This window comes from Amblyomma americanum, chromosome 3 (assembly GCF_052857255.1).
Source record: "Amblyomma americanum isolate KBUSLIRL-KWMA chromosome 3, ASM5285725v1, whole genome shotgun sequence".
Taxonomy (NCBI): Eukaryota; Metazoa; Arthropoda; class Arachnida; order Ixodida; family Ixodidae; genus Amblyomma; species Amblyomma americanum.
In genome coordinates, this window is record NC_135499.1 from 19885750 (window position 1) to 21039182 (window position 1153433).

At 51.2% G+C, this 1153433-nt stretch overlaps 3 protein-coding genes, 2 long non-coding RNA genes and 1 other non-coding gene across 17 annotated transcripts; 3 read left to right on the forward strand and 3 right to left on the reverse strand.

The window, feature by feature from the left end:
* Positions 1 to 30293: 30293 nt before the first annotated feature.
* TRNAG-ACC (transfer RNA glycine (anticodon ACC)) lies at positions 30294 to 30365 on the reverse strand. Its single transcript has one exon. It is a non-coding gene; the product is annotated as a tRNA-Gly (tRNA).
* Positions 30366 to 39725: 9360 nt separating this feature from the next.
* On the forward strand, positions 39726 to 51310 carry LOC144122883 (uncharacterized). Of its 2 annotated transcripts, XR_013312927.1 has the most exons (4): positions 39726 to 39787; positions 40181 to 40332; positions 42184 to 42284; positions 51139 to 51310. It is a non-coding gene; the product is annotated as an uncharacterized LOC144122883 (long non-coding RNA). The 2 variants fall into 2 exon arrangements; XR_013312928.1 differs by lacking the exon at positions 42184 to 42284.
* Positions 51311 to 100338: 49028 nt separating this feature from the next.
* LOC144124470 (sorting nexin-4-like) lies at positions 100339 to 230002 on the reverse strand. Of its 3 annotated transcripts, none has more exons than XM_077657157.1 (12): positions 229757 to 230002; positions 229564 to 229664; positions 223457 to 223580; positions 199810 to 199887; positions 178641 to 178819; positions 162941 to 163013; positions 147993 to 148216; positions 131438 to 131528; positions 128774 to 128913; positions 112509 to 112623; positions 104809 to 104861; positions 100339 to 100597 (listed from the first exon to the last, which is right to left on the reverse strand). In XM_077657157.1, the coding sequence occupies exons 1-12, from the start codon at positions 229790 to 229792 to the stop codon at positions 100477 to 100479; spliced, it is 1335 nt and encodes a 444-aa protein (XP_077513283.1). In that variant the 5' UTR covers positions 229793 to 230002; the 3' UTR covers positions 100339 to 100476. The 3 variants fall into 3 exon arrangements, 2 of the variants coding, with proteins under 2 accessions (XP_077513283.1, XP_077513284.1); XR_013313191.1 differs by having other exon boundaries at positions 100462 to 100597; positions 104746 to 104861; XM_077657158.1 differs by lacking the exon at positions 104809 to 104861.
* A 147-nt stretch (positions 230003 to 230149) lies between these two features.
* On the forward strand, positions 230150 to 625722 carry LOC144124469 (telomere-associated protein RIF1-like). Of its 9 annotated transcripts, none has more exons than XM_077657148.1 (35): positions 230150 to 230346; positions 233573 to 233656; positions 243008 to 243045; positions 269036 to 269142; positions 274327 to 274421; positions 282040 to 282214; positions 286205 to 286297; positions 291116 to 291251; positions 318959 to 319113; positions 336531 to 336597; positions 344953 to 345060; positions 348276 to 348383; positions 354163 to 354314; positions 358625 to 358708; positions 363259 to 363332; positions 366997 to 367270; positions 384482 to 384628; positions 401279 to 401351; positions 419858 to 420006; positions 430855 to 431001; positions 442748 to 442965; positions 444726 to 444807; positions 457465 to 457629; positions 469070 to 469149; positions 470821 to 470932; positions 480854 to 481039; positions 486863 to 487861; positions 500346 to 500594; positions 502649 to 502753; positions 521295 to 521416; positions 536233 to 536401; positions 559738 to 559878; positions 566551 to 566748; positions 584112 to 584199; positions 623585 to 625722. In XM_077657148.1, exons 2-35 carry the CDS (start codon positions 233583 to 233585, stop codon positions 623743 to 623745), a joined length of 5331 nt encoding a protein of 1776 aa, XP_077513274.1. In that variant the 5' UTR covers positions 230150 to 230346; positions 233573 to 233582; the 3' UTR covers positions 623746 to 625722. The 9 variants fall into 9 exon arrangements, with proteins under 9 accessions (XP_077513274.1, XP_077513276.1, XP_077513281.1 ...); XM_077657150.1 differs by having other exon boundaries at positions 584115 to 584199; XM_077657149.1 differs by having other exon boundaries at positions 230219 to 230346; positions 233551 to 233656.
* LOC144124468 (uncharacterized) lies at positions 369023 to 373209 on the forward strand. Its single transcript, XM_077657147.1, has 2 exons — positions 369023 to 370188; positions 370591 to 373209. The coding sequence occupies exons 1-2, from the start codon at positions 369376 to 369378 to the stop codon at positions 372454 to 372456; spliced, it is 2679 nt and encodes an 892-aa protein (XP_077513273.1). The 5' UTR covers positions 369023 to 369375; the 3' UTR covers positions 372457 to 373209.
* Positions 591609 to 595391, reverse strand: LOC144124472 (uncharacterized). The gene is made up of 3 exons (XR_013313192.1): positions 595333 to 595391; positions 592947 to 593000; positions 591609 to 591737 (listed from the first exon to the last, which is right to left on the reverse strand). It is a non-coding gene; the product is annotated as an uncharacterized LOC144124472 (long non-coding RNA).
* Positions 625723 to 1153433: the final 527711 nt, after the last annotated feature.

Genomic DNA, 1153433 nt, shown 5'->3' on the forward strand with positions numbered 1-1153433 from the left:
ATGCATAGATTGTAACGGGAAGTTGATGCTAGACTTCTGTGAGCGACACAACCTAGTTATTGTAAATAGAGAAACTAAGTGTGAGGGAAAAACCACGTGGGAATCCCGTAACAGGCAAACGACCATTGACTACTGCTTAATCTCGCAGGGGATGTTTAGCAAGCTCGCAATGATGGAAAGAGACGAAGAGGGGAAGTACAGCCTCGGTAGTGATCATAAGCGCATTAGTCTACAGTTAGCAGCCCTGCTCACAAGAGAAATGAAGGAGAGTCTAAAAGAGTGCGCAAAATTAAATGACGAACAAATTGCGCAAATAGCGGCCGGCATAGAGGAAGCAATAGAGACACATCTCATGGAAAAGTGGGATTATAATAAGTTAGAACTACTCATTAGTACTACAATGAAAGAAGTAAAAGGAGTAAACTGCTGGAGAGGAAAGAGGAAGCCACGAAGTTGGTGGAATAAGGAAATTCGGGAGACCATCGAGCAACGACGCTTGGCATCACGGGAACACAGAGAAGAGAAGACGGCGCAGTTATCTGAAGAGGAAATAGACCGAAAATGGGTATCTTATCGACAAAAGAAACAGCAAGTGCAGGTCCTCGTCCAGACTAAAATTACGCAGTCTTTTGATCGCTGGCTGGCTGAAGTTCGCGATGCAACTAAAGGGGGGCCAAAAAATTCTGGAACCATATAAGCTGGCTGGGCAGAGCGAATCACAGAAAGCAGTAACAGATTCACGATGCCGAGGGAAAATGTTTAGAGTCAGATGACGCTGTGAACTACATTTCATCAGTTATAGCTGAGTCATTTGAGAAAAACGATAGGGTGATCACCTCAAATGAGGGAGCAACACAGGACAGCACAATAGAAAACAGCGTAGAACTGAACAACCTTAACTGAAAAAAGGCGGGAGCAAATATTCCAAGATGTACGTCCGCAGGGATAGACGAAATTCCAATCAAGCTAATTAATGAACTTGGCCCAAGAGGCAAGGAAACGCTGATAAAAGCGTTGGAAGCAGTCATAACATTAAGCAAATTCCGCGCAGCTGGAAACAGAGTAAAATGAATTTGATTTGTAAAAGGAAAGGCGATAAGATCAGTTATATACAGGCTGGCGGTGCAGGCTGTGAAATTAAAAATGCAGTCATGGGTAGAAAGTAACACAATACTCGGAGAACTTAAGAACGGGTTCAGAAGTGGTAGGCGCTTAGATGATAGGCTGCTCGTGCTTACGCAGTGCATTGAAATAGCTAAGGCGGAAAACAGACTTCGGTATTTATCCTTCCTGGACATAAGAGGTGCATACGACAACGTGAACAGGGAACTCCTGTGGAACATATTAAAAGATGAAGGTGTCGGTCATGAGGTAATGGATTTTCTACAGGAAATATATCGAGAAAATGAAGTTGAAATAACATGGGAACGAATTAAGAAAACAACAACTGTCCAGGTACACAAAGGATTAACGCAAGGTTGTCCTCTATCACCGCTGCTGTTCATGCTTTATATGATAAGTATGGAAAGAAGGCTACAAGGAGTCAATCTAGGTTATGATCTGTCGTACACATTAGGCGGAAAGGTTGTTGAGCAAGGACTACCGGGTTTAATGCATACGGACGATGTTGTGCTGTTAGCAGATAGCCAGGAAGATTTGCAAACTTAGGTTAATTCCTGTGGAGGCGAAGGAGACAGTCTAGGTTTCAGTTTTAGCGCAACTAAGTAAGGTGTGATGGTTTTCAATGGTACGACTGATCAGGAGCTTACATTACAAGGCCATGAAATACCCCGAGTGGCCGAATACAAATATCTCGGGGTATGGGTGAACTAAAGGCATATGTACACGGAAAATCACGAACAGTCACTCATAGCAAAGGGGCGAAGAGATGCCGGAATAATGACACATAGGGCATTGTGGAGGTACAACAGGTATGAAATACTGAGAGGTATTTGGAAAGGAATAATGGTGCCGGGGCTTACATTCGGGAATGCGGTTCTATGCTTAAGGGCTGAAGGTCAGTAGTATGTAAAGTTGGGCTAGTTGGGTTACGTTCATTTTAAAGAAAAAATACAGCGCGAACCGAGACGACGGACGAAGAAGAGGTGCACAACACAAGAGCTGTGCTGTGCACCTCTTCGTCCGTCGTCTCTGTTCACGCTTTATTTTTTCTTTAAAATGAAGTTCAGTCGCGATTATAAGTAAATCAGAGAACTTTTGGAAGATTAGCACTAGGTGCTCGCGGGGAAACCACAAACGAGGCAGTACAGGGGGATATGGGCTGGGCAACGTTCGAAGCACGGGCAGCCTAGAGTAGAATACTACACGAAGAACGCCTGAGGAAATTGGACGATAACAGGTGGGCAGTTAAGGTATTTAAAGGGGCTGCGAAACACCGCTTGAATGGATGCCGGTTACACCTCAGGTGGATTCTTTATGTCGCGCAGATGCTGACTCAAAAAGAATTACGAGAATCGATGCATAGGAACGGGGGTTATTCAATGAAGAAATTTCAATACAAGCAAACAAAATGCTGCCCTCCACTATATTTTCGCGCAGCTTCCCATTCCCATTTCACTCTCCCAATGACGACACACAGTGCGACCAATCAAAACAGGCTGGCTATCTTAGCAATTGGCGGAAGTTTACACTCCATGGTCGCCTGTTCTGTTCTCGTAAACTCGTTCATGCCAAGGCTGGCGGCGCCGTTTGCATGGTTACAACCATGTGAACGCCCAGCTGATCCAGCGATGCTTCATCGTCACCACGACGGCGCAGAAGGGAACACTGATCAGTGACGTTCCCTTATGGATCCCATCTCGAGCGCGAAATACTGCGACGGTGTGACAGCCCGCGCAAGATATCAGACACATTTAGCATAGCGCGTACCGCCAACCATCGCCCCTAGCGCGCTGGTTGGACACGGCGAGCAAGGACCGCGCGCTGTTGACGGGAACGTGGCGCCATCTAGCGCCGCCACCCGGTGATCCTCCACAAGCTGACGATGCGTACTGTCTGCTAAATGTGAACTGAACGCATCATTCCTTGGGACCGAAACGAACGCTTATAGAGTGCAATGGCTCGATCGGATAAACTCTGCAAAGCCGCTCTCAGATACATGAGTGTACCCATAAGTGTTAGTGCAGGTCGTACGATGTTTACAGAAAGGCGCAAAGTCTCTCGATGCAAAAAGTAGCCAGAGCCTCTAGTGGTGTATTTTAGTTTTACTTACTTTACAGTGCTTTTATCTAGGGCAAACAAGTTGGTTTTGTTAATGTGATATAGAAAACAAAAACTTCACAAAACGTATCTCTAGTTATTAACACAATCTGCAGTATATTTGCTCTTTGTCCAATCATAAAGCTCGCCCTCCGTGTTGTCATATCCGGTGCTGAAAACCGCCACTATATGGTGACACCGTCAGCGCCATGAATTTGTTTTTGCGAGCTAATTAAATTATTAAAAACTAGAGTATATGCGGTACAACCGATGCTAATAGCATCACTATAACTCCTTCTATGCAACCACCGGACAAAACAATGCACTGAAAATGTGTTTCTGGGCCCCTTTAGATACCTATACTGAAAGAGAGTTGACTCACAGTGGCGGAAACGAACTAGAAAGCTGACCAGTAAGTTTGCCAGACACGAGGAAGGAGAAAGAAAGAGCATTAAACGACACGTTAAAAACGTCGAAGGTGAAAATTGGATAGATTCATTGGAAAAGAAGCATAGTGTAGAAGTATATCGATACTGGAAAAGGCAGATCAGGAAGGAAGCGTTTTATGATAACTCAAGAGGTAGTGTCCTCCTTTTTGAAGCTAGGTCAGGGTGTCTTAGAACGCGCAGCTACAAGAAGAAATTGAACGAAGATGACACATATGTGATGTGTGTGGTAAATCTCTAGAAACAGTAGAACACCTCTTTCTAAAATGTGATGGTATCGATCCCGATGTAGATGCAGGCACAGTCACTCTTCCTGAGGCCCTAGGGTTTGGAGATAACAATAGTCATGTAAATAAATCTGCGGTGGAAATCAGCAAAAAGCGATTGGAGGCTCAAAAGCAGAGAGGCGACATAGGTTTAAAAGTGTAGGAAGACGTATTTTGAAGAAAATGGCGAATTTTATTAACTTACAGCAGAGTTAAACAAAAATAAAGGAAAAAAAACAGCATGCTGGCAACTACCACCGCCTCGTTTCAAAGGGGACGCTCCTACCTTCCATCCATCCATCGGTAGTGAAACCCCACGAAATCTCGAAACGTGATGAGCAGTTGTATACCCGCCGCGGTGGCTCAGTGGTTAGGGCACTCGACTACTGATCCGGAGTTCCCGGGTTCGAACCCGACCGCGGCGGCTGCGTTTTTATGGAGGAAAAACGCTAAGGCGCCCGTGTGCTGTGCGATGTCAGTGCACGTTAAAGAACCCCAGGTGGTCGAAATTATTCCGGAGCCCTCCACTACGGCACCTATTTCTCTCTTTCTTCTTTCACTCCCTCCTTTATCCCTTCCCTTACGGCGCGGTTCAGGTGTCCAACGATATATGAGACAGATACTGCGCCATTTCCTTTCCACCAAAAACCAATTATTATTATTATTATGAGCAGTTGCTGCCACAGATGGCGCTGTGATCTAAGGGCGGTTAGTGTTCCTGTATATGTTCCCGCGGGGAGCAGAGTTGCGCGAAGGTCCACCATTTTGTTCCAGGCTGTGCGGGAAAGCAGCTCCTCGAGCGCACAGGCGCTGGGATCATGACGGGGCTGGCGATATGGAGCAGTTCGCTTTTTTTTTTTGAAAAGCTTACAAACGGCGCTGGATTGCGGGCATCCTTTTTTCCTTTTACTGTCTCAGTGCTCAGGGATCGATGCTAAGCCCATCATACTTCGTTGAAAAAAACGCCGAAAAATAATCTGATTTGCCGAAAATATACAGCATGACCGAAAGATCGCGGAATGACAGCGATAGCTCGCAGTACGGACATTAATGGCGCAGAAATGCTTGAAAATGAAAAACCTGCGTGAGTTGTGAGATGAAGAGAAGTGCGGCATTGCATCTCCCTGCAGAACCACATTGAAATACATTATTCTTTAGGGTTGCGACCGCCGATGTTGCACGAAGCTTGTGAAACCACGCTGCATACGATGTGAATGTGGGCAGTCTAAAGCAATGCATTTTGCACGCAAGTAAATCTAACCAACCAAAGGCACAGATATCGCAAACTCGCGCGCTTATCTTTCAGAAAATATACTTATCATTTGTCGCTCTGACTTCTAGCCCTCCATTGCATTTTTCCTATGATATGGTCATCTTTTCAAGCCAAACACATCAGGTGCCGTACTTCTTTAATAGATTCCAAGGATCTCGAAAAGTGATGTGTATCTCTTTCTGGTGCTGTTATTCGCTCGTTTTTCCCTAAACACTGTTGCGTTTTCTCTTGACCTACTTGAAATATATGTACCTTCACTGCATTCTGAAATATCTTTGTTTTGGACTGCTCCATGCTTTCACTCAAGCAAAACTAATTATCAGAATATCCAATTTTGCTTTCAAGTATTTCATGCTATTTTTCTTAGCCTCTCCTCCAGTGTTTACATCCTTGTCAGTGGAACCTTAAGAGTATTCTTAAAAAATAAAATAGTTAAATAGCCTGGGCAAAGCTTGTTCTCATGCAGAGAGACTGGCCTCCCACTTCTGTGCAGTTAACTGGGACTAGAACAAAATTTCACATACAGTTTGCTTGTCAAACATTCTTTATTTCACGAAACAAACCATTTCCGCAAAATGCTGGAGGTGGCAGCAGAATAAGCAGACATGCTGGCAGCGGCTGCACATGAGAAATGCTCTGACACGTACAGTTTGGTTAGAAACAAAACCTTTGTTCACATTTTCATTTGAAACTTGTAGCGTTGCAGGAAAAAGGAAGATAATTTGTTGATGGCAAACATGAGGCGCCGCATGGAGTTTGAGCGTGCCTGCTGAACAATTTATAATTTATATTGAACTGTAATTTTTATCAGACTAGGCTGCCGTCACTGCACACTATCAAAATATATACAACTGGAACGCACGGAAAAGGCGGGAACACACCGCAGCCGACTGCACCGGACGCGTCCGATCACGATGGCAGGCGAGAAGGTACTGGGGCTGGCGAGGACCCGGCGTTGCGCCTGGAAAGTCGGCTCCTCCACTTCAAAATGGAACAAACGTCGTCAGCGGAATCACGTGACGGCCGCTCGGCGAATGGCGTCAAGAGCGGCGCGAGGAAAACAGTCGCGCAACTCTGCTCCTTGCGGGAGCATATACAGGAACACTAAGGGCGGTAATATGTAATGAATAAAGCTAGTAGGAATGCAGCTGTCGTGAAAAATAGGGCACTGTGGAATTACAATAGGTATGAAGTGTTAAGAGGGATTGGAAATGGGTGATGGTTCCTAGCCTAGCTGACTTTCGGTAATGCGGTCCTGTGCATGAGACCAGATGTTCAAGCAAGGTTAGAAACTAAACAACGTGGCGTAGGGAGGCTAGCGTTGGGAGCACATGGCAATACACCAAATCAGGGGGTAGAGGGTGATATGGGATTGGCGTCGTTCGAGAGCAGAGAAGCTAGCAGTAAGATAGCATTTGGGGAGTGATTGAGAAAAATGGGGGAAAATCAGTGGCCTAGGAAAGTTTGCAGATACCTGTATATAAGGAATGTTGATACGAAATGGAGAAAGCTTACTAGAAAATTGACAAGCAAATATCTGGACAGTAGTAGGGAGGGGGGGGGGGGCAAATCAGCAATTATCGGTTAAGAAAAAGGTTAAAGAAACAGAAAGAGCGCTGTGGAAAACAGGGATGCTGACGAAATGAGCACTGGGAACACAGGATTTTTAAGCAGGAAATTGCCAAAGAAGATATCTATGATAATTGTAGGGGAAGCTCTTTGTTGTTTGAGGCCAGGACGGGAGTTTGCGGACTAAGACATATAGAGTCACGTACCACGAGATAGACAAGTTGTGCGTTGCGTGCGGAGAGGAGGAGGAAACGGCTGAACACTTGATACTTTTCTGTAAAGGGCTTCACCCTACAGTGGAAAGCAGCGGGGCTGTTTTATCGATGGCATTGGGGCTTAAGTACAGTGAAGGGAAAGTAGATTTTGAGCGGGTAGAAATAACCAAGCGAAGGTTATCTGATTGGTAGCTAAAATCAAGACAGGAGTAAAATTTCATAAGTCATGGCTAGGTGGCTTGAGCCACCGCCCGATTTAAATGGTTCAGCCGTATCCATCCATCCATCCATCCATCCATCCATCCATCCATCCATCCATCCATCCATCCATCCATCCATCCATCCATCCATCCATCCATCCATCTATCGTCTTTCATTATCATCATCATCGTCTGCTTCCTACAAATGATTTTTCTTTTCTCATGCCCTTCCTGTGCATTTGTGCCGTCTTATTATTTTGGAACATGGAAATGAACAATGCAAATATGACATTTCTTCAAATCCTAGCGATGAGTATTTTGTTTGCGCACATGCCAGGCGTGAGACTTTCTGGCATCTTTGCTAATGTATGAATGAAGAATGCTCACAACGTAGACAAATGACAAAATTATTGCATCCTTGAAGTTAAAGTAACTGACGTCATCTTGCTCAACAGGTTGTAGCGCCAAGCCGCCCGTAGCTGCCGTCCCCTAGCGGCAAAAGGCATGAACTAGAAGGTGCGCGCTGGAGCAGTGGCAAATGTGCAGGTCTCTAGTTCAGTAGGTCTTGATGCAAACCTTGCCTGTCCCTCCGACCAAATTCTCTGGCTGCGTTCGGCAGTGACTGCTGCAACCAGGGTACAGTGAACTAGAATACTATCTAGTTCACTATAAATAATAATAATAATAATTGGTTTTTGGGGAAATGAAAAGGGCGCAGTATCTGTCTCATATATCTTTGGACACCTGAACCGCGCCGTAAGGGAAGGGATAAAGGAGGGAGTGAAAGAAAGGAAGAATAGGTGCCGTAGTGGAGGGCTCCGGAATAATTTCGACCACCTGGGGATCTTCAACGTGCACTGACATCGCACAGCACACGGGCGCCTTAGCGTTTTTCCTCCATAAAAACGCAGCAGCCGCGGTCGGGTTCGAACCCGGGAACTCCGGATCAGTAGTCGAGCGCCCTAACCACTGAGCCACCGCGGCGGGGCCACTATAAACCAGTTGGGGCCTATTCTCGACAAATCGCCATTTTGTTCAAAATGTGACGTAGCGTGACGTAACCATCAAGGCGGTGCCAGGTTACGTACCCACATAATCTGATTACGTAAAGAGAAAAAAAAAGTAAAAACTGATCTAGAAATAAATACCGTCGTCTGCTACTATTGGCGCCAAGTGCGGAACAGAACGCCGCTCCGGGAGCTTGCGCTGAGCCTCTGCGTTGCAATCTTCGGTGCATACGCGTCGAGGTGCAGTGCGAAGGAGTGAAATATGTTGCGGCCTCTTGAGTATCATGTCGGATGTCCGGCAGCAGCTAAGGGCAGACCCTCAGGCTACTCAGGGCGAAAGGCTCGCACGTCGGTTGTCAAAAGAATCATTGATTTCGATGCGGCGGTTCAAGCGAGGGCGCAGCCTAGACGACTTTTCAGTCGAGGTGAACTGATGGCGTACCCGCGAGTCACGAACGGCGCCACACGCGTGCGTACTGTTGCCCAGAGAAGGTGGCGAACATCAGGAAGGGGGTCAGGGTATTCGTAATGGCGTACGTCCCGAATGGGAGCGGAAAGTGAAAGCTTTGGCCGGCATGATGCCTTTGTGGCATTGCTCCTCATAACGATGGAGGACAGCTTCGCACATTTGCTTACCAGCCACAGTTGAATGCAGCAACTGAGACTAAGACAGTTTTCTTAGGGAAAAGTCATCTCGTCTGGGCCAGGAAAGGAAGCAACGAGAGCTATATTTTTAGAGTGGTGCCGCCAATGCTGAAAAGGCGCCCGAAGCGGCGCCTAAATACGCGCAGGCCAGCAGTCCCTGCCCGAGGACAACGCTCGCATACTTAGCGTTGTAAACTCTGCGGAAACCCACTGTTTCCTAGGCGCCGCGTCAGCTACCGTCAGGTCAGCAAGGGTGCTAAAGCTTTTAATCGCTACGTATCGGCTTTAACAGAGAGCGGGGTGCAGCGGAGTTGTATCTGTGTGCGCTTGGAAAACCTCCAAAATGTGTTTAGTGCTTAAATGCATGCTTGGCAAGGCAAGCCGATGTGCACATTTTAGGCAACGCGTTGCACCAGACTCTGTTGTTAGTCATGTTTGCATGCACTCGCGGAATATCGGAGTAAATCCCGTCAAGGAGAGCACACCGAGTGCGCATCCCTTATCAACTTAAATGTGCAAAGCCGGGGAAAAAAAGATTCTTTTCTAGCATTATTAACAAATAACATAAAACAAAGCGAAAACTCCCCCCCCCCCCCCCAACACACACACACAACATAATTTGAATAGAGCGTACCCTCACAAAATTCAGTGATGTACTCATATTTTGCTTCGCAAGCCTGCACGCATGCACTTTTGTGATGTAAGTGGCACATATATTCATAAAAATTACAAATGCTGTCAGCAATTTTGCTTGTTTTTCCCTTCCTAGAAAGGCATAAACTTTTTCTACTTGTTCAAGTGAATGCATAACACTCACGACCACCACACAGAAGCAGCTACACTATATGTGCGATGCAAGTAAGCACAACATTCTGTGAGGTGGGGCAAAATTATTTTCTTGAGCACTTACAGGCCGCCTCATCTCCCTTGCTGTCCACATAAGCAACACGAGTCAGGCAGCGTCTTGAAGTTTCTTCGTTGCAGAATAACAGTTATGCACCTACCATAAAATCAAGCAGCTCCTTTAGATGCCTGATCAAGTACAGTACAGCAAGCTTCCAAGTAAGAGAGAAAGATATGTGCCGGAAAAGGTGGAGAGGTCGGATAAGGAAAAGTTCCTTCACCTGTTATTCCACAAAGGGGCAGGGGAGGAACATAGAGGTAGAGAGTAAATATCGGTGACGACACCGTATTACAGTAAGACACATGCAATGTGCAAGATACTTGCTTTATTTGCTTTGTTTTATGGAGTTTATGATCCCAAAGCGACTCAAGCTATGAGAGATGCTATAGTAGAGAGCTCTCGATAATTTCGACCCCTTCGGGTTCTTTGCCGTGAACTGTCATCGCACAGTACACGGGCCTCTACCGCTGCGGCCAGGATTGAACCTGCGTCTTTCGGGTCAGCAGCCAACCACCATAACCGCTGAGCCACCGCGGCAGCTTTATTTGTATGATGCAAGAAACTTAATTTAATGTTCATGTATGCACACTCATTGCCTAGTACACGTCACACAAAGCCCGAACATGTGTTTTGGGGCCAAGCATTCCGGTCGGTCTTGCACGCAGTATTTAAAGAGACAACTAAGTGGCACCATGAGCCGAAGAGCTGAAGAACAAAAACATGACAGTAAACTTAAGAGCACTACAGACAAGGAGAAAATTAACTTATTTACATACCCTGAAGGCTCGGAAGTATACAAAGAAGAGTGGGGGAACACATAAAATTGGTAACTGCTTTTTTGAATTTAATACAGCCAAATATTGCAGCAATAGAGGCAGGAACATGGCAGGAAAAACAAAAGCGTAAGATTAGACAGAAAATAGGCAAGACATTAAATGTTGATGTCGCCCTGAGGACAACATATGGGAGGCACCAATACAGACAGCGGTAGTGTTCTGGTTAGGGTACTATTAAGATAAAAGTCTCCAGGATGCACTAGCCAGCGACGGTAGCCATTGGCTTTCGGTAGGTTTTTTAATGTGTGCACCACATAGGATGTATTCATGATAATTAATAAACCACAGGAGATTGTTCAACACGAAATAAATTATCCTCACAGCACCATACAATACACAGCTAAAAGGAGAAGTCAGCAGTAGGAATTGCAACGATACGGTGCATGTAGACCCCTACGTGAAGACTTCACGCCACAGGGTTCACTTTTTATCTGTGTAGTGGAGTATTCAAGGCACCCATCATGCCATAAACTTCTGCAAGATGAGGAAAACTCTTGTTTTAGCCTTTCAAGGCCCTTTAAGCTTCAAGAATACTGAGTGTTGCACTTCAGGGATCAAAAGCGGACCATGTGGCCTGAAGACTTGACTACAACCCTGCAATTCATTACAATTGAAGACAGCTGGCGCACCATTAAAAACCAAAACAGAAATGCCAAATACGAAGCAGAACAGGCATTCCAATTTTTGATCTAGGCATTGTTTAAAAACATGCATACTGGAGCAGTTGCTATGCTGTTGTATTCTGCCAGAAAAATATGTGCTGCAACCATAAAAAGCACCCTATTTAGAGGACGATGGATGCTAAATGGGATTGAAATGAATAAATCAGTGACAACTAAAGCAAACTACAAGAAAAATTATTTCGCAATGTACGCAGTTGTGTACAAAGTGCCCTAAAGGTTGAATGCAATTTTCTCATGCATTTAATCATTTGTATCTTTTTTTTGCCGAACGACATCACAGCCAAGCATGCACAGATAATTTTACACAGAGGTGGGATTAGACATTGGTGGCACTGACACAGTTAATCGCAAGGAAAGGCCTGAGTACTGGGTAAAGTAGACAGTAAACTGGTGATCAGGATAGATGTAAGTGAAACTGGTGCATTTTATTGACTAAACAAATCAGCTGTAATACAAAGGCAGAGAAAACTGCAATATGTTAGTGGAAATTGAGTGCACTGGAAGATATATTGCACAAAATTTGAGCCCCCTGAAATATTAGCTTGTTTTAAAAAAATAATTGCTTTGCTTCCAATTTTCTTTTGAAACTCAAGCAAAATTTCGGAGCAAGTCAGCTGTAGAACAAACTTCCCGTCTGCATAGTATCACAACAAACATATTTGTTTTTGATACAAAAGAAAATTTCATGACTGCTGCAGGAAATGTGATGGCAATGACAGTAATGAGCCGATTGCTGCTGCCACACAGCAAAAGTGGTAAAATCCCGCACACATCAGGGTCACAGAGGCAGATTTCTCCGGTAACAAGACAAGTTGAATTGTGTGAAAGAAGTGTGATGCGGTATATGTGCGCATTGATAATGCCCATTTCACGACGTGCCAAATCCAGTAGATTCCTGTGTTGAATCAAAAAATAGCAATGCGTCCATTGATGCCCAAGTTTTACCAAAGAAACATAGGTTGAACAGATTGTCTGGAATTTGTGTCAAATTCGCCTAACAGCATTAGCAGCAGCCAAGAAGCAAAGTGCCAGCAACAAGGTTGGTAAAAGCAGGGCCTTACACAGCGAAACTGGTCGAACTAGCAGACAGCTGCCTTGTCTTTCATTCATACAAGCTTGGCAGATGGCAAACATGAAAGAGTTGCCTCACTTTTTGCTCAGAGGATAACTAGCGGATTGCTGTATCACTACACATAGCATTTAAAAGCAACAGTAGAAAACAGGCACAGAGGCAAAGAAATGGCAGGAGACAAAGCTTGCTTTGCTCTGTGAGCACACACAGATGACACATTAGGGACCTCCTATCGGACGAACAGTTGCCTACAAAATCAGACTGCGCCCTGAGCAAGATGTGATAAATGACTGCATACACATCCCTATGTTTCGTGCATGTCAAGAAATTTTAGTGAAGCAGTAACCACGTCATGGAGCACGAAATTTTCACAGAAATCAAAGAGAAGTACTGGTTCAAAGCTCTGCTGGCACGAGAAAATCATTTTGGTGACTTCCTCTGTTTCACTGCACTAAAGCACCAACATGCACATTCTGCATAAAGAGAGCACACAGCAATGCAGTACATTAAGAATTAGCAACTGTTCAGTAGCGTTAAAGCATGTGTTTAAGCACACATCCGGCCAATTTGCAGATGGTAGGATTAAAGTTTCTTCTACGCTTCCTGTCACGTGAATAACTGCAGCATTAGAGAAAAGCCTAGTCTACACATCAAACACACCTGTCATTACACACTCTAGTGACAAACTGAAATCAAAATTTGGCCCTGTTTAAAGAGCAGCACAAAAATCACAGACTTGAACAGCTTTCTTGCTGTGTGCAATGAAACTTGAAGCACAAAAAATGTTTACATAGACTGATCATAGCATGACTACAGGTGAAAACTATGGCAGTGAGTCCTGCAGCTAAGTGCGGATGCATGCAATGTGTTGCACAGTGCAAGTTGTGATCGCCTTTGAAAAGAATCCTGTTCCATATGTACAGCACTTGACACCTGTGAAGACGTCCAATGCAACCCATCCAAAGAATGATTCTTTGCTTGAGAAGCACTCTAGCTGAGAGGTGAACGATGTTGAACCTTGCAGCAGCATTCCTCAGCACATAACTTCCTAGGATAGCAGTGATGCATCGAAGAGGCACATTATACACATGTCACCTGGAAGGCAATCAACACTGTCTTTAGTGCGTGAGCTTGAGTGCAATGCAAGTTTCATACACACAAGAGAAAAGACTTTCAAATACGAGACGTCACAGGGCTGTAATTATTAAACTAAAGTTTCATGTATGACCGTAACTACTACTCAAATAAACTGCTTTTGTAACAGTTATATTTTATTGGTCATCTCTATCAAAATTATGGAGGAAGTAAAACAAAACTGTGAAAACAGCTTGACTACAGCCAGACTGATGGGTATACATAATTATTACATATTTATTTTTATTGTGTTGCAGTGAAGGCAACTGCTACAAGGCACATTGTAGGGGAAGTCCAAGGTTAACTTTACCTCAGAATATTTAACTGCACTAAAATCTCACTACACGAATGCTTTTGCAACTGCATTTATCAAAATGCAGATGCCAAGCCATTGCGTTTGTGTGCAACGAAAGAAAACCATAGACATGCAGACGCCCTACGAGTCACGCACATCCGCATATTGTAGTAATCTGAAAACTCGTTGTGCGTTTTACTTTACAGACAAGACTATTTTGAAATGCTGTTTTTATTTGCACAAGGCTTCCTCGCTTAATAGGCTACAAATAAATGTGCCATGAGATTCATAGCTGTTTGCATATGACCAAAAAAGGGTAGGAACATAAGGGACTTGTTATTGCACACCCGAAGAAAGCCACCAGCCATCAATATGAACTTTGCATGCAGCCATCTGAAGAAAGTCCACAGCAATTTTTCGTTGCTGTTTCCCTTACCTCATCGATGCTCGAGACGATGTACCCGGCACATGTACGCTGCCTTGCTGACACCGCTGTCTTCAGAAACTGCCCTTATGCACACAGACACTGATGCACACAAATTAAGCACACAGATGATGCACTGATGAGCACAGTCCCGCCGACAAGCCGAACACATTCTGGAAGCATGTTGCTCAGCCGGCAGACAACCCTTTGTGCCACCCTCTCATCACTCACGCAGTTGAATATCAGGTCAGCGACAGCGTGTAAATAGAGGCAAACACTGAACTAATTGGTGTCCAGACGTTCACAGCTACCGACCGCGCCTTGAAACACAGGATCAGAGTAACGGCCGGAGCACCTACAATACCATGTTTAAGGCAGACCAGTGTGCTCACGCGCTGCCTCTTGCCGCAAATCTTCTTGCACAGCCACCAAACCATATATCGCTGGCCAGGCAGTCACACTCACGAACCGGGCAGTCCTTCGAAAACACTGAGGCGCCCTCACGAATGCTTCGCTTCTCGCAGCCCGTGACAACAAACGGCAGCTACGGACGCCGCCATATCCGCGCTGTAGCAACCACGACCACGCGGACCGACAATTTCTTAGCATGAGAGAAGCGTTTGAAACGGGAGCGCCTACCAAACTACGGTGAGCTAATCAGTGTGGTCATAATTCGACTATAGTGCCTAGAATATACTGGCTAGTGGGCCGACCGTGGCCTTCCTCGTGGCACCGCGAGCGATGAATGCCGACGGCCGCCGCATGGAGCGCTGCAAGTCGGGAGGGTCCTCCGAGCCGCAACGCTCTCGCAACATCGGCAAGAGGACTAGTGCATTTTTGCTTTCGTTCAGCTGTAATCGACCAAAGCTGTCGTGGAGGCAGCTGACTATAGGCTTCAGGGTTTGTTTTGAGTCTCTGTCGAGGAGCTGCACATTTAGCACTTGTCGCTTGCGCGAAAGCTGCTGTGAAATTCAGCACAACTTCGTGTTTCGAAACACGAAACTTGTGCGGTACATAGATATCTTATATATATATACATATATATATATATATATATAAATATATATATATATATATATATATATATATATATATATATATATATATATATATATATATATATATATATATATATATATATATATATATATATATATATATATGAAGTACTTTTTCGGTAACATTTTCTCTAATAAAGTAGGCGAAACGCTTCGGTTAATTTTATTGCATTATATTTAGGTGTTCTCGCTGTGTACGTACTACATTTGCGAACGAGTAAACACATGCAATGTGAATAACGCAGGAAACACAGTCGTGCAACACTCGTTTTTATTCGCGTGCAATATCAATCGCGGACATGTTACAGAAGTACAGCAAGCAGGGCCCATATGTGCACATGAGAAGCATTTATTGGCAGCGACGCAGTTTTAGAAACTTATGCCGCTGCCTTTGCGCTTCCCTCTCTTTGTTGAGGCCCTTGACAAAAAAACGAAACCTTAAGAGAACATAAAACTTTACAACGGTAGATAAAACTGCCTTTTCATGCCCTGAGCAGCCAAGTTGAGGAAAAGACAGTGTCTGTAGCTGACTCGAAAATTCAACTAAACTCATTTTATGGAGCTTGTTTTTACTAAAAAACACAGTAAAGGCATCTTCCATGGCCTTTACAGAAGTTGACAAGCTCTGGCTGGGGTACACTAGGCCCCCATTGTCAAAATGGCTAGTAAAGTACGAAGCGGCGTCGGCACTTGCTTCAGCTTTGCTTACACATAGGCAGCCTGCACACTGTGGGCAACAGTTCTTAGCAATGATCTTTCTTGCCACGTAGCCTGTAGTGTAGTAGATCAGAGCACTGTGGCTCTTCTCTATGCACGATGCATGGTCACTGCTAGACACGACAGCTTGAACTACATCTTCAGCTTCACTGACGTTTCCGTGGTCAAGAAGGTCATCTATTTTGTTTGAAAGGAACTTACTCGTAGTTTCACGCACCTCCTTTGGGCTCAGCAGTGCTTTGATTACGTCTGGGGTGCAGTTCACTACTCTAGGTGGCTTTGCCAGGTTGTAGAATGCGAGTAAATTCTCAGTCATCAGAAACTGTGACACTGTCGGATGGTCGTTACAGCCAGACGACTGTCTTATACCAAAAAGGTTTTCAAGCTTATCCTGGCTTAATCTGGATGTTAAAAGATACTTGAAACCCACAGTCGACGTCAGGTAGGACAACAAGCCAAGTGTACTCTTGATGGTAACCCTTAGCCCAGCAGACGTGCTTTCTGTAAGAAAACCACCACCAGCTGGTTTTGCAGTTTGCTCCCATTCCAGCAGATACTCTAGGAAGCCTTTCAGAAATTGCACGTTTGGACTGTCAGGCTTGAGTGCCTTCTCGCTTGTTCGCGATGTCATAACACGAATCAGGCGATTCATTTCTTTTACGAAATCTACTGTCGGCTGCACGGTCCTATGTGAGGCTTCAATGTGTTCTCTATAAATGAAAAGTCCTTTGATGACCTGGTCGCTGAAGAGCTGAAATGCGATGTCCACTTTCATTTTTTCAAAGCAGTTTGGCTTAAGGTGTGCATTTGTCAGGCTTGGCATAACTTTCAGCGTAACATTTTCTCGATCCGCTTCGAAGGCTGCTAGTACAATACCAATGTGAACATGCCCAGCTGGTGTCAGGTATCCTTTTCCAACGAATCCATTTCTCACATTCTTCAAAAGGTGTGGAAAATCTGACAAAAAATAGAGCTGCCTTTTAGCACCATGCACACTCTAAACCAGCTTGCATTTTGCGTGAAATTACAGCCTTACCCTGTATTCCAAACAGCCGCCACATGCTCCTATTCCAGCTGGCGCCGTCGCATGTTATGCAATCAACGAACAGACCAGCCTTTTCCGCAAGGACTGTGGTTTCCAAAATGATTTTCGCCAGTGTTGGGGCCTTCACAATGGCCTTTGAGGCAAAAACACCGAGGATTTGCGTCCATTTTCCTGCGGAAAAGTAATCTCTCACAAATGTACGTGCGTTTTACGTATAAAGTTGCGAACTGTAACCAAGAGGAAAAAAAATTTACCAGTAAATGGCTGAAACAGCACAATCATCCCATGGTCTGCCAGCACATTGTTCTGGTCAGCAGTTGTATGACCTCCAAGGTCAACAAAGCCTTCAATATCACCTTAAATTGTAAAAAAAAAAGCACAGGAAAAACACCTTGTTTTATGCGCAGACATCTCTCAACACAGATCAGAATATGGCAAAGGTGCTAAACCAACCAACGCTATAAACGGCGCGTAGCTGGGTTTGGCTGGCTGGCTAGTGCGGTTGGGCGTACGTTTCAGAAAAGCAAAATCGAAACTATCAGTGTGTCCGCTCTTGTAGATGAGGCCGTCCGTCCGCCATCACGCCTGCCGTTCAGCTCAAGTCAGAGGTGCGCGAGTGATTCTGCAGCACAGAATTCAGCTTTGAGGGGGGCTATTTGGACGACCGCTTGCCGAACCGATACCTGTATGTACACAACCTCCTTTGGGAGCCCGTTCGAATTAGCCAGTGCGAGACCCGTAGCTTCCGAAACAGCGAGCGTGCAACGCCATAAACTTGCATAGCGTTGGCCGGGACCGCGCCGGCAGTTCGACTTATGCGGATTTTCGCATTGCGAGGTTTGAATCAAAGAGCTTTTACGGTATACACAGAACGGTCCAAGAATTCATTGCAGCTATACTCACCAGCTGATTTCACATTTAGGTGCTCCGAAAGCTTTATTTCGTCAATGACGAGGCCACCGTGACGACTGTAAGCATCCATGGTCTTTGTTTTTTTCATTTAGGGCATCGAAGACCTTTGTACTGAGGCCAAAGCCACCCTTGAAGCGCTGTAGGTACTTTTTCAGGCCAATTCGCCCTGGCAGAACCATAATAGAGTGTCTGCGGAGATGTTCATACAACTTCGGGCTTCGCATCCTCATCAGCATACATTCTAAAATCCACTCATCATCGTATCGCATTCCCTTTTGCGATTTTCGCCTTGCAGCAAGGAAACAACTTTTTACAACCAGCTGCTGCTTTGAGGGAAGAGATTTAATTTTGCTGTTAAATGTCTCTTCACTAAGAGCCTCATTTCGCTCTTTCATGTGAGCCACCTGTATCCTTGCATTTGCCAATCTTTTCTTGGTTCTTGACAGGCTTCGAGAAATGTTCCTGCACTGTTTCTTTTCATCAGATTTTCTGGCAATTTCACTTGTGCTTTGCTTTTTTCTGCACGCTTGGTTTTGAGCCAGAATCCTTTGGTACTTGCAGAAAGCGCAGGATTCACCTTCAGACCTCACAGATAATGAACACTTCTCAGAAGAAATCATGCCTTTCTAGGAGGTGTGCTTTCCTGAGGCCGGCCTTATGCCGCATCCATCACAAAGATTTGTCAAGGCAACTTCCTTGATCAAAGCTTCGGCCTCTTCGCAAGTTGTGACGATGTGTTTTGACTTTTCCCTTCCCCTGAGGTAAACCGTGGCTACCACTGATTGTCCATCAAGCAATGGCTTTGCAAATGCTACCATCTTTTCAATGAAGAGGTTAGCGAAGTTATTTTTTTCAGCCTCACAATAGGCGTACGCTAATGAATCGACTGTCACGGATGGCACTTTCATCCATGTCACTGGAATAGCGACATTGGAGAATGGATGGAGACGATCGTTGGTTGTTCGTGGTCGTTCGTCACCAGCATTTTGCGCTTCACCAGCGCTTCCTTCTGCTGAAACACAGCGTGGGGTGGTGCACTTTTCAGTTACTGCAGCTCCGCTGTTGGTGTCAGATGCTTCCATGCTCACCGATTTGGCTGTTTCGCTAATCTTCCCTATCCACGTTTTTTTTTTTTGCCGCTTCGGAGCTGCTGAGTAATGCCGTATTCATCGCCCGTGAATCTTCCGCGCTTGCGGCGTGCGATGCACTAGCGGCAGAGCTCCACCGCTAAAAAGAGTGATTGTTGCGCCGTTCTCATCTAAAATAACAAGCAACTACTGCCAAGTCTTTCACCAAATAAATTTACCGCGATGCAAGCGGTTCTTGTCAGTTTTTTTTTTTTCGGGGTCATTCGATAGTTCGAACTTAATTTCAGACTATGCGAACATTTTTTCCAGTCCATTGAAGCACGAATCAGCGAGCTTTTACAGTATGAGAAAAATACGATGTTCTGCTAAGCACTACAATATTGCTCGAGCTGTGCAGTGCTCTGGTAATATTCGATCGTCAAGTCTTTTAGCACGTGTTTCTTTTTATGCTGTCGCTTTGGCTTTGACATCTTTTTTGTGCAGTCACATGTAGCTCCTTTAGTGGTGGACACGGGAAAAAAACAATCGAGATCTCAGTGCATGATTTGTCTACACGGTGAAAGCACGCAGAACGGATACACGCACGCATAGAACGCGCGCACAAAACCGACGAAATCACCACAGAACTTCTCGGAGGAGCGGATGCGTCGACTTTCATGTGCAAGGAGCCACACAGGACAACATACACTGCACCTCAGTCAACAAAATTTCGTGCACAAGCAGGTTAATCGCGCACGCACAAGACCACGTCCCTGCCTTCCGAAGCGAGAAAACCGCGTCGTCTGCTGCGGCAGCAGATAGATAGATACTTGAGGCCTTGCCCTTTGTAACGGGTGGGCACCACTAGGTTGGGCACCCGGACCAAAAAAACAAGAAAAAACAAGAAGATGGAAGCGCACAAGGAGAGAAAGAAAGATAAACCGCACAAAAAAGGAAAAAAAAAGAAAAAAACACGCAAAGGCTAAAGTCAGGAGGTGGGGGATTCGCTCATCGACCTCGTTCACTTCCGACTCTACGGTTTCGCGCTTTTAGACACAGTGCTCCACCAAAGTGTTAGTCGACGCTTGGTTCGCAGCACCCCCTCGCTCTTGACCTTGGAGCTGTCTCCTTCGTCGTCCACTGCAGGACCGTGAAACCCGAGCGCCTGTGGGAATGTAGTGCCCTCTGTCGGCATCGGATGGAGTCTCTGGCACGACATCACCAGGTGCTCGATGGTCTCCTCCGCGTCGCCACACGCTCGGCATATTGCTGCCAGTGCTTCTGGTGTTGCATCGAAAGGACGGCGGTACACCAGTGTTTCCAGCGCTCCGGCGCGGGCCTCAAACAGCAATGCGCTGCCCAGGCCGTTGTCAAAAATCTTTTCGGGTCCGATGCTGTTTTTGCACTCGCGGTACACAGCCAGTGTCGGTTTTTCCGCGAGCGCCTGCAGCCATTGGCGATTCTCTTCTTCCTGGACCCGTCTCCTTGCCTCCTGTTTCCATGCCGTTGCCGATTCGGCACTCATGGGTGTCTGGAAAAGTCCATACTTGCCTTCTATCTTGTGGAGGCGCTTCACCCATGTAGTGCGTAGGCATGTCGCAGCGAGGTATTCAAAGACCCGCCCTGCCCATCGGTTGCGGCTCATGAACTGCAGTCGACCGCGGTACTCCAGCTTGCTGCATGCCTCCCTTGACTCAAAACTAGACCATCCCAGGTCGCCTTGAATGGCTGCATTGGCCACCCGTCCATGACATCCGACTGCAGTGCGGCCGACCTCTGTTTGTCTGCGCTCTAACCAATTTCTGGTGGCTGATGGGAGGCAGACCACCGCGTTGGCGAATGTGAGTCCTGGCACGTGCGCGAGCTTCCAGAGGTCGCGGACCATGGTGTACTGGTGGCACCGCCACAGGCACCGACGTCGGAGGACGCATTGCCCTCGAAGTGCAGACTGACGGACCTTGGCCTCGTGCAGTCTGAACATGTCAGTCTCAGCACACAAATTTATGCCCAGGTATTTATACGACCTGTCGACTGTCAGGGTCTCTTCATTCAAAATCAGCGATAGCTGATCAGTCGCCTCGCCTGCCAGCTGAACAACCCTGCATTTTCGCTGGTTGAACTTGAGGCCAAGGCTTCGCAGCTCCGCGGCACAAATGTCTAGCATTTCTTGCACATCCTCTGTGTTTTCTCCCGTAATTACCAAATAATCAGCAAAGGCAAGACTCGGAAGTCGGCTGGAGTTGTCAATTCCTGTGGTGCTGTACTTAAGGCAGAATCCCAGGCTTGCCTGCAGGAGTGCCTTTTCCAGTCCGGACACATACAGGAGGTAGAGGAGGGGAGACAATGGGCATCCCTGCCGAAGCCCCCTGTGTACGTAGACCCGTTCCGAATGCACATTGCCAAAAACGGCTGTGACTACGTTTTCTCTGTACAACCTCTTTATCGTCTCGCGAAGTGTTGGTGCCATTCCCAGAGTACCAAGGCGATGGAAGAGAGTTTCGTGCGGGACGTTATCATAAGCCTTTTCGATGTCCAGAAAGCAGCAGATGAGTCTCCTGCCTTCCTTCCTGGCAATGTCTGTACAGCTGGTGAGTACGAAGAGGTTGTCTTCTAGCCGTCTGCCCGGACGAAACCCATTCTGCAGCTCCGTTAGGACGTGCGCTGATTCTGCCCATCCACTGATCCAGGCTTTCAAAACTTGCATGAAAACTCGGTACACCACGCTGGTGACCGTGAGTGCCCGGTAGTCGCCAATGTGGGCTGCATTGCCGCCGGGCTTCAGCAGGAGCACCACCCTGCCATTGCGCCAGTCCTCGGGTATGCCTCCGTCGTTAATAATGGTGGTAAACAACTCGGCCAGCTGTTCTCTCGAGTTTGGACCGAGTAGTTTTAGTAGGCGAGCTGGTATGCCTCCGCCGTTAATAATGGTGGTAAACAACTCGGCCAGCTGTTCTCTCGAGTTTGGACCGAGTAGTTTTAGTAGGCGATCTGGTATTCCATCGGGTCCCGTGGCTGTGCAAGCGCTGATGCGGCCCAGTGCCCGGTTCATGCCTGGCAGTGTGACCTCCCATGCGATGTCTGGTTGGTCCTGGGATGGAGCTGAGGGCGATGACCCTTCAAGCTTGTCCTCAGGCATGTAGGCTGGTGGCCCATAGAGGCCGGAAAAGTAGTCCGTGACGTGCTGTTGCAGGTCGGTGATGGGCTGTCCAGTGGCACTATCGACCATTTCTGTTGGCCCCACCCTTTCCCTGTCCAGGGAGCTGACATACCGCCATGCAGAATTTCTGAGCCGCCGACTTGCCCTCTGCCCGCAGGGTTTGCATTTGCTTGAGATTTGCGGCAGCCAACTTCGCCTACACCAGTGATTGCATTTCATGTTTGCGTTGCAGGTACATGTCCCACGCCACTGCTGCTGCGCCCTGGTCCTTATCTTTCACCGCCCTGCGATGGGCACGGTTCGCGTCCCGGCGCGCTTGGCATGCCTCTGCCACCTGCCTGTCCCACCATGGCTTCTTGTATGCTTGCCTATGTCCCTTGTGGACCATGTGTGAGCGCATTATCGCACGCAACGCTTCCATGTACTCGCCGTATGTAGCGGCTCCTAGCCGCCTCTGGCTCTCTTCGAATTCCCTGGCGACGGCCTCCATCTGCGTTACCGGAAGGTAGAGAGCTTTCGACCGTTGGGGTCTGTTTTTCCGACGATGTGTGTGGGTGAAGTCCAGACGCAGGCGATTATGGTCGCTGCCCCTGCTAACCAACCCCTCTTCATCAATGTGGAGGTGCTGCATAAGGCTCAGAAGACGAGGAGATACCAGCGCGTAGTCAATACATGTTGCACTGCTTCTGGCGCACCACGTATATTGACCGTTGCATCTCGAGTCTAGATTGGCGATGTTGAGCTGGAGCTGTTCCGCCAGCCAGAGGAGAAGGTCACCGTTAGCGTCAGTGTATCCGTCAAGCTCGGAGAGGTGGCCGTTGAAGTCCCCAAGAATGATCACCTTCCTGTCCTTTGCAACCAGGTGAGCGTCTCTGCACACGCACTCCACTAAACTACGGTTAGTGTCGGGACGACTGCTGCGTACGGAAAGATATACCACGCATAGCGCTCTGGGGACCCCAAGAAGATCGCCTACCACCCATAAGTGGTCGCTGCATGCCTCGTCATGACCCACATGATCACTGCACTCTTGCGCCTGCCACTCCAAATCACACTGAAATGTTGGCGCGGAAAAACGAGGACAAGCGAGACAAACAAAGACGAGCGCTACTCACAACTGAAGGTTTATTCCAGACAATGCTCGAATAAATAGTGAAACCAACAAGAACAAAAACAAACAAACGTCATGAACACCACAAGTTACCCCGTGAATCCCAATGATTTGGTTAGGAACAGATACTCCCTATCAGAGAAGCGGACGGAAGTCTGACTAATGCACTTATCGCCACTGATGCGCATATGAAAGGCTTCCATGAGCTCCCGCGTGAGTTGCTCCCTGTGCCTGAATAGGATGGTCGTTTTTTCAAAAAGCGGTTTACACTGGATTTTCTTTTCCTTGTCGTTTGTAATGCACGTGCGGCAATGTTTAGGGACGCATCGTCCAGTTTGGCCGATGTATAGAGCGCCACACGACAACGGCAATCTGTACACAACCCCCCTGGCACAGGTAACGAACGGGGCTTTGTGTTTGATGTTGCATTCATTTCTTGTTTTTCTTGTTTTTCGTACCGTTCTTTCGCCTCCTTCTTCCATCCGTTTGTGCACCTGTGAACAGATTGCTCCCAACTTCCGAGGGGCGGAAAACACAATCGGAATTTGATAACGCCCGGCAACATTTTTCAGTCCATGCGCCAATCTGTGCACATGTGGTATGACTGCAAAATTTTTTTGACGCTCTTTTTCCCGGAGTTTAGGTCGCGACCCATCCTTGACCCACCTTACCAATCTTCCACAAGCTTCCACAATTATATGCTGAGGGTACCCGCTTTCTTTCAGCCTCTTCACCTGGGACTCGACGCTTTCCTTGATAGCATGTGAGCAAGACTTGGTGATGGCCGCTTTTAGACAGGAAGTGACTATCCCGTTCTTTATGACTTTGGAGTGACCAGATGAATAATCAAGCAACGCTTTTTTGGCCCTAGGGTGGTATGCCCAACAAACATCTTTGGGGCGAAAATGCAAAGACAGATCTAGGAACTGGAGCCTTCCATCTCTTGGTACTTCTACTGTGAAATTGAGACCAGGGCCGCACTCCTTAAAAAGTTTTAGCACATTGACGACGTTGAGTTGCAGGTTGGGTTCAGAAGACAACACTAAGTAGTCATCAACATACCTACAAGCCTTCCAAATTATCCCTCCTGATTTCTTTTCTATGGCTCTGTCCACCTTAGCCAGAAAAATGTTGCTAAGGATGGGGGCTATGCGAGACCCGATACAAACACCAGTTCGCTGTACGAAAAATTTCCCGTTCCACCCTATGACCGTTGATTTGAGATAAAACGTGAGTATCTCCAAAAAAGACCCAACAGATACACCACATCGGGACACGAATGCGGCCTCGTCGTTGTGCTCCCTAATGCATTCTTGGACACTTTTTATCATCTCGTTACTTGGCATTGAATAGTACAAGTCCTCAATGTCCACGCTGAAAGAGGTACACTGTCCTGGGTTGCTGTTGCTGAGTAGACTCACCACTGCCTCAGAATTTGCCACCATGAAAGGGTCCTCCACGCTTAGGCTTCCCTGATGTTTCTGAAGGTACATGGCCATCAGTAATTGCCACATGTTCCGCTCGGACACGATTGCCCGGAACGGAATTCCTTCCTTGTGGGTTTTTGCCGTAAAAAATGCGGCTAGATGAGGGTCTTGAGCTTTCTTGATGCCATTTGCTAGTTTCTCCAGGTTGTTAGTTTCTCAGGTTTGCTAGTTTCTCCAGCTTCTTCAGTATGCATTTCAACCAACTCGCCCAACTTTCTGCTCTCCTAAGTGTTATTTCTAGTACATCGGGCTCTTTTTTCTGTAACTTGTTTAACTTCAATGACCCTGCAGTGATTGTTGCAGCCGTTTCTGTGTGCGCGTGCAAGGCGAGGGTCTTTTCCTGGCATCTTCGTTATGGTCTGTGCCCTACGGATGTGCTTGTGTTCACAGGGTTCTTGGAACCCTCGGCGGGACACCGAAAACGACTGTGCCGGATGTTGAGGTCGGAGTGGTGCAGGCAAGCTAGATTTTTTAAGGACCAGCTGCGTAACGTCCGTGGCAGAACGACAAATGACTCGACATTTCGTCACTGGTGTGCCACTTCGTCGTACCTGACTGAGCTGCTTTGGAATTGTATTCTCCCAACATTGCCAAGACCGCAAAAGACTCGAACACCGATTCAGGACGTTGTGCCACTGGGAAACGCTGAAGTTCCTGCCCAGCACATGGAAGTCCTCAAGCTTGGTCCGAAGTTCGGCTTGCCTTTGGTGCTAAAACCTGTTGAAAAGATAGCAGTTGCCCGGACAATTTCCCGGCTATCGCGCAGTGAAGTTCAGGCAAGATGTTCCGAGGAATGCGTCGACGTGGTGGCAAGGACCCATGAGAATAAGAAAGAAAAAGAAAACCGTTGGAGCACTGCTGGGGTTGTCGACTTCTTGACATCTGCCGGGCTGCGAGTACTATGTGCGGATAAGCTAGGGGGGTTCGTGTTGATTCCTGAAGGAATGTTCGCGGAGAAAGCCGAGGCAGCCATCGCGAAGAACTTCAGAGAGATCGACTTCAAGGAGAAGAAGATAAAGGAAGAAGCTTTGGCTTTGGCGCTCCGCCACAACCTGGAGAAACTAGCAAATGGCATCAAGAAAGCTCAAGACCCTCATCTAGCCGCATTTTTTACGGCAAAAACCCACAAGGAAGGAATTCCGTTCCGGGCAATCGTGTCCGAGCGGAACACGTGGCAATTACTGATGGCCATGTACCTTCAGAAACATCAGGGAAGCCTAAGCGTGGAGGACCCTTTCATGGTGGCAAATTCTGAGGCAGTGGTGAGTCTACTCAGCAACAGCAACCCAGGACAGTGTACCTCTTTCAGCGTGGACATTGAGGACGTGTACTATTCAATGCCAAGTAACGAGATGATAAAAAGTGTCCAGGAATGCATTATGGAGCACAACGACGAGGCCGCATTCGTGTCCCGATGTGGTGTATCTGTTGGGTCTTTTTTGGAGATACTCACGTTTTATCTCAAATCAACGGTCATCGGGTGGAACGGGAAGTTTTTCGTACAGCGAACTGGTGTTTGTATCGGGTCTCGCATAGCCCCCATCCTTAGCAACATTTTTCTGGCTAAGGTGGACAGAGCCATAGAAAAGAAATCAGGAGGGATAATTTGGAAGGCTTGTAGGTATGTTGATGACTACTTAGTGCTGTCTTCTGAACCCAACCTGCAACGCAACGTCGTCAATGTGCTAAAACTTTTTAAGGAGTGCGGCCCTGGTCTCAATTTCACAGTAGAAGTACCAAGAGATGGAAGGCTCCAGTTCCTAGATCTGTCTTTGCATTTTCGCCCCAAACATGTTTGTTGGGCATACCACCCTAAGGCCAAAAAAGCGTTGCTTGATTATTCATCTGGTCACTCCAAAGTCATAAAGAACGGGATAGTCACTTCCTGTCTAAAAGCGGCCATCACCAAGTCTTGCTCACATGCTATCAAGGAAAGCGTCGAGTCCCAGGTGAAGAGGCTGAAAGAAAGCGGGTACCCTCAGCATATAATTGTGGAAGCTTGTGGAAGATTGGTAAGGTGGGTCAAGGATGGGTCGTGACCTAAACTCCGGGAAAAAGAGCGTCAAAAAACTTTTGCAGTCATACCACATGTGCACAGATTGGCGCATGGACTGAAAAATGTTGCCGGGCGTTATCAAATTCCGATTGTGTTTTCCGCCCCTCGGAAGTTGGGAGCAATCTGTTCACAGGTGCACAAATGGATGAAAGAAGGAGGCGAAAGAACGGTACGAAAAACAAGAAAAACAAGAAATGAATGCAACATCAAACACAAAGCCCCGTTCGTTACCTGTGCCAGGGGGGTTGTGTACAGATTGCCGTTGTCGTGTGGCGCTCTATACATCGGCCAAACTGGACGATGCGTCAACGAGAGATTAGGAGAGCACCGAAGATTGCTTGGGGGAGATTCTCTTGATAACCTCCCTAAACATTGCCGCACGTGCATTACAAACGACCAGGAAAAGAAAATCCAGTGTAAACCGCTTTTTGAAAAAACGACCATCCTATTCAGGCACAAGGAGCAACTCACGCGGGAGCTCATGGAAGCCTTTCATATGCGCATCAGTGGCGATAAGTGCATTAGTCAGACTTCCGTCCGCTTCTCTGATTGGGAGTATCTGTTCCTAACCAAATCATTGGGATTCACGGGGTAACTTGTGGTGTTCATGACTTTTGTTTGTTTTTGTTCTTGTTGGTTTCACTATTTATTCGAGCATTGTCTGGAATAAACCTTCAGTTGTGAGTAGCGCTCGTCTTTGTCTCGCTTGTCCTCGTTTTTCCGCGCCAACTTCTTCAGTATGCATTTCAACCAACTCGCCCAACTTTCTGCTCTCCAAATCACGGCGCCACATCACTCCCACACCTCCACCTTTCCGACTTTCACCCAATCTGTTCTTTCCCGCCCAACACCAGCTCGGGTCGATGGGAGGCTCCTCGAGATCGCGGAGGTGGGTTTCGGCAACCGCGTATACGGATACTTCCTCTGTTCGAAGCGCGCTGTACAGTTCCGCCCACTTTTGTTCTCGTCGAGCGCCGTGCAGATTGAGAAAGCCAACTCTGAAGCTTCTTTGCTCCTTGCGCCGAGGTGCTGGGCGGCGACGCTGCTGCGCCCCTTACTGCGCTTGCCGCGGCCACTGCTGCCGTATGTGGTGTCGGACGAAGTCGCCTACCATGGGGCAGCGCCCTCTGCCGCCATCGGTGGGCTTTCATTGCAAACGGTGCCACCTGCTCCCATTGCGCAGCGCTGGCGCACTAGCCAGTATATTCTAGGCACTATAATTCGACTATGTCCACCATAATTCGACCATCTTGCGGCCGTCTCAAATTACGGCGGCCAAATGGGGCATTTTTCAGCAATGGCAGCATTTCCTTTGCGTCACTAAACGTCATTTTGACCTCACTGAATTATGCTTGCGTATCACGTGACATTCATCCAGCCAATCACATTCTAGGAAGCAACCCTCACGGTACGAACTTTTTTTCTCAAAATTGCTAAAACGAGCCAAGCGTTTTCTTCCATGCCAGCTGTAGCTTGGTTTCCCGTCCACAGACATTTAAATTTACCAACCCGGCACAAAATATAGCTGTGCTAAAAATCAGTCTTCAAGAACACGTCATTTTGACGTCACGGCAGAAAGCTATTTCGAAGCCTGATGGTTTCGCGCCACAAATTTAAAACTCGTCACTTGCACGTGATTGCCTAATGAGCCAATCAGAGAGACAATATGGCGGCGAATGGCGGCCATGCGTGTCGAGCATGGAGGAAGTGGTATATTGCCTAGAATATACATGCTAGTGTGCCGAGGGTGCGCGCTCGCGTGGTCGCTGCGGTAATGCCTTCCTGCAGCCACCGCGTGGTGGCGCTGCCAGTCGCTAAGGTGCCACCACGCCGCGTTCGCTGCCGAGGCAGCGTAGGTGCGGCAAGTCTGGCGTTGGTGCGCTGCGTTTTTCATTACGAAAGCCTGTCTCTGAACGCTTTGAGAGCACTTTTGGCATAAAAACACTAATGGCTGCAGGTAATCTTACCGGCCTGGCATTACCAGGAGAAAGTCCTGGACTGAAACAGCGCTCGCCGAAGCGTTTGACACGTACCACCAGGTCCAGTTTGCTAAATTTTTATTCGTTTATTCTTTGTTGTGAGACGCGGAAGGACTTAAAGGGACACTGAGGAGAAATTGAAGTTGGCTTGTATCAATAGAATACCAGCTCTTGATCACAAAAACGCCACTCTTCCTGAAAACAAAGCTCTTGTAATGTAGAAAATAGCAAGAACCAAAATACAGGTATCGCCGCCACAGGCCAACCTCGCAAGTACAAGCGTGATGACTTCCTAGGACAAGAGGCGCCACCATGGAGGAATTTTCCTTACTTCATGGAAGTCACGAATCTCTGAGGCTTGCAAAGGAAGGTTGCGCACCGCACCGCTACCCACCAGAAATCACGGAGTCTCCGTTTACGTCGCGTTTCACGTCACTCCGTTCTGTGTCGTCATAAGAGTTCTCGAGTTTGAATCGGAGTGGCGGGAAAAAAATTTTTCAGCTTCGAATCCAAATTTCTTTGAAATAAATGCATCTTTCGCTCCCGGACAAGCGTCAACAAAGCCATGAAATGCCGAACTATCAGATATTGCTAACAAAAACATTTTGATAGGTTTCTCCTCAGTGTCCCTTTAAGCAGAAGTCATATTGACTGCCTAATGTTCAGCGAGGTACCCAACTTAAAATAAGCAACGAAAGGCGTTGCTTTGGCCGCATTACGTTGTTGTGATTGAACGATCGAGTATGGTCCGGACTCATTATTGCTACATGGAAACCTCCGATCAATATTTTATTCGACTAGGGGCCAGTCAGAATCAGAATCATGTTTATTTATACAAGAAGGAAATACAGCCTGGATAAATGTATGCAGAAGGAGGTCCCGTAGTCAGCAACAGTACTGGGACCTCCTATATTGTTTATCAAAATGCTAAAATAAATGCAAACATAGCAGTAGTAATAAGAAGCTGATGAAACAATCTGGCCGTTACATATTTCCGCGGCGACACACATATTACATACAGCGGTGAGTAGGCATATAGAACAAGCAAGCAGAATAATGAAAATAGAAGTTATACAGTGTTTATAGTTATACAGTTATTCAGTACTACTTATAAATTACAATATTGCTAAAAAAGCGAAAAACTGAACAGCAAATTGGCGATAGGAAAAATAGTGCACATATTAAAAGCATGTGGTGTACATCTGATGTAACACCTTATAATTCTAAAATGTGGTATCTTGTCTAACAGCTATTGTGAACTATTAACGCTTTTAGTTAATAATAATAATAATTGTTTTTTGGGGGAAGGAAATGGCGCAATATGTCTCATATATTCGTTGGACACCTGAACCGCGCCATAAGGGAAGGAATAAAGGAGGGAGTGAAAGATGAAAGGAAGAAGGGGTGCCGTAGTGGAGGGCTCCGGAATAATTTCGACCTCCTGGGGATCTTTAACGTGCAGTGACATCGCACAGCACACGAGCGCCTTAGCGTTTTTCCTCCATAAAAACGCAGCCGCCGCGGTCGGGTTCGAACCCGAGAACTCCGGATCGGTAGTCGAGCGCTCTAACCACTGAGCCACCGCGGCGGGGCTTTTAGTTCATTTTTAAATTTACGTACAGGTTTAGTGTTTTTTAATTCCACTGGTAGGTATTCCATAAAGGGAATGATGAAAAATAAACTTTTTGCTTCCCATAATTGGTGCGTACTTGAGGCAGAATTAGGTTCCTGTTAATCGCAAATCTCGTGGTGCTGGTGTTGGTGAGCTCTGGCCTTGGGATGGATTGAAATGAAATATGTTCATTAATTACTTTGTATATGAAGATACCAAGGTTAAGTTGGACAGGCTGAGGTACGGATAGAATTCGCAGTGAATTGAGTGAAGATTGAGCATTAAAATCGAAGGGGCTGTGTGTTAGTATTCGGACTGCTTGATTTTGAACTACTTGTAACGATGTCAAACGAGTATTGTAGGTGTCACCCCAGCATGTTATACAATAATAGAGATGGGAATGTATGAATGAGTTATACAAGGTTAAAAGTACAGACTGATTAAAGTAAGGGCGAGTTCTGATGAGAATTCTTAAGCCGTATGCTATCTTCCATTTTATGCCAGAAATATGGGAACGAAATTTTAAATGGCGATCTAATTCTTCTGCTAAAAACAATGATGATTCGCTGACTGGAATGACGTGCGGGCCTAGGCAAATGGGGGGAAAACAAGTAGTTGCGATCCACGCATCGCGATCGCGGGCGAAGGATATCGTATACACCTTCATGCGGAGTGAGCGCTCGGCTAGCTCTGTCCAGGTGGAAAGACCGAGTCGTGGCCCCCATTAATTCTCAATGGCGAGCAGAACATCAAACCCGGAATGGCGTCGCATATAGGTAAAAGAAAAGCAGGGCACTCTCGCTCTTTCCCACCACGGGGTCCGTCTTCAAAAATCGCATGCGACGATCAACACAAGCAGCTGGAATAGGTCTCACTACTGATGTGTTTTATTTGCAAATCACAGCTTGCTTCATACAACTTATGCAGGTGTGTATGAGCTTGAGCTTCCCTTTGTAATGGAACAAAAGAAAATGGTAATTGTACCATTGATTCTTACTTACAAATCTGGAATACAGTAAAACAAATAAAAAACAGCTTGTTGTAAGCACGCGCTTGCTTTGTTCTTTTCCGAGAAAATACACTGTAGCGACCACAAGGCTACGTTCTGGCATCAAGCTTCCAAATGTTACCATTCTTTCCATATACAAAGCGGCAAAGTTGTTGTTTTTTTCCGCTCCACAACGTGCGTAGGCTACAGAGCCAGCAGGTGCTTCAGATGTTTTGGTCCAGGTTGCAGGAATACAAATTGAGTCCAACGGATGCTGATCTTCAATAGCAATACAACCCATCTGCTGCTGCGGGCATCACTGGGCTGCTATGTTGCTGCCGGCCCGTCGGAAACATCGTCGAGCGTGCTTTGCGGTCCTCCACCGGCACTGCGCATTTGCCGTTTAGTGACAGGTTGGTCACACAGGTTCCTCACTTTTCTTTTCGATGTCTTCTTAGGCAGAAGGCATTTCGGATAGCTGTCGAATACTGCTGGCATGACATCGGGCGTGAGACGTAGTCTATCTGGCGAGCCCGTTGACGACACCGTTCACCGTCTCTAGATGTAGCAGTCTCCAAAATGTTTCTCGCAGAAAACACACGCTGGAGTCAAGTTGAGGTCCTGTCTTTTGATCAGCCGCTCCCACTCCGCAAGCCGTGTTGGGTCCGAGGACACACAGAACATGGAAGCCTTGCTCGGATTCGACCGGTAGCCACTCCGACGGAGCGGCACGAAACATGTTTTTTCCCGGCCTTGATGCTTCGATTTTACCATCATTAGTCGCTTTGGTTTTCCCTCACATGGAACAGCACGGACAAAACAACAGAAAAAGCGCAGATGCGACCAAAATGTTATAATCCACACCGCGCATGACCAACGCAACTGCAGCAACTGCGGCATGTCCGGTAGCGACGGCACCTTTACGACGAGCAGTGCCCCTCGCGGCCAAAGTTGGCAGGCATCGCGCGCGCTGCCACCCTCTCGCATTGGGAGAGCGCTCCGCTCGACACACTAGTAGGATATTCTAGGCACCTGGAAACGCCGATTGGTCGGTGGGATGCGTGTCTGCGTGACTTTTTTTCGCTTCGCCCTCGTTCTCAACCGGATGTGGGGTCGCCGCGCCTCTCTCGGCCTGTCCCTAGAGTGCCTAGGGAATCGCTAGGGCCTCCCGGCCGGCCGCCGGGCGTGCGTGGTCTGCGGGCATTCTCTTCGTGACCGTAGGCGGCGACGCGCACGTTTCGGGAGTTGTCCAGGTATGGCTTTTTTTTGCGTGGTGCGCTCGTCGGCGACAGCCAGCTGAAATTTCTGTACAGTTCTTGCTTCCACGTCATTGCGACGAACCCCAAAAGGCGCTGACCCGCGAGAAATCGCCAGCGACATAAAGGTACGCATTTTATCTCAAATTTCGCTTCATGAAGTGCTGTACCGCTTACCTACATGCCTTGCGCATTCCAGGACCTCGTTTTCCTGCTGCAGGAGCACGTGGCTAGTGTCGTGCTGGTGTTCAAAATTTTGCAACTCCATTACGACGACCCACATAAGGTGCGGTTTGAGGACCGCCGGCGTCGCCATCTGAACCGCCGTCTGACAGCCACGATGAAGCGCTTGTCGGGCGTGCACGTTCTCAATCACGAGGTAAGGGTTCAACAACGTTTTCGCAAGTTTTCTCGTGCAGAACTCGCCAAATTGCGGCGCTTGTAACGTAACTTTTTTTGCAGCATCGTTTCCTGGATGCTTCTGGCGAGCCGATGCTGTCCTTATTTGCCGCGGAACGATACCGCGTGGCGAGACGCCGGGGCATCGACCCCAGTGCGCCTTTGTTCCTTTGCAGTGGCAAGTCCAGGGTAAAAGTGGCCACGATAATTCTGCCACTACAATCTGCCCTTTAGGATCGCTATCAGCTGCAACGGTAAGTCCAGAAGTTCCGACTCGCGCATTGTGGAAATCGACGGCAGCCGTGAAAATTTACATATTAGACCTCGCTACGGCGCATCCCAGCGCAGCGCGCCTTTGTTTCTTCGCGTCGGCAAGCGTTAGAAGCGCGCGCCGTCTCGCGCTTTGTCCAAGTCGGCTCTAAAACTCGCGCTAGGCCTCGTTGCCTGGTTGACAAAGTGCACGGCTTTGTTCCTTTCAGTGGCAAGCCTCTGTCACTACAGTCGGCGGCCTTAATTTTTATGATCGCTGTCAGCTTCAACAGCAAGTCCAAGAAAATTTATGATGATCGCGCGGTGTGGAAATCGGTGGTAGAGACAAAAAACTCGTGCTTGTAGCTGCAGACTTACCCAGCTCCAGTGCGCCTTTGTTTATTTCCGTAGCGACTACCCGCGCTTTGTAGAAATCGACGCCAGCCGTGAAAATTTACATATTACACCTCGCTACAGCATTAGCGCAGAGCGCCTTCGTTTCTTTGCGTTCTAACTTGCTTGCTCGTTACTTTTGTTCTTTTCAGTCGTTTCCTGAATCTGTCCAAAGAGCCGGGCTAGGTGGATGATTGTTCGCCGTCAGTGGAACCACATGGCGATCGCACTGCATACAACACGACTTTGGTCCATGTGTTTTTTAAATAAAAACATCAGATGTCGAATGTCGTGCCCGAGGATTGCTTCGACAGCTGGGGCGAAACCATGGGGACCGCACACGCTGTGTCGTCGCTGCCAAGTGAAGAGGCACAAAACGGCTGTCAACCTTAATAAAGGCCCTTCTCGGGGCCGCCTCAGTGTTTCCTGGCAGATCACACGCTTTCCACCCTGTGCACGTGTTCTCCTCATTTCCAATTAAATAGGTCCTTCAAGCCCTGCAGAAGGCTTGAATTAGGAACTGCTAATATCAAGATGGTACTTGAGAAACAATAGCGGCTACAATAACAAAGATGAAGAGGGGCTGGAGTTACACGCAAATAAAAAAGGTTGGAGGTACCCAGATAAGCTGAAATGGTTTTGGGCGGGAGTCCTAGTTACTCTATATAAGACTCAAATAATGCATATTCAGCGTTCATCAAGGTTTTTGTAGAAATATATAAAGAACATTAAGCAGTCTAAACGAATAAGAGAACCATGGATCACGCCAGAGCTCAGAAGAATGATAAAGAGCAAAACAAGTGCAATGCCTTTTTTAAATAATCGCTCTCTAGAATCTCTTATTCAAAAAAGCAAGAAATAATCTAAATGCTGAGCTTAAGCGTGCTAAGATTGTGTATCATCAAAAACTGTTCTCTGATGTTAGAATGAAAAATTCAGACACTGTGTGGAAAGTTGTAGATAACTTGTTACGTCGCAATACGAAAAATGCGCCAGCTCAACGAATAATCTATATGGGCTCTGAATTATCCGGTCAGGCTCTTGCTGGCCATTTAAACAGCAATTTTTTAACTACCCATTTACCTATGATGCATCTACCTGAAGTTCCATCATCTTGTAGCCCTTTCGAAAGCCTTTTCCTTGAGCCCACCAATGAGACCTTTATGAATTTGAATAATAGCAAAGCCTTAGATGTTGACAATATTCAGATAAAACCAGTCAAATATGTACTATCATATATTGCACCTGTGCTTGCATACATCTTCAATTTGTTAATTGAAACGGGAGTTTACCCGCAGGAAATGACCTCGTACTAGTTGCGGAACACGTAGTCTGCATGTGCTTGCAAACTTTGCAGCGACCGTTACCACAGGGCTGGCATCCATATTTTGGGGTTTTGTGTTCCTTGGAGTGGACTAGATGGTTCTGAATGTTTTTGGCACGCCTGTAAATCGCGCGGGGTGCGCATGTAAATATTTTCGATAGTCGTTGACTTTGCTGGAGAATATTAAAGTGCTTATTAAGAATTCTGTTCATGTTCGGTGCGTTACTGTTAAATGTGAGAATAAGGTTTGTAGTGTAATCATTTCGGTTATCTCTCCGGTGCCCCTGGAGTATTTGACTACGGTTCAGATTTGAAGCTCTGCTTATGGCGTCATCAATAAAATAACGTGGATAGCGCTGCGTTAATAGCACGTAAACATTTTTTAATGCTTTTTTATACGTATATGTAAACATTTTTTTTTTGCTGAAGTGCGTTTGTCGTGTACTGCCAATTCAGAGGCGCTTGGGTCCAGTCAAGCTGCTTTTTAGCAGCTTTTAGCCCTTGCATCTCTGTAGTATGTAACTTGCATTTTGTAAAAATGAAATGAAATATCATTTGGAAGAGAAAGAGAAGGTTTCATTTTGCAGTGCAAGCTTGCGTCTCTAGAATGAACAGAGAACGTTGCCTCACACTGCTTGGGCCTGTCGTTTGACCCCTCGTTGACCGCACGGAAAAAAAGGACCTCTCTAGGAAATTATTTGCGGGATCTCTCCTCTGCTTCAGGAGGGGAGGGTGAGGGGAAGAGGGTTGATGGCCTCCCCTTTGTCTGGTTCGCCGCGACACGCGACGCACGACGGACAAGACGACGAAAGGAAGCGGGCAAAGCTGCCTTTCCGAAATTAACCGCGACTTGCAGGTGCCTATAGCGCTGTTTGGATTCCAGGGAAGTAGCAGCCGACCTCTGAATCCTCCTCGCCCATTCCCACGAGGCTCCGCGTGCCATGTCGCCATGTGCGGGGAAAAGAGCAGTGTGCAGAGTTTAAATTAAACAAGTATGAAGCTATACAATGAAGCCAATTACAGACAGCTAGAGGAATTTCAAGAGCATGCTGTGTGATGCTAGTTATCTCAGTGAAAACTAATGCAGCCAACTATTATTTCGTATTTTTTTTTACCCAACAGACATGAAAGGTCTGAAGATGAATTAGTACCAAACACATCGGTGCATCAGTTGTGATGCCTGAAAAAAGTTGTACCAACATATAGATGCCCATGTCGTGATAATCAGGAATACTGAAGAATTAAGGAAAATTAAAGCATTTTTTTTGTTCAGGCTCACACACCTGCTACAAACATCTTTATACGTAGCAATTTAAATGACTCTGTAGGAAGCTTTTTGGGTAAAAAGTACAGTATGGCAGAAAGGAGTCTTTAGTAAATGCACTGTGTAGAAATAGCCATACCAATTCCATGTCATCGTTCGATAAATGTAACAAATACCGTGCAAAGAAGCTTGCTGCACAGTTTTTCCACAGTGCCGTAAGGTATGCCTTAATGAGGTTTTACTGTACCTGCGAGTACTAACGTTGCTGAATTTGATGCGTCTCAACGTGAAATCTGAACCGATTCATACACCTCCTGCAGTAAGGCCCATGATCCAACTATAAAATTGAAGCTCTGATCTATTGCTATGCGATGCATTCAGAACAGGTGCTGCCCTTGATGGTCTCACAGATAACTTTGACCAGAATGGCAACAAAGGCATCAAAGGTTGCCTCCAAACTATAGCTCTCCACCATTCGTGGCATGTTTTCCGCTGCTCTACTTTCTCCACAGTGGCCCACTCATAACTCACCTCAGTTCTGACTGAGGGGTCAATCCAGCAAACAAGTCTTACGCAGTACTGTTCGGATGGATCTTATGGCCATGCGACTGCTCTAATTACACCCTACCACTTTCGCTCGGCCCCATGGCGACATTCCTAACAGAGGTGGGGGAAGGAGGAAGTTGGAGCACCATGAAAGCCAAATGTACAACAAGGACGTAGTGCAGTGGCCTCGCTCAAAGCTCTTGCCCTGAGCTCAAACAGCACAGGTACTTCTGGTCGCGCTTACAACTTCGTGATGCCCAAGTTGACAGCTCACATCGAAACAAATTTTTAATTACACACGCCAACAATGCCACATCTATTAAGATACGGAAGATGATGTTAAGCCATCTATGCCCTAACCAACCCGAAATTCTTACCACTGTCAAGTAGATGACCTCGATTCTCTTCGGCAATACATCCAGCTCATTACTGTTCACAGCTATGGTAAATTGTCATTTTTACCTCTCAGATTTTCTCATCAAGAGGCACAAGGGCAATTGGTTAACTGTCTGGTTCTTGGGACCAAGCGACATTAAGCAATCACTACAAGCACTGGACAAACACTCCCTGAAGGGGCCACTGAAAATCTTGCACCAAAGTTGCAAATTATACTGTTTGAAAGGGCACTACTTTTTTATTTATTTGTACATTATTTGTACCTCAAAGGCCCACAAGGGAGTATTACATGAGGGGTGGGCTGACATGTATTAGAACCTCCTGTCACAGAATTTTTTCAGAAAAGGCAAACTGAAGAGTGAAAAACATAACAGCGCGGAAAACGCAGACTTCAAGGGTAGAAAACACTGGACAAGCGCTTGTCCTGTGTTTTGTACTTTTGATGTCCGCGTTTTCCGCGCTGTTAATTTTTTAAATATGTATCACCAACTCGCCCGCCTTGCTATCGTGTAGAAGAGCTAAACTATTCATCCACATCCTTGAGGTTTTTTTTCTCCCATAATTCCTACTGCACTAGAAGCCGTGTGTTGGTGCTTGAAACTGAATGCCACACACCCATATGCATGCAGCAGACATCCTTTACCAGCATAGCACCACGTAAGATCATGTCAGTGCCTCATTTGGGGACTAGGGTGCAAGCACACAGAACAGTAGGAACAAAACGCAAACCGTAATGTGTGAGCCACTCCTGTGCTCTGTCTTTTGGGCTGCATGTCTCAAGATGAACAACCCCTTCCCCATTTTCCTCAAAAAGTGAAACTACAACGAACATCTACTCCTAACTTGTGAAAACAAAATGACAAACATAGAAGTAAGAACATAAACATGCCTCGTCCTTGTGTTTCTTTGTATTCTTCAATTACGGGAACTACTTCATCGTTCAGCTGCCTGACCTACCTACATTCGTCTGCGACTTCTCGCCTCTCGCCACTGCTTGTCCCTAGGGGCACAAACGTTGCCAGTTCCACAGCAGGAGGCCCACCTTCAAAATTATAACTTGCTAGATACGTGACAGCCTAGCTGCTTTGTTCAGTATACAGGCAGGCTTTGTTCATTTGGGGTCTGCAGGTGAAAGCTGTTGTCTTAATAGTGAATGTTCCCATGTTTCCTTTTTTTCTTCTTTCTATGTAATGGCTAGGACAAAAAACTGTTGCCCACCCAATGCAACGGAAGTAGCCACATAATCATAAGGTCTCTTTCATTCAGCTGCACTTTCTGCACTAGTGCGGTACGAGTTCTAGGTTGGCCGAAATGAATGAAATGAAAGCCGAATTGCTGCACCGCAGCTGCAATTGGTGGGTGTGAACAAACAAACGCTAAAACATAGGACACATCATTCGGGTGGCATCCCGACTGAGTTTCACTCCTGTATATACATTTCTTTTTTCATGAGGCCAAATTAGCGTTCGTTCACTGCAAAGTCATAACAGTTGGCCCCTCCTAGAACCCACTTGGCGTGAAGCGTAGCTGCCAGGGTTTGCGTCACCAAGCTGTTTCTGGTCTTTGTTTTCATCAGGTTGATCTGAAAGAAAACTCTCTCCACTGTTGCACTGGAGTGCGGCAAACATAGAAGCTTGTAGACGAAGTCGTTCAAGAGAGGGAACATTGGACTCCCGTCTCCTTGCCTGGCATCTCTCACTCGTTTCCAGAAGCGTTCAACGCTCGCATCTGCCGGCAGGTCCATTTCTGTATTGCGGAGCAGTCTCCATTCTGCGTCAATTTTGTTCATTTCTCTTCCTGGCACCAGAGAAGGGAATGAGGTGGCAAGTGGGGCTATTGAAGAAATCCGCTTTTCGATGACAACTTGCGGGTTGATTGCCTCCAGTCTCTTCATCTGGACGTTGTCCAATGGGAATCTGGTTAATATCTGGCTTGCCGTACCTCGTACCTCCTCCCGGCCCGACCACGCCACCTCGATCCCAACGCTTTCCCCTCGTGCACATGGCGCATAGCCAGATTGTCAAAATCAAGGTGGTGAAGAAACAGTGAATAAGGAACCGATTCACATCGAAAAATAAAAAGGCCCATGCGGAAAGTAAAATTTCCCTAGATTACAACAAAAATCTCTTTTCCCCTAAACAACGTTTAAATTCCCTAGATCTAGGGGAAAATCCCTAGGGTTGGCAGCACTGACTGAAAGCAATGCTCGGCTCGGCTCAAACATGGCTCAAACAGCAAAAAAATTGGCGGACGTGACGTCTTCTCTTCAAACCGGATGCGACGTCATGGGTTGAAATAACGCTTGCGTTATTTCGACCTGGTTGTAGCAGTCACTGCCGTCTCCGCGACCGTCTGCGAGCCATGTTTGGCGCCGGAGTAGGGGGCACGGGCTCGACAGCCGGCAGCCGAACCCGAAGTCTTCGTCGAGCACGCGCCGCCACCGCCGCTGAGGGCGCTAAGGTCGCGTCGTGTGCATACCTTTTCCGGTTCAAGATCACGACGTCGTGCGCACAGACCGAGTCTGAGCCCGCTTGCCCGGCAGTGGACCCAAAGGCCCGGAGGGAAAGACTCGTCTGTTTTTTCGTAAGTTCTGCTCAAAAGCTCTGTGCAGTTCAACACAAAAGAGCTTGCGCTGAGCGTGTTTTATATCTTCTGTCAACCCAGCCCAACGTAACTCATGCTCATGTAAAACATGCATAATTACCAGCTTTTGGGTGCTCCCGAAAAAAGGCGGGAAACTTTTGACAACAGTCCAGTTGAACTAACCGTTTGTGCGATGAGTTTTGTACGCGGTCGGATTTTTTGTGGCCCCGCGGCTGGGAAAGTCTGTAGAGTGTTGAATTAATGCTGCACTTTACAGTTGTGTGCTGCTGTTAGAATTCGCTTTCTAAAACAGGCGCAAAAATTGCGGCGAGATAAGCGATTACGCTTTGGTGTCGGCAGCGCGAAACATGTTCTTTTAAATTCATATTTCAGAAAACAGGACTTTAAAAATTGACTGGCAGTTTTGTGGTATGCACGGATCTTCCCGATTCCTGCTTCGAGTCCGGCGTTGGCTTGCTGGCGCAGAGGCTGAACAAATGGGACGTTAAAATGCTGAGGCAGCAAAGGCTCTAAGGCGCCACAAGGTGAGCCCTCAACCTTCTGTGAGAATTTTAAAATGAGTGCTGTGCCACCTGCGCCGAGCATCGGTTTTACGTGGGAAAGGTGCTTGGACCCAGGTAGCCAACTAGAATGGAGCGCTTGAGGCAACTGGAGAAGCAAGCTTAATTTTAAGGCCTCTAAGCTTAAGACATTTTTACAGCTGATGGTGTAAAGAGCCCTTAAAGAGATTAACATTGTGGGCAATGTGCTTGATGTCCTTTAACTGTTTGGAAGCTTGTGAGGTGCATAAAGCTCACAAGGCATTGTTGCTGTGTGTGACAGGTCATTGTGGTGATATTAGAAGAAGACATAGTGCAGCACAATGGGACAGAGAAAAGGAGCACACAGGATAAGCGCTCGTCCTGTGTGCTTTTCTCTGTCTCATTGTGCTGCGCTGTCTTCTAATATGCTATACGAACAAGCCCAAACTGCAACTTTGTAAAGATTGGTCATGACAGGTTTCTCTGATTTGGCCGCACTCTCTGCACTAGTTCTGTGAAGTTCCGCGGTGGTGCCGGCAGCATGCAACAACAGCTCAGGCAGTTCAAATGCAGCTTGGCACTGGCCGCTTCCAAAACGAATGGTCGAGTGCAGGCCCGATTGTCCAATAGTCTTGCTGTCGTCACGAAATTGCAACCAACTGCATGCCGCCGACACCAACAACCACCAAAATCCTGAAACACTTCGAAGAATTTTCAAGCAGCAAATCGCAATGAAGTTTTACCATGAACCTGTTCTAGGAAATGGTCGTTTCACAGAAAGAAAAAAAATCGTTGCATGTATACACACAGGCGACTTACGAATTAGCTCTGAAATGCTGCCCATGCGACTCGACTTGACCGCCTAGGTTTTCATTATGACTCCTCAAATAGTCACTCACCTCCTCTATGTGTAGGTCGAAGAAGCAGAGAACGTATGACACAAGCTATTTAATGAAATGGTGAGTGTTATTTGCTGAAAGATTATGGCTTATGGGGGTTTAACGTCCCAAACCAACTCAGGCTATGAGGGATGCCGTAGTGAAGGGCTCCGAAAATTTTGACCACCTGGTGTTCTTTAAGAGAGCATAGACACCTAACTTTTGGGTGCGTGGTTTCTTCTTTTTAATGTAAAGACACCACTGCAGTGGCTCAGTGGTTATGGCGCTTGGCTGCTGACCCGAAAGACGTGGGTTCGATCCCGGCCGCAGGGGTTGAATTTTGATGGAGGCGAAATTCTAGAGGCCCATGTACTGTGTGATGTCAGTGCACGTTAAAGAACCCCAGGTGGTTGAAATTTCCAGAGCCCTTCACTAAGTGTCCCTCATAGCCTGAGTCGCTTTGGAACATTAAACCCCCATAAACCAAGCCAATCTTTTTTGTAATGAGGTGTAAGGCATCATTATACACGTGGTATGCTCCTATGGCTGCTAAATAATTTATAACTGAATTTCTTTCTTGTGCTGTTTCAGTTTCACTAGCTGAACGATGACTGTGGCATCAAAGAGAGGTTGTAGGTCATGTGAGGCGTGAAAAACTGCAATATAATCGCTGCTTCCACATTAGTTGTCATTCCGGCTCTTGAGGAAGGCTGGCTTCAGCACTGCAGTAAATCATAACGATGAAGCAGCGATTATATGGGCGTTTTTCCATGCCTCACGTGACACAAAAGCACTCTTTGACGTCACAGTAATTGTTCGGCTGTTCAAACTGAAACAGCGTGACAAAAAAATTCAATTATAAATTGTTTAGTGGCCATGGGCAAATATCACATGGTGATTCATGGGTAGTAGTATATTCTGCATCGTTGTAGACAAGAAAACATGCCACCAAAATTACGTGTCTATATTCCTTTAGCACGCAGAAAACCAAATGGAAAATGCTCTTGGCCATTCCCTCCAATGCAAATGCTGGAGTGCATTGACTGCATATCCACGCATCATCCCAGAAGTGCACAGGTGCGCGAGAAGCTGCCAATTCTGCTGTTCAATTGATTTGTTCTGGAGGCAAGTTCGTGGAAATGCATTGCATGTCACTGAGACGCTGTTGCCTATGTTGCCCTTGAGTTAGAAATAGGGCCTCAAATGATGCCACAAAAACCCGACAACTCACGGCCAACTTTCTTAGACGTTTTCAAAAATTATAAAGCGCACTTAGGACAACAGACAAGAGAGACCAAACCACACAAGCGCTTACTCGCAACTTCGCGTTTATTCGAGAAACACACAAAAGGAAGAACAATCACAAACAAAACAAAAGCCATCGCGCAGGCGTGACAGGAAAAGTGCTCATACAGGTGCGTCAAGATAACAAAACTCTCTTTCATGCAAAACCACCATAGGGTCGGCAACACACGTGTGCTGATTCTTACGGATGTGATAGGCCTCTGAAATCTCTCTGGTTAGCTGATTAGGGTGTCGGAACAAGATTTTAGTTTGGTCAAGCAAAGGCTTGCAGCCGCTGCATTTTGAACAGTGCTTAGCGAGATTAGATGAAGGCGACTTATTCAATGACAAAAAATGCTCTTGCAAGCGCACATTAAGGCAGCGGCCCGTTTGACCGATATAGGTCCGGCCACAAGAAAAGGGAATGTGATACACCACTCCTTTTGAACATCTGACATAGCGGTTCTTGTGATTCACAGTGCAGCACCGCTTTCGTTTATCACATACACCGCTGCTAGAGCACGCAGCAACCTTCGCACAAACACTACTAACTTTCTGAGGGGCAGAGAAGAGAACATTAACACCATATCTGTCACCCACGTTTTTTAGTTGATGAGCAAACCGATGAACATAAGGTATGACTGCAATATTTTTCTTTTTCTAGTCAGAACCCTTAAGAAGTGACCTATTGAACTCTTTTACTTTTTTGAGCACCTTGCTAGAAGCTAGAAACAGCACGTCCTCTGGAAATCCAGTCAATTTTAGTCTGTTCACTTGCTCGCAGAAACTTTCCTTCATTTCGTGAGGGCACGACTTGAGCAAAGACGATCCTAGGCAGGAGACAGCAATGCCGCACTTCACAATTTTTGAGTGATTTGATTGATAATTTAAGAGTGGTTTATCAGACCTCGGAGAATACCTCCAGCACACATGATCCTGCACGAAATGAAGTTTTGTGTCAAGGAACTGCAGGCAATCGTTTGTAGGAGTTTCAAAGGTGAACTGTAATCCACGCCCATATTCTTTAAAAATCTTAATAATGTCCACCGCCCTCCTTGTAAATTCATGTCGGTCAACAAACACCAGATAATCATCGACATACCTGAAAATCTTTTTTGCAAGGCCACTCTGATTCTTTTCAATATAAGAGTCAACTCGAGACAGGAAGATATCACTGAGGACGGGCGCTACTTTGGATCCGATACAAACACCTGTCTTTTGAATTAAACAAATGCCCATTCCAGTCCACAAAAGTAGAAGCCAGATAAAACGACAGCACTTCTAAAAACGAAGGAACAGAAATACCACAGGCATTGACAAAGCATTGTTTATCATTATCCTCGGTAATGCAATCACTAACAAATTTCATCAGTGTGTCATGTGGCAGCGAGTAGAAGAGGTCCTTAAGATCAATACTAAATGCAGACGCTCCTTTTGGATTATGATTCTTAAGGTAGTCGACAACAGCCAAAGAATTTGGCGTCTGATATGGGTCCGCTAAGGTAAGGCCTTTTAGGTGCTTTTGCAGGAAGCATGAAACTGCATGTTGCCAAGTCGACCGCTCAGTGACAATAGCACGGAAGGGTATGTCGTCCTTATGCGTTTTGGCTGAAAAGAAGACTTCGAGCCTTAGGCCTTCAGCCTTTTTAACGCTAGAGCGCAAATTCTCTAGGTTTAAACGCGACAAGAGTTTCAGAGCATTTTCCTTGACCTTTGTAGCTTCGACTTTAACAGGTCTAAAATGTGCTTCCATTGCCGAATAAGCCTTTTTCTTAAATAAGTGTTCGGGTAACACAACGAAGTACCCCTCTTTGTCGGACACAACTACCCGCTGCTCACTGGATGTCAAAAAATCTACCATAGGCTTCAGGCAACGGTTGCTCTTTTTTTGTGTTACCCGAACACTTATTTAAGAAAAAGGCTTATTCGGCAATGGAAGCACATTTTAGACCTGTTAAAGTCGAAGCTACAAAGGTCAAGGAAAATGCTCTGAAACTCTTGTCGCGTTTAAACCTAGAGAATTTGCGCTCTAGCGTTAAAAAGGCTGAAGGCCTAAGGCTCGAAGTCTTCTTTTCAGCCAAAACGCATAAGGACGACATACCCTTCCGTGCTATTGTCACTGAGCGGTCGACTTGGCAACATGCAGTTTCATGCTTCCTGCAAAAGCACCTAAAAGGCCTTACCTTAGCGGACCCATATCAGACGCCAAATTCTTTGGCTGTTGTCGACTACCTTAAGAATCATAATCCAAAAGGAGCGTCTGCATTTAGTATTGATGTTAAGGACCTCTTCTACTCGCTGCCACATGACACACTGATGAAATTTGTTAGTGATTGCATTACCGAGGATAATGATGAACAATGCTTTGTCAATGCCTGTGGTATTTCTGTTCCTTCGTTTTTAGAAGTGCTGTCGTTTTATCTGGCTTCTACTTTTGTGGACTGGAATGGGCATTTGTTTATTCAAAAGACAGGTGTTTGTATCGGATCCAAAGTAGCGCCCGTCCTCAGTGATATCTTCCTGTCTCGAGTTCTCTTATATTGAAAAGAATCAGAGTGGCCTTGCAAAAAAGATTTTCAGGTATGTCGATGATTATCTGGTGTTTGTTGACCGACATGAATTTACAAGGAGGGCGGTGGACATTATTAAGATTTTTAAAGAATATGGGCGTGGATTACAGTTCACCTTTGAAACTCCTACAAACGATTGCCTGCAGTTCCTTGACACAAAACTTCATTTCGTGCAGGATCATGTGTGCTGGAGGTATTCTCCGAGGTCTGATAAACCACTCTTAAATTATCAATCAAATCACTCAAAAATTGTGAAGTGCGGCATTGCTGTATCCTGCCTGGGATCGTCTTTGCTCAAGTCGTGCCCCCACGAAATGAAGGAAAGTTTCTGCGAGCAAGTGAACAGACTAAGATTGGCTGAATTTCCAGAGGACGTGCTGTTTCTAGCTTCTAGCAAGGTGCTGAAAAAAATAAAAGAGTTCAATAGGTCACTTTTGAAGGGTTCTGAGGAGAAAAAGAAAAATATTGCAGTCATACCTTATGTTCATCGGTTTTCTCATCAACTAAAAAACGTGGGTAACAGATATGGTGTTAATGTTCTCTTCTCTGCCCCTCAGAAAGTTAGTAGTGTTTGTGCGAAGGTTGCTGCACGCTCTAGCAGCGGTGTATGTGATAAACGAAAGCGGTGCTGCACTGTGAATCACAAGAACCGCTATGTCAGATGTTCAAAAGGAGTGGTGTATCACATTCCCTTTTCTTGTGGCCGGACCTATATCGGTCAAACGGGCCGCTGCCTTAATGTGCGCTTGCAAGAGCATTTTTTGTCATTGAATAAGTCGCCTTCATCTAATCTCGCTAAGCACTGTTCAAAATGCAGCGGCTGCAAGCCTTTGCTTGACCAAACTAAAATCTTGTTCCGACACCCTAATCAGCTAACCAGAGAGATTTCAGAGGCCTATCACATCCGTAAGAATCAGCACACGTGTGTTGCCGACCCTATGGTGGTTTTGCATGAAAGAGAGTTTTGTTATCTTGACGCACCTGTATGAGCACTTTTCCTGTCACGCCTGCGCGATGGCTTTTGTTTTGTTTGTGATTGTTCTTCCTTTTGTGTGTTTCTCGAATAAACGCGCAGTTGCGAGTAAGCGCTTGTGTGGTTTGGTCTCTCTTGTCTGTTGTCCTAAGTGCGCTTTATAATTTTTGAAATTGAAAAACCAACTAGCTCAGATGTCAATTCTGTTTCTTAGACGTGTCAGTTGAAACTTCTTGTCAGTGCGGCGACGTCAAAGCACTAAGTGCTCGCTGTGCGTTGTGTGTGAGATCGTGTGCAGTGCAGGAAGATGCGTAGCAGTCCTGTGACTGATATGCAGACTCTTCACCAAGGCAGTGCTGATGCCTATTCGCACGTCACCTCCCGTCCACGTGCGCCGCTTCCCTGGAGAGCTGGCCATTACTGGTTGTGCACTTTTAAGGGGAACGCCTTATATGACACATTGACATTGATACCCGGCGTCATTGTCGATGTCCAGGAAACGTGGTCCACAACCCCAATGACGTCATCAGCAGAGGAAAAATTTCTTCCGAAGGTGCAGAGAATTGAACCAATTGAGGGCCTTCGATTGCAAGGCGATCACGCAACCTATGGGCCACAAAACTGCGTTGCTTCTTGGTGAATAATGATTCATTTAATTTATGTGTTACCTTATGACTGTATGCTAATGAGTAGGTGTGTCATTAGAAAGGAAGGAAACAATATAAATTAAAAAATTAATGTTTTTTGCCTTCAAAGTACTGAAGTAGTCTCAAGTGCCCTCCGTAATTTATTCTTGGTTTGGGAGTCGCCGCGGTGGCTCATTGGTTATATGGTGCTCGGCTGCTGACCCGAAAGACTGGTTCTATCCCGTCTGCGGCAGTCTCATTTCGGTGGAGGCGAAATGCTATAGGCCCGTGTACTGTGCGATGTCAGTGCACGTTAAAGAACCCCAGGTGGTCGAAATTCCCGGAGCCCTTCACTATGGCGTCCCTCATAGCCATAGTCGATTGCTTTGGAATGTTAAACCCCATAAACTGCATCTTTGCTTTGTATATGCTCATCTCCACAAACGCGTGGCCAAAGCATGGCAGATACGAGGAGAAGCATGGACTCGGTATGCAGCAAAAGTAATATTGCTAGTAATTGATTACTTTTCCGTGAAATTACTGCTTGAAAGTAGTTCATTACATTAATAAATTACCAGGCCGCAAAAGTAATGAATTACATTAGAAATTACTGCGAAAGGTAATTTAATTACTGTAATTATATTACAGCAATTAATTTGCTGGCTAGTCTGCCACACACTGATTTCAAGGTGATTGCACACTGCTTTTCAATGAATGCGAAATCCTGACATCATAGCTTCTGCAAATGGTACGCAACAAGGCCTTTTGTATTTTTAAGGGAAAGGTTCGTGCCACCTTCCCTTTTATTTTTTTGCCCCCCGCCACCCTGTCCCCCTTTATATTTTTTTTATGTTATGAATGCAGTGTTTTAGCAACAAGCTTGAATTAGCCCCTATGAAAAAATTTTTTGCTGGTCTGCACGTGACTGTCTCCATGTTCACGTTTTGCGCCATTTCCTAGTCCCTGGCATTTATTGGCACCTTCACTTCATTAAAACTTTTGTGAATGTGCTGGTACAAATTTTGAAAAGTTCTTTTTCTAGCGCTTGCAAGTTGTTTCCATATTTTTGTTTTCCATGGCGGTGAAGTTTCATGGCATGTCCAGTCCGTCAACTATTTTTTATGGTTCTCAGATACTTTGACCCGTTACACTTGTGTATTGTGGAAGAGCCGCAGCTGCTCTTAAGATGCTTTGTGTCCTTGCCTTTGTGCAGGGCAGCAGTGGCGTCTTTTTCGCAGTACTCAAGTGCATGTGGGCAAAGCATCCAAAAATGACTAGCTTGGCTGGCATTTTCTCTTGGTCTCTGAATGCATCATATGGTCAGAATTTGGCAAAATTATGGACATGTATACCAGAGATTCGTTTCAAAAAGTTATCCAGGATTTGTATTGTGAATAAAAATAGCACAACACGCATAATTTTTGTTTTATGATACTGCAGATTACACGAACCAAGAACAGAACAGCAAGGTTCTACTGAATTTCTTTGAAGGGCTGTGGCGGTGTTCAAGGGTGTCTAGCAACCTAGAATTGTCAAGAGGAATTTCGTTTACCTGGGAAGATTGGAGAGTTGTGAGGGATACCATCAAGAAAGTGGTCAAGTCTCGGAAAAGGACGGACTGAAATTAACGCAGAGGTCTGCTGCGAGTTTTAACGATACTGTGAGTGTCCAGCACACGGTTCGTTCTTATTGGCATGAGATATTTTTGCTTCTAATGAGTATTAGGCATGGCAGCCTGTCTGTTTTAGCTGTCTTTTTCTTGTCTTCAATTAAGTGAGCATTGGATATACTGGTTGGTTCTGTATAGGTTGCCGCACTCCTCATTAAATTTGGTCTGGTGCATATGAATAGACACAGCTACGTTCAAAAGTATTTTCTGTGGAATAAACCGTAGTCATAGTAATGTGCAGAATTCATGCACTTTCAGTATACTGATGCGAGGTGCCACGCCACCCCAGTGTGGCATCAAAATCGATCTGTAAACCTTGCTCTCAGGCCTCGTCAATCTTGTAGGCTATTGCAGAAACAAACAGAGGCTAGTTTCTCTGCGGTTCGAGCTGTGATGACGAGGTCGTAAAAAGCTGTTACTTTTTGTGGAAATCGCTTGATGCTTGTCCTGTGCCATTGCTGCTATCGAAAGGGATGCCAGAGTGTGCCTTCATTGGAAAGGTAGTAAAAGGCAGTGCTTCTCAGTGATGAGCAACCTTTGTCAACCAAACTTTGTCAGCCCTCTTGTTCAAGGGTTCGTTCTTGAAAGCCTGAAGTAATTTTTAGCAGTACAATGAGCAGTGTATGGAGCCCCTGAAAGCATGCAGAGTGTTCCGTTTAGAAATTTTCCAGAATTTTCTCAAAGTAGAGTTGTTTGTTTCTTTTGTGAAAGCACATGTATGTCAGCACATATTGCCACCGCTCTTATGAACCATTAAAAGAAAGCAAAAACTTGGGAGCATAATTCTAACAAAGTTCCGAATCTAAGACTCCGGATCACCCAGGCACTTTTTATCTAGTGAGAAGGGAAACAGCTGCTGAAATTTCTGCACAGATTCCTAGTTGAAATGTGCCAGCATCTGTGGGTCCGTTACGGCCAGGGATTCCAGTGTGGTGAAACCCATACACAAGAGTTAAGCGGGTCATGTCCCGTCAAGAATGCTGCACCTGGGGCAGCATTTCACAGCTGGGGGTGTCACAAGGGAGTGTGGAAGAGGTCGTCTTGTTAATGCTCTCACTTTTTTTGTAGCTTAAGCTGCTGTTCATAGATTTTTTGTGTCATTAATGTTTCTCAACAATGCCACATCACGTCATGCGCCTTTTCAGTGTCTGAACTGTGACAAGAGCATCTCCACCGCAGCTGTGGCTTCGTGCTTAAGTGCTCGCCTCGGCTACTGGAGGTCGTGGGTACGATTCCCGCAGCCTCCGGTCCACCAGCCAATTAATCCAATAGGAACAGGCGGTCCCCAGGCCTAGTGCTCGGCTCTCCAGGGGTGCACTGCGTGGGAAGGATAGCCTGCGCCTCAAAATTCCCGTCAAATGCAGGCACAAAAACGTCTCCACGTGGTTAAAACCCGCAGTCCAAAACTCTCGCCTTGTGCCAGTTACGAAACTTACAACGTTCACTTCTCTAGCCTCAAGATAGATGTGCCATAAGCACTCTCCGCTCACAAGCACCCTTCGAGCAAAGTGCGGCGGTATTTGCTTGCTACCGTTGTGGCTGGCTCACACGCATCGGCAGGTGTGCATGACGGGTTAAAAAAAAAGATGGTCTTCTACTGCACGAGGTGGATTTAGGGTTGCTTGACGGCGAAACTTATCTCTGATCCGTCAAGGCAACGGTTTGGTCGAAGACCCTTCTCCCAAGCATCTCACCCTAGATGAGCCGAGCACCATGGCGGGGAAATCTTAAAACCGGTGGGTACCCGGCGGCACTGGGAATCTAACACAGCACCTCCCGAATGTGAGGCGGATGCTCTACCACAAGGCTGCGCTTCGGTGCTATGATCTTCGCCAAAAGGCTGAGAAATGAAAAGCCGAAAGATTTTCGTTCGGCAGCTTACAAAGTCAAGCTGTCATGTTTTTTCCTGAACACAGTTATGGCTCAGACTAATTGTACCATTCTACATGATTTTCCCTCATTCATTGAGATGCTCAATAAGCTTTAGGATGCGATAAATTACGAAGAGGAATGAAATGTTTCTTTACATCACTGCATTTTGTGGAAACATGTTTGTATTGTAATTTCAAATATCTGTTTTATAATTTGAACTACTCGAAAATAAAGCATATCGCAGTACTGGCCGGCATTTCGAAAGGCCCTGATATGCACAGCATGTGTACGAGAGCAGACGATGCAGCGGTCCCTGTGTCACTACTTTTGGAGCCCACATGACCAGGGGAGTGACGTCACAATGCACCCCGACACTCAGAAACCGAAATCGCTCAGTATAAATAATGCGGTAATATTTATTGTGCATATTTGAATTACGGAGCACGTATCACGCACCGGGTGGGAGTATACAATGTTTGAAACTAAGAACACTCCAAGCAAACATTTGATGTCTCCGTCCCTTTAAGGTCTTCGGTTTAGCATATGGAGCTTGTGACCTCCTGTGTGCCAGCATCAGAAGCCTTTCAGAAACCCTTTCGTTGTTTGTCTTGACTATTTTTATTCATTCTTGGTCTCTGCCTTGTACACACTTCTTTCTGTGTGTGGTTTCTCTGGCACATCTTGAACAATGTTCCTTTTATCCTTTCTTTTAAGGATCTTTCTAATGTCCATACGCAAAGCCACTACAGCAGTGCGTGGGCTGCTGCTGTAGCCTGTTGGGAGATGTCCTTAACTTTTTTCCCTCATATGCATTTCATTTTTTGCGTATTTCTTTGTGGGTTTCTCTTAGTGGTTTATTAGTTGCATTTTATTGTTGTGAGCTTGCATACTTTTTTCTCTTTTCATGGCATCCAACCCTGTGTATGACTGACACTAGTGGAGGGACTGCAGCAGCCGACCTTGCATGGCGCGGCATTCTCTGGTCCAAGGCACCTATTCCCCGTTCCAGGCTACTGGCTCAAGATTGTGCCCACAATTCTGCACCTTGGCCTACAGGCAGAGTCGCATTAGGCCCACGTCGGCCAGGACTTCCTTGCCAAATAAACTGTTCCTACCGACATGCCTTGTCAGTAATTGATGAAGCGTGTGAATAAATGAGTAACAACTTCGTTGGCCGTATAGAAAAACCGTGTTACAAAGCAGTTTTTTTAAGGCCATACCCAGACACCACATTGTTTCCTCTGAGCAACCTACTCATCTTTGAGGTAAGTGTTTGTCGTGTGTCGCATCACAGTCTGAAGTGTTGCTGCAGAACCGCATATTGCCTTCCTGTTTATGCCATTGCAGCAGAAAATGCTCCACAAAGCTAATGAAAAAAAAACAATTTCGTCAACATACTGCTTTTAGACAACTGCTAAACGGGTGTTGAAGCCCACTGAACATTGTAATTGAGGCACTTTGAATTGAATGTTCTTTGTAGGTATTTTACAAAGGCAAGATAACAGTCCTAGCAGTGCTACTGGGATTGCTACTCGCTGCAAACGAGGTTGATTCTGTAGCACTGGGCAGTTTTTGAAATTCGCATTACCCGAACCTGCACTGTAAAAGAGCATAAAGAAAACGATGTCTTCCTCGGTAATTCATGCCATGCAACATGACATGGAAACCATGACATGGCCTGTTTATCCATTGCCTTCAGGTTCAAGACATCTGCCAGTTTCTATACGGTAGCTTGAGACTGTTGCACTGGAAAATTACATTTCTCTTGAAGGCGCTTTTTGAGCAGGAATTGGGTTTACCCTGGTTATCGTGATTTATGTTTTGGGTGCACAAACTGGGTAATATCAGGCTTTAACTGCTAACAAGAGGCCCTAAATATTTGCTAAATTTGATTTATAGTCTTCTCTTACTGTTGTAACCTATCTTTCCTCAAGCAGAACTGTGGCTGAGTGAATTCGCATCACCTGTTAATGTCAGATTATTTTTTTCTTTTCTCAGCTGCTGAGGGCCATTATTGCCAGAGGGGTATGTAAGGTGTGTACTGTAAACAGGGAAATCGCTTAATTCAAACCGACGGTATTTACAAACTGGCACTTCGCTCCCGTCAAAATCGCGCATTTCAGTGCAACAAAGCTGCCGGTAATATAAGCATACGCAACGGCCGTACAGCTTACCTGTCCTGACCGATGAAGCATGGCAATGCAGCGCGCTGCATGTGGCCATCGTGGAGAACCACTCGTCTACTACCCCTGTCACACGGTGCTTTCGAAGTGCAGTTCCTCTTCCCAGCTGCGCTCCTGTTCCTGCCACGACGTGGGACCAGTTTGTTACCGTATGCGGGGCCTATCGAGTGGAATCTATGAGGCGCCGCTGACAGTGCTGATGAGCGGTCGCATAAGAATGAAAAGACCCGTACCAACCGCTGTGGTCGGGCTCTCTTTATTCCGAACCCTGCGTAAAGAACTATTTTTCGGTCCCCTTACCCTTTGTTTCTAATGAGCATAGTTTGAACAAATTTTCGGTCACTTAATAGTTTGAAGTATCGAGGCGTCGAATGCCTGACAAAATGGCATTTTTCTGGGCCAGTTGGTATGAATCCATGATTTGGGCCAGCATGAACTTTGGGACACAAACGAAGAGAGACACGTGGAACACGGAACACACTGCTGACTAACAACTTTAATGAAAAGGCGCGGAACGCGCGGAAATATATACAGGCGCGGAACGCGCGGAAATATATACAGTGGTAAAGGTGGAGAGAAAGATGGAGAGAAGGCAAAGCGCATGGCGAAAGAAGGCCGCACCAAAAGCAAATGTAACAACAATCCTTAGAACAGAGGACGAAACAGCCGTTACCGGGAAAGCGAAATCAATGAGCCCCCCACAATCTTAGGCCGCGTTGCAAAACTGTGCGCACGTGATGGCAACCAAAGCATGATCGAGAATCAGTTCTAAGAGTAGTCACAAGATGAGATCTAGGCCACAACAGAGACAGTGAAGGAGCAAAGCCGCGTCATAAAAACAAAGCACGAAACAACTGAAAGAATATATGAATGAAAAAACGGCAAGAAATCACGCCAAAACAAAGCTAGAAGTTTAACATGAAGATGGACATGAGGCTGCGAAATCATGAAAAGCTCCTTCGCCTTCAGATGAGAGGAGAGTTGAATAAAAACCAAAAAATGCCAACACAACGCGGCTAAAACAGGGCTAAAAACCTACAGTTGAATTAAAACCAAAATGCCACCAATAACACGACTAAAACAGGGCTAAAAAACCTAAAACATGTGGATGGCTACAGCTTCAATGATTTCCCGGGCCAGCCTATCTTTTTTTCTTCCAAGGATCGAGATGTCGAGGTTGGCGGTGCATGGGTGCTTAGGCTGGCGGCAATGAAGAGCCAGGAAACCTGATGTGGCAGTTGCTCCTAATGAATTTGCGTGTTCTCTAGCTCTTTCATTGACGCACCTGCCTGTCTGTCCAATATAACATTTACCGCATGCGACAGGGAAATGATAAATTACACCTTCGTCGCAATCTGCTTATCTTGTCTGGTGGCTTACTGCGCACCTCATCCTTCGCTCTTCATTGTTAACTTGGCGGCACATCTTGTATGCTTTGTTGGGTGCAGAGCAAACCACCTTGACAGCTTGTTTTGCGGCGATCTTTTTGAGGTTGTAAGTAAAACCGTGGACGTAGGGTGCAACAACGATGTTCTTGCTGGTCCACGTTTCTTCCCCCGTGGTTGCAGATTCCTTGCGAGGCAAGGGGTGAAGCAGCGCCTCGCTTATCGTGATCAGCATTTCTTGGGGGTAACCAGCTGCCCTTAATCTAGTGATCTGCTTCGAAAAGCTGGGGCCCATTTGGTGCGGGCATGAGCAGGAGCACCAGAGGCCGAAGGACGACTTTCGCTCCTGCATGCCGTCACTGCCGATTATGCAGTGCACAGCCGTTCGAGCTGACATACGCTTACCGTCTTGGTGTTGCTGTTGAACTTCGCTCCGGGAAGCGCGATTTTTGTGGACCAGTCGTAACGTACATGCTTTATTACAAATATTGTGAGCCACCGCTTGCACAGGCGTCTTTTATTCGGGAACAGCCGGGCACATAGCGCGCGCTCCCCGGAGCCCAGGCAAGCGACGATGATGATGATGGGGTATACAGATGAAAGAGGTGAAAGTTCGCGCAAAGCGCTCACACAAATAGTTCCACAGCAGGAAAGCGGCCATCTTGGCCGCGGATTAAATAGAAGAGGGGCGACGGGTGTAGAGTTTCATCCGCGATACATGAACCACTTCTTGAGAGCGGCGACGGCGGTCGATGACGGGGTGCGAGGGAACAACGGCGTAGTTGACCGGAGATGTTTGCTGGACGACAAGGTCCGATAAAACTGCGCACAGTCCAGGCGTGCGGACGGGTGTCTAGAGGAGGACCTCATCTCCGGGTCGGAAGGAGACCGTACGGTGGTGCAGGTCATAGCGGTGTTTGCGGTCTTGCTAAGTGGCTTCGGTGTTGACGCGGGCGAGGTGGCGACAATATGCCATCCGAGAAGCGAACTCGTCGCCCAGAGACGCAGACGGAGATGCGGGAGCAGAAAAGAGGGCGGTATCGAACAATGAGGATGGAACACGGCCATAAACCAAGAAGAAAGGGCTGTAGCCAGTGGTGCGTTGAACTGCGGAATTGTAGGCAAAGGTGACAAAGGGCAAAATGTCCCAGTTATTATGGTCAGGCCAAATGTACACAGATATCATGTCAGACAGGGTACGGTGAAAGCGCTCGATGAGACCGTTGGTTTGAGGATGGTAGCTATAACATGTCTTGAGGACAGTGTTGGTGGCGCGGAGGACCTCTTCAAGCACATGGGACAATAATGTCTTCCCACGGTCGCTGATCAGGACACGAGGAGCACCATGGCGCAACACTATCGCATGCAAGAAAAAGTCGGCGACTTCAGAAGCGGCACCGGAGTGAAGCGGGGCTGTTTCAGCATACCGCGTCAGGTGGTCAATGGCGGTGACAACCCAACGGTGGCCAGCTGGCGTAAGGGGAAAGGGACCAAACAAGTCGATGGCGACGGTGTCGAAAGGCACGGATGGGCAAGGAAGAGGATGTAGGAGGCCGGCAGGAACGGATGTTGACCGCTTGCGACGCTGGCAAGACACACAGGAGGATATGTATTTGGCGATGCTAGTAGAGAGCCCAGGCCAGAAGTATCGGCTCTTGATACGATCATACGTCTTCAGGTGACCCAAATGACCGGCAGAGGCGTTGTCGTGGTAAGCCTGCAAAACTTCAAGACGAAGGGAGCGAGGCACAACGGGAACCCACCGGTGACCCGTAGGTTGGTAGGTGTAGCGGTAGAGTATGCCGTGCTGAAATCTGAACTGGCGAAGCTGGCGGCGCGAGCGACTGTTGGGTGCCGCTGATTGGCCTCGGAGACGATCGATGATAGTGCGGCAGTATGGATCAGCCAGCTGATGGGAGGGCAAATCGGCGTGGACGTCGACTGGTGCAACAACAATGGGTACACAATCCAGAGGGAGGTCGGACGCCTAAGGTGAAGGGCACGTTGTTGAGGGGGCCGCAGCGTGAGTCCGGGAGTCAGGCAACGGGCATCGAGACAGGGCGTCAGCGTCGAGGTGTCTTCTCCCGGATTTGTAGGTGATAGTCAAGGTGTACTCCTGAAGACGTAGCCCCCAGCGACCCAAACGGCCGGACAAGTTCTTCAGTGTCGACAGCCAACAGAGCGCGTGATGATCGGTGACAATGCTGAAGTGACGGCCGTACAAGTAGGGGCGAAATTTCTGGATTGCCCGAAAACGGCGAGACACTCTTGCTCTGTTATGGTGTAGTTACGCTCAGCTGTAGTAAGAGAACGGCTGGTGTACGCTACAACCTGCTCTTGGTTGGCATCGTTGCGTTGTAAGAGAACAGCGCCAAGGCCTTGTCCACTGGCGTCGGTATGGGGAATGGTGGGGGCTGCCTCATCAAAATGGCGAAGCACAGGTGTTGAAGTGAGCGCCTGCTTGAGGGCTTGGAAGGCCTCTTCGCATTCAGTGGACCACAGATAAAGTGTCTCAGAAGTCAATAGTTTATGGAGGGGGGACGCTATGGATGCAAAATTACGTATGAAACGGCGGAAGTAGGACGCTAAGCCCAGGAAGCTGCGAAGTTCTTTCAGGCGCTGGGGGCGAGGAAAACTGAGGACAGCGGCAATTTTTTCAGGATCAGGTCGAATTCCGGCCTTACTAACGATGTGGCCGAGTACTTTGATGCTTTTGCTGGCAAAGTGGCACTTTTTGGTATTTAATTGAAGACCGGCTCTCGCAAGACACGTGAGAACTGCGTTGAGACGGTGCAAGTGCTGGGAGAAGTCGGACGAAAAGATGATAATATCGTCCAGATAGCAAAGGCAGGTCTTCCATTTCATTCCCCGTAGCACGGTGTAAATCATGCGCTCAAATGTGGCCGGGGCATTGCACAGTCCGAAAGGCATCACATTGAATTCGTAAAGACCGTCCGGGGTAACAAATGCGGTCTTCTCCTTGTCTGATTCGTGCATGAGGATTTGCCAATAGCCCGAGCGGAGGTCGAGGCTTGAAAAGTACTCAGCGCCTTGGAGGCAGTCCAACGGGTCATCGATGCGAGGGAGCGGGTAGACATCTTTATGGGTTATCCTGTTAAGGGCACGGTAATCCACGCAGAAACGAATTGAGCCATCTTTTTTTACGGACGAGAACGACAGGAGATGACCAGGAGCTTGTAGACGGTCGAATGATGTGGCGCGAAAGCATGTCTGCAACCTGGTCCTCAATGATCTTGAGCTCAGATGCGGAAACGCGGTACGGACGGCGCCGTACAATAGCTGAGCCGTCCGTCACTATGCGATGGGACGTTACAGAAGTCTGGCCTAAAACGGACGTGCACACATCAAAGGAGTTCTGGTGGGCCATAAGAACTTCTAGTAAGGCTGTCGACTGCTCAGACGTAAGGTCAGCGCTGATGGCGGCTGCGAGCGCAGAGGAAGAACACGGAGCGGGAGTATCAGCTGGTAGCACAGCACATGAAATCGGGTCGGTGTCGAGAGAGACAAAGAGTATGGTGGAGCTGCCATAAAAAAACGTAAACCAATAAGCTCCTGCCTGTACCACTAAAGTATCACAGGCTTAACCCAATCGTAATATAAATGAAAAGGCCCGAAGGCAATGTTGTGCTTTTGCCACCCGTAGGTGGGAAAATAAAAAAAATGGGGTAATGCTACTAAGCGACCCACAGCCGGGGGAGCGGGCCCGGGGAGACTTCCCTGATCTCCCCTGGGACGTAGCGGAAGAGGTGGGACATAGGTTGTGGGAATGGGACTGAGGGAAGGGTTATGGGTAATGTGATGGGAATGGGGACAGCGAGATGTTGACCCTCATTTTATCATCGCTCGACTCCTGTCTGGCCAGGACAGGGAGGGCGTCGATGCTCTCCAATGGTGCGGCTCCACTCACGGGATGCCCGACCACCCAACGACGCAATAGCTCCGACTCGGAGACAGGGAATCCTAACCCGGGGCAGCTGCCTCGGGCTCCTCCACGACTTTCAGGGGTCCGGTTCGTACTTGCATTACGCTCCCAGCTACTAACCGTCGAGTGTTTTTCGCGGCTTTTCAGACTCCGGAAGTATGTGTGGTGGATCCCAGGGACCCACCTGTGCTTCCAACCAACCAACCATGCACTTATTTCCTCCCCTGGCTTGCTCCACACCTACTGAGGAGGGAGTGTTCAGGGCCGGGCTGACCGGGCCACAAACCAAGAACCTGGCCGAGGGTGAGATAACCCGGGCCTACTCCACCGCTACTCCGCAACATCGACGGTTTTTGCATCGGTCCTACTAAGGTCCCCCTTACCTCGGCGTCCCGCGCTCTAGCCTCACGGCCCCGCGGTCAGCCATCCCTGGCTGCTTCCCCGAGGACATCGCTCCCAAGGAGCCCTTCTGCTGGAAACCCCCGCGCGGGCCTGGCCTCTCCGTGGCCAGAAACCGACGCGCCAGCCGGTAGCCACGCACGCCCCCGCGTGCAGAGGCTTTTTGATTTTCGAGCAGTTTTTGAGTCCAATTCCGTGAGTCCAACCTGATTGTGAAACCAGGCCTGCCTCCGCACAGGCATCGGACCTCACGTGCGCGACTGGCCCACTCAGTCGCTTGGGAGTCGCTGCCACTCCCATGGGGTTTTGCATCCCCAGAGGACGGGCCCCGGCCAGCCCATCCCCACCGCTGTGCGTTGCACCGGAACAAAGCCTAGTAGCCGAAACTACACCGGCCCGTATCTGGTGGCAAGGGGGGCCACGGGCAGGCCGCACAGTCGGATTTCCCCCCCTGTCGAGAGAGACAGGTTTACCCTCAAACAGGAAACCAATAGTAGCGCCTTTGGGTAGTAACATGGACTGGCCGGTAGTGTTCAGCGCCGTGATGACCGCGCAACCACGGACGAAAGATGTGAGGCAAGAGGCAAGAGCGATGCCTTGGGAGGTCCAGCGTGGCGAAGGTATGACTAAGGCATCGCCGGCAAAAGCGAAGTCTAAAGTTGCAAGGATGAGCTGTTCACGGCCAGGGGGCAGGGCGAAGTCGACAGCAGCGACCACACGTGGTGGCGAACAGTCAGACCAGGGTGCCAAGTCTGGATCTGCTATGTGGATGTGGCGGTCGTTGCAAGAAATGAGGGCAGAAGACGACGACAAAAAGTCCCACCCCAGGATTATCGGACGAACGCAGGATGGGAGGATAACGAATTCAATATGATAGCGCTGGTTAGCGATGAACACACGCACAGTGCATTGGCCAGTGGGGTGGATGAGCGTGCCGTTGGCTCCACGGAGAGGCGAACCGGTGTATGGAGTTGTGACTATGCGCAGGCGGGAACACAGGGCAAGGTGAATGACGGAGAAAGCGGCACCCGTGTCTATGAGAGCTTGAGTCCACACCCCTTCAACACACACTGTCAACATATTCGACAGGCGGTCAGGAGGAATTTTAGAGTTCGCACGGCAAGCAGCTTTCCCTCCAAAAACTGCTTCGTTTAGTTTTCCGGGCTAGGAGCGAAGGGCTGCGAGGCGGGACGAAGAGGTGATGAGCGGCGAAAAGGTTGAAGGGGAGCGGCGGCGAGTAGAACGGGAGGACCGAGTGATATCCTGTGAGTTTGGAGGCGAGGGGGAGCGACGGTAAATTTGGGAGAACGGCGAGGTGGAAGTATCAGGCTGGCGCACAGGTGCACATTCGAAAGCAGCATAACCGCGTCGTTCATCTTGCTGTCGCCGGCGACAGACGCGTGAGACATGACCGCGGATCCCGCAGTAGTAGCAAGGAGGACGGGGAGTACGCCAGGCTGGAGCATAAGGCGTTGCTGGAGGACACGGAGCCACGGCAGCCACGTGACCGCAGACAGGCGTTGGAGTAGACGTAGAGACCGGGGCGGGTGGCCTCGATGCAATGTCGGCATAGGTGGGCGGGCGAGAAGGTGTCTGAGAGGTGGCAGGGGCTACGGCGCAGGTGAAAGCGGCCAGCTCATCTTTGATGACGCTCCGCAAGTCAGGTGTAGCAGGCGGGATATTAAAGGTGGGAGGGCCGAGAGTTGTGGGGTGCCCGTAGAGTTCCTCGCGTATCAGGGCACGGATGACGGAACGGAGGTTCCCATCGACGAGGACGCTGCCATCACTGGGGTCTGGCTGAAGGCGGCATGACTGCAGCTCATCCAGGCGCTGGCATGTGGAGGTAATGGCAGATACGCTGGAGGGGTTCTGGGCTATCAACGCGTTGAAAGCAACGGTCCCAATGCCCTTAAGAATGTGGCGAACGCGCTCCGACTCAGGCATATCAGCACTAACGCGGCGGCAAAGAGCAAGAACGTCCTCGATGTAAGAAGTGTAGGACTCCCCAGGCTGCTGAAGCCGCGCGGCAAGCTTCTTCTTGGCTAGCTCAGAGCGGCCTGTCGGCGTGCCGAAAATTTGCCGCAGCTGCTGTGTGAATGTAGGCCAGTCGGCGATGTCATCTTCATGATTAAGAAACCACGTCTTTGCGGCGTCAGTCAAGTAAAAGACGACATTCAGCAGCTTGTGGGAGTCATCCCACCGGTTGAACGTACTGACCCTGGTGTAGTTGTCGAGCCAGTCGTCGACGTCGTCGCCACGAAGTCCGGCGAAAACCTGAGGATCGCGTTGACGGCTGGTGATGGTCCAGGCTGGGACAGCCGCAGCAGCCGGGGAAGGCGACGGGGGTGAGCGCGTTCCGTTGCCTTCCTCCATACCTGAGGGCTGCAGACGCAAAAGACGGCCTGATCGGAGCTCCAGGGAGAGCGAAAGACGGGTCCGAAGCGAGAGGTAGGGGATACGTATAGCCCCTCCGCCACTTGTGAGCCACCGCTTGCACAGGCGTCTTTTATTCGGGAACAGCCGGGCACACAGCGCGCGCTCCCCGGAGCCCAGGCAAGCGACGATGATGATGATGGGGATATACAGATGAAAGAGGTGAAAGTTCGCGCAAAGCGCTCACAATATGATCGGAATAAAGCATTTGCGTTACGGCTGCTCTGCTGGCTAGCTGGTTGTCCCATCCTCGCGGCCCATGCGCAAGATATATAGCGCTCACAATGAATCTCATATACAATTATCATCGAGCACTTTCATGTCTGCATATCAAGCGCGGAGCGCGCCACAATTCTGTGTTAGGCTGACGCAATTGTGAACTTCGCATAGCGTAAGGTAACCATATTTCTCACACCCCAAAGCGGGACATGGGGAAAGCTACCTCTGAATGACACGGTTATAGTTTAGACATGCATTTTTATTATTCTATCTATTCACAGCATTTCTTTTCCTGCAACTTTCGCCTAGTTGGCGCATACACTCAATACTTCTGGCTTGAACAGATCTTTGACGAGTGTATTTTTGCAGATGTGTCGTACGTGGTACTGTTCGCAAGTCATGTGCACATTCACTTTCAGCATCTGCATCGCTTTAAGTGTTGTCACTTGAAGCCGCGTCTTCTCTGCAGACCATTCATTGCTTATTGATAAAAACAAAACACCCTCCCCACTGCTACGTACATTTGTTCCTGGAAAGCACATGTATTGCAGTACTCAATAATTGATAATGTTGTCACAAGGCACATCATCCATCTCAAAGTGCTGAAGAACGCTCACCTACCTTTACGCGACCGCTTCTGGCTCTTCCATTCCTCTAGTTTTTCAGTCGTGACATGACGTTAAATCTTACACGCTTCACCAAATAGTTTTCTTGCCAAGACGGATATGTGACTGAACTTTGAAGTTATGATAGCCAGTGTAATCGGCTGGCACAGGTACGTTCCAAGCTTAAAAGTCGTATCAAGAGAATATATCGACGCGCGTTCGCGTATCTGATCGTTCGACGCCAAGCATGCCGAGCCACGCGCGCTGCCGGCGACCGTAGCTTGCGCATAGTCGCATTGGAGCTGAAAGCAGAGTGGGCAGGGTCTCTTGCAGGCTCATTTGCCTGCCAGCTTTCGAACAGTTTTTCCAAACATACAGTGCCATCACCACGAGAGACCAGCTGTGCGTTGACCTGGTATTGGTGAGGTTTCTTCTTTTTATTGCACCAAGGAATTTACATGCATGCATCAGTGGCATCTCACTGCTGTACAGTGGGAAGTACAAATTTTTTGAACAAGTGATGCGGTGTCCTCCCTTGAGATCATTTTTTTTTATTTAGCAAGCTGCAATGTGATTTTTTTATTTTTCAGGTGCCCTAGGTTTCGAGAGACTGCACCAGTGGGCTGGCGCACCTCACAGTCTTGCAATCTACCTCTACATGCAGTCAAAGTTTTGGTGATGTTCCATTAAGAGTTATTACTCTCATTGTCTATTAGATTCTGTATACATGAAACTGCTGCCTAAGTCTCCAATCCTGGAACTTCTGAGCTCTGGAGGGAAGGAAGATTTCTGTACGTACCCTCCAGAAATCTGAACCAGTAGACACAATGAAGCTCATAAACCATTAAAACTACAAAACCCATAGGAAACCAATAGCCTACAGATTAGTGACAGCTATACGTGTGTCAGCATACTGGTCTTATAGGCCTGTTGGTATATACCAATGCACTATTTGTCCAATAAGACCAATATTCCAGCAAGCCTATAAGACCAGTACGCTGACACACCCATAGCTGCCAATAATCTGATAGGCTATTAATTTCCTTTTTCTAGGGGAGCGCCGGCTTATTGCCTACTTGTTTCTTCCATTAGCTGTTTTGGTGGAGATAGGCAGAGCCGGTGTAGCGAAGGCGGGACAAAACACCGTCCCACAAGCATGCTGGCAGGACAACGGGGCCACGCCCGCAAAATATGGACATGTCTTGCCTAAATCGGGACGGTCACATTACACAGCGTAAACGCGTTGCCAAGGGCGCGCTATTACATTTATATCGGGGAATCCTTCGAAACAATTGCCGACCAGCTAGTGACGGCTGCTGGATGCATGGTGTTGCTGCCATGATAGTTAACATTTGTGTGCATATTTATTTTTGTTGTCTTTCTGTGTTTAAATCAGCAGAAGATATTTTACGTTCGCGAAGCGTCGGTTGTAAACAAATGCGTACAATGTGCATGTCAACGTTTTAGAGCAATGTAGATCTGTACGCATGTGCTCAATGCTATAACGACCGGGGCAGCCGCAGGAGCTTTAAACTTCCTCTTTTAGACAATAACAACAAAAACATTCAGCAAAACCTTCAGCAGAAGCGAAGACAAATATTCAGGCGATCCATTTAGTTGGTTCGAAGAGGCACGAGAGCTGATGCGGCTCTCCGCGACATGAAGCCTGTTTACAATGATGAAATTAGGGTTCTCACATGTCCTTTGAAGATTTAGCCAAACCATAGTATTGTCTTCCCACTCGTGTACAACCGTATAAGCCGACACGCTGGCTGTCGGAATCGAAACACCAGACGCAGCAGCCATTGCCGCAAGGCAGGAATGAATGAATAAAACGTTATTTACGAGGAAAAAAATCGTAGATGGAGTCCTTAGTCCAAGACTCCATTGGAGATGGCTGCCTGTTTCGCCCGTTGCACTAGTGTTTTTTGGTCCTCCAGGCGTGACCTGGTCAGCCTCCCTCCCACGGCTCAATTGTGGGGTTTCTGATGATCGCTATTTATCTCCTGGTTGTTTTTGGCATGCCCGCACCATATGAAATGTATTCGAGTATACTTCACAAAATGGACGTTCATGTGAATATAGCGTGGGATATGTATCCCATGCAGAAGGCTGAGGTGTGGGTATACGTATTATAGTTTGCATAACAGACTTCTTCCTCCTTAGTGAGTTCATTGCGAGCCTGTGGGTATGCTTTTCTTTCTAGTCGGTAGTTCTGTAATAGCTTCCGGTACGTGGTTAGTCTTACCTTTTCTTCACCGACCTCTGATAACGCCCGGTGAACAAGTGCTCGGGCTGGGACGTGAGCGCCATTGTTACCTCGAAAGATCTCGCATGAGCAGGCGTTCATACTTCTATGACCATTTCTATCCTTTGGAACTTTGCTTCAGGATTGTTGCCGCCTTCTTGGCAACGAGGTTCCTGCAGGCGGCTTGCGAGTCTGTGATCGCAATATGATTATTCAGTTGCATCTGCAATGGCTAGTGCAATCGCTACCTCCTCGGATTCCTCCGGTTTAACTCCTTTAATGGTTACTGCGGTTTTGATTTTAAGGTTATCTACCAATACTGCAGCCATAGCATCTTCGTCTTTGTATCCTACCGCATCCATGAATGCAACTCCCGCCTCTTTTCCATACCTATCCTGAATGTATCTTGCTCTTCTTGATTTGAGGTATTCGGGATGCATGTTCCTTGGTATCCGCAAGGTTTTTATTCTTTTCCCGAGTTCCACGGGTAGATCCTCTTTCTGATTATGCTCTGATGGCTCGATTCCTAGCGCTTGAGGCAGGCGCCGAGCAGTCAGGAGGCGTGTAATGGCGGCCTGATCACGTGACCAAAGATGGCAGCCTCCACAATGCGGCGCTGGAAGCCGACTATATAGCGGAACGCCAGCGTGAAGGGTAAAGTGGCCGCCGTGCCGGCCCTACAACTGCGCGCGCGCGGTCAAGCGATGGGGGACCACATTTTTCACGATGCCGCACCAATTTGATCACATTATCGGCCGCCATTCGGGCGCTCAGCTACTGATCTGGAGTACCGGGGTTCGAATCAAGCAACTCCTGCCCCTTTTCCATACCTATCCTGAATGTATCTTGCTATTCTTGATTTATTTTATTCGGGATGCATGTTTCTTGCAAGGTTTTTATTCTTTTCCCGAGTTCCGCGGGTAAATCATCTTTCTTATTCTGCTCTGATGGCTCCATTCCTAGCGCTGGAGGCAGGCACTAGGGTCCCTAGAAATACTTGCTAGTCTGCTGTCCGCCGGCTGCGGCGGGGGCTGCTGATGAATGACCGCCGCGGTGGCGCTGCGAGCAACCGGTGTGCCATGCCAGCCACGGCGTCTGCGGTAGAAGCGCGCGTTTCGCCCCGCGAAACGAATTCCCTGCGCGTTTTCAGGTGACCTACGCATGCGACTGAACTGATTTTTTTTATTTAAGCTTAGCCGCGATTTTTCAATGCGCAGTTCAGTCATCGGCGTAGCTACGCAAACGATTAATTTTTTTCTTGGGAACAAATTTTGTGCGTGTACTCCAGAGTAGAAGGCGAAACGAGCCCACTTATTTTTACACCCTATTCTCCTTTCTCAATAGTGCTGCCATGCCGTATCATATACCGCCTTCTGAGGAATTTAAATAAATATATCCTTGCATCAAGAAAATTACCGAAGATTATAAACCACATGACCGTGTGTGCGCGCAACAGAGCGCTATTGACAGCGGCATTTTCATTCATGCTATTGATCCGATCTCAACTTCTACGGACTCTGAAGCTAGAAAGACTGAACACTGGAAACTTCTAGATGCACACACAATTAAAAGATGTAAAATGAGAACCTGAGTCCTGTAAATCATGTGCTTTAGGCAAACTGCAGGAACGCATTCCTTATAGTGCTTAGGCAACTGAGTTACAGAACTAATGAACACAAGCATGCATTGTAAGTAGTTCTTCGAATCCCGTGCTTGGTAAAATGGCATTATTAGCCCATGCTATGTAGGTCACACGTAATGTCAGAGAAAAGATACCCAAGGATCAGTATAATGTAGAGCACAAAATAAAACCATTGTTAAACACATTTATTAACATCACTTTGCACTCAGGCTGCCCACATTTTTGTTTGCACCACATACTGGCATCTACTCATCTTTAACAGCTTCGACTGCTCTTTCTTTGCAGCCCTCTCAACATTGATTTACTTCAGGTAGAAGCGTAGGCGAAGCATAATATAGAAATTGATTATGCCATCTACAATTTCACGTCCATGTTTTACACAGGCCAGAGGGGGAAAATGTACATGAGTTAAAATATCAGCGAAGTCAACAATGCTCTTCTAGCGCAACTTATTCAGAATAAAATAAGTGGTGAAGTTGTCTTCCAGACGGTGATAACAATGTTCTTCAAGGGGTCAGACGGATACAGTAAGCCAGCATTATCAAATTTTGCATTGTGGCCTTTGCATGAATTTCCCACTTTGTGAAGTGTTCAAGGAACACGTTTAAAAAACGTTTGGTGACTGCGGGTATAACGCTGCTTTTGGCACACGCGCAGTCATTATACTAATAAGCTTATTCATTCTTTTTACAAAAGATTCAGTGCCTTCCACGAAGTCATAAGAGCGTCCTAACTGGGTGCGATAAATAAAAAGATCTGTAATCATATCATCACCAAATAGCTGGAATGCTGGAGCAACCACCATTTTCTCAAAAGAATTGTGATTCGGGTGCATGCTGGTGATCTTCGGCATGGCTTTAAGCGAAACACTCTGGCTGTCCATTTTCCTAGCTTTTCGTATCGGTTTAAGTGTACACTCGACCCTCACGTGCGTTAAACCATTTGCCTACAAATGCTCAATGCATGGAACATTGAGTTGGCAAGATGTGGCGCTTGCCACGTTGTCTAGACATGACGCGATGACACGTCCTTATGAACACACACACCAACACACACGCCAGTCAGCGTTCATGGATGTGGCAAAAAAAAAAACACTAGTATTATGGACTCGCGACCAAGAAGCAGCGCACATCGCTTCCGCAGCCACGGCACGACCGCCCCTGCAGGCACGACGTGGATGGATGGATGGATGGATGGATGGATGGATGGATGGATGGATGGATGGATGGATGGATGAATGAATGAATGAATGAATGAATGAATGAATGAATGAATGAATGAATGAATGGATGGATGGATGGATGGATGGATGAATGAATGAATGGATGAATGAATGAATGAATGAATGGATGGATGAATGAATGAATGAATGAATGAATGAATGAATGGATGGATGAATGGATGAATGAATGAATGAATGAATGAATGAATGAATGAATGAATGAATGGATGAATGAATGAATGAATGAATGAATGAATGAATGAATGAATGAATGAATGAATGAATGAATGAATGGATGGATGGATGGATGGATGGATGGATGGATGGATGGATGGATGGATGGATGGATGGATGGATGGATGAATGAATGAATGAATGAATGAATGAATGAATGAATGGATGGATGGATGAATGGATGGATGGATGGATGGATGAATGGATGGATGGATGGATGGATGGATGGATGGATGGATGGATGGATGGATGGATGGATGGATGGATGGATGGATGGATGGATGGATGGATGGATGGATGGATGGATGGATGAATGGATGGATGGATGGATGGATGGATGGATGGATGGATGGATGGATGGATGGATGGATGGATGGATGGATGGATGGATGGATGGATGGATGGATGGATGGATACGGCTGAACCCTTTACATCGGGCGGTGGCTCAAGCCACCTAGCCATGTCTTGTGAAATTTTACTCCTGTCTTGCTTTTAGCCACCAATCAGATAACCTTCGCTTGGTTACTTCTAACCTCTTAAAATCCACTTTCCCTTCACTATCCCTAAACCCCAATGCTTTGGGTAAGTCAGCCCCGCTGCCTTCCACTGTAGGGTGAAGCCCTTTACAGAAAAGTATCAAGTGTTCAGCCGTTTCCTCCTCCTCTCCGCACGCAATGCACAAAGTGTCTATCTCCTGGTACCTGACTCTATACGTCTTAGTCCGCAAAACTCCAGTCCTGGCCTCAAACAACAAAGAACTTCCCCTACAATTATCATAGATATTTTCTTTGACAATTTCCTGTTTAAAGGTCCGGTATGTTTCCAGTGCCGATTTCGTCAGCATCCCTGTTTTCCACAAAGCTCTCTCTGTTCCTTTAACCTTTTTCTTAACCGATAAATGCTGATTTGCCCCCTTACTGCTGTCCAGATATTTGCTTGTCAATTTTCTAGTTCGCTTTCTCCATTTCGTGTCAACATTCTTTATATACAGGTATCTGAAAACTTTCCTAGCCCACTGCTTTTCCTCCATCTTTCTCAATCGTTCCTCAAATGCTATCTTACTGCTAGCCTCTCTGCTCTCGAAAGACGCCCATCCCATATCCCCCTGTACCCCCTGATTTGGTGTATTGCCATGTGCTCCCAAAGCTAACCTCCCTACTCCCCGTTGCCTAATTTCCAGCCTTGCTTGAACATCTGGCCTCATATACAGGACCGCATTCCCGAAGGTCAGGCTAGGGACCATCACCCCTTTCCAGATCCCTCTTACCACCTCATTTATTTATTTATTTATTTATTTACAATACCCCTAAGGGCCCTCGTGCGAGGGTATTACATAGGGGGGGCGATACAAGCATAAAAATATGGCACAGGCATTAGAAACAAAATACACGTAATAATTAATTAAAAACTAGTAATGTACACGAATAACAACAACAAACAACGCAGAAGAAAATACTCAGTAAATGCACATAATACAACAAAAATACCAAATCTGTTAGTCCATGGTTTGTTTTAACGAATGCTGAAACGATTGTGGGTTAACCTCAGTAGCTATGTGTGATGGCAAGTTATTCCAATCTATTATAGTGCGAGGAATGAATGATTTCGAGTAGAGCAATGAACGGCATGTGACGCGTTTTATTTTGTTAACGTGGTCGCGGCGAGGAAAGACTGCAGGGTGTGGCAAAAAGAAGTCGTCGTGGAGGGTGGGATGGTGATACAGTTTGTGAAGCAAGGTTAGGCGAGCGAAATGGCGTCGACATGATAGCGGTTCCAACTCGGCACGTTGTTTTAATGCTGTGACACTGGTGAAGCGTGAATAATCTGAAAAGATGAAGCGAACAGCACGGTTTTGCAGGGATTCAAGGTTGTTTATGATGTAAGCTTGATGAGGGTCCCATATGGCAGACGCATACTCAACTTTCGGGCGGATTAGCGTGATGTAAGCAAGTTTTTTTAAGTGTGAAGGCGCGTGTTTGAGATTACGCCTAAGAAGGCCGAGTGCGCGATTTGCTGATGCTAAGATTGTGTTAATATGGTAATGCCAAGTTAGGTCAGACTGAAAGTGAACTCCTAGGTACTTGTAAGTTGTTGTAAGTTCAACTTTATCGTTATTGAGGAAGTATGTTGTAGCAATTCGAGTGGAACGGTTAGTAAACGACATTAACTTTGTTTTAGATGCATTTAGAGACATTAGCCAGGAAGAACACCAAGCCGTTACAGCGTCAAGATCAGTTTGAAGTGATTGGCGGTCGGTTTCATTAGTAATATTACGATATATTACACAATCATCCGCGAATAACCTAATTTGAGACGATACACACTTGGGTAGATCGTTAATAAAAATTAAAAAGAGCAGAGGGCCAAGTACACTTCCCTGGGGGACTCCAGATGTTACGGGGACAGAAGACGAGTTAAAGCCGTTGACAGAGGTGAATTGTTTTCTGTTATCGAGGAATTGTTTTATCCATGAAATAACGCTGGGATGGAGATTTAAGTTTGTCAATTTGGTTAGGAGCCTGTGATGGGGAACGCGATCAAAAGCTTTAGAATAGTCTAAAAATACTGCGTCAACCTGTAAGCCAGCGTCTACTGCGGAAAATATGTCGTTAGTAAATCCAGTGAGTTGAGTGTCGCATGAATAACCCCTGCGAAAACCGTGCTGGTATTTGAAAATGATATCGTGCTTCTCTAGATAATTATTACTTGAGTATGAATTATGTGTTCCAGGAGTTTACAGATGTTGCTGGTTAATGAGATAGGGCGATAGTTAAGTGGAATGGTGCGGTCTCCGGATTTGAAAATGGGTATTACTTTCGCTGTACGCCAGTCGTCAGGAATTGTACCAGATGATAATGATTGTGAAAAAAGTGATGTCAATACTTGATAGAGGTTTAGAGAGGCATTCTTTAGTATTTTGTTATTAAATCCAAGGTGATCAGAGCTAGTAGTAGCTTTGAGGTTATTCAAAAGGGCTAGAATTCCTGATTCGTTAATGATAATTTCTGGCATGGAAGTGACGGAAGATGACTGTAACATGGGCGAGGAAGTGGTATCTTCATGGGTGAACACTGAGACGAATGCGTCGTTAAGAAGCTGTGCACACTCAGTTTCAGTTACAGGATCACCGTCAGGATTAGTTAGTACGATTTCGGGGTGGGAACTCGGATTGATGACGCGCCAAAATCTATGACAGTTATTAGTTAACATGGTGGACAGGTCGTGACTGAAGAAATGATGACGAGTTGTATTAAGCAGTGACTGATATTCATGATCGCAATGCCTGTACTTTGTCCATGATGATGGAAGACCTGTTTTGACTGCTTGGCGGTACAAGCGTTTTTTCTTATTATTAAGACGACGAAGGCGATTTGTGAACCATGGTGCATTTTTATGATATCTGATGGTGATGACCGGCACAAACTTGTCAACAAGATTAGTTAATGTGTCTTTAAGTGATTTCCAATTTGTTTCGACAGAGCGAGATGAACAGTGAGCTAGGAAGTCCTCCGAAAATGATTGCAGTGCAGAGTTAATCCCATCAAAATTAGCGCGGTTGTAGCAATGAATTCGCTTAGTGGATGTTTCCTTTCTACCAAATGGACGAGTGATGTACCCGGTGATGATTTCATGATCGGATAGGCCTTGTAAATGCAAGATATCGAAACAAACCTCAGGGTTATTTGTTAGGACGAGATCAAGAATATTTGCCGTTGTGGCGGAGTGGCGGGTAGGATCAGTGATAAGTTGAACAAGCGAAAAATCTAAGCAAGTATGAAGGAACATGTGGGCTTCCTGGTCACTGGGGTTAACCGTAAGATTAGGCCAATCAATGTTTGGGAAGTTAAAATCACCAAATACAAGGAAAATGGAGTTAGGAAAACGCACGTATAAGTCACTCAATATTCTATGAAATTCACCTGAAAATGTGGCAGTCATATCTGGCGGTCGGTAGAAGGCAGCAATAACAACATCAGCAATACCAATTTTGCATCGTATCCAAACACATTCAAGAAAAGTAGTGACAGTGATCGGGATAGCAGATATTTGTTTCTTTGTAGCAATAAGGACGCCACCCCCTTTTCTATTTTTTCTATCACAACGAAAAAAGCAAAATTCGGATTCACTGAGAAGAATGTTAGCATCCGGAATAGTATCGTCCAACCAAGTTTCAGTTAATATCAGAAGTGAAGCGCACGTTGAATCGACGAGGGAAGAAAGGGCAACAGATTTTGAAAGTACACTTCGGATATTAGTGAAAAGGAAACTACTGCTATTCTCTGAATTAAGACGAGTGTTCAACGAGCATGAAGACGCTGGAAAAGATGAGGTGGCCGTTGGAACCGGTCAGTCGGTCGTGGAAAGACTAACTGGCACCGCTCGGCCACTGGCGACATCCCACAGATACGTGTCCTTATTGATATGCAATTTATCGAAAGCCAAACGCACGCGGTCACCATCTTTTTTAATCGTTTTCGAGAACTGCAGCAGCTGTCGACGTTTGTTACGGACAGCAAGCGAATAATCACGTCCGATGCTAAAATTTGTTTCCTTTAGCTTGCGGCCGTTACTTAGAATGGCTTCAATTTCTTTATCGTTGATAAACTTCGCTATAATTGGCCGTGCCTTCTCGGTCGAGAAACGGCCCACACGATGCGCCCTAGCAACGGAAGTAACAGTGACTCCAAGCTTATCGAGGCAGAAGTCGTTGACAAGTTGCTCTGACGTCTCCCAACTTTCAGACGAGTCACTATCGGCGATACCATAAAACAGAACATTTGAACGGCGCGACCGGTTTTCTAAGTCATCAATTTTATTGACGATGTTAGATAACCCACTTTGGTGATTTGCAGAAGTACTAACAGATGAAGCCAATTCAAGTTTTGTTTCAAGTTCTTGAACACGTTTGGTTAGATTTTCAAGGTCTGTTTTCAGTGTCGCATGAATGTTTAGCACTTTTGTTACCGCTTCAATAAGAGTGGCGTTGCTCGCTTCAAGTCGTAATACGGTTTCTGCCACGGTGTCTAATTTCTCTTCCTGCGCCTTTGTCATGGGCCCTGGGTTTACTTCTACGTCCCCACTGAGAAGCAACAAGCGCAGAACACAAACAATAGCAGAGCAAGCACGCTTGAAAGGGCTGGGCGGCCACGACACTGCCAAAAGGCAAACATCATTGCATCGGTAACACCGAGTTAGGAGATAACTAACCTGTAGAAATACAGATGATGAGCGACGAGACATTGTGGCAGCGTCGTGGCCCAGAGCGTCGTCCAAGCGTGCGCGCTTTTCAAGGGGCGGAGTAGGTAGCATCGTCCCACGTTGCCCGACGAGCAAAGTGAACGTGTCCAGAAACGGCGGCGGTCGGAGCAGCAGACTCGAAGATAAGTCGCAGCAGATTGGCGGTTCATCCAGGCCACGGAATTTGCGCACGCACGGTTCTTCGTCACGGGTATCAGCTAGCTGTACTGCGGGCAGCGACAACAGCTGTCCCAGGAGTGGCAGCAGCAAAACCTGTAGAAATACAGATGATGAGCGACGAGACATTGTGGCAGCGTCGTGGCCCAGAGCGTCGTCCAAGCGTGCGCGCTTTTCAAGGGGCGGAGTAGGTAGCATCGTCCCACGTTGCCCGACGAGCAAAGTGAACGTGTCCAGAAACGGCGGCGGTCGGAGCAGCAGACTCGAAGATAAGTCGCAGCAGATTGACGGTTCATCCAGGCCACGGAATTTGCGCACGCACGGTTCTTCGTCACGGGTATCAGCTAGCTGTACTGCGGGCAGCGACAACAGCTGTCCCAGGAGTGGCAGCAGCAAAACCTGTAGAAATACAGATGATGAGCGACGAGACATTGTGGCAGCGTCGTGGCCCAGAGCGTCGTCCAAGCGTGCGCGCTTTTCAAGGGGCGGAGTAGGTAGCATCGTCCCACGTTGCCCGACGAGCAAAGTGAACGTGTCCAGAAACGGCGGCGGTCGGAGCAGCAGACTCGAAGATAAGTCGCAGCAGATTGGCGGTTCATCCAGGCCACGGAATTTGCGCACGCACGGTTCTTCGTCATGGGTATCAGCTAGCTGTACTGCGGGCAGCGACAACAGCTGTCCCAGGAGTGGCAGCAGCAAAACCTGTAGAAATACAGATGATGAGCGACGAGACATTGTGGCAGCGTCGTGGCCCCTATTGTAATTCCACAGTGCCCTATTTTTCATGACAGCTGCATTCCTACTAGCTTTATTCATTACATATTTTTCATGCTCTGTCAGATACTCAACACTGTTAATTATCCACACCCCAAGATACTTGTACTCATTCACTACTTTTAGCACGAACTCCTGTATTCTATGCTTGCCGCCCTGTTCATTAAATATCATGACTGCAGATTTTTCCTTACTATACTTGAAGCCTAATCTATCTCCCTCTGTACTGCATATGTCTAACAACTTCTGCAGGTCTTGCTTGTTGTCAGCCATTATCACTATATCGTCCGCATATATTAGTCCCGGTAATGTCTGTTTAATCCATTCCCCTTGCTTGAAAAAAGATAGGTTGAAGCCTAGTCCGCTCCCCTCTAGCTTGGTCTCCAAACCTTGCAGGTACAACATGAACAACGGGACAGAGGACATCCTTGCCTAAGCCCCCGCTGTATCTCTACAGTCCCTGATACATTTTTTTCCCAATTTATGAGCACTCTGTTACCCCTATATATATATATATCTTTTAAAAGATTAATTACTCCATTTTCCACATCCAATGTGGCCAGTATGTCCCACAAATGCTCCTGAATAACGTCATAGGCTCCCCTAATATCCAGAAATGCTAGCCATAAGGGCCTGTGTTCCTTTTCCACAATTTCTATACACTGTTTCAATGAAAATAGATTGTCCTCCAATCTCCTTTGTTTCCGGAACCCATTCTGTAGTTCCCCTAACACACCCTCGTTCTCCACCCAAGCCTGCAGTCTATCCTTTATAATCTGCATCACCACCCTGTAAACCACAAATGTCACTGTTATGGAACGGTAGTTACTTACGTGAGCTTTGTCCCCCTTTCCCTTGTATATCATGTTCATTCTACTTAATCGCCATTCATGGGGGCTGTCATTTTATTCACTACCTGTGTTAATGTTTGCTTGGATTTTGGTCCTAGCTTCTTTATTAACGTAATCGGAATACCATCTGGTCCTGTTGATGTGCCACTAGGAACCTTCTCTGCCCTTTCCCATTCGCTTTGTTCAAGTGAAGCTATTGCAGTAACCGGTCTATCTTCCTTCGATAAATTATGTGCAACATTTCTTTCTTTAAATTTTTCTGTCATCCTTGTTCAGTGTGTTTTATCACTTCATCCCATTCTAGTCGAATACCCTGATCTGTAACAATAAACCTTTGTTCTAGCCTGGTCTTATTAATTATTACGCAATGCATTTAGATGCTTCCAGAATCGATAAATTATGTACCACGTGCTTTGCTGAAAATTTTTCCGTCATCCTTGTTCCTATGTGTCTTATTGCTTCATCCCCTTCTAGTCGAATACCCTCATCTGTAACAATAAACCTTTGTTCTAGCCTAGTTTTATTACTCATTGCATTTAGATGTTTCCAGAATTTTGGGGCTGCTTTTCTATCCTTTTTATTTACATTTGACATCCATTGTTCACCCTTTCTTCTAATTTTCTCATTAATCAAATAGGATGCGTCCCTTCTACACTTTATGAAGGTATCCCATTTTCGGTCTACTTCGGGTTTTGGTTCCCCCCTCTTCTTGGAATATCTGTGTTCTCTGGATGCTTCCTTGCGCTTTTCTATTGCCCTCTTGACCTCCTCATCCCACCAACTCTTGGGTTTGCATCTTTTCCCTTTTAGCTTTACTCGCACCTTAGCTAGCTCTAGCTCCAGTAATCGAGTTAATTTGGTATAAGTCCATTCTGTTTCACTATCCTCAAAAATTACTTTCTCGATTCTTTTGGCTGCTACTTCCAATTGCTTTTCTGAGTAAAAATTTCCCCCTGATTGTTCATCTTGCTTCAGCCCTACATTGCTTTTTCTTCTGAAGCTCAACTTGATACGCTTGTGGTCACTACCTAGACTTCTGGAACCATCTTCATCTATGCTCATTACTCCTAATCTGTTATACATCCTCTGTGACATTAGTGCATAATCTATCGTCGAGTGCAGACTCCCCGCCTCCCATGTTATCAGCCCTTCACACTTCTCGGTGCTGTTGCATACAACTAAATCAGGCCTGTCACACATGTCCTGCAGCATGCTTCCTGTCGAATCCGTGTACCCATCCAGGTCTTCTATGTGTGCATTCATGTCACCTAATATAATTATCTCGCCCTGTCCTCCTAGCTCATCAATGTCGCTTGCAATACATTCTAACATTTTCCTGTTTTCCTCTTTGGCATTGATCCCTGTCCACAGGTACACAAAGCCAAGGAGTGTTAGCTTGCCTGCCACTGTTCCTTTTAGCCATAAATGTTCCCTGCATCCCAGTCTAACCCTTTGAAAATTCATACTTTTATGAATGAATGCCCCAATTCCACCTCCCTTTCTGCTGCCCTCTGTTCTATTGCAATATTCCCATGCGTAGTCTGGGTTACAGGGTGGTTGTTCCATGTCTCTAAGATGTGTTTCCGCTAAACCATATACCATTAATTCCTCCTGTCTTAACTGTTCTTCTATTTCCTCCCATTTCAGTCTATTCCTGCCACCTTGCATGTTAATGAAACCTATATCTGAATTAACTTGGCCCTGGCGCTTGCGTCTCTTTCTTCCCCTATGGTTCCATTGTCCGTTTGATCTTAATTCTTCCTTCTCTACACTGGTTCCTTCAGAGCTCTGGGTCCCCCCAAAAAAGCTGTTGCCTGGCGACCTATCCTACTACCCACCTTCTTGCCAGTGGCACCACCGTAGTGGATGCCATCCTGTGCAAAAGGGTGGGGCCTAACCTCGTACACTTCCCTGTTCACCTCCATCACCTCGTATCTTAGTCGTCGACTCAATAGCCTAATTACCCGATTAGTCTCCACGACCCTCCTTTCCGTTTCGCGAGCCTGTCTCTGGACCTCTGGGATTGTGCATATGGTCACATGCACACTCCCAGAGGCCTCTCTAAGCCTACGCATCCCCACCTCCAACTGCGTCTCAAGATTCTGGCTCCTCCCCTGCAGTACATCATTGAGACCAGCATGGATGACCACAAGGTGTTCGCCATCCATGCTGCCCACCACCACCTCCCGGGCTCTGGCCATTGCATCCACCATGCACTTTCCCGACTGAGCCTCCACCTGCACCCGCCTGTCTGCCTTCACTGCCGTCAGAACGCCTCCCTCAACCCTCGCTACATTCGAGTCCCCGACCACCAGAACTCTCCTGCGCCCCAAACGTTCGCTTCCTAATTCCATCTGTTGGCCTCCGGATCGCTCTAGCTGCCTCTCCTGCCGCTGTACGCTATTGTCGCGAGATTCCATGCCCGCATTAACCTTTTTCATTTCGTTCTCATTTTTCTCATTGCTCGCTGCACTACAGCACTGTACGATCGACGAGCCTCGTCCCCCACCTGACACTTCTCCGAACTGGGGTGCCCAGCCGGCCGCGACCTGAGCGCTTCAACCTGTTTTTCTAGCTGGATCCGCTTTTTCCGCTCTTCTTTAATCTCGCCCACCATTCGCTTCAACAGGGCGGCATTATTCTCCTCCTTTTTAATCAAATCGGCGACCTGAGCTTCCAGTTTAATCCGCGCATCTCGTTCGACCTGCCGGTCCGCATTAAGTGCATTAAACCCAGCTTCCCATTCCCCTTTTAACGCTTGAACGGCGTCCCCAAACCGCTTGCACATCTTACACACGAAGCTAGCCTCATCCGCCTCGGCTAAGCTCCCGAACCCAGTCTCATCTAAGTAACACCAACGGTCGCACTCCTGGCACTGTACTAACTCCCCGTCCTCGTCCTCCTTAAATTTCCTAGCTTGCCGACCCATCGTCCGGACGACTACGCCTTGTGAAAGCCCGCCAAAATTCCTATGCCGATAGCCCTCGACCCTGCGCAACGTAAAAACCCGCTAAAAATTATTCTCACACACCTCCGCTGGCCTCCCTACCCTTAACTCGGTCTAAAACTACCGCCCGACAGCATGTATACAAGTGTAAATACCAAAAACACTTAGCTTCGGACGTAGTCGCTGCAGCTCCCAGCCACGTTGCGCCACCGCGCTACCACTTGTCTACTGCTCACGCCGCCTCACCGAATGTGTGCAGCGCCCCCTGCGCATTCATCCGAGGCGCGGCCAACCGGTTCTGTAGAGAGCTCCGCACGAACGACAGACTAGCAAGTATATTTGCGGCCAACCGGTTCTGTAGAGAGCTCCGCACGAACGACAGACTAGCAAGTATATTTAGGGACTATAGTGAACTAGAACTATCCCAGTGGCGCGAACGGAAGGGCGCGGGCGTGCCGTTTGGCGTAGAAACCACCAGGTGGCGCCACTGCAACTTTTCTAGCGGCGTCGTCGCTGGAGCTTGTGTGTGTTTCTCCGAGTCGTTGTTACAGTGTGGTTCACTAATACGCCTGTAGTCAATAAACATGCATGTCATTTGCTTCAACTAACTTCAACGTAACTTCATAGGCACCTTTTTTCCCCCGCCGTGACCCTTTGAGCATTTCGGCGATGATGAAAAACCGCGTCGTCGTATACCGTCAGCTAGCGAGAACGGGCGTCGGGCAATGAGAGAGGCTCACGGATTTGACGGTGGATGTTAGTTGTCTAGATGCATCTTTTATCAGGCTGATATTGTTTCGTTCATGATTGAACTGCGCGAAAGAAACGGGGACCAAGAAGAAACACGTACACACACACAGCGCAGACTTCCAACTTTTAATTCGAAAAACGCCTCGAGCATTCCTTTATGCACACCTATTCACCACATGACACAGCCAGGAACCAACACAGCAGATAAGTTTAACAATTCGAAAAACGCCTCGAGCATTCCTTTTATGCACACCTAATCACCAAATGACACAGCCAGGAACCAACACAGCAGATAAGTTTAACAATTCGAAAAACGCCTCGAGCATTCCTTTTATGCACACCTAATCACCAAATGACACAGCCAGGAACCAACACAGCAGATAAGTTTAACAATTCGAAACACGCCTCGAGCATTCCTTTTATGCACACCTAATCACCAAATGACACAGCCAGGAACCAACACAGCAGATAAGTTTAACAATTCGAAAAACGCCTCGAGCATTCCTTTTATGCACACCTAATCACCAAATGACACAGCCAGGAACCAACACAGCAGATAAGTTTAACAATTCGAAAAACGCCTCGAGCATTCCTTTTATGCACACCTAATCACCAAATGACACAGCCAGGAACCAACACAGCAGATAAGTTTAACAATTCGAAACACGCCTCGAGCATTCCTTTTATGCACACCCAATCACCAAATGACACAGCCAGGAACCAACACAGCAGATAAGTTTAACAATTCGAAAAACGCCTCGAGCATTCCTTTTATGCACACCTAATCACCAAATGACACAGCCAGGAACCAACACAGCAGATAAGTTTAACAATTCGAAAAACGCCTCGAGCATTCCTTTTATGCACACCTAATCACCAAATGACACAGCCAGGAACCAACACAGCAGATAAGTTTAACAATTCGAAAAACGCCTCGAGCATTCCTTTTATGCACACCTAATCACCAAATGACACAGCCAGGAACCAACACAGAAGATAAGTTTAACAATTCGAAAAACGCCTCGAGCATTCCTTTTATGCACACCTAATCACCAAATGACACAGCCAGGAACCAACACAGCAGATAAGTTTAACAATTCGAAAAACGCCTCGAGCATTCCTTTTATGCACACCTAATCACCAAATGACACAGCCAGGAACCAACACAGCAGATAAGTTTAACAATTCGAAAAACGCCTCGAGCATTCCTTTTATGCACACCTAATCACCAAATGACACAGCCAGGAACCAACACAGCAGATAAGTTTAACAATTCGAAAAACGCCTCGAGCATTCCTTTTATGCACACCTAATCACCAAATGACACAGCCAGGAACCAACACAGCAGATAAGTTTACCAATTCGAAACACGCCTCGAGCATTCCTTTTATGCACACCCAATCACCAAATGACACAGCCAGGAACCAACACAGCAGATAAGTTTAACAATTCGAAAAACGCCTCGAGCATTCCTTTTATGCACACCTAATCACCAAATGACACAGCCAGGAACCAACACAGCAGATAAGTTTAACAATTCGAAAAACGCCTCGAGCATTCCTTTTATGCACACCTAATCACCAAATGACACAGCCAGGAACCAACACAGCAGATAAGTTTAACAATTCGAAACACGCCTCGAGCATTCCTTTTATGCACACCTAATCACCAAATGACACAGCCAGGAACCAACACAGCAGATAAGTTTAACAATTCGAAACACGCCTCGAGCATTCCTTTTATGCACACCTAATCACCAAATGACACAGCCAGGAACCAACACAGCAGATAAGTTTAACAATTCGAAAAACGCCTCGAGCATTCCTTTTATGCACACCTAATCACCAAATGACACAGCCAGGAACCAACACAGCAGATAAGTTTAACAATTCGAAACACGCCTCGAGCATTCCTTTTATGCACACCTAATCACCAAATGACACAGCCAGGAACCAACACAGCAGATAAGTTTAACAATTCGAAAAACGCCTCGAGCATTCCTTTTATGCACACCTAATCACCAAATGACACAGCCAGGAACCAACACAGCAGATAAGTTTAACAATTCGAAAAACGCCTCGAGCATTCCTTTTATGCACACCTAATCACCAAATGACACAGCCAGGAACCAACACAGCAGATAAGTTTAACAATTCGAAAAACGCCTCGAGCATTCCTTTTATGCACACCTAATCACCAAATGACACAGCCAGGAACCAACACAGCAGATAAGTTTAACAATTCGAAAAACGCCTCGAGCATTCCTTTTATGCACACCTAATCACCAAATGACACAGCCAGGAACCAACACAGCAGATAAGTTTAACAATTCGAAAAACGCCTCGAGCATTCCTTTTATGCACACCTAATCACCAAATGACACAGCCAGGAACCAACACAGCAGATAAGTTTAACAATTCGAAAAACGCCTCGAGCATTCCTTTTATGCACACCTAATCACCAAATGACACAGCCAGGAACCAACACAGCAGATAAGTTTAACAATTCGAAACACGCCTCGAGCATTCCTTTTATGCACACCCAATCACCAAATGACACAGCCAGGAACCAACACAGCAGATAAGTTTAACAATTCGAAAAACGCCTCGAGCATTCCTTTTATGCACACCTAATCACCAAATGACACAGCCAGGAACCAACACAGCAGATAAGTTTAACAATTCGAAAAACGCCTCGAGCATTCCTTTTATGCACACCTAATCACCAAATGACACAGCCAGGAACCAACACAGCAGATAAGTTTAACAATTCGAAACACGCCTCGAGCATTCCTTTTATGCACACCTAATCACCAAATGACACAGCCAGGAACCAACACAGCAGATAAGTTTAACAATTCGAAACACGCCTCGAGCATTCCTTTTATGCACACCTAATCACCAAATGACACAGCCAGGAACCAACACAGCAGATAAGTTTAACAATTCGAAAAACGCCTCGAGCATTCCTTTTATGCACACCTAATCACCAAATGACACAGCCAGGAACCAACACAGCAGATAAGTTTAACAATTCGAAAAACGCCTCGAGCATTCCTTTTATGCACACCTAATCACCAAATGACACAGCCAGGAACCAACACAGCTGATAAGTTTAACAATTCGAAAAACGCCTCGAGCATTCCTTTTATGCACACCTAATCACCAAATGACACCGCCAGGAACCAACACAGCAGATAAGTTTAACAATTCGAAACACGCCTCGAGCATTCCTTTTATGCACACCTAATCACCAAATGACACAGCCAGGAACCAACACAGCAGATAAGTTTAACAATTGGGCAGATCCGAACTAGGGAACCAATCTAAAAAAAAACAATTTGTAAGCGTGTGCATGCAGGCCTAAACACACTTGTTACCTAGGTAAAAGGAGAGAGGAGGAGGCAAGTGAACACCTGACATTGAAACTAAATGACACGCGGCCGAGCCATATAATACGAGCAAAAGAAAAAAAACTTAGTAAGCAAAAAGCGATGTGACATGGGACCAACAGTAACAACAGTAAACGATGAAGGTGCAAAGACTAAAAAATAATCGAAAGGGCATAAAAGCGAAACCATATGAATGATACAAAACCAGAATACCAACGAGGTTAAAACCGAGAGTGAAAATGGAAACAACAAAAAACAAAGGTAAAAGCGACGCGATGATGAATAAAAAGCTAAAACCGGGCTAAAACGTAAAAAGGAAGGAAACAAGTAACAAGAGTAAAGGTGCAGCGTTACAAAGGACAGTCTAAAGTTTTACCTTCAAAAAACGAGATTTCGTCATTTGAAAGCAGAATGGATGGAGTGCTCACGCAATTGTTCGTATTCTTTGCGATTAAGAAGGCCTCAATTATTTACCTTTCTGCCTTTGTTCTAGCTGTAGCGAGGAACTTAGTACTTTCTAGAAACGGGTGGCAATCACTTTTTTTGCACTTCTTGCAATGTAAGGCTAAATTTCCTCCTGAATTGGTAGACAGGTTGCGAACGTGTTCAGCCGCCCTCTCGTTAAAACATCGCCCAGTTTGGCCGATGTACGTCTTCCCACAGGATAAAGGGACCTGATAGATAACTGCTGTGGTACAGTCTGTGTACTTAAGGCTGTGATTTAAGGTGCATTTTTGCTTTCAATTGTCCCTGTTCATGATAGCACAGACTTTAGCGAGCTTACACGGCGCAGCAAACACAAGCTGGACACCGTATCTTCCTGCCACTTTTTTTAAATTGTGTGACACTCGTTGCACGTAAGGTATGACACACACAGGTTTTTGTTGTTCGGTCATTTGGCGGTTCGTACTCTTTATCCTCTGTAGCAAGCTTTCACAAACACAGGTTATCATTTGCCGGGGATACCCAGCATCATACATTCTGTCAATCTGGAGCTTAAGACTTGAATTCATTTTATGCTTACATGACTTTTCTAGGGCGGAACGGCAGGCAAGGTGAACGATCGCTCTTTTTACCAACTTTGAATGGGCACTGTCATAGGGTAGAAACTGCTTGTTCATTCTGGGGTTGTAGGACCAACAAATGTGTGAAGGCGTAAATTCTAAATTGATATCCAGAAACTGGATTTGGTTACCCTTAGGCAATTCATGAGTGAAATTAAGCCCTTTTCCTTCACACTTGAAAACATTGAGGACGCTACTCACCAAATCAGGCAGACTAGAACTAGCAGAGAGGTTTACCATCACAAGATAATCATCAACGTACCTAAATATGCGTACAATATATTGGTTGAGGAGAAAACATTGCAAGCGCTGGTCAAAGGAAGAAAGGAAAATACTACACAAAACGGGTGCCACAGAAGAACCAATGCATATGCCACTTTTTTTAATGTAAAACTGTCCTTTGTAGCAGACTACGGTCGAGGCAAGGTAGAATTTCAACAATTCAAGGAATTGTTCCAACGACATGCTAACTGCGTTTCGGAAACTAACTTCACCATATTCTTCTATTTGCTGCTTGACAGCTGCAAACAAGGCTTCATGCGGAATAGAATAGAATAAGTCTTCTATATCTATCGAGAATGCCGTGGTGGCCGAAGTGATGTCATCCAGAATAGAAAGCGAAAATGCACCTTAAATCACAGCCTTAAGTACACAGACTGTACCACAGCAGTTATCTATCAGGTCCCTTTATCCTGTGGGAAGACGTGCATCGGCCAAACTGGGCGATGTTTTAACGAGAGGGCGGCTGAACACGTTCGCAACCTGTCTACCAATTCAGGAGGAAATTTAGCCTTACATTGCAAGAAGTGCAAAAAAAGTGATTGCCACCCGTTTCTAGAAAGTACTAAGTTCCTCGCTACAGCTAGAACAAAGACAGAAAGGGAAATAATTGAGGCCTTCTTAATCGCAAAGAATACGAACAATTGCGTGAGCACTCCATCCATTCTGCTTTCAAATGAAGAAACGTCATTTTTTGAAGGTAAAACTTTAGACTGTCCTTTGTAACGCTGCACCTTTACTCTTGTTACTTGTTTCCTTCCTTTTTACGTTTCAGCCCGGTTTTAGCTTTTTATTCATCATCGCGTCGCTTTTACCTTTGTTTTTTGTTGTTTCCATTTTCACTCTCGGTTTTAACCTCGTTGGTATTCTGGTTTTGTATCATTCATATGGTTTCGCTTTTATGCCCTTTCGATTATTTTCTAGTGTTTGCACATTCATCGTTTACTGTTGTTACTGTTGGTGTCATGTCACATAGCTTTTTGCTTACTAAGTTTTTTTTCTTTTGCTCGTATTATATGGTTCGGCCGTGTGTCATTTAGTTTCAATGTCAGGTGTTCACTTGCCTCCTCCTCTCTCCTTTTATCTAGGTAACAAGTGTGTTTAGGCATGCATGCACACGCTTACAAATTGTTTTTTTTAGATTGGTTCCCTAGTTCGGATCTACCCTATTGTTAAACTTATCTGCTGTGTCCTGGCTGTGTCATGTGGTGATTAGGTGTGCATAAAAGGAATGCTCGAGGCGTGTTTCGAATTGTTAAACTTATCTGCTCTGTTGGTTCCTGGCTGTGTCATGTGGTGAATAGGTGTGCATAAAAGGAATGCTCGAGGCGTTTTTCGAATTAAAAGTTGGAAGTCTGCGCTGTGTGTGTGTACGTGTTTCTTCTTGGTCCCCGTTTCTTTCGCGCAGTTCAATCATCAACGAAATCCACCAACTAGCCCGCATCAAAACCCTTCTTGATATTGTTTACCTGCGATTATATTTTGGTACTACAGGGTTTAACGTCCTAAAGCAACTCAGACTATTAGGGACGCCGTAGCGGAGGACTCAGGAATTTTCGATCACCCGGGTTCTATAACGTGCATTGACATCGCACAGTACACGGGCCTCTAGCATATCGCCTCCATCAAAATGCGATCGGCGCGGCCGGGATCGAACCGGTGTCTTTTGGGTCAGCATCCGAGCACCATAACCACCGGGCCACCGCGGCGACTTAATTATAGAGAACTGCACCCCTCATTCATCTGTCCGCGCGCCTACGTGTTATCTAGTCTTACGGAAATCAGTTTTTTTTTCCTGAGACGGCTAAGCGGCCTCAGAAACGCATTTTCAGAAAATTTTACCCATGACTGAAAATATTTCAACCCCAATTTTCGGAAAATTTTACTTGCAGTGTATTCATGACATAAGCCAGGTTGATAATACACGAGAGGCGAACATTATACTTTTATTGGCAAGTGCGGACATGTAAAAGAAAAACTGAAGAAAATATTGGTTTAATGGCAGGCACATTATTGGCGTAACCAGCCTAAATTAGGTTACATAGAAATTTCATCCGTGGAAACAAGGCTGGCCTTGCAGCTACCCTAACAGGGTGCTTCGCAAATCTAAGTGCATCGACTCATTTTCAGATACTTAGAAGCTTAACGGTTCCGGTTGTTGCTGCTATTGATGCTTTTCATAAAAAAGTGAAGGCGGGTTGTTATGTAAAAAGCAGTGAGCTCGGTTGCAACATTCTCACAGTGGTCTGGACAGCCAAGTCGAAGCTCTGTTTTTGCCTTAACCACATCTACAATATCAATTATACTGTCTGCATGTAGTTCTAGGAGGCTAAAACATGTTGTGAACGCATTTTCTAGGTGAGCTACAAATTTGTACAGGGCGGCAGCGGGATACAGAAGACCACCATTGTCTTTCATGCGAGTGAACGGGGCTAGGTTTAAGTTCCCAGCCGCCTCTTTGGTCAACAAAAGCAAACTGAGGCAGCTTTCACACTTTGTCTTCAGGACGCATTTCCTGGCCACATAACCGGCTATATAAAATATTAGCCGGCTGTCACTTGATGGCACAGTGCAAGTGGAATGGTCTGGGGGTAATTTCGGGAGCACTGCATTTGCTGCATCTATGTTGCTTGCATCTAGCAGTTTATCAACAAGTTCCTGCCTGCTACTATGGGAGCTTTGCTGGCCAGCATCTGCATCCAATAGGGAACTGAGGATGCCAGGCTCGCAGTTTCCCGTGGAAACAGAGTGCGCAAGGTTGTTGAATGTAAGGCAGTTCACAGTAACTATGAATTGCTGTGGTGTTGGGTGGGTATTGCACCCAGAAGACTGGCGCAAAATTCCAAAAAGATGTTCAACTGGATCCTGGCTTAGCCTACTGGTCATCAGGTAGTTGAAGCCTGCACGTTCTGTTAAGTACTCCAACAGTGACAGCACACTAGACAGTGCAACACGTAGTCCTGTAGCTGTGGACTGGCTTAAAAAGCCCTCCTTTCCATTAGTGTGTTTTTCCCATGCACTCAGGAGCAACAAAAATGAGCAAAGCTTTTCAACAGATGGAGAACTGGGATGCAGAGCCTAGGTAGTGAAGCGAGATGTCATCACATGGATCAGATCACGGATGGTCCTGAAACAGAAATAAGTTGCTTAGCACAAATCAGGAAACAATACACAACAACGAGACTGTCTTATGGTCGTTACGATGGAAAAGTTTTTAGCAGCAAAGAAATAAGTTTTGCTACTCACTCAAAAAAATGGAGAGTAGCCGAAATGTTCCCGCAGGTCTCTTCAATATCAGCCCTGTGCAGCTGCAGCCCCTTAACGACTTTGTCACTGAAGACTTGAAAGGCTAGAGACACCCTCTGAACCTCAAAACTGTTGGGATTTGTGTGGCTAGATGTGATCCCGTACAGGGCTTGTAATGCAACATTTTTGCCATCAAGAGCAATGGCTCTGCGGACACTTTTCAGTGACACCTGAAATGTAAAAAAAATATGTTACATAGTTGTTCTCTTCCTAGTAAAAAATAATGTGGTTCAACCTGTGTACAGCACTTACACGACCCTCTGGCAGCAAGTAGTCGGAAGCCAGCAAGCCATTGCGCAGGCACTTTATCAAGTGAGGGAAGTCCGACAGAAAATAGAGCCGACGTTCTGGATCCATGGGATGTGGTGCACCACACTTCGTGCTTGTTGGAGATGTGCGGACGCCCATCATATTCCACATCTTCCTATTCCAGGTGGCTCCGTCAGACGTGATAAAGTCGACTTTCAAACCTGCCTTTTCTGACAAAATCACAGCTTCCAGCATTATTTTTGTGAGTAGAGCTCCTTTTATGTTTCCTTTCGTGGCAAATGCTGCGGAGCACTTGAGTCCACTTGCCAACAAATGGGATAAACATAACAACCATCCCATGGTCACAGACAGTGTGTTTATCTTCTTCTAATGTAAAAGGGCCAAGATCTACAAAACCTTCGATGTGACCCGTCGTAGTGACCGACAAGTGTTCAGACAACTTCATTTCGTCTACAATGAGACCTCCATGTCTCCTGAACTCATCCATTGAGCTAGTCTTTTCGCTCAGCACGTCAAGTACTTTCATGTTGAAACCAAAGCCTGTCTTGTATGACTTTAGGTACTTCCTCAGAGTTGTTTTGCTGGGGATGGCAAGTATTTTTTTCTTTTCTAAGGTGCTCATACAGTGCGGGGCTCTTCATTTTCATCATCAGACACTCAAGCACCCACTCATTTGAATACCTCATGCCATGGGTAGTTTTACGTTGCGAAGCTTTAAAAACATGATGCACTGCCTCACGCTGTTTGGCTGGAAGGCTTGCTATTCTCTCATTAAAGCCGTCTTCGGAAATCCTTGCATTTTTTGCCTCCATTGCTGCCAGCTGATCCTGCATGGCTGATGCACAGTTTCGAAGTCGTGCTGCCTTTTGTTTTTCCAGTTTTAGTCGCTTAGCAGTAACTTTTTTTTTAGATACATGAAGCCTCGGTTTTGAGGTACGCGACTTTCTACTAAGAAGGCACTTTCGTGTGGACTTGCACTCTTCACAAACTGCACCTAAAAAAAAAAACTCTGTGTACATGTATATGTATGACTTAGATGTGAAATATTGGAACAGAGATGCCAAAAGCAATAAAGGTTGCAATGTACAAATTACCTTGTGAGGAAACCTTTCCCATGCACCTTGTGCTGAAGACAAAACCTCCAAATGTGGCTGATGCAGACCGTAGCTTCGGTGTTAGAATGTGCGACATGCCCCTAAACTCCACACTTGTCGTGGCCCCTCTGCAGGTAGTGCTGGCATCAGCTTCTCGCAGAACACGATTCGCGGCAGTGAGTGAATCAATAGTGAAGTCTCCACACAAGGCAACCCAAAGAAACATTTGCGCAGACAATTTGTCCTCATATGCGCAGAATAGCACGGATTTCTCGTGAAGAATTTCAAGTTTGGTGTCTCTTCGTATCGATGTTGTTGCGAAGAGCACGCTGGCGTCACTGTCGCAATTTAGCCGGCACCAGATTTTTGAGGGAAGCATCACTCCTCGAAGCATGTTAACTCTGAAGGGCTCGCACTCGGTGGGGCCTGCAGCTTCATTTAGAGCGTTCAGCTCGGAAATCGAAACATCTGTTAAAGGCTGACGTAGCGCTTCCTGCGCGACATCTGCACTTTCATTCTGTGCGTCCTGTCGTGGCTTCTTGCTGGGCACCGAAACGCTTGCTGTTGCTGGCCTTCTTTCTGGCCTCTGTTTCGCTCTTCGGACAGAAAGGTAAGACGGACAGTCAGGCAGGAGGGTAGGCACCGCACCATGTGCCAGTGACGGCTTCCCACGGGGAAGTCGCACTTCGGAGCCATTTATGATGTGTATGTAGTCCCGTAATATGCACTCGGGCTCAAAGTGGCGCTCACAGACCGCTGAAGACTCAGTGAAAGGTTTGTCATCTCTTCGCAGATTGCGCTCCCACTTCTTCCTAAGTTCGTCGTCCGTGGGAGCGGCGAACAAAGACGCCTTAGGAGCTCCTGGATAACCGCTCCGACAGCCCGGAGCAAAGCAATGGGAGTCCGTCTTCCTTTTCGGCATCGTGCCTCTCTGTAGTGCCTTTATAGCCCGAACTTCACAAAAGCAAGACGATTTTTCTCCGGATCACTCACAGTTTACAGCTCGAGGAGCCACGCAGAAACGTAGAACGCAGATAAAACACTTCGGTTCAGCCAGTTCAGCGCCCGGAGAGCCGTTCCGCATGTGAGAAGCACCACGGCAGTGGCAACGCGGGGCTAGAAAAAGGCGCAGTAGCGCCCCTTGCGGCGAGGAGAGGCGTTTTGCCTCAGCCGCTGCGCTGCCGCGCGCCTCCGTTCGCGCCACTAGATAGGTATTCTAGTTCGCTATACTAGGGACCCCACAGGCACCGAGCCATAGATGCCCGCGCAGTGGTAGTGCGGAGACCATCCGTCGCCCTCTCCTTTAATTCTCGATTTACGCCTCGGCTCTCCGCGAGAGGCGCTCGCACCCCATACTTGCTCTCGCTCTCGCAGACACAGTTAGGCGTCGAGGCCCATCGAAGCACCCAAACCGATCCGTAAAGCAAGAGTTGCGCGATTTCCGTCGTGTTGTTTGCAGGTAAGTGTGTGCGTTTTGCGACAGCAGCATGTTTATATTTTTTTTCTTGAAATATCAGGGATACATGACCGAATTTGTGAGCAGTGTACACAAATGAAACGACCGTTTGTTTACTAGATTTTCCGCGACCTCGTGTTAGTTGTTGGCGTCGTTGCAATGTATATTGCTTTACTACTATAAAATCAGCGATTTACGATGCATAGTTCTTATCGTTTCTTTGTGTTACTTTCTTTTTTATACCCAATCAGTTTTCTATCTGCAGTGTGGAATCGGTTGTGGTGTCCTGCGCCCGACAAGATGCCGTACTGCTGTGTGCCACGCTGCAAGTCATCCAGCAAACAACGGACGCCGGGCGTATCGTTCCACGAAATACCAAGTGATCCGGTACTGTGCGCAAAATGGCTAAAAGTCATTTCTCGTGAAAACTGGGCACCGAATACGACGTCGTGCTATTCGACTGTATGCAGCCGACACTTCAGTTCCTCTGACTTTAAGGAAGGTTGCAAAATTCGGAAACTTAAGAAAGACGCTATCCCCAGCATTTTCGAAGAATATCCGGCGTACTTGCAGCCTCCTAAAAAAAGAGACAGAAGCGATGCGTCAGTGAAAAAGCGCGAGGCTGCTGCGCTAGCCAACCCACCACCGCCGAAGCGACGAGCAGTCGACAACCAAATGGAGTCGAGTCCGCATCCGCTCGACGAATTGCCGGTTGTTGACGTCGGCTTTGAAGATTTGTCACCTGTCGACTGCACCGCTACCGAACCGTTGCCAGCCGTGAACAACGGCGCTAGCGAGCGCTGCATCACCGCGACTGTGCGAATGGACAGAGCAGTGCAGGTGTCTTCACAATTCTCGGTTTCGACAGTGGAAAAACGAAAGTGGAAGCGCAAAGAACGAGACTTAAACGCGCGTATTGAGCGGCTCAAGAATACGGTCGACAACTGCAAACAGGAGATACAAAAGCTCAAGGAAGAGTCCTTTGTTCATGCATTCCTCCAAGTTGTCGAGAAATTGAAGGAGGATGACTTGGCTGCGTCAGTATTAGTAGAACAAGTTAAGAATTTCGGGAAAACGAAACCTATGTGGTCTGATCTTACAGTGCGCCATGCTGTGGTTTTACGTAACCTCTCGACTCGCGCATACGAGCATATAAGGACTACTGGCTTTCTCCAGCTGCCCAGTCGAAGCACTCTGGAGCGTTTTATGGGCTCATCGCGTGGAGAAATCGGCGTGACGGAACTCGTGAAGCAAAGGCTGTCAACCGAGCTCGCTTCTCATCCCTCATCGCAAGCCAGAGCGTGCTCGTTGATTGTAGACGAAATGCGCGTGAAACAGAGGCTACTTTACCATAAACAAAGGGACGCCTTCATCGGCGAAGTAGACTACGGTGGGAGCTTTCCTAAGGAAACAACAAATGAGCCTGTGCTAGCCAACTCACTTCTGTGCTTCGTCCTCAACGGCCTTTCAGTTTCGTTCAAAATACCCGTGGCCTACTTTTTCACGAGAAATTGCACTGGCCGCGAGCTACACACGCTCATGCGACACGTCCTGAAGGAAGTTGAAGACATAGGATTTTTCCTCGTGCGCATCGTCACTAACAATCACAAAATCAATGTCTTAGCGTTCCAACTTCTATGCAACGGAAGCCTCACGCATTGCATTGAGCACCCAGGAACACCGAATCGAAAGCTTTTCTTAGCATTCGATCAGTGCCACTTAGTCAAAAACGTGCGATCGCAGTTTTTGTCGCGTGACATTGGAAAAGGCGGCTAAATAACGGCGAGCCATTTGAAGAGCCTCTACAAAATGCAGCAAGGCAGCCTTGTAAAGCCAGTTCGATTTCTAACGAGGAAACACGTGTTCCCCACAAATATTGAAAAAATGAACGTGAAAAGAGCAATTCAAGTTTTGTCTCCTGCCGTGACAGCTGCACTGAAGCTCCTGCAAGAGCAAGCGGGCCACACATGCGACGCAAGTTTCGCTGGTGTCGGACCGACGGTTGAATTTATGGACACCATGCACCGCTGGTTCATGCTCATGGACGTGAGCAATTGTACCCAGCACATACACCAGAACAATGCCGACTGCAAGCAGTTCGAATCTACAAGCGATGAACGGCTGATCTGGCTTGAAACAAGCTTTCTCGACTACCTGGCCGACCTTAAAAGCCAGTGCCTGGCGAAGAACTTCCTAACCAAGGAGACTTACGAAGGTCTGGCGATGACAACTCGTTCAAATGTTGAGTGCATTCGGTATCTTCTTGAAGAGATGTGCTTTCACTTTGTTTTAACCAGGAAAATGTCGTCTGATCCAATCGAGACGTTTTTTGGCTGGCTGAGGAAGTCAGCAGGCTGAAATGATCAAACGGATGCCCGAGCTGTTCTCTCAGGTATCGAGAAGACTCTGAAGACTGGAATCGCGTCGGCGTCAAGTACGAGCAACGTAATGGCTGCAGAAGGCAGCGATTGCTTGTCAACGCTGCCGCAACAGAAAAACACAAGGGAAGGAACCAGCGAGGAATTCCCTGCAGATGCATGTAGAGGGCTCACAGAGCGACTCAAGCGAGGACAGCCTCTGCTTCCTACTCCAGATGTCGCAGCATTGGCTATGGTCGGCGGCTACTTGGCAAGAGCTGTACAAGAAAAGATCGATTGTGAGGAGTGCGTTAGCCTGTTAGCAAAGCCAAACGCCTCGGCGCCCTCGGACTCGCTGATAAAGCACCAGGACCGCGGTGGACTCATCTACCCATCTGGACAACTTTTAGCGGTTCTCTACGCATTAGAGAAATTTATCTGCGTTCTTCTCGCAAGAAGAAGGCACATGAATCACCCTTTGAAGGAGGCTGTGAGTAATGCCGCTGCAATACTCCGCGAGCGCAAAACCTTGATGTGCTCGACGCCAGGACACCAAGAGAGCCTGCTACAACTGTTGCTGACGAAGTTTTCTTGCCCAATTTTAACAAATTTTGCAATGAAGGCGACAGACAAACACGACATGGCTAAAGTGTTTGAAATAAAACCGCTGTCACGAAAGACCCTCAAACTGTGAGCTATGATCTCACAGTTAGGCACTTTTTAGGGAAGGGCTGGCTCTCCACAACATGTTTTGTGTTGCTTACTTCCGGTGCACATTGTGTACAAACATCAATTCAACGTGCGATTTTATTTAATAGTTCCATGTCGAATACGAACGCCAAACGTGTCTCCACGAGCGCGCGCGCAAGCAGCGTTGTCGCGTCGTCTACTCTGGGACTGGGTATGGGTTGGCAGCGCGATCGGCGCATGAACTAGGCGGTACGGACGGCGCGCTTTGTTCCTCCCCTCAGTGGGCGGGCATGAAAACATATAGGAGGCTATGACCGAGCAGTCAGGAGGCGTGTAATGACGGCCTGATCACGTGACCAAAGATGGCAGCCCCCACAATGCGGCGCTGCAAGCCGTCTAATAGCGCAACGCCAGCGCGATGGGTAGACTGGCCGCCGTGCCGGCCCTACGACTGCGCGCGCGCGGTCAAGTGATGGGGGACCACATTTTTCACGATGCTGCAGCAATTTGATCACATGATCGGCCGCCATTAGGGCGCTCAGTTACTGATCTGGAGTACCCGGGTTCGAATCATGCAACTCGATCCTGCCCCTTTTCCATACCCATCCTGAATGTATCTTGCTAATCTTGATTTATTTTATTCGGGATGCATGTTTCTTGGTATCTGCAAGGTTTTTATTCTTTTCCCGAGTTCCGCGGGTAAATCCTCTTTCTGATTCTGCTCTGATGGCTCCATTCCTAGCGCTTGAGGCAGGCACCGAGCAGTCAGGAGGCATGTAATGGCGGCCTGATCACGTGACCAAAGATGGCAGCCCCCACAATGCGGCGCTGCAAGCCGTCTAATAGCGCAACGCCAGCGCGATGGGTAGACTGGCCGCCGTGCCGGCCCTACGACTGCGCGCGCGCGGTCAAGTGATGGGGGACCACATTTTTCACGATGCTGCAGCAATTTGATCACATGATCGGCCGCCATTAGGGCGCTCAGTTACTGATCTGGAGTACCCGGGTTCGAATCATGCAACTCGATCCTGCCCCTTTTCCATACCCATCCTGAATGTATCTTGCTAATCTTGATTTATTTTATTCGGGATGCATGTTTCTTGGTATCTGCAAGGTTTTTATTCTTTTCCCGAGTTCCGCGGGTAAATCCTCTTTCTGATTCTGCTCTGATGGCTCCATTCCTAGCGCTTGAGGCAGGCACCGAGCAGTCAGGAGGCATGTAATGGCGGCCTGATCACGTGACCAAAGATGGCAGCCCCCACAATGTGGCGCAGCAAGCCGTCTATATAGCGCAACGCCAGCGCGATGGGTAAACTGGCCGCCGTGCCGGCCCTACGACTGCGCGCGCGCGGCCAAGTGATGGGGGACATTTTTCACGATGCTGCAGCAATTTGATCACATGATCGGCTGCCATTAGGGCGCTCAGTTACTGATCTTGAGTGCCCGGGTCCGAATCATGCAACTCCTGCCCCTTTTCCATACCTATCCTGAATGTATATTAATAATAATAATTGGTTTTTGGGGGAAAGGAAACGCAGTATCTGTCTCATATACCGTTGGACACCTGAACCGTGCCGTAAGGGAAGTGATAAAGGAGGAAGTGAAAGAAGAAAGAGGTGCCGTAGTGGAGGGCCCCTTGCTATTCTTGATTTGTGGTATTCGGGATGCATGGTTCTTGGTATCTGCAAGCCCAGATGAAAATTTGTTGATGGGAACCTACTGGCTTCTACTGGTTCGGCTGGAACCAACAGGAAACCTGCTGGTTGTACTGTCCCGCCGTGGTGGCTCAGTGGTTAGGGCGCGCGGCTACTGATCCGGAGCTCCCGGGTTCGAACCCGACCGCGGCGGCTGTGTTTTTATGGAGGAAAAACGCTAAGGCGCCCGTGTGCTGTGCGATGTCAGTGCACGTTAGAGATCCCCAGGTGGTCGAAATTATTCCGGAGCCCTCCACTACGGCACCTCTTCCTTTCTCTCTCTCCTTCATCCCTTCCCTGACGGTGCGGTTCAGGTGTCCAACGATATATGAGACAGAGACTGCGCCATTTCCTTTCCCCCAAAACCACGTATGGTTGTGCTGGTTCCAGCAGGGTGCTTACTAGTTTTCTGCTGGTTGCACTGGTTCCTGCAGGGTGTTTGTAGTGGTTTTCTGCTGGTTGTACTGGTTCCAGCAAGGTGCTTACTGGTTTTCTATTGGTTTCACTAATTCCAGCATCAGGCCTTTTTGCTGTTCTTTTTGGAGGCCTTTTCCTTTGTTTGCATGGTAACAATATCCTTCAGCTAACAGAATTTTGCAGCTAAATCTATTCGACTGTGAGCACTAAAAATTGAATAGTGTCAAAATTTAATGGGAGCGCTTTGTTTATTAACCATTCCCCATTAACGCCTGTTGGAGACCCATCTTGAGTGATATATAAGCATGAGGCAGGCCATATGGTGTTAGAATGTGAGTACCAGTTACACTTGGAAGTTGTATGTATATTATAGGGCTTTTGCTATAGCTGCTTTTCAAGTGGGGTTTAAAGCTGTACTTGTGTTCCTACTATGGGTAGATTTGCATGGTCCTGCAGGGTGAGTTTACCAGTTACCCTTGGTTTCGAGCATTTTTTGCTATTTCTGTTTGTGCATGCTTAACGTTTAGGAAGTTACTATTTGTTTCAAAGTTTCAGTAAATTTCGAAAATTAAAGGATATATTGCATGAATGATTTATCTACACAGAATTAAATGTAATGTTTCGGTGCTGTATGGAAGCTAATGGCCCCAGTACCTACTGGTTCCATCAGCTGCTGGGAATGTGCTAATAAACCAGTACTACTGGGACCAGTAGGATCCCAACAGAAAACCAGCAGCAAATTTTCACCTGGGAAGGTTTTTATTGTTTTCCCGAGTTCGGCTGGTAGATCCTCTTTCTGATTCTGCTCTAATGGCTCCATTCCTAGCACTTGAGGCAGGCACCGAGCAGTCAGGAGGCGTGTAATGGCGGCGTGATCACGTGACCAAAAATGGAAGCCCCCACAATGCGGCGCTGCAAGCCGTTTATATAGCAAGGTGGCAGGAATAGACTGAAATGGGAGGAAATAGAACAGTTAAGGCAGGAAGAATTAATGGTATATGGTTTAGTGGAAACGCATCCTAGAGACATGGAGCAACCTCCCTGTAACCCTGATTACGCATGGGAATATTGCAATAGAACAGAGGGCAGCAGAAAGGGAGGTGGAACTGGGGCATTCATTCATAAAAGTAAGAATTTCCAAAGGGTTAAACTGGGATGCAAGGTAGGTACATTTATGGCTAAAAAGAAAAGTGGCACGGGGGCACACTCCTCGGCTTTGTATACCTGTGGACAGGAGCTAATGGCAAAGAGGAAAACAGGAAAATGTTAGAATGTATTGCAAGCGACATTGATGAGCTAGGAGGACTGGGCGAGATAATTATATTAGGCGACATGAACGCACATATAGAAGGCCTGAATGGGTACACAGATTCGACAGGAAGCATGCTGCAGGACATGTGTGACAGGCATGATTTAGTTTTATGCAACAGTACCGAGAAGTGTGAAGGGCTCATAACATGGGAGGTAGGGAGTCTGCACTCGACAATAGATTATGCACTAATGTCACAGAGGATCCATAATAGATTAGGGGTAATGAGCATTGATGGACATGGGTCTAGAAGTCTAGGTAGTGACCACAAGCGCATAATAATAATTGGTTTTGGGGGGAAAGGAAATGGCGCAGTATCTGTCTCATATATCGTTGGACACCTGAACCGCGCCGTCAAGGAAGGGATAAATAAGGGAGTTAAAGAAAGGAAGAAGAGGTGCCGTAGTGGAGGGCTCCGGAATAATTTCGACCACCTGGGGATCTTTAACGTGCACTGATATCGCACAGCACACGGGCGCCTTAGCGTTTTTCCTCCATAAAAACGCAGCCGCCGCGGTCGGGTTCGAACCCGGGAACTCCGGATCAGTAGTCTAGCGCCCTAACCACTGAGCATCATGTTGAGTTTCAGAAGAGAAACCAAAGTAGAGTGAAGCTAGATGAACATTCAGAGGGGAATTTTTACTCAGAAAAGCAATTGGAAGCAGCAGCCAAACAAATTGAGAAAGTAATTTTTGAGGATAGTGAAACAGAATGGACTTATACCAAATTAATTCGATTACTGGAGCTAGAGCTAGCTAAGGTGCGAGTAAAGCTAAAAGGGAAAAGATGCAAACCCAAGAGTTGGTGGGATGAGGTCTAGAGGGCGATAGAGAAACGTCAGGAAGCATCCAGGGAACACAGATATTCTAAGAGGGGGGAAGCAGAAGTTGAAGTAGACAGAAAATGGGATACCTTCATAAAGTGTAGAAGAGAAGCATCCTATTTGATTAATGAGAAAATGAGAAGAATGGGAGCCCAATGGATGTCAAAAGTAAATAAAAAGGATAGAAAGGCAGCTCAAAAATTCTGGAAGCATCTAAATGCATTGCGTAATAATTAATAAGACCAGGCTAGAACAAAGGTTTATTGTTACAGATCAGGGTATTCGACTAGAATGGGATGAAGTGATAAAACACACTGAACAAGGATGACAGAAAAATTTAAAGAAAGAAATGTTGCACATAATTTATCGAAGGAAGATAGACCGGTTACTGCAATAGCTTCACTTGAACAAAGCGAATGGGAAAGGGCAGAGAAGGTTCCTAGTGGCACATCAACAGGACCAGATGGTATTCCGATTACGTTAATAAAGAAGCTAGGACCAAAATCCAAGCAAACATTAACACAGGTAGTGAATAAAATGACAGTCCCCGATGAATGGCGATTAAGTAGAATGAACATGATATACAAGGGAAAGGGGGACAAAGCTGACGTAACTACCGTTCCATAACAGTGACATTTGTGGTTTACAGGGTGGTGATGCAGATTATAAAGGATAGACTGCAGGCTTGGGTGGAGAACGAGGGTGTGTTAGGGGAACTACAGAATGGGTTCCGGAAACAAAGGAGATTGGAGGACAATCTATTTTCATTGACACAGTGTATAGAAATTGTGGAAAAGGAACACAGACCCTTATGGCTAGCATTTCTGGATATTAGGGGAGCCTATGACGTTATTCAGGAGCATTTGTGGGACATACTGGCCACATTGGATGTGGAAAATGGAGTAATTAATCTTTTAAAAGATATATATATAGGGGTAACAGAGTGCTCATAAAATGGGAAAAAAATGTATCAGGGACTGTAGAGATACAGCGGGGGCTTAGGCAAGGATGTCCTCTGTCCCGTTGTTCATGTTGTACCTGCAAGGTTTGGAGACCAAGCTAGAGGGGAGCGGACTAGGCTTCAACCTATCTTTTTTCAAGCAAGGGGAATGGATTAAACAGACATTACCGGGACTAATATATGCGGACGATATAGTGATAATGGCTGACAACAAGCAAGACCTGCAGAAGTTGTTAGACATATGCAGTACAGAGGGAGATAGATTAGGCTTCAAGTATAGTAAGGAAAAATCTGCAGTCATGATATTTAATGAACAGGGCGGCAAGCATAGAATACAGGAGTTCGTGCTAAAAGTAGTGAATGAGTACAAGTATCTTGGGGTGTGGATAATTAACAGTGTTGAGTATCTGACAGAGCATGAAAAATATGTAATGAATAAAGCTAGTAGGAATGCAGCTGTCATGAAAAATAGGGCACTGTGGAATTACAATAGGTATGAGGTGGTAAGAGGGATCTGGAAAGGGGTGATGGTCCCTAGCCTGACCTTCGGGAATGCGGTCCTGTATATGAGGCCAGATGTTCAAGCAAGGCTGGAAATTAGGCAACGGGGAGTAGGGAGGTTAGCTTTGGGAGCACATGGCAATACACCAAATCAGGGGGTACAGGGGGATATGGGATGGGCGTCTTTCGAGAGCAGAGAGGCTAGCAGTAAGATAGCATTTGAGGAACGATTGAGAAAGATGGAGGAAAAGCAGTGGGCTAGGAAAGTTTTCAGATACCTGTATATAAAGAATGTTGACACGAAATGGAGAAAGCGAACTAGAAAATTGACAAGCAAATATCTGGACAGCAGTAAGGGGGCAAATCAGCAATTATCGGTTAAGAAAAAGGTTAAAGAAACAGAGAGAGCTCTGTGGAAAACAGGGATGCTGACGAAATCGGCACCGGGAACATACCGGACCTTTAAACAGGAAATTGTCAAAAAAAATATCTATGATAATTGTAGGGGAAGCTCTTTGTTGTTTGAGGCCAGCACTGGAGTTTTGCGGACTAAGACGTATAGAGTCCGGTACCATGAGATAGACACTTTGTGCATTGCGTGCGGAGAGGAGGAAACGGCCGAACACCTGATACTGTTCTGTAAAGGGCTTCACCCTACAGTGGAAAGCAGCGGGGCTGACTTACCCAAGGCATTGGGGTTTAGGGATAGTGAAGGGAAAGTGGATTTTAAGAGGTTAGAAGTAACCAAGCGAAGGTTATACGATTGGTGGCTAAAGGCAAGACAGGAGTAAAATTTCACAAGACATGGCTAGGTGGCTTGAGCCACCGCCCGATTTAAAGGGTTCAGCCGTATCCATTCATAGCGGAACGCCAGCGCAATGGGTAAACTGGCTGCCGTGCCGGCCCTACGACTGCGCGTGCGGTCAAGTGATGGTGGACCAAATTTTTCACGATGCTGCAGCAATTTGATCACATGATCGGCCGCCATTAGGGTGCTCAGCTACTGATCTGGAGTACCCGGGTTCGAATTATGCAACTCCTGCCCCTTTTCCATACCCATCATGGATGTATCTTGCTATTCTTGATTTGTGGTATTCTGGATGCATGTTTCTTGGTATCTGCAAGGTTTTTATTCTTTTCCCGAGTTCCGCGGGTAGATCCTCTTTCTGATTCTGCTCTAATGGCTCCATTCCTAGCGCTTGAGGCAGGCACCGAGCAGTCAGGAGGCGTGTAATGGCGGCCTGATCACGTGACCAAAGATGGAAGCTGCCACAATGCGGTGCTGCAAGTCGTCTATACAGCGGAACGCCCACGCGATGGGTAAAATGGCTGCCGTGCCGGCCCTACGACTGCGCGCGCGCGGTCAAGTGATGGGGGACCACATTTTTCACGATGCTGCAGCAATTTGATCACATGATCGGCCACCATTAGGGTGCTCAGCTACTGATCTGGAGTACCCGGGTTCAAATTCGACCGCGTTTGGATGGAGGCGAAACACGACGCCCGCGTGCTGTGCGACGTCAGTGCACATTAAAATCCTCAGTGGTCTCCGGAGCCGTCCATTACGGCACCTTTCCTTTCTGAATCCCTCTTTTATCCCTTCCTTTACAGTGCGGTTCATGCGTCCGCCGACATGTGAGACAGATACTGCGCCATTTTGTTTCCCCCAAAAAAACAATTTTTAAATTCTTTCTGCAATCTTGATCCCGCGGTTAGAGTGCTTGGCTACTAATTAAATTAAATTGCTTGTTGGGGAAAGGAAATGGTGCAGTACCTGTCTTACATCTCAGCGGACACAGGAGCCACGCCATAAGGGAAGGGATAAAGAAGAAACTGAGAGAAGAAAGGAAGAGGTGCTGTAGTGGAGGGCTCCGGAATAAGTTCAATAACATGGGGATCTAATGTGCACCGATGTAGACATCGGACAGCACACGGGAGCCTTTTGCGTTTCGCCTCCACTGAAACGCGACCGGAATACCCAGGTTCGAACCCGACCGCCGCGGCCGCGTTTTGATACCTTCATAGAGATACCACGGCTTATACAGCCATTAATTAAGGGTCCACAGTATAAAGAGGGTAGGTAGATAGGTTTCTTGCAACAAAGTGAACAAAGGAGGGGGAAGCCCCAGGCAGCTTGCCAACATATCAGGAGGACTCGTCTTCGTATGGATAAAGCTTGGCAAGCTCCCAGAGGTTCCCCCCCCCCCCCCCCGCTTGTTCAGTTTGTGTTTGCATTACTTGAATGTGTCACATCAATGATAGCGGTGTATGGGTAATAAGAAAAGCTTTCTCACACAATAATGGGGTTGTGCATGCAATCTATGGCAGGCACAATCAGAGAATTAGTTGCAAGTACTGCTAGGTAAAAAACATCTTTACTGTCAAAATGGTGAGAAAGTTTTGACTCCTGTGCATGAAATATATTTGTAATGTTTTATAGTTATGATTGATTCATTATGATAACATTTAGAAGACTTGCAGAGCCACTGCATAGGCATGCGGAAGGAAGAAGAGTCGGACTGGCACTGGAGAATGAACCCTGCTCCCAGCCTCACAGATGTGGCCTCCCTGGCGCCCGACTCACAACGGGGAAATAAATGTGGTCACTGGAACTACATACTTGGTGACACTGGATCTGAGCTACTGCAGCCCGCCACTGAGCCAGCGCATCGCTGCTTTGGCCCCCAGCCATTCAGCCATCATGCCTACATGCCGATCTCAAGCAGCTCGTGATCGGCATGCCCCAGTGTGCTTGTCTCAACACCATGTGTGCTTCATCAGGTGGTGCTCCTATGCAGCTTGGCATGAATCGATATGTGCTGGCAGGGATCTCATAACTTTTGCTCACAATAGGACGTCAAAGGCATCCCTCAGGTTTGGTGCGACTTGCTAGTCTGGTGGGCGCTACCCTGTGCGCTCTTTGACTAGCTTCCGCTCCCGCCACGTGATGAGCACCTCTTAGACACTCCAACGGTGGCGTTTTCAGAGCACTTTGGCGTGCTATCATTTCAACGCGGCACAGTACTTCAGCGGCTCACACCGTCTCCGCAGATGATGCTGCCACTTCTGCCTTGTTGCCTGAAAAATCAGGACAGTTTATTCACCGACTTCTGTTCTACAGCCGCTTGTTCCTCCCCCTGGCAAGTTGTGCCGGCCCTTCCTGGCCCAGTGATCTCAGCGTCGCCCGCCCATGCTGCAGCGATGAGCATTCACTCCCTATAGCATCGACGTCGTTCACCTCTCAGCAAGAGGCCATGCCTATGAGGCGCATAGGCGACTGTACACAACATGTTTATTTCATCAGACACGAATGGTGCCAAAGGAATGACTGCACAGGACATACAGGTCAAAAAAGAAAAGAGAAGATAAAAACAGTCAAATGGCACCGCGTTCTCAGTGCATAACACTGTCTGCTATGTCCACTGAAGGTACACACTCCACACTGGTCGAATGCTCCTCAGGTGGCATGGCCCCGTCTTCAAGTCGGCACATTTCCTCAAAGCACTGGCACACTCTTTTCCATATGGCAATGGACTGAAACAAAGGTGATGAGGTGCATGGTCAAGGCAAGCAGCTCAAGAGCAATGAACATGAGACATTCGAGAGAGCCTAATGACACCGACAAGCAGTATGCCTAGATCCAACTACATCACCTGGCTGGGGTATAATCACAATCGATTTTTCTTGACTTGGCAGGACCTGATAAACAATCTGATTAACTGATGAGTCTGAATAATCCGTGACCTTAAGAGAAATCCCATTCATGCGAAAAACCAACCTGAAAAATTGCAAACATTGCCATTTCACCACATTTCGTTTGCAAGTGATAATATTAAATTGTATTTAAGTCAGAGTCAGGCATTCAAAAGTGCAACAGATCATGTTAACAATACCAGGCTAAGAGAGACGCCGCAGATTTTACCGCGAACGTGCCGTGAGAAGTGAAAACAATTTGCCTCTTAAAGAAACAAATGGTCGCAAAGATTAAAAGAGGGAACTGCTAGGAAGGTGGGAGCAGCAGCGAGCACCTCCAGCTGCATCCTCAACCCCACGCTGACTGCGCACCACAGCCGTCACAATCGTCTAAGCCACGGAGGACACTTCTGTCCCGTTTTACATGAGTTGTGCGCTCCTCTTTGTAGGCCACCTCGATGGCAACGAAGAGTGTGGCATTTAACTTGAGTGGCGACAATGGAAACAAATAGCTGAGCCTGCCCAAGCCAGTCTGTCCAATTTCATCATCATTATCAGCCTGACTATGCCCACTGCAGAGCAAAGGCCCCTTCAATTAATGCTGTCCACTCTGTCCCCACAAGCTTTCTAATCTCAACCGCCCACCTAACTTTCTCCCGCCCCCTGCTACACTTCCTTTCTCTTGGAATCCACCCCGTTACATCTAACGACCATCAGTTATGTTGCCTTCGCATTACATGCCCTGTTGGAAAAAATCTCCATAGTACCACTGGCATCCACATTAGTCCAAAAATCAAAGTCTGGACTCCCTGGAGTCCAAAAAATTGGTTGGGCACTGTATTCATTTTATGTGCTTGGGCATGCAGCCTCCAATGAGCATGGAAGGAATGTAAAAGTCAACAGGGAAAAGAACACAGGCACAACTGAAAGTTTAATAAAGGGACCCTGAAATGATTCCGATGGTCATATTCTAAAGCAACAAATCCATAGAGGTGGTCTTTGTCAGTATTTGAATCAAACAAAAACTGTGGGTGGACCCCGTTTTGGTTTGATTTATAGGGGTTTAACGTCTCAAAGAGACTCAGGCTATGAGGGACATCATAGTGGAAGGCTCCGGAAATTTCTACCACCTGAGGTTCTTTAACGTGTATTGACATTCCACAGTAGGACCCTAGTTTGGACAAAAAATTTCTTATAATTGCTGCTTGCAACAGATTAAGACGACACCTTACTGCGCGTCTTCACCCTGCTGGCATAGAGGGGGGAACCAGAGCGAGCCTTCTAATTGGGCGCGACGGGGTGCAGTCCCCACTGTTCTTTTTCTTCTGCTGCACTGGCTTGTATGGGCCAAGGAGGGAGAGGAGGAGCATCATTTCTGATCGCCGATTGTGCCGTGCCGAGCCATGGAATACAGATCACTCATGCGGTTTTCCTGACCTCAGTAAATATCATTTCATGGTCCCTCTAGGGAGAAAGGCATTGAAGAAATAAGATCGCTTACTGGCACTAACCAAAGTGTGGCACAAAAAACAAGAAAAGCCCTCTTCACGATTAACTCCCATTCAGGAGTCATACTCAGGCATGAACACATATGCGCACACGCATTCATTGCCAGTGCTGAGTCACTCCGTGGGGAATTCAGTTGTTTTCATTCAGGGTGTAGCCCTGCACCAAAGCTATAGACTAGTGGAGTTCTCCATAACATGACCATTTTGATAAGGAAAAAAAAAATTACTCAGGGCAAGCATTATGGCTGATGCCTTTTAGAATACAAAAAAGTGAAGGGTTTTCAAGGAACCACAGAAACTGCAGGCCTCTCAAGGTCTTTGAAAGGGTTTTCAAAGACACTGGCAACCTATGTGCTAGCAAGATGAGGGGTTTATCTGCACAGCCACCTGCTTTTGTATTCCACCATAACGAGAGCTGCCTCTCACAAAGCACTTTCTCTTGCACTGTGCGTGCGCTAAACTCGCCGACTGTCCCAAAATCTGCTTCTCGCTATGGCTGCATAAGCATGGCCACTACTGCTGTATATGTGCATGAAGCATTGGCGTGCTTTTCACTGAAAGTTTGATTGGCTGGCCTTTGCACAGTAACACTTTAAATGGTGCATGTCTCACATGCATACCAATGGTGAAATTGCATTAAGAATGACTAATAATTCCTTCATCATTTTCAAGCTGTTTCGACTAATGATTTTGTAGAAAAAAGGGTGCACAGTTGAACCAATGACTTGGTTAAGAAGAGCCTAAATGTGCTATGTGTCCTCCTCTCAATCTATTGGACCTGTTAGATTACTTGTATTATTTGAATTTAAAACTGCTTCAAGAACTAGTATGGGCGAGTTGACTGATGGGAAGGTCTCAAAAGCTCAATTATTTCCCAATTTTTTTTTTTTCACGTCAAGATGGATCTTGTGAAACTGTGAACCCATGCTTTTAAAAACAGAAACAACACAAAGGAGGCCTATTAGTGAATATAAAAACACACTGAGCGGCTTGTATGATAGTACTCTGCATGCCAAAACATGGTGCATAGCTTTTTGTTTCCTAGCTCTTGAAGCAGGTGGGACAAATGTGTCCTGCTGCTGCACAAGGAGACCGTTTGCATGCCGTACGCATTAACCACTGCCAAGAGTGACAACTGGCATGTCGATTGCGATTTGCGTGCTACTCACGCCACTGCCTAACTGAGGTGAAAATTGGCACAGAGGCCAAAACATGCCAACCAGGGTGGAAACTTGCCGGGTGACTCCTGCAAATCGTGTAAAAGCACGCCAACAAAAATGCATAGGAAGGTCGGATTTGTAGTGTCTAGCCCACTTACTGCAAACATAGGAATATAATGAACGAATGGCACGTGACAATCATGATATAAGTGGGCTCAGCTACAAAAAAAAAAAAAAAACCACATGTAGTCCACCAATGTGGCATCCCACCACCACTGTTATGCCTTATTTCGTATTCATTTCTCCCTCTTTTCCTTTCCTTTTTTGTGCAACTTTTCAAACTGTTTACCAACAACATTAGATTCTTTTCCTGTATTTCATGCAATTCCATTCACATATATTTAAAGCTTAGCTACCTTTTCTACATCTTTCCGCTAACTCCTTTGGTCCATGTGTTGTCTAAATCTGTAGCAGTGATGGCAGTCTTCTCTACCTGCCCATATTTTTCAGTTTTATTTGTGCCCCATTCTTGCTTTTTATTTTTGTAGTATTTGTTTACACTCCCTGCACTTGTTTTCACCTCACATTTATTGTTTTTTTTCCTCTTCGTTTTTGCATCCCATTTTGCCCTTTTTGTTAGTGCTTTAGTTCAATTCCCACAGCGCTGTAATGTGATGGACATGCTCACTTTTTCGGCACTATACTTTCATTCTGGCAATTCTTCTTAAATAAGAACATATTGTCTTTAAACTCAATGGTATGCTGCTGCCTTTTATTTCTTTCTCTTTTTTTCGCTTCTGCCACTTTACCGCTGTCTATTTTTCTCCCCCCTCTCCCAGCTCACCTACTTGTAGCGGGTCCTTTCTTTCCTCTGGTGTCTACATACGCCTTTTAATGCCATAGCATTAGATAACTTCAGCAGAAAGCCGGTGTTGCCAAAAATGCAGTTCTAAAGAGTGGCCCGAAAAATTGGCGTCACAGAACACACAGTCAAAACAGTGCGAAGTCATCAATGTGGAAAAAATGAAAAATCTTAACCAGTAATAGTCAGTACTAGTACTTACATCTGCACCAACTACAAATGAATATAAGAGAATCGGAATGAAATTGTAATAGAATTAAAATGCTTTTGAATTACTCATGCGTAAGTTCCTTAGTGCCTCCAACAACTTTTGTTAAATGGTTTGTTTTATGCCATTCATCTTTCCTCTTTTCATCTGTGTCATTCTCTCACTTTTTTATATGTTCGGCTGCACTGTTTAATGCACACACATCCTTTTATCATATGTTTCTTTTCTTCTGCTTCTCTTATATTACCAACCTGGTCTGCTTTTCTCTTTCACAGTCTTCAGCTGCTACCTGCTGGATGTCTGCTTTTACTTACCCACCTTCCTCACTGCTGTCGTTTGGTTCCTTGCTTTCTTCTTCTCTTCTTTTCTGCATCATACAATAACTTGGACTTTAGGCTAGTCTTTAGCTTTGTTTTTCTGTTGGCTTTCTTCACATTCCTCTGAAATGTGTTTTCTTGCGCCTCTTGTATTGGCTTAGTTTAAGCCCTGGTAAAGCTCTGCTGGTCTGGGCTCCCCCTTTCATTTCTTTTTATGCTTCTTCCAAGAGGACTAAAATGGCTCATATGGTGTGCATGCACCATGCCTCTATCGGCACAAAAATCTTTACACTCAGCTGCACCCACACAGGAGACTCTTACTTGAGTTATGTTCAGTAGACACAGAGGAATATTAACCGCTCCTGGTACTGTTCCCCCTTCTTACATCCACAGTCCATGGCCAGTGACCTGGCAGCCATCTAAACAAGGGCTTAAAAGGCAAGCTGCAACTCGCCCACAGTCACACCTGATGCAGGAACGGAGTAGTTTCTGAAACGTCGTGTTATTTCTTTTTTTTTTTTGGATGGCACTCTTGTCTCAGTTAAATTTCATTGATAAGGAGACATAACTCCTGCTTTCCACTTATGAACTTTGATGCAGTTTAAATGGCAGCCCTCACATTCGCTCACGTTGACCAGAAGAGCAATGTGTTAGGTCCTACCAAAGGATTTGTTCAGTGTGTCAAATCATGCATGCATGCTTGGCAAGATGCCATTTCATTTCAAAAACAGCCTCTCTGGAGACTTGTAGTATGCAGTGCAAAACTCAGCACAAAACATCAATATGATGCCTGCCAAGAATTGTGCTGTCTTATCCTGCAGCATAAAGGACTCTGACTTTCTGAAACCCTTGCACCAAAGAATTCATACAGATCACAAGAGTTGGCTCATGGACAAATCAACACCCAAGAACAAAATAACCAAGACTCACCAGTGCCTTTGAAGGAGAACAAAAATCACCAAAGCTCAGACAGGAAATTCCCCAAGTAACCATGGCCAACAGCTAGTAATGTGTTGTGTTGTGTTGGGTTTAATGGCGCATAAGCAGCTAAGGCTATCATGCGCCAAGCTCGAGATATAGGAAATGTTTTCGCTAGAATTTACAGTAAAGAAAAAAAGCGGTGTAGAAAGTTTCAAAAGTTATTTCCTTGTACCTAGTATAGAGAGCAAAGACAAGATTGATAGATGGCTAGTATTAAAACCTTCAAAGGAGGTCGGGTAACCTCAGCAGCCGTCCTTAAGGGGCCAAGGATCTGGAGGCTACCAACCAATAAAATAGACACCTCGGCCTTCTTTTCAGGAGAGAGAAAGTGGTCGAGGTGTGTCAACGACAAGTGGGAAATTCACAGTCTATCAAGAAAACCCGATTCTGTTAAAAAGTTAAAAACAGAAGACATATCAACAATTGCATAATCACTTAAGAGCAGCGCAGGGTGAAATGGGATGCACTGGTTGTAAAACTGAGTAAAATACTTCTTTCTTAGTTTTTCGAGTTTTGGGCATGATAATAAAATATGGTGTATTGTGAGCTCGTCTCCACATCTTTCACAAAGAGGCTTGTCCTGATTGGTTAGTAAGAAATGCGTCAGGTGTGTGTGTCTGATGCGGAGACGACATAAAATTACTTCTGTAAAACGTGCCTGGTGTGTACACGTCTTCCATTCGCCGAGGACAGGCTTTACGAAATGCAGCTTGTTGGTTATTTCATTATCTCAAGCTGTCTGCCATTTAGCCTTCAGATTTCTGTGTATTAATTTCATGCAGTCTTTGTGGGGCACGCTGACTTTTCTAATTTCACGCCCGCGAGCTTGTGCAGCACTTTTGTCGGCTCATTCATTGCCGTCTATTCCAACATGGCTCGGCACCCAGCAGAATTTTATGATACGTCCTTGTGTTGTAACTTTTTCTATGTTATGTACTATGTTTCCTACTAAGGGTTCGACTGCATTTCTGGAATGTAATGCTGTTAGCAGACTAAGCGAATCTGTGTAGATTATGCTCTTTTCCAAACTGTTATTTATTATTCTTCTTACAGCTACAGAGACAGCATAACACTCCGCAGTAAAAATGGATGCACAGTTTGGTAGCCTTAATATCTTTTGCCAGTTTCCTTGCACTACTGCACTTCCGACGTAATCTGCTGTTTTTGAGCCGTCAGTGTAAAACTCTGTGTAGTTCGCATATTTTTCTTGTAGTGCCCGGTATTCATGTAATATGTGCTCGTGTGGCGTTTGTTTCTTTCGGTATTGTGTTAACGTGAAGTCACACACAGTGGGAAGGCTGTACCATAGGGGCAGTGGGTCATACCCTGAGGCGACATCAGGAAGGGTATCCAGTATTCCTAAAGTTTGGCAACAATCCTCGAAGCGGAGCAGCAGAGGTTTAACTGACTGGGGTTTGTTGTTGAATAGTGTACTGGAGGTGTAGTTTGTAACTATGGAATAGCAGAGGTGTTTCGGCAAGGAACGGATTTTCAGGACATATGTGCATGTGAGCATAGTTCTTCTCTCTGTAAGGGAGGGTTCATTGATTTCGACATAGTGACTGTTTATGGGGGATGTTCTGTGTGCACCAGTTGAAAGTCTTAAACCAAGGTTATGCACTGGGTCCAGTCGTTTTAGATATGATGGCCTCGCGGACCCATACACAACGCATCCACAGTCTAGAGTAGAGCGTACTACAGACCTATAGATTTGTAAAAGACATGTTCTATCATATCCCCAGCGTTTTCGTGACAGTACTTTTAATATATTCAGGGATTGGGAGGCTTTCTTTTTGCTGGTGTTTATATGTGGCAGGAATGTTAGTTTTTTGTCGAATGTTATGCCTAAAAATTTATGTTCTTGTTTTATTGGTAGCATAGTTTCATTTAGATGAAGGGGGGGGGGGGGGGGGGGGACGTTGTGCAAGCCTCTTTTGAGCGAGAAAAGAACTGCAACTGTTTTTTGTGGGGAGAACTTAAACCCGTTTTTGTCTGCCCAAACCGCTAGTCTGTTTAATGTGAGTTGTACCTGTCTCTCACAGGTTGATAAGTTGCATGATGTGCATGCAATCTGAAGGTCATTAACATATACAGAATACATGATAGACTTCGGAATTATTTTCGATATGAAATTCATTTTTACAACAAAGAGCGTGGTACTCAGAATGCACCCCTGTGGTACTCCGTTTTCTTGAACGAATTCTTCGGAAAGTGTTGAACCCAGGCGTACATGAAACGAACGTTCCGACAGGAAATCTTTCAGGCAGTTCAGCATCCTTCCGCGTATACCTAGGTCTGCTAGGTCGCGGAGAATGCCAAACCTCCAGGTAGTGTCGTAAGCCTTTTCCATGTCAAAAAATACTGCTAGACAGTGTTGCCTGTGTATGAACGCTTCTCGTACAGTGTTTTCAAGGCGCACGAGATGGTCAGTTGTCGAGCATCCTTTTTTAAACCCGCATTGGTGGATGTCGAGAAGTTCACGGTTTTCGAGGGCAAACATTAACCTGATATTCAACACACTTCCGAAAGATTTGGCGAGGCAACTTGTGAGTGCTATGGGTCTGTAGCTAGCAGCGGAAGTGGGTGGCTTTCCAGGCTTCAGTAATGGCACAATAACTGCTTTTTTCCAGGACTCTGGTATTTTTCCTAGTTTCCATATTTTGTTAAAAAATTTTATAAGTGCTTCTACTGATGTTTCGGAAAGGTGTGCCAGCATCTCAATGCATTTCATCAGGGCCGGGTGCTGTCTGTTTGCCAGCCGACAGTACTTTATGTATTCCCTCGAGAGTAATTAGGCTGTTATACGGCTCGTTCGAACCACCACTTGTTGGAAGTCTTTGTTTTTCAGCTATGTTTTTGTGCCTTAAAAATGACTCTGTATAATGTGCGGAACCAGAAATTGTAGAAAAATGTTTCGCTAGAACGTCTGCCTGTTGTTTAATACTTGTTTGTGTGCCTGCGCCTGTGAGAAAAGGGATTGTGAAGGGAGAGTAGCTGCCATTTATTTTGTGAACTTGCTCTCACAATTTCTTCGATGTTATTGACCTGTTTATAGATGTTATATATTTCTGCCATGATGTTTTTTCGGCACTTCGACGAATATACCTCGCTTTGGCTCTTGCTTTTTTGAAATTTACAAGGTTTTGATGAGTAGGGTACCTACGAAAAATTCCCCATGCTTTATTTTGTTTCCGTTTTGCTTCTTTACATTCTTGTGAGTACCACGGCTTCTGACATTGTCTCACTACGCCCGACGACTGAGGAATAGATATGCGTGCAGCAGTAATTATACAGGTTGTGAAAATCTTATTTAGTTCGTCAATACTTAGATCATCCGAAAATAGTTTCTCCGGACTAGCATTTTTACGAAACAGTACCCAGTCAGCCAAGTGTAATTTCCAACGACGAGGTTTGCTCGGAATGATTGACGGAGAGGATGACAGGCTAATAGTTAATGGTAAATGATCGCTTCCCCGTGGATCATCAAGAATATCCCATTTAAAATCAGTAAAAACAGATGGTGAACTAAACGATAAGTCTAAACAGCTCATTTTTCCAGTGCTTGGGGTACAATATGTGTGTTTTCCCGAATTTAGCAGACAGACATTATTGCATAGAATAAAATCTTCCAAAACGCGGCCTCTAGTGTCAGTTTCTTCACTTCCCCAGAAAGAAGAGTGCGCATTAAAATCCCCGTTAAAAGATATGGCTATGGTAGCTGTTCTAGAAGTGCTTCCATGTCTTGAAGTGTAACTGTTTGGTGTGGCTCGAGATATATGGAACATATTGTAATAGTTTTAAAATGGATAACAGTGACTGCAACTGCTTCAAATTTGGTTTTTAACTTGATTTCACGGGTTGCAAAACCAGACTGGATGATAATCGTAACACCTCCAGAGAGCCTACTCGCTTGCTCTCGGTCACACCGAAAGACTTGGTAATTTTTTAAAATGTTTGTATGTTTAGAACCTAAGTTCGTTTCCTGTAGGCATAACGCCACAGGGGAAAAAGAGTTTAAAAGATCACTTACATCACTGTAATTTCTTAAAAGTCCTCGGCAGTTCCAACTAATTAGGAATGTCATGTTGGATAAGTTTTGAGCGAGTTAAAAAAAGAACTTGTTCAAGTTTTTAAGGGTCCTGTAATGGGGGCCCTGTCTTTTCTTTTACGCTCAAGAGAGCTGTTCCGCCGTTGTAACGGGGGCGAGTTTTGAGTTGTGTCCATTGCCTCACTAGAGGCCCTGGACGGCCGCGGAGAACCCGCGGGTGTGCGGTTTAGAGGCCTCTCCCGACTGGGGGAAGCCTTGAGGGCGGCCGGCTGAAATGCCGGCGTGCCTTTTTTTCCGGATGGCAGGGCAGCCTTCGCCGCGTCTGCCGGGGGCGGGAATTGCCCTGCCGGAGGCTTTGCCTTGGCAGTGGCCAGAGCCGGGTGTGGTGCTCCGCCATTGCGCACCACATCCGCGAAGTTTGTCTTTGCAGTGAATAGAAACGGGTTTGTAAGTGCTAACCTTTTTCTAGCTTCTTTGAATGATATGTTTTCCTTTGTTTTCAGAGTTATGATCTCTTTTTCAGTTTTCCATCTTGGACAAGACCTGGAGTAAGCAGGGTGATCGCCTTCGCAGTTGGCACAGAGGGAGGCCACTGCATCGCAGTTCTCAGTTGCATGTTCTTTCGAGGCACATTTCGCGCAGGTTTTATGACCGCGGCAGCTGGTTGACCCATGGCCGTATCTTTGACAGTTAAAGCATCTGCGAGGGTTAGGTATGTATGGTCGGACTTGTATTTTCAAGTATCCCACTTCTATTGTCTCGGGTAGTGTGCTTGCATAGAATGTTAGGATCAAGTGCTTTGTATGAATTTCTTTATCATCTTTACGTATGGCGATTCTCTGGACATTGACGACGTTTTGTTCAGAAAGACCATCTAGCATTTCCTTCTCGGTGATGTGGAAGAAGTCCGGGTCGGAGATTACGCCACGGACGGTATTTAGGGTTCGATGTGCAGTGACGGTCATGGGAACATCCCCAATAGATTGAATGGTTGGGAGCTTTGCATGTTGTGCTTCGTTGTCGAGTTGGAGTAGAAGGTCTCCACTGGCTGTTTTGCTGACTTTGTATTTTATGCCTAAGGATTCTGTTAAGCATTTTGACACGAGGAATGGGGACAATATTCAAGCTGGTTTTTCTTGGATTTGTGAATGAATCACATGATATTTAGCACGATTCTTTTTGGTTCTCTGCAGGAACTCTGCTGTGGCTTCGGTCCGCCTCCTTTTATCGGGGCGATCAGATGCTGAGAGAAGGTTTGCCATAGATTAAGTATGTTGTTCGGCCGCGGTGCCAGCCACCCACCATGGAGTCCAACAAGGGGACGGGACAGGAACTTGCAAAAAGTCCTGCCCACGCCAGCTGTACACCTCAACTATAACCCAATATGATGCAACTCAGGGTGGTTGGCCACACAAGGTTAACCCTCGCCGCCAGGGAGAAAAGGAAGAAACTAGAAGTGAGTAGGATAGAGGAGAGTTGTGAGAAAGGCGTAGGAAAGGTAAAGATTTAGGGGAGGATAGGAAAAGGCGACCGCCGATTTCCTCCGGTCGGGTCAGGCCGGAGGTGCCGTCTGCAGGAAGCTGGGGCCAAAGTGGTGTGTTGCCTCCGCCGAGGGGCCTTAAGGGTCCAAACGCCCGGCATCGGCTCAACCACCAGGATCCCCTTTTTCCCGGACACGGCGATGCCACGCACGGTGAGGCGTGGGTGCTCGGGTCAGTGGTGATGCACAGTTCACCATCATCCCCTTGCGGGGATGTCCCTGCGGATGATGCTCAGGAACCCGCGGTGTCGCCACTCACCGACGCCTGCAGGCTGTAGACGCCCCCCTGCGGGGAAACAGCTAGTAATAGGTTGGCCACAAGTTGGTGGTGAAAACGTTGACGCGTTTAGGACCGAGGGTTTGACATGGTCAGGGTCCCTAGTCCGGGAGTCTGTTGACTGCTGCTGGCACCCTCGGATGGATGATAAATTTTTTTTTTAACCGGGCCAACCTGATCGTCCACTTTAGACCCACTGTCAGTATTTAAGTCTGCAGGTCTGAGTGGGCTCTATTCAAATGAGAAAATGAGCTTGCATAGATGACGTTTCCTGTAAATGTGACGCTATTTATACCTGCACCTGAGGTGCCATACCTTTCGAAGCATGCGATGCACTCTCAACTGATGCGCATCTACCCTCTTTGTTGCCAGCATGTCAGACTGCAGTAACCACTGTTGCTGTCATAGCCAAGCTGTGTCCACAGATGGACAGAGGCCAATGATCTTCAAGCAGCCATGGCTTGAGGCAGCCGCAGTCCAGCTATACCAGTCCGTTACTTGGGGCCGTAACACGACGTGCTTCCCTTTATGCTAAAATACTGCCGGTCATCAATTCTGTGCACTTCATGATGCCCCCCCAGAAAGAAAGCAGCACACACGACTTGAGGTTACTACAAGTGAAGTAATGAAGAAAACAGCGAACAAAGCTCTTTCATTAAGCATCCCACCCATTGCCAAGCCATATGCAGCCTGGCTTTGTGCCAGGGCATGCTATTTGGTTGGTTAATTATCCTGGCTTTCTTCCACGGTGGGTGTTAAGCATTCCACAACGACTGCCATTGTGAGACACACAAGCTACAGACGCTGTTCTGCTTCTGAACGCGAAAAAGGGTGGTGCAAAGTGGGGCCACCTCTCTGCAGAGACGGATGTTGGTGCTGACGAGGATGGTCAATGCCTGGGTCAGGTCTTGCTCTTTCTGCTCCCGGAACTTGGCGATCTCTGCCAGGGCTTTCTCGGCAAACTCCCTGCAAATGGATGTGTGCACTGTAAGCACCAACTAAAGCATGTAGTTATTAAGAAACATGAACCAAAGCACGAACTGATGAACATGATGCAGTGCAACGGCACCTGGCCTAAGAAGAGAGTAGAAGGAAGAGTAGAAATGGACACAACAGAGCACTGAACAAACAACTGGCATTCATTTGGTCCACTGTGCATATAAATGCAAGAGAAAAGAACTCCATTTCTTGAACTGTGTGACTTGGCCGTTGTTGTCTTACAGGGTTCTTGGTGCACGAGTCTGCTCTTTGCAGTGGTTTTCATCCATTTTTTTGGTTGCTTCACTTATATTTATATGCACAGCGCATCAAATAAATGCAAGTTGCTAGTCCAGTGCTGTGTTGTGTCCATTTCTACTCTTCCCCCTGGTCTCTTTTTAGGCCGTGTGCCATTGCACTGCTTCATGTCCATCATGAACCAAAGGTTCCATAACACGGGCCATAAAGGTCCGTGGATATATCATCGTTGGATATAGCATCCAAGCATGCGTCTGTCAAGTTCAACCTCAGCTCGACTGCTGCTGATGATGCCTCGATGGCAAGCTGCTGCGTACCACCTGCACATCTGCCTCCCAGTCTGGCTTCGCCCACACTGTTGATCTGTCAGCACTATCTCCGAGGGACGGATATTTATTCGCCAGTTTCAAGCCGGTCAGCTGGGGCGTGACATCGCATTGGCCATGTGCTTACCACGGCCTAGGTTAGTTACCTGTTTCCTGCTGCGTGCTATTGCAGTTCCAATCGATGTATTATTGCGGTGTCGTGCCCCGACGACTTGCTTTGTGTTTTGAAAAAGTGTGTTGATAAGTTGAAGTATGGCCATGGTCTGTTATGTCAAATTTTACAGTTAATATGTGTTGATGTTGAGAGCAACCCCGGTCCCGGTTTCGATATACACAAGATGAATTCGGATAATGAAGCCATTGCTGGCATTTATGCTGTAATAAAACGACTCGACCTTCGCAGTTCCTTCAGGAACTACATATGCTTAAACAGCCAGGATGCTACAAGTACGTCCTTACAATGTTTGAGGGGCAGGATCGCTACACTGGAGAACGACATGCATTCCTCACGGCTGGCCGCAAAGGCTGGTGATTCAAACGCATCATCATGTGTTGACACCTTGACCAGGGACGTTGCTTATCTTAAGGCGTGTTTTGAAGATGTTTCCAATAGGTCCCGCAGGAATAATTTGCTCATTCTAGGTCTAAATGACTCCGAAACAGAGAGTTGGTCTGAATCTGAAAAAAAGTGCGCGAATTCTTTTCGTCTCATCGTAACCAAAATGTTCCACCTGAAAGGATCGAAAAGGCTCACCGAATAGGTCATTTTGTTGAAGGCAAGCACCGACCGATTGTCGTTAAATTTTGTAGTCATAAAGTCAAAGACAATATCTTATCGTGCAGCCCTAAGATAAAGGACACTTTATCTTCACGGCCGCAGTCAGAAAGGCACGCTTCAGGTTCTCACAATACGCAAGTGACCCGGCCTTTCCTTCCAAGTTGCGATTTGATAAGCTCCTTGCCAACAAAAAATGTTTTGTCTATGATTTTGAACATGACCGAGTCGTCGAGCTTCGAGGCAAAAAGGGAGGCAACTGCCCGCTCCGCTGCTCGTGCCCACCTTTCGTTCTATGCCCTTGGACTCATCAAATTTTGAATTTATAACTCTCATCGTGAATTGCAGGAGTATCAAAAATAAAACTGACGAATTTGCTACTCTTGTTTCCTCTGTAAAACCTCATGTTATAATTGGCACTGAAACGTGACTGGATAATTCCGTTCTCAGCTCTGAAGTATTTCCCACCGGTTATGACGCGTACCGTAGCGATCAACACTTGCATGATGGGGGGTCTTTTTACTTCTTGACCAGTGTTTTAGCTCTTCATTAATAACAGCGCCCATAGTTGGTTGCGAGTAGTATGGTGCAGCCTTCGCCTAAACAATGGAAAGAATTTGGCTATTTGCTCAGTCTACCGCCCTCCTTCTGCTGCCAACCCTGACGCTTTCAGATCGCTGTCTGAATTTCTACACAGCTTAAAAAATTACTTTCTTTTTGGTAGGGACTTCAACATGCCTGATTTCAAATGGGTAGACTACAAACCTCTTCGTATGAACCATTCTTCATTGTCTTCATCCTTTTATGAATTAACTACTACTAATGACCTATACCAGTAAGTCACTGAGCCTACAAGGGAAACTGAGCACTCATTTTCAGTGTTAGATTTACTGTTCTGCAACCGGCCTTCAGTAGTGCATGACACAGTGATCATACCAGGAATAAGCGACCACAGTTGTATTGTCGTTAACGTTCTGCATTTTCCTTATTTAATTCTAAGAGGTCAACCTCGAAAGGTTTTCTTTTTTAATAAGGGCGACTATACATCAATGAAGAATGAACTTTCATCTTTCCTTCCTGAATTTATTAATCTTAGCCAGAATTTAGATTGTAGTTCCCTTTGGGAAGTATTCAAGAATAAGCTGGAATGCCTAATTGATCAGTATATCCCATCTAAAAGTCTTTCTGGAAAGCACCACCACAACAAACCATGGATCATGCGGCAGACCAGATGGCTTATCAGGAAAAAACATCGCCTTCTAGAATCATACAAAACAAATCGGTGCCCTGCAGTACTGCAATCGATTCGTGCTCTTGGCAGTATACTAAAAACAAAATTAAAGCTCTTAAGGATAGCTATTTAAATGACTTGGGATCAAAACTGCGTAATAATACCAAGGAATTGTGGACGTTTTTGAAACACAATGAACGTGAATCTGTCAAAATCCCGAATTTAGACCTTGATGGTTCAGTTATTTCTAATGATGGTGATAAGGCATGCTGCTTTAATGCTTTTTTTCAGACTGCTTTTGAGCCAAGGTACATCGGAGAACTCCCGTTAACTCTTGAATCTGTCACTGAAACCATGTTTGAATTGGTTTCTACTCATCAAAGCGTGCTAAAATTGCTTAGTGATATCAATTCATTTTCTGCCGGTGGTCCTGATGGTGTTCCTAACTTTGTTTGAAAGTCATGCGCGAATGAAATCTCTCATTACTTAGTCATCTTGTTCCGAGCATCTCTTAACTCGGCGCCTCTGCCAAATGACTGGAAAAATTCTAATGTGGTACCAGTGCATAAAAGTGGTTCAAAAAGCTCTGTACTTAATTATCGACCGATTTCTTTAACCTGTGTGTGCTGTAAAACGTTGGAGCGCATAATATATAGCGCAGTCATAAAACACCTTGATTCTCATGAGTATTTTACAGACATTCAGCATGGCTTTAGGTGAGGTTTTTCCTGTACTACTAAGTTACTTGAGTTTAGTAATGATCTGTTTTCTTCCTTTGACCGTGGCTCTCAAATAGATTGCGTACTTTAGATTTTAAGAAAGCCTTTGACTCTGTACATCATTTACTATTATTACATAAGTTAAGTTGTCTTAGTCTGCACCCCACTGTCATCAATTGGTTTCATTCGTATCTTCAGGGCCGCATGCAGAGTGTTTTGATTAATGGTTCGCACTCAGATTATTTAAATATTTCCTCAGGTGTACCGCAGAGGCCCATTCTTAATGTTATTGTTTTGGAACTTGCCTGCAAAGTTCAGCTATATGCTGACGACTGTGTCGTTTACCATGTTGTGGAAAGTTCCTCTGATGCGGCAAAACTTCAGCGAAACTTGGATTCCATCCAGTGCTGGTGCTCAAAATGGCAAATGTCTTTGAACGCTACAAAATGCCAATTTATCTCTCTCACTCGAAAGCGTTCTCCATTAAAAACAAGTTACTCATTACATAATGTTCCCTTGCAAAATGTACTTGAATATAATAAGTATCTCGGCGTTTATTTTACATCTAACCTAACGTGGACGAGGCAAGTTGAGTATATTATATCCAAAGCCTGCAGAATGCTTAATTTCTTAAAACGAAATTTCAATAAAGCACAGCCTAACGTCAAAAAACGAACAATTCTAGAATATGCCTGCCCTGTATAGGAGGACCAGTTTGCTTACTTATGTGACATGCTCGAGCGTGTGCAATAATTACAGCTTCTCAACTAGTGTCACGTCTCTTAAAAACCACCTTGGTTGGGGATCTTTAGCTAACTGTAGGAAACATTTGAGGTTGCAAATCATGCATTGCATCTATTTTGGAAAGCTGAGCATTGACAAAGACCGGTACCTGCTTCAACCTCACTTTTTTTCTAGACGACTTGATCATCAGTGGAAGATCCGAAAGATTAAATGTACGACATATTTACAAAACCTCGTTCTTTCCATGGACGATCAATCAATGGAACAGGCTGCCAGCTGGCATCACTGAGTGCTGCACGGAAGGTCAATTCCGTGCATTCTTATCTGATGTGTGACGTGGCGCACAGTTCTCTTGCGCGTTTTTTCATTTCATTAGTGTCATTGTATTTATGGAGCGCGGTTGTCCTCCTTCAGTGCATGCTTTCCCTAATCTATTATTAGTTGTGCAATTGTATTTTTGTTATCCTGCGCACTTTTGGCCAAACGAGCAGAAGTTCTTGTGTTTCCCCTCTGCAATAATGCCTTCGGGCGCTGCAGGTCTCTGTAAAAAATAAGTAATAAATAAACTAGGGGTGTGTGAATATTGAGTTTCGAATACGAATCGAATACGAATATGAAGAAAAAATGGCTTCAAATATCAAATCGAATATCTGTTCAGTACAAAAAAAAAATTCAGAAAATGATGAGCAAGCAAACATTGTTGTCCTTATTTTTTTCAGAATAGTGTACGGTCTTTGCAGCTAAAATAAACAAAACTAGACTGCCTCAGTACCATATAAAAAAACAATGTGCACAGAAATGTATACTACTTGAGCAGATAGCATAACAGTATCCAAACTATAATGAGGTCATGCAAAACAAAATCCATAAAATGACAAGACTGGCAAAAAAAATAACATGATGACTATTAAACCTCATTCATTTGGAGTTCAAGGGAACGGAAGAAATGCCCGGTTCATCCGAAGGCCTCTGTTAATAAAATTGCCCGCTCCCCTTCGAAAAAAAAAAAAAATGCTGCCGAAAATGCTGAAGATGCAGTAAGGCCTTATGAGGCGGCTCCATCGCGCTAACACCTGTAAGCCCGTGACGAGCCACCTGTTTTGGACTGCTGGAAGAACAACACAAATGCAAGCAAGGGGCCAGGGAACACACACTGGCGTCGAAGCGGCGAGGCGGTTTCTAAAAAGGAAAAAGAAGTAAGCCGCGCGGAGCTGGGATTGGACTATCGGCGAATGCGGGGGCCGACATTTGAAGTTGCCGTGGGGCAGCAGTGAAGCTCAGAAACCGAAACTACGCAGCCAGGCTATTTTTTTGCCCTAGCGACAGAGGCCTTCCGATTGTTGCCACGCCTGCCATTATGCCCGCTAAAGAGGTGTGCAGGTCACAATGCACCATGCAATAGGCGAGATTTTAACAGGATCGCTTGCCCTATTGTGACTACTCGACGTGCCCCTTCAGGAGGCTCCCGCGGCATTCTGCAAGTAGGCTTTCCCGCACAGCGTAGTTTACAAAACGGGATGCCGGAAGACCCGCTCGGAGAGTGATGAAGGCGACAGGGCGCATTTTTCGGATGTGGGCATTAAATATGTAACGTATTACCGAAGGATTAAAAAAAAGCGCGATTTCGCGTTGCGATTGCTCGAAGCGGGCCGTCGGTCATCTTGTTCGCAGCACGGGTGATATGTGGAAAAGCCCTCTTGGGGAAATTCTCACGAGGTGAAGCCTTGCGGCGTCGGGATGTGGTCGGTCCGCGTGATAAACGGCGGAGAAGGAAGCGGATAGGACCTCTGTATTGTTTTCCTGGAATTTTTAACTCGATTATCGGCTAATTTGCTCGGATGGTGTGGTTTTGCCACCGTCGAATTTATGAAAGTATGCGCAGTATACGATCGCTGGTGAGAATTTGGGAATTTTCGATTATTTGGAAATTCACGAATAGTATCAATTTTCGAATACGAATACGAATTGAATATCAAACATATTCGATTCGTATCCAAAATTTCGAATATTCGCACATCCCTAAAATAAACATGTGGTACTTTTGCGCTCACAGGTACATTCAAACCTCCATGGAAATGCGACCGCGGTACCCGGGATTGAATCTGAAAGACAGCTGAGCCACCGCGGTGGCTCCAATGTGTCACATGCCATTTGTACAAACATTTGTACAAACAAATTTTTTGCGACAGGATATAACAAACCTCAAATGAATCCCATTGACCCTTTTGTGCATGTAAGTCGCGGGAGTTGCGAAAATCCGCGCTATAAGCGGTACTGCATTATAACCAAAACATCGTGTTTTTAGGCTCTTACTCACGCGAAACGGGCAACCTACCTTCCAAACACAATTTATTGCACATATTGCACACGCACACACATACAAAATAATCGCAACTGAACAAGAAACATTGTTTGCATCACAATTGCACACGTACGCACATACAAAATAACCGCAAATTGAACGCGAACAATGTTTGCATTAAAAGTGCATCATCGGAAGAATGTGGCGATTTTTTTCTGGCGGTGTTTTTTCACTGCACTTTGAATGATTCGTACTCAACAAAGCTTAAACATTGAAGTGCTTTGTCGCTCAAACTGTTTTTCGCGCAGTACATTTTCATTCTGCTCAGGTATTCGAGCGCATCTTTGCACGGCACATCTGGCATCGTGTCTACATCGTCCTCGCTGTCCGACTCATCTTCGGTCGCAAGCTCCACACCACTGCGCACAGCTGCGACAATCGCATCGTCCGTGCTTGCTTCGTCGCAGACAGCCAACTCATTTTCATCAGCATCGACATCTTCTTCAAAAGTGTCACGCTGCAGAAACAAAGTTACTCTCAACAAGACCAAACCACACGTCGTCGGCGTTGACTGCCCCATCGACGGCAACATTGCCCTGCTCATCGGCTTCAAGAGCCTCATCACGTACAAATCCAGCCTTTCGAAAGCACTTACTTTTTGTTTCGGCTTTCAACTGCCACCAGGAAGCAACAACCATGTCTATGGCACCCTTTAAATGCACCTTAAGGGGCTGCTGCTGCTGCATGTTAAGCAAAACTCTTTCGCAGATACGTTTCTTGTAGAGCGCCTTTACAGGGGCGATGACGCCCTGGTCAAGGGGCTGACTTTTAGCGGTAGTGTTTGCTGGCAAAAATTTGAAGTTGACAGCAGCCAACTTTGGCTGGACGTTATGAGCAGTGCAATTGCCAAGGATAAGCACAACCCGCCGCTTCTCTACCACCATATCCTCGTCAAACTTGCAAAGCCAGCTTGTAAACATCTCTTGCGTCATCCATGCCTTTTTGTTTGCTTTGTACGCCACTGGCAGGTACTCTCATTTTTTGAAAAAACGTGGCCTCGCCGATTTTCCAATGACAAACAGGCGACGCTTGTCGCAGCCATCCATATTTGCGCAAAACAGCACAGTATGCGCTCCTTTGAAGACTTCCGGCCAGAGCAGGGTTCGCCTCTCAGCGGAGAGTGCGGTTCGGCAGTAGGCTATAAAATATGCCAGCTTCGTCGGCATTGTATATGTCCCTGTCAGCATATGTCGACAGTATGGTTTCTAAATTTAAGTGGAGCCAGACTGCGACGGACTCGTCGTTAACTTCTCCACTTTCGCCGCACACAACTTTGCAGCTGATGCCATGACGGTCTTTGAACCATTGAATCCATCCATTAAGTGGATTAAAGTCATCGTGGCCTAACAGAACACCAAAGCACCTAGCTTTTTGTTGGTGCATGGGGCCACTTACTGGTATGCTCTGAGCCCGCACTTCTCGAAACCACCTGAAAAGTGCCACGTCCACGCCCTCGTACTTAGACGCACGAATTCTCTTGCACGAATTCTCTTTCGTGATTTCGAAGAAGAATCTTGCTGCAGTTGCTGCCGCACCTTCTCCCAATTCTTGAGGATAGTCGACACGGTTGTGTCCGATATCACGTATTTCGCCGCCACCGATGTCTTCTTCATTCCGCTCTTGACGTCCTTGATCACATGTTCCTTCGTTTCAAGCGATAAAGCATGCCGCTTTTTGACGTCGCCGCCATCACGAAAGAAGCCTGAATGCACGGCGTGCGTGCACAGAAGACAACAAAGAGACTGCAGTGAAAAAAAAAAACAACGACGGCTGCGCTCGGCTCCGTTGCTGGTTCTACCCTGCCCTCTGTGCAGCGCACGCCTGGATTGGGCGCTGCTACCATGACGTGTGCGCTTGCCTTCCCTCGGGCATCACATCGGGGCCGCCTGCTCCCTCTCTCGTTTGGTGGCGCGTCCGCCACGCTCTCTTTTCGCCGCTGCCTGTGCCTCCGCGCATATATACTCTGCTGCGCTCCGTGCCCAAATTTCATGGTTGCGCTGCGACCTTCAAAAAACCGCGCTATAGCCGGTTCGTACATCTGCGTATTAAGCGGTTGGCCTATACGTTGAGTTCTATGGCTGGAACACCGGTGGTCAGGGAAAGCCGCGTTATATCCGGTTCCGCGCTAAAAGCGGTTATATTATAAGTGGTCTCCACTTTATGTCAATTTGTAATGAAACTCAATGCTTCCGTACCCATTTTATGAGGCAAACTAAGATTACTGCACAGAACATGTAGAAGACTTTCCGGCCTGAGGATGAGAATGTATGTAGCGTTTTTCTGGACAGTTTGTCAGCTTCGGTGCATGGTTTGATGCTAGATCTGCAGTCTTCGCTGACAATCAGATGACAATCAGCCCTATGAATGATGCGCAGCTCAACAAAGTTGCCCAGGTCACTGGAGCTCCCCTGTTCTGCAACCTCCTCACTGCCCATGACGGCATGCAGTGGGAAACAAGTAGAAGGGAAAGTTGACCTAGCTGGTGCATGATTTTCAGCACCGGTCGCTTGCCTCTGTACAGACTGTGCCGTCATGAAGAAACGAAGGAGCAAAAAATTTCCCTTGACCAACATCAAAGAGTTGCGCGGGGCACAGAGAAGGCTAGCCTTTGGTCTGGCGTATGCATTCTCCACACAACAGTGCTGTCATGCGGTGAAACATTGTGGCTACAGTGCTCCTCCAGGAAAGGCAACAAAAATCGGTACGACATTGCTACCACATGCCCACTTTTACAGCTGTCTGTATTGGTTTCAGCACCTAGAAAAGGGAGCTAAATACTCTCAATTGGTTTTCCTTGTCCTCTTCGAGATTATTCCTTCAGGACCCATTTCCTAGGTGCTGAAGCCCATGGGGGCTGTCGATATACTAACTGGGGTGCGGTGGCAAGCCTGACATATTCAGTTAGTGTACGCAAATTCCACCTCGTAGTGGGCTCTAAGTGTGCTGAAGGTTCCCGCAACGCACATTGGCAGCAGACTAAACACCTTCTAAGTTTGCTGTTTTGTCTTTGGCATACATGACGGCAGGCAAGCCTGTTGGCATGTGACAGTTGTGACCAAGGTCACATACAGCTGTAGCAAAGAAATAGCAGGGCCCTTTCTACTTAGTTATAATGAGGTCCAACAGCATTTTTATGGAGTTTGCTTGACATGCTTGAAATGACAAGAATCCAAAATTTGGGCACATCTGATAGTCTGAAAAAGAATGAACTGTGCATGGATCAATCTTTAAAGTCATTCTAGATGAGAGACCTATATATATATATATATATATATATATATATATATATATATATATAATATATATATATATATATATATATATATACTGTAGGGGTTCCTCCCTAATCTCCCCACAGGAGGCCTTCTAGCGACTATGGATGTTTGCTCCCTGTATACAAACATCCTGCATGCCGACGGCATAGCGGCAACACTGGCAGCCTTCGAAAGCTCAAAATCTTCGGTAGATTTGGACAATGGAACTCTTTCCGTCCTTCTTGAACTGGTCCTGAATTCGAACAATTTTGAGTTTCATGGTGAGCACTACCTCCAGATGAGCGGTACTGCGATGGGCACAAAAATGGCCCCTAACTACGCTGGAATATTCATGGCGTCACTAGAAATTCCGTTCCTTGAGAAACAGCCAAAAAAACCACTTTTCTACAAGCGTTTCCTGGACGACATATTTCTTGTATGGGAACATGATGAGGCAAGCCTGTTGGAATTCATAGCTCAGTTTAATGCCCTGCACCCCTCAATCAGGTTCACCCACAGTATCTCCGACTCTAGAATTAATTTTCTCGACGTGCAGATATCGGTAGACGGCAACTGCCTTTCGACTACACTATACAAAAAGCCCACAGATAGGCAGCAATATCTTCATTTCCAGAGTAGCCACCCGAAACACTGCAAAACAAGCATTCCATACTCTCAGGCGCACAGATACCGAAGAATATGTTCTACAACAGAGGAATTTGACCAACATACAAGGACTCTCAAAGACGCTCTGTCACGACAGAAATACCCCGGGGAAATAGTCGATGACGCGATTGAACGCGCTCGCAACCTAGAGCGCACATCCATCCTGGCAGAAAACAAGGTCAAAGACGACAGCAAAACAAACTTAATCCTTACATTCTCCTCAACGGCTCCCAGAGTAAGTAACATACTAAGCCGTCATTTTAATATAATCAGACAGAGTAATAAGTTGTCACTAATATTCAAGGAACCGCCCAGAGTGGTGTACCGCCGGGACAAGAACCTGAGAGACTTGCTTGTCAATGCGAAAACAAAGAAGAACTCTACCCAGGGTGGGTGCCACCCATGCGGAAAACCTCGGTGCAAAGTCTGTCCGCACATTTTAGACACCAAACTGGCAAAATCCAAGTTCGACAGCTTTGTGTTTCACATAAGCGAAGACCTCGACTGCGACTCAAGCAATGTGATTTACAAACTTCATTGTGAGGTGTGTGGACAAGAGTATATTGGTCAGACCAAGACATCATTTCGCTTCCGCTTTAATAACCACAAAGCTCACGTGTCATCATTACCCAGCTTACCCCTTTCCAAGCACCTGCGTTTGCCACTCCACAGTTTCGAAAACATCCGCGTCATCCTTCTCCAGTCCGGGTTCCCTAGCACCTATTACAGGGAACAAAGGGAGTCATACCTCATTCACAAGTTTCGCACGTTCTCCCATGGCATGAACGCTACTCCTGGGAGGCTCTCCTGCTTGAGGGAGGCAACGTAGAAAATTTCACCCGTCATAGGATTTGGACAACATTATAAATCAAAATACGCCGGATGTTGTTTTTGACAACTTCAACCACGCTCTAAATGGCTGGGAATGTAGCTGTTTATTTTATTGTATATTGTTTATTTTGTCAGTAATCTCCTTTGTTCAACTTACAGCCAGCTTCCATGTTCTATCTGGAATAAACACCTATATTCTAACTCTATCACCTAGCCGACTGGGACCACGCGGCAGCCCCGCGGGCCGCAAACCTTTCACGGTTTCCGCACACATGTATTATTATTATTTTCTTCTTCTTTTTTTAACTTCCTTGCGATACATTTCTTGAATTCTGTGCTATGTCTTCCGCGCCCTATTCATTCTCATTAACCATTTGGTATTTGGTTGGCGCCCCATTCTATTCATATATACATTTTTTATTATTTTTTATTTTTTGTGTGTTAATATTTTCTTCTTTCAAAGTTCTCTTGTGCTAATAATTTTTCTCCTCTTTTTCCTTTTCGTTTTCTCTCCCAAATTCCTCTCTGCCTTCTCATTACGCACTCGGGCTTCGCTCAATATTTGTTGTCTTTTCCCCCCACGGCTGCCACTTTTTCACGGGAAGCGCACTGCCGGACACGGGTTGAAACGGCCTAGCTTATTTATGGGAAGAAGGGCGCCAGGATGTCTGGTAGCAAAAGCCCGACGGAAGGGCCTACCGAAGAAAGGAAGCAAAGATACGCATACGACACCACTGCAGGTTGCCGCTGCGGCGCGCAACAAGTGTCTCTCGTGCGCGTCCCCAGCAAGCGTCTCAGGATACCTGATACGGGTTGGCGGCGCGGACTCGGCGGCGTCTTGCGGGAGTGTCATAGAGAAGGGGAAGAAGGGGGGGGGAGTGCGGCCTCCCGGTGCACCGAGAGCCGTGTTTAACGCTCCTTCCCCTTTTCTATCGCTGTTCAAATTCGTTGTCTTTTCTACTCCTTTACTATTTCCACCTCCCCGTTTTGCTCTGCGTTTTTTCTGTGTTTAATTTAGCCACTGCCCCTGTGAGAGCTGCTGCGCGGTCCATTATACGGCCCCTTGCCCTCACTCTCAAGTTTGCTTTGAGGGCGGAGTTTATACATCCTCGCCCGCTTTGTGTCCTTATATTGACAAGACTGTTTCATTGTAAGCCTGCCCTGACGAAGGGAATACCATTCCCGAAACTGTTGGCACAATAAACCTTTAAAACGAACAGTCGCGTTTGTCGTAATACTGTACTTATATATATATATATATATATATGAAGTGTTTTTTGCATCCATGAACAGCAACAGATAAGCTGACCAAGTAGAAGACAACATGCAATGAGTGGCGGCCAAAGCCACGACCTTCGCAAGTCAAGTGCAGTGCTTTACCAACTCAGCTACAACAGCGGCCATCTCCCTTTCTACTTTCCACCCCGAACTGTGTTTTACTTGGGACTTGTGGTCTAAAAAGGATGCTTGACACTCATTGCTGCAGCTGGACATGGTCCTGGTGAGCATGCCGGAGGCTAATAAATGCTGAATTTTAACGGCGCAAGGACAGCTTTGGTCAAAGAGCGCCATGGCACAAGGCATTTTTTTCTTTACACAAGGTCGGGTCAAAGACCCATTTTTCAAGCATTTAATCCCAGAGAAGCTGAGCACCCGGTCAGTGGAATGCTGAAAAATTTGGAATAAAGTTCAGAATTTCACCTCTGATTTACATCCTCATAGAAGCGGGTGGTGCTACATTGTTTTCATGAGGTGCCTTTTCTTCAGTGAATAACAAAAAATGAACAAAAACAAAACCATTCGGCCCACTGATGAGACGGCCCTTTTATAGTATTTATCACTGGATGGCAGCACTACACTGTTCATTACCCTTTGTGCCACTGGTAGCATCACTACACTAAGGTTTTCGAGGCATATTTCTGATGCTTTTGCACAGTTACTTAAGAAATCGACAGCAGCAAGTACAAGTGAAAAGTTACACTTCTAATTTTACACGTCTCCGGAGTGGTGTTCCTCAAGGCAGCATTCTCGGCCCATTATTATTTAACATTTACGTAAATGACCTAGTAAACATTAGTGATCATACTAGATTTATCGTATATGCAGATGACACGAGTCTTTTCTTTCCTGGACCTAGCTTGACCAAACTCAAACATAACGCAAACAATGTACTTGAGCTTTTAACAAACTGGAGCGAGGTAAACTCTCTACTTATGTTTCGAAAATGAAAGCAGTTTTATTCTGCCCGAAAAACAAACCGGCGAACGTAACCTGAAATATTAGCCTTGCTGGATCCAACTTTGAAATGGTGTCTGTTGTCAAAAGTCTCGGAGTTCTTTTCCACGAAAACCTGTCGCAGGACGCTCACGCTCAAATGACTTCCTCCAAAATATCTCGTAGAGTCGGAATAATATCGCGCTTGTGTTTTGTTTTGCCGCAAAACATAAAATTATTGCTTTATCATTGCCTCCTTTTCTCCACACAAAGATATTGCTACTTAGCAGTAGTAGTACTACTGCTACGAACGTCACCAAAATACATACGTTGCAAAAGAGAGTTGTGCATATCATTTCTAATGCTGCTTATGACGTACACACTGGGCCAATTTTTGAGAAACTAGGTCTAGTTCCACTTCCTAATCTTTACAATACACTGCTTGCCTCATGCTATCAAATCCCGATGAAGAATAATGACCCTTATCTCAAGGAACCTGCAGCTCTGAAATTACGTCACACTGTCTATGACAGAAGGAACTTGAAACAGTGGCAGCTACCGTTCACGCGAACAAATTACGGTCGCCAGATTCTACGGTACACCTTGCCAACTGTGTTAAATTCTGATTTCCTTGCACATTCCCAACGTGCCTTGTGCAACGTTCTGTCTTTTTCATGTATAATATTGCTTTTTCTTGAGCCTATAGCCTCCTAGTTTGCATAAGCGAACTTACTTGTTAGCTACATTTTTTCGCATTTGTTGTTTTTGCTTGTGTTTTTTTTCCTCCTTGCACTGTTATTGCCTTGACATTTTTCTTTGTTTGTTATTACACCGTGCAAAAAACGAGTACGAATTTGTCCTAAGTTTTTGTAGTGTAAACCCTTGTCTCCATATATCGTTTCTTTTCCATGCATGAAGTCTAATTCTACTCGCTGTGAGTTTAATTTTTTCTGACATGTGTATTCTGTTTCATTTCCTTTTTTTTGTTTTAATTTGCATACACCTTTTTTATGTCAGCACTGCGTCGCTGTCATTTGCATGGGGTGTGGGCCTTGTCAAGCCTTTTTTAGGGCTTTTTGCTTGCCCCCCTCAACATCACTCCTGTCCAGTGGACGTTGGATGCTGAAAATAAAGTTGACTTTGACTTTGAGAGAAGCGCCACAGACTTTTGCTCGGGCTGCGCTTCTGGAGTGGCTATGCAGGACGGCAGCGAGCAGGGCAACATGCAGCATTCTTGCACCTCCATATCTTCACTGCACCATTGTCCCAACTCAGCGGTGCCTCCACTGAAACAGTGCTGCATGTGAACGCGATAAAACCAATCACGGCCAGCAAGGAATTCACTTGATGGGGTGCAGCTACCAAAATTCACGATGGACATTGCTGCAGCCTTTTATTTGTACATAATTTTCTGGCCCATCCAAATTCCAATCTTGGCTGAAATGACTGTCATGAAGTTGTTACTGTCCCACGTATGAGTGCCCTATAAGCAGGGCCCTTCATTTTTGATTAAAACTTCATCTGACTATTCTTGTACCCCGATTATATTTGTCAAAAATGGGGTTAAAGCCGATTTGTGCCCGAAAATGTACCTTCTAGACAATGCATGTTTTCCAGTGCACAAAGCTGAAAACACTGAACAAAAAGGAGCTGATATATTGTGCAGATTCCAGAGGGACAATGCCTTTGTTCCTGATTGATGAAGTAGTTTTGCTTCGCAGGCAGGCAGGCTGCCAGTGGCCTGGCACAGCGCAAGTTCGTCAGCTCGTCCTAGGCCTTTGCAGCTCATGTACAATCACACTGACAGGAGACGCTAGGGTCTCTCCTTTCCTTCCCCCATGCGTGAGCCCAAGCAACATCCACTTTCCTTTTTGTGGACGTTCATCTGTGACGGTTTGCGCAGCCATGGCACAGGAGTAAGCCGGACTTTGCAGCAGCAGAATCTGCTGTTTGGCGCCGTTTAGAGCAAATGTTGCAGCAGTTTCACCCGCGGTTCTTTTTAGTAAAACAGTAGTGTTTCTGGATGCTCTGTTTTCCCATATAATATGCTTTTTACCGCAATTTTCAAAAGACAAATCAATCAAGTTCTATGCATTTGCTGACTGCTCCTTTGTGGAATGCAACCTGCAGCTTTCTCACTCTAAAGAGTGCAAAAACACCCACCAGCCAGATGGCAGCACTGCTGCTGCCATGCTGTGCTGCAGAATAATTTCTGCCCCTTTGCATACTACAGCCACAAACACTGATACGGTACAATTAATGTGGAAAAGACTGAGCACTTATGGGGAGTTTGCGGTAGCAGCGGTCTCAATGAAACATTGGCTGTCGTAATGTGGTATTGTATCATAGCAACTAGTGCGTTCCATGTGAAATCTCACTGTCAGCCAGCCCACCTGAGTGTCCAAACACATTGCAAGCAAACGAAAACATTCGACAAAAGTCTGTCTGGTTGGATACAGAGATCAAAGCACGATGGCCAAACACTGCGAGGCATCTGACCACAAGGCTGACTTGGAAGGAACCACAGTGCTAGACACTGAGCCATGCCCGCGCAGGAGGCTCTTACTTGAGTCATGGCATATTCCGCAGATGCAGGGGAATGTTAACACTCTCTCTAAACCCTTCCCCTCTCTTAGCCCCAAAGTTTACGGTCAGCCACACCGGATGAAGGAACCGAGTAGGTTCCAAAACATCGTGTTATGCCTTTTTTGGTTGCCGTTATTTTCGAACTTAAGCACTGCGAGCAGAGGCCACTCACTGCTTGCTCTGTGCTGCTGCTCGGATCTCGATGTCCAGATTGACCAGCTGCTGCTCCAGCGCCTGCACTTTCTGCTCAGGCGTGGACGATGGGTGCAGCAGGCGGGACACCAGGCCCTGTTGGCTGCCTACTACCAGGCTCTGCACACATGGGGAGAAGACACCAAGCCTGTGGGCGACTCCAAGCATAAAGGCAAGTGGTCAAAAGACTACAGGGCTTAAAGGTGCTGCGAAACACTGCTTGAAGGGCTATATTTCAGATAAATTCTTTATGTTACACAGATGTTGACTAAAAAAGATTTAGAGGAATTGGCACATGGGTATAGGAGTTACTCAATGAAGAAATTTCAAAATACAAGCAAACAAAATGCTGCCCTCAACTCGATTTTCGCGCAGCTTCCCATATCGCTCTCCCAATGACGACACTTGTGGGGACCAATCAAAACAGCCTATCTCAGCATGTCGTGGAAGTTTGCACACCATGTCAGCCTGTAACTTGTTCTTGCCAAGGCTGGCAGCGTCGTTTCCATGGGTACAACAACCATGTGGATGCCCAGCGATGCAGAGGGGAGCATTGATCAATGGCCTTCCCTGACTTATTCAAATTGGAGCGCGAGATATTGTGACGGAGTGATGACCTGTGCAAGATACTTTTTAGCATAGCACGTACTGCAACCGCCACCGCTTACCGTGTCCTGCCACTGCGCGCTGCTGATGGAATGTGGCACCATCTGTCGCCGCTGCCCAGTGATCCTTCACAAGCTGATGATGTGCACTGGTAAATGTGAAACGAATGGCTTTTTTCTTTGTGTCCTTCCTTGGGACCGAAATGAACGCTTGTAGAATGCAACGGCTCGATCAGATTGATTCCGCCAAGCCGTTCTCAGATGCAGAGAGAGTACTGTTAAGTGCTGTGTGCTGGGCCATATGTGTGCACAAAGATGTGCAAAGTCCTTCGATGCAAAACAATAGCCAGAGCTTTTGGTGGTAGTTTCTTGTTTTGTTTTGCAGTGCTCCTACGTAAGGCAAATGTGCTGGGTTTGTTGTCCAATTATCAAGCTCCTACCCGATGATGTCATATCCACTACTAAAAACCACCACTGTGAGGTGACACCATCAGTGGCATGAATTTATTTTCGCAAGCTAATTAAAATATTGTCACGTTGGCGTTGGCGTAGAGTCAGCAACGGCGTTAAGTGACCGAGAGTCAGTAGCGGGTAGCCGCTACTGACTCTCGGTCACTTAACGCCGTTGGTTTGTCAGGCCATTGCCGAAAGGTTTGTCAGCCCATTGCCGTGTGTGTCATTGTATACCACTCCTAAAAAAATGTGTGGTCTTGAAAATGCACAAAAACCGCTTAACACGAGAGATAATTGAAGCGGAATGGATTTCCTTGTTGGAAGATGATTGTGTGAGTAGCCCTTCAGTAGCTCTGTTGCCAAAGGAGCTCTTATATCTGTCTGATATGCGTTGCTAGCTGTGGTTTGATAGTAATTGTATGATAAGTCAGTATATAAAAACCACCCTTCTTTTACGAAATAAATCTTTGTTGGAAGTTAGCGCTTGTGGTGTCGTCTTTCTGTGTCCCTGTCTTTTTTGCGCTATGAATTCTACCCTTGATTACAAGGTTTAACGTCCCAAAGCAACTCGGGCTATGAGGGACGCCGTAGTGGAAAGCTCTGGATAATTTTGACCACCTGGGATTCTGTAACGAGCACTGACATTGCACAGTACATGGGCGTTTAGCACTTTGCCTCCATTGGAATGTGATCGTTGTGGCCCAGATCAAACCCGTATCTTTCAGGCCAGCAGTCGAGCCCCATAACTACTCAGCCACCGTGGCAGCCCATTTGGGCAAAATCTGATGCTGCCTGCGCTGCAAAGGGTTTGCCCGACTGCTTTACCTAGTAGCGTGCCCAACTATACGGCCTAAAGTGATTGTTTTGTACCTGGAAAACTGTACAAGCTAGAACTTTAAGTATTGCTATTGAATAGGCAGATATTTTTTATGTTACATATTTTTTTTTCAATATTTCCTTTTTGGATACGAGCATATCTTTGCAAGCATTGTGTAAATTTTTAGATTATAAGCTTAATTTTGGAAATAAAATTTGATAAGTAAAGATAAAACACTTTAACGAAGCTCACATTAATAAAAATTGCTTATTGGCCTCATTTCGCATTAAAATTTAAACATCTCTTCTTGGATTTAAAAAAAATTTATAACAAAAACCCACAAAATAGCAAGAAAATCTGAATTAAGGTCTTACTGTAAAAGACAAGGACAAGCGCAGTGCATCCACAGGAATCTTCAGGATGACACCCAGACACTTGATCATGCATTAGACCTTTCTTATATTGCACAACCAACAAAGGCAGCAGTGCAATCAGTGATAGCCATACAAAGCCACTCAGCTAAGTCGGGAGGGTGCCACAATACCAGCAAATGAAAAACCTCAAGGCTTTTTCCCACCCTCTCGAGAGATGAACATGTTACCGGATGCATGTAGCATAATGCCACTAGTTCCTCCACGGAAGATTGCACCCACACCCCTCAGACATGCTACCAGCAATCCATGCCACTCTCAAACAGCAGTATGCTGCTAAGAGCCCTGGCAGTTATTCCACCGACAACCACTGGCCAGCTCCTTGTGGCCTCACCCACCATCTCGGATCGCTGCGACTCCCTGGCTGCATAGAGGCTCTTCTTGCGCTCCAGCTCGTACTGCAGCAGCTCCTGGTGCCTGCATACGGCCCTGGGATGAGGGAGGGAGAGCCAGCCACACAAGCATAAAGGTGTGTGCGAAAATGAATTTTTTTCTTTTCTAAGTACAAACAACACACCAATCAAGGAATGAGCAGCACTGCGCTGTTTGCCTCAGAAAGTGTGCTTTTTGCAGCTTGCATTCCTTTTGGCTGCACCACTGTTGAATGCACTTCTCTCCACGTCAAATTTCCTGCCCGCCGCATGCTTCCCATGTTAGAGAGCAAACTCTGAGACTTTCAATTTAAAGCCCGTCATGCAGCTATTAAGATGCTTGCCCACTGCACTATCAGCCACGACAGCAAAAGCCTAAAAAAACTGGAGCTGGGGATACTGGCGCCGATATGGACAGTGGGAGTTTGTGGAGGAGGAAAAAAGCTGATGATCATGATTTTCAGCCTTGCACGCCATCCATGCGCGGTGCCTGGAAGCTGCTCTGCATGTGCATTCCAAAGGCTATTCCAGCATGGGTTGTGGAAAGGTTCGGTGCAGCCCTTACAAATATCTTACTTTGTTTGTTTTTTAAATATTTCCTTCAGGAAAACAGGTTGCGACCCGTACACGAGTGCAATGCTTGCACACATTTAAACGGTATCTTGTTCCTGACTAGCTGGGTTCAAGAACGCTTTTCCCAGCAGGAGAAAGCTGCCAGTCCAACACGCCTGTCCTGTTTTCCACAGGGTCTGGCAAATGCTGTGCACATTTGAGGGCACCAAGACACAGCTTGTCTTTTCTGATCACATGCCACGTTCTCTATGAAAATACTAAATACTAGAAAAACTCAACACAATTCGCCTAGTTAGCACTTTGGCAGAAAGAAATGATTTATTGTTAAATGCTGAAAAAACTAGGGCTACTATGCTCCATCCTACCACCGACTGTACCTTATGATTGTGCAGAGTTGTAGTGAGATAGAGGTGCGAAATTCGAAGTCACTCGGTGTTACCCGCTGAATTTTGCCCTCGCATGTTCACATAAATGACCTCACCATGTCGTGCAGCATCACTGTTCCACATTTCCAAGGACCGTAAATGATATGTTTTATAATTCTCTATTTTCATCAATGATGGCCTGCACTGCATTTGTTTCGGGAACCACAATAAAAGACAATATCGGAAAGCTTCAGAAAACGTCCCATCCGCATGGTTTGCAAAGCGCCCTATGTGTATGAGCATGGGCTTTCTAGGTATTAGAGTTTAGACAAAATGCTGGCCTAAATCTGGAAAAACACGCTTCCATCCAAAGTCAATGCTCAGAAAAATGGGTAGTGGACGAATGATGCACTGGTAGTGGAAAACAAGGCTTGGGATTTAGACTTGAAACACTTTCATATGATTTCACGAAGGATGACAATGCAGATGCCGAGTCTTATTTCACTGAAGGGGCTTGTATGACAAGATTTGCATACAAATGAAATGCCGATGTGGTTTTCTTGTTCTTTTGGACTGTTTTCTGGATTACTTTGTTGTTGTTTCCACTCACTATGTTTCAATTATGTTTAAATGTAGTTCTGCGATGTTGTCGAAGGTCTGCTCCTGGCGCTTGCACCTCCCCAGTACCTCGAGGAGCTGTCGTCTGCCAGCAAGCATCCCATTCTGTGACTTTGGCACTTCCCCAGTACCTCGAGGAACTGCCCTCAGCCACCGACCATATTCCATTTTGGCGCGTTGACGAAGGTCCTCTCTCGTCACCTGCATCGTCCGACCACGCTTCACACGTTGGGGTGCCTGCGCTATCTCGCAGCAAAGAAGGCCTGCCCGATGTGTGCACTCTACAACCCAAAGGTGCGACGCGGGACGGGACCTATTTGACACCTTCTCCGCTCTTCCGTGCGAAGGAAGACGTCAGCTGCCTCGACGAGTATCCACGGCTCCCCTCGGGCGGGCCAACCTGGCCAGCATTTGCAAATGTAAGGTTAAACTTACTGAATGCACTTCCACATGTTACAGTGCCTGATTACTACGTTTTATTTATGAATGCACACATTGGACTTCCTCGTGCATGTTTTGCTGTCGTTTGCCACCTTCTTTCAGTACATTTTCTTTACCACTGCAGCATGCGCTGCACATTGATTTCAGTAAACCTTTCACACAACGTCTGGGGCATGATGCAAGTCGGGCCTTTTCTAGCCTTTTTGCCCATGCTCCAACACCATTTTGATGTTGAATAAAACTACTTTATATAGTGCTGAGAGAACAGAAGCACATGCTTCTGAAGCCATAGTTTCACCACATGGGCATTCATGCTAGCTGACATATTTTTCGATACAAGGCGCTACATTGATACATACACAAAGAGACAGGACAACAAGCACAGGTGCCTGCTTCCAACTGTTTATTACACCATAGGAGCACATGTACTTATAACATCCAGCCATGCCCACATTCATGACTTTGAACTCGGCAGTTACTGAAACTTATCCACTGCCTTATCGTACTTAAGAAGATCGAACTCAGCCTTATACAAGTTCGTCGATGCATCACTTACGCACTCGCTTGCCTTTTAACGCAACAGCATTAAAGGCCCCATTATCCAGAAAATCCGGCATCAGCACTGTCAGGTTGCAAGTGAAAAATCACGAGCATGACTCTGGCAGGTGCTGTAACCTAGAAGGCAAGTGGGCCACATAGGTCACATGAGCTTGCGATGTCATCACAGCCTGCCCGCCTGACAATGAGCAAACTGCCCCCGTGGCAGTTAAATTAACAACTGGTCACTCGGGAAGAGCAACCGGGGCTACATAAGGCCCACTGCTGGGAGCGCCTCCCATCGCAAGGTATACTAGCGCATTGCTTAACCGCTGCACCACTGCGCCAGGAGCCATAGGAGGATTCTCAGGGATCTATGAATGTAAAGTAGAGAATGACCTTGTGCATATACGGGAATTAACCCATTACACTATTGTGTCATACCCTTACCGCAAAACTTAAGTGTTCTCTCCAATTTTTTCTTTATATAGTATGCCTCTAACACAATCCGCTCCTTTTGAACCTTGCTTCAGCCTAGGATCCTCACACAGTCAAATTGTGTCTGACACTTACATGTGTTAACTTGCATGACCAAATTGGCATGTTTATGATCATTATTTTCTACCTTTTGCCATTCTACCTAAGATGGTCGTTAATATGCATCACCCGGTTTGCCCATTAACTTTCCACAGGTCTGACGGAATAGAACTGGTGGAGCTAAGTTAATAAATAAAGTTAATAAATAAACGCAAGGTAGCCGACATAAAAAAGTTAAAAATGGATAGAATCGAGCATGCCCTAAAGAACGGAGGTAGCCAAAAGGCAGTGAAGAGGAACCCAGGAATAGGTAAAAACCAGACGTGTGCGCTAAGATTTGTGTTTGCGTTGGGTTTCATGGCACATAGGCAGCTAAGGCCATCATGCGCCAAATGCAAGGTATAGAAAATGGTCTTGTGCCGGATTGTATATGACAGAAATGAAGCGGTGGTGTAAAGGACCTAAAATGTTATTTCTCACCATCTAGTGAAGGTAAAAGGCAGAATTTTTCGAAATGGCCAATGGTAAAAGCTTTAAAATAGGTCAGGTAACCTCAGCGGCCATCCTTTGCATAGGAACGATGTCGAGGCCCCCAACCAATGAAATACACACCTCAGCATTCTTCTCAGGAATGAAAAAGTGGCTGAGGTGTATCACATAAAAGTGAGGCATTTACAGTTCATTAAGACAACCAACCTCACGTAAAAAGTTAAAAACATAAGAAATGTCAACAATTGCATTATTGTTCAAGAGTAGTGCTGGGTGAAATGGAATGCATTGATCATAAAATTGACTAAAATACTTTTTCCTTAGTTTTTCTAGGTTTGAACACGCGAATAAGATATGGTTTAGTGTGAGCTCGCCTCCGCATCTTTCACAAACAGGTTTGTCTTCTTTTGTAAGTAAGTAGTTGTGTGTCAGGTGTGTGTGTCCTATGCGAAGATGACATAAGATTACTTCAGTGAAACGTTCCTGGTGTCTGCATGACTTCCATTCCCCCAAGGTGGGCTTTATGAAGTGTAGTTTGTTGTTGAGTTCATTATCCCACTCTTTCTGCCATTTGTTCTTTAACGTGTTATGTATCAACTTCATGCAGTTCATGACATGCATCTTCAAAGCGTAGTAATAAAGGTCTGATTGATTGTGGTTTATTGTTGAACAGTCTTCTAGATGTGCACTTGGTAACTATGGGGTAACAAAAGTGTTTTGGTTAGGATCTTATTTTTAGTACATACGAGCAGGTAAGCATTGCTCTTCTGTTTGCAAGAGATTGTTCATTTGTTTCTACATATTGCCACGCTGCTGACTTTCTGCCGGCGCCACCTGGAGGTCGAACTATGTTCCCGAGCGCGTGGCCGAACGTCTTCTTTGTCCAGAACGAGCGCGGCGGTGTTGGCAAACCTCGCCCGAGTGAACAGTTTGGTTCTCTGTATTTTTCGCCGGTGACATTTTCAGAATCGGTCCTTTGTTGTTGGGCAAGGGTGGACGTGGTGAGAGCACCAAGAAAAGCGGAATCGTCGTCGGACTCGTCAGTGGGGCACAGGATTGGGGCGCGGGATAGACAGTCAGCATTGCTGTGTTTCTGGCCAGACTTGTGCCCGATGGTGACATCAAATTCTTGTAACCGAAGACTCCATCGAGCAAGCCGCCCCGAGGGATCCTTCAGGTTCGCCAACCAACAGAGTGAATGGTGGTCGCTCACGACCCGAAACGGGCGGCCATACAAGTACGGACGAAATTTCGTAACGGCCCACAGCACAGCTAGACATTCCTTTTCCGTTGTGGAATAATTGACTTCTGAACGGGACAAAGTGCGACTGGCGTAAGCAATCACGCGTTCTAGACCATCCTGCCGCTGAACAAGGACCGCGCCGAGGCCAACGTTACTAGCATCAGTGTGCAGTTCAGTGTCGGCCTCTTCGTCGAAGTGGCCAAGCACAGGCGTACACTGCAGACGGGACTTGAGTTCTGTGAAGGCGCTGTCCTGGTCTTGGCCCCAGATGAAGGATTCAGAATCCTTCGTCAGGCGGGTCAAAGGCTCTGCTAGCCGGGAGAAATTGGGAACAAACCGGCGATAGTACGCGCAGAGGCCCAAGAAACGACGCAGGCTCCGTTTGTCTGTTGGCTTAGGGAAGGCAGCTACGGCGGCCGTCTTTTCGGGATCTGGACTAACACCTCGTGCGCTGACAATGTGACCAAGAAACTTCAGCTCTTGAAATGCGAAGTGACATTTCTCTGGCTTGAGAGAGAGACCAGCGGAACGTATGGCCTCGAAAACAGCACGCAAGCGTTTCAGGTGCTCATCAAACGTGTCAGAGAAGATCACGACATCGTCAAGATATACGAGGCATGTCTGCCACTTCAGACCGGACAGCACGGTGTCCATCATTCGTTGGAACGTGGCAGGGGCCGAGCACAAGCCAAAAGGGAGTACCTTAAACTCGTATAAACCGTCTGGCGTAATAAAGGCGGTCTTCTCTCGGTCGCGTTCGTCGACCTCTATTTGCCAATACCCACTGCGGAGGTCGAGGGATGAAAAGAAGGTGGCATGGCGCAGGCGGTCTAGGGAATCATCAATGCGGGGCAGAGGGTACACATCTTTTTTCGTGACGGTATTCAGGCTCCTGTAATCGACGCAGAACCTGAGGGTGCCATCTTTCTTCGTGACGAGAACAACAGGCGATGCCCAGGGGCTCGTGGAAGGTTGGATGACGTCGTCCTGGAGCATCTGTGTAACTTGGCGGCGGATGGCATCGCGTTCTTTGGAAGACACGCGATAAGGACGCTGGCAAATTGGTCTTTGGTCGTCAGCAACGACAATTCGATGCTTGGTAAGCGGCGTCTGTCGGACCTTGGAAGTTTCCGCAAAACAGTCGCGGAAGGAATAGATTAGGCTTTGCACGCAGTTTTTCTGACTGGCCGAGAGGTGCGGGTTCACGTCAGTCGGAATGGCTGTAGCCGTCGCGTCGCCGAGGTCTGACGTGGTGGATAAAGAGCACTGCCTCGTACACTCTCCAAGCTCGTCAAAATGAGCGACGACTTCTGACTTCGTCAAATGTTGCGGTTCACGAGTAAAGTTCGTGACTAAGATTTCGGTACGACCATTGGCAAGGTCTACTAGGCCTCGGGCGACACAAACTTGCCGAGCGAGTAGCAGGGACATGTTCGCTTCAGCAATGCCAAGAGCGCCATGAGTTCCTGAAGGTTTATGATCGCACCATACTCGTGAAGGAAATCCATGCCCAGTATGAGGTCCTTTGAACAGTCAGCTAACACGGCAAAGGAGCCGGTGAAAGTAAGACCACGGATTTGGATGCGGCAAGTGCAAACGCCGATTGGTGTCACGACATGGCCACCGGCAGTGCGGATCACGGGTCCACACCAAGGCGTCAGAACCTTACGGAGTGTCATGGCTAGCTCCCTGCTAGCCATAACTGTTCATAACTGTCGACGGTTACTAAAATTTCAGCGGAAACTAATCGTTCGCAGCACGTCGGTGGGGTCGTCGGATCGGGTCGTTGACGCTCGGGCCGTCGTGTCCAATCGTCGGGTGGAGGCTGTTGACTTCGTGCAGCGGCGGCGGCCCTACCCCCGGAGGACGCCGTCTTCAGTTTTCCCGCCGAGGGGACGTGCCTCCGAACTGACCGGAGGTTGAGGGCCGACTGGGCGTAGCAAAGCGCCTCGGGGATGGCGATCGCGACTGTCGCCGCTGTGAGGTCGGGGGCCGCACTTGAGAGTTCAGGTACTCCTCTATGTCCCGCGGTCTTTCACCATAGCGCGGTCGAGGCGCGTCCGGTGGGAATCCTCTCAGACCCATCCGCCGGTACGGGCAATTCCGCAGAACATGGCCGGGCTCCCCGCAGTGGTAGCAGAGCGGACGATCGTTGGACGTTCGCCACACGTACGCTTTGCGGAATGGAGGGCACGGGTCCTGCTGCTGCTCGATGGGACGCACGTATCGATGGGGTGGTGGTGGTTCGGCAACGGGGCGAAACGCTTGCGGCGCCGGGGCAGGTCGGCGCAGGGCATCGCTGTAGGACATTACGTGCGGCTCCGAAAGGGGTGCTGGGGGTGGCTGCACCGCTCGCCGGATTTCGTCACGGAGAACATCGCCTGTCGAAGGTACGCTTTCTGACGGAGCACTCAAGTGGAGGTGTCGCAGTTCTTCGCGGACAATGCTCCGCACAAGCGCTCGCAGCGCCTCATCCCCGGGGCCTGGCAAGGACGTGCAGTACTGAGCGGCCGCTACATTTGCCTGACGGCCGTATTGGGCACTCCGTTCCTGCAAGGAACGTTCTATGGTCGTCGCTTCCTTGGCAAAGGCGGCGACAGTTCTGGGAGGGTCGCGCATGAGGCCAGCGAACAGCTGCTCCTTTACCCCACGCATAAGGTGCCTCACCTTTGTAGCTTCGGGCATGGCTGGGTCGGCCCGATTGAAGAGGCGGGTCATGTCCTCAATAAACATGGCCACGCTCTCGTTGGACTGCTGTGACCTGGAGCGAAGGGCAAGTTCGGCATTCTCCTTTCGCTCGCTCGAACTGAACGTGGCGAGCACCTCGCGGCGAAAAGCTGCCCAGTTAGAGAAGGACGCCTCGTGGTTCTCGAACCACGTTTTCGCCGAGTCTTGCAGTGCGAAGTACACGTTCAGCAGCTTTCGCTCGTCGTCCCATTGGTTGAACGCGGCCACACGGTCAAAACCGGCCAACCAATCTTCTACATCCTCGAACCGGTCGCCGTGGAAGGATGGTGGCGACCGAGGTGCAAGAAAGACGAACGGCGGGGCACTGCCGAAGGACTGACCTGTCTGGCTGCCAGTGGCGGAAGTCATGGCCCGAGCAGGAATCGTGAGTGGCTCAAATTCGGGTTGCAGGCCTCGCAGGCGACGGCTAGCTTTGTGGACAGGTGTGGCGTCTGCTCGTCGGGGAGAAGCGTCAGGGCTATCGTCCCGGTCAGCGTACATGGGATAATACCCAGCACCTCCACCAAAAATGTCACCGGCGAAAAATACAGAGAACCAAACTGTTCACTCGGGCGAGGTTTGCCAACACCGCCGCGCTCGTTCTGGACAAAGAAGACGTTCGGCCACGCGCTCGGGAACACAGTTCGACCTCCAGGTGGCGCCGGCAGAAAGTCAGCAGCGTGGCAATATAGACTGTTTATTGGGGATGTTCTGTATGCACCAGTTGATAAACGGAGACCCAGGTTTTGTATAGGATCCAGTTTTTTGAGGTATGATGGTCTTGCAGACCCATACACAATGCATCCATAGTCCAAAGTGGACCGTACTACGGAGCGGTAGATCTGTAAAAGGCATAACCTATCGGACCCCCAATGTTTCCGTGAGAGTATCTTCAGTATATTTAGCGATCGGGAAGTTTTCTTTTTGAGGGTGTTTATGTGAGGTAGGAATGTGAGCTTTCTGTCAAAAGTTATGCCTAGGAATTTATGCTCTTTTTCTACTTGTAGAACAGCTTCATTCAAGTGCAGGGTGGGATCAATCTGCACGCCTCTTTTCAGTGAGAAAAGGACGGCAACTGTTTTTTGTGCCCAAGTCGCTAGTTTGTTCAGTGTAAGCTGTGTCTGTCTTTCGTATGTTGATAAACTGGATGATGTGCATGAAACTTGAAGGTCGTCAACATATACGGAATACATGATGGACTTTGGAATTATTCGCGATATTGAGTTCATTTTTACAATAAAGAGCGTGGTACATAGAATACAGCCCTGCGGTACGCCATTCTCATGGATGAATTTTTTCGAAAGCGTGCAACCTAGACGTACACGAAAGGAACGGTCAGAGAGGAAGTCTTTTAGACAGTTTAGCATCCTGCCACGGGTACCTAGATCCGCGAGGTCACGAAGAATCCCAAACCTCCAGGTGGTATCGTAAGCTTTTTCCAAGTAAAAAAATATTGCCAGACAATGCTGTTTGTGTATGAATGCTTCACGGACTGTGTTTTCAAGATGGACGAGATGATCGTTTGTACAGCGTGCTTGTTTAAATCCACATCATGAATATCAAGAAGTTTTCGCGATTCTAGGATGAGCCTTAACCTAATGTTTAGCACACTTTCAAAGCTTTTAGCAAGACAACTCGTAAGTGCTATTGGCCTGTAACTACCAGCCGAAGTTGACAGTTTTCCAGATTTCAGGAATGGCACAACCACGGCGTTTTTCCACGCCTCTGGCATTTTTCCAGACTGCCATATTTTATTGAAGAATTTCAGAAGAGCTTCTACAGCATCTTCGGAGAGGTGTGCAAGCATTTCATAATGGATTTCATCTGGGCCTGGTGCCGTCTATTTGTCAGTAATTAATTTATTGTAATGTTCATTTGCACTGCCACTGGTCGGCAGTCATTGTTTTTCAGTTGTGTTCTTGTATTTTAAAAATGAGTGTGTGTAGTGTGAGGAGCTCGAAACTGTGGCAAAGTGTTCTCCTAGTTTGTCGGCCTGTTCGCTAATGCTTGTTTGTCTATCCGGAGATGTTAGGAAAGGAATTGTGAAGGGAGAAAAGCCGCCATTAAGTTTGCGGACTTGGTCCCACATTTGTTTTGATGCAACTGAACTATTTATTGACGATACGCAGTTTTTCCACAAAGTTTTTTCAGCATTGCGACGGATATGTCGTGCTTTTGCTCTCGCCTTTTTAAAATCTATGAACCTGTCGTGTGTGGGGTATCTTCGGAAAGTTCCCCAGGCTTTGTTTTGATTCTTTTTTGCTTCTCTGCAATCTTGGTTATACCAAACCTTGTTGTTTCGACGTACTAGTCCTGACGACTGCGGAATAAGCTAGACGTGCAGCCTCAATTATACATGTTGTAAAAATTTCATTTTTTTCCTCAAGGCTAAGATCACCTGAAAATATTTTTTCGAGACAGGCCTTTTCTTGAAATAGTGGCCAGTCCGCTAAGTGCAGTTTCCAACGGCGTGGTTTAGTTGGAATGATTGGTGGTGGTGATGAAAAGTTAATTATCACTGGAAAGTGATCACTTCTGCATGGGTTGTCAAGAACATTCCCCTTAAAATCTGTAAAAACGGATGGAGAGCTAAAAGATAAGTCTATGCAACTCATCTTTCCTGAGTATGGAGTGCAGTATGTGGGTTTGCCTGTATTGAGCAAGGAGACGTTGTTGCATAGAGTAAAATCTTCTAAAACCCAGCCGCTAGTGTTCGTCTGTTCACTCCCCCAAAATGGGGAGTGCGCATTAAAATCTCCAACTACCAGATATGGCTCTGGTAACTGATTAAAAAGTGCTTCTAGGTCATGGAGTGTTACTGTGAGGTGTGGTTGAAGATACACTGTGCATATGGTAATTGTTTTAAAGCTAATGACAGTGACTGCAACGGCTTCATAATTCGTCTGGAGCTTGATTTCATGCGTTGCAACACCGCTCTGAACTACAACAGCAATGCCTCCAGAGAGCCTATTCGCCTGCTCACGGTCATGGCGAAAGACTTTATACTTTTTACAAATATTTTTGTGTAAAGGTCCCAAATTGGTCTCCTCAAGGCACAGTGCCACAGGAGACAGAGAATGTAAGAGATCTGTTGCATCACCATAGCTATTTAAAATTCCATGGCAGTTCCAGTGGATAAGAAACGCCACTATAAATTCTTAAAAGGATGTATTCTGAACCTCAGGTCCCTCCTTTTTGAGGGCCTGTTATCATGATTTTTTCCTTTTTTTCGGTAAAGGGAGCCCTGCCGCCGTTGTGGCCGAGGCGAGCTCTCAGTTGTATCCATCGCCTCAGTGGAGGCGCTGGAGTTCCGCGGGGAATCCACCGTTAGGGGGGTAGTGGACTTCTCCCAAACGGGGGAAGCCTTGCGGGCTGCCGACTTGGTGGCCGGCGGGCCCGTTTGCGGGGGTGGCATAGCAGCTCTCGCTGCATCTGCCAGGGGCGCGGATGGCCCTGCCTCAACCTCACTTAGTGTGAGCTGGGCAGGTGCCAAAAGCAGCTGTGATGCGCCGCGCCCCTGCACCACATCGGCGAAGTTTGTGTGAGGAGTGATGGAGAAAGTGCCATGTGACATCGCATAACGCCTTCTTGCCTCTTTAAATGTGATATTATCTTTTGTCTTTCTTGTAATTATTCACTTTTCTTTCTTCCAGGCAGGACAAGACCTTGAATAAGCAGCGTGGTCGCCTTTGCAGTTTGCACAGCATGGCGGAGCATCGCAGTCGTCTGATTGGTGGTCATTTGAGGCACATTTAGTACGGGTGTTACGGCTGCGGCAGCTTTGTGAGCCGTGACCGAACTTCTGGCATTTGAAACAGCGTCTAGGGTTGGGTATATAAGGGCGAACGGAGATTTTTGCATAGCCTACCTCGATTAGCTCGGGTAGGGTGCAAGAGGCAAATGTCAGGACCAGGTGTTTTGTTGGAATTTCTTTGTCGTCTTTGCGGATTGTAATTCTATGGATGTTGGTTACATTTTGCGGTGAACGTCCTTCAAGCATCTCTTCCTCTGTTAGGTGCAGAAAGTCATTGTCTGAGATGACACCACGTACTGTGTTCAATGATCTGTGTGGTGTGACAGAGACAGGAATATTGCCAAAAGTTTCAATGTTTGCAAGCTTTGATATTTGAGTAATGTCGAGAAGTTCGAACAGGAGGTCACCACTAGCCAACTTTGTGACTTTGTACTGAGGGCCCAAGGAATCTGTAAGAAGTCTTGAAACAAGGAACGGGGATATTTGTCTGGCTGGCTTTTCTGTTTCTTTACTGTGGACGATGTGGTACTTAGGAAAAGTTGTCTTCTTTTTGTTTAAAAACTGGGATGTGACATCGGTCCGCCCCTTTTCAGAGGGCGATCATTAGTAAGCAGGGAGGAAGCCATAAAAAACTTTGTTCTTCGGCCATGGTGCCTGCCAGCCACCCACCATGGAGCCAACAAGGGGACGGGACAGGAACTTTAAAACAAGCCCTGCCCACGCCAGCTATACACCACTGCTATAACCAAATATGACGCAACTCAGGGTGGTTGGCCACACAAGGTTAACCCTCGCCGCCTATGAAAAGTGAAAAAACCGAGAAGGGAGGAGGAGACAGGAAAGTTCTAAGAAAGATGATAGGAAACTGAAAGACAGAGAGAGGGGAGGACAGGAAAAGGCGACTGCCGATTTCTCCCGGTCGGGTCAGGCCGGAGGTGCCGTCTACAGGAAGCTGGGGCCAAAGTGGTGTGTTGCCTCCGCCGAGGGGCCTTAAAGGTCCTAACGCTCGGCATCGGCTCAACCACCAGGATCCCCTTTTCCGCGGACACGGCGATGCCACGCACGGCGAAGCGCGGGTGCTCGGGTCCGTGGTGATGCACGGTTCACCATCATCCCCTTGCGGGGATGTCCCTGCGGATGCTCGGGAACCCGTGGTGTCGCCACTCACCAACGCCTGCAAGCTGCAGACGGCCCCCTGCGGGGACGTATGCGCTAAGAAACAAAGAGGTTAATGTCATTAGCAATATGGATAAGACAGCTAAAGTAGCTGAAGAGGTCTACACATATCTATACAGCAGCCAAAGTAATCAAACCGTTCATGAGATCGAGGCAGTAATCCACAGCAATGGGACATCCCGCCAGTAACGAAAGAAGTAAAGAAAGCCTCAAGAGCAATGCAAAGGAGAAAAGCAGCTGGTGAGAATCAGATAACAGCAAGCAGATCTGTTGAAGGACAGAGGGGAGATTGTGCTAGAAAAACTAGCCACCCTGTATACGCCTTATGACTTCCAGCATGCCGGATGCTTAGAAGAACGCTAACATTATCTTAATTCATAAATAAAGGAGACGTCAAGGACTGGGAAAATAACAGACCGATCAGCTTACTGTCTGCTGCCTACAAGGTACTAAGGTAATCAAAAATAGAAGCAGGATGACTTAGACTTCAATCAACCAAATGATCAGGCAGGATACTCGATAATAGACCCTATTCACACTATCAATCAAGTGACAGAGAAATGCACAGAATATAACCAGTCCCTATACATAGCCTTCATTGAATACGAGAAAGCATTCATGTAGGCATTGCAGAATCAGGGTGTGGAAGAGCCTTATGTCAAAATACTGGAAGATATATATAGCAACTGCACAGCTACCATAGTCCTCCATAAACTCAGTAATAAAATTCGAGTAAGGAAGGGCGACACGATCTCGCCAATGCTATTCACCGTCTGCTTACAATAGGTGTTCTGAGACCTAGATCGGGAACAGTTGGGAGTAAGAGTTAATGGAGAATACCTTAGTATTAGGCCTTGCTTAAGTCACTCAGGGGATGAACTGCAAAGCATGATCGAGTTAGACAGGCAGAGCAAAACGGAGGGCCAAAAAATTTAACATGCAGAAAACCAAAGTAATGTTCAACAGTTGCAAGAGAACAGCACTTCACAATTGGTAGCGAGATGCTGGAAGTGTTAAAGAAATATGTGTACTTAGGGCAGGTAGTGACAGCTGACCCGTATCATGAGAGGGATATAACTAGACGGATAAGAATGGGGTGGGGCGCATATGGCAGGTTCTCTCAGATTATGAATGACAGTTTACTAATATCCCTCAAGAGAAAAGTATACAACAGCTGAATCTTCCCAGTACTCACCTATGGTTCAGAAACGTGGAGGCTAACAAAAAGGGTAAAACTTCAGTTAATGACAACGCAGCGAGTTATGGAAAGAAAAATGATAGGTGTAACGTTAAGAGACCGGAATCAGGCAGAGTGGGTGAGAGAAAAAATGCGTGTAAATGACATCCTAGTCGAAATAAAGAGGAAGAAATGGGCTTGGCCAAGATAACCGCCAGTCGTTAAGGGTGACGGAGTGGCTTGCATGAGAAGGCAAGCGTAGCAGATGGCGTCAGAAAGTGAGGTGGGCAGAGGAGATTAAGTTTGCAGCGATAGGGTTGCCACAGCTGGCAAAGGACAGGGTTAATTGGAGAGACATGGGAGAGGCCTTTGCCCTGCAGAGGGTGTAGTCAGGCTGATGATGATGATGATAACACAACTCAGCGGATGTACACTGTCTCGTGCATTGTCTTGCAGCCGGGCGCTTCTGTGCTACTTATATGGGGTAATGTTTAGACAGCTTGTTGGCGCTGAAAAAACCAACAGTACCTTGTGTCTGCTTGTTACTTTCTTGAAGTTGTGTGACACCTTGTGCAGATATGGTCATAGGTCGGCGGACTCACTCGGGCACACTTCAGGTAAAAATCTGAGTCATGAGTGAGTCCGTACTCACATTCAGATCATGATCAGAGCAGTAATGAGCCCAGACTTATGTACAGATTGTGATCTGAGTAGTGAGTGAGTCTGACTCATGTTTCATTAATTTCATCCTTAAAGGCCCAAAGGCATTACATAAGGAGGGACTTACAAATGGGTTTGTGTAAATGCACTCATGATGAAAACATAGGCACAATGAACTTAACACTGGAACTGTAAACACTGTAATCATGATCTGAGTAGTGAGTGAGTCTGGACTGACGTTCAGATTATGATCTGAATTGTGAATGAGCCTGTTAAAACGGATGCTTGGGCGAGTTGGTATGACATTTTCCTGAAGCACAGCGCGAACTTGGACAAGGACAGAAAGAAGGACAGCACCCGTCTGTGCCTTCCTTCTGTCCTTGTCCAAGTTCACGCTGTTCTTCAGGAGAATGAGCCTGGACTCACGTGATCTGAATTGTGAGTTTGAACTATAGTGAACTAGAATACTTTCTAGTGGCGCGACCGGTGGCGCGATCTAGTGGCGCGATCGTTGGATATTAGCTGTGGCTTGTTGTATCGCAGTTGCTCTAGTTCTTCCTTTGGTGTTTTTTAGTTGGCTGTTTGCAAACGCAGTGGCCTCAGATCTTTATGTCCCGTGAGCGGCAGCTACAGGGTAGCTGCAGTTAAGGGCTCATCGCGCCATCATGTTTTGAACCAATTTTTTTGACATTTTAGGTACATAACTAGGGCCACTGGCAGTAAAAGCAATTCAGCTGTAAGATGTGTAAGCTCATAGGAGTCCCGAATCAAGGTAAGCCTGGGTGAATATAAGCTTAAATGTGCGAATGAGCCAGAATGAGTGAGCGCAGATGAGTCGTGAGTCGATATGAGTGGGTGAGTCCAAATGAGTCCCGAGTCGAAAAGAGTGAACCCAGATGAATCCTGAGTCAAAATGATCAAGTTAGTCCAGGTGAGTCCAAGCCGGGTCGAAGTGAGTGAGTCCAGATGAGTCCCGAGTCAAAATGAGCGCGTCCAGATGAGTCTTAAGTTGAAACGAGTGAGCCCAGATGAGTCGAGTCAAAATGAGAGTCCAAATGAGCCGCGAGTTTGAGTGAGCCCAGGCCTCTTTGAGTGTGAGTTTGAATGAGCCCATAGGTTGACCAAACTTCTATGGTGAGCCTGAGTGGGAACTTGCGATTTTGCCAAGGTATGGATAGTGCACAAACTTCTGGTTTGACCATGGTGCCCCCTTCTTCAGACCTTTTGGTGTGATAAGTTTTGGCAACTGCTAAGCACAAAGTCGTGAATGTGGGCATGGCTAGATGTTATAAATACATGTGCTCCTATGGCGTAATAAACAGTTGGAAGTTGGCACCTGTGCTTGTCGTCCTGTCTCTTTGTGTGTGTGTCTATGTAAAGCCTTGTATCACAAGGTAACATGCAAAGTGAACTTGACCAGCAACATACCTTACTGTAGCTCACATAGCTGTCAGCCAAACTTTGCAGACACAAGAATTAATTATTAGCAATAGCATTGGTTTTCCCGATAGATAATGTAAACATTCGCTGAAGACAAAAGGCACCTGTGTGAGCCAATCGGACTTGTAAGTGGTGTCTTGAGACATTAAGTAGTTCTTTCTTATTTCACTTGTTTAGTCTATTTCACTCTCAATGCGCCAATTCTTAGGCCAGAAAACTGTTCACAAGTACACCATTGCTTCTTCATATTTCCTTAGTTCTGTGCGTAAAGATTAATTGCAAAGCAGCACGTCTTGAGTATGTGTTGTGCTCTTATGCTTCACAGCTTCTTGGCAATGAAGGCAAGGCTACAGGGGCAGAGCATCCATAACAGTGTCATTCTGCCAATTAGTGCGGCTGCCTCCCTGCGGCACCCACACTCTGCCGCTGGAGCAGCTAGCGCCGTTTATGGAGGCTTCTCGTCTAGCAAACTCACTGTAACAGAGAAAACTGTTTTCTTCGACTTTCGACGTTCAAATTTGGCACCTGTGTTAGAAATATGCTTTAAGTAACAAATATTGACAGCATATTATGTTTAAAGAGAAATCTAATAACTACAAGTGTGGACTACATTCTGTGTGTTTCGGCTTTGTAGTTACCACTCAACTGCCAGAAGAAGTTGTCGCAGAGTATAGCTGTTATAAAGTGTGCAGCGTAATTTCATTCTGCAGGCATGTATCATGGTGCCCAGCCACTCTGCAGTGCTAGGAGTCAAGGCTTTGAATAATACCCCAAGGAAGACGTACAGCAGCGCGTTGGCGTATCCCAGGTATTCCTTGAGGCGGTCGGCAGCCTCCTCCTGCTCCTCAAGAAAGGGTAGGGGCGCCTGGGCCAGCCGGTCCATGAACTGGCCGGCCGCCTGCAGGTGGTCCCCGCGGCCGCCCGGCCCCTCCCGGTGGCTCAGCTCGCTTAGCACCTGGCCGTACTGCTGGTGCACCACGTGGAAGTCCAGTGTTGCATCCATCAGACGCTGCGCACACCGTCGGGTCTCTCTGTACTGAAACACCTCTACAAATGCCTAGAGACTAGCCCAGCTTGCAACTCCACTTGAGGACTACTCTAACAAAATTTCACTGTCATATCTCCAGAAAAGTGTTTTCTAATGTGTATTTTTCTTCCGATTCCTGTAAAAAGTCTGCAGAGTTAATAAAATGTGGCAGAAGGCTGGTTCAACATTAGAGAGCTTTAGCATACCAGAGATGTACACCACTTTTACGTAAGCCATGCGAAGTGGTCCTATCTGGCCACGCCCATGCCACTATGCATGCGCAGGTCCTGTACGTAAAACTGGCATACATCTCTGCTAATGCGTCTCCAGTATGCTAAATCTCTTTATTCACTGCATTGCTGCTAGCGCGCTACAGGTAAAAACATTCTTAGAATTTTCTTTCATAAAGCACCAATTTTAGTTTGGAATTTTTGTGATGCAGTGTCCATTGACATATCTAGACAGGGAAGAAAACTGTATACAGAAGGTTTAAAATTCCCAAATTTGAAAAACGAAGAATGTCTTGACTGCAGTACAGCTCTAGAAATGCAACAAAACGAACGGGGTCAAAACAGTTATGAATAAATCTGCTTCACACGATGAGCATCCAGTCATGGATAAAAGCGCCCACTGTATAAGCTTCCATGGTTCAGGCAACAATTTCTTTAGAATACCGTGTTTACTCATGTAATCTGTGCCCGCGAATAATTTGCGCACCCTAAACTTTTTAAACAGATTTTTTTAAACAAAACTTTAACAGGCCTCGAAAGATCAGCATGGCCGCACCACCATATGCAAGTGGCGTGGGCACGAATTGTGCACAGTCTACCTGGCTCGCTCGTGCTGACGGTCGCTTTCCCGGATGAACAGTTGCACGCGTGCCCAAATCCAAAGCTATCGAACCGTTTGCTGTTCGGTTTGCAGCTGGTCAGCGGGCCGCACGCGAGGGTGCCGTTTGATCGCCCGTTATCTCCTTTGCATTCCACTGCTGGCTTTGTGATTATATCGTTGCTTGCTCATTGCTTTGAGCTGCGCATGCACAGTCATGCCAACATGCGAGGAAGTACATAACGTGAGGTGAAACGGGACAGGATATGTGTCTTAGATATGGCATAAATATTTTTTGTTGCCAGCGAGGGGTGCGAGATGGGGGGGGGGGGGTCTACGTATAGGCAGCAATATACAGTTGTGAGGTGCACAACAAATCTTCGGAGAGTTTGTGAACGCGGTGAGTCGACAGTGGTGCGTCGGACAGCGGAGCGCTGCGCGTGCATGCCCAGCATTGCACGTGCGAATGGTGTGTGCAAGGTGACGGCGACAGAGAGCGTGGTGAGCACGAGGAATGGAGAGCTGATGTGTTAGAGAACTGAGGTGTGAAGGGAGACAGCGCAGCAGAGATCGTGTCATTCAAGCATGGATGTGGCAGCCGTCAGACGTCGGGTCCGTGCTGTCATGACCTCCCTTTGATCACCGACGTAAGCCTCCTGCGTCCCTTTCAAGCTTGGAGGTGGCAGCCGATGGATTGAGGGTCCGAACTGCTTAAAGGCACCCTTGGATAGCCTGTTTTAAGCCTCTGGCGTTTCGGACTGCCGTCGATGGGATCTGGTTATGATTCTTCTGCTGCTGCCAAGTTCTTCGGGCCCTTGACGGGAGACCGCTGGCGTCTCCCCGTGTTCTCCGCTCGTACCACCACCTGGCTCCCTTGCGCCGCTTTCTTCGACCCAACATCAGCGACGCATCGCACTACATCCACCCGCGTTCCATCCTGTCTGCAAGGCATCCCCACTTCACCTGGGACGCTCAGTACCTGGTGAACTTTTTTCCTTTATTTCTGTAGTGTAGTACGCGTGTTGAGTGTGTGTTTTTCGTGTTTTTATTTCGTATTGGCTCTTTTCCTTTAGATTGTAAATACGGCTCCGTTTTGTTTGATCTCTTTGTTCTCGTGTACTCTTGTTCGAATCTGCACGCGATAGCATTCCCCATCGGAAAGTCGGGGACGCGCTACCAATTTGCAACAATTGGCGTCCACGAGAGGACAAAGACGTGGTTTTTATTTTTCCTTTTTCGTGGGCCCGTAAAAAGAAAAGATGGCGACACTAAAAGATTTGGTCGAGTTGGGTGAACGCATGGGGTTGAAAGACACCGAGCTGCGCACTTGGGTGGCTGCCGAGCAAGAGAGGGAAAGCGCAGCACGTGCAGCCGAATGCAAGCACACCAAGGCGCAAGCAGAGGCCGAGGAGCGGAAAGCATAAGCCGAACGCGAGCGTGCAAAGTTGTCAGCAGAAGCCGAACGCGTGCATGCAAAGTTGCTAGCAGAAGCTGAAGAGCGTAGATTGCAGCTCCAATTAAGGCTCGCAGAAGCTGGAGGAGGTAGGTGAACCCGCATCGGGGCCCTCAGAAGCGCTTAGCCCACACAAATTGATCCCGCCTTTCGACGATCGCAGGGATGATTTGGATGCATACCTCAACCATTTTGAGCATATCGCAGAAGAGCACAGCTGGCCCAAGAAAAAATGGGCTACAGCACTGAGTGGGTCTTTGACTGGGGAGGGTCTCCAAGTGTTTGGTCGATTGTCTCCCACAGATTCAATAGATTATGATAAGGCAAAACTAGCACTGCTCCAACATTTTCAGTTTACAGCAGAAGGTTATCGCGAAAGGTTTCGTGAAAGTAAGCCACTTGATAAAGAAACAGGCAAGCAATAAACACCACGCTTGCTTAGTCTTTGTGATCGATGGGTCGAGATGTCGGGAATGGCCACAACGTACAATGATTTACGTGACTTGGTGGTGGCCGAACAGTTCATGAGGAACTGTCATAGTCGTCTGGCGATTTTTCTTCGAGAAAGAGAGTGCAAGACGCTGGACAAAATGGCTGAGGCGGCAGACAACTTTCTGGAGGCTGAGCGGCAAAGAAACTTGTCTTCGTTCAAAGAATCGTTCGAGGTGGGCATTCCATGAGAGAAGGATGTGCCATCGAGTAGACAGTCAGGAAGGTGCCTCATTTGTAATCGACCTGGACATAAGGCTGCCGACTGTCGCTCTAAGCTAAAACAGCTTTATAGTGTTTACTGTCGAAAAACAGGGCATGATGAAAGTTCCTGCTCAAGGAAGCACGAAAACCAAAAGCAATCGTCCTGTTGTGTTCAGCCAGAGAGTGTTGCGCCTGAAACTGCGTCCACAACAGCAGGTAGGCTTGAACCAGCTGAGGATAAGGTGGTGGTTGGACTGGTCCGGAAAAAGCCTGCATACGCCCAACACATGCCTGTACTAGAGGGCGAGCTCTGAGGCCTACCCGTACGTGTTTTACGGTACACGGGGAGCAATACAGTGGTGGTGCGGAGAGCCCTAGTTCGTGACTCAGCTCTCACCGGCTCGAGACCTATGGTGTTCCTTGTTGATGGCAGTAGTCTGGAAGTTCCCGAGGCAGAAGTCTATATCGCTTTCCCTTATTTCACTGGCATAGCCCTGGTAAAGTGCATGGAGACACCATTGTTCGATGTCATAATTGCAAATATACCAGAGGCCAGTGAGCCGTCAAATCCAGATATTATTGGAAGAAATCAGAGGGCGTTGCTAAATTATGTCCTGACATAGTCAATGACGCGGTCACCAGTGAAAATGATGAGGGCGAGGGCCCAAAAGTGGTGTTGGCAGGAAAGGAAGTTTCCGGACGAAGGAGGGAAAAAGCTGCTTTAAGCGTCTGTCCCATGAGGTTCACCAAGGAAGTGTTAGAAGCAGAGCAAAGAGACGATGAGTCATTGAAGGCGTGCTGGGTGAAAGTAGGGAAGGTGTTCCATGGCAAATACGGCACTTTGCACTCGTAACCTGCTGAAAAGGTAGCTGCAGCGTAAAAAATTACGAGCACAAAAAAGGGGAGAAACACATACGACACGCATACGACCCCTTTTTTGTGCTCGTAATTTTTTACGCTGCAGTTATGTGGAAGCAAAGTAACCAACTTGCCCAAAAGCTCGTTTTACTGCTGAAAAGGGTTTGCTGTACCGCCTCTATCATCTCGCCTCTGGCAGAGAGGTTCGACAGGTAGCACTTCCCAAGTCTTGCCGATCACAGGTGTTAAGGCCTGCCCACGACAGCCCGTTGGCGAGCATCAGGGCATTAAAGGGACTATGCAACGAATAAAAGGTCGCTTGTAAATGCTTTCAATGCTTAGAAATGATGCTAAGAAGCATTCACACCAAGTATGAGTCTTCGGAACTGAGCCGGCAATTTATTATGAATTTTTAAAAACCGTGTTTTTTAAAATTCGCGGGCCGATTGGTGTGCTCGTAGTGACCGATTTTTAAACTAAAATCGTGAAAAAAGACGTCACTCTACCTATGACGTCACCAGGCCACCACATGCTGTCATTCGCTAGAGCCACGGTAGCCACGACGTCACGGGCACACTTCCGGTAGTCGTGAAAATCGTCTGCTCGTGCCGCCGCGCGACCCTCTCAAGTAAGCGTGAGCCAGGGCATTGCCTTCGCGCATATGGTTTCAATTTTCCTCTGCCGCCTCCTTCCGTCGGGAGTTCCGGAGCCACTCGCAGTGCTCGCCGAGTCGCTACTGTCGTTCAGCCGGTACGGCGTGAACGCATAGGGCTCGATGCCCATCGCGGCCGTAAGAGCGAGCAGTCGTGCCTCGAGGTCCGGGTCCATTACTGCTAACTACAACAGACGACAAGCAAAGAAACCCGACGCGCGCCACAATCACGCCGCTGACTGCTGCTCAGGAGCTAGGAGCGACAACCGGAAGTTGCAAAAGGAACGTCAGCGGATGACATATTTATGGGCGGGGCCCAGTCCCAGAGCTATTTTCTTTATTTTTGTCTGGTGCCCCACGTGTGCGAGTTCAGGAGGGAGAGGAGGAGTGTAATTTTTAATCGTCTATATCTTCGCTGTTATTGATGCTAGCTTAAAAATTCTTGCGTTGGGGTGACGAGTGATGAAATGCCTATCTCTCGTCTACTTTACGTAATCTCAATTAATTTATTGCATAGTCCCTTTAAGAAGACTACAGATCAAGTTCTGGAAGAATTCTACTGGCCGGGAGTGCAGGAGGAGATTAAGCGGTATGTCAGGTCGTGCGACACCTGTCAAAGGACGTGCCCGAAAGGCAAAGTAGGGAAAGCTCTGTTGGGACGCATGCCTCTTATCGAAACTCCATTTGATCAGGTCGCTGTCTATATTGTCGGTCCGCTATCGCCCACATCGGTGAAAGGGAATAGATATACTCTTGCTCTTGTCGATTTTGCCACGTGGTATCCCGAAGCCGTGGCTCTGCCAAAGACAGACTCGGAAACCGTGGCAGAAGGTTTGGTGGAGATGTTTTCACGAATTGGTGTTCCGAGAGAGATCCTTTGTGACCAGGTCTTCTGTTTCACATCCGAAATGATGAGAGAGCTCAATGATATCTTGGTGGTGAAACATTTCAGCACAACCCCTTACCATCCAATGTGCAATGAGATGGTGGAGAAATTTAACAGCACACTCAAGCAGATGCTGCGGAAGCTCAGTCAGGAGCAGCCCAAAACATGGGATCATTATATCGCTCCGCTTCTGTTCGCATACAGAGAGGTGCCGCAGGCGAGTCTGGGGTTTTCTCCGCTTGAGTTGATATTTGAACGACATGTGCGAGGACTGCTCGCCATCCTCAGATAGCTCTGGACAAGGGAAGAGCTCAGAGAAGACACGAAGACGACATATGGTTACGTTCTCGATCTAAGAGAATGTCTTGAGCAAACTGTGAGCGCGGCACATCAAAATTTGGTGCGTGCTCAACAGTCTCACAAGAAATGTTATGACAGGAAGAGCAAGAAGCAGCATTTAAGTGCTGGAGATCATGCCCTCATTCTTTAGCCCAGCAGCCACAATAAACTGCTAATGCAATGGAAAGGTCCATTCGTGGTTTCTGGCAAAAAGAGTGACGTGGATTATTGGATTGACTTGGGCCATACGAAGAAGCTCTTCCACATCAATATGCTTAAGCGATACAAAGAGCGTGTGTCCGAAGAGACTGTGCAAGCGTCATCTTTCATTGTAATCGAAAAAGTTGACAGGATCAGAAAACGTAGGTGCTGATTGCATGAGTGGTTTATATATTGCCGGAGGCTGATACCCAATGTACAGTGCTACTATCCGGTGTTTGCAATTGTTATCTGTGCAAATGTAGCCTGGTAGTGTATGTAGGTTGTTGTTCTCCTTTCGTTTTGCGGTTATGTGTTGTTCAGTGTGTACATATTCATGTTCATGGTACAGACATGTTAAAAGCTTGTCTGGTATTTTGTACTGTTTTTATTTTGCATTTTGTCACATGTATAAGGTTTGACATATTCTCTCTGTGTGCGTCACTATGTGCCTCCATGTATCACTGTGTAAAGTGCCTTTGGTGACTTCAATGGCGTCTAACTTGTCTGTTTACCACATGAACATAAGTGTTTGTGCCCCAATGACACTTTTTTCTATCTGAAAAACTTTTCGAAGGGGGGGCATAAGTGAGGTGCACAACAAATCTTCGGAGGGTTTGTGAACGCGGTGCGTCGGACAGCGGAGCGCTGTGCGTGCCTGCCCAGCGTTGCACTTGTTCGCGTGCGAATGGTGTGTGTAAAGGCGATGGCGACAGAGAGCATGGCGAGCACGAGGAGTGGAAAGCTGACGTGTCAGAGAACCGAGGTGTGAAGGGAGACAGCGCAGCGGAGATCATGTCATTCAAGCGTGGAGGTGGCAGCCGTCAGACGTTGGGTCTGTGCTGCCGTGACCTCCCTTAGATCACCAACGTAAGCCTCCTGTGTCCCTTCCAAGATTGGAGGCGGCAGCCAATGGATTGAGGGTCCATACTGCTTAAAGGTACCCTTGGATAGCCTGCTTTAAGCCTCTGGCGTTTCGGACGGGATCTGGTTACGGTTCTCCTGCTGCTGCCAAGCTCTTCGGGCTCTTGACGGAGACCACCGGCGTCTCACCATGTTCTTCTCCGCTCATACCACCACCTGGCTCCCTTGCTCCACTTTCTTCCATGCAGCGCCAGCGACGCATTGCACTACATCCACCCGCGTTCCTTCCTGTCTGCAAGGTTCCTTCCTGTCTGCAAGGCATTCCCGCTTCACCTGGGATGCTCAGTACATGGTGAACTTTCCTTTATTTCTGTAGTGTTGTGTGTTGAGTGTTTTTCATTTTTGTTTCCTATTCACCTGGGACACTCGGTACCTGGTGAATTTCCTTTATTTCTGTAGTGTTGTTTGCGTGCTGAGTGTGTGTTTTTCGTTTTTGTTTTGTATCCTCTCTTTGTTTCGTTTGATCTTTGTTCGAATCTGCATGGGATAGCGTTCCCCTTCGGAAAGTTGGGGACGCGCTACCAATTCGCGACAACAGTATATATTGTGCATTATGACCATTGTAGCGTTTATGTGCTAAATTTTTCAGTAATTTGCGCACCTCCTTTTTGAAGCCTTAATGAAAAGGGAAAAGAGCGCAAATTATGCGAGTAAATATGGCTCGCGGCTTAGCATATTGTGCGAAAGCATATTTTTTTGCAGGTGGATGCCACCTACCAGGTACCTCAAAGCGCTGTTGAGGTGTCCATTGACCCAGGGAGCCTGTTATATGTGTCTCAAACTTTTTCACCATCAAAGCCAATTTACCCATTGTAAGCCGTTGGCCTATGCTCCAGTACTGCATTTCTGCAGCAACGTTGTCAACGCAACTGCGTATTGCTCCAGCGCGTTTCTGCCGCAACATAGTCCACGGCAATCCATGCAGCGCACATCTCTGTCACTACCACCAGACAGCTCAAAGCGTTAATATTAGTTTGATAGTAGTATTAGTTATGAAGAAGGTGACGGCAATGCACAGCACGAGTGTGCGTTGTAGTTTAACACGAGGCGTGTTTGGCTGCATTGATAGCCTAGAGCTCTCACGCAGTGGCCAATGATGCTCACCTGTTCGCACCGTAGCGGGTTCCAATCCCAGTCAGATATTTGTTTGATTTATTTTTATTTCTTTATTCCACTTGACACAAACCCACAAACGTTGCAGGCATACAAACATGGCAAGATCTTGCTCGGGGTTTACCCATCGGAATAGTGCTTAAAAAACGAAGCATGAAAGTGGATGCAACACATAAAAATAATTTTTTTTTGCAATTTTCCGGGATCTCAAAGACGCCCCCCCCACTGAGAAGATGGACGAGGACAAAGGAACAACCAATCCAACACAATGAAGCCGAACTTGCAGCGGCCAATTTGTGTAAAGGCTCCAACGATGCCAATGGCAGAGATTGAAATAGTGGTGCCTCCATTTTGCTAGTCTCTGGAAATTGTACCCTGCTTCAGCCGCTGCGTGCTGTGGCACGGGAAAATGTGCAGCAAAAGGTAGTTTCATATCTAGACTGCCTCTGCAGCACCATTTCTGTTTGTGAAATTCACGATAACACATGGAGACAATGCAGCTTGCACATTAATATGGAATGAAGGACCTCCAAGCATTTATACCCACAACTTCAGCTGCACTGCACCAAACGTGCAGTCTGAGACTGAACACTGCTGCAGGAAGGGATGCATGCAACACAATGACAGGTTGCCAGCCAGTAAGGCAGAGAAAAACTGACAGCCGATTGCGATAGGTGGCAATGCGAAATTTGAGTGCAGCTCTTCATGGCTGCAAGGTGGCAGGTGACGCTGCCAGCCAGCCTCTGGCCCCTTCCAGGTGGCGTTTCACTCTGCTACTTGGGCAATCTGTTACGCCGACTACGCCAATGATTACGCTGACAACTCCGACGCCTAAGACATGGAAAGCCAGGAACAGGCACCCAAAAGCTGCATTCTATAACACCACAGGTAACATTGTTGGCTCTCCTCTGAGAGGCAGTATTAACATGAGCAGAAGAAGACAACGCGGTTGTTCACTGCTAACATGCCCTGAAACACAGGTGGCATTCCTATGGAGAGCAGTGCAGCTGCATTCTGGAGCTGTCACTTGCATACGGTACACTGCCAGATGAGTACACCACCAGGCTGCAGCCGGGATTTCTGCTGAGAGTGACTCATTGCGTTTTACAATTACTCTTAGTGCCGAAGGAGATTGACAAACTTGAGCAACAAGGCATCATTTGTTGAGTTCACAACCCGATGTCATGGTGTGCAGGAATAGTCATCACTTCCAAGGCTACCGTCTCTGTGTTGACCTTACTAAGCTCAACCAGTTCGTCCTCCGAGAGTGTCATGTACTTCGAAAGGTGGATCAGGTATTAGGACTCCTCGGAGATGCAAGGATGTTTTCAAAACTGGACACATCAGGATTACACAAAGTGAAGTTTGCTGGGTCCTGTCAGGAGCTGACTAAGTTCATAACTTTTTTTCGGCCTATACTGCTTCTGTCGCTTCCCTATGGTCTCACGTCAGCACCAGAATATTTCCAGAAACAGATGGCTCACATTCTGGAAGGGCAAGAAGGATGTGCCAGCATGACAGATGACATCCATGTCTTTGGAAGCACTTGCAAGAAAACGATGTGCGATTGAAAGAAGTCCTGTCCCAATTGTCAAATGCTGTCATCACCTTGAACAAAGAAAAATGTGTGTTTGGGGTACCAGAGGAAAACTTTCTTGGTGTCAGGGTGTCTGCTGACAGAATGAAGACAGGCTCAGGCAACATAAGTGAGGCCCAAGCAATGGAATCACTAAGGACGTGGCGGGAGAGCATAGATTACTGGGAATGGTCCATCATGTTGTCTGTCTTGTACCGCATATGTATGAAGTCACCAAACCCCTTCAAGCAGTTCTGGCCAAGAATAACGTCTGGATCGCGAGACCCGAACAGGTAGCAGCCTTCGAGCGGCTGAAGAACCTACTTACTTCAGGGTGCTGTTTAGTGAAGTAGTCTCCGCTGTGCCCTACTCCAGTCTATGCAGTGCGAGCTCTTTCAGTCTGGGTGCCCTTCGCCTTCAAGGTCAGCCTTCAGGAGAGAGACGTGCTGTCGCTTTTGCATCCAGGGCCATGACGCCAACAGAGATGCATCATCATCATCAGCCTGACTATGCCCATTGCAGGGCAAAGGCCTCTCCCATGTCTCTCCAACTAACCCGGTAATTTGCCAGCTGTGCCCACTGTATCCCCGCAAACTTCTTGATCTCATCCGCCAACTTAACCTTCTGCCCCCCCCCCCCCCCCCCCCCCCCCCCCCCCCCCCCTCCTACGCTTGCCTTCTCTTGGAATCCACTCCGTCACCCTTGAGGACCAGTGGTTATCCTGTCTTTGCATTACGTGCCCTGCTCAAGCCTATTTCTATTTCTTCCTCTTGATTTCGACTAGGCCATTAAACCGCGTTCATTCTCTCACTTACTCTGCCCGCTTCTGGTCTCTTAACATTACGCCTATCATTTTTCTTTCCATAGCTCGCTGTGTTGTCTCTGACTTAAGCTGAACCGTTTTCGTTAGCCTCCATGTTTCTGCCCCATAGGTAAGTATCGGCAAGATATAGCCTTACATTAATTTTTAAAAATTAGTGGCAGGCTTCCCTTAAACATCTGGTACGAATAACTCAAATGACCAAACAATATTTTAGAGTTAGTTTTGGGTAGTGAAGTTGTAGCCACATTATTGACCATTAGCAACAGCAGAGCCCGTAAAGCGGGATATATTTAATAAAACATGTAGAATATGTCACTTATACGTTAGCACCTTACCTTACCTGCATTTTCAACATGTGCTTGTTGATGGGAATTCTCCCCCAGAGTGTGCAGATGGTTAAGAGTAACTGCTGTATTCAAAAAAGGTAATAGAAAAGACATGTCCAACCACCATCCTATATCAGTTTTACCCGTGCTTTCCAAAGGCCTGGAGAGAATACTTCTAAAACGCCTGTCCTTATACCAAGCGTTTTAACCTGATAAGTTAAGCCCAGTATGGTTTTCGCAGAACAAGTCGACAGAGCTCCCACTCCTGGCTTGAAAGAAATTCGTTAAAGAAAATTTTAAAAGTGGAAATGCGGTACTAAGGTTCTTTTTCTGTATGTTTTGAAAGCACCTAACCTCATTAGTCATAAAATTCTCTTTCAAAAACTTCATTATTACGGCATTAGAGATAAAGCACACAAATTAATTACATCCTATTTGCAATACCATTCTCAGTTTGCAGCGACTGAAGGAAAGCATTCAACAGTAAAACTGGTGAAAACAGGTGTCCAACATGGAAGTATTTTGGAACCTTTTCAATTTATACTTTGTCTATGAGATTTGCCGCACTGATAGACCGGCCTGTTACATAATCTATGCCTTGAGAGGATGGAAGCATGTAAGAGAAATACAGTGCCCAACCACAGGAGCAACAGTGACATTAAGTCAAGAGTTCGACGGAAATCCGTCTTAAGAAAGTGAGTCTGCAGCATTTAAGAGAATAGAAATATCCTTTTAAGCCTTAAGATAAAAAAAAAATGGTTTGTTGACATTGTGCTCGTTCGGTGTGTAAAAGATGGATGTGCACTAAATGTCTGCTGGAGTCTCCGCTACGCCACTAAGAGAAGGCGTTGTCCTTCAGTGCGTTTTATTTGGTTGATGGCAATAATGATGACCAGTGTCCTTTGATGGCAGAAAAGTTGTTTCCATATGAAGGCGTGGCAGCCAAGACTGCTGATGCATTGAATTCAAGCATAGCAACAGCGGTGACGCTCTGTTTTCAAACTGAGAAATCAAATTTTTTTTGTCTTGTTTGCAGTGCTGGGCTGTAGTTACCATTTCTGCGAGAGAGAGCGAGAGAGAGAAAGACGAACGGAAAGGCAGGGAGGTTAACTAAGCAGTGCCCGGTATGCTGCCCTACACGCCTGGTATGCTACCCTACACGTGGGATAGGGAACAGAGGGAGAGATAGAAAGGGGAGAGAACAAAGGGAGATGATCAATTTTCCATATGTCCGTTGGCCGTTACTTGCAGGGTACATAGGCACACACTGATAGTTCACAACCTTGCACTCAGTCCTGTGTCTTTTAAGAACTTGAAAAGTGCCTTCAAAGCTGTCCTCTGCGATGAAGGCTTACTTCAAGGACCCAGAATCTTGGCTTCAGTAAGGGGCCGAGGATCTAAACGGTGGAGTGTTGCAGCCAGGAGTGCACGCTCACGCTGAAACCGAGGGCAGTTACAAAGAAGGTGTTCTAAAGTCTCGTCGCACCCACAGATCTCACACGCAGGAGGGTCCGCCATTGCGATTAAGAGGGAGTAGGCATTTGTAAACGCTACCCCCAGCCACAGGCGACATAACAGTGTAGCATCGCAGTGGGAGAGGCCGGACGAAGGACCGAGTTGAAGTAAGGGGTCTAGGCGGTGCAGACTGCATGTGGAGTTTCCAGGAAAAGACCATGATGCTAAAATCTCTTTTCGGCCAAGCATTCGCAGATGTCTTGCTGTGTCGGCTCTTGTCAAAGGTATGTGGACAATGTTGGCACTGCCGTGAGCTGATCGAGCTGCAGAGTCAGCTGCGTCTTTTCCGACAATGCCACAGTGTCCCGGTATACACTGGAAGACGACGTCATGATCCTTATCCTGCGCCTGGTGTTGAAGATGTCTGAATTCAGCTACGAGTTGATCATAATCGCCATGGCGTAAAGCAGAATTAAGACATTGTAGGGCTGCTTTCGAGTCGCAGAACACAGCCCATTTCTGGGGTGTTTGTGCACCGATGTACTGCACAGCCGCACGAAGAGCGGCCAATTCTGACCCGGTGGACGTTGTCCGATGCGAAGTTTGCTGGATAATACTGGTCCGTCTTGCAGGAATGACCATGGCGTAGGTTGAACTTGTACTTGAGACTGAAGCATCTGTATACACATGAGTGTGGTCACTATATGCGGCATGGAGTAGGTAGAGTGTCATCTGTTTAATGGCCGGTGCCGATAAGTTCGATTTTTTCGCTATGCCCGGAATTGTAAGGCGTACGCATGGCTCCCGCCGACACCACAGCGCAGAGGAAGGCCGTGCTGCCGGGGTGAACTGTGATGGGATGGACGACTGCTGGGTTGCTATAACCTTTGAAAACGCTGCATGTGGTCTTTGATCTGCCACTGACACAAGGTGGTGCTGGGGAATCTTTGTTAGATGCCGTATGTGGATCTGCAGGGTGTCAAGGGTTAAATACGTCAAGAGTGGGTAGTCCTGGGCGATTGCAATGGTAGCAACTGTTGATGTGCTGCGAGGGAGACCCAGGTGTGTGATAGAGATTAGCTTTTTTTTTACAAAGCTGCAATGCGGGCTCCATGATAAATTCCGGTCTATAACAATTCCTAAAAAACGATGAGAAGCACCATAGGCAATAGCATGGCCATCAATAGTTAGCGGATAACGAGTCATACTTTTGCGCGTAAATGCCACTATAGCACACTTCTCGGCTGACATGCTCAGACCTTGCTCTCGGAGATAGGAGGAAGTTATGGTTGCTGCCCTCTGAAGTCTTGCTTGCACCTGGAGACGCGTCACAGAGGAGGCCCAGATGCAGATGTCGTCGGCATACATAGAGATATAGACGGTATTAGGTAGGTACTCCGGGAGTCTTATGTTAGATTAAAGTAGGACTGAGCACTCCGCCCTGGGGCACGCCCCAGTAGGTGTAATGCACGGGTGTGGAGCCATCTTCACACATAATAAAGAATGTCCTTTTGGTCCGATAGCTTTGAATCCACCTATACATCCGTCCACCGATTCCAACAGCCTCTAGTGCATCAAGGATGGCCTCATGTGTCACGTTATCGTATGCATCTTTGACATCAAGAAAAAGTGCCGCGCACATGCGCTTCTGGCATTTCTGTTGCTGTACTGTGGACACAAGATTTATGACGTTGTCTTTAGAGGAGCGACACCGTCTGAAACCCGCCATGGCTTTAGGATACGTTATTGCGCTCAAGATACCACTCCAGACGCACCAGAAGTATTTTTTCCATGACTTTTCCCACAGAACTGGCCAAAGCTATTGTCCTGTATGATGACAGGTTGAGCGGGGATTTCCCTGGTTTAGTAATGGTTTCAAGCGACTGGATTTCCACTGGGGAGGGATAACTCCGTCTAGCCACGAGTGGTTGCAAAGGCTGAGTAGCTCTCTACGCGCGTTGTGGCCAAGGTGGCACAGCGCAGCATATGTAATTCCGTCTGGACCTGGTGCAGACGAATGCTTACTTTCTGTAAGGGCAGCATCAAGTTCCTCACGAGTAAAGACAACATCCATTGCTGAATCCCGTGATGCAGGTGGAACACGCTTGGGACCCGAGGTAGTCACTGCACCCGCGATTGCCCTACAGAAGTCAGCTGCAACTTCAATCTGGTGACGGTTTTGGTGTAGAGCCAACGCATAGAAAGGCAGTCTTTGCTGTTGAAGCATCGCAAGAGCGCTGGAAGTCCTTCTGTCAATCTCTTAATCCTCGAAAGCCCATGTCCCTCATTTGGCAGACAGTGCGGGGGCTTCCATTTCAGCAAAATTTTCTCATCTATATTCTGCCTCGAAATCCTTAGCCTGCTGCACAGTATCGCAGATGGGTGGCATCCTTGCTTCCTCATAATAGGGTGGCTGGTGAACCACCATTTACACACTTAACAATGGTAGCAATTAGCCGAATATTCCACTGTCGTTTCATTTGCTGAACATAGACTGTCTGAGTAAAGAGTCCATGGCACACAAGAACAAACAGAAGGTTATGAGAGAAATAACAAGACCACATGGTCAGTGCGTTACTCACAGCTCGTGACCGCAGAAAGTTGGTCAGGTTTGTCTTAAGCTCTGTGCTGTACCTCTTCACCTCCTCGAAATCCCTGCAAAACAAATGTGACACCAATTGCAGAGCATAACAATGTCATGTGTATTGCAGGGTTATCTATAAAATGCCGTGTCTTGTGGACAGTCCTATGTGAGACAAACAGGCTGCAGCACCATGCAGTGGTTCAGGGAGCGAGCATGCATCCACCATATCAAACAATTACTGTGCGCATTTTGCTGCCACACTGTCAATGCGACATCATTTAGGTTGTCGTCTCAAAGGTCAAGGAAGGTCGGGGGACCTTGTGACGTCATCACAACCTGCCCATAGGATCGCGAACAAACTGCCATTGACAAATTCAATGCAACTGCCTACTGTGGCGCTGTGTATGAGCCTTGCGGAAGCTCGGGAAGAGCATCCTCGGCCTCGCAAGCCCCACCGCTGGCAGTGCTTGCAACAGACACCTGCCAGGTCAGTGGTGAAGCATTGATTAGCCGCTCCACACCACTGTGCCACTAGTGGAATGAGGAATTCCCGCGATTTATGAATGCGACTGAGAGGGTCGTGACATCGTCAACACCATGTCACCACCAGCAGACCAATCATAGGGTAGCACCAGATTCGAAAATCTGAGGGCCGCGAAAAATTCTGGAAGTACGCCCACGCTAGAAAATGGGTTAAGGTGGAGTAGTGGGTAGATTAAGATGTATTAATATTTTGGATGAGTATAATCCCATACGATAATCCAATGGAAGGTACTGGAACATCCTAGAAGATGACTCATGCATACCACATAATGGCAATGGAACCGGTTCCAACCACAATTTTTGCAGGAAAATCGCAAGAACATCAGGCACTCGATGTAGACATCAGAGCAGGCAACCTTAATGCTATCACATTTTCTTCTCTAAGAATGTGGTAAAGAAGGCCCCCAAGTTTTTCAGAATACACTTGTGAGCCACAAGTTTCAGAGTCAAACACTCAACGCAGAAGCACGAATAACATTGCATTAAAAGTTACGGATGCATTTTTCATTTATAAATCTGTAAAGTCCATGCGAAAGTGAGGCTTCTGTGTTACTGTACAAGGCAAATGCAGAAGGGACCACTTTTGTTACTGCAATTCACAAAAATGAACTGAACGGAAAAAGTTCTTAGTTTCCAGCGTTGAGAACTGAACAAAAGCTTTTGTTACTTTATGAGGGATAGATTACGGCACATACTGACGGGCACGTACCGTGCTATCGCGGATTAGCGGAAAGACGAAAACTAGGTGTGGAATTCCTCGTTAATCGGGACATAACTGGCAATGTAGCAGAGTTCTGTAGTATTAACGAGAGGGTAGCAGCTATCGTATAGGCTCAATAGGATATACAAGCTGAAGGTGGTGCAGGCCTACGCACCTACAGCCGGCCATGATGACCATACCGTTGAAAGTTTCTATGAAGACATGGAATCGGCAATGAACAAAGTAAAATCACAGTAGACTGTACTGATGGGCGACTTCAATGCGAAGGTGGGCAAGAAGCAGGCTGGCACCCAGGCAGGATGCGATTATGGGAATAGCAGGGGAGAGTTATTAGTAGAGTTCGCAGATAGGAAATAATATACGAATCATGAATACCTTCTTCCGAAAATGAGAGAACAGGAAGTGGACCTGGTAGAGCCCCAATGGTGAGACTAAAAATGAAATAGACCTCATTCTGTGCACTCACCCTGGCATTCTGCAGGATGTGGAGGTCGTCGTAAAGGCGTGGTGTAGCGACCACAGAATGGTAAGGTCTCGATTTAGCCTAGATTTGATGAGGGAACGAAAGAAACTAGTGAAGCGGAAGCCCATTAACGAGTTAGCGGTAAGAGGGAAGGTAGAGGTATTCAAAATTACACTGCACATCAGGAATTCGGCTTAAAATGAGGAAGACGATCTTATTGTTCGAACAATGAATGATAATCTCACTGCTATCATTACGGAGTGCATCGTAGAAGGTGGTAGGATTGTTTGACAGGCTATCTCAGGAGACGCTATCGGCACAAGTTACATACAGTTATATACAGGTTATATACAGTTATATACACAAGTTATATACAGGTTGCCACTTTCATGTGGCAAGTTGTATATCGGGCAGACAGGCCGGTGCCTGAACAAGCGACTCAGCGAGCACCACAGAAGTGTTAGAGATCAGGGACCAGGTAATCTGGCCCGTCACTGCCGTAGTCACAAGTGCACGCCTAACTTCAAGGAGTGTCGGTATTAGGAAAAAATAGCAATCAAAAAACGAGGGAAATAATTGAAGCGGCAGAGATGGAAAAATGAGGGACTGGGAAATTGTATCAGTGATCCTTCGGTGTTTTTATCAATGAAAGACTTAGCTTTCTTAGGTGCAAGGCAGAGGGCGAAAGTGTGAAACTTGTGCACTGTTTGGTAGGTTCTTTGTTTTTTTTTATTTTTTTATATTTTTAAATGTTTTTATTGTTTTGGTTTTCGTCTTTCCTTGACACATCATGACCTTGACAAGATAATCATTGTTAGTTGTTTGTACCTGCGCAATACTTGACCTTTATAAGGCTGTCAGCACCAAATAAAGACCATTCAGTGGAAGTAAGCGCTTGTGTTGTGTCCTGTGTATTCTGTGCGCTATGAATCCTCATGTTAAGAGAACGGAAGCGGGCAGAGTGGGTGACGAGATTAAGAAGTTTACAGGCATAGGGTGAGCACAGCTAGCAAAGGACAGGGTTAATTGGAGACACATGGGAGAGGCCTTTGCCCTGCAGTGGGTGTAGTCAGGCTGATGATGATGTTGAGGAGTGGACATCAGAGTGCGACTCATCATTTCGCCGACTCAAGGGATTGAACGCTGGAGACAGGATTGAGCGGACGCAGCTTGTCTGCGCTCCGTGGATTTCTCGTCCTGTGCGCGCAAGATCCATTCGCAGTTCCACATTTTTGTCCGGATCAGACGTATAACGTCGAGAACTACTCGAGGATACGCTTTGATCCCAAGAAGTGACTTTCTTGGCATTATGCGGGACTTCAAAGCCCAAACCAAAACGTGGGATCGCTAAGCTTCGCAAGCACTTCGGCACCGGGCCCGGCGTCCGTTGCCGCGTTTGGACTGACCAGCGAGCAGCTCTCCGCTACCCCTTCGACGATGGATGTGGACCACACCCATGGCTACGACCCCGAGTCTGGAGGATTCGGAAGTGTTCCGAGCAGCAGCAAACAAGGCGAGGCGAACTTTGATAATTCACAGCCAGAACCTGGATGGAAGACGATATACCTCAGGGCAGGACAGCGTGCACAAGGGCACTCGGCTCCGAAGGCATACGAAGATGACCCGAAGTAACCAGCAGCAGATCCCACAAGCCGCAAAAGGCCCCCGAGACTGCCTGACCTCGACAAGTATGAATTTAAAGTGATTATCAAGTCGAAAGACCGTTTGGACCTAAAAATGTGGGGTGGGAGTGTACACCCACTTAACGTCGCGTTCGAAAACGCGTTACGTGGCAAGACGCCAAACCTTACATCAGAGTTATTGAAGAGCAAAACATCATCATCGCGGCAACTTCCCATGTCGAAGATGCCACAGTACTTGCGAAGATCGATCACATCAACCTAGACGAGAAAAAGTACCACCTCAAAGCCTGCGTGAAAAAACCGCAAGACTCATGCAAAGGGATGGTGCACGGGATTGACCCCAACGCATCAGACAGAGACCTAGAGAAAGAATTTTCCTCGGAAACCCACAAAATATTAGGCGTCCGAAAGCTTGGCAGATCCAACTCGGCGGTGATACTGTTCAGTGGATACAAAGTCCCTTTCTTTGTTACGTACGGGTGGATCGAGCGCAAATGTTTTCTTTATAGAAAAACTAGACCGTTTTGCGTACTGTGCGGCAGGGAAGGACATAGACAGGACGTCTGCCCCAGCCCAGCTGAATCAAAATGTGACTCGTGCGGCAAGCTGAATCCCGGGGAAGCTCACGATTGCACCCCAACTTGTGCGGCATGCCAGGGGAATCACCACACCTACTCAAGGGAATGCAAAGCAAAATTTCTGGATAACATCAATAAGCCTAGGAAACATCAACATTGCGGTGATCAGGAAGAGAAACCGACAACCAGTGGCACCAGCAAGAGCTACGCGGCAGCTGTACGCACGAGCCGAAATGAGCAGTTCGAGAAGAAGGAATCCAGAAAAAGCGGCCTCCAATTCTACGTCCAGGTTCAGGTCAAGATCCAAGTCTAGTCAACGTCGCAACTCGTCAGGCCGATCCGGAACGGAAGAGTCAAGACATCATAAAGAGCAGGGGACCACAAGGTCGACCTCCTTTGCACCTAAGGCGGATCCACCGGCATAGGAGACGCCACGCACCCGAGAACGCGGACTGTCATCTGAGAAGCAAGAAGACTCAAGACACATCGTAAAGGCGGGCTATGCTGGGTTGCCTCCATCCCTCCCCAGAAACACGATATCTAAGGAGTTTAATAACCTGAAAGCAGAAATTATTCAGCTAAAAAAACAGAACGAGGCGTTGCGAGCTGAACTTAAATTGGTCAGGCTGCAGTCACAAATAACTCCCAAAAAAACACCCGAAGCCCGGCCAAACTCACAGTTTATGAGCGCGTCATTGCAGAGCTGAGGGCTGACAGAAAGGAGCAGGGTAAAAAGTTCCTACAAGTTATTCAGATGGTCAAAAACGAGTTCACAAACGAGTCCGCCAACACTAGGAAATACATAAACTCCGCCATTGCCACAGTCCGAGACGAATTCAAATCTAAACTCAACGAGTGCAACTTCCGAAATAGGAAATCCAAATATGCCGACAGGCACCCACTTCCAGAAGAGGATGAATAAGGACCATGGCACATAGGGGACAGGAAACAATAATTTGGCAATGGAATTGTCGGGGATTTAAAAAGAAAAAAAGCAAGCCTTCAATTTTTCATTGACACGTCGGAGACGCCACCTGCTGTAATAGTACTTCAAGAAGCAAATACGGTCATCAGCATGAGGGGGTACAAACCTTTCCAAGACGAGCATAGCCTAGGAATACTTGTTCAAGGAGTTTACCGCAACGCTGCAAGAACCGCTAGCCGAAAATATCGAACATGCTTACATTGACATTCTTCCCAAACACAGGGGAAAACGCAGTTTGCACATACTGAATGTGTACATGAGTCGGCCCAGGGACTCATGTCGTCAGATAGCCACGCTATTTAATAATTTTATCAAGAGGGCAGGTAAGGACCCCCTTGTCATAGCCGGTGATTTCAATGCGCCCCATCAAGCATGGGGATATCACTTCAACAGCCCGAAAGGTAGGAGGATACTTGAGATCGAAAATATCGAACATGCTTACATTGACATTCTTCCCAAACACAGGGGAAAACGCAGTTTGCACATACTGAACGTGTACAGTCGCCCCAGGGACTCATGTCGTCAGATAGCCACATTATTTAATAATTTAATCAAGAGGGCAGGTAAGTACCCCCTCGACATAGCCGGTGATTTCAATGCACCCCATCAAGCATGGGGATATCACTTTAACAGCCCGAAAGGTAGGAGGATACTTGAGATCACTAACAGAGAAGGGCTCGCAATCTAAACGGATCCCCTGCAACCCACCAGAGTGGGTAATAGCGTCAGCAGGGACACCTGTCCAGATCTCACGCTTGTGAAAAACTGCCTGCAGGCCACCCGGTCTAACACTGGCGAGTCCCTGGGCAGTGATCACTTCATCGTCTCCTGCACTGTTCAGGGAGTTAAATGTCGGAAAACAATTGGCAAGGCTAAGATTGTGAACTGGGACAAGTGGAGAGAGGAAATCGCACGTCTCCCAAACGGATATCACAGATATTGAGGCATGGACAGCACTGCAGATGAAAACCGTCGCCAGGCACTTTACGACAGCGAACACCACGGAGGAAACTCCGGCAGTTGACCCGCACCTGTTACATCTGTGGGAAGCCAGGAGATCTCTGACAAGGAGGTGGAAAAGGCAAAAGTTAAATCGCAAGCTGAAGACCAAGATTGCAGAACTCACCAAAGAAGCAGATGACTACGCACATAACCTCGCTAACCAAAACTGGCTCAAGCTGTGTGATGAGCTCAACGGTAGAATGGGCACGGCTAAGGCATGGGGACTCCTCAGATCCCTTATCGAGCCGAACTCAAACCGGAAAGAGCAAACAGACACGCTCTGTAACGCCTTGCACAGCTATAAAGGGGACAACGAAACAGAACTTGCATGGAAATTCCTCGATCTGGGATCCTCGAACCCTCTCCCTGCGTACACCGGTGCACCCAATGAAGAGATGGACCAAGACGTAACGGTTGAGGAACTGAGGGCGGAGCTTGACGTCATGCGTAAGAACACCGCTCCTGGACTGGACCAGATAAACACCAAGATGCTCTTTAATATGGATGACATCTCCTTAAGAAAATTAGTGAAATACTTCCACACGCAGTGCTCGAACAAGGGCCAGATCCCAGACTCCTGGAAATTGGCTTTAGTGCGATTTATTCCCAAGCCCCAAAAGCCATGCGATATTGATCATTTACGACCGATCTCCCTGACGTCGTGTCTGGTAAACTGTTCGAGAGGGTCGTGAACGCCCGACTGAAACGACTCCTGAGGAAGACTGATATCCTCCCTGACACGCTGTACGGGTTGAGAAAAGCTGTTTACACACGATATTCCCCTCCGTATCAGAGAGGATATTCTGGACAAACCCGGCAGATGTCAGGTCACGGCCATCCTTGCGCTCGATTTAAAAGGGGCATTTGACAATGACAACCACCAGGGAATACTGGATGGGCTTAACAGCATCAACTGTGGTGACCGCACATATAATTACGTGAGGGACTTTCTCTCCAATAGAAAAACGTTAATAAGTATCGGTGATCGCACCTCCTCTCCGTTCAATCTAGGTTCCAAGGGCACCCCGCAGGGAGCGGTCTTGTCTCCGCTTCTCTTCAACCTGGCCATGCGTGGGCTACCAGAGAAGCTAGACCGCATCCAAGGCATTAAGCACGCTATATACGCCCACGACATTACGATCTGGTGTTGCAGCGTTAATGAAGGAGAAATTCAAGACCGGCTTCAGGAAGCAGCGAATGTCGTGTGCCAGCATGCGGCGAGGCATGGGTTAACGTGCTCTCCCGAGAAATCAGAGTTACTCCTGATCGACCGTGGCAAGAAGCAGAATACGGGGCTTTTGCTGTCCACTCCCTCTGTGGCCATTACGGTCCAGGGTATGAGCATTCCGATCAAGAAAGAGATCAAGATCCTGGGAGCCATCATACCCAGCGGCAACACTAACACCACTACAATCAGACAGCTCCAAGCCTATTCCGAACAAGTCTCTAGAATGCTACGCCGGGTAATCAAGAAAAGAAATGGGCTAAGAGAGAAGGAGGCCCTAAGATTAGTTCAGGCTTTCATTCTCTCTAAACTAACATACGCCACCCCGCACTTACGGCTTAGCAAAAAGGAGAAAGACCAACTAGATGTTATTATTCGAAAGGCAGTTAAGACGGCGCTGGGACTCCCTTTATGCACATCCACTAAGCGCTTATTACAGCTGGGGATCCATAACACCATCGACGAACTAATAGAGGCCCACCGTGTAAATCAAATTGTCAGGCTCTCAACATCTACACCTGGCAGAAAAATATTACAGAAGCTGAGAATCAGTCCACCCCGGGAAGTCGCTGACAAGATCGACATGCCCATGCAGATGAGATCACACATTACGACTCACCCCATACCAAAACGCATGGATGAGGAATACAACAGAGGACGGAGACTAGCCAGAGCTAGACACCTCTCTAAGCGCTGGGATGAAAACAAGGACATGATCTACGTTGATGCGGCTGGACCCGTTAATGGAGTCGCGGCAATTGCAGCAGTTTCACCCTGGGGGGATATCATTGCAAGCAGCCTTATCCAAGCGGTGGATACCACATCGGCTGAAGAAGCAGCTATCGCACTAGCGATATCAAAGAACAGCGAGGCAACGGTTATGCCCGACTCACAAGCAGTGGTACGCAATTACCTCAGAGGCCGCGTTGGCGCTCCGTGTTGGGAAATTTTGGAAAGGTCTAATCCTTCCAACATCCAGATCTTCTGGACGCCAGGGCACCTCTCGACGGGCAATGAGGCGGCCAACACAGCTGCTCGAGCTCTCCTCCTCCAAGCATCTGGCACGCAGCCTCTCTCTGACACAGTTGACAACCCCTCACCCTTACTAAGCTACGCAGAAATTACGGAGTACTATAAGATCACAAGAAGGAAATATCCTCTTCCTCACAAAACCCCAAGTAAATATGAAGAGCACATAATCAGGCGACTACAAACTAATACTCTGCCCAATCCTTACCTAATGAGTAAATGGTACCCAGACACCTACGATTCGTCCTGCCCCTTCTGTGGAGCAGTTGGCACACTCTTTCACGCGGTTTGGGAATGTAAAAAAAATCCAGACTTGGACAGCAATCCCGATCCGACTTATGAGCGCTGGGAGGCAACCCTTCATAGTCACAGCTTCCTCGACCAGAAATCGCTGGTTGAGAGGGGCCGGATTATGATGGCGACCAATGGGTTCTTGTATTGAACCCACCCAGTTTTTATGCTCCGAATAAATGTTTTTCCTCCTCCTCCTCCTCGCCGACTCAAATACCTGCTAACGCTGCATCCTATTCTCCGGAACTTCAACCCGTCTGCTCCGACAGAGGTTTACATTGATGGAAGTGGTGTTGGCGTCGTGAGAACAAGTCGCTGCTTACGCCAGTCGATCTCTAAGCAAGGCTGAACAAAACTACATCATTACCGAGCAAGAATACCTTGCGGTTATTTTTACCATGCAGCGGTTTCGCGGTTACCTGAATGGATGGCCATTCAATGCCGTAACCGACATTCATGCCCTATGCTGGCTGCTCAATCTCAGTGATCCATCAGGTCGTCTTGCACGCTGGGCCCTCTGCCTGCAAGAATACAACTTCATCATCTCGTATAAGCCTGGTCGACGACATGTCGATGCCAACTGCCTCTCTTGGTTACCACTTGCTATGACACAATGTGATGCTGATGATTTCGACCATTACATCGCTTCTGTATCACCGGAGAATCTCGACACCGTTCTCTCTTTCTTCACTGATGGCGATCCGTGCTTAGTAGAGACTCCCTGCCTGGCTGAAGAGGCTTGCCCGCCTGAAAACTCTTGCATCCCAAGACAGCTCAAAAGCTCGATACAACAGCCACCATCGCCATATCACCTACCTTCCTGGCGAATTCACCTGGGTTTGGCAACCAGTAAGAAAATGCGGGTTACACCAGAAAATGCTGGCACACTACACTGGTTCTTATGTCATCGTGGACCAACTCAGTGACCTGAACTACTCCACGGCGCACCTTACCCCTAGTGGTCGCTGTTCCGCAACAACTGAAGTCACACACGTTGCCCGGTTGAAGCCATGCCATTCTCGTGACAGTACCTGACTTCCCCAGAGGGCTTCGCCTGAGGAGGTGGAAAGTGTTACAGGTGTGGTGACAACGACTCTGGAAGCTGGGACGAAGACGAGGAGATATATGCGCATGTTGGTTGTGGTGGCCTACTGTCTTCCAGCTAGCGGCTGCCTGTCTCTCTAATTATAACGTTTCGGATGTTATACAATATTCCCGACGCGGATATGAGCATGAATAGGTGTTTCGCAGAACATTTAAAAAACTGAGCAGGGAAGAAGGAATGGTTAATGAGACATAAATCTACAAATCTGCTATACCTTGGCTTTTTCACCACATGCCTACGATGCAGCATCTTCTTCCTTATACTGCACAACTCAAAGAAAATGCGTGAACAATGATGCCGATAGCAACAGGGATCCTGGAGGAACTATTCTATTAAAAATTATTAGCATTTTTGTCCGTTACTGAGGTGCGGGCGGATGATTTTTGCTGTGGTGTCAAATGACATGCCCACGGCCGGAAAGGTTAAGCTTGGCCAGCATATCTCGCCGCCTTACCACTGCGAGAGTAACTTCCGAAGAAAGATGCAGTTTCTGATTGAAAACAACATCTGGGTGAGGGGGCTGCCCATCAACTCAATGTGACAGGCATGATTTAGTTTTATGCAACAGTACAGAGAAGTTTGAAGGGCTCATAACATGGAAGACAGGGAGTCTGCACTCGACGATTGATTATGCACTTCAAAGGGTGAGGGTTCGAGCTAGTGGGTAGTCAACATGAGGATCCATAGCACACACAATTGAGGGGACACAACACGACCACACAGTTGAGGGGACACAACACGAGCGCTTGTGTTGTGTCCTCTCAATTGTGTGTGCTATGGATCCCCATGAAGATTATGCACTAATGCCACAGAGGATGTATAATAGATTAGGGGTAATGAGCATAGATGAACATGGTTCCAGAAGTCTAGGTAGTGACCACAAGCGTATCAAGTTGAGTTTCAGAAGAGAAACCAAAGTAGGACTGAAGTGAGATGAACAATCAGAGGGGAATTTTTACTCAGAAAAGCAATTGGAAGCAGCAGCCAAACAAATTGACAAAGCAATTTTTGAGGATAGTGAAACAGAATGGACTTATACCAAATTAACTTGATTACTGGAGCTAGAGCTAGCTAAGGTGCGAGTAAAGCTAAAAGGGAAAAGACGCAAACCCAAGAGTTGGTGGGATGAGGAGATCAAAAGGGCGATAGAGAAACATCAGGAAGCGTCCAGGAAACACAGATATTCCAAGAAGAGTGGGGAACCAGAATTTGAAGCAGACAGAAAATGGGATACCTTCATAAAGTGTAGAAGGGAAGCACCCTATTTGATTAATGAGAAAATTAGAAGAAAGGGTGCCCAATGGTTGTCAAAAGTAAATAAAAAGGATGGAAAAGCAGCTGAAAAATTCTGGAAGCATCTAAATGCAATGAGTAATAAGACTAGGCTAGAACAAAGGTTCATTGTTATAGGTCAAGGTATTCGACTAGAAGGGGATGAAGCGATAAAACACATAGGAACAAGGATGACAGAAAAATTTAAAGAAAAATGTTGCACATAATTTATCGAAGGAGGATAGACCGGTTACTGCAATAGCTTCACTTTTATTTTATTTATTTATACAAAATGCCCCTAAAGACCCACAATTTGAAGGTATCACATAGGGGGGGGGGGGGAGGCAGTACAGGCAAGAGTCAAAAGAAATAAATAAGGCAAAAAATTCAAGAAACTACAAACAAAAACAGATAAAAGCATATGGATCGTTGGAATAAAAATACAAAACCGACATAATTAACCATTGAAGCATAAATGGCAAGAAACAGAAACATTAATAGAGTAAAGTTATTACAATGTCTATCCACAACGGCATGAAAATAAAACAATGAGAATCATCAATAACAGAAATAAAAGACAAAAATCTAACGCACTGGTAAGTTAACATTGTATGAAAAGATGTTACGCAGAAGTAGTGGCAGATATTAATTTATAAAATTTCTCACGGATCAGTGATGGTAGCAACATCTGAAGGGAGAGCGTTCCAGTTGGTTATAGTGCGCGGAGTGAATGAATGTGCATAGTTAGATGTACGGCATGCCAAGCGCTTAACTTTAAACGGATGGCCACGGCGGTCAAAAATGGAGGAAGGCAAAGAAAAAAGTCATTATGAAGCGTTGGGTGATGATACAGTTTATGAAAAAGTGATAAGCATGCCACCGTACGACGGAGATATAGATCTTGCAGATCAGCGCGTTTCTTCAAGGCTGTGATGCTGGAATGACGTGAATAATCAGAGTAGATGAAACGAGCTGCACGATTCTGCAATGATTCTATGTTATTTATTAAATATGCTTGATGAGGGTCCCAAATAGCCAAAGCATATTCAATTTTAAGTCGAATAAGAGTGCTGTAAGCACGTAATCGGAGGTGAGAGGGAGCATGCTTTATGTTACGTTTTAAAGGGAAGCTGAAACGGTTTTCAGATCGCATGAAACGCTGTGGTTGGGAAGAAAGGACCTTGAAAATCATGTGTGTTAATTTTTTCCTGATTCTATCCGCAAACAGAGCTGCAATCGCTTCTTAAAAACCCGCCGCCGGCACGCCCTCATCGCTTCCGGAAGCGCTGCGTGGGGGGACGGCAGAGAGGCAGAACTGGCGGAAGTGACGCCATTCACGGAGAGTCGGCCGGCCGTCCGGATGTGCTTGCTTCACTGCGGCCAGCACTTTGGCAAACCACAGATCAACGTAATCTTCCGCCATAGCCGTTTACTTCCTCTCGTTCAGGCGTTCCCTGTAATGCTTGAAGCCTGTATATAAAGCAGTTTTGGCATGGTACTTCGTTCGAACAGTGCTCAGCCCACAGCTTGGTGGAATCCGTCGGTTGTTCTCCCTCAGCTTCTTCCACGTTAACCAGACAATCTGGTGGTACGCAGCATGCTGAAACTGCCTGCACAAAGTATGTGCAGCAATATATCTCTTTTCGTTATATTACTTTCTTACCTGTTTGCAAACTCTTTGCCTTTTCCAGCTGGTTCACATCGATGCTGAGCTAAAGCCACTTCCAGCAATGCTTTACTGAGGCGCACAGTGTTGAACTTTTTTGAGCTCGTTACGCACTATGTGCCTTTTTGCTTTTTCCCGATTGCTTGCACCCCGTGGCAGCACAAGCAATTCTCTTCATCTTTCATCAGCGCGCAGCACATGCAGCCACACCTAACTGAACAAAAAACCGATTATATAGGCCTAGTATACTTGAGCAAAGCAAACATTTGCATTCATGAGCGCTTGGTCATGGCTGACGATAGACAATGGGGCCAGAATTGATACAAATTTGTCTTTCAGTCAGAACGGTAAAGTGGTCGAGCAGCGGTACGCATATATCTGCCACAAGTAATTCTGCTCGTTATCTCGATACGCAACAGCAGCAACTATATCTTGCAGCACACAAGTTTTGATGAGCAGCACTGCGAGCTCCGAAACGCCGCCAATTATTTTCAAAAACGTGTTCAGCATGAAAAAAAAAAAAAAAAACAACGCACGGGGGTAAGTGCAAAAGTTTGATGGTTGAACAAAAGCCCGAATACGCGACAGAAGGAAAGCGCACATGGGAGCTTCCTCCCGGTCGCCTCGTCTTTTCGCATTGTAGTACAGCAGTGCACCCACTCCAACTCATGCAGTTTTGCATTCTTTTGTAGCTCTAAAAGGCCTTTGGGGGCAATTAGGAAAGTAACTATAAATAAATGAACAAACAAATGCTTTACCTCTCACGACTCGTGTAAGCGTGCTGGTGATTTTATTTAGATGATGTTTACAGGCGTTACAAGAAGTTGGCGGCCAGGCTTTTATGCAGCAGCGGTACACAGAAACGTTTCGGCGCAATTTACTTTTTGCACCTACGCAAAACATACGTATCAGTCGAGATTTGGTTTTCGTGTTACCCTGGTAGGACGTGAAAGGCCCATACTGGGTTAACGAAATTTCCGGCTTGCAGGCGCCGCCATGCGGTCGCCTCTCTATTAGCTTCTTACCAGGCGGTGGCCCCAGCTTTCTGCCTGTAGTTCTCAACGATTTCGGAATAGTTTTGTGCGCGCTCGTCCAGATTCCGACAGTCCAGCGGTTCCACGGTTACCCGGAAGCAAAGAATATGGGAATGCGCTGACTACCCCGGAGTCGACGAAGATATTGATAGCAGAGAAAGCTGGGAAGCCCTGCTGCGCAGCGAAGAACCCGCTCGGCAGAAACAAGCCAATCCGCCTGGCGGCTGATGCCGCAAAGAGATATAAAGTCTCTTTGTTAGCCTTTAGTCACGGAGGCTCCGGCCCCCGCCCTCCAGGCCTGCGTGCCTGGGGCGGTGAGTAGTGAGGGGTCTCCATTTCCGGTGGAAATAAAAGCTGTCATCCACCCATCCATCCAGTCGAGATTTCCAACACGTCAAAATGTCGCGACTTGACATTCGCTGCCAACGCACTCCGCGGCGTCGTTGGTTCTGCCGTTTTCTGAAGCTGCTGATGGCTCGAACATGCATGGTGAAAGTCCAAACTGTTCAACACTGCTTGAATTATCCATAATTTCCAGAACGTAGTCCTTAAAAGCCCGCTGAAGCAACACGCTACGCAGCAATGCTGTCGGTGCCGGACGGCGATCCCCGTGGATGACGTCACGACGGTTCCGACCAATCGCGGGCAAGAGCGGCGTTCGCTCGGCGCCCTGAGGCGATGGGCTAACTTATGACGTCATAGGACAAGAGATGCCACCTTGGACGAATTTTTTTCCTTCCATGGATGCCACGAATCTCTGAGGCTTACAAAGGAAGGTTGCGTGGTTCAATATTGAAGTAAGTTTTGATTTGAAACTGATAGTGCACTTTTACCACACAAGGAGGACAGACAAAAGACAACCTGAATGTTCGGAGCAAAGAAAACCGATGCTTGGTGGCGCCACAGGCAGCCAGGAGAGTTTCGGTTTGTTACGGCGATTCGCGTCTATGAGCTTTGCGTGCCCCGTGGTTTTGTTTTTGACGCGCCTCGATTTACAAGTGCTGAACAGCACAGGAACTCCAAGTGCGGCTTCAAGTGCTAGTTAACCTTCGAAGGAGCCTGTTAAGGCTAGTCAGATGACTGCCACAGTTGATGAAAAACTATGATGGCACGATGGTCGGTGATCGTACAAGGCAGTTAGCAGTATAAGGAGCCCTTGTGTCTGCGTATGCTCGCCCGGCGAAACGTTCCCGGTTGTGGCAGTCAACTTCGAACTACTTAACGGAAATCGTTTATTAGGGGCGGGAGACAAGTGACAAGGCAGTTAAGAAAAAGAGATTTGGAACCTGCAGAGACCGTGACTCTGCTCTCCTCCCACTCGTTTCTTTGCGGCTCTATTCAATAACTTCGGCTGTTGGGCGGAGCTGTTCTATTCGAGCTCTCAGCTAATTTAATCCATTCACAGTACACACCTGAAGGTACATGCAAGTGGGTGAGAGAGCCCGATCCAGTGGACCCCATACCTCCGGAAACATGTGAAACCCGTTGAAGCGCCATGCGTCGGTTTTACTTTCAAGCCACCAAATTTAAATGTCAGCGCCCTTGAGCACCCGTCTGTTTTTTGTGGACTGCTGCACCGTGCAACAGCGCTGTTCAAGGAATCACAATCCATTGGCCCCAAAGCCTCGGCCAGCCTCCAATGGGCGCGACGCACCGACCTTGTCCTTACCCCTTGCGACTCCCCGCACTGGGCTTAAGACATTTAATTAGCAACGCTGCTCACTGAGGAAAGGGGAAACGACCCGCCGGTGCCTAACTTAAGCATGCTCCCTCAAAAGCATCGCACACCCTGTAGGGCTGAGGTCGCTGAAATGCAGGCCGGAGTTTTTGCGAGAACTTCGTTGTTGAGCTCGGGAACTGGATCCATCATAACGCCGGCAAGACGCCAGTGCAAACGTAAATGAAGCGACGGTAGCGACCCCCGACAGACGCCTTCAACGTGCGGCGGCTGCTAGACCGCACCACTAGCCGCCAGAAATCACGGAGTCTGTGTTTATGTCACGTTTCATGTCACTCCGTCCAGTGTTATAAACCCTGATGAGGTTGCATTGTTTCCTAGTTGGGCTGAGAAAGGCTGCTGGGAGGCGTCAGTAGCACAAGTGGCGCCATCTCTGTGTGGAGGAGCCAAGCCAGTGCCTCACCCGTCGGGGCTGCGCAAGCGCAAGGAGGCTGACAGGGAGCGCAGCAGGCTGTCTGCCCGGTGCAGCAGGCCGCCCCCCTGGCTGTGGTCATCCCGCCAGCTGGCCTCGTGGCGCAGGAACAGGCCCAGCAGGGTGTCCGCCGACAGCTCCCGGTGGGCAGCCACTCGCCGCAAGAAAGTCTGCACACCGCATGTAGGGTGGCTCTAGACACAAAGCAGTGAATGCCCCTTGTCCTGTCAAAGAGCACTTCCATCCCTGTCCAGCTCCCCCTTCCCTTCCCCCTACAAGAGACAGCCATGTGTGCATGCATCATTTCACAACTCCCACCTCAAAATGTGCAAGGAAATGTAGTTGGCACCAGTGCATAAGGCTTTAAACACCACATATTAGGTGAATGCACCCTTGGCTCAGCTGCCCGACTTACACAAGCGGACACATGGGCCTCAGCCTCAGCACCGTTTATGATAAACTTCACCAATGAAACAAGACTCCAATTTTTTTAACAAAAACTGTTATAGGATTGCTTTAGCCACATAACCCAGCATTGTACCGTGGCATCTACACTGTCAGCCGTAAAACCTAAATGAAGCGAAATTACTTAAATAAATCTCTTCTATAACCCAGAAAAACATACCACATAGCTACACTTATAAATTAGGTTTGTTCCCTCTTGAACAAGTATCTAGCTACAACTACTTAGGTGCAACTATAACAAGCGATCTGTCATAGAACTTGCCTATAAGTAATACTTGTTCCTCTGGGTTTTGAAAATTGTGGTGCTTAAGACATAAACTAGAAAAATGTCCACTAATATTCATATACCACATGCGTTTCAGCTTTGAAGATGAATTCCTATCGTGAAAGCCTCACAGCCCATCGCCGCATCGCCAGCCTCTGTTTGCTACACAAGTTTTTCCATAGATCTAGCTCTTTAAATCAACCCCACCCTACATTACTCATCCGAACCGCATATTTCACCGCACTGCCCATCCGTTTCAGATTGCCCTCCCTGTGTCCCGTACTGTAATTTTTTCAGGCTCTTTTTTTCCCCCCAAACTGTTGTGGACTGGAATGCCCTCCCCACCGATATCGCTGCCATCACACACCTGTCTGTATTTTCAGATGCCGTAAACACTAATATTTCAAGCAATGACTTGTACTTGATGATGAATATATTAACCTACTTCTTATGTAATGCCCCCTTAAGGAGGTCTTTAAGGTGAATAAAGTGAGGTGAAGAAGTGAACTCTTTCCTTACCATACCATAGGCGACAAGTCATACATGTTTTAAACCTGCCATCAAAAATCCAAGTCAGCACCTCCTAGACAGGATGCGCAATCTAGTTTGCTTCTGAAACACCAATTCTTTGGTTTCAGTTTTGTTTTTTCATTTTCTAAAGCGAGGAGGTGACATGAAAAATGAGACTGACTGAACGTAGTCCGCTGGTTGGCGACCAAGGCGCCTGTTGCGCCACATGCTCCTGAAAGGCGAAGAGCTACACTGAGCACTTTCTTTTATACCAGAAGCGGTGAGTTAGATAACCATGTAGAATGGTCAGATTTCAGTCCTGACAGCGGGACTTCATCTCAGAGGCACGTGACATCAGTGCATGCTTGCGCATTTCGTTTTGCTGTTCACGTTGTATTTTATGCAGCGCACTTGATTTGTAAATGATGAGAGTGGTTTTATTTAGTGCTTTAGGGTCTTTGCAATATACCCACTGCCAAGACATTTTGCCAAATCCGCCAGCAGATTTTTGATTATGACGATGTCAAGGAAAGCCGCATCGTGTTTTCACCTATAGGACTGATTTAATACCAACTGAAAAAAAAAAAAATAGTGAAAAGGAGGAACTGCAAGCCCTTCAATAAAAGCAAGAACAGAACTCAAAACAAGTGTAATGTGTAGCACATTCAAGACTTATCTCCACTTCACGTCCTCTCGTGACCGCTTTCTCTAGTCGAGTGGCACAGCAGTCATATTCCCTAACTTGAAAGGCCATGGAAAGAGCGGTGTATTATGTATGCAGCAGAAAATGACAAGAAAGGTAGCTAAGAACATGTGCAAGGTTTTGCATATTTCAATTTTTTTGTAATTACTTCTGGCTCAGTGTAGTGGCTTATTTTTGTTTCGCCTGTTTTTTCTTTGCGTCACCAGCACATTTAACCAATAATTTTTTAAAAAGTTTTGCACACATAACTCTTGGTGTTTTTTTCGTTCAGAAGTAACGAATAAGCTACAGTTCTGTAGCGGCGCTTTAGCGGCACGTGCTATGAGGTGAAGGGAAGGATGAGATGCACAGCGGCTGGAATAAACCAGTGTGGCCTCGGCTTTTGTGGAAGCATCTTCTATACTGTTTACCTGGAACACTGACAGCAACGCTGCGCCCCATGACATTTCCCAGGCTCCGACGTCCCACATCCCCTCCATTGACACCTACACTGTCCGTCTTCCGCCATTCTGGGTGCAACATCCTGACATATGGTTTTTACAGGTCGAACTTTGTTTTCGCCTGGCGAGCATTACCTCCCAGCAATTGTGGTTCAGCCACCTTCAAGCCTCCCTACCCGCCGAGGTCGCGCTCGAGGTCCGCTACAACCTGACAAGGGCCCCAGCAGCGGATCCCTATGACCAATTGAAGGCAGCCATTCTACACCACAAGCACCACAGCAGCTGCTGCTCAGACTGCAGAAGCTCATTTCCGTGTCAGAGCTTGGTGAACGGCATCCATCGCAACTTCTTTCTTTGGCACATGGGCTTGCTTGGCGACCACGCAGTCATTTTTGACACCCAGCTCCTTCTGGAGCTCTTCCTGCAACACCTTCTACCTTCGGTGCAGATGTTACTGGCGACGGCCACCGACACGCCACTTGCGACTTTAGCCAACTACACAGACAAGATCATGGACGTCGCCACGCTGCATCTGGGGCCACCCTCTGCGGCATGTGTTTGGTGGTCAGCTCTGGATGATTAACAGCCGCCAATTTCAACACCATCAGCGGCGTTTCCTCAAGAACTTGCCGAGCTGCGCAACGACATGCAACATCTTCAAGACCTCGTTGCTGGCGTCTCGCGGTCTTCCAGGCAGGGTGTTCCTAGGCTCCGCTCCTGTCCTCAGCGGCGTTATCCGAGCCGTTCCCCCAACAGCTGCTCCCGTTCCTTTTCACTGCCCACCTTTTGTCACGCTGAGGTGCTTCACAGCATGCCGCATCGTTGGTATCACCGGCCTTTTCGTGCTACTGCAGAGCGTTGCACACAACCCCGTAGATGGCAGGGAAACGTGCAGAGGAATTACTAATGGTGACGAGCGGTTCCCCGGACAATCAAGGTCACCTCTTCTTAACTGACTCAACCAGAGCTCGATGACTTACAATGCACAGTGTATTTGGAACCTCTGGAAGAAATAACTCATTATTTAAAACACAAAATCGGTCATTTTTTTACGGTAAGCAAAGAGTTAAGCTACCTTCCTATTTGGCTATAATATGACCTAAACTGAATATGTGTGCATAAAGTGAAACCCCTACACTAAATCTGACATAAAGAATACAGAGAATCCAATAATACAAAGGAGGGCTGTTAGGTTTATCTTCAATAAATATGCAAGGACCAAGTCCTCCACCACTTTAATGGCAATTCAAAGGTTGAATGACTTGAGCTTCAAAGAAAAAGTTCAGGATAGATTTTGTTTCTCTCTTATTATATAATAAACTCAGTCTGAACCCCTCGTTATACATGTACTGCCCTCCGACGCCGTTACATGCTGATGCTCAGTTTTGCGCTCCCGGCTGGTGTGTTCGTGCCAGCTATGGGATTCGGCAGAAGATGAAAATAAAGCGGAGCAGCGTGTGCGCCCCGGGCACGCGGCGCAGGTGTGGTTTGTCCAGGTGGAAGCCATCTTCCATCTCCACCCTTCACCCCGGACACCTCTCGGTTCACAACCTACTTTCCAGCCTGTCTCCTGATGTGGCTAAAGAGGTTGCGGATGTCATCTCTGGACTATTGGGTGTTGCCCCAAACCAGCGCTCAAGCAGAGCAGTCTCCAGCGCACCACAGCGTATGAGAGCGCACCCTCAGCACCTGCTCACTGGCAGAGAGCTTGCAGATAGCCATCCCTCCCAGCTGCTCGCTAGCATGCGGAAGCTCCTATGAGAAAGCAATGTTGACTCTAACAGTGCGTTGCTGAGGAAGCTTTTCCTGCAGCGCTTGCTGCAGTCCACCCGCCTCATCTTGGCTGCCGCAGGAGACTTGCCCCTCGATCATCTCGCCCAGTTAGCTGGTTGAGTCTACGACGTGCATTCTCCTTCCGTCGCCACCCTCATTTCAATACTGGAGTCCTCCGCCATGTCCCGATAAGTGGCCCAGATCAACCAGCTTGTCGCTTCTCTCGGTACCCTGTGGACGTCCTCACATCGCCAGCGTGGTTCCTCCCCACGTCCCAGCTGCTGTTCTTCGCCGAGCGGCCCATGCTCGCGGAGGTCTCTCATCTCACCTATGTGCTGCTATCATCACACTTTTCAGCACCGTGCCCGCCGGTGCAATTCCCCATGCAACTGGTCGGAAAACGCGATGTGAGATCACTGACGGCAGCATGTGACTTCACCTGTCAACTCATCCATCTTAGTCCTGGGCTGCATTTCCAGCCCGTGCTTCCTTGTCCACATGTATGCTGAGGTCAGCATACTGCCGGCCTCCAAGCCTGTCCTCACTTCTACCTACTCTCCGTGTGGCGAACTCTTCCTCCTTCACCACATGTGGTCTGCGGTCCCTTGCTCTCGACCTTGGCCTGCGGCGCACTTTCCAGTGGGTTTTCATTGTAGCCGGCATCTATCAGCCCATCCTCAGCTCCGACTTTCTGACTCTTTTCGACCTGGACGCCAGCATGCGCCGCCATCACCTCATTGACAGCAAGATGCGCCTTTCCATCGCTGGTGTTATGTTGGCTGTCACTCCCGCTGGCATCTGCATGCCGATTCCGATATGCCCATACGCTAAATTTCTGAAAGATTTTCCTGAGGTCATGAAGCCCTGCAATCTAAACCAGTCACTCAGGCAGAGCGTAACCCACCACATTGTTATGCATGGTCCACCTGCTGCAGCATGACCATGCCGTCTCATTGGTGAGTGCCTGGCAATTGCTAAAGGGTAATTCGAGCACATGCTCCAGCTGGGTATAATGTGGCCTTTGTCTACCACTTGGGCCTCGCCACTCCGTCTGGTGCCCAAGAAAGAACCAGGAGACTGGCGGCCATGCAGAGACTATCACGCTCAACGGTCACATGGTCCATGACAGCTACCCCCTTCCCCACATCCAAGATTTCACCACCAACTTCGACGGATGCAAAATCTTTAGCAAAGTGGACCTTGTAAAGACGTATCACCAAATCCTCATTGAGCCTGTTGATATACCGAAGACGGCCATTAGAACACGATTGTGGTTCAACATGCTTAACTTTTTACAAAACGAGACTAAACAACACCAACACAGAGCGTGAACTTACAACTGGTTTTAATGGTGAAAACAGGTGATCTTTTTATACACAAGATGTGAGCGTCAGTGATGGCAAACAAAGAAACGAAATAACATATCGGTATGAGCAATCGCAATCACATCCACACAACACACTCATCGTGATAGCCTAAGCATGTCAACTTCTTTCTTGGATAATGCCAAAGACACATTGCTGATACACCTTTCAGCCCCAGAGGATCTGATTTTGAAAGTTTCTGCGATCTCTGTTTCTGTTTTGTTATTGGAATAACAATGAGCCACCAGCTTTCCCGAATGCGTGATGGAGTTGCAGTTGTTGGCATGCTCGCTTAGCCTTTTGTTTATGCAACGGCCTCTTTGGCCAACATATTTTAATCTTCATGAGAGCGAAATGACATAAACAACATCTGTGTCGCATTCGACGTGTTGATTCTCATGGTTGATGCTGCAACATGGTTTTGGGGGGTCTTAGTGTTCATTTACTTTTGCACATAAACCCGATAGTTGTTTGGGGGCCGTGAAAACTGCAGGGACCTCGTGCCTGCCCGCAATCTTTTTGAGATCGTGCGAAACACTGTGTACGTAGCGGATAATAACCAGACGTGTGTCCTTCTTGGAACACTCTGTGTCTTTTTTGTTTTTCCTTTCAATGTTTTTAGAACTTTTTCCAAAATCGATGCCAGGAGGATATCGGGGTGCCCGCTATCCTTCAACCTCATAATCTGTTGGTTATGTCCCTGCTCTACCTTGCGCCCGTATGACTTCCTGATGCTCTGAATCATACACGCTGCAAAAAATGCAAGCCTCTGCTCGAAAGAACCTCGATTATTTCGCATTCCAATAACAAAACAGAAAGAGATCGCAGAAGCTTTCGAAATTAGATACTCTGGGGCTGAAAGGTGGATCAGCAATGTGTCTTTGTCGTTATCTGAGAAAGAAGTTGACATGCTTAGGCTATCGTGATGATTGTGTGCATCTGATTGCGATTGCTCACACTGTTATGTTATTTCATTTCTTGGTTTGCCGTCGATGACGCTCACGTTTTGTGTATAAAAAGATCACCTGGTTTCACCATTAAAACCAGTCGTCAGTTCACGCACTGTGTTGGTGTTGTTTTGTCAAAAGTTAAGTGCGTTGAACCCTCATAAACAACCTACTAGGCTCAATTCTCGCCATTTAAACATCAGAACACCTTTCAGCCTGTTTGAGTACGTGCACATGCCTTTTGGGCTCCGCAACGCAGCTCAGACGTTTCAACAATTCACTGCCTAGGTCACGCGTGAGCTACTCGTTGTATATGCCTATACTGATGACATCCTTGTCGCGAATCGCACACCGCAAGACCACGAGCGCATCTTTGGGAACTCCTTCATCGCCTTCAACAATTTGGCATGATAGTCAATGCCTCGAAATGTGTCTTCGGGTCTCCCGAGCTCGAGTTTCTAAGCCACCACACCTCGGCATTGGGAATTCGTTTGTTGCCTTCCCACGCCAAGGCCGTGAAAAACTGTCCAGTACCAGTACTGTCCAGTGGGCGCTCTTTCTGTCTCTGTGTCTTCTTGTGGTCTTTCCCTTGCGCCATTCAACTTTATGACGAACCAACTAGCCCAACAGCAAGTACTTCTACCCTGAGCAAACTGCAGGAGTTCCTAGACCTCGCTTTTCACGGTGCTTTGTTCTGCAGTGCGCTGAGCTTCTGCACCACCTGATCGACCTTCGCACAACCAAGAGCTCCTCATCCACAAATTCCTGGTCACCCAAGGCTCAATCTGCTTTCACGGCTGCCAAGCAAGCCGTTGTTGATTTGATTCTCCTCATTCACCTGACAATTGACGTGCTTACTCGCATCATGGTGGATGCTTCCAGAGTGGCCATCAGCGCTGTTCTCCAGCAGCAAATCGACTCTTAGTGGCACCCACTAAGTTTCTTCTCTCGAAAGCTCCAACCTGCTAAGACCCGCTACAGCGTTTTTGGCTGTGAGCTGCTGGCCATCTACTCCATCATATAGTACTTGTGATATTTCTTGGAGGGCCAGCAATTCTACGTTCTGAAGGATCATAAGCCTTTGGTGTACGTGTTTCGTACGAACTCTTCCAAGTACGTCGCGCAAGAACTCTGTCACCTGGCCTATATATCGGAGTCTACAACGAATATCTACCACAAAAAAACACTAGTAATGAGGCAGCTGATGCTCTTTCAAGCACCACTTCCGTTGGCACTTCTCCATCTGCTGTGGACTGGGAGCAACTGGCCCAGGCGCAGATAGAGGACCCCGAGTTGCAAGCCCTGAATGACCACCCCCGCCCCACCCCCGGCTGCAGCGGGTGCTTCATCCGTTTGTGCCCAAAGCACTTTGGTGTGACACGTCAACGGCCCTACAACGCCCTTTCATTCTGGCTGCCTTTCATCGAGCAGTTTTCTACTCACTTCATAGCAGATCCACTCAGCGCCTCGTTACCCAGCGGTACGCCTGGACGAGTATCAACAATGATGTTTGCCAGTGGGCCTGCTCGTGTGTGTCTTGCTTACAGGACCACCCACCACACGAAGACTCCCACGCAGTCTTTCCTGCGACCTGGCTGCCACTTTAACTTGGCTGGACCGCTTCTTCCCTCTCATGAGTGCCGGTACATTCTGACAATGATCAACCGCTTGACCTGCTGGCCCAAAGTTGTGTCCATTCCAGGACTTCACTACGCCTTTGTTTCAATATGGGTTTCCCGCTTTGGCTGCCCTGGTATTGTTATAATGGATCACGGCCCCTCCTTACTTCTTTTAACCATCTGCTTGGAACTAAGCACTGCCACACCACAGCACGTCACCCCTGTGCCAATGGCATAGTTGAGTGGCTCCATTGCCAGCTCAAGGCTGCCCTCACTGCACGCTGGGACCAAAAGCACTGGGCCGACCACCTTTTTCGCCTGCATGCCATCCTTTGTCATGACCTTGGGCAACTCTTCTTCAGTGCACCCCTGCGGCTTCCCGGAGACTTGCTCGTTCCTTCGGCTCCCTCGCCACCGCCTCTGCAGTACTTTCAACGCTTGCGCGACTGCATTCGACACCTGCGCCCAGCCCCGCCTCGATCTTCCGACCATCTCATCTTCATGCATCCAGACCTTCCGTCTTCGATGCACATTTTTCTCCGGCGAGACGCTATAAAGGTGCCCCTCACATCCTCCTATGACGAGCCGTACCGTGCCCTCCACAAGACTCGCAAGTCCGCGACCATCCTCCTGAACGGTCGCAAGGTGGCAACGAGACCGTCTCAAACTGGCCTACATCAAGAAACCTGCCACGGAGCTCCCCTCGGAAGCCCTTGGCCTATCCGCTGATCTTCCTATCGCCAAGACAGCCCCATCTCTCCCTCATCGATGCGTCCATTTCGTCGTTCCGTCTAGGCGGGGGGCCCTGCAGCACCCACTGATGCTGTAACGCAGTGACGCTCAGTTTGTTACCTTCCAGATGGTGCCTTGACGCCAGCTACGAGATTCGGCAGAAGGTGAAAATAAAATGGAGTGGCGCATGCCCGAGGTGCAAGCTGGGCACGGGCAGTTTGGTCCTAGAAGCTTGCTATGTTGCACCTCTAGTTTTGGCGCTCCACCGCAACCCCGCGGTTTCCCGGCATACTTAGTGCTGTTACTTGTTAGACAATCTCGAAGTTACCACCCTAGTCCCCTAACCCTTATATTCGCTAAAACAGACATTTACAAATTTTCAATTTTTCCATGTACAATAACTAATTGAAATCAGATAACTGAATTATTGCCCTGAGAGGTCTAACCAACTAGTCCTATTTGTGCCCCCTTTTTTTGCAGTGTTGCTTCTTTGTAATTTTGCTAACCTTTACACCCACCCTGCTTAAACGTATTGCCCGCATTATTATGTAAATAAATAAATAAAATAAAACACATAAATTCATTACTTGAATTAAAGAAATTTAAATTCAACTTTTTTGGCAGGGGCAGTGTGCAAATAGGAAAATTCTTCAGCCAATGTTTATGAAATCAGTAGACAATCACTTTTATGATGATGCAATTTACAATGTTAAGATCACTGCAGGTTTGTGAACCTGTAACTCAGTGCCTGGACAATGCTGCCTCTTATACACGACATGCTCACAAGCTCCCCTGTGTTCACCTCCATCTTTGTTCAGTTGTCTACATTTTGCTCCATTAGCTTCACGCATCCACACCTCTCAGCCTTGATGCTACGATCACAATCCATGCAATGCACCAGGTTTGGCCGACCCAGAAGCTCGTGTCGCACCGGCATGAATGAGTTTTAGAATGCAACCTAGAGGAGGGAGAGTGCTGCCATGGAATTGGATAATACAGTCTGCACCTGAAGCATGAGCTGCGACTATGTTCCACTCATGTGGTGTGTGATATCTGATCATGTAGAGACAACTGGAGCTGCTCATTTTCTCTGCGAATGGAGGCTACACTGTCTCTCGTGTGTGTGACATAACTGCAGGTGCTGAACAGACGAGAGCTGCATATTCCTTCCTATTAAATACTGATGCTGTAAACAAAAGAAAACATAACGCAGAATAATCTCTTTACGATGATTTTGGCATCAATAGGTATTAACATACCAATCTGCCATGTTTTTTTGATCTTCCTATTCCTGCCACTGACTTCACTCTCTTTACAGCAGATTCAGTTGCAACATATATTCAGAGAGAATGGACTATAATTAAGTTTGGTATGGTTTTATGATGTTTAATGTCCCAAAGCGACTCAGGCTATGAGGGACACCGTAGTGAAGGGCTCCGGAAATTTCGGCCACCTGGGGTTTTTTCATGTGCTCTGAAATCGCACAGTACACGGGCCCCTAGAATTTCGCCTCCATCGAAATGTGACTGCTGGGGCCGGGGACTATAATAAGGAGGCAACACAGTAACAGCATCAGTATTTAAGGCAGCTACCATTTTATTATTACTGTGTAGTGCAGAGCATGAGTCAGCTCTGAGAATATGTTGACCAATCCCCAACTTGCAAGCCCTCGCTCACAGAAAAAAGAAAAAAAATATTGCCAGTTTTAAGCTGATGCTCCATTTCCCATCGTAGCCCTATAGTACTAAGAATTAAATGGATTTTGCCTCTCAAAGGACCCCATGCAGCCAATCGCATCACTACACTAGCATGTGGTTGCGGAAAAACAAAAACCATGTTATTCTGTCCTCATGGACTTTTACCTAAATGACTGTCTCCGCTGGTTGAGTTCGCCCGTCGGCGAAGTCCACAAATTTGCGCTCACAGTCCTATGTCAGTGCCATTCATGGGTGTAATTTGTTAAGAAGCCTTGCTCGCACATTGTGTATAGGGATTTGTGTGCAGGTGTCAGTGACTGCTCTGGTGTTTTGTCTACTGCATTACTGCTTGGCATAAATGGAAGACCGATGCTATTTACTGTAATATGCGCACCATTCATCGTTGATTCAAAACAACCTGTGCCATGTCATCGTCCTTTGAGAATTTTGTGTGTGTGCATGTGTGAACTTCAAAGTGTGAGTGCACGTGTTTAACCCTTTGTGTGACAATGGGACACATACACCCCACTTCATTCTCTACACTAAAGGGCTTCTAAGAGGCAGTGGGACGCAGGTGTCTCCTCTGCAGCGCTGTGCTGCCACCTGTCCTAAGATTTAAATACTTTGTTTAAAAATGGTTTCAGGTGCATCCGCCAGATAAAGTTCTTGGAACTTTTGATCTTTTTTTCGGACGTGTGGAAGTTTTTTTCTATATGCAATCTGGCAAAAAACAAAATTGGAAGGGACACATAAGCTTTGCCTTAAGAATATGACGTGATAGCCTTAATAGGTTAATACCCACATGTGCGGAATTGGTCATTCTCGACTTTACATTCATAGATCCCTGGGAGACCTCGTACCACTCCTCGCACAATGGTGCAGCAGTTACGTGGCAGGCGCTGCCAACGGTGGGGCTTGTGCAGTCCAGGCTGTCCTTATCGAGCAACCTCTCTTGCGACCAGCCATTAATTCACTGCTTCCTGCCACGGTGGTCAGTTTGTTCACAATCCTGTGGACAGGTTATGATGATGCCGGATTTTCTGCAGAACAGGAGCCTTACGCTTGTAGCGGCACTGATTAAGACGAAGCTCGGAGCGCGACCTGGCTCGCGCAGTCCAGAGCACTTTCAGCAACCGACCAGGCCAGCAACGTCAACAGCTTACTCCACCGTCTCAGCCGCGGCGGCTACCGGGACGTCAAATAAATGTGGACTTCCTACCACATTTTGGTGACGCCGGACGACAGCTTCGACGCACGCAACGCCGCTCCCACCGGCTCACCACTCCTGCCCGTCCTGTCCCTCTACTTGCCCTTGCCGCTGCACGGCCGCAGTTCGCGCCCGGCTTTCGGCAGCCTCTTGCCGCCATGTACGCACCTCCCATCACATCCGGTGCGCTCCTTCAGCCATATCAGCGCCCCTACCTTCCTCGGCTGCCTGGCCTGCCCGCTTTTTACGCCAGGAACCCAGTTTTGTGGCTGGCGCTGCTGGACTCGCACTTTCATGTCCACAATGTGTCCAGCCAGCTGCTGCGCTATCAGCACGCCAGCCGCGAACTACTACCCGGTCTCCTGGCACAGCTGCGGTTGCCGCCTCCCGGCGCCGACATATACGCCGACTTCAAAAAGGGCCTGACTGCACATTTTAGCTTGGAGCTCCCGCCGACTCTGCGCTCCTGTTCCGGACTCGGAAATTGCGGCGCCACTCGAACCACCGCTCCTGGCCGCATTCTCGACCCGAGCTGCTTCGGTTTTCCCTCCGCCAGTTTATGCACCGGAGCCGCTCCCCACACCGGTGTGTCGACTATTGCCTCCACCGAATGAGCTCCCACCCATGGTTCGGCAAGTGCCACGCGAGCACGCGTTGGTCTCTTGCCACCCTTCCCAACCAGCTGCCTCATCCTACACCGTGGTCTCTCCCAAACTTGCTCCACCCGCTCCTTCAAGCACCTCTACCACTGGCTCCAGGGATGCCCCACGCCCCGTGCGCCCCAGCGTCGACTCGGACTCTTCCGTTTCATTCCACGCCTCCGAACGGGCGCCGATCATGCCACTGGCGGGCACTGGCGCCCGGCCGATGCCAAGAGCACTGTGTCGACCTCTGTTGTCCCACCGACCTGTGCTGTGTATTCCGGTGCACATGCTACTACACAGTCCCCTTGTGAGCTCGACACACAGCGCCCTTCTGCCCTCGGTACCACGTCCGCTTTCCCTGCGCTTGGACACCTGAGCGGCCACAGCGGCGTAGTTCAGCACTCTGGCCTTCTGCAAGCCCAGACGCTTAGACTTCATCCGAGCTCTGCTTTCCATCACCCGTGCTCTGTGCCTCAGTCCGGCTCAGCGCAGCCCCTTTCACCTGAAACTTTCACGCACAACAGTGCCTTGGACGTGCCTTGACACGTGCCAATTGACGATAGCGCACGTGCCTTGGAAATTTGTTTAATGTGTTTTTTTTGGGGGGGGGAGGGAAGGGGGTTTATCGCATGTGGGTGATTACAGCGCATCTGTGTTTGACTGGACAACCTTACACTGAAGAAGGATGGAAAGTTGGGCTAGTTGGTAACAGTTCATGGTGGGTGGAACAGCGCGAACAGACGAAGATGAGAAGACACAGACAAGCGCTGACTCGCAATTAATGTTTTTATTAAGAAGAACATACATTTTGTATTAAAAAAACACGTGATATATCAGGCACATAGCAATTGCATTGGCTCTTTTCAATGGTTACCTCGCTGAATTCAATGGTTACATCATGAATTATCTAAAAAAGAAACCTCCTTATCAACAAGAATCAAGGAAGGCTGGCTCACACACTTCGCTTGTCTTTTTCGAATGAAATATGCCTCCATTATTTCCCTGGTTGTTTTTTCTTTATGGCAAAACAAAATCTTCGTTTTGGTGACCAGGGGGCGGCATTTTCTCTTTTTCTCCTGTTTTCCGCACTCTCGGCAGTGATCTTTAAAGTTTGAAAGTTTATTGAAAAAGATGCATAGGTAAGATGTACATAAATTGATTATTACAGAAGGAGGTCCCAAAGTGGAAACTGTCAGGGGGACCTCCTGTAATTAATTGCATATTTGAAGTAGGATAAATATATGGCAGATAGCAATTACATAGCAGAACACAGGTGCAATGAAAAGTAAGATCTGAAATAACAGTTTAGTCATGCTAAATTTTAAAAACACATTTTGCAAACACAAAAAGAGAACATAGAACAAGCACTCAGGCAATAGAAGTCGTACACAATACTAACAGGTTTCACTGGCGTGGCAATTGAAGGCAATTATGCAGTACATAGTTTTTCAAGTTTTTATGGAATTGTGCTTCGGTGCGGAATGATTTGATGGTTGCGGGTAGCGAGTTCCAGACAGTGATTGCTGAAAATAAAGCGGACTGTTTGCCATAATTAGTTTTGACGCTCGGAAGCAAAAGTTTATGTTGTTCAGCGAATCTAGTATTATTAACGTTACACAAACAGGAACCTGTAAATATAGGGAGAGTAGTGCTATTTGACGGGCGCGATAAATTAATAAACCTAGTTTCAGTTGGAGTGAACAAAGGAGAGGTAAGATATTGAGCCGGCGGTAAAGGGGAGCACTGGATGCGGTGTATGAGCTGAATGTCATTATTCTAACAGATTGGTTTTGAAGATGACACAAAGAAGAAAGATGGGTATAGCACGTGTTACCCCACGATGATAAACAGTAATTGAGGTGGCTATGAATGAATGCATAATAAAGTGAGCGAAGAATATGCTGTTGGAAATAATAACGCGTTCTAATTAGTATACGTATACCGAGTGCAACTTTTTTGCTAATAGATTTAGTGTGAAGGTAAAATTTTAAATGTGAATCAAGCGTCACACCGAGAAATGTTACAGAACCTGATGGGAGAATAATGTGATTATTTAGGTATACATCTGGAATGCTGACAAGTCGTTTGTGTTCTGAGTGAAATATCATTAGCTTTGTTTTAACTGGGTTTATTTGTAAAAGATTGCTGTGGCACCATTCCATTACATTTATAAGGTCGGCATTAATTTTTGATGTTAGGTCACTTAAGTTATCGCTAGAAGAAAATATGGTAGTGTCATCTGCATACAGAATGCAGTCAGTGTTATTGAGGCATTTTTGCAGATCATTAATGTAAATTAAGAATAGAAGAGGGCCTAAAACAGATCCTTGCGGAACTCCTTGATTAATTGTAATTGGTTGGGATAAAGTATTCGATATTTGTACAAACTGAGTTCTGTTAGCGAGGTAATTACGTAGTAAACTAAGAGTGGGCCCACAAATTCCCAGCGCTTCTAGTATTAAAAGGAGTATGGGATGATTGATTGTATCAAATGCCTTCGTAAAATCAATGAATACAGCTGCCGCCCAATGTCCGTTATCAATGAAGTGTTTAATTTTGTCAGTAAACTGTATCAGTGCGAGCTCAGTGGAATAGTTAGGGCGAAAACCAAATTGATGAGGTATCAGGCTGAATTTTAGAAGGTAGTTCATTAGACGGTTAACAACGAGCTTTTCGATTACTTTACTGAAAAATGGAAGAATAGTTATCGGACGATAATTAGGATAGGAATAAATTGAATCCGAGAGCGAATTAAAGTGTTCCCGCAACCGAATATTAATGCAACGGCCGGTTTGGCCTATGTAAACTTTCTTGCAAGAGAGTGGAAGCTCATAAACGACTGAATATGTGCAATCGACCAACCGTGACCTGTGCGCCGCTTGGCAATGGAACGGGCTAGCTCTTTTTATATGTTGGTGGCGATTGCTAATGGCTCGGTATAGCCGACTCAACTTATACGGCGCCGAAAAAACAACGTCTACTTCGAAACGACTAGCCACATTTTTCAAATTGTGCGCTATCTTGTGTGCATATGGAATAACAGCTAGATTCTTATGTGACCTTTCATTTTTTGGTTTCACAAATTCTGCCCTTACCAATTGCAAAAGTTTTTCACAAGTTGATGAAATAACAATGTCTAGAAAACCTGCGCTTTTTAGCCTACGTACTTGTGACAGCACACTATCTGTAACGCAATGGTGACATGAATGCTGAAGGCTAGAGCGAATGCAAGACATAACAATTCCATTTTTTACAATCTTCGAGTGCTCGGATGAATAGTTTAAAACAGGTTTTTGGGACCTTGGTGAATACTCCCAACACACGTGGTCATTTTTGAAGAACAATTTGAGGCTTAAAAACTGGAGAGCATCGTTTGATGGAACCTCAAAAGTGAATGACAACCCCTTAGCATTCTCGCGAAAGAGCTTCAAAATGTCCACTAGCCTCCTGCTGAAGTTTTCTTTCTTAACCAGTACCAGAAAATCGTCTACAAATCTGAAAATGCGTATCGCCAGTCCATCGATGTGTTTGTTAATAGCTCTATCAACTTGACCTAGGAAAATATTGCTTAATGTGGGCGCCACCTTCGATCCAATACATATGCCCCTTTTTTGGACATATACTTCATCTCACCACCCAACGTATGTGGACTTTAAATAAAACGACAATATTTCAAGAAAGGTCTTGACAGATAACCCGCATTGACCCATAAAACGCACTTCATCATTTTCTTCAGCGATGTACTTTTTCACTGCTTTCAACATTCCTTTTTGAGGCAGAGAATAATATAGGTCTTCAATGTCGACACTGAAGCCTGAACACAATCCCGGATTGCTAAGCTTTAGGAACTGGGTCAACCTATCTGTCTTATCAACCACAAATGGATCGTTCACAGTCAACTTTGAAAGATGCTTTTGCAAGTAACTTGATACAGAGTATTGCCAAGTGCCCGATTCAGAAACGATGGCTCTGAAAGGAATGTTGCTTTTATGAGTTTTTGCAGAGAAAAACAAATCTAACTTATCACCTTTCATTTTCAGTGTAGTCGTCGCCAAAGACCCGAGATTACATTCGTTTAGCATTGAAACGGCCTGCTCTTTTACACCCCTGCAATCCACATTAACTCGTTTGAAGCACTTCTCAACGGCTTCCAAAGCCTTTTCTGCATAGATGCCTTCTGAGGCTACAACAAAATGACCTTCTTTATTGGACAAAATAAGCCGCAATTTGCTGCATTCGAAAAACTCAACCAGGGCACGCAAGTCCTTACTTCTTCGTGACGCTCCCGGTGAAGCTACCAGGGCGTTGACGCTCTCTTCTAGGAATCTCGGGCGTGCTCCCTCGACAACCTTCTTGGAGATGCTCCTGGAGAGGGCCAACATTTCCACCGGCAAAAATACAGGTTCTTGAGAGAACTTTGGTCCCTGCTCAAGGGTCTTCCGATAATGCTGTGATAGATGCGCATCGGCCAGCAGCTGCACTTTTCCAACTGGTGCTTCTGTCTTCCTCTTCCTAGGAAGATGCGGAATGGCGGATGCCCACAAAAATTCCGTTGTCTGTTGTGAGGTGATGAGCCACTCCTTGTACATCCTGTGTCGTTGACGTTCACTGCCAAAGTTTCCACAAGCCACCCACAAGCATTCTTTGAAGTAGCGAGCCTGTCGCCATAACTCAGAGCGCAGAATGCGGCACATCCTTCTGGAATGCCCTGCTGACAGCTGTAACGGACCGCAATACACTTGCAAATCCGTAGAGCAAAGCCCATTCTTGAAGTGCCAAGCAACCACTCGTGCTCTGTATACGCACACCGCATAACACGTCGCGATGCACTCGGGGTTAATACGGTTGAAGTTAAAACACGAAAAAGGGCCCTGTGCAGAAGTAATACACTGAAGAAGGATGGAAAGTTGGTTGGTAAGAGTTCATGGTGGGTGGAACAGCGCGAACAGACGAAGACGAGAAGAGAAGACACAGACAAGCGCTGACTCGCAACTAATGTTTTTATTAAGAAGAACATACATTTTGTATTCAAAAAACACATGATATATCAGGCACATAGCAATTGCATTGGCACTTTTCAATGGTTACCTCGCTGAATTAAATGGTTGCATCATGAATTATCTAAAAAAGAAACCTCCTTATCAACAAGAATCAAGGAAGGCTGGCTCACACACTCCGCTTGTCTTTTCCGAATGAAATATGCCTCCATTATTTCCCTGGTTGTTTTTTCTTTATAGTGAAACAAAATCTTTGTTTTGGTGACCAGGGGGCGGCATTTTTTCTTTTTCTCCTGTTTTCCACACTCTCGGCAGTGATCTTTCAGATGGGATAAAGAAAGGCCAGATTTGTGTTCTACCGGAAAAATTTTTATTAAAAATCGAAATTTCAACACATTTCAAATATTCTAGTTCAGTAAAAAGAGCACAAAATTTGGCAAACAATGATATATGTATTATTAGGCTACTGTTATTAGTTAGTGAGAAACATGTACCTCAACATGGCCTAAAATGCATGGGAAGTATAGGGCTTACCCTGTGCCCTTAAGGTTCAATGTAAGTGCAGACAAAAGGCATTTCAAGAGGGAATTCATTACATGGGTTTTACAGGATTTCCCAGAAGACAGGACCATAATCACACTTAAAGAATCTGAGTAAACAACAGAGCTTGGGACTTTCTTTTCCAGGATGAATCTAACAGCCAACAGAATACCATGGCATTCTGCAGTAAATATGCTTGTGTGTCTACTCATTGTTTTTGTTTCAGAAAATAGACAACTGTGAAATGCACATGAAACTGAGGATGTCTTTGAGGCATCAGTGTGAAACTCTGTGCACTGATATTTTGCTTGTAGGGACTGGAAATGCTGTTTTATGACAACTGGTGGGCCATTGTTGGCCAACCTCACGAAAAATGCGTCGCAGTCAACTGGACACTTCCCAAGGAGCAATCACGTCCTTAGAAGAAGTCACCAGAATGTTGGAGACTGGTATGTTCATGTCTTGGACAAGTGTGGCTACTCTAATGGGTAAAGGTGGGGTTTCAGACGGTCGGTTTGAAAAGAGCAGAGTACTAGTTGGGTTACTCAACAGCGCGTTGCATGGATCGTCAGCATGAGATAATAACTTCGCAGCGTACGTTACACTTGTGTATTTCCGTCGTTGTTCAAGTGACCCTCGATCCGCCTCAACGTACAAACTTACAATAGGGCTTGTACAGAAAGCACCAGCAGCCAACCGCAGACCCACACAGCAACGAGCCTTTTTAAGGTACTTTTTCGTGCTGACTCGTACACTACTGAGCCGTACTTTATACGTTATAGAAATACGCTATTTAGAAGACTCAGCAGGCAGTCTCTATCTGTGCCCCAAGACTGGTGGGACAGGATCTTTACAAGGTTCATTGATTTCATGCATTTAAGTCTTAGCTCCTTAATGTGTTTGATGAATGTCAGCTTTTCGTAGACTATGACGCCAAGAAATTGTGCTCTTTTTGGACAGAAATACTCTGCTCCTTAAGTGTGATGTCGGGTTTAGGTCTAATACCATGTTTTTTTGTGAAGAGTACGCTTACAGTCTTTGATGACTGTGCGCCCACTTCGATGCTGAATTGCGTGCCCACTGAGACGAGACGCCGCACGGTGCCTTTGAGTGCTGCGTCAGCATGGGATCTTCCGGAGAAAAGCGAGAGCTTCTTCCAGGCTTCCAGGAGTGTGATGTTTTTGGTGACTTTCAGCTGAATGATTTTTTTCTCATTTTGGAATGTCTGACATGTCCGCGAGTACGCGGCGTGTGGCCCGTTGCAGTTTGGACACACTACTTGAGCGGCACTGCAGTTACTGGTTAGGTGCTCATGGGCACCGCACTTTGCACATGTGAGTTTTCCCTGGCATGTTTTTGACCCGTGTTCGTACTTTTGACAATTGAAACCTCTTCTCGGGCTGGGGATATATGGACGAACTTTGCAGTGGATGAACCCTGCATTTACAGCTTATGGAAGACGGGACCGTTCAAATGTTAGGACAATATGGGGTGCCACCACCTCTTCACCGATCCGCCTTATGGTGATGCGGAGAAGGGCAATGACACCTTGATCTCGGAAGCCTTCCAGGAGGTCAGTTTCTGTTTCTTGGACCAGATCGCGTTCTGATATGACACCTTGCTCTGTGTTTAGATTTCGGTGGGGAGTGATGGTCAGCAGGAGGTGAGCAAACTGCTTTTGCCTCAGAAGGATGTCAGAGTGGTCTTTCTGGGACACTTCAATAAGAAGGTCACCAGATGAAAGTTTCTTTGCATTGTAGTTTTTGCCTATCATTTTATCTAGAGTCCTAGCAATGAGAAAGACAGACATGGCAGCAACTGGTTCATTCGGTTCATTGTCTACAAGCGAATGGACAATCAGGAAACGAAGAAAATGTTGAGAGTCGGGTCGAGTTCTGGCAATGCTTTCATTGGTGTGGTTCCTTCTCAGGGACCGATCAGGTTTTTCCGAAGTATTCATGCGATATAGATATACTGACGGTTCCTAAAATGTCACCTGTGGTTCACCGTCTTATTCACACAAAGGCCCCGGAGCCCCCTGAATGGTAAACAGATGGGGAGCCCATCGGCCGGGGCTTGACCGTGGCCCCGACCGCCACCGTTCATGGTTTCTACCCTTCACCTTACAACCTATCGCCACGGTGCAGATGACAGCTGCGGTATGAGGGCTAAGGGTCCGTGGTGGCGGCAAGCACCATCACCTTGAGACTCAAGGTGCCCTTGCGGGATACAGCCAAATTTGAAAATCCACCGCCACCAAAGGAGCTGGGAGGCTGCGACAGTATGAGCATCGCTACCGGAGAGATGGCCTACCTATTGCAAAGGTGCGTAGCCGTAATCACCATCAGCGTAAAAGGGGGCGTCAGAGTGTCAGGTGGGCAGATGACGTAACAAATAAATAAAACGCTTAGGGCCGCACAGGATTAAAACCTGTGGCAGCAAGGATAGACCAGCTTCACTGGCCACTGCATTAGACCACTAGATCATTGCAGCAGCCAAACACCCCGTGTGTTTAACTTCCAGTCTATCGCACTGTGTTTTGGATGTCATCGTCTTCATCAACTTCCATCCGTGTGCAACGGATCCAGAACAGACCGCTGTCACACTGCCACCTTACGGTGGAATTTTTTTGTCTTGCGCGTGAAATGTGTGTGCTCCCGTTTCCGTACTAGCTTTCCGGTAGCAGTGAAAACTAGTTGCTATGCTACTACTTGCGCTTGTTCTTCCAATGCTCCAGTAATAGTAAATGTTGATGGTTTAAAATAACTGCCAGTTCCTGGTTTTCAGTGAGTGTGTCAGTGTGTTTTCGATAATATAGCGATGAAAAGCACCCGACGACAATGGCGGGGAAACGCACAACATGGGCGGAGAGCGATAAAGAAAGTAGCCGTGCTAGCTTTGTTCTTAGTATGTAACCTTGCTTTATAATTGCATGCCTGTTTGAAGTGTACAGTGAGCTATTTTCCCCTGGATGTGCCGGGCTCAAGTGCATTTTTGGTTACGCTCTATTTTCATGATTTGTTTCTCCCTGTACCTTTAGCATGGTTTTCTGGCTGCAGTCATAGTCACGAAGTGCCAAGGTTTTGAAAAACTTTGGTGGTCCATGACAGTGAAGATGCCTCAGCTGTCCAATTAGTTTCTAGACCAAAGACAAGTGACCAGCAGCACACTGCTTAACCCATTGAGAGAATGAGGTTTAGTGAGGAAAAAGAAAGGCCGCTAAGCAGCAGAGTGCATCAGTGGAATGTCCACAGTACCTCCAGGCTAGCTCTTCTCCTCTCCACAAACTCTGGGTCCAGCGTGTCCGTGGGCAACTTCTGCCAGCGAAACTGTACCTGCAGGAAAGCGACCGCCCCAGTGCTATGCAAACAAAACAATCTCAGACAGCATGCACCTTGCACATACATGAAGAACGCCCCTTCACGCAAACACTGATGCCACATTGTGAAGGAAACAGAGGAGCCCACAATGGAGAACATTAACAGCCATCGAACCAAATGAGGCCCAGAGGGCATTCCAAGCAGACATCAAGAATGCCATTATTAAAGCATACCTGCTATGCGGTCCAAGCGAAGCCTACCAGACCTGGAAACATACATTCTATCAGGGGCTTGCTTGTCCTGCTACCGGTCTTCTGACTTCCACGGTCAACAATTGTGTCAAAGCACAAGATAAGCTAGGTAGAGTTGTGATGGGAAAGTGCGGGCTCACATTAAGCCCACAACGAGGCTAAAACGGAAATTACAGCGCATGTTCCACACAAATCACTGCAGGGCAGTAACATACATGATCCATATCCATTTTAGTCTCTTTTTTACTATGGTTTAACACAGTACCTACGCCTCCATGCCACCGTCTCTATATTAGATGCCATTCCTCCATCTTTGAAACAAAAAGGCATGAGTTGATCGCCACCACTTGTGTTTGTCTGGCACAGAAAAAGCTCATTAATTTGACCCCTATTATTTCAGAAAATTAATAATTTGCACCAGAGGAAGAGCTCTGGGCAGCACCCATGTAGAACCATAGCTGAACACTTGCTTGGACACAGCTAAGCTTTTGAAATGGTTCATTAGGAGAGCTCCTGAAGGAGGGCCGTGTCAAAGTATAACTGGCATGGCAAGCAGTCATCCAAGTAACCCCCCTTGAGACTCGTTCACATGGTGCACTGTTGCCCATGTGCCTCTGATATGTGCACAATGCCAGTTGTGACAACTGAAGGGCTTCTGCCACTAAATAGCACTTAGGCAGTTGTCTCACAAAACATTTCTGGTTTCTCTGTCACAAAATTCCCTGACAGGTCGAGGGGGCCATGATGCATCACCACCACGTAATCACTAATGCAGCAATCATAGGGCACCGCTAAATTTGAAAATCTGAGGACCCCCAAAACTTTTAAAGTAGGCCTGCCCTCAAAAAATGGATTAAGGCGGGCTAGTGGGTCGGATTATTATAGGGTTATTGTTTGTGAGGGTTTAATGTCCTAAAGCAACTCAGGCTATGAGGGATGCTGTAGTGAAGGGCTCCGGAAATTTCGACCACCTGGGGTTCTTTAATTTGCACTGACATTGCACAGTACATGGGCCTCTAGAATTTCGCTGCCATCGAAATTTGACCATTGCGGCCAGGATCGAACCCGCTTCTTTTGGGTCAGCAGCCGAGCACCATAACTTCTGACCCAACGTGGCGGCTCAGATAATTATCTCATGTTTTTTTTTTCTTACGACGCTCGCTTAAGTTAACAACCCCTGGTACACGCCTCCTTGCCTACAACACTATTATTAGACCAATCTTAGAATATGCAGTAATTATTTGGGACACCTTTACAAAGGTAAACATAAATAAACTTGAAAGAATCCAAAAGAAAGCAGTAAGGTTTATATCTAACACTTATGGGCGGGCATCAGTCAGTGACCTCCTCAAAAAAAGTGCTTACCCTCTATTCCTAACAGAAATTGCATATGTCGCTTAAGTTTTTCTTTCAATTTATTAATAATAATTTCAAAGTTGACATCTCCAATATCCTTAATTATTCCTCGGGTACCAAACTAGAGATCACCATTCTTTTTCCATGACACCATTAAATTCGCGAGTTAACTGTTTTAAATATTCCATTTTTCCAAGGACCATCACTGATTGGAATAACCTCACGGACGATGTTGTCAGGCAGACATCATTGCATTTGTTTGAAGAGCACTTGAAATGATTGTTGTTTATGACCTTGCCGCGGTATTTTCTTGCTGCCTTCCTATGTGCAGTTTTGTTTTCTTTGTATGTGTCTGTATTTTTGTAAGTGAACACAATGTTTTCCACCTGCTATGATCTTGTGTACAAGATCGCAGTATCCATAAATAAAATTAATAAAAATAAATAAATAATCTGATGGAAGGTAGTGAACATTCTAGAAGGTGAAGAATCTTGCACAACATAAAGAGCAATCTGCCCTTTGCGTGAGTGACCTGTGCATGCGCAAAATCGCAGCGGCGTGTAGTGAAACGATTTGGACAGCACTGCTCTGTGCTGCTCCCACAGGAAACACATGGGGAGCAACCAAAAGTGCGTAGCTGCTGCCAAGTCTTCGCATGAACTTAGGACTCAACAATATGTGAGTGATGCTGAAAGATTCACGAAGAACTGAGCAGCAGAAAAAACATAGGTCAGCAAAGCAATACCAAGCAAGCGGTGGTGGCCGTGTAGCAGATGGCATGAAATCAGAGTATAGGACGTAGCTGCGCTGACACAGCTGCTCTGGCCTTCGTGCTCACTGCAGTTGCTGCTGTTGGTATCTGCTTCTAGCTTTTTATTAAGACCTGTTTCGCAAACAGATCGTGAACCAGCTGAAGGAATGCTTCACAGCCTTAGAATTAATATTGCTTTAATACCATCACCGTCTCAGGTAGAATTAATATTTACTCAGTGCATTCTCCTAAAGAAAGTAGCAATGAGGGGTTCCGCACGGTAACGCAAACGTTTGTTTACATATACAGTTGGTTAAGAAAAGCCACTGCATGATCTGCACTCCATGTTGATACAAGACACAAGTAGCACTCCGCTCAGGTAAATGATGTCTTGACATTTGCAGCAACAGGCAGCAAACGGGAGATTTCCATTTGTTAAGCAATAACATTACAAGCGGTGATATGATGGCATTGCTGGAAACTGCTTTAGAGCCTGCGCAGGATAGACCAATTTGGCTGTTCTCTTTCAATATTTTTTACCCTGTGATGCAGCCAATATTTGATTTTCAATCTGTTTAACAAAACCTACATTTGACGACTTGCATTTCGTAAAATATCCTATTTGCGTTCCACAAATGACGTCGATAAGTGCTCTTGGCCATGCCTTCAGCCCTGCTTATCTAGCATAACAACAGTGCTTCCAGTTTCCAGCATGCGCATGCTGTGATGCAACATATGGATAACGACATGAGTGCACCATTTCCAGAGTGGGAAATTGATGAATAAGCCCTTCACTACCGCGCATGAAAGAATTCTGCAGATTAAGCCTCATATAGGTCAACAGCACTTAGACACATGGACAGAACACAAAACACGATGACATATGCGCTTAACTTCAACTTTATTCCTAAAAGACGCTGAACCGCTCCTTATATGCCCTCATGACAAATGCCCACCTCGGATAAGAAATTTAACACGTGGCAGCAAGGGGTGACACGACAAAGGTGAAAACAAAAACTGGAAGATGCTTCCGGGATCCTACATTGGATCGGACTGCAAGTGAAGCTCACTTATCATTACGAAACCGACAGAAAGAGGGAACCAGAACAGGGTGGTAAAAAACACAGCAAACGCTTGTTTACAGCAGCCAAAAAACACGGGAGGATGATTTGACCAAAATTTCTTTCATAAAAACAGGATCAACATCTTGAAACCAAACAAGAACACAGAGCTAAAAAAAATGCGAACACATAAAGCATGAATACAAGCAATGGCACGAAGGCGCAAAAAGTGGTTTGGATGATCGGGTATATATAAAGGAAAAAATATACATGCATAGCACTGGAGAGGCCAACAAATAACATGGCTAAGCGGCAGAAGGTCAGCTGCATTAAACACTTGGAATGAAGAACATGATACAGCACCGATGCCAACGACGACGAAGCACTTGCGCCCTCGTTTACTGAGATATAGAAGAAGTCCGTCGGTTGCTCGTGCTGGAACGGTGCCGCTTGTTTCCCAGTCTCTCGCCTCGCTGGCTCTTCGATCACGTGTACTAAGTCTTCTTCGCTTCCAACGTGCCAATAAATCGCTCTACACACTAAATACATTGAGTACATAAATGAAGAAAAATGGACGTGGGTAATAAAGATGAAGCCATCGGCCAGTTTGGCCAATGTATGCCTTGCTGCAAGATAACGGGATAGAACCTACAGTGCCTTCCATGCATGCCGCTAAGGGTTTTCTATGCCACGTGGTGCAACCAGTGCTTCTATGTTTTTTCTTTTACCTTCTGACAGAGTTTAAATGAGGCATCGAAGTTGAAGTTAGGTGTTGAATTTGAAGTTAAGCGCATATATCGTCGTGTTTTGTGTTTCAGCCGTGTGTCTAAGCACTGTTGACCAATATGAGGCAACACCAACTATCCTGACAGCTTGCCTTATTCAAGGTTAAGCTTATGTTCACCACGGAACAATTTTCTGATTCATTCATTCGAATACCCACAGTGCCACAAATGGCATTACATGGGGGGGGGGGGGGGGGGAATAACACATAATACATATAAAAACAGGCAACAAACTGATGTAGAGAGAATGGAACTGGGCTGCCTTCAATTAAAATATAAGGGTTGGGAAATGTTTACTGCAGGTGGGTGAGTATCAAAGCGACAGCTTGAAATGTCAACGCTTGCTGCAGAACACCATCACTGGCCTGAACTTCTGTCACAATTTTATGACACTCAGAGAGCAATTGTGCTGGCACAGTCGTTGGGAAGTCCGCTGACATCCCACCAGCTGATGATGCCAGTGTTGCACTGCTGCATAGCGTAGCTGTGTTTAAAAAAAAGCACAGCGATTCAGTCCATTTTCCAGCCACATCACTGAGAATGGTACTCATATAGACATGTGCCCTAAACTCGCTATTCGTGCGCTAACTGTTAATAACACCACTCATTCCAGCCCCGGGATTCGTACTTATCTCTGAATGTTTCGTCTTTATTTTTCGGGCTATTTTCATCATGAATTTGCAAAAAATGTGGCTTCATTGGTCAGTTAGCCTGTGGTCATCTTTCTCTGATCTTTGTGCCATTCTTTACCTTCTTTCCACCTGTACACACAGTGTAATGAGCTCTGAACGCTGTCTGCTAGGCCAGCGTGCAGTTTCGTTTCCCTAGTGGCTCCCGCATGGTGCAAAAGGCGGACTGAACCAGTTTCAATTATAATTTCTGTTGGGAAATCGCAAGAACATTACGAACTTATTGTAGAGCCCATAGCAGGCAATCTAAAGGCTATTGGATTTTCTTTTTTTAAAGAGACAATAAAGGGGGATACTAAAACAGGCTAGACTGATAGGGTAGGTTTACTTGATAGAAAACAAGTCATTTTTACCGAAAACATTGCAGTTATAAGCAAGAAAATTTGCGTAAAAGCAGAGTACACGTGGCGCCACAACTAAAAGATTCGCGTAGCTGCGGCGAGTGACATATTCATGAACGAACAGTATTTTGCTGTCTCGATGGGCAGTTACCGCTGAAATATGAGGAAACAGCAAGGAGAGCTTTGCCGGCAGTGTGAAGGGTCTCGTAATTAAAACAAAGCAAAACAGACACCTGAGAGAAAGGTACATTGGTTACAAACACGAGCGCTGAAGCTTTCGCCTCGGATACTGTGCGTTCAGGCTGCGCAAACTGTTTTCGTAGCAAGTTCAGAACTGCATGCTCTCAATGGCATGCATGCTCTGTGTGCTTGCTATGCGGCCGGCAAAGTAGCTTCATTCTCTCTTCATCCGTTGAACTGGCTACTTCATACAGGCTGCAGGCATTATGAAATTGCAAAGTGTTTGTATTTTATTTTTTGTACACACTCAGGCAGATATGCGCATGCATCCACATCGTCAATGTGTCAAGTACTATGTGAGTGCATGGTCTTCTATGTTTCCTGAGCAGTTCTTCTAGATGTGCTTTTCAGCACATTGTGAGAAGTACCCATGTATGGGGGGAGGCAGCGATAGCGTAGAGGTAGAGCATCCGCCTAATGTGCAGAAAGGACCAGGGTTCGAATCCTGGGGCCTCGCAATTCTCCATCAGGTTTGAACAAAAAAAAAAAAAATACGCGTGTCAATGGAACTGCATATCCAGGCCTGGGGTGCGGCCTATCTCGGCAGTGTTGGCGATAATGCGTTACAAGTAACGGCGTTACCGCTAACGCGTTGCTTTTCTGGTAACTTAGTAACGTACTCGTTACCATTTGGGAACTGTAACGGGTAACATACTTACATTAACATTATTCGGTAACGCGAGGTGTCCCAATACTAGTTACCTTTTGTTCCAGTTGTCCCCCACTTCGCCCCTCTTTTTAGAAAAAAAAAAACAAAAAAACGCAGAACACTTAAAGTGATGTTGCAAATAAACAAACAGGTGCTGTGGACAACCTTGGTTGCGGCTCGCATGCATGCCATAAAACAACTGCCCTTGATGACATACCCACCTAAAAAAAAAAAAACAGAATAGCCATAAAGCACGAAACACATGCACGAACATGCATTTCCACAGATGCCTTCGCATAGCTCCCCTTCCCGAACCAGTCACACACGCAACTCTCTGCAGAGTGGAAGCATGCCGAGCATTTTGGAACATCACATTTTTCAGAATTACAGTAAATTTGTTGAGACTTTAGCGATGTTTTCTTTGAGAAGTTAGAATTGATGATGAAGTGTCATTTTGTGTTTAATGTCACATTCAGAAAACAGCCCTGTGCCACAGAGTAAGAATCCATCACATGTAACTCTACAGGCAACTTTAGGCCACGATGACATTGCTAAGCTCCTGCACATTTGTGCTAAGTATTCTCGTTAAATCAGGATATCGCATAAAATGGTTGTTTGGGCTAGAAGTATTACGTGAAATATCAGGTTTATAAAATATAATAATATTCATGGCCATGAAATAACGGCAAAGTAACGTGCGGAACTTTTTTCAGTTAACGGTAACGTGCTACTTTTTTTTATATGTAACGTAGGGCAGTAACGTGCTCCTTTTTCTTACCGTAACGAGTAACGTATTTAGTTACTTTTTTCCGTGACGCCTACAACACTGGATCTCGGTGACCAGAATCGACAACGCACTCCCCCACCAGAACAGGATTTGGACACCCTGGTGTAGTACTTGGCCGCAACCTTCTATGAACAAGCCAATTAACCCTCGGCCCTCAGTCCCCGGCGGCTGTGAAGCAACTGACCAAGGCGGTGGTCAGACCTGTGACGCAGCGGAGGGTGCTAAGAATCACTTGCTCCGGACAGGCCGCTATTAGAATCTGAACCTGGCAACATTTAACGCTGGAACCTTATCCAGTGCGGCTAGCCTAGCAGGGCTGCTCGAGGAACTGGCAGAAATTAAATGGGAGGTCAAGGGCTTTGTGAAGTTAGGAGGACAGGTGAGACGTATACAGTACTAAAGGTTGGGCACATACTGTGCTGTCGCGGATTAGCGGAGAGGCAAGAACTAGCCCCCGTATTCACAAACTGGCCTTACCTTTACCTTACTTTAACGCGAAGGGCGACTTTCAGAAAGGTTACTGAAAGTGAAAGGTAAGGGAAAGGCCAAGCAGTGTTTCAGAAATCCACCTTTCGGCAGCCTTATGGAAAGCGCCCTTACCCAGAGAAGTAAGAGGTATGGTAACAAGGTTAAAGAAATATTAATGCTTGCCGCATCAGTTTTGTATACTACAGAAAGCAGTTAAACATATACTGGAGCTGTCATAATCATTAAGTAGACGAAACTAACTAGCCAGACTCAAATTTTTACGCATCTTTCCTCTCGGTCTAGCCACAATGATAGGCAGCCATCGCTACAAGAAGCTTTGTTGAGTCGACGTCGGTGTTTGTTTATTTTGGTGTGCTTCGATCGTGGTGTGTTGCGCTTGTGCGCGTTTGTTGTTTTGCGCTGAACGTCAAAAATGTACCTTTTCTGAGGATTGTTGGTCAATACGGAGATGCTGGTAGAAGTGACAACTGCGATACAAGGAAATTTCACCTCATAGCCGCTTTGCTGCAGCTGCCTTGTGCGGCTCGGCCTTGGCTTAGTTCTGCAAGATCCACTGCAGAAGGCGTCGCGGAAATCAGGTATATCTTTATTTTATTATGGGATGGGTTCGCAGTGAAGGGGTGAGGAAAGTAGTATTTTTATTATAGCGCTGGCCAGTTCCGAAGCGCCTTCGGCTGCAGCATCAATGCGAAACCAGCTAGGCTTGCAGCCGGGTGCAGTTCGTTGCGCGGCGCGCTCTCGGGCAGTGCTGTATCTGAAAGCTCGCTACTTGCTCAGGCAAGCTTTGTCACTGCTCGAGGAGAGCAGGCGGTCTTTCTGATAACATCGCTCTTTTGTGTTTTCTGCAGCGAACTTCAAAGCGTGACACCGGCCGTGGGTGGAGCTTGAGTCGAGCTGTGCATCGATGCTTGCCGCTCGGTGTCCCTGCTTGCAGTGAGGCGGCAGTTCGTAAGCGGCGACCAGTGCGGCGCGCCGATGATGTTTTCGCACATGTATCTCCTGCTTTAGTTTGTGCATATCTTCGGCTTAAGGAAACGACCTGTGCCAGAAACAATGTTGCTGCAATGACGGCGGATAGAGACGATACCACTGACAAGGATACATCGACAGGGTAGCCGGTGACAACTTGGAAGGTTCGCGCACTATAAAAGCGAAGGGCGGCGGCCATCGTCCGTTACGGCAGCGGTGCAGCAGCAGCACAGACAAGAGTTCCAACACGGCAGGCTTCGAAAAGCGGTACCTCGTGAGAAGCTCGTCGTTGAACAGCCCCATCGGGTACTGGCGATTCCCCAGCACTCGCCGTGCCGGCTTCGCACGATGGGGCACCTGATCGATTTCTTCCATTAACTCCGTGAACTTGATAAATCGGAAAAGCGGTCGTAGATCATACTTGGCTGCCATGCTGAATTGACGAAAGGAGCTGCCAAAGGTAGGCCAGGAGCTATCTTTGCGAACGAGCCCTTTCCGAGGCAAAAAGGGCGGCTAAAGGTGCAGTTTAAGGGCAAGGTTGGTTTCTGAAACCTGCAAAGGAGCCGCAAAGGTGAGGACCTCAAAAGGGAAGGTAAAGGTCGGTTTGTGAATACGGGGGTAGGTGTGTATTCCTCATTAATCAGGATATAGCTGGCAATGTAGAGGAGTTCTATAGTATTACCAAAATGGTATCAGCTATCGTAATTAGGCTAAATAGGAGGTACAAGCTGAAGGTGGTGGTGTAGGCCCATGCACCTACGTCCAGCCATGATGACCAGACCGTTGGAAGCTTCTATGAAGACGTCGAATCAGCAATGAACAAAGTAAAATCACAGCACACTGTACTGATGGGCGACTTCAATGCGAACATGGGCAAGAAGCAGGCTGTCGATTAGGCGTTAGGTGACTATGGGATAGGTTCTAGGAATAGCAGGGGAGTTATTAGTAGAATTCACATATAGAAATAATTTACGGATCATGAATACCTTCTTCCGCAAACGAGAGAACAGGAAGTGGACCTGGAAGAGCTCTAATGGTGAGACTAAAAATGAAATGGACTTCATTCTGTGCACTTACCCTGACATTGTGCAGGATGTGGAGGTCGTCGGAAAGGTGTGGTGTAGCGACCACAGAATGGTTAGGTCTCGAATTAGCCTAGACTTGAAGAGGGAACGAAAGAATCTAGTGAAACGGAAACCCATTAACGAGTTAGCGGTAAGAGGGAAGGTAGAGGTATTCAAAATTACACTGCACATCAGGAATTCGGCTTAAAATGAAGAAGACGATCTTATTGTTCGAACAACGAATGATAATCTCACGGCTGTCATTATGGAGTGCGCCGTAGAAGGTGGTAGGCATGTTTGACAAGATAGTGGCAAGCTGCCTTGGGAGACGAAACATCTGATTAAGAAACGCCAAAGCATGAGAATGTCTAACCCTACAGACAGAACAGAACTAGCAGAGCTATCGAAGTTAATAAATAGCGCAAGGTAGCCAACATAAGGAAGTTTAATATGGAGAGAATCTAGCATGCTTTAAAGAATGGAGGAAGCCTAAAAGCGGCGAAGAGGAAACTAGGCATAGGTAAAGACCAGATGTATACGTTAAGAGACAAGGAGGGCAATGTCGTTAGCAATATGCATAAGATAGTTAAAGTAGCCTAAGAGTTACACACAAATCTATAGAGTAGCCAGTGTAATCCCAACGTTAATGAGAGAGAGAGTAGCGAACAGCAATGCGTCATCCCGTCAGTAACAAAAGAGGAAGTAAAGAGAGCCTTAGGAGCAATACAAAGCGGAAAAGCAGCTGGTGAAGATCAGGTAACAGCAGATCTATTGAAGGACGGAAGAGAAATTCTGCTAGAAAAACTAGCCACCCTGTAAAGGCAATGCCTTATGACCTCGACCGTACCAGAAGCTTGGAAGAATGCTAACATTATCTTCACTCATAAGAAAGGAGACGCCAAGGACTTTAAAAATTACAGACCGATCAGCTTACTGTCCGTTGCCTAAAAGGTATTTACTAGAGTAATCACTAATAGAGTCAGGCAACCTTAGACTTCAATCAACCAGATGATCAGGCAGGCTTTCATAAAGGATATTCCACAATAGATCATATCCACACTACCAATCAGGTGATAGAGAAATGCGCAGAATATAACGAACCCCTATATATAGCCTTCATTTATTACGAGAAAGCATTCGACTCAGTGTAAACCTCAGCAGTCATAGAGGCATTGCAGAATCAGGGTGCAGAAGAGCCTTATGTCAAAATATTGGAAGATATATATTGCAACTTCACAGTTACCATAGTCCTGCATAAAGTCAGCAATAAAATCCAATAAGGAAGGGCGTCAGGCAAGGAGATAAGATTTCGCCAATGCTATTGACCGCCTGTTTACAGGACGTATTCCGAGGCCTGAATTGGGAACAGTTGGGGATAAGAGTTAACATAGAATAGTAATACCTATAACCTGCGATTCGCTGATGACATCGCCTTGCTGAGTCACTCAGGGGATGAACTGAAAAGCACGATCAATGAGTTCGACAGGCAGAGCAGAACTGTGGGTCTAAAAATTAACACGCATAAAACCAAAGTAATGTTCAACAGTCTACCAAGGGAACAGCAGTTGACAATTGGCAGCGAGGTGCAAGAAGTGGTAAAGGAATATGTCTACTTAGGGTGACAGCCAATCTGGATCATGAGAGGGAAACAACTAGAATAAGAATGGGGGGGCGCACATATGGCAGGTTCCCTGAGATCATGAATGGAAGTTTACAAATATCTCTCAAGAGAAAAGTATAGGATAGCTGTATTGTACCGGTACTCATCTATAGGGCAGAAACGTGGAGGCTAACGAAAAGGGTTCAGCTCAAGTTATGGACAACGCAGTGAGGTATGAAAAGAAAAATGATAGGTGTAACGTTAAGAGACCGGAAGCGGGCAGAGTGGGTAAGAGAACAAACATGGGTTAATGACATCCTAGTCGAAATCAAGAGGAAGAAATGGGCTTGGGCAGGGCATATAATGTGAAGGCATTACAATAGTCTTTAAGGGTAATGGAGTGGATTCCCAGAGAAGGCAAGCGTAGCAGGGGACGGCAGGAAGTTATGTGGGCGGATGAGATTCAGAAGTTTGCGGGGATACGGTGGATGGAGCTGGCAAAGGACTGGGTTAATTGGTGAGACATGGGAGCAGGGTTCATACACAATATTTGGCTGAAAATTCAAGGTCATTTCGAGGATTTCAAGGATGCAAAAAGGCAGAATTCAACGAGTGTTGCGTAATATAATTACCTGACATGACCTAGGAAAGGAGCCCTATTTTCGCATTAATTTCTCTTTCAAGAGCTGTTATCTCCGCTTCTTTTTCTTTGGCTGTTCGAATGCTTACAAAGCAGGAATTCATGCGACGAGCTGGCCAGTTGACACCTTTCTGTCGAGCTTATTCTCACTCTTCCATGATGCACTGGCCTGCCGTGAAGATTTTGTTGAAGAAACAGGGAGCAAGCTGTTTCCACTTCCTTTCATACCCCACCGTTGGGTCGAGAACGTGCGAGTACTGGAGAGAGCCCTGGCTATGTGGGAGCATTTGAGGCACTACACCGAAGCAGTGAGCGACCATAGGCTACCCTTGACGAAATGTAGAGCGTATGAGAACGTCAGTGCTTTTCTAAAGGACCAGCTTGCACTTGCGAAACTGAACTTTTCCCTAAACGTTGCAATGGTTGTGCAGCCTTTCTTGACTGTTTTTCAGAGTGATTCTCCAAAGACTTCTTTTAGCGAAAGAGCTTGAAACTGTCTTGAGGAGCCTCTTTGCAAGGTTCGTGAAGCGCTCGGTATTCACAGAAGCCACGAGCATCACGAAACTGCTGGTTGTCACCTCACAGTTGTTCCACAATCTGACGTGAACATCAAGTTGTTTTCTTTGCAGGTATTCATTCAAGGTTTCGACAAAAAGCACAAAAAAATTGTCAGACTTCTCCCTTTTTTGCACTTGCGAAGTGAAAAATGGGTGCAGACCGTGGCAAGCGACGTACGCACATTTTTTCTCAGAGCAAGTGAAGCTTCTCGCGACCTCGCTATACGAAAACATCTTTTGGAATAGCTGGGAAATGGATCTACTGTCATGCTTTCTGCAGTCTTCGTCAAGTGTCGTAGCCCGAGAGGAAGTTGCCATGCTTTCACGATGACAAGCAGCCTCGGACGTCAGATTTTCCGCTTGCATGAAACTAGTGACGGATGAGCAGCCCTCACCTGCTGCAGCTTTGGATCGGTGCATCGCGCCTTTCTGGTGGCTCTTCAAGGCAGATTCCCACATCGTTGCAATGCCGACCGTCTTCTGACATATTGTGCACTTTGCTTGATAAGGATCGCTTGGTTCCGGTCTCACCCAGTGACGATAGTCCATATGTTGCAGCCACGCAGGCTGAAACTTGCACTTCCCGCCTGGCATCTTGTCAAAGTAGACACACGACGCAAATGCAAACTTCACTGAAATGGCGCGCACGAGGCCGACAGATGACCCAACTATAGTGCCTAAAAGAGCACTTTCTAGTGTGCTGAGCGCGGGTGTTGTGGTAGCACCGAGAGTGATGCCTGCCGCCATCAGCCGCTTGGTGCGCTGCACTACGAGACTGTGCCGGACCATGCTGAGACATGCGCGGACTTCAGGCGAGACACGACGCGAGTCTCCCCATTTGCCCGGCGATCTGCCTCTTTTATGTTCTTGTCCCAATCCGCGATATGTTCGGGGTCTGCGGACGCGCTGGGTAATGAGACGAGCCGTTTCTTTCCGCGTCTGTCTGGGAAATCGCGGTTTCGCGACCTGTTTGAAGTTTCTTTAGACAGACGAGCACATAGATAAGACACATTCACAAGAAGAAAATACTGCAAGGAAAGCGGCAGCAAGGCGCGAAATGAACTGCGCATAGCAATCGACTTGTAGCAATCAACGCATCGCAAACGAATGCGAGTCGAACGCCGCATGGTTTAGCATGGTGCCGACAGGCATCGCCGTCTGGTGGCCCGTGGCAGCAGGCATCACTGCCTATGCCACCGTCCCACGGTGGAGACGCTCGGTGGACGGCACACTAGAGTATATTCTAGGCACTATACGCCAACCAACCGAGCGATATGCCTCGCATTAGATTGGATTTGATTTCCAATGCATATTAGTTGCTAGACGACGTAGGGGCTGCGGGATATAAAACCGAAACTTCCTGATGTTGCCCTTTAGTCAACAAAGCTTATTTTCATGGACATGCGTAAGCGAAAGGGACTTTAAAATAAGCGTGACTTGCGGAGGTACGTTGTTAATTTTCTATAGCGGAACAAATCACACGGGATTTTCAAGGATTACAAGGAGTGCACGGTTATTCAAGTAGTTTCAAGGGCCCTTGAATTTATATTGTCAATATCAAGGATATTCAAGGATTTCAAGGGGCTGTGCGAACCCTGCATTGGAGAAGCCTTTGCCCTGCAGTGGGTATAGTCAGGCTGATGATGATGATGACCATATGTATGCACCATCACCTCTCATTGGGCTTAAAGAAAAAGGTTTCCCAGCAAGGTCATCAAGCATGCAGCATGTGAGGCATCGGCAAGCAAGACAGGGTTTTTCGCGAGAAAAACGTTCAACCATCTCATGCGTGTTTGTCAAGATTGTGTGTGAATACTCTGCCAACAACTATAGCTGACAGGTGGCAGACTGCAGCTGGGCACAACATACCCTGATTTGTTTCTGCTTACAACCCATATGAAGCAATTCACAAACCTAGAAATTGCAACAGCCACATAAGAGTCAATCACAATGGTTGTCTGCGATCATACTTACTGCGTAGTCAGTCAACAAACACGTGATAATCGAAAGCACAATGCAGCGTTTGGAGAAAAATGCACGTGCAGTTTTTCACTCACATGTGGTGTCAAATGAATATGTTAGAGCATGACTGCTGCTTGCATGCTTTTGAGGATCCTTTGAGGCATATATGACACTTCACGGCTGCACACAACGCATTGAAAGCCACACGCTTGCATTATCGTCACTGATTGTGAGGTGCACAAAAGATCCTCGGAGGATTTGTGAACGCGGTGCGCTGACAGTGGTGCAGCAGACAGTGGAGCGCTGCACGTGCCAGCCCAGCCTTGCGCGTGTGCGTGCGAATGGTGTGTGCGAGGCGACGGCGACGAAGAGCGAGGTGAGCACGAGGAGCAGAGAGCTGACATGTCAGAAAACCGAGACGGCGCAGCGGAGATCAGATTATTCAAGCGTGGAGGTGGCAGCCGTCGGACGTTGGGTCTGTGCTGCCATGGACCTCCCTTGGATCACTGACGCAAGCCTCCTGTGTTCCTTGCCAGCATGGAGGTGGCAGCCGATGGCCTGAGGGTCCGTACTGCCGAAAGGCACCCTTGGATAGCCTGCTTTAAGCCTCCGGCGTTTCGGGATGCCGTCGATGGGACCTGGCTAGGCTTTTCCTGTTGCTGCTAAGTTCCGGGGGCTGCTGACGGGAGACCACTGCGGTCTTCCTGCAGTACTCTCCGCTCCTACTACCACCTGGCTCCCTTCCGCCACTTCCTTTGAAGCAACACCAGCGACATGTCCCACTGCATCCACTTGCGTCCAACCTGTCTGCAAGGCATCCCCACTTCACCTAGGACGCTCAGTACCTGGTGAACACTTTCCTTTATTCTGTAGTGTTGCATGCGTTTTGAGTGTGTGTTTGTCTTGTCTTCGTTTCCGTTTCTTATTGACCCCTTTCCTTTAAATTATAACTACAGCTTCGTTTTGTTTTCTCTGATCTCTTTGTTGTTTTGTTCGAACGTGCACGCCATAGCATTACACTTCGCGATAGTGTTACACTTCGGGAAGTCGGAGATGCATTACCAATTCGCGACAGGACGAAGCCGTGTTTTTTTCCCCCCTTTCATAAGTTCCTAAAAAGAAACGATGGCAACACTAAGGGATTAGGCTGAGTTGGGTGAACGCATGGGGTTGAAAGGCGCCGAGCTGCGCCTGTGGGTGGCTGCTGAACAAGAGAAGGAACGTGCAGCACGTGCAGCCGAACGTGAGGCTCAACGCGAGCATGAAAAGGCGCAAGCGGAAGCCGAACGCGAGCATGCAAAATTGCTAGCAGAAGCTGAAGAGCGTAGATTAAAGCTCCAATTAAGACTCGCAGAAGCAGGGGGGTAATTGAGAACGAGCACCGGGGTCCTCAGCAGCGGTTAGCCCAAACACATTGATCACACCTTTCGACGATCGCAGGGATGATTTGGATGCATACCTCAAACATTTTGAGCGCATCGCAGAAGGGCACAGCTGGCCCAAGGAAAAATGGGCTACAGCACTGAGTGGGTCTTTGACTGGGGAAGCTTTCCGTGTGTTCGGTCGATTGTCTCCCACAAATTCAATGGATTATGATAAGGCAAAACTAGCACTGCTCCAACATTTTCGGTTTACAGCAGAGGGTTTTGGCGAAAGGTTTCGTGAAGGTAAGCCACTTGATAAAGAAACAGGCAAGCAATACACAGCACACTTGCTCAGTCTTTTCGATTGATGGGTCGAGATGTCGGGAACGGCCACAAAGTGCAATGGTGGTACGTGACTTGGTGGTGGCCGAACAGTTCATGAGGAACTGTCATGGTTGTCTGGCGATTTTCCTTCAAAAAAGAGAGTGCAAGAGACTGGACAAAATGGCTGAGGCAGCAGACAACTTTCTAGAGGCCCAGTGGCAAAGAAACTTGTCTTCGTTCAAAGAATCGTTCCAGGTGGGCATTCCGAGAGAGAAGGATTTACTATCAAGTAGACAGTCAGGAAGGTGCCTTAGTTGTAACCGACCGGGACATAAGGCTGCCGACTGTCGCTCTAAGCCAAAACAGCTTTATTGCGTTTATTGCCGAAAAACAGGGTATGATGCAAGTTCCTGCTCAAGGAAGCACAAAAACGAGAAGCAATGAACCTGTTGTGTCCAACCAGATAGTGTTGTGTCTGAAACGGTGTCCACAACAGCAGGTAGGCTTGAACCAGCTGAGGACAAAGTGGTGGTCGGACTTGTCCGGAAAAAGCCTGCAGACGCCCAACATATGCCTGTACTAAAGGGAGAGCTCCGAGGCCTGCCCGTACGTGTTTTACGGGACACGGGGAGCAATACAGTGGTGGTGCGGAGAGCCCTAGTTCCTGACAGCTCTCACCGGCTTGAGATCAACGGTGTTTCTTGTTGATGGTAGTAGTAGTAGTCTGGAAGTTCCCGAGGCAGAAGTCTATGTCGCTTCCCCTTGTTTCACTGGCACTTAAGGCACTTAAGGGAGTATCCCCTGCCCTATCGTGGGCGAACATTCGCTCGTAACCTTGCTTGTGAGTTGGACGACCTCGATTCATTAGCGTATTTTGTTGCTAGCTGGCGTTATTGTTGTTGTAGCAATAAATGCCTGTCTGTGTCAGCCAGAGTGTCGTTCCTTTGTTCCCTCAGAGCAAGGCCCGCCGTGGTCAGCGTGTGCTCGGTAGCGTACGCGACCATGGGTTGGGGTTCTGGCGGTTTCGAACTCAGCGAGCCGCGATTAAGTGGGAAGAACGTATTTATCTCCCCTATTAAAAACCCCACAACCTTGACCTTTGGGATGAGGTCGCGAGGGCCACCGACTCGAAGGTCTGCGAGGCTTCCTTTTGGTTTGGCAGAGTAGTGTTAGCTACTCCACCTGGGGGCGCAGATGGCCCCGCCAGAGGCTCACTGCGAGTGGCCTGGGCAGGTGCCGAAGCCTGGTGGGGTGCGCTACGCCCACGCACCGGATTGGCGAAGTTTGTTTTCGCGGAGAAGGAGAATGTGTTTGGTTGAGCGCATCGCCTTCTTGGTTCTTTGAAAGAAATGTTTCAGTAGTTTTCAGTGTCATTATTTCTTTTTCGTCCTTCCAGGACGGACACGCTCTGGAGTATGGAGCATGGTCTCCTTCACAGTTTGCTCAGCCTGGGGCGCCGTCACATTCATCAGAAGAGTGACTGTTAGAAGCACACATCACGCAAGTTTTGCGACTGCGGTAACTCTGTGAACCGTGGCTGAACCTCTGGCAGTTAAAGCATCGTTGAGGGTTAGGAATGTAGGGTCTCACATTTACTTTGAGATAACTCACCTCAAATGAGTCTGGGAGGGTACTGTGGGCAAATGTCCGGACTATGTGTTTTGTCGGGATTTCTTTGCCCTCTTTTTTTATTTTGATCCTGTGAACATCAATGTTTTGTTCAGCAGGCCCTTCTTTGATTTCTTGTTCAGTGGGGTAGAGGAAATCATACCTTGAAATTACACCACTGACCGTGTTGAGGGATCGATGGGCAGTGATGGAGACAGGTATGTCACCCATGGACACAATGTTGGAAAGTTTTGTGTGTTGGACGTTATCTCGAAGTTCGAGCAAGAGGTCTCCACTGGCCATATTTGCAACCTTGTAGCCTAAGCCCAAGACACCCATCAGGCATTTTTCTACAATGAATGGGAAGATTATTCTAGCAGATTTCTCTGTTTGTTCACTATGTATTACATGAAATTTAGGGAAACTTTGCTCTTTTTTCTGCATGAACTTCTGAGTTGCATCAGTCCGCCCTCTCTTGAGAGGGCGGAGAGAGTTAGCCATAGACTATGTGAATATGTGTGTTTTTTGGCTACAGTGCCAGCCACCTACCATGGAGCTCAATGAGGGGACAGGGCAGGTACTTTCAAGCAAGTCCTGCCCTCACAAGCTGTATACCCCGACTATAACCAAATATGATGCAACTCAGAGTGGTTGGCCACATAAGGTTAACCCTTGCCGCCGGAAAAAAAGGAAAAAACAAGAAGTGAGTAAGAGATAGGAGAGTTGTGAAAAAGAGATAGGAAGGTGAAAGATGGAGGGGAGAACAGGAAAAGGCAACTGTCGATTTCCCCCGGTCGGGTCAGGCAGGAGGTGCCGTCTACAGGAAGTTGGGGCCAAAGTGGTGTGTTGCCTCCACCGAGCAGCCTTAAAGGTCCAAACTCTCGGCATCGGCTCAACCACCAGGATCGCCTTTTCCTTGGAGACGGCGATGCCACGCACGGCAAAGTGCGGGTGCTCGGGTCTGTGGTGACGCACTGCTCACCATCATCCTCCTGCAGGGATGTCCCCGCGGATGCTTAGGAACCTGTGGTGTTGTCACTCACCAACATCTGCATGAAGCAGATGCCCCCCTGCGGGCACCAACCCGTCTGTCTGCGGGTGATACACCATAGCACGTCGATGGCTGGTGTGCATCGGAGTCATCACGGACTGGGTTAAGCGGGCCATGAAAGCAGTCCCCCTGTCAGTAAGCCTGTTATACGTAGTGGCACAGGCAGGAGCTTGTTGGTTTGCGTTTTTTTTATGGCAGCTCCACCATACTTTTTGTCAGTAACAACGGCGGAGGCTCCATGTCGCAACAAAGAACCGTGCAACTTCAGCAGGAGTGCCTTTGACAAGGGATGTGGTCTCAGCCTTAAAGGTCCAAACTCTCGGCATCGGCTCAACCACCAGGATCGCCTTTTCCTTGGAGACGGCGATGCCACGCACGGCAAAGTGCGGGTGCTCGGGTCTGTGGTGACGCACTGCTCACCATCATCCTCCTGCAGGGATGTCCCCGCGGATGCTTAGGAACCTGTGGTGTTGTCACTCACCAACATCTGCATGAAGCAGATGCCCCCCTGCGGGCACCAACCCGTCTGTCTGCGGGTGATACACCATAGCACGTCGATGGCTGGTGTGCATCGGAGTCATCACGGACTGGGTTAAGCGGGCCATGAAAGCAGTCCCCCTGTCAGTAAGCCTGTTATACGTAGTGGCACAGGCAGGAGCTTGTTGGTTTGCGTTTTTTTTATGGCAGCTCCACCATACTTTTTGTCAGTAACAACGGCGGAGGCTCCATGTCGCAACAAAGAACCGTGCAACTTCAGCAGGAGTGCCTTTGACAAGGGATGTGGTCTCAGCGTACGTAGTCAGGTGGTCGGTCGCAACGACTATCCAACGCTTTCCAGACGAAGACTTCGAAAAAGGGCCAAGGAGGTACATGCCCACTTGGTGAAAATGGGTCTTCAGTGGATTGACGGGGCGAAGAAATCCGACTGGTTTCAATGGAGGAAACTTCCAACGTTGCCTGTCACGGCATGTTTTTATTTAGGGCCGCACCAATGGGAGTAACCTGGGCCAATAATAGTTTTGTCTAATCCACACAAGTGTACAGCTCACTCCAAGATGGCTGCATGATGGTGCATCATGATAGGAATTCAAGATCTCAGGCTGCAAATGTGATGGTACGGCAAGTAGGAACGCTTTTTTGTTGTTGGCAAAGTTGCGCTTGTAGAGAACACCAGATCATAAAGTGAAGGTGTGGAGCCCACAAAGTAAAACATGAAGAATGCGAGCGTCAATGCCTTCAAGGTAATTGATGAGTGGGGTGAACTCCGAGTCCGCCCTCTGAAGCTGCGCCATTTGGGTGGTACTACAACACACACGAAAAGAAAATCATCGCTGGTTTCTTCAGTATCTATTGTGCGATGGGCACGCACAACAAACAGTCTGCATCCGGATGCTTATGGCCCAACTTGAAGATGACTGTTAAGTTCTATTCTTGCAAGCGTAAGCTCCATCTAGCCAAGCGTTCTGAGGGGTCTTCGAGGCTCGCCAGCCAGAATAAGGAGTGGTGGTCGCTGACCACACGAAGGGTCACTTGTAGAGGTACGGTCGGAACTTGCTGATGGCCCATATAACTGTAAGACATTCCTTCTCCATCGCAAAATAATTGGTCTCGGAGCTCCTAAGTGTTCGAGTGGCATAACTGATGACCCGTTCTGCACCGCCTTGCCACTGGATCAGTACCGCACCAAGGCCAACATTGCTGGCATCAGTGTGGATGTCCGTGGCAGCGTGTTCATCGAAATGGAATCGGAGTTCTTTGTAGACGGCTGCGAAGCTCTACAAATGCGGCCTCTTAGTCACTTCCCAAAGGAAGGGCGTGTTGTCGCGAGTCAGTGAGCTCAACGGTTCAGCGATCCTAGAGAAATCTTGAACAAAGTGCCTATAATAGGAGCGCAGACCCAAAATCGGCAAATGGTAGTGGTAGAAAAAGACTAGGAAACTAACCAATAAGTATGCAGGAAACAAGGAGGGAGACATTAACTGTCTTTAACTACAAATAACAGGTAAAAAAACGCAGAAGGTAAAACCTGCATTAATTCAATGAAAAAGAAGCATAGTGTAGAACTATATGGATACTGTAAAAAGCAGATTAGAAAGGAATCGTTCTATGATAACTCAAGAGGCAGTGCCCTACTCTTTGAAACTACATCATGGCGTCTTAGAATGTGCAGCTTAAAAAAGAAATTTAACGAAGAAGATGACACGTGCTGTGAGTGGTAAATCTGTAAAAACAATTCACCACTTTATTGTGGAATGTGGTGGTATCATCCGGATGTCAATGCAGGCACAGTCACTCTCCTCGAGGCCCTGGGTTTAGAGATAACTGTCATGTAAAGAAATCTGGGGTGGAAGTTAGCAAAAAGTGACTGGAAGATTGGTGGCTCACAAGCAGAGAGGTGACTCAAGGCTAGAAGTGTAGGACTGAAAACATATTTAAAGAAAACGACGAATGTATAACAGTTAAATAAAAGTAAAGAAGCCGAGCATGATGGCAACTGCCACCACTCCACTTCAAAGGGGACACTTATCTTCCATCCATCCATCCATCATATTCCTAGCTAGTGCCATGGAGTCATCGCTTAAAAGCAACAGCTGCAGAACAATGCAGTCGCAATTAGAGCTGTTAGAGTTCCCACATATAGGCCTCACACTTCACAGATATATTAGGAACTGCATGTTGGTCGGCACCGCAATTTTCCGATGGCCATTACTGCAGAAAGTCAACACAGCTTTAATAACAGTGGCAAAGCTTCAATGCATTCTATCTTCTTTTCATGTAACGGCCTTGTGTGTTCCAAGTCTCAAAAGAAGACGCCAACTGCCCAGTTTTAGAGTGAAAGCACTACCTAATGGGATCAAGAATCTTGGGGCTTGCAGGATCTTGAAGGTGCAGAAATGAAATAAATATTGCCACGACTGGGTTTTGAACCCACACTGGCCCGAACAAATAAGCTCCGGTGGCCACTGCACAAGAGCACTATGCTAGCGTCGCAGCCGATCATGCCTTGCGTTAAACTGCAACACACTTTCATGTTGTGCATTGCATATTGTAGACTTCATCAACTTCCATCTGCGGCGTGAACAGACCAGATCAGCTTAACCTCGATCAGAGCTTAACTGATGTCTAATATTGTCGCCAGACATGGAGATGACCCAGCAAAGCAAAACCAAGAGCCAACCAGGCCAAACACATGCTTTCGCACGTCAACTCAGTTTAAGTATGTTAAAACCTGTGGGGATCTGCCCTGCAGTACCCTGTGTAGGCATTCCCGCGATGCACTGTGCAGAAGCAGCCTCGCCTCGAGGAGGGGCACATTCCCTTGTTAGTTACCTTAACTACTGAGAGAGGGCTCCAGCGTCGCAGCGCAAGAGAAGGCGGTTAGGCTAGGATTGTCGACGCGAGCGGACGTGTCGCTCGTGGCTCCACTCTTCGCCAGAGGGGCGAGGAAGCGGAGGGAAGACTGGCCCCCGTATCTCGTCCCGTCCGGCCATGAAGTATACATCCCTTGCCCTAGCGCGGGCGAACATTATCATGATGGCGTGTGCTCGGTAGCGTACGCGATCATGGGGTGGTGTCCGGGCGGCCTTGAACTAGGTCAGCCGCGGTTAAGCGGAGAGAACGTATTTATCTCCCCGAATTAAACCCCACAAAGCACAGCACCTTTTTTATTAAGACAGAGTGCATGCAGTAAAGCATATGATGAAACTGTGACATATCATCACTGCAATGCAGTTCTCATCTCGAAAGATGACACTGAATGCACAGTTTTTTATCAAAGCAAAGAGCATGCAGTAAAGCATCTGATGGAACTGGGACATATCGTCACTGCTGTGCAGTTCTCATCTCAAAAGATGACACAGACTGCCAAGTTTTCTATCAAAGCCGAGTGCATGCAGTAAAACATGTGATGGAACTGTGACATATTGTCACTGCTGTGCAGTTCTCATCTCGAGAGATGAGACTGACTGCAAAGTTTTTTATCAAAGCCGAGTGCATGCAGTAAAGCATCTGATGGAACTGGGACACATCGCCACTGCTGTGCGGTTCTCATCTCAAAAGATGACACTGACTGCACAGTTTTTTTATAAAAGGCAAGTGCATGTAGTAAAGCATCTGATGGAACTTAGACAATAATCATGCTGAGCAGCTGTCATCTTAAAAGCAGACATCGGCTGCCCAGTTTTAGAGCACAGCTCTTAGGTGCCTTTCGTGTGTTGAGCGGTGTGCCTCGGCCACAGCGTCATCGTGTGTACGAGCGCATTGAAAGATTATAAGAGAACGAACGCAGAGCGCAGCGCAAGAGCAAAGCCAGCGGCGGAGGAGGGTACAGTAGAAGCATGAAGAAGAAAGCAGAGTCGAAGGCTGCATTCGGTGTGAGCTCCATAGCTCCCAACTAAGCCATAGTAGTGCCTTCTGCTGCACCGTTCTTGTACTTAACACTTTTACTCTTTATATAATAGATAGCACTGATGCAAAAAGAAACATCTAAAGAGGTGTGCTCAAATTTAGCGTTAAAGCAGTTTTGTAATTGTGTTAATTGGTGTGGTCATAGAAGGTTGTGGCCAAATCCTCTGGTGAGGGAGTGCGTCGTTGGTTCTGGTCACCGAGATAAGGCCGCACCCCAGGCCTGGTTACACAATTCTGTTAACCAGCGTTTTTTTTTTTTCCAAACCTGATGGAGAATTGCGCGGCACCGGGATTTGAACCTTGGTCCTCTTGCACGCGAGGTGGATGCTCTACCTCTATGGATCACTGCATTCCAAAGGACAGGGTTAATTGGAGAGACATGGGAAAGGCCTTTGCCCTGCAGTGGGTGTAGTCAGGCTGATGATGATGATGATGTAATCCTCTTATGAAGTATATCTGAAAAAATGATGTAAATGGTCTCTGACAGCTTTTTTTGGGGGTCATTTGATAATTTGGCCTTTGGATGTTTCTTCCAGTCCCCAGAAGTCTGAGTAACAAGTTTTTACAGTTGTACTATGAGGCTCTTGTTGTAGGGTAAAAGCATACAGCTCAGCAATGAATGAATTCACAGACAAGTACCTTCTTTTCAGGCAAGGGAGGAATAATGACGAAGCGGTACGTGTCTTGCAGGTGACTATGCAGATACTCGAAGTCCCGGTACCGCCGCCATACAATATAAGGGGTCTTCCTGGGCTCCCGGATGCTGTGGTGAGGAAAGGGGGGACAAGCACACTCAGAGGATCAGTGGCCACAGAACGATCTGGCAGACTCGCAACAAAAGATTGTGGTTGGGGCACAAACAGAGGGTAAAATGATGCATTTCCCTGTAAATCTCTAGCAATTTATTCATTTATACTCCCTCATGGTTTGTAAGGAGTACCGAAAGGAGGGGCATATAAAATTGGCATTGACGTTCGTGAAACTGAGTATCAGTATTGGTGGTGATGAAGGCGGCTACAGTCATTAGCAGTGCAACGAATGAAGGAATTAAGACAAAGGGTGGGTCACAGTGTTGGATCCCCAGTTTTACAAATGCAGAGTGATATACAAGGCAGGGAAAGAAATAACCGATGCCAGTGCTAGCACACTAAAAACAGTTAATAACGCAATAGCGTTAAGGAGCTCGCGTAACAGAAAATCTGGCGTCATCAGCATCGGCGACCATGAGCGAAAAAACCACGAAAAAGCCCCAGAGAACCAACCCAGGAGGCAGGTGGGCCACCCAAGTCCCTTAACCTTGTGGCATCAACCCAACCTGCTCACTAGATTGTCAGCAAATGGTGCACCATGGCAAGTGGCAGTTAAAATAATGATTGGTCACAACAGGTTGCTCGGCAAAAGCAACTTGAGCCCCACCGGTGGCAGTGCCTACCATTGCAGGGCAGTGGCGCATTGCTTAACCGCTGTGCCACTGAGCCAGAAGATGTATGAGGACTACCAGTTATCTATGAATGTTAAGTAGAAAATGACCGGTCCTACGTAGATGGGTATTAACTCCTTAAGCTATCGCATCAAACTCTTCAGGTGGATTTTAAGTGCCTTCTCCACATTTTTTAGTACACTAGTACAAGCGCTTCCACCCTGCCGAAAAGCTGTTCGTCTGTCCCTCCGCAACCTGGAAGAGCTGGGTGCCAACCACCTGGAGCAAGTTCCCACCGTAGCAGGTGGCAATTAAATTACTGGTTAATGATGAGAGGTTACTCGGGAAGAGCAACCTGGGTCTAACAAGCCCCATCAATGGCAGCACCTGCCATCACAGGCAGTGGTGTGTCGTCTAAACCACTGCACCAGGAGTGGTATGAGGGCTCCCTGCCATCTATGAAAAAAGAGAATGGCCAATTATACTGCAGTAAAAATTATGCAATATCATGCAAACTTACATCATAGACTCGCCCCGCCCACAGACGCGCCCAGACACTCAATCGCAGACATGCCCACCCGTGTTGCCGCATGCAAGGCGATGCTCACTAATATCTTCATTACAGATACAAATGTAGACGATACTTTATCAGGTGCATTGCGCTCGGATATAAGTGATCATTTTCCTATTTTTTTCCTTTTGAAAAGTGTCTTAAAACCAATGCGTCAGAGTGAAGAAAGGTCACATCAGAGTATCACGCCTAGAAACTTGGAAGCCTTTCTTAGTAGCCTCAGGGAAGAACAGTGGAACATGGTCAGACGCTGCCTACAAAGCATTTATTCGTATATTCAAGAGCATTTACCATGCACATTTCCCTGAAGAAGACACATCAAAAGGAATAGCACCAAAAGTCACAAACCATGGATCAGCCATGAATCCTTGAAACAGATGAAGCGTAAAATCCAATTATACGAAAAATTCCTGAGCACCAAGTCAATCCATGACTTGAAAAAATTAAAGCAGTACTGCAACAAGCTCAACTCACTTCTGAGGAATGAGAAGAAAACGTATTTACATAACCAGTTTCTTAGTGACTGCTGCAAGGGAAGTGGTGATGTTTGGAGGAAGATGAATGGGTTGCTGTGTCGTCTGTAGGCGCCTTTGGTTGTAAATGACCTTATTCTGGAAGGCTGTCATATACAAGGTATAGATCTTGCTAATAAATTCAATAAATTCTTTAAGGATGTCGCCAGTCAAGTGCAGTGCGCTTTGCCTACAACATGTGGAATAATGAGAAATCCACACAGCATATATCTAGAGCCTGCAGATGAATTAAAAGTTGGAGCGATAGATATATACATATACACACATCTTTAAAGAACAACAAGACATGGGACATTGATGACATTCAAACTGAACCGGTAAAATATGCGCTTGATGCTACTGCCCCACTACTTGCTCACATTTACAATCTTGTGTTATCGACGGGTTGCTTCCCTAAGCCGAGTTTTATTTAAAAGTGGAGATAGAAATGATTTATATAACCACAGGCCAATTTCTATGTTGCCTATATTTTCGAAACGTTTGCAAAAAATGATTCATAAATCAAGCATGTGTAAGAAATTTCATCTCGTGAGCCTGTCACAGCATGGCTTTCTTTATGACAAATCTATGGAAACAGCATTGCTGACTCAAAGTTATCCTCAAAGCCTTTGAACTTAAATAGTTGTGCATCGGAATTTACACTGACATTTCAAAGTCGTTTGACCGCCTCAATCACCAAACTCTCTTTAAAAAGCTGGCCCTGAGGGAACATGACATAGTATAACACAGATGACAAGAAATGGAAATACGTTCATGGGTTATAGCACTACATATGGCTCACTGCACTGAGAATTACCGATTTCAGCAATTGTGCAACTCCATGGAAAGCTTGAGAAAAAGAAAAAAATATGAGAAAAGAGAACAAAAACAAAAACCAACCAGACAAACTACAAATCAGCAACACAGAGTTCATGTGGCACTGAGAACTGAAGGTCAGCATTCAGGTCAGCATGTCTTCCTTAAGAATTTATCTTGCGATACACAACTTGCATTATTCATCAACGACATCAGCTCCCACCTAGACTTCAACATACCTGTAGATTCACTGTTTTTAGACTTCGAGAAAGCTTTTGACAAGGTTCCTCATAATCGACTTTTCTTGAAACTTTCATGCCTAAATCTTCATCCCCTAGTCTATAACTGGCTACGCAGTTTTTTAATCGGCCGTCATCAGTTCGTTTTTGCAAATAACCATTCCTCTCCGCTGTCTCCTGTGATTTCTGGTGTGCATCAGGGTTTCGTTCTCGGCCCACTGCTCTTCTTAATCTACGTCAATGACCTCCCTAACAATATATCTTCTAACATCCGTCTGTTTGCTGATGATTGTGTTATATACCGACCGATTAACGATTGTTCAGATGCCCTCATTCTTCAACGCGACTTACAAACTGTAGAAAAATTGTCTAAAACTTGGTTAATGTCTTAAAAACGTCATTAATTACTTTTCACCGCCGCCGTTCTGACGTAGTGCCCACATATTTTTTTAGTAGCACAGCAATATCCTCTGTGACATCTTATAAATATCTAGGTCTTATTTTAGCCCAGAATCTTTCATGGTCCTCTCGCATAGCGAAAATATCTAACGAGGCTAACCGCACTCTCGGCTTTCTAAGGTGAAATCTTAAATTCTGCTCCCCTTCCAAAAAAACCCTTGCTTACAAAACCCCTATAAGGCCCAAGCTAGAATATGCATGCTCAGTTTGGGACCCTCATCTGAAGGAGGCATTCCTTTTCAATGTGTACGGCTGGATCCTCGAAACCAGGGTGGACCACAGTTCGCTTCAAGACTGCGGAGAAATGCTTTAAAGTCATGGGAATCTCCAAAATTCTCGATGGAGCAGAGGGTGACCTGATCTGGGACAGGGATGCGTTCGAGGCCCCGATGAGCTCGGAGGAGGAGGACAAGTGTTAACGTTCTTGCAAGCTCGTGAAAGTAACAAACATTGTTTTTTTTTCCACCGCGGTGGCTCAGTGGTAATGGTGCTCGGCTGCAGACCTGAAAGACGCGGGTTCGATCCCGGCCACGGCGGATGAATTTCGATGGAGGCGAAATTCTAGAGGCCCGTGTACTGTGCGATGTCAGCGCACGTTAAAGAACCCAGGTTGTCCAAATTTCCGGAGCCCTTGACTGCGGCGTCCCTCATAGCCTGAGTCGCTTTGAGATGTTAAACACCCATAAAAAAAAAAGAAAGAAAGGGCAAGTACCACGGCAAATATTTTTGTTGTCCTTTTCTTCGTGTAATGGCCGCACCCCAATTTTGACTCCAAATCTTGGAAAAAAAACCTGCGGCCATTACAGGCACGTATATGGTATAACCAAATATGGTGTAACTCAGAGTGGTTCGCCACACAAGGTTAACCCTAGCTCCCAATGAAAAGTGAAAAACTAAGGATGAGAAGAGGAGACAGGAGAGTTGCAAGAAAGATGATAGGAAAGTGAAAAACAGAAGGAAGGATAGGAAAAGGCGACTGCCGATTTCCCCCGGTCGGGTCAGACCAGAAACGCCATCTACAGGAAGCGGGGGCCAAAGTGGTGTGTTGCCTCTGCCGAGGGGCCTTAAAGGTCCAAACGCTTGGCATCGGCTCAACCACCAGGATCCCCTTCTTCCCGGACACGACGATGCCACGAACGGCTAAGCGTGGGTGCTCGGGTCCGTGGTGACGCACTGCTCATCATCATCCCCCTGCGGGGATGTGCCTGCGGATGCTCAGGAACCCATGGTGTCGCAACTCACCAACATCTGCATGCTGCAGATGCCCCTGCGGGACGTCTTGAGGTGGTGTTAGACAGGAAAATTAACTGCATCATCGTTTTGTGTAGGTGATAATTAAATATAAGGTAAAAAAGACAATTAGATGACCTTGGTGAGATTCTCGGTGTCCACGACCCTCAGCATCCCCAAAGTTGGAATAAAAGTTTGATTTGACTTCTGCAGGTCACATGCAAAAATCTGCCAACTGAGCTAAAGTGGTTGCCGTGTCACCTGCTTTTTTTTAAAGCAGAATTTCTTTTCGCGGCTATATGTAGGCCAAGCAGGTGTACTTGGTGCATTAATTTTCTGCTTCCGATAAGCAGGAAATTCTGTTGGTTCTACGAGCACTTATTACTACTGACTGGCTGCAAAACACTGTGATATTTTGCTCTTAATGCCAGGTATTTTGGTATATTAAACTTCCTGTGCCTTTTTGCAGTGACAGAAATTCTTATCAAAATAAAATTTACAAATGCTTGATTACTGGCCAAATGGAGATGTACCTCAGCAACAGTTTGAGACAGCCTCAGTCTTCATGTGGGAGGTTGCTAAATGATGCGTAGCCTTACAGCACGTTCTTTTGTATGTGTATGGGACTAGGAATGAAGGGGGATCTAGACACTTGGTTGCACACTGGATGGTACCAAACTAAGATGTAAAAAAGGTGCGGAAAGTAGAACCAAGTGTATTTCGCTTCAAGCGCATTCATAGCAAAAATGAGAAAATGGCGATAAGAAACAATGCGCACAAAGCGCGGGTGCACTAAACAGGCACTATTTCGGAGTAGCCGCACGGCGGCCCATAAGGGAAGGAACTTAGGGTGACACTGCACTTGGGCACCAACCTTACCAGCCAAGGTTGCATCGGCCAAGCCATGTGCATTTTCACACTCCTGATTTCTCCGTAGCCGAGGAAGTCCACAAAAAGAGCTAACAATTTATTTTCACACAGTACTACTAAGGTATGTGCAGGGCCAGGATGGTAAAGAAATAGGAGCTCCATCTGCGGAGGTCAGGTCACTAATACTAAACTGTACTGTCTCGGAGAATCAGACGCTGTGAAAAAGCAGAAATATTGTTCTCACGTCACCCTAGGAGAGTGTCGCGAGAATATCAGCCTGGCGATATTCCTGGCTGCTCTAATTAAAGTCCAGTGCTGTTAATGATACGCTTAAAATGACGTGAAGCTACACGTAGCTACACGTTTGTTTGCGTTGTTATCTTGTTTGTTTGCGCTCTTTATATTCCTTGCTTCCTGTGAATAAACCTTCAGTTGTGTAAGCGCTGGTCCTGTTGTTTCCTTTCCTTGCCTCGTCTTTTGCGCTATTTTCGCTTAAATATGCAGCCTATTGCTTCAGCTCAAATCTGATTTTGGCATTATGTAGGCAGCCGATCTATGCCACTCCGGAAACAGGAGAGGCGCACGTAGCGATCAAGAGACAAGGCCCGACCGACATCGATGACACTTACACCGATTCCACCTGATAGGCTATGTGAACATCCTGCAGCGGCATGACAGTGCCCGAGCAGCGACGCTCCACCTCCGTAATGTTGATCTCGCAGATTGCATCCTGCGGCAGAAAAATAGGCGTCATTCCAGATGCACTACTCCGAGAGGTTTGCGAAACGCAAAAGCAATATTCACGGGCACAGCCACACTTACCTCTTTCGCGCTCTCATCCTGCCCGGTTTCTGACATGACAACGCTCCCTCGCGGTGCTTCTATAAGTATGGCTGAGCAAGATTATGCGCTAAACGCCCAATAAAACGACGGCCGAGGGCCGTGCATATGGCAAACACTACACCTTCGCCCGCACTGATAACTCATCACCTTGCTGACCGCGTCGGATCACCAATCATACGCCCCGCAAATCGCAAACCAAGGTAGTGTAGCCAAGCATGGAGGATGTAGCCAAGGCTCCAAGCAACTAGTGTTGGCTATCGGCTACGTTCAATAACTGCTATCGTGCAGCTTTGGCAAAGATTTTGAACGTTAATTATCTTCTTTTAAATAAGTTGGTCTCGTTACATTCTTGACATTATAATTTTTGTTTGCTCTACTACGATTAAATCATCAGGGGATGAGCAGTTTTCTTTGAGGTGCATGTGATGTTGCACGTGATTTTCGACGTAACAGGGTCTTTCGCGCCAAAGTTGCAGGCCACGCTTCGCTGTTGAGCGATTCGCGCACAGCCGTTCTGTCGGATGGTATGGAGTTCCGCTGCTAGAGGCTCTCACCGCTGAGACTCGCAGGTAGGCTGCTTCTTAAGGCGAGAACGCTACGAGGTGCTCAGTTTAACAGTAGTATGTGTTTCACTGGTTGTAAACTGTGCCTTCCTTGCATGCTTTGCTCGAGGTATTCGTGTGGCTCTTGGGAACGTTCAGATCCAAGTCGTGAGCAACGGTGCAGATTCCTGGTAGTAGTAGAAAGGTTGCTGTGCGCAAGTTTGGAAATGTCTTTTGCAACTGCTCGGCTTGTCTGCTGTAGTCGGATTACGTGTGACGTACTACTGGGAGACTGTCATACGAAGGTCCATGATCACTTTGTCACGGCTGTCTGTGTGCTACAGAAACGGGTTGACAGGATAAGTTTCCGCCGTAGCGGGGCTTAAATTGCTTTTCGCTTACTGAACAACGTCATGGGCCCAGTTGTAGAACGGAAGCATAACGCGGCAAAAGCTGCTGAACAGAGAAGCCTCTCGTGCTTACGATATGTTAGAGCTTGCTTCTCCCAATACGGGGCCAGCTGATCTGTTTCCTCATTTGCGGGTTGATAACCCGCACATCATTCCCACGCGAATACGCTCGTTTGGCTCTGGTTCGTGCAGACAGGGCGAAGTAGACAACACAGGTACTGACTCGCAAGTATAAACAATAAATAGGTCTTGCCATTGTGTTATCAAGACAAGTAGGGACAAAACACGTACGTACGCTTGAAATAAATTTTGGCGAGTATTGTCACTTAATTTTCTTGCTTGCGGGTTTTTGTACTCAGGTGAGGAAAAGCTTGTTGGCGAGTCTCTCTCACACAAAAGTCAGTTGACATTTGGCCTTTTATTTCTGTTGCGTATACCTTCACGTTTTGCGCAGATTTTGCAGCTACTGCTTAAAATTTTAGCCAAAGGCTATTAAAAAATCTGTGAAGTGTCCAAAAACAGTTAGCCAAGGCTAAACGGGGAATCATGGCAATCTTTTCTCCATGCAAAATGGTATGGTGTCAATAAATGTCGACCTTCAAATGAAGCTATAAGAATTTGCAGGGAATGAGCAGATGCCAGTATGAGGTTGCTCAAAAATATATGCATGCGAACAGAATGGTCATGAAAAGTAATAGAACTGGGCTACAAAGGTAACGGCACCAGAATCATGTTGTTGAACACATATGCACAATTTTTAAGCATACTGCCAAACTCTTGAATCATTGTTATGGAACTGACACATGATAAGTAAAAATGGTGAGTACAAAAAATACGAGGGAAGACTCAAACATGAGGAAAAAAAACACTATCTTAGCACTAAAAGAACAGTTAATGCAGCACGCGCGAAATAAACTGAAGAAGTCAGTAGATGTCGATAACTAAATCGGCTATTATAAATTCAGAATGCCAGGCACGGCAAATAATAAGCAGAGCATATAAACTAGCAACTACTTTTCAGAATAAGAAGCGTGACAAAAAGCTATAAAAGCCGCCGTGGTGGCTGAGTGGTTATGGCGCTCGGCTGCTGGCCCGAAAGATGCGGGTTCGATCCCCGCCGTGGCAGTTGAATTTCGATGGAGGCGAAATTCTAGAGGCCCGTGTAGTGTGCGATGTCTGTGCACGTAAAAGAAGCCCAGGTGGTCGAAATTTCCGGAGCCCTTCACTACGGCGTCTCTCATAGCCATAGTTGCTTTGGGATGTTAAACCCCCTATAAACCAAAAAGCTATAAATACAAAGTACAACATATTTACGGCTTCATTCAGCACCTGGTAGGTGAAACGTGGTTTGTAGTGAGCCTCAGGCACTTTGTAAAGTTGATGCTATTGTAGTCGTATAAGTTGAGTCTATAAACTGCTCAGTACAACATGAAGGAGACAAGGGAATGGAAAGAGGTGCATGTTACGGCATACATGACAGAAGCCAACAGTCACCAGAACTATGGAACAAGGGGGATTTTTTTTCTTTGTGGTGTTGATGAATTGGAGGTTAATAGTGTAAGTTTAAGGTGATTGATAAGAAAGCAGAAGAAAAAACAACCACGTGCCGCTGGTGGGATCCGAACCCACGACCTCCGAATTTCAGGTCCGTTACTCTGCCAACTGAGCTGCGGTGACAGCTGGCCAGCCTCCTTTCTGCTTTTGGGGGTATTTGCGTGTAGTGTAACCGAACGTTGACATTGTTCACCAGCGCCACCCTCGTCCATAGCGGCGGCTGTAGTAGGTCTTGTATTACTATGAGTGCCACTTCGGAATGTGATCCAATGGTGAGGGCGGAAGCTGTGCGAGAACCTTCTTATGCTTCCTATGGCATCAAGACTGGCAGATTCGAGGGTCTCGTTAAACTGTTCAGTGATTTAGCACATTGCCATCCAAGCATAGTTAAAAACAAGGTTATTTTGAGGTTCAAGTAATTCATTTTTCAGGGGGGTTATAAAGCTATTCAGTGCTGGAATGTTTGTAATTGAAGGGTCGAGGTTATTCCACTATCTAATTATTAACAGAAATTAAAAATATTTAGCATTCCCTGCAGGGGCAAATTTATGGTGACTCTTGGGAGGGGACCTTGGGGGGTTTCATTTGAAGGGCTTTCAGCATGAGGTTCTGCATGGTTTTCCTATGTCAGATTTCTTGCTTGTAGGGAGGGGGAATTGGTCCCTCACCCCCCCCCCCCCCCTTTCTTCGTTCATAAGTCCGTCCCTGATTCCACGTCAAGTGAGAACTTGTGCAGTGTGTACTGCTGTTTTCTTGCAAGCTCTGTAAAGCAGATATGTCTTCCTAGAAAGGACAGTCCTCTTCACTACAGTTTTGTTCACTACAATTTGTCCAGTTTGGTCAGAATCAGTCAGAAGCACACACTGTTTGCAGCAACACTGAATCCTCCACACCCCCGAAGGAAGGAAAGGTAGTGCCATCCTATGCCCTTGGCTGCAATAGCACTCTTTCATAGGGTCTGTGGAAAATCAATGGTGAAATAAGGATGGTGGCACTTGACCGAGAAGGCTTTGGGTCAGTGGCTGCGGGTGGTCACATTTCGAAGGAGGTAAAACATTAATGACTCCCTTTGCTGTGCAATGTCATTGCGCATTGAAGATCCCAAGATGGTTAAAATAATCCAGAGCCCTCCACTTTGGTGGCTTGCTCACTTCCATCATGGTGTGGTGTCCGCTGAGGGTGAGACGGTTACTGCAGCTTGTCTTTCCTCAAAACCAATTCACTTGTGCGTGTCTGTGAATGTTTGGCAGGTTGAATCTCTGGTTAGTGTTTTGTTGTCTGTGGTGCAGGGTAGGGGCCATGTCGGCAGAGCTGCCTCCCGTGCACCCGCGCCTCGGTTGCCGGGTCAGTGAGGTCAACAGCAAGGAGCCCAGGTGACTCTCTTTCTCTCCTGCACCTTGGGAAGGAGGGATTTCTGCATAATTCCTTCGCTCCCCTAACAGCATCTTGAGCACAATTTTAAATGCAGTGGAGTACATCTACCAGACATTTGATCGGGTTATGTATATTAAACTAGTTAATAATCTGTTAATAAATAATAAGTTAATAAATTGGATTAGCAATTACTTTTCAGGCAACACAATTTATAGAAATTAATCATCAGACCTCCCACACAGTAAATGTTGTGTCTGGTGTACCCCAGGGTTACGTCTTGGCATCTGTTCTCTTCCTAATTTTCATAAATGATCAAGTGAATAATCCTAATGTTAAAATCTGTTTGCAGATCACTGCATAATTTATCGGGAAATTAATACAATAGAGGATCATGAAGCCCTTAGCAACGCACTAGAAACTACAACTTAATGATGCACCGACTGCCAGATGACACTTAACGCTTCTAAATCTGCAACTGTGACAGTTTCTAGGAAGAAGCAGAAGGTCCGACTTTCAGTACACTATAAATGAGACACCACTTACCGCAGTAACTGAACGTAAGTAACTTGGCGTACAGTAACCCATGACCTCAGGTGGAATACTCATGTGGATCGAATCACCTTAACAGCTCTAGAACGGCTTTTTTTTTTTTTATTAGACAGCATCTCAGATTATTCGCTTTTCAAACAAAGCTATTAGCCTACAATGTATTGGTTAGATCTGTTCTCGGATATACTTACGTCGTTTGGTTTCCTTTTACTAATCAAGATATAACCAAACTTGAAGCAGTTCGGAGAAAAGCGATCAGATATATTTAACAAATACAAATAACTGATTCACCTACTGAAATAATGAGAGCAGAAAGAATCAAATCATTACACACTCGTGCTAAACTCACGTGGCTGAAGCTTATGTTTTGACTAATTAATCGACATCTAAAACTGGACACTACTAAATGTATTTTTATTTCTGAAGAAAAATCAATGCGTCATAAACATTCACATGCGTTAAGTATTATTTCTATACAGACTGTTCTAAATACTCCTTTTCCCCACAAGCAATTAGAGAATGGAACTGCCTTCGTCCATCTTTTACTAATAGCTCATCATTGACAAGATATAATGTGGCAGTTCACAGTATGTGGCGTTATTAGCTAGCCATTTCCCGATTGCTTCTGATATTATAGTACCCATGGTTACATGGTTTTTTTTTCATGTTTAAACTTTTTGTTCCAACTATTCAGAATAGCATTCCAAGAACTAATTACCGATAATATGTTAATGCCTTCAAAGTGTATGCTCATAATATTTATTGTTGACTTATTTTCCGTACTTTCTAATGAGTAGCATTGTTTTTCATATTTTGTTATTCTTTGTACAGTCAAACCCACTTAAACAATTCTGTTTGTTACAGTATATCGGATATAACAATGGTCAGTCACATCACTGTCAGCTTTACCTTGTGTTCTATAGTAAAATAAACTGCTTATAGAAATGCTGTCATAGCATATTATTAGTTATAACAATTAAGTCTGGCCAGTGAGAGTCAGCCTTAAACAAAAACATGGGAACGCTACCACACCAGTCAAACCATGCTTACAACACAAAAAGCGTGTGCGTGTGGAGACAACCGCCTGGCCGAGCAAGTGCAGCGATGCAGCGAAAGTGAAAGAACCCATGAACACGCACTCGGAGATACCAGGCCCGTTGAGGATGCTTGTGGGTTGCGGTGACTCCGGCAGGAAAAACCACGGATGTAAACGCCTGTGCAAAAGGCAGAGGAGAAGAAAGTAGGGAGCCTTGGTTGAGCATTCCATTATTAACATTCATGAGGGGTGTGCCACTTGCATGAAACGCACCGGTGCTTTTTTTTTTTTGAGAGCGTTAGCTCTTGTACTCGCACTCTGAACGTTTGTCCGTTCGAGATTGCGAGATGTTGGCTAGTTATGTGATCAAATTGCTGCAGCATCGTGCAAATCGTGACCCCCCGCCCATCACGTGACGCACGTGCGCAGTTTGCGGCCGGTTTACCCCCCATGGTGGTGTTCCGCTATAGACCAGATTCTTTTACCCTCGCACACAGGCTGCGGGCACTCTATTACTCTTGACACCAGCCGCCATCTGTCTGCGCACGTGGCCCGATGGACAGCGGGTCGAGCCGGCGCAGCACGTAGAAGACGAGTTTACGTGTTCGCGTCCGTCGTTGATGCGCTCTACCACCTAACGTATTTGGGTGTGTGCTGTACATCACTACTCACATTCTCCCTCTCCCAGACTGTACTGCGGTTATCTGACGTGCATTATTACTTGTCAAGGTGGTATCCAAGGTTAGTCGATCAGGTAGGGTGCGACTGAAAACAGAAACTTATATCCTTGGTTGCAGGCGCGAATAAAGACACAACACAAGGCAGAAAGACGGGACGGAACGCCACTCACAACTGATTTATTCAAAGGCAACACGCGCAAATATATACAGTCGAGCCCGCTTATAACGAACATGAGCGTCACGCGGCGTCCGTTCGTTATATCCCGAAGTTCGTATTAAGTGGACCACAGCTTTAAAGACAGGTGCTTGTCAAAACACAAAATTTTTTCTTTGCGAAAAAGTCCGTGATGGACGTCTGTTTTTGCAGCGCAGATCCGATGAGGGAGGTTTCCAGTTTATTTAAAGCTGAAGCGTGCTCTTCACCGAGGCCCTTGGCATAGACAAGTTGTCTGAGGCTTTCTATGTAGCCCATTCCTACAGGCACGCTTATGGGTGCTGGCTCCGAAGTTTCATCCTCATCTGATTCCTCCGTGTCACTCTCGCCCCGCACTTCAGAAACGATGCCCTCGTCCGTGCACGGTTCCGCGGTATAGGCGTCGCCATCGACAGAAATAAAATCATTCCAACCAGTGTCATGACCCCACATGTCAGAGTCGACGACGCGCTGCCACAAATCTTCGCCGGACTGGTCATCTTCCGACACATCAGGCTTGGCATTAGACACTGTGTCGACGAAGCCGGCCTTGCGGAAGCAGTTCCGCACGCAAGTGGCCGCCACCTCCGCCCAGGCCGCTTTCATCATCTTTACCGCTGAATAAAATGGAAATGGGCACAGTGTTCCCTTCCGCCATTCCGAATTACAACCACGGCCCGAGATTTGAACGAAACAATCGAAACGTCCGCAGCGCAACAAGAGCGACAAAAGCACGTGACGGTGCAGACGTGCAACGTGCACAAGCGGCAATCAAGCTAAAAATACAGACGCACAGCGCCAACAGAGAGACCAATGAGGGGCGTCCGTGAGCGTCAATGCAGCCAGCTCTTGGCTCCCACGGAAGACTTCACGGATCGTGGCCTCCGAGATCAGCGCAGGTGGCGCGGTTAATCGCAGAGGCCAAGCACAGATTCACAAGAGAGTGAGGAGAGGGGAGCGTAGTTGCGAGAAGGGGCGGGAGGGCGCATCGGCAGGGAAAGGGTAGCTCGCTTGAGAGCGGCATGGAACGGGGCGGGCAGTTCGCCTGCGATAAGGCTCGGGAAGACATACCGCGTGCCGGGGGCACAAAGGGGTCTGAGGCAGGTTATCTCGCATCGCGGCGCTGGGTTTACGCTGTCTGTTCGCTGTAACAGATCGGCAGGGCTTAATGACGTTTGTTATACGTGCAATCTTGTGCCATTGAAACAATGTATATTTTGACGGTTGCGCAGGTCTCGTTCGTTATAAGCGAAAGTTCGTCTTAAGTGGGGCCGTTATATGTGGGCTTGACTGTATCGTCTTACACGCAAGGAATAATATCATCTTCAATGTTGGTATGATAGCGAACAGCTGAAAAATTGTTCTCATTGTTCTTATACAAAGATATGGGTGTCGCTGATGCACATGCTTCCTTTCTTTGCAATAAAAAAAGCTTCGATTAATTCCCTAGCTTTTGTATCTTTGCTTTTTGAGAGAATTCGCGCACTTGCCCAGCAAGAAGTTTTTTTAAGGTACTTATAAGCAGATTTTTGTGCTGGCGTGCCAACTGTTGCCGTCTTTTACGTGCGCTACCATCTATGATAGTTTCATGCATCAGGCCCGCAGTCCCCAAAGAAATGTCCGCATCGTGGCGTGCCAGTTGACGGAAAATGTCCGCCCCAGAGAACGGCTCTGGATTCTGGTCTATATACCTTAAAAACCCGCGTATAATACGAACCAGAATATAATACGAGATGAAGTTTTAGAGACGCGAATTGGAAAAAAAATAAATTTACCTGCGTATAATACGAGTGACGAAACCTCGGAGAAGACATTTATTCAAATCGCATCCCGCACTTCACTTCAATCACTTTCATCTTCAGCAGCGCTTTCTTCGGACATTTCTTTGTCCGACAAATCATCCCAAATGTACTCATCATCCGTGCCATCGAGGGCGTTCAAGATGCCGCACTTCTTAAAAGAACAACACACAAGATCTTCTCGGATGGCTGCCCACGCGTCCTTGATTCATTTGCACAGCGTGGCTGGCGAAGCCCACTTCAGCCGCCCGGTTGGCGTCACTGCGGGCTCACCTGAGCGCATCCACTCTGCGTAGTGCTGCTTGACTGCGTCCTGGAAGGGTTTGTTTGCACAAATATCCAGGGGCTGTAGTTGTGACGTCTTTGCACCCGGGATCACAACGAGTTCAGTGCGGCAGTCGCATAGCAGCCTCTTCACCGAGTCGGCCAAATGGCAACGAAACGCATCCAGCACAAGGATGGACAGCAGAGACAGCAATGCACCATGTCGCCTACACTACACGCACTTTACCCACTCCAAGACTAGATCCTCATTCATCCATCCTTTCTCATGACATCTCACGATGACATTTTTCGGCAGCTCCTCACCTTTCAGCATTGTTTTCCTCTTGAAGATTACGTAAGAGGGAAGCTTGCGGCCATCTGCCGTGCGCGATAACATGACTAATAACACACGTCTTCTCGTTGCCAGTGGACCGGATGCTAACTTGTTTAGACACCTTCTCGTGCACAGTGAGGGCCGATGGCATGTCCAGGTAGACCGGCGTCTGATCGGCATTGCCTATTTGGCGGAACAGAAAGTTCTTTAACTTGCGAAAAAAATAACATGGCGCTGAATACTCACAAGCAGCTCTTCGAATGCTTCAGGCAGCTTCTGTGAAATCGAGGTCCGCCGGCGCAGTGAAAAGCCAGCACAGCACATGTAGCGATGGATTCAGTGCTTGCTCGCTTTGAAGACAGAGCGCGGTATTCCTTTTTCTTTTGCAAGCTGTGTAGCTTTTGCCTGCATAAGCTCCACGCTCACAGCTAAGATGCGCGTGCTGCTTGCTGTTGCCGTACGAACTCCGTCAGGCCAAGTTAAATTTCTGGGAATGCGCCATTCTTTGGGCCGCAAAAGCTTCGTTGCGTTCCGCTGCACGCGAAGAGGGCTTCTTTCTGTCGTCGCCATCCACGAATGCCACCCTCGACGACACCAAACTGCCTTCCGGCCGCACTGTTGCCGATGTTCTCCGCAGCTAAAATCACTTTTCGCTTGAAGGCAGCCGAGTACTGTTTTCGAGATCCTGACATCTTGCTCGCAAAAAATCATCCGCTTCAAGAAGCGTGGCTTTCATGTGAGCATGTGCATTGTCAGCAGGCACACGGTACACCGCGCTCCCTCCGGCACACCCAACAGATCAATAAGGAAACGACATCGTGATGTCGCTTGTCGAGAGTAACAAAGCCAAGCCGTAGCGGTGCGCAGTAGCAAAGCCAAGCCGTAGCCACGCCGCAATACTGAAACCAAACTTCGAGCAACATCGAAAATTTTTGTTCGGATCCGCAAATAGTGTGAGGCGGAAATTTAGGACACTAATTATGGGAAAAAAAACCTCGTATTATACGCCGATTTTTACGGTGTGTACTGTAAGAGCGTGTGTTCAGACTGGTGCCACTTGGGGTCGCCATTGGTAAAAAAATTGTGGCCCACCTATTCATAAAAAATGAATCCCACCAATGCTATTCACAGTGAAACATATTGACTAGCGCAAACACAGACAGGGACCAAAGTAAGAGAAAGAGACAGGACACACGCTAGACTGTGTTGCGAGCGCGGCTGCAGTGATTGAAGTTCTGGACAAAGGCATCCCTGGAGCCAACAATGCGTTTTTCATTGACATGGAGGACTTGTTTTACAGCATCCCCCATGGTGATCTATTTGTTGCGGTGCGTGAGCTGATTGAACAGCAGGGTCAAGTCGCCTTTCAAAATGCTTGTGGCGTTTCTGTGGATACGTTCCTTGAGCTGTTAACGATTTATCTTTCTTCCACAGTTGTTGATTTTAAGGATGGCATGTACGTCCAGAAAAAAGGAATCTGTATTGGGGCAAGCGTAGCACCAGTACTGTGCCATATATTTTTAGCAAAGTTTGACAACACGCTGCAGGGCGTTCTTTTTGACAATTATGTGTGCAGAATTTTTAGATATGTTGATGATTTCCTGATTCTTTTGAATCTTTCACCCAGTGACTCATTGCAGGTGGTTGTAAACCAGATTTTGACAGCTTTTAAAGCTTGCTCGAGTGCCCTCAGTTTTACATATGAACTACCCGCTAACCGCTCGATGAGATTTTTAGAACTTCAAATAACATTTCGTGACGATGGCCATGTTTGCAGGTGCTTCATGCCTAGAACTAAGAAGTCCTTATTACCGTACTCGTCAGCTCATTCCAAGATTGTCAAGAGGGGGATTGCTACTAACTGCTTCCGTAATGCACTGCAAAAGAGTTGCCACCACAGCATGAAGACTAGCTTCGATAACCAGTATGAACGTTTGGAGGCGGCCGGTTTTCCAAAAGAACTTCTGAGGGCAGTGGCCGAAACGCTCTTGCAAAAGATAAAGGTTCGAGACGTCAAAAGGCTTGACCCAAAGACAGTGGAAAAGAGAAATTTTGAAGTCATGCCTTATGTGCATAAAGTCGCCCACACCATCAAAAAGGTCGCTGGAAAGCAGGGCGTCAATGTTGTGTTTTCAGCTCCCTGCAAGCTTTCACTCCTGTGCTCGCGTGTTGCATGTGGCAGGACTTATCGGCCGGTTTGTTCGACGCAACATGAAAACCGCTACGTCAACTGTGCCACAGGTTTGGTTTACAAAATTCCGTTGACCTGCGAAAAACTGTACATTGGGCAAACAGGCCGATGTATTAATGACAGGCTAAGAGAACACCACAACTCTCTGTCCCCTACTGACGGCGCTAACTTGCCTCGACATTGCCGGGAATGCGGTTGCTACCCACTATTTTCCAATGTTAGTATTGTCGGCAGAGGCAAGGGAAAAGTTGAGCGCGAAATCCTCGAAGCGTTCCTCATTAGTATTCAAGGAGATGATTGTATCAGCAGTCCTTCTATCTACCTCATGGAGAAGGAACTAAGCTTTCTTTCGCAACGGCGTTAGATTACAACTTATCTTTAGATGTAGATTGTTGTTAACTGAGCTGCGCAAACTTTGCCACTTTTCCTGGGAGTCTGTTTTCTTCTAACAAGCACAGTTGCTAGTCCAGTCGTCGTGTGTGTGCCTCGTCTCTTCGCTGTGTCCCGTCTTTTGACTGGTTTTACTCCTGAAAATGTACCAACTGACCCAGATTTCAACACTACTGAAACAGCTACACGCAGATATAAGCCACCTGTCAGAGAAATAAAGATCCAGCAGTCTGAGAACAGCATGACGAAGCTGCCTGCTAGCGATTGGTACCTATTTTTTTATAACCAGAGCAATTTCAGCACAATCAGCAGCAAAACACAAAATAATTTCGTCACAGTTACGTTTCAGTGCAGTAAGATCTTTCTCGGTGTAATTATTCCATGCCAGCCAGCACATGCATTTCTGGATTGCCTCTTAATGTAATCACTATTTATTTTGATTTTTTTCAGTATCTCTACTACTGGTTTAAGCCCGCCTCTCCTTGCTTATTTTTGTCGCGTGCAACAAAGTATCTTCGGATTCTGAAAAAAGAAAATGCACCAATTTATACTTCCTTTAGTTTGTAATATGTTAAAAATAATAAAAGTAGTAAGAGTTACAGCTCTATATTCCTTGGTGTTCAACAACTAGACATTCATTTGAAGTATCATGACCGTATTGTTCACTTAATTAACATGCAGAAAACCAAAGTAATGGTCAACAGCCTAGCAAGGGAGCGGCATTTCACAATTGTAAGCGAGGTGCTGGAAGTGGTAAAGGAACTACTTAGGGAAGGTAGTGACAGCTGATCCGGATCACGAGAAGGAAATAACTAGAAGGATAAGAATGGTGTGGAGCGCATATGGCAGATTCTCTCAGATCATGAATGGCAGTTTACCAATATCCCTCAAGAAAAAAGTGTACAACAGCTGTATATTACCGGTACTAACCTACGGGGCAGAAACGTGGAGTCTAACGAAAAGGGTTCAGCTTAAGCTGAGGACAATGCAGGGAGGCATGGAAAGAAAATTGATAGGTGTAAGGTTAAGATACCGGAAGCGGGCAGAGTGGGTGAGGGAACAAACGTGGGATAATGACATCCTAGTCGAAGTCAAGAGGAAGAAATGGGCTTGGGCAGGGCATGTAATGCGAAGGCAAGATAACCACTGGTCCTTAAGGGTAATGCAGTGGATTTCAAGAGAAGGCAAGCTTAGTAGGGGACGGCAGAAGGTTAGGTGGGCGGATGAGATTAAGAAGTTTGCAGGCATAGGGTCGGCAGAGCTGGCAAAGGATAGGGTTAATTGGAGAGACATGGGAGAGGCCTTTGCCCTGCAGTGGCTGAAGTCAGGCTGATGATGATGACGAGATAAGGTGCAAAGTAAGTATGTATTACAGCAAGCGGGTGTCTCAGGGGTAGATGATCAAGCTGAAGTGGGTTTGAGTCATGAGTGCAGCATCCCAAGGAAGACGCTCAAACTTTGTTGTGTGGGAAGGGATCAATTGAGTAAAAATGGGAAGAGATAAGTGCAGGTTCTGGAGTGTCCTTGACAGTGGTATAGAGTGGCCGAATAGGCACATCAGCACCCCATTTCTCGCCACTGAGAAGTCGTGCCGCATTCTCCCACATCTTGTCCCCTCGGGCTTTGGAGTTTCCCCTTGCCCTAGTGTAGGCGAACATTCGCTCGTAGCCTTGCTGGTGAGTCTGATGACCTCGATTCTTCAGCGTATTTTGTTGCTAGCTAGCGTTGTTGTTGTTATAGCAATAAACGCGTGTTTGTGTCAGCCAGTGTCATTCCTTTGTTCCCCTCAGAGCAAGGTCCGCCGTGGTTGGCGTACGCTTGGTAGCGTATGTGATCACGGGCCGGGGTCCGGTTTCCATGATGGAGGGTAGAGGGGCGGTGCAGTGAGTGATGGTGACTTTGTGCTATGTGCAGGAATGCCCTGGTCGCCAGTGATGAGGCCCTGCTGTCTGGTGAGTGGTGTGGCACTTTTCTGCTGTTGGTGCCCTTGCTCAGCATGTGATTGCTCCACTGGTGTTGGTCTTGGAGTGATCTGCTTGGTATCAAGCACAGTAAAAGCTTGGTAATTCGAACTGGAACGGGACTGGAAAATTGCTCAAATTAAGCGAAGTTCGAATTATCGAATGGGCAGAACTCGCAGCAGTCACATCTAGACTCGTTATCGCAAGCTTGGCGCTACTACAAGTTTGTGGAGGGGGGTTTTGAGAATTAAATTAATCCGGTCCTAATGGCAAATGAAATAGATTGATTGGCCAGTTATGTGCCAGGAACAAGTACTGGAATGCATTCGCGTGAGCAGCGAGCTTTAGGGCTGGAATATATGACGCTATTTATGCTCCAAAACATGTTTATTTACTAGGAAGGTTTGTCAAAATTAAAAGTAGTCAACAAAGTGCATTTGCTTGCGTTTCTTCTGCCGAGACTCCATCAGCATCATCTGCAGCTTTTCACATCATGCACCCTTACTGCCGCACACTTAACAATCCCAAAATCATCAGGAGTGGTCCATCAGAGGTACACACACGTGAATGCGAGGCAAAAAAAAAAAGACAAAGTAAAGCGTGGGGAGTCTTTCGCAGATACCCAACACATGAGAACCTTATCTTTTTCAAAAAGGCGAGAGCACAAGCACGGTATATTCGGCGCAATGCCGAAAAAACATCCTGGAAAGCTTATGTGTCTTCTATAAATAGTTCAACCCCATCGTAGAAACTGTGGGAGCAAGTTCGAAAATTAAATGGTAGCTACTCACCCTTCACAGTTCCTTTTTTGACAACACTCGGCACACAAACAAATATAGGAGAGCAGGCAGACATATTGGGGGAACACTTTGCCGCAGTTTCAATTTCATCACACTATAGCCAGTCATTCCTGAAATACAAAAGCACGGCTGAAAAACACAGGCTCTCAACAAGTGGAGGTGTAAATGAAAAATACAATTGTTTAATTACCCTCCAAGAATTAAATAAAGTACCCTATGTCGGCAAAAAAACTGCTCCAGGACACGACCAGATACACTACGAAATGCTTGCCAATTTTTCCCAGCCTGCCATAGAGGCACTCATGAATTTTTTTAACAAAATACTTGCAGAAGGAAAAATACCTAAGGAATGGAAGAAAGGCATCATAGTGCCACTCCTGAAACCTGGGAAACACCAACTTCACCAAGTAGCTATAGGCCGATAGCCCTCACAAGCTGCATTGAGAAATCTTTTGAAAGTGCCCGTAATGTAAGATTAACATTTCTCCTTGAATCCCGCGAACTTCTTGATGTCCATCAATGCGGTTATAAAAAGGGATGCTCAACGACATACCATTTAGTTCGCCTCAAAAACATAATAAGGGAACCTTTTATACACAAATAGCATTGTCTTGCCATTTTCTTTGATATGGAGAAAGCGTATGATACAACCTGGATGTTTGGGATCCTCCGCGACCTAGGAGACTTGGGTATCTGCGGCAGGATGTTGAACTGCCTGAATGACTTCCTTTCCGACCGCTCATTTCAAGTGCGCCTGGGATCAACCCTTTTTAGGAACTTCGTTCAAGAGAACGGGGTTCCTCAGAGCTGTATTTTAAGCACAGCACTGTTTATTGTAAAGATGAATTCCATAAGCAAAATAATCCCAAAGTCTATGATGTACTTGATGTACTCAGTCTATGTCAACAACCTTCAAATAGCTTGTACATCATCCAATGTAGCAACATGCGATAGACTAACACAGTTAATAATAAACAAACTAGAGACATGGGCAGACAAAAATGGATTCCAGTTCTCCGCATAGAAAACAGTGGGCGTGCTGTTCTCACTAAAAAGAGGTCTACAATACAACCCCAGCTTACATCTAAACAAAATCGAACTGCCTATAAAAAATGAAGTAAAATTTCTGGGCATTACTTTTGACAAAAAGCTGACATTCCTACCCCTTATTAGTGCTCTAAAAAAGAAAGCCTCCCAGTCCTTGAACATACTTAAAGTACTTTCCCCAAAACACTGGGATTCTGATAGGATATGCCTTTTAAAAATTTATCGGTCTGTTGTTTGTTCTACCTTAGATTATGGATGTATAGTTTATGGGTCAGCGAGACCATCATATCGTAAATGACTGGATCCAGTACATAATTTAGGTTTGTGTCTTTCCACTGGTGCATATAGGACGTCACCCATAAACAGTCTGTATGTAGAAACTAACGAAGCATCACTTACAGACAGAAGAACGATGCTAACGTGTTCACACATTCTAAAAATCCGTTCACTGCGTAAACATATCGTTCACCAAATAGCAACAAAGTGCCCATCTAGAACACTCTTTAACAACCACAGACTACTAGGACACTGCTCTTGCGTTTTGAAGAGATGTGCCAAAACCTCGGCCTACTGGACACATTACCTGACATTGCTCGAAGACGCAATCCGCTGCCTGCATGGTATCATTTTCCTACAATCTGCGATTTTACTCTTACACAGTTCTGTAAAAAACAGACCGCACAAAAACATATTCTGCAAAAACATATTCTGCATATTCTGCAAAAACATTTCTTGCACTCGAGGAAAACTACAGTACCTTCAGAGCCTTTTACACAGATGCCTCAAAAACAGATGGTTACGTTGTAAGTGCAGTGGTACAAGGGAATTGCAATCAGATAATAAGGCTTCCACAGTGTGCATCAATCTTCACTGCTGAATGTTACGCCGTCTATGTAGCCATTAAACAAATAGTAAAGGAGAACCTCAAAAACAGTATTATTTACACCGACTCGCTAAGTTTGCTTACAGCTCTCAACTCTAGAAATGTAGTCACTCCTATACTTGGTGATATCATACACAACATAGTAATAGCCACAGCTAAAGGACAAAACCTAAAACTCTGCTGGGTACCAAGCCGTATCGGAATTAAAGGTAACGAGAGAGCAGACTTATGCGCTGCTCAAGCACGTGACAAGCAAATGAAGAAAGAAAATATTCCGTTGAAAGATTGCATTAACTTAATAATTCGTAACAAAAGACAAAAATGGCAGTCCGAGTGGAACAATGAAGTAAAAAACAAACTACACAATGTCAAACCAGTTGTAAGTGAATGGAAGACCTGCACCCACTAGGAACGTTTTAAGAAAGTGATTATCTGCCATCTTCGTATAGGGCACACGCACCTCTCACACAATTTCCTACTGACAGAACAAGATCAACCTGTATGCGAACAATGCGGAGACGAAGTTATGATTGACCACATTTTATTGTCTTGTGCGAAAGTAGAAAAATTAAGGAAAAAGTACTTTACTCAATTTTATACCGAATGCATTCCTTTTCATCCTGCACTGCTTTTAGGACATGATGCAATTATTGATATATTATGTGTTTTTAGCTTTCTTAAAGAAACCGGATTTCTCAAGAGGCTCTAAAATTTTTTACTCACTGGTCTATTTGTATTTTAATACACCTTGAACACTTTCTCATTCCAGAGAAAAGGGCTGAGGTTGCTTTATTTTGATTGGTTGGGGGCCTCCAGTCCTTGCCCAGCCAAGGACAGCTGATGAGGTTGCCCGACCTCCTTTACAACTTTTAATGTTAGCCTTTTATCAATCTTGTTTTTGCTCTGAATACTAGGTAGAAGGAAATATCTTTTCATGCTTTCTACATCGGTGTAATTTTTTATCGTTGTAAAAATCTGCAGAAAACAATTCCTTATACCTTGAGCCTGGCGCATCATAGCCTTAGATGCTTATGTGCCATTAAGCCCAACACAACACACAACACACTTACCCATAGCTCCTGCGCAATGTCAGAGTTCTCATTCACGGAGAAGTGGCGTGCTGCAACATTGAATGCTGACGCTACTTCACGTGCACTCGGTGGTGGCATAGTCTCCGCCGTCGGACTCATCACTGTTGGCTGTTCTCACTGCACGTGAGCCCTGTGACGTCTGCTGGGAGCGTGCAGCCTCAATTATATCGACGTCGTTCAAGGTGTCCAATGTGTCGACGCTGCTGTCTATGTACGTCGCGGCACCAACAAAAAGCATGACTACGGCGGCCGAACTGCATTGTTTACACCACGCGATCATGAGCCAGCTACACAACGAAAACCTGGAGCGGCTTGCGCCAAAGCACCAGCGGCGTAGGTGAGTGCTCCAGCAACGAAAACCTGCTATGGCATACATCGGAACGCGGGCTGTGCGTGCCTCGTGCACTCGGGGTTTTTTTTTTTTTCCATTGTTTTACATCTGTCTTGAATTTGAAGCGTGTTTTACTTGCTATGGGTCAACTTCTATCTACGAGGAGTGGTGTCAGCCAGTGGCTCCTAGTTCAAATTAATCATAGCGGATGCCGACTTGTTCGAATTATCGGGAGCTTTCCCCATTGAAATACACGGGGCTGTGCCAGGACCCTGGCATCAGTTCGAATTAACCGTAAGTTCGAATTAACTGAGTTAAATTAACGAGCTTTGACTGTAGTAGGCTAGTGACAAGCACTGAATGGAACCGTGCATAACTTCTGGTCAGTAGCTTATTGGCCCAGAAAGTATGACATGCTGAAGGGGGACAGGTACAGCTGAACCTGGTTATACAGTTAAACCTCAGTTTGATGAAGACAGTAAAAACCACAGCTAACTTCATAATATTTAAATTTCTCTACATCAAAATTTATCTCCTAGCATGCTAAGAATCTGCCAGAAATATTCTGCGGATAACTCATGGGAAGAACCTTTATATGGGATTAAAGCGGTCCTCACTTCTTTCCTTTCTTCACCATTAACCATGCCCCCAAGCCCTGAGCTCATTGCCACCAAGCGCACCGCCCTGGACACACTGTCCACACTGTGACGCGTTTCGGCTGCTACCACTGTGACCTTGTAGCTGTCAGTGGCGGCCTCAGGGCGGGCCACGCCCTCTGCACCCCCCCTCCCCATACTCCTTTTTTCTTGATGTCGGCGAGAGTGAGAAGAATGTCCTCCAATCGCCAAGCAATGAAATGAAGTCAGGCCCACCCCGCTCCTCTTGTTTTCCACCATAAGTGCCAGTGTGTGTCTTTTTCCACACAGTCAAACCCACTTATAACAGTTTTGAAGTGCCACGGAAATACCATTATTATAACCGATAATTGTTTTAACAGGGTTGTGCCAATAAAGGGAAAACATGACAATCTTTAATGCCAGGAAAGATCTGCAGAGGCTTGATCATTCTAATGCCTGTAAAACCTCTTCAATTCAAACTTCCTGCGTCTGGAAAAAATGTTCAAATTATCGAATGATCCTGAACAGATAACAAGAACCGCTTGCATCATGATATATTTATCTGGTGAAAGACTGGACAACGGCTGTTTGCTTTTGACATGAGAATGGCGGGACAATGATTATTTTTCATTTTCTTAACATGCTTTATTGCATGCATACTGTTGGGGAGTGTCGAAGCAGAACTGCTCAAAAATGGCAAAGGCCTCCACGGAAACTGTCACGGTGTGATGCGATAGCGCTCAAGTTCCACCTCTACTGCATCACACCCCTGACAAGCAACGGCGTCGCTCGTGAGGAGGCTTCACTGCGCAAACAGCGAACGGCATGTGACGAGTGTGCAGTTTCGACGCACTGGAAGATCCGAAGAGAAAGAACCAAGTGGATGAGAGCGCTCACATCAATCAGTGCCTGAAACAGTGTGCAGCTGGACTCAGTTAGCTGGCATCAGTGATATGGGCTTGCACGAAGCACTTAAAAGCAAAACTGAAACTACAGTTCTGAATGGCTTCGAGACGTGGTCGTACGTTGGTCATCGTGCCTGCCGTCGCACGCACGTTGAGGCACACGACTGACTCTGCAGCGTATAATTTAGGTTTGTGCCAGGCTATTTGGACGACTGCTTGCCGCACCAGTCATACCTGGACACAGCCTCCCTCCCTTTGGGTGGCCGTTCGAAATAACCAGTGTGAGACCCCTAGCGTCCATATTAGCGAGTGTATGACGCCATAGACATACATGGGCATTGGCCAGGTCAGTGCTGGCAGACTGAATTGTCCAGATTTCCAAATTAATGTCGGTCGAATTAGCGAGCTTTTACTCTACACCACAATTTGCATAAGTTTCTGATCGTTGTTGTTTTTAAGCTGGTGACAGCTACCGTGATCGCCTTGTTGATGAGGTCTTCATTTGTCATAAATGCATCGTAAGCGTGAAAGAATTCTTCGACTCGACACGCTGCAATCATCACCGTTAACCAATGACCAAAGCATCGTCATCACTGCACCGGCGGGAGCTTTGCACGCCTCTGCGTCACTGGCATCACGCCTGCTTTCCGGAAGCACTTCTTGACGGGAAATCTAAGGACCTTGCAGAATCGAGGGAACGGTGACAGCAGATAAGAAAAACCACGCTTGCAACGCGCGTGCACCGCACCGACTAATTGAGAGTACCCATGGCACGTGTGGCCAGTGTACCAACCCAGCAGCTCGCTCGCCTGACACAATAATGCCTGTGCTCAGGGCAATTGCAGTCCGCGAGCGCGGAAACTGAAGAACGCTGGAAGATGGGACAATGCATGCGTTCTTGCCTCTCTTGCGCCAGCAGTCATGCGGAATGCAAAACAAAAAATAAAATCGAGCGGCTCACCCTTCAGAAACGTTAATAATGAACTGCTCCACAAAGGCTCCTTACTTTCTTCTCTGCCTGGTCCTTATGCAAGGGGAACGCATGCGTCGTTTCTCCTCCCTGCGTTGCCGCGATATGCAAGGATCCTTCGTGTGCCCTGTGACTTCAAGTGCATGTCATGGGCTCTTTTGCTTTCTCTGCGTTGCTGCGCCAGCTCGGTCTGTCGGTCGGCTTCATGCGCGAGTGCTTTTGTGCTTCAGCACCTGCCCAGGCCACTCGTAGTGAGCTTGCGGCGGGGCCATCCGCGCTCCAGGGTGGAGTAGCTAACACTGTTCTGCGAACTCCAAAGCAGGCTGCGCAGACCCCCGGGTCGGCAGGCCTCAAGACCTCTCCCCACAGGTTGAGGTCAGACTCGAACATCGATGTGCCCTCTGCATGGTCGTCTAGCGCCTCTGCAGAGGCGATGGACACTACCCAGGGCAGCCCCGTGGCGTCCACGTTGGACGGACGGCAGAGCTCTCCGAATCGATCAAAAAAAGTCATGGGACCGATAACAGCGTGATCTAGTTTTTCACTCTATACAAACACAAAATTAAAATGGCTTTCCTAATACAATGGAATTGTAGAGGACTTCTAAACTCTAGTGACACTTAAAGGAAGAAACAGCGCTATGAAACACGTGTCCCTATAGCGACATAAAAGTCCCTATAGTCCCTATAGTGACATAAAAGGCATCCTAGGAACACATGGTCCTGTTGCTTTACGTCTACAAGAGACAAATTTAGGTCCTCAAAAGATATTTTTCTTAAGAATTATACTCTTTTCCGCAGCACCCGAGCGATCATCCTTATCAACATGTATTTTACCCTTAAAGGCCTGTATTGAGTCATTACATTAGAGGGGGGGGAACAAAGCAAATGCAATTGAGAATGAAATGTTAATACAATAAAACATAATGTAACAATAAAATGAAAAACGATACATCACAATACGACGTTGGTCAATGCTGAATGGCAAAAGGCTGAATTAGGCGGTAACAGCAAGAAGAAGAATAAGTGTAACTGGATGAACAAGTTGGAGACAAATGGGCAATATCTTTTATTCAGTACAATGATTAATTAATGCCTATCGAAATTTAATAGGGTCGTGGTCGTTTACAATGCAGTCGGGTAGCAGGTTACAGTTTTCTGTTGCAGTTGGCATAAAAGATTTAAATGCTAATGTTGATTCGTGTATATGTGAATGCTCAGGAGGTTAAACAGGTGGTGCGATGTTCTGATTGGAGCTAGTAATAATGTGTCGCAAAGATCAGGAAAATTGTAATATAATTTATGAAAGAGGCAGAGTCATGCGATTTTCCTTCGGTGCTCTAGTGGCTGGATGTTAACTGTAGATTTAATCCTGGTGGTACTGTTGTGTCTATTGTAATTTGAGGATATGAAACGGGCTGCTTGGTTTTGAATGGCTTCTAAAGAGTGATTTAAGTATGCTTGGCGAGTATTCAATATAGCAGCTGCATAATCAAGTCTGGTACGGGTGAATGTTTCATGTGCTAATTTTCGAACAGAAGGAGGGGCTAGGTACAAGGATCTTTGGGTAAGGCCGAGTGATTTTGATGCCCTAGATGCTAGATGTCAGATGTGTTCCGACCAGGTTAATTTGCTGGAGATAGTGATTCCAAGGTACCAATATGATTGGACTTGGGTTACCATGCCTGACAGGAGTGAATATGCGGGTCTGAAGTAACGTTTTCGAGATACTTGCATGAATTGGCACTTTGGGACGTTCAGCTGCATGAGCCAGTCGGAACACCACCGTTCTATTTTGTGTTAGTCATTCTGAAGTGATAGTTGATTCCTACTAGTAACAATGTTACGATAAAGGATGCAAGCATCCGCAAAGATACAAATGGTGAATGAAACACCAAAAGGAAGATCATTAATGTAGATTATAAAAAGAAGCGGGCCAAGAACGGAGCCTTGGGGAATGCCAGAGATTACGCTAGTAATACCTGAAGGACGATTGTCGTTTACTGTGTATTGGGAGCAACCTGTTAAAAAGTAGTGTACCCATAATAAAACGAGAGGATTGATGGACAGTCCAGGGAGTTTAGACATGAGACGAAGATGGGGTACACGATTGAAGGCTTTAGAAAAATCTATAAAGATAATGTAAGTTTGGAATGAAGAGTCCATATTTAAGTGGAGGTCAGTGGTAAATTAAAAAATCTGAGTTTCACATGAGAAACCGGAACGAAAACCATGCTGCTTAGTAAAAAAGAAATTGTTCTGATCGAGGTGTGGTGTGACATGTGAATATACGACGTGCTCTTTTTTACTTTTTTTTAGAAAAAGAAGCTTTAAACACCGGCACAACTTTCCTTACTTTCTAGTCTTTTGGAAGCAAACCCGTTGACAAGGACTGTTCGAAAATCACTTGAAGGAATAGGCTAGAACTTCCCTTAGTGCTCTTAAGAACTTTTGCAGGTATTCCGTCACGGCCAGGTGCGCTGGACGTTGTAAACCTGCAATTATTTTCACAATGCCTTCCGCTGTAATGTGAATGGGGGGGCATTAGGGAAAATTTGAATTGGGAAATGATGGCATATTTTGAGGGGGTTCATGGGTGAACACTGATGAAAAATATGAATTCGTGGTATTTGAATGGAGTTCAGTGAGGACCAATGCAACATGTTTATCAAACAAGGTAATGTCTCGTACAGTGCGTGGTGCCAGTATGGAAAATTTCTTAGGGTTCCTACAAATAATGTTCGGCAAGTCTTGATGAAAGAATTTCTTTTTACTGTGTCGTAATAACCCTGTATATTTGTGAAGACATGCCAGATATTTTTGCCATTTAGAAGCAAAAGTGGAATTTTTCGCATCACAGTAGAGGTGTTTCTTTTTTTTTCGATAGTCTTAGTGCGTTGGAATACCACGGCTCCCTAGCATCACCACGAATACGTATGAGAGGAACGTAAACATCAATAAGTGATAGAATTTTATTTTACAGAGCAGCCAGTTTTGATCTATTGTTCAAGCAGGAGAAGAATTTAGAAAGCACAAAAAATATTTATTAAGCTCGGGATTGATCTTAGCGAAATCGGCTCTTTTGTAACTACGTATGTATTTTATTGACAATTGCTTTATAGGGATTCGAATAGAAAGATCACACAACAATTTATGATCACTGAGGAAATTAACACATGACAGTGACTGGATAAAGTCTGGATTTGAGACAAGGATAAGGTCAAGAATATTAGAACCCCGGGTTGCTATTTTAACTGTTTGCGTGAGGTTAAATGTGAGTACCATGTCAAGAAATTCGTTATAAAGATGAGAAGATGCGTACAGATTGTTTCAGTCAATGTTTGGGAAGTTGAAATCTCCACAAACCACATGTTCAGCATTTGGAAAGCGAAAATGCGAGTTCGAAAGGACACTTCAAAGGTCGTCAACAAAGGTGCGATCGGAATCAGGCGTACGGTAGCAAGCAGTGACGATGACAGTGCTAGAAGGTGTCGGCGTCTTCATGCTTATGTTCGGACTTATAGACAATGGTGAGGTCAAACTCCTGCAGGCGAGGGCTCCATCGCACCAGTCGTCCAGACGGGTCACGTAGGTTGGCCAACCACCACAAGGAGTGGTGATCAGTGACCACTTTGAAAGGGCGACCATAAAGATAGGGGTGAAATTTCGTAGCGGCCCAAATAATAGCGAGGCATTCTTTTTCAGTCATCGAGTAGTTAATCTGTGCACGCGACAGAGCGCGGCTTGCATAAGCGATAACTCGGCGCTGCACGAGAACCGCGCCGAGGCCGATGTTGCTGGCGTCGGTGTGTATTTCAGTGTCACCCCGCTCGTCAAAATGGCCAAGAACGGGCGGTGGCATTTGAAGACGCAGGCAGAGTTTGGCGAAAGCCACGTCTTGCTCTTGGGACCAAACAAAAGGTGTGGCGTCGCGTGTGAGGCGAGTGAGCGGTTCTGCGAGGTCAGCGAAATTTTTGATAAAACGCCGGTAGTAACTGCAGAGCCCTAGAAAGCGCCGAACAGCTTTCTTGTCACGTGGAGGTGGAAATTCCGCAACCGCTGCAAGCTTGTCGGGGTCGGGCTTCATGCCGGCGGCGCTGACGACATGGCCGAGAAATTTCAGCTCCTGGTAACCGAAATGGCATTTCTGGGGCTTCAATGTGAGGTTAGCTGAACGAAGGGCTTCGAGGAGCGTCCGCAGGCGTTCAAGATGTTGACTAAACGATTCGGCGAAAACCACCACGTCGTCGAGATAGACTAGGCAACACTGCCATTTAAGACCGGCAAGGACAGTGTCCATCATCCGTTGAAAGGTGGCAGGCGCAGAACAAAGACCGAAAGATAGAACCTTAAATTCATAAAGGCCGTCTGGAGTGACAAAGGCCGTCTTCACACGATCCCGTTCATCGACCTTGATTTGCCAGTAGCCACTTTTAGGTCGATGGACGAAAAATACCGAGCGCGCCAAAGGCGGTCGAGAGAGTCGTCAATACGTGGCAATGGGTAAACATCCTTCTTCGTGACTGTGTTCAGCTTCCGGTAGTCGACGCAGAAACGCAGAGTGCAGTCTTTCTTTTTAACGAGGACGACTGGCGAGGACCATGGGCTGTTCGAGCATCTCCTTAACTTGGGGCTTAATGGCTTCACGCTCTGTAGACGATACGCGATAGGGGTGTTGACGGATTGGATGTACGTCATCGTACGTCACGATGTGGTGCTTGGCTATGGTAATTTGATGCACTTTCGATGAGCAAGCAAAACACTCTCTGAATTCGAGCAATAGTGCACACAGCTGTTCCCGTTGGCTGGTTGACAGCACGGAGTTGACATCGAGGCTCTCGACGGAGAAAGGAGGCTGCACTGGTTCTGAGAAGAAGCACTCGGAAACATCGGAGATGTGTTCGACAAAGGCTATGGTAGTGCCGCGAAAAAGATGCTGATGCTCGTGCGTAAAATTAATAGCAAGTACCTGTGACTGGCCACAATTAAGATCGATCAGACTGCGGGCCACGCACACGCCTTGCGTCAGCAGTAATGAAAGGTTGGTTTCGGCGATGGCGTCACCGTCCTGAAATGATTCGCAATCAACCGTAATGAAGGCGCTGGTTCGAGGCGGCAGGGTGACAGTGTCCGTAGAAACTTGAAGCGTCTGGCTTGGTCGCGGTGCATTGCTGAGGGCGACAGCATTCTCAGTTGAAAACGTGACCTTGTTATCGCGTAGGTCAATAATCGCCCCATATTCACGCAGAAAATCGACACCTAAGATGAGGTCGCGCGAACAGTTATTCAGAACATGACAGCAGACGGCAAATGTGGACCCCCGGATTTGAACTCGGGCGGTGCACAGGCCGAGAGGTGCAATCAGATGACCGCCCGCAGTGCGAATGTGTGTGCCAGCCCATGGCGTGAGAACCTTTTTGAGAATGATGGCGAGCTGGCTGCTTAGGATCGAATAATCAGCACCAGTATCTAAAACGCTCGAACGTGGTGACCATCCAGTATCACAGGCATGTCTAAGGAAAGCCGCTCGCGTGTTGGAGGCTCCGGAGGGGATGATCGGGCACAGGTGTCGTTGTCCGCAGGCTTTAGCACCGGGAATTCGTCAGCGTGGTGTGTGCTTTCTAATGGCGTCAGTGCGTCGGAGGGACCGGAGAGCACAGGCGTCGTAATCGTCGAGGCGCCGTCATGTGTCAGCGTCGATGTGTTGAAGCGAGCGGGTACTGCGGACCTCGAAACCGTCGAAGCTTCGTTGTGTCAAGGAAGCGTCGCTGTGTCGGAGTGAATGGTGACCGCGGACTTCAAAACCGTCAAGGCGTTGGCATGTCATGTCCGCGTCGATGGGGGGTCGCACGCACAACGATGTCCAGCGAGCCCACCCCCTAAGGTCGCTGGCTGCAGTTTTCCCGCCGTGGGCTGGGCGGCCGGCCTTGCGCCGCCGGGGAAAACTCGCGGTAGATGGTGAAGGACGACCCCTGGGGATCGGGCCTGCTGGTGACGAGACTGAAGCCAACGTTGGTCTTCAAGGAAATCCGTGATGGCCCGGGGTTGTTCGCCATAGCGGGGTCGAGGAGAATCGGCAGGAAAGCCTTAGAGGCCCAGACGGCGGTAGGGGCAGTGCCGATACAGGTGACCTGGTTCGCCGCAGTGAAAGCATAGGGGGTGTCGGTCGGATGTGCGCCACACGTCGGCTTTGCGCGCGGATGGTTGGGGAGCTTCCACGTACTGCAGCACGGGTTTAGGCGGCCCCGGCACTTCAGCAGGAGCCGAAACGAAGGACGCTGAAGCCGGAGCAGGGCACCGCAGGGCTTCTGCGTAAATGAGACGACGGTCATGCGAGACAGGAGGAGGGGATGGATGAGCTTCATCAGCAGGAAAGGACGGCCGGAGCGCTTGCTGCACCTCCTAACGGACAGAGGTCTCTATGGAGCTTGGAGCTGCGGGAGGGGCCCCATAGAGCTTCCTGAGTTCGTCGCGCACAATAGAACGTATGAGATCGCGTAGCAGGGCGGCGTCGGTGCCGTGTAATGGTAACTCGCCGGAAACGGAGGCGGCGGACACAGGTCGATCGTACGCGGACGCTCTTTGCTGAAGAACCCTTCCAATCGTGAAACTTGGCGACTGTCTTCGGAGGGCTGCGGACAAGGCCAGCAAAAAGTTGCTCCTTGACGCCACGCATGAGATGGCGTACCTTTTCGTCCTCAGACATTGCAGGGTCCGGGCACCTGAACAGACGTGTCATGTCCTCTACATACGCTGCAACGTTTTCATTTGGAAGCTGAATGCGAGATTGCAGAATGCGTTCTGCCCGTTCGCGACTATCCGAGCTGCCGTATGTTTCTAGGAGACGACGCCGGAACTCACTCCAAGAAGATAACTGATCTTCACGGTTTTCAAACCAGGTCCGAGCGCCGTCGTCTAGTCTGAAGTAGACGTTTCTGAGGTGGGTGGCGTCATCCCATTGGTTGAATGCGGCAACTCGCTCGTAGTGCTGCAACCAGTCTTCCACGACCTCAAAAATGTTGCTGTGGAAGGACTTCGGGATGCGGGGGTTCTGGAGCGTTAAGTAGGGTGTCGGTGCCCCAGGCATTGGGGTGGTCGTGGCTGGCATTGGGGTGGTCGCGCTAGGCATTGAGGCGGCGCCAAATTGCTCCGAGGACATACCCGATGGGTCAGGCTCAGGTGGTAAGCCCCGAATCCGGTGGCGAGCACGGTGCACGGGCGTCTTGACGGGTATAGGATTGGAGCGCCGGCTAACCATTGGGGTACGGGACATGAGATCGATCCCACCTCCACGAGATTTGCCACGGTGTTGGTGACAAGACAGCGACCCGGCAAGAGAGGGCTCGGCAGCACGTCCTTCGGTGGGAGAAAACGGCGAACTTCAACGTCCTTCAATCTGCATGCCAGCAGCGTCAACGTCTTTTTTGCTTCAGCGCCACCTGGCAATATTCGGACACACGTTATTTCGTGGCTACAAGTAATCTTGACTGAACATGAAGGTATACTAGATTTTACAAAAACCAGCACTTCGCCTCCCCTGCGCCCCACCCTATCAAGCCTATGAATAGTGAATACGCTCTCATTGTTAGGTAACTCGCTGTTATCAGTGTCAGAACTTAGCTGCGATTCCGTGAAAATGGCAGTGTCAATGTTGTTGTTGTGAAGGAGGGTTTCAATGGCCTCTTTTTTTTATGTTTTTGAGATGCTTGTGTATATTACTGACGTGATCTTATGTGCAGGTATTCTATTCCGGCCGGACTGTTGGCGAGGAGGAGGGGAAAGTGGGAGTGTAGCCATCGGCAGTGAGCGATATGACTTGACCTCTAAGACAGAATCGGGTTCGGCATCACAGATAAATTGTTTTTCATCAATGATAAGTTTGTCGAACCGCACCTTGAACTTGCTGTTACGTTCCTTGCCAAAAGCGTACAATTTCTGGCGGGCTAATCGGAATCGTAAGTAGTCTTCACGTATTGCATAGGTTGAAGTTTTGAGCTGCGGTATAGCAGACAAAATTCGGACCTTATCTTTAAAATAAGCAAACTTAGCAATAATTAGACAGTTCTTGCCAGGTTTGAGTCGGCCCATTTTGTTAGCACATTCAATCGCAGGGTCACTGATATTGATGTCTAGTTCCAGTGAACAGAGAGATATTATATGCAATTCTGATTGTGTCCATGTTTCGTCACTGGCATCGGGAATCCCAGAGTATTAGATTATATCGGCGAAGTCGATTTTCCACGTCATCACATTTGTTGTTTAGCTGTTTGATGTGCGTGGTCAATTTCACTATTGAATCTGAGTTTGCCCTGCTTGACTTGGGATCTTCAACACCTTTTTTCTGTGCGTCTACGTGCTAAGAAAAGTCGTTTACAAGCTGGTCAAATTTTTTCTGAGCTGTGTGGATAAGTGTAAGCTCTGTGAGAACGAAGTTCTGGGTGGCTCCTAATCGGGCTATTGCATTGGCAATAGTTTCAAGTGTGACATCTGCATTACTGCCAACGGGTCCGGGATTTAGTTTGACAGTGCCAGACATAACAAGCTGTAAGTAAACAATACAAGCGTTGAGTGAATGCATGCATGCGCAGCATAACATCCTACGTTGTGTATGCCAGGGGGGCATGACACCGCTATAACGAATGGATCACTAGTGCAAACTCAAGTAGCATGCGGTAACTGAACTGCATCAGAAAGGGCATTTTTGTGAGCATGTTCGCTGCCGCGTTGTGCCCCAACTGGTTTCAAGGCGTTGATGGCTTTTGTAGTGTCTGGTTAGTACCTCCCAGGTAGATAGCTGAATGATGTTCCCAGACGAGTGATGTGGAAAGTGCTGGAAGCAGCGGCTGGTCAGTGGCTTCTTTTTCTAGAGGATTCTTGGCCGGTAAATTCCAGGCAGTTCCGCTGTGGTGATTCAGCAGGAAATAGCTGACATTGTCTTGGCAGACAAAAGTGATGCTCCAAAGGATAGCCTGCATCAAAAAGGGCATTTTTGTGACCATCTTCGCTGTGGCGTCATGCTCCCTAGTGAAAAGCAGTGTCCTGGCTTGTGAGCTAAAACTAAAAACAAGACTTGATGCTGTAGCAGCCTCTCTGCTTGCATACAAAACCATTACAATGTGCTCTGTATATATTGAGCTACAGCTGATGGTAGTTGGGGACTTTAATGCACACTCTTTTGGCAAGCGAAAAAGTTGACGCTTAAGGGGAGCTTGTAGTGGCTTTTATTCTGTACAGTAGCGTCTGTTTGCTCAACTCGGGAAAATGAGTGTTTTTAAATTTGTCTTTCAGTGCATCGTCTGTTTTTAGCTATTTTAAATGGAATGTTTCAGAAAATCCATATGGAAGCTATCATCTCGCTGTCATAATAAGTTTTCATCCTTGCCAACAGTCATCCGACAAAACCATGGTGTTGGAAGCTACATTTAGCTGACTGGCCATTGTTTGCAAAAAAAGCCAGATAAGAGGAAATAATTTTACAAAATCGTAGCATAGATGAGATAAATTAAATGTTTATAACATGCTTTCTTTCTGCTGCACATGCATCAATTCCAAAATCCACAGAAGTGGTGCGCCAGAACCACAAAGTGAGGCACACGAGAATGTAAGAAGGAAAAAAAAGCAAAAGCCTGGGGAGTCTTTCGCAGATACTGAACACGAGTCTTTCGCAGATACTGAACACACGAGAACCTTATTATTTTCAAAAAGGCGAGAGCACAAACGCGGTATATTCGGCGCAAGGCTGAGAAAACATCATGGCAAGCTTATGTCTCTTTTATAAACAACTCAACCACATCGAAAAACATGTGGGAGCAAGTTCACGAACTAAATAGCAGCCACTCATCCTTCAAAGTTCCTTTTTTGACATCTAGTACACAAACAAGTACAGTGTAATCCACTTATAACAATACCAGCTATAACGATATATCGTTTATAACGATAAAATGCTTTAGATTTATCAATTCTCACTGCCCCTATGGAAAAATAAACTTTATGTAATGATATAATTATCGGCAAAAAAACGGATACAATGCTGGGATTCTGGCTGCCTGGAAGGTGTTTACCACGAAAATTTTCATGAAAATTTGATCAAAATAAGATACTTTGATGCGAATGAGGTGACAACGCCCCGAACAACTGAGCGGCATGGCGAAATCCTCGAGAGAGCGTCGCCTATGGCCTTGGGAGCCAAGCGCTATCATCGTCACAATCGCTGGTTGGAGGAGCTTGCTTGGCCGCTGCCGTGCAAGCAGCGCTGTCTCAAACAACCATAGTTTCCGCCTGAAATGGTTGGGAATTTTTTTTTTAAGCATTTGCTTTTCTTGTGTGTTTCCCCCCCCCCCCCTTGCGAGGGGGTGGGGGTGGTGGTGGGTAATACCTACATGCACGGGGATACGCAGGTGTGTTCTTTTTGCTTTTTTTTGCTGGTCCAGATATAACCATAACCGGCTATAACGATCGGGTTTTCCAGTTTTCTCAGTATCGTTATAAGTAGATTGCACTGTATAGGGGAACAGGCAGACACATTGGAGAAGCACTTTGCTGCCTTTGTCAGTTCTTCACACTATAGCCAGTCATTTTTAAAATGCTAAAACATAGCCGACAACAAGAGCTTCCAACCAGTGGAGGTGTAAATTAAAAATACAATAGTTTAATTACCATTCAAGTAATCAATAGAGTACTGTCTGCTGGCCAAAAAACTGCTTCAGGACATGGCCAGATACACTATGAAATGCTTGCCAATCTTTCCCAGCCTGCGATAGAAACACTCTTGAAATTGTTTAATAAAATATTTATAGAAGGAAAAATACCCAACAAATGGAAAAGAGCATTTATAGTACCATTTCTGAAACCTGGAAAGCTGCCAGCCTCCCCTAGCAGCTACAGGCCAAAAGCTCTTACAAGCTTTCTCGCCAGATCTGTTGAAGGTGTTCTGAATATGAGATTAACTTTTGTCCTTGATGCTCCCGAACTTCTTGACATCCATCAGTGTGGTTTTAAAAAGACGTGCGCAACACATGACCATCTAGTTTGCCTTCAAAATACAGTCGGAGAAGCTTTTATACAACGCTGCCTGGCTGTTTTTTCCTTGCAGAATATGGCATCCACGGCAGGATGCTAAACTGCTTAAATGATTTGCTGTTGAACCGCTCATTTCAAGTACGCTTCGATCAACCTTTTCCAGGAACTTCGTTCAAGAGAACGAGGTTCTCAAGGGTGTATTTTAAGTGCAATACCCTTTCTTGTAAAGATGAATTTCATTAACAAAATAATCCCAAAATCCATTATGTATTCTGTCTATGTCGACGATCTTGAAATAGCTTGCACGCCCTTCAGTGTAGCAACATACGAGAGGCAAATATAGTTGACAATAAACAAACTATAGCCATGGGCAGACAACAAATACAGTTGACAATAAACAAACTGTAGCCATGGGCAGACAAAAATGGATTACAGTTCTCCACACAGAAAACAGGGGGCGTTCTGTTCTCACTAAAAACGAGGTCTGCAATCCGACCCCAGCTTACATCTGAACAGAATTGAACTATATATAAAAAATGAAGTAAAATTTCTAGGCATTACTTTTTGCAAAAAATTGACATTCCTATCTCACTTCAATGCTTTCGAAAAGTAAGCTTCCCGATCCTTAAACATACTTAAAGTACTTTCCCGAAAATGCTTGGGTTCTGGTTGGACATGTATTTTAAATAATTATCGCTCCGCTGTAAGCTGTACCATGGATTATGGATGTATAGTGTATGGGTCAGCGAGACCATCATACCTTAAACGACTGGATCCAGTACTTTTGAGTCTTTCCACTGTTGCATGCAAGACGTCACCCATAAACAGTCTTTATGTAGAAACCAACGAACTATCACTTGCAGACAAAAGAGCCATGCTCACTTGCTCGTACATTCTAAAATTCCATTCACTGCAGAAACATCCATGTTACCCTATAGCTACAAAGTGCCCATCTACACTCTATAACAACAAACCGCATGCTACCAGGTCACTGCTTTTGCGGTTTGAAGAGATGTGCGAGGATATTGGCGTACTAAGCACATTACCTGGTTTTGTGCAGAGACGAGACCCACTGCCCCCATGGTACAATTTCCCTGCAATATGCGATTTCACTCTTTACACATTTCCGGAAGGAACAAACTCCACAACAACATATCATACAAGAATTCCTTGCACTCAAAGTGCAGTAGTTTTTACAGAATTTTGTAGTGATGGTTTTAAAAACAGATGGTTACTTAGGAAGTGCAGTGGTGCGAGGGAATCCGGAGGACACAGTATGACTTTCACGGTGCATATCCATCTTCACTGCCGAATGCTACACAGTACTTGTGGCCACAGAAAAAATACTGTGCGACAAGTTCAAAGACAGTATTATTTACACAGACTCCTTAAGTGTTCTGAGAGCTCTCCAGTCACCCCTCTACTTGGTGACATCTTACATAACATAGTGACTGCCACAGCTCAAGGACAAAACATAAAACTGTGCTAGGTCCCGAGTCATGTCAGAATAAAGCAACGAGAGCAGATTGGTGCGCTGGTCAAGCTCGTGGCAAGGAAATAAAAAAAAGTAAATGCACCCTTTAAAGATTGCAAGAACTTAGTAGAACGGAAATCAAGGAAAAAATAGCAGTCAGCTTGGAAAAATGAAGTGAACAACAAACTGCTCTTAGTAAAACCAGTTCTAGGTGAATGGGAATCATTTTTGCACCAGGAGCGTTTCATTGAAATGATTAGTCTCCGTATTGGCCACACGCACATGACACACAACTTTCTGTGACTAACCCATTTGTGAAAAATGTGGAGGTGAGGTAACAGTAAATCACATTTTATGCTCGTGCACAAAACTTGAAAAACTAAGGAAAAAATATTTTGCTCAGTTGTATAATGAACACATTCCTTTACACTCAGTGTTACTGTTGGGTGAAGATGCAACTGTTGACACGTTTTACGTCTTTAGCTTTTTAAGAGAAGCAGGCTTTCTTGGCAGACTCTAAATTTTTACCAACTGATTTGCTTTATTCTTTGATACACCTCAGCCACCTTTTCACTCCTGAGAAGGCTGAGGTTTTTTTTTTTTTATTTGATTGGGAGCCTCGAGATTCTTGCCCAGCCAAGTATGGCTGCCAAAGTTACCTGACCATCTTGAAAGCTTTTCTTAGTAGCCGTTTCTTAAATAATGTTCATTTCTCATCACTAGGCAGTACTAACGTTTTAGGCACTGCACCACTGATGATTTTTCACATTTCTATAGAACTCTGCAAAAAACTTTTCTGATACCTTGAGCTTGGCGCATGATGGTCTGAGTTGCCTATGTGCCATAAAACCTAGCACAACACACAACAAAAACCTGTTCCCAGTCATCATGAGAATGTTGTACTTCGTTGACAACGCGACCATTGAGAACTTGGCTTGGGACGGCACCCACAATCTCCTCTCCAAAAAATCTGGCTTGTGTATCAGGAGCTTGTGCACAAAAAAATGGTTGCCACACGTTGTGCATGCTTGTGTTTGACGTAAGTGTCGACGAGAGGGAAGCGCACATTGGCCCCAGAGCAGAAAGATGCCGCCAAAAAACAAACAAAAAAGATAAGCAAAAAGAGAATCGTCATACCAAATGGAGTGCGGCTTAACTGGCTCGCTGATATGTGCACCAGGTAGCCGCCGTCGCCGCGGGCTGGCGATGAAGCTCTGAAAACAAAACATTGCGACTGGACTCTCTGGGCCTCTTGACGGAAACCTGCCTACCGTCAACACGCCTGCCTTTGAGTGCAGATTAGAGGGGCACAGGAGAAAATGTAATGTGCAGTGCAATTTGGGACTGTGAAAATTATCTGTCGAGCCCCTGATATCTCCACATGACGCCCCACGGGGGCCTGTCCGTATTGACCAGTGTGAGCCCTGCGACTTCCAAATAAACAAGCTTCCAACGTCGCAGACTTGCACGGACGTTTGGCGGGACCCCGGTGGCAATCCGAATTTCTCAATTAACGGGGCCGAATAAACGAGGTTTTACTGTACGTTTCCGGTTTTGGAATGGAGGTTGGTTTTCCGGCCTGGCACTGGTTTTTGGATAATGACAGTAGCGATGCGTGCCTCGAAAACTGACCTCAGTGCCGTTCCTGGCTAGTCTTCAGTCTCTATTAACCGATGCGTGCGAGATTTCGCTCCGAATTAACAAGTGTGTAGTGTCATTGACTTTTGACATTGACGGGAGGGAGCAGGGACGCCAAATTGTCTGAATTTCCGAATAAACAGAAGCCAAACTAACAATGTTTGACTGTATTTGGAACTCAGTAACATATATAGGGAAGGGCACCAACATGAAGGCCTCGTCAGTAGGAACAGAAACCTCTGGAATGGCGAATAAAGTTGTATTCAAGCTTGTGGAGCTCTTCCTAGACAAAGGCTACTGCTTCACAACTGACAACTTTCACACATCCACAGAACTGGCTGGCTGCTGCCGCGGTGGCCCAATGGTTATGGCGCTTAGCTGCTGACCTGAAAGGCACAGACAGGTTCAATCCTAGCCGCGGCGGTCAAATTTTGATGGAGGCGAAATTCTAGAGGCTCGTGTACTGTGCGACCTCAGTGAACGTTAAAGGGCCACTGAAAGGGGTGTTTGAGCTTGGCTTTAAAATGCTTGCACTATGTAGAGTACAGGCCACCGAGCGTTCATGCCACTTACGAGACCTCATAAGCGAGCGGGAAATTTACAATACCTTTTAAAAAGTCCCGCTTTCACACCTCGCGGCGACGCCTGGGGCCGGGCAATCGCGCGAACACCTGGCACACGACGACACGACATTATGCAAGTGACGTCAGCAGCCGGGGGTTATCATTGGTTCACAGTGCCATATTCTTTTCAGACGTCACGCACTACCACGGCCGCGGCTGGCGGAGATAGGGGCGGGGACGAGAAGGTTGGGCCGGCGGAGGAGCACCGCCATTTTGGCGTGTGAGAGGAGTGCTAAAGGCACGAAGACGACACGGAAGTTCAAATTTTGTCTGCATATAACTCAGCTTCCACGAAACGCATTAAAGTAATTCTTTCTGGAGGGTAATTATGAAGCGTCGTCTTTTAACATCCCAGACATATCGCAACTTTATTGCGAGCTCCTTTCTGGGTCCGCTTGAAGAACTCCAGGTGGTCCAAATTTCCGGAGCCCTTCACTGCAGTGTCCCCCATAGACTGAGTTGCTTTGGGACGTTAAACCCCCGTAAACCAAACCAGAACTTGCTGACTTCTTTCACATTTACTTTACTGATGTCTATGGCACAACACGAGTGGCTCGCAAAGACCTTCCTTGTTTCACCAGGGCAAAGCACAAAAATGGCGAGATGCATGCCTTTTTGAGGGTCAAATGTTTGGTTCTACAGTGGATAGACAGAAAGCTGGTGATGGTTTTATCCACTGTACGCAGTGCTGAAATGGTGCCATTTACTGACAAAAGGGGCTACTAGACCATGGACCCAGAAAATATCATGGAGAACAACCATACAATGGGAGGAGTCAACAGGGCAGATCAGAGGCTGTCCAGCTGCTCAATGCCACGGAAGCGAAAGAAGATATCATACAAGTTTTTCCTACACTTGGATGACGCGATGTACAATTCATTTGTCCTCTATCAGAAACGTATAGGCAGAGCATCTCATCTGGAGTACTGGCTGCAACTTGTTGAGATCATAAGCAAGTGCTCAGATAATGGCGCTACCAAGAAGAAAGGTGGTCAGGCCGTCTTGTGAACACGAAGCGGTTTGCTGAGCACCACGTTCCATCACATTCCATCACAGAAGCCTCAAAAAAGAGAGCAATCCGGACATTCGGAAAATATTTCACAGCAGTGAGTAACACCGGGTAGTGGGGAAGGGGCCCAGCTTTCACATGAAACCAAGATGGCGGCCATGGGGGACTGGGTCATGGATTGCAACGGGCGCAAAGTCCTGCTACACATCACTCCAATATCACCTTTTCCTGGCGTTGTAGGCATGCAGATATAGATATTTTGTTAATTGGATGTCGAAGTTAGACCTTGCAACTTTTAGGCAGGAAATTTAGAGTGTATTGATTCCAAATATGCCATTTTTGCAAAATCGAAATTTTAGCATTTTTTGATCATTTCAAGACCTGCGTCTCCCTTTAATGAACCCTTAAGGGATTAGATTGAGTGTGACCAAGAGCAGCATTGGTTCTGTTCTTTTGGCGACTGCTGAGTTTTGTTTTTCATGGGCACAAGTCAGCCCAATAAAGAGTTCGTTTCAGTGATATCTCACTGTGCTAGTCAGTTGTCACTGCCACTAATCTAACATGCAGAGTTAGTGACCCTTCAGGCACTATGTGCACAGTTGTGCTGCAGCTGAACTTGTAGACTTTCTTGAGTGTAGTACAGCTGGCAGGGATTTCTTTGTTTTGAGATGAGTTTACCAGTCTTCACATTGGGACTCGAATGTTGTATAGTACGTTGGCTTGCAGGCACAGAAGGTGATGTTTCTCAAAGGAATAAGCATGGGAGCACATCTTTTAATGTTGTTATGTAGCTGGAGTGTGTTGCCCAAAATCATGTCACTTTATTCTGGGTTTCCAGTGTTGTGCTTGCTTTTGATAAAAATTCTGCAGTGGCTCTGTGGTTATGGTGCTCGGCTGCTGTCCTGAAATACGCGGGTCCAGCCCCACCGCAGCGGTTTCATTTCGATGGGGGCGAAATGCTAGAGGCCCTTGTACTGTGTGATGTCAGTGTACGGTAAAGTATCCCAGGTGGTCGAAATTATCCAGAGCCCTCCACTACGGCATCCCTCTTAGCCTGAGTTGCTTTGGGATGTTAAAGGGGCCCCTAAACACATAATCAGTGCATTGATTTGCCTGTTGGTTACATAGAATGAGTTATAGATGCTATTAGCATCGGTGGTGCCACATATACACTGGTTTTTAATATTTTAATTAGCTCGCAAAAACAAATTCATGGCACTGATGGTGTCACCACACAGTGGCAGTTTTTAGCATTGGGTATGTCATCACTGGGCGGGAACTTGATGATTGGACAAACAGTAAATATACTACAGTAAATATACCGCAGATTGTGTTATTAAATAGAGATACGTTTTCTCAAGTTTTTGTGTTTTATATTACGTCAATAAAACCAACTTGTTTGCCTTAGATAAAAGTGCTGTAAAGCAAATAAAGCAAGAAAACACCACCAGAGGCTCTGGCTACTTTTTGCATCGAAGGACTTTGCGCCTCTCTGTACACATCCTACGACCTAGCACACAACACTTATGGCTACTCTCTATGTATCTGAGAACAGCTTTGCAGAATCGATCCGATCAAGCCATTGCACTCTACAAGTATTTGTTTCGGTCCCAAGGAAGGATGCAAAGAAAAAAGCCATTCGTTTCACATTCAGCAGTGCTCGTCGTCAGCTTGTGGAGGATCACCTGGTGGTGGCGCCAGATGCCGCTACGTTCCCGTCAACAGCACGTGCCTTGCTCTCCTTGACCAATCAGCGCGTTCCTAGCGGTGGGCCATGGTAGGCGGTAAGCAGTAGCGCTATGCTAAATGTATTTAGTAACTTGTGCAGGCCGTCAATCCATCACAGTATCTCGCGCTCGAGCTCTGATTTAGTTCAGATCCTTAAGTTGGGGAACGTCACTGATCAGTGTTCTCTTTTGCGCTGTCAACATGGCGACGAAGCATCGCTGGGCCAGCTGGGCATTCATGTGGTTGCTGTAACTATGAAAACGGCGCTACCAGCCTTGGCAAGAACGAGTTACAGCAATTAGGCAACCATGGTGTGCGAACTTCCGCAACGTGCTCAGATAGGCTGCTTTGATTGGTCCGGCCCCGTGTCGTCATTTGGAGAGTGGATTGGGAATGGAAAGCCACGCAAAAATTGAGTTGAGGGCAGCAGTTTGTTTGCTTGTATTTTGAAATTTTATTGAATAACTCCTGTTCCTATGCATCGATTCCTCTAATTCTTTTTGAGTCAGCATCTGTGGGATGCAAAGAATCCATCTGAAGTATAGCCGCCATCCGTTCAAGCAGTGTTTTGCAGCCCCTTTAAACTCATAAGCCAAACCAAACCAAACCTTCTAATAAAAATTATGTGGTCAAACTATTCTTCTAGTGCCTATCTGGGAAATCCTGCTGCATGCTACATTATGCTTGCATGCTAGGTCGCTTTTGTTATCACACTACGGTTACAGTCATTATCATAAGGGTTGAAATGCGGGCCAGTTTTTTCATAGTAACTTGAAAAGAACCAGTCACAAAAGACAAGGGACAAGAGAAGGAGTGTTCACGCCACAACGACTGGACTGTCAACTGAGATTTATTAGACAAAACATAGTCCCAGCAAGGCCAGCAGAGCATGCGCAACAGCCGCATCACAACTCACAGCGCATAGGGCACACAAGATACACATCTACCGTGACCGGCCTAAAAAAGCGAATTCCTTCTCGAGTAAGCGCACCGAGGTTGTGCTACTGCAATCTTGGCCTGTCAAGCAGGGTGTGAGTGTGGTGTTTTCTGCCCCTTGCAAGCTTTCGGGTCTGTGCTTGCGCATTTCTCGAGGCAGGGAAAGGAACCACGTTTGCACAACACAGCACGAGAACTGCTTCACGGCGTGTGTCGCTCAGGTCGTGTACAAGTTCCCTGTCACATGCGAAAGAGTATGCATAGGCCAAACAGGTCGATGTATTAATGACCGGCTGCATGAGCACCACTCCTCCCTGGGGTATGATGACGGTGCCAAATTGCCCCGCCATTGCAATGAATGTGGGTGTTATTCCCTGTTCAGCAACGTAATGACTCTTGGCAGAGGCAAGGGAAAGCAAGAGCGAGAAATCTTGGAAGCATACCATACCAGTTTGTCAGGCCAAGATTGCATTAGCACAACCTTGGTGCGCTTACTCGAGAAGGAATTCGCTTGTTTAGGCCGGTCACGTTAGAGGTATATCTTGTGTGCCCTGTGCGCTGTGAGTTGTGATGCGGCTGTTGCGCATGCTCTGCTGGCCTTGCTGGGACTATGTTTTGTCTAATAAATCTCAGTTGACAGTCCAGTCGTTGTTGTGTGAACACTCCTTCCCTTGTCTTTTGTGACTGGTTTTTTTCAAGTCATTATCATGCTGGTTGTGGGGTCACATGCATCTCCTGTCGGCATGTCACCGGTGGGAACCAAAAGTTGTCTTCGTTTGTCACGCGCATCGCACACTACATAAACTATTGTGCCCTTGCTGAACTTGCTCACAGAAAAATAATTAATGCCAGTGACCCACAGGTGGGATGGTAGTTTAGCTGACAAATAATGCGGGCTTCACTACTTGCAGGCCTTGAGAAGCTACTGGACTCATCCAGGGACAGCGGCGTCCTCACCAGGGCCACCGCCATCCTGGAGGCAGCCGTCCAGAGCAAGAGCTTCGTCTCCAATGTCACGGTGAGCACACTCCTGCAAAGTGTCAAATCGGAACTGAACCTGAACTTCAGGCAGTACTAAATTGTCGTTAGAAGCGAACCGGGTTATGTTTAAATTGGCGAGGCTAGATGATAAGAACTTGTAACGCCACCGCTTCTGCTCGCGCGATGAAGAAGTTGCTTGGCGAGCGCAAGCTGAACAGAACAGGTTGGGCACCTGGCTCGCACTGCAGCCATCACCTTCAGCTCCTCGAGGCTTACGCAAACTGCCTTTGTCCATGCAACGGCATCAGCAGCAATAACTGTGGCCTCCCACTATGGGCCACATGGTTGATGACCTGGATGTGATCGCGCGAGCAGTAGTAGTGGCACTACAAACTGAACCAGGCGGTAATTGGTTGTTCATGCGTTTGAAGAAGTGAATACCCAAATGGAAATTGAATGAGCTCTGAAACTGTTAGATTATTCCTATGAAGTAGACTTCTAGCATTAACAATACAGAGACCGGACGTAACAATTCTTATGGCTGTGTTCTGAATTACCTGTGTTGAGTCAAAATGTAAGCAATATGTATTTTCCCAGCATGTTAAGCTCCATTTGATGTGACTGTGGACAAATGAGTGATACATTGCGATCAGGGAGTTTAAGCTAGAGTAGGGGTGTGTTTTAGTAAGAATATGTATGCCGGGTGCCATTTTATTCATCATCATCATCATCATCAGCCTGACTACACCCACTGCTGGGCAAAAGCTTCTCCCATGTCTATCCAATTAATCTGGTCTTTTGCCAGCTGTGACCACTCTATGCCTGCAAACTTCTTAATCTCATCCGCCCACCTAACTTTCTGCCACTTCCTGCTACGCTTGCCTTCTCTTGGAATCCACTCCATCACCCTTAAGGACCAGCGGTTGTCTTGCCTTCGCATCATATGCCTATTTCTTCCTCTTGATTTCGACTAGGATATCATAACCCACGTTTGTTCCCTCACCCACTCTGCCCGCTTCCGGTATCTTAACCTTACACCTATCATTTTTCTTTCCATGGCTAGCTGTGTTGTCCTTATCTTAAGCTTAACCCTTTTCCTTAGCCTCCAGGCTTCTGCACTGTAGGTGAGTACCGGCAAGATACAGCTGTTGTACACTTTTTTCTTGAGGGATAGTGGTAAACTGCTATTCATGATCTGAAAAAACTTGCTATATGCGCTCCACCCCGTTCTTATCCTTCTAGTTATTTCTCTCTCATGATCCAGATCAGCTGTCACTACCTGCCCTAAGTAGTTCCTTTACCACTTAAAGCACCTCGCTTCCAATTGTGAAATGCTGCTCCCTTGCTAGGCTGTTGACCATTACCTTGGTTTTCTGCATGTTAATTAAGTGAACAATACGGTCATGATACTTCAAATGAATGTCTAGTTGTTGAACACCAAGGAATATAGATCTGTAACGGTTACTACTATTATTATTTTTACTATATTAGAAACTAAAGGAAGTATAAATTGGTGCATTTTCTTTTTTCAGAATCCGAAGATACTTTGTTGCACGCGACAAAAATAAGCAAGGAAAGGCGGGCTTAAACCAGTACTAAAGATACTGAAAAAAATAAAAATAAACAGTGATTACACTTAAGAGGCCATCCAGAAATGCATGTGCTCGCTGGCATGGAATAATTACACCGAGAAAGAAAGATCTTACTGCACTGAAACATAACTGTGACGAAATTATTTTGTGTTTTGCTGCTGATTGTGCTGAAATTGCTCTGGTTATAAAAAAATAGGTACCAATCGCTAGCAGGTGGCTTCGTCGTGCAGTTCTCAGACTGCTGGATCTTTATTTCTCTGTCAGGTGGCTTATATCTGCCTGTAGCTGTTTCACTTCGGCTTGTTGGTGTCTGAAAAGAGAGGCTTACGCTACTTAACATTCTTACGAAGAACGCTTTGGTGATAGCCTATGTAAGATCAAATGCTGTGAATGCTTTTACATATAGCATTCGCAGCATCCGCCTTGGCTACATTGGCTGTAGGGTGCCGTACTTGAACGGGCCAAATACAGCCTCACTCTGCCATCGCTCCCTTAGTCTACGTGCACAACGAAGTTCTAGAAGGCGCACATGTCAAAAAATGGGCAACCAGTCAGGAGGTTGAAGTTGCGCAGCATATACCTCCTGCACTTAGATGCACCTGTTCTTTGAGCATTGACCTCGTCGAACGCGGTGGTTCTGCATGGCCATCCGTCATTAGGCTCCGTCATTAGCCAGAACATAATGCTGCTCCATAGCCAAACCCGGAACTGAACCCAAACCGAACCTTAAAATATTCCGGATCGAGACCCTGCACTTCTGTGCATCTGCTTAGTTGCTTGTCTCACATGTTCCTGGCAGCATTGTGTTTGCAGTTGCGGGTTTGAAGGTTGAGTAAACCCCAACACGCTGCTCAGGTAACTTAACTGCATGCATTCTGCTAGATCCTGGTTATTGCGTAATGATGCACAGAAATTTCCACAGTTAAGCTTCTACTTGAAAAAGAGGGCTCTCATGCTCTCAATTGCACTTGGTGGTCTTTAGGGGTGTGTGAATGTTCTAAATTTCGAGTATGAATAGAGTATGTTTGTTATTTGGTTCATATTCATCTTTGAGAAATCGGTATTTGTGAATTTCCGAATATTTGGTAGCGACCAGATACCATGCTGACTTTCATAAATCCGACCTTGGCAAAATCACAGTATCTGGGCCAATAATCCGAAGTTCGAGTTTAAAGGACAAGAATATGTTTGCGATATATCTAGGTCAACACCTTCGTTACATTGGGTACACAAATGCACACTCTTCAATGCTGGCAGCGTGTCATATAATAGGGAGTCTAAAATAAAATTATGAAGGAAAGAGGTGTGAAGAAGACGAAGAGGTTGGCGATAAGGATGACGTGGATTAACCGAAGACTAAAGAAGATGAAGAAGCATTCGGTATGGTGGAGAGAGATGATTGGTGGAGAAGAGAAAAAGGAGAAGACGATGACAAGGCTTACTTGGACTAACGCCAAGGCTACAAAAGGGCGACGGAGAGCGAGACACGGCGGAGAACAGATAAGCGGAGGCTCCGGTGGATCAGGGGCGCTTCGGCTGGAAGAGAGCCACGCCGGTTGGAAGAGAGCGACGCCGGCTGCTGCTCCGCTGATCTCGCGTTCTATGGCTTCGCACCGTGGGCTTCCTGCCGTTCCTGAGCCCGTTCCGGGGAGTTGACTGAGGACACTACCACCTGCTACGGCCAGGGGTGTCTCCGGCGCTGTTGCCACCCATCCGGGTGGTGCCCCCAACGCTAACAACAATGGCATCACCTCCACGGGCACTTGGACCGGGAGCTTGTACGATGCCGCCAGTGACGCCAGCCGCAGCACGTCGAACGCCACCTCGATGCTGTCTACTGGACACATACAACGCCGCAGCCGCACCGAACCAACCGAGAGCACGAACGCCAACCGCTAACAGTAGAACGCTAGTAGTAGACGCTGGTAGCAGTGTTTCTGGGTCGTGTGGATTTATAGTCTTAGTGTTTTGTGTTAGTTTGTTAGTTAGTTTTGTGTGCTAGTGTGTGTGTCACGTAGGGTGTATTAAATGTGCGTCTGTGTGGGTACACCTGTCGCCTAGTCCATTCTTTTGGTCCGAGTGTTCTCCGGGGAGATCTGTGACACGGTGCTGGGCAATTGAGAAACTTCGTCCTCATCATCATCAGCCTGAGTACGCCCACTGCAGGGCAAAGGCCTCTTGCACATCTCTCCAGTTAGCCCTGTCCTGTGCCAGCTGTGGCCACCTTATCCCTGCACTCTTCCTAATCTCATCTGCCCACCGAACTTTCTGCTACCCCCTGCTATAATTGCTTCCTCTTGGTATCTGGTGTGTTACACTGAACAACCATTGGTTATCTAGCCTTCACATTACATGCCCTTCTCAAGCCTATGTTTTCTTCTCGATTTCAACTAGGATGTCATTAACTCACGTTCTAGAACCCTCCACTGCCTCACAGTTTCATTACTTCTAGGTTTAAGGGGGCCCTGCCCTTTGAAAAGCATTTTTAATAAAGAAGTCGCAATTATGTAATCGTCAGGGAACATAAATTTTTGTGTGCTTATTCTAAATTTGACATTTAATTACATGTAGAACAAGTTCTACATGTAATGCTCTTACATAACATAATTCTAATTGGTTTGATCATAGAGGGTGGATGCAGCTGGCAAAGGATAGGGTTAATTGGAGAGATATGGGAGAGGCCTTTGCCCTGCAGTGGGTGTAGTAAGGCTGATGATGATGATGAACATAATGCTCTTATGCATTATGTTATAGAAGTTTTTTGGAGACAGCTTTTATAAAATTTTGCTGTAAGGAACTTGCTTAAATGCGTAGAATTACTTTTTTGTGACATCAACGGATTAAGTAAGGGTAAAATTGTCATCCTGGCGGTCATAAAGCTTGAGTTATAGGGTTTTGAAGTTACAGGGATGCAAACTTGTCACTTCAAAACTCGATAACTCAACTTCTATGATAGGCAGGGTGATAATTTTACCCTTAGTGCATTCCTTGATGTCACGACAAACCAAAGGCATGCATTTCAGCACTTACTTTGCAGCAAAGTTTCTTAAATGCTGTCTGCAAGAGGCTTGCATAACATATTACAATAATGCACAAGGACTTGGTTTACATGAAATAAATGCCATGTTTAGAATCAGCGAGCAGAAATGCATGTTCTCTGAAGATCGCAGAATCATGAGGGCATTAATAAAAATTTCTTTTCAGAACAGGGATGCCCCTGAACTGTACTCAAGTAATGTGAACATTAATAGCATGTTCAGACCACCTTTAATGACGCACTTTTCTGTAGTATGTTGCTTCTGTGCAAGATGGCGTGAAGAGGTGATAGAATGTGGCTAGAGGTGGTGTGGACATATCGGCGAATGTGATCAAGCGTGCTTCCAGGCAGGAGGTGACATGGAGAGGTGACAAGAAGAGCAGGCATCATATGAAAATGTGGTAGACTCCCTTTGACATGAACGTGAAGGGACCGTAGAAACTTGTTCACCTTGCATGTTGATCTCATCTGAAGAATCGGTTCCTTGAAGGATGCGGCAGCATAGGATGCGAGTTGGAGTTGAAAGAGGTGAATGAAATCGTCTTGCATTGAAAGCTTCAGCTGCCTGATGTTGGATGTTTCTTGCTCCCAGTGTTGCCAGCGGTGGCTGTCTGCTGCAAAGACACTGGTTGCGAAGGAGGAAGCCAGTGCAGATGTGCTTCGTTCCATCGTCCAGTGCCTTCACAAGTGAGCCCCCCTCATTAGACATATTTCCTGGCTGCATGAAAAGTCCAGGACAGAGCAAAGGATGGGCGCAAAATAAACACTTAAGACAGCGCTTGCATTTTACACTGTATGTCCTGGACTCTCGAAAACAAGGCTGGGCTTCTGGGCTGGTGAGCAGTAGTTTAAAGTTTATGTCCATAAGAAATGGGGGTGGGGGGCAAGACAAAAAGTGAATGCTGAATATCTAGAGATGCCTCATTTTATGTATTTCAGTGGCCGACTGATTTTTCGGACTCCAATAATTCGGATTTGCATGATATTTTGGACCTTGCCGAGAAACCGTCACGCAGGAACGTGTACATTTTCATGTACGGTATTTTGGACACTGTGTTTTTCAGCAAAAAATTCATTTTTTCGGCTTAAAGGGGGCATGACATAGTTGTTCTTCATATTGCAGTTTTGTGCTTCAGTAGCTAACACAAGAGCTTATGATTCAATTTCCGAAATTTGGCTGCCCTAGATGCTGTATATTCCAAAAAATGTGATCGAAATTGAGACCGGGAGACTCCTCCCACCGGCAGCGATCGCCATATTGAACGCTCTCGTGACGTCACTAGGGCATGCACGGAGCAACGTCGTCTGTTCTCGTTGCTGCAATATGTGCAGCGAGGTCTCATTTCCCCCTGTACTTTCGCGGGTGATCGCAGTAGCAGTTGTCCCCCATATATGAGTGACTGGTGCGGCAAAAGCAATATTAACAATAACGCAGTTTTTCTTTGGTATAGGTAGGGTCCGGTCACACTATAGGCCGATGCAACGGCGATCGACGGTCGGTGGGCTGGGCGGTATGCAAATGCCGTCGCTGACGCACTGGTCTGTCACGCTAGATCTGACGACGACGCCAGCACGATCAACGACCGCGTATCCTAGTAATGTTAAGAGTCAGCTTAGTGGGAACCAGAAGCGTGTGGTAGAGGACTAGTTGGTATGACATTCTATAAATTAAAACACTTATTGGACCTCATGCTAGGCACGGCGATATACGCTTTCAATCGGTGCCCGCGCATAAAACCGATAGGCGAGGCAAGTGACAAGGGCAGGAAATGCCGCACGACGGTACCACTTGTCGCTCGCCGCCGTCGCCTGGGCTTGTGCAGCCGAGCGAAAGCTTTACGCCCGGTGAGGCGACGGCCGGAAAAACTGTGCTTGTGTACCTGATCAGTATCGAAAAAAGCGAAATGAGGAGCTACATATCATATCTGCACACTTTCTTACTAATCAGTGAGGAACTTTTGTCATAGTCTTGAATTTCTGTCGACGGTGGACCGCCGGCCCTTTTCGTGACGAGGCCTAGCGAGTATGCAGGATTCGTGTGCGCGATTTTGGCGATTCCAGAGAGCGACTTCGCAAGTTTTAGTGCCTGCAAATAGCTGTCGAGCGTAGTTTTGACTACAGTGCCCTCAAAGCGATGGCTGCCTACATTGCAGGATGCGAGTACAATAAGGAGGAAGTGCCGACATATGACCCGGCCTGCATAGCACGTGCGGAAGGCAGCCGGCAGGAGCCATCGGCGTCCACTGTGGACAACAAATCTGGTTGTTTTCATTAATTCAAGTAATGTCCGAACGTATTTTTAGCTAAAGCTATTTAAAATTAAATTTTGGTAACATAAGAGAAAGCAGCTACTATTAGCGGGAAACGCCGGTATCCTACGCGAAGCGTTTCCCAAACAGGTTTCCCAAATCGGCGCTTATTGCAATGTTATCATGTGTGTAAATGAGTAGAAGTGCAATTTGTGAGCAAGAGCACGTAATATATTTAAGATAAGGAGAACCCACCTTGCGTTTTATGCCACGCAAACGAGCAGTACTGCTTGCGCACAGCCATGTAAACAACCTCAGCACGCGGCTGCAGTTGTCGTAATCGTCGCGCTCCTGGCGCACAATGTGCACACACAGCAAAATCCTAGATGATGTACTATTAATTTGAAGCACTCATTTAGACGGCGGCGACTATTCATCGGTGCGGGCAGTGAAAGCATTCGAGTCGCATAGGGTTTTGCAAGCGGCTTGGTTCTTGCAAAGTCGAAGGAAATGTATGTTCGACTTACAAATGTACATGCAGCGGGGAAGTCGTCGCACTCTGCACTTTTCTGTGCTCCTTTCGTGCCTCAAGGTTACTCAATGTCACCTTTTGATAATTTGAGTTTAATTGGATGATTATGGATTTTTATGGCGCAAGGGCAGCTATGGCCAAAGAGCGCCGTGTCACAAGGTATTTTTCTTTTTCTCAAGGTGGGGTCAAAGACCCATTTTCCAAGCATTTCACCCTAAATAAGCCGAGCACCAGACCAGGGGAAAGCTTGTACCCATTGTATCACCGGTGGGTACCCGGCGGCACTGGGGATCGAACCCCGCACCTCCCGCATACGAGGCGGATGCTCAACCACTTGGCCACCGCTGCGGTTTGAGTTTAATTATCGAGCCGATGAATAGCAGACAAGAACTTTGTAGCTAGCTACAAAGCGCCGCGGCTTTCACGGTGCGCATCGGCGAAGGCATGCACGGCATGTGCCGCTTTTCACATACGGGAGTACTTGACTGCTCAAAAGAGACCACAAGCATGCATATGAACAGCGTGCTTGGAAGCGTAAATAATAAAGCAGGGGTCCATCGATTTCTGCTTCCTCAACAATCGGGAAACGGGTGCCACGAGCAAGTCCGCTTTCCCAAGATCACTTAGCTCGTGTACTAAGTTGAAGGCTTCCCAATAGAGAACACGGAAAATGCATTTTATTTCGCTAAGCTAGAAGAAAAAAACTTTTTGAGCGACTACTGTCTACGGTGTGCATGAAAGCACTTCAACACTCGCAGCAGACGACACGGGGCGTGTATCACCTCGTGACGTCAGCGATCAGAGGTTGCCAGACCAGCAAGCAGTTCGCAGAAGAAACTAAAAAAATTCATTTTAAAAACATTTATCGCACAGAATGAACTGAAAATTCTGGGAATTGTAATTTAACCTGTTGGGAATGAAAGGTGATAAGCAGGGTATGCATGAAAATGGGCTGTCATGGCCCCTGTCATGGAGGTGGTGCGGACATGACAAAAGCATGGTTGTAGCTCAGTTAAAGTCTAATATCGTTTGCAAGCGGTATGTGGGGACTCGGGAAAGGCGTTGTTTGCGATTTTTATAGCCCGATTTCTGCAGAAAGATTTTTATTAAAAGCGCTAGCTCTTACTCATCATGTTTCGAGATTTTGTGGGGTCTGCTACCACCCTGAGATCACACCTCCATCTGTTGCAGCAACTAGAAAACAGCACTTCTCGCATTGAGACATAAAGCTCCATCTACAATAGCATCGTAGAAACAACCACCTGCCACATGCCAATGATTACGTCACGGTCCAATATGGTGAATAGAGGTGGAATTATGTGAGTATGACGTCAGGGGACGAAATGGCGGCATAGTTTCGGTTTCTCGAATCCGAGATGGTGCCCCCCCCCCCCCCCCCTGTCTGACGTCAGGGGACGAAATGGTGGCATGGTTTCGGTTTCTCGAATCCAAGATGGCGGCCGTTAAAACTCGTGCCCTCCCATTGCTTCTTCCCCTTACCCCCCCCCCCCCCCCCCCCAGTATGACGTCAGGGGACGAAATGGCTGCATAGTTTCGGTTTCTCGAATCCAAGATGGCAGCCATTAAAATTGGTTGTGCCCTCCCATCCCTTTCCTTCTTTTACCCCCCCCCCCAGCATGACGTGGCCAATAAAGGTAACGCTCGTTACTTCGTCTTCCAGAGGGTGGTGGCCTTTTTTTTTTTGAAGTTTATGGATTTTTCGGACTGTTAAATTATTTGCACGATTTTCCGGGTCCAGCTGAGTGAAAAATCGGTCGGCGACTGTATTTATTTATTTAGTTTTACCCACAGCGCCAATTTGGCTTTACGTTGGGTGGGGGTTGATTTATATATCATAACACATAAATGCAGGCAAATCACAAAAACATTACAAGATAAAAGAAAAGAATAACAAACATCAATGCATACACATTCTCTGCACACAGCCTCTGTGCACGGTAGGCAAAATGGCAGTAGGTGGCACGCACTTGGACCGCTCAAGTACCCCAGATCATATATATGCAGAACTAACGGTACACAAAGCTTCAGCTGTGTAGTTCACTGAAAAAAATGTGCATTTTAAACAAAAACAAAATGCATTCATGCAGACCTTGGTTTTTATGATGGGTTTTTATGTCTCGTGGTGTGCACCGTATGTCTCGTGGCGTGCCTCATGCGACTGGCCATCACGACATCGGCGATGTACGGACTGTATGTGCGCTACAGCTCACGCTCACAGTGGATACTGTGGCACTGCTCACTTGCGATGCTGGGGATGCCACTACTACTTAGTGCCTAGTGGTGCTTACCGCCCGACTGTTGGTCACGGCATTGGTGATATGCATGCAGTGCTTAGCATTCGAGAGTGCGGTCGCAGCTTGCTTGTTCATATCACTCATAGCAGTGCAGAAAATGTTCAAAACTCACGAAATTCTGTACATTATACTCTTCCCTCTGGGCAGCAAATTCCTCGAATTCGTATCGCTTAGATTCTACTGTGTCTGGGCTGTTGCCTGACGAACTACGAGTGGAGAACTACACCTTGGTGACTGTCTGCTTTAGAGGTCTTGTTGTGAAAGAAAACTGCTCCTAGTCGGTCTGCTGTGCTGTGACTCATGCCTCTCAAACGTTGGTGGTGGTCGTCAGCAGCATTTAAATGGAGGGCTGTCTTATGTGTGCAACTGCATAGCAAGCATAGCACATGAGTTCGATGTAGTTGAAAAATTCATCAGATACCAATACCGGAGAAAGCAGTGAGAGTGCCTTTTCTGGTGCTGTGAACGTTGAAGACAATGGCCGAACTTTAATAGAACAAAGTCCTCATCTCGTGTATTCTATTTTGTTTTCCTCAGAATGTAGCGTAGAGCTCATGCTCGGTTCACAAGCATGCTGAATCTCGTGACTGTTTTCTAATCACGCTGCCACTGCTCGCTCTGAGCCTTTGCTGGTTGGCATGTGTCACATACCAACTTTCGCTTCTAGAGCGCAGCTCTTAGGTGCCCATTGAGTTGCCCATTAGGTTCGTTGAGTGTTGCCATTGGCCTCGGTGTAACCGAGCGAACGAGCGCTTCGGAGGGTAAAAGAGAGCAAATGCAGAGGAGAAAAAATGGCAGTACTGAACAGAATGCTAGGAGGAAAGCGGAGGAGGAGGGAAAGCTGGCAGCGTCAGGAGTAGAGAAGAGTAGTGCACGCCGTCGTGTGCTCGCCGATGGCGTCACCGAATTAAGGTATGGATCACTCGCCAGAGATTGCACCATTATGAGACGATTGGCAGCCATGGACATTGTGCCGAGTGTCGCCGGCTCTCTTCGACTATGGAGATCGCAAAGAGAGCACGAGGAGGAAAGTAGAAAAGGAGGGAAGGGCAGCAGTGTGAAGCATAAAGAAGAGTAGCATGCTGGTCGTTCACCCAAGGCAGAATGCTGTGTGTCACAGCTGCAGGCAACACGTCCACAGAACAAGTGCGGAGTAACACACCTCCCTTTGTTTTCCCGTGCGGACTACTTGCGTACCTTTCACTACGTTGCACCTCATGTATGAAACGGAGTATAGTGCACCGTCTGCTCGGTACTGCGTGTTCCGTACGCGGTTCGAGTACTGCAGCAGCTACGCTCAGGAATCGTATAACTGAGAAGCATAATTGTCAGCAAATTTTTTTTAGCTTCTCATTATGTGAATAAATTCAGTGTAGCATGCTTTTTTTCTTTGCATAATATTTGCATAAGTGAAGGATAAATTTCCATTCCTGTTTTCGGCGAAAAGAAAAACTTGCGTAACATTTGAGTGAATACATTATATCTACTCGCTGAGTTGCTGGCAAGACAGGGGCTGCAACCAGCTGGTATCAAAGCGTGAGCAGCAACAAAGAAGTGCAGTGTGGGTGAGAAAGAAACCAAGATGCTGCTGGCATGGTGCTGCCAAAGCAAAGGCTGAAATGTTCAGGTTCAGCCTTCTTTACCACTTTCTTAAAGAAAAAAATGCATTTGGAAGTTGGCCCACCTCCGATATTCCAAAAGACCCTGCAGCACATACAAGGTCCTGCCCGTCGCGCGCTTGTGAATCATCTTTTCCGGTGCGCGAATTCTCTCAAAAAGCAAAGATAGAAAAGCTAGGGAGTTAATCAAAGCTTTTTCTATTGCAAAGAAACGAAGCATGTGCGTCAGCAACACGTCCATATCTTTGTATAAGGGTGAGAACAATTCACCTGTTCGCTATCATAGCAACTTTGAAGATGATAGTATTCCTTGCTTGTAACATGGTATATATTTGTGCGTGTTGCCTTTGAATAAATCGCTTGTGAGTGGCGCTCCGTCCCGTCTTTCGACCTTGTGTTGTCTTTTTTTGCGCCTGTAACCAAAGATGAAATTTTCGAAGTAGGCCCGCTACAGAAATGCATTAATACCTCAGTGTATGAATTGTCTGTGTAGCTGCCAGATTTACACGACTGTAAGTCGACTCAAATGTAAGTCGACACCACATCACATTTCTGAAAAAAAAAACTTGCGGTTGTTTAACCTTGGCTTTTAATAATTGAACGCAATAGCACAATCCTGTGGCCTCCGCTTATCACCAGCCGCGTTCTGCTGCCGCGCGGGGGTGCGCCCATGGGCACTTACCAAAACATACCAAAACTGGACTACTCGTCCACACTTGCGCCATCGTCCTCATTAGCGCTGCCATTGTGATCGCTGCTGCTCGCCGTTTCAACATCGTTGTGCAGCAAAATCTCGCACTTCGCAAACAGCCACATCGCGACTTCGCGTGGAACAGCTGGAAATTTTGCCTTGCTGCAGCTGCCATCTGTATCACCCGTTGCGAACCACGAACTTGCAGCCCGGCACACGGTTGTTTGTTTGTTTGGCATAAAGAGTGACAGCCATCTTGAATGCAGCTGTGAACGTGCGCCGGACGCTTACCACACCTGGAGCACAAATGACGAATGATGAAGCATTACACTAAAAACTTATGAAACGTGGCCAGCAATAGTCAAATGCATCAGAGCCAAAGAGAAACTGTGCGTGAGTTGTGTCGGCTCATCCGTCGGCTATCGAGACTCCCGGCGCCGTTGCAGTTCTGAGCGGCGGTGCCGCCGCGATTAGAACAGCGGCCTTGCCATCAACTATCGACGCTTCTTGAGTGCCAAGTGCATGGTGTAATGTAAACAAAAAAACATGGACGACACCTATTAACAGTAGAATGCGAATGCGTTATCGGCCGCCGCCGCTTATCAGCAGACGCAATCTGCGGCCACGTGTGGGTAGTGGGCTGGTGCTGGTGCTCAAGGCCAGCACCAAGAGTGATGCAATGAAGCCGCGCATAAAAATGCAACCACGCTGTTGCATGCCTGATATCTTGTTTGTCTCACCTCTATTTATGGTGTGATGCTTTGGTTTTGATTTTAAGTCGTTTCCCCGCCCCCCCACTTGGGATTTTTATGATTTGAAGAATGGGTCGACTTACAATCGTGTAAATACGGCAGTTGTGACTGAGCGTGGGAGGAGGAGCCAATCGGTTATGTGCGCAGGTTTGTGCCCATTCCTGCTGGAGCGGCTTCCGACTGGTGCCAAGTGGGCCTGCTGTGCCTGCTGCAGCCGGAGGTCCGCATGGAGGCCCATGCTGCCCTCTGCAGTCAGCGCAAGGCCACCCTGGCTCCCCTCCGCCGCGGCACAGATGCTCCCGTCTATGCAGCCATTAAGGATGTGAGTTGACCTCTTCCCGCTTTATCTTAGCATTGACGAGTATATTTGCTTTACCGAAAAATAATTTTTATTAATAAGCTCACATTTATGAAATCTTTAGGAAGTATATATTTCTGTGTGCCGATTCCAAATATATAATTTAATTTTATGTAAAGCAAGTCCTTATGCAGTTATGTAATATTTTATGTAAGGGTGTGCCGAGAGCCCTCGAGAAGCTGTGACTTCAAAGTCAGGAACACAATTTTTTTTCCATTTCTGAAGCGGCAACTTCAAAAACTTGTAAATCAGCTTATGTAATAGGCAGGACGATAATTTCACCCTTATTGAATACCTAGATGTGAAGACAAACCAATGGCATGCATTTTAGAAAGTGCCCTGCAGCAAAATTTCTTGCAAGCTCTCGGCAAAAAGTTGTATAACTAGAGGTGTGCGAATATTGAAATTTTTGAATGTGAAGGAAAAATGGCTTCGAATATCGAATTGAATATCGGATATCTTTTCAGTACAAAAAAAAATATTTCAGAAAATGATAATGAAGACAAATTTTGTTGCGCTTACTTTTGTTAAAAGTAATGCATGGTCTTCGTAACTAAAATAAACAAAAGTAGACCACCTCAACAACATATAAAAAACTTGATGTGCAGAGAAATGTACTGTATAATTGGGTATAAGGGCCGCATTTTTTTTTTTCTTCAGATTCGGGGGCCAATTTTTTAGGTGGGGCCAATATATGGGATGTGGGGAAAAAAAAAGCTTTTAAGTAAAAACGCACCAATCAGGAAATGAGTGGCATTTATTCTACGTTCAGTTGTCACTCGCAGGCTCTTCTGACTCCGATCTGGTGCTGTGCCCTGTGCATGCTCATCCCACGAGAAGCCTCGCAGCATGTCTGTTGTCAACGCGTAGCAATTGTTACGCAGTTCCATCACATAGCAGAGCAGCTCTTCCAGTTCGGGAAACTTGCAAGGTTTGCCTCAGGAAGCTCACTTTCTGCAGCTTGTGTTTCTTAATGCATCCTTTGGTTGCACCATCGTTGGACGAACTTCTCGGCCACATTGGATTTCCTGCCTGCTGCGAGCTTGCTGTGTTCAAGAGCAAACTCTCAGCTACGTAACTATTAAGGTGCTTGCCCATGAAGCTAAAAATTGTAACGGTGGCAGCACATGAAAGCCACAGCTACGGTGAACTACCGCTGCTACTGTGCTACCACAACTCCCGTGCCTTCATGCGTGCCTTATCACCGTGCATCAATCAGTATCACAAAAAGCTGGAGCTGGTGGTACTGATGTTGTTAAGGATAGCGCGAGTTAGCAGCGGAGGAAAAAGCTGACGCTGATGATCCTGACCCGTGGCCTCAGGTGCCATCCGTGGGCGGCATCGAGATGATCGCGGAGGTCACGGTCGTGCATTTTGAAGGCAATTTCCGCGTGGGTCGTAGAAATTTTGGGTGTGGTCCTTACAGGGATCTTTTATTTTAAATTTTTTTTTGGGGGAAAATGGGGTGTGGCCTGTACATGAATGTGGCCTTTACACGCATTTATACTGTATACTACAGTCGAAGACCTATTTTTCGGACTCTCTGGGGACTGCGAAAACAACCGAAAAATCGGGCAGTCCGGAAAATCAAATTTCACTGAAAAACATCATGAGCTTATTACCAATATGCCGGAGGAAGTGGTCAGTTGTATTGCACACATTCTAAAGCTCCTCATGACTATATTTCGCCGCGCAACGTGTGCACGGACGACGGGCGGCGACCGCTTTCACGAGCTCGGCCTGGCTGTGCTGCCCTTGACATGTTGCCAATGAATGCACGGGCTGGGACAGAGTCTAAATGGGAAAGTGAGCACGCCGCTATGGTAACTGCTCTGCACCCGCAGTAAGATGGGCCCGGAACAAGAACGCGAAGATGGCGAAACATTAAGAACCGAGAAACAGCTGAAGCAAGTGCTCCGTTGGCATTGACCTTCGCCGTTAGGCCTAGCTACTAGAGCCAATATCTGCATCGTATCTGGCGATATGCACTCTGCGGTGGCTTGCTTATAATGAGGCATCTTGCCTGTCATCAAAACGCCAGTTGTTTACGGTTTTACAATTGAAGAGTTGGGTTGCGCTGCATTTTGCCGCGGGTACGCTGACCTTGCTCTGAAATGCACCGCCGTTTCCTCCCGCACTCGCCGTCTCCATGAGGCCGTAGGCCTCCCACGCGCTTCGCTGCTACCTTTTTCCGTATTCAGGACGAAAGACTCTGCACAGATGAGTTCCGTGAACTCTGACTACGGCTCAAGTTCGTGCAGCGGAAGATATTCAAGATCAGTACGAATTCGAAACCACACGGGCGCAGTGTGCCGACTCGCGCAGAATTTCAGCATTGCAAGTTAAGAGGCTCCCTTTAAGCTTGAATTTCGTTTTATTTGATCAAGTTTTCGATCTCTCCTGCAGTTTGAATTAATGAGGTTCCACTGTACACATTATATGGCGGCATGGGTATTGGCGGCGAAGGTCCGAAAAATCGAGCGGTCAGTTGCGGTACGTCCGAAATTTCAGGCGCTCTTATACATTGGCTCTATGGGCCATGTCGCGGTGCCGCAAAAAATCTTAATATTCAAGCTTGTTAAGTCAGGTTTCCGAATTTTTGGTCGTCGACTGTACTTGATTAGACAGCATAACAGTATCCAAGCGGTAATGAGGTCATGCAAAATGAAATCTATAAAATGACAAGTCTAGCAACAAAAAATAACATGTTGACTAGTAAAACCTCATTAATTCGGAGTTCAAGGGACCGGAACAAATGCCCAGGTTTACCGAAGGTTGATTTATAAAATGCCCCGCGGCCACCAACGGTCCACGGGGCATTTTATAAGGACGCGTCGTTGGAGCCCTTCAGAGCATAGTGAGCTTAGCTTTAGAATGCATGGTAATCATAAGTCCGGCCACACCTTATGGTCCAAAGTAGTTTAAAAAAGTGCAAAGCTGTAAAAAGTGTGTGTGGCCTTTGTGAAGTGGTGAATAGAGCAGAAGCTCACTGTTAGTCTCCTGAGTGTTGTGTTTTTCCGACTGCTGTGTTTTCATGACCCAGTCCTGCTCTACAGTGAAACCTCGTCATATTGAGCTGATAAAAATAATAGAACAATTCGGTAGAGCTGAAATTCAGAATACAAAATTTCGCCAAAAGCCCACGCTATAGAAGCGAAATTTAGTCTGCGAAAGAAGAGCAATTGGGAGAAACCTTTCCTGTAGTTTTTGCACCATTTTGAAGCCGCTCGCAACGATTTCGAAAGCTGCAAAACACTGAGCGGCAAGCGCCACTTAGGTTGGCTTTCTCGTGCAGCACAGCAGCAGGTGGCGCTGCAGTGCATCCAATGCTGTTCAAGATGCGGTTGCTCGGGTTGGCTCCAAGGCATTTGTTTCTGTCATCCGCTTGTTTCTTGTTGCCTAAATGGTGCAATTTGCAGATTGCAGTAGATGAGCATTACCTAGGTTTGAAGCCATGAAAACAGTGCAGAAGTGCACTGCTGCAAATTTGCAAATCCACGTGCGCTCCGACCTAGCTGATGCCTCCCTTCCATTAGCAGCTGCTCCGCCAGAGCCATCCCATAGCCTTTAGAACATTCTGCATGTGCAGGATGTTTGGAGCAGCCCCAAAGCCTTGCGAGTTTCAGGGAATTGTATTGTGCTTACAAAAAGGATTACAGTTCTTCTCATGTACTGAATTCAGCTGCTACATTTCCAAACTGTTTTTTTTTTTGTCCTATGATTCCATGAAAACGTAACAGCGATGTTCTACTGTAGCACACTGCTATTTGAGGGCTCTGGATAACAAAGCGTACCATAGCTTCCTTTGAGATGGCCTCTTTTCTCAGAGATGCATGTAAGCTAAAATTTCATGGATGAGTTCTGTTAGAGAAGTCATGCTCATCTAGGCGCCTGGTATGCATTAAATGTTTGGGTATGCGCAGTATCACATGGTGTGAGTGTGGTTGTGTGCAGTGCATTGGCCCCCAGCTGAGTCGGTGGATGGAGGGCTCCCAGGGAAGCGCTGCCCTCCAGGTCTGGACTCTCATCATCCAGTGGATGGGCGAGGCAAGTTTGCACACAAGCTCTGTGTGTCTATTGTACTGGGAAACAGTGGTGCATTTGTCCCAGAGTTATCTGTGTACAGTCGAACCCGGATTTTTTTTAATACTAAGGGTATCGAAAAAAAGTTCAGTATAGCGAAGAGTCGTGATCTGCGATGTCCGGCATGCAACGTGAAAGCACCTAATTTGCCAGAAAAAGAAGCTCATTTTGGACTGCTTTTTGCTGTGAATAATAAATTGCAAATGCTAGTCTCGGTCTTCTCGAGACTATCCAGGTACAGAATACAACCTCGGCACCTCGGTACATTCCATTTTGCCACAACAACACTGAATGAGGCTGAATGCTGACGCCAGTTCAGCGGCTTTGCACGGGCGCATCTTTCTAGGAACACAGTTGGCCTCATTTTCGCTGGAATTGCCTTTTTGGGTGCCAGCTGTTCTGGCCACAATGTCCTCTTCAGTGAGGTCAGCTACAGCCTGAACTTTACTGTCAGCATTGGTGGAGTTCTCGATGGTAAGTTCCGACGGAGCGACGCCAGAAAAATGGGACAAGTCACAAAATGCGTCCTCCAAGCATTGATCGTTGTGATCTAAAAGGCCTGCCTTGCCAAAACATTGGGCTACCATGGCCTGTTTTACGTCATTCCAAGCGCCGGTAATCATCTGGGTGGTGCCGAGCAGGTCAGTCTTGAGTTTAGTTCCCATGTGGAGGTCTCTATGAGGAGTCGCTGAACAAGTCGCCTTCGGTAGCCTATCTTGAAAGCCTTTCTCCATTAACATAGGGCCATTGACAGGGTTGATTTTTGCTAGGACTTCGAGAAACCATGCATACAATGCCTTCTCAATAGGGGTGTGCGAATATTGGAAATTTTGAATACAAATCGAATATGTTTCATATTCGGTTCATATTCGTATTCGAGAAATGTTTTTCGTGAATTTCCGAATATTAGAAAATTCCCGAATACTCGGCAGCGATCGTATACCGAGTCGACTTTCGTAAATTTGATTGTTTCAAAAGCGCAATATCTGGGCAAATTATTTGAATATAGAGTTCCAGGAAAGCAATATAAAGGCTCTGCAAGTGGGCTTTCCCACATACGACACGTGCTGCGGACAACATGGGGGACGACCCGCTTCTAAGAATTGCAACGTGAAAGCATGTTGATTTTTTATCCTTCTGTAATACGTTATCTAATTAATACCCACACCCATTGCATTCGTTCTGTCACCTTAACTCTCTGAGCGTGACCACCGCCATCTTGTTTGGGTCAACTACGGTATGCGGGAAAGCCTACTTTCGGAATTTCGCGTGAGGCTCCCGAAGGGGCGAGTCGAGGTGTCACAACAGGGCAAGCGATCCTGTAAAAATCCCGCCTATTGTATGGTGCACTGTAACCCATGCACCTCTTAAGTGGGCCTAACGGCAGGCGTGACAATGTTCGGAGGGCCCCTGTCACCAGGTCAAAAAAATAACCTGGCCGCAAAGTTTTGGTTTCTGAGCTTGGACACTCGCCCGTTGCAATGGCAACTGTCGGCCCGCGCATTCGCCAGTAGTCCAATCTCAGCACCGTGCCGCTTTCAGACGCTGACTGACGCATCGCTCATCATTTCTTTTCCTTTTTTAGAAACAGTATCGCCATTCCAATGTCAATCAATGCGCGTTCCCATCTCGCTTACGTTCGCGATGTCTTCCAGCATGCCGAAACTCTGTGCTCGTCACGGGATTACAGGTGTTTGCACAATAGAGCCGCCTCATAAGACTACCGCATTTTCGGTATTTTTTTTTTTCGGGCCCGCGGGGCATTTTATAAGTCGACCTTCAAATGACCTGGGCATTTCTGTCGGCCGGTTCTTTGAACTCCGAGTTAATGAGGTTTTACTAGCCATCATGTTATTTTTGTTTCCAGTCTTGTCATGTTATGGATTGCATTTTGCCTGACCACATTACAGGTTGGATACTGTTATGCAGCTCAATTAAGTATGCATTTTTGTGCGCATCATGTTTTTTTTTATACTGTGCTCAGGCAGTCTAGTTTCGTTTATTTCAGTTGCAATGGCCATACACTATTTTGAAAAAAATACGGGTAACAATTTTTGCTTGTTTATCTTTTCTGAATTTATTTTTTGTGCTGACCAGATATTCGATATTTGATTCGATATTTGAAGCTATTTTTTATTCATATTCGTATTCGAGTCATATTAGAAAATTATGATATTCACACACCCCTACTTCTCAACTTTGTCGAAAGCAGCAGGGCGCACACGACATGCTCCCGAGCTACTTTGCTCACCTGCTTTCAGCGTGATGTCCTGCTTGTTTTTTAACAGCAACCTTAGAGTGCTCCGCGGAATGCTGAATGTGCCTGCCACAGAGGACTTCATTTCACCATACTCGACATGCCGGATCACCTCAGGCTTTGTTGTGAAGTCCAGATTCTTTCTCTTTTTTACGTTCGTAGATGCCATATCTCACTAGATGACAGCAGTCATGCACGCTACAATCGGCACGTTGAAACAAAGAAACGCTTAAGAAATATGCGACGAGCTCTGCTTCAGCTGATGGAGTGGAGTGTCATAGGTCTAGGATTCTGTGAAGGAATGACAAAGGCACAAGAAGAAATGAAGGAGAGAGAGGGAGAAAACTCAGCTGCAATGCACCGTTGGTGCCAGCTGTGCCATTCGTGGTGGCACCGCGGGCACAATCACTGCCACGATCTTTTGAGTTCTCTCGTCTCCCTCAACAGTGAGGAGGCGCTGCTCTCACTCACGACCGGTTTTCTCTCTTTCCCGAGAAGACATGGCTTGCAAACGTCGCCGCTCACCTCCCTGCCGTGCACTGTTCGACTGGAGATGCAAGTGTCCTTTTGGAAAGTGGACCTTTCAGGGGCCCGGCATGGTGTTTGAAATATTGAGTGGCTGGCGAAACTGGAGTTCGATATACTATGCAACTGTCAACTACTTTGACACAGTATATTGAAGGGGATAATCTTTGTGTTTTATATTGCCAGTAATTCTAAATATGCGGGTTCGATATATCCGGGTTCACCTGTGATCAGCAGCACCATCAAAGTAATCACAGGGATACAAGGGCGCTCCTTAGCTGCAGCCCTGCAGCATAGATAAGTGGCGAATGTCATCACAATAGACTGATTTCACAAAGCCCGCTGTGCATGTGCACGCTTCGTGGAATTAGCCAAGCGCCATCTTGGTTGTAGTCCCTCGTGACATCGTCTGCATGACAGCCAGGCCACTTTACTTGACACCTTGATTGACATTATACCTGGCTGCAGTAGCTTTCCACTGTTTCATTTATTGTTTTGGGCTAAAAGAAACAGAAGCACCACTATGGAGTTTCGAGGGGTGCAGTGCTAATCGCAACAGACTAGGCACTGAGAGGGTATTCAGTTGTTACATGGAATGGAGTGACTGCAGCGGCAACACTGCACTTCTTACTTGAACCTTGTCGTTAGATATGTTGCAGGTGACGATGAAAGCGCTCTTGACCATCCTTTTTGCTCATTTTGTGAGCAGAACATTTCAATGCACAGAAATCAACATATTTTAACCTCATTTTGCCGTGTCAATTTTCGCTCTATCCATCTAGGCATTCACTATAACTGTGTTGCAGTACATTTGCTGTCTTTATTTTTTTATCATCCGTGTGGCAGTTGTTTTTTAGTTATAAACATGTGAATATCTTCACAATGGGCTTAGCAGGTTACTAGCAGGAAATCTGAGCCATACCCAACAGTTCTGGACAAAAGCATTTTTAAACGGGAAAGAGTTTTTGAATGGAGTTTGTTCATATTGCTGCGTGGGGCCACTAGATCTATTTAAGATTTTGCTATAACAATCAGATTTTCCACAGATATCCCGTTAACACACTTGCATTTTACAACAACAGCTGTTAGGCGCCCGTCCCTCGATTTCTCGTCGCTGTCGGCGTGACTGGTGGGTGCGTTAATGACATCCACCCGGTGGATGTCATTAATGCACCCAGTGGTCATTAACACACTCACCTGATATTACACTGCATCAGTGGTCACGTGACTAAGCGCTTAAACAGCTATCGCTGAATCTCATGTTACATAGTCGTAACCGTCCTGCGAGTTCTTTCAGTGTACAGTGTGACCGCTCAATAACGAAAGCCCTCAATAAAGAAATTATCGCGACAACGAAAAATTCTGGCGCCCCCGGCGAACTTCCATAGAGTTCAATGCATTTGCCGCCCCCTCTCAACAGCGAACAGTTACTAAAAAGCAGTCCTGCATTAACGAAAGTTTCGGGTAATGATCCGCAACATTTTTTCGGCACATGAGCCAGTTGGGAACAGAAAAGCGTAAATTTGTTATCTCCCACTGTGATGCCTTGCAAAAGCGCTGTGGGTAAGAAATATTAAATAAATAAGTTCACTTTGCATAGCTGATAAGAGGGCACATTTGTCTGTTATCGCATGCAAAATTAACTGTGATGTGATTAAAGTGAAGGGCTCAAGAAAAACCTCCAGGAAAGTGTTTTTTTTTTCTGCATCAGAACTTAGAAGCAAACACGTCAGCCTTGCTAGAGATGAACAGCAACGTTTCTGATGTTGTGAGAGACACTTTATTGTGCAAATTCTTGGTGTTTATCTACAGAAGTGAACACTCGTGAATGAGCCGAAAGCTGGGTCGGAGCTTGTACGGCAGCAGCGGATTTATAGGGGGGTGTAACTTCGTTCCCTCTAGCGAGAAATTTTCTATGCGAAAACCATGGAAAGCCCAGTGCATTGTGAAAATAGAACCCCCCCCCCTTCCCAACCTCTCCCTCTGTTGTACGGTTGTAGTATCTGCCCCAGAATGCGGCCTCGGTGAACGTGCTGCTGCGGGTAGCCAGCAAGGGCTTCGCCGCCTCCTCCCAGCCGCAGCTGCAGTGCCAGGCCCTGGATTCATGGCAGGTGCTCATCTCCACCTTCAAGCCAGGTGAGTGGGGGGCTCACATTGTCCTCTGGCTTGTGTGCTGTAACACCCACTTGGCCAGAGCCACTTTTTTTTCAACCTGTGTGGCTTAAAATACAGTGTATCTAGTTTCTGTCGGAAGGAAATGGTTTAGGATGGAAGTGATCACTGCGAAATACACTCTGGAGGGCATGCTTTCTCTGAAGCTTTGCCTGTTCTATTAACCTCTGGAAGCACCATTTTCTTGTGTGCCATATCTCCTGTTGTAGTGACTAAGAACAATCGAAGCACCAGCTTTCTTAGTGTGCGTGTTTACAGCCAGTCACTGGCTTCGCTGTGGCGTAACATACCAAATAGCGGTGCACTTTGTTTTAATGTGACGGTATTAAAGGTCCCATACTCTAAAAAAGTCGCCGTTGGGTGTGAGCTAAAAATCCACAGAAAATTTCCAGAGAAGCAACCTAGATCACCTGATCTTGTGACATCACAACCTACTTACTGGATTGTGAGCAAAGTGCCCACCACGGCAGGTGGCAGTTAAATTAATGATACAGCATTTAACCGTATTTACGCGATTGTAAGTCGGCCTATTTTTCAAAATTGAAAATCCGAAGTGGAAGGGTCGACATAGAATCGAAACAAAAACATGGCACTATAAGTAAAGACGAGGCAAATGAAATATCAGGCATGCTGCAGCGTGGTTGCATTTTTGCTGCGCGGCTCCGTTGCATTGCTCTTGGTACTGGCCTTGAGCAGCTGCTATATCAATGCGCAGAACTGGCATCCCCTCCCCCACGGATGGCGGCCGATGGTGGCTATCGATAAGCAGCAAACTGGCACCCCACACTGCCCACACGTAGCTGCTAACTGCGCTTGCTGATAAGTGGCGGTGGCCCGATAATGCAGTCGCGTTCTATGGGAAGCTCAAGCATCGAACACGTTTTCTTTTTACTTTCCAATGCGCGCTCGGCGCTCAAGGGAGCGTTGATAGTTGATGGAAGGGCCGCTGTTCTAATCGAGGCGGCGCCCCCACTCGTAACGGTAGCGGTGCCGGGGAGTGTCGGTAGCCGACGGAAGAGCCGACGCCATTCACTCGTAGTTTCTCTTTGGCTATGACGCATATGACTACTGCCGGCTGCGTTCCACAAGTTTTAATGTAGTGCTTCGTCAGTCGTCATTTGTGCTCAGTGTCCGGTAAGCGACTGGCGCTCGTTCATGGCAACATTCAAGGTGGCTGGGATTCTTCATGCCGAAGAAACAAACAACTGTGCGCCGGGCCACAAGTTGACTTTTGCAATGGGTGATACTGGTGTGGCAGCTGCAGCTAGGAAAATTTTCAGCTCTTCCCCGCGATGTCGTGATGTGGCTGTTTGCGACGTGCAGGATTTCGCTGGATGACGACGTTAGAACGACGTGCTGTGGGACCGCAGCAGTGATCACGTCGGCAGCGCTAGTGAGGACGATGGCACAAGTGTGAATGAGTAGTCCAGTAACGAACACATTTTCGTTTTGGAATGTGCCCATGGGCACGGCTGCGCGCGGCAGCCGATAGCGGCTGGCGACAAACGGCGGCCGCTGGATAATGCTATCGCGTTCAACTTTTCAAGGCCAAGCTTAAACAACCTCGAAGTTTTTTTTTTTTTTTTCGGAAATGTGATTTGGGGAGGGGGGGGTGTCGACTTACATTCGAGTCGACTTACAATCGTGTAAATATGGTATTTGCTCGTGTAATTTGTGCATTTTTTGTTCTTTAAAATTAAGGCTTGAAAAAAGGGGTGCACAAATTGCGCAGAGATTTTGTGAACAGCTCGTAAGCACTTACAGAGGTTTTAGCACGCAATATGTTCCGTATATAGCCATGTGTACACTGCCCCCCAACTTGTACTCCTCGCTGACGAAAAAAAAAAGTTGACTCAGAACTTGACGCCTACCCCCCAGGGGTCCACCTTACCGCTCGTGTACTTCCCGCAGGATTGCATGATGGTATGTGTGCAGCTCAAAGCAATAAACACGCAATGATACAATTGCAATGCCAGCAGCTAGAGACGAATGGAGATAAGCGGCAATATAACGCTGCTCTCACGTGCAGCCCGTCTGACTAGCGGCAAACTGTATTGCAAATGATTCTATAGCTTCGGATATCGGCACGTGCTTAAGGTTACCGGATGCTGTCTGTCTAGTAAAGCGCCCGTCAGCGCGAGTCATCTGGGTGAATGGCATGTGGTCCGTTCCCACACCATGCGCACCTTTCTCAGCCACACAAACCTTCTGAAGGTCGGCCGCGCCGATCTTCCGAAACGTGTCTCATGCATCTGCTTGCAGGCTCGTGGTCTGCTGCAGCAGGGAGCATAAGATGCGCGAGTAAAAGTTAAGTTTATTTTTTAAATCCAGGTGACAAATTGCGCATTTTGAACAGTGCGAAGAAATGCGAAACACGCACACACACTAAGTGCTGACTGTCAAGTGAATTTTTATTAGGAAAGACGGTTATTAGGAAGATGGTTATTAGACAGTTATTATTTTATTAGGAAAGATGGCTATACAGTCGAACCCGGATGTATCGAATTCTAAGGGTATCGGAAAATAGTTCGGTATTGTCACAAATAGGTTGCAGAACCAAAATAGCTAGGCACAGGCTGCAAGCAGTGAAGCAGTGTCCCAGCTGCAAGAGTGTCACGGATCTCCCCGGAGAACACTCGGACCGAAAGAATGGACTAGGCGACAGGTGTACCCACACAGACGCACATTTAATACACCCTACGTGACGCACACACTAGCACACAGTACTAACAAAACTAACACAAAACACAAAGACAATAAATACACACGACCCGGGAACACTGCTACCAGTGTCTACTACTAGCGTCCTACTGCTAACGTTCGGCGTTCGTGCTCACGGTTGGTTCGGTGCGGCTGCGGCGTTGTATTGGTCCAGTAGCCCACGTCGAGATGGCGTTCGACGTGCTGTGGCTGACGTCGCTGGTGGCATCGCTGGCTGCGTTGTACAAGCTCCCGGTCCAAGCACCCGTCGAGGTGATGCTGGTGTTTTTGGCGTTGGGGGTACCATCCGGATCGGTGGCAACAGCGCTGGAGACACCCCTGGCCGTAGCTGGTGGTGGCATCCTCGGTTAACTCCCTAGAACGGGCTCAGGAACGGCAGGAAGTCCACGATGCGAAGCCGTAGAACGCGAGCTCACGAGAGCAGTAGCTGGTGTCGCTCTCTTCCCGCCGAAGCGTCTCTGACCCGTCGGAGCCTCCGCTTCTCGGTTCTTCCCCCCTCTTGCCTTGCTCTCCCTCGCCCTTTTATAGCCTTGGCGTTAGTCCACGTCTTCTCCTTCTTCTCTTCACGTCGTCTTCGTCACACCTCTTTCCTTCATAATTTTATTTTAGACTCCTTATTATATTTGTTATGACTGCTGCTGCTGCTGCTGCTGTGTGCCAGCGGATCAAGGTTCGGCGAGAGTTCTGTCGAGAGAACTGCGGGCGACGGTGTATGCGTCTCGCGTCGTCGCGGAGACACCGTGGCGCTGAGGGAGTTGCCTTCTCTGCGGAAGGTCTGCTTTGTCCTCACGGAGGAGGAGAGGCCGTTGCACTGGGGCGTGCGCGCGCCCAGGGACAGCGCATTGAGGATTATTGCTCACGTTCGAACCACGTTGGCCGAAGGGGTACCACCTTTAGCAGGCTGCGAGGTCGTCCGAAACTGAGGCTTAGCCCGCGAGGGGCGCAGCGGGGTTTACGGAGCTTCTCCCAAGCGGACACCCCTAAAGAAAGCCGGGCGCCAGGCCGGGGGCCGCTTGTACCCATTTTTACCGGTGGGTGTCCAGCGGTGGGTTTCGAACCAACCACCTCCCGCAGCCGAGACGGGCACCATGATGACCAGACCGTTGAAAGTTTCTATGAGGACGTAGAATCGGCAATGAATAAAGTAAAATCGTAGTACACTGTGCTGATGGGCGACTTCAATGCGAAGGTGGGCAAGAAGCAGGCTGACGACCACGCGGTAGGTGACTATGGGATAGGCTCTAGAAATAGCAGGGGAGAGTTATTAGTCGAATTCGCGGATAGAAATAATTTACGGATCATGAATACCTTCTTCCGCAAACGAGAAAACAGGAAGTAGACCTGGAAGAGCCCCAATGGTGAAACTAAAAATGAAATCGACTTCATACTATGCGCTAAACCTGGCATCATTCAGGATGTGGCCATCCTCGGAAAGGTGCGTTGTAGCGACCACAGAATGGTAAGGTCTAGAATTAGCTTAGACTTGAAGAGGAAACGGAAGAAGCTAGTGAAGAAGACCATTAACGGGTTAGCCGTAAGAGAGAAAGCACAGGAGTTTAGGATAGCGCTGCAAAACAGATATTCGGCTTTAACTGAGGAAGACGATCTTGATGTTCATTCAATGCACGATAATCTGACATCAATAATTACGGAGTACGCAGTAGAAGTAGGCGGTAGGACAGTTCGAAAGGATACCGGGAAGCTATCTCAGGTGACGAAAGATCTGATTAATAAGCGCCAAAGCATGAGGGCGTCTAAACCTACCGATAGAATAGAACTAATGGAGCTATCAAAGTTAATAAATAAGCGCAAGGTAGCCTACATAAGGAAGTTTAATATGGGGAGAATCGAGCAGGCTCTAAAGAACGGAGGTAGCCTAAAAGCAGTGAAGAGGAAACTAGGCATAGGTAAAAACCAGATGTATGCATTAAGAGACAAGCAGGCCAATTTCATTAGCAATATGGATAAGATAGTTAACGTAGCCGAAGAGTTCTACACAGAACTGTACAGTAGCCAGTGTAATCAGAGCGTTAATGAGAAAGACAGCAGTGCACAGCAATGCGTCATCCCGCCAGTAACGAAAGATGAAGTAAAGAAAGCCTTAAAAGCAATGAAAAGCGGAAAAGCAGCTGGGGAGGATCAGGTAACAGCAAATCTGTTGAAGGATGGAGGGGACATCATGCTAGAAAAACTAGCCACCCTGTATACGCAATGCCTTATGACCTCGACTGTACCAGAAGCTTGGAAGAATGCAAACATTATCTTAATTCATAAGAAGGGAGACGCCAAGGACTTGAAAAATTACAGGCCGATCAGCTTACTATCCGTTGCCTACAAAGTATTTACTAAGGTAATCGCTAATAGAGTCAGGGCAACGTTAGACTTTAATCAACCAAATGATCAGGCAGGCTTTCGTAAAGGATATTCCACAATAGATCATATTCACACTATCAATCAGGTGATAGAGAAATGCGCAGAATATAACCAACCTCTATATATAGCTTTCATTCATTACAAGAAAGCATTCGACTCAGTGGAAACCTCAGCAGTCATACAGGCATTGCATAATCAGTGGGTAGAAGAGCCTTATGTCAAAATACTGGAAGATATACAGTATTGTGCGTTTTTATCGCTGACTTTCAAAAATTTCCCCGCCTCAACCGCTGGCTCGTTTGTGGTGAAACTGCACAGAGCTTGCCTATTATGGTAACTTTTGTATCGTAGCAAGTTTGACAATGGTACTTACTTAGTTCAGGCGCACATGATGCGAAAACGTAAGCGTCTATGAGAGATCGGCGAGCCAAAACCCGCAGACGACGCTTTTTCGCTGAGAACCGGCAGTGGCACCATCTGTTTTTGGCAGCGGAAAGCGTCACGACTAGGCCGCCGAGGCGAGCGTTGCAATGAGCGCGGGCCCTTTGAATATGCCGTTCGGCATTTGCGTGTGCTTCAACTGAAGCGCTTACAACATTTTCGGCTAACTGAGCGGAAAAATATCAAAACAACTGATTTAAAGAGGCTTTATCTTAATAAGAATATTGTTTGATCTCTTCTTCTGCCGAGTGGCTTATTCAATTCAGCTCATTTCGTCTGCTTTCGGGACTCTCTGAAAGCATCGGAGGGTGACACCACGAAGTCCTGAGCTGCTGTTCTCGTTTAATTTCGTTGTGTGGTGCGAACCTTTTATTCTTCCCTGCTGTTTAGACGTCTTCGTTGCACTGTGTTGAGCTACGGTATGCCAACTTACAGTGCGAAAGAGAAAGCTGCGGCAGTGGTGTGGCTAATTGAGAGAAACTCAATGCAGTACGTCCGCAAACAATTTATGGTGCGGTTTCGTCGGCGGCCACCGTCTCACACAGCCGTTTCGGAATGGCGCCATAAGTTTGAAGACACTGGATCCGTGAATAGGCAAGCAAGAAAACATATAGGAAAGGGACACCTTGGAATCGGTGATGCGGTTGAGGGGGTCTTTGAAACCAACCCTCGTATGACATGCACCCGTGCTGGGCTTTTTTTCGGCGTAGCCCCATCGACGGTGAGCCGAGCACTTCAGATTAAAGGATGGCGTCCGTACAGGGTACGTGTACACCAGCACTTAAGCCCAGCAGACAAAGCCCAGCGGGTCTCATTCTGTCGCTCAGAGCAGCAGAGACTGGCAGCAGATCCTGGAAGCCTCGATTTTTTGATGTTCAGCGACGAGGCTTTTTTTCACCTGGACAGCCAAGTAAACCGGCAGTGCACACGTTTCTGGTCGAAAAACAACCCGCATTTTACTCACACCAGGGCCGTGAACTCGCCACGGACTGTTGTCTGGTGCGCAATTTGGCGAGAGGGAGTGGTCGGCCCGTTCTTCTTTGAGGACACTGTGACTGCTGACTCTTATCTGCGCCTGTTGAAGGAACGATTTCTGCCGGAGCTGGTGGAGTACCACATGCAGCAGCAGCTATGCATCTTCCAGCAAGATGGCGCCCCTGCTCACTACGCAAGCAAAGTTAGACAATGGCTCAATGAAGAATTTCCGGGCCGGTGGATGGGGCGTGGGTCGCCCAATATGTCTTGGCCACCGCGATCGCCAGACTTGACGCCGTGCGATTTTTTCGTGTGGGGATACATAAAATCGCGCGTCTACAGGGCTGGAAGCCTTCACAGTGTTGAGCGTCTTCAGGAGCATATAAAAGAAGAATTCGACACGATAAGCGACGACATGAGAGCTGCAGTGTTCAGCGAATACGCTCACAGGTTGCAGCGATGCATAGACGCTGCAGGAGGCCACTTTGAGGATTGATTGCTTTGCAGCCTGAACGTCTTTTACTTGCCAGTTTTCCAACCAATGCAGCTGCAAGGGTGAGTCGGTGGCAGATCATTCTTAAAACAGTTCAGAAAGATACGGACACATGGACGGAACGTACACACGAGCGTACGGCGTGTACTGCCAATAAATTAGTATTGTTTCTTTCAACAGCTCACACCATTCCCTTCCGACGACGGAGCGTCCTGCGAGAAAGAGCCGTTCTTCCGGCCTAATGTGTGTATATCGTTTTAATAGGGCAAATGATGAGATACGCCTGGAATCGGTTTGTTTTTCAGTGCTATAATTTGAAAATACTTAAGATGAAGCAAATGCCGAACGGCATATTCAAAGGGCCCGCGCTCCTTGCAACGCCGCCTCGGCGGCCTAGTCGTGACGCTTTCCGCTGCCGAAAACAGATGGCGCCACTGCCGGTTCTCAGCGAAAAAGCATCGTCTGCGGGTTTTGGCTCGCCGATCTCTCGTAGACGCTTACGTTTTCGCATCATGTGCGCCTGAACTAAGTAAGTACCATTGTCAAACTTGCTACGATACAAAAGTTACCATAATACGCAAGCTCTGTGTGCAGTTTCACCGCAAATGAGCCAGCGGTTGAGGCGGGAAAATTTTTGAATGTGTCAGTGATAAAAACGCACAATACTGTATATAGCAACTGCACAGCCACGATAGTCCTCCATAAAGTCAGCAATAAAATTCCAATAAGGAAGTGCGTCAGGCAAGGAGACACGATCTCTCCAATGCTGTTCGCCGCATGTTTACAGGAGGTATTTCGAGGCCTGAATTGGGAACAGTAAGGAATAAGAATAAATGGAGAATACCTAAATAATCTGCGATTTGCTGATGACATTGCCTTGCTGAGGCACTCAGGAGGTGAACTGCAAATCATGATCAATGAGTTAGACAGGCAGAGCAGATCGATGGGTCTAAAAATTAACATGCAGAAAACCAAGGTAATGTTCAACAGCCTAGCAAGGGAACAACAGTTCACTATTGGCAGCGAGAGCCTAGAAGTTGTGACGGAATACGTCTACTTAGGGCAAGTAGTGACAGCTGATCCAGATCATGAGAGGGAGATAACTAGAAGGATAAGAATGAGGTGGAGCGCATATGGCAGGTTCTCTCAGATCATGAATAGCAGTTTACCAATATCCCTCGAGAGAAAAGTGTACAACAGCTGTATCTTCCTGGTACTCACTTACGGGGCAGAAACGTGGAGGCTAACGAAAAGGGTTCAGCTTAAGTTAAGGACAATGCAGCGAGCCATGGAAAGAAAAATGATAGGTGTAACGTTAAGGGACCGGAAGCGGGCAGAGTGGGCGAGGGAACAAACACGGGTTAAGGACATCCTAGTCGAAATCAAGAGAAAGAAATGGGCTTGGGCAGGGCATGTAATGCGAAGGCAAGATAACCGCTGGTCCTTAAGGGTAACGAAGTGGATTCCAAGAGAAAGTAAGCGTAGCAGGGGGCGGCAGAAGGTTAGGGGGGCGGATGAGATTAAGAAGTTTGCAGGCAAAGGGTGGATGCAGCTGGCAAAGGATAGGGTTAATTGGAGAGACATGGGAGAGGCCTTTGCCCTGCAGTGGGTGTAGTAAGGCTGATGATGATGATGATTATATGTGACAAAGAGCACTTGAGTGTCTCACTTTTTTTCCTCAAGGCGCTGCCCTGGGACACCTGGCGCCATTGTTCCCCCTTCCCCCCCAAAAATTAAGCAAAAACATGGGTGCACCTGAAGCCAACAGCTTGAAGTAAAACAAGCGAACATATGATCATGGCCCGCCGAACGGCTGCAGGCAAAAATAAAACAAAAGAAAACGCGGAAGAGGCGCCCGTTACTGCGTAAAGTAAGGCTTCATATGCAGTACGTGCACGACCTGAGGCTGAGGTCAACGGTGTTAACTTGGCAGAGTGCCATCGGGGAGGACTCCATACGTCACGTCCGTGATGCGGCGCAGCACTGTGTATGGTCAAATGTAGCGGCTCAGGAGCTTCTCCGATAGGCCTGGGCGATGTACAGGAGTCCATACCCACACTTTGTCGTCGGGGTGGTACTCGACGTGTCGATGTCGTTGGTTGTAGCGTTGTGCATCCGTTGCCTGCTGCCGGTGGATGTGCATACGGCCAGTTGGCGGGCTTCCTCTACGTGCCGGGTGAATTTCTCGGCATCTGGCGTGAGCGCCTGGTCATCAGGGGTGCAGGAAACATGTCGTATAGCATTGTTTGTACATCACGCCCGTCGGCAAGGCGAAACGGCGTAAAGTGAGTCGTTTCCTGAATCGCCGTGTTATAGGCAAACGTCACATATGGGAGGATCTCGTCCCAAGTCTTGTGCTGTATGTCTATGTACCTTGCGAGCGTGTCCGCTAAGGTTTTGTTGAGGACCTCCGTGAGCCCGTTTGACTGCGGGTGGAATGCAGTAGTCTTGCGGTGGTTCGTGTGACTCAGCTGGAACACCTTGTGCATGAGCTGCGCTGTAAACGCGGTGCCCTTATCTGTGATGACGAAGGACAGGGCGCCATGTCGTAAAACAATGTGGTGTTTGAAGAAGTGCGCTATTTCAGAGGATGTACTGCACGGCACCGCCTTGGTTTCCGCATAGCGCATGAAATAATCACTCGCAACTATAATCCACTTATTGCCAAAAGACGTCACAGGGAATGTGCCCAGGAGATAATGCCAACTTGGTCAAAAGGTATGCGAGGTGGCGCAGTTGGTTGGAGCAAACCTGCGGGCTTCAGCGGTGGTGACTTACGACGCTGGCACTCACGGCTACCTCTGACATAGCGGTGGATGGTCTTTGCAAGTTTAGGCCAATAATAGGCCTGACGCACTCGAGCGAGTGTGCGTGCAAATCCCAAGTGGCCAGAGGTGGGTTCATCATGACACGCCGAAAGGATGTCGTCGCGGAGGTCTGATGGCACGACTAGGAGGTAGGTCCGGTCACCGTTGCTAGAGCTTTTCTTGTACAGTACGCCATTGCGAATGCAAAACGATGACAAGTGGCGGGAAAAGTGTCGACGTACATTGGAAGCATGGCCCTCCAAGTGATCCATGACAGACCGCTGGTCAGCGTCAGCACGCTGCCTTGCCACCAAGTCTGAACTGCTGATCATCCTCTGCGGTGTCATCAGCTTGCTCGACGGGTGTGTGTTAGAGCGTGTCGGCGTCTTCGTGTTTACATCTGGACTTGTAGGCAGTTGTGTAATCAAATTCTTGAAGGTGAATGCTCCAGGGTGCTAGGCGGCCTGATGGGTCCCGGAGATTGGTCAGCCAGCACAAGGAATGGTGGTCTGCGACCACTTTGAAATGGTGACCATAGATATAAGGGGAAATTTTATCGTGGCCCAGATGACAGCGAGGCACTCTTTTTCTGAGGTAGAGTAGTTGATTTCGGTGCGTGAGAGTGTGCTACTCGCATACGCGATCACACGTTCCACACCTTCTTGATGTTTAATGAGGACGGCACCAAGCCCGATGTTGCTAGCGTCGGTGTGTATCTCGGTAGCAGCCTCGTCGAAGTGAGCCAGCACAGGGGTAGTGTGCAGCCGTTGGCGCCGCTCTGTGATAGCAGCCTGCTGCTCGGCATTCCAGACGAACGGTGTATCGTCACGCGTTAAACGGGGGAGGGGTTCAGCGATCTTGGAGAACTTGGCGATAAAACGGCGGTAGTAGGCGCACGAACCCAAGAAGTGCTTGACCGTTTTCTTTGTGGTGGGACGGGGAACTCGGCAATGGCGGCAATTTTCTCGGGATCGGGTCTTACGCCGTCGGCGCTCACAACATGGCCGAGAAACTTGAGCTCTTTGTAGCGAAAGTGGCATTTCTTGGGTTTCAATGTCAAGTCGGCCAACCGCAGGGCATCCAACACGGTCCGCAGGCGTTCAAGGTGTTGGTTGAAGGTGTCTGAAAACACCACCACGTCATCTAGGTAAACTAAACAGGTTTGCCATTTGGGGCCAGCCAGGACAGTATCCATCATGCACTGAAACGTCGCTGGCGCAGAGCAAAGGCCGAAGGACAACCCCTTAAATTCATATAGGCTGTCGGGAGTGATGAAGGCAGTTTTTTCGTGGTCATGTTCATCAACCTCAATCTGTCAATATCCGCTCTTTAGGTCGATCGACGACAAATACTTGGCACGGCGAAGTCTGTCGAGTGAGTCGTCGATGCGGGGCAGCAGTTAGATGTCCTTTTTCGTTATGGCGTTCAACTTACGGTAATCAACGCAAAAGCGCAATGTCCCATCCTTCTTAACAAGCACGACGGACGATGACCACGGGCTCTTAGAGGGCTGAATAATGTCGTCTGTAAGCATCTCCTTCACCTGCGTATGGATGGCGTCGCGCTCCGTCTGGGAAATGCGGTACGGCTGCTGTCGTATGGGGCGAGCGTCATCGGAAGTGATGATCCGATGCTTTGTGATCGCCGTATGCCGCACTTTCGAGGAGGTTGCGAAGCAGGTTTTGTATTGGAGCAGTAGGGTACGGAGGCCACACTGTTGAGTTGCTGAGAGCCCGGAGCTAATATCGATGCGATCCAGGGACGTGTCCGAACGTTTCCCAAAATCTACGCCCAAAATCAGGTCACGAGAACAGTTGCGGAGCACCAGGCAGCTAACTATGAACGTCGAGTCGCTGATCTGGACCCTGGCCGTGCACTGTCCAAGCGGAGTAATGATATGGCTGCCCACCGTTCGGATCTGCACGCCAGAGCAAGGAGTTGTAACTTTCTTTAGAAGCGCTGCCGCTTTGCCACTGATAATTGAAAACCCCGCTCCTGTGTCCACCAACGCTCTATAATGCTGTGACCGTCGAAAAGCACAGGTATGTCGAGTGAGAAGCGGTCCTTTACTTCAGCTGCTGTCGCCAACGTCGTCACAGCTCTATCGGATGTCTGCGTCGTCAGGGGGTCTTTACAGCGCTGATATCCAGCGACCACGCCCCCGGAGGTCGCTGTCCTCAGTTTTCCCGGCAAGGGCTGGGCGAGCGGTCCGCCGTAGCTTGCGAGGAGTTCTGCGCATTCGGTGAAAACGATGATTGGCAAGGTGACGGTGATCGGGACTGACGGCACGCCTTGGACCTCAGAGGTTGCTGGGTCATGTACTCTTCAATCTCATGGGGCCGTTGGCCAAACTGCGGCCTTGGCGCATAGGAGGAAAAACCCTGCAGGCCAAGCTCTCGATATGGGCACCGGCGCAGCAGGTGGCCGGGCTCGCCACAGTGGAAGCACAAACGCCGGCGGTCAGGGCCACGCCAGATGTTCGCTCTGCTCAAGGACTGTCGATCACTTGGGACGCGGTGCTGCACTGGCATCACGGAGGGTAGCAGGACGTTGTGATGGGTTGGAAAAACTGCTGCTGGATTTGGGGCAGGGTACCGCAGAGCGTCAGCGTAGGTTGGGCGGCAGTAGTCTGTCTGGTTGGGCGGTGGAAATGCCGGTGGATTTTCGGCAGGGCGTCGCAGAGCTTCAGCGTATGTCGGGCAGCAGTAGTCTGCCTGGATTGGCCGTGGTTCGTCGCGTAGTAACGGAGGCCTGATAGCTTGCTGCTCTTCTTCACGGATAACGTTCATAAGGGAGCTGGCTGCTGGCTGCGATGTACAGTCGACTCCCGTTAATACGAAGTTCGCGGGGACCGCAAAAAAACTTCGAATTAAACGAACTTCCAATTAAGCAAAAAACAAAAAAACAGCACTTTATTAGCAGCGAAATCGAGTATTTTCTCAAAGAAAAATAGTCGGTCATCTTCTGCTTCTTCTTGCCGAATCGCGCTGCTGAAAGCAAGTTCTGCAGGCTGTAGATGTGGCGGAATGCTTCTTCCGCGTCGCCTTCAGCGGCAGAGAAGTGCTCCACGAGAGCAAGGCCCGCAGCTGCATCGGCAGCCTTAGGTTGCGGCTCATCTTCAACGTCATCGTCGCTTTCCTGGGTCGCTTCCTGGGGCCGAATAATCTCCACAATCTCGTTATCTGTCAGTGCACTGCACGTTTCGACCGCCTTGTCTACGGCGACATAATCATCAAAATTGACGTCCCCGAGAGCATCACCAAAATCAGTGCCGTTAAGCTCGCTTGTTGACGTTTACTCCGATGAAATTGCAGGGGCATCCTCTGCAAAAGCTGCCACAAAACCGCAAGCCCTGAAGCAGTTTGCGATCGTTTCTTGCTTCACACGATCCCATGCTCGCGCTAACATGTGGATGGCACTGAGCAGGCTCACCTCGTATTTTGTGGAGTTGTCCATACAAAAAATCATGCGCTCGAGGAGGTGCCGCCTGTACAGGACCTTAACATTTTTGATAATGCCTTGGTCCATTGGCTGCAAAACAGATGCTGTGTTTGCAGGCAAAAATGCGAGGCGTATTGCACTCAAGGCTGGCATATCCACGTGAGCACTGCAGTGATCCACAAGGAACAACACCTTGCGGTTCGAGGAAGCAAACTTGCGGTCCAGTTTGGTTATCTAGCTCTTGAAGATTTCGGTCGTCATCCACGCTTTCTTGTTCGACTCATAGTCCACAGGCAGCGTCTTTACACCTTTAAAGCATCCCGGCTTGGCGGCTTTCCCGATGACAAGTAAGCGACATCGTTCCGTGCCTGTCATGTTAGCCGCGATCAGCACCGACACCCTCTCCTTGCTGCGTTTGCCCCCAGCACTGTCGTCATCCTTGAATGTCAGGGTCTTCTCTGGTATAAGCCGATAGAAGAGTGCAGTCTCATCTGCATTGAAGATGTCTTCTGGCTTGTATTCACTGAGATATTCATTCAGCTTTTCATCCTTCCACGTGGCGCATGTTTCTTGGTTAACGAACGCTTTTTCACCACACACGCTCTTAAAAACGAGGTCATGGCGATGTTTGAAGCGCGTCAGCCATCCATCTGACGAAACGAAGTCATCGATCCCCAACATTGCTGCAAGCGTTCGGGCTTCTATCGCAACGATGTCTCCGCTGAGAGGAAGTTTGTTGCTCCGGGCCTCCCTAATCCAAACCAGCAGAGCCTTCTCCAACTCTAGGTAAGCGCCGGTGCGCATTCGCTTCCGCGACGTCTTGAACTTGTCGTTCTCAAATGCATCCATTATTGTGCGCTTGTTCTTGATGAAGTTTGAGAGCGTGTTCGGCTTGATTCCGTACTTCCGCGCAATGTCTTGTTTGGCGGCACCTCCCTTGTCAACTTCCTTCAAAACCTCGACTTTTGTTGCCAGGTCGAGCGTGCGATAAGAGCCACGGTTTGCCATGGCTATCAACGGTGTGACTACGTACAGTCAATTCGGAAGCGTAGGATCACTGACGGAACAACCTAGCCAACAAGCTGCCCGCTCAATGTAACAAAGGTGCTCGACCAACACACGCCTAGACATACGCTGCACACGCTGCAAGCCTAATCTCGCACAATCTCGCCACTGCCAGTACTCAGCGCTGCGTGCACCTATGACACCCGCGTGCCCTCCGCGATCAGCTCCGGCCACGCGCGGCAGCCGCTAAGCCTCCTGCCGGAGCTGATCACGGAGACCACGGCAGCCGTAGCATGAATAATCGCGCCGCTCCAAGAATGGCGGCGCTGCGGACGGCTGCGATGCCGATGACACCAACGCGGAGCACAAAGCTATTGTAGCACTTGAAGAATTGCACAATCTACCGAAGAATGACGGTCATCTCGAGGATTCCGGCGGAAAATTAACTTCCAATTAAACAATATTGCCACGGACCTGGCTCGAGCTACCTGCGCGTTAAGCCGTGACGAGGACGAAGTGGTCGCGTTCGCGTGAGGCGCGCTCGAGCTGTCTCTGTTCTGGGCGATTAAAAAAAACCTCGGCCGTTCTGCGGTCCCCCTCTATGTCTACGACTGTTCTCCGTCTGGCCTGTGACATCTGGTGGAGGTCGCTTGGGTATTCTCGGCTGATGCTCCATCCTTCCTCGGAGAGCCGAAGCACAAGCCCGGTGCCTCTTGTGCGAACCCCCGTCCATCGTGTCAGCCGCAGGCTCCGCGGCTTGTCTCCAGAATTCGGACTCCAGCCTCAAGAGAGCGCACCCATGGCTACGACCACGGCAGCAAGGTCAGACAGCGCCCCGTTCATACCTGCTTCTTTTGTGAGCCTGCAAAATCCCCGGATCCCGAAGCCCTTTCACGGCGGATACTCGGAGGACGCCCAAGACTGGCTTGATCAGTTCGAGCGCGTTGCGCGTTTCAACGGCTGGGATGACAGTGCTAAGATCCGGAACGTTTACTTCAGCTTAGAAGACGCCGCTCGGATCTGGTACGAAAACCGCGAGACGAGTCTAACGACGTGGCAGGACTTTCGCCGCCAGCTGTTGGAGACTTACACCAGCAGCGATCGCCGTGAACAGGCCGAGCGTGAATTGACCGCTCGCATTCAGCTACCAAACGAGAACGTAGCGATGTACGTGGAGGAAGTGACGCGCCTCTGCAACCGAGCGGACCCGACCATGACGGAAGAGAAAAAGCTCAGACAGCTGATGAGAGGCGTGAAAGAGCAATTGTTCTGCGGTCTTGTGCGAAGCCCGCCCAGAACAGTCGCCGAGTTCCTCTCCGAGGCTGTGCTCATGGAGAGGGCGCTCCAGCAACGGTACAATTTCTACGACCGGCAGCTAAACCCTATCTCGGCTCTACACCCCCTGGATGCTGCTTCGGGGGCCAATACAAGCTCCCTTCGGGACATCGTGCGTTCTGTGGTCCGTGAGGAGCTGCAGAAACTTCAGGGGATTTTTCCTGTGGACTCTCTGACTAGCGCCATTCGGGAGGAAGTTCAGCAGGCGCTCAGATCGCCCGTCGCTCCAGTAGAGCCGCCACCACAGCCAGCTGCTTGGCCGCCAGCGACGTATGCGGACGTGCTGCGCCGTCTTGCGCCGGTTCCCTGCGCGCCACCGTATGCCCCTTCGGTAGTCGCAGCACACGCCGAGCAGCCGGTTCCCTACTGGCAAGCTCGAGGACAGGCGCCGAGGAAGACCGATATTTGGCGTGCGCCAGACCGACGTCCCCTGTGTTACCATTGTGGCGAGGCCGGTCACATCTTCCGGCGGTGTCCATATCGGCCTCTGGGATTGCGAGGCTTGTCTGCAGGTAGTCCCCGTCCGCGGCATGCCGAACAGCCTCAGGAGTTTGATGAATACGTCACCCGCCGGCGTGGTTCACCACCTCCTCCGCGCCGAACGTCCCGATCGCCCTCACCTCGCCATCCGTTGCCTCATCAGTCCGGTTATGGACCTGGTGCACAGCGTGGGTCCTCGAGCCCGCACCGGGAAAACTAGAACAGGCGACCTTTGGAGGCGAGGCCGCCGAACGCCGTATTGCCGAAAAGCTTCCACCGACGCGCCGACTGACCCTTCTCGAATCGACGACCACGATACCGATGACGACGACGACGACGACGAAGACGGCGCCGACGACTGGGTCTGGTAAGACCAAGGTCTCCCTTGACATACCCGTGCTGATTGACTCTAAGGAGGTTAGCGCACTAGTGGATACGGGTGCGGACTACTCGATAATGAGCGGTAGGATGGCTAAGGTGCTGAAGAAAGTTATGATGCCGTGGGCAGGGTCACAGATACGTACGGCTGGTGGCCACGTGGTTACGCCGCTCGGAATGTGTACGGCAAGAATTACGGTGCGCGGATGCACGTTCGTGGCAACGTTCCTCATTTTGCCTGAATGCTCACGAGACGTCATTCTCGGTCTCGACTTTCTTCGAGAAAATGGTGCGACTATAGACCTTCGAAATCGATTGGTTACATTTTCAACTGAACTCGCTGCCACCAAACCCGCCCCCGAGAATTGCAGAGCCGCACTGCGTATATCCGACGATGCCGTAAATCCGACGATGCCGTAACGGTGCCTCCACGGGCGAGTATTCTGGCTAGGGTCACTTGCGACGCGCCACATTGCGGACAATGTGTTGTTGAGCCAAATATCTCTCTTTTGCTCACCATGGGTGTTTGCGTAGCAAGAGGGCTCGCCTTTCTATCTGACGGTCGCACTGAAGTCCTCGTGACCGATTTCAGTAATGAACACCGCCATTTATTTGGTGGCACAGCCATCGCCCACGTCGACCCCGTCCAAGAGGTGGCTGAGTGTTTCGCATGCCTAGAAGACACGCCTGGTGAAGTTGACGAAGAGGCAGTACGCGCCGTTCACATAAACGAGGGCCTCCCGCCCGCAGAAAGGCAGCAATTGCAAGAATTGTTGCTGCAGTTTAAGGACTGCTTTACCTCGTCGTCTAAGGTACGTCAAACGCCCATCACTAAGCATCGGATAGTCACGCACGATGGCGCGCGCCCAATACATCAACAGCCTTATCGCGTATCCCCCCAAGAGCGGGAGGCCATCCAAACGCAAGTGAAGGAGATGCTCAATGACGGCATAATCCAGCCATCGAATAGTCCCTGGTCGTCTCCTGTCGTTCTCGTAAAAAAGAAGGATGGCACGCTGCGCTTCTGTGTGGATTACAGAAAACTTAACAGCGTAACAAAAAAAGATGTCTATCCGCTACCTCGTATAGATGATTCCCTCGACAGACAGCGCCAAGCAAAATACTTTTCTTCGGTAGATCTGCGCAGCGGATATTGGCAAATAGAAGTTGATGAGAGGGACCAGGAGAAAACCGCCTTTGTCACCCTGGACGGCCTCTATGAATTTCGTGTGCTCCCCTTCGGACTCTGCTGTGCTCCAGCAACGTTCCAGCGAATGATGGATACCGTGCTCACCGGCCTTAAATGGCAAACATGTCTAGTATACCTGGATGATGTAATCATTTTTTAAACGTTTTCGGAACATTTGCAGCGGCTCAGAGTGGTGTTAGAAGCCGTCCGATCAGCTCATCTTACTCTAAAGCCGCAAAAATGCCATTTTGGATTTACTGAATTGAAGTTTCTCGGGCATGTCGTCAGCTCCGAGGGCATCCGGCCAGACCCTGACAAAATTTCTGCCGTCGCGGACTTCCCGGTTCCCACTGATAAAAAAGCCGTCCGACGATTTCTAGGCCTTTGTTCGTACTACCGACGTTTCATAAACAACTTTGCTAAGCTGGCCAGTCCTCTGACGCGCTTGACACGAGATGAGGAGCCATTTTTGTGGGGTGCCGAGCAGCAAACTGCTTTTGACGATCTACGACGTCGGCTACAATCACCACCAGTACTAGCCCATTTTGACGATGATGCCGCCACTGAAATTCACACGGACGCCAGCAACGTCGGTCTTGGAGCGGTTCTCGTCCAGCGTCCGAACGGTGTCGAAAAAGTAATCGCTTATGCTAGCCGTGCACTTTCCCGTGCAGAGTGTAACTACTCTACAACTGAGAAGGAATGTTTGGCCGTAGTATGGGCCATCACAAAGTTCCGCCTCTATCTGTATGGCAGGCAGTTCAAGGTTATTACTGACCACCACTCATTGTGCTGGTTGACAAACTTGAAGGACCCATGTGGCCGCCTAGCACGTTGGGCATTACGCTTACAGGAATTTGACTTCACGATCATCTACAAGTCTGGTCGCAAGCACACCGACTCAGACAGCTTGTCGCGTTCACCCGTGCAACCTTACGAAGGTAACGCAGAAGACGAAGCATTCCTTGGTGCAGTCACGTCGTCCGACATCATCGCACAACAACGTGCGGACGACGAGTTGAAGCTGCTCATGGAGCATCTAGAAGGTCACCATCCCTCGATACCCTCCCACCTGGCTCGTAGGCTGCCATCCCTATGTCTTCGAGGCGGAGTGTTGTATAAGAAAAACTCCGCCTCCAGTGGTAAGAGTTACCTTCTGGTTATACCAGCCGCCCTCCGCCACGAGATCCTCCTCGCCTGCCACGACGAGCCGACCTCTGGGCACCTTGGATTCACGCGCACACTTGCCAGAGTGCGGCAGAACTACTATTGGCCCAACCTTGCCTCATGTGTGAAGCGATATATTCGGACCTGCCGTGAGTGCCAGCGTAAGAAGACGCCGCCTCTGAAACCGCCTGGCATGTTGCAACCTATCATGCCTCCTAACATACCCTTTGAACAAGTCGGCATGGACCTCCTCGGACCATTTCCCTTGTCGTCGGGAGGAAACAGATGGATAGCTGTTGCAACCGATTACCTGACGCGTTACGCCGAAACGCAGGCTCTCCCTCAAGGCACAGCGTTCGAAGTTGCGCACTTCTTTATGCGTGCAATAGTGCTTCGACACGGCGCTCCGTCCGTCGTCATCACAGACCGAGGGAAGGCATTTACAGCTCAGCTTGTCCACGACATCTTTGAGCTGAGTCACACCAGCCATCGAACAACGACAGCATACCATCCCCAAGCAAATGGGCTCACAGAACGCCTGAATAAAACACTGGCCGACATGATTTCCATGTACGTGGATGTGGAGCACAGAACCTGGGACCAAATACTCCCCTACATCACATTCGCGTACAACACTGCGACTCAAGAAACAACCCGCTTTACACCATTCCGTCTAGTCTATGGCAGAGAAGTGCGGATGATGCTGGACGCCATGCTCCCGTGCGTGGATGATGCCTTGGCACCAGATGCGGGCTCCTTTGTCGAACAAGCCGAGCAAGCTCGCCAGCTTGCTCGTTTGCACATCACAGCTCAACAAGACACGGACTCCAGACGTTACAACCGGCGCCACAGGGAGGTTACCTACAACATCGGTGACCGTGTGTGGGTGTGGACCCCTGTCCGCCAAAAGGGATTGTCCGAAAAACTGCTGCACCGATATTTCGGACCTTATGAGGTGCTCCGTCGTGTTGGAAACGTGGATTATGAGGTTGTTCCACGTGGAACTGTGGCTACCGGTCGTCGGCAACCACGGACTGACATTGTGCATGTAATGCGACTTAAGCCATACTTCTCGCGTGAGAGCGATGACGCTCCACTTTAAACTGTGTTCGGGTTCTGCGTTTTAATTTGTTTCTTTTTGTTCGTTTCTTTTTTAAACATTGTCTTCCTGCTTTTCCTGTTCGTTTTCTGCTTTGTACATACCCTCGCATCGGGACGATGCTCTTCTTTTTCGGGGGACTAATGCCACGGACCTGGCTCGAGCTACCTGCGCGCTAAACCGTGACGAGGACGAAGTGGTCGCGTTCGCGTGAGGCGCGCTCGAGCTGTCTCTGTTCTGGGCGATTAAAAAAAACCTCGGCCGTTCTGCGGTCCCCCTCTACGTCTACGACTGTTCTCCGTCTGGCCTGTGACAATATTACTGGATGAGGACTTCGAATTATCGAGCGATTTCTTCCATAGGATTACATGCAAAACAGACGGGACCAGCTCTTCACTTCTAATTAACCGAAAATTCCAATTAAGCGGCTTCGAATTATCGGGAGGTGACTGTACCACAAATCTTCTCTGGCTTGTCATGGACTATAGCGCAGTTCATGTAGCGGAGAAAGTCTGTATTGCTGTTGAAAGCTGGGGTGGACTCCGTAATAGAAGCAGCGAGGACTGGCCGGTCGTACGCGGTGGAATGCTGCCGGAGGACCTGCTCCATCATGACAGCCTCCGCTAGAAACTCGGCAACAGTGCTTGGGGGGCTGCGCACGAGGCCGGAGAAAAGCTGTTCTTTAACACCGCGCATTAGGTGGCGCAGCTTTTTGGCTTCCGACATAGCTGGGCCAGCCCGTCGGAAGAGTCGCGTCATGTCTTCGTCGTACATGATAACCGTTTCGTTGTGCATTTGCATGCGGGACTGCAGGTCGCGTTCACCTCGCTCCTGACAATCAGCGCTGACGTACGCGGCGAGCAGTTGACGTCGGAACTCAGGCCATGATGAAAGAGTGTCCTCACGGTTTTTGTACCACGTACGAGCACCGTCGTCCAAGCTGAAGAAAACGTTCCTCAGCTTGGCGGCGTCATCCCATTGGTTAAATGCGGCGACACATTCAAACTGGAGGAGCCAATCTTCCACGTCCTCCAGCTGAGTTCCATGAAATGATTTTGGTAGCCGTGGTTTCTAGAGGGTGTAGTACTGCCTTGCATGACTGCTTGAGGGGTAGGTACCGAGGTAGAGTTGAATGACCTGAGCACAGGAGGCAGTCGGCCAGGCGTCGAGGTAGTCTCCAATTGCCCATGCTCAAGGGGCAGTCCAAGATTTCGGCTGCTGACCCGGTGTACTGGCATGTCGACAGGGAGAGGTCTGGGGTCCTTGGTGTTAGGAGGGGTGTGCGACATATTCCAAAGCGGCATATCCCGCACCTCCACCACAAAATGTCACAAATAGGTTGCGGAACCAAAAGGGCTAGGTACATGCCGCAAGCAGTGAAGCAGTGTCCTAGATGCAAGAGCACGCGAGTCTCTCACTTCTTTGTCATCAAGGCGTCGCCTGGGGACACACGGCAACACATACAGTGGAACCACGATTATACGACTTTCTCGGGACCGCGAAAAAGCGTCGTAAAATGCGGGCGTCGTAAAATCCGAACATAAATTATGCCTATAAAAATACTACTTTTTTTGCGTGACGAATTTACGAGAAACTTCAATGTAAACTACTAACATACTCTGCAGGGCTTGGAAACCGAAATTACCAAAAAAGTAAATGCGATAAGAAATAATGCTGCAGTACAGGTACCAATCATGCTTTATTCAAACGGACCTTTCCGGCACTCCACTGCCCACTGCCGCGATTCCTGCCAGCCGGCGCGAACTTTAAAAAAAGTCGGTCAGTTTTTTTTGGACCTTATTTGATCCATGAACTTGCAAAAGCTTTCGCTTGAGTTGGGCAACGTTCAAAAGAAGGTCCTCTGCGGCGTCACGTGAACAGATGAAGTTCCGGATGCCGTCTATGTGCCATAGCACCTCGGCGAACGTGGTAGGCACAGGCACGGCATCTGTGGCGTCGTCATTGTCCTCGTCCGATGTCGCAGTGGTGTCGGCACTAGGCAAAGCCTCCACGATTGCATCATCCAGCGACACCTCGCCGAGATTGCAACGTTGCCGTCGGCCTCCACGTACTCGGCGAAGGTCGTGGCAAGGTTTAAAACCTCGAAATCGTCGTCGGCGAAGCCTGCATTGGCCTCAAGCGGCATTGAGGTCGTTGCGTCCCCAGCAGAGGAGGCAGTCTCTCGCTTAAAGCCACAGTGCTTGAACGAGTTGGCGATTGTGCTTTGCGACACTGCGTTCCACGAACTGGCAATAAAATGCATGGCTTCGAGCACAGTGATCTTTCTTTCCGACTCGCTGCGCTCCATAGCCGCTAGCTGACGCTGCATTAACCGCTTCCAGTACCCTTGCTTCACACACTTAATGATGCCGGCATCCACCGGCTGCAGCTGGCTTGTGTAGTTGGGCGGAAAAAAAAAACAACCTTTACGTTCCTCAGGCTGGACGTATCGGGCGGGTGCCACGGTGCGTTGTCCACGAAAAGCAATATTTTCCTTGCCTTGGAACCCATTTTGCAATCCAGCTGCTGCAGAAAATTGCTGAAGAGCGAAGACGTCATCCACGCCTTTTTGTTAAAGTTGTAGTGTAGCTGCACGGCAGCGTCTTCAAGTTCTGAAAGCACCGTGGCTTTGCAAATTTTGCGACAGCGAGCACAGGCAGCCTCTCGGAACCGTCTTCATTAGCACAGAATAGTGCTGTCACCCGCTCTTTACTGCGCTTGCCACCATGACAGCTGTCACTTTTAAAGCAAGGGTTTGCTCGGGCTGCATATAATAAAAAATACCGCTCTCATCGGCGTTGAAAACGTCGCAGGGCTTGTATGCAGCAATCATCTCGGCAGCGACTCCATCCACTCGTTCACCGTCGAAACGTCCATGGAAGTGCTTTCTCCGCAGAAGCGGCTGTACACAATCCTGTTTCGTTTTTTAAAGCGATCCAGCCACCCGTTCGATGCCCGAAAGTCGTCGATGCCCAGACGCAATGCCACTAGGTCCGCCTTTTCTTTTTTGGAATGGCGCCGTCCACGTTGATCGCAGAGCTCCGTGCCTGATGCAGCCACCTGACGAGAACCTTTTCTAGCTTCTCATGATGTCCTTCTTTTGCCGCTTTCCGCTTGAGCCCGAACTTGTTGGCATTTTGCAATATCACCGCTTTGTTTGCCAGGATCGTCTTAGCGAAGATTTGGGTATCTTAAGGTCCCGGGCAATGCTGGCTTTCGTGGCTCCATGCCGCTTTTCCGCTTCCTCGATAATATGGAGCTTATCACCAAACGACAGAACTGTCCGCTTTCGGGACATCGTGCGTCGCGTTGCTCCACACAACTCAAAACCTTGTTGAACGCTGGTCGCTATGATTACGACGAAGATCACGTGCGATGAACTTAGGCCTATCCACGCTACCTTGTCGGCGATCTGCTGCTGGGAAACAGGAAAGATAGAAACGCTTCCCCAACGCGACAAGAGGCGACGCTTCCGAGAAGAGAGGGAGCGAAAGGGAGAAAGTGATTGTGGAGAAGAAAACGCGCTATTTCAGCACAGCAGGCGTCGCGGAGGGCAGCTGGTGGGGAAGAGAGAAACGTACGATGAGACGAGGCAGGAAAGAAAGCTGTGCCCGCCGGAGCAAACCGGTTGAGTGAGGTCAAGCGCTCCGCATGCGGAAAGACAGCGTTACGAAAGAGATCCGCGGCTCCTTTTTTCGTCCGTTGTTCCGTCCCGCGCTTTGGGAGAATCGTCGTATAACGCGGGTCCGGCGTAAAATTGTGTCGGATAACCAGGGTTTTTAATGCATTGCTTCTATGGGGACTTCGCTGGGACTGCGTTAATTCGTCGCAAAACCGGAGGACGTATAACTGGGGTTCCACTGTATAGTGAAAATTCAATATACAGGTAGAGGCTGAACCTGCACTCGAGATGATGAAAAATTGTGGCTTACCGATTGCAAGAGTCATGAACTGCAAAGTACAGGCACGCAACATGAAAGCACTTTATTTCACGGAAAAAAGAATTGCTAATTTTCGACTGCTTTTTGCTGCGGGTAATGAAGTTGAAAAGGCTAGTCTTCTCGAGGTTGTCCACGTACGACAGCCCGGTACCTTCCATTTCAGCTCAACAGCGCCGAACGAGGCTGAATGCTGACGCCAGTTCAGCGGCGATGCACAGGCACATTGCTTCTTGAACACAGTTATCCTTGTTGTCGCTGCAATCGCCTTCTTGGGTGCCAGCTATTGCGGCCACAATGTCTTCATCAGCGAGGTCAGCTACAGCCTGAACTTCGCTGTCAGCATTGATGAAGTCCTCAACGGTAAGTTCCGACAGGACGATGACAGGAAAATCGGACGAGTTGCGTAACGCGTCCTCCAAGCATTCATTGTCGTTATCCAAAGCTTCAGGACATTCATCTCCAGCCACTTCAAGGCCTGCCTTGCCGAAACAGTTGGCTTCCGTGGCCTTTTCACGTCGTTCCAAGTGCCGGTAATCATCTGGATGGCGCCGAGCAGGCCAGTTTTAAGATCAGTCCCCATGCGGATGTGTATGAGCAGCCGCTGAACAAGTCTCCTGCTATAGCCTACTTCAAAAGCCTTTATGATACCCTGGTCCATGGGATGCAGTCTATCTCTGTGGTGTTCGGCGGGAGGAACTTCAGTTCAATGTTCTGCAGCTTACAAGTTGTTTGATGGGCTGAGCAATTGTCTAATAGAAGGCATACTTCGTGGCCCGACTTGCCCAACTCAGCGTCCCAAGCCTCTAGCCATTCAACAAAAAGTCTGCGTGTCATACAGGCCTTTCTATTACAGCCGTAGCAGGCAGGAAGCTGCTTGCAGGTCTTGAAGCAGCGCGGTGACGTGCGCTTTCCGATAACAGACGAATGCAGCTAGCCATCCATGTTTGCTGCAAGCAGAGCCGTCACACATACTTTGCTCATTTTCCTGCCGTGACATTGAACTCAAACGGAAATAGTGCATCTTACTCGGAAGCATTTGCCAAAAGAGACCAGTCTTGTCTGCACTGAAGACTTCGGCAGGTGAAAACTTTGCAACAATCATCGGCCACTCCTCTGAAAGTCACTGAGCACCTCCTGGCTGCTGACAGCCCCACTTTCACCTCAGATGGCTTTTCCCACAATGCCATGGTGGTTTTTAAACCATTGCAGCCACCCAGTGCCACTGCAAAAGTCCTCTTCTCCAAGATCCGTGGCGAACCATTTGGCCTTCTCCGTTAACATGGGGCCATCAGCACGGGTGTTTTGCGCTCGGACTTCGAGAAACCACACACGCAGCACCTTCTCAATGTTGTCGAATCCAGCAGGGCGCACACGACATGCTCCCGAGTGAATTTGCTCACCTGCTTTGAGCGTGATGTCCTGCTTGTTTTTTAACAGCGTACTTAGAGTGCTCCGTGGAATGCCGAATGCATGTGCCACAGAGTACTTCTTTTCGCCATTCTCGACGCGCCGGATCACCTCAAGCTTTGTTGCGAAGTCCAGATTCTTTCTCTTTTTTTTTTAACGTCCATAGATGCCATAGCTCACTAGATGACAACAGTCATGCACGCTACAATCGGCGCGTTTAAACAAAGACGCATAAGAAAAATGTGACAGCCCGGCACTGGCCGATGGAGTCGACTGGCAGGGTTGCCGTGGGCGCATTTTAAAAGGAACCAAATCGTGGGGTGAAAGTAGCCAAAAGTAGCCATTCCATTTAATCTTAGCTTTAAATTTGTAGCCAAATAAATAGAAGCGGTATTATGAATTCAACTGCTTTCAAAGAACAATAAATGTTAGTTTGGACCAATGCAAGAAACAGAATAAAGAGCACAAAATTTCCGAACTTTTGTTTGGTCTTCAAGGTGCAGGCATGTTCAAAATAAATAAATGAATTATTTAATGCTCAGTGCATGTAGATAGTGTGAACTAGTGAATGTAATTTTGTCACGTTCAACCAAAAACCGTGTAGGACATTGAAGCTGTTTTAGCCTTGAAGCCGTAGATCAAACTTCATTCGTGGAAACACCATTTGGCAGTTGAGCTTCATTTTGTTGCGCGTGTTTTTTACTGTGTTTATATGAAAGAACCCGCTCTCAGCATCAAAGTTAAAAACTTCAAGTGACAAAATTTCGTGCCTTATTGTGCCAGGTAGGAAAGAGGGCATTTGCTACAAGTGTCTTTTTACGATCCGGCCGCTGTGTGCCATATACTCAAACATGATGTCTTATGAAGTTCACGCTGATTGTTTGCAGTTGCCGCATTTCTGGCTCCGGCTCGATGGAGGAATATCCCCCCCCAAAAAAATGCAGCGGCAGCTTCAGTGTGCCTTCATGTCTCTTCGTGTGCTCTTTGTCATTGATGACATGCAGCCTCCGAAGAGCAGATGAGGCACCTGGAAGCCGCTGCAGGAGTTCTATCGCCATTTGCCTCAAGAACTGGAAGCAGCGCTCTCACGGCTCCTTGGTCTAGTGAAATCTTCTCGCTGAAGATGTCACCTTCTTTAGAGCTGCGCCGCGTGCGCATTGTAACCTCCCCATCCTAGTCATGTGTAGAGGTGCTTTGATTTGCTTCGACCCTGCCGGCTGATTTCTGTGTCTGCGCCATTGCACGTGCTGTGTGTCGTAAAGCATTTGGTGGCGTTACACCCGATCGAGCTGGATTATCTTGCCGGAACTATTGCAACCCGATGATTTTAATGCACGCGTGTCCTTTGACTTTTTCTTGCTTTTTCTGTGTGTGTTTTTTTATGCCTCGTGTGCCTGCGCGAACTGGGTTTGAAGGCTTTGTAACCTTTATTCCGTCCTAATAAAAATTCAGTTGTGATGGTCAACGCTTCTTGTGTATGTGCGTGTTTCTTGCTTAGTCATGATTTCTTCGCGCTGTTCAAAATGCTAAACATTCTATGCTAAACTTAAATGCATTAAATGCTAAACTCCCCCAGTTTTCAGTATTACTGATAAATTATGGGTGTGCAAATAACATGAATAAATACGACAGGCTGCTAGTGGTTGCTCGGGCTGAGCAACTTGGGTCTCACTGATGCCACAGCTGAGGCAATGGTGCATTGCTTAACCCATGCACCATTGCACCAGGAGTATGAGGACAAGGGCTAGGTGCCCCTCCAGTTTTTGAAACCTGCGTTCGTGGTGGCTTTCTATGGTCAGCAACGCAGTGGTGACCACATAAGTGCTTTTGCCTCATCCATTCTGCGCGAAAAGAGCAAGTTATTGATGTAACAGTTTCGAGATGGCATACCTAATGAGTGCCCTTTAGAAACTCGAAGTTGTTTTGATGCACGTTGAGGTGAATAAGAAAGTTGGAAATTTTCAAATGGAAATTTTCAAATGTTTGAATATTTCAAATAGTAAACATGATGTAGATCAGATTCTGAAACTATTCAAAATTACACATTGTGATTCATGTTTACTCATGTCATATGCATCGGTCCATACTCATGTCCATCAAAAATTGCAAACATGCAAATATATTAGGCAGGGTGCACAGTGCAAATCTGAACAGGCACGTGTAGTTAAGATGTCACTGACCTGCAATTTTGCCACTGTTTCCTTTGGTCTCCCCACTTTTGCCCATGCCTCTACAGCCAATAATGCTAACGCAGATTTGTCGCAACACGTCGTATGATCGCCCAACTATTTTTTTTTTACTTCTATCTTGTTACTTGAGTGTGTTCAGCAGTCCTGCTCTGTGTTTGAACTACAGCATGGTTTCAGTGGTACAGGGTTGTCAGCCATTTTTGTGGGGGTTTTCTCTTGGCCTTTCGCAGAGACGCTGCGCATGCACAAGATGCTGGTGCTGGTGATGACTCCCCTGCGGCAGCGCCCTTCAGCCGACCCTCTTGTACGGCTGGCGTTGGTGCGCACCCTGTGGCACCTGGCCGTGAAGCTAGGGCCCCAGCACCTGGCCACCAGCTTCCAGCAGGTGGGCCCTGCATTTCAGGTCCAGATTCCAGCAATATCCGAGGTCAACACAACAAGTTCACTGCGTGTCCTACAGCGCGAAATGGCAGAGACAAGTGCTCTGTCATCTTCTACTTTTGTCTTCCATCTTTTCACGCTGTACCATCCACTACGAATGACTATTACCAACTCGGGAAGCTATCCATCCTTCTTCAGTATACATTAATTCTATTACATCTGAGGTTCATTATATACGAGAATAATGCACGAAAGGTCCTTATATCCGAGGTTACCACGCAAAAGGTAATTATATCCGAGGTGGCATGCTATGGTTCGTTATATCAGAGGTAATATCATGAGTCCATATACGTAGTATACCAAGTTTGTTCGTAACCCAGTGGGCAGACTGCTGCCTGCCACTGGCTACTGACCGACGGCGGTCGACATTTTCACTTGCACTGACCTCTCCACTGCTAATGCATCACAGTCAAACCCAATTACTATACAAACGCCTGTAAGGGTTGCAGCTGTGTACGGGCCGCACACTGTTTACCAGAAGGAAATATTAAATAACAAGCATCTGTGTAAGGGTTACACCTGTGTACGGGCCACAACTTGTTTTCCCTTAGGAAATATTAAAAAGAAAAAGCATTTGTGTAAGGGCCGCACCCGAACTTTCCATGATCCATGCAGGAACAGCCTTTGAAATGAGCGCATGCACTGGAGTTTCCAGGTGCCACCCACAGATGGCGCCCGAGGTCCTCAGTCTAATATTATCATCATTATGCGAAGGAATGCGCTAAAAGCGGCACAAGAAGACGAACACACACACACACACGACACAAGCGCAAACTAACAACTGTTTATTCCTTACGGATGATGCGTTTATATACGCAACCTCAGTTTTTGAAAAAACAGCCTTCCCATCATCAAACACGTGACCATCACCACAACACAGCGTCTGCACTTATCATGTCAATTTCGATTTTTGTAAGTGCAATAGAAGGAGTGCTTACACACTTTCCATTTTCCGCCTTTTCGATTGAAAATGCTTCGACTATCTCTCTCTCAATCCTTTCTTTCTGTTTACCTACAATTGTGGTCCTGTGGAAAATTGGTTCGCATTTCTTCTTACACCTGCTGCAATGTTGCGCCAGATTTCCCGGGGTGGTTAATTTTGTCGCAGTCATTATTATGCTCTAGAAGTCTCGTGTTGACACATCTACCCGACCGCCCAATGTATTGTTTTCCGCATGATATTGGTATCTTATAGATGATGTCTTTCTGGCATGGTACGAACCTTTCCCTATGGGCAATGTCACATTCCTTGTGCTTTTCACTCTTTCCTTTCGCATTCACCTTGTTGCAGAGGCTTATCAGCTTTTTTGGTGCGCTAAATACAACTTTCACTTGGTGTTTGTTCGCCACTTTCTTCAATCCGTGCGATGCCTTATGAATATACGGTATAACAACCAATCCTTCTCTATTCCCTTGCTCTTTCGACTTCATTCCTTTCCTCGTCAGAGATTTTAGTACTTTTTCGGCCACTGACGAAATCATGTTGTCAGGGAACCCACTATCGGTCAGTCGACTAATTTGCATGCTGATGCTCTCATTCATTTTGTGATCGCAGGACTTCGTAAGGCTCTGCATCATACACGATTGGGCAACAGTCCTTTTGACAAGCTTGGACTGGCTGGAATCATATCTCATGATGCCTTTTTCACTTTTTGTATGATACCACCAGCAAGTATGGACAGGGGTTTCCTGTATTTGTAGATCAAGGAACCTTATCATCGCTTTTTCAGGTAGTTCATAAGTGAAATCAAGGCCATCGAATATGTGTTTAAAAAACGTAACCATCGCCTCCGCGTCAACCGCGCCAGCTTTTTCCGCACTAAAATACAGCAAGAAATCGTTTACATAGCGGAAGCATGCCAACACGTTCCTGCCTTCAAGCCCTGGTTTAAGTGCGCGATCTCCCTTTGCCATGTACAGGTTCGAAAGTACAGGAGCCAGACACGAACCAATGCATATGCCGCCGCGCTGTGTGTGCACTTTTCCTTCATACTGCATGCACAGAGATCTTAGGTGTACCCAGAGCAGTTCAAGGAACCCACTGACGCTCGTCCCACATTCATTCTGAAACTTCGTAGCTCCGTAGCTGTCAATACTCTCCTGAACTGCAGAAATGGCACCGTCTTGAGGGATTGAATAAAACTTGTCTTTAACGTCCACAGACAAGCACGTCAACGGTGTCCCTTTCTTCAAGAAGCTGATGACCTTCTTTGATCCTTGCACCATGTATGGGTCATCACAAGTCAGCTTAGACAGTTGGACCCGCAAGTATCTAGCAACATGACTTTGGGATGTGTTCTTGTCCTCAAAGATCATCCTGAAGGGGTTGTCTTCTTTGTGACTTTTGACCGAAAAGAATGGCCGCAGTGTGAGCCCCTTGCTTCTTTTGACCGTGTTCGAGAGCTTTTCTAAACCTAGCCGGGCACAGGATTTGGCCGCTTCCAATCTCATTTTCTTCAGATCTTTTTCATCCGCACACAATTCGTCGAAATTCTTTCGAATGGCATCAGTGTTTTTTTTCTCGTGTTCTTCTCTTTTCATAACCACGAATTGACCGGTTTTGTCCGAAATTTGAAGCGTAAGTGCGTGGTCGATCAAAAAATCAACCGTCTTTTTGATTGAAAAGCGCTCCTTTTTTGGTTGTGGTAGCCTTTTGACGCAATTTACACCTTCAGCGACGCAGGCAGCTTTTTCCAGCCCAGGGGCCCTACTAGCAATGGTGTGTACCATTCCTAACTGTAGTGGCTTTGACCGGAACGGCAAACTTGGGACCTTTGTCTAAAGTGGACTGTACCTTGCTTGGTAGATGTCTCCCAGATAAGTTGATGTGACCTTTGCTCTCATTTGGTCGACGCTGCCTTCTTGGTGATGAAGCAAAAGTCATCTTCCACTTCTCTTCCCCAAGGGACTCCGCCATGTCAAGGAAGTATCGCACCATCACCCTTGTTCCTTCTTTGTCGAGCGTTTTGGCACAGGTCGATTCGATGTGGAGTTGGTATAACCTAGTCTGCCTCCAGCTTTCAGCGCGGACAATTTTGCATATTCTCAGAGCCGTCCTCTCTCAGGGCGCCATAGCTCCCAACACAGTCTTTAATGCAGCGCAAGTCAGGCCGTGGTTCAGGGCATACGTGAGAGTTCGGGTCCTGGTCTTTTCCTCCGCAATGCAGTTCACGAGGTAGTACACACGATGTAATGGTTGCAGGTGTGGAACACAGAAGCCCGTTGTACTTGAAATAGAAGATAGCAAAGCTATTACCAAGGCCAGTTGGTTGATCATTATGCGAAGGAATGCGCTGAAAGCGGCACAAGAAGACAACACACACACACGACACAAGCGCAAACTAACAACTGTTTTTTCCTTACGGATGATGCGTTTATATACGCAACGTCAGTTTTTGAAAATGCAACTTTCCCATCATCAAACATGTGACCATCACCACAACACAGCATCTGCACTTATCATGTCAATTTCGGTTTTTGTAAGTGCAATAGAAGGAGTTATTACACACGTTCCATTTTCCACCTTTTCGATTGAAAACGCTTTCTGTTTACCTAAAATTGTGGTCCTGTGGAAAATTGGTTCGCATTTCTTCTTACACCTGCTGCAATGTTGCGCCAGATTACCGGGGTGGTTAATTTTGTCGCAGCCATTATTATGCTCTAGAAGTCTTGTGTTGACACATCTACCCGATCGCCCAATGTATTGTTTTCCGCATGATACAGTTAAACCTGGATATAACGAAGTTGAAAAAAGCTCCCGATTTTTCGTTACATGCAGGTTTTCGTTACATGCAGGTTTCGCGTGAAGGCTCGTCAATTGTTTTTATGACGTGACACGACTGTTCTTACGTCGCCGCGCACGTGGAAGTGCGTGGCGCGAAACGACTGCACCATGTGTCTGCGCATAGGCGACTTGGTGTAGAGAGAGGAACTCGAGCGAGAGACAGCGGGAATCATCGTGCCTGCGTGCTCTGCCGAAGCGCGATTGGTGGCCCCGAGAGGGACCGTTGAAAAAAAAAGCTTCCAAAGGAGCTTTGAGAGAAGAGGAGAGGCGGCATTATTTTACACTGAAAAATTGCGTAATTGCTGCCTGCTTCTTCGGCACAAGTGCAGGCAGGACACGCCGCTCCAAAGAAGCTAAATCATGTAGAGCTCCTTCATCGTCGCGCGAGCCGACGAAACGGCGCATAACGTCCATTGCGTTCATCACCTCCTTTGCAGTAGGCACGTCACACGGATCTGCATCGCAAGCACCATCATCACGATCATCTTGCACGCTTTCAGCCAGTGCTGCATCAGTCATTTCCTCTGTAGCCACGGCGGCGTTGTCGGCAAACAAAAAGTCATCCAGTTCAACGTCGTCGGGTACACCACCGTTAGTGCGTAGCTCGTTCCACGCTTCGGCCACATCGGACGGAGTAGAAACGTCTTCCTCGTCATCGACACCAGCCTGTGCGTTTCTTGCTACTATTCCGGCCTTTAAAAAGCAATTCCTAATAACTTCTGCCCTGACCTCTTGCCAGGAGGCAACAAGCATCTCGACTGCTTGATAAATATCAATCTTCATCTCCCGTTCCAGCCGGATGTCGAGAAGAATCTTCTGGATTAGTCGGCGTCGGTAACAGCATTTAAAACTGTTAATGACCCCTTTGTCAAGGGGTTGTATTAGGGACGTGCAGTTGGCCGGGAAGTAGTGCAGTTCGATGTTCGAGAGCTGCAGGCCTTCGACGTGGTGCGCCGAGCAATTATCCAGCAGTAGGCAAACTTGACGGCCTTGCCGCTTGACGTCCTGGTTAAATTCCGTTAACCATTCTGAAAATATTGGCCGAGTCATCCACGCCTTGGAGTTCGCCACATACTTGACGGGCATACGCTTCGTTCCCTTAAAACACCTGGGACGGGCACTTTTGCCGACAACCAGCGGGACTCGCTTGTCTGTGCCGTCGAGGTTGGCGCACAGCAGAATCGTTATGCGGAGCTTGCTCTGCTTTCCGCCGCGGCAGTCATCGCCTTTTAGTGCTAGCGTGCGGCCCGGAAGCATTTGATAAAATAGAGCTGTCTCGTCGGCATTGTAGACATCGGCCGCCTCGAAGCGACTCAGTATTCCAGGCAGCTTGTCAGCCACCCATGAAGCAGCAGCATCGCTGTCTGCGGAGGCAGATTCGCCGCTGATTACTCTCCCGACGACACCGTGTCGGCTCTTGAATCCCTGCAGCCACCCGTTGCTTGCCTTGAAATCGTCATGGCCCAAGATACACGCAAAGTCCTTTGCCTTCTGTTGCAAAATCGCGCCACTAATGGGCACATTTCTGGCTCGCGTGTCCAAAAACCACGTGAACACTGCCTTGTCCACATCAGCATATGTCGACGTCTTCAGGCTTTTTTTCTTCGAGCTTGTTCCCGACTCCACTGCGTTTCTGATGTTGTGTTCCGCACTCAAAATCGTTGATAGGGTGCTCGCTGGAATGCTGAAACGGGCGGCAATGTCCTTCTTCTTCTCGCCCGCGGCGACTGCATTTAAAATTGCAAGTTTGTCTTCGAAAGACAAAACTTTTCGTTTTCTGGCAGTAGAACTAGCAGAACTCATCATGACCAACCGACGACGCAGTTACAAGCGGAGACGCACGACTACACGCCGACGGCAGGCCTAGCACCTCCAAAACAAGTCAAACGAACCAGCACGAGAGCACAGCTGACACGCACAGACGCAGGACAAACGCAAAATGGCGAATGCAACGCGTCGTCCCGTCGGTCTCGTCCTCCTTTCCCCCCTCTCCTTCCTTCGCCCTGGTAATGAAAGAACCGGCCATCAGCGTTGCTTTTAAAGTGAATTCTTGCACATAACTGTGTCTAAGCCATTGAAACATATGGAAATCACAAAATAAAAATGCTTTTTTTCAAATCCATACATAAAAAATGCAACAAAAGAAATCAACCGCCGCTACAAACGCCACCTGGTGCCACGCTACACAAGCAAAGCCTGAACAGGCTGCTACGTTGGGCACGGGGCGGCGCTAGCCGCGCGCTAACCGTCGCTATCATCATCATCGCTAAGTTCGCTTGGTCGCAGTGATCCCAGGCGTTCGTGTAGCTGTTGGCTCCGTACAATACTAATATTCACTAATATAGTGCATTTATTTGGTCGAATTTTCCTTAAAAGTGCAAAAAGTAATGACTGATCAGCTTTGCGAGTTCGTTACATCAAGGTTAACTGCCGCAACGTTTTCGTTACATCGAGGTCGAAAATACATGGGCTTCAATGGGGGCGGCGTTAGGGAATTCAAAAATTTCGTTAAATCCAGGAATTCGTTATATAGAGGTTCGTTACATCCAGGTTTAACTGTATTGGTATCTTATAGATGATGTCTTTCTGGCATGGTACGAACCTTTCCCTATGGGCAATGTCACATTCCTTGCGCTTTTCACTCTTTCCTTTCGCATTCACCTTGTTGCAGACAGGCAAAGTCAGAAAGTACTTAAGCGAAAATAGCGCAAAAGACGAGGACAAGGAAAAAAAAAAAAAATAGAGCAGCGCGTAACAAAACAGGACACAAGGGAGAGACACGTAACGATACGAGCGTAACGACAGTAGCGCTCGTGTCGTTACGTGTCTCTCCCTTGTGTCCTGTTTTGTTACGCGCTGCTCTATTTTTATGGATCACCAACTCGCCCAACAAGCAACACTAAACGAAAGAAAACAACAGGACCAGCGCTAACCCAAAACTGAAGGTTTATTCACAGGAACCAAGGGATATAAAGAGCGCAAACAAACACGATAACGAAGCAAACAAACCTGTAGCTGCGTGGATTCGAGGAAACGAACTTCACTGTCGTGCAGGCAAACTGACGAGCTGCTAAAGCACAATCTAGTTTTTTTCTTTATGTAGAAAGCCTCCATAATCTCCCTAGTTAACTGCGTTGGGTGACTGTACAATACATCTCTGTGATGAAAAGTAGGCATGCAAGATTTGCAGTCTCTAACATGATCGACTAGATTAGTAGGTTTATTAGCCTCCAATGTACTAGCATGCTCAGTTAGGCGCGTGTTAATACAACAACCAGTCTGGCCAATGTATACTTGTCCGCAGGAAAAAGGAATTTTATAAGCAACTCCTTCAGAGCATGGAACATACTTGGAAATTAGCCCAAAATATCATTTTGAGAAAAACCATTGTGAAGGTAAAGTTACACGTTTATTTACAAAAGAAGAGGTATTCTGCAATCAAACTTTGACACAAATAAGAAAAATTGTCCACAAAAGAGCCACTGCCACTAGAAACTTCCTGGTCCATAAGTCGCTCAAAGCTGGTGTGCCCCCTGTTGAACCATAGGATAGCTAAGGCAGTAGCCATCACCCATACATACCTCAAGGCAAACCTCGTTTTTGGACAAAGCAGCCATATCTTGCTTTATACATCCCCTGGACGCTACCCCTGTTGCTGCTAGTAATCGCAACCTGGTAATATGTCTGCAGTGAATTATTGGCTCCTTTAGTTTTTCCCCTCTTCGCAGAAGTTCTTTGAATTTCCGAAGAGTAGTTCCGAGCCACTTGGCCACATGATTAGTGCAATCTTTTTCAATTGTTGCACCATTGTAGACATCAGCCTCAACGACTGCTGCATAGGCTTTGGAGTCCCCATCACTAAGGAATTTCCTAAACTGCCACAGGGTATCGTACAACTGACTCCTTTGCCAAATGTGCACTGCAGCTTCGGTCTCATGGCATGCGACGAACAGTCCACATTCTTTTCGCATACTGGGTCATGAAAAACCTGCCGGATTTCTTCTTCCTCATCTGGCATGGCCCTGTGCCGGCTGCAAGCAAGGCAGTAGTTTGAGAGGACTTCAATATCCAGGCAATGACAGGTGGCCAGGGAAACAACAGTCTCTATGCCATTGTGACTCTTGTGCCCTCATTTCTGCCATGTATCATCGTACGTCACAGCAATTTCGTCCCCGCCGGCATTAATCTTCGTAACCTCCCGCGGTTTGTGGAGATTTTCGGCAACGACGCTCATTGCAGCGTCATGGACTTTGCGGTTGATTGCTGTGAAAGATTTGTGATGCATGGGCTTGTGCAATCCAATAACCATGGAGAACTGACCCAGCTGTTCGTAGCCAATACCTATCGAGCGGGCAGCCACAACAGCTTTCGTATTGATGGCAAAGCCTTCACGCGAGCTCCCATTGTCGTAGGCGCGGCTCGCACTCTTGCTGGCGTCCCCACTCGCCGTAACTTGCCGCGACATGTATGCAGCAGATAGAACGCTTTCTGAGCACGCATATTTGTCGCAGTGGAGCTGCAGATACGAAGCTAGTCCCTTGCGCTTCGCGACTACTTCTCGGATGCGGAGTTCCGACTGACAACACATTGGGCAAACAGAGCCACTCACGACTATGGTCAGAGCTGGCAGATTACTAATGATGCATGACGACCCTTCATCACGTGCAGTTTCTTCATCTTGGAAAAGCCCGATCTTCCTTTCCGAGGCAGTCACATACTGTAACGCTGCTTCAAATCCTCCGGAGGAATCGGCGTCGCTGTTGCTAGGCCTAGCAGCTGCTGGCGCTGGAGGTAGACTCGCCGCTGGACGAGTCTTCGTTCTTGTTTTCTGCCGACGTCCTCTATATTTGTTCACGGAACGGCTTTTCACGGCACAATGATTGCACTTGCTCGGTCCTGCTTTATCCATAACGAAGATAGGAATGCTGAACGATCGCTGCTCCGCTGCGCACCTCGATGAAGCATGGACCCAGCAAGTAGTCTTCGCCCCACACACACGGACGCTTCGGCCAATGGCGAGCCCCAATCCGTACCACGTGATTTAAAGCCAGCTGCAGCGCCTGAAAAACAAGGCAGACTCTTGCTTTTTTTTTAATTATTTCTTGTGCTTCCAGAGCGCAAGGATTTATGGTCATTGGGAGAATGTGGCTTGGCCGATGTCCTCACGCGCTCCGTAATGGCGTGCGCCCGCGCTACGTAGATCGCGAGATGGTCAAATACCCCTGTTACACAGGCAGAGTTAACCACGGTTACCGAACTTAACTGCGGTCACCTGAAATCACGGTTCGTCGTTACACACCACGCCAGCGTTCTCTGTTAGGATAAGTAGCGCCCCCTTGGGTGAAAAAGACGAACTGACTTGTCAATTGGCGGAATGAATCGCCATATGCAAATATGCACGTAATTTACAAGATATCTGTCATGAAACATAATTTTGTTCAAAAATATGTTTCGGGGAGCAGAAATATCGTCTGAAATATTTCGCAATACGAGCTATTTCTGGATTGCGCGAAGATGGACGGCATGCAAAAAATGTATTTCAACATTGCTCTTGTCGTACTGCCAGTGCTGCGTCGTAGCAGCAGCTGAAGCTGCGTCTGGCTGCGTTGTTTTCAATTGCTTCTGATATTCTGTGCTCCGAGGTTCTCGTGCGCCTTGAGTGCAGCAGTGACTGACGCAGGTAGTGCTCCATGAGTGGCGATGACCCTGAGCAAGCCTGCGCTTGAGGTTACAGTCGAAAGCAGCGATGAACGCAGCATTCTGGGCTTCTTTTATGGCTCAGCAGGTATTGCTGCAACAGCGGCGAATCCGAAAGCGCAACCTTTTCACTGAAGTTCAAGAGTTGGATGCCTTATGGTGATTGCTGCGCAACTGTGTTCGCGTTACAGGCGCCTGTGGTCGTACCTGCTGGATCCATCGTGGTGGGAGACAACCCAGACTCATCTTTCGGATGAAGACTTCAGAGGAAACTTTAGAATGACTCGAAGCACCTTCCGTTATGTCGTGAGTGTCTGCGAGTGTGTGAGGCGCGTTGACACCAACAAGCGCAAAGCCATCCCATTGGAAAAACCGGTAGCCACCATGATCTACCGCTTGGCATCATCTGCAGAAGATAGAACGGTGGCCAACCTTTTCGGCGTCAGCTGTTCCTCTATGAACTTAATCTTCTGCTAGTTCTGTCAAGTTCTTGTTCTTGTCCTTGAGCCGCGTTTTGTGCGCTTCCCAACACGACACTAATTAGCAGAACACAGGAGGTAGTTTACAGCTCTTACCGAGTTCCCCCAAGGTGTGGGAGCATTAGATGGCTGCCATATAGAAAGAAGTATGCCCACCCAAAGAGCAAGCGTGTGACTATTACAACTATAAAGGGTGGTTTAGCACAATACTATTGGCTTTGGTAGACCACTGCTATAAGTTCGTGCACGTAAATGTGGGCACACCTGGAAGAAACCATGATGCTGATGTTTTTCAGAAGTCTAAACTAATGAAGATTTTGTCAAGCGACTTGTTCAAGCTTGAGAAAAAAAACGTTCCAGGGAGTGACAGTTGGCCCTGTACTGCATGCTGATCAAGCGTTCCCGCTTCAAAAGGATGTGATGGAGCCTTTTCCACTTCCAGGAGCTGCAGGTTCTCCTCTGCAAGTGTTTAACTACCACTTGTCTAGTGCGAGACGAGTAGTGGAAAATGCATTTGGTCGCCTAAATGCACGATTCAGAATTTTGCTCAAAGGCCTGGAAAACGACATCGGTAGTAATGCGAGACGCATTATCCGTGCCTGCTGTGTGCTGCACAATATTTGTGGAGAACTCAGTGATCGATGTGACCTAGTCTGAATTGACACTGCACACACCATTGATGCAAGTAAGCCTCAACCACAGGGCACAACTAACCGCTCTGAACCAGGTGGCTCGGAAGTACGAAAGGTTTTAGCCGCATTCCTTAATGGCAACTAAAAAGAGCACAAGGATTTCCTCTGCGCACTTCGGTGTGCGTATCTCATCCAGGGTTCTTTATGCTGTGCTCTCAAACTCCACACCTGTGGCGCTCGGAATGGGTGGACCAATCGGAAGTGCAGTGTAGTTTGGGGTAAAGGAACTTTGGGACCGGCTATTGTCATCTTTTGTGCTACCGCAGTGACCCACGCTGTGTATGAAGAACAGCTCAGCAGCTGTGCATTGCTTGTGTGGCTACCATTTGCATCCTCTCTCCATGTAGCATGTTTGGACATTTCTAATATTAATGTAACTCTAACTGTTTACATGTCTTTCTGTATAAAAAGCCTGGAAGGCTAAGCACAGTTTTTAGTTGCAACTACAAATTCAGGTGTAGATGTGCTGCTCCAGTTGCACCAAACACTGCATGTTCGTGGCAACATCCCCCAGAGAGTATAAATGGTTTGTGCACCACTTGGTCTTGCAGAGAGGTACGCTCAAAGAGCATGGGCACTTGCACTGAAGTCAGAGTTTGTTAAGGTTGTGAAGTGTTCATACAAGCCTTATCAAGCATGGTCAGCCAAGGAAGCCAAACCAGTGGCAGGCAAAATTCCCAAGATGAGAGCTTGCAAGCTAAGCATGGCGAGCGAAAAAGATGCTCTTTAATGCCGCTGTAAATGAATGCTGAGCAAGTCTTTCGGTCGCTTTTCAAGAGCGCGCCAATTCAAGAGAAAGAGATCTTGCTCAGCAACCCCACGTAGTTGAAATTCCGGAGCCCTCCACTATGGCGTCTCTCATAACCTGAGTCGCTTTGGCATGTTGAGCCCCTTAAAGCCAAGCCAGAAATGAAGGTACGAGACTCTGGTCGGCATATTTGATAAGCACTTTTCATCATAAAAAGTAACGCTTTTAGTCTCACTACTGTGTTAGTGCACTCTTACATTCTTTCTTTTTTTCTTTTATGTGTTTTGTTACACGACCTGCTTCTACGTATTAAGCGTTTTAAGTGCCGTAAAAATCGGAATATAAATCGAACTTTTTTTCAAAAAACCCTGGCGAAAAGTCGACCCTTGTCTTATGTACCGGTCATTGGCGGAAAAACTACGGAAGTCTTGCAACAAATGGCGGCTGAAGTCAACAGCCTCCATCGCCATCAGCAGCGGCGTGGCGACGTTGTCACACTGCCATTTTGCGTTTCCGTTGTTGCAAAACTATTTTGTTAAAAGGCTGCTTTTTCACATTTTGTTTCAAAATAATTCACCGTCGCCTTCAAGAAAAACGTGATTGAGTACACGGAAGCTCACAGCAACCTGGCGGCACAGCATGAATTTGGAGTATCCGAAAAGAGCATTCAGTACTGGCGGAGGAAGAAGCTGCGTATTACAACTTGCAGAAACAAGAAGAAAACATCATTTCGTGGCCAGACCGCAGCATATTCAGAATTGGAAGGAAAGGTTGCGCTGCGTGCAAGATCGCTGCCTGTGACTGCCGAATTCATCTGCGTGAATGCGGTAGAGATCGCACGTGCCTTTAGACTCACAAGGGCGCAATTCAAGGGTTCGCCATCCTGGGTGCGGCGATTCATGAAGAGGAAGGGCTTTGCTCTACGGCGCCATACTTCTGTGTGCCAGAAACAAACACGCGGGTCGATGGGCACGCAATACTGTTACAAAATTGGCCGGGTGTACATACGAGCAGCATTTAAATGAAAATAAATACTGTCACCATTGTGCAACCTGTTGAGTTGCATTTGGTTCAAGATAAGGGTGTCTTTTGGTACTTTTTCCACTGAAAAAGATTTTTTTTCATTTTTAGAATTGGTTAGCTAGGGGGTCGGCCTATATTCCGGTCCGACCTATAGTGCGGTTTTTAGGGTAGTAACCCAACCTGCATCAGTGCTTGCTTCAAAATGGCAACTTCTCAGCTCGAAGCTCTTGCCTTTAAGGTGAAATGGTGCTTTCATCACTGACAGTTGCATACTTCTCTGCGGTTGCTAAAAAAGAAATAATGTAATTCGATTACTGCTCTTTATTTGGTTTTGCAGCAAAATGCTGCTGCATGAGTTGTAGCATAGTAGCTTTTATTTCATTCGAGTCTTTCTGTAATTCCACGCCTTTTTTCATGAGCGTTCTGGATTTTTTGGCTGCTTTTTCAGCAGTGCTAGCCTCTTGCTTGTGCAAATACAGCAGCTGCTGCATTATGGAAGTGCAGGGTCATTTTCTCCTTTGGTTAGGTGTGGCGCTGTCTTCAACTGCAACATTGCCTCTTGCCTCTGTTGCGCGGCTGGTGTTCGAGCTGCTGCGATTTAAAGGAAGAAGGCTGGTGCAGCTGCTTTTGCCTCCCACCACATTTCCACCATCTATGCTGGCCTCAGCAACGGTGTCATCCCATCTGGCCAGCAGCTGGGAACCTTTGGTGAAATCTGGGGCTGCTTCAGCCTGCACATTCAAAACCTTGGATTAGGGCATAACACAATCGTGACGCCTCATTTGCTTGTGCAGACACATGCAGGCACTTTCAGTAAGGTAAATATCAATGGCCTAGCAGTGTAATCGACCAACGGTGGCTGCCACTTGGTGCTCAATGTTAGTGTCCATTTCATCTCATACCGCCATGGTAGCTCAGTGGTTATGGCGCTCGGCTTCTGACCTGAAGACGCGGGTTTGATCCCAGCTTGGGCGGCTGAATTTCAATGTAGGTGAAATTCTAGAGGTCTGTGTACAGTGCGATGCCTGTGCACGTTAACGCTTAAGAACCCCAGGTGGTCGAAATTTCCAGAGTCCTTCAATTGTGCCATCCCTCATAGCCTGAGTCACTTTGGGACGTTAACACCCATAAACCAAACCATTCCATCATGTCAGCCTTTATGTTATCGATAGGGGTTTGCGAATATTGAAATTTTTGAATACGAATCAAATATAAATATGAAGGAAAAATGGCTTCCAATATCAAATTGAATATTGAATATCTTTTCAGTACAAAAAAAATTCCAGAAAATGATAAACAAGCAAATGTTGTTGCCCTTATTTTTTTCAAAATGGTGTATGGTCTTTGCAACTAAAATAAACAAAACTAGACTGCCTCACTACCATATGAAAAAACATGATGTGCACTGAAATGTATACTACTTGATTAGACAGCATAACAGTATCCAAACTGTAATGAGGCCATGCAAAACAAAATCCATGAAATGACAAGACTGGCAACAAAAAATAACGACTAGTAAAACCTCATTAATTGGAGTTCAAGGGACTGGAAGAAATGTCCGGTTCATACGAAGGCCTCAGTATATAAAATTAACCATGCCCCCCCACCCCCGGAAAAAAAAAAAAAATGCCGAAAACGCAAAGATGCAGTAAGGCCTTATGAGGCGGTTTCAGTGCGCAAACACCTGTAAGCCCGTGACGAGCCGCCCGTTTTAGAGGACTGGAAGAACACAAATGCGAGCAATGGGCCAGGGAACACACACTGGCGTCAGAACAGCAAGACGGTTCCTAAAAAGGAAAAGGAAATCATCTGCGACGTGCCAGTCCGAAAGTTGCGCAGAGGTGGGATTGGACTACCCTCGAATGCGTGGGCCCACAGTTGCAGCTGCCACAGGGCAACGGCAAAGGTCAGAAACCGAAACTCGTATTTACACGATTGTAAGTCGGCCTATTTTTCAAAATTTTAAAAACCGAAGTGGGGGGTCGACTTACAGTTGAAACGAAAACATGGCACTATAAGTAAAGGCGAGACAAACGAGATATCGGGCATGCTACAGCGTAGTTGCATTTTTGCTGCTCGGCTCTGTCGCATCGCTCATGGTGCTGGCCTTGAGCAACTGCTATGTCAACGCGCAGAACTGGCATACCCTCTCCGCGCACGCAGGCGGCGGCCGATGGCGGCTATCGATAAGCAGCAAACTGGCTACAACACATGGCTGCTGACTGCGGCTGCTCATAAGCGGCGGCGGCGCAATACTGCAATCGCGTTCTACGCGAAGCTCGAGCGCCCGACAAGTTTTGTTTTTACTTTGAAATGCACGCTCGGTGCTTAAGGGAGCTTGTAGTAGTAGTAGTGAGTGGTTTTATTAAAATAATAATAAAAAGGAAGGAAAAGATTTTTGCTAGCCCGGCATCTGCCATTGATACTGAAGCGCCGAGCTGGGGCGGTGGAAGCAAAGGATAGCAGGCAGAACAGAGAAATGAATGAAAGAGGTGAGGGGACAGGGAGAGAGGATAGGGGGAGAGGTTATACACACACAAACTATTTACACACAATAAGAAATGTGTACAGGCCCACATTGTTGTGCAGTTTGCACGTTCGGTACGTCGTGCTGCCATTGTGTACGCTGTGTGTGTGTGTGTGCGTGCGATGGCAGCCGCTAAACGGCAGAACCTCCCTATTTCTATGGAACTGTAAATTATCAAGTGAGTTGACTGAGACGAGAAGAAATCTGAAGTTGCTCGCTGCCATTATGAATATGGATGGACGAAGCTTCGACCACTCATGATTGGAAAATGATAGTATCTGCGATGCTTGTAGTTTGTGCTTTCGGTTCAGATGACCTTGAGGTACAATCGAAGAAAGGGGATTATTCGCAAACTTTTTGCCAAGTGGCTGAAGTCTTGAAACGATGACCTAATAGGCCCACGCTGCAGTACTAGTTACACTGAATACAACGTCGGTGCTTCAAACCTTAGACCATGGGTTGGTGAAGGTGATGGTTGGTTATAGGAAACATCTAATTGAATAGTTCCTGCAGAACCCGAGGACTGGAAGAAACTGAAAAATCAACTTTGTGTACGCTGAGTGGTTCGTGGAATGATTTCAGAAATGAAACTATACGGATCTACTTAGACATTCTGGTCTCTGCTTTCCTGCAGAAGACTGAGCAAATTTCTTGTCTGGTGAGCTCGACGAAGCTCTCCGGGGTTGGTTTGTGGAACCAGTTGTCGGAATTTCCTGGTGCTATTGGTGATGGGGCAGCTGTAGTGGTCGCCGCCTTGTGCTTGTTTGAGTTGCCAAGTGATGGCGCTAGAAGCAAGGGAGCGGTGCCATTCTGCTTGCGGGCATGAATAAAGGCTTCTTGTTTAAGCCTTTCATGTTGGGGGCACGGTAATCATTCGTCTCTTCACTCGGTAGAGTAGAACATCAGCCATAGGCAACTTTTCCTTGAAGTTCGTCTCGTTGAGACCGGGAGAGAGCTTGTAGACGAAGACATCATGTGCTGCGACGATATTGCTCGGGAATACAGGGAAGCGGAGAGGAGTTCGTTGAAATGATGTTGTGTGTCGAAAATGCGATTTTCATTGATGGAGCTAAACGTAGCGTTCAGTAAAAAAAAACAAAACATTGCTGCCTTCTGCAACTAGGTTTACATTTCTCGCCAATACTTTACTTTTGGAGTAGAATTCATGGTAAGTAGCTTGGTTTTTCTTTTGTCGACGCATTTTCGCTCCACTGTTTGCATCCTTATATATAGTGAATTTGGTACTGAAGTTCATTATAAGCAGGTTTGGGCATATTGAATTATGGATATAACGAACAAATTGCGTTGAATCACACTTTTCATTATAACTGGGTTTGACTGTATGTGGGTTCGACTGTAATTACAAAAACGCTGCTGTAAGGACAGCACTGTAGGCGACAGAAGGTTAGCAGTGTGCACATGGCATATCAGAGCTTTTCCTTGCCTCTAATCGGTGCATAGTTTGGACTTTGTACCTTTGGTGGTGCCCTCATCGCTTGTGCTTTCCAAAGGGCTTGAGCATACCTTTCGTGAATGTTTTGGAACTAGTGTAAGGCACATCCATGCCCTGTGGCTGCAATGTATTTTTGCTTGTGGTGTCCACATGCCTTGCATTTTTTGTAATCATCATCATCATCATCAGCCTGACTACACCCAATTCAGGGCAAAGGCCTCTCCGAGTCTCTCTGCCACCCTATGCCTGCAAACTTCTTAATCTCATCTGCCCACCTAACTTTCTGCCGCCCCCTGCTACGCTTGCCTTCTCTTGGAATTCACTCCGTCACCCTTAAGGACCAGTGGCTATTTTGCCTTTGCATTACATGCCCTGCCCAAGCCCATTGCTTCTTCTTGATTTCGACTAGGATGTCATTAACCCGTGTCTGTTGCCTCACCCACTCTGCCCGCTTCTGGTCTCTTAACCTTACACCTATCATGTTTCTTTCCATAGCTCACTTCGTTGTCCTTAATTTAAGCTGAACCCTTTTCGTTTGCCACCACGTTTCTGCCCCGTAGGTGAGTACTGGTAAGATACAGCTGTTGTACACTTTTCTCTTGAGGAATATTGGTAAACTGCCATTCATGGTCTGAGAGAACCTGACATATGCACTCCACCCTATTCTTATCGTTCTAGTTATTTCCCTCTCATGAAATGGATCAGCTGTCACTACCTGCCCTAAGGAGGCCTTTACCACTTCCAGCACCTCGCTGCCAGTTGTGAACCGCTGTTCCCTTGCTAGAATGTTGAACATTACTTTGGTTTTCTGCATGTTAATTTTTTGACTCACTGTTCTGCTCTGCCTGTCTAACTCATTGATCATGATTTTAAGTTCACCTAGCTGTTCACTAGTTCACTAGCTGTTCCCAGCTAGTGAGCACTTGCTCATCCACTGTGCTGCTGTGCATGCGTGCAGGTGGGTGTAACCCTGCTCAAGACTCTGGCTGGCTTCCTCGCCGAAGTGAGCACCCCGACCCAGTCTGGTGAGCACCACAACTCATCTCTCCTCAACAGTGGTGTAGCTATGGGCTAACCTAGAAAGAAACAGCAGTGCCCTGAAAAATTTTTTGGCAAAGGAAAAGGTGTGGACGAGCAACCGTCGACTTCCAACTGAAGTTTACTGAAGGAAGCGCATATCATGCAATGCCGGTAGACTTGTGAGCCAGGAACATGGAGGCTATTGGAAAGGCTCCTAATTAAATTCAAAGCAGTGTAGCGAGCTGTCGAATGGAAAATTTTTGGGGTATTGTTACTAGACATCTTTTATTTGAAAAGCACTAGCTTGCAAATAGGTATAGGACTAGGTGTAGAGCACGCAAATACTTTGTACGAAGCGCGTCTGCGAAATGTTCATTTTTGGATCAGAACATGGGATTATATGTACAAATCGACGTCACATAATGCGCAGAAAAGGGTAAAATGGGAAAGAATGTGGCCCACGCCTTCATATGGAAAAAAACATTGTAGAAAATGAAATACTATGTGCATCTCTGCAGCATAACATCATGTTCCTTCAGAAATTCAAATTCCTTCTTCCCTAAGGTGAGCGAATGTGCACTGAGGCAGTGTTTCTCAGGGCTATCTTCATGGGAAATACCTTGGTGATTTCACATCCTTTTCGGTTTCTTGCTCTAGCCATTGCCTTTGTGCAAGCTGCAAACCCATTTGGGAGCAAGCACATTTGGAACGTAAAGTGAAATACCTACCAGCACCAACTCTTTTGATATTAAGCGATGGGAAGAGAGCAGTGTTTCAAGGAACAAATGTGAGTTAACATTCATCATCATCATCATCAGCTTGACAAACACGGCGCTGTGTTTGCCTCCTCCTCTTTCTGGTCCTGTTGTCTAGCGCTGTTTGAGCTTTGTGGTAGCCGACGGCTGGCCAACCGCGGTGAGATAGCGTGAACATGCTGAACACCGGCCATGAAGGTCACGCGGGCATTTTTTATGCGAGGTTTAAAAGCACACAGGACGGCAGGATAGTTATGAGTGTTTAATGCGAATGTTTAAGCCTTGGCTAAGAGCGCACAACATCTTGGCACTCTTCCAAGTTCACCGAGCGCACCGCCCCATGCACCCCCTCCCCCCAGCCCTCTGGCAGGAGGTCTCCTCAAAAGGTAAACAAGCAGCGATGCTATCGGCGGGCAGCATCTTGGCCCGCTGCCATGGCCTGCGCTGCGAGGCTAAAAAAAAAGTAAATTACATATGACAAAAGTGGGGGGCGGGTTCATTATGCTAGTGGGTTCATTACTTGAGTATATACGGTAAGCTATACATTGAACTCCTTTATAACAGACAGGTACAGTAAAACCTCGTTAATGTGGACTGCCGCCACAGTCCTGCCAAATGCCCGTTCAAGTCTATGGCATTGGAAGCTCGTTTACTCGGAAGTCATGGGGCCCTATTGTTTAATTCGGACAGGCCTCCGAAGGGGCGCAGTGTCGAGATATGATGTGCTCGACAGGCGATCATCCAGATGTTTATCCACAGGCCTGAATTGCATGTTGCATTGTCTCCCTCGGATGTGTGCGCGAAGGCAGGCATGTTGACGGTCGCTCCTCTCAGTGGGCCGAGAGTCCTTCCGCTTAGTTTCATTTTTGGCTAGCCCGCTATCTGGTGCACATATCAGTAAGCCAGCTAAGCCGCACACCATTTGGTTAAGTTGATTGCCTTGTTGCTGATCTTTTTTTTGTTTGTTTGTTTTTCTGAGGAGTCTTGCTGCTTCGGTGCCAATGCATGCTTCCCTTGCTTTCGTTCATGTCGTATTTCCGTTCTTCGAGAACGTTCCTCAAGTGCTATTAGTTTGTGCAGTGAAGCCTCCTCACATGCGCCGCCACATGCGAAAAGGCTCCAGTGCTTCTTACCGTTTTGGACACGGAAAGCAGTCGCAAAGACCCTTGCCATTGTGGAGCAGTTCTGCTTTCACCGCTCCTGGTAGCTTGCACAAATTAAAACGTTCACGTAACTGTGAGAAATTGCTTTTGTCACGCTGTTTTCATCTTAAAAGGACGGTAACAATTACCCAGGTCCGCACCAAATAAATCTATCTTACTGCCAGCAACTCTGCACACTAACAATTAATGCCCATCCCATGTCGCCTGTACCCTTGTCCACCTACGACCCACGGATTCCAAGTGTGAGGTGGCATTCGCCTGGCTTGCTTTTCCACGTGCTTTACTGTCGAAAACCTTATGTAAATGTGAATGTTTATTTTATAATGAGGGTTATTGTGTGGTAGTAAACTGGCTACAAGATTAAATCTTTTTAATGTTAACCGTGGCTAGATTCAAAGCACTTTCGCTGCGGCTTCTTTGCGAAGCATGCTAGGCCTAGTGACACCAGGTGAACCACGCGCTACTATGATACCAGAGCCTGGCGGGTGGTGCATCACCGCAAAAAAACATGCCTGGGTGCAGCCCATTCTATTTTTTGGGCAGCATAACGTTTCGTACTTTCTGTTGCAAATGCTGAGAGCACAGGACGAGTTAGCAGCCATGAGGCACCGCATGTTCGCGGTATGACTCTTGCGTGGTCATATACAGTGTCGCAGGCAGTGATCATCTATCAGCTCCCAGCGTAACATACTAAGTAGGTACACATGAAGCAATTCTTTGTACTGACTTTATTTTTTTGACTTTTTTTTTCCAATCTTGCAATATACTATATATTGCCGTGTATAAGTCGACCTTTACAAAACAACCCTTCAAAATTTTGGGGGTCAACTTATGCGCGGCGCTGACTATATGCATGGTTTTGCCTAGATGTGGGTAGTATGTGTCCCCTGCTGATTTCCATTTCCCACAGGATACATGGAGCTCCGTGTGTTAATAAAAAAAAAAAAGTCAGCATTTTATTTGTAAATTGATTTCAGTAGAAAAAATTGTGCGCCATTTACCGAACTTGCTCACATCCAGCTTGCTCACACGGACAGTCGCTTTCCTGGAAGAGCCTTTGGCGCGTGCTGGAATCCGGAAATACTGAACGAATCGCTGTTAGATTTATCACTAGTGAACCAGGCTGCACGCAAGGGTGCCTTTTTATTGTCTTCTATCTTGATTTGCCTCTGATTGCTGGGTTTGCGATTGTGATTTCTATGTTCATGGCGCGTTGAGGGAGTCGACCTGTAGGTGGTAATATATGGTATATATTGCACATTGTGACCTTTGTAGAGCTTATTTAGGATGTTTGCAGAATCTCTGCATAATTTGTGCATCCCCATTTTGAAGCCTTAATTTAAAGAAAAAAAGTGTGTAAATTACAGGAGTAGATACGGTGTTTGCCATGAACGCTTCAACCATGATTACTTGTGCAGTAAAAGCTTTTGATTTCAAACCTGGTTAATTTGAAAATTCGGATAATTCGAACTGCCGGCACAGTCCCACCTAATGCCCCATATAAGTGAGTCTACAGCATTGCATGCTTGCTAATTCGAACGCTACCTGTCTGTCACAGATTCATTCAATGGAAAATCGTGTCTAGGTATGTCCGGCACGGCAAGTGATACCCCTGTTACACTAGCAAATTTAATGCCATTCTAGTGGAATGAAATTAGAACCTAATGTCATTAATTGGCTGCAACATGGGAATAGTTAATGTCATTGGGTTCGAATGATATTCGCCATCGAATGAGTTTGGGGAACTCATTTGCATTTGATCTGGACCGAATGTCTATTCCGGACACCAGATATGCAGCGGAAACAAGCAATGGGAAAAAATAATGTGCGCACTGCCAAAGTTAGAAATTGTTGTTGTTGTTGTTTACGTGGGTTTTACATGCCAAAGCGACTCAGGCTATTAGGCACGCCGTAGTGAAGGGTTCCAGAAATTTCAACCACCTGGGTAACGTGCACCGACATCGCACAGTACATGGGCCTCTAGAATTTCGCCCTTCATCGAAATTCGACCGCTATTTATTTATTTCTGCTAAAAAATATTGCTAAACTTGGTGTGAATCTGTTAACACTAGAGGCTGTTGTGTATAGCTATTTATTTCTCTCGGTCCTCAGCAGCAGCGGAGGGTTATAAGTCATGGAGCGGTAAACAGAAGACATGGCTGGTGGAAGGAAGGTGAAGACGCTTGGCAAGATGTTCATCATGTACATCGGGCATCTCTGACACGCACTTAGCTCTCCGCGCTTCATTCTTACGTAGACAGGCAGCCTCATGCCAGGCAATGACTTCGGGGTCAGTAGAAGCAGCTTCCCGTAGGTTATGAAGATGCCACTTGCTACTATACATGCGGCCACCGGCCGCGTCTTCTTTTTCCATTGCGCCTTCTCCCAAGGTGAGCGGAAGGTAAATTGAAAATTGGTTTTTGGGGAAAGGAAATGGTGCAGTACCTGCCTGGCATCTCTGCGTATACCTGAACCATGCCTCAAGGGGAGGGGTGAAGGAGGGACTGAGAGAAGAAAGGAAGAAAGAGGGAATAATTTCGACCAGAGATCCTTAACGTGCACTGAAAATGTACAGCGTTTCGCCTCCATCGAAATGTGGCCGCCCCAGTCGGGTTCGAACCCGGCTACTCCGGATCAGTAGCCGAGCGCTCTAACCACTGAGCCACCGCAGCGGGTGTGAACAGATGCTGCACGGCTTATGGATGTAAGCCGTGCCGCCGTGGAGGATTCCACCACGGCACAGCTGCTAAGAGCATAGCGCATGCATTCTTCCTTTCTTCAAAATCATCAGCGTCTAGAACGTTGTCAACGCCAACGTCAATGAACGCCGAAAGCTTTCGCCTTGTGTATTCTGGTTTATCTGAGCTATTTCATATTAATTTTTTGTTTATATTTATCAGATTTGTGGTTTATGCTTTGTTTGGCTTGGCTTTTGATGGCTAAAGTGCTGAAGAATGGCCGCAAATAATATGTTAAGCTCATAGTATTGCACAGAAATGTTTTCACCCACTTTTGAAACACTACACAACAAATTTCAACTCCTTTGATGCACGCTGATGTCATTCAATTGTACAATCTTTTTTTTTAACTGATCGTCACTGCTATCATTTTCGAATGACATTATTTTTTGCATGTCACACTGAAAGAGACCAAATGACATTCGCTGCATCGAATGCCAATCGGTTCGAATGACATTAAATATGCTATGTGACGGGTATGATTTGGCTAGACCTGTGCAAATATTCGATAATATTGAATATTCGGTCGAATAGTAAAGTATTCGATATTTGATTCGAACCGAATGCTTGGTATTCTAAATCTCGAAGTATTCGTCCCGAGCGAATAACGTTTCTGTAACTCTTGCTTTTTACCCCGGGATTGCAACGCGGCATGTGCCTAACCAAAGCCCCGACTCCGCGTCACGTGCCTGCGCTCCCGCGTGTATGCCGGAAACCGGTCTGCGCATTCTCGCAGCAACAGACGCGAGCAGGCGGAAGCATGGTGCCCTGATCTGTACTTGCCAGGTGTCCGCGGCTGCGCTACTCGCGGTGTGCATGCGCCGTAACCACGCCTCAGTGGTGTGCATTAGTGGAGAGATTTAGCATAGCACGATCCGCTTCCACGCTGATTGGCCCTGACAGGGCAGGGGTGCGAACAGCTGGCCCCCCAGTCATCTAATAGAGGAGCCAAGTTTCCTCCATGCATTTACTCTTTTGTGCCTGTCCCATCGCTTAAAGTGCAGGGTTATAGCTCAATAATATTTTGTATGTGTCGCAATACCATCACATTTAAATAAACGTTTTACAATCATATGTCCATCTTTGCACTGTGTTTTGACCGTAGGGGCCTGGGTGGGAGGGGTTGGGAAGGTGGGGGGGAGAGCTGTGATGAAACTTGGCTACCTCTAATAGAGAACCCTGCGCACTCACTAGCAGGTGTTCATGGAGTCATCGCTTAAAAGCAATAGCTGCACAACGACGCAGTCGCCCCCAATTAAGACCAGCACTCAGGGGTCTCATAATAGGTTTCACACCCCCCCACCAAAATATGTCGTTCTACGCATGGAGGCCAATTCCCCAATTTTCAGTGGCCCCTTTTGCAGGACATCGACACGCTTCAATGAGTGCGATGAAGTTCAATGCATTTTTTTTTTTTCAGGTAATGGCCTTGTGTGCTTGAAAAATACATGGTTTTTAAAATGCCTGTTGTGCCATTCAACTTATTTCGTGTGCTGGAAGTATTCGCGATATTCACATCGAAATTATTCGAACAAAATTACTATTCGATCCGAATTCGCTTCGAACCAAAAAACCACTATTCGTACATGCCTAGATTTGGCCAATAGCCTACTCAAACTTGAACTCCATGATGCAGAGTTGCTTGGGCACCTCTGACATGAGTGCAACGACAGGCTTGACGACAGGGCGGGCCCCGTCTTCGAGGACATTGACTAAAACATCTAGAGCTAGTTCGTTCATCACGAAGCAAAACCGCATGAACTTCAAAAAGGACACAAAAAGAGAAGACAAGACAAAGGGGAAGAAAAAAGGGGATAAGATCGCAGTCAATTTCTTATGCACATGGGATTTCACAGAACTTGAGAAATTAGGAGGAAGAGCAGGAATTTTGCCTTTCGGTTCTGGATTGCTCGTCAAGTCTGTGGAATGACTAAATCAAATGGGTCGAAGACACGTTGCTTGCGCCATAAACCATCGCTAGCGGGTTCATTTATTGTGCTGAAGGCGTCCGTGTGTTCATTCAATTCTCTTGTCTTGTGTACATGCATACGTAGGGCAAACTGGCAGATGCCTTAATAAAAATTATCAGAGCACAACTATAACGTGAGACAGCAGATTTCAGGCCATCTCTGCTGAGATTGTAAATGCACACCTGAAATGAGTTAACACGAGCATGCTGCACAGGTGCGGTCACAGAACCACGTGAGAAGTCATTGAGGCTGAAAAAAATTGCGAGCCTAAAAGAGTGCTGTGTCAACACTCTTTCCATAGCCCTTCTGGATGAGGATTTGCGTTTCCTGTCAGGAGCTGGGTGACCACGGTTCTCTTGCGTGATACCTGGTTCTGATATCTGTATATCAGGCCTTGTTCTTCTTGTTCTTGATGCTTGGTGTTTATTTACCACGGTGTCAGAACAGTACAGCTGCAGTTGCTAGCACCAGGGCCTCGTCTTCCCTTTCTGTGAAGTTTGTACTGTTTTGAAGGACATTCATACTGCATAGTTCCGGATTCAGTTCTCTGAACCAGCCAACCGAGCCCAACTGTGGTGGGAGCTGATTGGTGTGGCAGGGTGGTCCTCTCTATCCCCATGTTTTTCACGTCACTTTGGTGCTGCGTGGTTCTCCCTTTCAATGCTTTGAAACATGTGCTTGTTATGGGCTGTTCGCAGTTTGTACGGTGAAGCCCCCTCACACGCGATACTGTAGCTTGTAAGGTGTGCGACGCAGTAGTGGTGGAGCTCCACCACTTCAAGTATTCCTTGTGCCGTTCTCATCTAAATAGCAAGCGACCCTTGGACAGTCGTTCACCAAGGAAACTTACGTGGATGCAAGCTGTTCTTTTTAGTTTTTCAGGTTCACTTGATAATTTGAACTTTTGCATAATTTGAACATTTTTTCCGGTCCCTTGAAGTTCGAATTTGCGTGCTTTTACTGCATATTGTGTCACTAAAGCAGCTTTTTGGCATCAAGGGTCTCAGTGGGGATGACTTTGCTGCAAAGCTTGTAAAATGCTGTGGTAGAGTCTGCTTTGAAAAACGGATGTGCATTGATGTATTTCCTTAATAAATAAACGCCACTTTTGTGCTTGTGCTTTTGTCCGTAATATGGGAAGTCAACCTACTACAAATTCCAACACAACAAATTGAACCCATGCTACCTTCATCCTGTTTGTTAAAAGTGGGTTGAAGTGTGTCCTCGCTCTTTGTGGAATCTTCCTGCCGACGGCTGTTTTTTATTTTTTTCTAGACATCTGCGCCCACCAATAGCTGGTTATTGTTTCACTTGCTGCTCTTCTTCCTTGTTTTTGGTGTGAAGTCGTCGGCTCGTGTGAGATGTACTTTTCCTTCTCTGAATTTCAAAAGAAGACCACGCTTGTTCCTGCCGCACCTCTCCTTTGTTCACTTTTGTCTTTTTTCACACAACTGTCATCTGATGACACTGTACGCATTTGACCTGCTTTTGTCATTAACAAAGGAGTTAGCACAGCTTGGAAACGGAATCGGAAAGGAGTGTATGTGAAGGAGCATTTGGCAGCTAAGTGTGGCTGTAACTGGCTGGACATCATTTGTACCTCTTGTGACGCAAGGGGCTTCTGGTTAATTCTTCCAACGCCTGTGCTACATCAGAGGTAGCTGCAGAGGGGCGTTTAATGTGCTAGTAGTGTTCTCTGATGGCATGATGTCATTCTCTGTGGACGTGTGACAGGATGCGACAGTGACAACCTACGGCGTGAGTGCCTGTGTGTGCTGCTGAGGCTGCTCCAGCTGCCCGTGGACCCCGGCTGGCAGAGCGCCATGGAGGGCGTGTCCTTGGGTGAGTCTCCCTCCTTTGCTCCCTCTAGTAGTGCGACGCATTATCCAACCCAGCCCATTTGGCCGCAGCAGGTCTTAACCACATTGTCTGACGTCTGACTCTGTTACTAACCGTAATTACCCGATTCTAGCGCATTCCCGATTTTCATGGTTGCGATTATAGAAAACGCACGGGCACACTGACGTTCATATCTGCGTCCACGTTGCTCCTTCTCGCTCTCTTGATGGTCCCTCACTGTCAATGCGGCAAGCGCAGAGGATGCTGAACTGGGCGAGTTGGTGTGGCTTCATAATTTGGTGAAACTGCAGGTGTTTTCATGAAACTGCGGTGCTTGGTAAGGGAAAAAGAAAATATGCAGCGCAAAAAATGCATGGACGACAGAAGAAAGACAAACACAGCGCTGACACTACCAACTGAAAACGGTTTTATTTGCGCGTGCAATAAATACTGTCGAAGGGAGAAAAGATAGAACACCAAGTCATTTAGCAGGATGCAAAACAAAAAGGAAATTAAAAAAGGTCGGACACTAATCTCGGAAAGGGAACTCAAGATTTCAGGTATGACAATTCCTTCTGGAGGAGGGTGATCGATGGTGTGCTGACGCACGTCTCCACAAATGCCTCGAAGATTTCTCTTGCTTCTTTTTCTTTGTACCTGTGTAGAACGCGCATTTTGTGCAGTTTTGGTTTACAGCTTTTGCATTTCTTGCAGTGCAATGTCAAATTGCTGCCTGTTCCAGTTCTTATGGAATTTGCGTGTTCACGCAGCCGGTCATTGAGGCCACGGCCTGTCTGACCGACGTACGTGCGGCCACAGGTTAGCGGAATCTCATAAACGACTCCAATCTTGCAGTCAACAAAGCGGGTTTCATGTTTTTTGACCCATGATATCTTTTCATTTTCTTTCTCGCTCACTTTTCGGCATAGGCCGCTGAGCTTGTTTGGTGCTGAAAACATGACTCTGATGCCTTCTTTAGCCGATGCGAAACAGAATGCACGTATGAAATTGTGACAGTCTTCTTTTTGTCATCCTCTGAATGGTCGCGCTTCAATTTTTCTTTCCGGAATTCTGCCAGGAGCACCTCTGCCAGATACATGAGGAAGGTCATGGGAAAACCTGCCAATTCCAGCTTCATGGTTTGGGATGCAAAGCTGGCACCAACTTGATGAGGGCATGATCTTTTGAGTGCATCTCTCATTGCTGCTATGGCGATACTGCATTTAACTACCTTTGAGTGCACACACTTTAAAGGTACAGGACATTTTTTAGAAGGGGGTTGCTTACTTCCAGCATAGGTGGTGTGGGTCAAAAGTCAAAACTAGATCCAGGAATCTCAACTGGTTGTCTGTGGGAAGTTTCCCTTGTCAAGGTCAAGCCTGAGATGGTTGCTTCAAAGCTATCACAGATGAGGTTCACAGGGTCAGTGGTATGATCCCCTGGCTGACAGTCGAACAGGATGAGGTAATCGTCAACGTACCAGAAACTGGGTGGTCCTTAAAGTGCTAAGCCGTCTTACGAGGTTCCTGTCGTGGTATGCTAAAACGAGGTCACTTAGCACAGGGGCTAGGCAGGAACCAGTGCACACTCCTTTTTTCTGGGTGTAAATGTCACTTTCAAAGGCAACCAAGGACGACTGCAGGTAACATTTTAAAAGGTCCAGGAATGTTTCTGCGTTAGTGCCACACGCATTCTGGAACTGAACGGTGCCGTAAAGGATTGGGCAAGTTGGTCAGACATGCTTAACGGAATAATGGCGCAGATCAAGTGACAGGACAGCAAAAAAGTACAAACACACACAAGCGCCATTGGCGCTTGTGTGTGTTTGTGCTCTCCTGCTGTCCTGTCACTTGATCTGCGCCATTATTCCGTTAAACATGAACGGTGCCGAACTCATCGATGCCTTCGTTAACTACTTTTAGAATGTCACCATGTGGCAGGGAATAATATAAATCCTTGACATGTACTGAGAAACCACTCACTGATGACGGACATAGCTCCCGGAGGTTATCCGAAACATCGGAGGTCTTTCGCACAAGGTAAGGGTCGTCGACCTTCAGTAAGGTCAAGAATCTTTGCAGAAAATGCCTCAAGGACAATTGCCAAATTCCACGTTCTGAAATGATGACACGGAAGGGAATTCCGTCCTTGTGAGTCTTTGCTGTGAAGAACATTTCCAGGCAAGATCCACTTGCTTTTGTTATGGATGTGGCTAGCCCAAGAAGGGAGGAATTTTCACACAGCCTGAGGGCTTCTTTCTTGACCTTGGCTGGTTTAAGAGCTGACTTCTGGAAGCTCTCGCTGATGGCAACATGATGCCTGGTAAAATAACATGATGCCTGGTAAAATCTTATTAATTCGGACTTCAAGGGACTGGAAGAAATGCCAGAATTATATGAAGGTTGATTTATAAATTGCCCCGAGCCTCCCGAAAAAAAGAAGTGCCGAAAGTGCGGTGAAGCCTTATGAGGAAGCTCCATCGCACAAACACAAAACGCACAGATTCGGTGTGCTTGAAGAACTATGCAGATGTAAGTTAAGGGAACACACAATGGCGTCAGAATAGTGAGGGTAGCTGGGTTCTGATGATGAGCGAATGCGTGGGCCGACAGCTGCCATCGCCGCAGGCAGCAGCAAAGCTCGGAAACCGAAACTGCGCGGCCAAGCTATTTTTGGCTTGCCAACAGGGGTGTGGGCATTAAGTATGTAGCGTGTTACGGAAGGATTAAAAAATGCGCTTTTGCGTTGAGACTGCTTGAAGCGGGTTTCCGACCATCTTGTTTGCAGCACGTGATATGTTGGAAAGTCCACTTCCAGAATTTTGCACAAGGCCAAGCCCAGCGGCGTCGGAATGCGAACGGTCCATTTGCTAAACGACAGAGAAGGAAGGGAACAGGACCTTTGTATTGTTTTCCGGGAACCTCAAGCTTGATCGTCAGATAATTTGCCCAGATGTTATGGTTTTGCCCTGGTGGAGTTTATGAAAGTCCATGCAGTATACAATCGCTGGCAAGTATTTGGGAATTTTTGAATATTCAGAAATTCTTGAATATCAATATCGTGATTACGAACCAAATATCAAAAACATTTTCAATTCATATACAAAATCTTGAATATTCACACACCCCTAATGATTAGATCACATCCTGATCTAAAGACTGTCACACGCCTCATTAGTTCTTTTGTGATGAGACTGATTATAACAACTGCCTTCCCAGCATCCCTGGCCAGCCCGCTGGAGACTGGCGTGCTGGGTCGCCACCTAGAAGGCTTTGACCAGACATGCCGGACAGCCATTACCTTCATCCAGCAGTCCTCTAACTACGGTGAGGCAAAAGTTCGACCTCATGGCAGACCTACATGCCTCTGGCACTAAGCATCTCTTGCGTCATAAAAATCTATCACCACTGCCAAGTCTTGGTTCGGTGTGATTGTGATGCCTGGCACTCATCCTGTAACATGTTGGGTGTTTGACATCACTGCATCATGTTGCTGCACTGCCTCTGACTAATGCATTATACTTGAGCCGCATTCATCCTGATGTTTTGCAAAGGAACTACTGTACTCTTTGAGAGAAGTGTGACACTGTCAGCAGCTTACATCAAAGCCTGCAGATGCTATTCATAACCATTTCAAGCCCATAAGCACACTTGCTGAAAAAATATCTGTGCAATTTTTGTTTGACATACTATCTAGCGTCAAATTAAATCAAAGTTTATTGTCAAAAGTGATTACAAAAGATGTTAACACATATAATATTTGCTAATACGCAGCGGAGCAGGCATACTGCTTGTTAACAAGTGCGGTACATTACCTTTGGTCACTGGTTGCAAGCATGATGCACACTGGTAAAGCTGGCTTAAAAGTCAGCAGCAGGGAGCGTCACTTGCAAGGCACCTACCGTAAAAACCGGAATATAGGTCGAACTTTTTTTCAATAAACCATGGTGAAAAGTCGACCCCCGTCTTATATAATGGTCATTGGCGGAAAAAATACGGAAGTCTTGCAACAATGGGTGGCTGAAGTCAGCAGCCTCCATCACCATCGCCATCAGCAGCAGTGCCGCCATATTGCGTTTCAGTAGATGCAAAGCGGAAGGTAACGGCAATTTACCGTCGCCTTCAAGAAAAACACGATTGAGTACGAGTAAGCTCACGGGAACCTGGCGGCACAGCGCGAATTTGGAGTATCCGAAAAGAGCATTCAGTACTGGCGGAGGCAGAAGCTGCGTATTACAACTTGCAGCAACCAGAAGAAAACATTTCGTGGGCAGACCGTAGTGTATCGAGAATAGGAAGGAAACGTTGCGCTGCGAGCAAGATCGCTGCCTGTGACTGCCGAATGCATCCGCGTGAAAGCAGCAGAGATCGCGCGTGCCTCTAGACTCACGAGGGCGCAGTTCAAAGGCTCGCCATTCTGGTTGCGGCGATTCATGAAGAGGAGGGCTTTGCTCTACGGCGCCGTACTTGCCTGTGCCAGAAACAAACACGCGGGCCGATTGGTGCGCGATATTGTTAAAAAATTTGCCGGGTGTACATACAAGCAGCATTTAAATGAAATTAAATACTGTCACCATTGTGCAACCTCTCGAGTCGCATTTGTTTCAAAGTAAGGATGTCTTTCGGTACTTTTCCCATTGAAAAAGATCTTTTTCATTTTTAGAATAGGCTAGTTAGGGGGTCGACCTATATTCCGGTCCGACCTATAGTCCGGTTTTTACGGTATCTCCCTCATACTGCAACACCGCAAAAGACAGACAAAAAACGAGGCAAGACAAAACATAGCACAACGTTTGTCTTGTCTCATTCTTTGTCTCAGTCTTTCGTGCTGTTGCAGTATGAATTTTCACCAACTTGCTCAGCTTTTTGTCCTCCACTCTCCCTCACGCTTCATCAATCCTCCTCTTCCCCTCTCCACTCTGCTTTCCTCCTCATCCTGTTCAGTGTTGGCCATAATGGCAGTCAGGTTTGTGCACTTCACGTGTTGCAGTGTACACCTTTTGTTTTTGGGGTTGCTCATTTTAAAGACTGAGAGGCCTGTTGTCAGGGAGCAAAAGCTGTCATGTACGAAATTGCATAGTCATCCTATAATTGATTTGGTTTCTGCCTTAGTTCGGCATGGTCACACGGTGGTTGTGTCTGTATTGGTAAGTACAACATATTCTAAGAATCCATTGAAAGTTGGTGGCACTCGTGGCTGTTGCAGTGTGATCAGGATTGACATATTTGGCGAGGTAGCGGTGCTTGTAGCAGCGTCTCTTCGCTGTCTGGTGCGGTCCGGCAGGGTCCCGAACTCAGGCTGCTCTCCCTGGAGGTGTCGACTGGCTCAGTTAAGTTGTGGGGGGGGGGGGGGGGGGGGGGGGGGTTAGTGGAGAGGGGGGAGAGAGTGAATCCACGTCCAGGGACGAAGATGAAGAAAGAACGCCCAGCGAAACGGAGCGGCGAAAGACTGACTTTGCAATTCGACCGAGCGAGTTCCACTCGGCCAGATGTAGCTCTCGCGCCGCTCCAGGTTTAACCAGAGCTAAATCACAGCCAATTTTTTTTTTTTTAAGAATGCTCAATTACAAAATGCTCAATTTAAAGCTGATAGCGAACTTCCGAGATAAAGCGTGTAAAGTTTCTAGAACATTCTGTAACATGGTAGAATCTACTCCGACGAAGTGATAAAGCTGTGTGGCAGCAGCTTTGAAGAATGAACAAACACTGGAAAGATTCGCACAATATTTTTACCACTTGGGGCAGACAATATTCTAGTGAAGTGTGTGAAATTTAATCAACCTATGTTCATTATTTCATTTTTAATTGCTTTTCCAGTCTTAAGACCATGAGGGAGTATTACAAAAATCTTCAGATTGAAAAGGCAATTATAAATGAACTAATGAAAATAAGTTGATTAAACTTCGCACATTTCACAATATGATGTGTGCCCCAAGTGGCAAAATATTGACGCTGTGCATCCCGATACACAGCAGATATTCATGCCAAAAGAGCCAATTTTTGCAGTATTTTAAAGGCTGCCGATCAAACACAATTCAGTGAACAAACATTCTGAGACCATATGATACTAGATAAACATATATTCTATTTGTGGGCAAAACAAAACTGTCCTGAGAGAAGTAACTTCTTCAGAATTATTCTTTGAAGGAGGTCATATCAATGAAAATACCAACTTCGTCATCTGCAGTACTACCTCATCATCATCATCATCATTTATTTACCCTTAAAGGCCCTTGGTTTAGGGCATTACATAAGGGGGGGAGTAGTCGTTACATATACAATGGTACAACAAAAATCAATACAAAGTGCAGGGTTCTTGTAAACATTAACATCATTACAAGCATCAACACTAATAATGACACAGCGGCTCAAGAACTTGGAAAAAACAAAAAAACAAAAAACAGACGCATACACATTCAAAAACACGGCAGAATATCTCAGCCCTTAAAATGTGCTGTTAATAAGTGCCTGAATTTATTAGGTTCTACTTCAGTAACTATGGAATCGGGTAAGTCATTTCACAATGTAATGGAGCTAGGTAAAAAGGATTTATTAAATGAGTTTGTGGAGCCATGTATGCGCTGCAAACTTAAAGAATTGAAAAGTCGGCGTAAGGTGCGAAGCGGCAGGTGTAATACAGAGTTTCTTAGCTGTGGGAAGATATTGTTACGTGCTTTGCACGCACGGGGGTTTATTCAAAGAGGGGACCGGTCGAAGCAGGATGGAAGCAGGAAGCCTAGCAGCGTCCTTCAGCTCTCTCTTTTTCTTCCTCTTTCTCCGCGGGTCAGTCCTTCATCTTCTGCTGCTTCCGTCGAGGTTCTGTGGAAGCACGTTACAATATGGTACAATTTGTGAAATAGGCAAAGCTGTGAAATTTTACGCCGAAGTGCCAGGGGTTGAAGATCAAGGGATGCCTTGATAAGAGTTATACTGTGTCGTCTGTCATACTGCGATGTGATAAAACGGGCTGCGCGATTTTGGATGGCTTCAAGCTGATCGATTAGATATTTCTGATGGGGATTCCAGATCGCCGAGGCATATTCGAGTTTCGAACGGATGAATGTTACGTAGGCGAGTTGACGGATAGAACGGGGTGAAAAAGTGAGGGATCGTCTGATAAACCCAAGCAACTTGGAAGCATCTGTACAAAGTTTTGCAATGTGCTCAGACCATATTAGTTTGTTGTTCACGATGATTCCAAGATACCTGTATGATTCTGTTTCAGAGAGTGGTGTAGAATTTAATGAATACGGATAGCTGAGGTTATTTCGCTTTCTTGATACATGCATGAACTTACATTTGGAAATGTTCAGTTGCATAAGCCATGACGTACACCAGGTTTCTATGAGATTTAGGTCGCGTTGAAGCAGAGTGTGATCATCGGGAGTAGATATGCGGCGGTAAAGGACGCAATCGTCTGCGAAGAGGCGAATACAAGATGATATGGCATTAGGAAGATCATTTATAAATATCAGAAAAAGGAGTGGTCCCAGCACCGATCCCTGGGGGACACCAGAGATGACTAGTATTTTGCGATCTGTGGTTCTCTATTACTGTATATTGTGAGCGTTCGCGGAGAAAGCAGTCAATCCATGACAAGATTAAAGGGTTGATGTGGAGGCAGGACAGTTTTGCCATTAAACGCTGATGTGGAACGCGATCGAAGGCTTTGGAGAAGTCTAGGTAAATGACGTCAGTTTGGAAGGAAGAATCTAAGTTTAAGTGAAGGTCTGTGGTGAATTAAAAAAGCTGGGACTTGCAAGAATGGCCTGATCTAAAACCATGCTGTTTTTCATAAAAGAAAGCGTTATTGTCGAGGTGTGATGCGATCTGCGAATATAAAATGTGCTCCAGTAGCTTGCATGGATAGGTGTTAATGAAATTGGGCGGTAATTAGAAGGATCGGATCGATTGCCTGCCTTAAATACTGGGGTTACCTTACTAGTTTTCCAATCATTTGGTATTTCGCCGTTTGAAACAGACTGCTGAAAAATAATGTGCAAAATACGGCTAGAAATGCTCACGGTGCCCTTCAATATTTTGGCAGTTATGTTGTCTGGCCCAGGAGCGCTTGACAACTTAAGGTTGTCGATGAGTTTAGCGATACCCTCATGGGTTATAAAAACGTGGCATTTGGGAAAAATTAGTGGCAGGTATTGGGGGAATACCAAGTGCAGGTTCGTGGGTGAACACGGAGGAGAAATATGAATTCATGACATCTGCGCGCTCAATATCAGGAACATGTAAGCCATCATGGTTAACCAAAGAAATGTTTTGAGTACGGCTTTTGCACGGGGTGACCAGATTCCAGAACTTTTGGGGGTTAACGCGCATAATGTTTTCAAGATCTTCGTGAAAAAATTTATTTTTAGAACGTCGTAGTATGCTAATGTATTCATGTAGGCATTTGCTGTACGTTTCCGATTTTTCTACAGAATTTGTGTGCTTGGCCGCGCGATAGAGGCGCTTCTTTCTGTTTGCTAACTGTCGCAAGGCGTTGTTATACCAGGGCTGCAGTTGCTAATGCAGGTGCACTGTAGTGGTGTGCATTGATTCATGGAGTGTACATTAAGCTTTCAATTGCGTTGTGCTAATTGACCCAGAAAAATGCTCAGAATGCTGTTGCGATCGTAGCTGAAAATGGAGCATTCACTTGGCCGGAGTGGGACCCCTGCCTTAATTAACTCCATGTTGTACAGTGTTCAGAGTAAACATAACTAAATTTAAGTCTCATCAGTGGTGTTCGCAGATTACAGGCACCACCAAATGGGTGAGAAAAAAGTGTGCTAGTACAATGCTATCACTCAGCAAAACAGACAATAGTCAATTTGTTATGTGTAAAATCTCTGTAAAACACTGCTACTCTAAGGCCTCACAGGTGCTGTAGGTAACGAATAAATGAATTAATAAATAGAGGTCTGATAAGGAGTACAGAAATTTCTGTTTGAACAATGTAACGCTCCTTCTTGATGTATGCACCATTTGGGTTTGCTTGAGGCATATCACTGGTGATCATGTTTTGTTGTTGAATGTTGTTTATATGACATGGGCACCAGTCCATCCTGCCACTGAGAAGAGTGGGATCAGCAATGTGCATCAAATGCAGCACCTGAGCTTGGCTGCCTGCTCATGCACCTGCTGCTGAAGCGTGCGGCGGAGGCTCATTCAGCTGACAGTGTGCCTGTGGCAGCGGCCCTGCTGAAGCTCGTGTTGGACGGCCTCACCGACTGGCTGCCGGCAGCACCACTTGCCTGCAAGGTGGGGCCTCATTCCCTTTGGGGTCTCAAAGAGACATGGAGCAATGTATTGCAGCAGGGTACAGGCAGGCTGCAGTGGATAAATGACAGTAACACCACGGCATAGGTCTTGATGCGGTCCACAGGCAGACGGTAGAAAAAGCAAAAAGTGGGTACAGTGAAATTCACTTTTGATACTAGATATAATGATCTCTTGTAACGATCAAATTCTTTGCATTTATCAATTCTTTTATTGCCCCTATGTTAAAATAAACCATATACAATGATAAAGTTATCGTCGAAAGAACGGATATGATAGGATACTGGCCACTGGGAAGGTGTTTACCTCCAAAATTCGTCTGAAAGTTTGATGTTTTCTCACTCATCACAGCACATCACTTTATTTTCCTTGAAGACGCCCCAGTGGGGTGTTACTATATAAAGGGTGGGAATTGCATGGTGCAGGCGTTGACAGCAGTCATAAACGTTGATAGGCATGTTATGGCAGCAGTATGGTGGGGAACTTGAAGCGGGTGACCGATGCGATGGGATCTGCATGGTGGGAGTGCGCAGAGGTGGGGTTCTTCTGACCGCTGAATAAAAAACTTGTGAAAGAAGACAAGAGTAGCAGAGCGACGGTGAGCAGAAAGATTACACAAACCTGATAGCAATTTTAGTGATGATATGCTAATGTCATATGGGTACGAAGAGTGAATGAATCTGGTGGCTGTGTTTTGTGCAGCTTCGAGGGCATTTGTTAAATATGCTTGATGAGGGTTCCAGATGGCCGATGCATATTCCAGATGAGTTCTGATGAGCGAAATGTATGCTTGTAGTCTCGGATGTTGAGGGGTATCCGGCAGGTGACGTTTTAAGAAGCCTAGTGTTTCGTTCACCTATGATATCAGGTTAGTCACATGCAAACGCCAGGATAAATCATTAGAAATGGTGATACCTAAGTATTTGTATAACTGGACGAGGTCAACTGGGAGTTAGAAATTTTTTCCTGGAAGATAAAAGGATTTCGATGGTGGTGAAAAGACATATACTTACATTTGTTAGGGTCAAGCGTCATCAGCAACTTCAAACACGTTTTGCACATCATTTTGGTCTGCCTGTAGGGATTCTTGGTCCAATGGATTAGTGACTGAGTGATAAATAATGCAGTCATCAGCAAACAAGCGGATATGACAAGATATATATGACAAGATATATATGACAAGATATATATGACAAGATATATGACAAGATATAGCTAGCCTCTGAATTTTTTCAATTTTTTCTATATCTACCGTTGTGTGAGGATCCCACACAATACTAGCGTACTTCAACGAATGTCTTAGTAGCGCTTTGTACGCCTTGCTTCTCAGTTCACTTGACGATCTTCCTAATTTGTGTTTTAAGAAGCCTAATTTTTTACGAGCTTAAGAGCGTATGTTATCAATGTGCGCCGTCCATTTAAGCCTGTTTGTAATTGTGACGCCTAAATACTTATATTCCTCTACTTGTTTAATCATAATACCGCCCATGCTAACTTCAACTGAAAACAAAAGTTATGTGTGAACATGGTGTCATTTTCCTCAGCCTTAGTGTCATTTAAGGGGCAATAATTAAACATGGGACATAGTCGAGGTGCGGTGGTACCACTCACGCAGTGCTGCCGCGCCTCAGTTTCTTTCCACCACTTCCCTGTGCTTCGCACTGCCGTGCTGCAAATGTCCTCCCTGTTTCTCTTCCCTGCACTTTTACTGCCTTTCCTTTCTCAGCGACCCGCGCCTCCTTCTTTGTGCATTTATAGCCAACTCAACTTTTTTTCCTGTGTGCGCCGCACCTCATGACACCAGCTACTTTAAGAAGTTGGCTTCTCCTTATGCCTTCTGAGCTTAATGGTGAAGCTATCTCAAAGAGCACCGTTTTATCGTCTTTGGTCAGCATTTACCTCCGCATGTCGCCCTCGCGCGTGCCGCATTGTCATCATTTCGCAGGAGGTACTCAGATATGTCGCCACAGCCAGATGCTGTTTACTATAGCTTTTTTTTTTTTCATCTTTACTGTAACCAAAAAAAAAATGCAGAGTCGTCTATGGAAAGTGAAATGGGACCGCATATTCACTTTACTATATCCGAGTTTACTTAGCAGGGTTCTATTGTAATCGATTATAACAGTTGGATTCTCCAGCTCTCTCATCATCGTTATAAGTGGATTGCACTTACCGTATTTACACGATTGTAAGTCAACCTATTTTTTTTTAATTTTAAAATCCAAACTGGGGGGGGTCAACTTACAATCGAAACGAAAACATCGCACTATAAGTAAAGGCGAGACAAACTATATATCAGGCATGCTACAGCGTGGTTGGATTTTTGCTGCATGGCTCCGTGGCATCGCTCTCGGTGCTGGCCTTGAGCAGCTGCTACGTCAACGCACAGAACTGGCAACCCCTTCCCGCACACGCGGGCAGCGGCCGATGGCGACTATCGATAAACAGCAAACTGGCACCCCACACGTGGCTGCTGACTGCGGTTGCTGATAACCGGCGGTGGCCGATAACGCAATCGTATTTCTAAGGGAAGCTGAAGCGTCCAACAAGTTTTCTTTTTACTTTCAAGTCCGCGCTCAGCGCTCAAGGGAGCGTTGATAGTTGATGGAAAGGCCGCTGTTCTGCACTATAAGTAAAGGCGAGACAAACGAGATATCGGACATGCTACAGCGTGGTTGCATTTTTGCTGTGCGGCTCCATCGCACCGCTCTTGGTGCTGGCCTTGAGCAGCTATGTCAATGCACAAAACTGGCATACCTTCCCCGCGCATGGGCGGCGGCCGAGGGCGGCTGTTGATAAGCAGAAACTGGCACCCCACACGTGGCTGCTGACTGCGGTTGCTGATAAGCGGCGGCAGCCCATTAACGCAATCACGTTCTGCGAGAAGCTCAAGCGTCCAACAAGTTTTCTTTTTACTTTCAAATGCGCTCTCGGAGCTCAAGAGAGCATTGATAGTTGATGGAAGGGCCATTGTTAAAATCGAGGTGGCACCCATCGGGACGGCAGCGGTGCCGGGGAGTGTCGGTAGCTGACGGAAGAACCGACTCCATTCACGCGTAGTTTCTCTTTGGCTCTGACGCATTTGACTACTACCGGCCGCGTTTCACAAATTTTTAATGTAGTTCTTCGTCAGCCATCATTAGTGCTCCAGGTCCGTAAAACGACCGGCGCTCGTTCACGGCTACATTCGAAATGGCTGCCATTTTTTTCTCTGAAGAAACGAACAGCTGCGTGCCGGGCCGCAAGTTTGACATTCACAACGGGTGATACAGGTGTGGCAGCTGCAGTGAGGAAAATTTTCAGCTGTTCCACGCTATGTCGTGATGTGGCTATTTGCAAAGTGCAGGATTTCACTGGACGACGATGTTAGAACGTCATGTTGTGGGACCGCAGCAGCGATCACGATGGCGCAAGTGTGGACAAGTAGTCCAGTGACTAATACATTTTCGTTTTGGAATGTGCCCACGGGCACGGCTGTGCACGGCAGCCGATAGCGGCTGGCGATAAACGGCGGCTGCTGGATAATGCTATCGCGTTCAACTATTGAAAGCCAAGCATAAAAAACCTCGGAAATTTTTTTTTATTTTTCGGAAATGTGATTTGGTGGGTCGACTTATATTCGAGTCGACTTACAATCGTGTAAATACGGTACCTCAGGAGTACAACTAATGATAGATGCTGGCTGCCTTGACAAACAGTTCATGCAATGATGATGCCACACACAGCACAACGATTGTGCTTATATTATGTGGGGGTCACTTACAGTGAGTCCTTTATGGTCTGAGAAATGTTGGGGGAAACTTGCGGATTTGTGATTCATCACGTTTGCTTGTTGCATCCTGAGCGCATTGCTCCTATGTTCTACTGAGCACAAACGTTCTCTTCATTACTGTTGGTATAAAACTAGGAGTGGGTGTGGAACGCACCACGGTGACTCAGAAGCCGGAGCATTGTTCCATTGCTGGACATTAGGGTTGCATTGCCCACACTTTGGCAGTTAGAACACAGTAAAGAAATGCCTCTCTGGCTGGTCATTCAGGAGGCAGAGTGTTTGACCTGCCAGGAAATGCCAGGCTCACTTGAGTATTGTGCAGTTGCTAGTGGGATTGTGCTTTGATGTAGTAGTTCCGGACTAGAAGGGGCACACACTGCTCAGAAACTGGCAGCATGTCTGCAGTTGGTGGCTTCCCTTTGTACGAGGGGTATTGGTGGCAGAGCTAGCTGCCGTGAGACTTTGTTGGCCGGACAAAACCCAGAGTCGGTCCACTCATGACTCCTGCTGTTGCTTGCAGACGGTGCTGTGGGAAGCCAGCCATCTACCAGAGAAGATGCTGACATCACACTGCTACTACTCGGGGAAGCAGGGCCAGTTGCATGTGAGTGGAAGAGCACTCCACTTGTGGTTTTGGCGGTGGGATACTTTTGAAGGAGCTTCTCTTCGTACAGGTGTCGTCTCATCAAGAGAGCCGAGGTGCTGCTATGAGGGCTCCTTATCTTGTCCATTTGTCCACTGTGGTTCTTTGGGATGCTGAATGACCATTTGGTTGATGCTGCTGTGATATTCCTGCGTAATCTTGTTACAGTGAATATTTGGATATGAATTACCAATTTATTTGCTTATTTATTTGTCGTACCCTCAAACGCAATGGCTTTACAGAGGGGAGTGGGTGAAAACTAACAAAAAACAGGAAACAAAAATTACAAAAGCACATAAAGTGCAATGCATGAAGATAAAAGTGTTTGGAAAATAACAAAACACTTTTAGCTATATAGGATGCAAGAAGAATGCTAAAGCAATGCATGAAATAACGGAGCAAAAGCTGGCGAAAACGAGCGTAGTCAGAGATGCAAACGATGTCTGCAGGAAGGCGGTTTCAGCCAGTAGATGTATGAGGGATAAAAGAATACAAGGAGGTGCTTGTGGGACAATGCGTACAACCAATCTTGTGGGCATGAGCGATAGTGACTGCGTGTAGATTGATGATGGTAGGTTTTATGGAAGACACAGACGGGTAAGTTTTCTTCACTGTGATAGGCTGGGTAAGAATCATCTCTGTTTCACTGATGTGATACTTGCAGTGCAGTTGTAATTTGACTGAATAAAACAGACAGAGTTGTTCTCGACTTGTTCTAATACAAAACTGTCAGATGAGGGGCATTGGTTCCAGATGGAGGATCGGAAGTTAGTACGAACAAGGGTCTTATGAAGCAGTAGTTTTGATGAGGATGGGGCCTTGTTGAAATTACGACACAAATAACCTGATGTGCGATTAGCATTGCTAATTATTGCGTCACTATGCACTCTCCAAGTTAGCGCCGAGGTAATGAGCTGGCCTAAGTATCTATCAATATAAAACGGAAGCACGTGGAACATTGTTAAGTAAGCCTGTCTCGAAATATAGTTGGTTTGCAGTTATTACGATTAAGTTCTATTTGTGAAACCAGTGAACAATATTACTGCACACATATAAGGGCGGCACCGTTTTTCCAAAGGAAATATTAAAAGAAAAATATCCATGTAAGGGCCACACTCACACTTTCCATGACATGGGGATAGCCTTTGAAATACGTGCGTACATGCAGGAGCTTACAGGTGCCGCTCACGGATGGCGCCCAAGGCCGCGGGTCATCATCATCATTGTTACATCGTTTTCCCCTGCCGCGAGCTTCCACTATCGATATCTGCATCAATATCATCAGCTCCAGGTTTTTGGGCATGTTCTAGTGGCTTTCAAAGGCACAGGAGTTGTAGAAGCACGGTAGTTCACTGTAGTTATGGCTTTTGCGCGCTGCCACTGAGCATTGCAATTTTAGCATGATGGGCAAGCACCTAATATCTACATGGCTGGGAGTTTGCTGTCGAGCACGGCAAGCATGCAGCATGGATGAGAAAAGCGTCCTGCAATGGTGCGACCAAAAGTATGCATTGAGAAGTGCGCTTTCCGAGGCAAGTCGTGCAAGTTTCCTGAACTGGAAGAACTGCTCAGCTGTGTCATGGAAGTGCAGAACAACGGCTACACGTTGACAGTGGACATGTTGCACGACTTCTGTGGGTTGAGCATGCACGAGAACACAGCACCAGCTCGGAGTCGGAAGACGGTATTTAATTCAGAATGCAAAGTCACTGTGTCACTGTGGGGGTAAGCATCCTACGTATAGGAATCTGCTTTTTGGCACATTAACTCTAAACACTTATTGTGTAATAGCTTGTGCCTTCTAGCTTTGGCTCAAGAGGGTCTAAACTCCCTATGCAAGGTTGTGTTGTGTGCATTCAGAAAGATCTGCCAATTATCTCTGGATGCCATTTTTTAAGTTCAACAAATAATTTTTGCACATTGTCACAAGGAAACCACTGCATGTGATGAGAAATATGATCTTAAAGTCTGTCAAATATTTGAAGCTTTACAACACGTAAAAGGTAGCGAAGTTGCCTAGTATCCTACATTGTAGGATGGCTTAAAAGTTGGTGTTGAGAGAAGTTGAGGACAACGCAGCGAGCCATGGAAAGAAAAATGATAGGTGTAACGTTAAGAGACCGGAAGCGGGCAGATTGGGTGAGGGAACAAACACGAGTTAATGACATCCTAGTCGAAATCAAGAGAAAGAAATGGGCTTGGGCAGGGCATGTAATGCGAAGGCAAGATAACCGCTGGTCCTTAAGGGTAACGGAGTGGATTCCATGAGAAAGTAAGCATAACAGGGGGTGGCAGAAGGTTAGGTGGGCGGTGTGGGGACCTGCCCTGCAGCCCCCTAAGTTTGCTTTCCCGCGAGGCACCGTGCAGCGGCAGTCTCACCTCGAGGCTGAGCGCATTAAGTAGGGTAGCGATGAGTCCCGTGGTTGATGACGGAATCGGTAGGGGTGGTTGCCAGATGGAGGCGGCGATTATCATCGAGAATGGTGTCTCGAGCGTGGAATAGGGGGCATTTGGTCCAAAGTTCCGGGCAGGTGCGGTGTAATCTTTGGAGGGCGGGAGATCAAGGCGGCACCGTGTACAAGCAGGTGGCCAGTACGACAGCACCTGAAACATAGGAGTGCGGTGAGCATTGGGCGGCGACCGGTGTCGTGCCCCGTGAGGACCGAGGGGTTCTGCTGGTTAAGTAGGGTAGTGTTGAATCCTGTGGTTGATGACGTAATCGTTAGGGGTGGTTGCCAGATGGGGATGGCGATTATCGTCGAGAATGCTGTCTCGAGCGTAGAATGGGCGGCATTTGGTCTAAAGTTCCGGGCAGGTGCAGTGTAATCTTCGGAGGGCGGGAGGCCAAGGTGGCACCGTGTACAAGCAGGTGGCCAGTACGACAGCACCTGAAACATAGGAGTGCGGTGAGCATTGTGCGGCGACCGGTGTCGTGCCCATTTTCTATCCCATTTTCTGTCTACTTCACCTTCTGGTTCCACCCTCTTCTTGAAATATCTGTGTTCCCTGGACGCTTCCTGACGTTTCTATATCGCCTTCTTGACCTCCTCATCCCATCAACTCTTGGGTTTGCGTCTTTTCCCTTTTGGCTTGACTCACACCTTAGCTAGCTCTAGCTCATGTAATCGAGTTAATTTGGTATAAGTCCATTCTGTTTCATTATCTCAAAAATTACTTTCTCATTTTGTTTGGCTGCTACTTCCACTTGCGTTTCTGAGTAAAAATTCCCCTCTGAGTGTTCATCTCGCTTCAGTCCTACATTGGTTTCTCTTCTGAAACTGTACTTGATACTTTTGTGGTCACTACCTAGACTTCTGGAACCATGTTCATCTATGCTCATTACCCCTCTGTGACATTAGTGCATAATCTATCGTCGAGTGCAGACTCCCTGCGTCCCATGTTATGAGCCCTTCACACTTCTCGGTACTGTTGCATACAACTAAATCATGCCTGTCACACATGTCCTGCAGCATGTTTCCTGTCGAATCTGTGTACCCATCCAGGTCTTCTATATGTGCGTTCATGTCGCCTAATATAATTATCTCGCCCTGTCCTCCTAGCTCATCAATGTCGCTTGCAATACATTTTACTATTTTCCTGTTTTTCTCTTTGGCATTAGCTCATGTCGCCTAATATAATTATCTCGCCCTGTCCTCCTAGCTCATCAATGTCACTTGCAATACATTTTACTATTTTCCTGTTTTTCTCTTTGGCATTAGCTCCTGTCATTAGATTCCTGTTAAGCAGTGCCACCTGTCAACAAGTCGGAGAAATTTAGTGAGAACCAATCAGAACAGAATTAAAGCATCTGCTCCATGGCATGTGTGGTGCAGTAGATTAGTGCTGCATTTTTGATTGCTTAAGTTAGCAGTTCATAATTCCTCACTTGAAATTAATTTCTTTCTGCTTTTCCTTGCGTGGAACTTCAGACTTCAAGTGCAGTTCAGGAAATGTTTTTTTTTTTTGTTGCTACGTTGTGCTATTCCTTTGCTGCCTGCGAAGTACTGTCCCTCAAGCCCAATTAGGTGTTGGCGATAATAAAGTAATGTGTTGTATTCTTTTTCTTTGTGAGAGCAAGAATTGGGGCACACGTATTATTTACCGTTTTTTCTGGTTGTGTGTTACATTTTAATGTTGCATTCTCAGATGCTTTTGCTCCCATATTGTTGTACTGATTACAGAATGAAAATTCATGGCCATGTGTCCTTGTGCAGTGATTCCACCCTGGGAAAAGGCGACAGAAAGAGTGTGGGAATCATTTTTGAAGTTAACATTGTGCATGCAAAGCAGTAGTCCTCACTCGGCACTCTTGTGACTCCGTGTGTGTCTGCTCTAAGCATCCATCTGGCAGCTGCACGCTGCTCGTTGCTTTCCTCTGCCATTAGTAGCCTCCTGCTTGTGACTGCAGAAAGGTATGCGCACACGTTGTTTAAGCTCTCGTTGCAAGCAGGTCTTTGTGTGTGCTCCCAATCTGCTGGTTCTCGCAGCAGCTGCCTCTTTTCATGCTGCAGGGCACGCCTGTCCTGTCGCTCCTGAAGCTCGTGCTTCAGCCACCCCTGCTGGCCGTCTTCAACAGCACCGAAGAGTGAGTGCCCTTTGGCTGATCTGTTTTGTTAAGTGCACCACTTGGACATCGGCCGCAAAGGGATTGCTCAGGACAGGGGAGATGGCAGCCTTTTCAGTCGCATGGCGACCCTCGGTGAATTTGGACAGCTGCATTAGGAATTCACATTGGGCTTCATTGCTGTGCATAAAGCACTCTGAAGTTCAAAACTGGGCCAACACACCATAATGATCAGCACATTCATCTTGTCTGAAAGATTTTTGTTAATGGCCAACTCCGGGGGTTCCTTGAAGATTTTGAGTTGATAATTGGACCACATTCTTTAGAGTCACCTCGCTCTGTTGCGAAAAATCGTTTCATTAATACAGTCGACGCCCGATTTTTCGGACTCTCTAGGGATCGCTAAAACGACCGAAAAATCAGGCAGTCCGTAAAATCAGATTTCACCTAAAAAATCACAAACTTATTACCAGTATGCTGGAGGAAGCGGTCAGTATTGCACACATTCTAAAGCTCCTCATGATTAAATCTCGCCGCGCGACGTGTGCATGGACGACGGATGGCGACCGCTTTCACGAGCTCAGCCTGGCTGTGCTGCCCTCTGCATGTCGCTGACTAATGCACAAGTTGGGACAGAGCCTAAACGGGAAAGCGAACACCCCGCTGTGGGAACTGTTTGCGCTGCACTCGTAGTACTATGGGCCCGGAACGAGAATGTGAAGACGGCGAAACAATAAGAACTGAGAAACAGCCTAAGCAAACGCTCCGTCGGCATTGGCCTTAGTCATTGGGCCTTGCGACTAGAGCCAAAATCGCCATCATATCCGGTGATATGCACTCTGCAGTGGCTTGCATATTATGAGGGGCGTCTTGCCTGTCATCGAAACGCCAGTTGTTTACGGTTTTACAATAAAAGAGTCAGGGTTGCGGTGCATTTTGCCGCAGGTACGCTGACCTCCCTCGCGCTTCGTTGCTACCTCTTTCTGTATTTGGGACAAAAGACTCTGCACATATGAGTTCCGCAAACTCAGACTACGGTTCAAGTTCGTGTGGCGAAAGACATTCAAGAACAGTACGAATTCAAAACCACGTGGGTGCAATGTGCCGAATTTCATCATCGCAAGTTAAGAGGCTCCTTTAAGCTTGAATTTCATTTTGTTTGATCAAGTTTTCGATCTCTACTGCTGTTTGCATTAATGAGGTTCCACTGTACACATTATATGGCGGTTTGGGTATTGGCGACGAATGCGAACGAGGTCTGAAAAATCGAGCGATCAGTTGTGGTGCGTCCGAAATTTCAGGCGCTCTTATACATTGGCTCTCTGGGCCATGTCGCGGTGCCGCGAAAAAGTCCGAATAATCAAGCATGTCCGAAAAATCAGGCGTCAAAATTTTCGGTCATCGACTGTACCAGTTAGAAGTAATTAAAAAGAACAAAAAGTAGGAAACTGAAACCGAAACTGGTTTTTTACCAAACTATGTTGCCATGACAGACTGCACTATGACATCACGGGTGCTGTCACAAAACCTATCGTGTGCTCGTTGATTGAACAAACTGGCGACAATAAGTGAGAGCATGGGTCATTTTCTGTGTTAAGTGACTAAAGGCCAGCTTGAAATTTCGTCCTTCAGCAAACACGGAGTGCATCCAGTGACGTCACATACGCAAGGTTGCCCTTAGTAATCTCAAATGTTTTTATTGGTTTATTTTTTGTTTACAACACATATGTAAACCAAGGACGAGCAGGCAAAAAGTGTTATGCAACACCTGACTAAGGTCTGCCCTCCTATACAAAAACAAACAAATTAAAACAAACATTCAAAGCATTTGACAGCAACTGACTTCGAACAGAAAACGCAAGTTAAATTGGCAGTATTATACAGAATTGCTTACCAAAAAAGAAACAAAGGTGTTTACTTATACAGTGCTGTCACGAAAGTAGCATATCATGCACAGCTCTTTTATAACTTTGGTCACTTCGTTTTTGAGGTCATGAAATGGGAAATTTTAAAATTTCTTTGCACAGCAACAAAATACCACCCCGCTGCAAAATTTTGCACAAAGGACCTGAAAGGTTAACATACTGTGAAAGTTTTTGCAAAATCAGAGGAGGTAGAAAAAACACTGGTGTTGCCCTTAAGTCCTTATAATATTTGCAGAGATTAAGTTGTGAGGTGTGTGTCCTTCCTTCAATATAAAATTGACTGGGCCAGGGGAATTTGGTCTTCTTATCAGAAGTCAGTCTTATAGTAGATAGTAATTAAAGTAGATGAACATTCATCATTTAGGGGTGAATAGAAAATCAGTTTTGTTGTAAATTGTATCATTTTTTAATTCAATAGAGATTATTGTGAAAAGATTTGCATGCCCTCCTTTGTGTTTTTTCAGGAGTCATCCAAACGATTTTAAGATGAGGCCAATAGGAAGATAAGCACGGAGTCCCAGTGCACCATGGTTGTATCGTGCACATTTGAAGCCTTGTGGTACAAAACTCAACTTCTCTCAGTGGTACAAGCGTGCAGCGGGTTGTGCTTCTTGAGCAGCACTGACTGTTCTCGGCAGCATTTAAACGAGTTGTCGTCGTGCGCAGAGGTTTTGAGAAATTGTGAATTTAAGCATCATGCAACTTTGTGATGCCACTAAAAAGTGCCTCAAAATCACACTAGGTGCACAATTGTGCATCTCTTGTGATTTTCAGGTCCGGCAAGCAATGCACTGCGCTGATTGCCGGCATATAATATGTGAGTAAATGCGGTATAGCCTTCACGAGTGGCTGTGCATAAGATTGAGTTACGATGCAAGGGGTGACTTTTCATTTGTATTATGAATGCAAAAACCTGTGTTACGTGTTTGTAGATATGATGCTTGAAATATTAAGTAATTGCACACCCCTGCTTATAATATTGACCTTCCCACTCAGTGGGTTGCATTTGTGCATCCTCCTAGAGATCCTGTAAATTTGCTGCATCACTACTCGCATGCTTTAATTTGTTTAAAACTGCACCTGAACCCATGCCGGAACCAAACGGTGACAATGAGCTCCTCTGCAGCTGGCTGGATAATGCATTTGTCTGCAAGATTGGGCAATGCATTAAGGTGCTTGGAACATCAGTGGGTGAAGAAGGTGCATGGGGAAGGTGTTTTGCGATTATGCAGTTCAGCAGGGAGCAAGCTTGTTTTGTGAAAGGGCAGGGATCTCTCGGTCTGAGCTGGGCTCCAGCATTTGGCAAAATTTTTTCCCGTTGGCGGAGGCAGTGGAATGAGCTTAAAAGATGGATTCATCCACTTGTTAATGCAGCACAAGTTAACCAAATGAAGACCAATTCATGCAGTGTGTCGACCGTGACTAGTGTGCTCCGAGTGCAGCAGCGAACGTTGACCAGAATCAGTTTTACAGTTTTAGCTGTCACTAGCCCATGCCCTGCTTTTACAGTGCCTTTCTTTGCATCTCCCCGGAATCGTAAGGGACTTATAATGCAAAGCTGGACACGAGGAGGTGAAGGAGACACCCTCCATAACCTCCGAAATATATTGCGTTTCTTAAATTCCTTCCATCCGCTGCACTAGATAACGCTGAACTTTGGCGTTGTGCACTTGTAACCATCCTATGAGCTTTATTATTTTACTAAAACGAGAGTACAGTGGAAGTGAGTGAGGCTGTGACTCATGCCTGTGCAAACCCAGGGTGACCCAGCTGTTCCAGAGGCTACTGACCCTGGGCCTGCAGAACCCGTCGCGACTGCACCTGCTGCAATCGGTGCTGGGCTGCCTGGAGCGCTGTCCGCCGGCCGCTGTGCTCGCATGCACCCTCTGGCTGGCACTAGCCTCCGCCGTGCTCACCTGCGTGCAGGCTGGCAATGAGGTGAACCAGGGCAGTGACCTAGAGCCAGACTTCTCTGCCCTGGTGGCCACACTTGCATTTCCGGTGCACCATGGCCTGCCCTCGGCTGATGCCAAGGTGGGACTCTGCATTTGTGCACTATCAGCCCTGTTGGCCCTAAAGGAGTACAGTTACACGCGGTTAAACGGGGACACTCCTCATAGAACTACTATATTATTTATGGACAGATTTACACTAAATTTTCACTCTGTGCATTTTCATGTGCTGATTCCAAAACTGCAAACATTTTCCTCCTACAGATTATAGATTTGGACATGTCAAGGAAAGGATGTTTTTTGTTTGGAGGAAGGGTGCCAGCAGCAGTCAACAGACTCCCGGACTAGGGACCCTGACCATGTCAAACCCTCGGTCCTAAACGTGTCAACGTTTTCACCACCAACTTGTGGCCAACCTATTACTAGCTGTTTCCCCGCAGGGGGGCGTCTGCAGCCTGCAGGCGTCGGTGAGTGGCGACACCGCGGGTTCCTGAGCATCCGCAGGGACATCCCCGCAAGGGGATGATGGTGAACTGTGCATCACCACGGACCCGAGCACCCGCGCCTCACCGTGCGTGGCATCGCCGTGTCCGGGAAAAAGGGGATTCTGGTGGTTGAGCCGATGCCGGGCGTTTGGACCCTTAAGGCCCCTCAACGGAGGCAACACACCACTTTGGCCCCAGCTTCCTGCAGACGGCACCTCCGGCCTGACCCGACAGGGGGAATCGGCAGTCGCTTCTTCCTATCCTCCTCTCCATCTTTCACTTTCCTATCTCTGTCTCACAACTCTCCTCTATCCTACTCACTCCTTGGTTTTTCCTGTTTTCCTGGCGGCGAGGGTTAACCTTGTGTGACCAACTACCCTGAGTTGAGTCATATTTGGTTATAGTTGAGGTGTACAGCTGGCGTGGGCAGGACTTGCTTTCAAGTTCCTGTCCCGTCCCCTTGTTGGACTCCGTGGTGGGTGGCTGGCACCATGACCGAATAACTAAATTTTCTTTATGGCTCTCCCCCCTTTCAAAACCTGATCGCTCTCTGAAAAGAGGGCGGAACGAAGCAACAGACTTTTTCCGAAAAAGAAAACAACCTTCCCAAAGTTCCATGTCATACATAGTACAGTAGAAGGAAAGCAGGCAAGAATACTATCCCCCTTTCTTGTGTCAAAGTGCCTAACAGATGCACTGGGCCCTGGATATAAGCTATCGAAAATGGCCAGTGGCGACTTATTACTAGAAATCCGTGACCATACCCAAAACTCCAAGATCTCAGACATTCTCTCTATTGGAGACATCCCAGTCTCCATAACAGCCCACAGATCCCTCAATACCGTCCGTGGTGTCATCTCAGAAAACGACTTCATTCATCTAACAGAAAAAGAAATGCTAGAAGGTCTCAGCGACCAAAATGTCACAGATGTCTATCGAATTAAAATCTGCAAAGACAACAAAGAAATAGATACTAAACACCTGGTACTCACATTCAGCACAAGCACATTACCTGAAACCATCGAAGTCGGATACCTTAAAGTTAATGTCAGGCACTACATTCCTAACCCACGCAGATGCTTCAACTGTCAGAGATTCGGGCACGGCTCTCAGAGTTGCCGCGGCCGCAAAACCTGTGCGAAATGCGCTTCTAAGGACCACAATTCACAGGAATGTGACGCAGCACTGCGCTGCGCAAATTGCGAAGGAGACCACGCTGCGTACTCCAGGGCGTGTCCGTCCTGGAAAAAGGAGAAAGAAATTATCACCATTAAGGGGGGACGCGGGGATCAGATCGCGAATATCGCGGAAAAAAATCGATTTTTGGAAAACGGCAGATTCGGATTCTGCACTACCTTTTCTATCACAGCTAAAAAAATTTCCGCCGAAAACAGTCTCTAAGCGTACCTAAAAAATATTTTTCTGACCGCGGGTCGCAAAAAACTGGCCAAAATCCGCGCAAAAACGGCCGATTTCGGAGCGCGATACCGCCGCACCTTCACCGCCGCCTACGGCAAGTTTGGTGTCACTGGAAAGCTTGCTTCACCGCGGTTCTTCTCCCAGTGGAACCACGTGTCTACGATAAAAAATAAATGCACAGACGTGAAAAATACGAGGGCACCCGCGAAGTCGCAGCTAGGTGCCGATTGGCCGCGCCAGTCACGTGGTGCTCAGCGCGCCCTGCGATTGGCTGCCGAAAGGCATGCCGCTTCTCCGGTTGTCTGCTGCGCGCGCGCTTCGCGAAAACGATTGTTTGCGATTCAACTCGTGCTGTCCGTTCTGCATTTTCGTCAACTCATCTGCTGCGTGTGGTTTCGTATGCGAGCCCGCGATGGAGCGTCGCACGGGCCAGAAGTACAGGACGAAGTATGCTTACGGGAAGCGTAAGCGCAAGCCTCCTATTCCAAAACAGAAGCGGCCAGCAGCAACTGAACCGCACGAACGGAGGTCCGCTCCGATATCCAGTCACGCCGATGTGTCGTCGGAAGCAAGCCTGCCCTTGGAATCAGCGACCAGCAGTGAATCTGGGGGCCTGGCGCCGTCCGCTAGCCATGACATCACAGTGCAGTACCGACCCGGACACAGTTCCGTTTTTGCGGCGGCGAGTGGCGGTGCGGTGCCGGTTCAACGGGATGACGGCGAAGTTTTGCCTAAGCAGAAGCACACCGTTCAGGTGCACCTGCCCTCGGAATCAATAACCGGCAGTGAATCTGTGGGCCCGGCGCCGTCCACAAGCCGTGACATCGCAGTGCAGTACCGACCCGGACACAGTTCCGTTTTTGCGGCGGCGAGTGGCGGTGCGGTGCCGGTTCAACGGGATGACGGCGAAGTTTTGCCTAAGCAGAAGCACACCGTTCAGGTGCACCTGCCCTCGGAATCAATAACCGGCAGTGAATCTGTGGGCCCGGCGCCGTCCACAAGCCGTGACATCGCAGTGAAGTACCGACCCGGACACAGTTCCGTTTTTGCGGCGGCGAGTGGCGGTGCGGTGCCGGTTCAACGGGATGACGGCGAAGTTTTGCCTTAGCAGAAGCACACCGTTCAGGTGCACCTGCCCTCGGAATCAATAACCGGCAGTGAATCTGTGGGCCCGGCGCCGTCCACAAGCCGTGACATCGCAGTGCAGTACCGACCCGGACACAGTTCCGTTTTTGCGGCGGCGAGTGGCGGTGCGGTGCCGGTTCAACGGGATGACGGCAAAGTTTTGCCTAAGCAGAAGCACACCGTTCAGGTGCACCTGCCCTCGGAATCAATAACCGGCAGTGGATCTGTGGGCCCGGCGCCGTCCACAAGCCGTGACATCGCAGTGCAGTACCGACCCGGACACAGTTCCGTTTTTGCGGCGGCCAGTGCCGGTGCGGTGCCGGTTCAACGGGATGACGGTGAAGTTTTCCCTAAGCAGAAGCGCACCGTTCAGGTGCACCTGCCCTCGGAATCAATGACCGGCAGTGAATCTGGGGACCCGGCGCCGTCCACAAGCCGTGACATCGCAGTGCAGCAGCGGCCCGGGCAAAGTTCCGTTTTTGCGGCGGCGAGTGACGATGCGATGCCAGCTCAACGGGATGACAGCGAGCTTTTTCCAAAACAGAAGCGCACCGTTCAGGTGCACCTGGAACCACGTTTTGTGACCTTGGAAGCAGCTGAGGAGCAAGCGTGCAGCGTCCGTGCTACACTTCGCGCGGTGTCGTCAACGGAGCGCAAGTTCGGGTTCGCGCGGCAGACAGAGGAAGAATCGGCCCCAGATGAAGATGAATTCACATTAATTCAAGCTAGTGTAATGAATTCGATAATAGGGTCTTTACTGTGCCCAAAATGCTCTAAGAAGAGGTTGTCATTGAAGCACGAGACTAAACTGGGCCTAGCAGTAAAATTGGTGCTTTCCTGTGGTGCTTGCGGCCCTATTGCTTCACATTGGTCATCAAAAAGGAAGTCTGAAGGAAGGACTTTTGAGGTCAATATAAGAGCTATGCAAGCCATCAAGACCATTGGAAAAGGGCCCACTGCCCTGAACGACTTCTGGGCCACAATGAATGTCTCACATCATGGGCTGCATCAAAAAACCTATCAGGGCCACCTAAAAAAATTGTTTAAACCTGGAGCAGAGGAAGCTGCACAAAACATTTTTGCAGATGCTGTACTGGCTGTAAAAGACGTCTACAGCAAGATGCAACCATCCAGCCCAAGTAACATAACAGTTGTGTATGATGGCACTTGGCTTACACGAGGCCACAGCTCTCACATTGGTGTAGGATGTATTATCGAATTTTATACCGGGCTTGTGCTGGATTGCACCGTACTGTCAAATTTCTGCCTAGGGTGCTGTCAGCAACCAGCGGAGAGTGACCCTAGCTATGGCACTTGGATTGAGCAGCATCAGTGCCAGAAAAACACAGATGTTGCCTCAGGTCAGATGGAGGTGGAAGCTGCACTAATACTTTTCAGGCGTTCTTTCAGCAGCTATGGCCTTCGCTACACGAATGTCATATGTGATGGTGACAGCCGAACATATCTTGCACTCTGCAAAGATGAGGTATACGGCTTCATACCCCTGACTAAGGAGGACTGCATAAACCATGTGCAGAAGAGGATGGGCACTGCACTCCGCACACTGGTTGCAAGAGCAAAGAAAGGGGAGCCATTGGGTGGGAAAGGTGGACTCACGCAGGACCTAATTAAAAAACTGACCAATTACTATGGTTTAACCTTGCGCAGAAACACCGAAGTCAGTGACATGCAAAGGGCCGTGATGGCCACATTGTACCATGTGACATCTACAGATGACGAGCCTCATCATGAGCTGTGCCCACCTGGCCCTGACAGTTGGTGCAGACATAGGTCAGCACAGGCCAAAATGGAGCCACCACCGCCTCATAAGTACAAGCTACCAAGACGTGTAGCAGAGGCATTGCTACCTGTCTACCAACGCCTGTCTGACCCGCAACTGCTGGAGCGTTGCAAGGGCAACAAGACGCAGAATGCTGCAGAAAGCTTACATTCTGTCATCTGGTCAATGATTTCAAAAGATCAGCGGGCTTCATTGTTTGCAGTGGAGACTGCAGTCCATGAAGCAGTTGCACGCTACAACTTTGGTAACTTGCGTGCCTACACTGAAGTATGCAAGTCTGTGGGCATCAAACCCGGTAGCCTTGCCCTTGAGAGAGCTCAGGAGAAGGACAAACAAAGAAAAAGAAAAGCATGCAGTGCAGAAAAAACGAAAGAGCAAAGGCATAAGAAGACCCCTGCAAGCAAAGACACCAAGTATTACAGCCCTGGGGCATTCTGAAGAACATGTGGCGGCTGTGCAACTTTAGAGCCAGTTTTCTCAGAAGTGAGTTTTGAGCCGACTGTCCTGCTTGCAGAAAGCATAGAACAACTATGCCTTGTCGGATTTGCATGAGGTTTATTGCGTTGTATTTCTTAGTAAATTCTCTGTGCAGTGACATTCCTATATTTTTTAATAACTATCTCATTTTTTTACTGCTTAGCTAAATTAGTGCGTTGATAACGACCTCATTTTTCAGACATGGATATGTTGTCCTATGTAAAAAAAAATAAGAGTGATAAAATTATTTGGAAAATGTCACTGCATGAACTATTCATTTTGCTAAAATATAAAAGCAACTGTGGGCTTCTACCATGTTTTTTTGTCATGCCAGGCATTCTGCAAGCTGAGTGCAAATAAAAATTTGTAATATCAAAACTACTCAAGATATATCAATGAAACTTTGTATTTAGTCATTCTGCACACTTTCCAATAACCATGCCAAATTTCATTGCTCTACTACAAAAAATAAGGAAATTGACTCCGATCCCCACCTCCCCCCTTAAGACCAAAGAAAACATTTCATTTAAAGAAGCCAGGAGGCGTTTTGCACTAACCAACACATTCTCGTTCACAGCGAAACCAAACTTCGCTGATGTGGTGCGCAGGGGCGTAGCACCACACAGCACTCCGGCACCTGCCGAGGCCACTTCCACCGAGCCTATGGCAGGGCCATCCACGCCCCAGGCAGGGTCAGCGAAAGCTGCCCTGCCATTGTCACAGCAGGGAGCGCCGGTCCATGGGTCGGCATCCCGCAGGACTTTCCCCCGTCAGGGGAGGCCTGAAACTAACACAACCGCGGCTGCGCGGTCCTCCAGCACCTCTGGCGAGGCGATGGATACAGCTCCCAGTCCGCCCGCTTTGCAGCGGCGGAACAGCTCTCTTGAGCGAAAAAAAGACAGACCCCTCATAACGGGCCCTGAGCATAAGTAAACGCCTTAGCGTTCTCACCCCAAAAATAAACATGGCTTTCTTAATTCAGTGGAATTGTAGAGGAATTATGCGGAACTACAGCGACGTAACACATATTTTAGGGTCAGTGTTATCCACAGTTTTATATCTTCAGGAGACCAATCTTGGTCCACAACATGTGCATATCCTTAAACATTATAACATTTTTAGACGCGATCCTGAGCAGGCAAATCGACTCTCGGGAGGCGTCGCGATTGTCCTTCAAAGTGGCGTCCCTGCTCAAGAAATCAAACTTTACACAAAACTTGAGGCAGTTGCAGTTAGCGTCGTTACCTACAAAACAATAACAATTTGCTCTTTATATCTCCCCCCACACATCACATTAACAATACAAGATTTAGAAGACCTGATCAATGAATTGCCGGAGCCATATCTGGTAGTTGGCGATTTTAACGCTCACTCCCCGTTTTGGGGAAGCGAACGCTGTGACTCTAGGGGCAAAATAATCTAAGATTTTCTCCTCTCGAATAATGTCTGTCTTTTAAACACAAAAAAGGCCACATATTGTTGCCCAAGCTCAGCAAAAATGAGCTTCCTTGATTTAGCTTTCACATCACCATCTCTTTTTAACGATTTTAAATGGGATGTTTTAAATGATCCTCTGGAAAGTGATCACCTGCCCACTGTCATCAGGCTCTCGTATTCCACTCCAGTCATCCCCACAAGACCACGGCGCTGGAAATTTCACCTCACCGACTGGTCACTTTTTACAGAAAGTGCCACTCTAGATAAAGAATTTTCTGAAGACCTCAGCATAGATGAAATTAATGAAAGATTTACTGCATGCATAATATCTGCTGCAACACTCGCTATACCACAAACAACAGGACTCGTACAGAAGAAACACAAAGTATGGTGGACAGAAGAATGTACATTTGCAAAAAAACAGCAAAATAAAGCATGGGGCACCCTGCGTCGGTACCCCACTGCAGAGAACTTACTCACTTTTAAGAGGGCCAAGGCGAGAGCGCAGTACGTGCGCAGGAATGCTGAGAAAACCTCCTGGCAGAAATATGCGTCCTCTATAAATACAATACCATCAAAGAAAATGTGGGACAAAGTTCGTAAATTCACTGGTGACCATACTTCCTTCACACTTCCACTTTTGACAACACCCGGTACACAAACATCGTTGGAAGAACAGGCCAATTTATTGGGCGAGCACTTTGCTGAAGTCTCAAGGTCATCCCACTACACAACATTCCAGAAACACAAAGCTATAGCTGAAAAACAAAAACTTCCATTTGGAGCAGGCATGCAGGAAGACTACAACCAGCCCATTACGCTCCAGGAATTAAATAGGGTATTATCTTCCAGTAAAAAGACAGCACCAGGCCCAGACAATGTGCATTACAATATGCTTGCCCATCTCTCTGATACTGCCGTACAGGCACTGTTAAAATTCTTCAATAAAATATGGATGACTGGCAGAATACCTGAGGAGTGGAAGAAAGCAGTAATAGTACCTTTTCTGAAACCCAGAAAACCCCCAACAAGTCCTGACAATTACAGACCAATAGCCCTCACCAGCTGCATTGCTAAATCTTTTGAAGGTGTAAAAAATATTAGACTCACCTTTGTACTCGAATCTCAGCAACTATTAGATGTACATCAATGTGGATTCAGAAAAGCATGCTCAACCACAGATCACCTTGTCCGCCTAGAGAACACCATACGGGAAGCGTTCATCCACAAGCAGCAGTGTATCGGGGTCTTCTTCGACATGGAGAAGGCATACGATACCACGTGGAAGTTCGGCATCCTCCGCGACCTAGCAGAGCTAGGTATCAGAGGCAGGATGCTGAACTGCTTGAACGACTTCCTGGCTAACCGCACATTTAGGGTCCGCCTAGGAACAACTCTCTCCATGTCTTTCACCCAAGAGAATGGCGTACCCCAAGGTTGCATTCTAAGCACGACACTCTTCGTAGTAAAAATGAATTCGTTAGCCAAAGTAATACCCAAGTCCATAATGTATTCAGTTTATGTAGATGACCTACAGATAGCATGCACTTTCTCCAGCATATCGTCCTGCGAGAGACTGCTGACTCCTTAGCGTTGTCAGCCCAAGAATTAGAATTAGAAACACGGCCACTTATCCGAGAGTTTCAAATTCGTACCGTTCTTGGACGTCATCTGCCCCGTGAACTTTAACAGTAGTCACAGTTCACAGAACTCATCTATAGTCAAACCTCGATGCAGTTGAATCTCGATGATATGATCCCATTTGATATGAATTTCGGGATGGCACGAATTCCTAAAATTCCCTGGTCAGGCTGCACTTTGTGCAATGGGTAAAAAATTCTGATGTAATGAACAACTCCCTGCTTTACTGCAGATCATACGAACGCATGGGCCGCGACCGCACCCTCGACGTCGTGATAACCAGTCGCGCAGTGCACACCACGAGCAATGCACCGTGGTGCGGTGCGCGACCCGTGCATCACCGATGTTGCGATCGCCAGTTGTGCAGTGCGCAGCGCGAGCAGTGAATGGAGGCACACCGCCCTACATCACAGTGGCCACAAGCTGGCGGTGGTACAAAGCCGTAGGTGAATCCCATGAGTCAAAAATAGATTTGCGTAAACTCCGCAAAGAAATGTTTGTTTGTTTTGGATGATACCAATATTTTTCGTGACCCCGTGAGATTCTTATAATCAAGATTGTACTCTATATTGAACGCAGATGTTACAAATTATTGGCTATATCGAACTCCTCGTAAATATTTTTGGCAAACACGTGCAATTTCTGCTTTATATATTGAACGCGGCTGGCCGTGAAATGGATATATCAAAGGACATATCAAGTGATAACAACTCTGCGCTCATGTCTGCTGTTGCGGAGGTGGTGAAAACGGCAACAGGTTTTGCTGTGGCGTACAGCTTTCCACGCAACACTGCTGTGATGCAGGGAAGCCACTTCAGCTGGCGCTTAATCTGTATTTTGCGGTGCTGTGTGGTAAAGGCAACCAACGCGCTCGGCTTTTTTGCGGTCTCCGGAAAAGTCATGAGCGCTTTCAAAACACCGCTGAAACCTGGGAAATGACTCTTCATTTCACCAGTAAGAATCGCATGAATTGCCATTCCTTCACTGACTGAATTTTGTCACTATTGCGTGAATTGCTGGCAAAATTTTATATTGCGAATTTCGACTATATCGAACTGTTGTATGATTTCTTGCCTGTTCGCTATAAAGAGGTTTCACTGTACGGTAAAAGCTCTTTAATTCAAACTGAGTTAATTCGAACTTACGGTTAATTCGAACTGACGCCCGAGTCCCGACGCAGCCCTGTGTACCGTATAAATGCGTGTAAGTGCCGCACCCGTGTAAGGGCTGCACCCCGTATTCCCAAAGGAAATATTTGAAAAAAAAAAAAAAATCCGTGTAAAGGTCGCACCCAAACTTTCCAGGAAACACGCAAGAATAGCCTTCGAAATACATGCGCACAGGAGCTTCGAGGTGCCGTTCATGGATGGCGCCCGAGGCCGCGGGTCATCATCATCATCTTTTCTTCTGCCGCGAGCTTCTGCTACTGTACTTCCGCTATCCGTATCGGCATCGGTATCGCCAGGTCTAACTTTGTTCTGTTCTGGCTGTCAAAGCATGCGTTTTTTGGTGGTTGTGTTAGCGTGGTCGCTCGGCATAGTTGTTGCTCTCGTGCGCTGTCGTTCTTCACTTTTTCATGAACTGCCTCCGAGCATTGTCACTGTTGCACGATGGGCGAGCACCTCAACAGCTACACGGCGGGCTTTAAACTGAAAGTAGTGGAGTTCGCTCTTGAACACGGCAAGCGTGCCGCGGGCAGAAAATTTGACGTGGACGAGAAGTGTGGCCGACTGTGGTGCGGACAAAGGGATGAGTTGAATACCAGCTCCAAAAAGCGCGCTTTCCGAGGCAAGCCATGCAAATTTCCTGAGCTAGAAGAAGAGCTGCTATGCTATTCAATGGAAGTGCGGAACAACGGCTACGCGTTGACAACGGACATGCTGCGCGTGAGGGCACAAGCCTTGGCGCGTGCTAAAAGCATACCGCACGAGGACTTCAAGGCCAGTGCCGGCTGGGTACGAAGATTTCTGAAGAGGAAGGGCCTATCATTTCGGCGAAGGACCACGATGTGCCAGCGGCTGCCCCTCGACTACGCGGACAAGCTGCTCAGCTTTCAGAAGTATGTCATCGGTCTTCGTCGTGAGCACAACTATATATTTTCGCAGATAGCGAACGCCGACCACACCCCCGTGTGGTTCGACTGTCCCGAGAGCTGCACAGTTGAACTGAAAGGAAAGAAGAGTGTTTTCGTGCGGACAACCGGCGCGGAGCGCCAACAGTGTACCGTTATGCTGTGCGTCACCGCGGACGGACGGAAGCTGCCCCCCTATGTCATCCTGAAAAGAAAAATGATTCCTAAAGGCGTTTTCCCCAAGGGAACTGTAGTTCGGGCCCAAGAAAAGTGCTGGATGGACGATGAGCTTGTGCTCGACTGGGTAAAAAGCGTTTGGGAGAAGTGCCCAGGCGCCATGCTGGCCCGACGATAGCTCCTCGTCTTGGACAGCTTCCACGGTCACTTGACGGGTAGGTTTAAGGAACGCCCGCGCGGTATCCGCACAGACATGGCCGTGATACCGGGCGGCCTCACCGGCATGCTGCAACCTCTGGATGTAAGCGTCAATCGGCCTTTTAAGGTTCAATTTCGAAGGCAGTATTCGGAATGGATGGCCAATGGCAGTCACGACGAGACGCCGACAGGGCGGCTTAAGAGGGCACCGCTCGCAACTGTGCTTGGATGGATTTTGTCCGCGTGGAATTCCGTGTCGACCGACATTGTAACCCGGAGTTTCAAAGTGACCGGAATTTCAAACAGTTTAGATGGGACTGAAGAGGACTTTCTGTGGGCTGAACATTTACCTGAATACAGCACCAGCTCGGAGTCTGAAAACTCCGTGAGTGATGCCTGAACGGTAAATAAATGCCGCGCATTCCAGATTGGTTTGCTTTCACTTGAAAAAAATTTTTTTTTTTTGAAAATTGCGTGTATGGGTCGCACCCCGAAATTTGTCCCCCGAATCTGGGAAAAAAACTTTGGCCCTTACACGCGTTTATACGGTATTTCATTGGTGAAAAACTTCTGATAATTCGAACAAGTCGGCATCCACTACGGTTTATTCGAACTCGGAGCCACTGGCTGACACTTCTCCTCGTAGTTAAAAGTTGACCCATAGCGAGTAAAACCTGCTCCAAATTTACCAGAGATGTAAAAAGGAAAAAGAAGCCGAGTCCACGAGGCTCACGGAGCCCGCGTTCCTGTGCATGCCGTAGCAGGTTTTCGTTGCCAGAGCACTCGCCCGTGCCACTGATGCTTTGCGCGAGCCGTTCCAGGTTTTCGTCGCTGGGTCGCGATAACGTGGTGTAAACAACTTAGCATGGTGGTCCGGGCGATGACGGCTTTTCTTGGTGCCTCGAGAGAGCGCGAGCCACGTGGACAACAGCATGAAGACGTTGAGTGACGACGATATAATTGAGGCTGCATGCTCCCAGCAGACATCGCAGGTTTCACGTGCAGTGAGAACAGCTGACAGGGATGAGTCCGACGGCGGCGACGAGACTATGCCACCGCCAAGTGCACGTGAAGTAGCATCGGTGCTCGATGTTGCAGCACGCCACTTCTCTGTCAGTGAGAACTCTGACGTTGCGCAGGAGCTTTGAGCAAGCTGCAGATGATGCTGATGGAGTCTCGGCAGAAGAAACGCAAGCAAATGCAGTTCGCTTATTAATTTTAATTTTTACAATTCCCCGCAAATAAACATGTTTTGTAGCAGAAATAGCATCATATATTCCTACACTAAAGCTCGCTGCTCACGCGAATGCATTGCAGTACTTTTTTCTGGCGCATAACTGGCTGATCAATTTAATTTGCCACTAGAACCGGATGAATTTAATTCTCTGAATATACCTGCCACAAATGTGTAGTAGTGTGCCTAGTTCGCGATAACAAGTCTAGATATGACCGCTTCAGGTTCTGCCCACATGGCGGGGCGCTATTACTGCTCCTTCTAGCGCCCATTCGGTAATTCGAACTTTGCTTAATTCGAACAATTTTCCGGTCCCCTTCGAGTTAGAATTAACGAGCTTTTACTGTGTAAGTTTTTCATCCCAAATACAGGAAGAGGTAGCAGCGAAGTGTGTGGCAAGCTTATGGCTTCATGGAGACAGCAAGTACGGAATAAAATAGTGGTGCATTCCAAGACACATCACAACCCACACTTTTATTTATTTTATATATTTATTTATTTATTGAATACTGTGGACATGCTGTATGTCCAAGCAGGAGAGGGAAATACATACAGGGGAAAAGCAAAGCAAGTACCGAACAATATAGTTGCCACAAAATAGACAATGCAAAAACACACATAAAAATGCAGTTACAGTACAGCTACGAATGCAGCAGTGAAGATATCGAGAATGATTAGAAAGCAACGGAGAGTTCTGTGGTAGAGCATTCCATTCAGAAACTGTTCTTGGAAAAAAAGAAAACTTGTACGTATTTGTGCGTGCAAAAATAGGTTCCAGGCTAAGGGTATGCTTGTGACGCGAGACTCGTCTAGAATCACTAGCGATGGGATTTTCAGGTCGAATACCAAGTCGAGAAAAGTATAATGAATGAAGGAAATTGAGACGGGCTTTCTTTCTTCTATCTGCAAGTGGTTCTAAGTCTGCAAGTTTCAGCATGGCGGAAGGAGAGTCTAGGCGCCAGTAACGGTTGAAAATAAAGCGAGCCGCAAGACGTATTTTTTCTAGTTTTTGGGTGTAGGGATCCCACACAATGCAGGCATATTCAAGAGTTGGCCTTACAATCGATTTATATGCCTTCAGTCTTAGGGCACTAGGGCAACCGCCCATCCGAAATTTAAGAAGTCCTAACTTTTTGCGGGTGGAGGAACACATATTATCGATGTCTTTCGTCCATTTGAGCCGTGACGTTATTGTGACACCTAGATACTTATATTCTTTTACATCTCTGATGGCATTGTTATTTATGTTGTATGTGAAATTAAGTGGCGTAGTCTCTTTACTGATGCAGAGAGAAACTGTTTTGTCAAAGTTAATAATCATTTCCCATTCGTTACACCATTTAGCTAATAATTGTAAATTTGCGTTCAAAGTAAGCTGGTTAGACACAGATTTGATAGTATTAAATATAATACAATCATCCGCAAACAACTTTACGGACACAGAGGGTTCGAGAGCTTCTGTAAGGTCGTTTATATAGATATTGAAGAGTACTAGACCCAAAACCGATCCCTGAGGTACACCTGAATAAACCTCTAAGAATCGAGAGGTGGCTCCATCGATTTCGACAAACTGCTTTCGTTTGGATAAATATGACGTGACCCAATTGATTATTTTATCCGGATTGCCTATTATTTTCATTTTTGTTACTAGTTTATGATGAGGGACTCTATCAAAGGCTTTGGAATAATCTAAAAAAATCATGTCAATCTGGCCACCACAATCGAGCACTTTGGCAAGTTCATCATAGCCATAGTTGCTTTTGCGCCATTAAAATCAATATAACTAACTAACTAACTACAGTGACCACTAGCTGTGTTGTTGTGGAGAACCCTCGACAGAAGCCATGTTGCGCTTTGGTCATTATTCCCTGTCTGGTCTAAAAAATTGTTGAGGTATTTGGTGAGTACATGTTCTAGCACTTTGCAGGAGGTGGAAATCAGTGAAATAGGGCGGTAATTACCAACTTGCAGTCGGTTGCCACTTTTAAAAACCGGAACCACGCGGGAAATTTTCCACTCATCAGGTACTATGCCCGATTCAAGAGACCTATTAAATATTATTATCAAAAACTTAGCTAGTATTTCAGCGTACATTTTAAGAAAGGTAGTGGGAATATTATCGGGGCCGGAGGATTTCTTGGGGTCTAGCCGGAGGAGTTGTTCTACTATTCCTTCTCTGCTAATAGTAACACTTCTTTCGAGACTATTCGGACAGCAACCATTAAACGTTGTATTAGATTTGGTAAACACGCTTTGGAAATAAGTATTAAAAGCATCGGCGATCTCCTTTTTATCTGTAATGCCAGAGTCATTGACAGTTATCTTGTTAAGTTTTCTAGTTTCTTTGTTTGAGAGAAACTGCCAAAAGTTACTGGGATTTTCCATCAAAAAACGAGCAAGCGTCTCACCAAAGTAGCGCTGTCTTGATTCGTGTAACTGTGACGCAAGTGTAGCTTTTAGGCTGTTAATGATAGAAATGAGAAATGGCAGCGCTTTTTTGTCTCCGATATCGTTTCAGCTTGTGTTTAACGTGAATCACCTATCTCTCTAGTTATCCAAGGACTTCTCTTATCTACCTTCTTTTTTCCATCTGGAACAAATTTGTGTAGGCAGAAGTGGCAGAGAGTCCTAAACCTTACCCAAAGTGTATTAACATCACCACTATCGAATGATTGAAGTGAATCTTCTAGATAGGAAACAATGCTAGGATGATCCGCTAAAGCAAAGTTTTTTACGGTTACGATCCTGGAAGAAATCTTCAGGGATCGACGTGGAAGTGAGCAAGAAAAAAATGCCAACTTATGGTCCAAGATTCCATCATGCACTTCAGTAGTACAGTTTGTTATGGTATTTGGACAAAGGATTAGGTCTAACACTGAAGCTGTTGATTCAGTTACGCGAGTGGGGAGTAGATCCAACTGCATAAGATTATAATCTAACAGCATGTCCAGAAGAGTGTCTCCACTTAGTACTTCATGTGTGCCAGCAGTCTGAGATTCCCAGTCAACATTTGGAAGATTAAAATCACCTGCTATTATCATGTTGTGTCTTCGGTATTTACCTAGCTGATCATACAGCTTCGACATAAAGTCGTGGTGAACTCCAGGCGCTCGGTAGACACCAACGGTAACAATAGGATTACCACAAAAGTCAATTTGACACAATACACTTTCATGCTCACTGTCGATAGGAGGCAGAGCGTAAGATGATAATCCATATTTAACCAGAATCGCAACTCCGCCTCCCCTCGATAAGCGATCCTTACAGTAGCTAGTGTAAGAAGGTGGGAAAGTGCAACTGTCAAGCACATGAGGCTGCAGCCAAGTTTCAGAGATAACCACCACATGAGGATCGTAAGAAAGTAAAACATGCTCAAGACGTTCCTGCTTATTGCACACACTGCGCGCATTCAAACAAATAAGGTGAAAATCTTTCAACTCAGTCAACCCGTTATTGTAAAGGCGTCAGGGCTCTTCTGGCTGCTTCGTGCTACGCAACAGTATCCTGCAGTTCTTATCATCATCCCATGCATAAAGGTCGTCATTTATCAACAGTTTGTCATGGACCAGCTTTGCTTTATCATTAGGTCGACGATCGTCTTCAAAGGACTGCCACAATTTTTTTCTTTTCTGCTGTGTGACGTATGAGTAATCGTGCGAAACACACACCCCAGAATCCTTGAGTTTGGAACAGTTTTGAAAGATTGCAAGCTTTTCGTTGTAGTTAAACACGCGGAAAATTACTGGCGAGGTCGATCCTTGTGGTGTTTGCCAATTCGGTGGATCCGTTCAACTGTGCTCTCTTAGACGCCTAGTTTGTCTTCACATACTTTCTGGAGGACCTTTTCTTCTAAAGCAGCTCTCGTTTCTTTTGGGCATTCTTTTATACCAAAACACCACAACGTTGTTCCGGCGAGCGCAGTCCTCGTAATCCACCATTTTCTTGCCTTGTGTTGCCAAGGCTTTTTGCAAATGCTTCACCGATTCCTCAAGTTGCCGTATCCTTTCTTCATTAGCTTTGCATAATTCCAGAACCTCGTCTAGTTTTGATAGTTTTGAGTTTTTCTTAGAAAGTGTTGCATCGCGGCTCGCGTTACCTGCCTTTATTTCCTGCAATTCTTCCAGGATTATACTTAATGGTTCCTTTTTTCCGGGACCCGGATTAGGCTCAACATCGTAAAACTGTTAACAAGTGGCGTTTTAATGACATACAATACTCTTCTCATTATATGCAAGCCACGGCAGAGTGGATATCGCCGGTTACAATGCCGATTCTGGCTGTAGTCGCTAGGCCTAATTACAAAGGCCAACTCCAGCGGAGTGCTTGCTTTGGCTGTTTGTCGGTTCTTATGATTTTGCCATCTTCGCACTCTCGTTGCAGGCCCTTCATACTTCGCAGTTCTCGCAGCGGTGCACACACACTTGCGTCTACACTTTGTCCCAACCCATGTTAGAGCCTTTGTACGTGGAGCTTGTGAAAGTGGTCACTGCTCGTCGTCCATGTACATGACACGCAGCGAGATTTAGTCATGAGGAGTTTCAGACTTTGCGCAGAAATACTGATCTCTTTTTCCAGCATATTGGAAACAAGTTTGTGACTTTTTTTCACTGAAATTTGATTTTCCAGGCTGCCCGATTTCTGGGATTTTCTTGCGGTCCTAGAGTCTGAAAAATTGATTGCCGACTGTATATTCAAAGTTAGTGCTTCTCAAGGAAACGTTGTGTAGCATGTTTCACGAATGTGTGTCATCTTAACTAAAGCGTAAAACAATTGTGTAGCACAGGTTCATCACGCTGAAACTTTTCCAGCATTGCTTGCCAATATAGGACGTTTGGAGACTACGCTGAGCTCCCCGTTTTCTCATTGTGATGCTAGGAGCTCAGGAAAATAAAAGCTGTGTGCTCCAGAGTGCTTCTGAATGATTTGTTGCTCCAAAGTGCTACATATAGTAAATTTTGATGCTCTAGAGTGCTCCTTAATCGGCGTTCCAGTGCTCCAAAAAATATCCAAATAGGAATTTTCCATTAGCATCACTGGTAGTTTGTTGATGGTTGTTATGACTAATAAAGGCCGTCCTCATCAAGTCATGTTGGTGTCATGCATTCAAGAGTTGTGGCTAACCGCAGAGCGCCTTTCTCTTATGGGCCAGCTGTCAGAGCAGGCGCTTGTGGCATGTGCACAAGGTGTGTGGGCCAGATAGCATAACTGATATGGTGTATGCCTTGCAGCTGCGCAAGGCAGTGACTCGCAGGTGGTTGCAGCTGTATCGGGCATTTTCGTGCGCAGCAGTGCTGGTGCCCAACGAGTCTCCAAACAGCATCTGCCATGAGACCTGGCGTCGCCTCTGCCCTGCACTCACCGAGCAGCTGAAGGAGGTGGGTCATGAGGCCGTAGTCAAGCTGGAGGCCTTGGAAATATAAACTTGCATCAGCATCCTTGAAAGGGGAGCCTGGTCTGGAAAAAAAATTTTTGTTAATGTAGTCAGAGCTCAGAAATTTTCTGGGAACATGTATTGTTGTGTGCCGATTCTAAATACAGTCTCCAACTGATATTTCGGACTCGAAGGGACCCGAAAAATGGTCCGAATAATCTAACAGTCCGAAAAATCCGTGAAGTACCAAAAAATCACTTTATTGAGATAAAATGGGCCTAAAAATGTCACTGATTTTACCTTGCGGAAAATTTTCCTTGCTGGCGACGATTTGCGCCTGTATTTGCGCCAAGGTTGTGCTTTCACTGTACACGGTAGGCAGCAAGGTCACCGCATTCAGTTGGAATACTTCCCACGCTTCTTTGACGGACCCGGCGGGGTTATGTTGTCTACAACCCGAGTGTGCACCACGCCGCTCGTCAAACACACGCAAAGATAAGGCACTTTTCTTTCAAAGCGGCGGAACCGCCGGACACAATCACAAAACGGCGAATGGATGTAACTTCGCGAAGACTGAGCGCCACTCGGTCGACACAGTCAGAGAAACCCTAGTGACGAAACGGTGAATGGCAAACGTATGAGACCCGCCGCGGTGGCTCAGTGGTTAGGGCGCTCGGCTACTGATCCGGAGTACCCGGGTCGGAACCTGACCGCGGTGGCCGCATTTAGATGGAGAAGAAATGCAAAGGCGCCCATGTGCTGTGCGATGTCCGTGCACGTTACAAAGATCCCCAGGTGGTCGAAATTATTCCAGAGCCCTCCATTATGGCTCCTCTTTCTTCTCTCAGTCCCTCTTTTATCCCTTCCCGCCGACATGCGAGATAGCTCCTGCACAATTTCCTTCCCCCTACAACCAATTGTCAATGTATGGGACGAGCGATAAGTGCCCGCAACAACGTCTGCGACAAAAGCAATTTGACGGCGATGACAATTCGGCTGCCACCTCGAAGTGTCAGAGATCGCAGGGACCTCTACTGGCAACAATGAGGTACCGAAAGTATGTAAAGCCAATCCAACTGCAGTGTAAATTCACCTCAATCCAAGATGGCGCCTTTTGCGCCGGCGAAAAGACGATAAGGTGGCCGATTTGGCCCACAGGCAACTGAAATTAGTCTGAAATATCGAACTTTCGGGCTTTTGAAGTCCGAAATATCTGTCACGAATATGTATGCGCTTCTATGGGGTGACTGACGGTGCCTCATCGAAGTCTGAAATATCCTACAATTCCGAATTATTGGAGTCCGAATTACCGTCGGCTACTGTACAGTCAAACCCACTTATAAAAATACTGGTTATAACTGTATATCGGATATAGCAACCGTCAGACACGGCGCCATCAGCTTTACCTTGTGTTCTATGTAGGGGTGTGCGAATATTGAAATTTACGAATATGAGGAAAAAATGGCTTCGAATATCGAATCGAATATCTGTTGAGTACAAAAAAAGAATTTCAGAAAAGGGCAACAAGCAAATGTTGTTGCCCCTGTTTTTTTCAAAATAGTGTATGGTCTTTGCTACTAAAATAAACAAAACTAGACTGCCTCAGTACCGTATAAAAAACGTCCACAGAAATGTATACTACTTGATTAGACAGCATAACAGTATCCAAACTACAGTAGAATCTCGTTACAACGAACTTCACGGGACCGCCGAATTTAAATCGTTATTTTGAAATATCGTAGTACTGAAAAACCATTATTTTCATGTGAGTAATGCGTCAGTAATGCATCACAAGAACTAAAATTACGTACCTTTGCAGCAGATTTACGTGTTGGTAAGTAAATAATAAACGATAACGCTGGGCATAGTTTAACTACAATTTATTGCTTGAAGAAGTCTTACTTCTTCTGGCGAGTAGACGACAAGCGCTGTAGGACGAACGCCTCCACATCCTCGACCTTCCTGTGCACGTCATCAGGGACATCTTTGCAGCGCCCGAGGAATGATCGGGTCTTCTCTAGAAAGACTAGGACATCCGAGCCGGAAACAATCTCTTCCTCTTCGTGCGCTGATTCAGTGTCAGCATCGTCTTCGTCGCTACTACATTCTTCTTGCTCACGCACTTGATTCACGATGTCTTCGGTGGTAGCTCCGTGGATGTAGCCGCCGCGCTGTCACTATCCACATAATTCGAAAGTCGCTGTCCACGGTAGTTGCCCAGCCGCAGACGTTTTCTTGAGGGAGCCAGCTGCGACTCTCGATGCAGTTTTATGATCTTGTCCCGATCTTTGAGCATCGTTGCCATTGTTGACGGTGTAATGTCAAGCTCCCTGCACAAGTCCGCTTGCTTTTTTCCAGCAGCTGCGACAGAATGTCCGCTTTTTCTTTAAGCGAAAACTGGCGTCGCTTCTTTTTAACGCGGGGGCCAGGAGAACTCATTGTCAGCAAAGCTATTGCACAACACAATCACAGCGCCGATAACTTTGCAGATCCTAACATTCGCGGTCGACGTGGTGACACTGGCTTAATAGGCTTAAGACTACTGCGCAGTATGTGACCACACGCTGGATGGATGATAATGGCCTTACCCTTTGTATCGGGCAGCAGCTTGCGCCGCCTAGCCTATATTCATTCAACGCGACATGGCGATACCGCTGGGGCTGTATCCGTTGCAACGAGTTCCCCAGCACATAGCCGATGCTTCGGACGATGATGACAGGCGTCAGCTTCAGGGATTTGGCACGGAACTTCGATGGAACTTCGTAATAACGAAGCGTCTTGCGACGAATGCGAGATTAAATTCCTCAAGTGGCTTTCCCGCATAGCGTAGTTTACAAAACGAGAAGGCGGAGGTCCCGCGCAGAGAGTTATGAAGGCGACAGGATGCATTCTTCGGATGTGGGCATTAAATATGCAAGGTATTACGGTAGGATTAAAGAAAGCGCGATTTCGCGTTGCGATTATTTGATGCGGGCTGTCGGCCATCTTGTTCGGAGCACGTGTGACATGTGCAAAAGTCGACTTGCGGAAATTCTCACCAGGTCAAGCCTAGTGGCTTCGGAATGCGATCAGTCTGCGTGATAAACGACGGAGAAGGAAGGGAATAGGACGTCTGTATTGCTTTCCTAGAGTATTTAACTCGATCATCAGCTAATGATCATCAGCTAATTTGCCCACATATTGTGGTTTTTCCACGGTAGAATTTATGAAAGCACGGTATACAAACGCTGGCGAGTATTCGCAAATTTTAGAATATTCGGAAATTCTCGAATATCAATTTCTCGTATACGAATCGAATATCAAACATATTCGATTCGTATTTGAAATTTCGAATATTCGCATGCCCCTGATTCTATGGTAAAATATCATATTTATGCACATAATTTGCTCACTTTTTATCCAGATATTAGGGCTCCAAGAAGGGGGTGTGCAAATTATGCTGGGATTTTGCGAGCGTGACTTAAAAAAAACAATATAGGTATGGTGTATGTTGCCGCGTATACATCAGCACCCGAACCCGCACCCCACGTTGGCCGCCCGCCGAAAAATAGTGCACCCCAAGTGCAAGTCCGCGCACCCGTCCTCCATTTGCGGGGTGGCATGAAGGTGCATGCACGAAGCTAAAAAAAAAAAAACGCTAAAACGGCGCCCTGACTTGCGACCCAGCCAATGGTTCGGTAGTTCCGGATTCCATAAGTTTGCATTCGTAACTTCATCTAACAAAGCAACCGCAAATCAATAAATCAATTATCACACCACGCACAAAATGTACCTCTTTATTGCACAAACAACCTACTCTAACTAGTCGGAGTCGCTGCTGGAAAAACTGCACTCCAAGCCATCGCTGACAACATCGAGGCCGCTCTCACTGTCATCACTGGCGTCCCAAATTGCGTCATCGTCAGCTCCATCGAGCGCATTTGACATGCCAGTTTTCATAAAACTGTAGTGCACAATGTTGGGAGGAAGCATATTTCACGCTGCTAAGATCCACTCACAGACTGTCTCGAAAGGAGGCCTCCTTATCCTTCCAGTAGGAGTGAAGGCATGTTCTCCGCTGGCTATCCACTTCACATACAGCTTACGCACATTGTCTTTAAAGGGCTTGTTAACCCTTTACTGCACGATTTTTTGTTTCATCATAAAATTATTTCAGGCGACGCAGACAGCCAAAAGAATCACTATGTGCACATAGAGGATTAGTTCAATGGTTTTGTACAGTTTTTATTGACCCAAAATAGGTATGTTGCATATTTGCAACAACATGCAAAGAAAGAACACATTACAAAATGAACACCGCACTTGTCAACAATGAAATACAAATAATGAGTACTGAATCAAACACAACAAAAACATCATTTTGCCATGTGGTACTAGAGAAAACAATTGCTCTGGTTTGACGAGCAGAGGTGAGTACTACACTTCGAGCAGTAGCCCATACAGATTCCTGTGCATTTGGGAAACTTGCAATGCTGCCTCTTCTGGTTCCGAAGGACCCATTGACCAACCTCGATAATAGAAATGCAATTAGTATTAGAATTGAAACAAGTCATGACGTTTCAGAAATTATAACTCATCGAGCTTGACATCCTGTGTTGGAGTGGGTGCTGTTGGGCTCTGACAGTAGCACCCGTACAAAAAAATTCAGGCATTCTACAAAAAAACATACTGTAGGAAATAAACTTACTCTCAGGATCATCATCACTCCCGGAAGGGTCACTGTTTTCGCTTTCCGAAGGAATCGCCCAGCCATAGATGGTTTTAGGATCCATTGCCTGTTCTGACCAGAAAAGACTCCATGTGCACGTTGTTGCATATGCGCAACATAGCAACTTTCAGTCGCCAGAAACTAACCGCTCCAAAATAAGAAAGTTTCATGGCTTCTACCCATTGAGATTGATAAGTATCAAAGCGCAAAAAGTTTTATGCTCTTTATCCAGTTCAGAAACTCAATAAAATTGAAAAAACCTACCAGTGTTACTGCACGTGAGCTCGTGAAACTTCCACCATGTTTGTTTGGCAATAATTCCACTGAAGAAGCAGAGATGCCAGCACAGATGGCGCATGTTTGAAATGCATGTTGCAGAAATGCAACAGCAAGCAGAGGAAGCTCCAAATCGAAATTCCTTTTGTTTTTGGAGCCATTTATGGCCATTCTGCATATATGCAACAACATGCAATAAAGGTTTAAGGGAAACGTCCAAGGGCTGCAGGACTGATGAGGCCGCCTGGGATGACAGCCAGGTTTGTTTTCATCTCCCGTAACTTCTGCTTCACACTGTCGACGAGATGACCCTTGAAGCTATCGAGAACCAACATTGATGGCAGCCGCAGCAGAGCGCCTGGGCGTTTTCCCCACACAGTGTGCGCACTAAGGGGGGACGCGACCTTTGAAAATTAAAACCGAAAAATCGCGAAAAAGTAAATTTTTGGGAAAGTGTATATTCCAATAGTATATGTTAGAAACTAATTTTTCTCTAATTATCAATGTCTAATTTGTGGTGAAAATATTGGAAATTGAATATGTAACACGCCGCGAGCAAGCGCCGAAAATGCCCCCCACTATGTGCGCGCTCCATTCCTCTCCCGCTGAACCGAGTGCCGCCATTTTGGTGTGGTTTTGTCCGTGAACTCTTGCGTTGTTTTTTGTCACCTGCGGTGACGGCGGCATGCTCGAGGCGTGGCTAGCTTTTGATTGGGGGCCTCGCGGCGGTCTTCGAGTTTCCCGCGTATCAAGTCCCAGGCTACGATTGGACAGAGTACGCACTCGTCGAGAACGCGGGAAAACGGGCAGCTGCTATTAGCTGCTGCGCGTGCTGACGCGATGGTCTCCGCCGGCTACCCCCTGCGCGTCGTCTGCTCCGGCTTCTTGCTCTTCTATGTGCGGTGTGTTTGCCTTTCGCCATTTTTGCGATCGCCGTCAGGTCTCCTCGATTTGGCTACACTTTCTACACTAGTGTAGGCAGTGCTACACTCGCGTACTCGATTTGTTAGTGTAGCCAGCGCCACCTGCACTTCGGCACTCGATTTGGCCAAGCGCTACACGAGTTCTTCTACACTTCTACACTACGAGTTCGGCGAGTGCAATTCGTGTAAAGCCATGGCCGTAGCAGACGTTTCCGCAGCCATGCTCGTCTTGATCGACGGCGTCGAGACACGGGCATACGCCTTGCTTGACGAGCACGGCACGCACATGGAAAACGATGATGGATTCCTTTATGAGACGGAAGGTGAGTACTGTTATTGGTTAAGCACGTGGGCTATGTTGCCGTTTGTGACGTGCTGCAAGTTATTTTACTTTCCTAGGCGGCCTTCACATCAGTGTACTACGTGTGGAAGAACCTATTCGCAACACACCTCCACCGACGGTACCGGCTGTCGTTGAGGATGGCGGTCGGCTCGCGCCGTCGCCTCTTCGGCAGACCACGCCGCCGGTAGTCTGGCAGCCCACGCCATCGCCAGGGCCGTCGTGTTATTCGCCGCCACCGTCCGGCCACGGCGAACGCGATGCGTGGAACGACAGGAAATCAAGGTCCCTGATTACAAAATATAAGGAAGCCAAGGATAGCATTGGCAGAAAGGGTGGCTTTAGGTAAGTCGCAGCGTGTGAAATGCCGTAATGACACGTGCTTATGCGCCAGATAGCGCATATTTCTGATTTCTGCAACGCATCATTGGCGCACTTTGTGTCGTTAACCTTTCAGATTTTGTTGCTTAAGTTTAGAGCGCACAGTGTTTTCTCAGCCGTAAGCTATGGCTCGGCGTACTGGCAATGGATATGTTTACTATCTACTTCTAGAAGCACAACATTCATTGTTTTTAATTGTTCATTGTTATTAAAAGTTACACAAAAGCACACAGGTCCATAGCATAAGCTTGGAACGTGCTGTAACTGATGCTACATCTTTTAAGCTTGGAACATGCTGTATCTGATGCTATCCTTATGCAAAATCTTAACAGTAAGGTACTAACGCTTGGAAAAATCTTTTCTCAGGACAAAAAAAGGCTTTGTGAGAGAAGCTTAGAGACCAAATCAACCGTGAATTTGGCTGCCACCTGACACCACTGCAGGTGGAAAATAATTGGAAAACGATGGAGAGGGCGTACAAGAAATCGAAAGTTAAAAATGGCTCGTCCGGACATTCGCGAGCAGCCTGCTTGTACGAACGGTATGGACAGAAAACATTTCAGTTGTTTGTTCAAGTAGGTATCCTCAGAAGATGATCTTTGACGTATTTTTTTTACAGGGAACTCTCCGAGGTGCTAGAAAGAGAGCACCACATTACCCCTGTGGCATTGCTTGCACCAGGAAGAATACACCAGGAAGTTTACAATTAAACACTTCATTTTTTCTCAGATGAAATATTTTAATATTGTGCCATCTTATTATGTTCACATAATGTTAACGGGCATGTTTTAGTTGTGGCTCTAATTTGCTTTCGCATGCTTGCATGCATATGTGTCTGTCGTGGAGGCCTGTACAGAGAAATCACCTTGACTAATTATTGAATGCTTAATATTCTACAATTCACATAAATAAGACCTTCTTGGATCTGCAATTAAGTTTTCACTTCTTTTTGTAGTGACCTCTCTGGCTCTTAAATACGCTATGTGTGATGCTCTGCTTGCAGGAATGGCGAGAAACCAAGCTACCCAACAGCAAATTTCTCTGCCACTCCTTTTGCATAGTTATAGCATGGAACGAACAATTTTGTTATGTTGAAATTAATGAAACATTATTAATTAAAGTAATAGGGAAGAAGAGAACATGTTGCCCAACAATTGGCCTGATGATGAGGACGAGCCCCCTACGCCCTCCCGCAGCACCGAAGCAACACCAGCTAGGCGACATAGCCAGCAGGATAAAACCGCAATTGGCGGCCTCATAAAGGTGCTGCAAAAAGCGATGGTCGAGAAGAAGAAGCAGCGTGAGGAGAAAATGCATCTTCTAGAGTGCGTAATGAAAGCCGCTGAGGCGAAAAATAAATGAACATCGAGTTCAAGTTCGCATTGCTCCTATGTGCATTCTTTTTCGGTCAGCACTGGTGCTGGGCTATTAGCTTCCTTCGGCTTTCACAATGTCCTGCATTTGCGTCACTCTCGCTGGGCTCTTCATTATTACCAACATCATCATGAGTAGGCAGGTCTCCAAGGTCTGCAATGAAGTCCCTCTCAGAATTACACATGTTATGAAGTACACACGCTCCCATGACTATACAACACTGCATGATTGTCTTTGCGTCGACAAGGTATAATCGTCTCAAACGTTGCTTCAGGAGCCCGAAGGTGTTCTCAATGGCAACTCTCTGTTGGCTGTGAAACTTCTTGAATCTTTTCTTCCATGTTGGAAAGCTTGAGCCATTGTCCTTGTATGGCGTTAAAAGCCAAGGCAGAAGGGGATATGCGGAATCTCCGAGAATATAAGAGTCGCCGCATTTGGCCGCAGCTTCCTCAAAAAATGTGCTTTCCCGCAAAACTTGAGCATCGTGTGCTGAACCGGGGAATCCAATGAATACATCCAGAAACTTGTTTTGGTCATTGCATACACATTGAAGTACTATCGAAAGAAATTTCTTCCCATTGATGTAAGATGCAGTTGATTCCTCAGGCTTCAGAATTTCGACATGACAGCCATCGATACATCCGACGGTATTGCGGGGACCTTTCTCCCTGCTTTTCGACAGTAAGGCCGTTTTACTGCGGGCTATGTCAGCAGCGCTTGGCCAGCATATTACCTCTTCGCTGATTGAGTGCAGAAAATTTAGCACCCCTTGTGTGCACAGCACAACCGACGACTCGGATACGTCGAATCTTTCAGCAACTGAATACATACTTGTTTGAGCTCCAATGTAGCACAATGTAATCAAGCAACTTTTCTTTGCTGTGATCTGAGGACGACCCGAAACACATTTTGGATAATACGGTGATAGTTGAAACCACTTTCACAAGTCCTCAAAGGTTTCACGTGAAAGACTAAACAGCTTCTTAAATTCAAAGTCGAAGTACTTTGTTGTCACCAGTTCGAAGTAGCCGTTCACTCGATGACGCTCAACCCGCGCCACTTTGCACAAGGCAACATAAAGGGTGGTGTTAAATTCGTCATCACTGTCCGAGTCAACGAGCTCCATTGCCGCTGCCACCAGATGCTCCATTTTCCACACCGCACAGGTTTACCACCACAAACAAAACGCTGCGCACATGTCAAATGCGTGGAGGAATGGCTGCAGCCACCGCAGCAGACGAAGGCTTGCACACTCCTGCACTTTCACACTCGATTTGGCCGCTACACTGAGAGCGCTAGTGTCTAGCTACACTTACACTTTCAGAACTAGCGCTACACTTGCACAGAACTTTTGTGAACCAGTGTAAAAAGTGTAGCCAAATCGAGGAGACCTGTCGTTACGGTCTCTCGCCGTGCCCTTTGAACAGTTTCATGCAGCTTGTCAATTGTTGTGTGGTTTCTCACGAGGCCTAAAAAAATAAAATGAAATTCTAGATGCGACACGTGTTCGGTGCATGGGAGCGTTCTAGTCTGTTCGCATGGCGAAGTGCGCCGCCGCCGACTGCATCGACGCTTCCAGTGTCCTAGGACCTGGACACCTAGCCATCCAGCGAGCTGCTAAGAAAAACGCCATGCGCATGGAAAAAGCTGAGAAAAGAAATGAGGTGAAAACTGAGAGGCGGCAAAGAGCACTGAGACAGCTCAACTATTCAGCAGGATCATTATAGACCTAGAAATGTCGCAACTTTCGAGGGCCATTTTCTCGTAATTATTATTTTTTTGCCTTGTGTGGCTGTAACGCTTTGTAGGAGGGCTAGTTGGTCGTGCGTACTGAGACTGGGGAGCGCTAGATTCGAGACAATGGGACAACACCACTTGTCCTCGTGTCTTGTGGTGTTGCTATGTGGTGTTGTCCTTATGTCTTGATTCTAGTGCTCCCCAGTCTCAGTTTGTGTGGCTGCTCATCCCAGCATCATCTCGGGAACCGCTGATCAGATTTTTCCTGTGGTTTTCCTTTTATCCTGTTCGTAAATAAATTTCTGAGAGCAAAGAAAGCCCACTTATTCATGATACTGTGCTTGGAATTTGTTAGTAACCAAATTCAGTGCTATGCTAAAATTTTTTAACAAGGAAATTTAGAAGAAGGGTCTTGTTGTTGCCTGAGGTACCTATCAAGGAATTACCGTAATGAATTTCACAGTGCCAGGAAATTCTCCAAATTGTCCAGGCCTTTCCCAAGGAACCCATGCAAACAACCTCGATATACTCCTGTAACTTGAGAACCAATGGGCACAACTCTATGAAACTCGATAGTTCTTCAAATGTTCATGCTGTGAGCCTGACCTGAAGATTTCATCAAGATATTTCGAGAAACAAAAAGGTTGGTGTCCTCTCAACCTTCGAAGGCCGTTTTCTCAGAAACAATTTTTGCCTGGTGTGGCTGCTCAGTCAAGCTGTTTCTCGGGAACTGCTTATCAGAATTTCATGGTGTTCCTTTATTCCGTAACTGATTGAATTTCTCAGGGCAGGACAAGCTCGCTTTTTCAAGGTATTGTTTCTGGCATTTGTTATAAAATGTTAAAATTTGATTAATACAGATCTAATTAATGACACTAAATTTAGGGCTGTGTAAAAATTTTCCAGCAAGGAAATTCAGAAAAAGGGCTTTGTCTTGCCCTGGGGTACCTATCCAGGAATGACAGTACTGATTTTAGAAAAAGGGACAGTACTTAAGTCCCTTGAATTAATTAGGATTTACTAGCCACCATGCTATTTTTTGCTGGAAGTCTTGTCATTAAAGGGATTTCATTTTCCATGACCACATTACACTTGAGATACCGTTATGCTGTCTAATCATGTAGTATTGTGAATTTCTATGCACATCACTTTTCTTGTTACAGTGCTGAGGCAGTCCAGTTTTGTTTTTCATTTGCAAAGACCATATGCTATATTGAAAAATAAGGGCAACAACACTTGGTTCTTTATCATTTTCAGAAATTTTTTTTTGTACTGAATAGATATTCCATATTCGATTCGACATTCATAGCTGTTTTTTCTTCATATTCTTGTTCGATTTGTATTCCAAAATTTCAATATTTACACACCCCTAGTTATAGGGTATTTAAGCTGTCACTTCAGAACTTTGCTTCGCATTTCTGAAGTGACAACTTCAAAATCCTGTATCTCAAGCTGTGTGTTAGGCAGGATGATAATTTTACCCTTGTTACATTCCTGTATGTCAAGAGAACGCATGACGTACATTTGAGCAAGTTGCCAAGAGAACGCATGACGTACATTTGAGCAAGTTTCCTGCAGAAAATTTTTTTGAAAGCTCTTAACAAATAATGTGCAATTAAGCGCTCAAATAATTGTATTACATGAAATTAAATGACATTAGCAGAATTGGCAGGCAAAAATACATGTTCCCTGAAGAGTTCATAATTTTGTTTTCAAGACCAGGCTCCCTCCCTAAAAGGGCCCTGCGACGTGGATAAAGCATGAGGTCTTTATGCTTTGTGGGCTGAGTAAGGAACATCATGACGCCTGAACGCCGTAAGAAATCGCCGAAATCTTAACATTTAATCTTCTCCATAGATGCTCATTTCGAGCCGATGGTTTTGCAGCGTAGCGGCCATTTTCGGCAGCAGAAATGAAGCGGCATCCACCTTTCTGATTGGTTGGGCATCCAGTTTGACTTTGGTTCCTTCATACTCACGAAATGGATCCTTAATATCATGTCTCTGGGTGCTGCAAACCTTTAGCATGCCACAAAAACTGAAAAGAAGCAGTGAAAGGAAACGAAAAATAATAATAATGCTAGAAGCCACACTTTCCATTCTGCTTCAGAGTTTCATGGGGGGAGCACTGTTGTTCAAATCACAACAAGAAGGCAACGAAAAAAAAAAAAACGGTCGGCATGCCTTGCTCAGAAATTTGAAGAGATAGGCCCTGCAGGAGACCAAAGGGGCCAGGCTTTTACAGCCTTCCAATACTACCAACAAAGAAACATCACGGACCTTCAAAATGCAGGGCTTTCAACAATTGCATGCAAGCTTCCCCAGCCTGCATTGCCTAATCTCAGTACTGGTTGAATGAAAAGGGCGAGTGAAACGAGTTTTCGTCTGACCTTTTTTATTTTTAATTTTCAAGGTGGAATAACTTTCGTTTGCATGCTCAGATTTCAATAATTTTTTTTGCACCGTTCTCTGGAACACATGATGAATCCATTTAAGGAGATTAATTGTCACTGAGGAGAACATCGCGATGCGGGTCTTGAAACGAGTATTTTTTATTATTAAAGATGTTATCATGAAATTATATGTGTATACAGTACAACCCTGTTCATACGTTTTTCACCGGACCGGGGAAAAAAAACGTAACAGCCGGGAAAACGCAACAGTGAGGAAACCTCTGAAAATGAATTAAAAAAGTGCAGTTTCAACTATTGACAATTTATTTCCACAGAGTGCGCTTAGGAGTTTAAAAAAGTCCAGAATGGTGGCTTGCCGTTTCTGCCTCGAGCCTGCTTTGCTTTCGTGCCGAAGAGCGCGGCATTCCCCTCTATCTCTGCACGCTTCGAGACGATGCTGTTAAGCGTTAAGGGTGGGAGACCAAGGTCCTTGGCAATGTCGACTCTGTGCCACGCCTGTTGAGTGCGTTTAATGCGTCCAGCTTTTCCTCAACGGAAAGTGCCTTCCGCTTGCGCGACGCCATTTAAGCACAAGTTCGACGTTCATGAGGCTTAATGCACAATGACGATAGCATGATAAAAGAGGAGTCGACCCGTCCAACAACCATGCGGTGACCGTAAAAGTGAGAGCATTTTTCACGAATGGCCACCTAGTGGCGGCCTCTCGAACTGGCGTGCGGCTTCTTGCAGCCAGTTCCATAGTCAAGCCCGGCTAAGCCCGGCCAAAACTCGCCAGAAGTCAAAATGGCAGTTGGAGCGCATTGCCTACTTCAGCCCAGGCGTGTTCGGGGTGCTAATTTGCGACAAATCATGCGGGAACGTTTTCACAGCTACTACGTAACAGCGGGGTTCCTTATACATTGGATCCTATGGAAGCTATGCCGGGACCGGATGAAAACGACGTAGCAGCCAGGAAAATGCAGCAGTGAGGAACGTAACAGCGGGGTTCTACTGTATCTGTTTCTTGTTCGTGTTTTCAAAATATATAGATGTATAAAGTTAAATTCTTACGGGTCGTTAAGACACTTTATACATTTTTTGGTTTTAGATTGAAACGCGGCTCTTGTGAAAGACCTGCTATCTGGAACTATGCTCATTATATTGTCGCTGGAGTACATCACCATATAAAAATGTTAAATTTTGTCCAAGCACCATAGTTATGAAGTATAGATAAGTGACATTATGGTTCACAAAATTTGAGCTGTTCTACACAGCCAAACCAAAACAGCACAGCTCCACAGTTTAGGTCTTTCTGAATTCAACGGTAATAATTGAAATTTCACCATGAGAACTTAATAAACACTTCTATAAGGCTAGTCTTGTTGGCAAAAAACACTAAGCTGAGAAAATAACATTTGAAGTGCGTGCACCGGCCATTCGGAGTTTGTTGCAGAGGCCTCAAAAAACAGTGGAATGCGGGCGTTGTATTTTACAGTAGTGAGTAATACCAGGTAGTGAGGAAGGGATCCAGCTTTCATACAAATCAAGGTGGCGACCATCTGAGACGCGGTCGTGGGAAGCGACGGGCACGCAGTCCTGCCGCGCTTCACTTCTTCCATGCTTCGTAGACACGAAATATAGTAGTTTAAGGTAGAATTTAGACCTTTAAACTTTTTTTTCGCTGGTTATGAGGTGAAATTTATTTTGCATGTTTATAACGCTCCCAAAACTGTGGGCGCAAAATTTCAATATCTCCACACTTGTACAATTATTTTCTCTTTTCCGCTTTGTGGAGAGCCTGCAGAGTTGACAGAATATACAGTCAAACCTCCATATATCGAACACGGATATATCGAATTATTGCGTATATCGAACACTTTCTATATCACGTGGAAAATCTCATGCATTTTTAATTTTTTATTTCGAACGGGGCCAGATGTAAAATTGGATATATCGAACTCCGCCGCCCCAGACCAAGTGCGCTGTGTTGACAGGAGGCGAGCTTTCCCGCAACACCTTCGAAGATAGCGGCGGCGCGATGGGTGCTCCCGACTGCTGCACACGATAGCTGCTCACATCGATCGCGCCGAGGGTGCCATTTGAACGTAGCAGCGTACGCACGTGGCTTGGCCAGCTTGGTGTGGCTTGGCTAGTTTGACAACGTCAACGACACATGCGTCTCGGTGCCGCCGCTTGTGCTACGCCAGTCGTTGTTATCGTGTGTGGCTTAGGTCTGTCGTGGCGGGGTTGGTGTGTTGGCTGCAAATGCGAAGAAGCGGACGTCCCTGACATTTGCTGTGAAATTGGAAGCAATACAGCGCGTTGAAAATGGCGAAAAAAAGTCAAGCGTCGCCGAAGCTTTCAACATACCGAGGAACACTTTGAGCACTCTGCTTAAACACAAGAGCGACATAAAGGCCAAGGCAGAAAAAAACCAGCACTCAGGCGCGTGGCGGGTGCGCAAAGCTGCCTTTAAAGATGTCGAGAAGGCGCTTTACAAATGGTTTATCGACGTAAGGGCCCGGAATATTCCTTTATCGGGGCCAATGCTACAACAGAAGGCCAAGAACTTTGCGTTCATTCTCGGCGCCGAGAGCTTCAATGTCAGCAGCGGTTGGCTGCAACGTTTTAAGGCCCGCTTTAACATTGTTGGTAAAACAGTCTCGGGGGAAGTGAGGACACCAATGAAGGCGAGATCAAGAAGTGGCTTGAAAAAAACAAGAGTAGCCTCAGGTTCTCGCCAAGTATGAGCCCAATCAGATATTTAATGCTGACGAAACGGGCCTGTTCTGGCAAATGCTTCCACGACAAACGCTCGACACCCACGGAGACAAGTGCCACGGCAGCAAGCAAGGCAAGGCTCACATCACAGTTCTTTTGGCTGCCAATATGGACGGAAGCACGAAGCTGCGGCCACTTGTCATAGGCAAGTTCCAAACCCCGAGGTGCATGCGCAACTGCCCCAGCGTTCCGGTTACATACGCCTGGAACAAGAAATCGTGGATGACTCTGGATATATTCCAAAAATGGTTGAAGGCATGGGACTCTGAGTTGGCGAGTCAAGGCCGGACGTTTTGCCTCATTGTTGACAATTGCACAGCACACCACACCGATGTCCAGCTGAGCAATATTGAAAAATTTTTTTTTCCGCCGAACACGACGTCGAAGCCATTGGACCAGGGCATTATTCGCGCTTTCAAGTCCATTTATAAGCGTCGGCTCATCGACATTTTGCTTATAAAGCTGCGGATGGGCCAAGAGCTGAGGCTGTAGCTGCCTTGGCCCTTGTACGCCGCTACTGCGGCGCAATAGAAGGCACGGGACTATCTCTTGTGGGCCGTTTGGACCATGTTGAGGACGCCGTGGTCAAGCACGCAATTGCCAATATGAAGCAGGCTACGCTGCTACAGTACTTTCAGCCCACGAAATCAATACTTTGTTTGAAGCTTCAAGTGAGTATCTATTGCGCCACAATTCGTTCATTGATTGATTTATGCTAGTTTTTGACACGTTTTCTACGTGATTTTATATATCGAATTCTGGCTATATCGAACTATTTTGCGATCACCGCACTGTTCGATATATCGAGGTTCGACTGTAATAGAAGACCGGTTCAACATTCTCTGGATTTCTGAATGCCTTCTAGGTGCCATGACAGTCTTAGAATGTATTTTTTTCACGAACATAAATTTTTGTTATTTTTTTGTCAGGTAGTTGCATAGACATATGTCGATTGCGAACCAAATATTATATCAAGAATCCACAATGAATGAACCTCAACAGATAAGATTGTTATTGCATTTAGTGTCGCTCTGGGAGTGCACCAAAACACACGGGGTCAAAATGGACAGAACAGCCGGGAAGAAATTTGTTCCACATGTTGAGCAGCAGCCCAGAAAAAAGCTTTCAAAGTTGAGCACTGTGTCTGTGCCTCTAGAATGCAGCTTTGCTTGGTGGCCTGGCCTTTCGCCTGGGTTGCTTTTGGTGACTGCTTTCTCTGCGTGGGGTCTTTTCCAGCTGCTGTGGTAGGTTGTTGTATGCTCACAACAGCACCAAAAGCCACGCTTCCATGATGCCCATTGTGCGGTTTTCATCAGCGGTCGAGCCAATTTCCACAGATGCGCTACCAGGGGAGCCTAGAAGGCTCGAATATGCCTCTATGATGCCCTCCATGAAAAATTCACTAGCAGCAGCCCAAGGAGAGGTATTCTTACCATTCTTGGCCATTGGTGGTCCTTGCTTGCGGCTTCCGTTACAATGTACAGTTTTGCACTTCTTTTCGAAGGTGGGTCTGTCTATTAATCTCCAAAAGTGGAGATTATTTTCATTGTTTCATGTGTTGTGCCAGGATTGTTGAAACAACTGTTTTGTAGCACGCATCTTACATGCTCAGGAGGGGGTTCAGGTATGCCTTCCACAGCACTGCGCTGACCTCCGGGCAGCCACTGTGGAATGACATTGACCCGGCACTGTGCTGTCGCCCACCAAGGCAGCTGAGGAAGGGTCTCTCTTCTCCCATGCAGGACGTGGGCTATGTGGACGCAGTTTGTGACCTGCTGGCAGCTGCAGGCCCGTCCCAAAATTTATCGGCCAGCAGTGAGTGTGTCCCTTTTTTTTTTGCTTCGTGCCGTACAGTGCAATTCGTTTATCATGATATTAAGAAAATCGGAAGATCCAATCGTTATAACTGATTATCGTTATATTTTGGTCACCACGAAGGGAAAAAAAAAGAAAATACCCATGCATTCCGCTATGCATTTAGGTATTCCCTCTTCATGTAGGCACCGCCACCGGCGCTCCTGTCAAGGGCGCACCGCATCTTGGTGCACTGCCAAGGTCTGCTTTTCGGGCAGCGCGAAATGGAAGAATGCACTAAGAAAAGCTAATGCTTTAAAAAAACAGTAAACTCTCAATGACACAAGTGGCGAGGGGTCAGATATCACCTTGCGCTTAGTCGCCGCCATTTTTACCCAGTTCACGAATGCACAAACGGACGGAAGCTGCAGACTATCTGGAGTGTACTGAAAGAATATCTTTTTTCACAGAAGTAGCAAACCAAGCTTATATTGCGACACATGAAATTATAGTTTATTAGTTACACTTCTGAATGAAACAAACAGCAGAGTCGTGTGTGCAAAAGTACTTGAACGTTTATTAGCCAAATGTGGCAAAAACACGGAAAAAGTATCCAGAAAAAACAAATTACCGGCTGCACTAAGCGCGAACTTGATTAGAGGAAAACTGGAATATACAAGCTGGTTCACATGTTTATAACTGTCATTCCTCCAAGTTTCAGCTCTGAGGAAAAATTATTGCACTTTCCACAGCCAGTCAAGTCAGCGGTCATGACTGTGGTGCCACTGTGAAAAGCAATCACAAGAAGATGTGAATCAGAGGTTGACTTGACAGGTGCTGCACACAACATTTGATCTTTCTTCATGTTTTGTTCTCTGATAGCAGAGCTTGCAGTTCCTTCTTTTTTCTATTTTTTTTCGGTTCGTGGGGAATGAATTCTGTGGGACGATTGGGGGCATGGACATCTTCTACTTCATACATACTCTAAGATTTGTTGATTGAGCTGCTTCCTGAAAACCAGCTGATCAAGTTCTGGAACATCAGGAGCGATGAACTTTCATTGGTGTAGTTCAAAAGCCTGGACTTTTTTCAAGTCTTGCGAATAGATGCAGCAGCCACTGAATCCTTATTCCTCTTTCTCCCTTTCTTCTCTCAGTCCCTCCTTTTTTCCTTCCCTTAATGCAGGGTTCCCTTAATGCACGAGATGTGAAACAGATACTGCATGTGAGACAGATACTGCGCCATTTCCTTTCCCCAAAAATCAATTTTCAATTTTTAATGCCACGACAACGTTGGCGACAAAAGCATGTTGACGGCGATTACAATCCGACTGCCACCTCAAAGTGTCGGAGATCGCAGGGACCTCTACTGGCAAAAATGAGGTACCGAAAGTATGTCAAGCCAATCCAACTGCATAGTAAATCCACCTCAATCCAAGATGGCGCTTTTATAGATGGCGCTTAAATCAGCCAGCCATCTTATGGAAAAGTCGATAAGATGGCTGGCTGATTTTAGTCCGCAGGCAACTGAAATTAGTCCGAAAAATTGAACTTTCAAACTTTTGAAATCCGATATATGTATCGCGAATATGTATGCGCTTCTATGGGGTGACTGACGGTGCCTCATCGAGGTCCATAATATCCTATAAGTCAGAATTATTGGAGTCCGAATTACCCGTCGGCTACTGGAATGTTTTTATACAGAGGCTTCATCACCTCCGCTGTGAAGAACATCAAGAAGAGGTCGTGTGAATCTCTGAACGCTGCTCTGCAGCAATGCGCCAACATGGACACCTGGCCGTCATCTCTGTTGAAAAAACGCGACGCGACCTCGAGCATTTGAGGAACTGTCTTGGCTATATGTTGTGAAGGCCCTGAAGCACAAAATAAACCACTGTCATCAGTTACAAACCGCATGCACGGCAGAAAACACAGAGCGAACGAAAGCAAAACTCGCGTGCGAATACACGCTGAGGTTCCAGGTCCCCGAGACGAAGTCTTGCTGTCAGAACCGAAATCCGACGTTTGTACATCGTTGTCTGACTTATCACCACTGATTTCGACGAAAAAACCGGAACTGAAACCAGCCGAAGCGCTCTGTGTAGGATTTTGATTTCGAGGAGTACGTGGCGACGCGGACGCCCTTGTTCGCTGGCTGGCGCTGCTGCGGTCGTACAAAGTTTCATATTTCTCTGCGGCCTCTCACATTCTAAACTGAAAACAAAAGCCGCAATTCTGAACTTGGTTCCATAGAAAAAATTAGATGGCGCAGCGCGAAATGAATTTTCGGCGGCTTTTTCAAAACTTTAGTCATATGCGCCTGGTTGCCTATGGCGCGGTAGCGAAGGAGTTAAACTGGTTCAGACATCAAATTTTGAGGCTATAAAAAACTTGTGGGCTTTCTCTGTATGTAAGGTCACACATGGAGAGTATTGAACGCAAAAAACGCTTCATGTACAGTCGACAACCGATTTTTCGGACCCTCTAGGGACCGCGAAAATGACTGAAAAATCAGGCAGTTGGGAAAATAAGATTTCACCAAAAAATCATGAACTTATTGCTATTATGTTAAAGGAAGAGGTCAGTTGTGTCGCACACATTCTACAGCTCCTAATGACTAAATTTCGTCGCGTGACACGTGCACAGATGGGCGGCGAACGCTTTCACGAGCTCGGCCTGGCTGTGCTGCCCTCGGCATGTTGCCGATGAACGCGCAGGTTGGGACAAAGTCTTAACAGGAAAGCGAACATGCCACTGTGGGAGATGCATTGCGCCCACAGTACAATCGACCCAGATCGAGAACGTGAAGATGGCGAAACAATAAGAACCGAGAAACGGTCGAAGCAAGCGCTCCATCGGCGTTGGCCTCCATCATTAGGTCTAGCGACTAGAGCCAAAATCGGCATAGTATTTGGCGATATGCACTGTGCGGTGGCCTGCATATAATTAGGGGCGTCTTGCCTGTCATGGAAATGGCAGTTATTTACGGTTTTACTATAGAAAAGTCAGGGTTGTGGTGCGTTTTGCTGCAGGTACACTGACCTCGCTTTAAAATGCACCACCACGCATTTCCTCCTGCGCTCGCCGTCTTCGTGAAGCCGCATGGCTGCTACGCGTTTCGCTGCTACCTCATTCCGTATTCAAAGCGAGACTCGGCATAGATGAGTTCTGCAAACTCTGACTTCTTTTAAAAATGTTCATGCGGCAGAAGACGTTCAAGAACCGTACGAATTTGAAACCACGTTGGCGGAATGTGCCGACTCGTGCAGAATTTCAGTATCGCAAGAGGCCCCCTTTAAGGTTTAATTTCGTTTTGTTTGATCAAGTTTTCGATCGCTCCAGCAGTTTGAAGTAATGAGGTTCCACTGTACACATTATATGGCGGCTTAGGTATTGGCGGCCAGTGCGAACGAGGTCCGAAAAATCGAGCAGGCAGTTGCGGTGTGTCCAAAATTTCAGGCGCTCTTATACATTGGCTCTATGGGCCATGTCACGATGCCGCGAAAAAGTCCGAGTAATCAAGCATGGCCGAAAAATAAGGCGTCCGAATTTTCGGTCGTCGACTGTATACCGTATTTACACGATTGTAAGTCAACCCTTTTTTTGAAATTTAAAATTCCGAAGCCGGGGGGGGGGGTCGACTTACAATCGAAACGAAACCCTGCACTGTTAATAAAAACAAGAAAAACGATCTATCAGGGACGCTACTGCGAGGTTACAAGTTTTGTATGCGGGAGCTACACTAGGCTACCAGTCGAGCATTTCTTCGCGGTACACGCGAGAGGCCAGTTGTGCTAATGCGCCGTTACCATGGCAACCGGGGAGGAGGAGTCGGTGCGCGACGCCGCTCTTTCTTCTGGAGTGCCTCCTTTGTCCCTTCCGTTATGGAACTGTTCAGGTGTCCCCCTGATATGGGAGACAGATACTGCGGCATTTCCTTTCCCCAAAAACCAATTTCGTTTCATTTCACTCGCGGGAGGGCCGCTGTTCCAAACGCGCAGTCTGCGCCAGTGCCCGGGAGTGTCGATAGTTGATGGAAGAGCCGCTATTTCAGTTGGTTGCGTAATACGGCGGCTAGATGATTATATGCGTAACGGCGGCGCTTCTGGGGAATGCCGATGTTTGCTGGAAGAGCCAACGCCTCGACACCAATCACTTTTTGTATGGTGGTGCTGGAGTTGGTGCATTTGTCTCGACTGCCGGCCGCATGCTTCTCCATGAGCTCTCCAGGTTCGAAAATCATTCGCCGCTCATTCACAGCAGCGTTCAAGAAGGAGGCCATCATTTACGGCGAAGAAACAAACGACTGCGCGGCGAGCTACAAGTTCGACGTTTCTGAACGGTTGGTTCAGGAGCGGCGGAAGCAGCGAGACGGAATTTTCGACTGCGTCTCCAAGTGAAGAGGTTTCCGCGGTCCGAAGTCGGGACGCTTTGCGGAGCTGGAGGTCAAGCTTGCAGCGTATGCCACCGAAATATGTGGTCGGTCTCCTCCAGTGACATGCGAAATGATCATGCAACAAGCCCGGATCTTCGCTGCTGAAGCTGGGATACCCCAAACAGACTTCAAGGCAAACAGGGCTTGGCCTTCAAAATTTATGAAGAGGGCTGGCTTCTCTCTTCGTCGGCGTACTAGTGTATGCCAGAAGCTGCCTGCTGCTTACGAGGAAAAAGTTCTCGCCTTCCATAGGCACTACCTCAAGCTCCGCGACTCGCGGCGGTACCTGCTCGTCCAAATCGCCAATTCGGACCAGACTCCCGTCTACTTTGACATGACAAGCAACACAACAGTGAGGGGAGCTCGCGAGGTTAAGCTTCTCACGGCAGTAAATGAGAAACTTCGGTTCACTGTTATGCTACCATGCTTGGCAGATGGCACAAAGCTCCGACCGTACGTAGTCATCAAAAGAAAAACTGTGCCACTGGAAATGTTCCCGAAAGGTCTGATTGCGGGAGTGAATGAAAAAGGCTTTATGACGGACGACTTAGTTATTGATTGGTACTGTGGGGTGTGGATTTTGAGGCCAGGAGCATCGCTCAAAGATTGCAATCCGAACCTTTTCATTCTGGACTCATTTCGCGGCCACTTTACCGCAAAAGTGAACGCAGAGCTACGAAAAGAACATACAGGTATGCTGGTGATTCCCGGTGGTCTGACGGGGCAGCTGCAGCCGCTACACATTGGCATTAACAAGCCATTCAAGGACTTGCTCCGGCGTGAGTATAACGAGTGGCTGGCGGTCGCGTCATCGAGCGGTTCGGCAGCGGAAGTCGCGTCGTCTTCGGTTGCTTCCTTGTAATCATCGTATTTACATGATTTTAAGTTGACCCCCCCCCCCCCAAATCTCATTTCCGAAGAAAAAAAAAAACCTGGATGTTGTTTAAGCTTAGCCTTGAATAGTTGAATGCCATAGCATTATCCAGTGGCCACCTTTTATCGCCAGTCGCTATCAGCTGCCTCGCGCGGGTGTGCCCATGGGCACATTCTGAAACGAAAATGTATTACCGTATCTACACGATTGTAAGTCGACTCGAATGTAAGTCGAGCCTCCCACATCACATTTCTGGAAAAAAAAAAAAAACTTGGAGGTTGTTCATGCTTGGTCTTTAATAATAGAACGCGATAGCACTATCCTGCGGCCTCCGCTTATCGCCAGCTGCTATCGGCTGCCGCACAAGGGTGCGCCCGTAGGCACATTCCAAACCGAAAATGTATTAGTCACTGGACTACTCATCCACACTTGTGCCATCGTCCTCATTAGTGCTGCCGTCATGCTGCTGTGGTCCGATAGCTCGTTGTTCTAGCATCGTCGTGCAGCGAAACCCTGCCCTTCGCGAACAGCCACATCAATACAGCCACATTAAAAACTTGTGAAACGCAGCTGGCAGTTGTCGAATGCGTCAGAGCCAAAGAGTAACTTTGCGTAAGCAGCATCGGCTCTTCCGTCGGCCACCGACACTCCCCGGCACCGCTGCAGTTCCGAATGGCAGTGCTGCCGCGATTGGAACAGCGACCCTTCCCCCAACTATCCATGCTCCCTTGAGCGCCTAGTTTGTGGTTGAAAGTAAACAAAAAAAATTGGCTGTTGTTTAGCTCTGGTTAAACCTGGTAGGTAGCGAGAGCTACAGGCCATGACTACGCTTAGGCTTCTCTGTGGTTAAGCGATGTAATGCTACTGATGATTTACTTGGCTAATCTCTGTCTATGCTTGTTTCGTTCCAACGCTGAAGTCTGGCTTCCTTCAAAGACACCAAACTCATCGCGTCATCTTCTACCGTCGCGGATTCACTTTGAAGGCTAAGTGAGCTCGTCTAGCCGCGTCGTCATTACGACGCTTATCAAGACGTTTGACACATCCATAACTACAGCGCAAACGACAGGACAGAGATGAAGAAGGGACACCACACAGCGCCTTCTTCATCTCTGTCCTGTCGTTTGCGCTGTAGTTATGGATCATCGTAAACACCAACTCGCCCAACAAATGCTTTTGTCGAACGTTTGACACGCTCTTCTTCGGTCTCTTCGGCACTGGTTCTGCTCGTTGACATAGCAGCTGCTCAAGGCCAGCACCAAGAGCAAGGCGACAGAGCCACGAAGCAAAAATTCAACCACGCTGTAGCATGCCTGATATTTCATATGTCTCGCCTTTATCTATGGTGCAATGCTTTGGTTTCGATTTTAAGTCGAGCCCCCCACTTCGGATTTTCAAAATTTGAAAAATAGGTCGACTTACAGTCTTGTAAATATGGTAGTCAGTGGAGTACACATTCACACTTGCGCCATCGTCCTCACTAGCGCTGCCGTCGTGATCGCTGCTGGGGTCCCACAGCACGTCGTTCTAACGTCGTCGTCCAGTGAAATCCTGCACTTCGCAAACAGCCACATCATGACGTCGCGTGGAACAGCTGAAAATTTTCCTCGCTGCAGCTGCCACACCTGATTCACCCTTTGCAAACGTCGAACTTGTGGCCCGGTTGTTCGTTGTTGTTGGTTTCTTTGCCGTAAAGAATGGCAGCCATCTTGAATGTAGCCTTGGACGAGCGCAGGTCGCTTACCGGACAAACCACGACTGACAAAGCACTGTGTTAAAAACTTGTGAAATGCGTCCGACGCTAGTCAAATGCGTTAGAGCCAAAGAGAAACTACGCGTGAATGGTGTCGGCTCTTCCGTCGACTACTGACACTCCCCGGCATCGTTGCCGTTCCGAGTGGGGATGCCGCCTCGATTGGAACAGCGGCCTTTCTAACAACTATCAATGCTCCCTTGAGTGCCGAGCGCGCATTTGAAGGTAAAAAGAAAACTTATTGGAGGCTTGAGCTTCTTGTAGAATGCGGTTGCGTTATCAGGCCGCCGGCACTTATCAGCAACCGCAATTAGCAGCCATGTGTGGGGAGTGTGGGGTGCCAGTTTGCTGCTTATCAATAGCTGCCACCGGCTGCCGCCTGTGCGCGCGGGGAGGGAATGCCAGTTCTGCGCGTTGACATAGCAGCTGCTCAAGGCCAGCACCAAGAGCGATGTGATGGAGCCGCACAGAAAAAATGCAACCGCGCTGTAGCATTCCCGATATCTCGTTTGTCTCGCCTTTACTTATAGTGCAATGTTTTCATTTCGATTGTAACTCTACCCCTCCACTTTGGATTTTCAAATTTCGAATAATAGGTCGACTTACAATCGTGTAAACACCTTACTTCGACCTCTGGAGGTGGCAGCATTGGGGTGTCTCGCCAAACATGACCGTTGTCTGAGGTTTCCGCATCTGTGGCTGTTGGGGTTAGGCCTAACCCGGTCCCCACATCTCAATGCGATTCAGGCAGTGGTATATCCGCGATGCTTGCAGTTTCCACGGAGCTCTTCTTCTTAAAGTGGTCAGTGAGTGACTTTTTCGTCTTCTTTCCGAAATTCTTTCTGAACTCTTCTTCCCGAAGGCACACCAACGACGGTACTCAGACAAGATGGCTCCCGCTTGCGGCTGGCCACAAATGCTTCAAGCAGACGACAGGAAGTGAGTCAGCTAATCGGATGACACGTTTGTCACGTACACTGACTAGCGAATAGCAGCGCATGTTGCACCTTTATTTTTTGGTGCCTTTTTTTTTCCTCCAAGCAATAAGCATAAAAGCGCATCAGTAGCGCGAAATTAAACACGAAAGGTGCTCTTTCGAATGAGACCAAGATGGCTGCCATCACTGCCTGAGAATGACAGCTGCGTGTCTCGGAAAGAGCGTGGTTTTCGCATCAAAATCTGCCTAGAATGTGCGCTGATCTACATTTTCTTAATCATATTGCAGTTGAAATATTGACTCTGGAGTTCTGGAAATTCACAGACTAGTAGAAAAACAGCTCCAGATTTCAAACATTCTATTCCTGAAAAATCGATTTTTCTGCACCCCCAGATGCCATCTCCTCCCTTTAAGGGTGCCTCATAGACTGCGAGGCTGGAATGGAATTCTGCCGAGTCAGCACATTGAGCCCTCGTGGTTTCAAATTCTCTTGGATGTCGTCCGCCGGACAAACTTGAGCAGCAGTCAGAGTTCGCGGGACACATCTGTGCCGAGTCTTTTGTCCCGAATACGGGAAGAGGTTGCAGCGAAGCGCGTGGGAGGCATACGGCTTCACAGAGACTGCGAGCATGGAAGAAAATTATTGATGATGCATTTCAAAGTGAGGTCAGCATAACTGTGGCAAAATGCACCGCAACCCTGACTTTTTTATTGAAAAACTGTAAACTGGCGTTTCGATGGCAGGCAAGTCACCGCAGAGTGCATATTGTCGGATACAATGTAGGTTTTGGGTCTACGCGCTAAGTCTAATCGCGAAGGCCAATGCCGACGAAGCGCTTGCTTCAGCTGTTTTCGCTTATCATTTCGCCATCTTTGCATTCTCGTTCCGTGCCCTTCGTACTGTGGGCGCAATGCAGTTCCCACAGCGGCTTGTTCACGTTTGCGTCTAGACTTTGTCCCAACCCGTGTGTTGATCAGAGACATACCGGGAGTAGCACAGCCAGGGCAAGTTCATGAAAGTGATCGCCGCCTGTATTCTGTGTACATGACGCACGGCGAAATTCAGTCATGAGGAGCTTCAGAATGCGCATAAAGCTTCTTCTTTACCCCTTTCTCCACCATATTGGCAATAAGTTCGTGATTTTTTTGGTGAAATTTGATTTTCCGGACTGCCTGATTTTTCGGTCGTTTTACAGTCGAACCCGGATGTATCGAACCCGCATATTTTGTATTATTGGCTATATCGAACACGAAGATTATCCCCTTGAAAATATCATGTAAAAATATAGGACAGTTGCGTAGTATATCGAATTCCAGTTTCACTGTCCGTTCAATATTTCGAAATCCGCGCTGGGCCCCTGGGAGGTACGCTTTTCCCAAAGACACTCAGAACTCTGGTCGCACAACACGCGGCACGGAGGCGAGCCGCGATGTTTGTAAGCCATGCCTCCTAGGGAAAGAGAAAAAACCGGTCGTAAGTGAGGGCAGCGCCTCCTTACTGGTGAAGGAGACGAGAGAACTGGAAAGAGCTAGGCGTGGCCTCAGCAATAAAGTTCGTGTGTGCTGCCGGAGCCAATCATGGAGGCCACGAGCCAGGTGGTGGTTGCACCCGCAGCGCCCCACGACTGGCACAACCAGCACCAACGGCGCATTTCCGCCGAGTTTTCTTCCTCTGTCTCTTTCATTTCCCTTTGTGCCTCCTCAACCGATGCCAATTGACTCCATCGGCCAGTGCGAGGCCAATTGTAGCGTGCATGACTGTTGTCATCTAGTGAGCTATGGCATCTGTAGACGTAAAAAAAAAAAGAGAAAGAATCTGGACTTCGCAACAAAGCTTGAGGTGACCCGGTGCGTCCTCCGTGGCACATGCATTCGGCATTCCATGGAGCACTTTTTTAAGTACACTGTTAAAAAACAAGCAGGACATCGCGCTCAAAGCAGGTGAGCAAAGTCGCTTGGGAGCATGTCGTGTGCACCCTGCTGCTTTCGAGAAAGGCGCTGTATGTGTGGTTTCTCGAAGTCGGAGTGAAAAACATCCCTGTGGATAGGTGGCCCCATGTTAATCGAGAAGGCCAAATGGCTTGCCACAGCTCTTGGCGAAGAGAACTTTTGCGGTGACACTGGATGGCTGTAACGGTTTAAAGACCGCCACGGCATTGTGGGAAAAGCTATTTCAGGCGAAAGTGGGGCTGCCAGCAGCCAGGAGATGCAGCAGTGGCTTTCAGAGGAGTTGCCGAAGATGGCTGCAAAGTTTTTGCCGGCTGAAGTCTTCAATGCAGATGAGACTGGTCTCTTTTGGCAAATGCTGCCGAATTAGACACTCGATCTCAGTGGGAGCTTGCAAGCTGCAGAACATTGAACTTAAGTTTCTGCCACCGAACACCACAGCAAGACTGCAGCCCATGGGTCAGGGTATCATAAAGGCTTTCAAGTAGGGGTGTGCGAATATTAGAAATTTCGAATACGAATCGAATATTTTCCTTATTCGGTTCGTGTTCAATTCGAGAAATCAATATTCGGAGTTTTCCGAATATTCGAAAATTACCAAATACATCAAGATTGTGCGAATACAGTCAACGACCGATTTTTCGGACCCTCCAGGGAACATAAAAACGTCCGAAAATTCAGGCAGTCCGAAAAAATGAATGCATGCAAAAAAAACGCACCTTTTTTCTTTTTTCCTCGGATCTAGAGGGTAAAGGGTGAAGTACCGGGTTTCAGAAACCCTGCCAAAGCATCAGTGAAGTGGCTATAAAAAGAGACGTTCAAAAATGCAGCCGACTGCCGGTTTATTATGTACATGTGTACCGTCAGGGCGGCCGGTGTTATTGCTGCAGTGGCTTGAAGAACTTGTTTATTGTCGTTTGGGTCGCGTTCCGCTTGCATGCGATCATATTTTCCTCAATCTGAGCAAGGGTCGTGTCAGCACTGTACACCGATGACAGCGTCAACAGTGCTCGTGTCAACTCGGCGCTCCTAGGCGGTGCAGGCATTGGCTCCTCCTCATTTTCAACATCGGAGTCATCCGAGTTCCCCACAACCTGACGGACTATTTCCTCGTCAGTCAGTTCTGCGCAGAAGTCGAGCCCGTTGTCAGCGTCAACAAACTGCTCAAAAGTTATTTCTGTGGGTATGGAAACCCCAGCAGAGCGGAGGTCGTTGATCACGTCGTCCAAGGGCGGACTCACGTCGTCCATGGGCGGGCTTACGTCGTCCATGGGCAAGCACACGTCAATCGCTTTGTTGATTTCAGGAATGTCTGCTGCCTCTGTGGCAAGTACGAAGCCCGCGTGGCGAAAACAATTGCGAATAGCGTCTTGCCTCACTGCCTGCCATGCGTCAGCAAGCATTCCAACAGCAGACCAAAGGTCAACGTTGTAATCTTTGCCGTTTTCCGCACACAGCACCCTGTGGTGTAGTACCCGTGAACGGTACAAAAGCTTTAAATTGCGGATGACGCCTTGGTCCATCGGTTGTAGGACTGCAGTCGTGTTGGGTGGCATGAATTCCAGCTGGACAGCCTTCAAGTTTTTAATGTGTCCATGAGCGGCGCAGTTGTCAATGAAGAGCACGACACGTCTGTTCTGAAGTTCAAACTTCCTGTCCAACCTGCGGACGTAACTTTCGAACAACTGCTGAGTCACCCATGCCTTTCTGTTGGCTTCGTACAACACTGGCAGCTTTTCCCCTTTAAAACACCTCGGGTTCTTTGACTAGCCGTTCTTTACTATGCTTGCCACCGTGGCATGGGTCACCAGCAAAAGCCAGTGTTCTTTCTGGCAACAACTTAAAAAACAAACCAGTTTCGTCGCAGTTGAAAACGTTGTCAGCAGAGAACTGCTGCAACAAAGACGGAAGTTTTCCGTTGCGGTACTGCTCAATAACTGCACTGTCGACGGCGCCGCTCTCACCGCACATCTTCTTGAACTTGAGGTCATTCCGATGTTTAAGTTCCTCAACCATCCATCACTAAATTTAAAATCCTCAATGTCCATTTGAACCGTGAGAGTTTCCGCCTTTGGGATCTCGGGAAATATGCTGTACACCATTCAAAGTTATCTGTCTGAACGAACATTCAAGGTCCGTGTAGGGAATTCGATATTCAATCAGTTTATACAAGAGAATGGTGTCCCTCAAGGCGGCGTTCTCAGCTGCACTCTTTTTATAGTGAAAATGAATTCATTAAAGAGCGTCCTGCCTAGATCTATATCCTACTCCGTTTATGTCGACGATATACAAATAAGTTACAAGTCATGTAATTTGTCCATCTGTGAGCGGCAAATACAACTAGGAGTAAACAAAGTAGCAAAGTGGGCAGACCAAAATGGATTTAAACTCAATTCATCAAAGACTGTAAGCGTGCTCTTCACAAAAAAACGTGGTATTAGGCCTGAACCCGACATCACACTTAATGGGCAGAGTATTGCTGTCCAAAGAGAGCACAAATTTCTTGGTGTCATAGTCGACGAAAAGCTTACATTCATCAAACACATTAAACACCTTGGACTTAAATGCATTAAATCAATGAACCTTTTAAAAATTTTGTCCCACCAGTCCTGGGGTACAGATCGAGACTGTCTGCTGAATCTTCTGAATAGTGTAATTCTGTCACGTATAGACTACGGCTCCGTAGTGTACGAGTCAGCACGAAAAAGCACCTTAAAAATGCTCGACGCTGTGTACCACCTGGGTCTGCGGTTGGCTACCGGTGCTTTCCGTACAAGCCCAATTGCCAGCTTGTACGTTGAGGCGGACCGATGGTCACTTGAACGACGACGGAAATACACAACTATAACGTATGCTACTAAGACATTATCTCATGCTGACCATCCATGCAACGCGCTGTTGCGAAACCCAACCAGTACACTGCTGTTTGCAAACCGACCGTCTGAAACCCCACCTTTACCCATTAGAGTCGCCACACTTGTCCAAGACATGAACATACCAGTGTCCAACATTCTAGTAACTTCTACTAAAGACACAATTGCTCCCGGGCAGGTGTATCCAGTTGACTGCGACACATCTTTTCGTGAGGTCGGTAAGAATGGGCCACCAATTGCCATAAAACAGCATTTCTTATCCCTACAAGCAAAATATCAGTGCACAGAGTTTTACACTGATGCCTCAAAGACATCCTCAGTTTCATGTGCAGTTTACAATAGTCAGTTTTCTGAAACAAAAACCATGAATAGACACACAAGCATATTTACTGCGGAATGTCATGGTATTCTGTTGGCTGTTAGATTCATCCTGGAAAATAAAATTCCAAGCTCTGTTATATACTCAGATTCTTTAAGTGTGATTATAGCCCTGTCTTCTGGAAAACCCTGTAAAAACCCTGTAATGAATTCCCTCTTGAAATGCTTTAAGTCTGCATGCACATTTAACCTCAAAATTACAGTATGCTGGGTACCAGGTCACTGTGGAATAAACGGAAATGAAGAAGCTGATAGGCATGCAGCATCAGGTGCCGAACTGAGTAGTATAGATATAAAAGAACTCCCGTACCAGGACCTCAGGCCATATATTAGGACTGCACTTCGCAAAGAGTGGCAGCAGGATTGGGATGAGGAAACAGACAACAAACTGCACAGAATAAAACCACGGATTGGGAGGTATGCCACAGAAAAACAGAATAGATTCAAAGAAGTTGCTCTCTGCAGACTGAGGATAGGACATACATTCACCACACACTCGCATCTTCTACAGGATACTCCGGCACCGCAATCTACGAGATGTGGAGCCCACATCTCTGTTTTCCACACATTAATCACATGCCCCAGACTGGATACACAAAGACGACATCACTTCCCTGAACTGTACACATTTAAAGTACCAATGCACCCTTCATTATTTTTAGGTGATCACCGCATGTTCTCACTGGATAGGGTTTTTAAATTTTTAACTGATGTAGGTTTTTTACGAGGGATTTCATACTCAAAGTAATCTCAGCACCTCCTCATTGCTGAGGAGAGTGCTGTGCTTACCCATAACTGCCAGAAGACGCCTCGCCCTCCTTGCTCATTCAAGGACTATGGTTGAGGCTATCTGGCTTCGTCTTTCATATATAACTCCTTTTAAAACAAGTTTTAAGCGCTACATCACTTTAAGCCATTCCACCAGATATTTAAACACCCTCTTCCAACTATAACCATGCACATACGCAGTACTCTTAGGCCCTATACACCTGGTTTTAACTTTACCATCTGCAGACATTTTACCCCGAGTCGACCATAAACCTTGTGTTTGGCACTCTTTGGCCCCAGTTGCCCTTGCGCCATTAAAAACCTAGCATCATCATCATCAGTTTCCGCTTTTTCTTTCAAGATGCAGCCCGAGACCGGCAACCTCTTTGATATCATTGAATTAAGCCACACGACGAGAGCTTCCTCGAGCTTTGGATGGACACCCTGGCTTGAATTCTTTTTTTGGGCGCCAGATGGTTTTTCAGCCGCTTCCAAGATCTTGCCCTTGTTCTTGAGGAAATCCGATACTGTTTGCTTTGAAATACCGAACTCCTTGCCCACGTCAGCCTGCGATCGGCCGCTCACTACTTGTTTAATAATGGCGGCTTTCTTCTCCATCGTTAATCGACGGTACTGTTTTCCGCGCTTTGATGCCATCGGCGAGGACGACGAAGACGGAGTGGGGGCCATCGCAGGCGAGCGAAATCCTCAAGTTGCAAACAGTGCAGTTCGCTGACGAGCGTCGAAGCAGCTAGGCCTAGCGTCGCAGAGCGCACTTGACACAACCAAGGAGGGACGCAACAGCGCAACCATGCACCACACACCACGCTAGCCAAAATGTGGCCTGCGCAAACGAACGAAATGGCGCCGCGGCGCCTCCGGAAACTCCGCCGGAGGCGGAAGTGCGGCGTTGAACATAGCCAGCGTGACCAGACCAAATCGCTGTGTGACGGCTAGATTCGGCTAGTTGAGGTTCAGAGCGGTGATATGCTTCGGCTGCAAGTCGATTTCCTTCGCAAGGGTGCTGCGCAAGAAGCCAAATGACCTTCCGTCGCGTCAAAAAGTCCGGAAAATTGGACGGTGGAGGGTTCGAGCGTCCGAAACTTCAGATGTCCTTATACATTGATTCTATGGGGCTCGTGGCGGTGCCGCGAAGGCGTCCGAAATATCAGGCATGTCCGAAAATTTGGGCGTCCGAAAATTCAGCCGTTGACTGTATTCGAACATTACCGAATATTCAAAAGTCTTCCGTCTGTCGGCCGCAATCGAATGCAGCCGACTCCCTCAACGCAATACTGAAGAGATCGCGATACCCGGACGAATTATTTGGAGATCGAGTAGAAATGCCAAGAAAACGTATCAAAAGAAGACAGCAAGCAGAATCAGGCCAACAGCCGGATCGCCATGTACAATAGCAGTTCCGAAACTATAGCGACTGCGTTGGCTATCGAATCCAAATCCACAGCGCAAGTGACTCATATAGTCTTTGTTCAGGCGTTCAGGCGCCCCTGATTGAGCAGTTCATGCGACCAGTTCGCATAGTGGTATCGTTCTATCGCAGTTTGCGCACTGCTGCCCATCTGAATTGCGCGTGCACACATGTACAGAGTAGTGGGAAAATTTGGAGTAGATATGGTTTTCACAGCCACCCGAAAGTTTTCAAGTCTTTGCGCTCTTTCTAGCAAGAATATTGCCAAGAAACCAGCTTGCAACATCAAGCATGCAACTAAATTTGTTGAGTGCACTGTTTGTTTGCGTTGTGTATGAAATCCCTCTAAGCTGCGGCAGCGTCTACATAGGCCAAACTGGCCGATGCTTGAATGATCGCTTACGCTAGCACTCCAATTCACTCGAGGGTGTAAGTGGTAGGCACTTGCCCATCCATTGTAGGGACTGCGGATGCCGTCCTCTTCTGTACAAAACTAAGGTTGTTGGCCGCGCCAAAGACCAGCTTGCCAGAGAAATTCTTGAGGCATCGAACATCCAAAGGACTGGAAGAGACAAGTGTGTTAGCGAACCCTCCCTTGCTCTCTTGCATAAAGAATTCTGTTTCCTCAATTCAAAATAATATTAATAAAAATAAAAAATAATAATTAAAAAATTCTTTGTGCTGAAAGTTAAAAATCAAAGGGGGCGTTTGCTGTTACCTTTTGTCTGGGCCTCTGAATTTTTGGACACATGATGTTTTGATGATAACTGTATCGGCATCCTAATCTTTCCGTTTGTTGCTGCGTGGCTGGACATGTGCACTGGTTTCCTCGAGTTTGGATTTCAAATAAACCTGCAGTTGTCAGTTAGCGCTCGTCCTGTGTTGTCTCTGCACTGTCCTGTCTTCATGCACTATGTCTTATTCAAAAGTGATGCACCAACAAGCCCAAAGTTCCACCCTATTTAACAAATGTACAGCGAGGATTTCGGATACCAGCGATAAGCCACCAAGCGAACCGGGGAAGAAAGGCGGAAAGTTTCTCCTGTGGGACTATTACTAGAGGCTGTCGCTGTCATCAGTGCGATGTAAGTCATGCGAACGTGTTCTTCAAACACCGACCGGAACGACTACGACGCTATAAAACCATCGTAAGCAGCATTCATCATTAATGCAAGACTACAAGATAAATGCCGTGAAAGCGATTTCGAAGAGTCAACCAACGCTGCGTGATTTAGTTCACACGCAGCATCCCCTAACTGAAAGGAAAACAAGCGCGCTTCATCGAAAAGTCACAGAGGTGATTGCTTTGGATCTTCAGCCATACAGTATTGTCGAAGACCGCAGCTTCAGAGCGCTTATGAAAGAAGCGGTGCCGGGCTAGACTCTGCCATCTCGTGCAAAACTAGAGCGCGTGCTTGTTCCGCGTCTGTATGACGATCCCAGAGCAAAGGTGAAATCTGAGCTTCATAAAGCTCTTGCAGATGGCACACGTGCCTTCGCCTTCACCAGTGACCTTTGGAGTTCCCGTGCTAATGAGAGCTTTTTAAGTTTAACCTGCCACTTCCTCAGTCCGCGGTTCGAGGTGACACAGTTCACCTTGAACTTGCACCACATGTCTGAAGCTCACTCATATGTTAACATTGCTACTTTATTGGCGCAGCTATGCTGCGAGTGGGAGATACCCACCGATTGTGTCAAGTACATTGTAGCAGACAATGGCCGTAACGTTCGAGCTGCTGCCATAGTGTTTCCATGGTTGGAGCGGGCATGCTTTGCTCACACGCTTCAGCTAGCTATCAGTGATGCCCAGTCGCGTACACCAGCCATGAGTAGGCTGTTCAAGAAAGCAAGGACAATCGTCGGACACTATAAGCATAGTCCTGCAGCTCAGAAAAGGCTTGAGGACCAGCAGAAGCAGTGAACATGGAAGGGCTTCATGTTGTTCAGGACGTGGAAACAAGGTGGAATAGTCAGTACCTCATGCTTTCACGGTTGCTTGAAATCAAAGAAGCCATCACACTCGAGCTTGCTTCGTCCGACACTGCTGTTGATAGTTTGGACTCTTCAGGATGGAGAAATGCTACTGAATTTGCGGAGGCCCTAAAACCATTATATGAGGAAACTGTGATTGCAAGTACTGAAAAGTACCCTTCACTTTCCTGCCAGATTCCAGTTATCTTTGGCATACTGCATTGCCTTGAAGCTACTGGTGGCAACCACAGCTTTGCCAAAAACCTTGCGATGTCTGTCAAGGTTCGCTTTGCCGAGTATCACTTTAATGAAGCTGTCAGTATGGCTACGTTCTTGGATCCATGATTCAAGGCAACAGTTCATGATGCATCTGGCCATTTGATGTGGCTCAAGGATCTTGTGGCAAGGGAAGTTCACGCAGTTGAAGTGACACCAAATGAAGACTCAGTCAAGGTGCCATCAAAGTTGTGCCCTTCGGTGGCATCCTGTGTGTGGAGTGCTTTCGACTCTGTGGTCATGAACAAGGAACAAATGCAGGCAGAAGCTGCCCCTAACAAAGAAGTAGCAGCTTATACAGAGGAGGTTCTACTGGAAAGGGGCCAAGACCCTTGTGAATGGTGGCAGACAGGTGCTCACACTCCGTACTGAGGCTGCACAATTTCTTCGTCGGGATCAGTCTGAGAATGCAATATTGCCGTCAGAGTCGCTGTTACCTGATGCATAAAAAAAATGTGCCGTAGATGCAGCAGAATCGCATGAAGTGATATTTTTCGAGCACGTGCCGTTTCTATTGCTTACACCCTTCTGTGAGCTCTCTACGCCAGAATCTCAATTTCAAGGGCGTTTCAAAAATTGGCGTCTTGCGGGAAAAATAACTACACAAGAAACTAATGTAGAGTATCTGAACAACCATCTGGATGGCGCAAAAGCTCTTCAGTGACCCCGGTAGCGCTGTAATTGCGCTTCGAATCCATCAGTCGCCGGTGATTGATAGATAGTGCTGTGGTAACGAATTAGTTGTTAAAGGGAGTCTGCTGTAGTTGATGTGGGTGGCCCTCATGTCATGTACCCACTGATGAAAACAAAGCAGACTTTGTCAGTGTAGGGCCCTTTGTTGCAGTCACCACACATCATGGCTGTGTGCCATCTTGGTGCTCTCGCAGGTGGCTCATCCCCAGGTCCCCCCATGCTTTCTGGGTCCCCTTGCTGGGGGCAGCGGCCACACCGTGGCAGCGCCTTGGCCGAGCTGCAGCCCTATTGCCAAGCACTGGCCTGGGCCCTGGATGCCATTGCTCGGATGTGCCCAGGAGAGGTATGTACGCTTTTACAGTCAAGGGGGGACATGACTCTTTCGGGGCAAAAATTTGGGAAAAAGATGGGTTTTTCAATTTTGTCATATTCGGATTCACGAGGTCATTTTGCACTTGACATCGAATTTTCGGAAAGAATAACCAGTATTTGCTTCCTAATAGCCATTTAAATTTCCGAAAGCGCACCAGTTGCCTTTTAAATTGAGGGAAAATCATGCCTCGCCGTCGCTCGTTACCTACGCTCTTCCCCGACACTGTTTTGGTCTCGTTCGCAAGCTCGCGCCTCCAGCTTTTTCTTATTAAGCCTGTAAGCAACACGGCGATTCTTCCGTTCGCGGACAAAATGACCACAAAGAGAACGTGCGCGCCGTGCTTTCATTGGTTAGAAAAGCCATGTGACCAAAATGGCACTCTGTGATTGGTTAGGCCTCAGGTTAGGCTTGTTTTTCCAGAAGCACGATGCCATTTTGAGAGAGTCTTTGCCGCGCGGTATCACTCGTAGCATCTGTTTGGTGCCCGGGAACAGAGAAAACACAAAAGGCACAAGCAGCCTGGACTAGCGCAGCCTCTGCAGAGCGAAGGTCAAAGTGTGTTTGGCGCGCTGCCAACCGCATCAAGAACGACCCGCGCCGTGAATAACTACGCATTGCCGTCGCCGGCTCCGCTCCCAAGCAGAAATGAAGAAAATGCTGTTTGAGTCATCACTGGAATTTACACAGCCTCCGTAGAGCGAAGGTCAAGGTGTGGTTGGCGCATTGCCAGCCGCGTCGACGCACTTCGTGGACGGCAATGCACCTTCAGTGCCGTCGCCGGCTCTGCTCCCAGGCAAAAACAATGAATGCGCAGTTGTAGTTGATGCCAACCACGTAAGCGTCGATGCTGGAATTGACGCAACTTCGGCAGGGCGAAGTCAAAGTGCGGTTGGCACTTTGCCAACCGCACCCGCCGCCATATTGAATTTTTCCTGGTAGAGTTTAATTTTCTGTAACTCCTGTTCAAATGGGCCTAAAAGAACCATTTTTGTTTTATTGCACTCTGTGGACATTCTAGATCATGCTTGCATACTAAACTTAACCGTGGCCTTTGGCGTTACGAAATTAGTTTACCTGCATGTTTCAAACAAAGATTGCACAATATTTTGAAAACAACTTGTTTCACAGGAAAAATAGAAAGATATTTGAAATCAGCACATTGAAATACACAAACTGATTATGTTTAATGAGTATATATCAAGAAACAAGAAAAATTGTTCTAAGAGGGGTGTCCCTCCTCGATTTAACAAAGTCCTAAAAATCGACACTTTACATCGTTATAATGAAATTTCGTTGGGTCGAAATTCCGTACCTAGCATGCAGCAACATTACCAAATCACTTGCCTGTTGTTCATTCTTTATTTTCTCTGAAAGTAGTCCGTACTTTCTTTTTGTGTCTGCTTTACACTGCGTTCATAGGCCCACAAGGCTTGTATTGCATCTTGCTGCCCAGTCGAACTCGCATAGCGCCACAGAACATCAACTGCCTCAAGCTCTACGCAGTTGCTCGGGGCTTTGCTGTTTTGAGCATCTGCCTGGCTCCTCCTGCGTGCTTCCCAGCACGTCCTGTACTTCCTTGGTGGCAACAACGCAAGATTCGGCTTAGCGGAAGCCTTTCAAAGCGATGCTGTCAGGAACGGTCCCGTAAATTTCCAGGCACCTCCATGCTTCTTTAAGGCCAGCTTGATCACCCATCGATGAGAGCCCCTTCATTGGCCTTCGTGCTGTCAATTTCTTCGGAGGCACTCACTGTTACAGTCACGCCTGTCTCAAACCCGGCTTTCCGGAAGCAGCTCTGGATCACTTGCTTCGATGTCGCCTTCCACGATGCAGAAAACATCTCTAATGCTTGAAAAATATCCACCTTACTGGTGGATATTCAAATCTACAAATATCGAATACTTTGACTTAATATTGTCGCCGCCTTTGCCAAGGAAGCGACGACCATAGAACGTTCCTTGCAGGAACGGAGTGCCCAATACGGCCGTCAGGCAAATGTAGCGGCCGCTCAGTACTGCACGTCCTTGCCAGGCCCCGGGGATGAGGCGCTGCGAGCGCTTGTGCGGAGCATTGTCCGCCAAGTTACACAGATGCTCCAGGACGACGTCATCCACCCTTCCACGAGCCCCTGGGCATCGCCTGTTGTTCTCGTCACGAAGAAAGATGGCACCCTCAGGTTCTGCGTCGATTACAGGCGCCTGAATACCGTCACGAAAAAAGATGTGTACCCTCTGCCCCGCATTGATGATTCCCTAGACCGCCTGCGCGATGCCACCTTCTTTTCATCCCTTGACCTCCGCAGTGGGTATCGGCAAATAGAGGTCGACGAACGCGACCGAGAGAAGACCGCCTTTATTACGCCTGACGGTTTATACGAGTTTAAGGTACTCCCTTTTGGCTTGTGCTCGGCCCCTGCCACGTTCCAACGAATGATGGACACCGTGCTGTCCGGTCTGAAGTGGCAGACATGCCTCGTATATCGACGATGTCGTGATCTTCTCTGACACGTTTGATGAGCACCTGAAACGCTTGCGTGCTGTTTTCGAGGCCATACGTTCCGCTGGTCTCTCTCTCAAGCCAGAGAAATGTCACTTTGCATTTCAAGAGCTGAAGTTTCTTTGTCACATTGTCAGCGCACGAGGTGTTAGTCCAGATCCCGAAAAGACGGCCGCCGTAGCTGCCTTCCCTAAGCCAACAGACAAACGGAGCCTGCGTCGTTTCTTGGGCCTCTGCGCGTACTATCGCCGGTTTGTTCCCAATTTCTCCCGGCTAGCAGAGCCTTTGACCCGCCTGACGAAGGATTCTGAACCCTTCATCGGGGGCCAAGACCAGGACAGCGCCTTCACAGAACTCAAGTCCCATCTGCAGTGTACGCCTGTGCTTGGCCACTTCGACGAAGAGGCCAACACTGAACTGCACACTGATGCTAGTAACGTTGGCCTCGGCGCGGTCCTTGTTCAGCGGCAGGATGGTCTAGAACGCGTGATTGCTTACGCCAGTCGCACTTTGTCCCGTTCAGAAGTCAATTATTCCACAACGGAAAAGGAATGTCTAGCTGTGCTGTGGGCCGTTACGAAATTTCGTCCGTACTTGTATGGCCGCCCGTTTCGGGTCGTGAGCGACCACCATTCACTCTGTTGGTTGGCGAACCTGAAGGATCCCTCGGGGCAGCTTGCTCGATGGAGTCTTCGGTTACAAGAATTTGATGTCACCATCGTGCACAAGTCTGGCCAGAAACACAGCGATGCTGACTGTCTATCCCGCGCCCCAATCCTGTGCCCCACTGACGAGTCCGACGACGATTCCGCTTTTCTTGGTGCTCTCACCACGTCCACCCTTGCCCAACAACAAAGGGCCGATTCTGACCTGCTGCCCCTCATAGAATACCTTGAAGGAATCGCCCCGTCTCCACCTCGGCTCTTCAAGCGCGGACTGTCATCGTTTTGCTTGCGCGATGGGGTACTCTACAAAAAGAACTACGGCCCAACGGACACTGTCTATCTGCTTGCAGTGCCAGCTGCGCTTCGTGACGAAGTTCTGCGCGCGTGCCACGACGACCTTTCTTCGGGCCATCTCTGGTTTTCCCGCACGTTGGCGCGCATACGCACCAAGTACTACTGGCCCAAGCTTGCTGCGGTTGTCCGCCGTTACGTCCGAACCTGCCGAGAATGTCAGTGCCGGAAGACGCCACCGACTAAACCAGCCGGGCTCCTGCAGCCTATCGATCCCCCGCGCCTCCCATTTCAACAGGTCGGCATGGACTTACTCGGTCCGTTTCCGGCGTCTTCCATGGGTAACCGGTACATTGCTGTTGCCACTGACTATCTCAGCCGCTACTGTGAGACCATCTTCCCCGTGGTACCGCCGCCCAAGTCGCAAGTTCTTTCATTCATCACATTGTGCTTCGTCACGGAGCTCCAACGGTCGTATTAACTGACAGGGGAACCCCGTTTACGTCGGCACTTACGAACGAGGTACTTCGACTCAGTGGCACCAGCCATCGAAAGACAACAGCTTACCATCCGCAAACCAACGGACTGACTGAGCGGCTTAACAAGACAATTGCCGATATGCTTTCTATGTATGTCGACGATGACCACGCGAACTGGGACCGGATACATCCTTACATAACGTTCGCGTACAACACTGCGCTTCACGAAACGACGCGCTTCACTCCTTTCCATTTGGTGCACGGTCGCGAAGCCTTCACCATGCTGGACGCCATGCTTCTTCCGGATCCTACTCCCTCTTCTGTCGTGGATGCCGACCAATTTGTCCGTGACGCCGAAGTTGCTCGCCAAGTTGCTCGACAGCGAATCCGGTGCCAACAACAACGCGACGCCGAGCGTTACAACCTCCGCCGCAGGGAGGTGATTTACACACCCGGTGACCAAGTCTGGGTGTGGAGCCCAATCCGTTTGCGAGGGCGCTCCGAGAAGCTTCTTCGCCGTTACTTTGGTCCGTACCAGGTGTTACGCCGCCTCAGCGCGGTGACCTACGAGGTGCTCCCTCAAGGAACTGTCCGGTCCTCTCGACACCCGACGTCCGAGGTCGTCCACGTGGCGCGAATGAAGCCGTTTTATTCCCGTTAGCCCCGGACCCAACCCCGCCATTACCTTTCGCCTTATTTTTTTTCTTCCCCTCGCGTGCGGCATCGAGTCGATGCCTCTTAGATGGGAGGGGCAATGCCACGCTGCTGACTTTCTGCCGGCGCCACCTGGAGGTCGAACTGTGTTCCCGAGCGCGTGGCCGAACGTCTTCTTTGTCCAGAACGAGCGCGGCGGTGTTGGCAAACCTCGCCCGAGTGAACAGCTTTGTTCTCTGTATTTTCGCCGGTTCTCGGAGGGTCGCGCATGAGGCCAGCGAACAGCTGCTCCTTTACCCCACGCATAAGGTGCCTCACCTTTGTAGCTTCGGGCATGGCTGGGTCGGCCCGATTGAAGAGGCGGGTCATGTCCTCAATAAACGTGGCCACGCTCTCGTTGGACTGCTGTGACCTGGAGCGAAGGGCAAGTTCGGCATTCTCCTTTCGCTCGCTCGAACTGAACGTGGCGAGCACCTCGCGGCGAAAAGCTGCCCAGTTAGAGAAGGACGCCTCGTGGTTCTCGAACCACGTTTTCGCCGAGTCTTGCAGTGCGAAGTACACGTTCAGCAGCTTTCGCTCGTCGTCCCATTGGTTGAACGCGGCCACACGGTCAAAACCGGCCAACCAATCTTCTACATCCTCGAACCGGTCGCCGTGGAAGGATGGTGGCGACCGAGGTGCAAGAAAGACGGAACGGCGGGGCACTGCCGAAGGACTGACCTGTCTGGCTGCCAGTGGCGGAAGTCATGGCCCGAGCAGGAATCGTGAGTGGCTCAAATTCGGGTTGCAGGCCTCGCAGGCGACGGCTCACTTTGTGGACAGGTGTGGCGTCTGCTCGTCGGGGAGAAGCGTCAGGGCTATCGTCCCGGTCAGCGTACATGGGATGATACCCAGCACCTCCACCAAAAATGTCACCGGCGAAAATACAGAGAACAAAGCTGTTCACTCGGGCGAGGTTTGCCAACACCGCCGCGCTCGTTCTGGACAAAGAAGACGTTCGGCCACGCGCTCGGGAACACAGTTCGACCTCCAGGTGGCGCCGGCAGAAAGTCAGCAGCGTGGCAATATTCGCACAGGCCTAGTGACTGGCATACTGCAGTGCGCGCGCTTGCACTCCTGGTCTGTGCACGCTTGCAGCAACAGACGTGAGTGGAACCAGGTTGAGGTGTACCTGTGAGGTGTCTACGGCCGAACTACCCGCGGTACGCACACGCCTTAACCTGCACGGGGGTGTGCATCAATAGAGAAATTTAGCATAGTGCAATCTTCTTCCACGCACTGCCAATGTGCACGCACTGATTGTCCCGACAGGGCAGGTATGCAAACAGCTGGCCAGCACCTGGCACCTTGTGGCATCCTCAAGGCAATCTGCACTTATGCAGTGGCTGTCCGCGGAATGCACTGTGCTAAATGTCTAATCGGAGGATGCATGGCTACTTTGACTGCCGTTTCGCAGAAGCGAGACAAGTCTGAGCTGCTCGTTCTTTTTTTGTTTCGTTTCGTTCTTTTTCAACTTGAGAGGATTTGTATGCATGCATTCCGGCGTCAGTGAGGTGCGCACGCACTTCGAAATCAATTTTTTTTTCACAAGTTTTTAGACACTGATGCTTTTGACACTGATGACACCGAGCAGGCGGCCCATAACCTACAAGCATGTGCTGACCACCAGCCACGCTGGTCGACAGCAGATTGCTTATGTGCCACTGCCTAGGTGTCTCTAGGCTCTCCACACACTGAACCTGCAGTGAAAGTGCTTTGGAACTAGCCCCCGCTTAGTATCATAAAAGGTCTGTTTGTTACCTGCTACCGCCGCCACACCAGCTTCACATTAAAATGAAAATACAACTGATTCCTGACCCACATTGGGCAGTCGGGCCGATGTGTTAATGAGCGGCTAAGGGAACACAGTTTGTCTTTGAAGAACGGTACCGGTTCGCACCTGCCGGCGCACATCAGTGAGTGTGGAAAAGATAACGACATAAAACAGAAAGCAAAAAAACTGTGTGGTGCAACGCTCCAAGGCACCAGCATCTTGTGCAGGAGTACTGACACGTTTGCGCTAGAATTGGCTGAAGCCTACCATATAAGAAAAAGCGGTAGTTCATGTGTCATTGCACCATCTGTGACAATATATGATAAAGATTTTGCTTTTTTAGATAAATTACACATGAGGTGAGTCACCGGTGCCTTCTGTGTGCTTTTCCCGGGTTCTGGCCGGCACGTGGCTCTGATAACTATCCATTCTTTTTGGTATAAATGTCATGTACTTTTTCTGGAATAAAACAGTTGAAAGTTGCGCTCCGTCCTGTCTACCTTGTCTTTTTGTGTCGTCTTTCTGTGCGCATAAAAGAAGTCTGAGCATGAACCAACTAGTCCCACAACGTATATTACTGACCCGCCTTTGTCAGCTAAACAAGCGAACAAGTGAGCCAGCCGAAAGTCACCTTGCGCCAATGGCTGCAGGTCTCACATGTGGAGTCTGAGCTGTCCAAGCCGGCAGAGCCATCGCAGGCAGTTGTGTGCCTGATTACATCTTTATGCGTACATGTCTGCGCATTATTTCAGATTCCGTGGGGGATGTCAGTGAAGCCACTAAAAGTGCAAAGTGACTTCGGTAGCTGTTTCCGGTGAAACCACACGAGATACGCTGTGAGCGTTTGTGGATGCATTACAAAAAAAAAAAAAAAAAATCAGCTGCTTAATCGCAAAAACTTCGTTGAAGTGCAACCGCGTTCTAAAGATTACTCTTGGGGGGGGGGAGGGGGGGGGGAAGGGGGGGAATAATTGCATTGCTGAGTATGGTTTGCTACGAGGAATCAAAAAATGCTTCGTTGAGGTGGAAATTTCGTTGTAGTGGGGTTTGACTTACTAGAAAGTTGAAATCACAAGTTTGAAATGGTTGCAAAATAAATGGGTTCGAAATAAATAAAACAGACACGAAGAAACCATTTCTGCAAGATGAGTACGTAGGCAGTAATCCTGAACGGAGAAATATGCCCATTTTTTTAGCGTTTCTCCCGCATTGCTCAGCATACGGGGCTCACGGAACTTTTTTTTTTTTTTAGAGTACTTCCCAGGTAATTTCAGCAATGAAACTTCAGGATAGCATTAAAAACAGGGCATACAAGTGGATACAAAAATGAAAAACATCAATTTTTTGCCTTTTTGTTAGATTTCACAGCCTGTTATAGCCTGTTGCATGTTGAAGGGGCTCAAAACACCTACTGAGGAGAATACATAAACTTGCTCGCTCACTATATTCTCTTATCACGAACACCTGAGCCAAATAATACACTTCTACACACAACAGAGAACCCACAATCGCATGTAAAAGTGCCCTCCTCCTCCGTCACACGTTGCTGCTTAATTCTGTTCAGGGATGGCCATTGGTTAGATTGCAGCTACCCTGGCAGTCAGCAACTTTGCTCCAGCGAGTTCGCAAGATCCGCCCTCTGGGGAATTCCCACGTTGGGGACGATGGCAACCTTTGAGCATGCCAAACGGGACAAGAGGAGAGGGAAAGATGCGACGACGCTGAAATTGAAATTTTTGCTCAAAAAAAATTTATTGCTGGAGGATATTTGTGAAGCGGCATCCTTTAAAGGGCCACTGAGCACTCTTTGGTCGAAAATATTTTCTACCTCTCTGGCAGCGAGGCATTGTCCCCAGAAGGCGCAGCCACAAATATTTTTTGAAAAGACTCATTAATAACGTAGTTACAGCCATCACAGTCAAGCTATTTCGCCATACTCTTCTCCTTCTGTTCCCTCCCTGAGATTTTTCACTCGCGCCTCATCGAGTAGGCTCCGCAAGGGGAATTCTTCCTTCCTCCTCTGATTTTAACAGGAGGTGTGGTGTCTGGTGAGGTACGTCACATGTCTATGTCATGGCCCCGCCTTGAAAAGAATTATTTTCTTGCTTTTTCTACCCGGGATATTTTCTACCCGGGATATAGCGGCGGGGTCTCCCAATACCCTAGTTTGCTCCTTGAGTCTGCCTTGCGGTGCTCGGTTGCGCATTTTTTTTCCTTTTTCCTTCCTCGCCCCAGCCTCCGTGGCTGAAGGAGTCTGTTTATTGCCTGAAGTAGCCTTGAATTGTGGACGCAGTCATCCAGAGTGAAACGTTTTCCGCAAGCCACCATATTCTTGACCGTTGTGCCTGGAAAGCCGTTGACCGTTGTGTCTGGATTCGGCACAGATTGCCAGAAGATTATGCCTTCAGTCGTGTCTGGCTCCAAAGCATCGGCTTTCCAGACACGACTGAAGGCATAATCTTCTGGCAATCTGTGCCGAATCGTGGTTCAACTCCAGTCGCTGCATGCACATCCAACGACGAAACCTCGTCTTGCATTTTCCCTGCACACGTACACTGAACGATCGAGAGATGCGATCGGCTCAACCTGCTGAACGTGTTGAGCGCATCTTTTCATATATCTGTTTGTTTTTGTCAGTGACATCCCCAGCTAGGGAGCCTCCTTTTCATGCATGTATTTTAAATTTTTTTTTAGGCCCCCTCACCGTTTTACGACCAGAAAGGCAGGAGTCGCTTTTGTTCGAAACACACGGCGAAGCGCAGACCCAGGAACCGTCCAGGATTCCTTTCTTGGAAATGCACGTTTGCATTTGCAGTTCTCCATGTGTGTTTATGTATTCTGTGTGTTTGTGTCTTTTCTCTGCTCCTAAGTTCCTGTCTTTTAATTGAGCCAAGAAAAACCAGGACAGTAGCATTGTAGATAAAATGGACGAGTGAGAAGCAGTGTATGTGCAGAGCGGTAGAGTGTGCGAGCGAGGGAAAGGCTCTACGACACACGACACGGCACACGCACAGAACACGCTGAAGCAAACATGAACTGGCACGAGTAACTAAAAACTTGTTTTTTGGGGGCCTTGTATATGTGCGCGAAAACGAAAGGTGCTGAAGCAGCTATGCCCACCCTTCACCCGTCAGTCCGAAGGACGAACCAATGAAATGTCTTTCGCAGAGGTTTTGAGGCTTGGGAAGCCAGCGTAGAGGATGAGGAGGTTGGCTTCTCGAAGGGAAGAGTGAACGGGCTGTGATTTTAATTTTTGCTGCTTTTCGGGGTGCGCATGGCTCTAGTATTTTGCAGAGGTTATCTTTGATGCCATATCTATCCACTGGGCTTGTTTGTCTGAAATGTCCAGACCCCCGGTCAGTGGCCCTTTAACATCCCAGGAGTACTGCACCTTTACTGAGAGTCCCTTTTAGAGCCTCTCACAGTGAACTTCTGTATAGCAGATTCCTCGATATTACGAAGTGTCTCAATTCCCTAAGGCCACCCCCATTGAAGCGTGTGTATTTGAGTCCTCCATGTAACGAAGGTGTTGTGGCGGTTGACCTTGCTATAACGAACTGGCTATGCCATCCGTCTGTTAGCTAGTGCTGAGTTGCTCGAAATTTGGCAGAACCACGCGAAAGTGTCGTGACAATAGAGCATTAACTGACACGAGAGGAATGTCAATTGCAGCAAGTGACCGCAGTTAATACAGCATGCCGTGCTCTAGCGCCATCGTCACATCTGCGGTGCTTTCTCTTTTAGAACGTCATATCACATAGCATTACAACAGTTCATGCTGAAAAGCAGCGGAAATTAATAGGGCAAAAAATAAACAACGCAAGCAGTGCACGACCATTGCCGCCGCATGGTTGCTCGCTTGATTTCGGTGTCGATAACTATCGCGCATCAGGAACGGGGACGGTGGAGAGTGCCAATGAACCAAGGTGTGGAGTCTGTTTTCTGGGGCAACAGTGAGGGGAAGACCGAGAGAGGGAACATGCCTCCGCGGTCGGTCTGCGGAGGGGACACGGCAGCATGCATTCGCGTTTATGGCTTCAAGTAACGTTGTTTCAAGTTGATTCAAGTTCAAGTAAGCTACGTTTAGTTCTTATTTTGGTTTCCGTTTTGCAGTGTTGTTCCGACTTTTCTCACGAAAACTGCATGTAATAAAAACCTGGATGTAACAAAAAATCTCGGACTTTCTTCAGTTTTGTTATAACCAGGTTTAACTGCATGTTTTAACAGAAAACCAATAACTGAAGCGGGGGCTTTTAGGCTGCAAATCCTCAATGCCATTGCCAGCAAAAGTAGTGGTGGAGTACACAAAGGAAACGGTGTGCAAGTGTGACGCAAAGGAAGTGAAGAGCTGCTGCTGTTTGACCCCATTCTTGTGGGTCTCGGTGTTCCCGCATTTTCTTGAAACCCAGCAATCACGCAGGCACGCCGCTCGGCATCTGGGGGCAAGCTGGTGCGTCCAGTGCAGGACCTGGTTGGCTGCCTGCGTGGTGTTCCACCCCTGGTCGAGGCAGTGGGCCTGCTGGCACCACCAATGTCTGCACTGCTGGCCTCTGGGCAAGCCCCCAAGGTGAGTATTTGTGATATCTTTTGGATATGGTGGAGCTGAAAGGGTATGCATTTGGTGTGCTGCTGAAGTGCCAGAAGCAGACGTGTGGTTCTCAAGGCAAGTAGTTTTGGCAGTTTAAGGATACCGTATTTACTCGAATCTAAGCCGGCCGCGATTGCAAGCCGACCCCTCAAAAATTGCGAACCCGAACAAAAAAAACAAACTTCGAATGCAAGTTGACAGAAAGAAGAGAAATACTGTCCTGAACAAGAAAGAGATTTATTCAAATGAAAGCTGGATGTGCTCTCATGGGATTGACTGGTCACTCGTCTTCTTCCTCGCTGGAGATTTCTTTGTCACTGTCTTCATCCCACAGCACACTGTCCTCGTTACCATCCAGCGCGTTTTAGTTGCTGATAAAAATTCAGACCTAGAAGGTTTGTCATGAAAGCTAGCTGCACCACAGGGGTCCACTCTTCAGAGCTTAGCATCCTTTCGGAAGATATGACATAGCGTTTCTCTTTCCCCGCTGCACTACTGTTGCAACCTTTAGCGGAATAATACTTTGGCACCCCCACCCTTTGCTCGTCTGGCAGCCGCGTCGATCAAATTTGATCTCAAAGGGCTGCGGACACAAGCGGTGGCACTCGCAGCGCGTAGCGCCCACGCAGCTGCAGCAGGCGCATGCCATGACGCCGAAGCGGCCGGGTTGGCCAAGCCACGGAGGCAGGGAGACGCGTGACATCACAGCTTCCAAGCAGCAGTAGTTTGGGGCGCCGCCACCGGGTGCACCAGTTCAAGAAAAAATGAGGGGAAAAAGGGCTTTGTGCTGACTTCGTGCAAAAAACGATGCGGTTTCAGTCATCTTAGCAACTCCAGCTTCCATCCCAGCAGAAAATTAGACCGCCTAAAATTTAATGCAGTATCCCTTTAAGTAAACCTGCCTTCCTCCAGCAATTTCGAATGGTGTTAGGAGTGCCTTCCACACCAACCCGGTAAGCATTTCCACGGCCTGCTTGGCGTTTATAGCTCTCGGCTGGTTGATTCGAAGGTTAATCAGCAGCCGCTGAACAAGCAAAAGCACCGAAGTTTGGGCCAGTTGGTATTGATCCATCTTGAGAAAATGAAGCAGCAAGAAAAAACGGAGACGAAAGAGACAAACATATGCAGCATTCGTCCTGTCGTATGTGTGTCTTTTTCGTCCCCGTTTTTTCGTGCTGCTTCGTTTTCTCAAGATGCTGAACAAGACGCCTTCGAAATTCCGTCTTTACACTCTTGATCATCCCCTTATCCTGCTTGAGTAGTGAAGTGCAATTCGGGGGCAGGAACTCGAGGCACACTTTTGTCATGCGAATGTTCACAAGATGCACCGAGCAGCGTTCCACAATCGTCAGGATTTTCCTGCCCTCCTTCTTCATTTCGCTGTTGACCTTGAGGAGCCACTCGGAGAAGAGATTGCGCATCTTCCAAGCACGGCTGTTGGCTCAGTAGCCACACGGCACCGATGCTACATTTTTCATGCAGCTGGGTTTTAAATATTTCCCGATAATGAGAGGCTTGAGCTCCTTCCTGCCAGTTGCATTACAGGTGAACAGCACGGAAATGCAAAGCATCCATTTCTTCCTGCCATTGCATTTCAATGCATCGGTTTCTCCGGGAGGAGCTGATAGAAGCACCCATGACAGCAGCTTGGGCATGTTGGTTGCTCACTTGTGATGTAACAGCGCAAAACACCGGGACAAGAGACAAGCGCTGCCGGCTGCAGAACGACATGGTCCGTGCTCGGCGCACAGTGTTGATGATGAGGGAAGTGAGAGTTTTAAGTTAAGAGTGAAACAGGGCTTGTCTCTTATCCCTGTGTTTTGCGCAGTTCCATCACAAATGATAGAAGGATGCGGTCTCACCAACATTTGCCAGGTTTCTCTGACAAAAAGAGTAGAGCCACCTGCCACTTGCTTCAAAACCAGTGACTTCAAGCGCTGCAGCGAATTCCCGCGCTTTTTCTTGCAGCGCTGGCCCAGACACTGGCACACTTTGCAATCGGGCATCTTTGAACTAGTACATCATCACTGCTTGATCCATGTCTTGAAAATTCCCGATCCACAGCTGTTTCCTGCTTGGAGCAAGCTGGGACCTTCGGATGAAGCTCAACTATTTTCGCTCTATCCTTTAAGATGGTCGCGATGATCGACAGCGCTACTCCAAGCTCCTTGCTGACGTTGATCTGCCTTTCCCCGGCATCAGTGTCCCGAAGAATGGTGACTTTATCCTGCAGCGAAAACGGCCCTCTCTTCTTATTGGACGGCACCGCAGAATTGACCATCCAAAGGGCAAAGTGATCTCGCGGCCAAAACTCAACACGACCTCACTGAGACAACGGCGCGGACGCTACGCAGGCTCGGCCGATTAGTGCGCACGAAAAACTAGGCCTAGTTACGCATTCCACCTGTGCGCCGATGTTAAAAAGATGATATTTGTCAACTTCAGAAACTGCCTGGCGGCGAAACCCGTACCGCGTTTCCCCGGCCGTGGCCTCCGCGATCAGCTTCTGTAGCACTGCTCAAGCTGATCACGGAGTCCATGCCCTGTATTGCCCGCATCCCGCGATTGCTCCAAACTTGCTGCTTTCTTTTTCGCGTTGGATATAAATTTGTAGTAATAAGGTATTTATCTGGAGTGACAGCGATAAAATTGCAGTTCTTATTCTGAATTATTTGGTATTTTGAAATTCGTAGTACTGAAAAATTTTTACATTGAAAGCATAGGCCTTCAGGAAGGGATTTTCCAAATGTTCGTAATTGTGAAAAATCTGACGTTCGTTGTAATGAGACTTGACTAATGGTGCAATTACTCGCGAAGATTGATCGGAAAGATTATTTGCAGATTAGTCTTCTGGACGCAATTCATTTTCTAGCCATAACTTGTCTTGGGACAGTGTGACAACGCAAACAATCGCAAACCACTTTCGCAAGTGTGGATTCACGACGGCACCGGTTGCTATGCAGATTGCCGAAGAGTCCGACGAAGCTTTTGCTGCTGAAGGTTGGGAGACGCTCGACGTTCAAGCTTCTGCTTATGACTGTCACTGCAGGTGACAGCGTTGCAACCCAGGAGTTGCGAACCATTGAAGATTTAATTGAAAAAGTGAACTGTCGTCATCAGACAGCAATGAAGAAGAGGGTTATCCACTACAATCGATGGCAGAAACCCTCAACTCCTTTGGCGTTCTGTGCCGCACCATCAGCGCCGGCAGCGTGAGCAACGAAACTGTGGCACTGTTTTATTCATTTCAGGCTGGGCTGATTGGCGAAATCGAGCCCAAGAAAGTGGGAACCAATATTACTGACTTTTTCGGCCAAAAGTAATTCAGTCAAATAAACTGTGTGTTTCATTTTCATGTTACACTTGGCTTGTTTTGGATCATACAAATTCGGTACGACATTAATATTTTTCGGGGTCCCGCGGAATTCATATCATCGAGATTCTATTGAACAGGAAGAGGTAGCAGCGAAACTGGTGGGGGGCGCATGGCTTGACAGAGACGCCGAGCACGGAAGAAAATGGGGGTGCGTTTCAAAGGGAGGTGAGCGGACCCACAGCAGAACACACCACAGCATTTACTTTTGTGTCGTTAAACTGTCAGCAACTGGCGTTTCGAAAACAGGGAAGACACCTACCATTACAGCAAGCCACAGTGAGTCCATATTGTTGTTCACGATGGTTATTCCGGCTCTAGTCACTAGGCCTAATTACAGAGGCTAACGCCGACTGGGAGCTTGTTTTGTTTGGTCATTTGCTTGCTGAGTCATTCAGGAGCTAAATTGCAAAGCATGATCAATGAATTAGACAAGCAGAGCAGAACGGTGGGTTTAAAAATTAACATGCAGAAAACCAAAGTAATGTTCAACAGTCTAGCAAGGGAACGGCAGTCCACAATTAGTAGAGAGGCGCTGGAAGTGGTAAGGGAATACAGTCGAACCTATTTATAACGATACCGGTTTTAACAAAATATCGTTTACAACAATGAAAAGTTGCTGCACCGTCCACTTTTGTATGTTTTCTATGGTTATATAACCCGCTTACTACAATGCCCCCATGCCGCATTATCGGTTATAGCAATGAAGTCTGGCTCCTGAGTGCTCGGGCCAAAAGGTAGTGGAATGCGAAATCCTTGAAAATGAAAAAAAGAAAGAAATTTCATCCGCTGCACCCTCTCCGCCGTGCGCTCATACAATAGAACCTGTTTTCTGGCCTTCTCCGCATCGCCAGCCTCACGCGCCTCACTCCCGCTGCCCTTCCACCCCTTTGAACACAAATGGGCTGCGCCCATCGCTCTACACTGCGCCACCCTCCGAAACACGAATGGACCTCGCCAACGCGCCGGCAGCGGTTATCTGCTTGCTCGTCCCTCATTCTGCGCAGTTCTGCCAACGGATTTGGTTGTTTGTATTAGTTGATTTCATCAAAGTCGTTCCTGGCCACGTGGTTTCTCCGTCTCGTTTGAATCGCCGCCGAAATGGAAGATGGCTGATCCGCCCGCTGATTATCGGACGACGTTGCCGGTGAAAAGAAAGCGCATGGCTATCGATTTGGGGACGAAGTGCAGTATCGTGAAGGACTACAAAGACGGTAAGAAAGTGTGTGACTTGGTTAAGAATTACGCACTATCGCAACCGACGGTGTCGACGATCATCCGTTCCGCTGAGAAGTTGAACAAAGAAAACTGCTCGCTTGACAGTGGGCGCAAACGCGTTCGACAAGGTGCCTATAAGGAGGTGGAGGAGGCCCTCTACGGGTGGTTTCTTGGTACCCGTGCCCAGAACTTGCCTATCACCGGACCGATTCTGGCCACAGAAGCGAAGCAGTTTGCCCTGCTGATTAACAATGTGGACTTCCAGCTAGGCGGCAGCTGGATAGAGCATTTCAAAGAGAGGCCATGAAGAAGGACGTCGGCAAGCTTCACGTGAGGCAAGCAAGGCTGACGGACATGGGGTTTTCTTGTGTAAGTTAGTGAGAAGTACGTTGCGAGATGCTTGTCGTGATTTCACCCCAGTGTTTCTTCGGGATTTCTCAAGCTGAGAGGTGGCCGCGGCAACCTTCTCATATTTTTTACAAGGCTCCTTTCGGGGCCACCAAAACGATGCCTCGGCGGAGCTCGCATGTCACTTGCCGCCCGTGACCCCTCTTTACAGTTATGCTTTTTTTCGTGCAATCCGTTAGAACAATTATGTTCAATTATCATGTTCGATGTTCAAATTATTGAATAGCCTGACAGGAACCATTTGCATTACGGTATATGTACCGTATTTACTTGCGTAACAATCCCACTCACATAATGAACCCACCCACCCCCGATTTTTTCCCAAGAATTGAAAAAAAGCATCAGTCGTGTGGGGACCTGCCCTGCAGCCCCCTGAGTTTGCTTTCCCGCGAGGCACCGTGCAGCGGCGGTCTCACCTCGAGGCTGAGCGCGTTCCCTTGTGAGTTACATTAACTGGCAAGAGAGGGCGCCAGCATCGCTGCATGGAGACTGCCAAAGCCCGCGCGCGGGAGAGGGGGCTTCGGCTGGGATAATCACCGCGAGCGGACGCGTCGCTCGCGGCTCCGCTCTTCGCCGGCGGGGCAAAGAAGCGACGGGGAGACAGGCTCCCGTACTCGTCCCGTCCGGCCTGCGGAGTTTATATCCCTTGCCCTAGCGCGGGCGAACATTAGCTCGGAACCTTGCTGGTGAGTCGGACGACCTCAATTCATTGGCGTACCTTGTTGCTAGCTGGCGTTATTGTTTCTGTAGCAATAAATGCCTGTTTGTGTCAGCCAATGTGTCGTTCCTTTGTTCCCTCAGAGCAAGGCCTGCCGTGGTCGGCGAGCGCTCGGTAGCGTACGCGATCACGGGGTGGGGTCCGGGCGGCTTTGAACCGTGTCAGCCGCGATTGAGTGGGGAGAACGTACTTATCTTCCCCATTCAACCCCCACAGTCATTAACGCTTTTCTCCCCTTCGCACCGTTACAGTCCACAACGCATTTTTTGCCAGTGCACCAAGATGCTGCGCAGTGATAACATCACTGTGTGTTTACCTTTTGACGTTAGCTCTAGCAAGGGGGAAAAGCGAACTTTGCAGAGTGCCAGTGCTTGTCCGGTTGTTCAAGCCTCGTTTTCAGTATGTTCGCCTTAAGGGCGACCCTCATGGAGCGAACTTGCGCTGCGGATTTTGAGCGGTGCGGTGGAATGGCGATGCACTGCCGCCGTGCAGCACCACAACTGGCAGAAAACGGGCGGCTGTCGCCAGATCGCTGCCACCAGGATTTAGAAACGGCGTAATTCCATATGCTTAGTAAAATGCTGAAAAGAACAGCTGTGCATTTACAATTAAGCTACAGTTGAATCCCGGCACAACGAATGCCGCTTCAGTGAAGTTTTCGCCACAACGAAGTATTTTTCATTCCCCGTGAAATCCCCATAGGAGTTAATGTATTAAAATTCCCTCGGATTTACTTTTTGAGCACGCATTCGCTTCTACGAATTTTCCGCGAGCCTTCACCGGTCAGTGGCCCGCCTTTCTTCAAAAATTAGGTGCTGTACGAGATTATTCCCTGCTAAAGCAATGGCTTGGAGCAGCTACATAATGCACGGAATGTATGTTTATTACATTTTCATGTATTCTTTATTAAAAAATTTGGTTGGGAGTCGTTTATTCGTCATAGGGAAGCAGCGAGGAGACTTGTTCGCACTGTGCGAAGGCTGCCGGTCGTACGAGGGCCAAAGACTAATCCAAATCCAGTCGCTAGCCTCTGCTCCCCATCTTTTCCGCAGCCCTTGCCGCCATTTTCTCGTGCGTCGGTGTGTGTTGATCGTCGATAGGCTCCCTAGAATCGTCGATCTCTCTCTGCGGTCTGATCTCATCGATCGCCTCTGCCGTGTCGCCGCCAAAGAAGAAGCGAAAGTTTATTTCGCTAGAAAAAAAGGATAGAATTATAGCCGAAGCAGAAAGCGGGAAGAAGGCAATTATTGCCGCAGATTTTGGCATCGCGCCGAGTTCGCTATTGAGGATTTTGAAGAATAAGGACAGCATTAGGAAGGCACTTTCATTCGGGCACTTCAGCGCAGCACAAGAAAGTGACGCAACCAATGTATGAAGAGCTCGACAAGGCTATCTATGCTTGGTTCGTCGATACGTGAACAACACACATGCCACTGAGCGGTAAAATTGTACAGTGGAAGGCCCTAAATTATGCTTGTTTGCTAGGGCTGAACAACTTTAAGGCAAGCATAGGTTGGCTGAATCGCTTTAAAGAAAGGCATAACATCGTCGGCAAGGTTTTGTGCAGTGAATCGGCATATGCGGACGTTGACGGCGCATCAGCATGGGTGGCGGACAATATGACTGACATAATGAGCAGTTACGCTCCGTCTGATATTTATGACGCAGACGAGACGGGCCTCTTCTATGAGATGCTGCCAGCGAAGACGCTTGATTTTAAAGGGCAGCATTGCCACGGAGGCAAACATAGCAAGAGACGAGTGACTGTGCTGCTGTGCACAAATGTGGATGGGTCTGACAAACGCACCCCGGTTAGTTATTGGCAAAAGTGCAAAACCGCGCTGCTTCAAGGGGAACGAGCCTACCTGTCAAGTACGTGGCAAACAGCCGGCCGTGGATGACCTGTGTCATTTTTGCTGACTGGGTGGTGGCACTTGACCGCGACATGAGCATACAAAATCGAAAGGTTTGTTTGCTCTTCGACAATTGTTCAGTGCACCGCACTGACGGCGTCAAGCTGTCAAGTGTGGAGCTGAAATTCTTCCCGCCGAACTGTACCTCAGTCATTCAACCCCTGGACCAAGGCATCATCCGGAGCATGAAGTCTTCCTACCGGGAGAGGTTGATCCAGTGGCTTCTCCTGAACACTGACACTGGTAGGGAGACGAAAGTCTATCTTTTCATGAATGATGGCTGCGGCATGGAGAGCAACACGGTGCAGTGGTATCCGCAACTGCTTCAAGCACGCCGGGTTTGTCGACAGCAAGGCGACCAGCACGACTGCAACCACGGAAAGTGTACCGTTGTCATCGACTCCAGGGATTAACGTTACTTGGAAATCGCTCCAGGAAGCTGGAAACGTCCCTGCTGACATAGCGCTGGACGATTTCCTCGACGCTGACGCCGACGTGATTGTCCAGGAGGAACGAAGCGATGAAGACGTCATCAAAAGTGTTTGCAAGCCAGAAGAGTCGACCAATCATGAAGATGACTCCGCTCAAGACTTACCTGCCCCTGCAGACTCATCGCAGGTACTGGATGCCTTTGACGTTAATAGAAAATTCCTTGGCGCACACGATGACGACGTTGCGATGTCGCTGTTAACAGAGTGCGAGTCGTGTGACGCCGCTGCTGGCAGTGAAACGCAAGCAGGCTAAGCTCACAGATTCCTGGCAATAAAACTATGTTTTGCTGGAGTTACTGCCTTGCATTTTTTATTAATTTTTCGACAACGAAATTTCTCGCGCGCCCCGTCAATTTCGTTGTAGCGGGATTCAACTGTATTATTTATTCAGTGACAACAAAGAGGATGAATTATTCTTTGCAACCTCTTTCTGAACCAAAATAACTAACCTATTTGAATCTCCCGCGCTTCCTGACGTCATCGACTCGGAATAGCAGCTTTGAAAATCCAGAAGCATTCTGAAAATCTGGCTCGTTTCATCACTAAAATTTTGTGCTGCGGGTAACTTCAGACAAACGAAAGCTTCGTGCGGCTTTTGTTTGCCGTGAAAATGAGGCACAGTGTAGCGGCAACGACGAGTTCGTGGTGATTCGTGGTGAAGCGAGAGGCCGCTTCGGCAGGCGTGATCATGTTGTAGAAGCAGGCGGAAGTTTTGAGGAAAGGAAATGGGGTAGTAACTGTCTTGGGTATATAGTGGACACCCAAACTGCGCTGTAAGAGGTTGGACCTCTGGCTCATTTGAAGGTCAAAATCAGCGCCTCCTGCTTGTCTAGTTCGGTGGTGAGCGGTGAACAATGTAGTGCACATCCAAAGTGCATTCGCCACGAAGCTTGCGGCTTGCTGCCCGTTCGTTTGGCGCGGAAGCTATGCTGACGTTCGTGGCATCGGCTTTGTCGAGAACGATGTGCCGACGAACTACGACTGCAACTTGAGTCCCGCGCATTTCGGCAAGGTGCCTGGCAGCGCTTCTACGTGGTTTGCCGCTCCACGCGTCCGTTTTGTCTAACGGGCAAGGCATCGCGCCGAATGGGCGAGAATGGGCGATGCCGTCCTGTGGACTCCCTGGCAGTGCTGCAACACGCTGTCGCGTTCCACTCTTAAAGGTGAAGCTTAAGCGTCCTCCAATTTTTTTCATCCCCCCCTTGTGTGGTGCTGCCAATTTGTATTTTTCTCCTTGTCGGGTTTCATACAAAATGTAATGATTCTTGCTAAAAACTGCAGCGAAATTTTCAGAGCGATAGAGAAAACGGTTGCTTCCTTCAGATTCAAGCGTTTTACAATCTAGCACAGGTGGTCTCTGATCCCTTTTTGAATATTGGCAAGGGTCCTAAGACCCTCCTAGACCTCCCTGACTTTAAGCACTGGTCATGGCGCGCTGTGTTTGTTGTCAGCGGCTCAGCTAAGTGGCGGTTCTTTGCGGCCATTTGCGGGTCTTCATTGTTCGATCGGCCACACTTCTTTGGAAGTGCTTCTCCATCAGCTATTTTCATGAAAAACGCTTCAGCACTGGAGTCGTCCAACGTTCTCTTTGTAGAAGCATAGTTTTCAACACCCGTAAGGAGTAAGCCCATTTCGTACTATACGTGCACAAAAAAACGGCGCGTTGTAGGGAGAAAAAACGCCAGTTTGATATTTCCGGCATTAAGGCGCGATGTCCACATTTGTGGACTCGCCACTCTGAACGTCCACCGCAGGTTTTTTCTTCTTCTATGACGATGAAATTTGGTGTGCCGTTTCTACTATAACCTATCGATGCATTCCGAGCCTTAAATTGTATCAGTCACGATCATTTGTAAAGATAGAATGCAAAAAGAAAAGCTGTTTACTCGTCCCTTCAAAAACGATGTGATGCACATGTTTCCTTTTTTTTTTTTTACAAACGCATTTCACTGTAGCTGCAAGAGATGGCGCCACAAACTTGACAGGACGGGTCAAAATGGTAAAAGCGCGGTTTTCAAAGGTAGAAATTTGCATTGCGTACGAAAATATGAGGAGGTTCAGGTCGCGTCCACATATGTGGACCAGCGCCTGAAGGGGTTATGCGATGATACATTATCACAGCCAGAATAATGCGTCAGAAAAAAATACAGAATCATCGTACAATGACCGATTATCAGGTTCTACTTGTGTCCATCTAAAAAACCCAGTTCCTGGTTGTTGAGTCTTGCCAACGACTTGCTAATGCATATGGGCCCAGCTTTCTATATATGATAAGCCTCTATTATTTCCCTTTCGGCTCGCTCTTTGCTTTTGCCGATAAACTTTGCCTCTTCAAGCACTGGTCCGCACTCTTCACAATTTTCGCAATGATTTGGTAGGTTCCCCTTTGCATTGCTTCTCACTGAACGTCGGTGTTTGCTTGCTCTCTCATTGAAAGAACGGCCAGTCTGGCCAATGCAGAGTGTGGTCATTCTGTATTTTTTGCAATTGCTTGTTCTGGCTGTGATAATGTACCAGCATATGACAAGGACGGGATTTCCTGCAATAACTCAGTTGGTAGTAGGCGCTCTCTCTGTCTTCATTGTATTTCCTATGATTATGTCCTTCGTGCCGTTCAAATTGATAGCATTAACCAACTATCCCTACAGCAAGTACTACCAATTTTCTGAATGTTCTTGCAGTCCATAGAAAGTCTGAAAAATTAGTCATTGCCTATACCGCATGTACTTTAAGGGGAGACCCGGGACTTTAGGGCCAAAAAATCGCGGAAAAATCAATTTTTTCAATTCTGTCATATTCATATTTGCAGGGCTCTTTTCCACTGACATGTGAATTTTAGTGACTGAGACTCATAGTTTCCAAAAAATTTGCAAGACAAATGTGCCATCACTGCGTAGGACCTCGGAGAAAATGCAGCAAAATGCATCCGTTTCTTTTGTCTTTGAATTTCAAAACCTGCTGCCATAATGAGGTCTCTTTTGTCTTGTTTGAAAAAACAGTTCTTTGGCTGTGTTTTGCGCCAAAGCAGAACCATATGTGCTGCTGAGCTGGCCAGAACAAGAACGGAATGAGGCCTCGTGATTGGCTGCCTGCTGTCATGTGCCAAATGCAGCGTTCTGCTCCTCTCCTCTGCTTTAAGTGCTCCGATTGGGAATTTTAGTGCTCCAAAAATTGCTCCAAACTGCATTTTACTGGTAGGATCACTGAGAGGGTGGTTACCGAAGCGGAATCCACAGAAGAAATGTAGCACGGTTCGTCTGCGTAGTCTGCTGTGCAGCCACTTCACCATGCGCCTGAAATGGCAGACTGGAGAGGAGTGCTATTCGAAGAATGAGTGTTTGAAAAACTGAAAGAGTGCTCTGTAGCTATACATATATGCATGTCGCTTTCTATTTATCTGAGCATGTCTTGAAATGAAAATACCTCAACAGCTGTCGCTGAATCTTACATTATACAGGATAACCCTCCTGCATCCTGTTAGTTTTTCTGTCTTCGTCAGCGAACAACATTTGTGGTTTTCTTTTCTGATTTTTGCTTTTCCTGTGGCTGGAGACACACACTGGTGTTGTCATTCATTTATCTGTTCTTCCTCTCCTTGCTGCAGGTGGTGGAGCCCATGTGGGTGTCCCTGTGTGGGGCGCTGGTGTCCCAGCGTCAAGCTGCATGGCTTTCCGATGAGCAGTCTCTCCTGGTTGCATTGACACCATTGCTCGAGGCTGCCCTGAGGCGGTGCACACGAGGACCAGTGCATGACCGCACTGTCCACCTGTGGCACACGGTGTTTGCTCAACGTCCCAATCTGCAGGTGCCACCCCGTCTCAGGTACTTTCCTTGTACTTTCAGGTACTTTCCTCTCAACCGATTTGGAACAGACATTGAAAGCACAGAAAGCTGTGGCAGCAGGTGCACATGTCCCATAGGCAGCATGCCTTCCTCATTATCATAAGCAGTGCATATCACATGTTCTTCCTGCACACTCGCTTTGTGTATCTGCTCACTGTAATCCTGCTGATTCAGCTGAACAAGTCTGATCCCATGAATCGCAGTCCTGCTTGTGTATAGCGAGTTTCTACAAATGAGTGATGTGTGTATCTTTGTTCATTTCTGCTTGCACTGCGAAGCAGTCTGTTACCCTAAACCAGGGTTTCTCAATCTTTTTAGCTTTGGAGAACCTCAGCGACATTAAAATGGTGCCGAGAAACCCCGCATTCTCTTGGGCTCCTGTCTGCCATTCCTTACAGCCTTACATGCATGCAGAAAGGAGCTGCTGGCTCTGTGGGTTATTGGACACCTCATTCGCTAATGCATGCAGCCCACATCTCTCTCTCACCACCACCAAGTGCCTCAAAGTGTGATTGAGGCGTCCACTGACCCAGGGAGCCAGTTATGTGCCCTTCCTTTTCTCAAAATCATTGCTGTCTAAACCCCAAAGCCAGTGAACACAATGAACGCAGCCGACAGCTTTCCCTGTCTCTATCCTGGATTAGCACATTTGTTCTTTTTGTGCGTGTCTTTGTTTCAAGGCGCTGATGGTAGTGTGCATACTGCTGTCATCTAATGGGCTATGGCACTTACGGACCTAAAAAAGAGAAAGAACCTGGACTTCGCAACAAAAGCTTGAGGTGACCCAGCACATCGCGAATGGCGAAAAGAAGTCCTCCTCCGTGGCACACGCATTTGGCATTCTGCGGAGCACTCTATGTACGCTGTTAAAAAACAAGCAGGATGTCACGCTCAAAACAGGTGAACAGTGTCGCTTGGGAGCATGTCGTGTGCACCTGCTGCTTTTGACAAAGTTGAGAAGGTGCTGTATGCGTAGTTTCTCGAAGTCTGAGCAAAAAACATCCCAGTGGATGGCCCATGTTATTGGAGAATGCCAAATGGTTTGCCACGGCTCTTAAGGAAGAGAACTTTTGCAGTGGCACTGGCTGGCTACGAAAACCCTGCCATCAGGCCGGATTTCAGTGCAATCTGTGTAATGGAGCGATGCTAACTCGCAGCAGTGACATGATGACGATGATCTGATGGTCATTCCCTTTGAGATGGGTGGGCATTCCGCAATGCCCAGACCGAAGAAAAAGAAAAGAGACGAGAGAAAAAAACAAAAATCATAAATATAAAGTGCCGGATTGTATAGAATCATTTTGATGGACAGCACAGCACAAAAAAATCAGACACATGAGGTAGTATAGGCACACATGACGATGCTCTCCATCAAAATGAACCAATACCAACATACCCAACTTATCCCTCTGCTTCAGAAATGTTCTGAAAATTTTCACTCCTAAAAATATTACTGCTTGTGTTAAAAACCTAGACAAGTATATTTTATTCCTTAAAGATTATACTTGCCTAACTTGGTCTTGATTGCACTACATTAAGTACATAATATGTGCACAAAAGCTGTGTTTGGTCCAAAATAGGAGCAGAGAAAAACACTATTGAAACTTATTGAAGTTGTTTACTTCTGTTGTAGCAGGTCTCTGGTGTAATGCCCCTCTGGAAGCTGGGCAGTTTATCTAGGGGACTTCATTGAAGGGTGCTCTGCAAATGTGATAAGAAGGCTGGGCTTTGCGTCGCAGGGATGTGCTGTGCAAGGCAAAGCTGCTGCCTGACCTGGAGTCGGAAGAGCTGGCCCTCTGTGTGCCAGTGTCCGTGTCCCAGGTTTGTGCCCTCCCATTTTCGGCGAAGAGGTTGAAATGCTACCTCTCCTTTTATGTATGTGGTCAGGGTGGTCGCTAGGGCGAATTGGTGTCGTGTGATGACTGCTGATGCACTAGGAACAAGGACGAAGGCAAGAGACCTACAACATGCACACCAACTTCCAGCTGACTTTTTTTTCTTGGCACGTGCGCATCTTTTCAATAACGCGTCAGTACAAAAAAGACAAATGCAAGGAAAATGGCCATCTATGGAGCGAATTATAATCTTGTGCATTCTTGTCAACTGACCAAAACTTGTCATGAGATTACGATGGAAATAAAAAGTCTTGCCTCATATTGTATCGAAGAAATGAGGATTTATAATTTTAATTAGGGGCGTGCAAGTATTTGAAATTTCGAATATGAATCGAATACAGTCACCGACCGATTTTTCGGACTCGAAGGGACCCGAAAAATGGTACGAATAATCGGAACATTCCGAAAAATCCGTGAAGTACCAAAAAATCACTTTATTGAGATGAAATCGGCTTAAAAATGTCACTGATTTTACCTTGCGGCAAATTTCTCTTGCTGGCGACGATTTGCGTCAAGGTTGTGCTTTCACTGTACACGCTAGACAGCAAGGTCACCGCATTTAGTTGGAATACTTCCCACGCTTCTTTGACGGACCCGGCGGTGCCATGTTGTCCACAACCCGAGTGTGCACCACACCGCTCGTTAAACACACGCAAAGATAAGGCACTTTTCTTTCAAAGCGGCGGAACAACCGGACGCAATCACAAAACGGCGAACAGATGTAACTTCGTGATGACTGAGCGCCACTCGGTCAACGCGGTCAGAGAAACCCTAGTGATGAAACGGCGAATGGCGAACGTATGAGACCCGTCGCGGTGGCTCAGTAGTTAGGGCGCTCGGCTACTGATCCGCAGTGCTGATCCGCAGTACCAGGGTTGGAACCCGACTGCGGTGGCCGCGTTTCGATGGAGGGGAAACGCAAAGGCGCCCGTGTGCTGTGCGACAGTGCACGTTAGAGATCCCCAGGTGGTCGAAATTATTCCGGAGCCCTCCATTACGGCACCTCTTTCTTCCTTTCTTCTCAGTCCCTCCTCTATCCCTTCCCACCGAGATGTGAGATAGCTCCTGCACAATTTCCTTCCCCCAACAACCAATTTTCAACTATGGAACAAGTGATACATCGGCGACAAAAGCAAGTTGGTGGCGATGACAATCCGGCTGCCACCTCGAAGTGTCAGAGATCGCAGGGACCTCTACTGGCAACAATGAGCTACTGAAATTGTGTCAAGCCAAGCCAACTGCAGCCTAAATCCACCTCAATCCAAGATGGCGTCTTTTGCGCCGGCGAAAAGCTGATAAAATGGCCGATTTTGGCCCGCAGGTGACTGAAATTAGTCCGAAAAAATCTAACTTTTGGACTTTCTACGTTTGAAATATCCGTTGCGAATATGTATGTGCTTCTATGGGGTGACTAATGGTGCCTCATCGAGGTCCGAAATATCCTACGAGTCCGAATTACCCGTCTGCTACTGTATGTTTGATATTTGGTTGCTCTTCGTATTAGAGAATTTTATATTCAAGAATTTCCGAACGTTCGCAAATTCCCGAATACTCGCCAGCGGTCGTATACCGCGCTGAATTTCATAAATTCAACCATGGCAAAACCACAATATCTGGAGATCGATTTCAGAGTTCCAGGAAAACAATACATCGGTCCTTTTCTGTTTCCTCTCCGTCGTTTGATCTCGTGGACCAATCACATTCCGGCGCCGCTAGGCTTGACCTTGTACAAAAGTCCGCAGATGGGCTTTCCCACACATCGCATGTGCTGGGAACAAGATAGCCAACGACTCATTTCAAACAATCGCAACACGAAAGCATGCTTTTTTTTATCCTTCCATAATATGTGGCATACTCAATGCGTACTTGATATCCATGACATTCTTCCTGTCTCCTTCGTAACTGTCTTAGCATGAGGTCCGCCATCTCGTTTTGGTCAATTATGATATGCGGGAAAGCCCGCTTGCAGAACAATGCATGTAGCTCTCGAAAGGGTGATTCGAGGTGTTACAGCAGGCCACCAATCGTGAAAAAACCTCGCCTAACATTGTGACCTGTGCACATCTTAAGCGGGTGTACCGGCCGGCGTGACAACGATTGGTGGGCCCCTTTCGCTAGGCAAAAAAAATAGCCTGGCCATGTAGTTTCGGTTTGTGAGCTTTGCCGCTTGCCCATGGCGATGGCAGCTGTCGGCCCGTGCATTTGCCAGTAGTCTAATCCCTGCTCCACACCACTTTTGGATGTCGACTGGCACGTCGCTGGCGATTTCTTTCGCAGTCTTGCAGTTCCAACGCCAGTGTGCGTTCCCCCCCTCGCTTATGTTTGCATTGTTCTTCCAGCACACCGAAATTTGGCACTCGTCACGGATTTTTAGGTGTTTGTGCAATGGAGCCTCATACAGCTCTACCACATTTTTGGCAGTTTTTGTTTTGTTCTGGGGCCATGGGCTTTTTATAAATTTAGATAACCAGGGAATTTCTCCGGTACCTTCAACACAGTATTAATGTCGTTTTACTAGCCATCATGCTTTTTTGTTGGCAGTCTTGTCATTTAATGCATTTCATTTTGCTTGGCCATAGTGCAGGTTGGCTACTGTTAAGCATATAATCTAGTAGTATACATTTCTGTGCTCATAATTTTTTTTATATGGTTCTGAGTCAGTCTAGTTTTGTCTATTTCAGTTGCAAAGACCACACACTATTTTGAGAAAAAATAAGGGCAGCAACATTTGCTTGTTTGTCATTTTCTGAAAGATATTTTTTCTAGGGGTGTGCGAATATTGAAATTTTCGAATACGAATCGAATACGAATTTGTAGAAAAAATGGCTTCTAATATCGAATCGAATATCAAATATCTGTTCAGTGCCCAAAAAATTCACAAAACGGTGAGCAAGCAGACGTTGTTGCCCTTATTTTTTTCAATATAGTGTATGGTCTTTGCAACTGAGATAAACAAAACTAGACTGCCTCAGTACCATATAAAAAAACATAATGTGCACAGAAATGTATACTACTTGATTTGACAGCATAACAGTATCCAAACTATATGAGGTCATGCAAAGCAAAATCCATAAAATGACAAGACTGGCAACAAAATATAACATGATGACTATTAAACCTCATTCATTCGGAGTTCAAGGGACCGGAAGAAATGCCCGGTTCATCTGAAGGTCTCTGTTAATAAAATTGCCCACGCCCCTCGACAAAAAAAATGCTGCCAAAAATGCTGAAGATGCAGTAAGGCCTTATGAGGCGGCTCAATCGTGCTAACACCTGTAGGCCCGTGACGAGCCACCCATTTTGGAGTGCTGGATGAACAACTCAAATGGAAGCAAGGGGCCGGGGAACACACACTGGCATAGGAGCGGCGAGGTGGTTTCTAAAAAGGAAAAAGAAATAAGCCGCGCGGAGCTGGGATTGGACTATCGGCGAATGCGCGGGCCGACATTTGAAGTTGTCATAGGGCAGCGGTGAAGCTCAGAAACCGAAACTACGCAGCCAGGCTATTTTCTTGCCCTAGCGACAGAGGCCTTCCGATTGTTGCCACGCCTGCCGTTACGCCCGCTAAAGAGGTGTGCAGGTTACAACGCACCATGCAACAGGCGGGATTTTAACAGGATCGCTTGCCTTATTGTGACTACTCGGCGCACCCCTTCAGGAGGCTCCCGCGGCATTCCGTAAGTAGGCTTTCTCGCATAGCGCAGTTTACAAAACGGGATAGGTAGTCACGCACGGAGAGTGATGAAGGCGACAGGACGCACTCTTCTGATGTGGGCATTAAATATGTAACGCATTACCGAAGGATTAAAAAAAAAAGCGGTATTTTGAGTTGCGATTGTTCGAAGCTGCCGTCGGCCACCTTGTTCGCAGCACGGGTGATATGTGGGAAAGCCCACTTGGGGAAATTCTCACGAGCTGAAGCCTTGCGGCGTCGGGGTGCGGTCGGTCCGCGTGATAAACGGCGGAGAAGGAGCGGATAGGACCTCAGTATTGTTTTCCTGGGATTTTGAACTCGATTATTGGCTAATTAGCGCCCAGATATTGTGGTTTTGCCACGGTCGAATCTATGAAAGTATGCGCAGTATACGATTGCTGGCGGGTATTCGGGAATTTTCGAATATTCGGAAATTCGCGAATATCAATTTTCGAATACGAATACAAATCGACTATCAAACATATTCGATTCGTATTCGAAATTTCGAATATTCGTACACTCCTAATTTATTCTTGTTTTTCTTCATATTAGTATTCGATTCGTTTTAGAAAATTTTGGACGCCCCTAATTTTAGTCTGTTTTATTTTAATTTGCATGTACTGCAATCCCCAGTGGGGATTTTAGCAGGGTGGGACACAGATAAGCAAACAACATAATAAAACAGGCAATGAACACAGGAACAAATTCGAATAAAGCTGCTTGAACGTTTCGGAAAATAAGTATAGACGGTGCACTTTTAAACATTACTGGAAACGAACATCGAAACAGATGATTTTAAAACTTGGTCATTTGTTAGAAAATTTCATTCACTTACTTTTCGTGGAAAGAAAGAATACTTTAAAACTGTTATTACGCTTGATAAAGGGGGTTATTGTGTGGCTATGTCTTTGCCTAGGGGCATAACTAGATTAAAAAGAAATTATTCCTGTGAGATCTTGTGTTAGTGTGGCTGTTACTAAGTTGAAACAGAAGTTCTTGTCATGATACACAGTTTCTTTGCGTTAATGGTGGCAATCCGCTTTAGTTAAGAGTAGGGCTGTGCGAATATTGAAATTTTCGAATACGAATCAAATACGAATATGAAGAAAAAATGGCTTCGAATATCGAATATCTGTTTAGTACAAAAAAAATGCAGAAAATGATGAGCAAGCAAACATTCTTGCCCTTATTTTTTTCAAAATAGTGTTCGGTATTTGCAACTAAAATAAACAAAACTAGACTGCTTTAGTACCATATAAAGAAACATGATTTGCACAGAAATGTATACTACTTGATCAGACAGCATAACAGTATCCAAACCATAATGAGGTCATGCAAAACAAAATCCATAAAATGACAAGACTGGAAACAAAAAATAACATGATGACTATTAAACCTCATTCATTTGGAGTTCAAGGGACCGGAAGAAATGCCCGGTTCATCCGAAGGCCCCTGTTAATAAAATTGCCTGCAACCCCCCTGAAAAAAAAAAAAAAATGTTGCCGAAAATGCTGAAGATGCAGTAAGACCTTATGAGGCGGCTCAATCGTGCTAACACCTGTAAGCCCGTGACGAGCCGCCCATTTTGGAGTGCTGGAAGAACAACACAAATGCAATCAAGGGGCCGGGGAACACACACTGGTGTCAGAGTGGTGAGGCTGTTTCTAAAAATGAAAAAGAAATAAGCCGCACGGAGCTGGGATTGGACTATCGGCGAATGCGCGGGCCGACATTTGAAGTTGTCATAGGGCAGCGGTGAAGCTCAGAAACCGAAACTACGCAGCCAGGCTATTTTTTTGCCCTAGCAACAGAGGCCTTCCGATTGTTGCCACGCCTGCCATTACGCCCGCTAAAGAGGTGTGCAGGTCACAATGCACCATGCAATAGGCGGGATTTTAACAGGATCGCTTGCCCTATTGTGACTACTCGGCGCGCCCCTTCAGGAGGCTCCCGCGGCATTCCGCAAGTAGGCTTTCCCGCATAGCGTAGTTTAGAAAACGGGATGGCGGAAGTCACGCACGGAGAGTGATGAAGGCGACAGGACGCATTCTTCAAATGTGGGCATTAAATATGTAACGTATTACTGAAGGATTAAAAAAAAAGCGCGATTTCGAGATGCGATTGCTAGAAGCGGGCCGTCGGCCATCTTGTTCGCAGCACGGGTGATATGTGGGAAAGCCCACTTGGGGAAATTGTCACGAGGTGAATCCTTGCGGCATCGGGATGCGGTCGGTCCGAATGATAAACGGCGGAGAAGGAAGCGGATAGGACCTCTGTATTGTTTGCCTGGAATTTTCAACTCGATTAGCGGCTAATTTGCCCAGATGGTGTGCTTTTGCCACGGTCAAATTTATGAATATGCGCAGTATACGATCGCTGGCGAGTATTCCGGAATTTGGAATATTCGGAAATTCACCAATATGAATTTTCGAATATGAATACGAATCCAATATCAAACATATTCAATTCGTATTCGAAATTTCGAATATTCACACACACCTATAACCGAAGAGTTCTGTCACTGACGTACATCCAGCTCTGTTATAAATTAAGCGAGCGACTTTTCTTTGCACTATTTCTCTCTTGTTAGTGCACGTTTTAGGGAAGGGGTCTCGAAGAACACACGCATAGTCCAGTATTTGCAGAATTATAGTTTTGTGTGTGAGTTGGCGGACAGAAGGAGTGGAAAGTTTAAGCGCTCCCCTCAGAAAGAACAACTTGCAATTAGCGTTAGCTATTACATAGTGCTTAGTCCATGCGAGGTTATTAGTGAGCACGAGTACGAGATACTTATAATGTGTTACTTTGGAGAGCAGTATATTAATAGTAGCAAATGGAAACCTCAGTTTATGCTTTTTGCTTGAAATAGACACAGAAACAGCTTTCTGAAAGTAATCGACATTTGCCAAGCTTTGCATCAGGCCACGACTTGCCTCAAAGCATCATTCAGCAGCTCCTGATCTGTGATGTTCTCTAAGTTGCAACATCTTTCGGCGAAACCTTACCATTGCCAATGTGTCCCACCCTGGGACCACATCTAAGCAAAATGCTTCTTCATCATCATCATCATCATCAGCCTGACTATGCCCACTGCAGGGAAAAGTCCTCACCCATGTCTCTCCAATTAACCCTGTCCTTTATCACCTGTGCCCACCGTATGCTTGCAAACTCCTTAATCTCATCCGCCCACCTACCGTAAAAACAGGACTATAGGTCGGACCGGAATATAGGTCGACCGCCTAACTAACCAATTCTAAAAATGAAAAAGATCTTTTTCAATGGGAAAAATACCGAAAGACATCCTTACTTTGAAACAAATGCGACTCGAGAGGTTGCACAATGGTGACAGTATTTAATTTCATTTAAATGCTGCTTGTATGTACACCCGGAAAATTTAACAATATCGCGCACCAATCGGCCCGCGTGTTTGTTTCTGGCACAGGCAAGTACGGCGCCGTAGAGCAAAGCCCTCCTCTTCATGAATCGCCGCAACCAGAATGGCGAGCCTTTGAATTGCGCCCTCGTGAGTCTAGAGGCACGCGCGATCTCTGCCGCTTTCACGCGGATGCATTCAGCAGTCACAGGCAGCGATCTTGCTCGCAGAGCAACGTTTCCTTCCTATTCTCGATACACTACGGTCTGCCCACGAAATGATGTTTTCTTCTGGTTGCTGCAAGTTGTAATACGCAGCTTCTGCCTCCGCCAGTACTGAATGCTCTTTTCGGATACTCCAAATTCGCGCTGTGCCGCCAGGTTCCCGTGAGCTTCCTTGTACTCAATCGTGTTTTTCTTGAAGGCGACGGTAAATTGCCGTTAGCTTCCGCTTTGCATCTACTGAAACGCAAAATGGCGGCACTGCTGCTGATGGCGATGGTGATGGAGGCTGCTGACTTCAGCCACCCATTGTTGTAAGACTTCCATATTTTTTTCCGCCAATGACCGGTATATAAGACGGGGGTCGACTTTTCACCATGGTTTTTTGAAAAAATGTTCGACCTATATTCCGGTTTTTACGGTAACCTTCTGCCGCCCCCTGCTACGCTTACCTTCACTTGGAATCCACTCCGTTACCCTTAAGGACCAGCGGTTATCTTGCCTCCGCATTACATGCCCTGCCCAAGCCCATTTCTTGCTCTTGATTCCGACTAGGATGTCATTAACACGTGTTTGTTCCTTCACCCACTCTGCCCGCTTCCGATCCCTTAACGTTACACCTATCATTTTTCTTTCCATGGATCGCTGCGTTGTCCTTAACTTAAGCTGAACTCTTTTTGTTAGCCTCCACGTTTCTGCCCCGTAGGTGAGTACCGGTAAGATAAAGCTGTTGTACACTTTTCTTTTGAGAGAAATTAGTAAACTGCCACTCATGATATGCGAGAGTTTGCCATATGCGCTCCACCCCATTCTTATCCTTCTAGTTATCTCCCTCTCATGATCCGGATCAGCAGTCACTACGTGCCCTAAGTAGACATATTCCTTTACCACTTCGAGCACCTCGCTACCAATTATGAACGGCTGTTCTCTTGCTAGACTGTTGAACTTTGGTTTTCTGCATGTTAATTTTTAGACCCACCGTTCCGCTCTGCATATCTAACTCATTGATCTTGCTTTGCAGTTCATCTTTTAAGTGACTTAGCAAGGCAAAGCCTTCAGTGAATCGTAGATTATTTAGGTTATTCTCCATTTACTCTTATTCCCAGTTGTTCCCAATTCAGGCCTCTGAATATTTGCTGTAAACAGGCAGTGAATAGCATTGGCGAGATCGTGTCTCCTTGCCTGATGCCCTTTCTTATTGGAATTTTATTGCTGACTTTATGGAGGACTAGGGTAGCGGTGCAGTACTATAGGCAGCTTCCAGTATTTTCATATAAGGATCTTCTACACGCTCATTCCGCAATGCCTGTAGGACTGCCGAGGTTTCCACTCAGTTGGATGCTTTCTCGTAATCAATGAAGGCTATATATAGGGGTTGGTTATATTCTGCGCATTTATCTCTCGCCTGACTGATAGTGCGAATATGATCCATTGTGGAATATCTTTTACGATATTTGGTTGATTAAAGTCTGATTATTAGCGATTACCTTAGTAAATGCCGTGTAGGCAATTGACAGTAAGCTGATCTTTCCGCAATTTTTCAAGTCCTTGGCGTCTCCTTTCTTATGAATTAAGATTATGTTCGTGTTCTTCCAAGCTTCTTGTACGGTTGAGGTCATAAGGCATTGCGTATACAGGGTGGCTAGTTTGTCTAGCACGATCTCCCCTCCGTCCTTCAGCAGATCCGCTGTTACCTGATCCTCTTCTGTGTTGTCAAGTGCATTGTGGATTTTAATGCGATATCATATAAGTTGTTGTCTCGCAAAAAAATTTACGGCTTCTCGGTCGCAAAATCCCGGGATTGATTGAGAGATGTCGCATTACTTCGTGCTATCATCACAACATGCTCATCATGGCAGGTGGCAACCTGCCCATCGTACTGTGAGCAAACTGCCCACTGTTGCCGTATTCAGAGCAATTTTCACTTGCCAGACGTGGCGCTGCGCATGACTCTTACGGGACCTCGAGAGGAGCAACCTGTGTCTCACAAGGCCCCACTGGTGGCTGTGTTTGAAACGGCCGCCTGTTGAGACAGTGGCACATAGCTTAACTGGTGCACCACTGCATGTGCCAGTAGTGGTATGAGGACTCCCTGCGATCTATGAATGCCACTGAGAGGGTCATGACATCAACACTGCATGAAACCGCCACATGTGAATATCTGAGGACCGCAAACATTTTGGAAGCAGCCCCAGCTCAGAGAATGGATTAAGGTGAATTAGTGGGCAGATGAAGGTGGATTAGTGGGTAGCATTTGAACAAGTTAATATTTAATGGAAGGTACCCGGAGATGCCACATAAGGGCAATGGAACCAGTTTTAACTGGAGTTTAGGAGAGAAAGTCGCAAGAAGAACATTAAACACTCATTGTAGACACTGAGGAAGAAACCTGAGTGCAATCAATCGCAATTTATTCTTTAAAGACTCTTGAAACATCTCCTAAGGAAAGCGCCGTATTTTATCACGTAATGAACCCACTTTTTTTTTTTTCCAGAAAAGCAGACATCAGTTTGGGGGGAGGGTTCATTACTCGGGAAAAGTTTCAACAGATTTTTGTTGGGAGAGTCGAAATTTCATATCATGCATTCTTCCGCCTGCCCTCCCACCCGTAACCAACAAAGGCACACAGTCATATGTGTTCGTGTCACCGGTGGCTAGCATCGTTCACTTCAAAAGGTGTTCGCTGTATCACAGCACGATCCGATGATTTTGTGATAGCCGGTGGCGCCGGAAATTCACAGCGAGGTAAAGCAGACTTGCTGATTACCGCCCCTCAAGGTCAGATGGACGTTTGCACGAGGTAGAAAAAATTGGCAGTGGCTTAGCTCAGCTGTGCCAGGAATACATAGTGAGAGGTTCATTCCCCTGGCTGAGCTTGTTGTAGTCGCTGTATGTTTAGCAATGAGAGGCATATAGGCTCCATCTCCATTTGGCAAGCCATTCCTCTCTCTGTTCGGGCGTCTCCGCTGCTCTCTTCACCTTCTTACGCTCATTCTCCCTTCGTTGAGTAGCCAAGTGCCAGGCGACAACCTCAGAATCGGAAGAGTTAATCTTCTCTTGTCTATACCGCCGTTTAGCAGCGGCTGGACTCTCCCTCTGGGCATCCATATCAAATGTTGTTATACAGCCGCCCAATAAATCTCCGCCTTTTATATGCAATACTGCGCATGCAACGTGTGGTTTGGGTGATAGAGCAGCGTGCGGCGAGGCAGCAACGAAATGCCCGGTGTGTTTCATTCCGACGGTAGAGCAGGCGCATGACCGCGGCGATGGCAAAGCACATGCCGCATCTGCTGCTCCTCTCCGGTTGCCATGGTAATGGCGCATGCGCACAATTGGTCTCTCGCATGTACCGCGAAATGCTCAACTGAGTCCAGTGTAGCTCTCTATGCAAAAAAACACGCAGGACAATGAAGATGGGGGTGCTCCAGCTGTGCCATTTGCGCCATTCTGATACATTTACGTTTTGCTGAGTCAGTCTACTCCAAAAGGGACCAGTTGATCAATATTGTGCGTTAGCTATGCCAAAAAGAAGACGCAGTCACGGGAAAACAACTGTTTCTAGAACCATCCAGGTTTTCAGTTGGCAGCCTACTAAAATGTTTCTGTAGTTGGCGACCTAGGGCGCTGGTGGGCTGGCTCATGGTAGAATTGAGCAGCCAGTTTATTCGTGCACATGGATGAAGGAAAGAGCTCACTTTTTTTCAAGCCAGCTCCCCTTGCTGCCTTCCTACTTGGCCGTCGTCTCATCCGGCTTATGCATGCGCAGCAGGCTTTTCAGCAGCAGACGATGACACTGCGCCTAGCATTACTATTAGCTGCGCCGTCCGCCAGACTCCCAGTAGTTCTTGCAAAAACGCATGACTTCCAGCGCACGTTTTGGCATGCAGCTCGGATAGCGAGGGCGTCTCTCGAGTTTTCCTTCCTCCAAATTCGCGCATTATGTCGGTTGCATCATGCCAGTCAAGCCCGAACAGGGCTGATGAAGTATCTTCTGGATTGAAGAACAAAAGCTTGGGGCAGGTCCAACAAGGTCAAACTTTGTTGGAACATTTGCAGTGGTTGACCTTGATGTAACATACTGGCTATGCCATCTCTCTGTTAGCTAGTGCTGATGAGCCACTCGAAATATGGCAGAACCACGCGAAAGTTTCGTGACAATACAGCACGAACTGACGTGAAAGGAACGCCGGTCGCCATGAGCGGCTGCAATTGACACAACGTGCCGTGCTCTAGCGCCATCGGTGCATCTCCTGTGCTTTCTCTTGTATACATCATACCACGTGGCATTACAACAGCTCCTGCTCAAAGCAACGAAAACAATAGGGCATAGCAAAAAAAGAAATGACTTGAACAGTGCGTGGCCATTGCCGCCACGCGGTTGTTTGGGTGATTTCAGCACCGATAGTTCTCATGTCGGGAGCGGGGGCGGTGGAGAGCGCCGTCAACTCAAGGTGAAGAGTCAGTTTCCTGGGGCAGCAGTGAAGGGAAGAGAGAGGGAACATGTGGGAAGAAGCATGTACCTCAGCGGTCGGTCTGCGGCAGCGGCCACGCGCATTCTAGGTTCCCTCGCCTCCCCCGTCCTCCCTACCCCACTCTTAGTGGCGTTGCGCGAGCAGCAGCAGAGGTGGCGATGACTGCTGCCGCAGTCACGCTATCAGCGCAATCACGAAACATTTCTCCGCTTTTATGACTTCGAGCAATGCTGCTTTCTGTAAACGTTTTCAAAGTGATTTTATTTATTTCATCTCTCGGTTTCTTTTCTGTAGTGTCCTTCAACTCTTCTCGTGAAAAGTGCATGTAACAAAAACGTGGATGTAACAAAAAGCCTTTTTTTAATTTCGTTATCACCAGGCTCAACTCTAGAGCTAACATGAAAAAAGAGGGGTTCTAGTGAACGTGTTCTTCGGACTTTTAGTCAAGCACAGTGTCAGCGTTAAAGGGACTATGCAATTAATTGATTGAGGTTAGCTAAAGGAGATGAGAGACAGCGATGTCAGTGCAATTTAAATATCCCCAGGTGATCCTTATTATCGGTAGCCCTCCACTGCAGCGTCCCTCACAAAACCAACTGAACCAGTGTCATGCTAGCGCTCCAGGATGCATTCTCCTCAGCGCCCAAAGCGCAGGGCAAGGGCAGCTTACATTTACTCAATGATAGTCACAAGGACTGATGGAGGTAACGTGCGGGAAGAAGCGGACCGCGTCACTGCACAGCAAAGCTGTCAGCACTGCTTTAGTAGTAGATTGTTATTCAGAATGGCTGTTTCTCAGCTGGGGAATTCTCTATTGCAGGACTCCTTGGTGCCAGATGCCGAGCTACCGAGGACACCACAGAAGAGAGAGCTGGCCGTATTCAGCCCTAGCCCGACAGCACGCCCCACTATCCTGCGCGTGCGGCGCGCAGCCTCACGGGCCTCCCCTCGCAAGGGGCGCTCCGTCTATGATGTTCGTGCCGAGGTGTGTAGCTTTACAGTGCGGACACAACTGATGCCAGGAGGTGGCGTCAGAGCCCTTGCTCAAATGTACCTACTTGCACGGCTCTGTCAGCCACTTTCGCCATTCACTGGTCGCTTGCCGATGCCTGGACAGTGTAATTAAATTAATTCAGCAGGAGTGCGGCTGGTAAAGTGACACATGAGGTGTTTATTAACGCATTAGCACTAGCATGAGGCAAGCTGAAATGGCAACCATTGTCTCTCAGTGGCAGATGACACCTGCCCACCGTGCTGCAAACGAACTTAGTCTGCTAACTCGTATATAATGAACCTTAGTATACCACATCAGGTTTAACAACCTTTTATGTGATAACCTGTCATATATTCTATTGTATTGGGTTTTATGGTGTATAAGCTACTCAGGCTGTTGTGCGCCAAACACGTGGTATATGACCTGTCATATAATGAACGTTAGTGTGCCACATCGAATATAATCATCTTGTCTGCTCTTCAGATGTAATGGACCTAGTGTGTTGGCCTCAGATACAGTAAAACCTCGTTGATACGTTCCAAGTTCATACGATTTCCTGCTTCAGAAGCTCAAAATTGCGGATTAGAAATGTCCCATAGAGTTACACTATATTTTTCTCTGTTAATACGTTCCCGGAAAACACGATTTGCCGGCTACTACGTTTAAAATTTCGATAAGCTGTGGTCGTGTAATATGTTTATTGACCAAATGCACATGTGTAGACATACAAGTGGGCTGAACGAGAGAGCCCGCAGCATATTTTTTGTGACAGTCACTCGCTGTGGTGGCTTCCTTGCAGTGCCTCGATGCAATCATCACCAAGAACAGAAAGATAAAAACGCCGCGCTAGCATTCGTGACAACCGTTTCTGCAGGGACGCGGTATTAATAGAAGCGCTGAGGTTTCATCGCGGTGCATAGGGGAAAGGAGGTGAAGCTTATACGAACTATAGCAATGTGCTTATGTATGAATCGGTCTTGTATGGGAAATGCAGCCTAAAAAGCAGAAACACTGCGGCAATCAGCCGCTGCGGTGGTTTTGCGACAAGGCTCGGAAGCAAAAGGTCAAAGCATTCGAAAATGACGAGGAAGAGATTTTGGTTACTTTGATCACTGCCGTCGACAGACCAGATGCGTTACGAATTTCATTCCGCGCTAAAGACATCGCAAACGCGGACTGAATTCAGCGAGAACTGGAATAGGATCTGTTCAGCTCTTCTGCCAAGAAATCCCAGTTGACATTTTTGTAAATTGAAATTGTCAATAAATGTCTTTTTACCTCATTCAGCAGTTACATTTCTCAAAATCAGGCGGTTTGAATCATACATTTTCCCAGATATGTTTTTCCCGCAATTAAAAAAAAACAGAGGTTCTAGCGTAAACAAACATTTAGCTAAAAACGCATTCAAATGATCCACCAAGGATCATCTAAAAGTTTTTTTATCGATGTCCTCGGCTGAGACACTTTGCCTCTGGGCTGGTGCTCAGGAAGTGCCCTCAAACGCGACATGCATAGCGTGCCCCTATGTACCCCAGGTGAACATACGGAGCCAGCATTGGCAGAGCACTCGCCGAATGCCATTGATTTTTGTGCCGTATTCACAGGGGCCTTCGAGGCTCTCAAAAATCTCGGAGGCCATCCTTACTGGCTGGTGATGCCAGTGACTACGTTTAGCATTTTGTACAACTACAATCGAACCGTTCTATAGTAAAGTAGCTTGGACCAGCAAAAACCTTTACTATATCTGGACCTTTAGTGTATCAGTATTTGGCGATGGCATGGTTGTGACTATGCGCTTTGGCTGCTTACTAAGCACAAATTGTCGCATAAAAAAAACAAACAAATGCCTTACATCGTGCTCTTACGTGATAATTATTTATTTTCGGTTATCACTTTACCACGTTTTCGGCTTTATTTTCGTTTTGTGGAAGTACTGCATTTGTGCAGCGTAGCTACAAAGATAAAGCTAGTTGTATTCCATGTGAAAACGATAGCTTTTCATGACCATAGCGCTGCTTTCTGTGATCTCATTCAAGAGACAGTAAAGAAATGCACGTGATGCAATCAAGCTCGGCAAAACCTTCAATGCAGTGCTCCCGCGCCTCCACTTCTCGCCACCGCTTCCCCAAGCTTCGTTCTGCTGTGCTATGAATGCACGCACTTTCTTCCCTTTGGTACTCCTGACTCCACTTTTACTCGCTTGCCTTTCTCAGCAACCCACGGCGCCTTCTTTCTGCGTTCATAGCCAGCTTCAATTTGTGCGTGCCACATTCTCAATGTATTCTAAAATTTAGCTTCTCCTGAAGGCTGTCTAGTGGGGTCGTGAAGGCACCTCAAAGAGCGTATTTTTTTTATATACAGTCAAACCCGCATATATCGACCTCGCAAAAAAACCGGAATTAGTAAATTCACAATGTACAAAACGCACCTCATCAAGAAGTGTTCTTTAATTCCTAAAGACATGTACGGCGTGCATATTAGCGCGAGAAATAGTAGTTGATCGTCTTCTGCTTTTTCGCTTTCAAAGAATTGTTTAGCATGCACTTTTCAATGTTTTCAAGTGACTGGGAACAGCCGAGTTCACAGCCTTCTATGGACGCGCAGTGGTGACGAACAACGCTCAGCACATGAAGTGCTTCAGAACACATGGGCGGGTTGGAACTCGTTGGGTCCTCGCAGTTACCGTCGCCGATGAGATCCCTAGCCAGATCGGCAACAATATCTTCGTCAGTGAGCTCTCCGGTAGTCGCAGCATCGTCGCCAACGGAGACAGTCTGTAGCTGCAGTCACGAACGGCACCTGGCAACTCTGACAGCTGTGTTATCAAATCGTCAAGTTCCTCGAGTGGTTCATCGATGTCAAGGGGTTCATCGCAACTTTTAATTGAGCTGGCGCCAGCCTCGCCGGAAGCAGAGAGTCCACAGTGACGGAAACAATTTCGAATTGTTTCTTTTTTGACGTCATTCCACGATGCATTCAACATCGTTATTGCGCCCAGGAGGTCAATTTTCAACTCCCGGCCAGTGCGGAGATTTAGCTATAATCGTTGCACAAGGCGCTTTCTGTAGCCTGCCTTCAGTGTACAAATGACACCTTGATGACACACATGACAAATGACACACATGCAGTTGGGCTAAACCACTTTGGGAGGGAGGTGTCGGCAGCTGGCCTGGCTGTTGCGTGGAAAAGCCAACTTCTGGGGAAATTTTGCGGTGTTGAAGTTCGATATATCGCGTGCGACTGCTATCTTTGTTCGATTTAACCGTATTTTTTCCTATTTGTTCTCATTGTAACATTATGGTGTTCAGAAATTGTTCGATATACGGGGTAATTCGATATTAACGAGTTCGATATAGTCTTGTTCGACTGTATATATACATATATATATTAGGGTTGTGCGAATATCGAAATTTCCGAATACGAATCGAGTACGAATTTGAAGAAGAAATGGCTTCGAATATCGAATATCTGGTCAGCACAAAAAATAAATTCAGAAAAGATAACCAAGCAAAAATTGTTGCTCATATTTTTTTCAAAATAGTGTATGGCCTTTGCAACTGAAATAAACAAAACTAGACTGCCTGAGCACCGTATAAAAAAAAACATGATGTTTGCAGAAATGTATACTACTTAATTGAGAGCATAACAGCATCCAACCTGTAATGTGGTCAGGCAAAATGCAATCCATAAAATGCCAAGACTGAAAACAAAAAATAACATGATGGCTAGTAAAACCTCATTAATTCGGAGTTCAAAGAACCGACAGAAAAGGAAGACATCGCGAACGTAAGTGAGATGGGAGCACGCATTGACGTCGGAATGGCGAGACTGCTTCTAAAAAAGGAAAAAAAATGACGAGCGACGTTTACTCAGCGCCTGAAAGTGGCACGGTGATCGAATGCGCTGGCTGACAGTTGCCATTGCAACGGGCGAGTGGCCAAGCTCAGAAACCAAAACTACACGGCCAGGTTATTTTTTTGACCTAGTGACAGGGGCCCTCCGAATGTTGTCACGCCTGCCGTTAGGCCCACTTAGGAGGTGCATGGGTTACAGTGCACCATGCAATAGGCGGGATTTTTACAGGATCGCTTGCCCTCGACTCGCCCCTTCAGCGTGCCTCACGCGAAATTCCGCAAGTTGGCTTTCCCGCATAGCATAGTTGACCAAAACAAGATGGCGGTGGTCACGCTCAGAGAGTTAAGGTGACAGAACGAATGCAATGGGTGTGGGTATTAATTAGATAACGTATTACAGAAGGATAAAAAGTAAACGCGCTCTCGCGTTGCAATTGTTAGAAGCGGGTCGTCCCCCATGCTGTTCGCAGCACGTGTGGTATGTGGGAAAGCCCACTTGCGGAATTGCGCACAAGGTCAAGCCTAGCGGCATCGGAATGCGATCGGTCCACGCGATAAACGATGGAGAAGAAAGAGAACAGAGCCTTTATATTGTTTTCCTGGAACTTTAAACTCTATATTCAGATAATTTGCCCAGTTATTGCACTTTTACAACAATCAGGTTTACGAAAGTCGGCACGGTATACGATCGCTGCCGAGTATTCGGAAATTTTCGAATATTCGTAAATTTACGAAAATCATTTCCAGAATATGAATATGAACCGAATATGAAACATATTCGATACGTTTTCGAATATTCGCACACCCCTAATATATATATATATATATATATATATATATATATATATATATATACATACATACAAACGCGTCCATAGCGGTGGACGTGCTACGCCCACCGCTATGGACAAGGGTGGCGCTGGTGAACACTCTCAAGGTTAGCTTACACACAAAATATAAATACCTACGAAAGCAGCAGATTGGACAGCCGTCGCCATAGCTCAGTTGGTAGAGCACCGGACACGATATTCGGAGGTCGTGGGTTCGGATCCCACCTGCGGCATGGTTGTTTTTCTGGTGCTTTATTAGTAATTTTCTTTAAACGAATTGATTTGCACTACAAATAACAAAAATTGAAACATTCCCCTGTGCACCTTGGTTTCGGTGACTGTTGGCTTCGTGTATGTATATATATATTTCCTAAGAGTCGAAGCCAGATAGATCGAACCCGCATATTTTGAATTATTGGCTATATCGAACACAAAGATTATCCCCATGAAAATACTGTGTAAAAGTTTAAGACGGTTGCATAGTATATCGAACTCCAGTTTCGCCGGCCGTTCGATATTTCGAACGCGGCGCTAGCCCCCTGGAAGGTGCGCTTTCCCCAGCCACTCGCATCTCCGGTCGCTCAACACACAGCACGGAGTGGATTTCGAATACCAAACATTCAGTTTGAATTAAAATATTGAATGCTTTACTGAAGCAGCATGCTTTACTATTCGACTGAATATTCGAAATTATGGAATATTCGCACAGGCCTACACATAATGGAACTAGACACCTAATGAACCAGAAAAGCAGCGTTTATTATGGCTGCTACCTCATGTTGTGGAAATATGGGGGGGGACCAGCCTTCTGCCCCCCCGCACTCCCACTCCACGGATGATGCGTTTCCGCTCGCTAACCGCGGAGAGTTTGTGCTCGAGGGAACAAAGGGAAGGGACGACAAAGCGTGAACACTCATGTGCTATTTATTACACTTGCAATTAATACACAGAGCAGGCCAGATAGCTACAAAACATAAACGAGGCAATCCTAGGAAATAGGAGGATACGTAAGGACTTCCGACCTACCGGCTGGGGCAGGGGCGCGACTTCGGAAGTATCGGCGGCGAACATTTGTATGCGCCGACAATGGCGGCTGGGTTTTCCTGTGCGCGCCGCATTCTTGGGGCACAACTATCCTCGAGCATTTGCTGGGAAAGGTGACGAGAGCGCACATTTGCTGCGCTCGCTTCGCTGCCTGGAACCAGAAGTCCAGCGGCAAGGCACGACGGATCTCCGTGTGCCTGCCGTGGAAGCTGACGAGAGTGTGCGGCTCCAACCGCTCGTGACGCTGGCCAGATCCTGAAGAGACCCTTTCCAGCCGGTGCTGTCCTGACGTGCGATGGTGAAGATGGGCCGTGTGGAAATGGAGGAGGGAAACTGGTTCTCCACAATGTTCGCTGTCAAAAATCACTGCTGTGTTTCGATGCCATGCCTTATGTTCTGACTACAAAGAATAAAATCGTGTGCTTTATATGCATCACAAGGCCCTCTTAAAACACAGTCAAGAAAGCAACTGATTAGGGCAAGTGAGGTTTTGTTCCTATCACTGTTCGTAATAATGTGACAAAAATTCAGTCCCCAGTGGCCGTGCATTTTCACCCTGCTCATTGCATGTGCAGCTTTTCCGTATTGATAAGGTGTAAATTAGTGGAGAAAATTTGGTCCCTAGGAAAACATACCATACTTCCCATTGTACATATTTGCCAGATTGCTCACAGAGTGCAGAGAGCGATGCGACCGAGCCGCAACCGCGCTGTAGCGTGCCCAATATCTTGTTTATCTTGCCTTTACTTATAGTGCCATATTTCCGTTTCGATTGTGAGTCGGCCACCCCACTTCGGATTTTCAAATTTGGAAAAGTAGGTCGACTTACAATCGTGTAAATACGGTTCTAGGCCCATTCCCGGTGTCCTCCATGGGTAACCGGCATATTGTTGCCGCTGACTACCTCAGCCACTACTGTGAGACCAAGGCTCTTCCCTGTGGCACTGTGGCTGGAATTGCACACTTCTTTGTGCACCACATTGTGCTTCGCTACGGCGTCCCCACAGTCTTGTTAACTGACCGCGGAACCGCGTTTATGTCTTCTTTTGTGCATGAGGTCCTGTCCTCAGGGGCACCGGTCATATGAAAACGACTGCTTACCATCCTCAAAAGAATGGGCCAACTGAGAGGCTGAACAAGACCACTGCAGGTGTGATGTTTATGTATGTCGATGATGACCATCGCAACTGGGACGAAATACTTCCTTACATCACGTTTGCGTATAACAGCGCCCTCCAAGAAACGGCGCACTCCACTCCGTTCCTTTTGGTGTATGGCCGTGACGCCCTGACCATGCTGGACGCCATGCTGCTTTGCGGTTGTGCCCTCTCGTCTGTCGTGGGCGCTGACCAATTCGTTCATGACGCAGAAGCCGCTCGCCATCTTGCTAGACACTGAATTCGACACCAGCAGGAAACCGACTCCCGGCTGTACAACCTCTGTTACAGAGAGGTAATTTACAAGCCCGGAGAGCACGTCTGGGTATGGAGCCCAATACATTCGCGCGGCCGCTCTGCAAAGCTTCTGCATCGCTACTTCGGCCCCTACGAGGTGCTACGTCAAATCAGTGAGGTGAAGTATGAAGTGTTCCCCCAAGGAACTGTCCGCTGTTCTGGACCGCCCAAGTCTGAAGTCATCCACGTGTCGCGCATGAAACCGTATTACGCCCATTAGCCCCTGCAGAGGCTCACATTTAGTGCCGACGCCACACACACCTTTGCACTTTCGGTGCCTCTATACTGTTTTCCCCTTGGTGGTGGTGTCGAGGCGATGCCTCTTGAAAGGAGGGTGGCAGTGTGGCAATATTAATATAGAGAGCCACAACTGCCAGACACATTTTTGAGCCGCAGTCTAAATTTCTCAGATACTTACTTAGCAACCACTGTGTGAGTTGGCTCCTCGGGGTGACGATGAAGCCTTTGGTTTCTGCGCAGCTGGACCTCACAGCAAGTCGCCGCACACCGAAGCGGGAGTGCCGTTAAGGGCATGCATGTCAGTGGCATCAGAGGAGAGTTCAATACTGCTTGCTGCTATGCAAGATGATGGTAATCCAGTTTTTTGTATCCCGGCAGGTTCACGTGAAAATAGAGCGAAGGAACAAGGGGCCATCGGTTTCGAGAAAACTGGTGCGTCACGCATGCACTGCCATGTTGGCATGGTGAAACAGCAGCTGCCAACATTTATATGCTGCGCAGACTATGGCCAGTCATTGCTTCTGCAGCTATTTCCAGCTTGAGTGAGACGTTTAGTGCACTATGTTGTTGGCCAGGTCGATGGCGTCCAGTCTCTTATTTTACAGTAAGCGCCACCTTGTAGCGGCCGTAGCGGCACATGCGAAGAGAACGAAGAACCTGAAGCGCAAGCTGATCAGAACGCTGGAGGCGCCTTGATGGCACGGCAGCAAATGTGGCCGCACCACATCTAGATCCTTTGTGCGCCACAAGCACATAGGGTCCATTCACAAGCAACATCGACCAATTGTGACCTTTGCGACGACCAGTGGTGAAGGGGTGGGAGCTCATGTTGAAAGCTGTTGGGGTTCTTTGTGGCAAAAAAGTTTGAGAACTCCTTTTCTGGTGTACAAATTTTCACTCACGTATCTCCAGTAGTTTTGAAATTACAGATTTTTGTGTGCTTCATTGCTATGCTGAAATTTCAGACAGCCCGACGCGACAACAAGACATGATAGGAGCCTAGAGTCGCTCTTAAGTTTTAGCCAAATGAATCATTCATGCAGTCACATTCTTCGAGTATTTTTGGCAACCTGAGTTTTTTCGCTGCAGAACATTATAGCCATACTTGCATAATGCACTCATTGTCGTCATATTAAATTAGTGACACAGTGAAAAAATGAGAGTAATTAAAAAATATACAGTAGAACCTTGATTATACGACTTTCTGGGGACCGCGTCAAACCACCATATAATCCGGGAATTGCATAATCGAAGATCACGTGCAACTGATGCCTTGGGGTAATACACGCGTCCACTACTTTGGCTTTCAAAAATTAATGTAAATTCTTTTTCCACGTGTTATAAAAGCCCCCATTTTCGTTCGGCACGAATTAGTTCTGAGAACGTGCACAGCCAGGCTTTTTGGTGTAGAAGAGAAGGCTTTAGACGAGGCGCACGTGAACTCCCGTTCCTTTACATGTTTTGTGTATCAAGCTTTCCGCAGCAATGGGTGGCCCACCCCGCCGCTCGCTCCTCCTCTCTTGGTGTTGCTAGGCCTAACATGCTATGCAATGAAGCCACAGCAGAAAGGGCTTTCAAACTAGCTGCCAGGGGTCATAGAAATGCCTAATCTTGTTACCACCTGTACAATAACTTCATCCTGGTGTGAACGTACAATTGATTTCCCTGCTGCCATCGTCAGTGAATTACGCAGGAAAGTGGACCAAGCGAGCCACCTCGCACCGACAACTATGGGTTGCACACACGGACTTTGAGTCTGAGCCGTCAACAGAACCGCCATTACAGGCCATCCTGCGCTCGATTGCATCGTTGCATGCACATCTCTGTCTTTATTCCGATGTGGAACCAACTTGGTTGATGTCACGTCTGCCAATAAAATGCTCCGCTCTCATTCTGGACCATTCCCGCTGGCTGTTGTACAAAGCAGGGCATGCCAATTTTTCTGTCGCATAATTGAGGCGAAAGTCAGACGCGCAGTGTGCCCTTAAGTGATGCAGAAGGTTCCGAAATCGATGTGCGAAGTCATCGTTAGTGGGTTAACAATGCTCATTGGGCACGGCAAGGAAAGAGTTAAATAAAACAAAAATTATTGATGCCACAAATTGTTGTTTATTGAGGGTCACAGTGCATATCCTGTAAGCTTGTGTCGTCAACTGCGGCAAAATGAATGCATAACAGCTGCTGTCAAATTATGCCACCTTCATCTCTTTTTTTCTCGTCTCTCTTATGGCCATTACGAAACAAAGTTCTGCTACATTATCTGCTCACAGCCTCTGCTCACAGGGATCGCATGGTGTTGCACACACTGATGCTGTACTTGTCCCAGTGAAACGAACAACATGGCACAAGTGGCAGCCAGCTGAATTTGCAGCACCGCACGAGCGTGCAGAAAAGGGAAAGTTTAAGAAGCGAGTGTTGATGAGGTACTTTGACGAATGCCTTAGCGAAGTTGAATGCCTGTGCAAAAGCCAAAAAAATCTCTCTTTACAGACAGATAAATCACATGTTCACAAAAACATTTAGGATGCAAACTTCAGGAAGGACTGCAACACTCAAATGCTGGCAACATTTTAAAGATGACTGTGCTTTCACTTGACAGCCATGCATGAAGTGGGCACCTCAAGAACATATCATAGCAGGCATGTATTACAGGTCAATACATGCTAGCCTTGTGAGTCTGGAAGAACGTCTGTGCACCTGCTTGCACGCTGTTTGAATTATTCTGTTGTGGCACTCTGAGGGATTTTTGTTCACCAACATGCACAAGTTGAGCTGTTCCTGTTAACCAGAAGCTTTTGCATTGTGTTGATGGGAAGTTAGACAAGACTCCTTTGACTCCTCTGCTTGGTGAAGGATTCTGTTGAATCAGAGTTCATCTTGGAGGGCACAATTACGTGTACATGCCACTAGCATTGGTAACTGCTTGGTGAGAAGCCTTGAAGGGGTGGGCCATATTCTGTTGTCTTAGCACTTGCTTTGCTCAAGCTTTACTGAGGCAGCCCATGGTCGGTTTCCTCACAAGTAGTTTGTAATGGTGAAAACAATGCAGTTGAGCTTTTGCTGAAACTGTTGTTTTCTTTGTTTGGTGCACTGTGCTGAACTCTTTTCTTTTATGTCAGCAGTCCTCAGACTGGGTTTCGCGGTTTGCTTTAGTGGCATTTCACCTTCGCAGCGTGCCAAGATGCTGCGCGCCAGTAATGGCACCGCGTGTTTGTTTTGACGGGGGCACTGGTGGCGATGGCTTGCCCGGCAAACTTGGCAGCGTGCCAAGTCTTTGCTGTGACGCATGTTTAGAATGCCGGCAAGGTGGTGGAAGGGGCATGGCACACAAGGCGATACATGTTACGTGCAATCATGCCCATGGCGACTGAAAGTGCTGGCCACACCGCGAAGCTGGTTGAGCCCAGCCCAGACAAAAAAAAAAGTGCGCATCTCATCAGTCGTTTTTCCAGGTGATTCGTTGCCTTTGGCGGCGCTGGGGTGAAATTTTGCCGCCAGCGAGCCCATTTGCGTTGGAAAACCAGCATCTGTAGAAATTTGAAAAAAAAAAATATAAAAATAAATAAAAATAAAAAATTTGACGCTGCACTGATGTTAGAGCTGGGAGCGGTATATAGGCAGTTAAAGCTGGGCGAGGTATTGTATGATTCTCTGCGCAGCACACCTTGCTGAGTACGCGAATGCAACATTACAACATTTGTCTTGTGGCGTAGCTTTCTTGAGGGGGGGGGGGGGGGGGGGGGGTGCTTAGAGGGTGAGCATGATTGAGAGATGGGTATTGCATAAAAAAAAATGATTTTCTGAAAGCAAGAAAACAAACAAATACCTATAAAGTGAACGAAACAAAACTAGAGCACACAGGGTCCATTCACAAAACACCCACCGACTGTGACGTTTGTTACAAGTGGAAGAGGGTGGGAGGGGAGTTCCTTGGGGTGCCTGGAGGCAAAAAAAGATTTAGAACTCCTGTTCTATGTCTTACTAACTGCTGCGGTGCCTGGCCTTTCAGGAGTTTGTGGTGGTGAGAGATTCAGTCGAGAAGAAGCGAGTGCTGACCGAGCATCAGAGGGAAGTCCTCAAGGAGCGGAGGTGAGACACTTTCTTCTTCGGGCTTTCACTAAACTAAGTTTACTGCCCGCTTTCATGTTGGTATTTGTGATGGCTTTGAGTTTATGTTAGGACCTTTCTCTTTGTATTTTGAATAAGTCCACAGTAATTTCAGTTTTTGCATCTATGTACTCTTCTGTATTCTTGTGTACTTGTCTGGTCGAAGATAGGGTTAACTTTGTAGGCATTATCGATGCGATGTGAGGCATGAGGTGGTGGTAATAATATACGACCAGGCAAATGATGTGTTGCTGTGATAGTATGTGAAAAAAAAAAAAAGATAATGGAGCGAATTTTTTGAGTGGCGGCAAGTTGAGCACTTGCCCTGCGGTTGTGCTGTCAATGCACTTTTACTGTATTTACCCGCTTAGCGACCCGCGCCACCTTCTTTCTGCGTTCATAGCCAGCTTTGCTTTTTTGTGTGCGTTTGTGTGTGCGCGCACACTGCACCCGTTGCCTCAGGGCCCCAAGGACATCCAGAAGTTGGCTTCTCCTCACAGCTTCCTAGCTCAGTGGTGAAGCTATGTCAAAGAACATTGTTTTGTGGTCTTTGGTATCCTACGAATGTTAGCTTCGCGCCAGCTGTGTTGTCATCATTCCGTGGGAGGTACATCGCTGCGGCCAGACGTTCTCTGTACTGTAGCCGTAGCTCTGAAAAATTTTTTTTTTGCTATAACCGAAAAAAAATGTAGTCTATGGAAGGAAAAATGGGACTGCAGTTTTAATTTACTGTATCCAAGTTTATTATAGCAGGGTTCTACTGTAGTAATAATAATTATGATGATGCTTTGCGTTGCCTGAATTGCATTGCCTTTTATGGTTCCCTAATGGGGAATTGGAAATACTGCAGCAGCGTTTGTTTAGCAGTGTTTGAATGTATGGCCTTGCTCTCGAGTCAGTCATACTTTTGTCATGTCAGGATTGCACTCATCTGCATCAAATTGAACAATACGACTGCTGTTAGCGCGGCGCACAGGTCATTCTGCGAATTCTGCGAGCAGACGAGGGAATCTGCACTACTGCACCCTAGTGTGCGCTCCTTGCCACTGTTCTGCTCAAACATGCTATGCACGATTTCTGTAGATGTGCCCCATGTCGGGGAGTGTCTGTAATTGTGTCTTTCTGCCAGAGAGCTTCAACGATGAACCTGGCTGCTGGCATGTTGCTCTCTCCACAGCTACTGTCTCTGGTGCACCTGCTTCATGTAACTAGATGTGCCTAGCAGATTTGTTGTACGCAAGAAGAAAAACTGTTTTTTCCTCGACTTTAAAAGTTGAAAGTTGGCAGTTGAGATAAAATATGCTTTAAGAGAAAACTGATAACTGCAAGTGGGGAATATATTCCTGTGCGTAGGAAGAAAGGGAATTTTTCGGGCTCTGTAGCTTGTGGCGCGTTGCTAGAAGAAGTATTCATGGATTATAGTTTAATTCTGTCTATTCTACTATTCACTGTCTAGATTTTCTTTGTTTTTTAAATGAAACTCATGTGGAGCAGAACTCTAACATATAAGAAACGACTGAATGATTTGACAGTGGTGTGCGGATAGGCTACGTAGTTGGTTTTTGGCATTGACGTGAGGCCTTGCGCTGTGCCTGGAGTGATGTGCTGCTGATCACCTCCTCTGCAGCGGAGCATTGGTGTTGCTGTGTGCAGGTCCCTGCCCGCCTTGTACAGCAACCTGTCCCAGAGTGGACTGGACAGCCAGGACTCGGAAGAGACTCCGCAGTCTGACGACATGGAGAGCGCACATCCCACCAGCGCAGAGGTCTGGGTGCCTTTTTATTATTTGTTCATTAGCTTTACGTACATTGCCAGTGCAGCATACTTCTAGCGGTGGTCAAGTTACAGGGGCCCACACGAAGGCAGCGAGCTCACCAGAAACAAACCTCAAGAAGCACCAACTATAGAGGTATTGAAAAGACTGCAAAGTGTCTACAGTGGTATACACAAGGAGTTCTCAAACTGGGTTCAGGGTTCCATGGGCTGCTTTTGTGGGTTCCGTGAGCACCCACACTGGCCTATTCCTGCTGCCCGGTACACTTCTGGTGGGTGGGCCTGAAGCAGACACAGTAACGGGTTTTTAGGACTCATTTCAGAGTGTTACATCTTCCGCAGCTTCGTGCCATGAGCATCTGTGCCATCCGCAGCACAGATCTTGGCAGTACGTCAAGATGCTGAGCGCCAGTAACAGCGCTGCGTGGGCATGTTTTGACGAGTGTGCCGGCAGCAGTGGCTCATACGGTGATATTGGCAGCGTGCCAAGACACTGCTACAGCAGGCTATGCCAGTGCACATAGGACGTGGTGCGGAAGGGGTCTAGAGCACAAAACGACTCGTGTTACATGCACTTTTGCGCACGGCAACTAAAAGCGTAGGCCACACTGCTGAATTAGGAACGCCCAGCAAACACAGACAAAAAAAAAACCATGAGCGTCTCATTAGGCATTTTTCCAAGCGATTCGACGGCATCGGCAGAGCAGTTCGGCCACCATCGAGCCCATTTGCGCCGCAAAAGCAAAAGTTGAGGGGCAGTAGGCTATATGCTTTGCTGTCACAACTGTTTTCTCTGGTCATGAGCACGAAAGAATGGCAGGGGGAGGAGAAGGGTGGCATGTGGAAGCAAGCACGCAAATTGGCATGACCTCAGGCGATGCAGTCGGGGTGCTGTGAATTCCAGTAGGGCTAGGACTCTGACCTCTGAAGTGTGGAGAGTACCAGGGTTCTCATTCATACCGGCCTGCACAGTATTAAACTTATAAAGTATGATTCTCGTTGCTCACGCTCACGGGTATTTTGGAAGCCGCTCTGTAGCAGCGCAACTTTTAGTTTGTGAAACTCGTGACCTTCCTGGGTAACGTGTTTGTGTGTGTGTGTGTGTGTGTGTGTGTGTGTGTGTGTGTGTGTGTGTGTGTGTGTGTGTGTGTGTGTGTGTGTGTGGGGGGGGGGGGGGGGGGGGGGGGGGGGAATGCTTCATTTAGACAGATTTATTTTAAGTCGACGTTTCGGACAGAGCCTGTCCTTTCTCAAGACTGAAGTTACAGCTATCTTCCTCCCCTTCTTAAGGAGTTGGTGGCACACATGTCCCTCACATGAACAGAGCAACAAGCAATCGGATTCTGGAAAGAAGATGGGCACAAAAAAAAAAATACTAGAAATGGGAGAAAGAGAAATAAAGAGAACAAGAAAAACGCGCTGTCGCCCCCTGTCCACCGAGCAGCCGCGGGGAGCGGGCAGGAATTGTCGAAGTTGCAATTCTTCGCAAGTTCGCGTAACAGCAATATAAACCTCTGACAGATCTAGGCTCACCAGGGTTCTGTAAACATATCTTGAACCACGGTGGCGTTCCATCGTAGCCGAGAACAGATGGTCGCAAGTGTTGAGCGTGGTTAGAAACGCATCTTCGCCTTTCGTAACTTCATTTAATTGAGGTCCCTGCTCCTTCGTTTTAAATTGCGACTGTGGCGGGAGGCATTCCGCAACGACGCTGAGCTTCGATGCCGCGCGAATGCAGAAGCATAGCTTTGCGCCGGGATGCAGCAAACTCAGGCGCCAGACGCCTATAAGTACGTAGAAAACAGTGTGTGTGTGTGTGTGTGTGTGTGCGCGCGCGCGCAGGCGGGCAATACCTTGGCCAGGCCCATTGTCAGCTTGCGTAACGAAAATAAATGAAACAGGCCTGCAGCACGCAGGGATATACTCTGGTCATCCTGTAGTGTGGAAGGAACACAAACATTCACAGACGGCGCTCTTGTTGACTTTCATGTCCTTCCTCAGTCGAAGTGGAGAAACTGCACGCTACCGTGAACTTCTCAGTAGGCATTGGTTCACCTTGTTGCCCGATCAAAAGAGGGGGTTAAGCCATGTGTGGCGTGCATACATTCATCATGGGAAAACCAACTTATAGGGATACTCACCCTGTTTTTTCCAGTAAAAATTGATTTTGTGGCTCTCTCTGGCTGGGAGGGAAAGACGCAGTTATCGCCAAAAAATTTGTGTTTAATATTCTTCCTGCCAGTCATTTCATACTTGTAACATCTTTATCAAAAAGGACGGGTTGCCACAGATTTTAATGGAATGGCGATGTTGCATAGCCTCTGTGATCCGTCACAAAAATTCGTGTTGACAAATTAGGTACGTGTTGTAAAAACACATCGAGGATCACTTTGTTGATGAGTGTGATGAAAATACATGCGTGCGGTAGCTGCTGCGTGCCTTATTTTTCTCCAAGGCCTGCCCTTTTGGAGCATTCTTGCTGGCTTGTTCTTGTCATGGATAGGTTTCTCACTCCGAACTGTCTTCCTGCTGCCCTGTTCCCATTCTGTGGAGCATATTGCCACACTGCTGACACTGTGCCAGCACCATCTGGTGGCCGAACCTTGTCTCCTAGCGCATGGCCGAGCGCCTTCTTTGTCTAAAATGAGCGTGACTGTTCGGCGAGCCTCGCCTGAGTAAACCTTTGTGCTTCCTGCTACGTTTGTTGGTGACATTTGGTGGAGGTGCTGGGCTACATCCCATGTACGCTGACCGCGGCGGTATCCTTGACGCCTCTCCCCGATGTGCGGACACCATACCCATCCACAAAGCCAGCCGTCACCTGCGAGGCCTGCAACCCGAGTTTGAGCCACTGACAAGGCCTGTGCGAGCTATGACGTCCACCACTGGCAGCCAAACAGTTCAGTATTCCGACAGTGCCCCGCCGTTCGTCCTTCTCGCAGCTTGGTCACCACCACCCTTCCACAGCGACCAATTCGAGGATGTAGAAGATTAGTTGGCCAGCTTTGACCATGTGGCCGTATTCAACAAATGGGATGATCAGCAGAAGCTGATGAATTTGTATTTCTCAGTGCAAGACTCGGAAAAAATGTGGTTTGAGAACCATGAGGTGTCCTTCTCCAACTGGGGAGCTTTCCACCGTGAGTTTCTCAGCACATTCAGCTCAAGCGAGCGGAATGAAAATGGTGAAGTTGTCCTTCGCTCTAGGTCACAGCAGTCCAAGGAGAACGTGGCCATGTTTATAGAGGACATGACGCACCTCTTCAATCGGGTTGACCGTGCCATACCCGAAGCTACAAAGGTACGGCACCTTATGCGTGGGGTGAGGGAGCAGCTGTTTGCTGGCCTCATTTACGACCCTCCGAGAAGCGTTGCTGCCTTCGCCAAGGGAGCAATGAGCATGGAACGTTCATTGCAGGAACGGAGTGCCCAATACGGCCGTCAGGCAGATGTAGCAGCCACTCATTACTGCATGTCTGTGCCAGCCTCCAGGGACAAGGCACTGCAAAAGCTTGTGCGGAGCATTGACCACGAAGAACTGCGATACCTCCACTTTGATGCTCTGTCAGCAAGCATAGCTTCTACAGGGGATGTCCACCGTGACGAAATCCGGCAAGCGGTGCAGCCACCACCAGCACCACTACCGGAGCTGCACGTCATGTCTTATAGCGATGCTGTGCATCGACCTGCCCCCGCGCCGAAAGCGTTTCGGCCCGTTGCCAGAATATGACCACCCGGCCAATACCTGCGCCCCGATCGAGCAGCAGCAGGACCTGTGCCCTCCTTTCAGCAAAGCGCGTATGCAAACGTCTAACAACTGCCCGCTCTGCTACCACAGTGGGGAGCCCGGCCATATTCTGCGGAATTGCCCATACCGGCGGATGGGTTTGAGAGGATTCCCACTGGACACGCCTCGACCCCGCTATGGTGAAAGACCGCAGGACATTGAAGAGTACCTGACCACTCATGTGCTGCCCCTCATCTCGCAGCAGTGCCAATCCCGATCGCCATCCCCGAGGCGATTTGCTTCACCAAGTCTGGCCTCGTCCTCCTGGTCAGTTCAGAGGCCCGTCCCCTCGCTGGGCAACTAAAGACGGCGTCCTCCGGCGCTAGGGCCGCCACCACTGCCAACACTACTGCCAGCAGAGTCAACAGCCTCCACCCGATAATTTGACGCAACGACCCGATCCGACGACCTCGCTGACATGCTGCGAACGACTGGCTGCCGGTGAAATTTTAGTAACCGCCGACATTTGTGAAGTGACCGCACTCGTCGATACTGGCGCTGATTTTTCTGTGATGAGCAGTCAGCTCACCACAACCCTCCGTAAAATTCTGACACCTTGGTGTGGACCCCTGATCCGCACTGCCAGTGGCCATGTAGCGATCGGCGTCATACCTGCCGCATCCAGATCTGCGGTCTTACTTTCACCGGTGCCTTTGCCATATTATATGACTGCTCAAAAGATCTGATTCTCAGCATGAATTTCCTTCAAGAGTATGGTGCGGTCATCGACCTTCAAGTGCTTATAGTATCTTTTTCCGCCCAGCGAGCCGTTGACACCAACACCGAGCTCCGCAGGGTAATGCTGTGCGTATGCGAAGACCACATAACGATCCTTCCACGAGCCAGCAAGTTCATCACAGTTGAGTGTAATGACAGCACTGGCACTCATTGTATCGCTGAAGCGTCATTCCGACAGACGTAAACCCGCACCTGTTGGGCAGTCAGAAACGCTGCATGGAAAGCGTCATCTATTCCTTCCACGACTGTTTTGCATCAAGTTCCAAGGTCCGGCAGATGCTGCTTATCAAGCACCGAATTATACAACCTCTGTCTGTAAAGTTTCAAGACTGATTTATTTTCTTCTCTAAGCATGATTCCCCAAAACAAATGTTGATGCGTATATGTAGTGCCATCTGTTCGGGCTAACCTGAGCTATTTATGTTAACTCCTGTGGCAGCCGCTAGATGGCACTACATGTAGAAAAAAAACCTTGTCAATAGTCGTCTGCGCATTCTACTGTGAGTGAAAGTGAAGAGACGGCGTCCGCCTTGAACAGCGTGTAAACATAACACTCTGTGTGAAGCTTGGCAAAACAGCAACACAGACGTATGAGCTCCTTCGTGATGCTTACGGCAATGAGACATTATCGCGGGCGTGAGTTTTCAAGTGGCACAAGAGGTTCATTTCGGAGAGAACATCGGTGGAAGACGACACAAGGCAGGAGCGCCCTTCAACCTCACGGAATGAAAACAACGTGGCTCGGATCAGGGAAATCGTACAGCAAAACCGCACCATTACAGTCCGCATGCTATCAGATGCTCTCGACACTAGTAAGACAACATGCCACCATATTTTGTGTGAGAACTTGGGGAAACGAAATCTGAATGCCAGACTTGTGCCGCACTTCCTCACACAGGACCAGAAGGACACGCGGGCATCAGTGTGTGCTGATTTGCTCTCGGAGGCAGAGAAGGATACTGCATTCGTCGACAGCACCATTGCTGAAGACGAAACATGGTGTTTTCAATAGGATCCTCAAACCAAGAGGCAGAGCGCCGAATGTCGGTCCACAAGCTGTTTGGCGTCGAGAAAGGTGTGGTGACAGAAGACCAAAACAAAGACGATGCTGATAGTTTTTTTCAATTCCAAAGGTGTCATGCACCACAAATTCGTCCCACAAGGGCAGACGGTGAATCAGGAGGTTTATATCTGCGTGCTCCAGCACATGCGTTTTTGCACTGCGACGCCGTCGCCCTGACTTGTGGGCATCTGGACAATGGAGCCTTCTTCACGATAACACAAGGCCACACACTGCTCTCGGCGTGACAAAATTTCTCGCCAAGCACAGCATTACTCTACTTCCGCATCCGCCATACTCGCCCGACCTCTCCCCATGCAATTTTTTCCTGTTTCCTCATGTGAAGAGAGCCCTGAAAGGTCGCTGGATGGGGAGCGTGAAGGCCATTCAAGACGCCACGACAAAGGAGCTGACAGCCCTGCCAAAAGAAACGTTTTCCAACTGTTTCCAAGACCTCAAGAAGCAAAAATACAGCGCGAACATAGACGACGGACGAAGAAGAGGTGCACAACACAAGCGCTGTCTCGCAACTAAAATTTTATTCAAGAGGAAAACACATATATAAAAGCGTCCGAAAAAACGGCAAAGTCAGCAATCACATGAGGCAAACAACACTTGGAACAAACTCAAAAAAACGGACCAGATAGCGCAGGGCGACCTTTTTTTTTTCTTCTATGATCCATGGCAAATCAGGTGTTGCACAAGAACCGTATCTCCGCATCAAATAGTGTGATAGAGGGTTGACTGATGCACGTGTTAATCTTCTTTAAAATGTACGTAACCCAACTAGCCCAACTTTCCATCCTATTACCTCTAGAAGCGTTGGAAGCTGTGTATAGACTGCAAAGGAGACTATTTCGAAAGGGTGCTGCACAAATGATTTCAATGTTAAACGCATTTTTTTAAATGGACTAAGTCTCGGAACTTTACGGACAATGGTTGTAGTTGCCGGCAATCAAAGACCACTCTGTCAGTGCGTTTTTCGGGTGTCTTCAAAAGAATGTGACGCCATCTGCCACCAAGTTGCCCAAATACTCCAGGACATCATACAACCAGCCGCGAGCCCCTGGGCATCATCTGTTGTCCTCGTCATGAAGAAAGATGGCACCCTAAGGCTCTGCATGGATCACAGACTCCTCAGTAATATCACGAAAAAGAATGTGTACCCTTTGCCTCACATTGATCACTCCCTAGACTGCCTGTGCCTTGCCACCTACTCTTCATTCCTTGACCTTCAGAGTGGGTGGGTATTGGCAAATAGAGGTCAACAAACGCGACCGATAGAAGACCGTCTTTATTACTCCTGATGGTTTATACAAGTTTAAGGTGCTCCCTTTTGGCCTGTGCTCAGCCCCTGTCACATTCCAACGAATGACGCTGACACTCTGCCGGCGCCACCTGGTGGCTGAACCTTGTTTCCTGCCTATGGCCAAGCGTCTTCTTTGTCTAAAATGAGCACGGTTGTTCGGCGAGCCTCGCCCCGGTAAACGGCAGTGCTTCCTGCTACGTTTGTCGGCGACAGTATTCAACAGTACGAAACTTAAGTTTTGCATCGTCTCTCCTTTGCCTCGCAGGCAGCATCTTGTTGAGCAACCACATGCATGACGCATGCGAAGCTATACGGATGCGATGCTGAAATTAAAGCTTTCATGAATATGATTGATTGTACTGGTTGTGGCGGTGTGCTCTTCGCTAACACGTTTTGGCGGGCTAGTTGGTTAAGCATCTTGAACAAACAGCGCGAACAAAGACGAGCACAAAAGACAAGAAAGCGAACGACACGGCGCTGTGTCGTTCGCTTTCTTGTCTTTTGTGCTCGTCTTTGTTCGCGCTGTTTGTTCAAGGTGCTCTTCGCATCATCTCCATTTACTGTCCGGTTGTTGCGAGATTACTAGGGGTGTGTGAATATTCGAAATTTCGAATGCGAATAGAATATGTTTGATATTCGATTCATATTTGTATTTTCGAAAACTAATATTCGTGAATTTCCAAATATTCGAAAATTCCCGAATACTTGCCAGTGATCGTATACTGCACATACTTTCATAAATTCAACTGTGGCAAAACCACAATATTTGGGCAAATTAGCCGATAATCGAGCTAAAAATTTCAGTAAAACAATACAGAGGTCCTATCCGCTTCCTTCTCCGCCGTTTATCACGCGGACCAACCGCATCCCGATGCCGCAAGGCTTCACCTAATGAGAATTTCCCCAAGTGGGCTTTCCCACATATCGCCCGTGCTGCGAACAAGATAGCCGACGGCCTGCTTCGAGCAATCCTAACGCGAAATCGCGCTTTTTTTTTATCCTTCGGTAATACGTTACATATTTATTGCCCACATGTGAAGAATGCGTCCTGTCGCCTTTCTAACTCTCCGAGCGTGACTTCCGCCATCCAGTTTTGTAAACCACGCTATGCGGGAAAGCCTACTTGCGGAATGCCGCGGGGGCCTCCTGAAGGGGCGCGTCGAGTAGTCACAATAGGGCAAGCGATTCTGTTAAAATCTCGCCTATTGCATGGTGCATTGTGACCTGCACACCTCTTTAGCGGGAGTAACGGCAGGCGAGGAAACAATCGGAAGGCCTCTGTCGCTAGGGCAAAAAAATAGCCTGGCTGCGTAGTTTCGGTTTCTGAGCTTTATACCGCTGCCCCGCGGTAAGTTCAAATGTCGGCCCACGCATTCGCCGACAGTCCAATCCCAGCTCCGCGCGGCTTATTTCTTTTACCTTTTTAGAAACCGCCTCGCCGTTCTGACGCCAGTGTGTGTACCCCGGCCCCTTGCTTGCATTTGTGTTGTTCTTCCAGCACTCCAAAACGAGTGGCTCGTCACGGGCCTACAGGTGTTAGCGCGAGGGAGCCGCCTCATAAGGCTTTACTGCACCTTCAGCATTTTCGGCAGCATTTTTTTTTTTTCCAGGGGAGGGAGGGGGGGGGGGGGGGGGCAATTTTATTAACAGAGGCCTTCAGATGAACCGGGCATTTCTTCCGGTCCCTTGAACTCCGAATGAATGAGGTTTAATAGTCGTCATGTTATTTTTTTGTTGCCTGTCTCGTCATTTTATGGATTTTGTTTTGCATGACCTCTATATAGTTTGGATACTGTTATGCTGTCTAATCAAGTAGTATACATTTCTGTGCACATCATGTGTTTTATATGGTACTGAGGCAATCTAGTTTTGTTTATTTTAGTTGCAAAGACCATACACTATTTTGAAAAAAATAAGGGCAACAACGTTTGCTTGCTCATCATTTTCTGCAATTTTTTTTGTAGTGAACAGATATTTGATATTTGAAGCCATTTTTTCTTCATATTCGTATTCGATTCGTATTTGAAAATTTCAATATTCGCACACCCCTAGAGATTATGCGGTTTTACACATACAAAACATTTTAAAAATATTTTCACAGTAGCATGAACTGCTTCCGCAGTTTCCTGTGCATGCGCTGATGTCCCAGCGGAGCTAGCACATAGCCGTCTCTGCGCAGATGCATCTGGGTCCCGACATAGGCCGATCACAGTAGGGGTTTGCGCTGCACTGAAGCTCTCTAATAACTCTAACATTTTTCTATTTTACGCATTGATTTTTTTTGCAAACATAGTTGCTGAGAACGGCAAAAGGTGATAAAACGTTGTGCGTAATTTTTTGCTGTATATAAGGCACACTATTGGAAGGCACAGGGAAAAAATACGACTTTTATGCCAGAAAATATAGTATATACCTGTTCCAAATGCTTACTCTTCTGCTCTGGAAAGCACTTCTGGCTGCTCCAAAAACTGCTCCAAGGTGACTTCGGCCAATCAGATCACTGTTTGAGGTGAGAATGGCGCACTAATGTGTCTAGTCGCGTATTAATTGATTAAAATTCTGCTGGGACTTGTTACCAGTGTTCAGGAGGTGTCACTCGTCAATCTGTCTTGCCGGAAAGTGCCTTTATTTTCTTTCTAGCTTGCCTCGAGAGTGCTATGCAGATGCTCGACAAGTACCATTCACAGAGTTGCTGTGGTTCGTGGTCATTGTCAAAGTTGATGTTAGCTGAAGGACATGAGAAGCAGTTTGACCTAGGAAGATTTTTTTTTTTTTTTACATTGAAACTTTGTGATGTAAATCAAGTGTTCTCGTGTTCATTTTATCCAAAATTTAATCTCAACCGTGCTCATCTTAATGGGAGTCTAGTATGGTTTCTAAATGCGCAGTGAGGAAACCTCCCAGCCCCAGGAAATGGCCAATCCATCTTTTTCAGCCCTGAGGCACAAGAGAGCAGAGCTGGGAGGACACAAAATTCGATTTGTTCTGGCATTTGACGTGGAGTTTGCTGTCTTTGCAGAACCCGACCATGCAGTCAGCACCTGTGATTGTGCTGGATTCTGAGAGTGATGAGTGCGACCTGCCATCCTCGGGGGCCCAGCCCAGTTGCACCCTAGAGGCACAGGAGGTGCTGCCACCAAACACGGCCAGCAAGGGCATGGTGCCCGAGACTCAGCAGGACTCCACACCTTTGGGCCCAGCCAAGGCACTGCCGTTTTTCACATAGGGTTGTAGGCGCTTCAGGGAATGGGAGGGAAGCAGGGGGACAGCTGAGATTTTTGTTTCTCCCATGCGCTTGCCTGCTTGTCGTGCCGTGGCCTTAGTGTCTTTGATGTGCTCAAAAGTAACACAGTAAAACCTCACTAAACCATAGTTGCCTGTAGCGCAAAAAAATATGCACTGAACGGTAGTACGGCATAAAGGACCATTGACACTTAATTTTAGTTGAATGTTTTCTTGCTTCAAGTGATGTGTTAGACATTAGAGTACATGGTTCACCATGTGATATTTGCCTATGACCACTGAATAATTATATTCCTTCTCCCATGCTGCTTCGGTTTCACTTCCATCAACCAAGCGATGGCTGAGACGTGTAGTTGGTGTTTAGGTCATGCGAGGCACCAAATTTAATTCACTACAGCATTTAAGGGGAATGAGGGTTTTAGAAAAAATATTATTAATGAAGTCACAATTACTAAAACATCAGGGAATACATATACTCATAAATGTGTATATGTTTGTGTGCTGATTCGAAATATTTAATTTAATTTTATGTGAAACAAGTTGTTATGCACTTATGTGATATGTAACATTTTCCCGAGAGCGTTCAAGAAGTTTTTCTGCAGGGAACCCTCCCACCCCTTCTTGTGTGCTTCGTTGCGTCGCCGCATTTTTTGTTCTGGTTTCCCGCAGGACAGCATCGTGACGAACGTCAGCTCAAAGCAGCAAACACGTAAAGCCTGTTTTTACATGCAAGCGAAAATGCTAGTGATTCCTGCTGCCGTGGCGCAAAAACCTGTTTCAAGTTACCGTGGTGGCTCGAGCGGCCAGAGCGACAAGGTTCCAATGAGTTGGAAATTTTTCGCTTCGGCACACTCAGTTCACTCGGTTGCTTGCATGTGAACCAGCCTTAACACGTAACGATGCTGTCACAAGGACAGTAGTCCGAAGTCAGAGGAGATCAAAAGCGAAAAAGCGGCGTTGCATCCTGCCTCCACACTCACATGTGGCCTGACTGATTAGCAGCAAACTGAACAGCATATGGTTGTGTCGTTCCGGATTCCAACGTGACGTACACCATAGAGATTATTGGAATCTGAACTTTGCCCTCGCGTTATACTTATCACTCGTCCAAGGAAGCGACCGCCAGCATGAACGAGCCAAGCAGCACACAATTCAAATTTTCTTCAGGGGAACCAACTTGTGTACAAACGAACATTTTTTTTAGTGTAAGATGCCCCAATGCATCCAGCTGGGAACGGGCACATGCATGGGGCGTGTACTACAGTAGAATCTCAGTGGTACGAATTTCAAGGGGCCGCAAAAACCTTTGTATATCCAAACGAACAAAATTTGTGCAGAAGCGTGAAAAATGCATTCACACAGATCTGTTTATGGCTGACGAGATTTATTCACTGCTCTGCGGCCATAGGTTGCTACTCGCTGTCACGGCTTTGATCGTGACTTCGGCAGAGTGTGGGCTGCGCATCGCCGCTCACGGCATGGTGCGTGCTGCGCGATTGGCGATCGCGACTTTGGCGATGTGCGGGCTGCGCACTGCCGCTCACTGCGCGCGGTGCATACCGTGCGATTAGCGATCGCGACTTTGGCGATGTGCAGGCTGCTCACTGAGCGCCACGCGATTAGCGATTGTGACTTTGGGCATGTGCAGGCCGCGCACTGCCGCTCACTGCACACGATGCATACCGTGCAGTTAGTGATCGAGATTTTGACGATGTGCGGGTCGTGCACATATGATGTGTGGGCAGTGTTTAGTGCTTGAGGGTGCAGTCGCAGCTCGCGTGTTCGTATCATCTGTAGAGGCAAGGGAGAGAGTTTGGAACATCCGAAATTCCGCACATCGTTTACACTGGTGGTGATGGTAGAAAACATTTATTGCCAAGCAATACAGAGGGGGGCAAGCCCCCTAACATGGCACGAGGCAGCCCTTAGGGGGCTGCCCTTACCGGGCAAAGGACAGCCCTTGGAGCTTCTGGGTGTCGGTAGTTATCCGACGTTGGTCAGCAGCAGCGGAGCTACCCAGGAGAGTCTCCCAGTATGACTCCACCGTGGTTGGGGATGGTGGATGTGGGAAGGTAGGACATGTGAGGAGGACATGGAAAAAGTGTCCTGGTTCTCCAAAGAGCTTACAGGAGGAGAGGAATTGATCGGGGTAGCGGGCATGAAGGAGAATAGGGTAGAGAGCGTACGTATCAGGAGTTGGCACTAGTGAGAGGCCTCTGTTAAGGTTAGGGAGGGAGCCGGCGGTGCATAATCTCGCCGGGTATCTCGGTAGTAGGTAAGAATATCTCTGAATGTAAGTAGACACTCCTGGGATGGTGGAGGAGGTCCAACTCCGGCCCGGAAAGTGATACCTCGGCCGCAGGAGTGGACCTCCTCTTTACCCGAGAGGCCTGCATGTGCGGGGTACCAGAAGCGTAGAAGCTGAGCCATGGTGCTGGTTATCAGGCCTTTGGTGAAATTGAGTTGGGCTGATTTTGAGTCGGAGAGAATTCTGGTGGCAAAGGTGGAGATGAGAGTGAGTGCCATGGCATCCTCCTCAGCAAATTCGAATGAGTCTGTGGTGATGGAGCCTGATGTGATTAATTGGGCCTGATTGTTAGCAGCGGCGAGAACCATGCAGGAGCCCGACGAGTTTGCTGCCACGTCCATGGAAGCTACCTCAGAACTGTCACCGTACAAAGTTTTTACTAGACCACCCGAAAACTGCTTATTTTCTCTCGGACAGGAAAGTGATAAACTTGTTTTTTAGTGCGCCAGCAATAAAGGGCAGCTCTGGCAGATTTTACTGAAACTTTCAGGGTAAGCTCTACCCAGTTTTCTGGTCATTTCTGCCTAATTTCTCAGCCAGGTGACTTCTTGTTGCAACGCAATTGAATTTTAAAATTTTCCATTTCGTGGCCTTGATCTGGGCGATTTCTGATTTCTACAGGCAATAGTGCGTAACGTCACACATTGGCACGCTTGTTGATACATATTCGCTCAGTGTTTGCTGAAGGACAAAATTTCACACTTGTTTTCCTTCACTTCGGACAATTGCCCAAGCTGTCACTTACAGTCACCAATTTAGCCACTCAACGAGCATACAATAAGTTTTGGGACAGCATTCATGACGTCATAGGTTGGTATGTCGTGAAGCCATAGTTAAGGCAAAACCCAGTTTCAGTTTCCGAGTTTCTGTTGTATTAAAATTCTTCTGCTCGGTACAGTAAAAGCATGTTAATTCAAACTCTATTAATTCAAAGTTACGCCTAATTCGAACTGACGCCCGAGTCCCGGTTCAGCCCTGTGTATTTCAGTGGGGGCAAATTCCCGATAATTCGAACAGGCCCGCATCCGTTACGGTTAATTCGAACTAGGAGCCCCTGGCTGACGCTGCTCCTCGTAGATAGAAGTTGACCCATAGCAAGTACAATGCGCTGCAAATTTACTAGAGATGTAAAACAATGGGAAAGAAAAAATGCTGAGCGCATGGCGCTGGCGGAGCCCGCACTCCGGTGCATACCGAAGCAGGTTTTCGCTGCCAGAGCACTCACCTGTGCCGCCGATGCTTCAGCTCAAGCCCTTCCAGGTTTTCGCTGTGCTGTGGTCCCTGGGCTGCGATCATGTGGTGTACACAATGTAGTACAGAGGTTCAGAAAGTTGAAAGTTGGTTTTTGGGAAAGGAAATTGCACAGTATCTGTCTCACATCTCGGCAGACATCTGAACCATGCCTTAAGGGAAGGGATAAAGGAGCGACTGAGAGAAGAAAGGAAGAAAGAGGTGCCGTAGTGGAGGGCTCTGGAATAATTTCCACCACCTACACTGACATCGCACAGCACAGAGGCAAAGTTTCGCCTCCATCAAAACGCAGCCACCACGCTCTGGTTTGAACCGGGTACTCTGGATCAGTAGCTGTGTTCCTTAACCTCTGAGCCAACCACTGTATCGGGAATGGCAGTTCGGACGATGACAGCTTTTTGTTGGTGCAGCGTGCTGTGTAGACAGCAGTGTGGAGACGTTGATCCCTTGAGTGACGCTGATACAATCGAGGCTGCATGCTGTCAGAAGGCGCCACAGGGCTCGCGTGCGGTGAGCACAGCCAACAGTAATGAGTCCGACTGCAGCGACGAGCCTATGCTACTGCCAAGTGCGTGTAGTGCGTGCGAAGTAGCGTCAGTGCTTGATGGTGCAGCATGCTACTTTTCTGCCAATGAGAACCCGGACCTTGCACTGGAGCTCTTGGGCTAGCTGCAAGTGATGCTGATAGAGTCTCAGCTGAAGAAATGGAAGTAAATGCACATCACTGATTACATTTAATTTTGACAACCCTTTTCCATAAATAGACATGTTGTGGAGCATAAAAGCGTCCTATATTCCAGCACTAAAGCTCACTGCTCACGTGAATGCATTCTAGGACTTTGTTCTGGTGCTTAAATGGCCAATCAATTTATTTTATTTTTCATTAGGACGGCATAAATTTAATTCTTAGAATCGCCCGCCACAAACGTGTTGTAGCGCCTAGCTTGTAATAACGAGTGTAGATGTGACTGCATCGGATTCGGCCATCGTGGTGGGGCTCAGTGACCACTAATTCTAGCACCCATTTGGTAATTCGAACTTCGCTTAATTCGAGCAATTTTCCGGTCTCCTCCAAGTTCGAATTAACGAGCTTTTGCTGTATTTTGAAAAATGGTTTTTTGTACCTTAGAGAGCGGGCTCTGGAGGATGTGTTGTGATTATCAACCCAAAATATTCAAAAACACCAGGAGTTGGCCTTTAAACCTATTTTTTTAGTGGCCATTCTCCACATTTAGTCATTGTGTTAGTCTGTTTGTCTCTCTTTGTTTTATCTGAAGCCTGCTTTGTGGCAGGCTACTCACCTTGCCACCAGGTGGTGGGCAGCCTGTCCAGGAGGTGAAAGCTGGATTAATTGTGGGAGGCTGCTCAGGAGCAGCCACCTGGTTTGCAATCCAACCCAAGCAACCGAAGTCCCACTGACGGCAGCACCTGCCATAGAAGGGCAGTTGCACATCTCTTGATCAGTGCACCAGGAGTAGTGTGAGGGCTTCCAGGGATCCATGAATGTAAAGAAAAGAATGGCCAGTTCCACATATATGATCATTAAATTCATTATTGCTATCGGAACAACTGCCATCTGTGAACAGATTCGCCGCGGTGGCTGAATGGTTAAGGCACTCGGCTGCTGACCTAAAACGTGCGGGTTCGATCCCGACTGCGGGGGTCGCATTTCGATGGAGGCACAACGCTTGAGGCCCATTTCCTGTGTGATGTCAGTGCATGTAAAAGAACCCCAGGTGGCCAAAATTATCCGGAATCCTCCACTACGGCGTCCCTCATAGCCAGAGTCGCTTTGGGACGTTAAACCCATAAAACCAAACCAGCCATCTGTGAACACTGGAACCGAAGTGCAAACCGAATTGCTAGCGCATTTGATTCGCATTTGGCCTAACTACGCAAATCGACCGTGATTTTTTCTTCTTAGTATTTTACCCCACGTAATTAACGCACCCCCAGAAATTTTGGGGGAAAACAGTACATTCGTAATGCGAGTAGTCTGTTGATACAGGCGAACTTCTGCTTGTCCTCAGTGTTTGTAGTGCCATGCAAGTTGTGCAGATGAGGAATATGTCCTTTCCTCGCTTTGCTCAACAAGACAGGTCAGTTCCGCCCACTCAGCTCCCTGTGCAAGAGAGTTGGCAGTGTTTTTTGAAAGTGTCAGCAGTCGCATTGGCGTTTCATGGAGGCTTGAGTGCAGCCCATACAACACGGTTTGCTTGTGTTCAGGTCCTGGAGCCCTCCAGCACTAACACCCCCGTGTCAGCAGGCAGCCCCCGCGTCCATCGCCTCAGGGCCAGGCTCTCTTTTGCCTGGCTGCCCACTCCCGGCAAGGGCGGCACGCCGGGCGGTGACACCGAGGTAGTGCCCAGCTCCCAGTCGACCATCGACTCTTCTGATGATGACATGGGGTCAGAGTGCCAGCCCCTTGGGGACCAAGAGAAGCCAGCAACACTCTGGGTGCAGGACAGATTGAGTGGTCGGCTGGTTGCCAGCCAGTGTGACGGAAGCCCCGAGACGCAGGAACAGAAGTGTGCATCACTGCTGGAGGGTGGACCTGGCCGATGGCATGGCCTTCTTTTGGAAGATGGCATCGCTCCGCTGGCTGACAATGAGCCAGAGGAGCCTTCATCAAACGTCCTCCTATCCAGCAAACACTCAGAGGAGCCTCTTGTGAATTCAGTGGAGGAACATTCTGTGGATACGCACACGGCATGCACGGTGGAGTTAGCTCTGAATGAGAGGGGCACACTGGAGCCGTTCGCAGGTGAGCGACCGGCTAACAGGGAGCATTTTCCAAGCCATGAGACGGTATCTGCTCTGGTTCCTGATGGCACAGCCAGCAAGGAGCGTATCCTGCACCTTAGCATGGAATCACCGTCATGTTTCAGTGAGAGCACAGAGTGCATCACGCAGACACAGCAGGAATCGAGTGAGGTTGTGGTGTGTTCTCAAGAGACAGAACGAGTTGACCTGGCTGCTGAGACCGAAGAGGAGCTGGTGGCCTTATGTGCCCAAGGTGCGGACTCTGGGAGAGAAGACGACTCAGGAGCCTGCATAGTGCAGGAGACTGAAGATGACGGCGTTGCCACCACAGTGAAGCTACAGAGGGCACCCTCACCTGAGGAGGCCTCACCGCTGCAGACAAAGGTTGTGAGGGGAGCGCGCAAGCGCAAGTTGCCTTCGCAGACGGCATCACCCATCGCCAGTCGCCTTCGTGCCAAAAAGGTAGGCTTTTCCACTCTTTCACGTCACAGTAGTGTCAACACCCTAAAAACCATGGCAGTTTGCTGCTGTTGAGGCCACACGGACATCGAAAAAGAAATGTTTAGGGCAGAGGCGTAATCAGAATACCGTATTTGCTGGGGTAATTTGCACACTTCTTTTTTCTTTAAATTAGGGCTTCAAAAAGAGGGCGCAGAAATTACACTAAAATTTTCTTAGAGGTCAGAACGCATAATATACACTGTACATTGCCACTTATACCTAGACCCCCAATCTCGCACCCTCGCTGGCCAACAAAAAAGTTTACTTCAAATATGAGATGCATACCCACTAACACCCCACCCCATGTTATGTAGTTTCCCATGGGATGGCATTACAGTGCATGTACAGCTCAAAGTAATAAGCGTTCAATGGTACAATTTCAAAACCAGCACTCAGAGGCACATGGAGATAAATAGCAATAAAACGACTTGCTTAAACTCAGTTGCTGGGCGAGTTGGTACTTCATGCTAACATTCACAGCGCAAGACGAACACGGACACGAGGGGAGACACCACAAAGCGCCGACTTCAACAAAAGTTTATTGCTGTGCGAGCGACTATATATGGTGTACAGCGGGCATGCGCAGCAACGAAAAGGTACAATCATGAGCATCTGGTAGCGGCGCCACATCGCAAGCGAACACATCATTTTCTGCACACGACAAAAAAAGGAAAAACAAAAGGCTAAAAAACCTAAAAAGCAGTAAGCGCACAAGAACGTCGAAGCCATAATACTCATTCCGAAATTCGCAAGATATAACGCTCCTTATCACTTAACAGCAATAATGGAGTGCTGACACAATGATCCCTTTTATTTTTGCAATCTCTCCAGCCTCAGCATTCTCCCTGGCTGTTTTGCTTATGTACTTGTGAAGGATGGTGGTTCCTCCCAAAGAAGGACCACGTTCCTTGCACTGTTGGCAATCACGGCAGTGTATGCCGAGATGACGAGATGCCCCGATGACGCTGTTGTTATGTTCCATGAGCCTCTCGTTGAGGCACCTGCCTGTTTGGCCAATGTAGGCTCGTCCACAGGTCAATGGAATCGAGTACACCACGTTTCTCGCGCACTTCGCAAATGGCTGCCTGTGCCTAACAGCGCAGGAATTGCTGACAGAGACGGCGGAATTCACCTTTTTGCATAGTTTAGAGAGTTTCTCAGGAGCGGAAAAGACCACATGAACTCCGGCTCTTTTTCCTATTTTTTTGAGCTGGTGGGCGATGGTGTGCATGTACGGCAATACCGTCATATTCTTTCTCCAATCTCTGTCAGTTCCGTCTTGGTTACGAACCACTTCCCTGCTCTCTTTGAGCAAGCTCTCTGCAACCGCTAACAAGAGTGGGCTGAGCCAAAACGACACCCTTGTATACAGCCTGGCTGACTAATGGAAAACCGAACAGCAGACAGTTTGGTAGTTTCGGATTCCGCCAAGTGCTGGAGGCTACCATAAGGCTGTTCTTGCAACTGTTCTGGGAAAGTGACCGCCAACGCAAGTGAGCCTGGTAAACGGCACGCACAGCTTATTCCGTCGCCACTCATCCTTCGCAGCCACACATGGCAACGCGGCCGGGCTAATCTTACCAAGCCTGCCTTGCGCGCACCCATGTGCACTCTGGTGATCTGGCAAAGCAGGGAATGTAAAATATGCGAGTAAAAGTTTTTTTTTATATACAGGGTGTTTCAGCGAGCACTTTCAAATGTTTTCAAAGATAGGCTTTTTTGGGTGAAAATATGGGTTTTGTGGCATAGTATAACCAGTGTTGGTGGACACCAGAAAACCGGTGAATCGTCTGAAGTAGTAAGGTGGTTAATAATTTTTTATAATTAAGTTTTTAACTAGTAGATGGTTGGTTTATGGTTTATGGGGCTTAACGTCCCAAAGCGACTCAAGCTATGAGGGACACCGTAGTGAAGGGCTCCAGAAATTTCGACCACCTGGGGTTCTTTAACGTGCACTGACATCGCACAGTACACGGGCCTCTAGAATTTCGCCTCCATCGAAATTTGATCACTGTGGCCAGGGCCAAACCCGCATCTTTCGGGTCAGCAGCCGAGCGCCGTAACCACTGAGCCACTGTGGCAGCCACTTTAACTAGTAGAGTTAGGCGCATAGTTGCAATAAGCTATTTGTAGCTGGTCATTAAAAATAGCCGTATGAGTTTTTAGAATTTTGAATACGCAATTACCCTTGGCGCTGTGCCTCGACAAAATTTGGCTTTTTCAACTAGTTACATGCACTGGAGTGGTTGCTTTGCTTGCATGGTTTCGAAATGCATGTATTTTCGCACGATGGAGCCAAATTTTGTTGAGCCACAGCGGCGAGGGTGATCGCGTTTTTGAAATTCTAAAAACTGATATGGCTATTACTAATGACTGTCTACAAATGTCTTATTACAACTATCAGCCTAACTCTACTAGTTGTAGTTGCCTATCTCTGATAGTTAAAAAGTTAGCTATCAGAAATTTGTTAACCAGCTTCCTACTTAAGACAATTCACCAGCTTTCCGGTGTCCGCCAACGCTGCTAATACTATGCCACAAAAGCCATATTTATATTCCAAAAAGCATATTTTCAAAAATTTTTGAAAAACTTCCCTGAAACACCTGGTATATATAAACCTAGGTAATAAATTAGGGGTGCTCAAATTATGCGAGGGCACTAATTAAATTAGCGAGTAGATATGGTATCCCACAAACTGAATAGCAGCTTTTCATTCCACGACGCTTGAAAATGTGGCAAGTGGAGTTAGCCAAGCCGATGGTAACTCGCAACTACAGTGTAGACAGCGCACCATGAATGCCCACCTTGTGATTGTCATCTATAATATGGCCAGTTCAGTTACTGTGGACATCTGGATACAGTAGCCAATCAATTTTTCGGTCTCCAATAATTTAGACTTGCATGATATTTCGGGTCTTTGTGAGGAACTGTCACGCACCTCATGGGAATGTGTACGTTTTCACAACTGATATTTTGGACTCTGTGGAGTCCAAAAGTTCAATTTTTTTACTATAATAGCTGCCAGCATTACTACGGAGATCGTTCTCCAAACAAAAATTTGTTTTTTCTGCTTAATATACAGTGAAACCTCATTATAGCAAACAAGTAAAAAATCATAATCTAGTTCGCTATAACTGAAATTCGTAATATAAAATTTCGTCACAAACGCACGCAACAGCAGTGCAGATAAGTCATTCAAGGAACAGTAATTCTGGCGATCCTTACTTCCCAGGTTTTGGTGGCAATTCGAAGGCAGCAAAACACCGAGCAGCAGTTAGGTTGGCTTCCCCGCACAGCATCAAAAATGCAAGGGTGTTTCCATGAAAGGTCAAACTGCCCAAATATTTCAAATTTTTAATATTCTTGATTATTTTGTACATTGTGCGCACATTATTGAGTAGGCCAACAATGAATTTTGTGTTATGAGAATGCTAATATTTCAGGAGGAAAAAATTGTAAACAATGGCGTGGCAGAGGCAGCATTTTCACGCGCAGCTCAATTTCATAAATTTGCAATGACATGAGGATCGAGATATGAAAGCCATGATGGATAGATTTTGAGTGTTAAAAGTACTGCTGAGAAAGAATACTTTAGGCTTATTGCCACCATTTCGAAAAAGTTTTCGCTTGCTGGGAAAATTTTGAAAATGACACTTCTCAAATGAGGCTGTTCAAGAATTTTTTTCTCCACAAATAAATAACACAACTCCTTAAAATTTGTGTAATAGATAAGCATCGAGGTGCTAAAAAAGTGTGCTTACTTTTATTTTTGATAATACATGGAAATACAAGAAGTGTTGCCTTGAATCTGGCATTTTTGAATGCAGTAGTGTTCAAAAATCTAAGGAAAAAAAAACCCATTCTGAATTCTTCTTGAAACTCCTGGAACAAGTCTCTAAAAGGAGGTGAAAAAGAATACAAAAAATATGTTACATTATTTTCTTTCCAACAATGTTATCCAAGCTCAAACTTGTAGCTTCTTGAGCATCGGCAGGAGTGCCTAACTGAAGGGGCGGAAGCAGCAAACACCCCCTCGGCTGCTCTAAATTTTCCCTGAATCCCAAGACTGAGACCTTTTCCATCAAGAGAGAGCATACCTGATTACTTTTTCTGAAGAAACACCGATCTGTGACAGCAGGATTCGGTGGCGCCGCTACAGCTGAGTGCGGGTAACAACTGGGAATGCGATCCATAGGAATGCACGTAAAGAAAAGTTTTGTGTGTCATTTTTTTTACTGCACAGTGCATCTATGAAGCCGTATGTGTCTCCAGGCACAGCGTGGGTAATTTTCTTTTCTAATTCGCGTTTTGTTTAAAAATACGTTCAGGTTTTTTTTGTGGCCGCTGTTCATTTATTTTGATTGGTTATGCTGGTTATAGGCTGGATTGGTTACAGCTGTGCTGGAGTAGGCATTCCCTGAACTTATGTACAATTTTCTTTAAGCTTTTGCCTATCACAGAGACTACAGAGTGAGTAAATGAGGTCCTCCTTCTTTAATAAAAGACGATAAGAACCTATAGTACAGAATATGGATTTGTAAAACGTTTCTGCCAAGCACATATTGTGATGTTTAAAAAATAATTGGCATTGAAATGATGATGTACACTTCCACGTTAGTTTGTAGGGTGTAGTCAGCTTTTTTAGTTAAAGACAGCCTCATAGGCACACTGTGCAGTAAGAAAATTGCGTTCAAAACTTTACGTGCATTCCTATGGGCCGCACTCCCAGTTTTTACCCGCACTCGGGTATAGCCTCTCGGGTATAGCGGTGTCACAGAATCTTGCTTATGTCACAGATCGGTGTTTGTCCACAAAAAGTAATTGGGTATGCTCTCTCTTGATGGAAAAGTCTCACTCTTGGGATCTGAGGAAAATTTAAAGTAGTGGAGGGCATGTTTGCTGCTTCCGCCCCCTCGTTTAGGTGTTCCTGCCGATGCTCAAGAAGCTACAAGTTTGAGCTTGGATAACATTTTTGAAAAGAAAATAATGCAACATGTTTTTTCGTATTCTTTTCCGCCTCCTTTTAGAGACTTGTTTCAGAAGTTTTAAGAAAAATTGGGAATGGGGTTTTTTTTTTTTTCCTTAAATTTTTGAAAAACACTACTATATTCGAAAATGCCAGATTTAGGGCAATACTTCGTGTACTTCTTTGTGTTATATAAGAATGAAAGTCGGCACACTTCTTTAGCACCTTGATGTTTATGTATTGCACAAATTTGAAGGTGCGCTTTTTATTTTGTCACGATAAAATTCTTGACAATAGCCCCATTTGAGATGTGTCATCTTTAAAATTTTTTCTAGCAAGCGACTTCTTCAAAATGGCGAAAATAAGCATGGAGTATTCTTTGTCACCAGTACTTTTGCACGCAAAATATATCCATCATGGCTTTCATATCTCGATTCTTACGTCATTGCAAATTTATGAAATTGAGCTGTGCGTAAAAATGATGCCTCTGCCACGACATGTGTCATCTTTAAAATTTTTTCTAGCAAGCGACTTCTTCAAAATGGCGAAAATAAGCATGGAGTATTCTTTGTCACCAGTACTTTTGCACGCAAAATATATCCATCATGGCTTTCATATCTCGATTCTTACGTCATTGCAAATTTATGAAATTGAGCTGTGCGTAAAAATGATGCCTCTGCCACGACATTGTTTACAATTTTTCCCTCCTGAAATTTAATGTGTACACAATATATAAAATAATTAAGAATATTAAAAATTTGAAATACTTGCACAGTTTGACTTCTCCTGGAATCACCCGCAGGTTAAGTGCTGGCTACAGTGGCTTTCTTGCAATACAGCTGTGTCACATGGAAAGCAGTTTGTCAGATGCGAAAGCTGTCGCCGTTTTCATTACCTCCGTGACAGCCGACATGAGTTCAGGATAGTTACTGCAAGCTTACAACCACCTACACTGCTGCTTCCAAGGTGCTCTCAACGGCTTGAATGCTTGCTGTCTGCGTGCTGCGAGTGCAAGACAAAAGTGCAGTGTGGCAAAGCCTGCCGCATCCCATCCGAACGGGCTCAGTTTGTTGCTGGGGAGTTCTATATATCCGTTTCATTGCCATCCACATTCTATATATAAAGTAGAAATTGCATGCTCTTTTTTTCTAAAATATTTATGAAGAGTTTGACATAGCCAATATTTCGTAATATCATTGTTCATTATAACGAGGTTTGACTATAGACGCAAGCGAGCATCGCTCTCGAAACCAATAGGTTCTCTACTACTTTGAAAGGCGCCATCTTGAATTTAAATGAATTCAGTCGGACGGGCTGGCTTGGATAGGCTTTGCTATTTTTTCTTCATGGCTGCCATGAGATTATCGTCATCGATATCAATTTTTAGAGATATATAAACGTTGATTGAGATGGCCTACAAAGTGCTCGCGGCAGCGTTGAACACGGGCTGCAGCTGGAGCAGCTGTGGGGGAGGTGAAGCGGCGTGCATTCGGAGGCCAATGCAATACCTCTCGAGGCCTTCACAAGCATCTTTGCTCATGGAAACAGGCTGTAGGTGCATTCTTCGTTCGCAGCATTACCTGCAGCCACGAACAAGACAAAAGCATGGCGGCAGTGGCTCAGAAGGTAAAGTCTAATATTAACACTTGCAAGTTGAACGGGGGGAGCGGCCAAGTTCGGCATTTTTTAATGCCAGTTTTGTCAGAGAAAGATTTTTTTTTCCAAGTTCACAGACTTTTTGGACTGCCTGATTATTTGAACGACTTTCCGGGTCCCGCTAAGTCCAAAAAATTGGTCGGCAACTGTATAACGTTAGAATGGCACATGATAATCATGTTCGTAAGCAGGCTCGAGTTTAGATGCATTCATTGTTCTCTTTCGGCACAAACAGGTCGTGTTCACTGCACATAGAAAGCATCGACCATAATAAATTTCGAACCTCAATTGTCAAGTTTGGTCAACAAACCTGTTAGCTAGGGCTGAACCAGTTTTACCAGCAACTTTTGATTCCTGTTGGTGGCTGAAAGTCACACTGACAAGGAGCATAATGACGTTGTGTGGGCAAGTGTTACAAGTTACAGTGAAAGTGTGGGAATGCCAAAGTTTTCGTTGTGAAGCAAATATGAGTAATGGTAACTACCGCAAAGGAACGTTTTTAATAGTTTTGTTCGTTTATATGAAATGTTTTGCACAGACCTCGGCCGTGAAAAAGCACATTTATTGCATAATAAATGCAGTTTTTATGCAGCAGATGTGGGTTAGTGGCTTAGGCCAGGCATATAATGCAAAGACAATATGCTTCTCGAAGCAAGAAAGGGCAACCCTTGGCAGGTGGTGCCGAGAGTCAGGTGGGCAGGTGAGACGGGAAGGTGGTGCAGGACAGGGTTAATTGGAGGGCATTGTGAGGGGCCTTTGTCCAACAGTGCAGGTATAACAGTGATGGTGAAATGCAGTTGCGATTGAAAAGTCTTGCAGCCACAAGTTTCCAGGCGCATTTAGTTATTTCAACCCCTTCGTGGCACTGCCGCATGCCACACAGATTCAATGTATTACAGCAACCAAAATTTTAACCAGAGCTCAAATTGATCAGGATAGCATTTGGGTGAGTTTTCAACAAAATAACTGATGGCTCGATTTTCTGTACTTTTTACTTCCGTAATGAACATGCTTGCTTAATAAACCCACCCACAGTTTTTGTCAAAGAGAATTTAGTTTTTTTTTTTTTAACATTGCATAAAAAACGTGACTTGACCATCAGGGCCAGTATTCAGCACGTTTTCTTTTTCCACGATTGGCGGCCACTATCACGCTTTGATAGAGCAACACCTTTTGAAATGTTTGTTGCAAAACAAACACTTGAAGGCAAAAGTGTTTGGAGCAGATGGTACCACAAGATCGCTGCTCTCTCACAACAAGAAATCGCAACGAGAAGGTCCACTTTTTTTTATATATATCCTTCCATAATGCATTACATATGGGCATGTGCTAATAGTGGTTTCTTGCTCTGATGCGAATAGTAACTGTCTTCGAATAATTTCGAAGCGAATATTTTGAATAATTCTGGCACACAAAAAAGATTCAACGGCTGAACTGGCATCTTAAAAATCGTGTAGTTTTAAATCACACAAGGCTATTAAATGAAAAAAAGAATGCATTGAAGCTTTGTTACACCTTTTATATCTGTGTTGAGCTTCTGCAGAAGTGGCCATCGGAAATTGGTGCAGCCAACCTGCATGTGGTGCCGACGTTTCTGTGGGGCGTGAGACCTCTGTGTCAGGCCTCCATTTATTGCTCTTAATTGCAATTGCTTAGATGAGAAGCTGTTGCTTTTAAGCAGTGGCTACGTGACACCTGCTATGCGTACGCATTGCACGCCCATCACTGCCCTACTTCATGTGTCTCATGTTAGTTCCCCTTCAGGCTCACGCTGTAACACTTTTTCAGCGAATTTCTCAAGAGAAAAGCAGCTGCAGCAACTACAGTCACCTAAGACTCATTCCGCAGAAGTCAAGAGAGCTGCGTGTCTTCCGACTGGAGAGATTTAGCACAAAGTGGTCCCTTTCCGCAGGGAGCTCCTGCGCATGCACATATCGCCCTAAGAATACCGCAAGGCACCAGGCACCGGCCAGCTGTTTGCACTCCTGTACCATCAGGACCAATCTGCTCACGCACACTGAGAGCGCACGGAATCAGATCATGCTATGCTAAATCTGAATTGATCCATGCCACCATGACAGTTATGATTCATGTGCACCTTCGGCAGTGCGACTGCAGACACCTGGCAGGTCTAAGACACTGCACTTCCACCTGCTCGCATATGTTGCCACAAGCATGTGTAGACCGGCTCCAGCATACACACAGGAGTGTGGGCAAGCAATGCGGAGTTAGGGCTTTGGTTGCACTCGCGCCACGATGCCATCCCAAAGGAGGTACTTTAGACCGAAACCACATATAGCAACAGTTCCACAAACATTTCTTGCTCGAGGCGAATACTTTGAAATTTCGAATACCAAACATTCATATTGAATCAAATAGCTTACTGTTAGACTGAATATTCGAAATTATCAAATATCCGCACATTCCTAATGCTGTCTTATCATGTAGTGTACACTTATGTGCACATCATATTTTTTGAAATGGTGTGGAGATAGTCTAGTTTTGTTTATTTCAGTTGCAAAGACCATACACTATTTCGAAAAGAATAAAAACAACAACATTTGTCCGTTTATCATTTTCCTAAACTTATTTCATTCTGAACTTTCGATTCGATATTGAGAGCCATTGTTTCTTCATATTCATATTCATTTTTGTACAGTAGAACCCAGCTATAGTAAACTCTGGTGTAGTAAGAACTCTGATATATAAAAGTTAAGCTGTGGGTCGCATTTCGCCTTCCTTATGTGTCTACATCTCTTTTCTCGTTTCGCGGAATGATGACATCGCGGATTACACAAAGTCTTGGATCGCAAGGCAGATACCAAATACGATAAAACGGTGCTCTTTGAGGTGGCTTCACAACTAAGCTCAAGAACTGCGAGGAGAAGCCAATTTTTCAAAGACCTTGAGGCCGTGAGGTAAAGGGCATGGCGTGCACGGAAAAAATAAAGCTGGCTATGAATGTAGAAAGAATGTGGCGCGCATTGCTCAGAAAGAAAAGAGAGTAAAAGTGCAGTGAAGAGTAGAAAAGGCGTGCGCTTGTAGCACAGCAGCACGAAGCACAAGGAAGCGGCGCCCAGCAGCAGAGGCATGGCGGCACTGCGTAGGGGGTTTTGCCGCGCTTGACTGTTTCGCACGCGTTTTTTAACTGCTGCCTCATAAATAACACTGAGGCCACGAAACATGACGCCGTGATTATGCAAAGCTTTGATTTTCACATGGAATTAAACTTGCTTTATTTTCATAGCTGCGTTGTATTCGTGTTAATGCAGTGCTTTCACAACATGTAAATGAATTCGAAATTGTGATGACTAATGGTTACTGAAAATAAATAATTATTGCATAAAGGTACGATAAGAGCAGTATGCAAGGTATTTTTGAGCGTTTCTTTTATAAGACAACGCTTAGCCAGGTAGCATAGCCAGAGTCATGCTATCACAAACAACTGACATCGTAAAGATTTTTGCTGGTCCGAGCTGCTTTACTTTAGAGGGGTTCTACGGTATTTGAAGATTTCAAAATTCACACATCTCTAATGTATACTGATGTGTCACGCATCATTACAAAGAAGAAAACGCGCAACCATAAATTAGGCGTCTGTATTCTAATTCTCCATTCATGAATTTATCGTCCTTGGCAGCCTGCACATTCTCCTTTTTCACCAATGCGACCTCTTAAGTGCGTGTTTGCGTGGCTCTCGTCATTCACACTTTGTATTGGAGTTATTTTTCAACCACGAAATCATGTTGTGCCAGCTAGAAATCCTCCCATGAAGCATTAAAAGCACTCCTGACGAGCACTGATTGAAGCAGCGTGGTTACGCCAGTGCCGATTGCAGAATGGGTCCTTGCTGTTCAGGTCTGCTGATGGAGCGCGCTGGAAAGCAGTTTTGACGGTGCTCGTGTGCTCTGTTTTACTTTTGGTGCACTTGCCTACTAAAAAAGCTGCTTTGGCTGCGATTGCCACAGCGCTTCTGTTTGTTGTGTGCCCCCCGGCTCTCCCCACTCATGTGTTAATGCACCTTCCGCTGATCGCTAAATGCATCATGCAATGTATTTTCTGGGAAATCACAGCATCTGTAACTTATTAACCTGGCAAAAATGCCAGCATTCAGGGCTCACAATTTTGCGCACATGTACCGGAGATGTACAGTGCAATTCATTCATAATGATATAAAAACCGGAAAATTGGGCCATTATAACGAATTATCGTTACGTCTGTGCCGGCAAAACAATGCAAAAGAACACACCCACGCATTCCTCATGCATGTAGCCACCGGTGCTCCTCCTGGGGGCGCAGCACCTTGGCACTCTGCCAAGTTCGGGAAGCGAGCCACCTATGCCAGAGTTCCCGTCAAAAAGATACTTACTATGATGTTATCGCACACAGCATCTTGGTGCTCTGCAAAGGACTGCGCTGTGAACAGCACTAAACGGAGGAACGAGCTAAGAAAAGAGGATGTTTAAAAAAAAATGTAATTCTCAATGACAAAGGTGTGGAAGAGGGGGAGGTCTGAGATATTGCCTTGTGCAAGTCTGTGTCATTTTTACCCACTTCATGAATGCACAAACGGGCGGAAGCTACTTTTGTGTTAGAAAGCGTTGCGCAGTTACAGCGCCAAGCAAACTTTTCCCTCCTCCCTCCAGTGATTTCGACAATGATCGCACTTCGTTCCCAATGCCTCACACAAAGCCCCCTTACGGATTTTGCCATCCATTTCGCAGAGCTTTCATGTCATTCGCTTCAAAATACTATTGTCTTTTTTTTTAATCAGATTTTTCTACATTTTGTTGGTAACCACATTCTGCTCAGCCAGAATCCTGTCGAAGTAGCCATTATTTTGCCGATAATTTTATCGTTATACATGGTTTATTTTTACATGGGGGCAATTGGATAATTGATAAATCTAAAGAATTTAATCGGTATGAGCTATATATTGTTATACCTGTATCGTTCTGAGTGGACTAAGCTGTACCATCTAAACGCATGTAAGGGATGCATTTTTTTTTTTGCAGATTCAAGGGCCAATTTTTGGGGTGCGGTTCATGTACGCGATGTGCGAAAAAAAAAAAATTCTTAAAGCAAAAACAGTGGCATTTATTCTGCATTCAATCATCACTCACGGAGACTTCCAACTCCGAGCTGGTGCTATGCTGTGGTGCATGCTCATGCCACAAGAAGTCACGCAGCATGATCGTTGTCAGTGGGTGGCAGTTATCCCACATTTCCGTTACATAGCAGAGCACCTCTTCTAGATTGGGAAACTTTCATGGCTTGCCTTGGAAAGTGCACTTTTTGCAGCTTGTGTTCCTCAGTGCACCCTTTTGTTTGCACCTTCGTCGAACATACTTCTCAGCCACATTGAATTTCCTGCCCGTTATATTCTTGCCGTGTTCGAGAGCAAACTCCCAGCTGTGTAAAATTGCAACGCTTAGTGGCGGCACACGAAAGCCACAACTACAGTCAACTAGCACACTACCGCTACTCCCGTTCCTTTGACAGCCACAAAAGGCTGGAGCTGGTGATACCAATGCCGATATGAACAGCGGGAGCTTGTGGCGGGAGAAAAAGTTGACTGTGATGATGATGATGACCCACAGCCTCGGGCACCATCTGTGGGCACACCTCCTGTGCGCATGCATTTCAAAGGCTATTACTGCCTGGGTCGTGGAACGTTTGGGTGCAGCCCTTGCACGGATATTTTTTAAAATGTTTTTCTTTTTTTTCAAGAAAACAGTGTGCGTCCCTTACATATGCTTATACGATATCAACAAAAGTCTATTGTAGTTGTTAACAGAGCCCTGCTGTTTGGCTCCTGCCCAGCTGCGGCAGGGTGCTTCTTCTCCGCCAGGTTCTGGTGGAGGCCGGCCACCACGGTGGGCAGGGTCCCCGGCCTCCATGTCACGTAGTCGCATCATGTTGGACGCAGCCATGCGCAACGTGAACTCCTCTCCACCCAGCCGCCGGTCAACCAGTGCACCACTGGCACGCCCTCTTGCAGATGGCCCCCCAACCAGTATACTCAAGCGTCGCCAGCTGCTGCCACCGCCCACTTCCCCGCAGGAGGCCAAGGTATCTTATCTCTTGGCTAAAAATTCACTGTATTCATCATGAAATGTGTGCGAAACTCTATTAGAGCAAAACACCACTGTTACGTTTTTAGGTGCTGCGTTTTCCGAGCTGCTGTATTGTAAACTCCCGTGGAAACCACTCCAATATAAACTCATATGTTGAATCACAATTGTGGCAGCATTCCTGCACAATTCATCTCAGATGTCACCTCCTGACCAGGATGAATTTTTCGTTAACCAGCAAGTTTCTGTGGAAGCTGTCTAGCTTTCCTTTCCAGCTGTATGGCTGCGCTTGGGTAGATCTCAGTGAGTAATTGCTCCCTTATTACGAACGTCGCCTCGCAAGGGGGGCTTATTCCGTGTCGGCATTTTGACAGTCTATGTTTAGGGCGCCCGCAATGGCGACAATGGGCTGGCCAAAGCGGGGCTTCACGCTCCATCATTGCGTGGCCGCCACTGTGCACAGCAGCTTCTGGCTCAAATCATCCATGCTGACGCCATGCACATTTACAAGCGGCATGAAGTTTCTTGTGGCTCTTGGTGCTGTTTCATCGATGCTGTGAAGTGAGCATGAACAACCTAAGCCACATAAACAAAACGGTGGTGCAGCAGACTGTGCACAGGCAGCACTGTGCAAGATGTGATTGCAAGGGTTGGCTCTGAGGCTTTTACAGCAAGAGCTGTGTATGGCAGGTTTTCAGCAGTTTCGCATGCTTCACGAGAGAAAGAGATGGAAGGTTGGTTAGGGTCACCAGATAAGTTTTCAGAGCACTGCAGTCCCCCTCACTCAACCAGCGGATCTGGAAAGCTAGATGGCTGACATGGCTGCAGAAAGCGCTCTGCTGGCTCATTCGCATCGCAGGCAAACATCGTGATTTTTTTTTTTCCTTTATGATCCTAATTCCTAGTACGACACTAGCAGTTCTAGAGTAGTCTGAACAGAAAGACATTTCGCTGACATGGTTGTACTGCACACCACAAAACGCCTTAGAAGGGTCATAGCAGCCACGTTTCTGGCATGTTGTCCAAATTATCATTTTTGAGGCACATGTGACATCACACTTAACATGCATAGATGGGAGTGCTCGCGCAATTTGTCTAAAGCTGCCTCTTCTATCCCAAAAAGCCAGGCTGTGCGCGGTCTCCGAAGTAATTCTCACAGAATGAAAACGGGCGCTTTTTATAGCACACGGGGAATCAAACTTTAGGTTTATGGATGGGGTTTAACGTCCCAAAGCATCTCAGGTTATGAGGGACGCGAACTTTAATTATTTTTGACAACCAGAGTAGCAGATGCGTTTATTACACGAGTGCATCACTTATGCACGATTTTCAGTTCTAAGACTCCCAGATTATATGACGGATCCGCACGGTCTTCTGAAAGTGGTATAACCAAGGTTCTACTGTGACCAGAAGTTTATGGGATGCGAATTGGTGGAAAAAAATTTATTTTGCTAGTCAGACCGTAGTCATCCTAGTTGATGAAGCATGCATGTCCTTTGATGGCATTTCGTTGATCTGTTTTGCCTTACTGCGCAGCAATATTTTTTCTGTGAACCCGCATCCTGCAGACTTTTGTCGGTGACTGTGCACAAGCATTCAAAAGGTTATGGAAGGCAACAGTGCTGGAAAAATTTTTTTCCACCATCATCTTTTCATGCATCCAGGAAAAGATATTTGCAGCCTGATTGTGCCTATTAAACCTCAAGCAATATACTCTGGCTGTTAAGAAATCAAATTTCTTTTAGCGGCGGAAGTGCTTATAAACAAAGCCACTTCGCTTGTCTGGTGGGTTTGCTGATTAGTGTCCTTGCTAGTGTTTGCTGCCTTTCAGGTATTCCTGCTGCTGTGAACGAGCAGAATGACACACTTGTCAAAAATGCACAGGCACAGAGCTTTGATTGCATGTGCATCATGTGCTCCTATTTGGTTTTTCTGTTACATCTAATGCCTTGCAACTTGCCTAGGCCTGGGGAGGTGTCCGCCCCTAAAAGAAGCAATCCCTGCTTTTGATGGCATCGATCACTTGTGCCTTGCTGCTTGTTCCTGTGGCAGGTGCCATCTGGCCGGCGCGTCTCCTTTGCTGACCCTCCTGTGCAGGGCGAGTTCCAGATCGCGCCCCCTGCTCGGAAAGCATCTTGCTCCAGGCCCCTGTATGAGGTCAGTGCATCCTCCAGCACCTCAGTGTGCTGAATGTATAGTGGCAATTGTTCAAAAAAAGAAAAAAAAGCAGCTTGCCAAGCTTGTTTATTCACAAGATTTGCAGGCCTGAAGGCATTAGAGGAAAAATGTGCGGGGTTGGGTGATGGAGTTCAAAGTGGGGAATGGCAGTGTTGAAATATGTCCTGTCAAAAATGTGATGGTATAAGGAAGGTAGTTGGGATCATGGAATGTTTTTATCAAATATATATTGCTTTAAAGATTAGTTACTGCGGCAGCATGCCACCAACACTTTCCAGACCATGTCCAGCCAGGTTGTCCTTAGAAGTGACACGAGCATGACAAGACCACTTCTGACACAAGTTGGCATCACTGCCACAGGCAAGCCAACTATTTGCAGCTGAGGAGTGCGTCATTCCAGATCGGTTGGCTTGGAATGGCACGGCAATGTGTCCGCTCGAGTCATCAGCATGCACTAGTGCTGTAGCTGTTTGGGGCCAGTAGTGACAGCAGCTCAAGGACCACAGTGGGAGCATCCTTCGCAACCAACATGATAGAAGGTAGAGTTGGGTTTTTTAGCCAATTTTATCTCGGTAAAGTGATACGATTTTTTGGACTGTTGCTTAATCGGGACTATTTCTCGCGTCCATCAAGTCTGAAAAATAGATTGGTGGCTACGCATGCGCTTGGTCAGTGATGTATGGAAATCATCAGCAAATCAAACATTATAAACAAGTTCAGGTGCACTTCCTTATTTCTTGCTTGCGATGAAATCTGCATGCTCCTAGAGATGCTAAAAAACATGACAGACATCTTTGATTTAGCATCTTTCTTTGAATTAAAACGTCATTAGGCTGCAGAGGTAATCACAGGCTCTTGACTCCTGGTAGTGTGAGACCTAGGCAGAAGAGAAATGCGAGTCCTCTCTCGTTTCTCTTCCTTCTTGTGTCATTTTGCTCTACAGTGCATTCTACATATAACGATATTGAGAAAAACAGGAAATTCGATTGTTATAACCAATTATCGTTATATCTGGACTGGCAAAAAAAAAAAAACAAATTAGAATGTACTTTCGTATTCTCTCAGTGATGTAGGTATTACCCCATGCATGTAGCCAACGCCATGGGCGCTCCTGTCAAGGGCGCACAGCATCTTGGCACTCTTCCAAGGTCGCAGAGTGAGCCACCCCTGCCCCAGCTCCTGTCAAACGATAAGCATACCCAGATGTTACCAGCGCACAGAATCTTGGCGTGCTGCCAAGGCCTGTGCTGCAGACGGCATGAAACAGGCAAATGTGCAAAGAAAAGCTAACGCTAAAAACAAAAAAAAAGTCAATTCTCACCGTCTCAAGGACAGAAGTATGTGTGTGGGGGGCTTGAGAAATATCGCCTTTAGCTTTGCCACCACCGCCATGCGAGATAACCTGCCTCCGACCCCTTTGTGTGCCCGGCGTGCGGTTTGCTTTCCCGAACTGCCTGCCCCGTTTCGTGCCGCTCTCAAGCGAGCTACCCTTTCCCCGCCGACGCACCTTCCCCGCCCCTCCTCGCAACTCTGCTCCCCTCTCCTCACTCTCTTGCAAATCCGCGCGTGGCCTCCGCAATGAACTGCGCCGTCGCTGGTGCCGATCGCGGAGGCCACGCTCCATGAAGAAGGCCTTCCGTGGGAGCCAACAGGTGGCTGCACTGACGCTCATGGATGGCCCTCATTGGTCTCTCCGCTGGCACTGTGCATCTGTATCTTTAGCTTAATTGGCTTGATTTCCACCTGCACATGTTTCGCGTCTGTCTACCCCATCGCGCGCTTTAGTCACTCTTGTTGCGGTGCGGACCTTGCGTTGGCTTCGTGCAAATCTCGTGCCCTGGCTGTAACTCGGCATTGCGGACGGGAACACCGTGCCCATTTTCATTGTATTCAGCGGTAGAGATGATAAAAGCGGCCAGGGCGGAAGTGACGGCCACTGGCCCCCGCATGGGAACTAATCTCAAGATTGACCTGTACGGCGCCATCGCGATGATTACCGGCGCTTGGAATGACGTAAAACGGGCCACGGTAGCCAACTGTTTCGGCAAGGCAGGCCTTGAAGTGTCTGGAGATGAATGTCCTGAAGCATTGTATGACCACGGTGAATGCTTGAATGACGCGTTTAGCGACTTGTCCCGTTTTCCCGGCGTCATCACCGTCGCAACTTACCGTTGAGGAAGGACTTCATCAATGCTGACAGCAAAGTTCAGGGTATAGCTGACCTCGCTGATGAGGACATTGTAGCCAGAATAGCTAGTGCCCAAGAAGGCGATTCCAGCGACGACGAGGACAACTCTGTTCCAGAGGAGATGCGCCCATGCACAGCCGCTGAACTGGCATCAGCATTCAGCCTCATTCGGCGTTGTTACGATGAAATGGAAGGTACCGGGCTGTCGCACGTGGACTGTCTCAAGAAGATCGAGACTAGTGTTTTCAACTTCACTAATCACAGCAATAAGAAAAAACCCCACAGGGGGGCGCCTGCAGCTTGCAGGCGTCGCGACGGTGAGTGGCGACACCGCGGGTTCGCGAGCATCCCAAGGACATCCCCGCAAGGGATGATGGTGAACTGTGCATCACCACGGACCCGAGCACCCACGCCTCGCCGTGCGTGGCATCGCCTTGTCCGGGGAAAAGGGGATCCTGGTGGTTGAGCCGATGCCGAGCGTTTGGACCTTTAAGGCCCCTCGGCGGAAGCAACACACCACTTTGGCCCCAGCTTCACATAGACGGCACCTCCGGCCTGACCCGACGGGGGGAAATCGGCAGTCGCCTTTTCCTATCCTCCACTCTGTCTTTCACTTTCCTATCTCTTTCTCACAACTCTCCTATCTCCTACTCACTTCTTAGTTTTTTTCACTTCTCATAGGCGGCCAGGGTTAACCATGTGTGGCCAACCACCCTGAGTTGTGTCGGATTTGGTTATAGTTGAGGTGTACAGCTGGCGTGGGCAGGACTTGCGTTCAAGTTCCTGTCCCGTCCCCTTGTTGGACTCCATGGTGGGTGGCTGGCACCATGACTGAAAAACTTCATTTTTTATGGCTCCCCCCCTTTCAAAACGCGATCGCTCTCTCAAGAGAGGGCGGAACGAAGCAGCAGACTTTTTTTCAAAAAAGAAACCGACATTGACATTCACCAAGTTCTATGTAATCCACAGCGAAAGTAATGAAAAACAAGCAAGAATAATTTCTCCGTTCCTTGTGTCTAAATGCCTAACAGATACCCTGGGCCCTCGCTACAAGGTGTCTAAAATGGCCAGCGGAGACTTATTGTTAGAACTCCTTGACAACACCCAGAACTCGAAAATCGCAAACATTGCATCCATCGGAGAAATCCCAGTTTCCATAACAGCGCACCGATCCCTAAACTCAGTCCGTGGTGTCATCTCTGAAAACGACTTCATACACCTAACCGAGAAAGAATTGCTGGAAGGCCTGTCTGACCAAAATGTCACAGATGTGTACAGAATCAAACTCCGGAAAGACAATAAAGAAATAGAGACAAAACACTTGGTTCTAACATTCAATACAAGTACATTACCAGAAACCATCGATGTAGGATACTTAAAAGTAAATGTCAAGCACTACATCCAAACCCACGAAGATGCTTCAACTGCCAAAGGTTTGGCCACGGCTCACAGAGCTGCCGCGGCCGCAAAACGTGCGCAAAATGTGCTTCCAAAGATCACGTTTCTGAGGAATGTGACGCAGCCCTGCGCGGCGCTAACTGCGAAGGAGAACATGCTGCATACTCCAGGGCCTGTCCGTCCTGGAAGAAGGAAAAAGAGATTATCACGATAAAAACCAAGGAAAACATTTCATGTAGAGAAGCAAGAAGGCGATTTGCCGTTACCAACCAGTTCTCCTTCACAGCAAAATCCAGCTTTGCTGATGTGGTGCGCAGGGGCGGTGCACCACACAGCACCCCGGTGCCTGCTGAGGCCACTTCCATCGAGCCAATGGCAGGACCGTTCACGCCCCAGGCAGGGTCAGCAAAAGCTGCCCTGCCAGTGTCAAAGCAGGGAGCGCCGGTCCATGCGTCGGCATCCCGCAGGACTTCCCCCTACCGGGGGAGGACTGAAACCCACAAACCCGCGGCTTCCCCGCGGTCCTCCAGCGCCTCGCGTGAGGCGATGGATATAACTGCCACTCCGCCTCCACTACAGAGGCGGAACAGCTCTCTTGAGCGGAAAAAAGACAGGCCCCTAATAACGGGCCCACTACTTAAGCAAATCCCCTTTCATTTCCTCTCAAAAACATAAACATGACTTTTTTAATCCATTGGAATTGTAGAGGACTTATGCGGAATTACAGCGATATAACACATATTTTAGGGTCAATGTTACCCACAGCTTTATGTCTTCAGGAGACCAATCTTGGTCCACAACATGTACATATCCTGAAACATTATAAAACTTTTAGACGCGATCGAGAGCAGGCAAATCGGCTATCAGGAGGCGTCGCGATAGTCGTTCAAAGCGGTGTCCCTGCTCAAGAAATTAAACTCAAAACAAAACTTGAGGCAGTTGCAGTCAGTATCGTAAGCTACAAAACACTAACAATCTGTTCCGTATACATTCCTCCACATTTTACGTTAACACTCCATGATCTACAGCAACTGATCAGAGAACTTCCGGAGCCATATCTGTTACTTGGGGATTTTAATGCTCACTCCTCCCTGTGGGGAAGCGAACGCTGTGACGCTAGAGGTCAAATAATCGAAGATTTTATCCTGACGAATAATGTATGTCTTTTAAATACGAAAAAGGCAACATACTTTTCCCCAACGTCTGGGAAAATGAGCAGTTTAGACCTGTCTTTTTGTTCACCTTCTGTTTTTAGCGATTTTAAGTGGGACGTTTTAGACAACCCGTTTGGGAGTGATCACCTACCAGTTTTTATAAGCCTATCATCCTCACCTGCAGTCACCCCAACCAAACCACGGCGATGGAAGCTACATCTAGCTGATTGGGCGTTGTTTAAAGAAAAGACCAGATTAGAGGACATTTACTCAGAAACACTTAGCATAGATGAAATCAATGAAATTCTCACAAAATGTATCATCGATGCTGCACGGCTAGCTATTCCCCGGTCCACAGGCCTGGTGCGCCAGAACCACAAGGTATGGTGGACGCGAGAATGTTGGGAAGCCAAAAAACAACAAAATAAGGCCTGGGGTGTATTTCGTAGGTATCCTACTCACGAAAATCTAATAGCTTTCAAAAAGGCAAAAGCTAAAGCCCGATATATACGGCGGAACGCAGAAAAAATGTCTTGGCAAAATTATGTGTCGTCCATAAACAGCTCGGTAACATCAAACAAACTGTGGGAGCAGGTCAGAAAAGTAAATGGCAGCTATACCCCATTCACCCTTCCTCTGCTGACGGATCCTGGAATTCAGACAAGTATTAAAGAACAGGCAGACATTTTGGGGCAACATTTTTTTATAGTTTCTAGTTCTTCCCACTATACAGAGTCATTCTTAAAATACAAAAACATAACCGAAAAACAAAGACTCCCTACGGCAGGCAGCACAAACGAGCCTTACAATAATTTGATTACACTTCAAGAAATACAGAGAGTACTGTCTATAGGTAAACAAACTGCACCAGGCCCCGACGAAATTCATTATGAAATGCTGTCCCATCTATCTGAGCAATCTGTAGAAGTTCTGTTAAAATTTTTTAACAAAATATGGGTAGTAGGGAAAATACCAGCTGCTTGGAAAAAAGCCATTATTGTTCCATTTCTAAAACCAGGAAAGCCACCAAGCTCCCCTAACAGTTACAGGCCTATAACCCTTACAAGCTGTCTTGCCAAATCTTTTGAGAGTGTTATAATTATTAGATTAATGTTTATTCTGGAATCCCGAGAGCTTCTTGATGTCCACCAATGTGGCTTTAAAAAAACATGTTCCACAGTCGACCATTTGGTCCGCCTGGAAAACACAATCCGAGAGGCCTTTATACACAGACAACACTGCCTTTCAGTTTTTTTCGATATGGAGAAGGCATATGACACGACCTGGAGGTTCGGGATTCTTCGCGACCTGGCAGAGCTTGGTATCCGCGGGAGGATGCTGAAATATTTGAGCGACTTTTTATCCAACCGTTCTTTCCAAGTTCGTCTCGGCGCAACCCTCTCAAATAATTTTACTCAGGAAAACGGCATTCCTCAGGGATGCATTTTAAGTACTACATTGTTCATAGTAAAAATGAATTCTTTAACCAGTATAATTCCACAGTCCATTATGTACTCGGTCTACGTTGATGACCTTCAAATTGCATGCACATCTTCTAGCCTGGCAACTTCTGAGAGACAACTACAACTCACAATAAACAAATTAGCACTTTGGGCAGACAGAAATGGATTTAGGTTTTCTCCACAGAAAACTGTTGCGGTTCTTTTCTCGCTGCAGAGAGGACTGCAGATTAATCCCACCCTCCACTTGAACGACACCACACTTCCAGTAAAACAAGAACACAAATGTTTAGGCTTAACTTTTGACAAAAAGCTAACGTTTCTACCACGTATAAACACCCTAAAAAAGAAAGCCACCCAATCCCTGAATATACTTAAAGTACTCTCACGGAAGCGTTGGGGATCCGATAGGAGGTGCCTATTGCACATCTATCGCTCTCTAGTACGCTCTTCGTTAGACTATGGATCCATAGTGTATGGGTCTGCGAGGCCATCATACCTTAAAAAGCTAGATCCAGTACAAAACCTCGGGTTGCGCCTTTCAACTGGTGCTTACAGAACATCACCCATAAATAGCCTTCACGTAGAAGCAAATGAACCGACCCTCACCAACAGGAGAACAATGCTTACCTGTGCATACGTACTGAAAATAAGGTCGCTACCGAAACATCTTTGTTACACCATAGTTACAAAATGCCCATCCAGAACACTGTTCACCAACAAACCTCAAGCTGTAAAACCATTGCTCCTCCGCTTTGAAGAAATATGCCAAGAAATAAACATACTAGATGCACTTCCTGATGTTGCCCAGAGACCCGATAGGTTGCCACCTTGGTACTTGTTTCCTGGTGTATGCGATTTCGCACTGACACACATTAAAAAAAGACATACCCCACTGGAATATATACAGCAAGAGTTTCTTGGAGTAAGTGAAAAATACAAGAATTGCACAGATTTCTACACAGATGGATCTAAGACAGCACTCTATGTAGGGAGCGCTATAGTGCAAGGGAAATGGGAAAAAGTAGTCAGGCTGCCTCTGTGCGCTTCAATATTTACAGCAGAATGCTACGCCATTGCTCTAGCTGTAGAACAAATATTGAAGAAAAACATTCAGAACAGTGTTATCTACAGTGACTCCCTCAGCGTAATTACAGCAATAAACCCCAGAAATGCAACTGAACCCTTAATAGGAAATATAATACATAATGTAATACGAGCTGATTCACAAGGACATACAATAAAGTTTTGCTGGGTTCCCAGTCACGTGGGCATCAGCGGAAATGAGAGGGCTGATGCAAGCGCCGCACTTGCCCTTAACGCAAAAATAAAACCAGTAAACATACCGCATAAGGACTGCATCAAGTCAGTCTAGAATAAATTGAGAGAAAAATGGCAGGCCTCTTGGGACAACGAGGTTAACAACAAGCTGCACTTTGTAAAACCTGTCCTGGGTGAATGGAAGACCTGTAGGCACCAGGAACGATTTATTGAAGTAATTTTATGTCGTCTCCGCATTGGACATACACACATTACACATAATTTCTTACTAACGAAACAAGACAAACCTCGTTGTGAAAGATGTGGAGACGAACTAACAATAAACCATATTTTATTCTCGTGTGCAAAACTCGAAAAAACTAAGAAATAAGCACTTTACGAAGTTTTTTAATGAATACATTCCTTTACACCCAGCGCTGCTTTTAGGCGAAAATGCCATTGTTAACATATCTTCCGTTTTTAGCTTTTTAAAAGAAGCAGATGTTCTTCAGAAACTGTAAACTTTGATCCACAGCTTTGCTTTAAAATGGGATGCATTTCAGCCATTTTCTCATTCCATGAGAAGAGGGCTGAGGTGGTTATTTGAATGGTTGGGAGCCTCAGGATCCTTGCCCAGCCAAGGATGGCTACTGAGGTTATCTGACCTTCTTGAAAGCGTTTATTTTTAGCCATTTATAAAATTTCTTCTTTCTCTTATTACTACCAGAACGAAATAGCAATTTAATTCCTCTACACAACCATGTTTCCTCCCACCTACAGAAAAGTGTTCATATACCTTGAGCCTGGCGCATGATAGCCTTAGCTGCTTATGTGCCATTAAACCCAACACAACACAACACTAATCACAGCAAAAAAAAAAAAAAAAGTCGAAAATTAGCATTTTTTTTCCGAGAAATAAAGTGCTTTCACGTTGCGTGCCCGTACTTTGCTGTTCGTGACTCTTGCAATCAATAAACCACAATTTGTCATGATCTCGAGTGCGGTTTAAGCCTCTATCTGTGTATCAAATTTTCACTATATCCAACTACGTATTTTCCGATCAACTTAGAATTCGATATATCTGGGTTCGACTTTATCTAAGTTATTTCCAGTATTATAGGAAAATAACTGAAGCCTAATTAGTTAAATTCTTACAGGTCGTAAAGACACTGTCTTTCTACATATTTTTGGTTTCGATTGAAATGAGGCTGTAGATAAAGTCCTGCCATCTGGAGCTATGCTAATTATATTGTTGTTGAAGTACATCATCATATAAAGATGTCAAGTTTTGTCCAAGCACCATAATTATGAAGAAGGATAGTTAGGTGACATTAGGGTTCTCAAAATTTTAAATGCTTGGCTCAGTCAAACAAAAACAGCAGAGCTTCACAGTTTAGTTCTGTCTGAATTCAACAATATAAGATTCATTGAAATTGCATCATAAAAACAAGAAAATCTTCCTTAAGACTAGTCATGTTGGCAAACAACTCGGAGCTGAGAAAATCACATTTGAAGTGCGTGTGCCAGCCATTTGGAGGTCGCTGTAGAGGCCTTGAAAAACAGCAGAACGTGGATGTACCAAAAATGTTTCACAGTACTGAGTAATACCAAGAAGCGGGGAAGGGCCCAGCTTTAAAACAAAACCAAGATGGCGGCCATCAGGGACACGGTCGTGGGAAGCGACAGATGTGAAGTCCTGCCGCATTTCACTCCGAAATCGCCTATTCAGGGCTTCGTAGGCACGAAATATAGATATTTTAGTAGTTGTAGGTTAAATTTATACCTTCTAACTTTTTAGGCAGGAACTTTAGAGTGTATTGATCTTGAATATGTCAATTCTGCAAAATCGAAATTTTCACATTTTTTTTATCATTTCTAGACCCGCGTCTCCCCTTAAACCGAACCACACCATCACGCCCGGTCATATGAAGTGCAGATTACTTGGGGCTATGTGGGGGAGATAGCTGTGCAGTCGATGGTAAATTTCGTCCAGTGCGCGTACTCACACGATCCATGACACAGTTCGCAAAGCAAGTCAAACCATTTGTGCTGTTTTTTTGGCACCTCCTGGTCGCACGTCCTGTTCTCATCAGCCCACGAGAGCACATGATGGGTCGCAGGGGTGCTTGACGCCATTACCCGACTTTCACAGCGCCTTGTGGTTTTGTATTCGGTGAAGGCACCCGCTTCATGGCCGTCGCCGCAGCAACGCGCAAAGTGCGTGATACTTTTTCATGGTGGCATTTACCTCCAGCTATCAGTAAAGATTATGAGATATTCGCAATTCATTGAGAAAGTACAGTTGCCGTGGAAAACGATTAGCACAATGAATTCTCCGGAGCGCCAAAAATCAAACCGTGCGGCTGGTGCAGTGCCGTGCTTCGCGAACACACCTTGCGCTTTTGTTATCGGCATGTTCGTAACCGTGGTGCCGAGCGTTGCTATCTGCTGCTCCGGTGAAACGTCACAGTGCTAATCTTTTTTCGTTGCGACTGTACTTCAAGGTAAAGGGTTATATCAATGCCGTGGGGAGCGGCTAAGCTCTGCAGAAAATTTAGACTAAACCGAAGTTTTGAGATGCGCAATTTTGAGATAAGGAAGCTTTACTGAACTATTCTCGCCACTTATATTGCTTGGTGTTTTTTGCTAAAATCGCTTCTAATATCTTCATGAATGCACGAGAGAAAAGTAAAGTGGAACGGGAGGGCTTTAGGAATGTGCACTATCATTTGCGCCACTGAAGACAAAAACATCGATGTAACGATGTTCTCGATATTGCAACGTTTTTCGTTAAATGTATTACAGTGTAATCCACTTATAATGATACCGGATGTAATGATATATCGCTTATAATGATCAAATTCTATAGGATAGGATTCTGGCCATTCAGAAAGTCTTTACCACCAAAATTTGTGTAAGTTACTCGCATAATTTTCGCTCTTTTTTGCTAAAACTAAGGCTTCAAAAAGAGGGTGTGCAAATTGCATAGAGACTTCGTGAACAAGTCCTAAAAAATTGCAACGGTCACAATGTGCATGTATACGATATTGTCACATAGTGACGGCAGTCGAAGGAGCGATGAAAACGGACAAAAGGTCTTCTAAAAGAAAACTGTTTATTAGGCTGACTTGCACCCACAATGGACTGAATCACTCGGCGGCGGCGGAGCGACAAGCGTGCTCGGCGGTCGTCGAACCGAATGCCCGCCGCTGTCGGCTGTGCTCAATTTAAAGCTGATGGCGAACTTTCAAGATAAAGCGGGCAAGTTACTAGAACATTCCAGAACAACCTAGAATTAGCTCTGCCTGGCTGCAATCAATCGAGATAAATCTAGTCGCGTCTTGCGTCGCAAACAAAGCGATAAAGTGGTGTGGCAGCAGATTTGAAGAACGAACAAACACTGCAAATATTCGCGGCATTACTCCCCTCTCAAAAAAGCATCGACCCGGTGCATAAAAACAAATAATGCGACTAGTAAGAGATAAAACGGATCTTGTGAAAATAGAGTATGGAAATGCAGCATCCTTTAGCGCGCATAATATGGCTTCAGACGGACTACATGGACAACTTCTGATCGTACGCGGCGTCGCTGGGATGCAGTCATTGAGTTAGGGATGACTTCATAATCCAGTTAGCCTAGCCGACGACGAACCTTGTACGGGCTGAAATAGCGGCGCAAAAGCTTTTCACTACATCCACGGCGGCAAATGGGCGTCCAAACCCAGACTTGGTCTCCTGGCTTGTATTTTGCGTTGTGTCTTCGTAGCTTGTAGCGTCTGGCGTCGGACAGCTGCTGATCTTTGATCCGTAATCGGGCAAGCCTTCGAGCTTCTTCTGCGCGTTGAAGGTAGGTGGCAACGTCGACGTGTTCTTGTTCTCAAACGTTGGGCAGCGTGGCGTCTAGCGTGGTCGTGGCGTCCCTGCCTTGGACGAGCCTAAAAGGCATCATCTGGGTGGTCTCCTGCACTGCGGTGTTGTAGGCAAAGACGATGTAAGGTAGGATGACATCCCAGGTTTTGTGTTCGGCATCGATGTACATGGCGAGCATATCGGCGATGGTTTTGTTCAGGCGCTCGGTCAGTTCATTGGTCTGCGGACGGTATGCAGTTGTCCTCCGGTGGCTGGTTTGGCTGTAACGCAGGATGGCTTGCGTTAGTTCCGCCGTGAATGCTGTTCCTCTGTCCGTGATGAGCACATCGGAAGTGCCGTATCGAAGAAAAATGCACTGCACGAAAATTTTGGCGACTTCTGCTGCTGTTCCGTTCGGTAGGGCTCTTGCCTCGGCATAGCGGGTCAGGTAGTCGGTCGCTATGATGATCCACTTATTTCCAGACGTTGACGTTGGAAAAGGGCCAAGCAAGTCCATGCCGATCTGCTGAAAGGGCATTGAGGGAGTTCAATGGGGTTCAGAAATCCTGCTGGTCGTGATGAAGGGGTCTTTCGTCGCTGGAAATCTCGGCAGGTTTTCACATAATGTGCGACATCGGCAGACAGTCGGGGCCAGTTATACTTGTCTTGAATGCGTCGGAGGGTACGAGTAAACCCGAGACGTCCAGCCGTCTGCTCGTCGTGTGAAGTGTGTAGAACTTCTTCGGTGAGACAAGCAGGTACAACAAGGAGGTAGGCTGTTTTGCCCGCTGCAAAGTTCTTCTTCACAAGGACCTCATTCTCCACACAGAAGGAAGACAGTCCTCGCTTCAATGAAGCGGGTGATGAAGAAACCTTGCCTTCCAGGTACTCGATGAGGCGTTTTAGGTTCATGTCCGAGCGTTGCTGCTGAGCAAAAGGGCTGGGGCTGATGGGTCCCAGGAAGGCGTCCTCATCGTCGTCCGGCGGCGGTGTATCTACTGGGGCTCGTGAGAGGCAATCGGTGTCAGAGTGCTTGTGTCCGGACTTGTAAACGACGGTGACGTCAAACTCCTGGAGACGCAGACTCTATCGAGCGAGTCGGCCAGCACAGCGCGTGTTGATCGCTGACCACCTTGAACGGTCGTCCGTACAGGTAGGGGTGGAATTTTGACGTAGCCCAGATGATGGCAGGGCACTCCTTCTCAGTTGTCGAATAGTTAGCCTCGGCCTTGGAAAGGGAACTGCTAGCATATGCGATGACTTTCTCCCACTCGTCGCTTTTTTGAACGAGAATGGCACCTAGGCCCACGCTGCTTGCGTCGGTATCAACTTCAGTATCGGCGTTTTCATCAAAATGCGCGAGGATCGGTGGGGACTGTAAACGATCCTGAAGTTCCTTGAAGGCTTCTGCTTCTGCTTCTCATTTAAACGGCACGTCTGCTTTCGTCAGTTGGGTCAGGGGCTCGGCGATGTGTGAAAATTTTTTCACAAATGGTTGGTAATATGCGGTTAGTCCGAGAAATCTGCGCACTGATTTCTTATCGGCCGGTGGTGGAAACTGTTCAATAGCAGCTGTTTTCTGCGGGTCCGGGCGTACTCTCTCCTTGCTAACGATGTGGCCTAGAAACAGCAGCTCGTTGTAGGCAAAGTGGCACTTCTCTGCTTTCAAGGTTAGGCCAGACGACTTGATGGCGTCTAGTACTGTTCGAAGTCTTTCGAGGTTCTCTTCAAAGTTCGAGGCGAAGACAACGACGTTGTCTAAATATACCAGACAAATTTGCCACTTCAGGCCTGCCAGCACTGTATCCATTACTCGCTGAAATGTCGCTGGTGCGGAACAGAGACCAAATGGCATCACCTTGAACTCAAAAAACAGCCCATCCGGAGTGATGAATGCCGTCTTCTCGTGATCTCTTTCGTCGACCTCAATTTGCCAGTAGCCACTCTTGAGGTCCATCGATGAGAAATATTTGGCGTTGTAGAGGCAGTCCAATGTGTCGCCGTTGCGGGGGAGGGGGTAGACGTCCTTCTTTGTTATTTTGTTCAAGCGGCAGTAATCAACGCAGAATCGAAGTGCGCTGTCTTTCTTTCTCACTAGAACAACCGGTGTCGCCCATGGGCTGATTGAAGGCTGGATGACGTCGTCGCGAAGCATTTCTTCGACTTGGTCCTGGACGGCTTGTCGTTCTCGCGGTGGCACACGGTAGGGGCTTTGACGGAGAGGTCGGACGTGTTGGTCCATTATAATGTGATGTTTGGCAATTGGCATTTGTCGAACCTTCGGCGATGTCGAAAAACACTCCCTGTAGCTTCGAAGCAGATTGTGGATCTGGTCTTGTCTGTTCCAGTGCAGTGCTAGGTTGATGTCGAAAGTTGGCGATTTCTCTTGGTCAGGCGAATCTTCTGCGGAGGGGTCGGAGAGGACGAAGGAGCCTTTTACGTTGGATATTTCGTCGAAGAAAGCAATCGTCATTCCTCTGTTAATGTGCTGGTATTCTTCGCTGAAGTTAGCCAGCAGTACTTCGGCCTGGCCATTGCGGAAATGTGCGATGCTTCTTGCAATGCTGAATCCTCGGTCTAGAAGCAACTGCATGTTCCCCTCGATTATCGCTTCAGCGTTAATGGCTTTCTTGGTGCCTACGGTCACGATAACGCTTGAACGGGGTGGGACGATCACTCCTTCCCCCAGGGCACTCAGGGCAACGTGATTTTCCTGAGTTTTCATCGAAGCGATGACTTCGTCCGTGGAAAGCGTGATCAGCTTGGATCGCAGGTCGATGATCGCCTGATGCTCATTAAGGAAATCCATACCCAAGATCACTTCGCGGGAGCATTGCGGTAGCAGAACAAAGGTCGCAGGATAGGTATGTCCTTTGACAGTCACTCGCGCTGTGCATTGTCCTGATGGCGTAATGACCCCTGCGGTGCGAATTTGTGGGCCGTCCCAAGCCGCTGTGACTTTTCTCAGCTGCGCAGCGAATGTTCCATTCATCACCGAGTAATCGGCTCCTGTGTCGACTAGAAGGGTAACTTTCCGGCCGTCGATAGTCACTTCTGAGTCGGAGGTCCTGGCTCTTGCATTGCATGTTGCTTCCTTCAAAAGGCCACAGCCGCAGGATGTGCCGGATAATATCTTCGGAGTGGTGGCGACAGCATCGCCTTTACAAGGACTGCCTTTGGGTAGCATGCGGCCAGGATGTGCTTCACGCCCGACGTTTCCGTGAGTGGTGTGAAGTGGCAAACAGGCACACGGATTTCCTTTGGTACTCGTCCCGCCCTTGGTTGCCTAGGAAGAAGAAGCCCACAAATCCTGAAGGGAAGCTACTGGTGTTGGGTGAGCAGCGAGTGCCAGAGAGGTTCCAGGGAGTGCTGAAGTTCGGGCCGAAGTTTTGCATCCAGCCGACGCTTGACAAAGAGGAAAAATTGGCTCTTGGAAGGTCCATCTCGCGTCATGTCCGTCAAGAGGAGCGGCCTAGGTGCGTCATTGAATGTGTTGATGCCTTGAAAAGAACTCAGGATGGGCAGGGAAAAAGTTGTAACTTCGCGCCCTTGGTTAATTTCCTGCTATCTGAAAAGTTGAGGCTGACCGTCTCTGATAAAGAGGGGCATTTTGTCATTCTCCCGGAGAAACTGTTTACTGAAAAAGCCCGAGTAGCCATCGCAAAGAACTTTAAACCATTGCCTGCCAATGTTAAACAGCAAAAGCGAGAAGACTTGAGGTTACTGGGCGAAATGAATCTACAATGGCTCCACTCGTCTGTTAAGAATGCTAAAGAAGACTGTCTGGACATATTTTTTTTTTAGCAAAAACGCATAAGCCTGATGTTCCTTTCCGCTGTATTGTTACAGAGCGTGCAACATGGCAATATGAGGTTTCAAGTTTCTTACAGAAAAACCTTGGTTCACTAACAATTGATGATCCGTTTCTTGTGTCTAATTCCCTGGCTGTTGTCGACTATTTGAAGTGTCATAATCCTGGTTCGTGCAGTATGTTCAGCATAGATATTCAGGACTTATTTTATTCACTTCCGCACAATAGTCTGCTACAATATGTTCGCAAGTGTATAGAAGATGAGAATGATGAAAGCGATTTCATTTCAAAATGCGGGATCTCTGTGGGGGCCTTTTTGGAGCTTTTATCGTTTTATCTTAAGTCCACCTTTGTTGAATGGGAGGGAAGGTTGTACACTCAAAAACAGGGGGTGTGCATTGGTTCAAAAGTGGCTCCTGTACTAAGTAACATCTTTCTCAGTTATGTAGATAAAGCTGTTAAGAGTAATTTGGGTGCCAATACAAAACGCATCTTCAGATATGTGGATGATTATCTTGTTTTTGTGGAACACGACGACTTCAATAGGCAGGTCGATAGGGTGTTAAAGATTTTTGACGAAAGCGGACACGGCCTAACTTTCACCTGTGAAAAACCTCAAGGGAATGAGTTACAATTTTTAGATATAAGATTGGCAACGAAGCCAGATCACGTGTGCTGGTCCTTCCTACAGAGATCAGAAAAGCCTTTGCTCAGTTTTCGTTCTGCGCTTTCGAAGGTGGTTAAATGTGGCATTGCAGTTTCTTGCCTAGGTGCTGCCATTGCCAAGTCATGCGTGCATGGTATCAGCACAAGTTTTAATCAGCAGGTTCAAAGGCTAAGAATTGCGGGCTTTCCAGATGATGTCTTAGTACTTGCTTGTAGTAAGATAATTAAAAAGGTCAAAAGGGGAGAATCTCAGGATCATTCACAAAAAGATAAAAAGAAAATTGCTGTTCTTCCGTACATTCATCAAACTTCACACCGTTTGAAACAAGTGGGCAGCAGGTATGGAGTTGATGTTTTATTTTCTGCACCTAATAAGCTCGGCAAATTGTGTGCCATTGTAGATAGAAAGGCCAGGGAAGAGGAAAAGAAACGAAGAAAAACAAAAAGAGGGTGCCAGATTAAGCATGGCCTGAGGTTTGTCCCTTGTGCTGAAGGGGTTGTGTATGAAGTGCCGTTCACGTGCGGGAATACCTACATAGGTCAAACAGGAAGGTGCTTAAATACCCGCCTACGAGACCACAACACTTCTCTGAAAGGGGCTCCGTCCTCAAATCTGGCTTTACATTATAGGAACTGTCCCCGGAATAACCAGCCTGATTCTTCTGAAAAATCATGTACACCCATCTTTAATAAAACTAGAATCCTGTACAAACACAAAGATAAACTAACAAGAGAAATCAGTGAGGCGTTTCATATTCATAAAAACATTGACTCATGCGTGAGCACCCCCTCTGTAACAGTTCATGACTGTGAACTAATGTATCTGGATTTAAGTGATTGATTTATCACTGTGGCTTTTGGTGTTGCGCACGCGCCCGTGGTTGTCAAATGAGTATATTTTGCGTGTTTTTTCTAATAAACTTTCAGTTGTTAGTCAGCGCCGGTCCTGTCGTCTTCCTGTTATTCCCAGCGGTAATTTATGTATCATGCACAAATGTCTTGAGTGGATATGCTGTGCAGTCACCACTTTTGCCTCATGAGCTCCTGTTTGCTATCACTGGAAAAGAATCAACTTTTGCAAGTAGGGTACCGTGTTCTGCCAGCAAGATAATGGTGAGGTTTGAATCGTATCAGAGGGCACAACCTGTGAATACGCATGGAGTTTTGAACAAAAGTTTGCCATTTCTGTACCATAGCTCATGGCGCTCGAGGTGACAATCTGAAGCATTTTATGCATTGTGCTTCTGGCCCCGTATTCCAGCTATGCTACAGGCTTATTGTCAAACAGGCATTGGGTGCTATGACGACTAGAACCTTTCACTTGAGGGTGGCATCAAATGGAAGGTGTGAAGGGCATATTCAACTTTTTGGGCATCCCCAAGAGCATCACCACAGTGCACAGTGTTTGAAAGGCAGTGGGGTTTCCTTCACCATGTCTGACACACATTGATAACATTGTGTGTGTGTGGATGAGTCTTTTTTAAAGACAAGGTGAGGGAGGAAAATATGTACAGTAAAAGCTCATTAATTCAACCCCCATTCATGCGGGAATGTGGATTATTTGAACTGCAGGTGTGGTCTCGGCCAACGCCCATTTAGGTTTATGACGTCGGACAGGTCTCGCACCAGTTAATTCCAGGCTCACGAAAGGTGGCTGTGTCTAGGAACGACCGGCATGGCTAGTGATCTTCAAAATAGCCGTACTCAAATGTGAATTGCATGCTGCAGAGTCACCTGCACTTCTCTGACATGCCTGCAATGGCACGCATGACAAAAAATGAGCAGCTCTGTTTCCAAGAATTGTCCGACTGCTTAGTTTCGGTTCCTTTTTTCTGAGCTCTACACCAGCCTGCGGCAACAGAGGCAATTGGCTGCACACCAGCCAGGCAACCAAGTCCAGCCATCCACTGTGTCAGATGCGCTGCGCGTTTTGCGTGGTTCAATCCGTGTGGTTCTTCCAGCCGAAACTGCATCCTCGTCGCGTGCCAATCATTGTTTGGGCAGTGAGGCAGGGCCGCATGTCTGATCCAAACATCCGTGGTTGAGGCCACTATTGCGTCTCTCCGGCAAGGGCACTGGCTGGGAAGGCCGTTACCATTTTGGAGCAGTTCTCCTTCGATGCTCCTGACAGTGTGCACGCAATAAAGTTTTAATGAAAATGTGAAAGGTAAGTCATTGTCACACTCTTCTGATCTCAGAAACAGGCGACCGTTTCCTAATCGTTCGCCAAATAAATCTGCAGTGATGCAAGCAGTTCTTGTCTGTTTTTTTTCTTCAGGTGATTCAATTATTCGAACTTGAAATCATTTTTTTTTGGTCCCTTTGAATTAACAAGCTTTTACTGTACTGCAAAAGACACACTACTAGAGCAATGTGCCATGTGTACTCCTTTTTCTCCTGCCATCTCCTAGCTGACCAACCTCAGAAAGCCACCGGAACAGCTCCTAGGTTGACGTAGATAACAATCCTAGAAGAGTGGACATCTTTTTTTGAAGCAAAGGCACAGGTAATCAAAAGGAATCATTGTTGCAGTGGCCTCTTTATTGGTGAACAAATTCAGGCGTAGGAAACAAAAGTTTATTTGCTGCCTCTATTAGAGTTTGTGCGTGATTTTGAAGAATTCACTGAGCTGACAAGTGCGACTGCAATTTGGCATGTTTAATGTTTTCTGGGAATGTTTTCTTCCAAAAGCAATGGTTATGGCCTGCCCTGTTGTTTGTGTCCGCCCACTCAGGAGGGGAGCCAGCTGGAGGAGGAGGAGACGCTGGTGGACAGCCAGCAACCACTCTGGGCCGCTCTGCAAGGGAGCACGGAGCCTGTGGACGCTGTGTTGCCTTTCCTCACGAGTTCCCTATGGTGAGTAGTGGCTCCATATGACTTTTAGGCAGCTTGTCTGACCTGCAGATGGCAGTAGCTGCTTATTTTGACACCTCCTCAACAAGCTGTGTCATGACACCCAATTCTGAGAGATGAACTTTTTATTGCATCATATTCCTCATATGGCAGACTGCAAAACCTCAAAATTTCAGCTCCATCAGTAGAGCAGATACTTTTAATATGAATTCTTTACTTTCATCATGAACAGGTTGCTGGATTGGCAGCTCTCATGATCATTGACGTCACAAACCAACTCCCTCGCACACTGGCCACGTTGTCTGCTGCATGCACTGTGCAGGGATTAACGCTGGCAAGCTGTGGATGGTGGGCACTTTAAAGCAGTTTAGACTGGAAGTTCTACCGCTCTTGTTCTTCAAGGTCATGTTGGTATGAAAAACGACCTTGGGAGGCAGCAGTGCAGAGAATAAAAATAATAAAATGTAGAAATGAAATCAGTACAGAACGAAATAAAACAAAAATAAAATAATTAAAAACATGAAAAGAAACGCCTTCAGTGCTGAGGTTGGAAAGAAGCGGGCTGGAGGCATCTAAGGGATAGGCTGTAGCACCAGATGCTTCGCTGCTTAACGCGCTACTCCCGCAAAGAATTGCAGAAAGAATTGCGGAAAAGCAGCTTTCGCTCTGCATTAAAGGGGGACGCGAGCCTTGAAAACCGAAAAATTGCGAAAAAGTCTATTTTTTTGGAAAAGTGCATTTCCGACAGTATGTGTCATAAACTATCTTTTCTGTAAATATCAACCTTTTCTGTAGTTCATCGTGAAAATACTTCAAATTAAATATCTAACAAGCCGCGGTAGCCGCTGAGTTGCGAGAAAGCGCCGAAAGTGCGCTAACTTCGCGCGGATGCTGTTCCTCAGCCAGCGAACCAAGCGCCGCCATCTTGGTCTTGTTTTGTTCGTGAATTCTAGCTCTCTTTTTTTTTTTTGCCGCCTTCGACAGCGACGGCAGCATAGTGGGAGCGTGGCTCGCTTGTGTTTGGGGCCCTCAAAGCGCCTTTCGAGTTTCCCGCGTTTCAAATGCAAGGCTGTGATTGGGCGAAGGGCGCGCTCCTCGAGAACACGGGGGATCGCGCGGCTGCAATTGGCTGCTGCGCGCGCTGCAGCGGCGGCCGGCGCGTCGTCTGCCCCAGCACGGCCGGGCTCGAGTAGCGTCGGCGGCACACGCTTTGTACGGCCTGCGCGCTGGGGGTGTTTCCTGTCTGCCTCCACTGCGTGATCGTGGTGCTGCGACCCTACCGCTCCTCAGCCGGCGGACTGGCTGCTCGCATGTGAAATATTGCGGTGCATGGGCGCTTTTACTTGTTGATCGCGCTTTTGAAGCGCTGCAAACTACAGTTAAAACTCGATTTAACGAAGTTGAGGGGAGCCGTGAATTATTTCGTTAAATCGAGAACTTCGTTAAATTGAATGAGGCATTTCTTGGGCACATAATTCAGTACATTCGATTACAGTAAAACCTCGTTAAAACGTACCCGCTTAAACAGTACTTTCGTTTTAAAAGTAGTAAATCAAGTCCCCGACTGAGCACCCATTGAACATAATGCATTTTGCGTCCGCATAAACCGTACCAGCTTATCGCGGTCGTATCGGTTAGCACGTACCATTTTCACTTTTCGTCGCACTCGCGCGTGACGAATTCACGCCGGTAGCACCGACCCAAAGGACGGTTCGGCTAGCGGCGCAACAATCTTCCCTAAATACCGCCGACGGGACGGCAAGCCACACAGCTAATGACAAATTGGCGCCAAAGTTGGTAATCATACAACTAGCGCAATCTTTGGGGGTCCGTATGGTCATCGTCATGACCCCCCGCGCTACTTTCGAGTGGGTAGCGCCAACACCATGACCGGCGCCGCTAGCGCGTATGAAAAGAAACAACAAAAATTCTTACTGGACAAGAAAGGCCCGAGGGGACTACAAATTTATTTTCCGCCAAAGAAGTCGGTGATCTTTGCCTGCGTGCGCTTTGTGAGCAACGGCCGCACCGATTTCTCGTAGGTCTGAAGTGCGTCCAGCGCGTCTTCCGTCCCCTCGAGTGCGCCAGCAAAATGTCGCAGCAGATCGAGAGCATCCATCACCTGACCTGGTGTCGGCACGGGAGCTTCGGCACCTGCAGGGTCGTCGGCAGCGTCTTCAGCCGTCACTCCCTCCACGCTTCCTACAAGCCGCAACATATCGGCATCAGTCAAAACTTCCGTTGTGACTGCGTTTGCGTCGGCGTTCACGTAGTCTGAGAAACTTATGCCTGTGGGCACTTCATCCACTGAGCGAAGGTGTTCCCAGGCATCTTCATCCTCGTGCACGGCGCTCGCGCAGTCCGGACCAGCTTCGGCAGTTTCAGGGCCTAGTGTACCGAAACCGGCAGTCCTGAAGCAGTTGACAATTATCGACGGCCTCAATGCTCTCCAAGCCGCCGCCACCATCTCAACCGCCATAAAAATATCTATTTTCGTCTCGCGCTTCAGCTCCAGGTTGAGGAGAACTCTGTCGATGACTCGACGCTTGTATGCGCACTTCACGCTATTAATTATCCCTTGATCCAAGGGCTGAACCACGGACGTTGCGTTTGGGGGGAAGTAGCGGAGCTCCACGCTGGTCAGCTCGACCTCTGCAACGTAGTGGGCCGTGCAGTTGTCCATTAACAGGCACACTTTCCTTTTCTGGCGACACATGTCGCTGTCAAATTCCTTCAGCCATGTAGCGAAAATGGCACGCGACATCCACGCCTTTGAATTGGCAACGTACTTCACAGGAAGCTTTTTGGTGCCTTTAAAACAGCGCGGCCTCGCACTCTTTCCGATGACAAGCAGGTCTCGTTTGTCGGTGCCGTCCATGTTGACGCACAGCAAAAGAGTCAGCCTTTGTTTGCTGTGTTTGCCGCCGTGGCACGCCTGCCCCTTCAGGGCGAGTGTTTTTTTAGGCAGCATTTGGTAGAATAGACCGCTCTCGTCGGCGTTGTAGACGTCGCTGGGGGCATATTTTCCCAGAATGTCGGGCACGTTTTCAGACTGCCAGTCGCCGACTACAGCCATGCTTACGCTGCTCGCTTCACCGCTAAGCACTTTCCCGACGATGCCGTGTCGTTCTTTGAAGCGCGACAGCCAGCCGGGACTTGCCTTGAACTCGTTGTCGCCCAGCAAGCACCCGAAAGAGCGAGCTTTTTGTTGGAGCAGGTCTCCACTCACGGGAATACTATTCTTCGCCCGCAAATCCATAAACCAGGCGAAGAGGGCCTCTTCCATTTTGCTTTGAGGAGTGGTCTTCAGCGTTTTTTTGCGCGAGAGATTCCCCGACGAAGTGGCGCGGAGGATGTCATCTTTCCCTTTCAATATTGTGGAGAGAGTACTCGCTGGAATGCCATGTGATGCAGCCACGTCACATTTCTTCTGTCCACTTGTCACAGCACGAATTATGTCCGCTTTCTCGTCCAGGGTAAGCCTTTTTCGTTTCTTGCAGGGCTCCATCTGCTAGTCAGGAGGGTTAGCGGCGCGCTTGCTCGCACACACCACGTCCGCGTTCACGATAGCAAGGCTAGACTGATGGAGGCCTAACAAGCTGAGCTTGACAAAGACGTGCGTTCAAAGGCACGGGGAAATCCGCACAAGGGCGAACACAGAGCACAACACACAAACACACACAAAAAAAACACTCGAACTGCAACAGCGCCATCTATGAAATGTGGCACGAAACTTTTTTACTGCTGGCCCCATCTCGTGAGCTCGACTCAAAATTAAAACTCGTTTTGCGCCGCGCAGTTTGAAAAAAGCGACGGGAAGAAGATGCTCCGCGCTGTTACCGCTGACTCGCAATCAATAAATTTTGGGGTGCTGTCTACAAAATAGACCAAAAATTAACACTTTTTCACCTTTATTTCTCGAAAAAAGGTTCGTTAAATCGGGACAGATCACGGAATCGGTTTCGTTATTTCGGGTTAGTCAAAGCATTGAACCCTATGGGCGTCTGAGGGGGAATTAGGATACCTTCGTTAAATTGAGATTTTCGTTAAATCGGGTTTCGTTAAATCGAGTTTTGACTGTATTTTCAATCTATTCAGGCTAGTACGTACTCAATCCGCAGGCCTGCACATGCCTTGCGCATTTATGTATACGAGTTGCATATTGTTTATGACCAAAGGTGATGTGAATTTGTACCGTATAGGAATATTCTGCCGCAAATCTCAACTATACTCCTTTTTATGGTCGCAACAGATCATGATTACTATTCACAAAGGGTGTACACTGCCCGTTCAACTACTAATTGAAGCTAGCTGGCAGAGTGAGATGCAACCATGAACACGACTCAAACAAGAAAATTAGCTCTGTAATCATACAGTTATATTGGCTAAGAGACTTCGAAATGAAACAAATACGCCTTCCCAAGTGTAATAACTTCGCCTGCATTTGAGCAACTTTAGTTTAAAACTAATCGTTTATTTCACTCTACTTAAACTTAACTCCTAGGAAAGCACTCCTACTTAATTCCAACTTAAATTACTAATTAAACTACTGCCATCTGGTTTTGGGAACAACAGCAAAAAAATCTTAATAAACTATTTGTGTTACAGAAAAAGACAATAACACACGTAGCTCGAATCAGTTTCACAGCCCACAGCAGTCCTTTCTTCCTTGAATATATAATTATGTTAGTTAACATTATGCAAGAATATCCATGTCCAACATTCTCGAACAAAAATTTTCAATATTGGAAAATGGTAAGGTACTAATTTATGGAAATGTTGAAGGTAAGGGAATATTGAAGGCGCTGTTTAACAAATTTCGAGAAAGTACAAAAATACAGCCTGCTGTTGTATAGTCTCATCGACATTTAGAAAAAAAATGTTAACAATCAGTATCGCATTTAGGTAATTGCCGATTTAACCGAATAGGTTTAAATGGACTGCAAACTGAATATACGAGGAGAAGAAAGAAAATTCAAATTTGGTTAAATCTTTGGTGGTTCATAGCATACACCTACATACATTTTACATGCCAGTCTCACCTATGCCACATATGCAACTTGAATTCATTGCTTTCTACCACATTCATTGTTAATAGCTTCCGGCACTGCATACATTTTCAGAAAGGTCGTACATTTGATTCAGCTGGAAAGGAACCTAGAATTTTGCCGTGATGAGTGTCCATCCACCAATTATCGCGTGCTTACATCCACTCCGCCATGAACCACCATCTGCAGTACCCTTTCATTGAGAATGCACGACAATTGATAACCGTGCGAAATTAATTTACCAGAGTGCTAATCGTGGCTTTAACCAATTTATCCCTGCAATATGTACACTCTACTCGTTTTCTTTTCTGAAACTTGAAAGTGATTGAATGTGACATCACTGACCTGACAACATCAGCCTATGGAAATCGCCCGCTTTAAGAAATCGTTTACGGGCCGATCTGCTGCACCATATACGTTATGTAGCGAAATTAGTGTTTTGCTTAGGCATCCATCGGCAATATTTGAAGGTATCGACGCTACATACTGTTTTGGAAAGGTGATATATACATATATGATTCACTAAGAGCCCAAGATTTCTACCGATTTGATTGAACAACACCTATATTCTTGCACGCATACTTCCAGAGCTTGTTTACTTTGGCTGGAACCATCACCTGTGGTTAGCCACTACTGAGTATGCGCGACAAGTGATTACTACGGGAACAAAATTGATCACAGTATAAATCGTGCATTGATCTCCGCAATACCCGCCCTATAGTCGTTTTGATTCCTGAAATGGGAGGGTGGCTTACCGGTATTCTTTAACAGCCTGCACTATTTGAACAATTATCCTCTATAGTTCAATCTCCATAACGTACGTGCCTGTGTCGTTCCTCTGCTTGTGTTTTTTTTTTCTTCGAGGTGCCGATTGTTGTTAATCAGCGCTCGGAAGTGCGAAACCAGGCGCGCGCCACCAGCCGGCGCAGACGCGAGTGGCCCGCGAACGGTACAGTCACCGCGCCCCTAGCAGCGGCGGAGAGCGTGACTTGCATAGACGAGCCCCCATTGTTCGCGCGCTGAGTGCGGAGGCCGTGGCCCCGGCCGCCCTGGCTCTTCCCTTTTCTCGTCGTTGGCGGCCTTTGTGGCTTGTGCGTTCTCTTCACGTTTCGCCATTTTTGTGATCGCCGTTGTCGCCGCCTATACGATCTCTCACCGTGCCATCCGAGCAGTTTCCTGCAGACTGTTGACGGTTGCGCGGTAAGTCACGAGGCGTCCAACAAAGCAAAAAACGCTACACGCGTTTGGTGCGCGGAAGCGTCCTATGAAGTTTGTTCGGCGAAGTGTCCCGCCAACAAGGACTGTGTCGATGCTTCCAGCCGCATAGCTTCTGCTACATCGCTTCTAGACAGAGATTGCGTCGCCGCTTCCGACAACGTACCAGCAGCTTCATCGGTGCTAGAATGCATTGCTTCGAGCATGCCTTGTGCACCGAACGCATCAACCTCAGCGATTGCGGCCTCCAGCTCCTGCCTCACATCTACCCTCGCATCGCTCATTCTGGCTGTATTTCGGGGACCACTTATCGTATTTCCATCGGTTTTTTTTTTTATTTCGTGCATGAATAAATTTCTGAGGGCAACACAAGTTCGTTTTTTTTTTAAGAATATTGTGACTGGAATTTGTCATAAGCAATTAATGTTGGCTAATGAGGTCTAATCAATGACACTAAATTCAGTGCTGTGCTAAAATTTTTCAGCAAGGAAATACAGCAAAAGGGCCTTGTCTTGCCCTTCGGTACCTATCAAGGAATAACCATAACGAATTTCACAGTGACAGCACTGTTTTCACATTCTCCAGGCCTGGAATAAGGGACCGATGTGAACCATTTTGATATGCTCCTGTAACTTTATAACCAGACTTCACAGCTTCATGAAACTTAGTATTTCTTCACGTTTGTGTTATGAGCCTACCCTGAAATTTTCATTCAGATATCTCAAGAAACAAGAAAGTTGGCGTTCTCGCAACCTTCGAGGGCCGTTTTCTCAGAATGTATTTTTTGCCTGGAGCAGCTGCTCATTCTGGCTGCATCTCGGGAACCGCTTATTGGATTTCCATGGGTCTTTTTTTTTTTATTCAGTACCTGAATAAATTTCTGAGGGCAAGACAAGCCCACTTTTTCAAGTTATTGTTTTTGAAGTTTCTCATCAGCAATTGAAATTTGTTTAATGAAGGTCTAATTAGTGACACTAAATTCTGTGCTTTGCTAAACTTTTCCGCAACGAAATTAAGAAAAAGGGCTCGGCCTTGCCCTGGTGCACCTATCCAGGAATGACCATAATGAATTTCACAGTGCCAACACTACTTTCAAATTCTCCGGGCTTGAATAAGCGACCTATGTGAACCAGTTCGATATACTCCTGTAAGCTGTAAACCAGTGCCCACAGCTCCATGAAAATTGGTAGTTCTTCAAACGGTTGTGTTGTGAGCCTACCCTGAAAATTCCATACAGATATCTCAGAAAACAAAAAAGTTGGTATTCAAGGGTAGCCTCCCCCTTAAGGTTCGGCAGAATTGCGGAAAACCTGCGTCAATTATTTGTTCAGTGAGCAGTGATTTCTCTTCAGCATAGTAAGCGAGCTCAGTGACCTTAGAGAAGTGGCAGTAATCGTGCGAATCGCCTTAGAGCAGTCATAGAAGAACAAATCATTGGTTGCATGATATGTTAGTAATTAGACAACTACGGTATTCATGTGTTATGGGAGATCTCACTTGACTCTGCAAGGTTCAAGTGATCGGGCTCCCATGTTGTGTGACACATCTCATGCTAGCCTCCACTTATACCGTATTTACTTGAATCTAAGCCGATAATTTTTATTGAAATTCCGATTATGGAACTCTGGTGTCGGCTTAGATTCAAGGATTTGGCTCCACCATCGACATTAGCGCTGTTGCACATGCAGTGCCTCTAGTGCCTCCTTCATGTATGCTTTGTCAGATCAGCAGTCAGTTCGTTAGTGTTTTCAACATGCTTGGTTTCACGAAGTGATGGCGCCAGCAACCTGGCCATGTGTCATTACACCACTGCTTTCAAGCAGAAAGTTGTGCTTGCAGCGGAAAGCTCATCAAATCTCAAGGCACAGCGAGTGTACGGCGCGGACAAAGCAAATATTTGCCTCTGGCGAAAATAACAGGACCAGCTGCTCAAATGCGTTACAACTGGAATGGTGTTTTTCGGACCCTGCAAAGGCCATGGCCATGCTGTGGAACAGGAATTTTCTCAGTTCATTAGGGCGCAGAAGGCCGGAGCACTTCCTGTTACCACAGAGATAATTCGAGCGAAGACCAGAGGGTCGATCGCAAAAGCACGAGATGTCCCCCGCACCGCGTTCAAGGTGAGCAGAGGCTGGCTTCAAAGATTTATGAAGCAGTTCGGCTTTAGCCTACGGCGACAAACATCAATGTGCCAAAAGCTTCCTGGCAATTTTGAAGAATGTTTATTGTTGCGTGATAAAGAAAAGGCATGAACTTGGGCAGATTGGAAGCGCCGACCAGACCCCAGTTAATTTTGATATTCCCGTGGCATACACAGTGACTGAGAAGGGCGCAAAAGAAGTGAAGCTGTATGCTGCGGGCTACGAAAAGCAACAGTCGACGGTGATGCTATGTTGGACTGCTGATGGACAAAAATTCCAGCGTACAAAGTCGGTCAAACTTGGTCTAGAGCGCTCGGGCGTTGTGCTGCGGAGCAAATGAAATGAAACCTTTTCGCAGCTGCTTTGCTTGCTGTAAAGCACTGGTGCGTGTGAAATTCACGTGTCTATTCAGCTGCTCTCCAGCGCAAGCATTATCAGTGAAAGCCAAAGCAAAATTCTAAAGCAGGTATTATTTCCTTGGGACAGCACCTCTCGAGCGCTCTAGACAAGCGTAATGGACTCTGTACGTCATTTTCAAAAGGAAGACGATTCCTGGTAACGAAGAGTTTCCGAAAAATGTCATCGTGCGTGCACATGAAAACGGATGGATGACCATTGCAATGGTCGAAGAATGGCTCAGGCAGGTATGGCAGCGTCAACCAGCTGCATTGCTTTGCTAGGATTCTCTACTGGTCTTGGATTCCTACAGCGGACACCAGATGTACAGCGTGAAGGCGGCACTTTCACAAGGTCGGACAGATGTAGCTGTCATACCACCACCGCTTATCAGCAGACATAATCTACGGTCACGTGTGGGGAGTGGGCTGGTGCCGGTTTGCTGCTTGAGGTGTATTCACACGGGCGATGTAATCCCTCCCTAAGTGATGGCGGCTGCGTGCACGTCATGCCTTCGAGAGTGCTCGCGGGACGCAGCTTCTGGTTTTGCTCCGGCGGCCGCCGCCGACCGGGGAGGGGACCGTTCGTTCCGCCGAGGTTCAGTCCCTGTTCCCCTGGCAGATGTGGCCTTCGGTGGCTTGCGTGGGGCCCAACCCGCTGCCGTCTTTCTTTTTTTGGCTGTTCCCCCTCGGGGTTCTTTTCTCTTATCTCCCTTCCTATTGCGCATCTGTTCTGTTTGCCCCTTCGTCTGTGTTGTTTTTTTTTGTTGTTTTTTTTTTTGCCAGAACCCCACAAGGGGGCATTTTTTTGGCCCCTTCCTTCTTTTTCGACCCCTGCCTCCTAAGCCCGGCTGCTTCGCCCGTTCCTCTCAGCTGCTCCCTGCTGCCCGTGTGAATCGTGAATCCAAGAGCAGGGGCGGACTTCGGCAGATCGGTGACGTCGCTCACCTCCTCTCCACATCCATCCGCCCCGATACCCCCGTGTGAATACCGCTTTATTGACACTGGTGGCCGGTTCTGCGCGTTAACATAGCAGCTGCTCAAGGCCAGCACCAAGAGCAATGCGTTCGCAGTTGACACCCAGGCCAAGCGTGCCAGTTCGTAAACTGTGGCTGCGCCAGATTGTGGTAGTGTGAAGTGCCAAGTGATAAGGAAAGACTACATTGACGGGGAACCAAGAACTGCCCTTTTATTCTGGTGACAGTCGCTTATATACAGACAGTATGAATGACAGTGCCGTCTATGCACAACACTCATGTTGTTAGCTTTTTGAAGAAGAAGATTTTTTTCAAAATCTGTGAATACTGACCCATTGTTTTGCTTGAATTTTTTTACACCTCAGCCACTTTCTCTTGCTGAGAAGGACGCTGTGGTCTCTATTTTATTGGTTTGGAGCCTTGAGATCCTTGCCCAGCCAAGGATGGCCGCTGAGGCTACCTGAGTTTCTTTAAACCTTTTACCATTAGTGATTTCTAAATTTCTTTTCTTCTGTTATTACTGGCTAGTACAAATGTTTTGTGCCCTTTACACCACCGATCACTTTTCTCTTTTTTATAACATTCCTTCTACCTTGAGCTTGGCACATGATGGCCTTAGCTGCCTATGTGCCAACACAACACAGTGTACAGTTCCGATAGGCCGTCCTACATTAAGAGATTGGACGCAGTACATAACTCAGATCTGTGGCTTTCAAGTGGAGCATATAGAAGATTACCCATAAATAGACTCTGCATAGAATGCAATCAACTGCCCCGCGCAGACAGAAGAACCGTGCTGACATGCACATATGTCCTAAAAACGCGTTCACTACCACATCTCTGCTGCCGCATAATTACAAGGTGCCTATCCAAACAACTGTTTAACGACAAACCCCAAGCAATCTGACCACTCCTCCTTCACTTTGAAGAGAAATGCTTAGGATTACCGAGGAGTTACCATGATTTTGATGATTTGTTTACCTTGTTTATGAAGAAAAAGCCTTTTTTCATTTTTTTTCTTTGCTTTGTCCTATTGCACTAAAGCTTTAATTTGGTGCTGAAAAATATACCAATTGTTTTAGTTTGAATTTTACTCATTGTCTTTTGCATATTATTGTTGCCTGCATTGTATTTTTTCTGTTGGACCTCTCACTAGCCTTTGGCTGTTGGTCCGGAAAGTTTTTTGTAGTTTAGAATGCTAAAGTGAGAATGAACTATGATGATGATGATTGGGTATTGCCCAATATGATTAGGTGCTGCGTGATATTGCCCAGAGACCCCATCCACTACCACCTTGGTACACCTTCCCTTCTGTATAAAATTTTACTTTGACACACATTCAGAAAAAGCTACCACCACGAGAATATATACTGCAGGGGTTTTTAGCAGTGAAGAGAAACTATAAGCATTACACAGATTTTCACACTGACGGCTCTAAAAGTGAACACTACGTTGGGAGCGCGGTAACATGAGTGAAAGAAAAAATAGTCAGGCTACCTGAGTGCACATCAGTTTTCATGGCAGATTGTATGGCACTGCTGAGGCAGTGAAAGAAATAATAAAGAAAAACAGAAAAATGTGTTATCTGCACCAACCCCTTCAGCATAATTGCAGTGCTGAACTCCAGAAATGCAGTCCAACCCAAAATAGGAGACATCATGCATACACAAGTACGAACCATAAAATTCTACTGGATTCCTAGTCACATGGGAATCAGCAGGAACAAGACCGCCGGTGTAAGTGCCGCACATACCCGTAATGTGGAAGTAAAACAAGTTAGTATACCTCATAAAGACTGCTTGAAGTTTGTAGAAATAAACTGAGAGGAAAACGGCAGGTTTCATGGGACAACGAAGTTAACAACAAGCTGCATTTTGCAAAGCCCGTCCTGGGTGAATGGAAGAGCTGTAGGCACCAGGAACGTTTTATAGAAGTTACCTATTTTATGTCGTGTCCACATTGGACACACACACACTACACACAACTTCTTACTTGCAAAACAAGAGAAACCAATTTGTGAAAAATATGAAGGTGAACTTACAATTAATCACATTTTACTCTCATGCATGATAGTATTTTACTGAATTTTACAATGAATGCATACCTTTTCATTCAACGCTGGTCCTGAGCAACAATGCAATTGTTGACATATCTGGTGTCTTTGGCATTTTTAAAGAAGCAAGTTTTATCGAGACGCTATAAGTTCTGATCCATTGCTTTGCTTTATTTTTTTTATTCACCTTAACCACCTTCTCATTCCTGAGAATACTGAGGTCTTTATTTGATTGGTTGGGAGCCTGGGGATCCTTCCCTAGCCAAGGATGGTCACTGAGGTTGCCTGACCTTCTTTAAAGGTTTTAATACTAGCCATTTCTAAAATTTCTTTCCCGTCATTACTAGGTCGTACGAACTAATTTTTTAGGTCCTTTACACCACTGGTGTTTTTCGCATTTTTGCAAAATTCTGCAGAAAACAATTTTTTTATAGGTTGAACTTAGTGCATGATAGCCTTAGATGCTTATTCGCCAATAATCCCAACACAGCTGCACACTTTGAGATGTTGAGCGTGTCATCTGCTACTCCCTGCATGAAGAGTGTCAGCAGACAAAGCGCATTTTTAAGGAACACAAATGTAGTTTTTGCCTCGTTCTCATTTGGATTACTGAAACAAAACAGTTTACTAGCATCTATAACCGCAGTCTCACCCAGGCACGTCAAACCATCACTAAAGAGGATTCTGAGCTCGTCTTTTTACCGCGGGAACTCGATCTACATGCTCCAAGCATTCTTAGAAACTTCAAATTGTTGTCCTGTGCGGGTGATTTTCCCATTAAATCGAATTAACCATCCCGGCTCTCACCTTCTTTTTTTGAACCCACCTCCGAAAGTAGGAGTCAACCAACCAACAAGTGGAGTGTGTTTCAGCCAGTCGAGTGGCTTCTTGGCCACCCTGCCATCGGTGGAGTGGCACGTAAAGCTAAGGGTGCACTAATATTTTTGTCTCCGTGGGCCCAATTTGCGGCTATGTTATCTGCAACTGAAACTATTTATTTATTATCATCATCAGCCTGACTACACCAACAGCAGAGCAACGGCCTCTCCCATGTCCCTCCAATTATCCCTGTCCTTTGCCAGCTGCACCTACCGTATGCCCGGAAACTTCTTAATCTCATCCACCCACCTAACTTTCTGCCACCCAAGGCAACAATTCAACTATTACTCACAGAACTAAAAAAAAATGCGAAGACGCCACATGACTGGCCACATGACTCCTCCTACTTTCGGAGGTTACCTCAAATTATAGGCGGGAGCCCGGCGCCAGTTTTCTGACCGACACTATTGAAAAACGTTACATGATGCTGGCTTGCCTCGCTCACCTCGCCTCGACGCATGCTTAAAGCCTAATCTCGCACAATCTTGCCACTTCCAGTATACAGCACTGCGGATGCCTTTGGCCACTGTAGCAAAGAATAATCTTGCCGCGTCTCAGAGGCGCTATGGATGGCTCGGTGGTGGTGACACCAGCACGAAGCTGAGGTGGCATTTGAAAAATTGCGCATCCTGTTCAAAAATGGCAGTGACCTCGAGCCTGCTTCCTGAAAAATGCTTTCTAATTTAACAGTACTGTGGCCTTCTAACTTGCAATTTTCAAGAAGTTTTTCGGTAGGATTACGTGTAAAACTGACAAGACCAACACTTCACCTCTAATTAATGAAAAATTCAAATTAAGCAGCTTCGACAGTCAACTGTATATTCAAGGTTTGCACTGCAGATGGCACAAAACTCAGGAACATGCTAGCAATGGCTAACGCTTTCAAAGAAAGTAAATTCTTAATGACAATGGGTTTATTATGCAAGTAAATATGGTATTTACTGCAATATGTTGGACGACCATGTCATAGTCTCTTCAAGTCATTTGCTCGCCTTGTTCCTGGACGACTGACAAGTGGTTACAGTCTCGGGGGCTCCTCTGCCTCCACAGCCGCCTGGTGGCTCAGTGGTTAGGATGCTTGGCTACTGATCCGGAGTTCCTGGGTTCGAACCCGACCGCGGCGCTTTTGGATGGAGGCGTGTGCTGTGTGATGTCAGTGCAGTTTAAAGATCCCCAGGTGGTCGGAACTATTCCGGAACCCTCCACTACAGCACCTCTTTCTTCCTTCTTTCACTCCCTCCTTTATCCCCTCCCTTACAGTGGTGCTGTTCAGTTGTCTGGGGATATGTGAGACAGATACTGCGCCATTTCCTTTCCCCAAAAACCAATTTTTATTTTTTCATTTCCTCTGTGCATTGTCTTGTGACACCTGTGTCCTCGTACTTGGCTACACAGGGGGGCTACCCGAAAACAGCACTCAATATTCATATCGGTCACCAGATGTGGTAATTTTTTTTGCTTGTATGATATTGTGGGGATTTCACCAGCGAGCATTGGACTGGCCATGGTAAGGGCCGAGTAGGAAATATTGATTCCTTTGGAAAATCTGCCTTGTCCCACTGCAAAGCAGCCCCAGTCTTGCACATACCAGAAGTGCACAGTCAGCCAGAAGGGATTTCATCTCTCCTGATCTACTTCTTTGTACCAGATGCACTGATGGTTGTACATACCACCGAGGACGCTACAGGAGCACCTGCATGCCACAGCACTTTAATGCGAGAGCTGTTATTGCGAGTCCCACCTAAGCCATCGTGTAACTGAGGCCTGTTGTAGTTGTAGAAATCCACAAACCAAGCCAAGAGAGAAGAAAGGAACAAAAGAGACAGTGAGAAATGAAAACATGACTGCTCTGCCAATGTTTTAACAGAGCTCAGCCAGCAGTTTTATCTCTTCTTTTTTCTTCTTTCTAAGGGATGGATGTTTGCTTAGTAATGTAGTGTATTCAAGAAAAGGCAAGCACAGCAATGGGCGGCAGATGAGGGGAGGCGGAGGACAGTGCTTATTGGAACGTGGGAGAGCCCTTTGTACTTGGTGTATGGAGATGAGCTGGTGATGATGTCGTGCCTTGGCCTCTGGGGGACTACCCTCGCCTGTGGTCCTTTGCCGTGCAGGCACCGCAGCCTAGGCCGGAAGCTCCGCCTGCAAGGCATTGCTACGGTTGGAGACCTGGCGTCGCTGACGGCTGCGCAGGCGCTCCAGCTGCCTGTCCAGCCTCCGCGAGTGGCATCCCTGCGATATGCCCTAGAGCAGCATGCATCACAGCATGCCTGCCCCCTCCCGGTAGGTACCCTTTCTTTGCCACCACTTCTGGCATCAGTGTCGGCACTATGCTTATCATTGAAACTGGTCATTTGTACAGCTGGAGGCCTATTTGTTAGAATGTTGCACAAAAGGGTGCTTTTACTACAGGTGTGCGAATGTCAAGCTTTGGTTGTGAAATGAAGAGAAATGCTGAAAATTGGTTGTGAATTGCGTTACATATTGATATTCAAATAGATGGAATATCATGACAGGTAGTTTACCATAAAAACCCACATATAATATGGACCCGCATATAATACGAGGTTTAATTTGAGGATAGCAAAACTGGGGAAAAAATTGGAGGGACTTTTAAGCTCCGTCTGAAGGGTATGATGCGACAGCTTTATTGGGTTAATGGGCATATACAGTAGACTTTCACTTATTCAAACTTCTAGGGAGCAGAAATTTTTGTATGAGTTATCACAAGTGCACCTTAATATGATCCAAGACTAAATGCATTTTGTTGTATCTATATCTATACATACAAATATTATTTTGCACCCATTTCTCTATGCAACTGTAGCAGAGTACTTTAGCACAACATAAAATGCGGGTGAAAGGCAATGATAAGTTTGTTTAGTGTGGTTTCACTGTAGAGTAAAAACCTCGAGGGATGAAAAAAAGGTCCGAATCATCTGAAAATCAAAAGGTCGAATAGCTACAAAAAAAAAATTTCCTGAAACTATTTCGCACCGTAGCAAGTTTAATTAATGGAAAAATAGGCAGTGGTCGTCTGCTTTTAAGTGAAAAACTGCACGGCAATGACGGTTTTTCACAATTCCGTCATTTTGTAGTGAATGCCCACTGTCGGGAATACCAAAGCAGAACTGCTCCAAAACAGTAAGGCCTTCCGCGGCCTCCTTCACAGGTGCGAACGCAGCAGCGATAGAGCCTCCTCACACATGGGGGTCCATGTAAGGAGGCTTCATCACACAACGAGCAGCTTGTAATGAATGTGCATTATCGACGCACAAGACCACGCAGACGGACAAAAGTGGGACGTACATTTGCGCCAGAACAGCGAGACGCCTTCTAAAAGGACAAAAAATAAATAAAAGCCAGCAACGCACCAATTAGCGTCCGAACCGGCACTCAGTTTGGCTTAGTTCGCAGATGCGCGTCCGGCAGCCTTAATGGTCGCAGGCTGGTAGCGAAGCTTAGAAAACAAAAGTATGCCACGACGGGACAACCCTGATCAACTAGGCCCCCTTCGGGCTGCGTCGGAGCAAACGAATTGGAGGGGCCAGATTTGCAGTTCACACAGTGCAGCAAATCTAACTCATCTGACCTCAGCCGCCACTCTTCCATGCACCGAGAGTGTCGGAGCAAGACAAAAAGTTTGAATTAGCTGAATTTAAAAGAAATGGTGGTACGAAATAAGCGGCTTTAAAATGCATTGAAAATATTACTCAACCAACCAAGGTTCTAAAATTTGCTTGAATTAATGAAAAGCATGAATTATCGTGAGTACGTAGAATTGGTCATTCTCTACTTAACGTTTATACATCCCCAGGGTCAACCAAGCCGTCACTAGGCATGTATGAATAGTGGCTTTTTGAAATGCTTCTAGCACACAAAGTAAATTGAATGGCACAGTAGGTATTTTAAAACCATGTATTTTTCAGACGCACAAGGACATTACCTTCATCGCACTCATTGAAGCATGTTGACGTCTTGCAAAAGGGACCATTGAAAATTGTTAGTTGGCCTACATGCTGAGCCGACACATTTTCGAGGGTGTGAGAGCTATTATGAGACCTCTGAGTGCTGGTCTCAATTACGATTGCATCATTGCACAGTTAGTGCTTTTAAGCGATGACTCCATGAACACCTTCTAGTGAGTGCACAGTGTTCTCCATTACTAGTAGCCAAGTTTCACCTCAGCGCTCCCACCTTCCTAACCCTCTCCCACCCAGGTCCCTTCGGTCAAAACGCAGTGCAAAGATGAGGTATCGTTATAAAACGGTGTTAAAAATATTATTGAGCAGTAGTTTTTAGTACTATCGTCAGAGAGAGGGAGTTTTAAGGCCTAACACGTATCACGCATAGAGCATGCAAATCCGCAACTCATCACTGCAAAACCTGCATGGCCATAACTCTGCACATTAAACAATGGGAGCCTCCATTAGATGACTGGGGGGGGGGGGGGGGGAGTGTCGTCCCCTCCTTCCGCCCCCATGTGCGCACGCCTATGCCTGCTAAGCCTACGTACTGCGTGCCCAGTGCCGCCCCGTGTAAGGCGTCGCAAAGGGGCACCCGTCACAATGTGCGTCGTGCTAGCTTCCTCTCGTGCTCACGGGGAGAAGAGCGGCTGTGGCACCTGTAGTCTAACTCACTCCATGGAGATCAAAGAGAACCGCACACCCTCCGATTAGAGCACGATCCGATTCCTCGGGGAGCATGTGCAGTTGCTCCCCGCGGATGTCGCGAGGTGCCAGGTGCCAGCCAGCTGTCCGCACCCCTGCCTTGTCGGTACCAATCAGCATGTGCGCACTAGAGGCGCGCGGAAGCAAATCACGCAATGCTAAATCTCTCTACTGATGCACTCCACCGAGGATGGTTACAATGCGTAGCACCGTAGCAGGAAGCGCCAGAAGGTTAGCTGGGCGGATGAGATTAACTTTTAAGAAGTTTGTGAGGATAGGGTGGCCGCAGCTGGCACAGGACAGGGTTAATTGGAAGGATATGGGGGAGGCCTTTGACCTGCAGTGAGCGTAGTCGGGCTGAGGATGATGATGATGATAATCCATGTGAGTCCCCATACCACTCCTGGCGCGGTTTAAGCAACGAGCCTCTGCCCTACGATGGCAGATGCTGCCATCGATGGGGCTTATGCGACGTAGGTTGCTCTTCGTGGGCAACCTCTTGTGCCCAATCATTAAATTAACTGCCACTTGCCATGTTGGCCAGTTTTCTCACAATCAATGGGCAAGTTGTGGACGGGACATAGGTGGCCCACCTGCCTCCTAGGTTGTTTTTCTGGGGATTTTCATGGATTTTTCGCTCACGGTCGGCAATGCCGATGACGCCGGATTTTCTGTGAAGAGAGCTGCTTAATGCTATCACGTTAAATTTTTATCTGTTTGTAATGTGGGTAAGGAAAGGCAGTCATCTCGAAGATGTTCTGGAAGTCAAAAAAGCTGAATGCCGTCAGACTATTTGTGTGCGCCAGCATGCTAGATACGACGCTTATATGCGAGCAGCAGGCTCAGAGGCGATGTACTCGTGTGTCCTGCACCACAAGCATGCACAGACCGGTTCCGGCATATGTTTGTTTGTTTATTTATTTATTTATTTATTATTTATTGATACTGCAATCCCGGAGTTGGGATTTGAGCAGGGTGGGGATACAAACTAAGTTTAACAAAACAGGCAAAAGTAAACAAAAATAACAGCGCAAGTTGAAGCTCTTGTGCACCATTGGGAATACAACAATTAAACATATACAACAGAACAGTGAAATAGCAAATGCAATAAAAACTAAGTGATATGTTGCGAGAACAATGTCAGCGACGGCTGCAGCACTTCATTGTTAGTGAGGTTATTCCAGTCGGAAATAGTTCGTGGAAGGAATGAGTATTTAAAGCAGTTATTTTGAACAAGAAAAGGAGTTAAAGTTAGCTGGTGCTGTTGTCGCATCACATATCCGGATGAAAATGAAAAAACAAGCAAATCTGTGAGTTCTGTTCTGTAGTGTCTTTTGATTAATTGATACAGAACTTTAAGTCGTGCACAACGATTTCGCTCACTTATTGTCGGAAGGCCAGCTTGGATAAAAGATGTGTTACTGATGTATGTCGGTAATTGTTGTATATGCATCGAGCCACCCTCTTTTGAACCTTCTCTAATTTATTCATGTTAGTTTGCGTGAACGGGTCCCATATGATAGCAGCATAATCTAAGGTAGGCAAAACAATACATTTCCAAGCAAATAGGCATACAGATGGGGCAGACAACCGCAATGCCCGTCTCAAGAAAAACAGTTTTTGAAAAGCGTTACACGTTATAAAGTCAATATGTTTATTCCAACTAAGAGTGTTAGTGACCCAGAGCCCTAGATATTTATATTCTGTTACTTCTGTCAGTGTCATGCAATTTATACAATAACAAAAGGTAAGACTTTCTTTTTGTGAGTGATTCTCATTAGTACAGTTTTTCAAAGTTAATGGACATTTGCCATGCTAACACACCATGCGAAAACTGTTTGGAACGCATTATTAAATAATAGCTGATCGGAGACATTTCTTACTTCTGTGTAAATAACACAATCATCAGCGTAAAGTCTAATTTTCACAGGAATGTTAGCAACAATATCATTAATATATATTAAAAACAACAGAGGCCCAAGAACAGAGCCCTGAGGGACGCCAGAGTGAACTGTAAGCCTGTCAGAAGAATGATCATTAAAAACAATGAATTGTTCTCTGTTTTAAAGGTAGGCTGAAATCTATTTTACTAATTGTTCATTATGATGTACTGTGTCCAATTAATAAATTAACTTTTCGTGAGTAACCTTAAAAGCTTTCGAAAAGTCCATAAATACGGCATCAATCTGCGTTCCATTGTTAATTGACGAGGCAAAATCATGTATTGTTTTGACTAGCTGTGCACAAGTTGAGTAACCCCTTCTGAGTCCATGCTGATGCTTAGTAAAAAAATTATTTGCTTCGAGAAAGTTTGATATGTGATTGTGACTTATGTGTGCAAGTAGTTTACAGCAGTCGATGTGAGTGAAATAGGGCGGTAGTTCTTGATCAATCGCTTGTCTCCACTTTTATGAAGCGGTTTCACTCTAGCAGTCCCCCAGTCTCTCGGAATTTGACCTTCGTTTAAGGGCCTTGTAAATAAAACAAGCAAATATTTTGATGTCCATTGAGCATATCTTTTCAAAAAGGCATTAGGTATGTTCTCTGGTCCAGGTGATTTCTTTATTATCAAGGTTGAGTAACATGTTTAAAATGCCATGCTCACTAATTACAAGGTCATCCAGAGGCGGCAGTGAAGCTTAAAATTTTGGAAAGATATTATTGTCATCAGTAAATACGGACTTAAAATGTTCATTGAATACATTAGATACTGTTTGTGCATCACTGACCAGAACATCTTTGATTTCAAACTCATTATTGATCCTTGAGGATTGGGGAGACCAAACGCCAGAATTTCTCGGGATACTCTGATATAAAGTTGGGCAAAGATTCATCAATGTAGCGTTGTTTGTCAGTGACAGTGTTCTGTTTTAGTTGAGAACTAAGGAAAAGCATTTTTTGTTCTAATTCTGGAGAATGACTGTTTGCGTTTTCTTTTTCATCCGTTTCAGTTTTCTTTTTAACTGCAGTGTCGCCTGAGAAATCTTTGGGTTTTTTTTTTATCTTTTTAATAATAACCGGCACGCGGCATTCAAAACATTCATGTATCATAGCTTTAAACCAGTCCCAAAGTTTGTGAACACTGTCAGTGTTATTACAAAATATATCGAAATTGAAGGAAAGAATATCGACAATGGAAACATCATCAGCTCGAGAGAAGTTTCTAAAATGCATTTCAGAGCAATTTTTATCAACAGTCAGGCCGGAAAGAGTTAGTAGAAAGGTCTTGTGATAAGAGATACCTGGTATCACTACACATTTAGCTGTATCTAAAATTGTGCCACAAACAAAGCAACGGTCTAGCATGGATTTTGAGTTCCCTTGTATTCGGGTCGGGTGCTCTACAGTTTGTGTCAAGTCATACGAGAACGCTATATCAAGCATAGCCTCACTTGATTCATCACTAAGGGTTTTGATTACGAAAGTTGGCCAGTCAAAATCTGGTAAATTGAAATCTCCTGCTGAAATAATCCGATCATTTGGCTTAATAAAAGTTATTTAAAACACTGATCGGTGATCCAGGCAGTCTATACAAAGCTCCTACAATATACCAGACATTGTTGTGGTATGCCTTACAGAAAATGCATTCACTATTAGGCACATCAGGCATGCTCAACATATTTAAATAATTTTTAAAGATTATGGCAACTCCTCCTCTTTTGCTACCACGGTCTTTCCTAAGTACCCTGTAGTCAGCTGGCGCAAATTTGCTGTCGTAAATGGTTTCATTTAACCACGTCTCCGTTAAAACTGCGATATCTGGAGCAAAGTAAAATTCCTTCTAACTCACTAATTTTATTTAATATGCTTCTGCAGTTTACATTTAATATTTTTAGTGATTTAGGAACGTGCTTGTGCTGTCAGTTATTTTTACTGTTTAACTTAATACGGGCACCTTTCACTTCATCCCAGCTGTACATTACACTACATTACCAAGTCTATAACACCTCTCAATGCCAGAGACAGTTAACCCTAATTTGTCTAAAGAGACCTCAGTAATAAGTTTTCTTTCAAGTTAAGCTGCTGTCTCTTCATCCTCCTCAGCTAATCCATATATAACTAGATTGTTTCTGCGGTCCCTATTTTCCAAGTCATCGACTTTGTAGATGAACGCTGATAACTGCTTATCAACCTTCGCAACAGTGTCCTCTATTACATTCACACGGTTGTTCAAAGCGTTCAAACCTACCAGCTGCTTTTCAAGACCTTCTGTGCGTTTGGTCAGAGCTGAAATGTTCCGCTCAATATCGATTTGAGAACAACGTAAAGCTTCCACAGCTGTGGTCAATCTTCCTGGCCATCCAGTAATTCTGAAAGCAATTCTTCTTCTGTAGGGCCCGGATTTGCCTCTACATCGCCACACACCAACAGGTCTCTTGGTATAGAAATGACATAATTGAATACAATTATCAAAGGTAGTGGGCAGGACAGCAGCACTAAGAAGTGGTTATCGCTTCGACAGCATTTAGCAGGTAGGTACCGACTAACCTGCAGCACAAAACAGAAAGGGTTCCTTAGCATGTTGCCACTGAGGCTGCTGCCATGCCCACTTACAAAGAGTGCTCATGCACTCTCTGGAAGTGTCCATAGTCAGAGCTTTAGTGATTGCCGTCTTCCCAGAGGCCCTTGTATCTTTCCATAGAAGCACATTATCCTGCATTTCTTGAAATAACGGCGAGCTCTTTGGGAATGCTATCCCAAGTGTCACTGCAAAGGCCTGTACCTGGCAGCAGTAACTGCAGGCTCTCCCACCTCATCCAGTCAATGTAACAGAGCTCGATGTGGTGCCGATGCTTTCGGCAGCTATGATTACTCTTCTTTTAAAAGCAGCCAAGAGTTGCTTTCGCAGTCCCCATACGATGCAAGGTGCGATCGTTCTGGGTGCCACGAGGTCAGGTCAGCATAGTGAAATGTCATCGAAATCGGAACTACCGACCTATGCCACTGCTAGGTAGCGCTTCCTCTTACTCGATGCATAATAATAATGAAACTGCAACTGTGGATTTTGGTCAAAGATTGTTCTGATCTGCATATAATACGAGGTGTAAATTTTACGTGTTAAAATCTTAAGGAAAAAAAGCTCGTATTATACGCGGGTTTTTGCAGTAAACTTACAAAATACATCAGGTGCTTTTCTATAAAGTGCAGCAGTGAAAAGAAACGGATATATTGCAAACAAATTTTATTGCGAACCCATCGTCAGCATAACTTGAAAAACTTGTGAGGCTTACTAGGCATTAAATAAGAGAGCAAGTCATGTAGAAATTATAGTATTAAGCTTTTTTTAGGCTGCTACCTTGACTGCAGTGTACTCGTCTGCTTATTTAATGCTTACTGTTACATGACAGAGGAGCTTATTTAATGCTTTCATGAATAAGACTGCTAACGTTCTGCGGGAAGCATAAGACACATGAAAGAACCATGCAGGTTTAATTTTTGAACATGTGCTTTGCATGCTGCAATGGTCCGTCTTCTGATATTGAAGGTGGTTGTTATGTTTTAACTCAGCTACATGTAATGTTTTCCTGTTGCCTTCACTCGATGAATGGTGTGTTTGATACTAGATCTCTTTAACAAATGAATTATCCCTCTGCATCAACAGAGTTGACTGTGACGAACAAATGTTTGAGATCAGTGGAAGAGAGCATTGGGGTCTTCAACTTGGTTGTCTTGCTTAGAAACTGTGCGGGGCCTCCGTCACTAGATTTCAGTTCTCGAGAAGTTTTCAGGCACATCTGACACTTGGAAGCTACGACTGGCGAGTCTCACCTAGTAAGTCAAGGCACGCTTGCAAACTTCTCTGACATGGTAAAGTTGCACGAAAAAATGCACACATGAGACAGGGTACAGGACGAGTGCTCGTCCTATGCCCTTTCTCATGTTTGTGTTTTTTTGCACAAGTTTAAGACCATGTCAGAAGAAATACACCAATTAGACTGACAACGTGTTCTACCTAAGCTTGCAAACTCCAACCTTTTTTTCTGGTAGAAACCTGACATGCAGTGAATCCTCCTTCGGTTACGGTTGGCATGAACAGTTTGGGATTTCGTTATAATAATTGAACCTCCATCAAATGTAACAGGCATTTCTTTGTAGCGCTGAAGTTGATGGAAGCAGCGATGAAGCAGGGATGTTCTACCGTCGGTCAGGCTGAGGAGGATTTCAGTCGGAGCAATGGCAGTGGTACTATTTCTTTTTAAGTTTTCCTGCGGTCTCGAAACTGTGCAAATAAGGTAAATTAGTTGTTTTGAAGTGCTTCTGCAGTTGCTACTGATGTCTGTAACAACATTTCTATCAAAAATTGAGAACTTGGCTGCCAAAACTTAATTCCATGAAAAATGCTCAGATCCATGATTTTTTGCGTAATCGCGGGAAAATAGGGGCCTTAGTCATGAAGCATTGTAAGTTGACCAGATACACAGATTGTTCCACAGTTAGACGTGCGTGTAGAATATTTCTCTCAGCTAAACTGGTGTGTTGTTCAAGATCAAATTTCACACAGAAATCGTATTTGGTCGGCAAAATTGTTTTATGCTAGGTACATTTGTTTGGGGTACTTGTTAGAATCGATCAAGAAAAGTCTGATATTGCGTCATCTGCGGCGATGAGGAAACAAAAAAATAAGCTATCTCAGCAATTGCACGCATGGCGCCATCTCGTTTGTCGGTCGTGGAGATTCAGCAAAGGAGGCGGTAGGGGGTGTTTTACGGGAGGTTTGAAGACGCTTTTTCATGAAAAGCTTGAAAGTTAATGCAGCTTTGGCCAAACTAGGTTTTTTGTGATCATTGCTAACTGTCTTCAAACCTCCCACAAAACACACCCCCCATCCCCCCTTTGCCGAATCTCCATGGCCGACAAACGAGATGGCGGGATCTGTGTAATCGCTGAAATACCAACTTTTTTTGTTTTCGTCATCGCTACAGACGATGCAAATATCCCGACTTTTTTCGATCAATTCAGGCAAGCACCTAAAACAAATGTAGCATAAAACAAGTCTGCCGACCAAATGCCATTTCTGTGGGAAACTTGACCTTGGACACCTCGGCAGTTTAGCTGAGAGTAGCATTCTGCGGCGTGTGTTTAATTGCGGAACATGCTGTATATTCCTTACTGGAGGAGTGATGTCAGCGTTCGATTATTTGAAGGGCAAAGTGCAACGCTGGCAAAATGATACAATACGGCTCGCGAAATGGACATAAAAGCGGCAGCTTGAACTACAGCACGAGCGTGTCGATTTCGCAGGACTGCGAGCCCTGTGATAGGAAAGCACTGCCGCAAACTGAAGACATGGAACCGGAACTAAGCCATTTAAGAATATCATGCTGAAAACAAAAGGCAGTGGGCAGTCTTTCGAATCATTTCACAGCCTTGGAAATTATGATGGCTAAATTCGATGAAGTCCAGAATGTTGTTTCAGTGAAAAACCAACGAGGATCTTTTAAAGGAACAATATCAGGCTATAGTAAACAAGGTCAGTGATATGGAAAATCTGTCTCGCAGGTGCAATTTGATTTTCTATGATTTTGAAGATAAAGATGAGCATGAAACATATGGAACGTCTGAAAAATTAGTTCATGACCTCTGCCGTACTACATTGGAAGTTGATCAGATAGGAATAGAAAGGGCTGACAGAATTGGGAAGTTTAGAACTAGGAAATGTCGTGCTAGTGTAAAATTTTCTTCGTTCAAAGGTAAACAAGAAGTTCTTACTAATGCCAAAAAACTAAAAGATTCAGAAATCAAATCGCTATCACAGAAGATTTCTCTGAAAATGTGAGAAAAAAAAGGAAGTCATCATGGGACTATGATAAATTGCACGACAAAGTTTCTCTCAAATACGATGTACTGTACCTTAATGAAGTGAATTATAGGAATGATGAGCAAAGCGATCAAATTGTTCAGGCTCGCTGACAGAAAAAGATTTTTCAAGAATCTTTTTTATCCTTTCTTGTAGTTAACTGCAGAAGCATAAATAACAAGGTAGATGAATTTTGCAGTCTAATCGATATGATGAAGCCATCGGTGGTTCTTGGAACGGAAGCATGGCTTCACAGCAGAATCAGTGGTAATGAGGTGTTTCCGGAAAACTGCACTTGTTACCGTAAAGACCGTGATGGTAACGGTAATGGCGTTTTTATTTTAGTCAGCCAGTTACCGTATTCTAGTGGATTAGATATTGAAGCGGGAAGACGACGACAAGACTGAGCGAGTGAACGGGTGAACGAAGACGACAACGAAATTCTGACTGTGTTCTGAGTGCCGCTTGTAGCTGTTCCTTCGCTGGTTTACATAGCTGTAAATATATTCTTTCCCGCAACATATTTGGTGGAGGTGCGCCTTTCCCCTATGTCTACCAACGACGGTGCTCCGCAGCGGCCGACAACTGCCTTCACTCATCATAACCCAGGATGCCTGCCAGCAAACATCACCATCGGCCATGCCATCGCTCGTTCTTTCTGCTCCTCGTGACCTTGGGACATTTTCTGGCACCGACAACGTTGACGTGGACGACTGGATCCAGATGTATGGATGCCTGAGTACATACAACCGCTGGGATCCAACCCCTTATGCTCGCCAATGTCATTTTCTACCTAAAACACACCGCCCGAGTCTGGTATGAGACTCACGAAGATGACTTGACCAGCTGGGACGTCTGCAAACAGAAACTGCGCGACCTGTTTGGACAGCCGCTCGGCCGAACACTCGCCGCTAAGAGGGACCTTGCATCCTGAGCTCAAACTTCTACGAAATCCTATGTTTCATACATTCAGGATGTGTTGGCCCTCTGCAACAAAGTTGAAAATAACATGTCCGGATCTGACAAAGTGGGTCACGTGCTGGAGGGGATCGCCGACGATGCCTTCAACCTGCTCGTCTACAAGAATTGCACTACAGTCGACGATATTATTAAGGAATGTCGCCGCTTCGAGGAAGCTAAAAGCAGGCGTATTAGCCAGCCGTACACACGCCTCCCCAACACGGGTGCCACTTCCTCATGTGAAGACCTGCTGCACCGGCAAACTCCTGCGCCGCCAGAAAATGTGACCCGCATCATTCAACGCGAACTCGAAGCCATGTCCCCTGCCTCCCTGCACCTACGTGATGGCGACAACCACCTGCCCACCATCTCTACGGTACAAGCTGTCGTCCGTCAAGAGCTTGCACATCTTGGCCTCCAACCCGTAAGTCCTTCATACCCACCCGACATCACTGCGATTGCTCCTGACCAACCTTCCTACTTCGCTCCACGTCGACGTAACCCTAACGACTGGCGGACACCCGACGACAGGCCCATTTGTTTCCTCTGCCACCGTATTGGCCACATCTCCCATCACTGTCGCAATTATTGGTCCCGTCGTTGCGCATACAATCCTCTCAGCTCTCACCGCAACGACGAACAGCCCAGCCACTGCACGCCCCCTCCAGCCCGGCAGACTGTTACAGTCAACGGCCACTTTTCCCGCCCCAGCTGCTCCCCGTCCCCCCTGCGTCGGCAGTCTCGTTCGCCCCTACGCCGTCCTCTCCTGGCCCCTACGTACGCTCGCAAGTGGAAAACTAGACACTGCAGTGTCTGGAGGTGATGCTGCAGTACAGCCCCAGTCCCAAAATCCGCGCTTAGCCCTCCGCGCCAACCAAAATTTGCTCGCTATTCATGTCGATGGAGTCCCTGAGAGAGCCCTGATCGATACGGGCGCGCACGTGTCCGTCATGAGTTCAGCCCTCCGACGCCGCCTCAGAAAAGCTCTGACCCCTGCACCCACAGCCGTTCTCCACATTGCCGACGACGGAACGCCTCCTGTGGTTGAACTATGCACAGCCCGTGTGACCATTTCCGGCCGCCATACATCCGTCCTATTCTCTGTTCTGGACCAGTGCCCTCATGACGTCATTCTTGGCCTCGACTTCCTGTCTGAGCATTCAGCCCTCATCAACTGCGCCACCAGTGTTGTCCAGCTTGACCTTCCCCTTTCTACTGAGTAACCGTCCCCAGTTGTACCTCGCCTTTGTGCTGCCGACTTTGTCCGTCTAACGCCTAAAGCCGCCACTTGCATTTCTTTCTCATCTGTTCCTCCTGTCCCTGATGGTCCCTACGTAGTCACTCCGGACCTTGACGTTGCTCTTTCGCGAAGTATTGCGCTTGCGCTCACTGTCTATACAATGTTGGCCAACCGAGCGTACCTTCCGGTTCTGAACTTTGGTTCGTCTAGCCAACCGCTCCCGCAAGGCATCTCACTCACCAACGCTCTGCCCGGCTGCCGAATGTGTCATATCAGTCGTGGACACCTGCTTACCTTCTACTCATCAAAGCCTGTTGCCTGCGGCCACATCAACCGAGGAACCAACGGACGACTACGCCGACATGATCTCTTCTGACCTACCGCCGATGCAAGCTCACGACCTTAGGTGCCTTTTATCATCTTTTCGCAACATCTTCGACTTTGGTGCCCGTGTTTTGGCTCGTACCTCTGTAGTGACGCGTTGCATAAACACTGGTGATGCCGCTCCTGTTCACAGACGTCCGTACCGTCTGTCCAGCGCTAAACGCACCGTTATTAATCAAGAGGTGGACAAGATGCTCGCAAAAGACATCATCGAGCCCTCGTCAAGCCCTTGGGCTTCACCAGTTGTCCTGGTAAAAAAGGACGAAAGCTGCCGCTTCTGCTTTAATTACCGGCACCTAAACCGCATCACAAAAAAGGACGTATATCCTCTCCCGAGGATCGATGATGCATTTGATTGCCTCCACGACGCCAAATATTTCTCTTCAATTGATCTTCGATCGGGGTAATGGCAAATTGCCGTTGATAAAGAGGATCGCGAAAAGACCGTCTTCGTGACGCCTGATGGCTTATACCAATTTAAAGTCATGCCATTCGGACTCTGTAACGTGCCGGCTACCTTTGAACAAATGATGGACTCCCTTCTTTGCGGCTCTAAGTGGTCGACCTGCTTCTGCTACTTTGACGATGTTGTGGTTTTCTCGCCTACTTTTGCCACGCACCTCGAACGCCTCTCCAGTATTCGGACAGTGTTCCGTAACGCCGGACTCCAGCTGAACTCATCGAAATGCAAATTCAGTCACCGCCAACTCACTATTCTCGGACACCTGTTTGATGCTTCTGGTGTCCGCCCAGATCCAGTCAAAATTCAAGCCGTCAAGGACTTTCCTCTTCCTAGGTCGTCAGATGTGCGCAGCTTTGTCGGCTTGTGCTTGTATTTTCGTCGTTTTATCAAAAATTTCGCCGGCATTGCTCGCCCCCTCACCGACCTTCTTAAAAACGACACACCCTTTAACTGGGGCCCTGCTCAAGAGCACTCATTTTCCTCCCTCGTTCAATTGCTAACCTCTCCGCCCGCCTTAGCCCATTTTGACCCGTCGTCTCCCACAGAGGTTCGCACTGATGCCTCCAGATATGGGATCAGTGCCGTGCTAGCCCAACGTCAACAGGGACAAGATCGCGTCATCGCTTATGCCAGCCGCCTACTTTCCGCCGCAGAGCAAAATTACTTCATTACTGAGCGCGAGTGTCTCGCCCTTGTCTGGGCTGTAGCTAAATTCCGCCTGTACCTGTTCAGCCACCCATTCACTGTTGTCGCTGATCACCACGCTCTCTGTTGGCTGTCTTCACTAAAAGATCCCACCGGTCGCCTTGGTCGCTGGGCTTTGCGCCTCCATGAATATTCATACTCTGTAGTGTACAAGTCCGGTCGTCGCCACCAGGACGCTGACTGTTTATCCCGGTACCCTGTGGAGCCACCTGACCTAGAAGACGCTGAGACTCTGCCCTGCCTCTTAGCTATCACTGCTCTCACCGATATCGCCAACAAACAGCGCCACGACTCATCTTTACGCCCTATCTTTGATGGTCTCCGCTCTGCAAACCTATCTCTGTCTCTGCAACTTTATGTGCTCCAGAATGGCATTTTATATCGCCGCAATCTACGCTGCGATGGTCCTCCATTGCTGCTCGTCATACCCCAACATCTACGCTCTTCTGTCTTTGAAGAATTGCACGATCTGCCGACAGCCGGCCACCTTGGCGGGCCCCGCACGTACGCTTGAGTGCGGCACCGCTTCTTTTGGCCTGGCCTGTATCGTTCTGTCAAGCGTTACGTTGCCGCTTGCGACCTGTGTCAACGTCGGAAAAGGCCCTCCACTTTGCCTGCCGGTCTCCTACAACCCATCGACGTACCTCCGGAACCTTTTCACCGTGTTGTCCTCGACCTTCTTGGCCCTTTTCCTACGTCCCTCTCCGGCAACAAGTGGATCGCTGTCGCAACTGATTATACGACTCGGTACGCCATCACGCGTGCTTTGCCTACCAGCTGCGCTACTGATGCCGCTGATTTTCTTCTCCAAAACGTCATTCTTCACCATGGCGCCCCTTGTCAACTGCTCACCGACCGTGGTTGTTATTTTCTGTCCCGAATGATTAATGACATTCTTCGTTTGTGTGCCACGCAGCACCAGCTTGCGACAGCTTACCATCCACAAACCAACGGGCTTATGGAGCAGTTCAAACGCACGCTCACCGGCATGTTAGCAATGTACATCTCGCCAGACCACCGAGATTGGGTCGCTGCCTTGCCTTATGTGACTTTTGCATATAACTCTTCACGGCATGACACAACCGGCTATTCCCCTTTCTACCTTTAGTTTGGTCGGCACCCCATCTTTCCTTTGGACACACTCCTGCCGTCTTCTTCAGTCGTCACCACTGCTTACGCTCAGGACGCCATCGCCCAGGCCTCGCTGGCGCGCCATATAGCCCGTAGTAGGCTCAGTGCCTCACAAGCTTCCCAGAAGTCCGCCTACGACCGCCATCACCGGTCGGGGCGGTCAAATATGAACCCGGATCACTCGTCCTCCTCTGGATGCCGTCACGCAGCGTCGGTCTCTCCGAGAAGCTCCTTTCTCACTACCGGGGCCCTTACCGTGTGGTGCGCCGTGTCACCGACATGAACTATGAAATTGCACCCCTTGCATGCTCGCCATCGTCCTCCGGCCCCTCCACCGACGTCGTCCATGTCTGCCGCCTAAAACCTTATCACGATGTTCATACGTCGCCACTCGAATGCCGAGACGGCGTCTCATCGGCCGGGGGTCCTAAAGCAGGAAGACGACGACGAGACTGAGCGAGTGAACGGGTGGACGAAGATGACAACGAAGTTCTGACTGTGTTCTGATTGCCGCTCGTAGCTGTTCCTTCGCTGGTGTACATAGCTGTAAATATATTCTTTCCCGCAACAATATTAATATTGGAACGTGTGAGGCTGTATCGGCACAAATAAAGCTCAGGAATTGAGAATCCCTGTCTGTGTCTTCATTTTATAGGCCACCGGGAAATAGAGTTAAAGTTCTGTCTGATTTGTCGGAAGCATTAGAAACTGTTAGTGCTGACAGTATAGTACCGTATTTACTCGATTCTAAGCACCCCCTTGTTTTCACGATCGCGATGCCCAAAGTGAGAGGGGGTGCTTAGATTATTCGAAAAATCTAGACCCCCCCCCCCCCCCCCCCCCCCCGGGCCCCTCTTTTCGCGGCGAAATCCATTTTATTTAGGAAACATTCAAAAGAAAAATAGCTGCAGACAGTGAACGCACCGCTATCTGCTACTCGTCACTCTCACTGCCACTCGAGTCCGTCGCACCGCTCGAGCAGCCGCTCTCAGTATCCCAGAGCAGGTCGTCTTCTGTTCCGTCGAAGTTATTTGTAATGGAACACTTCCTAAATGATTTCACCACAACATCAACTTGCACCCGCTTCCACGCCTCCGAAATCCACCTTGCGATGGTTGACGGGGGTGCTTTCTGCAGCTTTCCCGTCGGCGTTTTCTTCCGGTCGGGGTTCCGCACCCATTCTTCATACTCCTGCCGAAGATTAGCTTTAAAGGGCTTGTTTACCGATACGTCGAGAGGTTGCAGCACTGGCGTCATGCTGCCTGGAATAACAACCAGGTCGCAATTGCTGTTTTGGAGCTTTGTTTTTACCTGGGGGGTGAGATGACCACGAAACGCGTCCAACAGAAGCATTGACCGTGTGCCTGCAGATGCGCCGAGCAATGCTCCCGGGCGCTGCTGCCACACGACTCGAATCCAGTCGGACATCAGTTCTGCTGTCATCCACCCTTTCTCTTGGGTTCGTACGATGACATCTTTAGGAAAAAGCTCATTCTTCGGCAGGCTTTTTCTTTTCAAGATGATATACGGCGGCAGTTTGTGGCCGTCGGCTGTTACGCATAGCATCACAGTGACAGTCTGCCGGAGATTGCTTGGTTACCAGTCGTCGAACATCACGGAGTCGCAGTGCTGACAGACAAGGACACGGAGAGGACACACACACCCATTTGTGCTGATCGTGATTGCGTGCGTGTGTCCTCTCTGTGTCCTTGTCTGCCAGCGCTGCAATTCCGTGATGTTCGACAACTACCAACTAGCCGAGAGACATACCCTGCATTGGTCACCAGTATATTCCACATCCAGGACAAATTCTACGGCTAGCAATGAGATGCTAAGGATATATAGGTTGTTCGCATTAACCCAAGTAGTTTTTCGGCCAACGCTTGGCATGAGTGTGTTAGATCTACTCCTGACTAACATTCCAATGGCAGCACAGCCTCCGGTGGTTATACCCAGAATCAGTGATCACAATGCTGTTCTTATTGACATGAAGCTACAATATGCGAAAGTCTTAGATACCGGTTCTAGGTGTATTCATAACTACCAGAAGGCTTGAACAGCAGAAATTCAGCTTGTGCTGGATAATTACTATGACGTATTTGAAACGCTATTGGAGTCACTAAATATAAACGATTTATGGACCATGTTTATTGATAAAATAAAGAAAAAATTTTGTGCAGGAATGAGGGGTGATGCAGTATTTATCAGTATTTTGGCTTTCTTTTGCTCTCAGTGGACACCGTTTGAGTCTCCTCTTAACAGTTTTTTACTGTATTTCAGTGTTGTTGTATCTATGAAAAAAGTACAAGTATATTTTTCTTTACAGCACAGCTCTTGTGTGCTCATTTGTGGGTTGCGCCGCGTCGCCTTTGCAGTCGGTGTAACTGAGCGCAAAGGGAAGGGAGGAGGCGAGTGTGCTTCCCTCATTGTGCCGAGTGAACGGCCGCTGGCTCACTCATAAATGGCGCCAAAGTGGTGCGCACTGTCGTCCATCACAACGGCATGTGCGGAGGTAAATGGCTAGAGGAGGGTAGTTTGTCTGAGGCGGCACATGCGTGCGCACACGCACTGCCTCCTCACAGTTGCGTCTCGCTACGCTCTGTTGGCAGGCGGTGCTGTGAAATATGCTGCACGCGATAGATTGTCCTCAGCAGCCGCGCCACTCACAACGTTATCTTTCTGCTCATGAACCATGCATTGGTACGGCTGGTTTAACATATCTCCATCCATTTCTCCGACCACAAAACCACCTTCATGACAATCAAAGTCTGGGCGAGGAGTGTAAGTTGAAGAAAGAGAATCTGTGCAAAATGAAGAGTGCTTTATAACCGTACATACACGCATGAATCTCTCAAATTCTTTACTTCAATATACGTCACAAAATCAAAACACCAGAGCTGCACTCAAATTTCGCATTCAGGAGTATCGTAATCATGCTTAGAATTTTTTTTTACCTAAAATACAGTCGAACCCGGATATATCGAATTCGACGGGGATCGGAAAATAGTTCGATATAGCGAAAATTCGATATACAGATATAGGCCAAAAAAGCACTCGCGATCATAAAAAATTGTGGCTTACCAATTGGAACAGCCGCGAATCACATAGCATGTGCACACAATATGAAAGTGCTTTATTTCACGGAAAAAAAATCACTAATTTTGGGCTGCTTTTTTCCTCTGTGAAATGAAGTTTAAAACACTAGTTTCAATCTTCTCGGGACTGTCTAGGTGCGAGAGCCCAGTGTCTTCCATTTCGCCGCAACAGTGCCAAATCAGGCTGAACGCTGACGCCAGTTCAGTGGCTGTGCACGGACGCGTTTCTTCGAAAACACAGTTGCCCTCGTTGTCGCTGGAATCACTGTCTTGAACGCCAGCTATTCCGGCCACAATGTCCTCATCAGCGAGGTCGGCTACCGCTTGAACTTCGCTGTCAGCGTTAATGAAGTCATTAACAGTAACTTCGGGCGGGACGGTGCCGGAAAAATTGGACAAGTCGCGGAACGCGTCCTCCAAGCACTCATCGTCATCTAAAGCTTCCGGACATTCAACTCTAGCCACTTCAAGGCCTGCCTTGCCAAAACAGTTGGCTACTGTGGCCTGCTTCACGTCGCCCCAAGCGCCGGTAATCATCTGGATCGCGCCAAGCACGTCAATCTTGAGATCGGTTCCCATGCGGAGGTTTATGAGGAGCCGTAGAATAAGTCGCTTCCGATAGCCTACCTTGAATGCCTTTATGATACCCTGGTCGAGGGGCTGCAGTCTCACTGTGGTGTTCGGCGGGAGAAACTTCAATTCGATGTGCTGCAGCTTGCAAGTTGTTTGATGGGCCGAACAGTTGTCTACCAGAAGGCAAACTCGGCGGCCCGACTTGCCCAACACAGCGTCCCAAGCCTGCAGCCATTCAACAAAAAGTTGACGTGTCATCCAGGCCTTCCTATTACAGTCAAAACTCGATTTAACGAAACCCGATTTAACGAAAATCTCGATTTAACGAAGGTATCCTAATTCCCCCTCAGACACCCATAGGGTTCAATTCTGTGACTAACCCGAAATAACGAAACCGATTCCGTGATCTGTCCCGATTTAACGAACCTTTTTACGAGAAATAAAGGTGAAAAAGTGTTAATTTTTGGTCTATTTTGTAGACAGCACCCCAAAATTTATTGATTGCGAGTCAGCGGTAACAGCGCGGAGCATCTTCATCCCGTCGCTTTTTTCAAACTGCGCGGCGCAAAACGAGTTTTAATTTTGAGTCGAGCTCACGAGATGGCGCCAGCAGTAAAAAAGTTTCGTGCCACATTTCATAGATGGTGCTGTTGCAGTTCGCGTGTTTTTTTTTGTGTGTGTTTGTGTGTTGTGCTTTGTGTTCGCCCTTGTGCGGATTTCCCTGTGCCTTTGAACGCACGTCTTTGTCAAGCTCAGCTTGTTAGGCCTCCATCAGTCTAGCCTTGCTATCGTGAACGCGGACGTGGTGTGTGCGAGCAAGCGCGCCGCTAACCCTCCTGACTAGCAGATGGAGCCCTGCAAGAAACGAAAAAGGCTTACCCTGGACGAGAAAGCGGACATAATTCGTGCTGTGACAAGTGGACAGAAGAAATGTGACGTGGCTGCATCACATGGCATTCCAGCGAGTACTCTCTCCACAATATTGAAAGGGAAAGATGACATCCTCCGCGCCACTTCGTTGGGGAATCTCTCGCGCAAAAAAACGCTGAAGACCACTCCTCAAAGCAAAATGGAAGAGGCCCTCTTCGCCTGGTTTATGGATTTGCGGGCGAAGAATAGTATTCCCGTGAGTGGAGACCTGCTCCAACAAAAAGCTCGCTCTTTCGCGTGCTTGCTGGGCGACAACGAGTTCAAGGCAAGTCCCGGCTGGCTGTCGCGCTTCAAAGAACGACACGGCATCCTCGGGAAAGTGCTTAGCGGTGAAGCGAGCAGCGTAAGCATGGCTGTAGTCGGCGACTGGCAGTCTGAAAACGTGCCCGACATTCTGGGAAAATATGCCCCCAGCGACGTCTACAACGCCGACGAGAGCGGTCTATTCTACCAAATGCTGCCTAAAAAAACACTCGCCCTGAAGGGGCAGGCATGCCACGGCGGCAAACACAGCAAACAAAGGCTGACTCTTTTGCTGTGCGTCAACATGGACGGCACCGACAAACGAGACCTGCTTGTCATCGGAAAGAGTGCGAGGCCGCGCTGTTTTAAAGGCACCAAAAAGCTTCCTGTGAAGTACGTTGCCAATTCAAAGGCGTGGATGTCGCGTGCCATTTTCGCTACATGGCTGAAGGAATTTGACAGCGACATGTGTCGCCAGAAAAGGAAAGTGTGCCTGTTGCTGGATAACTGCACGGCCCACTACGTTGCAGAGGTCGAGCTGACCAGCGTGGAGCTCCGCTACTTCCCCCCAAACGCAACGTCCGTGGTGCAGCCCTTGGATCAAGGGATAATTAATAGCGTGAAGTGCGCATACAAGCGTCGAGTCATCGACAGAGTTCTCCTCAACCTGGAGCTGAAGCGCGAGACGAAAATAGATATTTTTATGGCGGTTGAGATGGTGGCGGCGGCTTGGAGAGCATTGAGGCCGTCGATAATTGTCAACTGCCTCAGGACTGCCGGTTTCGGTACACTAGGCCCTGAAACTGCCGAAGCTGGTCCGGACTGCGCGAGCGCCGTGCACGAGGATGAAGATGCGTGGGAACACCTTCGCTCAGTGGATGAAGTGCCCACAGGCATAAGTTTCTCAGACTACGTGAATGCCGACGCAAACGCAGTCACAACGGAAGTTTTGACTGATGCCGATATGTTGCGGCTTGTAGGAAGCGTGGAGGGAGTGACGGCTGAAGACGCTGCCGACGACCCTGCAGGTGCCGAAGCTCCCGTGCCGACACCAGGTCAGGTGATGGATGCTCTCGATCTGCTGCGACATTTTGCCGGCGCACACGAGGGGACGGAAGACGCGCTGGACGCACTTCAGACCTACGAGAAATCGGTGCGGCCGTTGCTCACAAAGCGCACGCAGGCAAAGATCACCGACTTCTTTGGCGGAAAATAAATTTGTAGTCCCCTCGGGCCTTTCTTGTCGAGTAAGAATTTTTGTTGTTTCTTTTCATACGCGCTAGCGGCGCCGGCCGTGGTGTTGGCGTTACCCACTCGAAAGTAGCGCGGGGGGTCATGACGATGACCATACGGACCCCCAAAGATTGCGCTAGTTGTATGATTACCAACTTTGGCGCCAATTTGTCATTAGCTGTGTGGCTTGCCGTCCCGTCGGCGGTATTTAGGGAAGATTGTTGCGCCGCTAGCCGAACCGTCCTTTGGGTCGGTGCTACCGGCGTGAATTCGTCACGCGCGAGTGCGACGAAAAGTGAAAATGGTACGTGCTAACCAATATGACCGCGATAAGCTGGTACGGTTTATGCGGATGCAAAATGCATTATGTTCAATGGGTGCTCAGTCGGGGACTTGACTTTACTGCTTTTAAAACGAAAGTACTGTTTAAGCGGGTATGTTTTAACGAGGTTTTACTGTAATCGAATGTACTGAATTATGTGCCCAAGAAATGCCTCATTCAATTTAACGAAGTTCTCGATTTAACGAAATAATTCACAGCTCCCCTCAACTTCGTTAAATCGAGTTTTAACTGTACAGCCGTAGCGGACGGGAAGCTGTTTACAGTTCTTGAAGCAGCACGGTGACTTGCTCTTCCCGATCACGAATGGCCGTAGCTTGCACGAGCGGTCCATGTTGGCTCCAAGCAGCACCGACACACGCACTTTGCTCATTTTACCACCGTGGCATGTGGTTCCACGAAGAGCGAGTGTCTTATTCGGCAACATTTGCCAAAAGAGACCAGTTTCGTCTGCATTAAAGATTTCTGCAGGCGAAAACTTCTCAGTGATCTTCGGCCACTCCTCAGAAAGCCACTGCTGCATCTCCTGGCTGCTGACAGCCCCACTTTCGCCTGAAATGGCCTTTCCTACAATGCCGTGGCGGTTTTTAAACCGTTGAAGCCATCCAGTGCCACCGCAACAGTTCTCTTCGCCAAGAGCCGTAGCAAACCATTTGGCCTTTTCGATTAAGGTCGGGCCATCCACGGGAATATTTTTCGCTCGGATTTCAAGAAACCACGTGTAGAGTGCCTTTTCCACTTTGTCAAAAGCAGCAGGGCGCACACGACACGCTCCCGAGCGACTTTCCTCACCTGCTTTAAGCTTGATGTCCTGCTTGTTCTTTAACAACGTACTTAAAGTACTCCGCGGAATGCCGAATGCGTCTGCCACGGAGGACTTCTTTTCTCCATTCTCGACACGCCGGATTACTTCAAGCTTTCTTGCAAAGTCCAGATTCTTCCTCTTTTTTATGTCCGCGGATGCCATAGCTCACCAGATGACTGCAATCACACACGCTATACACGGCACGTTGAAACAGAGGTACGCACAACAACACGCACGATGTGCAGATGGAGCAGTCCGAGCGAAGCCTGTTCGAGCGACAGTCAACGGGGCTGCGAAGGAACGACAAAGGGAAAAGAAAGAAGAGAGCGGGGAAAAAGATCGGCGGAATATGCCGTCGAAGGCGCTATGTTCGTTTTTTGAGCCCTCTCTGGCTCTCTCGTCTCCCCTGGCCCACGAGCGACCGTGCCGACCCTTCACTCTCTCTCTCTCTCTCCCTTTTCCCAGGAAGCGTGGCTTGGAAACGTCGCCGCGTCTCCATGCCGCGCACTCTCTTCGATGAGCTCCAATGCCCTGGCGACGGCGCGCATGCGCAGAGGAGGAGCCTGCTGACTGATTCTGCGGAAAAGTTTACCTCTGAGGAACGGACACGAATGTCTTTGATAAAAGCGCACCTTCCAGGGGCGCAGCGCAGCGCGCCGTTCGATACATCGAATGTCCAACGAAAATGGAATTCGATATACTACACAATTGTCCTATACTTTTACATAGTATTTTCAAGGGGGTAATCTGTGTGTTCGATATAGCCAATAATTCGAAATATGCGGGTTCGATATATCCGGGTTCGACTGTATCTCATTTTTGCTACATTTCACACATTATGATAAACAAAAAAAAAAGACAAGGTTGTAGGCTGATTTTCTTCCAGCCTTATCTACGCAAAGATGCAATACCACTAACTAGAACGGTACACATCTCCATATTGCTATGCAATGGGTATTCTAATACCCAGTACTGTTTTGACTCTTAGCAAAGGTTTGAAAGCATGTTCTCAGCTGCCACCTGCCATGCTGTTCCTCTTGTTGGCATAGGAGGCACTGGTGGAAGACTGCGGAGGAGCCCCTGTGGAGCTGACAGCTGCGTTGGAATCGGCCTCTCCCGGTCCAGACAGTCTGCAAGTGGAGGACGATGGGGTTCCTTGCAGCCAGCCTTCCTTGTTGGGAAACTGTCAGGTAACGGAACACACAAATGGTTCCCTTTGTTGCTGTAGACTGGGCTCTGTTAGTTGGGCATATATGGGAGTGGCCTTTGCCCTGGATAGTAGGGTGAGAGTAATAACCTTTCTTAAGGGGGGGACCATGCCCATTGAGCATCGTTAACCCACTGACAACGCTCAGAGTACTCAAGTTTCGCTTTTTATGTAGTTTTCTTTTTCTCACTAAGTGGCATTTTTGAAGACATGGTAGCATCAAAGTCATTTGGCAGCTTTCACATGTGTGACACACGCTCTAAAACATCCAAATCATGTGACTGCACTTCATCTGTAAATGATTTTATTGGCGATCCGAGCAGCAGTGAGTCTGACAATACTGCCTTTTCTTTGGGATTCAGTTCTGACTTCGGCGATGGTGGAAACCAGCCTAGAAGACAGGTGGCAGCGCTCCGGTTCCCCAACTATAGACCAGATTCTTTTACTCTCACATGCAGGCTGCGGGCACGCCCCTACTCTCAACACCAGTTGCCATGTGTCGGCACGCGCAGCCTGGAGGACTGCGGATCACGCCAGCGCCGCACATAGAACGCGTGTTGTTTATGTGTTCTTCGCTTCCATCGTTAATGCACTCCACAACCTAACATATGTATAAGTGTGCTGTGCATCACCGTTCTGCAGTTACTTGACGTGCATTGTTACTCGTTAAGGTGACATTCGATGGTAGACATCCAAGTAGGGTGCAGACTGGAAACCAGTACTTATAAGCAGATATCTGCACAGACATGTCATTTGTTGCAGTCTTTTACGTGCGCTGCTAGCTATGATCATGTTATGCATCAGAATGTAATTTATTGATTTAGCTCGATGGTGTAGTGATGTGCAAGCGGTGCTGGTTGCACCAGCAAACGGGGCCAGGAGGATACAGCTCATGATGCGCTCACCACCCGTTTACGTAATATGGTACAGCATAGACTGCTTATACAGTTGAACCTCTATGTAACGAATTCCTGAATTTTGCGAAATTTTTCAATTCCCCAACACATCCCCCATTGAAGCCCATGTATAGGCGACCTTCATGTAACGAACTCATTGCGGCAGTTGACCTTGATGTAATGAATTCGCGGCACTGATCATCAAGCTGTATCTTGTAATGTTTTGCCCAAAATATGACCGAACAGTGCGCATCTTTAATGAATATTGTTGAAGTAAGTTTTTATATTAAAAGGTAAAGTATACCGCGAGCAGAACGCTTGCAATTGCAGCAAACAAACAGACCTTGATGATGATGATGATGATGAGCACTGCTATCGCCGCTCCATGGCAAGCATAGCAACTTTTAAGCTTTCATTTTGTAGCTTGACACTAGGTGGCACTACTATGACAAATTCTTCGTGGTGTTGCAGCGCATTCACGGTAAGCCTTCTTCGTCAGCGTATTGACGTGCGTGTGCTGGTGTGTGTTAATGGTGTCGGTTCGTTACGCTGAGTTCATCTGTGAGGAAACGCAAAGTTCTGTTGCTTGAAGATAAGCTCTCGATTTTGAATGCAGTTACCGCCGGCGAAAAAAAGAAGGATGTCGCTGCCCGCTTCAATATACCAGCCAGCTCCCTGTCAACCATTCTTGCTGCAGAACAAAGCATCCGCAGTGCGATGGAGTCGGGCACAAGTGCCCAGAAGAAAAGAGTGAAGATGTCGACGTATGCTGATGTGGACAACGCCGTGTTTGCATGGTTTTTGGACAGATGAGCACAAAACGTGCCCATAAGTGGCACGATTTTGCAGCAGAAAGCCATAGATTTTGCTTGCATCCTGGGCCACGACGACTTCAAAGAGGGTAATGGCTGGATACAAGGATTCAAAAGCCGGCACAGTGTCGTCGGAAAAGTGGCGTCTGGCGAGTCTGCCTCCGCAGACAGCGATGCTGCTGCTTCGTGGGTGGCCGAGAAGCTTCCCGGAATTTTCAGCTGCTATGAAGCTGCCGACATTTATAATGCTGACGAGACGGCCCTGTTTTATAAAATGTTACCGAGCCGCATGTTGTCACTAAAAGGAGAAGACTGCCACGATGGAAAGCAAAGTAAACTCCGCGTGACGGTTTTGCTTTGCGCCAACACTGATGGCAGCGACAAGCGAATCCCATTGGTTATTGGCCGCAATGCCCGGCCCAGATGTTTTAAAGGAACAAGGCGGATACCAGTAAAATATGTCGTAAACTCCAAAGCTTGGAAGTCGCAGGCAATTTTTTCCGACTGGCAGAAGGAGCTCAACCAAGATGTCAAGCGACAAGGTCGCAGCATTTGTTTGCTGCTTGACAGCTGCTCCGCGCATCATGTGGAAGGCCTACAGCTTTCGAACGTCGAGCTGCAGTATTTGCCACCTAACTGCACTTCTCTGGTACAACCCTTAGAAAAAGGGGTTATGAACAGCTTTAAATGCTGTTACCACCGTCGATTGATACAAACGATGCTCCTGGACATCCACCTTGAATGGCCGACGAAAGTTGATATTTACCAAGCAATCGAAATGCTTGCTGTGTCGTGGCAAGAGGTCGGATCACAAGTGATCGCCAATTGCTTCGCCAAGGCTCAGGTAAATAAGGCCATTCAAGCTACGGTCACTGAAGACGAACCTTCAAGCCCACCCGAGGTCGCAGAAGCGTGGGATGAACTACGCATGAACGGTGGGGTGCCCGACGGTGTCGAGCTGTGCTACTTTTTGTTTGTGGACAACGGCGCCGTGGCTACGGAAGAGATGACTGATGCGGCACTTGTGGAAACCATTAAAGATAGCCTTGAAGGTGACGGTTCGTCAGAGCCTGATACATTTTGTGCTGTGCCCCCCGCGAGGGAACTGACGGACGCGGTGGACGTTCTGCGCTGTTTCATTCGCTCGCAGGACGATGAAGCAGCCCTGGATGCCTTAGTTTTCTTGGAGCGCCAAGTAGTGGCTTCGATCGGGCAAAACCAGCAAGCGAAAATTACGCAGTTTTTCTCTTAAATAAATTCTTTGAATGGCGAGTTCACTTGAACTGATATCTGTCGCATTTTTACTTCGTTTTGGCATGATCTTTGCCAGTCTTAACCTAAAACTGCATGTAACGAAAACCTGGATATAACGAAAAATTGCAAACTTTTTTCAATTTTGTTATATCCAGGTTTGACTGTAACACATACCACGGGAGCCGAGAAAATCCACATTATAAGCGGTACTGCACTGTAACCAAAACGTAGTTTTTCTATGCATTCGTGTTTTCAGAATGGCCAGCCTACCTTTTAAAGTGCACCTGACAACACATCAAACATAGAAGATGCATATCACAGGCAACAAAGACGTTTATTTGATCTTTTTGTCGAAGTGTCGTAATGAATGAAAGAACGTCATTTTTTTAGTCTGGCGCAGCGACTGTACTGCGTTGCTAGTGGCTTCATCTTCAAAAACAGTGAGGCACTTGAGCGCTTGCTCGCTGAGGTTTCCCTGAGCGCAGTAGAGGCACAGTTTGTTGCTACAGCTGAGCGTGTCTTTGCACGAAACTTATGCTGCACTTTCACTCACTTCGTCGGGCTCATCCTCGGAAAGAGGCTCATCGCGACCGCACACTGCTACCATGATGTCTTCGTCTGTGGTCGCTACCTCACACACGACGCCGTCGCAGTCGGCGAAGATGACGACAAGCTTATCTCGTGCCGGTCCTTGAAATGCTGAATACCAGCGTTCAGTGGGTTGAAACCATCATGCCCCAAAATCTTTGCAAGGCACCTGGCCTTGGCTTGCAATATCGAGCCACTCACAGGAACCCTCTGGGCTCGGATCTCACGAAACTGTTTAAACAAAGCGGCGACATCTTCCTTTGATGCACGAATCCGCTTCTTTGCAAGCAATGCAGAGTCTTTCTGCAGCTGTTGTCGCAACTTTTCGCTGTTCTTCCAAATGGCGAACACAGTAACGTCGGCGACACTGTACTTTTTGCCTCCGTAGCCTTTTTCAAACCGCTCTCGACGTCCCTCACAGTGCTCTGCTTGGTTTCGAGAGCTTGCATTTTCCTGGCTTTCGGAAGGGCAGACACCATCGGAACTGGACAGCTGAGACTTGCTCACGTTGTCAACTTTTCGCTACAAGCAACAACGCATACCTCGCTTACGGGCTCAGGCATAGTAATTTTCTCACAAAGTCGGGCAGCCGAAAAGCCGGACTAGCCCATGACCGTAGTGATACTCTGAATCGCTTCTGACGAAGGACCATAGTGTTTGAACCTGACGCTGGTTAGAGCGTACGAGTCTTGAGTCGAACTCTTCACTGGGGAGTGAAACACAAACCACCTTTGCAGGCTGAGTTGTTCGAAACTGGGTTTGCCCCCAAAGGGGCGCAGCGGGGTTTGCGGAGCCTCCTCCAAGCAGACACCCCTGAAGAAGCCGGGCGCCGGGTTGGGTGTGGCTTGTACCCATTTTTACCGGTGGGTGTCCGGCGGTGGGTTTCGAACCAACCACCTCCCGCAGTCGAGGCGGACGCCCAGACCACTAAGCCACGACTGTACTTTTTGCCTCCGTAGCCTTTTTCAAACCGCTCTCAACGTCCCTCACAGTGCTCTGCTTGGTTTCGAAAGCTTGCATTTTCCTGGCTTTCGGAAGGGCAGACACCATTGGAACTGGACAGCTGAGACTTGCTCACGTTGTCAACTTTTCGCTACACGCAACAACACATACCTCGCTTACGGGCTCGGGCGTGACAAGACGCTGCCGCACGCACACGCAGTGAAATCTAAAAAGATACAATGAACCTGCTTACCATTAATTATTGATAGAGCTATGTCATGAGCAAACTCAGTTAATTGGGTGTCGCAGGAAAGTTCCCTTCTGAAACCATGCTGTGTTGGGCAGAAAAAATTGTTTTCTTGGAGATGAGTCATCAAGTTGGAGTAAATAATGTGTTCTAGTGCTTTGCATGGAACACTGGTGAGGGATATTGGTCTATAGTTTCTGGATTTTGTTTTGTCCCCACATTTGAAAGCAGGAACCACATTTGCAGTTTTCCCATCATCTTGTTAGGCACCAATATGGAATGATTTCTGAAAGAGAGTGATTAGGAATGGGGCAATTGATGCGGCACGGTTTTTTAATATGTAATTTGAAATATCACCTGGACCGGGTACAGAGTTCTCGTTCACTTTTTGCAGTAGTGTTGTTATGCCCGGTTCTGAAAAAGGACATTTCGTTCATTTGTGGAAAATTTTGCAGAGTTTGTATGCCACTAGCCTGGGGATTGGACTGTAAGTACACAGATTCGAAATAGCTATTAAACTGTTCAGCTTTTCCTTTCAGGTCTTCGGCATAATTATTGTCATCTATAATATCCGGAATAGCATCCTTTGCTCTTTGCTTGCTTGTAACGTACTTCCAGACTTCTTTCAGACTGGTCTTTAATTTTTCACCTAGAATGCCCAGATACATACTTTCTGCCATGCGCATTTCTTTTGCTATCTCTGTATTGAGTTCTTTCATCTTGCTACACAGCTCAGGTTTCGGCGATTTTCAGGACAGGCGGTATAAGCGCTGTTACCTGTTTACCAATGCCCAACATTCCTCTTCATCCAAGGCTTATCGGTACGGCATTTGGTAGAGATAACATGGAACCGAACAAATGACTTTGTTAGCGATAAAAGTTTGGTTCTCAGTAGATGCCATGCAAAGTTTACATCTTATGTCACCTTCGCATAGGACACACGCACTTGACACACAACTACTTACTTACAAAAGAAGCCAAGTGAAAGATGCGGTGACAAGCTCACACTAAACCATATCTTATTTACATGTTCAAAGTATTTTAGAAAGAAGTATTTTAGTCAGTTTTATAATCAATGCATTCCATTTCACCCAGCACTACTCTTGAGTGATAATGCAATTGTCGACATTTCTTATGTTCTTAACTTTTACGAGAGGTTGGTTGTCTTAATGAACTGTGAATGCCTTACTTTTATGTGATACACCTGAGCCATTTTCTCATTTCTGAGAAGAATGCTGAGGTGTATGTTTCATTGGTTGGGGGCCTCGACATCCTTCCTGTGCAAAGGATCGCCGCTGAAGTTACCTGACCTTTTTTAAAGCTTTTACCATTCGCCGTTACGAAAAATTCTGCCTTTTACCTTCACTAGATGGTGTGAAATAACATTTTAGGTCCTTTACACCACCGCTTCATTTCTGTTATATAAAATCCAGCACAAGACAATTCTCTATACCTTGCGTTTGGCGCATGATGGCCTTCGCCGCCTATGTGCCATAAAACAACCACAACACACAATGATGATATTTTACACAGAAATAACACAGTAAGCGAAAACAAAAATTTTAAAGGATGTATTTGAAGGGAAATGAAAAACTCAGTTCCACATGTTTTAGTTCTGGAACATTGGCATGTAAAAGGTCAAGCTTCAGTCCTCTTACAGTTTGAACTGTAGTTGTATTCATTCTTCACTGAGCTTTAGCTAACAGAATACTATAAGCATTGAAAAGCATGGACAATCTACGTGTATTAAATTTTTTTTGTATAACCACATTTCACAGCAACAGCTGTATATGGCACATGCAGTGAAATTATGTTGTTGGCGGCAATTGCCATGTTTGCACCACCGCACCGTACTGCACCTGGCTACTAGTCCTCTCACATTCCTCTGGCGATTTCCTTCCAAACGGTTGTTGCAGGAAACCCCGGTGCTTATGCAAGACTGCGGCGCCTCTCTCGAATTGTCGGCTGCATTGGGAGAAGCATCCTTGGCAAACACCGATGTCACCTCCCTCAGTCGAGAGGTGGCTAACAATGCCAGCTGTGCTGCAGACGCCCTGGAAGCAGAAGCCTCTGGGACTCCTTGCGCACAGACCCCTTCTTCTGAAACTTGCCAGGTCAGTTGAGTATGCCAGAGTGTTTAGAGTGCCAGCTGGCACAGGAGGACACGCTTTTCAAATCTCGAAATAATCATAAAAACTAAAGCCTTCAGAAAGCAGCAGATTCGAAATCTACAAAGCCGTTTCATTCACACCCCAAAAAATTTCTGCCAGAATCAGACCCGAAGTGACCATAAAAACTATTTTTTTTTTGTGACCATTTAGCAAGAAAACTGGCCGATACCTCTGCACCTGCACTGCCGCTTGTGACAAGTCAGCATCCCTGGAAAGCTTGATCCACTAGAGTTCTTCTCCCGTTAAAACCACATGTCTGCGATAAAAAATAAGCGCATGGACATTAAAAATGCAGCATCCTCTACAAAGCTGCTGCCAGGAACTTCTCGAGCAACTTCAGTGCCAGTTTTTTCCAAAGTGTTTTTTAATCCAACTGCTCTCCTTGCAGAAAGCATAGCACGACAATGGCTTCATGGATTTATTTATGTGGTTCTTGTTGAATTGTATTTCTTGATAAACTTTTTATGCATTGACCTTCCTATACAGTAGAATCTCGATAAACGGAAATCGGTTAAACGGAACTACCGCTTAAACGGAACAAACGCCTCGCGATTGGTTGGTTTTGTATTAAGCCAATGTAAAAAAAATCTCGTTAATCGGAACTCAAATTTTGCGACCACCGCGTTAACGGAACCGAAAAACTCGAAACCGCAACTAGTTGGACAAGCGCAGCGCCATCGCGGTACGCATCAATGCTCCCCTCCTTCTCCTCCCCGCGTCACCACTCCGGTTTCCGTCTCCGGCGGTTTCCGGTTTGCTCGTACACTGCCCTCCGCATCGCTCGCTCGCGTTCACGGCGGTTGTGTTCAGTTAGGCCTAAGCCCTAGAGCTTTTCTTCGGTCCGATGGCAGCGCAAAAACGACCGCACAATGCACTTGCGTTGGAAAGGAAGATGGAGATCATCAACGACTTCGAGAGTGGTGGCTTCACGAAAACGGAGCTAGCGACGAAGTACGCCGTCCCCAAAAGCAGCCTAACAAGAATTCTTCAGGACAAGGACAAGCTGCGGCAGGCGTTCGAGACGTCACGCTTTGGTCCTCAAAGAAAACGACTGCGAGAGCTCAAACAAGCAAATATAAAATCCTTTTTCACTAGCCAATAAGTGGTAATTCCCACTCTTTTGACATTTTTTTTTTTAAATTTCAGTACTAGTACTACTGGAACAAAAATTCACTGCTTATTTTTCTCTAATAAAGTTTGTTCTCATAGTGTACCGTTCTCCTTATTACCTAGATTTCGCAAATTGAGATACGCTGAGACTGCCAACTGCGCGCGCGCGCGCCAGCCGCATAGGGTTCACGCGGAAGCGGATTGCGCAATGCTGAACCTATTCTCTCTTTAAACGAAACTCCTGATAAACGGAACATATTTTCTCGGTCCCTTGAGGTTCCGTTTAACGAGAGCCCACTGTATTTTTTAGTTATTTTCATATTCTTTTGCTGCCACTGAACAACTGACGATCTAGTCTTGACAATACAGTCAAACCTGGATGTAATGAAATTGAAAAAAGTTCGCAATTTTTCGTTATATTCAGGTTTTCGTTACATGCAGTTTTGGGTTAAGAGTGGTAAGGATCATGCCAAAACGAAATAAAAATACGACAGATATCAATTCAAGTGAACTCGCCATTCAAAGAATTTATTTATTAGAGAAAAACTGCATAATTTTCACTTACTGTTTTTACCCGATCGAAGCCACTACTCGGTGCTCCAAGGAAACTAAGGCATCCAGGGCTGCTTCATCGTCCTGCGAGCTGACGAAACGGCGCAGAACGTCCACCGCGTCCATCAGTTCCCTCGTGGTGGGCACAGCACAAAACGTATCAGGCTCTGACGAACCGTCACCTTCAAGGCTATCTTTAACAGTTTCCACAAGTGCCGCATCAGTCATCTCTTTCGTAGCCACGGCACCGTTGTCCACGAACAAAAAGTCGCACAGCTCGACACCGTCGAGCACCCCACCGTCCATGCGTAGTTCATCCCACGCTTTTGCGACCTCGGGTGGGCTTGAAGGTTCGTCCTCAGTGACTGTAGCTTGAATGGCCTTATTTACCTGAACCTTGGCGAAGCGATTGGCGATCACTTGTGATCCGTCCTCTTGCCACGGCGCAGCAAGCATTTCGATTGCTTGGTAGATATCCACTTTCGTCGGCCGTTCAAGGCGGATGTCCAGGAGCATCTTTTGTATCAATCGACGGCGGTAACAGCATTTAAAGCAGTTAATAACCCCTTTGTCTAAGGGTTGTACCAGAGAAGTGCAGTTAGGTGGCAAATACTGCAGCTCGACGTTCGAAAGCTGTAGGCCTTCCACATGGTGCGCGGAGCAGCTGTCGAGCAGCAAACAAATGCTGCGACCTTGTCGCTTGACATCTTGGTTGAGCTCCTTCAGCCAGTCGGAAAAAATTGCCTGCGACTTCCAAGCTTTGGAGTTTGCCACATATTTTACTGGTATCCGCCTTGTTCCTTTAAAACATCTGGGCCGGGCATTGCGGCCAATAACCAATGGGATTCGCTTGTCGCTGCCATCAGTGTTGGCGCAAAGCAAAACCGTCACGCGGAGTTTACTTTGCTTTCCATCGTGGCAGTCTTCTCCTTTTAGTGACAACATGCGGCTCGGTAACATTTTATAAAACAGGGCCGTCTCGTCAGCATTATAAATGTCGGCAGCTTCATAGCAGCTGAAAATTCCGGGAAGCTTCTCGGCCACCCACGAAGCAGCAGCATCGCTGTCTGCGGAGGCAGACTCGCCAGACGCCACATTTCCGACGACACTGTGCCGGCTTTTGAATCCTTGTATCCAGCCATTACTCTCTTTGAAGTCGTCGTGGCCCAGGATGCAAGCAAAATCTATGGCTTTCTGCTGCAAAATCGTGCCACTTATGGGCACGTTTTGTGCTCATCTGTCCAAAAACCATGCAAACACGGCGTTGTCCACATCAGCATACGTCGACATCTTCACTCTTTTCTTCTGGGCACTTGTGCCCGACTCCATCGCACTGCGGATGCTTTGTTCTGCAGCAAGAATGGTTGACAGGGAGCTGGCTGGTATATTGAAGCGGGCAGCGACATCCTTCTTTTTTTCGCCGGCGGTAACTGCATTCAAAATCGAGAGCTTATCTTCAAGCAACAGAACTTTGCGTTTCCTCGCAGCTGAACTCATCGTAACGAACCGACACCGTAAACACACATCAGCACAAGCACGTCAACACGCTGACGAAGAAGGCTTACCATAAATGTGCCGCAACACCACGAAGAATTTGTCATAGTAGTGCCACCTAGTGTCAAGCTACAAAATGAAAGCTTAAATGTTGCTACGTTTGCCACGGAGCGGCGATAGTGGTGCTCAACATCATCATCATCATCGAGGTCTGCTTGTTTGCTGCTACTGCAAGCGTTCTGCTCGCGGTCTACTGTACCTTTTAATATAAAAACTTACTTGAACAATATTCATTAAAGTTGCGTACTGCTCGGTCAAATTTCAGGCAAAACATTTCAAGATACTGCTCGATGATCAGCGCCGCGAATTCATTACATCAAGGTCAACTGCCGCAACGAGTTCGTTACATGGAGGTCGCCTATACATGGGCTTCAATGGGGGTTGTGTTGGGGAGTTGAAAAATTTTGTAAAATCCAGGAATTCGTTACATAGAGGTTCGTTACATAGAGGTTCAACTGTACTTCCCAAGAAGCCTTTATTCATAGGCGGCAGCTGCCTTTTCCAATCTTGAAAAGACACTGCTTGGAAGTTCAGGTTTAACATCCAGGGCAGGATGCTCAGCTGCTTGAGTGACCTCCTGTCCAACCGCTCATTTCTAGGGCTGTGCAAATATCGAAATTTTTGAATATGAATCGAATATGAATATGAAAAAAAAAATGGCTTCGAATATCGAATATCTAGTCAGCACAAAAATTAATTCAGAAAAGAAACAAGCAAACATTGATGCTTATATTTTTTTATCAAAATAGTGTATGGCCTTTGCAACTGAAATAAACAGAACTAGACTGCCTGATCACTGTATAAAAAAAAACAATGTGCGGAGAAATGTATACTACTTAATTGAACAGCATAACAGTATCCAACCTGTAATGTGGTCAGGCAAATTGAAATCCATAACATGACAAGACTGGAAACAAAAATAACATGATGGCTAGTACAACCTCATTAATTCGGAGTTCAAAGAACTGACAGAAATGCCCGGGCTATTTGAAGGTCCATTTATAAAATGCCCCGCGGTCCCGAAAAAAAAAACTACCGAAAATGCGGTAGTCATATGAGGCAGCTCTATCGTGAAAACACCTGTAATCCCGTGACGAGCACCGAGTTTCGGCGCGCTGGAAGAAATCGCGAACGTGAGGGAGATGGGAACGCACATTGACGTCGGAATGACGAGACTGCTTCTAAACAGGAAAAAAATGACCATCGACGCGTCAGTCAGCGTCTGAAAGCGGCACGGTGCTAAGATTGCACTAGTGGCGAATGCGCGGGCAGACAGTTGCCATTGCCACGGGCGAGTGGCAAAGCTCAGAAACCAAAACTACGCGGCCAGGTTATTTTTGGGGCCCTCCGAACGTTGTCACACGTGCCGTTATGCCCACTTAAAAGGTGCATGTGTTACAGTGCACCACGCAATAGGCGGGATTTTTACAGGATCGCTTGCCCTGTTGTGACACCTCGACTTGCCACTTCGGGAGCCTCACGCAAAATTCCGCAAGTAGGCTTTCCCGCATAGCATAGTTAACCAAAACAAGATGGCGGTGGTCACACTCGGAGAGTTAAGGTGACGGAACGAATGCCATGGGTATGGGCCTTATTTATATAACATATTACGGAAGGATAAACAAATAAACACGCTTTCGGGTTGCAGTTGTTAGAAGCGGGTCTTCCCCGTCTTGCTCGCAGCACGTGTGGTATGTGAGAAAGCCCACTTGTGGAATTGCTCACAAGGTGAAGCCTAGCGGCATCGGAATGCGATCGGTCCACGCGATAAACGATGGAGAAGAAAGAGAACATGGCCTTTATATTGTTTTTCTGGAACTTTAATCTCTATGTTCAGATAATTTGCTCACATATTGAGCTTTTGCCACAACCAAATTTATGAAAGTCGGCGCGGTATACGATCGCTAGTGAGTATTCAGGAATTTTCGAATATTCGGAAATTCACGCATATCATTTCTCGAATACGAATATGAACCGAATATGAAGCATATTCGATTCGTATTCGAAATTTCGAATATTCGCACACCCATTCTCATTTCACATCCAACTGTGTACAAGCCTTTCATAGAACTTATCCAGGAGAATGCGGTACCACAGGGGTGTATCTTAAATTAACTGAACACTGAATTATAAGGACCCATTTTTTTTCATCACTGCGGAAAACTTACTGTCTAAGGTGCTGGATTCCGCGACAGTTTTGTTGGAAATGCTACAGAAAATTTTTAACAGGAATTTTTATATTAGTACATCTTCTTATAGTATCATCTTCTTTATTATTCTCTATATTTCTATCTCTCTAGTTTATATAGAGAAAATTAATGTACACTCAGCCCCCATCCAGGTGGTACGTCAAATTTTGTTCTCAAAAACTGTGTGTTGGCTATTGTTCCCCTTTTAGTACTGCTATGAATTTTCTCGAAGGTGGCTTACCCCCAACTGGAAGAGTACAAACATTTTTCCAACCCACGAAAGCGGTGACAAAATGAAGAAATGTAACTGCAGGCCTATTTCATTAATAAGTATATCATTGTAAAACAGTAGAGCATGTAATTTACACTAACCTAATTAATGACCTACAGAGTAATAACTTCTTTTGCCCAGCGCATTGCTGCTCTAGAGATGAGTTTTTCTTGTCATACACAATTAATCGAGTTTACTCACAGCATTGTGGCCTCAATTAACTTAGGCAATCAGATCGACTGTATATTTTTATAGCTCTGAAAGGCATTTGATTCCGTTCCACATGCTCTTCTTTTGCACAAAATGTTCCTCTTTAATATACCAGCTGAACTAATGCAGTAGAACCCCTCTACAATGACCAGCAAATATCCCTACTATGCAGTATACCAGGGTCTTTGCTATGTCAGTTGTTGATGATGGCATGGCTCGGATTATGCCCTCTGGCTGCTTATCAAGCACGAAGTGTTGGTTTATAAAACAAACACTCAGAAATGGCGTACATTCTGCTCTTATCATCCCTTTATGTTTTATATTATTTATCTTCAGTTATCACATGTTGCAATTACAGTTACAGTTATCACATGAATACACCATGGCTACAAAAATAAAGCGGCTTGATTCCATGTGAAAACCAAATCTTTTCATGATCACGGCGTCGTCATCTTTGGCTTCAGCGTCATGTAAGAGGCAGTAGTTAAGAAATGAGCGCGACAGAGTCAAGTGCAGCAAAACCGCCTACACGGTGGTCCCACCCCACTCACTCCACGTAGCAGCTTCTGAGTGGTTGGCGCTGACCGTATCGGACAGTACCGAGCTGAAATGCCAGCGAGCTCGTAGCGGCACCCGTGGCCCCAGGCCACCCGGCTCCTGGAACCACGACTCCCAGAGTCAAAAAAGAGACAGTAAAGTAAGTATATACAGAAAACTCTGTCTACCCACGCGGCTTCCGTACTCACTCGCTTCGGGCCCGGCGACTCCGCGGGTACTAGGCCTCGCGCTCCCTCGATGCGGACCAAGTGGTACTCGTGCTGAAGATACTCTAGAGAAGCAAACGTGCTGAGCGTGTCGAAAAGTTCGAACATGCTGCAGCACAATACACCTCGCACTCAAGAAAGCATGCCGCAGGTCTTAGCGATGAAAATTTACGCTAGGCTTAGCACTTTCCAAGTTGGGGCAAAGAGCGTTTCTCGAACTGAACAAACAGTCGTCCAATGTTCCAAGAGCAGGCCCCACGTCGGGCTGCCAGATGTGGGGTTTTAATATGTGTGGTTTTAATAGGGGAGATAAATATGTTTTCCCCACGGCTGACACTGTTCAAACTGCCCATACCCCACCTCGTGATGCGCACGCCGACCACAGCGGACCTACCACAGTGGACACTCTCACTGACACAAACAGGCATTTATTGCTACAACAATAACGCCAGCTGGCAACAAAATGCGCTAATGAATCGAGGTCGTCCGACTCACCAGCGAGGTTACGAGCGAATGTTCAATGCGTGAAGAGCAAATGTTCGCCCACGCTAGGGCAGGGGGCGGGACGAGAAGCGGGAGAACGTCCTCTTCACGAGGCCTCGCCCGCTGGCGGAGAACGGAGCGATGTCCGCTCGCGACGAACGTCCCAGCCCAAGAAAGGGATGTGGTGTCCCGCGCGCGCGCAGCAAGCCGTCTGTGGCGCTAGACTGCCTGAGCACCATATAAAAAAAAAAACATGATGTGTGCAGAAATGTATACTACTTAATTGAACAGCATAACAGTATTCAACCTGTAATGTGGTCAGGCAAAATGAAATGCATAACATGACAAGACTGGAAACAAAAATAACATGATGGTTAGTAAAACCTCATTAATTTGGAGTTCAAAGAACCGACAGAAATGCCCGGGTTATTCGAAGGTCGATTTATAAAATGCCCCGTGGCCCTGAAAAAAAAACTACCGAAAATGCGGTATTCTTATGAGGTGGCTCCATAGTGCAAACACCTGTAATCCTGTGACGAGCACAGAGTTTTGGCTTGCTGGAAGACTTCGCGAACGTAAGCGAGATGGGAATGCACATTGACGTTGGAATGGCCAGACTGCTTCTAAAAAGGAAAAAAAAGAAATGACCACCGACGTGTCAGTCAGCGTCTGTAAGCCGCACGGTGCTGAGATTGGACTACTGGTGAATGCACGGGCCAGCAGTTACCATTGCCACGGGTGAGTGGCGAAGCTCAGAAACCGAAACTACGTGGCCAGGTTATTTTTTTTACCTAGTGACAGGGGCCCTCCGAACGTTGTCACGCCTGCCGTTAGGCCCACTTAGGAGGTGCATCGGTTACAGTGCACCATGCAATAGGCGGGATTTTTACAGGATCGCTTGCCCTGTTGCGACACCTCGACTCGCCCCTGCGGGAGCCTCACGCGAAATTCCGCAAGTAGGCTTTCCCGCATAGCGTAGTTGACCAAAACAAGATGGCGGTGGTCAGGCTCAGAGAGTTAAGGTGACAGAACGAATGCCATGGGTGTGGGCATTAATTAGATAACATATTACGGAAGGATAAAGAGTAAACGCGCTTTCGCGTTGCAATTGTTAGAAGCGGGTCGTCCCCCATCTCGTTCGCAGCACGGGTGGTATGTGGGAAAGCCCACTTGCGGAATTGCGCGCAAGGTCAAGCCAAGCGGCATCGGAATGCAATCGGTCCACGCGATAAACGATGGAGAAGAAAGAAAACAGGGCCTTTATATTGTTTTTCTGGAACTTTAAACTCTATATTCAGATAATTTGCCCAGATATTGCGCTTTTGCCACAAAAAAATTTACGAAAGTCTGCGCGGTATACGATCGCTAGCGAATATTCGGGAATTTTCGAATATTCGGAAATTCACGAATATCATTTCTCGAATACGAATATGAACCGAATATGAAGCATATTCGATTCGTATTCGAAATTTCGAATATTCGCACACCCTTACTCTTTATACCTTTTGCACCACTTTTTTTTTTTTTTTATAAGATCCTGCACAAAACAGTTTTCTATACCTTGTGTTTTGTGCATGATGGCCTTAGATGCTTTTGCGCCACTAAACCCATCACAACACAACTCCTTTTTTTTCCTTTCCGACCGTTCCCCTATGTCTCCGCAGCCCGGCCTCTTTGCTGATCTTTGCCGCTCCCCCCTGCCCATGTGAATCGTCAATCTGAGAGCAGGGGCAGACTTTAGCAAATTGATGACGTCGTTCACCTCCTTTCCACATTGATCTGGGCATAATCTGACAATTTTGTAATGACTGACGATGCTGGCAAATCACAGTAAGATAAAACGAACATGCTGAAAACCAGCCCTGAAGGTCAAAAGCACATTTTTTGCGCACGTTTAAACACACTAGCAGGACCGTTACGAGTGTGCAGTGCAAATGCGTAAGCATTAGCTTTTGTTTTGCCCTGATCTCAAGCTCGCCATATTGCTTGGGGGTCTGAAAGTCCTGCTTCCTCCATAGCATTTCAGTGTAGAGGATGTAGAGGACTGAAGCGTTCATGTCAGTGAGCGCTTCTAAGCGCTTTCTAAGCACACACTGGCGCAACCGGGTGTGCTGAGCAAGCCACCACCGCCAGCGCCCCCATCAAGGACCCACAGCGTCTTGGCACTCTGCAAAGTTTGTCAAGTGCACCGCCGTTGCAGCAACTCTTGTTAAAAGATGAACACGCCATGATGTTAGGTATCCATGCACTGCCTAATGGCACGCTGCCATGGCCTGAACTGTGGATGGCATGTAACTATGAACGCGATAAAATGCTTTAGAAAAAGCAGTTAATTCTTAATTACAAAAGTGAGAGCTGGTTCATCACGCGAGTAAATACAGTATTGCGGGAAAAACATTCTTTTGTCACCGCTTCTTTTAAACAAGATCATGTTACCATGTTGCTGCGGGCAGACTGGAGTTTCAAGGGCATTGCTTTTTGCAGTCAGGGGTTTGCAGTATGCAAGTAGCCTAAACTTTTGGATTAGTGAGTGTGACTTCATCCACAAGGTGAGGATTAGGACTCAGACACTAAGCATGGCACTTCAGAAATAGATTTAGCTCTAGCATGGAAATCTAAAAGCTTCCAAGGATATATTCGTTGATGTGATTATTTCGCTGTTCACATCGGCCACATTTTCTATAAACAAAATTGACTTAAAGAGAATTCGCTGCACCAATAGGATGTTCATCTTGTAAAAATGATCATTCATGTGGCTGTGTCGCCCCAATACAAGAGCAGTTGCAGCTCTAGCTCAGATGCGTCTATAGGCCTTGCATCGCACCTTTTTGATTGCCAAATATCCCCAAATCATACATACAGAAAGCATTACACAAATATTTAGTGTACAAAGCCCACAGGGAAGAGCAGCATGAGCTGTCAGGTGCGCAACAAATGCCATCTTCACTTCTCACACCTGACTGCTTAAAGATTCCTAACAAACAAAAGAAGTTCTACAAGTACACAGTTAGTTGAAACTGTGCATGACTTTGCTCAGTCGACTAATCAGAGAAAGCAAACAGACGCAATATTCATGGATTTCCGCAAAGCACTTGATAAGGTGTCACATAACAAACTAATTCATAAATTAAATTATACTAAAAGTGACCGATTGCTTACATGGATTACAGCTTACCTCTCAAACAGGTGTCAATTCGTCACTCTAAACAATATATCTTCTAGCAGTGTCTGGGCTATGTCTGGCATCCCCCAGGGATCCGTTTTGGGACCACTCTTATTTGTATTGTTTATTAATGACATTGTGGCAGATCTTTCAGTCCGCGTGAAGCTGTACGCGGATGACTGTATTTTGTATCAAGTGGTGTCTTCAGCGTCTAAATAATGACCTAGCGAAGGTGGTTGCGTGGTGCAACAAATGGCTGATGTGCATTAATTTTGAAAAAACCGTTTTTATGAAAATTACACACAAGAAAATACCTCTTCACTTTGTGGACGGTACTAATAACATATCATTATTAGAGGTGGCAGAGTATAAATATTTGGGCCTATGGATTACTAACAACCTTTCGTGATCAAATCACATAGACGCAGTAGTAGCAAATTCAACGCGGAAACTCTTGTTCTTGAGGTGCTCACTAAAGTCATCCCCACCTAGTGTTCGCCTATTGGCGTACTATTCCCTCATCCGTCCGTTACTAGAATATGCTATAATCACCTGGGACCCTTTCACGTTAGCAGACGTTCAGAAATTAGAGCGAATACGGCATAAAGTAGTTAGATTTATTTTTAACTCGGATGGCCGTGCATCTGTGAGTGAGCTCGTGAGGCGAAGTGGGTTACCCGCAGTCGTTGAGCGCAATCGTGTTTGTCGATGGAAGTTTTTTTTCCAGCTTATAAAAAGTCATTATAAAGTTAATACTTCTAATTATTTTTCTTACTCCTCAGGTTATAACACGAGACAAAGGCATGCACCAAGAATGACCATTTTGAACACGTGAAATAACTGCTGTAAATATTCTTTTTTTTTTGCAAGGACAATTACTGAATGGAACAAACTTAATAGCCAGACTGTTAATCATAATTCTTTACTGATGTTTGAAAAGCGCCTGCAAATGTGATGAATTTGAGTGTGTTTATATGCTTTCATTGTGTTTGTTTTTTTCCTACCCTGCTATGATCTGTATAGATTGCAGTATCTATAAATAAATAAATAGAATTTTAACTTGCTCGATATTTAAAATTGTCTAGACAGCCGAATAAAATAATTTCTCGCATGTGAACTTTTCAGCTTGAGTTACTGCAAATTCTCTCCGGCAACCATGTCGTGTTGTGCGCTCAAGGATGGGCTATGGAGGCAAATAAGTTAAGTTTGTCATCGCCAGTATGAATTCCATGGCAAAAATAATCCCAAAGTTCATTCTGCATTCAGTTCATGTTGATGACATTGCAGATAGCATGCATGCCATCCAACGTGTCGGCCTGTACAAGTACATTTGACAGTAAATAAACTAGGCAACATGGGGAGACAGGAATGGCTTCTAATTCTCCCCACAAAAAACAGTAGCTGTTCTGTTCTCACTCAAAGGAGGCTTACAAGCTGGCCCCACCCTATACTGAAATGAAACGGTACTCTCAGTAAAAGATGACACAAATTTCTTAAACAAACACGCATTCTGTCCTCATGTAAACACCCTCAAAAGGTAAACTTCCCGATCCCTGAATATAAGCACCCTAAGAAAACACTGGGGTGCTGACTTAATGTGCCTGTTACATACCTATATCACTGTGTGGTGGTACAATCTTCCTTGGATTACGGGTACATAGTGTATGGGTTCGTGAGACCGTGTTCCTCTCTGCTCCTCAACCTGCGACTGGTGGCTCCATCTCTGGGAAGCAGCGAGCACCAGTACCCACTCGGTGGATGCCGTGTTTACGAATGGCGGTGCCCCACTTCGCAGTATAGGCCTCCGCAGTGCTGTGTTAGCGCTGATTTAACCAGTGAATGAAACACTCGGTGTGCTTTCAGAACACCATCCTGAACTAATTATTTATAAAACATAGTAAAAGCTCGTTAACTTGACCCTCTTAATTCGGAAATCCATATACAGTTAAAACTCGATTTAACGAAGTTGAGGGGAGCCGTGAATTATTTCGTTAAATCGAGAACTTCGTTAAATTGAATGAGGCATTTCTTGGGCACATAATTCAGTACATTCGATTACAGTAAAACCTCGTTAAAACGTACCCGCTTAAACAGTACTTTCGTTTTAAAAGCAGTAAAGTCAAGTCCCCGACTGAGCACCCATTGAACATAATGCATTTTGCATCCGCATAAACCGTACCAGCTTATCGCGGTCATATTGGTTAGCACGTACCATTTTCACTTTTCGTCGCACTCGCGCGTGACGAATTCACGCCGGTAGCACCGACCCAAAGGACGGTTCGGCTAGCGGCGCAACAATCTTCCCTAAATACCGCCGACGGGACGGCAAGCCACACAGCTAATGGCAAATTGGCGCCAAAGTTGGTAATCATACAACTAGCGCAATCTTTGGGGGTCCGTATGGTCATCGTCATGACCCCCCGCGCTACTTTCGAGTGGGTAGCGCCAACACCACGACCGGCGCCGCTAGCGCGTATGAAAAGAAACAACAAAAATTCTTACTCGACAAGAAAGGCCCGAGGGGACTACAAATCTATTTTCCGCCAAAGAAGTCGGTGATCTTTGCCTGCGTGCGCTTTGTGAGCAACGGCCGCACCGATTTCTCGTAGGTCTGAAGTGCGTCCAACGCGTCTTCCGTCCCCTCGTGTGCGCCGGCAAAATGTCGCAGCAGATCGAGAGCATCCATCACCTGACCTGGTGTCGGCACGGGAGCTTCGGGAGCGTCTTCAGCCGTCACTCCCTCTACGCTTCCTACAAGCCGCAATATATCGGCATCAGTCAAAACTTCCGTTGTGACTGCGTTTGCGTCGGCGTTCACGTAGTCTGAGAAACTTATGCCTGTGGGCACTTCATCCACTGAGCGAAGGTGTTCCCAGGCATCTTCATCCTCGTGCACGGCGCTCGCGCGGTCCGGACCAGCTTCGGCAGTTTCAGGGCCTAGTGTACCGAAACCGGCAGTCCTGAAGCAGTTGACAATTATCGACGGCCTCAATGCTCTCCAAGCCGCCGCCACCATCTCAACCGCCATAAAAATATCTATTTTCGTCTCGCGCTTCAGCTCCAGGTTGAGGAGAACTCTGTCGACGACTCGACGCTCGTATGCGCACTTCACGCTATTAATTATCCCTTGATCCAAGGGCTGAACCATGGACGTTGCGTTTGGTGGGAAGTAGCGGAGCTCCACGCTGGTCAGCTCGACCTCTGCAACGTAGTGGGCCGTGCTGTTATCAAGCAACAGGCACACTTTCCTTTTCTGGCGACACATGTCGCTGTCAAATTCCTTCAGCCATGTAGTGAAAATGGCACGCGACATCCACGCCTTTGAATTGGCAACGTACTTCACAGGAAGCTTTTTGGTGCCTTTAAAACAGCGCGGCCTCGCACTCTCTCCGATGACAAACGGGTCTCGTTTGTCGGTGCCGTCCATGTTGACGCACAGCAAAAGAGTCAGCCTTTGTTTGCTGTGTTTGCCGCCGTGGCACGCCTGCCCCTTCAGGGCGAGTGTTTTTTTAGGCAGCATTTGGTAGAATAGACCGTTCTCGTCGGCCTTGTAGACGTCGCTGGGGGCATATTTTTCCAGAATGTCGGGCACGTTTTCAGACTGCCAGTCGCCGACTACAGCCATGCTTACGCTGCTCGCTTCACCACTAAGCACTTTCCCGACGATGCCGTGTCGTTCTTTGAAGCGCAACAGCCAGCTGGGACTTGCCTTGAACTCGTTGTCGCCCAGCAAGCACGCGAAAGAGCGAGCTTTTTGTTGGAGCAGGTCTCCACTCACGGGAATACTATTCTTCGCCCGCAAATCCATAAACCAGGCGAAGAGGGCCTCTTCCATTTTGCTTTGAGGAGTGGTCTTCAGCGTTTTTTTGCACGAGAGATTCCCCGACGAAGTGGCGCAAAGGATGTCATCTTTCCCTTTCAATATTGTGGAGAGAGTACTCGCTGGAATGCCATGTGATGCAGCCACGTCACATTTCTTCTGTCCACTTGTCACAGCACGAATTATGTCCGCTTTCTCGTCCAGGGTAAGCCTTTTTCGTTTCTTGCAGGGCTCCATGTGCTAGTCAGGAGGGTTAGCGGCGCGCTTGCTCGCACACACCACGTCCGCGTTCACGATAGCAAGGCTAGACTGATGGAGGCCTAACAAGCTGAGCTTGACAAAGACGTGCGTTCAAAGGCACGGGGAAATCCGCACAAGAGCGAACACAGAGCACAGCACACAAACACACACAAAAAAAACACGCGAACTGCAACAGCGCCATTATGAAATGTGGCGCGAAACTTTTTTACTGCTGGCGCCATCTCGTGAGCTCGACTCAAAATTAAAACTCGTTTTGCGCCGCGCAGTTTGAAAAAGCGACGGGATGAAGATGCTCCGCGCTGTTACCGCTGACTCGCAATCAATAAATTTTGGGGTGCTGTCTACAAAATAGACCAAAAATTAACACTTTTTCACCTTTATTTCTCGAAAAAAGGTTCGTTAAATCGGGACAGATCACGGAATCGGTTTCGTTATTTCGGGTTAGTCAAAGCATTGAACCCTATGGGCGTCTGAGGGGGAATTAGGATACCTTCGTTAAATCGAGATTTTCGTTAAATCGGGTTTCGTTAAATCGAGTTTTGACTGTAGTCTGAACATTCGGCAGACACTACATGACTCGCATCACTTAATTAGCACACCTTGAAGGGAGGCCCTCTCAACAGGTACGCCTGGCACAGCAAGTGATCATGAAAACAGCCCTGCTGAAACCTGAATTTTATGCTGCAGGTGTGCCTGCGCCCCTGTGAAATGCATAAAACGGCAAGCATCACGAGCATGACGGATAGTGGCTATTCGGAACAATTACTTGGCGGCATTGCAGTGTGCTTACTTAGGGAAGTTACTTGGTCCGATGAGACTAGGAAACCAAGCTATGAGGGACGCCCCATTGTGAGGCCGTGCATTCATAACATCTCCCACAGAATAAGGAAGACAGCTAACAAGTACGGAGTTGAGGTGGTTTTTTCAGCTCACAATAAGCTCATTGGAATGTGCAGAAAGGTCAACGAGAATGAAGATCACAAAAAGAAACCAGGGTGCAACGTCAAACACGGCATCACCTATGTAGATTGTGAAGAAAACGTCATTTACAGCATTCCACTTAGCTGTCAACGAACCTACGTAGGGCAAGCGGGTAGATGCCTGAACAAGAGGCTCAGAGAGCACGAAAGATTATGCGAACAAGTTGCAAAATTCGGGAATATGGCACCACATTGCGCACATTGCAAATGCACCCCGATGCTAAGAATCACCAAGGTGATAGGCTGGGACAGAAACATGCGGGAACGCGAAATTATCGAAGCTTTCGCTATGCATGTTGTTCCAGGTAAGCAATGCGTCAGCTCCCTTTCAGTGATGTTAGGGAGAAATGAATTAAACTACCTCAATAATATTAATCTTCGGCTGTTGAAAAGGCACGTGTTGATCGTTTTATTTTTTATATATATATATTTCCTTCATATCGCTCTTGTCAGCGCCGTGCGCTCTTCCCTGCTCAGTGTATGATTTGACCATAATATGTGTATATAGTCATGCTTCTTCAGAGAATAAACAGTTGTTAGAAAGCGCTTTGTCCTGTGTGTTTGTCCCTTTCCGTATTTTGGTAGCGCTCACCAATACCTTCAAGGATGCATTTCCAACTAGCCCCAGTTGTAGCTCTTTTGGTTTTTACTTTCATCTGCACACTCTGCGCTCAAGGGAGCGTCAATCGGTAGTTGATGGAAGGGCCGCTGTTCCAATCGAGACGGCACTGCCGCTGTGTCAAGCGGAGGTACCAGGGAGTGTCAGAAGCCGATGGAAGAGGCAGCGCCATTCACGCATAGTTTCTCTTTGGCTCTGATGCATTTGACTACTGCCGGTCGCGTTTCACAAGTTTTCAATGCAGTGCTTCGTCATTTGTGTTCCGGGTCCAGCAAGCGACCGGCGCTCATGTACAGCTACATTCAAAATGGCTGTCATTGTTTACGCTGAAGAAATGAACAAGTACGCGCCGGGCTGCAAGTCCGACGTTCCAACGGGGAATACGGGTGTGGCAGCTGCAGCAAGGCAAAATTTTCAGCTTTTCCACGCAATGTCCTGATGTGGCTATTTGCAAAGTGCTGGGTTTTGCTGCACTACGACGTTAGAATGATGTGCTTTTAGACCACAGCAGTGATCACAACGGCAGCGCTAATGAGGACGATGGCACAAGTGTGGAGGAATAGCCCAGGGACTAATACATTTTCGTTTTGGAACGTGCGCACGGGTACGCCTGTGCACGGCAGCAGAGTGGCTGACGATAAGCGGAGGCCGCTGGATAATGCTATCGCGTTCTACTATTAAAGGCCAAGGTTAAACAACCTCAAAGTTGTTTCTTTTTCTTTTTCCAGAAATGTGATGTGGGGGGTCGACTTACAATCGTATAAATACAGTACGTTGTTCTTCCAGTGCGCTAAAACCTTTGTGCGGTGAAGCCTTCTCAGACTAAACGCAGCCGCTTGCTAGGGGACTCCACCACTACTGTGTCGCACCGTGAAGGATGCTGTGGTGGCCCTTTTCGTTTTGTAGCTGTTCTGCTTCAATGCTGCCTACAGTGTGCACGAGATAAAGCATTGTTGGAAATGTGAAAAAGAGTCGCTGTTGCGAGCCTGTTTTCATCTCAAAAGCAGTTGACCATTGCACAGTCTTTCAGCAGTTGAATTCAACAGTTGAGTGGTTAATGTCAATTTTTCTGTGGTCATTCAATAATTAAAGCTTCAGATAATTTAAACATTTGTTTTGTTTCTTGAAGTTCGAATGAATGAGCGTTTACTATAATCACAACACTGCTCAAATATTTTAGAGACTATTTGTTGTCTTCCTTGGCCCTGATTGGACGAGAGAGCTTTGCCTTTTACAATGCTGCAAATGACTTGTGAGATGAAGTAGGGATGGGCAGCGACAAGCTGAAAGGGATGGAAGTCTTAAGGCTACTCCGTTCTGTTTTGTTCAGCAGGAGAGCCCGGTGGAGGCATCGCTGCCCGCAGCTACAGATCTCTTTGGGAACCACGCATTATTAGAGCATCGCACTTCATTCACAGGTGAGCCTACTGCCACATGCTCCAGCCTCAGCAGAGCTGTACAGAAACATGTTTGCTTTTCACTTGCTTTTCACAAGTATCAAAAAACGCTGACGAGATTGGTGCATCGCATTGCTGCAGCCTTTGAGACAAAGAAGTTACCTCCCATATACAGTAGGACAATTGGCTTGTTGGGGAGTCTATCAAACAGTAGGAGAAAAAATGGCACCTGCACTGAGGAAACGTATTTAGCCACTGTGAAGCAGGAAGGCAGTATCTCAGAGCATTGTGTTTATGAAGGCAAACACATTCAATAGTGGCCTCCTTTTTATTTTTGAAAAATGTTCCTGTCACTTCACTCGGGGTTGTACCGTAAGTTCCTTACCATAGCCTTAATTTTGTTCTCCTCCGGCCAACATATGTGAATGTTGCAGTTCACAGGCGAGACCAGGTTGCTAGTTGACGCATTCACCCATGTTTTGACATCCACCCCATGTGGTTTTAATATGCATTAAAGGCAATAGTTGTGCCCAAAATAAAGTGTGTACGAAGGTTTGCTAATTATTACATTTTTGGTTGAGAAAAGAACATGAATTATAAAAATTAGTTGTCAATCAAATAGTATTGAATATGAATAAGGGTGTGCTAAATTTGAGAAAAAGATTTTTTTTTACGAAGCAGAGCCATGAAAGAGATGTTTTGCACACATTTTAACGCGGTTGCGTTAAAAGCCCCGTTCACCAGAAAATCCGGTGAGCGAAAAATCATCCCCAGAGAGCAACCTATTGGAGGAAAATGGGCCACCTAGGTCACCTGACCTTGCAGCGTCAGCACAACCTGCCTACCATGGCAGTTAGGCTATTCACGTGGGAAGAGCAGCCTGGGCCACACAATTGGGCCACCGCTGGAGCACCTGCCATAACAGGGCTTTAATCTACTGCATCATACAGTTAAGGCGGAGCTTAAGTGTGCTCATCATTCTGACTTATTATACCCATGAGAGCTATCACATTAAATTGGTTGGGCAGAGTTGTGTGACTTCAGCATATTTCATAGAGTAAAGCAGAGTACAGAGCTATTAGGCTGAACTTGGTTAGGGTAAATGTTCAGTTAACGTAAAACTGAGCATGTCCCTCAGTTCAGGCACTTTCACAGCAACTGCGAATCATGTGATCTACACACAACAAGTACATAAGAAAGTGCACACCCGCAAGAAAGCTTCCCCTCACCTTTGCACAAAGGCCTGGGAAAGCTCTGCTGCAAGCTTTTTTTTTTTTGTTGTTGTTTTTTTGAGCAAAGGTGTTTTGCAAAGGAATTCAGGATATTACTTCAGAATAGATAGTCGGCTCTAACTCAGGTTGGCGAACTTAATGTCTCAGCAGTGAACGATAATCCCACAGTTATCATTACAGAATCTGCAGAAGAAGTAAGTGGTAGGTTGCTTCAACACAATACCGGCCAGCTTTCTCTGGAGACAAAAGGTCCGATTAAGAAGTGCCAAAGCATGAGGCCGTCTAACTCCATAGACAGAATAGAACTTCACTTCACTTTATTTCCTTAAAGACCCTCGTGTGAGGGTATTACATAAGGGGTGGGACACATATAGATTAACAACAGAAAAAGTACACAAAAATTGAACGAGTTATACAAAGAAAAATGATTATCGTGATGCAAGCAAACACATAATTTGGTTAAGAAACATAGTTTGGCATGTGATGGCAGCAAGTTCATGGGGAAGGCCGTTCCAGTCGCTAGCAGTCCGGGGAAAGAATGATGAAAAAGTTGTGCGTGCTCGTGGCCGAGATATCTGCTGCTGATGTCCGGTGCGAAGAGAAAAGCGTGGTGGGGGAGGGCAGATATAGGGTTCCTGTGATAGCTCGGAATAAAAGAATTTATGAAATAGGGATAAACTAGCAATGTGGCGACGAAGTGCAAGAGTAGGTAAATTGGACTGCGATTTCAGAGCTGATATGCTCATATCAAAAGAGTATGCGGAATGAATGAATCTAGTTGCCCTATTTTGAACTGATTCAAGTGAGTTAGTAAGGTATACTTGTTTCGGAGACCAGATGGGCGATGCGTATCCTAATTTTGATCGAACTAGTGATTTGTATGCGAGTAGCTTAACATGCTGGGGGGCAGAGTGGAGATGACGCTTTAAGAAGCCAAGCGTTTTGTTAGCAGATGAAATTATGTTCGCGATATGGCTATTCCACATGAGGTCATGACTAAGATGAACACCGAGATATTTATATGATTGGACAGGGTCGATAGGAACGTTAGAGATAGAGTAGGGGAACAGGAGAGGATTACTGCGACGGTGGAAGGATATATACTTGCATTTGTTTATATTAAGTGTCATTAGCCAGTCAATGCACCAGTTTTGTACCAGATTTAGGTTATCTTGTAGGGATTGCTGGTTTACGGAGTCAGTAACTGTTTTGTAAATAACGCAATCGTCGACAAACGTCCGAATATGGCAATCTACTTTCTGAGGTAGGTCGTTAATATAAATTAGAAACAAAAGAGGCCCTAGGACGGATCCTTGGGGTACCCCTGAGGAAACTGGTAATAAGTTAGACATTTGATTATTAATGACGACTGATTGGGAGCGGTGAGTCAAAAATTTTTTTATCCATGCTAGTATGTCAGGATGCAAGCTTAGGCAGGAAAGTTTCAGAAATAGGCGGCTGTGGGGTACCTTGTCAAAAGCCTTAGCAAAGTCGAGGAAGATTGCGTCGGTTTGGAGGTTAGCGTCAAGGTTGGCATGCAGGTCATGAACGAAGATAGCTAATTGAGTTTCACAGGAGTATCCTTTACGAAATCCGTGTTGTGATTAATGGAAGAAATTATTTGAGTCCAGAAACTGCATTGTTAAAGAGTAAATGACGTGTTCCATGAGCTTGCAGGGTATGCTGGTTAGTGATATGGGGCGGTAGTTAAGTGGCGAGTCTTTTTTACCCGACTTGTGGACTGGAACGACCTTCCCCACTTTCCAATCGTGGGGTATGATACCCGTTGAAATGGACTGCGTGAACAGTAAGCATAAGAACTTGGCAGATGCATGGCGAGTGTTCTTTAGGACTTTTGTGTTAATTCCATCAATGCCAGTGGATGAAGAAAGTTTTAATTTATCTATTAGAAGGGATATGCCAGTTTCTGCGAACGTAACGGTTGGCATTGCAGTTGTGGGGTCATTGGTTGTCATGAGGGGTGGTGGTTCTTGTTCTTTAGTGAATACAGATGCGAAGGCAGAATTAAATATGTGAGCGCACTCAACGTCCAAAATAACACGTCCAGAATTGTCAGTCAGGGTAACAACGCGCGAAGATTGGGGATTTAAAAGCTGCCGTAATTTAGTCGGGTTATTTGTAAGTATATCTGGCAAGTTGATATGATAAAAGGAACGTTTAGCGTTTTTTAGCGCAACCAAATACGCCTTTTCAGCACCGTAATATTTTTCCCATGCGCAGTCTGCTCTGCTCAGTTTGGCACTTCTGAAGAGGCGTTTCTTTTTATTTTCTAATCTTCCAAGAGTCTTGATGAACCATGGTTTGTGGTGGTTAGCGCGGAAGCTGCATTTGGGGATATACGCACAGTGAACAGACCACGCGGGAATTAATGGAAACCTTTTATATCAGTCAAGAGGCCAGTTGTGTCAGCAAAACGTCAGTCATTCTTTGTGACAAAGAGATAGCCTTTCTTGGTGGCATTTGAGCGTCGTATGCATCTCTGCCTCTTGTTTTATCGCTTTTAGTGTGACATGTCATGTACTTTGTCTATGTGATTTTTTCTTTATAAACACCTGGTGTTGCCTAATAAACTTTAGTTGAGAGTCAGCGCCCGTCCTGTGTCCTCCTTCATCTTGTCCTACGTTGTTCGCGCTGTTTTACTAAAGATGCATCTATACCAACTCGCCCAAATGAACGTTCTACTTAGCCATATTTCTTGTGCAACGGGCTCTGTTATTTGTGGGAACTTACCTTTCTACAACCCGGCAGTGATCGCGCCGCTCATCGTCGTTTGTGTCTGCCAAGCCAGGAAAGCATCTTGGTACGGGAAGCTAGGAGTGGCTCCCCCGGAAGCCCTTGCCACATGTGGGTTTTTGAAACCATCCGCCGGGCACAGCAGAAGGTTGTGCCGTATCTTGGCCTCAGAGTACTGGCGACAGGCTCGAGATTTCAAGGATTGCTTGCGGGTAGCCTGTGGGCTTACGGACGGACAAAGAGCAGGGAGATCGTTCCGTGGATGGTACGCAACGTCGGACCGGCTCACCGAGTTCCTTTGGAGTACAGTGCGTCCCCGACTGCCGCCCAAGGAGAAATGGAACTACCCCCAAGAAGGCAAGGTTTTCATCTTTTGCGATGAACAGGTCCCGCCGGACTTAACTGACGTTCTGAAGCTCGGCCCCAAGCATGCCTTCGAGCCTAGACTAGACAAGGCGGAAAAACTTTCATTGTCAAGATCAATTGCAAGACAGGTGGAGGATAATGAAAGACATCGATGTATCACAGAGTGTGTGCAAGTCCTTGACCACATGAAGGAGGAAAAGAAGAAGCCTATTCCGGTACATGCCATTGCCAAGTGGATGTGTTCGAATGACTTAACGGCGGTTCAGTCGGATAAAGAAGGCGGCTTTGCTGTTTTTTCTGAACAGCAATTCCAAGAAAAAGCGTTAGCAGCAGTGGTCAAGAACTTCGAGGTATCATCATTGAAGGAAGCGGAGACCAAGAAGCAAGCCATGACGCTTCTCAACAACCTTGGCCTTGAACGGCTGTGCACACAGGTTGGCAAGTGCAAAAAACTTCACCTCGAGTTATTTTTCAATGCAAAAACGCATAAGGTCGACGTTCCGTTTCGGGCAATCGTCTCGGAGAAGAACACGTGGCAACAACATGTGTCATTTTTTCTGCAACGACACCTTTCGTCCCTGTGCCTGAATGATCCATTAAGGATTCCAAATTCCGCTACGCTTGTTTCTTTCCTGAAGGATCACAACCCAGGAAGCCGTGTCGCCTTCAGTATTGATGTCATGGACTTATATTACAGCCTCCCGCATGACAAACTGTTGAAACGTGTAAAAATGTGCATTACAGAAGATAATGATGAGCTAGCCTTCGTCATGAAGTGTGGTCTGACAGTTGAAAGCTTCCTAGAGCTACTCCGTTTTTACCTGTGTTCGACCGTCGTAGGTTGGCAGGGCAAACTGTATTCACAGAAGGCAGGAGTATGTTTCGGGTCAAGCGTCGCCCCGGTCCTTAGCGAAATATTTTTGATGTACGTGGATAGGGACCTCGAGAGGGAACTATCGGGAATGCACCTAAAGACCGTTAGGTATGTGGACGACTACCTGGTGTTTACTGAACGCGATCGCTTAACAACGCGCATGGCTGACATTTTGAAGGTTTTCAGAAAATGGGGAGCAGGGCTGGAATTCACCTTCGAGGCACCTTCCGAGGAAGAGTTGCAGTTCTTAGATTTGCGCCTGCGATTCAGTCCCGATCATGTCTGCTGGAAGTATAACCCCAGATCTACAAAACCGCTCCTTAGTTCCCACTCAGGTCATTCCAAAATTGTAAAAAATGGTATTATTAGTTCCTGCCTCCGTAATTCCTTGACAAAATCCTGTCACCATTCTCTCAGCGACAGTTTTCAATCTCAGCTATCCAGAATTAGGCTTGCCGGGTACCCAAGTTTTACGGTAAGCGACGCCTGCACTCGTTTGCTCAAGTGGGTGAAACAGCAGGACACTCAGCATGCACGTAACAACCAACAAGAAAAAAAGAAAAAAGTTGCTATACTTCCTTATCTACATCGTATCACCCATGGGCTAAAAAATGTGGCAAATAGATATAAGGTTAATGTAGCAATATCAGCTCCCAACAAACTAAAACAGTTGTGTCCGGCGATCCAAAGGGAGAAGGAACGGTCGAGAAAAAGGAAAGGTTGTGGCACCGAGCACAGGAACAAGCTCATCGCTTGTCGCAAAGGAGTTGTGTACAAAATTCCACTCTCCTGCGGAGCCCAGTACATTGGGCAGACAGGACGATGCCTAGATAAAAGGTTACAGGAGCACAAAAATAATCTGGAAAATGACAAGGAACTTTCTTACTTGGTCAGGCACTGCAAAAAGTGTGAGGTAATGAAAAAGAATAAGAAAGAATGCACGGCCATCTGGTGTAGCACGAAGGTGCTTTATACGCACAGTGAACAGACCACGCGGGAATTAATGGAAGCCTTTTATATCAGTCAAGAGGCCAGTTGTGTCAGCAAAATGTCAGTCATTCTTTGTGACAAAGAGATAGCCTTTCTTGGTGGCATTTGAGCGTCGTATGCATCTCTGCCTCTTGTTTTATCGCTTTTAGTGTGACATGTCATGTACTTTGTCTATGTGATTTTTTCTCTATAAACACCTGGTGTTGCCTAATAAACTTTAGTTGAGAGTCAGCGCCCGTCCTGTGTCCTCCTTCATCTTGTCCTACGTTGTTCGCGCTGTTTTACTAAAGATGCATCTATACCAACTCGCCCAAATGAACGTTCTACTTAGCCATATTTGTTAGTCAATTCATTCATTTTGTGTTTAAACACTGACCAGTTTGTGTGGATGTCTTGTTCGTCAAATGATTCCTGATAAGAGGAAAAAAGGCCTCCAATTCCGCGTTCAAGGCCTCATAGTTTCCTTTGTTGTAAAGAGAAATTGTTTTTTGGGAAGTTTCTTTTGTCATTGGAGAGAAATTAAAGCATGCATGAATAACTTTATGATCGCTGATTTCACGGAGGTAAGTGATAGCGTTGAGGCTATCGGGGTACCTAGATAGTATGAGGTCAAGAATGTTAGCAGTATCTCCGGCGATGCGTGTAGGCTGTGTTACTAGTTGCGCTAGGTTAAAGTTTAGGCAGACATCCATAAATTCACGGGATTCATCCTGTCTAAAAACAGGTTGATGAGGAGTAGACCAATTTATGCCAGGATAGTTGAAATCTCCAATAAGGAGGTTGTGTGCCTTAGGGTGTCTAGTTTTAAGTTCGTTTAAAATTTTCTGCAGTTTACGGGGGAATTCGGGACTATTATGAGGGGGTCTGTAACAAACTCTAATTAATATAGATACTGGTGTGGCTCGGCAAAGGAGCCATAGTATTTAGAGGTCTGATGTGATGTTGATGTGGGAACACTGTAACTGATTGCTTGTAGCAATAAGGACGCCACCCCCTCGAGAGCTAGTGCGATCAGCATGGAAAAGATTAAAGTTTGGTAAGTTGCAAAGAACTTCAGAGTCGCTTATACTATCAGTCAGCCATGTCTCTGTCAAAACGAGCAGATTGCTGCCCGTTGAAGACACGAGACTGGACAGAAGATCGGTCTTTGAAAGCAGGCTGCGTACATTTTCATTTCATTTCATTTAATTACCATAAAGGCCCCAAAAGAGGGGTGTTACATAAGGGGTGGCAACAATTAAAAGCACAGATTCACAATAACAGGAAAGTTTTTACATTTTCAGCGAAAAGACTTGGGCAAGTGATGATGGCAACGTTGTTTGGAAGGCCGTTCCAGTCTGCGGCTGCACGAGGAAAGAAGGAATTAGAAAAAGTGACGGTGCGTGAGCGTGGACGGGCAACTTGTAGGTGATGGCTGGTGCGATGAGATATGCGTGCTGGGGGAAGAATATAAGGTGCGACATGCATAGGGCTGTGGAAGACTTTGTGAAATAAAGACAGGCTGGCAATGCGACGGCGGAGCGATAAGGGTGATAATCTGGATGCTGTTTTTAAGGAGGAAACGTTGATGTCATAAGAGTACGATGAATGAATGAAGCGAGCAGCGCGATTTTGAACAGATTCGAGGGCATTGATGAGGTAAGCTTGATGAGGATTCCAAATGGGCGATGCAAATTCTAGTTTGGACCTGACGAATGATTTGTAAGCTAACAACTTGACATGTTTTGGAGCATGGTGAAGATGGCGCTTGAGGAAACCTAGCGTCTTGTTTGCTGACGATATTATGTTAGTAACATGCAAGCTCCAAGAAAGATCGCTAGAAATTGTTATGCCTAGGTACTTGTATGACTGAACTAGTTGTACGGGAACTTCTAATATTTCGTAAGAAAAAATTAGAGGATTACGGCGGCGGCTGACGGACAAAAGATTACATTTACGTGGGTTAAGTTCCATTAGCCACTTATTACACCACTCCTGAACAGCATTGAGATCATTTTGAAGAGAAGTTTGGTCAGCAGTGGAGAGAATAGCACGATAAAGTACACAGTCGTCAGCGAACATGCGTATGTTAGATGTTACGTTTGAAGGCAGATCATTAATGTACACGAGAAACAGTAGTGGGCCAAGCACAGATCCCTGTGGAACGCCTGACGTTACTGGGAGTGAGTTAGAGTTCTTATTGTTAACGGAGACAAACTGCGTACGATTAGTTAAAAACTTTTCAATCCACTTCAAAATATGGGGGTGCAAATTTAGTTGGGAAAGTTTTATCAGGAGGCATTTATGGGGTACTTTATCAAAGGCTTTTGCAAAATCTAAAAATACGATGTCAGTCTGTAGATTACAATCAAGATTAGCATGCAGATCGTGAATGAACGTAGCAAGTTGGGTCTCGCAGGAATAACCCCGACGAAACCCGTGCTGAGCAGGTTGAAAAAAGTTGTTCGAATCAAGGAATGCCATGATATGGGTATAGATGACGTGTTCCATGATTTTGCAGGGAATACAAGTTAGAGAGATGGGACGGTAATTAAGTGGCGAGTTCTTGTTACCTGATTTGTAGACTGGAACGACCTTCCCAATTTTCCAGTCTATGGGCAGTTGACCTGTGAAGATTGACTGAGCGAATAACAAGCACAACAGAGATGAACATATATCTTTGGTATTAATCAGTATTTTAGCGTTGATATTGTCAGTTCCTGCAGAGGATGAAAGTTTATTGTTTTCAATTAGTGACGAAATTCCTGCTGAAGAAAATTTAAGAGAAGGCATAGTATCTTGAATAACTGGGGCGTTTGGAGGAAATGTCGGATCTGTTTCATTAGTAAACACGGAAGAAAAGGCTGCGTTGAACATATTGGCGCATTCTGTTTCGCATACAATTTCACCCGAACCATCGGTGAGGGAAATAGTTCGTGTGTGCGGGGGGTTAATGACTTGCCAGAGCCTACGGGGGTTAGTTGACAACATTTTAGGCAGATCGGAGTTGAAAAAGGTGCGCTTGGCTTCTCGAATACTTGATAAGTACGTTTTTTCGGCTGCGTAATATTTGTTCCAAGCGTCCTGACTAGGAAGCAACTTGGCCGATCGGAAAAGACGCTTCTTTTTATTTTCAAGGCGTCTGAGTGTATTTGTGAACCATGGGTTTTGAGGGTTAGTTCGTATATTTATGTTCGAAATAAACCTGTCGACCAAATCGTCGATTTTCCTCTTAAACAAGGACCAGTTATCATGAATGGATCTTTGATTAAAGTTAGATTGAAATGCTGGCAAAAATGCGCGAAGTTCATTATTTATTGCTGTATCGTTTCCTTTATCGTATAATCGGATAGTTCTTTTAGTTGTTGCGCGTAAGGATGGTTTAATCGTGAAACCAGGATGTATGACGTGATGATCGCTGACGCCTGGTAGATACGTGATAGAATGAACGCATTCAGGGTTATCCGTTAGTAATAGATCTAGAATATTTGCGCAGTCTTCGGTTACACGAGTTGGCTCGGATACAGTTTGAATGAGATTAAAATCAAGGCAAACGTCTAGAAATTCATTAGCATCCTTATTACCTGTAGCGGTTAGATTATTCCAGTCGATACTCGGAAAATTGAAGTCTCCGAATAGGAGAGTGCATGTGTTAGGGTGTTTAGCTTTAATTTCATTCAATGCGTTATTAAATTTTCGCGGGAAATCTGGGCTGTTAGGAGGCCTGTAGCAAACGCCGATCACAACTGATTTAGGTGAAGCGTGGCATAAAACCCATATTATTTCTATATCTGATGAAAGGTTAATGGCTGAGCATGATAGGTCTCGAGCGGTGGCAATCAGTACCCCTCCTCCCCTTCGGTCTGGGCGATCTTTGCAAAAAACACAGAAATTTGGCAAGTCAGCAAGCACTTCACTATCGGAAATATCGCTGTTAAGCCACGTTTCTGTCAAGACTACTATATTACTGGCAGATGAAGTGACGATATGGGAAACAATGTCGCGCTTTGAAATGAAACTTCGCACGTTAGTAAAGATTGCTGACAATGAAAGCGCTTCTTGGTGTACATGCCTAGAACGATCTGTCGACAGGGGCTGAGATGGTTGCTATTTTACCTCTTTGACTGTTAGTGATGATTCATCGAATATGTAGCGTTTAGGACCAATGTGTAATGTTTTGAAGCGCAAAGAGAACTTATCGGATACCGATTTGGCAAAGGCTACAAGATGTTTGCGGGCGTTACGGACGGGAAGGGAGAAGTCTTCGCCAATACTGTAGTTGGTGCCTTTCAGCTTATTGCCTAAGGAAAGGATGCTTTCTTTAGTTTTCGATGACGTGAATTTAACGATGATTGGCCTGGTGCGATCAGTAGAGCGGCGCCCGAGGCGGTGAGCACGCTCGATTAGATTGGGTTCGATGGCAAAACCTAGTTGAGTGGAGCAATGGCGAATGACTGTTTCTTCCGCGTCTGCATACGTTTCAGGGGGGTTAGTGTCAGGAATATTGTAAAAAATGAGATTGTTACGGCGAGACCGATTTTCTGCATCGTCCATACGTGCTTCCAGTTTGTCGACCTTGCAGGTAAGTTCAGTGTTTAATGTTTTCAGGGCGTCGATTTCAGAATGGAGAGTAGAAAGTGTGGCGTAGTGTGATTCTAGAGTGTCCATGCGCTTGTTTAAGTTGGCCAAGGTTGTTTCGGTAGTTTTCAGTTGGTGTTTAATGTCCTGCAGATCTGAAATTAATGTAGCTTGTCCGGTAGTTAGTTTCTGGAGCTCGGAAAGTATGCTGTCGTAACGGTCGGGGCCTGGGTTAGTTTCAACATCGCCTGACAATAGTAAAAGAAAACGAAGAACACGTGAACATTCGGCAGCAATACTACAGCAGCACTGAGGGCTCGGCAGCTGCATTAAAAAGTAGTTACTGGTTTTTTTAGCAAATAGGGAAAACTTATTACTAACCTGCATTGTGAAAAGTATCGGATTAGTAGCCTGCGCTGATGCACAGCTACCGAGCCCACAGAGTGGCGGCAATGACAGCAGGGGCTTTATATGGCTGATAGAATTATCAGATGATGTTCTTGGTGATGGGACTGGCCACTGATGGTCCAAGATGACGTCCTCTGGCGGCGATGAGGGTAGGCGATGGGGCAGCAACGGTGATGGGGCAGGTGGAAGGAAAAGGCCTTTTTCAAGGAACTTCGGGGCGGCGGTCAAAACTGATGAACAGGAAGCAGACGGTAGAGCGGCGAAAATCAGTTGCACAGCGAAGGCAAACACCTGCATTGTGAAAAGTATCGGATTAGTAGCCTGCGCTGATGCATAGCTACCGAGCCCACAGAGCGGCGGCGATGACAGCAGGGGCTTTATATGGCTGATAGAATTATCAGATGATGTTCTTGGTGATGGGATTGGCCACTGATGCTCCACGATGACGTCCTCTGGCGGCGATGAGGGTAGGCGATGGGGCAGCAACGGTGATGGGGCAGGTGGAAGGAAAAGGCCTTTTTCAAGGAACTTCGGGGCGGCGGTCAAAACTGATGAACAGGAAGCAGACGGTAGAGCGGCGAAAATCAGTTGCACAGCGAAGGCAAACACCTGCATTGTGAAAAGTATCGGATTAGTAGCCTGCGCTGATGCACAGCTACCGACAGACAAATATTCTCTCGAGGGGTGGTATAGCAAATATTAGATTTGTGACGGTGGCGAGATAAGCGCTATGGTATTTTTGTAACCGTTTCTGTGGCAGCATCAAAGGTGTAGCGTTTTTTTTTCGAGAAAAAGTGTCTTGTACCGCAGGGAGAACGGTCCAGTTTCTGCTTTTGCAAACGCGACAAGGTGTTTGCGTGCTTTTCGAACAGGAAGGGAAAAGTCTTCTCCGATGCTAAAATCGGTGCCCTTCAACTTGGGCCCCTCTGAGAGGATAGTTTCTTTTGTTTTAGAGGACAAAAATTTTACTATAATCGGCCGTCGACGGCCTACCTCATAGCGGCCCAAACGATGTGCACGCTCAATTTGACTTGTGTCCAAGGTTATCTGTAATTTGTCATGACAATGGTGGATTATTAATTCTTCTGATTCGACGAGCATTTCGCGCGAATTAGAATCCAAAAGGCCATAGATTATCAAATTGTTACGTCGTGACCTATTTTCGGTGTCATCTAACCGAGCTTCAAGGTTAGTAACAAAAGCAGCAGTCTTAGCAGAGACAGATTGGGCAGATTGTAGATCGGTTTTGAGAGTAGAGAAACCCTGGAAAACACTTTCTAGGTCAGCTACGTGCTTACTCAAATCAGAAGTTGTTATGTCAATAGAACGCATCTGACACTTAAGGTCCTGTACATCGGTGATTATTTGGTCTTGACCAGTTGACAATGTCTCCAGCATAGCAAGAATACGGTCCAATTTATCAGGACCAGGGTTCGTCTCAGTGTCGCCCGACAAGAGCAGGAGGGATTTTATAACACCAAAACATTCATCAGCGACAAAAATGCAACACTGCAGGCTCGGCAGCTGTAGCAGACAGTAGTTACTAGTTTTTTTAGCAAAAAGGCAATATGGTTTACTGACCTGCATAGCGAAAATCAGTGGATGAGGAGGCTGTGTCATGGCACAGCTACCGAGCCCACAAAGCGCGGGCGGGAAGCGGTGCTTCTTATACGCTGGCAGGAACGATGTTGTCGCTGCCTCTTGCGCTTTCCAACCGGTGTCGAGGATCCAGTGAGGGGGCGCAGCTTTTATCGACGCTTCCGAGGCGCCCAAAGCAAAGGCTCGGTCGTTCCCGTTGTAGAATGGCAAATCCAGCTCTGGTAGGACGACCCATGAAAAGTTGAAGAGTGCTGGCAAGACGTATGCGAAGGTAGGCACGAGCACCTGCATAGCGAAAATCAGTGGATGAGGAGGCTGTGTCATGGCACAGCTACCGAGCCCACAAAGTGGGCGGGAAGCGGTGCTTCTTATACGCTGGCAGGAACGATGTTGTCGCTGCCGCTTGCGCTTTCCATCCGGTGTTGAGGATCCAGTGAGGGGGCGCGGCTTTTATCGACGCTTCCGAGGCGCCCAAAGCAAAGGCTCGGTTGTTCCCGTTGTAGAATGGCAAATCCAGCTCTGGTAGGACGACCCACGAAAAGTTGAAGAGTGCTGGCAAGGCGTATGCGAAGGTAGGCACGAGCACCTGCATAGCGAAAATCAGTGGATGAGGAGGCTGTGTCATGGCACAGCTACCGAGCAGAGCTTTAAAGTTAATCAATAAGAAGTATAAGGTAGCCCACATATGGAAGTTTAATACGGACGGAATTGAGTATGCTCTAAAGAATGCAGGTAGCCTAAAAGTGGTGAAGAGGAAACTAGGCATATGCAAAAACCATAGGTCTGCGTTGAGAGACAAAGAGGGCAATGTCATTAGCAATATGGATAAGATAGTTAAAGCAGCCCGAAGAGGAAAATATGCAGTGCAAAAAACGCATGGACGACAGAAGAAGGACAAACACAAACGCTGACTTGTTTATCTTCTATTGTCCATGCGTTTTTTACGCTGCATATTTTCCTCTTCTGTGATGAACCAACAGACCCAAATTACCACCTTTTAAAGCAGCCGAAGAGTTCTACTCAAATCTATACACCAGCCGATGTAATCAGAACATTAATGAGAGAGACAGTAACGCACAGCACTGGGACATCCCTCCAGTAACAGAAAAGGAATTCAAGAAAGCTTTAGGAGCAGTGCAAAAGGGGGAAAGGATCAGGTAACAGCAGATCTATTGAATGATGGAGGGGAAATGGTGCAAGAACGACCATCCACCCTGTATTATACGCAGTGCCTTATGACCTCGAGCGTACCAGAAGTTTGGAAGAATGCTGACATTGTCCTAATTCACAAGAAAGGTGACATCAAGGAATCGAAAAATTACAGACCATTCAGTGCACTGTCCGTTCCCTACAAGGTATTTACTAAGGTAATCGCTAATAGAGTCAGGGCAACCTTAGTCTTCAGTCAACCAAATGGTCAGGCAGGCTTCCCTAAAGGGTACTCAAGAGTAGATCATATTCACACTGTCATTCAGCTGATAGAGTCATGTGCTGAATATTACCAACCCCTATATATAGTCTTCACTGATTACGAGAAAGCATTTCACTCAGTAAAAACCTCAGCAGTCATTGCAGAATCAGGATGTAGAAGAGACTTATGTGAAAATACTGGAAGATATCTATAACAGCTGCACGGCCACCATAGTCCATAAAATCGGCAATAAAATTCCCATAAGAAAGGGTGTCAGGTAGGGAGGCACAATATCGCCAATGCTGTTCACCTCCTATTTACAGGAGGTATTCGAGACCTGGATTAGGAACAGTTGGGGATAAGAGTTAAGGGAGAATACCTTAATAATGTGCAATTTGCTAATGACATTGCTTTGCTTAGCCACTCAGGAGATGAACTGCAAAATATGATCAGTGAGTTAGATAGGCTGAGTAGTACTGTGGGTCTGAAAATTATATTGTCAGAACTCGGTAGAACCCCGAGGAGAGCTGAAGGTAAAACGGTTTACTGGTTAACCAGAAAAAGTCCCTGCGCACTTCAGCTTCTTCTTCTTCTTGCCTCGTGCTCGTAGACCAAGTCTTCATCTTTGGCGTCTTCTTGCATGTGGCATTTGCCCCCCTCCTCAGGAAGCATCGTCTCGATGGTAACAAAAGGAAGTAGGAGGTCAAGATCGGTCCGAGTAGTACGGCTTCATACGTACAACATGGACGATGTCGACTTGTTGCTGGCGTCGCTTGGATGTCGATAAGCCGTCCGGCACCACCTCATACGTGACGTCGGTTAAACGTAGCAGCACAACATAGGGCCCAAAGTACCGCCGTAATAATTTTTCGGAGAGTCCACGACGGCGAATAGGCGTCCAGACCCACACTTTGGCGCCAGATTCATACATGACATGTCTGTGGCGAAGATTGTAGTGTCGTGCGTCAGCCTCCTGCTGAGTTCTGATGCGCACACGCGCTAGTTGGCGAGCTTCCTCTGCGCGCTGTGCGAATTCCTCGGCGTCCTGATCGACATCGTCGCCGTCGGCATTCGGGAGCAGCATGGCATCGAGCATAGTTGTCACTGGTCAGCCATGAAGAAGGCTGAAAGGCGTCATGCGAGTGGTGTCTTGTTGTGCCGTATTGTAGGCGAACGTGACGTAGGGAAGAATTTCGTCCCAATTCTTGTGGTCTACGTCCACGTACATACAGAGCATGTCTGCGATTGTCTTATTGAGGGGTTCCGTCAATCCATTGGTTTGGGAGTGATAGGCCGTTGCTTTACGATGACTGGTACCGCTGAGGCGGAGAACGGTTTCCAAAAGCTCGGCCATAAAGGCAGTTCCTCGGTCAGTTATAATGAGTGCCGGAGCGCCATGCCTGAGGACAATTGTGGAGTTCGCTGACCGTTCTTCGAACGAAGACTGAGAAAGGCCGCGCCAGTGTCGGCGCCGCGTGCCGCATCAAAGGGAGCCGTCTGGTCTCTACTTCCTCCGTCTTGCAGCGGACGTCCTTGTTTACCTGCGCCGCCTCGGGCATAATCCGCCTTGAAAAAGCCTAACCAGATACAGCTGTCGACATGTGTGCGTCGTCAAGGGGTGACGAGACTTCGGCGATGCGGGAGAGATACAGCTGGGTGGGGACCGAGTTCTGGGTGACCAGGAAACGGATTATTCCCTTAACGACTGTGTTCTCTTAGTTGCTGTCAACAACCTGAGTCATCGCCTCGACGGCACATGTTTCTAGCATCTGTGGTGCCGTGGGTGGCGTGGGGAACGGAAGTCGCATTTGTGTTGTTTGTGTGGTTTTTTGAAACCTCCTTCCCAAATGTTTTAATCAGAACTTTTTCCCCAATCTCTGATCAGTGGGCGGACCTTACTTTCCTTTCCCTAACCACTGATTGGCAAGATGGGTCGTTTGTTATCTTATTGGTTGCTGTCCCCGCTAAGGCGGAGACAGAGGGTTTAAAACCAAGCGCTCTGGGTTGAGCGGAGGCTGAATTCGTCTGATCCACGATTTAGTCATGTAAATAGTTTTCTCCTTGCTTTGTTTCTTGTTGTTTTTTTACCTGTGTTGTAAATAAATAGTTAACTTTCTCCTTTCCTTGAGTAATGTGAATGTTTGCGAGTAGAACCACCGGGTCATCAAGAAACCCCGATTTCATCATCAAGTAGTTTCCTCTCATCACCACCGGAAGGGGAAACACAACTGGCGCAGTCGATACAGGATCGCAACTTCTTTCTACTCAAGGCATTGGAGGGAAGGTGAGAAGAACAAGTCGGTGGACAAGCTGTTTGTCCTAAAGGAGAAAACGTGAAGCTGCGTCGAAAGACTGACGTTGAAATCTTCAGGATCACGGGTAGAGTTCGAGAGGACGTCGGAGGCTCAAGTCAGCGAGGAGCTGAAGGAGCCGGGCAACAACAAGCCATCGAGGGTTCGAGTCAGTGAGCTGCTGAAAAGAACCAGGCGTCCACCTCGAACGGGTTCGAGTCAGCGAGCTGCTGAAAAGTAACCAGGCGACCATGTCAAGCAAGTCAAACTAGGCAGAAGTCAGCGAGCTGCTGAGAGATTCAGGGCTCAAGTCGTCCGCATCGAGGAGCCTGTCGTCATCACTGAGGACGACGAGATCACCGGGGCAGAGAGCAACCAGTAAGGTAGGAGACCTTTCTGCTTTCTCCGAGTTCACCATGTCAGTGTAGTGTTTAGTGCTAGAAACGGTAGCATAGAAAACAGAGATGGCTGCCATACGGTATGATTGGGAGGGCATGATGCGAAGCGTTGAGCAGGAGGAGGCAGAAAAGCTGAGTGAAATTGAAAATTTGAAACTCCAAATTGAGCTGGAAATGAGAAAATTGGCACAAATGCAGATGAAATTAAGACAGGGGACGAAAGTCGATAGCGAGGCCTTATTCGCAGCAGTTCAATGTTTTAACTGCATGAAATTTGGGCATTCGATGATTGAATGTTCGAAAAAGCAAGAACAAGATAGTCCCGCGGTGAGGAGAGAGGTGTGCGAGCTAGTAGCTCAGGTGGAGGTACCGGCGCCTGATAAACCAAGTTCCCATTCGGAGATGGCTGTTGATAAGGTCAGTCAACCAGACAGAATTGACGATCTGGCATGCCGCAACTTGGAATCCGAAGGTCAAAATTCTGAAGCCTGTGTGGATTCAGGGACCGAAATTACAAAATGGCAGTGTGCGGTTCTCCAAAGAGCACAAGCTGATCTAATGTTGTGTGCCGTGCCAGAACAGATCGCTGAAGGCATAGAGGCGTTAGTCACACCTGTGAAGCACGCGCTGTCAGAGCGAGCAGATATAGAGCACACCCAGGAGGCGCAGGAGTGTACTTCTCGTGAACAAGAGTTGAACATTGTGCAAGAGCTGGTCGGAGCTAACTCTGAAGCAGCGGGAACGCGCGAGGAAGAGCTAAATCAAGATATGATAGCGGGCACACTCCTTGCAGGCGATGGTAAGCTAGCTGCCACAGATGAGTTGGTTAGCCAGCTGGAGGTTACACTGTGCGCAGCGACAGCAGATGTAGCTGTAGGTGTAGGGAAGTTGATAACACTTAAGACGTCCGCGCTGCTAGAGCAGGCAGAAAGGGTGCAGCTGCAGGAAGTAAATGAGAAAACTAATGTCGAAGAGCATTTCAAAATTTAGCACGAATCTGTTAGCGAAAAACCTGAGGCTTCAGTAGAGCTTCAGGCTGATCCGGAAGCTGCAGATGTTTATGCAGCAGATTGGGAGTTAACAGCGACAGCTGCAGAGAGTTTCACAGCAGGTAGGGAACTCCGAGATTCGGATACTGCATTCATACCTGCAAGTCTAAACATGAAGCATAATACCTCATTGCCAGAAGGGCGGAACCAAGCTGGTCAAGGTAATTGTGGGACAAGAATGCTCAAGAAAGTTGTCAATGCAGATCCGAAAGCGGCGGCAGCCGTTGCAACCGGCGATATGCCGGATAATTCGAAATGTAGAGCCAATCTGGTTCACAAAGCTAAAAAGAAACATGAACTTCTGTTTCGAGATGTAGGCGGCTAGAAATCATTTCTGCCAATTTGGTGCACCGATCTGACATGGTGGATTCTGGAATGTGCAGATTGGTGTCCTAACTTTGTGTGTGCGGATTGAATTAACCGCAATGTGCGCGCGCGTGTGTGTGTTTGTGGACTGATGGAACAACCGAGCATACATGGGTGCGCGTGTGTAACTTTGTTCCGGGAAACTGTGGCTGGACTTTTATGTCACACTGACAGCAAGTGTCCGCGTGACATTCTTGGTTGGGAGGCGTGGAGTTCGCTGACCGTTCTTCAAACGAAGACTGAGAAAGGCCGCGCCAGTGACGGCGCCGCGTGCCGCATCAAAGGGAGCCGTCTGGTCTCTACTTCCTCCATCTTGCAGCGGACGTCCTTGTTTACCTGCGCCGCCTCGGGCATAATCCGCCTTGAAAAAGCCTAACCAGATACAGCTGTCAACATGTGTGCGTCGTCAAGGGGTGACAAGACTTCGGCGATGCGGGAGAGATACAGCTGGGTGGGGACCGAGTGCTGGGTGACCAGGAAACGGATTATTCCCTTAACGACTGTGTTCTCTTTGTTGCTGTCAACAACCTGAGTCATCGCCTCGTCGGCACATGTTTCTAGCATCTGTGGTGCCGTGGGTGGCGTGGGGAACGGAAGTCGCATTTGTGTTGTTTGTGTGGTTATTTGAAACCTCCTTCCCAAATGTTTTAATCAGAACTTTTTCCCCAATCTCTGATCAGTGGGCGGACCTTACTTTCCTTTCCCTAACCACTGATTGGCGAGATGGGTCGTTTGTTATCTTATTGGTTGCTGTCCCCGCTAAGGGCGGAGATAGAGGGTTTAAAACCAAGCGCTCTGGGTTGAGTGGAGGCTGAATTCGTCTGATCCACGATTTAGTCATGTAAATAGTTTTCTCCTTGCTTTGTTTCTTCTCGTTTTTTTTACCTACGTTGTAAATAAATAGTTAACTTTCTCCTTTCCTTCAGTAATGTGAATGTTTGCGAGTAGAACCACCGGGTCATCAAGAAACCCCGATTTCATCAAGTAGTTTCCTCTCATCGCCACCGGAAGGGGAAACTCAACTACAATGTTCTCAACGAAGAACCGAGCTGCTTCGGCGGCGGTACCCCTGGGCAGAGCCTTTGTCTCCGCGTAGCGAGTTAGATAATCGGTGGCGACAATTATCCATTTATTCCCGGCAGTAGACGTCGGAAATGGTCCCAGGAGATCCATGCCAATTTGCTTGAAAGGTGTCTTTGGCACTTGAAGAGGGTGGAGTAGGCCGGCTGGTTTTTCAGGGGGTGATTTACGACGTTGGCAGTCTACGCACGTCCTTACATAGTGCTTCACTGTCGCCGGTAGTTTTGGCCAGTAGTATCCGCGCTGTACTCTAGCCAACGTGCGGGTGTAGCCTAGGTGGCCGACGGTTGGCTCGTCGTGACACACTTGCAAGACTTCCGTGTGAAGAGCTGTTGGGACGACGAGTAGATGACTGTTCCCCCCAGGACGGAAGTTCTTCTTGTAAATTACGTCGTTGCGAAGAAAGAATGACGAGTGGCTGCGGGCGAAAATCTTAGGCACATCCTTAGTTCGCTTCTCCTAGAAACCAATAAGAGGGAGCAATTCCTCTCTCTGCTGTTGGGCAAGAGTTGTGTTATCTATGACTCATAAAAAAGCAGTGTCTTCATCGGTCATTGTGGAGGGTCCGACTGGTGATCGCGAAAGGCAGTCAGCATCCACATGCTTCTTTCCGGATTTGTAAATAACCGTCATGTCGAACTCTTGTAACCGAAGGCTCCAACGCGCGAGTCTCCCTGAAAGGTCCTTTAAGTTCGTCAGCCAACAGAGAGAGTGATGGTCGCTAACGACTTGAAAAGGGCGAGCGTACAAGTAGGGGCGGAATTTCATAACCGCCCATACAACTGCAAGGCATTCTTTTTCTGTTGCCGAGTAGTTCACTTCAGGTTTAGACAGAGTCTTGCTGGCATAAGCAATCACTTTTTCCACACCATCCTGGCGCTGCACCAATACAGCTCCTAAACCCACATTGCTTGCATCGATATGAAGCAGGGTAGGGGCGTCGTCATCAAAGTGCGCAAGGACAGGTGGCGTCTGTAGGCGTCTGCGGAGTTCATTAAAAGCTTGGTGCTCTTCTTCACCCCTGCGAAAGACAGCGTTGTCGCGTGTCAGTGAAGTTAATGGCCAGGCAACTTGTGAGAAGCTATCAATAAATCAACGGTAATAGGCGCAAAGCCCCAGGAAGCGCCTAAGCGTCTTTTTGTCCGTAGGTATTGGGAACTTGGCGACTGCGGAGAGCTTTTCGGGGTCAGGCCGGACACCATCTTGGCTAACAACGTGTCCTAAGAATTGCAGCTCCTCGTAACCAAAGTGGCACTTCTCGGGTTTTAGTGTGAGGCCCGCAGATCGTATGGCCTGAAAAACAGCTACCAAACGGCGTAGATGCTCCTCGAAGGTTGCCGAAAACACGATCACGTCGTCAAGATACACCAGGCATGTTTGCCACTTGAGTCCTGAGAGCACAGTGTCCATCAGCTTCTGAAATGTTGCTGGTGCCGAGCATAAACCGAATGGAAGAACCTTAAACTCATACAATCTGTCAGGAGTGATGAATGCTGTCTTCTCCCGATCCCTCTCATCTACTTCAATTTGCCAATATCCACTTTTCAAATCCATTGAAGAGAAGTAACGTGCATTTCGTAGACGATCAAGGGAGTCATCGATGCGAGGGAGGGGGTACATGTCATTTTTGGTCACTTGATTGAGCTTGCGGTAGTCAATGCAAAATCGTAAGCTGCCGTCCTTTTTTTTAACAAGTACCACAGGGGAAGCCCAGGGACTCTGTGACGGCTGGATAATGTCGTCTCGAAGCATTTCGGCCACCTGACGCTGAATAGCTTCGCGCTCTTTCGGAGCCACACGGTAAGGATTTTGTCGAATCGGGCGAATCGCGTCATCCGTGATAATGCGATGTTTGGTCAAAGGTGTTTGGCCAACCCGCGATTCTGAAGCAAAACAGTCTCGAAAGTGATCTATGAGATCCAAAAGACGTTCCCATTCTGAAGACGACAGATTTGGGCTCACATCGATTATGGGTGCGGGCGCCTTGCTCACTGATCCTTCCAGTTGCAGCACGAAATAGTCTTGGTCACTTGGGACGCTATCGAAGAAAGCCACAGTTGTGCCTTTCGGAATTTGCCGACGCTCGTCGCTGAAGTTTGTCAGCAGCACTTCGGTGTGCCCATTGGCCAAACTGACTAGTCCTCGAGCTATAGAAACACCTCGGCTGAGTATCAGGGTGACGGCCCGTTCGGCGACGCCATCGCCGGTATGCGCCACGTCGCACTTCACTTCAACAAGAGAGCACGATCGTGGGAAAATGTCACCCCTTCATTGGCAACTCGTGAGGGCATCAGTAGTACTTGCGCATAACCAAGGTCTCCATGATTTTTGGTGAAGGCAACGACGTTGTCCCGAAAGCTGATCACAGCCCCATGACGGCGCAGAAAGTCCATGCCCAAGATGATGTCTTTGCAACAGTCTGAGAGGATAACGAAGCTGCCAACGAACACTGAGTTTCCAATTCCTATGCGGGCAGTGCACTTCCCAGTCGGTGCCAGTAGCTGACCCCCAGCGCTTCTTATTACTGGCCCAGTCCATTCGGTTTTTACTTTGCGCAGCTTGTCAGCCAGTTTTTGACTAATGATTGAAAAATCCGCCCCGGTATCCACCAGAGCGTGTACATCCAGCCCATCAATGCAAACGGCGAGGTCAGCGCTAACAACGTCGTCTGGGTCGCTCGTCTCTCTCGGCATTTGCGGCAGAAGTGCGGTAAGGTCGGTGCTGTCATTTTTGTCGTCGGGGCTGCTCATCTGGTTCGGCATGTTCGGCGCTAATGTAGGCGGCATTTTCGGTGGTAGTGCGGCAGCGTCAATGTGAACAGAGGCGTCTCAGTCATGGGTTGCGGTCGGCAGTTGCGGCGGTAGTGAGGGCTTTGAAACTTTTCGACTGGTTGCAACCTCCCCTCGCGAGGTTGCGGCGGTTAGTTTCCCCGGCGAGGGCTCGGGGTCCGCCTTCCGCTAACGTCAGCATCGCTACGACGTGTCGGTGAAGAATAACGCCATGGAGATGGGGAGCGGCGGCGGAAGCCCGGTGAGTCGGCTTCCCTGCTGAGCGGCGGGTCCTCGAGTTGGGCACGGCCAGCGTCGAAATGGCATCGAGCAGAACCAGGCGGAAAGGCCTGCCCCTCTTTGCGGTAGCGGCAGTACCGATACACATGGCCAGGTTGTCCGCAGAAGAAGCAGAGTGGTCGGCTGTCATAAGAGCGCCACAGGTCAGTTCGGCACGGCTGAGGGTGGCCGGGACGTGCCCACTGAGGCTCCTGGAAGAACCTGGAGGAATCCTGCGGTGGCCGAGCGTTGGGCGCTCGCCGCGGGGTTGCTGCAGGACGCAGCCGCCCGCCGCCGCGGCGACCACAGCCAGTACTTCCCGAGCCACAACGCGTCGTCGGCCTCTCAGGTGGCGCAAGCAGCGCAATGATGTCACAGGATAAACACGGGCGTGAGTATGGATTCGGAAGACGACAAGATGTACAATACGGATTCCGGGAATGAATCTAGCGGCGAGGAAGACGACGGACTGTCTATTGGTTTGGAACCAGAACCGACAACGGCCAAAGAGAAGATGGAAATTGAAGACCTTCCTTTTGAAGTTCTAACAGCGGAGGATATTGTGCAGCACATGATTAACTGTATCAGTGACGTTAACAATATTGTCGAGATCCCGCCCACCACAACCCGGATCCTCCTGAACCACTTCAAGTGGGACATGGAGAAGCTGTACGAAAGGTACTATGACGGTGATCAGGAGCGGCTTTTCAAAGAAGCACACGTGGTAAATCCATACAAAAAGCCTGCCAAATCACAGAAGAAACGACAAGTGTCAGCGGCTAATGGCATGGAGGACTGTGAAATTTGCCTGCGTGACCTACCCAGTGCGATGATGAAGGGCTAGCCTGTGACCATAGATTTTGCACCGAGTGCTGGAACTTCTACCTGACGACCAAGATTATGGAGGAGGGCATGGGCCAGACGATCTCGTGTGCCGCCCACGGCTGCGACATCCTTGTGGACGACCAGACAGTCATGAAACTGCTGACTGATCCCAAGGGGAAGCTCAAGTACCCCGCACCTCCACCAGTGTCAGGACTCGGTAGAACCCCGAGGAGAGCTGAAGGTAAAACGGTTTACTGGTTAACCAGAAAAGGTCCCTGCGCACTTCAGCTTCTTCTTCTTCTTGCCTCGCGCTCGTAGACCAAGTCTTCATCTTTGGCATCTTCTTGCATGCGGCAATATGCAGAAAATCAAAGTAACAAAGTAACGTTCAACAGTTTCAGAAGGAAACAGCAGTTCACAATTGTTAGTGAGGTGTTGAAAGTGGTAAGGGAATACATCTACTTAGTGCAAGTACTGTCCGCATATTCAGATCACTAGAGTGAAATAACTAGAAGAATAAGAATGGGGTGGAGCACATTTGGCAGGTTCTCTCAAATTGTGAATGGCAGCTACCACTATCCCTCAAGAGTAGAGTATGTAACAGTTGCCGCGGTGGCTAAGTAGTTATGGTGCTCGGCTACTGACCTGAAAAGTGCGGGTTCGATCCTGGTCGCAGCGGTTGAATTTCGATGGAGGCGGAATTCTAGAGGCCCATCTGCTGTGCGATGTCAGTGCATGTTAAAGAACCCCAGATTGTCGAAATTTCTGGAGCCCTTCACTACGGCGTCTCTCATAGCCTGAGTCACTTTGGGACGTTGAACCCCCATAAGCCCACAAGAACAGTATATACATGACAGCTGTATCTTACCAGTACTCACCTATGGAGCAGAAACATGGAGGCTAACGAAAAGGGTTAAACTTAAGGACAGCACAGCGGGCTATGGAAAGAAAAAATGACAGATGTTACGTTAAGAGACAGGAAGAAGCCAAAGTGGGTCAGGGAGAAAACATGGGTTAATGACATAGAAGTCGAAATCAAGAGGACGAAATGGGCTGGAGCAGGGCATATAATGTGAAGGCAAGATAACCGATGGTCCTTGAGGACCAGACTGGATTCCAACTGAATGGAAATATGACGGGGTGGCAGAAAGTTAGGTGGTCAGATGAGATTAAAGGGCAATCCACATGGAGCGAACTTGCGCGGCGGAAAACAGGCGGCTGCCGCCAGACCGCTGCCCCCAGGATTTCGGTATTGCTAGAAATGGCATGATTCTATATGCTTAGTAAAATGCTGAAAAAAACAGCTTTGCATTTGCAATTAAGCTATTATTTATTCAGTGACAACAAAGAGGTTGAATTATTCTTTGTGACCCCTTTCTGAACCAAAATCGTTAACGTGTTTGAACCTCCCGCACTTCCCGACGTCAACCGACGCGTAGTGGCTAAGTCTAGCAGCTTTGAAAATCCAGAAGCATTCTGAAAATATGGCGCGTTTCATCACTAAAATTTTGTGGTGTGGGCATCTTCAGACAAAGCGAAAGCTCCATGCAACTTTTGTTTGCAGTGAACGTGAGGCACAGTGCAGCGGCAACGACGAGTTTGTGGTGAAGTGAGAGGCCCTGCTCCCCGCTTCGACAGGCGCAGCCATGTTGTAGAAGCGGGCGGAAGTCAGGCGCGGTCGCACCCTGATTGGTCCTCGCTGACAGCCCACGTTGCCCGCTTCCGGCCTAAGGCTGGCCAGGGCGGACATATCTAGACCAGCTTGATTGGCGGCGGCCGTTCGTTAGTTTTGCGCAAGAGAAACGCTCCTTGTGGGGCGCCCTTAAGAAGTCTGCAGGAATAAGGTGGCTGTAGCTGGCACAGGACAGGGTTAATTGGAGAGATATGGGAGAGGCCTTTGTCCTGTGTTAGGCATAGTCAGGCTGATAATGATGAGGGACCGAAATGTAAAGGGTCTAAGGGCAGTCATTATGCATGACTTTTTTCACTAAATTATTTGACCGGTTTATTGCCATTCGTGCACTTTGTTTGTGTGCTTATAGAAAAGTAGACTGTTACTAGTTTAAAGCATAACCTTAGCCTTGAATTTGTCTCTAGGACCTATTCGTGTGCAAAAGAAAATTGAACAGAGCAGTGGTCTTCAAAAATGGCAAATCAAGTCTTCCAGTTACTAGAGCGATGCTCTGAAAGTGACATGACTGGAACAAAATGACCTCTGATACTGTTAGTGCAATGTTGTTGTGATCCACATGCGATAGCACTATATAGCCTTATTAAAGTACAGTCAAACCCACTTATAACAATACTGAAGCACCCCAGAATTATCATTGTTATAACCGATCATTGTTATAACTTGGTTATGCCGAAAAAAATTTAATGAGGGTAAAGTAGCTTGCACTTCTCACTTTTTTGCTGAAACAAACCCGTAATCAGCGAGCTTTGACTGCTTCGTGGCAATCTTGCTGACGTCTTTCTGTAGGGCATCCAAATGCTGAACATATATGAGTTGAAAGTTTTTTGCAAAAATGAAGTCCCGCAGCGACTTGATCATTCTTAGGGCCTCCTGATGAGACACAACTTGCACTGTTTCCAGTTTATCTTCATCATCGCTGCTGCCATCGTCTTCCGTACAGGTGACTGCTGCAGCGATCACCTCGTCAGTCAATTCTTCGTTTGTCGTAACTGCATTGTCAGTCTGCAAGAATTCTTCAAGCCCCTCCGTGTCACCGTCATCACCGTGCACCGTAGACCAAAGTTCTGTAATCGTTCCATTGGTAGGAGTTTCGTGACAGTCCGCGTCACTGATATCCTTGGCGAGGTCCCTTTTTCGGAAGCAATTCGTGACAGTGGAGGAGCTGACTTCTGCCCATGCCCTAAAAATGAATTGGACAGCCATCAGAAGCGAAATCTTAAAAGTCTGGCGCGGGTCGACATTCTCACACAGGAATGTCCGGATTAAGAGCAAGCCTGCTCAACACACATCGGCGATACAGTGCCTTGAAGCGCACAATCACGCCTTCATACATGGGTTGCAAGCCTGCAGTCGTGTTCGGTAGGTGGAAAAAAATTTCCACGTACGACAGCTTGTGGGCAATTTGGTGTGCAGTACACTTGTCGAGGACAAACGCCACATTCCTACCTTTGTGCTGCATCCTCTGATCAAACTCGACAGCCACTCTTGGAAAAGTTCATGTGTCATCCATGTTTTCTTGTTGTGAGGGTAGCAAACCGGAATCCTTGTGGCACCGCGGAAACAGCAAGGATTCCTAGATTTTACAATCAAGAAGGCGAGATACTTGTCGCTGCCGTCCAAATTCACACAGGAAAATGGTCACCTGCAATTTGCTCTGCTTGCCGCCCTTACAGGGATCGCATTTGAGTGCATGCATCTTCGACAGAAGCATTTGGAAAAATAGCTCGGTCTCGTCACCATAATACAAGTCCCAGTCTGTGCATGCTTCGCGAATGCATGGCAATGTTTCTTCCAACCACTTCCATCTAGCATCGACATCGAGCAACCCTGCCTTGCCCATGACTGCCTTGTAGACAATTCCGTGCCGCTCCTTGAACCGCTGAATCCAGCCACCACCAGGCTGGAAATCGGTGTTCTGAAGTAGATATGCGAAGTGCTTTGGTTTCTCTGCTAAAATCGGGCCACTAATTGGCAAGTTCATCGCACGTGCGCTAAGGAACCATTGATACAGTGTCTCTTCCATGTCTTTGTAAGCACCATGCCGAATTTTTCCTGCTGTCGTCCATTGCTTGGCCAGCACTAGCATGGTTTTTATTTTCAGTCATCTTGACCGCATTGCGGATAATGGTTGAAACCATTGGCTTTGACAGGCTGTACTTGCGTACCAAGTTGCACTTTTTCGCCGCCTCTGTACTCCCTTACAATGCTCCACTTCACTTCCAATGATATTGCCGTCGCACTTCCGGAAGAGGATCCTCCATCGCTGCACTCTGCAACGCAGCTGCAAGCGCTGCTCGTACCACGAGCGCGACATGCTTTATCGCGTGTAGCAAAAGGTTGACAACTTAGGCAAGTCAGCTGACAACGTGAGCAAGTCTACCAGCCTTGGCTGTCTTCAGTTCCGATGGCGTCTGCTCCTCCGAAAATCGGGAAACTGCAAGCTGTCAAAATCGGGCAGAGCATTATGAAAGACGTCGAGAGCAGTTTGAAAAAGGCTACGGAGGCAAAGTGTCGCCGACGTTACTGTGTCCGCCATTTGGAAGAACAGCGACAAGTTGCGACAACAGCTGCAGGAAGATGTCGCAGATTTGTTTGAACGGTTTTGCGAGATCCGAGCCCAGACGGTTCCTGTGAGTGGCTCGATATTGCAAGTCAAGGCCAGGTGCCTTGCAATGATTTTGGGGCATGATGATTTCAACCCATCGAACACTGTTATTCAGCATTTCAAGGACCGGCATGAGATAAGCTCATCGCCGTTGTCGCCGACCCCGACGGCATTGCATGTGAAGTAGTTGCCACAGATGAAGACATCGTGGCTGTGGGGCGCGGTCCCGATGAGCCTCTATCCGAGCATGAGCCCGACGATGTGAGTGAAAGTGTAGCAGAAGTTTCCTGCAAAGACGCGCTCGACTGTTACAACAAACTGCGCCTCTAGTACGCTCAGAGAAACCTCAGCGAGCAAGTGCTCAAGCGCTTCCCTGTTTTTGAATATGATGTCATTAGCAACGCACTTGAATCGCAACGTCGACTAAAATAACATTGCTCTTTCATTCATTACAGCGCTTCGACAGAAGATCAAAGAAACTTCTTTGTTTGCTATTGCAGTGTTGCGTGTCTGATGTGTTGTCAGGTGCATTTTGAAAGGTAGGCTGGCCATTCTGAAAACGCAAATGCATGGAAAAACTATGTTTTGGTTACAGTGCAGTACCGCTTATAATGTGGATTTTCCCCGACTCCCGCGGTACGCATTATAAGCGGTCTATGCTGTAAATAAATAAAAAAAACCACCCCCTTTTAAACAAATATTCCGGAGACCCTGGCTTCATGTAAGCTAGAGTGAATTCCGTCTGCTGACAGTGTCTCTATTCCAAATATTCCACTTGCAGCTTTCAGTGTAAAAGTGGCATTGCATTCAAGTCATGCTTACCAGCACAGCCCAACTTGACTTGAAGAAATTTTTTATTCACCTACACGTCCAACTGTGTGCCTTGAGATTGCTCCATAAAGGGCCATACGCAAAGCCAGCACACTTACTTTGGATTTACATGCAATACATCGGAAGCAGAGAGGGGAACATCCTCATAAGAGAAGCACACGGGATGGGCATGGTGACTAACTGCCATATTTGCTACATATAAGACAATTCCCTCAGCTGGCAGCCTTTGATGCTAACAAAAAAAAAACTAAACTCTAGATAGAAGTCGATGCCTTTCCCCTTACTCCAGGTTGAGCTAGTCAAAAAGGAAGGATGTGTAGTTCTTCATCAGTCCATCCTTAGTGGCTTTCTGTGTGTACGCATGTAGCTGAAAGGAACAAGTGCACCTTGAAGCAACCGAGAGTTCTGCAGTCAAAGGCAAATGGTAGGAATGTGCGAATATCCGAAACTGCGAATACTGTTTGATTAATTCGCACCGCACTTTTACTATTGAAACCTTCTAATGACGAATTTTTCTTTCATCCTAACTCGCGGCAAAATGCCGCTCACTAGTTTCAGCATTGACTGCAGTAACCCCGACCTAAAACCGATATGCCTACGGCCACTGGGAGGCGACGCGTTTGCACATTGCAAAACTGCTTAGCGCAGGTTGATACTACTTGTGCCTCAATGGATGCCACAAAACGCTCCGATGTAGAAAGTGAACGGGTGCCAGTGCTCCTATCTCTGGATCACTGTGTTCTTCCTGCACAGTTCGTCTGCTAGCACCTAGAAACTGTGTGGTGTGGCTCTCGGGGGGTCAAGGGAAAAGTGGACAACAGACGGAACATAGTTTCGTGCCTTTGGTTTGCAGTGGCATCTGGTCTCGTAGCAGGGCTTGCAGTGCAGTTAAGCCGATGCGCGAGGGCTAAGCAGGCTACATCTCGTCGAGAATGCCGTGCTTCGGGTGGCATTCACATTCAGTGCTTTTGTTTTTAGGCATTGTGCAAAAGTCGGTCCTGCTTGCGTTACAGCGCAGGCTGCTGCTCTTGAGCCATTTTGCGAGCCATCTTGTCGCAGCCTGCTAGCTGTGTACGTCACTAAACCAGAGCGGAGATACAGTCTCCGACTGATTTTTCTTACTCGGCGGGACCCGGAAAATGATCCGAAGAATCGGACAGTTGGAAAAATTCATGAACTTCAAATACATAACTTCTCTGTGAAAAACCAGCCTTTCAGAATCGCAAAAATCACCACTCCCCATGTCCTGCCTAAAATCGGTAATACTAGACTGTATCTGGACCATAGTCATTCTTTTGTCATAACCGCACCCTCTCCTGTCACCAAACATGGGCGATCGTTCATGAAGTGCACCGAAGGTGTGGTTGAAATCCCCCTCTCGTGCGGCCGCTCCTATATAGGGCAAACTGGACGCTGCGTTAATGAGCGAATCAGGGAACATGAAAGAAATGTGGAGCAAAATAAGGAAGGGCCAAATTTGCCTAGGCATATAAGGTCTTGCCCGTCACGCTCTTGTGAGCCATGTTTTTCTGGTGTGCGAATTTTATCAAGAAGTAAAGACACAAAAGCAGGGAATTAATCGAAGCATTCTTTATTGCTAAGAAAAGAAGCATGTGTGTCAGCGACACGTCCATATCGTTGTATAGGGCAGAGAACGATTTTTTCACGCGTTCGCTGTCATATCAGATTGGAACATGATAGTATTCCTTGCGTGTCAGCTGGTATATATATGTTTGTCGTGCCTTTGAATAAATCAGTTGTGAGTGGCGCTCCGTCCCGTGTATCTACCTTGTGGTCTGTCTGTTTTCGCGCCTGTAATCCAAAGATGTACCAACTTGCCCAGCAAGACGTTCTTTTAAGATACTAGGCAGTGTGGTGCAGCCCCACATCGTGCCACGGACGAATGCACTCGTCGCGCAGAGCAAGACCAGTCAATTTGCATGAGGCAACGATGCTCGTGAAGACAAAGAGGTAACCCACGGGAAGACGCGAGCGGAAGCGAGTGCCTCAGAATACCCCCCCCCCCCCCCCCCCCCCCCCCCCCCCCCCCCCCTCGGCCGTGTTTACAGCCCCGCACCACAGGTGGCGTCGTCCAAGCCGCAGCAGACGCTGCAGCTGTCCCATTGTCCCTTTGTGCCATTTTTAATGCGATCATGCGCTCTTTGTAGGCCGCCTCGATGGCAACGGAGAGCGTACCACTATCTCGAATGGCAACAATGGAGAACAAAAGAAATAGCCAAGCCTATCCATTCCGACAGGGCCCTGCAGATTCCATTTCAATCCAGATAGCATCTCTCACAGCAGTGGAGAAAGGGTTGGTTATGACAGCAATGCCCGCTCTTGTCTATATCAGGTCAAAATAACAAACTTTCAAATATAAAATGATCTCCACAGTGTTGGCATCTATATTAGTCCAAAAACGTTGATCGTTTAGACTCTACAAAGTCCAAATTATCAGTCGTGAAAATGTACATGTTCCCGAGTACTGTATCCGATCACTTTGCAATGCTTCCACGTGAAAGCACTGAGTGAAACTGTCAAATGAGGCTTTTTCACTTAACACAGTCTTTTATTCGAATAACTATACTGAAGCTATTGGTCTACACAATAGTTTAGTGCCTTACCTCTTACATGATTCTCCTTGCCCTTCAGTTAATGGCCCATAAGCCTTGTAGGTAATAAATGATCAGTAAAGCAAAATTTATGACCGTAGTTTTGCTGAAGCGTCTGTTCCTAATTTTAATCAACTGTATTAATCGACAATACTCAATTCGCAACCAATTTTTGTAGTTCTAGACCAATAACTTTGCATTCGTACACTCCTAGCAAATAGAGATCGAAAGCAATGAAATGGCGCACCTTCTGAGCCTTCCTCACTCACGTGGAGCCTGACTGGCCATCATCAGCGTATTTTTGGATTCTGGTATGATGCACGCTCTGCATCAGGTGCTCTCAAACTTTCAGTCATATTTAATTAATAATGACTGGCGATTTGGCGAAACAGGCTGGTATAAGCAAATGGCATAAGATTAGCCCAGATGAGGGCTGAGGCATGCATGAATTTTAATTTTAGGTAGGGGTGTGCGAATATTGCAATTTTCAAATATGAATCAAATATGGATATGAAGAAAAAATGGCTTTGAATATTAAACCAAATATTTGTTCAGCACAAAAAATTATATATATATTAGAGAAAGATAAACAAGCAAATATAGCGGGCCTTTTTTTTTTCTTTCAAAATAGTGTGTGGTCTTTGCAACTGAAATAGGCAAAACTAGACTGACTCAGCACCATGTCAAAAAACATGATTTGCACAGATATGTATACCACTTGATTAGACCGCATAACTGTATCCAACCTGTAATGTGATCGTGCAAAAATGAAATCCATAAATTAGCAAAACTGGCAACAAAAAATAACCTGATGGCCAGTAAAACCTTAGTAATGCGGAATACAAGGGACTGGAAGAAATGGCCGGGTTATCTTAAGGTCTATTTATTAAATGCCCCTTCCCCCCTCATGTGGCAATTCCATCACGTAAACGCATGGAGGAAGGAAAATTCAGGAGAGGCCCTCGCTACCTGTGCTGCACGCCAAAAAGCATGCCTGAAGTCAGGCACTTTCGCAAGGACTGCTGGGAGTCTGGCGACGGCGGCCAAGTAGGGGGAGGGCAGCTTCAAGAAATGTAGCGCAACCGCCTCTCCCGAGTTCTTTCCTTCCTCCATGGCACAAACGCCTGTAAGCCCGTGACGGTCTTCGGCGTGCTGGAAGAACTACGCAAATGCAAGCAACGGGGGAACACACATTGGCCCCTTCTAAAACAGAAAAAAAATGACTGGTGATGTGCCAGTTGGTGTCCGAGAGCGGTGCGGAGCTAAGATTGGACTACCGGCAAATGCGCGGACCGACAACTGCTGTTGCCGCGGGCGAGCAGCCAAGCTCGGAAACCGAAACTATGCAGCCAGGCTGCTTTCGGCCTTGCAACCGGGGTCTTTCGATCGTTGCCACGCCTGTAGTTATGCCCATTTAAGAGGTGTGCTGGTTACAGTAATAGGAGGCATTTTTGCAGGATCGCTTGCCCTGTTGTGACACCTCGACTTGCCCCTTCGGGAGGCTGACACAAAATTCCTCAAGTAGGTTTTCCAGCAAAGCGTAGTTGCCAATACAGGATGGCGGAGGGAGAGTTATGAAGGCGACAGGATGCATTCCACAGATGTGGTCATTCAGTACGTCGGAAAGTCGTCAAGTCTATTGTCTTCAATTTATATGCTTGATTTTTTTTTCCCTTTCTCTCATTTCTCTCTCCTTCTTTTTCCCCTGCCTATTCCTTAGTTTTCACTCTGCTTGATTTGCGTTGTGAAATGCAAATGCCATATGCTCTGACTTGACCCATGCTGCCGGGCACTGCGCCACAAGCCCTCTTTTGGCTTGGGCAGGCCCGCATATCTGTCTTGAATTTGTATCAATAAGGAATTTATTATTATTATTATGTAACACATCACGGAAGGATAAAAAGCATGCTTTCGCATTGCCATTGTTCAAAGCGGGTCATCGGCCATCTTGTTCGCGGCAGATGTTATGTGTGGGACAGCCCACTTGCGGAATATCTTGCACGGTCAAGCCTAGCGACATCGGAATGCAATCGGTCCATGCTATAAACCACAGAGAAGGAAGGGAATTATCCGATCGTCGGATAATTTGCCCACATGTTGTGGTTTTGCCAAGGTAGAATTCCAGAAAGTCAGCACTGTATACAATTCCTGACGGGTATTTGGGAATTTTCTAATATTCACACAGCCCTGATGTTAGGTGCTCAGAGAACCCAAACAAGGAATCCGAGGGTTCTGCAAACTCCCATTTGAGAACCTCTGCTTTGGAGGTTGCCAAAGGTTTGCTCTTATCCTGGAAAGCACCCCTGAATACTATGCAATGTTTGCAATAAAGCAGTTGCCTTCATGTCGGTTTTAGAGTGAGTGAGAAGAGCTGTTGTCTGCGAGTAAGAAAAGAAAACCACAGCAGAAGTTGAAGGAATGCTTTGATGGCCCTGTGGACCAATGAGAGGGCAATTACGGGAATGAGAGGTGAAATTTTTTAATGCGAAAGCATTTACATGAAATGGTGGCTGCATGTGTGTGTGTACCCACAAATGGTACAGAAAATCTCAGCGATTTCAAAAGCAGATAGGGCGACGTCCTCAAGCGGCTGTGTGATGCACACAGCAAGCCGAGCGCCTCCAGTTCAGACACTCCTGTACACGTTGTTCGTCTATATGCACTCACCAGTGGCCGATCTCCATGTGGTGCCAGTTTTCTCAACATTCACAGCAAAATCATGATGCAACCATTTGCCTTACAGCGTTCCGGGTAGGGTCATTGCATATAGCTTACATGCGCTGTTCAAGTTGGAGGCTAGCTTGTGACAGGGATTCAAACTGACATGCATCTTCAGTTGTATGCCTTCCCAGACTTTCGTATCAAAATTTTGATGCAACTGTTTGTCGTACAGCGTTCCAGGTGGTGTCATACACGCACATATGTGTGTGTCTGGGGAGGCAATAAGGTTTGTCTGGGCTAGTCGGTACATGGTACTAAATGAAGGCACAGCGCACGAAAGGCGGGACTGAGAAAGAGACAAACACAGCGCTGTGGTTTCCCACGAGGTGAACGGTCTGTTCCGCTTGTGCCTGTCGCTCTTTCTTTGGGAGCGCAGCCCAGACTTGTCGCCACAGCCATTCAGTGCTGAGTGAAACTGCGCACAGTTCCTAGCTGAGACGGCGGGAGGCACCACCTGGGGGGGCATTCTGCGAGCAGGCAACACGCAGGCAGTCTTTCAACAGTCGAACATTCCTCTATGCTTCAGTACGCGCAATGCGGCAAACACATAAGCCATGGCGTAAAGAAGGTGGGAACAGTCCAAGTAGGTGGGAGACAACAGGTGGGAAATAAGCGTTCTTCACCGCGAATGAAAACAGGCGGGCTTTGCAGGTTGCATGGGCTAAGAGGCTTGCACAAAGAGTAGGATGCTGAAAGACACACTGAGAAAGGATGCCCGATGTGTGTCTCTTTCTCAGTCCCGCCTTTCGTGCGCTGTGCCTTCATTTAGTCTGGGGAGGGCCCAGTCAGTGCACCCAGGCAAAGCAATGCTTTCGCATTCCCACATGTAAGCAGTCTTAAGGGCACAGGGTAAGGTAAAATTAGAAAAAAAATTGTTTTTTTTTTCTTTTGGAATTTTAGAAGTTCAATTCTTTCTACACATGTTCCATGATCGCACTTTCCTCAGAAAGCCATATTTACGGCTGAAAAACGCTTTTTCCGAAACCAAGTAGTGAGCGGCCACGCCCCCTTTCAGGATTAAAGTCAATTTTTTCAACCAAAAAGTCCACCACCTGATTTCAAAACTTGTCTAAAATCAGCTACATATAAAAAATTGTCTGGCAACTATTGTACAGCTCCTCTTTTTAGCCAAGACAATCCTGAGACGCTTTGCACGTTTTTTCCACGTTTCTGCAACCTTCATGCAGCTGCATCCGAGTGCTATCCCTTTCGATCAGTATTGTAAATTGTGCCGGTGTTGGTTGCTGCTGATAAGTTGAGATGCCCAGGGCAAAGAAGGCCTTCGTCAGGCGTGAATTTCACGGCAACCGCTACGCTCATCGTGAAAAAGCAAAAGGATGTCCACGACCGAATGAGATCCCGAACGCCGAACGCGCCAGCTCCTCGACATCGAAGCTTTCAAGATTTTCTCTGTGCTTCCAGGAAGAGGATGTGCTACAGAGCAGCAGCCAATATGCCTTAATGGACATGGACGGCATTTGTGCCGCAATTACACAGATTTGTGTGTGCAGAGAGTGCGGTGGAAGTGTTGAGCTCATCGAAATTGTGACAAAACGGGTAGGTGTTGCAAGCGTTTACAGTTTGAACTGTGAAGTGTGTAGTGCCGCACAACGATTTGAGACGTCGAAGAAAACTACTTCTGGCCTCTATGAAGCCAACCTCAGGTTAGTGTATGCCTTGAGGTCCATTGGTAAGGGAATGGCTGCAGGAAATATACTCTGTGCTATGCTAAACCTTCCTAAGCCGCCGACAAAGTTTGCGAAATACAATCAAGAGCTTCTAGGTCACATCGAAGCTGCTGCTCAGGAGTCGATGAAAAGGGCAGCTGAAGAAGCTGTGCAGCTGAATGAGGGGGATAAAGACATCGCAGTTGCTCTTGATGGAAGCTGGCAGAAGCGAGGCCATACTTCCAATAACGGCATAGTCTCTGCGACCAGTGTAGACTCTGGGAAAGTGCTGGATGTGGAGGTTTTGTCTAAACGTTGTCCAAAGTGCAGCATCAAGGGTACAAACAGTGACCCCCTTCATAGAGAGGTGTGCCAAAGAAACTACCAAGGCACCAGCGGTGGAATGGAAGTCGCAGGAGCACTGAAAATTTTCGGCAGGAGTGAGGAGCTTCACGGCGTTCGATACGTCAAATACCTTGGGGATGGTGACAGCAAGGCTTTTATGGCTGTGAAGGCACAAATGCCATATGGTGATTCCGTTGAAATATCCAAGGTTGAGTGCATAGGGCACGTGCAAAAAAGGATGGGCACAAGGTTACGAAGGCTAAAAAAAGGAAACAAAGCAGGAAAACTTTCTGATGCAAAGAGCCTCTCGGGCCGAGGCCGACTGACTGATGCAGTAATAGACAAGCTCCAGACGTACTATGGTTTGGCCATCAGAAGAAATGTAGGAAACCTGGATGAAATGCGAAAGGCCGTTTGGGCAACCTTCTTCCACTTATCGGCCACAGACGATGACCCATGCCATGGACTTTGCCCAAAGGGACCTGATACGTGGTGTGCCTTCAACAGAAGTCAGTCAGAGGGCAAGCCATTTTTCCACAAGGAGAGTTTGCCTGCATCTGTCTTGGAGGCTATCAAACCCATTTATAGGGAGCTATCGAAGGCTGAGCTCCTAGAGAAGTGTCTGCATGGGCGAACTCAAAATGCAAATGAGTCGTTCAACCATGTTATTTGGGAACGTGCGCCAAAGAATGTGTTTGTTAGGCTTCGGACCCTACGGATGGCAACACTGGATGCTGTTCTTTCATTTAATGATGGTAGCATCGCACGGGCCAACGTTTTGAAGGCGTGCGGATTGAACCCAGGGAGCAACACCATCAAGTGGACCGAGCAACACGACAGCTTACAAAAGAGGCCCGACAGTCAAAACGACAAGCCGAAAAGCGAAAAAATGATGGCGACCGTGACTACGAAGCAGGGGGCTATTAAACCAATTACTATGGAGGCGTTTCTGCGAATAAAAAATGATTTTTCACATCTTTTTTCTCTTTATGCTCTATTATCTCAAAACAGTGTTTTTTCTAACAAAGGTACCATTATTTCCAATGCCTTTCGAGACAGAGGGCTGATTTTTTTTTGCAATCATCTACATAAGTGTTGCCAACTACTGAACTAGAATTAAGCAATTTCACTGAGCAGTTATTCTGTTATGAATTTTGAAATGCGCAAAGAAAGGCCAGATTTGTGTACTACCGGAAAAAATTTTATTAAAAATCGAATTTTCAACACATTTCAAATATTCTAGTTCAGTAAAAAGAGCACAAAATTTGGCAAACAATGATATATGTATTATTAGGCTACTGTTATTAGTTAGTGAGAAACATGTACCTCAACATGGCCTAAAATGCATGGGAAGTATAGGGCTTACCCTGTGCCCTTAAGTGTCTCAGCAGAATTTTAATTTTTAGTGCGAAAGCACCACTTCACGAAGCCTCATCAGTTCACCGAATTTGTGTGACGCTTGACCTTGAAAGTGACTCTGTAAAAATGTCGCACAGCAACAGCCCATGCAGAAATACAATAAATACTGCCGCGACTGGGTTTCAAACCCTTGGCAACGTGAACAGATCAGCTTCGCTCGCCACTGCACGAAGGCACTATGCTATCGCCGCAGCCGATCACGCCTCGAGTTAAATTGCAACTAACTCTCGCGCTGTGCATTGCACATTGTCGTCTTCATACCTTCCACCTGCAGCGCAAACACATCAGATTAACATAACCTCTGATATCATCATCAGACATGCTGACAGCCCAGCCAATCAAAACCATGAGCCAGCCAGGCTAAACACACGCTTTCGCACATCTATTCGTTTAGCTATGTTAGCACCCTACCACGTTTTTTTTGCTACAGAGCAATAAAATTTGGCATGGGAAGTACACTGAATGTCTAAATACAAAATTTCACTGATATATGCATATCCTAAGTAGTTTTGACATTTTAAATTTTTAGTATGCTTCTTTGCTATACCAAACTTGCAGAAAGCTTAGCATGACTACAAAACATGGTAGGAGCCTGCAGGCACTGAAAGTTTTACGCAAAGGAATGTTTGATGCCACGACAGTCTCTAAATATTTTTAGCAGCTTGATTTTTTTTCTACTCAAAATGTTATTACCAAGCTTGCATAATGTGCTAATTATTGCCATGTCAAATTAGTGACAGAGTGAATAAATTTTAAATTCAGAAATATAGGCATGTCACTGCAGAAACAATTTATGAACGAGCATAATGCAACGAACAAATACATGAGGTCATTGTCATGCTATGCTTTTTTGCAAGTATGGCAGTCAGGTCAAAAGCACTTTTAGAAAACTGGCACTACACTGATATTTTTGCTGCCTAATCTCACAAAATATTTCTGAAAGTCACTTCTGGGCTTTTTTCAGGGAAAATAACTCGGGATATAAAGAAAAAGATAGATATAGATGCCAAATTTTGTGTTTTTGAAGATCCTTTTTTTTAGATTTTTTTTATTTGACCCCCATGTTTCCCTTTAAGGTCGAGTGAGACTGAAAATAAGTTTTAAAAGTTGTCTGTGTAGCAGTTGTAATAAAAGCTGTGACTATAAAATTTGCAAGGAATCTTAAAGATAGAGCTTGCATTAGAGCTCAAAACTAGTTTTAAATTTTGTTTAGTATTTTTTTTACTTGTATATCTGCTAATGTAGCCTTGTCTTAAAATATACTCTCCGTAGAGTGTTCCACTTTTGTACGGAAGTAGCAACAATGCTTTACACAAGTATAACTAAAATAATGCACTTCCAACAAAAACTAAACTTGTTTTTTATCCTTCTCAACATAATGACACATATGGGTGGTTCTTTTTGCTCAAAAAAATACAAATGCACCTACTTTATTGATTCTACTTCTAGTTATGTTAATACCATTAATTAACACCTGTGAAAATTTTTGTTTCCTTATGCTTTAGAGTTTCTGAGGAAAAGAACCACAAACCTCCAGAAATGTTGTTTTCAGAAAAATGTCAGTAAAGTCGCTGAAAACAGTTTTATTCGTCAGAACTTCCCACGACAAGAGCTTCAGGATGAGCCTTGGTGGCTGAAAAATGTGCTGTAAATGAGGCCAAATTGTAACCAAATACAAAGTGAGTTTCTGATCACAAATTTGAGAACATTGAATTTTTGCAAGTATCCAAAACGAAGTGACCATGTCAAGGTGCACCCACTTTTCTGGTTGATGTAACGAACAAAAGGGACAAAAAATGTATTTTTGAAATCGCAAATCCTGAAATGCTGTATATTTTCTGAAAGGTAAAGAAATTATCAGGTTATCACAAAATCTCAAAGTGGAATTTCTTGACAAAAGGAAGTCTCACCCCACCTTAATGCTCTTTTGGTACAGCGCCTTCATGAAGGTACTTGTTGATTGTTCCCCAGTGTTGAACTTTAGTGGGCTGCGGCTGAAGAACACAGTGGTAAATGAAGGAGGCCCCCCAGCCAGTGGCGTGGACTTAATGCCATGCCTTGCACCTGCGGTTCTACACGAGCAGGGGCAAGGGAACTGACTCATAACATCATGGCAATCGGTCGGTGGAGGGCCTCCTGTGAGAGGCATTCGTCATCTCGTTCTTCAGTTGCATCCAACTGCTGCTACTAGCTCAGCTGTTTTGCTGTAGAGGCAGGCATACTGTGGTGTGGGGTGACTGAGAGTTGCACCTTTTCTCCCGTGCAGAGCAAGCCGTGCAGACGGATCCTATGGTGCTGTCCAGAGGTGAGGCCCACCAGCTGTTCACCCCCGAGTCTTTTGCATCCCTCCAGCCGGCCGAATTGGCACACATCCTCGCAATGGTGGCCACTGCCCTTTCCCAGCATTCCGTGCACAGCACTCAGTGATGGGACAGGCCTGCAGGTTGCTTGTCACCACCACCACTGTGTAAACGCCTGTCTACTTCTTTCCTTCACCTGAGGACTTCGCCAACTCTGTAGCAGAATACGCCCTCAAATGGCAGTGGTAACTGGCAGCTCATTTTAGACATGCTGTGGCAAGTAAAAAAATATTAGCATAAATGACAGGAAGTTCCCACGTTAGTAGCAAGGGGAGGTAGGCCGGAAGCAACTTTGGACAGCCATGCATGACTGTTCACATGGCCCTTCTTGTTAGTGCTGTTATCGTGACCAAGCCTTTCATCAAAAAAGAAAAGAAACGATTCTTTGCAGGCCATGACTGCTTGTTGAACTCTCTGTAGACTGAAAAATGCAAATGGTCTGGCGTTCTCTTTTGTCAATGTGGTCTTGAACTGCAGCACTGCAGTTTACTATTCTGCTGCTCTAGTGATCGATCACTTGTGCTATACTACCAAGGAGAAGAAAAGCTCGGTTGCCTAGCCCCGTACAGATGCATGTAAGAATTAGAAAGTTTACTATGAACTTGTGTATGTGCCTTTTCCTCTCTACTTCTCAACTGCAAACTCGATTTCTCGCCTACAACAAACGGTGTTTTTTTGACCCATCTGTGGTGACCTGCTCAGCATTTTGAAAAAACAATTGCAATTCTTCAGGACCTGCTGCCTCATTGTGCCTTCATTGCAAACTGTACAATGACATCACTCGCCTGACATGGCAGATAGTTTAGTTCCCCCCTGATGCTGAGGGATTCCGTGGCTGACCCTGTACTGCCACATGTGTTTTAGGTGGGCACTCACTGTCAGTAGCTACAGCAGTCATTAGATTCAGTGCATTCTTTGCTGCTCTGTTTGTGCCTTGCATTTTGAGGCTCATATTTGCCACAGGGGGCAGTTGTACCCTCATTCATCCTGCAGGGGATGCCTGCAGCATGTTTTTAGGTGGGCAAGGTATTTTCTGGCCTTGACTTGCCTACATTTGCTCATGACAAAAAAATACATTTTTCATGCACTTTCATGGAGTATCACCTAAGATTGCCGTGATTTTACTGTGTATTTGAATTGTTGTTTGCAAGTTTCTCTTCATTCAGTTTGATGTTATTATTTGTGTTTGCTTGCTTTACTGGGTGTGATTTGCTTGGTCAGATTTACCTGCCATGTTGAGATTTCACCTGCGCTTTCATGTTCGACATGTACCCGCCAAAGCGCTGGAGGAAGTAGCGTCAGGCTTTTTAAGCAGCCTGGTCTGCCTGATCACCTGAACAAAGCGCAGGCAGATTATGTCCTTAACATTCTTCATGGAAAGTCTGTTTTGTTTTCGCTTTCCTTCTCAGTACCACAATGCTGTATAATGTACGTTTGCGCCAGCTGTGATTCGTGTCACGGTTTTCGCTGTCTTACGCAGCACTTAAGGGAGTGCATTTTATTTGTTGTTGTGATTTGTGTCCACCGTTAATCGTACACCTCAGAAAAGGGGTTTATTTTGTACATTAGCTAGTATGGCGATGTTTTGGAAGTTCGAGACTAGCAGTGGTAGTCTTTAGGGCCACAGTTTCTATTTGACGGTTGTAATTGCCGGCTTGGAGAATAAAAAAAACCAACAAATGAGGAGATTCTCTTACGAGGGTGTTGTTGTGGGCTAGTTGTATAAACTCTTCTGTGTAAACTCGTAAGCATTCTTACATAGCTTTAAATATTGACTTAAACTTCTTATCATGTGCTGAAGCAGCTGGTAAATGTTTGATCTAGTATACACTCGTTTTTATGGGCAGTGCAGTGTTTCTTTTTTGTTTGTTTTTTATCCTTAGAGCACAATCCAAAGTGCCAATTTTTTCTTGCTCGCACGGCTTTTACGTTCACCCTGTTGTTGCCTCATGCATCATTAGTCGAGTGCATTGTGATCAGCTCTGCTTTGTACAGTTTTTATGTTGGATGTGAAATCCTGAAATAAATAATTTCACAAGTTTTATATGCACGTTTGTGTGTCTGTGTAATGGACATGACTGAGACATGGCTGGACTGCAAGTGATGTTTTTACAACCTGCACTTGTACAGTCAAAGCCGGATATGTCGAATTCTAAGGGGAGCAGAAAATAGTTCAATAGTGAAAATTCAATATAAAGACAGCAGCTTAAGCCACACTCAAGATCATGACCAATTGTGGCTTACTGATCGCAAGAGTCATGAACAGCATAGCCCGGGCACGCAATGTGAAAGTACTTTAACTGCTTTTGTAGCGAGAGCTACACTACGCCAGCCGCGTCGCGAGGTCAGCATGGCCGCACTTGAGCCGTGTTCGCACCGTGGCTTCGAGCCGTTGCCTAGCAACAGCTGGCAGCTGTCGCTCGCTCCGCCAGCTGTGCGCATGTGCATGACGTCATAGCAGGTGCTGCCGGCGCGGCACGCTGACGAAACCGAGTTGCAACAGCCGTGCGCATGTGCCGTATGAGGGAGAGGGGTTGGCGCTGCTGTATATATAGAAGGCGGCTCAGTGGAGCTGTCGGTAGAGATGGCAGAGAGACTGAAAAAAGCCAGGCTTCGCCGTCGGAATGAAACCAAAAGGAGGCAGCGAGCCGAAAAAACCGAGGAAGAGCGCGCTAAAGCAGCGCAAGGAAGACGCGGCTAGACGGGCCCGCTTAGCTTCCGACAGTGCATCCACAAAGGCCGGGGACGACGAATCGAGTTCTACGTCTCCGAAAGAAGTTAGACTTATGAGGCGAAACGAAACAAAAAAGCTCTCACTGTAGAAGCTTGGGCAAGTTGGTGTGACATGGTTTTTTCATCAGCGCAGGGGACAAAGGACGTGACAAGTGCACAGACACGGCGCCGTGTCTGTGCACTTGTCACGTCCTTTGTCCCCTGCGCTGATGAAAAAAGCTCTCGCTAATCTACCAGGTTTAACCAGAGCTAAACCACAGCTATTTGCTGTGATGTTCGGCAGGAAGAACTTGAGTCCAATGTTCTGCAGCTTGCAAGCCATTTGATGGGCCAAGCAGTTGTCTACCAGAAAGCAGACTCGGTGGCCCGACCTGTCCAACTCAGTGTCCCAAGCCGGCAGCCATTCAACAAAAAGTTTGCGTGTCATCCAGGCCTTTCTATTACAAACGTACCGGACGGGAAACTGCTTGCAATTCTTGAAGTAGCGCGGTGACAGGCTCTTTCCGGTAGCAAACAACGCAACTTGCACGAGCCATCCATGTTCGCACTTTGCTCATTTTCCCGCGGTGACATGAACTCCCACGGAGATTGAGTGTCTTATTCGGCAGCATTTGCCAAAAGAGACCAGTCTCATCTGCAGTGAAGACTTCAGCAGGCGAAACCTTTACAGGTGATGTTCGGCCACTCCTCTGAAAGCCACTGCTGCATCTCCTGGCTGCTGACAGCCCCATTTTCGCCTGAAATGGCTTTTTTCACAATGCAGTGGCAGTTTTTGAACCGTTGCAGCCAGCCAGCACACCCCACCGCAAAAGTTCCTTTCGCCAAGAGCCGTGGCAAACCACTTGCCCTTCTCCATTAACATGGGGCCATCCACAGAGACATTTTATAACGACAGCCACCTTACGGTAGCATTTCGAGCCTTCAGCATGGCGGCGCTTCCACCCCGTGGCTGAAAACTAAACATTTTGACAGATTTGCCTGTCTGGTTGGGTTTGAAGACTTATAATAAACTGCACATCTCCAACCAAAAATTTAATTTTAACCCGTTTCCAAGCCTACTTGGCTCCATCAGGGGTGACTGACGGCAGTAGCTAGCGTCTTTAAGTATGGAGGGGGTGAAAGGAACGAAAGCTGTGATTGGAAAGCGTGGGGAAGGGGGGTTAAGGCTGTTAGTCACAGTCAATGGCGACTTTTTTTTTTTAGTTGAGGAGCGAAGTCCATGGGCATATACCGGGGGGTGGGGGGCGGGCAGGTTTCCTTTTGTGCAGTTGATGTTCCGGGTGGTTTGGATGGGCCAGGATTCCAGAAGGAGCCTTTTGTGGTAATTTGTTTCGGTTCCGAGGTTGCGGGTTTCTTCGAAGTTGATTCTATGGTCTGGGTCCTCGGAGTGTTTGCGCTCTCTTGCGAAGTTGCGCACGTCGTTTGTATGTTGCCGAATTCTTTCTTTGAGATTTTTGGTTTCGCCGATGTAGCTTGCGTCGTAGTCGGCGCAAGGAATTTTGTAGTCAATGCCTTGGGCTCTTTCTCTCAGCGGCTGGTCTTTGTTCCGGAACAGGTAGGAAAATCACAACAGTGTGTGCGGGCTTGTGCGCAACCTGGAGACCCTCTTTTTTCAGGATTCGGGCGATGATTTCGCTACCACCTCCGACATAAGGTAAAGTGACGTATCTTGGTGGTGGCGTTGGTCTTTGTGCGTTGATTTCTTGACGTATGTAGTCATGTTTTTGACGTCAAATGGTTTTTTGAATAAAGTCTTTTGGGTAGCCGTTCATGATGAGTTCTTTGAATATCGTGTGTTGTTCTTTTTTTTTCTGTCAAGTTCTGTGCTGCAGTGTGTCTCAACTCCTGAACATATTCACCACTGTTGCTTTATGGACTGCCGGGTGGTTCCAAGAGAAGTGGAGATACCGGCCTGAGTGAGTTGGTTTATGGTATATGGAGAATTGAAAGGTACTGTGGTTTCGGGACACGAGGACGTCCAAAAGTGGCGGAGTTTTCTTGTTCCACCTCTAGCGTGAACTGAATGTCAGGTTCTATGGAGTTTAAATGAGAAAGGAAATTTTGAATCTCAGATCTTCTGATGACGGCAAAGCAGTCGTCGACATACCTGAGGAAAATCTTTGGTTTCGGGTGGAATGAGTTGAGGGTTTGTTGTTCGACGTGTTCCATTGTTAAATTGGCCATGACGACAGAGATGGAGGCTCCCCTTGGCATTCCTTTCACTTGCCGGTAAAATTCCCCGTTTGACGAGAAGTATGTGTTTGATAGGCACAGCACAGTTTTGGTTGGAGATGAGCAGTTTATTATGAGTCACCCCGTTGCTGCGCCCCACACTTTCACGTGGTTGGTCACGTGGTGCGGAGCACCTGCTACTGCCGGCGGCGCGGCGTGATGGCAAAATCGAGCTGCCATAGCTGTGCGCATGCACTGTGTCAAGCGAGACGAAGATGAAGGAACGCCCAGTGAAACGGAGCGGCGGGAGACTGACCTTGCAAGTTGACTGAGCAAGTTCCACTCGGCCAGCTGTATCTATCGCGTCACTCCAGGTTTAACCAGAGCTGAACTACCGCCAATGTTTTGCTCGGACTTCGAGAAACTACGCATACAGCACTTTCTCAACTTTGTCAAAAGCGGCAGGGTGTACACGACATGCTCCCGAGCGACATTGCTCACCTGCTTTGAGCGTGAAGTCCTGCTTGATTTTTAACAGCGTACATAGAGTGCACCGCGGAATACCGAATGCGTGTGCCACGGAGGACTTCTTTTCCCCATTCGCGACGCGCCGGGTCACCACAAGCTTTTGTTGCAAAGTCCACATTCTTTCTTTTTTACGTCCGTAGGTGCCATAGGCTATGGCACCTACGTCCCGATTTAGGCTAGACATGACCATATTTTGCGGGCGTGGTCCCGCTGTCCAGCCAGCATGCTTGTGGGACGGTGTTTTGTCCCGCCTTCGCTACACTGGCTACACCCGCTCTGCCTAGCTCTACCAAACCAGCTAATGGAAGAAACAAGCTATAAGCGGGCGCTCCACTAGCAAAAAAAAACCCATAGGGAACCAATAGCCTATCAGATTATTGACAGCTATGGGTGTGTCAGTGTACTGGTCTTATAGGCTTCATATTATGGCCTTATTGGCCAAATAGTGCATTGGTACATACCAACAGGCCTATAAGACCAGTACGCTGACACGCCCATAGCTGTCAATAATCTGTAGGCTATTGGTTGCCTAATTGTTTTGTAGTTTTAATGGTTTATGGGTCTCATTGTGTCTACTGGTTCAGATTTCTGGAGGATACGGAGAGCGATCTTCCTTCCCTCCTTCCATCAACTCAAGCTATGAACCAACTTGCCCAAGAACGTGTTCTACTACAATTCCCTCCAGAGCTCAGAAGTTCCACGATTGGAGAGCTAGGCAGCAGTTTCATGTATAGAGAATTTAATACACATTAAGAGCAGCAACATTTAAAGGAACATCACCAAAACTTTGACTGCAAGTAGAGGTGGAGTCACGAATTTTTCCCTCTCCACGATGTTGTTGCATCCAGATGTTAACGTGGAGTGGTTTCCACAAAAGGCTTTCCACAAAAAGTTATTTATTACAATATTTACAGAACTGATTTACATATGCCGAAAGGTTTCGGCCTCTCCGCTTTAACTAAAAAAGAAAAAAACTCCAAACTCTCGCGACTCCGGACCACCGTCGGCCACCATACGGCCAAACCGCCCGGCCGCCGCTCAAGGAACTCGCGTCTCCACCACCGGCCGCACACGACCGATCTGTCCGGCTGACACCAACCAACCTCCCGCGCTCTCCTTAGCGCGCACCCATCTCCTTGTGCTCCTGCCAAAACTACACCCTCAGCCAATAGGTGACATTTCCGCCACCTTTCGGAAGCAACCTATCACAACACAAAAGAAAAGCACGCAATATAAAAGACACGCCTTGCAACGCAAAGGAAAAGCACAAAATATCGAACACACGCCTCGCTGAGAGCTGCCGTGGCAAACTAGAAAAATGCCACAACGAGGAGAGAGGAACCATTTACGACACATGCGTCTCTGTTAGCCGCTCTGGCCTAGGGTGCCCGGATGCCCGCTCGCCTCCGGCGCTGACCCATAGAGCAAGCTGCCGTGGCTAAGTAGAAAAATGCCACAACGAGGGGAAAGAAACCATTTACAACACATGCGTCACTGTTAGCCGCTCTGGCCTGGGGTGCCCGGATGACCGAACGCCTCAGGCGGTGGCCCATCGAGCAAGCTGCCGTGGCTAATTAGAAAAATGCCACAACAAGGGGAATGAAACCATTTACAACACATGACGTGTCACTCTTAGCCGTTCTGGCCTAGGGTGCCCGGATGCCCGATCGCCTCCGGCGCTGGCCGGTCGAGCAAGCGGCCGTGGCTAACTAGAAAAATGCAACTACGAGTGGAAAGAAACCATTTACACCACATGCGTCACTATTAGCCGCTCTGGCCTGGGGTGCCCGGATGCCCGAACGCCTCAGGCGGTGGCCCATCGAGCAAGCTGCCGTGGCTAATTAGAAAAATGCCACAACAAGGGGAATGAAACCATTTACAACACATGACGTGTCACTCTTAGCCGTTCTGGCCTAGGGTGCCCGGATGCCCGATCGCCTCCGGCGCTGGCCCATCGAGCAAGCTGCCGTGGCGAACTAGGAAAATGCCACAACGAGGGGAAAGAAACCATTTAAAACACATTTGTCACTGTTACCCGCTATTGCCTAGGGTGCCCGGGTGCCCGAACGCCTTCGGCGCTGGCTCATCGAGCAAGCTGCCATCTACCTAGAAAAATGCCACAACGAGGGGAAAGAAATCATTTAAAACACATGCGTCACTGTTAGCCGATCTGGCCTAGGGTGCCCGGATGCCCGCTCGACTCCTGCGCTGGCACATCGAGCAAGCTGCCGTGGCTAACTAGGAAAATGCCACAACGAGGGGAAAGAAACCATTTACAACACATTCGTCACTGTTACCCGCTATTGCCTAGGGTGCCCGGGTGCCCGAACGCCTCCGGCGCTGGCTCATCGAGCAAGCTGCCATCTAACTAGAAAAATGCCACAACGAGGGGAAAGAAACCATTCACAACACATGCGTCACTGTTAGCCGATCTGGCCTAGGGTGCCCGGATGCCCGCTCGCCTCCTGCGCTGGCACATCGAGCAAGCTGCCGTGGCTAACTAGGAAAATGCCACAACGAGGGGAAAGAAACCATTTACAACACATGCGTCACTGTTAGCCGATCTGGCCTAGGGTGCCCGGATGCCCGCTCGCCTCCTGCGCTGGCACATCGAGCAAGCTGCCGTGGCTAACTAGAAAAATGAAACAACGAGAAGAAAGAAATCATTTAAAACACATGCGTCACTGTTAGCCGCTCTGGCCAAGGGTGCCCAGATGCCCGATCGCCTCCGGCGCTGGCTCATCGAGCAAGCTGCCGTGGCTAACTAGAAAAATGCCAAAACGTTGCGAAAGAAACCATTTACAACACATGCGTCACTGTTAGCACTCTGGCCTAGGGTGCCCGGATGCCCGCTCGCCTCCGGCGCTGGCCCATCGAGCAAGCTGCCGTGGCTAAGTAGAAAAATGCCACATCGAGTGTAAACAAATCATTTAAAACACATGCGTCACAGTTAGCCGCTCAGGCCTATGGTGCACGGATGCCCGCTCGCCTCCGGCGCTTGCCCATCGAGCAAGCTGTCGTGGCTAACTAGAAAAATGACGCAACGAGGGATAAGAAACCATTTACAACACATGCCTCACTGTTAGCCGCTCTGGCCAAGGGTGCCCGGATGCCCGATCGCCTCCGGCGTCGGCCCATCGAGCAAGCTGCCGTGGCTAACTAGAAAAATGCCACAACGAGAAGAAAGAAACCATTTACAACACATGCGTCACTGTTAGCCGTTCTGGCCTAGGGAGCCCGGATGCCCGATCGCCTCCGGCGCCGGCCCATCGAGCAAGCTGCCGTGGCTAACTAGAAAAATGCCACAACGAGAAGAAAGAAACCATTTACAACACATGCGTCACTCTTAGCCGTTCTGTCCTAGGGTGCCCGGATGCCCGCTCGCCTCCGGAGCTGGACCATCGAGCAAGCCGCCATCTAACTAGAACAATGCCGCAACGAGGGGAAAGAAACCATTTACAACATATGCGTCACTGTTAGCCGCTCTGGCCTAGGGTGCCCGGATACCCGCTCGCCTCCGGCGCTGGCCCATCGAGCAAGCTGCGTGACTAACTAGAAAAATGCCACAACGAGGGGAAGAAACCATTTACAACACATGCGTCACTGTTAGCCGCTCTGGCCTAAGGTGCCCGGATACCCATCGCCTCCGGCGCTGGCCCATCGAGCAAGCGGCCACGGCTAACTACAAAAATGCCACTACGAGCGGAAACGAACCATTTACAACACATAAGTCACTGTTAGCCGCTCTGGCCTGGGGTGCCCGGATGCCCGAACGCCTCAGGCGGTGGCCCATCGAGCAAGCTGCCGTGGCTAACTAGAAAAATGCCACAACGAGGGGAAAGAAACCATTTACAACGCTTGACGTGTCACTCTTAGGCGTTCTGGCGAAGGGTGCCCGGATGCCCGATCGCCTCCGGCGCTGGCCCATCGAGCAAGCTGCCGTGGCGAACTAGAAAAAATGCCACAACGAGAGGGAAGAAACCATTTACAACACATGCGTCACTGTTAGCCGATCTGGCCTAGGGTGCACGGATGCCCGCTCGCCTCCGGCGCTGGCACATCGAGCAATCTGCCATCTAACTAGAAAAATGCCACAACGAGGGGAAGAAACCATTTACAACACATGCGTCACTGTTAGCCGCTCTGGCCTAGGGTGCCCGGATGCCCGCTCGCCTCCGGCGCTGGCCCATCGAGCAAGCGGCCGTGGCTAAATAGAAAAATGCCACTACGTGTGGAAAGAAGCCATTTACACCACATGCGTCACTGTTAGCCGGTCTGGGCTAGAGTGCCCGGATGCCCGCTCGCCTCCGGCGCTGGCTCATCCAGACGGCGCTGGCTCATCGAGAAAGCTGCCGTGGCTAACTAGAAAAATGCCAAAACGATGCGAAAGAAACCATTTACAACACACGCGTCACTGTTAGCCGCTTTGGCCTAGGGTGCCTTGATGTCCGCTCGCCTTCGGCGCTGGCCCATTGAGCAAGCTGCCGTGGCTAACAAGAAAAATGCCACAACGAGAGGAAAGAATCCATTTACAACACATGCGTTACTGTTAGCCGCTCTGGCCTAGGGTGCCCGGATGCCCGCCGCTCGCCTCAAGCGCTGGCCCATCGAGCAAGCTGCCGTGCCGAACTAGAAAAATGCCACAGCGAGGGGAAAGAAACCATTTACAACACATGCGTCACTGTTAGCCGATCTGGCCTAGGGTGCCCGGATGCCTGCTAGCCACCGGCGCTGGCACACCGAGCAAGCTGCCGTGGCTAACTAGAAAAATGCCACAACGAGGCGAAAGAAACCATTTACAACACATGCGTCACTGTTAGCCGCTCTGGCCTAGGGTGCCCGGATGCCCGATCGCCTCCGGCGCTGGCCCATCGAGCAAGCTGAAGTGGCTTACTAGAAAAATGCCACAACGAGAAGAAAGAAATCATTTAAAACACATGCGTCACTGTTACCCGCTCTGGCCAAGGGTGCCCAGATGCCCGATCGCCTCCGGCGCTGGCTCATCGAGCAAGCTGCCGTGGCTAACGAGAAAAATGCCAAAACGATGCGAAAGAAACCATTTACAACACATGCGTCACTGTTAGCACTCTGGCCTAGGGTGCCCGGATGCCCGCTCGCCTCCGGCGCTGTCGCATCGAAAAAGCTGCCGTGGCTAACTAGAAAAATGCCACAACGAGAGGAAAGAATCCATTTACAACACATGCGTCACTGCTAGCCGCTCTGGCCTAGGGTGCCCGGATGCCCGCCGCTCGCCTCAAGCGCTGGCCCATCGAGCAAGCTGCCGTGCCGAACTAGAAAAATGTCACAGCGAGGGGAAAGAAACCATTTACAACACATGCGTCACTGTTAGCCGATCTGGCCTATGGTGCACGGATGCCCGCTCACCTCCGGCGCTAACCCATCGAGCAAGCTGTCGTGGCTAACTAGAAAAATGACGCAACGAGGGATAAGAAACCATTTACAACACATGCCTCACTGTTTGCCGCTCTGGCCTAGGGTGCCCGGATGCCCGATCGCCTCCGGCGCCGGCCCATCGAGCAAGCTGCCGTGGCTAACTAGAAAAAAGCCACAACGAGAAGAAAGAAACCATTTACAATACATGCGTCACTCTTAGCCGTTCTGTCCTAGGGTGCCCGGATGCCCGCTCGCCTCCGGAGCTGGACCATCGATCAAGCCGCCATCTAACTAGAACAATGCCGCAACGAGGGGAAAGAAACCATTTACAACATATGCGTCACTGTTAGCCGCTCTGGCCTAGGGTGCCCGGATACCCGCTCGCCTCCGGCGCTGGCCCATCGAGCAAGCTGCGTGGCTAACTAGAAAAATGCCACAACGAGGGGAAGAAACCATTTACAACACATGCGTCACTGTTAGCCGCTCTGGCCTAAGGTGCCCGGATAACCAATCGCCTCCGGCGCTGGCCCATCGAGCAAGCGGCCACGGCTAACTACAAAAATGCCACTACGAGCGGAAACGAACCATTTACAACACATAAGTCACTGTTAGCCGCTCTGGCCTGGGGTGCCCGGATGCCCGAACGCCTCAGGCGGTGGCCCATCGAGCAAGCTGCCGTGGCTAACTAGAAAAATGCCACAACGAAGGGAAAGAAACCATTTACAACGCTTGACGTGTCCCTCTTAGGCGTTCTGGCCTAGTGTGCCCGGATGGCCGATCGCGTCCGGCGCTGGCCCGTCAAGCAAGCGGCCGTGGCTAACTAGAAAAATGCCACTACGAGTGGAAAGAAACCATTTACACCGCATGCGTCACTATTAGCCGCTCTGGCGAAGGGTGCCCGGATGCCCGATCGTCTCCGGCGCTGGCCCATCGAGCAAGCTGCCGTGGCGAACTAGAAAAAATGCCACAACGAGAGGGAAGAAACCATTTACAACACATGCGTCACTGTTAGCCGATCTGGCCTAGGGTGCACGGATGCCCGCTCGCCTCCGGCGCTGGCACATCGACCAATCTGCCATCTAACTAGAAAAATGCCACAACGAGGGGAAGAAACCATTTACAACACATGCGTCACTGTTAGCCGCTCTGGCCTAGGGTGCCCGGATGCCCGCTCGCCTCCGGCGCTGGCCCACCGAGCAAGCGGCCGTGGCTAAATAGAAAAAAGCCACTACGTGTGGAAAGAAACCATTTACACCACATGCGTCACTGATAGCCGGTCTGGGCTAGAGTGCCCGGATGCCCGCTCGCCTCCGGCGCTGGCTCATCCAGACGGCGCTGGCTCATCGAGAAAGCTGCCGTGGCTAACTAGAAAAATGCCAAAACGATGCGAAAGAAACCATTTACAACACACGCGTCACTGTTAGCCGCTTTGGCCTAGGGTGTCTTGATGTCCGCTCGCCTTCGGCGCTGACCCATTGAGCAAGCTGCCGTGGCTAACAAGAAAAATGCCACAACGAGAGGAAAGAATCCATTTACAACACATGCGTCACTGTTAGCCGCTCTGGCCTAGGGTGCCCGGATGCCCGCCGCTCGCCTCAAGCGCTGGCCCATCGAGCAAGCTGCCGTGCCGAACTAGAAAAATGCCACAGCGAGGGGAAAGAAACCATTTACAACACATGCGTCACTGTTAGCCGATCTGGCCTAGGGTGCCCGGATGCCCGCTCACCTCCGGCGCTTGCCCATCGAGCAAGCTGTCGTGGCTAACTAGAAAAATGACGCAACGAGGGATAAGAAACCATTTACAACACATGCCTCACTGTTTGCCGCTCTGGCCTAGGGTGCCCGGATGCCCGATCGCCTCCGGCGCCGGCCCATCGAGCAAGCTGCCGTGGCTAACTAGAAAAATGCCAAAACGATGCAAAATAAACCATTTACAACACACGCGTATCTGTTAGCCGCTCTGGCCTAGGGTGCCCGGATGCCCGCTCGCCTCCGGAGCTGGGCCATCGAGCAAGCCGCCATCTAACTAGAACAATGCCGCAACGAGGGGAAAGAAACCATTTACAACATATGTGTCAACGTTAGCCACTCTGGCCTAGGGTTCCCGGATGCCCGCTCGCCTCCAGCGCTGGCCCATCGAGCAAGCTGTCTGGGCTAACTAGAAAAATGAGACAACGAGGTGAAGAAATCATTTACAACACATGCGTCACTCTTAGGCGCTCTGGCTGAGGGTGCCCAGATGCCCGCCGCTCGCTTCAAGCGCTGGCCCATCGAGCAAGCTGCCGTGCCGAACTAGAAAAATGCCACAGCGAGGGGAAAGAAACCATTTACAACACATGCGTCACTGTTAGGTGATCTGGCCTATGGTGCCCGGATGGCTGCTCGCCACCGGCGCTGGCACACCGAGCAAGCTGCCGTGGCTAACTAGAAAAATGCCACAACGAGGCGAAAGAAACCATTTACAACACATGCGTCACTGTTAGCCGCTCTGGCCTAGGGTGCCCGGATGCCCGATCGCCTCCGGCGCTGGCCCGTCGAGCAAGCTGCCGTGGCTAACTAGAAAAATGCCACAACGAGGGGAAAGAAACCATTTAAAACACATGCGTCACTCTTAGCCGTTCTGGCCTAGGGTGCCCGGATGCCCGATCGCCTCCGGCGCTGGCCCATCGAGCAAGCTGCCGTGGCTAAGTAGAAAAATGCCACAACGAGGGGAAAGAAACCATTTACAACACATGCATCACTGTTAGCCGCTCAGGCCCAGGGTGCCCCGATGCCCGCTCGCCTCCGGCGCTGGCCCATCGAGCAAGCTGCCGTGGCTAACTAGAAAAATACCACAAAGAGGGGAAAGAAACCATTTACAACACATGCGTCACTGTTACCGCTCTGGCCTAGGGTGCCCGGATGCCCGCTCGCCTCCGGCGCTGGCCCATCGAGCAAGCTGCCGTGGCTAACTAGAAAAATGCCACAACGAGGGGAAAGAAACCATTTACAACACATGCGTCACTGTTAGCCGCTCTGGCCTGGGGTGCCCGGATGCCCGAACGCCTCAGGCGTTGGCCCATCGAGCAAGCTGCCGTGGCTAATTAGAAAAATGCCACAACAAGGGGAATGAAACCATTTACAACACATGACGTGTCACTCTTAGCCGTTCTGGCCTAGGGTGCCCGGATGCCCGATCGCCTCCGGCGCTGGCCCGTCGAGCAAGCGGCCGTGGCTAACTAGAAAAATGCCACTACGAGTGGAAAGAAACCATTTACACCACACGCGTCACTATTAGCCGCTCTGGCCTGGGGTGCCCGGGTGCCCGAACGCCTCACGCGCTGGCCCATCGAGCAAGCTGCCGTGGCGAACTAGGAAAATGCCACAACGAGGGGAAAGAAACCATTTACAACACATTCGTCACTGTTACCCGCTATTGCCTAGGGTGCCCGGGTGCCCGAACGCCTTCGGCGCTGGCTCATCGATCAAGCTGCCATCTACCTAGAAAAATGCCACAACGAGGGGAAAGAAATCATTTAAAACACATGCGTCACTGTTAGCCGATCTGGCCTAGGGTGCCCGGATGCCCGAACGCCTCCGGCGCTGGCCCATCGAGCAAGCTGCCGTGGCTAACTAGAAAAATGCCACATCGAGTGTAAACAAATCATTTAAAACACATGCGTCACAGTTAGCCGCTCAGGCCTATGGTGCACGGATGCCCGCTCGCCTCCGGCGCTTGCCCATCGAGCAAGCTGTCGTGGCTAACTAGAAAAATGACGCAACGAGGGATAAGAAACCATTTACAACACCTGCCTCACTGTTAGCCGCTCTGGCCAAGGGTGCCCGGATGCCCGATCGCCTCCGGCGCCGGCGCATCGAGCAAGCTGCCGTGGCTAACTAGAAAAATGCCACAACGAGAAGAAAGAAACCATTTACAACACATGCGTCACTGTTAGCCGTTCTGGCCTAGGGAGCCCGGATGCCCGCTCGCCTCCGGAGCTGGACCATCGAGCAAGCCGCCATCTAACTAGAACCATGCCGCAACAAGGGGAAAGAAACCATTTACTACATATGCGTCAACGTTAGCCACTCTGGCCTAGGGTGCCCGTATGCCCGCTCGCCTCCGGCGCTGGCCCATCTAGCAAGCTGTCTTGGCTAACTAGAAAAATGACACAACGAGGGGAAAGAAACCATTTACAACACATGCGTCACTGTTAGCCGCTCTGGCCTAGGGTGCCCGGATGCCCGATCGCCTCCGGCGCCGGCCCATCGAGCAAGCTGCCGTGGCTAACTAGAAAAATGCCACAACGAGAAGAAAGAAACCATTTACAACACATGCGTCACTCTTAGCCGTTCTGTCCTAGGGTGCCCGGATGCCCGCTCGCCTCCGGAGCTGGACCATCGAGCAAGCCGCCATCTAACTAGAACAATGCCGCAACGAGGGGAAAGAAACCATTTACAACATATGCGTCACTGTTAGCCGCTCTGGCCTAGGGTGCCCGGATACCCGCTCGCCTCCGGCGCTGGCCCATCGAGCAAGCTGCGTGGCTAACTAGAAAAATGCCACAACGAGGGGAAGAAACCATTTACAACACATGCGTCACTGTTAGCCGCTCTGGCCCAAGGTGCCCGGATACCCAATCGCCTCCGGCGCTGGCCCATCGAGCAAGCGGCCACGGCTAACTACAAAAATGCCACTACGAGCGGAAACGTACCATTTAAAACACATAAGTCACTGTTAGCCGCTCTGGCCTGGGGTGCCCGGATGCCCGAACCCCTCAGCCGGTGGCCCATCGAGCAAGCTGCCGTGGCTAACTAGAAAAATGCCACAACGAGGGGAAAGAAACCATTTACAACGCTTGACGTGTCACTCTTAGGCGTTCTGGCTTAGTGTGCCCGGATGGCCGATCGCGTCTGGCGCTGGCCCGTCAAGCAAGCGGCCGTGGCTAACTAGAAAAATGCCACTACGAGTGGAAAGAAACCATTTACACCGCATGCGTCACTATTAGCCGCTCTGGAGAAGGGTGCCCGGATGACCGATCGCCTCCGGCGCTGGCCCATCGAGCAAGCTGCCGTGGCGAACTAGAAAAAATGCCACAACGAGAGGGAAGAAACCATTTACAACACATGCGTCACTGTTAGCCGATCTGGCCTATGGTGCACGGATGCCCGCTCACCTCCGGCGCTTGCCCATCGAGCAAGCTGTCGTGGCTAACTAGAAAAATGACGCAACGAGGGATAAGAAACCATTTACAACACATGCCTCACTGTTTGCCGCTCTGGCCTAGGGTGCCCGGATGCCCGCTCGCCTCCGGCGCTGGCCCATCGAGCAAGCGGCCGTGCCTAAATAGAAAAATGCCACTACGTGTGGAAAGAAACCATTTACACCACATGCGTCACTGTTAGCCGGTCTGGGCTAGAGTGCCCGGATGCCCGCTCGCCTCCGGCGCTGGCTCATCCAGACGGCGCTGGCTCATCGAGAAAGCTGCCGTGGCTAACTAGAAAAATGCCAAAACGATGCGAAAGAAACCATTTACAACACACGCGTCACTGTTAGCCGCTTTGGCCTAGGGTGCCTTGATGTCCGCTCGCCTTCGGCGCTGGCCCATTGAGCAAGCTGCCGTGGCTAACAAGAAAAATGCCACAACGAGAGGAAAGAATCCATTTACAACACATGCGTCACTGTTAGCCGCTCTGGCCTAGGGTGCCCGGATGCCCGCCGCTCCCCTCAAGCGCCGGCCCATCGAGCAAGCTGCCGTGCCGAACTAGAAAAATGCCACAGCGAGGGGAAAGAAACCATTTACAACACATGCGTCACTGTTAGCCGATCTGGCCTAGGGTGCCCGGATGCCTGCTAGCCACCGGCGCTGGCACACCGAGCAAGCTGCCGTGGCTAACTAGAAAAATGCCACAACGAGGCGAAAGAAACCATTTACAACACATGCGTCACTGTTAGCCGCTCTGGCCTAGGGTGCCCGGATGCCCGATCGCCTCCGGCGCTGGCCCATCGAGCAAGCTGCCGTGGCTTACTAGAAAAATGCCACAACGAGAAGAAAGAAATCATTTAAAACACATGCGTCACTGTTACCCGCTCTGGCCAAGGGTGCCCAGATGCCCGATCGCCTCCGGCGCTGGCTCATCGAGCAAGCTGCCGTGGCTAACTAGAAAAATGCCAAAACGATGCGAAAGAAACCATTTACAACACATGCGTCACTGTTAGCACTCTGGCCTAGGGTGCCCGGATGCCCGCTCGCCTCCGGCGCTGTCGCATCGAAAAAGCTGCCGTGGCTAACTAGAAAAATGCCACAACGAGAGGAAAGAATCCATTTACAACACATGCGTCACTGCTAGCCGCTCTGGCCTAGGGTGCTCGGATGCCCGCCGCTCGCCTCAAGCGCTGGCCCATCGAGCAAGCTGCCGTGCCGAACTAGAAAAATGCCACAGCGAGGGGAAAGAAACCATTTACAACACATGCGTCACTGTTAGCCGCTCTGGCCTAGGGTGCCCGGATGGCCGCTCGCCTCCGGCGCTGGCCCATCGAGCAAGCGGCCGTGGCTAAAAAGAAAAATGCCACTACGTGTGGAAAGAAACCATTTACACCACATGCGTCACTGTTAGCCGGTCTGGGCTAGAGTGCCCGGATGCCCGCTCGCCTCCGGCGCTGGCTCATCCAGACGGCGCTGGCTCATCGAGAAAGCTGCCGTGGCTAACTAGAAAAATGCCAAAACGATGCGAAAGAAACCATTTACAACACACGCGTCACTGTTAGCCGCTTTGGCCTAGGGTGCCTTGATGTCCGCTCGCCTTCGGCGCTGGCCCATTGAGCAAGCTGCCGTGGCTAACAAGAAAAATGCCACAACGAGAGGAAAGAATCCATTTACAACACATGCGTCACTGTTAGCCGCTCTGGCCTAGGGTGCCCGGATGCCCGCCGCTCGCCTCAAGCGCTGGCCCATCGAGCAAGCTGCCGTGCCGAACTAGAAAAATGCCACAGCGAGGGGAAAGAAACCATTTACAACACATGCGTCACTGTTAGCCCTTCTGGCCTATGGTGCACGGATGCCCGCTCACCTCCGGCGCTTGCCCATCGAGCAAGCTGTCGTGGCTAACTAGAAAAATGACGCAACGAGGGATAAGAAACCATTTACAACACATGCCTCACTGTTTGCCGCTCTGGCCAAGGGTGCCCGGATGCCCGATCGCCTCCGGCGCCGGCCCATCCAGCAAGCTGCCGTGGCTAACTAGAAAAATGCCACAACGAGAAGAAAGAAACCATTTACAACACATGCGTCACTCTTAGCCTTTCTGTCCTAGGGTGCCCGGATGCCCGCTCGCCTCCGGAGCTGGACCATCGAGCAAGCCGCCATCTAACTAGAACAATGCCGCAACGAGGGGAAAGAAACCATTTACAACATATGCGTCACTGTTAGCCGCTCTGGCCTAGGGTGCCCGGATACCCGCTCGCCTCCGGCGCTGGCCCATCGAGCAAGCTGCGTGGCTAACTAGAAAAATGCCACAACGAGGGGAAGAAACCATTTACAACACATGCGTCACTGTTAGCCGCTCTGGCCTAAGGTGCCCGGATACCCAATCGCCTCCGGTTCTGGCCCATCGAGCAAGCGGCCACGGCTAACTACAAAAATGCCACTACGAGCGGAAACGAACCATTTACAACACATAAGTCACTGTTAGCCGCTCTGGCCTGGGGTGCCCGGATGCCCGAACGCCTCAGGCGGTGGCCCATCGAGCAAGCTGCCGTGGCTAACTAGAAAAATGCCACAACGAGGGGAAAGAAACCATTTACAACGCTTGACGTGTCACTCTTAGGCGTTCTGGCCTAGTGTGACCGGATGGCCGATCGCGTCCGGCGCTGGCCCGTCAAGCAAGCGGCCGTGGCTAACTAGAAAAATGCCACTACGAGTGGAAAGAAACCATTTACACCGCATGCGTCACTATTAGCCGCTCTGGCGAAGGGTGCCCGGATGCCCGATCGCCTCCGGCGCTGCCCCATCGAGCAAGCTGCCGTGGCGAACTAGAAAAAATGCCACAACGAGAGGGAAGAAACCATTTACAACACATGCGTCACTGTTAGCCGATCTGGCCTAGGGTGCACGGATGCCCGCTCGCCTCCGGCGCTGGCACATCGAGCAATCTGCCATCTAACTAGAAAAATGCCACAACGAGGGGAAGAAACCATTTACAACACATGCGTCACTGTTAGCCGCTCTGGCCTAGGGTGCCCGGATGCCCGATCGCCTCCGGCGCCGGCCCATCGAGCAAGCTGCCGTGGCTAACTAGAAAAATGCCACAACGAGAAGAAAGAAACCATTTACAACACATGCGTAACTCTTAGCCGTTCTGTCCTAGGGTGCCCGGATGCCCGCTCGCCTCCGGAGCTGGACCATCGAGCAAGCCGCCATCTAACTAGAACAATGCCGCAACGAGGGGAAAGAAACCATTTACAACATATGCGTCACTGTTAGCCGCTCTGGCCTAGGGTGCCCGGATACCCGCTCGCCTCCGGCGCTGGCCCATCGAGCAAGCTGCGTGGCTAACTAGAAAAATGCCACAACGAGGGGAATAAACCATTTACAACACATGCGTCACTGTTAGCCGCTCTGGCCTAAGGTGCCCGGATACCCAATCGCCTCCGGCGCTGGCCCATCGAGCAAGCGGCCACGGCTAACTACAAAAATGCCACTACGAGCGGAAACGTACCATTTAAAACACATAAGTCACTGTTAGCCGCTCTGGCCTGGGGTGCCCGGATGCCCGAACCCCTCAGGCGGTGGCCCATAGAGCAAGCTGCCGTGGCTAACTAGAAAAATGCCACAACGAGGGGAAAGAAACCATTTACAACGCTTGACGTGTCACTCTTAGGCGTTCTGGCCTAGTGTGCCCGGATGGCCGATCGCGTCTGGCGCTGGCCCGTCAAGCAAGCGGCCGTGGCTAACTAGAAAAATGCCACTACGAGTGGAAAGAAACCATTTACACCGCATGCGTCACTATTAGCCGCTCTGGAGAAGGGTGCCCGGATGACCGATCGCCTCCGGCGCTGGCCCATCGAGCAAGCTGCCGTGGCGAACTAGAAAAAATGCCACAACGAGAGGGAAGAAACCATTTACAACACATGCGTCACTGTTAGCCGATCTGGCCTATGGTGCACGGATGCCCGCTCACCTCCGGCGCTTGCCCATCGAGCAAGCTGTCGTGGCTAACTAGAAAAATGACGCAACGAGGGATAAGAAACCATTTACAACACATGCCTCACTGTTTGCCGCTCTGGCCTAGGGTGCCCGGATGCCCGCTCGCCTCCGGCGCTGGCCCATCGAGCAAGCGGCCGTGCCTAAATAGAAAAATGCCACTACGTGTGGAAAGATACCATTTACACCACATGCGTCACTGTTAGCCGGTCTGGGCTAGAGTGCCCGGATGCCCGCTCGCCTCCGGCGCTGGCTCATCCAGACGGCGCTGGCTCATCGAGAAAGCTGCCGTGGCTAACTAGAAAAATGCCAAAACGATGCGAAAGAAACCATTTACAACACACGCGTCACTGTTAGCCGCTTTGGCCTAGGGTGCCTTGATGTCCGCTCGCCTTCGGCGCTGGCCCATTGAGCAAGCTGCCGTGGCTAACAAGAAAAATGCCACAACGAGAGGAAAGAATCCATTTACAACACATGCGTCACTGTTAGCCGCTCTGGCCTAGGGTGCCCGGATGCCCGCCGCTCCCCTCAAGCGCTGGCCCATCGAGCAAGCTGCCGTGCCGAACTAGAAAAATGCCACAGCGAGGGGAAAGAAACCATTTACAACACATGCGTCACTGTTAGCCGATCTGGCCTAGGGTGCCCGGATGCCTGCTAGCCACCGGCGCTGGCACACCGAGCAAGCTGCCGTGGCTAACTAGAAAAATGCCACAACGAGGCGAAAGAAACCATTTACAACACATGCGTCACTGTTAGCCGCTCTGGCCTAGGGTGCCCGGATGCCCGATCGCCTCCGGCGCTGGCCCATCGAGCAAGCTGCCGTGGCTTACTAGAAAAATGCCACAACGAGAAGAAAGAAATCATTTAAAACACATGCGTCACTGTTACCCGCTCTGGCCAAGGGTGCCCAGATGCCCGATCGCCTCCGGCGCTGGCTCATCGAGCTAGCTGCCGTGGCTAACTAGAAAAATGCCAAAACGATGCGAAAGAAACCATTTACAACACATGCGTCACTGTTAGCACTCTGGCCTAGGGTGCCCGGATGCCCGCTCGCCTCCGGCGCTGTCGCATCGAAAAAGCTGCCGTGGCTAACTAGAAAAATGCCACAACGAGAGGAAAGAATCCATTTACAACACATGCGTCACTGCTAGCCGCTCTGGCCTAGGGTGCTCGGATGCCCGCCGCTCGCCTCAAGCGCTGGCCCATCGAGCAAGCTGCCGTGCCGAACTAGAAAAATGCCACAGCGAGGGGAAAGAAACCATTTACAACACATGCGTCACTGTTAGCCGCTCTGGCCTAGGGTGCCCGGATGCCCGCTCGCCTCCGGCGCTGGCCCATCGAGCAAGCGGCCGTGGCTAAATAGAAAAATGCCACTACGTGTGGAAAGAAACCATTTACACCACATGCGTCACTGTTAGCCGGTCTGGGCTAGAGTGCCCGGATGCCCGCTCGCCTCCGGCGCTGGCTCATCCAGACGGCGCTGGCTCATCGAGAAAGCTGCCGTGGCTAACTAGAAAAATGCCAAAACGATGCGAAAGAAACCATTTACAACACACGCGTCACTGTTAGCCGCTTTGGCCTAGGGTGCCTTGATGTCCGCTCGCCTTCGGCGCTGGCCCATTGAGCAAGCTGCCGTGGCTAACAAAAAAATGCCACAACGAGAGGAAAGAATCCATTTACAACACATGCGTCACTGTTAGCCGCTCTGGCCTAGGGTGCCCGGATGTCCGCCGCTCGCCTCAAGCGCTGGCCCATCGAGCAAGCTGCCGTGCCGAACTAGAAAAATGCCACAGCGAGGGGAAAGAAACCATTTACAACACATGCGTCACTGTTAGCCGATCTGGCCTATGGTGCACGGATGCCCGCTCACCTCCGGCGCTTGCCCATCGAGCAAGCTGTCGTGGCTAACTAGAAAAATGACGCAACGAGGGATAAGAAACCATTTACAACACATGCCTCACTGTTTGCCGCTCTGGCCTAGGGTGCCCGGATGCCCGATCGCCTCCGGCGCCGGCCCATCGAGTAAGCTGCCGTGGCTAACTAGAAAAATGCCACAACGAGAAGAAAGAAACCATTTACAACACATGCGTCACTCTTAGCCTTTCTGTCCTAGGGTGCCCGGATGCCCGCTCGCCTCCGGAGCTGGACCATCGAGCAAGCCGCCATCTAACTAGAACAATGCCGCAACGAGGGGAAAGAAACCATTTACAACATATGCGTCACTGTTAGCCGCTCTGGCCTAGGGTGCCCGGATACCCGCTCGCCTCCGGCGCTGGCCCATCGAGCAAGATGCGTGGCTAACTAGAAAAATGCCACAACGAGGGGAAGAAACCATTTACAACACATGCGTCACTGTTAGCCGCTCTGGCCTCAGGTGCCCGGATACCCAATCGCCTCCGGTTCTGGCCCATCGAGCAAGCGGCCACGGCTAACTACAAAAATGCCACTACGAGCGGAAACGAACCATTTACAACACATAAGTCACTGTTAGCCGCTCTGGCCTGGGGTGCCCGGATGCCCGAACGCCTCAGGCGGTGGCCCATCGAGCAAGCTGCCGTGGCTAACTAGAAAAATGCCACAACGAGGGGAAAGAAACCATTTGCAACGCTTGACGTGTCACTCTTAGGCGTTCTGGCCTAGTGTGACCGGATGGCCGATCGCGTCCGGCGCTGGCCCGTCAAGCAAGCGGCCGTGGCTAACTAGAAAAATGCCACTACGAGTGGAAAGAAACCATTTACACCGCATGCGTCACTATTAGCCGCTCTGGCGAAGGGTGCCCGGATGCCCGATCGCCTCCGGCGCTGGCCCATTGAGCAAGCTGCCGTGGCGAACTAGAAAAAATGCCACAACGAGAGGGAAGAAACCATTTACAACACATGCGTCACTGTTAGCCGATCTGGCCTAGGGTGCACGGATGCCCGCTCGCCTCCGGCGCTGGCACATCGAGCAATCTGCCATCTAACTAGAAAAATGCCACAACGAGGGGAAGAAACCATTTACAACACATGCGTCACTGTTAGCCGCTCTGGCCTAGGGTGCCCGGATCCCCGCTCGCCTCCGGCGCTGGCCCATCGAGCAAGCTGCCGTGCCGAACTAGAAAAATGCCACAGCGAGGGGAAAGAAACCATTTACAACACATGCGTCACTGTTAGCCGCTCTGGCCTAGGGTGCCCGGATGCCCGCTCGCCTCCGGCGCTGGCCCATCGAGCAAGCTGCCGTGGCTTACTAGAAAAATGCCACAACGAGAAGAAAGAAATCATTTAAAACACATGCGTCACTGTTACCCGCTCTGGCCAAGGGTGCCCAGATGCCCGATCGCCTCCGGCGCTGGCTCATCGAGCAAGCTGCCGTGGCTAACTAGAAAAATGCCAAAACGATGCGAAAGAAACCATTTACAACACATGCGTCACTGTTAGCACTCTGGCCTAGGGTGCCCGGATGCCCGCTCGCCTCCGGCGCTGTCGCATCGAAAAAGCTGCCGTGGCTAACTAGAAAAATGCCACAACGAGAGGAAAGAATCCATTTACAACACATGCGTCACTGCTAGCCGCTCTGGCCTAGGGTGCCCGGATGCCCGCCGCTCGCCTCAAGCGCTGGCCCATCGAGCAAGCTGCCGTGCCGAACTAGAAAAATGCCACAGCGAGGGGAAAGAAACCATTTACAACACATGCGTCACTGTTAGCCGCTCTGGCCTAGGGTGCCCGGATGCCCGCTCGCCTCCGGCGCTGGCCCATCGAGCAAGCGGCCGTGGCTAAATAGAAAAATGCCACTACGTGTGGAAAGAAACCATTTACACCACATGCGTCACTGTAAGCCGGTCTGGGCTAGAGTGCCCGGATGCCCGCTCGCCTCCGGCGCTGGCTCATCCCGACGGCGCTGGCTCATCGAGAAAGCTGCCGTGGCTAACTAGAAAAATGCCAAAACGATGCGAAAGAAACCATTTTCAACACACGCGTCACTGTTAGCCGCTTTGGCCTAGGGTGCCTTGATGTCCGCTCGCCTTCGGCGCTGGCCCATTGAGCAAGCTGCCGTGGCTAACAAGAAAAATGCCACAACGAGAGGAAAGAATCCATTTACAACACATGCGTCACTGTTAGCCGCTCTGCCCTAGGGTGCCCGGATGCCCGCCGCTCGCTTCAAGCGCTGGCCCATCGAGCAAGCTGCCGTGCCGAACTAGAAAAATGCCACAGCGAGGGGAAAGAAACCATTTACAACACATGCGTCACTGTTAGCCGATCTGGCCTAGGGTGCCCGGATGCCTGCTAGCCACCGGCGCTGGCACACCGAGCAAGCTGCCGTGGCTAACTAGAAAAATGCCACAACGAGGCGAAAGAAACCATTTACAACACATGCGTCACTGTTAGCCGCTCTGGCCTAGGGTGCCCTTATGCCCGATCGCCTCCGGCGCTGGCCCATCGAGCAAGCTGCCGTGGCTTACTAGAAAAATGCCACAACGAGAAGAAAGAAATAATTTAAAACACATGAGTCACTGTTACCCGCTCTGGCCAAGGGTGCCCAGATGCCCGATCGCCTCCGGCGTTGGCTCATCGAGCAAGCTGCCGTGGCTAACTAGAAAAATGCCAAAACGATGCGAAAGAAACCATTTACAACACATGCGTCACTGTTAGCACTCTGGCCTAGGGTGCCCGGATGCCCGCTCGCCTCCGGCGCTGTCGCATCGAAAAAGCTGCCGTGGCTAACTAGAAAAATTTCACAACGAGAGGAAAGAATCCATTTACAACACATGCGTCACTGCTAGCCGCTATGGCCTAGGGTGCCCGGATGCCCGCCGCTCGCCTCAAGCGCTGGCCCATCGAGCAAGCTGCCGTGCCGAACTAGAAAAATGCCACAGCGAGGGGAAAGAAACCATTTACAACACATGCGTCACTGTTAGCCGATCTGGCCTATGGTGCACGGATGCCCGCTCACCTCCGGCGCTTGCCCATCGAGCAAGCTGTCGTGGCTAACTAGAAAAATGACGCAGCGAGGGATAAGAAACCATTTACAACACATGCCTCACTGTTTGCCGCTCTGGCCTAGGGTGCCCGGATGCCCGATCGCCTCCGGCGCCGGCCCATCGAGCAAGCTGCCGTGGCTAACTAGAAAAATGCCACAACGAGAAGAAAGAATCCATTTACAACACATGCGTCACTCTTAGCCGTTCTGTCCTAGGGTGCCCGGATGCCCGCTCGCCTCCGGAGCTGGACCATCGAGCAAGCCGCCATCTAACTAGAACAATGCCGCAACGAGGGGAAAGAAACCATTTACAACATAGGCGTCACTGTTAGCCGCTCTGGCCTAGGGTGCCCGGATACCCGCTCGCCTCCGGCGCTGGCCCATCGAGCAAGCTGCGTGGCTAACTAGAAAAATGCCACAACGAGGGGAAGAAACCATTTACAACACATGCGTCACTGTTAGCCGCTCTGGCCTAAGGTGCCCGGATACCCAATCGCCTCCGGTTCTGGCCCATCGAGCAAGCGGCCACGGCTAACTACAAAAATGCCACTACGAGCGGAAACGAACCATTTACAACACATGACGTGTCACTCTTAGCCGTTCTGGCCTAGGGTGCCCGGATGCCCGATCGCCTCCGGCGCTGGCCCGTCGAGCAAGCGGCCGTGGCTAACTAGAAAAATGCCACTACGAGTGGAAAGAAACCATTTACACCACATGCGTCACTATTAGCCGCTCTGGCCTGGGGTGCCCGGATGCCCGAGCGCCTCAGGCGGTGGCCCATCGAGCAAGCTGCCGTGGCTAATTAGAAAAATGCCAGAACAAGGGGAATGAAACCATTTACAACACAAGATGTGTCACTCTTAGCCGTTCTGGCCTAGGGTGCCCGGATGGCCGATCGCCTCCGGCGCTGGCCCATCGAGCAAGCTGCCGTGGCGAACTAGGAAAATGCCACAACGAGGGGAAAGAAACCATTTACAACACATTCGTCACTGTTACCCGCTATTGCCTAGGGTGCCCGGATGCCCGATCGCCTCCGGCGCCGGCCCATCGAGCAAGCTGCCGTGCCGAACTAGAAAAATGCCACAGCGAGGGGAAAGAAACCATTTACAACACATGCGTCACTGTTAGCCGATCTGGCCTAGGGTGCCCGGATGCCTGCTAGCCACCGGCGCTGGCACACCGAGCAAGCTGCCGTGGCTAACTAGAAAAATGCCACAACGAGGCGAAAGAAACCATTTACAACACATGCGTCACTGTTAGCCGCTCTGGCCTAGGGTGCCCGGATGCCCGATCGCCTCCGGCGCTGGCCCATCGAGCAAGCTGCCGTGGCTTACTAGAGAAATGCCACAACGAGAAGAAAGAAATCATTTAAAACACATGCGTCACTGATACCCGCTCTGGCCAAGGGTGCCCAGATGCCCGATCGCCTCCGGCGCTGGCTCATCGAGCAAGCTGCCGTGGCTAACTAGAAAAATGCCACAACGAGAGGAAAGAAACCATTTACAACACATGCGCCACTGTTAGCACTCTGGCCTAGGGTGCCCGGATGCCCGCTCGCCTCCGGCGCTGGCCCATCGAGCAAGCTGCCGTGCCGAACTAGAAAAATGCCACAGCGAGGGGAAAGAAACCATTTACAACACATGCGTCACTGTTAGCCGATCTGGCCTATGGTGCACGGATGCCCGCTCACCTCCGGCGCTTGCCCATCGAGCAAGCTGTCGTGGCTAACTAGAAAAATGACGCAACGAGGGATAAGAAACCATTTACAACACATGCCTCACTGTTTGCCGCTCTGGCCTAGGGTGCCCGGATGCCCGATCGCCTCCGGCGCCGGCCCATCGAGCAAGCTGCCGTGGCTAACTAGAAAAATGCCACAACGAGAAGAAATAAACCATTTACAACACATGCGTCACTCTTAGCCGTTCTGTCCTAGGGTGCCCGGATGCCCGCTCGCCTCAAGCGCTGGCCCATCGAGCAAGCTGCCGTGCCGAACTAGAAAAATGCCACAGCGAGGGGAAAGAAACCATTTACAACACATGCGTCACTGTTAGCCGATCTGGCCTATGGTGCACGGATGCCCGCTCACCTCCGGCGCTTGCCCATCGAGCAAGCTGTCGTGGCTAACTAGAAAAATGACGCAACGAGGGATAAGAAACCATTTACAACACATGCCTCACTGTTTGCCGCTCTGGCCTAGGGTGCCCGGATGCCCGATCGCCTCCGGCGCCGGCCCATCAAGCAAGCTGCCGTGGCTAACTAGAAAAATGCCAAAACGATGCAAAAGAAACCATTTACAACACACGCGTATCTGTTAGCCGCTCTGGCCTAGGGTGCCCGGATGCCCGCTCGCCTCCGGAGCTGGACCATCGAGCAAGCCGCCATCTAACTAGAACAATGCCGCAACGAGGGGAAAGAAACCATTTACAACATATGTGTCAACGTTAGCCACTCTGGCCTAGGGTTCCCGGATGCCCGCTCGCCTTCGGCGATGGCCCATTGAGCAAGCTGCCGTGGCTAACTAGAAAAATGCCACAACGAGGGGAAAGAAACCATTTACAACACATGCGTCACTGTTAGCCGCTCTGGCCTAGGGTGCCCGGATGCGCGATCGCCTCCGGCGCTGGCTCATCGAGCAAGCTGCCGTGGCTAACTAGAAAAATGTCAAATCGAGGCGAAAGAAACATTTTACAACACATGCGTCACAGATAGCCGCTCTGGCCTAGGGTGCTCGGATGCCCGCTCGCCTCCGGCGCTGGCTCATCCAGACGGCGCTGGCTCATCGAGAAAGCTGCCGTGGCTAACTAGAAAAATGCCAAAACGATGCGAAAGAAACCATTTACAACACACGCGTCACTGTTAGCCGCTTTGGCCTAGGGTGCCTTGATGTCCGCTCGCCTTCGGCGCTGGCCCATTGAGCAAGCTGCCGTGGCTAACAAGAAAAATGCCACAACGAGAGGAAAGAATCCATTTACAACACATGCGTCACTGTTAGCCGCTCTGGCCTAGGGTGCCCGGATGCCCGCCGCTCCCCTCAAGCGCTGGCCCATCGAGCAAGCTGCCGTGCCGAACTAGAAAAATGCCACAGCGAGGGGAAAGAAACCATTTACAACACATGCGTCACTGTTAGCCGATCTGGCCTAGGGTGCCCGGATGCCTGCTAGCCACCGGCGCTGGCACACCGAGCAAGCTGCCGTGGCTAACTAGAAAAATGCCACAACGAGGCGAAAGAAACCATTTACAACACATGCGTCACTGTTAGCCGCTCTGGCCTAGGGTGCCCGGATGCCCGATCGCCTCCGGCGCTGGCCCATCGAGCAAGCTGCCGTGGCTTACTAGAAAAATGCCACAACGAGAAGAAAGAAATCATTTAAAACACATGCGTCACTGTTACCCGCTCTGGCCAAGGGTGCCCAGATGCCCGATCGCCTCCGGCGCTGGCTCATCGAGCTAGCTGCCGTGGCTAACTAGAAAAATGCCAAAACGATGCGAAAGAAACCATTTACAACACATGCGTCACTGTTAGCACTCTGGCCTAGGGTGCCCGGATGCCCGCTCGCCTCCGGCGCTGTCGCATCGAAAAAGCTGCCGTGGCTAACTAGAAAAATGCCACAACGAGAGGAAAGAATCCATTTACAACACATGCGTCACTGCTAGCCGCTCTGGCCTAGGGTGCTCGGATGCCCGCCGCTCGCCTCAAGCGCTGGCCCATCGAGCAAGCTGCCGTGCCGAACTAGAAAAATGCCACAGCGAGGGGAAAGAAACCATTTACAACACATGCGTCACTGTTAGCCGCTCTGGCCTAGGGTGCCCGGATGCCCGCTCGCCTCCGGCGCTGGCCCATCGAGCAAGCGGCCGTGGCTAAATAGAAAAATGCCACTACGTGTGGAAAGAAACCATTTACACCACATGCGTCACTGTTAGCCGGTCTGGGCTAGAGTGCCCGGATGCCCGCTCGCCTCCGGCGCTGGCTCATCCAGACGGCGCTGGCTCATCGAGAAAGCTGCCGTGGCTAACTAGAAAAATGCCAAAACGATGCGAAAGAAACCATTTACAACACACGCGTCACTGTTACCGCTTTGGCCTAGGGTGCCTTGATGTCCGCTCGCCTTCGGCGCTGGCCCATTGAGCAAGCTGCCGTGGCTAACAAGAAAAATGCCACAACGAGAGGAAAGAATCCATTTACAACACATGCGTCACTGTTAGCCGCTCTGGCCTAGGGTGCCCGGATGTCCGCCGCTCGCCTCAAGCGCTGGCCCATCGAGCAAGCTGCCGTGCCGAACTAGAAAAATGCCACAGCGAGGGGAAAGAAACCATTTACAACACATGCGTCACTGTTAGCCGATCTGGCCTATGGTGCACGGATGCCCGCTCACCTCCGGCGCTTGCCCATCGAGCAAGCTGTCGTGGCTAACTAGAAAAATGACGCAACGAGGGATAAGAAACCATTTACAACACATGCCTCACTGTTTGCCGCTCTGGCCTAGGGTGCCCGGATGCCCGATCGCCTCCGGCGCCGGCCCATCGAGTAAGCTGCCGTGGCTAACTAGAAAAATGCCACAACGAGAAGAAAGAAACCATTTACAACACATGCGTCACTCTTAGCCTTTCTGTCCTAGGGTGCCCGGATGCCCGCTCGCCTCCGGAGCTGGACCATCGAGCAAGCCGCCATCTAACTAGAACAATGCCGCAACGAGGGGAAAGAAACCATTTACAACATATGCGTCACTGTTAGCCGCTCTGGCCTAGGGTGCCCGGATACCCGCTCGCCTCCGGCGCTGGCCCATCGAGCAAGATGCGTGGCTAACTAGAAAAATGCCACAACGAGGGGAAGAAACCATTTACAACACATGCGTCACTGTTAGCCGCTCTGGCCTCAGGTGCCCGGATACCCAATCGCCTCCGGTTCTGGCCCATCGAGCAAGCGGCCACGGCTAACTACAAAAATGCCACTACGAGCGGAAACGAACCATTTACAACACATAAGTCACTGTTAGCCGCTCTGGCCTGGGGTGCCCGGATGCCCGAACGCCTCAGGCGGTGGCCCATCGAGCAAGCTGCCGTGGCTAACTAGAAAAATGCCACAACGAGGGGAAAGAAACCATTTGCAACGCTTGACGTGTCACTCTTAGGCGTTCTGGCCTAGTGTGACCGGATGGCCGATCGCGTCCGGCGCTGGCCCGTCAAGCAAGCGGCCGTGGCTAACTAGAAAAATGCCACTACGAGTGGAAAGAAACCATTTACACCGCATGCGTCACTATTAGCCGCTCTGGCGAAGGGTGCCCGGATGCCCGATCGCCTCCGGCGCTGGCCCATCGAGCAAGCTGCCGTGGCGAACTAGAAAAAATGCCACAACGAGAGGGAAGAAACCATTTACAACACATGCGTCACTGTTAGCCGATCTGGCCTAGGGTGCACGGATGCCCGCTCGCCTCCGGCGCTGGCACATCGAGCAATCTGCCATCTAACTAGAAAAATGCCACAACGAGGGGAAGAAACCATTTACAACACATGCGTCACTGTTAGCCGCTCTGGCCTAGGGTGCCCGGATCCCCGCTCGCCTCCGGCGCTGGCCCATCGAGCAAGCTGCCGTGCCGAACTAGAAAAATGCCACAGCGAGGGGAAAGAAACCATTTACAACACATGCGTCACTGTTAGCCGCTCTGGCCTAGGGTGCCCGGATGCCCGCTCGCCTCCGGCGCTGGCCCATCGAGCAAGCTGCCGTGGCTTACTAGAAAAATGCCACAACGAGAAGAAAGAAATCATTTAAAACACATGCGTCACTGTTACCCGCTCTGGCCAAGGGTGCCCAGATGCCCGATCGCCTCCGGCGCTGGCTCATCGAGCAAGCTGCCGTGGCTAACTAGAAAAATGCCAAAACGATGCGAAAGAAACCATTTACAACACATGCGTCACTGTTAGCACTCTGGCCTAGGGTGCCCGGATGCCCGCTCGCCTCCGGCGCTGTCGCATCGAAAAAGCTGCCGTGGCTAACTAGAAAAATGCCACAACGAGAGGAAAGAATCCATTTACAACACATGCGTCACTGCTAGCCGCTCTGGCCTAGGGTGCCCGGATGCCCGCCGCTCGCCTCAAGCGCTGGCCCATCGAGCAAGCTGCCGTGCCGAACTAGAAAAATGCCACAGCGAGGGGAAAGAAACCATTTACAACACATGCGTCACTGTTAGCCGCTCTGGCCTAGGGTGCCCGGATGCCCGCTCGCCTCCGGCGCTGGCCCATCGAGCAAGCGGCCGTGGCTAAATAGAAAAATGCCACTACGTGTGGAAAGAAACCATTTACACCACATGCGTCACTGTAAGCCGGTCTGGGCTAGAGTGCCCGGATGCCCGCTCGCCTCCGGCGCTGGCTCATCCCGACGGCGCTGGCTCATCGAGAAAGCTGCCGTGGCTAACTAGAAAAATGCCAAAACGATGCGAAAGAAACCATTTTCAACACACGCGTCACTGTTAGCCGCTTTGGCCTAGGGTGCCTTGATGTCCGCTCGCCTTCGGCGCTGGCCCATTGAGCAAGCTGCCGTGGCTAACAAGAAAAATGCCACAACGAGAGGAAAGAATCCATTTACAACACATGCGTCACTGTTAGCCGCTCTGCCCTAGGGTGCCCGGATGCCCGCCGCTCGCTTCAAGCGCTGGCCCATCGAGCAAGCTGCCGTGCCGAACTAGAAAAATGCCACAGCGAGGGGAAAGAAACCATTTACAACACATGCGTCACTGTTAGCCGATCTGGCCTAGGGTGCCCGGATGCCTGCTAGCCACCGGCGCTGGCACACCGAGCAAGCTGCCGTGGCTAACTAGAAAAATGCCACAACGAGAGGAAAGAAACCATTTACAACACATGCGCCACTGTTAGCACTCTGGCCTAGGGTGCCCGGATGCCCGCTCGCCTCCGGCGCTGGCCCATCGAGCAAGCTGCCGTGCCGAACTAGAAAAATGCCACAGCGAGGGGAAAGAAACCATTTACAACACATGCGTCACTGTTAGCCGATCTGGCCTATGGTGCACGGATGCCCGCTCACCTCCGGCGCTTGCCCATCGAGCAAGCTGTCGTGGCTAACTAGAAAAATGACGCAACGAGGGATAAGAAACCATTTACAACACATGCCTCACTGTTTGCCGCTCTGGCCTAGGGTGCCCGGATGCCCGATCGCCTCCGGCGCCGGCCCATCGAGCAAGCTGCCGTGGCTAACTAGAAAAATGCCACAACGAGAAGAAATAAACCATTTACAACACATGCGTCACTCTTAGCCGTTCTGTCCTAGGGTGCCCGGATGCCCGCTCGCCTCAAGCGCTGGCCCATCGAGCAAGCTGCCGTGCCGAACTAGAAAAATGCCACAGCGAGGGGAAAGAAACCATTTACAACACATGCGTCACTGTTAGCCGATCTGGCCTATGGTGCACGGATGCCCGCTCACCTCCGGCGCTTGCCCATCGAGCAAGCTGTCGTGGCTAACTAGAAAAATGACGCAACGAGGGATAAGAAACCATTTACAACACATGCCTCACTGTTTGCCGCTCTGGCCTAGGGTGCCCGGATGCCCGATCGCCTCCGGCGCCGGCCCATCAAGCAAGCTGCCGTGGCTAACTAGAAAAATGCCAAAACGATGCAAAAGAAACCATTTACAACACACGCGTATCTGTTAGCCGCTCTGGCCTAGGGTGCCCGGATGCCCGCTCGCCTCCGGAGCTGGACCATCGAGCAAGCCGCCATCTAACTAGAACAATGCCGCAACGAGGGGAAAGAAACCATTTACAACATATGTGTCAACGTTAGCCACTCTGGCCTAGGGTTCCCGGATGCCCGCTCGCCTTCGGCGATGGCCCATTGAGCAAGCTGCCGTGGCTAACTAGAAAAATGCCACAACGAGGGGAAAGAAACCATTTACAACACATGCGTCACTGTTAGCCGCTCTGGCCTAGGGTGCCCGGATGCGCGATCGCCTCCGGCGCTGGCTCATCGAGCAAGCTGCCGTGGCTAACTAGAAAAATGTCAAATCGAGGCGAAAGAAACATTTTACAACACATGCGTCACAGATAGCCGCTCTGGCCTAGGGTGCTCGGATGCCCGCTCGCCTCCGGCGCTGGCTCATCCAGACGGCGCTGGCTCATCGAGAAAGCTGCCGTGGCTAACTAGAAAAATGCCAAAACGATGCGAAAGAAACCATTTACAACACACGCGTCACTGTTAGCCGCTTTGGCCTAGGGTGCCTTGATGTCCGCTCGCCTTCGGCGCTGGCCCATTGAGCAAGCTGCCGTGGCTAACAAGAAAAATGCCACAACGAGAGGAAAGAATCAATTTACAACACATGCGTCACTGTTAGCCGCTCTGGCCTAGGGTGCCCGGATGCCCGCCGCTCCCCTCAAGCGCTGGCCCATCGAGCAAGCTGCCGTGCCGAACTAGAAAAATGCCACAGCGAGGGGAAAGAAACCATTTACAACACATGCGTCACTGTTAGCCGATCTGGCCTAGGGTGCCCGGATGCCTGCTAGCCACCGGCGCTGGCACACCGAGCAAGCTGCCGTGGCTAACTAGAAAAATGCCACAACGAGGCGAAAGAAACCATTTACAACACATGCGTCACTGTTAGCCGCTCTGGCCTAGGGTGCCCGGATGCCCGATCGCCTCCGGCGCTGGCCCATCGAGCAAGCTGCCGTGGCTTACTAGAAAAATGCCACAACGAGAAGAAAGAAATCATTTAAAACACATGCGTCACTGTTACCCGCTCTGGCCAAGGGTGCCCAGATGCCCGATCGCCTCCGGCGCTGGCTCATCGAGCTAGCTGCCGTGGCTAACTAGAAAAATGCCAAAACGATGCGAAAGAAACCATTTACAACACATGCGTCACTGTTAGCACTCTGGCCTAGGGTGCCCGGATGCCCGCTCGCCTCCGGCGCTGTCGCATCGAAAAAGCTGCCGTGGCTAACTAGAAAAATGCCACAACGAGAGGAAAGAATCCATTTACAACACATGCGTCACTGCTAGCCGCTCTGGCCTAGGGTGCTCGGATGCCCGCCGCTCGCCTCAAGCGCTGGCCCATCGAGCAAGCTGCCGTGCCGAACTAGAAAAATGCCACAGCGAGGGGAAAGAAACCATTTACAACACATGCGTCACTGTTAGCCGCTCTGGCCTAGGGTGCCCGGATGCCCGCTCGCCTCCGGCGCTGGCCCATCGAGCAAGCGGCCGTGGCTAAATAGAAAAATGCCACTACGTGTGGAAAGAAACCATTTACACCACATGCGTCACTGTTAGCCGGTCTGGGCTAGAGTGCCCGGATGCCCGCTCGCCTCCGGCGCTGGCTCATCCAGACGGCGCTGGCTCATCGAGAAAGCTGCCGTGGCTAACTAGAAAAATGCCAAAACGATGCGAAAGAAACCATTTACAACACACGCGTCACTGTTAGCCGCTTTGGCCTAGGGTGCCTTGATGTCCGCTCGCCTTCGGCGCTGGCCCATTGAGCAAGCTGCCGTGGCTAACAAGAAAAATGCCACAACGAGAGGAAAGAATCCATTTACAACACATGCGTCACTGTTAGCCGCTCTGGCCTAGGGTGCCCGGATGTCCGCCGCTCGCCTCAAGCGCTGGCCCATCGAGCAAGCTGCCGTGCCGAACTAGAAAAATGCCACAGCGAGGGGAAAGAAACCATTTACAACACATGCGTCACTGTTAGCCGATCTGGCCTATGGTGCACGGATGCCCGCTCACCTCCGGCGCTTGCCCATCGAGCAAGCTGTCGTGGCTAACTAGAAAAATGACGCAACGAGGGATAAGAAACCATTTACAACACATGCCTCACTGTTTGCCGCTCTGGCCTAGGGTGCCCGGATGCCCGATCGCCTCCGGCGCCGGCCCATCGAGTAAGCTGCCGTGGCTAACTAGAAAAATGCCACAACGAGAAGAAAGAAACCATTTACAACACATGCGTCACTCTTAGCCTTTCTGTCCTAGGGTGCCCGGATGCCCGCTCGCCTCCGGAGCTGGACCATCGAGCAAGCCGCCATCTAACTAGAACAATGCCGCAACGAGGGGAAAGAAACCATTTACAACATATGCGTCACTGTTAGCCGCTCTGGCCTAGGGTGCCCGGATACCCGCTCGCCTCCGGCGCTGGCCCATCGAGCAAGATGCGTGGCTAACTAGAAAAATGCCACAACGAGGGGAAGAAACCATTTACAACACATGCGTCACTGCTAGCCGCTCTGGCCTCAGGTGCCCGGATACCCAATCGCCTCCGGTTCTGGCCCATCGAGCAAGCGGCCACGGCTAACTACAAAAATGCCACTACGAGCGGAAACGAACCATTTACAACACATAAGTCACTGTTAGCCGCTCTGGCCTGGGGTGCCCGGATGCCCGAACGCCTCAGGCGGTGGCCCATCGAGCAAGCTGCCGTGGCTAACTAGAAAAATGCCACAACGAGGGGAAAGAAACCATTTGCAACGCTTGACGTGTCACTCTTAGGCGTTCTGGCCTAGTGTGACCGGATGGCCGATCGCGTCCGGCGCTGGCCCGTCAAGCAAGCGGCCGTGGCTAACTAGAAAAATGCCACTACGAGTGGAAAGAAACCATTTACACCGCATGCGTCACTATTAGCCGCTCTGGCGAAGGGTGCCCGGATGCCCGATCGCCTCCGGCGCTGGCCCATCGAGCAAGCTGCCGTGGCGAACTAGAAAAAATGCCACAACGAGAGGGAAGAAACCATTTACAACACATGCGTCACTGTTAGCCGATCTGGCCTAGGGTGCACGGATGCCCGCTCGCCTCCGGCGCTGGCACATCGAGCAATCTGCCATCTAACTAGAAAAATGCCACAACGAGGGGAAGAAACCATTTACAACACATGCGTCACTGTTAGCCGCTCTGGCCTAGGGTGCCCGGATCCCCGCTCGCCTCCGGCGCTGGCCCATCGAGCAAGCTGCCGTGCCGAACTAGAAAAATGCCACAGCGAGGGGAAAGAAACCATTTACAACACATGCGTCACTGTTAGCCGCTCTGGCCTAGGGTGCCCGGATGCCCGCTCGCCTCCGGCGCTGGCCCATCGAGCAAGCTGCCGTGGCTTACTAGAAAAATGCCACAACGAGAAGAAAGAAATCATTTAAAACACATGCGTCACTGTTACCCGCTCTGGCCAAGGGTGCCCAGATGCCCGATCGCCTCCGGCGCTGGCTCATCGAGAAAGCTGCCGTGGCTAACTAGAAAAATGCCAAAACGATGCGAAAGAAACCATTTACAACACACGCGTCACTGTTACCCGCTTTGGCCTAGGGTGCCTTGATGTCCGCTCGCCTTCGGCGCTGGCCCATTGAGCAAGCTGCCGTGGCTAACAAGAAAAATGCCACAACGAGAGGAAAGAATCCATTTACAACACATGCGTTACTGTTAGCCGCTCTGGCCTAGGGTGCCCGGATGCCCGCCGCTCGCCTCAAGCGCTGGCCCATCGAGCAAGCTGCCGTGCCGAACTAGAAAAATGCCACAGCGAGGGGAAAGAAACCATTTACAACACATGCGTCACTGTTAGCCGATCTGGCCTAGGGTGCCCGGATGCCTGCTAGCCACCGGCGCTGGCACACCGAGCAAGCTGCCGTGGCTAACTAGAAAAATGCCACAACGAGGCGAAAGAAACCATTTACAACACATGCGTCACTGTTAGCCGCTCTGGCCTAGGGTGCCCGGATGCCCGATCGCCTCCGGCGCTGGCCCATCGAGCAAGCTGAAGTGGCTTACTAGAAAAATGCCACAACGAGAAGAAAGAAATCATTTAAAACACATGCGTCACTGTTACCCGCTCTGGCCAAGGGTGCCCAGATGCCCGATCGCCTCCGGCGCTGGCTCATCGAGCAAGCTGCCGTGGCTAACGAGAAAAATGCCAAAACGATGCGAAAGAAACCATTTACAACACATGCGTCACTGTTAGCACTCTGGCCTAGGGTGCCCGGATGCCCGCTCGCCTCCGGCGCTGTCGCATCGAAAAAGCTGCCGTGGCTAACTAGAAAAATGCCACAACGAGAGGAAAGAATCCATTTACAACACATGCGTCACTGCTAGCCGCTCTGGCCTAGGGTGCCCGGATGCCCGCCGCTCGCCTCAAGCGCTGGCCCATCGAGCAAGCTGCCGTGCCGAACTAGAAAAATGTCACAGCGAGGGGAAAGAAACCATTTACAACACATGCGTCACTGTTAGCCGATCTGGCCTATGGTGCACGGATGCCCGCTCACCTCCGGCGCTAACCCATCGAGCAAGCTGTCGTGGCTAACTAGAAAAATGACGCAACGAGGGATAAGAAACCATTTACAACACATGCCTCACTGTTTGCCGCTCTGGCCTAGGGTGCCCGGATGCCCGATCGCCTCCGGCGCCGGCCCATCGAGCAAGCTGCCGTGGCTAACTAGAAAAAAGCCACAACGAGAAGAAAGAAACCATTTACAATACATGCGTCACTCTTAGCCGTTCTGTCCTAGGGTGCCCGGATGCCCGCTCGCCTCCGGAGCTGGACCATCGATCAAGCCGCCATCTAACTAGAACAATGCCGCAACGAGGGGAAAGAAACCATTTACAACATATGCGTCACTGTTAGCCGCTCTGGCCTAGGGTGCCCGGATACCCGCTCGCCTCCGGCGCTGGCCCATCGAGCAAGCTGCGTGGCTAACTAGAAAAATGCCACAACGAGGGGAAGAAACCATTTACAACACATGCGTCACTGTTAGCCGCTCTGGCCTAAGGTGCCCGGATAACCAATCGCCTCCGGCGCTGGCCCATCGAGCAAGCGGCCACGGCTAACTACAAAAATGCCACTACGAGCGGAAACGAACCATTTACAACACATAAGTCACTGTTAGCCGCTCTGGCCTGGGGTGCCCGGATGCCCGAACGCCTCAGGCGGTGGCCCATCGAGCAAGCTGCCGTGGCTAACTAGAAAAATGCCACAACGAAGGGAAAGAAACCATTTACAACGCTTGACGTGTCCCTCTTAGGCGTTCTGGCCTAGTGTGCCCGGATGGCCGATCGCGTCCGGCGCTGGCCCGTCAAGCAAGCGGCCGTGGCTAACTAGAAAAATGCCACTACGAGTGGAAAGAAACCATTTACACCGCATGCGTCACTATTAGCCGCTCTGGCGAAGGGTGCCCGGATGCCCGATCGTCTCCGGCGCTGGCCCATCGAGCAAGCTGCCGTGGCGAACTAGAAAAAATGCCACAACGAGAGGGAAGAAACCATTTACAACACATGCGTCACTGTTAGCCGATCTGGCCTAGGGTGCACGGATGCCCGCTCGCCTCCGGCGCTGGCACATCGACCAATCTGCCATCTAACTAGAAAAATGCCACAACGAGGGGAAGAAACCATTTACAACACATGCGTCACTGTTAGCCGCTCTGGCCTAGGGTGCCCGGATGCCCGCTCGCCTCCGGCGCTGGCCCACCGAGCAAGCGGCCGTGGCTAAATAGAAAAAAGCCACTACGTGTGGAAAGAAACCATTTACACCACATGCGTCACTGATAGCCGGTCTGGGCTAGAGTGCCCGGATGCCCGCTCGCCTCCGGCGCTGGCTCATCCAGACGGCGCTGGCTCATCGAGAAAGCTGCCGTGGCTAACTAGAAAAATGCCAAAACGATGCGAAAGAAACCATTTACAACACACGCGTCACTGTTAGCCGCTTTGGCCTAGGGTGTCTTGATGTCCGCTCGCCTTCGGCGCTGACCCATTGAGCAAGCTGCCGTGGCTAACAAGAAAAATGCCACAACGAGAGGAAAGAATCCATTTACAACACATGCGTCACTGTTAGCCGCTCTGGCCTAGGGTGCCCGGATGCCCGCCGCTCGCCTCAAGCGCTGGCCCATCGAGCAAGCTGCCGTGCCGAACTAGAAAAATGCCACAGCGAGGGGAAAGAAACCATTTACAACACATGCGTCACTGTTAGCCGATCTGGCCTAGGGTGCCCGGATGCCCGCTCACCTCCGGCGCTTGCCCATCGAGCAAGCTGTCGTGGCTAACTAGAAAAATGACGCAACGAGGGATAAGAAACCATTTACAACACATGCCTCACTGTTTGCCGCTCTGGCCTAGGGTGCCCGGATGCCCGATCGCCTCCGGCGCCGGCCCATCGAGCAAGCTGCCGTGGCTAACTAGAAAAATGCCAAAACGATGCAAAATAAACCATTTACAACACACGCGTATCTGTTAGCCGCTCTGGCCTAGGGTGCCCGGATGCCCGCTCGCCTCCGGAGCTGGGCCATCGAGCAAGCCGCCATCTAACTAGAACAATGCCGCAACGAGGGGAAAGAAACCATTTACAACATATGTGTCAACGTTAGCCACTCTGGCCTAGGGTTCCCGGATGCCCGCTCGCCTCCAGCGCTGGCCCATCGAGCAAGCTGTCTGGGCTAACTAGAAAAATGAGACAACGAGGTGAAGAAATCATTTACAACACATGCGTCACTCTTAGGCGCTCTGGCTGAGGGTGCCCAGATGCCCGCCGCTCGCTTCAAGCGCTGGCCCATCGAGCAAGCTGCCGTGCCGAACTAGAAAAATGCCACAGCGAGGGGAAAGAAACCATTTACAACACATGCGTCACTGTTAGGTGATCTGGCCTATGGTGCCCGGATGGCTGCTCGCCACCGGCGCTGGCACACCGAGCAAGCTGCCGTGGCTAACTAGAAAAATGCCACAACGAGGCGAAAGAAACCATTTACAACACATGCGTCACTGTTAGCCGCTCTGGCCTAGGGTGCCCGGATGCCCGATCGCCTCCGGCGCTGGCCCGTCGAGCAAGCTGCCGTGGCTAACTAGAAAAATGCCACAACGAGGGGAAAGAAACCATTTAAAACACATGCGTCACTCTTAGCCGTTCTGGCCTAGGGTGCCCGGATGCCCGATCGCCTCCGGCGCTGGCCCATCGAGCAAGCTGCCGTGGCTAAGTAGAAAAATGCCACAACGAGGGGAAAGAAACCATTTACAACACATGCATCACTGTTAGCCGCTCAGGCCCAGGGTGCCCCGATGCCCGCTCGCCTCCGGCGCTGGCCCATCGAGCAAGCTGCCGTGGCTAACTAGAAAAATACCACAAAGAGGGGAAAGAAACCATTTACAACACATGCGTCACTGTTACCGCTCTGGCCTAGGGTGCCCGGATGCCCGCTCGCCTCCGGCGCTGGCCCATCGAGCAAGCTGCCGTGGCTAACTAGAAAAATGCCACAACGAGGGGAAAGAAACCATTTACAACACATGCGTCACTGTTAGCCGCTCTGGCCTGGGGTGCCCGGATGCCCGAACGCCTCAGGCGTTGGCCCATCGAGCAAGCTGCCGTGGCTAATTAGAAAAATGCCACAACAAGGGGAATGAAACCATTTACAACACATGACGTGTCACTCTTAGCCGTTCTGGCCTAGGGTGCCCGGATGCCCGATCGCCTCCGGCGCTGGCCCGTCGAGCAAGCGGCCGTGGCTAACTAGAAAAATGCCACTACGAGTGGAAAGAAACCATTTACACCACACGCGTCACTATTAGCCGCTCTGGCCTGGGGTGCCCGGGTGCCCGAACGCCTCACGCGCTGGCCCATCGAGCAAGCTGCCGTGGCGAACTAGGAAAATGCCACAACGAGGGGAAAGAAACCATTTACAACACATTCGTCACTGTTACCCGCTATTGCCTAGGGTGCCCGGGTGCCCGAACGCCTTCGGCGCTGGCTCATCGATCAAGCTGCCATCTACCTAGAAAAATGCCACAACGAGGGGAAAGAAATCATTTAAAACACATGCGTCACTGTTAGCCGATCTGGCCTAGGGTGCCCGGATGCCCGAACGCCTCCGGCGCTGGCCCATCGAGCAAGCTGCCGTGGCTAACTAGAAAAATGCCACATCGAGTGTAAACAAATCATTTAAAACACATGCGTCACAGTTAGCCGCTCAGGCCTATGGTGCACGGATGCCCGCTCGCCTCCGGCGCTTGCCCATCGAGCAAGCTGTCGTGGCTAACTAGAAAAATGACGCAACGAGGGATAAGAAACCATTTACAACACCTGCCTCACTGTTAGCCGCTCTGGCCAAGGGTGCCCGGATGCCCGATCGCCTCCGGCGCCGGCGCATCGAGCAAGCTGCCGTGGCTAACTAGAAAAATGCCACAACGAGAAGAAAGAAACCATTTACAACACATGCGTCACTGTTAGCCGTTCTGGCCTAGGGAGCCCGGATGCCCGCTCGCCTCCGGAGCTGGACCATCGAGCAAGCCGCCATCTAACTAGAACCATGCCGCAACAAGGGGAAAGAAACCATTTACTACATATGCGTCAACGTTAGCCACTCTGGCCTAGGGTGCCCGTATGCCCGCTCGCCTCCGGCGCTGGCCCATCTAGCAAGCTGTCTTGGCTAACTAGAAAAATGACACAACGAGGGGAAAGAAACCATTTACAACACATGCGTCACTGTTAGCCGCTCTGGCCTAGGGTGCCCGGATGCCCGATCGCCTCCGGCGCCGGCCCATCGAGCAAGCTGCCGTGGCTAACTAGAAAAATGCCACAACGAGAAGAAAGAAACCATTTACAACACATGCGTCACTCTTAGCCGTTCTGTCCTAGGGTGCCCGGATGCCCGCTCGCCTCCGGAGCTGGACCATCGAGCAAGCCGCCATCTAACTAGAACAATGCCGCAACGAGGGGAAAGAAACCATTTACAACATATGCGTCACTGTTAGCCGCTCTGGCCTAGGGTGCCCGGATACCCGCTCGCCTCCGGCGCTGGCCCATCGAGCAAGCTGCGTGGCTAACTAGAAAAATGCCACAACGAGGGGAAGAAACCATTTACAACACATGCGTCACTGTTAGCCGCTCTGGCCCAAGGTGCCCGGATACCCAATCGCCTCCGGCGCTGGCCCATCGAGCAAGCGGCCACGGCTAACTACAAAAATGCCACTACGAGCGGAAACGTACCATTTAAAACACATAAGTCACTGTTAGCCGCTCTGGCCTGGGGTGCCCGGATGCCCGAACCCCTCAGCCGGTGGCCCATCGAGCAAGCTGCCGTGGCTAACTAGAAAAATGCCACAACGAGGGGAAAGAAACCATTTACAACGCTTGACGTGTCACTCTTAGGCGTTCTGGCTTAGTGTGCCCGGATGGCCGATCGCGTCTGGCGCTGGCCCGTCAAGCAAGCGGCCGTGGCTAACTAGAAAAATGCCACTACGAGTGGAAAGAAACCATTTACACCGCATGCGTCACTATTAGCCGCTCTGGAGAAGGGTGCCCGGATGACCGATCGCCTCCGGCGCTGGCCCATCGAGCAAGCTGCCGTGGCGAACTAGAAAAAATGCCACAACGAGAGGGAAGAAACCATTTACAACACATGCGTCACTGTTAGCCGATCTGGCCTATGGTGCACGGATGCCCGCTCACCTCCGGCGCTTGCCCATCGAGCAAGCTGTCGTGGCTAACTAGAAAAATGACGCAACGAGGGATAAGAAACCATTTACAACACATGCCTCACTGTTTGCCGCTCTGGCCTAGGGTGCCCGGATGCCCGCTCGCCTCCGGCGCTGGCCCATCGAGCAAGCGGCCGTGCCTAAATAGAAAAATGCCACTACGTGTGGAAAGAAACCATTTACACCACATGCGTCACTGTTAGCCGGTCTGGGCTAGAGTGCCCGGATGCCCGCTCGCCTCCGGCGCTGGCTCATCCAGACGGCGCTGGCTCATCGAGAAAGCTGCCGTGGCTAACTAGAAAAATGCCAAAACGATGCGAAAGAAACCATTTACAACACACGCGTCACTGTTAGCCGCTTTGGCCTAGGGTGCCTTGATGTCCGCTCGCCTTCGGCGCTGGCCCATTGAGCAAGCTGCCGTGGCTAACAAGAAAAATGCCACAACGAGAGGAAAGAATCCATTTACAACACATGCGTCACTGTTAGCCGCTCTGGCCTAGGGTGCCCGGATGCCCGCCGCTCCCCTCAAGCGCCGGCCCATCGAGCAAGCTGCCGTGCCGAACTAGAAAAATGCCACAGCGAGGGGAAAGAAACCATTTACAACACATGCGTCACTGTTAGCCGATCTGGCCTAGGGTGCCCGGATGCCTGCTAGCCACCGGCGCTGGCACACCGAGCAAGCTGCCGTGGCTAACTAGAAAAATGCCACAACGAGGCGAAAGAAACCATTTACAACACATGCGTCACTGTTAGCCGCTCTGGCCTAGGGTGCCCGGATGCCCGATCGCCTCCGGCGCTGGCCCATCGAGCAAGCTGCCGTGGCTTACTAGAAAAATGCCACAACGAGAAGAAAGAAATCATTTAAAACACATGCGTCACTGTTACCCGCTCTGGCCAAGGGTGCCCAGATGCCCGATCGCCTCCGGCGCTGGCTCATCGAGCAAGCTGCCGTGGCTAACTAGAAAAATGCCAAAACGATGCGAAAGAAACCATTTACAACACATGCGTCACTGTTAGCACTCTGGCCTAGGGTGCCCGGATGCCCGCTCGCCTCCGGCGCTGTCGCATCGAAAAAGCTGCCGTGGCTAACTAGAAAAATGCCACAACGAGAGGAAAGAATCCATTTACAACACATGCGTCACTGCTAGCCGCTCTGGCCTAGGGTGCTCGGATGCCCGCCGCTCGCCTCAAGCGCTGGCCCATCGAGCAAGCTGCCGTGCCGAACTAGAAAAATGCCACAGCGAGGGGAAAGAAACCATTTACAACACATGCGTCACTGTTAGCCGCTCTGGCCTAGGGTGCCCGGATGGCCGCTCGCCTCCGGCGCTGGCCCATCGAGCAAGCGGCCGTGGCTAAAAAGAAAAATGCCACTACGTGTGGAAAGAAACCATTTACACCACATGCGTCACTGTTAGCCGGTCTGGGCTAGAGTGCCCGGATGCCCGCTCGCCTCCGGCGCTGGCTCATCCAGACGGCGCTGGCTCATCGAGAAAGCTGCCGTGGCTAACTAGAAAAATGCCAAAACGATGCGAAAGAAACCATTTACAACACACGCGTCACTGTTAGCCGCTTTGGCCTAGGGTGCCTTGATGTCCGCTCGCCTTCGGCGCTGGCCCATTGAGCAAGCTGCCGTGGCTAACAAGAAAAATGCCACAACGAGAGGAAAGAATCCATTTACAACACATGCGTCACTGTTAGCCGCTCTGGCCTAGGGTGCCCGGATGCCCGCCGCTCGCCTCAAGCGCTGGCCCATCGAGCAAGCTGCCGTGCCGAACTAGAAAAATGCCACAGCGAGGGGAAAGAAACCATTTACAACACATGCGTCACTGTTAGCCCTTCTGGCCTATGGTGCACGGATGCCCGCTCACCTCCGGCGCTTGCCCATCGAGCAAGCTGTCGTGGCTAACTAGAAAAATGACGCAACGAGGGATAAGAAACCATTTACAACACATGCCTCACTGTTTGCCGCTCTGGCCAAGGGTGCCCGGATGCCCGATCGCCTCCGGCGCCGGCCCATCCAGCAAGCTGCCGTGGCTAACTAGAAAAATGCCACAACGAGAAGAAAGAAACCATTTACAACACATGCGTCACTCTTAGCCTTTCTGTCCTAGGGTGCCCGGATGCCCGCTCGCCTCCGGAGCTGGACCATCGAGCAAGCCGCCATCTAACTAGAACAATGCCGCAACGAGGGGAAAGAAACCATTTACAACATATGCGTCACTGTTAGCCGCTCTGGCCTAGGGTGCCCGGATACCCGCTCGCCTCCGGCGCTGGCCCATCGAGCAAGCTGCGTGGCTAACTAGAAAAATGCCACAACGAGGGGAAGAAACCATTTACAACACATGCGTCACTGTTAGCCGCTCTGGCCTAAGGTGCCCGGATACCCAATCGCCTCCGGTTCTGGCCCATCGAGCAAGCGGCCACGGCTAACTACAAAAATGCCACTACGAGCGGAAACGAACCATTTACAACACATAAGTCACTGTTAGCCGCTCTGGCCTGGGGTGCCCGGATGCCCGAACGCCTCAGGCGGTGGCCCATCGAGCAAGCTGCCGTGGCTAACTAGAAAAATGCCACAACGAGGGGAAAGAAACCATTTACAACGCTTGACGTGTCACTCTTAGGCGTTCTGGCCTAGTGTGACCGGATGGCCGATCGCGTCCGGCGCTGGCCCGTCAAGCAAGCGGCCGTGGCTAACTAGAAAAATGCCACTACGAGTGGAAAGAAACCATTTACACCGCATGCGTCACTATTAGCCGCTCTGGCGAAGGGTGCCCGGATGCCCGATCGCCTCCGGCGCTGCCCCATCGAGCAAGCTGCCGTGGCGAACTAGAAAAAATGCCACAACGAGAGGGAAGAAACCATTTACAACACATGCGTCACTGTTAGCCGATCTGGCCTAGGGTGCACGGATGCCCGCTCGCCTCCGGCGCTGGCACATCGAGCAATCTGCCATCTAACTAGAAAAATGCCACAACGAGGGGAAGAAACCATTTACAACACATGCGTCACTGTTAGCCGCTCTGGCCTAGGGTGCCCGGATGCCCGATCGCCTCCGGCGCCGGCCCATCGAGCAAGCTGCCGTGGCTAACTAGAAAAATGCCACAACGAGAAGAAAGAAACCATTTACAACACATGCGTAACTCTTAGCCGTTCTGTCCTAGGGTGCCCGGATGCCCGCTCGCCTCCGGAGCTGGACCATCGAGCAAGCCGCCATCTAACTAGAACAATGCCGCAACGAGGGGAAAGAAACCATTTACAACATATGCGTCACTGTTAGCCGCTCTGGCCTAGGGTGCCCGGATACCCGCTCGCCTCCGGCGCTGGCCCATCGAGCAAGCTGCGTGGCTAACTAGAAAAATGCCACAACGAGGGGAATAAACCATTTACAACACATGCGTCACTGTTAGCCGCTCTGGCCTAAGGTGCCCGGATACCCAATCGCCTCCGGCGCTGGCCCATCGAGCAAGCGGCCACGGCTAACTACAAAAATGCCACTACGAGCGGAAACGTACCATTTAAAACACATAAGTCACTGTTAGCCGCTCTGGCCTGGGGTGCCCGGATGCCCGAACCCCTCAGGCGGTGGCCCATAGAGCAAGCTGCCGTGGCTAACTAGAAAAATGCCACAACGAGGGGAAAGAAACCATTTACAACGCTTGACGTGTCACTCTTAGGCGTTCTGGCCTAGTGTGCCCGGATGGCCGATCGCGTCTGGCGCTGGCCCGTCAAGCAAGCGGCCGTGGCTAACTAGAAAAATGCCACTACGAGTGGAAAGAAACCATTTACACCGCATGCGTCACTATTAGCCGCTCTGGAGAAGGGTGCCCGGATGACCGATCGCCTCCGGCGCTGGCCCATCGAGCAAGCTGCCGTGGCGAACTAGAAAAAATGCCACAACGAGAGGGAAGAAACCATTTACAACACATGCGTCACTGTTAGCCGATCTGGCCTATGGTGCACGGATGCCCGCTCACCTCCGGCGCTTGCCCATCGAGCAAGCTGTCGTGGCTAACTAGAAAAATGACGCAACGAGGGATAAGAAACCATTTACAACACATGCCTCACTGTTTGCCGCTCTGGCCTAGGGTGCCCGGATGCCCGCTCGCCTCCGGCGCTGGCCCATCGAGCAAGCGGCCGTGCCTAAATAGAAAAATGCCACTACGTGTGGAAAGATACCATTTACACCACATGCGTCACTGTTAGCCGGTCTGGGCTAGAGTGCCCGGATGCCCGCTCGCCTCCGGCGCTGGCTCATCCAGACGGCGCTGGCTCATCGAGAAAGCTGCCGTGGCTAACTAGAAAAATGCCAAAACGATGCGAAAGAAACCATTTACAACACACGCGTCACTGTTAGCCGCTTTGGCCTAGGGTGCCTTGATGTCCGCTCGCCTTCGGCGCTGGCCCATTGAGCAAGCTGCCGTGGCTAACAAGAAAAATGCCACAACGAGAGGAAAGAATCCATTTACAACACATGCGTCACTGTTAGCCGCTCTGGCCTAGGGTGCCCGGATGCCCGCCGCTCCCCTCAAGCGCTGGCCCATCGAGCAAGCTGCCGTGCCGAACTAGAAAAATGCCACAGCGAGGGGAAAGAAACCATTTACAACACATGCGTCACTGTTAGCCGATCTGGCCTAGGGTGCCCGGATGCCTGCTAGCCACCGGCGCTGGCACACCGAGCAAGCTGCCGTGGCTAACTAGAAAAATGCCACAACGAGGCGAAAGAAACCATTTACAACACATGCGTCACTGTTAGCCGCTCTGGCCTAGGGTGCCCGGATGCCCGATCGCCTCCGGCGCTGGCCCATCGAGCAAGCTGCCGTGGCTTACTAGAAAAATGCCACAACGAGAAGAAAGAAATCATTTAAAACACATGCGTCACTGTTACCCGCTCTGGCCAAGGGTGCCCAGATGCCCGATCGCCTCCGGCGCTGGCTCATCGAGCTAGCTGCCGTGGCTAACTAGAAAAATGCCAAAACGATGCGAAAGAAACCATTTACAACACATGCGTCACTGTTAGCACTCTGGCCTAGGGTGCCCGGATGCCCGCTCGCCTCCGGCGCTGTCGCATCGAAAAAGCTGCCGTGGCTAACTAGAAAAATGCCACAACGAGAGGAAAGAATCCATTTACAACACATGCGTCACTGCTAGCCGCTCTGGCCTAGGGTGCTCGGATGCCCGCCGCTCGCCTCAAGCGCTGGCCCATCGAGCAAGCTGCCGTGCCGAACTAGAAAAATGCCACAGCGAGGGGAAAGAAACCATTTACAACACATGCGTCACTGTTAGCCGCTCTGGCCTAGGGTGCCCGGATGCCCGCTCGCCTCCGGCGCTGGCCCATCGAGCAAGCGGCCGTGGCTAAATAGAAAAATGCCACTACGTGTGGAAAGAAACCATTTACACCACATGCGTCACTGTTAGCCGGTCTGGGCTAGAGTGCCCGGATGCCCGCTCGCCTCCGGCGCTGGCTCATCCAGACGGCGCTGGCTCATCGAGAAAGCTGCCGTGGCTAACTAGAAAAATGCCAAAACGATGCGAAAGAAACCATTTACAACACACGCGTCACTGTTAGCCGCTTTGGCCTAGGGTGCCTTGATGTCCGCTCGCCTTCGGCGCTGGCCCATTGAGCAAGCTGCCGTGGCTAACAAAAAAATGCCACAACGAGAGGAAAGAATCCATTTACAACACATGCGTCACTGTTAGCCGCTCTGGCCTAGGGTGCCCGGATGTCCGCCGCTCGCCTCAAGCGCTGGCCCATCGAGCAAGCTGCCGTGCCGAACTAGAAAAATGCCACAGCGAGGGGAAAGAAACCATTTACAACACATGCGTCACTGTTAGCCGATCTGGCCTATGGTGCACGGATGCCCGCTCACCTCCGGCGCTTGCCCATCGAGCAAGCTGTCGTGGCTAACTAGAAAAATGACGCAACGAGGGATAAGAAACCATTTACAACACATGCCTCACTGTTTGCCGCTCTGGCCTAGGGTGCCCGGATGCCCGATCGCCTCCGGCGCCGGCCCATCGAGTAAGCTGCCGTGGCTAACTAGAAAAATGCCACAACGAGAAGAAAGAAACCATTTACAACACATGCGTCACTCTTAGCCTTTCTGTCCTAGGGTGCCCGGATGCCCGCTCGCCTCCGGAGCTGGACCATCGAGCAAGCCGCCATCTAACTAGAACAATGCCGCAACGAGGGGAAAGAAACCATTTACAACATATGCGTCACTGTTAGCCGCTCTGGCCTAGGGTGCCCGGATACCCGCTCGCCTCCGGCGCTGGCCCATCGAGCAAGATGCGTGGCTAACTAGAAAAATGCCACAACGAGGGGAAGAAACCATTTACAACACATGCGTCACTGTTAGCCGCTCTGGCCTCAGGTGCCCGGATACCCAATCGCCTCCGGTTCTGGCCCATCGAGCAAGCGGCCACGGCTAACTACAAAAATGCCACTACGAGCGGAAACGAACCATTTACAACACATAAGTCACTGTTAGCCGCTCTGGCCTGGGGTGCCCGGATGCCCGAACGCCTCAGGCGGTGGCCCATCGAGCAAGCTGCCGTGGCTAACTAGAAAAATGCCACAACGAGGGGAAAGAAACCATTTGCAACGCTTGACGTGTCACTCTTAGGCGTTCTGGCCTAGTGTGACCGGATGGCCGATCGCGTCCGGCGCTGGCCCGTCAAGCAAGCGGCCGTGGCTAACTAGAAAAATGCCACTACGAGTGGAAAGAAACCATTTACACCGCATGCGTCACTATTAGCCGCTCTGGCGAAGGGTGCCCGGATGCCCGATCGCCTCCGGCGCTGGCCCATTGAGCAAGCTGCCGTGGCGAACTAGAAAAAATGCCACAACGAGAGGGAAGAAACCATTTACAACACATGCGTCACTGTTAGCCGATCTGGCCTAGGGTGCACGGATGCCCGCTCGCCTCCGGCGCTGGCACATCGAGCAATCTGCCATCTAACTAGAAAAATGCCACAACGAGGGGAAGAAACCATTTACAACACATGCGTCACTGTTAGCCGCTCTGGCCTAGGGTGCCCGGATCCCCGCTCGCCTCCGGCGCTGGCCCATCGAGCAAGCTGCCGTGCCGAACTAGAAAAATGCCACAGCGAGGGGAAAGAAACCATTTACAACACATGCGTCACTGTTAGCCGCTCTGGCCTAGGGTGCCCGGATGCCCGCTCGCCTCCGGCGCTGGCCCATCGAGCAAGCTGCCGTGGCTTACTAGAAAAATGCCACAACGAGAAGAAAGAAATCATTTAAAACACATGCGTCACTGTTACCCGCTCTGGCCAAGGGTGCCCAGATGCCCGATCGCCTCCGGCGCTGGCTCATCGAGCAAGCTGCCGTGGCTAACTAGAAAAATGCCAAAACGATGCGAAAGAAACCATTTACAACACATGCGTCACTGTTAGCACTCTGGCCTAGGGTGCCCGGATGCCCGCTCGCCTCCGGCGCTGTCGCATCGAAAAAGCTGCCGTGGCTAACTAGAAAAATGCCACAACGAGAGGAAAGAATCCATTTACAACACATGCGTCACTGCTAGCCGCTCTGGCCTAGGGTGCCCGGATGCCCGCCGCTCGCCTCAAGCGCTGGCCCATCGAGCAAGCTGCCGTGCCGAACTAGAAAAATGCCACAGCGAGGGGAAAGAAACCATTTACAACACATGCGTCACTGTTAGCCGCTCTGGCCTAGGGTGCCCGGATGCCCGCTCGCCTCCGGCGCTGGCCCATCGAGCAAGCGGCCGTGGCTAAATAGAAAAATGCCACTACGTGTGGAAAGAAACCATTTACACCACATGCGTCACTGTAAGCCGGTCTGGGCTAGAGTGCCCGGATGCCCGCTCGCCTCCGGCGCTGGCTCATCCCGACGGCGCTGGCTCATCGAGAAAGCTGCCGTGGCTAACTAGAAAAATGCCAAAACGATGCGAAAGAAACCATTTTCAACACACGCGTCACTGTTAGCCGCTTTGGCCTAGGGTGCCTTGATGTCCGCTCGCCTTCGGCGCTGGCCCATTGAGCAAGCTGCCGTGGCTAACAAGAAAAATGCCACAACGAGAGGAAAGAATCCATTTACAACACATGCGTCACTGTTAGCCGCTCTGCCCTAGGGTGCCCGGATGCCCGCCGCTCGCTTCAAGCGCTGGCCCATCGAGCAAGCTGCCGTGCCGAACTAGAAAAATGCCACAGCGAGGGGAAAGAAACCATTTACAACACATGCGTCACTGTTAGCCGATCTGGCCTAGGGTGCCCGGATGCCTGCTAGCCACCGGCGCTGGCACACCGAGCAAGCTGCCGTGGCTAACTAGAAAAATGCCACAACGAGGCGAAAGAAACCATTTACAACACATGCGTCACTGTTAGCCGCTCTGGCCTAGGGTGCCCTTATGCCCGATCGCCTCCGGCGCTGGCCCATCGAGCAAGCTGCCGTGGCTTACTAGAAAAATGCCACAACGAGAAGAAAGAAATAATTTAAAACACATGAGTCACTGTTACCCGCTCTGGCCAAGGGTGCCCAGATGCCCGATCGCCTCCGGCGTTGGCTCATCGAGCAAGCTGCCGTGGCTAACTAGAAAAATGCCAAAACGATGCGAAAGAAACCATTTACAACACATGCGTCACTGTTAGCACTCTGGCCTAGGGTGCCCGGATGCCCGCTCGCCTCCGGCGCTGTCGCATCGAAAAAGCTGCCGTGGCTAACTAGAAAAATTTCACAACGAGAGGAAAGAATCCATTTACAACACATGCGTCACTGCTAGCCGCTATGGCCTAGGGTGCCCGGATGCCCGCCGCTCGCCTCAAGCGCTGGCCCATCGAGCAAGCTGCCGTGCCGAACTAGAAAAATGCCACAGCGAGGGGAAAGAAACCATTTACAACACATGCGTCACTGTTAGCCGATCTGGCCTATGGTGCACGGATGCCCGCTCACCTCCGGCGCTTGCCCATCGAGCAAGCTGTCGTGGCTAACTAGAAAAATGACGCAGCGAGGGATAAGAAACCATTTACAACACATGCCTCACTGTTTGCCGCTCTGGCCTAGGGTGCCCGGATGCCCGATCGCCTCCGGCGCCGGCCCATCGAGCAAGCTGCCGTGGCTAACTAGAAAAATGCCACAACGAGAAGAAAGAATCCATTTACAACACATGCGTCACTCTTAGCCGTTCTGTCCTAGGGTGCCCGGATGCCCGCTCGCCTCCGGAGCTGGACCATCGAGCAAGCCGCCATCTAACTAGAACAATGCCGCAACGAGGGGAAAGAAACCATTTACAACATAGGCGTCACTGTTAGCCGCTCTGGCCTAGGGTGCCCGGATACCCGCTCGCCTCCGGCGCTGGCCCATCGAGCAAGCTGCGTGGCTAACTAGAAAAATGCCACAACGAGGGGAAGAAACCATTTACAACACATGCGTCACTGTTAGCCGCTCTGGCCTAAGGTGCCCGGATACCCAATCGCCTCCGGTTCTGGCCCATCGAGCAAGCGGCCACGGCTAACTACAAAAATGCCACTACGAGCGGAAACGAACCATTTACAACACATGACGTGTCACTCTTAGCCGTTCTGGCCTAGGGTGCCCGGATGCCCGATCGCCTCCGGCGCTGGCCCGTCGAGCAAGCGGCCGTGGCTAACTAGAAAAATGCCACTACGAGTGGAAAGAAACCATTTACACCACATGCGTCACTATTAGCCGCTCTGGCCTGGGGTGCCCGGATGCCCGAGCGCCTCAGGCGGTGGCCCATCGAGCAAGCTGCCGTGGCTAATTAGAAAAATGCCAGAACAAGGGGAATGAAACCATTTACAACACAAGATGTGTCACTCTTAGCCGTTCTGGCCTAGGGTGCCCGGATGGCCGATCGCCTCCGGCGCTGGCCCATCGAGCAAGCTGCCGTGGCGAACTAGGAAAATGCCACAACGAGGGGAAAGAAACCATTTACAACACATTCGTCACTGTTACCCGCTATTGCCTAGGGTGCCCGGATGCCCGATCGCCTCCGGCGCCGGCCCATCGAGCAAGCTGCCGTGCCGAACTAGAAAAATGCCACAGCGAGGGGAAAGAAACCATTTACAACACATGCGTCACTGTTAGCCGATCTGGCCTAGGGTGCCCGGATGCCTGCTAGCCACCGGCGCTGGCACACCGAGCAAGCTGCCGTGGCTAACTAGAAAAATGCCACAACGAGGCGAAAGAAACCATTTACAACACATGCGTCACTGTTAGCCGCTCTGGCCTAGGGTGCCCGGATGCCCGATCGCCTCCGGCGCTGGCCCATCGAGCAAGCTGCCGTGGCTTACTAGAGAAATGCCACAACGAGAAGAAAGAAATCATTTAAAACACATGCGTCACTGATACCCGCTCTGGCCAAGGGTGCCCAGATGCCCGATCGCCTCCGGCGCTGGCTCATCGAGCAAGCTGCCGTGGCTAACTAGAAAAATGCCACAACGAGAGGAAAGAAACCATTTACAACACATGCGCCACTGTTAGCACTCTGGCCTAGGGTGCCCGGATGCCCGCTCGCCTCCGGCGCTGGCCCATCGAGCAAGCTGCCGTGCCGAACTAGAAAAATGCCACAGCGAGGGGAAAGAAACCATTTACAACACATGCGTCACTGTTAGCCGATCTGGCCTATGGTGCACGGATGCCCGCTCACCTCCGGCGCTTGCCCATCGAGCAAGCTGTCGTGGCTAACTAGAAAAATGACGCAACGAGGGATAAGAAACCATTTACAACACATGCCTCACTGTTTGCCGCTCTGGCCTAGGGTGCCCGGATGCCCGATCGCCTCCGGCGCCGGCCCATCGAGCAAGCTGCCGTGGCTAACTAGAAAAATGCCACAACGAGAAGAAATAAACCATTTACAACACATGCGTCACTCTTAGCCGTTCTGTCCTAGGGTGCCCGGATGCCCGCTCGCCTCAAGCGCTGGCCCATCGAGCAAGCTGCCGTGCCGAACTAGAAAAATGCCACAGCGAGGGGAAAGAAACCATTTACAACACATGCGTCACTGTTAGCCGATCTGGCCTATGGTGCACGGATGCCCGCTCACCTCCGGCGCTTGCCCATCGAGCAAGCTGTCGTGGCTAACTAGAAAAATGACGCAACGAGGGATAAGAAACCATTTACAACACATGCCTCACTGTTTGCCGCTCTGGCCTAGGGTGCCCGGATGCCCGATCGCCTCCGGCGCCGGCCCATCAAGCAAGCTGCCGTGGCTAACTAGAAAAATGCCAAAACGATGCAAAAGAAACCATTTACAACACACGCGTATCTGTTAGCCGCTCTGGCCTAGGGTGCCCGGATGCCCGCTCGCCTCCGGAGCTGGACCATCGAGCAAGCCGCCATCTAACTAGAACAATGCCGCAACGAGGGGAAAGAAACCATTTACAACATATGTGTCAACGTTAGCCACTCTGGCCTAGGGTTCCCGGATGCCCGCTCGCCTTCGGCGATGGCCCATTGAGCAAGCTGCCGTGGCTAACTAGAAAAATGCCACAACGAGGGGAAAGAAACCATTTACAACACATGCGTCACTGTTAGCCGCTCTGGCCTAGGGTGCCCGGATGCGCGATCGCCTCCGGCGCTGGCTCATCGAGCAAGCTGCCGTGGCTAACTAGAAAAATGTCAAATCGAGGCGAAAGAAACATTTTACAACACATGCGTCACAGATAGCCGCTCTGGCCTAGGGTGCTCGGATGCCCGCTCGCCTCCGGCGCTGGCTCATCCAGACGGCGCTGGCTCATCGAGAAAGCTGCCGTGGCTAACTAGAAAAATGCCAAAACGATGCGAAAGAAACCATTTACAACACACGCGTCACTGTTAGCCGCTTTGGCCTAGGGTGCCTTGATGTCCGCTCGCCTTCGGCGCTGGCCCATTGAGCAAGCTGCCGTGGCTAACAAGAAAAATGCCACAACGAGAGGAAAGAATCCATTTACAACACATGCGTCACTGTTAGCCGCTCTGGCCTAGGGTGCCCGGATGCCCGCCGCTCCCCTCAAGCGCTGGCCCATCGAGCAAGCTGCCGTGCCGAACTAGAAAAATGCCACAGCGAGGGGAAAGAAACCATTTACAACACATGCGTCACTGTTAGCCGATCTGGCCTAGGGTGCCCGGATGCCTGCTAGCCACCGGCGCTGGCACACCGAGCAAGCTGCCGTGGCTAACTAGAAAAATGCCACAACGAGGCGAAAGAAACCATTTACAACACATGCGTCACTGTTAGCCGCTCTGGCCTAGGGTGCCCGGATGCCCGATCGCCTCCGGCGCTGGCCCATCGAGCAAGCTGCCGTGGCTTACTAGAAAAATGCCACAACGAGAAGAAAGAAATCATTTAAAACACATGCGTCACTGTTACCCGCTCTGGCCAAGGGTGCCCAGATGCCCGATCGCCTCCGGCGCTGGCTCATCGAGCTAGCTGCCGTGGCTAACTAGAAAAATGCCAAAACGATGCGAAAGAAACCATTTACAACACATGCGTCACTGTTAGCACTCTGGCCTAGGGTGCCCGGATGCCCGCTCGCCTCCGGCGCTGTCGCATCGAAAAAGCTGCCGTGGCTAACTAGAAAAATGCCACAACGAGAGGAAAGAATCCATTTACAACACATGCGTCACTGCTAGCCGCTCTGGCCTAGGGTGCTCGGATGCCCGCCGCTCGCCTCAAGCGCTGGCCCATCGAGCAAGCTGCCGTGCCGAACTAGAAAAATGCCACAGCGAGGGGAAAGAAACCATTTACAACACATGCGTCACTGTTAGCCGCTCTGGCCTAGGGTGCCCGGATGCCCGCTCGCCTCCGGCGCTGGCCCATCGAGCAAGCGGCCGTGGCTAAATAGAAAAATGCCACTACGTGTGGAAAGAAACCATTTACACCACATGCGTCACTGTTAGCCGGTCTGGGCTAGAGTGCCCGGATGCCCGCTCGCCTCCGGCGCTGGCTCATCCAGACGGCGCTGGCTCATCGAGAAAGCTGCCGTGGCTAACTAGAAAAATGCCAAAACGATGCGAAAGAAACCATTTACAACACACGCGTCACTGTTACCGCTTTGGCCTAGGGTGCCTTGATGTCCGCTCGCCTTCGGCGCTGGCCCATTGAGCAAGCTGCCGTGGCTAACAAGAAAAATGCCACAACGAGAGGAAAGAATCCATTTACAACACATGCGTCACTGTTAGCCGCTCTGGCCTAGGGTGCCCGGATGTCCGCCGCTCGCCTCAAGCGCTGGCCCATCGAGCAAGCTGCCGTGCCGAACTAGAAAAATGCCACAGCGAGGGGAAAGAAACCATTTACAACACATGCGTCACTGTTAGCCGATCTGGCCTATGGTGCACGGATGCCCGCTCACCTCCGGCGCTTGCCCATCGAGCAAGCTGTCGTGGCTAACTAGAAAAATGACGCAACGAGGGATAAGAAACCATTTACAACACATGCCTCACTGTTTGCCGCTCTGGCCTAGGGTGCCCGGATGCCCGATCGCCTCCGGCGCCGGCCCATCGAGTAAGCTGCCGTGGCTAACTAGAAAAATGCCACAACGAGAAGAAAGAAACCATTTACAACACATGCGTCACTCTTAGCCTTTCTGTCCTAGGGTGCCCGGATGCCCGCTCGCCTCCGGAGCTGGACCATCGAGCAAGCCGCCATCTAACTAGAACAATGCCGCAACGAGGGGAAAGAAACCATTTACAACATATGCGTCACTGTTAGCCGCTCTGGCCTAGGGTGCCCGGATACCCGCTCGCCTCCGGCGCTGGCCCATCGAGCAAGATGCGTGGCTAACTAGAAAAATGCCACAACGAGGGGAAGAAACCATTTACAACACATGCGTCACTGTTAGCCGCTCTGGCCTCAGGTGCCCGGATACCCAATCGCCTCCGGTTCTGGCCCATCGAGCAAGCGGCCACGGCTAACTACAAAAATGCCACTACGAGCGGAAACGAACCATTTACAACACATAAGTCACTGTTAGCCGCTCTGGCCTGGGGTGCCCGGATGCCCGAACGCCTCAGGCGGTGGCCCATCGAGCAAGCTGCCGTGGCTAACTAGAAAAATGCCACAACGAGGGGAAAGAAACCATTTGCAACGCTTGACGTGTCACTGCGCCCAGGTCTAAGAAGGCACTGTTGCCGTATGATTCGGCCCATTCAAAGTTAGTGAAGCGCAGCATTGCAAACTTATGTTTTTTGAATGCCTTAAAGAAGAGTTGCCCTCATGTGATGCAGCAAAGTCTGGCGGAGCAGGTTGAACGGCTACAATGTTCTGGGTTTCCTCCCTCGGTTTTGCTGGCGGTGGCGGAATCTTTGGGGAAAAAACTGAAGTTATCTTCAAAGGATGCCAGGCCAGTAGAAGTGCCAACAAGAAAGGTGGAAGTCATGCCTTACTTCCATAAGACTTCACATGGTCTGAAAAAAGTGGCTCAGAAGTTTGGTGTCACTATGGCATTTTCTGCTCCTTGCAAACTGTCCGGTTTGTGCGCCCAAACCTTTGCAGACATGCGCAGAACTGGTGTTTGCAACACGAAACACCAGACTATGTTCACCACATGCGCAGTGGGCGTGGTGTATTCAATCCCATTGTCATGCGGGAAAATCTACATAGGCCAAACTGGAGCATGCTTAAATGAGCGCCTGAGGCAACATCGCACAACTTTGGGCACAGGCACAGGCAGCAATCTAGCCGTACATGTAAAGGACTGCAAATGTTCTCCTAGTTTTCACATTGCCAGCATTATCGGGCGGGGGAAATCTAAACGTGAGCGTGAGCTATTGGAGGCATTCATGATCAAAAAGAATAAGCAGAAATGCGTCAGCGAGCCGTCTGTGATTATCACTGAAAAGGAGTACAAGTTTTTATCATTATAGTAGGCATGTCATCATGTGGTGCGCGAAGTGTATTGTCTGTAGGGTGGGTGCGCAGGCAGGAAATTCCTTTAAAATGAGCGATTTTCATCGCAATACACCAGTTGTAAGTCCAGCGTTGTGGTGTGTGCCTCCTTTGTTCTTGTCTTGCGTCTATTTTCGCTGGTTCCTTTTCTATGCACTCTTAGGCGTTCTGGCCTAGTGTGACCGGATGGCCGATCGCGTCCGGCGCTGGCCCGTCAAGCAAGCGGCCGTGGCTAACTAGAAAAATGCCACTACGAGTGGAAAGAAACCATTTACACCGCATGCGTCACTATTAGCCGCTCTGGCGAAGGGTGCCCGGATGCCCGATCGCCTCCGGCGCTGGCCCATCGAGCAAGCTGCCGTGGCGAACTAGAAAAAATGCCACAACGAGAGGGAAGAAACCATTTACAACACATGCGTCACTGTTAGCCGATCTGGCCTAGGGTGCACGGATGCCCGCTCGCCTCCGGCGCTGGCACATCGAGCAATCTGCCATCTAACTAGAAAAATGCCACAACGAGGGGAAGAAACCATTTACAACACATGCGTCACTGTTAGCCGCTCTGGCCTAGGGTGCCCGGATCCCCGCTCGCCTCCGGCGCTGGCCCATCGAGCAAGCTGCCGTGCCGAACTAGAAAAATGCCACAGCGAGGGGAAAGAAACCATTTACAACACATGCGTCACTGTTAGCCGCTCTGGCCTAGGGTGCCCGGATGCCCGCTCGCCTCCGGCGCTGGCCCATCGAGCAAGCTGCCGTGGCTTACTAGAAAAATGCCACAACGAGAAGAAAGAAATCATTTAAAACACATGCGTCACTGTTACCCGCTCTGGCCAAGGGTGCCCAGATGCCCGATCGCCTCCGGCGCTGGCTCATCGAGCAAGCTGCCGTGGCTAACTAGAAAAATGCCAAAACGATGCGAAAGAAACCATTTACAACACATGCGTCACTGTTAGCACTCTGGCCTAGGGTGCCCGGATGCCCGCTCGCCTCCGGCGCTGTCGCATCGAAAAAGCTGCCGTGGCTAACTAGAAAAATGCCACAACGAGAGGAAAGAATCCATTTACAACACATGCGTCACTGCTAGCCGCTCTGGCCTAGGGTGCCCGGATGCCCGCCGCTCGCCTCAAGCGCTGGCCCATCGAGCAAGCTGCCGTGCCGAACTAGAAAAATGCCACAGCGAGGGGAAAGAAACCATTTACAACACATGCGTCACTGTTAGCCGCTCTGGCCTAGGGTGCCCGGATGCCCGCTCGCCTCCGGCGCTGGCCCATCGAGCAAGCGGCCGTGGCTAAATAGAAAAATGCCACTACGTGTGGAAAGAAACCATTTACACCACATGCGTCACTGTAAGCCGGTCTGGGCTAGAGTGCCCGGATGCCCGCTCGCCTCCGGCGCTGGCTCATCCCGACGGCGCTGGCTCATCGAGAAAGCTGCCGTGGCTAACTAGAAAAATGCCAAAACGATGCGAAAGAAACCATTTTCAACACACGCGTCACTGTTAGCCGCTTTGGCCTAGGGTGCCTTGATGTCCGCTCGCCTTCGGCGCTGGCCCATTGAGCAAGCTGCCGTGGCTAACAAGAAAAATGCCACAACGAGAGGAAAGAATCCATTTACAACACATGCGTCACTGTTAGCCGCTCTGCCCTAGGGTGCCCGGATGCCCGCCGCTCGCTTCAAGCGCTGGCCCATCGAGCAAGCTGCCGTGCCGAACTAGAAAAATGCCACAGCGAGGGGAAAGAAACCATTTACAACACATGCGTCACTGTTAGCCGATCTGGCCTAGGGTGCCCGGATGCCTGCTAGCCACCGGCGCTGGCACACCGAGCAAGCTGCCGTGGCTAACTAGAAAAATGCCACAACGAGAGGAAAGAAACCATTTACAACACATGCGCCACTGTTAGCACTCTGGCCTAGGGTGCCCGGATGCCCGCTCGCCTCCGGCGCTGGCCCATCGAGCAAGCTGCCGTGCCGAACTAGAAAAATGCCACAGCGAGGGGAAAGAAACCATTTACAACACATGCGTCACTGTTAGCCGATCTGGCCTATGGTGCACGGATGCCCGCTCACCTCCGGCGCTTGCCCATCGAGCAAGCTGTCGTGGCTAACTAGAAAAATGACGCAACGAGGGATAAGAAACCATTTACAACACATGCCTCACTGTTTGCCGCTCTGGCCTAGGGTGCCCGGATGCCCGATCGCCTCCGGCGCCGGCCCATCGAGCAAGCTGCCGTGGCTAACTAGAAAAATGCCACAACGAGAAGAAATAAACCATTTACAACACATGCGTCACTCTTAGCCGTTCTGTCCTAGGGTGCCCGGATGCCCGCTCGCCTCAAGCGCTGGCCCATCGAGCAAGCTGCCGTGCCGAACTAGAAAAATGCCACAGCGAGGGGAAAGAAACCATTTACAACACATGCGTCACTGTTAGCCGATCTGGCCTATGGTGCACGGATGCCCGCTCACCTCCGGCGCTTGCCCATCGAGCAAGCTGTCGTGGCTAACTAGAAAAATGACGCAACGAGGGATAAGAAACCATTTACAACACATGCCTCACTGTTTGCCGCTCTGGCCTAGGGTGCCCGGATGCCCGATCGCCTCCGGCGCCGGCCCATCAAGCAAGCTGCCGTGGCTAACTAGAAAAATGCCAAAACGATGCAAAAGAAACCATTTACAACACACGCGTATCTGTTAGCCGCTCTGGCCTAGGGTGCCCGGATGCCCGCTCGCCTCCGGAGCTGGACCATCGAGCAAGCCGCCATCTAACTAGAACAATGCCGCAACGAGGGGAAAGAAACCATTTACAACATATGTGTCAACGTTAGCCACTCTGGCCTAGGGTTCCCGGATGCCCGCTCGCCTTCGGCGATGGCCCATTGAGCAAGCTGCCGTGGCTAACTAGAAAAATGCCACAACGAGGGGAAAGAAACCATTTACAACACATGCGTCACTGTTAGCCGCTCTGGCCTAGGGTGCCCGGATGCGCGATCGCCTCCGGCGCTGGCTCATCGAGCAAGCTGCCGTGGCTAACTAGAAAAATGTCAAATCGAGGCGAAAGAAACATTTTACAACACATGCGTCACAGATAGCCGCTCTGGCCTAGGGTGCTCGGATGCCCGCTCGCCTCCGGCGCTGGCTCATCCAGACGGCGCTGGCTCATCGAGAAAGCTGCCGTGGCTAACTAGAAAAATGCCAAAACGATGCGAAAGAAACCATTTACAACACACGCGTCACTGTTAGCCGCTTTGGCCTAGGGTGCCTTGATGTCCGCTCGCCTTCGGCGCTGGCCCATTGAGCAAGCTGCCGTGGCTAACAAGAAAAATGCCACAACGAGAGGAAAGAATCAATTTACAACACATGCGTCACTGTTAGCCGCTCTGGCCTAGGGTGCCCGGATGCCCGCCGCTCCCCTCAAGCGCTGGCCCATCGAGCAAGCTGCCGTGCCGAACTAGAAAAATGCCACAGCGAGGGGAAAGAAACCATTTACAACACATGCGTCACTGTTAGCCGATCTGGCCTAGGGTGCCCGGATGCCTGCTAGCCACCGGCGCTGGCACACCGAGCAAGCTGCCGTGGCTAACTAGAAAAATGCCACAACGAGGCGAAAGAAACCATTTACAACACATGCGTCACTGTTAGCCGCTCTGGCCTAGGGTGCCCGGATGCCCGATCGCCTCCGGCGCTGGCCCATCGAGCAAGCTGCCGTGGCTTACTAGAAAAATGCCACAACGAGAAGAAAGAAATCATTTAAAACACATGCGTCACTGTTACCCGCTCTGGCCAAGGGTGCCCAGATGCCCGATCGCCTCCGGCGCTGGCTCATCGAGCTAGCTGCCGTGGCTAACTAGAAAAATGCCAAAACGATGCGAAAGAAACCATTTACAACACATGCGTCACTGTTAGCACTCTGGCCTAGGGTGCCCGGATGCCCGCTCGCCTCCGGCGCTGTCGCATCGAAAAAGCTGCCGTGGCTAACTAGAAAAATGCCACAACGAGAGGAAAGAATCCATTTACAACACATGCGTCACTGCTAGCCGCTCTGGCCTAGGGTGCTCGGATGCCCGCCGCTCGCCTCAAGCGCTGGCCCATCGAGCAAGCTGCCGTGCCGAACTAGAAAAATGCCACAGCGAGGGGAAAGAAACCATTTACAACACATGCGTCACTGTTAGCCGCTCTGGCCTAGGGTGCCCGGATGCCCGCTCGCCTCCGGCGCTGGCCCATCGAGCAAGCGGCCGTGGCTAAATAGAAAAATGCCACTACGTGTGGAAAGAAACCATTTACACCACATGCGTCACTGTTAGCCGGTCTGGGCTAGAGTGCCCGGATGCCCGCTCGCCTCCGGCGCTGGCTCATCCAGACGGCGCTGGCTCATCGAGAAAGCTGCCGTGGCTAACTAGAAAAATGCCAAAACGATGCGAAAGAAACCATTTACAACACACGCGTCACTGTTAGCCGCTTTGGCCTAGGGTGCCTTGATGTCCGCTCGCCTTCGGCGCTGGCCCATTGAGCAAGCTGCCGTGGCTAACAAGAAAAATGCCACAACGAGAGGAAAGAATCCATTTACAACACATGCGTCACTGTTAGCCGCTCTGGCCTAGGGTGCCCGGATGTCCGCCGCTCGCCTCAAGCGCTGGCCCATCGAGCAAGCTGCCGTGCCGAACTAGAAAAATGCCACAGCGAGGGGAAAGAAACCATTTACAACACATGCGTCACTGTTAGCCGATCTGGCCTATGGTGCACGGATGCCCGCTCACCTCCGGCGCTTGCCCATCGAGCAAGCTGTCGTGGCTAACTAGAAAAATGACGCAACGAGGGATAAGAAACCATTTACAACACATGCCTCACTGTTTGCCGCTCTGGCCTAGGGTGCCCGGATGCCCGATCGCCTCCGGCGCCGGCCCATCGAGTAAGCTGCCGTGGCTAACTAGAAAAATGCCACAACGAGAAGAAAGAAACCATTTACAACACATGCGTCACTCTTAGCCTTTCTGTCCTAGGGTGCCCGGATGCCCGCTCGCCTCCGGAGCTGGACCATCGAGCAAGCCGCCATCTAACTAGAACAATGCCGCAACGAGGGGAAAGAAACCATTTACAACATATGCGTCACTGTTAGCCGCTCTGGCCTAGGGTGCCCGGATACCCGCTCGCCTCCGGCGCTGGCCCATCGAGCAAGATGCGTGGCTAACTAGAAAAATGCCACAACGAGGGGAAGAAACCATTTACAACACATGCGTCACTGCTAGCCGCTCTGGCCTCAGGTGCCCGGATACCCAATCGCCTCCGGTTCTGGCCCATCGAGCAAGCGGCCACGGCTAACTACAAAAATGCCACTACGAGCGGAAACGAACCATTTACAACACATAAGTCACTGTTAGCCGCTCTGGCCTGGGGTGCCCGGATGCCCGAACGCCTCAGGCGGTGGCCCATCGAGCAAGCTGCCGTGGGTAACTAGAAAAATGCCACAACGAGGGGAAAGAAACCATTTGCAACGCTTGACGTGTCACTCTTAGGCGTTCTGGCCTAGTGTGACCGGATGGCCGATCGCGTCCGGCGCTGGCCCGTCAAGCAAGCGGCCGTGGCTAACTAGAAAAATGCCACTACGAGTGGAAAGAAACCATTTACACCGCATGCGTCACTATTAGCCGCTCTGGCGAAGGGTGCCCGGATGCCCGATCGCCTCCGGCGCTGGCCCATCGAGCAAGCTGCCGTGGCGAACTAGAAAAAATGCCACAACGAGAGGGAAGAAACCATTTACAACACATGCGTCACTGTTAGCCGATCTGGCCTAGGGTGCACGGATGCCCGCTCGCCTCCGGCGCTGGCACATCGAGCAATCTGCCATCTAACTAGAAAAATGCCACAACGAGGGGAAGAAACCATTTACAACACATGCGTCACTGTTAGCCGCTCTGGCCTAGGGTGCCCGGATCCCCGCTCGCCTCCGGCGCTGGCCCATCGAGCAAGCTGCCGTGCCGAACTAGAAAAATGCCACAGCGAGGGGAAAGAAACCATTTACAACACATGCGTCACTGTTAGCCGCTCTGGCCTAGGGTGCCCGGATGCCCGCTCGCCTCCGGCGCTGGCCCATCGAGCAAGCTGCCGTGGCTTACTAGAAAAATGCCACAACGAGAAGAAAGAAATCATTTAAAACACATGCGTCACTGTTACCCGCTCTGGCCAAGGGTGCCCAGATGCCCGATCGCCTCCGGCGCTGGCTCATCGAGCAAGCTGCCGTGGCTAACTAGAAAAATGCCAAAACGATGCGAAAGAAACCATTTACAACACATGCGTCACTGTTAGCACTCTGGCCTAGGGTGCCCGGATGCCCGCTCGCCTCCGGCGCTGTCGCATCGAAAAAGCTGCCGTGGCTAACTAGAAAAATGCCACAACGAGAGGAAAGAATCCATTTACAACACATGCGTCACTGCTAGCCGCTCTGGCCTAGGGTGCCCGGATGCCCGCCGCTCGCCTCAAGCGCTGGCCCATCGAGCAAGCTGCCGTGCCGAACTAGAAAAATGCCACAGCGAGGGGAAAGAAACCATTTACAACACATGCGTCACTGTTAGCCGCTCTGGCCTAGGGTGCCCGGATGCCCGCTCGCCTCCGGCGCTGGCCCATCGAGCAAGCGGCCGTGGCTAAATAGAAAAATGCCACTACGTGTGGAAAGAAACCATTTACACCACATGCGTCACTGTAAGCCGGTCTGGGCTAGAGTGCCCGGATGCCCGCTCGCCTCCGGCGCTGGCTCATCCCGACGGCGCTGGCTCATCGAGAAAGCTGCCGTGGCTAACTAGAAAAATGCCAAAACGATGCGAAAGAAACCATTTTCAACACACGCGTCACTGTTAGCCGCTTTGGCCTAGGGTGCCTTGATGTCCGCTCGCCTTCGGCGCTGGCCCATTGAGCAAGCTGCCGTGGCTAACAAGAAAAATGCCACAACGAGAGGAAAGAATCCATTTACAACACATGCGTCACTGTTAGCCGCTCTGCCCTAGGGTGCCCGGATGCCCGCCGCTCGCTTCAAGCGCTGGCCCATCGAGCAAGCTGCCGTGCCGAACTAGAAAAATGCCACAGCGAGGGGAAAGAAACCATTTACAACACATGCGTCACTGTTAGCCGATCTGGCCTAGGGTGCCCGGATGCCTGCTAGCCACCGGCGCTGGCACACCGAGCAAGCTGCCGTGGCTAACTAGAAAAATGCCACAACGAGGCGAAAGAAACCATTTACAACACATGCGTCACTGTTAGCCGCTCTGGCCTAGGGTGCCCTGATGCCCGATCGCCTCCGGCGCTGGCCCATCGAGCAAGCTGCCGTGGCTTACTAGAAAAATGCCACAACGAGAAGAAAGAAATAATTTAAAACACATGCGTCACTGTTACCCGCTCTGGCCAAGGGTGCCCAGATGCCCGATCGCCTCCGGCGCTGGCTCATCGAGCAAGCTGCCGTGGCTAACTAGAAAAATGCCAAAACGATGCGAAAGAAACCATTTACAACACATGCGTCACTGTTAGCACTCTGGCCTAGGGTGCCCGGATGCCCGCTCGCCTCCGGCGCTGTCGCATCGAAAAAGCTGCCGTGGCTAACTAGAAAAATTTCACAACGAGAGGAAAGAATCCATTTACAACACATGCGTCACTGCTAGCCGCTATGGCCTAGGGTGCCCGGATGCCCGCCGCTCGCCTCAAGCGCTGGCCCATCGAGCAAGCTGCCGTGCCGAACTAGAAAAATGCCACAGCGAGGGGAAAGAAACCATTTACAACACATGCGTCACTGTTAGCCGATCTGGCCTATGGTGCACGGATGCCCGCTCACCTCCGGCGCTTGCCCATCGAGCAAGCTGTCGTGGCTAACTAGAAAAATGACGCAGCGAGGGATAAGAAACCATTTACAACACATGCCTCACTGTTTGCCGCTCTGGCCTAGGGTGCCCGGATGCCCGATCGCCTCCGGCGCCGGCCCATCGAGCAAGCTGCCGTGGCTAACTAGAAAAATGCCACAACGAGAAGAAAGAAACCATTTACAACACATGCGTCACTCTTAGCCGTTCTGTCCTAGGGTGCCCGGATGCCCGCTCGCCTCCGGAGCTGGACCATCGAGCAAGCCGCCATCTAACTAGAACAATGCCGCAACGAGGGGAAAGAAACCATTTACAACATAGGCGTCACTGTTAGCCGCTCTGGCCTAGGGTGCCCGGATACCCGCTCGCCTCCGGCGCTGGCCCATCGAGCAAGCTGCGTGGCTAACTAGAAAAATGCCACAACGAGGGGAAGAAACCATTTACAACACATGCGTCACTGTTAGCCGCTCTGGCCTAAGGTGCCCGGATACCCAATCGCCTCCGGTTCTGGCCCATCGAGCAAGCGGCCACGGCTAACTACAAAAATGCCACTACGAGCGGAAACGAACCATTTACAACACATGACGTGTCACTCTTAGCCGTTCTGGCCTAGGGTGCCCGGATGCCCGATCGCCTCCGGCGCTGGCCCGTCGAGCAAGCGGCCGTGGCTAACTAGAAAAATGCCACTACGAGTGGAAAGAAACCATTTACACCACATGCGTCACTATTAGCCGCTCTGGCCTGGGGTGCCCGGATGCCCGAGCGCCTCAGGCGGTGGCCCATCGAGCAAGCTGCCGTGGCTAATTAGAAAAATGCCAGAACAAGGGGAATGAAACCATTTACAACACAAGATGTGTCACTCTTAGCCGTTCTGGCCTAGGGTGCCCGGATGGCCGATCGCCTCCGGCGCTGGCCCATCGAGCAAGCTGCCGTGGCGAACTAGGAAAATGCCACAACGAGGGGAAAGAAACCATTTACAACACATTCGTCACTGTTACCCGCTATTGCCTAGGGTGCCCGGATGCCCGATCGCCTCCGGCGCCGGCCCATCGAGCAAGCTGCCGTGCCGAACTAGAAAAATGCCACAGCGAGGGGAAAGAAACCATTTACAACACATGCGTCACTGTTAGCCGATCTGGCCTAGGGTGCCCGGATGCCTGCTAGCCACCGGCGCTGGCACACCGAGCAAGCTGCCGTGGCTAACTAGAAAAATGCCACAACGAGGCGAAAGAAACCATTTACAACACATGCGTCACTGTTAGCCGCTCTGGCCTAGGGTGCCCGGATGCCCGATCGCCTCCGGCGCTGGCCCATCGAGCAAGCTGCCGTGGCTTACTAGAGAAATGCCACAACGAGAAGAAAGAAATCATTTAAAACACATGCGTCACTGATACCCGCTCTGGCCAAGGGTGCCCAGATGCCCGATCGCCTCCGGCGCTGGCTCATCGAGCAAGCTGCCGTGGCTAACTAGAAAAATGCCACAACGAGAGGAAAGAAACCATTTACAACACATGCGCCACTGTTAGCACTCTGGCCTAGGGTGCCCGGATGCCCGCTCGCCTCCGGCGCTGGCCCATCGAGCAAGCTGCCGTGCCGAACTAGAAAAATGCCACAGCGAGGGGAAAGAAACCATTTACAACACATGCGTCACTGTTAGCCGATCTGGCCTATGGTGCACGGATGCCCGCTCACCTCCGGCGCTTGCCCATCGAGCAAGCTGTCGTGGCTAACTAGAAAAATGACGCAACGAGGGATAAGAAACCATTTACAACACATGCCTCACTGTTTGCCGCTCTGGCCTAGGGTGCCCGGATGCCCGATCGCCTCCGGCGCCGGCCCATCGAGCAAGCTGCCGTGGCTAACTAGAAAAATGCCACAACGAGAAGAAATAAACCATTTACAACACATGCGTCACTCTTAGCCGTTCTGTCCTAGGGTGCCCGGATGCCCGCTCGCCTCAAGCGCTGGCCCATCGAGCAAGCTGCCGTGCCGAACTAGAAAAATGCCACAGCGAGGGGAAAGAAACCATTTACAACACATGCGTCACTGTTAGCCGATCTGGCCTATGGTGCACGGATGCCCGCTCACCTCCGGCGCTTGCCCATCGAGCAAGCTGTCGTGGCTAACTAGAAAAATGACGCAACGAGGGATAAGAAACCATTTACAACACATGCCTCACTGTTTGCCGCTCTGGCCTAGGGTGCCCGGATGCCCGATCGCCTCCGGCGCCGGCCCATCAAGCAAGCTGCCGTGGCTAACTAGAAAAATGCCAAAACGATGCAAAAGAAACCATTTACAACACACGCGTATCTGTTAGCGGCTCTGGCCTAGGGTGCCCGGATGCCCGCTCGCCTCCGGAGCTGGACCATCGAGCAAGCCGCCATCTAACTAGAACAATGCCGCAACGAGGGGAAAGAAACCATTTACAACATATGTGTCAACGTTAGCCACTCTGGCCTAGGGTTCCCGGATGCCCGCTCGCCTTCGGCGATGGCCCATTGAGCAAGCTGCCGTGGCTAACTAGAAAAATGCCACAACGAGGGGAAAGAAACCATTTACAACACATGCGTCACTGTTAGCCGCTCTGGCCTAGGGTGCCCGGATGCGCGATCGCCTCCGGCGCTGGCTCATCGAGCAAGCTGCCGTGGCTAACTAGAAAAATGTCAAATCGAGGCGAAAGAAACATTTTACAACACATGCGTCACAGATAGCCGCTCTGGCCTAGGGTGCTCGGATGCCCGCTCGCCTAAGGCGCTGGCCCATCGAGCAAGCTGCCGTGGCTAACTAGAAAAATACCAAAAAGAGGGGAAAGAAACCATTTACAACACATGCGTCACTGTTAGCCGCTCTGGCCTAGGGTGCCCGGATGCCCGCTCGCCTCCGGCGCTGGCCCATCGAGCAAGCTGCCGTGGCTAACTAGAAAAATGCCACAACGAGGGGAAAGAAACCATTTATAACACATGCGTCACTGTTAGCCGCTCTGGCCTGGGGTGCCCGGATGCCCGAACGCCTCAGGCGGTGGCCCATCGAGCAAGCTGCCGTGGCTAATTAGAAAAATGCCACAACAAGTGGAATGAAACCATTTACAACACATGACGTGTCACTCTTAGCCGTTCTGGCCTAGGGTGCCCGGATTCCCGATCGCCTCCGGCGCTGGCCCGTCGAGCAAGCGGCCGTGGCTAACTAGAAAAATGCCACTACGAGTGGAAAGAAACCATTTACACCACATGTGTCACTATTAGCCGCTCTGGCCTGGGGTGCCCGGATGCCCGAACGCCTCAGGCGGTGGCCCATCGAGCAAGCTGCCGTGGCTAATTAGAAAAATGCCAGAACAAGGGGAATGAAACCATTTACAACACATGACGTGTCACTCTTAGCCGTTCTGGCCTAGGGTGCCCGGATGCCCGATCGCCTCCGGCGCTGGCCCATCGAGCAAGCTGCCGTGGCGAACTAGGAAAATGCCACAACGAGGGGAAAGAAACCATTTACAACACATTCGTCACTGTTACCCGCTATTGCCTAGGGTGCCCGGGTGCCCGAACGCCTTCCGCGCTGGCTCATCGAGCAAGCTGCCATCTACCTAGAAAAATGCCACAACGAGGGGAAAGAAATCATTTAAAACACATGCGTCACTGTTAGCCGATCTGGCCTAGGGTGCCCGGATGCCCGAACGCCTCCGGCGCTGGCCCATCCAGCAAGCTGCCGTGGCTAACTAGAAAAATGACGCAACGAGGGATAAGAAACCATTTACAACACATGCCTCACTGTTAGCCGCTCTGGCCAAGGGTGCCCGGATGCCCGATCGCCTCCGGCGCCGGCCCATCGAGCAAGCTGCCGTGGCTAACTAGAAAAATGCCACAACGAGAAGAAAGAAACCATTTACAACACATGCGTCACTGTTAGCCGTTCTGGCCTAGGGAGCCCGGATGCCCGCTCGCCTCCGGCGCTGGCCCATCTAGCAAGCTGTCTTGGCTAACTAGAAAAATGACACAACGAGGGGAAAGAAACCATTTACAACACATGCGTCACTGTTAGCCGCTCTGGCCCAGGGTGCCCGGATGCCCGATCGCCTCGGGCGCTGGCTCATCGAGCAAGCTGCCGTGGCTAACTAGAAAAATGCCAAATCGAGGCGAAAGAAACCATTTACCACACATGCGTCACAGATAGCCGTTCTGGCCTAGGGTGCTCGGATGCCCGCTCGCGTCCGGCGCTGGCCCATCGATCAAGCTGCCGTGGCTAACTAGAAAAATGCCACAACGAGGGGAAAGAAACCATTTACAACACATGCGTCACTGTTAGCCGCTCTGGCCTAGGGTGTCCGGATGCCCGATCGCCTCCGGCGCCGGCCCATCGAGCAAGCTGCCGTGGCTAACTAGAAAAATGCCACAACGAGAACAAAGAAACCATTTACAAAACATGCGTCACTCTTAGCCGTTCTGTCCTAGGGTGCCCGGATGGCCGCTCGCCTCCGGAGCTGGACCATCGAGCAAGCCGCCATCTAACTAGAACAATGCCGCAACGAGGGGAAAGAAACCATTTACAACATATGCGTCACTGTTAGCCGCTCTGGCCTAGGTTGCCCGGATGCCCGCCGCTCGCCTCAAGCGCTGGCCCATCGAGCAAGCTGCAGTGCCGAACTAGAAAAATGCCACAGCGAGGGGAAAGAAACCATTTACAACACATGCGTCACTGTTAGCCGATCTGGCCTAGGGTGCCCGGATGCCTGCTAGCCACCGGCGCTGGCACACCGAGCAAGCTGCCGTGGCTAACTAGAAAAATGCCACAACGAGGCGAAAGAAACAATTTACAACACATGCGTCACTGTTAGCCGCTCTGGCCTAGGGTGCCCGGATGCCCGATCGCCTCCGGCGCTGGCCCATCGAGCAAGCTGCCGTGGCTTACTAGAAAAATGCCACAACGAGAAGAAAGAAATCATTTAAAACACATGCGTCACTGTTACCCGCTCTGGCCAAGGGTGCCCAGATGCCCGATCGCCTCCGGCGCTGGCTCATCGAGCAAGCTGCCGCGGCTAACTAGAAAAATGCCAAAACGATGCGAAAGAAACCATTTACAACACATGCGTCACTGTTAGCACTCTGGCCTAGGGTGCCCGGATGCCCGCTCGCCTGCGGCGCTGTCGCATCGAAAAAGCTGCCGTGGCTAACTAGAAAAATGCCACAACGAGAGGAAAGAATCCATTTACAACACATGCGTCACTGCTAGCCGCTCTGGCCTAGGGTGCCCGGATGCCCGCCGCTCGCCTCAAGCGCTGGCCCATCGAGCAAGCTGCCGTGCCGAACTAGAAAAATGCCACAGCGAGGGGAAAGAAACCATTTACAACACATGCGTCACTGTTAGCCGATCTGGCCTATGGTGCACGGATGCCCGCTCACCTCCGGCGCTTGCCCATCGAGCAAGCTGTCGTGGCTAACTAGAAAAATGACGCAACGAGGGATAAGAAACCATTTACAACACATGCCTCACTGTTTGCCGCTCTGGCCTAGGGTGCCCGGATGCCCGATCGCCTCCGGCGCCGGCCCATCAAGCAAGCTGCCATGGCTAACTAGAAAAATGCCAAAACGATGCAAAAGAAACCATTTACAACACACGCGTATCTGTTAGCCGCTCTGGCCTAGGGTGCCCGGATGCCCGCTCGCCTCCGGAGCTGGACCATCGAGCAAGCCGCCATCTAACTAGAACAATGCCGCAACGAGGGGAAAGAAACCATTTACAACATATGTGTCAACGTTAGCCACTCTGGCCTAGGGTTCCCGGATGCCCGCTCGCCTTCGGCGATGGCCCATTGAGCAAGCTGCCGTGGCTAACTAGAAAAATGCCACAACGAGGGGAAAGAAACCATTTACAACACATGCGTCACTGTTAGCCGCTCTGGCCTAGGGTGCCCGGATACGCGATCGCCTCCGGCGCTGGCTCATCGAGCAAGCTGCCGTGGCTAACTAGAAAAATGCCAAATCGAGGCGAAAGAAACATTTTACAACACATGCGTCACAGATAGCCGCTCTGGCCTAGGGTGCTCGGATGCCCGCTCGCCTAAGGCGCTGGCCCATCGATCAAGCTGCCGTGGTTAACTAGAAAAATGCCACAACGAGGGGAAAGAAACCATTTACAACACATGCGTCACTGTTAGCCGCTCTGGCCTAGGGTGCCCGGATGCCCGCTCGCCTCCGGCGCTGACCCATAGAGCAAGCTGCCGTGGCTAAGTAGAAAAATGCCACAACGAGGGGAAAGAAACCATTTACAACACATGCATCACTGTTAGCCGCTCAGGCCCAGGGTGCCCCGATGCCCGCTCGCCTCCGGCGCTGGCCCATCGAGCAAGCTGCCATGGCTAACTAGAAAAATACCAAAAAGAGGGGAAAGAAACCATTTACAACACATGCGTCACTGTTAGCCGCTCTGGCCTAGGGTGCCTGGATGCCCGCTCGCCTCCGGCGCTGGCCCATCGAGCAAGCTGCCGTGGCTAACTAGAAAAATGCCACAACGAGGGGAAAGAAACCATTTATAACACATGCGTCACTGCTAGCCGATCTGGCCTAGGGTGCACGGATGCCCGCTCGCCTCCGGCGCTGGCACATCGAGCAATCTGCCATCTAACTAGAAAAATGCCACAACGAGGGGAAGAAACCATTTACAACACATGCGTCACTGTTAGCCGCTCTGGCCTAGGGTGCCCGGATGCCCGCTCGCCTCCGGCGCTGGCCCACCGAGCAAGCGGCCGTGGCTAAATAGAAAAAAGCCACTACGTGTGGAAAGAAACCATTTACACCACATGCGTCACTGATAGCCGGTCTGGGCTAGAGTGCCCGGATGCCCGCTCGCCTCCGGCGCTGGCTCATCCAGACGGCGCTGGCTCATCGAGAAAGCTGCCGTGGCTAACTAGAAAAATGCCAAAACGATGCGAAAGAAACCATTTACAACACACGCGTCACTGTTAGCCGCTTTGGCCTAGGGTGTCTTGATGTCCGCTCGCCTTCGGCGCTGACCCATTGAGCAAGCTGCCGTGGCTAACAAGAAAAATGCCACAACGAGAGGAAAGAATCCATTTACAACACATGCGTCACTGTTAGCCGCTCTGGCCTAGGGTGCCCGGATGCCCGCCGCTCGCCTCAAGCGCTGGCCCATCGAGCAAGCTGCCGTGCCGAACTAGAAAAATGCCACAGCGAGGGGAAAGAAACCATTTACAACACATGCGTCACTGTTAGCCGATCTGGCCTAGGGTGCCCGGATGCCTGCTAGCCACCGGCGCTGGCACACCGAGCAAGCTGCCGTGGCTAACTAGAAAATGCCACAACGAGGCGAAAGAAACCATTTACAACACATGCGTTACTGTTAGCCGCTCTGGCCTAGGGTGCCCGGATGCCCGATCGCCTCCGGCGCTGGCCCATCGAGCAAGCTGCCGTGGCTTACTAGAAAAATGCCACAACGAGAAGAAAGAAATCATTTAAAACACATGCGTCACTGTTACCCGCTCTGGCAAAGGGTGCCCAGATGCCCGATCGCCTCCGGCGCTGGCTCATCGAGCAAGCTGCCGTGGCTAACTAGAAAAATGCCAAAACGATGCGAAAGAAACCATTTACAACACATGCGTCACTGTTAGCACTCTGGCCTAGGGTGCCCGGATGCCCGCTCGCCTCCGGCGCTGTCGCATCGAAAAAGCTGCCGTGGCTAACTAGAAAAATGCCACAACGAGAGGAAAGAATCCATTTACAACACATGCGTCACTGCTAGCCGCTCTGGCCTAGGGTGCCCGGATGCCCGCCGCTCGCCTCAAGCGCTGGCCCATCGAGCAAGCTGCCGTGCCGAACTAGAAAAATGCCACAGCGAGGGGAAAGAAACCATTTACAACACATGCGTCACTGTTAACCGTTCTGGCCTATGGTGCACGGATGCCCGCTCACCTCCGGCGCTTGCCCATCGAGCAAGCTGTCGTGGCTAACTAGAAAAATGACGCAACGAGGGATAAGAAACCATTTACAACACATGCCTCACTGTTTGCCGCTCTGGCCTAGGGTGCCCGGATGCCCGATCGCCTCCGGCGCCGGCCCATCGAGCAAGCTGCCGTGGCTAACTAGAAAAATGCCAAAACGATGCAAAATAAACCATTTACAACACACGCGTATCTGTTAGCCGCTCTGGCCTAGGGTGCCCGGATGCCCGCTCGCCTCCGGAGCTGGGCCATCGAGCAAGCCGCCATCTAACTAGAACAATGCCGCAACGAGGGGAAAGAAACCATTTACAACATATGTGTCAACGTTAGCCACTCTGGCCTAGGGTTCCCGGATGCCCGCTCGCCTCCAGCGCTGGCCCATCGAGCAAGCTGTCTGGGCTAACTAGAAAAATGAGACAACGAGGTGAAGAAATCATTTACAACACATGCGTCACTCTTAGGCGCTCTGGCTGAGGGTGCCCAGATGCCCGCCGCTCGCTTCAAGCGCTGGCCCATCGAGCAAGCTGCCGTGCCGAACTAGAAAAATGCCACAGCGAGGGGAAAGAAACCATTTACAACACATGCGTCACTGTTAGGTGATCTGGCCTATGGTGCCCGGATGGCTGCTCGCCACCGGCGCTGGCACACCGAGCAAGCTGCCGTGGCTAACTAGAAAAATGCCACAACGAGGCGAAAGAAACCATTTACAACACATGCGTCACTGTTAGCCGCTCTGGCCTAGGGTGCCCGGATGCCCGATCGCCTCCGGCGCTGGCCCGTCGAGCAAGCTGCCGTGGCTAACTAGAAAAATGCCACAACGAGGGGAAAGAAACCATTTAAAACACATGCGTCACTCTTAGCCGTTCTGGCCTAGGGTGCCCGGATGCCCGATCGCCTCCGGCGCTGGCCCATCGAGCAAGCTGCCGTGGCTAAGTAGAAAAATGCCACAACGAGGGGAAAGAAACCATTTACAACACATGCATCACTGTTAGCCGCTCAGGCCCAGGGTGCCCCGATGCCCGCTCGCCTCCGGCGCTGGCCCATCGAGCAAGCTGCCGTGGCTAACTAGAAAAATACCACAAAGAGGGGAAAGAAACCATTTACAACACATGCGTCACTGTTACCGCTCTGGCCTAGGGTGCCCGGATGCCCGCTCGCCTCCGGCGCTGGCCCATCGAGCAAGCTGCCGTGGCTAACTAGAAAAATGCCACAACGAGGGGAAAGAAACCATTTACAACACATGCGTCACTGTTAGCCGCTCTGGCCTGGGGTGCCCGGATGCCCGAACGCCTCAGGCGTTGGCCCATCGAGCAAGCTGCCGTGGCTAATTAGAAAAATGCCACAACAAGGGGAATGAAACCATTTACAACACATGACGTGTCACTCTTAGCCGTTCTGGCCTAGGGTGCCCGGATGCCCGATCGCCTCCGGCGCTGGCCCGTCGAGCAAGCGGCCGTGGCTAACTAGAAAAATGCCACTACGAGTGGAAAGAAACCATTTACACCACACGCGTCACTATTAGCCGCTCTGGCCTGGGGTGCCCGGGTGCCCGAACGCCTCACGCGCTGGCCCATCGAGCAAGCTGCCGTGGCGAACTAGGAAAATGCCACAACGAGGGGAAAGAAACCATTTACAACACATTCGTCACTGTTACCCGCTATTGCCTAGGGTGCCCGGGTGCCCGAACGCCTTCGGCGCTGGCTCATCGATCAAGCTGCCATCTACCTAGAAAAATGCCACAACGAGGGGAAAGAAATCATTTAAAACACATGCGTCACTGTTAGCCGATCTGGCCTAGGGTGCCCGGATGCCCGAACGCCTCCGGCGCTGGCCCATCGAGCAAGCTGCCGTGGCTAACTAGAAAAATGCCACATCGAGTGTAAACAAATCATTTAAAACACATGCGTCACAGTTAGCCGCTCAGGCCTATGGTGCACGGATGCCCGCTCGCCTCCGGCGCTTGCCCATCGAGCAAGCTGTCGTGGCTAACTAGAAAAATGACGCAACGAGGGATAAGAAACCATTTACAACACCTGCCTCACTGTTAGCCGCTCTGGCCAAGGGTGCCCGGATGCCCGATCGCCTCCGGCGCCGGCGCATCGAGCAAGCTGCCGTGGCTAACTAGAAAAATGCCACAACGAGAAGAAAGAAACCATTTACAACACATGCGTCACTGTTAGCCGTTCTGGCCTAGGGAGCCCGGATGCCCGCTCGCCTCCGGAGCTGGACCATCGAGCAAGCCGCCATCTAACTAGAACCATGCCGCAACAAGGGGAAAGAAACCATTTACTACATATGCGTCAACGTTAGCCACTCTGGCCTAGGGTGCCCGTATGCCCGCTCGCCTCCGGCGCTGGCCCATCTAGCAAGCTGTCTTGGCTAACTAGAAAAATGACACAACGAGGGGAAAGAAACCATTTACAACACATGCGTCACTGTTAGCCGCTCTGGCCTAGGGTGCCCGGATGCCCGATCGCCTCCGGCGCCGGCCCATCGAGCAAGCTGCCGTGGCTAACTAGAAAAATGCCACAACGAGAAGAAAGAAACCATTTACAACACATGCGTCACTCTTAGCCGTTCTGTCCTAGGGTGCCCGGATGCCCGCTCGCCTCCGGAGCTGGACCATCGAGCAAGCCGCCATCTAACTAGAACAATGCCGCAACGAGGGGAAAGAAACCATTTACAACATATGCGTCACTGTTAGCCGCTCTGGCCTAGGGTGCCCGGATACCCGCTCGCCTCCGGCGCTGGCCCATCGAGCAAGCTGCGTGGCTAACTAGAAAAATGCCACAACGAGGGGAAGAAACCATTTACAACACATGCGTCACTGTTAGCCGCTCTGGCCCAAGGTGCCCGGATACCCAATCGCCTCCGGCGCTGGCCCATCGAGCAAGCGGCCACGGCTAACTACAAAAATGCCACTACGAGCGGAAACGTACCATTTAAAACACATAAGTCACTGTTAGCCGCTCTGGCCTGGGGTGCCCGGATGCCCGAACCCCTCAGCCGGTGGCCCATCGAGCAAGCTGCCGTGGCTAACTAGAAAAATGCCACAACGAGGGGAAAGAAACCATTTACAACGCTTGACGTGTCACTCTTAGGCGTTCTGGCTTAGTGTGCCCGGATGGCCGATCGCGTCTGGCGCTGGCCCGTCAAGCAAGCGGCCGTGGCTAACTAGAAAAATGCCACTACGAGTGGAAAGAAACCATTTACACCGCATGCGTCACTATTAGCCGCTCTGGAGAAGGGTGCCCGGATGACCGATCGCCTCCGGCGCTGGCCCATCGAGCAAGCTGCCGTGGCGAACTAGAAAAAATGCCACAACGAGAGGGAAGAAACCATTTACAACACATGCGTCACTGTTAGCCGATCTGGCCTATGGTGCACGGATGCCCGCTCACCTCCGGCGCTTGCCCATCGAGCAAGCTGTCGTGGCTAACTAGAAAAATGACGCAACGAGGGATAAGAAACCATTTACAACACATGCCTCACTGTTTGCCGCTCTGGCCTAGGGTGCCCGGATGCCCGCTCGCCTCCGGCGCTGGCCCATCGAGCAAGCGGCCGTGCCTAAATAGAAAAATGCCACTACGTGTGGAAAGAAACCATTTACACCACATGCGTCACTGTTAGCCGGTCTGGGCTAGAGTGCCCGGATGCCCGCTCGCCTCCGGCGCTGGCTCATCCAGACGGCGCTGGCTCATCGAGAAAGCTGCCGTGGCTAACTAGAAAAATGCCAAAACGATGCGAAAGAAACCATTTACAACACACGCGTCACTGTTAGCCGCTTTGGCCTAGGGTGCCTTGATGTCCGCTCGCCTTCGGCGCTGGCCCATTGAGCAAGCTGCCGTGGCTAACAAGAAAAATGCCACAACGAGAGGAAAGAATCCATTTACAACACATGCGTCACTGTTAGCCGCTCTGGCCTAGGGTGCCCGGATGCCCGCCGCTCCCCTCAAGCGCCGGCCCATCGAGCAAGCTGCCGTGCCGAACTAGAAAAATGCCAGAGCGAGGGGAAAGAAACCATTTACAACACATGCGTCACTGTTAGCCGATCTGGCCTAGGGTGCCCGGATGCCTGCTAGCCACCGGCGCTGGCACACCGAGCAAGCTGCCGTGGCTAACTAGAAAAATGCCACAACGAGGCGAAAGAAACCATTTACAACACATGCGTCACTGTTAGCCGCTCTGGCCTAGGGTGCCCGGATGCCCGATCGCCTCCGGCGCTGGCCCATCGAGCAAGCTGCCGTGGCTTACTAGAAAAATGCCACAACGAGAAGAAAGAAATCATTTAAAACACATGCGTCACTGTTACCCGCTCTGGCCAAGGGTGCCCAGATGCCCGATCGCCTCCGGCGCTGGCTCATCGAGCAAGCTGCCGTGGCTAACCAGAAAAATGCCAAAACGATGCGAAAGAAACCATTTACAACACATGCGTCACTGTTAGCACTCTGGCCTAGGGTGCCCGGATGCCCGCTCGCCTCCGGCGCTGTCGCATCGAAAAAGCTGCCGTGGCTAACTAGAAAAATGCCACAACGAGAGGAAAGAATCCATTTACAACACATGCGTCACTGCTAGCCGCTCTGGCCTAGGGTGCTCGGATGCCCGCCGCTCGCCTCAAGCGCTGGCCCATCGAGCAAGCTGCCGTGCCGAACTAGAAAAATGCCACAGCGAGGGGAAAGAAACCATTTACAACACATGCGTCACTGTTAGCCGCTCTGGCCTAGGGTGCCCGGATGGCCGCTCGCCTCCGGCGCTGGCCCATCGAGCAAGCGGCCGTGGCTAAAAAGAAAAATGCCACTACGTGTGGAAAGAAACCATTTACACCACATGCGTCACTGTTAGCCGGTCTGGGCTAGAGTGCCCGGATGCCCGCTCGCCTCCGGCGCTGGCTCATCCAGACGGCGCTGGCTCATCGAGAAAGCTGCCGTGGCTAACTAGAAAAATGCCAAAACGATGCGAAAGAAACCATTTACAACACACGCGTCACTGTTAGCCGCTTTGGCCTAGGGTGCCTTGATGTCCGCTCGCCTTCGGCGCTGGCCCATTGAGCAAGCTGCCGTGGCTAACAAGAAAAATGCCACAACGAGAGGAAAGAATCCATTTACAACACATGCGTCACTGTTAGCCGCTCTGGCCTAGGGTGCCCGGATGCCCGCCGCTCGCCTCAAGCGCTGGCCCATCGAGCAAGCTGCCGTGCCGAACTAGAAAAATGCCACAGCGAGGGGAAAGAAACCATTTACAACACATGCGTCACTGTTAGCCCTTCTGGCCTATGGTGCACGGATGCCCGCTCACCTCCGGCGCTTGCCCATCGAGCAAGCTGTCGTGGCTAACTAGAAAAATGACGCAACGAGGGATAAGAAACCATTTACAACACATGCCTCACTGTTTGCCGCTCTGGCCAAGGGTGCCCGGATGCCCGATCGCCTCCGGCGCCGGCCCATCCAGCAAGCTGCCGTGGCTAACTAGAAAAATGCCACAACGAGAAGAAAGAAACCATTTACAACACATGCGTCACTCTTAGCCTTTCTGTCCTAGGGTGCCCGGATGCCCGCTCGCCTCCGGAGCTGGACCATCGAGCAAGCCGCCATCTAACTAGAACAATGCCGCAACGAGGGGAAAGAAACCATTTACAACATATGCGTCACTGTTAGCCGCTCTGGCCTAGGGTGCCCGGATACCCGCTCGCCTCCGGCGCTGGCCCATCGAGCAAGCTGCGTGGCTAACTAGAAAAATGCCACAACGAGGGGAAGAAACCATTTACAACACATGCGTCACTGTTAGCCGCTCTGGCCTAAGGTGCCCGGATACCCAATCGCCTCCGGTTCTGGCCCATCGAGCAAGCGGCCACGGCTAACTACAAAAATGCCACTACGAGCGGAAACGAACCATTTACAACACATAAGTCACTGTTAGCCGCTCTGGCCTGGGGTGCCCGGATGCCCGAACGCCTCAGGCGGTGGCCCATCGAGCAAGCTGCCGTGGCTAACTAGAAAAATGCCACAACGAGGGGAAAGAAACCATTTACAACGCTTGACGTGTCACTCTTAGGCGTTCTGGCCTAGTGTGACCGGATGGCCGATCGCGTCCGGCGCTGGCCCGTCAAGCAAGCGGCCGTGGCTAACTAGAAAAATGCCACTACGAGTGGAAAGAAACCATTTACACCGCATGCGTCACTATTAGCCGCTCTGGCGAAGGGTGCCCGGATGCCCGATCGCCTCCGGCGCTGCCCCATCGAGCAAGCTGCCGTGGCGAACTAGAAAAAATGCCACAACGAGAGGGAAGAAACCATTTACAACACATGCGTCACTGTTAGCCGATCTGGCCTAGGGTGCACGGATGCCCGCTCGCCTCCGGCGCTGGCACATCGAGCAATCTGCCATCTAACTAGAAAAATGCCACAACGAGGGGAAGAAACCATTTACAACACATGCGTCACTGTTAGCCGCTCTGGCCTAGGGTGCCCGGATGCCCGATCGCCTCCGGCGCCGGCCCATCGAGCAAGCTGCCGTGGCTAACTAGAAAAATGCCACAACGAGAAGAAAGAAACCATTTACAACACATGCGTAACTCTTAGCCGTTCTGTCCTAGGGTGCCCGGATGCCCGCTCGCCTCCGGAGCTGGACCATCGAGCAAGCCGCCATCTAACTAGAACAATGCCGCAACGAGGGGAAAGAAACCATTTACAACATATGCGTCACTGTTAGCCGCTCTGGCCTAGGGTGCCCGGATACCCGCTCGCCTCCGGCGCTGGCCCATCGAGCAAGCTGCGTGGCTAACTAGAAAAATGCCACAACGAGGGGAATAAACCATTTACAACACATGCGTCACTGTTAGCCGCTCTGGCCTAAGGTGCCCGGATACCCAATCGCCTCCGGCGCTGGCCCATCGAGCAAGCGGCCACGGCTAACTACAAAAATGCCACTACGAGCGGAAACGTACCATTTAAAACACATAAGTCACTGTTAGCCGCTCTGGCCTGGGGTGCCCGGATGCCCGAACCCCTCAGGCGGTGGCCCATCGAGCAAGCTGCCGTGGCTAACTAGAAAAATGCCACAACGAGGGGAAAGAAACCATTTACAACGCTTGACGTGTCACTCTTAGGCGTTCTGGCCTAGTGTGCCCGGATGGCCGATCGCGTCTGGCGCTGGCCCGTCAAGCAAGCGGCCGTGGCTAACTAGAAAAATGCCACTACGAGTGGAAAGAAACCATTTACACCGCATGCGTCACTATTAGCCGCTCTGGAGAAGGGTGCCCGGATGACCGATCGCCTCCGGCGCTGGCCCATCGAGCAAGCTGCCGTGGCGAACTAGAAAAAATGCCACAACGAGAGGGAAGAAACCATTTACAACACATGCGTCACTGTTAGCCGATCTGGCCTATGGTGCACGGATGCCCGCTCACCTCCGGCGCTTGCCCATCGAGCAAGCTGTCGTGGCTAACTAGAAAAATGACGCAACGAGGGATAAGAAACCATTTACAACACATGCCTCACTGTTTGCCGCTCTGGCCTAGGGTGCCCGGATGCCCGCTCGCCTCCGGCGCTGGCCCATCGAGCAAGCGGCCGTGCCTAAATAGAAAAATGCCACTACGTGTGGAAAGAAACCATTTACACCACATGCGTCACTGTTAGCCGGTCTGGGCTAGAGTGCCCGGATGCCCGCTCGCCTCCGGCGCTGGCTCATCCAGACGGCGCTGGCTCATCGAGAAAGCTGCCGTGGCTAACTAGAAAAATGCCAAAACGATGCGAAAGAAACCATTTACAACACACGCGTCACTGTTAGCCGCTTTGGCCTAGGGTGCCTTGATGTCCGCTCGCCTTCGGCGCTGGCCCATTGAGCAAGCTGCCGTGGCTAACAAGAAAAATGCCACAACGAGAGGAAAGAATCCATTTACAACACATGCGTCACTGTTAGCCGCTCTGGCCTAGGGTGCCCGGATGCCCGCCGCTCCCCTCAAGCGCTGGCCCATCGAGCAAGCTGCCGTGCCGAACTAGAAAAATGCCACAGCGAGGGGAAAGAAACCATTTACAACACATGCGTCACTGTTAGCCGATCTGGCCTAGGGTGCCCGGATGCCTGCTAGCCACCGGCGCTGGCACACCGAGCAAGCTGCCGTGGCTAACTAGAAAAATGCCACAACGAGGCGAAAGAAACCATTTACAACACATGCGTCACTATTAGCCGCTCTGGCCTAGGGTGCCCGGATGCCCGATCGCCTCCGGCGCTGGCCCATCGAGCAAGCTGCCGTGGCTTACTAGAAAAATGCCACAACGAGAAGAAAGAAATCATTTAAAACACATGCGTCACTGTTACCCGCTCTGGCCAAGGGTGCCCAGATGCCCGATCGCCTCCGGCGCTGGCTCATCGAGCTAGCTGCCGTGGCTAACTAGAAAAATGCCAAAACGATGCGAAAGAAACCATTTACAACACATGCGTCACTGTTAGCACTCTGGCCTAGGGTGCCCGGATGCCCGCTCGCCTCCGGCGCTGTCGCATCGAAAAAGCTGCCGTGGCTAACTAGAAAAATGCCACAACGAGAGGAAAGAATCCATTTACAACACATGCGTCACTGCTAGCCGCTCTGGCCTAGGGTGCTCGGATGCCCGCCGCTCGCCTCAAGCGCTGGCCCATCGAGCAAGCTGCCGTGCCGAACTAGAAAAATGCCACAGCGAGGGGAAAGAAACCATTTACAACACATGCGTCACTGTTAGCCGCTCTGGCCTAGGGTGCCCGGATGCCCGCTCGCCTCCGGCGCTGGCCCATCGAGCAAGCGGCCGTGGCTAAATAGAAAAATGCCACTACGTGTGGAAAGAAACCATTTACACCACATGCGTCACTGTTAGCCGGTCTGGGCTAGAGTGCCCGGATGCCCGCTCGCCTCCGGCGCTGGCTCATCCAGACGGCGCTGGCTCATCGAGAAAGCTGCCGTGGCTAACTAGAAAAATGCCAAAACGATGCGAAAGAAACCATTTACAACACACGCGTCACTGTTAGCCGCTTTGGCCTAGGGTGCCTTGATGTCCGCTCGCCTTCGGCGCTGGCCCATTGAGCAAGCTGCCGTGGCTAACAAGAAAAATGCCACAACGAGAGGAAAGAATCCATTTACAACACATGCGTCACTGTTAGCCGCTCTGGCCTAGGGTGCCCGGATGTCCGCCGCTCGCCTCAAGCGCTGGCCCATCGAGCAAGCTGCCGTGCCGAACTAGAAAAATGCCACAGCGAGGGGAAAGAAACCATTTACAACACATGCGTCACTGTTAGCCGATCTGGCCTATGGTGCACGGATGCCCGCTCACCTCCGGCGCTTGCCCATCGAGCAAGCTGTCGTGGCTAACTAGAAAAATGACGCAACGAGGGATAAGAAACCATTTACAACACATGCCTCACTGTTTGCCGCTCTGGCCTAGGGTGCCCGGATGCCCGATCGCCTCCGGCGCCGGCCCATCGAGTAAGCTGCCGTGGCTAACTAGAAAAATGCCACAACGAGAAGAAAGAAACCATTTACAACACATGCGTCACTCTTAGCCTTTCTGTCCTAGGGTGCCCGGATGCCCGCTCGCCTCCGGAGCTGGACCATCGAGCAAGCCGCCATCTAACTAGAACAATGCCGCAACGAGGGGAAAGAAACCATTTACAACATATGCGTCACTGTTAGCCGCTCTGGCCTAGGGTGCCCGGATACCCGCTCGCCTCCGGCGCTGGCCCATCGAGCAAGATGCGTGGCTAACTAGAAAAATGCCACAACGAGGGGAAGAAACCATTTACAACACATGCGTCACTGTTAGCCGCTCTGGCCTCAGGTGCCCGGATACCCAATCGCCTCCGGTTCTGGCCCATCGAGCAAGCGGCCACGGCTAACTACAAAAATGCCACTACGAGCGGAAACGAACCATTTACAACACATAAGTCACTGTTAGCCGCTCTGGCCTGGGGTGCCCGGATGCCCGAACGCCTCAGGCGGTGGCCCATCGAGCAAGCTGCCGTGGCTAACTAGAAAAATGCCACAACGAGGGGAAAGAAACCATTTGCAACGCTTGACGTGTCACTCTTAGGCGTTCTGGCCTAGTGTGACCGGATGGCCGATCGCGTCCGGCGCTGGCCCGTCAAGCAAGCGGCCGTGGCTAACTAGAAAAATGCCACTACGAGTGGAAAGAAACCATTTACACCGCATGCGTCACTATTAGCCGCTCTGGCGAAGGGTGCCCGGATGCCCGATCGCCTCCGGCGCTGGCCCATCGAGCAAGCTGCCGTGGCGAACTAGAAAAAATGCCACAACGAGAGGGAAGAAACCATTTACAACACATGCGTCACTGTTAGCCGATCTGGCCTAGGGTGCACGGATGCCCGCTCGCCTCCGGCGCTGGCACATCGAGCAATCTGCCATCTAACTAGAAAAATGCCACAACGAGGGGAAGAAACCATTTACAACACATGCGTCACTGTTAGCCGCTCTGGCCTAGGGTGCCCGGATCCCCGCTCGCCTCCGGCGCTGGCCCATCGAGCAAGCTGCCGTGCCGAACTAGAAAAATGCCACAGCGAGGGGAAAGAAACCATTTACAACACATGCGTCACTGTTAGCCGCTCTGGCCTAGGGTGCCCGGATGCCCGCTCGCCTCCGGCGCTGGCCCATCGAGCAAGCTGCCGTGGCTTACTAGAAAAATGCCACAACGAGAAGAAAGAAATCATTTAAAACACATGCGTCACTGTTACCCGCTCTGGCCAAGGGTGCCCAGATGCCCGATCGCCTCCGGCGCTGGCTCATCGAGCAAGCTGCCGTGGCTAACTAGAAAAATGCCAAAACGATGCGAAAGAAACCATTTACAACACATGCGTCACTGTTAGCACTCTGGCCTAGGGTGCCCGGATGCCCGCTCGCCTCCGGCGCTGTCGCATCGAAAAAGCTGCCGTGGCTAACTAGAAAAATGCCACAACGAGAGGAAAGAATCCATTTACAACACATGCGTCACTGCTAGCCGCTCTGGCCTAGGGTGCCCGGATGCCCGCCGCTCGCCTCAAGCGCTGGCCCATCGAGCAAGCTGCCGTGCCGAACTAGAAAAATGCCACAGCGAGGGGAAAGAAACCATTTACAACACATGCGTCACTGTTAGCCGCTCTGGCCTAGGGTGCCCGGATGCCCGCTCGCCTCCGGCGCTGGCCCATCGAGCAAGCGGCCGTGGCTAAATAGAAAAATGCCACTACGTGTGGAAAGAAACCATTTACACCACATGCGTCACTGTAAGCCGGTCTGGGTTAGAGTGCCCGGATGCCCGCTCGCCTCCGGCGCTGGCTCATCCCGACGGCGCTGGCTCATCGAGAAAGCTGCCGTGGCTAACTAGAAAAATGCCAAAACGATGCGAAAGAAACCATTTTCAACACACGCGTCACTGTTAGCCGCTTTGGCCTAGGGTGCCTTGATGTCCGCTCGCCTTCGGCGCTGGCCCATTGAGCAAGCTGCCGTGGCTAACAAGAAAAATGCCACAACGAGAGGAAAGAATCCATTTACAACACATGCGTCACTGTTAGCCGCTCTGCCCTAGGGTGCCCGGATGCCCGCCGCTCGCTTCAAGCGCTGGCCCATCGAGCAAGCTGCCGTGCCGAACTAGAAAAATGCCACAGCGAGGGGAAAGAAACCATTTACAACACATGCGTCACTGTTAGCCGATCTGGCCTAGGGTGCCCGGATGCCTGCTAGCCACCGGCGCTGGCACACCGAGCAAGCTGCCGTGGCTAACTAGAAAAATGCCACAACGAGGCGAAAGAAACCATTTACAACACATGCGTCACTGTTAGCCGATCTGGCCTATGGTGCACGGATGCCCGCTCACCTCCGGCGCTTGCCCATCGAGCAAGCTGTCGTGGCTAACTAGAAAAATGACGCAGCGAGGGATAAGAAACCATTTACAACACATGCCTCACTGTTTGCCGCTCTGGCCTAGGGTGCCCGGATGCCCGATCGCCTCCGGCGCCGGCCCATCGAGCAAGCTGCCGTGGCTAACTAGAAAAATGCCACAACGAGAAGAAAGAAACCATTTACAACACATGCGTCACTCTTAGCCGTTCTGTCCTAGGGTGCCCGGATGCCCGCTCGCCTCCGGAGCTGGACCATCGAGCAAGCCGCCATCTAACTAGAACAATGCCGCAACGAGGGGAAAGAAACCATTTACAACATAGGCGTCACTGTTAGCCGCTCTGGCCTAGGGTGCCCGGATACCCGCTCGCCTCCGGCGCTGGCCCATCGAGCAAGCTGCGTGGCTAACTAGAAAAATGCCACAACGAGGGGAAGAAACCATTTACAACACATGCGTCACTGTTAGCCGCTCTGGCCTAAGGTGCCCGGATACCCAATCGCCTCCGGTTCTGGCCCATCGAGCAAGCGGCCACGGCTAACTACAAAAATGCCACTACGAGCGGAAACGAACCATTTACAACACATGACGTGTCACTCTTAGCCGTTCTGGCCTAGGGTGCCCGGATGCCCGATCGCCTCCGGCGCTGGCCCGTCGAGCAAGCGGCCGTGGCTAACTAGAAAAATGCCACTACGAGTGGAAAGAAACCATTTACACCACATGCGTCACTATTAGCCGCTCTGGCCTGGGGTGCCCGGATGCCCGAGCGCCTCAGGCGGTGGCCCATCGAGCAAGCTGCCGTGGCTAATTAGAAAAATGCCAGAACAAGGGGAATGAAACCATTTACAACACAAGATGTGTCACTCTTAGCCGTTCTGGCCTAGGGTGCCCGGATGGCCGATCGCCTCCGGCGCTGGCCCATCGAGCAAGCTGCCGTGGCGAACTAGGAAAATGCCACAACGAGGGGAAAGAAACCATTTACAACACATTCGTCACTGTTACCCGCTATTGCCTAGGGTGCCCGGATGCCCGATCGCCTCCGGCGCCGGCCCATCGAGCAAGCTGCCGTGCCGAACTAGAAAAATGCCACAGCGAGGGGAAAGAAACCATTTACAACACATGCGTCACTGTTAGCCGATCTGGCCTAGGGTGCCCGGATGCCTGCTAGCCACCGGCGCTGGCACACCGAGCAAGCTGCCGTGGCTAACTAGAAAAATGCCACAACGAGGCGAAAGAAACCATTTACAACACATGCGTCACTGTTAGCCGCTCTGGCCTAGGGTGCCCGGATGCCCGATCGCCTCCGGCGCTGGCCCATCGAGCAAGCTGCCGTGGCTTACTAGAGAAATGCCACAACGAGAAGAAAGAAATCATTTAAAACACATGCGTCACTGATACCCGCTCTGGCCAAGGGTGCCCAGGTGCCCGATCGCCTCCGGCGCTGGCTCATCGAGCAAGCTGCCGTGGCTAACTAGAAAAATGCCACAACGAGAGGAAAGAAACCATTTACAACACATGCGCCACTGTTAGCACTCTGGCCTAGGGTGCCCGGATGCCCGCTCGCCTCCGGCGCTGGCCCATCGAGCAAGCTGCCGTGCCGAACTAGAAAAATGCCACAGCGAGGGGAAAGAAACCATTTACAACACATGCGTCACTGTTAGCCGATCTGGCCTATGGTGCACGGATGCCCGCTCACCTCCGGCGCTTGCCCATCGAGCAAGCTGTCGTGGCTAACTAGAAAAATGACGGAACGAGGGATAAGAAACCATTTACAACACATGCCTCACTGTTTGCCGCTCTGGCCTAGGGTGCCCGGATGCCCGATCGCCTCCGGCGCCGGCCCATCGAGCAAGCTGCCGTGGCTAACTAGAAAAATGCCACAACGAGAAGAAATAAACCATTTACAACACATGCGTCACTCTTAGCCGTTCTGTCCTAGGGTGCCCGGATGCCCGCTCGCCTCAAGCGCTGGCCCATCGAGCAAGCTGCCGTGCCGAACTAGAAAAATGCCACAGCGAGGGGAAAGAAACCATTTACAACACATGCGTCACTGTTAGCCGATCTGGCCTATGGTGCACGGATGCCCGCTCACCTCCGGCGCTTGCCCATCGAGCAAGCTGTCGTGGCTAACTAGAAAAATGACGCAACGAGGGATAAGAAACCATTTACAACACATGCCTCACTGTTTGCCGCTCTGGCCTAGGGTGCCCGGATGCCCGATCGCCTCCGGCGCCGGCCCATCAAGCAAGCTGCCGTGGCTAACTAGAAAAATGCCAAAACGATGCAAAAGAAACCATTTACAACACACGCGTATCTGTTAGCCGCTCTGGCCTAGGGTGCCCGGATGCCCGCTCGCCTCCGGAGCTGGACCATCGAGCAAGCCGCCATCTAACTAGAACAATGCCGCAACGAGGGGAAAGAAACCATTTACAACATATGTGTCAACGTTAGCCACTCTGGCCTAGGGTTCCCGGATGCCCGCTCGCCTTCGGCGATGGCCCATTGAGCAAGCTGCCGTGGCTAACTAGAAAAATGCCACAACGAGGGGAAAGAAACCATTTACAACACATGCGTCACTGTTAGCCGCTCTGGCCTAGGGTGCCCGGATGCGCGATCGCCTCCGGCGCTGGCTCATCGAGCAAGCTGCCGTGGCTAACTAGAAAAATGTCAAATCGAGGCGAAAGAAACATTTTACAACACATGCGTCACAGATAGCCGCTCTGGCCTAGGGTGCTCGGATGCCCGCTCGCCTAAGGCGCTGGCCCATCGAGCAAGCTGCCGTGGCTAACTAGAAAAATACCAAAAAGAGGGGAAAGAAACCATTTACAACACATGCGTCACTGTTAGCCGCTCTGGCCTAGGGTGCCCGGATGCCCGCTCGCCTCCGGCGCTGGCCCATCGAGCAAGCTGCCGTGGCTAACTAGAAAAATGCCACAACGAGGGGAAAGAAACCATTTATAACACATGCGTCACTGTAAGCCGGTCTGGGCTAGAGTGCCCGGATGCCCGCTCGCCTCCGGCGCTGGCTCATCCCGACGGCGCTGGCTCATCGAGAAAGCTGCCGTGGCTAACTAGAAAAATGCCAAAACGATGCGAAAGAAACCATTTTCAACACACGCGTCACTGTTAGCCGCTTTGGCCTAGGGTGCCTTGATGTCCGCTCGCCTTCGGCGCTGGCCCATTGAGCAAGCTGCCGTGGCTAACAAGAAAAATGCCACAACGAGAGGAAAGAATCCATTTACAACACATGCGTCACTGTTAGCCGCTCTGCCCTAGGGTGCCCGGATGCCCGCCGCTCGCTTCAAGCGCTGGCCCATCGAGCAAGCTGCCGTGCCGAACTAGAAAAATGCCACAGCGAGGGGAAAGAAACCATTTACAACACATGCGTCACTGTTAGCCGATCTGGCCTAGGGTGCCCGGATGCCTGCTAGCCACCGGCGCTGGCACACCGAGCAAGCTGCCGTGGCTAACTAGAAAAATGCCACAACGAGGCGAAAGAAACCATTTACAACACATGCGTCACTGTTAGCCGCTCTGGCCTAGGGTGCCCTGATGCCCGATCGCCTCCGGCGCTGGCCCATCGAGCAAGCTGCCGTGGCTTACTAGAAAAATGCCACAACGAGAAGAAAGAAATAATTTAAAACACATGCGTCACTGTTACCCGCTCTGGCCAAGGGTGCCCAGATGCCCGATCGCCTCCGGCGCTGGCTCATCGAGCAAGCTGCCGTGGCTAACTAGAAAAATGCCAAAACGATGCGAAAGAAACCATTTACAACACATGCGTCACTGTTAGCACTCTGGCCTAGGGTGCCCGGATGCCCGCTCGCCTCCGGCGCTGTCGCATCGAAAAAGCTGCCGTGGCTAACTAGAAAAATTTCACAACGAGAGGAAAGAATCCATTTACAACACATGCGTCACTGCTAGCCGCTCTGGCCTAGGGTGCCCGGATGCCCGCCGCTCGCCTCAAGCGCTGGCCCATCGAGCAAGCTGCCGTGCCGAACTAGAAAAATGCCACAGCGAGGGGAAAGAAACCATTTACAACACATGCGTCACTGTTAGCCGATCTGGCCTATGGTGCACGGATGCCCGCTCACCTCCGGCGCTTGCCCATCGAGCAAGCTGTCGTGGCTAACTAGAAAAATGACGCAGCGAGGGATAAGAAACCATTTACAACACATGCCTCACTGTTTGCCGCTCTGGCCTAGGGTGCCCGGATGCCCGATCGCCTCCGGCGCCGGCCCATCGAGCAAGCTGCCGTGGCTAACTAGAAAAATGCCACAACGAGAAGAAAGAAACCATTTACAACACATGCGTCACTCTTAGCCGTTCTGTCCTAGGGTGCCCGGATGCCCGCTCGCCTCCGGAGCTGGACCATCGAGCAAGCCGCCATCTAACTAGAACAATGCCGCAACGAGGGGAAAGAAACCATTTACAACATAGGCGTCACTGTTAGCCGCTCTGGCCTAGGGTGCCCGGATACCCGCTCGCCTCCGGCGCTGGCCCATCGAGCAAGCTGCGTGGCTAACTAGAAAAGTGCCACAACGAGGGGAAGAAACCATTTACAACACATGCGTCACTGTTAGCCGCTCTGGCCTAAGGTGCCCGGATACCCAATCGCCTCCGGTTCTGGCCCATCGAGCAAGCGGCCACGGCTAACTACAAAAATGCCACTACGAGCGGAAACGAACCATTTACAACACATGACGTGTCACTCTTAGCCGTTCTGGCCTAGGGTGCCCGGATGCCCGATCGCCTCCGGCGCTGGCCCGTCGAGCAAGCGGCCGTGGCTAACTAGAAAAATGCCACTACGAGTGGAAAGAAACCATTTACACCACATGCGTCACTATTAGCCGCTCTGGCCTGGGGTGCCCGGATGCCCGAGCGCCTCAGGCGGTGGCCCATCGAGCAAGCTGCCGTGGCTAATTAGAAAAATGCCAGAACAAGGGGAATGAAACCATTTACAACACAAGATGTGTCACTCTTAGCCGTTCTGGCCTAGGGTGCCCGGATGGCCGATCGCCTCCGGCGCTGGCCCATCGAGCAAGCTGCCGTGGCGAACTAGGAAAATGCCACAACGAGGGGAAAGAAACCATTTACAACACATTCGTCACTGTTACCCGCTATTGCCTAGGGTGCCCGGATGCCCGATCGCCTCCGGCGCCGGCCCATCGAGCAAGCTGCCGTGCCGAACTAGAAAAATGCCACAGCGAGGGGAAAGAAACCATTTACAACACATGCGTCACTGTTAGCCGATCTGGCCTAGGGTGCCCGGATGCCTGCTAGCCACCGGCGCTGGCACACCGAGCAAGCTGCCGTGGCTAACTAGAAAAATGCCACAACGAGGCGAAAGAAACCATTTACAACACATGCGTCACTGTTAGCCGCTCTGGCCTAGGGTGCCCGGATGCCCGATCGCCTCCGGCGCTGGCCCATCGAGCAAGCTGCCGTGGCTTACTAGAGAAATGCCACAACGAGAAGAAAGAAATCATTTAAAACACATGCGTCACTGATACCCGCTCTGGCCAAGGGTGCCCAGGTGCCCGATCGCCTCCGGCGCTGGCTCATCGAGCAAGCTGCCGTGGCTAACTAGAAAAATGCCACAACGAGAGGAAAGAAACCATTTACAACACATGCGCCACTGTTAGCACTCTGGCCTAGGGTGCCCGGATGCCCGCTCGCCTCCGGCGCTGGCCCATCGAGCAAGCTGCCGTGCCGAACTAGAAAAATGCCACAGCGAGGGGAAAGAAACCATTTACAACACATGCGTCACTGTTAGCCGATCTGGCCTATGGTGCACGGATGCCCGCTCACCTCCGGCGCTTGCCCATCGAGCAAGCTGTCGTGGCTAACTAGAAAAATGACGGAACGAGGGATAAGAAACCATTTACAACACATGCCTCACTGTTTGCCGCTCTGGCCTAGGGTGCCCGGATGCCCGATCGCCTCCGGCGCCGGCCCATCGAGCAAGCTGCCGTGGCTAACTAGAAAAATGCCACAACGAGAAGAAATAAACCATTTACAACACATGCGTCACTCTTAGCCGTTCTGTCCTAGGGTGCCCGGATGCCCGCTCGCCTCAAGCGCTGGCCCATCGAGCAAGCTGCCGTGCCGAACTAGAAAAATGCCACAGCGAGGGGAAAGAAACCATTTACAACACATGCGTCACTGTTAGCCGATCTGGCCTATGGTGCACGGATGCCCGCTCACCTCCGGCGCTTGCCCATCGAGCAAGCTGTCGTGGCTAACTAGAAAAATGACGCAACGAGGGATAAGAAACCATTTACAACACATGCCTCACTGTTTGCCGCTCTGGCCTAGGGTGCCCGGATGCCCGATCGCCTCCGGCGCCGGCCCATCAAGCAAGCTGCCGTGGCTAACTAGAAAAATGCCAAAACGATGCAAAAGAAACCATTTACAACACACGCGTATCTGTTAGCCGCTCTGGCCTAGGGTGCCCGGATGCCCGCTCGCCTCCGGAGCTGGACCATCGAGCAAGCCGCCATCTAACTAGAACAATGCCGCAACGAGGGGAAAGAAACCATTTACAACATATGTGTCAACGTTAGCCACTCTGGCCTAGGGTTCCCGGATGCCCGCTCGCCTTCGGCGATGGCCCATTGAGCAAGCTGCCGTGGCTAACTAGAAAAATGCCACAACGAGGGGAAAGAAACCATTTACAACACATGCGTCACTGTTAGCCGCTCTGGCCTAGGGTGCCCGGATGCGCGATCGCCTCCGGCGCTGGCTCATCGAGCAAGCTGCCGTGGCTAACTAGAAAAATGTCAAATCGAGGCGAAAGAAACATTTTACAACACATGCGTCACAGATAGCCGCTCTGGCCTAGGGTGCTCGGATGCCCGCTCGCCTAAGGCGCTGGCCCATCGAGCAAGCTGCCGTGGCTAACTAGAAAAATACCAAAAAGAGGGGAAAGAAACCATTTACAACACATGCGTCACTGTTAGCCGCTCTGGCCTAGGGTGCCCGGATGCCCGCTCGCCTCCGGCGCTGGCCCATCGAGCAAGCTGCCGTGGCTAACTAGAAAAATGCCACAACGAGGGGAAAGAAACCATTTATAACACATGCGTCACTGTTAGCCGCTCTGGCCTGGGGTGCCCGGATGCCCGAACGCCTCAGGCGGTGGCCCATCGAGCAAGCTGCCGTGGCTAATTAGAAAAATGCCACAACAAGTGGAATGAAACCATTTACAACACATGACGTGTCACTCTTAGCCGTTCTGGCCTAGGGTGCCCGGATTCCCGATCGCCTCCGGCGCTGGCCCGTCGAGCAAGCGGCCGTGGCTAACTAGAAAAATGCCACTACGAGTGGAAAGAAACCATTTACACCACATGTGTCACTATTAGCCGCTCTGGCCTGGGGTGCCCGGATGCCCGAACGCCTCAGGCGGTGGCCCATCGAGCAAGCTGCCGTGGCTAATTAGAAAAATGCCAGAACAAGGGGAATGAAACCATTTACAACACATGACGTGTCACTCTTAGCCGTTCTGGCCTAGGGTGCCCGGATGCCCGATCGCCTCCGGCGCTGGCCCATCGAGCAAGCTGCCGTGGCGAACTAGGAAAATGCCACAACGAGGGGAAAGAAACCATTTACAACACATTCGTCACTGTTACCCGCTATTGCCTAGGGTGCCCGGGTGCCCGAACGCCTTCCGCGCTGGCTCATCGAGCAAGCTGCCATCTACCTAGAAAAATGCCACAACGAGGGGAAAGAAATCATTTAAAACACATGCGTCACTGTTAGCCGATCTGGCCTAGGGTGCCCGGATGCCCGAACGCCTCCGGCGCTGGCCCATCCAGCAAGCTGCCGTGGCTAACTAGAAAAATGACGCAACGAGGGATAAGAAACCATTTACAACACATGCCTCACTGTTAGCCGCTCTGGCCAAGGGTGCCCGGATGCCCGATCGCCTCCGGCGCCGGCCCATCGAGCAAGCTGCCGTGGCTAACTAGAAAAATGCCACAACGAGAAGAAAGAAACCATTTACAACACATGCGTCACTGTTAGCCGTTCTGGCCTAGGGAGCCCGGATGCCCGCTCGCCTCCGGCGCTGGCCCATCTAGCAAGCTGTCTTGGCTAACTAGAAAAATGACACAACGAGGGGAAAGAAACCATTTACAACACATGCGTCACTGTTAGCCGCTCTGGCCCAGGGTGCCCGGATGCCCGATCGCCTCGGGCGCTGGCTCATCGAGCAAGCTGCCGTGGCTAACTAGAAAAATGCCAAATCGAGGCGAAAGAAACCATTTACCACACATGCGTCACAGATAGCCGTTCTGGCCTAGGGTGCTCGGATGCCCGCTCGCGTCCGGCGCTGGCCCATCGATCAAGCTGCCGTGGCTAACTAGAAAAATGCCACAACGAGGGGAAAGAAACCATTTACAACACATGCGTCACTGTTAGCCGCTCTGGCCTAGGGTGTCCGGATGCCCGATCGCCTCCGGCGCCGGCCCATCGAGCAAGCTGCCGTGGCTAACTAGAAAAATGCCACAACGAGAACAAAGAAACCATTTACAAAACATGCGTCACTCTTAGCCGTTCTGTCCTAGGGTGCCCGGATGGCCGCTCGCCTCCGGAGCTGGACCATCGAGCAAGCCGCCATCTAACTAGAACAATGCCGCAACGAGGGGAAAGAAACCATTTACAACACATGCGTCACTGTTAGCCGATCTGGCCTAGGGTGCCCGGATGCCTGCTAGCCACCGGCGCTGGCACACCGAGCAAGCTGCCGTGGCTAACTAGAAAAATGCCACAACGAGGCGAAAGAAACAATTTACAACACATGCGTCACTGTTAGCCGCTCTGGCCTAGGGTGCCCGGATGCCCGATCGCCTCCGGCGCTGGCCCATCGAGCAAGCTGCCGTGGCTTACTAGAAAAATGCCACAACGAGAAGAAAGAAATCATTTAAAACACATGCGTCACTGTTACCCGCTCTGGCCAAGGGTGCCCAGATGCCCGATCGCCTCCGGCGCTGGCTCATCGAGCAAGCTGCCGCGGCTAACTAGAAAAATGCCAAAACGATGCGAAAGAAACCATTTACAACACATGCGTCACTGTTAGCACTCTGGCCTAGGGTGCCCGGATGCCCGCTCGCCTGCGGCGCTGTCGCATCGAAAAAGCTGCCGTGGCTAACTAGAAAAATGCCACAACGAGAGGAAAGAATCCATTTACAACACATGCGTCACTGCTAGCCGCTCTGGCCTAGGGTGCCCGGATGCCCGCCGCTCGCCTCAAGCGCTGGCCCATCGAGCAAGCTGCCGTGCCGAACTAGAAAAATGCCACAGCGAGGGGAAAGAAACCATTTACAACACATGCGTCACTGTTAGCCGATCTGGCCTATGGTGCACGGATGCCCGCTCACCTCCGGCGCTTGCCCATCGAGCAAGCTGTCGTGGCTAACTAGAAAAATGACGCAACGAGGGATAAGAAACCATTTACAACACATGCCTCACTGTTTGCCGCTCTGGCCTAGGGTGCCCGGATGCCCGATCGCCTCCGGCGCCGGCCCATCAAGCAAGCTGCCATGGCTAACTAGAAAAATGCCAAAACGATGCAAAAGAAACCATTTACAACACACGCGTATCTGTTAGCCGCTCTGGCCTAGGGTGCCCGGATGCCCGCTCGCCTCCGGAGCTGGACCATCGAGCAAGCCGCCATCTAACTAGAACAATGCCGCAACGAGGGGAAAGAAACCATTTACAACATATGTGTCAACGTTAGCCACTCTGGCCTAGGGTTCCCGGATGCCCGCTCGCCTTCGGCGATGGCCCATTGAGCAAGCTGCCGTGGCTAACTAGAAAAATGCCACAACGAGGGGAAAGAAACCATTTACAACACATGCGTCACTGTTAGCCGCTCTGGCCTAGGGTGCCCGGATACGCGATCGCCTCCGGCGCTGGCTCATCGAGCAAGCTGCCGTGGCTAACTAGAAAAATGCCAAATCGAGGCGAAAGAAACATTTTACAACACATGCGTCACAGATAGCCGCTCTGGCCTAGGGTGCTCGGATGCCCGCTCGCCTAAGGCGCTGGCCCATCGATCAAGCTGCCGTGGTTAACTAGAAAAATGCCACAACGAGGGGAAAGAAACCATTTACAACACATGCGTCACTGTTAGCCGCTCTGGCCTAGGGTGCCCGGATGCCCGCTCGCCTCCGGCGCTGACCCATAGAGCAAGCTGCCGTGGCTAAGTAGAAAAATGCCACAACGAGGGGAAAGAAACCATTTACAACACATGCATCACTGTTAGCCGCTCAGGCCCAGGGTGCCCCGATGCCCGCTCGCCTCCGGCGCTGGCCCATCGAGCAAGCTGCCATGGCTAACTAGAAAAATACCAAAAAGAGGGGAAAGAAACCATTTACAACACATGCGTCACTGTTAGCCGCTCTGGCCTAGGGTGCCTGGATGCCCGCTCGCCTCCGGCGCTGGCCCATCGAGCAAGCTGCCGTGGCTAACTAGAAAAATGCCACAACGAGGGGAAAGAAACCATTTATAACACATGCGTCACTGTTAGCCGCTCTGGCCTGGGGTGCCCGGATGCCCGAACGACTCAGGCGGTGGCCCATCGAGCAAGCTGCCGTGGCTAATTAGAAAAATGCCACAACAAGTGGAATGAAACCATTTACAACACATGACGTGTCACTCTTAGCCGTTCTGGCCTAGGGTGCCCGGATGCCCGATCGCCTCCGGCGCTGGCCCGTCGAGCAAGCGGCCGTGGCTAACTAGAAAAATGCCACTACGAGTGGAAAGAAACCATTTACACCACATGCGTCACTATTAGCCGCTCTGGCCTGGGGTGCCCGGATGCCCGAACGCCTCAGGCGGTGGCCCATCGAGCAAGCTGCCGTGGCTAATTAGAAAAATGCCAGAACAAGGGGAATGAAACCATTTACAACACATGACGTGTCACTCTTAGCCGTTCTGGCCTAGGGTGCCCGGATGCCCGATCGCCTCCGGCGCTGGCCCATCGAGCAAGCTGCCGTGGCGAACTAGGAAAATGCCACAACGAGGGGAAAGAAACCATTTACAACACATTCGTCACTGTTACCCGCTATTGCCTAGGGTGCCCGGGTGCCCGAACGCCTTCCGCGCTGGCTCATCGAGCAAGCTGCCATCTACCTAGAAAAATGCCACAACGAGGGGAAAGAAATCATTTAAAACACATGCGTCACTGTTAGCCGATCTGGCCTAGGGTGCCCGGATGCCGGAACGCCTCCGGCGCTGGCCCATCGAGCAAGCTGCCGTGGCTAACTAGAAAAATGACGCAACGAGGGATAAGAAACCATTTACAACACATGCCTCACTGTTAGCCGCTCTGGCCAAGGGTGCCCGGATGCCCGATCGCCTCCGGCGCCGGCCCATCGAGCAAGCTGCCGTGGCTAACTAGAAAAATGCCACAACGAGAAGAAAGAAACCATTTACAACACATGCGTCACTGTTAGCCGTTCTGGCCTTGGGAGCCCGGATGCCCGCTCGCCTCCGGCGCTGGCCCATCTAGCAAGCTGTCTTGGCTAACTAGAAAAATGACACAACGAGGGGAAAGAAACCATTTACAACACATGAGTCACTGTTAGCCGCTCTGGCCCAGGGTGCCCGGATGCCCGATCGCCTCGGGCGCTGGCTCATCGAGCAAGCTGCCGTGGCTAACTAGAAAAATGCCAAATCGAGGCGAAAGAAACCATTTACCACACATGCGTCACAGATAGCCGTTCTGGCCTAGGGTGCTCGGATGCCCGCTCGCGTCCGGCGCTGGCCCATCGATCAAGCTGCCGTGGCTAACTAGAAAAATGCCACAACGAGGGGAAAGAAACCATTTACAACACATGCGTCACTGTTAGCCGCTCTGGCCTAGGGTGCCCGGATGCCCGATCGCCTCCGGCGCCGGCCCATCGAGCAAGCTGCCGTGGCTAACTAGAAAAATGCCACAACGAGAACAAAGAAACCATTTACAAAACATGCGTCACTCTTAGCCGTTCTGTCCTAGGGTGCCCGGATGCCCGCTCGCCTCCGGAGCTGGACCATCGAGCAAGCCGCCATCTAACTAGAACAATGCCGCAACGAGGGGAAAGAAACCATTTACAACATATGCGTCACTGTTAGCCGCTCTGGCCTAGGGTGCCCGGATACCCGCTCGCCTCCGGCGCTGGCCCATCGAGCAAGCAGCCACGGCTAACTAAAAAATGCCACTACGAGCGGAAACGAACCATTTACAACACATAAGTCACTGTTAGCCGCTCTGGCCTGGGGTGCCCGGATGCCCGAACGCCTCAGGCGGTGGCCCATCGAGCAAGCTGCCGTGGCTAACTAGAAAAATGTCACAACGAGAAGAAAGAAATCATTTAAAACACATGCGTCACTGTTACCCGCTCTGGCCAAGGGTGCCCAGATGCCCGATCGCCTCCGGCGCTGGCTCATCGAGCAAGCTGCCGTGGCTAACTAGAAAAATGCCAAAACGATGCGAAAGAAACCATTTACAACACATGCGTCACTGTTAGCACTCTGGCCTAGGGTGCCCGGATGCCCGCTCACCTCCGGCGCTGTCGCATCGAAAAAGCTGCCGTGGCTAACTAGAAAAACGCAACAACGAGAGGAAAGAATCCATTTACAACACATGCGTCACTGCTAGCCGCTCTGGCCTAGGGTGCCAGGATGCCCGCCGCTCGCCCATAGCGCTGGCCCATCGAGCAAGCTGCCGTGCCGAACTAGAAAAATGCCACAGCGAGGGGAAAGAAACCATTTACAACACATGCGTCACTGTTAGCCGATCTGGCCTAGGGTGCCCGGATGCCTGGTCGCCACCGGCGCTGGCACACCGAGCAAGCTGCCCTGGCTAACTAGAAAAATGCCACAACGAGGGGAAAGAAACCATTTACTGCATATGCGTCACTGTTAGCCACTCTGGCCCAAGGTGCACGGATGCCCGCTCACCTCCGGCGCTTGCCCATCGAGCAAGCTGTCGTGGCTAACTAAAAAAATGACGCAACGAGGGATAAGTAACCATTTACAACACATGCCTCACTGTTTGCCGCTCTGGCCTAGGGTGCCCGGATGCCCGATCGCCTCCGGCGCCGGCCCATCGAGCAAGCTGCCGTGGCTAACTGGAAAAATGCCAAAACGATGCAAAAGAAACCATTTACAACACACGCGTATCTGTTAGCCGCTCTGGCCTAGGGTGCCCGGATGCCCGCTCGCCTCCGGAGCTGGACCATCGAGCAAGCCGCCATCTAACTAGAACAATGCCGCAACGAGGGGAAAGAGACCATTTACAACATATGTGTCAACGTTAGCCACTCTGGCCTAGGGTTCCCGGATGCCCGCTCGCCTCCGGCGCTGGCCCATCGAGCAAGCTGTCTGGGCTAACTAGAAAAATAAGACAACGAGGTGAAGAAACCATTTACAACACATGCGTCTCTCTTAGGCGCTCTGGCTGAGGGTGCCCAGATGCCCGCCGCTCGCTTCAAGCGCTGGCCCATCGAGCAAGCTGCCGTGCCGAACTAGAAAAATGCCACAGCGAGGGGAAAGAAACCATTTACAACACATGCGTCACTGTTAGCCGATCTGGTCTAGGGTGCCCGGATGGCTGCTCGCCACCGGCGCTGGCACACCGAGCAAGCTGCCGTGGCTAACTAGAAAAATGCCACAACGAGGCGAAGGAAACAATTTAGAACACATGCGTCAATGTTAGCCGCTATGGCCTAGGGTGCCCGGATGCCCGATCGCCTCCGGCGCTGGCCCGTCGAGCAAGCTGCCGTGGCTAACTAGAAAAATGCCACAACGAGGGGAAAGAAACCATTTAAAACACATGCGTCACTCTTAGCCGTTCTGGCCTAGGGTGCCCGGATGCCCGATCGCCTCCGGCGCTGGCCCATCGAGCAAGCGGCCGTGGCTAACTAGAAAAATGCCAAAACGATGCAAAAGAAACCATTTACAACACACGCGTATCTGTTAGCCGCTCTGGCCTAGAGTGCCCGGATGCCCGCTCGCCTTCGGCGATGGCCCATTGAGCAAGCTGCCGTGGCTAACTAGAAAAATGCCACAACGAGGGGAAAGAAACCATTTACAGCACATGCGTCACTGTTAGCCGCTCTGGCCTAGGGTGCCCGGATGCCCGATCGCCTCCGGCGCTGGCTCATCGAACAAGCTGCCGTGGCTAACTAGAAAAATGCCAAATCGAGGCGAAAGAAACATTTTACAACACATGCGTCACAGATAGCCGCTCTGGCCTAGGGTGCTCGGATGCCCGCTCGCCTAAGGCGCTGGCCCATCGATCAAGCTGCCGTGGTTAACTAGAAAAATGCCACAACGAGGGGAAAGAAACCATTTACAACACATGCGTCACTGTTAGCCGCTCTGGCCTAGGGTGCCCGGACGCCCGCTCGCCTCCGGCGCTGGCCCATCGAGCAAGCTGCCGTGGCTAATTAGAAAAATGCCACAACGGGAAGAAAGAAATCATTTAAAACACATGCGTCACTGTTAGCCGCTCTGGCCTAGAGTGCCCAGATGCCCGATCGCCTCCGGCGCTGGCTCATCGAGACGGCGCTTGACCATCGAGCAAGCTGTCGTGGCTAACGAGAAAAATGACGCAACGAGAGATTAGAAACCATTTACACCACATGCCTCACTGTTAGCCGCTCTTGCCTAGGGTGCCCGGATGCCCGCTCGCCTCCGGCGCTGGGTCATCGAGCAAGCTGTCTTGGCTAACTAGAAAAATGACACAACGAGGGGAAAGAAACCATTTACAACACATGCGTCACTCTTAGCCGCTCTGGCCTAGGGTGCCCGGATGCCCGCCGCTCGCTTCAAGCACTGGCCCATCGAGCAAGCTGCCGTGCCGAACTAGAAAAATGCCACAGCGAGGGGAAAGAAACCATTTACAACACATGCGTCACTGTTAGCCGATCTGGCCTAGGGTGCCCGGATGACTGCTCGCCAGGGGCGCTGGCACACCGAGCAAGCTGCCGTGGCTAACTAGAAAAATGCCAAATCGAGGCGAAAGAAACCATTTACCACACATGCGTCACAGATAGCCGTTCTGGCCTAGGGTGCTCGGATGCCCGCTCGCGTTCGGCGCTGGCCCATCGATCAAGCTGCCGTGGCTAACTAGAAAAATGCCACAACGAGGGGAAAGAAACCATTTACAACACATGCGTCACTGGTAACCGCTCTGGCCTAGGGTGTCCGGATGCCCGATCGCCTCCGGCGCCGGCCCATCGAGCAAGCTGCCGTGGCTAACTAGAAAAATGCCACAACGAGAACAAAGAAACCATTTACAAAACATGCGTCACTCTTAGCCGTTCTGTCCTAGGGTGCCCGGATGGCCGCTCGCCTCCGGAGCTGGACCATCGAGCAAGCCGCCATCTAACTAGAACAATGCCGCAACGAGGGGAAAGAAACCATTTACAACATATGCGTCACTGTTAGCCGCTCTGGCCTAGGGTGCCCGGATACCCGCGCGCCTCCGGCGCTGGCCCATCGAGCAAGCGGCCACGGCTAACTACAAAAATGCCACAGCGAGGGGAAAGAAACCATTTACAACACATGCGTCACTGTTAGCCGATCTGGCCTAGGGTGCCCGGATGCCTGCTAGCCACCGGCGCTGGCACACCGAGCAAGCTGCCGTGGCTAACTAGAAAAATGCCACAACGAGGCGAAAGAAACCATTTACAACACATGCGTCACTGTTAGCCGCTCTGGCCTAGGGTGCCCGGATGCCCGATCGCCTCCGGCGCTGGCCCATCGAGCAAGCTGCCGTGGCTTACTAGAAAAATGCCACAACGAGAAGAAAGAAATCATTTATAACACATGCGTCACTGTTACCCGCTCTGGCCAAGGGTGCCCAGATGCGCGATCGCCTCCGGCGCTGGCTCATCGAGCAAGCTGCCGTGGCTAACTAGAAAAATGCCAAAACGATGCGAAAGAAACCATTTACAACACATGCGTCACTGTTAGCACTCTGGCCTAGGGTGCCCGGATGCCCGCTCGCCTGCGGCGCTGTCGCATCGAAAAAGCTGCCGTGGCTAACTAGAAAAATGCCACAACGAGAGGAAAGAATCCATTTACAACACATGCGTCACTGCTAGCCGCTCTGGCCTAGGGTGCCCGGATGCCCGCCGCTCGCCTCAAGCGCTGGCCCATCGAGCAAGCTGCCGTGCCGAACTAGAAAAATGCCACAGCGAGGGGAAAGAAACCATTTACAACACATGCGTCACTGTTAGCCGATCTGGCCTATGGTGCACGGATGCCCGCTCACCTCCGGCGCTTGCCCATCGAGCAAGCTGTCGTGGCTAACTAGAAAAATGACGCAACGAGGGATAAGAAACCATTTACAACACATGCCTTACTGTTTGCCGCTCTGGCCTAGGGTGCCCGGATGCCCGATCGCCTCCGGCGCCGGCCCATCAAGCAAGCTGCCGTGGCTAACTAGAAAAATGCCAAAACGATGCAAAAGAAACCATTTACAACACACGCGTATCTGTTAGCCGCTCTGGCCTAGGGTGCCCGGATGCCCGCTCGCCTCCGGAGCTGGACCATCGAGCAAGCCGCCATCTAACTAGAACAATGCCGCAACGAGGGGAAAGAAACCATTTATAACATATGTGTCAACGTTAGCCACTCTGGCCTAGGGTTCCCGGATGCCCGCTCGCCTTCGGCGATGGCCCATTGAGCAAGCTGCCGTGGCTAACTAGAAAAATGCCACAACGAGGGGAAAGAAACCATTTACAACACATGCGTCACTGTTAGCCGCTCTGGCCTAGGGTGCCCGGATGCGCGATCGCCTCCGGCGCTGGCTCATCGAGCAAGCTGCCGTGGCTAACTAGAAAAATGCCAAATCGAGGCGAAAGAAACATTTTACAACACATGCGTCACAGATAGCCGCTCTGGCCTAGGGTGCTCGGATGCCCGCTCGCCTAAGGCGCTGGCCCATCGATCAAGCTGCCGTGGTTAACTAGAAAAATGCCACAACGAGGGGAAAGAAACCATTTACAACACATGCGTCACTGTTAGCCGCTCTGGCCTAGGGTGCCCGGATGCCCGCTCGCCTCCGGCGCTGACCCATAGAGCAAGCTGCCGTGGCTAAGTAGAAAAATGCCACAACGAGGGGAAAGAAACCATTTACAACACATGCATCACTGTTAGCCGCTCAGGCCCAGGGTGCCCCGATGCCCGCTCGCCTCCGGCGCTGGCCCATCGAGCAAGCTGCCATGGCTAACTAGAAAAATACCAAAAAGAGGGGAAAGAAACCATTTACAACACATGCGTCACTGTTAGCCGCTCTGGCCTAGGGTGCCCGGATGCCCGCTCGCCTCCGGCGCTGGCCCATCGAGCAAGCTGCCGTGGCTAACTAGAAAAATGCCACAACGAGGGGAAAGAAACCATTTATAACACATGCGTCACTGTTAGCCGCTCTGGCCTGGGGTGCCCGGATGCCCGAACGACTCAGGCGGTGGCCCATCGAGCAAGCTGCCGTGGCTAATTAGAAAAATGCCACAACAAGTGGAATGAAACCATTTACAACACATGACGTGTCACTCTTAGCCGTTCTGGCCTAGGGTGCCCGGATGCCCGATCGCCTCCGGCGCTGGCCCGTCGAGCAAGCGGCCGTGGCTAACTAGAAAAATGCCACTACGAGTGGAAAGAAACCATTTACACCACATGCGTCACTATTAGCCGCTCTGGCCTGGGGTGCCCGGATGCCCGAACACCTCAGGCGGTGGCCCATCGAGCAAGCTGCCGTGGCTAATTAGAAAAATGCCAGAACAAGGGGAATGAAACCATTTACAACACATGACGTGTCACTCTTAGCCGTTCTGGCCTAGGGTGCCCGGATGCCCGATCGCCTCCGGCGCTGGCCCATCGAGCAAGCTGCCGTGGCGAACTAGGAAAATGCCACAACGAGGGGAAAGAAACCATTTACAACACATTCGTCACTGTTACCCGCTATTGCCTAGGGTGCCCGGGTGCCCGAACGCCTTCCGCGCTGGCTCATCGAGCAAGCTGCCATCTACCTAGAAAAATGCCACAACGAGGGGAAAGAAATCATTTAAAACACATGCGTCACTGTTAGCCGATCTGGCCTAGGGTGCCCGGATGCCCGAACGCCTCCGGCGCTGGCCCATCGAGCAAGCTGCCGTGGCTAACTAGAAAAATGACGCAACGAGGGATAAGAAACCATTTACAACACATGCCTCACTGTTAGCCGCTCTGGCCAAGGGTGCCCGGATGCCCGATCGCCTCCGGCGCCGGCCCATCGAGCAAGCTGCCGTGGCTAACTAGAAAAATGCCACAACGAGAAGAAAGAAACCATTTACAACACATGCGTCACTGTTAGCCGTTCTGGCCTTGGGAGCCCGGATGCCCGCTCGCCTCCGGCGCTGGCCCATCTAGCAAGCTGTCTTGGCTAACTAGAAAAATGACACAACGAGGGGAAAGAAACCATTTACAACACATGCGTCACTGTTAGCCGCTCTGGCCCAGGGTGCCCGGATGCCCGATCGCCTCGGGCGCTGGCTCATCGAGCAAGCTGCCGTGGCTAACTAGAAAAATGCCAAATCGAGGCGAAAGAAACCATTTACCACACATGCGTCACAGATAGCCGTTCTGGCCTAGGGTGCTCGGATGCCCGCTCGCGTCCGGCGCTGGCCCATCGATCAAGCTGCCGTGGCTAACTAGAAAAATGCCACAACGAGGGGAAAGAAACCATTTACAACACATGCGTCACTGTTAGCCGCTCTGGCCTAGGGTGCCCGGATGCCCGATCGCCTCCGGAGCTGGACCATCGAGCAAGCCGCCATCTAACTAGAACAATGCCGCAACGAGGGGAAAGAAACCATTTACAACATATGCGTCACTGTTAGCCGCTCTGGCCTAGGGTGCCCGGATACCCGCTCGCCTCCGGCGCTGGCCCATCGAGCAAGCAGCCACGGCTAACTACAAAAATGCCACTACGAGCGGAAACGAACCATTTACAACACATAAGTCACTGTTAGCCGCTCTGGCCTGGGGTGCCCGGATGCCCGAACGCCTCAGGCGGTGGCCCATCGAGCAAGCTGCCGTGGCTAACTAGAAAAATGCCACAACGAGAAGAAAGAAATCATTTAAAACACATGCGTCACTGTTACCCGCTCTGGCCAAGGGTGCCCAGATGCCCGATCGCCTCCGGCGCTGGCTCATCGAGCAAGCTGCCGTGGCTAACTAGAAAAATGCCAAAACGATGCGAAAGAAACCATTTACAACACATGCGTCACTGTTAGCACTCTGGCCTAGGGTGCCCGGATGCCCGCTCACCTCCGGCGCTGTCGCATCGAAAAAGCTGCCGTGGCTAACTAGAAAAACGCAACAACGAGAGGAAAGAATCCATTTACAACACATGCGTCACTGCTAGCCGCTCTGGCCTAGGGTGCCAGGATGCCCGCCGCTCGCCCATAGCGCTGGCCCATCGAGCAAGCTGCCGTGCCGAACTAGAAAAATGCCACAGCGAGGGGAAAGAAACCATTTACAACACATGCGTCACTGTTAGCCGATCTGGCCTAGGGTGCCCGGATGCCTGGTCGCCACCGGCGCTGGCACACCGAGCAAGCTGCCGTGGCTAACTAGAAAAATGCCACAACGAGGGGAAAGAAACCATTTACTGCATATGCGTCACTGTTAGCCACTCTGGCCTATGGTGCACGGATGCCCGCTCACCTCCGGCGCTTGCCCATCGAGCAAGCTGTCGTGGCTAACTAAAAAAATGACGCAACGAGGGATAAGAAACCATTTACAACACATGCCTCACTGTTTGCCGCTCTGGCCTAGGGTGCCCGGATGCCCGATCGCCTCCGGCGCCGGCCCATCGAGCAAGCTGCCGTGGCTAACTGGAAAAATGCCAAAACGATGCAAAAGAAACCATTTACAACACACGCGTATCTGTTAGCCGCTCTGGCCTAGGGTGCCCGGATGCCCGCTCGCCTCCGGAGCTGGACCATCGAGCAAGCCGCCATCTAACTAGAACAATGCCGCAACGAGGGGAAAGAGACCATTTACAACATATGTGTCAACGTTAGCCACTCTGGCCTAGGGTTCCCGGATGCCCGCTCGCCTCCGGCGCTGGCCCATCGAGCAAGCTGTCTGGGCTAACTAGAAAAATAAGACAACGAGGTGAAGAAACCATTTACAACACATGCGTCTCTCTTAGGCGCTCTGGCTGAGGGTGCCCAGATGCCCGCCGCTCGCTTCAAGCGCTGGCCCATCGAGCAAGCTGCCGTGCCGAACTAGAAAAATGCCACAGCGAGGGGAAAGAAACCATTTACAACACATGCGTCACTGTTAGCCGATCTGGTCTAGGGTGCCCGGATGGCTGCTCGCCACCGGCGCTGGCACACCGAGCAAGCTGCCGTGGCTAACTAGAAAAATGCCACAACGAGGCGAAGGAAACAATTTAGAACACATGCGTCAATGTTAGCCGCTATGGCCTAGGGTGCCCGGATGCCCGATCGCCTCCGGCGCTGGCCCGTCGAGCAAGCTGCCGTGGCTAACTAGAAAAATGCCACAACGAGGGGAAAGAAACCATTTAAAACACATGCGTCACTCTTAGCCGTTCTGGCCTAGGGTGCCCGGATGCCCGATCGCCTCCGGCGCTGGCCCATCGAGCAAGCGGCCGTGGCTAACTAGAAAAATGCCAAAACGATGCAAAAGAAACCATTTACAACACACGCGTATCTGTTAGCCGCTCTGGCCTAGAGTGCCCGGATGCCCGCTCGCCTTCGGCGATGGCCCATTGAGCAAGCTGCCGTGGCTAACTAGAAAAATGCCACAACGAGGGGAAAGAAACCATTTACAGCACATGCGTCACTGTTAGCCGCTCTGGCCTAGGGTGCCCGGATGCCCGATCGCCTCCGGCGCTGGCTCATCGAACAAGCTGCCGTGGCTAACTAGAAAAATGCCAAATCGAGGCGAAAGAAACATTTTACAACACATGCGTCACAGATAGCCGCTCTGGCCTAGGGTGCTCGGATGCCCGCTCGCCTAAGGCGCTGGCCCATCGATCAAGCTGCCGTGGTTAACTAGAAAAATGCCACAACGAGGGGAAAGAAACCATTTACAACACATGCGTCACTGTTAGCCGCTCTGGCCTAGGGTGCCCGGACGCCCGCTCGCCTCCGGCGCTGGCCCATCGAGCAAGCTGCCGTGGCTAATTAGAAAAATGCCACAACGGGAAGAAAGAAATCATTTAAAACACATGCGTCACTGTTAGCCGCTCTGGCCTAGAGTGCCCAGATGCCCGATCGCCTCCGGCGCTGGCTCATCGAGACGGCGCTTGACCATCGAGCAAGCTGTCGTGGCTAACGAGAAAAATGACGCAACGAGAGATTAGAAACCATTTACACCACATGCCTCACTGTTAGCCGCTCTTGCCTAGGGTGCCCGGATGCCCGCTCGCCTCCGGCGCTGGGTCATCGAGCAAGCTGTCTTGTCTAACTAGAAAAATGACACAACGAGGGGAAAGAAACCATTTACAACACATGCGTCACTCTTAGCCGCTCTGGCCTAGGGTGCCCGGATGCCCGCCGCTCGCTTCAAGCACTGGCCCATCGAGCAAGCTGCCGTGCCGAACTAGAAAAATGCCACAGCGAGGGGAAAGAAACCATTTACAACACATGCGTCACTGTTAGCCGATCTGGCCTAGGGTGCCCGGATGACTGCTCGCCAGGGGCGCTGGCACACCGAGCAAGCTGCCGTGGCTAACTAGAAAAATGCCAAATCGAGGCGAAAGAAACCATTTACCACACATGCGTCACAGATAGCCGTTCTGGCCTAGGGTGCTCGGATGCCCGCTCGCGTTCGGCGCTGGCCCATCGATCAAGCTGCCGTGGCTAACTAGAAAAATGCCACAACGAGGGGAAAGAAACCATTTACAACACATGCGTCACTGGTAGCCGCTCTGGCCTAGGGTGTCCGGATGCCCGATCGCCTCCGGCGCCGGCCCATCGAGCAAGCTGCCGTGGCTAACTAGAAAAATGCCACAACGAGAACAAAGAAACCATTTACAAAACATGCGTCACTCTTAGCCGTTCTGTCCTAGGGTGCCCGGATGGCCGCTCGCCTCCGGAGCTGGACCATCGAGCAAGCCGCCATCTAACTAGAACAATGCCGCAACGAGGGGAAAGAAACCATTTACAACATATGCGTCACTGTTAGCCGCTCTGGCCTAGGGTGCCCGGATACCCGCGCGCCTCCGGCGCTGGCCCATCGAGCAAGCGGCCACGGCTAACTACAAAAATGCCACAGCGAGGGGAAAGAAACCATTTACAACACATGCGTCACTGTTAGCCGATCTGGCCTAGGGTGCCCGGATGCCTGCTAGCCACCGGCGCTGGCACACCGAGCAAGCTGCCGTGGCTAACTAGAAAAATGCCACAACGAGGCGAAAGAAACCATTTACAACACATGCGTCACTGTTAGCCGCTCTGGCCTAGGGTGCCCGGATGCCCGATCGCCTCCGGCGCTGGCCCATCGAGCAAGCTGCCGTGGCTTACTAGAAAAATGCCACAACGAGAAGAAAGAAATCATTTATAACACATGCGTCACTGTTACCCGCTCTGGCCAAGGGTGCCCAGATGCGCGATCGCCTCCGGCGCTGGCTCATCGAGCAAGCTGCCGTGGCTAACTAGAAAAATGCCAAAACGATGCGAAAGAAACCATTTACAACACATGCGTCACTGTTAGCACTCTGGCCTAGGGTGCCCGGATGCCCGCTCGCCTGCGGCGCTGTCGCATCGAAAAAGCTGCCGTGGCTAACTAGAAAAATGCCACAACGAGAGGAAAGAATCCATTTACAACACATGCGTCACTGCTAGCCGCTCTGGCCTAGGGTGCCCGGATGCCCGCCGCTCGCCTCAAGCGCTGGCCCATCGAGCAAGCTGCCGTGCCGAACTAGAAAAATGCCACAGCGAGGGGAAAGAAACCATTTACAACACATGCGTCACTGTTAGCCGATCTGGCCTATGGTGCACGGATGCCCGCTCACCTCCGGCGCTTGCCCATCGAGCAAGCTGTCGTGGCTAACTAGAAAAATGACGCAACGAGGGATAAGAAACCATTTACAACACATGCCTCACTGTTTGCCGCTCTGGCCTAGGGTGCCCGGATGCCCGATCGCCTCCGGCGCCGGCCCATCAAGCAAGCTGCCGTGGCTAACTAGAAAAATGCCAAAACGATGCAAAAGAAACCATTTACAACACACGCGTATCTGTTAGCCGCTCTGGCCTAGGGTGCCCGGATGCCCGCTCGCCTCCGGAGCTGGACCATCGAGCAAGCCGCCATCTAACTAGAACAATGCCGCAACGAGGGGAAAGAAACCATTTATAACATATGTGTCAACGTTAGCCACTCTGGCCTAGGGTTCCCGGATGCCCGCTCGCCTTCGGCGATGGCCCATTGAGCAAGCTGCCGTGGCTAACTAGAAAAATGCCACAACGAGGGGAAAGAAACCATTTACAACACATGCGTCACTGTTAGCCGCTCTGGCCTAGGGTGCCCGGATGCGCGATCGCCTCCGGCGCTGGCTCATCGAGCAAGCTGCCGTGGCTAACTAGAAAAATGCCAAATCGAGGCGAAAGAAACATTTTACAACACATGCGTCACAGATAGCCGCTCTGGCCTAGGGTGCTCGGATGCCCGCTCGCCTAAGGCGCTGGCCCATCGATCAAGCTGCCGTGGTTAACTAGAAAAATGCCACAACGAGGGGAAAGAAACCATTTACAACACATGCGTCACTGTTAGCCGCTCTGGCCTAGGGTGCCCGGATGCCCGCTCGCCTCCGGCGCTGACCCATAGAGCAAGCTGCCGTGGCTAAGTAGAAAAATGCCACAACGAGGGGAAAGAAACCATTTACAACACATGCATCACTGTTAGCCGCTCAGGCCCAGGGTGCCCCGATGCCCGCTCGCCTCCGGCGCTGGCCCATCGAGCAAGCTGCCATGGCTAACTAGAAAAATACCAAAAAGAGGGGAAAGAAACCATTTACAACACATGCGTCACTGTTAGCCGCTCTGGCCTAGGGTGCCCGGATGCCCGCTCGCCTCCGGCGCTGGCCCATCGAGCAAGCTGCCGTGGCTAACTAGAAAAATGCCACAACGAGGGGAAAGAAACCATTTATAACACATGCGTCACTGTTAGCCGCTCTGGCCTGGGGTGCCCGGATGCCCGAACGACTCAGGCGGTGGCCCATCGAGCAAGCTGCCGTGGCTAATTAGAAAAATGCCACAACAAGTGGAATGAAACCATTTACAACACATGACGTGTCACTCTTAGCCGTTCTGGCCTAGGGTGCCCGGATGCCCGATCGCCTCCGGCGCTGGCCCGTCGAGCAAGCGGCCGTGGCTAACTAGAAAAATGCCACTACGAGTGGAAAGAAACCATTTACACCACATGCGTCACTATTAGCCGCTCTGGCCTGGGGTGCCCGGATGCCCGAATACCTCAGGCGGTGGCCCATCGAGCAAGCTGCCGTGGCTAATTAGAAAAATGCCAGAACAAGGGGAATGAAACCATTTACAACACATGACGTGTCACTCTTAGCCGTTCTGGCCTAGGGTGCCCGGATGCCCGATCGCCTCCGGCGCTGGCCCATCGAGCAAGCTGCCGTGGCGAACTAGGAAAATGCCACAACGAGGGGAAAGAAACCATTTACAACACATTCGTCACTGTTACCCGCTATTGCCTAGGGTGCCCGGGTGCCCGAACGCCTTCCGCGCTGGCTCATCGAGCAAGCTGCCATCTACCTAGAAAAATGCCACAACGAGGGGAAAGAAATCATTTAAAACACATGCGTCACTGTTAGCCGATCTGGCCTAGGGTGCCCGGATGCCCGAACGCCTCCGGCGCTGGCCCATCGAGCAAGCTGCCGTGGCTAACTAGAAAAATGACGCAACGAGGGATAAGAAACCATTTACAACACATGCCTCACTGTTAGCCGCTCTGGCCAAGGGTGCCCGGATGCCCGATCGCCTCCGGCGCCGGCCCATCGAGCAAGCTGCCGTGGCTAACTAGAAAAATGCCACAACGAGAAGAAAGAAACCATTTACAACACATGCGTCACTGTTAGCCGTTCTGGCCTTGGGAGCCCGGATGCCCGCTCGCCTCCGGCGCTGGCCCATCTAGCAAGCTGTCTTGGCTAACTAGAAAAATGACACAACGAGGGGAAAGAAACCATTTACAACACATGCGTCACTGTTAGCCGCTCTGGCCCAGGGTGCCCGGATGCCCGATCGCCTCGGGCGCTGGCTCATCGAGCAAGCTGCAGTGGCTAACTAGAAAAATGCCAAATCGAGGCGAAAGAAACCATTTACCACACATGCGTCACAGATAGCCGTTCTGGCCTAGGGTGCTCGGATGCCCGCTCGCGTCCGGCGCTGGCCCATCGATCAAGCTGCCGTGGCTAACTAGAAAAATGCCACAACGAGGGGAAAGAAACCATTTACAACACATGCGTCACTGTTAGCCGCTCTGGCCTAGGGTGCCCGGATGCCCGATCGCCTCCGGAGCTGGACCATCGAGCAAGCCGCCATCTAACTAGAACAATGCCGCAACGAGGGGAAAGAAACCATTTACAACATATGCGTCACTGTTAGCCGCTCTGGCCTAGGGTGCCCGGATACCCGCTCGCCTCCGGCGCTGGCCCATCGAGCAAGCAGCCACGGCTAACTACAAAAATGCCACTACGAGCGGAAACGAACCATTTACAACACATAAGTCACTGTTAGCCGCTCTGGCCTGGGGTGCCCGGATGCCCGAACGCCTCAGGCGGTGGCCCATCGAGCAAGCTGCCGTGGCTAACTAGAAAAATGCCACAACGAGAAGAAAGAAATCATTTAAAACACATGCGTCACTATTACCCGCTCTGGCCAAGGGTGCCCAGATGCCCGATCGCCTCCGGCGCTGGCTCATCGAGCAAGCTGCCGTGGCTAACTAGAAAAATGCCAAAACGATGCGAAAGAAACCATTTACAACACATGCGTCACTGTTAGCACTCTGGCCTAGGGTGCCCGGATGCCCGCTCACCTCCGGCGCTGTCGCATCGAAAAAGCTGCCGTTGCTAACTAGAAAAACGCAACAACGAGAGGAAAGAATCCATTTACAACACATGCGTCACTGCTAGCCGCTCTGGCCTAGGGTGCCCGGATGCCCGCCGCTCGCCTCAAGCGCTGGCCCATCGAGCAAGCTGCCGTGCCGAACTAGAAAAATGCCACAGCGAGGGGAAAGAAACCATTTACAACACATGCGTCACTGTTAGCCGATCTGGCCTAGGGTGCCCGGATGCCTGGTCGCCACCGGCGCTGGCACACCGAGCAAGCTGCCGTGGCTAACTAGAAAAATGCCACAACGAGGGGAAAGAAACCATTTACTGCATATGCGTCACTGTTAGCCACTCTGGCCTATGGTACACGGATGCCCGCTCACCTCCGGCGCTTGCCCATCGAGCAAGCTGTCGTGGCTAACTAAAAAAATGACGCAACGAGGGATAAGAAACCATTTACAACACATGCCTCACTGTTTGCCGCTCTGGCCTAGGGTGCCCGGATGCCCGATCGCCTCCGGCGCCGGCCCATCGAGCAAGCTGCCGTGGCTAACTGGAAAAATGCCAAAACGATGCAAAAGAAACCATTTACAACACACGCGTATCTGTTAGCCGCTCTGGCTGAGGGTGCCCAGATGCCCGCCGCTCGCTTCAAGCGCTGGCCGATCGAGCCAGCTGCCGTGCCGAACTAGAAAAATGCCACAGCGAGGGGAAAGAAACCATTTACAACACATGCGTCACTGTTAGCCGATCTGGTCTAGGGTGCCCGGATGCCCGATCGCCTCCGGCGCTGGCACACCGAGCAAGCTGCCGTGGCTAACTAGAAAAATGCCACAACGAGGCGAAGGAAACAATTTAAAACACATGCGTCACTCTTAGCCGTTCTGGCCTAGGGTGCCCGGATGCCCGATCGCCTCCGGCGCTGGCCCATCGAGCAAGCGGCCGTGGCTAACTAGAAAAATGCCAAAACGATGCAAAAGAAACCATTTACAACACACGCGTATCTGTTAGCCGCTCTGGCCTAGAGTGCCCGGATGCCCGCTCGCCTTCGGCGATGGCCCATTGAGCAAGCTGCCGTGGCTAACTAGAAAAATGCCACAACGAGGGGAAAGAAACCATTTATAGCACATGCGTCACTGTTAGCCGCTCTGGCCTAGGGTGCCCGGATGCCCGATCGCCTCCGGCGCTGGCTCATCGAACAAGCTGCCGTGGCTAACTAGAAAAATGCCAAATCGAGGCGAAAGAAACATTTTACAACACATGCGTCACAGATAGCCGCTCTGGCCTAGGGTGCTCGGATGCCCGCTCGCCTAAGGCGCTGGCCCATCGATCAAGCTGCCGTGGTTAACTAGAAAAATGCCACAACGAGGGGAAAGAAACCATTTACAACACATGCGTCACTGTTAGCCGCTCTGGCCTAGGGTGCCCGGACGCCCGCTCGCCTCCGGCGCTGGCCCATCGAGCAAGCTGCCGTGGCTAATTAGAAAAATGCCACAACGGGAAGAAAGAAATCATTTAAAACACATGCGTCACTGTTAGCCGCTCTGGCCTAGAGTGCCCAGATGCCCGATCGCCTCCGGCGCTGGCTCATCGAGACGGCGCTTGACCATCGAGCAAGCTGTCGTGGCTAACGAGAAAAATGACGCAACGAGAGATTAGAAACCATTTACACCACATGCCTCACTGTTAGCCGCTCTTGCCTAGGGTGCCCGGATGCCCGCTCGCCTCCGGCGCTGGGTCATCGAGCAAGCTGTCTTGGCTAACTAGAAAAATGACACAACGAGGGGAAAGAAACCATTTACAACACATGCGTCACTCTTAGGCGCTCTGGCCTAGGGTGCCCGGATGCCCGCCGCTCGCTTCAAGAACTGGCCCATCGAGCAAGCTGCCGTGCCGAACTAGAAAAATGCCACAGCGAGGGGAAAGAAACCATTTACAACACATGCGTCACTGTTAGCCGATCTGGCCTAGGGTGCCCGGATGACTGCTCTCCAGCGGCGCTGGCACACCGAGCAAGCTGCCGTGGCTAACTAGAAAAATGCCAAATCGAGGCGAAAGAAACCATTTACCACACATGCGTCACAGATAGCCGTTCTGGCCTAGGGTGCTCGGATGCCCGCTCGCGTCCGGCGCTGGCCCATCGATCAAGCTGCCGTGGCTAACTAGAAAAATGCCACAACGAGGGGAAAGAAACCATTTACAACACATGCGTCACTGTTAGCCGCTCTGGCCTAGGGTGTCCGGATGCCCGATCGCCTCCGGCGCCGGCCCATCGAGCAAGCTGCCGTGGCTAACTAGAAAAATGCCACAACGAGAACAAAGAAACCATTTACAAAACATGCGTCACTCTTAGCCGTTCTGTCCTAGGGTGCCCGGATGGCCGCTCGCCTCCGGAGCTGGACCATCGAGCAAGCCGCCATCTAACTAGAACAATGCCGCAACGAGGGGAAAGAAACCATTTACAACATATGCGTCACTGTTAGCCCCTCTGGCCTAGGGTGCCCGGATACCCGCTCGCCTCCGGCGCTGGCCCATCGAGCAAGCGGCCACGGCTAACTACAAAAATGCCACTACGAGCGGAAACGAACCATTTACAACACATAAGTCACTGTTAGCCGCTCTGGCCTGGGGTGCCCGGATGCCCGAACGCCTCAGGCGGTGGCCCATCGAGCAAGCTGCCGTGGCTAACTAGAAAAATGCCACAACGAGGGGAAAGAAACCATTTACAGCGCTTGACGTGTCACTCGTAGGCGTTCTGGCCTAGTGTGCCCGGATGGCCGATCGCGTCCGGCGCTGGCCCGTCAAGCAAGCGGCCGTGGCTAACTAGAAAAATGCCACTACGAGTGGAAAGAAACCATTTACACCGCATGCGTCACTATTAGCCGTTCTGGCGAAGGGTGCCCGGATGCCCAATCGCCTCCGGCGCTGGCCCATCGAGCAAGCCGCCATCTAACTAGAACAATGCCGCAACGAGGGGAAAGAAACCATTTACAACATATGCGTCACTGTTAGCCGCTCTGGCCTAGGGTGCCCGGATGCCCGCCGCTCGCCTCAAGCGCTGGCCCATCGAGCAAGCTGCCGTGCCGAACTAGAAAAATGCCACAGCGAGGGGAAAGAAACCATTTACAACACATGCGTCACTGTTAGCCGATCTGGCCTAGGGTGCCCGGATGCCTGCTAGCCACCGGCGCTGGCACACCGAGCAAGCTGCCGTGGCTAACTAGAAAAATGCCACAACGAGGCGAAAGAAACCATTTACAACACATGCGTCACTGTTAGCCGCTCTGGCCCAGGGTGCCCGGATGCCCGATCGCCTCCGGCGCTGGCCCATCGAGCAAGCTGCCGTGGCTTACTAGAAAAATGCCACAACGAGAAGAAAGAAATCATTTAAAACACATGCGTCACTGTTACCCGCTCTGGCCAAGGGTGCCCAGATGCCCGATCGCCTCCGGCGCTGGCTCATCGAGCAAGCTGCCGTGGCTAACTAGAAAAATGCCAAAACGATGCGAAAGAAACCATTTACAACACATGCGTCACTGTTAGCACTCTGGCCTAGGGTGCCCGGATGCCCGCTCGCCTCAAGCGCTGGCCCATCGAGCAAGCTGCCGTGCCGAACTAGAAAAATGCCACAGCGAGGGGAAAGAAACCATTTACAACACATGCGTCACTGTTAGCCGATCTGGCCTATGGTGCACGGATGCCCGCTCACCTCCGGCGCTTGCCCATCGAGCAAGCTGTCGTGGCCAACTAGAAAAATGACGCAACGAGGGATAAGAAACCATTTACAACACATGCCTCACTGTTTGCCGCTCTGGCCTAGGGTGCCCGGATGCCCGATCGCCTCCGGCGCCGGCCCATCAAGCAAGCTGCCGTGGCTAACTAGAAAAATGCCAAAACGATGCAAAAGAAACCATTTACAACACACGCGTATCTGTTAGCCGCTCTGGCCTAGGGTGCCCGGATGCCCGCTCGCCTCCGGAGCTGGACCATCGAGCAAGCCGCCATCTAACTAGAACAATGCCGCAACGAGGGGAAAGAAACCATTTACAACATATGTGTCAACGTTAGCCACTCTGGCCTAGGGTTCCCGGATGCCCGCTCGCCTTCGGCGATGGCCCATTGAGCAAGCTGCCGTGGCTAACTAGAAAAATGCCACAACGAGGGGAAAGAAACCATTTACAACACATGCGTCACTGTTAGCCGCTCTGGCCTAGGGTGCCCGGATGCGCGATCGCCTCCGGCGCTGGCTCATCGAGCAAGCTGCCGTGGCTAACTAGAAAAATGCCAAATCGAGGCGAAAGAAACATTTTACAACACATGCGTCACAGATAGCCGCTCTGGCCAAGGGTGCCCGGATGCCCGATCGCCTCCGGCGCCGGCCCATCGAGCAAGCTGCCGTGGCTAACTAGAAAAATGCCACAACGAGAAGAAAGAAACCATTTACAACACATGCGTCACTGTTAGCCGTTCTGGCCTTGGGAGCCCGGATGCCCGCTCGCCTCCGGCGCTGGCCCATCTAGCAAGCTGTCTTGGCTAACTAGAAAAATGACACAACGAGGGGAAAGAAACCATTTACAACACATGCGTCACTGTTAGCCGCTCTGGCCCAGGGTGCCCGGATGCCCGATCGCCTCGGGCGCTGGCTCATCGAGCAAGCTGCCGTGGCTAACTAGAAAAATGCCAAATCGAGGCGAAAGAAACCATTTACCACACATGCGTCACAGATAGCCGTTCTGGCCTAGGGTGCTCGGATGCCCGCTCGCGTCCGGCGCTGGCCCATCGATCAAGCTGCCGTGGCTAACTAGAAAAATGCCACAACGAGGGGAAAGAAACCATTTACAACACATGCGTCACTGTTAGCCGCTCTGGCCTAGGGTGCCCGGATGCCCGATCGCCTCCGGAGCTGGACCATCGAGCAAGCCGCCATCTAACTAGAACAATGCCGCAACGAGGGGAAAGAAACCATTTACAACATATGCGTCACTGTTAGCCGCTCTGGCCTAGGGTGCCCGGATACCCGCTCGCCTCCGGCGCTGGCCCATCGAGCAAGCAGCCACGGCTAACTACAAAAATGCCACTACGAGCGGAAACGAACCATTTACAACACATAAGTCACTGTTAGCCGCTCTGGCCTGGGGTGCCCGGATGCCCGAACGCCTCAGGCGGTGGCCCATCGAGCAAGCTGCCGTGGCTAACTAGAAAAATGCCACAACGAGAAGAAAGAAATCATTTAAAACACATGCGTCACTGTTACCCGCTCTGGCCAAGGGTGCCCAGATGCCCGATCGCCTCCGGCGCTGGCTCATCGAGCAAGCTGCCGTGGCTAACTAGAAAAATGCCAAAACGATGCGAAAGAAACCATTTACAACACATGCGTCACTGTTAGCACTCTGGCCTAGGGTGCCCGGATGCCCGCTCACCTCCGGCGCTGTCGCATCGAAAAAGCTGCCGTTGCTAACTAGAAAAACGCAACAACGAGAGGAAAGAATCCATTTACAACACATGCGTCACTGCTAGCCGCTCTGGCCTAGGGTGCCCGGATGCCCGCCCCTCGCCTCAAGCGCTGGCCCATCGAGCAAGCTGCCGTGCCGAACTAGAAAAATGCCACAGCGAGGGGAAAGAAACCATTTACAACACATGCGTCACTGTTAGCCGATCTGGCCTAGGGTGCCCGGATGCCTGGTCGCCACCGGCGCTGGCACACCGAGCAAGCTGCCGTGGCTAACTAGAAAAATGCCACAACGAGGGGAAAGAAACCATTTACTGCATATGCGTCACTGTTAGCCACTCTGGCCTATGGTACACGGATGCCCGCTCACCTCCGGCGCTTGCCCATCGAGCAAGCTGTCGTGGCTAACTAAAAAAATGACGCAACGAGGGATAAGAAACCATTTACAACACATGCCTCACTGTTTGCCGCTCTGGCCTAGGGTGCCCGGATGCCCGATCGCCTCCGGCGCCGGCCCATCGAGCAAGCTGCCGTGGCTAACTGGAAAAATGCCAAAACGATGCAAAAGAAACCATTTACAACACACGCGTATCTGTTAGCCGCTCTGGCCTAGGGTGCCCGGATGCCCGCTCGCCTCCGGAGCTGGACCATCGAGCAAGCCGCCATCTAACTAGAACAATGCCGCAACGAGGGGAAAGAGACCATTTACAACATATGTGTCAACGTTAGCCACTCTGGCCTAGGGTTCCCGGATGCCCGCTCGCCTCCGGCGCTGGCCCATCGAGCAAGCTGTCTGGGCTAACTAGAAAAATAAGACAACGAGGTGAAGAAACCATTTACAACACATGCGTCTCTCTTAGGCGCTCTGGCTGAGGGTGCCCAGATGCCCGCCGCTCGCTTCAAGCGCTGGCCCATCGAGCCAGCTGCCGTGCCGAACTAGAAAAATGCCACAGCGAGGGGAAAGAAACCATTTACAACACATGCGTCACTGTTAGCCGATCTGGTCTAGGGTGCCCGGATGCCCGATCGCCTCCGGCGCTGGCACACCGAGCAAGCTGCCGTGGCTAACTAGAAAAATGCCACAACGAGGCGAAGGAAACAATTTAAAACACATGCGTCACTCTTAGCCGTTCTGGCCTAGGGTGCCCGGATGCCCGATCGCCTCCGGCGCTGGCCCATCGAGCAAGCGGCCGTGGCTAACTAGAAAAATGCCAAAACGATGCAAAAGAAACCATTTACAACACACGCGTATCTGTTAGCCGCTCTGGCCTAGAGTGCCCGGATGCCCGCTCGCCTTCGGCGATGGCCCATTGAGCAAGCTGCCGTGGCTAACTAGAAAAATGCCACAACGAGGGGAAAGAAACCATTTACAGCACATGCGTCACTGTTAGCCGCTCTGGCCTAGGGTGCCCGGATGCCCGATCGCCTCCGGCGCTGGCTCATCGAACAAGCTGCCGTGGCTAACTAGAAAAATGCCAAATCGAGGCGAAAGAAACATTTTACAACACATGCGTCACAGATAGCCGCTCTGGCCTAGGGTGCTCGGATGCCCGCTCGCCTAAGGCGCTGGCCCATCGATCAAGCTGCCGTGGTTAACTAGAAAAATGCCACAACGAGGGGAAAGAAACCATTTACAACACATGCGTCACTGTTAGCCGCTCTGGCCTAGGGTGCCCGGACGCCCGCTCGCCTCCGGCGCTGGCCCATCGAGCAAGCTGCCGTGGCTAATTAGAAAAATGCCACAACGGGAAGAAAGAAATCATTTAAAACACATGCGTCACTGTTAGCCGCTCTGGCCTAGAGTGCCCAGATGCCCGATCGCCTCCGGCGCTGGCTCATCGAGACGGCGCTTGACCATCGAGCAAGCTGTCGTGGCTAACGAGAAAAATGACGCAACGAGAGATTAGAAACCATTTACACCACATGCCTCACTGTTAGCCGCTCTTGCCTAGGGTGCCCGGATGCCCGCTCGCCTCCGGCGCTGGGTCATCGAGCAAGCTGTCTTGGCTAACTAGAAAAATGACACAACGAGGGGAAAGAAACCATTTACAACACATGCGTCATTCTTAGCCGCTCTGGCCTAGGGTGCCCGGATGCCCGCCGCTCGCTTCAAGCACTGGCCCATCGAGCAAGCTGCCGTGCCGAACTAGAAAAATGCCACAGCGAGGGGAAAGAAACCATTTACAACACATGCGTCACTGTTAGCCGATCTGGCCTAGGGTGCCCGGATGACTGCTCTCCAGCGGCGCTGGCACACCGAGCAAGCTGCCGTGGCTAACTAGAAAAATGCCAAATCGAGGCGAAAGAAACCATTTACCACACATGCGTCACAGATAGCCGTTCTGGCCTAGGGTGCTCGGATGCCCGCTCGCGTCCGGCGCTGGCCCATCGATCAAGCTGCCGTGGCTAACTAGAAAAATGCCACAACGAGGGGAAAGAAACCATTTACAACACATGCGTCACTGTTAGCCGCTCTGGCCTAGGGTGTCCGGATGCCCGATCGCCTCCGGCGCCGGCCCATCGAGCAAGCTGCCGTGGCTAACTAGAAAAATGCCACAACGAGAACAAAGAAACCATTTACAAAACATGCGTCACTCTTAGCCGTTCTGTCCTAGGGTGCCCGGATGGCCGCTCGCCTCCGGAGCTGGACCATCGAGCAAGCCGCCATCTAACTAGAACAATGCCGCAACGAGGGGAAAGAAACCATTTACAACATATGCGTCACTGTTAGCCGCTCTGGCCTAGGGTGCCCGGATACCCGCTCGCCTCCGGCGCTGGCCCATCGAGCAAGCGGCCACGGCTAACTACAAAAATGCCACTACGAGCGGAAACGAAACATTTACAACACATAAATCACTGTTAGCCGCTCTGGCCTGGGGTGCCCGGATGCCCGAACGCCTCAGGCGGTGGCCCATCGAGCAAGCTGCCGTGGCTAACTAGAAAAATGCCACAACGAGGGGAAAGAAACCATTTACAGCGCTTGACGTGTCACTCGTAGGCGTTCTGGCCTAGTGTGCCCGGATGGCCGATCGCGTCCGGCGCTGGCCCGTCAAGCAAGCGGCCGTGGCTAACTAGAAAAATGCCACTACGAGTGGAAAGAAACCATTTACACCGCATGCCTCACTATTAGCCGTTCTGGCGAAGGGTGCCCGGATGCCCAATCGCCTCCGGCGCTGGCCCATCGAGCAAGCCGCCATCTAACTAGAACAATGCCGCAACGAGGGGAAAGAAACCATTTACAACATATGCGTCACTGTTAGCCGCTCTGGCCTAGGGTGCCCGGATGCCCGCCGCTCGCCTCAAGCGCTGGCCCATCGAGCAAGCTGCCGTGCCGAACTAGAAAAATGCCACAGCGAGGGGAAAGAAACCATTTACAACACATGCGTCACTGTTAGCCGATCTGGCCTAGGGTGCCCGGATGCCTGCTAGCCACCGGCGCTGGCACACCGAGCAAGCTGCCGTGGCTAACTAGAAAAATGCCACAACGAGGCGAAAGAAACCATTTACAACACATGCGTCACTGTTAGCCGCTCTGGCCCAGGGTGCCCGGATGCCCGATCGCCTCCGGCGCTGGCCCATCGAGCAAGCTGCCGTGGCTTACTAGAAAAATGCCACAACGAGAAGAAAGAAATCATTTAAAACACATGCGTCACTGTTACCCGCTCTGGCCAAGGGTGCCCAGATGCCCGATCGCCTCCGGCGCTGGCTCATCGAGCAAGCTGCCGTGGCTAACTAGAAAAATGCCAAAACGATGCGAAAGAAACCATTTACAACACATGCGTCACTGTTAGCACTCTGGCCTAGGGTGCCCGGATGCCCGCTCGCCTGCGGCGCTGTCGCATCGAAAAAGCTGCCGTGGCTAACTAGAAAAATGCCACAACGAGAGGAAAGAATCCATTTACAACACATGCGTCACTGCTAGCCGCTCTGGCCTAGGGTGCCCGGATGCCCGCCGCTCGCCTCAAGCGCTGGCCCATCGAGCAAGCTGCCGTGCCGAACTAGAAAAATGCCACAGCGAGGGGAAAGAAACCATTTACAACACATGCGTCACTGTTAGCCGATCTGGCCTATGGTGCACGGATGCCCGCTCACCTCCGGCGCTTGCCCATCGAGCAAGCTGTCGTGGCTAACTAGAAAAATGACGCAACGAGGGATAAGAAACCATTTACAACACATGCCTCACTGTTTGCCGCTCTGGCCTAGGGTGCCCGGATGCCCGATCGCCTCCGGCGCCGGCCCATCAAGTAAGCTGCCGTGGCTAACTAGAAAAATGCCAAAACGATGCAAAAGAAACCATTTACAACACACGCGTATCTGTTAGCCGCTCTGGCCTAGGGTGCCCGGATGCCCGCTCGCCTCCGGAGCTGGACCATCGAGCAAGCCGCCATCTAACTAGAACAATGCCGCAACGAGGGGAAAGAAACCATTTACAACATATGTGTCAACGTTAGCCACTCTGGCCTAGGGTTCCCGGATGCCCGCTCGCCTTCGGCGATGGCCCATTGAGCAAGCTGCCGTGGCTAACTAGAAAAATGCCACAACGAGGGGAAAGAAACCATTTACAACACATGCGTCACTGTTAGCCGCTCTGGCCTAGGGTGCCCGGATGCGCGATCGCCTCCGGCGCTGGCTCATCGAGCAAGCTGCCGTGGCTAACTAGAAAAATGCCAAATCGAGGCGAAAGAAACATTTTACAACACATGCGTCACAGATAGCCGCTCTGGCCTAGGGTGCTCGGATGCGCGCTCGCCTAAGGCGCTGGCCCATCGATCAAGCTGCCGTGGTTAACTAGAAAAATGCCACAACGAGGGGAAAGAAACCATTTACAACACATGCGTCACTGTTAGCCGCTCTGGCCCAGGGTGCCCCGATGCCCGCTCGCCTCCGGCGCTGGCCCATCGAGCAAGCTGCCGTGGCTAACTAGAAAAATACCAAAAAGAGGGGAAAGAAACCATTTACAACACATGCGTCACTGTTAGCCGCTCAGGCCCAGGGTGCCCGGATGCCCGCTCGCCTCCGGCGCTGGCCCATCGAGCAAGCTGCCGTGGCTAACTAGAAAAATGCCACAACGAGGGGAAAGAAACCATTTATAACACATGCGTCACTGTTAGCCGCTCTGGCCTGGGGTGCCCGGATGCCCGAACGACTCAGGCGGTGGCCCATCGAGCAAGCTGCCGTGGCTAATTAGAAAAATGCCACAACAAGTGGAATGAAACCATTTACAACACATGACGTGTCACTCTTAGCCGTTCTGGCCTAGGGTGCCCGGATGCCCGATCGCCTCCGGCGCTGGCCCGTCGAGCAAGCGGCCGTGGCTAACTAGAAAAATGCCACTACGAGTGGAAAGAAACCATTTACACCACATGCGTCACTATTAGCCGCTCTGGCCTGGGGTGCCCGGATGCCCGAACGCCTCAGGCGGTGGCCCATCGAGCAAGCTGCCGTGGCTAATTAGAAAAATGCCAGAACAAGGGGAATGAAACCATTTACAACACATGACGTGTCACTCTTAGCCGTTCTGGCCTAGGGTGCCCGGATGCCCGATCGCCTCCGGCGCTGGCCCATCGAGCAAGCTGCCGTGGCGAACTAGGAAAATGCCACAACGAGGGGAAAGAAACCATTTACAACACATTCGTCACTGTTACCCGCTATTGCCTAGGGTGCCCGGGTGCCCGAACGCCTTCCGCGCTGGCTCATCGAGCAAGCTGCCATCTACCTAGAAAAATGCCACAACGAGGGGAAAGAAATCATTTAAAACACATGCGTCACTGTTAGCCGATCTGGCCTAGGGTGCCCGGATGCCCGAACGCCTCCGGCGCTGGCCCATCGAGCAAGCTGCCGTGGCTAACTAGAAAAATGCCACAACGAGAAGAAAGAAACCATTTACAACACATGCGTCACTGTTAGCCGTTCTGGCCTTGGGAGCCCGGATGCCCGCTCGCCTCCGGCGCTGGCCCATCTAGCAAGCTGTCTTGGCTAACTAGAAAAATGACACAACGAGGGGAAAGAAACCATTTACAACACATGCGTCACTGTTAGCCGCTCTGGCCCAGGGTGCCCGGATGCCCGATCGCCTCGGGCGCTGGCTCATCGAGCAAGCTGCCGTGGCTAACTAGAAAAATGCCAAATCGAGGCGAAAGAAACCATTTACCACACATGCGTCACAGATAGCCGTTCTGGCCTAGGGTGCTCGGATGCCCGCTCGCGTCCGGCGCTGGCCCATCGATCAAGCTGCCGTGGCTAACTAGAAAAATGCCACAACGAGGGGAAAGAAACCATTTACAACACATGCGTCACTGTTAGCCGCTCTGGCCTAGGGTGCCCGGATGCCCGATCGCCTCCGGCGCCTGCCCATCGAGCAAGCTGCCGTGGCTAACTAGAAAAATGCCACAACGAGAACAAAGAAACCATTTACAAAACATGCGTCACTCTTAGCCGTTCTGTCCTAGGGTGCCCGGATGCCCGCTCGCCTCCGGAGCTGGACCATCGAGCAAGCCGCCATCTAACTAGAACAATGCCGCAACGAGGGGAAAGAAACCATTTACAACATATGCGTCACTGTTAGCCGCTCTGGCCTAGGGTGCCCGGATACCCGCTCGCCTCCGGCGCTGGCCCATCGAGCAAGCAGCCACGGCTAACTACAAAAATGCCACTACGAGCGGAAACGAACCATTTACAACACATAAGTCACTGTTAGCCGCTCTGGCCTGGGGTGCCCGGATGCCCGAACGCCTCAGGCGGTGGCCCATCGAGCAAGCTGCCGTGGCTAACTAGAAAAATGCCACAACGAGAAGAAAGAAATCATTTAAAACACATGCGTCTCTGTTACCCGCTCTGGCCAAGGGTGCCCAGATGCCCGATCGCCTCCGGCGCTGGCTCATCGAGCAAGCTGCCGTGGCTAACTAGAAAAATGCCAAAACGATGCGAAAGAAACCATTTACAACACATGCGTCACTGTTAGCACTCTGGCCTAGGGTGCCCGGATGCCCGCTCACCTCCGGCGCTGTCGCATCGAAAAAGCTGCCGTGGCTAACTAGAAAAACGCAACAACGAGAGGAAAGAATCCATTTACAACACATGCGTCACTGCTAGCCGCTCTGGCCTAGGGTGCCCGGATGCCCGCCGCTCGCCTCAAGCGCTGGCCCATCGAGCAAGCTGCCGTGCCGAACTAGAAAAATGCCACAGCGAGGGGAAAGAAACCATTTACAACACATGCGTCACTGTTAGCCGATCTGGCCTAGGGTGCCCGGATGCCTGGTCGCCACCGGCGCTGGCACACCGAGCAAGCTGCCGTGGCTAACTAGAAAAATGCCACAACGAGGGGAAAGAAACCATTTACTGCATATGCGTCACTGTTAGCCACTCTGGCCTATGGTGCACGGATGCCCGCTCACCTCCGGCGCTTGCCCATCGAGCAAGCTGTCGTGGCTAACTAAAAAAATGACGCAACGAGGGATAAGAAACCATTTACAACACATGCCTCACTGTTTGCCGCTCTGGCCTAGGGTGCCCGGATGCCCGATCGCCTCCGGCGCCGGCCCATCGAGCAAGCTGCCGTGGCTAACTGGAAAAATGCCAAAACGATGCAAAAGAAACCATTTACAACACACGCGTATCTGTTAGCCGCTCTGGCCTAGGGTGCCCGGATGATCGCTCGCCTCCGGAGCTGGACCATCGAGCAAGCCGCCATCTAACTAGAACAATGCCGCAACGAGGGGAAAGAGACCATTTACAACATATGTGTCAACGTTAGCCACTCTGGCCTAGGGTTCCCGGATGCCCGCTCGCCTCCGGCGCTGGCCCATCGAGCAAGCTGTCTGGGCTAACTAGAAAAATAAGACAACGAGGTGAAGAAACCATTTACAACACATGCGTCTCTCTTAGGCGCTCTGGCTGAGGGTGCCCAGATGCCCGCCGCTCGCTTCAAGCGCTGGCCCATCGAGCAAGCTGCCGTGCCGAACTAGAAAAATGCCACAGCGAGGGGAAAGAAACCATTTACAACACATGCGTCACTGTTAGCCGATCTGGTCTAGGGTGCCCGGATGGCTGCTCGCCACCGGCGCTGGCACACCGAGCAAGCTGCCGTGGCTAACTAGAAAAATGCCACAACGAGGCGAAGGAAACAATTTAGAACACATGCGTCACTGTTAGCCGCTATGGCCTAGGGTGCCCGGATGCCCGATCGCCTCCGGCGCTGGCCCGTCGAGCAAGCTGTCGTGGCTAACTAGAAAAATGCCACAACGAGGGGAAAGAAACCATTTAAAACACATGCGTCACTCTTAGCCGTTCTGGCCTAGGGTGCCCGAATGCCCGATCGCCTCCGGCGCTGGCCCATCGAGCAAGCGGCCGTGGCTAACTAGAAAAATGCCAAAACGATGCAAAAGAAACCATTTACAACACACGCGTATCTGTTAGCCGCTCTGGCCTAGAGTGCCCGGATGCCCGCTCGCCTTCGGCGATGGCCCATTGAGCAAGCTGCCGTGGCTAACTAGAAAAATGCCACAACGAGGGGAAAGAAACCATTTACAGCACATGCGTCACTGTTAGCCGCTCTGGCCTAGGGTGCCCGGATGCCCGATCGCCTCCGGCGCTGGCTCATCGAACAAGCTGCCGTGGCTAACTAGAAAAATGCCAAATCGAGGCGAAAGAAACATTTTACAACACATGCGTCACAGATAGCCGCTCTGGCCTAGGGTGCTCGGATGCCCGCTCGCCTAAGGCGCTGGCCCATCGATCAAGCTGCCGTGGTTAACTAGAAAAATGCCACAACGAGGGGAAAGAAACCATTTACAACACATGCGTCACTGTTAGCCGCTCTGGCCTAGGGTGCCCGGACGCCCGCTCGCCTCCGGCGCTGGCCCATCGAGCAAGCTGCCGTGGCTAATTAGAAAAATGCCACAACGGGAAGAAAGAAATCATTTAAAACACATGCGTCACTGTTAGCCGCTCTGGCCTAGAGTGCCCAGATGCCCGATCGCCTCCGGCGCTGGCTCATCGAGACGGCGCTTGACCATCGAGCAAGCTGTCGTGGCTAACGAGAAAAATGACGCAACGAGAGATTAGAAACCATTTACACCACATGCCTCACTGTTAGCCGCTCTTGCCTAGGGTGCCCGGATGCCCGCTCGCCTCCGGCGCTGGGTCATCGAGCAAGCTGTCTTGGCTAACTAGAAAAATGACACAACGAGGGGAAAGAAACCATTTACAACACATGCGTCACTCTTAGCCGCTCTGGCCTAGGGTGCCCGGATGCCCGCCGCTCGCTTCAAGCACTGGCCCATCGAGCAAGCTGCCGTGCCGAACTAGAAAAATGCCACAGCGAGGGGAAAGAAACCATTTACAACACATGCGTCAATGTTAGCCGATCTGGCCTAGGGTGCCCGGATGACTGCTCGCCAGCGGCGCTGGCACACCGAGCAAGCTGCCGTGGCTAACTAGAAAAATACCACAACGAGGCGAAAGAAACCATTTACAACACGTGCGTCACTGTTAGCCGCTCTGGCCTAGGGTGCCCGGATGCCCGATCGCCTCCGGCGCTGGCGCATCGAGCAAGCCGCCGTGGCTAACTAGAAAAATGCCAAAACGATGCAAAAGAAACCATTTACAACACACGCGTATCTGTTAGCCGCTCTGGCCTAGGGTGCCCGGATGCCCGCTCGCCTTCGGCGATGGCCCATTGAGCAAGCTGCCGTGGCTAACTAGAAAAATGCCACAACGAGGGGAAAGAAACCATTTACAACACATGCGTCCCTGTTAGCCGCTCTGGCCTAGGGTGCCCGGATGCCCGATCGCCTCCGGCGCTGGCTCATCGAGCAAGCTGCCGTGGCTAACTAGAAAAATGCCAAATCGAGCCGAAAGAAACAATTTACAACACATGCGTCACAGATAGCCGCTCTGGCCTAGGGTGCTCGGATGCCCGCTCGCCTAAGGCGGTGGCCCATCGATCAAGCTGCCGTGGTTAACTAGAAAAATGCCACAACGAGGGGAAAGAAACCATTTACAACACATGCGTCACTGTTAGCCGCTCTGGCCTAGGGTGCTCGGACGCCCGCTCGCCTCCGGCGCTGGCCCATCGAGCAAGCTGCCGTGGCTAATTAGAAAAATGTCACAACGAGAAGAAAGAAATCATTTAAAACACATGCGTCACTGTTAGCCGCTCTGGCCTAGAGTGCCCAGATGCCCGATCGCCTCCGGCGCTTGCTCATCCAGACGGCGCTTGACCATCGAGCAAGCTGTCGTGGCTAACGAGAAAAATGACGCAACGAGAGATTAGAAACCATTTACACCACATGCCTCACTGTTAGCCGCTCTTGCCTAGGGTGCCCGGATGCCCGATCGCCTCCGGCGCCGGCCCATCGAGAAAGCTGCCGTGGCTAACTAGAAAAATGCCACAACGAGAAGAAAGAAACCATTTACAACACATGCGTCACTCTTAGCCGTTCTGGCCTAGGGTGCCCGGATGCCCGCTCGCCTCCCGAGCTGGACCATCGAGCAAGCCGCCATCTAACTAGAACAATGCCGCAACGAGGGGAAAGAGACCATTTACAACATATGCGTCAACGTTAGCCACTCTGGCCTAGGGTGCCCGGATGCCCGCTCGCCTCCGGCGCTGGCTCATCGAGCAAGCTGTCTTGGCTAACGAGAAAAATGACACAACGAGGGGAAAGAAACCATTTACAACACATGCGTCACTCTTAGCCGCTCTGGCCTAGGGTGCCCGGATGCCCGCCGCTCGCTTCAAGCACTGGCCCATCGAGCAAGCTGACGTGCCGAACTAGAAAAATGCAACAGCGAGGGGAAAGAAACCATTTACAACACATGCGTCACTGTTAGCCGATCTGGCCTAGGGTGCCCGGATGACTGCTCGCCAGCGGCGCTGGCACACCGAGCAAGCTTCCGTGGCTAACTAGAAAAATACCACAACGAGGCGAAAGAAACCATTTACAACACATGCGTCACTGTTAGCCGCTCTGGCCTAGGGTGCCCGGACGCCCGATCGCCTCCGGCGCTGGCCCGTAGAGCAAGCTGCCGTGGGTAACTAGAAAAATGCCACAACGAGGGGAAAGAAACCATTTAAAACACATGCGTCACTCTTATCCGTTCTGGCCTAGGGTGCTCGGATGCCCGATCGCCTCCGGCGCTTGCCCATCGAGCAAGCGGCCGTGGCTAAATAGAAAAATGCCACAACGAGAGGAAACCATTTACAACACATGCGTCACTATTAGCCGTCCTGGCCTAGGGTGCCCGGATGCCCGATCGCCTCCGGCGCTGGCCCATCGAGCAAGCTGCCGCGGCTAACTGGAAAAATGCCACAACGAGGGGAAGAATCCATTTACAACACATGCGTCACTGTTAGCCGCTCTGGCCTAGGGTGCCCGGATGCCCACCGCTCGCCTCAAGCGCTGGCCCATCGAGCAAGCTGCCGTGCCGAACTAGGAAAATGCCACAGCGAGGGGAAAGAAACCATTTACAACACATGCGTCACTGTTAGCCGATCTGGCCTAGGGTGCCCGGATGCCTGCTCGCCATCGGCGCTGGCACACCGAGCAAGCTGCCGTGGCTAACTAGAAAAATGCCACAACGAGGCGAAAGAAACCATTTACAACACATGCGTCACTGTTAGCCGCCCTGGCCTAGGGTGCCCGGATGCCCGAGATCCTCCGGCGCTGGCCCTTCGAGAAAGCTGCCGTGGCTAATTAGAAAAATGCCACAACGGGAGGAAACCATTTACAACACATGCGTCACTCTTAGCCGCTCTGGCCGAGGGTGCCCAGATGCCCGATCGCCTCCGGCGCTGGCTCATCGAGCAAGCTGCCGTGGCTAACTAGAAAATGCCAAAACGATGCGAAAGAAACCATTTACAACACATGCGTCACTGTTAGCCGCCCTGGCCTAGGGTGCCCGGATGCCCGAGATCCTCCGGCGCTGGCCCATCGAGAAAGCTGCCGTGGCTAATTAGAAAAATGCCACAACGAGAGGAAACCATTTACAACACATGCGTCACTCTTAGCCGCTCTGGCCAAGGGTGCCCAGATGCCCGATCGCCTCCGGCGCTGGCTCATCGAGCAAGCTGCCGTGGCTGACTAGAAAAATGCCAACACGATGCGAAAGAAACCATTTACAACACATGCGTCACTGTTAGCACTCCGGCCTAGGGTGCCCGGATGTCCGCTCGCCTCCGGCGCTGTCGCATCGAAAAAGCTGCCGTGGCTAACTAGAAAAATGCTACAACGAGAGGAAAGAAACCTTTGCAACACATGCGTCACTCTTAGCCGTTCTGGCCTAGGGTGCCCGGATGCCCGATCGCCTCCGGCGCTGGCCTATCGAGCAGGCTGCCTTCTAACTAGAAAAATGCCACAACGAGGGGAAAGAAACCACTTACAGCATATGCGTCACTGCTAGCCACTCTGGCCTAGTGTGCCCGGATGCCCGCTCGCCTCCGGCGCTGGCCCATCGAGCAAGCGGCCGTGGCTAAATAGAAAAATGCCACTACGTGTGGAAAGAAACCATTTAAACCACATGCGTCACTGTTAGCCGCTCTGGGCTAGAGTGCCCGGATTCCCGCTCGCCTCCGGCGCTGGCCCATCGAGCAAGCTGCCATGGGTAACTAGAAAAAGGCCACAACGAGAAGAAAGAAATCATTTAAAACACATGCGTCACTGTTAGCCGCTCTGGCCTAGGGTGCCCAGATGCCCGATCGCCTCCGGCGCTGGCTCATCCAGACGGCGCTGGCTCATCGAGAAAGCTGCCGTGGCTAACTAGAAAAATGCCAAAACGATGCGAAAGAAACCATTTACAACACACGCGTCACTGTTAGCCGCTTTGGCCTAGGGTGCCTTGATGTCCGCTCGCCTTCGGCGCTGGCCCATTGAGCAAGCTGCCGTGGCTAACAAGAAAAATGCCACAACGAGAGGAAAGAATCCATTTACAACACATGCGTCACTGTTAGCCGCTCTGGCCTAGGGTGCCCGGATGCCCGATCGCCTCCGGCGCTGGCCTATCGAGCAGGCTGCCTTCTAACTAGAAAAATGCCACAACGAGGGGAAAGAAACCACTTACAGCATATGCGTCACTGCTAGCCACTCTGGCCTATGGTGCACGGATGCCCGCTCGCCTCAGGCGCTTGCCCATCGAGCAAGCTGCCATGGGTAACTAGAAAAAGGCCACAACGAGCAGAAAGAAATCATTTAAAACACATGCGTCACTGCTAGCCGCTCTGGCCTAGGGTGCCCAGATGCCCGATCGCCTCCGGCGCTGGCTCATCCAGACGGCGCTGGCTCATCGAGAAAGCTGCCGTGGCTAACTAGAAAAATGCCAAAACGATGCGAAAGAAACCATTTACAACACACGCGTCACTGTTAGCCGCTTTGGCCTAGGGTGCCTTGATGTCCGCTCGCCTTCGGCGCTGGCCCATTGAGCAAGCTGCCGTGGCTAACAAGAAAAATGCCACAACGAGAGGAAAGAATCCATTTACAACACATGCGTCATTGTTAGCCGCTCTGGCCTAGGGTGCCCGGATGCCCGCCGCTCGCCTCAAGCGCTGGCCCATCGAGCAAACTGCCGTGCCGAACTAGGAAAATGCCACAACGAGGGGAAGAAACCTATTACAACACATGCGTCACTGTTAGCCGGTCTGGCCTAGGGTGCCCGGATGCCTGCTCGCCATCGGCGCTGGCACACCGAGCAAGCTGCCGTGGCTAACTAGAAAAATGCCACAACGAGGCGAAAGAAACCATTTACAACACATGCGTCACTGTTAGCCGCCCTGGCCTAGGGTGCCCGGATGCCCGAGATCCTCCGGCGCTGGCCCATCGAGAAAGCTGCCGTGGCTAATTAGAAAAATGCCACAACGAGAGGAAACCATTTACAACACATGCGTCACTCTTAGCCGCTCTGGCCAAGGGTGCCCAGATGCCCGATCGCCTCCGGCGCTGGCTTATCGAGCAAGCTGCCGTGGCTGACTAGAAAAATGCCAAAACGATGCGAAAGAAACCATTTACAACACATGCGTCACTGTTAGCACTCTGGCCTAGGGTGCCCGGATGTCCGCTCGCCTCCGGCGCTGTCGCATCGAAAAAGCTGCCGTGGCTAACTAGAAAAATGCTACAACGAGAGGAAAGAAACCTTTGCAACACATGCGTCACTCTTAGCCGTTCTGGCCTAGGGTGCCCGGATGCCCGATCGCCTCCGGCGCTGGCCTATCGAGCAGGCTGCCTTCTAACTAGAAAAATGCCACAACGAGGGGAAAGAAACCACTTACAGCATATGCGTCACTGCTAGCCACTCTGGCCTAGGGTGCCCGGATACCCGCTCGCCTCCGGCGCTGGCCCATCGAGCAAGCGGCCGTGGCTAAATAGAAAAATGCCACTACGTGTGGAAAGAAACCATTTAAACCACATGCGTCACTGTTAGCCGCTCTGGGCTAGAGTGCCCGGATTCCCGCTCGCCTCCGGCGCTGGCCCATCGAGCAAGCTGCCATGGGTAACTAGAAAAAGGCCACAACGAGAAGAAAGAAATCATTTAAAACACATGCGTCACTGTTAGCCGCTCTGGCCTAGGGTGCCCAGATGCCCGATCGCCTCCGGCGCTGGCTCATCCAGACGGCGCTGGCTCATCGAGAAAGCTGCCGTGGCTAACTAGAAAAATGCCAAAACGATGCGAAAGAAACCATTTACAACACACGCGTCACTGTTAGCCGCTTTGGCCTAGGGTGCCTTGATGTCCGCTCGCCTTCGGCGCTGGCCCATTGAGCAAGCTGCCGTGGCTAACAAGAAAAATGCCACAACGAGAGGAAAGAATCCATTTACAACACATGCGTCACTGTTAGCCGCTCTGGCCTAGGGTGCCCGGATGCCCGATCGCCTCCGGCGCTGGCCTATCGAGCAGGCTGCCTTCTAACTAGAAAAATGCCACAACGAGGGGAAAGAAACCACTTACAGCATATGCGTCACTGCTAGCCACTCTGGCCTATGGTGCACGGATGCCCGCTCGCCTCAGGCGCTTGCCCATCGAGCAAGCTGTCGTGGCTAACTAGAAAAATGACGCAACGAGGGATAAAAAACCATTTACAACACATGCCTCACTGTTAGCCGCTCTGGCCTAGGGCGCCCGGATGCCCGATCGCCTCCGGCGCCGGCCCATCGAGCAAGCTGCCGTGGCTAACTAGAAAAATGCCAAAACGATGCAAAAGAAACCATTTACAACACACGCGTATCTGTTAGCCGCTCTGGCCTAGGGTGCCCGGATGCCCGCTCGCCTTCGGCGATGGCCCATTGAGCAAGCTGCCGTGGCTAACTAGAAAAATGCCACAACGAGGGGAAAGAAACCATTTACAACACATGCGTCACTGTTAGCCGCTCTGGCCTAGGGCGCCCGGATGCCCGCTCGCCTCCGGCGCTGGCTCATCGAGCAAGCTGTCTTGGCTAACTAGAAAAATGACACAACGAGGGGAAAGAAACCATTTACAACACATGCGTCACTCTTAGCCGCTCTGGCCTAGGGTGCCCGGATGCCCGCCGCTCGCTTCAAGCACTGGCCCATCGAGCAAGCTGCCGTGCCGAACTAGAAAAATGCCACAGCGAGGGGAAAGAAACCATTTACAACACATGCGCCACTGTTAGCCGATCTGGCCTAGGGTGCCCGGATGACTGCTTGCCACCGGCGCTGGCACACCGAGCAAGCTGCCGTGGCTAACTATAAAAATACCACAACGAGGCGAAAGAAACCATTTACAACACATGCGTCACTGTTAGCCGCTCTGGCATAGCGTGCCCGGATGCCCGATCGCCTCCGGCGCTGGCCCATCGAGCAAGCTGCCGTGGCTAATTAGAAAAATGCCACAACGAGAGGAAACCATTTACAACAGATGCGTCACTCTTAGCCGTTCTGGCCGAGGGTGCCCGGATGCCCGATCGCCACCGGCGCTGGCCCATCGAGCAAGCTGCCATGGGTAACTAGAAAAAGGCCACAACGAGAAGAAAGAAATCATTTAAAACACATGCGTCACTGTTAGCCTCTCTGGCCTAGGGTGCCCAGATGCCCGATCGCCTCCGGCGCTGGCTCATCCAGACGGCGCTGGCTCATCGAGAAAGCTGCCGTGGCTAACTAGAAAAATGCCAAAACGATGCGAAAGAAACCATTTACAACACACGCGTCACTGTTAGCCGCTTTGGCCTAGGGTGCCTTGATGTCCGCTCGCCTTCGGCGCTGGCCCATTGAGCAAGCTGCCGTGGCTAACAAGAAAAATGCCACAACGAGAGGAAAGAATCCATTTACAACACATGCGTCACTGTTAGCCGCTCTGGCCTAGGGTGCCCGGATGCCCGCCGCTCGCCTCAAGCGCTGGCCCACCGAGCAAGCTGCCGTGTCGAACTTGAAAAATGCCACAGCGAGGGGAAAGAAACCATTTACAACACATGCGTCACTGTTAGCCGATCTGGCCTAGGGTGCCCGGATGCCTGCTCGCCACCGGCGCTGGCACACCGAGCAAGCTGCCGTGGCTAACTAGAAAAATGCCACAACGAGGCGAAAGAATCCATTTACAACACATGCCTCACTGTTAGCCGCTCTTGCCTAGGGTGCCCGGATGCCCGATCGCCTCCGGCGCCGGCCCATCGAGCAAGCTGCCGTGGCTAACTAGAACAATGCCGCAACGAGGGGAAAGAAACCATTTACAACATATGCGTCAACGTTAGCCACTCTGGCCTAGGGTGTCCGGATGCCCGCTCGCCTGCGGCGCAGGCTCATCGAGCAAGCTGTCTTGGCTAACTAGAAAAATGCCACAACGAGGGGAAAGAAACCATTTACAACACATGCGTCACTCTTAGCCGCTCTGGCCTAGGGTGCCCGGATGCCCGCCGCTCGCTTCAAGCACTGGCCCATCGAGCAAGCTGCCGTGCCGAACTAGAAAAATGCCACAGCGAGGGGAAATAAACCATTTACAACACATGCGTCACTGTTAGCCGATCTGGCCTAGGGTGCCCGGATGACTGCTCGCCAGCGGCGCTGGCACACCGAGCAAACTGCCGTGGCTAACTAGAAAAATACCACAACGAGGCGAAAGAAACCATTTACAACACATGCGTCACTGTTAGCCGCTCTGGCCTAGGGTGCCCGGATGCCCGATCGCCTCCGGCGCTGGCCCGTAGAGCAAGCTGCCGTGGCTAACTAGAAAAATGCCACAACGAGGGGAAAGAAACCACTTACAGCATATGCGTCACTGCTAGCCACTCTGGCCTAGGGTGCCCGGATACCCGCTCGCCTCCGGCGCTGGCCCATCGAGCAAGCGGCCGTGGCTAAATAGAAAAATGCCACTACGTGTGGAAAGAAACCATTTAAACCACATGCGTCACTGTTAGCCGCTCTGGGCTAGAGTGCCCGGATGCCCGCTCGCCTCCGGCGCTGGCCCATCGAGCAAGCTGCCATGGGTAACTAGAAAAAGGCCACAACGAGAAGAAAGAAATCATTTAAAACACATGCGTCACTGTTAGCCGCTCTGGCCTAGGGTGCCCAGATGCCCGATCGCCTCCGGCGCTGGCTCATCCAGACGGCGCTGGCTCATCGAGAAAGCTGCCGTGGCTAACTAGAAAAATGCCAAAACGATGCGAAAGAAACCATTTACAACACACGCGTCACTGTTAGCCGCTTTGGCCTAGGGTGCCTTGATGTCCGCTCGCCTTCGGCGCTGGCCCATTGAGCAAGCTGCCGTGGCTAACAGGAAAAATGCCACAACGAGAGGAAAGAATCCATTTACAACACATGCGTCACTGTTAGCCGCTCTGGCCTAGGGTGCCCGGATGCCCGCCGCTCGCCTCAAGCGCTGGCCCATCGAGCAAGCTGCCGTGCCGAACTAGGAAAATGCCACAACGAGGGGAAAGAAACCTATTACAACACATGCGTCACTGTTAGCCGGTCTGGCCTAGGGTGCCCGGATGCCTGCTCGCCATCGGCGCTGGCACACCGAGCAAGCTGCCGTGGCTAACTAGAAAAATGCCACAACGAGGCGAAAGAAACCATTTACAACACATGCGTCACTGTTAGCCGCCCTGGACTAGGGTGCCCGGATGCCCGAGATCCTCCGGCGCTGGCCCATCGAGAAAGCTGCCGTGGCTAATTTGAAAAATGCCACAACGAGAGGAAACCATTTACAACACATGCGTGACTCTTAGCCGCTCTGGCCAAGGGTGCCCAGATGCCCGATCGCCTCCGGCGCTGGCTCATCGAGCAAGCTGCCGTGGCTAACTAGAAAAATGCCAAAACGATGCGAAAGAGACCATTTACAACACATGCGTCACTGTTAGCACTCTGGCCTAGGGTCCCGGATGTCCGCTCGCCGCCGGCGCTGTCGCATCGAAAAAGCTGCCGTGGCTAACTAGAAAAATGCCACAACGAGAGGAAAGAAACCTTTACAACACATGCGTCACTCTTAGCCGTTCTGGCCTAGGGTGCCCGGATGCCCGATCGCCTCCGGCGCTGGCCTATCGAGCAGGCTGCCTTCTAACTAGAAAAATGCCACAACGAGGGGAAAGAAACCACTTACAGCATATGCGTCACTGCTAGCCACTCTGGCCTATGGTGCACGGATGCCCGCTCGCCTCAGGCGCTTGCCCATCGAGCAAGCTGTCGTGGCTAACTAGAAAAATGACGCAACGAGGGATAAAAAACCATTTACAACACATGCCTCACTGTTAGCCGCTCTGGCCTAGGGCGCCCGGATGCCCGATCGCCTCCGGCGCCGGCCCATCGAGCAAGCTGCCGTGGCTAACTAGAAAAATGCCAAAACGATGCAAAAGAAACCATTTACAACATATGTGTCAACGTTAGCCACTCTGGCCTAGGGTTCCCGGATGCCCGCTCGCCTCCGGCGCTGGCCCATCGAGCAAGCTGTCTGGGCTAACTAGAAAAATGACACAACGAGGTGAAGAAACCATTTACAACACATGCGTCACTCTTAGCCGTTCTGGCTGAGGGTGCCCGGATGCCCGCCGCTCGCTTCAAGCGCTGGCCCATCGAGCAAGCTGCCGTGCCGAACTAGAAAAATGCCACAGCGAGGGGAAAGAAACCATTTACAACACATGCGTCACTGTTAGCCGATCTGGCCTAGGGTGCCCGGATGACTGCTCGCCACCGGCGCTGGCACACCGAGCAAGCTGCCGTGGCTAACTAGAAAAATACCACAACGAGGCGAAAGAAACCATTTACAACACATGCGTCACTGTTAGCCGCTCTGGCCTAGGGTGCCCGGATGCCCGATCGCCTCCGGCGCTGGCGCATCGAGCAAGCGGCCGTGGCTAACTAGAAAAATGCCAAAACGATGCAAAAGAAACCATTTACAACACACGCGTATCTGTTAGCCGCTCTGGCCTAGGGTGCCCGGATGCCCGCTCGCCTTCGGCGATGGCCCATTGAGCAAGCTGCCGTGGCTAACTAGAAAAATGCCACAACGAGGGGAAAGAAACCATTTACAACACATGCGTCACTGTTAGCCGCTCTGGCCTAGGGCGCCCGGATGCCCGCTCGCCTCCGGCGCTGGCTCATCGAGCAAGCTGTCTTGGCTAACTAGAAAAATGACACAACGAGGGGAAAGAAACCATTTACAACACATGCGTCACTCTTAGCCGCTCTGGCCTAGGGTGCCCGGATGCCCGCCGCTCGCTTCAAGCACTGGCCCATCGAGCAAGCTGCCGTGCCGAACTAGAAAAATGCCACAGCGAGGGGAAAGAAACCATTTACAACACATGCGCCACTGTTAGCCGATCTGGCCTAGGGTGCCCGGATGACTGCTCGCCACCGGCGCTGGCACACCGAGCAAGCTGCCGTGGCTAACTATAAAAATACCACAACGAGGCGAAAGAAACCATTTACAACACATGCGTCACTGTTAGCCGCTCTGGCATAGCGTGCCCGGATGCCCGATCGCCTCCGGCGCTGGCCCATCGAGCAAGCTGCCGTGGCTAATTAGAAAAATGCCACAACGAGAGGAAACCATTTACAACAGATGCGTCACTCTTAGCCGTTCTGGCCGAGGGTGCCCGGATGCCCGATCGCCACCGGCGCTGGCCCATCGAGCAAGCTGCCATGGGTAACTAGAAAAAGGCCACAACGAGAAGAAAGAAATCATTTAAAACACATGCGTCACTGTTAGCCTCTCTGGCCTAGGGTGCCCAGATGCCCGATCGCCTCCGGCGCTGGCTCATCCAGACGGCGCTGGCTCATCGAGAAAGCTGCCGTGGCTAACTAGAAAAATGCCAAAACGATGCGAAAGAAACCATTTACAACACACGCGTCACTGTTAGCCGCTTTGGCCTAGGGTGCCTTGATGTCCGCTCGCCTTCGGCGCTGGCCCATTGAGCAAGCTGCCGTGGCTAACAAGAAAAATGCCACAACGAGAGGAAAGAATCCATTTACAACACATGCGTCACTGTTAGCCGCTCTGGCCTAGGGTGCCCGGATGCCCGCCGCTCGCCTCAAGCGCTGGCCCACCGAGCAAGCTGCCGTGTCGAACTTGAAAAATGCCACAGCGAGGGGAAAGAAACCATTTACAACACATGCGTCACTGTTAGCCGATCTGGCCTAGGGTGCCCGGATGCCTGCTCGCCACCGGCGCTGGCACACCGAGCAAGCTGCCGTGGCTAACTAGAAAAATGCCACAACGAGGCGAAAGAAACCATTTACAACACATGCCTCACTGTTAGCCGCTCTTGCCTAGGGTGCCCGGATGCCCAATCGCCTCCGGCGCCGGCCCATCGAGCAAGCTGCCGTGGCTAACTAGAACAATGCCGCAACGAGGGGAAAGAAACCATTTACAACATATGCGTCAACGTTAGCCACTCTGGCCTAGGGTGTCCGGATGCCCGCTCGCCTGCGGCGCTGGCTCATCGAGCAAGCTGTCTTGGCTAACTAGAAAAATGCCACAACGAGGGGAAAGAAACCATTTACAACACATGCGTCACTCTTAGCCGCTCTGGCCTAGGGTGCCCGGATGCCCGCCGCTCGCTTCAAGCACTGGCCCATCGAGCAAGCTGCCGTGCCGAACTAGAAAAATGCCACAGCGAGGGGAAAGAAACCATTTACAACACATGCGTCACTGTTAGCCGATCTGGCCTAGGGTGCCCGGATGACTGCTCGCCAGCGGCGCTGGCACACCGAGCAAACTGCCGTGGCTAACTAGAAAAATACCACAACGAGGCGAAAGAAACCATTTACAACACATGCGTCACTGTTAGCCGCTCTGGCCTAGGGTGCCCGGATGCCCGATCGCCTCCGGCGCTGGCCCGTAGAGCAAGCTGCCGTGGCTAACTAGAAAAATGCCACAACGAGGGGAAAGAAACCATTTAAAACACATGCGTCACTCTTATCCGTTCTGGCCTAGGGTGCTCGGATGCCCGATCGCCTCCGGCGCTTTTCCATCGAGCAAGCGGCCGTGGCTAAATAGAAAAATGCCACTAGGAGTGGAAAGCAACCATTTACACCACATGCGTCATTGTTAGCCGCTCTGGCCTAGGGTGCCCGGATTCCCGCTCGCCTCCGGCGCTGGCCCATCAAGCAAGCTTCCATGCCTAATTGAAAAAGTGCCACAACGAGAGGAAACCATTTACAACACATGCGTCACTATTAGCCGTCCTGGCCTAGGGTGCCCGGATGCCCGATTGCCTCCGGCGCTGGCCCATCGAGCAAGCTGCCGTGGCTAACTGGAAAAATGCCACAACGAGGGGAAGAAACCATTTACAACACATGCGTCACTGTTAGCCGCTCTGGCCTAGGGTGCCCGGATGCCCGCTCGCCTCCGGCGCTGGCCCATCGAGCAAGCGGCCGTGGCTAAATAGAAAAATGCCACTACGTGTGGAAACCATTTATACCACATGCGTCACTGTTAGCCGCTCTGGGCTAGAGTGCCCGGATGCCCGCTCGCCTCCGGCGCTGGCCCATCGAGCAAGCTGCCATGGGTAACTAGAAAAAGGCCAGAACGAGAAGAAAGAAATCATTTAAAACACATGCGTCACTGTTAGCCGCTCTGGCCTAGGGTGCCCAGATGCCCGATCGCCTCCGGCGCTGGCTCATCCAGACGGCGCTGGCTCATCGAGAAAGCTGCCGTGGCTAACTAGAAAAATGACGCAACGAGAGATTAGAAACCATTTACACCACATGCCTCACTGTTAGCCGCTCTTGCCTAGGGTGCCCGGATGCCCGATCGCCTCCGGCGCCGGCCCATCGAGCAAGCTGCCGTGGCTAACTAGAAAAATGCCACAACGAGAAGAAAGAAACCATTTACAACACATGCGTCACTCTTAGCCGTTCTGGCCTAGGGTGCCCGGATGCCCGCTCGCCTCCCGAGCTGGACCATCGAGCAAGCCGCCATCTAACTAGAACAATGCCGCAACGAGGGGAAAGAAACCATTTACAACATATGCGTCAACGTTAGCCACTCTGGCCTAGGGTGCCCGGATGCCCGCTCGCCTCCGGCGCTGGCTCATCGAGCAAGCTGTCTTGGCTAACTAGAAAAAAGAAACAACGAGGGGAAAGAAACCATTTACAACACATGCGTCACTCTTAGCCGCTCTGGCCTAGGGTGCCCGGATGCCCGCCGCTCGCTTCAAGCACTGGCCCATCGAGCAAGCTGCCGTGCCGAACTAGAAAAATGCCACAGCGAGGGGAAAGAAACCATTTACAACAGATGCGTCACTGTTAGCCGATCTGGCCTAGGGTGCCCGGATGACTGCTCGCCAGCGGCGCTGGCACACCGAGCAAGCTGCCGTGGCTAACTAGAAAAATGCCACAACGAGGGGAAAGAAACCATTTAAAACACATGCGTCACTCTTATCCGTTCTGGCCTAGGGTGCTCGGATGCCCGATCGCCTCCGGCGCTTGCCCATCGAGCAAGCGGCCGTGGCTAAATAGAAAAATGCCACAACGAGAGGAAACCATTTACAACACATGCGTCACTATTAGCCGTCCTGGCCTAGGGTGCCCGGATGCCCGATCGCCTCCGGCGCTGGCCCATCGAGCAAGCTGCCGCGGCTAACTGGAAAAATGCCACAACGAGGGGAAGAATCCATTTACAACACATGCGTCACTGTTAGCCGCTCTGGCCTAGGGTGCCCGGATGCCCACCGCTCGCCTCAAGCGCTGGCCCATCGAGCAAGCTGCCGTGCCGAACTAGGAAAATGCCACAGCGAGGGGAAAGAAACCATTTACAACACATGCGTCACTGTTAGCCGCTCTGGCCAAGGGTGCCCAGATGCCCGATCGCCTCCGGCGCTGGCTTATCGAGCAAGCTGCCGTGGCTGACTAGAAAAATGCCAAAACGATGCGAAAGAAACCATTTACAACACATGCGTCACTGTTAGCACTCTGGCCTAGGGTGCCCGGATGTCCGCTCGCCTCCGGCGCTGTCGCATCGAAAAAGCTGCCGTGGCTAACTAGAAAAATGCTACAACGAGAGGAAAGAAACCTTTGCAACACATGCGTCACTCTTAGCCGTTCTGGCCTAGGGTGCCCGGATGCCCGATCGCCTCCGGCGCTGGCCTATCGAGCAGGCTGCCTTCTAACTAGAAAAATGCCACAACGAGGGGAAAGAAACCACTTACAGCATATGCGTCACTGCTAGCCACTCTGGCCTAGGGTGCCCGGATACCCGCTCGCCTCCGGCGCTGGCCCATCGAGCAAGCGGCCGTGGCTAAATAGAAAAATGCCACTACGTGTGGAAAGAAACCATTTAAACCACATGCGTCACTGTTAGCCGCTCTGGGCTAGAGTGCCCGGATGCCCGCTCGCCTCCGGCGCTGGCCCATCGAGCAAGCTGCCATGGGTAACTAGAAAAAGGCCACAACGAGAAGAAAGAAATCATTTAAAACACATGCGTCACTGTTAGCCGCTCTGGCCTAGGGTGCCCAGATGCCCGATCGCCTCCGGCGCTGGCTCATCCAGACGGCGCTGGCTCATCGAGAAAGCTGCCGTGGCTAACTAGAAAAATGCCAAAACGATGCGAAAGAAACCATTTACAACACACGCGTCACTGTTAGCCGCTTTGGCCTAGGGTGCCTTGATGTCCGCTCGCCTTCGGCGCTGGCCCATTGAGCAAGCTGCCGTGGCTAACAAGAAAAATGCCACAACGAGAGGAAAGAATCCATTTACAACACATGCGTCACTGTTAGCCGCTCTGGCCTAGGGTGCCCGGATGCCCGCCGCTCGCCTCAAGCGCTGGCCCATCGAGCAAGCTGCCGTGCCGAACTAGGAAAATGCCACAACGAGGGGAAAGAAACCTATTACAACACATGCGTCACTGTTAGCCGGTCTGGCCTAGGGTGCCCGGATGCCTGCTCGCCATCGGCGCTGGCACCCCGAGCAAGCTGCCGTGGCTAACTAGAAAAATGCCACAACGAGGCGAAAGAAACCATTTACAACACATGCGTCACTGTTAGCCGCCCTGGACTAGGGTGCCCGGATGCCCGAGATCCTCCGGCGCTGGCCCATCGAGAAAGCTGCCGTGGCTAATTTGAAAAATGCCACAACGAGAGGAAACCATTTACAACACATGCGTGACTCTTAGCCGCTCTGGCCAAGGGTGCCCAGATGCCCGATCGCCTCCGGCGCTGGCTCATCGAGCAAGCTGCCGTGGCTAACTAGAAAAATGCCAAAACGATGCGAAAGAGACCATTTACAACACATGCGTCACTGTTAGCACTCTGGCCTAGGGTGCCCGGATGTCCGCTCGCCGCCGGCGCTGTCGCATCGAAAAAGCTGCCGTGGCTAACTAGAAAAATGCCACAACGAGAGGAAAGAAACCTTTACAACACATGCGTCACTCTTAGCCGTTCTGGCCTAGGGTGCCCGGATGCCCGATCGCCTCCGGCGCTGGCCTATCGAGCAGGCTGCCTTCTAACTAGAAAAATGCCACAACGAGGGGAAAGAAACCACTTACAGCATATGCGTCACTGCTAGCCACTCTGGCCTATGGTGCACGGATGCCCGCTCGCCTCAGGCGCTTGCCCATCGAGCAAGCTGTCGTGGCTAACTAGAAAAATGACGCAACGAGGGATAAAAAACCATTTACAACACATGCCTCACTGTTAGCCGCTCTGGCCTAGGGCGCCCGGATGCCCGATCGCCTCCGGCGCCGGCCCATCGAGCAAGCTGCCGTGGCTAACTAGAAAAATGCCAAAACGATGCAAAAGAAACCATTTACAACATATGTGTCAACGTTAGCCACTCTGGCCTAGGGTTCCCGGATGCCCGCTCGCCTCCGGCGCTGGCCCATCGAGCAAGCTGTCTGGGCTAACTAGAAAAATGACACAACGAGGTGAAGAAACCATTTACAACACATGCGTCACTCTTAGCCGTTCTGGCTGAGGGTGCCCGGATGCCCGCCGCTCGCTTCAAGCGCTGGCCCATCGAGCAAGCTGCCGTGCCGAACTAGAAAAATGCCACAGCGAGGGGAAAGAAACCATTTACAACACATGCGTCACTGTTAGCCGATCTGGCCTAGGGTGCCCGGATGACTGCTCGCCACCGGCGCTGGCACACCGAGCAAGCTGCCGTGGCTAACTAGAAAAATACCACAACGAGGCGAAAGAAACCATTTACAACACATGCGTCACTGTTAGCCGCTCTGGCCTAGGGTGCCCGGATGCCCGATCGCCTCCGGCGCTGGCGCATCGAGCAAGCGGCCGTGGCTAACTAGAAAAATGCCAAAACGATGCAAAAGAAACCATTTACAACACACGCGTATCTGTTAGCCGCTCTGGCCTAGGGTGCCCGGATGCCCGCTCGCCTTCGGCGATGGCCCATTGAGCAAGCTGCCGTGGCTAACTAGAAAAATGCCACAACGAGGGGAAAGAAACCATTTACAACACATGCGTCACTGTTAGCCGCTCTGGCCTAGGGCGCCCGGATGCCCGCTCGCCTCCGGCGCTGGCTCATCGAGCAAGCTGTCTTGGCTAACTAGAAAAATGACACAACGAGGGGAAAGAAACCATTTACAACACATGCGTCACTCTTAGCCGCTCTGGCCTAGGGTGCCCGGATGCCCGCCGCTCGCTTCAAGCACTGGCCCATCGAGCAAGCTGCCGTGCCGAACTAGAAAAATGCCACAGCGAGGGGAAAGAAACCATTTACAACACATGCGCCACTGTTAGCCGATCTGGCCTAGGGTGCCCGGATGACTGCTCGCCACCGGCGCTGGCACACCGAGCAAGCTGCCGTGGCTAACTATAAAAATACCACAACGAGGCGAAAGAAACCATTTACAACACATGCGTCACTGTTAGCCGCTCTGGCATAGCGTGCCCGGATGCCCGATCGCCTCCGGCGCTGGCCCATCGAGCAAGCTGCCGTGGCTAATTAGAAAAATGCCACAACGAGAGGAAACCATTTACAACAGATGCGTCACTCTTAGCCGTTCTGGCCGAGGGTGCCCGGATGCCCGATCGCCACCGGCGCTGGCCCATCGAGCAAGCTGCCATGGGTAACTAGAAAAAGGCCACAACGAGAAGAAAGAAATCATTTAAAACACATGCGTCACTGTTAGCCTCTCTGGCCTAGGGTGCCCAGATGCCCGATCGCCTCCGGCGCTGGCTCATCCAGACGGCGCTGGCTCATCGAGAAAGCTGCCGTGGCTAACTAGAAAAATGCCAAAACGATGCGAAAGAAACCATTTACAACACACGCGTCACTGTTAGCCGCTTTGGCCTAGGGTGCCTTGATGTCCGCTCGCCTTCGGCGCTGGCCCATTGAGCAAGCTGCCGTGGCTAACAAGAAAAATGCCACAACGAGAGGAAAGAATCCATTTACTACACATGCGTCACTGTTAGCCGCTCTGGCCTAGGGTGCCCGGATGCCCGCCGCTCGCCTCAAGCGCTGGCCCACCGAGCAAGCTGCCGTGTCGAACTTGAAAAATGCCACAGCGAGGGGAAAGAAACCATTTACAACACATGCGTCACTGTTAGCCGATCTGGCCTAGGGTGCCCGGATGCCTGCTCGCCACCGGCGCTGGCACACCGAGCAAGCTGCCGTGGCTAACTAGAAAAATGCCACAACGAGGCGAAAGAAACCATTTACAACACATGCCTCACTGTTAGCCGCTCTTGCCTAGGGTGCCCGGATGCCCGATCGCCTCCGGCGCCGGCCCATCGAGCAAGCTGCCGTGGCTAACTAGAACAATGCCGCAACGAGGGGAAAGAAACCATTTACAACATATGCGTCAACGTTAGCCACTCTGGCCTAGGGTGTCCGGATGCCCGCTCGCCTGCGGCGCTGGCTCATCGAGCAAGCTGTCTTGGCTAACTAGAAAAATGCCACAACGAGGGGAAAGAAACCATTTACAACACATGCGTCACTCTTAGCCGCTCTGGCCTAGGGTGCCCGGATGCCCGCCGCTCGCTTCAAGCACTGGCCCATCGAGCAAGCTGCCGTGCCGAACTAGAAAAATGCCACAGCGAGGGGAAAGAAACCATTTACAACACATGCGTCACTGTTAGCCGATCTGGCCTAGGGTGCCCGGATGACTGCTCGCCAGCGGCGCTGGCACACCGAGCAAACTGCCGTGGCTAACTAGAAAAATACCACAACGAGGCGAAAGAAACCATTTACAACACATGCGTCACTGTTAGCCGCTCTGGCCTAGGGTGCCCGGATGCCCGATCGCCTCCGGCGCTGGCCCGTAGAGCAAGCTGCCGTGGCTAACTAGAAAAATGCCACAACGAGGGGAAAGAAACCACTTACAGCATATGCGTCACTGCTAGCCACTCTGGCCTAGGGTGCCCGGATACCCGCTCGCCTCCGGCGCTGGCCCATCGAGCAAGCGGCCGTGGCTAAATAGAAAAATGCCACTACGTGTGGAAAGAAACCATTTAAACCACATGCGTCACTGTTAGCCGCTCTGGGCTAGAGTGCCCGGATGCTCGCTCGCCTCCGGCGCTGGCCCATCGAGCAAGCTGCCATGGGTAACTAGAAAAAGGCCACAACGAGAAGAAAGAAATCATTTAAAACACATGCGTCACTGTTAGCCGCTCTGGCCTAGGGTGCCCAGATGCCCGATCGCCTCCGGCGCTGGCTCATCTAGACGGCGCTGGCTCATCGAGAAAGCTGCCGTGGCTAACTAGAAAAATGCCAAAACGATGCGAAAGAAACCATTTACAACACACGCGTCACTGTTAGCCGCTTTGGCCTAGGGTGCCTTGATGTCCGCTCGCCTTCGGCGCTGGCCCATTGAGCAAGCTGCCGTGGCTAACAAGAAAAATGCCACAACGAGAGGAAAGAATCCATTTACAACACATGCGTCACTGTTAGCCGCTCTGGCCTAGGGTGCCCGGATGCCCGCCGCTCGCCTCAAGCGCTGGCCCATCGAGCAAGCTGCCGTGCCGAACTAGGAAAATGCCACAACGAGGGGAAAGAAACCTATTACAACACATGCGTCACTGTTAGCCGGTCTGGCCTAGGGTGCCCGGATGCCTGCTCGCCATCGGCGCTGGCACACCGAGCAAGCTGCCGTGGCTAACTAGAAAAATGCCACAACGAGGCGAAAGAAACCATTTACAACACATGCGTCACTGTTAGCCGCCCTGGACTAGGGTGCCCGGATGCCCGAGATCCTCCGGCGCTGGCCCATCGAGAAAGCTGCCGTGGCTAATTTGAAAAATGCCACAACGAGAGGAAACCATTTACAACACATGCGTGACTCTTAGCCGCTCTGGCCAAGGGTGCCCAGATGCCCGATCGCCTCCGGCGCTGGCTCATCGAGCAAGCTGCCGTGGCTAACTAGAAAAATGCCAAAACGATGCGAAAGAGACCATTTACAACACATGCGTCACTGTTAGCACTCTGGCCTAGGGTGCCCGGATGTCCGCTCGCCGCCGGCGCTGTCGCATCGAAAAAGCTGCCGTGGCTAACTAGAAAAATGCCACAACGAGAGGAAAGAAACCTTTACAACACATGCGTCACTCTTAGCCGTTCTGGCCTAGGGTGCCCGGATGCCCGATCGCCTCCGGCGCTGGCCTATCGAGCAGGCTGCCTTCTAACTAGAAAAATGCCACAACGAGGGGAAAGAAACCACTTACAGCATATGCGTCACTGCTAGCCACTCTGGCCTATGGTGCACGGATGCCCGCTCGCCTCAGGCGCTTGCCCATCGAGCAAGCTGTCGTGGCTAACTAGAAAAATGACGCAACGAGGGATAAAAAACCATTTACAACACATGCCTCACTGTTAGCCGCTCTGGCCTAGGGCGCCCGGATGCCCGATCGCCTCCGGCGCCGGCCCATCGAGCAAGCTGCCGTGGCTAACTAGAAAAATGCCAAAACGATGCAAAAGAAACCATTTACAACATATGTGTCAACGTTAGCCACTCTGGCCTAGGGTTCCCGGATGCCCGCTCGCCTCCGGCGCTGGCCCATCGAGCAAGCTGTCTGGGCTAACTAGAAAAATGACACAACGAGGTGAAGAAACCATTTACAACACATGCGTCACTCTTAGCCGTTCTGGCTGAGGGTGCCCGGATGCCCGCCGCTCGCTTCAAGCGCTGGCCCATCGAGCAAGCTGCCGTGCCGAACTAGAAAAATGCCACAGCGAGGGGAAAGAAACCATTTACAACACATGCGTCACTGTTAGCCGATCTGGCCTAGGGTGCCCGGATTACTGCTCGCCACCGGCGCTGGCACACCGAGCAAGCTGCCGTGGCTAACTAGAAAAATACCACAACGAGGCGAAAGAAACCATTTACAACACATGCGTCACTGTTAGCCGCTCTGGCCTAGGGTGCCCGGATGCCCGATCGCCTCCGGCGCTGGCGCATCGAGCAAGCGGCCGTGGCTAACTAGAAAAATGCCAAAACGATGCAAAAGAAACCATTTACAACACACGCGTATCTGTTAGCCGCTCTGGCCTAGGGTGCCCGGATGCCCGCTCGCCTTCGGCGATGGCCCATTGAGCAAGCTGCCGTGGCTAACTAGAAAAATGCCACAACGAGGGGAAAGAAACCATTTACAACACATGCGTCACTGTTAGCCGCTCTGGCCTAGGGCGCCCGGATGCCCGCCGCTCGCTTCAAGCACTGGCCCATCGAGCAAGCTGCCGTGCCGAACTAGAAAAATGCCACAGCGAGGGGAAAGAAACCATTTACAACACATGCGCCACTGTTAGCCGATCTGGCCTAGGGTGCCCGGATGACTGCTCGCCACCGGCGCTGGCACACCGAGCAAGCTGCCGTGGCTAACTATAAAAATACCACAACGAGGCGAAAGAAACCATTTACAACACATGCGTCACTGTTAGCCGCTCTGGCATAGCGTGCCCGGATGCCCGATCGCCTCCGGCGCTGGCCCATCGAGCAAGCTGCCGTGGCTAATTAGAAAAATGCCACAACGAGAGGAAACCATTTACAACAGATGCGTCACTCTTAGCCGTTCTGGCCGAGGGTGCCCGGATGCCCGATCGCCACCGGCGCTGGCCCATCGAGCAAGCTGCCATGGGTAACTAGAAAAAGGCCACAACGAGAAGAAAGAAATCATTTAAAACACATGCGTCACTGTTAGCCTCTCTGGCCTAGGGTGCCCAGATGCCCGATCGCCTCCGGCGCTGGCTCATCCAGACGGCGCTGGCTCATCGAGAAAGCTGCCGTGGCTAACTAGAAAAATGCCAAAACGATGCGAAAGAAACCATTTACAACACACGCGTCACTGTTAGCCGCTTTGGCCTAGGGTGCCTTGATGTCCGCTCGCCTTCGGCGCTGGCCCATTGAGCAAGCTGCCGTGGCTAACAAGAAAAATGCCACAACGAGAGGAAAGAATCCATTTACAACACATGCGTCACTGTTAGCCGCTCTGGCCTAGGGTGCCCGGATGCCCGCCGCTCGCCTCAAGCGCTGGCCCACCGAGCAAGCTGCCGTGTCGAACTTGAAAAATGCCACAGCGAGGGGAAAGAAACCATTTACAACACATGCGTCACTGTTAGCCGATCTGGCCTAGGGTGCCCGGATGCCTGCTCGCCACCGGCGCTGGCACACCGAGCAAGCTGCCGTGGCTAACTAGAAAAATGCCACAACGAGGCGAAAGAAACCATTTACAACACATGCCTCACTGTTAGCCGCTCTTGCCTAGGGTGCCCGGATGCCCGATCGCCTCCGGCGCCGGCCCATCGAGCAAGCTGCCGTGGCTAACTAGAACAATGCCGCAACGAGGGGAAAGAAACCATTTACAACATATGCGTCAACGTTAGCCACTCTGGCCTAGGGTGTCCGGATGCCCGCTCGCCTGCGGCGCTGGCTCATCGAGCAAGCTGTCTTGGCTAACTAGAAAAATGCCACAACGAGGGGAAAGAAACCATTTACAACACATGCGTCACTCTTAGCCGCTCTGGCCTAGGGTGCCCGGATGCCCGCCGCTCGCTTCAAGCACTGGCCCATCGAGCAAGCTGCCGTGCCGAACTAGAAAAATGCCACAGCGAGGGGAAAGAAACCATTTACGACACATGCGTCACTGTTAGCCGATCTGGCCTAGGGTGCCCGGATGACTGCTCGCCAGCGGCGCTGGCACACCGAGCAAACTGCCGTGGCTAACTAGAAAAATACCACAACGAGGCGAAAGAAACCATTTACAACACATGCGTCACTGTTAGCCGCTCTGGCCTAGGGTGCCCGGATGCCCGATCGCCTCCGGCGCTGGCCCGTAGAGCAAGCTGCCGTGGCTAACTAGAAAAATGCCACAACGAGGGGAAAGAAACCATTTAAAACACATGCGTCACTCTTATCCGTTCTGGCCTAGGGTGCTCGGATGCCCGATCGCCTCCGGCGCTTTTTCATCGAGCAAGCGGCCGTGGCTAAATAGAAAAATGCCACTAGGAGTGGAAAGCAACCATTTACACCACATGCGTCATTGTTAGCCGCTCTGGCCTAGGGTGCCCGGATTCCCGCTCGCCTCCGGCGCTGGCCCATCAAGCAAGCTTCCATGCCTAATTGAAAAAGTGCCACAACGAGAGGAAACCATTTACAACACATGCGTCACTATTAGCCGTCCTGGCCTAGGGTGCCCGGATGCCCGATTGCCTCCGGCGCTGGCCCATCGAGCAAGCTGCCGTGGCTAACTGGAAAAATGCCACAACGAGGGGAAGAAACCATTTACAACACATGCGTCACTGTTAGCCGCTCTGGCCTAGGGTGCCCGGATGCCCGCTCGCCTCCGGCGCTGGCCCATCGAGCAAGCGGCCGTGGCTAAATAGAAAAATGCCACTACGTGTGGAAACCATTTATACCACATGCGTCACTGTTAGCCGCTCTGGGCTAGAGTGCCCGGATGCCCGCTCGCCTCCGGCGCTGGCCCATCGAGCAAGCTGCCATGGGTAACTAGAAAAAGGCCAGAACGAGAAGAAAGAAATCATTTAAAACACATGCGTCACTGTTAGCCGCTCTGGCCTAGGGTGCCCAGATGCCCGATCGCCTCCGGCGCTGGCTCATCCAGACGGCGCTGGCTCATCGAGAAAGCTGCCGTGGCTAACTAGAAAAATGACGCAACGAGAGATTAGAAACCATTTACACCACATGCCTCACTGTTAGCCGCTCTTGCCTAGGGTGCCCGGATGCCCGATCGCCTCCGGCGCCGGCCCATCGAGCAAGCTGCCGTGGCTAACTAGAAAAATGCCACAACGAGAAGAAAGAAACCATTTACAACACATGCGTCACTCTTAGCCGTTCTGGCCTAGGGTGCCCGGATGCCCGCTCGCCTCCCGAGCTGGACCATCGAGCAAGCCGCCATCTAACTAGAACAATGCCGCAACGAGGGGAAAGAAACCATTTACAACATATGCGTCAACGTTAGCCACTCTGGCCTAGGGTGCCCGGATGCCCGCTCGCCTCCGGCGCTGGCTCATCGAGCAAGCTGTCTTGGCTAACTAGAAAAAAGACACAACGAGGGGAAAGAAACCATTTACAACACATGCGTCACTCTTAGCCGCTCTGGCCTAGGGTGCCCGGATGCCCGCCGCTCGCTTCAAGCACTGGCCCATCGAGCAAGCTGCCGTGCCGAACTAGAAAAATGCCACAGCGAGGGGAAAGAAATCATTTACAACACATGCGTCACTGTTAGCCGATCTGGCCTAGGGTGCCCGGATGACTGCTCGCCAGCGGCGCTGGCACACCGAGCAAGCTGCCGTGGCTAACTAGAAAAATGCCACAACGAGGGGAAAGAAACCATTTAAAACACATGCGTCACTCTTATCCGTTCTGGCCTAGGGTGCTCGGATGCCCGATCGCCTCCGGCGCTTGCCCATCGAGCAAGCGGCCGTGGCTAAATAGAAAAATGCCACAACGAGAGGAAACCATTTACAACACATGCGTCACTATTAGCCGTCCTGGCCTAGGGTGCCCGGATGCCCGATCGCCTCCGGCGCTGGCCCATCGAGCAAGCTGCCGCGGCTAACTGGAAAAATGCCACAACGAGGGGAAGAATCCATTTACAACACATGCGTCACTGTTAGCCGCTCTGGCCTAGGGTGCCCGGATGCCCACCGCTCGCCTCAAGCGCTGGCCCATCGAGCAAGCTGCCGTGCCGAACTAGGAAAATGCCACAGCGAGGGGAAAGAAACCATTTACAACACATGCGTCACTGTTAGCCGATCTGGCCTAGGGTGCCCGGATGCCTGCTCGACATCGGCGCTGGCACACCGAGCAAGCTGCCGTGGCTAACTAGAAAAATGCCACAACGAGGCGAAAGAAACCATTTACAACACATGCGTCACTGTTAGCCGCCCTGGCCTAGGGTGCCCGGATGCCCGAGATCCTCCGGCGCTGGCCCTTCGAGAAAGCTGCCGTGGCTAATTAGAAAAATGCCACAACGAGAGGAAACCATTTACAACACATGCGTAACTCTTAGCCGCTCTGGCCAAGGGTGCCCAGATGCCCGATCGCCTCCGGCGCTGGCTCATCGAGCAAGCTGCAGTGGCTAACTAGAAAAATGCCAAAACGATGCGAAAGAAACCATTTACAACACATGCGTCACTGTTAGCCGCCCTGGCCTAGGGTGCCCGGATGCCCGAGATCCTCCGGCGCTGGCCCATCGAGAAAGCTGCCGTGGCTAATTAGAAAAATGCCACAACGAGAGGAAACCATTTACAACACATGCGTCACTCTTAGCCGCTCTGGCCAAGGGTGCCCGGATGCCCGATCGCCTCCGGCGCTGGCCTATCGAGCTGGCTGCCTTCTAACTAGAAAAATGCCACAACGAGGGAAAAGAAACCACTTACAGCATATGCGTCACTGCTAGCCACTCTGGCCTAGGGTGCCCGGATGCCCGCTCGCCTCCGGCGCTGGCCCATCGAGCAAGCGGCCGTGGCTAAATAGAAAAATGCCACTACGTGTGGAAAGAAACCATTTACACCACATGAGTCACTGTTAGCCGCTCTGGGCTAGAGTGCCCGGATGCCCGCTCGCCTCCGGCGCTGGCTCATCGAGAAAGCTGCCGTGGCTAACTAGAAAAATGCCAAAACGATGCGAAAGAAACCATTTACAACACACGCGTCACTGTTAGCCGCTTTGGCCTAGGGTGCCTTGATGTCCGCTCGCCTTCGGCGCTGGCCCATTGAGCAAGCTGCCGTGGCTAACAAGAAAAATGCCACAACGAGAGGAAAGAATCCATTTACAACACATGCGTCACTGTTAGCCGCTCTGGCCTAGGGTGCCCTGATGCCCGCCGCTCGCCTCAAGCGCTGGCCCACCGAGCAAGCTGCCGTGTCGAACTAGAAAAATGCCACAGCGAGGGGAAAGAAACCATTTACAACACATGCGTCACTGTTAGCCGATCTGGCCTAGGGTGCCCGGATGCCTGCTCGCCACCGGCGCTGGCACACCGAGCAAGCTGCCGTGGCTAACTAGAAAAATGCCACAACGAGGCGAAAGAAACCATTTACAACACATGCCTCACTGTTAGCCGCTCTTGCCTAGGGTGCCCGGATGCCCGATCGCCTCCGGCGCCGGCCCATCGAGCAAGCTGCCGTGGCTAACTAGAACAATGCCGCAACGAGGGGAAAGAAACCATTTACAACATATGCGTCAACGTTAGCCACTCTGGCCTAGGGTGCCCGGATGCCCGCTCGCCTCCGGCGCTGGCTCATCGAGCAAGCTGTCTTGGCTAACTAGAAAAATGACACAACGAGGGGAAAGAAACCATTTACAACACATGCGTCACTCTTAGCCGCTCTGGCCTAGGGTGCCCGGATGCCCGCCGCTCGCTTCAAGCACTGGCCCATCGAGCAAGCTGCCGTGCCTAACTAGAAAAATGCCACAGCGAGGGGAAAGAAACCATTTACAACACATGCGTCACTGTTAGCCGATCTGGCCTAGGGTGCCCGGATGACTGCTCGCCAGCGGCGCTGGCACACCGAGCAAACTGCCGTGGCTAACTAGAAAAATACCACAACGAGGCGAAAGAAACCATTTACAACACATGCGTCACTGTTAGCCGCTCTGGCCTAGGGTTCCCGGATGCCCGATCGCCTCCGGCGCTGGCCCGTAGAGCAAGCTGCCGTGGCTAACTAGAAAAATGCCACAACGAGGGGAAAGAAACCATTTAAAACACATGCGTCACTCTTATCCGTTCTGGCCTAGGGTGCTCGGATGCCCGATCGCCTCCGGCGCTTTCCCATCGAGCAAGCGGCCGTGGCTAAATAGAAAAATGCCACTAGGAGTGGAAAGCAACCATTTACACCACATGCGTCATTGTTAGCCGCTCTGGCCTAGGGTGCCCGGATTCCCGCTCGCCTCCGGCGCTGGCCCATCAAGCAAGCTTCCATGCCTAATTGAAAAAATGCCACAACGAGAGGAAACCATTTACAACACATGCGTCACTATTAGCCGTCCTGGCCTAGGGTGCCCGGATGCCCGATTGCCTCCGGCGCTGGCCCATCGAGCAAGCTGCCGTGGCTAACTGGAAAAATGCCACAACGAGGGGAAGAAACCATTTACAACACATGCGTCACTGTTAGCCGCTCTGGCCTAGGGTGCCCGGATGCCCGCTCGCCTCCGGCGCTGGCCCATCGAGCAAGCGGCCGTGGCTAAATAGAAAAATGCCACTACGTATGGAAACCATTTATACCACATGCGTCACTGTTAGCCGCTCTGGGCTAGAGTGCCCGGATGCCCGCTCGCCTCCGGCGCTGGCCCATCGAGCAAGCTGCCATGGGTAACTAGAAAAAGGCCAGAACGAGAAGAAAGAAATCATTTAAAACACATGCGTCACTGTTAGCCGCTCTGGCCTAGGGTGCCCAGATGCCCGATCGCCTCCGGCGCTGGCTCATCCAGACGGCGCTGGCTCATCGAGAAAGCTGCCGTGGCTAACTAGAAAAATGACGCAACGAGAGATTAGAAACCATTTACACCACATGCCTCACTGTTAGCCGCTCTTGCCTAGGGTGCCCGGATGCCCGATCGCCTCCGGCGCTTGCTCATCGAGACGGCGCTTGACCATCGAGCAAGCTGTCGTGGCTAACGAGAAAAATGACGCAACGAGAGATTAGAAACCATTTACACCACATGCCTCACTGTTAGCCGCTCTTGCCTAGGGTGCCCGGATGCCCGATCGCCTCCGGCGCCGGCCCATCGAGCAAGCTGCCGTGGCTAACTAGAAAAATGCCACAACGAGAAGAAAGAAACCATTTACAACACATGCGTCACTCTTAGCCGTTCTGGCCTAGGGTGCCCGGATGCCCGCTCGCCTCCCGAGCTGGACCATCGAGCAAGCCGCCATCTAACTAGAAAAATGCCACAACGAGGGGAAAGAAACCATTTAAAACACATGCGTCACTCTTATCCGTTCTGGCCTAGGGTGCTCGGATGCCCGATCGCCTCCGGCGCTTGCCCATCGAGCAAGCGGCCGTGGCTAAATAGAAAAATGCCACAACGAGAGGAAAATATTTACAACACATGCGTCACTATTAGCCGTCCTGGCCTAGGGTGCCCGGATGCCCGATCGCCTCCGGCGCTGGCCCATCGAGCAAGCTGCCGCGGCTAACTGGAAAAATGCCACAACGAGGGGAAGAATCCATTTACAACACATGCGTCACTGTTAGCCGCTCTGGCCTAGGGTGCCCGGATGCCCACCGCTCGCCTCAAGCGCTGGCCCATCGAGCAAGCTGCCGTGCCGAACTAGGAAAATGCCACAGCGAGGGGAAAGAAACCATTTACAACACATGCGTCACTGTTAGCCGATCTGGCCTAGGGTGCCCGGATGCCTGCTCGCCATCGGCGGTGGCACACCGAGCAAGCTGCCGTGGCTAACTAGAAAAATGCCACAACGAGGCGAAAGAAACCATTTACAACACATGCGTCACTGTTAGCCGCCCTGGCCTAGGGTGCCCGGATGCCCGAGATCCTCCGGCGCTGGCCCTTCGAGAAAGCTGCCGTGGCTAATTAGAAAAATGCCACAACGAGAGGAAACCATTTACAACACATGCGTCACTCTTAGCCGCTCTGGCCAAGGGTGCCCAGATGCCCGATCGCCTCCGGCGCCGGCTCATCGAGCAAGCTGCCGTGGCTAACTAGAAAAATGCCAAAACGATGCGAAAGAAACCATTTACAACACATGCGTCACTGTTAGCCGCCCTGGCCTAGGGTGCCCGGATGCCCGAGATCCTCCGGCTCTGGCCCATCGAGAAAGCTGCCGTGGCTAATTAGAAAAATGCCACAACGAGAGGAAACCATTTACAACACATGCGTCACTCTTAGCCGCTCTGGCCAAGGGTGCCCAGATGCCCGATCGCCTCCGGCGCTGGCTCATCGAGCAAGCTGCCGTGGCTAACTAGGAAAATGCCAAAACGATGCGAAAGAAACCATTTACAACACATGCGTCACTGTTAGCACTCTGGCCTAGGGTGCCCGGATGTCCGCTCGCCTCCGGCGCTGTCGCATCGAAAAAGCTGCCGTGGCTAACTAGAAAAATGCTACAACGAGAGGAAAGAAACCTTTGCAACACATGCGTCACTCTTAGCCGTTCTGGCCTAGGGTGCCCGGATGCCCGATCGCCTCCGGCGCTGGCCTATCGAGCAGGCTGCCTTCTAACTAGAAAAATGCCACAACGAGGGGAAAGAAACCACTTACAGCATATGCGTCACTGCTAGCCACTCTGGCCTAGGGTGCCCGGATGCCCGCTCGCCTCCGGCGCTGGCCCATCGAGCAAGCTGCCGTGGCTAAATAGAAAAATGCCACTACGTGTGGAAAGAAACCATTTACACCACATGCGTCACTGTTAGCCGCTCTGGGCTAGAGTGCCCGGATGCCCGCTCGCCTCCGGCGCTGGCTCATCCAGACGGCGCTGGCTCATCGAGAAAGCTGCCGTGGCTGACTAGAAAAATGCCAAAACGATGCGAAAGAAACCATTTACAACACACGCGTCACTGATAGCCGCTTTGGCCTAGGGTGCCTTGATGTCCGCTCGCCTTCGGCGCTGGCCCATTGAGCAAGCTGCCGTGGCTAACAAGAAAAATGCCACAACGAGAGGAAAGAATCCATTTACAACACATGCGTCACTGTTAGCCGCTTTGGCCTAGGGTGCCCGGATGCCCGCCGCTCGCCTCAAGCGCTGGCCCACCGAGCAAGCTGCCGTGTCGAACTAGAAAAATGCCACAGCGAGGGGAAAGAAACCATTTACAACACATGCGTCACTGTTAGCCGATCTGGCCTAGGGTGCCCGGATGCCTGCTCGCCACCGGCGCTGGCACACCGAGCAAGCTGCCGTGGCTAACTAGAAAAATGCCACAACGAGACGAAAGAAACCATTTACAACACATGCCTCACTGTTAGCCGCTCTTGCCTAGGGTGCCCGGATGCCCGATCGCCTCCGGCGCCGGCCCATCGAGCAAGCTGCCGTGGCTAACTAGAACAATGCCGCAACGAGGGGAAAGAAACCATTTACAACATATGCGTCAACGTTAGCCACTCTGGCCTAGGGTGTCCGGATGCCCGCTCGCCTCCGGCGCTGGCTCATCGAGCAAGCTGTCTTGGCTAACTAGAAAAATGACACAACGAGGGGAAAGAAACCATTTACAACACATGCGTCACTCTTAGCCGCTCTGGCCTAGGGTGCCCGGATGCCCGTCGCTCGCTTCAAGCACTGGCCCATCGAGCAAGCTGCCGTGCCGAACTAGAAAAATGCCACAGCGAGGGGAAAGAAACCATTTACAACACATGCGTCACTGTTAGCCGATCTGGCCTAGGGTGCCCGGATGACTGCTCGCCAGCGGCGCTGGCACACCGAGCAAACTGCCGTGGCTAACTAGAAAAATACCACAACGAGGCGAAAGAAACCATTTACAACACATGCGTCACTGTTAGCCGCTCTGGCCTAGGGTGCCCGGATGCCCGATCGCCTCCGGCGCTGGCCCGTAGAGCAAGCTGCCGTGGCTAACTAGAAAAATGCCACAACGAGGGGAAAGAAACCATTTAAAACACATGCGTCACTCTTATCCGTTCTGGCCTAGGGTGCTCGGATGCCCGATCGCCTCCGGCGCTTTCCCATCGAGCAAGCGGCCGTGGCTAAATAGAAAAATGCCACTAGGAGTGGAAAGCAACCATTTACACCACATGCGTCATTGTTAGCCGCTCTGGCCTAGGGTGCCCGGATTCCCGCTCGCCTTCGGCGCTGGCCCATCAAGCAAGCTTCCATGCCTAATTGAAAAAATGCCACAACGAGAGGAAACCATTTACAACACATGCGTCACTATTAGCCGTCCTGGCCTAGGGTGCCCGGATGCCCGATTGCCTCCGGCGCTGGCCCATCGAGCAAGCTGCCGTGGCTAACTGGAAAAATGCCACAACGAGGGGAAGAAACCATTTACAACACATGCGTCACTGTTAGCCGCTCTGGCCTAGGGTGCCCGGATGCCCGCTCGCCTCCGGCGCTGGCCCATCGAGCAAGCGGCCGTGGCTAAATAGAAAAATGCCACTACGTGTGGAAACCATTTATACCACATGCGTCACTGTTAGCCGCTCTGGGCTAGAGTGCCCGGATGCCCGCTCGCCTCCGGCGCTGGCCCATCGAGCAAGCTGCCATGGGTAACCAGAAAAAGGCCAGAACGAGAAGAAAGAAATCATTTAAAACACATGCGTCACTGTTAGCCGCTCTGGCCTAGGGTGCCCAGATGCCCGATCGCCTCCGGCGCTGGCTCATCCAGACGGCGCTGGCTCATCGAGAAAGCTGCCGTGGCTAACTAGAAAAATGACGCAACGAGAGATTAGAAACCATTTACACCACATGCCTCACTGTTAGCCGCTCTTGCCTAGGGTGCCCGGATGCCCGATCGCCTCCGGCGCTTGCTCATCGAGACGGCGCTTGACCATCGAGCAAGCTGTCGTGGCTAACGAGAAAAATGACGCAACGAGAGATTAGAAACCATTTACACCACATGCCTCACTTTTAGCCGCTCTTGCCTAGGGTGCCCGGATGCCCGATCGCCTCCGGCGCCGGCCCATCGAGCAAGCTGCCGTGGCTAACTAGAAAAATGCCACAACGAGAAGAAAGAAACCATTTACAACACATGCGTCACTCTTAGCCGTTCTGGCCTAGGGTGCCCGGATGCCCGCTCGCCTCCCGAGCTGGACCATCGAGCAAGCCGCCATCTAACTAGAACAATGCCGCAACGAGGGGAAAGAAACCATTTACAACATATGCGTCAACGTTAGCCACTCGGGCCTAGGGTGCCCGGATGCCCGCTCGCCTCCGGCGCTGGCTCATCGAGCAAGCTGTCTTGGCTAACTAGAAAAATGACACAACGAGGGGAAAGAAACCATTTACAACACATGCGTCACTCTTAGCCGCTCTGGCCTAGGGTGCCCGGATGCCCGCCGCTCGCTTCAAGCACTGGCCCATCGAGCAAGCTGCCGTGCCGAACTAGAAAAATGCCACAGCGAGGGGAAAGAAACCATTTACAACACATGCGTCACTGTTAGCCGATCTGGCCTAGGGTGCCCGGATGACTGCTCGCCAGCGGCGCTGGCACACCGAGCAAGCTGCCGTGGCTAACTAGAAAAATGCCACAACGAGGGGAAAGAAACCATTTAAAACACATGCGTCACTCTTATCCGTTCTGGCCTAGGGTGCTCGGATGCCCGATCGCCTCCGGCGCTTGCCAATCGAGCAAGCGGCCGTGGCTAAATAGAAAAATGCCACAACGAGAGGAAACCATTTACAACACATGCGTCACTATTAGCCGTCCTGGCCTAGGGTGCCCGGATGCCCGATCGCCTCCGGCGCAGGCCCATCGAGCAAGCTGCCGCGGCTAACTGGAAAAATGCCACAACGAGGGGAAGAATCCATTTACAACACATGCGTCACTGTTAGCCGCTCTGGCCTAGGGTGCCCGGATGCCCACCGCTCGCCTCAAGCGCTGGCCCATCGAGCAAGCTGCCGTGCCGAACTAGGAAAATGCCACCGCGAGGGGAAAGAAACCATTTACAACACATGCGTCACTGTTAGCCGATCTGGCCTAGGGTGCCCGGATGCCTGCTCGCCATCGGCGCTGGCACACCGAGCAAGCTGCCGTGGCTAACTAGAAAAATGCCACAACGAGGCGAAAGAAACCATTTACAACACATGCGTCACTGTTAGCCGCCCTGGCCTAGGGTGCCCGGATGCCCGAGATCCTCCGGCGCTGGCCCTTCGAGAAAGCTGCCGTGACTAATTAGAAAAATGCCACAACGAGAGGAAACCATTTACAACACATGCGTCACTCTTAGCCGCTCTGGCCAAGGGTGCCCAGATGCCCGATCGCCTCCGGCGCTGGCTCATCGAGCAAGCTGCCGTGGCTAACTAGAAAAATGCCAAAACGATGCGAAAGAAACCATTTACAACACATGCGTCACTGTTAGCCGCCCTGGCCTAGGGTGCCCGGATGCCCGAGATCCTCCGGCGCTGGCCCATCGAGAAAGCTGCCGTGGCTAATTAGAAAAATGCCACAACGAGAGGAAACCATTTACAACACATGCGTCACTCTTAGCCGCTCTGGCCAAGGGTGCCCAGATGCCCGATCGCCTCCGGCGCTGGCTCATCGAGCAAGCTGCCGTGGCTAACTAGAAAAATGCCAAAACGATGCGAAAGAAACCATTTACAACACATGCGTCACTGTTAGCACTCTGGCCTAGGGTGCCCGGATGTCCGCTCGCCTCCGGCGCTGTCGCATCGAAAAAGCTGCCGTGGCTAACTAGAAAAATGCTACAACGAGAGGAAAGAAACCTTCGCAACACATGCGTCACTCTTAGCCGTTCTGGCCTAGGGTGCCCGGATGCCCGATCGCCTCCGGCGCTGGCCTATCGAGCAGGCTGCCTTCTAACTAGAAAAATGCCACAACGAGGGGAAAGAAACCACTTACAGCATATGCGTCACTGCTAGCCACTTTGGCCTAGGGTGCCCGGATGCCCGCTCGCCTCCGGCGCTGGCCCATCGAGCAAGCGGCCGTGGCTAAATAGAAAAATGCCACTACGTGTGGAAAGAAACCATTTACACCACATGCGTCACTGTTAGCCGCTCTGGGCTAGAGTGCCCGGATGCCCGCTCGCCTCCGGCGCTGGCCCATCGAGCAAGCTGCCATGGGTAACTAGAAAAAGGCCACAACGAGAAGAAAGAAATCATTTAAAACACATGCGTCACTTTTAGCCGCTCTGGCCTAGGGTGCCCAGATGCCCGATCGCCTCCGGCGCTGGCTCATCCAGACGGCGCTGGCTCATCGAGAAAGCTGCCGTGGCTAACTAGAAAAATGCCAAAACGATGCGAAAGAAACCATTTACAACACACGCGTCACTGTTAGCCGCTTTGGCCTAGGGTGCCTTGATGTCCGCTCGCCTTCGGCGCTGGCCCATTGAGCAAGCCGCCATCTAACTAGAACAATGCCGCAACGAGGGGAAAGAAACCATTTACAACATATGTGTCAACGTTAGCCACTCTGGCCTAGGGTTCCCGGATGCCCGCTCGCCTCCGGCGCTGGCCCATCGAGCAAGCTGTCTGGGCTAACTAGAAAAATGACACAACGAGGTGAAGAAACCATTTACAACACATGCGTCACTCTTAGCCGTTCTGGCTGAGGGTGCCCGGATGCCCGCCGCTCGCTTCAAGCGCTGGCCCATCGAGCAAGCTGCCGTGCCGAACTAGAAAAATGCCACAGCGAGGGGAAAGAAACCATTTACAACACATGCGTCACTGTTAGCCGATCTGGCCTAGTGTGCCCGGATGCCCGCCGCTCGCTTCTAGCACTGGCCCATCGAGCAAGCTGCCGTGCCGAACTAGAAAAATGCCACAGCGAGGGGAAAGAAACCATTTACAACACATGCGCCACTGTTAGCCGATCTGGCCTAGGGTGCCCGGATGACTGCTCGCCACCGGCTCTGGCACACCGAGCAAGCTGCCGTGGCTAACTATAAAAATACCACAACGAGGCGAAAGAAACCATTTACAACACATGCGTCACTGTTAGCCGCTCTGGCATAGCGTGCCCGGATGCCCGATCGCCTCCGACGCTGGCCCATCGAGCAAGCTGCCGTGGCTAATTAGAAAAATGCCACAACGAGAGGAAACCATTTACAACAGATGCGTCACTCTTAGCCGCTCTGGCCTAGGGCGCCCGGATGCCCGCTCGCCTCCGGCGCTGGCTCATCGAGCAAGCTGTCTTGGCTAACTAGAAAAATGACACAACGAGGGGAAAGAAACCATTTACAACACATGCGTCACTCTTAGCCGCTCTGGCCTAGTGTGCCCGGATGCCCGCCGCTCGCTTCAAGCACTGGCCCATCGAGCAAGCTGCCGTGCCGAACTAGAAAAATGCCACAGCGAGGGGAAAGAAACCATTTACAACACATGCGCCACTGTTAGCCGATCTGGCCTAGGGTGCCCGGATGACTGCTCGCCACCGGCGCTGGCACACCGAGCAAGCTGCCGTGGCTAACTATAAAAATACCACAACGAGGCGAAAGAAACCATTTACAACACATGCGTCACTGTTAGCCGCTCTGGCATAGCGTGCCCGGATGCCCGATCGCCACCGGCGCTGGCCCATCGAGCAAGCTGCCATGGGTAACTAGAAAAAGGCCACAACGAGAAGAAAGAAATCATTTAAAACACATGCGTCACTGTTAGCCTCTCTGGCCTAGGGTGCCCAGATGCCCGATCGCCTCCGGCGCTGGCTCATCCAGACGGCGCTGGCTCATCGAGAAAGCTGCCGTGGCTAACTAGAAAAATGCCAAAACGATGGGAAAGAAACCATTTACAACACACGCGTCACTGTTAGCCGCTTTGGCCTAGGGTGCCTTGATGTCCGCTCGCCTTCGGCGCTGGCCCATTGAGCAAGCTGCCGTGGCTAACAAGAAAAATGCCACAACGAGAGGAAAGAATCCATTTACAACACATGCGTCACTGTTAGCCGCTCTGGCCTAGGGTGCCCGGATGCCCGCCGCTCGCCTCAAGCGCTGGCCCACCGAGCAAGCTGCCGTATCGAACTAGAAAAATGCCACAGCGAGGGGAAAGAAACCATTTACAACACATGCGTCACTCTTAGCCGCTCTGGCCTAGGGTGCCCGGATGCCCGCCGCTCGCTTCAAGCACTGGCCCATCGAGCAAGCTGCCGTGCCGAACTAGAAAAATGCCACAGCGAGGGGAAAGAAACCATTTACAACACATGCGTCGCTGTTAGCCGATCTGGCCTAGGGTGCCCGGATGACTGCTCGAAAGCGGCGCTGGCACACCGAGCAAACTGCCGTGGCTAACTAGAAAAATACCACAACGAGGCGAAAGAAACCATTTACAACACATGCGTCACTGTTAGCCGCTCTGGCCTAGGGTGATCGGATGCCCGATCGCCTCCGGCGCAGGCCCGTAGAGCAAGCTGCCGTGGCTAACTAGAAAAATGCCACAACGAGGGGAAAGAAACCATTTAAAACACATGCGTCACTCTTATCCGTTCTGGCCTAGGGTGCTCGGATGCCCGATCGCCTCCGGCGCTTGCCCATCGAGCAAGCGGCCGTGGCTAAATAGAAAAATGCCACTAGGAGTGGAAAGCAACCATTTACACCACATGCGTCATTGTTAGCCGCTCTGGCCTAGGGTGCCCGGATTCCCGCTCGCCTCCGGCGCTGGCCCATCAAGCAAGCTTCCATGCCTAATTGAAAAAATGCCACAACGAGAGGAAACCATTTACAACACATGCGTCACTATTAGCCGTCCTGGCCTAGGGTGCCCGGATGCCCGATGCCTCCGGCGCTGGCCCATCGAGCAAGCTGCCGTGGCTAACTGGAAAAATGCCACAACGAGGGGAAGAAACCATTTACAACACATGCGTCACTGTTAGCCGCTCTGGCCTAGGGTGCCCGGATGCCCGCTCGCCTCCGGCGCTGGCCCATCGAGCAAGCGGCCGTGGCTAAATAGAAAAATGCCACTACGTGTGGAAACCATTTATACCACATGCGTCACTGTTAGCCGCTCTGGGCTAGAGTGCCCGGATGCCCGCTCGCCTCCGGCGCTGGCCCATCGAGCAAGCTGCCATGGGTAACTAGAAAAAGGCCACAACGAGAAGAAAGAAATCATTTAAAACACATACGTCACTGTTAGCCGCTCTGGCCTAGGGTGCCCAGATGCCCGATCGCCTCCGGCGCTGGCTCATCCAGACGGCGCTGGCTCATCGAGAAAGCTGCCGTGGCTAACTAGAAAAATGCCAAAACGATGCGAAAGAAACCATTTACAACATACGCGTCACTGTTAGCCGCTTTGGCCTAGGGTGCCTTGATGTCCGCTCGCCTTCGGCGCTGGCTCATTGAGCAAGCTGCCGTGGCTAACAAGAAAAATGCCACAACGAGAGGAAAGAATCCATTTACAACACATGCGTCACTGTTAGCCGCTCTGGCCTAGGGTGCCCGGATGCCCGCCGCTCGCCTCAAGCGCTGGCCCATCGAGCAAGCTGCCGTGCCGAACTAGGAAAATGCCACAGCGAGGGGAAGAAACCATTTACAACACATGCGTCACTGTTAGCCGATCTGGCCTAGGGTGCCCGGATGCCTGCTCGCCATCGGCGCTGGCACACCGAGCAAGCTGCCGTGGCTAACTAGAAAAATGCCACAACGAGGCGAAAGAAACCATTTACAACACATGCGTCACTGTTAGCCGCCCTGGCCTAGGGTGCCCGGATGCCCGAGATCCTCCGGCGCTGGCCCATCGAGAAAGCTGCCGTGGCTAATTAGAAAAATGCCACAACGAGAGGAAACCATTTACAACACATGCGTCACTCTTAGCCGCTCTGGCCAAGGGTGCCCAGATGCCCGATCGCCTCCGGCGCAGGCTCATCGAGCAAGCTGCCGTGGCTAACTAGAAAAATGCCAAAACGATGCGAAAGAAACCATTTACAACACATGCGTCACTGTTAGCACTCTGGCCTAGGGTGCCCGGCGGATGTACGCTCGCCTCCGGCGCTGTCGCATCGAAAAAGCTGCCGTGGCTAACTAGAAAAATGCCACAACGAGAGGAAAGAAACCTTTACAACACATGCGTCACTCTTAGCCGTTCTGGCCTAGGGTGCCCGGATGCCCGATCGCCTCCGGCGCTGGCCTATCGAGCAGGCTGCCTTCTAACTAGAAAAATGCCACAACGAGGGGAAAGAAACCACTTACAGCGTATGCGTCACTGCTAGCCACTCTGGCCTATGGTGCACGGATGCCCGCTCGCCTCAGGCGCTTGCCCATCGAGCAAGCTGTCGTGGCTAACTAGAAAAATGACGCAACGAGGGATAAAAAACCATTTACAACACATGCCTCACTGTTAGCCGCTCTGGCCTAGGGTGCCCGGATGCCCGCTCGCCTCCGGCGCTGGTCCATCAAGCAAGCTTCCATGCCTAATTGAAAAAATGCCACAACGAGAGGAAACCATTTACAACACATGCGTCACTATTAGCCGTCCTGGCCTAGGGTGCTCGGATGCCCGATCGCCTCCGGCGCTTTCCCATCGAGCAAGCGGCCGTGGCTAAATAGAAAAATGCCACTAGGAGTGGAAAGCAACCATTTACACCACATGCGTCATTGTTAGCCGCTCTGGCCTAGGGTGCCCGGATTCCCGCTCGCCTCCGGCGCTGGCCCATCAAGCAAGCTTCCATGCCTAATTGAAAAAATGCCACAACGAGAGGAAACCATTTACAACACATGCGTCACTATTAGCCGTCCTGGCCTAGGGTGCCCGGATGCCCGATTGCCTCCGGCGCTGGCCCATCGAGCAAGCTGCCGTGGCTAACTGGAAAAATGCCACAACGAGGGGAAGAAACCATTTACAACACATGCGTCACTGTTAGCCGCTCTGGCATAGCGTGCCCGGATGCCCGATCGCCTCCGGCGCTGGCCCATCGAGCAAGCTGCCGTGGCTAATTAGAAAAATGCCACAACGAGAGGAAACCATTTACAACAGATGCGTCACTCTTAGCCGCTCTGGCCTAGGGCGCCCGGATGCCCGCTCGCCTCCGGCGCTGGCTCATCGAGCAAGCTGTCTTGGCTAACTAGAAAAATGACACAACGAGGGGAAAGAAACCATTTACAACACATGCGTCACTCTTAGCCGCTCTGGCCTAGTGTGCCCGGATGCCCGCCGCTCGCTTCAAGCACTGGCCCATCGAGCAAGCTGCCGTGCCGAACTAGAAAAATGCCACAGCGAGGGGAAAGAAACCATTTACAACACATGCGCCACTGTTAGCCGATCTGGCCTAGGGTGCCCGGATGACTGCTCGCCACCGGCGCTGGCACACCGAGCAAGCTGCCGTGGCTAACTATAAAAATACCACAACGAGGCGAAAGAAACCATTTACAACACATGCGTCACTGTTAGCCGCTCTGGCATAGCGTGCCCGGATGCCCGATCGCCACCGGCGCTGGCCCATCGAGCAAGCTGCCATGGGTAACTAGAAAAAGGCCACAACGAGAAGAAAGAAATCATTTAAAACACATGCGTCACTGTTAGCCTCTCTGGCCTAGGGTGCCCAGATGCCCGATCGCCTCCGGCGCTGGCTCATCCAGACGGCGCTGGCTCATCGAGAAAGCTGCCGTGGCTAACTAGAAAAATGCCAAAACGATGGGAAAGAAACCATTTACAACACACGCGTCACTGTTAGCCGCTTTGGCCTAGGGTGCCTTGATGTCCGCTCGCCTTCGGCGCTGGCCCATTGAGCAAGCTGCCGTGGCTAACAAGAAAAATGCCACAACGAGAGGAAAGAATCCATTTACAACACATGCGTCACTGTTAGCCGCTCTGGCCTAGGGTGCCCGGATGCCCGCCGCTCGCCTCAAGCGCTGGCCCACCGAGCAAGCTGCCGTATCGAACTAGAAAAATGCCACAGCGAGGGGAAAGAAACCATTTACAACACATGCGTCACTGTTAGCCGATTTGGCCTAGGGTGCCCGGATGCCTGCTCGCCACCGGCGCTGGCACACCGAGCAAGCTGCCGTGGCTAACTAGAAAAATGCCACAACGAGGCGAAAGAAACCATTTACAACACATGCCTCACTGTTAGCCGCTCTTGCCTAGGGTGCCCGGATGCCCGATCGCCTCCGGCGCCGGCCCATCGAGCAAGCTGCCGTGGCTAACTAGAACAATGCCGCAACGAGGGGAAAGAAACCATTTACAACATATGCGTCAACGTTAGCCACTCTGGCCTAGGGTGTCCGGATGCCCGCTCGCCTCCGGCGCTGGCTCATCGAGCAAGCTGTCTTGGCTAACTAGAAAAATGACACAACGAGGGGAAAGAAACCATTTACAACACATGCGTCACTCTTAGCCGCTCTGGCCTAGGGTGCCCGGATGCCCGCCGCTCGCTTCAAGCACTGGCCCATCGAGCAAGCTGCCGTGCCGAACTAGAAAAATGCCACAGCGAGGGGAAAGAAACCATTTACAACACATGCGTCGCTGTTAGCCGATCTGGCCTAGGGTGCCCGGATGACTGCTCGCCAGCGGCGCTGGCACACCGAGCAAACTGCCGTGGCTAACTAGAAAAATACCACAACGAGGCGAAAGAAACCATTTACAACACATGCGTCACTGTTAGCCGCTCTGGCCTAGGGTGCCCGGATGCCCGATCGCCTCCGGCGCTGGCCCGTAGAGCAAGCTGCCGTGGCTAACTAGAAAAATGCCACAACGAGGGGAAAGAAACCATTTAAAACACATGCGTCACTCTTATCCGTTCTGGCCTAGGGTGCTCGGATGCCCGATCGCCTCCGGCGCTTGCCCATCGAGCAAGCGGCCGTGGCTAAATAGAAAAATGCCACTAGGAGTGGAAAGCAACCATTTACACCACATGCGTCATTGTTAGCCGCTCTGGCCTAGGGTGCCCGGATTCCCGCTCGCCTCCGGCGCTGACCCATCAAGCAAGCTTCCATGCCTAATTGAAAAAATGCCACAACGAGAGGAAACCATTTACAACACATGCGTCACTATTAGCCGTCCTGGCCTAGGGTGCCCGGATGCCCGATGCCTCCGGCGCTGGCCCATCGAGCAAGCTGCCGTGGCTAACTGGAAAAATGCCACAACGAGGGGAAGAAACCATTTACAACACATGCGTCACTGTTAGCCGCTCTGGCCTAGGGTGCCCGGATGCCCGCTCGCCTCCGGCGCTGGCCCATCGAGCAAGCGGCCGTGGCTAAATAGAAAAATGCCACTACGTGTGGAAACCATTTATACCACATGCGTCACTGTTAGCCGCTCTGGGCTAGAGTGCCCGGATGCCCGCTCGCCTCCGGCGCTGGCCCATCGAGCAAGCTGCCATGGGTAACTAGAAAAAGGCCACAACGAGAAGAAAGAAATCATTTAAAACACATACGTCACTGTTAGCCGCTCTGGCCTAGGGTGCCCAGATGCCCGATCGCCTCCGGCGCTGGCTCATCCAGACGGCGCTGGCTCATCGAGAAAGCTGCCGTGGCTAACTAGAAAAATGCCAAAACGATGCGAAAGAAACCATTTACAACACACGCGTCACTGTTAGCCGCTTTGGCCTAGGGTGCCTTGATGTCCGCTCGCCTTCGGCGCTGGCTCATTGAGCAAGCTGCCGTGGCTAACAAGAAAAATGCCACAACGAGAGGAAAGAATCCATTTACAACACATGCGTCACTGTTAGCCGCTCTGGCCTAGGGTGCCCGGATGCCCGCCGCTCGCCTCAAGCGCTGGCCCATCGAGCAAGCTGCCGTGCCGAACTAGGAAAATGCCACAGCGAGGGGAAGAAACCATTTACAACACATGCGTCACTGTTAGCCGATCTGGCCTAGGGTGCCCGGATGCCTGCTCGCCATCGGCGCTGGCACACCGAGCAAGCTGCCGTGGCTAACTAGAAAAATGCCACAACGAGGCGAAAGAAACCATTTACAACACATGCGTCACTGTTAGCCGCCCTGGCCTAGGGTGCCCGGATGCCCGAGATCCTCCGGCGCAGGCTCATCGAGCAAGCTGCCGTGGCTAACTAGAAAAATGCCAAAACGATGCGAAAGAAACCATTTACAGCGTATGCGTCACTGCTAGCCACTCTGGCCTATGGTGCACGGATGCCCGCTCGCCTCAGGCGCTGGCCTATCGAGCAGGCTGCCTTCTAACTAGAAAAATGCCACAACGAGGGGAAAGAAACCACTTACAGCGTATGCGTCACTGCTAGCCACTCTGGCCTATGGTGCACGGATGCCCGCTCGCCTCAGGCGCTTGCCCATCGAGCAAGCTGTCGTGGCTAACTAGAAAAATGACGCAACGAGGGATAAAAAACCATTTACAACACATGCCTCACTGTTAGCCGCTCTGGCCTAGGGTGCCCGGATGCCCGATCGCCTCCGGCGCTTTCCCATCGAGCAAGCGGCCGTGGCTAAATAGAAAAATGCCACTAGGAGTGGAAAGCAACCATTTACACCACATGCGTCATTGTTAGCCGCTCTGGCCTAGGGTGCCCGGAATCCCGCTCGCCTCCGGCGCTGGCCCATCAAGCAAGCTTCCATGCCTAATTGAAAAAATGCCACAACGAGAGGAAACCATTTACAACACATGCTCACTATTAGCCGTCCTGGCCTAGGGTGCCCGGATGCCCGATTGCCTCCGGCGCTGGCCCATCGAGCAAGCTGCCGTGGCTAACTGGAAAAATGCCACAACGAGGGGAAGAAACCATTTACAACACATGCGTCACTGTTAGCCGCTCTGGCCTAGGGTGCCCGGATGCCCGCTCGCCTCCGGCGCTGGCCCATCGAGCAAGCGGCCGTGGCTAAATAGAAAAATGCCACTACGTGTGGAAACCATTTATACCACATGCGTCACTGTTAGCCGCTCTGGGCTAGAGTGCCCGGATGCCCGCTCGCCTCCGGCGCTGGCCCATCGAGCAAGCTGCCATGGGTAACTAGAAAAAGGCCAGAACGAGAAGAAAGAAATCATTTAGAACACATGCGTCACTGTTAGCCGCTCTGGCCTAGGGTGCCCAGATGCCCGATCGCCTCCGGCGCTGGCTCATCCAGACGGCGCTGGCTCATCGAGAAAGCTGCCGTGGCTAACTAGAAAAATGACGCAACGAGAGATTAGAAACCATTTACACCACATGCCTCACTGTTAGCCGCTCTTGCCTAGGGTGCCCGGATGCCCGATCGCCTCCGGCGCTTGCTCATCGAGACGGCGCTTGACCATCGAGCAAGCTGTCGTGGCTAACGAGAAAAATGACGCAACGAGAGATTAGAAACCATTTACACCACATGCCTCACTGTTAGCCGCTCTTGCCTAGGGTGCCCGGATGCCCGATCGCCTCCGGCGCCGGCCCATCGAGCAAGCTGCCGTGGCTAACTAGAAAAATGCCACAACGAGAAGAAAGAAACCATTTACAACACATGCGTCACTCTTAGCCGTTCTGGCCTAGGGTGCCCGGATGCCCGCTCGCCTCCCGAGCTGGACCATCGAGCAAGCCGCCATCTAACTAGAACAATGCCGCAACGAGGGAAAAGAAACCATTTACAACATATGCGTCAACGTTAGCCACTCTGGCCTAGGGTGCCCGGATGCCCGCTCGCCTCCGGCGCTGGCTCATCGAGCAAGCTGTCTTGGCTAACTAGAAAAATGACACAACGAGGGGAAAGAAACCATTTACAACACATGCGTCACTCTTAGACGCTCTGGCCTAGGGTGCCCGGATGCCCGCCGCTCGCTTCAAGCACTGGCCCATCGAGCAAGCTGCCGTGCCGAACTAGAAAAATGCCACAGCGAGGGGAAGAAACCATTTACAACACATGCGTCACTGTTAGCCGATCTGGCCTAGGGTGCCCGGATGACTGCTCGCCAGCGGCGCTGGCACACCGAGCAAGCTGCCGTGGCTAACTAGAAAAATGCCACAACGAGGGGAAAGAAACCATTTAAAACACATGCGTCACTCTTATCCGTTCTGGCCTAGGGTGCTCGGATGCCCGATCGCCTCCGGCGCTTGCCCATCGAGCAAGCGGCCGTGGCTAAATAGAAAAATGCCACAACGAGAGGAAACCATTTACAACACATGCGTCACTATTAGCCGTCCTGGCCTAGGGTGCCCGGATGCCCGATCGCCTCCGGCGCAGGCCCATCGAGCAAGCTGCCGCGGCTAACTGGAAAAATGCCACAACGAGGGGAAGAATCCATTTACAACACATGCGTCACTGTTAGCCGCTCTGGCCTAGGGTGCCCGGATGCCCACCGCTCGCCTCAAGCGCTGGCCCATCGAGCAAGCTGCCGTGCCGAACTAGGAAAATGCCACCGCGAGGGGAAAGAAACCATTTACAACATATGCGTCACTGTTAGCCGATCTGGCCTAGGGTGCCCGGATGCCTGCTCGCCATCGGCGCTGGCACACCGAGCAAGCTGCCGTGGCTAACTAGAAAAATGCCACAACGAGGCGAAAGAAACCATTTACAACACATGCGTCACTGTTAGCCGCCCTGGCCTAGGGTGCCCGGATGCCCGAGATCCTCCGGCGCTGGCCCTTCGAGAAAGCTGCCGTGGCTAATTAGAAAAATGCCACAACGAGAGGAAACCATTTACAACACATGCGTCACTCTTAGCCGCTCTGGCCAAGGGTGCCCAGATGCCCGATCGCCTCCGGCGCTGGCTCATCGAGCAAGCTGCCGTGGCTAACTAGAAAAATGCCAAAACGATGCGAAAGAAACCATTTACAACACATGCGTCACTGTTAGCACTCTGGCCTAGGGTGCCCGGATGTCCGCTCGCCTCCGGCGCTGTCGCATCGAAAAAGCTGCCGTGGCTAACTAGAAAAATGCTACAACGAGAGGAAAGAAACCTTTGCAACACATGCGTCACTCTTAGCCGTTCTGGCCTAGGGTGCCCGGATGCCCGATCGCCTCCGGCGCTGGCCTATCGAGCAGGCTGCCTTCTAACTAGAAAAATGCCACAACGAGGGGAAAGAAACCACTTACAGCATATGCGTCACTGCTAGCCACTCTGGCCTAGGGTGCCCGGATGCCCGCTCGCCTCCGGCGCTGGCCCATCGAGCAAGCGGCCGTGGCTAAATAGAAAAATGCCACTACGTGTGGAAAGAAACCATTTACACCACATGCGTCACTGTTAGCCGCTCTGGGCTAGAGTGCCCGGATGCCCGCTCGCCTCCGGCGCTGGCCCATCGAGCAAGCTGCCATGGGTAACTAGAAAAAGGCCACAACGAGAAGAAAGAAATCATTTAAAACACATGCGTCACTTTTAGCCGCTCTGGCCTAGGGTGCCCAGATGCCCGATCGCCTCCGGCGCTGGCTCATCCAGACGGCGCTGGCTCAACGAGAAAGCTGCCGTGGCTAACTAGAAAAATGCCAAAACGATGCGAAAGAAACCATTTACAACACACGCGTCACTGTTAGCCGCTTTGGCCTAGGGTGCCTTGATGTCCGCTCGCCTTCGGCGCTGGCCCATTGAGCAAGCTGCCGTGGCTAACAAGAAAAATGCCACAACGAGAGGAAAGAATCCATTTACAACACATGCGTCACTGTTAGCCGATCTGGCCTAGGGTGCCCGGATGCCTGCTCGCCATCGGCGCTGGCACACCGAGCAAGCTGCCGTGGCTAACTAGAAAAATGCCACAACGAGGCGAAAGAAACCATTTACAACACATGCGTCACTGTTAGCCGCCCTGGCCTAGGGTGCCCGGATGTCCGCTCGCCGCCGGCGCTGTCGCGTAGAAAAAGCTGCCGTGGCTAACTAGAAAAATGCCACAACGAGAGGAAAGAAACCTTTACAACACATGCGTCACTCTTAGCCGTTCTGGCCTAGGGTGCCCGGATGCCCGATCGCCTCCGGCGCAGGCCTATCGAGCAGGCTGCCTTCTAACTAGAAAAATGCCACAACGAGGGGAAAGAAACCACTTACAGCATATGCGTCACTGCTAGCCACTCTGGCCTATGGTGCACGGATGCCCGCTCGCCTCAGGCGCTTGCCCATCGAGCAAGCTGTCGTGGCTAACTAGAAAAATGACGCAACGAGGGATAAAAAACCATTTACAACACATGCCTCACTGTTAGCCGCTCTGGCCTAGGGCGCCCGGTTGCCCGATCGCCTCCGGCGCCGGCCCATCGAGCAAGCTGCCGTGGCTAACTAGAAAAATGCCAAAACGATGCGAAAGAGACCATTTACAACACATGCGTCAGTGTTAGCACTCTGGCCTAGGGTGCCGGGATGTCCGCTCGCCGCCGGCGCTGTCGCGTAGAAAAAGCTGCCGTGGCTAACTAGAAAAATGCCACAACGAGAGGAAAGAAACCTTTACAACACATGCGTCACTCTTAGCCGTTCTGGCCTAGGGTGCCCGGATGCCCGATCGCCTCCGGCGCAGGCCTATCGAGCAGGCTGCCTTCTAACTAGAAAAATGCCACAACGAGGGGAAAGAAACCACTTACAGCATATGCGTCACTGCTAGCTACTCTGGCCTATGGTGCACGGATGCCCGCTCGCCTCAGGCGCTTGCCCATCGAGCAAGCTGTCGTGGCTAACTAGAAAAATGACGCAACGAGGGATAAAAAACCATTTACAACACATGCCTCACTGTTAGCCGCTCTGGCCTAGGGCGCCCGGTTGCCCGATCGCCTCCGGCGCCGGCCCATCGAGCAAGCTGCCGTGGCTAACTAGAAAAATGCCAAAACGATGCAAAAGAAACCATTTACAACACACGCGTATCTGTTAGCCGCTCTGGCCTAGGCTGCCCGGATGCCCGCTCGCCTCCGGAGCTGGACCATCGAGCAAGCCGCCATCTAACTAGAACAATGCCGCAACGAGGGGAAAGAAACCATTTACAACATATGTGTCAACGTTAGCCACTCTGGCCTAGGGTTCCCGGATGCCCGCTCGCCTCCGGCGCTGGCCCATCGAGCAAGCTGTCTGGGCTAACTAGAAAAATGACACAACGAGGTGAAGAAACCATTTACAACACATGCGTCACTCTTAGCCGTTCTGGCTGAGGGTGCCCGGATGCCCGCCGCTCGCTTCAAGCGCTGGCCCATCGAGCAAGCTGCCGTGCCGAACTAGAAAAATGCCACAGCGAGGGGAAAGAAACCATTTACAAGACATGCGTCACTGTTAGCCGATCTGGCCTAGGGTGCCCGGATGACTGCTCGCCACCGGCGCTGGCACACCGAGCAAGCTGCCGTGGTTAACTAGAAAAATACCACAACGAGGCGAAAGAAACCATTTACAACACATGCGTCACTGTTAGCCGCTCTGGCCTAGGGTGCCCGGGTGCCCGATCGCCTCCGGCGCTGGCGCATCGAGCAAGCGGCCGTGGCTAACTAGAAAAAAGCCAAAACGATGCAAAAGAAACCATTTACAACACACGCGTATCTGTTAGCCGCTCTGGCCTAGGGTGCCCGGATGCCCGCTCGCCTTCGGCGATGGCCCTTTGAGCAAGCTGCCGTGGCTAACTAGAAAAATGCCACAACGAGGGGAAAGAAACCATTTACAACACATGCGTCACTGTTAGCCGCTCTGGCCTAGGGCGCCCGGATGCCCGCTCGCCTCCGGCGCTGGCTCATCGAGCAAGCTGTCTTGGCTAACTAGAAAAATGACACAACGAGGGGAAAGAAACCATTTACAACACATGCGTCACTCTTAGCCGCTCTGGCCTAGTGTGCCCGGATGCCCGCCGCTCGCTTCAAGCACTGGCCCATCGAGCAAGCTGCCGTGCCGAACTAGAAAAATGCCACAGCGAGGGGAAAGAAACCATTTACAACACATGCGCCACTGTTAGCCGATCTGGCCTAGGGTGCCCGGATGACTGCTCGCCACCGGCGCTGGCACACCGAGCAAGCTGCCGTGGCTAACTATAAAAATACCACAACGAGGCGAAAGAAACCATTTACAACACATGCGAAACTGTTAGCCGCTCTGGCATAGCGTGCCCGGATGCCCGATCGCCTCCGGCGCTGGCCCATCGAGCAAGCTGCCGTGGCTAATTAGAAAAATGCCACAACGAGAGGAAACCATTTACAACAGATGCGTCACTCTTAGCCGCTCTGGCCTAGGGCGCCCGGATGCCCGCTTGCCTCCGGCGCTGGCTCATCGAGCAAGCTGCCGTGGCTAACTATAAAAATACCACAACGAGGCGAAAGAAACCATTTACAACACATGCGTCACTGTTAGCCGCTCTGGCATAGCGTGCCCGGATGCCCGATCGCCACCGGCGCTGGCCCATCGAGCAAGCTGCCATGGGTAACTAGAAAAAGGCCACAACGAGAAGAAAGAAATCATTTAAAACACATGCGTCACTGTTAGCCTCTCTGGCCTAGGGTGCCCAGATGCCCGATCGCCTCCGGCGCTGGCTCATCCAGACGGCGCTGGCTCATCGAGAAAGCTGCCGTGGCTAACTAGAAAAATGCCAAAACGATGGGAAAGAAACCATTTACAACACACGCGTCACTGTTAGCCGCTTTGGCCTAGGGTGCCTTGATGTCCGCTCGCCTTCGGCGCTGGCCCATTGAGCAAGCTGCCGTGGCTAACAAGAAAAATGCCACAACGAGAGGAAAGAATCCATTTACAACACATGCGTCACTGTTAGCCGCTCTGGCCTAGGGTGCCCGGATGCCCGCCGCTCGCCTCAAGCGCTGGCCCACCGAGCAAGCTGCCGTGTCGAACTAGAAAAATGCCACAGCGAGGGGAAAGAAACCATTTACAACACATGCGTCACTGTTAGCCGATCTGGCCTAGGGTGCCCGGATGCCTGCTCGCCACCGGCGCTGGCACACCGAGCAAGCTGCCGTGGCTAACTAGAAAAATGCCACAACGAGGCGAAAGAAACCATTTACAACACATGCCTCACTGTTAGCCGCTCTTGCCTAGGGTGCCCGGATGCCGATCGCCTCCGGCGCCGGCCCATCGAGCAAGCTGCCGTGGCTAACTAGAACAATGCCGCAACGAGGGGAAAGAAACCATTTACAACATATGCGTCAACGTTAGCCACTCTGGCCTAGGGTGTCCGGATGCCCGCTCGCCTCCGGCGCTGGCTCATCGAGCAAGCTGTCTTGGCTAACTAGAAAAATGACACAACGAGGGGAAAGAAACCATTTACAACACATGCGTCACTCTTAGCCGCTCTGGCCTAGGGTGCCCGGATGCCCGCCGCTCGCTTCAAGCACTGGCCCATCGAGCAAGCTGCCGTGCCGAACTAGAAAAATGCCACAGCGAGGGGAAAGAAACCATTTACAACACATGCGTCGCTGTTAGCCGATCTGGCCTAGGGTGCCCGGATGACTGCTCGCCAGCGGCGCTGGCACACCGAGCAAACTGCCGTGGCTAACTAGAAAAATACCACAACGAGGCGAAAGAAACCATTTACAACACATGCGTCACTGTTAGCCGCTCTGGCCTAGGGTGCCCGGATGCCCGATCGCCTCCGGCGCAGGCCCGTAGAGCAAGCTGCCGTGGCTAACTAGAAAAATGCCACAACGAGGGGAAAGAAACCATTTAAAACACATGCGTCACTCTTATCCGTTCTGGCCTAGGGTGCTCGGATGCCCGATCGCCTCCGGCGCTTGCCCATCGAGCAAGCGGCCGTGGCTAAATAGAAAAATGCCACTAGGAGTGGAAAGCAACCATTTACACCACATGCGTCATTGTTAGCCGCTCTGGCCTAGGGTGCCCGGATTCCCGCTCGCCTCCGGCGCTGGCCCATCAAGCAAGCTTCCATGCCTAATTGAAAAAATGCCACAACGAGAGGAAACCATTTACAACACATGCGTCACTATTAGCCGTCCTGGCCTAGGGTGCCCGGATGCCCGATTGCCTCCGGCGCTGGCCCATCGAGCAAGCTGCCGTGGCTAACTGGAAAAATGCCACAACGAGGGGAAGAAACCATTTACAACACATGCGTCACTGTTAGCCGCTCTGGCCTAGGGTGCCCGGATGCCCGCTCGCCTCCGGCGCTGGCCCATCGAGCAAGCGGCCGTGGCTAAATAGAAAAATGCCACTACATGTGGAAACCATTTATACCACATGCGTCACTGTTAGCCGCTCTGGGCTAGAGTGCCCGGATGCCCGCTCGACTCCGGCGCTGGCCCATCGAGCAAGCTGCCATGGGTAACTAGAAAAAGGCCACAACGAGAAGAAAGAAATCATTTAAAACACATACGTCACTGTTAGCCGCTCTGGCCTAGGGTGCCCAGATGCCCGATCGCCTCCGGCGCTGGCTCATCCAGACGGCGCTGGCTCATCGAGAAAGCTGCCGTGGCTAACTAGAAAAATGCCAAAACGATGCGAAAGAAACCATTTACAACACACGCGTCACTGTTAGCCGCTTTGGCCTAGGGTGCCTTGATGTCCGCTCGCCTTCGGCGCTGGCCCATTGAGCAAGCTGCCGTGGCTAACAAGAAAAATGCCACAACGAGAGGAAAGAATCCATTTACAACACATGCGTCACTGTTAGCCGCTCTGGCCTAGGGTGCCCGGATGCCAGCCGCTCGCCTCAAGCGCTGGCCCATCGAGCAAGCTGCCGTGCCGAACTAGGAAAATGCCACAGCGAGGGGAAGAAACCATTTACAACACATGCGTCACTGTTAGCCGATCTGGCCTAGGGTGCCCGGATGCCTGCTCGCCATCGGCGCTGGCACACCGAGCAAGCTGCCGTGGCTAACTAGAAAAATGCCACAACGAGGCGAAAGAAACCATTTACAACACATGCGTCACTGTTAGCCGCCCTGGCCTAGAGTGCCCGGATGCCCGAGATCCTCCGGCGCTGGCCCATCGAGAAAGCTGCCGTGGCTAATTAGAAAAATGCCACAACGAGAGGAAACCATTTACAACACATGCGTCACTCTTAGCCGCTCTGGCCAAGGGTGCCCAGATGCCCGATCGCCTCCGGCGCAGGCTCATCGAGCAAGCTGCCGTGGCTAACTAGAAAAATGCCAAAACGATGCGAAAGAAACCATTTACAACACATGCGTCACTGTTAGCACTCTGGCCTAGGGTGCCCGGCGGATGTACGCTCGCCTCCGGCGCTGTCGCATCGAAAAAGCTGCCGTGGCTAACTAGAAAAATGCCACAATGAGAGGAAAGAAACCTTTACAACACATGCGTCACTCTTAGCCGTTCTGGCCTAGGGTGCCCGGATGCCCGATCGCCTCCGGCGCTGGCCTATCGAGCAGGCTGCCTTCTAACTAGAAAAATGCCACAACGAGGGGAAAGAAACCACTTACAGCATATGCGTCACTGCTAGCCACTCTGGCCTATGGTGCACGGATGCCCGCTCGCCTCAGGCGCTTGCCCATCGAGCAAGCTGTCGTGGCTAACTAGAAAAATGACGCAACGAGGGATAAAAAACCATTTACAACACATGCCTCACTGTTAGCCGCTCTGGCCTAGGGTGCCCGGATGCCCGCTCGCCTCCGGCGCTGGCTCATCGATCAAGCTGTCTTGGCTAACTAGAAAAATGACACAACGAGGGGAAAGAAACCATTCACAACACATGCGTCACTCTTAGCCGCCCTGGCCTAGGGTGCCCGGATGCCCGCCGCTCGCTTCAAGCACTGGCCCATCGAGCAAGCTGCCGTGCCGAACTAGAAAAATGCCACAGCGAGGGGAAAGAAACCATTTACAACACATGCGCCACTGTTAGCCGATCTGGCCTAGGGTGCCCGGATGACTGCTCGCCACCGGCGCTGGCACACCGAGCAAGCTCCCGTGGCTAACTATAAAAATACCACAACGAGGTGAAAGAAACCATTTACAACACATGCGTCACTGTTAGCCGCTCTGGCATAGCGTGCCCGGATGCCCGATCGCCTCCGGCGCTGGCCCATCGAGCAAGCTGCCGTGGCTAATTAGAAAAATGCCACAACGAGAGGAAACCATTTACAACAGATGCGTCTCTCTTAGCCGTTCTGGCCGAGGGTGCCCGGATGCCCGATCGCCACCGGCGCTGGCCCATCGAGCAAGCTGCCATGGGTAACTAGAAAAAGGCCACAACGAGAAGAAAGAAATCATATAAAACACATGCGTCACTGTTAGCCCCTCTGGCCTAGGGTGCCCAGATGCCCGATCGCCTCCAGCGCTGGCTCATCCAGACGGCGCTGGCTCATCGAGAAAGCTGCCGTGGCTAACTAGAAAAATGCCAAAACGATGCGAAAGAAACCATTTACAACACACGCGTCACTGTTAGCCGCTTTGGCCTAGGGTGCCTTGATGTCCGCTCGCCTTCGGCGCTGGCCCATTGAGCAAGCTGTCGTGTCGAACTAGAAAAATGCCACAGCGAGGGGAAAGAAACCATTTACAACACATGCGTCACTGTTAGCCGATCTGGCCTAGGGTGCCCGGATGCCTGCTCGCCACCGGCGCTGGCACACCGAGCAAGCTGCCGTGGCTAACTAGAAAAATGCCACAACGAGGCGAAAGAAACCATTTACAACACATGCGTCACTGTTAGCCGCTCTGGCCTAGGGTGCCCGGATGCCCGATCGTCTCCGGCGCTGGCCCGTCGAGCAAGCTGCCGTGGCTAACTAGAAAAATGCCACAACGAGGGGAAAGAAACCATTTAAAACACATGCGTCACTCTTAGCCGTTCTGGCCTAGGGTGCCCGGATGCCCGATCGCCTCCGGCGCTGGCCCATCGAGCAAGCGGCCGTGGCTAACTAGAAAAATGCCAAAACGATGCAAAAGAAACCATTTACAACACACGCGTATCTGTTAGCCGCTCTGGCCTAGGGTGCCCGGATGCCCGCTCGCCTTCGGCGATGGCCCATTGAGCAAGCTGCCGTGGCTAACTAGAAAAATGCCACAACGAGGGGAAAGAAACCATTTACAACACATGCGTCACTGTTAGCCGCTCTGGCCTAGGGTGCCCGGGGGCCCGATCGCCTCCGGCGCTGGCTCATCGAGCAAGCTGCCGTGGCTAACTAGAAAAATGCCAAATCGAGGCAAAAGAAACATTTTACAACACATGCGTCACAGATAGCCGCTCTGGCCTAGGGTGCTCGGATGCCCGCTCGCCTAAGGCGATGGCCCATCGATCAAGCTGCCGTGGTTAACTAGAAAAATGCCACAACGAGGGGAAAGAAACCATTTACAACACATGCGTCACTGTTAGCCGCTCTGGCCTAGGGTGCCCGGACGCCCGCTCGCCTCCGGCGCTGGCCCATCGAGCAAGCTGCCTTGGCTAATTAGAAAAATGCCACAACGAGAAGAAAGAAATCATTTAAAACACATGCGTCACTGTTAGCCGCACTGGCCTAGAGTGCCCAGATGCCCGATCGCCTCCGGCGCTGGCTCATCGAGGCGGCGCTGGCTCATCGAGGAAGCTGCCGTGGCTAACTAGAAAAATGCCAAAACGATGCGAAAGAAACCGTTTACAACACACGCGTCACTGTTGGCCGCTCTGGCCTAGGGTGCCTTGATGTCTGCTCGCCTCCGGCGCTGGCCCATTGAGCAAGCGGCCGTGGCTAACTAGAAAAATGCCAAAACGATGCAAAAGAAACCATTTACAACACACGCGTATCTGTTAGCCGCTCTGGACTAGGGTGCCCGGGTGCACGCTCGCCTTCGGCGATGGCCCATCGATCAAGCTGCCGTGGTTAACTAGAAAAATGCCACAACGAGGGGAAAGAAACCATTTACAACACATGCGTCACTGTTAGCCGCTCTGGCCTAGGGTGCCCGGACGCCCGCTCGCCTCCGGCGCTGGCCCATCGAGCAAGCTGCCGTGGCTAATTAGAAAAATGCCACAACGAGAAGAAAGAGATCATTTAAAACACATGCGTCACTGTTAGCCGCACTGGCCTAGAGTGCCCAGATGCCCGATCGCCTCCGGCGCTGGCTCATCGAGACGGCGCTGGCTCATCGAGGAAGCTGCCGTGGCTAACTAGAAAAATGCCAAAACGATGCGAAAGAAACCATTTACAACACACGCGTCACTGTTGGCCGCTCTGGCCTAGGGTGCCTTGATGTCCGCTCGCCTTCGGCGCTGGCCCATCGAGCAAGCTGTCGTGGCTAACAAAAATGACGCAACGAGGATTAGAAACCATTTACACAACATGCCTCACTGTTAGGCGCTCTGGCCTAGGGTGCCCGGATGCCCGATCGCCTCCGGCGCCGGCCCATCGAGCAAGCTGCCGTGGCTAACTAGAAAAATGCCACAACGAGAAGAAACCATTTACAACACATGCGTCACTCTTAGCCGTTCTGGCCTAGGGTGCCCGGATGCCCGCTCTCCTCCCGAGCTGGACCATCGAGCAAGCCGCCATCTAACTAGAACAATGCCGCAACGAGGGGAAAGAAACCATTTAAAACATATGCGTCAACGTTAGCCACTCTTGCCTAGGGTGCCCGGATGCCCGCTCGCCTCCGGCGCTGGCTCATCGAGCAAGCTGTCTTGGCTAACTAGAAAAATGACACAACGAGGGGGAAGAAACCATTTACAACACATGCGTCACTCTTAGCCGCTCTGGCCTAGGGTGCCCGGATTCCCGCCGCTCGCTTCAAGCACTGGCCCATCGAGCAAGCTGCCGTGCCGAACTAGAAAAATGTCACAGCGAGGGGAAATAAACCATTTACAACACATGGGTCACTCTTAGCCGATCTGGCCTAGGGTGCCCGGATGACTGCTCGCCACCGGCGCTGGCACACCGAGCAAGCTGCCGTGGCTAACTAGAAAAATACCACAACGAGGCAAAAGAAACCATTTACAACACATGCGTCACTGTTAGCCGCTCTGGCCTAGGGTGCCCGGATGCCCGATCGCCTCCGGCGCTGGCCCGTCGAGCAAGCTGCCGTGGCTAACTAGAAAAATGCCACAACGAGGGGAAGGAAACCATTTAAAACACATGCGTCACTCTTATCCGTTCTGGCCTGGGGTGCTCGGATACCCGATCGCCTCCGGCGCTTGCCCATCGAGCAAGCGGCCGTGGCTAAATAGAAAAATGCCACAACGAGAGGAAACAATTTACAACACATGCGTCACTATTAGCCGTCCTGGCCTAGGGTGCCCGTATGCCCGATCGCCTCCGGCGCTGGCCCATCGAGCAAGCGGCCGTGGCTAATTGCAAAAATGCCACAACGAGAGGAAACCATTTACAACACATTCGTCACTACTAGCCGTTCTGGCCTAGGGTGCCCGGATGCCCGATCACCTCCAGCGCTGGCCCATCGAGCAAGCTGCCGTGGCTAACTAGTAAAATGCCACAACGAGAAGAATGAAATCATTTAAAACACATGCGTCACTCTTAGCCGCTCTGGCCTAGGGTGCCCGGATGCCCGATCTCCTCCGGCGCTGGCTCATCGAGCAAGCTGCCGTGGCTAACTAGAAAAATGCCAAAACGATGCGAATGAAACCATTTACAACACACGCGTATCTGTTAGCCGCTCTGGCCTAGGGTACCCGGATGCCCGCTCGCCTTCGGCGCTCGCCCATTGAGCAAGCTGCTGAGGATAACTAGAAAAATGCCACAACCAGGGGAAAGAAACCATTTACAACACATGCGTCCCTGTTAGCCGCTCTGGCCTAGGGTTCCCGGATGCCCAATCGCCTCCGGCGCTGGCTCATCGAGCAAGCTGCCGTGGCTAACTAGAAAAATGCCAAAACGATGCGAAAGAGACCATTTACAACACATGCGTCACTGTTAGCACTCTGGCCTAGGGTGCCCGGATGTCCGCTCGCCGCCGGCGCTGTCGCATCGCAAAAGCTGCCGTGGCTAACTAGAAAAATGCCACAACGAGAGGAAAGAAACCTTTACAACACATGCGTCACTCTTAGCCGTTCTGGCCTAGGGTGCCCGGATGCCCGATCGCCTCCGGCGCTGGCCTATCGAGCAGGCTGCCTTCTAACTAGAAAAATGCCACAACGAGGGGAAAGAAACCACTTACAGCATATGCGTCACTGCTAGCCACTCTGGGTTATGGTGCACGGATGCCCGCTCGCCTCAGGCGCTTGCCCATCGAGCAAGCTGTCGTGGCTAACTAGAAAAATGACGCAAGGAGGGATAAAAAACCATTTACAACACATGCCTCACTGTTAGCCGCTCTGGCCTAGGGCGCCCGGATGCCCGAACGCCTCCGGCGCCGGCCCATCGAGCAAGCTGCCGTGGCTAACTAGAAAAATGCCAAAACGATGCAAAAGAAACCATTTACAACACACGCGTATCTGTTAGCCGCTCTGGCCTAGGGTGCCCGGATCCCCGCTCGCCTCCGGAGCTGGACCATCGAGCAAGCCGCCATCTAACTAGAACAATGCCGCAAAGAGGGGAAAGAAACCATTTACAACATATGTGTCAACGTTAGCCACTCTGGCCTAGGGTTCCCGGATGCCCGCTCGCCTCCGGCGCTGGCCCATCGAGAAAGCTGTCTGGGCTAACTAGAAAAATGACACAACGAGGTGAAGAAACCATTTACAACACATGCGTCACTCTTAGCCGTTCTGGCTGAGGGTGCCCGGATGCCCGCCGCTCGCTTCAAGCGCTGGCCCATCGAGCAAGCTGCCGTGCCGAACTAGAAAAATGCCACAGCGAGGGGAAAGAAACCATTTACAACACATGCGTCACTGTTAGCCGATCTGGCCTAGGGTGCCCGGATGACTGCTCGCCACCGGCGGTGGCACACCGAGCAAGCTGCCGTGGCTAACTAGAAAAATGCCAAAACGATGCAAAAGAAACCATTTACAACACACGCGTATCTGTTAGCCGCTCTGGCCTAGGGTGCCCGGATGCCCGCTCTCCTCCCGAGCTGGACCATCGAGCAAGCCGCCATCTAACTAGAACAATGCCGCAACGAGGGGAAAGAAACCATTTAAAACATATGCGTCAACGTTAGCCACTCTTGCCTAGGGTGCCCGGATGCCCGCTCGCCTCCGGCGCTGGCTCATCGAGCAAGCTGTCTTGGCTAACTAGAAAAATGACACAACGAGAAGGAAGAAACCATTTACAACACATGCGTCACTCTTAGCCGCTCTGGCCTAGGGTGCCCGGATTCCCGCCGCTCGCTTCAAGCACTGGCCCATCGAGCAAGCTGCCGTGCCGAACTAGAAAAATGTCACAGCGAGGGGAAATAAACCATTTACAACACATGGGTCACTGTTAGCCGATCTGGCCTAGGGTGCCCGGATGACTGCTCGCCACCGGCGCTGGCACACCGAGCAAGCTGCCGTGGCTAACTAGAAAAATACCACAACGAGGCAAAAGAAACCATTTACAACACATGCGTCACTGTTAGCCGCTCTGGCCTAGGGTGCCCGGATGCCCGATCGCCTCCGGCGCTGGCCCGTCGAGCAAGCTGCCGTGGCTAACTAGAAAAATGCCACAACGAGGGGAAGGAAACCATTTAAAACACATGCGTCACTCTTATCCGTTCTGGCCTGGGGTGCTCGGATACCCGATCGCCTCCGGCGCTTGCCCATCGAGCAAGCGGCCGTGGCTAAATAGAAAAATGCCACAACGAGAGGAAACAATTTACAACACATGCGTCACTATTAGCCGTCCTGGCCTAGGGTGCCCGTATGCCCGATCGCCTCCGGCGCTGGCCCATCGAGCAAGCGGCCGTGGCTGAATAGAAAAATGCCACTAGGAGTGGAAGGAAACCATTTACACCACATGCGTCACTGTTAGCCGCTCTGGCCTAGGGTGCCCGGATGCCCGCTTGCCTCCGGCGCTGGGCCATCCAGCAAGCTGCCGTGGCTAATTGAAAAAATGCCACAACGAGAGGAAACCATTTACAACACATTCGTCACTACTAGCCGTTCTGGCCTAGGGTGCCCGGATGCCCGATCACCTCCAGCGCTGGCCCATCGAGCAAGCTGCCGTGGCTAACTAGTAAAATGCCACAACGAGAAGAATGAAATCATTTAAAACACATGCGTCACTCTTAGCCGCTCTGGCCTAGGGTGCCCGGATGCCCGATCTCCTCCGGCGCTGGCTCATCGAGCAAGCTGCCGTGGCTAACTAGAAAAATGCCAAAACGATGCGAATGAAACCATTTACAACACACGCGTATCTGTTAGCCGCTCTGGCCTAGGGTACCCGGATGCCCGCTCGCCTTCGGCGCTCGCCCATTGAGCAAGCTGCTGAGGATAACTAGAAAAATGCCACAACCAGGGGAAAGAAACCATTTACAACACATGCGTCCCTGTTAGCCGCTCTGGCCTAGGGTTCCCGGATGCCCAATCGCCTCCGGCGCTGGCTCATCGAGCAAGCTGCCGTGGCTAACTAGAAAAATGCCAAAACGATGCGAAAGAGACCATTTACAACACATGCGTCACTGTTAGCACTCTGGCCTAGGGTGCCCGGATGTCCGCTCGCCGCCGGCGCTGTCGCATCGAAAAAGCTGCCGTGGCTAACTAGAAAAATGCCACAACGAGAGGAAAGAAACCTTTACAACACATGCGTCACTCTTAGCCGTTCTGGCCTAGGGTGCCCGGATGCCCGATCGCCTCCGGCGCTGGCCTATCGAGCAGGCTGCCTTCTAACTAGAAAAATGCCACAACGAGGGGAAAGAAACCACTTACAGCATATGCGTCACTGCTAGCCACTCTGGGTTATGGTGCACGGATGCCCGCTCGCCTCAGGCGCTTGCCCATCGAGCAAGCTGTCGTGGCTAACTAGAAAAATGACGCAAGGAGGGATAAAAAACCATTTACAACACATGCCTCACTGTTAGCCGCTCTGGCCTAGGGCGCCCGGATGCCCGAACGCCTCCGGCGCCGGCCCATTGAGCAAGCTGCCGTGGCTAACTAGAAAAATGCCACAACGAGGGGAAAGAAACCATTTACAACACATGCGTCACTGTTAGCCGCTCTGGCCTAGGGTGCCCGGATGCCCGCTCGCCTCCAGCGCTGGCTCATCGAGCAAGCTGTCTTGGCTAACTAGAAAAATGACACAACGAGGGGAAAGAAACCATTTACAACACATGCGTCACTCTTAGCCGCTCTGGCCTAGGGTGCCCGGATGCCCGCCGCTCGCTTCAAGCACTGGCCCATCGAGCAAGCAGCCGTGCCGAACTAGAAAAATACCACAACGAGGCGAAAGAAACCATTTACAACACATGCGTCACTGTTAGCCGCTCTGGCATAGCGTGCCCGGATGCCCGATCGCCTCCGGCGCTGGCCCATCGAGCAAGCTGCCGTGGCTAATTAGAAAAATGCCACAACGAGAGGAAACCATTTACAACAGATGCGTCACTCTTAGCCGTTCTGGCCGAGGGTGCCCGGATGCCCGATCGCCACCGGCGCTGGCCCATCGAGCAAGCTGCCATGGGTAACTAGAAAAAGGCCACAACGAGAAGAAAGAAATCATATAAAACACATGCGTCACTGTTAGCCCCTCTGGCCTAGGGTGCCCAGATGCCCGCTCGCCTCCGGCGCTGGCCCATCGAGCAAGCGGCCGTGGCTAAATAGAAAAATGCCACTGCGTGTGGAAACCATTTATACCACATGCGTCACTGTTAGCCGCTCTGGGCTAGAGTGCCCGGATGCCCGCTCGCCTCCGGCGCTGGCCCATCGAGCAAGCTGCCATGGGTAACTAGAAAAAGGCCACAACGAGAAGAAAGAAATCATTTAAAACACATACGTCACTGTTAGCCGCTCTGGCCTAGGGTGCCCAGATGCCCGATCGCCTCCGGCGCTGGCTCATCCAGACGGCGCTGGCTCATCGAGAAAGCTGCCGTGGCTAACTAAAAAAATGCCAAAACGATGCGAAAGAAACCATTTACAACATACGCGTCACTGTTAGCCGCTTTCGCCTAGGGTGCCTTGATGTCCGCTCGCCTTCGGCGCTGGCTCATTGAGCAAGCTGCCGTGGCTAACAAGAAAAATGCCACAACGAGAGGAAAGAATCCATTTACAACACATGCGTCACTGTTAGCCGCTCTGGCCTAGGGTGCCCGGATGCCCGCCGCTCGCCTCAAGCGCTGGCCCATCGAGCAAGCTGCCGTGCCGAACTAGGAAAATGCCACAGCGAGGGGAAGAAACCATTTACAACACATGCGTCACTGTTAGCCGATCTGGCCTAGGGTGCCTGGATGCCTGCTCGCCATCGGCGCTGGCACACCGAGCAAGCTGCCGTGGCTAACTAGAAAAATGCCACAACGAGGCGAAAGAAACCATTTACAACACATGCGTCACTGTTAGCCGCCCTGGCCTAGGGTGCCCGGATGCCCGAGATCCTCCGGCGCTGGCCCATCGAGAAAGCTGCCGTGGCTAATTAGAAAAATGCCACAACGAGAGGAAACCATTTACAACACATGCGTCACTCTTAGCCGCTCTGGCCAAGGGTGCCCAGATGCCCGATCGCCTCCGGCGCAGGCTCATCGAGCAAGCTGCCGTGGCTAACTAGAAAAATGCCAAAACGATGCGAAAGAAACCATTTACAACACATGCGTCACTGTTAGCACTCTGGCCTAGGGTGCCCGGCGGATGTACGCTCGCCTCCGGCGCTGTCGCATCGAAAAAGCTGCCGTGGCTAACTAGAAAAATGCCACAACGAGAGGAAAGAAACCTTTACAACACATGCGTCACTCTTAGCCGTTCTGGCCTAGGGTGCCCGGATGCCCGATCGCCTCCGGCGCTGGCCTATCGAGCAGGCTGCCTTCTAACTAGAAAAATGCCACAACGAGGGGAAAGAAACCACTTACAGCGTATGCGTCACTGCTAGCCACTCTGGCCTATGGTGCACGGATGCCCGCTCGCCTCAGGCGCTTGCCCATCGAGCAAGCTGTCGTGGCTAACTAGAAAAATGACGCAACGAGGGATAAAAAACCATTTACAACACATGCCTCACTGTTAGCCGCTCTGGCCTAGGGTGCCCGGATGCCCGCTCGCCTCCGGCGCTGGCCCATCAAGCAAGCTTCCATGCCTAATTGAAAAAATGCCACAACGAGAGGAAACCATTTACAACACATGCGTCACTATTAGCCGTCCTGGCCTAGGGTGCTCGGATGCCCGATCGCCTCCGGCGCTTTCCCATCGAGCAAGCGGCCGTGGCTAAATAGAAAAATGCCACTAGGAGTGGAAAGCAACCATTTACACCACATGCGTCATTGTTAGCCGCTCTGGCCTAGGGTGCCCGGATTCCCGCTCGCCTCCGGCGCTGGCCCATCAAGCAAGCTTCCATGCCTAATTGAAAAAATGCCACAACGAGAGGAAACCATTTACAACACATGCGTCACTATTAGCCGTCCTGGCCTAGGGTGCCCGGATGCCCGATTGCCTCCGGCGCTGGCCCATCGAGCAAGCTGCCGTGGCTAACTGGAAAAATGCCACAACGAGGGGAAGAAACCATTTACAACACATGCGTCACTGTTAGCCGCTCTGGCATAGCGTGCCCGGATGCCCGATCGCCTCCGGCGCTGGCCCATCGAGCAAGCTGCCGTGGCTAATTAGAAAAATGCCACAACGAGAGGAAACCATTTACAACAGATGCGTCACTCTTAGCCGCTCTGGCCTAGGGCGCCCGGATGCCCGCTCGCCTCCGGCGCTGGCTCATCGAGCAAGCTGTCTTGGCTAACTAGAAAAATGACACAACGAGGGGAAAGAAACCATTTACAACACATGCGTCACTCTTAGCCGCTCTGGCCTAGTGTGCCCGGATGCCCGCCGCTCGCTTCAAGCACTGGCCCATCGAGCAAGCTGCCGTGCCGAACTAGAAAAATGCCACAGCGAGGGGAAAGAAACCATTTACAACACATGCGCCACTGTTAGCCGATCTGGCCTAGGGTGCCCGGATGACTGCTCGCCACCGGCGCTGGCACACCGAGCAAGCTGCCGTGGCTAACTATAAAAATACCACAACGAGGCGAAAGAAACCATTTACAACACATGCGTCACTGTTAGCCGCTCTGGCATAGCGTGCCCGGATGCCCGATCGCCACCGGCGCTGGCCCATCGAGCAAGCTGCCATGGGTAACTAGAAAAAGGCCACAACGAGAAGAAAGAAATCATTTAAAACACATGCGTCACTGTTAGCCTCTCTGGCCTAGGGTGCCCAGATGCCCGATCGCCTCCGGCGCTGGCTCATCCAGACGGCGCTGGCTCATCGAGAAAGCTGCCGTGGCTAACTAGAAAAATGCCAAAACGATGGGAAAGAAACCATTTACAACACACGCGTCACTGTTAGCCGCTTTGGCCTAGGGTGCCTTGATGTCCGCTCGCCTTCGGCGCTGGCCCATTGAGCAAGCTGCCGTGGCTAACAAGAAAAATGCCACAACGAGAGGAAAGAATCCATTTACAACACATGCGTCACTGTTAGCCGCTCTGGCCTAGGGTGCCCGGATGCCCGCCGCTCGCCTCAAGCGCTGGCCCACCGAGCAAGCTGCCGTATCGAACTAGAAAAATGCCACAGCGAGGGGAAAGAAACCATTTACAACACATGCGTCACTGTTAGCCGATTTGGCCTAGGGTGCCCGGATGCCTGCTCGCCACCGGCGCTGGCACACCGAGCAAGCTGCCGTGGCTAACTAGAAAAATGCCACAACGAGGCGAAAGAAACCATTTACAACACATGCCTCACTGTTAGCCGCTCTTGCCTAGGGTGCCCGGATGCCCGATCGCCTCCGGCGCCGGCCCATCGAGCAAGCTGCCGTGGCTAACTAGAACAATGCCGCAACGAGGGGAAAGAAACCATTTACAACATATGCGTCAACGTTAGCCACTCTGGCCTAGGGTGTCCGGATGCCCGCTCGCCTCAGGCGCTGGCTCATCGAGCAAGCTGTCTTGGCTAACTAGAAAAATGACACAACGAGGGGAAAGAAACCATTTACAACACATGCGTCACTCTTAGCCGCTCTGGCCTAGGGTGCCCGGATGCCCGCCGCTCGCTTCAAGCACTGGCCCATCGAGCAAGCTGCCGTGCCGAACTAGAAAAATGCCACAGCGAGGGGAAAGAAACCATTTACAACACATGCGTCGCTGTTAGCCGATCTGGCCTAGGGTGCCCGGATGACTGCTCGCCAGCGGCGCTGGCACACCGAGCAAACTGCCGTGGCTAACTAGAAAAATACCACAACGAGGCGAAAGAAACCATTTACAACACATGCGTCACTGTTAGCCGCTCTGGCATAGGGTGCCCGGATGCCCGATCGCCTCCGGCGCAGGCCCGTAGAGCAAGCTGCCGTGGCTAACTAGAAAAATGCCACAACGAGGGGAAAGAAACCATTTAAAACACATGCGTCACTCTTATCCGTTCTGGCCTAGGGTGCTCGGATGCCCGATCGCCTCCGGCGCTTGCCCATCGAGCAAGCGGCCGTGGCTAAATAGAAAAATGCCACTAGGAGTGGAAAGCAACCATTTACACCACATGCGTCATTGTTAGCCGCTCTGGCCTAGGGTGCCCGGATTCCCGCTCGCCTCCGGCGCTGGCCCATCAAGCAAGCTTCCATGCCTAATTGAAAAAATGCCACAACGAGAGGAAACCATTTACAACACATGCGTCACTATTAGCCGTCCTGGCCTAGGGTGCCCGGATGCCCGATGCCTCCGGCGCTGGCCCATCGAGCAAGCTGCCGTGGCTAACTGGAAAAATGCCACAACGAGGGGAAGAAACCATTTACAACACATGCGTCACTGTTAGCCGCTCTGGCCTAGGGTGCCCGGATGCCCGCTCGCCTCCGGCGCTGGCCCATCGAGCAAGCGGCCGTGGCTAAATAGAAAAATGCCACTACGTGTGGAAACCATTTATACCACATGCGTCACTGTTAGCCGCTCTGGGCTAGAGTGCCCGGATGCCCGCTCGCCTCCGGCGCTGGCCCATCGAGCAAGCTGCCATGGGTAACTAGAAAAAGGCCACAACGAGAAGAAAGAAATCATTTAAAACACATACGTCACTGTTAGCCGCTCTGGCCTAGGGTGCACAGATGCCCGATCGCCTCCGGCGCTGGCTCATCCAGACGGCGCTGGCTCATCGAGAAAGCTGCCGTGGCTAACTAGAAAAATGCCAAAACGATGCGAAAGAAACCATTTACAACACACGCGTCACTGTTAGCCGCTTTGGCCTAGGGTGCCTTGATGTCCGCTCGCCTTCGGCGCTGGCTCATTGAGCAAGCTGCCGTGGCTAACAAGAAAAATGCCACAACGAGAGGAAAGAATCCATTTACAACACATGCGTCACTGTTAGCCGCTCTGGCCTAGGGTGCCCGGATGCCCGCCGCTCGCCTCAAGCGCTGGCCCATCGAGCAAGCTGCCGTGCCGAACTAGGAAAATGCCACAGCGAGGGGAAGAAACCATTTACAACACATGCGTCACTGTTAGCCGATCTGGCCTAGGGTGCCCGGATGCCTGCTCGCCATCGGCGCTGGCACACCGAGCAAGCTGCCGTGGCTAACTAGAAAAATGCCACAACGAGGCGAAAGAAACCATTTACAACACATGCGTCACTGTTAGCCGCCCTGGCCTAGGGTGCCCGGATGCCCGTGATCCTCCGGCGCTGGCCCATCGAGAAAGCTGCCGTGGCTAATTAGAAAAATGCCACAACGAGAGGAAACCATTTACAACACATGCGTCACTCTTAGCCGCTCTGGCCAAGGGTGCCCAGATGCCCGATCGCCTCCGGCGCAGGCTCATCGAGCAAGCTGCCGTGGCTAACTAGAAAAATGCCAAAACGATGCGAAAGAAACCATTTACAGCGTATGCGTCACTGCTAGCCACTCTGGCCTATGGTGCACGGATGCCCGCTCGCCTCAGGCGCTGGCCTATCGAGCAGGCTGCCTTCTAACTAGAAAAATGCCACAACGAGGGGAAAGAAACCACTTACAGCGTATGCGTCACTGCTAGCCACTCTGGCCTATGGTGCACGGATGCCCGCTCGCCTCAGGCGCTTGCCCATCGAGCAAGCTGTCGTGGCTAACTAGAAAAATGACGCAACGAGGGATAAAAAACCATTTACAACACATGCCTCACTGTTAGCCGCTCTGGCCTAGGGTGCCCGGATGCCCGATCGCCTCCGGCGCTTTCCCATCGAGCAAGCGGCCGTGGCTAAATAGAAAAATGCCACTAGGAGTGGAAAGCAACCATTTACACCACATGCGTCATTGTTAGCCGCTCTGGCCTAGGGTGCCCGGATTCCCGCTCGCCTCCGGCGCTGGCCCATCAAGCAAGCTTCCATGCCTAATTGAAAAAATGCCACAACGAGAGGAAACCATTTACAACACATGCGTCACTATTAGCCGTCCTGGCCTAGGGTGCCCGGATGCCCGATTGCCTCCGGCGCTGGCCCATCGAGCAAGCTGCCGTGGCTAACTGGAAAAATGCCACAACGAGGGGAAGAAACCATTTACAACACATGCGTCACTGTTAGCCGCTCTGGCCTAGGGTGCCCGGATGCCCGCTCGCCTCCGGCGCTGGCCCATCGAGCAAGCGGCCGTGGCTAAATAGAAAAATGCCACTACGTGTGGAAACCATTTATACCACATGCGTCACTGTTAGCCGCTCTGGGCTAGAGTGCCCGGATGCCCGCTCGCCTCCGGCGCTGGCCCATCGAGCAAGCTGCCATGGGTAACTAGAAAAAGGCCAGAACGAGAAGAAAGAAATCATTTAAAACACATGCGTCACTGTTAGCCGCTCTGGCCTAGGGTGCCCAGATGCCCGATCGCCTCCGGCGCTGGCTCATCCAGACGGCGCTGGCTCATCGAGAAAGCTGCCGTGGCTAACTAGAAAAATGACGCAACGAGAGATTAGAAACCATTTACACCACATGCCTCACTGTTAGCCGCTCTTGCCTAGGGTGCCCGGATGCCCGATCGCCTCCGGCGCTTGCTCATCGAGACGGCGCTTGACCATCGAGCAAGCTGTCGTGGCTAACGAGAAAAATGACGCAACGAGAGATTAGAAACCATTTACACCACATGCCTCACTGTTAGCCGCTCTTGCCTAGGGTGCCCGGATGCCCGATCGCCTCCGGCGCCGGCCCATCGAGCAAGCTGCCGTGGCTAACTAGAAAAATGCCACAACGAGAAGAAAGAAACCATTTACAACACATGCGTCACTCTTAGTCGTTCTGGCCTAGGGTGCCCGGATGCCCGCTCGCCTCCCGAGCTGGACCATCGAGCAAGCCGCCATCTAACTAGAACAATGCCGCAACGAGGGAAAAGAAACCATTTACAACATATGCGTCAACGTTAGCCACTCTGGCCTAGGGTGCCCGGATGCCCGCTCGCCTCCGGCGCTGGCTCATCGAGCAAGCTGTCTTGGCTAACTAGAAAAATGACACAACGAGGGGAAAGAAACCATTTACAACACATGCGTCACTCTTAGCCGCTCTGGCCTAGGGTGCCCGGATGCCCGCCGCTCGCTTCAAGCACTGGCCCATCGAGCAAGCTGCCGTGCCGAACTAGAAAAATGCCACAGCGAGGGGAAGAAACCATTTACAACACATGCGTCACTGTTAGCCGATCTGGCCTAGGGTGCCCGGATGACTGCTCGCCAGCGGCGCTGGCACACCGAGCAAGCTGCCGTGGCTAACTAGAAAAATGCCACAACGAGGGGAAAGAAACCATTTAAAACACATGCGTCACTCTTATCCGTTCTGGCCTAGGGTGCTCGGATGCCCGATCGCCTCCGGCGCTTGCCCATCGAGCAAGCGGCCGTGGCTAAATAGAAAAATGCCACAACGAGAGGAAACCATTTACAACACATGCGTCACTATTAGCCGTCCTGGCCTAGGGTGCCCGGATGCCCGATCGCCTCCGGCGCAGGCCCATCGAGCAAGCTGCCGCGGCTAACTGGAAAAATGCCACAACGAGGGGAAGAATCCATTTACAACACATGCGTCACTGTTAGCCGCTCTGGCCTAGGGTGCCCGGATGCCCACCGCTCGCCTCAAGCGCTGGCCCATCGAGCAAGCTGCCGTGCCGAACTAGGAAAATGCCACCGCGAGGGGAAAGAAACCTTTTACAACACATGCGTCACTGTTAGCCGATCTGGCCTAGGGTGCCCGGATGCCTGCTCGCCATCGGCGCTGGCACACCGAGCAAGCTGCCGTGGCTAACTAGAAAAATGCCACAACGAGGCGAAAGAAACCATTTACAACACATGCGTCACTGTTAGCCGCCCTGGCCTAGGGTGCCCGGATGCCCGAGATCCTCCGGCGCTGGCCCTTCGAGAAAGCTGCCGTGGCTAATTAGAAAAATGCCACAACGAGAGGAAACCATTTACAACACATGCGTCACTCTTAGCCGCTCTGGCCAAGGGTGCCCAGATGCCCGATCGCCTCCGGCGCTGGCTCATCGAGCAAGCTGCCGTGGCTAACTAGAAAAATGCCAAAACGATGCGAAAGAAACCATTTACAACACATGCGTCACTGTTAGCACTCTGGCCTAGGGTGCCCGGATGTCCGCTCGCCTCCGGCGCTGTCGCATCGAAAAAGCTGCCGTGGCTAACTAGAAAAATGCTACAACGAGAGGAAAGAAACCTTTGCAACACATGCGTCACTCTTAGCCGTTCTGGCCTAGGGTGCCCGGATGCCCGATCGCCTCCGGCGCTGGCCTATCGAGCAGGCTGCCTTCTAACTAGAAAAATGCCACAACGAGGGGAAAGAAACCACTTACAGCATATGCGTCACTGCTAGCCACTCTGGCCTAGGGTGCCCGGATGCCCGCTCGCCTCCGGCGCTGGCCCATCGAGCAAGCGGCCGTGGCTAAATAGAAAAATGCCACTACGTGTGGAAAGAAACCATTTACACCACATGCGTCACTGTTAGCCGCTCTGGGCTAGAGTGCCCGGATGCCCGCTCGCCTCCGGCGCTGGCCCATCGAGCAAGCTGCCATGGGTAACTAGAAAAAGGCCACAACGAGAAGAAAGAAATCATTTAAAACACATGCGTCACTTTTAGCCGCTCTGGCCTAGGGTGCCCAGATGCCCGATCGCCTCCGGCGCTGGCTCATCCAGACGGCGCTGGCTCAACGAGAAAGCTGCCGTGGCTAACTAGAAAAATGCCAAAACGATGCGAAAGAAACCATTTACAACACACGCGTCACTGTTAGCCGCTTTGGCCTAGGGTGCCTTGATGTCCGCTCGCCTTCGGCGCTGGCCCATTGAGCAAGCTGCCGTGGCTAACAAGAAAAATGCCACAACGAGAGGAAAGAATCCATTTACAACACATGCGTCACTGTTAGCCGATCTGGCCTAGGGTGCCCGGATGCCTGCTCGCCATCGGCGCTGGCACACCGAGCAAGCTGCCGTGGCTAACTAGAAAAATGCCACAACGAGGCGAAAGAAACCATTTACAACCCATGCGTCACTGTTAGCCGCCCTGGCCTAGGGTGCCCGGATGTCCGCTCGCCGCCGGCGCTGTCGCGTAGAAAAAGCTGCCGTGGCTAACTAGAAAAATGCCACAACGAGAGGAAAGAAACCTTTACAACACATGCGTCACTCATAGCCGTTCTGGCCTAGGGTGCCCGGATGCCCGATCGCCTCCGGCGCAGGCCTATCGAGCAGGCTGCCTTCTAACTAGAAAAATGCCACAACGAGGGGAAAGAAACCACTTACAGCATATGCGTCACTGCTAGCCACTCTGGCCTATGGTGCACGGATGCCCGCTCGCCTCAGGCGCTTGCCCATCGAGCAAGCTGTCGTGGCTAACTAGAAAAATGACGCAACGAGGGATAAAAATCCATTTACAACACATGCCTCACTGTTAGCCGCTCTGGCCTAGGGCGCCCGGTTGCCCGATCGCCTCCGGCGCCGGCCCATCGAGCAAGCTGCCGTGGCTAACTAGAAAAATGCCAAAACGATGCGAAAGAGACCATTTACAACACATGCGTCAGTGTTAGCACTCTGGCCTAGGGTGCCGGGATGTCCGCTCGCCGCCGGCGCTGTCGCGTAGAAAAAGCTGCCGTGGCTAACTAGAAAAATGCCACAACGAGAGGAAAGAAACCTTTACAACACATGCGTCACTCTTAGCCGTTCTGGCCTAGGGTGCCCGGATGCCCGATCGCCTCCGGCGCAGGCCTATCGAGCAGGCTGCCTTCTAACTAGAAAAATGCCACAACGAGGGGAAAGAAACCACTTACAGCATATGCGTCACTGCTAGCCACTCTGGCCTATGGTGCACGGATGCCCGCTCGCCTCAGGCGCTTGCCCATCGAGCAAGCTGTCGTGGCTAACTAGAAAAATGACGCAACGAGGGATAAAAAACCATTTACAACACATGCCTCACTGTTAGCCGCTCTGGCCTAGGGCGCCCGGTTGCCCGATCGCCTCCGGCGCCGGCCCATCGAGCAAGCTGCCGTGGCTAACTAGAAAAATGCCAAAACGATGCAAAAGAAACCATTTACAACACACGCGTATCTGTTAGCCGCTCTGGCCTAGGCTGCCCGGATGCCCGCTCGCCTCCGGAGCTGGACCATCGAGCAAGCCGCCATCTAACTAGAACAATGCCGCAACGAGGGGAAAGAAACCATTTACAACATATGTGTCAACGTTAGCCACTCTGGCCTAGGGTTCCCGGATGCCCGCTCGCCTCCGGCGCTGGCCCATCGAGCAAGCTGTCTGGGCTAACTAGAAAAATGACACAACGAGGTGAAGAAACCATTTACAACACATGCGTCACTCTTAGCCGTTCTGGCTGAGGGTGCCCGGATGCCCGCCGCTCGCTTCAAGCGCTGGCCCATCGAGCAAGCTGCCGTGCCGAACTAGAAAAATGCCACAGCGAGGGGAAAGAAACCATTTACAAGACATGCGTCACTGTTAGCCGATCTGGCCTAGGGTGCCCGGATGACTGCTCGCCACCGGCGCTGGCACACCGAGCAAGCTGCCGTGGTTAACTAGAAAAATACCACAACGAGGCGAAAGAAACCATTTACAACACATGCGTCACTGTTAGCCGCTCTGGCCTAGGGTGCCCGGATGCCCGATCGCCTCCGGCGCTGGCGCATCGAGCAAGCGGCCGTGGCTAACTAGAAAAAAGCCAAAACGATGCAAAAGAAACCATTTACAACACACGCGTATCTGTTAGCCGCTCTGGCCTAGGGTGCCCGGATGCCCGCTCGCCTTCGGCGATGGCCCTTTGAGCAAGCTGCCGTGGCTAACTAGAAAAATGCCACAACGAGGGGAAAGAAACCATTTACAACACATGCGTCACTGTTAGCCGCTCTGGCCTAGGGCGCCCGGATGCCCGCTCGCCTCCGGCGCGGGCTCATCGAGCAAGCTGTCTTGGCTAACTAGAAAAATGACACAACGAGGGGAAAGAAACCATTTACAACACATGCGTCACTCTTAGCCGCTCTGGCCTAGTGTGCCCGGATGCCCGCCGCTCGCTTCAAGCACTGGCTCATCGAGCAAGCTGCCGTGCCGAACTAGAAAAATGCCACAGCGAGGGGAAAGAAACCATTTACAACACATGCGCCACTGTTAGCCGATCTGGCCTAGGGTGCCCGGATGACTGCTCGCCACCGGCGCTGGCACACCGAGCAAGCTGCCGTGGCTAACTATAAAAATACCACAACGAGGCGAAAGAAACCATTTACAACACATGCGAAACTGTTAGCCGCTCTGGCATAGCGTGCCCGGATGCCCGATCGCCTCCGGCGCTGGCCCATCGAGCAAGCTGCCGTGGCTAATTAGAAAAATGCCACAACGAGAGGAAACCATTTACAACAGATGCGTCACTCTTAGCCGCTCTGGCCTAGGGCGCCCGGATGCCCGCTTGCCTCCGGCGCTGGCTCATCGAGCAAGCTGCCGTGGCTAACTATAAAAATACCACAACGAGGCGAAAGAAACCATTTACAACACATGCGTCACTGTTAGCCGCTCTGGCATAGCGTGCCCGGATGCCCGATCGCCACCGGCGCTGGCCCATCGAGCAAGCTGCCATGGGTAACTAGAAAAAGGCCACAACGAGAAGAAAGAAATCATTTAAAACACATGCGTCACTGTTAGCCTCTCTGGCCTAGGGTGCCCAGATGCCCGATCGCCTCCGGCGCTGGCTCATCCAGACGGCGCTGGCTCATCGAGAAAGCTGCCGTGGCTAACTAGAAAAATGCCAAAACGATGGGAAAGAAACCATTTACAACACACGCGTCACTGTTAGCCGCTTTGGCCTAGGGTGCCTTGATGTCCGCTCGCCTTCGGCGCTGGCCCATTGAGCAAGCTGCCGTGGCTAACAAGAAAAATGCCACAACGAGAGGAAAGAATCCATTTACAACACATGCGTCACTGTTAGCCGCTCTGGCCTAGGGTGCCCGGATGCCCGCCGCTCGCCTCAAGCGCTGGCCCACCGAGCAAGCTGCCGTGTCGAACTAGAAAAATGCCACAGCGAGGGGAAAGAAACCATTTACAACACATGCGTCACTGTTAGCCGATCTGGCCTAGGGTGCCCGGATGCCTGCTCGCCACCGGCGCTGGCACACCGAGCAAGCTGCCGTGGCTAACTAGAAAAATGCCACAACGAGGCGAAAGAAACCATTTACAACACATGCCTCACTGTTAGCCGCTCTTGCCTAGGGTGCCCGGATGCCCGATCGCCTCCGGCGCCGGCCCATCGAGCAAGCTGCCGTGGCTAACTAGAACAATGCCGCAACGAGGGGAAAGAAACCATTTACAACATATGCGTCAACGTTAGCCACTCTGGCCTAGGGTGTCCGGATGCCCGCTCGCCTCCGGCGCTGGCTCATCGAGCAAGCTGTCTTGGCTAACTAGAAAAATGACACAACGAGGGGAAAGAAACCATTTACAACACATGCGTCACTCTTAGCCGCTCTGGCCTAGGGTGCCCGGATGCCCGCCGCTCGCTTCAAGCACTGGCCCATCGAGCAAGCTGCCGTGCCGAACTAGAAAAATGCCACAGCGAGGGGAAAGAAACCATTTACAACACATGCGTCGCTGTTAGCCGATCTGGCCTAGGGTGCCCGGATGACTGCTCGCCAGCGGCGCTGGCACACCGAGCAAACTGCCGTGGCTAACTAGAAAAATACCACAACGAGGCGAAAGAAACCATTTACAACACATGCGTCACTGTTAGCCGCTCTGGCCTAGGGTGCCCGGATGCCCGATCGCCTCCGGCGCAGGCCCGTAGAGCAAGCTGCCGTGGCTAACTAGAAAAATGCCACAACGAGGGGAAAGAAACCATTTAAAACACATGCGTCACTCTTATCCGTTCTGGCCTAGGGTGCTCGGATGCCCGATCGCCTCCGGCGCTTGCCCATCGAGCAAGCGGCCGTGGCTAAATAGAAAAATGCCACTAGGAGTGGAAAGCAACCATTTACACCACATGCGTCATTGTTAGCCGCTCTGGCCTAGGGTGCCCGGATTCCCGCTCGCCTCCGGCGCTGGCCCATCAAGCAAGCTTCCATGCCTAATTGAAAAAATGCCACAACGAGAGGAAACCATTTACAACACATGCGTCACTATTAGCCGTCCTGGCCTAGGGTGCCCGGATGCCCGATTGCCTCCGGCGCTGGCCCATCGAGCAAGCTGCCGTGGCTAACTGGAAAAATGCCACAACGAGGGGAAGAAACCATTTACAACACATGCGTCACTGTTAGCCGCTCTGGCCTAGGGTGCCCGGATGCCCGCTCGCCTCCGGCGCTGGCCCATCGAGCAAGCGGCCGTGGCTAAATAGAAAAATGCCACTACGTGTGGAAACCATTTATACCACATGCGTCACTGTTAGCCGCTCTGGGCTAGAGTGCCCGGATGCCCGCTCGACTCCGGCGCTGGCCCATCGAGCAAGCTGCCATGGGTAACTAGAAAAAGGCCACAACGAGAAGAAAGAAATCATTTAAAACACATACGTCACTGTTAGCCGCTCTGGCCTAGGGTGCCCAGATGCCCGATCGCCTCCGGCGCTGGCTCATCCAGACGGCGCTGGCTCATCGAGAAAGCTGCCGTGGCTAACTAGAAAAATGCCAAAACGATGCGAAAGAAACCATTTACAACACACGCGTCACTGTTAGCCGCTTTGGCCTAGGGTGCCTTGATGTCCGCTCGCCTTCGGCGCTGGCCCATTGAGCAAGCTGCCGTGGCTAACAAGAAAAATGCCACAACGAGAGGAAAGAATCCATTTACAACACATGCGTCACTGTTAGCCGCTCTGGCCTAGGGTGCCCGGATGCCCGCCGCTCGCCTCAAGCGCTGGCCCATCGAGCAAGCTGCCGTGCCGAACTAGGAAAATGCCACAGCGAGGGGAAGAAACCATTTACAACACATGCGTCACTGTTAGCCGATCTGGCCTAGGGTGCCCGGATGCCTGCTCGCCATCGGCGCTGGCACACCGAGCAAGCTGCCGTGGCTAACTAGAAAAATGCCACAACGAGGCGAAAGAAACCATTTACAACACATGCGTCACTGTTAGCCGCCCTGGCCTAGAGTGCCCGGATGCCCGAGATCCTCCGGCGCTGGCCCATCGAGAAAGCTGCCGTGGCTAATTAGAAAAATGCCACAACGAGAGGAAACCATTTACAACACATGCGTCACTCTTAGCCGCTCTGGCCAAGGGTGCCCAGATGCCCGATCGCCTCCGGCGCAGGCTCATCGAGCAAGCTGCCGTGGCTAACTAGAAAAATGCCAAAACGATGCGAAAGAAACCATTTACAACACATGCGCCACTGTTAGCCGATCTGGCCTAGGGTGCCCGGATGACTGCTCGCCACCGGCGCTGGCACACCGAGCAAGCTCCCGTGGCTAACTATAAAAATACCACAACGAGGTGAAAGAAACCATTTACAACACATGCGTCACTGTTAGCCGCTCTGGCATAGCGTGCCCGGATGCCCGATCGCCTCCGGCGCTGGCCCATCGAGCAAGCTGCCGTGGCTAATTAGAAAAATGCCACAACGAGAGGAAACCATTTACAACAGATGCGTCACTCTTAGCCGTTCTGGCCGAGGGTGCCCGGATGCCCGATCGCCACCGGCGCTGGCCCATCGAGCAAGCTGCCATGGGTAACTAGAAAAAGGCCACAACGAGAAGAAAGAAATCATATAAAACACATGCGTCACTGTTAGCCCCTCTGGCCTAGGGTGCCCAGATGCCCGATCGCCTCCAGCGCTGGCTCATCCAGACGGCGCTGGCTCATCGAGAAAGCTGCCGTGGCTAACTAGAAAAATGCCAAAACGATGCGAAAGAAACCATTTACAACACACGCGTCACTGTTAGCCGCTTTGGCCTAGGGTGCCTTGATGTCCGCTCGCCTTCGGCGCTGGCCCATTGAGCAAGCTGTCGTGTCGAACTAGAAAAATGCCACAGCGAGGGGAAAGAAACCATTTACAACACATGCGTCACTGTTAGCCGATCTGGCCTAGGGTGCCCGGATGCCTGCTCGCCACCGGCGCTGGCACACCGAGCAAGCTGCCGTGGCTAACTAGAAAAATGCCACAACGAGGCGAAAGAAACCATTTACAACACATGCGTCACTGTTAGCCGCTCTGGCCTAGGGTGCCCGGATGCCCGATCGTCTCCGGCGCTGGCCCGTCGAGCAAGCTGCCGTGGCTAACTAGAAAAATGCCACAACGAGGGGAAAGAAACCATTTAAAACACATGCGTCACTCTTAGCCGTTCTGGCCTAGGGTGCCCGGATGCCCGATCGCCTCCGGCGCTGGCCCATCGAGCAAGCGGCCGTGGCTAACTAGAAAAATGCCAAAACGATGCAAAAGAAACCATTTACAACACACGCGTATCTGTTAGCCGCTTTGGCCTAGGGTGCCCGGATGCCCGCTCGCCTTCGGCGATGGCCCATTGAGCAAGCTGCCGTGGCTAACTAGAAAAATGCCACAACGAGGGGAAAGAAACCATTTACAACACATGCGTCACTGTTAGCCGCTCTGGCCTAGGGTGCCCGGGGGCCCGATCGCCTCCGGCGCTGGCTCATCGAGCAAGCTGCCGTGGCTAACTAGAAAAATGCCAAATCGAGGCAAAAGAAACATTTTACAACACATGCGTCACAGATAGCCGCTCTGGCCTAGGGTGCTCGGATGCCCGCTCGCCTAAGGCGATGGCCCATCGATCAAGCTGCCGTGGTTAACTAGAAAAATGCCACAACGAGGGGAAAGAAACCATTTACAACACATGCGTCACTGTTAGCCGCTCTGGCCTAGGGTGCCCGGACGCCCGCTCGCCTCCGGCGCTGGCCCATCGAGCAAGCTGCCTTGGCTAATTAGAAAAATGCCACAACGAGAAGAAAGAAATCATTTAAAACACATGCGTCACTGTTAGCCGCACTGGCCTAGAGTGCCCAGATGCCCGATCGCCTCCGGCGCTGGCTCATCGAGGCGGCGCTGGCTCATCGAGGAAGCTGCCGTGGCTAACTAGAAAAATGCCAAAACGATGCGAAAGAAACCGTTTACAACACACGCGTCACTGTTGGCCGCTCTGGCCTAGGGTGCCTTGATGTCTGCTCGCCTCCGGCGCTGGCCCATTGAGCAAGCGGCCGTGGCTAACTAGAAAAATGCCAAAACGATGCAAAAGAAACCATTTACAACACACGCGTATCTGTTAGCCGCTCTGGACTAGGGTGCCCGGGTGCACGCTCGCCTTCGGCGATGGCCCATCGATCAAGCTGCCGTGGTTAACTAGAAAAATGCCACAACGAGGGGAAAGAAACCATTTACAACACATGCGTCACTGTTAGCCGCTCTGGCCTAGGGTGCCCGGACGCCCGCTCGCCTCCGGCGCTGGCCCATCGAGCAAGCTGCCGTGGCTAATTAGAAAAATGCCACAACGAGAAGAAAGAGATCATTTAAAACACATGCGTCACTGTTAGCCGCACTGGCCTAGAGTGCCCAGATGCCCGATCGCCTCCGGCGCTGGCTCATCGAGACGGCGCTGGCTCATCGAGGAAGCTGCCGTGGCTAACTAGAAAAATGCCAAAACGATGCGAAAGAAACCATTTACAACACACGCGTCACTGTTGGCCGCTCTGGCCTAGGGTGCCTTGATGTCCGCTCGCCTTCGGCGCTGGCCCATCGAGCAAGCTGTCGTGGCTAACAAAAATGACGCAACGAGGATTAGAAACCATTTACACAACATGCCTCACTGTTAGGCGCTCTGGCCTAGGGTGCCCGGATGCCCGATCGCCTCCGGCGCCGGCCCATCGAGCAAGCTGCCGTGGCTAACTAGAAAAATGCCACAACGAGAAGAAACCATTTACAACACATGCGTCACTCTTAGCCGTTCTGGCCTAGGGTGCCCGGATGCCCGCTCTCCTCCCGAGCTGGACCATCGAGCAAGCCGCCATCTAACTAGAACAATGCCGCAACGAGGGGAAAGAAACCATTTAAAACATATGCGTCAACGTTAGCCACTCTTGCCTAGGGTGCCCGGATGCCCGCTCGCCTCCGGCGCTGGCTCATCGAGCAAGCTGTCTTGGCTAACTAGAAAAATGACACAACGAGGGGGAAGAAACCATTTACAACACATGCGTCACTCTTAGCCGCTCTGGCCTAGGGTGCCCGGATTCCCGCCGCTCGCTTCAAGCACTGGCCCATCGAGCAAGCTGCCGTGCCGAACTAGAAAAATGTCACAGCGAGGGGAAATAAACCATTTACAACACATGGGTCACTCTTAGCCGATCTGGCCTAGGGTGCCCGGATGACTGCTCGCCACCGGCGCTGGCACACCGAGCAAGCTGCCGTGGCTAACTAGAAAAATACCACAACGAGGCAAAAGAAACCATTTACAACACATGCGTCACTGTTAGCCGCTCTGGCCTAGGGTGCCCGGATGCCCGATCGCCTCCGGCGCTGGCCCGTCGAGCAAGCTGCCGTGGCTAACTAGAAAAATGCCACAACGAGGGGAAGGAAACCATTTAAAACACATGCGTCACTCTTATCCGTTCTGGCCTGGGGTGCTCGGATACCCGATCGCCTCCGGCGCTTGCCCATCGAGCAAGCGGCCGTGGCTAAATAGAAAAATGCCACAACGAGAGGAAACAATTTACAACACATGCGTCACTATTAGCCGTCCTGGCCTAGGGTGCCCGTATGCCCGATCGCCTCCGGCGCTGGCCCATCGAGCAAGCGGCCGTGGCTAATTGCAAAAATGCCACAACGAGAGGAAACCATTTACAACACATTCGTCACTACTAGCCGTTCTGGCCTAGGGTGCCCGGATGCCCGATCACCTCCAGCGCTGGCCCATCGAGCAAGCTGCCGTGGCTAACTAGTAAAATGCCACAACGAGAAGAATGAAATCATTTAAAACACATGCGTCACTCTTAGCCGCTCTGGCCTAGGGTGCCCGGATGCCCGATCTCCTCCGGCGCTGGCTCATCGAGCAAGCTGCCGTGGCTAACTAGAAAAATGCCAAAACGATGCGAATGAAACCATTTACAACACACGCGTATCTGTTAGCCGCTCTGGCCTAGGGTACCCGGATGCCCGCTCGCCTTCGGCGCTCGCCCATTGAGCAAGCTGCTGAGGATAACTAGAAAAATGCCACAACCAGGGGAAAGAAACCATTTACAACACATGCGTCCCTGTTAGCCGCTCTGGCCTAGGGTTCCCGGATGCCCAATCGCCTCCGGCGCTGGCTCATCGAGCAAGCTGCCGTGGCTAACTAGAAAAATGCCAAAACGATGCGAAAGAGACCATTTACAACACATGCGTCACTGTTAGCACTCTGGCCTAGGGTGCCCGGATGTCCGCTCGCCGCCGGCGCTGTCGCATCGCAAAAGCTGCCGTGGCTAACTAGAAAAATGCCACAACGAGAGGAAAGAAACCTTTACAACACATGCGTCACTCTTAGCCGTTCTGGCCTAGGGTGCCCGGATGCCCGATCGCCTCCGGCGCTGGCCTATCGAGCAGGCTGCCTTCTAACTAGAAAAATGCCACAACGAGGGGAAAGAAACCACTTACAGCATATGCGTCACTGCTAGCCACTCTGGGTTATGGTGCACGGATGCCCGCTCGCCTCAGGCGCTTGCCCATCGAGCAAGCTGTCGTGGCTAACTAGAAAAATGACGCAAGGAGGGATAAAAAACCATTTACAACACATGCCTCACTGTTAGCCGCTCTGGCCTAGGGCGCCCGGATGCCCGAACGCCTCCGGCGCCGGCCCATCGAGCAAGCTGCCGTGGCTAACTAGAAAATGCCAAAACGATGCAAAAGAAACCATTTACAACACACGCGTATCTGTTAGCCGCTCTGGCCTAGGGTGCCCGGATCCCCGCTCGCCTCCGGAGCTGGACTATCGAGCAAGCCGCCATCTAACTAGAACAATGCCGCAACGAGGGGAAAGAAACCATTTACAACATATGTGTCAACGTTAGCCACTCTGGCCTAGGGTTCCCGGATGCCCGCTCGCCTCCGGCGCTGGCCCATCGAGAAAGCTGTCTGGGCTAACTAGAAAAATGACACAACGAGGTGAAGAAACCATTTACAACACATGCGTCACTCTTAGCCGTTCTGGCTGAGGGTGCCCGGATGCCCGCCGCTCGCTTCAAGCGCTGGCCCATCGAGCAAGCTGCCGTGCCGAACTAGAAAAATGCCACAGCGAGGGGAAAGAAACCATTTACAACACATGCGTCACTGTTAGCCGATCTGGCCTAGGGTGCCCGGATGACTGCTCGCCACCGGCGGTGGCACACCGAGCAAGCTGCCGTGGCTAACTAGAAAAATGCCAAAACGATGCAAAAGAAACCATTTACAACACACGCGTATCTGTTAGCCGCTCTGGCCTAGGGTGCCCGGATGCCCGCTCTCCTCCCGAGCTGGACCATCGAGCAAGCCGCCATCTAACTAGAACAATGCCGCAACGAGGGGAAAGAAACCATTTAAAACATATGCGTCAACGTTAGCCACTCTTGCCTAGGGTGCCCGGATGCCCGCTCGCCTCCGGCGCTGGCTCATCGAGCAAGCTGTCTTGGCTAACTAGAAAAATGACACAACGAGAAGGAAGAAACCATTTACAACACATGCGTCACTCTTAGCCGCTCTGGCCTAGGGTGCCCGGATTCCCGCCGCTCGCTTCAAGCACTGGCCCATCGAGCAAGCTGCCGTGCCGAACTAGAAAAATGTCACAGCGAGGGGAAATAAACCATTTACAACACATGGGTCACTGTTAGCCGATCTGGCCTAGGGTGCCCGGATGACTGCTCGCCACCGGCGCTGGCACACCGAGCAAGCTGCCGTGGCTAACTAGAAAAATACCACAACGAGGCAAAAGAAACCATTTACAACACATGCGTCACTGTTAGCCGCTCTGGCCTAGGGTGCCCGGATGCCCGATCGCCTCCGGCGCTGGCCCGTCGAGCAAGCTGCCGTGGCTAACTAGAAAAATGCCACAACGAGGGGAAGGAAACCATTTAAAACACATGCGTCACTCTTATCCGTTCTGGCCTGGGGTGCTCGGATACCCGATCGCCTCCGGCGCTTGCCCATCGAGCAAGCGGCCGTGGCTAAATAGAAAAATGCCACAACGAGAGGAAACAATTTACAACACATGCGTCACTATTAGCCGTCCTGGCCTAGGGTGCCCGTATGCCCGATCGCCTCCGGCGCTGGCCCATCGAGCAAGCGGCCGTGGCTGAATAGAAAAATGCCACTAGGAGTGGAAGGAAACCATTTACACCACATGCGTCACTGTTAGCCGCTCTGGCCTAGGGTGCCCGGATGCCCGCTTGCCTCCGGCGCTGGGCCATCCAGCAAGCTGCCGTGGCTAATTGAAAAAATGCCACAACGAGAGGAAACCATTTACAACACATTCGTCACTACTAGCCGTTCTGGCCTAGGGTGCCCGGATGCCCGATCACCTCCAGCGCTGGCCCATCGAGCAAGCTGCCGTGGCTAACTAGTAAAATGCCACAACGAGAAGAATGAAATCATTTAAAACACATGCGTCACTCTTAGCCGCTCTGGCCTAGGGTGCCCGGATGCCCGATCTCCTCCGGCGCTGGCTCATCGAGCAAGCTGCCGTGGCTAACTAGAAAAATGCCAAAACGATGCGAATGAAACCATTTACAACACACGCGTATCTGTTAGCCGCTCTGGCCTAGGGTACCCGGATGCCCGCTCGCCTTCGGCGCTCGCCCATTGAGCAAGCTGCTGAGGATAACTAGAAAAATGCCACAACCAGGGGAAAGAAACCATTTACAACACATGCGTCCCTGTTAGCCGCTCTGGCCTAGGGTTCCCGGATGCCCAATCGCCTCCGGCGCTGGCTCATCGAGCAAGCTGCCGTGGCTAACTAGAAAAATGCCAAAACGATGCGAAAGAGACCATTTACAACACATGCGTCACTGTTAGCACTCTGGCCTAGGGTGCCCGGATGTCCGCTCGCCGCCGGCGCTGTCGCATCGAAAAAGCTGCCGTGGCTAACTAGAAAAATGCCACAACGAGAGGAAAGAAACCTTTACAACACATGCGTCACTCTTAGCCGTTCTGGCCTAGGGTGCCCGGATGCCCGATCGCCTCCGGCGCTGGCCTATCGAGCAGGCTGCCTTCTAACTAGAAAAATGCCACAACGAGGGGAAAGAAACCACTTACAGCATATGCGTCACTGCTAGCCACTCTGGGTTATGGTGCACGGATGCCCGCTCGCCTCAGGCGCTTGCCCATCGAGCAAGCTGTCGTGGCTAACTAGAAAAATGACGCAAGGAGGGATAAAAAACCATTTACAACACATGCCTCACTGTTAGCCGCTCTGGCCTAGGGCGCCCGGATGCCCGAACGCCTCCGGCGCCGGCCCATTGAGCAAGCTGCCGTGGCTAACTAGAAAAATGCCACAACGAGGGGAAAGAAACCATTTACAACACATGCGTCACTGTTAGCCGCTCTGGCCTAGGGTGCCCGGATGCCCGCTCGCCTCCAGCGCTGGCTCATCGAGCAAGCTGTCTTGGCTAACTAGAAAAATGACACAACGAGGGGAAAGAAACCATTTACAACACATGCGTCACTCTTAGCCGCTCTGGCCTAGGGTGCCCGGATGCCCGCCGCTCGCTTCAAGCACTGGCCCATCGAGCAAGCTGCCGTGCCGAACTAGAAAAATACCACAACGAGGCGAAAGAAACCATTTACAACACATGCGTCACTGTTAGCCGCTCTGGCATAGCGTGCCCGGATGCCCGATCGCCTCCGGCGCTGGCCCATCGAGCAAGCTGCCGTGGCTAATTAGAAAAATGCCACAACGAGAGGAAACCATTTACAACAGATGCGTCACTCTTAGCCGTTCTGGCCGAGGGTGCCCGGATGCCCGATCGCCACCGGCGCTGGCCCATCGAGCAAGCTGCCATGGGTAACTAGAAAAAGGCCACAACGAGAAGAAAGAAATCATATAAAACACATGCGTCACTGTTAGCCCCTCTGGCCTAGGGTGCCCAGATGCCCGATCGCCTCCGGCGCTGGCTCATCCAGACGGCGCTGGCTCATCGAGAATGCTGCCGTGGCTAACTAGAAAAATGCCAAAACGATGCGAAAGAAACCATTTACAACACACGCGTCACTGTTAGCCGCTTTGGCCTAGGGTGCCTTGATGTCCGCTCGCCTTCGGCGCTGGCCCATTGAGCAGGCTGCCGTGGCTAACAAGAAAAATGCCACAACGAGAGGAAAGAATCCATTTACAACACATGCGTCACTGTTAGCCGCTCTGGCCTAGGGTGCCCGGATGCCCGATCGTCTCCGGCGCTGCCCCGTCGAGCAAGCTGCCGTGGCTAACTAGAAAAATGCCACAACGAGGGGAAAGAAACCATTTAAAACACATGCGTCACTCTTAGCCGTTCTGGCCTAGGGTGCCCGGATGCCCGATCGCCTCCGGCGCTGGCCCATCGAGCAAGCGGCCGTGGCTAACTAGAAAAATGCCAAAACGATGCAAAAGAAACCATTTACAACACACGCGTATCTGTTAGCCGCTCTGGCCTAGGGTGCCCGGATGCCCGCTCGCCTTCGGCGATGGCCCATTGAGCAAGCTGCCGTGGCTAACTAGAAAAATGCCACAACGAGGGGAAAGAAACCATTTACAACACATGCGTCACTGTTAGCCGCTCTGGGCTAGAGTGCCCGGATGCCCGCTCGCCTAAGGCGATGGCCCATCGATCAAGCTGCCGTGGTTAACTAGAAAAATGCCACAACGAGGGGAAAGAAACCATTTACAACACATGCGTCACTGTTAGCCGCTCTGGCCTAGGGTGCCCGGACGCCCGCTCGCATCCGGCGCTGGCCCATCGAGCAAGCTGCCGTGGCTAATTAGAAAAATGCCACAACGAGAAGAAAGAAATCATTTAAAACACATGCGTCACTGTTAGCCGCATTGGCCTAGAGTGCCCAGATGCCCGATCGCCTCCGGCGCTGGCTCATCGAGACGGCGCTGGCTCATCGAGGAAGCTGCCGTGGCTAACTAGAAAAATGCCAAAACGATGCGAAAGAAACCATTTACAACACATGCGTCACTGTTGGCCGCTCTGGCCTAGGGTGCGTTGATGTCTGCTCGCCTCCGGCGCTGGCCCATTGAGCAAGCGGCCGTGGCTAACTAGAAAAATGCCAAAACGATGCAAAAGAAACCATTTACAACACACGTGTATCTGTTAGCCGCTCTGGACTAGGGTGCCCGGTTGCACGCTCGCCTTCGGCGATGGCCCATCGATCAAGCTGCCGTGGTTAACTAGAAAAATGCCACAACGAGGGGAAAGAAACCATTTACAACACATGCGTCACTGTTAGCCGCTCTGGCCTAGGGTGCCCGGACGCCCGCTCGCCTCCGGCGCTGGCCCATCGAGCAAGCTGCCGTGGCTAATTAGAAAAATGCCACAACGAGAAGAAAGAAATCATTTAAAACACATGCGTCACTGTTAGCCGCACTGGCCTAGAGTGCCCAGATGCCCGATCGCCTCCGGCGCTGGCTCATCGAGGCGGCGCTGGCTCATCGAGTAAGCTGCCGTGGCTAACTAGAAAAATGCCAAAACGATGCGAAAGAAACCATTTACAACACACGCGTCACTGTTGGCCGCTCTGGCCTAGGGTGCCTTGATGTCCGCTCGCCTTCGGCGCTGGCCCATTGAGCAAGCTGCCGTGGCTAACTAGAAAAATGCCACAACGAGAGGAAAGAATCCATTTACAACACATGCGTCACTGTTAGCCGCTCTGGCCTATGGTGCACGGATGCCCGCTCGCCTCCGGCGCTTGACCATCGAGCAAGCTGTCGTGGCTAACAAAAATGACGCAACGAGAGATTAGAAACCATTTACACAACATGCCTCACTGTTAGGCGCTCTGGCCTAGGGTGCCCGGATGCCCGATCGCCTCCGGCGCCGGCCCATCGAGCAAGCGGCCGTGGCTAACTAGAAAAATGCCAAAACGATGCAAAAGAAACCATTTACAACACACGCGTATCTGTTAGCCACTCTTGCCTAGGGTGCCCGGATGCCCGCTCGCCTCCGGCGCTGGCTCATCGAGCAAGCTGTCTTGGCTAACTAGAAAAATGACACAACGAGGGGGAAGAAACCATTTACAACACATGCGTCACTCTTAGCCGCTCTGGCCTAGGGTGCCCGGATTCCCGCCGCTCGCTTCAAGCACTGGCCCATCGAGCAAGCTGCCGTGCCGAACTAGAAAAATGTCACAGCGAGGGGAAATAAACCATTTACAACACATGGGTCACTGTTAGCCGATCTGGCCTAGGGTGCCCGGATGACTGCTCGCCACCGGCGCTGGCACACCGAGCAAGCTGCCGTGGCCAACTAGAAAAATGCCACAACGAGGGGAAGGAAACCATTTAAAACACATGCGTCACTCTTATCCTTTATGGCCTAGGGTGCTCGGATACCCGATCGCCTCCGGCGCTTGCCCATCGAGCAAGCGGCCGTGGCTAAATAGAAAAATGCCACAACGAGAGGAAACCATTTACAACACATGCGTCACTATTAGCCGTCCTGGCCTAGGGTGCCCGTATGCCCGATCGCCTCCGGCGCTGGCCCATCGAGCAAGCGGCCGTGGCTAAATAGAAAAATGCCACTAGGAGTGGAAACCATTTACACCACATGCGTCACTGTTAGCCGCTCTGGCCTAGGGTGCCCGGATGCCCGCTTGCCTCCGGCGCTGGGCCATCGAGCAAGCTGCCGTGGCTAATTGAAAAAATGCCACAACGAGAGGAAACCATTTACAACACATTCGTCACTACTAGCCGTTCTGGCCTAGGGTGCCCGGATGCCCGATCACCTCCAGCGCTGGCCCATCGAGCAAGCTGCCGTGGCTAACTAGTAAAATGCCACAACGAGAAGAATGAAATCATTAAAAACACATGCGTCAATCTTAGCCGCTCTGGCCTAGGGTGCCCGGATGCCCGATCTCCTCCGGCGCTGGCTCATCGAGCAAGCTGCCGTGGCTAACTAGAAAAATGCCAAAACGATGCGAATGAAACCATTTACAACACACGCGTATCTGTTAGCCGCTCTGGCCTAGGGTACCCGGATGCCCGCTCGCCTTCGGCGCTCGCCCATTGAGCAAGCTGCTGAGGCTAACTAGAAAAATGCCACAACCAGGGGAAAGAAACCATTTACAACACATGCATCACTCTTAGCCGCTCTGGCCTAGGGTGCCCGGATGCCCGCCGCTCGCTTCAAGCACTGGCCCATCGAGCAAGCTGCCGTGCCGAACTAGAAAAATACCACAACGAGGCGAAAGAAACCATTTACAACACATGCGTCACTGTTAGCCGCTCTGGCATAGCGTGCCCGGATGCCCGATCGCCTCCGGCGCTGGCCCATCGAGCAAGCTGCCGTGGCTAATTAGAAAAATGCCACAACGAGAGGAAACCATTTACAACAGATGCGTCACCCTTAGCCGTTCTGGCCGAGGGTGCCCGGATGCCCGATCGCCACCGGCGCTGGCCCATCGAGCAAGCTGCCATGGGTAACTAGAAAAAGGCCACAACGAGAAGAAAGAAATCATATAAAACACATGCGTCACTGTTAGCCCCTCTGGCCTAGGGTGCCCAGATGCCCGATCGCCTCCGGCGCTGGCTCATCCAGACGGCGCTGGCTCATCGAGAAAGCTGCCGTGGCTAACTAGAAAAATGCCAAAACGATGCGAAAGAAACCATTTACAACACACGCGTCACTGTTAGCCGTTCTGGCCTAGGGTGCCCGGATGCCCGATCACCTCCAGCGCTGGCCCATCGAGCAAGCTGCCGTGGCTAACTAGTAAAATGCCACAACGAGAAGAATGAAATCATTTAAAACACATGCGTCACTCTTAGCCGCTCTGGCCTAGGGTGCCCGGATGCCCGATCTCCTCCGGCGCTGGCTCATCGAGCAAGCTGCCGTGGCTAACTAGAAAAATGCCAAAACGATGCGAATGAAACCATTTACAACACACGCGTATCTGTTAGCCGCTCTGGCCTAGGGTACCCGGATGCCCGCTCGCCTTCGGCGCTCGCCCATTGAGCAAGCTGCTGAGGCTAACTAGAAAAATGCCACAACCAGGGGAAAGAAACCATTTACAACACATGCGTCCCTGGTAGCCGCTCTGGCCTAGGGTTCCCGGATGCCCAATCGCCTCCGGCACTGGCTCATCGAGCAAGCTGCCGTGGCTAACTAGAAAAATGCCAAAACGATGCGAAAGAGACCATTTACAACACATGCGTCACTGTTAGCACTCTGGCCTAGGGTGCCCGGATGTCCGCTCGCCGCCGGCGCTGTCGCATCGAAAAAGCTGCCGTGGCTAACTAGAAAAATGCCACAACGAGAGGAAAGAAACCTTTACATCACATGCGTCACTCTTAGCCGTTCTGGCCTAGGGTGCCCGGATGCCCGATCGCCTCCGGCGCTGGCCTATCGAGCAGGCTGCCTTCTAACTAGAAAAATGCCACAACGAGGGGAAAGAAACCACTTACAGCATATGCGTCACTGCTAGCCACTCTGGCCTATGGTGCACGGATGCCCGCTCGCCTCCGGAGCTGGACCATCGAGCAAGCCGCCATCTAACTAGAACAATGCCGCAACGAGGGGAAAGAAACCATTTACAACATATGTGTCAACGTTAGCCACTCTGGCCTAGGGTTCCCGGATGCCCGCTCGCCTCCGGCGCTGGCCCATCGAGCAAGCTGTCTGGGCTAACTAGAAAAATGACACAACGAGGTGAAGAAACCATTTACAACACATGCGTCACTCTTAGCCGTTCTGGCTGAGGGTGCCCGGATGCCCGCCGCTCGCTTCAAGCGCTGGCCCATCGAGCAAGCTGCCGGGCCGAACTAGAAAAATGCCACAGCGAGGGGAAAGAAACCATTTACAACACATGCGTCACTGTTAGCCGATCTGGCCTAGGGTGCCCGGATGACTGCTCGCCACCGGCGCTGGCACACCGAGCAAGCTGCCGTGGCTAACTAGAAAAATACCACAACGAGGCGAAAGAAACCATTTACAACACATGCGTCACTGTTAGCCGCTCTGGCCTAGGGTGCCCGGATGCCCGATCGCCTCCGGCGCTGGCGCATCGAGCAAGCGGCCGTGGCTAACTAGAAAAATGCCAAAACGATGCAAAAGAAACCATCTACAACACACGCGTATCTGTTAGCCGCTCTGGCCTAGGGTGCCCGGATGCCCGCTCGCCTTCGGCGATGGCCCATTGAGCAAGCTGCCGTGGCTAACTAGAAAAATGCCACAACGAGGGGAAAGAAACCATTTACAACACATGCGTCACTGTTAGCTGCTCTGGCCTAGGGCGCCCGGATGCCCGCTCGCCTCCGGCGCTGGCTCATCGAGCAAGCTGTCTTGGCTAACTAGAAAAATGACACAACGAGGGGAAAGAAACCATTTACAACACATGCGTCACTCTTAGCCGCTCTGGCCTAGGGTGCCCGGATGCCCGCCGCTCGCTTCAAGCACTTGCCCATCGAGCAAGCTGCCGTGCCGAACTAGAAAAATGCCACAGCGAGGGGAAAGAAACCATATACAACACATGCGCCACTGTTAGCCGATCTGGCCTAGGGTGCCCGGATGCCCGATCGCCTCCGGCGCTGGCCCATCGAGCAAGCTGCCGTGGCTAATTAGAAAAATGCCACAACGAGAGGAAACCATTTACAACAGATGCGTCACTCTTAGCCGTTCTGGCCGAGGGTGCCCGGATGCCCGATCGCCACCGGCGCCAGCCCATCGAGCAAGCTGCCATGGGTAACTAGAAAAATGCCAAAACGATGCGAAATAAACCATTTACAACACACGCGTCACTGTTAGCCGCTTTGGCCTAGGGTGCCTTGATGTCCGCTCGCTTTCGGCGCTGGCCCATTGAGCAAGCTGCCGTGGCTAACAAGAAAAATGCCACAACGAGAGGAAAGAATCCATTTACAACACATGCGTCACTGTTAGCCGCTCTGGCCTAGGGTGCCCGGATGCCCGCCGCTCGCCTCAAGCGCTGGCCCATCGAGCAAGCTGCCGTGCCGAACTAGCAAAATGCCACAGCGAGGGGAAGAAACCATTTACAACACATGCGTCACTCTTAGCCGCTCTGGCCAAGGGTGCCCAGATGCCCGATCGCCTCCGGCGCAGGCTCATCGAGCAAGCTGCCGTGGCTAACTAGAAAAATGCCAAAACGATGCGAAAGAAACCAATTACAACACATGCGTCACTGTTAGCACTCTGGCCTAGGGTGCCCGGCGGATGTCTGCTCGCCTCCGGCGCTGTCGCATCGAAAAAGCTGCCGTGGCTAACTAGAAAAATGCCACAACGAGAGGATAGAAACCTTTACAACACATGCGTCACTCTTAGCCGTTCTGGCCTAGGGTGCCCGGATGCCCGATCGTCTCCGGCACTGGCCTATCGAGCAGGCTGCCTTCTAACTAGAAAAATGCCACAACGAGGGGAAAGAAACCACTTACAGCATATGCGTCACTGCTAGCCACTCTGGCCTATGGTGCACGGATGCCCGCTCGCCTCAGGCGCTTGCCCATCGAGCAAGCTGTCGTGGCTAACTAGAAAAATGACGCAACGAGGGATAAAAAACCATTTACAACACATGCCTCACTGTTAGCCGCTCTGGCCTAGGGCGCCCGGATGCCCGATCGCCTCCGGCGCCGGCCCATCGAGCAAGCGGCCGTGGCTAACTAGAAAAATGCCAAAACGATGCAAAAGAAACCATTTACAACACACGCGTATCTGTTAGCCGCTCTGGCCTAGGGTGCCCGGATGCCCACTCGCCTTCGGCGATGGCCCATTGAGCAAGCTACCGTGGCTAACTAGAAGAATGCCACAACGAGGGGAAAGAAACCATTTACAACACATGCGTCACTGTTAGCCGCTCTGGCCTAGGGTGCCCGGATGCCCGCTCGCCTCCGGCGCTGGCTCATCGAGCAAGCTGTCTTGGCTAACTAGAAAAATGACACAACGAGGGGAAAGAAACCATTTACAACACATGCGTCACTCTTAGCCGCTCTGGCCTAGGGTGCCCGGATGCCCGCCGCTCGCTTCAAGCACTGGCCCATCGAGCAAGCTGCCGTGCCGAACTAGAAAAATGCCACAACGAGAGGAAACCATTTACAACAGATGCGTCACTCTTAGCCGTTCTGGCCGAGGGTGCCCGGATGCCCGCCGCTCGCTTCAAGCGCTGGCCCACCGAGCAAGCTGCCGTGCCGAACTAGAAAAATGCCACAGCGAGGGGAAAGAAACCATTTACAACACATGCGTCACTGTTAGCCGATCTGGCCTAGGGTGCCCGGATGACTGCTCGCCACCGGCGCTGGCACACCGAGCAAGCGGCCGTGGCTAAATAGAAAAATGCCACTACGTGTGGAAACCATTTATACCACATGCGTCACTGTTAGCCGCTCTGGGCTAGAGTGCCCGGATGCCCGCTCGCCTCCGGCGCTGGCCCATCGAGCAAGCTGCCATGGGTAACTAGAAAAAGGCCACAACGAGAAGAAAGAAATCATTTAAAACACATGCGTCACTGTTAGCCGCTCTGGCCTAGGGTGCCCAGATGCCCGATCGCCTCCGGCGCTGGCTCATCCAGACGGCGCTGGCTCATCGAGAAAGCTGCCGTGGCTAACTAGAAAAATGCCGAAACGATGCGAAAGAAACCATTTACAACACACGCGTCACTGTTAGCCGCTTTGGCCTAGGGTGCCTTGATGTCCGCTCGCCTTCGGCGCTGGCCCATTGAGCAAGCTGCCGTGGCTAACAAGAAAAATGCCACAACGAGAGGAAAGAATCTATTTACAACACATGCGTCACTGTTAGCCGCCCTGGCCTAGGGTGCCCGGATGCCCGCCGCTCGCCTCAAGCGCTGGCCCATCGAGCAAGCTGCCGTGGCTAACTAGAAAAATGCCACAACGAGGCGAAAGAAACCATTTACAACACATGCGTCACTGTTAGCCGCCCTGGCCTAGGGTGCACGGATGCCCGCTCGCCTCAGGCGCTTGCCCATCGAGCAAGCTGTCGTGGCTAACTAGAAAAATGACGCAACGAGGGATAAAAAACCATTTACAACACATGCCTCACTGTTAGCCGCTCTGGCCTAGGGCGCCCGGATGCCCGATCGCCTCCGGCGCCGGCCCATCGAGCAAGCGGCCGTGGCTAACTAGAAAAATGCCAAAACGATGCAAAAGAAACCATTTACAACACACGCGTATCTGTTAGCCGCTCTGGCCTAGGGTGCCCGGATGCCCGCTCTCCTCCGGCGCTGGCTCATCGAGCAAGCTGTCTTGGCTAACTAGAAAAATGACACAACGAGGGGAAAGAAACCATTTACAACACATGCGTCACTCTTAGCCGCTCTGGCCTTGGGTGCCCGGATGCCCGCCGCTCGCTTCAAGCACTGGCCCATCGAGCAAGCTGCCGTGCCGAACTAGAAAAATGCCACAGCGAGGGGAAAGAAACCATTTACAACACATGCGCCAATGTTAGCCGATCTGGCCTAGGGTGCCCGGATGACTGCTCGCCACCGGCGCTGGCACACCGAGCAAGCTCCCGTGGCTAACTATAAAAATACCACAACGAGGCGAAAGAAACCATTTACAACACATGCGTCACTGTTAGCCGCTCTGGCATAGCGTGCCCGGATGCCCGATCGCCTCCGGCGCTGGCCCATCGAGCAAGCTGCCGTGGCTAATTAGAAAAATGCCACAACGAGAGGAAACCATTTACAACAGATGCGTCACTCTTAGCCGTTCTGGCCGAGGGTGCCCGGATGCCCGATCGCCACCGGCGCTGGCCCATCGAGCAAGCTGCCATGGGTAACTAGAAAAAGGCCACAACGAGAAGAAAGAAATCATATAAAACACATGCGTCACTGTTAGCCCCTCTGGCCAAGGGTGCCCAGATGCCCGATCGCCTCCGGCGCTGGCTCATCCAGACGGCGCTGGCTCATCGAGAAAGCTGCCGTGGCTAACTAGAAAAATGCCAAAACGATGCGAAAGAAACTATTTACAACACACGCGTCACTGTTAGCCGCTTTGGCCTAGGGTGCCTTGATGTCCGCTCGCCTTCGGCGCTGGCCCATTGAGCAAGCTGCCGTGGCTAACAAGAAAAATGCCACAACGAGAGGAAAGAATCCATTTACAACACATGCGTCACTGTTAGCCGCTGTGGCCTAGGGTGCCCGGATGCCCGCCGCTCGCCTCAAGCGCTGGCCCACCGAGCAAGCTGCCGTGTCGAACTAGAAAAATGCCACAGCGAGGGGAAAGAAACCATTTACAACACATGCGTCACTGTTAGCCGATCTGGCCTAGGGTGCCCGGATGCCTGCTCGCCACCGGCGCTGGCACACCGAGCAAGCTGCCGTGGCTAACTAGAAAAATGCCACAACGAGGCGAAAGAAACCGTTTACAACACATGCGTCACTGTTAGCCGCTCTGGCCTAGGGTGCCCGGATGCCCGATCGTCTCCGGCGCTGGCCCGTCGAGCAAGCTGCCGTGGCTAACTAGAAAAATGCCACAACGAGGGGAAAGAAACCATTTAAAACACATGCGTCACTCTTAGCCGTTCTGGCCTAGGGTGCCCGGATGCCCGATCGCCTCCGGCGCTGGCCCATCGAGCAAGCGGCCGTGGCTAACTAGAAAAATGCCAAAACGATGCAAAAGAAACCATTTACAACACACGCGTATCTGTTAGCCGCTCTGGCCTAGGGTGCCCGGATGCCCGCTCGCCTTCGGCGATGGCCCATTGACCAAGCTGCCGTGGCTAACTAGAAAAATGCCACAACGAGGGGAAAGAAACCATTTACAACACATGCGTCACTGTTAGCCGCTCTGGCCTAGGGTGCCCGGGGGCCCGATCGTCTCCGGCGCTGGCTCATCGAGCAAGCTGCCGTGGCTAACTAGAAAAATGCCAAATCGAGGCAAAAGAAACATTTTACAACACATGCGTCACAGATAGCCGCTCTGGCCTAGGGTGCTCGGATGCCCGCTCGCCTAAGGCGATGGCCCATCGATCAAGCTGCCGTGGTTAACTAGAAAAATGCCACAACGAGGGGAAAGAAACCATTTACAACACATGCGTCACTGTTAGCCGCTCTGGCCTAGGGTGCCCGGACGCCCGCTCGCCTCCGGCGCTGGCCCATCGAGCAAGCTGCCGTGGCTAATTAGAAAAATGCCACAACGAGAAGAAAGAAATCGTTTAAAACACATGCGTCACTGTTAGCCGCACTGGCCTAGAGTGCCCAGATGCCCGATCGCCTCCGGCGCTGGCTCATCGAGACGGCGCTGGCTCATCGAGGAAGCTGCCGTGGCTAACTAGAAAAATGCCAAAACGATGCGAAAGAAACCATTTACAACACACGCGTCACTGTTGGCCGCTCTGGCCTAGGGTGCCTTGATGTCTGCTCGCCTCCGGAGTTGGCCCATCAAGCAAGCTGCAGTGGCGGAGTAGAAAAATGCCAGAACGAGGCGAAAGAAACCATTTACAACACATGCGTCACTGTTAGCCGCTCTGGCGGAGTGTGCCCGGATGCTCGCTCGCCTCCGGCGCTGGCCCATCGAACAAGCTGCTGTGGCTAACTAGAAAAATGCCAAAACGATGCAAAAGAAACCATTTACAACACACGCGTATCTGTTAGCCGCTCTGGACTAGGGTGCCCGGATGCACGCTCGCCTTCGGCGATGGCCCATCGATCAAGCTGCCGTGGTTAACTAGAAAAATGCCACAACGAGGGGAAAGAAACCATTTACAACACATGCGTCACTGTTAGCCGCTCTGGCCTAGGGTGCCCGGACGCCCGCTCGCCTCCGGCGCTGGCCCATCGAGCAAGCTGCCGTGGCTAATTAGAAAAATGCCACAACGAGAAGAAAGAAATCATTTAAAACACATGCGTCACTGTTAGCCGCACTGGCCTAGAGTGCCCAGATGCCCGATCGCCTCCGGCGCTGGCTGATCGAGACGGCGCTGGCTCATCGAGGAAGCTGCCGTGGCTAACTAGAAAAATGCCAAAACGATGCGAAAGAAACCATTTACAACACACGCGTCACTGTTGGCCGCTCTGGCCTAGGGTGCCTTGATGTCCGCTCGCCTTCGGCGCTGGCCCATTGAGCAAGCTGCCGTGGCTAACAAGAAAAATGCCACAACGAGAGGAAAGAATCTATTTACAACACATGCGTCACTGTTAGCCGCCCTGGCCTAGGGTGCCCGGATGCCCGCCGCTCGCCTCAAGCGCTGGCCCATCGAGCAAGCTGCCGTGGCTAACTAGAAAAATGCCACAACGAGGCGAAAGAAACCATTTACAACACATGCGTCACTGTTAGCCGCCCTGGCCTAGGGTGCACGGATGCCCGCTCGCCTCAGGCGCTTGCCCATCGAGCAAGCTGTCGTGGCTAACTAGAAAAATGACGCAACGAGGGATAAAAAACCATTTACAACACATGCCTCACTGTTAGCCGCTCTGGCCTAGGGCGCCCGGATGCCCGATCGCCTCCGGCGCCGGCCCATCGAGCAAGCGGCCGTGGCTAACTAGAAAAATGCCAAAACGATGCAAAAGAAACCATTTACAACACACGCGTATCTGTTAGCCGCTCTGGCCTAGGGTGCCCGGATGCCCGCTCTCCTCCGGCGCTGGCTCATCGAGCAAGCTGTCTTGGCTAACTAGAAAAATGACACAACGAGGGGAAAGAAACCATTTACAACACATGCGTCACTCTTAGCCGCTCTGGCCTTGGGTGCCCGGATGCCCGCCGCTCGCTTCAAGCACTGGCCCATCGAGCAAGCTGCCGTGCCGAACTAGAAAAATGCCACAGCGAGGGGAAAGAAACCATTTACAACACATGCGCCAATGTTAGCCGATCTGGCCTAGGGTGCCCGGATGACTGCTCGCCACCGGCGCTGGCACACCGAGCAAGCTCCCGTGGCTAACTATAAAAATACCACAACGAGGCGAAAGAAACCATTTACAACACATGCGTCACTGTTAGCCGCTCTGGCATAGCGTGCCCGGATGCCCGATCGCCTCCGGCGCTGGCCCATCGAGCAAGCTGCCGTGGCTAATTAGAAAAATGCCACAACGAGAGGAAACCATTTACAACAGATGCGTCACTCTTAGCCGTTCTGGCCGAGGGTGCCCGCATGCCCGATCGCCTCCGGCGCCGGCCCATCGAGCAAGCGGCCGTGGCTAACTAGAAAAATGCCAAAACGATGCAAAAGAAACCATTTACAACACACGCGTATCTGTTAGCCGCTCTGGCCTAGGGTGCCCGGATGCCCACTCGCCTTCGGCGATGGCCCATTGAGCAAGCTACCGTGGCTAACTAGAAGAATGCCACAACGAGGGGAAAGAAACCATTTACAACACATGCGTCACTGTTAGCCGCTCTGGCCTAGGGTGCCCGGATGCCCGCTCGCCTCCGGCGCTGGCTCATCGAGCAAGCTGTCTTGGCTAACTAGAAAAATGACACAACGAGGGGAAAGAAACCATTTACAACACATGCGTCACTCTTAGCCGCTCTGGCCTAGGGTGCCCGGATGCCCGCCGCTCGCTTCAAGCACTGGCCCATCGAGCAAGCTGCCGTGCCGAACTAGAAAAATGCCACAGCGAGGGGAAAGAAACCATTTACAACACATGCGTCACTGTTAGCCGATCTGGCCTAGGGTGCCCGGATGACTGCTCGCCACCGGCGCTGGCACACCGAGCAAGCGGCCGTGGCTAAATAGAAAAATGCCACTACGTGTGGAAACCATTTATACCACATGCGTCACTGTTAGCCGCTCTGGGCTAGAGTGCCCGGATGCCCGCTCGCCTCCGGCGCTGGCCCATCGAGCAAGCTGCCATGGGTAACTAGAAAAAGGCCACAACGAGAAGAAAGAAATCATTTAAAACACATGCGTCACTGTTAGCCGCTCTGGCCTAGGGTGCCCAGATGCCCGATCGCCTCCGGCGCTGGCTCATCCAGACGGCGCTGGCTCATCGAGAAAGCTGCCGTGGCTAACTAGAAAAATGCCAAAACGATGCGAAAGAAACCATTTACAACACACGCGTCACTGTTAGCCGCTTTGGCCTAGGGTGCCTTGATGTCCGCTCGCCTTCGGCGCTGGCCCATTGAGCAAGCTGCCGTGGCTAACAAGAAAAATGCCACAACGAGAGGAAAGAATCTATTTACAACACATGCGTCACTGTTAGCCGCCCTGGCCTAGGGTGCCCGGATGCCCGCCGCTCGCCTCAAGCGCTGGCCCATCGAGCAAGCTGCCGTGGCTAACTAGAAAAATGCCACAACGAGGCGAAAGAAACCATTTACAACACATGCGTCACTGTTAGCCGCCCTGGCCTAGGGTGCACGGATGCCCGCTCGCCTCAGGCGCTTGCCCATCGAGCAAGCTGTCGTGGCTAACTAGAAAAATGACGCAACGAGGGATAAAAAACCATTTACAACACATGCCTCACTGTTAGCCGCTCTGGCCTAGGGCGCCCGGATGCCCGATCGCCTCCGGCGCCGGCCCATCGAGCAAGCGGCCGTGGCTAACTAGAAAAATGCCAAAACGATGCAAAAGAAACCATTTACAACACACGCGTATCTGTTAGCCGCTCTGGCCTAGGGTGCCCGGATGCCCGCTCTCCTCCGGCGCTGGCTCATCGAGCAAGCTGTCTTGGCTAACTAGAAAAATGACACAACGAGGGGAAAGAAACCATTTACAACACATGCGTCACTCTTAGCCGCTCTGGCCTTGGGTGCCCGGATGCCCGCCGCTCGCTTCAAGCACTGGCCCATCGAGCAAGCTGCCGTGCCGAACTAGAAAAATGCCACAGCGAGGGGAAAGAAACCATTTACAACACATGCGCCAATGTTAGCCGATCTGGCCTAGGGTGCCCGGATGACTGCTCGCCACCGGCGCTGGCACACCGAGCAAGCTCCCGTGGCTAACTATAAAAATACCACCACGAGGCGAAAGAAACCATTTACAACACATGCGTCACTGTTAGCCGCTCTGGCATAGCGTGCCCGGATGCCCGATCGCCTCCGGCGCTGGCCCATCGAGCAAGCTGCCGTGGCTAATTAGAAAAATGCCACAACGAGAGGAAACCATTTACAACAGATGCGTCACTCTTAGCCGTTCTGGCCGAGGGTGCCCGGATGCCCGATCGCCACCGGCGCTGGCCCATCGAGCAAGCTGCCATGGGTAACTAGAAAAAGGCCACAACGAGAAGAAAGAAATCATATAAAACACATGCGTCACTGTTAGCCCCTCTGGCCAAGGGTGCCCAGATGCCCGATCGCCTCCGGCGCTGGCTCATCCAGACGGCGCTGGCTCATCGAGAAAGCTGCCGTGGCTAACTAGAAAAATGCCAAAACGATGCGAAAGAAACTATTTACAACACACGCGTCACTGTTAGCCGCTTTGGCCTAGGGTGCCTTGATGTCCGCTCGCCTTCGGCGCTGGCCCATTGAGCAAGCTGCCGTGGCTAACAAGAAAAATGCCACAACGAGAGGAAAGAATCCATTTACAACACATGCGTCACTGTTAGCCGCTGTGGCCTAGGGTGCCCGGATGCCCGCCGCTCGCCTCAAGCGCTGGCCCACCGAGCAAGCTGCCGTGTCGAACTAGAAAAATGCCACAGCGAGGGGAAAGAAACCATTTACAACACATGCGTCACTGTTAGCCGATCTGGCCTAGGGTGCCCGGATGCCTGCTCGCCACCGGCGCTGGCACACCGAGCAAGCTGCCGTGGCTAACTAGAAAAATGCCACAACGAGGCGAAAGAAACCGTTTACAACACATGCGTCACTGTTAGCCGCTCTGGCCTAGGGTGCCCGGATGCCCGATCGTCTCCGGCGCTGGCCCGTCGAGCAAGCTGCCGTGGCTAACTAGAAAAATGCCACAACGAGGGGAAAGAAACCATTTAAAACACATGCGTCACTCTTAGCCGTTCTGGCCTAGGGTGCCCGGATGCCCGATCGCCTCCGGCGCTGGCCCATCGAGCAAGCGGCCGTGGCTAACTAGAAAAATGCCAAAACGATGCAAAAGAAACCATTTACAACACACGCGTATCTGTTAGCCGCTCTGGCCTAGGGTGCCCGGATGCCCGCTCGCCTTCGGCGATGGCCCATTGAGCAAGCTGCCGTGGCTAACTAGAAAAATGCCACAACGAGGGGAAAGAAACCATTTACAACACATGCGTCACTGTTAGCCGCTCTGGCCTAGGGTGCCCGGGGGCCCGATCGTCTCCGGCGCTGGCTCATCGAGCAAGCTGCCGTGGCTAACTAGAAAAATGCCAAATCGAGGCAAAAGAAACATTTTACAACACATGCGTCACAGATAGCCGCTCTGGCCTAGGGTGCTCGGATGCCCGCTCGCCTAAGGCGATGGCCCATCGATCAAGCTGCCGTGGTTAACTAGAAAAATGCCACAACGAGGGGAAAGAAACCATTTACAACACATGCGTCACTGTTAGCCGCTCTGGCCTAGGGTGCCCGGACGCCCGCTCGCCTCCGGCGCTGGCCCATCGAGCAAGCTGCCGTGGCTAATTAGAAAAATGCCACAACGAGAAGAAAGAAATCGTTTAAAACACATGCGTCACTGTTAGCCGCACTGGCCTAGAGTGCCCAGATGCCCGATCGCCTCCGGCGCTGGCTCATCGAGACGGCGCTGGCTCATCGAGGAAGCTGCCGTGGCTAACTAGAAAAATGCCAAAACGATGCGAAAGAAACCATTTACAACACACGCGTCACTGTTGGCCGCTCTGGCCTAGGGTGCCTTGATGTCTGCTCGCCTCCGGAGTTGGCCCATCAAGCAAGCTGCACTGGCGGAGTAGAAAAATGCCAGAACGAGGCGAAAGAAACCATTTACAACACATGCGTCACTGTTAGCCGCTCTGGCGGAGTGTGCCCGGATGCTCGCTCGCCTCCGGCGCTGGCCCATCGAACAAGCTGCTGTGGCTAACTAGAAAAATGCCAAAACGATGCAAAAGAAACCATTTACAACACACGCGTATCTGTTAGCCGCTCTGGACTAGGGTGCCCGGATGCACGCTCGCCTTCGGCGATGGCCCATCGATCAAGCTGCCGTGGTTAACTAGAAAAATGCCACAACGAGGGGAAAGAAACCATTTACAACACATGCGTCACTGTTAGCCGCTCTGGCCTAGGGTGCTCGGATACCCGATCGCCTCCGGCGCTTGCCCATCGAGCAAGCGGCCGTGGCTAAATAGAAAAATGCCACAACGAGAGGAAACCATTTACAACACATGCGTCACTATTAGCCGTCCTGGCCTAGGGTGCCCGTATGCCCGATCGCCTCCGGCGCTGGCCCATCGAGCAAGCGGCCGTGGCTAAATAGAAAAATGCCAAAACGATGCGAATGAAACCATTTACAACACACGCGTATCTGTTAGCCGCTCTGGCCTAGGGTACCCGGATGCCCGCTCGCCTTCGGCGCTCGCCCATTGAGCAAGCTGCTGAGGCTAACTAGAAAAATGCGACAACCAGGGGAAAGAAACCATTTACAACACATGAGTCCCTGTTAGCCGCTCTGGCCTAGGGTTCCCGGATGCCCAATCGCCTCCGGCGCTGGCTCATCGAGCAAGCTGCCGTGGCTAACTAGAAAAATGCCAAATCGAGGCGAAAGAAATCATTTAAAACACATGCGTCACTGTTAGCCGCTCTGGCCTAGGGTGCCCAGATGCCCGATCGCCTCCGGCGCTGGCCTATCGAGCAGGCTGCCTTCTAACTAGAAAAATGCCACAACGAGGGGAAAGGAACCATTTACAGCATATGAGTCACAGATAGCCGCTCTGGCCTAGGGTGCTCGGATGCCCGCTCGCCTCCGGCACTGGCCCATCGATCAAGCTGCCGTGGATAACTAGAAAAATGCCACAACGAGGGGAAAGAAACCATTTACAACACATGCGTCACTGTTAGCCGCTCTGGCCTAGGGTGCCCGGACGCCCGCTCGCCTCTGGCGCTTGCCCATCGAGCAAGCTGTCGTGGCTAACTAGAAAAATGCCACAACGAGGGGAAAGAAACCATTTACAACACATGCGTCACTGTTAGCCGCTCTGGCCTAGGGTGCCCGGATGCCCGATCGCCTCCGGCGCTGGCCCATCGAGCTAGCGGCCACGGCTAACTAAAAAATGCCACTACGAGCGGAAACAAACAATTTACAACACATAAGTCACTGTCAGCCGCTCTGGCCTGGGGTGCCCGGATGCCCGAACGCCCCAGGCTGTGGCCCATCGAGCAAGCTGCCGTGGCTAACTAGAAAAATGCCACAACGAGGGGAAAGAAACCATTTACAACACATGACGTGTCACTCTTAGCCGTTCTGGCCTAGGGTGCCCGGATGCCCGATCGCATCCGGCGCTGGCCCGTCAAGCAAGCGGCCGTGGCTAACTTGAAAAATGCCACTACGAGTGGAAAGAAACCATTTACACCACATGCGTCACTATTAGCCGCTCTGGCCAAGGGTGCCCGGATACCCGATCGCCTCCGGCGCTGGCCCATCGAGCAAGCTGCCGTGGCGAACTAAAAAAAATGCCACAACGAGAGGGAAGAAACCATTTACAACACATGCGTCACTGTTAGCCGATCTGGCATAGGGTGCACGGATGCCCGCTCGCCTCCGGCGCTGGCACATCGAGCAATCTGCCATCTAACTAGAAAAATGCCACAACGAGGGGAAGAAACCATTTACAACACATGCGTCACTGTTAGCCGCTCTGGCCTAGGGTGCCCGGATGCCCGCTCGCCTCCGGTGCTGGCCCATCGAGCAAGCGGCCGTGGCTAAATAGAAAAATGCCACTACGTGTGGAAAGAAACCATTTACACCACATGTGTCACTGTTAGCCGCTCTGGGCTAGAGTGCCCGGATGCCCGCTCGCCTCTGGCGCTGGCCCATCGAGCAAGCTGCCGTGGCTAACTAGCAAAATGCCACATTGAGGGGAAAGAAATCATTTAAAACACATGTGTCACTCTTAGCCGTTCTGGCCTAGTGTTCCCGGATGCCCGATCGCCACCGGCGCTCGCCCATCGAGCAAGCTGCCATGGGTAACTAGAAAAAGGCCACAACGAGAAGAAAGAAATCATTTAAAACACATGCGTCACTGTTAGCCGCACTGGCCTAGGGTGCCCAGATGCCCGATCGCCACCGGCGCTGGCGCATCGAGCAAGCTGCCATGGGTAACTAGAAAAATGCCACAACGAGGGGAAAGAAACCATTTAAAACACATGCGTCACTCTTAGCCGTTCTGGCCTAGGGTGCCCGGATGCCCGATCGCCTCCGGCGCTGGCCCATCGAGCAAGCGGCCGTGGCTAACTAGAAAAATGCCAAAACGATGCAAAAGAAACCATTTACAACACACGCGTATCTGTTAGCCGCTCTGGCCTAGGGTGCCCGGATGCCCGCTCGCCTTCGGCGATGGCCCATTGAGCAAGCTGCCGTGGCTAACTAGAAAAATGCCACAACGAGGGGAAAGAAACCATTTACAACACATGCGTCACTGTTAGCCGCTCTGGGCTAGAGTGCCCGGATGCCCGCTCGCCTAAGGCGATGGCCCATCGATCAAGCTGCCGTGGTTAACTAGAAAAATGCCACAACGAGGGGAAAGAAACCATTTACAACACATGCGTCACTGTTAGCCGCTCTGGCCTAGGGTGCCCGGACGCCCGCTCGCCTCCGGCGCTGGCCCATCGAGCAAGCTGCCGTGGCTAATTAGAAAAATGCCACAACGAGAAGAAAGAAATCATTTAAAACACATGCGTCACTGTTAGCCGCACTGGCCTAGAGTGCCCAGATGCCCGATCGCCTCCGGCGCTGGCTCATCGAGACGGCGCTGGCTCATCGAGGAAGCTGCCGTGGCTAACTAGAAAAATGCCAAAACGATGCGAAAGAAACCATTTACAACACATGCGTCACTGTTGGCCGCTCTGGCCTAGGGTGCCTTGATGTCTGCTCGCCTCCGGCGCTGGCCCATTGAGCAAGCGGCCGTGGCTAACTAGAAAAATGCCAAAACGATGCAAAAGAAACCATTTACAACACACGTGTATCTGTTAGCCGCTCTGGACTAGGGTGCCCGGATGCACGCTCGCCTTCGGCGATGGCCCATCGATCAAGCTGCCGTGGTTAACTAGAAAAATGCCACAACGAGGGGAAAGAAACCATTTACAACACATGCGTCACTGTTAGCCGCTCTGGCCTAGGGTGCCCGGACGCCCGCTCGCCTCCGGCGCTGGCCCATCGAGCAAGCTGCCGTGGCTAATTAGAAAAATGCCACAACGAGAAGAAAGAAATCATTTAAAACACATGCGTCACTGTTAGCCGCACTGGCCTAGAGTGCCCAGATGCCCGATCGCCTCCGGCGCTGGCTCATCGAGGCGGCGCTGGCTCATCGAGGAAGCTGCCGTGGCTAACTAGAAAAATGCCAAACGATGCGAAAGAAACCATTTACAACACACGCGTCACTGTTGGCCGCTCTGGCCTAGGGTGCCTTGATGTCCGCTCGCCTTCGGCGCTGGCCCATTGAGCAAGCTGCCGTGGCTAACTAGAAAAATGCCACAACGAGAGGAAAGAATCCATTTACAACACATGCGTCACTGTTAGCCGCTCTGGCCTATGGTGCACGGATGCCCGCTCGCCTCCGGCGCTTGACCATCGAGCAAGCTGTCGTGGCTAACAAAAATGACGCAACGAGAGATTAGAAACCATTTACACAACATGCCTCACTGTTAGGCGCTCTGGCCTAGGGTGCCCGGATGCCCGATCGCCTCCGGCGCCGGCCCATCGAGCAAGCGGCCGTGGCTAACTAGAAAAATGCCAAAACGATGCAAAAGAAACCATTTACAACACACGCGTATCTGTTAGCCACTCTTGCCTAGGGTGCCCGGATGCCCGCTCGCCTCCGGCGCTGGCTCATCGAGCAAGCTGTCTTGGCTAACTAGAAAAATGACGCAACGAGGGGGAAGAAACCATTTACAACACATGCGTCACTCTTAGCCGCTCTGGCCTAGGGTGCCCGGATTCCCGCCGCTCGCTTCAAGCACTGGCCCATCGAGCAAGCTGCCGTGCCGAACTAGAAAAATATCACAGCGAGGGGAAATAAACCATTTACAACACATGGGTCACTGTTAGCCGATCTGGCCTAGGGTGCCCGGATGACTGCTCGCCACCGGCGCTGGCACACCGAGCAAGCTGCCGTGGCTAACTAGAAAAATGCCACAACGAGGGGAAGGAAACCATTTAAAACACATGCGTCACTCTTATCCGTTCTGGCCTAGGGTGCTCGGATACCCGATCGCCTCCGGCGCTTGCCCATCGAGCAAGCGGCCGTGGCTAAATAGAAAAATGCCACAACGAGAGGAAACCATTTACAACACATGCGTCACTATTAGCCGTCCTGGCCTAGGGTGCCCGGATGCCCGCTTGCCTCCGGCGCTGGGCCATCGAGCAAGCTGCCGTGGCTAATTGAAAAAATGCCACAACGAGAGGAAACCATTTACAACACATTCGTCACTACTAGCCGTTCTGGCCTAGGGTGCCCGGATGCCCGATCACCTCCAGCGCTGGCCCATCGAGCAAGCTGCCGTGGCTAACTAGTAAAATGCCACAACGAGAAGAATGAAATCATTTAAAACACATGCGTCACTCTTAGCCGCTCTGGCCTAGGGTGCCCGGATGCCCGATCTCCTCCGGCGCTGGCTCATCGAGCAAGCTGCCGTGGCTAACTAGAAAAATGCCAAAACGATGCGAATGAAACCATTTACAACACACGCGTATCTGTTAGCCGCTCTGGCCTAGGGTACCCGGATGCCCGCTCGCCTTCGGCGCTCGCCCATTGAGCAAGCTGCTGAGGCTAACTAGAAAAATGCCACAACCAGGGGAAAGAAACCATTTACAACACATGCGTCCCTGGTAGCCGCTCTGGCCTAGGGTTCCCGGATGCCCAATCGCCTCCGGCGCTGGCTCATCGAGCAAGCTGCCGTGGCTAACTAGAAAAATGCCAAAACGATGCGAAAGAGACCATTTACAACACAAGCGTCACTGTTAGCACTCTGGCCTAGGGTGCCCGGATGTCCGCTCGCCGCCGGCGCTGTCGCATCGAAAAAGCTGCCGTGGCTAACTAGAAAAATGCCACAACGAGAGGAAAGAAACCTTTACATCACATGCGTCACTCTTAGCCGTTCTGGCCTAGGGTGCCCGGATGCCCGATCGCCTCCGGCGCTGGCCTATCGAGCAGGCTGCCTTCTAACTAGAAAAATGCCACAACGAGGGGAAAGAAACCACTTACAGCATATGCGTCACTGCTAGCCACTCTGGCCTATGGTGCACGGATGCCCGCTCGCCTCCGGAGCTGGACCATCGAGCAAGCCGCCATCTAACTAGAACAATGCCGCAACGAGGGGAAAGAAACCATTTACAACATATGTGTCAACGTTAGCCACTCTGGCCTAGGGTTCCCGGATGCCCGCTCGCCTCCGGCGCTGGCCCATCGAGCAAGCTGTCTGGGCTAACTAGAAAAATGACACAACGAGGTGAAGAAACCATTTACAACACATGCGTCACTCTTAGCCGTTCTGGCTGAGGGTGCCCGGATGCCCGCCGCTCGCTTCAAGCGCTGGCCCATCGAGCAAGCTGCCGGGCCGAACTAGAAAAATGCCACAGCGAGGGGACAGAAACCATTTACAACACATGCGTCACTGTTAGCCGATCTGGCCTAGGGTGCCCGGATGACTGCTCGCCACCGGCGCTGGCACACCGAGCAAGCTGCCGTGGCTAACTAGAAAAATACCACAACGAGGCGAAAGAAATCATTTACAACACATGCGTCACTGTTAGCCGCTCTGGCCTAGGGTGCCCGGATGCCCGATCGCCTCCGGCGCTGGCGCATCGAGCAAGCGGCCGTGGCTAACTAGAAAAATGCCAAAACGATGCAAAAGAAACCATCTACAACACACGCGTATCTGTTAGCCGCTCTGGCCTAGGGTGCCCGGATGCCCGCTCGCCTTCGGCGATGGCCCATTGAGCAAGCTGCCGTGGCTAACTAGAAAAATGCCACAACGAGGGGAAAGAAACCATTTACAACACATGCGTCACTGTTAGCCGCTCTGGCCTAGGGCGCCCGGATGCCCGCTCGCCTCCGGCGCTGGCTCATCGAGCAAGCTGTCTTGGCTAACTAGAAAAATGACACAACGAGGGGAAAGAAACCATTTACAACACATGCGTCACTCTTAGCCGCTCTGGCCTAGGGTGCCCGGATGCCCGCCGCTCGCTTCAAGCACTTGCCCATCGAGCAAGCTGCCGTGCCGAACTAGAAAAATGCCACAGCGAGGGGAAGAAACCATATACAACACATGCGCCACTGTTAGCCGATCTGGCCTAGGGTGCCCGGATGCCCGATCGCCTCCGGCGCTGGCCCATCGAGCAAGCTGCCGTGGCTAATTAGAAAAATGCCACAACGAGAGGAAACCATTTACAACAGATGCGTCACTCTTAGCCGTTCTGGCCGAGGGTGCCCGGATGCCCGATCGCCACCGGCGCTAGCCCATCGAGCAAGCTGCCATGGGTAACTAGAAAAATGCCAAAACGATGCGAAATAAACCATTTACAACACACGCGTCACTGTTAGCCGCTTTGGCCTAGGGTGCCTTGATGTCCGCTCGCCTTCGGCGCTGGCCCATTGAGCAAGCTGCCGTGGCTAACAAGAAAAATGCCACAACGAGAGGAAAGAATCCATTTACAACACATGCGTCACTGTTAGCCGCTCTGGCCTAGGGTGCCCGGATGCCCGCCGCTCGCCTCAAGCGCTGGCCCATCGAGCAAGCTGCCGTGCCGAACTAGCAAAATGCCACAGCGAGGGGAAGAAACCATTTACAACACATGCGTCACTCTTAGCCGCTCTGGCCAAGGGTGCCCAGATGCCCGATCGCCTCCGGCGCAGGCTCATCGAGCAAGCTGCCGTGGCTAACTAGAAAAATGCCAAAACGATGCGAAAGAAACCAATTACAACACATGCGTCACTGTTAGCACTCTGGCCTAGGGTGCCCGGCGGATGTCTGCTCGCCTCCGGCGCTGTCGCATCGAAAAAGCTGCCGTGGCTAACTAGAAAAATGCCACAACGAGAGGAAAGAAACCTTTACAACACATGCGTCACTCTTAGCCGTTCTGGCCTAGGGTGCCCGGATGCCCGATCGCCTCCGGCACTGGCCTATCGAGCAGGCTGCCTTCTAACTAGAAAAATGCCACAACGAGGGGAAAGAAACCACTTACAGCATATGCGTCACTGCTAGCCACTCTGGCCTATGGTGCACGGATGCCCGCTCGCCTCAGGCGCTTGCCCATCGAGCAAGCTGTCGTGGCTAACTAGAAAAATGACGCAACGAGGGATAAAAAACCATTTACAACACATGCCTCACTGTTAGCCGCTCTGGCCTAGGGCGCCCGGATGCCCGATCGCCTCCGGCGCCGGCCCATCGAGCAAGCGGCCGTGGCTAACTAGAAAAATGCCAAAACGATGCAAAAGAAACCATTTACAACACACGCGTATCTGTTAGCCGCTCTGGCCTAGGGTGCCCGGATGCCCACTCGCCTTCGGCGATGGCCCATTGAGCAAGCTACCGTGGCTAACTAGAAGAATGCCACAACGAGGGGAAAGAAACCATTTACAACACATGCGTCACTGTTAGCCGCTCTGGCCTAGGGTGCCCGGATGCCCGCTCGCCTCCGGCGCTGGCTCATCGAGCAAGCTGTCTTGGCTAACTAGAAAAATGACACAACGAGGGGAAAGAAACCATTTACAACACATGCGTCACTCTTAGCCGCTCTGGCCTAGGGTGCCCGGATGCCCGCCGCTCGCTTCAAGCACTGGCCCATCGAGCAAGCTGCCGTGCCGAACTAGAAAAATGCCACAACGAGAGGAAACCATTTACAACAGATGCGTCACTCTTAGCCGTTCTGGCCGAGGGTGCCCGGATGCCCGCCGCTCGCTTCAAGCGCTGGCCCACCGAGCAAGCTGCCGTGCCGAACTAGAAAAATGCCACAGCGAGGGGAAAGAAACCATTTACAACACATGCGTCACTGTTAGCCGATCTGGCCTAGGGTGCCCGGATGACTGCTCGCCACCGGCGCTGGCACACCGAGCAAGCGGCCGTGGCTAAATAGAAAAATGCCACTACGTGTGGAAACCATTTATACCACATGCGTCACTGTTAGCCGCTCTGGGCTAGAGTGCCCGGATGCCCGCTCGCCTCCGGCGCTGGCCCATCGAGCAAGCTGCCATGGGTAACTAGAAAAAGGCCACAACGAGAAGAAAGAAATCATTTAAAACACATGCGTCACTGTTAGCCGCTCTGGCCTAGGGTGCCCAGATGCCCGATCGCCTCCGGCGCTGGCTCATCCAGACGGCGCTGGCTCATCGAGAAAGCTGCCGTGGCTAACTAGAAAAATGCCAAAACGATGCGAAAGAAACCATTTACAACACACGCGTCACTGTTAGCCGCTTTGGCCTAGGGTGCCTTGATGTCCGCTCGCCTTCGGCGCTGGCCCATTGAGCAAGCTGCCGTGGCTAACAAGAAAAATGCCACAACGAGAGGAAAGAATCTATTTACAACACATGCGTCACTGTTAGCCGCCCTGGCCTAGGGTGCCCGGATGCCCGCCGCTCGCCTCAAGCGCTGGCCCATCGAGCAAGCTGCCGTGGCTAACTAGAAAAATGCCACAACGAGGCGAAAGAAACCATTTACAACACATGCGTCACTGTTAGCCGCCCTGGCCTAGGGTGCCCGGATGCCCGAGATCCTCCGGCGCTGGCCCATCGAGAAAGCTGCCGTGGCTAATTAGAAAAATGCCACAACGAGAGGAAACCATTTACAACACATGCGTCACTCTTAGCCGCTCTGGCCAAGGGTGCCCAGATGCCCGATCGCCTCCGGCGCAGGCTCATCGAGCAAGCTGCCGTGGCTAACTAGAAAAATGCCAAAACGATGCGAAAGAAACCATTTAAAACACATGCGTCACTGTTAGCACTCTGGCCTAGGGTGCCCGGCGGATGTCCGCTCGCCTCCGGCGCTGTCGCATCGAAAAAGCTGCCATGGCTAACTAGAAAAATGCCACAACGAGAGGAAAGAAACCTTTACAACACATGCGTCACTCTTAGCCGTTCTGGCCTAGGGTGCCCGGATGCCCGATCGCCTCCGGCGCTGGCCTATCGAGCAGGCTGCCTTCTAACTAGAAAAATGCCACAACGAGGGGAAAGAAACCACTTACAGCATATGCGTCACTGCTAGCCACTCTGGCCTATGGTGCACGGATGCCCGCTCGCCTCAGGCGCTTGCCCATCGAGCAAGCTGTCGTGGCTAACTAGAAAAATGACGTAACGAGGGATAAAAAACCATTTACAACACATGCCTCACTGTTAGCCGCTCTGGCCTAGGGCGCCCGGATGCCCGATCGCCTCCGGCGCCGGCCCATCGAGCAAGCGGCCGTGGCTAACTAGAAAAATGCCAAAACGATGCAAAAGAAACCATTTACAACACACGCGTATCTGTTAGCCGCTCTGGCCTAGGGTGCCCGGATGCCCGCTCTCCTCCGGCGCTGGCTCATCGAGCAAGCTGTCTTGGCTAACTAGAAAAATGACACAACGAGGGGAAAGAAACCATTTACAACACATGCGTCACTCTTAGCCGCTCTGGCCTTGGGTGCCCGGATGCCCGCCGCTCGCTTCAAGCACTGGCCCATCGAGCAAGCTGCCGTGCCGAACTAGAAAAATGCCACAGCGAGGGGAAAGAAACCATTTACAACACATGCGCCAATGTTAGCCGATCTGGCCTAGGGTGCCCGGATGACTGCTCGCCACCGGCGCTGGCACACCGAGCAAGCTCCCGTGGCTAACTATAAAAATACCACAACGAGGCGAAAGAAACCATTTACAACACATGCGTCACTGTTAGCCGCTCTGGCATAGCGTGCCCGGATGCCCGATCGCCTCCGGCGCTGGCCCATCGAGCAAGCTGCCGTGGCTAATTAGAAAAATGCCACAACGAGAGGAAACCATTTACAACAGATGCGTCACTCTTAGCCGTTCTGGCCGAGGGTGCCCGGATGCCCGATCGCCACCGGCGCTGGCCCATCGAGCAAGCTGCCATGGGTAACTAGAAAAAGGCCACAACGAGAAGAAAGAAATCATATAAAACACATGCGTCACTGTTAGCCCCTCTGGCCAAGGGTGCCCAGATGCCCGATCGCCTCCGGCGCTGGCTCATCCAGACGGCGCTGGCTCATCGAGAAAGCTGCCGTGGCTAACTAGAAAAATGCCAAAACGATGCGAAAGAAACTATTTACAACACACGCGTCACTGTTAGCCGCTTTGGCCTAGGGTGCCTTGATGTCCGCTCGCCTTCGGCGCTGGCCCATTGAGCAAGCTGCCGTGGCTAACAAGAAAAATGCCACAACGAGAGGAAAGAATCCATTTACAACACATGCGTCACTGTTAGCCGCTCTGGCCTAGGGTGCCCGGATGCCCGCCGCTCGCCTCAAGCGCTGGCCCACCGAGCAAGCTGCCGTGTCGAACTAGAAAAATGCCACAGCGAGGGGAAAGAAACCATTTACAACACATGCGTCACTGTTAGCCGATCTGGCCTAGGGTGCCCGGATGCCTGCTCGCCACCGGCGCTGGCACACCGAGCAAGCTGCCGTGGCTAACTAGAAAAATGCCACAACGAGGCGAAAGAAACCGTTTACAACACATGCGTCACTGTTAGCCGCTCTGGCCTAGGGTGCCCGGATGCCCGATCGTCTCCGGCGCTGGCCCGTCGAGCAAGCTGCCGTGGCTAACTAGAAAAATGCCACAACGAGGGGAAAGAAACCATTTAAAACACATGCGTCACTCTTAGCCGTTCTGGCCTAGGGTGCCCGGATGCCCGATCGCCTCCGGCGCTGGCCCATCGAGCAAGCGGCCGTGGCTAACTAGAAAAATGCCAAAACGATGCAAAAGAAACCATTTACAACACACGCGTATCTGTTAGCCGCTCTGGCCTAGGGTGCCCGGATGCCCGCTCGCCTTCGGCGATGGCCCATTGAGCAAGCTGCCGTGGCTAACTAGAAAAATGCCACAACGAGGGGAAAGAAACCATTTACAACACATGCGTCACTGTTAGCCGCTCTGGCCTAGGGTGCCCGGGGGCCCGATCGTCTCCGGCGCTGGCTCATCGAGCAAGCTGCCGTGGCTAACTAGAAAAATGCCAAATCGAGGCAAAAGAAACATTTTACAACACATGCGTCACAGATAGCCGCTCTGGCCTAGGGTGCTCGGATGCCCGCTCGCCTAAGGCGATGGCCCATCGATCAAGCTGCCGTGGTTAACTAGAAAAATGCCACAACGAGGGGAAAGAAACCATTTACAACACATGCGTCACTGTTAGCCGCTCTGGCCTAGGGTGCCCGGACGCCCGCTCGCCTCCGGCGCTGGCCCATCGAGCAAGCTGCCGTGGCTAATTAGAAAAATGCCACAACGAGAAGAAAGAAATCGTTTAAAACACATGCGTCACTGTTAGCCGCACTGGCCTAGAGTGCCCAGATGCCCGATCGCCTCCGGCGCTGGCTCATCGAGACGGCGCTGGCTCATCGAGGAAGCTGCCGTGGCTAACTAGAAAAATGCCAAAACGATGCGAAAGAAACCATTTACAACACACGCGTCACTGTTGGCCGCTCTGGCCTAGGGTGCCTTGATGTCTGCTCGCCTCCGGAGTTGGCCCATCAAGCAAGCTGCAGTGGCGGAGTAGAAAAATGCCAGAACGAGGCGAAAGAAACCATTTACAACACATGCGTCACTGTTAGCCGCTCTGGCGGAGTGTGCCCGGATGCTCGCTCGCCTCCGGCGCTGGCCCATCGAACAAGCTGCTGTGGCTAACTAGAAAAATGCCAAAACGATGCAAAAGAAACCATTTACAACACACGCGTATCTGTTAGCCGCTCTGGACTAGGGTGCCCGGATGCACGCTCGCCTTCGGCGATGGCCCATCGATCAAGCTGCCGTGGTTAACTAGAAAAATGCCAAAACGATGCGAAAGAAACCATTTACAACACACGCGTCACTGTTGGCCGCTCTGGCCTAGGGTGCCTTGATGTCCGCTCGCCTTCGGCGCTGGCCCATTGAGCAAGCTGCCGTGGCTAACTAGAAAAATGCCACAACGAGAGGAAAGAATCCATTTACAACACATGCGTCACTGTTAGCCGCTCTGGCCTATGGTGCACGGATGCCCGCTCGCCTCCGGCGCTTGACCATCGAGCAAGCTGTCGTGGCTAACAAAAATGACGCAACGAGAGATTAGAAACCATTTACACAACATGCCTCACTGTTAGGCGCTCTGGCCTAGGGTGCCCGGATGCCCGATCGCCTCCGGCGCCGGCCCATCGAGCAAGCTGCAGTGGCTAACTAGAAAAATGCCACAACGAGAAGAAACCATTTACAACACATGCGTCACTCTTAGCCGTTCTGGCCTAGGGTGCCCGGATGCCCGCTCGCCTCCCGAGCTGGACCATCGAGCAAGCCGCCATCTAACTAGAACAATGCCGCAACGAGGGGAAAGAAACCATTTAAAACATATGCGTCAACGTTAGCCACTCTTGCCTAGGGTGCCCTGATGCCCGCTCGCCTCCGGCGCTGGCTCATCGAGCAAGCTGTCTTGGCTAACTAGAAAAATGACACAACGAGGGGGAAGAAACCATTTACAACACATGCGTCACTCTTAGCCGCTCTGGCCTAGGGTGCCCGGATTCCCGCCGCTCGCTTCAAGCACTGGCCCATCGAGCAAGCTGCCGTGCCGAACTAGAAAAATGTCACAGCGAGGGGAAATAAACCATTTACAACACATGGGTCACTGTTAGCCGATCTGGCCTAGGGTGCCCGGATGACTGCTCGCCACCGGCGCTGGCACACCGAGCAAGCTGCCGTGGCTAACTAGAAAAATACCACAACGAGGCAAAAGAAACCATTTACAACACAGGCGTCACTGTTAGCCGCTCTGGCCTAGGGTGCCCGGATGCCCGATCGCCTCCGGCGCTGGCCCGTCGAGCAAGCTGCCGTGGCTAACTAGAAAAATGCCACAACGAGGGGAAGGAAACCATTTAAAACACATGCGTCACTCTTATCCGTTCTGGCCTAGGGTGCTCGGATACCCGATCGCCTCCGGCGCTTGCCCATCGAGCAAGCGGCCGTGGCTAAATAGAAAAATGCCACAACGAGAGGAAACCATTTACAACACATGCGTCACTATTAGCCGTCCTGGCCTAGGGTGCCCGTATGCCCGATCGCCTCCGGCGCTGGCCCATCGAGCAAGCGGCCGTGGCTAAATAGAAAAATGCCAAAACGATGCGAATGAAACCATTTACAACACACGCGTATCTGTTAGCCGCTCTGGCCTAGGGTACCCGGATGCCCGCTCGCCTTCGGCGCTCGCCCATTGAGCAAGCTGCTGAGGCTAACTAGAAAAATGCGACAACCAGGGGAAAGAAACCATTTACAACACATGAGTCCCTGTTAGCCGCTCTGGCCTAGGGTTCCCGGATGCCCAATCGCCTCCGGCTCTGGCTCATCGAGCAAGCTGCCGTGGCTAACTAGAAAAATGCCAAATCGAGGCGAAAGAAATCATTTAAAACACATGCGTCACTGTTAGCCGCTCTGGCCTAGGGTGCCCAGATGCCCGATCGCCTCCGGCGCTGGCCTATCGAGCAGGCTGCCTTCTAACTAGAAAAATGCCACAACGAGGGGAAAGGAACCATTTACAGCATATGAGTCACAGATAGCCGCTCTGGCCTAGGGTGCTCGGATGCCCGCTCGCCTCCGGCACTGGCCCATCGATCAAGCTGCCGTGGATAACTAGAAAAATGCCACAACGAGGGGAAAGAAACCATTTACAACACATGCGTCACTGTTAGCCGCTCTGGCCTAGGGTGCCCGGACGCCCGCTCGCCTCTGGCGCTTGCCCATCGAGCAAGCTGTCGTGGCTAACTAGAAAAATGCCACAACGAGGGGAAAGAAACCATTTACAACACATGCGTCACTGTTAGCCGCTCTGGCCTAGGGTGCCCGGATGCCCGATCGCCTCCGGCGCTGGCCCATCGAGCTAGCGGCCACGGCTAACTAAAAAATGCCACTACGAGCGGAAACAAACAATTTACAACACATAAGTCACTGTCAGCCGCTCTGGCCTGGGGTGCCCGGATGCCCGAACGCCCCAGGCTGTGGCCCATCGAGCAAGCTGCCGTGGCTAACTAGAAAAATGCCACAACGAGGGGAAAGAAACCATTTACAACACATGACGTGTCACTCTTAGCCGTTCTGGCCTAGGGTGCCCGGATGCCCGATCGCATCCGGCGCTGGCCCGTCAAGCAAGCGGCCGTGGCTAACTTGAAAAATGCCACTACGAGTGGAAAGAAACCATTTACACCACATGCGTCACTATTAGCCGCTCTGGCCAAGGGTGCCCGGATACCCGATCGCCTCCGGCGCTGGCCCATCGAGCAAGCTGCCGTGGCGAACTAAAAAAAATGCCACAACGAGAGGGAAGAAACCATTTACAACACATGCGTCACTGTTAGCCGATCTGGCATAGGGTGCACGGATGCCCGCTCGCCTCCGGCGCTGGCACATCGAGCAATCTGCCATCTAACTAGAAAAATGCCACAACGAGGGGAAGAAACCATTTACAACACATGCGTCACTGTTAGCCGCTCTGGCCTAGGGTGCCCGGATGCCCGCTCGCCTCCGGTGCTGGCCCATCGAGCAAGCGGCCGTGGCTAAATAGAAAAATGCCACTACGTTTGGAAAGAAACCATTTACACCACATGTGTCACTGTTAGCCGCTCTGGGCTAGAGTGCCCGGATGCCCGCTCGCCTCTGGCGCTGGCCCATCGAGCAAGCTGCCGTGGCTAACTAGCAAAATGCCACATTGAGGGGAAAGAAATCATTTAAAACACATGTGTCACTCTTAGCCGTTCTGGCCTAGTGTTCCCGGATGCCCGATCGCCACCGGCGCTCGCCCATCGAGCAAGCTGCTATGGGTAACTAGAAAAAGGCCACAACGAGAAGAAAGAAATCATTTAAAACACATGCGTCACTGTTAGCCGCACTGGCCTAGGGTGCCCAGATGCCCGATCGCCACCGGCGCTGGCGCATCGAGCAAGCTGCCATGGGTAACTAGAAAAATGCCACAACGAGAAGAAATAATTTAAAACACATGCGTCACTGTTAGCCGCTTTGGCCTAGGGCGCCCTGATGCCCGATCGCCTCCAGCACTGGCTCATCGAGACGGCGCTGGCTCATCGAGAAAGCTGCTGTGGCTAACTAGAAAAATGCCAAAACGAGAGGAAAGAAACCATTTACAACACACGCGTCACTGTTAGCCGCTCTGGCCTAGGGTGCCTTGATGTTCGCTCGCCTTCGGCGCTGGCCCATTGAGCAAGCGGCCGTGGCTAACTAGAAAAATGCCACAACGAGAGGAAAGAATCCATTTACAACACATGCGACACTGTTAGCCGCTCTGGCCACGGGTGCCCGGATGCCCGCCGCTCGCCTCAAGCGCTGGCCCGTCGAGCAAGCTGCCGTGCCAAACTAGAAAAATGCCACATCGAGGGGAAAGAAACCATTTACAACACTTGCGTCACTGTTAGCCGATCTGGCCTAGGGTGCCCGGATGCCTGCTCGCCACCGGCGCTGGCACACCGAGCAAGCGGCCGCCGCTAACTAGAAAAATGCCACTACGAGAGGAAAGAATCCATTTACAACACATGCGTCACTGTTAGCCGCTCTGGCCTAGAGTGCCCGGATGGCCGCTCGCCTCCGGCGCTGGCGCATCGAAAAAGCTGCCGTAGCTAATTACAAAAATGCCACAACGAGGGGAAAGAAACCATTTACAACATATGTGTCAACGTTAGCCACTCTGGCCTAGGGTTCCCGGATGCCCGCTCGCCTCCGGCGCTGGCCCATCGAGCAAGCTGTCTGGGCTAACTAGAAAAATGATACAACGAGGTGAAGAAACCATTTACAACACATGCGTCACTGTTAGCCGATCTGGCATAGCGTGCCCGGATGCCCGATCGCCTCCGGCGCTGGCCCATCGAGCAAGCTGCCGTGGCTAATTAGAAAAATGCCACAACGAGAGGAAACCATTTACAACAGATGCGTCACTCTTAGCCGTTCTGGCCGAGGGTGCCCGGATGCCCGCCGCTCGCTTCAAGCGCTGGCCCATCGAGCAAGCTGCCGTGCCGAACTAGAAAAATGCCACAGCGAGGGGAAAGAAACCATTTACAACACATGCGTCACTGTTAGCCGATCTGGCCTAGGGTGCCCGGATGACTGCTCGCCACCGGCGCTGGCACACCGAGCAAGCTGCCGTGGCTAACTAGAAAAATACCACAACGAGGCGAAAGAAACCATTTACAACACATGCGTCACTGTTAGCCGCTCTGGCCTAGGGTGCCCGGATGACCGATCGCCTCCGGCGCTGGCGCATCGAGCAAGCGGCCGTGGCTAACTAGAAAAATGCCACAACGAGGGGAAAGAAACCATTTACAGCACATGCGTCACTGTTAGCCGCTCTGGCCTAGGGTGCCCGGATGCCCGCTCGCCTCCGGCGCTGGCTCATCGAGCAAGCTGTCTTGGCTAACTAGAAAAATGACACAACGAGGGGTAAGAAACCATTTACAACACATGCGTCACTCTTAGCCGCTCTGGCATAGCGTGCCCGGATGCCCGATCGCCTCCGGCGCTGGCCCATCGAGCAAGCTGCCGTGGCTAATTAGAAAAATGCCACAACGAGAGGAAACCATTTAAAACAGATGCGTCACTCTTAGCCGTTCTGGCCGAGGGTGCCCGGATGCCCGATCGCCACCGGCGCTGGCCCATCGAGCAAGCTGCCGTGGCTAACTAGAAAAATGCCAAAACGATGCGAAAGAAACCATTTACAACACATGCGTCACTGTTTGCACTCTGGCCTAGGGTGCCCGGATGCCCGCTCGCCTCCGGCGCTGTCGCATCGAAAAAGCTGCCGTGGCTAACTAGAAAAATGCCACAACGAGAGGAAAGAAACCTTTACAACACATGCGTCACTCTTAGCCGTTCTGGCCTAGGGTGCCCGGATGCCCGATCGCCTCCGGCGCTGGCCTATCGAGCAGGCTGCCTTCTAACTAGAAAAATGCCACAACGAGGAGAAAGAAACCATTTACAGCATATGCGTCACTGTTAGCCACTCTGGCCTATGGTGCACGGATGCCCGCTCGCCTCAGGCGCTTGCCCATCGAGCAAGCTGTCGTGGCTAACTAGAAAAATGACGCAACGAGGGATAAGAAACCATTTACAACACATGCCTCACTGTTAGCCGCTCTGGCCTAGGGTGCCCGGATGCCCATCGCCTCCGGCGCCGGCCCATCGAGCAAGCTGCCGTGGCTAACTAGAAAAATGCCACAACGAGAGGAAAGAATCCATTTACAACACATGCGACACTGTTAGCCGCTCTGGCCTAGGGTGCCCGGATGCCCGCCGCTCGCCTCAAGCGCTGGCCCGTCGAGCAAGCTGCCGTGCCAAACTAGAAAAATGCCACATCGAGGGGAAAGAAACCATTTACAACACTTGCGTCACTGTTAGCCGATCTGGCCTAGGGTGCCCGGATGCCTGCTCGCCACCGGCGCTGGCACACCGAGCAAGCGGCCGCCGCTAACTAGAAAAATGCCACTACGAGAGGAAAGAAACCATTTACAACACATGCGTCACTGTAAGCCGCTCTGGCCTAGAGTGCCCGGATGCCCGCTCGCCTCCGGCGCTGGCGCATCGAAAAAGCTGCCGTAGCTAATTACAAAAATGCCACAACGAGGGGAAAGAAACCATTTACAACATATTTGTCAACGTTAGCCACTCTGGCCTAGGGTTCCCGGATGCCCGCTCGCCTCCGGCGCTTGCCCATCGAGCAAGCTGTCTGGGCTAACTAGAAAAATGACACAACGAGGTGAAGAAACCATTTACAACACATGCGTCACTCTTAGCCGTTCTGGCTGAGGCTGCCCGGATGCCCGCCGCTCGCTTCAAGCGCTGGCCCATCGAGCAAGCTGCCGTGCCGAACTAGAAAAATGCCACAGCGAGGGGAAAGAAACCATTTACAATACATGCGTCACTGTTAGCCGATCTGGCCTAGGGTGCCCGGATGACTGCTCGCCACCGGCGCTGGCACACCGAGAAAGCTGCCGTGGCTAACTAGAAAAATACCACAACGAGGCGAAAGAAACCATTTACAACACATGCGTCACTGTTAGCCGCTCTGGCCTAGGGTGCCCGGATGACCGATCGCCTCCGGCGCTGGCGCATCGAGCAAGCGGCCGTGGCTAACTAGAAAAATGCCACAACGAGGAAAAGAAACCATTTACAGCACATGCGTCACTGTTAGCCGCTCTGGCCTAGGGTGCCTGGATGCCCGCTCGCCTCCGGCGCTGGCTCATCGAGCAAGCTGTCTTGGCTAACTAGAAAAATGACACAACGTGGGGGAAAGAAACCATTTACAACACATGCGTCCCTCTTAGCCGCTCTGGCCTAGGGTGCCCGGATGCCCGCCGCTCGCTTCAAGCACTGGCCCATCGAGCAAGCTGCCGTGCCGAACTAGAAAAATGCCACAGCGAGGGGAAAGAAACCATTTACAACACATGCGTCACTGTTAGCCGAACTGGCCTAGGGTGCCCGGATGACTGCTCGCCACTGGCGCTGGCACACCGAGCAAGCTGCCGTGGCTAACTAGAAAAATACCACAACGAGGCGAAAGAAACCATTTACAACACATGCGTCACTGTTAGCCGCTCTGGCATAGCGTGCCCGGATGCCCGATCGCCTCCGGCGCTGGCCCATCGAGCAAGCTGCCGTGGCTAATTAGAAAAATGCCACAACGAGAGGAAACCATTTACAACAGATGCGTCACTCTTAGCCGTTCTGGCCGAGGGTGCCCGGATGCCCGATCGCCACCGGCGCTGGCCCATCGAGCAAGCTGCCATGGGTAACTAGAAAAAGGCCACAACGAAATCATTTAAAACACATGCGTCACTGTTAGCCCCTCTGGCCTAGGGTGCCCAGATGTCCGATCGCCTCCGGCGCTGGCTCATCCAGACGGCGCTGGCTCATCGAGAAAGCTGCCGTGGCTAACTAAAAAATGCCAAAACGATGCGAAAGAAACCGTATACAACACACGCGTCACTGTTAGCCGCTTTGGCCTAGGGTGCCTTGATGTCCGCTCGCCTTCGGCGCTGGCCCATTGAGCAAGCTGCCGTGGCTAACAAGAAAAATGCCACAACGAGAGGACAGAATCCATTTACAACACATGCGTCACTGTTAGCCGCTCTGGCCTAGGGTGCCCGGAGGCCCGATCGCCTCCGGCGCTGTCCCATCGAGCAAGCAGCCGTGGTTAACTAGAAAAATGCCACAATGAGAAGAAAGAAATCATTTAAAACACATGCGTCACTGTTAGCCGCTCTGGCCTAGGGTGCCCGGATGCCCGCTCGCCTCCGGCGCTGGCCCATCGAGCAAGCTGTCTGGGCTAACTAGAAAAATGACACAACGAGGTGAAGAAACCATTTACAACACATGCGTCACTCTTAGCCGCTCTGGCTGAGGGTGCCCGGATGCCCGCCGCTCGCTTCAAGCGCTGGTCCATCGAGCAAGCTGCCATGCCGAACTACAAAAATGCCACAGCGAGGGGAAGAAACCATTTACAACACATGCGTCACTGTTAGCCGGTCTGGCCTAGGGTGCCCAGATGGCTGCTCGCCACCGGCGCTGGCACACCGAGCAAGCTGCCGTGGCTAACTAGAACAATGCCACAACGAGGCGAAAGAAACCATTTACAACACATGCGTCACTGTTAGCCACTCTGGCCTAGGGTGCCAGGATGCCCGATCGTCTCCGGCGCTGGCCCGTCGAGCAGGCTGCCGTGGCTAACTAGAAAAATGACACAACGAGGGGAAAGAAACCATTTACAACACATGCTTCACTCTTAGCCGCTCTGGCCTAGGGTGCCCGGATGCCCGCCGCTCGCTTCAAGCACTGGCCCATCGAGCAAGCTGCCGTGCCGAACAAGAAAAATGACACAGCCAGGGGAAAGAAACCATTTACAACACATGCGTCACTGTTAGCCGATCTGGCCTAGGGTGCTCGGATGACTGCTCGCCACCGGCGCTGGCACACCGAGCAAGCTGCCGTGGCTAACTAGAAAAATACCACAACGAGGCGAAAGAAACCATTTACAACACATGCGTCACTGTTAGCCGCTCTGGCATAGCGTGCCCGGATGCGCGATCGCCTCCGGCCCTGGCCCATCGAGCAAGCTGCCGTGGCTAATTAGAAAAATGCCACAACGAGAGGAAACCATTTAAAACAGATGCGTCACTCTTAGCCGTTCTGGCCGAGGGTGCCCGGATGCCCGATCGCCACCGGCGCTGGCCCATCGAGCAAGCTGCCATGGGTAACTAGAAAAAGGCCACAACGAGAAGAAAGAAATCATTTAAAACACATGCGTCACTGTTAGCCCCTCTGGCCTAGGGTGCCCAGATGCCCGATCGCCTCCGGCACTGGCTCATCCAGACGGCGCTGGCTCATCGAGAAAGCTGCCGTGGCTAACTAGAAAAATGCCAAAACGATGCGAAAGAAACCATTTACAACACACGCGTCACTGTTAGCCGCTTTGGCCTAGGGTGCCTTGATGTCCGCTCGCCTTCGGCGCTGGCCCATTGAGCAAGCTTCCGTGGCTAACAAGAAAAATGCCACAACGAGAGGAAAGAATCCATTTACAACACATGCGTCACTGTTAGCCGCTCTGGCCTAGGGTGCCCGGATGCCCGCCGCTCGCCTCAAGCGCTGGCCCACCGAGCAAGCTGCCGTGTCGAACTAGAAAAATGCCACAGCGAGGGGAAAGAAACCATTTACAACACATGCGTCACTGTTAGCCGATCTGGCCTAGGGTGCCCGGATGCCTGCTCGCCACCGGCGCTGGCACACCGAGCAAGCTGCCGTGGCTAACTAGAAAAATGCCACAACGAGGCGAAAGAAACCATTTACAACACATGCGTCACTGTTAGCCGCTCTGGCCTAGGGTGCCCGGATGCCCGATTGCCTCCGGCGCTGGCCCATCGAGAAAGCTGCCGTGGCTAATTAGAAAAATACCACAACGAGAGGAAACCATTTACAACACATGCGTCACTCCTAGCCGTTCTGGCCTAGGGTGCCCGGAGGCCCGATCGCCTCCGGCGCTGTCCCATCGAGCAAGCTGCCGTGGCTAACTAGAAAAATGCCACAACGAGAAGAAAGAAATCATTTAAAACACATGCGTCACTGTTAGCCGCTCTGGCCAAGGGAGCCCAGATGCCCGATCGCCTCCGGCGCTGGCTCATCGAGCAAGCTGCCGTGGCTAACTAGAAAAATGCCAAAACGATGCGAAAGAAACCATTTACAACACATGCGTCACTGTTTGCACTCTGGCCTAGGGTGCCCGGCTGCCCGCTCGCCTCCGGCGCTGTCGCATCGAAAAAGCTGCCGTGGCTAACTAGAAAAATGCCACAACGAGAGGAAGGAAACCTTTACAACACATGCGTCACTCTTAGCCGTTCTGGCCTAGGGTGCCCGGATGCCCGATCGCCTCCGGCGCTGGCCTATCGAGCAGGCTGCCTTCTAACTAGAAAAATGCCACAACGAGGAGAAAGAAACCATTTACAGCATATGCGTCACTTTTAGCCACTCTGGCCTATGGTGCACGGATGCCCGCTCGCCTCAGGCGCTTGCCCATCGAGCAAGCTGTCGTGGCTAACTAGAAAAATGACGCAACGAGGGATAAGAAACCATTTACAACACATGCCTCACGGTTAGCCGCTCTGGCCTAGGGTGCCCGGATGCCCATCGCCTCCGGCGCCGGCCCATCGAGCAAGCTGCCGTGGCTAACTAGAAAAATGCCACAACGAGAGGAAAGAATCCATTTACAACACATGCGACACTGTTAGCCGCTCTGGCCTAGGGTGCCCGGATGCCCGCCGCTCACCTCAAGCGCTGGCCCGTCGAGCAAGCTGCCGTGCCAAACTAGAAAAATGCCACATCGAGGGGAAAGAAACCATTTACAACACTTGCGTCACTGTTAGCCGATCTGGCCTAGGGTGCCCGGATGCCCGCTCGCCTCCGGCGCTGGCGCATCGAAAAAGCTGCCGTAGCTAATTACAAAAATGCCACAACGAGGGGAAAGAAACCATTTACAACATATGTGTCAACGTTAGCCACTCTGGCCTAGGGTTCCCGGATGCCCGCTCGCCTCCGGCGCTGGCCCATCGAGCAAGCTGTCTGGGCTAACTAGAAAAATGACACAACGAGGTGAAGAAACCATTTACAACACATGCGTCACTCTTAGCCGTTCTGGCTGAGGGTGCCCGGATGCCCGCCGCTCGCTTCAAGCGCTGGCCCATCGAGCAAGCTGCCGTGCCGAACTAGAAAAATACCACAACGAGGCGAAAGAAACCATTTACAACACATGCGTCACTGTTAGCCGCTCTGGCCTAGGGTGCCCGGATGACCGATCGCCTCCGGCGCTGGCGCATCGAGCAAGCGGCCGTGGCTAACTAGAAAAATGCCACAACGAGGGGAAAGAAACCATTTACAGCACATGCGTCACTGTTAGCCGCTCTGGCCTAGGGTGCCTGGATGCCCGCTCGCCTCCGGCGCTGGCTCATCGAGCAAGCTGTCTTGGCTAACTAGAAAAATGACACAACGAGGGGAAAGAATCCATTTACAACACATGCGTCCCTCTTAGCCGCTCTGGCCTAGGGTGCCCGAATGCCCGCCGCTCGCTTCAACTACTGGCCCATCGAGCAAGCTGCCGTGCCGAACTAGAAAAATGCCACAGCGAGGGGAAAGAAACCATTTACAACACATGCATCACTGTTAGCCGAACTGGCCTAGGGTGCCCGGATGACTGCTCGCCACCGGCGCTGGCACACCGAGCAAGCTGCCGTGGCTAACTAGAAAAATACCACAACGAGGCGAAAGAAACCATTTACAACACATGCGTCACTGTTAGCCGCTCTGGCATAGCGTGCCCGGATGCCCGATCGCCTCCGGCGCTGGCCCATCGAGCAAGCTGCCGTGGCTAATTAGAAAAATGCCACAACGAGAGGAAACCATTTACAACAGATGCGTCACTCTTAGCCGTTCTGGCCGAGGGTGCCCGGATGCCCGATCGCCACCGGCGCTGGCCCATCGAGCAAGCTGCCATGGGTAACTAGAAAAAGGCCACAACGAAATCATTTAAAACACATGCGTCACTGTTAGCCCCTCTGGCCTAGGGTGCCCAGATGTCCGATCGCCTCCGGCGCTGGCTCATCCAGACGGCGCTGGCTCATCGAGAAAGCTGCCGTGGCTAACTAGAAAAATGCCAAAACGATGCGAAAGAAACCATATACAACACACGCGTCACTGTTAGCCGCTTTGGCCTAGGGTGCTTTGATGTCCGCTCGCCTTCGGCGCTGGCCCATTGAGCAAGCTGCCGTGGCTAACAAGAAAAATGCCACAACGAGAGGACAGAATCCATTTACAACACATGCGTCACTGTTAGCCGCTCTGGCCTAGGGTGCCCGGAGGCCCGATCGCCTCCGGCGCTGTCCCATCGAGCAAGCAGCCGTGGCTAACCAGAAAAATGCCACAACGAGAAGAAAGAAATCATTTAAAACACATGCGTCACTGTTAGCCGCTCTGGCCAAGGGTGCCCAGATGCCCGATCGCCTCCGGCGCTGGCTCATCGAGCAAGCTGCCGTGGCTAACTAGAAAAATGCCAAAACGATGCGAAAGAAACCATTTACAACACATGCGTCACTGTTAGCACTCTGGCCTAGGGTGCCCGGATGCCCGCTCGCCTCCGGCGCTGTCGCATCGAAAAAGCTGCCGTGGCTAACTAGAAAAATGCCACAACGAGAGGAAAGAAACCTTTACAACACATGCGTCACTCTTAGCCGTTCTGGCCTAGGGTGCCCGGATGCCCGATCGCCTCCGGCGCTGGCCTATCGAGCAGGCTGCCTTCTAACTAGAAAAATGCCACAACGAGGAGAAAGAAACCATTTACAGCATATGCGTCACTGTTAGCCACTCTGGCCTATGGTGCACGGATGCCCGCTCGCCTCAGGCGCTTGCCCATCGAGCAAGCTGTCGTGGCTAACTAGAAAAATGACGCAACGAGGGATAAGAAACCATTTACAACACATGCCTCACTGCTAGCCGCTCTGGCCTAGGGTGCCCGGATGCCCATCGCCTCCGGCGCCGGCCCATCGAGCAAGCTGCCGTGGCTAACTAGAAAAATGCCAAAACGATGTAAAAGAAAGCATTTACAACACACGCGTATCTGTTAGCCGCTCTGGCCTAGGGTGCCCGTATGCCCGCTCGCCTCCGGAGCTCGAGCATCGAGCAAGCAGCCATCTAACTAGAACAATGCCGCAACGAGGGGAAAGAAACCATTTACAACATATGAGTCAACGTTAGCCACTCTGGCCTAGGGTTCCCGGATGCCCGCTCGCCTCCGGCGCTGGCCCATCGAGCAAGCTGTCTGGGCTAACTAGAAAAATGACACAACGAGGTGAAGAAACCATTTACAACACATGCGTCACTCTTAGCCGCTCTGGCTGAGGGTGCCCGGATGCCCGCCGCTCGCTTCAAGCGCTGGCCCATCGAGCAAGCTGCCGTGCCGAACTAGAAAAATGCCACAGCGAGGGGAAAGAAACCATTTACAACACATGCGTCACTGTTAGCCGATCTGGCCTAGGGTGCCCGGATGACTGCTCGCCACCGGCGCTGGCACACCGAGCAAGCTGCCGTGGCTAACTAGAAAAATACCACAACGAGGCGAAAGAAACCACTTACAACACATGCGTCACTGTTAGCCGCTCTGGCCTAGGGTGCCCGGATGCCCGATCGCCTCCGGCGCTGGCGCATCGAGCAAGCGGCCGTGGCTAACTAGAAAAATGCCAAAACGATGCAAAAGAAACCATTTACAACACACGCGTATCTGTTAGCCGCTCTGGCCTAGGGTGCCCGGATGCCCGCTCGCCTTCGGCGATGGCCCATTGAGCAAGCTGCCGTGGCTAACTAGAAAAATGCCACAACGAGGGGAAAGAAACCATTTACAACACATGCGTCCCTGTTAGCCGCTCTGGCCTAGGGTGCCCGGATGCCCGATCGCCTCCGGCGCTGGCTCATCGAGCAAGCTGCCGTGGCTAACTAGAAAAATGCCAAATCGAGCCGAAAGAAACATTTTACAACACATGCGTCACAGATAGCCGCTCTGGCCTAGGGTGCTCGGATGCCCGCTCGGCTAAGGCGGTGGCCCATCGATCAAGCTGCCGTGGTTAACTAGAAAAATGCCACAACGAGGGGAAAGAAACCATTTACAACACATGCGTCACTGTTAGCCGCTCTGGCCTAGGGTGCCCGGACGCCCACTCGCCTCCGGCGCTGGCCCATCGAGCAAGCTGCCGTGGCTAATTAGAAAAATGCCACAACGAGAAGAAAGAAATCATTTAAAACACATGCGTCACTGTTAGCCGCTCTGGCCTAGAGTGCCCAGATGCCCGATCGCCTCCGGCGCTTGCTCATCGAGACGGCGCTTGACCATCGAGCAAGCTGTCGTGGCTAACGAGAAAAATGACGCAACGAGAGATTAGAAACCATTTACACCACATGCCTCACTGTTAGCCGCTATTGCCTAGGGTGCCCGGATGCCCGATCGCCTCCGGCGCCGGCCCATCGAGCAAGCTGCCGTGGCTAACTAGAAAAATGCCACAACGAGAAGAAAGAAACCATTTACAACACATGCGTCACTCTTAGCCGTTCTGGCCTAGGGTGCCCGGATGCCCGCTCGCCTCCCGAGCTGGACCATCTAGCAAGCCGCCATCTAACTAGAACAATGCCGCAACGAGGGGAAAGAAACCATTTACAACATATGCGTCAACGTTAGCCACTCTGGCCTAGGGTGCCCGGATGCCCGCTCGCCTCCGGCGCTGGCTCATCGAGCAAGCTGTCTTGGCTAACTAGAAAAATGACACAACGAGGGGAAAGAAACCATTTACAACACATGCGTCACTCTTAGCCGCTCTGGCCTAGGGTGCCCTGATGCCCGCCGCTCGCTTCAAGCACTGGCCCATCGAGCAAGCTGCCGTGCCGAACTAGAAAAATGCCACAGTGAGGGGAAAGAAACCATTTACAACACATGCGTCACTGTTAGCCGATCTGGCCTAGGGTGCCCGGATGACTGCTCGCCAGCGGCGCTGGCACACCGAGCAAGCTGCCGTGGCTAACTAGAAAAATACCACAACGAGGCGAAAGAAACCATTTACAACACATGCGTCACTGTTAGCCGCTCTGGCCTAGGGTGCCCGGATGCCCGATCGCCTCCGGCGCTGGCCCGTAGAGCAAGCTGCCGTGGCTAACTAGAAAAATGCCACAACGAGGGGAAATAAACCATTCAAAACACATGCGTCACTCTTAGCCGCTCTGGCCTAGGGTGCCCTGATGCCCGCCGCTCGCTTCAAGCACTGGCCCATCGAGCAAGCTGCCGTGCCGAACTAGAAAAATGCCACAGTGAGGGGAAAGAAACCATTTACAACACATGCGTCACTGTTAGCCGATCTGGCCTAGGGTGCCCGGATGACTGCTCGCCAGCGGCGCTTGCCCATCGAGCAAGCGGCCGTGGCTAAATAGAAAAATGCCACAACGAGAGGAAACCATTTACAACACATGCGTCACTATTAGCCGTCCTGGCCTAGGGTGCCCGGATGCCCGATCGCCTCCGGCGCTGGCCCATCGAGCAAGCTGCCGTGGCTAACTGGAAAAATGCCACAACGAGGGGAAGAAACCGTTTACAACACGTGCGTCACTGTTAGCCGCTCTGGCCTAGGGTGCCCGGATGCCCGCTCGCCTCCGGCGCTGGCCCATCGAGCAAGCGGCCGTGGCTAAATAGAAAAATGCCACTACGTGTGGAAAGAAACCATTTACACCACATGCGTCACTGTTAGCCGCTCTGGGCTAGAGTGCCCGGATGCCCGCTCACCTCCGGCGCTGGCCCATCGAGCAAGCTGCCATGGGTAACTAGAAAAAGGCCACAACGAGAAGAAAGAAATCTGTTAAAACACATGCGTCACTGTTAGCCGCTCTGGCCTAGGGTGCCCAGATGCCCGATCGCCTCCGGCGCTGGCTCATCCAGACGGCGCTGGCTCATCGAGAAAGCTGCCGTGGCTAACTAGAAAAATGCCAAAACGATGCGAAAGAAACCATTTACAACACACGCGTCACTGTTAGCCGCTTTGGCCTAGGGTGCCTTGATGTCCGCTCGCCTTCGGCGCTGGCCCATTGAGCAAGCTGCCGTGGCTAACAAGAAAAATACCACAACGAGAGGAAAGAATCCATTTACAACACATGCGTCACAGTTAGCCGCTCTGGCCTAGGGTGCCCGGATGCCCACCGCTCGCCTCAAGCGCTGGCCCATCGAGCAAGCTGCCGTGCCGAACTAGGAAAATGCCACAGCGAGGGGAAAGAAACCATTTACAACACATGCGTCACTGTTAGCCGATCTGGCCTAGGGTGCCCGGATGCCTGCTCGCCATCGGCGCTGGCACACCGGTCAAGCTGCCGTGGCTAACTAGAAAAATGCCACAACGAGGCGAAAGAAACCATTTACAACACATGCGTCACTGTTAGCCGCCCTGGCCTAGGGTGCCCGGATGCCCGAGATCTTCTGGCGCTGGCCCATCCAGAAAGCTGCCGTGGCTAATTAGAAAAATGCCACAACGAGAGGAAACCATTTACAACACATGCGTCACTCTTAGCCGCTCTGGCCAAGGGTGCCCAGATGCCCGATCGCCTCCGGCGCTGGCTCATCGAGCAAGCTGCCGTGGCTAACTAGAAAAATGCCAAAACGATGCGAAAGAAACCATTTACAACACATGCGTCACTGTTAGCACTCTGGCCTAGGGTGCCCGGATGTCCGCTCGCCTCCGGCGCTGTCACATCGAAAAAGCTGCCGTGGCTAACTAGAAAAATGCTACAACGAGAGGAAAGAAACCTTTACAACACATGCGTCACTCTTAGCCGTTCTGGCCTAGGGTGCCCGGATGCCCGATCGCCTCCGGCGCTGGCCTATCGAGCAGGCTGCCTTCTAACTAGAAAAATGCCACAACGAGGGGAAAGAAACCACTTACAGCATATGCGTCACTGCTAGCCACTCTGGCCTAGGGTGCCCGGATGCCCGCTCGCCTCCGGCGCTGGCCCATCGAGCAAGCGGCCGTGGCTAAATAGAAAAATGCCACTACGTGTGGAAAGAAACCATTTACACCACATGCGTCACTGTTAGCCGCTCTGGGCTAGAGTGCCCGGATGCCCGCTCGCCTCCGGCGCTGGCCCATCGAGCAAGCTGCCATGGGTAACTAGAAAAAGGCCACAACGAGAAGAAAGAAATCATTTAAAACACATGCCTCACTGTTAGCCGCTCTGGCCTAGGGTGCCCAGATGCCCGATCGCCTCCGGCGCTGGCTCATCCAGACGGCGCTGGCTCATCGAAAAAGCTGCCGTTGCTAACTAGAAAAATGCCAAAACGATGCGAAAGAAACCATTTACAACACACGCGTCACTTTAGCCGCTTTGGCCTAGGGTGCCTTGATGTCCGCTCGCCTTTGGCGCTGGCCCATTGAGCAAGCTGCCGTGGCTAACAAGAAAAATGCCACAACGAGAGGAAAGAATCCATTTACAACACATGCGTCACTGTTAGCCGCTCTGGCCTAGGGTGCCCGGATGCCCGCCGCTCGCCTCAACCGCTGGCCCATCGAGCAAGCTGCCGTGCCTAACTAGGAAAATGCCACAGCGAGGGGAAAGAAACCATTTACAACACATGCGTCACTGTTAGCCGATCTGGCCTAGGGTGCCCGGATGCCTGCTCGCCATCGGCGCTGGCACACCGAGCAAGCTGCCGTGGCTAACTAGAAAAATGCCACAACGAGGCGAAAGAAACCATTTACAACACATGCGTCACTGTTAGCCGCCCTGGCCTAGGGTGCCCGGATGCCCGAGATCCTCCGGCGCTGGCCCATCGAGAAAGCTGCCGTGGCTAATTAGAAAAATGCCACAACGAGAGGAAACCATTTACAACACATGCGTCACTCTTAGCCGCTCTGGCCAAGGGTGCCCAGATGCCCGATCGCCTCCGGCGCTGGCTCATCGAGCAAGCTGCCGTGGCTAACTAGAAAAATGCCAAAACGATGCGAAAGAAACCATTTACAACACATGCGTCACTGTTAGCACTCTGGCCTAGGGTGCCCGGATGTCCGCTCGCCTCCGGCGCTGTCGCATCGAAAAAGCTGCCGTGGCTAACTAGAAAAATGCCACAACGAGAGGAAAGAAACCTTTACAACACATGCGTCACTCTTAGCCGTTCTGGCCTAGGGTGCCCGGATGCCCGCTCGCCTCCGGAGCTGGACCATCGAGCAAGCCGCCATCTAACTAGAACAATGCCGCAACGAGGGGAAAGAAACCATTTACAACATATGTGTCAACGTTAGCCACTCTGGCCTAGGGTCCCGGATGCCCGCTCGCCTCAGGCGCTTGCCCATCGAGCAAGCTGTCGTGGCTAACTAGAAAAATGACGCAACGAGGGATAAAAAACCATTTACAACACATGCCTCACTGTTAGCCGCTCTGGCCTAGGGCGCCCGGATGCCCGATCGCCTCCGGCGCCGGCCCATCGAGCAAGCTGCCGTGGCTAACTAGAAAAATGCCAAAACGATGCAAAAGAAACCATTTACAACACACGCGTATCTGTTAGCAGCTCTGGCCTAGGGTGCCCGGATGCCCGCTCGCCTCCGGAGCTGGACCATCGAGCAAGCCGCCATCTAACTAGAACAATGCCGCAACGAGGGGAAAGAAACCATTTACAACATATGTGTCAACGTTAGCCACTCTGGCCTAGGGTTCCCAGATGCCCGCTCGCCTCCTGCGCTGGCCCATCGAGCAAGCTGTCTGGGCTAACTAGAAAAATGACACAACGAGGTGAAGAAAGCATTTACAACACATGCGTCACTCTTAGCCGTTCTGGCTGAGGGTGCCCGGATGCCCGCCGCTCGCTTCAAGCGCTGGCCCATCGAGCAAGCTGCCGTGCCGAACTAGAAAAATGCCACCGCGAGGGGAAAGAAACCATTTACAACACATGCGTCACTGTTAGCCGATCTGGCCTAGGGTGCCCGGATGACTGCTCGCCACCGGCGCTGGCACACCGAGCAAGCTGCCGTGGCTAACTAGAAAAATACCACAACGAGGCGAAAGAAACCATTTACAACACATGCGCCACTGTTAGCCGCTCTGGCCTAGGGTGCCCGGATGCCCGATCGCCTCCGGCGCTGGCGCATCGAGCAAGCGGCCGTGGCTAACTAGAAAAATGCCAAAACGATGCAAAAGAAACCATTTACAACACACGCGTATCTGTTAGCCGCTCTGGCCTAGGGTGCCCGGATGCCCGCTCGCCTTCGGCGATGGCCCATTGAGCAAGCTGCCGTGGCTAACTAGAAAAATGCCAAAACGATGCGAAAGAAACCATTTACAACACATGCGTCACTGTTAGCCGCTTTGGCCTAGGGTGCCTTGATGTCCGCTCGCCTTCGGCGCTGGCCCATTGAGCAAGCTGCCGTGGCTAACAAGAAAAATGCCACTACGAGAGGAAAGAATTCATTTACAACACATGCGTCACTGTTAGCCGCTCTGGCCTAGGGTGCCCGGATGCCCGCCGCTCGCCTCAAGCGCTGGCCCACCGAGCAAGCTGCCGTGTCGAACTAGAAAAATGCCACAGCGAGGGGAAAGAAACCAATTACAACACATGCGTCACTGTTAGCTGATCTGGCCTAGGGTGCCCGGATGCCTGCTCGCCACCGGCGCTGGCACACCGAGCAAGCGGCCGCGGCTAACTAGAAAAATGCCACAACGAGGCGAAAGAAACCATTTACAACACATGCCTCACTGTTAGCCGCTCTTGCCTAGGGTGCCCGGATGCCCGATCGCCTCCGGCGCCGGCCCATCGAGCAAGCTGCCGTGGCTAACTAGAACAATGCCGCAACGAGGGGAAAGAAACCATTTACAACATATGCGTCAACGTTAGCCACTCTGGCCTAGGGTGCCCGGATGCCCGCTCGCCTCCGGCGCTGGCTCATCGAGCAAGCTGTCTTGGCTAACTAGAAAAATGACACAACGAGGGGAAAGAAACCATTTACAACACATGCGTCACTCTTAGCAGCTCTGGCCTAGGGTGCCCGGATGCCCGCCGCTCGCTTCAAGCACTGGCCCATCGAGCAAGCTGCCGTGCCGAACTAGAAAAATGCCACAGCGAGGGGAAAGAAACCATTTACAACACATGCGTCACTGTTAGCCGATCTGGCCTAGGGTGCCCGGATGACTGCTCGCCTCCGGCGCTGGCCCGTAGAGCAAGCTGCCGTGGCTAACTAGAAAAATGCCACAACGAGGGGAAAGAAACCATTTAAAACACATGCGTCACTCTTATCCGTTCTGGCCTAGGGTGCTCGGATGCCCGATCGCCTCCGGCGCTTGCCCATCGAGCAAGCGGCCGTGGCTAAATAGAAAAATGCCACTAGGAGTGGAAAGCAACCATTTACACCACATGCGTCATTGTTAGCCGCTCTGGCCTAGGGTGCCCGGATTCCCGCTCGCCTCCGGCACTGGCTCATCAAGCAAGCTTCCATGCCTAATTGAAAAAATGCCACAACGAGAGGAAACCATTTACAACACATGCGTCACTATTAGCCGTCCTGGCCTAGGGTGCCCGGATGCCCGATCGCCTCTGGCGCTGGCCCATCGAGCAAGCTGCCGTGGCTAACTGGAAAAATGCCACAACGAGGGGAAGAAACCATTTACAACACATGCGTCACTGTTAGCCGATCTGGCCTAGGGTGCTCGGATGACTGCTCGCCACCGGCGCTGGCACACCGAGCAAGCTGCCGTGGCTAACTAGAAAAATACCACAACGAGGCGAAAGAAACCATTTACAACACATGCGTCACTGTTAGCCGCTCTGGCATAGCGTGCCCGGATGCGCGATCGCCTCCGGCACTGGCCCATCGAGCAAGCTGCCGTGGCTAATTAGAAAAATGCCACAACGAGAGGAAACCATTTAAAACAGATGCGTCACTCTTAGCCGTTCTGGCCGAGGGTGCCCGGATGCCCGATCGCCACCGGCGCTGGCCCATCGAGCAAGCTGCCGTGGCTAACTAGAAAAATGCCAAAACGATGCGAAAGAAACCATTTACAACACACGCGTCACTGTTAGCCGCTTTGGCCTAGGGTGCCTTGATGTCCGCTCGCCTTCGGCGCTGGCCCATTGAGCAAGCTTCCGTGGCTAACAAGAAAAATGCCACAACGAGAGGAAAGAATCCATTTACAACACATGCGTCACTGTTAGCCGCTCTGGCCTAGGGTGCCCGGATGCCCGCCGCTCGCCTCAAGCGCTGGCCCACCGAGCAAGCTGCCGTGTCGAACTAGAAAAATGCCACAGCGAGGGGAAAGAAACCATTTACAACACATGCGTCACTGTTAGCCGATCTGGCCTAGGGTGCCCGGATGCCTGCTCGCCACCGGCGCTGGCACACCGAGCAAGCTGCCGTGGCTAACTAGAAAAATGCCACAACGAGGCGAAAGAAACCATTTACAACACATGCGTCACTGTTAGCCGCTCTGGCCTAGGGTGCCCGGATGCCCGATTGCCTCCGGCGCTGGCCCATCGAGAAAGCTGCCGTGGCTAATTAGAAAAATACCACAACGAGAGGAAACCATTTACAACACATGCGTCACTCTTAGCCGTTTTGGCCTAGGGTGCCCGGAGGCCCGATCGCCTCCGGCGCTGTCCCATCGAGCAAGCTGCCGTGGCTAACTAGAAAAATGCCACAACGAGAAGAAAGAAATCATTTAAAACACATGCGTCACTGTTAGCCGCTCTGGCCAAGGGAGCCCAGATGCCCGATCGCCTCCGGCGCTGGCTCATCGAGCAAGCTGCCGTGGCTAACTAGAAAAATGCCAAAACGATGCGAAAGAAACCATTTACAACACATGCGTCACTGTTTGCACTCTGGCCTAGGGTGCCCGGATGCCCGCTCGCCTCCGGCGCTGTCGCATCGAAAAAGCTGCCGTGGCTAACTAGAAAAATGCCACAACGAGAGGAAGGAAACCTTTACAACACATGCGTCACTCTTAGCCGTTCTGGCCTAGGGTGCCCGGATGCCCGATCGCCTCCGGCGCTGGCCTATCGAGCAGGCTGCCTTCTAACTAGAAAAATGCCACAACGAGGAGAAAGAAACCATTTACACCATATGCGTCACTTTTAGCCACTCTGGCCTATGGTGCACGGATGCCCGCTCGCCTCAGGCGCTTGCCCATCGAGCAAGCTGTCGTGGCTAACTAGAAAAATGACGCAACGAGGGATAAGAAACCATTTACAACACATGCCTCACTGTTAGCCGATCTGGCCTAGGGTGCCCGGATGCCCGCTCGCCTCCGGCGCTGGCGCATCGAAAAAGCTGCCGTAGCTAATTACAAAAATGCCACAACGAGGGGAAAGAAACCATTTACAACATATGTGTCAACGTTAGCCACTCTGGCCTAGGGTGCCCGGATGACTGCTCGCCAGCGGCGCTGGCACACCGAGCAAGCTGCCGTGGCTAACTAGAAAAATACCACAACGAGGCGAAAGAAACCATTTACAACACATGCGTCACTGTTAGCCGCTCTGGCCTAGGGTGCCCGGATGCCCGATCGCCTCCGGCGCTGGCCCGTAGAGCAAGCTGCCGTGGCTAACTAGAAAAATGCCACAACGAGGGGAAATAAACCATTCAAAACACATGCGTCACTCTTATCCGTTCTGGCCTAGGGTGCTCGGATGCCCGATCGCCTCCGGCGCTTGCCCATCGAGCAAGCGGCCGTGGCTAAATAGAAAAATGCCACAACGAGAGGAAACCATTTACAACACATGCGTCACTATTAGCCGTCCTGGCCTAGGGTGCCCGGATGCCCGATCGCCTCCGGCGCTGGCCCATCGAGCAAGCTGCCGTGGCTAACTGGAAAAATGCCACAACGAGGGGAAGAAACCGTTTACAACACGTGCGTCACTGTTAGCCGCTCTGGCCTAGGGTGCCCGGATGCCCGCTCGCCTCCGGCGCTGGCCCATCGAGCAAGCGGCCGTGGCTAAATAGAAAAATGCCACTACGTGTGGAAAGAAACCATTTACACCACATGCGTCACTGTTAGCCGCTCTGGGCTAGAGTGCCCGGATGCCCGCTCACCTCCGGCGCTGGCCCATCGAGCAAGCTGCCATGGGTAACTAGAAAAAGGCCACAACGAGAAGAAAGAAATCTGTTAAAACACATGCGTCACTGTTAGCCGCTCTGGCCTAGGGTGCCCAGATGCCCGATCGCCTCCGGCGCTGGCTCATCCAGACGGCGCTGGCTCATCGAGAAAGCTGCCGTGGCTAACTAGAAAAATGCCAAAACGATGCGAAAGAAACCATTTACAACACACGCGTCACTGTTAGCCGCTTTGGCCTAGGGTGCCTTGATGTCCGCTCGCCTTCGGCGCTGGCCCATTGAGCAAGCTGCCGTGGCTAACAAGAAAAATGCCACAACGAGAGGAAAGAATCCATTTACAACACATGCGTCACAGTTAGCCGCTCTGGCCTAGGGTGCCCGGATGCCCACCGCTCGCCTCAAGCGCTGGCCCATCGAGCAAGCTGCCGTGCCGAACTAGGAAAATGCCACAGCGAGGGGAAAGAAACCATTTACAACACATGCGTCACTGTTAGCCGATCTGGCCTAGGGTGCCCGGATGCCTGCTCGCCATCGGCGCTGGCACACCGGTCAAGCTGCCGTGGCTAACTAGAAAAATGCCACAACGAGGCGAAAGAAACCATTTACAACACATGCGTCACTGTTAGCCGCCCTGGCCTAGGGTGCCCGGATGCCCGAGATCTTCTGGCGCTGGCCCATCCAGAAAGCTGCCGTGGCTAATTAGAAAAATGCCACAACGAGAGGAAACCATTTACAACACATGCGTCACTCTTAGCCGCTCTGGCCAAGGGTGCCCAGATGCCCGATCGCCTCCGGCGCTGGCTCATCGAGCAAGCTGCCGTGGCTAACTAGAAAAATGCCAAAACGATGCGAAAGAAACCATTTACAACACATGCGTCACTGTTAGCACTCTGGCCTAGGGTGCCCGGATGTCCGCTCGCCTCCGGCGCTGTCACATCGAAAAAGCTGCCGTGGCTAACTAGAAAAATGCTACAACGAGAGGAAAGAAACCTTTACAACACATGCGTCACTCTTAGCCGTTCTGGCCTAGGGTGCCCGGATGCCCGATCGCCTCCGGCGCTGGCCTATCGAGCAGGCTGCCTTCTAACTAGAAAAATGCCACAACGAGGGGAAAGAAACCACTTACAGCATATGCGTCACTGTTAGCCACTCTGGCCTAGGGTGCCCGGATGCCCGCTCGCCTCCGGCGCTGGCCCATCGAGCAAGCGGCCGTGGCTAAATAGAAAAATGCCACTACGTGTGGAAAGAAACCATTTACACCACATGCGTCACTGTTAGCCGCTCTGGGCTAGAGTGCCCGGATGCCCGCTCGCCTCCGGCGCTGGCCCATTGAGCAAGCTGCCGTGGCTAACAAGAAAAATGCCACAACGAGAGGAAAGAATCCATTTACAACACATGCGTCACTGTTAGCCGCTCTGGCCTAGGGTGCCCGGATGCCCGCCGCTCGCCTCAAGCGCTGGCCCATCGAGCAAGCTGCCGTGCCGAACTAGGAAAATGCCACAGCGAGGGGAAAGAAACCATTTACAACACATGCGTCACTGTTAGCCGATCTGGCCTAGGGTGCCCGGATGCCTGCTCGCCATCGGCGCTGGCACACCGAGCAAGCTGCCGTGGCTAACTAGAAAAATGCCACAACGAGGCGAAAGAAACCATTTACAACACATGCGTCACTGTTAGCCGCCCTGGCCTAGGGTGCCCGGATGCCCGAGATCCTCCGGCGCTGGCCCATCGAGAAAGCTGCCGTGGCTAATTAGAAAAATGCCACAACGAGAGGAAACCATTTACAACACATGCGTCACTCTTAGCCGCTCTGGCCAAGGGTGCCCAGATGCCCGATCGCCTCCGGCGCTGGCTCATCGAGCAAGCTGCCGTGGCTAACTAGAAAAATGCCAAAACGATGCGAAAGAAACCATTTACAACACATGCGTCACTGTTAGCACTCTGGCCTAGGGTGCCCGGATGTCCGCTCGCCTCCGGCGCTGTCGCATCGAAAAAGCTGCCGTGGCTAACTAGAAAAATGCCACAACGAGAGGAAAGAAACCTTTACAACACATGCGTCACTCTTAGCCGTTCTGGCCTAGGGTGCCCGGATGCCCGCTCGCCTCCGGAGCTGGACCATCGAGCAAGCCGCCATCTAACTAGAACAATGCCGCAACGAGGGGAAAGAAACCATTTACAACATATGTGTCAACGTTAGCCACTCTGGCCTAGGGTCCCGGATGCCCGCTCGCCTCAGGCGCTTGCCCATCGAGCAAGCTGTCGTGGCTAACTAGAAAAATGACGCAACGAGGGATAAAAAACCATTTACAACACATGCCTCACTGTTAGCCGCTCTGGCCTAGGGCGCCCGGATGCCCGATCGCCTCCGGCGCCGGCCCATCGAGCAAGCTGCCGTGGCTAACTAGAAAAATGCCAAAACGATGCAAAAGAAACCATTTACAACACACGCGTATCTGTTAGCAGCTCTGGCCTAGGGTGCCCGGATGCCCGCTCGCCTCCGGAGCTGGACCATCGAGCAAGCCGCCATCTAACTAGAACAATGCCGCAACGAGGGGAAAGAAACCATTTACAACATATGTGTCAACGTTAGCCACTCTGGCCTAGGGTTCCCAGATGCCCGCTCGCCTCCTGCGCTGGCCCATCGAGCAAGCTGTCTGGGCTAACTAGAAAAATGACACAACGAGGTGAAGAAAGCATTTACAACACATGCGTCACTCTTAGCCGTTCTGGCTGAGGGTGCCCGGATGCCCGCCGCTCGCTTCAAGCGCTGGCCCATCGAGCAAGCTGCCGTGCCGAACTAGAAAAATGCCACAGCGAGGGGAAAGAAACCATTTACAACACATGCGTCACTGTTAGCCGATCTGGCCTAGGGTGCCCGGATGACTGCTCGCCACCGGCGCTGGCACACCGAGCAAGCTGCCGTGGCTAACTAGAAAAATACCACAACGAGGCGAAAGAAACCATTTACAACACATGCGCCACTGTTAGCCGCTCTGGCCTAGGGTGCCCGGATGCCCGATCGCCTCCGGCGCTGGCGCATCGAGCAAGCGGCCGTGGCTAACTAGAAAAATGCCAAAACGATGCAAAAGAAACCATTTACAACACACGCGTATCTGTTAGCCGCTCTGGCCTAGGGTGCCCGGATGCCCGCTCGCCTTCGGCGATGGCCCATTGAGCAAGCTGCCGTGGCTAACTAGAAAAATGCCAAAACGATGCGAAAGAAACCATTTACAACACATGCGTCACTGTTAGCCGCTTTGGCCTAGGGTGCCTTGATGTCCGCTCGCCTTCGGCGCTGGCCCATTGAGCAAGCTGCCGTGGCTAACAAGAAAAATGCCACTACGAGAGGAAAGAATTCATTTACAACACATGCGTCACTGTTAGCCGCTCTGGCCTAGGGTGCCCGGATGCCCGCCGCTCGCCTCAAGCGCTGGCCCACCGAGCAAGCTGCCGTGTCGAACTAGAAAAATGCCACAGCGAGGGGAAAGAAACCAATTACAACACATGCGTCACTGTTAGCTGATCTGGCCTAGGGTGCCCGGATGCCTGCTCGCCACCGGCGCTGGCACACCGAGCAAGCGGCCGCGGCTAACTAGAAAAATGCCACAACGAGGCGAAAGAAACCATTTACAACACATGCCTCACTGTTAGCCGCTCTTGCCTAGGGTGCCCGGATGCCCGATCGCCTCCGGCGCCGGCCCATCGAGCAAGCTGCCGTGGCTAACTAGAACAATGCCGCAACGAGGGGAAAGAAACCATTTACAACATATGCGTCAACGTTAGCCACTCTGGCCTAGGGTGCCCGGATGCCCGCTCGCCTCCGGCGCAGGCTCATCGAGCAAGCTGTCTTGGCTAACTAGAAAAATGACACAACGAGGGGAAAGAAACCATTTACAACACATGCGTCACTCTTAGCAGCTCTGGCCTAGGGTGCCCGGATGCCCGCCGCTCGCTTCAAGCACTGGCCCATCGAGCAAGCTGCCGTGCCGAACTAGAAAAATGCCACAGCGAGGGGAAAGAAACCATTTACAACACATGCGTCACTGTTAGCCGATCTGGCCTAGGGTGCCCGGATGACTGCTCGCCTCCGGCGCTGGCCCGTAGAGCAAGCTGCCGTGGCTAACTAGAAAAATGCCACAACGAGGGGAAAGAAACCATTTAAAACACATGCGTCACTCTTATCCGTTCTGGCCTAGGGTGCTCGGATGCCCGATCGCCTCCGGCGCTTGCCCATCGAGCAAGCGGCCGTGGCTAAATAGAAAAATGCCACTAGGAGTGGAAAGCAACCATTTACACCACATGCGTCATTGTTAGCCGCTCTGGCCTAGGGTGCCCGGATTCCCGCTCGCCTCCGGCACTGGCTCATCAAGCAAGCTTCCATGCCTAATTGAAAAAATGCCACAACGAGAGGAAACCATTTACAACACATGCGTCACTATTAGCCGTCCTGGCCTAGGGTGCCCGGATGCCCGATCGCCTCCGGCGCTGGCCCATCGAGCAAGCTGCCGTGGCTAACTGGAAAAATGCCACAACGAGGGGAAGAAACCATTTACAACACATGCGTCACTGTTAGCCGATCTGGCCTAGGGTGCTCGGATGACTGCTCGCCACCGGCGCTGGCACACCGAGCAAGCTGCCGTGGCTAACTAGAAAAATACCACAACGAGGCGAAAGAAACCATTTACAACACATGCGTCACTGTTAGCCGCTCTGGCATAGCGTGCCCGGATGCGCGATCGCCTCCGGCCCTGGCCCATCGAGCAAGCTGCCGTGGCTAATTAGAAAAATGCCACAACGAGAGGAAACCATTTAAAACAGATGCGTCACTCTTAGCCGTTCTGGCCGAGGGTGCCCGGATGCCCGATCGCCACCGGCGCTGGCCCATCGAGCAAGCTGCCATGGGTAACTAGAAAAAGGCCACAACGAGAAGAAAGAAATCATTTAAAACACATGCGTCACTGTTAGCCCCTCTGGCCTAGGGTGCCCAGATGCCCGATCGCCTCCGGCACTGGCTCATCCAGACGGCGCTGGCTCATCGAGAAAGCTGCCGTGGCTAACTAGAAAAATGCCAAAACGATGCGAAAGAAACCATTTACAACACACGCGTCACTGTTAGCCGCTTTGTTCTAGGGTGCCTTGATGTCCGCTCGCCTTCGGCGCTGGCCCATTGAGCAAGCTTCCGTGGCTAACAAGAAAAATGCCACAACGAGAGGAAAGAATCCATTTACAACACATGCGTCACTGTTAGCCGCTCTGGCCTAGGGTGCCCGGATGCCCGCCGCTCGCCTCAAGCGCTGGCCCACCGAGCAAGCTGCCGTGTCGAACTAGAAAAATGCCACAGCGAGGGGAAAGAAACCATTTACAACACATGCGTCACTGTTAGCCGATCTGGCCTAGGGTGCCCGGATGCCTGCTCGCCACCGGCGCTGGCACACCGAGCAAGCTGCCGTGGCTAACTAGAAAAATGCCACAACGAGGCGAAAGAAACCATTTACAACACATGCGTCACTGTTAGCCGCTCTGGCCTAGGGTGTCCGGATGCCCGATTGCCTCCGGCGCTGGCCCATCGAGAAAGCTGCCGTGGCTAATTAGAAAAATACCACAACGAGAGGAAACCATTTACAACACATGCGTCACTCTTAGCCGTTCTGGCCTAGGGTGCCCGGAGGCCCGATCGCCTCCGGCGCTGTCCCATCGAGCAAGCTGCCGTGGCTAACTAGAAAAATGCCACAACGAGAAGAAAGAAATCATTTAAAACACATGCGTCACTGTTAGCCGCTCTGGCCAAGGGAGCCCAGATGCCCGATCGCCTCCGGCGCTGGCTCATCGAGCAAGCTGCCGTGGCTAACTAGAAAAATGCCAAAACGATGCGAAAGAAACCATTTAACACATGCGTCACTGTTTGCACTCTGGCCTAGGGTGCCCGGATGCCCGCTCGCCTCCGGCGCTGTCGCATCGAAAAAGCTGCCGTGGCTAACTAGAAAAAGGCCACAACGAGAAGAAAGAAATCATTTAAAACACATGCGTCACTGTTAGCCGCTCTGGCCTAGGGTGCCCAGATGCCCGATCGCCTCCGGCGCTGGCTCATCCAGACGGCGCTGGCTCATCGAGAAAGCTGCCGTGGCTAACCAGAAAAATGCCAAAACGATGAAAAGAAACCATTTACAACACACGCGTCACTGTTAGCCGCTTTGGCCTAGGGTGCCTTGATGTCCGCTCGCCTTCGGCGCTGGCCCGTTGAGCAAGCTGCCGTGGCTAACAAGAAAAATGCCACAACAAGAGGAAAGAATCCATTTACAACACATGCGTCACTGTTAGCCGCTCTGGCCTAGGGTACCCGGATGCCCGCCGCTCGCCTCAAGCGCTGGCCCATCGAGCAAGCTGCCGTGCCGAACTAGGAAAATGCCACAGCGAGGGGAAAGAAACCATTTACAACACATGCGTCACTGTTAGCCGATCTGGCCTAGGGTGCCCGGATGCCTGCTCGCCATCGGCGCTGGCACACCGAGCAAGCTGCCGTGGCTAACTAGAAAAATGCCACAACGAGGCGAAAGAAACCATTTACAACACATGCGTCACTGTTAGCCGCTCTGGCCTAGGGTGCCCGGATGCCCGATCGTCTCCGGCGCTGGCCCGTCGAGCAAGCTGCCGTGGCTAACTAGAAAAATGCCACAACGAGGGGAAAGAAACCATTTAAAACACATGCGTCACTCTTATCCGTTCTGGCCTACGGTGCTCGGATGCCCGATCGCCTCCGGCGCTTGCCCATCGAGGAAGCGGCCGTGGCTAAACAGAAAAATGCCACTACGTGTGGAAAGAAACCATTTACACCACATGCGTCACTGTTAGCTGGCTCATCGAGCAAGCTGCCATCTAACTAGAACAATGCCGCAACGAGGGGAAAGAAACCATTTACAACATATGTGTCAACGTTAGCCACTCTGGCCTAGGGTTCCCGGATGCCCGCTCGCCTCCGGCGCTGGCCCATCGAGCAAGCTGTCTGGGCTAACTAGAAAAATGACACAACGAGGTGAAGAAACCATTTACAACACATGCGTCACTCTTAGCCGTTCTGGCTGAGGGTGCCCGGATGCCCGCCGCTCGCTTCAAGCGCTGGCCCATCGAGCAAGCTGCCGTGCCGAACTAGAAAAATGCCACAGCGAGGGGAAAGAAACCATTTACAACACATGCGTCACTGTTAGCCGATCTGGCCTAGGGTGCCCGGATGACTGCTCGCCACCGGCGCTGGCACACCGAGCAAGCTGCCGTGGCTAACTAGAAAAATGCCAAAACGATGCGAAAGAAACCATTTACAACACATGCGTCACTGTTAGCACTCTGGCCTAGGGTGCCCGGATGTCCGCTCGCCTCCGGCGCTGTCACATCGAAAAAGCTGCCGTGGCTAACTAGAAAAATGCTACAACGAGAGGAAAGAAACCTTTACAACACATGCGTCACTCTTAGCCGTTCTGGCCTAGGGTGCCCGGATGCCCGATCGCCTCCGGCGCTGGCCTATCGAGCAGGCTGCCTTCTAACTAGAAAAATGCCACAACGAGGGGAAAGAAACCACTTACAGCATATGCGTCACTGTTAGCCACTCTGGCCTAGGGTGCCCGGATGCCCGCTCGCCTCCGGCGCTGGCCCATCGAGCAAGCGGCCGTGGCTAAATAGAAAAATGCCACTACGTGTGGAAAGAAACCATTTACACCACATGCGTCACTGTTAGCCGCTCTGGGCTAGAGTGCCCGGATGCCCGCTCGCCTCCGGCGCTGGCCCATTGAGCAAGCTGCCGTGGCTAACAAGAAAAATGCCACAACGAGAGGAAAGAATCCATTTACAACACATGCGTCACTGTTAGCCGCTCTGGCCTAGGGTGCCCGGATGCCCGCCGCTCGCCTCAAGCGCTGGCCCATCGAGCAAGCTGCCGTGCCGAACTAGGAAAATGCCACAGCGAGGGGAAAGAAACCATTTACAACACATGCGTCACTGTTAGCCGATCTGGCCTAGGGTGCCCGGATGCCTGCTCGCCATCGGCGCTGGCACACCGAGCAAGCTGCCGTGGCTAACTAGAAAAATGCCACAACGAGGCGAAAGAAACCATTTACAACACATGCGTCACTGTTAGCCGCCCTGGCCTAGGGTGCCCGGATGCCCGAGGTCCTCCGGCGCTGGCCCATCGAGAAAGCTGCCGTGGCTAATTAGAAAAATGCCACAACGAGAGGAAACCATTTACAACACATGCGTCACTCTTAGCCGCTCTGGCCAAGGGTGCCCAGATGCCCGATCGCCTCCGGCGCTGGCTCATCGAGCAAGCTGCCGTGGCTAACTAGAAAAATGCCAAAACGATGCGAAAGAAACCATTTACAACACATGCGTCACTGTTAGCACTCTGGCCTAGGGTGCCCGGATGTCCGCTCGCCTCCGGCGCTGTCGCATCGAAAAAGCTGCCGTGGCTAACTAGAAAAATGCCACAACGAGAGGAAAGAAACCTTTACAACACATGCGTCACTCTTAGCCGTTCTGGCCTAGGGTGCCCGGATGCCCGCTCGCCTCCGGAGCTGGACCATCGAGCAAGCCGCCATCTAACTAGAACAATGCCGCAACGAGGGGAAAGAAACCATTTACAACATATGTGTCAACGTTAGCCACTCTGGCCTAGGGTCCCGGATGCCCGCTCGCCTCAGGCGCTTGCCCATCGAGCAAGCTGTCGTGGCTAACTAGAAAAATGACGCAACGAGGGATAAAAAACCATTTACAACACATGCCTCACTGTTAGCCGCTCTGGCCTAGGGCGCCCGGATGCCCGATCGCCTCCGGCGCCGGCCCATCGAGCAAGCTGCCGTGGCTAACTAGAAAAATGCCAAAACGATGCAAAAGAAACCATTTACAACACACGCGTATCTGTTAGCAGCTCTGGCCTAGGGTGCCCGGATGCCCGCTCGCCTCCGGAGCTGGACCATCGAGCAAGCCGCCATCTAACTAGAACAATGCCGCAACGAGGGGAAAGAAACCATTTACAACATATGTGTCAACGTTAGCCACTCTGGCCTAGGGTTCCCAGATGCCCGCTCGCCTCCTGCGCTGGCCCATCGAGCAAGCTGTCTGGGCTAACTAGAAAAATGACACAACGAGGTGAAGAAAGCATTTACAACACATGCGTCACTCTTAGCCGTTCTGGCTGAGGGTGCCCGGATGCCCGCCGCTCGCTTCAAGCGCTGGCCCATCGAGCAAGCTGCCGTGCCGAACTAGAAAAATGCCACAGCGAGGGGAAAGAAACCATTTACAACACATGCGTCACTGTTAGCCGATCTGGCCTAGGGTGCCCGGATGACTGCTCGCCACCGGCGCTGGCACACCGAGCAAGCTGCCGTGGCTAACTAGAAAAATACCACAACGAGGCGAAAGAAACCATTTACAACACATGCGCCACTGTTAGCCGCTCTGGCCTAGGGTGCCCGGATGCCCGATCGCCTCCGGCGCTGGCGCATCGAGCAAGCGGCCGTGGCTAACTAGAAAAATGCCAAAACGATGCAAAAGAAACCATTTACAACACACGCGTATCTGTTAGCCGCTCTGGCCTAGGGTGCCCGGATGCCCGCTCGCCTTCGGCGATGGCCCATTGAGCAAGCTGCCGTGGCTAACTAGAAAAATGCCAAAACGATGCGAAAGAAACCATTTACAACACATGCGTCACTGTTAGCCGCTTTGGCCTAGGGTGCCTTGATGTCCGCTCGCCTTCGGCGCTGGCCCATTGAGCAAGCTGCCGTGGCTAACAAGAAAAATGCCACTACGAGAGGAAAGAATTCATTTACAACACATGCGTCACTGTTAGCCGCTCTGGCCTAGGGTGCCCGGATGCCCGCCGCTCGCCTCAAGCGCTGGCCCACCGAGCAAGCTGCCGTGTCGAACTAGAAAAATGCCACAGCGAGGGGAAAGAAACCAATTACAACACATGCGTCACTGTTAGCTGATCTGGCCTAGGGTGCCCGGATGCCTGCTCGCCACCGGCGCTGGCACACCGAGCAAGCGGCCGCGGCTAACTAGAAAAATGCCACAACGAGGCGAAAGAAACCATTTACAACACATGCCTCACTGTTAGCCGCTCTTGCCTAGGGTGCCCGGATGCCCGATCGCCTCCGGCGCCGGCCCATCGAGCAAGCTGCCGTGGCTAACTAGAACAATGCCGCAACGAGGGGAAAGAAACCATTTACAACATATGCGTCAACGTTAGCCACTCTGGCCTAGGGTGCCCGGATGCCCGCTCGCCTCCGGCGCTGGCTCATCGAGCAAGCTGTCTTGGCTAACTAGAAAAATGACACAACGAGGGGAAAGAAACCATTTACAACACATGCGTCACTCTTAGCAGCTCTGGCCTAGGGTGCCCGGATGCCCGCCGCTCGCTTCAAGCACTGGCCCATCGAGCAAGCTGCCGTGCCGAACTAGAAAAATGCCACAGCGAGGGGAAAGAAACCATTTACAACACATGCGTCACTGTTAGCCGATCTGGCCTAGGGTGCCCGGATGACTGCTCGCCTCCGGCGCTGGCCCGTAGAGCAAGCTGCCGTGGCTAACTAGAAAAATGCCACAACGAGGGGAAAGAAACCATTTAAAACACATGCGTCACTCTTATCCGTTCTGGCCTAGGGTGCTCGGATGCCCGATCGCCTCCGGCGCTTGCCCATCGAGCAAGCGGCCGTGGCTAAATAGAAAAATGCCACTAGGAGTGGAAAGCAACCATTTACACCACATGCGTCATTGTTAGCCGCTCTGGCCTAGGGTGCCCGGATTCCCGCTCGCCTCCGGCACTGGCTCATCAAGCAAGCTTCCATGCCTAATTGAAAAAATGCCACAACGAGAGGAAACCATTTACAACACATGCGTCACTATTAGCCGTCCTGGCCTAGGGTGCCCGGATGCCCGATCGCCTCCGGCGCTGGCCCATCGAGCAAGCTGCCGTGGCTAACTGGAAAAATGCCACAACGAGGGGAAGAAACCATTTACAACACATGCGTCACTGTTAGCCGATCTGGCCTAGGGTGCTCGGATGACTGCTCGCCACCGGCGCTGGCACACCGAGCAAGCTGCCGTGGCTAACTAGAAAAATACCACAACGAGGCGAAAGAAACCATTTACAACACATGCGTCACTGTTAGCCGCTCTGGCATAGCGTGCCCGGATGCGCGATCGCCTCCGGCCCTGGCCCATCGAGCAAGCTGCCGTGGCTAATTAGAAAAATGCCACAACGAGAGGAAACCATTTAAAACAGATGCGTCACTCTTAGCCGTTCTGGCCGAGGGTGCCCGGATGCCCGATCGCCACCGGCGCTGGCCCATCGAGCAAGCTGCCATGGGTAACTAGAAAAAGGCCACAACGAGAAGAAAGAAATCATTTAAAACACATGCGTCACTGTTAGCCCCTCTGGCCTAGGGTGCCCAGATGCCCGATCGCCTCCGGCACTGGCTCATCCAGACGGCGCTGGCTCATCGAGAAAGCTGCCGTGGCTAACTAGAAAAATGCCAAAACGATGCGAAAGAAACCATTTACAACACACGCGTCACTGTTAGCCGCTTTGTTCTAGGGTGCCTTGATGTCCGCTCGCCTTCGGCGCTGGCCCATTGAGCAAGCTTCCGTGGCTAACAAGAAAAATGCCACAACGAGAGGAAAGAATCCATTTACAACACATGCGTCACTGTTAGCCGCTCTGGCCTAGGGTGCCCGGATGCCCGCCGCTCGCCTCAAGCGCTGGCCCACCGAGCAAGCTGCCGTGTCGAACTAGAAAAATGCCACAGCGAGGGGAAAGAAACCATTTACAACACATGCGTCACTGTTAGCCGATCTGGCCTAGGGTGCCCGGATGCCTGCTCGCCACCGGCGCTGGCACACCGAGCAAGCTGCCGTGGCTAACTAGAAAAATGCCACAACGAGGCGAAAGAAACCATTTACAACACATGCGTCACTGTTAGCCGCTCTGGCCTAGGGTGTCCGGATGCCCGATTGCCTCCGGCGCTGGCCCATCGAGAAAGCTGCCGTGGCTAATTAGAAAAATACCACAACGAGAGGAAACCATTTACAACACATGCGTCACTCTTAGCCGTTCTGGCCTAGGGTGCCCGGAGGCCCGATCGCCTCCGGCGCTGTCCCATCGAGCAAGCTGCCGTGGCTAACTAGAAAAATGCCACAACGAGAAGAAAGAAATCATTTAAAACACATGCGTCACTGTTAGCCGCTCTGGCCAAGGGAGCCCAGATGCCCGATCGCCTCCGGCGCTGGCTCATCGAGCAAGCTGCCGTGGCTAACTAGAAAAATGCCAAAACGATGCGAAAGAAACCATTTAACACATGCGTCACTGTTTGCACTCTGGCCTAGGGTGCCCGGATGCCCGCTCGCCTCCGGCGCTGTCGCATCGAAAAAGCTGCCGTGGCTAACTAGAAAAAGGCCACAACGAGAAGAAAGAAATCATTTAAAACACATGCGTCACTGTTAGCCGCTCTGGCCTAGGGTGCCCAGATGCCCGATCGCCTCCGGCGCTGGCTCATCCAGACGGCGCTGGCTCATCGAGAAAGCTGCCGTGGCTAACCAGAAAAATGCCAAAACGATGAAAAGAAACCATTTACAACACACGCGTCACTGTTAGCCGCTTTGGCCTAGGGTGCCTTGATGTCCGCTCGCCTTCGGCGCTGGCCCGTTGAGCAAGCTGCCGTGGCTAACAAGAAAAATGCCACAACAAGAGGAAAGAATCCATTTACAACACATGCGTCACTGTTAGCCGCTCTGGCCTAGGGTACCCGGATGCCCGCCGCTCGCCTCAAGCGCTGGCCCATCGAGCAAGCTGCCGTGCCGAACTAGGAAAATGCCACAGCGAGGGGAAAGAAACCATTTACAACACATGCGTCACTGTTAGCCGATCTGGCCTAGGGTGCCCGGATGCCTGCTCGCCATCGGCGCTGGCACACCGAGCAAGCTGCCGTGGCTAACTAGAAAAATGCCACAACGAGGCGAAAGAAACCATTTACAACACATGCGTCACTGTTAGCCGCTCTGGCCTAGGGTGCCCGGATGCCCGATCGTCTCCGGCGCTGGCCCGTCGAGCAAGCTGCCGTGGCTAACTAGAAAAATGCCACAACGAGGGGAAAGAAACCATTTAAAACACATGCGTCACTCTTATCCGTTCTGGCCTACGGTGCTCGGATGCCCGATCGCCTCCGGCGCTTGCCCATCGAGGAAGCGGCCGTGGCTAAACAGAAAAATGCCACTACGTGTGGAAAGAAACCATTTACACCACATGCGTCACTGTTAGCCGCTCTGGGCTAGAGTGCCCGGATGCCCGATCGCCTCCGGCGCTGGCTCATCGAGCAAGCTGCCATCTAACTAGAACAATGCCGCAACGAGGGGAAAGAAACCATTTACAACATATGTGTCAACGTTAGCCACTCTGGCCTAGGGTTCCCGGATGCCCGCTCGCCTCCGGCGCTGGCCCATCGAGCAAGCTGTCTGGGCTAACTAGAAAAATGACACAACGAGGTGAAGAAACCATTTACAACACATGCGTCACTCTTAGCCGTTCTGGCTGAGGGTGCCCGGATGCCCGCCGCTCGCTTCAAGCGCTGGCCCATCGAGCAAGCTGCCGTGCCGAACTAGAAAAATGCCACAGCGAGGGGAAAGAAACCATTTACAACACATGCGTCACTGTTAGCCGATCTGGCCTAGGGTGCCCGGATGACTGCTCGCCACCGGCGCTGGCACACCGAGCAAGCTGCCGTGGCTAACTAGAAAAATACCACAACGAGGCGAAAGAAACCATTTACAACACATGCGTCACTGTTAGCCGCTCTGGCCTAGGGTGCCCGGATGCCCGATCGCCTCCGGCGCTGGCGCATCGAGCAAGCGGCCGTGGCTAACTAGAAAAATGCCAAAACGATGCAAAAGAAACCATTTACAACACACGCGTATCTGTTAGCCGCTCTGGCCTAGGGTGCCCGGATGCCCGCTCGCCTTCGGCGATGGCCCATTGAGCAAGCTGCCGTGGCTAACTAGAAAAATGCCACAACGAGGGGAAAGAAACCATTTACAACACATGCGTCCCTGTTAGCCGCTCTGGCCTAGGGTGCCCGGATGCCCGATCGCCTCCGGCGCTGGCTCATCGAGCAAGCTGCCGTGGCTAACTAGAAAAATGTCAAATCGAGCCGAAAGAAACATTTTACAACACATGCGTCACAGATAGCCGCTCTGGCCTAGGGTGCTCGGATGCCCGCTCGCCTAAGGCGGTGGCCCATCGATCAAGCTGCCGTGGTTAACTAGAAAAATGCCACAACGAGGGGAAAGAAACCATTTACAACACATGCGTCACTGTTAGCCGCTCTGGCCTAGGGTGCCCGGACGCCCGCTCGCCTCCGGCGCTGGCCCATCGAGCAAGCTGCCGTGGCTAATTAGAAAAATGCCACAACGAGAAGAAAGAAATCATTTAAAACACATGCGTCACTGTTAGCCGCTCTGGCCTAGAGTGCCCAGATGCCCGATCGCCTCCGGCGCTTGCTCATCGAGACGGCGCTTGACCATCGAGCAAGCTGTCGTGGCTAACGAGAAAAATGACGCAACGAGAGATTAGAAACCATTTACACCACATGCCTCACTGTTAGCCGCTATTGCCTAGGGTGCCCGGATGCCCGATCGCCTCCGGCGCCGGCCCATCGAGCAAGATGCCGTGGCTAACTAGAAAAATGCCACAACGAGAAGAAAGAAACCATTTACAACACATGCGTCACTCTTAGCCGTTCTGGCCTAGGGTGCCCGGATGCCCGCTCGCCTCCCGAGCTGGACCATCTAGCAAGCCGCCATCTAACTAGAACAATGCCGCAACGAGGGGAAAGAAACCATTTACAACATATGCGTCAACGTTAGCCACTCTGGCCTAGGGTGCCCGGATGCCCGCTCGCCTCCGGCGCTGGCTCATCGAGCAAGCTGTCTTGGCTAACTAGAAAAATGACACAACGAGGGGAAAGAAACCATTTACAACACATGCGTCACTCTTAGCCGCTCTGGCCTAGGGTGCCCTGATGCCCGCCGCTCGCTTCAAGCACTGGCCCATCGAGCAAGCTGCCGTGCCGAACTAGAAAAATGCCACAGTGAGGGGAAAGAAACCATTTACAACACATGCGTCACTGTTAGCCGATCTGGCCTAGGGTGCCCGGATGACTGCTCGCCAGCGGCGCTGGCACACCGAGCAAGCTGCCGTGGCTAACTAGAAAAATACCACAACGAGGCGAAAGAAACCATTTACAACACATGCGTCACTGTTAGCCGCTCTGGCCTAGGGTGCCCGGATGCCCGATCGCCTCCGGCGCTGGCCCGTAGAGCAAGCTGCCGTGGCTAACTAGAAAAATGCCACAACGAGGGGAAAGAAACCATTCAAAACACATGCGTCACTCTTATCCGTTCTGGCCTAGGGTGCTCGGATGCCCGATCGCCTCCGGCGCTTGCCCATCGAGCAAGCGGCCGTGGCTAAATAGAAAAATGCCACAACGAGAGGAAACCATTTACAACACATACGTCACTATTAGCCGTCCTGGCCTAGGGTGCCCGGATGTCCGATCGCCTCCGGCGCTGGCCCATCGAGCAAGCTGCCGTGGCTAACTGGAAAAATGCCACAACGAGGGGAAGAAACCGTTTACAACACGTGCGTCACTGTTAGCCGCTCTGGCCTAGGGTGCCCGGATGCCCGCTCGCCTCCGGCGCTGGCCCATCGAGCAAGCGGCCGTGGCTAAATAGAAAAATGCCACTACGTGTGGAAAGAAACCATTACAACACATGCGTCACTCTTAGCCGTTCTCGCCTAGGGTGCCCGGATGCCCGATCGCCTCCGGCGCTGGCCTATCGAGCAGGCTGCCTTCTAACTAGAAAAATGCCACAACGAGGGGAAAGAAACCACTTACAGCATATGCGTCACTGCTAGCCACTCTGGCCTAGGGTGCCCGGATGCCCGCTCGCCTCCGGCGCTGGCCCATCGAGCAAGCGGCCGTGGCTAAATAGAAAAATGCCACTACGTGTGGAAAGAAACCATTTACACCACATGCGTCACTGTTAGCCGCTCTGGGCTAGAGGGCCCGGATGCCCGCTCGCCTCCGGCGCTGGCCCATCGAGCAAGCTGCCATGGGTAACTAGAAAAAGGCCACAACGAGAAGAAAGAAATCATTTAAAACACATGCGTCACTGTTAGCCGCTCTGGCCTAGGGTGCCCAGATGCCCGATCGCCTCCGGCGCTGGCTCATCCAGACGGCGCTGGCTCATCGAAAAAGCTGCCGTGGCTAACTAGAAAAATGCCAAAACGATGCGAAAGAAACCATTTACAACACACGCGTCACTTTAGCCGCTTTGGCCTAGGGTGCCTTGATGTCCGCTCGCCTTTGGCGCTGGCCCATTGAGCAAGCTGCCGTGGCTAACAAGAAAAATGCCACAACGAGAGGAAAGAATCCATTTACAACACATGCGTCACTGTTAGCCGCTCTGGCCTAGGGTGCCCGGATGCCCGCCGCTCGCCTCAAGCGCTGGCCCATCGAGCAAGCTGCCGTGCCGAACTAGGAAAATGCCACAGCGAGGGGAAAGAAACCATTTACAACACATGCGTCACTGTTAGCCGATCTGGCCTAGGGTGCCCGGATGCCTGCTCGCCATCGGCGCTGGCACACCGAGCAAGCTGCCGTGGCTAACTAGAAAAATGCCACAACGAGGCGAAAGAAACCATTTACAACACATGCGTCACTGTTAGCCGCCCTGGCCTAGGGTGCCCGGATGCCCGAGATCCTCCGGCGCTGGCCCATCGAGAAAGCTGCCGTGGCTAATTAGAAAAATGCCACAACGAGAGGAAACCATTTACAACACATGCGTCACTCTTAGCCGCTCTGGCCAAGGGTGCCCAGATGCCCGATCGCCTCCGGCGCTGGCTCATCGAGCAAGCTGCCGTGGCTAACTAGAAAAATGCCAAAACGATGCGAAAGAAACCATTTACAACACATGCGTCACTGTTAGCACTCTGGCCTAGGGTGCCCGGATGTCCGCTCGCCTCCGGCGCTGTCGCATCGAAAAAGCTGCCGTGGCTAACTAGAAAAATGCCACAACGAGAGGAAAGAAACCTTTACAACACATGCGTCACTCTTAGCCGTTCTGGCCTAGGGTGCCCGGATGACCGCTCGCCTCCGGAGCTGGACCATCGAGCAAGCCGCCATCTAACTAGAACAATGCCGCAACGAGGGGAAAGAAACCATTAACAACATATGTGTCAACGTTAGCCACTCTGGCCTAGGGTCCCGGATGCCCGCTCGCCTCAGGCGCTTGCCCATCGAGCAAGCTGTCGTGGCTAACTAGAAAAATGACGCAACGAGGGATAAAAAACCATTTACAACACATGCCTCACTGTTAGCCGCTCTGGCCTAGGGCGCCCGGATGCCCGATCGCCTCCGGCGCCGGCCCATCGAGCAAGCTGCCGTGGCTAACTAGAAAAATGCCAAAACGATGCAAAAGAAACCATTTACAACACACGCGTATCTGTTAGCCGCTCTGGCCTAGGGTGCCCGGATGCCCGCTTGCCTCCGGAGCTGGACCATCGAGCAAGCCGCCATCTAACTAGAACAATGCCGCAACGAGGGGAAAGAAACCATTTACAACATATGTGTCAACGTTAGCCACTCTGGCCTAGGGTTCCCAGATGCCCGCTCGCCTCCTGCGCTGGCCCATCGAGCAAGCTGTCTGGGCTAACTAGAAAAATGACACAACGAGGTGAAGAAAGCATTTACAACACATGCGTCACTCTTAGCCGTTCTGGCTGAGGGTGCCCGGATGCCCGCCGCTCGCTTCAAGCGCTGGCCCATCGAGCAAGCTGCCGTGCCGAACTAGAAAAATGCCACAGCGAGGGGAAAGAAACCATTTACAACACATGCGTCACTGTTAGCCGATCTGGCCTAGGGTGCCCGGATGACTGCTCGCCACCGGCGCTGGCACACCGAGCAAGCTGCCGTGGCTAACTAGAAAAATACCACAACGAGGCGAAAGAAACCATTTACAACACATGCGCCACTGTTAGCCCCTCTGGCCTAGGGTGCCCGGATGCCCGATCGCCTCCGGCGCTGGCGCATCGAGCAAGCGGCTGTGGCTAACTAGAAAAATGCCAAAACGATGCAAAAGAAACCATTTACAACACACGCGTATCTGTTAGCCGCTCTGGCCTAGGGTGCCCGGATGCCCGCTCGCCTTCGGCGATGGCCCATTGAGCAAGCTGCCGTGGCTAACTAGAAAAATGCCAAAACGATGCGAAAGAAAGCATTTACAACACATGCGTCACTGTTAGCCGCTTTGGCCTAGGGTGCCTTGATGTCCGCTCGCCTTCGGCGCTGGCCCATTGAGCAAGCTGCCGTGGCTAACAAGAAAAATGCCACTACGAGAGGAAAGAATTCATTTACAACACATGCGTCACTGTTAGCCGCTCTGGCCTAGGGTGCCCGGATGCCCGCCGCTCGCCTCAAGCGCTGGCCCACCGAGCAAGCTGCCGTGTCGAACTAGAAAAATGCCACAGCGAGGGGAAAGAAACCAATTACAACACATGCGTCACTGTTAGCTGATCTGGCCTAGGGTGCCCGGATGCCTGCTCGCCACCGGCGCTGGCACACCGAGCAAGCTGCCGCGGCTAACTAGAAAAATGCCACAACGAGGCGAAAGAAACCATTTTCAACACATGCCTCACTGTTAGCCGCTCTTGCCTAGGGTGCCCGGATGCCCGATCGCCTCCGGCGCCGGCCCATCGAGCAAGCTGCCGTGGCTAACTAGAACAATCCTGCAACGAGGGGAAAGAAACCATTTACAACATATGCGTCAACGTTAGCCACTCTGGCCTAGGGTGCCCGGACTCCCGCTCGTCTCCGGCGCTGGCTCATCGAGCAAGCTGTCTTGGCTAACTAGAAACCATTTACAACACATGCGTCACTCTTAGCAGCTCTGGCCTAGGGTGCCCGGATGCCCGCCGCTCGCTTCAAGCACTGGCCCATCGAGCAAGCTGCCGTGCCGAACTAGAAAAATGTCACAGCGAGGGGAAAGAAACCATTTAAAACACATGCGTCACTCTTATCCGTTCTGGCCTATTGTGCTCGGATGCCCGATCGCCTCCGGCGCTTGCCCATCGAGCAAGCGGCCGTGGCTAAATAGAAAAATGCCACTAGGAGTGGAAAGCAACCATTTACACCACATGCGTCATTGTTAGCCGCTCTGGCCTAGGGTGCCCGGATTCCCGCTCGCCTCCGGCACTGGCTCATCAAGCAAGCTTCCATGCCTAATTGAAAAAATGCCACAACGAGAGGAAACCATTTACAACACATGCGTCACTATTAGCCGTCCTGGCCTAGGGTGCCCGGATGCCCGATCGCCTCCGGCGCTGGCCCATCGAGCAAGCTGCCGTGGCTGACTGGAAAAATGCCACAACGAGGGGAAGAAATCATTTAAAACACATGCGTCACTGTTAGCCGCTCTGGCCTAGGGTGCCCAGATGCCCGATCGCCTCCGGCGCTGGCTCATCCAGACGGCGCTGGCTCATCGAGAAAGCTGCCGTGGCTAACTAGAAAAATGCCAAAACGATGCGAAAGAAACCATCTACAAACACGCGTCACTGTTAGCCGCTTTGGCCTAGGGTGCCTTGATGTCCGCTCGCCTTCGGCGCTGGCCCATTGAGCAAGCTGCCGTCGCTAACAAGAAAAATGCCACAACGAGAGGAAAGAATCCATTTACAACACATGCGTCACTGTTAGCCGCTCTGGCCTAGGGTGCCCGGATGCCCGCCGCTCGCCTCAAGCGCTGGCCTATCGAGCAAGCTGCCGTGCCGAACTAGGAAAATGCCACAGCGAGGGGAAAGAAACCATTTACAACACATGCGTCACTGTTAGCCGATCTGGCCTAGGGTGCCCAGATGCCCGCTCGCCATCGGCGCAGGCACACCGAGCAAGCTGCCGTGGCTAACTAGAAAAATGCCACAACGAGGCGAAAGAAACCATTTACAACACATGCGTCACTGTTAGCCGCCCTGGCCTAGGGTGCCCGGATGCCCGAGATCCTCCGGCGCTGGCCCATCGAGAAAGCTGCCGTGGCTAATTAGAAAAATGCCACAACGAGAGGAAACCATTTACAACACATGCGTCACTCTTAGCCGCTCTGGCCAAGGGTGCCCAGATGCCCGATCGCCTCCGGCGCAGGCTCATCGAGCAAGCTGCCGTGGCTAACTAGAAAAATGCCAAAACGATGCGAAAGAAACCATTTACAACACATGCGTCACTGTTAGCACTCTGGCCTAGGGTGCCCGGATGTCCGCTCGCCTCCGGCGCTGGCCTATCGAGCAGGCTGCCTTCTAACTAGAAAAATGCCACAACGAGGGGAAAGAAACCACTTACAGCATATGCGTCACTGCTAGCCTCTCTGGCCTATGGTGCACGGATGCCCGCTCGCCTCAGGCGCTTGCCCATCGAGCAAGCTGTCGTGGCTAACTAGAAAAATGACGCAACGAGGGATAAAAAACCATTTACAACACATGCCTCACTGTTAGCCGTTCTGGCCTAGGGCGCCCGGATGCCCGATCGCCTCCGGCGCCGGCCCATCGAGCAAGCTGCCGTGGCTAACTACAAAAATGCCAAAACGATGCAAAAGAAACCATTTACAACACACGCCTATCTGTTAGCCGCTCTGGCCTAGGGTGCACGGATGCCCGCTCGCCTCCGGAGCTGGACCATAGAGCAAGCCGCCATCTAACTAGAACAATACCACAACGAGGCGAAAGAAACCATATACAACACATGCGTCACTGTTAGCCGCTCTGGCCTAGGGTGCCCGGATGCCCGATCGCCTCCGGCGCTGGCGCATCGAGCAAGCGGCCGTGGCTAACTAGAAAAATGCCAAAACGATGCAAAAGAAACCATTTACAACACACGCGTATCTGTTAGCCGCTCTGGCCTAGGGTGCCCGGATGCCCGCTCGCCTTCGGCGATGGCCCATTGAGCAAGCTGCCGTGGCTAACTAGAAAAATGCCACAACAAGGGGAAAGAAACCATTTACAACACATGCGTCACTGTTAGCCGCTCTGGCCTAGGGTGCCCGGACGCCCGCTCGCCTCCGGTGCTGGCTCATCGAGCAAGCTGTCTTGGCTAACTAGAAAAATGACACAACGAGGGGAAAGAAACCATTTACAACACATGCGTCACTCTTAGCCGCTCTGGCCTAGGGTGCCCGGATGCCCGCCGCTCGCTTCAAGCACTGGCCCATCGAGCAAGCTGCCGTGCCGAACTAGAAAAATGCCACAGCGAGGGGAAAGAAACCATTTACAACACATGCCCCACTGTTAGCCGATCTGGCCTAGGGTGCCCGGATGACTGCTCGCCACCGGCGCTGGCACACCGAGCAAGCTCCCGTGGCTAACTATAAAAATACCACAACGAGGCGAAAGAAACCATTTACAACACATGCGTCACTGTTAGCCGCTCTGGCATAGCGTGCCCGGATGCCCGATCGCCTCCGGCGCTGGCCCATCGAGCAAGCTGCCGTGGCTAATTAGAAAAATGCCACAACGAGAGGAAACCATTTACAACTGATGCGTCACTCTTAGCCGTTCTGGCCGAGGGTGCCCGGATGCCCGATCGCCACCGGCGCTGGCCCATCGAGCAAGCTGCCATGGGTAACTAGAAAAAGGCCACAACGAGAAGAAAGAAATCATATAAAACACATGCGTCACTGTTAGCCCCTCTGGCCTAGGGTGCCCTGATGCCCGATCGCCTCCGGCGCTGGCTCATCCAGACGGCGCTGGCTCATCGAGAAAGCTGCCGTGGCTAACTAGAAAAATGCCAAAACGATGCGAAAGAAACCATTTACAACACACGCGTCACTGTTAGCCGCTTTGGCCTAGGGTGCCTTGATGTCCGCTCGCCTTCGGCGCTGGCCCATTGAGCAAGCTGCCGTGGCTAACAAGAAAAATGCCACAACGAGAGGAAAGAATCCATTTACAACACATGCGTCACTGTTAGCCGCTCTGGCCTAGGGTGCCCGGATGCCCGCCGCTCGCCTCAAGCGCTGGCCCACCGAGCAAGCTGCCGTGTCGAACTAGAAAAATGCCACAGCGAGGGGAAAGAAACCATTTACAACACATGCGTCACTGTTAGCCGCTCTGGCCTAGGGTGCACGGATGCCCGCTCGCCTCCGGAGCTGGACCATAGAGCAAGCCGCCATCTAACTAGAACAATACCACAACGAGGCGAAAGAAACCATATACAACACATGCGTCACTGTTAGCCGCTCTGGCCTAGGGTGCCCGGATGCCCGATCGCCTCCGGCGCTGGCGCATCGAGCAAGCGGCCGTGGCTAACTAGAAAAATGCCAAAACGATGCAAAAGAAACCATTTACAACACACGCGTATCTGTTAGCCGCTCTGGCCTAGGGTGCCCGGATGCCCGCTCGCCTTCGGCGATGGCCCATTGAGCAAGCTGCCGTGGCTAACTAGAAAAATGCCACAACAAGGGGAAAGAAACCATTTACAACACATGCGTCACTGTTAGCCGCTCTGGCCTAGAGTGCCCGGATGCCCGCTCGCCTTCGGCGATGGCCCATTGAGCAAGCTGCCGTGGCTAACTAGAAAAATGCCACAACGAGGGGAAAGAAACCATTTACAACACATGCGTCACTGTTAACCGCTCTGGCCTAGGGTGCCCGGGGGCCCGATCGCCTCCGGCGCTGGCTCATCGAGCAAGCTGCCGTGGCTAACTAGAAAAAGGCCAAATCGAGGCAAAAGAAACATTTTACAACATATGCGTCACAGATAGCCGCTCTGGCCTAGGGTGCTCGGATGCCCGCTCGCCTAACGCGATGGCCCATTGATCAAGCTGCCGTGGTTAACTAGAAAAATGCCACAACGAGGGGAAAGAAACCATTTACAACACATGCGTCACTGTTAGCCGCTCTGGCCTAGGGTGCCCGGACGCCCGCTCGCCTCCGGCGCTGGCCCATCGAGCAAGCTGCCGTGGCTAATTAGAAAAATGCCACAACGAGAAGAAAGAAATCATTTAAAACACATGCGTCACTGTTAGCCGCACTGGCCTAGAGTGCCCAGATGCCCGATCGCCTCCGGCGCTGGCTCATCGAGTCGGCGCTGGCTCATCGAGGAAGCTGCCGTGGCTAACTAGAAAAATGCCAAAACGATGCGAAAGAAACCATTTACAACACACGCGTCACTGTTGGCCGCTCTGGCCTAGGGTGCCTTGATGTCTGCTCGCCTCCGGCGCTGGCCCATTGAGCAAGCGGCCGTGGCTAACTAGAAAAATGCCAAAACGATGCAAAAGAATCCATTTACAACACACGCGTATCTGTTAGCCGCTCTGGACTAGGGTGCCCGGATGCACGCTCGCCTTCGGCGATGGCCCATCGATCAAGCTGCCGTGGTTAACTAGAAAAATGCCACAACGAGGGGAAAGAAACCATTTACAACACATGCGTCACTGTTAGCCGCTCTGGCCTAGGGTGCCCGGACGCCCGCTCGCCTCCGGCGCTGGCCCAAAGAGCAAGCTGCCGTGGCTAATTAGAAAAATGCCACAACGAGAAGAAAGAAATCCTTTAAAACACATGCGTCACTGTTAGCCGCACTGGCCTAGAGTGCCCAGATGCCCGATCGCCTCCGGCGCTGGCTCATCGAGGAAGCGCTGGCTCATCGAGAAAGCTGCCGTGGCTAACTAGAAAAATGCCAAAACGATGCGAAAGAAACCATTTACAACACACGCGTCACTGTTGGCCGCTCTGGCCTAGGGTGCCTTGATGTCCGCTCGCCTTCGGCGCTGGCCCATTGAGCAAGCTGCCGTGGCTAACTAGAAAAATGCCACAACGAGAGGAAAGAATCCATTTACAACACATGCGTCACTGTTAGCCGCTCTGGCCTATGGTGGACGGATGCCCGCTCGCCTCCGGCGCTTGACCATCGAGCAAGCTGTCATGGCTAACAAAAATGACGCAACGAGAGATTAGAAACCATTTACACAACATGCCTCACTGTTAGCCGCTCTGGCCTAGGGTGCCCGGATGCCCGATCGCCTCCGGCGCCGGCCCATCGAGCAAGCTGCCGTGGCTAACTAGAAAAATGCCACAACGAGAAGAAAGAAACCATTTACAACACATGCGTCACTCTTAGCCGTTCTGGCCTAGGGTGCCCGGATGCCCGCTCGCCTCCCGAGCTGGACCATCGAGCAAGCCGCCATCTAACTAGAACAATGCCGCAACGAGGGGAAAGAAACCATTTAAAACATATGCGTCAACGTTAGCCACTCTTGCCTAGGGTGCCCGGATGCCCTCTCGCCTCCGGCGCTGGCTCATCGAGCAAGCTGTCTTGGCTAACTAGAAAAATGACACAACGAGGGGGAAGAAACCATTTACAACACATGCGTCACTCTTAGCCGCTCTGGCCTAGGGTGCCCGGATTCCCGCCGCTCGCTTCAAGCACTGGCCCATCGAGCAAGCTGCCGTGCCGAACTAGAAAAATGTCACAGCGAGGGGAAATAAACCATTTACAACACATGCGTCACTGTTAGCCGATCTGGTCTAGGGTGCCCGGATGACTGCTCGCCACCGGCGCTGGCACACCGAGCAAGCTGCCGTGGCTAACTAGAAAAATACCACAACGAGGCAAAAGAAACCATTTACAACACATGCGTCACTGTTAGCCGCTCTGGCCTAGGGTGCCCGGATGCCCGATCGCCTCCGGCGCTGGCCCGTCGAGCAAGCTGCCGTGGCTAACTAGAAAAATGCCACAACGAGGGGAAGGAAACCATTTAAAACACATGCGTCACTCTTATCCGTTCTGGCCTAGGCTGCTCGGATACCCGATCGCCTCCGGCGCTTGCCCATCGAGCAAGCGGCCATGGCTAAATAGAAAAATGCCACAACGAGAGGAAACCATTTACAACACATGCGTCACTATTAGCCGTCCTGGCCTAGGGTGCCCGTATGCCCGATCGCCTCCGGCGCTGGCCCATCGAGCAAGCGGCCGTGGCTAAATAGAAAAATGCCCCTAGGAGTGGAAAGAAACCATTTACACCACATGCGTCACTGTTAGCCGTTCTGGCCTAGGGTGCCCGGATGCCCGATCACCTCCAGCGCTGGCCCATCGAGCAAGCTGCCGTGGCTAACTAGAAAAATACCACAACGAGGCGAAAGAAACCATTTACAACACATTCGTCACTGTTAGCCGCTCTGGCCTAGGGTGCCCGGATGCCCCATCGCCTCCGGCGCTGGCCCGTAGAGCAAGCTGCCGTGGCTAACTGGAAAAATGCCACAACGAGGGGAAGAAACCATTTACAACACATGCGTCACTGTTAGCCGCTCTGGCCTAGGGTGCCCGGATGCCCGCTCGCCTCCGGCGCTGGCCCATCGAGCAAGCGGCCGTGGCTAAATAGAAAAATGCCACTACGTGTGGAAACCATTTATACCACATGCGTCACAGTTAGCCGCTCTGGGCTAGAGTGCCCGGATGCCCGCTCGCCTCCGGCGCTGGCCCATCGAGCAAGCTGCCATGGGTAACTAGAAAAAGGCCACAACGAGAAGAAAGAAATCATTTAAAACACATGCGTCACTGTTAGCCGCTCTGGCCTAGGGTGCCCAGATGCCCGATCGCCTCCGGCGCTGGCTCACCCAGACGGCGCTGGCTCATCGAGAAAGCTGCCGTGGCTAACTAGAAAAATGCCAAAACGATGCGAAAGAAACCATTTACAACACACGCGTCACTGTTAGCCGCTTTGACCTAGGGTGCCTTGATGTCCGCTCGCCTTCGGCGCTGGCCCATTGAGCAAGCTGCCGTGGCTAACAAGAAAAATGCCACAACGAGAGGAAAGAATCCATTTACAACACATGCGTCACTGTTAGCCGCTCTGGCCTAGGGTGCCCGGATGCCCGCCGCTCGCCTCAAGCGCTGGCCTATCGAGCAAGCTGCCGTGCCGAACTAGGAAAATGCCACAGCGAGGGGAAAGAAACCATTTACAACACATGCGTCACTGTTAGCCGATCTGGCCTAGGGTGCCCAGATGCCTGCTCGCCATCGGCGCTGGCACACCGAGCAAGCTGCCGTGGCTAACTAGAAAAATGCCACAACGAGGCGAAAGAAACCATTTACAACACATGCGTCACTGTTAGCCGCCCTGGCCTAGGGTGCCCGGATGCCCGAGATCCTCCGGCGCTGGCCCATCGAGCAAGCTGCCGTGGCTAACTAGAAAAATGCCAAAACGATGCGAAAGAAACCATTTATAACACATGCGTCACTGTTAGCACTCTGGCCTGGGGTGCCCGGATGTCCGCTCGCCTCCGGCGCTGTCGCATCGAAAAAGATGCCGTGGCTAACTAGAAAAATGCCACAACGAGAGGAAAGAAACCTTTACAACACATGCGTCACTCTTAGCCGTTCTGGCCTAGGGTGCCCGGATGCCCGATCGCCTCCGGCGCTGGCCTATCGAGCAGGCTGCCTTCTAACTAGAAAAATGCCATAACGAGGGGAAAGAAACCACTTACAGCATATGCGTCACTGCAAGCCTCTCTGGCCTATGGTGCACGGATGCCCGCTCGCCTCAGGCGCTTGCCCATCGAGCAAGCTGTCGTGGCTAACTAGAAAAATGACGCAACGAGGGATAAAAAACCATTTACAACACATGCCTCACTGTTAGCCGTTCTGGCCTAGGGTGCCCGGATGCCCGATCGCCTCCGGCGCCGGCCCATCGAGCAAGCTGCCGTGGCTAACTAGAAAAATGCCAAAACGATGCAAAAGAAACCATTTACAACACACGCCTATCTGTTAGCCGCTCTGGCCTAGGGTGCACGGATGCCCGCTCGCCTCCGGAGCTGGACCATCGAGCAAGCCGCCATCTAACTAGAACAATACCACAACGAGGCGAAAGAAACCATATAAAACACATGCGTCACTGTTAGCCGCTCTGGCCTAGGGTGCCCGGATGCCCGATCGCCTCCGGCGCTGGCGCATCGAGCAAGCGGCCGTGGCTAACTAGAAAAATGCCAAAACGATGCAAAAGAAACCATTTACAACACACGCGTATCTGTTAGCCGCTCTGGCCTAGGGTTCCCGGATGCCCGCTCGCCTTCGGCGATGGCCCATTGAGCAAGCTGCCGTGGCTAACTAGAAAAATGCCACAACAAGGGGAAAGAAACCATTTACAACACATGCGTCACTGTTAGCCGCTCTGGCCTAGAGTGCCCGGATGCCCGCTCGCCTCCGGCGCTGGCTCATCGAGCAAGCTGCCGTGCCGAACTAGAAAAATGCCACAGCGAGGGGAAAGAAACCATTTACAACACATGCCCCACTGTTAGCCGATCTGGCCTAGGGTGCCCGGATGACTGCTCGCCACCGGCGCTGGCACACCGAGCAAGCTCCCGTGGCTAACTATAAAAATACCACAACGAGGCGAAAGAAACCATTTACAACACATGCGTCACTGTTAGCCGCTCTGGCATAGCGTGCCCGGATGCCCGATCGCCTCCGGCGCTGGCCCATCGAGCAAGCTGCCGTGGCTAATTAGAAAAATGCCACAACGAGAGGAAACCATTTACAACTGATGCGTCACTCTTAGCCGTTCTGGCCGAGGGTGCCCGGATGCCCGATCGCCACCGGCGCTGGCCCATCGAGCAAGCTGCCATGGGTAACTAGAAAAAGGCCACAACGAGAAGAAAGAAATCATATAAAACACATGCGTCACTGTTAGCCCCTCTGGCCTAGGGTGCCCTGATGCCCGATCGCCTCCGGCGCTGGCTCATCCAGACGGCGCTGGCTCATCGAGAAAGCTGCCGTGGCTAACTAGAAAAATGCCAAAACGATGCGAAAGAAACCATTTACAACACACGCGTCACTGTTAGCCGCTTTGGCCTAGGGTGCCTTGATGTCCGCTCGCCTTCGGCGCTGGCCCATTGAGCAAGCTGCCGTGGCCAACAAGAAAAATGCCACAACGAGAGGAAAGAATCCATTTACAACACATGCGTCACTGTTAGCCGATCTGGCCTAGGGTGCCCGGATGCCTGCTCGCCACCGGCGCTGGCACACCGAGCAAGCTGCCGTGGCTAACTAGAAAAATGCCACAACGAGGCGAAAGAAACCATTTACAACACATGCGTCACTGTTAGCCGCTCTGGCCTAGGGTGCCCGGATGCCCGATCGTCTCCGGCGCTGGCCCGTCGAGCAAGCTGCCGTGGCTAACTAGAAAAATGCCACAACGAGGGGAAAGAAACCATTTAAAACACATGCGTCACACTTAGCCGTTCTCGCCTAGGGTGCCCGGATGCCCGATCGCCTCCGGCGCTGGCCCATCGAGCAAGCGGCCGTGGCTAACTAGAAAAATGCCAAAACGATGCAAAAGAAACCATTTACAACACACGCGTATCTGTTAGCCGCTCTGGCCTAGGGTGCCCGGATGCCCGCTCGCCTTCGGCGATGGCCCATTGAGCAAGCTGCCGTGGCTAACTAGAAAAATGCCACAACGAGGGGAAAGAAACCATTTACAACACATGCGTCACTGTTAACCGCTCTGGCCTAGGGTGCCCGGGGGCCCGATCACCTCCGGCGCTGGCTCATCGAGCAAGCTGCCGTGGCTAACTAGAAAAAGGCCAAATCGAGGCAAAAGAAACATTTTACAACATATGCGTCACAGATAGCCGCTGTGGCCTAGGGTGCTCGGATGCCCGCTCGCCTAAGGCGATGGCCCATCGATCAAGCTGCCGTGGTTAACTAGAAAAATGCCACAACGAGGGGAAAGAAACCATTTACAACACATGCGTCACTGTTAGCCGCTCTGGCCTAGGGTGCCCGGACGCCCGCTCGCCTCCGGCGCTGGCCCATCGAGCAAGCTGCCGTGGCTAATTAGAAAAATGCCACAACGAGAAGAAAGAAATCATTTAAAACACATGCGTCACTGTTAGCCGCACTGGCCTAGAGTGCCCAGATGCCCGATCGCCTCCGGCGCTGGCTCATCGAGACGGCGCTGGCTCATCGAGGAAGCTGCCGTGGCTAACTAGAAAAATGCCAAAACGATGCGAAAGAAACCATTTACAACACACGCGTCACTGTTGGCCGCTCTGGCCTAGGGTGCCTTGATGTCTGCTCGCCTCCGGCGCTGGCCCATTGAGCAAGCGGCCGTGGCTAACTAGAAAAATGCCAAAACGATGCAAAAGAATCCATTTACAACACACGCGTATCTGTTAGCCGCTCTGGACTAGGGTGCCCGGATGCACGCTCGCCTTCGGCGATGGCCCATCGATCAAGCTGCCGTGGTTAACTAGAAAAATGCCACAACGAGGGGAAAGAAACCATTTACAACACATGCGTCACTGTTAGCCGCTCTGGCCTAGGGTGCCCGGACGCCCGCTCGCCTCCGGCGCTGGCCCAAAGAGCAAGCTGCCGTGGCTAATTAGAAAAATGCCACAACGAGAAGAAAGAAATCATTTAAAACACATGCGTCACTGTTATCCGCACTGGCCTAGAGTGCCCAGATGCCCGATCGCCTCCGGCGCTGGCTCATCGAGACAGCGCTGGCTCATCGAGGAAGCTGCCGTGGCTAACTAGAAAAATGCCAAAACGATGCGAAAGAAACCATTTACAACACACGCGTCACTGTTGGCCGCTCTGGCCTAGGGTGCCTTGATGTCCGCTCGCCTTCGGCGCTGGCCCATTGAGCAAGCTGCCGTGGCTAACTAGAAAAATGCCACAACGAGAGGAAAGAATCCATTTACAACACATGCGTCACTGTTAGCCGCTCTGGCCTATGGTGGACGGATGCCCGCTCGCCTCCGGCGCTTGACCATCGAGCAAGCTGTCGTGGCTAACAAAAATGACGCAACGAGAGATTAGAAACCATTTACACAACATGCCTCACTGTTAGCCGCTCTGGCCTAGGGTGCCCGGATGCCCGATCGCCTCCGGCGCCGGCCCATCGAGCAAGCTGCCGTGGCTAACTAGAAAAATGCCACAACGAGAAGAAAGAAACCATTTACAACACATGCGTCACTCTTAGCCGTTCTGGCCTAGGGTGCCCGGATGCCCGCTCGCCTCCCGAGCTGGACCATCGAGCAAGCCGCCATCTAACTAGAACAATGCCGCAACGAGGGGAAAGAAACCATTTAAAACATATGCGTCAACGTTAGCCACTCTTGCCTAGGGTGCCCGGATGCCCGCTCGCCTCCGGCGCTGGCTCATCGAGCAAGCTGTCTTGGCTAACTAGAAAAATGACACAACGAGGGGGAAGAAACCATTTACAACACATGCGTCACTCTTAGCCGCTCTGGCCTAGGGTGCCCGGATTCCCGCCGCTCGCTTCAAGCACTGGCCCATCGAGCAAGCTGCCGTGCCGAACTAGAAAAATGTCACAGCGAGGGGAAATAAACCATTTACAACACATGCGTCACTGTTAGCCGATCTGGCCTAGGGTGCCCGGATGACTGCTCGCCACCGGCGCTGGCACACCGAGCAAGCTGCCGTGGCTAACTAGAAAAATACCTCAACGAGGCAAAAGAAACCATTTACAACACATGCGTCACTGTTAGCCGCTCTGGCCTAGGGTGCCCGGATGCCCGATCGCCTCCGGCGCTGGCCCGTCGAGCAAGCTGCCGTGGCTAACTAGAAAAATGCCACAACGAGGGGAAGGAAACCATTTAAAACACATGCGTCACTCTTATCCGTTCTGGCCTAGGCTGCTCGGATACCCGATCGCCTCCGGCGCTTGCCCATCGAGCAAGCGGCCATGGCTAAATAGAAAAATGCCACAACGAGAGGAAACCATTTACAACACATGCGTCACTATTAGCCGTCCTGGCCTAGGGTGCCCGTATGCCCGATCGCCTCCGGCGCTGGCCCATCGAGCAAGCGGCCGTGGCTAAATAGAAAAATGCCACTAGGAGTGGAAAGAAACCATTTACACCACATGCGTCACTGTTAGCCGTTCTGGCCTAGGGTGCCCGGATGCCCGATCACCTCCAGCGCTGGCCCATCGAGCAAGCTGCCGTGGCTAACTAGAAAAATACCACAACGAGGCGAAAGAAACCATTTACAACACATTCGTCACTGTTAGCCGCTCTGGCCTAGGGTGCCCGGATGCCCCATCGCCTCCGGCGCTGGCCCGTAGAGCAAGCTGCCGTGGCTAACTAGAAAAATGCCACAACGAGGGGAAAGAAACCATTTAAAACACATGCGTCACTCTTATCCGTTCTGGCCTAGGGTGCTCGGATGCCCGATCGCCTCCGGCGCTTGCCCATCGAGCAAGCGGCCGTGGCTAAATAGAAAAATGCCACAAGGAGTGGAAAGCAACCATTTACACCACATGCGTCATTGTTAGCCGCTCTGGCCTAGGGTGCCCGGATTCCCGCTCGCCTCCGGCGCTGGCCCATCAAGCAAGCTTCCATGCCTAATTGAAAAAATGCCACTACGTGTGGAAACCATTTATACCACATGCGTCACTGTTAGCCGCTCTGGGCTAGAGTGCCCGGATGCCCGCTCGCCTCCGGCGCTGGCCCATCGAGCAAGCTGCCATGGGTAACTAGAAAAAGGCCACAACGAGAAGAAAGAAATCATTTAAAACACATGCGTCACTGTTAGCCGCTCTGGCCTAGGGTGCCCAGATGCCCGATCGCCTCCGGCGCTGGCTCATACACACGGCGCTGGCTCATCGAGAAAGCTGGCGTGGCTAACTAGAAAAATGCCAAAACGATGCGAAAGAAACCATTTACAACACACGCGTCACTGTTAGCCGCTTTGGCCTAGGGTGCCTTGATGTCCGCTCGCCTTCGGCGCTGGCCCATTGAGCAAGCTCCCGTGGCTAACTATAAAAATACCACAACGAGGCGAAAGAAACCATTTACAACACATGCGTCACTGTTAGCCGCTCTGGCATAGCGTGCCCGGATGCCCGATCGCCTCCGGCGCTGGCCCATCGAGCAAGCTGCCGTGGCTAATTAGAAAAATGCCACAACGAGAGGAAACCATTTACAACAGATGCGTCACTCTTAGCCGTTCTGGCCGAGGGTGCCCGGATGCCCGATCGTCTCCGGCGCTGGCCCGTCGAGCAAGCTGCCGTGGCTAACTAGAAAAATGCCAAATCGAGGCAAAAGAAACATTTTACAACACATGCGTCACAGATAGCCGCTCTGGCCTAGGGTGCTCGGATGCCCGCTCGCCTAAGGCGATGGCCCATCGATCAAGCTGCCGTGGTTAACTAGAAAAATGCCACAACGAGGGGAAAGAAACCATTTACAACACATGCGTCACTGTTAGCCGCTCTGGCCTAGGGTGCCCGAACGCCCGCTCGCCTCCGGCGCTGGCTCATCGAGACGGAGCTGGCTCATCGAGGAATCTGCCGTGGCTAACTAGAAAAATGCCAAAACGATGCGAAAGAAACCATTTACAACACCCGCGTCACTGTTGGCCGCTCTGGCCTAGGGTGCCTTGATGTCTGCTCGCCTCCGGCGCTGGCCCATTGAGCAAGCGGCCGTGGCTAACTAGAAAAATGCCAAAACGATGCAAAAGAAACCATTTATAACACACGCGTATCTGTTAGCCGCTCTGGACTAGGATGCCCGGATGCACGCTCGCCTTCGGCGATGGCCCATCGATCAAGCTGCCGTGGTTAACTAGAAAAATGCCACAACGAGGGGAAAGAAACCATTTACAACACATGCGTCACTGTTAGCCGCTCTGGCCTAGGGTGCCCGGACGCCCGCTCGCCTCCGGCGCTGGCCCATCGAGCAAGCTGCCGTGGCTAATTAGAAAAATGCCACAACGAGAAGAAAGAAATCATTTAAAACACATGCGTCACTGTTAGCCGCACTGGCCTAGAGTGCCCAGATGCCCGATCGCCTCCGGCGCTGGCTCATCGAGGCGGCGCTGGCTCATCGAGGAAGCTGCCGTGGCTAACTAGAAAAATGCCAAAACGATGCGAAAGAAACCATTTACAACACACGCGTCACTGTTGGCCGCTCTGGCCTAGGGTGCCTTGATGTCCGCTCGCCTTCGGCGCTGGCCCATTGAGCAAGCTGCCGTGGCTAACTAGAAAAATGCCACAACGAGAGGAAAGAATCCATTTACAACACATGCGTCACTGTTAGCCGCTCTGGCCTATGGTGCACGGATGCCCGCTCGCCTCCGGCGCTTGACCATCGAGCAAGCTGTCGTGGCTAACAAAAATGACGCAACGAGAGATTAGAAACTATTTACACAACATGTCTCACTGTTAGCCGCTCTGGCCTAGGGTGCCCGGATGCCCGATCGCCTCCGGCGCCGGCCCATCGAGCAAGCCGCCATCTAACTAGAACAATGCCGCAACGAGGGGAAAGAAACCATTTAAAACATATGCGTCAACGTTAACCACTCTTGCCTAGGGTGCCCGGATGCCCGCTCGCCTCCGGCGCTGGCTCATTGAGCAAGCTGTCTTGGCTAACTAGAAAAATGACACAACGAGGGGGAAGAAACCATTTACAACACATGCGTCAGTCTTAGCCGCTCTGGCCTAGGGTGCCCGGATTCCCGCCGCTCGCTTCAAGCACTGGCCCATCGAGCAAGCTGCCGTGCCGAACTAGAAAAATGTCACAGCGAGGGGAAATAAACCATTTACAACACATGCGTCACTGTTAGCCGATCTGGCCTAGGGTGCCCAGATGACTGCTCGCCACCGGCGCTGGCACACCGAGCAAGCTGCCGTGGCTAACTAGAAAAATACCACAACGAGGCAAAAGAAACCATTTACAACACATGCGTCACTGTTAGCCGCTCTGGCCTAGGGTGCCCGGATGCCCGATCGCCTCCGGCGCTGGCCCGTCGAGCAAGCTGCCGTGGCTAACTAGAAATATGCCACAACGAGGGGAAGGAAACCATTTAAAACACATGCGTCACTCTTATCCGTTCTGGCCTAGGGTGCTCGGATACCCGATCGCCTCCGGCGCTTGCCCATCGAGCAAGCGGCCGTGGCTAAATAGAAAAAGGCCACAACGAGACGAAACCATTTACAACACATGCGTCACTATTAGCCGTCCTGGCCTAGGGTGCCCGTATGCCCGATCGCCTCCGGCGCTGGGCCATCGAGCAAGCTGCCGTGGCTAATTGAAAAAATGCCACAACGAGAGGAAACCATTTACAACACATTCGTCACTACTAGCCGTTCTGGCCTAGGGTGCCCGGATGCCCGATCACCTCCAGCGCTGGCCCATCGAGCAAGCTGCCGTGGCTAACTAGAAAAATGCCAAAACGATGCGAATGAAACCATTTACAACACACACGTATCTGTTAGCCGCTCTGGCCTAGGGTACCCGGATGCCCGCTCGCCTTCGGCGCTCGCCCATTGAGCAAGCTGCTGAGGCTAACTAGAAAAATGCCACAACCAGGGGAAAGAAACCATTTACAACACATGCATCCCTGTTAGCCGCTCTGGCCTAGGGTTCCCGGATGCCCAATCGCTTCCGGCGCTGGCTCATCGAGCAAGCTGCCGTGGCTATCTAGAAAAATGCCAAATCGAGGCGAAAGAAATCATTTAAAACACATGCGTCACTGTTAGCCGCTCTGGCCTAGGGTGCCCAGATGCCCGATCGCCTCCGGCGCTGGCCTATCGAGCAGGCTGCCTTCTAACTAGAGAAATGCCACAACGAGGGGAAAGGAACCATTTACAGCATATGAGTCACAGATAGCCGCTCTGGCCTAGGGTGCTCGGATGCCCGCCCGCCTCCGGCACTGGCCCATCGATCAAGCTGCCGTGGATAACTAGAAAAATGCCACAACGAGAGGAAAGAAACCATTTACAACACATGCGTCACTGTTAGCCGCTCTGGCCTAGGGTGCCCGGACGCCCGCTCGCCTCTGGCGCTTGCCCATCGAGCAAGCTGTCGTGGCTAACTAGAAAAATGCCACAACGAGGGGAAAGAAACCATTTACAACACATGCGTCACTGTTAGCCGCTCTGGCCTAGGGTGCCCGGATGCCCGATCGCCTCCGGCGCTGGCCCATCGAGCTAGCGGCCACGGCTAACTAAAAAATGCCACTACGAGCGGAAACAAACAATTTACAACACATAAGTCACTGTCAGCCGCTCTGGCCTGGGGTGCCCGGATGTCCGAACGCCCCAGGCTGTGGCCAATCGAGCAAGCTGCCGTGGCTAACTAGAAAAATGCCACAACGAGGGGAAAGAAACCATTTACAACACATGACGTGTCACTCTTAGCCGTTCTGGCCTAGGGTGCCCGGATGCCCGATCGCATCCGGCGCTGGCCCGTCAAGCAAGCGGCCGTGGCTAACTTGAAAAATGCCACTACGAGTGGAAAGAAACCATTTACACCACATGCGTCACTATTAGCCGCTCTGGCCAAGGGTGCCCGGATACCCGATCGCCTCCAGCGCTGGCCCATCGAGCAAGCTGCCGTGGCGAACTAAAAAAAAATGCCACAACGACAGGGAAGAAACCATTTACAACACATGCGTCACTGTTAGCCGATCTGGCATAGGGTGCACGGATGCCCGCTCGCCTCCGGCGCTAGCACATCGAGCAATCTGCCATCTAACTAGAAAAATGCCACAACGAGGGGAAGAAACCATTTACAACACATGCGTCACTGTTAGCCGCTCTGGCCTAGGGTGCCCGGATGCCCGCTCGCCTCCGGCGCTGGCCCATCGAGCAAGCGGCCGTGGCTAAATAGAAAAATGCCACTACGTGTGGAAAGAAACCATTTACACCACATGTGTCACTGTTAGCCGCTCTGGGCTAGAGTGCCCGGATGCCCGCTCGCCTCTGGCGCTGGCCCATCGAGCAAGCTGCCGTGGCTAACTAGAAAAATGCCACATTGAGGGGAAAGAAATCATTTAAAACACATGTGTCGCTGTTAGTCGCTCGGGCCTAGGGTGCCCGGATGCCCGATGGCCTCCGGCGCTGGCCCATCGAGCAAGCTGCCGTGGCTAATTAGAAAAATGCCACAACAAGAGGAAACCATTTACAACACATGCGTCACTCTTAGCCGTTCTGGCCTAGTGTTCCCGGATGCCCGATCGCCACCGGCGCTGGCCCATCGAGCAAGCTGCCATGGGTGACTAGAAAAATGCCACAACGAGAAGAAATAATTTAAAACACATGCGTCACTGTTAGCCGCTTTGGCCTAGGGTGCCCGGATGCCCGATCGCCTTCGGGAGTGGCTCATCGAGACGGCGCTGGCTCATCGAGAAAGCTGCTGCGGCTAACTAGAAAAATGCCAAAACGAGAGGAAAGAAACCATTTACAACACACGCGTCACTGTTAGCCGCTCTGGCCTAGGGTGCCTTGATGTCCGCTCGCCTTCGGCGCTGGCCCATTGAGCAAGCTGCCGTGGCTAACTAGAAAAATGCCACAACGAGAGGAAATAATCCATTTACAACACATGCGTCACTCTTAGCCGTTCTGGCCTAGGGTGCTCGGATGCCCGATCGCCTCCGGCGCTGGCCTATCGAGCAGGCTGCCTTCTATCTAGAAAAATGCCACAACGAGGGGAAAGAAACCACTTACAGCATATGCGTCACTGCTAGCCACTCTGGCCTATGGTGCACGGATGCCCGCTCGCCTCAGGCGCTTGCCCATCGAGCAAGCTGTCGTGGCTAACTAGAAAAATGACGCAACGAGGGATAAAAAACCATTTACAACACATGCCTCACTGTTAGCCGCTCTGGCCTAGGGCGCCCGGATGCCCGATCGCCTCCGGCGCGGCCCATCGAGCAAGCTGCCGTGGCTAACTAGAAAAATGCCAAAACGATGAAAAAGAAACCATTTACAACACACGCCTATCTGTTAGCCGCTCTGGCCTAGGGTGCACGGATGCCCGCTCGCCTCCGGAGCTGGACCATCGAGCAAGCCGCCGTCTAACTAGAACAATGCCGCAACGAGGGGAAAGAAACCATTTACAACATATGTGTCAACGTTAGCCACTCTGGCCTAGGGTTCCCGGATGCCCGCTCGCCTCCGGCGCTGGCCCATCGAGCAAGCTGTCTGGGCTAACTAGAAAAATGACACAACGAGGTGAAGAAACCATTTACAACACATGCGTCACTCTTAGCCGTTCTTGCTGAGTGTGCCCGGATGCCCGCCGCTCGCTTCAAGCGCTGGCCCATCGAGCAAGCTGCCGTACCGAACTAGAAAAATGCCACAGCGAGGGGAAAGAAACCATTTACAACACATGCGTCACTGTTAGCCGATCTGGCCTAGGGTGCCCGGATGACTGCTCGCCACCGGCGCTGGCACACCGAGCAAGCTGCCGTGGCTAACTAGAAAAATACCACAACGAGGCGAAAGAAACCATTTACAACACATGCGTCACTGTTAGCCGCTCTGGCCTAGGGTGCCCGGATGCCCGCTCGCCTTCGGCGATGGCCCATTGAGCAAGCTGCCGTGGCTAACTAGAAAAATGCCACAACGAGGGGAAAGAAACCATTTATAACACATGCGTCACTGTTAGCCGATCTGGCCTAGGGTGCCCGGATGACTGCTCGCCACCGGCGCTGGCACACCGAGCAAGCTCCCGTGGCTAACTATAAAAATACCACAACGAGGCGAAAGAAACCATTTACAACACATGCGTCACTGTTAGCCGCTCTGGCATAGCGTGCCCGGATGCCCGATCGCCTCCGGCGCTGGCCCATCGAGCAAGCTGCCGTGGCTAATTAGAAAAATGCCACAACGAGAGGAAACCATTTACAACAGATGCGTCACTCTTAGCCGTTCTGGCCGAGGGTGCCCGGATGCCCGATCGCCACCGGCGCTGGCCCATCGAGCAAGCTGCCATGGGTAACTAGAAAAAGGCCACAACGAGAAGAAAGAAATCATATAAAACACATGCGTCACTGTTAGCCCCTCTGGCCTAGGGTGCCCAGATGCCCGATCGCCTCCGGCGCTGGCTCATCCAGACGGCGCTGGCTCATCGAGAAAGCTGCCGTGGCTAACTAGAAAAATGCCAAAACGATACGAAAGAAACCATTTACAACACACGCGTCACTGTTAGCCGCTTTGGAATAGGGTGCCTTGATGTCCGCTCGCCTTCGGCGCTGGCCCATTGAGCAAGCTGCCGTGGCTAACAAGAAAAATGCCACAACGAGAGGAAACAATCCATTTACAACACATGCGTCACTGTTAGCCGCTCTGGCCTAGGGTGCCCGGATGCCCGCCGCTCGCTTCAAGCACTGGCCAATCGAGCAAGCTGCCGTGCCAAACTAGAAAAATGCCACAGCGAGGGGAAAGAAACCATTTACAACACATGCGTCACTGTTAGCCGATCTGGCCTAGGGTGCCCGGATGCCTGCTCGCCACCGGCGCTGGCACACCGAGCATGCTGCCGTGGCTAACTAGAAAAATGCCACAACGAGGCGAAAGAAACCATTTACAACACATGCGTCACTGTTAGCCGCTCTGGCCTAGGGTGCCCGGATGCCCGATCGTCTCCGGCGCTGGCCCGTCGAGCAAGCTGCCGTGGCTAACTAGAAAAATGCCACAACGAGGGGAAAGAAACCATTTAAAACACATGCGTCACTCTTAGCCGTTCTGGCCTAGGGTGCCCGGATGCCCGATCGCCTCCGGCGCTGGCCCATCGAGCAAGCGGCCGTGGCTAACTAGAAAAATGCCAAAACGATGCAAAAGAAACCATTTACAACACACGCGTATCTGTTAGCCGCTCTGGCCTAGGGTGCCCGGATGCCCGCTCGCCTTCGGCGATGGCCCATTGAGCAAGCTGCCGTGGCTAACTAGAAAAATGCCACAACGAGGGGAAAGAAACCATTTACAACACATGCGTCACTGTTAGCCGCTCTGGCCTAGGGTGCCCGGGGGCTCGATCGCCTCCGGCGCTGGCTCATCGAGCAAGCTGCCGTGGCTAACTAGAAAAATGCCAAATCGAGGCAAAAGAAACATTTTACAACACATGCGTCACAGATAGCCGCTCTGGCCTAGGGTGCTCGGATGCCCGCTCGCCTAAGGCGATGGCCCATCGATCAAGCTGCCGTGGTTAACTAGAAAAATGCCACAACGAGGGGAAAGAAACCATTTACAACACATGCGTCACTGTTAGCCGCTCTGGCCTAGGGTGCCCGGACGCCCGCTCGCCTCCAGCGCTGGCCCATCGAGCAAGCTGCCGTGGGTTATTAGAAAAATGCCACAACGAGAAGAAAGAAATCATTTAAAACACATGCGTCACTGTTAGCCGCACTGGCCTAGAGTGCCCAGATGCCCGATCGCCTCCGGCGCTGGCTCATCGAGTCGGAGCTGGCTCATCGAGGAAGCTGCCGTGGCTAACTAGAAAAATGCCAAAACGATGCGAAAGAAACCATTTACAACACCCGCGTCACTGTTGGCCGCTCTGGCCTAGGGTGCCTTGATGTCTGCTCGCCTCCGGCGCTGGCCCATTGAGCAAGCGGCCGTGGCTAACTAGAAAAATGCCAAAACGATGCAAAAGAAACCATTTACAAAACACGCGTATCTGTTAGCCGCTCTGGACTAGGGTGCCCGGATGCACGCTCGCCTTCGGCGATGGCCCATCGATCAAGCTGCCGTGGTTAACTAGAAAAATGCCACAACGAGGGGAAAGAAACCATTTACAACACATGCGTCACTGTTAGCCGCTCTGGCCTAGGGTGCCCGGACGCCCGCTCGCCTCCGGCGCTGGCCCATCGAGCAAGCTGCCGTGGCTAATTAGAAAAATGCCACAACGAGAAGAAAGAAATCATTTAAAACACATGCGTCACTGTTAGCCGCTCTGGCCTAGGGTGCCCGGATGCCCGATCGCCTCCGGCGCCGGCCCATCGAGCAAGCCGCCATCTAACTAGAACAATGCCGCAACGAGGGGAAAGAAACCATTTAAAACATATGTGTCAACGTTAGCCACTCTTGCCTAGGGTGCCCGGATGCCCGCTCGCCTCCGGCGCTGGCTCATCGAGCAAGCTGTCTTGGCTAACTAGAAAAATGACACAACGAGGGGGAAGAAACCATTTACAACACATGCGTCACTCTTAGCCGCTCTGGCCTAGGGTGCCCGGATTCCCGCCGCTCGCTTCAAGCACTGGCCCATCGAGCAAGCTGCCGTGCCGAACTAGAAAAATGTCACAGCGAGGGGAAATAAACCATTTACAACACATGCGTCACTGTTAGCCGATCTGGCCTAGGGTGCCCGGATGACTGCTCGCCACCGGCGCTGGCACACCGAGCAAGCTGCCGTGGCTAACTAGAAAAATACCACAACGAGGCAAAAGAAACCATTTACAACACATGCGTCACTGTTAGCCGCTCTGGCCTAGGGTGCCCGGATGCCCGATCGCCTCCGGCGCTGGCCCGTCGAGCAAGCTGCCGTGGCTAACTAGAAAAATGCCACAACGAGGGGAAGGAAACCATTTAAAACACATGCGTCACTACTAGCCGTTCTGGCCTAGGGTGCCCGGATGCCCGATCACCTCCAGCGCTGGCCCATCGAGCAAGCTGCCGTGGCTAACTAGAAAAATGCCAAAACGATGCGAATGAAACCATTTACAACATACACGTATCTGTTAGCCGCTCTGGCCTAGGGTACCCGGATGCCCGCTCGCCTTCGGCGCTCGCCCATTGAGCAAGCTGCTGAGGCTAACTAGAAAAATGCCACAACCAGGGGAAAGAAACCATTTACAACACATGCGTCCCTGTTAGCCGCTCTGGCCTAGGGTTCCCGGATGCCCAATCGCCTCCGGCGCTGGCTCATCGAGCAAGCTGCCGTGGCTATCTAGAAAAATGCCAAATCGAGGCGAAAGAAATCATTTAAAACACATGCGTGACTGTTAGCCGCTCTGGCCTAGGGTGCCCAGATGCCCGATCGCCTCCGGCGCTGGCCCATCGAGCTAGCGGCCACGGCTAACTAAAAAATGCCACTACGAGCGGAAACAAACAATTTACAACACATAAGTCACTGTCAGCCGCTCTGGCCTGGGGTGCCCGGATGCCCGAACGCCCCAGGCTGTGGCCAATCGAGCAAGCTGCCGTGGCTAACTAGAAAAATGCCACAACGAGGGGAAAGAAACCATTTACAACACATGACGTGTCACTCTTAGCCGTTCTGGCCTAGGGTGCCCGGATGCCCGATCGCATCCGGCGCTGGCCCGTCAAGCAAGCGGCCGTGGCTAACTTGAAAAATGCCACTACGAGTGGAAAGAAACCATTTACACCACATGCGTCACTATTAGCCGCTCTGGCCAAGGGTGCCCGGATACCCGATCGCCTCCAGCGCTGGCCCATCGAGCAAGCTGCCGTGGCGAACTAAAAAAAAATGCCACAACGAGAGGGAAGAAACCATTTACAACACATGCGTCACTGTTAGCCGATCTGGCCTAGGGTGCCCGGATGCCCGCTCGCCTCCGGCGCTGGCCCATCGAGCAAGCGGCCGTGGCTAAATAGAAAAATGCCACTACGTGTGGAAAGAAACCATTTACACCACATGTGTCACTGTTAGCCGCTCTGGGCTAGAGTGCCCGGATGCCCGCTCGCCTCTGGCGCTGGCCCATCGAGCAAGCTGCCGTGGCTAACTAGAAAAATGCCACATTGAGGGGAAAGAAATCATTTAAAACACATGTGTCGCTGTTAGTCGCTCGGGCCTAGGGTGCCCGGATGCCCGATGGCCTCCAGCGCTGGCCCATCGAGCAAGCTGCCGTGGCTAATTAGAAAAATGCCACAACAAGAGGAAACCATTTACAACACATGCGTCACTCTTAGCCGTTCTGGCCTAGGGTGCCCGGATGCCCGATCGCCTCCGGCAGTGGCTCATCGAGACGGCGCTGGCTCATCGAGAAAGCTGCTGTGGCTAACTAGAAAAATGCCAAAACGAGAGGAAAGAAACCATTTACAACACACGCGTCACTGTTAGCCGCTCTGGCCTAGGGTGCCTTGATGTCCGCTCGCCTTCGGCGCTGGCCCATTGAGCAAGCTGCCGTGGCTAACTAGAAAAATGCCACAACGAGAGGAAATAATCCATTTACAACACATGCGTCACTCTTAGCCGTTCTGGCCTAGGGTGCTCGGATGCCCGATCGCCTCCGGCGCTGGCCTATCGAGCAGGCTGCCTTCTATCTAGAAAAATGCCACAACGAGGGGAAAGAAACCACTTACAGCATATGCGTCACTGCTAGCCACTCTGGCCTATGGTGCACGGATGCCCGCTCGCCTCAGGCGCTTGCCCATCGAGCAAGCTGTCGTGGCTAACTAGAAAAATGACGCAACGAGGGATAAAAAACCATTTACAACACATGCCTCACTGTTAGCCGCTCTGGCCTAGGGCGCCCGGATGCCCGATCGCCTCCGGCGCGGCCCATCGAGCAAGCTGCCGTGGCTAACTAGAAAAATGCCAAAACGATGAAAAAGAAACCATTTACAACACACGCCTATCTGTTAGCCGCTCTGGCCTAGGGTGCACGGATGCCCGCTCGCCTCCGGAGCTGGACCATCGAGCAAGCCGCCGTCTAACTAGAACAATGCCGCAACGAGGGGAAAGAAACCATTTACAACATATGTGTCAACGTTAGCCACTCTGGCCTAGGGTTCCCGGATGCCCGCTCGCCTCCGGCGCTGGCCCATCGAGCAAGCTGTCTGGGCTAACTAGAAAAATGACACAACGAGGTGAAGAAACCATTTACAACACATGCGTCACTCTTAGCCGTTCTTGCTGAGTGTGCCCGGATGCCCGCCGCTCGCTTCAAGCGCTGGCCCATCGAGCAAGCTGCCGTACCGAACTAGAAAAATGCCACAGCGAGGGGAAAGAAACCATTTACAACACATGCGTCACTGTTAGCCGATCTGGCCTAGGGTGCCCGGATGACTGCTCGCCACCGGCGCTGGCACACCGAGCAAGCTGCCGTGGCTAACTAGAAAAATACCACAACGAGGCGAAAGAAACCATTTACAACACATGCGTCACTGTTAGCCGCTCTGGCCTAGGGTGCCCGGATGCCCGCTCGCCTTCGGCGATGGCCCATTGAGCAAGCTGCCGTGGCTAACTAGAAAAATGCCACAACGAGGGGAAAGAAACCATTTATAACACATGCGTCACTGTTAGCCGATCTGGCCTAGGGTGCCCGGATGACTGCTCGCCACCGGCGCTGGCACACCGAGCAAGCTCCCGTGGCTAACTATAAAAATACCACAACGAGGCGAAAGAAACCATTTACAACACATGCGTCACTGTTAGCCGCTCTGGCATAGCGTGCCCGGATGCCCGATCGCCTCCGGCGCTGGCCCATCGAGCAAGCTGCCGTGGCTAATTAGAAAAATGCCACAACGAGAGGAAACCATTTACAACAGATGCGTCACTCTTAGCCGTTCTGGCCGAGGGTGCCCGGATGCCCGATCGCCACCGGCGCTGGCCCATCGAGCAAGCTGCCATGGGTAACTAGAAAAAGGCCACAACGAGAAGAAAGAAATCATATAAAACACATGCGTCACTGTTAGCCCCTCTGGCCTAGGGTGCCCAGATGCCCGATCGCCTCCGGCGCTGGCTCATCCAGACGGCGCTGGCTCATCGAGAAAGCTGCCGTGGCTAACTAGAAAAATGCCAAAACGATACGAAAGAAACCATTTACAACACACGCGTCACTGTTAGCCGCTTTGGAATAGGGTGCCTTGATGTCCGCTCGCCTTCGGCGCTGGCCCATTGAGCAAGCTGCCGTGGCTAACAAGAAAAATGCCACAACGAGAGGAAACAATCCATTTACAACACATGCGTCACTGTTAGCCGCTCTGGCCTAGGGTGCCCGGATGCCCGCCGCTCGCTTCAAGCACTGGCCAATCGAGCAAGCTGCCGTGCCAAACTAGAAAAATGCCACAGCGAGGGGAAAGAAACCATTTACAACACATGCGTCACTGTTAGCCGATCTGGCCTAGGGTGCCCGGATGCCTGCTCGCCACCGGCGCTGGCACACCGAGCATGCTGCCGTGGCTAACTAGAAAAATGCCACAACGAGGCGAAAGAAACCATTTACAACACATGCGTCACTGTTAGCCGCTCTGGCCTAGGGTGCCCGGATGCCCGATCGTCTCCGGCGCTGGCCCGTCGAGCAAGCTGCCGTGGCTAACTAGAAAAATGCCACAACGAGGGGAAAGAAACCATTTAAAACACATGCGTCACTCTTAGCCGTTCTGGCCTAGGGTGCCCGGATGCCCGATCGCCTCCGGCGCTGGCCCATCGAGCAAGCGGCCGTGGCTAACTAGAAAAATGCCAAAACGATGCAAAAGAAACCATTTACAACACACGCGTATCTGTTAGCCGCTCTGGCCTAGGGTGCCCGGATGCCCGCTCGCCTTCGGCGATGGCCCATTGAGCAAGCTGCCGTGGCTAACTAGAAAAATGCCACAACGAGGGGAAAGAAACCATTTACAACACATGCGTCACTGTTAGCCGCTCTGGCCTAGGGTGCCCGGGGGCTCGATCGCCTCCGGCGCTGGCTCATCGAGCAAGCTGCCGTGGCTAACTAGAAAAATGCCAAATCGAGGCAAAAGAAACATTTTACAACACATGCGTCACAGATAGCCGCTCTGGCCTAGGGTGCTCGGATGCCCGCTCGCCTAAGGCGATGGCCCATCGATCAAGCTGCCGTGGTTAACTAGAAAAATGCCACAACGAGGGGAAAGAAACCATTTACAACACATGCGTCACTGTTAGCCGCTCTGGCCTAGGGTGCCCGGACGCCCGCTCGCCTCCAGCGCTGGCCCATCGAGCAAGCTGCCGTGGGTTATTAGAAAAATGCCACAACGAGAAGAAAGAAATCATTTAAAACACATGCGTCACTGTTAGCCGCACTGGCCTAGAGTGCCCAGATGCCCGATCGCCTCCGGCGCTGGCTCATCGAGTCGGAGCTGGCTCATCGAGGAAGCTGCCGTGGCTAACTAGAAAAATGCCAAAACGATGCGAAAGAAACCATTTACAACACCCGCGTCACTGTTGGCCGCTCTGGCCTAGGGTGCCTTGATGTCTGCTCGCCTCCGGCGCTGGCCCATTGAGCAAGCGGCCGTGGCTAACTAGAAAAATGCCAAAACGATGCAAAAGAAACCATTTACAAAACACGCGTATCTGTTAGCCGCTCTGGACTAGGGTGCCCGGATGCACGCTCGCCTTCGGCGATGGCCCATCGATCAAGCTGCCGTGGTTAACTAGAAAAATGCCACAACGAGGGGAAAGAAACCATTTACAACACATGCGTCACTGTTAGCCGCTCTGGCCTAGGGTGCCCGGACGCCCGCTCGCCTCCGGCGCTGGCCCATCGAGCAAGCTGCCGTGGCTAATTAGAAAAATGCCACAACGAGAAGAAAGAAATCATTTAAAACACATGCGTCACTGTTAGCCGCTCTGGCCTAGGGTGCCCGGATGCCCGATCGCCTCCGGCGCCGGCCCATCGAGCAAGCCGCCATCTAACTAGAACAATGCCGCAACGAGGGGAAAGAAACCATTTAAAACATATGTGTCAACGTTAGCCACTCTTGCCTAGGGTGCCCGGATGCCCGCTCGCCTCCGGCGCTGGCTCATCGAGCAAGCTGTCTTGGCTAACTACAAAAATGACACAACGAGGGGGAAGAAACCATTTACAACACATGCGTCACTCTTAGCCGCTCTGGCCTAGGGTGCCCGGATTCCCGCCGCTCGCTTCAAGCACTGGCCCATCGAGCAAGCTGCCGTGCCGAACTAGAAAAATGTCACAGCGAGGGGAAATAAACCATTTACAACACATGCGTCACTGTTAGCCGATCTGGCCTAGGGTGCCCGGATGACTGCTCGCCACCGGCGCTGGCACACCGAGCAAGCTGCCGTGGCTAACTAGAAAAATACCACAACGAGGCAAAAGAAACCATTTACAACACATGCGTCACTGTTAGCCGCTCTGGCCTAGGGTGCCCGGATGCCCGATCGCCTCCGGCGCTGGCCCGTCGAGCAAGCTGCCGTGGCTAACTAGAAAAATGCCACAACGAGGGGAAGGAAACCATTTAAAACACATGCGTCACTCTTATCCGTTCTGGCCTAGGGTGCTCGGATACCCGATCGCCTCCGGCGCTTGCCCATCGAGCAAGCGGCCGTGGCTAAATAGAAAAATGCCACAACGAGACGAAACCATTTACAACACATGCGTCACTATTAGCCGTCCTGGCCTAGGGTGCCCGTATGCCCGATTGCCTCCGGCGCTGGGCCATCGAGCAAGCTGCCGTGGCTAATTGAAAAAATGCCACAACGAGAGGAAACCATTTACAACACATTCGTCACTACTAGCCGTTCTGGCCTAGGGTGCCCGGATGCCCGATCACCTCCAGCGCTGGCCCATCGAGCAAGCTGCCGTGGCTAACTAGAAAAATGCCAAAACGATGCGAATGAAACCATTTACAACATACACGTATCTGTTAGCCGCTCTGGCCTAGGGTACCCGGATGCCCGCTCGCCTTCGGCGCTCGCCCATTGAGCAAGCTGCTGAGGCTAACTAGAAAAATGCCACAACCAGGGGAAAGAAACCATTTACAACACATGCGTCCCTGTTAGCCGCTCTGGCCTAGGGTTCCCGGATGCCCAATCGCCTCCGGCGCTGGCTCATCGAGCAAGCTGCCGTGGCTATCTAGAAAAATGCCAAATCGTGGCTATCTAGAAAAATGCCAAATCGAGGCGAAAGAAATCATTTAAAACACATGCGTCACTGTTAGCCGCTCTGGCCTAGGGTGCCCAGATGCCCGATCGCCTCCGGCGCTGGCCCATCGAGCTAGCGGCCACGGCTAACTAAAAAATGCCACTACGAGCGGAAACAAACAATTTACAACACATAAGTCACTGTCAGCCGCTCTGGCCTGGGGTGCCCGGATGCCCGAACGCCCCAGGCTGTGGCCAATCGAGCAAGCTGCCGTGGCTAACTAGAAAAATGCCACAACGAGGGGAAAGAAACCATTTACAACACATGCGTCACTGTTAGCCGTTCTGGCCTAGGGTGCCCGGATGCCCGATCGCATCCGGCGCTGGCCCGTCAAGCAAGCGGCCGTGGCTAACTTGAAAAATGCCACTACGAGTGGAAAGAAACCATTTACACCACATGCGTCACTATTAGTCGCTCTGGCCAATGGTGCCCGGATACCCGATCGCCTCCAGCGCTGGCCCATCGAGCAAGCTGCCGTGGCGAACTAAAAAAAAAATGCCACAACGAGAGGGAAGAAACCATTTACAACACATGCGTCACTGTTAGCCGATCTGGCATAGGGTGCACGGATGCCCGCTCGCCTCCGGCGCTAGCACATCGAGCAATCTGCCATCTAACTAGAAAAATGCCACAACGAGGGGAAGAAACCATTTACAACACATGCGTCACTGTTAGCCGCTCTGGCCTAGGGTGCCCGGATGCCCGCTCGCCTCCGGCGCTGGCCCATCGAGCAAGCGGCCGTGGCTAAATAGAAAAATGCCACTACGTGTGGAAAGAAACCATTTACACCACATGTGTCACTGTTAGCCGCTCTGGGCTAGAGTGCCCGGATGCCCGCTCGCCTCTGGCGCTGGCCCATCGAGCAAGCTGCCGTGGCTAACTAGAAAAATGCCACATTGAGGGGAAAGAAATCATTTAAAACACATGTGTCGCTGTTAGTCGCTCGGGCCTAGGGTGCCCGGATGCCCGATGGCCTCCGGCGCTGGCCCATCGAGCAAGCTGCCGTGGCTAATTAGAAAAATGCCACAACAAGAGGAAACCATTTACAACACATGCGTCACTCTTAGCCGTTCTGGCCTAGGGTGCCCGGATGCCCGATCGCCTCCGGCAGTGGCTCATCGAGACGGCGCTGGCTCATCGAGAAAGCTGCTGTGGCTAACTAGAAAAATGCCAAAACGAGAGGAAAGAAACCATTTACAACACACGCGTCACTGTTAGCCGCTCTGGCCTAGGGTGCCTTGATGTCCGCTCGCCTTCGGCGCTGGCCCATTGAGCAAGCTGCCGTGGCTAACTAGAAAAATGCCACAACGAGAGGAAATAATCCATTTACAACACATGCGTCACTCTTAGCCGTTCTGGCCTAGGGTGCTCGGATGCCCGATCGCCTCCGGCGCTGGCCTATCGAGCAGGCTGCCTTCTATCTAGAAAAATGCCACAACGAGGGGAAAGAAACCACTTACAGCATATGCGTCACTGCTAGCCACTCTGGCCTATGGTGCACGGATGCCCGCTCGCCTCAGGCGCTTGCCCATCGAGCAAGCTGTCGTGGCTAACTAGAAAAATGACGCAACGAGGGATAAAAAACCATTTACAACACATGCCTCACTGTTAGCCGCTCTGGCCTAGGGCGCCCGGATGCCCGATCGCCTCCGGCGCGGCCCATCGAGCAAGCTGCCGTGGCTAACTAGAAAAATGCCAAAACGATGCAAAAGAAACCATTTACAACACACGCATATCTGTTAGCCGCTCTGGCCTAGGGTGCACGGATGCCCGCTCGCCTCCGGAGCTGGACCATCGAGCAAGCCGCCATCTAACTAGAACAATGCCGCAACGAGGGGAAAGAAACCATTTACAACATATGTGTCAACGTTAGCCACTCTGGCCTAGGGTTCCCGGATGCCCGCTCGCCTCCGGCGCTGGCCCATCGAGCAAGCTGCCGTGCCGAACTAGAAAAATGCCACAGCGAGGGGAAAGAAACCATTTACAACACATGCGTCACTGTTAGCCGATCTGGCCTAGGGTGCCCGGATGACTGCTCGCCACCGGCGCTGGCACACCGAGCAAGCTGCCGTGGCTAACTAGAAAAATACCACAACGAGGCGAAAGAAACCATTTACAACACATGCGTCACTGTTAGCCGCTCTGGCCTAGGGTGCCCGGATGCCCGCTCGCCTTCGGCGATGGCGCATTGAGCAAGCTGCCGTGGCTAACTAGAAAAATGCCACAACGAGGGGAAAGAAACCATTTACAACACATGCGTCACTGTTAGCCGCTCTGGCCTAGGGTGCCCGGATGCCCGCTCGCCTCCGGCGCTGGCTCATCGAGAAAGCTGTCTTGGCTAACTAGAAAAATGACACAACGAGGGGAAAGAAACCATTTACAACACATGCGTCACTCTTAGCCGCTCTGGCCTAGGGTGCCCGGATGCCCGCCGCTCGCTTCAAGCACTGGCCAATCGAGCAAGCTGCCGTGTCAAACTAGAAAAATGCCACAGCGATGGGAAAGAAACCATTTACAACACATGCGCCACTGTTAGCCGATCTGGCCTAGGGTGCCCGGATGACTGCTCGCCACCGGCGCTGGCACACCGAGCATGCTCCCGTGGCTAACTATAAAAATACCACAAAGAGGCGAAAGAAACCATTTACAACACATGCGTCACTGTTAGCCGCTCTGGCATAGCGTGCCCGGATGCCCGATCGCCTCCGGCGCTGGCCCATCGAGCAAGCTGCCGTGGCTAATTAGAAAAATGCCACAACGAGAGGAAACCATTTACAACAGATGCGTCACTCTTAGCCGTTCTGGCCAAGGGTGCCCGGATGCCCGATCGCCACCGGCGCTGGCCCATCGAGCAAGCTGCCATGGGTAACTAGAAAAAGGCCACAACGAGAAGAAAGAAATCATATAAAACACATGCGTCACTGTTAGCCCCTCTGGCCTAGAGTGCCCAGATGCCCGATCGCCTCCGGCGCTGGCTCATCCAGACGGCGCTGGCTCATCGAGAAAGCTGCCGTGGCTAACTAGAAAAATGCCAAAACGATGCGAAAGAAACCATTTACAACACACGCGTCACTGTTAGCCGCTTTGGAATAGGGTGCCTTGATGTCCGCTCGCCTTCGGCGCTGGCCCATTGAGCAAGCTGCCGTGGCTAACAAGAAAAATGCCACAACGAGAGGAAAGAATCCATTTACAACACATGCGTCACTGTTAGCCGCTCTGGCCTAGGGTGCCCGGATGCCCGCCGCTCGCCTCAAGCGCTGGCCCACCGAGCAAGCTGCCGTGTCGAACTAGAAAAATGCCACAGCGAGGGGAAAGAAACCATTTACAACACATGCGTCACTGTTAGCCGATCTGGCCTAGGGTGCCCGGATGCCTGCTCGCCACCGGCGCTGGCACACCGAGCAAGCTGCCGTGGCTAACTAGAAAAATGCCACAACGAGGCGAAAGAAACCATTTACAACACATGCGTCACTGTTAGCCGCTCAGGCCTAGGGTGCCCGGATGCCCGATCGTCTCCGGCGCTGGCCCGTCGAGCAAGCTGCCGTGGCTAACTAGAAAAATGCCACAACGAGGGGAAAGAAACCATTTAAAACACATGCGTCACTCTTAGCCGCTCTGGCCTAGGGTGCTCGGATGCCCGCTCGCCTTCGGCGATGGCCTATCGAGCAGGCTGCCTTCTAACTAGAAAAATGCCACAACGAGGGGAAAGGAACCATTTACAGCATATGAGTCACAGATAGCCGCTCTGGCCTAGGGTGCTCGGATGCCCGCTCGCTTCCGGCACTGGCCCATCGATCAAGCTGCCGTGGATAACTAGAAAAATGCCAAATCGAGGCAAAAGAAACATTTTACAACACATGCGTCACAGATAGCCGCTCTGGCCTAGGGTGCTCGGATGCCCGCTCGCCTAAGGCGATGGCCCATCGATCAAGCTGCCGTGGTTAACTAGAAAAATGCCACAACGAGGGGAAAGAAACCATTTACAACACATGCGTCACTGTTAGCCGCTCTGGCCTAGGGTGCCCGGACGCCCGCTCGCCTCCAGCGCTGGCCCATCGAGCAAGCTGCCGTGGCTAATTAGAAAAATGCCACAACGAGAAGAAAGAAATCATTTAAAACACATGCGTCACTGTTAGCCGCACTGGCCTAGAGTGCCCAGATGCCCGATCGGCTCCGGCGCTGGCTCATCGAGGAAGCTGCCGCGGCTAACTAGAAAAATGCCAAAACGATGCGAAAGAAACCATTTACAACACCCGCGTCACTGTTGGCCGCTCTGGCCTAGGGTGCCTTGATGTCTGCTCGCCTCCGGCGCTGGCCCATTGAGCAAGCGGCCGTGGCTAACTAGAAAAATGCCAAAACGATGCAAAAGAAACCATTTACAACACACGCGTATCTGTTAGCCGCTCTGGACTAGGGTGCCCGGATGCACGCTCGCCTTCGGCGATGGCCCATCGATCAAGCTGCCGTGGTTAACTAGAAAAATGCCACAACGAGGGGAAAGAAACCATTTACAACACATGCGTCACTGTTAGCCGCTCTGTCCTAGGGTGCCCGGACGCCCGCTCGCCTCCGGCGCTGGCCCATCGAGCAAGCTGCCGTGGCTAATTAGAAAAATGCCACAACGAGAAGAAAGAAATCATTTAAAACACATGCGTCACTGTTAGCCGCACTGGCCTAGAGTGCCCAGATGCCCGATCGCCTCCGGCGCTGGCTCATCGAGCCGGCGCTGGCTCATCGAGGAAGCTGCCGTGGCTAACTAGAAAAATGCCAAAACGATGCGAAAGAAACCATTTACAACACACGCGTCACTGTTGGCCGCTCTGGCCTAGGGTGCCTTGATGTCCGCTCGCCTTCGGCGCTGGCCCATTGAGCAAGCTGCCGTGGCTAACTAGAAAAATGCCACAACGAGAGGAAAGAATCCATTTACAACACATGCGTCACTGTTAGCCGCTCTGGCCTATGGTGCACGGATGCCCGCTCGCCTCCGGCGCTTGACCATCGAGCAAGCTGTCGTGGCTAACAAAAATGACGCAACGAGAGATTAGAAACCATTTACACAACATGTCTCACTGTTAGCCGCTCTGGCCTAGGGTGCCCGGATGCCCGATCGCCTCCGGCGCCGGCCCATCGAGCAAGCCGCCATCTAACTAGAACAATGCCGCAACGAGGGGAAAGAAACCATTTAAAACATATGCGTCAACGTAAGCCACTCTTGCCTAGGGTGCCCGGATGCCCGCTCGCCTCCGGCGCTGGCTCATCGAGCAAGCTGTCTTGGCTAACTAGAAAAATGACACAACGAGGGGGAAGAAACCATTTACAACACATGCGTCACTCTTAGCCGCTCTGGCCTAGGGTGCCCGGATTCCCGCCGCTCGCTTCAAGCACTGGCCCATCGAGCAAGCTGCCGTGCCGAACTAGAAAAATGTCACAGCGAGGGGAAATAAACCATTTACAACACATGCGTCACTGTTAGCCGATCTGGCCTAGAGTGCCCGGATGACTGCTCGCCACCGGCGCTGGCACACCGAGCAAGCTGCCGTGGCTAACTAGAAAAATACCACAACGAGGCAAAAGAAACCATTTACAACACATGCGTCACTGTTAGCCGCTCTGGCCTAGGGTGCCCGGATGCCCGATCGCCTCCGGCGCTGGCCCGTCGAGCAAGCTGCCGTGGCTAACTAGAAAAATGCCACAACGAGGGGAAGGAAACCATTTAAAACACATGCGTCACTCTTATCCGTTCTGGCCTAGGGTGCTCGGATACCCGATCGCCTCCGGCGCTTGCCCATCGAGCAAGCGGCCGTGGCTAAATAGAAAAATGCCACAACGAGACGAAACCATTTACAACACATGCGTCACTATTAGCCGTCCTGGCCTAGGGTGCCCGTATGCCCGATCGCCTCCGGCGCTGGGCCATCGAGCAAGCTGCCGTGGCTAATTGAAAAAATGCCACAACGAGAGGAAACCATTTACAACACATTCGTCACTACTAGCCGTTCTGGCCTAGGGTGCCCGGATGCCCGATCACCTCCAGCGCTGGCCCATCGAGCAAGCTGCCGTGGCTAACTAGTAAAATGCCACAACGAGAAGAATGAAATCATTTAAAACACATGCGTCGCTGTTAGCCGATCTGGCCTAGGGTGCCCGGATGCCCGATCTCCTCCGGCGCTGGCTCATCGAGCAAGCTGCCGTGGCTAACTAGAAAAATGCCAAAACGATGCGAATGAAACCATTTACAACACACACGTATCTGTTAGCCGCTCTGGCCTAGGGTACCCGGATGCCCGCTCGCCTTCGGCGCTCGCCCATTGAGCAAGCTGCTGAGGCTAACTAGAAAAATGCCACAACCAGGGGAAAGAAACCATTTACAACACATGCGTCCCTGTTAGCCGCTCTGGCCTAGGGTTCCCGGATGCCCAATCGCCTCCGGCGCTGGCTCATCGAGCAAGCTGCCGTGGCTATCGAGAAAAATGCCAAATCGAGGCGAAAGAAATCATTTAAAACACATGCGTCACTGTTAGCCGCTCTGGCCTAGGGTGCCCAGATGCCCGATCGCCTCCGGCGCTGGCCTATCGAGCAGGCTGCCTTCTAACTAGAAAAATGCCACAACGAGGGGAAAGGAACCATTTACAGCATATGAGTCACAGATAGCCGCTCTGGCCTAGGGTGCTCGGATGCCCGCTCGCCTCCGGCACTGGCCCATCGATCAAGCTGCCGTGGATAACTAGAAAAATGCCACAACGAGAGGAAAGAAACCATTTACAACACATGCGTCACTGTTAGCCGCTCTGGCCTAGGGTGCCCGGACGCCCGCTCGCCTCTGGCGCTTGCCCATCGAGCAAGCTGTCGTGGCTAACTAGAAAAATGCCACAACGAGGGGAAAGAAACCATTTACAACACATGCGTCACTGTTAGCCGCTCTGGCCTAGGGTGCCCGGATGCCCGATCGCCTCCGGCGCTGGCCCATCGAGCTAGCGGCCACGGCTAACTAAAAAATGCCACTACGAGCGGAAACATACAATTTACAACACATAAGTCACTGTCAGCCGCTCTGGCCTGGGGTGCCCGGATGCCCGAACGCCCCAGGCTGTGGCCCATCGAGCAAGCTGCCGTGGCTAACTAGAAAAATGCCACAACGAGGGGAAAGAAACCATTTACAACACATGACGTGTCACTCTTAGCCGTTCTGGCCTAGGGTGCCCGGATGCCCGATCGCATCCGGCGTTGGCCCGTCAAGCAAGCGGCCGTGGCTAACTTGAAAAATGCCACTACGAGTGGAAAGAAACCATTTACACCACATGCGTCACTATTAGCCGCTCTGGCCAAGGGTGCCCGGATACCCGATCGCCTCCGGCGCTGGCCCATCGAGCAAGCTGCCGTGGCGAACTAAAAAAAATGCCACAACGAGAGGGAAGAAACCATTTACAACACATGCGTCATTGTTAGCCGATCTGGCATAGGGTGCACGGATGCCCGCTCGCCTCCGGCGCTAGCACATCGAGCAATCTGCCATCTAACTAGAAAAATGCCACAACGAGGGGAAGAAACCATTTACAACACATGCGTCACTGTTAGCCGCTCTGGCCTAGGGTTCCCGGATGCCCGCTCGCCTCCGGCGCTGGCCCATCGAGCAAGCGGCCGTGGCAAAATAGAAAAATGCCACTACGTGTGGAAAGAAACCATTTACACCACATGTGTCACTGTTAGCCGCTCTGGGCTAGAGTGCCCGGATGCCCGCTCGCCTCTGGCGCTGGCCCATCGAGCAAGCTGCCGTGGCTAACTAGAAAAATGCCACATTGAGGGGAAAGAAATCATTTAAAACACATGTGTCGCTGTTAGTCGCTCGGGCCTAGGGTGCCCGGATGCCCGATGGCCTCCGGCGCTGGCCCATCGAGGAAGCTGCCGTGGCTAATTAGAAAAATGCCACAACAAGAGGAAACCATTTACAACACATGCGTCACTCTTAGCCGTTCTGGCCTAGTGTTCCCGGATGCCCGATCGCCACCGGCGCTGGCCCATCGAGAAAGCTGCCATGGGTAACTAGAAAAAGGCCACAACGAGAAGAAATAAATCATTTAAAACACATGCGTCACTGCTAGCCGCTCTGGCCTAGGGTGCCCAGATGCCCGATCGCCACCGGCGCTGGCGCATCGAGCAAGCTGCCATGCGTAACTAGAAAAATGCCACAACGAGAAGAAATAATTTAAAACACATGCGTCACTGTTAGCCGCTTTGGCCTAGGGTGCCCGGATGCCCGATCGCCTCCGGCAGTGGCTCATCGAGACGGCGCTGGCTCATCGAGAAAGCTGCTGTGGCTAACTAGAAAAATGCCAAAACGAGAGGAAAGAAACCATTTACAACACACGCGTCACTGTTAGCCGCTCTGGCCTAGGGTGCCTTGATGTCCGCTCGCCTTCGGCGCTGGCCCATTGAGCAAGCTGCCGTGGCTAACTAGAAAAATGCCACAACGAGAGGAAATAATCCATTTACAACACATGCGACACTGTTAGCCGCTCTGGCCACGGGTGCCCGGATGCCCGCCGCTCGCCTCAAGCGCTGGCCCGTCGAGCAAGCTGTCTGGGCTAACTAGAAAAATGACACAACGAGGTGAAGAAACCATTTACAACACATGCGTCACTCTTAGCCGTTCTGGCTGAGGGTGCCCGGATGCCCGCTGCTCGCTTCAAGCGCTGGCCCATCGAGCAAGCTGCCGTGCCGAACTAGAAAAATGCCACAGCGAGGGGAAAGAAACCATTTACAACACATGCGTCACTGTTAGCCGATCTGGCCTAGGGTGCCCGGATGACTGCTCGCCACCGGCGCTGGCACACCGAGAAAGCTGCCGTGGCTAACTAGAAAAATACCACAACGAGGCGAAAGAAACCATTTACAACACATGCGTCACTGTTAGCCGCTCTGGCCTAGGGTGCCCGGATGACCGATCGCCTCCGGCGCTGGCGCATCGAGCAAGCGGCCCTGGCTAACTAGAAAAATGCCACGAGGGGAAAGAAACTATTTACAGCACATGCGTCACTGTTAGCCGCTCTGGCCTAGGGTGCCCGGATGCCCGCTCGCCTCCGGCGCTGGATCATCGAGCAATCTGTCTTGGCTAACTAGAAAAATGACACAACGAGGGGAAAGAAACCATTTACAACACATGCGTCACTCTTAGCCGCTCTGGCCTAGGGTGCCCGGATGCCCGCCGCTCGCTTCAAGCACTGGCCCATCGAGCAAGCTGCCGTGCCGAACTAGAAAAATGCCACAGCGAGGGAAAAGAAACCATTTACAACACATGCGTCACTGTTAGCAGAACTGGCCTAGGGTGCCCGGATGACTGCTCGCCACCGGCGTTGGCACACCGAGCAAGCTGCCGTGGCTAACTAGAAAAATACCACAACGAGGCGAAAGAAACCATTTACAACACATGCGTCACTGTTAGCCGCTCTGGCATAGCGTGCCCGGATGCCCGATCGCCTCCGGCGCTGGCCCATCGAGCAAGCTGCCGTGGCTAATTAGAAAAATGCCACAACGAGAGGAAACCATTTACAACACATGCGTCACTGTTAGCCGCTCTGGCCTAGGGTGCCCGGGGGCCCGATCGCCTCCGGCGCTGTCCCATCGAGCAAGCTGCCGTGGCTAACTAGAAAAATGCCACAACGAGAAGAAAGAAATCATTTAAAACACATGCGTCACTGTTAGCCGCTCTGGCCAAGGGTGCCCAGATGCCCGATCGCCTCCGGCGCTGGCTCATCGAGCAAGCTGCCGTGGCTAACTAGAAAAATGCCAAAACGATGCGAAAGAAACCATTTACAACACATGCGTCACTGTTAGCACTCTGGCCTAGGGTGCCCGGATGCCCGCTCGCCTCCGGCGCTGTCGCAACGAAAAAGCTGCCGTGGCTAACTAGAAAAATGCCACAACGAGAGGAAAGAAACCTTTACAACACATGCGTCACTCTTAGCCGTTCTGGCCTAGGGTGCCCGGATGCCCGATCGCCTCCGGCGCTGGCCTATCGAGCAGGCTGCCTTCTAACTAGAAAAATGCCACAACGAGGAGAAAGAAACCATTTACAGCATATGCGTCACTGTTAGCCACTCTGGCCTATGGTGCACGGATGCCCGCTCGCCTCAGGCGCTTGCCCATCGAGCAAGCTGTCGTGGCTAACGAGAAAAATGACGCAACGAGGGATAAGAATCCATTTACAACACATGCCTCACTGTTAGCCACTCTGGCCTAGGGTGCCCGGATGCCCATCGCCTCCGGCGCCGGCCCATCGAGCAAGCTGCCGTGGCTAACTAGAAAAATGCCAAAACGATGTAAAAGAAAGCATTTACAACACACGCGTATCTGTTAGCCGCTCTGGCCTAGGGTGCCCGTATGCCCGCTCGCCTCCGGAGCTCGACCATCGAGCAAGCCGCCATCTAACTAGAACAATGCCGCAACGAGGGGAAAGAAACCATTTACAACATATGAGTCAACGTTAGCCACTCTGGCCTAGGGTTCCCGGATGCCCGCTCGCCTACGGCGCTGGCCCATCGAGCAAGCTGTCTGGGCTAACTAGAAAAATGACACAACGAGGTGAAGAAACCATTTACAACACATGCGTCACTCTTAGCCGCTCTGGCTGAGGGTGCCCGGATGCCGGCCGCTCGCTTCAAGCGCTGGTCCATCGAGCAAGCTGCATGCCGAACTAGAAAAATGCCACAGCGAGGGGAAAGAAACCATTTACAACACATGCGTCACTGTTAGCCGGTCTGGCCTAGGGTGCCCAGGTGGCTGCTCGCCACCGGCGCTGGCACACCGAGCAAGCTGCTGTGGCTAACTAGAACAATGCCACAACGAGGCGAAAGAAACCATTTACAACACATGCGTCAATGTTAGCCGCTCTGGCCTAGGGTGCCCGGATGCCCGATCGTCTCCGGCGCTGGCCCGTCGAGCAAACTGCCGTGGCTAACTAGAAAAATGCCACAACGAGGGGAAAGAAACCATTTAAAACACATGCGTCACTCTTAGCCGATCTGGCCTAGGGTGCCCGGATGACTGCTCGCCACCGGCGCTGGCACACCGAGCAAGCTGCCGTGGCTAACTAGAAAAATACCACAACGAGGCGAAAGAAACCATTTACAACACATGCGTCACTGTTAGCCGCTCTGGCCTAGGGTGCCCGGATGACCGATCGCCTCCGGCGCTGGCGCATCGAGCAAGCGGCCGTGGCTAACTAGAAAAATGCCACAACGAGGGGAAAGAAACCATTTACAGCACATGCGTCACTGTTAGCCGCTCTGGCCTAGGGTGCCCGGATGCCCGCTCGCCTCCGGCGCTGGCTCATCGAGCAAGCTGTCTTGGCTAACTAGAAAAATGACACAACGAGGGGAAAGAAACCATTTACAACACATGCGTCACTCTTAGCCGCTCTGGCCTAGGGTGCCCGGATGCCCGCCGCTCGCTTCAAGCACTGGCCCATCGAGCTAGCTGCCGTGCCGAACTAGAAAAATGCCACAGCGAGGGGAAAGAAACCATTTACAACACATGCGTCACTGTTAGCCGATCTGGCCTAGGGTGCCCGGATGACTGCTCGCCAGCGGCGCTGGCACACTGAGCAAGCTGCCGTGGCTAACTAGAAAAATACCACAACGAGGCGAAAGAAACCATTTACAACACATGCGTCACTGTTAGCCGCTCTGGCCTAGGGTGCCCGGATGCCCGATCGCCTCCGGCGCTGGCCCGTAGAGCAAGCTGCCGTGGCTAACACGAAAAATGCCACAACGAGGGGAAAGAAACCATTTAAAACACATGCGTCACTGTTATCCGTTCTGGCCTACTGTGCTCGGATGCCGGATCGCCTCCGGCGCTTGCCCATCGAGGAAGCGGCCGTGGCTAAATAGAAAAATGCCACTACGTGTGGAAAGAAACCATTTACACCACATGCGTCACTGTTAGCCGCTCTGGGCTAGAGTGCCCGGATGCCCGCTCGCCTCCGGCGCTGGCCCATCGAGAAAGCTGCCGTGGCTAACCAGAAAAATGCCAAAACGATGAAAAGAAACCATTTACAACACACGCGTCACTGTTAGCCGCTTTGGCCTAGGGTGCCTTGATGTCCGCTCGCCTTCGGCGCTGGCCCGTCGAGCAAGCTGCCGTGGCTAACAAGAAAAATGCCACAACGAGAGGAAAGAATCCATTTACAACACATGCGTCACTGTTAGCCGCTCTGGCCTAGGGTGCCCGGATGCCCGCCGCTCGCCTCAAGCGCTGGCCCATCGAGCAAGCTGCCGTGCCGAACTAGGAAAATGCCACAGCGAGGGGAAAGAAACCATTTACAACACATGCGTCACTGTTAGCCGATCTGGCCTAGGGTGCCCGGATGCCTGCTCGCCATCGGCGCTGGCACACCGAGCAAGCTGCCGTGGCTAACTAGAAAAATGCCACAACGAGGCGAAAGAAACCATTTACAACACATGCGTCACTGTTAGCCGCGCTGGCCTAGGTTGCCCGGATGCCCGAGATCCTCCGGCGCTGGCCCATCGAGAAAGCTGCCGTGGCTAATTAGAAAAATGCCACAACGAGAGGAAACCATTTACAACACATGCGTCACTCTATACCGTTCTGGCCTAGGGTGCCCGGAGGCCCGATGGCCTCCGGCGCTGGCCCATCGAGCAAGCTGCCGTGGCTAACTAGAAAAATGCCACAACGAGAAGAAAGAAATCATTTAAAACTCATGCGTCACTGTTAGCCGCTCTGGCCAAGGGTGCCCAGATGCCCGATCGCCTCCGGCGCTGGCTCATCGAGCAAGCTGCCATCTAACTAGAACAATGCCGCAACGAGGGGAAAGAAACCATTTACAACATATGTGTCAACGTTAGCCACTCTGGCCTAGGGTTCCCGGATGCCCGCTCGCCTCCGGCGCTGGCCCATCGAGCAAGCTGTCTGGGCTAACTAGAAAAATGACACAACGAGGTGAAGAAACCATTTACAACAAATGCGTCACTCTTAGCCGTTCTGGCTGAGGGTGCCCGGATGCCCGCCGCTCGCTTCAAGCGCTGGCCCATCGAGCAAGCTGCCGTGCCGAACTAGAAAAATGCCACAGCGAGGGGAAAGAAACCATTTACAACACATGCGTCACTGTTAGCCGATCTGGCCTAGGGTGCCCGGATGACTGCTCGCCACCGGCGCTGGCACACCGAGCAAGCTGCCGTGGCTAACTAGAAAAATACCACAACGAGGCGAAAGAAACCATTTACAACACATGCGTCACTGTTAGCCGCTCTGGCCTAGGGTGCCCGGATGCCCGATCGCCTCCGGCGCTGGCGCATCGAGCAAGCGGCCGTGGCTAACTAGAAAAATGCCAAAACGATGCAAAAGAAACCATTTACAACACACGCGTATCTGTTAGCCGCTCTGGCCTAGGGTGCCCGGATGCCCGATAGCCTCCGGCGCTGGCTCATCGAGCAAGCTGCCGTGGCTAACTAGAAAAATGCCAAATCGAGCCGAAAGAAACATTTTACAACACATGCGTCACAGATAGCCGCTCTGGCCTAGGGTGCTCGGATGCCCGCTCGCCTAAGGCGGTGGCCCATCGATCAAGCTGCCGTGGTTAACTAGAAAAATGCAACAACGAGGGGAAAGAAACCATTTACAACACATGCGTCACTGTTAGCCGCTCTGGCCTAGGGTGCCCGGACGCCCGCTCGCCTCCGGCGCTGGCCCATCGAGCAAGCTGCCGTGGCTAATTAGAAAAATGCCACAACGAGAAGAAAGAAATCATTTAAAACACATGCGTCACTGTTAGCACTCTGGCCTAGGGTGCCCGGATGCCCGCTCGCCTCCGGCGCTGTCGCAACGAAAAAGCTGCCGTGGCTAACTAGAAAAATGCCACAACGAGAGGAAAGAAACCTTTACAACACATGCGTCACTCTTAGCCGTTCTGGCCTAGGGTGCCCGGATGCCCGATCGCCTCCGGCGCTGGCCTATCGAGCAGGCTGCCTTCTAACTAGAAAAATGCCACAACGAGGAGAAAGAAACCATTTACAGCATATGCGTCACTGTTAGCCACTCTGGCCTATGGTGCACGGATGCCCGCTCGCCTCAGGCGCTTGCCCATCGAGCAAGCTGTCGTGGCTAACTAGAAAAATGACGCAACGAGGGATAAGAATCCATTTACAACACATGCCTCACTGTTAGCCACTCTGGCCTAGGGTGCCCGGATGCCCATCGCCTCCGGCGCCGGCCCATCGAGCAAGCTGCCGTGGCTAACTAGAAAAATGTCAAAACGATGTAAAAGAAAGCATTTACAACACACGCGTATCTGTTAGCCGCTCTGGCCTAGGGTGCCCGTATGCCCGCTCGCCTCCGGAGCTCGACCATCGAGCAAGCCGCCATCTAACTAGAACAATGCCGCAACGAGGGGAAAGAAACCATTTACAACATATGAGTCAACGTTAGCCACTCTGGCCTAGGGTTCCCGGATGCCCGCTCGCCTAGGGCGCTGGCCCATCGAGCAAGCTGTCTGGGCTAACTAGAAAAATGACACAACGAGGTGAAGAAACCATTTACAACACATGCGTCACTCTTAGCCGCTCTGGCTGACGGTGCCCGGATGCCGGCCGCTCGCTTCAAGCGCTGGTCCATCGAGCAAGCTGCCATGCCGAACTAGAAAAATGCCACAGCGAGGGGAAAGAAACCATTTACAACACATGCGTCACTGTTAGCCGGTCTGGCCTAGGGTGCCCAGGTGGCTGCTCGCCACCGGCGCTGGCACACCGAGCAAGCTGCTGTGGCTAACTAGAACAATGCCACAACGAGGCGAAAGAAACCATTTACAACACATGCGTCATTGTTAGCCGCTCTGGCCTAGGGTGCCCGGATGCCCGATCGTCTCCGGCGCTGGCCCGTCGAGCAAGCTGCCGTGGCTAACTAGAAAAATGCCACAACGAGGGGAAAGAAACCATTTAAAACACATGCGTCACTCTTAGCCGATCTGGCCTAGGGTGCCCGGATGACTGCTCGCCACCGGCGCTGGCACACCGAGCAAGCTGCCGTGGCTAACTAGAAAAATACCACAACGAGGCGAAAGAAACCATTTACAACACATGCGTCACTGTTAGCCGCTCTGGCCTAGGGTGCCCGGATGACCGATCGCCTCCGGCGCTGGCGCATCGAGCAAGCGGCCGTGGCTAACTTGAAAAATGCCACAACGAGGGGAAAGAAACCATTTACAGCACATGCGTCACTGTTAGCCGCTCTGGCCTAGGGTGCCCGGATGCCCGCTCGCCTCCGGCGCTGGCTCATCGAGCAAGCTGTCTTGGCTAACTAGAAAAATGACACAACGAGGGGAAAGAAACCATTTACAACACATGCGTCACTCTTAGCCGCTCTGGCCTAGGGTGCCCGGATGCCCGCCGCTCGCTTCAAGCACTGGCCCATCGAGCAAGCTGCCGTGCCGAACTAGAAAAATGCCACAGCGAGGGGAAAGAAACCATTTACAACACATGCGTCACTGTTAGCCGATCTGGCCTAGGGTGCCCGGATGACTGCTCGCCAGCGGCGCTGGCACACTGAGCAAGCTGCCGTGGCTAACTAGAAAAATACCACAACGAGGCGAAAGAAACCATTTACAACACATGCGTCACTGTTAGCCGCTCTGGCCTAGGGTGCCCGGATGCCCGATCGCCTCCGGCGCTGGCCCGTAGAGCAAGCTGCCGTGGCTAACACGAAAAATGCCACAACGAGGGGAAAGAAACCATTTAAAACACATGCGTCACTCTTATCCGTTCTGGCCTACTGTGCTCGGATGCCGGATCGCCTCCGGCGCTTGCCCATCGAGGAAGCGGCCGTGGCTAAATAGAAAAATGCCACTACGTGTGGAAAGAAACCATTTACACCACATGCGTCACTGTTAGCCGCTCTGGGCTAGAGTGCCCGGATGCCCGCTCGCCTACGGCGCTGGCCCATCGAGAAAGCTGCCGTGGCTAACCAGAAAAATGCCAAAACGATGAAAAGAAACCATTTACAACACACGCGTCACTGTTAGCCGCTTTGGCCTAGGGTGCCTTGATGTCCGCTCGCCTTCGGCGCTGGCCCGTCGAGCAAGCTGCCGTGGCTAACAAGAAAAATGCCACAACGAGAGGAAAGAATCCATTTACAACACATGCGTCACTGTTAGCCGCTCTGGCCTAGGGTGCCCGGATGCCCGCCGCTCGCCTCAAGCGCTGGCCCATCGAGCAAGCTGCCGTGCCGAACTAGGAAAATGCCACAGCGAGGGGAAAGAAACCATTTACAACACATGCGTCACTGTTAGCCGATCTGGCCTAGGGTGCCCGGATGCCTGCTCGCCATCGGCGCTGGCACACCGAGCAAGCTGCCGTGGCTAACTAGAAAAATGCCACAACGAGGCGAAAGAAACCATTTACAACACATGCGTCACTGTTAGCCGCGCTGGCCTAGGTTGCCCGGATGCCCGAGATCCTCCGGCGCTGGCCCATCGAGAAAGCTGCCGTGGCTAATTAGAAAAATGCCACAACGAGATGAAACCATTTACAACACATGCGTCACTCTTAGCCGTTCTGGCCTAGGGTGCCCGGAGGCCCGATCGCCTCCGGCGCTGGCCCATCGAGCAAGCTGCCGTGGCTAACTAGAAAAATGCCACAACGAGAAGAAAGAAATCATTTAAAACACATGCGTCACTGTTAGCCGCTCTGGCCAAGGGTGCCCAGATGCCCGATCGCCTCCGGCGCTGGCTCATCGAGCAAGCTGCCATCTAACTAGAACAATGCCGCAACGAGGGGAAAGAAACCATTTACAACATATGTGTCAACTTTAGCCACTCTGGCCTAGGGTTCCCGGATGCCCGCTCGCCTCCGGCGCTGGCCCATCGAGCAAGCTGTCTGGGCTAACTAGAAAAATGACACAACGAGGTGAAGAAACCATTTACAACAAATGCGTCACTCTTAGCCGTTCTGGCTGAGGGTGCCCGGATGCCCGCCGCTCGCTTCAAGCGCTGGCCCATCGAGCAAGCTGCCGTGCCGAACTAGAAAAATGCCACAGCGAGGGGAAAGAAACCATTTACAACACATGCGTCACTGTTAGCCGATCTGGCCTAGGGTGCCCGGATGACTGCTCGCCACCGGCGCTGGCACACCGAGCAAGCTGCCGTGGCTAACTAGAAAAATACCACAACGAGGCGAAAGAAACCATTTACAACACATGCGTCACTGTTAGCCGCTCTGGCCTAGGGTGCCCGGATGCCCGATCGCCTCCGGCGCTGGCGCATCGAGCAAGCGGCCGTGGCTAACTAGAAAAATGCCAAAACGATGCAAAAGAAACCATTTACAACACACGCGTATCTGTTAGCCGCTCTGGCCTAGGGTGCCCGGATGACTGCTCGCCAGCGGCGCTGGCACACCGAGCAAGCTGCCGTGGCTAACTAGAAAAATACCACAACGAGGTGAAAGAAACCATTTACAACACATGCGTCACTGTTAGCCGCTCTGGCCTAGGGTGCCCGGATGCCCGATCGCCTCCGGCGCTGGCCCGTAGAGCAAGCTGCCGTGGCTAACTAGAAAAATGCCACAACGAGGGGAAAGAAACCATTTAAAACACATGCGTCACTCTTATCCGTTCTGGCCTAGGGTGCTCGGATGCCCGATCGCCTCCGGCGCTTGCCCATCGAGCAAGCGGCCGTGGCTAAATAGAAAAATGCCACAACGAGAGGAAACCATTTACAACACATGCGTCACTATTAGCCGTCCTAGCCTAGGGTGCCCGGATGCCCGATCGCCTCCGGCGCTGGCCCATCGAGCAAGCTGCCGTGGCTAACTGGAAAAATGCCACAACGAGGGGAAGAAACCATTTACAACACATGCGTGACTGTTAGCCGCTCTGGCCTAGGGTGCCCGGATGCCCGCTCGCCTCCGGCGCTGGCCCATCGAGCAAGCGGCCGTGGCTAAATAGAAAAATGCCACTACGTGTGGAAAGAAACCATTTACGCCACATGCGTCACTGTTAGCCGCTCTGGGCTAGAGTGGCCGGATGCCCGCTGACCTCCGGCGCTGGCCCATCGAGCAAGCTGCCATGGGTAACTAGAAAAAGGCCACAACGAGAAGAAAGAAATCATTTAAAACACATGCGCCACTGTTAGCCGCTCTGGCCTAGGGTGCCCAGATGCCCGATCGCCTCCGGCGCTGGCTCATCCAGACGGCGCTGGCTCATCGAGAAAGCTGCCGTGTCTAACTAGAAAAATGCCAAAACGATGCGAAAGAAACCATTTACAACACACGCGTCACTGTTAGCCGCTTAGGCCTAGGGTGCCTTGATGTCCGCTCGCCATCGGCGCTGGCACACCGAGCAAGCTGCCGTGGCTAACTAGAAAAATGCCACAACGAGGCGAAAGAAACCATTTACAACACATGCGTCACTGTTAGCCGCCCTGGCCTAGGGTGCCCGGATGCCCGAGATGCTCCGGCGCTGGCCCATCGAGAAAGCTGCCGTGGCTAATTAGAAAAATGCCACAACGAGAGGAAACCATTTACAACACATGCGTCACTCTTATCCGCTCTGGCCAAGGGTGCCCAGATGCCCGATCGCCTCCGGCGCTGGCTCATCGAGCAAGCTGCCGTGGCTAACTAGAAAAATGCCAAAACGATGCGAAAGAAACCATTTACAACACATGCGTCGCTGTTAGCACTCTGGCCTAGGGTGCCCGGATGTCCGCTCGCCTCCGGCGCTGTCGCATCGAAAAAGCTGCCGTGGCTAACTAGAAAAATGCTACAACGAGAGGAAAGAAACCTTTACAACACATGAGTCACTCTTAGCCGTTCTGGCCTAGGGTGCCCGGATGCCCGATCGCCTCCGGCGCTGGCCTATCGAGCAGGCTGCCTTCTAACTAGAAAAATGCCACAACGAGGGGAAAGAAACCACTTACAGCATATGCGTCACTGCTAGCCACTCTGGCCTAGGGTGCCCGGATGCCCGCTCGCCTCCGGCGCTGGCCCATCGAGCAAGCGGCCGTGGCTAAATAGAAAAATGCCACTACGTGTGGAAAGAAACCATTTACACCACATGCGTCACTGTTAGCCGCTCTGGGCTAGAGTGCCCGGATGCCCGCTCGCCTCCGGCGATGGCCCATCGAGCAAGCTGCCATGGGTAACTAGAAAAAGGCCACAACGAGAAGAAAGAAATCATTTAAAACACATGCGTCACTGTTAGCCGCCCTGGCCTAGGGTGCCCAGATGCCCGATCGCCTCCGGCGCTGGCTCATCCAGACGGCGCTGGCTCATCGAGAAAGCTGCCGTGGCTAACTAGAAAAATGCCAAAACGATGCGAAAGAAACCATTTACAACACACGCGTCACTTTAGCCGCTTTGGCCTAGGGTGCCTTGATGTCCGCTCGCCTTCGGCGCTGGCCCATTGAGCAAGCTGCCGTGGCTAACAAGAAAAATGCCACAACGAGAGGAAAGAATCCATTTACAACACATGCGTCACTGTTAGCCGCTCTGGCCTAGGGTGCCCGGATGCCCGCTCGCCTCCGGCGCTGGCCCATCGAGAAAGCTGCCGTGGCTAACCAGAAAAATGCCAAAACGATGAAAAGAAACCATTTACAACACACGCGTCACTGTTAGCCGCTTTGGCCTAGGGTGCCTTGATGTCCGCTCGCCTTCGGCGCTGGCCCGTCGAGCAAGCTGCCGTGGCTAACAAGAAAAATGCCACAACGAGAGGAAAGAATCCATTTACAACACATGCGTCACTGTTAGCCGCTCTGGCCTAGGGTGCCCGGATGCCCGCCGCTCGCCTCAAGCGCTGGCCCATCGAGCAAGCTGCCGTGCCGAACTAGGAAAATGCCACAGCGAGGGGAAAGAAACCATTTACAACACATGCGTCACTGTTAGCCGATCTGGCCTAGGGTGCCCGGATGCCTGCTCGCCATCGGCGCTGGCACACCGAGCAAGCTGCCGTGGCTAACTAGAAAAATGCCACAACGAGGCGAAAGAAACCATTTACAACACATGCGTCACTGTTAGCCGCGCTGGCCTAGGTTGCCCGGATGCCCGAGATCCTCCGGCGCTGGCCCATCGAGAAAGCTGCCGTGGCTAATTAGAAAAATGCCACAACGAGAGGAAACCATTTACAACACATGCGTCACTCTATACCGTTCTGGCCTAGGGTGCCCGGAGGCCCGATGGCCTCCGGCGCTGGCCCATCGAGCAAGCTGCCGTGGCTAACTAGAAAAATGCCACAACGAGAAGAAAGAAATCATTTAAAACACATGCGTCACTGTTAGCCGCTCTGGCCAAGGGTGCCCAGATGCCCGATCGCCTCCGGCGCTGGCTCATCGAGCAAGCTGCCATCTAACTAGAACAATGCCGCAACGAGGGGAAAGAAACCATTTACAACATATGTGTCAACGTTAGCCACTCTGGCCTAGGGTTCCCGGATGCCCGCTCGCCTCCGGCGCTGGCCCATCGAGCAAGCTGTCTGGGCTAACTAGAAAAATGACACAACGAGGTGAAGAAACCATTTACAACAAATGCGTCACTCTTAGCCGTTCTGGCTGAGGGTGCCCGGATGCCCGCCGCTCGCTTCAAGCGCTGGCCCATCGAGCAAGCTGCCGTGCCGAACTAGAAAAATGCCACAGCGAGGGGAAAGAAACCATTTACAACACATGCGTCACTGTTAGCCGATCTGGCCTAGGGTGCCCGGATGACTGCTCGCCACCGGCGCTGGCACACCGAGCAAGCTGCCGTGGCTAACTAGAAAAATACCACAACGAGGCGAAAGAAACCATTTACAACACATGCGTCACTGTTAGCCGCTCTGGCCTAGGGTGCCCGGATGCCCGATCGCCTCCGGCGCTGGCGCATCGAGCAAGCGGCCGTGGCCAACTAGAAAAATGCCAAAACGATGCAAAAGAAACCATTTACAACACACGCGTATCTGTTAGCCGCTCTGGCCTAGGGTGCCCGGATGCCCGCTCGCCTTCGGCGATGGCCCATTGAGCAAGCTGCCGTGGCTAACTAGAAAAATGCCACAACGAGGGGAAAGAAACCATTTACAACACATGCGTCCCTGTTAGCCGCTCTGGCCAAGGGTGCCCGGATGCCCGATAGCCTCCGGCGCTGGCTCATCGAGCAAGCTGCCGTGGCTAACTAGAAAAATGCCAAATCGAGCCGAAAGAAACATTTTACAACACATGCGTCACAGATAGCCGCTCTGGCCTAGGGTGCTCGGATGCCCGCTCGCCTAAGGCGGTGGCCCATCGATCAAGCTGCCGTGGTTAACTAGAAAAATGCAACAACGAGGGGAAAGAAACCATTTACAACACATGCGTCACTGTTAGCCGCTCTGGCCTAGGGTGCCCGGACGCCCGCTCGCCTCCGGCGCTGGCCCATCGAGCAAGCTGCCGTGGTTAATTAGAAAAATGCCACAACGAGAAGAAAGAAATCATTTAAAACACATGCGTCACTGTTAGCACTCTGGCCTAGGGTGCCCGGATGCCCGCTCGCCTCCGGCGCTGTCGCAACGAAAAAGCTGCCGTGGCTAACTAGAAAAATGCCACAACGAGAGGAAAGAAACCTTTACAACACATGCGTCACTCTTAGCCGTTCTGGCCTAGGGTGCCCGGATGCCCGATCGCCTCCGGCGCTGGCCTATCGAGCAGGCTGCCTTCTAACTAGAAAAATGCCACAACGAGGAGAAAGAAACCATTTACAGCATATGCGTCACTGTTAGCCACTCTGGCCTATGGTGCACGGATGCCCGCTCGCCTCAGGCGCTTGCCCATCGAGCAAGCTGTCGTGGCTAACTAGAAAAATGACGCAACGAGGGATAAGAATCCATTTACAACACATGCCTCACTGTTAGCCACTCTGGCCTAGGGTGCCCGGATGCCCATCGCCTCCGGCGCCGGCCCATCGAGCAAGCTGCCGTGGCTAACTAGAAAAATGTCAAAACGATGTAAAAGAAAGCATTTACAACACACGCGTATCTGTTAGCCGCTCTGGCCTAGGGTGCCCGTATGCCCGCTCGCCTCCGGAGCTCGACCATCGAGCAAGCCGCCATCTAACTAGAACAATGCCGCAACGAGGGGAAAGAAACCATTTACAACATATGAGTCAACGTTAGCCACTCTGGCCTAGGGTTCCCGGATGCCCGCTCGCCTAGGGCGCTGGCCCATCGAGCAAGCTGTCTGGGCTAACTAGAAAAATGACACAACGAGGTGAAGAAACCATTTACAACACATGCGTCACTCTTAGCCGCTCTGGCTGAGGGTGCCCGGATGCCGGCCGCTCGCTTCAAGCGCTGGTCCATCGAGCAAGCTGCCATGCCGAACTAGAAAAATGCCACAGCGAGGGGAAAGAAACCATTTACAACACATGCGTCACTGTTAGCCGGTCTGGCCTAGGGTGCCCAGGTGGCTGCTCGCCACCGGCGCTGGCACACCGAGCAAGCTGCTGTGGCTAACTAGAACAATGCCACAACGAGGCGAAAGAAACCATTTACAACACATGCGTCATTGTTAGCCGCTCTGGCCTAGGGTGCCCGGATGCCCGATCGTCTCCGGCGCTGGCCCGTCGAGCAAGCTGCCGTGGCTAACTAGAAAAATGCCACAACGAGGGGAAAGAAACCATTTAAAACACATGCGTCACTCTTAGCCGATCTGGCCTAGGGTGCCCGGATGACTGCTCGCCACCGGCGCTGGCACACCGAGCAAGCTGCCGTGGCTAACTAGAAAAATACCACAACGAGGCGAAAGAAACCATTTACAACACATGCGTCACTGTTAGCCGCTCTGGCCTAGGGTGCCCGGATGACCGATCGCCTCCGGCGCTGGCGCATCGAGCAAGCGGCCGTGGCTAACTTGAAAAATGCCACAACGAGGGGAAAGAAACCATTTACAGCACATGCGTCACTGTTAGCCGCTCTGGCCTAGGGTGCCCGGATGCCCGCTCGCCTCCGGCGCTGGCTCATCGAGCAAGCTGTCTTGGCTAACTAGAAAAATGACACAACGAGGGGAAAGAAACCATTTACAACACATGCGTCACTCTTAGCCGCTCTGGCCTAGGGTGCCCGGATGCCCGCCGCTCGCTTCAAGCACTGGCCCATCGAGCAAGCTGCCGTGCCGAACTAGAAAAATGCCACAGCGAGGGGAAAGAAACCATTTACAACACATGCGTCACTGTTAGCCGATCTGGCCTAGGGTGCCCGGATGACTGCTCGCCAGCGGCGCTGGCACACTGAGCAAGCTGCCGTGGCTAACTAGAAAAATACCACAACGAGGCGAAAGAAACCATTTACAACACATGCGTCACTGTTAGCCGCTCTGGCCTAGGGTGCCCGGATGCCCGATCGCCTCCGGCGCTGGCCCGTAGAGCAAGCTGCCGTGGCTAACACGAAAAATGCCACAACGAGGGGAAAGAAACCATTTAAAACACATGCGTCACTCTTATCCGTTCTGGCCTACTGTGCTCGGATGCCGGATCGCCTCCGGCGCTTGCCCATCGAGGAAGCGGCCGTGGCTAAATAGAAAAATGCCACTACGTGTGGAAAGAAACCATTTACACCACATGCGTCACTGTTAGCCGCTCTGGGCTAGAGTGCCCGGATGCCCGCTCGCCTACGGCGCTGGCCCATCGAGAAAGCTGCCGTGGCTAACCAGAAAAATGCCAAAACGATGAAAAGAAACCATTTACAACACACGCGTCACTGTTAGCCGCTTTGGCCTAGGGTGCCTTGATGTCCGCTCGCCTTCGGCGCTGGCCCGTCGAGCAAGCTGTCGTGGCTAACAAGAAAAATGCCACAACGAGAGGAAAGAATCCATTTACAACACATGCGTCACTGTTAGCCGCTCTGGCCTAGGGTGCCCGGATGCCCGCCGCTCGCCTCAAGCGCTGGCCCATCGAGCAAGCTGCCGTGCCGAACTAGGAAAATGCCACAGCGAGGGGAAAGAAACCATTTACAACACATGCGTCACTGTTAGCCGATCTGGCCTAGGGTGCCCGGATGCCTGCTCGCCATCGGCGCTGGCACACCGAGCAAGCTGCCGTGGCTAACTAGAAAAATGCCACAACGAGGCGAAAGAAACCATTTACAACACATGCGTCACTGTTAGCCGCGCTGGCCTAGGTTGCCCGGATGCCCGAGATCCTCCGGCGCTGGCCCATCGAGAAAGCTGCCGTGGCTAATTAGAAAAATGCCACAACGAGAGGAAACCATTTACAACACATGCGTCACTCTTAGCCGTTCTGGCCTAGGGTGCCCGGAGGCCCGATCGCCTCCGGCGCTGGCCCATCGAGCAAGCTGCCGTGGCTAACTAGAAAAATGCCACAACGAGAAGAAAGAAATCATTTAAAACACATGCGTCACTGTTAGCCGCTCTGGCCAAGGGTGCCCAGATGCCCGATCGCCTCCGGCGCTGGCTCATCGAGCAAGCTGCCATCTAACTAGAACAATGCCGCAACGAGGGGAAAGAAACCATTTACAACATATGTGTCAACTTTAGCCACTCTGGCCTAGGGTTCCCGGATGCCCGCTCGCCTCCGGCGCTGGCCCATCGAGCAAGCTGTCTGGGCTAACTAGAAAAATGACACAACGAGGTGAAGAAACCATTTACAACAAATGCGTCACTCTTAGCCGTTCTGGCGGAGGGTGCCCGGATGCCCGCCGCTCGCTTCAAGCGCTGGCCCATCGAGCAAGCTGCCGTGCCGAACTAGAAAAATGCCACAGCGAGGGGAAAGAAACCATTTACAACACATGCGTCACTGTTAGCCGATCTGGCCTAGGGTGCCCGGATGACTGCTCGCCACCGGCGCTGGCACACCGAGCAAGCTGCCGTGGCTAACTAGAAAAATACGACAACGAGGCGAAAGAAACCATTTACAACACATGCGTCACTGTTAGCCGCTCTGGCCTAGGGTGCCCGGATGCCCGATCGCCTCCGGCGCTGGCGCATCGAGCAAGCGGCCGTGGCTAACTAGAAAAATGCCAAAACGATGCAAAAGAAACCATTTACAACACACGCGTATCTGTTAGCCGCTCTGGCCTAGGGTGCCCGGATGACTGCTCGCCAGCGGCGCTGGCACAGCGAGCAAGCTGCCGTGGCTAACTAGAAAAATACCACAACGAGGTGAAAGAAACCATTTACAACACATGCGTCACTGTTAGCCGCTCTGGCCTAGGGTGCCCGGATGCCCGATCGCCTCCGGCGCTGGCCCGTAGAGCAAGCTGCCGTGGCTAACTAGAAAAATGCCACAACGAGGGGAAAGAAACCATTTAAAACACATGCGTCACTCTTATCCGTTCTGGCCTAGGGTGCTCGGATGCCCGATCGCCTCCGGCGCTTGCCCATCGAGCAAGCGGCCGTGGCTAAATAGAAAAATGCCACAACGAGAGGAAACCATTTACAACACATGCGTCACTATTAGCCGTCCTGGCCTAGGGTGCCCGGATGCCCGATCGCCTCCGGCGCTGGCCCATCGAGCAAGCTGCCGTGGCTAACTGGAAAAATGCCACAACGAGGGGAAGAAACCATTTACAACACATGCGTGACTGTTAGCCGCTCTGGCCTAGGGTGCCCGGATGCCCGCTCGCCTCCGGCGCTGGCCCATCGAGCAAGCGGCCGTGGCTAAATAGAAAAATGCCACTACGTGTGGAAAGAAACCATTTACGCCACATGCGTCACTGTTAGCCGCTCTGGGCTAGAGTGGCCGGATGCCCGCTGACCTCCGGCGCTGGCCCATCGAGCAAGCTGCCATGGGTAACTAGAAAAAGGCCACAACGAGAAGAAAGAAATCATTTAAAACACATGCGTCACTGTTAGCCGCTCTGGCCTAGGGTGCCCAGATGCCCGATCGCCTCCGGCGCTGGCTCATCCAGACGGCGCTGGCTCATCGAGAAAGCTGCCGTGTCTAACTAGAAAAATGCCAAAACGATGCGAAAGAAACCATTTACAACACACGCGTCACTGTTAGCCGCTTAGGCCTAGGGTGCCTTGATGTCCGCTCGCCATCGGCGCTGGCACACCGAGCAAGCTGCCGTGGCTAACTAGAAAAATGCCACAACGAGGCGAAAGAAACCATTTACAACACATGCGTCACTGTTAGCCGCCCTGGCCTAGGGTGCCCGGATGCCCGAGATGCTCCGGCGCTGGCCCATCGAGAAAGCTGCCGTGGCTAATTAGAAAAATGCCACAACGAGAGGAAACCATTTACAACACATGCGTCACTCTTATCCGCTCTGGCCAAGGGTGCCCAGATGCCCGATCGCCTCCGGCGCTGGCTCATCGAGCAAGCTGCCGTGGCTAACTAGAAAAATGCCAAAACGATGCGAAAGAAACCATTTACAACACATGCGTCACTGTTAGCACTCTGGCCTAGGGTGCCCGGATGTCCGCTCGCCTCCGGCGCTGTCGCATCGAAAAAGCTGCCGTGGCTAACTAGAAAAATGCTACAACGAGAGGAAAGAAACCTTTACAACACATGAGTCACTCTTAGCCGTTCTGGCCTAGGGTGCCCGGATGCCCGATCGCCTCCGGCGCTGGCCTATCGAGCAGGCTGCCTTCTAACTAGAAAAATGCCAAACAAGGGGAAAGAAACCACTTACAGCATATGCGTCACTGCTAGCCACTCTGGCCTAGGGTGCCCGGATGCCCGCTCGCCTCCGGCGCTGGCCCATCGAGCAAGCGGCCGTGGCTAAATAGAAAAATGCCACTACGTGTGGAAAGAAACCATTTACACCACATGCGTCACTGTTAGCCGCTCTGGGCTAGAGTGCCCGGATGCCCGCTCGCCTCCGGCGATGGCCCATCGAGCAAGCTGCCATGGGTAACTAGAAAAAGGCCACAACGAGAAGAAAGAAATCATTTAAAACACATGCGTCACTGTTAGCCGCCCTGGCCTAGGGTGCCCAGATGCCCGATCGCCTCCGGCGCTGGCTCATCCAGACGGCGCTGGCTCATCGAGAAAGCTGCCGTGGCTAACTAGAAAAATGCCAAAACGATGCGAAAGAAACCATTTACAACACACGCGTCACTTTAGCCGCTTTGGCCTAGGGTGCCTTGATGTCCGCTCGCCTTCGGCGCTGGCCCATTGAGCAAGCTGCCGTGGCTAACAAGAAAAATGCCACAACGAGAGGAAAGAATCCATTTACAACACATGCGTCACTGTTAGCCGCTCTGGCCTAGGGTGCCCGGATGCCCGCCGCTCGCCTCAAGCGCTGGCCCATCGAGCAAGCTGCCGTGCCGAACTAGGAAAATGCCACAGCGAGGTGAAAGAAACCATTTACAACACATGCGTCACTGTTAGCCGATCTGGCCTAGGGTGCCCGGATGCCTGCTCGCCATCGGCGCTGGCACACCGAGCAAGCTGCCGTGGCTAACTAGAAAAATGCCACAACGAGGCGAAAGAAACCATTTACAACACATGCGTCACTGTTAGCCGCCCTGGCCTAGGGTGCCCGGATGCCCGAGATCCTCCGGCGCTGGCCCATCGAGAAAGCTGCCGTGGCTAATTAGAAAAATGCCACAACGAGAGGAAACCATTTACAACACATGCGTCACTCTTAGCCGCTCTGGCCAAGGGTGCCCAGATGCCCGATCGCCTCCGGCGCTGGCTCATCGAGCAAGCTGCCGTGGCTAACTAGAAAAATGCCAAAACGATGCGAAAGAAACCATTTACAACACATGCGTCACTGTTAGCACTCTGGCCTAGGGTGCCCGGATGTCCGCTCGCCTCCGGCGCTGTCGCATCGAAAAAGCTGCCGTGGCTAACTAGAAAAATGCCACAACGAGAGGAAAGAAACCTTTACAACACATGCGTCACTCTTAGCCGTTCTGGCCTAGGGTGCCCGGATGCCCGCTCGCCTCCGGAGCTGGACCATCGAGCAAGCCGCCATCTAACTAGAACAATGCCGCAACGAGGGGAAAGAAACCATTTACAACATATGTGTCAACGTTAGCCACTCTGGCCTAGGGTCCCGGATGCCCGCTCGCCTCAGGCGCTTGCCCATCGAGCAAGCTGTCGTGGCTAACTAGAAAAATGACGCAACGAGGGATAAAAAACCATTTACAACACATGCCTCACTGTTAGCCGCTCTGGCCTAGGGTGCCCGGATGCCCGATCGCCTCCGGCGCCGGCCCATCGAGCAAGCTGCCGTGGCTAACTAGAAAAATGCCAAAACGATGCAAAAGAAACCATTTACAACACACGCGTATCTGTTAGCCGCTCTGGCCTAGGGTGCCCGGATGCCCGCTCGCCTCCGGAGCTGGACCATCGAGCAAGCCGCCATCTAACTAGAACAATGCCGCAACGAGGGGAAAGAAACCATTTACAACATATGTGTCAACGTTAGCCACTCTGGCCTAGGGTTCCCGGATGCCCGCTCGCCTCCTGCGCTGGCCCATCGAGCAAGCTGTCTGGGCTAACTAGAAAAATGACACAACGAGGTGAAGAAAGCATTTACAACACATGCGTCACTCTTAGCCGTTCTGGCTGAGGGTGTCCGGATGCCCGCCGCTCGCTTCAAGCGCTGGCCCATCGAGCAAGCTGCCGTGCCGAACTAGAAAAATGCCACAGCGAGGGGAAAGAAACCATTTACAACACATGCGTCACTGTTAGCCGATCTGGCCTAGGGTGCCCGGATGACTGCTCGCCACCGGCGCTGGCACACCGAGCAAGCTGCCGTGGCTAACTAGAAAAATACCACAACGAGGCGAAAGAAACCATTTACAACACATGCGCCACTGTTAGCCGCTCTGGCCTAGGGTGCCCGGATGCCCGATCGCCTCCGGCGCTGGCGCATCGAGCAAGCGGCCGTGGCTAACTAGAAAAATGCCAAAACGATGCAAAAGAAACCATTTACAACACACGCGTATCTGTTAGCCGCTCTGGCCTAGGGTGCCCGGATGCCCGCTCGCCTTCGGCGATGGCCCATTGAGCAAGCTGCCGTGGCTAACTAGAAAAATGCCACAACGAGGGGAAAGAAACCATTTACAACACATGCGTCACTGTTAGTCGCTCTGGCCTAGGGCGCCCGGATGCCCGCTCGCCTCCGGCGCTGGCTCATCGAGCAAGCTGTCTTGGCTAACTAGAAAAATGACACAACGAGGGGAAAGAAACCATTTACAACACATGCGTCACTCTTAGCCGCTCTGGCCTAGGGTGCCCGGATGCCCGCCGCTCGCTTCAAGCACTGGCCCATCGAGCAAGCTGCCGTGCCGAACTAGAAAAATGCCACAGCGAGGGGAAAGAAACCATTTACAACACATGCGCCACTGTTAGCCGATCTGGCCTAGGGTGCCCGGATGACTGCTCGCCACCGGCGCTGGCGCACCGAGCAAGCTGCCGTGGCTAACTATAAAAATACCATAACGAGGCGAAAGAAACCATTTACAACACATGCGTCACTGTTAGCCGCTCTGGCATAGCGTGCCCGGATGCCCGATCGCCTCCGGCGCTGGCCCATCGAGCAAGCTGCCGTGGCTAATTAGAAAAATGCCACAACGAGAGGAAACCATTTACAACAGATGCGTCACTCTTAGCCGTTCTGGCCGAGGGTGCCCGGATGCCCGATCGCCACCGGCGCTGGCCCATCGAGCAAGCTGCCATGGGTAACTAGAAAAAGGCCACAACGAGAAGAAAGAAATCATTTAAAACACATGCGTCACTGTTAGCCCCTCTGGCCTAGGGTGCCCAGATGCCCGATCGCCTCCGGCGCCGGCTCATCCAGACGGCGCTGGCTCATCGAGAAAGCTGCCGTGGCTAACTAGAAAAATGCCAAAACGATGCGAAAGAAACCATTTACAACACACGCGTCACTGTTAGCCGCTTTGGCCTAGGGTGCCTTGATGTCCGCTCGCCTTCGGCGCTGGCCCATTGAGCAAGCTGCCGTGGCTAACAAGAAAAATGCCACAACGAGAGGAAAGAATTCATTTACAACACATGCGTCACTGTTAGCCGCTCTGGCCTAGGGTGCCCGGATGCCCGCCGCTCGCCTCAAGCGCTGGCCCACCGAGCAAGCTGCCGAGTCGAACTATAAAAATGCCACAGCGAGGGGAAAGAAACCATTTACAACACATGCGTCACTGTTAGCTGATCTGGCCTAGGGTGCCCGGATGCCTGCTCGCCACCGGCGCTGGCACACCGAGCAAGCTGCTGTGGCTAACTAGAACAATGCCGCAACGAGGGGAAAGAAACCATTTACAACATATGAGTCAACGTTAGCCACTCTGGCCTAGGGTTCCCGGATGCCCGCTCGCCTCCGGCGCTGGCCCATCGAGCAAGCTGTCTGGGCTAACTAGAAAAATGACACAACGAGGTGAAGAAACCATTTACAACACATGCGTCACTCTTAGCCGCTCTGGCTGAGGGTGCCCGGATGCCGGCCGCTCGCTTCAAGCGCTGGTCCATCGAGCAAGCTGCCATGCCGAACTAGAAAAATGCCACAGCGAGGGGAAAGAAACCATTTACAACACATGCGTCACTGTTAGCCGGTCTGGCCTAGGGTGCCCAGATGGCTGCTCGCCACCGGCGCTGGCACACCGAGCAAGCTGCTGTGGCTAACTAGAACAATGCCACAACGAGGCGAAAGAAACCATTTACAACACATGCGTCAATGTTAGCCGCTCTGGCCTAGGGTGCCCTAATGCCCGATCGTCTCCGGCGCTGGCCCGTCGAGCAAGCTGCCGTGGCTAACTAGAAAAATGCCACAACGAGGGGAAAGAAACCATTTAAAACACATGCGTCACTCTTAGCCGATCTGGCCTAGGGTGCCCGGATGACTGCTCGCCACCGGCGCTGGCACACCGAGCAAGCTGCCGTGGCTAACTAGAAAAATACCACAACGAGGCGAAAGAAACCATTTACAACACATGCGTCACTGTTAGCCGCTCTGGCCTAGGGTGCCCGGATGACCGATCGCCTCCGGCGCTGGCGCATCGAGCAAGCGGCCGTGGCTAACTAGAAAAATGCCACAACGAGGGGAAAGAAACCATTTACAGCACATGCGTCACTGTTAGCCGCTCTGGCCTAGGGTGCCCGGATGCCCGCTCGCCTCCGGCGCTGGCTCATCGAGCAAGCTGTCTTGGCTAACTAGAAAAATGACACAACGAGGGGAAAGAAACCATTTACAACACATGCGTCACTCTTAGCCGCTCTGGATTAGGGTGCCCGGATGCCCGCCGCTCGCTTCAAGCACTGGCCCATCGAGCAAGCTGCCGTGCCGAACTAGAAAAATGCCACAGCGAGGGGAAAGAAACCATTTACAACACATGCGTCACTCTTATCCGTTCTGGCCTACTGTGCTCGGATGCCGGATCGCCTCCGGCGCTTGCCCATCGAGGAAGCGGCCGTGGCTAAATAGAAAAATGCCACTACGTGTGGAAAGAAACCGTTTACACCACATGCGTCACTGTTAGCCGCTCTGGGCTAGAGTGCCCGGATGCCCGCTCGCCTCCGGCGCTGGCCCATCGAGAAAGCTGCCGTGGCTAACTAGAAAAATGCCAAAACGATGAAAAGAAACCATTTACAACACACGCGTCACTGTTAGCCGCTTTGGCCTAGGGTGCCTTGATGTCCGCTCGCCTTCGGCGCTGGCCCGTCGAGCAAGCTGCCGTGGCTAACAAGAAAAATGCCACAACGAGAGGAAAGAATCCATTTACAACACATGCGTCACTGTTAGCCGCTCTGGCCTAGGGTGCCCGGATGCCCGCCGCTCGCCTCAAGCGCTGGCCCATCGAGCAAGCTGCCGTGCCGAACTAGGGAAATGCCACAGCGAGGGGAAAGAAACCATTTACAACACATGCGTCACTGTTAGCCGATCTGGCCTAGGGTGCCCGGATGCCTGCTCGCCATCGGCGCTGGCACACCGAGCAAGCTGCCGTGGCTAACTAGAAAAATGCCACAACGAGGCGAAAGAAACCATTTACAACACATGCGTCACTGTTAGCCGCCCTGGCCTAGGTTGCCCGGATGCCCGAGATCCTCCGGCGCTGGCCCATCGAGAAAGCTGCCGTGGCTAATTAGAAAAATGCCACAACGAGAGGAAACCATTTACAACACATGCGTCACTCTTAGCCGTTTGGCCTAGGGGTCCCGGAGGCCCGATCGCCTCCGGCGCTGGCCCATCGAGCAAGCTGCCGTGGCTAACTAGAAAAATGCCACAACGAGAAGAAAGAAATCATTTAAAACACATGCGTCACTGTTAGCCGCTCTGGCCAAGGGTGCCCAGATGCCCGATCGCCTCCGGCGCTGGCTCATCGAGCAAGCTGCCATCTAACTAGAACAATGCCGCAACGAGGGGAAAGAAACCATTTACAACATATGTGTCAACATAAGCCACTCTGGCCTAGGGTTCCCGGATGCCCGCTCGCCTCCGGCGCTGGCCCATCGAGCAAGCTGTCTGGGCTAACTAGAAAAATGACACAACGAGGTGAAGAAACCATTTACAACACATGCGTCACTCTTAGAAGTTCTGGCTGAGGGTGCCCGGATGCCCGCCGCTCGCTTCAAGCGCTGGCCCATCGAGCAACCTGCCGTGCCGAACTAGAAAAATGCCACAGCGAGGGGAAAGAAACCATTTACAACACATGCGTCACTGTTAGCCGATCTGGCCTAGGGTGCCCGGATGACTGCTCGCCACCGGCGCTGGCACACCGAGCAAGCTGCCGTGGCTAACTAGAAAAATACCACAACGAGGCGAAAGAAACCATTTACAACACATGCGTCACTGTTAGCCGCTCTGGCCTAGGGTGCCCGGATGCCCGATCGCCTCCGGCGCTGGCGCATCGAGCAAGCGGCCGTGGCTAACTAGAAAAATGCCAAAACGATGCAAAAGAAACCATTTACAACACACGCGTATCTGTTAGCCGCTCTGGCCTAGGGTGCCCGGATGCCCGCTCGCCTTCGGCGATGGCCCATTGAGCAAGCTGCCGTGGCTAACTAGAAAAATGCCACAACGAGGGGAAAGAAACCATTTACAACACATGCGTCCCTGTTAGCCGCTCTGGCCTAGGGTGCCCGGATGCCCGATAGCCTCCGGCGCTGGCTCATCGAGCAAGCTGCCGTGGCTAACTAGAAAAATGCCAAATCGAGCCGAAAGAAACATTTTACAACACATGCGTCACAGATAGCCGCTCTGGCCTAGGGTGCTCGGATGCCCGCTCGCCTAAGGCGGTGGCCCATCGATCAAGCTGCCGTGGTTAACTAGAAAAATGCCACAACGAGGGGAAAGAAACCATTTACAACACATGCGTCACTGTTAGCCGCTCTTGCCTAGGGTGCCCGGACGCCCGCTCGCCTCCGGCGCTGGCCCATCGAGCAAGCTGCCGTGGCTAATTAGAAAAATGCCACAACGAGAAGAAAGAAATCATTTAAAACACATGCGTCACTGTTAGCCGCTCTGGCCTAGAGTGCCCAGATGCCCGATCGCCTCCGGCGCTTGCTCATCGAGACGGCGCTTGACCATCGAGCAAGCTGTCGTGGCTAACGAGAAAAATGACGCAACGAGAGATTAGAAACCATTTACACCACATGCCTCACTGTTAGCCGCTCTTGCCTAGGGTGCCCGGATGCCCGATCGCCTCCGGCGCCGGCCCATCGTGCAAGCTGCCGTGGCTAACTAGAAAAATGCCACAACGAGGGGAAAGAAACCATTTACAACACATGCGTCCCTGTTAGCCGCTCTGGCCTAGGGTGCCCGGATGCCCGATAGCCTCCGGCGCTGGCTCATCGAGCAAGCTGCCGTGGCTAACTAGAAAAATGCCAAATCGAGCCGAAAGAAACATTTTACAACACATGCGTCACAGATAGCCGCTCTGGCCTAGGGTGCTCGGATGCCCGCTCGCCTAAGGCGGTGGCCCATCGATCAAGCTGCCGTGGTTAACTAGAAAAATGCCACAACGAGGGGAAAGAAACCATTTACAACACATGCGTCACTGTTAGCCGCTCTTGCCTAGGGTGCCCGGACGCCCGCTCGCCTCCGGCGCTGGCCCATCGAGCAAGCTGCCGTGGCTAATTAGAAAAATGCCACAACGAGAAGAAAGAAATCATTTAAAACACATGCGTCACTGTTAGCCGCTCTGGCCTAGAGTGCCCAGATGCCCGATCGCCTCCGGCGCTTGCTCATCGAGACGGCGCTTGACCATCGAGCAAGCTGTCGTGGCTAACGAGAAAAATGACGCAACGAGAGATTAGAAACCATTTACAACACATGCGTCACTCTTAGCCGTTCTGGCCTAGGGTGCCCGGATGCCCGCTCGCCTCCCGAGCTGGACCATCTAGCAAGCCGCCATCTAACTAGAACAATGCCGCAACGAGGGGAAAGAAACCATTTACAACATATGCGTCAACGTTAGCCACTCTGGCATAGGGTGCCCGGATGCCCGCTCGCCTCCGGCGCTGGCTCATCGAGCAAGCTGTCTTGGCTAACTAGAAAAATGACACAACGAGGGGAAAGAAACCATTTACAACACATGCGTCACTCTTAGCCGCTCTGGCCTAGGGTGCCCTGATGCCCGCCGCTCGTTTCAAGCACTGGCCCATCGAGCAAGCTGCCGTGCCGAACTAGAAAAATGCCACAGTGAGGGGAAAGAAACCATTTACAACACATGCGTCACTGTTAGCCGCTGTGGCCTAGGGTGCCCGGATGCCCGATCGCCTCCGGCGCTGGCCCGTAGAGCAAGCTGCCGTGGCTAACTAGAAAAATGCCACAACAAGGGGAAAGAAACCATTTAAAACACATGCGTCACTCTTATCCGTTCTGGCCTAGGGTGCTCGGATGCCCGATCGCCTCCGGCGCTTGCCCATCGAGCAAGCGGCCGTGGCTAAATAGAAAAATGCCACAACGAGAGGAAACCATTTACAACACATGCGTCACTATTAGCCGTCCTGGCCTAGGGTGCCCGGATGCCCGCTCGCCTCCGGCGCTGGCCCATCGAGCAAGCGGCCGTGGCTAAATAGAAAAATGCCACTACGTGTGGAAAGAAACCATTTACACCACATGCGTCACTGTTAGCCGCTCTGGGCTAGAGTGCCCGGATGCCCGCTCACCTCCGGCGCTGGATCATCGAGCAAGCTGCCATGGGTAACTAGAAAAAGGCCACAACGAGAAGAAAGAAATCATTTAAAACACATGCGTCACTGTTAGCCGCTCTGGCCTAGGGTGCCCAGATGCCCGATCGCCTCCGGCGCTGGCTCATCCAGACGGCGCTGGCTCATCGAGAAAGCTGCCGTGGCTAACTAGAAAAATGCCAAAACGATGCGAAAGAAGCCATTTACAACACACGCGTCACTGTTAGCCGCTTTGGCCTAGGGTGCCTTGATGTCCGCTCGCCTTCGGCGCTGGCCCATTGAGCAAGCTGCCGTGGCTAACAAGAAAAATGCCACAACGAGAGGAAAGAATCCATTTACAACACATGCGTCAATGTTAGCCGCTCTGGCCTAGGGTGCCCGGATGCCTGCTCGCCATCGGCGCTGGCACACCGAGCAAGCTGCCGTGGCTAACTAGAAAAATGCCACAACGAGGCGAAAGAAACCATTTACAACACATGCGTCACTGTTAGCCGCCCTGGCCTAGGGTGCCCGGATGCCCGAGATCCTCCGGCGCTGGCCCATCGAGAAAGCTGCCGTGGCTAATTAGAAAAATGCCACAACGAGAGGAAACCATTTACAACACATGCGTCACTCTTAGCCGCTCTGGCCAAGGGTGCCCAGATGCCCGATCGCCTCCGGCGCTGGCTCATCGAGCAAGCTGCCGTGGCTAACTAGAAAAATGCCAAAACGATGCGAAAGAAACCATTTACAACACATGCGTCACTGTTAGCACTCTGGCCTAGGGTGCCCGGATGTCCGCTCGCCTCCGGCGCTGTCGCATCGAAAAAGCTGCCGTGGCTAACTAGAAAAATGCTACAACGAGAGGAAAGAAACCTTTACAACACATGCGTCACTCTTAGCCGTTCTGGCCTAGGGTGCCCGGATGCCCGATCGCCTCCGGCGCTGGCCTATCGAGCAGGCTGCCTTCTAACTAGAAAAATGCCACAACGAGGGGAAAGAAACCCCTTACAGCATATGCGTCACTGCTAGCCACTCTGGCCTAGGGTGCCCGGATGCCCGCTCGCCTCCGGCGCTGGCCCATCGAGCAAGCGGCCGTGGCTAAATAGAAAAATGCCACTACGTGTGGAAAGAAACCATTTACACCACATGCGTCACTGTTAGCCGCTCTGGGCTAGAGTGCCCGGATGCCCGCTCGCCTCCGGCGATGGCCCATCGAGCAAGCTGCCATGGGTAACTAGAAAAAGGCCACAACGAGAAGAAAGAAATCATTTAAAACACATGCGTCACTGTTAGCCGCTCTGGCCTAGGGTGCCCAGATGCCCGATCGCCTCCGGCGCTGGCTCATCCAGACGGCGCTGGCTCATCGAGAAAGCTGCCGTGGCTAACTAGAAAAATGCCAAAACAGATGCGAAAGAAACCATTTACAACACACGCGTCACTTTAGCCGCTTTGGCCTAGGGTGCCTTGATGTCCGCTCGCCTTCGGCGCTGGCCCATTGAGCAAGCTGCCGTGGCTAACAAGAAAAATGCCACAACGAGAAGAAAGAATCCATTTACAAAACATGCGTCACTGTTAGCCGCTCTGGCCTAGGGTGCCCGGATGCCCGCCGCTCGCCTCAAGCGCTGGCCCATCGAGCAAGCTGCCGTGCCGAACTAGGAAAATGCCACAGCGAGGGGAAAGAAACCATTTACAACACATGCGTCACTGTTAGCCGATCTGGCCTAGGGTGCCCGGATGCCTGCTCGCCATCGGCGCTGGCACACCGAGCAAGCTGCCGTGGCTAACTAGAAAAATGCCACAACGAGGCGAAAGAAACCATTTACAACACATGCGTCACTGTTAGCCGCCCTGGCCTAGGGTGCCCGGATGCCCGAGATCCTCCGGCGCTGGCCCATCGAGAAAGCTGCCGTGGCTAATTAGAAAAATGCCACAACGAGAGGAAACCATTTACAACACATGCGTCACTCTTAGCCGCTCTGGCCAAGGGTGCCCAGATGCCCGATCGCCTCCGGCGCTGGCTCATCGAGCAAGCTGCCGTGGCTAACTAGAAAAATGCCAAAACGATGCGAAAGAAACCATTTACAACACATGCGTCACTGTTAGCACTCTGGCCTAGGGTGCCCGGATGTCCGCTCGCCTCCGGCGCTGTCGCATCGAAAAAGCTGCCGTGGCTAACTAGAAAAATGCCACAACGAGAGGAAAGAAACCTTTACAACACATGCGTCACTCTTAGCCGTTCTGGCCTAGGGTGCCCTTATGCCCGCTCGCCTCCGGAGCTGGACCATCAAGCAAGCCGCCATCTAACTAGAACAATGCCGCAACGAGGGGAAAGAAACATTTTACAACACATGCGTCACAGATAGCCGCTCTGGCCTAGGGTGCTCGGATGCCCGCTCGCCTAAGGCGGTGGCCCATCGATCAAGCTGCCGTGGTTAACTAGAAAAATGCCACAACGAGGGGAAAGAAACCATTTACAACACATGCGTCACTGTTAGCCGCTCTTGCCTAGGGTGCCCGGACGCCCGCTCGCCTCCGGCGCTGGCCCATCGAGCAAGCTGCCGTGGCTAATTAGAAAAATGCCACAACGAGAAGAAAGAAATCATTTAAAACACATGCGTCACTGTTAGCCGCTCTGGCCTAGAGTGCCCAGATGCCCGATCGCCTCCGGCGCTTGCTCATCGAGACGGCGCTTGACCATCGAGCAAGCTGTCGTGGCTAACGAGAAAAATGACGCAACGAGAGATTAGAAACCATTTACACCACATGCCTCACTGTTAGCCGCTCTTGCCTAGGGTGCCCGGATGCCCGATCGCCTCCGGCGCCGGCCCATCGAGCAAGCTGCCGTGGCTAACTAGAAAAATGCCACAACGAGGGGAAAGAAACCATTTACAACACATGCGTCCCTGTTAGCCGCTCTGGCCTAGGGTGCCCGGATGCCCGATAGCCTCCGGCGCTGGCTCATCGAGCAAGCTGCCGTGGCTAACTAGAAAAATGCCAAATCGAGCCGAAAGAAACATTTTACAACACATGCGTCACAGATAGCCGCTCTGGCCTAGGGTGCTCGGATGCCCGCTCGCCTAAGGCGGTGGCCCATCGATCAAGCTGCCGTGGTTAACTAGAAAAATGCCACAACGAGGGGAAAGAAACCATTTACAACACATGCGTCACTGTTAGCCGCTCTTGCCTAGGGTGCCCGGACGCCCGCTCGCCTCCGGCGCTGGCCCATCGAGCAAGCTGCCGTGGCTAATTAGAAAAATGCCACAACGAGAAGAAAGAAATCATTTAAAACACATGCGTCACTGTTAGCCGCTCTGGCCTAGAGTGCCCAGATGCCCGATCGCCTCCGGCGCTTGCTCATCGAGACGGCGCTTGACCATCGAGCAAGCTGTCGTGGCTAACGAGAAAAATGACGCAACGAGAGATTAGAAACCATTTACAACACATGCGTCACTCTTAGCCGTTCTGGCCTAGGGTGCCCGGATGCCCGCTCGCCTCCCGAGCTGGACCATCTAGCAAGCCGCCATCTAACTAGAACAATGCCGCAACGAGGGGAAAGAAACCATTTACAACATATGCGTCAACGTTAGCCACTCTGGCATAGGGTGCCCGGATGCCCGCTCGCCTCCGGCGCTGGCTCATCGAGCAAGCTGTCTTGGCTAACTAGAAAAATGACACAACGAGGGGAAAGAAACCATTTACAACACATGCGTCACTCTTAGCCGCTCTGGCCTAGGGTGCCCTGATGCCCGCCGCTCGTTTCAAGCACTGGCCCATCGAGCAAGCTGCCGTGCCGAACTAGAAAAATGCCACAGTGAGGGGAAAGAAACCATTTACAACACATGCGTCACTGTTAGCCGCTGTGGCCTAGGGTGCCCGGATGCCCGATCGCCTCCGGCGCTGGCCCGTAGAGCAAGCTGCCGTGGCTAACTAGAAAAATGCCACAACAAGGGGAAAGAAACCATTTAAAACACATGCGTCACTCTTATCCGTTCTGGCCTAGGGTGCTCGGATGCCCGATCGCCTCCGGCGCTTGCCCATCGAGCAAGCGGCCGTGGCTAAATAGAAAAATGCCACAACGAGAGGAAACCATTTACAACACATGCGTCACTATTAGCCGTCCTGGCCTAGGGTGCCCGGATGCCCGCTCGCCTCCGGCGCTGGCCCATCGAGCAAGCGGCCGTGGCTAAATAGAAAAATGCCACTACGTGTGGAAAGAAACCATTTACACCACATGCGTCACTGTTAGCCGCTCTGGGCTCGAGTGCCCGGATGCCCGCTCACCTCCGGCGCTGGATCATCGAGCAAGCTGCCATGGGTAACTAGAAAAAGGCCACAACGAGAAGAAAGAAATCATTTAAAACACATGCGTCACTGTTAGCCGCTCTGGCCTAGGGTGCCCAGATGCCCGATCGCCTCCGGCGCTGGCTCATCCAGACGGCGCTGGCTCATCGAGAAAGCTGCCGTGGCTAACTAGAAAAATGCCAAAACGATGCGAAAGAAGCCATTTACAACACACGCGTCACTGTTAGCCGCTTTGGCCTAGGGTGCCTTGATGTCCGCTCGCCTTCGGCGCTGGCCCATTGAGCAAGCTGCCGTGGCTAACAAGAAAAATGCCACAACGAGAGGAAAGAATCCATTTACAACACATGCGTCAATGTTAGCCGCTCTGGCCTAGGGTGCCCGGATGCCTGCTCGCCATCGGCGCTGGCACACCGAGCAAGCTGCCGTGGCTAACTAGAAAAATGCCACAACGAGGCGAAAGAAACCATTTACAACACATGCGTCACTGTTAGCCGCCCTGGCCTAGGGTGCCCGGATGCCCGAGATCCTCCGGCGCTGGCCCATCGAGAAAGCTGCCGTGGCTAATTAGAAAAATGCCACAACGAGAGGAAACCATTTACAACACATGCGTCACTCTTAGCCGCTCTGGCCAAGGGTGCCCAGATGCCCGATCGCCTCCGGCGCTGGCTCATCGAGCAAGCTGCCGTGGCTAACTAGAAAAATGCCAAAACGATGCGAAAGAAACCATTTACAACACATGCGTCACTGTTAGCACTCTGGCCTAGGGTGCCCGGATGTCCGCTCGCCTCCGGCGCTGTCGCATCGAAAAAGCTGCCGTGATTAACTAGAAAAATGCTACAACGAGAGGAAAGAAACCTTTACAACACATGCGTCACTCTTAGCCGTTCTGGCCTAGGGTGCCCGGATGCCCGATCGCCTCCGGCGCTGGCCTATCGAGCAGGCTGCCTTCTAACTAGAAAAATGCCACAACGAGGGGAAAGAAACCCCTTACAGCATATGCGTCACTGCTAGCCACTCTGGCCTAGGGTGCCCGGATGCCCGCTCGCCTCCGGCGCTGGCCCATCGAGCAAGCGGCCGTGGCTAAATAGAAAAATGCCACTACGTGTGGAAAGAAACCATTTACACCACATGCGTCACTGTTAGCCGCTCTGGGCTAGAGTGCCCGGATGCCCGCTCGCCTCCGGCGATGGCCCATCGAGCAAGCTGCCATGGGTAACTAGAAAAAGGCCACAACGAGAAGAAAGAAATCATTTAAAACACATGCGTCACTGTTAGCCGCTCTGGCCTAGGGTGCCCAGATGCCCGATCGCCTCCGGCGCTGGCTCATCCAGACGGCGCTGGCTCATCGAGAAAGCTGCCGTGGCTAACTAGAAAAATGCCAAAACGATGCGAAAGAAACCATTTACAACACACGCGTCACTTTAGCCGCTTTGGCCTAGGGTGCCTTGATGTCCGCTCGCCTTCGGCGCTGGCCCATTGAGCAAGCTGCCGTGGCTAACAAGAAAAATGCCACAACGAGAAGAAAGAATCCATTTACAAAACATGCGTCACTGTTAGCCGCTCTGGCCTAGGGTGCCCGGATGCCCGCCGCTCGCCTCAAGCGCTGGCCCATCGAGCAAGCTGCCGTGCCGAACTAGGAAAATGCCACAGCGAGGGGAAAGAAACCATTTACAACACATGCGTCACTGTTAGCCGATCTGGCCTAGGGTGCCCGGATGCCTGCTCGCCATCGGCGCTGGCACACCGAGCAAGCTGCCGTGGCTAACTAGAAAAATGCCACAACGAGGCGAAAGAAACCATTTACAACACATGCGTCACTGTTAGCCGCCCTGGCCTAGGGTGCCCGGATGCCCGAGATCCTCCGGCGCTGGCCCATCGAGAAAGCTGCCGTGGCTAATTAGAAAAATGCCACAACGAGAGGAAACCATTTACAACACATGCGTCACTCTTAGCCGCTCTGGCCAAGGGTGCCCAGATGCCCGATCGCCTCCGGCGCTGGCTCATCGAGCAAGCTGCCGTGGCTAACTAGAAAAATGCCAAAACGATGCGAAAGAAACCATTTACAACACATGCGTCACTGTTAGCACTCTGGCCTAGGGTGCCCGGATGTCCGCTCGCCTCCGGCGCTGTCGCATCGAAAAAGCTGCCGTGGCTAACTAGAAAAATGCCACAACGAGAGGAAAGAAACCTTTACAACACATGCGTCACTCTTAGCCGTTCTGGCCTAGGGTGCCCTTATGCCCGCTCGCCTCCGGAGCTGGACCATCAAGCAAGCCGCCATCTAACTAGAACAATGCCGCAACGAGGGGAAAGAAACCATTTACAACATATGTGTCAACGTTAGCCACTCTGGCCTAGGGTCCCGGATGCCCGCTCGCCTCAGGCGCTTGCCCATCGAGCAAGCTGTCGTGGCTAACTAGAAAAATGACGCAACGAGGGATAAAAAACCATTTACAACACATGCCTCACTGTTAGCCGCTCTGGCCTAGGGTGCCCGGATGCCCGATCGCCTCCGGCGCCGGCCCATCGAGCAGGCTGCCGTGGCTAACTAGAAAAATGCCAAAACGATGCAAAAGAAACCATTTACAACACACGCGTATCTGTTAGCCGCTCTGGCCTAGGGTGCCCGGATGCCCGCTCGCCTCCGGAGCTGGACCATCGAGCAAGCCGCCATCTAACTAGAACAATGCCGCAACGAGGGGAAAGAAACCATTTACAACATATGTGTCAACGTTAGCCACTCTGGCCTAGGGTTCCCGGATGCCCGCTCGCCTCCTGCGCTGGCCCATCGTGCAAGCTGTCTGGGCTAACTAGAAAAATGACACAACGAGGTGAAGAAAGCATTTACAACACATGCGTCACTCTTAGCCGTTCTGGCTGAGGGTGTCCGGATGCCCGCCGCTCGCTTCAAGCGCTGGCCCATCGAGCAAGCTGCCGTGCCGAACTAGAAAAATGCCACAGCGAGGGGAAAGAAACCATTTACAACACATGCGTCACTGTTAGCCGATCTGGCCTAGGGTGCCCGGATGACTGCTCGCCACCGGCGCTGGCACACCGAGCAAGCTGCCGTGGCTAACTAGAAAAATACCACAACGAGGCGAAAGAAACCATTTACAACACATGCGCCACTGTTAGCCGCTCTGGCCTAGGGTGCCCGGATGCCCGATCGCCTCCGGCGCTGGCGCATCGAGCAAGCGGCCGTGGCTAACTAGAAAAATGCCAAAACGATGCAAAAGAAACCATTTACAACACACGCGTATCTGTTAGCCGCTCTGGCCTAGGGTGCCCGGATGCCCGCTCGCCTTCGGCGATGGCCCATTGAGCAAGCTGCCATGGGTAACTAGAAAAAGGCCACAACGAGAAGAAAGAAATCATTTAAAACACATGCGTCACTGTTAGCCGCTCTGGCCTAGGGTGCCCAGATGCCCGATCGCCTCCGGCGCTGGCTCATCCAGACGGCGCTGGCTCATCGAGAAAGCTGCCGTGGCTAACTAGAAAAATATCAAAACGATGCGAAAGAAACCATTTACAACACACGCGTCACTGTTAGCCGCTTTGGCCTAGGGTGCCTTGATGTCCGCTCGCCTTCGGTGCTGGCCCATTGAGCAAGCTGCCGTGGCTAACAAGAAAAATGCCACAACGAGAGGAAAGAATCCATTTACAACACATGCGTCACTGTTAGCCGCTCTGGCCTAGGGTGCCCGGATGCCCGCCGCTCGCCTCAAGCGCTGGCCTATCGAGCAAGCTGCCGTGCCGAACTAGGAAAATGCCACAGCGAGGGGAAAGAAACCATTTACAACACATGCGTCACTGTTAGCCGATCTGGCCTAGGGTGCCCGGATGCCTGCTCGCCATCGGCGCTGGCACACCGAGCAAGCTGCCGTGGCTAACTAGAAAAATGCCACAACGAGGCGAAAGAAACCATTTACAACACATGCGTCACTCTTAGCCGCCCTGGCCTAGGGTGCCCGGATGCCCGAGATCCTCCGGCGCTGGCCCATCGAGAAAGCTGCCGTGGCTAATTAGAAAAATGCCACAACGAGAGGAAACCATTTACAACACATGCGTCACTCTTAGCCGCTCTGGCCAAGGGTGCCCAGATGCCCGATCGCCTCCGGCGCAGGCTCATCGAGCAAGCTGCCGTGGCTAACTAGAAAAATGCCAAAACGATGCGAAAGAAACCATTTACAACACATGCGTCACTGTTAGCACTCTGGCCTAGGGTGCCCGGATGCCCGATCGCCTCCGGCGCTGGCCTATCGAGCAGGCTGCCTTCTAACTAGAAAAATGCCACAACGAGGGGAAAGAAACCACTTACAGCATATGCGTCACTGCTAGCCTCTCTGGCCTATGGTGCACGGATGCCCGCTCGCCTCAGGCGCTTGCCCATCGAGCAAGCTGTCGTGGCTAACTAGAAAAATGCCACAGCGAGGGGAAAGAAACCATTTACAACACATGCGTCACTGTTAGCCGCTCTGGCCTAGGGTGCCCGGATGCCCGATCGTCTCCGGCGCTGGCCCGTCGAGCAAGCTGCCGTGGCTAACTAGAAAAATGCCACAACGAGGGGAAAGAAACCATTTAAAACACATGCGTCACTCTTAGCCGTTCTGGCCTAGGGTGCCCGGATGCCCGATCGCCTCCGGCGCTGGCCCATCGAGCAAGCGGCCGTGGCTAACTAGAAAAATGCCAAAACGATGCAAAAGAAACCATTTACAACACACGCGTATCTGTTAGCCGCTCTGGCCTAGGGTGCCCGGATGCCCGCTCGCCTTCGGCGATGGCCCATTGAGCAAGCTGCCGTGGCTAACTAGACAAATGCCACAACGAGGGGAAAGAAACCATTTACTACACATGCGTCACTGTTAACCGCTCTGTCCTCGGGTGCCCGGGGGCCTGATCGCCTCCGGCGCTGGCTCATCGAGCAAGCTGCCGTGGCTAACTAGAAAAATGCCAAATCGAGGCAAAAGAAACATTTTACAACATATGCGTCACAGATAGCCGCTCTGGCCTAGGGTGCTCGGATGCCCGCTCGCCTAAGGCGATGGCCCATCGATCAAGCTGCCGTGGTTAACTAGAAAAATGCCACAACGAGGGGAAAGAAACCATTTACAACACATGCGTCACTGTTAGCCGCTCTGGCCTAGGGTGCCCGGGCGCCCGCTCGCCTCCGGCGCTGGCCCATCGAGCAAGCTGCCGTGGCTAATTAGAAAAATGCCACAACGAGAAGAAAGAAATCATTTAAAACACATGCGTCACTGTTAGCCGCACTGGCCTAGAGTGCCCAGATGCCCGATCGCCTCCGGCGCTGGCTCATCGAGACGGCGCTGGCTCATCGAGGAAGCTGCCGTGGCTAACTAGAAAAATGCCAAAACGATGCGAAAGAAACCATTTACAACACACGCGTCACTGTTGGCCGCTCTGGCCTAGGGTGCCTTGATGTCTGCTCGCCTCCGGCGCTGGCCCATTGAGCAAGCGGCCGTGGCTAACTAGAAAAATGCCAAAACGATGCAAAAGAAACCATTTACAACACACGCGTATCTGTTAGCCGCTCTGGACTAGGGTGCCCGGATGCACGCTCGCCTCCGGCGCTTGACCATCGAGCAAGCTGTCGTGGCTAACAAAAATGACGCAACGAGAGATTAGAAACCATTTACACAACATGCGTCACTGTTAGCCGCTCTGGCCTAGGGTGCCCGGATGCCCGATCGCCTCCGGCGCCGGCCCATCGAGCAAGCTGCCGTGGCTAACTAGAAAAATGCCACAACGAGAAGAAAGAAACCATTTACAACACATGCGTCACTCTTAGCCGTTCTGGCCTAGGGTGTCCGGATGCCCGCTCGCCTCCCGAGCTGGACCATCGAGCAAGCCGCCATCTAACTAGAACAATGCCGCAACGAGGGGAAAGAAACCATTTAAAACATATGCGTCAACGTTAGCCACTCTTGCCTAGGGTGCCCGGATGCCCGCTCGCCTCCGGCGCTGGCTCATCGAGCAAGCTGTCTTGGCTAACTAGAAAAATGACACAACGAGGGGGAAGAAACCATTTACAACACATGCGTCACTCTTAGCCGCTCTGGCCTAGGGTGCCCGGATTCCCGCCGCTCGCTTCAAGCACTGGCCCATCGAGCAAGCTGCCGTGCCGAACTAGAAAAATGTCACAGCGAGGGGAAATAAACCATTTACAACACATGCGTCACTGTTAGCCGATCTGGCCTAGGGTGCCCGGATGACTGCTCGCCACCGGCGCTGGCACACCGAGCAAGCTGCCGTGGCTAACTAGAAAAATACCACAACGAGGCGAAAGAAACCATTTACAACACATTGCTCACTGTTAGCCGCTCTGGCCTAGGGTGCCCGGATGCCCCATCGCCTCCGGCGCTGGCCCGTAGAGCAAGCTGCCGTGGCTAACTAGAAAAATGCCACAACGAGGGGAAAGAAACCATTTATAACACATGCGTCACTCTTATCCGTTCTGGCCTAGGGTGCTCGGATGCCCGATCGCCTTCGGCGCTTGCCCATCGAGCAAGCGGCCGTGGCTAAATAGAAAAATGCCACTAGGAGTGGAAAGCAACCATTTACACCACATGCGTCATTGTTAGCCGCTCTGGCCTATGGTGCCCGGATTCCCGCTCGCCTCCGGCGCTGGCCCATCAAGCAAGCTTCCATGCCTAATTGAAAAAATGCCACAACGAGAGGAAACCATTTACAACACATGCGTCACTATTAGCCGTCCTGGCCTAGGGTGCCCGGATGCCCGATCGCCTCCGGCGCTGGCCCATCGAGCAAGCTGCCGTGGCTAACTGGAAAAATGCCACAACGAGGGGAAGAAACCATTTACAACACATGCGTCACTGTTAGCCGCTCTGGCCTAGGGTGCCCGGATGCCCGCTCGCCTCCGGCGCTGGCCCATCGAGCAAGCGGCCGTGGCTAAATAGAAAAATGCCACTACGTGTGGAAACCATTTATACCACATGCGTCACTGTTAGCCGCTCTGGGCTAGAGTGCCCGGATGCCCGCTCGCCTCCGGCGATGGCCCATCGAGCAAGCTGCCATGGGTAACTAGAAAAAGGCCACAACGAGAAGAAAGAAATCATTTAAAACACATGCGTCACTGTTAGCCGCTCTGGCCTAGGGTGCCCAGATGCCCGATCGCCTCCGGCGCTGGCTCATCCAGACGGCGCTGTCTCATCGAGAAAGCTGGCGTGGCTAACTAGAAAAATGCCACAACGAGAGGAAAGAATCCATTTACAACACATGCGTCACTGTTAGCCGCTCTGGCCTAGGGTGCCCGGATGCCCGCCGCTCGCCTCAAGCGCTGGCCCATCGAGCAAGCTGCCGTGCCGAACTAGGAAAATGCCACAGCGAGGGGAAAGAAACCATTTACAACACATGCGTCACTGTTAGCCGATCTGGCCTAGGGTGCCCGGATGCCTGCTCGCCATCGGCGCTGGCACACCGAGCAATCTGCCGTGGCTAACTAGAAAAATGCCACAACGAGGCGAAAGAAACCATTTACAACACATGCGTCACTGTTAGCCGCCCTGGCCTAGGGTGCCCGGATACCCGAGATCCTCCGGCGCTGGCCCATCGATAAAGCTGCCGTGGCTAATTAGAAAAATGCCACAACGAGAGGAAACCATTTACAACACATGCGTCACTCTTAGCCGCTCTGGCCAAGGGTGCCCAGATGCCCGATCGCCTCCGGCGCAGGCTCATCGAGCAAGCTGCCGTGGCTAACTAGAAAAATGCCAGAACGATGCGAAAGAAACCATTTACAACACATGCGTCACTGTTAGCACTCTGGCCTAGGGTGCCCGGATGTCCGCTCGCCTCCGGCGCCTTCGCATCGAAAAAGCTGCCGTGGCTAACTAGAAAAATGCCACAACGAGAGGAAAGAAACCTTTACAACACATGCGTCACTCTTAGCCGTTCTGGCCTAGGGTGCTCGGATGCCCGATCGCCTCCGGCGCTGGCCTATCGAGCAGGCTGCCTTCTATCTAGAAAAATGCCACAACGAGGGGAAAGAAACCACTTACAGCATATGCGTCACTGCTAGCCACTCTGGCCTAGGGCGCCCGGATGCCCGATCGCCTCCGGCGCGGCCCATCGAGCGAGCTGCCGTGGCTAACTAGAAAAATGCCAAAACGATGCAAAAGAAACCATTTACAACACACGCCTATCTGTTAGCCGCTCTGGCCTAGGGTGCACGGATGCCCGCTCGCCTCCGGAGCTGGACCATCGAGCAAGCCGCCATCTAACTAGAACAATGCCGCAACGAGGGGAAAGAAACCATTTACAACATATGTGTCAACGTTAGCCACTCTGGCCTAGGGTTCCCGGATGCCCGCTCGCCTCCGGCGCTGGCCCATCGAGCAAGCTGTCTGGGCTAACTAGAAAAATGACACAACGAGGTTAAGAAACCATTTACAACACATGCGTCACTCTTAGCCGTTCTGGCTGAGGGTGCCCGGATGCCCGCCGCTCGCTTCAAGCGCTGGCCCATCGAGCAAGCTGCCGTGCCGAACTAGAAAAATGCCACAGCGAGGGGAAAGAAACCATTTACAACACATGCGTCACTGTTAGCCGATCTGGCCTAGGGTGCCCGGATGACTGCTCGCCACCGGCGCTGGCACACCGAGCAAGCTGCCGTGGCTAACTAGAAAAATGACACAACGAGGTGAAGAAACCATTTACAACACATGCGTCACTCTTAGCCGTTCTGGCTGAGGGTGCCCGGATGCCCGCCGCTCGCTTCAAGCGCTGGCCCATCGAGCAAGCTGCCGTGCCGAACTAGAAAAATGCCACAGCGAGGGGAAAGAAACCATTTACAACACATGCGTCACTGTTAGCCGATCTGGCCTAGGGTGCCCGGACGCCAGCTCGCCTCCGGCGCTGGCCCAAAGAGCAAGCTGCCGTGGCTAATTAGAAAAATGCCACAACGAGAAGAAAGAAATCATTTAAAACACATGCGTCACTGTTAGCCGCACTGGCCTAGAGTGCCCGGATGCCCGATCGCCTCCGGCGCTGGCTCATCGAGACAGCGCTGGCTCATCGAGGAAGCTGCCGTGGCTAACTAGAAAAATGCAAAAACGATGCGAAAGAATCCATTTACAACACACGCGTCACTGTTGGCCGCTCTGGCCTAGGGTGCCTTGATGTCCGCTCGCCTTCGGCGCTGGCCCATTGAGCAAGCTGCCGTGGCTAACTAGAAAAATGCCACAACGAGAGGAAAGAATCCATTTACAACACATGCGTCACTGTTAGCCGCTCTGGCCTATGGTGGACGGATGCCCGCTCGCCTCCGGCGCTTGACCATCGAGCAAGCTGCCGTGGCTAACTAGAAAAATGCCACAACGAGAAGAAAGAAACCATTTACAACACATGCGTCACTCTTAGCCGTTCTGGCCTAGGGTGCCCGGATGCCCGCTCGCCTCCCGAGCTGGACCATCGAGCAAGCCGCCATCTAACTAGAACAATGCCGCAACGAGGGGAAAGAAACCATTTAAAACATATGCGTCAACGTTAGCCACTCTTGCCTAGGGTGCCCGGATGCCCGCTCGCCTCCGGCGCTGGCTCATCGAGCAAGCTGTCTTGGCTAACTAGAAAAATGACACAACGAGGAGGAAGAAACCATTTACAACACATGCGTCACTCTTAGCCGCTCTGGCCTAGGGTGCCCGGATTCCCGCCGCTCGCTTCAAGCACTGGCCCATCGAGCAAGCTGCCGTGGCTAACTAGAAAAAGGCCACAACGAGGGGAAAGAAACCATTTACAACACATGCGTCACTGTTAGCCGCTCTGGCCTAGGGTGCCCGGATGCCCGCTCGCCTCCGGCGCTGGCTCATCGAGCAAGCTGTCTTGGCTAACTAGAAAAATGACACAACGAGGGGAAAGAAACCATTTACAACACATGCGTCACTCTTAGCCGCTCTGGCCTAGGGTGCCCGGATGCCCGCCGCTCGCTTCAAGCACTGGCCCATCGAGCAAGCTGCCGTGCCGAACTAGAAAAATGCCACAGCGATGGGAAAGAAACCATTTACAACACATGCGCCACTGTTAGCCGATCTGGCCTAGGGTGCCCGGATGACTGCTCGCCACCGGCGCTGGCACACCGAGCAAGCTGCCGTGGCTAATTAGAAAAATGCCACAACGAGAGGAAAGAAATCATATAAAACACATGCGTCACTCTTAGCCGCTCTGGCCTAGGGTGCCCGGATGCCCGCCGCTCGCTTCTAGCACTGGCCCATCGAGCAAGCTGCCGTGCCGAACTATAAAAATACCACAACGAGGCGAAAGAAACCATTTACAACACATGCGTCACTGTTAGCCGCTCTGGCATAGCGTGCCCGGATGCCCGACCGCCTCCGGCGCTGGCCCATCGAGCAAGCTGCCGTGGCTAATTAGAAAAATGCCGCAACGAGAGGAAACCATTTACAACAGATGCGTCACTCTTAGCCGTTCTGGCCGAGGGTGCCCGGATGCCCGATCGCCACAGGCGCTGGCCCATCGAGCAAGCTGCCATGGGTAACTAGAAAAAGGCCACAACGAGAAGAAAGAAATCATATAAAACACATGCGTCACTGTTAGCCCCTCTGGCCTAGGGTGCCCAGATGCCCGATCGCCTCCGGCGCTGGCTCATCCAGACGGCGCTGGCTCATCAAGAAAGCTGCCGTGGCTAACTAGAAAAAAGCCAAAACGATGCGAAAGAAACCATTTACAACACACGCGTCACTGTTAGCCGCTTTGGCCTAGGGTGCCTTGATGTCCGCTCGCCTTCGGCGCTGGCCCATTGAGCAAGCTGCCGTGGCTAACAAGAAAAATGCCACAACGAGAGGAAAGAATCCATTTACAACACATTCGTCACTGTTAGCCGCTCTGGCCTAGGGTGCCCGGATGCCCGCCGCTCGCCTCAAACGCTGGCCCACCGAGCAAGCTGCCGTGTCGAACTAGAAAAATGCCACAGCGAGGGGAAAGAAACCATTTACAACACATGCGTCACTGTTAGCCGATCTGGCCTAGGGTGCCCGGATGCCTGCTCGCCACCGGCGCTGGCACACCGAGCAAGCTGCCGTGGCTAACTAGAAAAATGCCACAACGAGGCGAAAGAAACCATTTACAACACATGCGTCACTGTTAGCCGCTCTGGCCTAGGGTGCCCGGATGCCCGATCGTCTCCGGCGCTGGCCCGTCGAGCAAGCTGCCGTGGCTAACTAGAAAAATGCCACAACGAGGGGAAAGAAACCATTTAAAACACATGCGTCACTCTTAGCCGTTCTGGCCTAGGGTGCCCGGATGCCCGATCGCCTCCGGCGCTTGCCCATCGAGCAAGCGGCCGTGGCTAACTAGAAAAATGCCAAAACGATGCAAAAGAAACCATTTACAACACACGCGTATCTGTTAGCCGCTCTGGCCTCGGGTGCCCGGATGCCCGCTCGCCTTCGGCGATGGCCCATTGAGCAAGCTGCCGTGGCTAACTAGAAAAATGCCACAACGAGGGGAAAGAAACCATTTACAACACATGCGTCACTGTTAGCCGCTCTGGCCTAGGGTGCCCGGGGGCCCGATCGCCTCCGGCGCTGGCTCATCGAGCAAGCTGCCGTCGCTAACTAGAAAAATGCCAAATCGAGGCAAAAGAAACATTTTACAACACATGCGTCACAGATAGCCGCTCTGGCCTAGGGTGCTCGGATGCCCGCTCGCGTAAGGCGATGGCCCATCGATCAAGCTGCCGTGGTTAACTAGAAAAATGCCACAACGAGGGGAAAGAAACCATTTACAACACATGCGTCACTGTTAGCCGCTCTGGCCTAGGGTGCCCGGACGCCCGCTCGCCTCCAGCGCTGGCCCATCGAGCAAGCTGCCGTGGCTAATTAGAAAAATGCCACAACGAGAAGAAAGAAATCATTTAAAACACATGCGTCACTGTTAGCCGCACTGGCCTAGAGTGCACAGATGCCCGATCGCCTCCGGCGCTGGCTCATCGAGACGGAGCTGGCTCATCGAGGAAGCTGCCGTGGCTAACTAGAAAAATGCTAAAACGATGCGAAAGAAACCATTTACAACACCCGCGTCACTGTTGGCCGCTCTGGCCTAGGGTGCCTTGATGTCTGCTTGCCTCCGGCGCTGGCCCATTGAGCAAGCGGCCGTGGCTAACTAGAAAAATGCCAAAACGATGCAAAAGAAACCATTTACAACACACGCGTATCTGTTAGCCGCTCTGGACTAGGGTGCCCGGATGCACGCTCGCCTTCGTCGATGGCCCATCGATCAAGCTGCCGTGGTTAACTAGAAAAATGCCACAACGAGGGGAAAGAAACCATTTACAACACATGCGTCACTGTTAGCCGCTCTGGCCTAGGGTGCCCGGACGCCCGCTCGCCTTCGTCGATGGCCCATCGAGCAAGCTGCCGTGGCTAATTAGAAAAATGCCACAACGAGAAGAAAGAAATCATTTAAAACACATGCGTCACTGTTAGCCGCACTGGCCTAGAGTGCCCAGATGCCCGATCGCCTCCGGCGCTGGCTCATCGAGACGGCGCTGGCTCATCGAGGAAGCTGCCGTGGCTAACTAGAAAAATGCCAAAACGATGCGAAAGAAACCATTTACAACACACGCGTCACTGTTGGCCGCTCTGGCCTAGGGTGCCTTGATGTCCGCTCGCCTTCGGCGCTGGCCCATTGAGCAAGCTGCCGTGGCTAACTAGAAAAATGCCACAACGAGAGGAAAGAATCCATTTACAACACATGCGTCACTGTTAGCCGCTCTGGCCTATGGTGCACGGATGCCCGCTCGCCTCCGGCGCTTGACCATCGAGCAAGCTGTCGTGGCTAACAAAAATGACGCAACGAGAGATTAGAAACCATTTACACAACATGTCTCACTGTTAGCCGCTCTGGCCTAGGGTGCCCGGATGCCCGATCGCCTCCGGCGCCGGCCCATCGAGCAAGCCGCCATCTAACTAGAACAATGCCGCAACGAGGGGAAAGAAACCATTTAAAACATATGCGTCAACGTTAGCCACTCTTGCCTAGGGTGCCCGGATGCCCGCTCGCCTCCGGCGCTGGCTCATCGAGCAAGCTGTCTTGGCTAACTAGAAAAATGACACAACGAGGGGGAAGAAACCATTTACAACACATGCGTCACTCTTAGCCGCTCTGGCCTAGGGTGCCCGGATTCCCGCCGCTCGCTTCAAGCACTGGCCCATCGAGCAAGCTGCCGTGCCGAACTAGAAAAATGTCACAGCGAGGGGAAATAAACCATTTACAACACATGCGTCACTGTTAGCCGATCTGGCCTAGGGTGCCCGGATGACTGCTCGCCACCGGCGCTGGCACACCGAGCAAGCTGCCGTGGCTAACTAGAAAAATACCACAACGAGGCAAAAGAAACCATTTACAACACATGCGTCACTGTTAGCCGCTCTGGCCTAGGGTGCCCGGATGCCCGATCGCCTCCGGCGCTGGCCCGTCGAGCAAGCTGCCGTGTCTAACTAGAAAAATGCCACAACGAGGGGAAGGAAACCATTTAAAACACATGCGTCACTGTTAGCCGCTCTGGCCTAGGGTGCCCGCATGCCCGATCGCCTCCGGCGCTGGCCCATCGAGCTAGCGGCCACGGCTAACTAAAAAATGCCACTACGAGCGGAAACAAACAATTTACAACACATAAGTCACTGTCAGCCGCTCTGGCCTGGGGTGCCCGGATGCCCGAACGCCCCAGGCTGTGGCCCATCGAGCAAGCTGCCGTGGCTAACTAGAAAAATGCCACAACGAGGGGAAAGAAACCATTTACAACACATGGCGTGTCACTCTTAGCCGTTCTGGCCTAGGGTGCCCGGATGCCCGATCGCATCCGGCGCTGGCCCGTCAAGCAAGCGGCCGTGGCTAACTTGAAAAATGCCACTACGAGTGGAAAGAAACCATTTACACCACATGCGTCACTATTAGCCGCTCTGGCCAAGGGTGCCCGGATACCCGATCGCCTCCGGCGCTGGCCCATCGAGCAAGCTGCCGTGGCGAACTAAAAAAAATGCCACAATGAGAGGGAAGAAACCATTTACAACACATGCGTCACTGTTAGCCGATCTGGCATAGGGTGCACGGATGCCCGCTCGCCTCCGGCGCTAGCACATCGAGCAATCTGCCATCTAACTAGAAAAATGCCACAACGAGGGGAAGAAACCATTTACAACACATGCGTCACTGTTAGCCGCTCTGGCCTAGGGTGCCCGGATGCCCGCTCGCCTCCGGCGCTGGCCCATCGAGCAAGCGGCCGTGGCTAAATAGAAAAATGCCACTACGTGTGGAAAGAAACCATTTACACCACATGTGTCACTGTTAGCCGCTCTGGGCTAGAGTGCCCGGATGCCCGCTCGCCTCTGGCGCTGGCCCATCGAGCAAGCTGCCGTGGCTAACTAGAAAAATGCCACATTGAGGGGAAAGAAATCATTTAAAACACATGTGTCGCTGTTAGTCGCTCGGGCCTAGGGTGCCCGGATGCCCGATGGCCTCCGGCGCTGGCCCATCGAGCAAGCTGCCGTGGCTAATTAGAAAAATGCCACAACAAGAGGAAACCATTTACAACACATGCGTCACTATTAGCCGTTCTGGCCTAGTGTTCCCGGATGCCCGATCGCCACCGGCGCTGGCCCATCGAGCAAGCTGCCATGGGTAACTAGAAAAAGGCCACAACGAGAAGAAAGAAATCATTTAAAACACATGTGTCGCTGTTAGTCGCTCGGGCCTAGGGTGCCCGGATGCCCGATGGCCTCCGGCGCTGGCCCATCGAGCAAGCTGCCGTGGCTAATTAGAAAAATGCCACAACAAGAGGAAACCATTTACAACACATGCGTCACTATTAGCCGTTCTGGCCTAGGGTGCCCAGGTGCCCGATCGCAACCGGCGCTGGCGCATCGAGCAAGCTGCCATGGGTAACTAGAAAAATGCCACAACGAGAAGAAATAATTTAAAACACATGCGTCACTGTTAGCCGCTTTGGCCTAGGGTGCCCGGATGCCCGATCGCCTCCGGCAGTGGCTCATCGAGACGGCGCTGGCTCATCGAGAAAGCTGCTGTGGCTAACTAGAAAAATGCCAAAACGAGAGGAAAGAAACCATTTACAACACACGCGTCACTGTTAGCCGCTCTGGCCTAGGGTGCCTTGATGTCCGCTCGCCTTCGGCGCTGGCCCATTGAGCAAGCTGCCGTGGCTAACTAGAAAAATGCCACAACGAGAGGAACGAATCCATTTACAACACATCCGACACTGTTAGCCGCTCTGGCCACGGGTGCCCGGATGCCCGCCGCTCGCCTCAAGCGCTGGCCCGTCGAGCAAGCTGCCGTGCCAAACTAGAAAAATGCCACTACGAGAGGAAAGAAACCATTTACAACACATGCGTCACTGTTAGCCGCTCTGGCCTAGAGTGCCCGGATGCCCGCTCGCCTCCGGCGCTGGCGCATCGAAAAAGCTGCCGTAGCTAATTACAAAAATGCCACAACGAGGGGAAAGAAACCATTTACAACATATGTGTCAACGTTAGCCACTCTGGCCTAGGGTTCCCGGATGCCCGCTCGCCTCCGGCGCTGGCCCATCGAGCAAGCTGTCTGGGCTAACTAGAAAAATGACACAACGAGGTTAAGAAACCATTTACAACACATGCGTCACTCTTAGCCGTTCTGGCTGAGGGTGCCCGGATGCCCGCCGCTCGCTTCAAGCGCTGGCCCATCGAGCAAGCTGCCGTGCCGAACTAGAAAAATGCCACAGCGAGGGGAAAGAAACCATTTACAACACATGCGTCACTGTTAGCCGATCTGGCCTAGGGTGCCCGGATGACTGCTCGCCACCGGCGCTGGCACACCGAGCAAGCTGCCGTGGCTAACTAGAAAAATGACACAACGAGGTGAAGAAACCATTTACAACACATGCGTCACTCTTAGCCGTTCTGGCTGAGGGTGCCCGGATGCCCGCCGCTCGCTTCAAGCGCTGGCCCATCGAGCAAGCTGCCGTGCCGAACTAGAAAAATGCCACAGCGAGGGGAAAGAAACCATTTACAACACATGCGTCACTGTTAGCCGATCTGGCCTAGGGTGCCCGGACGCCAGCTCGCCTCCGGCGCTGGCCCAAAGAGCAAGCTGCCGTGGCTAATTAGAAAAATGCCACAACGAGAAGAAAGAAATCATTTAAAACACATGCGTCACTGTTAGCCGCACTGGCCTAGAGTGCCCGGATGCCCGATCGCCTCCGGCGCTGGCTCATCGAGACAGCGCTGGCTCATCGAGGAAGCTGCCGTGGCTAACTAGAAAAATGCAAAAACGATGCGAAAGAATCCATTTACAACACACGCGTCACTGTTGGCCGCTCTGGCCTAGGGTGCCTTGATGTCCGCTCGCCTTCGGCGCTGGCCCATTGAGCAAGCTGCCGTGGCTAACTAGAAAAATGCCACAACGAGAGGAAAGAATCCATTTACAACACATGCGTCACTGTTAGCCGCTCTGGCCTATGGTGGACGGATGCCCGCTCGCCTCCGGCGCTTGACCATCGAGCAAGCTGTCGTGGCTAACAAAAATGACGCAACGAGAGATTAGAAACCATTTACACAACATGCCTCACTGTTAGCCGCTCTGGCCTAGGGTGCCCGGATGCCCGATCGCCTCCGGCGCCGGCCCATCGAGCAAGCTGCCGTGGCTAACTAGAAAAATGCCACAACGAGAAGAAAGAAACCATTTACAACACATGCGTCACTCTTAGCCGTTCTGGCCTAGGGTGCCCGGATGCCCGCTCGCCTCCCGAGCTGGACCATCGAGCAAGCCGCCATCTAACTAGAACAATGCCGCAACGAGGGGAAAGAAACCATTTAAAACATATGCGTCAACGTTAGCCACTCTTGCCTAGGGTGCCCGGATGCCCGCTCGCCTCCGGCGCTGGCTCATCGAGCAAGCTGTCTTGGCTAACTAGAAAAATGACACAACGAGGAGGAAGAAACCATTTACAACACATGCGTCACTCTTAGCCGCTCTGGCCTAGGGTGCCCGGATTCCCGCCGCTCGCTTCAAGCACTGGCCCATCGAGCAAGCTGCCGTGGCTAACTAGAAAAAGGCGACAACGAGGGGAAAGAAACCATTTACAACACATGCGTCACTGTTAGCCGCTCTGGCCTAGGGTGCCCGGATGCCCGCTCGCCTCCGGCGCTGGCTCATCGAGCAAGCTGTCTTGGCTAACTAGAAAAATGACACAACGAGGGGAAAGAAACCATTTACAACACATGCGTCACTCTTAGCCGCTCTGGCCTAGGGTGCCCGGATGCCCGCCGCTCGCTTCAAGCACTGGCCCATCGAGCAAGCTGCCGTGCCGAACTAGAAAAATGCCACAGCGATGGGAAAGAAACCATTTACAACACATGCGCCACTGTTAGCCGATCTGGCCTAGGGTGCCCGGATGACTGCTCGCCACCGGCGCTGGCACACCGAGCAAGCTGCCGTGGCTAATTAGAAAAATGCCACAACGAGAGGAAAGAAATCATATAAAACACATGCGTCACTCTTAGCCGCTCTGGCCTAGGGTGCCCGGATGCCCGCCGCTCGCTTCTAGCACTGGCCCATCGAGCAAGCTGCCGTGCCGAACTATAAAAATACCACAACGAGGCGAAAGAAACCATTTACAACACATGCGTCACTGTTAGCCGCTCTGGCATAGCGTGCCCGGATGCCCGATCGCCTCCGGCGCTGGCCCATCGAGCAAGCTGCCGTGGCTAATTAGAAAAATGCCGCAACGAGAGGAAACCATTTACAACAGATGCGTCACTCTTAGCCGTTCTGGCCGAGGGTGCCCGGATGCCCGATCGCCACAGGCGCTGGCCCATCGAGCAAGCTGCCATGGGTAACTAGAAAAAGGCCACAACGAGAAGAAAGAAATCATATAAAACACATGCGTCACTGTTAGCCCCTCTGGCCTAGGGTGCCCAGATGCCCGATCGCCTCCGGCGCTGGCTCATCCAGACGGCGCTGGCTCATCAAGAAAGCTGCCATGGCTAACTAGAAAAAAGCCAAAACGATGCGAAAGAAACCATTTACAACACACGCGTCACTGTTAGCCGCTTTGGCCTAGGGTGCCTTGATGTCCGCTCGCCTTCGGCGCTGGCCCATTGGGCAAGCTGCCGTGGCTAACAAGAAAAATGCCACAACAAGAGGAAAGAATCCATTTACAACACATTCGTCACTGTTAGCCGCTCTGGCCTAGGGTGCCCGGATGCCCGCCGCTCGCCTCAAGCGCTGGCCCACCGAGCAAGCTGCCGTGTCGAACTAGATTAATGCCACAGCGAGGGGAAAGAAACCATTTACAACACATGCGTCACTGTTAGCCGATCTGGCCTAGGGTGCCCGGATGCCTGCTCGCCACCGGCGCTGGCACACCGAGCAAGCTGCCGTGGCTAACTAGAAAAATGCCACAACGAGGCGAAAGAAACCATTTACAACACATGCGTCACTGTTAGCCGCTCTGGCCTAGGGTGCCCGGATGCCCGATCGTCTCCGGCGCTGGCCCGTCGAGCAAGCTGCCGTGGCTAACTAGAAAAATGCCACAACGAGGGGAAAGAAACCATTTAAAACACATGCGTCACTCTTAGCCGTTCTGGCCTAGGGTGCCCGGATGCCCGATCGCCTCCGGCGCTTGCCCATCGAGCAAGCGGCCGTGGCTAACTAGAAAAATGCCAAAACGATGCAAAAGAAACCATTTACAACACACGCGTATCTGTTAGCCGCTCTGGCCTAGGGTGCCCGGATGCCCGCTCGCCTTCGGCGATGGCCCATTGAGCAAGCTGCCGTGGCTAACTAGAAAAATGCCACAACGAGGGGAAAGAAACCATTTACAACACATGCGTCACTGTTAGCCGCTCTGGCCTAGGGTGCCCGGGGGCCCGATCGCCTCCGGCGCTGGCTCATCGAGCAAGCTGCCGTCGCTAACTAGAAAAATGCCAAATCGAGGCAAAAGAAACATTTTACAACACATGCGTCACAGATAGCCGCTCTGGCCTAGGGTGCTCGGATGCCCGCTCGCGTAAGGCGATGGCCCATCGATCAAGCTGCCGTGGTTAACTAGAAAAATGCCACAACGAGGGGAAAGAAACCATTTACAACACATGCGTCACTGTTAGCCGCTCTGGCCTAGGGTGCCCGGACGCCCGCTCGCCTCCAGCGCTGGCCCATCGAGCAAGCTGCCGTGGCTAATTAGAAAAATGCCACAACGAGAAGAAAGAAATCATTTAAAACACATGCGTCACTGTTAGCCGCACTGGCCTAGAGTGCACAGATGCCCGATCGCCTCCGGCGCTGGCTCATCGAGACGGAGCTGGCTCATCGAGGAAGCTGCCGTGGCTAACTAGAAAAATGCTAAAACGATGCGAAAGAAACCATTTACAACACATGCGTCACTGTTAGCCGCTCTGGCCTAGGGTGCCCGGATGCCCGATCGCCTCCGGCGCTGGCCCGTCGAGCAAGCTGCCGTGTCTAACTAGAAAAATGCCACAACGAGGGGAAGGAAACCATTTAAAACACATGCGTCACTGTTAGCCGCTCTGGCCTAGGGTGCCCGCATGCCCGATCGCCTCCGGCGCTGGCCCATCGAGCTAGCGGCCACGGCTAACTAAAAAATGCCACTACGAGCGGAAACAAACAATTTACAACACATAAGTCACTGTCAGCCGCTCTGGCCTGGGGTGCCCGGATGCCCGAACGCCCCAGGCTGTGGCCCATCGAGCAAGCTGCCGTGGCTAACTAGAAAAATGCCACAACGAGGGGAAAGAAACCATTTACAACACATGGCGTGTCACTCTTAGCCGTTCTGGCCTAGGGTGCCCGGATGCCCGATCGCATCCGGCGCTGGCCCGTCAAGCAAGCGGCCGTGGCTAACTTGAAAAATGCCACTACGAGTGGAAAGAAACCATTTACACCACATGCGTCACTATTAGCCGCTCTGGCCAAGGGTGCCCGGATACCCGATCGCCTCCGGCGCTGGCCCATCGAGCAAGCTGCCGTGGCGAACTAAAAAAAATGCCACAATGAGAGGGAAGAAACCATTTACAACACATGCGTCACTGTTAGCCGATCTGGCATAGGGTGCACGGATGCCCGCTCGCCTCCGGCGCTAGCACATCGAGCAATCTGCCATCTAACTAGAAAAATGCCACAACGAGGGGAAGAAACCATTTACAACACATGCGTCACTGTTAGCCGCTCTGGCCTAGGGTGCCCGGATGCCCGCTCGCCTCCGGCGCTGGCCCATCGAGCAAGCGGCCGTGGCTAAATAGAAAAATGCCACTACGTGTGGAAAGAAACCATTTACACCACATGTGTCACTGTTAGCCGCTCTGGGCTAGAGTGCCCGGATGCCCGCTCGCCTCTGGCGCTGGCCCATCGAGCAAGCTGCCGTGGCTAACTAGAAAAATGCCACATTGAGGGGAAAGAAATCATTTAAAACACATGTGTCGCTGTTAGTCGCTCGGGCCTAGGGTGCCCGGATGCCCGATGGCCTCCGGCGCTGGCCCATCGAGCAAGCTGCCGTGGCTAATTAGAAAAATGCCACAACAAGAGGAAACCATTTACAACACATGCGTCACTATTAGCCGTTCTGGCCTAGTGTTCCCGGATGCCCGATCGCCACCGGCGCTGGCCCATCGAGCAAGCTGCCATGGGTAACTAGAAAAAGGCCACAACGAGAAGAAAGAAATCATTTAAAACACATGTGTCGCTGTTAGTCGCTCGGGCCTAGGGTGCCCGGATGCCCGATGGCCTCCGGCGCTGGCCCATCGAGCAAGCTGCCGTGGCTAATTAGAAAAATGCCACAACAAGAGGAAACCATTTACAACACATGCGTCACTATTAGCCGTTCTGGCCTAGGGTGCCCAGGTGCCCGATCGCAACCGGCGCTGGCGCATCGAGCAAGCTGCCATGGGTAACTAGAAAAATGCCACAACGAGAAGAAATAATTTAAAACACATGCGTCACTGTTAGCCGCTTTGGCCTAGGGTGCCCGGATGCCCGATCGCCTCCGGCAGTGGCTCATCGAGACGGCGCTGGCTCATCGAGAAAGCTGCTGTGGCTAACTAGAAAAATGCCAAAACGAGAGGAAAGAAAACCATTTACAACACACGCGTCACTGTTAGCCGCTCTGGCCTAGGGTGCCTTGATGTCCGCTCGCCTTCGGCGCTGGCCCATTGAGCAAGCTGCCGTGGCTAACTAGAAAAATGCCACAACGAGAGGAACGAATCCATTTACAACACATCCGACACTGTTAGCCGCTCTGGCCACGGGTGCCCGGATGCCCGCCGCTCGCCTCAAGCGCTGGCCCGTCGAGCAAGCTGCCGTGCCAAACTAGAAAAATGCCACTACGAGAGGAAAGAAACCATTTACAACACATGCGTCACTGTTAGCCGCTCTGGCCTAGAGTGCCCGGATGCCCGCTCGCCTCCGGCGCTGGCGCATCGAAAAAGCTGCCGTAGCTAATTACAAAAATGCCACAACGAGGGGAAAGAAACCATTTACAACATATGTGTCAACGTTAGCCACTCTGGCCTAGGGTTCCCGGATGCCCGCTCGCCTCCGGCGCTGGCCCATCGAGCAAGCTGTCTGGGCTAACTAGAAAAATGACACAACGAGGTTAAGAAACCATTTACAACACATGCGTCACTCTTAGCCGTTCTGGCTGAGGGTGCCCGGATGCCCGCCGCTCGCTTTCAAGCGCTGGCCATCGAGCAAGCTGCCGTGCCGAACTAGAAAAATGCCACAGCGAGGGGAAAGAAACCATTTACAACACATGCGTCACTGTTAGCCGATCTGGCCTAGGGTGCCCGGATGACTGCTCGCCACCGGCGCTGGCCACACCGAGCAAGCTGCCGTGGCTAACTAGAAAAATGACACAACGAGGTGAAGAAACCATTTACAACACATGCGTCACTCTTAGCCGTTCTGGCTGAGGGTGCCCGGATGCCCGCCGCTCGCTTCAAGCGCTGGCCCATCGAGCAAGCTGCCGTGCCGAACTAGAAAAATGCCACAGCGAGGGGAAAGAAAACCATTTACAACACATGCGTCACTGTTAGCCGATCTGGCCTAGGGTGCCCGGACGCCAGCTCGCCTCCGGCGCTGGCCCAAAGAGCAAGCTGCCGTGGCTAATTAGAAAAATGCCACAACGAGAAGAAAGAAATCATTTAAAACACATGCGTCACTGTTAGGCCGCACTGGCCTAGAGTGCCCGGATGCCCGATCGCCTCCGGCGCTGGCTCATCGAGACAGCGCTGGCTCATCGAGGAAGCTGCCGTGGCTAACTAGAAAAATGCAAAAAACGATGCGAAAGAATCCATTTACAACACACGCGTCACTGTTGGCCGCTCTGGCCTAGGGTGCCTTGATGTCCGCTCGCCTTCGGCGCTGGCCCATTGAGCAAGCTGCCGTGGCTAACTAGAAAAATGCCACAACGAGAGGAAAGAATCCATTTACAACACATGCGTCACTGTTAGCCGCTCTGGCCTATGGTGGACGGATGCCCGCTCGCCTCCGGCGCTTGACCATCGAGCAAGCTGTCGTGGCTAACAAAAATGACGCAACGAGAGATTAGAAACCATTTACACAACATGCCTCACTGTTAGCCGCTCTGGCCTAGGGTGCCCGGATGCCCGATCGCCTCCGGCGCCGGCCCATCGAGCAAGCTGCCGTGGCTAACTAGAAAAATGCCACAACGAGAAGAAAGAAACCATTTACAACACATGCGTCACTCTTAGCCGTTCTGGCCTAGGGTGCCCGGATGCCCGCTCGCCTCCCGAGCTGGACCATCGAGCAAGCCGCCATCTAACTAGAACAATGCCGCAACGAGGGGAAAGAAACCATTTAAAACATATGCGTCAACGTTAGCCACTCTTGCCTAGGGTGCCCGGATGCCCGCTCGCCTCCGGCGCTGGCTCATCGAGCAAGCTGTCTTGGCTAACTAGAAAAATGACACAACGAGGAGGAAGAAACCATTTACAACACATGCGTCACTCTTAGCCGCTCTGGCCTAGGGTGCCCGGATTCCCGCCGCTCGCTTCAAGCACTGGCCCATCGAGCAAGCTGCCGTGGCTAACTAGAAAAAGGCCACAACGAGGGGAAAGAAACCATTTACAACACATGCGTCACTGTTAGCCGCTCTGGCCTAGGGTGCCCGGATGCCCGCTCGCCTCCGGCGCTGGCTCATCGAGCAAGCTGTCTTGGCTAACTAGAAAAATGACACAACGAGGGGAAAGAAACCATTTACAACACATGCGTCACTCTTAGCCGCTCTGGCCTAGGGTGCCCGGATGCCCGCCGCTCGCTTCAAGCACTGGCCCATCGAGCAAGCTGCCGTGCCGAACTAGAAAAATGCCACAGCGATGGGAAAGAAACCATTTACAACACATGCGCCACTGTTAGCCGATCTGGCCTAGGGTGCCCGGATGACTGCTCGCCACCGGCGCTGGCACACCGAGCAAGCTGCCGTGGCTAATTAGAAAAATGCCACAACGAGAGGAAAGAAATCATATGAAACACATGCGTCACTCTTAGCCGCTCTGGCCTAGGGTGCCCGGATGCCCGCCGCTCGCTTCTAGCACTGGCCCATCGAGCAAGCTGCCGTGCCGAACTATAAAAATACCACAACGAGGCGAAAGAAACCATTTACAACACATGCGTCACTGTTAGCCGCTCTGGCATAGCGTGCCCGGATGCCCGATCGCCTCCGGCGCTGGCCCATCGAGCAAGCTGCCGTGGCTAATTAGAAAAATGCCGCAACGAGAGGAAACCATTTACAACAGATGCGTCACTCTTAGCCGTTCTGGCCGAGGGTGCCCGGATGCCCGATCGCCACAGGCGCTGGCCCATCGAGCAAGCTGCCATGGGTAACTAGAAAAAGGCCACAACGAGAAGAAAGAAATCATATAAAACACATGCGTCACTGTTAGCCCCTCTGGCCTAGGGTGCCCAGATGCCCGATCGCCTCCGGCGCTGGCTCATCCAGACGGCGCTGGCTCATCAAGAAAGCTGCCATGGCTAACTAGAAAAAAGCCAAAACGATGCGAAAGAAACCATTTACAACACACGCGTCACTGTTAGCCGCTTTGGCCTAGGGTGCCTTGATGTCCGCTCGCCTTCGGCGCTGGCCCATTGAGCAAGCTGCCGTGGCTAACAAGAAAAATGCCACAACGAGAGGAAAGAATCCATTTACAACACATTCGTCCACTGTTAGCCGCTCTGGCCTAGGGTGCCCGGATGCCCGCCGCTCGCCTCAAGCGCTGGCCCACCGAGCAAGCTGCCGTGTCGAACTAGAAAATGCCACAGCGAGGGGAAAGAAACCATTTACAACACATGCGTCACTGTTAGCCGATCTGGCCTAGGGTGCCCGGATGCCTGCTCGCCACCGGCGCTGGCACACCGAGCAAGCTGCCGTGGCTAACTAGAAAAATGCCACAACGAGGCGAAAGAAACCATTTACAACACATGCGTCACTGTTAGCCGCTCTGGCCTAGGTGCCCGGATGCCCGATCGTCTCCGGCGCTGGCCGTCGAGCAAGCTGCCGTGGCTAACTAGAAAAATGCCACAACGAGGGGAAAGAAACCATTTAAAACACATGCGTCACTCTTAGCCGTTCTGGCCTAGGGTGCCCGGATGCCCGATCGCCTCCGGCGCTTGCCCATCGAGCAAGCGGCCGTGGCTAACTAGAAAAATGCAAAACGATGCAAAAGAAACCATTTACAACACACGCGTATCTGTTAGCCGCTCTGGCCTAGGGTGCCCGGATGCCCGCTCGCCTTCGGCGATGGCCCATTGAGCAAGCTGCCGTGGCTAACTAGAAAAATGCCACAACGAGGGGAAAGAAACCATTTACAACACATGCGTCACTGTTAGCCGCTCTGGCCTAGGGTGCCCGGGGGCCCGATCGCCTCCGGCGCTGGCTCATCGAGCAAGCTGCCGTCGCTAACTAGAAAAATGCCAAATCGAGGCAAAAGAAACATTTTACAACACATGCGTCACAGATAGCCGCTCTGGCCTAGGGTGCTCGGATGCCCGCTCGCGTAAGGCGATGGCCCATCGATCAAGCTGCCGTGGTTAACTAGAAAAATGCCACAACGAGGGGAAAGAAACCATTTACAACACATGCGTCACTGTTAGCCGCTCTGGCCTAGGGTGCCCGGACGCCCGCTCGCCTCCAGCGCTGGCCCATCGAGCAAGCTGCCGTGGCTAATTAGAAAAATGCCACAACGAGAAGAAAGAAATCATTTAAAACACATGCGTCACTGTTAGCCGCACTGGCCTAGAGTGCACAGATGCCCGATCGCCTCCGGCGCTGGCTCATCGAGACGGAGCTGGCTCATCGAGGAAGCTGCCGTGGCTAACTAGAAAAATGCTAAAACGATGCGAAAGAAACCATTTACAACACCCGCGTCACTGTTGGCCGCTCTGGCCTAGGGTGCCTTGATGTCTGCTTGCCTCCGGCGCTGGCCCATTGAGCAAGCGGCCGTGGCTAACTAGAAAAATGCCAAAACGATGCAAAAGAAACCATTTACAACACACGCGTATCTGTTAGCCGCTCTGGACTAGGGTGCCCGGATGCACGCTCGCCTTCGTCGATGGCCCATCGATCAAGCTGCCGTGGTTAACTAGAAAAATGCCACAACGAGGGGAAAGAAACCATTTACAACACATGCGTCACTGTTAGCCGCTCTGGCCTAGGGTGCCCGGACGCCCGCTCGCCTTCGTCGATGGCCCATCGAGCAAGCTGCCGTGGCTAATTAGAAAAATGCCACAACGAGAAGAAAGAAATCATTTAAAACACATGCGTCACTGTTAGCCGCACTGGCCTAGAGTGCCCAGATGCCCGATCGCCTCCGGCGCTGGCTCATCGAGACGGCGCTGGCTCATCGAGGAAGCTGCCGTGGCTAACTAGAAAAATGCCAAAACGATGCGAAAGAAACCATTTACAACACACGCGTCACTGTTGGCCGCTCTGGCCTAGGGTGCCTTGATGTCCGCTCGCCTTCGGCGCTGGCCCATTGAGCAAGCTGCCGTGGCTAACTAGAAAAATGCCACAACGAGAGGAAAGAATCCATTTACAACACATGCGTCACTGTTAGCCGCTCTGGCCTATGGTGCACGGATGCCCGCTCGCCTCCGGCGCTTGACCATCGAGCAAGCTGTCGTGGCTAACAAAAATGACGCAACGAGAGATTAGAAACCATTTACACAACATGTCTCACTGTTAGCCGCTCTGGCCTAGGGTGCCCGGATGCCCGATCGCCTCCGGCGCCGGCCCATCGAGCAAGCCGCCATCTAACTAGAACAATGCCGCAACGAGGGGAAAGAAACCATTTAAAACATATGCGTCAACGTTAGCCACTCTTGCCTAGGGTGCCCGGATGCCCGCTCGCCTCCGGCGCTGGCTCATCGAGCAAGCTGTCTTGGCTAACTAGAAAAATGACACAACGAGGGGGAAGAAACCATTTACAACACATGCGTCACTCTTAGCCGCTCTGGCCTAGGGTGCCCGGATTCCCGCCGCTCGCTTCAAGCACTGGCCCATCGAGCAAGCTGCCGTGCCGAACTAGAAAAATGTCACAGCGAGGGGAAATAAACCATTTACAACACATGCGTCACTGTTAGCCGATCTGGCCTAGGGTGCCCGGATGACTGCTCGCCACCGGCGCTGGCACACCGAGCAAGCTGCCGTGGCTAACTAGAAAAATACCACAACGAGGCAAAAGAAACCATTTACAACACATGCGTCACTGTTAGCCGCTCTGGCCTAGGGTGCCCGGATGCCCGATCGCCTCCGGCGCTGGCCCGTCGAGCAAGCTGCCGTGTCTAACTAGAAAAATGCCACAACGAGGGGAAGGAAACCATTTAAAACACATGCGTCACTGTTAGCCGCTCTGGCCTAGGGTGCCCGCATGCCCGATCGCCTCCGGCGCTGGCCCATCGAGCTAGCGGCCACGGCTAACTAAAAAATGCCACTACGAGCGGAAACAAACAATTTACAACACATAAGTCACTGTCAGCCGCTCTGGCCTGGGGTGCCCGGATGCCCGAACGCCCCAGGCTGTGGCCCATCGAGCAAGCTGCCGTGGCTAACTAGAAAAATGCCACAACGAGGGGAAAGAAACCATTTACAACACATGGCGTGTCAATCTTAGCCGTTCTGGCCTAGGGTGCCCGGATGCCCGATCGCATCCGGCGCTGGCCCGTCAAGCAAGCGGCCGTGGCTAACTTGAAAAATGCCACTACGAGTGGAAAGAAACCATTTACACCACATGCGTCACTATTAGCCGCTCTGGCCAAGGGTGCCCGGATACCCGATCGCCTCCGGCGCTGGCCCATCGAGCAAGCTGCCGTGGCGAACTAAAAAAAATGCCACAATGAGAGGGAAGAAACCATTTACAACACATGCGTCACTGTTAGCCGATCTGGCATAGGGTGCACGGATGCCCGCTCGCCTCCGGCGCTAGCACATCGAGCAATCTGCCATCTAACTAGAAAAATGCCACAACGAGGGGAAGAAACCATTTACAACACATGCGTCACTGTTAGCCGCTCTGGCCTAGGGTGCCCGGATGCCCGCTCGCCTCCGGCGCTGGCCCATCGAGCAAGCGGCCGTGGCTAAATAGAAAAATGCCACTACGTGTGGAAAGAAACCATTTACACCACATGTGTCACTGTTAGCCGCTCTGGGCTAGAGTGCCCGGATGCCCGCTCGCCTCTGGCGCTGGCCCATCGAGCAAGCTGCCGTGGCTAACTAGAAAAATGCCACATTGAGGGGAAAGAAATCATTTAAAACACATGTGTCGCTGTTAGTCGCTCGGGCCTAGGGTGCCCGGATGCCCGATGGCCTCCGGCGCTGGCCCATCGAGCAAGCTGCCGTGGCTAATTAGAAAAATGCCACAACAAGAGGAAACCATTTACAACACATGCGTCACTATTAGCCGTTCTGGCCTAGTGTTCCCGGATGCCCGATCGCCACCGGCGCTGGCCCATCGAGCAAGCTGCCATGGGTAACTAGAAAAAGGCCACAACGAGAAGAAAGAAATCATTTAAAACACATGTGTCGCTGTTAGTCGCTCGGGCCTAGGGTGCCCGGATGCCCGATGGCCTCCGGCGCTGGCCCATCGAGCAAGCTGCCGTGGCTAATTAGAAAAATGCCACAACAAGAGGAAACCATTTACAACACATGCGTCACTATTAGCCGTTCTGGCCTAGGGTGCCCAGGTGCCCGATCGCAACCGGCGCTGGCGCATCGAGCAAGCTGCCATGGGTAACTAGAAAAATGCCACAACGAGAAGAAATAATTTAAAACACATGCGTCACTGTTAGCCGCTTTGGCCTAGGGTGCCCGGATGCCCGATCGCCTCCGGCAGTGGCTCATCGAGACGGCGCTGGCTCATCGAGAAAGCTGCTGTGGCTAACTAGAAAAATGCCAAAACGAGAGGAAAGAAACCATTTACAACACACGCGTCACTGTTAGCCGCTCTGGCCTAGGGTGCCTTGATGTCCGCTCGCCTTCGGCGCTGGCCCATTGAGCAAGCTGCCGTGGCTAACTAGAAAAATGCCACAACGAGAGGAAAGAATCCATTTACAACACATCCGACACTGTTAGCCGCTCTGGCCACGGGTGCCCGGATGCCCGCCGCTCGCCTCAAGCGCTGGCCCGTCGAGCAAGCTGCCGTGCCAAACTAGAAAAATGCCACTACGAGAGGAAAGAAACCATTTACAACACATGCGTCACTGTTAGCCGCTCTGGCCTAGAGTGCCCGGATGCCCGCTCGCCTCCGGCGCTGGCGCATCGAAAAAGCTGCCGTAGCTAATTACAAAAATGCCACAACGAGGGGAAAGAAACCATTTACAACATATGTGTCAACGTTAGCCACTCTGGCCTAGGGTTCCCGGATGCCCGCTCGCCTCCGGCGCTGGCCCATCGAGCAAGCTGTCTGGGCTAACTAGAAAAATGACACAACGAGGTGAAGAAACCATTTACAACACATGCGTCACTGTTAGCCGATCTGGCATAGCGTGCCCGGATGCCCGATCGCCTCCGGCGCTGGCCCATCGAGCAAGCTGCCGTGGCTAATTAGAAAAATGCCACAACGAGAGGAAACCATTTACAACAGATGCGTCACTCTTAGCCGTTCTGGCCGAGGGTGCCCGGATGCCCGCCGCTCGCTTCAAGCGCTGGCCCATCGAGCAAGCTGCCGTGCCGAACTAGAAAAATGCCACAGCGAGGGGAAAGAAACCATTTACAACACATGCGTCACTGTTAGCCGCTCTGGCCTAGGGTGCCCGGACGCCCGCTCGCCTCTGGCGCTTGCCCATCGAGCAAGCTGTCGTGGCTAACTAGAAAAATGCCACAACGAGGGGAAAGAAACCATTTACAACACATGCGTCACTGTTAGCCGCTCTGGCCTAGGGTGCCCGGATGCCCGATCGCCTCCGGCGCTGGCCCATCGAGCTAGCGGCCACGGCTAACTAAAAAATGCCACTACGAGCGGAAACAAACAATTTACAACACATAAGTCACTGTCAGCCGCTCTGGCCTGGGGTGCCCGGATGCCCGAACGCCCCAGGCTGTGGCCCATCGAGCAAGCTGCCGTGGCTAACTAGAAAAATGCCACAACGAGGGGAAAGAAACCATTTACAACACATGACGTGTCACTCTTAGCCGTTCTGGCCTAGGGTGCCCGGATGCCCGATCGCATCCGGCGCTGGCCCGTCAAGCAAGCGGCCGTGGCTAACTTGAAAAATGCCACTACGAGTGGAAAGAAACCATTTACACCACATGCGTCACTATTAGCCGATCTGGCATAGGGTGCACGGATGCCCGCTCGCCTCCGGCGCTAGCACATCGAGCAATCTGCCATCTATTTAGAAAAATGCCACAACGAGGGGAAGAAACCATTTACAACACATGCGTCACTGTTAGCCGCTCTGGCCTAGGGTGCCCGGATGCCCGCTCGCCTCCGGCGCTGGCCCATCGAGCAAGCGGCCGTGGCTAAATAGAAAAATGCCACTACGTTGGGAAAGAAACCATTTACACCACATGTGTCACTGTTAGCCGCTCTGGCCTAGGGTGCCCGGATGCCCGCTCGCCTCTGGCGCTGGCCCATCGAGCAAGCTGCCGTGGCTAACTAGAAAAATGCCACATTGAGGGGAAAGAAATCATTTAAAACACATGTGTCGCTGTTAGTCGCTCGGGCCTAGGGTGCCCGGATGCCCGATGGCCTCCGGCGCTGGCCCATCGAGCAAGCTGCCGTGGCTAATTAGAAAAATGCCACAACAAGAGGAAACCATTTACAACACATGCGTCACTCTTAGCCGTTCTGGCCTAGTGTTCCCGGATGCCCGATCGCCACCGGCGCTGGCCCATCGAGCAAGCTGCCATGGGTAACTAGAAAAAGGCCACAACGAGAAGAAAGAAATCATTTAAAACACATGCGTCACTGTTAGCCGCTCTGGCCTAGGGTGCCCAGATGCCCGATCGCCACCGGCGCTGGCGCATCGAGCAAGCTGCCATGGGTAACTAGAAAAATGCCACAACGAGAAGAAATAATTTAAAACACATGCGTCACTGTTAGCCGCTTTGGCCTAGGGTGCCCGGATGCCCGATCGCCTCCGGCAGTGGCTCATCGAGACGGCGCTGGCTCATCGAGAAAGCTGCTGTGGCTAACTAGAAAAATGCCAAAACGATGCGAAAGAAACCATTTACAACACACGCGTCACTGTTAGCCGCTTTGGCCTAGGGTGCCTTGATGTCCGCTCGCCTTCGGCGCTGGCCCATTGAGCAAGCTTCCGTGGCTAACAAGAAAAATGCCACAACGAGAGGAAAGAATCATTTTACAACACATGCGTCACTGTTAGCCGCTCTGGCCTAGGGTGCCCGGATGCCCGCCGCTCGCCTCAAGCGCTGGCCCACCGAGCAAGCTGCCGTGTCGAACTAGAAAAATGCCACAGCGAGGGGAAAGAAACCATTTACAACACATGCGTCACTGTTAGCCGATCTGGCCTAGGGTGCCCGGATGCCTGCTCGCCACCGGCGCTGGCACACCGAGCAAGCTGCCGTGGCTAATTAGAAAAATGCCACAACGAGGCGAAAGAAACCATTTACAACACATGCGTCACTGTTAGCCGCTCTGGCCTAGGGTGCCCGGATGCCCGATTGCCTCCGGCGCTGGCCCATCGAGAAAGCTGCCGTGGCTAATTAGAAAAATACCACAACGAGAGGAAACCATTTACAACACATGCGTCACTCTTAGCCGTTCTGGCCTAGGGTGCCCGGAGGCCCGATCGCCTCCGGCGCTGTCCCATCGAGCAAGCTGCCGTGGCTAACTAGAAAAATGCCACAACGAGAAGAAAGAAATCATTTAAAACACATGCGTCACTGTTAGCCGCTCTGGCCAAGGGAGCCCAGATGCCTGATCGCCTCCGGCGCTGGCTCGTCGAGCAAGCTGCCGTGGCTAACTAGAAAGATGCCAAAACGATGCGAAAGAAACCATTTACAACACATGCGTCACTGTTAGCACTCTGGCCTAGGGTACCCGGATGCCCGCTCGCCTCCGGCGCTGTCGCATCGAAAAAGCTGCCGTGGCTAACTAGAAAAATGCCACAACGAGAGGAAAGAAACCTTTACAACGCATGCGTCACTCTTAGCCGTTCTGGCATAGGGTGCCCGGATGCCCGATCGCCTCCGGCGCTGGCCTATCGAGCAGGCTGCCTTCTAACTAGAAAAATGCCACAACGAGGAGAAAGAAACCATTTACAGCATATGCGTCACTGTTAGCCACTCTGGCCTATGGTGCACGGATGCCCGCTCGCCTCAGGCGCTTGCCCATCGAGCAAGCTGTCGTGGCTAACTAGAAAAATGACGCAACGAGGGATAAGAAACCACTTACAACACATGCCTCACTGTTAGCCGCTCTGGCCTAGGGTGCCCGGATGCCCATCGCCTCCGGCGCCGGCCCATCGAGCAAGCTGCCGTGGCTAACTAGAAAAATGCCACACCGAGAGGAAAGAATCCATTTACAACACATGCGACACTGTTAGCCGCTCTGGCCTAGGGTGCCCGGATGCCCGCCGCTCGCCTCAAGCGCTGGCCCGTCGAGCAAGCTGCCGTGCCAAACTAGAAAAATGCCACATCGAGGGGAAAGAAACCATTTACAACACTTGCGTCACTGTTAGCCGATCTGGCCTAGGGTGCCCGGATGCCTGCTCGCCACCGGCGCTGGCACACCGAGCAAGCGGCCGCCGCTAACTAGAAAAATGCCACTACGAGAGGAAAGAAACCATTTACAACACATGCGTCACTGTTAGCCGCTCTGGCCTAGAGTGCCCGGATGCCCGCTCGCCTCCGGCGCTGGCGCATCGAAAAAGCTGCCGTAGCTAATTACAAAAATGCCAATACGAGGGGAAAGAAACCATTTACAACATATGTGTCAACGTTAGCCACTCTGGCCTAGGGTTCCCGGATGCCCGCTCGCCTCCGGCGCTGGCCCATCGAGCAAGCTGTCTGGGCTAACTAGAAAAATGACACAACGAGGTGAAGAAACCATTTACAACACATGCGTCACTCTTAGCCGTTCTGGCTGAGGGTGCCCGGATGCCCGCCGCTTGCTTCAAGCGCTGGCCCATCGAGCAAGCTGCCGTGCCGAACTAGAAAAATGCCACAGCGAGGGGAAAGAAACCATTTACAACACATGCGTCACTGTTAGCCGATCTGGCCTAGGGTGCCCGGATGACTGCTCGCCACCGGCGCTGGCACACCGAGAAAGCTGCCGTGGCTAACTAGAAAAATACCACAACGAGGCAAAAGAAACCATTTACAACACATGCGTCACTGTTAGCCGCTCTGGCCTAGGGTGCCCGGATGACCGATCGCCTCCGGCGCTGGCCCATCGAGCAAGCTGCCGTGGCGAACTAAAAAAAATGCCACAACGAGAGGGAAGAAACCATTTACAACACATGCGTCACTGTTAGCTGATCTGGCCTAGGGTGCACGGATGCCCGCTCGCCTCCGGCGCTGGCACATCGAGCAATCTGCCATCTAACTAGAAAATGCCACAACGAGGGGAAGAAACCATTTACAACACATGCGTCACTGTTAGCCGCTCTGGCCTAGGGTGCCCGGATGCCCGCTCGCCTCCGGCGCTGGCCCATCGAGCAAGCGGCCGTGGCTAAATAGAAAAATGTCACTACGTGTGGAAAGAAACCATTTACACCACATGTGTCACTGTTAGCCGCTCTGGGCTAGAGTGCCCGGATGCCCGCTCGCCTCTGGCGCTGGCCCATCGAGCAAGCTGCCGTGGCTAACTAGAAAAATGCCACATTGAGGGGAAAGAAATCATTTAAAACACATGTGTCGCTGTTAGTCGCTCGGGCCTAGGGTGCCCGGATGCCCGATGGCCTCCGGCGCTGGCCCATCGAGAGGCTGCCGTGGCTAATTAGAAAAATGCCACAACGAGAGGAAAGCATTTACAACACATGCGACACTCTTAGCCGTTCTGGCCTAGTGTTCTCGGATGCCCGATCGCCACCGGCGCTGGCCCATCGAGCAAGCTGCCATGGGTAACTAGAAAAATGCCAAAACGATGCAAAAGAAAGCATTTACAACACACGCGTATCTGTTAGCCGCTCTGGCCTAGGGTGCCCGTATGCCCGCTCGCCTCCGGAGCTCGACCATCGAGCAAGCCGCCATCTAACTAGAACAATGCCGCAACGAGGGGAAAGAAACCATTTACAACATATGAGTCAACGTTAGCCACTCTGGCCTAGGGTTCCCGGATGCCCGCTCGCCTCCGGCGCTGGCCCATCGAGCAAGCTGTCTGGGCTAACTAGAAAAATGACACAACGAGGTGAAGAAACCATTTACAACACATGCGTCACTGTTAGCCGCTCTGGCCTAGGGTGCCCGGATGCCCGATTGCCTCCGGCGCTGGCCCATCAAAAAAGCTGCCGTGGCTAATTAGAAAAATGCCACAACGAGAGGAAACCATTTACAACACATGCGTCACTCTTAGCCGTTCTGGCCTAGGGAGCCCGGAGGCCCGATCGCCTCCGGCGCTGTCCCATCGAGCAAGCTGCCGTGGCTAACTAGAAAAATGCCACAACGAGAAGAAAGAAATCATTTAAAACACATGCGTCACTGTTAGCCGCTCTGGCCAAGGGTGCCCAGATGCCCGATCGTCTCCGGCGCTGGCCCGTCGAGGAAGCTGCCGTGGCTAACTAGAAAAATGCCACAACGAGGGGAAAGAAACCATTTAAAACACATGCGTCACTCTTAGCCGTTCTGGCCTAGGGTGCCCGGATGCCCGATCGCCTCCGGCGCTGGCCCATCGAGCAAGCGGCCGTGGCTAACTAGAAAAATGCCAAAACGATGCAAAAGAAACCATTTACAACACACGCGTATCTGTTAGCCGCTCTGGCCTAGGGTGCCCGGATGACTGCTCGCCACCGGCGCTGGCACACCGAGCAAACTGCCGTGGCTAACTAGAAAAATACCACAACGAGGCAAAAGAAACCATTTACAACACATGCGTCACTGTTAGCCGCTCTGGCCTAGGGTGCCCGGATGCCCGATCGCCTCCGGCGCTGGCCCGTCGAGCAAGCTGCCGTGGCTAACTAGAAAAATGCCACAACGAGAGGAAAGAAACCTTTACAACACATGCGTTACTCTTAGCCGTTCTAGCCTAGGGTGCCCGTTTGCCCGATCGCCTCCGGCGCTGGCCCATCGAGCAAGCGGCCGTGGCTAAATAGAAAAATGCCACAACGAGAAGAAAGAAATCATTTAAAACACATGCGTCACTGTTAGCCGCTCTGGCCTAGGGTGCCCAGATGCCCGATCGCCTCCGGTGCTGGCCTATCGAGCAGGCTGCCTTCTAACTAGAAAAATGCCACAACGAGGGGAAAGAAACCATTTACAGCATATGAGTCACTGTTAGCCACTCTGACCTATGGTGCACGGATGCCCGCTCGCCTCTGGCGCTTGCCCATTGAGCAAGCTGTCGTGGCTAACTAGAAAAATGCCTCAACGAGGGGAAAGAAACCATTTACAACACATGACGTGTCACTCTTAGCCGTTCTGGCCTAGGGTGCCCGGATGCCCGATCGCCTCCTGCGCTGGCCCATCGAGCTAGCGGCCACGGCTAACTAAAAAATGCCACTACGAGCGGAAACAAACCATTTACAACACATAAGTCACTGTCAGCCGCTCTGGCCTGGGGTGCCCGGATGCCCGAACGCCCCAGGCTGTGGCCCATCGAGCAAGCTGCCGTGGCTAACTAGAAAAATGCCACAACGAGGGGAAAGAAACCATTTACAACACATGACGTGTCACTCTTAGCCGTTCTGGCCTAGGGTGCCCGGATGCCCGATCGCATCCGGCGCTGGCCCGTCAAGCAAGCGGCCGTGGCTAACTTGAAAAATGCCACTACGAGTGGAAAGAAACCATTTACACCACATGCGTCACTATTAGCCGCTCTGGCCAAGGGTGCCCGGATACCCGATCGCCTCCGGCGCTGGCCCATCGAGCAAGCTGCCGTGGCGAACTAAAAAAAATGCCACAACGAGAGGGAAGAAACCATTTACAACACATGCGTCACTGTTAGCTGATCTGGCCTAGGGTGCACGGATGCCCGCTCGCCTCCGGCGCTGGCACATCGAGCAATCTGCCATCTAACTAGAAAATGCCACAACGAGGGGAAGAAACCATTTACAACACATGCGTCACTGTTAGCCGCTCTGGCCTAGGGTGCCCGGATGCCCGCTCGCCTCCGGCGCTGGCCCATCGAGCAAGCGGCCGTGGCTAAATAGAAAAATGTCACTACGTGTGGAAAGAAACCATTTACACCACATGTGTCACTGTTAGCCGCTCTGGGCTAGAGTGCCCGGATGCCCGCTCGCCTCTGGCGCTGGCCCATCGAGCAAGCTGCCGTGGCTAACTAGAAAAATGCCACATTGAGGGGAAAGAAATCATTTAAAACACATGTGTCGCTGTTAGTCGCTCGGGCCTAGGGTGCCCGGATGCCCGATGGCCTCCGGCGCTGGCCCATCGAGAGGCTGCCGTGGCTAATTAGAAAAATGCCACAACGAGAGGAAAGCATTTACAACACATGCGACACTCTTAGCCGTTCTGGCCTAGTGTTCTCGGATGCCCGATCGCCACCGGCGCTGGCCCATCGAGCAAGCTGCCATGGGTAACTAGAAAAAGGCCACAACGAGAAGAAAGAAATCATTTAAAACACATGCGTCACTGTTAGCCGCTCTGGCCTAGGGTGCCCAGATGCCCGATCGCCACCGGCGCTGGCGCATCGAGCAAGCTGCCATGGGTAACTAGAAAAATGCCACAACGAGAAGAAAGAAATAATTTAAAACGCATGCATCACTGTTAGCCGCTTTGGCCTAGGGTGCCCGGATGCACGATCGCCTCTGGCACTGGCTCATCGAGACGGCGCTGGCTCATCGAGAAAGCTGCTGTGGCTAACTAGAAAAATGCCAAAACGATGCGAAAGAAACCATTTACAACACACGCGTCACTGTTAGCCGCTCTGGCCTAGGGTGCCTTGATGTCCGCTCGCCTTCGGCGCTGCTCCATTGAGCAAGCTGCCGTGGCTAACTAGAAAAATGCCACAACGAGAGGAAAGAATCCATTTACAACACATGCGACACTGTTAGCCGCTCTGGCCTAGGGTGCCCGGATGCCCTCCGCTCGCCTCAAGCGCTGGCCCGTCGAGCAAGCTGCCGTGCCAAACTAGAAAAATGCCACATCGAGGGGAAAGAAACCATTTACAACACTTGCGTCACTGTTAGCCGATCTGGCCTAGGGTGCCCGGATGCCTGCTCGCCACCGGCGCTGGCACACCGAGCAAGCGGCCGCCGCTAACTAGAAAAATGCCACTACGAGAGGAAAGAAACCATTTACAACACATGCGTCACTGTTAGCCGCTCTGGCCTAGAGTGCCCGGATGCCCGCTCGCCTCCGGCGCTGGCGGATCGAAAAAGCTGCCGTAGCTAATTACAAAAATGCCACAACGAGGGGAAAGAAACCATTTACACCACATGCGTCACTGTTAGCCGCTCTGTCCTAGGGTGCCCGGATGCCCGAATGCTTCCGGCGGTGGCCCATCGAGCAAGCTGCCATTGCTAACTAGAAAAATGCCACAAGGAGGGGAAAGAAACCATTTACAACACATGCGTCACTGTTATCCGCTCTGGCCTAGAGTGCCCGGATGCCCGCTCGCCTCCGGCGCTGGCGCATCGAAAAAGCTGGCGTGGATAACCAGAAAAATGCCACAACGAGAGGAAAGAAACCTTTACAACACATGCGTCGCTCTTAGCCGTTCTGGCCTAGGGTGCCCGGATGCCCGATCGCCTCCGGCGCTGGCCTATCGAGCAGGCTGCCTTCTAACTAGAAAAATGCCACAACGAGGGGAAAGAAACCATTTACAGCATATGCGTCACTGTTAGCCACTCTGGCCTATGGTGCACGGATGCCCGCTCGCCTCCGGCGCTTGCCCATCGAGCGAGCTGTCGTGGCTAACTAGAAAAATGACGCAACGAGGGATAAGAAACCATTTACAACACATTCCTCACTCTTAGCCGCTCTGGCCTAGGGTGCCCGGATGCCCGATCGCCTCTGGCGCCGGCCCATCGAGCAAGCTGCCGTGGCTAACTAGAAAAATGCCACAAGGAGAAGAAAGAAACCATTTACAACACATGCGTCACTCTTAGCCGTTCTGGCATAGGGTGCCCGGATGCCCGCTCGCCTCCGGAGCTGGACCATCGAGCAAGCCGCCATCTAACTAGATTAATGCCGGAACGAGGGGAAAGAAACCATTTACAACATATGCGTCAACGTTAGCCACTATGGCTTAGGGTGCCCGGATGCCCGCTCGCCTCCGGCGCTGGCCCATCGAGCAAGCTGTCTTGGCTAACTAGAAAAATGACACAACGAGGGGAAAGAAACCATTTACAGCACATGCGTCACTCTTAGCCGCTCTGGCCTAGGGCGCCCGGATGCCCGCCGCTCGCTTCAAGCGCTGGCCCATCGAGCAAGCTGCCATGCCGAACTAGAAAAATGCCACAGCCAGTGGAAAGAAACCATTTTCAACATATGCGTCACTGTTAGCCGTTCTGGCCTAGGGTGCCCGGATGCCCGATCACCTCCAGCGCTGGCCCATCGAGCAAGCTGCCGTGGCTAACTAGAAAAATGCCACAAGGAGAAGAAAGAAACCATTTACAACCCATGCGTCACTCTTAGCCGTTCTGGCATAGGGTGCCCGGATGCCCGCTCGCCTCCGGAGCTGGACCATCTAGCAAGCCGCCATCTAATTAGATTAATGCCGGAGCGAGGGGAAAGAAACCATTTACAACATATGCGTCAACGTTAGCCACTATGGCTTAGGGTGCCCGGATGCCCGCTCGCCTCCGGCGCTGGCTCATCGAGCAAGCTGTCTTGGCTAACTAGAAAAATGACACAACGAGTTGGAAGAAACCATTTACAACACATGCGTCACTCTTAGCCGCTCTGGCCTAGGGTGCCCGGATTCCCGCCGCTCGCTTCAAGCACTGGCCCATCGAGCAAGCTGCCGTGCCGAACTACAAAAATGTCACAGCGAGGGGAAATAAACCATTTACAACACATGCGTCACTGTTAGCCGATCTGGCCTAGGGTGCCCGGATGACTGCTCGCCACCGGCGCTGGCACACCGAGCAAGCTGCCGTGGCTAACTAGAAAAATACCACAACGAGGCAAAAGAAACCATTTACAACACATGCGTCACTGTTAGCCGCTCTGGCCTAGGGTGCCCGGATGCCCGATCGCCTCCGGCGCTGGCCCGTCGAGCAAGCTGCCGTGGCTAACTAGAAAAATGCCACAACGAGGGGAAAGAAACCATTTCAAACATATGCGTCACTCTTATCCGTTCTGGCCTAGGGTGCTCGGATGCCCGATCGCCTCCGGCGCTGGCCCACCGAGCAAGCGGCCGTGGCTAAATAGAAAAATGCCACTAGGAGTGGATAGAAACCATTTACACCACATGCGTCACTGTTAGCCGCTCTGGCCTAGGGTGCCCGGATGCCCGCTTGCCTCCGGCGCTGGCCCATCGAGCAAGCTGCCGTGGCTAATTGAAAAAATGCCACAACGAGAGGAAACCATTTACAACACATTCGTCACTACTAGCCGTTCTGGCCTAGGGTGCCCGGATGCCCGATCACCTCCAGCGCTGGCCCATCGAGCAAGCTGCCGTGGCTAACTAGTAAAATGCCACAACGAGAAGAATGAAATCATTTAAAACATATGCGTCACTGTTAGCCGCTCTGGCCTAGGGTGCCCGGATGCGCGATCTCCTCCGGCGCTGGCTCATCGAGCAAGCTGCCGTGGCTAACTAGTAAAATGCCAAAACGATGCGAATGAAACCATTTACAACACACGCGTATCTGTTAGCCGCTCTGGCCTAGGGTACCCGGATGCCCGCTCGCCTTCGGCGCTCGCCCATTGAGCAAGCTGCTGAGGCTAACTAGAAAAATGCCACAACCAGGGGAAAGAAACCATTTACAACACATGCGTCACTGTTAGCCGCTCTGGCCTAGGGTTCCCGGATGCCCAATCGCCTCCGGCGCTGGCTCATCGAGCAAGCTGCCGTGGCTAACTAGAAAAATGTCAAATCGAGGCGAAAGAAACATTTTACAACACATGCGTCACAGATAGCCGCTCTGGCCTAGGGTGCTCGGATGCCCGCTCGCCTCCGGCGCTGGCCCATCGATCAAGCTGCCGTGGATAACTAGAAAAATGCCACAACGAGGGGAAAGAAACCATTTACAACACATGCGTCACTGTTAGCCGCTCTGGCCTAGGGTGCCCGGACGCCCGCTCGTCTCCGGCGCTGGCCCATCGAGCAAGCTGCCGTGGCTAACTAGAAAAAGGCCACAACGAGAAGAAAGAAATCATTTAAAACACATGCGTCACTGTTAGCCGCTCTGGCCTAGGGTGCCCAGATGCCCGATCGCCTCCGGCGCTGGCCTATCGAGCAGGCTGCCTTCTAACTAGAAAAATGCCACAACGAGGGGAAAGAAACCATTTACAGCATATGAGTCACAGATAGCCGCTCTGGCCTAGGGTGCTCGGATGCCCGCTCGCCTCCGGCACTGGCCCATCGATCAAGCTGCCGTGGATAAGTAGAAAAATGCCACAACGAGGGGAAAGAAACCACTTACAACACATGCGTCACTGTTAGCCGCTCTGGCCTAGTGTGCCCGGACGCCCGCTCGTCTCCGGCGCTGGCCCATCGAGCAAGCTGCCGTGGCTAACTAGAAAAATGCCACAACGAGAAGAAAGAAATCATTTAAAACACATGCGTCACTGTTAGCCGCTCTGGCCTAGGGTGCCCAGATGCCCGATCGCCTCCGGCGCTGGCCTATCGAGCAGGCTGCCTTCTAACTAGAAAAATGCCACAGCGAGGGGAAAGAAACCATTTACAACACATGCGTCACTGTTAGCCGCTCTGGCCTAGGGTGCCCGGATGCCCGATCGCCTCCTGCGCTGGCCCATCGAGCTAGCGGCCACGGTTAACTAAAAAATGCCACTACGAGCGGAAACAAACCATTTACAACACATAAGTCACTGTCAGCCGCTCTGGCCTGGGGTGCCCGGATGCCCGAACGCCCGAGGCTGTGGCCCATCGAGCAAGCTGGCGTGGCTAACTAGAAAAATGCCACAACGAGGGGAAAGAAACCATTTACAACACATGACGTGTCACTCTTAGCCGTTCTGGCCTAAGGTGCCCGGATGCCCGATCGCATCTGGCGCTGGCCCGTCAAGCAAGCGGCCGTGGCTAACTTGAAAAATGCCACTACGAGTGGAAAGAAACCATTTACACCACATGCGTCACTATTAGCCGCTCTGGCCAAGGGTGCCCGGATACCCGATCGCCTCCGGCGCTGGCCCATCGAGCAAGCTGCCGTGGCGAACTAAAAAAAATGCCACAACGAGAGGGAAGAAACCATTTACAACACATGCGTCACTGTTAGCCGATCTGGCCTAGGGTGCACGGATGCCCGCTCGCCTCCGGCGCTGGCACATCGAGTAAGCGGCCGTGGCTAAATAGAAAAATGCCACTACGTGTGGAAAGAAACCATTTACACCACATGTGTCACTGTTAGCCGCTCTGGGCTAGAGTGCCCGGATGCCCGCTCGCCTCTGGCGCTGGCCCATCGAGCAAGCTGCCGTGGCTAACTAGAAAAATGCCACATTGAGGGGAAAGAAATCATTTAAAACACATGTGTCGCTGTTAGTCGCTCGGGCCTAGGGTGCCCGGATGCCCGATGGCCTCCGGCGCTGGCCCATCGAGAGGCTGCCGTGGCTAATTAGAAAAATGCCACAACGAGAGGAAACCATTTACAACACATGCGTCACTCTTAGCCGTTCTGGCCTAGTGTTCCCGGATGCCCGATCGCCACCGGCGCTGGCCCATCGAGCAAGCTGCCATGGGTAACTAGAAAAAGGCCACAACGAGAAGAAAGAAATCATTTAAAACACATGCGTCACTGTTAGCCGCTCTGGCCTAGGGTGCCCAGATGCCCGAACGCCACCGGCGCTGGCGCATCGAGCAAGCTGCCATGGGTAACTAGAAAAATGCCACAACGAGAAGAAAGAAATAATTTAAAACACATGCGTCACTGTTGGCCTCTTTGGCCTAGGGTACCTGGATGCCCGATCGCCTCCGGCACTTGCTCATCGAGACGGCGCTGGCTCATCGAGAAAGCTGCTGTGGCTAACTAGAAAAATGCCAAAACGATGCGAAAGAAACCATTTACAACACACGCGTCACTGTTAGCCGCTCTGGCCTAGGGTGCCTTGATGTCCGCTCGCCTTCGGCGCTGCTCCATTGAGCAAGCTGCCGTGGCTAACTAGAAAAATGCCACAACGAGAGGAAAGAATCCATTTACAACACATGCGACACTGTTAGCCGATCTGGCCTAGGGTGCCCGGATGCCTGCTCGCCACCGGCGCTGGCACACCGAGCAAGCGGCCGCCGCTAACTAGAAAAATGCCACTACGAGAGGAAAGAAACCATTTACAACACATGCGTCACTGTTAGCCGCTCTCCTAGAGTGCCCGGATGCCCACTCGCCTCCGGCGCTGGCGCATCGAAAAAGCTGCCGTAGCTAATTACAAAAATGCCACAACGAGGGGAAAGGAACCATTTACACCACATGCGTCACTGTTAGCCGCTCTGTCCTAGGGTGCCCGGATGCCCGAATGCTTCCTGCGGTGGCCCATCGAGCAAGCTGCCATTGCTAACTAGAAAAATGCCACAAGGAGGGGAAAGAAACCATTTACAACACATGCGTCACTGTTAGCCGCTCTGGGCTAGAGTGCCCGGATGCCCGCTCGCCTCCGGCGCTGGCGCATCGAAAAAGCTGGCGTGGATAACCAGAAAAATGCCACAACGAGAGGAAAGAAACCTTTACAACACATGCGTCACTCTTAGCCGTTCTGGCCTAGGGTGCCCGGATGCCCGATCGCCTCCGGCGCTGGCCTATCGAGCAGGCTGCCTTCTAACTAGAAAAATGCCACAACGAGGGGAAAGAAACCATTTACAGCATATGCGTCACTGTTAGCCACTCTGGCCTATGGTGCACGGATGCCCGCTCGCCTCCGGCGCTTGCCCATCGAGCGAGCTGTCGTGGCTAACTAGAAAAATGACGCAACGAGGGATAAGAAACCATTTAGAACACATTCCTCACTCTTAGCCGCTCTGGCCTAGGGTGCCCGGATGCCCGATCGCCTCCGGCGCCGGCCCATCGAGCAAGCTGCCGTGGCTAGCTAGAAAAATGCCACAAGGAGAAGAAAGAAACCATTTACAACACATGTGTCACTCTTAGCCGTCCTGGCATAGGGTGCCCGGATGCCCGCTCCCCTCCGGAGCTGGACCATCGAGCAAGCCGCCATCTAACTAGATTAATGCCGGAACGAGGGGAAAGAAACCATTTACAACATATGCGTCAACGTTAGCCACTATGGCTTAGGGTGCCCGGATGCCCGCTCGCCTCCGGCGCTGGCCCATCGAGCAAGCTGTCTTGGCTAACTAGAAAAATGACACAACGAGGGGAAAGAAACCATTTACAGCACATGCGTCACTCTTAGCCGCTCTGGCCTAGGGTGCCCGGATGCCCGCCGCTCGCTTCAAGCGCTGGCCCATCGAGCAAGCTGCCGTGGCTAACTAGTAAAATGCCACAACGAGAAGAATGAAATCATTTAAAACACATGCGTCACTGTTAGCCGCTCTGGCCTAGGGTGCCCGGATGCCCGATCTCCTCCGGCGCTGGCTCATCGAGCAAGCTGCCGTGGCTAACTAGAAAACTGCCAAAACGATGCGAATGAAACCATTTACAACACACGCGTATCTGTTAGCCGCTCTGGCCTAGGGTACCCGGATGCCCGCTCGCCTTCGGCGCTCGCCCATTGAGCAAGCTGCTGAGGCTAACTAGAAAAATGCCACAACCAGGGGAAAGGAACCATTTACAACACATGCGTCACTGTTAGCCGCTCTGGCCTAGGGTTCCCGGATGCCCAATCGCCTCCGGCGCTGGCTCATCGAGCAAGCTGCCGTGGCTAACTAGAAAAATGCCAAATCGAGGCGAAAGAAACATTTTACAACACATGCGTCACAGATAGCCGCTCTGGCCTAGGGTGCTCGGATGCCCGCTCGCCTCCGGCGCTGGCCCATCGATCAAGCTGCCGTGGATAACTAGAAAAATGCCACAACGAGGGGAAAGAAACCATTTACAACACATGCGTCACTGTTAGCCGCTCTGGCCTTGGGTGCCCGGACGCCCGCTCGTCTCCGGCGCTGGCCCATCGAGCAAGCTGCCGTGGCTAACTAGAAAACTGCCACAACGAGAAGAAAGAAATCATTTAAAACACATGCGTCACTGTTAGCCGCTCTGGCCTAGGGTGCCCAGATGCCCGATCGCCTCCGGCGCTGGCCTATCGAGCAGGCTGCCTTCTAACTAGAAAAATGCCACAACGAGGGGAAAGAAACCATTTACAGCATATGAGTCACAGATAGCCGCTCTGGCCTAGGGTGCCCGGATGCCCGCCGCTCGCCTCAAGCGCTGGCCCATCGAGCAAGCTGCCGTGCCGAACTAGAAAAATGCCGCAGCGAGGGAAAAGAAACCATTTACAACACATGCGTCACTGTTAGCCGCTCTGGCCTAGGGCGCCCGTATGCCCGATCACCTCCGGCGCTGGCCCATCGAGCGAGCTGCCGTGGCTAACAAGAAAAATGCCACAACGAGAGGAAAGAATCCATTTACAGCACATGCGTCACTGTTAGCCGCTCTGGCCTAGGGTGCCCGGATGCCCGCCACTCGCCTCAAGCGCTGGCCCATCGAGCAAGCTGCCGTGCCGAACTAGAAAAATTCCACAACGAGGCGAAAGAAACCATTTACAACACATGCGTCACTGTTAGCCGCTCTGGCCTAGGGTGCCCGGATGCTTCCGGCGGTGGCCCATCGAGCAAGCTGCCGTTGCTAACTAGAAAAATGCCACAACGAGGGGAAGAAACCATTTACAACACATGCCTCACTGTTAGCCGCTCTGGCCTAGGGTGCCCGGATGCCCGCTCGCCTCCGGATCTGGACCATCGAGCAAGCCGCCATCTAACTAGAACAATGCCGCAACGAGGGGAAAGAAACCATTTACAACATATACGTCACTGTTAGCCGCTCGGGCCTAGGGTGCCCGGATGCCCGCTCGCCTCCGGCGCTGGCCCATCGAGCAAGCTGCGTGGCTAACTAGAAAAATGCCACAACGAGGGGAAAGAAACCATTTACTACACATGCGTCACTGTTAGCCGCTCTGGCCTAGGGTGCCCGGACGCCCGCTCGTCTCCGGCGCTGGCCCATCGAGCAAGCTGCCGTGGCTAACTAGAAAAATGCCACAACGAGAAGAAAGAAATCATTTAAAACACATGCGTCACTGTTAGCCGCTCTGGCCTAGGGTGCCCAGATGCCCGATCGCCTCCGGCGCTGGCCTATCGAGCAGGCTGCCTTCTAACTAGAAAAATGCCACAACGAGGGGAAAGAAACAATTTACAGCATATGAGTCACTGTTAGCCACTCTGACCTATGGTGCACGGATGCCCGCTCGCCTCTGGCGCTTGCCCATCGAGCAATCTGTCGTGGCTGACTAGAAAAATGCCACAACGAGGGGAAAGAAACCATTTACAACACATGCGTCACTGTTAGCCGCTCTCGCCTAGGGTGCCCGCATGCCCGATCGCCTCCGGCGCTGGCCCATCGAGCTAGCGGCCACGGCTAACTAAAAAATGCCACTACGAGCGGACACAAACCATTTACAACACATAAGTCACTGTCAGCCGCTCTGGCCTGGGGTGCCTGGATGCCCGAACGCTCCAGGCTGTGGCCCATCGAGCAAGCTGCCGTGGCTAAAAGGAAAAATGCCACAACGAGGGCAAAGAAACCATTTACAACACATGACGTGTAACTCTTAGCCGTTCTGGCCAAGGTTGCCCGGATGCCCGATCGCCTCCGGCGCTGGCCCATCGAGCAAGCTGCCGTGGCGAACTAGAAAAAATGCCACAACGAGAGGGAAGAAACCATTTACAACACATGCGTCACTGTTAGCCGATCTGGCCTAGGGTGCACGGATGCACGCTCGCCTCCGGCGCTGGCACATCGAGCAAGCTGCCATCTAAATAGAAAAATGCCAAATCGAGGCGAAAGAAACATTTTACAACACATGCGTCACTGTTAGCCGCTCTGGCCTAGGGTTCCCGGATACCCAATGGCCTCCGGCGCTGGCCCATCGAGCAAGCTGCCGTGGGTAACTAGAAAAAGGCCACAACGAGAAGAAAGAAATCATTTAAAACACATGTGTCACTGTTAGCCGCTCTGGCCTAGGGTGCCCAGATGCCCGATCGCCTCCGGCGCTGGCTCATCCAGACGGCGCTGGCTCATCGAAAAAGCTGCCGTGGCTAACTAGAAAAATGCCAAAACGATGCGAAAGAAACCATTTACAACACACGCGTCACTGTTAGCCTCTCTGGCCTAGGGTGCCTTGATGGCCGCTCGCCTTCGGCGCTGGCCCATTGAGCAAGCTGCCGTGGCTAACAAGAAAAATGCCACAACGAGAGGAAAGAATCCCTTTACAACACATGCGTCACTGTTAGCCGCTCTGGCCTAGGGTGCCCGGATGCCCGCCGCTCGCCTCAAGCGCTGGCCCATCGAGCAAGCTGCCGTGCCGAACTAGAAAAATGCCACAGCGAGGGAAAAGAAACCATTTACAACACATGCGTCACTGTTAGCCCATCTGGCCTAGGGTGCCCGGATGCCTGCTCGCCACCGGCGCTGGCACACCGAGCAAGCTGCCGTGGCTAACTAGAAAAATGCCACAACGAGGCGAAGGAAACCATTTACAACACATGCGTCACTGTTAGCCGCTCTGGCCTAGGGCGCCCGGGTGCCCGATCACCTCCGGCGCTGGCCCATCGAGCAAGCTGCCGTGGCTAACAAGAAAAATGCCACAACGAGAGGAAAGAATCCATTTACAGCACATGCGTCACTGTTAGCCGCTCTGGCCTAGGGTGCCCGGATGCCCGGATGCCCGCCACTCGCCTCAAGCGCTGGCCCATCGAGCAAGCTGCCGTGCCGAACTAGAAAAATTCCACAACGAGGCGAAAGAAACCATTTACAACACATGCGTTACTGTTAGCCGCTCTGGCCTAGGGTGCCCGGATGCCCGAACGCTTCCGGCGGTGGCCCATCGAGCAAGCTGCCGTTGCTAACTAGAAAAATGCCACAACGAGGGGAAGAAACCATTTACAACACATGCGTCACTGTTAGCCGCTCTGGCCTAAATTGCCCGGATGCCCGCTCGCCTCCGGCGCTGGCCTATCGAGCAGGCTGCCTTCTAACTAGAAAAATGCCACAACGAGGGGAGAGAAACCATTTACAGCATATGCGTCACTGTTAGCCACTCTGGCCTATGGTGCACGGATATCCGCTCGCCTCCGGCGCTTGCCCATCGAGCAAGCTGACGTGGCTAACTATAACTAGAAAAATGACGCAACGAGGGATAAGAAACCATTTACAACACATGCCTCACTGTTAGCCGCTCTGGCCTAGGGTGCCCGGATGCCCGCTCGCCTCCGGATCTGGACCATCGAGCAAGCCGCCATCTAACTAGAACAATGCCGCAACGAGGGGAAAGAAACCATTTACAACATATGCGTCACTGTTAGCCGCTCGGGCCTAGGGTGCCCGGATGCCCGCTCGCCTCCGGCGCTGGCCCATCGAGCAAGCTGCGTGGCTAACTAGAAAAATGCCACAACGAGGGGAAAGAAACCATTTACAACACATGCGTCACTGTTAGCCGCTCTGGCCTAGGGTGCCCGGATGCCCGATCGCCTCCGGCGCTGGCCCATCGAGGAAGCGGCCACGGCTAACTAAAAAATGCCACTACGAGCGGAAACAAACCATTTACAATACATAAGTCACTGTTAGCCGCGCTGGCCTGGGGTGTCCGGATGCCCGAAGGCCTCAGGCTGTGGCCCATCGAGCAAGCTGCCGTGGCTAACAAGAAAAATGCCACAACGAGGGCAAAGAAACCATTTACAACACATGACGTGTCACTCTTAGCCGTTCTGGCCTAGGGTGCTCGGATGCCCGATCGCATCCGGCGCTGGCCCGTCAAGCAAGCGGCCTTGGCTAACTTGAAAAATGCCACTACGAGTGGAAAGAAACCATTTACACCACATGCGTCACTATTAGCCGCTCTGGCCAAGGGTGCCCGGATACCCGATCGCCTCCGGCGCTGGCCCATCGAGCAAGCTGCCGTGGCGAACTAAAAAAAAATGCCACAACGAGAGGGAAGAAACCATTTACAACACATTCGTCACTGTTAGCCGATCTGGCCTAGGGTGCACGGATGCCCGCTCGCCTCCGGCGCTGGCACATCGAGCAATCTGCCATCTAACTAGAAAAATGCCACAACGAGGGGAAAAAACCAGTTACAACACATGCGTCACGGTTAGCCGCTCTGGCCTAGGGTGCCCGGATGCCCGCTCGCCTCCGGCGCTGGCCCATCGAGCAAGCGGCCGTGGCTAAATAGAAAAATGCTACTACGTGTTGAAAGAAACCATTTACACCACATGTGTCACTGTTAGCCGCTCTGGGCTAGAGATCCCGGATGCCCGCTCGCCTCCGGCGCTGGCCCATCGAGCAAGCTGCCGTGGCTAACTAGAAAAATGCCACATCGAGGGGAAAGAAATCATTTAAAACACATGTGTCGCTGTTAGTCGCTCGGGCCTAGGGTGCCCGGATGCGCGATGGCCTCCGGCGCTGGCCCATTGAGCAAGCTGCCGTGGCTAATTAGAAAAATGCCACAACGAGAGGAAACCATTTACAACACATGCGTCACTCTTAGCCGATCTGGCCTAGTGTTCCCAGATGCCCGATCGCCAACCGGCGCTGGCCCATCGAGCAAGCTGCCATGGGTATCTAGAAAAAGGCCACAACGAGAAGAAAGAAATTATTTAAAACACATGCGTCACTGTTAGCCGCTCTGGCCTAGGGTGCCCGGATGCCCGATCGCCTCCGGCACTGGCTCATCGAGACGGCGCTGGCTCATCGAGAAAGCTGCTGTGGCTAACTAGAAAAATGCCAAAACGATGCGAAAGAAACCATTTACAACACACGCGTCACTGTTAGCCGCTCTGGCCTAGGGTGCCTTGATGTCCGCTCGCCTTCGGCGCTGGCCCATTGAGTAAGCTGCCGTGGCTAACTAGAAAAATGCCACAACGGGAGGAAAGAATCAATTTACAACACATGCGACACTGTTAGCCGCTCTGGCCTAGGGTGCCCGGATGCCCGCCGCTCGCCTCAAGCGCTGGCCCATCGAGCAAGCGGCCGCCGCTAACTAGAAAAATGCCACCACGAGAGGAAAGAAACCATTTACAACACATGCGTCACTGTTAGCCGCTCTGGCCTAGAGTGCCCGGATGCCCTCTCGCCTCCGGCGCTGGCGCATCGAAAAAGCTGCCGTGGCTAATTACAAAAATGCCACAACGAGGGGAAAGAAACCATTTACACCACATGCGTCACTGTTAGCCGCTCTGTCCTAGGGTGCCCGGATTCCCGAACGCTTCCGGCGGTGGCCCATCGAGCAAGCTGCCGTTGCTAACTAGAAAAATGCCACAAGGAGGGGAAAGAAACCATTTACAACACATGCGTCACTGTTAGCCGCTCTGGGCTAGAGTGCCCAGATGCCCTCTCGCCTCCGGCGCTTGCCCATCGAGCGAGCTGTCGTGGCTAACTAGAAAAATGACGCAACGAGGGATAAGAAACCATTTAGAACACATGCCTCATTGTTAGCCGCTCTGGCCTAGGGTGCCCGGATGCCCGCCGCTCGCTTCAAGCGCTGGCCCATCGAGCAAGCTGCCGTGCCGAACTAGAAAAATGCCACAGCCAGGGGAAAGAAAACATTTTCAACACATGCGTCACTGTTAGCCGCTCTGGCCTAGGGTGCCCGGATGCCCGATCGCCTCCGGCGCTGGCTCGTCGAGCAAGCTGCCGTGGCTAACTAGAAAAATGCCACAACGAGGGGAAAGAAACAATTTAAAACACATGCGTCACTCTTAGCCGTTCTGGCCTAGAATGCCCGGATGCCCGATCGCCTCCGGCGCTGGCCCATCGAGCAAGCGGCCGTGGCTATCTAGAAAAATGCCAAAACGAAACGAAAGAAACCATTTACAACACACGTGTATCTGTTAGCCGCTCTGGCCTAGGGTGCCCGGATGCCCGCTCGCCTTCGGCGCTCGCCCATTGAGCAAGCTGCCGTGGCTAACTAGAAAAATGCCACAACGAGGGCAAAGAAACCATTTACAACACATGCGCCACTGTTAGCCGGTCTGGGCTAGAGTGCCCGGATGCCCGCTCGCCTCCGGTGCTGGCCCATCGAGCAAGCTGCCGTGGCTAACTAGAAAAATGCCACATCGAGGGGAAAGAAATCATTTAAAACACATGCGTCGCTGTTAGTCGCTCTGGCCTAGGGTGCCCGGATGCCCGATGGCCTCCGGCGCTGGCCCATCGAGCAAGCTGCCGTGGCTAATTAGAAAAATGCCACAACGAGAGGAAACCATTTACAACACATGCGTCGCTCTTAGCCGTTCTGGCCTAGGGTGCCTTGATGTCCGCTCGCCTTCGGCGCTGGCCCATTGAGCAAGCTGCCGTGGCTAACAAGAAAAATGTCACAACGAGAGGAAAGAATCCATTTACAACACATGCCTCACTGTTAGCCGCTCTGGCCTAGGGTGCCCGGATGCCCGCCGCTCGCCTCAAGCGCTGGCCCATCGAGCAAGCTGCCGTGCCGAACTAGAAAAATGCCACAGCGAGGGGAAAGAAACCATTTACAACACATGCGTCACTGTTAGCCGATCTGGCCTAGGGTGCCCGGATGCCTGCTCACCACCGGCGCTGGCACACCGAGCAAGCTGCCGTGGCTAACTAGAAAAATGCCACAACGAGGGGAAAGAAACCATTTACAACACATGCGTCACTGTTAGCCGCTCTGGCCTAGGGTGCCCGGATGCCCGATTGCCTCCGGCGCTGGCCCATCGAGAAAGCTGCCGTGGCTAACTAGAAAAATGCCACAACGAGCAGAAAGAAATCATTTAAAACACATGCGTCACTGTTACCCGCTCTGGCCAAGGGTGCCCAGATGCCCGATCGCCTCCGGCGCTGGCTCATCGAGCAAGCTGCCGTGGCTAACTAGAAAAATGCCAAAACGATGCGAAAGAAACCATTTACAACACACGCGTCACTGTTAGCACTCTGGCCTAGGGTGCCCGAATGCCCGCTCGCCTCCGGCGCTGTCGCATCGAAAAAGCTGCCGTGGCTAATTAGAAAAATGCCACAACGAGAGGAAAGAATCCATTTACAACACATGCGTCCCTGTTAGCCGCTCTGACCTAGGGTGCCCGTACGCCCGCCGCTCGCCTCAAGCGCTGGCCCATCGAGCAAGCTGCCGTGCCGAACTAGAAAAATGCCACAGCGAGGGGAAAGAAACCATTTACAACACATGCGTCACTGTTAGCCGATCTGGCCAAGGGTGCCCGGATGCCCGCTCGCCTCCGGATCTGGACCATCGAGCAAGCCGCCATCTAACTAGAACAATGCCGCAACGAGGGGAAAGAAACCATTTACAACATATGCGTCACTGTTAGCCGCTCGGGCCTATGGTGCCCGGATGCCCGCTCGCCTCCGGCGCTGGCCCATCGAGCAAGCTGCGTGGCTAACTAGAAAAATGCCACAACGAGAAGAAAGAAACCATTTACAACACATGTGTCGCTGTTAGTCGCTCGGGCCTAGGGTGCCCGGATGCGCGATGGCCTCCGGCGCTGGCCCATTGAGCAAGCTGCCGTGGCTAATTAGAAAAATGCCACAACGAGAGGAAACCATTTACAACACATGCGTCACTCTTAGCCGATCTGGCCTAGTGTTCCCAGATGCCCGATCGCCAACCGGCGCTGGCCCATCGAGCAAGCTGCCATGGGTATCTAGAAAAAGGCCACAACGAGAAGAAAGAAATTATTTAAAACACATGCGTCACTGTTAGCCGCTCTGGCCTAGGGTGCCCGGATGCCCGATCGCCTCCGGCACTGGCTCATCGAGACGGCGCTGGCTCATCGAGAAAGCTGCTGTGGCTAACTAGAAAAATGCCAAAACGATGCGAAAGAAACCATTTACAACACACGCGTCACTGTTAGCCGCTCTGGCCTAGGGTGCCTTGATGTCCGCTCGCCTTCGGCGCTGGCCCATTGAGTAAGCTGCCGTGGCTAACTAGAAAAATGCCACAACGGGAGGAAAGAATCAATTTACAACACATGCGACACTGTTAGCCGCTCTGGCCTAGGGTGCCCGGATGCCCGCCGCTCGCCTCAAGCGCTGGCCCATCGAGCAAGCGGCCGCCGCTAACTAGAAAAATGCCACCACGAGAGGAAAGAAACCATTTACAACACATGCGTCACTGTTAGCCGCTCTGGCCTAGAGTGCCCGGATGCCCTCTCGCCTCCGGCGCTGGCGCATCGAAAAAGCTGCCGTGGCTAATTACAAAAATGCCACAACGAGGGGAAAGAAACCATTTACACCACATGCGTCACTGTTAGCCGCTCTGTCCTAGGGTGCCCGGATTCCCGAACGCTTCCGGCGGTGGCCCATCGAGCAAGCTGCCGTTGCTAACTAGAAAAATGCCACAAGGAGGGGAAAGAAACCATTTACAACACATGCGTCACTGTTAGCCGCTCTGGGCTAGAGTGCCCAGATGCCCTCTCGCCTCCGGCGCTTGCCCATCGAGCGAGCTGTCGTGGCTAACTAGAAAAATGACGCAACGAGGGATAAGAAACCATTTAGAACACATGCCTCATTGTTAGCCGCTCTGGCCTAGGGTGCCCGGATGCCCGCCGCTCGCTTCAAGCGCTGGCCCATCGAGCAAGCTGCCGTGCCGAACTAGAAAAATGCCACAGCCAGGGGAAAGAAAACATTTTCAACACATGCGTCACTGTTAGCCGCTCTGGCCTAGGGTGCCCGGATGCCCGATCGCCTCCGGCGCTGGCTCGTCGAGCAAGCTGCCGTGGCTAACTAGAAAAATGCCACAACGAGGGGAAAGAAACAATTTAAAACACATGCGTCACTCTTAGCCGTTCTGGCCTAGAATGCCCGGATGCCCGATCGCCTCCGGCGCTGGCCCATCGAGCAAGCGGCCGTGGCTATCTAGAAAAATGCCAAAACGAAACGAAAGAAACCATTTACAACACACGCGTATCTGTTAGCCGCTCTGGCCTAGGGTGCCCGGATGCCCGCTCGCCTTCGGCGCTCGCCCATTGAGCAAGCTGCCGTGGCTAACTAGAAAAATGCCACAACGAGGGCAAAGAAACCATTTACAACACATGCGCCACTGTTAGCCGGTCTGGGCTAGAGTGCCCGGATGCCCGCTCGCCTCCGGTGCTGGCCCATCGAGCAAGCTGCCGTGGCTAACTAGAAAAATGCCACATCGAGGGGAAAGAAATCATTTAAAACACATGCGTCGCTGTTAGTCGCTCTGGCCTAGGGTGCCCGGATGCCCGATGGCCTCCGGCGCTGGCCCATCGAGCAAGCTGCCGTGGCTAATTAGAAAAATGCCACAACGAGAGGAAACCATTTACAACACATGCGTCGCTCTTAGCCGTTCTGGCCTAGGGTGCCTTGATGTCCGCTCGCCTTCGGCGCTGGCCCATTGAGCAAGCTGCCGTGGCTAACAAGAAAAATGTCACAACGAGAGGAAAGAATCCATTTACAACACATGCGTCACTGTTAGCCGATCTGGCCTAGGGTGCCCGGATGCCTGCTCACCACCGGCGCTGGCACACCGAGCAAGCTGCCGTGGCTAACTAGAAAAATGCCACAACGAGGGGAAAGAAACCATTTACAACACATGCGTCACTGTTAGCCGCTCTGGCCTAGGGTGCCCGGATGCCCGATTGCCTCCGGCGCTGGCCCATCGAGAAAGCTGCCGTGGCTAACTAGAAAAATGCCACAACGAGCAGAAAGAAATCATTTAAAACACATGCGTCACTGTTACCCGCTCTGGCCAAGGGTGCCCAGATGCCCGATCGCCTCCGGCGCTGGCTCATCGAGCAAGCTGCCGTGGCTAACTAGAAAAATGCCAAAACGATGCGAAAGAAACCATTTACAACACACGCGTCACTGTTAGCACTCTGGCCTAGGGTGCCCGAATGCCCGCTCGCCTCCGGCGCTGTCGCATCGAAAAAGCTGCCGTGGCTAATTAGAAAAATGCCACAACGAGAGGAAAGAATCCATTTACAACACATGCGTCCCTGTTAGCCGCTCTGACCTAGGGTGCCCGTACGCCCGCCGCTCGCCTCAAGCGCTGGCCCATCGAGCAAGCTGCCGTGCCGAACTAGAAAAATGCCACAGCGAGGGGAAAGAAACCATTTACAACACATGCGTCACTGTTAGCCGATCTGGCCAAGGGTGCCCGGATGCCCGCTCGCCTCCGGATCTGGACCATCGAGCAAGCCGCCATCTAACTAGAACAATGCCGCAACGAGGGGAAAGAAACCATTTACAACATATGCGTCACTGTTAGCCGCTCGGGCCTATGGTGCCCGGATGCCCGCTCGCCTCCGGCGCTGGCCCATCGAGCAAGCTGCGTGGCTAACTAGAAAAATGCCACAACGAGAAGAAAGAAACCATTTACAACACATGCGTCACTCTTAGCCGTTCTGGCCTAGGGTGCCCGGATGCCCGCTCGCCTCCCGAGCTGGACCATCGAGCAAGCCGCCATCTAACTAGAACAATGCCGCAACGAGGGGAAAGAAACCATTTACAACATATGCGTCAACGTTAGCCACTCTGGCCTAGGGTGCCCGGATGCCCGCTCGCCTCCGGCGCTGGCTCATCGAGCAAGCTGTCTTGGCTAACTAGAAAAATGACACAACGAGGGGAAAGAAACCATTTACAACACATGCGTCACTCTTAGCCGCTCTGGCCTAGGGTGCCCGGATGCCCGCCGCTCGCCACCGGCGCGGGCACACCGAGCAAGCTGCCGTGGCTAACTAGAAAAATGCCACAACGAGGGGAAAGAAACCATTTACAGCATATGCGTCACTGTTAGCCGCTCTGGCCAAGGGTGCCCGGATGCCCGCTCGCCTTCGGCGATGGCCCATTCAGCAAGCTGCCGTGGCTAACTAGAAAAATGCCACAACGAGGGGAAAGAAACCATTTACAACACATTCGTCACTGTGAGCCGCTCTGGCCTAGGGTGCCCGGGGGCCCGATCGCCTCCGGCGCTGGCTCATCGAGCAAGCTGCCGTGGCTAACTAGAAAAATGCCAAATCGAGGCAAAAGAAACATTTTACAACACATGCGTCAGAGATAGCCGCTCTGGCCTAGGGTGCTCGGATGCCCGCTCGCCTAAGGCGCTGGCCCATCGATCAAGCTGCCGTGGTTAACTAGAAAAATGCCACAACGAGGGGAAAGAAACCATTTACAACACATGCGTCACTGTTAGCCGCTCTGGCCTATGGTGCCCGGACGCCCGCTCGCCTCCGGCGCTGGCCCATCGAGCAAGCTGCCGTGGCTAATTAGAAAAATGCCACAACGAGAAGAAAGAAATCATTTAAAACACATGCGTCACTGTTAGCCGCTTTGGCCTAGGGTGCCCGGATGCCCGAACGCTTCCGGCGGTGGCCCATCGAGCAAGCTGCCGTTGCTAACTAGAAAAATGCCACAACGAGGGGAATAAACCATTTACAACACATGCCTCACTGTTAGCCGCTCTGGCCTAGGGTGCCCGGATGCCCGCTCGCCTCCGGATCTGGACCATCGAGCAAGCCGCCATCTAACTAGAACAATGCCGCAACGAGGGGAAAGAAACCATTTACAACATATGCGTCACTGTTAGCCGCTCGGGCCTATGGTGCCCGGATGCCCGCTCGCCTCCGGCGCTGGCCCATCGAGAAAGCTGCCGTGGCTAACTAGAAAAATGCCAAAACGATGCGAAAGAAACCATTTACAACACACGCGTCACTGTTAGCCTCTCTGGCCTAGAGTGCCTTGATGTCCGCTCGCCTTCGGCGCTGGCCCATTGAGCAAGCTGCCGTGGCTAACAAAAAAAATGCCACATCGAGAGGAAAGAATCCCTTTACAACACATGCGTCACTGTTAGCCGCTCTGGCCTAGGGTGCCCGGATGCCCGCCGCTCGCCTCAAGCGCTGGCCCATCGAGCAAGCTGCCGTGCCGAACTAGAAAAATGCCACAGCGAGGGAAAAGAAACCATTTACAACACATGCGTCACTGTTAGCCAATCTGGCCTAGGGTGCCCGGATGCCTGCTCGCCACCGGCGCTGGCACACCGAGCAAGCTGCCGTGGCTAACTAGAAAAATGCCACAACGAGGCGAAAGAAACCATTTACAACACATGCGTCACTGTTAGCCGCTCTGGCCTAGGGCGCCCGGATGCCCGATCACCTCCGGCGCTGGCCCATCGAGCAAGCTGCCGTGGCTAACAAGAAAAATGCCACAACGAGAGGAAAGAATCCATTTACAGCACATGCGTCACTGTTAGCCGCTCTGGCCTAGGGTGCCCGGATGCCCGCCACTCGCCTCAAGCGCTGGCCCATCGAGCAAGCTGCCGTGCCGAACTAGAAAAATTCCACAACGAGGCGAAAGAAGCCATATACAACACATGCGTCACTGTTATCCGCTCTGGCCTAGGGTGCCCGGATGCCCGAACGCTTCCGGCGGTGGCCCATCGAACAAGCTGCCGTTGCTAACTAGAAAAATGCGACAACGAGGGGAAGAAACCATTTACAACACATGCGTCACTGTTAGCCGCTCTGGCCTAAATTGCCCGGATGCCCGCTCGCCTCCGGCGCTGGCCTATCGAGCAGGCTGCCTTCTAACTAGAAAAATGCCACAACGAGGGGAAAGAAACCATTTACAGCATATGCGTCACTGTTAGCCACTCTGGCCTATGGTGCACGGATATCCGCTCGCCTCCGGCGCTTGCCCATCGAGCAAGCTGACGTGGCTAACTAGAAAAATGACGCAACGAGGGATAAGAAACCATTTACAACACATGCCTCACTGTTAGCCGCTCTGGCCTAGGGTGCCCGGATGCCCGCTCGCCTCCGGATCTGGACCATCGAGCAAGCCGCCATCTAACTAGAACAATGCCGCAACGAGGGGAAAGAAACCATTTACAACATATGCGTCACTGTTAGCCGCTCGGGCCTAGGGTGCCCGGATGCCCGCTCGCCTCCGGCGCTGGCCCATCGAGCAAGCTGCGTGGCTAACTAAAAAATGCCACTACGAGCGGAAACAAACCATTTACAATACATAAGTCACTGTTAGCCGCGCTGGCCTGGGGTGTCCGGATGCCCGAACGCCTCAGGCTGTGGCCCATCGAGCAAGCTGCCGTGGCTAACAAGAAAAATGCCACAACGAGGGCAAAGAAACCATTTACAACACATGACGTGTCACTCTTAGCCGTTCTGGCCTAGGGTGCCCGGATGCCCGATCGCATCCGGCGCTGGCCCGTCAAGCAAGCGGCCTTGGCTAACTTGAAAAATGCCACTACGAGTGGAAAGAAACCATTTACACCACATGCGTCACTATTAGCCGCTCTGGCCAAGGGTGCCCGGATACCCGATCGCCTCCGGCGCTGGCCCATCGAGCAAGCTGCCGTGGCGAACTAAAAAAAAATGCCACAACGAGAGGGAAGAAACCATTTACAACACATTCGTCACTGTTAGCCGATCTGGCCTAGGGTGCACGGATGCCCGCTCGCCTCCGGCGCAGGCACATCGAGCAATCTGCCATCTAACTAGAAAAATGCCACAACGAGGGGAAAAAACCATTTACAACACATGCGTCACGGTTAGCCGCTCTGGCCTAGGGTGCCCGGATGCCCGCTCGCCTCCGGCTCTGGCCCATCGAGCAAGCGGCCGTGGCTAAATAGAAAAATGCCACTACGTGTTGAAAGAAACCATTTACACCACATGTGTCACTGTTATCCGCTCTGGGCTAGAGATCCCGGATGCCCGCTCGCCTCCGGCGCTGGCCCATCGAGCAAGCTGCCGTGGCTAACTAGAAAAATGCCACATCGAGGGGAAAGAAATCATTTAAAACACATGTGTCGCTGTTAGTCGCTCGGGCCTAGGTGCCCGGATGCCCAATGGCTTCCGGCGCTGGCCCATTGAGCAAGCTGCCGTGGCTAATTAGAAAAATGCCACAACGAGAGGAAACCATTTACAACACATGCGTCACTCTTAGCCGCTCTGGCCTAGTGTTCTCAGATGCCCGATCGCCACCGGCGCTGGCCCATCGAGCAAGCTGCCATGGGTAACTAGAAAAAGGCCACAACGAGAAGAAAGAAATTATTTAAAACACATGCGTCACTGTTAGCCGCTCTGGCCTAGGGTGCCCGGATGCCCGATCGCCTCCGGCACTGGCTCATCGAGACGGCGCTGGCTCATCGAGAAAGCTGCTGTAGCTAACTAGAAAAATGCCAGAACGATGCGAAAGAAACCATTTACAACACACGCGTCACTGTTAGCCGCTCTGGCCTAGGGTGCCTTGATGTCGGCTCGCCTTCGGCGCTGGCCCATTGAGTAAGCTGCCGTGGCTAACTAGAAAAATGCCACAACGGGAGGAAAGAATCCATTTACAACACATGCGACACTGTTAGCCGCTCTGGCCTAGGGTGCCCGGATGCCCGCCGCTCGCCTCAAGCGCTGGTCCATCGAGCAAGCTGCCGTGCCAAACTAGAAAAATGCCACAGCGAGGGGAAAGAAACCATTTACAACACTTGCGTCACTGTTAGCCGATCTGGCCTAGGGTGCTCGGATGCCTGCTCCCCACCAGCGCTGGCACACCAAGCAAGCGGCCGCCGCTAACTAGAAAAATGCCACTACGAGAGGAAAGAAACCATTTAAAACACATGCGTCACTGTTAGCCGCTCTGGGCTAGAGTGCCCGGATGCCCTCTCGCCTCCGGCGCTTGCCCATCGAGCGAGCTGTCGTGGCTAACTAGAAAAATGACGCAACGAGGGATAAGAAACCATTTAGAACACATGCCCCACTGTTAGCCGCTCTGGCCTAGGTGCCCGGATGCCCGATCGCCGCCGGCGCCGGCCCATCGAAAAAGCTGCCGTGGCTAACTAGAAAAATGCCACAAGGAGAAGAAAGAAACCATTTACAACACATGCGTCACTCTTAGCCGTTCTGGCCTAGGGTGCCCGGATGCCCGCTCGCCTCCGGAGCTGGACCATCGAGCAAGCCGCCATCTAACTAGATTAATGCCGGAACGAGGGGAAAGAAACCATTTACAACATATGCGTCAACGTTAGCCACTCTGGCCTAGGGTGCCCGGATGCCCGCTCGCCTCCGGCGCTGGCCCATCGAGCAAGCTGTCTTGGCTAACTAGAAAAATGACACAACGGGGGGAAAGAAACCATTTACAGCACATGCGTCACTCTTAACCGCTCTGTCCTAGGGTGCCCGGATTCCCGAACGCTTCCGGCGGTGGCCCATCGAGCAAGCTGCCGTTGCTAACTAGAAAAATGCCACAAGGAGGGGAAAGAAACCATTTACAACACATGCGTCACTGTTAGCCGCTCTGGGCTAGAGTGCCCAGATGCCCTCTCGCCTCCGGCGCTTGCCCATCGAGCGAGCTGTCGTGGCTAACTAGAAAAATGACGCAACGAGGGATAAGAAACCATTTAGAACACATGCCTCATTGTTAGCCGCTCTGGCCTAGGGTGCCCGGATGCCCGCCGCTCGCTTCAAGCGCTGGCCCATCGAGCAAGCTGCCGTGCCGAACTAGAAAAATGCCACAGCCAGGGGAAAGAAAACATTTTCAACACATGCGTCACTGTTAGCCGCTCTGGCCTAGGGTGCCCGGATGCCCGATCGCCTCCGGCGCTGGCTCGTCGAGCAAGCTGCCGTGGCTAACTAGAAAAATGCCACAACGAGGGGAAAGAAACAATTTAAAACACATGCGTCACTCTTAGCCGTTCTGGCCTAGAATGCCCGGATGCCCGATCGCCTCCGGCGCTGGCCCATCGAGCAAGCGGCCGTGGCTATCTAGAAAAATGCCAAAACGAAACGAAAGAAACCATTTACAACACACGCGTATCTGTTAGCCGCTCTGGCCTAGGGTGCCCGGATGCCCGCTCGCCTTCGGCGCTCGCCCATTGAGCAAGCTGCCGTGGCTAACTAGAAAAATGCCACAACGAGGGCAAAGAAACCATTTACAACACATGCGCCACTGTTAGCCGGTCTGGGCTAGAGTGCCCGGATGCCCGCTCGCCTCCGGTGCTGGCCCATCGAGCAAGCTGCCGTGGCTAACTAGAAAAATGCCACATCGAGGGGAAAGAAATCATTTAAAACACATGCGTCGCTGTTAGTCGCTCTGGCCTAGGGTGCCCGGATGCCCGATGGCCTCCGGCGCTGGCCCATCGAGCAAGCTGCCGTGGCTAATTAGAAAAATGCCACAACGAGAGGAAACCATTTACAACACATGCGTCGCTCTTAGCCGTTCTGGCCTAGGGTGCCTTGATGTCCGCTCGCCTTCGGCGCTGGCCCATTGAGCAAGCTGCCGTGGCTAACAAGAAAAATGTCACAACGAGAGGAAAGAATCCATTTACAACACATGCGTCACTGTTAGCCGATCTGGCCTAGGGTGCCCGGATGCCTGCTCACCACCGGCGCTGGCACACCGAGCAAGCTGCCGTGGCTAACTAGAAAAATGCCACAACGAGGGGAAAGAAACCATTTACAACACATGCGTCACTGTTAGCCGCTCTGGCCTAGGGTGCCCGGATGCCCGATTGCCTCCGGCGCTGGCCCATCGAGAAAGCTGCCGTGGCTAACTAGAAAAATGCCACAACGAGCAGAAAGAAATCATTTAAAACACATGCGTCACTGTTACCCGCTCTGGCCAAGGGTGCCCAGATGCCCGATCGCCTCCGGCGCTGGCTCATCGAGCAAGCTGCCGTGGCTAACTAGAAAAATGCCAAAACGATGCGAAAGAAACCATTTACAACACACGCGTCACTGTTAGCACTCTGGCCTAGGGTGCCCGAATGCCCGCTCGCCTCCGGCGCTGTCGCATCGAAAAAGCTGCCGTGGCTAATTAGAAAAATGCCACAACGAGAGGAAAGAATCCATTTACAACACATGCGTCCCTGTTAGCCGCTCTGACCTAGGGTGCCCGTACGCCCGCCGCTCGCCTCAAGCGCTGGCCCATCGAGCAAGCTGCCGTGCCGAACTAGAAAAATGCCACAGCGAGGGGAAAGAAACCATTTACAACACATGCGTCACTGTTAGCCGATCTGGCCAAGGGTGCCCGGATGCCCGCTCGCCTCCGGATCTGGACCATCGAGCAAGCCGCCATCTAACTAGAACAATGCCGCAACGAGGGGAAAGAAACCATTTACAACATATGCGTCACTGTTAGCCGCTCGGGCCTATGGTGCCCGGATGCCCGCTCGCCTCCGGCGCTGGCCCATCGAGCAAGCTGCGTGGCTAACTAGAAAAATGCCACAACGAGAAGAAAGAAACCATTTACAACACATGCGTCACTCTTAGCCGTTCTGGCCTAGGGTGCCCGGATGCCCGCTCGCCTCCCGAGCTGGACCATCGAGCAAGCCGCCATCTAACTAGAACAATGCCGCAACGAGGGGAAAGAAACCATTTACAACATATGCGTCAACGTTAGCCACTCTGGCCTAGGGTGCCCGGATGCCCGCTCGCCTCCGGCGCTGGCTCATCGAGCAAGCTGTCTTGGCTAACTAGAAAAATGACACAACGAGGGGAAAGAAACCATTTACAACACATGCGTCACTCTTAGCCGCTCTGGCCTAGGGTGCCCGGATGCCCGCCGCTCGCCACCGGCGCGGGCACACCGAGCAAGCTGCCGTGGCTAACTAGAAAAATGCCACAACGAGGGGAAAGAAACCATTTACAGCATATGCGTCACTGTTAGCCGCTCTGGCCAAGGGTGCCCGGATGCCCGCTCGCCTTCGGCGATGGCCCATTCAGCAAGCTGCCGTGGCTAACTAGAAAAATGCCACAACGAGGGGAAAGAAACCATTTACAACACATTCGTCACTGTGAGCCGCTCTGGCCTAGGGTGCCCGGGGGCCCGATCGCCTCCGGCGCTGGCTCATCGAGCAAGCTGCCGTGGCTAACTAGAAAAATGCCAAATCGAGGCAAAAGAAACATTTTACAACACATGCGTCAGAGATAGCCGCTCTGGCCTAGGGTGCCCGGATGCCCGCCACTCGCCTCAAGCGCTGGCCCATCGAGCAAGCTGCCGTGCCGAACTAGAAAAATTCCACAACGAGGCGAAAGAAGCCATATACAACACATGCGTCACTGTTATCCGCTCTGGCCTAGGGTGCCCGGATGCCCGAACGCTTCCGGCGGTGGCCCATCGAACAAGCTGCCGTTGCTAACTAGAAAAATGCGACAACGAGGGGAAGAAACCATTTACAACACATGCGTCACTGTTAGCCGCTCTGGCCTAAATTGCCCGGATGCCCGCTCGCCTCCGGCCCTGGCCTATCGAGCAGGCTGCCTTCTAACTAGAAAAATGCCACAACGAGGGGAAAGAAACCATTTACAGCATATGCGTCACTGTTAGCCACTCTGGCCTATGGTGCACGGATATCCGCTCGCCTCCGGCGCTTGCCCATCGAGCAAGCTGACGTGGCTAACTAGAAAAATGACGCAACGAGGGATAAGAAACCATTTACAACACATGCCTCACTGTTAGCCGCTCTGGCCTAGGGTGCCCGGATGCCCGCTCGCCTCCGGATCTGGACCATCGAGCAAGCCGCCATCTAACTAGAACAATGCCGCAACGAGGGGAAAGAAACCATTTACAACATATGCGTCACTGTTAGCCGCTCGGGCCTAGGGTGCCCGGATGCCCGCTCGCCTCCGGCGCTGGCCCATCGAGCAAGCTGCGTGGCTAACTAAAAAATGCCACTACGAGCGGAAACAAACCATTTACAATACATAAGTCACTGTTGGCCGCGCTGGCCTGGGGTGTCCGGATGCCCGAACGCCTCAGGCTGTGGCCCATCGAGCAAGCTGCCGTGGCTAACAAGAAAAATGCCACAACGAGGGCAAAGAAACCATTTACAACACATGACGTGTCACTCTTAGCCGTTCTGGCCTAGGGTGCCCGGATGCCCGATCGCATCCGGCGCTGGCCCGTCAAGCAAGCGGCCTTGGCTAACTTGAAAAATGCCACTACGAGTGGAAAGAAACCATTTACACCACATGCGTCACTATTAGCCGCTCTGGCCAAGGGTGCCCGGATACCCGATCGCCTCCGGCGCTGGCCCATCGAGCAAGCTGCCGTGGCGAACTAAAAAAAAATGCCACAACGAGAGGGAAGAAACCATTTACAACACATTCGTCACTGTTAGCCGATCTGGCCTAGGGTGCACGGATGCCCGCTCGCCTCCGGCGCAGGCACATCGAGCAATCTGCCATCTAACTAGAAAAATGCCACAACGAGGGGAAAAAACCATTTACAACACATGCGTCACGGTTAGCCGCTCTGGCCTAGGGTGCCCGGATGCCCGCTCGCCTCCGGCTCTGGCCCATCGAGCAAGCGGCCGTGGCTAAATAGAAAAATGCCACTACGTGTTGAAAGAAACCATTTACACCACATGTGTCACTGTTATCCGCTCTGGGCTAGAGATCCCGGATGCCCGCTCGCCTCCGGCGCTGGCCCATCGAGCAAGCTGCCGTGGCTAACTAGAAAAATGCCACATCGAGGGGAAAGAAATCATTTAAAACACATGTGTCGCTGTTAGTCGCTCGGGCCTAGGTGCCCGGATGCCCAATGGCTTCCGGCGCTGGCCCATTGAGCAAGCTGCCGTGGCTAATTAGAAAAATGCCACAACGAGAGGAAACCATTTACAACACATGCGTCACTCTTAGCCGCTCTGGCCTAGTGTTCTCAGATGCCCGATCGCCACCGGCGCTGGCCCATCGAGCAAGCTGCCATGGGTAACTAGAAAAAGGCCACAACGAGAAGAAAGAAATTATTTAAAACACATGCGTCACTGTTAGCCGCTCTGGCCTAGGGTGCCCGGATGCCCGATCGCCTCCGGCACTGGCTCATCGAGACGGCGCTGGCTCATCGAGAAAGCTGCTGTAGCTAACTAGAAAAATGCCAGAACGATGCGAAAGAAACCATTTACAACACACGCGTCACTGTTAGCCGCTCTGGCCTAGGGTGCCTTGATGTCGGCTCGCCTTCGGCGCTGGCCCATTGAGTAAGCTGCCGTGGCTAACTAGAAAAATGCCACAACGGGAGGAAAGAATCCATTTACAACACATGCGACACTGTTAGCCGCTCTGGCCTAGGGTGCCCGGATGCCCGCCGCTCGCCTCAAGCGCTGGTCCATCGAGCAAGCTGCCGTGCCAAACTAGAAAAATGCCACAGCGAGGGGAAAGAAACCATTTACAACACTTGCGTCACTGTTAGCCGATCTGGCCTAGGGTGCTCGGATGCCTGCTCCCCACCAGCGCTGGCACACCAAGCAAGCGGCCGCCGCTAACTAGAAAAATGCCACTACGAGAGGAAAGAAACCATTTAAAACACATGCGTCACTGTTAGCCGCTCTGGGCTAGAGTGCCCGGATGCCCTCTCGCCTCCGGCGCTTGCCCATCGAGCGAGCTGTCGTGGCTAACTAGAAAAATGACGCAACGAGGGATAAGAAACCATTTAGAACACATGCCCCACTGTTAGCCGCTCTGGCCTAGGTGCCCGGATGCCCGATCGCCGCCGGCGCCGGCCCATCGAAAAAGCTGCCGTGGCTAACTAGAAAAATGCCACAAGGAGAAGAAAGAAACCATTTACAACACATGCGTCACTCTTAGCCGTTCTGGCCTAGGGTGCCCGGATGCCCGCTCGCCTCCGGAGCTGGACCATCGAGCAAGCCGCCATCTAACTAGATTAATGCCGGAACGAGGGGAAAGAAACCATTTACAACATATGCGTCAACGTTAGCCACTCTGGCCTAGGGTGCCCGGATGCCCGCTCGCCTCCGGCGCTGGCCCATCGAGCAAGCTGTCTTGGCTAACTAGAAAAATGACACAACGGGGGGAAAGAAACCATTTACAGCACATGCGTCACTCTTAACCGCTCTGTCCTAGGGTGCCCGGATTCCGAACGCTTCCGGCGGTGGCCCATCGAGCAAGCTGCCGTTGCTAACTAGAAAAATGCCACAAGGAGGGGAAAGAAACCATTTACAACACATGCGTCACTGTTAGCCGCTCTGGGCTAGAGTGCCCAGATGCCCTCTCGCCTCCGGCGCTTGCCCATCGAGCGAGCTGTCGTGGCTAACTAGAAAAATGACGCAACGAGGGATAAGAAACCATTTAGAACACATGCCTCATTGTTAGCCGCTCTGGCCTAGGGTGCCCGGATGCCCGCCGCTCGCTTCAAGCGCTGGCCCATCGAGCAAGCTGCCGTGCCGAACTAGAAAAATGCCACAGCCAGGGGAAAGAAAACATTTTCAACACATGCGTCACTGTTAGCCGCTCTGGCCTAGGGTGCCCGGATGCCCGATCGCCTCCGGCGCTGGCTCGTCGAGCAAGCTGCCGTGGCTAACTAGAAAAATGCCACAACGAGGGGAAAGAAACAATTTAAAACACATGCGTCACTCTTAGCCGTTCTGGCCTAGAATGCCCGGATGCCCGATCGCCTCCGGCGCTGGCCCATCGAGCAAGCGGCCGTGGCTATCTAGAAAAATGCCAAAACGAAACGAAAGAAACCATTTACAACACACGCGTATCTGTTAGCCGCTCTGGCCTAGGGTGCCCGGATGCCCGCTCGCCTTCGGCGCTCGCCCATTGAGCAAGCTGCCGTGGCTAACTAGAAAAATGCCACAACGAGGGCAAAGAAACCATTTACAACACATGCGCCACTGTTAGCCGGTCTGGGCTAGAGTGCCCGGATGCCCGCTCGCCTCCGGTGCTGGCCCATCGAGCAAGCTGCCGTGGCTAACTAGAAAAATGCCACATCGAGGGGAAAGAAATCATTTAAAACACATGCGTCGCTGTTAGTCGCTCTGGCCTAGGGTGCCCGGATGCCCGATGGCCTCCGGCGCTGGCCCATCGAGCAAGCTGCCGTGGCTAATTAGAAAAATGCCACAACGAGAGGAAACCATTTACAACACATGCGTCGCTCTTAGCCGTTCTGGCCTAGGGTGCCTTGATGTCCGCTCGCCTTCGGCGCTGGCCCATTGAGCAAGCTGCCGTGGCTAACAAGAAAAATGTCACAACGAGAGGAAAGAATCCATTTACAACACATGCGTCACTGTTAGCCGATCTGGCCTAGGGTGCCCGGATGCCTGCTCACCACCGGCGCTGGCACACCGAGCAAGCTGCCGTGGCTAACTAGAAAAATGCCACAACGAGGGGAAAGAAACCATTTACAACACATGCGTCACTGTTAGCCGCTCTGGCCTAGGGTGCCCGGATGCCCGATTGCCTCCGGCGCTGGCCCATCGAGAAAGCTGCCGTGGCTAACTAGAAAAATGCCACAACGAGCAGAAAGAAATCATTTAAAACACATGCGTCACTGTTACCCGCTCTGGCCAAGGGTGCCCAGATGCCCGATCGCCTCCGGCGCTGGCTCATCGAGCAAGCTGCCGTGGCTAACTAGAAAAATGCCAAAACGATGCGAAAGAAACCATTTACAACACACGCGTCACTGTTAGCACTCTGGCCTAGGGTGCCCGAATGCCCGCTCGCCTCCGGCGCTGTCGCATCGAAAAAGCTGCCGTGGCTAATTAGAAAAATGCCACAACGAGAGGAAAGAATCCATTTACAACACATGCGTCCCTGTTAGCCGCTCTGACCTAGGGTGCCCGTACGCCCGCCGCTCGCCTCAAGCGCTGGCCCATCGAGCAAGCTGCCGTGCCGAACTAGAAAAATGCCACAGCGAGGGGAAAGAAACCATTTACAACACATGCGTCACTGTTAGCCGATCTGGCCAAGGGTGCCCGGATGCCCGCTCGCCTCCGGATCTGGACCATCGAGCAAGCCGCCATCTAACTAGAACAATGCCGCAACGAGGGGAAAGAAACCATTTACAACATATGCGTCACTGTTAGCCGCTCGGGCCTATGGTGCCCGGATGCCCGCTCGCCTCCGGCGCTGGCCCATCGAGCAAGCTGCGTGGCTAACTAGAAAAATGCCACAACGAGAAGAAAGAAACCATTTACAACACATGCGTCACTCTTAGCCGTTCTGGCCTAGGGTGCCCGGATGCCCGCTCGCCTCCCGAGCTGGACCATCGAGCAAGCCGCCATCTAACTAGAACAATGCCGCAACGAGGGGAAAGAAACCATTTACAACATATGCGTCAACGTTAGCCACTCTGGCCTAGGGTGCCCGGATGCCCGCTCGCCTCCGGCGCTGGCTCATCGAGCAAGCTGTCTTGGCTAACTAGAAAAATGACACAACGAGGGGAAAGAAACCATTTACAACACATGCGTCACTCTTAGCCGCTCTGGCCTAGGGTGCCCGGATGCCCGCCGCTCGCCACCGGCGCGGGCACACCGAGCAAGCTGCCGTGGCTAACTAGAAAAATGCCACAACGAGGGGAAAGAAACCATTTACAGCATATGCGTCACTGTTAGCCGCTCTGGCCAAGGGTGCCCGGATGCCCGCTCGCCTTCGGCGATGGCCCATTCAGCAAGCTGCCGTGGCTAACTAGAAAAATGCCACAACGAGGGGAAAGAAACCATTTACAACACATTCGTCACTGTGAGCCGCTCTGGCCTAGGGTGCCCGGGGGCCCGATCGCCTCCGGCGCTGGCTCATCGAGCAAGCTGCCGTGGCTAACTAGAAAAATGCCAAATCGAGGCAAAAGAAACATTTTACAACACATGCGTCAGAGATAGCCGCTCTGGCCTAGGGTGCTCGGATGCCCGCTCGCCTAAGGCGCTGGCCCATCGATCAAGCTGCCGTGGTTAACTAGAAAAATGCCACAACGAGGGGAAAGAAACCATTTACAACACATGCGTCACTGTTAGCCGCTCTGGCCTATGGTGCCCGGACGCCCGCTCGCCTCCGGCGCTGGCCCATCGAGCAAGCTGCCGTGGCTAATTAGAAAAATGCCACAACGAGAAGAAAGAAATCATTTAAAACACATGCGTCACTGTTAGCCGCTTTGGCCTAGGGTGCCCGGATGCCCGAACGCTTCCGGCGGTGGCCCATCGAGCAAGCTGCCGTTGCTAACTAGAAAAATGCCACAACGAGGGGAATAAACCATTTACAACACATGCCTCACTGTTAGCCGCTCTGGCCTAGGGTGCCCGGATGCCCGCTCGCCTCCGGATCTGGACCATCGAGCAAGCCGCCATCTAACTAGAACAATGCCGCAACGAGGGGAAAGAAACCATTTACAACATATGCGTCACTGTTAGCCGCTCGGGCCTATGGTGCCCAGATGCCCGCTCGCCTCCGGCGCTGGCCCATCGAGAAAGCTGCCGTGGCTAACTAGAAAAATGCCAAAACGATGCGAAAGAAACCATTTACAACACACGCGTCACTGTTAGCCTCTCTGGCCTAGAGTGCCTTGATGTCCGCTCGCCTTCGGCGCTGGCCCATTGAGCAAGCTGCCGTGGCTAACAAAAAAAATGCCACATCGAGAGGAAAGAATCCCTTTACAACACATGCGTCACTGTTAGCCGCTCTGGCCTAGGGTGCCCGGATGCCCGCCGCTCGCCTCAAGCGCTGGCCCATCGAGCAAGCTGCCGTGCCGAACTAGAAAAATGCCACAGCGAGGGAAAAGAAACCATTTACAACACATGCGTCACTGTTAGCCAATCTGGCCTAGGGTGCCCGGATGCCTGCTCGCCACCGGCGCTGGCACACCGAGCAAGCTGCCGTGGCTAACTAGAAAAATGCCACAACGAGGCGAAAGAAACCATTTACAACACATGCGTCACTGTTAGCCGCTCTGGCCTAGGGCGCCCGGATGCCCGATCACCTCCGGCGCTGGCCCATCGAGCAAGCTGCCGTGGCTAACAAGAAAAATGCCACAACGAGAGGAAAGAATCCATTTACAGCACATGCGTCACTGTTAGCCGCTCTGGCCTAGGGTGCCCGGATGCCCGCCACTCGCCTCAAGCGCTGGCCCATCGAGCAAGCTGCCGTGCCGAACTAGAAAAATTCCACAACGAGGCGAAAGAAGCCATATACAACACATGCGTCACTGTTATCCGCTCTGGCCTAGGGTGCCCGGATGCCCGAACGCTTCCGGCGGTGGCCCATCGAACAAGCTGCCGTTGCTAACTAGAAAAATGCGACAACGAGGGGAAGAAACCATTTACAACACATGCGTCACTGTTAGCCGCTCTGGCCTAAATTGCCCGGATGCCCGCTCGCCTCCGGCGCTGGCCTATCGAGCAGGCTGCCTTCTAACTAGAAAAATGCCACAACGAGGGGAAAGAAACCATTTACAGCATATGCGTCACTGTTAGCCACTCTGGCCTATGGTGCACGGATATCCGCTCGCCTCCGGCGCTTGCCCATCGAGCAAGCTGACGTGGCTAACTAGAAAAATGACGCAACGAGGGATAAGAAACCATTTACAACACATGCCTCACTGTTAGCCGCTCTGGCCTAGGGTGCCCGGATGCCCGCTCGCCTCCGGATCTGGACCATCGAGCAAGCCGCCATCTAACTAGAACAATGCCGCAACGAGGGGAAAGAAACCATTTACAACATATGCGTCACTGTTAGCCGCTCGGGCCTAGGGTGCCCGGATGCCCGCTCGCCTCCGGCGCTGGCCCATCGAGCAAGCTGCGTGGCTAACTAAAAAATGCCACTACGAGCGGAAACAAACCATTTACAATACATAAGTCACTGTTAGCCGCGCTGGCCTGGGGTGTCCGGATGCCCGAACGCCTCAGGCTGTGGCCCATCGAGCAAGCTGCCGTGGCTAACAAGAAAAATGCCACAACGAGGGCAAAGAAACCATTTACAACACATGACGTGTCACTCTTAGCCGTTCTGGCCTAGGGTGCCCGGATGCCCGATCGCATCCGGCGCTGGCCCGTCAAGCAAGCGGCCTTGGCTAACTTGAAAAATGCCACTACGAGTGGAAAGAAACCATTTACACCACATGCGTCACTATTAGCCGCTCTGGCCAAGGGTGCCCGGATACCCGATCGCCTCCGGCGCTGGCCCATCGAGCAAGCTGCCGTGGCGAACTAAAAAAAAATGCCACAACGAGAGGGAAGAAACCATTTACAACACATTCGTCACTGTTAGCCGATCTGGCCTAGGGTGCACGGATGCCCGCTCGCCTCCGGCGCAGGCACATCGAGCAATCTGCCATCTAACTAGAAAAATGCCACAACGAGGGGAAAAAACCATTTACAACACATGCGTCACGGTTAGCCGCTCTGGCCTAGGGTGCCCGGATGCCCGCTCGCCTCCGGCTCTGGCCCATCGAGCAAGCGGCCGTGGCTAAATAGAAAAATGCCACTACGTGTTGAAAGAAACCATTTACACCACATGTGTCACTGTTATCCGCTCTGGGCTAGAGATCCCGGATGCCCGCTCGCCTCCGGCGCTGGCCCATCGAGCAAGCTGCCGTGGCTAACTAGAAAAATGCCACATCGAGGGGAAAGAAATCATTTAAAACACATGTGTCGCTGTTAGTCGCTCGGGCCTAGGTGCCCGGATGCCCAATGGCTTCCGGCGCTGGCCCATTGAGCAAGCTGCCGTGGCTAATTAGAAAAATGCCACAACGAGAGGAAACCATTTACAACACATGCGTCACTCTTAGCCGCTCTGGCCTAGTGTTCTCAGATGCCCGATCGCCACCGGCGCTGGCCCATCGAGCAAGCTGCCATGGGTAACTAGAAAAAGGCCACAACGAGAAGAAAGAAATTATTTAAAACACATGCGTCACTGTTAGCCGCTCTGGCCTAGGGTGCCCGGATGCCCGATCGCCTCCGGCACTGGCTCATCGAGACGGCGCTGGCTCATCGAGAAAGCTGCTGTAGCTAACTAGAAAAATGCCAGAACGATGCGAAAGAAACCATTTACAACACACGCGTCACTGTTAGCCGCTCTGGCCTAGGGTGCCTTGATGTCGGCTCGCCTTCGGCGCTGGCCCATTGAGTAAGCTGCCGTGGCTAACTAGAAAAATGCCACAACGGGAGGAAAGAATCCATTTACAACACATGCGACACTGTTAGCCGCTCTGGCCTAGGGTGCCCGGATGCCCGCCGCTCGCCTCAAGCGCTGGTCCATCGAGCAAGCTGCCGTGCCAAACTAGAAAAATGCCACAGCGAGGGGAAAGAAACCATTTACAACACTTGCGTCACTGTTAGCCGATCTGGCCTAGGGTGCTCGGATGCCTGCTCCCCACCAGCGCTGGCACACCAAGCAAGCGGCCGCCGCTAACTAGAAAAATGCCACTACGAGAGGAAAGAAACCATTTAAAACACATGCGTCACTGTTAGCCGCTCTGGGCTAGAGTGCCCGGATGCCCTCTCGCCTCCGGCGCTTGCCCATCGAGCGAGCTGTCGTGGCTAACTAGAAAAATGACGCAACGAGGGATAAGAAACCATTTAGAACACATGCCCCACTGTTAGCCGCTCTGGCCTAGGTGCCCGGATGCCCGATCGCCGCCGGCGCCGGCCCATCGAAAAAGCTGCCGTGGCTAACTAGAAAAATGCCACAAGGAGAAGAAAGAAACCATTTACAACACATGCGTCACTCTTAGCCGTTCTGGCCTAGGGTGCCCGGATGCCCGCTCGCCTCCGGAGCTGGACCATCGAGCAAGCCGCCATCTAACTAGATTAATGCCGGAACGAGGGGAAAGAAACCATTTACAACATATGCGTCAACGTTAGCCACTCTGGCCTAGGGTGCCCGGATGCCCGCTCGCCTCCGGCGCTGGCCCATCGAGCAAGCTGTCTTGGCTAACTAGAAAAATGACACAACGGGGGGAAAGAAACCATTTACAGCACATGCGTCACTCTTAACCGCTCTGGCCTAGGGTGCCCGGATGCCCGCCGCTCGCTTCAAGCGCTGGCCCATCGAGCAAGCTGCCATGCCGAACTAGAAAAATGCCACAACGAGGGGAAAGAAACCATTTAAAACACATGCGTCACTCTTAGCCGTTCTGGCCTAGGGTGCCCGGATGCCCGATCGCCTCCGGCGCTGGCCCATCGAGCAAGCGGCCGTGGCTATCTAGAAAAATGCCAAAACGAAACGAAAGAAACCATTTACAACACACGCGTATCTGTTAGCCGCTCTGGCCTAGGGTGCCCGGATGCCCGCTCGCCTTCGGCGCTCGCCCATTGAGCAAGCTGCCGTGGCTAACTAGAAAAATGCCACAACGAGGGCAAAGAAACCATTTACAACACATGCGTCACTGTTAGCCGGTCTGGGCTAGAGTGCCCGGATGCCCGCTCGCCTCCGGCGGTGGCCCATCGAGCAAGCTGCCGTTGCTAACTAGAAAAATGCCACAAGGAGGGGAAAGAATCCATTTACAACACATGCGTCACTGTTAGCCGCTCTGACCTAGGGTGCCCGTATGCCCGCCGCTCGCCTCAAGCGCTGGCCCATCGAGCAAGCTGCCGTGCCGAACTAGAAAAATGCCACAGCGAGGGGAAAGAAACCATTTACAACACATGCGTCACTGTTAGCCGATCTGGCCAAGGGTGCCCGGATGCCTGCTCGCCACCGGCGCTGGCACACCGAGCAAGCTGCCGTGGCTAACTAGAAAAATGCCACAACGAGGGGAAAGAAACCATTTACAGCATATGCGTCACTGTTAGCCGCTCTGGCCAAGGGTGTCCGGATGCCCGCTTGCCTTCGGCGATGGCCCATTGAGCAAGCTGCCGTGGCTAACTAGAAAAATGCCACAACGAGGGGAAAGAAACCATTTACAACACATGCGTCACTGTTAGCCGCTCTGGCCTAGAGTGCCCGGATGCCCGATCGCCTCCGGCACTGGCTCATCGAGACGGCGCTGGCTCATCGAGAAAGCTGCTGTAGCTAACTAGAAAAATGCCAGAACGATGCGAAAGAAACCATTTACAACACACGCGTCACTGTTAGCCGCTCTGGCCTAGGGTGCCTTGATGTCGGCTCGCCTTCGGCGCTGGCCCATTGAGTAAGCTGCCGTGGCTAACTAGAAAAATGCCACAACGGGAGGAAAGAATCCATTTACAACACATGCGTCACTGTTAGCCGCTCTGGCCTATGGTGGACGGATGCCCGCTCACCTCCGGCGCTTGACCATCGAGCAAGCTGTCGTGGCTAACAAAAATGCCACAAGGAGAAGAAACAAACCATTTACAACACATGCGTCACTCTTAGCCGTTCTGGCCTAGGGTGCCCGGATGCCCGCTCGCCTCCCGAGCTGGACCATCGAGAGAGCCGCCATCTAACTAGAACAATGCCGCAACGAGGGGAAAGAAACCATTTAAAACATATGCGTCAACGTTAGCCAATCTGGCCTAGGGTGCCCGGATGCCTGCTCGCCACCGGCGCTGGCACACCGAGCAAGCTGCCGTGGCTAACTAGAAAAATGCCACAACGAGGCGAAAGAAACCATTTACAACACATGCGTCACTGTTAGCCGCTCTGGTCTAGGGCGCCCGGATGCCCGATCACCTCCGGCGCTGGCCCATCGAGCAAGCTGCCGTGGGTAACAAGAAAAATGCCACAACGAGAGGAAAGAATCCATTTACAGCACATGCGTCACTGTTAGCCGCTCTGGCCTAGGGTGCCCGGATGCCCGCCACTCGCCTCAAGCGCTGGCCCATCGAGCATGCTGCCGTGCCGAACTAGAAAAATTCCACAACGAGGCGAAAGAAACCATTTACAGCACATGCGTCACTGTTAGCCGCTCTGGCCTAGGGTGCCCGGATGCCCGAACGCTTCCGGCGGTGGCCCATCGAGCAAGCTGCCGTTGCTAACTAGAAAAATGCCACAACGAGGGGAAGAAACCATTTACAACACATGCGTCACTGTTAGCAGCTCTGGGCTAAATTGCCCGGATGCCCGCTCGCCTCCGGCGCTGGCCTATCGAGCAGGCTGCCTTCTAACTAGAAAAATGCCACAACGAGGGGAAAGAAACCATTTACAGCATATGCGTCACTGTTAGCCACTCTGGCCAATGGTGCACGGATATCCGCTCGCCTCCGGCGCTTGCCCATCGAGCAAGCTAACGTGGCTAACTAGAAAAATGACGCAACGAGGGGAAAGAAACCATTTACAACACATGCGTCACTGTTAGCCGCTCTGGCCTAGGGTGCCCGGACGCCCGCTCGCCTCCGGATCTGGACCATCGAGCAAGCCGCCATCTAACTAGAACAATGCCGCAACGAGGGGAAAGAAACCATTTACAACACATGCGTCACTGTTAGCCGCTCTGGCCTAGGGTGCCCGGATGCCCGATCGCCTCCGGCGGTGGCCCATCGAGGAAGCGGCCACGGCTAACTAAAAAAAGCCACTACGAGCGGAAACAAACCATTTACAATACATAAGTCACTGTTAGCCGCGCTGGCCTGGGGTGTCCGGATGCCCGAACGCCTCAGGCTGTGGCCCATCGAGCAAGCTGCCGTGGCTAACAAGAAAAATGCCACAACGAGGGCAAAGAAACCATTTACAACACATGACGTGTCACTCTTAGCCGTTCTGGCCTAGGGTGCCCGGATGCCCGATCGCATCCGGCGCTGGCCCGTCAAGCAAGCGGCCGTGGCTAACTTGAAAAATGCCACTACCAGTGGAAAGAAACCATTTACACCACATGCGTCACTATTAGCCGCTCTGGCCAAGGGTGCCCGGATACCCGATCGCCTCCGGCGCTGGCCCATCGAGCAAGCTGCCGTGGCGAACTAAAAAAAATGCCACAACGAGAGGGAAGAAACCATTTACAACACATTCGTCACTGTTAGCCGATCTGGCCTAGGGTGCACGGATGCCCGCTCGCCTCCGGCGCTGGCACATCGAGGAATCTGCCATCTAACTAGAAAAATGCCACAACGAGGGGAAAAAACCATTTACAACACATGCGTCACGGTTAGCCGCTCTGGCCTAGGGTGCCCGGATGCCCGCTCGCCTCCGGCGCTGGCCCATCGAGCAAGCGGCCGTGGCTAAATAGAAAAATGCCACTACGTGTTGAAAGAAACCATTTACACCACATGTGTCACTGTTAGCCGCTCTGGGCTAGGGTGCCCGGATGCCCGCTCGCCTCCGGAGCTGGATTATCGAGCAAGCCGCCATCTAACTAGATTAATGCCGGAACGAGGGGAAAGAAACCCTTTACAACATATGCGTCAACGTTAGCCACTCTGGCCTAGGGTGCCCGGATGCCCGCTCGCCTCCGGCGCTGGCCCATCGAGCAAGCTGTCTTGGCTAACTAGAAAAATGACACAACGAGGGGAAAGAAACCATTTACAGCACATGCGTCACTCTTAGCCGCTCTGGCCTAGGGTGCCCGGATGCCCGCCGCTCGCTTCAAGCGCTGGCCCATCGAGCAAGCTGCCGTGCCGAACTAGAAAAATGCCACAGCCAGGGGAAAGAAACCATTTCCAACACATGCGTCACTGTTAGCCGCTCTGGCCTAGGGTGCCCGGATGCCCGATCGCCTCCGGCGCTGGCTCGTCGAGCAAGCTGCCGTGGCTAAGTAGAAAAATGCCACAACAAGGGGAAAGAAACCATTTAAAACACATGCGTCACTCTTAGCCGTTCTGGCCTAGGGTGCCCGGATGCCCGATCGCCTCCGGCGCTGGCCCATCGAGCAAGCGGCCGTGGCTAACTAGAAAAATGCCAAAACGAAACGAAAGAAACCATTTACAACACACGCGTATCTGTTAGCCGCTCTGGCCTAGGGTGCCCGGATGCCCGCTCGCCTTTGGCGCTGGCCCATCGAGCAAGCTGCCGTGCCGAATTAGAAAAATGCCACAGCGAGGGGAAAGAAATCATTTACAACACATGCGTCACTGTTAGCCGATCTGGCCTAGGGTGCCCGGATGCCTGCTCGCCACCGGCGCTGGCACACCGAGCAAGCTGCCGTGGCTAACTAGAAAAATGCCACAACGAGGGGAAAGAAACCATTTACAGCATATGCGTCACTGTTAGCCGCTCTGGCCAAGGGTGCCCGGATGCCCGCTCGCCTTCGGCGATGGCCCATTGAGCAAGCTGCCGTGGCTAACTAGAAAAACGCCACAACGAGGGGAAAGAAACCATTTACAACACATGCGTCACTGTTAGCCGCTCTGGCCTAGGGTGCCCGGGGGCCCGATCGCCTCCGGCCCTGGCTCATCGAGCAAGCTGCCGTGGCTAACTAGAAAAATGCCAAATCGAGGCAAAAGAAACATTTTACAACACATGCGTCACAGATAGCCGCTCTGGCCTAGGGTGCTCGGATGCCCGCTCGCCTAATGCGCTGGCCCATCGATCAAGCTGCCGTGGTTAACTAGAAAAATGCCACAACGAGGGGAAAGAAACCATTTACAACACATGCGTCACTGTTAGCCGCTCTGGCCTATGGTGCCCGGACGCCCGCTCGCCTCCGGCGCTGGCCCATCGAGCAAGCTGCCGTGGCTAATTAGAAAAATGCCACAACGAGAAGAAAGAAATCATTTAAAACACATGCGTCACTGTTAGCCGCTCTGGCCTAGAGTGCCCAGATGCCCGATCGCCTCCGGCGCTGGCTCATCGAGACGGCGCTGGCTCATCGAGGAAGCTGCCGTGGCTAACTAGAAAAATGCCTAAACGATGCGAAAGAAACCATTTACAATACAAGCGTCACTGTTAGCCGCTCTGGCCTATGGTGGACGGATGTCCGCTCACCTCCGGCGCTTGACCATCGAGCAAGCTGTCGTGGCTAACAAAAATGCCACAAGGAGAAGAAAGAAACCATTTACAACACATGCGTCACTCTTAGCCGTTCTGGCCTAGGGTGCCCGGATGCCCGCTCGCCTCCCGAGCTGGACCATCGAGAGAGCCGCCATCTAACTAGAACAATGCCGCAACGAGGGGAAAGAAACCATTTAAAACATATGCGTCAACGTTAGCCACTCTGGCCTAGGGTGCCCGGATGCCCGCTCGCCTCCGGCGCTGGCTCATCGAGTACGCTGTCTTGGCTAACTAGAAAAATGACACAACGAGGGGGAAGAAACCATTTACAACACATGCGTCACTCTTAGCCGCTCTGGCCTAGGGTGCCCGGATTCCCGCCGCTCGCTTCAAGCACTGGCCCATCGAGCAAGCTGCTGTGCCGAACTAGAAAAATGCCACAGCGAGGGGAAAGAAACCATTTACAACACATGCGTCACTGTTAGCCGATCTGGCCTAGGGTGCCCGGATGACTGCTCGTCACCGGCGCTGGCACACCGAACAAGCTGCCGTGGCTAACTAAAAAAATACCACGACGAGGCAAAAGAAACCATTTACAACACATGCGTCACTGTTAGCCGCTCTGGCCTAGGGTGCCCGGATGCCCGATCGCCTACGGCGCTGGCCCGTCGAGCAAGCTGCCGTGGCTAACTAGAAAAATGCCACAACGAGGGGAAAGAAACCATTTAAAACACATGCGTCACTCTTATCCGTTCTGGCCTAGGGTGCTCGGATGCCCGATCTCCTCCGGCGCTTGCCCATCGAGCAAGCGGCCGTGGCTAAATAGAAAAATGCCACAACGAGAGGAAACCATTTACAACACATGCGTCACTATTAGCCGTCCTGGCCTAGGGTGCCCGGATGCCCGATCGCCTCCGGCGCTGGCCCATCGAGCAAGCTGCAGTGGCTAACTAGAAAAATGCCACAACGAGAGGAAAGAAACCTTCACAACACATGCGTCACTCTTAGCCGTTCTGGCCTAGGGTGCCCGGATGCCCGATCTCCTCCGGCGCTGGCTCATCGAGCAAGCTGCAGTGGCTAACTAGAAAAATGCCAAAACGATGCGAATGAAACCATTTACAACACACGCGTATCTGTTAGCCGCTCTGGCCTAGGGTGCCCGGATGCCCGCTCGCCTTCGGCGCTGGCCCATTGAGCAAGCTGCTGAGGTTAACTAGAAAAATGCCACAACGAGGGGAAAGAAACCATTTACAACACATGCGTCACTGTTAGCCGCTCTGGCCTATGGTTCCCGGATGCCCAATCGCCTCCGGCGCTGGCTCATCGAGCAAGCTGCCGTGGCTAACTAGAAAAATGCCAAATCGAGGCGAAAGAAACATTTTACAACACATGCGTCACAGATAGCCGCTCTGGCCTAGGGTGATCGGATGCCCGCTCGCCTCCGGCGCTGGCCCATCGATCAAGCTGCCGTGGATAACTAGAAAAATGCCACAACGAGAGGAAAGAAACCATTTACAACACATGCGTCACTGTTAGCCGCTCTGGCCTATGGTGCCCGGACGCCCGCTCGTCTCCGGCGCTGGCCCATCGAGCAAGCTGCCGTGGCTAACTAGAAAAATGCCACAACGAGAAGAAAGAAATCATTTAAAACACATGCGTCACTGTTAGCCGCTCTGGCCTAGGGTGCCCAGATGCCCGATCGCCTCCGGCGCTGGCCTATCGAGCAGGCTGCCTTCTAACTAGAAAAATGCCACAACGAGGGGAAAGAAACCATTTACAGCATATGAGTCACAGATAGCCGCTCTGGCCTAGGGTGCTCGGATGCCCGCTCGCCTCCGGCACTGGCCCATCGATCAAGCTGCCGTGGATAACTAGAAAAATGCCACAACGAGGGGAAAGAAACCATTTACAACACATGCGTCACTGTTAGCCGCTCTGGCCTAGGGTGCCCGGACGCCCGCTCGTCTCCGGCGCTGGCCCATCGAGCAAGCTGCCGTGGCTAACTAGAAAAATGCCACAACGAGAACAAAGAAATCATTTAAAACACATGCGTCACTGTTAGCCGCTCTGGCCTAGGGTGCCCAGATGCCCGATCGCCTCCGGCGCTGGCCTAACGAGCAGGCTGCCTTCTAACTAGAAAAATGCCACAACGAGCGGAAAGAAACCATTTACAGCATATGAGTCACTGTTAGCCACTCTGACCTATGGTGCACGGATGCCCACTCGCCTCTGGCGCTTGCCCACCGAGCAAGCTGTCGTGGCTAACTAGAAAAATGCCACAACGAGGGGAAAGAAACCATTTACAACACATGCGTCACTGTTAGCCGCTCTGGCCTAGCGTGCCCGGATGCCCGATCGCCTCCGGCGCTGGCCCATCGAGTTAGCGGCCACTGCTAACTAAAAAATGCCACTACGAGCGGAAACAAACCATTTACAACACATAAGTCACTGTCAGCCGCTCTGGCCTGGGGTGCCCGGATGCCCGCTCGCCTCTGGCGCTTGCCCATCGAGCAAGCTGTCGTGGCTGACTAGAAAAATGCCACAACGAGGGGAAAGAAACCATTTACAACACATGCGTCACTGTTAGCCGCTCTGGCCTAGCGTGCCCGGATGCCCGATCGCATCCGGCGCTGGCCCATCGAGCAAGCTGCCGTGGCTAACTAGTAAAATGCCACAACGAGAAGAATGAAATAATTTAAAACACATGCGTCACTGTTAGCCGCTCTGGCCTAGGGTGCCCGGATGCCCGATCTCCTCCTGCGCTGGCTCATCGAGCAAGCTGCAGTGGCTAACTAGAAAAATGCCAAAACGATGCGAATGAAACCATTTACAACACACGCGTATCTGTTAGCCGCTCTGGCCTAGGGTGCCCGGATGCCCGCTCGCCTTCGGCGCTGGCCCATTGAGCAAGCTGCTGAGGCTAACTAGAAAAATGCCACAACGAGGGGAAAGAAACCATTTACAACACATGCGTCACTGTTAGCCGCTCTGGCCTATGGTTCCCGGATGCCCAATCGCCTCCGGCGCCGGCTCATCGAGCAAGCTGCCGTGGCTAACTAGAAAAATGCCAAATCGAGGCGAAAGAAACATTTTACAACACATGCGTCACAGATAGCCGCTCTGGCCTAGGGTGATCGGATGCCCGCTCGCCTCCGGCGCTGGCCCATCGATCAGGCTGCCGTGGATAACTAGAAAAATGCCACAACGAGGGGAAAGAAACCATTTACAACACATGCGTCACTGTTAGCCGCTCTGGCCTATGGTGCCCGGACGCCCGCTCGTCTCCGGCGCTGGCCCATCGAGCAAGCGGCCGTGGCTAACTAGAAAAATGCCACAACGAGAAGAAAGAAATCATTTAAAACACAAGCGTCACTGTTAGCCTCTCTGGCCTAGGGTGCCCAGATGCCCGATCGCCTCCGGCGCTGGCCTATCGAGCAGGCTGCCTTCTAACTAGAAAAATGCCACAACGAGGGGAAAGAAACCATTTACAGCATATGAGTCACAGATAGCCGCTCTGGCCTAGGGTGCTCGGATGCCCGCTCGCCTCCGGCACTGGCCCATCGATCAAGCTGCCGTGGATAACTAGAAAAATGCCACAACGAGGGGAAAGAAACCATTTACAACACATGCGTCACTTTTAGCCGCTCTGGCCTAGGGTGCCCGGACGCCCGCTCGTCTCCGCGCTGGCCCATCGAGCAAGCTGCCGTGGCTAACTAGAAAAATGCCACAACGAGAAGAAAGAAATCATTTAAAACACATGCGTCACTGTTAGCCGCTCTGGCCTAGGGTGCCCAGATGCCCGATCGCCTCCGGCGCTGGCCTAACGAGCAGGCTGCCTTCTAACTAGAAAAATGCCACAACGAGCGGAAAGAAACCATTTACAGCATATGAGTCACTGTTAGCCACTCTGACCTATGGTGCACGGATGCCCGCTCGCCTCTGGCGCTTGCCCATCGAGCTAGCTGTCGTGGCTAACTAGAAAAATGCCACAACGAGGGAAAGAAACCATTTACAACACATGCGTCACTGTTAGCCGCTCTGGGCCTAGCGTGCCCGGATGCCCGATCGCCTCCGGCGCTGGCCCATCGAGTTAGCGGCCACGGCTAACTAAAAAATGCCACTACGAGCGGAAACAAACCATTTACAACACATAAGTCACTGTCAGCCGCTCTGGCCTGGGGTGCCCGGATGCCCGCTCGCCTCTGGCGCTTGCCCATCGAGCAAGCTGTCGTGGCTGACTAGAAAAATGCCACAACGAGGGGAAAGAAACCATTTACAACACATGCGTCACTGTTAGCCGCTCTGGCCTAGCGTGCCCGGATGCCCGATCGCATCCGGCGCTGGCCCATCGAGCAAGCTGCCGTGGCTAACTAGTAAAATGCCACAACGAGAAGAATGAAATAATTTAAAACACATGCGTCACTGTTAGCCGCTCTGGCCTAGGGTGCCCGGATGCCCGATCTTCTCCGGCGCTGGCTCATCGAGCAAGCTGCAGTGGCTAACTAGAAAAATGCCAAAACGATGCGAATGAAACCATTTACAACACACGCGTATCTGTTAGCCGCTCTGGCCTAGGGTGCCGGATGCCCGCTCGCCTTCGGCGCTGGCCCATTGAGCAAGCTGCTGAGGCTAACTAGAAAAATGCCACAACGAGGGGAAAGAAACCATTTACAACACATGCGTCACTGTTAGCCGCTCTGGCCTATGGTTCCCGGATGCCCAATCGCCTCCGGCGCTGGCTCATCGAGCAAGCTGCTGTGGCTAACTAGAAAAATGCCAAATCGAGGCGAAAGAAACATTTTACAACACATTGCGTCACAGATAGCCGCTCTGGCCTAGGGTGATCGGATGCCCGCTCGCCTCCGGCGCTGGCCCATCGATCAAGCTGCCGTGGATAACTAGAAAAATGCCACAACGAGGGGAAAGAAACTATTTACAACACATGCGTCACTGTTAGCCGCTCTGGCCTATGGTGCCCGGACGCCCGCTCGTCTCCGGCGCTGGCCCATCGAGCAAGCTGCCGTGGCTAACTAGAAAAATGCCACAACGAGAAGAAAGAAATCATTTAAAACACATGCGTCACTGTTAGCCGCTCTGGCCTAGGGTGCCCAGATGCCCGATCGCCTCCGGCGCTGGCCTATCGAGCAGGCTGCCTTCTAACTAGAAAAATGCCACAACGAGGGGAAAGAAACCATTTACAGCATATGAGTCAGATAGCCGCTCTGGCCTAGGGTGCTCGGATGCCCGCTCGCCTCCGGCACTGGCCCATCGATCAAGCTGCCGTGGATAACTAGAAAAATGCCACAACGAGGGGAAAGAAACCATTTACAACACATGCGTCACTGTTAGCCGCTCTGGCCTAGCGTGCCCGGATGCCCGATCGCCTCCGGCGCTGGCCCATCGAGTTAGCGGCCACGGCTAACTAAAAAATGCCACTACGAGCGGAAACAAACCATTTACAACACATAAGTCACTGTCAGCCGCTCTGGCCTGGGGTGCCCGGATGCCCGAACGCCTCACGCTGTGGCCCATCGAGCAAGCTGCCGTGGCTGACTAGAAAAATGCCACAACGAGGGGAAAGAAACCATTTACAACACATGACGTGTCACTCTTAGCCGTTCTGGCCTAGGGTGCCCGGATGCCCGATCGCATCCGGCGCTGGCCCGTCAAGCAAGCGGCCGTGGCTAACTAAAAAAAAATGCCACAACGAAAGGGAAGAAACCATTTACAATACACGCGTCACTGTTAGCCACTTTGGCCTAGGGTGCCTTGATGTCCGCTCGCCTTCGGTGCTGGCCCATTGAGCAAGCTGCCGTGGCTAACAAGAAAAATGCCACAACGAGAGGAAACCATTTACAACACATGCGTCACTATTAGCCGTCCTGGCCTAGGGTGCCCAGATGCCCGATCGCCTCCGGCGCTGGCCCATCGAGCAAGCTGCAGTGGCTAACTAGAAAAATGCCACAACGAGAGGAAAGAAACCTTTACAACACATGCGTCACTGTTAGCCGATCTGGCCTAGGGTGCCCGGATGCCTGCTCGCCACCGGCGCTGGCACACCGAGCAAGCTGCAGTGGCTAACTAGAAAAATGCCACAACGAGGCGAAAGAAACCATTTACAACACATGCGTCACTGTTAGCCGCTCTGGCCTAGGGTGCCCGGATGCCCGATTGCCTCCGGCGCTGGCCCATCGAGAAAGCTGCCGTGGCTAATTAGAAAAATGCCACAACGAGAGGAAACCACTTACAACAAATGCGTCACTCTTAGCCGTTCTGGCCTAGGGTGCCCGGAGGCCCGATCGCCTCCGGCGCTGGCCCATCGAGCAAGCTGCCGTGGCTAACTAGAAAAATGCCACAACGAGAAGAAAGAAATCATTTAAAACACATGCGTCACTGTTACCCGCTCTGGCCAAGGGTGCCCAGATGCCCGATCGCCTCCGGCGCTGGCTCATCGAGCAAGCTGCCGTGGCTAACTAGAAAAATGCCAAAACGATGCGAAAGAAACCATTTACAACACATGCGTCACTGTTAGCACTCTGGCCTAGGGTGCCCGGATGCCCGCTCGCCTCCGGCGCTGTCGCATCGAAAAAGCTGCCGTGGCTAACTAGAAAAATGCCACAACGAGAGGAAAGAATCCATTTACAACACATGCGTCACTGTTAGCCGCTCTGGTCTAGGGTGCCCGTATGCCCGCCGCTCGCCTCAAGAGCTGGCCCATCGAGCAAGCTGCCGTGCCGAACTAGAAAAATGCCACAGCGAGGGGAAAGAAACCATTTACAACACATGCGTCACTGTTAGCCGATCTGGCCTAGGGTGCCCGGATGCCTGCTCGCCCCCGGCGCTGGCACATCGAGCAAGCTGCCGTGGCTAACTAGAAAAATGCCACAACGAAAGGAAAGAAACCATTTACAGCATATGCGTCACTGTTAGCCGCTCTGGCCAAGGGTGCCCAGATGCCCGATCGCCTCCGGCGCTGGCTCATCAAGCAAGCTGCCGTGGCTAACTAGAAAAATGCCAAAACGATGCGAAAGAAACCATTTACAACACATGCGTCACTGTTAGCACTCTGGCCTAGGGTGCCCGGATGCCCACTCGCCTCAGGCGCGGTCGCATCGAAAAAGCTGCCGTGGCTAACTAGAAAAATGCCACAACGAGAGGAAAGAAACCTTTACAACACATGCGTCACTCTTAGCCGTTCTGGCCTAGGGTGCCCGGATGCCCGATCGCCTCCGGCGCTGGCCTATCGAGCAGGCTGCCTTCTAACTAGAAGAAAGCCACAACGAAGGGAAAGAAACCATTTACAGCATCTGCGTCACTGTTAGCCACTCTGGCCTATGGTGCACGGATGCCCGCTCGCCTCAGGCGCTTGCCCATCGAGCAAGCTGTCGTGGCTAAATAGAAAAATGACGCAACGAGGGATAAGAAACCATTTACAACACATGCCTCACTTTTAGCCGCTCTGGCCTATGGTGCCCGGATGCCCATCGCCTCCGGCGCCGGCCCATCGAGCAAGCTGCCGTGGCTAACTAGAAAAATGCCAAAACGATGCAATAGAAAGCATTTACAACACACGCGTATCTGTTAGCCGCTCTAGCCTAGGGTGCCCGGATGCCCGCTCGCCTCCGGAGCTGGACCATCGAGCAAGCCGCCATCTAACTAGAACAATGCCGCAACGAGGGGAAAGAAACCATTTACAACATATGAGTCAACTTTAGCCACTCTGGCCTAGGGTTCCCGGATGCCCACTCGCCTCCGGCGCTGGCCCATCGAGCAAGCTGTCTGGGCTAACTAGAAAAATGACACAGCGAGGTGAAGAAACCATTTACAACACATGCGTCACTCTTTGCCGCTCTGGCTGAGGGTGCCCGGATGCCCGCCGCTCGTTTCAAGCGCTGGCCCATCGAGCAAGATGCCATGCCGAACTAGAAAAATGCCACAGCGAGGGGAAAGAAACCATTTACAACACATGCGTCACTGTTAGCCGGTCTGGCCTAGGGTGCCCAGATGGCTGCTCGCCACCGGCGCTGGCACACCGAGCAAGCTGCCATGGCTAACTAGAAAAATGCCACAACGAGGCGAAAGAAACCATTTACAACACATGCGTCACTGTTAGCCGCTCTGGCCTAGGGTGCCCGGATGCCCGATCGCCTCCGGCGCTGGCCCGTCGAGCAAGCTGCCGTGGCTAACTAGAAAAATGCCACAACGAGGGGAAAGAAACCATTTACAACACATGCGTCACTGTTAGCCGCTCTGGTCTAGGGTGCCCGGATGCCCGCTCGCCTCCGGATCTGGACCATCGAGCAAGCCTCCATCTAACTAGAACAATGCCGCAACGAGGGGAAAGAAACCATTTACAACATATGCGTCACTGTTAGCCGCTCGGGCCTAGGGTGCCCGGATGCCCGCTCGCCTCCGGCGCTGGCCCATCGAGCAAGCTGCGTGGCTAACTAGAAAAATGCCACAACGAGGGGAAAGAAACCATTTACAGCATATGAGTCACTGTTAGCCACTCTGACCTATGGTGCACGGATGCCCGCTCGCCTCTGGCGCTTGCCCATCGAGCAAGCTGTCGTGGCTAACTAGAAAAATGACGCAACGAGGGATAAAAACCCATTTACAACACATGCCTCACTGTTAGCCGCTCTGGCCTAGGGTGCCCGGATGCCCGATCGCCTCCGGCGCCGGCCCATCGAGCAAGCTGCCGTGGCTAACTAGAAAAATGCCTCAACGAGAAGAAAGAAACCATTTACAACACATGCGTCACTCTTAGCCGTTCTGGCCTAGGGTGCCCGGATGCCCGCTCGCCTCCGGATCTGGACCATCGAGCAAGCCGCCATCTAACAAGAACAATGCCGCAACGAGGGGAAAGAAACCATTTACAACATATGCGTCACTGTTAGCCGCTCGGGCCTAGGGTGCCCGGATGCCCGCTCGCCTCCGGCGCTGGCCCATCGAGCAAGCTGCGTGGCTAACTAGAAAAATGCCACAACGAGGGGAAAGAAACCATTTACAACACATGCGTCACTGTTAGCCGCTCTGGCCTAGGGTGCCCGGATGCCCGATCGCCTCCGGCGCTGGCCCATCGAGCAAGCGGCCACGGCTAACTAAAAAATGCCACTACGAGCGGAAACAAACCATTTACAACACATAAGTCACTGTTAGCCGCTCTGGCTTGGGGTGCCCTGATGCCCGAACGCCTCAGGCTGTGGCCCATCGAGCAAGCTGCCGTGGCTAACTAGAAAAATGCCAGAACGAGGGGAAAGAAACCATTTACAACACATGACGTGTCACTCTTAGCCGTTCTGGCCTAGGGTGCCCGGATGCCCGATCGCATCCGGCGCTGGCCCGTCAAGCAAGCGGCCGTGGCTAACTTGAAAAATGCCACTACGAGTGGGAAGAAACCATTTACACCACATGCGTCACTATTAGCCGCTCTGGCCAAGGGTGCCCGGATGCCCGATCGCCTCCGGCGCTGGCCCATCGAGCAAGCGGCCACGGCTAACTACAAAGATGCCACTACGAGCGGAAACGAACCATTTACAACACATAAGTCACTGTTAGCCGCTCTGGCCTGGGGTGCCCGGATGCCGGAACGCCTCAGGCGGTGGCCCATCGAGCAAGCTGCCGTGGCTAACTAGAAAAATGCCACAACGAGGGGAAGAAACCATTTACAACACATGACGTGTAACTCTTAGCCGTTCTGGCCAAGGGTGCCCGGATGCCCGATCGCCTCCGGCGCTGGCCCATCGAGCAAGCTGCCGTGGCGAACTAGAAAAAATTCCACAACGAGAGGGAAGAAACCATTTACAACACATGCGTCACTGTTAGCCGATCTGGCCTAGGGTGCACAGATGCACGCTCGCCTCCGGCGCTGGCACAACGAGCAAGAGCCATCTAAATAGAAAAATGCCAAATCGAGGCGAAAGAAACATTTTTCAACACATGTGTCACTGTTAGCCGCTCTGGCCTAGGGTGCCCAGATGCCCGATCGCCTCCGGCGCTGGCTCATCCAGACGGCGCTGGCTCATCGAGAAAGCTGCCGTGGCTAACTAGAAAAATGCCAAAACGATGCGAAAGAAACCATTTACAACACACGCGTCACTGTTAGCCTCTCTGGCCTAGGGTGCCCGGATGCCCGCCGCTCGCCTCAAGCGCTGGCCCATCGAGCAAGCTGCCGTGCCGAACTAGAAAAATGCCACAGCGAGGGGAAAGAAACCATTTACAACACATGCGTCACTGTTAGCCAATCTGGCCTAGGGTGCCCGGATGCCTGCTCGCCACCGGCGCTGGCACACCAAGCAAGCTGCCGTGGCTAACTAGAAAAATGCCACAACGAGGCGAAAGAAACCATTTACAACACATGCGTCACTGTTAGCCGCTCTGGCCTAGGGCGCCCGGATGCCCGATCACCTCCGGCGCTGGCCCATCGAGCAAGCTGCCGTGGCTAACAAGAAAAATGCCACAACGAGAGGAAAGAATCCATTTACAGCACGTGCGTCACTGTTAGCCGCTCTGGCGTAGGGTGCCCGGATGCCCGCCACTCGCCTCAAGCGCTGGCCCATCGAGCAAGCTGCCGTTGCTAACTAAAAAAATGCCACAACGAGGGGAAGAAACCATTTACAACACATGCGTCACTGTTAGCCGCTCTGGCCTAAATTGCCCGGATGCCCCCTCGCCTCCGGCGCTGGCCTATCGAGCAGGCTGCCTTCTAACTAGAAAAATGCCACAACGAGGGGAAAGAAACCATTTACAGCATGTGCGTCACTGTTAGCCACTCTGGCCATTGGTGCACGGATATCCGCTCGCCTCCGGCGCTTGCCCATCGAGCAAGCTGTCGTGGCTAACTAGAAAAATGACGCAACGAGGGATAAGAAACCATCTGCAACACATGCCTCACTGTTAGCCGCTCTGGCCTAGGGTGCCCGGATGCCCGCTCGCCTCCGGATCTGGACCATCGAGCAAGCCGCCATCTAACTAGAACAATGCCGCAACGAGGGGAAAAAAACCATTTACAACATATGCGTCACTGTTAGCCGCTCGGGCCTAGGGTGCCCGGATGCCCGCTCGCCTCCGGCGCTGGCCCATCGAGCAAGCTGCGTGGCTAACTAGAAAAATGCCACAACGAGGGGAAAGAAACCATATACAATACATGCGTCACTGTTAGCCGCTCTGGCCTAGGGTGCCCGGATGCCCGATCGCCTCCGGCGCTGGCCCATCGAGGAAGCGGCCACGGCTAACTAAAAAATGCCACTACGTGCGGAAACAAACCATTTACAACACATAAGTCACTGTTAGCCGCGCTGGCCTGGGGTGTCCGGATGCCCGAAAGCCTCAGGTTGTGGCCCATCAAGCAAGCTGCCGTGGCTAACAAGAAAAATGCCACAACGAGGGCAAAGAAACCATTTACAACACATGACGTGTCACTCTTAGCCGTTCTGGCCTAGGGTGCCCGGATGCCCGATCGCATCCGGCGCTGGCCCGTCAAGCAAGCGGCCGTGGCTAACTTGAAAAATGCCACTACGAGTGGAAAGAAACCATTTACACCACATGCGTCCCTATTAGCCGCTCTGGCCAAGGGTGCCCGGATACCCGATCGCCTCCGGCGCTGGCCCATCGAGCAAGCTGCCGTGGCGAACTAAAAAAAAATGCCACAACGAGAGGGAAGAAACCATTTACAACACATTCGTCACTGTTAGCCGATCTGGCCTAGGGTGCACGGATGCCCGCTCGCCTCCGGCGCTGGCACATCGAGCAATCTGCCATCTAAAAAGAAAAATGCCACAACGAGGGGAAAAAACCATTTAAAACACATGCGTCACGGTTAGCCGCTCTGGCCTAGGGTGCCCGGATGCCCGCTCGCCTCCGGCGCTGGCCGATCGAGCAAGCGGCCGTGGCTAAATAGAAAAATGCCACTACGTGTTGAAAGAATCCATTTACACCACATGTGTCACTGTTAGCCGCTCTGGGCTAGAGTACGCGGATGCCCGCTCGCCTCCGGCGCTGGCCCATCGAGCAAGCTGCCGTGGCTAACTAGAAAAATGCCACATCGAGGGGAAAGAAATCATTTAAAACACATGTGTCGCTGTTAGTCGCTCGGGCCTAGGGTGCCCGGATGCCCGATCGCCACCGGCGCTGGCCCATCGAGCAAGCTGCCATGGGTAACTAGAAAAAGGCCACAACGAGAAGAAAAAAATCATTTAAAACACATGCGTCACTGTTAGCCGCTCTGGCCTAGGGTGCCCGGATGCCCGATCGCCTCCGGCACTGGCTCATCGAGACGGCGCTGGCTCATCGAGAAAGCTGCTGTGGCTGACTAGAAAAATGCCAAAACGATGCGAAAGAAACCATTTACAACACACGCGTCACTGTTAGCCGCTCTGGCCTAGGGTGCCTTGATGTCCGCTCGCCTTCGGCGCTGGCCCATTGAGCAAGCTGCCGTGGCTAATTACAAAAATGCCACAACGAGGGGAAAGAAACCATTTACACCACATGCGTCACTGTTAGCCGGTCTGTCCTAGGGTGCCCGGATTCCCGAACGCTTCCGGCGGTGGCCAATCGAGCAAGCTGCCGTTGCTGACTAGAAAAATGCCACAAGGAGGGGAAAGAAACCATTTACAACACATGCGTCACTGTTAGCCGCTCTGGGCTAGAGTGCCCGGATGCCCGCTCGCCTCCGGCGATGGCGCATCGAAAAAGCTGGCGTGGCTAACCAGAAAAATGCCACAACGAGAGGAAAGAAACCTTTACAACACATGCGTCACTCTTAGCCGTTCTGGCCTAGGGTGCCCGGATGCCCGATCGCCTCCGGCGCTGGCCTATCGAGCAGGCTGCCTTCTAACTAGAAAAATGCCACAGCGAGGTGAAGAAACCATTTACAACACATGCGTCACTCTTTGCCGCTCTGGCCTAGGGTGCCCGGATGCCCGCCGCTCGCTTCAAGCGCTGGCCCATCGAGCAAGATGTCGTGGTTAACGAGAAAAATGACGAAACGAGAGATTAGAAACCATTTACACCACATGCGTCACTGTTAGCCGCTCTGGCCTAGGGTTCCCGGATGCCCGATCACCTCCGGCGCTGGCCCATCGAGCAAGATGCCGTGGCTAACAAGAAAAATGCCACAACGAGAGGAAAGAATCCATTTCCAACACATGCGTCACTGTTAGCCGCTCTGGCCTAGGGTGCCCGGATGCCCGCCGCTCGCCTCAAGCGCTGGCCCATCGAGCAAGCTGCCGTGCCGAACTAGAAAAATCCACAACGAGGCGAAAGAAACCATTTTCAACACATGCGTCACTGTTAGCCGCTCTGGCCTAAGGTGCCCGGATGCCCGAACGCTTCCGGCGGTGGCCCATCGAGCAAGCTGCCGTTGCTAACTAGAAAAATGCCACAACGAGGGGAAAGAAACCATTTACAACATATGAGTCAACGTTAGCCACTCTGGCCTAGGGTTCCCGGATGCCCGCTTGCCTCCGGCGCTGGCCCATCGAGCAAGCTGTCTTGGCTAACTAGAAAAATGACACAACGAGGGGAAGAAACCATTTACAACACATGCGTCACTCTTAGCCGCTCTGGCCGAGGGTGCCCGGATGCCCGCCGCTCGCTTCAAGCGCTGGGCCATCGAGCAAGCTGCCGTGCCGAACTAGAAAAATGCCACAGCGAGGGGAAAGAAACCATTTACAACACATGCGTCACTGTTAGCCGATCTGGCCTATGGTGCCCGGATGGCTGCTCGCCACCGGCGCTGGCACACCGAGCAAGCTGCCGTGGCTAACTACAAAAATGCCACAACGAGGCGAAAGAAACCATTTGCAACTCATGCGTCATTGTTAGCCGCTCTGGCATAGGGTGCCCGGATGCCCGATCGTCTCCGGCGCTGGCCCGTCGAGCAAGCTGCCGTAGCTAACTAGAAAAATGCCACAACGAGGGGAAGAAACCATTTACAACACATGCGTCACTCTTAGCCGCTCTGGCCGAGGGTGCCCGGATGCCCGCCGCTCGCTTCAAGCGCTGGCCCATCGAGCAAGCTGCCGTGCCGAACTAGAAAAATGCGACAGCGAGGGGAAAGAAACCATTTACAACACATGCGTCACTGTTAGCCGATCTGGCCTAGGGTGCCCGGATGGCTGCTCGCCACCGGCGCTGGCACACCGAGGAAGCTGCCGTGGCTAACTACAAAAATGCCACAACGAGGCGAAAGAAACCATTTACAACTCATGCGTCACTGTTAGCCGCCCTGGCATAGGGTGCCCGGATGCCCGATCGCCTCCGGCGCTGGCCCGTCGAGCAAGCTGCCGTAGCTAACTAGAAAAATGCCACAACGAGGGGAAAGAAACCATTTAAAACACATGCGTCACTCTTATCCGTTCTGGCCTAGGGTGCTCGGATGCCCGATCGCCTCCGGCGCTTGCCCATCGAGCAAGCGGCCGTGGCTAACTAGAAAAATGCCACAACGAGGGGAAAGAAACCGTTTAAAACACATGCGTCACTCTTAGCCGTTCTGGCCTAGGGAACCGGGATGCCCGATCGCCTCCGGCGCTGGCCCATCGAGCAAGCGGCCGTGGCTAACTAGAAAAATGCCAAAACGATGCAAAAGAAACCATTTACAACACACGCGTATCTGTTAGCCGCTCTGGCCTAGGGTGCCCGGATGCCCGCTCGCCTCCGGAGCTGGACCATCGAGCAATCTGCCGTGGCTAACTAGAAAAATGCAAATCGAGGCGAAAGAAACATTTTACAACACATGCGTCACAGATAACCGCTCTGGCCTAGGGTGCTCGGATGCCCGCTCGCCTAAGGCGCTTGCCCATCGATCAAGCTGCCGTGGTTAACTAGAAAAAGGCCACAACGAGGGGAAAGAAACCATTTACAACACATGCGTCACTGTTAGCCGCTCTGGCCTAGGGTGCCCGGACGCCCGCTCGCCTCCGGCGCTGGCCCATCGAGCAAGCCGCAATCTATCTAGAACAATGCCGCAACGAGGGGAAAGAAACCATTTACAACACACGCGTCACTGTTAGCCGCTCTGGCCTAAGGTGCCTTGATGTCCGCTCGCCTTCGGCGCTGGCCCATTGAGCAAGCTGCCGTGGCTAACAAGAAAAATGCCACAACGAGAGGAAAGAATCCATTTACAACACATGCGTCACTGTTAGCCGCTCTAGCCTAGGGTGCCCGGATGCCCGCCGCTCGCCTCAAGCGCTGGCCCATCGAGCAAGCTGCCGTGCCGAGCTAGAAAAATTCCACAGCGAGGGGAAAGAAACAATTTACAACACATGCGTCACTGTTAGCCGCTCTGGACTAGAGTGCCCAGATGCCCGATCGCCTCCGGCGCTGGCTCATCGAGGCGGCGCAGGCTCATCGAGGAACCTGCCGTGGCTAACTAGAAAAATGCCAAAACGATGCGAAAGAAACCATTTACAACACGCGCGTCACTGTTGGCCGCTCTGGCCTAGGGTGCCTTGATGTCCGCTCGCCTTCGGCGCTGGCCCATTGAGCAAGCTGCCGTGGCTAACTTGAAAAAAGCCACAACGAGAGGAAAGAATCCATTTACAACACATGCGTCACTGTTAGTCGCTCTGGCCTATGGTGCACGGATGCCCGCTCGCCTCCGGCGCCTGCCCATCGAGCAAGATGTCGTGGCTAACGAGAAAAATGACGAAACGAGAGATTAGAAACCATTTACACCACATGCGTCACTGTTAGCCGCTCTGGCCTAAGGTGCCCGGATGCCCGATCACCTCCGGCGCTGGCCCATCGAGCAAACTGCCGTGGCTAACAAGAAAAATGCCACAACGAGAGGAAAGAATCCATTTACAACACATGCGTCACTGTTAGCCGCTCTGGCCTAGGGTGCCTTGATGTCCGCTCGCCTTCGGCGCTGGCCCATTGAGCAAGCTGCCGTGGCTAACAAGAAAAATGCCACAACGAGAGGAAAGAATCCATTTACAACACATGCGTCACTGTTAGCCGCTCTAGCCTAGGGTGCCCGGATGCCCGCCGCTCGCCTCAAGCGCTGGCCCATCGAGCAAGCTGCCGTGCCGAACTAGAAAAATGCCACAGCGAGGGGAAAGAAACCATTTACAACACATGCGTCACTGTTAGCCGATCTGGCCTAGGGTACCCGGATGCCTGCTCGCCACCGGCGCTGGCACACCGAGCAAGCTGCCTTGGCTAACTAGAAAAATGCCACAACGAGGCGAAAGAAACCATTTAAAACACATGCGTCACTGTTAGCCGCTCTGGCCTAGGGTGCCCGGATGCCCGATCACCTCCGGCGCTGGCCCATCGAGCAAGCTGCCGTGGCTAACAAGAAAAATGCCACAACGAGAGGAAAGAATCCATTTACAACACATGTGTCACTGTTAGCCGCTCTGGCCTAGGGTGCCCGGATGCCCGCCGCTCGCCTCAAGCGCTGGCCCATCGAGCAAGCTGCCGTGCCGAGCTAGAAAAATGCCACAGCGAGGGGAAAGAAACAATTTACAACACATGCGTCACTGTTAGCCGCTCTGGACTAGAGTGCCCAGATGCCCGATCGCCTCCGGCGCTGGCTCATCGAGGCGGCGCTGGCTCATCGAGAAACCTGCCGTGGCTAACTAGAAAAATGCCAAAACGATGCGAAAGAATCCATTTACAACACGCGCGTCACTGTTGGCCGCTCTGGCCTAGGGTGCCTTGATGTCCGCTCGCCTTCGGCGCTGGCCCATTGAGCAAGCTGCCGTGGCTAACTAGAAAAATGCCACAACGAGAGGAAAGAATCCATTTACAACACATGCGTCACTGTTAGCCGCTCTGGCCTATGGTGCACGGATTCCCGCTCGCCTCCGGCGCTTGCCCATCGAGCAAGATGTCGTGGCTAACGAGAAAAATGACGGAACGAGAGATTAGAAACCATTTACACCACATGCGTCACTGTTAGCCGCTCTGGCCTAGGGTGCCCGGATGCCCGCAGCTCGCTTCAAGCGCTGGCCCATCGAGCAAGCTGCCGTGCCGAACTAGAAAAATGCCACAGCGAGGGGAAAGAAACCATTTACAACACATGCGTCACTGTTAGCCGCTCTGGCATAGGGTGCCCGGATGCCCGATCGCCTCCGGCGCTGGCCCGTCGAGCAAGCTGCCGTAGCTAACTAGAAAAATGCCACAACGAGGAGAAAGAAACCATTTAAAACACATGCGTCACTCTTATCCGTTCTGGCCTAGGGTGCTCGGATGCCCGATCGCCTCCGGCGCTTGCCCATCGAGCAAGCGGCCGTGGCTAAATAGAAAAATGCCACAACGAGGCGAAAGAAACCATTTACAACACATGCGTCACTGTTAGCCGCTCTGGCCTAGGGTGCCCGGATGCCCGATCACCTCCGGCGCTGGCCCATCGAGCAAGCTGCCGTGGCTAACAAGAAAAATACCACAACGAGAGGAAAGAATCCATTTACAACTCATGCGTCACTGTTAGCCGCTCTGGCCTAGGGTGCCCGGATGCCCGCCGCTCGCCTCAAGCGCTGGCCCATAGAGCAAGCTGCCGTGCCGAGCTAGAAAAATGCCACAGCGAGGGGAAAGAAACAATTTACAACACATGCGTCACTGTTAGCCGCTCTGGACTAGAGTGCCCAGATGCCCGATCGCCTCCGGCGCTGGCTCATCGAGGAACCTGCCGTGGCTAACTAGAAAAATGCCAAAACGATGCGAAAGAATCCATTTACAACACGCGCGTCACTGTTGGCCGCTCTGGCCTAGGGTGCCTTGATGTCCGCTCGCCTTCGGCGCTGGCCCATTGAGCAAGCTGCCGTGGCTAACTAGAAAAATGCCACAACGAGAGGAAAGAATCCATTTACAACACATGCGTCACTGTTGCCGCTCTGGCCTATGGTGCACGGATGCCCGCTCGCCTCCGGCGCTTGCCCATCGAGCAAGATGTCGTGGTTAACGAGAAAAATGACGAAACGAGAGATTAGAAACCATTTACACCACATGCGTCACTGTTAGCCGCTCTGGCCTAGGGTTCCCGGATGCCCGATCACCTCCGGCGCTGGCCCATCGAGCAAGATGCCGTGGCTAACAAGAAAAATGCCACAACGAGAGGAAAGAATCCATTTACAACACATGCGTCACTGTTAGCCGCTCTGGCCTAGGGTGCCCGGATGCCCGCCGCTCGCCTCAAGCGCTGGCCCATCGAGCAAGCTGCCGTGCCGAACTAGAAAAATCCACAACGAGGCGAAAGAAACCATTTACAACACATGCGTCACTGTTAGCCGCTCTGGCCTAGGGTGCCCGGATGCCCGAACGCTTCCGGCGGTGGCCCATCGAGCAAGCTGCCGTTGCTAACTAGAAAAATGCCACAACGAGGGGAAAGAAACCTTTACAACACATGCGTCACTCTTAGCCGTTCTGACCTAGGGTGCCCGGATGCCCGATCGCCTCCGGCGCTCGCCTATTGAGCAGGCTGCCTTCTAACTAGAACAATGCCGCAACGAGGGGAAAGAAACCATTTACAACATATGAGTCAACGTTAGCCACTCTGGCCTAGGGTTCCCGGATGCCCGCTTGCCTCCGGCGCTGGCCCATCGAGCAAGCTGTCTTGGCTAACTAGAAAAATGACACAACGAGGGGAAGAAACCATTTACAACACATGCGTCACTCTTAGCCGCTGTGGCCGAGGGTGCCCGGATGCCCGCCGCTCGCTTCAAGCGCTGGGCCATGGAGCAAGCTGCCGTGCCGAACTAGAAAAATGCCACAGCGAGGGGAAAGAAACCATTTACAACACATGCGTCACTGTTAGCCGATCTGGCCTATGGTGCCCGGATGGCTGCTCGCCACCGGCGCTGGCACACCGAGCAAGCTGCCGTGGCTAACTACAAAAATGCCACAACGAGGCGAAAGAAACCATTTGCAACTCATGCGTCATTGTTAGCCGCTCTGGCATAGGGTGCCCGGATCCCCGATCGCCTCCGGCGCTGGCCCGTCGAGCAAGCTGCCGTAGCTAACTAGAAAAATGCCACAACGAGGGGAAGAAACCATTTACAACACATGCGTCACTCTTAGCCGCTCTGGCCGAGGGTGCCCGGATGCCCGCCGCTCGCTTCAAGCGCTGGCCCATCGAGCAAGCTGCCGTGCCGAACTAGAAAAATGCGACAGCGAGGGGAAAGAAACCATTTACAACACATGCGTCACTGTTAGCCGATCTGGCCTAGGGTGCCCGGATGACTGCTCGCCACCGGCGCTGGCACACCGAGGAAGCTGCCGTGGCTAACTACAAAAATGCCACAACGAGGCGAAAGAAACCATTTACAACTCATGCGTCACTGTTAGCCGCCCTGGCATAGGGTGCCCGGATGCCCGATCGCCTCCGGCGCTGGCCCGTCGAGGAAGCTGCCGTAGCTAACTAGAAAAATGCCACAACGAGGGGAAAGAAACCATTTAAAACACATGCGTCACTCTTATCCGTTCTGGCCTAGGGTGCTCGGATGCCCGATCGCCTCCGGCGCTTGCCCATCGAGCAAGCGGCCGTGGCTAACTAGAAAAATGCCACAACGAGGGGAAAGAAACCATTTAAAACACATGCGTCACTCTTAGCCGTTCTGGCCTAGGGAACCGGGATGCCCGATCGCCTCCGGCGCTGGCCCATCGAGCAAGCGGCCGTGGCTAACTAGAAAAATGCCAAAACGATGCAAAAGAAACCATTTACAACACACGCGTATCTGTTAGCCGCTCTGGCCTAGGGTGCCCGGATGCCCGCTCGCCTGCGGAGCTGGACCATCGAGCAATCTGCCGTGGCTAACTAGAAAAATGCAAATCGAGGCGAAAGAAACATTTTACAACACATGCGTCACAGATAACCGCTCTGGCCTAGGGTGCTCGGATGCCCGCTCGCCTAAGGCGCTGGCCCATCGATCAAGCTGCCGTGGTTAACTAGAAAAATGCCACAACGAGGGGAAAGAAACCATTTACAACACATGCGTCACTGTTAGCCGCTCTGGCCTAGGGTGCCCGGACGCCCGCTCGCCTCCGGCGCTGGCCCATCGAGCAAGCCGCAATCTAACTAGAACAATGCCGCAACGAGGGGAAAGAAACCATTTACAACATATGCGTCAACGTTAGCCACTCTGGCCTAGGGTGCCCGGATGCCCACTCGCCTCCGGTTCTGGCTCATCGAGCAAGCTGTCTTGGCTAACTAGAAAAATGTCACAACGAGGGGAAAGAAACCATTTACAACACATGCGTCACTCTTAGCCGCTCTGGCCTAGGGTGCCCGGATGCCCGCCGCTCGCTTCAAGCACTGGCCCATCGAGCAAGCTGCCGTGCCGAGCTAGAAAAATGCCACAGCGAGGGGAAAGAAACCATTTACAACACATGCGTCACTGTTAGCCGCTCTGGCCTAGAGTGCACAGATGCCCGATCGCCTCCGGCGCTGGCCCATCGAGCAAGCTGCCATATAACTAGAAAAATGCCAAATCGAGGCGAAAGAAACCATTTACACCACATGCGTCACTGTTAGCCGCTCTGGGCTAGAGTGCCCGGATGCCCGCTCGCCTCCGGCGCTGGACCATCGAGCAAGTTGCCGTGGCTAACTAGAAAAATGCCACATCGAGGGGAAAGAAATCATTGAAAACACATGCGTCGCTTTTAGTCGCTCTGGCCTAGGGTGCCCGGATGCCCGATGGCCTCCTGCGCTGGCCCATCGAGCAAGCTTGTGTGGGTAACTAGAAAAATGCCACAACGAGAAGAAAGAAATCATTTAAAACACATGCGTCACTGTTAGCCGCTCTGGCTTAGGGTGCCCAGATGCCCGATCGCCTCCGGCGCTGGCTCATCCAGACGGCGCTGGCTCATCGAGAAAGCTGCCGTGGCTAACTAGAAAAATGCCAAAACGATGCGAAAGAAACCATTTACAACACGCGCGTCACTGTTGGCCGCTCTGGCCTAGGGTGCCTTGATGTCCGCTCGCCTTCGGCGCTGGCCCATTGAGCAAGCTGCCGTGGCTAACTAGAAAAAAGCCACAACGAGAGGAAAGAATCCATTTACAACACATGCGTCACTGTTAGTCGCTCTGGCCTATGGTGCACGGATGCCCGCTCGCCTCCGGCGCTTGCCCATCGAGCAAGATGTCGTGGCTAACGAGAAAAATGACGAAACGAGAGATTAGAAACCATTTACACCACATGCGTCACTGTTAGCCGCTCTGGCCTAGGGTGCCCGGATGCCCGATCACCTCCGGCGCTGGCCCATCGAGCAAGCTGCCGTGGCTAACAAGAAAAATGCCACAACGAGAGGAAAGAATCCATTTACAACACATGCGTCACTGTTAGCCGCTCTGGCCTAGGGTGCCTTGATGTCCGCTCGCCTTCGGCGCTGGCCCATTGAGCAAGCTGCCGTGGCTAACAAGAAAAATGCCACAACGAGAGGAAAGAATCCATTTACAACACATGCGTCACTGTTAGCCGCTCTAGCCTAGGGTGCCCGGATGCCCGCCGCTCGCCTCAAGCGCTGGCCCATCGAGCAAGCTGCCGTGCCGAACTAGAAAAATGCCACAGCGAGGGGAAAGAAACCATTTACAACACATGCGTCACTGTTAGCCGATCTGGCCTAGGGTACCCGGATGCCTGCTCGCCACCGGCGCTGGCACACCGAGCAAGCTGCCGTGGCGTACTAGAAAAATGCCGCAACGAGGCGAAAGAAACCATTTACAACACATGCGTCACTGTTAGCCGCTCTGGCCTAGGGTGCCCGGATGCCCGATCACCTCCGGCGCTGGCCCATCGAGCAAGCTGCCGTGGCTAACAAGAAAAATGCCACAACGAGAGGAAAGAATCCATTTACAACACATGTGTCACTGTTAGCCGCTCTGGCCTAGGGTGCCCGGATGCACGCCGCTCGCCTCAAGCGCTGGCCCATCGAGCAAGCTGCCGTGCCGAGCTAGAAAAATGCCACAGCGAGGGGAAAGAAACAATTTACAACACATGCGTCACTGTTAGCGGCTCTGGACTAGAGTGCCCAGATGCCCGATCGCCTCCGGCGCTGGCTCATCGAGGCGGCGCTGGCTCATCGAGAAACCTGCCGTGGCTAACTAGAAAAATGCCAAAACGATGCGAAAGAATCCATTTACAACACGCGCGTCACTGTTGGCCGCTCTGGCCTAGGGTGCCTTGATGTCCGCTCGCCTTCGGCGCTGGCCCATTGAGCAAGCTGCCGTGGCTAACTAGAAAAATGCCACAACGAGAGGAAAGAATCCATTTACAACACATGCGTCACTGTTAGCCGCTCTGGCCTATGGTGCACGGATGCCCGCTCGCCTCCGGCGCTTGCCCATCGAGCAAGATGTCGTGGCTAACGAGAAAAATGACGGAACGAGAGATTAGAAACCATTTACACCACATGCGTCACTGTTAGCCGCTCTGGCCTAGGGTGCCCGGATGCCCGCCGCTCGCTTCAAGCGCTGGCCCATCGAGCAAGCTGCCGTGCCGAACTAGAAAAATGCCACAGAGAGGGGAAAGAAACCATTTACAACACATGCGTCACTGTTAGCCGCTCTGGCATAGGGTGCCCGGATGCCCGATCGCCTCCGGCGCTGGCCCGTCGAGCAAGCTGCCGTAGCTAACTAGAAAAATGCCACAACGAGGAGAAAGAAACCATTTAAAACACATGCGTCACTCTTATCCGTTCTGGCCTAGGGTGCTCGGATGCCCGATCGCCTCCGGCGCTTGCCCATCGAGCAAGCGGCCGTGGCTAAATAGAAAAATGCCACTAGGAGTGGAAAGCAACCATTTACACCACATGCGTCACTGTTAGCCGCTCTGGCCTAGGGTGCCCGGATTCCCGCTCGCCTCCGGCGCTGGCCGATCAAGCAAGCTTCAATGCCTAATTGAAAAAATGCCACAACGAGAGGAAACCATTTACAACACATGCGTCACTATTAGCCGTCCTGGCCTAGGGTGCCCGGATGCCCGATCGCCTCCGGCGCTGGCCCATCGAGCAAGCTGCCGTGGCTAACTAGAAAAATGCCACAACGAGAGGAAAGAAACCTTTACAACACATGCGTCACTCTTAGCCGTTCTGGCCTAGGGTGCCTGGATGCCCGATCGCCTTCGGCGCTGGCCCATCGAGCAAGCGGCCGTGGCTAAATAGAAAAATGCCACTAGGAGTGGAAAGAAACCATTTACACCACATGCGTCACTGTTAGCCGCTTTGGCCTAGGGTGCCCGGATGCCCGCTTGCCTCCGGCGCTGGCTCATCGAGCAAGCTGCCGTGGCTAATTGAAAAAAATGCCACAACGAGAGGAAACCATTTACAACACATTCGTCACTACTAGTCGTTCTGGCCTAGGGTGCCCGGATGCCCGATCACCTCCGGCGCTGGCCCATAGAGCAAGCTGCCGTGGCTAACTAGTAAAATGCCACAACGAGAAGAATGAAATCATTTAAAACACATGCGTCACTGTTAGCCGCTCTGGCCTAGGGTGCCCGGATGCCCGATCTCCTCCGGCGCTGGCTCATCGAGCAAGCTGCCGTGGCTAACTAGAAAAATGCCAAAACGATGCGAATGAAACCATTTACAACACACGCGTATCTGTTAGCCGCTCTGGCCTAGGGTGCCCGCATGCCTGCTCGCCTTCGGCGCTGGCCCATTGAGCAAGCTGCTGAGGCTAACTAGAAAAATGCCAAAACGATGCGAAAGAAACCAATTACAACACACGCGTCACTGTTGGCCGCTCTGGCCTAGGGTGCCTTGATGTCCGCTCGCCTTCGGCGCCCGCCCATTGAGCAAGCTGCCGTGGCTAAACAAAAAAATGCCACAACGAGAGGAAAGAATCCATTTACAACACATGCGTCACTGTTAGCCGCTCTAGCCTAGGGTACCCGGATGCCTGCTCGCCACCGGCGCTGGCACACCGAGCAAGCTGCCGTGGCTAACTAGAAAAATGCCACAACGAGGCGAAAGAAACCATTTACAACACATGCGTCACTGTTAGCCGCTCTGGCCTAGGGTGCCCGGATGCCCGATCACCTCCGGCGCTGGCCCATCGAGCAAGCTGCCGTGGCTAACAAGAAAAATGCCACAACGAGAGGAAAGAATCCATTTACAACTCATGTGTCACTGTTAGCCGCTCTGGCCTAGGGTGCCCGGATGCCCGCCGCTCGCCTCAAGCGCTGGCCCATCGAGCAAGCTGCCGTGCCGAGCTAGAAAAATGCCACAGCGAGGGGAAAGAAACAATTTACAACACATGCGTCACTGTTAGCCGCTCTGGACTAGAGTGCCCAGATGCCCGATCGCCTCCGGCGCTGGCTCATCGAGGCGGCGCTGGCTCATCGAGGAACCTGCCGTGGCTAACTAGAAAAATGCCAAAACGATGCGAAAGAATCCATTTACAACACGCGCGTCACTGTTGGCCGCTCTGGCCTAGGGTGCCTTGATGTCCGCTCGCCTTCGGCGCTGGCCCATTGAGCAAGCTGCCGTGGCTAACTAGAAAAATGCCACAACGAGAGGAAAGAATCCATTTACAACACATGCGTCACTGTTAGCCGCTCTGGCCTATGGTGCACGGATGCCGGCTCGCATCCGGCGCTTGCCCATCTAGCAAGATGTCGTGGTTAACGAGAAAAATGACGAAACGAGAGATTAGAAACCATTTACACCACATGCGTCACTGTTAGCCGCTCTGGCCTAGGGTGCCCGGATGCCCGATCACCTCCGGCGCTGGCCCATCGAGCAAGATACCGTGGCTAACAAGAAAAATGCCACAACGAGAGGAAAGAATCCATTTACAACACATGCGTCACTGTTAGCCGCTCTGGCCTAGGGTGCCCGGATGCTCGCCGCTCGCCTCAAGCGCTGGCCCATCGAGCAAGCTGCCGTGCCGAACTAGAAAAATCAACAACGAGGCGAAAGAAACCATTTACAACACATGCGTCACTGTTAGCCGCTCTGGCCTAGGGTGCCCGGATGCCCGAATGCTTCCGGCGGTGGCCCATCGAGCAAGCTGCCGTTGCTAACTAGAAAAATGCCACAACGAGGGAAAAGAAACCTTTACAACACATGCGTCACTCTTAGCCGTTCTGGCCTAGGGTGCCCGGATGCCCGCTTGCCTCCGGCGCTGGCCCATCGAGCAAGCTGTCTTGGCTAACTAGAAAAATGACACAACGAGGGGAAGAAACCATTTACAACACATGCGTCACTCTTAGCCGCTCTGGCCGAGGGTGCCCGGATGCCCGCCGCTCGCTTCATGCGCTGGGCCATCGAGCAAGCTGCCGTGCCGAACTAGAAAAATGCCACAGCGAGGGGAAAGAAACCATTTACAACACATGCGTCACTGTTAGCCGATCTGGCCTATGGTGCCCGGATGGCTGCTCGCCACCGGCGCTGGCACACCGAGCAAGCTGCCGTGGCTAACTACAAAAATGCCACAACGAGGCGAAAGAAACCATTTGCAACTCATGCGTCATTGTTAGCCGCTCTGGCATAGGGTGCCCGGATGCCCGATCGCCTCCGGCGCTGGCCCGTCGAGCAAGCTGCCGTAGCTAACTAGAAAAATGCCACAACGAGGGGAAGAAACCATTTACAACACATGCGTCACTCTTAGCCGCTCTGACCGAGGGTGCCCGGATGCCCGCCGCTCGCTTCAAGCGCTGGCCCATCGAGCAAGCTGCCGTGCCGAACTAGAAAAATGCGACAGCGAGGGGAAAGAAACCATTTACAACACATGCGTCACTGTTAGCCGATCTGGCCTAGGGTGCCCGGATGGCTGCTCGCCACCGGCGCTGGCACACCGAGGAAGCTGCCGTGGCTAACTACAAAAATGCCACAACGAGGCGAAAGAAACCATTTACAACTCATGCGTCACTGTTAGCCGCCCTGGCATAGGGTGCCCGGATGCCCGATCGCCTCCGGCGCTGGCCCGTCGAGCAAGCTGCCGTAGCTAACTAGAAAAATGCCACAACGAGGGGAAAGAAACCATTTAAAACACATGCGTCACTCTTATCCGTTCTGGCCTAGGGTGCTCGGATGCCCGATCGCCTCCGGCGCTTGCCCATCGAGCAAGCGGCCGTGGCTAACTAGAAAAATGCCACAACGAGGGGAAAGAAACCATTTAAAACACATGCGTCACTCTTAGCCGTTCTGGCCTAGGGAACCGGGATGCCCGATCGCCTCCGGCGCTGGCCCATCGAGCAAGCGGCCGTGGTTAACTAGAAAAATGCCAAAACGATGCAAAAGAAACCATTTACAACACACGCGTATCTGTTAGCCGCTCAGGCCTAGGGTGCCCGGATGCCCGCTCGCCTCCGGAGCTGGACCATCGAGCAATCTGCCGTAGCTAACTAGAAAAATGCAAATCGAGGCGAAAGAAACATTTTACAACACATGCGTCACAGATAACCGCTCTGGCCTAGGGTGCTCGGATGCCCGCTCGCCTAAGGCGCTGGCCCATCGATCAAGCTGCCGTGGTTAACTAGAAAAATGCCACAACGAGGGGAAAGAAACCATTTACAACACATGCGTCACTGTTAGCCGCTCTGGCCTAGGGTGCCCGGACGCCCGCTCGCCTCCGGCGCTGGCCCATCGAGCAAGCCGCAATCTAACTAGAACAATGCCGCAACGAGGGGAAAGAAACCATTTACAACATATGCGTCAACGTTAGCCACTCTGGCCTAGGGTGCCCGGATGCCCGCTCGCCTCCGGTGCTGGCTCATCGAGCAAGCTGTCTTGGCTAACTAGAAAAATGTCACAACGAGGGGAAAGAAACCATTTACAACACATGCGTCACTCTTGGCCGCTCTGGACTAGGGTGCCCGGATGCCCGCCGCTCGCTTCAAGCACTGGCCCATCGAGCAAGCTGCCGTGCCGAGCTAGAAAAATGCCACAGCGAGGGGAAAGAAACCATTTACAACACATGCGTCACTGTTAGCCGCTCTGGCCTAGAGTGCACAGATGCCCGATCGCCTCCGGCGCTGGCCCATCGAGCAAGCTGCCATCTAACTAGAAAAATGCCAAATCGAGGCAAAAGAAACCATTTACACCACATGCGTCACTGTTAGCCGCTCTGGGCTAGAGTGCCCGGATGCCCGCTCGCCTCCGGCGCTGGACCATCGAGCAAGTTGCCGTGGCTAACTAGAAAAATGCCACATCGAGGGGAAAGAAATCATTGAAAACACATGCGTCGCTTTTAGTCGCTCTGGCCTAGGGTGCCCGGATGCCCGATGGCCTCCTGCGCTGGCCCATCGAGAAAGCTTGCGTGGGTAACTAGAAAAATGCCACAACGAGAAGAAAGAAATCATTTAAAACACATGCGTCACTGTTAGCCGCTCTGGCTTAGGGTGCCCAGATGCCCGATCGCCTCCGGCGCTGGCTCATCCAGACGGCGCTGGCTCATCGAGAAAGCTGCCGTGGCTAACTAGAAAAATGCCAAAACGATGCGAAAGAAACCATTTACAACACACGCGTCACTGTTAACCGCTCTTGCCTAGGGTGCCTTGATGTCCGCTCGCCTTCGGCGCTGGCCCATTGAGCAAGCTGCCGTGGCTAACAAGAAAAATGCCACAACGAGAGGAAAGAATCCATTTACAACACATGCGTCACTGTTAGCCGCTCTAGCCTAGGGTGCCCGGATGCCCGCCGCTCGCCTCAAGCGCTGGCCCATCGAGCAAGCTGCCGTGCCGAGCTAGAAAAATGCCACAGCGAGGGGAAAGAAACAATTTACAACACATGCGTCACTGTTAGCCGCTCTGGACTAGAGTGCCCAGATGCCCGATCGCCTCCGGCGCTGGCTCATCGAGGCGGCGCTGGCTCATCGAGGAACCTGCCGTGGCTAACTAGAAAAATGCCAAAACGATGCGAAAGAAACCATTTACAACACGCGCGTCACTGTTGGCCGCTCTGGCCTAGGGTGCCTTGATGTCCGCTCGCCTTCGGCGCTGGCCCATTGAGCAAGCTGCCGTGGCTAACTAGAAAAAAGCCACAACGAGAGGAAAGAATCCATTTACAACACATGCGTCACTGTTAGTCGCTCTGGCCTATGGTGCACGGATGCCCGCTCGCCTCCGGCGCTTGCCCATCGAGCAAGATGTCGTGGCTAACGAGAAAAATGACGAAACGAGATATTAGAAACCATTTACACCACATGCGTCACTGTTAGCCGCTCTGGCCTAGGGTGCCCGGATGCCCGATCACCTCCGGCGCTGGCCCATCGAGCAAGCTGCCGTGGCTAACAAGAAAAATGCCACAACGAGAGGAAAGAATCCATTTACAACACATGCGTCACTGTTAGCCGCTCTGGCCTAGGGTGCCTTGATGTCCGCTCGCCTTCGGCGCTGGCCCATTGAGCAAGCTGCCGTGGCTAACAAGAAAAATGCCACAACGAGAGGAAAGAATCCATTTACAACACATGCGTCACTGTTAGCCGCTCTAGCCTAGGGTGCCCGGATGCCCGCCGCTCGCCTCAAGCGCTGGCCCATCGAGCAAGCTGCCGTGCCGAACTAGAAAAATGCCACAGCGAGGGGAAAGAAACCATTTACAACACATGCGTCACTGTTAGCCGATCTGGCCTAGGGTACCCGGATGCCTGCTCGCCAACGCCGCTGGCACACCGAGCAAGCTGCCGTGGCTAACTAGAAAAATGCCGCAACGAGGCGAAAGAAACCATTTACAACACATGCGTCACTGTTAGCCGCTCTGGCCTAGGGTGCCCGGATGCCCGATCACCTCCGGCGCTGGCCCATCGAGCAAGCTGCCGTGGCTAACAAGAAAAATGCCACAACGAGAGGAAAGAATCCATTTACAACACATGTGTCACTGTTAGCCGCTCTGGCCTAGGGTGCCCGGATGCCCGCCGCTCGCCTCAAGCGCTGGCCCATCGAGCAAGCTGCCGTGCCGAGCTAGAAAAATGCCACAGCGAGGGGAAAGAAACAATTTACAACACATGCGTCACTGTTAGCGGCTCTGGACTAGAGTGCCCAGATGCCCGATCGCCTCCGGCGCTGGCTCATCGAGGCGGCGCTGGCTCATCGAGAAACCTGCCGTGGCTAACTAGAAAAATGCCAAAACGATGCGAAAGAATCCATTTACAACACGCGCGTCACTGTTGGCCGCTCTGGCCTAGGGTGCCTTGATGTCCGCTCGCCTTCGGCGCTGGCCCATTGAGCAAGCTGCCGTGGCTAACTAGAAAAATGCCACAACGAGAGGAAAGAATCCATTTACAACACATGCGTCACTGTTAGCCGCTCTGGCCTATGGTGCACGGATGCCCGCTCGCCTCCGGCGCTTGCCCATCGAGCAAGATGTCGTGGCTAACGAGAAAAATGACGGAACGAGAGATTAGAAACCATTTACAACACATGCGTCACTCTTAGCCGCTCTGACCGAGGGTGCCCGGATGCCCGCCGCTCGCTTCAAGCGCTGGCCCATCGAGCAAGCTGCCGTGCCGAACTAGAAAAATGCGACAGCGAGGGGAAAGAAACCATTTACAACACATGCGTCACTGTTAGCCGATCTGGCCTAGGGTGCCCGGATGGCTGCTCGCCACCGGCGCTGGCACACCGAGGAAGCTGCCGTGGCTAACTACAAAATGCCACAACGAGGCGAAAGAAACCATTTACAACTCATGCGTCACTGTTAGCCGCCCTGGCATAGGGTGCCCGGATGCCCGATCGCCTCCGGCGCTGGCCCGTCGAGCAAGCTGCCGTAGCTAACTAGAAAAATGCCACAACGAGGGGAAAGAAACCATTTAAAACACATGCGTCACTCTTATCCGTTCTGGCCTAGGGTGCTCGGATGCCCGATCGCCTCCGGCGCTTGCCCATCGAGCAAGCGGCCGTGGCTAACTAGAAAAATGCCACAACGAGGGGAAAGAAACCATTTAAAACACATGCGTCACTCTTAGCCGTTCTGGCCTAGGGAACCGGGATGCCCGATCGCCTCCGGCGCTGGCCCATCGAGCAAGCGGCCGTGGTTAACTAGAAAAATGCCAAAACGATGCAAAAGAAACCATTTACAACACACGCGTATCTGTTAGCCGCTCAGGCCTAGGGTGCCCGGATGCCCGCTCGCCTCCGGAGCTGGACCATCGAGCAATCTGCCGTAGCTAACTAGAAAAATGCAAATCGAGGCGAAAGAAACATTTTACAACACATGCGTCACAGATAACCGCTCTGGCCTAGGGTGCTCGGATGCCCGCTCGCCTAAGGCGCTGGCCCATCGATCAAGCTGCCGTGGTTAACTAGAAAAATGCCACAACGAGGGGAAAGAAACCATTTACAACACATGCGTCACTGTTAGCCGCTCTGGCCTAGGGTGCCCGGACGCCCGCTCGCCTCCGGCGCTGGCCCATCGAGCAAGCCGCAATCTAACTAGAACAATGCCGCAACGAGGGGAAAGAAACCATTTACAACATATGCGTCAACGTTAGCCACTCTGGCCTAGGGTGCCCGGATGCCCGCTCGCCTCCGGTGCTGGCTCATCGAGCAAGCTGTCTTGGCCAACTAGAAAAATGTCACAACGAGGGGAAAGAAACCATTTACAACACATGCGTCACTCTTGGCCGCTCTGGCCTAGGGTGCCCGGATGCCCGCCGCTCGCTTCAAGCACTGGCCCATCGAGCAAGCTGCCGTGCCGAGCTAGAAAAATGCCACAGCGAGGGGAAAGAAACCATTTACAACACATGCGTCACTGTTAGCCGCTCTGGCCTAGAGTGCACAGATGCCCGATCGCCTCCGGCGCTGGCCCATCGAGCAAGCTGCCATCTAACTAGAAAAATGCCAAATCGAGGCAAAAGAAACCATTTACACCACATGCGTCACTGTTAGCCGCTCTGGGCTAGAGTGCCCGGATGCCCGCTCGCCTCCGGCGCTGGACCATCGAGCAAGTTGCCGTGGCTAACTAGAAAAATGCCACATCGAGGGGAAAGAAATCATTGAAAACACATGCGTCGCTTTTAGTCGCTCTGGCCTAGGGTGCCCGGATGCCCGATGGCCTCCTGCGCTGGCCCATCGAGAAAGCTTGCGTGGGTAACTAGAAAAATGCCACAACGAGAAGAAAGAAATCATTTAAAACACATGCGTCACTGTTAGCCGCTCTGGCTTAGGGTGCCCAGATGCCCGATCGCCTCCGGCGCTGGCTCATCCAGACGGCGCTGGCTCATCGAGAAAGCTGCCGTGGCTAACTAGAAAAATGCCAAAACGATGCGAAAGAAACCATTTACAACACACGCGTCACTGTTAACCGCTCTTGCCTAGGGTGCCTTGATGTCCGCTCGCCTTCGGCGCTGGCCCATTGAGCAAGCTGCCGTGGCTAACAAGAAAAATGCCACAACGAGAGGAAAGAATCCATTTACAACACATGCGTCACTGTTAGCCGCTCTAGCCTAGGGTGCCCGGATGCCCGCCGCTCGCCTCAAGCGCTGGCCCATCGAGCAAGCTGCCGTGCCGAGCTAGAAAAATGCCACAGCGAGGGGAAAGAAACAATTTACAACACATGCGTCACTGTTAGCCGCTCTGGACTAGAGTGCCCAGATGCCCGATCGCCTCCGGCGCTGGCTCATCGAGGCGGCGCTGGCTCATCGAGGAACCTGCCGTGGCTAACTAGAAAAATGCCAAAACGATGCGAAAGAAACCATTTACAACACGCGCGTCAATGTTGGCCGCTCTGGCCTAGGGTGCCTTGATGTCCGCTCGCCTTCGGCGCTGGCCCATTGAGCAAGCTGCCGTGGCTAACTAGAAAAAAGCCACAACGAGAGGAAAGAATCCATTTACAACACATGCGTCACTGTTAGTCGCTCTGGCCTATGGTGCACGGATGCCCGCTCGCCTCCGGCGCTTGCCCATCGAGCAAGATGTCGTGGCTAACGAGAAAAATGACGAAACGAGATATTAGAAACCATTTACACCACATGCGTCACTGTTAGCCGCTCTGGCCTAGGGTGCCCGGATGCCCGATCACCTCCGGCGCTGGCCCATCGAGCAAGCTGCCGTGGCTAACAAGAAAAATGCCACAACGAGAGGAAAGAATCCATTTACAACACATGCGTCACTGTTAGCCGCTCTGGCCTAGGGTGCCTTGATGTCCGCTCGCCTTCGGCGCTGGCCCATTGAGCAAGCTGCCGTGGCTAACAAGAAAAATGCCACAACGAGAGGAAAGAATCCATTTACAACACATGCGTCACTGTTAGCCGCTCTAGCCTAGGGTGCCCGGATGCCCGCCGCTCGCCTCAAGCGCTGGCCCATCGAGCAAGCTGCCGTGCCGAACTAGAAAAATGCCACAGCGAGGGGAAAGAAACCATTTACAACACATGCGTCACTGTTAGCCGATCTGGCCTAGGGTACCCGGATGCCTGCTCGCCAACGCCGCTGGCACACCGAGCAAGCTGCCGTGGCTAACTAGAAAAATGCCGCAACGAGGCGAAAGAAACCATTTACAACACATGCGTCACTGTTAGCCGCTCTGGCCTAGGGTGCCCGGATGCCCGATCACCTCCGGCGCTGGCCCATCGAGCAAGCTGCCGTGGCTAACAAGAAAAATGCCACAACGAGAGGAAAGAATCCATTTACAACACATGTGTCACTGTTAGCCGCTCTGGCCTAGGGTGCCCGGATGCCCGCCGCTCGCCTCAAGCGCTGGCCCATCGAGCAAGCTGCCGTGCCGAGCTAGAAAAATGCCACAGCGAGGGGAAAGAAACAATTTACAACACATGCGTCACTGTTAGCGGCTCTGGACTAGAGTGCCCAGATGCCCGATCGCCTCCGGCGCTGGCTCATCGAGGCGGCGCTGGCTCATCGAGAAACCTGCCGTGGCTAACTAGAAAAATGCCAAAACGATGCGAAAGAATCCATTTACAACACGCGCGTCACTGTTGGCCGCTCTGGCCTAGGGTGCCTTGATGTCCGCTCGCCTTCGGCGCTGGCCCATTGAGCAAGCTGCCGTGGCTAACTAGAAAAATGCCACAACGAGAGGAAAGAATCCATTTACAACACATGCGTCACTGTTAGCCGCTCTGGCCTATGGTGCACGGATGCCCGCTCGCCTCCGGCGCTTGCCCATCGAGCAAGATGTCGTGGCTAACGAGAAAAATGACGAAACGAGAGATTAGAGACCATTTACACCACATGCGTCACTGTTAGCCGCTCTGGCCTAGGGTGCCCGGATGCCCGATCACCTCCGGCGCTGGCCCATCGAGCAAGCTGCCGTGGCTAACAAGAAAAATGCCACAACGAGAGGAAAGAATCCATTCACAACACATGCGTCACTGTTAGCTGCTCTGGCCTAGGGTGCCTTGATGTCCGCTCGCCTTCGGCGCTGGCCCATTGAGCAAGCTGCCGTGGCTAACAAGAAAAATGCCACAACGAGAGGAAAGAATCCATTTACAACACATGCGTCACTGTTAGCCGCTCTAGCCTAGGGTGCCCGGATGCCCGCCGCTCGCCTCAAGCGCTGGCCCATCGAGCAAGCTACCGTGCCGAACTAGAAAAATGCCACAGCGAGGGGAAAGAAACCATTTACAACACATGCGTCACTGTTAGCCGATCTGGCCTAGGGTACCCGGATGCCTGCTCGCCACCGGCGCTGGCACACCGAGCAAGCTGCCGTGGCTAACTAGAAAAATGCCACAACGAGGCGAAAGAAACCATTTACAACACATGCGTCACTGTTAGCCGCTCTGGCCTAGGGTGCCCGGATGCCCGATCACCTCCGGCGCTGGCCCATCGAGCAAGCTGCCGTGGCTAACAAGAAAAATGCCACAACGAGAGGAAAGAATCCATTTACAACACATGCGTCACTGTTAGCCGCTCTGGCCTAGGGTGCCCGGATGCCCGCCGCTCGCCTCAAGCGCTGGCCCATCGAGCAAGCTGCCGTGCCGAGCTAGAAAAATGCCACAGCGAGGGGAAAGAAACAATTTACAACACATGCGTCACTGTTAGCCGCTCTGGACTAGAGTGCCCAGATGCCCGATCGCCTCCGGCGCTGGCTCATCGAGGCGGCGCTGGCTCATCGAGGAACCTGCCGTGGCTAACTAGAAAAATGCCAAAACGATGCGAAAGAATCCATTTACAACACGCGCGTCACTGTTGGCCGCTCTGGCCTAGGGTGCCTTGATGTCCGCTCGCCTTCGGCGCTGGCCCATTGAGCAAGCTGCCGTGGCTAACTAGAAAAATGCCACAACGAGAGGAAAGAATCCATTTACAACACATGCGTCACTGTTAGCCGCTCTGGCCTATGGTGCACGGATGCCCGCTCGCCTCCGGCGCTTGCCCATCGAGCAAGATGTCGTGGTTAACGAGAAAAATGACGAAACGAGAGATTAGAAACCATTTACACCACATGCGTCACTGTTAGCCGCTCTGGCCTAGGGTGCCCTGATGCCCGATCACCTCCGGCGCTGGCCCATCGAGCAAGCTGCCGTGGCTAACAAGAAAAATGCCACAACGAGAGGAAAGAATCCATTTACAACACATGCGTCACTGTTAGCCGCTCTGGCCTAGGGTGCCCGGATGCCCGCCGCTCGCCTCAAGCGCTGGCCCATCGAGCAAGCTGCCGTGCCGAACTAGAAAATTCCACAACGAGGCGAAAGAAACCATTTACAACACATGCGTCACTGTTAGCCGCTCTGGCCTAGGGTGCCCGGATGCCCGAACGCTTCCGGCGGTGGCCCATCGAGCAAGCTGCCGTTGCTAACTAGAAAAATGCCACAACGAGGGGAAAGAAACCTTTACAACACATGCGTCACTCTTAGCCGTTCTGGCCTAGGGTGCCCGGATGCCCGATCGCCTCCGGCGCTCGCCTATTGAGCAGGCTGCCTTCTAACTAAAAAAATGCCACAACGAGGGGAAAGAAACCATTTACAGCATATGCGTCACTGTTAGCCACTATGGCCTAGGGTTCCCGGATGCCCGCTCGCCTCCGGCGCGGGCCCATCGAGCAAGCTGTCTTGGCTAACTAGAAAAATGACACAACAAGGGGAAGAAAGTATTTACAAAACATGGGTCACTCTTAGCCGCTCTGGCCGAGGGTGCCCGGATGCCCGCCGCTCGCTTCAAGCGCTGGCCCATCGAGCAAGCTGCCATGCCGAACTAGAAAAATGCCACAGCGAGGGGAAAGAAACCATTTACAACACATGCGTCACTGTTAGCCGATCTGGCCTAGGATGCCCGGATGCCCGATCGCCTCCGGCGCTGGCCCGTCGAGCAAGCTGCCGTGGCTAACTAGAAAAATGCCACAACGAGGGGAAAGAAACCATTTAAAACACATGCGTCACTCTTAGCCGTTCTGGCCTAGGGTACCCGGATGCCCGATCGCCTCCGGCGCTGGCCCATCGAGCAAGCTTCCATGCCTGATTGAAAACATGCCACAACGAGAGGAAACCATTTACAACACATGCGTCACTATTTGCCGTCCTGGCCTAGGGTGCCCGGATGCCCGATCACCTCCGGCGCTGGCCCATCGAGCAAGCGGCCGTGGCTAACTAGAAAAATGCCAAAACGATGCGAAAGAAACCATTTACAACACACGCGTATCTGTTCGCCGCTCTGGCCTAGGGTGCCCGGAGTCCCGCTCGACTCCGGAGCTGGACCATCGAACAAGCCGCCATCTAACTAGAACAATGCCGCAACGAGGGGAAAGAAACCATTTACAACATATGAGTCAACGTTAGCCACTCTGGCCTAGGGTTCCCGGATGCCCGCTCGCCTCCGGCGCTGGCCCATCGAGCAAGCTGTCTTGGCTAACTAGAAAAATGACACAACGAGGGGAAGAAACCATTTACAACACATCCGTCACTCTTAGCCGCTCTGGCCGAGGGTGCCCGGATGCCCGCCGCTCGCTTCAAGCGCTGGCCCATCGAGCAAGCTGCCGTGCCGAACTAGAAAAATGCCACAGCGAGGGGAAAGAAACCATTTACAACACATGCGTCACTGTTAGCCGCTCTGGCATAGGGTGCCCGGATGCCCGATCGCCTCCGCCGCTGGCCCGTCGAGCAAGCTGCCGTAGCTAACTAGAAAAATGCCACAACGAGGAGAAAGAAACCATTTAAAACACATGCGTCACTCTTACCCGTTCTGGCCTAGGGTGCTCGGATGCCCGATCGCCTCCGGCGCTTGCCCATCGAGCAAGCGGCCGTGGCTAAATAGAAAAATGCCACTAGGAGTGGAAAGCAACCATTTACACCACATGCGTCACTGTTAGCCGCTCTGGCCTAGGGTGCCCGGATTCCCGCTCGCCTCGGGCGCTGGCCGATCAAGCAAGCTTCAATGCCTAATTGAAAAAATGCCACAACGAGAGGAAACCATTTACAACACATGCGTCACTATTAGCCGCCCTGGCCAAGGGTGCCCGGATGCCCGATCGCCTCCGGCGCTGGCCCATCGAGCAAGCTGCCGTGGCTAACTAGAAAAATGCCACAACGAGAGGAAAGAAACCTTTACAACACATGCGTCACTCTTAGCCGTTCTGGCCTAGGGTGCCCGGATGCCCGATCGCCTTCGGCGCTGGCCCATCGAGCAAGCGGCCGTGGCTAAATAGAAAAATGCCACTAGGAGTGGAACGAAACCATTTACACCACATGCGTCACTGTTAGCCGCTCTGGACTAGGGTGCCCGGATGCCCGCTTGCCTCCGGCGCTGGCTCATCGAGCAAGCTGCCGTGGCTAATTGAAAAAATGCCACAACGAGAGGAAACCATTTACAACACATTCGTCACTACTAGTCGTTCTGGCCTAGGGTGCCCGGATGCCCGATCACCTCCGGCGCTGGCCCATCGAGCAAGCTGCCGTGGCTAACTAGTAAAATGCCACAACGAGAAGAATGAAATCATTTAAAACACATGCGTCACTGTTAGCCGCTCTGGCCTAGGGTGCCCGGATGCCCGATCTCCTCCGGCGCTGGCTCATCGAGCAAGCTGCCGTGGCTAACTAGAAAAATGCCAAAACGATGCGAATGAAACCATTTACAACACACGCGTATCTGTTAGCCGCTCTGGCCTAGGGTGCCCGGATGCCCGCTCGCCTTCGGCGCTGGCCCATTGAGCAAGCTGCTGAGGCTAACTAGAAAAATGCCAAAACGATGCGAAAGAAACCAATTACAACACACGCGTCACTGTTGGCCGCTCTGGCCTAGGGTGCCTTGATGTCCGCTCGCCTTCGGTGCTGGCCCATTGAGCAAGCTGCCGTGGCTAACTACAAAAATGTCACAACGAGAGGAAAGAATCCATTTACAACACATGCGTCACTGTTAGCCGCTCTGGCCTATGGTGCACGGATGCCCGCTCGCCTCCGGCGCTTGCCCATCGATCAATATGTCGTGGCTGACGAGAAAAATGACGCAACGAGAGATTAGAAACAATTTACACCACATGCCTCACATTTAGCCGCTCTGGCCTAGGGTGCCCGGATGCCCGCCACTCGCCTCAAGCGCTGGCCCATCGAGAAAGCTGCCGTGCCGAGCTAGAAAAATGCCACAGCGAGGGGCAAGAAACCATTTACAACACATGCGTCACTGTTAGCCGCTCTGGCCTGGAGTGCCCAGATGCCCGATCGCCTCCGGCGCTGGCTCATCGAGGAAGCTGCCGTGGCTAACTAGAAAAACGCCAAAACGATGCGAAAGAAACCATTTACAACACACGCGTCACTGTTGGCCGATCTGGCCTAGTGTGCCTTGATGTCCGCTCGCCTTCGGCGCTGGCCCATTGAGCAAGCTGCCGTGGCTAACTAGAAAAATGCCACAACGAGAGGAAAGAATCCATTTACAACACATGCGTCACTGCTAGCCGCTCTGGCCTATGGTGCACATATGCCCGCTCGCCTCCGGCGCTTGCCCATCGAGCAAGATGTCGTGGCTAACGAGAAAAATGACGCAACGAGAGATTAGAAACCATTTACACCACATGCGTCACTGTTAGCCGCTCTGGCCTAGGGTGCCCGGATGCCCGAACGCTTCCGGCAGTGGCCCATCGAGCACGCTGCCGTTGCTAACTAGAAAAATGCCACAACGAGGGGAAAGAAACCATTTACAACACATGCGTCACTGTTAGCCGCTCTGGCCTAGATTGCCCGGATGCCCGCTCGCCTCCGGCGCTGTCGCATCGAAAAGGCTGCCGTGGCTAACTAGAAAAATGCCACAACGAGAGGAAAGAAACCTTTACAACACATGCGTCACTCTTAGCCGTTCTGGCCTAGGGTGCCCGGATGCCCGATCGCCTCCGGCGCTCGCCTATCGAGCAGGCTGCCTTCTAACTAGAAAAATGCCACAACGAGGGGAAAGAAACCATTTACAAAACATGCGTCACTCTTAGCCGCTCTGGCCGAGGGTGCCCGGATGCCCGCCGCTCGCTTCAAGCGCTGGCCCATCGAGCAAGCTGCCGTGCCGAACTAGAAAAATGCCACAGCGAGGGGAAAGAAACCATTTACAACACATGCGTCACTGTTAGCCGATCTGGCCTAGGGTGCCCGGATGGCTGCTCGCCACCGGCGCTGGCACACCGAGCAAGCTGCCGTGGCTAACTACAAAAATGCCACAACGAGGCGAAAGAAACCATTTACAACGCATGCGTCACTGTTAGCCGCTCTGGTCTAGGGTGCCCGGATGCCCGATCGCCTCCGGCGCTGGCCCGTCGAGCAAGCTGCCGTAGCTAACTAGAAAAATGCCACAACGAGGGGAAAGAAACCATTTAAAACACATGCGTCACTCTTATCCGTTCTGGCCTAGGGTGCTCGGATGCCCGATCGCCTCCGGCGCTTGCCCATCGAGCAAGCGGCCGTGGCTAAATAGAAAAATGCCACTAGGAGTGGAAAGCAACCATTTACCCCACATGCGTCACTGTTAGCCGCTCTGGCCTAGGGTGCCCGGATTCCCGCTCGCCTCCGGCGCTGGCCCATCAAGCAAGCTTCCATGCCTAATTGAAAAAATGCCACAACGAGAGGAAACCATTTACAACACATGCGTCACTATTTCCCGTCCTGGCCTAGGGAGCCCGGATGCCCGATCGCCTCCGGCGCTGGCCCATCGAGCAAGCTGCCGTGGCCAACTAGAAAAATGCCACAAGGAGTGGAAAGAAACCATTTACACCACATGCGTCACTGTTAGCCGCTCTGGCCTAGGGTGCCCGGATGCCCGCTTGCCTCCGGCGCTGGCCCATCGAGCAAGCTGCCGTGGCTAATTGAAAAAATGCCACAACGAGAGGAAACCATTTACACCACATGCGTCACTAATAGCCGCTCTGACCAAGTTTGCCCGGAAGCCCGATCGCCTCCGGTGCTGGCCCATCGAGCAAGCTGCCATCTAACTAGAAAAATGCCAAATCGAGGCGAAAGAAACATTTTACAACACATGCGTTACTGTTAGCCGCTCTGGCCTAGGGTGCCCGGATGCCCGCTCGCCTCCGGCGCTGGCCCATCGAGCAAGCGGCCGTGGCTAAATAGAAAAATGCCACTACGTGTGGAAATAAACCATATACACCACATGCGTCACTGTTAGCCGCTCTGGGCTAGAGTTCCCGGATGCCCGCTCGCCTCCGGCGCTGGACCATCGAGCAAGCTGCCGTGGCTAACTAGAAAAATGCCACATCGAGGGGAAAGAAATCATTTAAAACACATGCGTCGCTTTTAGTCGCTCTGGCCTAGGGTGCCCGGATGCCCGATGGCCTCCCGCGCTGGCCCATCGAGCAAGCTGCCGTGGGTAACTAGAAAAAGGCCACAACGAGAAGAAAGAAATCTCTTAAAACACATGCGTCACTGTTAGCCGCTCTGGCCTAGGGTGCCCAGATGCCCGATCGCCTCCGGCGCTGGCTCATCCAGACGGCGCTGGCTCATCGAGAAAGCTGCCGTGGCTAACTAGAAAAATGCCAAAACGATGCGAAAGAAACCATTTACAACACACGCGTCACTGTTAGTCGCTCTGACCTCGGGTGCCTTGATGTCCGCTCGCCTTCGGCGCTGGCCCATTGAGCAAGCTGCCGTGGCTAACAAGAAAAATGCCACAACGAGAGGAAAGAATCCATTTATAACACATGCGTCACTGTTAGCCGCTCTGGCCTAGGGTGCCCGGATGCCCGCCGCTCGCCTCAAGCGCTGGCCCATCGAGCAAGCTGCCGTGCCGAACTAGAAAAATGCCACAGCGTGGGGAAAGAAACCATTTACAACACATGGGTCACTGTTAGCCGATCTGCCCTAGGGTGCCCGGATGCCTGCTCGCCACCGGCGCTGGCACACCGAGCAAGCTGCCGTGGCGAACTAGAAAAATGCCACAACGGGGCGAAAGAAACCATTTACAACACATGCGTCACTGTTAGCCGCTCTGGCCTAAAGTGCCCAGATGCCCGATCGCCTCCGGCGCTGGCTCATCGAGACGGCGCTGGCTCATCGAGGAAGCTGCCGTGGCTAACTAGAAAAATGCCAAAACGATGCGAAAGAAACCATTTACAACACACGCGTCACTGTTGGCCGCTCTGGCCTAGGGTGCTTTGATGTCCGCTCGCCTTCGGCGTTGGCCCATTGAGCAAGCTGCCGTGGCTAACTAGAAAAATGCCACAACGAGAGGAAAGAATCCATTTACAACACATGCGTCACTGTTAGCCGCTCTGGCCTATAGTGCGCGGATGCCCGCTCGCCTCCGGCGCTTGCCCATCGAGCAAGATGTCGTGGCTAACGAGAAAAATGACGCAACGAGAGATTAGAAACCATTTACACCACATGCGTCACTGTTAGCCGCTCTGGCCTAGGGTGCCCGGATGCCCGATCACCTCCGGCGCTGGCCCATCGAGCAAGCTGCCGTGGCTAACAAGAAAAATGCCACAACGAGAGGAAAGAATCCATTTACAACACATGCGTCACTGTTAGCCGCTCTGGCCTAGGGTGCCCGGATGCCCGCCGCTCGCCTCAAGCGCTGGCCCATCGAGCAAGCTGCCGTGCCGAACTAGAAAAATTCCACAACGAGGCGAAAGAAACCATTTACAACACATGCGTCACTGTTAGCCGCTCTGGCCTAGGGTTCCCGGATGCCCGAACGCTTCCGGCGGTGGCCCATCGAGCAAGCTGCCGTTGCTAACTAGAAAAATGCCACAACGAGGGGAAAGAAACCATTTACAACACATGCGTCACTGTTAGCCGCTCTGGCCTAGATTGCCCGGATGCCCGCTCGCCTCCGGCGCTGTCGCATCGAAAAGGCTGCCGTGGCTAACTAGAAAAATGCCACAACGAGAGGAAAGAAACCTTTACAACACATGCGTCACTCTTAGCCGTTCTGGCCTAGGGTGCCCGGATGCCCGATCGCCTCCGGCGCTCGCCTATCGAGCAGGCTGCCTTCTAACTAGAAAAATGCCACAACGAGGGGAAAGAAACCATTTACAGCATATGCGTCACTGTTAGCCACTATGGCCTAGGGTTCCCGGATGCCCGCTCGCCTCCGGCGCTGGCCCATCGAGCAAGCTGTCTTGGCTAACTAGAAACATGACACAACGAGGGGAAGAAACCATTTACAAAACATGCGTCATTCTTAGCCGCTCTGGCCGAGGGTGCCCGGATGCCCGCCGCTCGCTTCAAGCGCTGGCCCATCGAGCAAGCTGCCGTGCCGAACTAGAAAAATGCCACAGCGAGGGGAAAGAAACCATTTACAACACATGCGTCCCTGTTAGAAGATCTGGCCTAGGGTGCCCGGATGGCTGCTCGCCACCGGCGCTGGCACACCGAGCAAGCCGCCGTGGCTAACTAGAAAAATGCCACAACGAGGGGAAAGAAACCATTTACAGCATATGCGTCACTGTTAGCCACTATGGCCTAGGGTTCCCGGATGCCCGCTCGCCTCCGGCGCTGGCCCATCGAGCAAGCTGTCTTGGCTAACTAGAAACATGACACAACGAGGGGAAGAAACCATTTACAAAACATGCGTCATTCTTAGCCGCTCTGGCCGAGGGTGCCCGGATGCCCGCCGCTCGCTTCAAGCGCTGGCCCATCGAGCAAGCTGCCGTGCCGAACTAGAAAAATGCCACAGCGAGGGGAAAGAAACCATTTACAACACATGCGTCCCTGTTAGAAGATCTGGCCTAGGGTTCCCGGATGCCCGAATGCTTCCGGCGGTGGCCCATCGAGCAAGCTGCCGTTGCTAACTAGAAAAATGCCACAACGAGTTGAAAGAAACCATTTACAACACATGCGTCACTGTTAGCCGCTCTGGCCTAGATTGCCCGGATGCCCGCTCGCCTCCGGCGCTGTCGCATCGAAAAGGCTGCCGTGGCTAACTAGAAAAATGCCACAACGAGAGGAAAGAAACCTTTACAACACATGCGTCACTCTTAGCCGTTCTGGCCTAGGGTGCCCGGATGCCCGATCGCCTCCGGCGCTCGCCTATCGAGCAGGCTGCCTTCTAACTAGAAAAATGCCACAACGAGGGGAAAGAAACAATTTACAGCATATGCGTCACTGTTAGCCACTATGGCCTAGGGTTCCCGGATGCCCGCTCGCCTCCGGCGCTGGCCCATCGAGCAAGCTGTCTTGACTAACTAGAAACATGACACAACGAGGGGAAGAAACCATTTACAAAACATGCGTCATTCTTAGCCGCTCTGGCCGAGGGTGCCCGGATGCCCGCCGCTCGCTTCAAGCGCTGGCCCATCGAGCAAGCTGCCGTGCCGAACTAGAAAAATGCCACAGCGAGGGGAAAGAAACCATTTACAACACATGCGTCCCTGTTAGAAGATCTGGCCTAGGGTGCCCGGATGGCTGCTCGCCACCGGCGCTGGCACACCGAGCAAGCCGCCGTGGCTAACTAGAAAAATGCCACAACGAGGCGAAAGAAACGATTTACAACACATGCGTCACTGTTAGCCGCTCTGGCCTAGGGTGCCCGGATGCCCGATCGCCTCCGGCGCTGGCCCGTCGAGCAAGCTGCAGTGGCTAACTAGAAAAATGCCACAACGAGGGGAAGAAACCATTTAAAACACATGCGTCACTCTTAGCCGTTCTGGCCTAGGCTACCCGGATGCCCGATCGCCTCCGGCGCTGGCCCATCGAGCAAGCGGCCGTGGCTAACTAGGAAAATGCCAAAACGATGCAAAAGAAACCATTTACAACACACGCGTATCTGTTCGCCGCTCTGGCTTAGGGTGCCCGGATGCCCGCTCGCCTCCGGAGCTGGACCATCGAGCAAGCCGCCATCTATCTAGAACAATGCCGCAACGAGGGGAAAGAAACCATTTACAACATATGAGTCAACGTTAGCCACTCTGGCCTAGGGTTCCCGGATGCCCGCTCGCCTCCGGCGCTGGCCCATCGAGCAAGCTGTCTTGGCTAACTAGAAAAATGACACAACGAGGGGAAGAAACCATTTACAACACATGCGTCACTCTTAGCCGCTCTGGCCGAGGGTGCCCGGATGCCCGCCGCTCGCTTCAAGCGCTGGCCCATCGAGCAAGCTGCCGTGCCGAACTAGAAAAATGCCACATCGAGGGGAAAGAAACCTTATACAACACATGCGTCACTGTTAGCCGATCTGGCCTAGGGTGCCCGGATGGCTGCTCGCCACCGGCGCTGGCACACCGAGCAAGCTGCCGTGGCTAACTACAAAAATGCCACAACGAGGCGAAAGAAACCATTTACAACTCATGCGTCACTGTTAGCCGCTCTGGCCTAGTTTGCCCGGATGCCCGATCGCCTCCGGCGCTGGCCCGCCGAGCAAGCTGCCGTAGCTAACTAGAAAAATGCCACAACGAGGGGAAAGAAACCATTTAAAACACATGCGTCACTCTTATCCGTTCTGGCCTAGGGTGCTCGGATGCCCGATCGCCTCCGGCGCTTGCCCATCGAGCAAGCGGCCGTGGCTAAATAGAAAAATGCCACTAGGAGTGGAAAGCAACCATTTACACTACATGCGTCACTGTTAGCCGCTCTGGCCTAGGGTGCCCGGATTCCCGCTCGCCTCCGGCGCTGGCCCATCAAGCAAGCTTCCATGCCTAATTGAAAAAATGCCACAACGAGAGGAAACCATTTACAACACATGCGTCACTATTAGCCGTCCTGGCCTAGGGTGCCCAGATGCCCGATCGCCTCCGGCGCTGGCCCATCGAGCAAGCTGCCGTGGCTAACTAGGAAAATGCCACAACGAGAGGAAAGAAACCTTTACAACACATGCGTCACTCTTAGAAGTTCTGGCCTAGGGTGCCCGGATGCCCGATCGCCTCCGGCGCTGGCCCATCGAGCAAGCGGCCGTGGCTAAATAGAAAAATGCCACTAGGAGTGGAAAGAAACCATTTACACCACATGCGTCACTGTTAGCCGCTCTGGCCTAGGCTGCCCGGATGCCCGCTTGCATCCGGCGCTGGCCCATCGAGCAAGCTGCCGTGGCTAATTGAAAAAATGCCACAACGAGAGGAAACCATTTACAACACATTCGTCACTACTAGCCGTTCTGGCCAAGGGTGCCCGGATGCCCGATCACCTCCGGCGCTGGCCCATCGAGCAAGCTGCCGTGGCTAACTAGTAAAATGCCACAACGAGAAGAATGAAATCATTTAAAACACATGCGTCACTGTTAGCCGCTCTGGCCTAGGGTGCCCGGATGCCCGATCTCCTCCGGCGATGGCTCATCGAGCAAGCTGCCGTGGCTAACTAGAAAAATGCCAAAACGATGCAAATGAAACCATTTACAACACACGCGTATCTGTTAGCCGCTCTGGCCTAGGGTGCCCGGATGCCCGCTCGCCTTCGGCGCTGGCTCATCGAGCAAGCTGCCGTGGCTAACTAGAAAAATGCCAAATCGAGGCGAAAGAAAAATTTTACAACACATGCGTCACAGATAGCCGCTCTGGCCTAGGGTGCTCGGATGCCCGCTCGCCTCCGGCGCTGGCCCATTGAGCAAGCTGCTGAGGCTAACTAGAAAAATGCCACGAGGGGAAAGAAACCATATACAACACATGCGTCACTGTTAGCCGCTCTGGCCTATTGTTCCCGGATGCCCGATCGCCTCCGGCGCTGGCTCATCGAGCAAGCAGCCGTGGCTAACTAGAAAAATGCCAAATCGAGTCGAAAGAAAAATTTTACAACACATGTGTCACTCTTAGCCGTTCTGGCCTAGGGTGCCCGGATGCCCGATCGCCTCCGGCGCTGGCCCATCGAGCAAGCGGCCGTGGCTAACTAGAAAAATGCCAAAACGATGCGAAAGAAACCATTTACAACACACGCGTATCTGTTAGCCGCTCTGGCCTAGGGTGCCCGGATGCCCGCTCGCCTTCGGCGCTCGCCCATTGAGCAAGCTGCCGTGGCTAACAAGAAAAATGCCACAACGAGAGGAAAGAATCCATTTACAACACATGCGTCACTGTTAGCCGCTCTGGCCTAGGGTGCCCGGATGCCCGCCGCTCGCCTCAAGCGCTGGCCCATCGAGCAAGCTGCCGTGCCGAACTAGAAAAATGCCACAGCGAGGGGAAAGAAACCATTTACAACACATGCGTCACTGTTAGCCGATCTGGCCTAGGGTGCCCGGATGCCTGCTCGCCACCGGCGCTGGCACACCGAGCAAGCTGCCGTGGCTAACTAGAAAAATGCCACAACGAGGCGAAAGAAACCATTTACAACCCATGCGTCACTGTTAGCCGCTCTGGCCTAGGGTGCCCGGATGCCCGATCACCTCCGGCGATGGCCCATCGAGCAAGCTGCCGTGGCTAACAAGAAAAATGCCACAACGAGAGGAAAGAATCCATTTACAACACATGCGTCACTGTTAGCCGCTCTGGCCTAGGGTGCCCGGATGCCCGCCGCTCGCCTCAAGCGCTGGCCCATCGAGCAAGCTGCCGTGCCGAACTAGAAAAATGCCACAGCGAGGGGAAAGAAACCATTTACAACACATGCGTCACTGTTAGCCGATCTGGCCTAGGGTGCCCGGATGCCTGCTCGCCACCGGCGCTGGCACACCGAGCAAGCTGCCGTGGCTAACTAGAAAAATGCCACAACGAGGCGAAAGAAACCATTTACAACCCATGCGTCACTGTTAGCCGCTCTGGCCTAGGGTGCCCGGATGCCCGATCACCTCCGGCGATGGCCCATCGAGCAAGCTGCCGTGGCTAACAAGAAAAATGCCACAACGAGAGGAAAGAATCCATTTACAACACATGCGTCACTGTTAGCCGCTCTGGCCTAGGGTGCCCGGATGCCCGATCGCCTCCGGCGCTGGCTCATCGAGGCGGCGCTGGCTCCTCGAGGAAGCTGCCGTTGCTAACTAGAAAAATGCCAAAACGATGCGAAAGAAACCATTTACAACACACGCGTCACTGTTGGCCGCTCTGGCCTAGGGTGCCTTGATGTCCGCTCGCCTTCGGCGCTGGCCCATCGAGCAAGCTGCAGTGGCTAACTAGAAAAATGCCACAACGAGGGGAAGAAACCATTTAAAACACATGCGTCACTCTCAGCCGTTCTGGCCTAGGGTACCCGGATGCCCGATCGCCTCCGGCGCTGGCCCATCGAGCAAGCGGCCGTGGCTAACTAGGAAAATGCCAAAACGATGCAAAAGAAACCATTTACAACACACGCGTATCTGTTCGCCGCTCTGGCTTAGGGTGCCCGGATGCCCGCTCGCCTCCGGAGCTGGACCATCGAGCAAGCCGCCATCTATCTAGAACAATGCCGCAACGAGGGGAAAGAAACCATTTACAACATATGAGTCAACGTTAGCCACTCTGGCCTAGGGTTCCCGGATGCCCGCTCGCCTCCGGCGCTGGCCCATCGAGCAAGCTGTCTTGGCTAACTAGAAAAATGACACAACGAGGGGAAGAAACCATTTACAACACATGCGTCACTCTTAGCCGCTCTGGCCGAGGGTGCCCGGATGCCCGCCGCTCGCTTCAAGCGCTGGCCCATCGAGCAAGCTGCCGTGCCGAACTAGAAAAATGCCACATCGAGGGGAAAGAAACCTTATACAACACATGCGTCACTGTTAGCCGATCTGGCCTAGGGTGCCCGGATGGCTGCTCGCCACCGGCGCTGGCACACCGAGCAAGCTGCCGTGGCTAACTACAAAAATGCCACAACGAGGCGAAAGAAACCATTTACAACTCATGCGTCACTGTTAGCCGCTCTGGCCTAGTTTGCCCGGATGCCCGATCGCCTCCGGCGCTGGCCCGCCGAGCAAGCTGCCGTAGCTAACTAGAAAAATGCCACAACGAGGGGAAAGAAACCATTTAAAACACATGCGTCACTCTTATCCGTTCTGGCCTAGGGTGCTCGGATGCCCGATCGCCTCCGGCGCTTGCCCATCGAGCAAGCGGCCGTGGCTAAATAGAAAAATGCCACTAGGAGTGGAAAGCAACCATTTACACTACATGCGTCACTGTTAGCCGCTCTGGCCTAGGGTGCCCGGATTCCCGCTCGCCTCCGGCGCTGGCCCATCAAGCAAGCTTCCATGCCTAATTGAAAAAATGCCACAACGAGAGGAAACCATTTACAACACATGCGTCACTATTAGCCGTCCTGGCCTAGGGTGCCCAGATGCCCGATCGCCTCCGGCGCTGGCCCATCGAGCAAGCTGCCGTGGCTAACTAGGAAAATGCCACAACGAGAGGAAAGAAACCTTTACAACACATGCGTCACTCTTAGAAGTTCTGGCCTAGGGTGCCCGGATGCCCGATCGCCTCCGGCGCTGGCCCATCGAGCAAGCGGCCGTGGCTAAATAGAAAAATGCCACTAGGAGTGGAAAGAAACCATTTACACCACATGCGTCACTGTTAGCCGCTCTGGCCTAGGCTGCCCGGATGCCCGCTTGCATCCGGCGCTGGCCCATCGAGCAAGCTGCCGTGGCTAATTGAAAAAATGCCACAACGAGAGGAAACCATTTACAACACATTCGTCACTACTAGCCGTTCTGGCCAAGGGTGCCCGGATGCCCGATCACCTCCGGCGCTGGCCCATCGAGCAAGCTGCCGTGGCTAACTAGTAAAATGCCACAACGAGAAGAATGAAATCATTTAAAACACATGCGTCACTGTTAGCCGCTCTGGCCTAGGGTGCCCGGATGCCCGATCTCCTCCGGCGATGGCTCATCGAGCAAGCTGCCGTGGCTAACTAGAAAAATGCCAAAACGATGCAAATGAAACCATTTACAACACACGCGTATCTGTTAGCCGCTCTGGCCTAGGGTGCCCGGATGCCCGCTCGCCTTCGGCGCTGGCTCATCGAGCAAGCTGCCGTGGCTAACTAGAAAAATGCCAAATCGAGGCGAAAGAAAAATTTTACAACACATGCGTCACAGATAGCCGCTCTGGCCTAGGGTGCTCGGATGCCCGCTCGCCTCCGGCGCTGGCCCATTGAGCAAGCTGCTGAGGCTAACTAGAAAAATGCCACGAGGGGAAAGAAACCATATACAACACATGCGTCACTGTTAGCCGCTCTGGCCTATTGTTCCCGGATGCCCGATCGCCTCCGGCGCTGGCTCATCGAGCAAGCAGCCGTGGCTAACTAGAAAAATGCCAAATCGAGTCGAAAGAAAAATTTTACAACACATGTGTCACTCTTAGCCGTTCTGGCCTAGGGTGCCCGGATGCCCGATCGCCTCCGGCGCTGGCCCATCGAGCAAGCGGCCGTGGCTAACTAGAAAAATGCCAAAACGATGCGAAAGAAACCATTTACAACACACGCGTATCTGTTAGCCGCTCTGGCCTAGGGTGCCCGGATGCCCGCTCGCCTTCGGCGCTCGCCCATTGAGCAAGCTGCCGTGGCTAACAAGAAAAATGCCACAACGAGAGGAAAGAATCCATTTACAACACATGCGTCACTGTTAGCCGCTCTGGCCTAGGGTGCCCGGATGCCCGCCGCTCGCCTCAAGCGCTGGCCCATCGAGCAAGCTGCCGTGCCGAACTAGAAAAATGCCACAGCGAGGGGAAAGAAACCATTTACAACACATGCGTCACTGTTAGCCGATCTGGCCTAGGGTGCCCGGATGCCTGCTCGCCACCGGCGCTGGCACACCGAGCAAGCTGCCGTGGCTAACTAGAAAAATGCCACAACGAGGCGAAAGAAACCATTTACAACCCATGCGTCACTGTTAGCCGCTCTGGCCTAGGGTGCCCGGATGCCCGATCACCTCCGGCGATGGCCCATCGAGCAAGCTGCCGTGGCTAACAAGAAAAATGCCACAACGAGAGGAAAGAATCCATTTACAACACATGCGTCACTGTTAGCCGCTCTGGCCTAGGGTGCCCGGATGCCCGCCGCTCGCCTCAAGCGCTGGCCCATCGAGCAAGCTGCCGTGCCGAACTAGAAAAATGCCACAGCGAGGGGAAAGAAACCATTTACAACACATGCGTCACTGTTAGCCGATCTGGCCTAGGGTGCCCGGATGCCTGCTCGCCACCGGCGCTGGCACACCGAGCAAGCTGCCGTGGCTAACTAGAAAAATGCCACAACGAGGCGAAAGAAACCATTTACAACCCATGCGTCACTGTTAGCCGCTCTGGCCTAGGGTGCCCGGATGCCCGATCACCTCCGGCGATGGCCCATCGAGCAAGCTGCCGTGGCTAACAAGAAAAATGCCACAACGAGAGGAAAGAATCCATTTACAACACATGCGTCACTGTTAGCCGCTCTGGCCTAGGGTGCCCGGATGCCCGATCGCCTCCGGCGCTGGCTCATCGAGGCGGCGCTGGCTCCTCGAGGAAGCTGCCGTTGCTAACTAGAAAAATGCCAAAACGATGCGAAAGAAACCATTTACAACACACGCGTCACTGTTGGCCGCTCTGGCCTAGGGTGCCTTGATGTCCGCTCGCCTTCGGCGCTGGCCCATCGAGCAAGCTGCAGTGGCTAACTAGAAAAATGCCACAACGAGGGGAAGAAACCATTTAAAACACATGCGTCACTCTCAGCCGTTCTGGCCTAGGGTACCCGGATGCCCGATCGCCTCCGGCGCTGGCCCATCGAGCAAGCGGCCGTGGCTAACTAGGAAAATGCCAAAACGATGCAAAAGAAACCATTTACAACACACGCGTATCTGTTCGCCGCTCTGGCTTAGGGTGCCCGGATGCCCGCTCGCCTCCGGAGCTGGACCATCGAGCAAGCCGCCATCTATCTAGAACAATGCCGCAACGAGGGGAAAGAAACCATTTACAACATATGAGTCAACGTTAGCCACTCTGGCCTAGGGTTCCCGGATGCCCGCTCGCCTCCGGCGCTGGCCCATCGAGCAAGCTGTCTTGGCTAACTAGAAAAATGACACAACGAGGGGAAGAAACCATTTACAACACATGCGTCACTCTTAGCCGCTCTGGCCGAGGGTGCCCGGATGCCCGCCGCTCGCTTCAAGCGCTGGCCCATCGAGCAAGCTGCCGTGCCGAACTAGAAAAATGCCACAGCGAGGGGAAAGAAACCTTATACAACACATGCGTCACTGTTAGCCGATCTGGCCTAGGGTGCCCGGATGGCTGCTCGCCACCGGCGCTGGCACACCGAGCAAGCTGCCGTGGCTAACTACAAAAATGCAACAACGAGGCGAAAGAAACCATTTACAACTCATGCGTCACTGTTAGCCGCTCTGGCCTAGTTTGCCCGGATGCCCGATCGCCTCCGGCGCTGGCCCATCGAGCAAGCTGCCGTGGCTAACTAGAAAAATGCCACAACGAGAGGAAAGAAACCTTTACAACACATGCGTCACTCTTAGCCGTTCTGGCCTAGGGTGCCCGGATGCCCGATCGCCTCCGGCGCTGGCCCATCGAGCAAGCGGCCGTGGCTAAATAGAAAAATGCCACTAGGAGTGGAAAGAAACCATTTACACCACATGCGTCACTGTTAGCCGCTCTGGCCTAGGGTGCCCGGATGCCCGCTTGCATCCGGCGCTGGCCCATCGAGCAAGCTGCCGTGGCTAATTGAAAAAATGCCACAACGAGAGGAAACCATTTACAACACATTCGTCACTACTAGCCGTTCTGGCCAAGGGTGCCCGGATGCCCGATCACCTCCGGCGCTGGCCCATCGAGCAAGCTGCCGTGGCTAACTAGTAAAATGCCACAACGAGAAGAATGAAATCATTTAAAACACATGCGTCACTGTTAGCCGCTCTGGCCTAGGGTGCCCGGATGCCCGATCTCCTCCGGCGATGGCTCATCGAGCAAGCTGCCGTGGCTAACTAGAAAAATGCCAAAACGATGCAAATGAAACCATTTACAACACACGCGTATCTGTTAGCCGCTCTGGCCTAGGGTGCCCGGATGCCCGCTCGCCTTCGGCGCTGGCTCATCGAGCAAGCTGCCGTGGCTAACTAGAAAAATGCCAAATCGAGGCGAAAGAAAAATTTTACAACACATGCGTCACAGATAGCCGCTCTGGCCTAGGGTGCTCGGATGCCCGCTCGCCTCCGGCGCTGGCCCATTGAGCAAGCTGCTGAGGCTAACTAGAAAAATGCCACGAGGGGAAAGAAACCATATACAACACATGCGTCACTGTTAGCCGCTCTGGCCTAGGGTTCCCGGATGCCCGATCGCCTCCGGCGCTGGCTCATCGAGCAAGCAGCCGTGGCTAACAAGAAAAATGCCACAACGAGAGGAAAGAATCCATTTACAACACATGCGTCACTGTTAGCCGCTCTGGCCTAGGGTGCCCGGATGCCCGCCGCTCGCCTCAAGCGCTGGCCCATCGAGCAAGCTGCCGTGCCGAACTAGAAAAATGCCACAGCGAGGGGAAAGAAACCATTTACAACACATGCGTCACTGTTAGCCGATCTGGCCTAGGGTGCCCGGATGCCTGCTCGCCACCGGCGCTGGCACACCGAGCAAGCTGCCGTGGCTAACTAGAAAAATGCCACAACGAGGCGAAAGAAACCATTTACAACCCATGCGTCACTGTTAGCCGCTCTGGCCTAGGGTGCCCGGATGCCCGATCACCTCCGGCGATGGCCCATCGAGCAAGCTGCCGTGGCTAACAAGAAAAATGCCACAACGAGAGGAAAGAATCCATTTACAACACATGCGTCACTGTTAGCCGCTCTGGCCTAGGGTGCCCGGATGCCCGATCTCCTCCGGCGATGGCTCATCGAGCAAGCTGCCGTGGCTAACTAGAAAAATGCCACAGCGAGGGGAAAGAAACCATTTACAACACATGCGTCACTGTTAGCCGATCTGGCCTAGGGTGCCCGGATGCCTGCTCGCCACCGGCGCTGGCACACCGAGCAAGCTGCCGTGGCTAACTAGAAAAATGCCACAACGAGGCGAAAGAAACCATTTACAACCCATGCGTCACTGTTAGCCGCTCTGGCCTAGGGTGCCCGGATGCCCGATCACCTCCGGCGATAGCCCATCGAGCAAGCTGCCGTGGCTAACAAGAAAAATGCCACAACGAGAGGAAAGAATCCATTTACAACACATGCGTCACTGTTAGCCGCTCTGGCCTAGGGTGCCCGGATGCCCGCCGCTCGCCTCAAGCGCTGGCCCATCGAGCAAGCTGCCGTGCCGAACTAGAAAAATGCCACAGCGAGGGGAAAGAAACCATTTACAACACATGCGTCACTGTTAGCCGATCTGGCCTAGGGTGCCCGGATGCCTGCTCGCCACCGGCGCTGGCACACCGAGCAAGCTGCCGTGGCTAACTAGAAAAATGCCACAACGAGGCGAAAGAAACCATTTACAACCCATGCGTCACTGTTAGCCACTCTGGCCTAGGGTGCCCGGATGCCCGATCACCTCCGGCGATGGCCCATCGAGCAAGCTGCCGTGGCTAACAAGAAAAATGCCACAACGAGAGGAAAGAATCCATTTACAACACATGCGTCACTGTTAGCCGCTCTGGCCTAGGGTGCCCGGATGCCCGATCTCCTCCGGCGATGGCTCATCGAGCAAGCTGCCGTGGCTAACTAGAAAAATGCCAAAACGATGCAAATGAAACCATTTACAACACACGCGTATCTGTTAGCCGCTCTGGCCTAGGGTGCCCGGATGCCCGCTCGCCTTCGGCGCTGGCTCATCGAGCAAGCTGCCGTGGCTAACTAGAAAAATGCCAAATCGAGGCGAAAGAAAAATTTTACAACACATGCGTCACAGATAGCCGCTCTGGCCTAGGGTGCTCGGATGCCCGCTCGCCTCCGGCGCTGGCCCATTGAGCAAGCTGCTGAGGCTAACTAGAAAAATGCCACGAGGGGAAAGAAACCATATACAACACATGCGTCACTGTTAGCCGCTCTGGCCTAGGGTTCCCGGATGCCCGATCGCCTCCGGCGCTGGCTCATCGAGCAAGCAGCCGTGGCTAACTAGAAAAATGCCAAATCGAGTCGAAAGAAAAATTTTACAACACATGTGTCACTCTTAGCCGTTCTGGCCTAGGGTGCCCGGATGCCCGATCGCCTCCGGCGCTGGCCCATCGAGCAAGCGGCCGTGGCTAACTAGAAAAATGCCAAAACGATGCGAAAGAAACCATTTACAACACACGCGTATCTGTTAGCCGCTCTGGCCTAGGGTGCCCGGATGCCCGCTCGCCTTCGGCGCTCGCCCATTGAGCAAGCTGCCGTGGCTAACAAGAAAAATGCCACAACGAGAGGAAAGAATCCATTTACAACACATGCGTCACTGTTAGCCGCTCTGGCCTAGGGTGCCCGGATGCCCGCCGCTCGCCTCAAGCGCTGGCCCATCGAGCAAGCTGCCGTGCCGAACTAGAAAAATGCCACAGCGAGGGGAAAGAAACCATTTACAACACATGCGTCACTGTTAGCCGATCTGGCCTAGGGTGCCCGGATGCCTGCTCGCCACCGGCGCTGGCACACCGAGCAAGCTGCCGTGGCTAACTAGAAAAATGCCACAACGAGGCGAAAGAAACCATTTACAACCCATGCGTCACTGTTAGCCGCTCTGGCCTAGGGTGCCCGGATGCCCGATCACCTCCGGCGATGGCCCATCGAGCAAGCTGCCGTGGCTAACAAGAAAAATGCCACAACGAGAGGAAAGAATCCATTTACAACACATGCGTCACTGTTAGCCGCTCTGGCCTAGGGTGCCCGGATGCCCGCCGCTCGCCTCAAGCGCTGGCCCATCGAGCAAGCTGCCGTGCCGAACTAGAAAAATGCCACAGCGAGGGGAAAGAAACCATTTACAACACATGCGTCACTGTTAGCCGATCTGGCCTAGGGTGCCCGGATGCCTGCTCGCCACCGGCGCTGGCACACCGAGCAAGCTGCCGTGGCTAACTAGAAAAATGCCACAACGAGGCGAAAGAAACCATTTACAACCCATGCGTCACTGTTAGCCGCTCTGGCCTAGGGTGCCCGGATGCCCGATCACCTCCGGCGATGGCCCATCGAGCAAGCTGCCGTGGCTAACAAGAAAAATGCCACAACGAGAGGAAAGAATCCATTTACAACACATGCGTCACTGTTAGCCGCTCTGGCCTAGGGTGCCCGGATGCCCGATCTCCTCCGGCGATGGCTCATCGAGCAAGCTGCCGTGGCTAACTAGAAAAATGCCAAAACGATGCAAATGAAACCATTTACAACACACGCGTATCTGTTAGCCGCTCTGGCCTAGGGTGCCCGGATGCCCGCTCGCCTTCGGCGCTGGCTCATCGAGCAAGCTGCCGTGGCTAACTAGAAAAATGCCAAATCGAGGCGAAAGAAAAATTTTACAACACATGCGTCACAGATAGCCGCTCTGGCCTAGGGTGCTCGGATGCCCGCTCGCCTCCGGCGCTGGCCCATTGAGCAAGCTGCTGAGGCTAACTAGAAAAATGCCACGAGGGGAAAGAAACCATATACAACACATGCGTCACTGTTAGCCGCTCTGGCCTAGGGTTCCCGGATGCCCGATCGCCTCCGGCGCTGGCTCATCGAGCAAGCAGCCGTGGCTAACTAGAAAAATGCCAAATCGAGTCGAAAGAAAAATTTTACAACACATGTGTCACTCTTAGCCGTTCTGGCCTAGGGTGCCCGGATGCCCGATCGCCTCCGGCGCTGGCCCATCGAGCAAGCGGCCGTGGCTAACTAGAAAAATGCCAAAACGATGCGAAAGAAACCATTTACAACACACGCGTATCTGTTAGCCGCTCTGGCCTAGGGTGCCCGGATGCCCGCTCGCCTTCGGCGCTCGCCCATTGAGCAAGCTGCCGTGGCTAACAAGAAAAATGCCACAACGAGAGGAAAGAATCCATTTACAACACATGCGTCACTGTTAGCCGCTCTGGCCTAGGGTGCCCGGATGCCCGCCGCTCGCCTCAAGCGCTGGCCCATCGAGCAAGCTGCCGTGCCGAACTAGAAAAATGCCACAGCGAGGGGAAAGAAACCATTTACAACACATGCGTCACTGTTAGCCGATCTGGCCTAGGGTGCCCGGATGCCTGCTCGCCACCGGCGCTGGCACACCGAGCAAGCTGCCGTGGCTAACTAGAAAAATGCCACAACGAGGCGAAAGAAACCATTTACAACCCATGCGTCACTGTTAGCCGCTCTGGCCTAGGGTGCCCGGATGCCCGATCACCTCCGGCGATGGCCCATCGAGCAAGCTGCCGTGGCTAACAAGAAAAATGCCACAACGAGAGGAAAGAATCCATTTACAACACATGCGTCACTGTTAGCCGCTCTGGCCTAGGGTGCCCGGATGCCCGCCGCTCGCCTCAAGCGCTGGCCCATCGAGCAAGCTGCCGTGCCGAACTAGAAAAATGCCACAGCGAGGGGAAAGAAACCATTTACAACACATGCGTCACTGTTAGCCGATCTGGCCTAGGGTGCCCGGATGCCTGCTCGCCACCGGCGCTGGCACACCGAGCAAGCTGCCGTGGCTAACTAGAAAAATGCCACAACGAGGCGAAAGAAACCATTTACAACCCATGCGTCACTGTTAGCCGCTCTGGCCTAGGGTGCCCGGATGCCCGATCACCTCCGGCGATGGCCCATCGAGCAAGCTGCCGTGGCTAACAAGAAAAATGCCACAACGAGAGGAAAGAATCCATTTACAACACATGCGTCACTGTTAGCCGCTCTGGCCTAGGGTGCCCGGATGCCCGATCGCCTCCGGCGCTGGCTCATCGAGGCGGCGCTGGCTCCTCGAGGAAGCTGCCGTTGCTAACTAGAAAAATGCCAAAACGATGCGAAAGAAACCATTTACAACACACGCGTCACTGTTGGCCGCTCTGGCCTAGGGTGCCTTGATGTCCGCTCGCCTTCGGCGCTGGCCCATCGAGCAAGCTGCAGTGGCTAACTAGAAAAATGCCACAACGAGGGGAAGAAACCATTTAAAACACATGCGTCACTCTTAGCCGTTCTGGCCTAGGGTACCCGGATGCCCGATCGCCTCCGGCGCTGGCCCATCGAGCAAGCGGCCGTGGCTAACTAGGAAAATGCCAAAACGATGCAAAAGAAACCATTTACAACACACGCGTATCTGTTCGCCGCTCTGGCTTAGGGTGCCCGGATGCCCGCTCGCCTCCGGAGCTGGACCATCGAGCAAGCCGCCATCTATCTAGAACAATGCCGCAACGAGGGGAAAGAAACCATTTACAACATATGAGTCAACGTTAGCCACTCTGGCCTAGGGTTCCCGGATGCCCGCTCGCCTCCGGCGCTGGCCCATCGAGCAAGCTGTCTTGGCTAACTAGAAAAATGACACAACGAGGGGAAGAAACCATTTACAACACATGCGTCACTCTTAGCCGCTCTGGCCGAGGGTGCCCGGATGCCCGCCGCTCGCTTCAAGCGCTGGCCCATCGAGCAAGCTGCCGTGCCGAACTAGAAAAATGCCACAGCGAGGGGAAAGAAACCTTATACAACACATGCGTCACTGTTAGCCGATCTGGCCTAGGGTGCCCGGATGGCTGCTCGCCACCGGCGCTGGCACACCGAGCAAGCTGCCGTGGCTAACTACAAAAATGCCAAATCGAGTCGAAAGAAAAATTTTACAACACATGTGTCACTCTTAGCCGTTCTGGCCTAGGGTGCCCGGATGCCCGATCGCCTCCGGCGCTGGCCCATCGAGCAAGCGGCCGTGGCTAACTAGAAAAATGCCAAAACGATGCGAAAGAAACCATTTACAACACACGCGTATCTGTTAGCCGCTCTGGCCTAGGGTGCCCGGATGCCCGCTCGCCTTCGGCGCTCGCCCATTGAGCAAGCTGCCGTGGCTAACAAGAAAAATGCCAAATCGAGGCGAAAGAAAAATTTTACAACACATGCGTCACAGATAGCCGCTCTGGCTTTGGGTGCTCGGATGCCCGCTCGCCTCCGGCGCTGGCCCATTGAGCAAGCTGCTGAGGCTAACTAGAAAAATGCCACGAGGGGAAAGAAACCATATACAACACATGCGTCACTGTTAGCCGCTCTGGCCTAGGGTTCCCGGATGCCCGATCGCCTCCGGCGCTGGCTCATCGAGCAAGCAGCCGTGGCTAACTAGAAAAATGCCAAATCGAGTCGAAAGAAAAATTTTACAACACATGTGTCACTCTTAGCCGTTCTGGCCTAGGGTGCCCGGATGCCCGATCGCCTCCGGCGCTGGCCCATCGAGCAAGCGGCCGTGGCTAACTAGAAAAATGCCAAAACGATGCGAAAGAAACCATTTACAACACACGCGTATCTGTTAGCCGCTCTGGCCTAGGGTGCCCGGATGCCCGCTCGCCTTCGGCGCTCGCCCATTGAGCAAGCTGCCGTGGCTAACAAGAAAAATGCCACAACGAGAGGAAAGAATCCATTTACAACACATGCGTCACTGTTAGCCGCTCTGGCCTAGGGTGCCCGGATGCCCGCCGCTCGCCTCAAGCGCTGGCCCATCGAGCAAGCTGCCGTGCCGAACTAGAAAAATGCCACAGCGAGGGCAAAGAAACCATTTACAACACATGCGTCACTGTTAGCCGATCTGGCCTAGGGTGCCCGGATGCCTGCTCGCCACCGGCGCTGGCACACCGAGCAAGCTGCCGTGGCTAACTAGAAAAATGCCACAACGAGGCGAAAGAAACCATTTACAACCCATGCGTCACTGTTAGCCGCTCTGGCCTAGGGTGCCCGGATGCCCGATCACCTCCGGCGATGGCCCATCGAGCAAGCTGCCGTGGCTAACAAGAAAAATGCCACAACGAGAGGAAAGAATCCATTTACAACACATGCGTCACTGTTAGCCGCTCTGGCCTAGGGTGCCCGGATGCCCTATCGCCTCCGGCGCTGGCTCATCGAGGCGGCGCTGGCTCCTCGAGGAAGCTGCCGTTGCTAACTAGAAAAATGCCAAAACGATGCGAAAGAAACCATTTACAACACACGCGTCACTGTTGGCCGCTCTGGCCTATGGTGCCTTGATGTCCGCTCGCCTTCGGCGCTGGCCCATTGAGCAAGCTGCCGCGGCTAACTAGAAAAATGCCACAGCGAGGGGAAAGAAACCATTTACAACACATGCGTCACTGTTAGCCGCTCTGGCCTAGAGTGCCCAGATGCCCGATCGCCTCCGGCGCTGGCTCATCGAGGCGGCGCTGGCTCCTCGAGGAAGCTGCCGTTGCTAACTAGAAAAATGCCAAAACGATGCGAAAGAAACCATTTACACCACATGCGTCACTGTTAGCCGCTCTGGCCTAGGGTGCCCGGATGCCCGATCCCCTCCGGCGCTGGCCCATCGAGCAAGCTGCCGTGGCTAACAAGAAAAATGCCACAACGAGAGGAAAGAATCCATTTACAACACATGCGTCACTGTTAGCCGCTCTGGCCTAGGGTGCCCGGATGCCCGCCGCTCGCCTCAAGCGCTGGCCCATCGAGCAAGCTGCCGTGCCGAACTAGAAAAATTCCACAACGAGGCGAAAGAAACCATTTACAACACATGCGTCACTGTTAGCCGCTCTGGCCTAGGGTGCCCGGATGCCCGATCGCCTCCGGCGCTGGCCCATCGAGCAAGCTGCCGTGGCTAACTAGAAAAATGCCACAACGAGAGGAAAGAAACCTTTACAACACATGCGTCACTCTTAGCCGTTCTGGCCTAGGGTGCCCGGATGCCCGATCGCCTCCGGCGCTGGCCCATCGAGCAAGCGGCCGTGGCTAAATAGAAAAATGCCACTAGGAGTGGAAAGAAACCATTTACACCACATGCGTCACTGTTAGCCGCTCTGGCCTAGGGTGCCCGGATGCCCGCTTGCATCCGGCGCTGGCCCATCGAGCAAGCTGCCGTGGCTAATTGAAAAAATGCCACAACGAGAGGAAACCATTTACAACACATTCGTCACTACTAGCCGTTCTGGCCAAGGGTGCCCGGATGCCCGATCACCTCCGGCGCTGGCCCATCGAGCAAGCTGCCGTGGCTAACTAGTAAAATGCCACAACGAGAAGAATGAAATCATTTAAAACACATGCGTCACTGTTAGCCGCTCTGGCCTAGGGTGCCCGGATGCCCGATCTCCTCCGGCGATGGCTCATCGAGCAAGCTGCCGTGGCTAACTAGAAAAATGCCAAAACGATGCAAATGAAACCATTTACAACACACGCGTATCTGTTAGCCGCTCTGGCCTAGGGTGCCCGGATGCCCGATCGCCTCCGGCGCTGGCTCATCGAGCAAGCAGCCGTGGCTAACTAGAAAAATGCCAAATCGAGGCGAAAGAAAAATTTTACAACACATGTGTCACTCTTAGCCGTTCTGGCCTAGGGTGCCCGGATGCCCGATCGCCTCCGGCGCTGGCCCATCGAGCAAGCGGCCGTGGCTAACTAGAAAAATGCCAAAACGATGCGAAAGAAACCATTTACAACACACGCGTATCTGTTAGCCGCTCTGGCCTAGGGTGCCCGGATGCCCGCTCGCCTTCGGCGCTCGCCCATTGAGCAAGCTGCCGTGGCTAACAAGAAAAATGCCACAACGAGAGGAAAGAATCCATTTACAACACATGCGTCACTGTTAGCCGCTCTGGCCTAGGGTGCCCGGATGCCCGCCGCTCGCCTTAAGCACTGGCCCATCGAGCAAGCTGCCGTGCCGAACTAGAAAAATGCCACAGCGAGGGGAAAGAAACCATTTACAACACATGCGTCACTGTTAGCCGATCTGGCCTAGGGTGCCCGGATGCCTGCTCGCCACCGGCGCTGGCACACCGAGCAAGCTGCCGTGGCTAACTAGAAAAATGCCACAACGAGGCGAAAGAAACCATTTACAACCCATGCGTCACTGTTAGCCGCTCTGGCCTAGGGTGCCCGGATGCCCGATCACCTCCGGCGATGGCCCATCGAGCAAGCTGCCGTGCCGAGCTAGAAAAATGCCACAGCGAGGGGAAAGAAACCATTTACAACACATGCGTCACTGTTAGCCGCTCTGGCCTAGAGTGCCCAGATGCCCGATCGCCTCCGGCGCTGGCTCATCGAGGCGGCGCTGGCTCCTCGAGGAAGCTGCCGTTGCTAACTAGAAAAATGCCAAAACGATGCGAAAGAAACCATTTACAACACACGCGTCACTGTTGGCCGCTCTGGCCTAGGGTGCCTTGATGTCCGCTCGCCTTCGGCGCTGGCCCATTGAGCAAGCTGCCGCGGCTAACTAGAAAAATGCCACAGCGAGGGGAAAGAAACCATTTACAACACATGCGTCACTGTTAGCCGCTCTGGCCTAGAGTGCCCAGATGCCCGATCACCTCCGGCGCTGGCTCATCGAGGCGGCGCTGGCTCCTCGAGGAAGCTGCCGTTGCTAACTAGAAAAATGCCAAAACGATGCGAAAGAAACCATTTACACCACATGCGTCACTGTTAGCCGCTCTGGCCTAGGGTGCCCGGATGCCCGATCCCCTCCGGCGCTGGCCCATCGAGCAAGCTGCCGTGCCGAACTAGAAAAATGCCACAGCGAGGGGAAAGAAACCATTTACAACAGATGCGTCACTGTTAGCCGATCTGGCCTAGGGTGCCCGGATGCCTGCTCGCCACCGGCGCTGGCACACCGAGCAAGCTGCCGTGGCTAACTAGAAAAATGCCACAACGAGGCGAAAGAAACCATTTACAACACTTGCGTCACTGTTAGCCGCTCTGGCCTAGGGTGCCGGGATGCCCGCCGCTCGCCTCAAGCGCTGGCCCATCGAGCAAGCTGCCGTGCCGAGCTAGAAAATTGCCACAGCGAGGGGAAAGAAACCATTTACAACACATGCGTCACTGTTAGGCGCTCTGGCCTAGAGTGCCCAGATGCCCGATCGCCTCCGGCGCTGGCTCATCGAGGGGGCGCTGGCTCATCGAGGAAGCTGCCGTGGCTAACTAGAAAAATGCCAAAACGATGCGAAAGAAACCATTTACAACACACGCGTCACTGTTGGCCGCTCTGGCCTAAAGTGCACGGATGCCCGCTCGCCTCCGGCGCTTGCCCATCGAGCAAGATGTCGTGGCTAACGAGAAAAATGACGCAACGAGAGATTAGAAACCATTTACACCACATGCGTCACTGTTAGCCGCTCTGGCCTAGGGTGCCCGGATGCCCGCCGCTCGCCTCAAGCGCTGGCCCATCGAGCAAGCTGCCGTGCCGAACTAGAAAAATTCCACAACGAGGCGAAAGAAACCATTTACAACACATGCGTCACTGTTAGCCGCTCTGGCCTTGTGTGCCCGGATGCCCGAACGCTTCCGGCGGTATCCCATCGAGCAAGCTGCCGTTGCTAACTAGAAAAATGCCACAACGAGGGGAAAGAAACCATTTACAACACATGCGTCACTGTTAGCCGCTCTGGCCTAGATTGCCCGGATGCCCGCTCGCCTCCGGCGCTGTCGCATCGAAAAAGCTGCCGTGGCTAACTAGAAAAATGCCACAACGAGAGGAAAGAAACCTTTACAACACATGCGTCACTCTTAGCCGTTCTGGCCTAGGGTGCCCGGATGCCCGATCGCCTCCGGCGCTCGCCTATCGAGCAGGCTGCCTTCTAACTAGAAAAATGCCACAACGAGGGGAAAGAAACCATTTACAGCATATGCGTCATGTTAGCCACTATGGCCTAGGGTTACCGGATGCCCGCTCGCCTCCGGCGCTGGCCCATCGAGCAAGCTGTCTTGGCTAACTAGAAAAATGACACAACGAGGGGAAGAAACCATTTACAAAACATGCGTCACTCTTAGCCGTTCTGGCCTAGGGTACCCGGATGCCCGATCGCCTCCGGCGCTGGCCCATCGAGCAAGCGGCCGTGGCTAACTAGAAAAATGCCAAAACGATGCAAAAGAAACCATTTACAACAAACCCGTATCTGTTCGCCGCTCTGGCTTAGGGTGCCCGGATGCCCGCTCGCCTCCGGAGCTGGACCATCGAGCAAGCTGCCATCTAACTAGAACAATGCCGCAACGAGGGGAAAGAAACCATTTACAACATATGAGTCCACGTTAGCCACTCTGGCCTAGGGTTCCCGGATGCCCGCTCGCCTCCGGCGCAGGCCCATCGAGCAAGCTGTCTTGGCTAACTAGAAAAATGACACAACGAGGGGAAGAAACCATTTACAACACATGCGTCACTCTTAGCTGCTCTGGCGGAGGGTGCCCGGATGCCCGCCGCTCGCTTCAAGCGCTGGCCCATCGAGCAAGCTGCCGTGGCGAACTAGAAAAATGCCACAGAGAGGGGAAAGAAACCATTTGCAACACATGCGTCACTGTTAGCCGATCTGGCCTAGGGTGCCCGGATGGCTGCTCGCCACCGGCGCTGGCACACCGAGCAAGCTGCCGTGGCTAACTACAAAAATGCCACAACGAGGCGATAGAAACCATTTACAACTCATGCGTCACTGTTAGCCGCTCTGGCCTAGGGTGCCCGGATGCCCGATCGCCTCCGGCGCTGGCCCGTCGAGCAAGCTGCCGTAGCTAACTAGAAAAATGCCACAACGAGGGGAAAGAAACCATTTAAAACACATGCGTCACTCTTATCCGTTCTGGCATAGGGTGCTCGGATGCCCGATCGCCTCCGGCGCTTGCCCATCGAGCAAGCGGCCGTGGCTAAATAGAAAAAAGCCACTAGGAGTGGAAAGCAACCATTTACACCACATGCGTCACTGTTAGCCGCTCTGGCCTAGGGTGCCCGGATTCCCGCTCGCCACGGCGCTGGCCCATCAAGCAAGCTTCCATGCCTAATTGAAAAAATGCCACAACGAGAGGAAACCATTTACAACACATGCGTCACTGTTAGCCGTCCTGGCCTAGGGTGCCCGGATGCCCGATCACCTCCGGCGCTGGCCCATCGAGCAAGCTGCCGTGGCTAACTAGTAAAATGCCACAACGAGAAGAATGAAATCATTTAAAACACATGCGTCACTGTTAGCCGCTCTGGCCTAGGGTGCCCGGATGCCCGATCGCCTCCGGCGCTGGCCCATCGAGCAAGCTGCCGTGGCTAAATAGAAAAATGCCACTAGGAGTGGAAAGAAACCATTTACACCACATGCGTCACTGTTAGCCGCTCTGGCCTAGGGTGTACGGATGCCCGCTTGCCTCCGGCGCTGGCCCATCGAGCAAGCTGCCGTGGCTAATTGAAAAAATGCCACAACGAGAGGAAACCATTTACAACACATTCGTCACTACTAGCCGTTCTGGCCTAGGGTGCCCGGATGCCCGATCACCTCCGGCGCTGGCCCATCGAGCAAGCTGCCGTGGCTAACTAGTAAAATGCCACAACGAGAAGAATGAAATCATTTAAAACACATGCGTCACTGTTAGCCGCTCTGGCCTAGGGTGCCCGGATGCCAGATCTCCTCCGGCGCTGGCTCATCGAGCAAGCTGCCGTGGCTAACTAGAAAAATGCCAAATCGATGCGAAAGAAAAATTTTACAACACATGCGTCACAGATAGCCGCTCTGGCCTAGGGTGCTCGGATGCCCGCTCGCCTCCGGCGCTTGCCCATTGAGCAAGCTGCTGAGGCTTACTAGAAAAATGCCACAACGAGGGAAAAAAACCATTTACAACACACGCGTCACTGTTGGCCGCTCTGGCCTAGGGTACCTTGATGTCCGCTCGCCTTCGGCGCTGGCCCATTGAGCAAGCTGCCGTGGCTAACTAGAAAAATGCCACAACGAGAGGAAAGAATCCATTTACAACACATGCGTCACTGTTAGCCGCTCTGGCCTAAAGTGCACGGATGCCCGCTCGCCTCCGGCGCTTGCCCATCGAGCAAGATGTCGTGGCTAACGAGAAAAATGACGCAACGAGAGATTAGAAACCATTTACACCACATGCGTCACTGTTAGCCGCTCTGGCCTAGGGTGCCCGGATGTCCGATCACCTCCGGCGCTGGCCCATCGAGCAAGCTGCCGTGGCTAACAAGAAAAATGCCACAACGAGCGGAAAGAATCCATTTACAACACATGCGTCACTGTTAGCCGCTCTGGCCTAGGGTGCCCGGATGCCCGCCGCTCGCCTCAAGCGCTGGCCCATCGAGCAAGCTGCCGTGCCGAACTAGAAAAATTCCACAACGAGGCGAAAGAAACCATTTACAACACATGCGTCCCTGTTAGCCGCTCTGGCCTAGTGTGCCCGGATGCCCGAACGCTTCCGGCGGTATCCCATCGAGCAAGCTGCCGTTGCTAACTAGAAAAATGCCACAACGAGGGGAAAGAAACCATTTACAACACATGCGTCACTGTTAGCCGCTCTGGCCTAGATTGCCCGGATGCCCGCTCGCCTCCGGCGCTGTCGCATCGAAAAAGCTGCCTTGGCTAACTAGAAAAATGCCACAACGAGAGGAAAGAAACCTTTACAACACATTCGTCACTCTTAGCCGTTCTGGCCTAGGGTGCCCGGATGCCCGATCGCCTCCGGCGCTCACCTATCGAGCAGGCTGCCTTCTAACTAGAAAAATGCCACAACGAGGGGAAAGAAACCATTTACAGCATATGCGTCACTGTTAGCCACTATGGCCCAGGGTTCCCGGATGCCCGCTCGCCTCCGGCGCTGGCCCATCGAGCAAGCTGTCTTGGCTAACTAGAAAAATGACACAACGAGGGGAAGAAACCATTTACAAAACATGCGTCACTGTTAGCCGATCTGGCCTAGGCTGCCCGGATGGCTGCTCGCCACCGGCGCTGGCACACCGAGCAAGAGCCGCCGTGGCTAACTAGAAAAATGCCACAACGAGGCGAAAGAAACCATTTACAACACATGCGTCACTCTTAGCCGCTCTGGCCGAGGGTGCCCGGATGCCCGCCGCTTGCTTCAAGCGCTGGTCCATCGAGCAAGCTGCCGTGCCGAACTAGAAAAATGCCACAGCGAGGGGAAAGAAACCATTTACAACACATGCGTCACTGTTAGCCGATCTGGCCTAGGGTGCCCGGATGGCTGCTCGCCACCGGTGCTGGCACACCGAGCAAGCTGCCGTGGCTAACTACAAAAATGCCACAACGAGGCGAAAGAAACCATTTAGAACTCATGCGTCACTGTTAGCCGCTCTGGCCTAGGGTGCCCGGATGCCCGATCGCCTCCGGCGCTGGCCCGTCGAGCAAGCTGCCGTAGCTAACTAGAAAAATGCCACAACGAGGGGAAAGAAACCATTTAAAACACATGCGTCACTCTTATCCGTTCTGGCCTAGGGTGCTCGGATGCCCGATCGCCTCCGGCGCTTGCCCATCGAGCAAGCGGCCGTGGCTAAATAGAAAAATGCCACTAGGAGTGGTAAGCAACCATTTACACCACATGCGTCATTGTTAGCCGCTGTGGTCTAGGGTGCCCGGATTCCCGCTCGCCTCCGGCGCTGGCCCATCAAGCAAGCTTCCATGCCTAATTGAAAAAATGCCACAACGAGAGGAAACCATTTACAACACATGCGTCACTATTAGCCGTCCTGGCCTAGGGTGCCCGGATGCCCGATCGCCTCCGGCGCTGGCCCATCGAGCAAGCTGCCGTGGCTAACTAGAAAAATGCCACAACGAGAGGAAAGAAACCTTTACAACACATGCGTCACTCTTAGCCGTTCTGGCCTAGGGTGCCCGGATGCCCGATCTCCTCCGGCGCTGGCTCATCGAGCAAGCTGCCGTGGCTAACTAGAAAAATGCCAAAACGATGCGAATGAAACCATTTAAAACACATGCGTCACTCTTATCCGTTCTGGCCTAGGGTGCTCGGATGCCCGATCGCCTCCGGCGCTTGCCCATCGAGCAAGCGGCCGTGGCTAAATAGAAAAATGCCACTAGGAGTGGTAAGCAACCATTTACACCACATGTGTCACTGTTAGCCGCTCTGGCCTAGGGTGCCCGGATGCCCGCTTGCATCCGGCGCTGGCCCATCGAGCAAGCTGCCGTGGCTAATTGAAAAAATGCCACAACGAGAGGAAACCATTTACAACACATTCGTCACTACTAGCCGTTCTGGCCTAGGGTGCCCGGATTCCCGATCACCTCCGGCGCTGGCCCATCGAGCAAGCTGCCGTGGCTAACTAGTAAAATGCCACAACGAGAAGAATGAAATCATTTAAAACACATGCGTCACTGTTAGCCGCTCTGGCCTAGGGTGCCCGGATGCCCGATCTCCTCCGGCGCTGGCTCATCGAGCAAGCTGCCGTGGCTAACTAGAAAAATGCCAAAACGATGCGAATGAAACCATTTACAACACACGCGTCACAGATAGCCGCTCTGGCCTAGGGTGCTCGGATGCCCGCTCGCCTCCGGCGCTGGCCCATTGAGCAAGCTGCTGAGGCTAACTAGAAAAATGCCACAACGAGGGGAAAGAAACCATATACAACACATGCGTCACTGTTAGCCGCTCTGGCCTAGGGTTCCCGGATGCCCGATCGCCTCCGGCGCTGGCCCATCGAGCAAGCGGCCGTGGCTAACTAGAAAAATGCCAAAACAATGCAAAAGAAACCATTTACAACACACCCGTATCTGTTCGCCGCTCTGGCTTAGGGTGCCCGGATGCCCGCTCGCCTCCGGAGCTGGACCATCGAGCAAGCTGCCATCTAACTAGAACAATGCCGCAATGAGGGGAAAAAAACCATTTACAACACATGCGTCACTCTTAGCCGCTCTGGCGGAGGGTGCCCGGATGCCCGCTCGCCTCCGGCGCAGGCCCATCGAGCAAGCTGTCTTGGCTAACTAGAAAAATGACACAACGAGGGGAAGAAACCATTTACAACACATGCGTCACTCTTAGCCGCTCTGGCGGAGGGTGCCCGGATGCCCGCCGCTCGCTTCAAGCGCTGGCCCATCGAGCAAGCTGCCGTGGCGAACTAGAAAAATGCCACAGCGAGGGGAAAGAAACCATTTGCAACACATGCGTCACTGTTAGCCGATCTGGCCTAGGGTGCCCGGATGGCTGCTCGCCACCGGCGCTGGCACACCGAGCAAGCTGCCGTGGCTAACTACAAAAATGGCACAACGAGGCGATAGAAACCATTTACAACTCATGCGTCACTGTTAGCCGCTCTGGCCTAGGGTGCCCGGATGCCCGATCGCCTCCGGCGCTGGCCCGTCGAGCAAGCTGCCGTAGCTAACTAGAAAAATGCCACAACGAGGGGAAAGAAACCATTTAAAACACATGCGTCACTCTGATCCGTTCTGGCATAGGGTGCTCGGATGCCCGATCGCCTCCGGCGCTTGCCCATCGAGCAAGCGGCCGTGGCTAAATAGAAAAAAGCCACTAGGAGTGGAAAGCAACCATTTACACCACATGCGTCACTGTTAGCCGCTCTGGCCTAGGGTGCCCGGATTCCCGCTCGCCTCCGGCGCTGGCCCATCAAGCAAGCTTCCATGCCTAATGAAAAAATGCCACAACGAGAGGAAACCATTTACAACACATGCGTCACTATTAGCCGTCCTGGCCTAGGGTGCCCGGATGCCCGATCACCTCCGGCGCTGGCCCATCGAGCAAGCTGCCGTGGCTAACTAGTAAAATGCCTCAACGAGAAGAATGAAATCATTTAAAACACATGCGTCACTGTTAGCCGCTCTGGCCTAGGGTGCCCGGATGCCCGATCGCCTCCGGCGCTGGCCCATCGAGCAAGCGGCCGTGGCTAAATAGAAAAATGCCACTAGGAGTGGAAAGAAGCTATTTACACCACATGCGTCACTGTTAGCCGCTCTGGCCTAGGGTGCACGGATGTCCGCTTGCCTCCGGCGCTGGCCCATCGAGCAAGCTGCCGTGGCTAATTGAAAAAATGCCACAACGAGAGGAAACCATTTACAACACATTCGTCACTACTAGCCGTTCTGGCCTAGGGTGCCCGGATGCCCGATCACCTCCGGCGCTGGCCCATCGAGCAAGCTGCCGTGGCTAACTAGTAAAATGCCACAACGAGAAGAATGAAATCATTTAAAACACATGCGTCACTCTTAGCCGCTCTGGCCTAGGGTGCCCGGATGCCCGATCTCCTCCGGCGCTGGCTCATCTGGCAAGCTGCCGTGGCTAACTAGAAAAATGCCAAATCGAGGCGAAAGAAAAATTTTACAACACATGCGTCACAGATAGCCGCTCTGGCCTATGGTGCTCGGATGCCCGCTCGCCTCCGGCGCTGGCCCATTGAGCAAGCTGCTGAGGCTTACTAGAAAAATGCCACAACGAGGGAAAAAAACCATTTACAACACATGCGTCACTCTTAGCCGCTCTGGCCGAGGGTGCCCGGATGCCCGCCGCTTGCTTCAAGCGCTGGTCCATCGAGCAAGCTGCCGTGCCGAACTAGAAAAATGCCACAGCGAGGGGAAAGAAACCATTTACAACACATGCGTCACTGTTAGCCGATCTGGCCTAGGGTGCCCGGATGGCTGCTCGCCACCGGCGCTGGCACACCGAGCAAGCTGCCGTGGCTAACTACAAAAATGCCACAACGAGGCGAAAGAAACCATTTAGAACTCATGCGTCACTGTTAGCCGCTCTGGCCTAGGGTGCCCGGATGCCCGATCGCCTCCGGCGCTGGCCCGTCGAGCAAGCTGCCGTAGCTAACTAGAAAAATGCCACAACGAGGGGAAAGAAACCATTTAAAACACATGCGTCACTCTTATCCGTTCTGGCCTAGGGTGCTCGGATGCCCGATCGCCTCCGGCGCTTGCCCATCGAGCAAGCGGCCGTGGCTAAATAGAAAAATGCCACTAGGAGTGGTAAGCAACCATTTACACCACATGCGTCATTGTTAGCCGCTGTGGTCTAGGGTGCCCGGATTCCCGCTCGCCTCCGGCGCTGGCCCATCAAGAAAGCTTCCATGCCTAATTGAAAAAATGCCACAACGAGAGGAAACCATTTACAACACATGCGTCACTATTAGCCGTCCTGGCCTAGGGTGCCCGGATGCCCGATCGCCTCCGGCGCTGGCCCATCGAGCAAGCTGCCGTGGCTAACTAGAAAAATGCCACAACGAGAGGAAAGAAACCTTTACAACACATGCGTCACTCTTAGCCGTTCTGGCCTAGGGTGCCCGGATGCCCGATCGCCTCCGGCGCTGGCCCATCGAGCAAGCGGCCGTGGCTAAATAGAAAAATGCCACTAGGAGTGGAAAGAAACCATTTACACCACATGCGTCACTGTTAGCCGCTCTGGCCTAGGGTGCCCGGATGCCCGCTTGCATCCGGCGCTGGCCCATCGAGCAAGCTGCCGTGGCTAATTGAAAAAATGCCACAACGAGAGGAAACCATTTACAACACATGCGTCACTATTGGCCGTCCTGGCCTAGGGTGCCCGGATGCCCGATCGCCTCCGGCGCTGGCCCATCGAGCAAGCTGCCGTGGCTAACTAGAAAAATGCCACAACGAGAGGAAAGAAACCTTTACAACACATGCGTCACTCTTAGCCGTTCTGGCCTAGGGTGCCCGGATGCCCGATCGCCTCCGGCGCTGGCCCATCGAGCAAGCGGCCGTGGCTAAATAGAAAAATGCCACTAGGAGTGGAAAGAAACCATTTACACCACATGCGTCACTGTTAGCCGCTCTGGCCTAGGGTGCCCGGATGCCCGCTTGCATCCGGCGCTGGCCCATCGAGCAAGCTGCCGTGGCTAATTGAAAAAATGCCACAACGAGAGGAAACCATTTACAACACATTCGTCACTACTAGCCGTTCTGGCCTAGGGTGCCCGGATTCCCGATCACCTCCGGCGCTGGCCCATCGAGCAAGCTGCCGTGGCTAACTAGTAAAATGCCACAACGAGGAGAAAGAAACCATATACAACACATGCGTCACTGTTAGCCGCTCTGGCCTAGGGTTCCCGGATGCCCGATCGCCTCCGGCGCTGGCCCATCGAGCAAGCGGCCGTGGCTAACTAGAAAAATGCCAAAACGATGCAAAAGAAACCATTTACAACACACCCGTATCTGTTCGCCGCTCTGGCTTAGGGTGCCCGGATGCCCGCTCGCCTCCGGAGCTGGACCATCGAGCAAGCTGCCATCTAACTAGAACAATGCCGCAACGAGGGGAAAAAAACCATTTACAACACATGCGTCACTCTTAGCCGCTCTGGCGGAGGGTGCCCGGATGCCCGCTCGCCTCCGGCGCAGGCCCATCGAGCAAGCTGTCTTGGCTAACTACAAAAATGACACAACGAGGGGAAGAAACCATTTACAACACATGCATCACTCTTAGCCGCTCTGGCGGAGGGTGCCCGGATGCCCGCCGCTCGCTTCAAGCGCTGGCCCATCGAGCAAGCTGCCGTGCCGAACTAGAAAAATGCCACAGCGAGGGGAAGAAACCATTTACAACACATGTGTCACTCTTAGCCGCTCTGGCCGAGGGTGCCCGGATGCCCGCCGCTCGCTTCAAGCGCTGGCCCATCGAGCAAGCTGCCGTGGCGAAATAGAAAAATGCCACAGCGAGGGGAAAGAAACCATTTGCAACACATGCGTCACTGTTAGCCGATCTGGCCTAGGGTGCCCGGATGGCTGCTCGCCACCGGCGCTGGCACACCGAGCAAGCTGCCATGGCTAACTACAAAAATGCCACAACGAGGCGATAGAAACCATTTACAACTCATGCGTCACTGTTAGCCGCTCTGGCCTAGGGTGCCCGGATGCCCGATCGCCTCCGGCGCTGGCCCGTCGAGCAAGCTGCCGTAGCTAACTAGAAAAATGCCACAACGAGGGGAAAGAAACCATACACAACACATGCGTCACTGTTAGCCGCTCTGGCCTAGGGTTCCCGGATGCCCGATCGCCTCCGGCGCTGGCTCATCGAGCAAGCTGCCGTGGCTAACTAGAAAAATGCCACAACGAGGGGAAAGAAACCATTTACAACATATGCGTCAACGTTAGCCACTCTGGCCTAGGGTGCCCGGATGCCCGCTCGCCTCCGGCACTGGCCCATTGAGCAAGCTGTCTTGGCTAACTAGAAAAATGACACAACGAGGGGAAAAAAACCATTTACAGCACATGCGTCACTCTTATCCGCTCTGGCCTAGGGTGCCCGGATGCCCGCCGCTCGCTTCAAGCGCTCGCCCATCGAGCAAGCTGCCGTGCCGAACTAGAAAAATGCCACAGCCAGGGGAAAGAAACCATTTACAACACATGCGTCATTGTTAGCCAATCTGGCCTTGGGTGCCCGGATGGCTGCTCGCCACCGGCGCTGGCACACCGAGCAAGCTGCCGTGGATGACTAGTAAAATGCCTCAACGAGAAGAATGAAATCATTTAAAACACATGCGTCACTGTTAGCCGCTCTGGCCTAGGGTGCCCGGATGCCCGATCGCCTCCGGCGCTGGCCCATCGAGCAAGCTGCCGTGGCTAACTAGAAAAATGCCACAACGAGAGGAAAGAAACCTTTACAACACATGCGTCACTCTTAGCCGTTCTGGCCTAGGGTGCCCGGATGCCCGATAGCCTCCGGCGCTGGCCCATCGAGCAAGCGGCCGTGGCTAAATAGAAAAATGCCACTAGGAGTGGAAAGAAACTATTTACACCACATGCGTCACTGTTAGCCGCTCTGGCCAAGGGTGCACGGATGCCCGCTTGCCTCCGGCGCTGGCCCATCGAGCAAGCTGCCGTGGCTAATTGAAAAAATGCCACAACGAGAGGAAACCATTTACAACACATTCGTCACTACTAGCCGTTCTGGCCTAGGGTGCCCGGATGCCCGATCGCCTCCGGCGCTGGCCCATCGAGCAAGCGGCCGTGGCTAAATAGAAAAATGCCACTAGGAGTGGAAAGAAACCATTTACACCACATGCGTCACTGTTAGCCGCTCTGGCCTAGGGTGCCCGGATGCCCGCTTGCATCCGGCGCTGGCCCATCGAGCAAGCTGCCGTGGCTAATTGAAAAAATGCCACAACGAGAGGAAACCATTTACAACACATTCGTCACTACTAGCCGTTCTGGCCTAGGGTGCCCGGATTCCCGATCACCTCCGGCGCTGGCCCATCGAGCAAGCTGCCGTGGCTAACTAGTAAAATGCCACAACGAGAAGAATGAAATCATTTAAAACACATGCGTCACTGTTAGCCGCTCTGGCCTAGGGTGCCCGGATGCCCGATCTCCTCCGGCGCTGGCTCATCGAGCAAGCTGCCGTGGCTAACTAGAAAAATGCCAAAACGATGCGAATGAAACCATTTACAACACACGCGTCACAGATAGCCGCTCTGGCCTAGGGTGCTCGGATGCCCGCTCGCCTCCGGCGCTGGCCCATTGAGCAAGCTGCTGAGGCTAACTAGAAAAATGCCACAACGAGGAGAAAGAAACCATATACAACACATGCGTCACTGTTAGCCGCTCTGGCCTAGGGTTCCCGGATGCCCGATCGCCTCCGGCGCTGGCCCATCGAGCAAGCGGCCGTGGCTAACTAGAAAAATGCCAAAACGATGCAAAAGAAACCATTTACAACACACCCGTATCTGTTCGCCGCTCTGGCTTAGGGTGCCCGGATGCCCGCTCGCCTCCGGAGCTGGACCATCGAGCAAGCTGCCATCTAACTAGAACAATGCCGCAACGAGGGGAAAAAACCATTTACAACACATGCGTCACTCTTAGCCGCTCTGGCGGAGGGTGCCCGGATGCCCGCTCGCCTCCGGCGCAGGCCCATCGAGCAAGCTGTCTTGGCTAACTACAAAAATGACACAACGAGGGGAAGAAACCATTTACAATCCATGCATCACTCTTAGCCGCTCTGGCGGAGGGTGCCCGGATGCCCGCCGCTCGCTTCAAGCGCTGGCCCATCGAGCAAGCTGCCGTGCCGAACTAGAAAAATGCCACAGCGAGGGGAAGAAACCATTTACAACACATGTGTCACTCTTAGCCGCTCTGGCCGAGGGTGCCCGGATGCCCGCCGCTCGCTTCAAGCGCTGGCCCATCGAGCAAGCTGCCGTGGCGAAATAGAAAAATGCCACAGCGAGGGGAAAGAAACCATTTGCAACACATGCGTCACTGTTAGCCGATCTGGCCTAGGGTGCCCGGATGGCTGCTCGCCACCGGCGCTGGCACACCGAGCAAGCTGCCATGGCTAACTACAAAAATGCCACAACGAGGCGATAGAAACCATTTACAACTCATGCGTCACTGTTAGCCGCTCTGGCCTAGGGTGCCCGGATGCCCGATCGCCTCCGGCGCTGGCCCGTCGAGCAAGCTGCCGTAGCTAACTAGAAAAATGCCACAACGAGGGGAAAGAAACCATATACAACACATGCGTCACTGTTAGCCGCTCTGGCCTAGGGTTCCCGGATGCCCGATCGCCTCCGGCGCTGGCTCATCGAGCAAGCTGCCCTGGCTAACTAGAAAAATGCCACAACGAGGGGAAAGAAACCATTTACAACATATGCGTCAACGTTAGCCACTCTGGCCTAGGGTGCCCGGATGCCCGCTCGCCTCCGGCACTGGCCCATTGAGCAAGCTGTCTTGGCTAACTAGAAAAATGACACAACGAGGGGAAAAAAACCATTTACAGCACATGCGTCACTCTTATCCGCTCTGGCCTAGGGTGCCCGGATGCCCGCCGCTCGCTTCAAGCGCTCGCCCATCGAGCAAGCTGCCGTGCCGAACTAGAAAAATGCCACAGCCAGGGGAAAGAAACCATTTACAACACATGCGTCATTGTTAGCCAATCTGGCCTTGGGTGCCCGGATGGCTGCTCGCCACCGGCGCTGGCACACCGAGCAAGCTGCCGTGGATGACTAGTAAAATGCCTCAACGAGAAGAATGAAATCATTTAAAACACATGCGTCACTGTTAGCCGCTCTGGCCTAGGGTGCCCGGATGCCCGATCGCCTCCGGCGCTGGCCCATCGAGCAAGCTGCCGTGGCTAACTAGAAAAATGCCACAACGAGAGGAAAGAAACCTTTACAACACATGCGTCACTCTTAGCCGTTCTGGCCTAGGGTGCCCGGATGCCCGATAGCCTCCGGCGCTGGCCCATCGAGCAAGCGGCCGTGGCTAAATAGAAAAATGCCACTAGGAGTGGAAAGAAACTATTTACACCACATGCGTCACTGTTAGCCGCTCTGGCCAAGGGTGCACGGATGCCCGCTTGCCTCCGGCGCTGGCCCATCGAGCAAGCTGCCGTGGCTAATTGAAAAAATGCCACAACGAGAGGAAACCATTTACAACACATTCGTCACTACTAGCCGTTCTGGCCTAGGGTGCCCGGATGCCCGATCACCTCCGGCGCTGGCCCATCGAGCAAGCTGCCGTGGCTAACTAGTAAAATGCCACAACGAGAAGAATGAAATCATTTAAAACACATGCGTCACTCTTAGCCGCTCTGGCCTAGGGTGCCCGGATGCCCGATCTCCTCCGGCGCTGGCTCATCGAGCAAGCTGCCTTGGCTAACTAGAAAAATGCCAAATCGAGGCGAAAGAAAAATTTTACAACACATGCGTCACAGATAGCCGCTCTGGCCTATGGTGCTCGGATGCCCGCTCGCCTCCGGCGCTGGCCCATTGAGCAAGCTGCTGAGGCTTACTAGAAAAATGCCACAACGAGGGAAAAAAACCATTTACAACACATGCGTCACTCTTAGCCGCTCTGGCCGAGGGTGCCCGGATGCCCGCCGCTTGCTTCAAGCGCTGGTCCATCGAGCAAGCTGCCGTGCCGAACTAGAAAAATGCCACAGCGAGGGGAAAGAAACCATTTACAACACATGCGTCACTGTTAGCCGATCTGGCCTAGGGTGCCCGGATGGCTGCTCGCCACCGGCGCTGGCACACCGAGCAAGCTGCCGTGGCTAACTACAAAAATGCCACAACGAGGCGAAAGAAACCATTTAGAACTCATGCGTCACTGTTAGCCGCTGTGGCCTAGGGTGCCCGGATGCCCGATCGCCTCCGGCGCTGGCCCGTCGAGCAAGCTGCCGTAGCTAACTAGAAAAATGCCACAACGAGGGGAAAGAAACCATTTAAAACACATGCGTCACTCTTATCCGTTCTGGCCTAGGGTGCTCGGATGCCCGATCGCCTCCGGCGCTTGCCCATCGAGCAAGCGGCCGTGGCTAAATAGAAAAATGCCACTAGGAGTGGTAAGCAACCATTTACACCACATGCGTCATTGTTAGCCGCTGTGGTCTAGGGTGCCCGGATTCCCGCTCGCCTCCGGCGCTGGCCCATCAAGCAAGCTTCCATGCCTAATTGAAAAAATGCCACAACGAGAGGAAACCATTTACAACACATGCGTCACTATTAGCCGTCCTGGCCTAGGGTGCCCGGATGCCCGATCGCCTCCGGCGCTGGCCCATCGAGCAAGCTGCCGTGGCTAACTAGAAAAATGCCACAACGAGAGGAAAGAAACCTTTACAACACATGCGTCACTCTTAGCCGTTCTGGCCTAGGGTGCCCGGATTCCCGATCACCTCCGGCGCTGGCCCATCGAGCAAGCTGCCGTGGCTAACTAGTAAAATGCCACAACGAGAAGAATGAAATCATTTAAAACACATGCGTCACTGTTAGCCGCTCTGGCCTAGGGTGCCCGGATGCCCGATCTCCTCCGGCGCTGGCTCATCGAGCAAGCTGCCGTGGCTAACTAGAAAAATGCCAAAACGATGCGAATGAAACCATTTACAACACACGCGTCACAGATAGCCGCTCTGGCCTAGGGTGCTCGGATGCCCGCTCGCCTCCGGCGCTGGCCCATTGAGCAAGCTGCTGAGGCTAACTAGAAAAATGCCACCACGAGGGGAAAGAAACCATATACAACACATGCGTCACTGTTAGCCGCTCTGGCCTAGGGTTCCCGGATGCCCGATCGCCTCCGGCGCTGGCCCATCGAGCAAGCGGCCGTGGCTAACTAGAAAAATGCCAAAACGATGCAAAAGAAACCATTTACAACACACCCGTATCTGTTCGCCGCTCTGGCTTAGGGTGCCCGGATGCCCGCTCGCCTCCGGAGCTGGACCATCGAGCAAGCTGCCATCTAACTAGAACAATGCCGCAACGAGGGGAAAAAAACCATTTACAACACATGCGTCACTCTTAGCCGCTCTGGCGGAGGGTGCCCGGATGCCCGCTCGCCTCCGGCGCAGGCCCATCGAGCAAGCTGTCTTGGCTAACTAGAAAAATGACACAACGAGGGGAAGAAACCATTTACAACACATGCATCACTCTTAGCCGCTCTGGCGGAGGGTGCCCGGATGCCCGCCGCTCGCTTCAAGCGCTGGCCCATCGAGCAAGCTGCCGTGCCGAACTAGAAAAATGCCACAGCGAGGGGAAGAAACCATTTACAACACATGTGTCACTCTTAGCCGCTCTGGCCGAGGGTGCCCGGATGCCCGCCGCTCGCTTCAAGCGCTGGCCCATCGAGCAAGCTGCCGTGGCGAAATAGAAAAATGCCACAGCGAGGGGAAAGAAACCATTTGCAACACATGCGTCACTGTTAGCCGATCTGGCCTAGGGTGCCCGGATGGCTGCTCGCCACCGGCGCTGGCACACCGAGCAAGCTGCCGTGGCTAACTACAAAAATGCCACAACGAGGCGATAGAAACCATTTACAACTCATGCGTCACTGTTAGCCGCTCTGGCCTAGGGTGCCCGGATGCCCGATCGCCTCCGGCGCTGGCCCGTCGAGCAAGCTGCCGTAGCTAACTAGAAAAATGCCACAACGAGGGGAAAGAAACCATATACAACACATGCGTCACTGTTAGCCGCTCTGGCCTAGGGTTCCCGGATGCCCGATCGCCTCCGGCGCTGGCTCATCGAGCAAGCTGCCGTGGCTAACTAGAAAAATGCCACAACGAGGGGAGAGAAACCATTTACAACATATGCGTCAACGTTAGCCACTCTGGCCTAGGGTGCCCGGATGCCCGCTCGCCTCCCACTGGCCCATCGAGCAAGCTGTCTTGGCTAACTAGAAAAATGACACAACGAGGGGAAAAAAACCATTTACAGCACATGCGTCACTCTTATCCGCTCTGGCCTAGGGTGCCCGGATGCCCGCCGCTCGCTTCAAGCGCTGGCCCATCGAGCAAGCTGCCGTGCCGAACTAGAAAAATGCCACAGCCAGGGGAAAGAAACTATTTACAACACATGCGTCATTGTTAGCCAATCTGGCCTTGGGTGCCCGGATGGCTGCTCGCCACCGGCGCTGGCACACCGAGCAAGCTGCCGTGGATGACTAGAAAAATGCCACAACGAGGCGAAAGAAACCATTTTCAACACATGCGTCACTGTGAGCCGCTCTGGCCTAGGGTGCCCGGATGCCCGATCGCCTCCGGGCTGGCTCGTCGAGCAAGCTGCCGTTTCTAACTAGAAAAATGCCACAACGAGGGGAAACGAACCATTTACAACACATGCGTCACTCTTAGCCGCTCTGGCCGAGGGTGCCCGGATGCCCGCCGCTCGCTTCAAGCGCTGGCCAATCGAGCAAGCTGCCGTGCCGAACTAGAAAAATGCCACAGCGAGGGGAAGAAACCATTTACAACACATGCGTCACTTTTAGCCGCTCTGGCCGAGGGTGCCCGGATGCCCGCCGCTCGCTTCAAGCGCTGGCCCATCGAGCAAGCTGCCGTGCCGAACTAGAAAAATGCCACAGCGAGGGGAAAGAAACCATTTGCAACACATGCGTCACTGTTAGCCGATCTGGCCTAGGGTGCCCGGATGGCTGCTCGCCACCGGCGCTGGCACACCGAGCAAGCTGCCGTGGCTAACTACAAAAATGCCACAACGAGGCGAAAGAAACCATTTACAACTCATGCGTCACTGTTAGCCGCTCTGGCCTAGGGTGCCCGGATGCCCGATCGCCTCCGGCGCTGGCCCGTCGAGCAAGCTGCCGTAGGTAACTTGAAAAATGCCACAACGAGGGGAAAGAAACCATTTAAAACACATGCGTCACTCTTATCCGTTCTGGCCTAGGGTGCTCGGATGCCCGATCGCCTCCGGCGCTTGCCCATCGGGCAAGCGGCCGTGGCTAAATAGAAAAAAGCCACTAGGAGTGGAAAGCAACCATTTACACCACATGCGTCACTGTTAGCCGCTCTGGCCTAGGGTGCCCGGATTCCCGCTCGCCTCCGGCACTGGCCCATCGAGCAAGCTGTCTTGGCTAACTAGAAAAATGACACAACGAGGGGAAAGAAACCATTTACAGCACATGCGCCACTCTTATCCGCTCTGGCCTAGGGTGCCCGGATGCCCGCCGCTCGCTTCAAGCGCTGGCCCATCGAGCAAGCTGCCGTGCCGAACTAGAAAAATGCCACAGCCAGGGGAAAGAAACCATTTAAAACACATGCGTCATTGTTAGCCAATCTGGCCTTGGGTGCCCGGATGGCTGCTCGCCACCGGCGCTGGCATACCGAGCAAGCTGCCGTGGATGACTAGAAAAATGCCACAACGAGGCGAAAGAAACCATTTTCAACACATGCGTCACTGTGAGCCGCTCTGGCCTAGGGTGCCCGGATGCCCGATCGCCTCCGGGCTGGCTCGTCGAGCAAGCTGCCGTTTCTAACTAGAAAAATGCCACAACGAGGGGAAACGAACCATTTACAACACATGCGTCACTCTTAGCCGCTCTGGCCGAGGGTGCCCGGATGCCCGCCGCTCGCTTCAAGCGCTGGCCCATCGAGCAAGCTGCCGTGCCGAACTATAAAAATGCCACAGCGAGGGGAAGAAACCATTTACAACACATGCGTCACTCTTAGCCGCTCTGGCCGAGGGTGCCCGGATGCCCGCCGCTCGCTTCAAGCGCTGGCCCATCGAGCAAGCTGCCGTGCCGAACTAGAAAAATGCCACAGCGAGGGGAAAGAAACCATTTGCAACACATGCGTCACTGTTAGCCGATCTGGCCTAGGGTGCCCGGATGGCTGCTCGCCACCGGCGCTGGCACACCGAGCAAGCTGCCGTGGCTAACTACAAAAATGCCACAACGAGGCGAAAGAAACCATTTACAACTCATGCGTCACTGTTAGCCGCTCTGGCCTAGGGTGCCCGGATGCCCGATCGCCTCCGGCGCTGGCCCGTCGAGCAAGCTGCCGTAGGTAACTTGAAAAATGCCACAACGAGGGGAAAGAAACCATTTAAAACACATGCGTCACTCTTATCCGTTCTGGCCTAGGGTGCTCGGATGCCCGATCGCCTCCGGCGCTTGCCCATCGAGCAAGCGGCCGTGGCTAAATAGAAAAAAGCCAATAGGAGTGGAAAGCAACCATTTACACCACATGCGTCACTGTTAGCCGCTCTGGCCTAGGGTGCCCGGATTCCCACTCGCCTCCGGCGCTGGCCCATCAAGCAAGCTTCTATGCCTAATTGAAAAAATGCCACAACGAGAGGAAACCATTTACAACACATGCGTCACTATTAGCCGTCCTGGCCTAGGGTGCCCGGATGCCCGATCGCCTCCGGCGCTGGCCCATCGAGCAAGCTGCCGTGGCTAACTAGAAAAATGCCACAACGAGAGGAAAGAAACCTTTACAACAGATGCGTCACTCTTAGCCGTTCTGGCCTAGGGTGCCCGGATGCCCGATAGCCTTTGGCGCTGGCCCATCGAGGAAGCGGCCGTGGCTAAATAGAAAAATGCCACTAGGAGTGGAAAGAAACCATTTACACCACATGCGTCACTGTTAGCCGCTCTGGCCTAGGGTGCACGGATTCCCGCTCGCCTCCGGCGCTGGCCCATCAAGCAAGCTTCCATGCCTAATTGAAAAAATGCCACAACGAGAGGAAACCATTTACAACACATGCGTCACTATTAGCCGTCCTGGCCTAGGGTGCCCGGATGCCCGATCGCCTCCGGCGCTGGCCCATCGAGCAAGCTGCCGTGGCTAACTAGAAAAATGCCACAACGAGAGGAAAGAAACCTTTACAACACATGCGTCACTCTTAGCCGTTCTGGCCTAGGGTGCCCGGATGCCCGATCGCCTCCGGCGCTGGCCCATCGAGCAAGCGGCCGTGGCTAAATAGAAAAATGCCACTAGGAGTGGAAAGAAACCATTTACACCACATGCGTCACTGTTAGCCGCTCTGGCCTAGGGTGCCCGGATGCCCGCTTGCATCCGGCGCTGGCCCATCGAGCAAGCTGCCGTGGCTAACTAGTAAAATGCCACAACGAGAAGAATGAAATCATTTAAAACACATGCGTCACTGTTAGCCGCTCTGGCCTAGGGTGCCCGGATGCCCGATCTCCTCCGGCGCTGGCTCATCGCGCAAGCTGCCGTGGCTAACTAGAAAAATGCCAAAACGATGCGAATGAAACCATTTACAACACACGCGTCACAGATAGCCGCTCTGGCCTAGGGTGCTCGGATGCCCGCTCGCCTCCGGCGCTGGCCCATTGAGCAAGCTGCTGAGGCTAAATAGAAAAATGCCACTAGGAGTGGAAAGAAACCATTTACACCACATGCGTCACTGTTAGCCGCTCTGGCCTAGGGTGCCCGGATGACCGCTTGCATCCGGCGCTGGCCCATCGAGCAAGCTGCCGTGGCTAACTAGTAAAATGCCACAACGAGAAGAATGAAATCATTTAAAACACATGCGTCACTGTTAGCCGCTCTGGCCTAGGGTGCCCGGATGCCCGATCTCCTCCGGCGTTGGCTCATCGCGCAAGCTGCCGTGGCTAACTAGAAAAATGCCAAAACGATGCGAATGAAACCATTTACAACACACGCGTCACAGATAGCCGCTCTGGCCTAGGGTGCTCGGATGCCCGCTCGCCTCCGGCGCTGGCCCATTGAGCAAGCTGCTGAGGCTAACTAGAAAAATGCCACAACGAGGGGAAAGAAACCATATACAACACATGCGTCACTGTTAGCCGCTCTGGCCTAGGGTTCCCGGATGCCCGATCGCCTCCGGCGCTGGCCCATCGAGCAAGCGGCCGTGGCTAACTAGAAAAATGCCAAAACGATGCAAAAGAAACCATTTACAACACACCCGTATCTGTTCGCCGCTCTGGCTTAGGGTGCCCGGATGCCCGCTCGCCTCCGGAGCTGGACCATCGAGCAAGCTGCCATCTAACTAGAACAATGCCGCAACGAGGGGAAAAAAACCATTTACAACACATGCGTCACTCTTAGCCGCTCTGGCGGAGGGTGCCCGGATGCCCGCTCGCCTCCGGCGCAGGCCCATCGAGCAAGCTGTCTTGGCTAACTAGAAAAATGACACAACGAGGGGAAGAAACCATTTACAACACATGCATCACTCTTAGCCGCTCTGGCGGAGGGTGCCCGGATGCCCGCCGCTCGCTTCAAGCGCTGGCCCATCGAGCAAGCTGCCGTGCCGAACTAGAAAAATGCCACAGCGAGGGGAAGAAACCATTTACAACACATGCGTCACTGTTAGCCGATCTGGCCTAGGGTGCCCGGATGGCTGCTCGCCACCGGCGCTGGCACACCGAGCAAGCTGCCGTGGCTAACTACAAAAATGCCACAACGAGGCGATAGAAACCATTTACAACTCATGCGTCACTGTCAGCCGCTCTGGCCTAGGGTGCCCGGATGCCCGATCGCCTCCGGCGCTGGCCCGTCGAGCAAGCTGCCGTAGCTAACTAGAAAAATGCCACAACGAGGGGAAAGAAACCATTTAAAACACATGCGTCACTCTTATCCGTTCTGGCATAGGGTGCTCGGATGCCCGATCGCCTCCGGCGCTTGCCCATCGAGCAAGCGGCCGTGGCTAAATAGAAAAAAGCCACTAGGAGTGGAAAGCAACCATTTACACCACATGCGTCACTGTTAGCCGCTCTGGCCTAGGGTGCCCGGATTCCCGCTCGCCTCCGGCGCTGGCCCATTGAGCAAGCTGCTGAGGCTTACTAGAAAAATGCCACAACGAGGGAAAAAAACCATTTACAACACATGCGTCACTCTTAGCCGCTCTGGCCGAGGGTGCCCGGATGCCCGCCGCTTGTTTCAAGCGCTGGTCCATCGAGCAAGCTGCCGTGCCGAACTAGAAAAATGCCACAGCGAGGGGAAAGAAACCATTTACAACACATGCGTCACTGTTAGCCGATCTGGCCTAGGGTGCCCGGATGGCTGCTCGCCACCGGCGCTGGCACACCGAGCAAGCTGCCGTGGCTAACTACAAAAATGCCACAACGAGGCGAAAGAAACCATTTAGAACTCATGCGTCACTGTTAGCCGCTCTGGCCTAGGGTGCCCGGATGCCCGATCGCCTCCGGCGCTGGCCCGTCGAGCAAGCTGCCGTAGCTAACTAGAAAAATGCCACAACGAGGGGAAAGAAACCATTTAAAACACATGCGTCACTCTTATCCGTTCTGGCCTAGGGTGCTCGGATGCCCGATCGCCTCCGGCGCTTGCCCATTGAGCAAGCGGCCGTGGCTAAATAGAAAAATGCCACTAGGAGTGGAAAGCAACCATTTACACCACATGCGTCATTGTTAGCCGCTCTGGTCTAGGGTGCCCGGATTCCCGCTCGCCTCCGGCGCTGGCCCATCAAGCAAGCTTCCATGCCTAATTGAAAAAATGCCACAACGAGAGGAAACCATTTACAACACATGCGTCACTATTAGCCGTCCTGGCCTAGGGTGCCCGGATGCCCGATCGCCTCCGGCGCTGGCCCATCGAGCAAGCTGCCGTGGCTAACTAGAAAAATGCCACAACGAGAGGAAAGAAACCTTTACAACACATGCGTCACTCTTAGCCGTTCTGGCCTAGGGTGCCCGGATGCCCGATCGCCTCCGGCGCTGGCCCATCGAGCAAGCGGCCGTGGCTAAATAGAAAAATGCCACTAGGAGTGGAAAGAAACCATTTACACCACATGCGTCACTGTTTGCCGCTCTGGCCTAGGGTGCCCGGATGCCCGCTTGCATCCGGCGCTGGCCCATCGAGCAAGCTGCCGTGGCTAATTGAAAAAATGCCACACAACGAGAGGAAACCATTTACAACACATTCGTCACTACTAGCCGTTCTGGCCTAGGGTGCCCGGATTCCCGATCACCTCCGGCGCTGGCCCATCGAGCAAGCTGCCGTGGCTAACTAGTAAAATGCCACAACGAGGAGAATGAAATCATTTAAAACACATGCGTCACTGTTAGCCGCTCTGGCCTAGGGTGCCCGGATTCCCGATCTCCTCCGGCGCTGGCTCATCGAGCAAGCTGCCGTGGCTAACTAGAAAAATGCCAAAACGATGCGAATGAAACCATTTACAACACACGCGTCACAGATAGCCGCTCTGGCCTAGGGTGCTCGGATGCCCGCTCGCCTCCGGCGCTGGCCCATTGAGCAAGCTGCTGAGGCTAACTAGAAAAATGCCACAACGAGGGGAAAGAAACCATATACAACACATGCGTCACTGTTAGCCGCTCTGGCCTAGGGTTCCCGGATGCCCGATCGCCTCCGGCGCTGGCTCATCGAGCAAGCTGCCGTGGCTAACTAGAAAAATGCCACAACGAGGGGAAAGAAACCATTTACAACATATGCGTCAACGTTAGCCACTCTGGCCTAGGGTGCCCGGATGCCCGCTCGCCTCCGGCACTGGCCCATCGAGCAAGCTGTCTTGGCTAACTAGAAAAATGACACAACGAGGGGAAAAAAACCATTTACAGCACATGCGTCACTCTTATCCGCTCTGGCCTAGGGTGCCCGGATGCCCGCCGCTCGCTTCAAGCGCTGGCCCATCGAGCAAGCTGCCGTGCCGAACTAGAAAAATGCCACAGCCAGGGGAAAGAAACCATTTACAACACATGCGTCATTGTTAGCCAATCTGGCCTTGGGAGCCCGGATGGCTGCTCGCCACCGGCGCTGGCACACCGAGCAAGCTGCCGTGGATGACTAGAAAAATGCCACAACGAGGCGAAAGAAACCATTTTCAACACATGCGTCACTGTGAGCCGCTCTGGCCTAGGGTGCCCGGATGCCCGATCGCCTCCGGGCTGGCTCGTCGAGCAAGCTGCCGTTTCTAACTAGAAAAATGCCACAACGAGGGGAAACGAACCATTTACAACACATGCGTCACTCTTAGCCGCTCTGGCCGAGGGTGCCCGGATGCCCGCCGCTCGCTTCAAGCGCTGGCCAATCGAGCAAGCTGCCGTGCCGAACTAGAAAAATGCCACAGCGAGGGGAAGAAACCATTTACAACACATGCGTCACTCTTAGCCGCTCTGGCCGAGGGTGCCCGGATGCCCGCCGCTCGCTTCAAGCGCTGGCCCATCGAGCAAGCTGCCGTGCCGAACTAGAAAAATGCCACAGCGAGGGGAAAGAAACCATTTGCAACACATGCGTCACTGTTAGCCGATCTGGCCTAGGGTGCCCGGATGGCTGCTCGCCACCGGCGCTGGCACACCGAGCAAGCTGCCGTGGCTAACTACAAAAATGCCACAACGAGGCGAAAGAAACCATTTACAACTCATGCGTCACTGTTAGCCGCTCTGGCCTAGGGTGCCCGGATGCCCGATCGCCTCCGGTGCTGGCCCGTCGAGCAAGCTGCCGTAGGTAACTTGAAAAATGCCACAACGAGGGGAAAGAAACCATTTAAAACACATGCGTCACTCTTATCCGTTCTGGCCTAGGGTGCTCGGATGCCCGATCGCCTCCGGCGCTTGCCCATCGAGCAAGCGGCCGTGGCTAAATAGAAAAAAGCCACTAGGAGTGGAAAGCAACCATTTACACCACATGCGTCACTGTTAGCCGCTCTGGCCTAGGGTGCCCGGATTCCCGCTCGCCTCCGGCACTGGCCCATCGAGCAAGCTGTCTTGGCTAACTAGAAAAATGACACAACGAGGGGAAAGAAACCATTTACAGCACATGCGTCACTCTTATCCGCTCTGGCCTAGGGTGCCCGGATGCCCGCCGCTCGCTTCAAGCGCTGGCCCATCGAGCAAGCTGCCGTGCCGAACTAGAAAAATGCCACAGCCAGGGGAAAGAAACCATTTAAAACACATGCGTCATTGTTAGCCAATCTGGCCTTGGGTGCCCGGATGGCTGCTCGCCACCGGCGCTGGCATACCGAGCAAGCTGCCGTGGATGACTAGAAAAATGCCACAACGAGGCGAAAGAAACCATTTTCAACACATGCGTCACTGTGAGCCGCTCTGGCCTAGGGTGCCCGGATGCCCGATCGCCTCCGGGCTGGCTCGTCGAGCAAGCTGCCGTTTCTAACTAGAAAAATGCCACAACGAGGGGAAACGAACCATTTACAACACATGCGTCACTCTTAGCCGCTCTGGCCGAGGGTGCCCGGATGCCCGCCGCTCGCTTCAAGCGCTGGCCCATCGAGCAAGCTGCCGTGCCGAACTAGAAAAATGCCACAGCGAGGGGAAGAAACCATTTACAACACATGCGTCACTCTTAGCCGCTCTGGCCGAGGGTGCCCGGATGCCCGCCGCTCGCTTCAAGCGCTGGCCCATCGAGCAAGCTGCCGTGCCGAACTAGAAAAATGCCACAGCGAGGGGAAAGAAACCATTTGCAACACATGCGTCACTGTTAGCCGATCTGGCCTAGGGTGCCCGGATGGCTGCTCGCCACCGGCGCTGGCACACCGAGCAAGCTGCCGTGGCTAACTACAAAAATGCCACAACGAGGCGAAAGAAACCATTTACAACTCATGCGTCACGGTTAGCCGCTCTGGCCTAGGGTGCCCGGATGCCCGATCGCCTCCGGCGCTGGCGCGTTGAGCAAGCTGCCGTAGGTAACTTGAAAAATGCCACAACGAGGGGAAAGAAACCATTTAAAACACATGCGTCACTCTTATCCGTTCTGGCCTAGGGTGCTCGGATGCCCGATCGCCTCTGGCGCTTGCCCATCGAGCAAGCGGCCGTGGCTAAATAGAAAAAAGCCAATAGGAGTGGAAAGCAACCATTTACACCACATGCGTCACTGTTAGCCGCTCTGGCCTAGGGTGCCCGGATTCCCGCTCGCCTCCGGCGCTGGCCCATCAAGCAAGCTTCTATGCCTAATTGAAAAAATGCCACAACGAGAGGAAACCATTTACAACACATGCGTCACTATTAGCCGTCCTGGCCTAGGGTGCCCGGATGCCCGATCGCCTCCGGCGCTGGCCCATCGAGCAAGCTGCCGTGGCTAACTAGAAAAATGCCACAACGAGAGGAAAGAAACCTTTACAACACATGCGTCACTCTTAGCCGTTCTGGCCTAGGGTGCCCGGATGCCCGATAGCCTTTGGCGCTGGTCCATCGAGGAAGCGGCCGTGGCTAAATAGAAAAATGCCACTAGGAGTGGAAAGAAACCATTTACACCACATGCGTCACTGTTAGCCGCTCTGGCATAGGGTGCACGGATGCCCGCTTGCCTCCGGCGCTGGCCCATCGAGCAAGCTGCCGTGGCTAATTGAAAAAATGCCACAACGAGAGGAAACCATTTACAACACTTTCGTCACTACTAGCCGTTCTGGCCTAGGGTGCCCGGATGCCCGATCACGTCCGGCGCTGGCCCATCGAGCAAGCTGCCGTGGCTAACTAGTTAAATGCCACAACGAGGAGAATGAAATCATTTAAAACACATGCGTCACTGTCAGCCGCTCTGGCCTAGGGTGCCCGGATGCCCGATTTCCTCCGGCGCTGGCTCATCGAGCAAGCTGCCGTGGCTAACTAGAAAAATGCCAAAACGATGCGAATGAAACCATTTACAACACACGCGTATCTGTTAGCCGCTCTGGCCTAGGGTGCCCGAATGCCCGCTCGCCTTCGGCGCTGGCTCATCGAGCAAGCTGCCGTGGCTAACTAGAAAAATGCCAAATCGAGGCGAAAGAAAAATTTTACAACACATGCGTCACTGATAGCCGCTCTGGCCTAGGGTGCTCGGATGCCCGCTCGCCTCCGGCGCTGGCCCATTGAGCAAGCTGCTGAGGTTAACTAGAAAAATGCCACAACGAGGGGAAAGAAACCATTTACAACACATGCGTCACTGTTAGCCGCTCTGGCCTAGGGTTCCCGGATGCCCGATCGCCTCCGGTGCTGGCTCATCGAGCAAGCTGCCGTGGCTATCTAGATAAATGCCAAATCGAGGCGAAAGAAAAGTTTTACAACACATGCGTCACAGATAGCCGCTCTGGCATAGGGTGCCCGGATGCCCGATCGCCTCCGGCGCTGGCCTATCGAGCAGGCTGCCTTCTAACTAGAAAAATGCCACAACGAGGGGAAAGAAACCATTTACAACATATGCGTCAGCGTCAGCCAATCTGGCCTAGGGTGCCCGGATGCCCGCTCGCCTCCGGCACTGGCCCATCGAGCAAGCTGTCTTGGCTAACTAGAAAAATGACACAACGAGGGGAAAGAAACCATTTACAGCACATGCGTCACTCTTATCCGCTCTGGCCTAGGGTGCCCGGATGCCCGCCGCTCGCTTCAAGCGCTGGCCCATCGAGCAAGCTGCCGTGCCGAACTAGAAAAATACCACACCCAGGGGAAAGAAACCATTTACAACACATGCGTCATTGTTAGCCAATATGGCCTAGGGGGCCCGGATGGCTGCACGCCACTGGCGCTGGCACACCGAGCAAGCTGCCGTGGATGACTAGAAAAATGCCACAACGAGGCGAAAGAAACCATTTTCAACACATGCGTCACTGTTAGCCGCTCTGGCCTAGGGTACCCGGATGCCCGATCGCCTCCGGCGCTGCCTCGTCGAGCACGCTGCCGTGGCTAACTAGAAAAATGCCACAACGAGGGGAAAGAAACCATTTAAAACACATGCGTCACTCTTAGCCGTTCTGGCCTAGGGTGCCCGGATGCCCGATCGCCTCCGGCGCTGGCCCATCGAGCAAGCGGCCGTGGCTAACTAGAAAAATGCCAAAACGATGCGAAAGAAACCATTTACAACACACGCGTATCTGTTAGCCGCTCTGGCCTAGGGTGCCCGGATGCCCGATCGCCTCCGGCGCTGGCTCATCGAGCAAGCTGCCGTGGCTAACTAGAAAAATGCCAAATCGAGGCGAAAGAAACATTTTACAACACATGCGTCACAGGTAGCTGCTCTGGCCTAGGGTGCTCAAATGCCCGCTCGCCTAAGGCGCTGGCCCATCGATCAAGCTGCCGTCGATGACTAGAAAAATGCCACAACGAGAGGAAAGAAACCATTTACAACACATGCGTCACTGTTAGCCGATATGGCCTAGTTTGCACGGATGCCCGCTCGCCTTCGGCGCTGGCACATCGAGCAAGCTGCCATGTGACTAGAAAAATGCCTAATCGAGGCGAAACAAACTTTTAACAACACATGCGTCACTGTTAGCCGCTCTGGCCAAGGGTGCCCGGATGCCCGCTCGCCTCCGGCGCTGGCCCATCGAGCAAGCGGCCGTGGCTAAATAGAAAAAAGCCACTAGGAGTGGAAAGCAACCATTTACACCACATGCGTCACTGTTAGCCGCTCTGGCCTAGGGTGCCCGGATTCCCGCTCGCCTCCGGCGCTGGCCCATCAAGCAAGCTTCCATGCCTAATTGAAAAAATGCCACAACGAGAGGAAACCATTTACAACACATTCGTCACTACTAGCCGTTCTGGCCTAGGGTGCCCGGATGCCCGATCACCTCCGGCGCTGGCCCATCGAGCAAGCTGCCGTGGCTAACTAGTAAAATGCCACAACGAGAAGAATGAAATCATTTAAAACACATGCGTCACTGTTAGCCGCTCTGGCCTAGGGTGCCCGGATGCCCGATCTCCTCCGGCGCTGGCTCATCGAGCAAGCTGCCGTGGCTAACTAGAAAAATGCCAAATCGAGGCGAAAGAAAAATTTTACAACACATGCGTCACAGATAGCCGCTCTGGCCTATGGTGCTCGGATGCCCGCTCGCCTCCGGCGCTGGCCCATTGAGCAAGTTGCTGAGGCTTACTAGAAAAATGCCACAACGAGGGAAAAAAACCATTTACAACACATGCGTCACTCTTAGCCGCTCTGGCCGAGGGTGCCCGGATGCCCGCCGCTTGTTTCAAGCGCTGGTCCATCGAGCAAGCTGCCGTGCCGAACTAGAAAAATGCCACAGCGAGGGGAAAGAAACCATTTACAACACATGCGTCACTGTTAGCCGATCTGGCCTAGGGTGCCCGGATGGCTGCTCGCCACCGGCGCTGGCACACCGAGCAAGCTGCCGTGGCTAACTACAAAAATGCCACAACGAGGCGAAAGAAACCATTTAGAACTCATGCGTCACTGTTAGCCGCTCTGGCCTAGGGTGCCCGGATGCCCGATCGCCTCCGGCGCTGGCCCGTCGAGCAAGCTGCCGTAGCTAACTAGAAAAATGCCACAACGAGGGGAAAGAAACCATTTAAAACACATGCGTCACTCTTATCCGTTCTGGCCTAGGGTGCTCGGATGCCCGATCGCCTCCGGCGCTTGCCCATCGAGCAAGCGGCCGTGGCTAAATAGAAAAATGCCACTAGGAGTGGAAAGCAACCATTTACACCACATGCGTCATTGTTAGCCGCTCTGGTCTAGGGTGCCCGGATTCCCGCTCGCCTCCGGCGCTGGCCCATCAAGCAAGCTTCCATGCCTAATTGAAAAAATGCCACAACGAGAGGAAACCATTTACAACACATGCGTCACTATTAGCCGTCCTGGCCTAGGGTGCCCGGATGCCCGATCGCCTCCGGCGCTGGCCCATCGAGCAAGCTGCCGTGGCTAACTAGAAAAATGCCACAACGAGAGGAAAGAAACCTTTACAACACATGCGTCACTCTTAGCCGTTCTGGCCTAGGGTGCCCGGATGCCCGATCGCCTCCGGCGCTGGCCCATCGAGCAAGCGGCCGTGGCTAAATAGAAAAATGCCACTAGGAGTGGAAAGAAACCATTTACACCACATGCGTCACTGTTTGCCGCTCTGGCCTAGGGTGCCCGGATGCCCGCTTGCATCCGGCGCTGGCCCATCGAGCAAGCTGCCGTGGCTAATTGAAAAAATGCCACAACGAGAGGAAACCATTTACAACACATTCGTCACTACTAGCCGTTCTGGCCTAGGGTGCCCGGATTCCCGATCACCTCCGGCGCTGGCCCATCGAGCAAGCTGCCGTGGCTAACTAGTAAAATGCCACAACGAGAAGAATGAAATCATTTAAAACACATGCGTCACTGTTAGCCGCTCTGGCCTAGGGTGCCCGGATGCCCGATCTCCTCCGGCGCTGGCTCATCGAGCAAGCTGCCGTGGCTAACTAGAAAAATGCCAAAACGATGCGAATGAAACCATTTACAACACACGCGTCACAGATAGCCGCTCTGGCCTAGGGTGCTCGGATGCCCGCTCGCCTCCGGCGCTGGCCCATTGAGCAAGCTGCTGAGGCTAACTAGAAAAATGCCACAACGAGGGGAAAGAAACCATATACAACACATGCGTCACTGTTAGCCGCTCTGGCCTAGGGTTCCCGGATGCCCGATCGCCTCCGGCGCTGGCTCATCGAGCAAGCTGCCGTGGCTAACTAGAAAAATGCCACAACGAGGGGAAAGAAACCATTTACAACATATGCGTCAACGTTAGCCACTCTGGCCTAGGGTGCCCGGATGCCCGCTCGCCTCCGGCACTGGCCCATCGAGCAAGCTGTCTTGGCTAACTAGAAAAATGACACAACGAGGGGAAAAAAACCATTTACAGCACATGCGTCACTCTTATCCGCTCTGGCCTAGGGTGCCCGGATGCCCGCCGCTCGCTTCAAGCGCTGGCCCATCGAGCAAGCTGCCGTGCCGAACTAGAAAAATGCCACAGCCAGGGGAAAGAAACCATTTACAACACATGCGTCATTGTTAGCCAATCTGGCCTTGGGTGCCCGGATGGCTGCTCGCCACCGGCGCTGGCACACCGAGCAAGCTGCCGTGGATGACTAGAAAAATGCCACAACGAGGCGAAAGAAACCATTTTCAACACATGCGTCACTGTGAGCCGCTCTGGCCTAGGGTGCCCGGATGCCCGATCGCCTCCGGGCTGGCTCGTCGAGCAAGCTGCCGTTTCTAACTAGAAAAATGCCACAACGAGGGGAAACGAACCATTTACAACACATGCGTCACTCTTAGCCGCTCTGGCCGAGGGTGCCCGGATGCCCGCCGCTCGCTTCAAGCGCTGGCCCATCGAGCAAGCTGCCGTGCCGAACTAGAAAAATGCCACAGCGAGGGGAAAGAAACCATTTGCAACACATGCGTCACTGTTAGCCGATCTGGCCTAGGGTGCCCGGATGGCTGCTCGCCACCGGCGCTGGCACACCGAGCAAGCTGCCGTGGCTAACTACAAAAATGCCACAACGAGGCGAAAGAAACCATTTACAACTCATGCGTCACTGTTAGCCGCTCTGGCCTAGGGTGCCCGGATGCCCGATCGCCTCCGGCGCTGGCCCGTCGAGCAAGCTGCCGTAGGTAACTTGAAAAATGCCACAACGAGGGGAAAGAAACCATTTAAAACACATGCGTCACTCTTATCCGTTCTGGCCTAGGGTGCTCGGATGCCCGATCGCCTCCGGCGCTTGCCCATCGAGCAAGCGGCCGTGGCTAAATAGAAAAAAGCCTCTAGGAGTGGAAAGCAACCATTTACACCACATGCGTCACTGTTAGCCGCTCTGGCCTAGGGTGCCCGGATTCCCGCTCGCCTCCGGCACTGGCCCATCGAGCAAGCTGTCTTGGCTAACTAGAAAAATGACACAACGAGGGGAAAGAAACCATTTACAGCACATGCGTCACTCTTATCCGCTCTGGCCTAGGGTGCCCGGATGCCCGCCGCTCGCTTCAAGCGCTGGCCCATCGAGCAAGCTGCCGTGCCGAACTAGAAAAATGCCACAGCCAGGGGAAAGAAACCATTTAAAACACATGCGTCATTGTTAGCCAATCTGGCCTTGGGTGCCCGGATGGCTGCTCGCCACCGGCGCTGGCATACCGAGCAAGCTGCCGTGGATGACTAGAAAAATGCCACAACGAGGCGAAAGAAACCATTTTCGACACATGCGTCACTGTGAGCCGCTCTGGCCTAGGGTGCCCGGATGCCCGATCGCCTCCGGGCTGGCTCGTCGAGCAAGCTGCCGTTTCTAACTAGAAAAATGCCACAACGAGGGGAAACGAACCATTTACAACACATGCGTCACTCTTAGCCGCTCTGGCCGAGGGTGCCCGGATGCCCGCCGCTCGCTTCAAGCGCTGGCCCATCGAGCAAGCTGCCGTGCCGAACTAGAAAAATGCCACAGCGAGGGGAAGAAACCATTTACAACACATGCGTCACTCTTAGCCGCTCTGGCCGAGGGTGCCCGGATGCCCGCCGCTCGCTTCAAGCGCTGGCCCATCGAGCAAGCTGCCGTGCCGAACTAGAAAAATGCCACAGCGAGGGGAAAGAAACCATTTGCAACACATGCGTCACTGTTAGCCGATCTGGCCTAGGGTGCCCGGATGGCTGCTCGCCACCGGCGCTGGCACACCGAGCAAGCTGCCGTGGCTAACTACAAAAATGCCACAACGAGGCGAAAGAAACCATTTACAACTCATGCGTCACTGTTAGCCGCTCTGGCCTAGGGTGCCCGGATGCCCGATCGCCTCCGGCGCTGGCGTCGAGCAAGCTGCCGTAGGTAACTTGAAAAATGCCACAACGAGGGGAAAGAAACCATTTAAAACACATGCGTCACTCTTATCCGTTCTGGCCTAGGGTGCTCGGATGCCCGATCGCCTCCGGCGCTTGCCCATCGAGCAAGCGGCCGTGGCTAAATAGAAAAAAGCCAATAGGAGTGTAAAGCAACCATTTACACCACATGCGTCACTGTTAGCCGCTCTGGCCTAGGGTGCCCGGATGCCCGATCGCCTCCGGCGCTGGCCCATCGAGCAAGCTGCCATGGCTAACTAGAAAAATGCCACAACGAGAGGAAAGAAACCTTTACAACACATGCGTCACTCTTAGCCGTTCTGGCCTAGGGTGCCCGGATGCCCGATAGCCTTTGGCGCTGGCCCATCGAGGAAGCGGCCGTGGCTAAATAGAAAAATGCCACTAGGAGTGGAAAGAAACCATTTACACCACATGCGTCACTGTTAGCCGCTCTGGCCTAGGGTGCACGGATGCCCGCTTGCCTCCGGCGCTGGCCCATCGAGCAAGCTGCCGTGGCTAATTGAAAAAATGCCACAACGAGAGGAAACCATTTACAACACATTCGTCACTACTAGCCGTTCTGGCCTAGGGTGCCCGGATGCCCGATCACGTCCGGCGCTGGCCCATCGAGCAAGCTGCCGTGGCTAACTAGTTAAATGCCACAACGAGGAGAATGAAATTTTTTAAAACACATGCGTCACTGTTAGCCGCTCTGGCCTAGGGTGCCCGGATGCCCGATTTCCTCCGGCGCTGGCTCATCGAGCAAGCTGCCGTGGCTAACTAGAAAAATGCCAAAACGATGCGAATGAAACCATTTACAACACACGCGTATCTGTTAGCCGCTCTGGCCTAGGGTGCCCGAATGCCCGCTCGCCTTCGGCGCTGGCTCATCGAGCAAGCTGCCGTGGCTAACTAGAAAAATGCCAAATCGAGGCGAAAGAAAAATTTTACAACACATGCGTCACAGATAGCCGCTCTGGCCTAGGGTGCTCGGATGCCCGCTCGCCTCCGGCGCTGGCCCATTGAGCAAGCTGCTGAGGTTAACTAGAAAAATGCCACAACGAGGGGAAAGAAACCATTTACAACACATGCGTCACTGTTAGCCGCTCTGGCCTAGGGTTCCCGGATGCCCGATCGCCTCCGGTGCTGGCTCATCGAGCAAGCTGCCGTGGCTAACTAGAAAAATGCCAAATCGAGGCGAAAGAAAAGTTTTACAACACATGCGTCACAGATAGCCGCTCTGGCATAGGGTGCCCGGATGCCCGATCGCCTCCGGCGCTGGCCTATCGAGCAGGCTGCCTTCTAACTAGAAAAATGCCACAACGAGGGGAAAGAAACCATTTACAACATATGCGTCAACGTCAGCCAATCTGGCCTAGGGTGCCCGGATGCCCGCTCGCCTCCGGCACTGGCCCATCGAGCAAGCTGTCTTGGCTAACTAGAAAAATGACACAACGAGGGGAAAGAAACCATTTACAGCACATGCGTCACTCTTATCCGCTCTGGCCTAGGGTGCCCGGATGCCCGCCGCTCGCTTCAAGCGCTGGCCCATCGAGCAAGCTGCCGTGCCGAACTAGAAAAATACCACAGCCAGGGGAAAGAAACCATTTACAACACATGCGTCATTGTTAGCCAATATGGCCTAGGGGGCCCGGATGGCTGCACGCCACTGGCGCTGGCACACCGAGCAAGCTGCCGTGGATGACTAGAAAAATGCCACAACGAGGCGAAAGAAACCATTTTCAACACATGCGTCACTGTTAGCCGCTCTGGCCTAGGGTACCCGGATGCCCGATCGCCTCCGGCGCTGCCTCGTCGAGCACGCTGCCGTGGCTAACTAGAAAAATGCCACAACGAGGGGAAAGAAACCATTTAAAACACATGCGTCACTCTTAGCCGCTCTGGCCTAGGGTGCCCGGATGCCCGATCGCCTCCGGCGCTGGCTCATCGAGCAAGCTGCCGTGGCTAACTAGAAAAATGCCAAATCGAGGCGAAAGAAACATTTTACAACACATGCGTCACAGGTAGCTGCTCTGGCCTAGGGTGCTCAAATGCCCGCTCGCCTAAGGCGCTGGCCCATCGATCAAGCTGCCGTCGATAACTAGAAAATTGCCACAACGAGAGGAAAGAAACCATTTACAACACATGCGTCACTGTTAGCCGCTCTGGCCTAGGGTGCCCATGTGCCCGCTCGCCTCCGGCGCTGGCGCATCGAAAAAGCTGCCGTGGCTAACTAGAAAAATGCCACAACGAGAGGAAAGAATCCTTTACAACACATGCGTCACTCTTACCCGTTCTGACCTAGGGTGCCCGGATGCCCGATCGCCTCCGGCGCTGGCCCATCGAGCAAGCTGCCGTGGCTAATTAGAAAAATGCCACAACGAGGAGAAAGAAACCATTTACACCACATGCGTCACTGTTAGCCGCTCTGTCCTAGGGTGCCCGGATGCCCGAACCCTTCCGGCGGTGGCCCATCGAGCAAGCTGCCGTTGTTAACTAGAAAAATGCCACAACGAGGGGAAAGAAACCATTTACAACACATGCGTCACTGTTAGCCGCTCTGGCCTAGAGTGCCCGGATGCCCGCTCGCCGCCGGCGCTGGCGCATCGAAAAAGCTGCCGTGGCTAACTAGAAAAATGCCGCAACGAGAGGAAAGAAAACTTTACAACACATGCGTCACTCTTAGCCGTTCTGGCCTAGGGTGCCCCGATGCCCGATCGCCTCCGGCGCTGAACCATCGAGCAAGCCGCCATCTAACTAGAACAATGCCGCAACGAGGGGAAAGAAACCATTAACAACATATGCGTCACTGTTAACCGCTCTGGCCTAGGGTGCCCGGATGCCCGCTCGCCACCGGCGCTGGCCCATCGAGCAAGCTGCGTGGCTAACTATAAAAATTCCACGAGGGGAAAGAAACCATTTACAACACATGCGTCACTGTTAGCCGCTCTGGCCTAAGGTGCCCGGATGCCCGTTCGCCTCCGGCGCTGGCCCATCGAGCAAGCGGCCACGGCTAACTACAAAAATGCCACTACGAGCGGAAACGAACCATTTACAACACATAAGTCACTGTTAGCCGCTCTGGCCTGGGGTGCCCGGATGCCCGAACGCCTCTGGCGGTGGCCCATCGAGCAAGCTGCCGTGGCTATCTAGAAAAATGCCACAACGAGGGGAAAGAAACCATTTACTACACATGACGTGTCACTCTTAGCCGTTCTGGCCTAGTGTGCCCGGATGGCCGATCGCGTCCGGCGCTCTCCCGTCAAGCAAGCGGCCCTGGCTAACTAGAAAAATGCCACTACGAGTGGAAAGAAACCATTTACACCACATGCGTCACTATTAGCCGCTCTGGCCAAGGGTGCCCGGATGCCCGATCGCCTCCGGCGCTGGCCCATCGAGCAAGCTGCCGTGGCGAACTAGAAAAAATGCCACAACGAGAGGGAAGAAACCATTTACAACACATGCGTCACTGTTAGCCGATATGGCCTAGTTTGCACGGATGCCCGCTCGCCTTCGGCGCTGGCACATCGAGCAAGCTGCCATCTGACTAGAAAAATGCCTAATCGAGGCGAAACCAACTTTTAACAACACATGCGTCACTGTTAGCCGCTCTGGCCAAGGGTGCCCGGATGCCCGCTCGCCTCCGGCGCTGGCCCATCGAGCAAGCGGCCGTGGCTAAATAGAAATATGCCACTACGTGTGGAAAGAAACTATTTACACCACATGCGTCACTGTTAGCCGCTCTGGGCTAGAGTGCCCGGATGCCCGCTCACCTCCGGCGCTTCCCAATCGAGCAAGCTGCCGTGGCTAACTAGAAAAATGCCACATCGAGGGGAAAGAAATCATTTAAAACACATGCGTCGCTTTTAGTCGCTCTGGCCTAGGGTGCCCGGATGCCCGATGGCCTCCGGCGCTGGCCCATCGAGCAAGCGGCCGTGGCTAAATAGAGAAATGCCACTACGTGTGGAAAGAAACCATTTACACCACATGCGTCGCTTTTAGTCGCTCTGGCCTAGGGTGCCCGGATGCCCGCTCACCTCCGGCGCTGGCCCATCGAGCAAGCTGCCATGGGTAACTAGAAAAAGGCCACAACAAGAAGAAAGAAATCATTTAAAACACATATGTCACTGTTAGGCGCTCTGGCCTAGGGTGCCCAGATGCCCGATCGCCTCCGGCGCTGGCTCATCGAGGCGGCGCTGGCTCATCGAGGAAGCTGCCGTGGCTAACTAGAAAAATGCCAAAACGATGCGAAAGAAACCATTTACAACACACGCGTCACTGTTGGCCGCTCTGGCCTAGGGTGCCTTGATGTCCGGTCGCCTTCGGCGCTGGCCCATTGAGCAAGCTGCCGTGGCTAACTAGAAAAATGCCACAACGAGAGGAAAGAATCCATTTACAACACATGCGTCACTGTTAGCCGCTCTGGCCTATGGTGCACGGATGCCCGCTCGCCTCCGGCGCTTGCCCATCGAGCAAGATGTCGTGGCTAACGAGAAAAATGACGCAACGAGAGATTAGAAACCATTTACACCACATGCGTCACTGTTAGCCGCTCTGGCCTAGGGTGCCCGGATGCCCGATCACCTCCGGCGCTGGCCCATCGAGCAAGCTGCCGTGGCTAACAAGAAAAATGCCACAACGAGAGGAAAGAATCCATTTACAACACGTGCGTGACTGTTAGCCGCTCTAGCCTAGGGTGCCCGGATGCCCGCCGCTCGCCTCAAGCGCTGGCCCATCGAGCAAGCTGCCGTGCCGAACTAGAAAAATTCCACAACGAGGCGAAAGAAACCATTTACAACACATGCGTCACTGTTAGCCGCTCTGGCCTAGGGTGCCCGGATGCCCGAACGCTTCCGGCGGTGGCCCATCGAGCAAGCTCCCGTTGCTAACTAGAAAATGCCACAACGAGGGGAAAGAAACCATTTACAACACATGCGTCACTGTTAGCCGCTCTATCCTAGATTGCCCGGATGCCCGCTCGCCTCCGGCGCTGTCGCATCGAGCAAGCTCCCGTTGCTAACTAGAAAATGCCACAACGAGGGGAAAGAAACCATTTACAACACATGCGTCACTCTTAGCCGTTCTGGCCTAGGGTGCCCGGAAGCCCGATCGCCTCCGGCGCTCGCCTATCGAGCAGGCTGCCTTCTAACTAGAAAAATGCCACAACGAGGGGGAAGAAACCATTTACAGCATATGCGTCACTGTTAGCCACTATGGCCTAGGGTTCCCGGATGCCCGCTTGCCTCCGGCGCTGGCCCATCGAGCAAGCTGTCTTGGCTAACTAGAAAAATGACACAACGAGGGGAAGAAACCATTTACAAAACATCGGTCACTCTTAGCCGCTCTGGCCGAGGGTGCCCGGATGCCTGATCGCCTCCGGCGCTGGCCCGTCGAGCAAGCTGCCGTGCCGAACTAGAAAAATGCCACAGCGAGGGGAAAGAAACCATTTACAACACATGCGTCACTGTTAGCCGATCTGGCCTAGGGTGCCCGGATGGCTGCTCGCCACCGGCGCTGGCACACCGAGCAAGCCGCCGTGGCTAACTAGAAAAATGCCACAACGAGGCGAAAGAAACCATTTACAACACATGCGTCACTGTTAGCCGCTCTGGCCTAGGGTGCCCGGATGCCCGATCGCCTCCGGCGCTGGCCCGTCGAGCAAGCTGCCGTGGCTAACTAGAAAAATGCCACAACGAGGGGAAATAAACCATTTAAAACACATGCGTCACTCTTAGCCGTTCTGGCCTAGGGTACCCGGATGCCCGATCGCCTCCGGCGCTGGCCAATCGAGCAAGCGGCCGTGGCTAACTAGAAAAATGCCAAAACGATGCAAAAGAAACCATTTACAACAAACGCGTATCTGTTCGCCGCTCTGGCCTAGGGTGCCCGGATGCCCGCTCGCCTCCGGAGCTGGACCATCGAGCAAGCCGCCATCTAACTAGAACAATGCCGCAACGAGGGGAAAGAAACCATTTACAACATATGAGTCAACGTTAGTCACTCTGGCCTAGGGTTCCCGGATGCCCGCTCGCCTCCGGCGCTGGCCCATCGAGCAAGCTGTCTTGGCTAACTAGAAAAATGACACAACGAGGGGAAGAAACCATTTACAACACATGCGTCACTGTTAACCGCTCTGGCCGAGGGTGCCCGGATGCCCGCCGCTCGCTTCAAGCGCTGGCCCATCGAGCAAGCTGCCGTGCCGAACTAGAAAAATGCCACAGCGAGGGGAAAGAAACCATTTACAACACATGCGTCACTGTTAGCCGATCTGGCATAGGGTGCCCGGATGGCTGCTCGCCACCGGCGCTGGCACACCGAGCAAGCTGCCGTGGCTAACTACTAAAATGCCACAACGAGGGGAAAGAAACCATTTAAAACACATGCGTCACTCTTATCCGTTCTGGCCTAGGGTGCTCGGATGCCCGATCGCCTCCGGCGCTTGCCCATCGAGCAAGCGGCCGTGGCTAAATAGAAAAATGCCACTAGGAGTGGAAAGCAACGATTTACACCACATGCGTCACTGTTAGCCGCTCTGGCCTAGGGTGCCCGGATTCCCGCTCGCCTCCGGCGCTGGCCCATCAAGCTAGATTCCATGCCTAATTGAAAAAATGCCACAACGAGAGGAAACCATTTACAACACATGCGTCACTATTAGCCGTCCTGGCCTAAGTGCCCGGACGCCCGAACGCCTCCGGTGCTGGCCCATCGAGCAAGCTGCCGTGGCTAACTAGAAAAATGCCACAACGAGAGGAAAGAAACCTTTACAACACATGCGTCACTCTTAGCCGTTCTGGCCTAGGGTGCCCGGAAGCCCGATCGCCTCCGGCGCTGGCCCATCGAGCAAGCGGCCGTGGCTAAATAGAAAAATGACACTAGGATTGTAAAGAAACCATTTACACCACATGCGTCACTGTTAGCCGCTCTGGCCTAGGGTGCCCGGATGCCCGCTTGCCTCCGGCGCTGGCCCATCGAGCAAGCTGCCGTGGCTAATTGAAAAAATGCCACAACGAGAGGAAACCATTTACACCACATGCGTCACTATTAGCCGCTCTGGCCAAGTTTGCCCGGATTCCCGCTCGCCTCCGGCGCTGGCCCATCAAGCAAGCTTCCATGCCAAATTGAAAAAAATGCCACAACGAGAGGAAACCATTTACAACACATGCGTCACTATTAGCCGTCCTGGCCTAGGGTGCCCGGATGCCCGATCGCCTCCGGCGCTGGCCCATCGAGCAAGCTGCCGTGGCTAACTAGAAAAATGCCAAATCGAGGCGAAAGAAACATTTTACAACACATGCGTCACTGTTAGCCGCTCTGGCCTAGGGTGCCCGGATGCCCGCTCGCCTCCGGCGCTGGCCCATCGAGCAAGCGGCCGTGGCTAAATAGAAAAACGCCACTACGTGTGGAAAGAAACCATTTATACCACATGCGTCACTGTTAGCCGCTCTGGGCTAGAGTGCCCGGATGCCCGCTCGCCTCCGGCGCTGGACCATCGAGCAAGCTGCCGTGGCTAACAAGAAAAATGCCACATCGAGGGGAAAGAAATCATTTAAAACACATGCGTCGCTTTTAGTCGCTCTGGCCAAAGGTGCACGGATGCCCGATGGCCTCCGGCGCTGGCCCATCGAGCAAGCTGCCGTGGGTAACTAGAAAAAGGCCACAACGAGAAGAAGGAAATCATCTAAAACACATGCGTCACTGTTAGCCGCTCTGGCCTAGGGTGCCCAGATGCCCGATCGCCTCCGGCGCTGGCTCATCCAGACGGCGCTGGCCCATTGAGCAAGCTGCCGTGGCTAACAAGAAAAATGCCACAACGAGAGGAAAGAATCTATTTACAACACATGCGTCACTGTTAGCCGCTCTGGCGTAGGGTGCCCGGATGCCCGCCGCTCGCCTCAAGCGCTGGCCCATCGAGCAAGCTGCCGTGCCGAACTAGAAAAATGCCACAGCGAGGGGAAAGAAACCATTTACAACACATGCGTCACTGTTAGCCGATCTGGCCTAGGGTGCCCGGATGCCTGCTCGCCACCGGCGCTGGCACACCGAGCAAGCTGCCGTGGCTAACTAGAAAAATGCCACAACGAGGCGAAAGAAACCATTTAAAACACATGCGTCACTCTTATCCGTTCTGGCCTAGGGTGCTCGGATGCCCGATCACCTCCGGCGATGGCCCATCGAGCAAGCTGCCGTGGCTAACTAGAAAAATGCCACAACGAGGGGAAAGAAACCATTTACAACACATGCGTCACTGTTAGCCGTTCTGGCCTAGTGTGCCCGGATGGCCGATCGCGTCCGGCGCTCTCCCGTCAAGCAAGCGGCCCTGGCTAACTAGAAAAATGCCACTACGAGTGGGAAGAAACCATTTACACCACATGCGTCACTATTAGCCGCTCTGGCCAAGGGTGCCCGGATGCCCGATCGTCTCCGGCGCTGGCCCATCGAGCAAGCTGCCGTGGCGAACTAGAAAAAATGCCACAACGAGAGGGAAGAAACCATTTACAACACATGCGTCACTGTTAGCCGATATGGCCTAGTTTGCACGGATGCCCGCTCGCCTTCGGCGCTGGCACATCGAGCAAGCTGCCATCTGACTAGAAAAATGCCTAATCGAGGCGAAACAAACTTTTAACAACACATGCGTCACTGTTAGCCGCTCTGGCCAAGGGTGCCCGGATGCCCGCTCGCCTCCGGCGCTGGCCCATCGAGCAAGCGGCCGTGGCTAAATAGAAAAAAGCCACTAGGAGTGGAAAGCAACCATTTACACCACATGCGTCACTGTTAGCCGCTCTGGCCTAGGGTGCCCGGATTCCCGCTCGCCTCCGGCGCTGGCCCATCAAGCAAGCTTCCATGCCTAATTGAAAAAATGCCACAACGAGAGGAAACCATTTACAACACATGCGTCACTATTAGCCGTCCTGGCCTAGGGTGCCCGGATGCCCGATCGCCTCCGGCGCTGGCCCATCGAGCAAGCTGCCGTGGCTAACTAGAAAAATGCCACAACGAGAGGAAAGAAACCTTTACAACACATGCGTCACTCTTAGCCGTTCTGGCCTAGGGTGCCCGAATGCCCGATAGCCTCCGGCGCTGGCCCATCGAGCAAGCGGCCGTGGCTAAATAGAAAAATGCCACTAGGAGTGGAAAGAAACCATTTACACCACATGCGTCACTGTTAGCCGCTCTGGCCTAGGGTGCACGGATGCCCGCTCGCCTTCGGCGCTGGCTCATCGAGCAAGCTGCCGTGGCTAACTAGAAAAATGCCAAATCGAGGCGAAAGAAAAATTTTACAACACATGCGTCACAGATAGCCGCTCTGGCCTAGGGTGCTCGGATGCCCGCTCGCCTCCGGCGCTGGCCCATTGAGCAAGCTGCTGAGGTTAACTAGAAAAATGCCACAACGAGGGGAAAGAAACCATTTACAACACATGCGTCACTGTTAGCCGCTCAGGCCTAGGGTTCCCGGATTCCCGATCGCCTCCGGCGCTGGCTCATCGAGCAAGCTGCCGTAGCTAACTAGAAAAATGCCAAATCGAGGCGAAAGAAAAATTTTACAACACATGCGTCACAGATAGCCGCTCTGGCATAGTGTGCCCGGATGCCCGATCGCCTCCGGCGCTGGCCTATCGAGCAGGCTGCCTTCTAACTAGAAAAATGCCACAACGAGGGGAAAGAAACCATTTACAACATATGCGTCAACGTTAGCCAATCTGGCCTAGGGTGCCCGGATGCCCGCTCGCCTCCGGCACTGGCCCATCGAGCAAGCTGTCTTGGCTAACTAGAAAAATGACACAACGAGGGGAAAGAAACCATTTACAGCACATGCGTCACTCTTATCCGCTCTGGCCTAGGGTGCCCGGATGCCCGCCGCTCGCTTCAAGCGCTGGCCCATCGAGCAAGCTGCCGTTCCGAACTAGAAAAATGCCACAGCCAAGGGAAAGAAACCATTTACAACACATGCGTCATTGTTAGCCAATCTGGCCTAGGGGGCCCGGATGGCTGCTCGCCACCGGCGCTGGCACACCGAGCAAGCTGCCGTAGATGACTAGAAAAATGCCACAACGAGGCGAAAGAAACCATTTTCAACACATGCGTCACTGTTAGCCGCTCTGGCCTAGGGTGCCCGGATGCCCGATCGCCTCCGGCGCTGCCTCGTCGAGCAAGCTGCCGTGGCTAACTAGAAAAATGCCACAACGAGGGGAAAGAAACCATTTAAAACACATGCGTCACTCTTAGCCGTTCTGGCCTAGGGTGCCCGGATGCCCGATCGCCTCCGGCGCTGGCCCATCGAGCAAGCGGCCGTGGCTAACTAGAAAAATGCCAAAACTATGCGAAAGAAACCATTTACAACACACGCGTATCTGTCAGCCGCTCTGGCCTAGGGTGCCCGGATGCCCGATCGCCTCCGGCGCTGGCTCATCGAGCAAGCTGCCGTGGCTAACTAGAAAAATGCCAAATCGAGGCGAAAGAAACATTTTCAACACATGCGTCACAGATAGCTGCTCTGGCCTAGAGTGCTCAAATGCCCGCTCGCCTAAGGCGCTGGCCCATCGATCAAGCTGCCGTCGATAACTAGAAAAATGCCACAACGAGAGGAAAGAAACCATTTACAACACATGCGTCACTGTTAGCCGCTCTGGCCTAGGGTGCCCATGTGCCCGCTCGCCTCCGGCGCTGGCGCATCGAAAAAGCTGCCGTGGCTAACAAGAAAAATGCCACAACGAGAGGAAAGAAACCTTTACAACACATGCGTCACTCTTACCCGTTCTGACCTAGGGTGCCCGGATGCCCGATCGCCTCCGGCGCTGGCCCATCGAGCAAGCTGCCGTGGCTAATTAGAAAAATGCCACAACGAGGACGAAGAAACCATTTACACCACATGCGTCACTGTTAGCCGCTCTGTCCTAGGGTGCCCGGATGCCCGAACCCTTCCGGCGGTGGCCCATCGAGCAAGCTGCCGTTGCTAACTAGAAAAATGCCACAACGAGGGGAAAGAAACCATTTACAACACATGCGTCACTGTTAGCCGCTCTGGCCTAGAGTGCCCGGATGCCCGCTCGCCGCCGGCGCTGGCGCATCGAAAAAGCTGCCGTGTCTAACTAGAAAAATGCCGCAACGAGAGGAAAGAAAACTTTACAACACATGCGTCACTCTTAGCCGTTCTGGCCTAGGGTGCCCCGATGCCCGATCGCCTCCGGCGCTGAACCATCGAGCAAGCCGCCATCTAACTAGAACAATGCCGCAACGAGAGGAAAGAAACCATTTACAACATATGCGTCACTGTTAACCGCTCTGGCCTAGGGTGCCCGGATGCCCGCTCGCCACCGGCGCTGGCCCATCGAGCAAGCTGCGTGGCTAACTAGAAAAATGCCACAACGAGGGGAAAGAAACCATTTACAACACATGCGTCTCTGTTAGCCGCTCTGGCCTAGGGTTCCCGGATTCCCGATCGCCTCCGGCGCTGGCTCATCGAGCAAGCTGCCGTGGCTAACTAGAAAAATGCCAAATCGAGGCGAAAGAAAAATTTTACAACACATGCGTCACAGATAGCCGCTCTGGCATAGGGTGCCCGGATGCCCGATCGCCTCCGGCGCTGGCCTATCGAGCAGGCTGCCTTCTAACTAGAAAAATGCCACAACGAGGGGAAAGAAACCATTTACAACATATGCGTCAACGTTAGCCAATCTGGCCTAGGGTGCCCGGATGCCCGCTCGCCTCCGGCACTGGCCCATCGAGCAAGCTGTCATGGCTAACTAGAAAAATGACACAACGAGGGGAAAGAAACCATTTACAGCACATGCGTCACTCTTATCCGCTCTGGCCTAGGGTGCCCGGATGCCCGCCGCTCGCTTCAAGCGCTGGCCCATCGAGCAAGCTGCCGTGCCGAACTAGAAAAATGCCACAGCCAAGGGAAAGAAACCATTTACAACACATGCGTCATTGTTAGCCAATCTGGCCTAGGGGGCCCGGATGGCTGCTCGCCACCGGCGCTGGCACACCGAGCAAGCTGCCGTAGATGACTAGAAAAATGGCACAACGAGGAGAAAGAAACCATTTTCAACACATGCGTCACTGTTAGCCGCTCTGGCCTAGGGTGCCCGGATGCCCGATCGCCTCCGGCGCTGCCTCGTCGAGCAAGCTGCCGTGGCTAACTAGAAAAATGCCACAACGAGGGGAAAGAAACCATTTAAAACACATGCGTCACTCTTAGCCGTTCTGGCCTAGGGTGCCCGGATGCCCGATCGCCTCCGGCGCTGGCCCATCGAGCAAGCGGCCGTGGCTAACTAGAAAAATGCCAAAACGATGCGAAAGAAACCATTTACAACACACGCGTATCTGTTAGCCGCTCTGGCCTAGGGTGCCCGGATGCCCGATCGCCTCCGGCGCTGGCTCATCGAGCAAGCTGCCGTGGCTAACTAGAAAAATGCCAAATCGAGGCGAAAGAAACATTTTACAACACATGCGTCACAGATAGCTGCTCTGGCCTAGAGTGCTCAAATGCCCGCTCGCCTAAGGCGCTGGCCCATCGATCAAGCTGCCGTCGATAACTAGAAAAATGCCACAACGAGAGGAAAGAAACCATTTACAACACATGCGTCACTGTTAGCCGCTCTGGCCTAGGGTGCCCATGTGCCCGCTCGCCTCCGGCGCTGGCGCATCGAAAAAGCTGCCGTGGCTAACAAGAAAAATGCCACAACGAGAGGAAAGAAACCTTTACAACACATGCGTCACTCTTACCCGTTCTGACCTAGGGTGCCCGGATGCCCGATCGCCTCCGGCGCTGGCCCATCGAGCAAGCTGCCGTGGCTAATTAGAAAAATGCCACAACGAGGAGGAAGAAACCATTTACACCACATGCGTCACTGTTAGCCGCTCTGTCCTAGGGTGCCCGGATGCCCGAACCCTTCCGGCGGTGGCCCATCGAGCAAGCTGCCGTTGCTAACTAGAAAAATGCCACAACGAGGGGAAAGAAACCATTTACAACACATGCGTCACTGTTAGCCGCTCTGGCCTAGAGTGCCCGGATGCCCGCTCGCCGCCGGCGCTGGCGCATCGAAAAAGCTGCCGTGTCTAACTAGAAAAATGCCGCAACGAGAGGAAAGAAAACTTTACAACACATGCGTCACTCTTAGCCGTTCTGGCCTAGGGTGCCCCGATGCCCGATCGCCTCCGGCGCTGAACCATCGAGCAAGCCGCCATCTAACTAGAACAATGCCGCAACGAGGGGAAAGAAACCATTTACAACATATGCGTCACTGTTAACCGCTCTGGCCTAGGGTGCCCGGATGCCCGCTCGCCACCTGCGCTGGCCCATCGAGCAAGCTGCGTGGCTAACTAGAAAAATGCCACAACGAGGGGAAAGAAACCATTTACAACACATGCGTCTCTGTTAGCCGCTCTGGCCTAGGGTTCCCGGATTCCCGATCGCCTCCGGCGCTGGCTCATCGAGCAAGCTGCCGTGGCTAACTAGAAAAATGCCAAATCGAGGCGAAAGAAAAATTTTACAACACATGCGTCACAGATAGCCGCTCTGGCATAGGGTGCCCGGATGCCCGATCGCCTCCGGCGCTGGCCTATCGAGCAGGCTGCCTTCTAACTAGAAAAATGCCACAACGAGGGGAAAGAAACCATTTACAACATATGCGTCAACGTTAGCCAATCTGGCCTAGGGTGCCCGGATGCCCGCTCGCCTCCGGCACTGGCCCATCGAGCAAGCTGTCTTGGCTAACTAGAAAAATGACACAACGAGGGGAAAGAAACCATTTACAGCACATGCGTCACTCTTATCCGCTCTGGCCTAGGGTGCCCGGATGCCCGCCGCTCGATTCAAGCGCTGGCCCATCGAGCAAGCTGCCGTGCCGAACTAGAAAAATGCCACATCCAAGGGAAAGAAACCATTTACAACACATGCGTCATTGTTAGCCAATCTGGCCTAGGGGGCCCGGATGGCTGCTCGCCACCGGCGCTGGCACACCGAGCAAGCTGCCGTAGATGACTAGAAAAATGGCACAACGAGGCGAAAGAAACCATTTTCAACACATGCGTCACTGTTAGCCGCTCTGGCCTAGGGTGCCCGGATGCCCGATCGCCTCCGGCGCTGCCTCGTCGAACAAGCTGCCGTGGCTAACTAGAAAAATGCCACAACGAGGGGGAAGAAACCATTTAAAACACATGCGTCACTCTTAGCCGTTCTGGCCTAGGGTGCCCGGATGCCCGATCGCATCCGGCGCTGGCCCATCGAGCAAGCGGCCGTGGCTAACTAGAAAAATGCCAAAACGATGCGAAAGAAACCATTTACAACACACGCGTATCTGTTAGCCGCTCTGGCCTAGGGTGCCCGGATGCCCGATCGCCTCCGGCGCTGGCTCATCGAGCAAGCTGCCGTGGCTAACTAGAAAAATGCCAAATCGAGGCGAAAGAAACATTTTACAACACATGCGTCACAGATAGCTGCTCTGGCCTAGAGTGCTCAAATGCCCGCTCGCCTAAGGCGCTGGCCCATCGATCAAGCTGCCGTCGATAACTAGAAAAATGCCACAACGAGAGGAAAGAAACCATTTATAACACATGCGTCACTGTTAGCTGCTCTGGCCTAGGGTGCCCATGTGCCCGCTCGCCTCGGGCGCTGGCGCATCGAAAAAGCTGCCGTGGCTAACAAGAAAAATGCCACAACGAGAGGAAAGAAACCTTTACAACACATGCGTCACTCTTACCCGTTCTGACCTAGGGTGCCCGGATGCCCGATCGCCTCCGGCGCTGGCCCATCGAGCAAGCTGCCGTGGCTAATTAGAAAAATGCCACAACGAGGAGAAAGAAACCATTTACACCACATGCGTCACTGTTAGCCGCTCTGTCCTAGGGTGCCCGGATGCCCGAACCCTTCCGGCGGTGGCCCATCGAGCAAGCTGCCGTTGCTAACTAGAAAAATGCCACAACGAGGGGAAAGAAACCATTTACAACACATGCGTCACTGTTAGCCGCTCTGGCCTAGAGTGCCCGGATGCCCGCTCGCCGCCGGCGCTGGCGCATCGAAAAAGCTGCCGTGTCTAACTAGAAAAATGCCGCAACGAGAGGAAAGAAAACTTTACAACACATGCGTCACTCTTAGCCGTTCTGGCCTAGGGTGCCCCGATGCCCGATCGCCTCCGGCGCTGAACCATCGAGCAAGCCGCCATCTAACTAGAACAATGCCGCAACGAGGGGAAAGAAACCATTTACAACATATGCGTCACTGTTAACCGCTCTGGCCTTGGGTGCCCGGATGCCCGCTCGCCACCGGCGCTGGCCCATTGAGCAAGCTGCGTGGCTAACTAGAAAAATGCCACAACGAGGGGAAAGAAACCATTTACAACACATGCGTCTCTGTTAGCCGCTCTGGCCTAAGGTGCCCGGATGCCCGATCGCCTCCGGCGCTGGCCCATCGAGCAAGCGGCCACGGCTAACTACAAAAATGCCACTACGAGCGGAAACGAACCATTTACAACACATAAGTCACTGTTAGCCGCTCTGTCCTGGGGTGCCCGGATGCCCGAACGCCTCAGGCGGTGGCCCATCGAGCAAGCTGCCGTGGCTATCTAGAAAAATGCCACAACGAGGGGAAGAAACCATTTACAACACATGCGTCTCTGTTAGCCGCTCTGGCCTAAGGTGCCCAGATGGCCGATCGCGTCCGGCGCTCTCCCGTCAAGCAAGCGGCCCTGGCTAACTAGAAAAATGCCACTACGAGTGGAAAGAAACCATTTACACCTCATGCGTCACTATTAGCCGCTCTGGCCAAGGGTGCCCGGATGCCCGATCGCCCCCGGCGCTGGCCCATCGAGCAAGCTGCCGTGGCGAACTAGAAAAAATGCCACAACGAGAGGGAAGAAACCATTTACAACACATGCGTCACTGTTAGCCGATATGGCCTAGTTTGCACGGATGCCCGCTCGCCTTCGGCGCTGGCCCATCGAGCAAGCTGCCGTGCCGAACTAGAAAAATGCCACAGCGAGGGGAAAGAAACCATTTACAACACATGCGTCACTGTTAGCCGATCTGGCATAGGGTGCCCGGATGGCTGCTCGCCACCGGCGCTGGCACACCGAGCAAGCTGCCGTGGCTAACTACTAAAATGCCACAACGAGGGGAAAGAAACCATTTAAAACACATGCGTCACTCTTATCCGTTCTGGCCTAGGGTGCTCGGATGCCCGATCGCCTCCGGCGCTTGCCCATCGAGCAAGCGGCCGTGGCTAAATAGAAAAATGCCACTAGGAGTGGAAAGCAACGATTTACACCACATGCGTCACTGTTAGCCCCTCTGGCCTAGGGTGCCCGGATTCCCGCTCGCCTCCGGCGCTGGCCCATCAAGCAAGCTTCCATGCCTAATTGAAAAAATGCCACAACGAGAGGAAACCATTTACAACACATGCGTCACTATTAGCCGTCCTGGCCTAGGGTGCCCGGATGCCCGAACGCCTCCGGCGCTGGCCCATCGAGCAAGCTGCCGTGGCTAACTAGAAAAATGCCACAACGAGAAGAAAGAAACCTTTACAACACATGCGTCACTCTTAGCCGTTCTGACCTAGGGGTGCCCGGATGCCCGATCGCCTCCGGCGCTGGCCCATCGAGCAAGCTGCCGTGGCTAATTAGAAAAATGCCACAACGAGGAGGAAGAAACCATTTACACCACATGCGTCACTGTTAGCCGCTCTGTCCTAGGGTGCCCGGATGCCCGAACCCTTCCGGCGGTGGCCCATCGAGCAAGCTGCCGTTGCTAACTAGGAAAAATGCCACAACGAGGGGAAAGAAACCATTTACAACACATGCGTCACTGTTAGCCGCTCTGGCCTAGAGTGCCCGGATGCCCGCTCGCCGCCGGCGCTGGCGCATCGAAAAAGCTGCCGTGTCTAACTAGAAAAATGCCGCAACGAGAGGAAAGAAAACTTTACAACACATGCGTCACTCTTAGCCGTTCTGGCCTAGGGTGCCCCGATGCCCGATCGCCTCCGGCGCTGAACCATCGAGCAAGCCGCCATCTAACTAGAACAATGCCGCAACGAGGGGAAAGAAACCATTTACAACATATGCGTCACTGTTAACCGCTCTGGCCTAGGGTGCCCGGATGCCCGCTCGCCACCGGCGCTGGCCCATCGAGCAAGCTGCGTGGCTAACTAGAAAAATGCCACAACGAGGGGAAAGAAACCATTTACAACACATGCGTCTCTGTTAGCCGCTCTGGCCTAGGGTTCCCGGATTCCCGATCGCCTCCGGCGCTGGCTCATCGAGCAAGCTGCCGTGGCTAACTAGAAAAATGCCAAATCGAGGCGAAAGAAAAATTTTACAACACATGCGTCACAGATAGCCGCTCTGGCATAGGGTGCCCGGATGCCCGATCGCCTCCGGCGCTGGCCTATCGAGCAGGCTGCCTTCTAACTAGAAAAATGCCACAACGAGGGGAAAGAAACCATTTACAACATATGCGTCAACGTTAGCCAATCTGGCCTAGGGTGCCCGGATGCCCGCTCGCCTCCGGCACTGGCCCATCGAGCAAGCTGTCTTGGCTAACTAGAAAAATGACACAACGAGGGGAAAGAAACCATTTACAGCACATGCGTCACTCTTATCCGCTCTGGCCTAGGGTGCCCGGATGCCCGCCGCTCGCTTCAAGCGCTGGCCCATCGAGCAAGCTGCCGTGCCGAACTAGAAAAATGCCACAGCCAAGGGAATGAAACCATTTACAACACATGCGTCATTGTTAGCCAATCTGGCCTAGGGGGCCCGGATGGCTGCTCGCCACCGGCGCTGGCACACCGAGCAAGCTGCCGTAGATGACTAGAAAAATGGCACAACGAGGCGAAAGAATCCATTTTCAACACATGCGTCACTGTTAGCCGCTCTGGCCTAGGGTGCCCGGATGCCCGATCGCCTCCGGCGCTGCCTCGTCGAGCAAGCTGCCGTGGCTAACTAGAAAAATGCCACAACGAGGGGAAAGAAACCATTTAAAACACATGCGTCACTCTTAGCCGTTCTGGCCTAGGGTGCCCGGATGCCCGATCGCCTCCGGCGCTGGCCCATCGAGCAAGCGGCCGTGGATAACTAGAAAAATGCCAAAACGATGCGAAAGAAACCATTTACAACACACGCGTATCTGTTAGCCGCTCTGGCCTAGGGTGCCCGGATGCCCGATCGCCTCCGGCGCTGGCTCATCGAGCAAGCTGCCGTGGCTAACTAGAAAAATGCCAAATCGAGGCGAA

Bases quoted from the DNA above. Each gene is read 5' to 3' on its own strand.
- LOC144124470 (XM_077657157.1), bottom strand. From the start codon at position 229,792: ATGTCAGAAACCGGGCAGGATGAGAGCGCGAAAGAG. The intron at 199,888-223,456 runs GTACTTGTCTGT...GCTTTCCTGCAG, and splicing joins CTCCCTTGCCTGAAAAGAAG to GTACAGTTTCGCTGGCAGAA. The intron at 178,820-199,809 runs GTACTGTGGACA...TGCGGTGTGCAG, and splicing joins GGAGAAGAGCTAGCCTGGAG to ACTTTCTTGCGGCGAGTGGC.
- LOC144124469 (XM_077657148.1), top strand. From the start codon at position 233,583: ATGTCGGCAGAGCTGCCTCCCGTGCACCCGCGCCTCGGTTGCCGGGTC. The intron at 358,709-363,258 runs GTGAGTGGAAGA...TTCATGCTGCAG, and splicing joins GGAAGCAGGGCCAGTTGCAT to GGCACGCCTGTCCTGTCGCT. The intron at 469,150-470,820 runs GTGAGACACTTT...TGCTGTGTGCAG, and splicing joins GAAGTCCTCAAGGAGCGGAG to GTCCCTGCCCGCCTTGTACA.
- LOC144124468 (XM_077657147.1), top strand. From the start codon at position 369,376: ATGCCGCTTCTCCGGTTGTCTGCTGCGCGCGCGCTTCGCGAAAACGAT. The intron at 370,189-370,590 runs GTTTTGCCTTAG...CGCACCGTTCAG, and splicing joins TTCAACGGGATGACGGCGAA to GTGCACCTGCCCTCGGAATC.